This window comes from Equus przewalskii, chromosome 19 (genome assembly GCF_037783145.1).
Source record: "Equus przewalskii isolate Varuska chromosome 19, EquPr2, whole genome shotgun sequence".
NCBI classification, from domain to species: Eukaryota; Metazoa; Chordata; class Mammalia; order Perissodactyla; family Equidae; genus Equus; species Equus przewalskii.
In genome coordinates, this window is record NC_091849.1 from 22,952,154 (window position 1) to 24,105,586 (window position 1,153,433).

The 1,153,433-nt window shown below is 40.0% G+C and overlaps 10 protein-coding genes, 2 long non-coding RNA genes and 4 pseudogenes across 73 annotated transcripts; 7 read left to right on the forward strand and 9 right to left on the reverse strand.

The window, feature by feature from the left end:
- Positions 1-22,046: 22,046 nt before the first annotated feature.
- LOC103540760 (AP-3 complex subunit sigma-1-like) lies at positions 22,047-23,047 on the reverse strand (annotated as a pseudogene).
- Positions 23,048-43,216: 20,169 nt separating this feature from the next.
- On the forward strand, positions 43,217-52,142 carry GMNN (geminin DNA replication inhibitor). 3 transcript variants are annotated; one of them, XM_070584170.1, is made up of 7 exons: positions 43,217-43,587; positions 45,236-45,293; positions 48,306-48,383; positions 49,003-49,150; positions 50,144-50,226; positions 50,531-50,641; positions 51,728-52,142. In XM_070584170.1, the coding sequence occupies exons 2-7, from the start codon at positions 45,240-45,242 to the stop codon at positions 51,887-51,889; spliced, it is 636 nt and encodes a 211-aa protein (XP_070440271.1). In that variant the 5' UTR covers positions 43,217-43,587; positions 45,236-45,239; the 3' UTR covers positions 51,890-52,142. The 3 variants fall into 3 exon arrangements, with proteins under 3 accessions (XP_070440271.1, XP_070440270.1, XP_070440269.1); XM_070584169.1 differs by having other exon boundaries at positions 43,276-43,593; XM_070584168.1 differs by lacking the exon at positions 43,217-43,587 and adding an exon at positions 43,738-43,915.
- A 5,203-nt stretch (positions 52,143-57,345) lies between these two features.
- Positions 57,346-60,917, reverse strand: ARMH2 (armadillo like helical domain containing 2). Its single transcript, XM_008507412.2, has 3 exons — positions 60,777-60,917; positions 59,730-60,087; positions 57,346-57,873 (listed from the first exon to the last, which is right to left on the reverse strand). The coding sequence occupies exons 2-3, from the start codon at positions 59,995-59,997 to the stop codon at positions 57,446-57,448; spliced, it is 696 nt and encodes a 231-aa protein (XP_008505634.2). The 5' UTR covers positions 59,998-60,087; positions 60,777-60,917; the 3' UTR covers positions 57,346-57,445.
- Positions 60,918-63,485: 2,568 nt separating this feature from the next.
- RIPOR2 (RHO family interacting cell polarization regulator 2) lies at positions 63,486-280,073 on the reverse strand. Of its 11 annotated transcripts, none has more exons than XM_070584177.1 (23): positions 279,540-279,669; positions 184,557-184,739; positions 119,995-120,121; positions 118,473-118,628; positions 117,393-117,471; positions 115,865-115,888; positions 114,740-114,793; positions 111,166-111,315; positions 107,863-107,926; positions 100,590-100,633; positions 98,992-99,117; positions 98,536-98,684; positions 97,062-97,191; positions 92,729-93,400; positions 88,805-88,989; positions 86,357-86,525; positions 83,439-83,574; positions 81,996-82,157; positions 80,876-81,034; positions 77,930-78,132; positions 72,903-72,986; positions 69,626-69,716; positions 63,486-65,234 (listed from the first exon to the last, which is right to left on the reverse strand). In XM_070584177.1, the coding sequence occupies exons 3-23, from the start codon at positions 120,093-120,095 to the stop codon at positions 65,134-65,136; spliced, it is 3,039 nt and encodes a 1,012-aa protein (XP_070440278.1). In that variant the 5' UTR covers positions 120,096-120,121; positions 184,557-184,739; positions 279,540-279,669; the 3' UTR covers positions 63,486-65,133. The 11 variants fall into 11 exon arrangements, with proteins under 11 accessions (XP_070440278.1, XP_070440276.1, XP_070440275.1 ...); XM_070584184.1 differs by lacking the exons at positions 184,557-184,739; positions 279,540-279,669 and adding exons at positions 96,503-96,652; positions 171,706-172,090 and having other exon boundaries at positions 63,492-65,234; XM_070584175.1 differs by lacking the exon at positions 184,557-184,739 and having other exon boundaries at positions 279,540-280,073.
- LOC139077280 (uncharacterized) lies at positions 279,476-283,503 on the forward strand. The gene is made up of 2 exons (XR_011529653.1): positions 279,476-279,605; positions 283,276-283,503. It is a non-coding gene; the product is annotated as an uncharacterized lncRNA (long non-coding RNA).
- A 21,552-nt stretch (positions 283,504-305,055) lies between these two features.
- LOC103541420 (cytidine monophosphate-N-acetylneuraminic acid hydroxylase) lies at positions 305,056-653,743 on the reverse strand. 18 transcript variants are annotated; one of them, XM_070584218.1, is made up of 18 exons: positions 653,594-653,743; positions 630,147-630,277; positions 498,105-498,183; positions 412,748-412,796; positions 381,046-381,249; positions 377,213-377,304; positions 364,768-364,877; positions 363,302-363,492; positions 359,633-359,780; positions 358,965-359,046; positions 358,054-358,191; positions 355,540-355,675; positions 323,043-323,183; positions 319,952-320,126; positions 318,097-318,213; positions 311,224-311,339; positions 308,473-308,569; positions 305,056-306,389 (listed from the first exon to the last, which is right to left on the reverse strand). In XM_070584218.1, exons 4-17 carry the CDS (start codon positions 412,756-412,758, stop codon positions 308,494-308,496), a joined length of 1,737 nt encoding a protein of 578 aa, XP_070440319.1. In that variant the 5' UTR covers positions 412,759-412,796; positions 498,105-498,183; positions 630,147-630,277; positions 653,594-653,743; the 3' UTR covers positions 305,056-306,389; positions 308,473-308,493. The 18 variants fall into 18 exon arrangements, with proteins under 18 accessions (XP_070440319.1, XP_070440328.1, XP_070440321.1 ...); XM_070584227.1 differs by lacking the exon at positions 412,748-412,796; XM_070584220.1 differs by lacking the exon at positions 630,147-630,277 and having other exon boundaries at positions 653,594-653,708.
- On the forward strand, positions 548,181-860,681 carry CARMIL1 (capping protein regulator and myosin 1 linker 1). Of its 25 annotated transcripts, none has more exons than XR_011529654.1 (39): positions 548,181-548,731; positions 553,617-553,714; positions 667,674-667,724; positions 673,269-673,328; positions 681,287-681,408; positions 692,909-693,006; positions 693,341-693,411; positions 693,663-693,736; positions 708,739-708,814; positions 714,424-714,512; positions 715,725-715,819; positions 728,092-728,178; positions 734,072-734,175; positions 736,580-736,657; positions 736,793-736,869; positions 740,406-740,510; positions 746,040-746,109; positions 754,660-754,741; positions 755,498-755,597; positions 755,700-755,754; positions 760,251-760,423; positions 762,055-762,123; positions 764,896-764,989; positions 771,479-771,577; positions 779,899-780,027; positions 780,767-780,898; positions 792,082-792,257; positions 795,307-795,394; positions 797,609-797,758; positions 824,245-824,311; positions 824,966-825,162; positions 836,072-836,184; positions 841,667-842,096; positions 845,287-845,368; positions 846,525-846,737; positions 850,266-850,406; positions 852,855-852,879; positions 853,219-853,365; positions 859,633-860,681. XR_011529654.1 is itself a non-coding variant. In XM_070584187.1 (38 exons), the coding sequence occupies exons 1-38, from the start codon at positions 548,692-548,694 to the stop codon at positions 859,767-859,769; spliced, it is 4,272 nt and encodes a 1,423-aa protein (XP_070440288.1). In that variant the 5' UTR covers positions 548,181-548,691; the 3' UTR covers positions 859,770-860,681. The 25 variants fall into 25 exon arrangements, 23 of the variants coding, with proteins under 23 accessions (XP_070440288.1, XP_070440290.1, XP_070440291.1 ...); XR_011529655.1 differs by having other exon boundaries at positions 846,543-846,737; XM_070584187.1 differs by lacking the exon at positions 852,855-852,879 and having other exon boundaries at positions 853,216-853,365.
- LOC139077400 (large ribosomal subunit protein uL11 pseudogene) lies at positions 558,155-566,098 on the reverse strand (annotated as a pseudogene).
- LOC139077567 (U2 spliceosomal RNA) lies at positions 749,939-750,056 on the forward strand (annotated as a pseudogene).
- On the reverse strand, positions 771,521-807,802 carry LOC139077281 (uncharacterized). Of its 3 annotated transcripts, none has more exons than XR_011529656.1 (3): positions 807,296-807,802; positions 807,030-807,130; positions 771,521-771,637 (listed from the first exon to the last, which is right to left on the reverse strand). It is a non-coding gene; the product is annotated as an uncharacterized lncRNA (long non-coding RNA). The 3 variants fall into 3 exon arrangements; XR_011529658.1 differs by lacking the exon at positions 771,521-771,637 and adding an exon at positions 794,385-795,658 and having other exon boundaries at positions 807,296-807,780; XR_011529657.1 differs by lacking the exon at positions 771,521-771,637 and adding an exon at positions 801,712-802,050 and having other exon boundaries at positions 807,296-807,769.
- A 28,774-nt stretch (positions 860,682-889,455) lies between the features above and the next one.
- SCGN (secretagogin, EF-hand calcium binding protein) lies at positions 889,456-934,588 on the forward strand. The gene is made up of 11 exons (XM_008528132.2): positions 889,456-889,897; positions 890,806-890,876; positions 895,849-895,941; positions 898,489-898,578; positions 902,982-903,038; positions 903,463-903,540; positions 915,856-915,911; positions 923,386-923,431; positions 923,684-923,743; positions 925,523-925,591; positions 934,029-934,588. The coding sequence occupies exons 1-11, from the start codon at positions 889,816-889,818 to the stop codon at positions 934,155-934,157; spliced, it is 831 nt and encodes a 276-aa protein (XP_008526354.2). The 5' UTR covers positions 889,456-889,815; the 3' UTR covers positions 934,158-934,588.
- Positions 934,589-950,185: 15,597 nt separating this feature from the next.
- LOC103556171 (histone H2B type 1-A-like) lies at positions 950,186-992,073 on the reverse strand (annotated as a pseudogene).
- Positions 986,534-987,101, forward strand: LOC103556168 (histone H2B type 1-A). Its single transcript, XM_008528136.2, has one exon. It carries the CDS (start codon positions 986,595-986,597, stop codon positions 986,976-986,978), a length of 384 nt encoding a protein of 127 aa, XP_008526358.1. The 5' UTR covers positions 986,534-986,594; the 3' UTR covers positions 986,979-987,101.
- Positions 992,074-1,014,043: 21,970 nt separating the features above from the next.
- SLC17A4 (solute carrier family 17 member 4) lies at positions 1,014,044-1,044,399 on the forward strand. 3 transcript variants are annotated; one of them, XM_008528131.2, is made up of 12 exons: positions 1,014,044-1,014,160; positions 1,020,622-1,020,748; positions 1,033,688-1,033,893; positions 1,034,465-1,034,698; positions 1,034,786-1,034,873; positions 1,035,344-1,035,430; positions 1,037,364-1,037,482; positions 1,037,606-1,037,767; positions 1,040,650-1,040,782; positions 1,040,864-1,041,011; positions 1,041,864-1,041,954; positions 1,043,395-1,044,399. In XM_008528131.2, exons 2-12 carry the CDS (start codon positions 1,020,658-1,020,660, stop codon positions 1,043,527-1,043,529), a joined length of 1,494 nt encoding a protein of 497 aa, XP_008526353.1. In that variant the 5' UTR covers positions 1,014,044-1,014,160; positions 1,020,622-1,020,657; the 3' UTR covers positions 1,043,530-1,044,399. The 3 variants fall into 3 exon arrangements, with proteins under 3 accessions (XP_008526353.1, XP_070440333.1, XP_070440334.1); XM_070584232.1 differs by having other exon boundaries at positions 1,014,055-1,014,160; positions 1,033,784-1,033,893; XM_070584233.1 differs by lacking the exon at positions 1,020,622-1,020,748 and having other exon boundaries at positions 1,014,061-1,014,160.
- A 6,509-nt stretch (positions 1,044,400-1,050,908) lies between these two features.
- On the reverse strand, positions 1,050,909-1,100,088 carry SLC17A1 (solute carrier family 17 member 1). 4 transcript variants are annotated; one of them, XM_070584236.1, is made up of 14 exons: positions 1,099,961-1,100,043; positions 1,098,330-1,098,412; positions 1,097,044-1,097,126; positions 1,087,889-1,088,061; positions 1,080,960-1,081,193; positions 1,080,788-1,080,875; positions 1,080,347-1,080,433; positions 1,077,212-1,077,330; positions 1,076,947-1,077,108; positions 1,075,520-1,075,652; positions 1,075,280-1,075,427; positions 1,067,299-1,067,389; positions 1,060,156-1,060,292; positions 1,050,909-1,051,199 (listed from the first exon to the last, which is right to left on the reverse strand). In XM_070584236.1, exons 3-13 carry the CDS (start codon positions 1,097,063-1,097,065, stop codon positions 1,060,158-1,060,160), a joined length of 1,392 nt encoding a protein of 463 aa, XP_070440337.1. In that variant the 5' UTR covers positions 1,097,066-1,097,126; positions 1,098,330-1,098,412; positions 1,099,961-1,100,043; the 3' UTR covers positions 1,050,909-1,051,199; positions 1,060,156-1,060,157. The 4 variants fall into 4 exon arrangements, with proteins under 4 accessions (XP_070440337.1, XP_070440335.1, XP_008526347.1 ...); XM_070584234.1 differs by lacking the exon at positions 1,097,044-1,097,126 and having other exon boundaries at positions 1,099,961-1,100,073; XM_008528125.2 differs by lacking the exon at positions 1,097,044-1,097,126 and having other exon boundaries at positions 1,098,330-1,098,409; positions 1,099,961-1,100,042.
- An 11,128-nt stretch (positions 1,100,089-1,111,216) lies between these two features.
- SLC17A3 (solute carrier family 17 member 3) lies at positions 1,111,217-1,145,886 on the reverse strand. 2 transcript variants are annotated; one of them, XM_008528126.2, is made up of 13 exons: positions 1,145,680-1,145,886; positions 1,138,411-1,138,530; positions 1,132,544-1,132,755; positions 1,132,110-1,132,346; positions 1,131,941-1,132,028; positions 1,126,080-1,126,166; positions 1,116,950-1,117,068; positions 1,116,665-1,116,826; positions 1,116,251-1,116,380; positions 1,116,010-1,116,157; positions 1,115,613-1,115,703; positions 1,114,552-1,114,688; positions 1,111,217-1,114,468 (listed from the first exon to the last, which is right to left on the reverse strand). In XM_008528126.2, the coding sequence occupies exons 2-12, from the start codon at positions 1,138,499-1,138,501 to the stop codon at positions 1,114,554-1,114,556; spliced, it is 1,500 nt and encodes a 499-aa protein (XP_008526348.1). In that variant the 5' UTR covers positions 1,138,502-1,138,530; positions 1,145,680-1,145,886; the 3' UTR covers positions 1,111,217-1,114,468; positions 1,114,552-1,114,553. The 2 variants fall into 2 exon arrangements, with proteins under 2 accessions (XP_008526348.1, XP_008526350.1); XM_008528128.2 differs by having other exon boundaries at positions 1,132,110-1,132,343; positions 1,145,680-1,145,868.
- Between the last annotated feature and the right edge of the window lie 7,547 nt (positions 1,145,887-1,153,433).

Consider the following 1,153,433-nt stretch of genomic DNA (forward strand, 5'->3'; position numbering starts at 1 on the left):
TGGTGGTTTTGATTTGCCTTTCCCTGATGATTAATAGTGTCAAGCATCTTTTCTTGTGCTTTTGGCCATTCTTCTATCTTCTTTGGAGAAATTTCTGTTCAGAGATTTTGCCCATTTTTTAGCAGGGTTATTTGTCTTTTTATTATTGAGGTGTAGGAGTTCTTTATTCTAAATATAAATCCCTTATTGGAAATATGATTTGCAGTATTTTCCCCCATTCTGTGGATTGTCTTTTCACTTTCTTGGTGGTGTTCTTTGCAGCAGAAAAGTATTTAATTTTGATGCAGCCCAATTTATCTGTTTTTTCTTTCCTTGTGCTTTTCGTGTCTTATCTAAGAAACTATGGAAGAATTTTTACATTACTATAATAATCATGAAAAAACAGGATGGAACACATGTTGAGGTAAAAAATGAAGTTTTCGGTTTCAGCGCTTATGAAACAGAATTGGAGACACCTGATCACAAGCTAAACAACTCCTATAACGTTGTGCTGTGGGTTTGTGTCGGGTCTTAGTGAGATGAGCCACGAAACAGGAGCAAGGTGCCTTAGAGGAAGAAAACACTTCTAGCTCAATTTTCTCCGCAACTTGGAAGGGCTGTAAAATGAGAAGGATAATCAAAGGCAATAAATTTTTAAAAACCATGACCATAATGTTCCTCGATGAAATTCAGATAAAAGTCAGATAGAACTCACTTAAGATTTAGCTTTGTTAACTGTGGAAAAAGTCCACTTAATTGTGTTAGAAATGACTTCTTTGGAGTTAGACTGCTTCAAACACAGATTTGTGAAGTGATGATGGTGGCACCTTGACTAAAAATGCCTGCTTAATTTCCCCTTAAGGGTTTAAATTGCACCATTAGATACATTGTGTGTCATTTTCTTGGTTGAAATGCAGATACCACTGCAGAAGTTTATATTTTCAATAAAGTAACATACTATGAAGATTCTGTGCCAACCTCCTCCCTGGAGAAACAGAATCCAGATGGCTCCAAGGTTAACCTCCCAACCTCTAGGCAGACTGACTCTTCTGCATTGATTCCAAGTTAAGAAACGATTACTCCAGGATATGGTTACATAGCCTAACTGGATGACAATAAGATAGACAATCAAGTATTTGACAATTGTGCTATACTATTCTAAGAAGAACCAGCCTTCTCTTTTACCTTTGAAGTATACCTTGTCTGAACACACATTCCCTTACAAAACTCTAGTCTTCTCAACACCACCGTCCCTCATATTTATGGCCAGCAAGCATACTAGATTTTTCAGGAATTCTCAAATATTTTATCCCTTCTTTAGTGCTATTAAGTTTACCAGACGTGGGTCTTGATTTTCGGTCATACTTATGGTTTACAGTTTAATAAGCCTGATAAACATCTACACAGCACAAGTTTATGCTTAGACTATACAGGCCTGGAGAACTAGTTCGGATACTCTGTCGTTTGAGCCTAAAAGCAGCAGCACCAGGGCCCTAGTCTCCAGATTTCAACCTTACAGGTTTACCGTGTAAAATAACTATGATAATATGGGCGATAAATGTGCACAGTCCCGTAGGGATTATTCACAGCACGTGCAGACCTCTCATCCACAACAATGGTTATAATGGTAACCACAATGGTTACTAAACAAGAAGGATGTAAAAAGGAGAAACTGTATTTGTTTGAGGGCTTTGCTTAGCCTTTTGGCTGGGGGGGGGGGCGGGGGGGGGATGTGCAAGGCGATAGTTTGTTAATTTCTCCTCTAGTCTTACCCTAATTTCATGTAAACCCAAACTGTGGAGGTCAGTCCTTATTTGCAGGCTGATAGTTGAATACTTACTGAAGCCCTAAAGCAAGTCATAGGCTTAGAAAATGAGATTTGGCAAAGTAACCAGCATTGTCCCCAAGTTTAGGACACAGTTAAGAATCAGAGGAATACGTGGATGAATACTTACACTCCACCAGATATTTTCTTTATTTTTTAATTTCTTCTCTGCTTCCTTTCTTTCTCTCTCCTAACTTTCCTTTTTTCTTTTCCGCTTATGCTTTATGCCTACTGGCATTATCCAAAAATGTTACTTAGCCTCCTTCTGTTTATATTTTGGGTTTGATACTGACCCTGGTATCAGTTTCCCCACATTAAACCCATTATATATGGGGTTAAAACCAAAACACTCATTCCCTGCTTACTCTCTGGCTTCCTGGCTCCAGAATCCACTATCCTCCATGGAGACAGACACCGTCAAGGACAAGCACCTGGACCATCTCCTCCCCTCAAAGAGATACGGGCTGGTGGGAAAGCTGCTGACCAGCAAGGTCACGGGCTCCCTTCTCTCTGCAAGTGTCTCAAGGCCAAAGACAGGCTGGTGGGAAAGCTCCGACCAGCAAGGCCATATGCTCGCCCTCCCCTACCTAAACCCCCAAATAAAAACCCTTCCTTTTAGCTTTTCCGGGAGTTTGGGATTTGAGCATTAGCTGCCCTCTCTCCTTGCTCAGCGCTGTGCAAAAAATAAAATTCCTACTTTCTTCCACCACACCTGGTGTCAGAGATTGGCTTGCTGCGCAACGGGTGAGCGAACTCACTTCATGTTTGGTGACAGGTTTACAGATGTGCAGTCTGCTATCTGAACACATCTGTTGATGCCTTTTGAGAAGGAACTTTTACATATTATCTTTGTTTGTCTTGATTTGTAAAAGAAAAAGCAAATGCCATCAAAAGCATGTTCATTTAGTTTTTCTTGACTCCTGATTCCCACTGACTTTTGCTTCTTGAACATTTCTTAATTTCATTTCAAAGATCTTTCTTGATTCCATATGTCACTCCCACAATTCAAAATGTTATTACTAACTATCCCATTTAATGTATCTAGCAAGGTTATAGCAGTCAATTGGAAAAATCTGGTTTCTGACACTTTTGTTAGAAATACATTGTTACCATTAGAAATAAAATGTTAAAAATATTAAAGAATTTGCTTCATTCATCGTACTGTACTCCCACATACAGAGGATTTAAGGCAAATTTGAGTGGTTAATATATCAAGGAAAATTTAAATATTTGGGGAATTTTTTTCCTTCCTTCTTGGAACACATTTCACCATCTATTCCACAAAGATTAGCTGGTGAAAAGGGAATGGGAAAGATATATACATGTGTAATAATTTCTTCTATAGGTAGGAAGTATATTCATACAAGTGTACTCTAATGGAAGTAGGTAAATTCTTTGTCTAGTAATGAAATAAAATAATGCATGTTTGCGTGTGCATGTATATATGTATATATAAAATCCTGTGTGCAAACACACAGATAAATGTATAGACTACTACTGGTATACTTTTTCATTTAAACATTGCATTATCTGTTTCCACATAAATTACCTCAAAATTTAGTGGTTTTAAAACAGCAAACATTTATTATCTCATAATTTCTGTGGATCAGGAATTCAAGAGCAGCTTAACTGAATGATTGGGGCTCAGTGACGTTGAAGTCAAGATGTTGGCCAAGGGGGCCAGCACCATGGCCGAGTGGTTAAGTTCTTGTGCTCTGCTTCGGTGTCCCAGTGGGTATTTGCGGGTTCGGATCCTGGGTAGGGATATGGCACTGTCATCAGGCCATGCTGGGGTGGCATCCCACATGCCACAACTGGAAGGACCCACAACTAAAAATATAAAACTATGTACTGGGGGCTTTGGGGAGAAAAAGGAAAAAAATAAAATCTTAAAAAAAGAAAACGTTGGCCAAGGCTATAGTCATCTGAAGTCTTTAGTCTTTACTCACATAACTGGTGGCAAGAGACCTCGATTTATCACCACGTGGGCTTCTACATGGGGCTTCTTGAGTGTTCCCAGAACGTGGGAGCTGGCTTCCCCCAGAGTGAGTGATCTCAGAGAGAGGGAGATGGAAGCCACTGTATCTTTTATGACCTAGGCTTGGAAGTCACACTCCATCACTTCCGCGTTGGTTGTACAAGTCAGCATGGGAAGGAACTGCACAAGGGTGTGAATACCCAGAGGTGGGGATCGTTGGGGCCACCTTGGAGGCTGGCTACTGTGAACATCTCTTGTCTGTGTAGAAAACAGAAAGTTGCCATATAAGGGCACATATCAAAGACCTCAGGTTCTATGACAGTAAGGATAGAACAGCTCAGAGATCAACAAACTTTTTCTTAAAGAGTAATAGTAAATATTTTTGACTCGAAGGCCATACAGTCTCTGTTGCAACTAGTCTACTCAGTTGTAGAATGAAAGCGGCCATAGACAATACATAAACAAATGTGCACGGATGTGTTCCAATAAAACTACCAAAACAGGCAGTTGGCCGGCTGCAGGCCATAGTGTGCTGATGCTGGACAGCAATAATTTATAGTCAGTGGCTTAAACAACAAAGATTTATCTCTCACCCACACTATATGTCTGCAGGAAGACTGCTCATTATGGGCTTTCAGGAATTCAGAATTATGGAGCATCACATGCTTCCATGATCCCTGGAAGCAGAAAACAGGAATATGGCAAATCCCTCGCTGGCTTTTAAAGCTTCCACCTGGAGTGACATCACTCCCACTCTCATTTCTTTGGCCAAAACAGGTCACATGACTACTCCTAACTTTACTCGATCAAAGCAGTACTTATCATGTGCCCAGAAGGGTGGTGAGGCAGATATAGTTGATGAACAGCACTAATAACTACCAGAACCAGATTACTTCTAATTCTTTTCCTGTTGTTCTACCGCTAGACTTCTTTTCTTTTTTATTGAAGATTATGTTAGTAATGTAGCAAGAGCTCACTGTTAGCAATGTCGTGGAAATTCTAGACTATGAAGTCTATTTTTAAATCACATTTTGCTACTTTGCTTTTTCCCAAACCGCTCTTGCCTCAATTGCTTCAACTCTAGTGGATCTGTCTATTGCCATTGCTTTCCGCAGAACTTTATGCTATATAACTTGTTTCTTTCATTAGTGTAGAAGAATCAGTGTTTCTTCTGCCTGAAACAGTCCATCCCCAGTTCAGCTTCTAATTCAAAGATAGGGCTCCTAGTGTTCCCAGAAAAAAGAAATATAAGCTGTTATATACCTCCTTTCTCGCAAATAGCAGAGAAGTTAATCAATTACAAATACTTATTGAATATCTACTATATATGTATACTGTGCTCTGTGCTTTGAAGGATAGACAAAAATAAATATATTTGTCCCCAAAGAGTTTTTAATAGTTACCAACATAATATGCATCGGAAACAAGAGTGAGCAATACTACACTGTATAATTAAGAGCTGAATTGGGAATCATAGGTGTTGAGTTGGATAATAATAAGATAAAATGGAGGTCAATGAAAGATGGATAAAATAGATGGGGTTCATGCAGGAAGTGTGCTCAAGTTAGCTCCAGAATTTGGGAAGAATTTCCCTAGGTTCAGGTGGGGAAAGAGAGAGAAGAGAAGAAAGTTCCTGGAAAAGAGAAAACAATAACTGAGTGCATGAAGGTGGATGCCAGTTGGGCGTATCCATGAGACAGTGAAGAAATCAACCTAATACAGTGGAAGATGCCCATTTAGAAAGAGCAGGAAATAATGTAGAAAAGATAGAATGAAGCCCTGGTTCAAAATGGCAGCCTGAACACAAGCATTTTTCTCCCCTCCCTGTTAATACACAATTAAAACAAGCAGTAAATAATTTTTTAAATGAATAAAGCCAAAACAGCTAAGAGAAATGGAAAGAGGACAATCAACAGACAATAGCTTTTAACTAAATACTGATAAACTGATGCTAGGGTGATGTGGCAGCCAGTCAAACCCCTCCTCTCTCTGGCGCCCTGTCCTCTCATTGTAATGGGAAGCTCCCTGTTTAGCAAGCAAGTTCATCAGAACACAGAACTTCCTGTCAGCCTCTTCTGCTTTCTGGGTAACTAACTAGCGGGAAAACAGACCTATATATAATAGTAGAGGAAACACATCTAGAAAAAAAAATAAGTCTAATTCCTCTTTTTTAAATATAAATTAAGCGCCCCCACATCACTGGACACACAAAGGAAATCAGCTACATGAAATAGAAGAAAACCAGAAGCAAAAATAAAAGCTGAACTCACAAGAACCAATTTGGGGAACAGAGAATTTTTCAAACCTTTAATTAATATTCTCACAGATATTCTAGAAGACAATAAATACCTAAAGTAAAAACTGGATGCTATAAATAAGGAACAGTTAGAGAAGAAGAAACCGCACCTGGAAATTAAAAATATGCTTGTCAAACTTAAATTTTTTCTAAAAAGGTGGAAATACGGCAATAGAAAAAAGAGAAAGACAGAAAAAAAAGAGAGAAAATATAAAAGACCTAGAGGTCCAATTCAGGTTCAAGATCGAACCTATAGGAGTTCCAGAAAGAGAACCAGAGAAAATGCAACGATAGAAGTTATTATAGAAATCATTGAAGAAAATATGCCAAAGCTAGGGTAGCCATAAATCTTCAGATTGAAAGAGTATATTGAAAGATAAGCAAGATACAATTAGATGCACTAAGGAAAAAAGAGGATCCAGAAAGCATTCAAAGATGGGGAAAGTAGGTCACCTTGAAAGGAATAAAAATCAGACTGGCGACAGGCTATTTGCTATTATCAAATGTCAGAAAACACTAGAATCTTTTTTTAAAATGGTGCTAAAACAACTGGAGATCCATATGGGGGAAAAAAATCTCAACTCTCCCTCAAACTGCACATGAAAATTGAGATAAATCCTTAACCTAAATGTAATAATTAAAACAAAAAAATGGAAGGACCAGCCCAGTCGTGCAGTGGTTAAGTTTGTGTGCTCTGCTTCAGTGGCGCAGGCTTAGCAGGTTTGGATCCTGGGCACGGACTTAGCGACACTGTGGTGGCATCCCACATGAAATAGAGGAAGATCAGCACAGATGTTACCTCAGTGACAATCTTCCTCAAAAAAAAAAAAGAAGAAGAAGAAAACACAGGAGACTATCTTCATGATTTGAGGGTAGGAAGGACGCTGAAAGCAAAAATCACAAAAGAAAGAATTGATCAGTTAAATTCATCAAGATTTAAAACTTATGCTCATAAAAAGACATTGTTAAGAAAACGAATAGTCAAGCCACAGATTGGGAAAAAATATTTCCAAAACATGTATTTGAAAAAGGTGTAGGCACCGGCCTGGTGGTGCAGCGGTTAAGTGCACATGTTCTGCTTCGGCGGCCTGGGGTTCGCAAGTTCATATCCCGGGTGCAGACAGGGCACTGCTTGGCACACCATGCTGTGGTAGGCGTCCCACATATAAAGTAGAGGAAGATGGGCATGGATGTTGGCTCAGGGCCAGTCTTCCTCAGCAGAAAGAGGAGGATTGGCAGCAGTTAGCTCAGGGCTAATCTTCCTCAAACACATACACACACACACACGCACAAAAAGAAAAAGGTGTAGAATCCAGAATATAAAAAGAACCTCTACAATTCATGAAAAGATAGTCCATGTTTTAATTTTATTTTTGTTATTTTTATTTTTTTTTTTGTGAAGAAGATTGTCCCTTAGCTAACATCTGTGCCAATCTTGCTCTATTTTATGTGGGATGCTGCCACAGCATGGCTTAATGAGTGGTGCTAGGTCTAAGACCAGAATCCAAACCCTGGAACCCTGGACTGCCAAGGCTGAGCTCATGAACTTAACTACTATGCCACCAGGCTGGCCCCATTCCATGTTTTTAAATGAGCCAAAAATTTGATCAGACACTACCTAAAAAAGTACACAAATTGCACGTGAAAAAGTGCTCAAATCATTAGATACTAGGACATGACAACTAAATCAAAGTGAAATACCACTACATACACAACAAAATGGCTGAAATTGAAAAGACTGACAATGACAAATGTTGGCAAGGATTGTAGAGGAGCCGAAAATCTCACATGTTGTTGGTAGACTATAAAATGATACCACCACTTTGGAAAAAGATCTCGCAAGTCCTTATAAAATGATGCCTATAGCTACTCTATCACTCAGCAACTCCGTCCTAGGTGTTTGTCCAAGAAAAATGAGAACTATGCCCACAAAAAGATGTGTACAAGAGCGAGTATTGCAGCTTTATTCATAATAGCTGAAAACTGGAAAAAGCCTCCAAATATCCATTGGTAGAGGAATGGATAAATAAATTGTAGTATATTCATACAATAGAATAGATAAGGACTACAAAATGGATGAGTATCAAAAACATTATGCTGAATAAACGAATTTTTAAACGAAAGAGCGAATACTGTGTGAATCCATCTACACAAAGTCCTAAAATAGGCATAATTATTCTATGATGGAAATAAAATCAGAATAATGGTTGCCTCTGAGGGATAGGTTCAGAAATTTACTGGAAGGGAACATGAAAGAATGTCTAGTGTTCTGTATCTTGATATGGGCTTGAGTTGCGGTGTCAAAACTCATTGAGGGATATACTTAAAATGTTTACATTTTGTTGTACATAAATTTTAGCTCAAATAAAAAATTATAAATAAATATCGAACTCTGGGTAATGATATGCATGCTGAAGTATTTGGGAGTAAAATGTAGTGATGTCTGCAAGTTATACTGAAATGCATACAAAATAAGATAGATCAATAGATGAATGTAGGAATGGATAGATGGATAGATATTTAATAAAGTAAATATAATGTTAAATGTAGAATCAAGGTGATAGGTCTATGGGTGTTCATTATAAAACTCTTTCAGGCGCTGGCCTGGTAGCGCAATGGTTAAGTTCACACGTTCCATTTAGCAGCCCAGGGCTTGCCAGCCTAGATCCCTGGTGCAGACATATGCACCACTTGGCAAACCATGCTGTGGCAGGTGTCCCACATATAAAGTAGAGGAAGATGGGCATGGACGTTAGCTCAGAACCAGTCTTCCTAAGCAAAAAGAGGAGGATTGGTAGCAGTTGTTAGCTCAGGGCTAATCTTCCTCAAAAAAAAAATCTCTCAATTTTTCTGTACTTTTGAACTTCTTCATAATAAAATATTGGGGAAAAAAACAATGGAATAATTCTTTCAACATTTGGGAAGAAAATTGTCATAAACCTAGAATTTTGCGAACAACTAAACTATCAATCAAGCTAGTAATAAAGGTATTTTCAGTTTTTCAACAAATAATGTGATTTTTGCCCACCAAGAATTTCTTAGGGCACCATCCCTACCCCATTCTTAGTCCCTGTGGTCTAGGTAGGGTCATCCTACCTTTCACGTTAGGGGTAGGCGTGTGACCCAGATTTGGCCAAGTAAGCTTACTTCATGCCCCTGGCCACCATGATTGGTTCAGAGATGAGTTAGCAAGCTCTATCAGAGACTTCCTGAGGAATGTTGCTGGAACTATGAGGAAAGTAGTTATTTTTGCTAGGATCACAGTCTGTGAAGAGGATATGAGCCTAGAAAGATGCTGGAACCTCTTTGTGGGCATATGAAGTAAGCTTGCTTGAGAGTGAAGCCGACACAGAAGAAAACAAAGCCAGAGTATGGAGAGAAAGAAACAAAGCACTGATGACATTGTTTGAGCTTCTGGATTCATTTTGGACCATAATTCCCTTTCTCCTTAAATTAGTTAGAGTAGGAAAAATATTAATGATATAGTGAGCAGGTCATATTTTTTCATTGTAGTAGTTTGAATAGTATCCCCCCAAAATTCATGTCCACATGGAACCTCAGAATGTGACCTTATTTGGACATAGGATCTTTGCAGATGTAATTAGTTAAAGATCTCAAGATGATATCGTCCTGTATTTAAGGTGGTCTCTAAATCCAATGACTGGTGTCCTTACAAGAAGAGGGGAGGACAGACACAGAGTCACAGGGAAGAAGGCCACGTGAAGATGGCGGCAGAGACTGGAGCAATAAGGCTACAAGTCAAGGAGTGCCTGCGCCACCAGAAGCTAGAGAGAAGCAAGGAAGGAGTCTTCCTTAGAGCCCAGAGAGCACGGCCTCCCTTGATTTCAGACTTCAAGCTTCCAGAACTGTGAGAGAATGAATTTACGTTGCTTTAAACCACGTAGTTCATCATAATTTGTTATGGCGGCCCTAGGAAACTAATATACCCCTCAATAAGGAAAAGGAAATAATTAAAAACTCTAAAAGAATAAGGTCCAAATATGAAGCAAACTAAATTGTGGCAAGATTTTTGAGCAACTGGTAGAGTGAAAGAAAAGATGATGTATTAGTATGGATGTTAAGAGCACTTTATTTTGAATGGCCCAGGGATTGTTAACGATGGATCTTAGGGGGAAAGCTTACTCCTGGCACAATATTTGGCTCTACAGTGAACAATATTTATGTAGTCATGATAACATAAGCCGCATGTATTGACATTATGCTTTTATTTATTTTACTTTTTTTTTTACCTCAACTAACAACTCTTGCCAATCTTTTTTTTTTCTGCTTTTTTTCTCTCCAAATCCCCCCCAGTAAAAAGTTGCATATTTTTTTAGTTGTGAGTCCTTCTAGTTGTGGCATGTGGGACGCCACCTCAGCATGGCCTGATCAGCGGTGCCATGTCCGCGCCCAGGAGTCAAACTGGCGAAACCCCGGGCGGCCGAAGTGGAGCGTGTGAACTTAACCGCTCGGCCATGGGGCCAGCCCCACATTATGCTTTTAGAATAAACCTATAAACATATAGTTGTTAAATATTGTCATGCACAGATTATAAATATTATCATCCCTGACAATGTGTAATTAAGATATATCTAACAGAAGTTGAAAAGGAGAAGGAGAAATGGAAGGAAGAGTAAGGGCACTAGTAGCCTCATTTTACTTTGTAAGGAATTAAGAAATACTCTCAAATGTTGATGGCAAGAAAAAAGTTCAGAAGAACTGAAAATAATTTGTAACTATCAAAAATTGGGAGGAGGGAGGAGGCAAGGTGGTCTGGGGGTAGTGTTTCTGAGCCTAATTCTTTCATAAAGTAGAATATCTAAGTTGATAAATTAATAAATAGACGCAATTTTAAAATGCTTGTATAATAATATCATTTAGAGTTATAGAGTCAACCAGCATAGAAAATAAAAAGAGATATGGTGGAAAGTAATTTCCTCAAGCATATGCTAGATCAAAGAATCTATATGAAGGCTGCATCTGGGCAATGGGCCTGGGCTTAGGGCAGAGGACTGTTCCTCTTCATTATTAGCATGTCGACTTCTTACATACATGAATGGCTTTGATAAAAATACCAAAAGAAAAGATAAGGTGGGTCAGATTACAGAGGGTCTTATAATGACAGGGAAATTTAGACTTGGTTAAGGCCTGAGAATGGCACTGGGAATGATGGTAAAGAAACAGATTTAGACATTTAATAGAAAAAGTCTAGGGGCCGGCTCAGTGGCACAGCGGTTAAGTGCGCATGTTCTGCTTCGGCGGCCCGGGGTTCGCCAGTTCAGATCCCGGGTGCGGACAAGGCACCGCTTGGCACGCCATGTTGTGGTAGACGTTCCACATATAAAGTAGAGGAAGATGCGCATGGATGTTAGCTCAGGGCCAGTCTTCCTCAGCAGAAAGAGGAGGATTAGCAGCAGTTAGCTCAGGGCTAATCGTCCTCAAAAAAAGAAAAGAAAAAGAAAAAGTCTAGAAGACTAAATGTCTGGGTGGAAGATGATAGAGGTGAGTAAAGAGGACAACAAAGTTTTCTGGCCTGGGTGACTGTAAAGGATTGAATTATGTCTCCCTCAAATTCATATATGGAAGTCCTAACTCCCGGCATACCTCAGACTGTGACTGCGTTTGGAGATAAGGTCTTTAAAGACATAATTAAGGTTAAATGAGGTCATTAGGGTGGGCCCTAATCCAATATGACTGGTGTCCTCGTAAGAAGAGGGAGAGACACCAGGGATGTGTGAGGGTAGAGAAGACACAGCAAGAAGGCCGCCACCTGCAAACCAAGGAGACAGGCCTCAGGAGAAACCAAACCTGCACACACCTTAATCTCGTCATTCTAGCCCCCAGAACTGTCAGAAAATAAATTTCTGCTGTTTAAGCCAGCTTGAGCTTTTTTAGTCTCTGTGCTATTTTGTGATGGCAGCCAGAACATACTAATCCAGTGACTAAGAAATTGACCATGCCATAACCAGAGGCAGGAAAACAGGAAGAGGGGGCCAGGTTGAGGAGGCAGATACGTTCAAATTGCAGTACCAGTGAAATACCGAGGAGTAAAGAAATAGTAAGCTATGAGGGACTAAAGCTTAAGTGAGAAAGTTGCACAGGCCTTTTTTAGACAGAGATTATGGCTGCAGGGAAGGCGATGTTGATGAGGATCAAGGCTGCCCCAGGGAGAGAAGCCCAAGGTGTCCTGCCCTACATAACGACCCATGTCATCCTCGGGAAGCATAGAACCTCCTGACCTAATCCAATCTGATTGTTATCTAAAGTTATAGGACCACCTGATAACCAGACCCCACCTACACTAACATCATTTTAACCATTTTTTTACACAGTCTTTCCTTTGTCTTGTAAAGAGGTAACTCACATACCTATGCCTTATAAATTTAGCCCTACCCTCAACCCCATTGTGCTCTTACTGCCCATGGGTCCTGTCCCCATGCTGCAGCTCTTCACTGCCCATGGGTCCTGTCCCCGTGCTACTCCATGCCATTCTCTGAATAAAGGAGCACTACTACCAGACCTTGAGAGTCCAAGAAATCTTTCTTTCAACTCCTCTGCTTGCAGAGCCTGCATCAATGTGACCTTGGAGTGAAAAAATAGGGTGTAGGAAGCCAAGGACAGGGGAAAGAGAGTATCCAGTGAAAGGACGGCAAGAGGATCAGAAGGCAATAAAAGAGGAGGAACGGCTAGCAAACAGAATGGAAGCCAAGGGAGAGAGCATTTGAGGTGGAAGAAATCATTTTTTTTAATGCAATAGGGAAGTCAAGAGTATGAGAAACCAGAAGAGAATAATGGATTTAGCTAAAAGGAGGTCATTGTTGACCTTTAAGAGAACAGCTTCAGTGTAGCTGTGGGGAAGGAAACCAGACTGCCAAGTATGAGGTGGATGAGAGTATGGACAGAGAGGGAGTGGAACCCCAGGTCTGTGTCTTGCATTTAAGAGGTTAGGTAGTCCCAGGGAGAAGCAGCACGGTGGGAGTGGGGAGTGACTCTCCTCAGACAACTGCTGCATGTAAGTGGGGAAGGATCCAACGAAGTGGAAAAAAGGGAGAAAGAAGTCTGTGCAGAGGTGAAGTCCTCTGGGGTTGCATCAGGTGGGTGGGAGCACTATGGATAAATTTATTTTAGAAAGGAGGGAAGGAGGCCAGCCTGTGGCATAGTGATTAAGTTTACGCACTCTGCTTCCGCGGCCCAGGGTTTGCTGGCCCGGATCCTGGGCGTGGACCTATGCACCACTTATCAAGCCCTGCTGTGCAGATGTCCCATATATAAAGTAGAGGAAGATGGGCACGGATGTTAGCTCAGGGCCAATCTTCCTCAGCAAAAAGAGGAGGATGGGTGGCAGATGTTAGCTGGGCTAGTCTTCCTCCAAAAAAATATAATAATAATTAAAAAAACAAAATAAAATGAAAAGAAAGGAGGGAGGATAAGACTCCCAGGGAGGTAGGAGAGCAGATGGCTGCGAAGATATAAGGAAGCTGGGGTCGACCCGGTGGTTAAGTTCGCACGTTCCGCTCCAGCCGCCTGGGGTTGGCAGCAGATGTTAGCTCAGGGCTAATCTTCCTCAAAAAAAAAAAAAAGATATAAGGAAGCTGGAATTAGAATAATTAGAATTAGAATAATTGTAGGAGCTTGAGACTTAGAAAGTCAATGAATGTGAGGGTAAGGGAGTAGAGATAGAGCTTGGGGAGAGAAAGTTGATTAGAGAGATTACGAATTTGTTTATTTATTTATTTATTTTGAGGAAGATTAGCCCTGAGCTAACTACTGCCAGTCCTCTTCTTTTTGCTGAGGAAGCCTGGCCCTGAGCTAACATCCGTGCCCATCTTCCTCTACTTTCTATGTGGGACACCTACAACAGCATGGCTTTTGCCAAGTGGTGCCATGTCCGCACCCAGGATCTGAACCAGCGAACTTAACCGCTGCACCACCAGGCCGGCCCTGAGATTACAAATTTAATAGAAGTCGATAAGAAATTGGTAAAAGATACCAAGCAGTAGTAATGCCCAATGACTAATAGGAGCTTAAGTGTTTATGAAAATAAAGAATGAAGGGCTATCTGGAGCAGTTTATGTAACCCATGTATGTGACCTCAAAAAACTCCTTCCTGAATCACTTTTTGTTATTGCATTACCATTTCCAGTGTTCTGGAATTCTATGCCACAAGCTAAAGGCCATTTATATAATCCAAAGCCAGGAAGATTCTCTGCTAGGAAGATTTTTAGTACAAAATCAGCCATTCTCTGCTCCAAGTGAAATATTCAAATAGCCTGCAAAGACAAATGCTTAAAAGCTTTGGAGACGAATATTTTGCTAAGCAAGATTAATCATGACCTCTTTGTATTATAGGCCTGAAGAGAGAAATGAACGTTGGAAGTAACAATATGAGTCACTCTGCAACTTGGTAGCTGGCATTCATTCAGCGGCTCAACAATGTCATCAGATCACAGGCTCCTTCCTTCTGCTCTGCCAGGCCTTATTCTTGTTGACTCATGAACTCAAAATGGCTCCCACAGCTCCCAGCATCACGGTACATTCAACGGCAGAAAACCAAGGGTGGTAAGGTAAAACTTTTATCCTCCCGAGGCTGCTCTTGTCAGGGGAAAAACTGTATTTCCCGGGAGCCCTGCAGCAGATGTCCCCTCAGATCTCATTGGCCATACAAATGGATCATATGCCTGGTTACTTTTCAATGTAGGGGAGGCTGACAAAAGGACACAGAGTACCTAGGCCTGGCTTAACCCTTAGTGACTCATCCCATGGGGCTGGGTACATCTCCCAAAACAAAGCGGGGTGCCAAAAAAGCAGGGGAATGGCTGTTAGGTAGGCACAAGTGTCTGTCAGAGTGAATTTAGCCCTGATAGATATATATGTTTGGTCTTAATTCTGCATCACATTTTGTATAATGCCTTCTGGATATTTTTGTTTCTGTTGCTTTTTTTTTTTTTTGAGGAAGATTAGCCCTGAGCTAACATCTGCTGCCAATCCTCCTCTTTTTGCTGAGGAAGACTGGCCCTGAGATAACATCTATGCCCATCTTCCTCTACTTTACATGTGGCACGCCTACCACAGCATGGCTTGCCAAGCAGTGTGATGTCCGCACCCGGGATCCGAACTGGTGAACCCCAGGCCACTAAAGTGGAACGTGAACTTAACTGCTTCACCACCGGGCTGGCCCCTGTTTCTGTAATTTTTTACATCTGTCGCTATACGGATTGTATTTTCTTCTGTGAATATGAGTGTGGGTATAGTGTATGTGGGTGTTTTTCTTAATAAGTTATAAGGAAATATGTATTTATATATTTGTTCTAGTGGTTACCTTTATAAATATAAATTTATGTAATACACTTAATCCCCTATTTTAGAGAGAACCAATTGACTCCATACTACGAGCACTTGTGAAATGAGTATTTTACCACTTCTCCCCTCTTTCTGCTCTTTTCCCTATTTATCTTTACATTTTTAAATATACTTATTCTACTATACTTGATTTATCAGTTTCAAATAATCTATTTTTATTCCTGGCTATTAAAAATGATTGAATCAGGGGCCCCAGCCCAGTGACACAGCGGTTAAATTCACGCACTCCACTTCAGCGGCCTGGGGTTCGCAGGTTCGGATCCAGGGTGCAAACATAGCACCTCTTGTCAAGCCATGCTTTGGTGGCATCCCACATAAAACAGAGGAATATTGGCACAGATGTTAGCTCAGTGACAATCTTCCTCAAGCAAAAAGAGGAGGATTGGCAACAGATAGCTCAGGGCCAATCTTCCTAACCAGAAAAAAAAGATTGAATCAATACAGTTTAAATGATCTCTCTCTATTTGTCACCTTTCCTCTCCTGACTGTTATTCATTATATACTTTCTGTAAAGTCAGATGGGAATTAGGATGAATGTAGGTGCTTGGGACTTCTAGTGACATACGAGGGAGATTTTCTTGCTTGGGAGACTGGTAAGAAGATGCCTTTTCACTTTGATAATAGAACTAGATAAACGGCCTAATCATGAAGGAAAGACAAGCTTCTGCCCCAAGGTTATTTTGCTGAGATACAAAAGTAACGATACCTTGCAATCAGTAGTGTGTGGAGCTAAATACTAAAGAAAGTCTAGGGGGCCGGCCTGGTGGCGCAGCGGTTAAGTGCACATGTTCTGCTTCAGCCCGGGGGTTCGCCAGTTTGGATCCTAGGTGCAGACATGGCACCTCTTGTCAAGCCATGCTGTGGCAGGCATCCCACATATCAAGTAGAGGAAGATGGGCATGGATGTTAGCTCAGGGCCAGTCTTCCTCAGCAAAAAGAGGAGGATTGGCAGCAGTTAGTTCAGGGCTAATCATCCTCCAAAAAAAAAAGAAAGAAAGTCTAGTAGCAGAGAGAGATGTGGCTTTTCTCCAGCATCCATCACAGGAGCTAAATCTGTGAGAAGGTGGGGTTCCCCTCAGGTCCTTGAGTTTCTTCTGAATGTCATTAGTTGTTTTGGACCTAAGGCTGTCCCACACCAGAGAGCAGTGTAAAACGAGGCAGTCACCTTTGTCCTAAGATTAGACCTTGGGTTTGGTTTCACCCTGTTGTTTATGCAGCTTCTGCAGACGGTGACCTTCTAGCCTCCGCCTAGAGCACTCAGACTTCGCGTGTCTTATTCCTGTCTCCTATTCCTTGGCTGACCTCTTAAAATGAGACCTCCTTTCTGTCAGATCACCAGGACCTGCCTAGCCTCTTGAGCCATATATTAGCTCTTCTGGTATCTGACGTCTTATTTTCCTGACTGTTAGTGTCTGCCGGACTCCTCCTAGTTAGCCACACTCCTAGTTGTGTCCTTACCAGACCAACTCTGTCCCCTGGCTGGTTAAATCCTAGAGTGGCAGTTAGTTGGAAAGCCAGATGAGAACATTACTCTGAAAAGCACAAGGGAGGTGTGTGTGTATGGGGGAAGTTGTCTATAATGGGACTGACAAACATTTTCTCTAAAGGACCAGATACTGGCTGGGTGGCATAGGGGTCAAGTTCACACACTTGGCTTGGTGGCCTGGGGTTCACTGGTTCAGATCCTGGGTGCAGACCTACGCACCACTTACCAAGCTATGCTGTGGCAGGCATCCCACACATAAAGTAGAAGAAGATGGACACGATGTTAGCTCAAGACCAATCTTCCTCAGCAAAAAAAGAAAAAAAAAAAACCAAAGAAAATAAAAAATAAAGGGTGATATAGCAAATATTTTAGACTTTGTGAGACTTTGTGAGTCACAACTTCTCAACTCTGCCTATGTAGCAGGCAAGCAGCCATAGCTTTACTGATGTATGCCAATAAAACTTTATTTATGGATGCTAAAATTTGAATTTCATTTTATGTATCATGAAATATTCTCCTCTTGGTCTTTTTTTCTTCAAATATTTAAAAATGGAAAAACTATCCTTACCTCATGAGGTGTAAAAAAAAAAAGACAATGGGCCAGATTTGGCCTGTGGGTCTTTGTTTGCCACCACCTGGGCTATGAGACTAAATGTCCAAAAGGGAGGTGGGACCAAAGAGAGTGATAATGGAGATGAGTCCTTTAGTTTTGTTTTTTTGCTTGTTTGTTTATTTAATGAGAAGGCATGTGAACCCTTAAGGAGCTCTACATAATTACTTATTGAAAGAGCCCTATCTCATAGGTTTTAGATCTTACGAAATGCTCTTACTTCAGGAATATCTGAATACTAGAAAACGGAAAAAGAAGGAATATATGGGCATCTGGTCCCCTGCTCATTTCTTTGTTTTCCTTTGTTCTCTGTTTTTTCTTTCCAAATTAACCAGAAATGCTGGAGAAACTGGCAGATAATGGCTTTCTTTTCCTCAAATGGCCTCATCCAACTTATTTTGGTCTCTAGTACCCAAAATATTAAAGAACTATTCCGAGTCTGATTGTCCTTTTTTGGTTACTTGTTAGTTTAGAATTGATAAGCTGAGCTGAATTTTTAAACAGGGGTTTTACTTGGAAACTACCAAAATTTTAATTAACAAGCTTTTTTATTCTTTGAAACATTTTTTGTTGTTTTCCTTGTTCTCCCCAATGCTCCCTGGTACATAGTTGTATATTCTTAGTTGTGGGTCCTTCTAGTTGTGGCATGTGGGACGCCGCCTCAGCATGGCTTGATGAGCGGTGCCATGGGCCAAGGATTCCAACCGGCGAAACCCCAGGCCACCTCAGCAGAGCGCGAGAACTTAACCACTCCGACATGAGGCCAGCCCTAACAAGTTTTTTTTATGTATAATTTTCATGATGATAGTAATCATTTGATAACACTGAGCAAGTCCTTATCCATACAGCCATTGTTATAATCACCACCACGTGCTAGGCTTTTTTTTTAAATGAACTTTTTATTTTAGAATAATTTTATATTTACAGAAAACTTGCAAAGACAATACAGAAAGTTCTCATATAACTCTCCCCCAGTTTCTCCCATTGTTGACATTTCACATCGCCGTGGAACAGCTGCCAAAATAAGAAACCCACATCGGTACATTACTATTAACTAAACTCTAGATTTCTTTCTATTTCACCTGTGCTAGACATTTTTTTTCGAGGAAGGTTAGCCCTGAGCTAACTACTGCCAATCCTCCTCTTTTTTTTGCTGAGGAAGACTGGCCCTGAGCTAACATCCATGCTCATCTTCCTCTACTTTATACGTGGGACGCCTACCACAGCATGGCTTGCCAAGCGGTGCCATGTCCGCACCGGGATCCGAACTGGCAAACCCTGGGCTGCCGGAGTGGAACCTGCACACTTAACCGCTGCGCCACCGGGCCGGCCCTATGTGCTAGACTTTTCATAATAACATCAGAGTAAGTGGTTACGACTGGGCTACCATTTTATAATAAAGTAGGCATAAAAGATTAGTAATTCGTTTAGTCTCCAGTTAGATTAAAAGTCAATTATTACCACAGGATATATCTTTTTAACTATTCTTGCCTCTTTCCTTAATTATTTTTGTGAATTCATAAGAAATAAGCCCCATCAAGATTATTTTATTATTAAAGAATTCTTACTTGGGATCCTAGGTAATATGGAATGGAAAACAAAAAGGGCAACTGTTTTATTTTTAAAAGCCAGCAAAAACCAAAACCAATGTATTTGTGATTTCTTAATCACATCAGTTGTTTTACTTCTGTTAAATCTGTAGCTGCTACAGTTTTACCACATTTGGAAAATAAAAGAAAACTAAAAAGGAAACTATCTTGCTTTAAACAAGTTCCTTTTTTAAAAACTTTTCTTTTCCAATAATAAACATATATTGCTTATTAATGCTCATCTTACACGCGAATTCATTTTCTGCATTTTGTTGATTTAAATATCCAATCTTGGGGCCAGACTGGTGGCGCAGTGGTTAAGTGGGCATGTTCTGCTGGTTAAGTGGGCGCCTCTGCTGAGGCGGCCCTGGGTTCTCTGGTTCGGATCCCAGGTGCGGACACGGCACTGCTTCTCAAGCCATGCTGTGGTAGGCGTCCCACATATCAAGTAGAGGAAGAGGGGCATGGATGTTAGCTCAGGGCCAGTCTTCCTCAGCAAAAAGAGGAGGAAGGGAGGCAGATGTTAGCTCAGGGCTAGTCCTCCTCAAAAAAAAAAAAAAAGAATCCAATTTTTTACTCCATTTAAAAAAAAAACAGAAAAGCCTTACTAAATGACTCAGCTTGCCTCCTTTCTTGTTCCTTATCTGACACGTCAGAGTTATATTCTGGTTCTTTCTCTCTCTTAGTTTCAAGGTCCATTTCAAGTCAGCTCAGGCTTAATTCTCAGCATAGGTGTTGTCTCCTCAGCAGCGATGAATTCCTGAAGGGAACATGCACCTGTCCTTCAGGTAGTACAGGGAATTGAACACGCTTTTCTCTTTTGCTTATGGATTAGCAATCCACCCTCTAATGTTTAAAGGATTAGATGGAGTCCTTTCAAGCAAAACAGATTGCTTACCTCTGTGAAGCATTAAGACCAGAAATCAATATGTACTGTGAGTATTTGGGGTTACAATGGGTACTGTATTAATGGGGGTTGTCATTGTCAACTTTATGTGTGGAGATGGGGGAGACAGGACTGAGTCATGGATAAGTGACACCCCACAACTTTATAATTGAGAAAGAGGATCTTTTGCTTCATTCTCCATCAAAGCTTTTCCCTAAGTCTCTAACACGCAGAATCATTTTTGTTTTTTACCTACATTCCTTGCTCTGAACAGCTTTGGGGTATGGCTTTCTGGTAAACATGCAAAGGCCAGAAGTCATAACCGGAAGATCAAAAGGAAGGAATAGTTCACACGCCAGACATTCTCATGGGCTCTCCCCCATAAAGCAGGTTCTCTCTGTCTTCTTACTGATGCCTGATATTCCTTCAACGAGGCAAAATGCTTCAGTTTTTAATCTGAGATAAAGGATGGAGCTGGAATATTTAGAATGCCCAGGTTCAGGGGATAAGCAGGATGAGGAGTTGGTGAAGCCTTCCGAGCAGGAACAATGAAAAACTCAGGAGGATGAAGATGAGCTAGAAGAAACAAACGTGTCATGAAGACTTTCAAATGGTTCAGCTGAAAAAAGTATACGCAAAAAGATAAACAATGTGACAAGATGTTGACAGTTATTGAATCTAGGTAGAGGGTAAACAGGCTTTCATAGTACTATTCTTTCAATTTGCATGTATATTTGAAATTTTTCAAAATAAAAAGAGTATGAGGAATCAGTGGACAGGCCATATCTGTTTGAAAAATTTCTTTCTTTCTTTCTTTTTGTATGCTGAGGAAGATTAGTCCTGAGCTAACGTCTGTGCCAATCTTCCTCTATTTTATATGTGGGTCACTGCCACAGCGTGGCTGATGAGTGATGTAAGTCGGCACCTGGGATCCGAACCTGCCAACCTGGGCCTCCAAAGCAGAGTTGGCCAAACTTCACCACTAGGCCATGCAGCTGGCCCCTGAAAAATTTATTTAAAAAATATTTGGAGATATCCAAATATAATGTGAACATAAAATTACAGCTGAAAAGTTATGATTAAATGTTCATAGTCATACCTAATGGAATGCAGATCATATTGTGGTATGGGCCTACTGAAATTGTTCCACTTGAATTTTTTTCCCACTTATCTTGACATTTGTTTAAGAGAAAAAGATCATGTTTTCTTGCAATACATAGTTGGTTCTTTCTTTCTTTCTTTCTTTATCTTTAAATGTAGTGATAACATCTTTTTTGTTTGTTTGTTTTTTGAGGAAGATTAGCCCTGAGCTTACATCTGCTGCCAATCCTCCTCTTTTTGCTGAGGAAGACTGGCCCTGGGCTAACATCCATGCCCATCTTCCTCTACTTTATGTGTGGGATGCCTACCACAGCATGGCTTGCCAAGCGGTGCCATGTCCACCCAGGATCTGGGCTGAGAACCCCGGGCTGCCAAAGTGGAATGTGCCCACTTAACCGCTGTGCCACCAGGCCGGCCCCTATAGTTGGTTCTTTAAATAAGCATTGTGACAAATAGCAGAAAGAATTAATGAATGCTGCACTTGTAATCCATTCAAAACACTAACATTTTGGGTTGTACATAATATCAAATTAATAAACAGAAACCTCATTAAATTAGAGTGAGGAGGCCCAAAGAGGAAGCTCTCATGCCCTACTCAACAGCAGAGCCCAACAGGAAGAAGAAAGACTTCTTCTTGACTGGCAAGAAGCTCAGCCAATGAGACTGTCACAACTCAGCCAATGAAAAACCACTACACCTCTGAACTCTGTTTACCATAGCCCACCCAACTTCCTCTCCCCTTGTTAGGAGGGCTCCCTATGTGGCTTGCCATAGTTGCAGACCCTGAATTCCAGTTCTTTGCTGACTCCAATTTGACCCATTTTTGCTGGAGAAATAACTGGCTGTCTATTTGTTTAAGGTCAACAATAATTAAAGAAATGTCTCAAACACTTTTCAGAATACTGTAGTAGCCAGTGCACAGAGGCATGCCTTCCGTGGGCACAGGAATGCAGTTTAGAAAAGAAAAAAAAATCACACATTAACTGTTCAATTTCCCTAAAAACATTGAGCAAGAAAAGCAACATTGAACTTCACATACTAATTTTACGCCACCTCTATACAAGACCTTGACTTAAATCCAAGAGCAAAAGTCAGACTTCCGCTGTTCTGGGGTGAACAACTGCATGGTAAACTTCGATGACTTTTCCCTCCGGATTTAACCTGGGAGTAGCCTTTTAAATGGTTTATCTAAAAGAAGGCAGGTTTGGCACTTTTGTACTTATATCCCCAAGGTTAATATTTCTTAGGATTGCAGGAAGGTTGATATTCTTTGCAGCTGATACATACCACACAGGCTGGAGCTCCTGCTATGCCAGCCTCAGATTTCTTCGATTTATTTTGTGCATCAATTTATGTAACAATCTCATTCATGTTGGTCTCCAATACCATTCCTTCCATCACCATTTCTGGGAAAATATTGTGGACCTTGTCTCCATGGAAAATTAAATCCAGTTCACAAACATTTAAAAAAAACACTTGTCTAATGTTCCAGGAATACTCAAATTAGATTTAAAATGCCAAGTTCACTCTCTGAAGAATGCACACAGAAGACAAAATATAACGGTGTGTAATGTCTATAAGTCAGTTTGTTGTCAGATCCTCCAATTAGTAATCCTCCTTCTGGGGAATTACAAACATTTCATCTCTCTTAAATGCCAAATGGAAAGTCTCCCTGATAATCTGCTGTTGTGTCTTCACTGTAAGGTTAGTAGAACTTGAAGAGCTGATGCTTCCCATGGTTGTTGAAAGTGAGGATTGCCTTGATTATGGCTGGACTGGGCAGGGCTGACCCAGTAGATGTCTGGAATCGGGGCTGGGGCAGGTGAGCGAGCCTCCCTTTGGGATCTTTCTAGATAGATCTGGCCATTCTTTCCACTATTTGAATTTTTTTTCTTTTTTCTTTCTTTCTTTTTTTTTTTGAGGAAGACTGGCCCTGAGCTAACATCCATGCCCAACTTCCTCTACTTTATGTGTGGGATGCTTACCACAGCATGGCTTGCGAAGTGGTGCCGTGTCTGCACCCCAGATCCGAACTGGCGAACCCTGGACCACCGAAGAGGAATGTGAGAACTTAATAGCTGTGCTACCGGGCTGGCCCAATCAACACTGTCTTGGATGGTTCAAACTACTGATCCATCTGCAGCCATTTCTTCCTCTTGTCCCCAAGGACAACATGATAGGTTTTACTCATCATTTTGCTGGAATTATTTCTGTTTTATTTCATCGATTTACCACCATAACTGTACCTCCAACACCCTCCCCAGCCCCCCTTTTTAAGAGAGACTAGATTGAAAGGACTTGTTTACAGAACACGTAATAGGGTTTCTATTATCTCATTCTTACAAAAGTCTTTGCAAACTATTTGTATAGTGGTGTTTGTTCACAATTTTACCAACAATTTAAATTTCAAAAATTTATTAGTCTCTATTTTGAGAATTAAACTTCTTTTTTTCAAAATTTGAGGACTCGCCCCCTTCCTCCCCCCCCCCCCCCCCAGTCTTTTGGTTTCTTCTCGTGTGTCCTAAGATTTTTCAAAGAGTGAATGACTCAGAGCACATGTACCAATTCCTACAGTATCTTAGGGATGTATTTTACTTAGCTCTAGACACTTAAATTCATTTAGAACATCTGCATTATTATCTGATGCTCTTACACACTCTATGGGGCTTCAATTTTTTTGTTAAAACTTTGCAGATTACTAAACATTGCTTTACCAAGAAGGTGAAGAAAAATAGTTGGTTATTTTCCTTGCTATCTCTTCGTGTTTATGCTATAACTCCATCAAAGCAGCAGAGAATACTGTTTTTCCTGTTTCTTTTTCAATTCAAATGTACTTTTAGGAGCCCTTTCCCTCACGAGGGGATGAGGGGGTGGAGAAAGTGTTTTTCTCACCTCCATCTTTGTTCCTCCCCTGGAGGAGGCACTACTAACCTAATTGGAATCTAAAAATAGTGACTGGGATACTTCTGCTGGGGAAGAGGTCACCGCGGTGAGTTTTTCTCTTCTGCTTCTCCCAGCGTTGTTGCTGCCCTCCAGGCAGATCAGCCATTTCGCCCTTTTTCTCTTCTCTATTTACGTAAACCCTCAGGCCTTCTCAGTTCCTGTTTGGCAGAAAGACTTTTGTCAGCAAACTAAATTGTCTCCTATAGCCGAGTTTCCCACAGAGCCCTGCAGAGGCAGTTACAGGAACCCACTTAAAAATAAAGAGTAGGGGCCGGCCTGGTGGTGCAGCCATTAAGTTCGCACGTTCTGCTTGGGCGGCCTGGGGTTCCTGGTTCGGATCCCGGTTCGGACATGGCAAGCCATGCTGTGCTAGACGTTCCACATAGAAAGTGGAGGAAGATGGGCATAGATGTTAGCTCAGGGCCAGTCTTCCTCAGCAAAAAGAGGAGGATTGGCAGCAGATGTTAGCTCAAGGCTAATCTTCCTCAAAAAATAAATAAATAAATAAATAAATAAAGATCTTCAAAATAAAGATTAAAAAAAATGAAGCTTACCTCGTTTAGTATCCTATATGTTGTTATATCTTGTGTGTGCAGGGTTTGGGCGGTCTTGAGTCCTCAGTCTAGCGGCTGCTTCACAAACATGCACCTGAGCAGCGGCTCAAAGAAGGACCCTGTGCTTGGTTTACCACTCTGCTATCACCATCTTAAAACTTTCAATACTTTTTTTAACAAGGCGACTCACATTTTCATTTTGCACTGGGTCCTGCAAATTATGCAGCTGATCCTGATCCAGCCTGAAGAACGCTGTCACTTCTAACAAAAACCTTCAGCTTCTAAGGGGGAGGATACAACTTTCAGTTTATTCTGGCTTTTAGTTTTTCCAACACTGTGTCTGTAGGCTTTTGCTAATGTTGCATTCATTGCGATGAAGGTACTCCCCCTTTCATCTTTTGTATAAACCTTTTAAAATTCTGAACTTCTAAGAAAACTCTTTGTACTCACATTGGTTCTTTAGATGTCTCTCTCCTCTTTTCATTCTCACAGATGATTCACAATTTAGACTGAAGCTTGTTTTTCTAATTTTCTTAAGCACGTCTGGAGTCTTATATCCAAAATAAATATATTTTGGGATATATTTTGCTTCTTTTCATTGAATTTTTTTCAATCTATTTTTCCAAAAATCTACTTTATATCTAACCCATAAATTCCCCGAAGAGATAAAGTTGCATTGAGCAAATCTATAACATAAATAAGACATCTCATAACTGTCCCTACTTTTTCTTTCATCTGAGGTTACCTGCCTTAGCTCTTGTCATAGGCCTATTTAGTTGTAACTTCCTTGCCCACTAGAACACCCTTTTCTTTTTCACTCAGGTAGGAAGAAAATTATCCTTTCACACACCCATTTCAAAATTATTTATCAAGGTTCTTGCAAGAAAATACCCTTTCTTGGAATGGTAGAAAGTAACTTTATCTCTAGTAGATTGATTCCTTGTGATTTCTCTCTATTTTAAGAATATGTCAACTATCTAGAGTAAATGTCAGCAAAATACGGTCCTCAGACCAAATTTGGCTCATGGCCTGTTTTTGTCTTGCTTGAGAAAAGAGTGGCTTTTATATTCTTTAAGGGTTGTAAAAACAAACAAAGAGTATGCAATAGAGAGAGCCTAAAATATTAACTATCTGGTCCTTTACAGAAAAAAGCTTCCCAACCTTTGATTTAGAGAACAGTAACAGTCTGCCTTCCCGCCCCACTGAAGTCATAATAGAAAAAACTACTCTAAGCTTTAGCAAAGGAACTTGCAGTCCCCAACCTCCACTGGGTTCTTAATCCTGTATTTCCTTTCGGTTCTTTCTCCCTCTCCACAGTAGCTATTTGAAACCATTTCTGCTATGCTTGAAAGCATTCCTTTGAGCTCTATGCTCTTGGCAAGCCCATAGACCTTTCTGAGAAGAATAGTCCCACAGACCTTTTTGAGGAATGTAGTCCTACAGACTGAGGAAAGCAGCCCCATAGACCTTTCTGAGGGGAGTAGTCCCAAGCACAATGCTTTCCATGTAAAAAGTTTGTGGTTTGTGCCATTTGCCAGAAGCCAACCCTGCCGCCAGGCCAGGAGTCCAAGGGAGAGGGTACAGCGCAACTCTTCCCAGCGGGGATGCTCCTTACAGCGAGTATGGGCAGACCCACCCGATCAGACGCTGTCTTTTAGGAGTACAAATGCTTAGGTGAACTCGGAAGAGAAGAGACCTCAAAAACTCAGGTATTCATCCAATTCTCTGAGGCCTATTGTTAATCTCGGTTTTAGAACTAACTCCTGGGACGCAGAGTGACTGGTCAGCGGCCGAGGTGGTATCCTATGCTATTTCTGGGCCCTGTACCTCCAGGCAGCATAATCCCACGTGTGTCTTTTTCTTGCGACCTGGGGGAGCCTTCATAAATGAGCTCTCCACTACAATCGAGACCCAGCATCAGCTTCCCCTTATCTCACAGATGCTCTTGCTCCTACTGATGAGAATCAAGGCTGCCCCAGGGAGAGAACTCCAAGGTGCCCTGCCCTACATACCGATCTATATCCTCCTCTGGGAAGCATAGGATGTCCTGATTTGATCCGACCTGATTCCTACCCAAAGTTATAGGACCACCCAATATCCAGACCCCACCTACACTGATACCATTTTAACGACTTTTTTGATGATCTCTCCTTTGTCTTGTAAAGAAATAACTCACTCCTATGCCTTATAAATTTAGCCCAACCCTCAACCCACTGCAGCTCTTCCCTGCCCATGGGTCCTGTCCCCATGCTACTCCATGCTATTCTCTGAATAAAGGAGCTCTACTACCACACCTTGAGGGTCCAAGAAATCTTTCTTTCGACGCCTCGGGTCGCTGAGCCTGCATCACTATCACCTCACTCCAGCTTTGAGCTTGCCCTTGCTAAACTTCCTTCCTTTCGTCTTTCCTTCTCCACGAGGGAAGCATGTCTCCGTGGCCTACCAAGGGGGAGGGGGAGGCGCAGTCTGCCCAGGCGCAGGCAAGGAGGGCTGTGTTGTCTGTAGCTATTTAAAAACAAAACCAGCTAGTTGGTCTCCTTTTAACCATCACCATACGCTGGCAATTCTAAACAACGACAGATAAAATACTTCTTCCTGAAAGCAATCTTTTGCTGGTCGGTTCTAAACAATTGTAGCAGTTACTGAGTTTTCATAATATACGTATAAGCTTGAAACAAGCACCCTTTTATCACTCCCGCCTTAATAAACATTGTATTCTGCATGGAAGGTAGTTCAGAGAATTCCCGGTTATACAGTTGGCATTCAACTCACGCAGCCTCAGCCACATACAGATGGATCAGAGAGTATGTTTCTAAGGGAATCATTGAAGATCACTTTGGGTACAGTTTCTCTCCCCAGTCCCTGGGGTACTATATTTTTGCTTTTAAACCCTAGACTCCAAATAAATGATAGCACAGTGATTATAAAGGTGGAGAAACAGAACTTAAGTTACTTCAATTCTGTCATCAAATTTGTGACCACTTGGAATTTTTATCTGCGTTTAAAACTTAAAACAGTGAAACAACGCAAACTGAGAAGCGTAATATTTTCTTTGATAAGTACAAATTTTAGTTCATTCTTGAAATATTTTACTGAATTTGAGTAAAATCTTTAAAGTCAACATTTCTTCTTTTTTAATTAATTGTTTAAAACTGGAGAGTGACTCAAGAACATATCCACAACAGTGGCACAATTTAGTATTTTTCCCCAAATTGTATCTTTTGCATACAAAAGTATTAATGCATTACTTTTTCCCTTTTTTGTGTTGTGATTTTTTTTATTAAAAATTTTTTTTACTCACAGATGTACAAAGTTCAGTTACAGAACATTTTCACTTTCCGCATTTATTTTCTGGCTATTTTATTATTCACTTTATTTCATGATTCCTGAAAATAATGTGTGTTAAAAATTATTCACTCTAAACAAACTGTGGTATATCCAGACAATGGAATATTAGTTAGCACTGAAAAGAAATGAGCTATCTAGTCATGAAAAGACTCGGAGTGAACATAAAATGCATATTACTAAGTGAAAGAGCCAAGCTGAAAAGGCTACATATTGTATGATTCCAACTATACGACATCTGGAAAAGGCAAAACTATGGAGACAGTAAAAAGATCAGTGGTCCCCAGGGGTTGTGGGGGAGGGAGGGATGAATAGGCGGAGCAGAGAGGACTTTAGGCCAGTGAAAATACTCTGTATGACATTATAATAATGTACACATCATTATACACATGTCCATATCCACAGAATGTACACCACCAAGAGTGAATTCTAATTTAAACAAACTGTAGGGGCTGGCCCGGTGGTGCAGCAGTTAAATTCAAACATTCCGCTTCGGTAGCCCCAGGTTTGCCGGTTTGGATCTGGGGTGCAGACATGGCACCGCTTGGCAGGCCATGCTGTGGCAGGCGTCCCACATATAAAGTGGAGGAAGATGGGCATGGATGTTAGCTCAGGGACAGTCTTCCCCAGCAAAAAACAAGAGGAGGTTTGGCAGCAGATGTTACCTCAGGGCTGATCTTCCTCAAAAAAACAAAACAAAACAAACAAACTGTAGACTTCAAGCGATAAAGACATGTCAACATAAGTGCATGAATTGTAACAATTGTACCACTCTGATGGGCAATGTGGATGATGGAGGAGGCTGTGCCTGTGTGGAGGTGGGAAGTATGTGGGAAATCTCTGTACGTTTGGCTCAATTGTGCTGTGAATCTTAAACTGCTCTAAAAATATAATAAAGTCTTCAAAAAAAAAAAAAGAAAAGAAAGAAAGAAAGATCCACTCGGGTTGTCTAGTAAGCTCAGTACACCTCTGGGCGTCCCTTTTCCAGTCCACAAGTTTTGAGCTGCGATGCCCTCCTGCCTTCCCAGGGGCCGCACTTGCTCCACAGCCTCTCCCTCACTATCTGCGACGTTTGCTCCTCTCCTGGCTGCTTTCCAGCAGCATTTAAACATGCTCAAGCATTTTCTTATCTTAATCTTCCCTTCACTGCTAGATTGCTTTAGAGTTTTGTGCACTCGCTCGCTCCCCAGCTTCGCCTGCAACTTTATCCTCAACCTGCTGCAGCGTGCTGCTACACCCGCCATGCCACTGAGTCTTCTCTTACCAAGTCCGATAGCAACTTCTTATTGATAAATTACCAGTCACTTCTGAATATTTCTTAAATTACTTGACTTTGACAGTTGATCAATGGCTTAGCTCTTAAAATGCTTGCCTCCATGATGCCAGCCTGGCCTACTTTCTCCTGCCTCTTGGGTTGCTGCCTCACAGCCTCCCTTGCTAACTCTTTTATCTCTACCTGTCTTAGAGGTCCTCAGGGTTAAGTCCTGAGCCCTGTTGTCTCCTCCACAATCTCCCTGAGCGATCGCATTCACCTTCAGAGTGAGGACACCTAGGCTCGAAGAAGTGGAGTGATCTGCCCAAGGTCACACTGTGTGATGGCATCAGAGTGAGGGACGTGTTTAATCTAAATCTGTTGTGTGCTAGACATTGCGCGGGCACTGAGGACACAGATGCAAATAAGATGCTGTCTCTCCCCCTCTAAGTTTTGCAAGCTGCATAGCCCTTCCTCTCTCCCTGCATTCCACCTGGCCCCTCACCTTATCATTCAGGTGTCAGTTTAGATGTCACTTCATCCAGGAAGCTTTTCCTGACGACTCCTAAGACTGGCTGGGCTCTTGCTCCGTCCTGTGAGCTTCCTAGCACCCTGTACCTACTCCCTTGCACTTACATTGCCTTGTAATTATTTGCTTGTCTGCTTTTCCCTACTGTGCCTCCATTTCTTTTTTTTTTTTCCTGCTTTATTTCCCAACCCCCCCCGGTACATAGTTGTATATCTTAGTTGCAGGCCCTTCTAGTTGTGGGATGTGGGACGCCGCCTAAACGTGGCCTGATGAGCGGTGCCATGTCCGTGCCCAGGATCCGAAGCCTGGGCTGCCACAGCGGAGCGCGCGAACTTAACCACTTGGCCACGGAGCCGGCCCCACCTCTGTTTCTTATAGTTGTAAGATCTTTTCTCTGCTTGAGCTGAGAAGAGCAGAGTGTGCCATGCCACTAGGAACCACACCAACTCTTCCACTTTTCCAGAAAGGCCAACTGCCGGGGCAATGGGCAATAAGCTCATTGAGGGCAGCAGGACTGTGTCTGCGGGCACCATCACATTCCCAATACCTAGCACCCAATACCTGGCATATCATAATTACTCAGAAATTGTTTCCTTTATGAAGAAGGAAGGAATAAATGAATGAATGAATCCCTTGCTAAATATTGGAATAGAACTTTGAGAAACATCCCAGATAAAGAAAAGATAATAGAGTAGGAGAGCTATTCTGTTTGGAGGTAGACAAAAGAACTGGCTGACCTCTGGAAGCCTGACCAGTCCAGTGATTCTGAATTTGATTTAATATAGTCCTTGTGTGGGGAAATGGGATCTATTTGTCTTTGTTATTAACATTCTGAAGAATGTTACTTTGCATGGATATTAATGAATGTCTGGTTTGCTCAAATGGTGAGAAAATCAATGTGGTATACAAGTTGTTAGATGAATGAGTCTTGTCAAATTCAAGTTCCGCTTTTAATAAATTAGATAGCATTGCCACCTAGTGGGTGGTAAAAAATTCATCCTGGAACTGTATGCCGTTGGTAAATTATTGTGAATAAGATTATTAACATTCTGAAACTGAATCTAAACAGGCTATTTCAGGAAGAATTCTGTTGGCCTCGTATTTACTGTAACTTAAGAGATCTGACTGCTGATCATGAAGTCAACAGAGATTTACAATAAGAGAAGTCCAAGACTTTGAATTTTTTTGTCCTTAGAATACATCCCACTAAGAGAGGAGAGTACTGTGTTCAAAGTGTACTCGAATTAATTCTTTTCTCTATGTGGTTACATTATCACAATTTGATACAGAGTTAGGATTGCTGTAGGGTTTGCTTGTGCTCATCCATTTTCGTTTCATTTTTTCCAAGATTTCACTATAAAATTTTCAAACATTGAGTGAAGCAATTTTACACCTGTATACCCACTTCCTGGATGCTACCACTAACATTTGACTATAATTGCTTTGTCACATCCATCTAAACATCCCTGTATCCATCCATCTATCTTATTCTTTGGAAGCACTTCAAAATAAACTGCAGATATTGGTACATTTCTCTCTAACTACTTCAACATGCGTACCGTTAATATAATTTTTTTTTAAAGATTTTATTTTTTTTCCTTTTTCTCCCCAAAACCCCCAGGTACATAGTTGTATATTCTTCGTTGTGGGTCTTCTAGTTGTGGCATGTGGGACGCTGCCTCAGCGTGGTTTGATGAGCAGTGCCATGTCCGCGCCCAGGATTCGAACCAACGAAACACTGGGCCGCCTGCAGCGGAGCGCGCGAACTTAACCACTCGGCCACGGGGCCAGCCCCTTATTAATAGAATTTTTGATTTAATTTCTTTGCACTTGTAAAACATTTACAGAGTTCAAAAGTAAAAAAAGTACATGCTCAAAATTCTCACTCCCATCCTGTTTCCCACTCCTGTAAGTAACCATTTTCATTAGTTTCTGATTTAGCCTTCTTGTTTTTTTAAGATAAGCAAATACATAGGCATGTATCTTCTTATTTCTTTCTTTACTAAACATAGAATGCTATATATGCTCTTTCACTCTACTTGTTTCATTTAATGCTGTATCCTAGGGATTCCCCATCTCAGAGAGCCTCCTAATTTTTTTTTATGGCTTCATAGTACTACATTGTGCAGATAACCATAATTCATTCAATCCATCTCCTATGGATGTGCAATTAGGTCGTTTCTAATATTTAGGTATTATAAACAATGCTATAGTGAAAAGCCCTGAGCACATGTTAAATTTATGGTGGTATATCTTCAGAGTCAGTTCCAAGAAGTGGAATTGCTAGGTCAAAAGTCAATGTGCACATAGACATTGTAGAAATGCATCGTCACATACTGCCAAATTCCACAGTGCTGTCAACATTCAGCGCTCCCATTAGCCTTGCGTGACAGTGCTTGTTCTCTCCCAGCCTCACCTATAGAGTGTTTTATTAATTTTCTGTGGCTGTGTAGCAAATTGCTACCCTCTTAGTGGCTTAAAAGAAAACATTTATTATGTCACTGATTCTGTGCGTCAGGAGTCTGAGCACAGCTAGCTGGCCCTGTGCTCAGGGTCTTACAAGGCTGTAACCGGAGTGTTGGCCAGGCTGTGCTCATTTCTGGAGGCTCCACTGGGAAAGACTCTGCCCCTGAGCTCAGTCAGGTTGTTGGCAGAATTCATTTCTCGGGGCTCTAAAACTCATGGCAGCTTGCTTCTTCAAGGCCAGTAGGAGAATGTCTTTGACCTCAGGAAAGGTCTAAGCGCTCTGTTGAAGGGCGTCCCACTGATTAAGCCAGGGCTGCCAGGAAAATCTCCCTTCTGATTCATTTAAAGACAACTGGTTTGGGACCTTAATCACATTAGTAAAATCCAATTGCCTTTGCCAGGTAACATAACTCATTCAAGAGCGTAACTCCAGAGGCAGACATCATGGGGGACATTTTAGAATTCTGCCTACCAGAAGTATGTTGTCAAGCTTTTGAATATTTGCTAATCTGATAGGTGGGAAATAGCTTCTTAACGTTTTAATTTGCGTATCTTCGATTATGAGTAAAGTTGAGTGTTGTTTCATATCTTTAAGGACCATTTGTTTATCTTTTTCTGTAAACTGTTTCTGTCTTTTGCCCATTTTTCTATTGAGTTTGTGGCTTTTTTTTCCCTCGCAGTGTTTTAGAGCTCTTTATAAAGTAGGGAAATTAGCCCTTTATCTGTGAAATATGTTGCATATATTTTTCTCTCAGCTTGTCATTTGTCTTTAGTCTCTGCTTATTGAAATCATCTGGTTGGTGTGTGTGTTTTTGGTGGAGAAGATTGGCCCTGAGCTAACATCTGTGCCAATCTTCCTCTATTTTGTATGTGGGATGCTGCCACAGCATGGCTTGATGAGCAGTGTGTGGGTCCATGACCAGGATCAGAACCCGCCAACCCTGGGCCACTGAAGCAGAGCGTGTGTACTTAACCACTAGCCCACCAGGCTGGCCCAAAGTCATCTGACTTTTTAAATGTTGACGATAAATTCAATTTTTAAAGACAACTAGTAGGCCACCACTACATAGGCTAAACAAAAGATATCTAAAGGCCTATGTAGAGCCCATGGGCCACTATCTATACCATCCTCAATCCTTTAAGTAATTCTGCACCAAAATTGTCTCCTGAAGATAACTGACTATATCATTTTTAACACCATTTGAATCATAAATTCCAAAACCTCCTTTGGTGATGTGTTCACTGTCTATATCTCTTAGCTGTGTTTATAGTACACCAAACAAATGGTTTGTCAAAATATAAATTGGTGCAAATATTTGTGGTTGCCAAGGTTTTTATGGGCAAACGTTTTCCAGTATTTCCACCTCCTCATCCCTCATTTAATCCTTTTTAAGTTAATATTTTAAAAAATTTCATTATTGACAGTTTCAAAGGTATATAAAAGTAGAGGAGCTAGGACAACGAATCCTCATGTATTCATATACACTAATTTCAACAGTTATCAACACAAGGCCAATGTTGTTTTATTTATACCAATGGCTCTCAACGGGGGGGTGATTTTGTCCCATAGGGGATATGTGTCAATGTCTGTAAACATTTTTGATCGTTATAACTGGGGAGTGTTCCTGGCAGCAAGTGGGTAGAGGCCAGAGATGCTGCTAAATAGCATACAATGCACAGGACAGCCCCCACAACAAGGCATTATCCAGCCCAAAATGTCACTCACGCCCATGTTGAGAAAGCCTGATTTATACCGTCACCTTTCCTTCTCACAATGATTATTTCAAAGCAAATATCAGATACATCATTTCATCTGTAAATGCTATTTACAGATAAAACCATTACAGTAAAAACCAAAATACCATTATTACACTAATATCTTAACATCATAAAATAATAAAATAGCCAGTCAGTGTTTAGATTTCTCTTTTTTCCTTTTTTTTAGTTGGTGAGTTCAAACAAGATCCATACTTAGCATTTGTTATTCTGTCTCCTTTTGGACTCTATAAATCCTTCCTTCTGCTTTTTTTTTTCCCATCTTGGCATTCAGTTGTTGAAGAAACCAGGCTGTTTGTCCTGTAGAATTTCCTATACTTCGGATTGTGCTGATGGCACCCGCATGGTGTTTAACATATTTCTCCACCCCCAGTACTTCCTTAAGCTGGCAGTCGACTTCCGATTCAGATTCAATTTTGGGGCAAGAATATTTCATAGGTGGAACATTTATCTTTAAAGAGATCTCCAGGAAAAAGTCAGTGAATCTTTGTTTCTAAAGATAACCTTAGTGATTTGGAAAATAAATTCTTAACTTTTTCCCCCATTAAAAATAATCTTATTTAATTTTTTAATTGAGGTACAATTGACATATAATATTATATTAATTCAGGTGTACAATGTAATGATTTGATATTTGTACGTGTTGCAAAATGATCATCACAGTAAGTCTGGTTAACATCTGTCACCGTACACAGAGAATTTTTTTTCTTATGATGAGAACTTTTAAGATTTACTCTCTTAGCAACTTTCAAATATGCAATACAGTATTATTAACTAGAGTTGCCATGCTGCACATTACATCCCTATGACTTATTTATTTTATATCTGGAAGTTTGTACTTTTTGGATCCCTTTCACACATTTTGCCCAGCCAGCCCGCCACCCCACCTGCCTCTGGCAACCATCAACCATTCTCTGTGTCCAGAGCTTTGTTTTTTTTTAAGATTTCACACACAAGTGAGATCATACAGTATTTGTATTTTTCTGTCTGACTTATTTCACTTAGCATAATGCCCTCAAGGTCCATCCATGCTGTTGCAAATGCAAGATTTCATTCTTTTTATGGCTGAATAACATTCCATTGTATGTATATATACACCACACTTTCTTCATCCATTCACCTGTTGATGGACACTTAGGTTGTTTCTATATCTTGGCTATCACAAACAATGCTGCATTGAACAAGAAGGTGCATATATCTTGACATTCTCACATGAGAAGATTGAGGAACAGAGTCTTTAGAGCTCATACTCTCAGCAGTTTCCTCAGAGGGCAGCTTCACCTGGGATGATGGCCCTTCTGGGCACTTCCCAAGCCTACAGAGTCCCATGTAATTTTCCTACTTACAGGCCAGCACCTAAATGAGATAACCTGAGACTAAGATGAATGCCCTCTAATTTCCTGACAGCCTCTGAACAATTCGGATCTAGTCCCTTGGGGATAAAATAATAAACTCCACCCTAGGGAGATTGAAAGGACAATCTGATTTAAAACAAGGAAGAATTTCCTCCTCTCTGAGATCCAGACTCCCTTGGAGAGGGGCAGACAGTGGCAGAGAAGTCACTGTGGTGCCATGTCGGTGGAACCTGTGGGAAATCTTCCCTCTGGAACTTGCCAGTGAATTTGGAGCTGAGAGGCAATAAATCCATACCTGGCCCACGTCCTGACTCCAGCCCTATTACTCATGATTTTCTTTGTCTATGGAATACAGAGAAAATATTTACATTGTCCACCGAGCAGGTTTTTGTGCTGATCAAAGTGAAATGGCATATGTGAAATGTTGTATAAAAGAAACAAATGTTAAGAAAGGATTAAAAGTTACTTGGCTTTAAGGATGCTTTCCCTTGGTTTCGGGCTCTCTGATGCCAACCTTGTTGACTTTTCCCAGGCTCACAGCCACTTGAAGTTTTTCCTGAGCTCAAGCTCTGTTTCCTCTGATTTGCTATTTGCTGGAGCAGAGTCACTTGGTGGCTGATAAGGTGGGTTCCTGCCCTCTAGATTCTGCTTTAGCACCAGGCAGTCTCTCCCAGGGACTTGCTTGTATCACTTCAGCTTCTTTATTTTCTAGCTTTATTGCGATATAGTTTCCATACAATAAAATCCACCTATTTTAAGTGTACAGTTGAATGAGTTTTGGTAATTATATATAGTCTTATAACTCCCACCACAATCAAGATTTAAAACATTTCCTTGACCCCAAAAAGTTTCCTCGCCTCGACCATTTTTGATAGCTTGAATTCGGTCCTTGAATTTTCCACTTTCAATACTCAGGCTCACCTCTGTGCTGGTGACCAAGTTTTATTTTTCTGAGAAACATCTCTGTTTTCATCTATTCTGCAGAGTAGAAGTAACTAACGGGTTTAGAGCTCAATAACTAAAGAATCTTTTCCTGGTTCAACTAAAAGGTCCACTCTAAATTTTTTCTTAGTCTTTTTTTTTTTTGAGGAAGATTAGCCCTGAGCTAACTGCTGCCAATCCTCCTCATTTTGCTGAGAAAGTCTGGCCCTGAGCTAACATCTGTGCCCATCTTCCTCTACTTTATACGTGGGACGCCTACCACAGCATGGCTTGCCAAGCGGTGCCATGTCTGCACTCGCGATCTGAACTGGTGAACCCCTGGCCGCCGAGAAGCAGAACGTGCGCACCTAACCGCTGTGCCACTGGGCCGGCCCCTTCTTAGTCATTTTATCTTTGAGTTTTTCCTTGGTCATTTTACCTCCACCTGTTACTGACTAATTGCCTCGAGGAACTCAAGGGTGAGTTTGGAGGCATTTGACTATTTTTCCAAATTGTTCTTTTTCCTTTTGTTATGTTAAGGAGATGCAATCACCAACCACTCTGAACCAGACCAAGCCTCACCACAAGAGTTACACCTATGACCTTTGCCTTAATTATTATTATTATTTTTTTTGAGGAAGATTAGCCCTGAGCTAACACCTGCTGCCAATCCTCCTCTTTTTGCTGAGGAAGACTGGCCTTGAGCTAACATTCATGCCCATTTTCCTCTACTTTATATGTGGGATGCCTGCCACAGCATAGCTTGCCAAGTGGGTGTAGGTCCACAGCCTGGATCCGAACCAGCAGACCCTGGGCCACGGAAGAGGAATGTGCAAACTTAACCATTGGCCCCGACCATTGCCTTACTTTTAATGTTAAGATGTCTCCAGGAGGAGCTTAGGCCTTATTCCCTTAACCTGCAGTGTATGTGGAAGCGTGTTTTCCAACTGAGCCTGTGAAAGTGAATACCCACCTTTCCCTTTTGAATACTCATTCCCCATCAGAAATAAATGTCCCTGCTTCCCTTTGTTCAAGGATGCCATGACTTTGGAAATGATTCTGCATGGGCTCCTGTTTGCTGCAAATATACCCTACTTTGTGTGACAACTACTTCCAGTTGAGAGTCTGACTTTAACTCTGCCAGGAGGCGAACCCACTCTTGGCTCAGTAACAAACCCTCCAAATGTGGTGATGTGTAGTGATCTCACTATATTTTTTAATGTCTGAAGGAGACCTCTTAGGGTGGCAGCCATCTACTTTTCTCCCGAAGCAGCCCCTATACCTGGGATGAGGTGGGAGGAAATGGCATGTCTCTGGGACAGTGCACTGCACCCCACCCCCATACATGCATCTCAGCCAGAGTTTATTGGACCATCTGACTCCAGCTGAGCCAATCAGATTCTCTTCCTCAGGAATTTGAAATGTGGACCATGGGGGCACAGAGACTGTCACTGGAGCTCATCACATTAACAGAAAGATCCTGGAGACACAGTCTAAGGGCTCCTGCTGTCGAAGCCCCCAGAAGCGTCCCCATGGTTTCTTCCCTTCCTATGCCACAAACTTTCCCTTTTTTCCTTCAGTTAACCAGTTTATGTCTGTTGTGTACAACTTGAGATATTACTAAACTGAAACTTATAATACCTGATATAATTTCTCCCAGAAGGTAGAAGAGAATTGTTCTTGGGGCTGGCCCCGTGGCTGAGTGGTTAAGTTCTCGCACTCTGCTGCAGGCGCCCCAGTGTTTCGTTGGTTCGAATCCTGGGTGCAGACATGGCACTGCTCATCAAACCATGCTGAGGCAGCGTCCCACATGCCACAACTAGAAGGACCCACAACGAAGAATATACAACTATGTACGGGGGGCTTTGGGGAGAAAAAGGAAAAAATAAAATCTTTAAAAAAAAAAAAAAAAAGAAGAGAATTGTTCTCTTATTGGTTTCTGGAAACCTATTCCCAAGAGCTACTGAGAATGGAAACCTAATATTACTTACTTAACCAAGCTTCTTCCTGTATTGGGAAGCCATATACCCGGGGGTCTCCTTCTCCTTCCTGAACACAAGTCTGGTCACTTTCCTTTCAGCCAGTCTTAAGCATTTTCTCTACTTCAAGACTTTTTAAAAAATATATCACAATTGGTTTTTTTAATGTTTTTTTTGGTGAGGAAGATTGGCCCTGAGCTAACATCTGTTGCTAATCTTCTTCTTCTTTTTTTTCTCCCCAAAGCCAGTAGATAGTTGTATATCCTACTTGTAAGTCATTTTAATTCTTCTGTGTGGGATGCCACCACAGCATAGCCTGATGAGTGGCGAGTAGGTCTGCACCCAGGATCGAACCAGCGAACCCCAGCCACCAAAGTAGAGCTTGCAAACTTAACCACTCGGCCATGGGGCTGGCCCCTACCTCAAGATTTTTAATTTTTTTTCATATATACTATTATTTTTGTTCATATATCATGATCCTCTCCTTTTTTCCTAATGTCCATGAATAAAATTCTATGTCTTCTGTATTATTTCTACACTTACCAAAAAATATTCTGACAAATTTGTTATTGGAACACATCTTGTATGTTCATAAACATATTACTATAGGGGACAGACCTTCTTGAGATCAGCGATGTATAATGTCAAAAGTTTAAATTCTGGGCCTCATATGTCAAAACTTACTCAGAAATTACTCTTTTCATTTAGAACAACATTGACGGATTTTCAAAGAAAGGTTTTTCTCCTCTTGAGATCCCTTTTAAATGTAAGAGCTGCTTAGCATTTCTTTAAATACAATAAAGTTGAAATGAAATGACGGTAAAAAGGAAAAGATCACACAAACGGCAGAACCTTGCAGCAGTCCCGGAGTTTCCGCTGGCTGCCCCTACTCTGCAGAGAGGACTGATGAAGCCGAAAAGCTTTCTGTCATGGGTTGAACTGTGTTCCCCCCAAATTCAGGAGTTGAAGTCCCAACTCCCAGTACCTCACAGTGTGACCTGATTTGGAGACAGGGCCTCTACAAAGCTAACCAAGCTGAAATGAGATAACGAGGGAGGAGCCTGTCTTACTCAGTTCAGTCTGCTATATCAAAAATAGCAGAGACTGGGTGGTCTAAACAACGAACACTTATTTCTCACAGTTCTGCAGGCTGGGAAGTCCAAGATCAAGGCGCTGGCGGATTCTGTCCGGTGAAGGCCTGCTTCTTGGTTCGTAAATGGCCATCTCCTCACTGTGTCCTGACATGGTGGAAGGGATGTGGGAACTCTCTGGGGTCTCTTTTTTATAGGGTCACTGATCCAACTGATGAGGGCTCCACCCTCATGATCTAATTACTGCGCAAAGGCCCCACCTCCAAATACTATCATATCGGGGATTAGGTTTCAACATTTTGGAGGGACATAAACATTCAGTCTATAGCAGACCTTAATCCAATATGACTGATGTCCTTACAAAAAGGGAAATTTGGACACAGAGACACATATAGAAGGCAGATGATGGGAAGAGGCATAGGGAAAAGATAGCCCCCTACAAGCCAAGGAGACAGGCCTGGGACAGGCCCATGCCACTGGGCCAGCCCTGACTCTTCTATTGGTGCTGTTTCTCTGGAGAACCCTGACTAATACATCTACCCTTCCTTATGTAGCCAGCAACTCATTCTCATCGTATAAATTTATTTAACAATTAACTTTTGTAAAATTACCACTGTGAATTTTGTGAAAATTTTCTCCACGACCAAATCCTTTCAGAAATAGTCTGGGTTTAAGAAATTGGGGTTTGGGGCCGGCCCAGTGGCGCAGCGGTTTAGTTCACGCATTCCGCTTATGGTGGCCCGGGGTTCACTGGTTGGGATCCCAGGTGGGGACATGGCAACACTTGGCAAGCCATGCTGTGGTAGGTGTCCCATGTATAAAGTAGAGGAAGATGGGCATGGATGTTAGCTCAGGGCCAGGCTTCCTCAGCAAAAAGAGGAGGATTGGCAGCAGATGTTAGCTCAGGGCTAATCTTCCTCAAAAAAAAAAAAAGAAAGAAAGATTACAGAAAAACACCCATAAATTTTTTTAAGGTTGTATAGTGTAAGACTGTACTAAATTAAAGGATTATACCTGAGCCAGTATTACTGCAGAAACATAATCCTATTAATACCCATGTTTTCTTTACTGCAGATAAGACTACAGTATATTTGGATGTCTAGAGAAAAATTCTGATTAAATGACAACTACTTATAACTTTTTCCAGATCCCTACAAAATTGTTTTCCTTATAAATTTGTTCTTCAAAAGCAGTATGAAAGCATACATTTTTGGAGACATTCCCAGTAGTTTGAGGGCTTGAGCATCTTCTGTCTCCTGAGAGGAATATTTTCAGAACCTCACTTTTGTCACATGTGAACTTTGAGTCAGAAGATCTGAAGTCTCAGTCTGTTGCTGCCTAGTTGTGTGTGATCCTGGGTCTGTAATTTAGCATCTCAGTTTGTAGAAACAACCTCACAGGGCTACTGGGAGGATTCAGTGGGGCAACGTATGTTATGATAGTTTAGAGCAGCCTGTCCTATTGAAATATAGTGCAACACACAAATGGGAGCCACATCTGTAATTAAATTTTTTTCTGGTAGCCACATCAAAAAAAGTAAAAAGAAACAACTGGAATTAATTTTAACAATATTTGTATTTAACTCAGTATATCCAAAGTATCATTTCAACATATAATCAATACAAAAAATCATGGAAATGTTTTGCATTCTTCTTTTCGTACTAAACCTTTGAAATCCAGTGTGTATTTTACATTATAGCACATTTCAATGAAGACCAGTCACATTTCAAGTGCTCAGTAGACATCATGTGGCTAGTGGCCACCCAACTGGTATAGATCTGAATTTAATTTGTCACATAAACCAGCTGATTATTTAGCAGGCAAAGCAGAAAGGATCTAACCTAAACTGGTGAAATGAGGGTGTCACAATTTTTCCTTAAGAAGGTATCATCTTCTTTGGTATGTTGAATTTTAAAAAAGTCAAACAATACTGAAATGTATAAAGTAAAAGTCTCCCCACACTATTCAAAACTAACCAATACTATTAGGAACTACAGATAACATTCAGGTAAGTGGGCTCACGGTCTGGAAAATCACCAGTTCTCTTATTGCCTCTGTAGTTTTTGAACTATGGTAACCTAGAGATTCTACCCCTCTGGTTTGCTTACCATTTTCATATGGAAGACATTTTTATTTCCTAGCTTTTTCCTTCTGGAAAGAAAGAACATGAACTTTATAGTTTACCTAGTACAGACTACCTGAATATAACATTTTATACACTTTTGAATATATACTTAGCCATTTTGGCTCTTTTCAGTGATCCCTTTTTATCATGTGGCTGACTGAAGAAACTGAAAGTCAGATTTACTATTCTGACTGGCTGGTGTTTCAAAGCCAAATGACACAACGGTTATACCTATCACTGGTCACCAGAATTCTTACTTTGGAAACCCAGCCTTTTACTGGTAGTTTTCCAATTAATGGATTGTTTCCTTTATGAATTTAGATCTCATATGTTATATTTCCCCCAAACAAAGCTAGAACCAATGTGATTATGCTTTGTACATTTTGAGCTTTGTGACAAAGAAATCCAGTGAGAGAGGTGGCAGGAGGTGGGCACTCAGTGTGGCAAGGTATGTAGATGAGAAAGTATTTGGTGCTGTAGAGTTAATTTCCTTTCCTCTGAGAATGAAAATCTCATGAAAAGTTAAGAAATGGGAAAACAGACATATTAATATCTGTGGTTTGTTGTTAGTGCCCACAATCTACTCCTAGAGACCCTGTGTACAGCAGACGGCAACTCGGCCCAGCCTTTTTGCACCATCCTGTCACCTTCTGGCGCTGTACCAGCCAATACTCTGCTGCTATTCCTAGGGTTTTCATGGCCAATTTTTTCAGAAGTGGGTGGCCAGGTCCTTCTTCCTAGTCTGTCTCAGTCTGGAAGCTCCACTGAAACCTGTCCACCATGGGTGACCCTGCTGGTATTTGAAATAATCACAGCAACACGCAGCCACCAATCTGACAACAGGCAGATGGACAGCGTGCTTCCCTGGGCAGAAACAACTCAGGCCATGGTGGTGAGCCTCCAATTTTAAACACTAGACCACCAAGGCTGGCTAATATCCACTGCAGTTGTAAACAAAAGATTGGACAAGACTCTGTTAACCCCAAATGTATTATTATGCCCATAAAGAAAGTTATTTGAGAATTTTGCAGAATAATTTATTTTTTTTCCAAAGATTGGCACCTAACAACTGTTGCCAATCTTTTTTTTCCTGCTTTTTCTCCCCAAATCCCCCCAGTACATAGTTGTCTATTTTAGTTGTGGGTCCTTCTAGTGGTGGCATGTGGGTCACAGCCTCAGCATGGCCTGATGGGCGGCGCCACGTCTGCGCCCAGGAACCGAACCACTGAAACCCTGGACCACCCAAGCAGAGCGCGTGAACTTAACCACCCGGCCAGGCGGCCGGCCCCCATGAGAATAATAATTTCTAAAGAGCTAGGCTATTCCTAAGGTTTCCCGGCTCCTTCAGATCGCAACGACAGCGCTAGAACAGTGCTTGGTCCTTATCAGGCGGTCAACAAATAGTTGCAAGACTAATTGATGGCCGAATTAAGCCTTCCAGAACTCCTACGGAATCGCAACACAGCCCAAACACAAAAAGCCAAAATATAGAAGCTCTTAATAAAACTAGGAGTCCGCGGAAGACGGCTTTACAGAAATATAACAAGTCGTGTACTATACACGTATACAATATTTTATTCTTCCGGTGATTATGTCTAGTTTGAGCAGATCTTTCTCCTCCACCTTGCAAAGGGCAAAAAACTCCACCCCATTATAAAGGGAAGTTCCGAGCCCAGGGCCAGAAGGCAGGAGGCAAAGACACCTATCTCCGAGCCAGCAGAAACCCCGGGATGACCCAGCTCAAATACACGCTACACCTACTGCGCAGGCGCAGCAAGGGGGCGGGGCCGAGGCGGGCGGAGGCGAGAGGCGATTCGCCGGATTCGGGTGGCCCCACCCCTCGTCTCGCGTCACGTGGTGACGTGACGGTCTGGGGCAGGCGGGCGGAGTTCGCAGGCTTTCACAGCCGCGCGCGCCAGCCACTCCGGCGGCTGTGTGCAACAGCGCGCTGGCCGTGGGCCTTGTGAGAGGCGCTGCTGCCACAGCTACCTGCGTTCGCTACGAGGATTGAGCGTTTCCATCCAGGAAGTGTGAGACAGGCTGCAGGAGGTGGGGACGCAGGGACTGCTAGACAAGCCGCTTTTCGCTCCTGCCAGCCGGAAGTCCCGTACTCCCGTGACAGCTGCCGGGCCGGTGCCGGGGTGAGGGTGAGTGGGGTGTTGAACGGTTGCGGGAGCCGGGGCGGGGGCGGGAGCCGAGGCACGCGGCTTCCCCATTGGGTGGGTCGGTTTTGGCGCGCTCTCCCTTCCGCGCTCCCCATTGGCTGGTGGGCGCCGTCGCTGAGGCGCGCGCCGCGGTTGGAGGGCCGGGCGCGCGGTACCGGACGGCCCGCCCCCTTGTTGGTAGCTGTGTGTCCGAGTCTGGAGGGCGAGCTGGCTGGGCGGGGTGTTTGCAGCTGGTGGATGCGAGACTCAGCCTGGGCATGCCTGGCTGTCTGGATGAGCGGAACGTCCACCCTCTTGACCAGAAGTAACTGGCAGTGATCCGGGGGGGGGGGGGGGCGGTCCGCAAACTGAGCTCCTGGCGAGGGTCGCTGAATCCTGCGTCTTCCATTAAAAACCCGATACTGGTGTTGGTGACCTTGGTTTCACCTGTTTATCACCATTTCCTTCGGACCCAGTCCTGTGCTGGAGTTTTTAATCTAGTTGCTTAAAAGAACTAGAGAATAAGAAGTAAGGGTGCCAGGTTGCTCGCAGGAGTGTTCATCAACTTGTGAAGGATCAGACTTCATCAGCGACTTTCCACTTTTTTTAATCGTGACACATACTACAGCACATTTGACATCGCAATTTAGGACGCAGCCATCCAACTAAAGTAGAAGTTTCACGAAGCAGTACTTATTCCTTGCATGCCATGCACTCTGGTGTTTTCTCCTCTGTTCGATTCCATTCTGTTCACTTAGGTTTTTCTAGGCAATGTTCGTGACCCAGCCAATGGTTTGGAAAACATTGCCCCGGTTCAACTTAGGGGTCCCTATCAGCATTTGCTTAACGTGAAATAGAGTAGAAAAAGAGTGCATCATCCAGTTCCATTAAGTTTTGTTTCCTAAACTCTTTGCTTGCGTGCTGGCTAGGGCACAGTGTAAGATGTATTAACATGCGATGGGTCAAAGTCAAAGTTTGAAAGCCGCTGCACTGAGTTAAGGCATGGCCACAAGAATCTGGGGCATCTCTTTGGGAGACAGAACGTTCAAACGTTGGCCCAGTGGTCTGGTTCACCACCTAACATATCCCATCCCTCTTCCTTGCTTCATCAGTGTCTCAGGTCATGGTGATGGGTTAAACATTCCCTGCAAATGTAGATGCATCATCTCCTTTGATCGGATATTACGTCACTGTTAAGTTATTGCTGGTTACCAGAGCCAAGTTTGTTACGTCTTAAATCCCCCTTTGAAACACCAGAGTTAGGATGCTCTTCTTTAGGATAGACTTGGGCATATCCAGGTCTCTGTGTTTCACTTTGCCTGCTGATGGTCTCTCAGATCTCTGAGAGCCCTGTATTTAATCCAGAACACCCTCGAGTTTTGTAAATAGTTAGAATGTATAATTTTCCTTTTGTAACAAGAGTTTTTATGACCAGAATTATTGTGTGTGTGTATATATAAAATAGAGAGCCACTATAGTCATTCATCGACATGGCTGAGTTTGGGTACCGTGAACAAAGATCGTGGTTCTGCCATACAGTAGTATGATTTTTATGATTGTAAGTACTTTCAACAAAAGTTAGACTCCACCTTCATGTGCAAACCATATTCTGTTTTTGAACTACTAGTCTTTTCTGCTTCACCAGGTGTATGATGAATCCCAGTATGAAGCAGAAACAGGAAGGAATCCAAGAGAATGTGAAGGTATGTGATAGAATCACTTTAATCTGTTGTAGAAAGCACGCAGTTGGAAGTATTTTGACATAATTTGGCCAAATTTAACCTGGCTGTAGTTTGTATCAACTTGATTTACTGACTTTTTAGCCAGAGGACAAGTGACAATAGAGAACTTTTAAAAAACTAGTTATGATTGAATATTAAGCTTTCTGATTCATAAATGTAAGGCATCTTTCCATTTATTTAGGTCTTTAATTTCTTTCAACTATGTTTTGTGGTTTTCAGAGTATTGGGTTTCACACTCCTGTTGTTAAATTTTTTCCTAAGTATTTTGTTTCTAATGCTATTGTAGATGGAATTGTTTCCTTTGTTAAATTTTTGGTATGCTCATTGCTAGTGTTAGAAATACAGTTGATTTTTGTATCTTGATCTTGTATCCTGTAACGTTGCTGAATTTGTTTATTAGTTCTATTAGTTTTTTAGTAGACTCCTTAGCATTTTCTGTAAGCAAGATTATTGCTTTCTTTCTACTCTTACATTGCATGAAATAATTTTATTAAAATCCTTTGTGTCTATCTTCAGAATTAGTGTCTTTGACTATGGAGACACGTTGTGCATTATGTTGCACATATTTCTAGAGTGCATCATACTCGTTACCACCTAACCTGCTTGTGTGGCTGTACTTTTTGAGTCCCTGTATGATACTGTCACTGGAAAATCTTATCCCAAATATTTATTCTTAGAACAATAAAGACACAGTTTGTTTAATTTTGAATTTGTAATTTTGACTGGCTCCACTCCTAAGGTTCTAAATGAATTTACATTTTAACTAGGTTCTACCATACAACTTAGACAATATGACGATTCCTAGGAATGAGACCACATCTTCAGGAAAACTGTATCAGTTTGCAGGTTTAAATTAAATAGAGGAAATAAAAGCCTTTCAAAGTGATCGCAGGTGCTTTTTGGTAGGTTATTGTGGTTGTCTCGCCTTACCTCCCTATCCTCCTTACATAATTTTTCTTGAATAATACTTTGCATTGATACTTTTTGAATTTGAGTTTCCATTTAGGATGATGATGTTTTTCCATTGTGCTTTGTGTGTGCTTAAACTTTTTATTATGAAAATTTTCAAATATTCAAAAATAGTCAATAGTGTAATAATCTCAATTAACTTCCCCATTTTCTACAGTTATCAATATATAGCCAATCTTGTTTCATCTACATCTCCATTCACTCCTTTTTCCCCCTCACTTAATTATTTTGAAGCAAATCTCAGACAAATAATTTATATAATTTCAGCAGATCCTTACATTTAAAGAAAAGTCTAATGTTTACTAGCTAGATTAAAACTATCTTGGATATAAAAGGACCTGAGTTCTGTTTGGTTCTGCCTCTAAAACTGACCTTGGGTGAGTTATTTAGCATCTCTTTCTCAGTTTACTCATCTGTAAAATGAGGAATTTAACTAAAACTAGATCTGTAAGAGTGAATTCTAGGAGTTCGTGGATTTCTTGCCAGTTGTTTGCAAAATTCTGTTATGAGTATGCTCTTGTGTGCTTTTTTTTTTTTTTTTGCAAGGTTTCAGAGAATCTCAAATTGTTTTCTAAAAAGATTAAGACCCATTAATATATAAGAACCATTTTGACTCTAAAGAGTCTATAATTCCAATACATGATCTGTAGAAAGAAAATGGTAATAGCGATGTTACATTTTTGGGGCTGAATGCTATAAAGCTTACATATATAAAAGTTAAATCTTGGAAATTGTCGGTTTTTTGTGACAGTAATTTAGCTGGCTTTTTTGGCCATTATTAGTAGCAACATTTAAATAAATTAGCACCTATTATTAAGGTTCCAAAGTTATATTTTCTTCTGTTTGTCTGGAGACTGTTGACTAATCTATAATCTAAATTATATCTGAAAAGTTGATGTAATATTTGTTCTCCCAGGAGCTGGCATTTGTTCTTTGGTTAAATAGTGAGATAATAATCAGCAGCGGAAACTTTACCGTGGGAAAGGTGAACTCTTGTCATGTGAAGTACAGTGTGGAATCAGTGACTTTCTCACGCTGCTTTGGTGTCGTGTTCTCGCTAACCTTGTTTGAGTATTCACCATTGTTTGCTATCCCATGGTGGCAGTATAATTAATGATTTTTGCAGAAATAGAGCTTTCGGATCAGGAAATAGACAGGAAGGTTTTTACATATTGTAAGGAAGGCAATAGTTTTTCCAAAACAATAGCCTGGGCATTTTACAGTATTTTAGTAGGCCGCAAGCACTGACATTTTAGCTGTCTCCCAATGAATGGGCTTGAAGCAAAACTGCTTCTACAATGACGTAAAGATTTCAGAGGGAGGAGGTCCTATTGTGTGTGTATTTGGTTTTGTGTAAAGTATGTTCTTGAAAATTATGTTCCTATGGTGAATACGTAGAAATGTGTTAGGGAATATTCACATTTAAAGGAAATCTGAGATGAATCCTTCTGATTAGGGAAGAAGTATTGCAGTGTAAGTAATTAACCTTTTCTCCCAGTTTACCTGTGTTCTGGGTTTCTACCATAAAGGTTATGTTTGGTAAAGTTTCTGTGTGGAAGATCCTTTTAAGAGGGAATGCAAATATTCCTGTTATACTGGAATTTCATTACATATGGTTTGAAGTGTTAGAGCTTAGAAATTTTGTTACATTTTTGTTTTAACTAGATACAATTAGTTGATAAAACGACTAGAGCAAGAGCATATATTGCTATAGGAGAAAAGCAGCTTGTTTGTGTCACATTTGGGTGAAAGATCCATTCTTAGCATTTCTTCAAACTGTATTATAATTTTAGGGAAATAACCAGATTGTTAGTAGATTAAACCAATTCTTGTTCATATGGAGCATTATAAAATTATATAGCAGACCAAATATTACCGTTCTTAGTGTTTCTTTTTTTCTAAATTATAGTAGGACTAAGAGAGTAACCATCCATATAGCAACTCAGGAACCAGATAATCATATAGAAACTCAGTAACCAGGTAATGAATTATCTTGACTTTCAGAATAGTCCTATCCCAAGAAGAACTCTGAAGATGATTCAGCCTTCTGCAGCTGGATCTCTTGTTGGAAGAGAAAATGAGGTATGTGTCATTGGGCTAGAAAGGGGTGGAGATGACACTACCTTTACATTAAAAACACTTCCAAGATTTCCTTGGTCAGGAATACCTAAATCATTGAAATTTGGAAATAATTTAAGAATAGCAATTGCGTATTCCCCAAATAACTGCTTTTTCTTTTAATTGTTCAATTTAAGAAGTTCAAAATTGGTATGAATAGATGGAGCAGAACTGGAATGATGTAGTCAATCCTAACCTACTTTGATGTTTTGAGAGTAAAATGTTCGATTCATTCATTTACCCCTGTATGTAAAGGATGAAATCATGGATGAGAGTGTCTAGATTTTTATAGGTTGAAAATATTGCCTTTCCATGGTACTGAATTATTTAAACAATAAAGAGAATTTCAGCTAAGTCCTAGATCCAAGTCTAATCCAAAATAGTTGTTGCAAATAAAATTTCTAAAATATAGCTGTACATTTTGGTAGAGTCCTGAATTGTGGGACTTTTTAAAAGATCCAAGGTGTCAAAATGCTATAGACATATAAGTGCTCTATTTTTAATACGTAAGTGATAAAACCACTCAGCTTTCTTCTTCATTAAATCAAAGTAAATGAGATTAATGTACGTATTGCCATTATAGTTGGTGAAAGTCTTGTCTAAAAGGAAACATCGGAAGGACCAGTTAACATCTAAGACTTCCAGCTCAGGAGTTGTTATTGTCCCAGAACACAGTGAAAATAAAAGTCCTGGAGGTGTTACCCAAGAAGCATTTGATCTTATGATTACAGGTATGAAAAAATGCATATATAATTTTTACCTTAAAGTTGATACACTGAGAAGGATACAACATAGACAATATTCCTGTCAAAAATGTTTAGCTTGAATCTAATCACGGAAACAGACAAATCCAAGTTTAAGGATGTTGTACAGAATAACTGATCAGGACTTTTCAAAAATGTCAGTGTTAGGGGGCTGGCCCCATGGCCGAGTGGTTAGGTTTGCACACTCCGCTTCAGGCGGCCCAGTGTTTCGTCAGTTCAAATCCTGGGCACGGACATGGCGCTGCTCATCAAACCACGCTGAGGCAGTGTCCCACATACCACAACTGGAGGGACCCACAACGAAGAATATACAACTATGTACTGGGGGGCTTTGGGGAGAAAAAGGAAAAAATAAAATCTTAAATTAAAAAAAAAGTCAATGTTAAAAAAAAACACAAACACACAAAGCACATGTTACAAACATCTTTAACAATCTAGCTGAAAGATATATGTGTATTTATTTGTGTTGCGGTTCTTTTGAAGGGTTGAAATCTTTAAAATGTTGGGAAAAATAGAAAAACATTGATTTGCTTTTCTGAATTCAACCTTTTAAAAATGGGTACTACTAAGTAAAATGGGTAGTACTGAGAAAGATGGTAAATTGTTTTTATTTGCGTGCTTGCTTGCTTGCTGAGGAAGATTCACCTTGAGCTAACATCTGTTGCCAATCTTCCTCTTTTTGCTTGAGGAAGATTGTCAGTGAGCTAACATCTGTGCCAATCTTCCTCTATTTTATGTGGGATGCTGCCACAGCACAGCTTGACAAGTGGCGCTAGGTCTGCGCCTGGGATCTGAACTTGTGAACCCCAGGCCACCAAAGCGGAATGTGTGAACTTAACCACTGCACCACGGGGCGGCCCCTGTAAATTGTTTTTAGATAAAAAAAATTACTGGGTTTTTACAGCAGCGTGTAACAGTAATGATTTTCAAAGTGACATGTAAAACATTAATTTGTTTCAGAAAATCCATCCTCTCAATATTGGAAAGAAGTGGCAGAGAAACGGAGGAAGGCTCTCTATGAAGCACTTAAGGAAAATGAGAAAGTATGTACTGAAAATCATCTGTGGCATTTTTTAACATTCCAAGATGATTTTCCTTCTACTGCTGAGCATATTTAGTTAGAGCAATACAAACTAGTGTTAATATTGGCCTAAGAAAAGTTTAATTAGAAGGGCAACTTCATGACCAGAGTTCTTGTACACAAGAAGCCTGTTGTGTTGAGAGACAAAGATAGCGCCTTTGTTAGGAACTTTGTGCTAAATGTCTACCAGTTATGTACTTGGAACGTATAATTTGGTTTATAGCATAGCAAATGTATGGAAAACTGACTTTATTTCTGTTGTATAGCTTCATAAAGAAATTGAACAAAAGGATAATGAAATTGCCCGCCTGAAAAAGGAGAATAGAGAATTGGCAGAAGTAGCAGAACACGTGCAGTATATGGCAGAGGTGATAGAGGTACGTGTTTGAACCTGCACCTGATTCAGAATCATCTATTTGTCTATGGTATTGAGGCAGACGTGTGATCAGTAAGTGTTTGGGTTCTGGAATCAGATTTCCTGGCCTTGAGTCTCAGCTCCCTGCCCAGCACCACTAAGTTTGCTGAGTCAAGCAGCTTATTTATCCTGTCACGGCTTCATTTTCCTCATCTGTAAAATGGGAGTAATAGTACCTGCTTTGTAGGCTCATTATGAGAATAACGAGTTATAATAGATGAGAGAAGTGCCTGCACATAGTAAGAGCCCAATAACTGTTAGATAGTATTCTTTATTATTATGAAGCAGAAGAGCATCTAAAGAACATCTGTTTTCTTGTAGAAGTATAAAAAGGAATTAACATACCTGAAAAATAGAAAAATTTAATTTCACAGTTAACAAATTTTTAGACAGTTTTTAATTTAACTGTAATGCCAGCGTGACATTACTTTCATTTATAAAATTTAATTGGTGTACTAAATAAGTTTGGTGGCCTTATCTAACTTTTTTTTTTAATTTGGAAGTAGTTAGTGTGTTTCTAAGAATTAGCCTGAAACTGTTACTTTACCACTCTTGGCCTAAAAAATAGGTCCTAAACTTACTCATGTTTGCAGAAAAATCATCTTGCTGATAGAAAGTTTTTCAAATCAAAACTTTTTTTGTACTGAATGGCTTACATTTTAGAGCCGTGACAGAATTAGTGCTTAAAGTTTTCATTGGGAATTACTGTCGTAGTTCTCTTAACTGCCGTAAAAGTGTTGCCCCACAGCGGATGGAAATTAGAAAACCTGGTCCTTCAGTGTCATAGTTTGAGAAGTACTGATTTCAGCTGTACTCTGAAAGCAGGTCAGTGCTTTAAAAAAATGAGCAAATTATTAAGCACTGTGACTTGGCTGAAATAGGATCTAGCGTGATGGAGAGACTGATATAACTGATTGTTTGTAAGTGAATTTGAGAGACGTTATGAAAAGGACCTCGTACAACATTGAGGGTCAGTTATATCAGCATACTGAGAATGGACTTGGGTTTTAAAGTTTTTACAATAAATTGTTGTTTTTTCCTTTAAAAGAGGCTGAATGGTGAACCTCTGGATAACTTTGAATCGCCGGATAGTCAGGAATTTGATTCTGAAGAGGAAACTGGTGAGGATTCTGAAGTGGAAGACTCAGAAATCGCCACATGTGCTGAAGAAATTGTATCTTCCTCTACAGATGCAAAACCATGTATATGAAATTCGTTAATAGTTGACTCTTGAGAAATATACTGCCGAAGTTTACCTCCACTATAGTTCTTTGTAGCAGAGCAAATAACTATATAATGCAAATTTGGAATCGTACTTCCTTGTTTAAATCCTGGGACCCTGTTATTGTATTAAAATACAAATACTATGTATTTTTAATCTATGATGTTTTATGTAAATAGTGTTTTCTCATTTGTCAGATATGACTTGCATATATGATAAATAAACTTCAGTCTCCTATTGACCATTGTGTGCATCTTGGCAAATGAAGTATAACGAGTCTGTGTTGAAAATTTATCTATTTCTATGGTTTTATATTATTTTCTATTCCTCTGCTATCTGGGAGGAAACAAGGAGAAGATGAATTTATCCATCTTTAGACTGAAATAGTTGAGGTTTTACTCTCAAACCTGATGGTACCTTAAGCTCATTGTAGGGACTTGATTTTCAGATCCCCATGTCCGGATATTCTTTCCAAGTAGTTTTTGTAATGGAGTGTGAGAATCTAATTTCAAAAGCTTCCTGAGGGAAACTGATTACCCAGGTAAAGGCTTGACTGGCTGGTATGATCAGACTCTTCTTGGAGGCTTAAAAAGATGGGGGATGGAGCTGGTCCTCTAGAGAAGCAAAGTAGGGGGCAGGTCAAAGTCCAGTTAAGAGACACAGGGATAGCTAAGCATTCTGAAACTTTCTATTCACACATTTCACATATGTATAGGACAAAGTATATATATTGAAGGAATAATAAGTACAATTAGGGTGAAATTAGGGATTTCCTGTATGTACTGTTCTGAAGGAAGAAAGGAACAAAATAAAGGGAAGTTATTTGCAAAGTATATAGCATTGGGATTGAGTATGTTCTGTGAGAAGCATACAAGTACCTTTGTATAAATCGGCAATAAAGAGCAATGTCAATCTTTAAAGGATTACTTTAGGCAAGTTATTTATTCTTAGAGAACTTTAATTTTCTTCTGATATTGAGATAAAGTTTGCCTCTGTTACTGTGGGGATCAAAATCTTTAACTACAGTGTCTGAACAAAATGCTTAATAAATGGAAGCTATTATTAATCAATAGCAACATTGTCCAGTAAAACCTTCTGAAATGTTGGAACTATCTGTGCTGTCCAGGATGATAACCACCTAGCTGTATGTGGCTGTTGAGCACTTGAAATGGGCTAGTATGAATGATGAATTGAAATTTTAACTTATAGTTAAATAGCTACATGAGGTTAGTGGCTACTGTATTAGACAGTGCAGCTCTGTATGTTTCAGGTATGGACCACTAGCCTAAAGATAGAATTAAAGAAGAACAGATAAATTTTATGTTATGTGTTTTTACCACAATAAAAAATAAAAGAATTAGGGTGACAGCCCAGCGGCATAGTGGTTAAGTTTGCACGCTCCACTTTGGCAGCCAAAGGTTCGCAGGTTCAGATCCTGGGCACAGACCTACACACTGCTCATCAAGCTGTGCTGTGGTGGTGTCCCATATACAAAATAGAGGAGATTGGCACAGATGTTAGCTCAGGGCATATCTTCCTCACCAAAAAAAAAGAAAAAAATTTTAATGTTCTGGGTTACAGGGAGAGGGAAATCAGCTAAGACGCTGTTGGAATGAGTAAGAAAGAGGAGAGCTAAATAGACGACAAGACTTGGCAAATAGAAAGTATTTCTGGAAAATGCCAAAAATGGATTGCCAGGATTTAGTGATGGAGAGCAAAAGAGGAGAAGGAATTGAAGAGGACTTTAAAATTTAAGAGCTAAAAATCTTCTAGAAGAGAATATGGGAAAAAATATTCATGACCTTGGATTTGGCAAAGATTTCTCAAATAGGACACAAAAAGCACAAATTATGTAAGTAAATCTGACTTCAAAAAAATCAAAAACTTCTCTTTGCTTTGTTTAGAAAACTGCTCCCTGCCTACCCTGCCCCTTTCAAGATATCTCCGTTGAATTTTAGGTTTTAGCTAATTAGATCATTAGGTCAACCAAAAAGGATAGGAATTGGTGTATAAATATCTGAGCTCCTGGGACCTCTGGGTGGGATAACTGAGGCGTGTGTATTGTGTATTTACCAGAATGGTTCCTCAACAGGGTTACAGGTTCTGTTTACTTACAGTGGTAACTTTCTTGACAACTCATCTTTTATCGGCTTTCTTCCCTTCCCTGTTGCTAGTTCCTGAGATCACCTCCCAAATAAAGTCCTTGCACTCAAATTCTTATCTCAGATTTGCTTCTGGGAGAAGCCAAATATTGGGGAGGGATGAAGTTATAAGGGACAACAAAGGAAGGGAAAGTAGCCATCTGTTGTTAAAGCTTTAGTAAAGCAGTTTTAAATTTAAAGCTTGGCATAACAATGCCTCAAGGCCCAAATCTGAGCCTTATATTTTACCACCTTCAATTTGGAGATGTCCCAGAGACCAAAAAGAATTTGAATAAAATAATATAGAATAATATAGCTAGGCTGCCTTAGAAGCTACTCTTCTGTTGTTAAAATGTTAACCAAACAGTCTCTGAGGAGAGGCCTTAGCAATTTCTGGTTAAACATGTTAATCGAACACGGCCATTTAGTTCTTCTCTCTCCTAGACCCCTTTAAAATGACAATAAACTGTGAAAGACATAATCCCACACTGATGAAGAAAGCTGAAGAGTCAAGATGAGAGAAAAGTGACAATGCAGGGCACAGAAGAAAAAAACAAACAAAAAACTAAGTATTGCTAAACAATTCCATTTATAGAAATTACTCCATGGATATATTCACATGTGTGAAATGACATGTATTTAAGGTTATTCATTACAACTTTGAACTATCAAAAGACTGGAAATAATCTAAATGTCCACACCACAGGACTGGTTACATAAATTATAGTACAGTCATACAATGGAATCCTCTAAAACAGAAGAAAAGAATGCATAAACTCTTTAAGAGAGAAAACCAAAACCAAGATAAAGTATTGGTGTGTACAAAATGCTACCATATGTTAAAACAAAAAGTACTGGGGGCCGGCCCCATGGCGTAGTGGTTGAATTCAGCACTCTCTGCTTCAGCTTCCGTGGGTTCACAGGTTTGGATCAAAGGCATGGACCTATACCACTCATCTGCCATGCTGTGGTGGTGACCCACACACAAAATAGAGGAAGATTGGCACAGATGTTAGCTCAGGGCGAATCTTCCTCACACACACACCAAAACAAAACAAAAAATAAAAAAACCCAAAAGGAGTGAGAAAAGGGATATATGTATATTTTCTTGCATAAAGATAGAATAACTCTGGAAAGATACAGAAAAAGCTGCTGCTTTTCCAAATCTGATGTTTTCTTCCAGGAGTAGGAAGCTCCAATAGCTGTAACACTCCTGGTTTTGGCCGAGGTGAGTGACTTACCTGATTGGTAGCTTTGGGAAAAATAAACTGAATGTGGTCAACTCTGTTCTCTTTTTCTGGGGAGTGAGGGCACACACGGGGCATTGGTGTCCTCTGCTGCCCCTCCAGGGTCAAGGGCAGGCTGAAGTCAAATGAATAGAGACATTGTTGGACATGTGAGATCTCCACAAATTTACCTCCTATTCATTCTTTCTCAGGAAACTACTGGAAAACCTGCTTCAAATTCAAATGTGGGAGTGAACTAGGAAAAGCGAAGTGATAGTATACAGGAAACAGAGGGTCCAACATGGGAGGGGTAAGGGGATTCCTGGATGTTGAAGGGAACCCCTAAAGTATTTGTTAGGTGTGTGGCAGGCCCAGATTGGAACAAGAGGGTGGTGGGTTCCATGACGGTGGGCTCACTTCAAGAAGAAATCGGAGCTGACAATTACGTACTTGATGTGTAACCGCATTGGGAGTTGTTAAACAGCTATAGAGGAAAGAGTGGGAATAAATTAGAGATAGATATCCAGAAAACTAAGCGAAAAACAAAACCAAATGAAACTCCAGGAAAAACGAAGAGTTATACAAAGAAGGAAATTATACTACATGATATGACTTAGCCATGAAAAATATTGAAATACTCATATTGTTTTAAGCAACAATTGTGACACAATTATGTTGAGAGAGGAAGAAGTGGGCAAGTGGATGTAGGCAAGGGGCAGTGTTAAAATCCTAAGTCCTATGTGTCACATTAAGTAAAAAGGAAAATACCTAAAATTGAAAAAAAAAAATAGCAATGTACGTGAACTATTTAGAAATGTGGAGGTAAATAAACAAGAAATAGCCAAAAGAATTCAAATGGTTACCTCTGAGAGTGAATCAGGACGGGGCTTGGGGGCGGCTGTTTCTCATCAGATTCCGTACATTATTTGACTTTTTAAACTATGTTCATGTATTACTTTGAGAAAAAATTAAAATTTAATTTAAAAAACATGTTTAAAAAGTAATTTCTGACCATGAACCAGCCTCTAAATGGGACTTCTGATTCCCAACCCTTCATCTACCACTATAAACTGCATTCTAGTTTGAGAAACTCTGCATTACACAATTCACAAAATCCACGAAGGATGAAAATATTCGGTTGCTGAGAAGAACACAGATTTTCCTGGTTTAAGGTCTGAGAAAATTTCTCCCGAGATCCTCATGAAACCATGTCGTGTGATTAGCATCCCTAACAACATTCCTGCAATAAACACAAGCAAGGACTATGGAACTACACTACTTTTTAAATGGACCCCTCAGTGAAAGACGGAAGCATGACACTACAGCACAGCTCAGTCAAAGCAAGTCTGTGAAAGATGAAATATGAAAGTTCAACCTACGATGGCTGCAGCTGAAGCTAGAGACAAATGTTAGTGTAGTTAGAGAAACAAATAGGTACATACCCTGCAGGCACTTTTCCATAAATATTGTTTTTTGTAATAAAGCTTTTGATGAGGCTGGGCAACACAAAAGTCAAATGTAGGTTTTTGGTTACGTATTCTCTAATAGACAAAATAAGGAGAGTGAAAATTTGTATGAAAACCCAAGAGTCTAACTTTAGTCTGTCTTTAGGTGTCTGAACACGTGGCACTCTGTCTCCATCTGGAGTTGTGCCAGTGGAGTTGAGGGCTGGTGCTATGAATGTCCATTCCTTGCACTTCCAGTCGGCCCATGTGCAACAAGATCATGTTCTGGTAGCCAGAAAAGCACCTCGGCAAAGGACATGGCAGCTGGAAGGCTGGCACTGAAATAGTTAGGGATGGAGAATGCGGGTGGGGCAGCAGTGGTCACTACAGGGGGTGACGGCTGGGGGTTGGGTTAGGATTTGGTCTTTCTGGATGCCTTGGCTTAATGTCATCTAATAACCCCCAAAACAACCACTGCTCCTAACATTTGTACAGGTAATGCGTCTTCCAATGAATTCCCATTTTATGAACTTAATTTTATGAGGTCATTTTAAACAGCAGTGCTTTTCATAAGTTCGGTTCTTGCAGTAACTATGAAAACTTATGTAGAATTTTTCGACTACCTGAAAGAAAACCCGGAAGAATAATATATCGACTTTTACTATTTATTTCAGTTTTCCAGAGTAAGGCAATGGTGCAGACAGCTGCATCGCGTAACTGGATTTAGAGAGATTAACTCTTGTGGAAACCAATTAGGAAATACAGCACCTCTGCAAAATTCTCAGGCCATCCGGACCAATTCTCAGCAGCCAAAATTTGCAAATCATATTTTAGAGTGCTGTGGTCTCCAAGCTCCTTCATGCAAGACGAGCTATTGCATGTCATGACGGAGAGAACATAGCAAGTCCAAAATTTCACACAGAGGTGGCTGTTTATTTCACTTTTGATAGTAGACTCACATCTGCTTTTCAAAACACTGATGAGAATAGGAATAAACTGCAGATGTCTGGCTCTTCTCTGGCTGGCAGGGTTTAAGTAACACCAACAGGCTACACTCTGGAGCAGCAGGATCTTTGTTTTTGGTGTCATCTCATGATTTTGTAACAACTGGGCTACTTCTTGCATGTGCTCAGCTGCAAATTTCCCAGCAGTTGGTCCCCCTGTAAAACAAGTATTTGCATTTCCAGAAGTATTTGGTATATCTAGTAGCTAATGACATTCAAGAGCCCATGTGTTTACATTCTTGTTGCTATATACCTGACATTTTGGATACTTTGAATTTTCCTCTTTGTCCCCACCTCGTGTGCTGCTGTGAAGAAGAAAGTGTGTGTAGTAATGTGAAAGTAAGGAGTAATATGAAAAGCACTGGAAGGTTCCTGCCTGCGAAAGGCTCCTTACCGGTTCCTTTAATCAAGCACCTAGGAATCAGTATTTCACGGTGATTAAAATCTGGCTGTGTTCACTTAACACATCTCTCTCCTGGTCCCATTCCTGATTCTCTGTCTTCAGTACTTGAAGAAATACCAGAACATTAGAGCAAACAAAGAGAAAACCAAAAGCCTGAGCTGCAAAGCCAGGAGCCAAGTGGTGAGAGAGAAGTTTTTCATGAGTTGTTCATTGCTATCCCGTTCTCCTTTCTCAGCCGGACTCTTTTGCAGATCTGAGACCAATGCGACCCTACAAGGTTTTCCTTGCTTTGGCTACTGACCCAATCTGATCCTAGACTTTACTTTCATCATATACCTGAATCCCAGATCTTCCTAGTTCAAATCTCAAACTCCAAGAAGGTACTAGCCAAGAAGGCATTGGATGAAGACTAGATGGTGAGGAGTAGCTGGCATAGTTGACTGGATTCTAGCCACTGAAGTTTTGACCCAGCTTGGATTTGTCTTACTTGCACAACCACAGTCCCATGGTCCAAGAATATTCTATTCAACATTAAAGCTTTAGCTGAAGCCTGGGCATAAACCCTTTCCCTTGCTTCCCATCAGCACAGCTAAGGCTAAACAGCATCAAATTAAAGGATTCTAAGCCTTTTATAATTAGCTAGCTCTTCCCCCAAATGGTGAATGCAACTATACAACGAACTGAGTCTGCCTCATCTGGTGGGCGCCATTTACCCTTCCTTGATGTGGGAATTCTCTTGAGTTTCCTATCTTCTCTCCAGCTCTACACCAGGGATTCTCAACTATTCTGGCACCTAGGACCCCTTCATCCTTGAAAACAGTAAATGTTTTTTTCTCATGGGCGCCATTCTTTGAAAGATTTAGTCTATCAAACTACATCTAAATAACTCATTTTCCCACTGAAAAGAAAAAAAGGTCAATCCATCTATGACACTTATAGCTACCAGCCAGAGGTTCTAAATAGGAGACGTGTTGTTGAGGTCTATCTATAAAATTTGATTACATATCCTGAAATTTATTAGATGAAAAAAGTGGAGTGAGCCTGGACTTGACAATCGTTAGAGTGGTATGTGTTTAAACAGTTTACCACTTAATTTTCTAGCCAAGCATACATTAACAGTTGCTTTCAACTGAGGCACCTGTTGGCTTTCCTGGTAGGTGTTTTAAGAACAGTAAGTTCTTGTTGATTTTTCTAAGCTATTTTCTGCGTTTTCTGTATTTTTACAAGATAAAAAATAAATACCAAGTAGTTTTACTCTGTATTGGAATCACATCACTACATTGGAATTATATCAACTCAGTATAGATTCATTGATTTTTTTATGATCATGAGAATTTTGATAACCAATTTCAGTATAGACATTTAATTGATAAAGGCAGGAAAATAGTAGTTTATTTGATGGACACATTCTTTTAAAATGTGAGATCCTTGAGGAGAAAATAATTAGTAATATCTTTGGTGGTGCAACGACAAAAAAACTCATAATTTAAGCAAAGAAAATGTTATTGGAATTTTAAGACTAGTACTATGAAAATCACTAATTTACAGCGTTATGACAAGCACAAAGATTTTGAAACACCTGTGTTAGCACAGCTAGTTAAATCAGTACCTGTGAAGGCCAATAGTCCGATTCTGTAGGCAGCTTGAGCTCTTTTCTCAATGGACAGAGAATTATTCTTCAACCTACGGCCAAGTAGTAAAATTTTTTCTTTGTGAAAAATGCTCTCAGCTGGAGGGATATGTTCTTCTTCCTTCTGCTTAATGAAAAGCCTCTTAGCAGTGACAATCCAGAATTTCCGGAGGTGCTGATACAGCCTCACAAAATACTCATAAATTTGAGTCCCACATTTCATAAAATAAGCGAGGATCTTAACCATTGTGTAAAAAGGCCAATGGTGCTTCACTAACACTACAGGCAGTCACAGAAGTTAATAGTTGAGAATTCTGGAATTCATCACTTGGCAACACTGTAGATTGGAATACACAAGTCAGGGGGAAGCAATGTATGCCTAAATTCTTCATCCTGGCATCAAAGGCCTTCTACGATTTGACTAAACCAAGTTACTTTTGCTTCTCTGGAGCACAAAAATCTCAAAGTAAACTGGTTTCCCCTGACACACACTAAACTCACTCCTGTCTACTAGAAACTTGCCCATTCTACTTTGACTATTCCTACATGTACTAAATTTCTTTCCATTGATCTTTCATAGTATTATGCCTATTCTTCCTATTTGTTAAGTAGTCAGAGTTTTTCTCTACATTGTAGATTTCCTATATTTATCCTATTATGCTGAGGAAATAGAAGCAACCGAAAAAAGAACTTCCATAGCTCTTGCCATCGCTTCCACTGACCTATCTCCATCTGTGCCCACGTACTCTGACTTTCTTCCTGTTATTTCGGATGCCCTCTTCATTTATGCAGTAGATTTCAACCAACCCCTCTCGCCCCACTCTACGGACATCGCACTACAATTCTTCTTTTGCCTTACTAATTTTTCCATCTCAGCTGGATCCTTTGCATCATCAAGCATGCTATACTTTTTCTCATGAAAAAAATAAAACATTCTCCTGACCGCATGTAGCTTCTCCCCCCAGTTATTGCACATTCATTTTTCTGCTCCCCTTTATACAATAACTCTTCAAAGAGTTGCCATACTTGCTGTTTCATTTGTTCCTTCATTCTCTCTTGGATATACTCCCAATAGGATTTCAACCCCACGAGTCTACCGAAATTGCTTGTCTGGGTCACAGATGACCTTCATCCTGCTGAATCCATTTCTCAGTCTTCAGCATTTGACACTCCTTTCTCCTTGAAACACTTTTTTCATCTAGCTTCTAAGATGGCAAACTCTTGATTTTTCTCCTACTGGTCACTCTTCATTTTCCTTTGATGGCCCCCCCTCTTCTTTATGACCTCTAAATATTGGAATGTCCCAAGGCTCCGTCCTTGTATCCTTTTTCTCTATCTATACTTCCTAGATGAAATAAACCAGTCTCATGGCTTTAAATACCATCCATATGCTGAAGATTCCCAATTTTATATTTTTAACTGGATTTCTCACTTGAACTCCAACACATCAATCGCATTCAATCACCAAATTGCTATCTCTATTTGGTTGTCTAAGAGGCTTTTCAAACTGAAAATGTCAAAACAGAATTCCTGAGCTTCCTTTCTAAACCTGTCGCTTCTCAGTTTATCTTGGAGGATGGTATTCCATCCTGCCAGTTGTTCAGGCTGAAATGATGGGATCATCCTTGGCTTTTATCTGTCTCACATCTCATTTCCAACTTATCAACAAATCCTTTTAGCTCTACTTTCAAAGCGGAAATTTGGACTCCCTCTCTAAATTTGAAAGATTCTACAAAATGTACTCGCCTATATTCTTCAAATATATTAAGGTGTGGAAGTTTAAAAAAAGGAGGAGGGGCAGGTAGTGTTCTAGATTAAAAGAGGCTGAAGAGACATGACAACTAAATTAAACATGAAATCTATGGTTGGATCCTGTGTCCAGAGGGGTGTGCATGCATGTGTGTGAGTGTGTTTGTATGTATATGCTATAAAAGGGTATTACTGGGACAACTGGGGAAACATAGACTTGCATTTTCCAATATGGTAGCCACTAGCCAAGTGTGGCTATGGAGCCCTTGTAATGTCATTAATCTGAATTGAGATGTGCTGTAAGTATAAAATACACATTGGAGGATTTCAAAGATTTAGTATGAAAAAAAGAATGTAAAATATTAATAACTTTTTATTGATTATAAGTAGAAATATTTTGGCTATATCAGGTTAAATAAAATATATTATTAAAGTTAACTTCCCCTGTTCTTATTACTTTTTTTTTAAGATTTTTTTTTAAATTTTCTCCTTTTTCTCCCCAAAGCCCCCCAGTACATAGTTGTATATTCTTCGTTGTGGGTCCTTCTAGTTGTGGCATGTGGGACACTGCCTCAGCGTGGCTTGATGAGCAGTGCCATGTCCGCGCCCAGGATTCGAACCAATGAAACACTGGGCCGCCTGCAGTGGAGCGCGCGAACTTAACCACTCGGCCACGGGGCCAGCCCCACTTATTACTTTTTTTAAGGAGGCTACTAGAAAATCTGAAACACCAGCCATGGCCCTGTCTCAAGGCCTTTGTGCTTATTATTGCCTCTTGCCTAGAATGTTCTTCCCAGAGATATCCACGAGGCTCACTCCATCAGTTCCTCAGATGGAATTTCCTCCTAGGCCCTCCCTTACCACTCTTTTAAACTTGTGATCTTGGCCCTATCACATCTTCCACTCCCAACGCGTGCAATTCTTTTCCCCCTCTCTGTTTTATTGTCTCCCCTTGCCAGGCTATAAGTCCTGCGAGGGCAGGGGTTTTTATCTGTCTTTTGTTTTTTGCTTCACTGCTGTATCTCCCGTGCCAAGAACAGTCCCTGGCAGAAACCTTATCCATGGTAAGTACGCAACAAATACGTGTTAAATAAATAAGTTAGAGATCTGTTTTTTAGCCAACTATTGTTCTCTGCACAAGGAATACTTAGAACTTTCCCAAAATAAAAAAATAACATTTGTTTAATAAGAGATGCTGTTCTCTAGGGAAATTTCAGGGATAAAAATATTTATTTTCCTATTTGACTAATTTGCTTTTCTGGTATAGTCAGAAGTGCTGGTTTTTTCTGCTGAATTTAGGGTTACAATCTTACTTCATAATTTTGTAAAGTAAATAAGGCAATTCTAACAGTACAGCAACAAACCTTATGGGGGAAAGTGTTTTTACTGATGCTCATAAATGATGAGCATTTGCTGGTATTTAATGAGTCACTTGGTAAATACTTCCTCTTGGAGCTGAATGTTAGGGACCCCTCTGTGACGATGTTGGTGGGGGTTTGGGCTGGGAACATACGCAAGTAAATGAAGGCTCTTTTTACCCTCAAGGAGCTCACAGTCTCTGTTCCATAACTCTGAAACACAGCTCTTTTTCTCTAATTAGCTTTACAACAAATCTGAGAAGTAAATATTATCTTCATTTATAGATGAAGGAATTTTTTTTAAAGATTTTATTTTTCTTTTTTCTCCCAAAGCCCCCCAGTATATAGTTGTGTATTTTTAGTTGTGGGTCCTTCTAGTTGTGCTATGTAGGACGCCGCCTCAGCACGGCCTGACGAGTGGTGCCATGTCCACGCCCAGCATTCGAACCGGTGAAACACTGGGCCGCTGCAGCGGAGTGCATGAACTTAACCACTCAGCCATGGGGCCGACCCCTAGATGAAGGAATTTTAAGATAAGAATAAATTCAAGTTGAGAATGAGGTGTAGTATATTGTGTAAATACCAACTCAAGAAAGCCATGTGAAAAAAATACGCTAGACTCTGTACATGAGACTAGTAATCCAAAAATAATTTTTATTTTAACTTACATGATTGAAAGAGTGATGAATACAAATGCCACAAAACTAAAAGCACCCCCTTCAACCAAAAATAAAATGCAAAGTGAATACAAAAGATACGGAATTAATTGCTCATGCAATATTCAAAAAATAAAAAACCAAACCAAACAGAAAACTCTGTCACATTGGTGATTTGACTTTCTATAAAAACAGTCATCTTGACCATTTAACAGAGACTATAGACTATACATACTAACTATGGACTGTACAATGTACCTTTAAAATGAAGGATATATGCATATATATAATATTTATAAATATACAAATATATATATACATTATAACTTCACAGTTGAAAGAACTATTTGCCAGGAAGCCTGGCGAACAATTTTTACTTGCAAATGAAATGAGTTGTTTTTAAAGGTCTTGCTAAAATGTAAATATTTAAAATGACATCTAAATGATATTTTATACAAACACATTCAGAATACAGTCGATATTCCACAGTTTAAATTATACTCATACATATTATTTTGTTATCTTGGCATATCCCACCTTGTATACTCTTAAAGGAAGAAAAATTATTTAATAAGAGCTACTGAGTGGTTTTGTACTTTATTTAATGGACTTGCTGCCTTGATATGGAAGCAATAATGGGAGCTGTGGTTTTAACTATTTGGCAGAGGAGCCTATCCAGTGGTGAATGATTTGTCTAGGGCAGTAACCATCCCTCAAAGTGTTCTTCTTCCTAAACTCATGGTGAAAAATACAGAAGCCAGGACCACTTTTAATGTCCCTCTGCTCCCAACCCATTAGGATTCCTCCAAGTTCCAGGTTCTTCTACCTCAAAAAGCATCACAGCTTTCTGCATCCGTGACTTTTGGTTTTGATTTGTGCTAGCAGTAAAATAGCTCTCTTGTAAAAGTATCATAAAAAGAATGGCTCTTGTTTTTTAAAAATAGCTTAAGTTTTGCGTGTCCTTTTTTAAATGAGCACGGGTAGAATCTTAATAAGGTAGTCCTTAGTCATCTACTTATCTTTTTACCATAACGAAAACATGCTTCGGAATTTTCAGAATGAAGAAAAGAAACAAAAGAAATTAGTGGAGGCTTGAAAAAATGAAATTAAAAAAAATTAAACCCTTAAAATGTGTCATTTTACCAGGTTCTGCAGGCAAACTTTTATTCAAAGAAATTCTTTTTTGTGCTTTGCGTTTAACATAAAATTAGGTAGCTAAGGGGGCCACTCAACCCTGAGAACATGACAGAGAAAAACTGCAAGGCGTATGATATTTATCAAGCTATCACATGACTATTTTGAGCTTATAGAAGATCTTCCCAAAAAGTACAAAGATGGCTGTTTTAAAATCCCATACATATTAGATAAGATGGACTCTTACTATTGTCAGAAGCAACCAACAATGTAATCTACTGAATTATACATAGCCCTATTCTGTTGGCCAAAGAAGTGGATACGTACTGTGAAACTGGATTTTGAATTCTTTTGATAACACATTAAATTTCCGGACAACCTCAACAGAACTCTTCAAGTTTGAAACACATTCCAGCTAAATCACAGCACCATCTTGATTAAGAGGGCCATTTATTAAGTCAGCCGTTAGGCAGAGTTAACTTGTAATTAAAAGGCCGTGGCAACTTCAGTTCCATGACGACCTCCAACTTTAACACAGTCTCGAGGAAATTTGTCCAACTGTTCATATGCAAGCCGCCCATCTTCTCCTGGATATAGAACATTAAAAATGAATACCAGTTTAAACTTAACTTTTTAATTCGTCATTCAGAATAATTAATTCTGATAAATTAATACCAATTGTTTGGGTATGGATCGCTATATTTTGCTAATGTGAACTTTAGGTCCCGAAAAGTCATCTTCTGTTATTCTTAATTATACTGTTTTCTAAGTAATGTTTAGAACAACCGAGAACTTTTGAGCTAAGCCAGAGACTAAAAGAATGCCAACATGTGAATCAGAGTAGAAGTTCTACGGGCATTTGGTGTTGATAATTTCACATAATAGATCTACTCCTGAGAAATCATATGGATTATATTTTAAGAACATTAGGGATTTCAATATGGCTGGTCCTTCATTTCAGTGCATTGAACTTTTTTTTTTTTTGAGGAAGATTAGCCCTGAGCTAACATCTGCTGCCAATCCTCCTCTTTTTGCTGAGGAAGACTGGCCCTAATATCCATGCCCATCTTCTTCTTTTTTTTTTTTTTTATATATGTGGGACACCTGCCACAGCATGGCTTGTCAAGCAGTGCCATGTCCGCACCTGGGATCCGAACTGGCAAACCCCGGGCCACTGAAGCAGAATGTGCACACTAAACTGCTGCGCACTGTGCCGGCCCTCAGTGCATTGAACTTTTACATAACTTTTGCTTTTATATATTGGTACATCTAAACGATCTTTCATAAAAGTCAAATTTAGGCTTTCAAACTTCAGCTGAAAAATTACTCTTTGCCATATAAACGTGGTCATGCCGTCTACCAGCCAACAGCTAGTTCAGTTTTGTCAGTAGTACCATCTTGAATAGGAACAGCTAGCATGTATTTGCAAATTATTTGAATATTTTGTTCCATTTTTCCTATTTTTAAAAACATGATTAGAAAATCGGAAAATGAGTAACAGACACTGGCGATAAGAAGCAGGCTTTCACACATTTAATACAATAAGACAAAGATGGGAATAATTAGTTGTGCTCAATCAGAAGTTCATTGTGAAAAAAACAAAAGTAAAAAAAAAGATTCATGAACGTTGGAAATACACTCATATTAGTGGGTTTTAGAAAAGGAGTGTAATCATGGATTTTATAATATACTGTAGTCTCTGGAAACAGAAGCCTTTTAATAAACCAAAAGTCTGTTCTTTTTTTTTTTTTCTGGTACATTTAACATTTTCAGTAATACGTTGGATATAAAAGTAGAGATTCGCCTGTATTTAAAAGAACTTTGTAGTGAACTCTTCTATGAGCAAAAGCCAAGAATTTTAAGAGATTTTTGTTGATTTTTTTCCTGCATGCCTTGACTTTTCTGAGGCAAATGCTATTTTTTTTCTTTTTTCCTAATTTGGTGGTTTTCAACTTTTTATTACTTTCGAGTAGAGCCCTTTGTTTGAAACTAAACATTTATGCAAAACCCTGACATAGAAAACATTAAAAAAGCAGCTTTTCAGCTGATGACGGGGGGAGATGGAGAGACAGAGAGCCCGAGCTAGGCCCATTCATACCATGCTCCCTGCCCCTCACACACACTCCCATGGATGCCTTGGCTAATGAATGCTATTTTAAAAACAGCGAATACCAGGCCAGTTCCTAGTTTGCTCATGGATATATTCCAATTTTGAGGTGTTCAGTTCTTCCCCCAGAGACCCACAGAGTCCAGGTGGCCTAGGGGGTTGGGATTCCATGGCAGTGCCCTATGGGTCTGGGTGTCCATGGCGGATTATGCAACTTCAGCAGGCTTCAGTGTGCCCCTCTGTAAAATGAGACTGACGGTACTTCCTCCCTCATGGAGTCCTGGAGAGGATTAAACAAGCTAACCCCTGCAGATGTCTCAAAACAGTGCCTGACACAGAGCAATTCCTCTACAGGTGTTACAGCGACACAACCAGGGCTGGGCCCTCAGGGCATCTCACTCTTCCTATCATTCAGTTTTCAGTGGGCTTTGATCTGTGTTGGCTCCTCCGCTGGTCCTTTAACAGTCCTATGAAGTAGGTATGGTGTTGGAGGAGAAAGAGCTCGAGCTTTGGGGTGTCAGGCAGTGTGGTTCCAAACGGGACTGAGGTCCAGCCAGGACACAACGGACTGTCCATAGCCATGGTGAAAACTGTCCAATATAGTGGCCACCAGCCGCATGTGGCTACTTAAATTTAAATGGCAACCACTCAAAATTAAAGTGGAAACTTGAGTTCCTCATTCACAGCAGCCACGTTGAAATGCTCCATAGCCACATGAGAATACTGGCTGCCGTATGGGACAGTGCACATAGAGGACATTCCCATCGTCACAGAGGGACCTGCTGGGCAGCTCTAGGTTAAAATATTGAAGTAACTCCGTACTGGCTGGTAAACAGCTGCTGCTCTGAGTCCCTCAAATGCCCTGTGACCACCCTCATCCGAGGGCAGTTTTATCAACTTCCACTGAAAACACTGTTTTCATTATATCAATTCAATCGTCTGTGTGAAATAAAAATGCACCAGTATTTACGTAGTAGGGTCAAAGGAGATTCATAACATTGAGTTGAGAGGTTCTCAAACTTTGTTGCACATTAGAATCACTTGGGAGAATTATAAAAATCCCAATGCCAAGGCACACCTCAGACCAATGAAAGCAGAACCTTTGAAAGTGGAACCCAGGCATGGGTGTATTTTAAAGCTTCCTTGGTGATTCCGATGTGCAGCTGGCGCTGAGAACCATGATCTGGTGGTGCGAGAGGGCCTGGGGGCCGCGGGGAGCCCTGTCTGTAAAGAGCTAAGGTGAAGCAGGCGTGATGAGCAGGCCTGGAGATGCTGCTATTTCTGCAGCTGAAGTGAATCTTGGGGCACCTTCAATAGGGATAAGCTTCCTGAGGTTACACTGAAAAGACAAGCATTGTTGGCTACGCTTTACACATGTCCAGCACACCTTGTTATTTCAGAACATTAAGGGATAAAAGAAGTTCAAACTAACAATATCCTGGGCACAGTTTTAGGGATTTAAATAATTTCTATGCCTAAAACAGCCATAAGGAAAAACTGTTTTATCCTCTAAACAAACATATGCTGGCCAAGATTTCTGTACATCGAATGATATATTCAAAAGCAGAACGAAGCCGTACTAAACCAGTAATGAAGAAAGAACACCTAACAATGAATGTGATTTTCACGGTGATTATAAATGCCATGAGATTTCCTATTACGTTATTAAGCTACTAAAGTCAAACTAGGGTGGCTTTTTTCCGGCTAGTCTTATTGACCGGATTATATTTGAGGACTTTTAGGTGTATAGTTTTTATACTTTAAGAGTATGTTGTAGTAGTTTATTTATTTATAACATTTATATTTTTTTATGCAGAGTTAAAAAAGCCTCTTTCTACCCTCCCAACTCCCCCAAAAGAATAAAAGTATGAAAGCTGTTAGGCATGAACCTTTATAAAGTGGAGTGAAGGGGAAGGTTTATCTGGTTATTCTAGAATAAAATAAGACTGATCTTCTCTTCTTTGGTGTTAGGGCTCAGGGAGGCACAGGCCAGCAGGGCAATCAGAGGTTAACCTGACAGTCAGACTAAGGTACCCGGGGGATGATGGCATTCCCTGGGGAAGGCACCCTGGAACCTCAGCCAATCATTGTCCTCCATATAGCGCTGACCCCAACCTGGCCATCCAATCTGGATTCTGACTGTTACCCCTGCATTATGGTTTGACTTCTATGTTCTTGATTCCACATGGTGCACAGACTGGTCAACCCATCTAGAAAAGCTCCAGAAAGCAACACTCACCCTCAACATCCAGACAGTTAGAACCAGCAGTTGGGGGGAGATAGAAATTGATCAGTTCTTTATACTCTCTGTGTGTGTGTGTGTGTGTGTACAGAAGTGTGAGCAGATAGCCTATAGGGGGACAATTGCTAAAACAGGGCACGTGAAATTTTTCCTTACAGTTCCCTTTGAGGGTATCAAAAGTAAACAATCATGGGAACAGATAAACAAAGTGTGGTCTCTCCATACAACGGGATATTATTCAGCTTTAAAAAGGAAGGAAATTCTGACACATGCCACGACATCGATGAACCTTGAAGACATTAACCTACATGAAATAAAGCAGTCACTAAAAGACAAATGCTCTATAATTTCACTTATGTGAGGTGACTAGAGTTGTCAAATTCATAGAGATAGAAAGCAGAATGGTGGTTTCCAGAAGCCAGGGGAGGGGAAGCTGGGAAGTTATTATTCAATGGGGACAGAGTTGGTTTTGCAAGATGAGAAGAGTTCTGCACGTTGCACAGCAATGTGAATATACGTACTTCTGAACTATACACTTGCAAAGGGTTTAGGTGGTAAATTTTATGTTTTACCACAATAAAAAAAATTGCAAAAAAAAAAAGCAAACAATCACATAAAAAACAACTCACCAAGAGACAAGAGGGTTTCTGAGGCCACATTTCTGATTTCTTCAGTGTCAGACTGACACAATGTCACCAGCATTTTAATGCTTTCAGTAGCCTACAAGGAGAAAATACATAAAATAGCATTCTGTTTTTATGTCTACGATTACATGAGATTTAGCATTTCAAAGCTGGTCGGGACTTTAAAAACCATCCTACTCAGGGGTTCCCAAACCTAGCTGAGTGTCAGGGTCACTTTAGCGAGGTCTTTTAAGTACAGATTCCTGGGCACCACTCCAGACGGACTATATTAGAATTTCCTGGGTTGGAGCCCAGGATTTGTACTTGCAGGAGCTCCGATGATCAGCTAAATTCCTCATTTCACCGAGGACTCCAGGCCTAGGGCAGTGAAGTGACTAGCTTGCTTTTCTAGAATAGAATTTACTTCTCCTAGTTCTTTCCACTGTATCGTACTCCTTCCAAAATAGCTCTAATTTAAGAATTCCTAATATTTAACTTATATACTAAAATGGAGGAAAAGAATAAAGGTCAAGGATGGGAATTCTTCTGTTTGTTTATTCCACAAACATTTATTGAGCACTCCACATGAACCATTCAGTTCACAAGACATGAGATAGTCAGCAATGAACAAGACACAGTCCTGGCCCTCCAGAGTTTACAGTCTAGTGAAAAGACAGATTGTTAAACAAGTAAAGTAATTATTATAATGAACAATAGGCTGATTCAGGGTGCTAGGGCAGAACATGACTGGGAAATGTAACCCGGTCTGATTAGGGAAGTCTTTATGGAGGAAATGATATCGCAGAGGAGTTAGCCAGGTTTGGGCATGTGGTAGGGGTGTGTGTGCGTGTGCGCATGCACATGTGTATTTGGGAGTGTGGAGAAGGAAACAAATTCTAGACAAGGGAATAGCTTGTGACAGGGTCCAAATCAAGGAGGGCCTTACAAGTCACATTAAAGCTTTTGGACTTCATTCTAAGATCATCGAAAGCCATGGGAGAGTTTTAGGCAGGATTTGTATTTTATTATGAGCATTCCAATTGCAGCAAAGAAGATGGACTGAAGGGGGTTCAGACTCTAAAGAGGCAAAGAGACTGGTAGGAAGGTTGCTCGAATCCAGGTGAAAAGAGTGGGGATAAAGAGTGGACAGATTCAGGCTACTGAGGAAGTGGGATCTGCAGGATGGGGAGGCTGGTTGGATGTGGAGGAGGAGGGGGGTGGTCACTGATGGCTTCTAGATTTCAGGCACGAGCTACTGGGAGGTGATTGTGTGATCATTAAGACACAGAAGACTAGATGTGGGGGTGAGATGGGTCGAGTGAAAGGTGACTTCCGAGCGGAGATATCTAACAGCAAGCTGGATAAGAGGTGGGAAAGGAAGGCCAGGACTGGAAATATTGGGACTTATTAGCATGTACATGACAATGGAAGACATGGGAGTCGATGTTTACCCAGGGAGAACACGCAGAGGGGAAAGAGGGCCTAGCATAGCATCTCTGTGAACACGTATTTAGGGCAGGTAGAGAAAGGCAGCCCGCCTGCTACAAAACAGAAGTGCTCTTGCTGAGATTTTGAGGAGTTGACAATAGGTAACAAATTAGGTTTTTCTGGGGCTGGCCCCGTGGCCGAGTGGTTAAGTTCGCACCCCACTTCAGCGGCCCAGGGTTTCACGGGTTCAGATCCTGGGCGTGGACATGGCACCACTCATCAGGCCATGCTGAGGCGGCATCCCACATACCACCACTAGAAGGACCCACAACTAAAAATATACAACTATGTACGGGGGGGCTTGGGGAGAAAAAGGAAAAATAAAATCTTAAAAAAAAAAAAAGTATATCTTAACTTAAAAAAAAAATTAGGTTTTTCTTTCTCGGAAGACAGCTAGGTTTATGAAGCGGTGGTGGTGGTGCTGGGTGCCAGAACATGGCAAACTGGAGTGAGCAGCATGCGTAGACTCTGGGTTATTTTAGCCCAATGAGACAGCTCAGGAACCTAAAATTGGAGGGCCACTGGATTTAAGGACCCTCATCCCTCAAGGTCATTTCCAGTGTGATAATAGAAAAGAAAAATGTGGGATGTCTGCTTGCTATCATTAATTAAAAAAAATTATTTTCCCCGACAAGGTAGCTAGTTGATCGGTTTGGGCGGCTGAACCATGAGTCTGCACTGTTTTCACACCACGCTCATAGAGCCCCTTTCAGGAGCTAGGGTTGGTTTAGAAAGAGGTCTTTTATTCTGCACAAAGGATCCTATCTTCTAGGAGAAAAGGGAAAAGGGGAGGAATCGGGGCTCCCACACTTGGGATATGCCAGAATTTGAAACTAGCTTCTACTATCACCTTCGCAGCACGTAAATTCACCAAAGCCAACGCAGATCACTGCATCCTCATGTCTCTATTTACGTTAACTCCATATCACAGCCATCATCCTGATGGGTCACTGTATATCAGGAGAGCACTCACTGTGGGCTTTTTTTTTTGGTCACCTAAAGGTAATTTTTTGACCAAGTAACAAGGAAGGCAAAATTTCCCAGAGCGGTTTTTCTTCACAGGTCATTAACTTTTTCTTTTGAGGTGTTAATCCCTTTCTTCATGTCCCATCAGGCCTGCAGGTCCCTGCCCCTTGTCCCACGCACCCATCCAAGATTCTAGCAAGTTCTAAGGTGTGGCTTTCTCATTCTTTTCTCAATAGTGATTAGTCTTGTTTTTTTGTGATTAAGGTAGGTCAAACATTAAATCTTGACTATTGAAAGGCAAACTCTTTAATGTTGGGAATTCTCAGCCCTTTTTTCCATTTCCTTTTGAGCTCTCTCATTGCTCACTAACACCTCCCTCTGACCCAATTAAGATTAGTGAGCCGTTTAGTAATAACAGTTCATGGGGAAGGATCTAGAAATTTACAAGCACAATGAATTTTAGTACTTCTTTGCAAATTCTATTTGTCCCTGCTATTTTTTTGGACACAACAAAAATTGGTGAAAGCATCATCTCATCTCTCTTTGGGGAAAAGATAAACTTTTTTAATATTGACCCAGAGGCAAACTGATTCCAGTGGGTTATTGAAAAACATAATTGCTTTCTGAAACTTATTGACTTTAACAAAACAAAGTCATATGTAGTTACTGTGTAAAGATAAAAGGAACCCCCAAGCTAAGATAGCATGCTCAGGAGATGGGAAATGCTGCTACGACAGGCACTCCTGAATATGGAAGGAAAGCCGTTCTGTACACTTGGCTGAGTCGTGCTCAAAGCTCAGCTGCCAGGGGGCCTGATGCTGGGCTTTACCTCCAGGCTTCTGAGGGCCAGACAAGCTGCCTTCTGGAGCTGAAGGTCTGTCTTTGTTAGTGCTTCACAGTAATAGAGCAAGGCCTGAAAGAGAAGGAGAGTGTGAAGACATTTGGATGTGTTTGTAGTTTCAGAGCTATATATCATTTTTACTCCCTGAGATAAACTATGGCATAAAACAAGACATTCTGCACTACCTTCAGAGCAAAAAAAATAAGACCAACCAAAATTCATGTTTATTAAAAGAGTAGTCTCAGTATTCAATACATTGATCTTTTATATTCTACCATGTCACAGACTCTGGGGAATACGAATTTGGAAGATAAAAAGTTATGATTCTAGCTTCCAAGGGACCCTCAGGTCTAGTAGAAATGCTAAGATTATTTAGAAGGAACTTCAGAGAAGAAATGTACCAGGTGCCACAAAAAATCGATGCAATGCTAAGTCAGTCACGTGGAAGAGAGTCATCTTCTGGAGTGCCAGGGCAGGTGCCACAAAAATGATGTTTGAACTGGACTGGAAAGGATGGGTTAGATTTCAGTTGGGAAGCTGGGGGAGCAAATGGCCTTCCAGCCAAAAGGAAGACAGGAGGCAGGAAGTTCCAGCGAGAAGGCAGTGCTGTGTTTATACATGGCATATGGATATCTGTAGAAAAATCTCTACAAAAATAAATTTTCTTATTTTTACCAAGCTAAATAGCTTATAATTCTTCAACTTCTCGCTTTTGCATGGCCACCTGTCCTCCCAAGGTCTTAATTTCATGCCTGGATCACCACCACAGCATTTCTGCTTCCAGCATCTAATGATGAGGGATCCCTTCCTCAAGTGTATATTATGATTCTCATGAGCCTACCGACCTCCCATCTCTTAGGATGGTCAAGTGCCTTCTCCTCTTTATTTTGGCCTGGCATTGGATTGGAACTCCTCATTATGAGCTTTTCAAGGTCCTAAACTAGTTGGCTACTCACTCTCTCTCTAACTGCTTGCTTTTCCTGCCACACTCCGTTGTTGAATCCAGTCACTGTGCTCCCCACAGAGAACTCCATGCGGTCTGCTCTCCTGTTGGACAGGCTTCATTCCTGACTTTCTTCAAAATGGGCTCAAGACCCAGGTCCCACTTCATTAACCACTGTGTGACCAGCTCTCTAGGATCCTTTTCTCTGATTTCTTATGATTTACATTTTCCTTGATTTGTATTAAGCTAACTGTCATTATTTATATGTGTCTGTATTTATAAGTATATATATTTCTAATATGTCTCTCAATTTCCTCACATATGATTTTAGGCATTTTACTTAACTTCCTGTGCCTCAATCTGCTAATCTGCAAAATGGTTGTAATAATAAGACCCACTCATAGGGCTTTGTGAATTTTAAATGTGGCATCACATGTTAAGTTCTGAAAATAGTGCCTGGCACAAAGTAAGCCCTCAATAAATACAGCTCTAATATTACTTCTATTCTTACATATATCTGTGAATTCATATATTTGTTTATAGGAAAAAGATACCACAGTGATGTCATTTACGTTGAAGCTCCCTAAGGATGAAGATCTCGTTTTGTGTTTTTAATTTATTAAACTCCTTATACAACCTAGAACGTTATTCTGTACTTAGTGGGTACCCATCATAGTGTCTAGACGAAATAGCTTGAAAGTGTAATCAGCCACTTAATGATGTGATTGTCATGAGATGCCACATAGTATTGTGATGGTCACCCACAGCTGTGGTTAAACATATCCTCTTTATTCAGTTCTATAGAAGAACTCCATTCTTTTTTAAAATGGAGATATAATTCACATACCATAATATTCACCCTTTAAAGTGTATAATTCAGTGGTTTTTAGGACATTCACACACCATCACTACTATCTAATTCCAGAACATTTCCATTACCCCAGAAAGAAATCCTGCATCCATCAGCAGTCATTCCCATTTCCTCCTTCCTCCAATTCCTGGCAACCACTAATTTACTCTCTGTCTCAATGGATTTGCCTATTCTGGACATTTCATATGAACGGAATCATATAATATGTGGCCTTTATGTCTTGCTCTTTCACTTAGCATCATGTTTTCAAGGTTCATCCATGTTGTAGCATGTATCACCACCCCATTCCTTTTTATGCTGAATAATATTCCATTGTAAGGACAGAACACTTTTGTTTATTCATGAGTTGATGGACATTTGGATTATTTCCACTTTTGGCTATTAAGAATAATAGTAATAGTAGAAGTCCCATTTCACTTAGCCTTTTTCATAATCAATTGATTTTGACCTCCAGGACTAGCTATTGTTAAAATTATAAAGTGGATGAACTTCAGCACACAGCTCTTCTCTATTTTCCTCATTTATCCCTCCTAAGAGCCTTCAAGGTTTAACAACCAAACCAAAGGTTTAACTCTTTCAAACCATACATTCTAAGGCTTAAATGACTGATAATGACTTAAATTGTCCTTCCTCTCAGGCATGTTTACATTATAACAATGATTCAATGGGGATGAAGTGCTGGATCTTGACCTGGGTCAGTCCACCACTGGGAAAGGAACTTTGGAGGGGGCTTCTGGGCCACACTGTCCCTTGGAGTACAGGACTGAATCTCTACTGGCTTGAGTGGGATCTGGGGGCTATTTCTTGAAAGCATTTGGCACTGCCCTGTGCCATGCAGAGATACACAATCTCGCAAAACAAGTGAGCATCACATTGCTTATTTTAGTTTGAGCAGTTGCCTAAGAAATGGTGGCTGCAGTGACACTAGATTGGTAGTAGTTCTAAGAAGCAAACAGAGGGTGTACTGTGAAGCAAGAAGCCCCCTGTTGCAATGCAAGAGAGTTAGCATCTCCCTTGGCAGGTCCTAGATGATTAAAGAAGCAACAACATCCCAATATGACAGTATAATTGGAGAAGAAAAGATATTTCCTACTTGTCTAGTTGGGAGGAAAAAAGCATAGAAGAAGGAATCAACACACAACTTTTAGTTCAATAGCTATGATTCTTGAAGCAAGGTTCAAGGTTTACAGTAACACCAGCTCTCATCTAGGTATTTTTGTATTGCTTTAGCCCTTCACAGCTAGTTTCAAGAATTAATGAACTAACCTTTGCTATTTCATATAAGAAAAAATGGAAAGAGTTCAGGGTTTGGGTGGGGGCCTAACATTTCTAGGTGGTATCCATGTTCTACCACTTAACTAGTGTCATCTTAGCCAAGTTTAACTATTCAGAGGCTCAGTTTCCTCATCTATAAAATAGAGGATAATAACACCCATCTTGTTATAGAGAAGACACGTAAGCGATGTAATACAGTGACTGGTGTTTAGTAGGTACTCAGTAATTGGCAGTGATTATTATTTCTTATTTTTCTGACTAGACTGGAAACACTCCAAGGACAGGGACTATTTTCCCTTTATTTCTACTGGGTCCACAAAATCCTCCATGCTGCGTCAGGGACACATCAGTCACTTAATAAAGACTCATTCATGAAAAATAAATTCGAGAGAATAAACGTAAGAGCTGAATTCAAATAAAAAGAGATCATGTCACCCGTGGACGTTCCCTAAAAGTAAAAGGTGCATACGGAAGTGCCAGAGGAGGGCCACATTGTAACTGCTGCTGTTTCTAAGGGGATGCTAGAAGCCTGGCTCCTTGTCATGATCAAGAGTGCCAAGATCCTGCTCACGGAAAACTCTGTACACTCGGATGCCTGTATACACGGCTACCAGCAGTGTTCTCACTTCTTTAACTTTCTTCCTCTCATTCAGTGAGGGTGAGGACAGTTGGCCCATAGAACAGCCTTTTGACCCAATTCCAGTAAAAGTCCACAACTTTGCGGGAAAGAACAATACAAAATTCATGCTCTTGGCCCAAAATAGCATTAGAATGGACTATCTTCTTGTGAGTACACCAACATCCCACCACACCCTAGCTCAGGTAATGCCTTAGAAAAGTTAGACTCTTCTCAGAGTCCAACATTTGACCTTTCCAAGGACAAGAAGGAGCCAAGTTTAATTTTCTTGAGCTGGAGAAGGTTGATGGGAGTTAGTTGTTAGAATGACCGTTCAAATTGTAAAGGGCGCCCAGAGGACCAAGGCCCCTGTCCCAGCCCCAATGGGCTTGAATTGCAGATGCCTGTTACACCTGGATGGCTACTGGATTGAAGCCAAGAAACAGGTAAATCATCCCTTTCCTAGCAACAAGAGTGATAGCTTTTAAACTTAAAAATACTCTAGCTCTTTGACCCAACAGTTTGACGACTTGACCCCAAACTACTCATAAAATAAGTGTGTGTGAACACACATGTATGATCACCATATACGTATGTATGATCACCATAACATTTTTCCAAGTTGGAAACTATACAAATGCCCACCAATATAGAATAATAAATTATGGGCTGTCTATACACTGAGATGCCATTGATCCATCAAATAGAATGGAGTAGATCAATATGTTCTGCCCTGGAAGGAAAATAACCACGATATAGTACATTTAAAAAATCAATCACGGGGGCCGGCCCGTGGCCGAGTGGTTAAGTCCACGCACTCCGCTGCAGACGGCCCAGTGTTTCATGGGTTTGAATCCTGGGCGCAGTCATGGCACTGCTCATCGAGCCATGCTGAAGCGGCGTCCTACATGCCACAACTAGAAGGACCCACAACTAAGAATATACAACTATGTACCGAGGGGCTTTGGGGAGAAAAAGGAAAAAAATAAAATCTTTAAAAAAAAAATCAATTACACAACAGAATAGTGTGATCTAATTTAAGAAAAAGTAATTACATATGTTAGCATGTACATAGAAAAAAATCTGAAGGAATAGACACTAAGTTATTAATAGTTTTCTCTGGCGGCTGGACGTACAGGCGTTTAAGTACTTATAGAACATTTTTGCAATTTAAATTGTTTTACAGGGTATATATTATCAATAAGTGGAAGAAAATTATTTTTAGAAAAGAACAAATGACAAAATATTAATAGTAAATGATAGAAAATTAAACAAGCTTCTGGCTCGATGCCTGTGATTTTGTGCCCTACCTTTTCCCTGAAATGCTCATTTCTGGAGGCTGCTGTCAAGTAAAGCGTCACAGCCTCTCGGACTTCACTGTCGTCCCCAGTTAACAGCAGAGCCAGAGTCCTGAGAACTTCCTGCTGGGCTGGCAGGCTGCCCGGTGCAAGGTCACTCATGGCCTGGAGTAGTTTTTCATCTCTTAATGATTGTAGAGTATGAACCATGGAAACTAGAGAGCGAGAAGAAAAGAGTTCACTTTCTGACATTAAAGTAACACGCCCATTAGAAATATAAATGAGACTCAAGTATATACATAACAACAGACCCAAGTGTATATGAAAAATTAGCATATGATACAGGTGATGTTTCCAACTAGTGAGAAAAGGACAGATTATTCAGATAATTATATTAAGGCAAATGGCAAATCATATGAGAAAACAGTGATGGTGGAGCCTCCTCATAATGGCTACCAAAACAACTTACAGGTGAATTAAATCGTCAAAGGTAAAAATACGTAGTGAAGAAAATACAAGTAAACACTTTGTACAATCTTCCGGAGAGAGAAAACTCTGCTGCCCCTGTCTTTCAGTCAGACCCGTCTGGCAAAACCTTAACCGTGAGCGACCCCAACTCTGCGTCCTCTCTGTCTGCACTCAGGCAGCTGGGCCCTGATGGAGAAATCCGGTTGGTTGGCTGGAATATGGAGACAATATGATAAAATATAGGGTTTTGAGTCCCATTTGGACAAACTGACCACATTGATTAACTAAGGAATGTACTGGAATTCCTAACTAGATATCCAGCATGGGCATTTGTTAGCCACAAAAACGTTATGATGGGAGTGTGTCTGTCAGTACAGATGGGAAAATATAAGCTAAAATTCATGTTCCGTTGACAGAGCAGCATCCTCTACACAATAGAGAAGTTTGTGAACTATCAAGACTTCTTTTGCTTTAATTTCTTATTTCTCCTCCTGCGTATGTTCTGGTGATTTTGCTACTTTATAAATAAATAGCCTAATTAAAAGTCTTGAGATAGTACCATGTATAACAGCTAAAAAAAAACATAATGGAAAACAACCTAAACGTTCAACAGTAATCAAATATGTTAGTCTATATCCAAATGCAGGGATCCTGTAAAACTAAAAAAATTATTTCAAAGAATTAATAACGTGGGATATAATACCAAATAAAAAACCAGAATGTAACATTCTAGAATGAGTAATCACAATTTTGAAATTTAAAACCCATGCATATTCAATTGAAAAATATATTAAATTCTAAAAGTAGGAGAATGGGTGATTTGAACTTTTTCCTTTATGCTTCTCTATGTTTTCTAAATTTTTCTTTTTTATAATCAAGGCCTTTTTCTTTTGTAAAGAAAAAAAAAAGACATGTAAAAGGTTAGGGCTTTTTTCATTTCATTTTCTATTCCTACCAATAAATGAGCAGGCCTTCTCTGGGACCATGTAATAAGAGGCTTGGAGATGTCAACTGCCACTGATGTAAACTGAGTAATACAGAAATTTACTCAGAAACTTGATCTAGACTGTGACAATTTAATATCAAAAAATGAAGAATCTGGGCCAGCCTGGTGGCACAGCAGTTAAGTTCGCACGTTCCGCTTTGGCAGCTCAGGGTCACTGGTTCAGAGCACGGGTGCGGACCTATGAACTGCTTGTCAAGCCATGCTGTGGCAGGCGTCCCACATATAAAGTAGAGGAAGAAGGGCTGGCCCAGTGGTGCAGCAGTTAAGTTTGCATGTTCCGCTTCAGAGGCCCGGGGCTGGTTTGCTGGTTTGGATCCCGGGTGTGGACATGGCACCGCTTGGCATGCCATGCTGTTGCAGGCGTCCCACATATAAAGTAGAGGAAGATGGGCACAGATGTTAGCTCAGGGCTAGTCTTCCTCAAAAAAGAAAAAGAGGATTGGCAGCAGTTAGCTCAGGGCTAATCGTCCTCAAAAAAAAAGAAAAAAAAAAAAGAGAGGAAGAATCTAATAAGTGAGACTCTGTGTCCTAAACCAGCATCACCTGCCTAGCCTTTCTCTTTCTAGCACTCTGTACCAGCATTTGCTCTTCCTGAGGGGCTATGCACAGACTCTTGGGCGTTCAGGCTGGTATGGCGCTGGGTGGAAGATTTCCTTCCTCTCACTGTGATGCCAACCACAGTGCTGGACATGTTGTCGCAGGGTTTAATCTTCCAGAAAGAGAAAATCTAAGCCTGGGTCTGGGCCAGACATGTTGCTGCTGCCTGGTGCTGGGCCAAACTGCCTACTCCCAAAGAACAGACCTCATTCCCACGCCTCTTCACCCACATCGTCAAGCCTCGGTGGATTTACATATCACAGACTTGGGAACCAGAAACCAGCTCTTCCTTGCCTGGCTCCACTCCCAAAGAGGTTTTCACTCATTTCAGACACTTAGTTTATTTCTGACATTTGAAGTGCCACATGAAAAGGCAATAATGAACTTCACTGCGCACCCCAACGTTGGAGCCCATTCTTCTCATCCCATGTGATGTGCAGCCTTAGATTTGGTTTCCCATCTTTCCCTCATTTCCCTTCCCAATCTGTCACCCTCTTTGCCTTCTTTTGAATCCCATTTCTGCTTACTACTATGAAAGTGCCACTCAAAAGGGCAACGTAAAATAGTATTGCATGTAGGCTTGATCCTACAAGTGGTAAATACATCAATGAAGGAAAGAAATTACAGTGGAGTCTTAAATCATTGACCAGCTTCCTGTTAACGGTACCCCACTGCTAGATGATTGGGTTGATTTAGTAAATTCCTGGTTCACTGCCAAGAGGCTTACTAATGTTAAAAGTCCAGAGTCATTTAAAAGGTAAATCTCAGCCCAGCTGTTGACTTGGGGGAAAAAAAAAAGGTTACCCTCACTAAAAACTATGACCAAAAAACCCAGAGATAACTCCAAAGTGAGCCACCACATAGTGTGACAAAAGAACACGTCCCACCTTGCTTGGCCAGCTGGTTCAAGTAACTCTCTAGGTCACTCACACCGTGGCTGGTAAAGTAGCTGTAATACTGGAAAACAGTGACGACTTCTGAGGAGAGGCTGGAGGAGAGCAGAGGCTCAGCCCGGTCCAGGATTTGGGACACCAGGGTGCGAAACACTATTTGGAAGGGGAAGATACAAAGCAGCTTTTAAGAACCATGACCATTCATTCACTCCTCCATCTATCTTTTTACTGTGGTACAGAATAGAGAGAAATGTGTAAAGTGAGCTCAGCATAAGTGTACAGTCGGATGATTTTTGCATATCTATACACCTGTGTAGCTGCCATTTAGATCACTATCCAGAACACTGCTAGCAACCCATAAGGTTTTCTTGTGCCCCTTCCCAGTCTATAGTTACCCATCCACCCTCCCTATAGGTAACTAATAATCTGACTTCTATCAACATAAATTAGCTTTGTCTGTTTTTGAACCTCATATAAATGGAATTATATAGTATGTACTTTTTCTATCTGGCTCCTTTTACTCAACAAAATACCTGTGAGATTTATCCAAATGTTGCTTATAGCAATAATTTATTCTTTTGAAAAATTGCTATTGTAATACCCTATTGTATGAATATATTACAATTTGTCCATTTTCTTGTTTATGGGCATTCGAGTTTCCAATTTTCGGCTCTTGTGAATAAAGCTGCCATGAACCTTCTCACACATGTCCTTGTTTGTGAGCAGAAGCATGTATTTCTCTTGATATATTTAGGAGTGGAATTGCTGGATCATAGCATAGGGGTATATTTAGCTTTAGTAGAAACTGCCAAACAGTTTTTTCAGAGCAGTTAAACCATTTGATATTCTCATATTGGTGACATTTTAATGAAAAAATTATACATACCTAAATAGCAATACCAAAATATAGTGCTTTTAAAAGTCACTGCTGATAATTCCGAATTAAAACACGTCCAAGGTCTCCCTTTCTTAGATCTTACTGAGGAGGTGAGGTTTTCTCTGGAGAGTAAGCCTGTTTGCAGAAGTAGCTGAGGAGGAAGTGGTGAGCGAGCCCCACCAGCGCTCACTCTCAAACTGAACAATAGACACGCTTTCCCTTATTGCTGCCCTGTACCTGGGTCTGCAAGTCCTGGATAGTCTCTGTTGACGATTCTGGCAAAGCTGGCTTCTAGCTGCTTAATCATTCTGTCGGCTGAGCTGTGGTAGACACCAGCTGGGCTGCAGCACTTGGTCCAGAATGACAGCAAAGACAGCTTTTTGTGAAATTCTGGTATGGCTGGAAAAGAAGAGCAATCCCCCATCCCGCAACACAGGTGTTGAATGAAGCCAAAGAAGAGACCTACCAGGGTGAGGGTGGGGCAGGCATCACTGGGGGCTTTTTTCTTTTTTTTTTAAGACTGTGGTTTTTAATCAGAACTAGAAGATTCCTCTGTAGCTGGCAGATGGTTCAAAGGGCAAAGAAGTTATGAGGAGGAACTCATCCAGCCTGGGCAGCAAGGAAAATGCAGCAAAAGCAATGCTATTTGCTTTCAGTCATGGAGAATACAGAGCTCTGCTCTTAGGAGATGTTCCAATCATCTCAACTCCTGCAACTCTACAGCAAAAAACCACACAGGATCAGAGAATCAAACCTCAGGGGACTGTTCCGAAGGGGGTGGAACAGAACAGCAGGTGGCTGGAGGACTGTCTCACACTGCCCAGGTGGCTCTCAGACTGAAATGACTGAAGAGCACTGTGCCAGGCAGCACCTGGCCAACAATCCCTTCACGTGTGGTTGTGATCATGAGGAGGGGCCCGGGGGAGGAGAGGACACGAGTCACTGGCAGTCTGAATGTCCTTCCCCTTTTCATGCGTCTCAGAGACCTGCCACAGTCACCTGCTCCTGGTAGGACCAGATGGAAGAGGCACAAATGCAGAGGGAGAACCTACAGCCAGTTTGAGGCTTAATCAGAAATAACCTAGAAGAGCTTAGCGTTCCGTTATTTCCACTGAATATCTGATGCGAAAAAAGACAAAAATTTACCAAAGAACCCTGAAGCCAGACCACACAAATACAAAGGCATCCTCCCCATGTCAAGCCCCCGCCTCAAACTTTCTGAATCAAGGACTCTCCTGAAGGCCTTTGAATCCACGTATTTCTACCTTTCCCCAGTAGAGTTTGGGAGCATCTTGCATTTGACAGTCGGCCTCTATGGGAGTTGTCTTAGCCAGCTCCACGGCACAAGAACCATTCTGATCATCTGTCCCCAAATGGAACCACCCAGAAGAACAAGTCTGTGAAACTCTGCCTGTGAGGTGTATGCTGGTTCTGTTTATATACCAGTATCTGATTTATGGAGGTAGAAGTCTGTATAGAAAAAGTTATGTGTCAGCTGGTTTGACTCTCCAGGCTGAAATGTGGTGTTAACGAGACTGAACTAGTGTGAAGACATTCCTCTATTCTATGACCCAAGAATGCTTTTCTGCTCCCAACAAAGCAATGAATAGACGCAGGCAGAGAAGTGGGTCAGCGGTGTCATCATTTGTGTGAATGGTGGTGTAATTTGCAGGTGCTTACCTTCCATGACAGAACTGATATTTCCTATGTTCTCATCACTGACAGCTGAGAGTTTCTCCATCACTTGGATTTGCCTAGAAAGCTTCTCTAAGAGATTTCTGGCCACAAATGGGGTTTTGCTTGAGAAAACAATTTGCTGATAAAACAAACAAAACCACTGTGTCACTTATGTTGTCAATAGAGCTTTGCCCACCCACCCTTGCTGAATGGAGTGGTGACATTAAATAAACTTATACAGTTTGTTCCAGTTTGATAACCTTCCTCATTCCATGCCGGTTACAACATCAATGAAATCAGACATGTTTTTGTTACTTTAAGCTTTATCATGGCTGTATAAATTATAGAATTTTCTCAGTAGTAGAGTTGCAAAGTTACCATAAAGTTGTCTTTCCTTCTATGTATTGTAAGTCTGTAAATCCTCTTTGATACTTGGAGGGCATTTTTTTTTTTTTTTTAGGAAGATTAGTCCTGAGCTAACATCTGCTGCTAATCCTCCTCTTTTTGCTGAGGAAGACTAGCCCTGAGCCAACATCCATGCCCATCTTCTTCTACTTTATATGTGGGATGTCTACCACAGCATGGCTTGCCAGGCGGTGCCAGGTCCACACCTGGGATTGGAACTGGCGAACCCCAGGCTGCCGAAGCGGAACGTGCGAACTTAACTGCTGCGCCACCGGGCCTGCCCCGTTGGAAGGCATATTTAGGCTGCTTACTGGTGTGTAAGCACAAAAAAGATTTATTTTACAAGTGTAGTAATTTTTCACAGCATGGATTTATTTCCTTGTTTTCAAGCTGAAAATTAAGAGCATGTTGTATAATAATCATAATTATAATCAAAGCTATCTCATTAGAAATAATGAGTGCTTATTATGTACCCGGCATTGGGCTGAGTCCTATACATGTATTAGCTCATGCAATTGCTCACTACAACCCAATGAGGTAGGTACTACTGATATTCTATTTTACTCATGAGGAAACTGAGGCACAGAGAGGTTAAGTAACCTGCCCAAAGTCACATAAATAGTAAGTGATTTCACTTGTGTGCAGGTCACAAGAATGAGGGAGGGCCTCATAGAAGACAGGACAGTAATCCGTTGCTGCCTGAATGTTCTAGTGCTTTCTGTGTCCCTCAGACACCTGTCCAGGTCACTTAGTATGCGTGGATGCAGGATGCAGACCTGTACCACCATCCTGTACTGTCTAAAGCATTTGGACTCTGAAAGAAACAGGATTTTCAAATGCAAAGATCTAGCACAGTAATTATGTATGAATGCCTTTCACGTAAATAAATACATCAGAAATGAACTACTTTATTTTAAATATAGTTATAGCTATTATGATTCTTATAGAAGATTCATTTTCATCTTTCTGCAATTGTACATCAAATGAATAAATAAATCTATTGATTCAGGAGTGAGCGCGAGTTAGAAATTGAGTTTCTAATCCTTACTCCTTCATTCTATGTCTTTATATCTGCCTCTTTTGTTGATTTTCATTGCAGAAGAATTAAATTGTTATATCATGGCCTCCTTGTGGGGAGAAACACTGCACTGAATATTGCATGCCAATCAGTCTTCGGGAGAAAATAGTCACCCCTTCACGGAAGAGAATTCTCCTATGTCTCACAAAAAATGACTTTACCTCTAAAAGGTGAACAGGTGGTTTGCTAGGCACAGAATCAGTCTCAGTAAGCACAAAGAGCTGTGAAAACCATCCCATTCAAATGGTTGGAGAATAGAGAATAGCTAAACAAACAACAATCCTTGTCCATTTGGGTCAGAAAAAAAAATTGCACCTTCTGCCAGGTTAGTTGTCAGCATCATGGCTTGTAAATTCAACAGTCAACAGAAGAGATCAAGTCGGGTGTTGGCCAACCTAGTGGCAAGAGTCATAGTTGTCGACCAGTTTCCCACAGCACATAAGGTGTCTGAGGCTACTTGGGGTTCTTTATTCATGGAGGACAAGGAGAAGCATATTCTACATCTCATCATGAGTGTGGGACTGAAGCAACACTACCCCACTCCTGGCCTCCCTGGGACCCCTTCCTCCTTACCCTGCCTCTTGCCTTCCAGTTGGTCTTGTGCTCTTAGGAGCACGATTCTTTCTTTTTTCGCACCCTTCCTGCCTGCCCCATTTCCCTAAAACTATTATACATTTGCTTTCACACTCTTTTCCTGTTCCCCACACATCCAAACAAGCTGGAGAAGAACAAGATTGGCAGAAGACAAGCGACCAGGCAAGGAGGGAACATTTAAGTAGATGCTTTGGGGGAAAATGCTTTGTTCAAGACAGCTGAAAACCTTTGTGCAACAAAAGCATTTAGAAGTATTTGCTCCGCTGTTGCAAAATCGTAAGTGGTAAACAGCTTGAAATGAGAAGAAAAATAAGCTCCATGGGGTCCCAGAATGAAAGGTAACTGGTGATGATAATGGCCTATAAAAGTATTCTTTTCTGGTGCTAATAAGTACTTATTCAAGATCTGGGAAATCGTGATTATATTCTGCAGCATTTTGCTTTTAGCTATCCAGGTGGTGGAAAATGAACTCATGTGATATATTCAAATTAACATATGTTCGGTAATACTGGCTTTCAAAGTCCATTTGTAGAGGGCAGAATGCAAATTCCTTTTTTTTTTCTTAATCGACATTACTCTCATCTATTATCAAATGATTTGAAAGTAAGAGCTATTATTTTGCCCGCTACCTTTCAAGGTCTGGAGATCTAAGTTTTAAGAAGGAAAACCCAGGGTTGAGGAAGGAAGGCTATGCCTATCAGAGTGTTCGAGCTGGCTCAAATCAAAGCAGGACTCTTCTCTGATTCCTGAATTCTCATTTCTCTGGCAAAAGTAAAAAAAGAAAGCACACATTCTTGGTGCATAAACAACCTCGGCTCTAAAAAACAAGTGTCACCAATCCTACCTGAACGAGTTGGGTGCAGTACTGTAGGTGCCTGACAATGGTGATGTCCAGGCTCTCATTTCCTGTGGTCAGTGGGAGAGGGCTTCCGGCCACACTAGTCCCAACTCCTGTGTCTTCAGTCAGAGCTTCGCTAAGATGCCCCCTCGCTTCTGGGTGTACTGATCTGTAACTGTTGGAGCAGGAAGGTAAGCGAAACATTAGCTATTTGTTTCGTGTGGAAACCACAGGTCAACTCAACAGGGCTCACAGAAGGCCCCCAATAGCACTTACTGAGAACAGAGTCTTTCGCTTGCCTACCTTGAAAAATCAAGATACCTTTCTTAATTCAGCCTGGTTGCCAATTTGCCTAATGTTAAAAGATCAGGCAAACAAATTGCTTCCAGAGTTCTCTGTTTGCTGCTCAAGCACAATGAATCATTTATAAAGCAGTCTCACCCAGAAGTCTTTGAAACGTGCCCTCATTTGGTATTTTCCTGCTCTGTTGACAGGGTGATCTGCCAAATTTTCTGGGCTTCAACTGTCCTCTATATTTGAGGTTCCCAAGAGCAGTACCATTAAGAACTAATGTCAAGGCTTTTTTCTGGCCTCAGATCAATTGCTCCTTGAAGAAAAGGAAAAAGAAAAGCTGCCAAGAAGAGACATGATGTTCTACTCTGGACAAAAGCTAAAAGGGCCAGTTGAATCTTTAAAAGGGGCCTAGAGAGTTGTGCCTCTCAAGCTTTGTTTAACCCCGCTATTGATCTGTCTAAAGTTATATCACGATGGGCACTTACATTAAAAAATACATCTCTTGCATCTATTATCTAATTTTATCCTTAAAATGAATCTGTGTGCTGGGGAGGGAGGGAGTAGTTGCCTTGTTTCACATAGGGAAGAACTGACAGGCAGAGACGTTAACAAGAGCATCCTGGTTCACACACTAGGCAGCGACACAGCGGCTTTTGGCTTCTAGTCTCTTGCTCCCCAGTCTTGACAATTTAAAAAGATCACGCACTAGCGCTTAGAGGCATCGAATGCTTTCTTCTGAGTCACATTTGCCTCCAGGGGGAAAACACTCAGCTTGCATCCTGGCAGTCAATGCATGGCAGTCAATTTAAAACACATGTACAATTTTCACAATTTTCTCTAATACCTCTGATGCCCTACAGTAAGATTGATCAAATTAGACATATTTAATATGAATGTTCTGTAATATGTACAAAAGCTGTGATGCTTTTGTTGTTAAATGCTTCTTATAGCAAGAGGGAAAAAAGTTTAGATTGATATTCAACTGTGACATGTCATATAACAGCTTAAGCTAACAAGTATATAGAAAGATTTTGGTTTAAGAAGCATCTCACAGATTCAATCAAGTTAGAAAAGTCTCTGCGTAGAATGTAAAAGTATAACTTAAACATTACATTCATTTAATAAATTTTCTTTGCTATGTTCCCAGCTTGCTCAAGGGATAAATTCTATATTTCATTTTTTCTTGTCCTGTGTTTATATTGGAAGAAGAAACCCTCCAGGAACAATAAAATCCCTAAATATTACCACCACCCACAGAGAGGTTTGTGAAAGTGGGAGAGTCACAGTGTGTTGTAACTTGAAAACCTGTTTATGGAACATGTCAAAAGCAAAGATGGGTGAGAAACGCAGCCTCTCCTTTGGGAAAGCGCGTATTTTTCTGCAGCAATTGACGGAGTCTGTTCTGCTGTGCTTGTTTTGCTTCCCCTAAAGTTACAAAATAGAGCCCAGGCTATAGCTCGACAGGAAAGCCTGGTGGAGAAGGTGACACTATTTCACCTTCATCCTCTCTCCCCACTGGCCCGCCCATCCCCACCCTAGAGAAGGCCACGTTCTCTACTTGGAGGGCTCAGATCCAGCGGGCAGTTAGTTATCAGTCATTCCTTCTTACCTTCTAAGGGAAATATGTGCCATAGGGGATTAAACCTGGCTTTGGCACATACGTTGATAAGCTTAATATACTGCAAAGCCCCATGGGGCGAAAGGGAACAGAGAGATAAAGGGATGGGGAAAGCAAAGCACAACAAAACAAAACAAAGAGATTAGCCAAGGACAACCAGGTCTGAACTGTTCATCCAGTGCCAGTTCCCCAGAATCACATTATACCTAGTTAATTTGGAATTACTTATGGTGGGGTCAAGTTGTAGACACTGAACCCTATAAGACATATGTGTACACATGTAAATGTATACACACACACTCACACAAAAATTTCCCCTTTGTTTACGATGAAGAGAAGCAATTTATTTTCCCTTAAAGAACACAAAAGAAGGGACAAATATTTAAAAGTTGTATTTGACAAAAAAAGTAAGCCAATTGGCATTCATACGGGGAGTCTGATCTTCCTAGAGTTGTGCACCAGGGCCACATCTGCTAGTAGCAAAGAACTCCTGTACCAGCTGTGGCAGGAGAAGTAGAAGCAGATGCTAACTTCAGACTTACCTATTTTTCTCAGTCTCAGTGTCTGAAAATACCGAGTCAGCACCTCCTCCGACATTACAAACCTCATCGCCATCCTCCTCCTCCTCGTCAAAATCGGAGGTATTCAGGAAATCAAAGCTTTCTAAAGCACTTTCAACTGTAAGGCTTAAACTGGAGGACCTGCTGCGGCTTCCTGCTGGCTTGCACTGCAAAGGTAGAAGGCACCGAGGAGAACATCAACATATTCGGAAGGAGAAACAGAACACACGACACCCGATTTGAGATGCGACACTCTTGTTTTCAAGCTTTTATTTTTTCGTTGGCATTTAAAAAAAATGCATTTAAAACCTTCATCTTAAAAAAAGTACAACCATGGATAAAATGACACAATATCTGGGATTTGTTCCAAAATAATGCAGAGGGAAGCAAGCAGGGAGAAGACGACGTGAAACAAGCTTGGCCATGAGTTGAGCATTGCGGAAGCTGAGGAATGGGCACATGGGGATCCATTATACGATTCTCTCTACTTCTGTCTGAAATCTTTATAATAAAAAGTTTTAAAAAAATACTATAACCAGAAAGCCTTAGGAAACAGAACTGCTATGCTCCCTCTGCCTAGTGCTCAACTCCAAATGTAATGCAACCGGCACACAAATCTATAGAGTTATTGAGTCAATGCCGATACTAACCAATCTCTAATTCCAGTGGCACTGTCTTCAGTGTCCTGAGACAGGAGCTAGCTATCTCAGGCAGCGGTGCTAAAGGATTAACAAAACAAATCCCAGAAACAGAACACCGCTCAAGTTCACCTAGCCACGCTCCCTAGGTAAGTAGCCTTAAATATTAATTTTACATTCACAGCATACACTTTTTCTTTGAGCATCAAGGAGAATATGAATGGCCCCAGGCACAACAATAAGTGGTCCTGCTTCCCCTACAGCTCTGTCTTTGAGGAACAAGTTCCCTCACTTCCCTGACCAGGTCCTGGAATTATGTGAGGAAACCCATTCTACGGCTTGGAGGATTCAATGTTGCTAGACATAAACAGAAACATCACAAACAGAATAATGCCAGTTGCTACAGGCACAGAGATGGAGAGAAGTACTTCCAAATATTCAAGAGGATGCTGGGCTGGATTGAACGGGACAAGTCCTGCAAGTAAGAACTAAACGTCCTCCATCCAGTTAGGTGGCACTCCTCGCTGACTTCTTAACACAAGGCAGGAAGGGCCTTGCGGGGGTCTGTCTCTGACACTCAAGATGGCACAAAGGCGCATGGGAAACCGTCTTTCAGTCTTTTAAATCAGAGTTGTTTCATTCACCCTCAGTGATCTCCGTCCAAGAGGCAGCATCATTTAGTTTCTGATCCTCAAGGTGTTTAGCATCCTAGGAATGTGAAGGAGGGAAAAAAGAGAAAGCTTTGTCCAGCTGATGCTTTAATTCTGGCTGGATACAAAGCCACTTGCCCCAGACCTAAACTTCAAAGCTGTTTTCCATCTCAGAGCAAGAAGAAGCCAGTCCAGACTCAACCCACTTCTAAGGTCTTCTCTCCTAAGCTAACTATCCACAGAACTTGATCTTTCACAGTATTGATGTACTTAAAATTTTTTTTTTTTTTAGAGGAACATTAGCCCTGAGCTAACATCTGCTGCCAATCCTCCTCTTTTTGCTGAGGAAGACTGGCCCTGTGCTAACATCCGTGCTCGTCTTCCTCTATTTTATATGTGGGACACCTGCCACAGCATGGCTTGATTAAGTGGTGTGTAGGTCCATGCTTGGGAGATGAACCGGCAAACCCCAGGCCGCTGAAGCAGAGCGTGAACTTAACTGCCGTGCCACAGGGCTGGCCCCTGTATTTAAATATTGATCATAACAAAGAAAGGAGGAGTTAAGGATTTTAGTAGCAGGACCATTTTGGAACCACAGCACATTGAAATAACACTTTGGAAAGAAATCTGTGACCACCAGGTTTTTATAAGACTAACAGATGACTTGTTCGGTGTCTCCTGGTGGACTGAGCTACTTATTGGCACCCTAGAAGCCTGGAAATGGGAGCTGCCATCACCACTGGCTTTCTTTTTTGACTCTTCTTCCCAAAGCTCCAGTACATAGTTGTATATTTTACTTGTAGGTCATTCTAGTTCTTCCATGTGGGATGCTGCCACAGCATGGCTTGATGAGCGGTGTGTAGGTCCACATCCGGGATCTGAACCAATGAACTCTAGGCCACTGAAGTGGACCTCACGAACTTAACCACTTGGCCATGGGGCCAGCCCCACCACTGGCTTTCTTTAAGGCTTTTACTTTAGGTGGGGTCAATTGTGTCTTAAAACCTTTTGACCACTAAGCAAAGCTGGTCAACTGCACAAACAAAAGATTGTAGAGGGGATAAAAGATGTTCTCACTGGAATCCTAGACAAGCAGCCTCCATGCCTGAGCCCTGAGCCGATGCTTTGGGTTATGTTTTACAGAAAGCAGACTCAGAGAGCCCCTCCCTGTTTCTCAGAGGCTATGCCTACAGCGGAATTAATCTGTCATGAGCATTAGAGGACCTGGAAAGTCAGAGCATGAATTATCATCCACCCTGGGCACAAATCCCTTCCAGAGCTAGGTCAGTGTGACCGAGAGGGCTAAGATGGTCAGAAAAGGCTTGGAAATGCAGTTCCAGATGCCACTGGGAAGGCCACGTTTTAAAACAGTCATGCAAATGGATTCAACAGCCTTCTGTGGGTTGATTCTCAGCTTGCTACTGGCACCTTATTTTCAACATTGTTTTAGAGAACAGGTCCCCAAAGAATTGCTCTTTCAAGAGAAAGGATGCAAGTTCTCTTCTACAGGACAATATAAATTAGAGTGACCAAGCAAAGAATTCAAGAATTGGCAGTGGGATTCGGGACAGAATTCAAGTTCTGTCTCCTTGTGCAGCGTTTTTAAAAATTTAATTGGTATGCCAAGTGGAGACAGATACACTCTGCTGTGGCAATAACGATCTCATTATTAGGAAATCACCCGGGAGGAAATTGTCCCTCTCACTCCTACCCTCCCATGTCTACCCTGAGCTGTCTGATCTGGAAAAGGGTTGAGGAGGCTATCTCAGGTGGAGCCAGTGGTTCCCTGGCTTCTGGTGTGTGACTGGTGACTATTAGTGGATGATTAATCTGAGGTTCTGGCTCACTGATTTGGGCCACGTCCAGAGAAGGGAATCTTCCAGAACACAGTGCTCTTGGGGGAAGAGATGCTCGTGGCTCTCACACTGGGGCTGGCTAACTCTGACTTCAATCAGAGAAGGGGTCTTCTGCTTTCCTGGTACCCCGAGAGGCACCCTATCCAGGAACATCTCAATGAGATGATGATGATCAAAATGCCATTTCACATTTGGGATTAGAATGATTACCTCTGGGCCTGGAGGAGTGTAGACATTCTTTTTTTCTGTGAGGAAGATTCCCTCTGAGCTAACATCTACCACCAATCTTCCTCTTTTTTTGCTTGAGGAGATCAGCCCTTAGCTAACATCCATGCCAATCTTCCTCTATTTTGTATGTGGGTTGCTGCCACAGCATGGCTTGATGAGTGGTGTAGGTCTGTGCCCAGGATTTGAACCCATGAACCTGGGCTGCCAAAGCAGAGCATACCAGACTTAACCACTATGCCATGGGGCTGACCCCTAGTTTAGACAGTCTTTAGAGCTGTTAATTTAACTCCTAATCATTTTAGTGAAGTCTATCTGTTGTCAGGAAAATAAAAATGAATATGTGCTACTGGCATTAAAAATCAATGCCATTTAAATTATGATTACCTATGGATCCTGTGATGGGACAGGATTTTTTAAAAAAGATATTTTTAAAAAAGATAAAAAAGATATGGATATGCTATCTTAAATAGAATGTTGATGTAAGACACGTCTTAAGGCAGTTTCCTAATGCAATTTCCCTGGAAAGGTACTTACTTTTAGAATATCATCCAAATGCATGACTTCTTGGTTCAGATCCTGAAACTCTTTATACTGCTCTTTATGTGGTTCTAATGCAAGGAACAGCCCATTAAAGGCATCCTCTAAGCTTCCATCTAGAAAGGATCTACAGCCTTCGGATTCGCCACTGACAGAGCCCTCAAAGGGCAGCCTCTCCGTGGCTGCCGGCACCTCTGCCGAGGTGAGCCTCTTGACCAGTTGCTTCGTGATGTTGCCTTCAAAAGTGTCCAGTTCCACAGGCTTGAGTTCAGAGGCCTCATCGGACTCTTGCAGAAGTGCCTCTGTGACATCCTTCTCAAGGAACAGCCTCCCAGCACCTGCAGACGCTCGGCAGGCCTCGGGTTTTCTGGGCCCCTCTGCATCTTCCTCCAGGTGTGGCTTTGTCTCTTGGCCTTCTCTTGAGGAGCTTGTAGAAGATGCTGAGCTGGTGTCATCCATTCCCTCATTCTGGGAGGACAGGCTGCTGTGGTTCAGCTTGGCAGGGGTGATGGTAATTTCTGGATTTCCCAAGTAGGCGTTGGAGAGACAGCCAGCAGGGTTGGGGGTGAGGGCACAGTCCCCATTGGGCAGGTCGCTGAAGCTGAGAGAGAGTGGCATTTTCTCCTCAGCCGCCTTTCCATTTTCAAAGATGTCATCAGGTAGATTAGACTGTGGATAAAAGGCATCTCACGATTATTTTAAATACCAATGATGCATTTGTTATGGTTATTTCCAGACAAAATATAAGGCAATTAAAATAAAAAACCAGAACTTTCATAATATTAGCATTTTCTTTGTGATACTCTGTGTGTGTGTGTCCAGCAAAAGAAAACAAGCCCTTAAAAACTCTATTTCCATTCTTGAATCTGGGTGAAAGTTCATTGGACTATTCTCAGGTTTCACATTTCTCAAAAGGAGGTTGGGGGGGATGGTGCTTATTTCCTTAATCCCAGGACCTCACAATACTTGGCAGCCACAGTTACGTATCACAGTACCAATTTTTTTTTTGGGGGGGGGGGCTTCTATCTTAAAAGAGTTTCCAAGATTCATGCTATTTTACTCAAAAGATGTGATGCTTTCTTCTGCTTCGGTTCTCATAAATTTTTAAAAATCTCTACCCACAAATCCCAAGCCCTTGGAAATGTTTTATTAATTCAGTAACCATGCCACAAATAATTCAAGGCCAGAAATACATTTGCATAGCTTCTAGAAAAATAAGAAAAAAAGATGAATAAACTGAACATCTCTCTTCCAGAAGTGCAAAGCCCAGAGTTCTTAGCCTGTCTGGAAACACCGGGTCCTCTGTCAGGCCGCCACAGGCTGGGTCAGGTACACTCTGTGATTCATGAAGCAGAACTTGGAAGAGAGAGGTCAGAAATATCCAGGTAACCAAGATACTTCGTTTTTTCAGGCATTCAACAATTTCTAAGTCGTCTTTCCTTACACTGTGGTCTGTGTACAGTGTCAAAGTAACAAATGTTGCTCTGTGGAAACGGTTTTCTAGTTATTTGAGATCAACTCCTTCAAAATGGATAATTTCTGTTGGATTCCAGATCTAATTCTTTTAAGTAAATGGTAAGGACCAAGCCAATCCCTATTTTAATTTTGTATAAAGCAACGAATTATTACAATAGTCCTGGGAATAAGCCCAGGAAACAAAAATGTTACAGCTGGTGAAATGGGGAGCAGACAGAAAGACTGAGGCTCGTGATCCTCCTTCAGCAGTGTGCCTGGTTCCATCACTGCTGGATCCGGGGCCACGAGGTCCCAATCCAAACTCTCCATCCTCGTCTGGATGTAAGGTGGTTAACTTGAACCACAGGATGAGTAAGAGGATGTGTTACTGGGGAGCTCAAGTAACCTCTACAGGTTCAGTTTCTTTGCCTCTAAAACTGAGAATGTTTTCCTCTATTAGCATTGAGCTGCGATCCTTTGAGTCCTGGGGCTGGGGGGGGGGGGTGGGGGGTGAGGCATGGAACAGGGAACCTCCTCTGGACTGCAAGGAGAGGGCGGGTCTCAGCGCTCTTCTGCACCTCCAGCTTGTTTCTCCCCCTCTATTTGCACAAATCCCCCTCCAATACACACACACACACACACTTTATGCCTCTAGGAGAGATAAAAGGGGGAAGCTTTGGGAAGGGAGGGGGGAAGAAGTCCTACTCTCTGGACTTCCTCTGTAGGGGTCCCTCCTGCATCTCACAGAACCCTTGGGTCCTCCAAGTGGTCCTGCCCAGCCTCGTCTCATCTTCAGGACACACATCTCGTGGCAGCTCTGAGGGAGGTGGGGGGCACTAGCGATGCCTGGGGGACCCAGCAGTCAAGATTCTTATTAAAATTCCAAAGTCCTCCCCGGCATTTTCTCTTGGGTCTCACATTCCCAAACCCAATTTGCACCTACTTAAGTGGCAAATAGTGAGTCAGAAGAAGTTGAGGCGCCCTGCGCAAGGGGACTTACAGTCTCCCAGGGGACGAACCTATAAACAGGCACACACCGTGCAAGGGAGTGTTGTTATAACTGAGGTACGATATAAGGAGGTAGGGACCCTAGCCAGGGGATGGCTGCTGCCTGGGAAAGAGATGGTCCCGGACTTGGATGGGGAGGCATAGGAGAGGAGGAGGAGGAGGAAGCACATTCTAGAAGGAACAGTGTGTGTGCAAAGATGGGAGATCCTGAAAGGGTGTGGTGCAGTTGGAGGACAGCGGGGAGCTCAGGGGAGCTCGAGCAGAGGATGAAAAGTGGAGAGGTGATCGGGGGCCTGGAAACTGGGCTGTGGCCGCATGGGAATGGCCCTCTGAGGACCTTTGCATTTATCCAAAAGATAATAGGAAGCCATCAAGTTCTTTCTAACCTTGCTCTTGTTTAAACTATGCTATTAAAACCTCTATCAACTCCCTCCATAACCCTCCAACTTGTAGTATATGAGCACGAATATATACACTCCACTGAGAGCTACGTATACAACTATCATTTTTTGGTACATGTTTTCATGCTGATTTCCCCCCATCTAGTCTTCCCATTTTCCTTGGAAACTCCACTAGGGTTTAGCTTCATCCTTTTCACCTGTGTTTTTAATTTCAATGAATATGAGTCAATTATTATACATTAAACCAGAAAACTTTTAATTCCTTCCTCTCTGGACATTCAAAGATTACTTTTATATGTCTGTAAAGAGCAGAATATTCCATGTATGTGCATGTGTGTGTGTCTTCTCTTATGACATAATGTGTTTATGACATAATGTGTAACGCATATAATGTGGGTTACCTATTGCATTCCTGATTGCGAATAAAGAGTTTCTTTTACTACGTTAGTACAAAATTAACAAACATTACAATAAACTAATAAACACTTTAAATAGCTCCAGTAAAATTGGTTTAAATCCTGCTGAGTTTCTCGAATGCCAGTTTTTCAACGCTAAAATTGCATAAAGACTGATATCAGTGATAAACTAGTTTAACTTGTGAAAGAAAATCTTCCTTGACCCTCAGTGTAATTGCATTTTTTAAAAATGAAAATCTTGTTACCGTGGATATCTTTGCCACAGCGGAGAAAAATCACAGCACAAAAGCAGGGATGGTTAGAAGAGAAGGACAAACCGACTCTTTAACCACGGTGCATGCATGACCAAGTTTCCCATCCTGGGGACAGGATGGCCTCAACCCTTACCCAATGAGCACGACAGAGAAGATAAACAAGAGCCATGCCAAAGCACACATGCCCCAAGCCCCAAAGTCAAGCACTTCACACCCAGACAGGCCACCCACACTCACATAAAACTCTAGCACGGCCTTGGGTCTCAGCCTGAGGGAGGGCAGGTCACTGAAAGAGCGGCTGCGGTGCAGCTTGGCAAAGAGAGTGTCTTGCAAGGCACTCAAGACAGACAGCCGCCTTGGCTTGTCTGGTGAAGGGTGCAACCATCTCTTCAGAAGTCAAAGCAACACGGGGAGTTAGTGGAAGGCAACAGGTTACCATGTTTTGTTAGCTTTTTGGCAAGCATTTCTGATTAAAACAAGGGGGCCATTATTTATTTACATCTACTTCTTTAAAAGGCTGATCGTAGACAATGTTCAGAACAATCTACGTTATACCAAAGCAACAGGTAAACTGGTGAGGGGAGAGGAAGGACAGAGGAGGTTTACCACCTGTGTACATATGGCCAAAAGCATCGTAGAACGTGCTTTCCTAAGTCACTACGCAATTAGGGTGAACATTAAGAATAACATTATTAGGAATTATTGAGAATCCCTAACACCGTATGGTAAGCATTTCAAATACAGGCTATAGGCAGAGCCTCAGGCTCACCATCTCTAAAAACCACACTGAACTTACAAAGAAGGAGTGATCCTTGAAGGTGGGCGTTTCTGGGGTGCCCTGGCTGTACATGGACATTCTCCTCTGGAGGGCTGCCGCCTTGTTCCCTGCGCCTGAGGATGGGGTCACGTCCTCCACGTCAAATGGACTGTAAAACAACAAGGCCCCATGAATGCACCTTGTTAAAGTCACCTACATATCATCACGAGATTGCAGGCCAAGAAAGCACCTCATTATGCTAAAGTAAATTCAAACCAGTGGGCACTGGGCTAGTTTTGGCCAAATTGGTTTGTCAGAAAATAAACCAAGACTAAAGAAAGTAGAGTAGAAACTGAGCCTAGACCCACCCAAGTGACTACAGTTTATCACAGCTTTAAGCACAATTTATCTATACACCTAGATACTAGATAAATCTGTTTCCTCATTAATATGAGAAACATAAACACATTAATTCCTGCCCCAACACAAGATGTTAGGGAAGTCTAAAAATTCTTTGAGCTTTGCAGACACTTAACAATACAGGAGAGTAATAGATTATTGTTCAGTTCTAAAGAAAACACTCAAAAATAGAATCCCATTCATTTCAGCTGACGTGGAGCCTCTTGCATGATTGAGAGGAGAGTAACAGTCTGTTCACAATGACACCACTTATCACCATGCCATCCGGTTCATCTAGCAAGAGGAATGATCCTGCCTTTGAGATGTCAGTGACTACAAACTATGAGGAGGGAAGGGGTGGGCGGAAGGTGCCAACACTGTTTCAGTGACAAGGCAACAGGGTCCTTGCTGCTTCCACCCCTGACCCTCTAGATTGTCAAGGAGACCCTGAACAGTAATACTCAATGTGTCTCATTTACTCGGTAATGCACCTGGGGCATCATATGAAATGTCGTGAGCAACCAGTGTTTAATAACTTATCATGGCCTTTCTCACGGGGTGACTTCAGAAAACTACTTTTAAGTTCATTGCTTTGACCAAAGGTATCTCTGGCCCTTTGGAAAAATTCTATTTCAGTAAATAGAGTATGGAGGCACTAAGGATGTTCCAGAATTTCCAGAGCTCTGTAAGGTATATGAGATAGAGGGATAAGCAATTAGGACACCATAGCAAGCATCAGGTTCTTTCTGAAGGCAAAATATCTCATATTGGACAGTTACTCTCTTTCACATTAGTTTACTTGAGAGACATAATTCTTTAAATGTGCTTACAGGTAGAGAAGGAGGGAGAATAAAATATTTTAAAGCAGGAAGTAGAAGAGTAGTGCTAAGAGAGACTTCTCCAATGTTGGCATGTATGAACATCACCTGGTGAGCTTGTTAAGCAGATTCTGGGGCCCTAAGAGATTCTGACACAATAAGCCTGGGGCGGGGCCCGAGAGTCTGCTTCCGTAACAACTTCCTGGTGGTTCTGATGGTCCACGCACCACCCTTTGAACAGCATCAGTCCATAGCACGTATTTCTACACGATGAAATTGAAAAAAAGGCAACTTACTACCAGGTGATTTCCAGGTTCAGTTTGATGGTGCCAAGGTCATTGATGTCAACAGCCACCACCTGAGGTCGGGCTGCAAACAGCTCTTTGGTCTCGCAGGTCACACTGCCGACCAGGAGGTGAGTTGCTAGCCCTTTGAGCTCCGTGACCTAGTAAGAGAGTGAGGGAGAAGGTCTTACAGGACAGCAGAGGAAAAAGCTGGGGGACTCTTTTCCTTTTTTGACTTAGCCAGTTCCGTCGTTTCTTTCAGAATCATATCTGAAATCAGAGCCCATCTCACATTTCCTTCGCCCGCCCTCATATGAGAGCAGCCGTCTTTGCAATGCACTTGCGGTGCAGAGAGAAGTCCGTGGGATGGAGGGGCAGCAGCTGGAAGTGATGGGCAAAGGTCCCCAGCAATGGGTCACACAGTCGTGGCACCAGAAATGGCAGCAAACAGCCGTGACAATACAGTACCTTGATGGAAATGAATCCAACGATCAGGGGCAGGAACACCACCTCCTCTCCATCCCAGCTCTGTTTGCCGTTTACTTCTATTTTGCCTTTCAGTTTCCACCTCTGTCGGCCATACTTCATGAAAATCTAGGGAGAAGACACCAAACAGCCCTCATGTTCCACTGCCCTCACCTGTCTTCCTTCCCCAAACACCAGGATCTAAAGGGCCCGTCAATAAAGCAGCTGCTCCTCTTCCCCGCTGCAGCATCCTCACTCCACCTGCTTAGCATCCATTCTTCCAGATTGCCCGGGCTCTGGGGGTGGAGCAGATGATGAATGGGGAAGAGACTTTCAAAAGGGAGTAAGTTCTGCTTCTCTAAGACCGAGGGCATGGAGGGCTTTCTCTAGCAAAAGGCCGTCTCTCCCCGCCCCTCTGCTCACTCAGGTCAAGCATTTCTTTCTCTTGTTAGTTCTGCTTCAACAGAGCAGCCATTGGATTAACTCTCCACACTCCCCAGCTCCTTTAGAGAGAATAGAGAACCAGCTAAAACCTACTTAGTGGTCGGAGCAAGAAATAAGACATCCTCCTTCTGGATGAGGGAGACGGAGCTGGACAAAGATTTTGAAATCTGACACTCTGGGGAGAGAGTGTGCAGTCTCCTCTGGGCCAGACAGCTTTCCTGTTTAGGAGAAGACGCTCCCCCTAAGAAGACCATTATAGAAGGTTTTGGAGGAGAGGGTTACACACAAAAAATTATGTAAGTTCCCTTTTGAAGAAGGAAAAGATGAAAAGCATTTTTACTTTATAGAGTATATTTTTATAAAGAAAGATCTAGATGCTATTATTCTTGAATCATGATACTTACAAGTATCCATAATCCTGAACTGGATTTTGGATCAGGAAAAAAAAACTGCTATAAAGTACAATATTGGGACACTTAGCAAAATAAGAATATAGATCATATATCAAATGACATTAGCTAAATTGCCAATGTTAAATTTGCTGTGTTGAGAATTGTATGATGCTTATGTGAGAGAATGTCCTTCCATTCTCAGGAGAAGCATCTAGGAGTGAAGGGTCATGACGTTTGCATGTTACTCTAAAATGGCTCAGCAAAATAAAATCAATGATAGCAATAATAACAATAAAGCAAAGGTAGCCCAATGTTGAATTTTGGTGAGTCTAGATGAAGGGTATATAAGAGGTTTGTACCAGTCTCCAAACTTTCTTATTGGATTACACTTTTTTCAAAGTAAAAAAATGTGAAAAAAAAAAAGACAATTTGAGAAGCAAAATATTGGTGTGGGCCCTGTGGATGAGTAGTTAAGTTTGCGCACTCTGCTTGGGCGGCCCAGGGTTTCACTGATTTGGATCCTGGGCACAGACCTAGGACCGCTCATCAAGCCATGTTGAGGGGGTGTCCCACATAGCAGAACCAGAAGGACCCACGACTAGAATATACAACTATGTACTGGGTGGCTTTAGGGAGAAGAAGAAAAGAAGACTGGCAAAAGATGGTAGCTCAGGTGTCGATCTTAAAAAAAAAAGCAAAATATTGACAACTGACACCTCCCCATCAAGTCCTCAATGCCAACACCCACACCAACAAAGTACTTACTTCATACTGATCTCCAGGACAGAGGCGAGCAAAGCCAGCCAGACCTGTAAGCACGAAATTGGGATATGAGGTCAGAATATATTTCGCCCCTTTACAAACCCATAATGGCACATTAATAAAATTCAAGTAAAGTGTCAGACTTTTGTGAAAACTCATGCAGTAATTTGGGGGGACCACTTGTGGGAACAGCTATTGGGAATTCCATCTATGGCTGCTAGAGAGGACATTCCTTGCTGGGGTGGTAAAAGAGATGCTTTCTGGGGCAGAGAAGGCTGTTCAGTGGGGGTCAGAGCTCAATGTACCTTTGGCCAATTTAAGGCCCAAGCAGATTCCAGGATCAGGGAATTAGGGCCAGAAAGATATATTCATTTATTTACCCAACACATTCCCACGAAAATAAAGTACTCTCTTGTTTTTCTTTCTGTCCCAAGATTTGTGATTTCTGATGAGTGGCTCCCATTTGGTTAAGAGTTCATGTCCTTATTCCCCTTGCCTCTCCCCGGTTCACTATTCCCATTTTTCTTATCCTTTTTATCCAGCATGATACTACCATCTACTGCGTTATGAAATCACTGAAGATGGATTCTCATCTACACAAAACTAGGGATTAAGAAAACAAAATGAAACCAAATAATCAAATAACAACCCATATCCCCAAAATGAAGATGGGGCTTCTGTGCTACTGTGCCATCTGGGAGGTCCTTTGTAACTGGACCTGCTCATTTTGAGTTCCAGTATGACATCTGGTGCAGCAGCAAAACCAAATCTTGTCAGACTAGATGGCCACTGTCTTGGGACGTCTCGAACCCTGATTTGATCAATCTTTTTCTTTCTTTCTTTACATATTTATTGAGAGGTCTCTGTGGGTGTGGATCTATGCTTTGAGGTAACAATCTGGAAATTAAGGCAGACTTCACAGATATCTATAATACAGAACCAAGAAGGGGTAAAGCCCACAGGAATGAAACAGACCAGGACCTGAAGGCAGTAAGATGGAACTAAACCTGAGCTTGATTTCTGTTTTATATACCAGCTAGCCTCCTCTACATGATTTACTTAACTCCAGTTCTTCACCTTTAAAATAGGGATAACAATGTCTACCTCACAGAATTGTTTGTAATCTGGCATACAGTGGGTGCTTAATAAGTGGTAATGATTATATATCCAGGAGAGCAATGATACTATTTATTGAGCACTTGCCACATAGGGGTCATTTACAAGCTGTAATCTATGTGAAAAGATACAGCAGATTGACACACATGAAAGAGAATAGCAATGGAGAGACAGTAAGAGATCTTTGCTTTTATCTGTATTTTGACATTTTATAAGAACGTGTTACTTACATAATTAAAACAAAGACTCTATCTCATTTAACGTAGCATAATTTCACAGAAGCAGGTAGCATTTGAATAGTAGAATTTGACTTCAGTAAAAGGAGGGCATGGGGGAGAAGACAACTTTCAGGCAGAGTGAGTGACATGTATTCATTCAACAATATTTCCTGAATGCCTACTGTGCGTCAAGCATGAATAAAGCTGTGGGGAGGAGGGCATGCAAGTCATACAGGCACAGTGAATACAGGGGACTAAGCTGGTTAACTTAGAGGTTTATCAGTAATCCTGGCTCTACTTTAATCAGTTGTTTCCGGCTTTAATCCCTGTTTCCATGCCAGTCACAAAGCAAAGTCCTCCACCCTAATAGGGACTAGAAGGCAAAGTTTTAATCAAGAATGAAACAAATTTAATAAGAATGGGCAAAACCTTTTAGCACTTTTTCATTTTCTGGTGAAAAGAACCAATACAATTTTATGATAAAAATTTCCAGTTAAGAATTCAGTACAGGGCCGGCTTGGTGGTGCAGCAGTTAAGTGTGCACATTCCACTTTGGTGGCCCAGGGTTCACTGGTTCGGATCTGGGTGTGGGCCTGGCAGCACTTGGCAAGCCATGCTGTGGTAGGCGTCTCACATATAAAAAAAGTAGAGGAAGATGGGCATGGATGTTAGCTCAGGGCCAGTCTTCCTCAGCAAAAAAGAGGAGGATTGGCGGCAGATGTTAGCTCAGGGCTAATCTTCCTAAAAAAAAAAAAAAACCCCATTTCCCAATATTTAAAAAAATGAGAAGGTACCACTTTAAAAAGTTAAAACAAAGATTCGAGAAGAACAATCTGTCTCTTTCACACAGGTTACCTGAGAGGAAATAATTTTGATTAGCTGTATAGAAACAGCCCTGTGGTTTTTAGATTACTTCACGTACACAAACATCCATATGACAAACTGACTCCTTGGTTGCTCAGCCTCCTCAAGGTGCCATTTACAACCTTTGAGCTCTTAGTTATTTTTCTATTAGTTTTCTATTAGTTTATATTTTACTCATGGATAATGGAGATGGTACCATACAATGCGTTTTGCCTTCTCTGAGTAGCCCTATTACGTTGTGAGACTGTTGAACAAATGATTCCGCTCTCCACCTGTCCGATGCACGTTTCCGGGGGTTAAGATGATAGAGGAGGTCCGGGGATGCTTAAAAAAGCACCTGCTGTTACCACTGTCTGTCAGTAGATGGCAGCAACTCACCAGTAAGTCACGCCTCCCCCACCCACGGAGCCTGTCCATTTAGGACCAGTTTTCACTAACAATTAGAACATAACAAGCCACTTAAAAAGATTTACTGAAGTAAGAGCGGAATTAAAGAAGCCAATTTGCACTAATAACGTTCTGGAGGATTTAGTCTTTTTTTTTTAATACTTCTGAAAGAAAGCACAATTGACTGGTTTTTATAAATCACAATTGGCTAGACATGACAATTCTAATAAAATTGAAAGTACTCTTTAAAACCTCTGCAAATTAGTTCAGGATTCATCCATCGCCTGTTTACCTGTGCAATTACAATGAAAGGCTGGTAAAAATCAAACTGTTCTGGATTTGGGGCCAGATAAAGGAGAGTAAAGGGAAAAATCCTTTGAAGCTTTTTTTCCTTTCAAAATCATCACTAATTTTGTATCTGAAGAACATATCTTAGTGGGAGAAAGGCACTTGGTAGTGATGTTTCTGAGCTTCTCAACCCATGTGATTAAAGCAAAATTCCTTGGAATTGCTTGCAGTGGCGTCACTGTGATACCCTGATTATAAAAATAATATAGCAAATGGCAACAGGCAGGCAAAAACAGGCCTGGTGCAATGCTTCTTAAAGCTCTATCTGCTTGGGTAAGCTACTCATGGTACTGGTCGCAGAACTGAAACTAACAGTGGGGCAATTAGAGTTCCAGCCTAATCTCTTTTAAACCCGGCCAGGTTTCTTTCAGCCTCTGGTCTGCAGACCAGTTTCACAGTTGGGGGAACCTTAATGTTTCCTCAGCAGTTTAGTGATTACTGTTGCACTGTCTAGAAAGCTTTCATTATGGCCACTTAAAAAAACCATCCTGGGGACGGGTGAGGGGAGGTGGTGGGCGTCAGGGACTTCGATTTCTATGGTGCTTCTCCTGGTACCTTTTGGACATTTTAACAGTAAACACATAACTACTGATAAAACAGCTCTTCCAAGCCTGTCTGCAAGGCCCAGATGCTACAGTATGCAGCCGCCCACTCTTTTCTTCCTTTGCTCAGGGGCCATTCTACCAGAATAACGCTCCCCACTTTTTCTAGTTCCAAGATGATCTTCCTTTCGAAGGGTCACAGTTTCTACTCCAAGGAAAGCAGCCTACGCAGCCTAGCAGCCGACCAGCCAGGAGCTCCCATTACAGGCCTGGCTGATGCATGGACCAGGCATAAACAGTGCAGATTTAGTAGCTCACTGGTAGTTCTTCCCTCTCCAGAGGGCTGCCCTGCCCTGAAGGCTGCAGGCACCAGCACAGACTTTTGGATCCCCACAGTGCTTGGAACTTACTCTGAATTAAGACATAATTGGGAGACGAACCAGTTTCCCTAAGAGATCGCATCCTTTAACCTCCATCCTGGTTGTCACTCATAGGTCTTGTGCTCCCTCCTTAGCCTGGCATTTGAGGCTCCTCAAAATCTGGCCCCAGCTAATTCTCCACACTCCTCTCCCAACGGACACTTCAGCCCCACCAGACCATCTGTCATTTTCGAACATGCCCTCTCTGGTGAATGCTATTCGAGTGCTGTTCGTCTGCCCAGAACAGTCCCTCTCATTCTAATTCAAAGCTTACTTCAGGGAGCCTTCCTCCTCCCTGCTCCCCTCCATACACAGGTGAGTGACACACTCCTCCTGCCTCCCCCCAGGCTTCTGAAGCAATCTGGTCACACTGTTGGTCCAGTAGGTCATTGATTCCATTGAATTAGAATGCACTGGCTCATTCATCCATTCTCTCCAGTCGACTGTGTGGAACTCAAGGCCAGAGACTGTTCATCAGGATGCAGCCTAGTGCTTGGCCAACAGCAGGAGCTCGTAAGTGCTTGATCAATTGTCTTTATCAATATACCTCCCTGGCAGCTCCCCCACCAAAAAACGGTTGTTGTCTACGTGTTGGGGGTGGGGCAAAAAGGGAAGTGTGGAAGGGTGTGGCAGGAGGAAGTTGGGTTACCCGGTCTGAGAATATTATGAAATAGTCTGTTTTTATCAATATGTATGTTGGGGTGGTTATTTTTACCAGCGAACAACAGATAAGAAACAGCTAATTGCAAAGCGATAAGATTTCTTGGCAGCATAAGGGAGCTTCCTTTTATCAAGGGAGAGGAAGATTTCTGTGAGAGCGTTCTTGAACAGCTTCACAGATGTAGTTTCTGAGTTTTCGTGTTAGATTAGGAAAACGGAGGTGAGATAAACCTATAATGAAAATGGAGAAGCAGTTTCAGGCCTGAGAGACCCTCTGGGAGAAACCCTGAGTCCGGACAGAAGCTGAGGAAGCTGACCAGGCAGGAAAGAGAAAATATGGAGAGGTGGAGACGCAAGAGGAGAAGCAACAGGAAGGTCTGTCATTTCATCATGATAGCCCATTATAACCCAGTGCTATCATTTAACAGGGTGGCCAGGACCTCCAGCATCATGTTCTCACCACTAGGCCTAAAGCTCTAGATCTGTTGGGTAGGGTGTCCTTTTCTTCCCACACCACTCCCAGGGTGCCTGTGTGCTAGATTGACGAAGACTTTCTCACAGAAGAGACCATTCTTTGAGCAACAGTCTACTCAACTCTGTTAGAACTTTCCTCCTAATATGGGGCCGGGGGTGGGAATACTCTAGGAGCCAAGAGCTCTGGAATTCAGTTTCAGGTCCAACTTACTGTGTGACTTCTGGAACAAGTCACTTAACCCCCATTTCCATTGATAAAATGGGGAAATTATCACCCCACCCAAAATTGATGCATTTGATAATAGTGAGCATCAGAAATAGGGGGAAAATGGTACTCCTCAGTTTAACAGTGAGAAGATGTTGGTGATCTGAATTTCTCTTAGCTGTGAGACTCTACAACTGTGCTAGTCTGCGTGGATGGTGCCTGAGTGTGGGAGAGAGGGAAGTGTTTTCTGCTAAACACTAGTTGAGAGCAGTTGGTTTTCCAGAATCAGGCTGCTGATAGAATCATCCTGAGAGTTAAAAATATCCCCTGACTTGCTGGGATGGGGGCAGGGCCTGAGTGGTTTTGGAACCACTGACTCAAGTGAGGACCCAAAATGAAGAGAATGGACCCAAAAAACGGAAGAAGCACAGATGCTCAACCTCAGTAGTAAAATAAGTGTTGAGATTTAAGCCTGAATAACAAACTGATTCACTGTCCCATCTGCTGAAGAGGAGAACGCAGCCATTTGGGGAGCCGGGGGTCAAGGTAATTTTTATTCCAGGTGTGCTCATTCGGAGCCACTCTCACATGTTGTACACAGTACTTGACAGAAGTATTTCCCTCCTGAGTTAGATGACTCATCAAAAATAAAGCTCTCCTGCTGAGCACTTTGGGGGGCGGCGGGGAAGAAGTCCTCCTTCTTTACTCCCATAATTGCAAAAAGTAGACAAGAGGGCGATTAAATCCCCATTAGCAACCCAGGGACCAAGGTGCCAGGAAACCTCAGAAAAAGAAATGCATAAATATCAGCCTCTTGCTGCTGTCGCCTGGGCCAAAACTCAGAAGAAAAATGGGCTTGCTGTGATGGCTGCTTATGGATGGCCCTGCCTGGCCACTGAGCTATAAATTTGACAACACCTGGGGGGTGCTCCATTTTCTAAAACTAGAGTCTCTTTTTGTTCTGAAAATGCTGTGGTATAAATCAATAATGTTTCTAGATGGGAACTTTCTCGAGTAAACACCGGAAAGGCACTGGGAAAAGAGAGGAAAATGCATAGTCCTCTGAGGGTTTAACGCTAAAAAAAAAAACTTGCCAGGTAGTTTGCAGGAAACATGGAGGGGAAAGGAACAATTTAAATAACATCAGGAAGAAGCCACCAGACAAGTCTAGAATGTGGAACATTCTAGACGACAGTGGTTTCTATGACAAGTCAATAGTAGGAAAAAAACAGGAAGATGTCTGTTTTAGATGAAAAGAAACCTAAAAGAGATACCTAATGACCAATTATAATGCAATTTGATAATGGAATGGACAAATAACAAACACTTACGATTTTATTAGATGTAGTAATGCTTGGCATTGTGGTTATGTAAGATATCCTATATTTTTTTTTTTTTGAGGAAGACTAGCTCTGAGCTAACTACTGCCAGTCCTCCTCTTTTTTGCTGAGGAAGCCTGGCCCTGAGCTAACATCCGTGCCCATCTTCCTCTACTTTATACATGGGAGGGCTACTACAGCATGGTGTGCCAAGCAGTGCCATGTCCGCACCTGGGATCCGAACCGGCGAACCCCGGGCCGCCGAGAAGCGGAACATGCGAACTTAACCGCTGCACCACCGGGCCGGCCCCAAGATAGCCTTTTCTTTAAGAGATATATATTGAAATATGCAGGGGTAGACTCACATGTCTGGGCTTTATTTCATCAAAGGACTTCTATTTCATTAAAGGAAAAACAAAGAAAACAGATGAGGCAAATATGGTGAAATCTTGCTAATTATTAAAACTAGGTGATGGGTTTATGGGGGTTCATTGTAATATTCTCTCCACTTTTGGGTATGTTTGAGATTCTGTCATAGTAAATATTTAAGTGTATAGGCAAGTCTCAGAAGGTTCTGAAGCATCAATAAATTAACCTAAGTGGGCAGGGTTGAGAATGGGAGGCACAGTGTCTTTGCAAGGAAAATAAAAACAGTGTGTGCTCCCAAACTTGAAGGAGCTCTGCAGAGATGGCTCCTTGTGTCTCTGAACAGGGAAAAGAATACCTTTCATCTTGATGGAGAATTCCCCCAGGAGACTCTCCAGCTCCGCTTCAATGGTGCACATATTCTGTGAAAAGTCCAGGAGACGGGCGTTAGAGCGAGGCTTCTGTCACAGCACAGCTCAAAACACAGGATGTTCTAGTAGCTGCGGACAACCAGTGCTTGAACAAGAGGCATTTCCCTGTTTGCAGTGAGTCACAGAGTGCGGCCGATGGAGCCTTCTTGACCAAAGGTTTAACCTAAGTCTAAGCAAGCCTTCTAGAGGACGGGAAATTTAGAGCACAGAAGAACAAGCTATCGTGAACACTCAGATGAATCCTGGATCTGGAATATTCTATACGAACTGGCCTGGATTCTACAAAAACATCTAGAAAAAAAATCTAGAGTAAAGAGACATAACAACCAAATGCAATGTGTTAACTTTGCTTACATCCTGATTTGAAAGTAAATAAAACAGTGATCAAAGACATTACTGGGCCAAATAGGGGAAATTTGAAAATGCACAAGATATTAGATAATTCTGTAGGATGATTGTTAATTTTCCTAGTTGTGATAATGGTATGTGGTCATGCAGGGGATACATGTTTTACATAGGGGACCATGAAGGAACCCGTGCTAAAATAGTCATGGGGCAGAATGTCATGATGTCTACCACTTACTGTCAAATGACTCAGCAAAGACAGAAAAAGAAAAAGAAAAAATTGAGCATATGCAAGAGAAGGAAAGTAAATATGGCAAAATGTTACCAACTGGTAAATCTAGGCAAAGGTATATGGTGTTCATTATACTAGTCTTGACCTTTCTGTTTGAAACCTTTCTTAACAAAAATTTGAGGCAAAAAGAGTGCAGGATGCAGTTGACGCCACCTCTGCTATACTGAGCAGCAGTCCTCATCCCAGCACCCCAGGCCGCATCTGCAGGCTTCTCTCTGGGTAGTCAGCCTCCATCAAGGCTAGGGGCTTGGGGTGGCCACTCCTACTAACACAGGGCCAGCTCAGGGAGCAGCGACAGGGACTGCTTCCGTTTGAATTTTGTTTGCTGAGGACTTCAAGATTGATTTGTAAGGTTAGAGGTTCTGATCTTATTTGTTCCTTTGATCTCCAAAGATCACTCTCCTGAACTCGTGCATTGATAGGGTGCAAAGAGAATGGCATTGCTTCTCCCCTTGTAAGCTCTTAGTGCTTCAAAAAGCTTAGCAAAGCTGGGGAAATCTTCCTGAAGTTAGATCTCTGTGCAGCTTGAAAGCTTTGAAAACAAGGTCTCAGTATTGTAAATCAATTTTCTTCCTCAGAGCATTGGGCGCCTCTGTGAAGGAACTCATTACAGTTTCCAAAAATATCAATGATATTATCATGCATGTCAGGATTGCTACCAGTGTCTTTGAAAAACTTGGGGGGCAGCTAGTTTAAAGGTTGAGGAACCCATGGTCAGAACTTTCTTCCGTCTGACCCACGCAGCCATGGATGAATTTTGCTGCACCCACAAAAGCATCCGGAGCCATCTTGCCCTAAACGCTTTGTGATAAAATCCTGGCTTTTGTGGTTATGTGAAGATACAAAAGCACCTCATGTCAAGTGAGGTATGAGGCTACAGAAGTCCTGGACTTCTTTCATCTCTAAGGCAGCCCTTCCTCTCGCTGAAATTGCACTCCACCTCTTTGAGTTTGTGAGCAAAGTCTGATGCCATGTCTTGGCACTTGACCAAGGTGGGTATTTCTGAAACAACCTGTAAATGTTCTAGGACAGGCAGCTTCTACAGGCTGCCGTACAGGTAACTGCTTGTGTGCTCTGAACAGCCTCTGTAATTGGCATCTGTCCTTTGGATTTCAGAGACATGTAGAAATGAGGTCCCATGAACTAGGGCTGATTCTAGAATAGAGATGCTCAACTGCAGATCCATACACTTGGATGGGGGAAAAAAGAAAGTCACACTGTTATTTCCACTAACCTCTAACTGAAATTTAACATGATAACATAAATCATGAATGTAGAAAACAAGCTGCAACATATTACAACACCTGTGACTTTGACACTGATAGAAATCATGGAGATGTCCACGTCACATCGTTTGTTGCAGATACCTTGAAAAATCACTTCTATTTTTCACTACCCTGAAATTTCAGTAAGTTATTAGAGCCATTGCTAGATCTTGTAATTTGGTGTGTTGATAAACTAGCAGCCTAGTCCTATATCACATATTTGATTTTTAAAATATTTTGATAACTGTATTGACAATATTAAAATAACTGTATTTTAATATAATTTGTTTCCTTTGAATGCCTATGTATTTTTAAAAATACATTTAAAAAGCATTGTTCTGGAAGGAGAACCTTAGGTAAGGAAGCCCTGTTTTAGGCCAGGAAAAGAGACAAACTTGGTTCAGACAAGAGGCGATGCTGGAGTGTACATGTGAAGTGATCCTGCCACAAGTCATCCAGGAGGCCCCTGCTGTCCCGGGGCTGAGACAGATGCTCAGCTCAGGGAACTGTCCAGCAGACCCTCATGGGGCCGATGACTTCAGTCATGAAATTTGATCTCTGAACCAAGACTCAGGGGATAGTGAGAAGTGCTGCATTAATAATTCAGTCATTTCATCAAAGACATCGGTATCAGGTGACCCCAGGAGGAGCAAAGACCTCCCTGTGTCATATGCTTAGGCCCTGGAGACAGTCAGAGACCAGGAAAGCACACTTCTGTTCATGGTTCTTTATCTTGTCTCCTTTAAGATAGAAGGGACATTTCGTACAATAAAATTATTGTAGGCAGGAGGGTTAGTGAGACCCAACATCCAAGGTAGCCATTCTAACCAAAACATGTTCAACTTCCAGGGATAAAGCTAGATTAGAGTGTACACTAGAGAGTTTGGAAGTACATTTAAACGACAAAAACCAAGGCATTGTGGCTTACTCATTCATCCACTGAAATTTTCGACAAAGTCATTGTGGAGCACAGAAAGAAATATAAGACTCAGGCAGTGAATTGACTTCACAGTGTCTAAAATCTTGGGGTTTTACAAGGCACCCAGAGATGAGTGCCTTAGAGGTGACGCTCAGGGACTAAGAATAACACAGACTCTGGAGTCCAATGAAAGCTCTAACCAAAGTACAACCAACAAAACCACTCGAGAGTCATTTTAAACAATTCCGCTGACAGCCTCAAAACAAACGCAAGGGTAGGCAAACAGTAAATCCTATATCTCCGAAGAGTGGAATGACGTTGCGTGTTGCCATCCCCCTTGTTCTTGGCAGTTACCAACAATTCAGATGAGGCCAGCTGGAGTCCAGCAGCTGAGCAGGTTAGCACATACCTCTGTGTACTCTTTGTAGCTCCGATTGATCTCTGACAGACTCTCTCGGGCAGCTTTGCTGGCGGGAGAAGTTGCGAAGGCTTGCTTCATTTTGCTGGCCCCATCTTGGAGGCGTCTTTGGATACAATAAGCTTCATAGAGTTCATCTACCTGCCAGAATCGAAAGAAGGAACACAAGGGATGTAAATATAGATCACACTTGAAAGAAGTCACATAGGCCACTATTAAGTGCTTACTTTATATTCTGACCCCAAAAGGAGAATCTTGTAGAAGTGTCATCCTTTTAGACGGTGAGCAATCATATTTGTTTTAGCCACTATGATCCATTTTCTATTTCAAAACATTTTGGTCTGAGCCTTCTTTTCAAATTACACAAAATGAAAATGAACTTAACCTTGGTGGAAGGCGGGAGACAAGTACTGGACCATGAAGCCAGGAGACTTCTATATACGGGACGAACACTGAAAGAGTTTATACGGTTTCACACCAAGGTGAAAACTTTGGAGTATACCAGGCTATTATCACTTTATTTTAAGAGATATTGTCACAAGGTGATATTCACACTTCCAGATTTAGAATGTTTTAAAAGAAGAACTTGAGGCTATATATTGAAAATGATTTTTGTAAAGTCTCGGTTCAACAATAAAGAGAAAATGAAGTCATTAAGTTATTCTTAAAATTAGAGTGAAGCACAATACTCAAAACTGAAACCGAACCCTTAAGAACAGTGAAATTTTCGTAGGTAAATTAGACCACGATTAAAGAAATAAACAGAAGCACTGGAAATGAATGTTTTCTCAGCTACACCTCTACACAATAATATACCCTCTGCAAATGACTTATTGATCGTACTCATTATATAAGCCTGATAATCATTTAATGCTTCCAAGGTGGTGATTCTCAATCAACCCAAGGCTATTTTGACACCCAGGGGACATCTGGAGATATTTTTCAGTGTCATAGCTGGGAGATGTTACTGGCATCTAGTAGACAGAGGCCAGGGATGCCACTAAACATCCTTTAAAGGAGAGGACAGCCCCCTACAATAAAGAATTATCCCCAAATATCAATAGTGCCTAGGCTGAGAAAACCTATTCTAAAGTTACCCCTGATGATAGTTTATCTCTGTAGTCTTGTGCTGTCTTCAATTATCAACATACTAACCACAGTTGACTACAGGAATTCTAAGGCAGATAAAAAGGACACATCACCAGACATTAGCAGACGCAAATGATACCTATTACTTCTAGGAGGCAATTAGCTACCCAGGACTACTTGAATTTTTCATTTCAGGACAAACTTTGTTCCCTCAAAAAGGAGGCTTAAGCTATAGACCCAGAAGGTGGTGGAGATGAACATAATGGATTTCAGAGCTGAAGATTCTCCCTTTTGTTCTGAAGGCAAACTTCTGGCTGCTCACCAAAAGGCATTACTACTACCTGTTAGAGCAAGATAATTTTCCATAGTTGCTTTCCTTATAAAGATGTCGGCCACACTTAGCTTATAATATGAACACTGAGAGACTGAAAGTGATTCTTTTGGTTAAAGGACTCTTTGTTGCTGTTTAGTTCAACAATTCACTCCACTTTGCTGTGAGGAATTGCCAGATCTGGAAAGAAAAGTCTTTTGTGTTTGAGGTCAATGGTTTTGTCTCTGATCGAGAGGGAGGTGTAAGACTCAAAGAACGGTAGAACTGCTCATAAAATCTTTTGGTTGGTGATTGGCATAGAGGATGGTTTCCAGACTCTAAAACTAAGCTAAGACTCACCTGGTGAGTTGGTTAAAATGCTGATGCCCAGGCCCCACTCTGAGATGCTGACTCAGTGGGTTTGGGCTGGGCCAGGAACCTGAAATTTTAAATAAACAGTGCAGATTGTTCTGATGTGGGAGGTCCCCACAAAACTTTTAGAAACACAAGAGCTGATACTGCTTCCAGTGCAGGCCAGGGTGTTTCACCCATGTGGTCTCCTGGGAGACTAACTTCAACCCTTTTCTCCACTACTGGGCATGCCAAAGTCTCTGAGATTATAATCTTCTCAGTAAGGAAATGGCTCGCTGGATGACTGGTATAACCCAAAAGACTTAGTCTATTACTTTGCCTTCAATGAAAAGCTTATTCTTTGTTTTCATTTAAATATCAACCTATCCTCCTAGTGAGATGGAGTTAAACTTTAGGACCAAAGATAACTGTGTATTTATCTGAGCAGAAACGGGCCCATCTATAGGCAAGCATTGGTCTTACCTATAATCACAGTGACTCTCATCAAATAAATCATTGAATGAATTGAATCTCATTATTGATTCATCAATTAAATATAATTTGTTAGACATCCTGGTATAAGGTGCTGCAAACAGAATACAACCAACCTTTAATAACCACCAGGATTGTTGTCTCTAACAATGATGGATATAAGATGGATAAATACACTCCTACGTAATACTGATTTTGTTTTCTTGCTGTTTTTCAGACTAAACAGAGTAATTTGTCAAAGCTTGCCTGCCACATTAACACCTTCTAATGGATGTCATTGCTTTATTTATTGAGCTTAGCTGAAATAGGAGCAATTTTAGATTTGTCCAGGTAATAAATATCTTTCAAAGTGGGAACATACAAAGACAGTAGCATATACACAGGTTTACATACATATAAATCACCATAGAATTTTAAACTGGAAGGATCCTTAGGAGCATCTACGATGACTATGTGCACATCCTCGGCCCCATTTCACAGAGTGGAAAGCCAAGGTCCCTATAGATGATATAGCCCAGTGAGTACATGGCAGAGCTGGGACTAGAACCTTCTGACTTCTAGTAGAGAGATCTGCTAAAACCTCCAGTCTCTCCACTTGGAAGAGAGGCTGATGAGTATGGACTGGAACAGGAATTGCTAATGGTGTGATTTAGCTGCCCCCAAAGAGAAATTTTTTCCAAGTTGCCCCAGTATCTCCTGATAGTGTCCAGAACGAGGGGTTGATAGTCCCACTCCACACTAGGCTGGTTGGACCATCAGTGAACTACTTATATAGTTCAGGGCTGGATGTCTGGGACCCTGACAAACTGGTGCATGTCTAGGGAGACAAAAAGGATGAAAAGGCACCTGGAAACCATGCCACACGGGAAGGAGTAGAAGGAACTGAGAGGTTGAGAAAGATTTAGGGAGGTACACGACAGCTGTCTTTAAAGGCCTTTGGGAAGAAGTTTATGGGGTACCAGGTTGTATGTGGGACCAGAGTGTAAAGTTAGGCAAGCATGAAGTTTTTTGTAGGGTCAGTTTGGTTCAATCTTATTTCCAACCAGACTACAGTGAGATGTTCGCCCTCTACCAGGCACTGTGCACACAACACAGGAAGAACTGAATGACCGTTTGTTGAACTGAAGTGGAGTCAAAACTGTGCTGGATGATTTGGCTTCCCACTCTTCCTTTTGCTCCATCTCTACTGACTTAATTGCTAATCAGTTTAGGAGTCAAGCAGACAGGAAATTCCCCATGGACTATGCTATGCTCAGGCCAAAAGTGGATCATCAGTAACTGAGAACCAAAAAACAGACACAAAGACAGCAGAACCTCGATTACCTTACTAATGTGGAACTCCAGGCGCCTCATGTATCTTTCAATCGTTTTAATTTGCTGGAATTAAAAGAAGAAGTTTGAAACAGTATAGCCATTTACAATTTAATTAATGTGGACTTGCGAGGATATCTTTAGTATCTCATGCTCAAAAGTACCAGAAAATGCTAAATAGCTCCCTTTCCTCCTAGCTTTGTTGATATTTAAGAGATTCTCTACTATCAATTTGGAAAGTATTTTTTTAAATATTGAATAAATACTGTGAGAGATGAACTTGAGTTATTGGAATCCTTATGTTTGACACCAAGGGAAGCCAATCAAATGGAATTCACTGGATTTCTGGCAGGACAATATCATCTCAGAGTACACTTACATTCCTTCATAATAACATGTTTTATCAGCTCAAAAATGAACCCCACCCCACACACATTTTAGTGTCTCTGATATTGGGGTGCATTTTACAATTGCTACTGCCTATGCATGCTCAAAGATAATCATAGTTATTTATGTGTCATCTCTTTGAGTTATAAGTATTACTATATGCATTAAATTTAATTACCCTTTAAAATGTTTGCAAACATTATTCTATGATTCAGCACTAAGGTATTCTATATATAGAAAGGCATGGAAAGAGACGGCATCATCTATAATTAAAAAAAAAAAACTACATTAAAATAGGCCTGAAAGAGTTTTGTCATTAAGTATAAAATACAAATTTTAAGTGAAAAGAAGTGTGTCAGAGTTTAATTGGAAACATTTTTTTTTTCTTAGAGGCACATAAAATAATGGTGAGTTTTCCAATCAAGGATGTCTTCAATTTGATGAAATATGATAGTTAATATTAGAACACAGGTAAGGACCTCGAAACACTTGGGAATTCTTCAATTTATCAGCACACCGAGAAACCCTACCACCAGGTGGCATTTTTATGGAAGTGACCTTACACATATTATCGGATTTGTAGATCATAGTTCTTAACTCATCACCATCATTAGAGAAGAGTATGAATTTTTCCAGGATTAGAAAAATCAGTTCTCTAGGATCTTATTATACCTAAGAGATCACTGGCTTCTCCTTAAGGATTGAGGGTTTTATTTTTCAGTAACACCCCGACACAGAGCGATAACTTACCTTGTCTAGGTCATACAGCACACCCTAAAATAAAAAAAGGAGCATCTGGATTAAAACATATCTTCCTCAAAATTGTTGCTGATATTAATAAAGGGCTTTAATCTGCATTTCTGCATTGTCAGTGAAATAATGATCAACCCCGTAAAGTTCGGCTGGATTTTTTGACATTTGCTTTGAAAGAGTAAAACTCCGGGTTATTTTAAACACCAGTAAGAGTCCTTTGAAGAGTCAATATTTATTCATACTCAGTGTCTCCAGAATTGGACCCGGTCCTCTCTGCTTCTTGGGAGTTTTAAAGTTCTCACTTTGAGCTCTTCTCTCTTACATATCGAGGGGCACAGAAATGCATGTTCCCTCTAATTTTTTTCAAAATAAATGTTAACATAAAATGTACCAGTGATATATGTGTTAAAAAAAATACTTGCTTTCCTGTTTAAACACATAAAATTGGTATTTAAGAAGAGTCCTTGAGGGGGGTGATATGCTTTTGACAAATTGTTTTTAAAGCAAGTTCATTTCCTGTGTGCTCACAATATCACAGTAGAATCCGTACTCTGCCCCACATCCCCCATCAGGAGGGCTTTTATGGAACACAGGTCCTGGCGGAAGCCCCTGCGCTGATTCATTATTGTTCTCTAAGCAGGACCGTTTCTTGCCATTGAGGACAGTCAAGGGCACTCAAAAGCTCTGAAGGCCGTTCCACAAAGAAGCCACACAGATGGGGGTGAGTTATGCCCCAACGTCATTAGAATATAAAACCTTTTACTTCTGTAAAGCCTTTAACCTCTAAGCCTTTCAAAAGGACAACAATATACATTATAGCTCATCTCCAAAAAAAGAAAAAGATAACAGCTGTTAATGTATAGCTGTACCTCCTGGGTATATATAGGCTTTTGGGGGCTTTCTGATGCCTTGAAACATTAAGGCATAATTTCATTAGAACTGAACAAAATAATTTACAATAGTTGTATACATTAGAAACACCTCTTCAACCAGACAAGTCCTCCCAAATTCATTAGAATAGAGGAAATTTGCAAGCATCTTGAAAAATACAATGTGCAATTGAACTGGCTCAAGGACCCCAAGGACCCCTCCAACTTCTCCCAACAGTTACCTCTTAGCCTTCTTTCCCTCCCTGACATCACTGACCTATTACATTTTTAAAAACTGGAGATAAAGCAAAGGTTCCGGGTTCCAAAATCTGCACTAATAACATGCTAGGAAAACTCCAACTTTTCATTTCTCTATATTATCTGGATGGAGGGGTAGAGGGAGTTTTTCTCTTTTTAAGTTTTTTTCCTGATTATAAAGTTTATTTGCAAAAACATGCTTGGAAAATATTGAAAAGTATTAAGAATAAAGCATTAAGTGGAAATTTAACCTCCTTCTAAAATACGCATCAGGAAGTAGATAGTTCTTAAAGGTTCTTCCTCGTCCCCATTCCCCTCCAGTAAAAGAAGATACTTAGCTAAAACAAGAAAAAAAAAAGAACACTGTGTTAATATCCTAATGACTGGATGGTACCTACCAGGCGAGAGTTTCTTTTCATATCTTTTAACTGAGCTGTCAACTTGTCCAGCTCTGTCTGGTGAACCTCCAGATATTCACTGCAAAGAGAAGATCAGACACAATCGTGAACTCTGTGACTGTCAAGTGGAACCTGGCGCTGCTGCTGACCTGTCCTTCTGAAGGGGGATGCAGAAGCTGAACCTTGCTCTGTAGAGGGCAGAGCTGGCAGGGAAGAAGGTCTGTATTTTCCCAGTCTCTCAACATTTTGAAAACTCTAGCAGTTGCACATGATACTATCCAGATGGCCAAGAAGGAGAAGCCCTGTGAGGCTGAAAGTCCAGAGAAGGAAAACCAATGGGGAGGGAAGGGGCAAGACAACGATGGAGGCAGTCCCGCATCTGGGCTCACAGAATTCTATCTAGTTCACTACAATACCAACTGTAGGTGACTCACCACACACCAGGAAAGTTTTATTATTATTATTATTTTTTTTGAGGACGATTAGCCCTGAGCTAACATCTGCCGCCAATCCTCTTTTTTTTGCTGAGGAAGACTGGCCCTGGGTGAACATCCATGCCCATCTTCCCCTACTTTATATGTGGGATGCCTGCCCCAGCATGGCTTGACAAGCGATGCGTAGGTCCGCACCCGGGATCTGAACCAGTGAACCAGGCAGCCAAAGCAGAACGTGCAAACTAAACCGCTGTGCCACTGGGCTGGCCCCCAGGGAAGTCTTATTTTGAGCAAACAATCCCTATAATCTACTCAGGAAGGTTTCAGAATCCTTCAGCAATCTGTAAAATGGATACGCCTGTCCACCATTGTTTAAGAGAAATCCTATCCTATATTGAATATAAACACATTACTCTTTCAGGTCCCCCTCAATGTTATGGATATGATGTGGAAACCCAATATATTTCCCATCTTTGGGACTCATTGAAGGCTTCCTCAATGACGGTGCAAGAATAAAATATATCTACTACAGAAATAGACATTTTAAAATTATGCCATACGACTAGCTTTTCTCTGACCCCTCCATCCCCTCCAGCATTTTTGAAAGGAAAAAGGTTTCAGTGCATTATTAGTTTGGTGTTCTTACTCAAGTCCGTTTTTCAAGGCCCTGTAGACCTCTTCCATCCTTTTAGGTTGAGGCTCTTTGGGAGGGTTGTTATTTTTGTGTCCTAAATTGTGCATTTTCTTCAGTTTGGCCTGAGGCTTCTTGAGAGCAGAGGAATTTTCAATGAAGGAGTTACATCTATGGAAAGAGAAAAGAAAACAACAAATTGTGAGTTTTGGGCATCCAAAAGGATTTGACCAAAGAAATGCCTTTTTGATCATCTTGTGCTTGCATTAGTGTCTTTTGGGGGGAGGTAACGTTCCCTGATATATTAATAGATCTGAGCCACCCTACATTTAATTTCTTGGTATTAGATTTAACTGCTGAAATCTGGAAGCTTTGCTGGGCAGTGGCTACCCAGAGTCAAAGCCTGGCTTCAGGTAACGTTAGTCTGTGAGTGAAAACGTATCATGCCATTGAAACTTCATAGGAAATCAAGGAGAAACACTTCCAGCAGAAATAATGAACAGGCAGAAGGGTATAATCCAACCAAAAAAAAAAGGCGCACTATGGAACATAAGGTACAAGTGTCTATTAAATTAGACTAGGATGTGAATGAATACTTTTTCGATAAAGGGCTAAAAGCATGACAAATGGCTTTCTATATAGCATTAAAGTAAAGAAAAGCACACATAGGTGGACTAACAGCTTTTTTATAAGCTTTCCTTTTATGGAATAAATTATGTTTGGATATAACATAAAGTTCAACATCTCTCTTAGCAGTAGGGAGGCAGCCCGCAGTGATAAGATGGATACCTGGTAACTTAAATCCAAACTACTGATCTGATTAGGAGACCAAAAGGCCAGACCACTCACTGACCCAGCTGTCAACGGGAAAGCCACGACCTCCACGTCTGGCAGGTGCCAGTTGTGCCTCCCAGGTTAGTTATTAGCTATTTTCCACTGCCATCACTGTGTGTAACAAGGGGGACAATACAGGGCAAAGCACATAAAGGCCTCTCGGAATATAAGTCCTTTATTGTGTGAAAAAAAGCGAAGACACACTTGATTCCATGTTACCTACTTCACTACCTGTGTTTTCTTTCTTGAGTTCCCTAAGTCCTATTTTAGATAAGAGGAAATTCCAGGAAAACTAGAAGACTAACTCTCTTAAGCTGGTATCTGAATGACATCTGCTCCCCAGACTCAATTTGAAGAAGCAGTCTTTATCCACTGCATAGCTTCATACCAAACATAGTCTCCAAAATCTGGCTGCAATGGAAAATGTGCTTCAAAAAGGGGCGTGGTGGGGGTAGGGAGAGCTAGACACATATATTGCTAGCTTATTCTAAATCTTCAGCCAACCTCTTTGCAGGAGGAATTCTAAATGATAGAAAAACTACAGCACTTAGTTTTTGGTACATGACATCTTTTTCCTGAAATCGGTTAAAGTAACACCTATGTGTGTGTTTTGACAAGGTGGCATGCCCACAGACCCTCTTGAGAGCATTGAAGACTGTGTCCTTTTGAAGCTGCATCCCAGGAGAGAACCACACACACTTGCCTGGATCGTCTCTCCTGCAGACCGCTGAACCCCGCGAAGGATTGGCTCCTAATGATCCCATTGGGCCCTCCGGGTGAGAACGACTGGGATCCTACCAACATGATTTCTGGGATTCTGGCTGGTAGTCCTGTAGGACAGTGGAAAGATTATGGCAAATTAGAGGCAAGCTCAGACAGAAAACACACTAAGTTCGTCCATAACGACAGAAGGTGTGACACGAGGTGAGGTGAGTCACGAGACTGTTACACGCTTGTAAGGCTTCTTTCCTACATATGTTTTTTAAGCCAAAGGGTTCGGCTCTCAGGGGAAGAAAAAAAGATACCCACCTACTGAGACATAAATCAATATAAATTACACACAATTATCACTCACCTTACATTGCCTTGAAGGATTCTTTTTTGTTTTTTAAACAAGGTTTAACCATATCTTCAAAAACACGAGAACTTTGGAACATTTCCCTCCACTCAACAAGAGCAAAAACACATAAATAGGCTAAGTCAGTTTCAGACAGGTTGTCCCTCCCATTCAAAACACAGTCAGATCTTGGGGTAGAATTCTACACTTAGGAGTCATAAGGCTAAAAACATTAGGTTTCTTTAGAGATGAACTTACTTAAACTCGTTCTCCCTTTTTCTAAAGTATATTTTGAAAGATCGGATCGGGCCACTATTGTGACAGTGCAAAATGAGAAGAGTAAAGAGAGTGCTCACAAAAGTAGTGATAATCTGGGTTATGATAAGAACACGAAAGAAGAGGGAAGGCAGGTGAGAGCAGAAACACGCACGCCATTTCGGTCGCTCGCTCTGCTTTTGTAAAGACTCGCCACGAGTCACCAAGAGGCACGACCCAAACACAACTTCAGCTGGACAGAAGCCCAAGGTCAGTTCCCCCAAAGGACTGCCCTAGAACTAACTGTTGGTAATTCTCCTCCCTTCGGATCAGGAAGAGTTGAAGCACCTACCATTGTCTGAGCAGGCATCCTCAGTCCAGAGAAGGGACGTGGCTGGCAGGAGAAAGGGGAGGCAGCTACCGTCCCAAAGGAAGACTTCCCAAGCGGGCAGACACCAAATGGGTGTGTTCGAAGAGCCTCAACAATTGCCCTTTAAAGACCCAGCCAGCAAGTAAGAAAAGCTAAAAAAAAGCCCAACAGCAGCAGAAGTCGCTGAGAGTCCACCTAGCTGTAATGCATAGAGCCAACTTCTCTAGGTCCTACGCAAAGCTATGGGAGCAGCTCAGGCAAGGAAGGAGGGTTGAGCGAGTTGCTTCCCTAGAGAGAAGGACAAACGGCCCCCTCCCCCATGCTGCTGCAGGTTTTTAAATTCCTTCCCTTCCCCCTCCCTCTTCAGAAGAAAGCAGCTCCGGGGTTTGTAGGCATTCTTGCAGAGTACAGGTGCTGACTCACCCGCAATAGACAACAGGCCTGCTCTTTGATCCGGGTGGGACGTGAATCCCATCCCAGCTGGGGTGGGAGGGGGAGCTTAAGTTATGGAGCATTCTCTAGAATTTTAAAAGTAATTAAGTGGAAGTATGTGTATGCAGTAAAATTAATATTTAGTGCCTGAATAGCTGGACAAGATGCAGGTGCAAAGAAGGCTCTTTCTGGTTACTTCTCCCCACCCCCAAGGTTCAAAAATAACCATGATTCACTTAAATCCTTAACGAGGTTCTCTGAAGTGCTCTTTTGCTGGTGTGTTGTCTTTGCCACTTACTAAGAAGTTTGTCCACTTTTCATTAAAAACACCGTCTCAGGCTCATAAAGCATGCCTGTGCTATCTTTGTAACACACGCAAACTTGTCATAAATATTAAAAAACACTGCAGTTTATGTTCATTCTGTACTCAGTGATGTTATAACCAAAAACCCACCTGAAAGGCTCAATTTGGCAAATTTTATTAGTATTATATCTCATTTTGTAAATTACTGTTCAATAGGTCTATTGCATCATGGAATTCTTTGATCACAGGAAAACAAACTATTTGAAATAGTTTAACTGTATGATTGTCTTGTACTTCCTAGAAATTATATTTTTAAACCAAAAAGATCTTTTTCTCTTAGCCATTGCATCAGTAGTTTCAACTCCTGACCCCTGGCTCTCACTCCCAGGCTTCTGATTTAATTAATTTGGAGTACGACCTGGGTATCCAGAGTTTGAAAATCACCTCAGGTGATTCTGATGCTGAGCAAAGCAAAGAAATAAAAGGTGACACCAAGTTGGTTGAAATTTTAAAACTTCCATTAAAATAATCTGCTACAATTTTTCAAATCCAACTTGTAAAAAATGCTATTCAGTCTTAAATAAGCCTCTCTCTGCAAGGTTTAAATGTCTCATTAAATGAATTAAACATTAGAGAGTAGAACATATGAACTGGATTGTGAAATAACTCTTTCTTCCCCTTTTCCACTAATAGGTTGGAAAGGTTCTTGAGAACAAAGCAAACGTTGGTCCCAGATTCTAAGATGGCAAAATGCTTTGGGATGAGTAAAATCCTCAGAAGATTTTCACTGTATTTACATGTTGAATGGATGCCCACTAGGAACAGGACGGGGTAAGAGGTTTTATTAACGTTCTGTTTTGCCTTTCTGGTCTTAGAAATGATCATTATCTATCAGGAAAGAATTTGGCCGGGAGCTGGTTTAGGCTGAGATCTCTGTCCTTGTCAATTCCCCTAAAGGCTGACACTGCCTAAGGAGAGTCATAAAACACGGTGTTTGCCCTGACAGCAAGTGAGGCTCTTGGAGAAAAGAAGGAGGAGGTTGGGATGGGGGAGCAGGAGGTATTAGGGACAAGAGTATACAAAACACCTGCCGCGCCCACACCCCTAACGGAAGTAGGGGGTTTAGTTCTTTGCTATTAGTCTTCCAGCTTCCTCAGCCCTTCCCTGGTTTCTAGTTGCCCTCAACTCTCTAACCTCCTTTGGACGGTCCCACTCCCACCTCTTGTTGCCCTAAATCGTCAGGCTGCTCCATGGCTTCCTAGAAGTCTTATAGGCCGCTCTCTTCCCAGCTTCCAGCAAAACTACCCCTAAAGCTACACTACACTACTCATTGTTAGGCTTTAAGGACTTAAAACCTGTCACCCACCCCCCCAGAGTGATTTGCATTTTAATAGCAGATGCTTCTTTAGACCAAAAGCCTTCACCTACAAAACGACTACAGTAGAATTGCAGTATCACTGCTGGAAGGGGCATACAGTGGTACCCAGAGTTTGCAGGACGATTTGGCAAGGTCTATTGAAAATGTAAAACACACTTATCCTTTACCAAGTCACATCTCCTGTTTAGTATCTCCTGCAGAGATGTCCTCAAGTTCACAAAGAGGCATAGACAGGGATGTTCACAACAGGCAACACGATCGTGGAAAAACGGAAATGATAGAAACGTTCATCATTACAGGAATGGCCAATATATTATGGCATAACCATGGGAGAGAATACTACAGAGCAGTTAAAAAACAAGATGCCCACATAGAAAGATCCCCAGGACAAACGGCAGAACAAAACAGAGTATGATGCCAGGAAGGTTCCAGACAGAGCGATATAAAATAATGTGCGTGAATAGAAAAGTCCTGAAAGTTGATGGAGAGGTGGGCTTGAGTGCTAGTCAGGAACAGTTTAATTTGAATTTTTAAATTTCTGTATTGTATTAATTTTTATAAAGCAAATGTATTTATGCATTATTTGTATGATGAGAAATTCTCTTTTGAAATTGCAGGCATTTGGAGTTGGGACTGGAGAGGAAAGAGGGCTCACCTATAGGAACATAGAAGATAACTGATGGATAACAGCTATGTTTATATAGCTATTTATATTTATAAGTCTTGCAGAGCAGAAATATGATTTCTAAGAAATAATGTATTGGGTTTCATAAATTCTGACTGCACCAGAACAATTCTGATTCCCCAAGGAAGTGCTTATTATGAGCTCTGAACTAGCTTCTTTATTGTCATTGCAGAACGTCATGGAGATGGGACTCTGCCCCTGGTAGTATGCACTATACCCGCACATGTGGCTGAGTTCCACCAGATACCATAGCTAATAAGCAAGAAATTCCACACAAAACAACAGCCTTTTCTCTGAATGCTGCTACTTCAAACTGCTGGGGCTTTGAAAAATGTTTCTAGTCCCCACTTTATTGGCTCCTCAGCTGGTTTTTCTGAAGACGCCAGCAAAGCTAACATCTTTTCGTGTGTCAAATCCCAGATAGGTTTCCAATCTTAAGCAAACGGTGAAGCTGCAATGGTTTGCTCCTTTGCTCTGTCCCAGGAGGCCCAGGTGGCCACCGCTGCCCTGTCATCCTCACAATCCGTGGGAAGAATGCAATCTTTCTGGAAAGAACCCCAAGCGCCTTGACTACCATCCTGGGCTGAAACTCGGTGCAGAAGCCAGAAAGCCACAGTTGTTTCTCTTCTTGACTCTTCATACAATGAAAACCGCTGTCTTCTCCCCAGCTATGCAGTGCTAAGATCCAACTGAACACATACCAGGGTCTTTTGAAATTGAAATGAGCATAGGATTTTACATATTCTGTTATAACATGATGGCACAGAACACTGATCCTTGGTGGGGGCTATGAGCCACTACTCGATCTGAAGACCTTGAGTCTATTTAAATAGAAGGTAGCACAACAAATCAGCAGGCAGTTTTTGGAGAAGAGCACTGAGCCTGCAGATGGCGGGGTCTGGGGAGGGGGCTGAGGCACACAAAAAGAGACCAAGGGATCAAGAGTTCTCTCCTCATCCCACCAGATCTCATGCCCTGTTTGAACCAGAAATAAAAGGTAGAATATGAATGCACTTCAGAGGAGGAGACAGCCAGCTATCTGGAGAACTTAGAGATAAGCTGACCCTCCAGAATAAATGGACGAATGATAGAAATCAACCTGGGAGGGTTGCTTGGAGCATGGGCAATGAAGGGCATAGATCACCTAGCAGGACTGGGCAGCAGGCCCCAAATGGCCACTCATGGCAGTGCTACCAGTAGAAGTAGTAAAAGTGGAAGAAAAATGTTTGGAAAGTTCAGTTTAGGTGACAGTTCTATTTCCCATTCCATTTTTATAAACTGGCTTTCTAGCTGATACTTTCTTGTGAGTCTGATTAGCTGAGTTGGCAAGCCTCTCTCCCCAGATTTGAACAGTTCCACTAGGGTACCCATTAGGTTGGGTGTGCCAAGGTGAAGATCCTGATAGCCCAGCTACAGGCCGACCTCCTTTCAACACCTGTCAGGCATAAATCCTCAAACTGATTAGTTCAGAGTGGAAGTGTTGGAGGCATTGATTAACCTATAGTCAGCTAGAAGAAATGCTAATATTGATTGTTAGAGTTAAGTATAGAGGCTCATTAAAGGAGACAGAAATCATTAGATTATTTTTGGTTCTCCCAAACATAAAAGCACTCTATTATATTAGGAAAAAACAGAAAAGTAGAAAGAAGGCAAGGCAGCGGGGAGGAGAGAAGAACCATACTGTTTCCATTACCCAATGACAACGACCAGTAGAATTTTGGCATATTTCATTTTCTTCAACTCTTCCCTTTCCATTTAAAATACAATACTTTTGAGCAGAATGTATGCTAAGTTTTGCATCCTGCTTTTCCTATCAGATTCTTTTTTAGAGCTATGTCAAGGGGTTTATAAATTAGCTTTTTTCCTAAACTAGCTTTAAAAGGGTACTTAGGTCTACCCCATATTCCATGGGCTCCTTTGGATAATAAAAGGAAATCCAACCAGTCTACATTATATATGCTTTTTATTTCTGATTTTAAGATTTGGCCAAAGGCAAAGTGAACCTCTGCAAGGATGACACCAGGGCTTCTCTGAAGGAAAGGAGGGAGCAAGTTAGTATCCGTACGTGCTTGAGCTGAAGGACATCAAACACCATGCAATTAAAGAAATAACAACACAATAGCTGGGCATCATTGCCATAACTTTGAAGAGTAAGGTTTTTATGGTGTTTGCCTCTTCTTATTTAACCAAATCCTCTATCTAATTAAGAACACGCACAGGTAATTCTGGACGATCCCCACTGATAATAGAAAATATAAGAGACATCTGTGATTTCTGAATGATGTTAGTAAGGCTCTCTTAGTTCTTGTCAAAGCATTTCTCATGGGGGGAGAATGTCAACTTAGAAACCAATAGTCGCCACAGTAACAAAGCTATGCCATCTCCGCAAGCTAGACCGAGACCAAGCCTCTGAGATAAGGCAAAGACTAGCAGGTCAGTTGGTAGGTGGCTGGGGTGACATACTGGCAAAAGGAAAAAATTAAAGCATTTGCCTAGGGCCAAGGATAGGAACAGGCAAAGGAGCATCAGAGAACTTCTGGGGGGCGGTGGAAGTGTTCTAAAACTGTGCTGTGATGATGGATGCACAACTGTGTACATTAAATGAAACTCAAAACTCCACACTTAAGATGAGCAAATTTTATGTTACGTGAATTTTACATCAAAAAAGTTGTTAAAAAATCACTATTAACTTCTAGAAAAAGTCATCATGCCTTTTGGGAGAGGAAGTGCCAAGAAATCAGGACTTGAAATGGAAAAGTGGAATCAACAAGCAACCACCTGAAAGCTGAATGCTTTCATGAATTGATCCTTTCTCCAAGGAGGCCATGTAAGATGCAGCACGCTGGCCCCACTGCGCTTTCTGAGTCACTGCTTCATGCCCGATTTGTGCTCCTCCGCTCTCCTCTCCTAACAATGCCATCCTGTTTATGCTCCCCCACATCTTGGTCAAAAGCAGAAGTATAATTCAGTTGTCTGAAAGAGGCATGTGGGCCAGATGTAAACAGCCTGCTATGCTAAATGATTATTTAAGATGAATCCTAAAAATAGGTGTCTGCTTATTATACGGTTGCAAGGTACCTATTACAGAACAGTTGACTAATCTTTAAAAAAAATTAGATATATTTAAGTCTTTAGCTATTTTTTTTAATGTATTGCTTTAAAATAAATCAAGGCAATGCTAATATTTGCTCTTCACTTGTCAGCATTGTTTGCTAACCAAATGATAAATGCATGCGTGACACATTACACTGATTGACTAAGACAAATAATCTGAATGAATGAAAACATTTACCGAACAACTCAACACTCACTCCTCAGCAAGGAGGTGGAAGGACCAGGGTCAGGTGTTCTTACTGGTGTCTTGGTCACGTACTAACCTTGCTGAACCTCAAATTTGGTATCTGTAGAATGAGAGTAGTAACTCTTTCCTATTTTAACAGACAAGCATTGTAAGGTTCAACTGAGATCAAAGCATCATTCAATCTTTCAACCACAAGGCGACTTGGACATCTTCTACCCAGACTTCTCATCATCCCTGTAGATGGCAGGATGTCTGCCTAAAAACTACAGCAAGCGAGGAAGTGCTTTACAGAAGCTAAAGTGCTTGGAAAACACAGAGATTGTGATAATGAAGACTTAAGTTCAATAACTTGGAAGAAAAAGAAACTCATTTCCAGAATCCCTGGAAACTGATATTGATGGCTTTCTTTCTGTGTTTCCTAAGACTCTATCAATCAACACATAATTTTCATTATTTTTTTATTGAGGTAACATTGGTTTATAAAATTATATAAATTCAGATGTACATTATTATATTTTGATTTCTGTGTAGACTATATCAGATTCACCACCCAAAGACTAATTACCATTCGTCACCATACATTACCCATTTTGCCCTCCTCTCTCCCTTTTTTCCCCTCTGGTAACCACCAATCTAATCTCTAACTATATGTTTGTTTGTTGTTGTTATTTAACACAGAATTATTAAGCACATATTATATGCTCAACACTGCAGGATGTTTGTTTTCCAAGATCCAAAGAGAACCAAAGAGTACTTTACTTTAAACAGTTTTAATGATTTAATTGGAGAAGAAAATATGACTGTACATATGCAGATGGCAGACAATATCTGATATAAGAAATAACATAAAGTGAAATTTTAAGTGGTACCTATTTCCCAATGCTCCAAGGAAAGCAGCAGGGCAGAAGTGACAAGAATGTGGACTCTCGAGTCAGACAAATCTGGGCTCTATGTGGGTTCTACAGTTTACAGCTGTTTGAAGTCATGCAAGTTCCTTAACTTCTCTGAAACCCAGTTTCCTTGTTTGTATAAAACGACTAGCACTTCAGAGGATTTTTGTGAGGTGCAAATATATACACAATGCCTGGTATGGAGAAAGTGCTTAAAAAGACTAGCTGTTAATAATAATTTAAAATAATAGAGTTCTCTCAAAAAAGAGGGCGATAAGTGAGATAGGAACAGCCAGGAAGTTTCATAAATAAGGTAGAACTCCCTACATCCAGAAGAAAGGGTGTGATTGATCTGAATAGGTGAAAGCAAGGGAAGCTGGAAACTAGCATCTTTTCGAAGACAGTGATTTTTCGATAATTACAAAGCCGAACTACTTTAAACATCGATAAGGACTAAAAACACGAGTATTTTGGAAGCCCAGTTCAAAAGCCAATTTTATTAACTTGTTTATTTTTGGTGAGGAAGATTAGCCCTGAGCTAACATCTGTTGCCTCTTTTTGCTTGAGAAAGATTGGCCCTGAGCTAACATCTGTTGCCTCTTTTTGCTTGAGAAAGATTGTTGCTGAGCTAACATCTGGGCCAATCTTCCTCTATTCTATATGTGGGATGCCACCACAGTGTGGCTTGATGAGTGGTGTGTGGGTCCGTGTCCGGAATCCAAACTTGTGAACCCTGAGCCGATGAAGTGGAACATGCGAACTTAACCACTACACCACTGGGCTTGCCCCCAAGAGTCAACTTTTAAAAAAATACTTGATTTTGAAAATTTGAAACTTACATACAAGTTGCAAGAAAAGTAGAAAAAGCTCTCACATCTCCTTCACTCAGATTCCCCATTTGTTGACATCCGCCACATTTTACTTTGTCGTCTTCCCCATATACACACACATACACATTATTTCCTACATCATTTGAGAGCAATTTGCATATACATATTTATATATATGTATTTGCTCCTCCTCATTGAGCAATTTGAAAATATGAAGCAAATTTACTCTTAAATACATCAATGTGTATTTCCTAAGAACATGGACATTCACTTACATAACCACAGTATAATTATCAGGAAATTTAACATCAATACAATGCTATTATCTAATGTACAGATCTTATTCAGACTTCACCCATTGTCCCAGTAATGTTTCATATATAGTCCTCCCCAAACCCATTCCAGGAGCCAATCCAACATCATGCGCTGCCTCTCCTGTCATGTGTCTTTAGTCTCTTTTAATCTGGGATGGTTCCTTGGCCTTTCTTTGTCTTTCATAACATTGACATTTTCACAGAGTACAGACCAGCTGTTTTATAGAATGTTCCTTAGTTTGGGTTTGTCTGATGTTTTCTTGTAATTAGATTCAGGCTATGCATTTTTGGCAGTGACATCACATAAGTGATATTGGTGTCCTTCTCAAGGCACTGCCTTAGAAGGCACAAAGAGTCAATTGGTCCCATTATAGTGACATTAACTTTGATCATTAGGTTAAGGTGTTGTTGGCCAATTTCTCCCCTGGAAAGTTACTTTTTTGTCTTTGTAATCCATAAGTGGTTGGAAGGAGGTTCCTTGAGGCTGTGTAAATATCTTGTTTCTTTAACCCAGGAGTTTTAGCATCCATTGATGATTCTTGGCCAAATCAATGATTACTGTGATGGTGGCAAAATGGTACTCTTTGAACTCAATCACTTTTTTCTATTGTAAGAAAGAGCTCTCCTTAATCCTTTTGTTTATTTGTTTCTTTCTTTCTTTATTGTCAGGATCTCATGAGGGACTCATGGATTCTTCTTTTATTCAATGGTTTTAGTCTGTTACTATCATTTGATGCAAAAGCCAACTGTTTCTTGAAGCATTTTGTAAGCAGCTCAGCCAGAGGGATCTTGCTTTTTGCACTCTAAAACTTTGCATTACTGGTGGGAATTAACATATTCAGGGACTCACTTGTATTATAATTATTTTCCTGAATATCTCATCTCTTTAACCAAGCTACAAACTTCTTGATGGTAGGCACCATCTGTCTGTCCCAACTTCTTGATGCTTAGTACAACGTAGGATAGAAAAACTCTGGCTCTAGAGCCAGGCTGGCCCAGGTGTCACCCAAGTCACTGGTCCTCTTTAAACCCCAATTTTTGTTGTCATTAAAATGAGGTAATAATACCTAAGACACAGAGGTTGTGGCAAGGAGAAAATGAGGTAAGATATGGAAAGAACTTAGTTTGGAATAGTAGTAGTTCCTACTAACTAGAACTTACCCTTTGAAGATATATCTGACTTGTATCAATCAAATGAAATGTACTAGTTATAAAACCATACACATTTCACAAATGAAGAAATATAGAGAAATAAAGTAATTTGACATCACTGTTTCCCACTTTCTCTCTCTTTTATTCCCTCTCAAAACAATGACAGCAGAGCACAGTGAAGCTATTTTAAGAGTCTGGCTGAATCATTTGAAGAGCAAGGAAGAAATGTTAATAGCATGTCTATTCACTGGGAGAGTCAGTTGTACAAACTTTCAGATAATTGACATCGTTTCGGCCTGGGGAAAATGAAACTGTTTCTTCTTCCATTCTGGTGGATTAAATAAATGCAGGGAAGTAGCAGCTGGCCTCACAATAATTAGAAGAGAAATGATTCAGGACAGAAAACTCGCTTAAATCTCACGAGGGGTTGAATGGATTTTGACTAATGTTGTCATAACTTATTTTAAAATGCAAAGTCTAGAACACTCATAGATCTTCATTTGGTGCAAACTACACATCAAAACAGGACCAACTGTTTCCTGGTTTGAAAGAAAAAGTATTTTGCACCTAAATAAAGGTTGAAACTATTGGCAATAACAAGTAAAGGTACCCATATATTTTTTAAAACTCAGCAAAACCCATGTACCTCAAAAAGGAAAAACCTCTTGGGAACACAGTCCTGCTAGACAGCTTGGCTGATTCTGCTGAGAGAAAAATACACCCACCACAAATCCTCATTTTTTGATCACCAGATTCAAAAACAACACTCCGATATAGAAGAAAATGGCCCCATGCCTGGCATTATCAAGTCCTTCCGGCGTTCTTGTGTGCAGCTTGCTTGTCCCTAAAGCTTGGCAACTCATTTCTAACTAATAGTGACTGTTGCTTCTTTACTTCAAAATAGCATCAACATGATACTGACATCTACTGCTATTTGACTTTACCAAAATCGTCGTTTTCCTAAGTTCATATCTTTTATTATTTTCACTACAACTGAGCCACATCTTTGGAAATCCTAAACAGAAAAAATCCTTAGGTTCTAGGAGAATGTACCCAACAGTGTGCTGAGAAGTATAATTATGTACCACGTGCCTGTTCCCTTGCCCAACATGTGTGACTAACACTGGTGTTCATTAATGGGCATGAGTGTCAGGTAGAAAATAGAATTGAGCCTTATAAATAAAGCTACATGGTATATTTCATCTCAGAGAAAGGATAAGAAATTATCTTAAAGCCTTTCAGATATGGTCTACATCTTCAAACTAATACTATATTTCATACGGTCAATTAATTTATTTCTCGCCATCTGAATCAGTAAATTGAATTGATGGAGAATTGAGTGACAATTATGTGATGGCAAATATAGCTGAAAACATAGACTTGATGGTAATGTCATATGATCGTGGCCTTTGTCTGAGCTCGGAGGTCAGTGAAGCCCTTGCAACACAAAGGTAATGCAACGGGCTTAAAACCAAGGCTGTGCTTTCAAACCCGAGTTACATTCGTCGTTTTATTCCTGTTGTTATGACAACACTTTTAAAAGCAGCACTTCAAATGCTTAGCATTCAGGCATCTTATTATAGACTTGAAAATAATACATGAGGGAACGAAGTGCTGCTCCTAGGGGCTTTAAAAGGGGCCTGCGATCATGAAGAGATGAAGTAGAACACCTGAACTCCTTCTTGGCTTTGGCCCCCAGAGTTCCTTAACTTGCTTTTTGCTACCAAAAAAAGCAGCGAGGGCTCTTCCAAGGCAGGGAAGCTGAAAGAATTTATGTGGGAAGACATGCATTATTATTCAATCTCTACTCTGTAGCTTCTTTCATGACCTTATATATTTTATTCTCTTGATTACAACCCATGTCACACAGTTTTTAGAAGTCTGTAAATGACGGTGTGTTCTGATCGACCGCAGTTGCTTATTGTTCCTATGGAATGACTTGTTTATGAAAGACTTCTCATAACACAGACTCATTATGAAAATTAATAATTGATAAAGGGATATCGGTGCTGGAGTGAACCTGTTACATGACAACGACCTGTTGTCTTTGCACTACAATCTGATAAAAGCGTAGAAATGTTTGTTAAACTCTGTTATAAATTTTTTTTAAGCAACACATAAATAGATGTTTTTACTAAGGAAAGGAGTTAGTTGAATGTTGGCAGTTTCCAGTCATTGTGCATTAATAGGGAGAAATTTATCTGTCGTGTTTAATTCTCTCTGCCTTGAAGTGAATTTCTCTGATAATTTTATCTTGGTCTTCCAAAATCTGTAGCATTTTGTATGAAGTCACGTGAATTATTATTAAACCAAGCATAGCTGATAAGCACAAAGGGAGGAAGAAAACAATCACAAATAGATTCACGTCATAAGAACCCAGTGTCAAAAAGTTATTCTGGGATTCAAACGGAATAAGGTTGTGTATGAATGTGCCATCATATGCCAGCAGTTTCAAGGCTGAGTGGCTTTCCAGAGGCCTGTACACATGTTCTCCGCATGGTAATTTTAGCAAATTAAATTGCTATAATAGGGATAGTGGTTTCATTACTGGTCCTTGCTGCTGCATACCAAGAAGGTGGCCATATGAATAACATCTGCTGACTTATTTTTGGTTGCCAAAAGCAAATAATTTATAATCAGAATGCAAAGCAGTTAGGTACAGCTATGTGCAAACACCTAGTGATCAACAAAGCAGAATTACATTCCTTTATATGGTATACTGAGAGTGTTGAATAATTTCTTACTATCCCTTGCTTTGTCCAAAGGATTTGAAACTGTAAAAACAGTAACGAATTCTTAGTTCAAGGCAAAATTTACTGCAAACAAAGAACAAATGTTTATGGCTTTTTCTACCAAAGAAAGATCCATACCAAAGAACTGGATCCATCAACATATGGCAAATTCCCAACGTCAAAGACAAAAGAATACATCACAGGCTTATTTGAACACATGAAATCCCATATTACTTGGATTCTGAGCCCAAAAGGCACTGTCAGGATGCTTCCCTTCTCAGGTGCCCATAGGACTCCTATAATCACACCAAGCTCTCACTCAAGCTACTAAATTAACTTCCACTCTTAGCTGCTGAGGACCCTTTTGCCTGTTCACTATCCTTCACCAGTTCACCTAGAGGAGAATCAGATCCATTTTTATAGAGCAAGAAAATGAGGAGTTGGGAGACTTTTCCAAGACCACCTATCTCCCCTAATGCACCACTCAATCACCTCACGCTCACCAGCTCTCAACCCTGTTCAACCCTAGGCCATTCCCTATGATCACTGATGGAAGTCACTCCATGCTCTGTGTTACACCAGAGTTGTTTGAAGGGCTACTTTTTATTTTCTGGGGGCTCAAATCTCACTGCAATGCTTGACTTTCTTATGGTCCTTGTTTTTTACATGTTTTCTATGGTTTACTGGTGAGAAAGTAGTTTCCATTCATTTACCTGAGTCCTCACCCACCGTCTCCTCTTGCCCCATCCCATCAGTCTGGGCAAAGATATAACCAGTAGAGTGAGAGCTGGTGATTCTTTGGGCAGCCTGGGAGAAATAAAGCAGGTAACGGACTTTCTCTGGACAGATTTTCACAGGGCCTCAGACTCCTTACTGATCAAATAATTTTATTCATGGGAAAAAAGGGAGGGAGAAGGATAAGAAGAGACTCAAGAGACATACCAACCAGATGCAATGTGTGCACCCTGTTTGGATCATGACAAACCAACTTAAAAAAGTCATTTTTGAGGCACTTGGGACATTTTAATATTGTCTAGATATTAGATGATACTAAGGATATATTGCTCATTTTGTTAGTGTGAAATGGAATTAGGATTATGTAAGAAAATGTGCATACTTGCGAGATGCACACTGAAGCGTGTAGGAGTGAGATGGCATAAGGTCTAGATTTGCTCAAAAATGTTTCAACAACAACAATAACAAAAGAGAGAGATGAAGTAAGTGTGAAAAATTCTTGAGAACTGTTGCACTGGGTGATGGGTATTCAGGAATTTGTTAACCAATTTGCTCTATTTCTGTGTATCTGTGAATATGTTAGTAATTTATTGGGAGTCTGCTAGCTCAGTGCTGATAAAGAAGGCAATTCCAAACAGCATATCGGTGTCATGGACCTCATCTAGTATAAAGCAGGCAGGTATAATCTCAGAGATGGTAATTCTTAACCTCTACTCCCTTTATGGAGCACTTCAGGACACAGCGAATGGAAGAACAGTGCACGTAGGATAAACGCAATACATGATAACCCCTGTCCTCCTCAGATCTCAGTGCAGATAAAGATGAGGTCATCGAGAAGGGAAATTTGTCTATTTTCTCTAGAAGGAGAAGGAGATTTGGTTTGGGCTTTTAGCTTGGTGGGTCTACTCTATCCCACTTCAAAGCAAACAAAAAGCCTATAATTTGACCACACTGGTGGTCAAATTAACTGGCTTTAATAAGTTCCAGATCCACCTAATTTTCAACTCTAGTCAGGCCAACATCTGTGTAAACAAAGAAACTCCAAACTGGGACCATCTCTCTTGGACATGGAACAGGCCAACAGAGAAAGGGAGTTGTGTGGTTAGGGCGCCTCAGATTTTGCCTCTGACCTCTGGCTTTTAGGAAGAAGCTTGTGGGAATGTTCTGAGACTTTCACCATAGACAAGGGAATAAAGAGGCCAGGCCTAAGGCTGTCAGGACTTGTAGAAACAAATGCACACTTTGAGGAAACTGGCAGCATTGAGCTGGGTAACATTAACCATACAAAAAAGAAAAGATGAAATAATCTCCGTGTAGGGAAGTTAGGCTTTCAAGCCAATTGACAGAGGCCTTCTCCACCATGTGGAGCTTCCAAAGAATTTAGTACGAAGTGCTAAATTTAGAAGAATTTAGAATAAGTGACCTTTTGGAAATAAAAATAAACAGAATGGTTCATCTTCTGGCAGTTACACAGCTGTTTGTATCTCTAGGATCACCTAGGGGCCTCAAAGAAACCACCTTATTGGTGAGGAGATTCATAATTACATTTGATGTTTGCAGAATCCTCTTTTTCCAGATGCTTTGACATCTGCTCTATATCCTGACAGCAACTCTGTAAATTAGGTAGGACCATTATCATGATTCCTGTTATACAGGTAAGGAAAGTGACCTGCGGGCAACTGTTCCAAGATTGTTGGCAGAGCTGGAACTAGAATCAGAGTGTCTACCTCCCAGATGTGATCTAGTTTCTACCCATCTCCATTTTCCTCTAGCTGAGACAGCAGAATTCCTCCTCTAGTTTTCTTTGCTTGTTTATTAATGTGATTTTCCATCAACCTAAAGTGGAGAGTCATCCATGGTCAAAATGCCCCGTGGCCCCACAAACATCACCAATCTGTACTAACCAGGTGCTCAGATGGCTCAAGAAAAACAACTGATGCTTGTTTCACCGTCACCCTTCTTGCTTTTTATTTTCTTATTCCATAATCATTTCCTACAATGAGGTGCTTCGTATGGATTAACGACACAGTACAACAATAATAGCATTTTTGATTCAACAAAAATAAATGGGTCTTTTTTGCTCTTCAGGAGCAATGCCCTGTACCTTATACTCTTGTGGTAAAGTCCAGAAAGTCATGCCTACTGTTAAGAACTGAGTTACTGGGTTTATTTGAAGACATCTATTACACTAAAATAAATATTTAACCTACATCCCAGCCTCTGTACCTTCCTATTGACATAACTGTCCATAACCTCTAGAAAGAGCCTAATATAGTGCAACATCTAATTTAGAGATTCTCAAACCTGGCTGCATATTAGAATCACCTGGAGAGCTTTTAAAAAATGTCATTGTCTGAGCCTTATCCCCAGAGATTTTGATTTGGTTGATCTAGGTTGGGGTCTGGGGATAGGTTATTTAAAAAAAAATCTTCCCGGGTGTAAATTTTCTCCATGCACACCGTATACAGTAATCATTGACTGCATTTGCCTTCCATTCTTTCAATATGTAAAAAATTAAGAGTTATTAATGTTCTCTAGCCTCCTGATTCCAACTCCACTACAGAAAAATATTTGAAAAAGGCATGGCCAATCTTTACCAGAAAAACAGGATAAAATTGTTTCTCTTATTTAATGGCAAGAAAGGAATGGTTCTGGGAATCTTAGGATTTAAGGGAAAAACTTTTCCACTCTTGTGAAGACTTAAAAGTAACCATATGTTGGGGCTGGCCCAGTAGCATAGTGGTTAAGTTCGTGTACTCTGCTTTGATGGCGTGGGGTTTGCGGGTTCAGATCCTGGGTGCGAACATGCACACTGCTCATCAAGCCATGCTGTGGTGGTGTCCCACATATAAAATAGAGGAAGATTGACACAGATGTCAGCTCAGGGACAATATTCCTCAATCAAGAGGAGGAAGATTGGTGGCAGATGTTAGCTTAGGGCCAATCTTCCTCACCAAAATAAAAATAAGAAAATAAAAGTAACCACATGTCAGGGCTGGAACTCAAGGTCATCTATTCTGTTTTCCAATGCTGTGCTGACAAAAAAGTGCCTTCCATGCCAGGGCTGTTGAGATGACAGAATTTAGCCTGCCTGGGTATGTGGCCTGGCACCACTTTACATGCATAGACTTTATAGGCTGCTTAACCTCTCTGGACCTCAATGACCTCATCTGCAAAATGGGGATGAAAAAAGGACCAAACTCACAGGTTGCTAAGAAAATTAAATAGGTTAATGAATATAAAGTACTTAGAACAGAGAATAAGTGTTTGCTATTTTTATCATTACAGTGATGAAGATGTATTATCAAGTCATTTCCAGTTTAATAAGGTTTAGATTGAGACTTCTTGTGCATCTCCCAGAGGAGAAAAGCTTTAAAAGAGGTTGATTTCATGGATTTTAATATTTACTTACTCATTTATAAGTACTGTGCATTCTCAAGTCTCTTGAAAGTCGAATTAATAGATTGAGCTAGTCTTCAGTTACAGAGACTATAAAATATCTGCAGAGGGGGTCAAAATTAGTTGATTTTCCCTATTTAAAAAATGCATTTGGTATTAAATATGGTGCAGGGTTCTAGGATATTTTACCACTAGGCAGGCATTTTTTATTTTATTTATTTATTTTTTAGAACCATACTTTGACAACAATTTATTGTGCTAAGCAGGCATTTTTAAGAGATGATTTTCCATGGTACGATTTGTTAGCTTTTCTGTGAACACCCTCCAGACAATCACCCACTCTGAACAGTTTCTCTTTGGAAAGATGTCATTCACACTGTATGTTTCTCAGCCTTCGTCGCAAGACTGTGGAATTGAAAGCACAGAGAACATTGAATGTGGGTGTTGAGTACAATCAAATGGGATGAGCAGAATTTGGAATGTGAACTAGGCAACGTCTTTCAAAAATGACATGAATTCACATAAGGATGTATTTTGATCCCTAGGAGGGATAGAATTTTTCTCTGCACCAAAAATACATCATTTGGCAGGATGGGTCTATTGTTTCCGAGTCAGCAGCGCGGGTGTTCCAGCCCCGAGAGCAGATGCCCTCCAACTGTTCAGCCTGGCGTATTCTGAGTGAAGAGAAAAGGACAGCGGGGACAGGTGGCTGGACACAGCCAGTCCTTGCACCCCCTACCCTCCTGCCGCCCTCCGGAGTTGGATTCCAGATTATAGCGAGTGCGACAATTAATATTCACAGCAGGAAAGGGCGGTATCAAATTTTCCAGTAATGCTTCTGTTAGGACTTCCAGAGTCAAGGAAAATGGTTCAAGTGAGAGCATTTGAGTAGTAAATGAGAGTACACTGAAACTTTAGGTATGTATATATTACATATTTCCTGTGAGTCAACTCAGAGAAAACTTCATGCCATCACAGCTCTAATTAATAAAGGGTCTTAAGTTATGTAGGATCTTAGAGATTATCACAGCCAATGTCTCTGTAAGGGGTAGAGAGAAGCAGCAAGTAAGATCAAGGAAGCAGCAGGAGCCAGAAGCTTAAACGCACATGTACACACGTAGATGCAAGTTTTGAGGAATGTTGTTAGATAATCAGTCTGTAGCCACGCAGTTGGTATGAATCTCCTCTTTGGAACAATGACCTCTGATCGGTTTCCTCTTCTGTAAAATGGGGATCCTAACATATACATCTTAAGGTTATTGTGAGGATTAAGGGGCATTAGGCTGTAAAGTATAATGCTAAGCACATAATACATACTCAGTAAAACTGATGCTTACTATTATCATCCTCCTCATTGTCAGGAACACGGTCAAGAATAAAAAGACAAATGGCCTTATCTAAACAACAAAAGTTTTATACTTTTATGCTCTCCCTCATTTTGCAAATCAAATTGGTCTTGCTAGAACCTAGAATCTCAAGTGATAAATTCTGCCACAGTAATAAGATTATTATGAAGGTGCAACTCAATTGTGTCAGCTGGGTGTGAGGGTGTCTAAGACAAGGAGTGAGCCACCCTCAGTTCCCGCTGCTGACATTGTCTGAAGACAAAATCCGATTATGGCATGTAACTTTGCTTTAGAAAAGTTGGATCCTTTTTTCCCAAGAAAGCAATTAAGGGCTAAATATACAGATTTCTTTTTCTCTTCATGACATTTTCTTTGATTGCTCCTTTCGGATCTTTAGGAGAACGTGCCAGAGGGATAAAAAAATAAGTGAAGCTCAACACACATGGTGTGCCTTTTGAACCTCACTTTGGTTTTGTTCCTCAACTTTACCTCCCCTGTGTAAGTTCTCACGTAAGACATGTCTTTCATAACTTATTGCTAGGGGAATTTGCCCTCCGAGGAAATGCTGTATTTTGTATGTCCATCTTTCTGATAGCAATAACTTAAGTCATAACTCACTATGTTCCCCATTTTCCCTGACTACAAGGAAGTTCAAAGCAAAACTTGCTGCTCAATCATTGCATGACCATCGGTTCTTTAAAGTTAGCCTATTGACTCCTCTCTTTGATACTTATTTTCTCTTTATTTATTGTACATTATTGTAACCTGTCTTAAATTTTTTGAAAAGTCATGACATACAATTTTTTTAGTGAATTTTAACCAAGTGTTATTCTTCTCCCAATTACCATATATGCATTCAAAGAGGCCTGAGCAACTCTCTGTTGCTTGACAAAAGTCATGAGGATATTTCCATCCATGTCCACTTATTGCCTCATAATTCACTCCAGCTGCTTGTTTTAGTTTTGGTTTTTGGAAGCCACTAGATCACAGAGGTTCAAGGACAATGTGGAAACTAGTGAGCATTACTAGGAATCCCCCATAAATCTTGATAAAGGAAATAATCATCCTTCCCACTGAATTATTCCCATAAAAGAAATTATACTCAGGCTTACATAGGGCCCATGAAGATAATTTCTCTTGCACTGTTTTGAAAAATGGGCACTTCTGGAAATGAGCAAGCAGGAGTTAAGTCAGAGAATCAAAGCTATTGTGCTGGAAATTATATTCAAATTTAGTCAGTCCAAGTCTGAGAACTCTATTTGTGATGCAAATCAAAGGAAAAAAATACTTCTGTTTAACAAACCAATGCAATTTTGCATATCACACACATTACTTACCACTTTAAATCTTCTCTGATAGAGAGATAGAAGGGTAAACCGTGCATGGATTAACCAGATTTGACACTATTCATTTTTCTTCAAGGGCAGGTAATTATCCTGTATAATTCTCCTATGCATAAATTAAAACTACATGAATTAACAATGGTCTTGTTTTCCTACATTCAGTAATTAAGACAAAATTGATCCAGGGATATTTTACATGTGGGTATGGACCAGACGAAATTCCTCACAAAAGGGAAAGAATGATTCCTTTTTTCTCTCAGATTTGCTTTTTTTCCATTTTCCTCCCCTTTTGTGGGGTTGTTAGATCTCTGAGGGATGGTGAGGGACTGTCGCTCGCCATGAGGACGGGGGGGGGGGGGGGGGGGGGGGGGCGGGGGGGAGGGGGGGCATCATTTGTCAGGATGCATTACTTATTCAGAGGAAAGGGGCCTGGTTCATTTCCCCATCACCTGGCACCTTTGCAGGCACACTGCTTACTTAGCTGCAATAACGAGCCTTTTTGCTGGATAATGTAAAAAAGCTTCTCGGTGATTACAATAGAATCCCGAAGAGTCTCATTCACCCCTTGATATCAACGGAGACCCTCAGCCTGCAGACTACGTGGCCAGAGTGTGCACTGAGTTGCTGAGCGATGTGGTCTGGCCACCACAGCCAGGCTCAGTTAAGTAGGGGAACCCAGGCTTACTGGACATGCTACTAACTGGCAGTTACTGTGGGAACTCTGAGTTCGGGGGTCTTTATGCATGTATATCCACAGACACAGCCCAGACTCTGATGCTCAACGGTCCAGGTTTAAAACTGTGCCCTAGCCTCACTAATTTTCCTGGGCCCTAGTTCTCTCATCTATAAATTGGAGATGATAATAGCAATCACCTTGGGGTTATTGTGAGAAAGTGAATTAATATATGTGCCTGGCACATTGGAAATACTATTAAATGATAGCTATGATTATGAATATTATTTTTATATATGCTTTTTATTTAGACTGGGTGATTTCTTACAAAAGAGGAGCTTTGTGTCAACATGCAATATGGGATATGTATACACACATCTGCAATTTAGAATTTGCATTTATTTTAAAAAATTGCAAGGGCTTCAGACTCCCCTGTGCCCAGGAGGGCATTTACTCTGTACCCGCATTCAGGATAGCATGATTTACCTAAAGGGAGAAGATGCAGGGAGGGTCCTTTTTGCCAGATGTAGAATCTAGGTGCAGGGGCTAGCTGGCTTGATTTCCCCCCAGTTAGACTGTAAAGGAGTGAGACTAGTTCCTTAAATGAAAACCACACATTCCCTCAATAAGGTTTTTTCAGTACCTCTAGCTTGATAAGCATATATTCACATATACGAAAACGTCTTGGGTTAACAAGTCTCTTAGCCTCTTCTTGCTTGGCTCTTTTCTTCCACCAATGAGGAAAGAGCCATTTTACAACAATCAGAGAGCCAAAAAAAAATTACATCTGGAAAATGTCTTATTGTGAAGAAACACACTTTGAGGATCTAAAAAAAACCTCGAAAAACAAAACAACCCTTGAAAAAGAAACACCACGTGTCATGTCAATCCTATTTTAGGCGAAAGACCGTATGACAAAATTCAAAGGGCAAACTTTTCTGGGGATGTCATGGGAGCCTGAAAAGGGAGCAGTCCCTGAGCTTATGTCATGAGAGGAGCAGGTTTCTACTTGCAAAATACAGGGCCAAACTGAGAGCATTAGTCAGGTAACGAGAGAAAACAGACTTCAGGCTTCCAGTGAATTGGGCTTCAAATAGGCCATATTTTGGTGACCGAAGGTGGTAGGCAGGCAGAACAAAGCACCCTCCCTCTCCCCAGCTGACACTGTTTTTGTGCAAAGGCTACTTGAGTGGACATCCTGGGGTGGAGAGACCCCAATGAGGAGTGAGAACCCCCCAGCACTAACCCCTCATACACATTAGCACTGTGATCTCGGACAAGCCAGGTAGTCCTTTCCTTTGTTTCCTAATGTGTGAAACCAGGGACATTAATGCTACTCCTGCCTATAACACAGGGTTCTGTGGCTTAAATGGGACAATGAAGGTGATGAAAGTTGCTGAAAACTGCAAAAGTCCACAGAAACACACGACACTATCGCTTACACAAACATACTTTTATGTACTATTCTCAAGGAGACCTTGAACTTGAACTTCAGGAACAGCAAAATTTAGGCATCAAGGGAGGCGACGTGTGCAGAAAAGAAGTGGCAGAAGAAGAAAAAAGAGCAGTCAGCTTGGCGGGGAGAAGGGACTGCCAGTGTGGCCAACTGCCAGGTGCCAGATCCGTGTGTGATAATCCAGTAACTATTTCTTCTTTTCTCCATCTCCTAAGTGGGTCCCCCATTTGAGGACACTCCCCAAAGTGAAGGTTCGCAGCACCCCTACACACTGAGACAGCTCTACTTTAAAAAGAAGTTATTAGGGTTCTTGCTTTTTCACACGTGTGACTAGCCAGTTTCTCAATGCTCCTTCTCATTGCTACCAATTTCGCTCCTAAATTCTCTTCCAACAAACAAACCACAATGCATGACAGTCTGCTTCTGATATATATTTTAAGGAGTTTCGTAGGCCAATGTTCTACAGCAGACAGTGGGTGTTAGATTTGGTTCTTCTGCTCCCGACAACTCATGTTATTTACCTCACGGTGAAGAAATTTGATAGGAATAACACAAGACTGTGGTTTTAATTGACCTTTTTTCTGCATCTCACTATAAGGACCAATCCAGTTATTTATTGCTGTGTGACAAATCATCCCAAAATGTAGTGGCCTAAATCAACAACAGTGAGTCAGGAATTGGGAAGGGCTCTGCTGGACAGTTCTGGTTCAGGGTCTCTCGTGCAGCCAGATGGTGGCTAGACACACAGCAGGAGAGACTGGAGGAGCTGCAGGCTGGTCAGGCATCTTCCTCTCTCCTTTCTTCTCTCTTGTCTCAGTCTCAGGCCTCTCCATGCGGTCGGCCCGTTTGGGCTTCCCCGCACCATGGCAGCCCCAGGACAATCACACAGGTTACATGGCAGTTCATGGCTTCCAGAGCTAGTGTTCCAGCTAAGGCCATCTTTGGAAAATATAATCTGCCATACAGACTGTCTACAGTTAAAAATTAAGCTGTAGAAAGCCAATAGTTATCCCTGATACTGATATTTATGTATAATCTCTGTTTGCTTTTTTTTTTTTTTGCGGAAGATTGGCTCTGAACCAATCTATTGCTAATCGTCCTCCTTTGATTTTTTTCTCCCCAAAGTCCCAGTACATAGCAGTGTATGCTACCTGTAAGTCATTCTAGTTCTTCTATGTGGGACACTGCCACAGCATGGCTTGATGAGCCATGTGTAAGTCTGCACCCAGGATCTGAACTGGTGAACCCTGGACTGCCAAAGGGTAGCATGCAAACTTAACCACTCAGCCACGGGGCCGGTCCCCCAATCTCTCTTTAATACTACCCTGTGAAGGATATCCAACAACCAGATAGTAACTTCTAGTGCAGAGAAACAGGCAACCATTCTGATGCCTTCTCTTCCCCTGCCCCTTGTGCCTTAACGACTTGATAACACTTGTTAAACTTCCTAAAAAGCTCAGGCATCCACTTACGTTCTGCGACCTGCCACCATCCTTCAGAGCAGGACAGTTAGGAGAGCCATGTCTATACACCCGTGGCTCCCCATGCCTTCCCACAGCAGCTGCACTGGATATACGTGATTGGCACTTAACATCTTTCCAACCCCTTTCTAGTGCGCCTTCCAGTACTGAAGCTGGGAAGCTGAAAGCAAGATTTCCCAGAATTCCCTGCAGCTAGGGTTCTGCATATGATGCAAAGGGCCTCCACCAGGCGCATTTGCACAAGATTTGAAGGCAGAAGCGATGGGGAGGCTGTGTGAATGAGTTTCCTATGGCTGCTGTAATAAATTACTACAAATTTAGTGGCTTAAGATGCTACATTTATCATCTTACAGTTCAGGAGGTCAGAAGTCTGAAATGGGTCTCACTGGGATAAAATCAAGAACACAGAATACTGTGTTCCTTTCTGGAGCTCCAGGGGAGCTTTTTCTAGTTTCTGGAGGCCACTCACAGCCCTTGCTCCCACTTCAAAGCCAGCGATGTTATGCCTCTCTGACCTCCTTCTGTAGCCACAGGACCACAGCTGGGGAAGGTTCTCTGCTTTCAAAGACAGATGTAATTAGACTGGGCCCACCTGGAAAATCCAGGATAAATCTCAAGGAGTTTGACTTCATCAGGTCTGCAAAGTCCCTTTTGCCACGTAAGGTAACATACACGCGGGCTCTGGAGATTAGGACAAGGACATCTTTGCGGGTTAAGAGGCACATTATGTTGCCTACTGTGCTATACTTCTACTTCTTCTAATGTCACTACTGGCAACTGCCTTCACGAACTATCTGGCTCTTCTGTGGTAGCCTCCTGGCTGGCTGACCATAGGCAGCCCCGTTCTGGAGGCAGTAGCTTCTCAAAGCAGCGGGCAGCTTCTTGATTATTGACCAGGTTGTGGCTCCACTAGTCGCCCCTTTTCCTATGTGACTTTCAAAGTTGTTCTGGAAAGCTCAACCTGGAATGGGTTTCCTTGGCCTTCCTGACCCAATAATTTCATAAGCCATTTGATTTTATAGCCTTTCTGCTGAGTGGCTTCTGTTGTCTGCAATTGAACCCTGATGTATGTTCTCAGGGCTATATCCCTGTGTGTGTCCATCTCTCTCTTCTCTTTTTTTTTTGAGGAAGATTAGCCCTGAGCTAACATCTGCTGCCAATCCTCCTCTTTTTTGCTGAGGAAAACTGGCCCTGAGCTAACATCCATGTCCATCTTCCTCTACTTTATATGTGGGACGCCTACACAGCCTGGCTTGCCAAGCGGTGCCATGTCTGCACCTGGGATCCGAACTGGTGAACCCCGGGCCACCGAAGCAGAACATGCGCTCTTAACTGCTGCGCCACCCAGCCTGCCCCCATCTCTCTCTTTTCTAAGCTCCATTTATTTCTATCACCAACACAATAGTAAATTAGATTAGAACTTGGGAAGATATGGATCATTTCAAAGTGGCTAAATGCTCCCAATAGCCTTATAAACTAAAAGTATGGCACTGCCATTCAAGAGTTACCAGCTCGTAGTTATCCTGGAATCTTCATTTAGGGCAGTTAACTTGGACCTCCGCATATCGGCAGGGCACCCAGTGTGGGTCACATTAATTAGAAGGTAGACTGTCACAGTTAAGGCCAAGACCAGGTCACTCCAGGCCTTCATATGTAGCAGAAAGTGCAGGAGTCAAATGCTATACTGGGAATAACCTTTTGGGAGTTGCACTAGCTCCAGGAAACTGTCATTTCGAATTTATTCCTCCTATGAAGAGAAGGAAAAAAGAGTGTGCTCTTTGTGTCACCCACACTGCTTTTGTATTTCTTAGGTACCCTCCCCCATCCTGCCCATGCCTTCCTTCAAAAGTCCTCTGAGAAGACAAGGACAGAAGGAGACAAGCTTGAAGAGAATGGAGTCATTGTTCCTTCAGTTCCTTCCTGAGCAATTTGCTTGAGGAGGGAAGGATCACTTCCGGGGCTAGAAGTGAAGGCCAATAGCATTAAATGCAAAAGATAAGTGACATATACAAGAGAGAGTCACAAGACATAGTTTTTCTGTACACAGGTTGTTTTTTGGTATGGTCACTGCCAGCCTTGTTTCAGCACCATCATCATTATTAATAACCTTATTTCATCATCCTTCCCATTGACCTTTCTTGCCAGGCATGCCTCCTCATTCTCCTGAACTTTCCTACCTGTGGTCTTGATCTTAAATCTAGGTCACAAGCAGTTAGTCAATATTGATGCCTACTATTTGCTAGGCAGATGCAAGTCCTGAGGACACAGGAATGAACAAAACAGACCCTCTGAGCCCTCAGGCAACTTAAAATCTTCCCAGTCTTCTCTGGTAAGCTCTCCCTTTTCCCTTCCATTTATCTGTAATCTTACAATAGGCACATGAATGAAATCTACACGAACGAAGCCTTCACTGATCACTCCCATCACAGCTTCCTTCGCCTTCTCCCTTCTCTGACCTCCCATAGCCCTTCTTTCTAGGGTGACCATATAACTTATTGTCCAAATCGGAACACTTCCGAGAGAAAGGGGGTGCTATTAATAATTATGCAGCAACAAGATGTACACAGGGCAAACCAAGACGCATGTGGACAGCACACTGTCCAGCACGACTGGGTTCATCCTACTTCTCTGCCAGACTATGCACTTGCTAGAAGGTATAATCAATATCTTTCACTTTTATATTGAATGAAAAATCTAACTAGTTGCTCAGTCAACATGGGCTTAAGCTGAAAAGAATTAGTACTCCTCAAAATTAAATAACGATGAGGACTTGGACTTCCAATCCACCTCAGAAATAAAAATGACTGTTAATCACTTTATTATATTTTAGAATGCTAAGCAGTGTGAAAAATATTCCCTTTGTCTAAGACTCGTCCTTCCTTGGTCTGGCAGACAGCTCATTTTGATCTCCTGGAACACAACATAGAAATATTGCACCTCATTTGCTTTCACTGTTGAAAAAAAATCTAATTTCCTTTTTAATTAGTGTAGTGAACGTGTGAAAACATTCATCTGCACACAGTACTCATCAGTGTCACATAAACAATGCACAATAAAATAAATTGGAGCGGCTTCTTTTCCTGATGGTGTCCAGGGTTTCCTCTGAGGGAGGGCAACCCAGGATGGGGCCATGTATAAAATGATCTTTTCTAGATGGTCTGCCATACTCTGAGAAAAACATCGATTATTTTCAGGGAACATTTCCAACTAAAGTGGGATGAATGTACTGTGACCAACCAGAGAAGAGCTTGGTGGCCTCAGAGAGGAGATACAAACGGGGAAGAGGATGTGTGGGTGTTTCCATATTAATTCATTCTTGAATTACACGTGTTGAGTGATTTTGTTCAGTTGAATTGACTTGAAGGCTTCCGTGTGCACATTGGTGAGGTTTTCATTTTCAGGGGAAATGTTGTCTTGAGAAACGGCCTACGAGGAAATGATTTTGAAAGTGGAAAGAAATGAAACCAAAGGAGGGTTCCTTCCAGATGAAAAGGCACATACTCATAATCGTTTTCCTTTTCTGAACAGATCTTTCTAAGAATCGCATTGTGGGGTGTTTACATGACAATGGCTTTATAACACCATTCCACATCTAGGTTTGCCTTTGGGGAACCAATTATGTGCTGTTGGCCTATCTGTACCTCCTCTCCCCACCCCTACTCCCAATTCCCTTCCTTCATTGTCTGTTTTCAGCTGGTATTCTTTTCTGGTTGAATGGCCACAAACACAAGCTGTCTATCTCCTCTAGCTCCTGGAGTTCAGCTTGGCAGATGAAAATAACCTTGGTAAAGGAGCTGTTCACAAGCACGAGGCCCTGCTCAGGCCACCAGGGCAGAGGAAGCCCAAGTGGAAAGTCAAATCTGCCATTGCCCCAGGAGCACCCATTGTGTAAATAAAACGGACTCTCACTTCTACCACCACTTCCTCCCAAGAAATGCAAGAAACTGGTTTTAGACTTCTGACTTCTTTTCATAATGAAAACAAGACAGCTTTTTATTTTTCTCCCTAAACCATTGAATGCAATGGACAGTAAAATGAAACACTGGCTTGCAAACTCATCAGCCCAAGGGACTATTGTTTGCCTGATCCGACCGTTTAACATGAAATGTGCAAGCTGCGCAGCTCACTCGCCACAACTGCTTTGTCTGTGTGTTAGTCCCTCGACACCCAGGGGTGAGCCAATAATCTGTGAATTAAACCAAAATATAACAGAGAATTGACTTGGTAACATTTAGAAGTGGGCATGTGGTTGGTATCACAGCTGGGCTGTGGGGTTTTACCATAGTAGGGACGTTTCCATTTAGTGACTCAGGTTTAGGGTGGGATACCTGGCAGTCATCAGCAGGGTCCCAAGTCAACGGACTTCAACACTAAAGAGTGAAATTTCTATGTGAGTTTAGCTACCAACATCTATAGACATAAATACCTCCTTTCCAGCCACCCCCCACCCCGGCCTTCTCCAGATCATCCTTGAAAGGGGATGGGTTCCTTTTCTGCTGGAAATAATTTTACCCTGCAGTCAACAAAAGGAAGGTGAGCCATTTCTGGAATTCGTGTTTGGGTACTCAGAATTCTATGCAAGTCCCTAATGTGTGCTTCCAGGTTTTCTTCTTTCTAGCTTGGTATTTCTTTACATTTATACTGAAGATAAAATATTCAAAGCAAAATCTCACATTGGAGTGTCAGAGGAAGAGAGAAGCAACAGCAATTGGGGGTCTTCTGGAAAAGCAACACATGCGGAATGTTTTTACTAAACAGGGTCTCCAGTGTTCGGGGTTTCAGATGTTTGCAGGCAGCAGATTTTTGGACAGAGAAATGCATTACCTTCCTGGGAAGAACCGTGATTTAGCAGCATCTCAACTGAAGGGGGACAGGGGCACAGGAGGCTGACCCTGAGGGCTGGGGCTGGGAGGAAGTGGTGAAGAGTGGGGAGGCCCTTTCCTCTAGCTGCTGTTACCCTGAGTAGACACACCCCTGTAATTTGTTCCTACAGAAAGAGGATAGCCTCCTAATTAACCACTGGAGAATAGCCTGATGATCCTGGTTCTTAGAGAGTCCATGGCTGATAACCTCTGCTTGTGACAGCAGCTAAAACACACTTTGATGGAGAAACAATGGGGGTAGAAGGTGGGTGTTAGTGGGCAAACTCAGAGGCTGGTCCAAAAAGGCTGGAGGAGCAAGAGGAAGAGGGGAAATAAGCGAATAGGAATACCGGGGTCGGGGTGGCAAGGAGGGGAGGAACATTCTCAGAGCCAGATAAATCCAACAGAACACGAAAAGGAAGAAAAGACTGTGTGTCAGATAACAAAGGGGCGAATGCTCACACAAGATGCCCAGCCCAGTCCCATAGAGAAGGCCAAGCACAATTTCTTCAGGATTGGGGGTAAGGATTCATCACAGTCCTAGAATTTCAACCAAGTGCATGGATATGAGTGTGGAGGAAGCAGGGAGCAGGGATGAAAGGCAGCCCGGATATTTTCTAAGACCATCACGATCATCTCCCCCCCCCCCCTCCCCAAAGCTTAAACATTTCCTCTCAGTCACTCAATCAACACCTAGGTATCTCCAGGATAAGAACCTTTCAGGCTGCCAATCTCCCCTCTGGACCCGCCCCCCCCCCCCAACACAATCAGCCTGGTTCTCTTTTCCACTCGCTCTCTTGCTCCTGAAGAAGCTGTCACTTCGCACCACACACTTGCCCAGCGCTTCTGCCACCTTAACATCTGGATGGCTTCCGCTTGTCAAATTTCAAACTGCACCTACTCCCTTCTAAAATGAAGGTTCTCTATCTGCCCCCCACTACCCTGGAGGTGGGCGATGGGAGGTTATAATCTCGCGGTAACAGAGTTGCAGATGCTTCCCTTTTCCAGACCCCTCCCAAGCCACAGAAACTTGCAGGGGTGCTCCTGTCCTCAGGTGCATCGCCCCTCCCCCATCCTTCCAGACACAGGTCGGCATCAGTGCAACACATTTCTCCTTCTTGACCCTCTTCCCAGTTGTCATCTCTCCCCACCCTACACCGCCACTTTGGAATTCAGACAAGCAGGGAAAAGACTGGTTCATAGCCAAGCTCAATCTGAGCAGCCTGGAGGCAGGTTAAGACCCTGGAGACCGCGATCATGGACCTGAGCTGGACTCCCCATAGGCGATAAGAGCGCTGGAAGTCATTCGGGGCCAGCCGGCCACCCAGGAGCCCCTTCCGAGGGCGCTTGGCACCCCCCATCCCCAGGGCACCGATCATCGGGCCATGGCGCCCCCACCCCAGAAAAGTCCCAGCTCCCAGGGCACTGCCGTGGGCTCCTTACCATCTTTCGGCCAGTCCCTCCACTCTCCCGGGCATCCCTCAGTTCTGCCTACAAAAGCGCGTGCGCCCCTTTCGCTCAGCAACTTCGCATCTCTGTGCTGTGGGCATCAGATAGTGAGCCCCCAGAGGCAGAGGAAGCCGAGGACCCTCCAGTCTCAATGGCTCCCGTACACGCAACGCTCTTTCAAGTTGAGGACACCCCTCAGCACACAGACCTCATCCGGGTTGTAAGCAACATCAGAAGCAAAAAAGGAACAAATAAAAAGGTGCACGTACCTAAAGACGCAGGCTCCTTGTCATGACACGGGGCCACTTGGGGCTCTCGGGCATATAATAGCCTCCGTACCAATGCAATGCCCCGGCTGCCCGCACCTCCGGCTTTGCAGACAGCCTGAGCTCGCTCACTTGGGTGAAGGGACAAAGGGCTGCGGGCAGTCGTCGGGTGCCCGCGCCGGGTCCCCAGCGCCGGCTGCCCTCCCGCGTGCGCTCGCGGCGGCGGCGGCGCGGGGTGAAGTTGCGGGGCGGGCGGGCGCGGGCGGAGGAGCGCGGAGCGCGGGGCGGGCGGAACGGCGGGGAGCGGGCCGAGGGGAGGCGCGGCCGCGGGGCGGGCGGCGTCACTCGTGCAGGGAGGGGAGAGCTGAGGAGACGGCTGCCTGTCAGCTACTTCAGCCCAACTCCCGGAGGCTGCGCTTCGGTGTCTGCCTCCAGCTGATCGCGGGCACGCCGAGCTCCTCTGCAAGAGCTGGTGCTGCCACTTTGGAGTGATCAGTGGAATTCGCGCCGCCGGGGGGATGGAGACCGTTGGAGGGAGAGGGCAGGGAAACCAGGCGAGGCAAGGAAAGGCCCTTCCAAATAACTTTTGGGATTTCGAATAGAAGCTGTGCATTGAAAACAATGTGGCAGGGGCGGGGGTGGCAAAAGGGGGCAGAGGTGGGGTGTGTGTGTGTGCGTGTGTGTGGTGGGGTAGGGTGAAGTTGGTTGCTCACAGCAAGGGTTGTGTTGGAAAGCCGTCCTGCGGAGGTCTGCTTTGTATGAGCACTCCACTCCACTCTGTATGGGCAATCCTTTGTAAGGGCTTATGGGCAGAGAGATCACATAAACGATGGGAGAAACAGAGTTGTTTTTTTATTTTGTTTTGGCGGATTTGAACTATACATAAAGCTTTCCTTTAGAATAGTGTGGGTCTGTCTGACAGGCAGAAACATTCCATAAAAGGAGTCTTTTGGAGTGGAAAATGTATGAGACTAGGAATCTGCAAGGACCCTGAGACAGGGTCTCTGCCTCCCTCCTTAAACAGGGAATTCCTGCTATGCCTGTTGCTTTATCTGCAAAGCCACTGTACTGAATAAATTGTGTATTTAGAATATCTTAAATAGAATGTACTGCAAGGTGAATCCCCTTCCCCAACTTGGGATTCAGTCACTTTGTGAGAGAATTAGTAAGAATCAATGAGCTTAGACATTGACCAGAAGGGAACATCCTAGGAGACTGTGTCAACGTGGAAAACACTCACATCCAGTTGCGGTAAGGAAACTGTATCCTCAGCCCTGGAATATGAGCAGCCAAAACCATAGCTTAGTCAACTCTGTCATAAGCCACCTAAGGATACAATAATAGGAGCAAAGAGTGCTTGATGCCAGAAAGGACACCCAAGAGTAAGCACTGGGCACCGCGTCTCTTAGACCATGAAGGGCAGCCGGAGCAGTGAGTGCCTGGATAATCTGAGCCCTTCATTACAGCTAGATTTTTCCAGACACCCACTTCCCTCTGTCCTTCTTCCAGCATACAAAATAGTTTCTGACAGTATTCAGTCTTCCCATATAGAGACATTCCTCCGGAGGAGAAAATGTGTTGACCATATGACATGAACATTCCAATCTGTCTGGCAAGTTAGTCTTCGTGTGTTTTCAATTTTGGTTATTCTGGTCAATGCTTGAGTCCCTAGTGAGTCTGGTCGACTTCTTGAGCCAATCCTTACAATGCTGAACACACCAGTTTATTGACTATCTTCTTAAATCTTAGGTTCTGGAGCACATACTTTACAAGCCTTGTATCCTTTATTCCTGACTATAATCCTGTAGTTGATATTATGATTTCCATTTCATGGATGGGAAAACCAAGATTCAAGAGAGTTAATGGGATTCATCCAAGGTGACACAATTTAATCGACTTTAGATACACGTGCAAATACTGGTTTTTGGCACCTGCAAAACATGGGCCATGGTGGCCCTACTAGCCTCGCTGTCCTGGATGCTCACTCTTCTCTCCAGTCTGGACCTAGGATCATCCCAGTTGTATCTCTGTTGATACCTGCCAGTGGAGCCCAGGTTTCTTGGGTGTTTCCTTCCTCTACCCGCTTTCTCATGTCCTTTTACCTCTCTGATGATGCCCCAGTTCTTTCCAGGGTAAATAAATCTGATAGTCACAAAGATCTGAACTGCTGCAAGTTTCCCACAGCATCCCTTTGCCTCTTGGCAGCCACTAAAATGGGCATAAATAAAACTGCTATTGGAACATTCATTCGTACAGTAAGTGTTTGTGGAGAAGTGAGGAAGGGACAGGGTATAAAAGAAAGAGCACTCGCCCCCACTCAAAGATTTTACAACTTCCATGGAGATAAAAAGACTAACAGTGTGGGAGCTGAATGATATTGTTTAAGACCATGGTAAACTAGATCACAAGGCAAAGAAGCCTTAAGTCAAATGACACACTCCCTCTCCCCTCCAAAAGTAAGCAAAATCAGCAGGAGAGAGTGGATGGAACCTGGATACTGCCCTTAAAGATAGAAGTGGGCAAGTGAAAGGCGAGACAGTTCTAAAGGCAGCCTGGGGCACTTTACAGAGGACTAAATGGGGTTCCAGGGATGGTGTGCAAAAAAACACCTTAGATGGCATTCAAGGCCTGCCACAGTGGGGTCTCATGTACTCATTCAGGGCTTTGAGTCATGTTCACATGCTAAAGATTCCCAGATTTACGTCTCCAACTCAGAACTCTCCTCTAAGGTCAGATATCCAAGTATCTATCTAAATTCCCATTTATTTCTTGCAGGTCAATTCTTGATTCTCTTTCCTATATACCAAACCTGGTCTTCCCCTATATTCAACCATTTTGGTAAAATAAATGGCAACAATATCCAACCAGTTGCTAGAGGGCCAGAAATCTGGAAGTCATCACTGATTCCTCCTATTCCTTTACCTCCCACACTCCATTCATCAAGAAGACCTGTTGACTTTGTCTCCAAGACACTTATCAGTCCTGGTTCTCTCTCTCCAGCTCTACTACCATCACCCTTCCCTAACATCCTTCATCTCCGGCATGTAGCCCTTATCTCCTTGCCTCCACTTTGTCTTTCCCTAAAATCCATTCTCCACTATGGCAGGCCAACTTTAAGATGGTCCTCAATGATTCCTCCCTCTTGGAATTCACCCGCTTGTGTAACCCCTTCCCCATGAGTGTGGGATGGCCTAGTGACTTACTTCTAACCAATAGAATATGGAAAATGTGCTCAGATGTCACTTTTGTGATTAGATTAAAAGATTTTGATTTCCATCTAGTCAGATAGAAATCTCTCCCTTGCTGGCTTTGATGAAGCAAGCTGCCATGTTGGAGGAGCCCACGTGACAAGGAACTGAAGCCTTCTGTCCAATAGTTCACAAGGAACTGACTGAATCCTGCCAACAACCATGTGAGCTTGAAAGTGGATCTTTCCTTAGTTGAGCCTTCAGATGAGATCCCAGCCCTGGCTGACGCTTGACTGTAGCCTGGGGAGAGACCTGAAGCTAAGCTGTGCCTGGACTCCTGCCCATGTGTCAATCTTACTTGAAAATACCCTCGGTACAAATGATAACTATTATTTCAACAAGATATTATTTCAGTTCGGGTGCCAGGCACTCTGCTAAGGGCCGGAGACACAGAGATAAACACGCAAGTCGTGCAATCCGTCTCGTGGAGCCTCGTGGTGAGCATGGCTGTGAAGAACTGGGGGGGATGCTATGGAAGAGGAAGCATTGTGGGTGCTATGGGAACTGTGATTATTTTTGGTCTCGTAAATCAGGGTGTTTGCACTTCAGCAGCACTGTCATGGTCTCTTTCAATTAATTTTATCCTGCTCTTCTCTCATGGGCATTTTTTTAAATTGAGGTCAATTGGTTTATAACATTATAAAATTTCAGGTGTACATCATTATATTTTGACTTCCGTATAGACCGCATCATTCATAGGCATTTTTAAGGCCTGCTTTTAAATGCCACCCTGCTTGTTCTTTCCACCACTAATCAATTCTAGTAAATACACAATTCATCAGAAGGAAGCAGAAGAGCATCCGAAATCCAACCAATTTAATTCCTGATTGAGAGCTTCAGATATTTAATACAGAATTCAGAACATGCCTAAAGAGCCACTGCCAAGTGAAGCTGAGGCTCTTATTGGAAGGTTCCAGAGGTTTGGTAGTATCTAGTGACCCCTATCCATTTATACGTCTATATATTCCTTCTGCCTATGATGCCGGTGCATTCTGGCTTTTTATTCTCGGTCTAGTTGACTAGTCCTGGAGAGAGAGAGCCAGATAAAACTGAGATCTAATCTCTCTTCATAACTATATGTTTAATCTCCATGTGGAGAGCAGATCTAACACCCTGATTTTGAAATTCTTTCTCTACTCTTATGACCTACCACTATAGGCATTTGGCCACCCAAATGCATGGCCACATCATGGCTTGGAATGCTGCCAGTTCTAAGATTCTTGAACTCCTTTCTCATACTGTAACTCTTTATCCTCCACCTTGTTCACATCTACTGAATTCTGCATTTGCTGCTCTAACCAATCTTTCTCTATTTCTCTTTCAGACAAATTTTCTAATTTATGGAGTGCATAAGAATCACTCTGGGAAGGAGTTTAAAATGCAGATTTTTCAAGTCACCCTCCTCTCCCATTCTAATTCAGTCATTTTAACAAGCACACCAATGGTTCTGGTACAGTTGTCTCAGAACGCACTTTGGGAAACACTGGTCTGGAAAGGGTCCAAACAGGTGCCCAGCCCCGTTGGCACTACAGTGTGGTTTAGAAGCATTTTCGGCTGCGCCCCCACCACTCAGCAATACCAGCCTAAGCTCTGGCTCTTCCTAGTACGCTCGGTGTCCAGGAAACAGCCCTGGAAAGAGTCTTGGACTTTGAGTTGAGACACTTGGGTTCTATTTTGGTTCTGCCAATAGAAAGCTCAGGGCCAATCTTGACCTTTGTGATCTCAGTGTCCTCACCTGTCAAATGAAGGGTTTGGACAAGTTGATCGCTACGGTTCCTTTTGGCTCTAACATTTGACAGTTCCGGCTTCCACCTTTTTGCTCAGGCCATTTCCACTTCTGGAAATTTTGTGCTGAGAATTGCCCATCACTTTTTCTCCTACCTCTGATGTTTGTCTCTAAAAATCCTGCCTAGCCTATAAAGCCCTGTTCAAACACTACCTCCTTCATGAAGCCTTCCTTGGCCCTCCATGCTCTACCTGTGTCCCCTGAACACAGAGCCACACATCCCTTCTTTCTGTCATAGATATTTGGTACACTTCTCATTAGTTTATGAGCTCCTTGATGTCAGGAACTATGCATAATGCCACTTACAGTATTGTAAACTCTGTATTAATAAGAGCAGAGGATAGTCAATAAATATTGACTAAATTTAGAGGAATGAGAGCATACAGTGCCCCTGCTGGCTTCTGTCACTTTTTCCCCTGGAAAAGAGCATAATAAGCCTGAGTTTATTGACATCACAGCCGCACCTACAGAAGTGTTTCAACCTGACAAATGGCAGCTGGGTCTTGCTTACTGCTTTCTGAACTGCTGAGAGCAAGACCCCATTTTCCTTTGCCTGTGTCTGGGACTGGCGATAAGGTCCTCAAGGGAGCAGACATCCCAGGCTGTTGTTTCCTTACCATTGTCACACATATCTGCTTGCACAATGGGAAACTTGTTTGGCCATCCCTCTTGGCATTTTAGTTGTCCCAGAAACGAAGGTCTCAGGAGTGCTGAAATCAAGCCTATGCACTTGGGAAGATTATCGCAATCCTAAACTCCACCTCCACCCCCAATTCTAGTTTCTGCACCAAGTGACCTGGAAGGCGGCATGGGTAGAAGATAGCAAAATGTTCGAAGCTGATGGGAAATAAAATATGCCCTAAATGTAGCAGACAATCCCTGTCTATCCAGAAACTTGAGATTGGATTTCTCATACATTATCATTATATTACATGTAGAGGACATTTTCTGTAATAACATAATTTAGACCAGCAGTTCCCAAGTTTTTTGTCTCAAGACCCATTACGCAATAACATAATTGAGACGAACCATTTGATAGGATATATATATATATATTATATATATAAACATGTTTATGTATATTTTATAGGAATTGTTATTATGTTATATAGGAAAGACATATTCTAGACTAAACCCGTTTATATTTTTAAAAATTATTGAGGACCTTAGGGATCTTCTGAAAGAGTCTTGGAAACTTCAGGGGTCTTCAGACCACATTTTGAGAACCTCTGATCTAGATTGACAAACATTTGTCAGGACATTAACTTTACAAATTCCCATAGCTATGAACCCATAGACTGAAGGTAAACAGTATAAATTTAATTCAATAAATATTATTGCACAAAGATATTAAAATGAGTATAATTCAAAATGAATGTAGAAGTGATTGGAAACTATCAATACGGATGTGTAAACACAATGCTAAGTGCTTGATATGTAGGCATTTTTTAGGACACTAAATTGATTTTCACTTCATAATAAATCCCTTCCCTTTCTTTCATTATCAGGGGAAACATAAGAGATTTGTCTGTAAGGTTCTCCAAGGTGATTTATTTATGATGTGACCCCAGGCCCGATCCAGTTCCTGGCTTGCAGGTTATCCCATGTTGCCCCTTCCTGTCTGTTCTCCACCTTTCTCTCTCTTGCCCTCTGCTCTGGGGGCTCCCCTGTAGGGACCACAAAATGGCTACCCTGCCCTGTGATGTCCAGTTGGGTTTGACCAATGGGTAGCCGCAACAGGAGATAGGAAAAAGGGAAGGGAGTGAGGTGAGGATATTAATTCCCAGGCTTCTCCCTGTGAGGTCATGTTGGGCTGGCTGTGTCCCTTCATAAGAGATGCCTGCTCCCATCCAGGCAGCCCTCGCTGCACAGCTCTCTTTCCTTGTAGGTCCTAGCAACCTCCTCTTCTCCCCTCCTTTGGACTCAGCAGTGGCGCTGGCCCACAACACTCTGCCTACACCTTTGTAAGTCATCTCTTTGTAAATAAATGTTTCTTGAATTATTCTAATTTGAGGGAGCCAATAGTTTCCTAATAGTGTCTTGACTGACACACGTTAATAATCACCTATTGATTATTGAAAAAATTTTAAATCTGCTTTTATCCATTCATATTTTAAAACTATTTCTTCTTTTGGTAACTCCTTTAATTATTTTCATTTCTCTTTCAATTTTAGGCCAGAGGTGTTGTTGCACATAATCTTGTTTAATTCCTTACCTTCTTGCTGCTCCCAACTATGTAAAAATTTTTCCAAAGTTGATCCCTCCCTAATTCATAAAGGAGATGGTCAACTTCAGGGGGTGATTTTAAAATGGAGGAATGACAGGCCTAGAAGTTCTATTACTTAAAACTTTGTCACTGGTTGTTAATCTTCACCATCTTCCTGGGCATTATTCTGGTGTCCAGTTCACATCTGAAACGTCTCTGTGAGGTTAAAGGAGCCGTTACTAGGATTTAAGCAAAGCTAGATAGTATGAAGGCAGCTTAGAACACAGGGGAAAAATTCTGAAGCCATGACTGAGGCTCCTCCTGGCTGCACACTCTTTTCCTCTCTGCAGCAGCTCTCATAGCCCGGCTCCTGGGCTGTGAATCCATCTGTGTGTTGAAAAGGCCCGTGCCTCCTCTGCAGGGCCTGGAAACCATTCGATATCTGCGATAAGTTCAGAGTCTAGTGTCTCTTTCCTTCCTAAATCACCCTTTCACAGTCCACACCTCCCCCTACTAACATACATTTTATACAAAATCGGGATGCTGGGTACAAGCTCCATCCCCTTGGGCCCTGCACACTTTCACTTTGCAGAGGTGAAAGTGGAAATCTGACTCTTGCAGCATGGCTTGCTCAACCCACAAAGCCTTCTTTGGGAGCAGGATCCACTCTCTGGCCCCATCTCCCCTCTTTCCTTCTCTGCTCGCACATAGACCACGTTGCTGGCAGCTTCAGAGAGGAGCTGTGACAATGGGACAGAGCTCTGTCACCCTCCATAATTAGCCAGGCAAGCAAGGCTGCTGTAATATCACTACATAGACAGTGTTCTTGCACCTAATAAATTATTCACGCCACCAAAGTGTAATCGGCTGTCACGTTCAAAATAGGTCGTTCACGCGGAGGCTGCTGGAGATGAAAATTTCACAGCCATGGTAACAAATCCGAGTGCTTTGGTTTAAGCAGATCTCTAATGAAAGAGGCTTCTCCAAGCAATCTCCTATTAAATATCTTTCATTGAATCCCAGTTATGTTTTCATTAGCGGCAGCAGGAAGAGGCTGAAACAGCTGTCTGTTGGCAGGCATGAGAGTTGGGGGAGGGAAAGCTGTATTTCAGTCTCTTCCTTCTCTGGCCCTTCCTCAATGAGTCTCAAGGGGCCACTTGAGGAAGATAAATGTGAACACCTGCTCTTGTTTGTTGTCTGCTCCCCAAACGGTGGCCAAGTCAGACTGAGGCTATAACCACTGGGCACTTGCAGGGTTTAGAAGAGCGAATGTACACAGGCCTCTCTGAGAAGGGCCTCTCAGCCCTGGGAGCTGCATTCAGAGAGGAATTCAAGTTCAACAGCTGTAGGCCATGTGCTCCTGCATTTCATACCCTAATTCACAGACGTTCGGGCCTCTTCAGCACTCAGAACACACTTGCCCTCTTGTCAGCATAGACATATTATTCAACTCAAGTGCCTGGTGGAATACAAATATTTGACTGGCTATTTCAGTGTTTGGAGAGGTACTGGTGTGTTAATATGTTCTTTTAGTGGTTTTTGAGGATACGGAAGACTGTTTTACAGGCAGAAGAACAATTTTTCCTAGAATTACAATAAAGGGAAGTGATTGAAGACATAACTTGTGGGATTTGAATAAAAGCCAATGTGCTGGTTCTTGACTGTTAAATGGATGGACATGTGACTGAGGAAGGCTGATAAATCTCCTCAGCAATGGGATTGACCCCTTGCCTGCCTTCTATTAGGAAGATAAGACCAAAAACCTCTTTAGGTCTTTTCCAGTTGAGAGGCTATGGATGTACAGCCTTGGAGCAAAAGGGCAAGAAATGCAAGCATTTTATCATGGTGGGCATAGCACCAAGTGCAGGAGGCCATGTACAGACAGAGAGTTCTTGGATACGTTTCCACGATTATCATATTTATCATCATAGTGCCCCCAAGGATGTCAAGCTCTCTCCTTCACATGTTCATCTCCAAGAAACCTGCCTAGATTATTCCAGCCCTTCCCTTCTGATCTTTCTTTTCATCTCCCTTTAGCATTTGTGAATAGTATGTGTTGCATTTTTGAACTTCTGGCCTTATGGAACAGCCCGTATAGATTATATAGCCCAATTTCCACAACCTACAGATAAATCTATGAATAATTTTCACTTATATATATGCTGCTTTATCATCAACATTTCAACAGCTATTTCCTGAGTGCCCACTCTTCTGGGTACTTGGAGTGAGACTTCAAGAAGTCATCAACTATTTATACCTCTATTGTGAACCTAACTGTCCAAAACTGGACTCCTGATTACCCATCATGGCAATACTCCTCCCCATTCCCAAGCCTAATCCTCCAGCAGCCTTCCTCATCTCAATAAAGAGCAGCATCACCCTTTCAAATGCTTGGGCCAAAGCCGTGGAGTCACCCTTGGCGACTTTCCCCCCATTACCTCCAGAATTCAATCAGTATCAGGCCTGGTAAGGTCCCCATCAACTCTCTTCTGGATTATTGCAATACTTACTTAAGTGGCCTGCCTGCTGTTGCCTCTAATGCCCCATCTTTATTTTCAAGACATGAGTCAGAATGATCCTTTTGAAAGGCAAATCAGATTATGTCACTTGGCTGAAAACCCAGCAATGGCTCCCCATCTCTCACAGAGCAAAAACTCAAATCATTCCAATGGTCTATAAGGCTTTACAAGAGCTGGACCCCCCAAAAACCTCTTGGATCTCATCTTCTACAGCTCTCGGCCTTGCTTACCTTGAGCTGCAGTCACACTGGCCTTCTGGCTCTTTCTGGAACATTCTCCTCCAGACATCCAGGTCAGACCTGCAGTTCCTCCGAGCCTCTGGGTATTTGTCAGTAAAGTCTTCCCTGAACACGGTGCCCTAGTCTTCTCATCCTGCACTTAATTTTTCTCCATAACACTTCTCTCCATCTGATACATCATATTTTTACTTGTCTGTCTCCCTCCACTACAATATAACTTCACAAGGGCTGGGGCTTTGTTATAGTCACTGCTGATCCCAAGAGCTAAATAGAAATAACCCTAGCACATAGTAGACATTCAACAGATATTCTTTAAATAAATGAAAAAAATAAATCTTACATTCCTAAATAGTTCCTAAGCTCCTGAGGGGGCTGCATCTTCTAATTATGCTACTCCTTTCTAGAGGAGACTCATAAGTGCTCTCTCTAAGCATTTATGCAGAGAGTCTAAAGCTGACTCCTAACCAGGTAGAAATTGGTAGAAAGAATTCCTATACCTAACTCTTACACATCCTGTTAGGAAGAAAATGGTCTTTCTAAGACTGTGTCACATGTGCCCAGCCCTGGTCAGAATCAGCTCCCTGGAGTCACTTCTATCGCACAAGGAAATTCAGTTCCCTTCTGTTAAATTGACATGGCTCAAGAAAACGCAACCGCCTGCAGACGGAACTGTCTGGTACTGCCCTGTTTTTTGGCGTACTCATTTCTAAAGCTTTTTAAAAAAAATGTAGATATTTTTATGTATGTATAAATAAAATTGTGGTAAAATACATAAAAGATTTACTGTCTTAATAATTTTTAAGTGTACAGTTTAGTAGCATTAATTACATTCACATTGTTGTGCAACTTATCTCCAGAACTCTTTTCATCTTATAAAACTGAAACTCTGTGCCCATTAAACAGAAACTCCCCATTTCCCCCTCTCCCCAAGCCCCGACAAGCACCACTCTATTTTCTGTCTGTATGAATTTGATCATTCTAGATATTTTCTATAAATGAAACCCTACAGTATTTTTGTGTGTGAGATTGGCTTTTTTCACCTAGCTTAACGTCCTCAGGTTCATCCATGTTATAGCATGTGTCAGAATTTCCTTCCTTTCTAAGGGTGAATAATGTTTCATTGTATGTATATACCACATTTTGCTCACCCATCCATCTGTTGATGAGCACTTGGGGTGCTTCCCCCTTTTGGCTATTGTGAATAATGCTGCTCTGAACATGGGTATACAAATATCTCTTCAAGACCTTGCTTTCAATTCTTTTGAGTATATACCCAGAAGTGGAATTGCTGGATCCTATAGTAATTCTATTTTTAATTTTTTGAGGAACCACCATACTGTTCTCCACAGCAGCTGCACCATTTTATATTCTCACCAACGGTAGACAATGACTCCCTACCTCTGTTTAATAACAAGATATTTTTCCCTTCCAGCAGGTTAGAACTGATCAGAGATGTCTGATAGAGCTAAACATTCCTGTTCCTCCTAATACTTAGCAACCAGGAGCGGAGTGGCTCCCACTAATTGTGCACATGGCAGTGCTTTTCACTCTCTCCTTCGTGCCTGTTTTGAAAAGGTTTCCTTGTCCTCAAATTAGCATGCAGACTGAGTGGACACACACTGGTCTGCCTTTCGGACGAAGGGCAGTGGGCAAGAGCCAGCACTGTTTTGGAACGATCAAAGCTCTGCTAATCCCGTGTAATCTCCTAACATAAAGGTGATGTATTTCCGATTGTGGTTTCTTTGGGTGATGCCCCCCCGAGGCCTGGCACCATCACTCCTTGGTAAATTAGGAGACATGCTGTGTGTGTGTGGAAAAGCCAAGGAGATGGCCTTGAATCATGCACACACACCAGTCATTCCTTATGAGGAGGTCCAAGGGCTTCAGAATTCGGAGACAGACAGTAAAATGTGGAGGAGAGTCCTTTGAAATGATGCAGATATTTAAGGGGGAAGGACCTTCGACACCTCCTATGTGCTACCTTCTCTCACCGAATTCACTGATGGGCTGGGAGAAAAAGATCCTTAGTCTTTCTGTGTTTCTCCCTTACGTGATATTGCCTTTTCTGCCCTCCACCCCCTAACCCAGAGCATTCTGACTTTATTCTTCTCTTGGGCCACTAAGGTTTCATCATCCTTCCAGTTGGTATTACAGAACAATGTAATAAGGTAACATATATTCTCTTAAAAAGAATATTTCAATAACAATAAGAGGGGATGAAGCCCCTGTTAAATGGGGATTTAAAAATGATAAGACTCTCCCAGAAGATGTGAAAAGGGGAAGAGCTAGTGGGTGAGATGGTTAAGAAACTCCCAATGGCCTTAAGAGGCAAAATGATTTGGAAGTTTACGACCTAGACCAGGGGTTGGCAGGCTTTTTCTGTAAAGAGCCAGATAGCAAATATTTTAGGCTTTGGAGGCCAAGAGATAAAAACAAGGAAATTCTGTACTTACATATAACAAGAGAGAGAACAAAATTTCTCAAATTTTTTATTGACAAAATTAAAAATATAATAATAATTGAGCACTTTTTTTTTGTAATACCAGTCTACTAAGGAGAAGAATGGAATTCTTTTTCTTTGGGATAACACTTAACTGGAGTTCAAGGTTGGTGTTCTTCATCATCAAATTGATTGCAAATGTTCATCTGTAAAAACTTTTCTTATCTGGTAGACTGGACAAAAACAGGCAGTGGGCTGGGTTTGGCCTGCAGGCCACGGTTTGGCTACTCCTGCCTAGGCCAAGAGGAGGGCGGAGAGCCACTGACTCCCTGTGTGCGGTTCTCAGCGTTGCCTGGTGGGCTATAAGGGCACAGACATCTGTCCTTCTGGTGTATCGTCCATGTTAGGAAGATGCACAGGGCTTTTTTTCTGTCGTCTGTGCTGTAGTCCATCTTCTAAATAACAGGATGTGTTGTCTTCTCTCACCCACAAGATGATGCTCTGACCCATCATCAATTGTCATCCCAGGAGTGGGGAGGATTTGGGTTGGGTCATTCCTAGTGTACCCTGCCGCGGCTGGTACCATTTCTAACCTAACTGACAGTTATGTGCCTCAATCATAACTTTTATTGAATAGTGCTCAATAAATATTTGTTGATTAGTTCCCAGTGGGTTGATCCTATTAACTTGCTCTCTGCCCCATTTGTATCATGATTAAGCAACTGAGCTAATGTTTGTCCTCCTGTCTGTACATGTGGGTATACAGTAAACCTTTTACACACAAATACACGTAAACAGATTATCTTCAGGAGGTTTTATCATTGAAAAGCAATGGAACACACCACTAGAAGAGACGTCGTAGAGGCTTTGTTTAGAATCTTGATTATTGTCCTAAAATGCTGAAACATATATATAATTCAAATTTCAGTAGGTGCTCTCTTTAAATTAGAAATGCTTTAACATATCTTAAAGTCCAGCCTTTCTCAGATCACCTTTTTAAAAGAACTCTGTAAAGTGGTGATGGGGCAGGCAGTAACTGTGATGTGTTTACTGCAAGTAAATATTTACCCAGGAAATAGGGTCTGTATATTGTTAAAGATACTGTTAAAGATATGATTCATCACTTTCAGCATTTCTGACCAAGGCAAGGGGACTCCACAAGAAAACAACCATAGCGTATGTTACTGATACTGAAAGAATTTTCAGAGGGTTCTCAGATTGGTTAAAACAATAGAAAATAGGTAGGAAATCACACACTTATTCTGTGCCAAGCAATGGGGTTATTCTGAGTGCTGCCTTGTTCACATGGCGGAGATCAGACAGCAGCCAGGCTTGCTAATTCAGGAGCCAGAAGCACCTCTATATTTCCCAGGAAAGTATTTGAAGTGAGCACTCTCAATAGCTCTGTGCTAATCAGCTTATGTCTTTGTTAATCAAAGGCCAGGAGTAGAGGAGGGGAATTGTATAGATTTGGGAGGCTGGGACAGCTGAGAAAATCATAGTGAAATAATAACTGACATTTATATAGTACACCCTTAATGGTTTTCCATTATCTCATACATTTTCTGCTTTAACTTCACAGCAATTTTTTGAGGAGGTAACCACCACCACCACCATCACATCACCACCACACTGCCATCATCACTGCCACCATCACCATCCCCATCATCATTACTATCACCATTACCACCACCACTATTATCATCGCCATCATTGTCCTCATCTGGAAGGAGCAAAGTGAAACTTCTGAAAGGTTAGGTAGCTTGCCTAAAGTCAAACTACTAGTAAGTTGAACTAGGTCTTTTGAGTCCAAAAATTTTGTTCTTTCTACTATTTTACCTTCCCTCAGTTTGGAAATCTGAATGGTAAAAGTAAAAAATTTAAAACCAACGGTGGCTCCAGAATTTTCGTATGCAAAGTACTTAGCACAATATAGTCAGAAAAGATGTCTGGCTCTCCACTGGAAGCTGTTTGCACAGCAGGCATACAATTTTTTACTCAGATTGTAGAGTGCAGAATATTCAAAATAGCAATGTTTCTGAAAAAGCTTTTTTTTTTGGTTGAGGAAGATTAGCCCTGAGCTAACTGCTGCCAATCCTCCTCTTTTTTTTTTTTGCTGAGGAAGACTGGCTCTGAGCTAACATCCATGCCCATCTTCCTCTACTTTCTGTGTGGGACACCTACCGCAGCATGGTGTGCCAAGTGGTGCCATGTCCGCCCCCGGGATCCGAACTGGTGAACCCCAGGCTGCCAGAGCGGAACGTGCGCACTTAACCGCTGCGCCACTGGGCTGCCCCCTGAAAAAGCTTTTTATCATGCTTTATACTAAGATTTAAGATTTTAACTTATTTTTCCATTTTTAGAGATGCCAATGGAGATTAACAGAAGACTGAGGTGTGCCTTTCCCTAGTGACATCCTTGCTGCCCCCTCAGCATAGAAACTAGAAGTTGAAGGAGAAAAGTTTGTTTTTCCTACTATTTCATTCATGCAATTCTCTGGAAGTGGTTAAGAGTGCCTTCTACAAATCCTATCTGCATATTTGATTCTTCATCATGCTTTTCTCCAAAAACTATTCTATCAGTTCATTGTGCTGTTATAAATAGGAAGAAAAAGCCCACCATAGAAAATGTTTCCACATTTATTCCTTCTCAGAGTTTTCTAAATGCCAATTTATAGAGAAAAAAAATATATTCAACTGCTCAGCCAGCTGACTCCACGTGTGAACTGAAAGTCAAGTTATCTTCTTCCTGCTTCTTACTCTGAAGGGACAGTTTAGAATGAAGTCAAGAGGGAGAGCGACCAGCTGGCCTTCCTCTGTTGCTATTTGCGTTATATAGTACAAATATTTAAACTTTGAACTCCTAATGACCCAAAGACTAAGAAGGAAAAATTTGCAGTGAAAAGATGGCACCATAACTTCCCATTCCAGGAAGCAGCAACTTGTTCTTTCTCCTCTTTATTTTATTTAGAAATGATTATTTCCTAGGGTTAAACTTTGTAATACAGGAGAAGATGAAATACCCTCAGGATCTTTTCTCTGTTTACCAGGTTCTCTATTAATGAAACTCTTTACAAAGCTTGACACACGTGTTTTCTGTCTCCCTCAATCAGGAAAAGAGACACCTCCCCCCTCCAAAAGATCACATTTTCCTCACTTTTATATTTTAAGGTCCCAAATTTTTACTCTGTCTCCATCATCGATCTTTAAGTGTCTCCTGCCTGTTAAGCAAGCTGAGGCATGAAAAAGCATAAGATATGGAAAGTTCACATGTGAAAAAATGACAAGAATATAAATTATTATTAATTTGCCTTCTGGAGTGAAACTGGCCATTATATCTGCCTTTTGATTGCTATCTCTGCGTAGTTAAAGATCTTTGTCTTAGAAACATCTAAAAATGATCAAGTAGATTGTTTTTCTTGAAGAGAAATTCTAGATGACTGATGAGATATGCTCTGTCTAAACAGCACACAGTGAAGCGGTTTTTCAGCTTAAATGACTTGGTTTGGTCATCAACAGATCGAATACTAGAGATACTTGACAAATCTCTCCTTCACTCTGGGGTACAAAGATGAAATGGAGTCATCACCCTCCTGGTCAGCCAGGCTGACGTTTCAAACTCCCCAGAAACCAGTCCCCAACACAGCCTGGAACATACTGAATGTTGAGGAGGTACATGAACATTCAATATCTCACCAGCACCTGCATTTTTGGTTTCATTTTCTTTTCTCCATTGTCACTCGCTAGGACCAGTAGCTATTTTTTTGTCTTCCTCTCCAACTCTTCTCTGTCCTTCTTTTGATGCTTGAAACAGTCATTTCAATTTGATTCAACTAATACCTTTTCCTTCTCTAAAATCTGTTCTGAAATCAACTGAATTGTAAATATCTTAATGAAACATCATAGCTGTTTGGCAAACAATCAATAGGCAAAATTTAGCCATCCAAAACTAAATGAGAAGTTGAATAAGCCGACACTTGCTAAGCACAATAAAACATGCGAGGCATGGTGAACTGGATAAATCAGCCTTCTTTAGTAAATACATTGACTTACTGAGTAAGCGAAGTGACTTCTATCAAGGAGGAAGGGCAATGTTCCCAATGTATTTCACTCTTTTGGTCATAACAACTCTACATTCTTTTTCTTTAAAAAGATTTTTTTTTTTTTTTTTTTTTGCCACACATACAATGGGTATGCATATACTTATTTTGAGTTTTCAACTCAAGTCCTGCGGAATACATACTCACATATGTCTCATACAGTTCCTAAGAAGACTTTGCTGGCTGCTCATAGAGATCATAAATAAGCCTTTAAAATGCTTTATTTGTAATACTGGACCACTTTTGGCTTTGGCCTGATCTAAATAGGTCACTCTGAGGTCACTGGAGGCCATAAATCAGAGGGGACTGGTGGCTAAGACAGCCTGCATGGCTTTAGTGCAATGTGCTATTTTAGTTTGTGCCCCTGAAATGACACCATCTCTTTGGCACCAGCCAAAGAAAGCTTCCTAGACATCTCTGGGAAGGGAATGTTTTGCAGTATTCCAAGGCCTAGGTCACACAGGCATGAATTACTGTGAGGGGGTCTGCGTCTGCTCCAGACCTTGAAGCAAACAAAGTAGAAAAATGACTTCCAACCCAAGCATTTATCTAGGAATCCAGGAGTGAAAATTGATCCAGGAAATCTTGGCAAATTGCAAAAGCAAAGAGTGACCAACTCTTTTTCAATCCAGGAATCTAGGGCAGCCTCTTCCTACCCCTTCCAATCCCGTTTCTTGGGTCCACTTGAGAACCCCAGGCATGGATGTTTTTGAGCAAGGTCCAACACAGCTAAATCATCATTGTTATATTTATATGATACAAAATGTAGCATAACGAAACAAAAAGCCCCAACTCTTTCTAGCCAAGGCATATATGCTTTCATGTTCTATTCAATACTTTTTCCATAGAGACTATGACTTAAGCTGAACTTACAGGATTTATTGGTTTTGTACATAATATAAATCTCTCCTTCCTTTCTGTTTATTTTGGAAAGGGCAAATGTAATTCCATAAACAACATCAAAATATGCCTGTTTACAACAGACTGCCTAATTGTTTACCTATTAAAGAAATATTTACCTTGGCTTCAGAAGCAGTCTACTCAGAATGACATAAAATGGGCATCTATTCTACTTAAAATTCTTTTTGTTGATACATCTTTTGCAGTTCTCTTGCTTTCTCTCAGCTGAAGTTCCCTTCGAAAGGGAAAAAGTGCTCCCTTACTTGGCTTGGGGGAAGGAGAGAGATTTGGTTCAAAAGTGAGTGGTATTTTTTTCCAAGCATCTGTTGATCTCTGGAAGTGCAACAGGCAGCTAATGGTTGAGTGGACTTCCTTTTGCCAGTTCATCTCCATGTGGGAGAGTTCTCCTCCTCTGGGAAGGTTGAAACAACTTTCCTAGACACAGATACCGAGGCTAGGGGAAGAATTCTCATGCTATGCTGCACTGCACCAGCTCCAGGGAATGTGTGAAGATTTGGCAAGAGCTTTGCAGTTTCCTGTGGTCTTTCTAGAAGAGAGCTTTTAAAAAGGATGTAAATGTCCAGGGTATATACAAGCCTGAGAAATACTTTGCACATGTAACTGTGAACTAGTGGTGTTTTGTTATTCTAATCACTGCACCTGACAACAGATTACTGAGCAGTGCTGAAAATGGAGGGGGTTTGGGCTTGTGGTTCCAAGGAGAGCAAGCAATTTTAATTTGCAGCTTTAATTTGTGCCAAGGAGTAATTCTGGCTGCAAAACTATTGACTGACCACCACGTGGGGAACGGTTTCCTCCCACACATGAATTCTGTTCTGCTCTTGAAAGCTGGCCAAGGGCCTCCACTGTGCATGACACTTTCTTTTTCTATTATTATTATTATTATCATCATCATAATTGTTATAGTTATCATTACTATTATTATCCATCCAGCTATTTCTACTAACATACACCAGACTGGCTGTCAAGAAGGCACAGTGACAAAACAGATGAAAGCCCTTTAATTAGATAAGTTTGAAACAACAATGTGAAAGGAGCCTAATTCCAATTACTGGTGTTCCAATACCTTGGTAATCAAATCAATCATTCCCCTAGGAAAGAATAAAGTCTACCTGATAGTAACCATTTTCTAAATGGCATGATGATGTTGGTGTTGTTTAGAAAGCAAACCTGAGGCACTGTGTGTGTGTGTGTGAGAGAGAGAGACAGAGAGAGAGAGAGAGAGAGAGAGAGAGAGAGAGAGAGACAGAGGAAGGAAGGAAGGTGGTAGGATGGGGAATAAATATTGGGGTTTCTGGTGGGTAGGTGGATGACTGCTTCTCTCTCTCACTAACCACATGCAACTCTCCTCTAGAACGAGAGCAAAGTCACACACCAGTGCTTCTTAATTCCATGAACCTTAACATTTTCTTTAATCACAGAAAACAATAGCTGAAGCAAACAGGATCTCAGAAAGCCAGTTAAAAAAATAGATATTGCGAGTAATGACTTTTTTTCTTCCCAAATCTTTATGTGGTCCATAAATCTAAATGGATTTATATATACTTTTAACCAAATGGACCTAAATTCTAAATTTGTGTTCCTTGAGGGGGAAAGGGTCCTTTAAAAATGTGTCTATTGCAAGGAAATATGGTTGCCTTAGTAACAAGCTCCTGGGCATTTTCTTTTCTTTATGTTAGAGGAAACTCATTGTACCAAAAGCTTTCTGCTTTCTTGCATGTTAAGTGAGCTGAAGGCATGGATGAAACCAAGGGCAAGCATGAATTCTGAAAGGTAGATGTATGCCACTGTGCAGAAAAGATTCAGAAATAGAATGCTGGAGTTTTTAAAATGAGATCTTAGAGAATGTGTAATTTGTCCTCTTATTTTAGGTGAAGAAGGAGCTTCAAAGAGGTTAAACGACTTGCACCAGATTCTACATCTGTATAACAGGAGGCGCCGAGAGCCTAACAACTCGTCCAGCGCTGTTTCCACCACATTGTACCTCTGAAACGTTATTAACTCAAGTTCTATAAATAAGGCCTATTTTGAATATACTGAGTCAATCAGATACGTGAAAAAACTTTGCTGAATCCCCTTTAAATGTCACTTTCTAACTTATTCTAGAAACTCGTTTTTGTGAATACTTAGTAGGCATTAATATTTATTGAGTGCTTACCATGTTTTAGGCACTATTTTAAGCACTTCCCCTGTTTAAATATTAAACTATATTTAATCTGCACATGGCCCTATGAGGTTTGTACTCCATTTTATAAGTGAGTAAACTGAGGCACAGAGAGATTAGGTAACTTGCTCAAAGTCACAGGCTGAATTAAGTGGCAAAGCCCAGCCAGGGTAACTCCAGACCTGAAGCGCTTGATGATAAACACCCCCCCCCCCCCACCCACAGACCTTGCTTAAAATGAGCACAGGCTGGACAAGCTTTCACGTAAATTTCACGGCAAACATGAGCCATGACTCTGAAAACCAAATAAAAATACACCAGATGTTGGATTTACAACCTCTCTCTAATCTTTGGAGATAAAGTTAAATGAGACAATCAATCAGTCTGGAAAGTATAAAGCATATCACATGTGAAGTGTAATGCAAATATTACGAATCTATTATGAAGATAATCTGTACAACCCAATAGGTATTACTGTCCATTTCACCACAGAGGAAACGGAGGTTTAGTTTAGCAAGTTAAATAACTTGCTTAAGTCGCATGGGTGGTACGAGGCAAAATGAGTATTTGAATCTGAATCTTGTCTGACTCCCAATTTGAGTCTTCACCATGCCTGTTGAAGTTGGAATAATCATCTTAATCCTGAATGCTCAAGAGAGAGATCCCATAGCCTCATTAAACCCTGCTTTGTGGAGGTCTGTGTCTCCTTCAGGGTTGGGCCACACGTAATCCATGGTGCAGTCATCAGTCTAGAGATGGCGCTCTTGAGCACAGTAGCCAGATGTAAAAGAGAAAAATCCCTTTGGGGAAAGGAGTGTGGCCTGGACATTTTGGAGGCTGGATGAATAATTACCAAATTATTCAATCTAGGCTTATTTTCCTAGTTGTGAACATTTTTTAAGTCTTGGAGGGAGTAAATATCTAAGTAGGTATAAACAGAGAAAACATCAATCAGAAGTAAAAGCTGAAGAACGGAGCCTAAGGCCAAACTTGGAGCAAGTGGCTCCTAATACCTGTCATCAAAGAAAAGCAACAGATCGAGAATTTGGAAAGCAGCAATGACGCTTGAGGAGATAGTCTTAAAACTGATTTAAGTTGTGATTAAAACCTAAATTATGATTTTCAATATTTCTGAGACTAGATCAAAATAATGGAAAATCATCACAATGTTAATAGTGGTACCTTCTAGATAATTAGATTACACGGGAGTCTTCTTATGCTATACTCTTCAATGAACTGGTATTACTTGGGTAATCACAAAAAAACTTACTAATATTCCTTTAAAAAATTACTTGATAAAGTTTCAAAAAAATGACTAGATACTGTTTCTTACGGAAAACAATCGAATTTATGAGGTCCCTGAGTCTGGATGACCATTTATTTAGACAGTTCCAAATTCTAGAAAATCTCTTGCCTACAGCCCAATCTCACAGGCAGCATTTCAGCAAGACATCTGTTGGTTAATAGATTAGCCATTTAAAATCGCAACCCTTACAGCCAAATCCTACCCCACAGGTCTACTTGTGGAAAACTGAGCGGTGCCAGTGGGTGTCAGAAGCTAGTACGGCTGCAGCATCCTAACCTGAAGAAAGGAAAAGGAAAAGGGCATGGAGAATTGGAGTGCCAAAGAAGTCTGAGGACGAGTGAGAGAGATCCAAAGGGAGAGAGACAAAACAAGGAGAAGTGGGTAGTGCAGATCAAGACAATATGGTACCACAGAGAACCATCCCTGGTCCATTCGTCCACCTGCTACCCTAGCAGCCTTGCTGTGTGTAAAGCACTGTTGACAGGCTTCCCTTAAGGTGTTAGACAAGAGAACACAGAAGAGAGACGAGGGGCAAGATTCAGTACTATTTTCTAACCTAAACTCAGCCTTTATCTAGTCACCGCTTAAAAGAAAAATATTTGGAGGAACCATTTAACGCCCTCGTCCTCTGCTTTGCTTTGATATCCGTAACCACCATCCCACCCAGAACGCTTTCAAAGTACTCAAGTCCTTGCCCAAGCCGGGCCAAAGTTTCCAGTAGTGTCAAAGCCAAGCTAAGCAGACCAGAGCGGCTCCTGCCAGAAAGACGTGTTTACCTTCACCAAAAATATCATCCTCTTCATCCACCGGGAGTTCCTCTGCATCCAGATACTGCATCTTGGAGAGCGTGATCAGCGTGCTGCAGCCGGAGGCGCACAGCCCAGGCAGTCCCAGCAGCCACACTGCCTCCTGAGGCGATTTCCTTCCCCGGGTTCTCTGAAACCTCGGGGAGGGCAGCTTCCGCATCTGCCCTTGAGAAAGCACTTCATTCATATGAATAGGCTTCAGAAGCCGTTTGAAGAGTGCATTCCAGGTGAGGTAATTCTCACCGCTGAGAAGCAAGACTTGTTTTGGAAGGGGACTGCAGAGCTGGTTGGATCTGAATACAGATATCCCTTAAAGTCTAGGCGCAATGAATTCTATTTCAAAGCGACAACTTTCATATTTTCTTAAAGAGGAAGGTGGGCATTTAACTTTCTTACTAATTTGAACACTATGGGAAGTGTTGAAAGAAATGGGGTTCACATTTCTCATATCTCAGTTTTGCTTCAATGACAATTTATCTGAGAGAAAAGCAAGCCCCTACGCGAGACGAAAGCAGGCAATTGGAGGGACGGAGTTTTTATTTCACTCAGTAATAGTTGCATTTTTCTTTTTTGCCAACCTCTTGCGTTTGAGGATTAGAAGCTTTACAACACTTAAACCAAATTTAACATACATCTAGGCTCTTCCTGGCCCAATTAAATCGATGGTCAATAAATGGATAATTAGTTTAGGTCAAACAACTTCCATTTCACAATATTTACTCAGTCTGATACTTCAGACTTTATCACTTAAGGAGAAGGGAGAAAATGTAACTTGAAAGGCTGTTCCTCCCAGAGGGAGGAGTAACCATCAAGCTTTTACGTGAGTGCAAGTGGCTGACATCACCAGATCGAACCAGCCAAAGTGTGCCTAATTCTATATGGCTGTTCAAACACAAATCTCTGAGGGATAGCACAACCTCATTTGGGGCTTTCCCAGCGCTCTCTGTTGTGTGACCTCTCAGACGTTCAGAAGCTGAGAAAATGCAAAAGGAGATGATGGTGAGGAGTTGTTGACCCAAGGTATTTACTTCAGGGAACTTTATTTGAGTAGAGTTTCTAAAACATTTATTAGCATATTTTTAATAGACTTTGTTTTTTAGAGCAGTTTTAGGTTCACAGCAAAATTGAGAGCAATGTGCAGAGATTTCCCATGTGCCCCCTGCCCCCGCACCTGTAGAGCCTCCCCCATTATCAACATCCTCACCAGAGTGGTACCTTTGTCACAACTAATGAACCTACATTAACATATCATCATCATCCAGAGTCTATGGTTTACATTAGGGTTCACTCTTGGTGTTGTACATTCTACAGGTTTGGACAAATATATGATGACATGTATTCACCCTAATAGTCTCATACAAAGAAGTTTCACTGCCCTAAAAATCCTCTGTGCTGCGCCTCCCTCCCCACAACCGCTGGCCACCACCGGTCTTTTTGCTGTCTCCATAGTTTTACCTTTTCCAGAATGTCATAGTTGGAATCATACATAACGTAGACTTTTCAGATTGGCTTCTTTCACTGGCTAGTATACATTCAAGGTTCCTCCTGGTCTTTTCATGGCTTGATAGCTCATTTCTTCTTAGCACTGAATAATACTCATTGTCTGGATGTACCATAGTTTATCTATCCAGTCACCTACTGAAGGACATCTTGGTGTTTCCCAAGTTTTGGCAACTATGAATACAGCTGCTATAAACATCCGTGTGCAGGTTTTTGTGTAGACATAAGTTTTCAACTCCTTTAAGTGCATAGCAAAGAGTGGGATTACTTGAGGGCATGGTAAAGAGCATGTTAAGTTTTGTAAGAAACTGCCAAACTGTCTTCCAAAGTGTCTGTACCATTTTGCATTCCCATCAGTAATGACTGAGAGTTGACTATTGCTCCATATCCTTCCCAGCATTTGGTTTCGTCAGTGTTGTGAATTTTGGCCATTCTAGATTGTGTAGGGGGATCTCACTGAAGTACTAAGTGCTTCTGAAGAGACTCCTGGTGCTACTCTCCAAGCTAAGAACCTGTCCCCTCCTCCTTTAACTTCACCCTTGAAATTACAGCAGCTTCTCCCAGGGGAGAGTATAGAAAATGGGGCTGGAAAAGCCCAGCCACAAGAAAGGCCCAGGACAGAGGAAGTCTAGAATCAGTCAGTCACGAAGGGCTACTTGGCACCAGCAGTGGGCTTACCTGTGTGCTGGGTGCTGTGGGGTTCCCATAGACAGATGCAGATGGGGACTGCTGGAACCTCTGGTCACCCTCAGTCAGGGGTGGGACAATCTTTAGGGGAGAGTTTGGAAAGGTGTGGTTGTTTGGAGTTGCACAATGACTGGGGGTATTACTGGTATTTAATGTCTTGGTAACCTTCTCGAATGTGTGGGACAGTGGCTCAAGAGGAAGAACTGTCTAGTCCCAGACGCCAATAGTGCCCCTCCCCCCATTGAGAAATACCTTGAGAAGAGGACAACTGGTGCTGATGCTTTTCTCTAGGTCTCCTTTGCCTCCCTCCTTTTGGATCCTCCTACCAGCATCCCCCATCCAATTTCCACTCAAATGACTTTTTTGGTCGAGGGTTGCAGTTAATTATCTAAATTAAATTAATTAAAATGGGCCTGAATTGTAAGATGATGCAGCCGTTATGGAATACAGTATGGAGGTTCCTCCAAAAATTAAAAATAGGACTACCAGGCCGGCCAGTGGCACAGTGGTTAAGTTCACACGTTCTGCTTCGGCTGCCTGGGGTTCGCTGGTTTGGATCCCGGGTGCAGACATGGCACTGCTTGGCAAGCTGTGCTGTGGCAGGCGTCCCACATATAAAGTGGAGGAGGATGGGCACGGATGTTAGCTGAGGGCCAGTCTTCCTCAGCAAAAAGAGGAGGATTGGTGGCAGATGTTAGCTCAGGGATAATCTTCCTCAAAAAAAAAAAAAAAGGACTGCCATGTGATTCAGCAATCCCACTTCTGGGTATATAACCAAAATAATTGAAAGCAGGATCTTGAATTGATACCTGCACTGCCACGTTCATTGAAGCATTATTCACAGTAGTCAAGATGTGAAAGCAGTCTAAATGTCCATTGACAGATGAACGGATAAAGAAACTATGGTCTATATATACAATGGAATATTATTCAGTCTTAAAAAAGAAGGAAATCCTGTCACATGCTACAACATGAATGAACCTTGAGGACACTATGCTAAACGAAATAAGCCAATCACAAAAAGACAAGTATTGTATGATTCCCCTTATATAATGTATCTAAAGCAGTCAAATTCATAGAAACAGAAAGCAGAATGGTGGTTGCCAGAGGCTGGGGGAGGGGAAAATGGGGAGATTGTTCAATGGGTATGGAGTTTCAGTCACGCAAGATGAAAAAGTTCTAGAGCTCTGTTGTACAACAATGTGCCTGTCACTAACAATACTGTAATGTAAACTAAAAAATTGTTAACAGGGTAAATTTATGTTATGCGGTTTTTACCATATACAAAAAAAAAAAACGGCCCCAGTGTAAGAAATATGGATCTGGACTAGAGCTCCATTTGCTGGGATGAAAGGATGAGTATCAATTTTGGTCATGACTACATTTCTCACCCATTGTCCTGTGTCCTTTAACCTTCACAACCCCTATGAGGTGGATGCTATTATCTCATTTTACAGTCGAAGCAATGAGACTCTGAGAGATTACATAACCTTGCTAAGAGCAGATGGCTAGTGAGTGACAGTTTGGACTAACTCCAGCGCTCGTTCCATGACCTGTCATCTACAGAGCTTTATGGAGGGGATGCAGATGATATGGGTCAACACAGCATCCCAGTGGCTCTTGGGAATCTGCCCCACCTCTATCCCCTCTCATGTCAGAACCACGAGCTTACCACATTAACCCTGGGGTCCCCACCGTTCCACTTAAGCAAGTCAGCATAACCTCTCTAGGCCTATTTCTTTATCTTTAAATGGAGAAAATACTATCTTCTTGTTATGGGTTGAATTGTTGAATGCCCAACTCCTATGTTGAAGTCCTAATTCCCAGTATTCAGAATGCAGCATTGTTCGGAAATAGGGTCATTGCAGAAGTAACTGGTTAAGATGAGGTCCTACCTGGGTATGGTGGGTCCCTAATCCAATGTGTCTTGTCCTTATAAAAAGGGGAGTTTGGACACAGACACACACATGGGGAGAATGCCATGTGAAGATAAAGATTGAGATCTATAAGCCACAGAATATCAAAGATTGCCAGCAAACCACTAGAAGCCAGGGGAGAGGCATGGACAGATTCTTCCTCACCACCTCAGAAGGAACCAACCCTGCCGTCACTTTCATCTTGGACTTCTAACCTCCAGAACTGTGAAACAATAAACAGTTATTTAAGCAACTCAGTTTCAGGTTCTTTGTCATGGCAACCATAGCAAACTAATACACTTCCTCATTTGGCTTGTTTTGAGCGTTAAATAGGACAATTCATGTAAAGGAACTGAGACAGCACACGGCACACTGCACATACCCAGTTGTAATTAGCCAACTTAAATCCCTCACAGGGCAGCTTAGGGCCGTTTCTCTGATTGAAGCCTCAGTGGGGATAGAGAGTGATCAGTCACCATGCTCTATAGAAAATCTCAATAACCCTTGGTAAGTTCCTCTCAGTCTCCTCTTCTCCAACGTAGATATGGTAAAAACACAGCTAACAATCTCAAACATCAAATCACAATTGCCACTGAAAATGCCTTGAAAGCGGGGAATATAGAAAACATCGTCCTTGTTTTCTAAAGCATACAATCACCTTACAGAGAAAAGGCGTATATGCATGATACGTTAGTGAAGAAGGAAAATTAATGATCTACAGATGTATGCATCAATAGGGACAAATTTCAAAAACATAATGCTGACTAGAAAAGTCTCACAAAATTATAAATAGTATGATTCTATTTATATAAGTGCCAAAAATGGGCAAAATAGAAAACATATATAAATAACACTAACCCTTACATAGTGCCGGGCATAGTTCCCAGTGATTTGATTCACTTAATTCTCAAAGCAACCCTATGAGATCAGTATTATTATCTCCATTTTAGTTTGAGGCTCAAGAGGTAAAATGACCTGTCCGAGGTCATGCATCCAGTAAGTGGTGGAGCTGAGACTGAAGCCACAGAGTCCACACTCACTCACTCTGTTACAGTGTCTCTCATGTGTGTAAAGCATAAAGGGATGCTGAACTATCTGCGGCTCCCCAACTGTAGGCACTCCAAGCCTTTGCTCACATGGCTCCCCCTTCTCCTGTTGGTCTTACCAACTTGGGAAACATCCACTCATCTCTTAGGGGTTTATCTAAGAGCTGCCCCCTCCATGAAGCCTTTTCTGATATCCCCATGTGGAAATGCTCGCCCTACTCCCTCAGTCCACTTATTTATGTATCTATTTCACCCCTGCCCTTCAAGGCAAGGACCATTTCTTCTGACACTTTGTACCTCCATTCCCTAGGATAGTGCCAGGAAGAAAGTCATTGATCAGTATGCATTTTTGAAATGAGTAAATAATGACTAAGTGAATGGCAGAAAGTTCTAGTGTGAATTCAATATGAAGGAGGAAGAATTCTTACTTGGGAATTAGTCCTAAAGTCTGCAGGGGAGGAAAAAATTTTTTCCTCTATCCTTTTAGGTCTTTAACTGAGGCGTGTGAATTAAACTGACCAAAGACAGATTCAATAGGAGAAAAGGCATACAAGCTTTATTAACATTTTTATATGCATGGGGGCTTCACAGAAAAGAAGTGAAAAATCCCAAAAAAGTGGTTAGACTCGGGGGCTATATAGCATTTTAACAAAAAGCATTAAGTTGTGGAGTAGGGACTAGACAAAGGAAGCAGGGGTGGGCAGGGTGGGGGGAGTTTAGAGTCCTAGGGGTGCTAAATTGTAAGAAGGTGACTAGAAAATGTATGCTAGATAAGGATTGTTTAATAAGATTTGTTAAGCAGACTCATCTTGTCTCCAGTGATAAAAGTGGCCTTCAGTAGGGAAGAGTCATTCTCCTCTTCCTGATATGGGAGAGGGGAACATCTTTAAAAAGGAAAATTTATGTCCTGCTTTTAGGCAGAAAGGGAAAAGGCAGAGAGTTCTCTTGTATCTGCTGTTTCTCAATTGCCTTCAGCTATAAATAATCCTAATGCCAATGCGGCTTATTTTGATGCTCTTCAAATCCGTACTAGAAAAGAAGGACTAAAGCTAGGAAAACTCAGTGCTCAGAGCCGGGCAAGTCAGTGAGGTGGAGTTAAGCGAGCGTAAGTTACAGAGAGGAGTTTTGACTAAGCAGTGAGAGGTGAGTCTAGAACGACAATCAAAGGACTTTGCTTTTCAGTGATTGAAGGCAACAGCTCTGATAATTGGATCTGAGGAAGAGAACAAAGGTGAGGATGAGCCAGGATCAGACAATTATTTTGATTAAAGGCTGATTTGTGACAATCTGGGCTAAGCTTAACAATAGAACTTCATCAAGGTCAGCACAAAAACATGGCAAAACTTTTATACTCTAAACAGTAGGTACCCACTTTGTGCTGTACTAGGTATGCAAATTTCAAAGACATGCAAAGCCTAGTCCTTGCTTTGAGGAGCTTTACTCATCTATTCCTGTGTTTATTCATCCCTCTATTCATCCATTCATCCATCCATCCATCCATCCATCTATCCATCCATCCATCCATCCATCCATCCATCCACCCATTTAGCCATCTATCCATTAGAAAAATAATAATGAATGCCTACTAAATTTTAGGCACAGTAGGAAACATTTAAGTAAATGTGTAAGTGACTGTGCATGTGTTGTGGTGAACATATGAAAATCAACATCGTATTACTATTTTGTGGTATGAAAATTTAAGGTATAATGATCAGCTATTTATTTATTAATTTTAAACATTTCTGCATGGTTTGCCATTTTGAAAAAAAATTACCATCTGTGAAGTGCTTAGAGGAGGAAGCCACACTGCTGGGAAAATGTCATCATCCAACCTGGGCTTTCCTTCCAATAGAGGGTGAACTTCACAGTCTTCTCTCTGTACTCTTTTCTGGAGAATTTCCCTCTCCCTCCAGGAAGGTTTTTAAATACTTAATTTTCATATACAAAAACTTCAGAACAGGGAAAAGAATCTGAAATAATTAGGGGTAAAACATCCAGAAACAGAAAGGAGAACAAAGTAGGAGAGAGGAATTGAAACTGTGAGGAGTGGTTGGAATCAAGAAAGAAAAAAAGAAGGTAAAAAAACCCACAGAGCCAGAAATAATCTTATCTTTGGGTAACTTTTGTGCCGTGCACATAAAATGTGTCTAACTGCAAAATGCCACAACCAAGGAGCTGGGACTAAAGGAACATGATTTTTAATGCTGTTCCTGTTTTCATGTTGCAAAAAAGAGATACCCATCTCATGGGACGACAGCCATCTGGGGCTTTGTAAGTCTTCCTGCTCACATTCCCCAGTTTTAGGGGGATCTCTCTGCTGTTGGAGCCACAGTCAGGTGCTGGGGAAGCCTGCAGGACAGGCTGATCAAAGCCTTTGGTGGTCCTCCTCAATAGGACTAAAGACAATGAGGGTAATTGCCCAGAAAATGAATCTGCTCACTCTGCTCTGAAAGGAGGGAGAAGAGCCCAGCCAAAATGGTCTCCATGGCAAGACTCGCATTGGGTCTGGTTTGCAAACTTGGGCTAAGGGTATGCTTGTGGGAGTGGTTAAAGCTGCAACCAGTGACTTTTTTTTAATGGCATAAAAGGCACTGGTTCTAGGATTTGACAGAACCAAGTTTTAATTCTGGCTTTGCTAGTTCCCAGATCTTTGACTGAAGTTATTGAATCTGACTCAGAATCTGTAAAATGAAATAATAATCATTGGCTCAGCCCTCTCCCCTGAAGTTGCCCCAAATGAGACTCTTTGTCAATATCTTCTGCTAGGTATAAAAACACAACTTCAACACCCAGTCCCTATCCTGTACCCACTGTTCCAACCAGAATGTAATCCCAAAGCCTTTCTAGTATAGAGATCCTGTGACTTCAACTGATAATAAAATTTACATCCTAGGGTTTTGATGACATGAATTGAGACAGGAATCCTTTTCTGTGGCCCTACCATCAACTTTAGATTAGTTACCAAGGAATCTAAGGTGCAGTGTGCCCCTCCTCCCTCTTTTTAACCTCAGGACCACTTTTTTGCTATGGGAGCTACAGAAAACAACAGAAGTGGTTGGGGAAAAAAACTTTGAGAAGGTAGAAAGAAACAGTCCTTCATGTCTTTGAGAGATTTAGGGGAAACTTCAGGGAGAATTACAACCCTCCCTCCCTCACAGACTGTGACTCTAGACCCAAGAGGACCACAGAAAGGAGGCCAGATGAGAAGGTATAACTTTCTCAACGTTGAAAGCAAGGCATACCTCTCAGCATCCTAAGTCTTATAATGGGAGATTGTTTTTTGGTACATAATCTACTGGGTGCCAAACCAAGGGACAATATGAAATATCGTTGTTGAAAAAGTGAATGACATTAAATGACCTGTACTTAATCCTTTGGCAAATTACAGATTTTCTAATTTTTTTGTTTCAAAGCACTGAAAGAGGATCTCATCGAATTTTTACTGATAGATCACTAAGCTTAATTTTTGATGATAAATCATTATGTGATGTTTGGCACATGATTGAGAAAAAGTTCAAAGAATCAGCTGGGATATCAGAGAAAATGGTGGAGTAAGGATCTTTAAAAACCCTCTCTTCTATAGAAGCAATAAGAAACACTGGAAAAAATGGTATCAGCTTTTTCAGAACTCTGGAAATTAAACAAAGGCTTGCAACAATCCAGGGAACATTTATTTGAGAAAAACAACTGAATTTTCATAAGAACAGTGAGTTTTTTGGCATTTTAATTTGCCCTATTTCCATCTTCTCCTCCCCAGCTCTGTGGTAGCCTTGAAAACCATAGACCTGTAATCACAGTGAAACCCAGAAGACTGGCAGTCATTGGAGTGGTTGGAGAATGGGATTGGAGCTTCTTCAAAGCCTTACTCTCAGAAAATTGTCATGATTTGACCCGTCTGCTTGTTCCTTGGTAGACCTCATTTGCAAGGCTATCTTTATTTAGCCTGACTCAGAGTTACTCAGAGCGAATGGCCTTTTCCCTGGGCCTGCTTGTCAAAAACAATCAGAGGCAACTGGTGAACACTGAAGCTGCCCAAAGCAATGGTAAGAGTTGGGGGCAAATAACAGGTAAGCAAATCTTAAAAAGAAAACTCAGGAAAGAGATGGCCATGGAGACTTTGAAAAGCTCTGACATATTCCTGGGACTCTAGAAGGCCAAACATGTGTAGGGCTGTGCACCTGCTTAGAAAAGGCCATAAACTCTCATCTCTCGCTAATCTTGAGGTTCTATATAAGCAGGAAGGAAAGATTAAGGCAGAGTTGTAAAGTGCCTAGCTGAGTGTTGAAGTTATGTCCAAGCTTACATAGAGAGCCCCTTTACAAAGACTAAGACGTATTGGTTCCAAGCTTCTAAAAACATCTCTGTCTAACATTAACTGACCACTAAGTAACTAAGCAGAGAGTTCAGTGACCACACATGACAAAGAATACAGACTTTAAAGAACCAGATCAGAAAAGTCACTAAACAACAATAACAACAAACTCCCTAGGGAGGGGAAGAATCTGATTTCCAGAGTTCCCGTGTAATGTTATTTAAATTGTCCAGATTTCAACAAAAAATTATGAGACATGCAAAGAAACAAGAAGCATGGCCCATACACAGAAAACAAAACAAAAAAACCGGTTAATAGGTACTGTCCCTGAAGAAGCCCAGGTGTTGGACTTGCTAGGACAAAGACTTTAAATTATCTATTTAAATACGTTCAAAGAACTAAAGAGAACTAAGTATGAGAACAATGTCTCTACAATAGAGAATATCAACAAGACAATAGAACTTGTAAAATAAAGAACAAAGAGAAATCCTGGAGACAAAAAGTATAACAGCTGAAATGAAAAATCACTAGAAAAGGTTAAACAAAAGATATGACCAGTAAAAGAAAGAATCAGCAAACTTAAGAGAGGTCAATTGAGGTTATCCTGACTGAGGAACAGAAGAAGAAAGAATTAAGAAAAATGATCAGAGCCTCAGAGAACTGTGAGACACCATCAAGCATACACAGATATACACATGTATCATAGAACTCTCATAAGGAGAAGTAAGAGAAAAGAGGGCAGAAAGATTTGAAAAAATAATGGCCAAAAAGTCCCCAGATTTGATGAAAAGCATTAATCTATACATCCAAGAAGCTCAACAAACTCCGAGGAAGATAAACTCAAAGAAATTCACACCTACACACATCATAATTAAACTGTCAGAAACCAAAAACAAAGAGAAAATCTTAAAGCAGAAAGAGAGAAATGAGTCACCACATACAAGGGATCCTCAATAAGACTAACAAGTGATTTCTCAGAAAGCATGGAGGGCAGAAGATACTGGATACGGTATTTAAAGTCCTGAAAGAAAAAAACTGTCAACCAAGAATTCTATATCTGGCAAAACTATGTTCATGAATACAGGAAAAATAAATATATTTCCAGATATACCAAAGCTGAGGAATTTTGTTTATAGTAGAAATATAATATAAACTTGCCTTATGAGAAATGCCAAAGGGAGTCCTTCAGGTTGAAATGAAAGGACGCTAGACGGTAACTTAAAGCCATAAGAAAAGATAAAGAACACTGGTAAAGGTAATTGCAAAGGTAAATATAAAAGACAGTATAAATCTATTTTCTGTTTGTAACCTTCCCCCAATCTTCTTTAAAATACAACCACATAAAGCAACAATTATAGATCTGTGTTGACGGGTGCATAATATGTGCAGAGGTAATGTGTATGACAATAACAGCACAAAGCAGGGGGAGCAAGGTGAGCGATACAGGATCAAAGTTTTTACACAGTATTGAAATTAAGGTGATATTAATCCAAGCTAGATTGTTATAAATTAGATGTTAATTATAACCCCTGGGACATTAATGAAGAAAAGAAATAAAAAGTATTGTAAAAGAAGTGACAAGGAAAATTAAAATTGTATGCTAGAGAATATCTATTTATTGCAAAGAATAGAGTAACACTGCTGTAACAAAATTCCCTTCATCCTCATTTATTTATTTGGGTGAACTTGGCTTCTTAAAAATATAAGAATATATAACTAATTCCTGTTTCATTAGAGCAAAAAGTAATATTCATCCATGGATAAGTGAACTAATTGGAAAAAAGCCAACTCCATCCATCTCATTGGGAGATGTTTCCAATAAGATTTTGATCTCATGTTGAAAGATGGTAATTATTACTCAATATACGTAATATGTTTACATTGTTTTGATCAACTGTGTATCAATAATAAATGTAATGATGACTCTATCTAGACAAAAATTTTACTATGTAAGCCATTTAATCACAAGAAAATTATATATATGTAATATTTTATACATAACACATATTTTTATCTGAGAAATGTGATAGGATGATCAAAAAAGACTTTCAGGTATAAAAATACATTAGATTATAAGAGGGGAAATTGTCCCAAACTTGGGCTGCAGTAGAACTTTGTGGTGTGATAGGATCAGCAGCACCTTCTGGGATGTATCTAGCATTCCTAATAAAATGTGCCGTCAATTTCCTGATAGAATTTAACGAAATAAGAATCCTTCTGGAATACTGATTTATCCTCTCTGCCTAACTTACGGTCTTGCCCTGAGCCTAATGACCTTAAATCAGAAATTCTTTAAAGTAAAAAGTCCAGTATGTTAATGATCATCTAAATATCTTCTTTTCCCCTGTTAAATGTCTCTGTCAATAGAGAATAGCTATGGCAGCTCTCTCAGGAACTTTTCTTTTGTGACGAGTATAAAATAAAACTTTAACAACTTATCTGACAAGTCGCCTTAGTAATTAGGATAAAATTCTGTTGGGGGAGAATGGAATGGAAATATGAATTCAATAAGAAAATGGAATGATATAGAATATTTCCAAATCTCAAAGAGCATGTTTATGCATTTTTTTACATGGACCATGGAGATATATATATATATACTACTTCATAAATGACATGCTTTTGGACTTTTAAAACTTATGATAAAAAACTTTAGATATGCAATGGAATGTAGTTTTCCAAAATTTACTTTGGGTTTCAAAAACTGGACAGTTAAAGACCACTGCTGCAGACCCCACGTTGAGTGGAGCAGGATTGCGGTAGGCCCTGTAGAGCAGAGACCATGACCTGAGGGACCCTGGGACAGCATCTGGAAGCTGCGGGCCCTTGGCGTCGGGGCAATGCAGAGGGACGGCCTAGCAGTTCCATCCCTTTGCATGTACTAGCTTTGTGGGTTGGGACCCATTCCTCTCCTGACCTGCTATTCTTGGCTTCAGAATTTCTTCTTAGGGATAGCAATGAAAGCAAGGATTTGCAATTGGAAACTTGTTGTGTTCTGATTTTGGCCAAATGTTTTTGAAAACTCTTCTCAACGTGGCCTCGTTTCAATATATACGTCTTGGTGTCCTCTGAAGGAAGGAAGGAGGGAAGGAAGGAAAGAAGGAAGGAGAAAGAGAGGGAAGCAAGAGGGAAGGGCAGAATATTTCTCTTTTGGAAGAAAGATACTTCCAGATGGCATCTGTTTTGTTTTTTAAAGCTTCCGTGGGAGGATATCCAGAGACACACTTTGATTTGAAATTTGAGCCCTCCTGGAAATCCGGAAATTCGGCTCTGGGTGCTCTGTAAATGCTGCAGGGCAGCGGTGGGCCCTGGACAAGCCCTTAACACATTTAAACTCTCATTCCCAGGTTCCTGGCTCACCTTAGAAGAGCTTCAAACCTCCTTTGTCAGGCACCCAGGAGGTTAGTGCCTTTGAGTCCATTTGGATGGTAATCACCATTCCTCCTCCGTTTCCCGGCAGCCTGGACCCTGAAGACCCCTTCCTTCTTTAACGTTTTGTTTGAAGTGTAAATCACAGTGAGGAGGGTCAGTGAGAACCGATGCCTGGAGTAAAAGAAGAGACAACCGCAAGGTGTCCCACGTAAGGAGTTAGGGCCCAGGCCCGCCCAGGAGGGACCAAGCTCCCATATTTCCCGGACTCTGTTTTTCTACTATTCTCAATCTATCAGCTTGACAGTGGTTTTTAAGCTTTTACCTCTAAAGAACTGGAGTAGCAAAAGCTGTTTTTCCGTCCCTGAAAACGGTGTGACCAAAACACACCACCACACTGATCCAGCGCTGCCCTGAGTCTTTACACTTCAGTGGGCAGCCTTGAACTTCCGTGGGAACAGGGAGCTGCCCTTTCCTCTCTCACATCGAATTAAAAGAGAAAGCTAGCTGAAGGAGGGGGAGGGGAAGGAGGAAGGAGCCAGGAGGGAAGGAAGGAAACAAGGAAAGAAAGAGAGAAACAGAGAAAGAGAGGAAAGACAAAAAAAGGAAGATGCTGCCTTGATTCTAAAGGCCATACTTGACCATGGAGATAAGCTGGGAGCAATGAGGTGACAGCTCAGATCCTCCCCAGGGCCGCACTCTCTGTCTCTCTCTCAAATGATCGCTCATGGGAATTTGTAGTTATTAATCGGTCTGCATATTTCAAAAAAATTTCCCCCTTGAAGTGTGAGCCCAGGCTGCCCATAGAGAAACTTTGCTGTTACCGATGGGTCTTTATTTTGAGGCACTGGGTTTCCCCTCTCCCTTCCCTCCGTCATGCTCCTTCTGGTCCCTGTTCTCTGATTTCTCTTCAGCTGAGATGTGTAAAAAACAATCTATGTTTGTTTCATCTCCTACTAACCTCTTCAAAACGAGGCCCTTTTTTTCTTTTCCTAGATCTATATCTGGTGTGATAACAGATTGAAAAGTGCCACCCATCCTTTCTGAGACCACAAACAGAGCTGAATCTGTGAACTGAGACCTATAAACAAGGGCGTGGACCAAAGAATGTGATGGGGCCACTGGAGGAGACAGAAAGCAAGAAGAAAACAGCACTGTAGCTTCGAGTGGGAGGTGAGCAGAAAACGGCCAACCTTAAAAAAATAAACAAGAACCAAAAGACAAAACTCAAACCTCATGAAACTCTCATGACATTGAGGGTTTTAAAAGTTGTTTCTACTGCAGATTTTAGAGACTTCTTCCCTTACCCTGAGGTACCCACGAGGTATCAACCCAACTCCTTAGGAGTTCAGCATTAAGGTAGGGTATAGGGGAAGTGTGAGGTTCGTCTCTCAGTCTCTACATGTGAGGGGGTCTCAGTGCTTCTCAGGATCCCCTTACGGTCAGGTTTAGTGAAATGGTCTGGTTGGAGCAAATTTGGATAAAGTGGGTCAGGGGTAAATTTAGGCCAGTAGGTAGGCCTCTTCAGCATGGGCTTGGCCCAAGCCAAAAGCAGTATAAATGTCAACTTCCCATTTTCTAATATCATGGAAACCCATGGTGGTGGTGGGGTGAGGGGTTCACTCACCACCCAGGTGAACGAGAGGCCCCAGACATCGGAAACTGGTTAGCAAGAATTCAGGACTCCTTTTCCCTCCTGGAAAGCCCATGGGGTGCACCGGCCCACCCTATGGAAGGGGCAGCCCCTGGGAAATTGTTTTCTTATATGAATTGTTTTCTTATAAAATTTCATCCAATGTTTTAACAAAGTACAAAAAAGGCGAGGTGTCAGGTATGAGATGGAGGGAGGGAGGGTGGGGCAGGAAGAGGAAGTTCTCTTTGTCCTCACCCCTCAACCTAGATATGACCTAATGTTAAAAACTCCACAAACGCAACCAGCTGCCTGTCACACCCACGTGGTTCAGTTGTCATTTATAGACTCATATAAATGTCCCTGGCACCAGTGTGGAAGAGGGCGCTGAGTAGAGCACCACATGTTTCTGGCATAGCACCGAGTAGTACTATTTTTTCCTTTATGCAAAAGTAATGTGCTATTATTGATTATAGATATTATCTGATGACAATAATTCTGTGACGTTCTTGCATTGATCAGATAACTCTGTGAGGGCAGAAAGTTCGTAATGCCTATCTTAAAAGCAAGGCTCTTGCCCTTTTCTTCCCTCTTCCCTCCTCTCCAACAATCCTTTCCTTTCATTCAGGAAAATCTGGGCCCCGGATGAGCTCTTGCACACCCTAGGATCTCATGGTTTCCTTTATGACGATAATATTAACACCAGGAAAGGCACATTTCTCCTAAGAAACTTAGGAATGTATGCCACTCAGTTCTTTCTGAGGGAAGAAAGGGAGTTCAGTGTGACTGTCCTCACGTTATTGATGGGAAGATTAAGGACAAAGAAAGTAAGTGAATAGGTGTATGCATATATGAAACATACATATATTCATGTACATATATGCACACACATAGAATGTGGCAGAGACTCTGGAGCAAGCCAAGTACTTTCAAAGAACAGGCGAGTCCAGATTGTGGGAACCTATTCCAGAGAAGCTCTTACAGGAATAACGGAACTGCTCCATAAATAAAAAGAAAATATAATCCTGTAAAAAATATCCCAAAGTGTAGCTATCTAAGAGGCAAAGGGGACAGGGTTGGGTGAGAAGGATTTGCTGCATTGGGGCTGATTTCTCAAATCTTTTCTTTTTTGCTCTGAACTCATAGAACACAGTCCAGGCACATGACTTGAAGCTGCAGGATCTGGGCCATATTTACCAGTTTTTAAGCCAGTCTGTCCTGCTAGACTTTGGGATCTTAGAAGGCAAAGGTCAAGTAAGGCCTTCAGGCCTGATGGAAACCAGTGTTCCACAGACATTTTCTAAATGAATGAGTAATGGATTCCCAGCAGTTCTCTAGTCTCATGGGGATCAGAGAATTTAGAAGGTTCTTATCAACATGGAAGTGGTGGAATGACACCCGAGGGAGCAGTGGGTGACCACCAGGTCGCACATGTTGGGATGGTTGGGAATGCAGCTTTGCCCTATAGCGAACTTTATCCTACCACCCACTATGGAAGGAAGAACAGTAATTACACAGAGCCTGATTATGGTTTTCATGTCCCGAAGGATTTGTGTTGTCTTCCACATACTGTAGACCCTAGGCCCTGGTGACAGAGGGGCAAATAGACATTGTCTCACGTGCATTAATCAGCTAATCCATGAGTTTTGCAGTAAAATAGGTGTCTTTACATGATTTTATCTGCCAACCACTGGAATAGTGGCCTTCAAATTTTATTAACAAAGATAAGGGGCCAGCCCAGTGGTATAGTGGTTAAGTCTGTGTGCTCCACTTGGGTGGCCTGGGGTTTGCCAGTTCAGATCCCTGGCTTGGACCTACACCCTGCTTATCAAGCCATGCTGTGGCAGACGTCCCACATATAAAATAGACGAAGATGGGCACGGATGTTAGCTCATGGCCAGTCTTCCTCAGCAAAAAAGAGGAGGATTGGCAGCAGATTTTAGCTCAAGGCTAATCTTACTCAAAAAAAAAAAAAATATATATATATATATATATAAGACTTCCATAAAAGGATCCCCTTGAAAGCTGTTCGAGAAGTAATGCATTTATAACAATAATAAACGTTTCTCCACCACTTTGCCCCAGGCTTCTGACCTTGTGGTTCTTTTTCCTAATTACTCTCCTCTTTTTCATGCACTAAAATAAAACTATATAAAAGACTCAACAGAAACATTAAAAACTGGTATAAGGGAAATTTCACAGTAGCGAACATTATGAAGCTTGGGTGAGGAGAAAAAAGTTCAGACCTGGCTTCTTGCATTTTCTGGATAAGATTTTCACAGAATACTTAGCTTTAGTAGTAATATTTAGTTCCCTATTTTTTCTACTCACTGGGATAAGCTGGTATATGGGAACGGAACTTGTGGTAAAGATAACCTTGCCACAAAAGGACTCCACCCCTGCTTACCTTCCGCTGGATCTAGTTGTAAATATGTCGTGAATGGTAAATGTGGGGCTTCCTGTGTTCTGCACTGTGTATTGCCACACCACTATCTCTAGTAGAACGAACAGGAATACAAAATTTACACCTCTTTTGAAATGTGATGAAGCAACATAGAATTCAGAAATAGGATGACCACATTTTCTGTACTATATTGCACTCTTTTGCACAATATGTAAGAACACAACATGAGAAACTGACAAAAGAAGGAAATAGAACAATTGAGGTTGTTGGGTGGGAAGGCTGCAAGGTAAAGGGCAGAATATGAAATACCCCACCTAGCCAACATCTTCTCGTGGCTGTTATTCCTATCTTCAAGGCTGTATAACTCTCCCCTCTTCCATTATTCTTTCCCACCATCCATCCATCCATCCATCCAACATTTATTGGGCACCTTGTCATTCCAGCTGCTGGGAATGCAGACTGCCAGAGGTATGCTGGTAAAGGTTGAAGAACTAGTTCTTAGGGGAGCTGATTTGCAGTGTTTGTTGGTTTTCACAGGGCAGATACTCCCACCATGCCTGATTTCAAGCTGCTAACAGGACACCACTGCACACAAAGTGGGGAAAGATGCGAAGGAGCACATCATCATATAGTGTTTTCACCATACAGATGCAAATAACCTCAAGTGTACAGATAATAGTTAAATGTGGCAATTAGGAAGTGATGTGTTTTGAGTATTTATTAACTTTGTGGTCAATATTGTTTATTTACTTGTACATTTATATAATTTTCAATAATGGCTGTTTTAACAATCAGCTCACATTTCTGAAAATTTAACAATTGGCTCTCGTAAGCAAGTACAAGCTGGCTCCAGCACATACTGGACAGAGATAAATAATATGTGCTGTCTACTTTATGAACATTTTTTATCTAGAAAGGAAGAAGTATACATACGTAAATAAGTAGTATTCCTACAGGTGATGTGATAGTGGATAGGGGAAAGTGCGGGGTATAGAATTAGTGGGGAAGCATGGTGAGACCCCCAAAACAAAATTATCTTGAGGAAAAGGTGGTGACTTGGACTCAACACAAGCACCTATGAGTACACACGGGGAGGCTGGTTTGAACTCAGCATGTGGCCCTTCCCTGTTCAATAATATTTTCTCTCTCTAGTTAGTGTCTTCAGACCCAAACACCCTGGTCCAATTGTCATTCTTGGCACAGTGTTGACTGGGTGATGGAAAATTCTAACTGTGGAGCCCAAGCCACGACTCCCCAGCAGGGCCAGTGAGGACTGGGGTGGGCAGGGACCACTCAGTGTAACAGAGGAGTCAGGCCTGTTGAACCGTGCAGGCCCGGTCTTCAACAGCGACATCTCGCGGCAACGAAGTGAACAGCATAAATTGGATTGGAGACATTTTTTTCCAATTCCCGTGATTCCTGGCATTGCTAGCAAAACTTACATCCTTCAGAACTGAGATTTTTAGACAGTTTGGTGGCTGGCAAGAACTTAAGGGAGTTCGTCCTAATGTGGCATCGGTGGACTTGAGCAAATAGTAAAAACAGTAAGAGTTGTGGCCATTTATGTTCTGATTTGCAGAGGAGGTCACGGGTGCAACAATCTGCCACGTATGTGTATGGATATGTGCTTACAGAAAAAAAAAAGCTGGCCAAATGTTAACAAGTGGTTATTCTACATGATAAGTTTTAGAGGGAGAGTTTATTTTCTTGTGCCAAAAAATTAATAAATAAAATCTGCCAACTGTAAAAAAAGGCAAGTAAGGTTAAAGAGGGAAACTAAAAATCCAACCATAATGCCAACAGCCAGAAATAAGCGCTGTCAGTATTTTGGTGTATAACCTAGACCTTCTGCTACAGATGATGGGTTTCCTGTCACCTCCCATTTCCAGTCTGCCTCGATTTCCTGACCTGTGCTTCTGAGCACTTGGGGGCAAGATGCTGACAGGACACACTCTTACTAAGTTAGGTTTTTCAACACAGGAGGCCCTTCATTCCAGTTCACACATTTTTCTTTTTTAACCTATCTCTAATTAGCCCTTTTTCATTCCCCACAGCTATTCCAAAGCTTAAACCGTTCTCTGCATCTTACCTCCTACTTCAGAGAAATCATAGACCCTCTATGTGATTCTTCCCTTCCACCTTTAATCTGTACCCATCCTTTCTTCCCTTCTGTTTCAGATGAAAATCTATCCTTTACACTGACCAAAGTCCATGCTACTTCTTTAAAAAGAAAAAATCACATTTTTTTTCTGCCTTCACAAGTGATCATATCCATATTGAAAAATTTGGAAATAAAGGGAGAAAACAAAAATCACATGTAATTCAAACACAAAGAGACAATCACTGCTAACACTGTAAATTCTTTGTTTTTTCCATGAATGATTGTATATATTCATACATTAAATATTTTTAGACATTGGAAATTAATCTGTATATACTATTTCATAAATCTCTTTTTTTCTCTTACAATAGATCATGAATATTTTTGGCATGACCACAAATATTCTTCTACAAGGAGATTTTAAAATAATTTTTAAAAATTAAAAATAACCTTTGTTCTTTTTTCTTATTTTAAAAGCAGTGCATGCTTATTGTAGGACAATTAAAAAATATAGTTAAAAGGAAGAAAAACTTAAATGCCTATAATCCCACCTCTGAGATATAACCAGCTGACATAATTTTATATAAATCTATGTTATAAACATAGGTTTTGTCAGGCATCATTCTATATCATTTGTGATATACAAATATTATTTCATTTAATCCTCATAACACATTGTATGGTTGACAATCTCCATGTTCTAGATGAGGAAACCGAGGCCCAGAGAGGCAACTAAGCTGTCCAAAGTTACATAATAATAAAAGTGGCAGCAGTGGGATATGGACCGAGGCAGTCTGCCTCCAGAGGCAGGATTCTTTTTATTTTTATTTTTGGAGGAAGATTAGCCCTGAGCTAACATCTGCCGCCAACCCTCCTCTTTTTGCTGAGGAAGACTGGCCCTGAGCTAACATCTGCTGCCTGTCTTCCTCTACTTTATATGTGGGACACCTGCCACAGCATGGCTTGACAAGCAGTGCATAGGTGCACACCCGGGATCTGAATCAGTGAACCCCAGGCTGCCAAAGTGGAACGTGCAAACTTAACAGCTGCACCACCAGGCCGGCCCCCAGAGGCTGGATTCTTAACAGCTCATCTATAAAGCTCTCAACTGGGGCCAGCCTGGTGGCACAGCGGTTAAGGTCACATGTTCCGCTTCAGCGACCCAGGGTTCACCAGTTTGGATCCCGGGTGTGGACATGGCACCACTTGGCAAGCCATGCTGTGGTAGGCATCCCACATATAAAGTAGAAGAAGATGGGCATGGATGTTAGCTCATGGCCAGTCTTCCTCAGCAAAATGAGGAGGATTGGTGGCAGATGTTAGCTCAGGGCTAATCTTCCTCAAAAAAAAAAAAACCTCTCAACTTGCAGAAAACATCTTTCCATGTGGATAAATAGTACTTTCTGGGCCATGCTACCACACCCTAGGATCAGACAAATAGTGAGTTTTGTTTTCTTATGGTTCTTTTAAGATTTTCTTTTTCAATTAATAGTTGCATGTAGAATTACTTTTTTTTTGGTCAGGAAGATTGGTAACAAATGTTAGCTCAGGGTCAATCTTCCTCTTTTTGTCCTTGAGGAAGATTGTTGCTGAGCTAACATCTGTGCCAATCTTCCTCTATTTTGTATGTGGGATGCTGCCACAGCATGGCTTGATGAGTGGTGCTAGGTCCTGCCTGGGATCCGAACCTGTGAATCCTGAGCTGCTAAAGCAGAGTGTGTAAACTTAAGCACTATGCCACCAGGCCATCCCCTGGAATTACTTTTATGCTGTGAGTGGATTCTCACTTCAACTTTTTCCAAATGGTTAACCAATGATCCAAGTTTTATTTAGTGATAACCTATCCTTTCTCCACTAATTTAAACTGCTACCTTTGTTTTTGCTTCTATCTTCTCTTGCTTTCTTTGGAAACTTGTTTCATTTTGTACCCACCATCTCTCCTGGATCTTGAAAATATGAGATAGCTTTTGAATTTTCTGTACATTTGCTAGATTAATTGATTGATGTACTTATTTATTCGATAACATTTACAGGGGATGCAACAGTGAATAAGATTAAAAAAAAACCTCTCTTGGGGCTTACAGTCTAGAGACGTATACAACACTTTTAACAGACACTTATATTGGGGCCCAGCCCCAGTGGCACAGTGGTTAAATTCAGTGCACTCTGCTTTGGCGCCCCAGGTACGTTTCCTGGGTGTGGACCTCCACCACTCATCTGTCAGTGGCCATGCTGTGGTGGCAGCTCATAGGCAAAAAGAGGAAGATTGGCAGCAAATGTTAGCTCAGGGCAAATCTTCCTCAGCAAAAAAAAAGCCAAAACAAAAGACTTATGTTGTACTTACAATGTACCAGGCACTGTTCTTAGTGATTTACAAATATTATTTCATTTAATCCTCCTCTAAGGTAGGTACTATTTTTATCACCATTTTTCATGTGAGGCAATGAAGCATGGAGAGGTTAAGTAACTTGCCCAAAGTCACTTAGCTGGTAGTGGCAATTTGGGGAAAATTAATAGGCAATTCCAATTTAATGCAATCAATATTATTTATCAAAGGGGAAATATAGGGCTATGTGGGAGCTCTTAGAAGGGCACTTGATGGGGCCAGGAAGGTCAGGAAAGGGTTTTGCAGGGAGTAATGTCCAATGATTCCTAAAGAATGAGGAGGAGTAGGCTGGACATAGACTGGTGAAGGGAGCTGTGAGTAGGGAGTGGGAGCTAGGGGTAAGCATAGGTAAGCGGGAGAAAAAGGCCTAGAGAAAAGGGAAGGAGAGAGTGGTATGTCCTAGAAGCTGAAAGAAATGAAGTGTGGTTAGAATAAGGGTGGGAGGTAAAAAGTCCTAGAGTTGGAAGGGTCGACAGAAGCCCATCATCTTGTGAGTCACTTAAGGAGTTTTAACTTTAGTCTAAACATAAAAGGAGACTTTGAAAGGTTTTGAGCAGGGGAGAGAGTGCTCTAGCTGCTGAGTGGAGGGTGGAGATCAAGGGGGCAAGAAATGAGCAGAGCCAACTGTTAGAGGGGCCCTTTCAACAGTCTAGGTGAGAACTGGTGTTGCCTTTAGAGCGGTAGAAATGGGATGGAGAGAAACAAGTGGATTCAGTTCCTTTGAAGGAGCTTGATTGGACAGAAGGTAAAAAGAAGGGCAGTCAGCGATTATGACCTGGCTCTTGGCTTAACTAATAAGTCTCCCATATTACCATCTAAGGCTTTGATAAAACGGTGGCTAATAAATAGACTAGACTTAATATGCGGAGGAGAAGATACCTTGCCTATAGTCTAATCATAACAGTCCTATGACTTCACGAAACCCTCCTCAAAGGAGGTCTGTAAAGTTTATAAATACGGCAAAAGTTAAGAGATTGTCTCTGGCAGTGGGATTGAGCACAATTAATAAAAAGTTTTTTGCATCTTTATTAAGATATATTTCATATATTATAAATTCCCCCATTAAAATATATAGTTCAGGTTTTAGTATATTCAGAGTTGCACAAACATTTCCACAACCTAATTTTAGAGCATATTCAATATGTCAGAAAGAAACCCTGTCTCCATTAGTAGTCACGCCCTATTCTAGTTTCCCTGCCTCATCCCAGCCGCAGGCAACCATTAATCTACTGTTTCTGGATTTGCCTAGTCTGAACATGTCACATAAATAGCGTCATATCAAACGCAGTCTTTTGTGGCTCACTTCTTTCACTTTACACAATGTTTTCCAGGTCCCTCCTCATTAAAGCACGTAACAGTCCCTCATTCCTTTTAGTGGTTGAATAACATTCTATTGTATGGACGTACCACATTCTGTTTATGCATTCATCAGTTAACGGACATTTGGTTTTTTTCTACCTTTTGGCTCTTAGGAATAATGCTGCCACAAAACCCCATGTACAAGTTTTTGAGTGGACTTATGTTTTCCAAAGCCACTGCACCATTTTACACTTCCACCAGCCATGTGGGAGTTTCAATGTCTCTGCGTTGTCTTTAACACCTGTTATTTTCTATCTTTTTTCCTTTAACCATCCTAGTAGGTGTGAAGTGGTATCTCATTGTAGTTTTGGTTTGCATTTCTCTAATGACTAGAGATGTTGAGTAATTTTTCATGTGCTTATTGGCCATTTGTATATCTTTTTGGGTAAATGTCTATACAAATTCTTTGCTCATTTTTTACTTGGTTTATTTATCTTTGGAAGAGTTCTTTATATATTGTGGCTATAAGCCCCTTGTCAGATAAGTGTCTTGCAAATATTTTCTTCCATTCTGTAGGTTGTATTTTCTTGATGATGTCCTTTGACACATAAAAATTTAAAATTTTGATGAAATCCAATTTATTTATTTTTTTACTTGTTCTTTTTAAGAAATCATTGCCTAATCCAAAATCATGAAGATTTACTCTTATGCTATCTGCTAGGAATTTCATGGTTTTAGTTCTTACATTTAAGTTATGATCCATCTTGAGTTAATTTTTGCATATGATGTGAGGAACGGGTCAAAATTCATTCTTTTGCATTTGGACGTTCAGTTGTCCCGGCACCATTTGTTGAAAAATTTCCCCATTGAATTGTGTTGGCACGCATTAAGTTAAATTTTGTTCTTTATACTTTCCTTTTTTCCACAGTTACCAAAAAAACGAAAGAAAGAATGAAACAAAGAATAAAAGAAGGAAAGAAAGAAGAGAGAAGAAAAAACCCAAATCTGCAATTTTTTTCGTTTTTTAACGGAAGCAGCAGCACACCGTTAGAAACAGCCTATGTCTGCACCAAGGGTTTCAGTTGAGTCGGATTTAGTTGTGTGTCTTTCCTAACACTACATCAAACCATCCCTTTCTCTTTTGCTCAGTGTTAAAATAGCCAGTCTCCTCTTAAGTGCACTGTTTTAGAGTTTGTGACAGCAGAACTATTTGGTGAATTTTAGCTGTACAAGTAAACTGAAAGTCTCGTAAAAATAGCTAACAATTTTCCCAAGGACTTTATATGTCAGATATGTGGAAGAAGTTACTCTGCAGCCGGGGCAGGAAAACAAATGTACTTCAGCTGCGTAAGTTATTTGGTTATAATGCCAATTTAAAAAAATGTTTTCAAGGTTATGAAGAAATGCATAATATTTGGTATTATGCACTTGCCAAATGAAACTTTAAAAATACTTAGATCCTTCTGATAACATTGTTGGTGGTATTATCAACTGTATCAGTCTTTTTTGAGACTACCATGACAACGTGTAACATACTATTAATAGTTTGACCCAGTGATAAATCTTTCAAAAAATAACCTAAGGACATAATCTAAGAGAATAAAAAAAAATATATACAAAGATGTTTTATTTATAATAGGCCAAAGTGTAAAAATGTCCCAAAGCCCAAGAAGCAGAGGATGGATAAACAAACTATGCTTCACAGTGAAATGCTGTAGAACCCTAAATAATCACTGGTTATTGTAGCGTGGTATGGTAATATGTACAAACACACATCCCAAATAATGGTGAAGTGAGCAAAAGAACATGCATATACACCTTGATTGAAAATGGTCTAAGGATGGCTATGTGCTAACAAAGCTCAAAATGAATTTAACGCAATATTAATATCCATTAGATCTCTTTGCACACCTTCCCCCTAAAAAGGCTGATTAAGTGTAAAATGGAAGTTAAAATAAGTTCTGAAAGTCAAAACACACATCTTTGTATTTCTTCGACACATCTTTTCTTAGTTATTTCCCAAATCATTGCATCCTTACTTTGATATCTAGGAATAAAAGAATAAACACTTGGAAAGAAGAAAGTAAAGGCTTCTCAGAAATTAGCTATTGAAATCATTACTCCTGAGAAGGGTAACCCATGCCTTAAGGAAGCGTTATTTCTCTGACACTTGATGAGTTACGTTAAGAATGTGTCTGCATGTAACTTGGGGGTGGGGAGAAATAGAGTGACCTTCCAGTCTGGGGTCGAGGGTGGTATATTAAATTCCTGGGCTTCTGTAACAATGTGCCACAAACAGAGTGGCTTTAAACCACAGAAATTTATTCTCCCACAGTGCTGGAGGCTAGAAGTCTGAAATCAAGGTGTCGGCAGGGCTGATTCCTTATCAGGACTCTGAGGGAAAATCTGTTCTATGCATCTGCCTAGCTTCTGGGGACTGCCATCAATCCTTGGTGTTCCTTGGCTTGTAGGCACATCACTCCAATCTCTGCCTCTGTCTTCGCATGGCCTTCTCCCTGGGTCTCTGTCTTTTTGTAAGGATACCAGCCATATTGGATTACAGGCCCATCCTGCTCCAGTATGATCTCATTTTAATTCAACTAATCCCATTTATAATAATGCTATTTGCAAATATGGTCACAATCTGAGGTAGTGTGTGTTAGGACTTCAACATATCCTTTTAGGGGGACAAAAGGCAACTCATATCAGCTGGCCTTTGAGTTAATTTAATTAGTGTATGGTTCTGATTCGTTCCAGAATTTTCTCAGAGCAAAATCTAGGCTGTCCACAGCAGGTCCTAGGAGGAGCCACTCAGGAAAAGTGATTGGTAATGGGGGAATGGCCTCATGAAAATGGGATGGGTTGCTCTAACGGACTGCTGACCTCTCTCCCTGAGAGGGTAGCCTCACTTCTGGTTGACGGTGGAAGCAATGGTTAAGCCCCATGGGTGAAGACAGATGGAGGCTGCTGTGGAGGAACTTCCCTCCCCTTGATTTTATGTTTGCACATGGAGGCACGCATTAGAGAAATGCTCCTGTCCCCATCACACCCTCACCCAGCCTCCTCAGTGGAGGAAGGATGACGTAGCTGATTGGTAAATTTGGAAGATGGCTCTGAGCCTGCTCCAACAGCCCCTCCCTCTCCTCTTTGGAGCCAGCTGCCCGTATGTTCTCTGTTCTTCCACACACTAAATTGTACTGGGGCACTGCCCCAGGGGGGAGGCCAGCGGTTATCAAATGCTGCTTATCACTGAGTAAGTCTGCCTGATTCTGGGGTGGGGGGGGGGGGTTGTCAGGATTATCTCATCATTTGACCAACAGATCTAAGCCACGCTCTCCAACTTGGCCTTTGTCTGCATTGGAATTGTGTCTGCACTTCCTGTAATATAGGTGATATTTTGATATTCCTCTGCCTACCTCCTGTATCTAAGTCTCAATTGGTTCCAAATTCAGGGAGAAAAAAAGGATGCCTCTCTAGGTTTCCTTGAACCTCCAGAAAAGGATGCAATTAACTCATTTCCAGATACTCCCTTTACACTGTAAGTACCAGATGTGGCCGCCACAAAAGAAAGATATGGGGGATGCGTTTTATTAACCTCCAGCGCCCAAGCTCTTCCTCTCCCCACAGGCATGAGTGAGGGGCAGGATGTGCTATAGCAGGACAAAAGGCAGTGGTGAGAATAAGAGAATACTTTGTCCATTTCTAGCTGCCTGTGTGCCCATTTATCAATCAGCAAACATTTAAGGAGAGTTTGCTCTGGGCAAGGCGCCATCGTGGTCCCCGCTGGGAACACAAAGAACCGTAAGGCAAACATGGCCCATCCTCAGTGGATTTACAGTCTTGTTGGAGAAACAAGGCACATAAAAAAGACAAGTTACAGTACCAGACAGGATGTGGTCAGTGCCAGTGAGTTTTATAGGCAGTTAAAGTGCCATAAAAATTCAGAGGAGGAAGAGAACCCTTCGGAATACTTTGAACTGATAAGAAATTGCCGGGGGCTGGGGTGCGGGGTACTTGTTGGAGAAGAGAGTGTTCCCAGCTAGGAGTACAGTATGTGAAAAGGGCCCGAAGTTACAATGTTTAAGATATTTTAGTAAACAATCGGAGCAACATTTAAGGATCCTCTGCTGTGTGAAAAGCCAGGCGATGAGGTGGGTACAGTGTAGTGTGATGGTCAAAAGTGAGGGCTCTGAAGCCAACCATGTAGACTCGAATTCAAGCTCAGAAGCTTATGATGAGTGTGCTCTGGGGCAAGTCAGTTAATCTCTGTAAGCCTCAGTTTCCCTTATGTGCTGGGTGCAGTCATAGGCATTGAGGATACAGTAGTAAGTAAGAAAAGTCCCTATTTATTTTGTACTGACCATAGGGCACAGGTGCTGTTCTAAACGCTTTATAAACGTTAACTTACTGAACCCACAGAGTAACTCAGTGAGGAGGGGACCTTTATTACCTTCATTTTACCAATGAAGAAAGTATGGTTCAGAGAGGCTAAGCATCTTGCTGTAGGTCTCACAGCTAGGCAGGGGCAGAGGCGGGACGCACACCCAAGCTGTCTGATGCCACACTCCACGCTCTCAATCGTTGTGCTAACCGGCCTGTGAGGTGCAGGCTCCACAAAGAGTGTGGCAGTGGGACATGTGATGGCATCCTGTGGTGATGACCTTGCGCAGCAGAATAAGGAAAATAAGAATATGTTGCAACTAGAATTCTTTCCAGTTTACCGCTTTGCTGCTTGAAGAACTTGTTTGAACTTAAAATTATAGTTTCCATGTGGCTATCGAAGGCCTTGCAGGAGAGGGAAGTATAAAACTATTTTAAGATTTTTCTTCCTGTGACATAAATTATGGTTTGGGGAGGAGAGAGTTTGGAGGTAGGGGGCACTCATTAGAAGGAGATGATAAGGCCTGGATCTAGGGCAGAGGCTGTGGGAATGAAGAAGGCAAAGCAGATTTGAAAGATACTATAAGGAAGAATATTAGCTCCATTTAAAAATGCTTACTGTAATAGTCTATCACAGTATTTAATGCCATGGGTACACAGAGCTGTGGGTTTTAAAGGGCTCTGCAATCACTATTAATTAATCCATTCAACGTACTGAGAGGTACAATTATTGTTAAAAGGAGGCAATTGATCTCAAGGATGCCTACCTCTCTTTCATAGTCCATCTTTTTATTTGGTTTTCATGGTACTGTGTATTGCCTGGGAGACAGGGGAGAAAAGAAACTTCGTGTATGTTTACTGGGGTAAGTTTTGAGTTTTGAGCTGCGTAAAGAATAGCATTTGAAAAAGGGTACCTCATAGCTGAAACAGAAGATTGTAGATTGGTGTATGTAAAAAGGCAATGTTAATCTTCTAGTCACGTTAGTTCAATGAAAATCTCACAATTCAGAGAATGAGGTCCATCTGCTAATCTTCAAGAGGGGTATTAGAAAGTCAATAGCTGAACTTGCTTGAGGTCTTACTTAGGATTCAGTAGTCTGGAAATGGAAGAATGACTCAATATCTTTGTTCTGATTGAGGCCAGGTGGGGGAGAATGTGAGGTCTGAATCCCACTGGGGCAGCATTATCCCGTCCACCTGCAGCTAACTCTTTCTTTGATTGGCTATGGCCAACTTAGTTCTCAGCAAGGAATGCTCACGTTCTTCAACTCACTTTCCAAACTGCTACCACACAGGTTGATAATTAGCAAATACTCCACACCCAGCAACTTGGGGAAAAGATAACGCTTACTCCTTTCATAAAAATTTCAATATAATCTGAAATCTCCAGAAAAGTGCTAAGCACAAATGTAAAATAAAATAAAATAGAACACTTTGCAGCCATTTATGAAACACACACATGTATGGGCATATATAGGTGCACATATGTACACACTAATATGTACATACTAATCCATAAGGCATTTTGCTGGGAAGACAAGGAAAAAAAAGGTCTCTTGTGGAATGTGAACTGGTAAGAGAAAAAGCAAACTGCGTTCGAGTTTTGTACAGCACAATCCTATTTCAGTTAAAAAAAAATCCTATGTGTGTTTGTGCATGTAAGGGTATTTGTGTGTGTATTTATCCTCCTTGGAATTCATTTAGTTTCTTAGGAAAAATATTCATCCATTGTGGAAAATTCTCATACCTTATGTTTTCTTTCTCTAAATTTTTATCTTAAAATAATTATAGATTCACAGGGAGTTGCAAAACTAGTGCAGAGAGATCCTATGTACCCTCCACCCAATTTCTCCCAGTGGTTACATTTTGTGTAACTATAGCAAAGTATCGACACCAGGAAATTGACATTAGTACAATGTGTGTTATAGTTTTATGCCATTTTATCAGATGTGTAGATTCCTGTAACAACCACTACATTCAAAATACAGAAGTGTTCCATCACCACAAAGATCTCCCTCACACTACTCCTTTATGGTCATTCTCATCTTCCTCCCCTGTCTGATCACTATCCCTAATTCCTGGCAACCACTAATCTGGTATAAAATGTTTTACGTTTGAGAATGTTATCTAAATAGACCCACAGTATGTATCCTTTTGAGACTGGGTTTTTTCACTCATTCTGTCATCCTTGAGATCCCTCTAAGTCATTGTGTTTATCAGTCGTTCTCCCTTTTCATTGCTGAGTAGTATTTCATGATTGGATAAACCATAGTTTGTTTAACCATTCACATGCTGAGAGACAGTTTGGTTGTTTCCAGTTCTTGGCTATTACAAATAAAACTGCTATGAACATTTGTGTACAGGTTTTACATGGATATGTTTTAATTTCTGTGGAATAAATGCTAAGGAGTATGATTACTGGGTCAAATGGTAAGTATATGTTTAGTTTTTTAAGGAAATGCCAAATTAACTTCTAGAATGGCTGTACCATTTTATGTTCCCACCAGCAATATATGAAATATTCAGTTTCTCTACATCTTCATCAACATTTGGTATAGTCAGTATTTTTTATTTTAGCTATTCCTTTTTTTCATTTGTTTTGCTTTTTTTTAAAGATTGCCCCTAAGCTAACATCTGTTGCTGATTTTTCTTTTTCTTCTCCCCAGAGCCCCCCAGTACATAGTTGTATATTCTAGGTCTAGGTCCTTTCAGTTCTGCTATGTAGGACACTGCCACAACATGTCTTGATGAGTGGTACTAAGTCGGCACCCAGCATCCAAACTGGTGAACTCCAGGCTCACGAAGCAAAGCGTGAAAACTTAACCACTCGGCCACAGGGCCAGCCTCTGTTTTAGTTATCCTAATACATGTATAGTGATATCTCATCTTAGTCTTAATTTGCATTTTCCTAATGACAAGTGATGCTGAACATCTTTGTATGTGTTTATTAGCCATCTGTAAATTTTCTTTGAAGTATCTGTTCAAGTTTTTGCTAATTTTTAATTGAGCTTTTATTTTCTTATTTATAAGATTTGAGACTTCTTTATATATTTTGGATATTGTCTTTGACCTGTTCTCTTTCCTTTCTTCCTTTGTCCTCCATGCCTTTTAACTTCTCTTTCATATTTTCCGTTTCTTTGTCTCCCTGGGCTGCATTCTTAACATTGACTACAGATCTAATTTCCTTTCACTAATTCTTTTTTCCATAGTACCTCCTCTACTGATGAACATATCCAGAGTTTTTAATTCTACTACTATGTTTTTCATTTCCAGAGGTACTATTTTGTTCTTTTTCAAATTTGCTTGGATCTTTATAGTTCCCTGTTTCCTGCACATACTTTCAAACTTGTATGTTTCTTTAAACATGTTAAACATGACCATTTTATAATCTGTGTCTGATAATTTTATTATTTGAGTCTTTGTGTGTCCTTCTCTGCCATCTGTCATTTCTGTTGACTCTTTCTCATGATGCCTTCCAATCGTGAATGGGCATTAGATTTTGTCAAATGCTTTTTCTATATCTATTGATATGATCATCTGATTTTTTTTCTTTAGTCTGTTCATGTAATGAATTACAGTAATTGATTTTTGAATGTTGAACCAGCCTTGCATACTTAGAATAAATCCCACTTGATTGTGGCTTGTAATTCTTTTGCTACATTGTTGGAATCGATTTGCTAATATTTTGTTGAGGTCATGATGTGTTCCTTCCATGTGTGCTTATTTATTTTTTACACTGAACTACCGGTCTTACTTGGGATTTTATTTATGGAATTTACTTGAGGCTCTGGACAAAGGTGGGTTCCCTTCAGAAGGTTGTTTCTGCCAGGTACCTGGAGTCACAGTGATTTGGGGACTCTTCTAAATTAAATTCTTGGCTTGAAGTATTTCAGGATATCTAGGTGCTGTGAATTTTTCCTGCCATGCCGTATTAGGACCAGCTTCTTGTTCAAATTCTCATTTTTTCTCTTCTCTCCTCTCAGTTCTAAGGTTCAACATGGCTCCTACTATCCCCAACAGGGACAGGTGTGGGTGCGGAGAGGAGATGGGGGAGCTGGTTTATTTCCCACTCACTCTTATGTTGAAGATGCAGTGGGGGAACGATTAAACCTTGGGCATGCGCTGGTTTTGTCTGCTGTGGGAATATATTTTTTCCTTAGGTAATTTTTTCAATCATGAGATTATGGGGATTTAACTTTCCTTTTATGTGCTTTCCATTTTAAAAATTAATCAAAAATATGAAAATAAAACAAAATGCTAAAATAAAACAAATCAGAAATGCTTAAAAAAAGCTAAGATTAATGAGAAAAAGATGGTTATAGATCCAACTATGTGTATTTAAATTTACTACTTAGTAAACAGCAATAAGTAGGGCAGAGCTGAATAGTTCTAGAGGATAAGACACCTTCTTTTGGTAAACGTTTCTGTTGAGGAATAGAGAAAACCTGAAATCTGAAGTCCTTCTTTAGGGGAAGGAAACGGGAAAAAAGAAGTCTTAAGGAAAAGTGCTGGTGGTACACTGATGAGCATAGCTGCTTATCAAGGAAAAGGGTGTATGAGTTTCCTGTTGCTGCTGTGACAAATTACCACAATTGGTTTGGTAGCTCAAACAAATTAATTTTTTTTACGGTTCTAGAGGTCAGAAGTCTGAAATGGATCTCATTGGGCTGAAATCAAGGTGTGAGCAGGGCCACATTCCTTTTATGGGGAGGGGAATTTGAGAGGAGGGGAGGGAATTCCAGGGGAGAGTCCGTTCTTGTGCCTTTTCCAGCTTCTGGAGGCTGCCTGCATTCCTTGGCTCATGGCCTTCTTCTGTCTTCAAAGCTAGCAGTGGGCAGTCTAGTCTTTCTCATGCTGCATCCCTCTAACACTAACATCTCTGCATCCTTCTTCCACGTTTAAGGACACTTATGATTACATTGGGCCTAATAGGATGTTCCAGGATAATCCCCCATCTCAAGGTCAGCCAATTAACATCCTTCATTCTATCTGCAATGGTAATGCCCCCTTACCATATAATGAATCATAGTCACAGGTTTTGTGGGTTAGGACACAAACATCTTTGGGGGAGTCCTTATTCTGCCTACTTTAGAAGGAGAAGTCTTTAGGTCATTTGTTGCAATTAAGATGGTGAATGCTTTTACAAATTATCTGCAGATTGATGATTTTTAGAAAACATTTTGTAGTAAGATAAAACATAAAGAAAAACATGCAAAACAAATATATAGACAATGACTTATTTATTATGAGGCAAATGCCATTGTAACTTTCCCCTAGGTCTAGAAGTTAAATTTTGATGGCCACCATAGAAGCACCTCCATAGGCTCCATCCCTATCCCAATCATCGACTGTCAAAATTACTTATCCCATGGTAGACACAACTCTGGATAAATTAATTTTCTTCTGCTTTCAAGGGTTTCAAACCCTAGCAATTTGTAGGATCTCTGATTTTCACAATTGAATGAACTGAGTACCTTGAAATGTACAAAATCAGCTGCAGCAGGAAATGAAATGATTGCCTCGTGTAGAGAAACAGGATGGGATCAGGTGAATAGCACAGAAGGAAGTAGAGTATCTTTCTTCTTTCCCCTTTGACATCAATCTAATTTCTTCTCTTTAGCTATAGAGAAGGAGCGGAGGCTATGAAACCATGCTTCCCACCTGAGGATCTCTTTGCTTTAAATGTGATGCTCAAGATCTCAACCTGGGACCCCGGAAGCATCAATCAGCACAGAAAACCAGATGGACAGATTGCCATCAAGCTCTCTGCAGGACCTGAGTTAATGCATCTTGCAAAGCTCTTTATATAACGACAACAATAATAAGATAATTAAGGTATACATGTAACTGACTGAATGATTCTTTCTGGGAATAAAACATTCAGTGAGATACTTTCTTAGGGGGAATGGGAGTATTTTTCACATTTGAGCTACTGAAGTGAGTTACCCCAGGGGAAATCACAAACCAGATTTGCATGGAGTTTCATTGAGTCTCATCATCCTTATTAATATGGTATTAAGTTTACAAAATTACCTAACCCTAGCCCAAAATGTTTTGTTTAATACTGTGTTTTTGATTCCTGTATCAGACAGCTGGGATGCCACGTGTTGGGGCCCTGACAAGTTGGGAAATTATACATCTGATGATTATGAAATTGGGCTTGATTGATTTAATCACTGTAATCATTGGCATTGTGCAGATATGCAACCAGGAGGTTTTCATTCCAACAATTATGCACGATGAAGTCACATTGTGCAGGAGACTCATCTCTGTGTTTATTTCCGTCTAAATGGGAAGAAGGATGGAGAGCAAGGCATGACCCAGGGTACAGCACTGCCAGGTGAACCCACATTACGCAGCCAATAAGGTGAAGTAATGAGCTTAATGAAGTCACTGTGCTCTACCTGGCTCCCTATGGCCTTGGCCATGGCAAAGAATTTGTATCTAATTAAATATAGACTTATGCCATTATCCCTCAAAAATTATTAACAGGCAGAGTATCTGGCACATGGTAGGAGCTCCATAGATATCAGCTTTTCTCTCCATGACAACTCCTTCCAGGGGGCCTAGGGAGCTGTGGAAATGTGGAGCCACCCTAGATCGTCACCCTCCCTTGTAACTACCTATTACCCTAAATACCCTGGAAGTGGGCTGGAGGGGAGCAAGGGGTGCCTTCTTCCCTCCCGGCTCTACAGACTGATTCAACTTGCTGACCAAACAAGGGAGTGTCTCCTCATTGAAAAGTGGTCCATAGTTAGGGGAGTGAGTCAATCTTTGTTGAGGGCTTCGAAGAAAGCCAGCAGAGCCTAAGCCATTCTCATCATTATTGAATCTCAGAACGCCTGTTAGGGAAGAGTCATGCTGCAGCTTGGGAAATCGGCTCATTTTTACAGAGTTCTGGAGGTGCGAATTGGAAGGAGGCGGTGTGTGGGAGTGCAGGAAACAAGAAGAGAGAAGGATTTGGGGCAAATTTGGTCTAAGATGTTGTTCAAATGCAGAATAATAAAGGACAAAGACATATTGTCCGCTGCCGCCATGCACAGGATCACAGTATGGTAGAAGGAAGGAGGACTTTGGAGACCATCTGCTCCAACCTCTTCATTTTGCTGATGAGGGAAGCGTGGCTGAGATCACACAGCTGGTGAGAAGTCGAGTGGTTCCTCAACTCGGGTCTCCTGAGGCATCTTGTGCACATTTCCCAGGTGACTCACTGTGCTTTCAAATCCGTTTATAACATATAATTGGCCCCTCTTCTAACTGGCATAAAGCTCCCATTAGGGCAGAAGTTACTGGATGAATTAAAGAATGTCCTGGTTGTTTTCCCGTGAGACAATACGTGCTCTAATTTAATCCTCAAAATACCCCTGTCTGGCAGGTGTTTTCTTTTATGGATGAGGAGATTGAAGTTTAAGAGAAGTTACATGACTTAGAGATTCAGTGGCTGAGACTTGAATTGGAGCCCAGGTCCTCAGACCCCAGACCCTGGGCCACTCATCTCAGCTGCAAGACCCCAATCCTGCCATATGCAGTGAACTTTCGTACATTATACCTTGACCCCTCTGCATCAAAGGCGCACTCCAATTGCCTTCCATTTATCAAGGATTTGTATCCGTATATCAAGCAACAGCTCAAGGATTTTGAGCTATCGCTGCCACTGGGAGGGAAGGTGAAGCCTCTCTCACCTGAGGGAGCATCTTTGGAGTATTTTCAGTGTCTGCTCTTGATAGTGTTGCTGTTGAGTGGAAGCGCCATCTACATCTGGCCTCCAGCCATGGATTAGAACCTCAGTCTGTAACCAATCCTTGTGCTGTGCCTTCTACCATATCAGTCATTCTCAGCTGGGGCAACTGTGCTCCCCAAGGGACATGGGGCAGTATTTGGAGGCATTTTTCATGGTCAAAAATAGAGGGTGGGGAATGGGAGGTTGCTAGTGGCATCTAGCAGGTAGAGGGCAGAGATGCTGCTAAACAGTCTGCACTGAGGTGAGGCCAGTGAGGCACTTAGGGTGCACAATTTAAGGAAGCACTTATTCTCAGAGTCATGCGAATGCCAAATCTACACTTGCAGGTCCCTGAGAGAGAGTGCCTCCTTAAATTGTGCGCCCTAGATGCCCCACCTGCCTCACCCCAGTCTCTGGCCTTCTCTAAATGCACAGGACAGCCTCCAGCAACAAAGAATTATCTAGCCCAACACGTCAATAGTGCCCAGGTTAAGAAACCCTGCACTACATCATGTCAGTTGCCTGAACAATATTGAACTGGCCACGCCTTCCCGAGACTGTCCTTTCACTCCTGGCTGTTTCTGCAGGTGGCCAGTTTAATCAGCTCCTTTGCCTTCCCTTCTCTTTTCATTACCCTCAACCACTTTCCCATCATCAGACAAGTTGTATAAAGTGCTCTGAGAGAGCACTTAGGTGCTCTAGGTCAACGGTTCTCAAACGGTTCTTTAGCTTGCATCAGAATCACTTAGAAGGCTTGTTAAGCCACAGATATCTGGGCCCCACCCCAGTGTCCCTGATTCAGTAGGTCTGGGGTAGGGCTTGGAAATGTGCATTTTGCATATGCTCCCAGGTGATGCTGTCACTGCTGGTCCAGGGACCACACATTGAGAACCACTGTCTGGGTCCTCACTATTCAAAGAGCAGCCCACGGACCAGCAGTATCTGGTCACCTGAGAGAAATGCAGAATCTCAGGCCGACCCCGCTGAGCCACCGTGGGTGAGAATCAGAATGTGGCATTTAACCAGCTCCCCAGGGGATTCATGTGCACATTATCTTTTGAGGAGCTGGGCTCTGAATCAGTGGTTCTCCCTTCTGGTTGCATGTTAGAATAACCAGAGAAAGCTCTTTGACTTACTGAGTTGAAGAACTTTTATTCACTATTCTTCATGGGGAGGGCACTTTAATGAATCACTTGGTGGGACTCGTGAGACCCAAAATGCACCCTCAAATTGCCAAGGTGCCCACTTAGGCTGCCATCTAAGGTGGATAGGCCCTGGACCAGTGTGAGGATGGGTTCTGCTAACAAGGTTCGTCATGGTTGGTCCTGCCGCCCTCGCCAGCTTCACCTCCTTCCTCTCTCTCTCTTACTTGCTGAGCCAGGCATACAGCCACTGGCCTTGTCCACTTCTGTTCTTCCAACCTGCTGAGCTCACACCTCTCAGGACATTTACAGCTGATGCTCTCCTCTCCCAATCTTCACCTAGCTGGCTCCTCATTGATATTTCAGAGTCAGCTCAGATGTCACCTCCTGGAGACTTTCCCGGAGTCCCCTCCCACCAATCTGGGAGGGCTCCCTGTTTCACTCCTTCTGTCCCACTGCCCTGTCTTCTCTTCTTCAAAGCACTCTTCACTCTTACCATATGAAATTATCAAATGATTTGTGTTTAATCATCTGCCTCTTCCACCAAAGCAAGCAGGAAGTTTAAGTGACTATTCATGTCTCCACATAGGAGGTACTCAATAAATATTTGTTGGATAAACAAAATAAATTTGTTTGGGGGTGGTTTTAGGAGGCAGGGTTCAAATGCTTTTCTAAGAGAGGGAAGAGGACTTTGAAGTTCCTGGGTGGGAAGTTTGGGAAAGGGGAAGAAAGAGCTGAGGGGGCTGAACACTACATGGAAGTTGGTGGGAAAGAGGAGGGAGCAAAAGTCCTGTTGTCAGTGAGAGCAAAAGGGACCATGAAAGGCAGAGACAGCTAATTTGGATTTTTGTCTTGTGATGTATGTGTCAGAAACCCCTTCCTGCTTGTCTCTTACACAGTGTTCAGTAAAGTCCATATCACCCACTCATAATTTTGGGGGGCAGAGGATGACTTAGGGGAAATTCAAAGAGGTTCTGGACTCTGCATACAGGTTGGCACAGGGCTGAAAATAAAGGGACAGGTTTTAGGAAGCAAGAGGAAGAATGGAGAGGTCTGATAGCTAGGTTGCGTTTCAAGAACAAGCTTCAGTACTTTCTCCCATTCCAGGCACTGAGTTGGACCTTCCTGGGGAGGAGCCCAAGAATGGATTTCACTAAAAGTTATAGAGGTAATCTGTAGGGAAGCACAGGTCGATCAGTTTGCAGCCTTCAGGTCCACATGAGTACCATCCCAGTGTAGTGAGAGAGATCAGAAGAGAGACCGGTGAGCCACTGTGGGTGTTTAAAGAACTGAGGGGCCAGGCGAACGTGGAAATTCTGAAGTTGGGAAATATTATGCTGATTTTCAATAAGAGGCAAAAGAGGTAGATTTTAATTAAGTTTATGCTTTTGCTTTATACTGGTTAGGAGCTCACATTCTGCAGTCAGATGGCCTGGGTTTGAATTCCGGCATCATCATCAACTAGCTGTGTGATCTTGGGCAAGTTACTTAACTTCTCAAAGCTCCAGTTTCCCCACCTGAAAATAAGGATAATGATAGGATGCACCTCCTTGTGCTAGTATGAGAACTAGATGGGATAATCCATGTAAAGCCCCTAGAACAGGGCCTGGAACACGGTCAAGGCTAGCTAAGACATTATTGTTGTTGTTGTAGCTGTTGTCGGGCATTGTTGTTGTGGCAGTGGTTGTTGAACAAAATACTAGAATGGGCTACTAAAAGAATGATTCATAGAGATGTAGAAGAAAAAGAAAAGCCCACTAGCAAGGGTGGCGTTGACTATATTTAATAAGAGCCTCAGCACAGACTCCTTCCATTTAGAGTGAACACTGGCCGTAAGCAATGACATGGGTCACCAACAATAAGCCAGCCTGATGCCATTCCCTTATTTGCCCTTATTTAGATCAAAGAGCTCAATGGGACTGTATCTGGATTCAGCAAGTCACTGACAAGCATTTTTAGGGTATCGCGATGGAGGCAAATGTGCTGGACATAGGAATGATTGAGCTAGTTATGACTAACCAGCTGAATGCCTGCCTGGCAGGAGTTTTCTAGTAGCCTGCTGTGGCTCTCTACTATCATTGGCCCTTTCAAAATTTTAATCAATAGAATGGTTGTTTTGCAAGCTTTTGTTTGTTTGTTTGTTTTTTAGGAAGATTAGCCCTGAGCTAACATCTGCTGCGAATCCTCCTCTTTTTGCTGAGGAAGACTGGCCCTGAGCTAACATCCGTGCCCACCCCCTCCACTTTTTTTATATGTGGGATGCCTACCACAGCATGGCCCACCAGACGGTGCCATGTCCATACCCGGGATCCGAACCGGCAAACCCCAGGCCGCTGAAGCGGAACGTGGGAACCTAACTGCCATGCCACCCAGCCGGCCCCCCACAAGTTTATTTTCGGCAGCATTACTTTTCTTCCTATGCATTGTTAAGAGAAAGCCCAGTATATAAAATGGACAAAAGCAGAGCTGCTCTGATGGAAGGGTCAAATGACCTTGGGGAGGGTCCCCTTCATCTCCTGAAGCAGCTATGGCACTTGTCGGGCTCTGTGATTTGAAAACTTCTGAGCTAGATGGAACCATGGAGGCCACACTTGCCAGATTTGCAAATCAAAATGCTAGAAGGCAGTGACCCGGCTGGCTGAGAGCAGTGGGCTCCAAAGCTGTAGGAGGCAGTGCGGTCAATTGCCTAAGAGCTTGGCCTTTAAAGTCAGCAAATGTGGGTGTGACTTTGAGCAGGTTAATTAACTGTGCCAAGCCTCAAATTCTTTAACGATAAAATGAGGATAGTAATTGGACCTACCTCCTAGAGTATTTGTGAGGTTCAAAAGGGAATTATAAAGGATATAGAACTTTTGACATATTATTATTAAATTATTATCATTCATGATCTTTACTTCATGGAACCAAATTCAGCAAGATGACGTTTAACCGGGTAAAGATAAAATTCTATATTTGACTCCTCCAGAGATATGCAAAAACGCAGAGACGCAGCTCATTAGCAGCTCATGTAGCAAAAAAAAATGTGGGCATTTTAGTTGATAATGAAACTCAGTGTAAAAGTCAACCACATGACAGCCATGGCAATAACAAAAAAGCACTAATGCAATCTTAAAGTACATAATTTGGAAAATGTCCATCTTACTTGTTCCTTGTCAATTCACCTTTCTCATCCTGAGAATCACACTCTCACAGAGAAATAAGAGTATTGGACCAGAGAGGATTGGTAAGGCCCTAAACAGGAATCACAATGATTGAAGGACAGTTGGAGGAATTACGATACTTACCTTGAAGAAGAGAATCTCAGAGGAGGGTGATAGGAGAGAGGTTTCCAGATGTGTGGGTGCGCCTCAGGGGTTCAATAACGGCTCAAAGAGTGAACTACATTGGGGAAGCTTCAGGGGTAGGTGTAAGCTCAGTGTAAAAAAGAACTCTCCAGGAATGAAGTCCTTTGTCCAGCAATAGAATGAGCTTACTCGGGGGGTAATAAATTGCCTGGCATTGGATGTGTGCATAATTTGGCAGGGTATATTACAGAAGGAGCTGGTGGATGGTTAGACTGGATAATTTTTAAAAGCCCTTTCAAACTGGAAAACTCTATGTTTTACTAATTATGAAATGCTTAGTAATGACTTTACTTTATGGGTGGGACAGGGATGGGATCTTTTTATAGAAAATATCTGTTAATTTGAATCCTGGCCCCGTACCCATGCTGGAAATGGGCTTGCTCAACTGCTAAGGGACATAGGCACATTTCAGCTCGTTTGACTATCTTAGGCACAAATTTGGGAATAAGTAATGGAAAGAGAAGAAGGAAGGAAAGTAGGAAGGAAGGGAGGGAGGGAGGGAGAGAGGAAGGGATAAAAAGAGAGAGGGAAGCATCTGTCAAAATATATTCATTTGATCTGAATAGACATTTCTTCAAATAAGATATTTAAATAGCCAATTAGCACATGAAAAGACGCTCAACATCATTATTCATCGGGAAAATGGAAATCAAAACTACAATGAGAGATACCACTTCACACCCATTAGGATGGCTCTATCAGAAAGAGAGAAAATAAGTGTTGAGTAGGATGTGGAGAAGTTGGCACCCGCATACATTGCTGGTAGGAACGTAAAACGGTGCAGCAGCTTTGGAAAACAGTTTGGCTGTTCCTCAAAAGTTAAAAGCTACCTTGTGACCCAGCAATTCTATTTCTAGGTATATACTCAAGAGAAAAAAACCATATGTCCACACAAACACTTGTGCACAAATGTGCAAAGTAGCATTATGCATAATAGCCAAAAAATGGAACCGACTCAAATGTCCATCACTTGATGAATGGACAAACAAAATGCGGTATAGTCACACAGTGCAAGATTATTCTACAATAGAAAGGAATGAAGCACTGATATATGCTACAGCACGGATGAGCCGTCAAAGCATTATGCTAAGCGAAGGACACCAGTCACAAAAGACTACATTTTGCGTGATCCTTTTGACATGAAATGTCCAGAATCAGCCAATCTATAGAGACAGAAAGTAGATTAGTAGTTGCCAGGAGTTGGGAAGAAAAGAGAAATAGGTAGTGACTGCTAAGGGGTACGGGCTTTCTTTGGCAGGGGATGAAAATATTCTAAAATTGATTATGGTGATGGTTGTACAACTCTGAATATGCTAAAACCCATTAAATTGTATTGGATTATACACTTCAAGTTGGTGAATTGTATGGTATGTGAATTATATCCCAATAAAACTGTTATGTATAATATTGAGCTATAATAAATATATAATACAGCTTTATTGACATATAATTAATAATATACATATTCATTTGGAAATTCTACCAAACTACTAACTTTGAACTGTAATAGTCCCACTAAACATAAAGAATTTAGAAATATTTTCAGCAAGGGTTACAGAGAATGGGAAATATCCTTCAATAAAGAACTCTTCAAAATAAAATAAATACAAATAAAAAGAAAAAGATGAACAGCACAGTAAGACACTGGGCAAGGGACACAACATGTAAGAGAAGCACAGGTGAACAGTAAACTCAGAGAGCATCCAGCACAGTCACCACTAAGGAAAGGCTAGCGGAGGGGTTAATTGGTCCAGTCTTTTTGGAGGGCTTATTGGCAAGATGCTAAAAGAATCTCAAAATATTCATCCCTTTGATAATTTTACATCTAGAATAAAAGGGAACAAAGAATACATGCGAACATACCACTAGGACATTATTTATAACGGCAAAAAAAATTGCTGACAACCAAATGTATGACAATAAGGAAATAGTTACATACATTGTGGTACGTTCATATGTTGAACTATTGTGCAACCATTTAAATTCTGGTTTTGAAGAAGACGAAATTATGATAGAAAATGCTCACAACGTTAAGATAGAAAAAACTCACTGCATATATAGTATGATACCAATTTTGTGGGAAATAAGCCATACATATAGAAAAAATACACCAAAACGTGGTAGGATTTCCAATGTTTTCTATTTTTTGCTTGGAATTTCCCTGAACACCCTGGAAGGTCTACAATAAACATATATTCTTTTATGTATTGCTTTTTAAAAAGATTTTATGTTTCCTTTTTCTACCCAAAGCCCCTGGGTACATAGTTGTACATTTTAGTTATGGATCCTTCTAGTTGTGGCATGTGGGATGCCGCCTCAGCATGGCTTGATGAGCCGTGCCATGTCCACGCCCAGAATCCGAACCAGCAAAACCCTGGGCCACCTAAGTGGAGTGCATGAACTTAACCACTCGGCCACAGGGCCGGCCCCTTGTATTGCTTTTTTAATCATAATAAAGATAAACGTTTACATTAAAACAAAGAAATTTGGAACGTGAGGTAAACCACTAATCCTTAAGAACAAGGTCTATCTAGAACATTAGAGAAAATTGAGACCAAAGATTTATCTCAAAAATAAAGCATAGTAGTTTCACACTGTATTGTTCAAATATAAGAAAACAGGGGAATCATATATAACAAATACCTTCTAGTTTTAATAAAAATCTCAATGATAGAAGGAAATAGTGAGGTTCAGCCACTGACCCATCAGTGGTGGGAGAGTAGCTACTGCTTCTGTTGAAAGGTTACCCTGATTTTTTGGTGGCTTCTAGAAACATCTTGTCTTGGAAAGCCTAATTTTTCAGGGTGTAAATGTTTTGAGAGCTAAAGTCATCAGAATCTCAAAAAAAGTTAGAAGCGTTCATTCAGCTGCATACAAAGCTTCTCTCCCCATCCCCGTTTATAATCTAAAGCTGTATAATCAACAGTAGATTTTGGGTAACCAGCCTGAATGTCAATCAACACTCCACAGACATATGGATACCATAAGGTCAGTCGGAGCTGCCTGTTTACTTGGAAATGAACCCATGACTGTGAGAATTGAAGCTTTCCTGCAACTGTCAGAGTGAGTTTTGATAGCTCATTAGAATAAGTAACAGAGCCCTTTGAAGCGAAAAATGCTTTCAAAACAACTCTATTACCCAAATACAAATCTGGTGTGAAGGAGTCTTTTCCTTTCTGTATGTGCTCTGTTTTCCAGGTCAGCTTCTTGTAGTTTCAGAATTATTTTTGTCAAGCTGAAAGTCACCACCTGTATGGTTTTAGGCACATCCCTTAACTTCTCTGAGCCTGAATTTCCTCATTTTCAACATGAGGTTGCTTTCAAATTTGAAATTTTATAATTCACTGCAACCACCACCTTTATTCAAATACACATACACCTCACATGAATACATCCATATATAATATTTTAAGTGACTAGTTTTGAATCAGCCTCATTTATACCAAAGATCTTCTCTGAAGATAAATGCCAATTGGCTAAACCACATAGCCATGAAAAAAACGGCCTCCCCAACCTCCAACTATCTTCTCGTACCAGATAGAACAGTATCTGTAATTCCACCTTCAGAGCTTTATTATTTGGGAGTAAGTTTGGTCCATTTTTTGTCACTGATGCTGCACGGTGAATGAAGGCTAGGAGCACGTGCTCCAGGTTTGAATCCTAAATTCCGTTTAGTTGTGTGGACCTGGGCAGACTATTGAATTACTCTATCCCTCAGTGTTCTCATTCATAAAATTGGATTAATATTAGTACCTTTCTCATAGGTTGTTACAAGAATTAAATAGGACAACGCATGTAAATTCTCCATCATTGTTCATCATTCTTTCTTCTGGCGGGGGAATTTCAGAGCAATGTGAATGTCTCAGGGCAAGATGTGAAAAGGCCCAGGATGGAAATGGTGATGGGGTGAAGCTGACATAAACCTCACCTTCTGGATACATTCACTTGGGCCTCAAGTGTGCCCTACTGAGATTTATATATTTTTAGATAAAGGTTTAATACGATTTTCTTTACTTAATGAACTGGTTCCTTCCCATCCCCAGCTCCCTTCTGTGATTGAGCTCTCAATATTTTCTATTGTTCCTTATGGAATAGTTAAAACAATGAGCTTAACTTTCCTCTTTCAGCTGTCGTGCGTCTTATTTATGGGTTGCACATATCCTCCGTCTCTCCCACTCCCATTGGCTCTATACCCGGGTGAACCAAGGATCACAGAAGGAACCTGCAATGGTGGGTAATTATTTGCAAAGATGTAGATTTTTTCCCCCCTGGTTTCTTAGCCCTAACACATTCTTTTTCTCGTTTTTAAGTCACACTATACATCTACTGTCCTATGGGAGGGACCATGCCCTCTTCCAAGTCATCCTCAAGCCGCATTAGCAAGTCCACACCCCCAGGCAGAAATGTGTTTTCTGCAAACTGGACACAGGAGCTTCCCATTTTGAAAAGATTCCGATGAGATTAATGTGAATGGGATCTTGTTCTTCGTTCTCTAACCAACTATCTGGTGTTAAAAAACCCCACAAAACTTGTAGGTTGATGGGAAGCCTGCAGTTCTGTTTTGCTGGAGGAGAGAAGGGCCAGTTCTCAAGACTTCCTCCACACCCTGATGGGCCCCAGGTCCATCTGTCATCCATATGACTAGTTTTAATTTGGAAAATGACAAGTCTAGTTTGAGGGTTGGAAGCAAATTGGTAGTATAGCATGGTGATTAAAGACACAGGTTTTAAAACTGACAGATCTGGGTTCAAATTTCCATTTAGCTACTCATTAGCTTTGTGAGTTACCAGTCTCATAGCTACACTTTCCTCCACTGCATAGTGGGAATAGAAATACATCTCTGATAGAAATTAAAAGAGAAATTAAATGAATTTATGTGTCTGGCACATAGTAGGAACTCCATAAATGGTAGTAACATTTTTATTGCTGCTGCTTGGCTAGTGACCATGTTTTTTTTTTTTTTTTTTTTTAAAGATTTTATTTTTTTCCTTTTTCTCCCCAAAGCCCCCTGGTACATCGTTGTATATTCTTTGTTGTGGGTCCTTCTAGTTGTGGCATGTGGGACGCTGCCTCAGCATGGTTTGATGAGCAGTGCCACGTCCGCGCCCAGGATTCGAACCAACGAAACACTGGGCCGCCTGCAGCGGAGCACGTGAACTTAACCACTCGGCCACGGGGCCAGCCCCAAGTGACCATGTTTTTGACCACCAAATACAGCACTGGAGGAAGGAGAGCCTATGGACAGGAGTAGTCTATGGGAAATTGTATCCCCACGTTAAATTCCTCCGCTGAGACACATCGGAAAATCCCATCCTCGATAGGCTCCTGGGTCTTGAATATTTAACACAATCCAAATCTTCTCTTTGCTATTCCACAGTCTCAGCATTGTTGATCCTAGAGCTACTGAGAAGCTGCTGAGAATCTCAATAGACACCATGAATTACTTTGAATTACTCTCTCATCAGCTCTGCCCAGATTCAGAAATTTACAAAGCAAAGAAAGTGCTTCTGAATTTACCTACTGGAGCAATACGAGTTGAGCCTATTACAGTGAGAATTACAGTGGGAACGCTTCCTCGGACGGCTACATACCTTTAGTGTCACCAAGAGCGAGCCAAAGCAGGACATATGGTCATCTTAAATGTGACCCAACAGCATAATGTTTTACAAATATATGCACTTTTATATAAGTGGATTTTAAAAAAATAGAACTGTGTTCTTCCCCCTTATGAACATAAGATCATGGCTAAGCTGTGGTTTTTTCTTCCTTTCCCTCGTGGCTTATAGCCACAGATGCAGCTCTGGTTTATAAATTAGGGAAGCAGTTGGCCCCTCACACCTGTAAGGTAAAGGGTGAACCAGAAGTTGTGGGTACACATAGCTCTATACCTCTCCACGTGCACAGGAGCACCTGTCCATCCACAGGGGCAGGCGGGATAAAGGCAAGGAGTCATGAGGGGCTAGGGACACTGACGCCTCGCTCCCTTCCTTCAGCCCATCTCCCTGCCCGCTCTGGGGAAGTAAGTGAGGTAGGTCAGGATCAGAGCAGAGAAGCAGAGTGACGCTGGACAGAGAGGAGTGGGGGACGAGGCACCCATCCTTTCTCTGGTCCTCTGAATGAGCACATTCATTCATCGTCCCAGGCTTCTCTCTCAAATTCCTCTGCCTTGCTTCTCTGTGGGATAACTTTCTCCACCTCTGTATGAGATACAAAAACAGGGCTGGGTCTCAAATAGTTGAAATTCTTTTCTATTTTGCCACTGCATTTGTTCTCCTCCATTTGAACAAAAGGGTGTAGAGTTTGGATGAAAACCAACAGGGTTAGAAAGAATTTTATCTTTGGATAAGGCTTTCAGTGGCTGCTTTCTGTGTCCTGAGAGCTGGAGAGTTGCCCCGTGGTTAAGTAGAACGCACTTATCAACCCAGACAAATATTTTCCCAGGTTTCCCTTCCCCGGGGAGCCACACTGGATTCTAAAATGAAAACAGTCAGCACAAATTCTTGCTTACCCTGCATGCTTTTCCTCCTGTAAAGCAGAGGAAAGGGCTTTCCCTAAATTGGGAAAATGAATCTGTACTGAGCAGGTCCCGGGTCCCCTAGCCAGTCCCAACCCCAGCTTAGTCTCACCTCACCTGCAAACTAGTATGTTTGCCCTTAGTGGATAATACAATAGACTCCGGAGCCATATTGCCTGGGGTCTAATTCCTGCCTCCACCACTTGCTAACGGTGCAACCTTGAGCAAGTCACTTAACCTCTCTGTGCCACAGTTTTGTCCTCTGCAAGATAGAAATTACAGCAGCACCCAGCTCCTAGGGTGGTTGAGAGGATTCAATAAGAGGTAATACTTGTAAAATGCTTAGGTTTCCTGGCACCCAGGAAATGCTCAATAAATTCTGATAATTATTCTCTAAACCCAAGGAAAGGGCTCCCCTTGAGCCTGAGCATTACCGAAACAGAGAGTTTGGCAGACTGGGCTTTAGACATGCCCCTGGGGCTGGGCCACAACTGTTTGACTCAGGAGGAATGAGCTGATGAAAAACGACCCTAATCCAGAGTATTTGCTTCAGTATCAACCTTCCAAAGGTTAATAATGTCTTAGCAATCTCTGACTTCTAAAAGATCCTTTTTCTTTCTTTCATTTCTTTAGTAACAAAGAAAAACATCTTTGTGGTAAAAATTCATGTATTTCTAAAGTATGGAAAATGAAAACCAAAGGCATTCCTCCACAAAACCCATCTTCCAAAGACTGTTAACAATTACTGGCTTTGTCCCCAAAATAAAGAAATAAAAAGAGTAATCGTTTTGTTTGGTTGTTGCTACTTCTGAGATCCAGTTCTTTCAGTTCTGCTGTCTACTCATGCAGAATGAATTATTCAGCAGTTAATGTGACTAACATTGCCAATGAGAACAAAACTAATTTAGTGAAGGGGTTTTTTTTAAGTTCCATTTCTAAGTGACTCAACTTGCCTTGTTACTAATGCCCTAGTCAGATTCATTCTTGATTAGTGTTGCATTTTGCTAATCACATATTTCTGAGGCCACATGAGCTTATTATATATTCAGGAACTAAATATTTATTTCAGAAAAAAATATTTCTTAGTGTCTAAATTTCTTTAGGCATTCAAGAACATTTCTTCTCAATGACTTGCTTACTGTATGACTGTCTGAGAATCAAATCAAGTATTTGGCTGATGTTCCTGGGTTTCTTCACATGTAAAACGGATGCAATATATTAGTTTGTCAAATGGTCATAATAAGGATCTAATAAGTGTGAAATAGCTCCATTCAAAACTAGTTGAGAAATTATACTTCTGCATATTGTTAAATTAGACTTTATCAAAATTATAGACTCATGCCCTTTGAAAGACAGCAAGAGAATGAAAAGACAAGGCACAGACTGAGAGAAAATCTTTACAAAGCACCTATGTTGAAGAACTTATATCTAGAATATATAAAGAACTTTCAACTCTCAACAATAAGAAAAAAAATAACAACAAGAAAAGATTTGAGCAGACACTTTGCCAAAGAAGATATACAGATGTCAAGTGAGCATATCAAAAGATACTCAATGTCATTAGTCATTAGAGAAATCAAATTAAAGCCACAATGAGATGTTACTATACATGGATTAGAATGGCTAAAATTAAACAGACTGACCATAACAAGTGTTGACAAGGATGTGGAGGAATTGGAACTCTTGTACGCTGTTGGTAGGAATGGACAACAGTACAACCTCTTTGGGAAACAGTTTGGCAGTTTCTTAAAAACTTTAAGTTTAGCTGCTTAAAAAGCTAAGCATACGTTTATCATACAACCCAGCCTTTCCAGGAATAGGTATTTATCCAAGAAAAATGACAACACATGTCTATACAAAGATTTCTACATAAATGATCATAGCAGCTTTATTTGTAATAGCCCAAACTGGAAATGACCCAAATATTCATCAAGAGGTGAATGGATAAACAAATTGTGGTATATCCATCCAATGGAATACAACTCAGTAATTAAAAGGAATGAACTATGGACATACACAACATAAATTAATCTCAAGGCAATTATGCTGAGTGACAGAAGCCAGACCAAAAAAGAGTACATTTTATTTTATTCTATTTATGTAAAGCTCTAGGAAACGTAAATAATCTATAGTGACAGAAGGCAGATCAGTGCTGACTTCTGGAGGAGACTGAAGAGAGGCAGGAGGAGTGTATTACAAAAGGGCACATGGAAACTTTTGAAGATGATGGGTAAGTTCACTATCTTGACTGCGGTAATGTTTTCATGGGGGTACACATACGCCAAACTTAAAAATTGCATATTTTAAATATGTGCAGATTATTTTATGTCAATTAGTCAATTATACTTCAATAAAGTTGTTTAAAAAGATGATGAAGTTAGGGAAACAGAGCTTCAGAGTTCCATAGTAGCACTACTTCTTGTTTTTGGTGCCCTTTGTGAAATTTCTCCCCAATTTTTCTACTTAGAGGCCAGATCAGCAGTAGTGAGGTATATATATGCTAAAATAAAGCAAGGATGCAAATATGCATATAAACTTTGGAATCTGATTGCCTTGGGTTCTAACTATGGCAAAGACAGTTAATTGTTTCTAACATCCATTCTCCTCTTATTCTTTTTTTTGTTTTTTGTTTTTTGGTTTTTTTGAGGAAGATTAGCCCTGAGCTAACTACTGCCAATCCTCCTCTTTTTGCTGAGGAAGACTGGCCCCAAGCTAACATCCATACCCATCTTCCTCTACTTTATATGTGGGACGCCTACCACAGCATGGTTTTTTGCCGAGCGGTGCCATGTCTGCACCTGGTATCTGAACTGGCAAACTCCAGGCCGCCGAAGTGGAATGTGAGAACTTAACTGCTGCACCACTGGGCCGTCCCCCTCCTCTTACTCTTTGTTAGAACCCTTGAGTGATAGCTAAGCACATGGCTGCCTGGAATAAAATGACAACACTTTTCTGACCCTCTTTGCAGCTAGGCGTGGCCATGATTAAATTTTAGCCAATGAAATATAAGTAGAAACATCATGTGTGACTTCTGATAACTGTCTTTAAATGGTGGGGCACTCACTTCTTTCGTCTTCCTCCTTTCTGCTGGCTGGAATGAGGATATGATGGCTGGAACCTGAGTGGCCTTTAAAGACTGTGAGGAAGAAGCCATATGTAAAAAATAACAGGTGACAGCATAGAAGGAGTCCCAGATCTTGACCCTTGAAGCACCATATCAGCCCTGCACTATTTACTTCCAGGCTTTTTATATATAAGAGAGAAAAAGAGATAAACTTCTACATTTTGTTTAAGTCTTCCTGTTTTCTAACATGTCCAGCTGGGCCTAACCTTAACTAGCATTTTGGACAAACTACTCACAACTTTATAAGCTATAAAATTTGAAAAAGTTTATAATAGTCCCTATCTTAAAGAGTTATTGTGAGGACCAAATGACATAATACATTTAAAACATAATGAGAAATGGTTTCTGAGAAAACCAAAGATGACCAAGAGTCTGAACATCACTGTTATATGAGGAACAGCTGACATTGCTGGGGGTCTGTAGTCTGGAGAGGAGAGGAGAAGATATGACTAACTTCTTTAAATATTTGAAGGGCTTCTGTGTATTCCTTTAGAGGATAAAAATGAGAACAACAGGTAAAAGTTACAAAGAAGCAAATTTCCACTCAGAATGAAGAATTTTCTAGAATATACCAGGCTTTTTGTGAAGTCTTGAGTACCTGACTGCCTGGGTTGGTGGAGCAGGAGCCAAGGTTGGCTGGCCTGGCCAGGGAGACGGCTGTGGCCTGGGAGAAAGAGCGTGGTCAGAGGACCATAGCTACGGGACCTACATTCCAGCCAGCCTCAGCTTCCTCAGCAGTCAAAGAGAGGTAAGAATACACAGTTCACAGGGTTCTGTAAATCGGGAGGAGAGAAGGAGGTTTAATGATGGAGTGACTGATGAGTGGTGTCATGTGGGAAGTTGCCTTGATGCAACAGAAGTTTCCAAGTATATACCATCAGACAAACTAGCCCAGAGGTTGTGAAACAGGGAAGCTCACAGATCAAATTAGAAGGCTGCAATCACATATTTGATTAAATCATTTTAAAACACACAAAGAGATGCAAAAGGAATAAAATGGAGTCTGTTACTATGCTTACAATAAGGTTACAAGCCAGGTGGAGGGATCATACCATGTAAAGCCTGGGGTGCGCAATGTTCACAAAACAAAGACTGACACCAAACTGCCAACAAACTGATTTGTCCCCAGGTACAAATGCCCTTGTCATTCGGTGGCAAGTACAGCACACACCTTGCAGGGTAAATTACAAGGCTGTGGAGGTTTGTCAACGTTTTCACTATGCATAGTATCATACCTAAATAGAAACTTCTATCCTTCTCCATATTGACAGTGTTGATTAATATAATAAATTAACCAGACCTATACTGTCTTGTCATCAACAGATGGTTCCTGTTTTTCTCTCATACTCTTCTCAAGCCCTTGCTGCAAACTACAGCTCTGAAATGGAGTGTTTTAGAGGAAGCACCAAAGAATTGCAATAACAGATGGTACCTGACACCTGCCAGACTAAACCCAAGGACTGAATTGGGATTTTTCAGGGCTCTTTCATTCCTGAAGCAGACTTCATGGAAGGAGAGCTTAACCTAACGTCAACAAAACAAGAACTAATTAATTACCCAGGACCGAAATAATGGATTTGATTGCGGTTCATGGTCTATCGTGAATTGCTTCTTAATCTGTCTTTATCTCTCAGGTGGACATTAAACACACTTTCTTGTTGTAACTGATCCCTCCAATTTCAGAAAAATTTCCTATAATAGCTCTCCTCATAAATTGTCAAGAAAACTCAATAACGATTCTGCAGAAAAGATGTCATATATCGATTGATCTTACTACTTAGAACAGTAGTTAAATACTGTGCAAAGTACATTTACTAAGATTCTTTACTTTCTCTTGTGACGTAGTTATTTGCATAGGTTTAATGCTCAATGTCTCTTGTTGTATCTGTATAAATAAAACAGGCCAAGTATAACAAAACATACTATCAGAAATAAAATTCTCAGTCTTGGTTTCTGGACATTTCCTCACAATGAAAGGGCTGGTTTGTCCAAAAATTAATGTTTGTGGTCATACTGTAATATGTGCTTTTAGACTATGTCTCAATGTACTCAAATGATAAAAAAGTCTTAGCTTCTGGACCAGTCAGAGGACAAGACCAAATCAACTTTAGCAGGTGGATATTTACAAAAACATCACAAACAATACTTCTGATGAGAATGCACAAAAGATTAATCAACAAATAAGTCAACACCAAAAGAGAAACTTTGACATTACAAAGACAATAGAGCAGATGACAAAGATGGGATATTTGGAGCTGTATGTGGCCTCCTGGTCTGGAGAAGCTGGCAGCAAGTCACAGCTCTGGGGCTTCTGAAAAGACTGGACTGATCAGACTCATGTTGATACGGGTGAAGTGTTTAAGAGATGCTATTTCCATATTGTTTACTATGATAATGATGGTTTATAGTTTTTAACTTATCAGTGTGATGTTGAATATTCTAGAAGTGACTGGTAATGTGCATTTGTTGCACTGTTGAGAATGTTCAGTTATGCTGTAGAAGAAAAAAACAAATAGGATGGATGAAACTCCTAAGACGCAGTAAGCAAACGTAAGTAGTTAGTAAATAGAACATATATATGTTAAATGTAGATAGAAAAAGATGGACAAGCCATCCTAATATTCATGAAGTAATAAATATACATGAGACATATGAAGAACTAAATGTTCAAGAAAACCTAAATACTCAGGATATGCAAATGTGCGTGGACACTCAATGTTCATAAGGCCTTAGTTTGGCCAACCATTGGAGTCACTGGTCAGGGCCTAGGCATTCTGTCTTCAAGAAATACAAATAAAACCCATGGTTGTTCAATAGGCTAATCAGTGAGCTACAGCTGTGACCAGGCATACTTGTCTGTGTCCCTGTGTCTCTCTGACATGTATGTGTCATTAGCTCCGGGCACCTTCTGCCTGTGGATCACTTGCTGAAAGCTCAGTTGTGGTCTTTATAAATCATAGCATCTGTGGTAAAGGCTGAAGTGGCAGAGAAAGAGAGAGGACAGATGAGCTTTGCACACATAGGATTCAGGTACCATGGTCCTCCTATCCCACTGGCACCCTATTTCATGTTACTGTACCAGACCTCTCCCCACTTCCTTCTTGTATATATTTTAAATTGACTTAATAACTCATGGGATTTGAGCATTTTAATTTGATCTGTGGGCCTTCCTGTTGTGTGACCTCTTGGATAGGTTGCCTGGTAGTACACTAGGAGGCACACTCTGCATCAAGGTAATTTTCTACAAGACAGATGGGATCCAGGGTTCTGGAAACCTTAACCAGCTAACTATTATGATCATGTCCTCCACTGGCTTCCCAAGGGACATCTACACATAGTGGCCAGGGGCCACCCATGGAATCTCACCTGTGGATGTAGACCATGGAATTCACAGTGAACCCTTATTATGAGCTCTCAGTGTTCTGGGCCACTTGGAGCCATGAGAAGTCCTTCTGCTTAGATTAGGTGTCCACCAAAACTAAGTGCCTCCTTATCCCCCAGGTCCATAACCAAACTTCAGCTCAAGTGGTCAAAGAAAAAAAAAAAAACAGCATCCTGGAGACACCGGGTCAAGGGGAGCTAGTCTAATCTGCTCACCCCAGGCCATGTCCCTCTTCCTGTACCAGATTTCTAGGATAAGAGAAGATTCCACAGAGAGTTCACCATGTAGACTCAGAGTTCCCTTCCTTTTGCCGCCACCATCACATTTGAAAGCTCAAGGTCCCTGCAGGGCCTTGCCCTGGGGGGCAAGACAGGGAGCCTGGCACTCCACCTGGTGGTTAGAGTGTTGTACTAGCAGGTTTTTGTTAAGAATCAGTGTGCCAAGAGTTGTGAAAGCACTTGATAATTTTTTGTTTTCTCAAGGGCTCTGCAAATGGTCATAAGATAGGATAGTAGACAAGGAGACCCTTCTGTTGGATGCCAGTGTGTCTGGCTTACCTCTAAAGTCCATTCTAAATCTTAGATCTTATGAAGCTTTCATAATTTATCTTGTCACAAAAGAGACATGACAGGCAGTCCTCACTCTACAGGGTTTCAACATGCACGAATTTCAGTTTCCAGGATTTAGTTAAGTAACGCCAGCACCTCAACTACACGATTCCAATTTCAGTTAACGCGGGATATTAAGCATGAGTGATTGCATAAAGCACAAACTTCACTTCTAGCTCTTCAGTCCACAGTCACGTGCAGAAATGACACATGTGCATTGTGATCAACAACCAGTCATGTCAGATGGTTCACGCACAGACAGCAAAGTGTGTAGTTTTGTTGCCTCCTTATCTCCCAGTGATAAACCCATGTGACATTTTACAAAAATGGGTACTTGAAAGAAGGAGTTCAACAAAGATGAAAATGCAGCAAAGAAGCAAAAAGTGGTGCCACAATAAGGGAAATTCAAACTGAATGTAAGCGGAGTTATAGAAGTAATAACTGACCGTGGGAATATTGACACTGCCACATTGCAGAGACTCTAGACATGCAGCCAGACAACCTTTGTGAAGGCGAACTTGCTGACATAAATGAGGAAGAGGAGAGGACGTCCCACAGGAAACGATACCAGCAAAAACTTCTCATTAAAAAAGCTGTCAGACTTATGCACCCCTCTGCTCACTGCAGCATTGTACACAATAGCCAAGACGTGGAAACCACCCAAGTGCCCATCAACTGATGATTGGATAAAGAAGCTTTGCTATGTATATACAATGGAATACTACTCAGCCATAAAAAATGACAAAATTGTCCCATTCGCAACAACGTGGATAGACCTTGAGGGTATTATGTTAAATGAAATAAGCCAGACAGAGAAAGACAAACACTGTCTGATTTCACTCATATGTGGAAGTAAACTAATACACGGACGAAGAGAACAGTTTAATAGTTACAAGTTTAGTGGATGGACACAAGTGGTGAGGGGCACATTTATATGGTGACTGACAAATAATAAAGTACAACTGAAGTTTCACAATGTTATAAACTATTACGACCTCAACAAAAAAAAAGGAAAATAAAAAGCTCTCAGATATGTTTTATGACATTGAAACCACAAAGGATAAAATGTTGGAAGCTGATCCATATGCAGAAAGGAGTATGACAATTTGCCAAGGTATATAAAAGATGCTTGCTCCATATTGTAAATTTTACAGAAGGTAAGCACAGTTTAAACTACTTTTGATAGTCCTTGCAAAGAAATAAAACACTTTGAAATAATATCAAGCATCTTTTCTGATCATAATGCTATGAAACTAGAAATCAACCACAAGAATAAAGCTGGGAAAGGGGCAAAAATGTAGAGACTAAACAACATGCTACTGAACAAACAATGGATTATTGAAGAAATTAAAGAAATCAAATATTATCTGGAGACAAATGAAAATGAAAACACGCCATACCAACCCATTTGGGACACAGCAAAAGTGGTCCTAAGAGGGAAATTCATTGCAGTACAGGCTCACCTCAATAAACAAGAAAAATCTCAGATAAGCAATCTCAAACAACACCTAACAGAATTAGAAAAAGAAAAACAAACAAAGCCCAAAGTCACTAGAAGGAGGGAAATAATAAAAATTAGAGCAGAAATAAACGATATTGAAACAAAAAAGACAGTGGAAAGGATCAATGAAACAAAGAGTTGGTTCTTCGAAAAAATAAACAAACAAAATTGACTAGAAAGCTGTATCCTGTCCAAGGAGGGCAGCCTCTACACAACCTTATGGAGGCAGCCAGGAGAAATGCTGGCTTAGGGTTGCCAGATAGTCTGATTCTTCGAGAACTACTCGAGGGGCTGGCCTGTGGCCGAGAGGTTAAGTTCGCATACTCTGCTTCAGTGGCCTGGGGGTTTGCCAGTTCGGATCCTGGGTGTGGACCTAGCACCACTTGTCAGGCTGTGCTGAGGTGGCATCCCACATAGCACAAGTAGAAGGATCTGCAACTAGAATATACAACTATGTACTGGGGGGCTTTTGCGGGGGGAGAGGAGGGAGAGGAGGGGGAGGAGGGGAAGGAGGGGGAGGACGGGGGAGGGGGAGGAGGGGGGAGGGGGGAGGGGAAGGAGGGGGGAAGTGGAAGGAGGGGGAGGGGGAGGAGGTGGGAAGGGGAGGAGGTGGGAAGGGGAGGGGGAGGGGGAGGGGGAGGGGGAGGGGGAGGGGGAGGGGGAGGGGGAGGGGGAGGAGAAGAAGATTGGCAACAATGTTAGCTCAGGTACAAATATAAAATAATTAAAAAAGAACTACTTGAAATCTGGATTTATATGTGAAACCTCACAATGTTTTTTGCTTTTCCTGAAATTTTTTATTGTTATTATATTATTGAGCTAACACTGGTTTATAATGTATATAAGTTTCATGTGTACAACATTATAATTCAACTTCTCTGTATGCTACTGCATGCTCACCATTGAAATCTAGTTTCCATCCGTCATCGTACAATTGGTCCCCTTTACCCATTTTGCCTTGCCCCCACCCCTCTTCTCCTCTGGTAACCACCAATCTGTTCTGTCTATCTATGTGTGTGCTTTGTTTGTTCATTTATTTTGTTTTCTATGTTACACGTATGAGTAAAATCACATGGTATTTGCCTTTCTCCATTTGGCTTATTTCGCTTAGTGTGATACCTTCAAGGTTCATCCATGTTGTTGCAAATGGCAATATTTCATCTTTTTTAAGGCTGAGTAGTATTCCATTGTGTGTTTATTATATATATATATAGACATATATACACACACACCCCACATCTTCTTTATCCATTCATCCATCGATGGGCACTTAGGTTGTTTCCATATCTCAGCTATTGTAAATAATGCTGCAACCTCCCGTTCAGTAGGTTGTCTTTTTGTTTTGTTGATGGTTTCCTTTGCCATGCAGAACGTTTTTAGTTTGATGTAGTCCCATTTGTTTATTTTTTCTTTTTTTCCTTTGCCTGAGGAGACATGATATTTAAAAAGATGTTGCTAAGACTGATGTTGAAGAGCATACTGCCTAAGTTTTCTTCTAGGAATTTTATGGTTTCAGGTCTTATGTTCAAGTCTTTAGTCCATTTTGAGTTAATTTTTGTGTAAAGTGCAATATAATGGTCTAGTTTTGTTCTTTTGCGCATGGCTGTCCAGTTTTCCCAATACCATATATTGAAGAGACTTTGCTTTCTTCATTGCATTCTTGTCTCCTTGTTGTAAATTACTTGTTCATAAATGTGTGGGTTTATTTCTGGGTTCTCAACTCTGTTCCATTGATCTGTCTCTGTTTTTCTGCCAATATCATGCTGTTTTGATATTACAGCCTTATAGTATAATTTGAAATCAGGGAATAAGAGTTCTCCAGCTTTGTTCTTTTTTGTAAAGAATGCTTTGGGTATTTGGGGTGTTTTTTGGTTCCATACAAATTTTAGGATTTTTTTGTTCTATTTCTGTGAAAAATGTCACTGAGATTTTTGATAGGGATTGCATTGAATCTGTAGACTGCTTTAGGTAATATGGACATTTGAACAATGTTGATTCTTCTAATCCATGAGCATGGAATATCTTTCCTTTTTGTGTGTCTTCTTCAAATTTCTTTCAACAATGTCTTATAATTCTCAGTGTACAGGTCTTTCAATTCCTAAGTTAAATTATATATATATAAAATATATAATGTATATATTATATATATATTCCATATGATTTTTATCCTTCATTTTGTTAATGTGGTGTATCATGTGGATTGATTTGTGGATGTTGAACCATCCTTGCATCCCTGGAGTGAATCCTATTTGATCATGGTATATGATCCTTTTAATGTATTGTTGTATTTTAAAACCTCATGATTTTTAAACAATGACACTGATTCAACTTAAAACATGCTGTGAACCAAACAAATAAAATGCCACCAGGTGATGGCCTTTATTTTAAAATGCCGGTCCAGGCCTGGCCCCACGGCCAGGTGGTTAAGCTCACGCACTCAGCTTCAGTGGCCCAGGGTTTTGCGGGTTCAGATCCTGGGTGCAGACCTAGCACTGCTCATCAAGGCATGCTGGGGTGGTGTCCCACATAGCACAACCAGAAGGACCTACAGCTGGAATATACAACTATGTACTTGGGGGCTTTGGGTAACTGGGACGAGGAGGAGGGGGACAGGAGGGGGAGGAAGGGAGGAGGATAGGGAGGGGGAGAGGGAATGGGAGGGGAGGGGAGTGGGTGGGGTGAGGAGGAGGGGAAGAAGAAGAAGAAGAAGAAGAAGAAGAAGAAGAAGACGACGACGACTGGCAACAGATGTTAGCTCAGGTGCCAATGTTTTAAAACAAATAAAATAAAACAAAATAAAATAAAATGCCTGTAATAGAACAGTGTCAAATGGAAGACAGCTATGAGAGGTACAATACTAGGAAGAATAAGTCAAATGATTAAGACGCGTTAATACCTTGTCCAATTTCCTTGTTTTATCTGTTGGCAAAGTAAACCTGAGATTCCCACCACTGCATTTCTGGAAGACAGCTCACTGTTTAAATGCATGTAGGGCACCTGAATTGGGGACACTTCAGCACAGGTTCTTTGTTATCATGTTAACCAAGTGTCATGAAGAAGAAAGCAGGATTCTTAAAGGATAGGAAGGAGGGAAGTTTGCTGGGTGGATGGAACAGAAGACAAATGGCTGCTGTTGGGAATGAAGTGGAGGGAGGCAGGGAAGGGGAGCCCCAAAGGTGCGGCCACAATGGAAGACTGTGCATGCTGGTAGGAATGAGGAGTCAGAGCACAAAGGCAAACTTCCCCCATTGCCTCACTCTGAGTTTCTTTTTTCCTGTTCTGTTTTATATTTATTAGGTCATATATGGAGCCCCTGAACTGCTTCTGTTTGCCCATAGACTTGGCAAACCACAGCTCAAATTTTTAAATAAGACTAGAAGTTGTCAGATTGTTTTTTATAACCATCCTTAGATATTGGAGGGAGATTAGCCATCTGGAATTTCTATTTAGACAAGTAATGGCAACTTCAGCTCATATAAATGAGGACTCTGGGTTGGAAGAAATCCTAGAGGCCACTTAGCCGATCCCTCAACCAAAGCAGGAATTTCCCTTCAAAACTCTTGGCCAGGGACCAGTGGGCTCCTGCCTGCAACACTCCAGGGACTTGCTTCACCCTCGTAAATCCAGTCAGCATCCTCACATACAGACTTCTGACATGCAAGAACAAGAAAGATGCCAAGCCAAGGGTATGGCTGCCATCTTGCTGAATGAGAATAGAACACTTGCAAATGGAGGGTTTGATGGTAATATGGCACAACTGTAAACAGAGGATCTGCAGGACAAATGATTACTCACATAAACATGTTATTTTCGGTTTGAAAAGAATAACCACCTGATGAGGAATCATTTATGAGTTTTGAGAGCTAAAACCAATTTTTGCTGAAGGTATGTATAAAGGCCTCTGCTTGTTCGGAGTCATTTTCTTTGTGTTTTTGACTCCACACCACAGCATTATTTCTTTTTAGAAATTATATTAACAATGTTATCGAAAATTTAGGAGAAGCATGAATAATTCTATACGTGAACACACTTTTCCTTTTGCATCTTTCTTCCTGACCAAATGCAGGACGGAATTCTTCCTCTTTCGAATGCACACATGGTTTTACACAGTTGTCATCAAAGGGTTCGAATCATTTGATTTTGAGGAAGACACTGTTGCTTTTTTCCTAACTGTTCATTTCCCCCTTCTTTCTTCTTACTAAAACCCTGATCTTGCCTCCAGGTGGCAACACGCCCAGCCCCAGGTGAGGAATCAAGTTTGGTAAACCAATTATGATCATCCTGTTCCCAATCTTCCCTTACAGCTGGAGGATGATCTGTGGACAATTTTGGCCAAAGAGGCATAGGGAGTGCCTGATGTGGGTGCTTCTGGGAATGTTCTAACTTTCGTCACAAAATGGAATTCCCTTACTCTTTCTTTCAGCATTGATCAAAGATATCAGATAGCTAGAGCTTCGGCAGCCATCTTGTGACCAAGAGGAAAAGCTCAGGCTAATCACAGAGATGTTGACCTTGAAACAACACTGAAACTGGATTTCTTGATTTATGAGAAAAAGAAACTCTATTTGAGCCATTGTGGTTAGACTGACTGTTACTTGCAGTTGAATATAATCCCAGTTGATTGAAGAACATTATTTCTAATTTCCTAGTAATTCTTTACAATAGGTCATAACATTTAATTTTGTTTATATACTATAATTTAACTAAGCTATTTTACTGTTGAGGATTTAGATCGTTTTTAATCATTTGATGTTACAGAAAATGCTCCAACAAGCATCTTTGTGCCTTTAGCTTTTTGTATTTATCAATACTGTATTAAAGGCTGTGACTCTCTTGATGGTTCTTAAATTGTTTTCCAAAATTGCTTTTCAGAAGGATTATATAAATGTACACTGCCTCCAAAAGTATATGAATAAATTAATTTCACAATAATCTCATCAGCAATGGATATTGCCATTAGTTTTTGGCTGATTTTTTAGGTATAGCACGCTCCTTCAACTTTGCTTTAATTAATAGCTCAGTTTTAACAGGAAGAAGTTAATGTGAAAGGTCTAAGAACTAGGCCAAAGTTGTCTGTGAATATGTAGGCTTTTTCCTCCCTCTCTGTATCATCTTTTCTTTTTATTATGAGGGCTTGTGCTGGAGAGCAGGATCCCAGCCTTAAGAGGCCTCCCAGTTCTGCTGTTTGTCTTCCCTCGAAAGATGACCCTCCACCTAGGGGTGCATAGAGATCTTCCCTGGTGTTGATTGTGGCTGCTGAGGAGGCTGGGGGCCCCAGCCGCAGGATCCACTGAAGAGGCAATGAACAGTTCAAATTGAGTCCACGAGGCCAAAGGAGAAGAGTTCCAGAGAGAAGCCATTTGGTAGGATCCCTCTATGTCTGGTGCAGCAGCATGGGGTGGCAGGGAGCGTGGTGGGGGTGGGGGTCAGTGGTAGGGCAAAGAGAAAGCAGACTATGGGCAGGCAACCACGGGGAGGGAGGGCTCTAGTCAGCCAGGCCTAGCCTGGGAAACCGCGCATCCCTAAAGCCCAATCCACCCCTTTGTAGAGTTTGTCATCTAGACTCTATGCCCAAGGAGGATGAGCTAAGCAAGCGTGAAGATGAAGGTCTCAGGGCCACAGTGATGCACAACCCTAGGGAGCTCCAGGGAGTTCAGATAGACTACAACACCCCAAACCCCCCCGGTCAGTCCAGTTACAGCTCCCAAGCATGACAAGGATGCAGGTAATTAGTGAGCTCATCTTCTCGCATCACTTTTCTACTTAAAAATCACCACTGGCTCCCTCCTGTGTGTACAGTCCAAGCCCCTGAGCATAAGGCCCTTCGTGAAGTGGCCTCACTGACTCCCCAGCTCTGTGCCACTTCCCCCACTTTCCCACTGCTCTTTCTATTTCCTTTAACACCAGACAGTCCAACGATGAGGATACACTTGACATTCCCAAATAGGGCCATTTGCTTTCAACACCCAGCTCAGAGGTTGCCTTCTCTGGGAACCCCTTCCTCGACTTCCCCAGTGCCCCAGGGAAGAGAAGGCCACTTCCTCCCTTGCAATACTTCCCCTGTGTGACTCTGGCGCTGTGCACATACTTCTGTGTGGCACTTATTCTCCTGTACCTACATGCAAGGCAGAGCCCTCAAACTTTTCAACTTTGTACTCCTAGCACATGGCATAATGCACAACCCTAGGTGGTATGTACCAAATGCTTGCTAAATTAATGACATTTTATGAGTTTAATTGTTTTGGAATAGAAGGGTTTCTTTAGACACAATCATATATACGATCAAGAGGCTACACATTTCCCTTCTCACTCTCCTACTTTCAACTGCTGGATCTCTAGCAAGGTTGGATCCCCGTGGTTCTCAACCTTGGCTGCTCATTGGATTATTCACCTGTGGGGCTTATAAAACTCCCCATAAACAGGCCTCAGCTCAGGACAATTAAGTCAGAACCTCTGCTGGTAGGACGCAGACATTTGTGTTTTAAAGACTCCCCAGGTAATTCAAATATGCAGCCTTAAGCTGAGAACCACTAGTTTAAACGATCCTGAGTAGTTAATTAAAAAAAGCTTTTCCCATATGCCCCCTATGCAGAAAGCTCTGTTATGCGTTTGGAGGTGGGGTCAAGTAGGGTGGGGTGGGAGGTAGCGTTTACCCCTAAGGAGAAGCCTCAGAATTTCTCTCTTAGACACAGTGCCTGCCTTGAAGAAACTGCAACCCTTATAATTGCAAAGAGCAATAGCGGATGGTCTAAGATGGTATCTAAATTGCATGGTTTGGATCAGGGTTTCACAACAGTGGCCTTCGGGGTTAGATAATTTTTTGTTGTTTGGGCCTGTCCTGTGCATTGTAGGATGTTTAGAAGCATCTCTGGGCTGTACCCACTAGATCAACACCCCCGTCACCATAACCATTTATAAAAATCAAAAATGTCTCCAGATGTGGCCAAATGTCCCCTGGAACTAAAATCATCCTGTGCTGAGAACCACTGATTTTGATTAAGGCGTTGCAGTTGCACAAGACCCCCAGGTGATCTGTATGGAGAGGAAAGGAAGAAACAGGCACTGGTCTAGAGCAGGGGTTCTCAAAGCGTGGCCCCCGACCAGCAGCATCACCTGGGAACTTGTTGCAAACCTGTACTCTTGGGCCCCATCCCAGACCCACTGAACCCCAAACTCTGCTTTAGGAAATCTTCTGGGTGATTCTCACGCACATTCAATTTTCAGGGCCACTAATTATCTAGAGAGGAAAGGAAGATTGGATGGTTTGGAACAATCAGAAAATTCTTAGGAGTAGAGCTTGATTTTCGTCTTGAAATTTAATATTTGGCTGGGAGGGTGAAAGAAACAGCAATAGAGAAGGATTTTCAGATGTAAATTACACTTCACTCTTAAACTCCCAAATCTCTCTTTCTCTCCCTTAATTTTTTTCTTAACTTCCTCAATCTGTTTACGTTTTGGATAGAAAACTATTTCCTCTGCAAGTTGTACTCTGCGACGTGTTTATCAACTTGCTCAAGTAATTGAGAATCTCAACCGAACAAAAGATCACTTGCAAAAACACAGGAGTGTGTTTGGAAAAGTTGTGCATAATCAAATATTTGCTATCAAACGTGTACAAATCAATACATATTTGCAAATATATTTCTCATTTACAGGGATTTTGGATTGTGAATCATTTTTAAAAAGTTAATAACCACCACTGTAATTGATATTTTGGGGGTGTTTGTGTAAGTCCAGATATTTCCGTGGCAGATGTAACATCTCAAATCTACCCTCAAAACTGCAGCCAGAGTGATATTTCTAAACCAAAAAACCCAATCCCTTCATTTCCTTACTTAAAGCCCTTCCATGGTTCCCCATGGCCCTCAGGACAAAGTCTAAAGTCCTTATCACTTTTCACAAAGTCTTTTACTACCTGACTCCTATTTATCTTTCTGGTCTCATTTATAGATTAAACAATGGGCCAAAAAAAATCCATGATGAACAAAATATCAAAAATTTAGATACAGACAGGCTGTCTGTTGTTGTTTGTTTTATGACTCTGTGTTATTGTGCAATGGGAATTCTAATCAATCCAAGGTTGGCCAGGCCAGGTGATTTTATGAAGGTTGACAGTGGCATGCTACCAGATTCAGCAATGTGGGACTTTATATGGAGTCATGTTTTTTGATCGTAGAGCTTTTATTAACTACTTCCACTTGATTCAACCCACGGGAGCACTTTTTGGTAAGTGCATATAGGGGGACGTAGTTTTCCTTTTGCTTCAGGCTCCAGTATGGCTCCACATGGCACTGAATGAGAGGGTCCCACCCTCCTATTTGATCTGGGAGATGCAATGAAGGCTGATCAGAGAAACTTGAGGACAGTGATGTGGATGGTGGGGAGAGAAGTCAGCCAGCTGACTCTTTGATTTCTAGCTCTAAGTGTGCCTCGTACCACCCCCACCACCCCCTCCCCCACTCACGACCACTCACTCATAACCTTCTCTGCTCCAGCCCTCCAGTCCATTTGCATATCCCAAATACCATGGTCTCTCTCAATTCTAGTCCTTTGCACAAGTTGGTTCTCCAGCTGAGAAGGTTCTTCCTGGTGTCTTTTTGCTTGGCAAACATGTACTTTCACTTCACCCTTGATTAGAGATTGTTTCCTCCAGAAACTCTTCCCTGATCCCCACAGGCTTCAAGACTCGGTTAGGTGTCCTTCCTGCCTCCTCTGCTGCTCTCTGCACTGACCACACACAAATCACTCACAGCTCCCTCAGTGTAAGTGCCCACTCATCTCTCTCCCACTCTCCGTCTCTTTCCCTCACCGGACTGTCACATCCTTAAGGGCAGGGACTGCATCCTGTGTTCTCTTGTGTCCCCTGAGCCTAGCCCAGTGCCTGACACACAGTCAATGCTCAATTAGTCATTTATTAAATGAATGAATAAATGAACGAACACCTAGGTTGAAAGACATTTAATCTATAATAAATACCATACTTCTTCCTCCCAAACTAAAATGAGTTGGCAATAGTGGGCTACATTATTTGTGTTTTAAATATGGTCAACCTTTGTTTTCTTCCTGTGCTGTCTTTTCTTCTCTCCTCTTTGCGGGGCTTTGAGTCCCACTGTGGGAGAACCATAGCACCAAGGAACGCCGTGCCCAGCCTGCTGTGCTGAAGTCCCCGCATCGCTCGCTGCTTTCCTTGTTCCCCAGCCTCCCGCACCAGCAGCAAAGAAACACTGACTCGAGTCCTGACCCTCAGTACCCTCATAGAAATGCTTTCTCCAAGGACAGACCTGTGAGTGAAAGAGACCAAAAGCACACTTTCTATGTCTGCGTCAGCATTATTTACCACTTCTGTGGAGGACAACTGGTACAACATGTTCAGGAAAGGGGCTGCTCACCTCAATTTTTTTTCAGATGTAATTAAAGATATTTCCTAGTGATGGCTCACTTAGAATTCAATTAATTTGGAGCATGTGCACATGCACAGACATCCATGTACACATACATGCACATATATACATGTAAACCCATGTATATCTGTGCATATCTACATATGCTTACATACATAGTTATGTGTATATATTTACGTATGTGTCTATATATGCATGTGTATATATGCATATATAGCCACATATAGATATGTATATATACACACAGGTACAAAGATTATATCCACATTTATAGTTTTGTAAAATTTTAATAATTTAGGTCAGGGGTCAGCAAACTTTTTCTGTAAAGGGTCAGATAGTAAATATATTAGGTTCTGTGGGTGGTACCATCTCTGATATAACTGTTTAACTCTGCCATTTTACTGTGCAAACAGCCACAGACAAAACACAAACAAATGAGCAAATGAGCTTGGCTATGTTCCAATAAAGTGGTATTTAGAAAACAGGAGTGCCCACCAGCCATAGTTTGTCAACCCTCTTCTTAGATTATAGACATGATTGGAACTTTCAGTAAATGGCATTTAACACAAAATTACCTAAGGTTTAGGATAACCATATAATGTAGTTATTATGGGCTACTCTCATATCAAATACTATGGCCAAGTACGAATTCTACGGACAAGAACATAAAGTGTGTCGTCTGGCTAGTAGAATTTAAATCCATAAAAATTATGAGAACAGCCACTTATTACAAAAGGATTTATCCAAATTGTATGTATTCTTCTTTTTTCCCCTTTAATAGCTATAATACCGTTGGTAGATATCAGCCCTTTAAAATGCGATAGGCAGCAAGACCCATTGTGAGTCATCTATCATTTCCTCATCTGTTCAGCAAGCTCTCGGGAAATGGATGCTTTTTGATTTCCTGCACTCTTTCATAGAAAACAAACTCTACATTTCATGTTTTCTCTTTACAAGAACTGAGAGAACCTCCAGAAACAACAGTGCCCTTTAAAGACAACCAAATCTTTTAGACTTATGACAGTTTGCTCCTTTCTGGATCACATTCAATTTTTGCCACACAACCTCCTGAGCGCAGAGGACTTGGCCCCACCTGGCACAATATCAATCAGGAATGCCACACGTGGAAGTGATGGTGGTCACAGCAACCTCTCCTGTGTTCTGAGGTGAATGAATGTCATGGCGAGAGATGACTGAGTCTTGGCAAATCTGAGCAAGATTAAACACCATCCTGAAATGAAGCTGTGGTTTATCACACTTCCAGCCAGCACTGCCTTTTACAATTTATAAAAAATTCAAGGACAAAAGTGGTTTAAGTCAACGTCACATGGATTGTAGCTCCTGTCAATTTCTCTGTGGTTAAGACTTGGAACATTCAGACCTCTTCGCCATTTACTTTTATTTTCATGGAGCAGATTTGGCTGGAGAGAAGAAAGCTTGGTGAGTCACTTCTTGACCTTCTACATAGGGTTGAGTCTTTAAAACATGCCAAATAATTTTTCCCAGAACATGCATTTCTAAAACATAATACCAATGATTCAGTGATTAAAGAAGAAAATCCAAGGGATTATATTTTGACTTTAGACTTTGAGAGTATCATTGGGTCAGAGGTGTCTCAACATTTATTTTTATTCAACTTTTCCCTCCACTTTGGTCTACATACACTATCAGTTTTTCAGAATTAACACACCATAGTTAGTATCATCACCTTTAAAGGTAGCGTTACCTCTCATTCCAAGTCTAAATTTATTCACTTATTTATTTTTTTGCTGAGGAAGATTTGCCCTGAGTTAACATCTGTGCCAATCCTGCTCCATTTTGTATGTGGCTTGCTGCCACAGCATGGCTGTGGATGAGTGGTATAGGTCCGTGGCCGGGAACTGAACCTGGGCTGCCAAAGTGGAATTTAAACACCAGGCCACAGTGCCAGGCCCCCAAGTCTAAATTTTTTATACCTTCATTAGAACTCGTTCTTTCTCCAGTCTTGGATTTTTCCAACAGGTAAGTGTAAACTTTGGATGCTTATTTGTTCAAATAGTGTCTCTGAATTCACATGTTAAAAATATTCTAATACATCTGACGTCAGAGCAGCAACGGCCTTTTACCACTATTCTTTCATCTGTGAGAACAGAGAACAAATAGAGGCAGCTGCAACTGTATCTTCTAAGTTTCAAGTACACAGAAGTACACTTCTTGGGCCCATAAGCAGCACTCGGTGAAAAAGAGTAACTGAGTAGAACCAACCCAAGGGGAATCAAGGTCGTCACGTGTTCACCGTCTCAACCCCTCAAAACTTATACACAGTTTCTGAATATCTCGAAAAAGCAATAAATCTGTCAGATAGCTAAACCACGCAGTGATATCCAGACCCAGTGAAAAGAAATGAAAGATGGAAATTAAAATGGAACAACTAATAGGATCTAGTTGTTGAATGATGGAGATGAAGAAGAAAGAATGAGCTACTTGGTGAGCACAGACAGGCTTTAGACAACCAAAGTCACGTAACTAAACACCACATAATCAGAGGCAAGAGAAAAAAGGCTCTTTATACCTCAGAATACCTGCCAATAGGTTCCAGTGCAGCATTTCCATAGCAGTCCTGTTTGGCCTGGACAGGATAACAGCTTCCCCTTTATAGACAACCACTCACGCTGGGCTTTTCTCCACCTCCCTGCCCCGCTCCAGGTTTTCTCCTGGCAAGAAGGGAGATGAGGGCCTGCAAACAGCACTGCTTTGAAAGTAGTCTTTATCAGGACTTGAGGAAAATTGCCTGCATCCCTGCTCAGTCAGCCAATCAGAGAAATCCCATTAGACAAGGGCCACCAGGAGCCTATTACCCCCAGAGTTGAGGGAGAAAGCTCAAGGATGCCCTTTTAGAGTTTGCACGGGCTGTTTTCAGACAGAAGCCATGCTGGTTTTGACTATTTGACTGACATCTAGTGTGTGTCTATGTGTGTGAATCTTCTGTCTTCAAAAGGAGACAAAAACATTTCCAGTTCTTTCCTTAAGGTGCTTTAGTATTCTCACATTTTAATTTCCCCCTTTGGGGTGGTATAACTACCGTTCAAACCTTTTGTGCATTCCAATAGCCTACACACACACACACACACACACACACTCACTTCTGTATCATCTACTTCATTAAATCCAACACTATGATACTCATTAGAGAACTCTTCCCCCATTAAGCCATACCTGATAGCTGGTACCAAGGGAATTTCCATGCTCTTTGCCCCATTTGGTGGAGCTAAAAGGACTTGGAGTGTCTACTCCTGCATCAACTCTGTGACACCAGAGTTGATCTGGTGTCTGGTCACCAGGGGTTGATGAAGGTCCTGGGATTCCCATCCTCGAAGGCTGAACCTGCCTAGGTTGTCCCTAGACTCAGGCCAGGTTCCACCTCAATCAAACCAGATATAGCTCAAAGAGCTCCTATTGGAAATACAATTTTTAAAAATTTTATCAGATTAATTAATTACCAATTAATCTAGTAAAATTAATTTGTATCAGATTACAAATCAATTTATTAGACAAAACTCATTCATCTGTAAAGTGTCATAGGCCACCTACCTGCCTAGGTCTTCATAGAATTTATACAATGACATTTTGTGCTCTCATTTTCCTACTTATGCATGTGCAAAATATCCTCAAATAACAATTTTTCATTTGAAAGATGAGTAAGAAATCTCTCTCTCATCTTAGTCAATGAAAAACGCAATTATGTTAAACCATGAACGAGAGTCAGAACACAGAGCCTCTCATAAGAGGGGATGAAGAAACCAGGCAGGACCAATTTAGCTTCTGGCGAATGTATTTCCAAGAGGGATTTAAAAAAAAAAAAAATCTCTATGGACATGTTTTTTCACCAATTGAAAAATACGCCATAATAGTGCTGTTCCCTTGGTTCCTCTCTTTAATTTGATCTTTTTCTGTGGTTAGTGAACTCCGGGATTCCAGCCCTCATACAAGGTAGTTCTCCTACCACAGTGACTCACTAACCTGGTGCTGTGGTCTGAATGTTTCTGTTCCCCAAAACTCATATGTTGACATCCTTAGCCTCAGTGAGATGTTCTTGGGAGATGGGACCTTTGGGAAGTGTTTAGGTCATATGGGCCAAACCCTCATGAATGGGATTAATGTCCTTATAAAAGGGACCCCAGGGAGATCCCTCACCCGCTTTTCCTGTGGGGACACAACAAGAAGATACCGCCTATGAACCAGGAAGTTCTAGGACTCCAAACTGATTTTAGACTTCCCAGCCTCCAGAACTGTGAGAAATAATTTCTGTTGGTTATAAACCTTCCAGTCTATGGTATTTTGTCATAGCTGCTCAAACAGACTAAGACACTTGCTGTTCACTAGAAAAATGTTTTCAAATGATAAAAACAATAGAACATTCAGAAAATGCACAGGAAGAAACTCTATAATTCCATGCCCAACACATGGAATTATATATATATATCTACATGCTGTAAATTTTCATCTTCCCTTCTAGATTTCAAAAATTTTGAATCCTTACGTAAAAATATTTCTATTAAATAAACATGAGAGCTAACCATAGAGAAATGAGAATATCACAGAAAATCATAAAAGGAAAACAATTAGAAAAATCTCTAATTCCTCTACCCAGAGATAAATACTCTTAATATATATAAATCCAATTTTTCTTTCTCTCTTCATAAACCAATATGCATATTTTGAACAGATTATTTCTCAATGCTCTTATGCCTCTGTTCTGCCTTCATTCATTTGCTCAACATTTATTGAGTACCTACTATGTACCAGCCAGCTCTTTACTGGGGTTAAAACAAAGCACAAAAGTGCCATAACATCTCATGGTTCTCATGATGCTCATAGCCTAAAGGAGAAGATAGATTAAACAATTACTAGTTTTTCTTTGAGGAATAAATTGTTTATTGGCCTAAAGTTTCATCTCCCTTTCAAACCTCTCCCAGTGTCTTGCCCCACAAATTTCAATCTCCCTCTACTTTTTGTTCATCAATAAGCTATCATCACAATCTAAATGAGAGATGGCTGGAATTCTCCAATCCTTCTTGCACATTTCACCCCCTGGGTCCTCCAAGGGCAGATGAGTCACCGAGCTTGGAGGCAGCTCTTTAGAGCACGGGCTGTACCACGCAGTAGCCTTGCAAAACTTTCGGATAACACCTACGAGAGTTCTGAGAATTCTACCAACAGGAAGGGGAGGTGTTTGGAAGAGAAAGTCAGATAGAGCTGTTGAATATAGCACACTATCTAAGAAGCTGGAACGGGAAAGAGGAAACATCCGCTCTCCTCTTTTGGCTGCCAGGCAGCACTTTGCTTTGAGGAAAAACAAACAAATTTTGCCATGGCTGAAAGCCTAGAGGAACTGGAACTCAGATGCTGTGCGGTGCTGTGCCCCATGCCCTGTGGCACTGGAACGGGATGCTGTGTGAGTCTCAGCTCCAGGTTCTTAGTGGGCCACTTGCACAAGCAGAAGCTGGGTAGGGTTCTCTATAGCCAAGGGCATGGGGAAATAATTTGATTAACTTCACCCAAGTTTCTACTCTATTTTGACTATGGAGAACTTGTTTTTTTTATGTCTTCCCAACACTGCTGAGGAAAATCGCCAATATCTTAAAACTTTCTGTAGATATGAAAAGACTATTAAAGGCAAAACACCATGAACAGAGGATGTTCCATGTCTGCATGGTAAGCTGGACCTTATAATCGACCTGAGTCATGGTCTGCACAGAGGATGTCATGTATTTGACAACATCTGTCTTTCCCTCTAGGTTGGAGAGAGCACAGAGGACCTTCTGATTCATTTTCACATCCTCAGCACTGACACAGTGTCTGGTCCATAGTAGGCACTCAATACTATGACAAATCCTTACTTGATAAACTAAATGTGACATACTGAAAATTGTTACCATGAATGAGGTGAGTGGGTTTCTCCTATGCCCAAAGAAGTGAGATATGATCAAATAATGTTTCACTTTATTTCTAAGGCAATTACTATCATCTTTTTTTGTTGAGGAAGATTATCTGCAAGCTAACATCTGCTGCCGAGCTTCCTCTTTTTTTAAAATATTTTATTTTTCCTTTTTCTCCCAAAAGCCCCCCAGTACATCAGGCCTCAGCATGGCCTGATGACTCGTGCCATGTCCGTGCCCAGGGTCCAAACCGCCGACACCCTGGGCCAGTGAAGAGGAGCAAGCGAATTTAACCACTCAGCCACAGGGCCGGCCCCATCCTCCTTTGCTGAGGAAGATTGGCCCTGAGCTAACATCTGCGCCCAGCTTCCTCTATTTTATATGTGGGACGCCTGCCACAGTATGGCTTGATAAGTGGCATGTAGGTCTGTGCCCAGGATCCTAACTGGTGAACCCAGGGCCGCCGAAGTGGAGCACATGAACTTAACTGCTACACCACCAGGCCGGCCCCAAGGCAATTATTTTTATAATTATTATTTCATTCTCTTTCTGTCTCTCTAAAAGCCCTCTGCTCCTTATTTCTCTTCCCTACACAGCTTTTATCCATTGCCCCTCCTCCCTGCCCACTCCCATCTCTCTTTCTGGTGATCTTGGCATCCCAGGGCCTCAATTACCACCTCTCTGTCGATGACTCCTAAGTCTATATCTATGCCCAAGCTTTTCTCCTGGGTCCCAGACCTGTTTGTCCAACTGCCTTATAGATGTTTCCACATTGATCTCCTAGAGGGATCTCAAAGATAACATACCAAAAATGAGGTCACTACGTCCCCACCCCCAATCTGCTCTGCCACTTCTGTTGCCTGTGTTCCAGAGGCATCACTTCAGGCAAAGGACGATGAAAACACTTGAAATCTCCCCTACAAGCATGTCAAACGGGACTCTTTCTGCCTCATTTTCTACTGAGGTGCCAAGACAAGTGTGGTGGGCTGAATAATGGTCCCCCCAGACCTGTCCACACCCTAATCGTTAGAACCTCTGAATATATTACCTTGTATGACAAAAAGGACTTTGTCAATGTGGTTAAGTTAAAGGTCTTGAGATGGGGAGATTACCCTGGGATATCCTGGTGGGACCAATGTCATCAAAAAGGCCTTTAAAAGGAGAGGTCAGTCAGGGGTGGAGATGTGAAGACAGAAGCAGAGGTTGGAATGATGCAACCATGAGCCAAGGTGGTTCTAGAAACTGGAAAAAACCAGGATACAGACTCCCCTAGAATCTGCAGAAGGAACGCAGCCTTTGATTTTAGCCCCCTAAGAGCTATTTCTTATTCTGAACTCCAAAGCTGCATGATAATAAAATCATGTTGTTTTAAGCCCCTAAGTGTGTGGTAATTTGTTACAGCAGCCATAGGAAACTTGTACAACAAGAGATTTCTAATACCAAAGTGAGCGGGAGACAAGTCCCAAAGAAAGGGGCCTCTCTGATGTCTGTTCCAAGGATAGGTGACAGAAATGGATCATGGTGCAGAGGGCATTTGGTGAGGAGATGGGCAAGGTGATGGCTCTGGGGAAGCTGTTGGCATTTGTCGGTCTCTTCCCTTTCCCCCTCTTGGGGGAGGGGTGGGTGCAACTTCCTAACTGCAGCATGGTCAAAGAGGCTTCAAGAGTACCCACTAGAGAGCTTTGGAATGTGTTTCTTGCTGTTGGGAGGTGTGGATGACCAGTGCTTGACCCGCTCCTGCAAAGGCTGAGGCTGACTGAGGACTGGTCTGATCCCACTGAGGAAGCCAAGAGGGCCTGAGGATCCGGACATCCAGTGGCAAGTGAGGACTCACAGAATGGATTTGGAGGCCAAGGGAGCCAAATGCTGCTGCGGGACGTTCCCTCCCAGAGGCAGTGGGGACGAGAGGTGCATTAGGGTTTCCCTTGGACCAGTGTGAGTCACCCAGGAGAGAGAGAAATTGTGGGGTCGTCTGCCTAATAGAGTCTCCTGGAGGGCAAGGCAGAGAGTGGAAAGTGGCTGGGGTTGTGCTGCCAGATGCCCAGGGGTTGAGGAAGGAGCTGCCGGTGCTGCAGAGAGAGGCCCTCAGGGAATCCCTGAAGTACTCCTGAATGAGCCGCCCAAAGAGAGCTGACTCCTGTGCCAGCCCACAGGAGGCGAAGCCAGACAAGAACTGCCCCACGCCCTTATCTCTTCTGAGTTTTGACGACTCCACGAGACTAGACATTTTAATTCCTGAACTGAGCCTATTTTTCTAACTAAAAGTGATTAGTGGGCTTGTCTGAGGATGTATAGGAAAGTCATGCATGGGCTGCCCAATCTTTATCCAGAACAGAAGAAAAATTCCCTCCTCCCACCCCCAATAAAGTTCAAAGAGACAACAGGAGAAAATTAAGGTGCACTTGGATACAAAACTCTTGCTTGGTCAACAGACACGTCCCACCCTTGGATATTCTTCTTTATTCTTGGCCTAAGACCTACGTCTCCCAGCGGCCCATCTTCTCTTCCCCGTGCCTGCTCTCAGACTGGCGGCAGCTCTTTGATCCATTACTTAGTCTCTCTGCCTTCATCTCTCCCTCTGCTGCTCCACCTTCATACTGTGGCCACCGCCATGTTCCACAACTCTCCATAACCCTGTCACGAGTTGCTTAAAACTTCCTAGTAGCTCACCACTCTCCAATTTAGAGAACGAGGTTCCACCTGCTTTGTGTGGCCGTCAGGGCCCTTCACAACCCTACTTCCTGTCACTCACACCACGTTCCCTGTCCTCTAGCTGCTGGGACTGCTTGCCACCATCTGAACAAATCTAGCACCATGATTCCCTTGTTCCTGCTCTTCCCGGGTCATTTTCTCCCAACCCCATCACACTCCCTTCTTCGTGAAAGTCCTATATCATCCTTTGAAGGCCTAGTGGAAATCTCAGTTCCTCTATGAAGCCTTGGCCACTCATCCTGGGCAGTACATGACCCTCCTTTAGGCCCCACTAGTACTTTATTCATTTCCAGTGAAGGGCTTCGTGCTTGATGCTGGAACCCCAGAGCAGGTAAGACATGGCCTTTGTCCTGAGGACCTTCTGGATGCTCAGTTGGCTGAGACACTGACAAGCAGAGAGGCACAATGATAGCAGCAGTGATGGGGGTGGGCCCTGAATCATGACCTGACTTGCGTTCTGCTTTTATCAGACATAGCTACAACCAAGTCCACACATCTCCTCCACCATATGGTGAGCCTCTGGTCAGGGAAATTCCCAAGGGCAAGGATCAGGTTTCAGTCCCCTTTGCCTCATCTCCAACAGTGTCTTATGTATAGTAGGCATGCCACAAGGGTCAGTTTAATAGATGTAAAAGATAATAAGTCCACTTTTAATTTGTGTATTTATAGGCATCAAAGCACTTTTCACATGCCCATCTAATTTACTTCTCCAGGACAGTGATTCTCAAGCTTGTCTGCTTTTAAAAAATACTATTCCCCAGGTCCCACACCCAGAGAGGCTGATGTAATTACTCCGGTGTGGGCTCAGGCATCATTATTTAAAGAACAAACAATCTTCTCGGTGATTCTACCACGCAGCTAGGATTGAAAAGCACTGCTCTTGGCAGTGGAGCAGTGGTATGTGGGGCCACCGAAGCAGGGAGAGGCTAAATAACTTGCTTGAGTTCATGCAGCTTGTTAAGGATGGAATCAGGACCCTGATTCAGGATGGCTCTGGTCCATGCTTACTGCTGCCTCACCTCAGGGAAGGCAGCAAAAGCAGTGAATGGAGCTCTGATTAATGTGCAGGGTCCTGCTGGTGGCATCCCGCTGCTCTTGGCTTAGAAAGCACCAGGGACATTGGCCTCATAGGGCGAGGCATGCCATTAGCAGTAGGGACCCCAAAGGGAAGTGCAGCTTACTAGGGCCAGTGTCAAAAACAAGAGAAGACCTGCTTTCTTGTGGCAGGTCAGACAAAATATGGCATTCTTTACCTCATGCTTTGCCTGTCAAGCTCTATCTTGATTAATGGTTTCTCTGTATTCACTTGCCCTATTCCAGTGACTCAGTCCTAGCTACTCCAGCCTGAGGCGTTAATTTGGTTGATTAAATAAAAGGAATCTAATCTTAGAAGTCATCTTAAGACTCCGAAGGCCAAATTTCCCCAGAAACATTCACTTCTGCCAGACTCCAAGGTTCACGAAAACACCGATGAATTAGAAGGAATAGTTCTTCAATTTTAACTTTGATAGAACTTCGTTGAAAACCATGAAACTAAAAGAAGAGTAAGAAACCATAAAACTTGTGACCACCCAGACAGCCCCTAGGTTCTGAATAAATTGTAATCCAAAAATCTGTAAATCAGTTCTTCAGAAGGCACGATAGGCTTTTGCACAAAAACCATGTTTTAGCTAGTGGTACAGTTCGCAAAGTCTTCCAGAAAATCTATCTAACTCATGAGATAACAAGGCATATTAACGGAGTGGAGAATTCCAGAAATTCTCCATGATTGTCTTCTGGGAGAAAAGCTACAGAGTAAGGAAAGAACTATACTTCCTGGGGGGTCTGCTTAACTGTCTCCAAGCCAATGAGGAACGAGGAGGGCACAGACTTTTGTTGTCCAAGGCTGGACAATAGAAATCGTGGTTACACAATTTAATATTTTATGTTAGGAATTGAGTGTATACACATACATGTATATGTGTACACATACACACATTACACATATGTATATATAGATATCTGTATTGTATGTACACATACATAGCACCACACATATATGCATATGTATATGTGTATGAATACACACACATATACATATTTACATACACACACACAGATTTAGGATTCAAAAGGATCTCTCAGAGAGAAGCAGTTTCCCAGGATCCAGTCTTTGAGTCTTTGGGTGAAATACTGGGGATGTGACAGGGATGGCCAGGACTCCCAGCTGCACTGCCACATGACTTTGGATCTTTTAGCCAAACTCTTGAATATATCACATAGTCATAGAGCCAGGTTTTGATCTGCTCTTCTACAAAGTAAAAGTTTTGCAAGGAACTCTGGTTGACCTCTGTTATATTATAATGCATGAGGTTAACTGCATAGTATCATCCTTTATCACACTGAGAACCCAAGCAAAGCTTTTGTCCTTATGATAGGAACTACACGCACTTACATTTTCATATTTTGTGTTCCTTAATAAAGTACAGGCTGGAGTATAAGTCAAATGAAACAAGTTCTTAACTGTCAAAACCAGATTGCATGCCCTTATCTTACATCATATGAAAAATGAACTTAAAATGGACCATAGACCTAAATGTTAAAGCAAAAACTATAAAACTATTAGAAGAAAATAGGAGTAATTCTTTGTGACCTGGGATTAGGTAATGGTTTCTTAGATATGACACTGAAAGCATAAACGAAAAGAGAAAACGTAGATAAATTGGACTTGACCAAAGTTAAAACCTTTTGTGCTTCAAAGGACATTGTTAAGAAAATGGGAAGATGACCCTACAAATAGGACAAATATTTGCAAATCATGTATTTGACAAAGGACCTGTGTTTAGAATATATAGACAACTCTTATAACTAACAATTAAAAGACAACCCAATTTTAAAGATGGGATAAAAGCTTGAATAGACATTTCTCCAAAGAAGATAGACAAATGATCAATACAGGCATGAAAAGATGCTCAAAGTCATATGTTGTTAGGGAAATGCAAATTAAAATCACAATGAGATACTAGCTCACACCCACTAGGATGGCTAAACTAAAAAAGACAGATAATAACAAGTGTAGGTAAGGATGGGAAGAAATTGCAATCCTCATACATTGCTGGCTGGAATGTAAAATGGTACAGTCACTGGGGAAAAACAATTTGGTGGTTCCTCAAAAAGTTAAATAGCATTTCCAGACGATCCAGCAATTCCACTCCTAGGTATATACCCAAGAGAAATGAAAACATGCGTACATATAAAGACTTGTGCACAAATATTCATTAGCAGAATTTTTCATAATAGCTAACAAGTGGAAACCACTCAAATTCCATCAACTGAAAAATGGATAAACATAATGTGGTCTATCCATACAATGAATATTATTTAGCCATGAAATGGAAGTGCTGAAATATGCTACAACATAGACGAACCTTGAAAACACTATGCTAAGTGAAAGAAGACAGACACAAAAGGCCACATATTGTATAACTCCATTTCTATGAAATGTCCAGAATATGCAAATCCATAGAGATAGAAAGCAGATCACTGGTTGCCTAGGGCTAGGGGAGGAGAAGGGAGAAATGGGGAGTGACTGCTAATGGGAAAGAGTTTCTTTTTTGAAAATATTCTGCAACTAGATAGTGGTGATGGCTGCAGAATTTTGTGAATATGCTAAAAAAATCGCCGAATTGTCCACCTTAAAGGGGCAAATTTTATGATATGTGAATTATATCTCAATAAAGCAGTTTAAAAAAAAAAACCAGAATGAACAATGTCTGCATCCACGGAACGGAGGTCCAGGACCACCAGTTATTCTCTTATCACAGACAGTGATCTGGGTAAGTAGCTCTCCATTGCCAACCACTGGAAACCTTTGATTTATTTCTCTCCTTTTGTTCCAGAGAGGTGAGCATCTGCAGAATGCTCTTAGGCACAGAGGGAGGTGTTCATTAGAATACGCAAAAATAGCATCCCACCTACCGAAGATCTGTCATCTATGTTCAGATTTCTTTCTTCTTTTCTCTCTCTGTCTTAAAAATCATTAAATAAGTGCAGATCCCCAAAAGGAAGTTCTAACTTTTGATTGGATAATACTCAGGTCATATTCTCTGAAAGCTCAATGATTTTTTTCCTGGAACAGTGGTTCTTCAATGGTGGTCTGCAGACATCTGGTGGTCCTTGACTAGCTAGTGAGTCAAGCATCTACAACTCCTCTGTGGAGAGGGCAGGGCAAGGAGGGTGAATGAGGCCACAGTAGGGTGGGAACAGTGGGGAATGGGGTGGGAAGAACATGCCCTGCCTAAAGGGGCAGCCACTTCAGCACCAGGGGACATGAGGTGATAGATGCCGGAAATCCTGATTTCTTTAATGTAAAATCTTCATTTTTTAAATGCCGATAGTGAAATTTTTAAAAAATCTTAATCACTTGTGCAGGCCAAACAAAGCATTTGTGGGCCAAGTTCCAACCAGAGACCACAAGTGTGTGACTTTGCCTATAGGTGGGCTCCACACTGGTTCTTTCGTACAATTAACATCAGAATTTTAAGCCAGAAAATGCGTGTTGAAATGTACTTGGAGTTCATCTAGCTCAACCTCCCACTCCATGTTAAGATCACTCTACAGCAGATGGTCACTCTGAATTTAAGTAAGCTAATAATTCAAGCCAGAAACTTGCGGTTTCTTCGTTGGCTTTTCATTAAAAAATCTGTGGAGTGCAGGTTAGGCAAGGAGATGAAGGTAGAGTGGGTTTAGGGGCCTAAGATATGGGGCTAGAAAGGGGCTTCAATGCTGATGTTTTTCTTTTTTTGGATGATTCTCTCTTATGGCTAACTCTAGTATTTTTTTAAATCCTAATTCATTAAAATGTATCAGCACATTTGGGGCTTAAGTTTTCCAGAATTCCCAGAGGGAAACAGAATTTTAGACCTGGAGCAGACCTCAGAACTCTTATTGCCTGACTCCCTGATTTTACAGAGGACAGAACTAAGACCCATAGGTTTAAACCGCTTCCTTAACGACATGTCAGACATTTGTGGCAGGATCCCACTGTAGTTAACATTTCTTTCAGTGGATCAAGTTGCAACTCATGACTAGGATCCAGACGAAACTACGATCACCTTGAAATTTCCTGTAGCCTTTTGAACCTAACTTTCTGAATAGCACTCACTTTTTGAGATATATGAAGATTAAAAAAAAAAAAAGCTGGCATTTATTTGACTTCCTGAACTACCTTAATGGAATATTGGGATAACTAACACAAGTTATCTATAAATAGAGCCAACTAGAGATGACTCGTGATTCTGAAGAAAGGTTGGCATAAACCACAAATAACCCCCACAACTCATTTCACTAGTTCCCATCTTTCTGATAAAACTCTTTTGAGAGCTGCCGATAAGTGTTGAATTAATCCACTTGTGTTTCTCTTCCTTTATTTGCCCTCTGAAGGAGATTGGCAGATGGCGGGAAGGACAAGAAGGAGAAATGAACGCTTCAAAGAGCCCCCAAATTTAGTCAACCCCTCCCTAGATAATTGAAGATTGTATACAACTTGGCGCAAAATACGATGAGTTGAATTATTCTGGTCACCAGAGACAAGTGAAAACAGGGCCCAGCAAGCGTGTGGGGAGAGGCCTGTGGGATCAGGCACTTGGCTTGCATTATTGTTTTTTTTCCCTCTTGGTACAGCACCTACACACAAATTTGACATGCCAAAATAGGAATAAGAACACAGGCAGTAACAGTGACCTCTTATTAAATGCAGAGATGGTTATGAGTCACATTAAAAGTCAACAAAAGCCTCAGTTCCGGTAATCATCGAGATTTTTTGCTGCAGTTATATTTGGTTCTTCTCTTTAATTATACAGAGTTACCCCCCCCAAAGTATTGAAATGATAGACTGGAACACGATTATTTCAGCAGGGGATCAGAGCTTTTGAGCTTCATCCTTCACATTAGCCAAATGCTAAATTTCAGCCTGCCTCTCCTCTAAATGCACTTAGGAACGCTCTAAACCTTTTGTGTGAATCCAGGAGGGAAAATCGTCTGGCAAATTCTGACAAGCATCTCTTCAAGAGCACATTTGTACTCTGTTAAGTAGCCCAGGCCAACGGCTGCTGGGTCGTCATGGCAACAGACATACACACCATTTACACATCAGCTTCTGAAATGAGCACAAAATAACAAAACCTTTCTGATGGGATGGGATGTGAAGAGCAGCAGCATCCACGCAGCCTAATGAAATAGTGTTTTCTGGCTTCTAAGGGGCTCTCACGGGCGTGCTGCCCTCTTCTACTGTGTCGTATTTGTAACCCAGTGGAAAATTCATAGGATCTTTCCTCCTCTGTGTAAACTTCAGGACAATTCAGTCAATTTCACCAAATTCTCATTTCCTTTTCAAACTCTGTTTACTAATTGATGCCAAACAGCATTATAGTAATTGGGTGAAAAAAAGGAAGCGTCTCGCTTGCTTATTCCTCCCGGAAATAAATTTCCCGAATTTTCCATGGAGGTTTTGTGGGGCGCCGATACACTGGAGAGGGAGCTGGAGGGGAAGAAGGCCTTTCACAGGCCTACAGAAAGTGAGCTTAATCATGGTTTGAAAACGTTCTCTTGGCAATGTAGTTCTAAAAATAAATAATAAATACCTATTCACTCCAGTACTTCCGGAGGCATAGAGCATCAACAACAGAAGGGAGCCGTATGAAATAAACCCACAATGATGAAAAATTTAGACTGAGTGGAAGCTGGATCCCTGAAGGTAAATCTCAGCGACTGAGAAGGAGAAAAAGGATGAAATGTATCCCCTCCATTAGTCTTGAAGGGAAACTACAGGAGCTCTATTCATGAGAAGTAAAATTAGCTGTGTGTCCAAGTTTCATGACATTTGGTATTGCAATAAGCATTCCACAGCATGAGTTAATTGCCGCTGAAACACCTCGGAGGAAAGAGAAGGAAGGAAAAAAAGTGTTTGATGGTTGAATGACACAATAGTCACAAATCCAGGAACATTCAGTGATTAGAGATGGAGCGAGCTTCCAAAGCAACACACGACTCAGAGTTCCAGGTCTGAGGATGACAAACTTTCCTCAACTGATTCACGACTGCTTTCCTTCCTAAAATTATGAATGCTCATCAAATAAGCTCTGACCTTAAATTTTCAAACTGTCTCCTTTTAGTTCTGCTCTTCTATCTTATAATTAAAAAAATATTTATGAATTCCAATTTTAGTTCTGGGTCTTTAAAAAACAGTTCCAGAAAAATCCCTAGGGATAAAGATGCCCTCATTGTATATTTCTTCTTGGGGATTCACCTAGGTATTACACTTCAACATGGTAGATTGATAGGATGTAAGGAATAAAACAGCTAAGGAAATTAGCCTGCCTCTCCCAGAGACTTCAAACTGGCATCCAGTCAGCTGGCAGACATTTTTGGGGGGATAGGGAGCTAGCGCATTGTTAAAAGAAATGACATACACACCTTTTAGGCAGAGCAAAAGCCCTGTAGTTTGCCACAGTCCTCCCTCTTCTCTAATGTCTTACACCTGGACTGCCAACTTATTTATGCAGTCCATGCATACATTCCTGGAGACTCTTCAGCTTTTCTTCCCTTTGGTGGACATTCAAATTCAGTTCTTTCTTCAGACTAAACTCAGGTGTCCCCTCTTCTGGTCCACTGGTCTCACCTGGCTATGCCTGCCACCCCTATTCAGTGCCCTAGGTTTTAGTTCTTATTGGTTCTCTAATTTGGTCATGATGCTGAAGAGGAACCAAATAGTAAACTCCTGAAGGGTCGAGGTTGTGATTTGCCATTCTGATGTTTTAACCCAAGAGAGTGGTTGCATGTGAGCCCAGTAAACCCACGTCAGTTTAGTGATGGATGGGAATACAGGAACCAATAGAGCGAGGGAGTGTGGACACTGGCACAATCCATGGATTTGCACTGGTTTCAAAAGAAAAACTACAATTGCTATAAAGTATTTAGAGCTTCTCACGACAGGCATAGTTCTTTTGGGGGTTGAGATTAATATTTTGGTTATTGGGATACTTAAAATACATATTTCTGCTTAAAACCTGTAAGTAATAAGGGTTGTCAATAGGTAAGACAAGCATACACACATGAGTAATTTCATGATATCACCTAGGAAAGCCATGGGATTGAATTCAAGTATTGGGTACCTGTATCAGTTACCTATGGCTGCTGTAACAAATTACCACAAATTTACTGGCTTAAACAATACAAATTTATTCTGGAGGTCAGAATTCCTAAAATCAAGGTGTCAGCAGGGCTGTTTTCCTTCTTGAAGCTCTAAGCAGAAATCTTTTCCTTGCTTTTTCTAATTTTTAGAGGCCACTGTATTCCTTGGCTTGTGGCCCCATCCTTCATCTTCAAAGCCAGTCAAGTAGCATCTTCAATCTTTCTCTTTGACTCTGATTCTCCAGCTTCTCTTTTATAAGGACCCTTACAATTACATTGGGACCACCCAGATAATCCAGAATAATCTCCCTATGTCCAGGTTACTCGATTAGTAACATTAATTCCATCTGCAATCTTAATTCCCCCTTGCTATGTAACCTAACTTATTCATAGTTCCAGGGATTGCAGTAGACTTCTTTGGGGGAGCAGTATTTTGACTACCAAGTGACAGAAACGTAACCTAATATCCAAGAAAATGACTGGTTTTCTTGGACTAGGTGAAGAAGCTACCATATAATTCTTTTTAAAAACAATTGTATTCTATTTACTGGCATTCTAAAATTGTTTATAGAACTAAGGAATCTTTGACAAGAGATTGCCACAGTGAAGCAGCATTTGGTTTTGAACATGAAGATCAACTATTTTTCAAGAAAGGAGATGATGACTCAGTGAGTTAGAAGTGTGTTGCCAGAGAAACTACCGATTAGAAACTAAAACTTCAAAAATCAATGGGTGTTCCCTCTGCCCCAATCCACACACTCATACACATTTAAGTCTTATCATGACTCCACAACTCTTGAACAATTTCTGTGGAAAACCTGAAGAAACTGGGACCACTCCAGCCCTCATTCTCAATCCTCCTGGTTAAGCACCATTTCTTGCTGCAATTCACACGAAACACACATGCTACTGTATTAAGATGGACCAAACTTATTTGATCACAATACAGGGTAGAAAGAAGTGGTGGTAGGAGTGGTGGCAGTGCTTTCCACATAGAAAGTTGGGGTAGGAGATCGAGGAAAGGAAGATCAATGTACATCTATGTCACTCAGGAACCTTTACGTGGTTGCAAGAAACTCATGTCAAAGCGGCCACAAAATTGTTCATAGGAGCCAAATGAATGTAAAATCATGTTTACTACTAGAGACCAAAGCTTTGTGGGAACTCTTGAATGTATGGGGAGGGAAGGATGTGAGAGAATGGGAAAGCATGTCTGTTCATTCCCTGCTCCCTTTTCCTCCCCCTCATTGCTGAACTTGGGTTTTGGTGACCCCATTACCGGAGGTATTTATTAAATGGTTGATTTTCCTCTGCTGGGTACTTCCTTTTCTTTCTGTCACTTAATAACACATGCCAGCTCTGTCCCTCTCCTCTCTTTTTTCCCTGAAAAAATCCAATGAACGCGTAAGGCCTTCTTGGTACTGAAAAAAAATTAAGGTGCAGACCCAAGTATGTGGTGGTGTTCACTTTTTGCTTTTCTCAGCAGACCACCATGTAGAGGACAATTATAATTGATTTAGCCAGAAGAGCTATTGCTTGGAGAAATGGCAAAAAATGTCTCATCTTGGCAAGAAAGACAGTGCTGGCAGGAAGAGCTCAGATTTGTGAAATGTACAGTCAGGGATGTACTTCATACCCTTCCTGATTCTATTGTGTCTTTCTGTAGACATATGCTGAATGTCTACCATGAACCGTCACTGCCAAGCACAAGGTTACAAAGAGAAATAGTCATATTTGTCCCCAAGAAGCTCACATTCCAAGAGGGAAAAAAGAAATGTACTTTCATTACTGCACAGTAGGATATAAAGTTGTCAAATATACATAAATCCTGGGAAAATCTCAAAAGTGAGAGAAAGCTAAATGTTCCCTTAAGAAAAAAAAGTTTAGTTGAACAATTCTTGATAATAGTTGTGTTTAGTGACAAGGACTCATAACTGGGATTTAGGTTTGCCAATAAAAGTTAAAAGTGGCTCATTATACAAGATTACTTAATAAGGAGATATGCTCTTACAGAAAAAGGATATGAGTGGATAATGTGTTATAGTCTTGCTGCTTTCTGTTATAACCTGAAAAACTGTTTTGTTTCAGAAAAACTGTCAAGTGGTGCCACCTGGTGGTTACTACCCAAAGTGTTTGAATTAGCCTTGCAATTTCAAATACAGCGAGCGGTCTTGACCAGCTCAAGAAGCCTTCTTATTAATGCCTTACATTAAAGTAGCAAACTGATATACACTTTCAGAACATCAGAAACATACAGAAAATGTTTAAAATTCTGACTGAAGCAAACCCAGTAATATCCAGAATGATCTACCACCAAAAAAGAGAGTTTGTATATAATATTCATTGCATAATATTGCATTTCCATTATATAATAAATAAGAATTTCTTATTCTTTCTCCATTCTTTTTTTTTTTAGGAAGTAGGGATTCTTCTACATAGAATTAATTTTCTTTTATCAATTGTTTGATTACATCATACCCCCTAGCATGTCAGACAACAAATATTATTTATTTGTGGAGATTTGTCCTGTAGAATTTTCCACATCCTGGTTTGGGCTGATTACTCCCTCTTGGTGTTGCTTACCTTGTTCCTCTATTCTTCATATTTCCTGTAAACGCATAGTAAGATCTAGATTTGATGAGATGTTGATTAGATTCTAGTTCAATTTTTTTGGTAAGAGTACTCATAGGTGATGCTGTATCCTTCCTATTCATCAAATCCCAAGGCACATATGTCTAGTTGTCCCATCTTAGTGATGTTAAGATCTGTTGGAGGGTTCATGTGATGTCAGTTGGATGCCTGCATTATGAAGTTCCCCAATAACTTTCTATTGAAAGTATGGACGTCCATTAATGATCATTGTCTCCATGTATTATTTCATGAGGATTGCAATGGTGATTTTATAAATTCTATTATTCCTGTATATTTATTAGCTGGGATTCCCTCCTAATCTATTTAGTTGGCTTGAAATATAGTTCATACAAGGAAGAAAGAACAAATATGTGATTTATCTCTTTAAAAAATATTGTTAGGATAAGTTAGTGTCCTAGCAACTCCCAAAGATGACAAATAATGTTTTGTCTTTCATTATGAATTCATAGGTTGCTATGTATTGGATGTCTTTCAACTGACAACAAGCATTTTTCTTTTTGATGCCCAAATTGTCCCACCGTTGACCAATGTGTATATTTTAAACATAAATAATCTAATATGTAGCAAAGTTGTTAAGGAAACAGGCACACTCCTACAACCTCAGGACAAACTGTTATCACTTTCAAGGAGGGCAATTTGGCAATATGTGTCAGAAGCCTTAAAAATATTTGTACCCTAATATCACACTTAAAGAAATCTTTTCTGTGAAAATAATCAGAGACGTGGACAATAATTGTACAAAGATATTAATTCTAATGAACAGTTAGAAAGAGAGGTCAATAGGCTTTGATACATTTGTATGATGAAATATTACAGCTGCCATATTAAAAATCCAGCTTTAGGGGCTGGCCCCTAAAGTGGTTAAAGTTCCATGCACTCCGCTTCAGCAGCGCTGGGTTTGGAGGCCTGGATCCCAGGTGCGGACCTACTCCACTCATCAGCCATGCTGTGGAGGCATCCCATATACTAAGTAGAGGAATATAGGCACCAATGTTAGCTCAGGGCTAATCTTCCTCAAGCAAAGAAAAAAAAAAAGAGGAGGATTGGCAACAGATGTCAGCTCGGGGTGAATCTTCCTCACATAAACACCCCAAAATCCAGCTTTTGAAGAATTTTTATTACCATGGGACATTTATGATATACATTAATTGAGAGAAGCAGATTACCAAAGTCTTATATATAATATGATCCCATTATACATAAATATGTTTATAAGCAAAAGACTAGGAAGACGTATTTCAAAATGTTAATAATAGCTATATCTAGATGGTGGGATAGTAGGTTATTTTTTATGTTTCTTTTGTACTTTATTTTACAAATTACCTCTGATAATATGTATTGCAATAGATCTTATTAAAAAGCAGCTAATACTGAAATTTGTCTGTAATGTTGATTTGTTATTCTTTGAATAATAAACCAAAGTAAAGGTCTCCTTTGTGGTAGTGGAAATTGTGCAAGAAAGAAACAACATTTTTTCCTCAACCAAAAGATCATCTGACTTAAAGAATGAAAATAAACTGAGCTGGATTTGAAATGAAACATACAGGAGGCTTCTTGAGATATGTGATATTTTCCCTCCCAGGATCTGCTCATTGCAATTAATTATGCTTCTCCAAAAGTAAACTTCCCCTGCGCTATCCAATAAGGCGATCTGATATTTCAGCTTGGTTCTTACCGTGAATGAGAGCGTCAACATAGATTAAGATGGATGTGTCTGCCATTTGTAATGAGATTCCACAGGGCATCTCCTCCCACCGGTTCCTTTCTGATACTGACAATTTCCAATTTTTGACATCCTAATGTCTAGCTGTCACTTCCAAAAGTCTGACAACTTCTGGCCCAAACCATTTATTAAGCCCCTTAAATTCTGCTTTCCCTCCTTATTACCAAAGTAATAAGGATTCAATGTCAAAAAATTAGATAACCCCATTGAGCTAAAAGAAAACAAAATTCATAAATAATTCTGTCAAAATACTTTTAACATGTTGGCACAAATACTACTTCCTGGATCTATATGACTATCCAGTAAGCTCTTTGGGGATAAGACTCATATCTAGTTTATTCATTGTTTCTTTTGCACACAGGACAGTGCTCACTTCGCAGGTGTTTACTGATGATAGAAGAGAGGCAAAGAGGAAGAATAAGGGAGGGAAAAAGAGGGCGACTACATGGAAAAAGGCATGGGTGGAGGAGTGAGCTCTGAGTGTTAAAGCGGTGCCACCTGATAAGAGGGATCATGTGAGGGAATTATAAGAGAAAGGTTGTGGTAAATGTGGCAAGACTGTGGAGGGTCCCAACATTTAGCTGAAGAGTTTGTCTATAGCATGAGTTGGTAAGGGACCAGATAGAAATCTATACCATTACTATGTGAAATAGCCCTAAACTCCTTATTCTTTGAATTAAATAATTGGTTTATAATGAAAGTTGGTGGCAAGGGGACCTAAATAGTAGACATTTTAAAAAAAATGTTCTGTAACTATATAGAAATAAACTCATAAATTTGATGAGATTAGATCAATTTCTTTTTTCTTTTTTCTGTATAATTTAAATGGAGTAAAACTCACCCTTTTTAGTGTACTGTTCTGAGTTTTGACAAATGCATACTAGAGTGTAACCCCCATCACAATCACGATGTAGAAGAGTTCTCTTACACACAAAAAAGTTCCCTCAGATCTCTTTGTAGTCAACCTCTCTATCCAGCCCTTGGCAACCAATGATCAATTTTCTGTCCTTATGGTTTTGCCTTTCCCAGAATGTCATGTAAGTTAATCATATAGTATGCAGCCTTTCGAGTCTGACTTCTTTCACTTAGCATAATGCATTTGAGAATAATCCATGTGGTTGCATGTATCAGGAGTTCATGCCTTTTCATTTCTGAGTAGCACCTCCTTGCATAGATGCACCACCATTTGTTTAGTCATCCACAATTGAAGGCAATATATTTCTTTTTTATATAACACATATAACTAATATTGTACCTTTGATCAGCCAAAACAAGATTTCTAAGGTTTAGAGATCTATTTACTAATTGTCAAAGACAGTTGGAGACAGGAAAAAGAGAAAATCCAAGTACAGTATAAATTAATTTTAGAAATGTGAATGTCACTATCCAGTAGACTCACTTTCAGAGCAGTCCGAGAAAGAGAATGGTTGAAATTTTCCACTTCTGAGTCCTGGAGTAGCCTGGCCCCACACTGACAACTGAGCCTCAGAGAGAGAGGACAGCCCTCGCCTTTGCTCCCCCAAGAGGATCCTATAGAGCTGCCTCCCCCGCTGCGTGACCCCACAGAGCCAAAGCAGCTCTGGACTTAGCTAAGGCTAATGCTGTTTATAGATCCTGCCACTGCTTTGCCTTCATTATCTCTTTCTGTTTATATTGTAATCCATTGATATTTTTCCAACCCCAATGTCCTTTGGAGACCTAGAAAGCTATTTTTCTTTTTTTTGTTTTAGTCACTAATTTGAAAAATGAAGTTGCCATCTTTTCAGGCCTACAACATTCTTGGAGGCCAAATTCGTGATTCTGGGTTGATATCATTAGGTGAGTAATTAGACATGTGTGATCATGCTCAGTTAGCCTCCAACTAGTCACAGAAAATGGAGGGAAGAAGAGCCAAGAATGAAAGAAAAGGAGGGGGAAAGGAGCAGGAGGAGAGAGAGGGAGGATAGAGGTGCCACGCAGAGGGGTCTCTCTATCTGTGTAGCTGTAATGGGAAGCCCTCTCTGCCTCATGTGCTCTCCCGTCCACAAGTCCTGGTGTTTATGAGGTGGTAGGTGTTCTAACAATTTGATCTAAGATACAGTCAAAGGGGAAAAAAGGAAATTTAAAAGCTTCTACTTATTCATTTCTCCAGAGTTCTTCTAGATAAAGAAATTCAAATAAGTGCCAGCAGGGTTTAAATTTTCTGCTACTTGAAGATAATACGTTGGATTTCTACAGAAACTACCTATTGGACAACAGTGCTCTGGAAGGCCAGAACTGGGGGAACACTGGGTATCATGACAATGACACTTTTTTAGGGTTAGGAATGTAAAGCAATGGGGGCTTTAAAAAATGGTAAGAAAGTTTATCCTGTTTGATGTGGACTAAGGCTGCCCTAACCCTCAACTCAGGGCAGCAGCAGGAGCTCTGACTGCCCATGGGTCCTGTCCCCATGCAGCAGCTCTGACTGCCAATGGGTCCTGTCCCCATGCTATTCCACACTATTCTCTAAATAAAAGAGCACTACTGCCAGACCTTGAGAGTCCAAGAAATCTTTCTTTCGACTCCTCGGCTCACTGACCCAGCATCATTTCTGGTGGCCCATACGGGGAACTTGCTTCATCGGATTGTGAGCTCGAGTTCTGGTAAGCGCCCTTTTCTTCCTTGTGCCTTCCTCTTTTTTGAGGATGGATCTAAATTCACTTCTCCATCGGGAACTTTCTTGGATGGCTGTATGAATCCACGTTTGCTGCCCATGGCTACTCTATGGGGCAAATCGTGGCATTCAGCTTGAAGAGAATCAGTACCTTAAGCCTCAGGGTGATGTAGAATGAATTAATCCATTCCTTCCTGACTCTATCTCTAATATATAAATTTTACGTGGGCACAGGTCAGCCACTTAAGTCATTAGGACGGTCGCCAATCTCCAAAACTCCCGTGGAAGGTTTCTTTTCCTAAGGCTGGATTGGGATCCCTCCCTCTGGCACCTGACCACGCTCTGAACTGAGGGAAAGTCCCAATCGGGACTCCAGTTCAAGGGAAATACCAAACCCTAACCTTTGGTTGAGTATGGGAACCCCTTCTTGGGAGAATGGCTCCAGGCTGCAATTGGGTAGAATGTCCCCCAGACTGGTGGAAAATTCCTCACTGTTTTTCTCTATCTTTTTATCCTGAGGACCATTCACCAGGCAACTATTACTGCCAGGCATAATAGGGAAGATGTTCAAGGGATGCCCCCATCATCCCTTGCTACAGGAACCCCATTGGGGAGATTTTCAAGGTAATGGCTCCTTTCCTCTCTGGGACCATTCACCAGGCACCTGTTACTGCCAGGCATAACAAGGAAGGTATACAAGGGATGCAATGCTGGGGGATGCCCCCATCACCCCTTGCTATAGGAACCTCACAGTAGGAACGATGGGTAGGACGCTGCCCTAGGTTCAGGGGGGATTTTCAAGGTAATGGACCTGTTTCTTTCATCTTTCTTAGAGTTACCATGGCCATTTTCATCTCCTTTTGAGCTTTGCAACCGGGAAACAAAGAAATCTTTCAAGAGTCAAAGCCTCCACCCCTGGGAGCCCCAACTTTGGGTTTCCGGGCCTGATCACCCTAGCGACCCCAAGTGGAGTGCCCTCCCTTGACGGTTGACTCATTGAGTATTTTAGTCACCTACTGAGTTGGCTATGAGGGTAGGAGACCTGTGATTTATTCTGTGAACTGTCGTGCTAGGGTAGTGTGCCCCAGCACGGAAACTGTTGTGTGACTCTTATCTTGATAACCCTCTGGAAGAGGCCATGAGGGTGAGGTCTGATCTCTTCTTTTCCTTTCTTTGTCTGTTTCATTCATCATCTCCTCTGTTGTCACCAAGTCGAGGTTAAGCTCAGGCTGGACCTGACCAGAACCTGGACCTTCTGTAAAATCAAAAAACTTGAAAACCTTTTGCCAGGGACTTAACTCTCAACCCTGGCACTGGGAGCCCTGGCCTCCAGCCAGTTCCAGGCCTTTGCTTCCTGCTTCCCTGGCTCCCCTTGTGCTGGCTTAGGGACAAAGTGTCTCGGTTCAGTAGGACTTGATTAAATCTTGTAACTAGGTTGACACCTGGAATCAGGCTCTGCACCCTTCTCCAGTCCACTGTCAGTCGGACACCGGCTTTACTGCCATGGGGAACGCCATAAGCATCCCCGGAGACTCACCACTCGGGTGCATTCTAACTAATTAGAAACACTTTCAATTGGATGGATTATGCTCCAGAAACTCCAGCTGGGAGAAAACTTGAGGGGTTTGTCTGTGCCTTTATGATGCAGCAGGACAGGTAGATCAACCTAGAATGTCATTCAAGTTACAGTCCAGTTTCTGGGAAATCAAGAGCAACTGTCCTTAGGAAATCCTTGCAAGACTGGAAATACTGCTCTAGAGGCAGTTCAGATTCTGCCCAGTTCCTTTATCTCAAAAAGGATTATCATCTCCCCTCTCCAGGAACTACTACCTAGCCCATCACTAATTCCTAAGACTGAAGAAAAAAAAAAAAATGGAAGGGAAAGGAGAAACAGCCATAAGCGTGCCCTTGCCAAAAAATCTAGCATCTTGAGTGTCTTCTCCACAAATATTGGTAAAAAAAACAATAGCTGTGAAGTCTCTGTGTCCGTGTGTCTATATGTATGTTATATGTGTGATATTTTACCTCCGGATGGTATGGCCAAAATTAAGAGCTTGGTTTAACTGGCTTAGCATAAGCGCTTACATAAATTCTAAATGTAGTAGAAATTAACCCAGTGTCTTTCAAGTTAACGTGATGTGAATTAACCTGTGGTAAATGAAAGCTTGTTTAAGTTTGTTGGTTTGATTGAAAATAGTCTTGTTGTCAGAGTTGTTGGTATTTGCATATGATGCAGGCATGCAGCCTGGGTTTCCTAGTCAAATAAGTTCATGTTTTCTCTTAGAAATTTGTCAGCAAAATGGGATAGCAAAACTGGGATAGATGGCCCAGAGTACATTGGTTAGCCCCTAATGACACTCAGTGGCTATGTGGCTCCAACTTATGGCCTTGGCTACCACCTGGATGGATTGGACGATGCACCCTAGGCTTCGTCTGGATGCAAGGTAGAACTACATTTACTATATCTCCTCCTGTTAAGCTACCCAACCTGCTTTAATTGATGACCAGTTTTGTCTAATGTCTCATGAGGTTCAGAGGTAATCTGAACATAATTGTTGGAAACAATTTAAACAGTTAAAAGTGGATGCAATAACTGTTTTATGGTCTGTATACTTGGGAAAAAAAAAACAGCTTCCAAATTCTTTTTGATAACAACCTTGAGTTTTGCCAAGTTAAGTTAAATGATAAAAATCTGAGTATCTGGGTTATTTTTGGATTGGATAGAACACAAACATTATTGCTAAACATATCTAAGTTATCTACTTTGGCTTCTTATTGCAGAGGGGCTAAAAGTCTTTGGGTCTGTTACTGTAAAGCAGCATATTTCTAGAAATTATGAAGTGTTTAGAATGCTGATATAAAAGACAATTCACAATTGCTTACTTTTTTAGTGTTTACTAATGTCTGTTAAGGGTTAAAAGTTCTAATTAACATATATAATTAAAGCTACTGGAAATTAATAAAGAAAACAGCTCTGTATTCAAGGAAAATTAAAATGTATGTTTTCAGTAAAGAGGGTATAAAGAATGGAAGTATTTTTGTTTGATGGGTTAAGAAAGATAAATTTGTCCTAAAGTACTAGAAAGGAAAAAAGAAAGACTTTGGGACAAATTCTGAAGGTAAAAAGAAAGTTGTAGAAGGTTTGTGAAGGAGAAATTCTGAAAGGAGTTTTATTCCTGGTCAAGTAGACTAACATTAAAGTAAATCCAATTAAGTAAATGAGTTTTAATGTTAAAAATAAGCTGGTGCAGAAATTAAAATTTGGTTTTCTCTCAAAGGATAATTTTCTTGAACTTTTGGCCTGCTCTAACTCTAGCTAAAAGACACAAAATCTGTGTTTTGTTAAAACAATTTCCTATAATCAGAAAGAAAGAGGTCTCTTCTAAAGTTTTTTGACTGTGTTGTTTGCTCATGACTGTCTCTGTTGTCACTTTGAATGGATACCTGAGCATTGTCTGACAGTGAGCATTGTTTCCTATTTGAACAAGCATTTTAAAAACTTTTGATATTTTTGACAAGCTTCTCCCTCAAAAATATTCAAATGCTGAATGAAGGCTTTCTTTTGACCTGGTAGAAGGAAGAAAAATTTCTCTGAGGATTTTCAGAGGGCCCCTGAGACTTCTCAAAGAAATTCGCTCTCTCTTCCTATAAGGAGGAAAATACTAGACTAATTAGGTTTGTTTGGTCTATTAAACTACATGGGATGCATTGTCAAATAAGCGATGATAAACTTTCTTAGGTGGTATTATGTGGGTGAATGTTATTAATATAGGTGTCTTAAAATTATATAACATTCCTAAAATTATGACTGGTTATCAGTCATAATTCTAGTTATTATCTAGAAGTGTTGTATGTCACAGAAGTAGCCAAGTTTCTTTGTCAATTGCCCTTTCTAGTCTTTTTGTCCATTTACAGATAGTTGCTGCTTTACTCTGATGCTTTTTGCTTTTGCAAATATGTTTCGTCTTCAGAGAAATTCCTGGAAAGGATTCTAACACAATTCCAAGCTACAGGTTTCTGATAAACTTTCAGATTGTAAAACTGAACTGGGTAAGAAATTATAGAATTCTAACAGAGAAACTGAGCTCATAGATCTGCTCACAGAAGATCAAGCTCAAGAATTGATTATACAGGACTGTGTGAACTGATGAGGATGATTATAATTTTTTATGACTTCTGTTTGAAATATTGTTGAGTTTTGATTTGTTTTGTTTTCTCATATTTAAGGAAATCTTTTTCTCTTTTCTCTTCTGCTAACTATGATTTACAGCAATTTAGTGAAATATACCTTTATGAGCAAAACTGAAACATTTATCTTTTTCTCCCTACCTGATCCCTCCAGAATTTGGAAACTCTTTGTGAGTATGGTTATTTCGTGGCAGTATAGCTGTTTGCATAAGTTCACTAAGAATTTTGTCTCCTTATAATAGGACACATTGATTATATTACCAAGGCTTTGACTGGAATGTCATATTTGAGAGAAACATACAGGCTTGGATATGACAAGACAGCTTTTCAGGAACAAAGATTGGACTTTCTGGAAATAAAGCCACTTGGAAATATGGGTCTGGTACCTTGTTTACAGAGATTCTGGCAATCTTACCCGGTAAGTAAGGAAGCTTGCTTATCTGGCAGGTGCAAGGAATCTCAGAATATTTTGGGGGACCTCGAGAAGAGAGAAATCCACCCAAATCTGTAGATACTGCAGGCAAAATATGACGGCAAGTCCTTGGCTTGGCTTTTCTGGCCTCAAGAGGCCTTCACAATTCAATCTGAGCTTCCTCATAAAAAAATTCCAGCAAAGCAGATTTAAAAGAGCCTTTATAATCAGTTACTATTCTTGCTGCACTTATGTAAATAATTGGACCAAGTTGTATTGAAACTACACTTTATTTGCAAACCAGTTAATCTTAATTTGGCTATCTTTTGTAAAAATGATGGTGATTTTAGAGAGAAAAAATTATGTTTCAGTAGAAGCTATAGTAGGCATTCATGGATATTAGATTCTAGCTCTTTTCTTCCACCAGATTCATCTATTACTAATTATAATGTCTCCTTGTGGCCATCCGTCTCCAATACCTGGGAGTTCCCTGGCCACAATCAAACCTTTTACTTCAATAATACTGTCCAAATACTAACTAGATTTGCCTTATCACAGGTGGATCATAAACAACAAGTTCCAAAGGTAAAGTCCCCAACTTATCGATACACACAGGATGGACTATATCAAATTTGGGACGAATATATTTGGCTCTCTCCTACTAGAGGTCAATTCAGTCAAAAGGCCACTCTATGTTGGGAACAAACCAATCACACCTGTGATACATGGCCTAATAGCACCCGACCTATGGGAAAAATTCCCCGTCATATGTGTTCTCATATCATAAGCTTAAAAAATACTGATTGGTTTGGGACTGACTGGGATAGACGACCAAGCACACGTTGGTTAGCCCCTAATGGCACTCAGTGGTTATGTGGCTCCAACTTATGGCCTTGGCTACCACCTGGATGGATTGGACGATGCACCCTAGGCTTCGTCTGGATGCAAGGTAGAACTACATTTACTATATCTCCTCCTGCTAAGCTACCCAACCTGCAACAGCACTGGACCCGCTCTGCCTTCCACTGGTATGACCATCTTTCCTCAATTTCCCTTCCCCAATTAGGAATCGAAAGTGTCATCTTGCACATGGAAGTCCTAAACAAATTTACCGTGAAGGCATTAAATGATACACAACATAGCCTTTCGCTGCTCGATTTAGCAGTATCCTAAATGCGTAAGGCAGTCCTCCAAAACCAAATGGCACTGGATGTCTTGACAGCAGCACAGAGGGGCACTTGTGCCATTATAAAAACTGAATGTTGTGTCTATATTCCTGACTACCATCAAAATATCTCTGGCTTCCTATCTGATATGAGCCACCAAATTAAGTCCATGTCTGACCCTGCCCTATCTCTAACTGACTGGTTGAACTCCTGGTCAGGACCAGGTTTCTGGACTACTATCAAAACCTTATTCATTGGGTTAATCATACTGCTTGTATTTTTTATTATAATTTGTTGTCTGTTTCGTTGTTTGTCTTCCGCATGTCAATAAAGTTTCACCTCCTGGACGACCTCTTGTCAAATGATTCACTCGTCTCCAGAGGATCTGTACACCTTGTCAGCCTTGGACTCCACGGGTGAAGCCTTCCTGTCCACTGAACCTCCTACCTATACCCATGGCCCACATTTAGGGACAGCTCTACGACCTTGTACAGCTGGAATTAGTTACAGAAGACTGACCATCGTCCATATCCCCAAAAGATTTTGGGCCCAAATGGGTTAAGGGGGGGTTTATGATGTGGATTAAGGCTGCCCCAGTTAGAGAAGCCCAAGGTGACCTGGCCTACATGCCAAACTGTATGACCTGGTGGATTTTTATGGTATGAATAAGGGTTGCCCCAGGGAGAGAAGCCCAGGGCATCCTCACCTGTATGCCGATCTATATGGCCAGATTCGTATCTAAAGTTATATGACCGCACAAGAACCAGACCCCATCTGCACTGAAATCATTTAATGACTTTTTACATCATCTTTTCTTTTTCCAGTAAAAATAAGTCATGTACCCATGCCTTATAAAATTAGCCCTAACCCTCAACTCAGGGCAGCAGCAGGAGCTCTGACTGCCCATGGGTCCTGTCCCCATGCTATTCCACACTATTCTCTAAATAAAAGAGCACTACTGCCAGACCTTGAGAGTCCAAGAAATCTTTCTTGTGACTCCTCGGCTCACCGACCCCGCATCACTGTCCACCCTTGCGAACCCCCCAGCAATAGTTGTGCCTTAAAAGAAGGGAAAAAGCAAAAGATTTTTTGAATTTAAACTGCATTTCTGAGGACAGAAAATTTTTTAAGAACTCTTTTCGGAATATAATTAATTAAAATAAAAATTGGTTGCCAGAATTGAGAAGACCATACAAATTTAACTAAAGAAAATACACACATGGTTTTCAAAAGATATTTTCTGTGATGTGGTGAATACAAATATCCAACACGGCGATGGAGATTGTTTTTGGACTTCAAGGAGCAACCATTCACCTAGTCCCTCTAGTGAGTAACTGTTCAAGAGTAAGAAGTTGAATTTTCTAGAGGTCAAAAATCAGAGCCGTAGGACACTGAATTATAGGTTGAACGGAAGAACTGTGATGCATTGACGAGCTTCCTTATGATTCTAAGTGATGTTTTGTTTGTGCTTTAAGACATGGTACTTTGAAACCAAATTGTAAGTGTATTCAGGAACAAGAGAAACTGAAGAAATTGCATGGGATTCAAAGTTAAAGAGGTTGTTGGTTTTTCTGAGTCACAGGTGAGTCATTTTTGAAAGCTCTGGGTTCGGAAAGACAGTCTTATAAATGAGTTCTACTTACAGGTAAAACTAAAGGGGAACAAAAACCACTAAATGCCACAAAAAAGGTCTTTTATTTCTCGGTGCTGACTAATCAGGGCTATTGTGTGCAGAGAGAGGGAAATTGCTTCCATTTGTTGTATTGGATGTTAGTGGGCTTTTATTAGGTCTTTAAATAGGTATGCATTTTGTCACACGTATAAAGGAGAGCCAAGTCTCATTGTCTGAGGTTTCACTCATTCAGATTTATGATAATTAACATAAAGATAAGCTAGAGCAGTACCTTTCCTTAGCAGATAAAAAATAAAGGTGTGAAGGGCAGATTGACAAGATTAACCTTCTAAAACACTTTGGAAGGTCAGTATGTAAACAATGGAGACATTACTTATAAATTCTTGTTTCTCTTTGAAAACAAGAAGCCGGAGAATTTCTAGAAGGCAGTACTTTCATCACTCTATTTTGAGTTGCTGTACATTTTTATTTTCTTTTTCTGCACATTTTTAAAAGTGAAAAAAATGAACGTATACTTTTTAAGAAATCATTTGTATGAATCTAGACTATGAATTCTCCTGAGATTTCTTTGAATTGGTGACTGTTCATGGTGTAACAAAGATTATATTGGTCTTAAATACAAGACCATGACAATTTTAAAGAGACTAAACAGGAAAATCGTGAGAACTGGGGCAGGAATTCCCTCCAAAAGGACACTGGCAGGAGATAAGACGCTAAAGGCTGGGAGGAAAGAAATAACAAGAGTGTTGTCCAGAGGAGGCTGAGGGCAAACGGAGGCAAGTCTGTCCCCACCCCTCAGCCCCTAAGCCATTCCGTGGCTGCTGAGCTGTGGGTCAGGGTCTGTTTGCTGACATCTGGGGTTCCATGAGTCCTGACGCAGCAAGGCCAAAAGGAACCACTCAGGCAAATGGCACTTTTTGGATCTGCAATTCACTTATAAGAAATTGTTCAATTTTTCAAATATTAAAACAAAAAAGAAAGCGTAAGCGCATTAAGAACTTCCTGATAAATTATATTTTTAAAATAATAAGTTTTAAAGGTAGAATCTAATCTGCTCGACTAAAAACAGAGATATCTGTATGGTTCTGCCTAATTTTTTTTTTTTTAAGATTTTATCTTTTCCTTTTTTCTCCCCAAAGTCCCCCAGTACATAGTTGTATGTTCTTTGTTGTTGTTCCTTCTAGTTGTGGCATGTGGGACGCTGCCCCAGCGTGGCCCGATGAGCGGTGCCATGTCCGCGCCCAGGACTGGAACCAATGAAACACTGGGCCGCCTGCAGCGGAGCGGACGAACTTAACCACTCGGCCACGGGGCCAGCCCCTGTTTCTGCCTAGTTGACAAAATATTTTCACATGCACTATCTTACGTAAGGCTCCTTGACTGTTGCGAGAAGGAGATTCCATTGGCCCAGTTTTGTGGATGAGCCTAGAGAATTTAGATGAAGTACACAAGATCACAGAATTGATCAGTGGTGGAGCCTGCTGGGTTCGGAAGGGAGGAGCTCGATGGTCAAGTACAAACTCATCCCCAAGGTCAGAAGGGACAGTCTGTGAACACCACCTCTTCGGGAGAGTCAGCGTCCCAGCTTTAAATATTGACGTGCTGTGCATGGTTTCTGTTTCTCTATGCTCCTTGGCAGAAGGGAAAGTAGTCATTGTCCCAGCTGTGCCAGTAAACGGGTCACCAGCCTGGCGGTGGCCAAGTTACAAATGGCGAATTAGGAGCCGGGCCCCTTTTGGCTTTGGAGGGAGCATGGGAACGGCCTTGAACTGAGTTTGCGCGGGAGGAAAGCGGCGCCCTAGGTGTGGGTCGCCACATCCTGGTGCGATCTGAGCTTTTGCCCTGCCCTATTCTGTACCTTAACTCAGCCTCTACGGCCATGGGAGGGAAACACAGTGGTCAGAAGCCACCACCAGGATGGGAAACCAACTGAACAAGTGGGAAGAGGCAAGTTCTATGGGTCAGGGGATCATCGAACTAGGCTGGAACCCTAGATGCAGCAGGAGGTGGAGCCACGTGGCTTGCTCTTGGTTATGGAGGAGAGAGGAGGAACTGTCTGCCGCAACTTGGCTGGTTGCCCAAGATCAGCACCACCTCTGAGCCCAAGGGTGCTGGGTGCTCAGGTTTCTTTCTGAGTGGGCCTCGCCACCCTTGTTTAGCATAGAAAAGAATTCAGGGACTCAGACTAGATATTCCACAAAGATTTTGACATTTGGTTAGTGTTTTCCTTGAGTGTATTTCTCAGATACGTGAACATTTAGCACAGCGTGGAAAGACACTGTTCCCAGTAGACACCAAATATCTCTTTTACTGCTGTCAGACAATGCCTGCCTTGGAGTCCACCTTTAGGAGACTCCCAGAGCTGTGTGCATTTCAACTGGGCCCTGGCCTTAAGATCTGGGGAAGCATGGTAAAATGGATTTTCTGAATAGACAACTCAGGAGCCTGGGAAAACTTCTAGATTGGGAGTCAGTTGATTTGAGATGGAGTCCTGATGATTCCAGTTCTAGCAGTGAAATCTGCTCTGGACTTGTAGAGAAGTGACCTTGAATCTTGGCTCTGTTCTGCCACTTAGCTGGTGTGACCTTTAGCAAGTCCTTTAACTTCTCTGAGCTTCAAAGTCTCCGCCTGCAGAAAGGATACAATGACCATCCTCATAGGTTGGACTAAGGATGAAGTGAAAACCCACCTGATGAAGCAGCTGGCACAGTGCCCAGCACAAGTTTTGTCCCCAATAAATGATAGATGTTTCCTCTTAGTCCTTTCCTCTCTGAGTCTCAGTTTCCACACAAGTAAAAAGAGGATAATAATATAGATCCTTTAATTTCACAGCATAGTTGTGAATCTCCAGTGAGACAACATGTGTAAAGTCACCTGTACCCATAACAATGTTAGATTTGAATCATTTTTATCAAGTTGACACATTAGGACCCATCATCTGGGTCACGCCAGTGTCAGGAAGCTATGGAGACGAGTGGGTTTGATTTGATGTGGGAAGAGGTAAGGCAGGGCCCTGAGAATTGGGCATGTCTAGGACTGAGAGAGACACCATTTATGAATACAACTGGAGGTGGCAGAGTACTGGAAGAAGTTACTCTCAAAGAAGTGATAAAAGAAGGTACGCCCAAGAAACCGAGAAGAAACTTCTGGCCTGGGCCAAGAAGAATGTTTGTGTATTGACCGTGCCAAGAGGGTAAAGAGGTCTGACTGATGTCTAACAGATGACCAGGGGCAAGACCAAGAAATGTGTCCCATGGCCTTGGCCGGGCCCCTCAGGACCCCCCACCTCACCGTCTCAGATGATACAGAAATGGAGACCACGTTAGGAGTGAGGGGGAAGAAAAAAACAGGCAGTCTCACCTGAAGATTATGTTTCTCATCTTAAAAACCAAATAACTTCATTTTAACTATGGAGGAAACAGAGGGAAATTGATTTTTTGTCCTTTGGGGGAATTATAACAATGTCTGGGCTACTCAGTTAAAAGCTGAATCAAAAGCATAAAGCTAAACTACATGATTTCCTTAAGAAACGAAAACATTCTTTCACTCATTTCCTTCGTGTGAAGGACGTTACTGTTTTCGATAGAAAACACAGAATTTTAACTCGAGTTAGGGAAGGAAAATGGAGAGGGAGAACCGGGCAGCCAGAAAGCTCTTCAACCCCAGCTGCACTCCTGGGTCCTCTGTGACTGTGTCAGCTTGTCAGGGCCAGCACAGCCTCTACTAGAGAACAGCTCTTCCCTCTCTCCCGTCCTGGTTCTTCTGCAACCCCTCCTCTTGGCTCTTCTGCATCAGCCTGGCTCTAGGTCTCACACTGAGGAAAGCAATCCTGTCTTGTGTACGGGTTCTGCAATCATAGACGGTGTCAAAGAAAAAAATGTAGGGTTGACAATGGGTCTGATACATTCCGAACCACAATCATTTACTGCTGATTGAATGAAGCATCCCTGAGCAGTTGCCACTGATGTTTCCAGGGGACAGATGAGGTGTAGTGGGACTTCAGAAAGGTTCACGGTCCCTGATTTGCCTAGAGCTTCTCCTGAGAGGGGAACAGAGCCATGAAGACCACTGAGACCTCGGGGGTTGTCCACTCTGATGATCGCTATTTACCCCTGCTTTTTGGTGATTAGAGCTCTTACCACCTGCAAATCATTATATCTTATAAAAATACATCTAATAATGGATCTAATAATGGGATGTTCCTCTGCGATGAAGAGGAACACACATGCATGCAACGACATGGATAAGCCTCAAATGTATTATGATAAGTGAAAGAAGTCAGACTCAAAAGGCTACAGACTATATGATTCCATTTATAAGATACTCTGGAAAAGGCAAGGCTATAAGAACAGAAAACAGATCATTGGTTGACAAGGCTGGGGCGAGGGGTTGACTACAAAGGGGTAAGTGGGAATGTTTGGGGTGGTGGAATTTCTGTGTCTTGATTATTGTGGTAGTTACATGGCCATGGGCCTTTGTCAAGATTCATGTGACTCTACATTAAAAAGTAAAAGTACTCACTATAAAAAAGTACTGTATGTAAATTATAGCTCAATAAACGTCACTAAAAAAATTTATTTTAAAGAACCATTAACAAAGATTGAATGACATATATGTTCAAGTGTTTAGAGTGAAGTGTATGAATGTCTATAACTTGCTTTGAAAGCATTATCTGGCAGCATTGGGTTTGCAGGGCACGGACCTACACACCACTCTTCAAGTCATGCTGTGGTGGCATCCCACCTATAAAATAGAGGAAGAGTGGCACAGATGTTAGCTCAGGGACAGTCTTCCTCAAGCAAAAAAGAGGAAGAGTGGCAACAGATGTTAGCTCAGAGCCAATCTTCCTCACCAAAAAAAAAGCATTAAAAGATAAGATTTATTGATGGATTGATAGAAGCATGGCTATATGGATGGATATGAGATAAAGCAATTATACTGAAATATGAGGGGTGGAATCTAGGTGGTAGCTATGTAGACGGTCCCTCTATAATTCTTTCAACTTCTCCTGTATGTGAAAATCATTACTAATGAAATCTTGGAAAACATTAAAAAAATATGTCTAACACATTTCCTTCATCATCTATACCACTCAGAGGGGAGCTTGCAGGCCTACAATATTGCTTTCCTATTCTCTGACAGGCTCAAAAGAGCATCCTTTCTCTCCCTTCAAAACCATCCTGACAGAAGTAAAGCTTCCTCTTGGTCCAGAGGAGGAAAATCTCTTAAGGTTCTTTGCAGGCTCATCTACATGTATTTACTGTCCTGCCTTTAGCACAGTATTAGCAAGCAAATCTCCTATGGCTTTTTGTCACTTGCTTGGAAATTGAAGGATTGGATTAATTTGACTCTATTCATAACAAATCCTCAGGGAACAAAGCTTTGGGCAGCAGCAATTCGAAGAGTTAGCAAATATCTGGGACTCTGTTTTTCTTCATCTTGCTTGGTTCTTCTTTCTGCAGGATCAAGGCTTAGATACCTCTTTCCATTCCTTTCTACGACAGAGATAACTCCCGAGCCACCCATTCCTAAGCACAAGAACATCTCTGGTGCCTTGGAAACCAGGCACCTATGGAGACCAACCTGCCTTAGGGTAGGGAATGGTCTTGTTTCTAAATCACCCTTCATTTTGGTGGGAGACGAAAAGATTTACCCTTCAAGGAGTGTGTGTGAGATAGTTTTCTGAAAATAGATACACAAACCCTCTTCTGAACACCCTGAACTTTTAAACACTCCACATTACCATCTGGGGACAGAGAGGCTGGCGCGGCATGCCTGAGAGTCAGAGACATCCAGGCTACAGGAATAATTAAGTGGACGTTTCAGTTCCCATCCAATACAATTCATTTTTACACTTATAATTTTTTTTGTATATTGAAGTGAATCAGATTAGATACATTTAAACTGCCCAGACTCTGCAAGCCTTCATTTGGATTTGGCTGTATGGATCCCATCTAAAGATATTTATGATTATGGAAAGGTATTCAAGTTATGTTGTTAAGTGAAACAAGCAAGTTTCAGAGCAGATCTTATGAAAATAACATATTCAGTATATTTGAGAAAAAGGAATGGGAGCACGATGCTGTATAGCGGAGGGACTCAGAATTTTAGATGGCTTTCCTTCTCTCTGTTATATGTATCTGTATTGTTTGATTTTTACCCAGCAAGGACATAACAGCTTGGTATCAGACCAAAACAAAACAAAGACATTTATTTTTTAGCACTACTGCCCAAGCTCCCCGTCTTCACAATTGGGGTGTGTGTGTGTATACATATTCTTATGCTGCTAAACAATTTCTTGGCTCTTGATATTTCATGGGAAGAACTGGTGCTCACATAGCGGGTTGTATTTAGGGCTAACATATTTCAAGATCGTTTCCGTGCCCGAAGACCCTTCTTCCCCCCAAATTAATACACAAGCTTAATGCTACTGAGGAAATTTGTTATTTTGGTAATTTTCTGCTTCCAATCAGAGACCAAATAGTTATTCCAGTGATTAACTTTTGGGTTTTTTAGATCCATCTACAACCTACCAACCTGAGAATACAAGGCTTCGGCACCCATCAGCAGGCTCGGAGTTCTCTAATCCCTCTGCTGTTTTCATGCTTTTTAATTTGGGTTAGTCGTATTTGTATTTGTTTCTTCTTCTCCTTCCCTTTTCCCTCCACGCCCTCTCTTTTGTCTGTCTTTGGCTGGAGACAGCTAAAATATCTGTCCAGATCAATGTACATACAAAGAGAGCACTTTCTCAACCAGCAGAACCCCCTTGAATTATTCAGAGTATCTCCCTGTCTCGGGTTTCCCATCCTTTTTTTCCTTGACAGGACAAGCTGGAATGGGGCATGGGGCAGTGGCCCTCCCAGACGCAATCACTCAGGCAAGGAGGAGGAGGGTGAGGCCTCGACAGAAGCAATTACTCTTCTGGGTGACGAGAAAATAGGTCACGCCATGTTTGTAGGTATATAGGTAATTCTTACGCCAGAATGAATACTAACTTCCCTAAAACAAAATACAGTGGCAAGCTCTGTAATTGAAAGAACTGCTGGTAAACAAGGTGTGGAACTGGGGAGAAACGCAGGCCCCGGGGGGCTGCCTGCCTGCTGTCTGCACGGAAGCTGTTAATGGGCAACTTTTAGCAGGTGGCTAGACTGGAGCCTAGGAAAATATGTGACCCGTGGATTACAGAGAATGTTCTAAAAGGCTTTTTTTGTTTTTTCATACTTGGGGTGACCTCCTTGCTTACCTCCTCCCAAATCTTTAAGCTTACAACTTTAAAAGGAACAGAAACCCAGAGAGGAATTCGCCCGGTATAAGATGGAACAGAGAAACCCAGCCTGAGGCAGCGACTGCAACACAAGGAATGTGACATTTGGGAGCAATTCTGATGACGTCGGGACAACAGCAAGATACCAAGGCAGTGAGATGGGAAAGGCAGCTACAGGACTTCTGTTCTGGTCTGGGCCATTATGGGTGTCTGTATCCATGTTTAAAAGCTCAATCTGCAGCCATATGGCTTCTCCAAGCCAGTGCAAAATCCCAGAGGGGAGGAGCCCTAGGGAGAAACACGAGTCGTCCAGGCCCAACAACGCGGCTGCGGACCCTTGCCAGATAACAGTGAGCCAGAGCAGAAAGCCGATAGTAAGCCGGGCTGCTCTGTAAGCTGATGCTGGGTCCCTCGGCAAGCAGGGCCATCTGCAGAGTGGCTGGCCCTGCGCAGATGGAGGCTGCTGGGAAAGGCTCCCTGCATAGGTCCCTCTGGCTCCCTGGGGCCTGCCCAGCACGGGCCCTTGGCCTCAGCTTCATCTGGAGACACAAAGGTTTCTAGAAGAGACTCCAAGACCTTTCTATGAACCAGGGTGCCCTCCAAAGTCACATGGGGTAAGGAATAACTGGCTGTCTTCTTACCTCCTTGTGTAGAACTGTCAGTCCAGGACAGCCTCAGACGGGAGAGCCCCCGTTCGAAATCACACCCACACTCTCAACCACGGTCCAGGGACAGGTCTGTGGAACTCAGACAGCTGCCTACAGGTCCCCTTCTCGCCCCGTCACAGTTAAGAGTCCCACCACCGTGAGTCAGGAGAACGGCCAAAGCAGCAGCGGAAGACAACAAGGTCACATTAACACTGGGAAGGAAGTCACCATTAGTTATCTTTGAGACAGCAGCATTCCCTAATCTCAAACAAGTATCGGAGAGAACTTGCTTCCATTCCTTTGAGGGTGTCATCCTGAGGCCTTCTCCATCACAGCTCAACCTAGACAAGGAGTTCAACCTTTTAAGGAGGTGAAGCGAGAAGTTCCACTTGGGCTATGTCATCTGGATGCATTTACTTATACTGAAAACAGCCTGGGGGTCCATGGCGAGGGGAACACTCACCCCAGCTTCCCAGAAGAACAGGAGCTCCCTGACCCTCCATGGGCCACAGTGGGTTTTCCCTGGCATGGCTGGGCTGCCTCCTGCCTGGTATGGTACAAGCCAGCGGCTATGGGGTGGGGTGGGCTGATGTTAGAGGCTGCTGAAGAGGGGGCTCCCTTCTCCACCATGGCATTTCCCCCCCAGCCCAAAAATGTGATGGTGGTCATGGTAGCCCCTTTATATTTTCCCAAATGTCACCATATCACTTCTGGTGTCTCAGATCCCAGTAGTTACCACTGCCACACGCCAGGAACTGTGCTAGGTGCTTGACATATTTTGTGTCTTTTAATCTCTCCAATAACACTGTGAAGTTGGTATCATCATAATAACCATTTTACGGTTAAGGAAGCAGACATTCAGGGAGCCAGAGTGAAATTGCCCACAGGCCAATAGCTAGGAAGTTGTAGAAGTAGGATTTGAAGGCAAATCTCCCTGCTATCAAAGCTTAAACACTTTCCAGTCCTTTCCTTTAACCTCCCTAAACTGTGGCCGACCAGAGGAAAAAAGGGTCAAGGGAGCCTTCTTATTTTTGCCCCCTGTTCCCCTGCCCCAGCACTGCCATGCCCCACCTTGACACCACTGTCATCATTCAGGAAGTCCAGGTGCCCTCTGAGCTATTGTCTGTCTATACCCCTCTTTACATAAGGAGGTCTTAGGGAAGCAGCTTGATACAGTTTCCAGGGTATCAGATGAGCCCCTCCTCAAAATCTCTGCCCATTATCACATATTTGGGTCTTTCTCTGATGCCCTCTTTTAAAATGCGGATGTCCCTAAGAAGGGTAACACATTACAGCTCTCATACCTTGGTTCCATCATTTTTCCACCCCACACTACTATAGACTGTAAATAATGTAAATATCTCACTACAGACTCTGAGAGTAAAACAAAGAAGTGAGGGGAACCACGGGAAGACGGACTTTGGGAGTCATTTCTTTAATATAATTTGATTGAGTTCAAACCTTTAGTGAGGTTGGTAGGTGCGATGCATTTTGCTAAGGGTTATAGGCATACAAAGCACATTCAGAATTGATTTCTACTTGGAGAGATCTGAATATGGACTCTGTATTAAGTAATATTGGGGATTGTTGTTAACTTAATTAGGCAGTTATCTAGAAAAAGGTCCTTACTTTTTAGAGATGCTCTTACTAAAATATTTAGGGTTTAGATGTCATAACATCTGCAATTTATTTTAAAATACTTCAGCAGGAAAGTAGATGAAGCAAATAGGGCAAAATGTTAATAATTGTTAAATTTAGGTGATGGGCATATGGCATTTACTATACTATTTTCTCTACTTTTCTGTATGTTTGAACATTTTCATAATAAAAAGTAGAAAAGAAAAACAAAGCTTTCTAGTAGCTCAAAGTCCAGGTTTTGTTACAAGGATGACAATTGGGCCCTGTGGTAAGTAGCATTCTAAGGTGGCCCCATGAATCCTGCCCCGTGGTGTACATGCTGTGTATAAGTTCCTCATCTAGAGTGCCAGCGAGACTTGAGAATATGATGAGATTTTACTTCCATGATTAGGTTATGTTATATGGTGAAGATTAAGGATTTTGCAGATGTAATTAAGGTCCCTGATCAGTTGATTTGCAACTAATCAAAAGGAAGATTATCCTAGGTGGGCCAGACCTGATCAGGTGAGCCCTTTAAAGGAGAGATTACAAGCAGCAACAGACACTCTCCAGTTGGGCTTGAAGAAGTAATACTGCCATGTTGTAGAGAGGGCCAAGTGGCAGGGAACGATAGCTAGCCTTTAGTGGCTGAGAGCTTCAGTCCTACAACCACAAGTAACTGAATTCTGCCAACAACCATTAAACTTGGAAGAAGACCTTGAGTCTCAGAGGAGATCATAGTTCTGACTGACATCTCAACTGCAGCATTGAGAGACTCTGAGCAGCGGACCCAGCTAAATTCATACCCAGTCTCCTGATCCATGGAAACTGTGAAATAATAAATGCATGTTGTTTTAAGGCAATAAGCTTATGGTAATCTGTTATGAAGCAATAGAAAACATACAGGTTTCAACTGTTGAGGCAATTCTAATTGATCAGAAATAGTGGCCCTATAGTGAAAGGATTCTAAGACTGGGCCTCTTTGGGAGAGAAAGATATAGAGAGAGATGTGGTTGATTGGCAATGTCTGCATGGGCATGGAATCAGAGAGTGGTGACATGCGGACCTCCTATTGCCATTCAGGTGCCTTTGTATATTTGAGGAAAAAAGGGTTATGACTTATTTTTCTCAACGACACAATAACCCCAAGGGGCAACAATGCTTGAGTCTCTGAGTCAGAGGGGATGCTGACCTGTGAGAAAGGCCTCAGAGAAACAGGACAGAAAAAGTTATCAAAGACAGATTTTAGCAATTGCAAAACAATGTCTAGGGCTAGCCTTGCAGGCCGGTGTTTGCAGTGAGAAGTTCTCCATTGCTCCTTCCCTCTTCGGTGTCTTCACTCTTTCTCCCTTTCCACTGCCTCTAATTCTCTGCCTTCAAGCATGCACAGGTGTTCCATGAGTTGGAAAAACCAATCCAAAACAACGTTACTTGATCCAGCTGGTATTTCTAACTTACGCTGACTAATAACAGCGGGCTCTGGACCATCCAGGAGAAATGTCAGAATCCCCTCCTTCCTCGAAGACTTAGGCCAAAGAGGCCAGGACCAGCCTGCTGAATGTCAAGCCCAGATTAAACACGTATAAACACGTCATCATTTCATATTAAAACCATGCAGAAATCGCATCACAGTACCCAGATGTGAGTCTCATAATTTCAGTAAAATCACTATAATGAAGCAAAACTTCCCCCTAAGTCCTTGTTTTCAGAGGGTAGGCCGACCCCCCAGCAGAATGCAACCATGCAGATCATTCTCCATCCTGTCTCAGGGACACATCCCAGAACACAGGTGTGGTCCTAAATCTGTGGCACCAGCACTGTTTTCCTATAGACACAGAACGAGCTGTCACTGAAAACTGGAATCTGAACCCAAGGTAGGTTCAACTGAAAGAAGCTGAGGAATAAGAAGGTAAAGGCTTTGAGAAAATTACTAACGGCTTCTGCAATTATATTAAAGAAAGATTATGCCGAGTGCTATTCCTTGTATGTGGGGTGCCATTTGGAATCCGACCAGCCCAGGTTGGCCTCCCAAGCTAGTAGACCATGCCTCTGTTTGTTATTTATCTTCCTAAGCCACTCATTCATCTTACTTTAACTGTCTTCACCAGGGGCTTTTAACACATAAGAAAGACTCGCCAACATTTAACTAGGCTTAAACAACACCATGTAATGGGCCTCTAATGAGAACAACACCCAGCACTTAAGCCAGGGCTTAGTGGTCCACAGTTGTCACATTTCGCATCAGAACACACTATTGATTATTATAGTATTTAAAATTTAAAGAATTAACTGCCAATATTTAAACTTGAGAGTCTTCATTTAGAATTTAGCAGTTTTTTGCTTTTCTCGAAAAGTTGGGAAATCTGGCAACCTGTCAGATCCCTGTTCCTCACGAAAATCTGATGACATTGAATGGTGTCCTCCCATGGTGGGACAAGCACGTTCCCATTTACCACAGTCTCTACCATTCCCTATTGCCTCCTCAGACTGAGGCCAAATGTCAGTTGTAATTTATCATCATGGTTTCACCGTTGTCTTTCTCATGACAAAGATAAGAAGAAAGTGAGCTGTGCCTTGCTGCTGTGAAAACAGCCCTTTCACTCGTTGACCTCAGAAGCCTCGCCCCTCTAACTGAATTTGCTAACATTTGAGTTAAATAAACCTTTCCAGCAACAGACACACACCAATATGTTACTTATTGGTAGGTAATAGTCGTGGCGTATACTTGGAATGCTTTTTCTTTCTCAGATTACTTCAGCACTAAAATCTCTCTTTTGGTTAGAGTTCCCGTCAACTCAAGGGGAAACTTAGAATGAGTTTGATAATTTAAGAAACACATGATTGAGTCCTTTAAAGGAAATATGACTCACTGATTCTTGAGTTGCACCTAGTCTAGCTACACCGCGACACCTGTTTGATGCAAACAGTGCATTTGTCCCCGCTCTAATAAACAAAGGTTCCAATTCACACAATCCTTGACTGCTGTAAATATTTCTTTGTATTTTCCATCGAGACGGAGAAATAAAGAAATGAGGCCATCTCTTGCTTGCTACTTGAAACAAAGGTATTTAGTTACTGCTAATTAGGATAGAGCTGTAGGAAGGAAATAGGGAGAAAGAGGGAGGAGTGGATGAAAATTAAGAAACGTCCCTCGGAGGAGGGTGCCCAGGGCAGCTAAGGAGGGGTCGAAGGGGAGAAGCTAGGAGCGGATTTGCATGAGGGGCAGAAATGAGCTTGTAGGGGAAGGTGTGGAGAAGGAAGGCAGCAAGGAGAGGAGCGGGCTACACCCATGGGACACTCACGGTTGAGCTGCCGCCTCCGGATCCTGTCCCTCCATGGCCTGTTTCTGATCCAGTGTAATCTTGAAGGTAACACCATGGTCCCAAAGTGAGCGGTCTAAAACCTTCTCATGGCAGAGGAACAAAGAGTCTCGCAGCGATGCCGGAAGTCAAGCCCAGATGTATAAAAATTTTTTACAAAAACCCTCTTCCCTTTTTTGTATCCGAGGCTTCCGTTGACCTCTTTTATCTTGTAACTTGCCTTTTCTTTCCTTTTCTTCTCTTAACTCCCGACTGGCCCGAAGGCAGTGACGTCCTGGGCTGCCCAGGAACCTCTCCCAGCCTCCTGGGCCATGTTTTATGCATGAAGATGATGGGGCGGTAATTTATTCCAGTGGAGCCGATAACCGGGCTCCTGTGTCTGCCCCACGCCAGAGGAGCCGTACAATGGCTGGGGGAGGGCAGGTGGCTCTGTTGGCACAGAAGAACGGCCTGAAATGGGAATTACTCTCTGCAGGCAGGACTGAAGATCAGAGCTTGGCTGCCAGAACATGGGGCAGGGCTGCTGGAGCCCAAATCGGGGAAAGAGCCCTCTCATTTTAGGGCACATGATTTATTGACTACTGGGTCCCTAGCACCCAGGACAGTGCCTGGCACAGGGTAGGCAAACAATATATATTTGTTGAGTGAATGAATGCTTCGGTGATAACCAATATAAAGACTTCATGGCACCCATGAGTCCTTTACAGCAGTTAACCTGCTCAATTCACTGTCTTCAAATATGCTTATTTGAACCTCTTCACTCATCCCATTTTCCACACTTTTCTCTCTACTAAAGACCACACTCCCTCCTCACCCCCCAGTTTATGCTTTTTCTGTGAAGCTTTCCTGAACCCACATTGACGGGGCCGGCCCCCACACACCTGTGCCTCTCACAGTCCTCTGGCCCATGCCTGGATGGCCCTGATGGGTTAGAGCTTTGGTTTGTTTGCTGGTTTGTTTTCCTGTGTACGTCCAGATAGCGATATGCCTCTTGGTGGCAGGAACTGTGTATTCCTCTCCCTAAGCTACCGCGTCCGGTGGTTTGCCTGGGAAATTGGTGGTATCAAGAAGTGGCTGGGGCAGCTTTAGTCTGTGCCCCCCAGATTCCACCTACCCCTCTTCAAACCGCCCCAAGTAAACATACATTCTAACTAAAACATTGTATTGGCTATAAAGACGCAGCCTCAATACATGACTGCCAGGTGTGGCTCCCCTCCAAATAGACAGCAGTCTTGAAGTCCCCTTAGACATTCTAGAGCTGCCCTTGGGAGGGGAGGCTGTGTCTATGGACTGCTTACTTCATTCCAAGCTCTTCCCTATGCAATATGAGATTGCTCCAGACAGCAGCTATTGATCAAGGCCTTAGGAATACCCTTGCCATGAGTTCGGAGCTGGAAAAAGCAACACTCAAGTTATCAAATTTAGCCCAAGATAATCCATAAGCTTGCTGAAGGCAGAAACTCTGTCATCTATCTTTTCTGTCTCGCATGGTGCCACGCGCAGATGGACTAGGGGAAACCTGCTGAGAGATGGGAGTTGGGAGGGTCATAATTGCAACTAACCAGAGGTGTGCTTTTTTTTTTTTTTTTTTTTGGTGAGGAAGATTGGCTGGGAGCTAACATCTGTTGCCAATCTCCCTCTTTTTGCTTGAGGAAATTATCCCTGAGTAACATCTGTGGCAATCTTCTTCCTCCATTTTGTATGTGGGACACCACCACAGCATAGTTTGATGAACAGTGTGTAGGTCTGCGAACCCCAGGCTGCTGAAGCGGAGGGTGTGAACTTGATCACCACTCTACCAGCCAGCCCCCAGAGGTGTGTTTTAGGCACATCTCTTAGTCTCTGTGCTTTGTTTTCTTCACCTTAAAAAGGAAATAACCTACAGACCTCACAGGGCCATCAAGAAGAAATGAGATCAAGGTAAATAACTCTTTCGGGGTCGGTAGAGTATTAGATTGGTCCCCAGGAGCCCGGGCTCCTCCTCCAGCTAACACTATGCCTGGCGGTGAGGAGAGTACATTCCGGAGATAAAACGCCTGGGTGCAAACTCTTAGCAGCCTGCTTCGTAGCTTCGTGACTTTAACATCGCTGTACCTCATCTGTAAGATGGAGATAAGAGCCGCTGTCTTAGGGTCATGCTGACAGTTTCAGGAGTTAATACATGCAAAGGACTTAGCATTATGTTTAGCATAGAGGATTGCTCCCTCTTCTCAGCGGCTATTATTAACTAGCCATGCAATTTCACAAAAGTTGACAAATTCCTTAGGCCTCAGTTTTCTTATTTGCAAAATGAGGGGATCTGGGATACATTATATCAAGAGTGCTGGGTATAGCTTCCTGTTTCTGCTCTAACAAATTATCACAAATTTAGTGGCGTAAAACAACACAAATCTATTTTCTTACAGTTCTGGAGGTTGAAGTCCGAGATGGGTCTTACAGGGTTACAACCAGGATGCATTCCTTCTAGAGGTTCTACCATCTGTTCCTAGCCTTTTCCAGCTTCTAGAGGCTGCCCATATTCCTTGAATCTATTTATCTTTGTTACACCCTGGGCCTTTACACCAAATGTAGTGACTTGACAATTGTGGGTCATGTGGGGCTTTGCTGGTGTAGGCAATCCCTGGCGGACCCTGACCCCTCATGATATGCCTGCTCCCCAAGCTTCATTTTCTGAAGCAGGGGGAGGGTAGAGACCAAGATTAGGACAAAATCTACGCAAGACAGCCATTGAGAAGGTTTCATTGACTGTTGCAACTGGGCACAATTCCCTAGAATGACAAACACGACATGAGAAAAGCATGTATTTGAGAGACCTAGGAATGGATGTTCCAACAGTCTTGTTTCTTCTTGATCTCTACAGTCATTCATGGCAACACATTTCTGCTCCACATGGCACTTACCATAATCAAATCAGGTAGCCGACAATTAGGCAAATTAGAGACGAGGGGAAAGTCAGAGAGTGCAAGGCTGTGTGGCTACGCTTCTTCTGACACTCTCTGTCTCTGTTTGGCTCTCGAAAGTCTGTGCCCGCAATGAACTTAAACAGGGAGAATGTGGTACCAAATGAGGTCCTTTTTTTAGCAATGAATATCTGACCTTCTTTCTTCCTCATTAAGCCACATATTTCCTCAAGTCTCTACTGCATGAGTCACTGCTTTTCTGCTGTACATAATTTACGACAGCAGATGAGAGAACAGTACGCCAGAGGGGGCGGAAAGTACAGTCAGGTCTAAAAGGAGAGGCAGCTGAGAAGTTTGCATTTCCTATTCTCTTGTGAATTTAAATACAAATCTTGCCAGTTTACTCATTATAATCTTGGGGGAACGGTTGTGGGGGGGGTCAAGGAGGAGAAGCACAGGACTCGCCATCATCTTTGACTGTTGAACTTTCCAGTCAGATTGGCAACGTTGCAGACCCATGGCTCACACCATGTGGTTCCCTTTCCTGCCTCTTCCAGCCTTATCTTTTCTTTTATCAGGCACACACTCATAAATGCCTGGAATAAATCGCCTGTGGAGTGTTATTCTCCCAAGGAACATTTTCATTTGCGTTAAGTGCAGAATATCAATTTTTACTCTTCTTTGGGCTTATGTTGCTATTAAATTTTCATAAGGTACAGAATTTCATGGCAAAATGCAGAGACTCTGCTAGGATCGATGCGTTACCAAGAATATGGAAAAAAGCCTAATTATGTGATCCTTTCTCCATTTTTCCTCAGACTCATTTCCAATAAATGGAAGCTAGATGTTCGATTCAGGAGAAAGAGTGCCAGCATGTCTGCTTCTGCTTTAAAACTGTCCTGGGGAGAAACAGACCTTCAATTTCTCCGCGGAGGATGGAAACCGCTGAGCCAAGGCACACTGTGCTGCTTTTAAAGAAAGCCACTCAGGAAGACTTGGTATTATTTTAAAATAAAAGCTTATCAAACAGCAGGAGGAAAACAACAGCACAGCCTCTGACTTATTTCTCTCCTGTCACAAACACACACAAAGAGGACATCAGGACTCAGTTTATTCTTTGGAAACTAAAATGGGATTGGAATCCAGATTCTAGTTCTGGCTCTCTGGCTGCCTATCCTTCACATTGATTGCGTACTTACGAAGAGACAGGCCTTGTGCTGCTTGCTTTAAGGGGATATATGATTTTATTTAATTTTCCCCATATTCTTATTAATAGTTACTAGTAATCCTATCTCACAGATAAAAAAGTGAAGGCTGAACAGTAGTTACTCTAAATAGTGATTATCTAAGACACACAGAACTTTACATACATTAATTCATATCATTGTCATGATAGTCCTGTGCCCATTTTGCAGATGGGAAAACTGAGGCACAGAGAAGTTCAGTAACTTGCCATGGTCACACACCTAGCAAGTGACTGAGATGGGATTTGAATCCAGATAACCTGGCTCTATGTTTAACCACAATCTATATTAACTCTTCAAATTAACTCATTAAAAAACATCGCAGTGTAACTACATACTATGCTTTACATAGTCACTGCTTCCTATGTTTGACAATACCATTCCTCTTTGAAATATGTACCATGTAGCCTTGGAAAGACAATGACTGAATAACCATTAGAACATCTGACAACTATTAGAGAATTATTTTAGACAACATCACGCCCAAAAGTCTCATTTTAAAGAAAAGGAAACTGAGGCTCAGAGAGGTTAGGGAACACATCCAAGTTTGCACAGCAGGTTGGTGGATCAGGGCTAAGTTTTAACCCACTCCATCCCCAAACCTCAATACAGTGTTGCTGAGATCAGATTTCAGGGGAGTTTTTAGGCCTAGGACATTTTTAGAGGATGGTTTTTGTGGAATAGAGACAGAGATTTTTGAGTTGAACTATGGAAGAGAGTCAGTGAGGCTAAAGAGAGAGGAGAGTGCCTGCATTTTATCTGCTCTCTTCTCGTGAGATACTGCCCATCTCTGCTCTCTCTTGTTCTTCCTCTTCCTCCCTCTTGAACCAGCTTCCCACAAGCATTTCCTGTCTTAGCGAGCAGCACCGCCTTCTATCCAGCAGCTCCAGCCAGAGGCACAGATGATCCTCCTTGCTCCCGCCCCCACGCTCCACAGTCAAGTTGCAGCTGATCCAGTGGATTCTACCTCCTACCTCTCAGATCTTCTCTCTAGCCATCCCACAGTCACGATCCTGGCCCAAACTACCATCACCTGTCACCTGAACTGCCTTGACAACTTCCTAATTGACACCCTCATGTCCCATTTTTGCCACCCACTCCAATCCATTTGTAATCTTTTGAAAATGCAGGTATGACCATATATTGCCACCACTTAAAACTCTTCAGTAATGTACATTACTCTCAGGATAAAATCTGAATTCCTTAACCTCACTTACAAGCTAACTACTCCTGTGAGAGTGGAGAAGAGGAGATGGGTCATGCAGATGCTAAACCAACGGCATCGATGATTGATTTATTGGAGGAGAGAGACAAAGGAGCCATCTGGGAGATGACATCCAGGAGTCTGGTTTGAAGGACTCACCACCCAGGCAGAGAAGAGACAAAGTGCTCACGCACTGAGGTTAAGCTTCAGAAGGCAGAGACCCAGACCATGCCCAGAGAAACTGATACAGGAACAACGATGACGGCAGCTGGGTGTGAGCTTATTAATTTAGCTACTCAATGTCTGTCCCAAGAGCCCTCTACATTCACAATCACTGTGAGGCCTCACTGAAGAGCTCTATTTTCTTCTGGGACTAAGGGCCCAGATATCTTAAGTCTTAAAATAATGTATTATGCATATAGTGACTGACTGACAGGGGTGGCGCAGAGTTGCCTTTACACGGCATAGTAGGAACGAGAACAAGGTGAGTTTTCTCAGCTGACTCCACCAGCCCAAGGGAGCAGCCTTGACGGACACAGAAGACAAATACTAAAGCCTTGATGTATGCAATCTTTGCGGTGGCTTCCTCTGGGGATCCTCAAGATGGATAGAGAACTATCCCCTTATTATATTTAGTTTTAGAAGATTTAACTCTTTTTTGATCATAATGTCATTGGATTTGGACTCTTTCCAGCCTTCTCAAAAGAGAAGGGGGTGAAGGATTCCATGATTCAAAGGCAGCTTCTCTTCTTTTTACCTAAGTCAACTAAAGAATCAGAAGCTTCCAGAAGTTTAGAGCTAGAGAGATCTCAAATATCCCTGCCCCGATGATTTCATTTCATGGATGTCATACATGTCTTGTCAATGGCACAAAACTAGTCAGTTCCTGAGGCACCATTAATACTCAGTTGTTCTGATTTATACGTTGGGGCTTTTTCCACATTCACAAGCCATTACAAAGACCTCTTAGATATGAAATATATGTGTTTTTCAGCAATGTTTTAAACATTATACTTGATGTGTGAGCAAACAGCATAACAAAGACTGTATTTTAAAATTGTGCGATGAAACCACAGATTCTCAAAACTTTCATGAAGCTTGCTCCCAAAGGGATATTTAACTGTTTGGGGTAATGTGTACTTTTATATATTTTTACGATGGAGGGGGAAGAGACTGAAGAGAGAGAAAGAAAGTAATAGTGAGGGATCTTCTCTCCTTGACTCCTCTGCCAAGGGTCCTGGACTCCCGGGAGTCCGTCCAGCCTTCTTGAGGAAGGCCATCCACACAAAGATGAATAATACATGAGTTTGCCCTGGAGAGCTTAAAATCCAGTAGGGAATGTAGACAGATGGACAAATAGCTATACCGGATCCAATGGGATTGGTGTTAGAGCAGCAGCCTTAACTCATTTGGGAGGCGGATAATGGAGAACCAATTCTGACGGGAAGAAGAAAACCAAGGCGGCAGGGGAGGAGGCGGCATTTGAGCTGTGCCTTGAAAGATGGGCAGGATATCAAGGGGTGGAGAAGAGTGAGAAAAAAAGCAGTGTAGGCCACAGACGCACATGAGCAAAAGCAGTGGGAGGAAATGACGGGTATGTTTTGAATTGTGTGAAAGAAGGAGGCAAGGTTGGGAGCAGGGGTGCAGCCTGAAAAGGTGGGGCTGAGGGGAGGCCCCACATCTGGGGTTAGAACAGGCACTTCTAGTTGCACTAATGAAGGGGAACTTGTTCTGGCATCCTTGGGTGTTCTGCCTCCTCTGCCTCCGGAGTTGATCATTCTCGCGTTTGCTCCCTTCACCACAGCTGGCCTGACAAGGAAGTATCAAAGATGCTCGTTCAGGGGCCGGCCCGGTGGTGCAGCGGTTAAGTGCGCACGTTCCACTTCAGCGGCCCGGGGTTCGTCAGTTTGGATCCCAGGTGTGGACATCGCACCGCTTGACACGCCATGCTGTGGTAGGTGTCCCACATATAAAGTAGAGGAAGATGGACACGGATGTTAGCTCAGGGCCAGTCTTCCTCAGCAAAAAGAGGAGGATTGGCAGCAGATGTTAGCTCAGGGCTAATCTTTCTCAAAAAAAAAAAAAAAAAAAAAAGAAAGATCCTCGTTCATACCACAGGGTGTTGCCATGTGAAGGAGTCAGGGTACGGTAATATCTGGAGAGATCAGCAGCTGCCCACTTAGAGCCTCAGAGAGGGGCGATCAGCCTTCATGAAGTCATCGTGTTCCAAGGGGTAGTGGTGAGCTCCCAAGCCTAATGGAGAAGCAAGACACCAAGGGAAGACCTGTCTCCTGAAACTATCTCGGATCGAGCAAGATCTCAACAGAAAGGTAGCTATAAATCAGAAAGGAAATACGTTAATGTAAGAAGAGGAGGAAAAACTGCCAAGAAAACAAAACATTTAGGTTAACTGAGCGACATATTTAAAACTGAAATACACTTTTACAATACAAAAATATAAGCATTTATTGAGTGCTTATTGTATACCAGACATTGTGCTAAATGTTTTGGGGGCATTTTCCCCTACACGCCGAGTAAGCCAAATTATAATCAGAAATTTGCTTGGTGAGAGTAGAATCTGAATGAAGTGAGTTAGTTAGTTGGCTGATGTCAATGGTTAGTGTCATTGAGGGATGATAACCAATTCATCCTGGTTTGCTGGAGACTTGCCCAATTTTAGCACTGAAAGTTGCACATCCTGGGAACCTGGGATGGTTGATCACCCTACATCAGGTTACAATGGTCCCGGAGTTTCTCTCTCCTCCTTTTGGAGTTTAATTGTAGAGAGCACTGGACATCTGTTTCATCAAGGTACGTTCTCTCCTGGATAGCGTTGGATGAACACTGGCAAATTCCAATTTGTATATCTTACAGTGCTTTCCAAGTATCCCATGCTTTCTTCCTATATCTCATGCCAAGGATTCATCCTGAGATGGTGAAGCCGAACTACAGATTGGCTCGCTCAGTCCCATTCCCCCTTCCACTGTGCCTTCCTGCTCTGCAGTGGCAGAAAGCTATAAGCAGCCCGCAGACTCTCCTACAGCTAGAGCTGTTCGTGTGACTTAGCGTCTGCCAAGCAGGTGCCCTGATGTGAGTCTTGAAGGAGCGAGTGGGTAAAGCAAGTTGTTGGCCTTGTGCAGGGAAGGTGGACCTTCTGACAAGCTGAGTGGCTTTCATTCTTCTAGAGCCAGCAAGGGCAGGGCAGTTTAGACTCAGCAGCTTCCTGATCATGGCGGAGGCATAAGGAGGTTCTCGGGTCCTGCTGGCAACAGCTCCCTCAGCAGGCCAGCTCATTGGAGAAGCTCAGGCTACACTGTGCACCAGCAGCCCTCCCAGTGGTTTTACGAGCTGTTAGTAACCATTCATAAGTCTCCTTTTGCATAAATTAGCCAGAGGCTCCTGTTATTTACAACAGAAACATTCTGATACAGATGGTAAACAGGATGCCATCACCAACAGCTTAATAGTGGCTTCCTGGAATGCTGCATTAAAGAGAATTCTGAGGCCTCCTCCAGGCTCAGGGAGCAAGACTGTTCTGATGGATTGAAAATCTCTGTTATGTTACCGGAGAGAGACTAATCGCTGTTGTGCCAGATTTCCACTGGCTGTGGTTAAGACTATTGACAAAACCCTGTCTTTCTTCTTTTGTTTTACAGCCACATTGTCATTTCTAAGGCATCTTTTGCCAAGGCATGGATTTTGTGAGTTTAACTCTGGAAATGAGAAATTTTAGACATATTTCTTTAATCTTAATTTTAGAAATATAAGCTATAATTGTCTTTGAGATCAAGGGTTGAGTAATTGTTGATACAAGTTCTTGAAGAATGTAAATATTCTGTTGAACATCTCTTGCTCAGCAAAGATAAAGAAAAGATGATTAAAGAATATTTACATTCTAGTGAGTATTACACATTCTCTATATATATCAGTATATTACAGTATGTATATATTACATCTAAGGAGTATTGTAAACAAAGTGACTAGAGAGGAGGAGTGCAGGTCTTATTCAAATTTAAATCTATATATATTTGATTTCTTATAATCATTCTTAAAACTTCCCTTTACTATTCAATAGTTTAGAATAAAATTGTGTTTAATCCTCTATAAGGGTCTAATAGGCACTTGTAATAGGAAGTTACATTTGTTCCATTGGCTGTAGAATATGACTTATAGGAAACTGAATCTTCTCAGACTGTAAGTGAAGCTATCAGCCTTCCGTTATTTTCTCTTCCACTTATATACAGAGCTCAGGTTCTCTCGGTAGACAGAGCACTTTGGCTGGCTCTTCTTACAGCTGTAGAAAGAAAATAAAGCCACTCTGACTTAATCAAACAGAACACAAAGCATGATTTTCTGACAGTCCTTAAGAGTTTGGGGTTCCTCATTGTCTCTCCCTTGTACAACCTCCACCTGAAAAGGCTCATCTCTTTTGTGGGATTTTCTCTTCCGGGGGATTTTCATTTTCATACTCAGAGGGCACAAAGGTGAAGCTGTAGAAGAGGTGTTATAGGCCATCCAGCTGCTAACATCACGTCACCCAGGCATGGCCTATTCTGACACCCTCGAGTCTATCCTGGGTGAAGCCCGTGTGCATCCAACCTAGGACACGAGGATGGGAAAGGGAACTTTTGGAGTTGGTAAAAACTGAAAACAAATTCAATTTTTCTCATTTCATCAAGAGCAGGGGTCCACCCTAACAATCTTCTAGTTGTAAGCAATAGAACTCCACTATAAACATAATCTGGGTTTTTTACTTTTTTCTTTAAAGCGGGCCTTTATTATAAGATGATAGGGCAAACGTTTCAAGCAGGCGTCTCAGGGAAAGGACCGCCACTGGGAACCTGGGCAGCAATCGGTCAGCCTCTGCCTGGCTTTCACTTGCTCTCAGGAGTCATAAAAGCTAACCTGGGCTTCTGAGTGCTCAGCTGCCCTCCTGGCCTTGTGGGCAGTATGTGGCTCTGGAGCTAGAGCAGAGGACTGAATTCTGACTGCGCCCTTTCAAACTGTGTGACCTTGGACAATTTACCAAACCACTTGAGACCTGAGTGTCCTCGACTTTCGATGAGAACAGCTATCATTCCTACCCCACAGGGTTGTGGTGAGGATCAGATGAGCTCATCCATGTGAAAACAGTGCCTGGTGCATAGCCAGCATTTAATATTTATTTGCTATTAATCTGGTTATATACTCTTCTTTGTCTCTGTGGATTGCTTTTCTCTGCTTCACTGGGCCTGTGTCCAGGCCTGGCCATCCCACAACGGCAACCTCATCTCCAAGTCCACAACACCCCCAGCCAGCCCAACAGCCAGACTGCATGTGATTCTCTCAGTTCCCAAACCAAAATCTCAGGGGAAAGAATCTCCTTGGCTAGGTTGTGGTCATGGAAGGAGATGAACTCAGCTGTGGAGATGGAAGTGTGTGTGGGGGGAAGTGGAAGTGGAGGTGGGTAGAGGGACGGGGAGTAGAGGTGACCGTGGAAATTCTGAAAGAAAGAAAGGGTGTCTTATGGCTGATTAATCCTCCTCAACGGGGTGAGTCCAGCAACCCTACATTTTGTAGGCTTTGGGGACATCTTTGATGAGCTCTATTGGTGCCCATCCCAGATACCTTGCATCCTTTTACCATATCTCTGTGTGGCTTCCCCCAGCTCCTCTGGGTGTCTTTGCTCCTAACTGTCCTTGATCCACTGAGTCACTTTGCTCACAAGTACGGAGAGCCAGAAAGGCCTGGAAGTTTATGTCCTCCCTTCCTTCAGGGTGGCCCTTAACAAGGGACTACCACCTGCTGGTGAGGGAGTCTGAATGCCCAGCCCCCTTGCCCTGAGCGAGGACACTCTCTGAGGCATCATTTACCCTGTAGAGCTCCCCGGAGGGATCAGGCCGAGGTGGGGACTTCCCTGAGATGGCACTTTGCTTGGGTTCTTCCCCTTCTCTGTCGGGCTCCCCGACCCTCCTGGCTTCCCCGGGAGTATTTCCTTAATAAATCACTTACACATGAATCCTGCTCCCAGGGTCTGTTTCTGGAGCTCAATTTAAAACAATCCCACGGATCAAAAAATGAGCCTGAACTCATTTGTGAGCCATTAATGATCGTAATTGATGTCCACGTGAGAGTCTTCCAGTCCTCCGAGATCTGATTTCGTTTCTCACCCTTGCATTCTTCGATGGGTCCCACCCACCGACAGGCTGATCTCTCTGCCTTCAGAAAATGATCTTCTTTCAAAGAAAACAAGGAAGACAGCCACTCTTATAAGAAAAAAAAAATGAAGACTGGTCTGGTATGTGACCTGATCATTTTTGCTGCCCTGCTTCCCCACACCAGCTGGAAGAGGAGTTTTAACTTTCAGAAAAATAGACTCTTCCTGCCGAGTCCAGCTGCCTGTCTAAAACCTAAACATGGGAAGGCCAGTAAACGGAGGCAGGATCAGAGATGACATTTCTAGGACAAGCTGCCACCTTAGCTGATTCTCACAGAGTCATACTCCTAATTCTTATTGTGGGGGTTGTTATTGCTGATTACAAGGACGAGCACTTTAGTGGATTTCAACGAGAAATGTTCTCACACTGAGAGATCACACTGGGCTGGCTCTTTCCTCCTGCCTGAGGCCAACCAAGGAGCCCCTCTGGGCCGACAGGGTCAATCCTTTGAGCTCAGTGTCAGATGAGACAGCCAACGGTGGAGTGGAATTTGAGTGTCTCTAGTTCCTAACCCCACTTCAAAATATTCTGGCCACTTCAGCTTGACACTGATGACTGACATTCTACCACACAAATTCATCTCTTAGGGCTGAAAAGATGTCTGTTGTTAAAATGTAAACCTTTCGGGAAGGATAGCACATTTCTTTATTGTACTAACCAAGACTCTTTGGGTTGCAAGTGACAACTCAAAATGGCATCAGCATGAAACAGAATTTGATTAGCTCAGTAATCAGAGTAGACTGGCTTCAAGCCCAGCTAGATAAGTGCCAAAACAATGTCAGCAGGAAACTATCATTTTTCCATTCCTCACCTTTGCTTTCCTCTGTGTCGGCTTCATTCTCAGGCGGGAAAGACGGCCTCCAGCAGCTCCCTACTCCCTTACCAATCCCCCCCTACCAGGAAGAAGAGCCTGTTGCCTACTATCCCAGCCGGAGTCTCAGGACTGCTTCTCATTGGCTCAAATTGAGTCACGTGGTGTCCATGAACCAATCACTGTGACTCTGACTGAAGATGCCTCAGTCATGTGCCATTGGCTGGAGTGGGGAAGAGGGCTTAGCCCCACCCAAAGAGTGGGAGGGAGTGGTTCAACCAAGAAAACATTAAGTGTTCTCGCCAAGAGAAGAGAGAATGGGTAATACGAAAGTAAACTGACACCTGTCCGCCACACTTATTATTAGTTTTCATACCTCCATGGTAATAACTGGCAGAGAGCAAGCAGTTCCCTACAATATGAGGCATAGCAGATATTGTAAAGACAAGTCCAGAGCGAGGGCCACCGTATTGGGAACCCTTATGGGGGTGGGGAGCACTGCCTTAGGTAGGGCTGTTTGAGGAGCTAGGGGGCTACCCAGGGGTCCTGAGATCTTAATAATACACTCTGAGAGGCTGAGAAAATTTCAAGACCAAGCAAAACGTAGCAATAGAATTCTAGGTAGCTTGACAGGGATTGGCAGGGGGCCAGCATGGCAGCTCAGAGTTCATACCAATAGGCTCCCCCTGACTCGGAAGCTCTGCCTTCAGCCTTGTTTAACAGGAATGAAATAATCTATTAAGAGTTTCTGTATCATGATCCGAGGATATTTCATCATGCTTCATGTGGTGTACTGGTGCCTGGCAGGGACCGCTGGGATAAAACAGGAAGGGCATTCTGTCTTATCTGCTGGACTATCCCATCATCTCCTTTTGTTGTTCCCACAAAGGGATAATAATGTGACTAACAGGCAGCTAAGATTTACCAAACAGTATGACAACTCCATGAGGTCCAGCCTAGCATTCCAGTCTACAGATGAGGAAACAGAGCTTGGAGAAAGGTGAAGTGATATGCCAGCCAGTGAGAGTTGGGGCCAAGATAGAGACCCCAGTCATGGGACTCCACAGCCTACATCTTTTCTTTTTTTTTAGCTATTTTTTTTCTTAAAGATTGGCACCTGAGCTAGCAACTGTTGCTGATCTACATTTTTTCTTTTCTTTCTGCTTTTTCTCCCCGAATCCCCCCAGTACATAGTTGTATATTTCAGTTGTGGGTCCTTCTAGTTGTGGCATGTGGGATGCCACCTCAGCATGGCTTGATGAGCGGTGCCATGTCCCCGCCCAGGATCCGAACCAGTGAAACCCTGGGTCACTGCGGTGGAATGCGCGAACTTAACAACACGGCCACGGGGCTGGCCTCTAAAGCTTACATCCTTAAATGCCATGCCACAGCTGAGAAGCAGAAACCAGGAAGAGTTGGGGAAGTATGGAAGGAAGAATTATAAGGAGAAGCGATTAAAGTTTAAAGCAATCAGCCATCAGGGCAGGGAAAAAAATCCAGGAATACAAGAAGTGGCTGCTGACAGTCTGTGAACAGTGGCAAAGAGCCAACAGTTTCTGAGAACATGCTGCCCTTTATTTATTAAGGATGATTCCACTATGGGTAAGGTGACCACATAATTGATTGTGTAAATCAAGACCTTTTGAGAGTGAGAGGGCACTGTTAATAATTATACCAGGAAACTGTAATAAATCAAGACCGACTTGGGCAAACCAGGGCACAGGGTCACCCTAACTGGATCTACTAACTGTGGAGCCTGGCTTCAGTCTGATAGCGGTGGTGGATCTGTGTGGATTCATCCGCAGCCCCTCAGCGCCGCCATCCATCATCCTTCTGTGGGTTGCGGGATGGCCAGTGAAGGATGTATGAACTGGCCTTAATCTTTGTAGCCCTGTTCTCTACCTGTTAACCGAGTTGATCTCCAGACATAGTATAGTCAGGGGACAAAAGACACAGTTTAAATCACTAACATTTAATTAAACCAACAATTAACTTAAGCAAGGCCGTATAGCAGAGTTGTTGATGGATTTCACTTTGAGGTTTAGATCTCAGCTATGTGACCTCAGACAAGATTTCTTTGGGTCTCAGTTTCCTGCTCTGTAAAATGAGGACAAGGACATCCACTGTCTGAGCTCTTACTTTGCCTCTGGCACTGGGCTAAGCTCTTTACATGGATTATTTAATTCCATGTCATTACAATCTTACGAGGCAGGTATTATTATTAACTCCATTGTTTAGAGCAGAGCCCTGCAGCTCAGTGAAATAACTTACTCCAGGTCATACAATTAATAAATATCTATCTTATGGGCATTGTTTTTGGTGATTAAATGAAACAACGCTTATTCAAATCTTAGCATATTAACTGAAAGCCAATAGAAAGCCCTGGATAAATGTTAGTCCTTGATGATGATAATTTGATACTCAGTACTATCATCTCACATCTGTAATTTAGAAGGTACTAATCTGGATCACATTTCTAACCCACCAAATGGCAGGAGGATCATCTGAATAAAAACCTTTAGTACTGCTTAAAATCCTAAGAGGACAGCATTGTTGACATGACCCATCTCAGAGAGCCCCAAGAATCTGAAACATCCACACAATTCTCGCTGCAGCTGGGAAAAGAAAATATCTACATGTATGCTTAAACCCAGACAACTATCCAAAAAAAAAGGTATCCTTTGTGGGGAGAAGGAAGATGTGGAGTGGTGAGGGAGAGAGAAAATAGTTGTTCCATCATCTGCCCCAATTTCTCCCAAATGGAGGCTCGTGTGCTGGGAACGCATTCCCAGGCAGCACCAGCCTTTCCACCCCGACCGAGCTGGTCACCTGTCTCCAGGAAAGCCTTTAGCATTGCAAGGGACAGGTTTTATGGGCACACAGGGAGCACTCTACACGCTTGCCTCCAATCTTTGCAAAGGTCCTCGGGCCAGATGAGATCATCTGAACCACCTCCTTCAATGCTCCAGTCATGCCCAGCAAAGGGCACAGGAGAAGCACTCAGCCACTGAGAGATGCCACAGGCCTCCAGTCTGTGTACCAGAGAAGTAGCAGCTGAGGGGTTAGGACCAGGGCTTCATATGCAGGAAGACTCAAGTTCAAGTTGCTGGATCCAAGTAGATGGCGTGACCTTGGACAGTTAGTTAACTAGCTCTTTGGGCCTTGCTTTCCTCGTTGGTAAAAGACGAATAATAAAACCTTCCTTGTATGTTCAAAGGAGCAATGTATGTTGTATGATTAGCAGAGGGCCTGACACATAGTAGTTTCATAAATGTTAACTGTTGTTACTAATAAGTATTTATTAAATGCCACTGCGTTAGTCAGGGTGACCACAGAAATATACAGTCCCTGACCTCTACAACTTACAAAGAGGAGACAAGACTAATTCACACAAAATGATTAACCATCCCGTAGATGCTCAGTTGTGTGGTATGATGGGGGTTGAGAGAAGAGAGTGACAGGTGCAGACAGGTGCAGGGTGGAGATGTCCACGAGGGAAGGGTTGAGGATGGTTGGGGTCTTGACCATGGAAAGAAAGAAAAAGCTCCATGGAAGCTAGGAAAGGCTTGGAGGAGAGGAGCACCTGGTAAATGGAGGAGGGAGGACTCTGGAAGGAAACAGGAGCCACTGCTCACCTCACCTGGTCTACCCCAGCGGGGATCCAGGATCTTGTCTCAATGGTGAGGCAGATCCCCCCAAAGGAGTCATCTCATCTACCACCACCCAAGCGTTTTTCAAATCACAAGCCTCTAAAAACCAGCATTGAAGTTGGCAATGGCTGAATCGGCACTCCAGAGTGAAAGCTTTGCACAGGTTTCCCCACGGTGACTTTGAACTTCGCAAATGATACTGTGAATCGCTCATGCATTTCCAAGATAAATTGATGAAAACCCTTAGCTGAGTGTGGTGATAAAAATGAGCTGTTTGGGTTTCTCTTGTTCTCTGGCTATCCAGTTCCTATCTCCTCTGTGTGCGAAGTTTTCTACGGGGGCTAAATTTGGATAAATGCTAAAACTGCCTAATTAACTCATCCAAATTCTTCATTTGGGTATAGCATTGTAAGTTGAGAGTGTTTTGCAATTATATTCCTAAGGAGTTCTTGCTTTCTTTAATTAGCTTTGCAAACTATCAGCCCAGGATGAATTTTCATCCTGGGAAGAATTTCTTCCTTTATTTGCCCAATTTTGCCGCATTGCTCTTTCTCCTTAATCTGAGCACTCCTTTTCTTCCAGTTGCCTCCTCTCTGCCCTGAGTCACTGATGGGAGATGAGAATGAAGTCTGCTGTTTTTGTCCTCTTGATGGGAAAAGTAAATTCCAGATGGGACTCCAGTTCAAAATGGTTCTCTTTTGGGACAGGAACACAAGAGCCATATTTCCTGGGGGACGCTATTGAATAGTAACCCTTCAGACTTCATAAACACTTTGTCAAAAGTATACAAAGATAACATAGTAACAATAGTAATTATTATTAGGCATGCGCCATTTTCAGAATTCACTGGAAGTTCCAAAGCTGCACCTGAGCTCGTGGGCACTTCAGCTGGCGAGGTTAGGGCAGCTGGGACTCACTGTCGCAATAGTCATAAATGCTCTGGTCACTGTGTCCCAAATGTCTATTGAGCTTAATAATGTCTGTCTACCCAGAGGGCAATAGAATGTTTGTGCCTGCGAGGCCACTGATATTTTAATTTTTTTCCAGAGAAATCTTGGCCTGAGGCCCCCAGAAACATTGCTTCATTGCCTGGCCTTATAAGAATTTGCTTGAGCTATTTTGTGGAGGCAAATTAACCCTGGTCCTAGAGTTTTTTCATGCAAAAGGGATAAATGAAAGTTTTTACTACTGAATAGGTCCCATTTGCCTGAGTCAATTACAACTACTGAAATGATCGGCTCTGTAATTCTGATTTTATGAAAATGAGGTCTTCACAGGTCCAGCTTGGGTAGGTCTATGCCTCAAAAAGGAGAAATTCCCTCTTCGTTCCTATGGCTGGGTTATTGGGCAGGGCCACCATTCTGTGAGTTAGCCTGTGATTAGTATTAACACATGAGCCTTTCTCATCAGGACTACGCCCTTCAGTTGTGTGATATTTGTGGTTACGCAAAGCGGTACCACCCTCCCATCTTGGTTTTTTACTGATGTAAACAGAAGAATAAAACTACCCAACTTCCCATCCTCCCTATGGCTGAGGAGGACACTAAGAATCTAATCCTGACAAGATGACATTTCAAAGCTAAGGGAGTCTAGTTTTGGGGTCCTGAAGGGAATGTCCATTAAGAGGGAAACGCCTCAGATACCAAGCTCTTTCTTATTCCCAGTTGGCCCAAAGATGCACAATTGGAAAAGAAGAGTGGGATGGGAGAGGATGTCAAAGGACAAGAAGTAACATTGTTTTGACCAATAAAGCAAAGTCTGAACTCTACTGTTTGGCAAGTTAGGAAACTATTCCTTCCTTCTTAAAATTTGAGACTACTTGCTCGGAAAATAAACGTTTGTTCCTAGAAGATCTGTGGGTTTGAGGCAGCTGTCCCCTGCACAGTTACCCAGAGGACCAGGCTGAGAGCGCCCACACTGGCCCTGGACCGTGGGAATCCTGGAAGCTAAAAGCGACAGGGCCCCCTCCCTCAGCCAACAGTCTGCAGGTCTGGCAGTGCTAAAGGCCAGGGCTGACTGGCCTCTGAAGGCCTGGAGTAACTATTACAGTAAATAGTTCAGACTGGAGGAAATGCACTGCCTGGGAACAGGCATGGTCCTGGGCTCAGTTTCTGTGGGTGGAATGGGGTCCCCCAAACGATGGGTGAAGGATGCCTGGGTAAGATGGGAAGAAGGATTTTTAATGTTTCCTCTTTCCCTACAGAGAGGCCTGCATTTGAAAGCAAGGAAGACAGATTAGGAATTGTGTGCACTTCAAAGGTCTTCTTGTAAAGATTTAATGCCTTAGGTGTTAACACATTAAAATAGGGGAAAGTCATGTGTATCGCACAACTTTTAAGTTAAAACCTCCTGCTCGGTAGTTCCGTTAATGACCTCACCGCTTCGGGTGAAGCGTGCCTGCTTCAGCCTGCGAGGCGGTGGGATGGAGAACACAGGCCGGAGAGGAGAGAAGTGCCTGGGTTCCTTGGTGCAGGGAGCCCGGGAAGACCCGAGGGCCAGCTTCCAAGGGACCACTGAAGGCCCAGATGAAACCCCTCTCTCCCTGGATACACTAGAGAAAGCGAATTCTCGAAAGAGGGAGAGCGGCTGCTTGAGCTACTTTGAAGTCATCACTAAGTGAGCAACAACATCCGGAACACGAAACGGACCAAGGGGAGCAGGCGCGCGGGCCGCGGGGTTTTGATGTGGTCCTCTTCCGCCACCTAGCGACAACATCGGCTCATTGCAGTTTCCAAATGCACCCAGGCTTCCCGTTAAGCGGACGGATTCAAGATGAGGACCAACTGAGAAAAATCCAAACTAGTCAAGGCGCATTTTCTGTGTTAAAATAAAAACGAATTTATTGACTCCTCGAGGGAAAATACATGTTCTTACCGTCTAGATTACCTATTTTATTGGCTAAATTAGCTTTGATTTTCAGCTGCTAAAATAATAATATATGGGCATAACAGGAAGGCAGAAGTCTGCGTTCTTACATTTGGTTAATGCTTTAGAATACATAAAGGTATTGCATACTTTTTAGGGTTTTTTTGTTACTGTTTTTCAGAAAATATGATCACCCTAAAGGTGGTGAAGGAATCTTTAGAAGAGAAAGAGTATATAAGTATGATTTGCAAGTGAAACAGTGGGTGGTGTCTGCAGAATTAACATTATGGAGCTCCATGGGGAATCAACTTATGCAGGGATAGCGTGGAAGATTGTCCATATGTTATATGGGCCTGTACATTCACTGGAAGCTCGAGAATTTGCTATCAAAAGCATAATTGTTCATATCCTTAGATTCAGTAATCCAACGTCAAGAATTCTATCCCGAGCAAAGAATTCAAAAACATGAAAAAAGTAACCTGGATAATATTCTTTATAAGATTAATATTCAACAATAGAAGAATAAAGTTAGGGTTCATTCAGAATATGGAATATTGCAAAGACATAAAAATTATTATTAATTTTTTCTGGTGAAGAAGATTGGCCCTGAGCTACTATCTGTTGCCAATCTTCCTCTTTTTGCTTGAGGAAGATTGTCGCTGAGCTAACATCTGTGCCAGATTTCCCTCATTTTGTATGTGGGACGCTGCCACAGCGTGGCTTGATGAATCACCATTCATCAAGTAGGTCCGTGCCCAGGATCCAAACCTGTGAACCCCAGGCCACTGAATTGGAGTGCACGAACTTAACCACGTACGCCACTAGGCCGGCCCCTAAAAATTATTTTAACATGTAGCGATATGAAAACTGCCTACCCAAGAAGATATAAAATTGTAGGCAAAAATAGGAATGTTGAATAAAAGTAAAAAAGAATATTTAAAATATTAAAGCTGAGTTAGAGGGTGGATTAACGTCTACAATATTCTATATACTAATATTTTTGTTTTCTCAATTACATAACAAATACAGGAATGCTTTCCGGTTGTGATACATTTAAATTAGACGGAAATATGTTAACTAAGAAGCAGAGGATCCAATTATTGGCTTGCTCCCGGCTGTCTGCTTCCTGTTAATAGATAGGTGTATGCTCTCCAGATCTTCTCCTTTGGAATTACACACACACATGTACACACCATTATATGTAGTGTTATTTTAACATAAAAGTGATAATAGTGTATTTCTTACAACTTGATTCTTTTTAAAATATGCATTATAGGTCTTTCTGGATCAATAAATATAGACCTACCTCATTATTTTCCACTACTATTTAATGTGCTCTACTCTAATATACTTAACTATTTCAAAATTGATAGCTACTTGTTTCTTCAAATTTTTAAAATAATAATTCTGCAAATGACTTCTTGTGTTTTTATCTTGGTGCACCCTATGAACGAATTTAAGCTTCTTTTCATTTTTTCATTGGCCATTTGTCTTTGCGGAATTTTCTATTCATATCTCTTGCAAATATTTCTATTTCATTGTTTACATTTTTATTATTTGTAGGAGCTCTTTGTGAATTTTAGACTTTTATTGAGATTTCACTGAATTTAGAGGTTGGTACAACATAGAATATTTCTGTCCAGAACATAATACACCTCCCCATTTATCCTAGTCTTCTTTTATAACCCTTGACAAAATGTTATTGTTTTCTTTATCTAGATCTGGTATACTTCCTGTTATAATTTATATTACATAAGGAAGACATTTTTAATGGCTATTTACATAACTGGAATAATTTTTAATTGAAATAATTGCTAGCTACCATTGAAATCATAAAAATGTCTTAAAACTATAATGATCTGTCAAATAATATCTCAAAGAAGTATAATTATTAGCCAACTAATTTGCTTGTATACAAGAGAAATCAATAGGTTGATGTCCCTTCCTCTAACACACCAAAACCAGGATTTAGACATAAAAAATAAAAAAGGAGAAAGCGCAGTCTGGGAATATTAAACGTTGTTTTCCTTTCCTTGGGTAAACTACTTATCACTTGGCAGTAAGCAAAGAGGCCAGTTGGGGTATTCAGACTGGAGTAGCTGGGTCATCAAAGAAAATAATTTTAGTTACTTCACGGTCCTTCAAAATTCCTTGAGCATTTCAACTATGAAGTCTTCACGTTGGGATGTCTCCACACAGTGTCCATCGGTGTCCTTCCTTCTGCACCCCCACCTCCATTAGACCCAGCTTCACCATTTCCATCACCATTTCTCAGATCCTTGATATAGGTTCATCCAGATGTGGAAATAAAGATGCTAACAATTTTTCTGGTACAATTTTTTCAAAAACAAGTTGGAGCATGATAAACTGATCTTAAATTTCTGAAGACATGTGCAACAGCCTTGAAAATTTGGATAAAGAAGAGCGTCTTTTGTTAGATTTATTCCTAGGTATTTGTTTTTTATGTTTTTCTTTTTTTAACGGGAAATTCTTTTTTTGGCTGGGAAAGATTTGCCCTGAGCTAAAATCTGTTGCCAATCTTTTTCTCTTCTTTTTTCCTTACCAAAGGCCCAGTACATGGCCGTATATTCTAGTTGTAAGTCCTTCTAGTTCTTCTATGTGAGCCACCACCACAGCATGACTGCTGACTGATGAGTGGTGTGGTTCTGTGCCTGGGAACTGAACCCAGACCACCAAAGTGGAGCATGCCAAACTTTAACCACTAGGCCATTAACGCCAGCTTGGTATTTGTTATTTTTGATGCTGTTGTAAATGGTATTTTTTTAAATTTTACTTTCTGTTTATTACTGGTATACAAATATTAGTTTTCCCCCCTGTATATTGACCTTATATTGAGCAACCTTGCTAAATTCATTTATTAACTCTAAAGAGTAATCTGTAGAATATTTTGGATTTTCTATGTTCACAATATTATTGACTGTAACAAAAGACAGCTTTATTTCTTCCTTCTAATCCTTACACCTTCTGTTTATTTTTCTTGTCTTATTGCACTGGCTAGAGCTTCCAGTACAATATTTAAGAGAAGTGTTGACAACTGGCATGCTGGCTATGCCTTCGATCTCAGAGGGAAGTTTTAATATATTTGCTGTGGTGTTTTTTTGTTTGTTTGTTTCATGATTTGGAGAAAATGTCTTCCTATTTTTAGTTACTAAGAGTTGTTTTGGGTTTGTTGTTGTTTTTTGCCTAGATTCATTAATGGACATTACATTTTCCCAAATGCTTTTTCTCCATCAATTGAGATGATCTTATAATTTGTATCTTTTATTCAGTTAAGGTGGTGAAATACATTGATTGATATGCACACAAACTAACATTGCACTCTGGGAATAAACCCACCTGAGTTGTGATAAATTATCCTTTTGATAAGTTGCTGAATTCTCTTTGTTGATGTTCTACTTAAGATTTTTGCATCTATAATCATTTCTGAAATTTGCCTAAAATTCTTGTTTCCCAAAAAGTCTTTGTGCTTGTCTCAAGATTATGTTGGCTTCGGAAAATAAGTTAGGGTAATGGTCTCTCATCTTGTGTTTTCCAGAAGAGTTTAAAAATAATTGTCTTCCTTAAGTGTTTTGCAAGCTTCACTGGAAAAGCCATCTGAGACTGAAGTTTACTCTGTTAAGAGGTTTTGTTTTTCTTTTTGGTGAGGAAGATTGGCCTTGAGCTAACATCTGTTGCCAATCTTCCTCTTTTTTCCTTGAGGAAGATTGTCGCTGAGCTAACATCTGTGCCAATCTACCTCCATTCTGTATGTGGGACACCACAAGAGCATGGATTGGAAAGTGGTGTGTAGGTCTGTGCCCCGGATCTGAATCTGCGAATCTCAGGCTGCTGACGTGGAGTGCGTGAACTTAACCAGTACGCCACAGGGCCAGCCCCTGTGGAAAGGTTTTTAATTACAGATTCAATTACTTTAATAGATATTCAATTATTGACATTTCCTTTTCCTCATATATTGGTTTTGATTAGGAGTGTATTTTTAGGAGTTTGTCTATTTTATCTACATTTTCAAAATTATTCACATAAAGAAGTTTATTCTATCATCTTTTTAAAGTATATCTTTTATTCCTGACTTTGGCTTTTTGTTCCTCCTCTATTTTTTTTGATCAGTCCTGCTAGAAGTTTATTAATTTTAGTAGTCGTTTTGAAGAATCAACCTTTGGCTTTGTTGATCCTCTATTATATATCCACTTTGTATTTCATTACTTTTTGTTTTAAATTTTTAATTTGCTTCCTTTACTTTCTATGGGTTTAATTTGCCATCTTTTGTCTAGCTTCTTGAGAAGAATGCTTAGTTCATTGATTTTTCAGCCTTTTGCCTTTTCTCAATATGCATTTAAAGCAATAAATTTCCCAGTAAGCCTGACTTTAGTTTGTCACAAAGATTCTGATATATTGTATTTTCATTATCATTTGGTTCAAATTATTTTCTGGTTTCTGGTGTGATGTCTTCTTTGATCTACGAGTTATTTAGAATTCCAGTTCTCAAAGTGTGGTCTCCTAGCCAACAGCATTAACATTACCTGGGAAATTGTTGAAAATGCAAACTCTTGGAGCCCACACCAGACCCACTGAACTAGAAACTCTGGGGATGGGCCACAAGTCTTCAGGTGATTCTGACATGCTAAAGTCTGAGAACCACTGATCCAGGAAAATGTGAGGTTGACCGTATTCTACCTTTTCTTCAAGAGTACCTTAGTCTTGAAACTTCATACTTCCACATAAATTTTAGAATGAACCTGTGACTTTCCATTTTTTAAAAAAAAAACCTGTTGGGATTTTGATTGCAATTGCATTGACTCTATTTATCAATTTGGGGAGAATTGACTTAATTTAAAATATTGAGTTTGCTAGTCCATGAATATATCTTTCCATTTATCTTCTTTAATTTCTCTTAAGTTTGAGGACCACTAATTTAGAAGTTACTTCTTAGTTTTAAAACGCATGGAAATTTTATAATTCTCTTATTGATTTTTATCTTAATTGCTCTGTGGTCTGAGAACATACTGAATATGATTTAAATTTTTGAAATTTGAGGCAACTTGCCTTACAGCTTAGTATATCACCATTTTGTGTAAAAGATCTCTGTATTCTTGAAAAGAATGGGTGTTCTGTAGTTCTTGAGGGGCAATCTTCTCTATATGTTTATTAAGTCATTTTAAAAAATAGCATTGTTCAAATCTTCCATATATTTACAAAGGTTTTTTTTTTGTCTGATTGGTTTATCATTTACTGATAGAGAGGTTTTCAAATATCTCACTTGATTTGAATTTGTCTATTTCTTCTTTTAGTTATGTCATTCTTTGCTTTATACATTTTAAGGCTATGTTATATGTATATACATTTAGATTTTTATATCTTCATGGTTAAACTTTTATCATTAAGTGTTCCACCTTATCTGACATTAAGACAGCAACACCATCTTTTTATTAGTGTTTTCATAAGTTTATATTTGCCCACATTTTTTCTTTCAAGCTTTCATAATACTTATCTTTTAAATATGTCTTGCAAGCAAAGAGTGTTTTTTTGAAATCCAGTCTGTCAATCTGTCTTTTACTGAGAGCATTAAGTCCATTTACATTTAATGCAATTATTGATATAATCTACCATCTTGGTATTTGCTTTCTATTTGTCTCATTTGTTCTATGTTATTTTCCTCTTTTATTGGCTTCTTTCACAGATTAATATTTTTAAATTATTTCATTTTCCCTCTATCACCTTTGTGGTTACACATTATTTTACTATTCCTTAAGTGGTTACCCTAAAGATTACAACATGTACTCCTATCAAGCGCGTTATCAATTTATTGCCTCTCCACTCCAAATCCACTCTCCATTGCCTGCTATGCAAAAAGAAATACCTCTCCTTTGCCAGCTAGCACAAAGTTAAGCTTTGTCTGTAGAGGGCACTGGAGGGGCGCTAGAGGAGGAAGAGGTTCTTTTCTGGCTCTTGTATCTTAGTTTCTCTAGAGCTGGGCTTCTGAAGTGCAAGATGAGCATCAGTGCCCAGCAGCCAGCAGCTTCCCTGGCACCCTCTGAAGTGGCTTCACCGTAGGATTGTGCAGCCTGCAAGGCACCTTCGCTTGAATGGCTTCCTCAGCACCTACTTGAAAGGCTTTGAGGAAATTTCAAGGCATTCAGGTTTTTGGCCTTTTTTTTGAGTTGGCAGATTCCTATCCATGGCTGAGGAAAATCAGCCCGTCATGCCCAGATTACCTGTATGGGTTCCTTCCTCTCCTGTCTTGATGGCAGTGGAGGTGGTGGAAAGTGGTTAGACTCTGGGTATATTTTGAAGGTGGAGGTGACAGGATGTACTGAGACAGTGGATGTTAGAACAAGACATAAAGGATGATTTCACAGTTTTTAGTTTAAGTAATGGAAATGAGATATGAGATACAAGATAGGGAAAGAGGCCCAGTAATATGGGGGTATATACAGGTAGAAAAGAACCATCTAAGAGGATTAAGAAGGGAAGTGAGGACATGTAGGGTCAATGGATTGGAGGTCTTGGTGATATCAAAGAATTGTTGGAGTTAGGACATTAGAAGGAGATAACCGGAAAGATAACATGAGAACAAAGATAGGCACAGTGGTGAGAAAAACAAATCCATATTTTAAAATAACCTTTTATTACATACATTTTAACATACATCATATTGATATATATTACATCTATTTTTCAGTGATAATTAAATAACTTACTATATACTATAAATCAAAAAATATAGTTCCTGAATTTCAAGCACTTTTGTTATTATAATGTGTGAGATGAACCAGAATAATCAAACATCATTGATGTAGATCTTAATGAGAAGTAAACAGTCAGAATTTCTATTATGAAGTGAGAATTTAGAGAATTAAGGGGATAAATTCCAGCATTGATTGGATTCTTGTATCTTTAGAATTAAAGAGGTAGTACACATAATCAGAAAACCAATTTTGATGTTCATCTCAGTGAGAGGGGTGTGTAGTAAAACAGAAACCTAGTTAACAATCATGTTTTTCTAGGGATAAATTTGTGTGTAGGTGTCTTAATCATGAGAAGATCATCAAAAACTACAGAGGTTAGCAGAAACAGATACATTAGTTGCCTATTTTACCCATTGAAACAATGTTTTTTAATGTTCAGAAGAGGATTTTTAAATTTTTTCAAGATATGGATCTTGATTATTGATCTTTCTATTGATTTTGAAAGATTTTTGTCTACAAAACTTGTTTTATTAATAGTGCTCATATTTTTTATTAATCAAAGATCTATTTGTTAGAATTTATAAGGTGCATTAAATAACAAATTTTGTCACTGAATCAAAATAATTTCAGTCCGAGTGAAATTTTCCCTTTCGGGGCAGCCTCTGTAGTCTTGTTTTGGTAAATATATGATTTCAACAAATCTTTTTGAAAAACTGAAAACAGCTCATGAACCGTTTTTACTAACCTATCTTCATGGACCCTACTTGGAGAATCAATCTATTAAGGAGCAAAATGTCTATTTCTACATTCTCTTTTTTAAAATTCCATCTTAATTTTTTCTCCTTCCTATTTTCTTCTTATGGGCCCTCATTTATCTATTTCTCTTCTTCTAACCCAACTTCTACTCCTCAACTCCTTTCCTTTTTCCTTATCGTGTAACGGGAAACTTTTTCTTCTCTTGTTCTATTTCTTCCATGCTTAGATTCACATCTCCTGCTATGCTTTGTTTTCCATAGGAAATTTGTTCCTCTTGGGTTCATTCATTCTTTTAGAGAAAATTGTAGACAGAATAAGTAAAATATTAATTATCTGGCTATGTAGTGATGCACAAATGTAAGATGTGTGAACATTTCACAACTGCAGCATGTAGTTATCCATTGCTGATGGCAATAAGGCACAGTCTCTTTGGTATAAGATTCTTGTGTTCAAGATGCGGCATCAGTAAATTCTTGAATTTTTCATTGTTTGGCATCCCTGTGAATTAAACATATTACTACTGAATAACAGGATGAGTCTCATTTTAATACTTTTTAATTTTTTATTGCATTGGGGCAAAATTGTATTCTTACTCTTTAGTTCGAGTTGTATTGTCTATGATGCTTTAACTGAGAATCTAAACCTGGAATGTGAACTGGAATATGACACTCCTCCCAACTTTTAACAGATTCTCTGACTGTAAAATGAATTCAAATGACTGATTATAGGTCACATGACTTTCCTGTCGATTTTCAGGTTGATATAGTTAATATTTATTTTTTACTGTCCCTATGCCACTCCCTCTTCTAGAAGTGCCTTACACATGTGACACAACCCTGCGAGGTAGATACTATTATAGTATTCACTTTATAGGTGAAAATCTGAGACACAAGGAGGTTCAGTAATTTGCCCAAGGTCATATTGTAGGTGACAAAACCAAGATTTTAACTCAAGAAGTCAGATTCCAAGTCTGAGGTGTTGACCACCACAGTTTATTTGCTTCTTGATAAGGCAACTTCAAAATGCACACATTGACCTCCTGATGCCCATTACCTTTATTTCTGCTCCGTTTCATTCATTCAGTTTTACAGAAGCACCTTTGACCCATCTTCTTTCAGAACTGCTCCGTCTCCAAGACCTTGAACTCAATGCTTTCCTGATCTGTTGCCTCCTGACCTTTCATGCCTTCTGCTTTTTTACAATGACTGGACCTGCTCAGCATCTCCATTGAGTCCTCTTGACTCTCTTTATTCTCCCAGGGTCACTAAAACCTCTTTCCTGCTTTCCCTTACTTCTCTGTCACACTAGGAGGACTTGCCAATGCTCTAACTCACCTTGCATTTTTCTACCTTTTACCTTCACCCACTTTTTCTGTCTGGAATATTCTTTTCACCTCCACTGCAGCTTATTAAAAACCTTACTCAGTCTTCAAGACACTCTCCTAATACCACCTCCTCCCACATCCTCCACCAAAACGCTACCTTTTCTATAACACTCCTCCTGGTCATCTCAAAAAGTCAGATGTAATCTCTCTCTCCTCAGTATTCCCAAAGCTTAGTTTGTACAACAAATATAGTGCTTATTAAGTTTGCCTTATAATCTAGTTGTATGTGAATTTCCTTAGCATCCCTTCTAGCCTATAATCATAACGTAGAAAATCTAGCTCAATGCCTTGTGCTAGAATGGAGTATGAAACAAAGAACTTTACAACGGAAAAGAATGTTCTATTTCGATTCTTAATTTTACTGGTAAGGACACTGAAGCCTAGTTTAAGTGGCAAGTCACACTGACAGTGGGAGAGAGAATTCGCTTGTTCCTTCCTTCCTTGAACACATATTATGAATAAAATCACGTGTGCTCTGGGCACTGTGCTAAGCATTAAGGATATACAGGCAAGAGTGTCTACTTTTAAGAAATTCAGAGTCTACTGACTGGAAGAGACAATAGATTATTACAGTACAGTGTGATGGGCCAGCTGTTTGTGGAATAAATAAATGAATATATAAATAAATGCATAAGTCAAGAAATTGACTCTCTTTGTAGTAATGTGATATGATCTTTCCAATAATAAGGATATGGAAACAGGTTTTGTAATTTAGTTAATAAAATCACATCGCAAGCAGGAGGAAGGAATGTCAAATCTGATTTGTGCCAGACAAGCTGATCTCCATAAGCCTGAAAAAGACAGGGGTCTATTGGACATGGAGAGGCGATGTTTTCCATCTTGCTCTGTTTTTGTTTTTCCTCCCTTTATTTTTTGTTGCTTCCTTTCTTAATGTGTTCAGAATTTAGCTCTGAACACTCACTGACCACCTGGGATAATTTTTGTCTTATTTATTAATTGGCTATATGTTCATCTCACCCAAACCAAAGATTCTATGAACTTTGGGCTGGGTGCACTCACCACTCATCTTATTTACTTATTTTTAAACTTGACTGTTCTTCTTGTAATGTTAGCTCCTCACAATTCCTCTGAAAGTCAGGTTTTCTGACAGGTACAGCGCCTGCTCAATTTAGATGCCAAAGAGAGTGTGATGGGATATATGATAAAGGTCTCCCCCAGATCCACAGGGTGCCTCACCTGGGGAATCTCAGGTCCGCTCTATTCACAGTGCACCAGGAAGGTCTTCCAGTTGGGTGGTGTTAAGGGGAGTTTTATTTGGAAATGGTTCCAAAACCTGGAAAGAGAAAAAGCAAAGAAATATGCTTTAGAAACTTCCATGCCTGTTGCTTTGCCAGGATCTGTTCAGTACCTGGTCTTCAGCTTTCCCTAAGAGACATTGTTTCTGTACTATTTCAGCTGTTCATGTACCTCAGCATTTTCAGTGTGTTGAATGCAGTTCCTTAAAACATGACAACTGTGACTTATTTTCATTTTAATGTGATGTGCCTTGCTTTAAGGAAACCTCATATGTGAAAATACAGATTTATGTTCTCTACACAAAAGCATTAGGACCTGGTATTGGGGAGGGTGTGGAGAAATGGGTCCTCTCCTACGTTATTTCTGGGAAGGCAACTGGCTTGCTGAAGAAGTGTTTGGCAGAGTTCATCAAAAGCCTACACATGGGGCCGGCCCAGTGGTGCAGCGGTTAAGTGCACACATTCTGCTTTGGCGGCCTGGGGTTCACCAGTTCGGATCCGGCGTGCGGACATGGCACTGCTTGACACGCCACGCTGTGGTAGGCGTCCCACATATAAAGTAGAGGAAGATGGGCACAGATGTTAGCTCAGGGCCAGTCTTCCTCAGCAAAAAGAGGTGGATTGGCAGCAGTTAGCTCAGGGCTGATCTTCCTCAAAGGAAAGAAAAAAAATAAAAAGCCTACTTACTGCATGTGCATTGGACCCAGTAGCTCCACTCCTAGGAATTTATCCTAAAGAAATCACTATGAAAGTATGCAACACATAACTACCTGTTTATTTGCTAAATCATTGCTTCAAATAATGAGAAGTTAGAAACAACTTACAGGTAGATCAAAGATTGTTCAATAAACACGCAGGCACAAAAGTATGTACAATACTATCCTATTTTTATAAAAAGTGCATGTGTATGTCCTTGAAAACAAAGAAAGATTAACCAGACGCCTAAATAGAAATTGCTTTCTCTGGGTGGAGGGATTATTTGTGGTTTTAACTCTTTTTTGTATTTTAAAATACTTTTTCAAATTTTCTACAGTAGATACACATTATTTTTATATCCAGAAAAATATTTAGTAAACTCATAAATCCCATCTTAAGACCAACAAAGATAAATTGGGCTGTGACTGCTTCCCGAGATTCATTATGGGATCATCGTACATTTAGGACCTTTGTTATCAAAACAATATAACAAAATAGTCTTTAGCGTCAATATCCTAAAAGTTTCCAAGATGGAATTATTTTCTTAAGAAAAGTAACCTCTCAAATCTCCCCCAAATTTGCTATATGCCTTTTTTTCCAGAACAAGAAGTCAGGTACATGCTCTGTTGAACATGAACTTAGAATTCTAAAACTTAAAATGTTTTACAGCTGTTAAAACGTTTTAGGTTGGGCCAGCCCGGTGGCGCAGAGGTTAAGTGCGCACGTTCCGCTTCTCGGCCACCCAGGGTTCGCCAGTTCAGATCCCGGGTGCGGATATGACACCGCTTGGCATGTCATGCTGTGGCAGGTGTCTCACATAGAAAGTAGAGGAATATGGGCACGGATGTGAGCTCAGGGCCAGTCTTCCTCAGCAAAAAGAGGAGGACTGGCAGTAGTTAGCTCAGGGCCAATCTCCCTAAAAAAACAAAAAAAAAAAAAACAAAAAGAACCAAAAAAAAAAACATTTGAGGTTGATCTGTGTGTCCCAAGGCAAGGGATACCACACATTGGTGAGTAAAAAACGTTAAGTTACAGAGCATATGTACTAGGATTATGTTGAAAAAACAACAGCAGCAATAACCTCCCCCCTCCAACCATATGGGATGTTTTATCAAAGAAATTTCAAAAATGTTGATATGCCCAGAGCCTGGGATGATACACACTGAGCTGTTATCAAGAACTACCCTGGAGAGGGGTAGAATGAGAGGCAGGAAACACACAGGGTTTTGTGGGATGGGTGGGGCAGGCTTATTTTATTTTATGTACATCTACATTCTTTAACTTTTTTTTTTTATAATTTGAAAACAGTCAAAAGGAAATAAGTAAAAAAGAAGTTAAACCACACCTGTGCTTGTAAGCTCAAAGCAAAAGCTGGAGAGTAGGTTTTCTTATTTAAAATTAAATTCCTGTATTTTTCAGAGGGTCCGTGGTAATGATAAAGAAGGTATTCTCCGTCTTGCTGATAAGTTTGCAAATATAAAAATGGCAAATGGGCCTGACACTTTAACTCAAATATTCCAAATATAATCTTAAAGATATACAGTTTTGCAATGAGAAAATTACATGGTTTTGAAGTGCAGGCAGGTAGAAACTCAGTGGGCCATCCCCCTTAACCAACTAGTTGGGCACAGGCAAAAATGTGACATGGGAAATGATTGTCTTCAATGACCGCATCTTTGCCATATAAACGCCCCCGCCTCATTCTCGTCTTAGCACACATACCCTTCCCCTCTTATAATGTTCTTCCCTTTCCTATACGAAAAACCACTTCCAGAAGGGATTGAAACACATTTGTATGAATGTATAAATGATGACTCTTTAAAATGTTACTTTCCTAACCTGATTTGCTTTTTAACGGTTAACAAAGGAATAAAGCTCTAATGGTGGAATCTCACACATCTGTCAGAGTTTGGGGGCATAGTCAGTGTGACTCTGCTTATGTATCCACAGCATCCTCTGCAGTGGCCTGGCATACAACAGCCATTTTCAGACTTACAGATGATGGTATATGTCAGGATCCCGCTGAAGCCGGGTCTGGAATCCTATATACAGGTCATCCCAGAGTAGACCATTCTTCACCACATGTCTGATGACATCAACCCGGCTCCGAATCTGAAACAGATACGGAAGAACTAGCAGGTGTGACCCAGCCAGCACAGAGGACCATCCCCTCGTGTCCCTGGGAGAAGCAGATGCCTATGATGGCAGGGGCTTGGGGAGTCAAGGAGAACAGTCTACTGGAGTAGATGTCACAGGCTGAGGGGGAAAGAAGGAACCCTGAGCACAGCAGAAATGGAGGGAAGAAAAACAGGAAATAGCTCAGGAGCTGCGGAAGCTTAGTGGCTGAGAGCACAGAGTCGGATTGCTGGGTTCAAATCCAGATTCTAGCTGTGTGAAACAGGCAACCATCTGCACCTCCCTTTCCTTATCTATAAAATGAAGATAATAGAACGTTCCTCAAAGGACTGTTGTGAGGATTAACTGAGTCAATGTATATAAAAAACTTAAAACAAGCCTGGCACGTGGCAAGCTTTCAACAAATGCGCGCTACACCATTATTCTGAAAGTAGAGTGTTCTAGTCTCTTCCTTGAACACTCAGAGGCAAAGCAGAGCCTGCAAGTTGACAGTGCTCTATGTGTCAGGCCTGCCGTAGAGCATGAACCCCTTGACTAGGCGGTTAAGGCCCTTACCTTCAATGAATCCCAACTCCTGGCATGGAAGCTGTCGAATAGTCAAAGGAGCACAGAATTAGAAGACGAGCAGGGATGGTTTTGCGTCTCAGCCCAGAGCTTCCTAATCATGTGACCTTAACCTTGCTAAGCCTCAGTTCCCTCTATTACAGGAATGTTGCGAGAAAAAAAAATGAGAAAATTTATAAAAAGAGCATGAAGTAGCAGGAAGGGAACGTATCCTAAGACTAGACATGGTTCTAACACTTCATAAGTACAGGGGTTAAAGTTTACCAGGAGCTTTTTCAGCATCTGGAATCACAGTTTTTTTCCCCTGGGGAATATCATGCTAATGCCAACAGAGACAGACGGTCATAAATGACAGGCTATTAAATGGCACAGAATAATTAGAAGATTGACGTTTTGGATTTATTTCTCTTTCCTGCACCATTCCTACAAAATGGTAATATCCATTGTGAACTGAGATTACAAACACAGGTCAGAGGATCTGTTCTTTTGCCAATAGAGTTGAGAAACACGATTGCACAGCTTGGTCAGGTTGAGGACTGCCCAGCTAAGAGGCAGTATCGGGACCCAGTTCCTCACAGTGGAGGGGAGATGGCCTTTCTGACCTTTCAATCTGGAGAGCAGCACATGGAAGAACTGGGGACAGACTTGAGAAATATTTAGGGTGTAAAATAAGAAGTTCTTGGTGATTGATTAGATTTGGAGATGAGGGAAAAGGAAAGAATCAAAGATCACTCCCGTTTCTAGCTTGACTCACTAGTGGGCTGATATTTCCAGCAATTAGGATAGAAAAGGAGAAAAAGCTTAGAGAAGGAGGATGATGAGTTGAATTTTGAACAGGTTGGAAAAGAGGTACCAAGAATTTGGAAATCTGAGTGATGATATCTAGTAGGCAATTGACTATAAAGAATCCAAAGCTTGACAGTGTTGGAGGGGTCTGGGGAAAGTCCAGGCAGGACATGTGGATTTTTGGAGTCATTAGCAGACAAGTGGTGCTGGCAGATGAGTTCCCCCAGGAAGAGACTTGAGAAGAAGAGTGGGTTGAGCACAGAACCCTGGGAGAAATGGAGACTTAGGTGATGGCTGGAGAAAGAGAGACCCCCAAATATGCAGAATAGTCAGGAAGTGAAGAAAGCAAGGGGTAATTTGACGGACAGATCACATTCATAACTTGTCTTCTGAACACTGCCAGATCCAGCTGCAATGTTGACAAAGCAATTATATAGCTATAAACTGCCACAGTAAAGAAGAAATGAAGTGAGTTGTTGACAGGTAGGAGATTTCAACTAACTAATGTGAATCTGGAAAGGAGGCAGATGAGTGGCATCGGAAGAACCTGGCAGAGGATGCAGAATCCCAGAGAGTATGTGGAGGGGCGTTCAGATGTGGAAGGAGTAGAGGTAGGTACCATGGATGACAGTAGGGACACGCAGCACAAAACTATGTACATGAAACAATGGACCCCTTCCCTATGCCAATGCATGGCTCCAAGGCCAAATACATTCAGACAATTCTCCGAAGAAATGGAATCGATTTTGAGGGGAGAATGAGGGCACATAGTATGCTTGTGATGCCCCAGAGCAAGGACCTCCACATTTGGGTATTTATGGGTCCCCCAGCCTAATACCTGGCTCTTCGCCTTCATAACTTAAACAAACTAGTGGCTGCCTGATCAAACCCAGCCTAGCTCTTGTTTTGTATAGCTTACAGCCCCTTTTAAAAAATTGAATTTGCTTTCCACGTTTATAGATTTGAGCATTTCACATGAAGATCCAGATTTCCAAGTTCTCTGGAAAATTCAGAAGATCAGCTGGAACTCAGTAGGGGCTGCCCCCTTCTCATCTGGCATTTGCTTTCCACTTGACACAGTCCCCACTCAGCTCCACCTGTTTACAAGATCTGCCTTGGGCCAGTCTGTGAGCATTTAAGCATGTAACCACTGCCTTCAAGTAAAGCCTGCTGGGTAACAAATCCTACGTATACAGAGAGCCCTAAATCATCTTGAAAAAGTCTTTTTTGGGGTTTTTTTTGTTTTTTTGGTAAATATAGATTCATCCCTTGATTCTTAAAAGTCACCTACAAAGGAAGAAAGATCAACCTGGGGTAAGCAACACTGCATGCAACTAGAAGCCAAAGAAGCAATGGCTTCAGGTGTCCATGGAAAATGATTTGCCACCCAGCATCATGTGCTCACCCAGATTATCACATGAAGTGAGGCAGGAAGGTACTCAAAGTTTAGCTCCCATGCACCCTTTCCTCAGCAGTTACTTAAGCAGAAAGTCCCATAAAGGAGTAAAGCAAAAAAGGTGAAGACATGGGTGGGGTCTGGAAGCCACTAAGGGATGTCACAGGGTGACAGATTTACAGTAGAACTAGAGAGGAGCCCATCCAGATTGCAGCAGGAGGATAGAGAGATACAGAAACCATGCATCTAGGAAAGACGGACAGTTGGAGTGATAGAAAATATACTTATGGGTTTGAAAGGCAATTAATGCGCCCCCCCCCCCAAAAAAGAGAGAGAGACAATATGAGAGGGCTCCAGAAAGAAAAGGAGTTCTTCCAAGTATAGACATAATCTCCTTAAGCAAAGCTCAGCACTTAGAAATCTCACTAAAATGCAGGGAGATAAAGGAATTGAGAGCCATATTACAGTCCACTGTGTACATGGCAGGCATGATGATTTACCCCATGGTGCATTTAAATCTGCAACAGAGTTGTTGCTTGCTTTATCCAGCAGATGCGTTATCAAAAGCTGTGAAAAAGTGACCTTATTTTCAAAAGCCTGTTGGATTTAATCAATGATTTCAGTAAAGTGGTAGGATACGAAATCAACATATAGAAATCAATTGCATTACTTAACACTAATGATGAAGCATCTGAAAAAGAACTAAAGAAAACTATCCAATTCACAATAGCATTTTATTATTTATAAAATACTTAGGAATATATTTAACAAAGGAAGTGAAAGATCTGTACGATGAAAACTACAAAACTTTGCTGAAAGAAATCGAAGAAGACACAAAGAAATGGAAAGACATCCCACGTTCATGGATCAGAAGAATTAATATGTTAAAATGGCCATACTACCCAAAGCCATCTACAGATTCAATGAAATCCCCATCAAAATATGAAAGGCACTCTTCACAGAAATAGAAGAAATAATCCTAAAATTTGTGTGGAAGCACAAAAGACCCTAAAAATCCAAAGTAATCCTGAGAAAAAAAAGAACAAAGCTGGAGGTATCATGCTTCCAGATTTCAAACTAAACTACAAAGTCATAGTAATAAAAACTGAATGGTACTAGCACAAGAGTAGACACATTGACCAATGGAACAGAATAAAGAGCCCAGAAGTAAACCTCAGCATATACAGTCAACTAGTATTTGACAAGGGAGCCAAGAATACCCAATAGGGAAAGGATAGTCTCTTCAACAAATGGTGCTGGGTAAATTGAAGAAACACATGCAGAACCATGAAATTGGACCCCTAGCTCACATCACTCTCAAAAATTAACTTAAAATGGATGAAAGCCTCAAACATAAGACCTGATTCCATAAAACTCCTAGAAAAAAATGTAGGGAAGAAACTCATCTATATTGGTCTTGGCAATAATTTTTTGTTCATGACACCAAAAGCACAAACAACAAAAGAAAAAATATCAACAAATGGGACTACATCAAACTCAAAAGCTTCTGCACAGCAAAAGAAACAATTAACAAAATGAAAAGACAACCTACAGAATGGGAGAAAATTTTTGTAAACCATATATTGGATGAGGGGTTAACATCCAAAATATACGAAAAACTCAGTCAACTCAATAACAAAAGGACAAATAATCCAATTTTTTAAATGGGCAGAAAAACTAGACCTTTCTCCAAAGAGGACATCAAAATGGCCAACAGACACATGAAAAGATGCTCAACATCACTAATCATCAGGGAAATGCAAATCAAAACCACGACAAGATATCACCTCACACCTGTTAGAATGGCTATCATCAAGAAGACAAGAGATAACAGGTGCTGGAGGGGATGTGATGAAAAGAGAACTCATACATTGTTGGTGAGAATGTAAATTAGTCCAGCCACTATAAAAAACAATATGGAGCTTCCTCAAAAAGCTAAAAATAGATCTACAGTATGATCCGGGAATTCCACTTCTGGGTATATACCCAAAGGAAATGAAAACAGGATTTTGACAAGATACATGCACTCCCATGTTTATTGCAGCATTGTTCACAGTAGCCAAAATGTGGAAACAAACCAAATACCCATTAACAGATTAATGCATAAAAAATATGTGGTACCTATACACAGTGGAATATTATTCAGCCATGAGAAAGGAAGATATCCTCCCACTTGTGACAATGTAGATGGATGTTGACACATTATGCTAAGGAAGATAAGTCAGACAGAGAAAGACAAGTACTGTATGATATCTCTTATATGTGGATCTAAAAATGTCAAACTTGTAAAAAATAGAGGGTAAAATGCTGGGGTTACCAGGGAATAAGAGAGATAGTGTTTGAGGGTGCAAACTTGCCATGAGTAATAAATAAGCCATAGAACTCTAAGGCACAGTATAATGAATAGAGACAATAATATTGTACTATAATCATGTAATGTCATAAATATTGCTACATCAGCAGTCATACTACAATATGTAAATTTATCAAAGTACCACATTGTATACCTTAAACTTACATAATGTCACACATCAAATTTATTCAATAATAAGAAAAAGAAAAGTCCTTTGCAGTTTGGCCCTGGCAAGTCTAAAAAATGCTTGATTGTTAAAAAAAAAAAAGCGACTTTTTTCAGTTAAATATTTTAAATGAACTTATTTTAAAAATTCCAAAGATAAATCTCCTTTAAGGCTAACAGATATGTTAATTTACAGGTTTCGTAAGTCCAGATTTGAGAAGCAACACAGTGGCTAAATGGATAGACTTTCAAATGCATAGACAGCTCATGGTCAAACCTTCGCACCACCATTTTCTAGCTGTACCACCTTGGGCAAATTATTTAACCTCTCATTATGGCATTTTCCTCATCTCTAAATGGAGAATATGGTAATATCTGTTAATAAGATTGTTGTCAGATTAAATGAGTTACTATTTATAAAGTGCTTAAAGCTGTGCTTGGCACACAGCAAGCTATATACATGTTTGGTAAATAAAGCAATAATGTAAGAGATTCATTTTGTTTAAAACAGGTGCTTCACATAGGGTGAAAATCCTATCTGGGAAAACCTAGTTTTTTAAGACCCATAAAGCAGGTAGTGGATTATTGGTTTCACTGAAGTTTCAGCATAAGATTCTCTTCAATAGCAAGTACTTTACTAAACATAAAAATACAAGTCAAATTATTAAAATGTGCGTTAAGAACACATCTAGTATATGAAGGTACATTGAAACCTCTACAATTAAGGCATCAAACATTTATATGGCACACATAATAAGCTCAAGGGCAGAATATACAGCCTAATTTATTTAATGATTATTACATTCATGTAGAATGTAAAATTACAATGCATGCTCACATATATCATGTCATTTGACTATCACACAAAAACACTGGTAAGGCAGGGATAAACCCTATGAAAGGAAAAAAACACAAAGTTCAGACAGGTGAAATAACTTGCTCAAAGCCTCCTAATCAGCAGGGGTGGGACACCAGTCCCAATCTGGAGGCTGCCTCCAAGGCCACGGCTCACCTTTACCTCATGCTGCTGCAGGTGAGGGGTTTGCTCAAAATCGGAGCTCAACAAAATATGTGTTGGTTTATGTTGACTTAACTCCTTTTACAGAGCCACCCACTTGGTTCCCTTGGGGAAGGAGACACCATTGGAGAGAAGAGAAAGGGAAGCAGAGATCAACACTTGCAGGTCCAACAGCAGCGTAGGCGGCAGCTGTCTGGAAGTAAGCGGGTGGAGAATCCAATCTTTGTCAATGACTCAGAAAGAAGCAAGGATGGACTTCCGTTAATATTATTATTTCAATATTGCCTCATTAGTTGTGCCAAATGTACCATGGTAAAGTAAGATGTTCACAATACTCTGTACTCTCCCTGCAACTTTTCTGTAAATCTGAAGTTATTCTAAAATACAAAGTTTATTTAAAAAGAAAGAAAGGAAGGAAGGAAGGAGCACTTTGACCAGTGTTGCTGCTTACTTCCTCATAGGGATGCTCCCGGCTTGGTCTTTCTTTTGGAAAGGATAAATCTAGAAAGTCAACCAAGTAGTCATATCCTCCAGGAAAAGGGCTGAAGTCTTCATCTGTCTCAATCATCTGTGCAAATGACAACATGGTAAAGGGAAGAAGCACATGAATCTGGTGGTCAAGGTCTTTAAAAAATTATTGGATGGGTAAGACCCAAATGCCCTTAAATGATAGCAATGAATTGGAATTAATATAAAGAGTCCCTCTCCTCTTTTCTCTTTCTCCCACTTTCTTCAATTTTCTCTCTCCTCTCTCCTGAACTGATAGCATTCAAGTCCTAGTCTTCCACAGCAAAACTGCTTCACGTCACGAGCTGAATCAAATTTACAGGAAGGTTATTACCATCTTAAGTACTATTAGTAACGAGATATCAAATACCACCATAAGTTTGCAGGCTAAGGAATGAATAAAATGTGGAATGTCTCTCATCATCGTATAGCAGTCAAACATAAATAGTTTCATTAAAAATTCTTTTTCATAAACATGTAGACAAAGGGAAAAGGGGGGCTGGGGGTGGGCACAAAGTGTGAAGTGGTGTACCTACAACATGACTGATAAACAGTAATGTACAACTGAAATTTCACAAGATTGTAAACTATCACAATCTCAATAAAAAGTTAAAAAAATTCTTTTTCATACTAATGGTCCAACTGAAAATATCTTTTAGACCAATTTTCCCATATCTTTGGATTTCAAAGACAATTTCCTAAAAAATATTTGGGATCTAAGAGAGATATCAACATTTTCTTTTGCCAAGTGAGTACTCTAAAAAAAAATCCTTACATTTGCTATCCTTTTATTTCAATAAAGAAAGAATGCTTTAACACCTAAAAAAATAGAAATGACCTAATCTTGGGATAATGACAATTCATTCCAAGAAAAGAGAGTTAACATCTTTGTAACCACACTCATAGACATGCTCATACTTATTTCACTATTGGCCAGTAAAAACTTTGTCACAACTGGCATTGATCCCCTAAAAACTCCTAAGTTTTTAGGAATCACTATTTTTGAGAATGGCAAGTGTTGCCTGGTATTAACGTTCAGGGGTTGAAAGATAAACCTGGGCTGAGTGTGAATGTTGTCCATTTCCTGATGCCATCCCTAAACTTTGCTTCCCAGGAACAACCTCAGGCATGAAATAGAAGCCAGAGAAAATATCCATATTAGAGGCTGGTTATTCATTGACTCTGCAGGCACTCCCGGCCCACTTCTGGCTGCTTCTTACTCTCACACTCCTTCCTGCCTGTTAGTATTTAATTTGCTTTTGCATATGTCCTCGGCTTGTGTGACCGGGTTATAGCCTGAACTACTTGGCTGGTGAGCTCTGTGTGTATGTGTTGGGGCTAATTTAAGTTCGATATCTTCAGCCTAGATCTAGAACTTAACCTCATGGCTAAACGTCATGGTTTGTGCAGCTCAGTCCTTACCACAGCTGCAGATAAGACTTACATGCTTCTATGTCACCCTGCTCCAGGTTCCCACCTCTTGGGTGGATCCTACCTTCTAGTTCTGCAGTTTAAATAGCTATTTCTGCCATGCTAAACAAAACAAAACACTCGCAGAAACAAACAACAACAAACACGTGGTGATAGGAGGGGAAAAAATACTCCAAAGAGAAACTGAGCTGGACTTGAGAACATTCCGTAAATTTCAACAAGGGATTGTTTATCACATTGTCAAATCTGCTCTCTAAAAATAAGGCAGTTCAAGGCTTAATGAGTGCTTATGGAGAAATAAACTAGAATACTAAGGGGTTTTCATATAGTTCCATAATTTAAGAAAGCAAAGACAAATAACAGCATACCCTGACCACCAGGTTATAATCCTTAAATCCAGCCCAAGTGTAGTACTCTTTTATCCAGGATGAGTGACGAAATATTTCATCTTCTATAGAAGCATTCAAGATCTTCAAATACGGTCCAAAGTCCCAGGAATCTTTGTAAATTTTGGTCCCTTCTGGAGGCTCTATGATGCCCTTGCTTAAAGACATGAAGGTGAGAGAATGATGAAAGAAGAAAGCAATAAATATGGAAGACAAAAGTCAGCACCAAAATGTCAACAGTCAATCAGACAGTAGCTTTAAGACTGCCCAGATGATTCCCAGGGTCTCACAGAAGCACCTCAGGGGACAGGTGAGGGTGGCCCCAGCCCACCCTAAACCAGAACAGCTCCTATTAATTGTTTAGTGTGATGGCTTTCCAAGTCAGAACACATTTGAAGATAAAAGTCCACGTCTGGGAAAAAAAATGTTGGAAAATCATTGATCTGGACACTTTTGGTTCCAATAACCAAATGATGGAAATGTTAACTATACTGTGGTCATACTGATTTTGCGGATTTCTGCTCACTCCTGTCCCACAGCCCCCTCCATGAGAATTCAAGTTTGATGAAAGTAGCGACCATGGTTGGCACATAGAGAGGGCTCAAGAAATATTTGCTGAACATATATGAATGACTTTAGCCTATCTTTGAGATATATCCAGAATTTTCTGTCTCTAATATATGGTCTTCTTAGTGTACTGATCAAACCACAGCTGACAGACTGATGGGAAATTTTATCTTGAAACCCAGTCAGCAATTTGAAGTTCTCTGACATTCCTAGAGCTCTATCCATCCAGTGTGAAGAGGGATCATTGCAGGAAACATGGAATCTTGAACCCTGAGAATGGAATAGGGTGTGATTTGGATAAGAGAAATATGAGGAGGGAAATAGCTGCCTGTCTAGTAAAGATTTGGCAAGTACTGGTAGGTCTCTATGTCCCACTTCTCAACACTTTCAATTCATTGCTGAGGCAAAGCTACTGATGCACTGGTTTCTGTAATAAATTACTTACCAAATCCTAAAGCTTCTAACTTCTAAAAATATCTCAAATCTGCTTTTCCAGTTCTTTTCTCCTGTTTCAGTTTAAAGCCTCCCTAATCTCTTCCGGGATAAAGCCACAGCCTCCCACTCACCTTCCTGACTCTACCTGTAGAGTTGTCCTACCTGTCTCCTCTTCCCCAGTAAGTTCTCCTTGCAAACTGAAATGGTTTTTCTAAAACACCACAAAGTAATGTTCCTTCTTTGCTTTATAACTTTCTCAGGCTCTCCTTACTCACAGGCAGGTTCCTTGGACTGTCTCACAAGGCCTTTCCAACCCTGGCCCCAACATGGCATTCCCGTCTTGTCCTTTTCCTTCGCCTTTACTTACCAACCCCATACCCAGGTAGATGGATAACTTCATGAGGGAAGGACCTTGTCGCAGCTCTATCCCTGTACCTAGTATGATGTCTGGTATACAGAAGGAGCTCAATAAACTACTTCTGAATGAATGGTATACATCCACTTATTCGAAGTATTTGCATTCAACAAACTAATGATACTATTTACATCTGCCTTCTCCAGCACATGCCATTCTCTCCGACTGGACTCTCAATCTTTCTCTCTCGCTCGCTCTCACTCTCAAATACTCTACTTGTAGCCTCCTCCTCACCTCCAAGACCTTGTTCAAATGCCGCAGATTTCAGATTGAGCTTTCCTTGACCACATTTCCTGTTCTCTCCTGTGTCCTCCTCCCCTCATGAGGCAGAGTTAAGCACTTAGTCTCCCTTAGACTTTGACTTACTACTGAGAATCCAACACAATTGACTCTCTTGTTACCCCAAATGCTTTGGTGTGACACAATGATACAAATGCAGATCCCTGGGCTCTAACTCAGATCTACTGAATCAGAATTTCCAGGGGTGAAGCCAAGGGATCGGCATTTATATAAGCTCCTTGGGTTATTCTGCTGTTCGCTGAAGTTTGAGAACGACTGCCATAGGGTACATCTGGAGTACTGGAGAGAGATGATGGAAGAGTTAAGCTAATGCCAAATGATAAACGCTCTTGAATGCCCTGCTAACACCTGAAATAATTAAAAATCTTTCTCATCCTTGATCTGGAGAATAAAAACCACTTTTATCCTGGGGGTACTGGGGATACCCTAAAGAATTTTAAACAAGGAAGGAACAGAAACAGTTTTGCATTTTAAAAAGGATAGTCTGGCAGCCATGTAGAGGAGGGGCTATCAAACTATTTGCCTATGATCTCAGTACAAATTACATTTTACATCAAGACTCTGGGGGTCAACGTCCCAAGGGTACCTGTGAAACAAAAGTTTCCTGAAATAACACACACTTGTTATATGCAATGTACTCAGGTCTATTCTATTCTATTTCATTTTTCAAAAACACTGGTCATGATCAGTGCCATTGATTTTATGACCCACCAATGGATTATAAACACCAGATGGAAAAAGGCTGGCATGGAGGATGGATCAAAGGGGAGTGGAGGAGGAGAAGGCACAGAGTGAAGTCAGGGGCCCCTGCAGGAATCTAGATGAACAATTGTGAGAAGCCAAATTAAGGCCACAGCAGAACTTTTCTTGAATTATCCTCCCAGTGCATTGTTACTTGTTCAAATGTCTAACAGGCAGGTGGGTAATGTTTACACTGATATGAAAACTAACTCTCAAGCTTATTGCTTTTTACTTACGTAAGACAACTTTCTTTGAGCTGTACATTATAATGACCATTAACAGAAAAAACTTCCTCACCTTTTATCCTCAAGGATCTGAGATGAGGAAAATATTTGCATAATTATTATATAGGATGAGAAATTTAGGGGAAAACTCAGGTTTTTCCCCTCTAGATTTGAAAGATACTTAGTATATTTTATTCAAATAGTAAGATTTCCATTTTAAGAAATGATGTGTGGATCTTATTGCATAACAAGCTCAGTATGCTAATCAACAAAAACATACATTCCTACAAATAGGGACCTGTCAAGAGGCCATGGGTGTGCCCTTTATTTTGTCATAAAATTGAGAAAATTCACAAGCCATTTTTATTCTCTACAAATATTGAATACAAACCTGTCTGTTGGGTCCTTTAGCATCCTACCCAGGTCAAGAGTAGCTCCAGGTCGCGGGGTCCATGTTACCACATCAGAATTTTTCTTGATAAGATTGTTGAGTTCGTTTGGATCATTTTTGATGTTTGTTTCTTTAATATACCTGAACAATAAGAACATCCCCATGGTATTATGCTAAGTGAAATAAGTCAGAGGGAGAAGTCAAATACCATATGATCTCACTCATACGTAGAAGACAAAAACAATGACAAACAAACCATAGAAACAGAGATTGGATTGGTGGTTACCAGAGGGGAAGTGGGGAGGTAGGAGGGCAAAAGGGGTGATTAGGCACACGTGTGTAGTGATGGACGGCAATTAATCTTTAGGTGGTGAACGTGATGTAATCTACACAGAAATTGAAATATATAACTATGCACACCTTAAATTTATATAATGTTATAAACCAATGCTACTGCAATTTAAAAAAAAAAGAAAATAAATAAATAAATAGGAACAAAAAAAGAACATCCCCCTGTAAGAAAGTTTATTCTCAAATGCACAGTCTGATTAATACAACAGAATTTTTTTTGTATTCTCTGTATTCCCACTTCCCAATCTCCCTCCACTTACCCTATGGCAAAATAAAGACTATACTTGGGATAATGTCCTTAATTAGGGAAGAATAATTAGTCAAAGAAGATTGTATTTATACTTTGTTTTTAAGTATAATCACCTGGTCATTGGAATTGAAGTTAGATGTACCAAAACTGACTATTACAAACAGGTGGGAATAGCACACTCTTGTATTTAATATTAATCAAATACATAGATGAATAAACATTATTTAACAGGAGTTAAGTGCTTAACATGAACTAACTGATTTTATCTTCCCATTGCTCTAATGAGATAGCTACCATTTTATAGAGAAGGAAACTAAGGCTTAGAGAGGACAGGTGACTTGCCCGAGGTCACACCACTAGTTGACAGTGTCCACTCAGATCTCCATCACACAGCCAGAGCAGGATTCAGCCTTCCCAGGAGGCCAAAGGAGGGGCCTCTCCCCAACCGTGGGAGTAAAGTATGAAAAGTCTTTCCACTCTTTCCGCCACGTGAGGTTATAGTGAAAAGACAAGCATCTATGAACCAGGAAGCAGGCCCTCGCTAGACACAGAATCTGCCAGTGCCTTGATCTTGGACTTCTAGCCTCCAGAAGTGTGAGAAATAAATTTCTGTTGTTTATAAGCAAAAAGAAAAATTCATTAAATATCTGCCTATTATAAAAGAGTACACACATCCTCAGTCTTAGCCCATCCTGAGATCTAGTTTCTAACTGTGCTATTGATCAGAGCTGAGTATCTCCCAAATTTAATTCCAAACTACAACCTGTCTGGAAAAACTGTAAATCAGCAATTTCAGTTTCATACAGGAAGGTAATATTGGCAGTGTTAGAGCAGAAAAAGGGAGCTCCACAGAAAAAGGATTTCTCCATTTCATCTGCCATGGATTATGTAGACAGATATTTCTATGAAAGAGAATTTTACTTTCTTGAGCTGTAACTTGGTTACCTAGACTGGATAGATATTTCTAGTCAGATAGACCAAAAAAAAACATATGTAAGCATTTGTATTTCTATAGCACCAAGGTGACTTACATCATTTATGATCTTGGAGTCAACTTCGCAGACATGAGTAGAGATGTCGCTCCACCCAAAGATATCAGTAGCTTTCCCATCCTACAGATTAATGTCCTCCCACTGGCGTAGTCCTCAGTTTAAAGCAGAGCCACTACTTTTTCTCGTCTTCTTACTACTTCTAGTCTTAAAATGGTTCACTAACTGGTCTTTCTGCCTCCAATCTCCTCATCTCCAAACCAAGATACTATTAGATTACTCTTCCTCAAACATGACGTGTGGCATTCACAAAATTCTGTACCTTCTTGACACTTCTTTGTCTCCCTCTCTAAAATAATAAAATCAATACCTAGAAGCTACCTTCTCAGGGGTTTTGTGTGTCCTGAGGGCAACATTCGCCAGCTACTTACATGCAGAAGTGTGGCTTCTAATTACTTTAAATGGCAGCATCATATTACGTGGTCAATTGTCCTGTAAATATGTACCCACCACCTCCAACTCTTCTCCAAGTCCATGCAATTCAACCTCTTTAATATTCTTTGAATCTGAATTCTCTTCTTAACTTCCCACTGTCACGCATCATTCCTTCCTAGATTAGTGTGATGGTTTTCAAACTGGTCTCCAGGATCAACATTCCTATTTATATCCCTACCCCACAGACATACAACCTACTTTTTCCAGTGCACGTCTGATCATGTCCCTGTTCCTTGTTAGACTCCTTTATCAGGCTCCTCATTCCTTCAGGATAAAATCCACCATGTGGTATGACACACAATGCTGTTCACTGTCTGGCCCTGACACTTCTCCCATGCACTCCTCATACACTCACTTCAGTCTGCTATATGAAACTGCAATCTTTCATCTCAGCATCTTTCCATCTTTGCTGCTCTGTGTCTACTCACACTTCAAAACCTGGCTTCATAGTCTCATCCAGTAGTCATTTTCTGTCCCCTAGCTGTATCCACTTGCCTCCAGAACATACATGTATTATAACACTTATCATTCTCTATTATAATTATTTTTCTCTTTCAAGAGACCATAACTCTGAGGACAAAATAATTTCATCTCTAATTCTCCAGTACCTAGCACAGTGCTCCTCAGTAATCAATAAATGAATGAATAAAGAACAGCATTGATCAAAACAAACTATTTTTTATAAACTTAGCCAATCTTTCTGGGAAAATCTGGAAGATCTGAGACAGCTAAATAGTGTCAACAATAAGGTTAAAAACAAAGAAACACACAAGTAATAGGACATAACTGTTTAGACACATGTAGATACATCATCAAAGAACACTGAAGAACTTCAAAGTGAAAATAGTTATGTTTTAATGATAAGACAAATGAAGTCCAGAGAAGTCAAATAATTGGTCCTAAAAAATGGTGGTAGGACCAGAACCTAATTTCCATGTACGCAATTTCCCCTACTATACTATGCTTCCCATAATGGATGAGAAATCATGGCCAATCCTTACAGGATTATTGTCATGAAAACTTATCTCAAGGACAGGTTTCTTTATTACCCAATAAATTTACAGCTAAGTGTACTCCCAGAGTAGAATGACACATGCACTTCCTGTCTCGTGGGCAGTCCCTGCCCTTTGTTCACAAAATATTCCCAGTACCCATCATAAAGTGAATATATATGAAGCAGATGATGTTGGTATATGCTCATAAAAACAATATTATAACTAGGGGCTGAGTTACTGCATGTAGTAAGGATCAAATAAATTCTATGTATAACAGACAGGATCTTATAAAAGTAAAATTAAAAGATCTATAAGTTGGGGCTGGCCCAGTGGCATACTGGTTAAGTTCACGCACTCCACTTCAGCGGCCTGGGGTTCACGGGTTCAGATTCCAGGTGTGGACCTACACACTGTTCATCAAGCCACGCTGAGGTGGTGTCCCACATACAAAATAGAGGAAGATTGGGACAGATGTTAGCTCAGTCACAGTCTTCCTCAGGCAAAAAGAGGAAGATTGGCAACAGATGTTAGCTCAGGGCCAATCTTCCTCAAACACTCACACACAAAACTATAAGATCTTGTTTAAAATAATGAAACTATGCTTCAGTTACTATGAATGGATAAATTGTATATATTATTCTTTCAAGGGGTTGTGAATTCTATACAATGTGCATGTATATTTGTGATACAACTTGAATGTTTCACAGATATTACTTAGACAAATATGCTAGGTTTAACTACCATGACTAAAGGTGTTAAGAGTAATTGGGGTTTTTTTGTTGTTTCTTACTTTTTAAAATTTACTTAGATCATGTTTTCCAACGTTTTTTGTGAACAGCTCTATGAATTTTAACACATGTATAGGTTTGGGCAACCACTACCACAATCAGGATACAGAGCAGTTCCATCAGCCCCAAAGCTTCCTCGTGTTGCCCCTTTTTAGTCACACCCTCCCCCTAGCCCAAACCCTAGCAACCACTAATCCATTCTCCACCCCTATAGTTTTGCCTTTTCCAGAATGTTACATAAATGGAACCATACAATACGTAAATTTTGAGACTGACTTCGTTCACTTAGCACGGTGCCTTTGAGATTCATCCATGTTGTTGTATATATCAATAGCTATTTCTTTTTCTTTTTTCTATTGTATTCCATGGTGTGAATGTACCTTGGTCTGTTTATCCACTCACCCGTTGAAAGACATTTGAGTTGATGTGGTAATTATGAATAGAACTGCCATTAATTTTTGTGTATAGTTTTAGTGAAGAAAAGTTTAATTTCTCTAGGGTAAATACCCAGGAATGGAATTTCTGGGTCATAAGTGTATATTTAAAGAAATAGCCAAACTGTTTTCCAGACAGCTGTACCATTTTGAATTCTCAACAGCAATGTGTGCGAGTTCCTGTTGCTCTGCATCCCCTCCATAAGGGGATATTGTCAACTTTTCAAAATTTTATTAATTTTAATTGTTATTTCAATCTGGTTTTAATCAGCATTTCCCTAATAGCTAATGATTTGCGCACATTATTTCTTATGCTTATTTGCACCTATTTTTCTTCTTTGGTGATGTATCTGTTCAAATATTTTTGCTGATTGATTATTGAGTTTTTTGTTTCCTTACATTGATTTTTGAGAGTTCATTATATATTTTGGATACAATTTCTTAGTTAGATATATGACTTACAAATATTTTCTCATAGTCTAGACTATGAAGTTTGTCTCTTCATTCTCTTAACAGTGTCTTTCACAGAGCAAAAATTTTAATTTTTATAAAGTCTAATTTATTAAATTTTTGTCTTATGGATTGTGCTTTTGGGGTTATGTCTAAGAAATCTTTGCCTAACCTAAGATCATGAAGATTTCCTCCTATATTGTCTTCTAAAAGTTTTATAGTTTTACACTTACCTTTAGATCTATGATCCATTTTATTTTTTGGTATATGGTGTGAGGTGTAAATTGAGGTTCATTTTTTGCATATGAATGTCTAGTTGCTCCAAGAACATTTGTTGAAAAGACTATCTTTTCTCCAATGAATTGTTTTTGCACCTTTGCAAAAATCAATTGGTCACATTTGTATAGATCTATTTCTGGACTCTATTCTGTTCTCTTGGTCTACGTGCCTATCCCTTCATCAATATCATACTGTCTGGATTGCTGTAGCTTTATAGTAAGTGTTAAAATTGGGTAGTGTGGGTCCTCCAAATTTATTCTTTTTCAGAATTGTTTTGGCTATTGTAGTTACTTTGCTTTTCTCCATAAATTTTATAATCAGATTGTCTATATCCATAAAAATATTCTGCCAGGATTTCAGTAGGCATTGCATTGAACCTACAGATTTCCTTAGAGATAATTAAATCTTAAGTATAATAACCCATTCTTAAACAACAGATACGTTAAACAAGAAGTTACTAGGGAAATAAGAAAAAATTTAAAGGTTAAACGAAAACAAAAACACAACATAAGAAACTCATGGGATACAGAAAAGGCAGTGTTTAGAGGAAAATTTATAGCTATAACACCTGCATTAAAAAAAAAGAAAGACCAGTAGAGAGAATCAAGGAAACCAAAAGTTGGTTCTTCGAAAAGTTCAACAAAATTGAGAAACTGAGAAATCTTTAGCTGGACAAAGAATAAAAGGAGAAGACACAGGTAACTAAAATCATAAATAAAGTGGAGACATTACTACTGCCCTTACAGAAACAAAAAGAATTCTAAGAGAATATTATGAACAATTGTATACCAACAAATTAAATAACTTAGAAGGGGTGGACAAATTTCCATGAACACACAAATTGTTTCAATCAACCCCAGAAGAAAATAGAAAACATCATCATTCTTAAACTCTCCTAAAACAGAAGGGAAGACTTCCCAACTCTTTCTATGAGGTCATTATTACTGTGATGCCAAAGCTAGGTAAAGATATCACAAGAAAAGAAAATTAAAGACCAATATTCCTTATGAATAAAGATGCAAAAATCCCCAACAAAATACTAGCAAAGAATATCCAATAAACATTAAAATGAGTATACACCATCACCATGTAGGATTTATTGTAGGAATAGAAGCATCATTCAACATTAAAAAAATAAATGTATTTCATCACATTAATAGAATGAAAGGAAAAAAGCACATAATTGTCTCAATTGATGCAGAAAAGGAATTTTACAAAATTCAATACCCTTTCATGATAGAAACACTCAAGAAACTAGGAATAGGAGCAAACTTCCTCAACATGATAAAGGGTATTTATGAAAAACCTATAGCTAACATCATGCTCAATGGTGAAAGATTGAAAGCTTTCCTCTTAAAGTCAAGAACAAGACAAGGATGCCCACTTTCACCACTGCTATTAAACATTATACTGGAAGTTTTAGCCAAATAAATTAGGTAAGAAAAAGAAATAAAAGGCATGTAAATGGAAAGAAAGAAGTAAAACTATCTCCATTTGCAGCTGATACGATCCTATATTTAGGACACCAAAGAATACACAAGAAAGCTACTAAAGTTAATAAGCAAATTCAACAAAGTTGCAAAGTACAATGTCAACAAACAAAAATCAATTATGTTTCTATACACCAGCAATGAATAATCCAAAAAGGAAATTAAGAAAACAATTCCATTTACAATACCATCTAAAAGAATAAAATACCTGGGAATAAATTTAACCAAAAGGGTCAAAGACTTGTACACCAAAAATTATAAAACATTGCTGAAAGAAATTAAAGAAGACAGATAAATGAAAAGACCTCCCATATTCATGGCTTGGAAGATTTAGTATTTTTAAGTTGCCAATAGTATTCAAAACAATTTACAGATTCAATGCAATCCCTATTAAAATACTAACAACCTTTTTTGCAGGAATGGAAAAATCGATCCACAAATTCATATGGAAATAAAAGGGGCCTTGAAGAGCCAAAACAACCTTGAAAAAGAACAAACTTGAAAGACCAACACCTCTTGTTTCAAAATTTATTCCAAAGCTAGAGTAATCAAAATAGTGTGGTACTGGTATAAAGATAGACACACAGAACAATGGAAAAGAATTGAGAGTCCAGAAATGATCTCATACATCTAAGGCCAAATTATGTTTGACAAGGGTACCCATATCTTTCAACAGAGAAAGAAACATCTCTTCATAAATGACGCTGGGACAACTGGATTTCTACACATAAAAGAATGAATTTGGACTCTTATCTCACACCATATACAAAAATTGACTCAAAATAGATGAACAATCTAAATCTAAGAGCTTAAAAACCATAAAACTCTTAGAATAAAACATGTGAGTAAATTTTTATGACCTTGGATTTGGCCATGGATTATTACATATGACACCAAAAGCACAAGCAACAAAAGAAAAATAAATAAATTTGACTTCATAAAAATGAAAAAGTTTTGTATATCAAAGGTTATTATCAAGAAAATAAAGAGACAACCTACAGAGTGGGAGAAAATATATTTGATAAGGGCTTAATATCTAGAATATATTTAAAAACTCTTATAAGTTAACATCAAAAAACAACCCAATTAAAAAATGGGCAAAGAACTCAAATAGACATTTATCCAAAGAAAATATACAAATGGACAAGCACATAAAAAAATGTTCAACATTATGAGTCATTAGGGATATTCAAATCAAAACCATAATGAGATATCACTTCACACCTACTCAGACAGATATAATCCAAAAACCAGAAATAAGTGCTGGCAAGAATGTGGAGAAATTAGAACCCTATACTTTGCTGGTGTGAATGTAAAAGGTGCAGCCACTGTGAAAAACAGTTTGGTAATTTCTTAAAAAGTTTAACATAGAATTACCATATGCTCCACCAATTCCAGTCTTAGGTATATGCCCCAAAGAAGTGAAAATAGGAACTCAAATAGATACCAGTATTCCCATGTTCATTGAAGTATTATTCACAATAGCCAAAAGTTGAACATGACTCAACTGTCCTCAACAGTAAAATAGATAAACTAAACGTGATATCTCCACATAATGGAATATTATTCAGCCATAAAAAAGAATGAAATTTGGATACAATCTATAACATGGAAGAACTTTGAAACCATTATGCTCAGTGAAAGAAGTTAAGCACAAAAGGACAATACTGTATAATTCCACTTACATGAAATATACAGAATAGGAAAATTCACAGAGACAAAAAGTAGACTATAGATTATCAGGGCTGGAGGGTGGGGTGAACTGGGGAGTTATTGCTAAATGGGGGGAGTTTCTGTTTGAGATGATTAAAAAAGTTTGGAAATAAATAGTAGTGAGAGTTGCACAACATTGTAAATATAATAAAAGCCATTGAATTATACACCTAAAAATGGTTAAAATGGCAAATTTCATTATATGCATTCAAAAATTTTTAGTACATCATTATCAAGTGGTGTTTACACCATGAATGCTAGATTGGTTTCACTTGAAAATCAATCATTCTAATGGACAATATTAATAAGCTAGGAAAAAATATCTCAATAGACACAGAGAAAGCATTTGCCATATCATTTAACATGAATATCCATTAAACTGTATTTGTAATCTGAATTCCGAAGTCCATGATTTTTTACGAAGTTAACAAATGTTCAAGATAATGCAAAATCCTTAATCAAAGTAATGTATCATCATATTTCAATGTTTTTAATGTAAGATGATTTTATTGACAGATGAAATATCCCCAAAGGTAGGATGATCAAAAATATCTTATTACAGTTAATAACTAAGATTAATGATTGGCACTATAGAAATATACTTAAGAATATTTTAAAATTTTGTCCTTGATCTTCTTCCCATGTTTATTTCTCTATGGTTCCTAAGATAAATAATTGGAGAATGTTCTTATAATTCTTATGTGCCTTTCCACATGATATTAAAGTTTTATTAGGTTAATGTATTCAATAAATATTTCATTAAATGAAAACAAATTTAAAGATTAACTATATTGAGACATCCAGTTTATGAAGATCGCATATCTCTTCAATTATCCAATTAGATCACCTTTTATTTCTTTCATCAGTGTTTTGTAGTTTTCTGTGCATACTGGGTTTTTTGTAGCATACTGACCCTACATATATTTTGTTAGATTTATAACTATTTAATTATCAGGAGCCATTGTAAATGGTATTTTTTTAATAAAATGATTTCCTCATGTTCATCGCTCATATATAGACATATAATTGACTTTTGTATGTTTACTTTTTATCTTTTGACTTTGCTAAACTCACTCCTTGTTTCTAGAATTTTTTTGTGGATTCTATGGGATTTTCTAAGTAGATGATCATGGTGTCTGTGAATAAAGACAGTTTTATTGCTTCCTTCCAGCCTGTATCCATTTATTTAGTTTTCTTGCCTTATTGCACTGACTAGGACTTCCAGCATGATGTAGTAATTTTATCTTTCTACTGAACTTAATTCTTTCTCTATTAAGTATGGTGTTAGCTATAGTTTTCTATAGACGCTCTTTGTGAGGTTAGGAAAGTTCTCTTTTATTTCTAGTTTGCTAAGATTTTTTGTTTGGATTGGGTTTGGTTTTATTTTACATGAGTAGATGTTGAGTTTCATCAAGTGCTTTTTCTGCATCAATGGATATAATCATGTGATTCTTTTTTCTTTATCTGTTAATATGATGGGTTAGATTGATTTTTGAATATTGAACCAGCCTTGCATTCCTGGGATAAACCCCATTTGGTTGTGTTGTATTACTTCTTTTATATATTGCTTGATATGATTTCCTAATATTTCACTGAGGATTTTTGTTTCTATGTTTATGAGGAGTACTAGTCTGTACTTTCTCATACAGTTTTTGCCTCCTTTTGATATCCGAGTCTCATTAGTGAGTTGTGAAGTATTTCATTCTCTACTACTTTCTGGAACTGAATATGTAAAATTGTTTTTAGTTTTACTCTGAATGTTTGGTAGAACTCACCAGTGAAATAATTTGACCTGCGTTTCTCTTTTTTGGAAGATTTTAACCTATGAATGAAACTTCTTTAATAGATATGTGTATATCTATATATTCTTGGAGTTCTGACTTTTGTGGCTTTCAAAGAATTGGACTGTTTCATCTAAGTTGTTGAATTTACGTACATAGAATTGCTTACAATATTCCTTTATCATTGTTCTTTTAACATCTGTGGGATCTGTAGTGATGTCAGCTCTCTCGTTCCTGAGATGGGTAATTGTCTCTTCTTTCTTTTTTTCTTGGTCATTCTGACTAGAGGCCTATCAATCTTAATCTTTTCAAAGTGGCAATTGCTGTTTCATTGATTTTCTCTATTGTTTTTCTGCTTTTCATGTCACTGATTTATGCACTTATCTTCATTGTTTCCTTCCTTCTGCTTATTTTGGTTTATAATTTTGTTCATTTTTTTCTAGTTTTCTAGAAAATTTTCTTTTTTAATACATACATTCAATGCTATAAAGTTCCCTTTAAGCTCTTCTTTAGTAGTGTCCCACAAATTTTGATATGTTGTGCTTTCTTTTTTTTTCACTTCAAAATATTTTCTAATTTTCCATGAGACTTTTTCTTTGGTTCATGGATTATTTAGAAGTGTGTTCAATTTTAAAGTATTTGGAGATCTTCTGATATCTTTCTCTTGATTTCTAGCTTAATTCTAACATGATCAGGAAACATAATTTGTATTATTTTCATTTTAAATTTGTTAAGGTTTATGACCCAGTGTTTGGCCTCTCTGGGTGAATGTTTGTTCTTGAAAAGAATGCCTGTTCCACTATTTAAGTGGAATTTTCTATAAATGTCATTCAAATCCAATTGATTTATGGTGTTCAATTTTTCTATATCCTTGCTGAATTTTCTGTGTTTTTCTTCTATCAATTACCAAGACAGGAGAGTTGAATTTCTAACTATGATTCTGAATTTCCACTTGCTTTCAATTCTATGTTTTTGCTTCATATATTTGAGAGTCTGTTGTTATGTGCAAACACATTTAGGACTCTTATATCTTCTTGGTGAATTGACATCATTATGTCCCTCTTTATCCCTGGTACTTGCTCTGAAGCCCATTCAATATATTAACATTAGCCACTCCAGCTTTCTTGGATTAGTATTTACATGGTATATTTTTTTCCATTCTTTTACTTGTATCTTACCTACAGTGTTATATTTAAAGTGGATTTCTTGTAGACAGCAAAAGAGTTGGCTCTTGTCCTTTTATGCATTCTCACAATCTTTCTATCTTCCAGCTGGCGTGTTTAGACCATTTTTATTTTTTTAAAGCAATAATTTATTATATCTCAAAATTTTGTTGGTCATGAATTCAGATGGAGTTTGGATGATGATTCTTTTGTTTCAGATGGTGCTGACCAGGATTCATCAATGCCATTCAGTTGATGGCAGCAGGGCTGGTCTGGAAGGTCCAAGCAAATGGCTTCATTCACATGTCTGTAAACCATTTATGTAATTATTTATGTCTACCATTTATATTTTGTTTGTTTTATCTGTTTTCATTCCTCTGCCTTTTCATTCCCCTTTCTGCCTTCATTTGAAGTGTTTAAATATTTTTTAGTGTTCCATTTAGTTTACCTATTGAATTTTTTCTTTCAGTTTTACTGAGATATAATTGGCATACAGCTCTGTATAAGTTTAAGGTGTATAGCATAATGACTTGGTTTACATATATTGTGAAATGATTACCACAATGAGTTTAGTTAACATCCATCATCTCATATAGATACAGGGGAAAAAAGAAAGAAATTTTCTTTTTCCTTGTGATGAGAGCTTTCAGGGTTTACTCTTAGCAGTTTTCAAGTATACCATACAGCAGTGTTAACTACAGTCATCATGTTGCATATTACATTTGCCAGTACTTATTTATATTATAACCAGAAGTTTGTACCTTTTGACCACATTCATCCAATCTCCCCAACCGCTCCCCCCACACCCTGGTAGCCACAAATCTGATCTCTTCTTCTATGACTTTTGTTTTTTCCTTTTTAGAGTCCACATGTGAGAAAATACAGTATTTGTCTTTCTTTGACTTATTTTGCTTCACATAATGCCCTCAAGGTCCATCCACATTGTTGCAAATGGTGGGATTTATGTCTTTTTATGGCTGAATAATATTCCATTGTATATTATACCACATTTTCCTTATCTATTCATCTACTGATGCACACTTAGGTTGTTTCCAATTTTTGGCTATTGTGAATAATGCTGCAAAGAACATGGGGGTACAGATGTCTCTTTGAAATAGTTATTTCATTTCCTTTGGGTAAATAGTCAGAATTGGAATTGCTGGATTATATGATAATTCAATTTATAATTTTTTGAGGAATCTCCATACTCTTTTCCACAGTGGTTACACCAATTTACATTCCTACTAACAGTGCACCAGAGTTCCCTCTTCTCCACATCTTCACCAGCATTTTTTATTTCTTGTCTTTTTGATGATAGCCATTCTTTTTTATGGTTCAATATTTTAATTTTTTATTGAAGTCCAATTGACATATAACATTATATTAGTTTCAAATATACATGACTCAATATTTGTATATATTGTGAAATAATCTCCACAATAAGTCTAGTTAACATCCTTCACCACACAGAGTTACAAATATTTTTCTTGTGATGAGAAATTTTAAGATTTACTCTTAGCAACTTTCAAATATACAATACTGTATTATTAACTATAGTCACCATGCTGTACATTATGTCCTCATGACTTATTTATTTTATAACTGGAAGTTTGTATGTCTTGACCACCTTCACTCATTTTACCCACCCCCACCTCTGACCACCACTAATCTGTTCTCTCTATCTATGAGTTCAGTTTTTGGGTTTTTGGTTTGTGTTTTTTTTTAAGATTCCACATATAAGTGAGATTATATGCTATTTGTCTTTCTCTGTCTGACTTATTTCAGTCAGTATGACCTCAAGGTCCATTCTTGTTGTCACAAATGGCAAAACGCCATTCTTTTTTATTGGTTGAATAGTATTCTATTATATATATACCACATTTCCTTTATCCATTTGTCCAACGATGGACACTTAGGTTGTTTCTATGTCTTGGCTATTGTAAATAATGTTACAGTGAACACAGGGGTGCAGATATTTTTTGAGTTATTGTTTTTGTTTCCTTCAGATAAATACCCAGAAGTGGAATTGCTGGATCATATGGTAATTCTATTTTTAACTTTATTGAGGAAACTCCATACTGTGTTTCATAGTGGCTACACCAATTTATATTCCCACTGATAGTGCACAAAGGTTTATTTTCTCCACATTCTCATTAACACTTGTTATTTCTTGTCTTTTTGATAGCAGCCATAGTAACAAGTGTGAGGTGATATCTCATTGTGATTTTGATTTGTATTTCCCTGATCATCAGTGATGTTGAGCATCTTTTCATGTACCTCTTGGACATCTATATGTCTTCGTCAGAAAAATATCTATTCAGATCATTTGCCCATTTTTTAATTGGATTGGGTTATTTGCTATTGAGTTGTATGAGTTCTTTATTATTAAACCCTTATCAGATAGATGATATGTAAATATTTTCACCCATTTGCTAAGTTGCCTTTTCACTTTGTTGATCATTTCTTTTGCTATGCAGAAGCTTTATAGTTTGATGTAGTCCACTTATTTATTTTTGATTTTGTTATTTGATTTTAGGTATCATATCCAAAAAACCATTGCCAAGAGCCATGTCAACAAGTTTTTCTGTTTTCTTCTAGGAGTTTTATGGTCTTACATTTTCAGGTCTTACATTTAAGTCTCTAAGTCATTTAGAGCTAATTTTTGTGAGTGGTGCAAGACAGAGGCCTAGTTTCATTATTTTACACGTAAATATTCAATTTTTTCAGCACCATTTATTGAAGAGACTGTCTTTTCTCTAGTGAGTATTCTTGGTTCCTTTGCCAAATATCACTTGACTGTATATGCATGGGTTTATTTCCGGGCTCTTGATTTTTTTCCACTGATCTATGTGTCTCTTTTTATTCCAGTACCATACTATTTTTATTATATAGCCTTATAATATAGCTTGAAATCAGGAAGTGTGATGCCTCCAGCTTTGTTCTTCTTTCTCAGGATTGCTTTAGCTATTTGAGGTCTTTTGTGATTCCATATAAATTTTAAGTTTTCTTTTCTACTTCTGTAAATAATGCCATTGGAATCTTGACAGGGATTGCATTGAATCTATAGATGGCTTTGGGTGTTTGAACATTCTAATAATATTAAGTCCTCCAATCCATGAACACAGGATATCTTTCTACTTATTTGCATTGTCTTCAACTTCTTTCAACAACGTCTTACAGTTTTCATTTAGAGATATTTCACCTCCTTGGTTAAATCTATTCCTAAATATTTTATAGTTTTTTATTCTTTAGTAGATGGGATAGTCTTCTTTATTTTTTTTTAGATAATTTGTCATTAGTATATAGAAATGCTACTGATTTTTCTATCTTAATTTTCTATCCTACAATTTTACTGGTGTTGATCCTATTGAGTTTTTGACAATACTTCTTTGTATGGTTTTTATAGTTGCTGCTCTGGGGATTACAAATATTATACTTAACTTTTCAGCCTACTTAGGATTAATATTTTAACACTTACTGTGGAATGTATAAAAATTTCCACTATATAGGGCCCTTTATGCATATAGTTGTCCTCTGTATTATGCCTACATACACTGAGAAGTCCACCAGACAATTATAATTTTTGCTTTCAACTGTTAAACATTTTTAAAAACTTAAGAGAATAAACTTAAGATTAAGACATGTCAAATGTCCCTTACCTTGTCTGGTGCCTCTTCTCTAGTCGAGCCTTTGACCATAAGATCAGCCCAAAGGATGTTTATTGCATTCAGACTATAAGCTTTGATCAGAAACATTTTTATTTAAACCAAATAAGGAAATACTCTGTTTTCTTTTTTAATTCAAGCTCAACAATACTTCCTCATTAGCCTGGTTTTAACACTTTCTATAGTGTCATGTGGAAAACATTGCTATTGATTTTATACTATTAACCTTACTGACCATAACTAAGAATATATAGGTGATAGAACAACTCACTGTTTTCATCATCTTAAATAGACTCTCCTGGATTCTTTGACATGCTTTTTCTCTACATCTTTTAACATATACCCACCAATGTCCAAAATAGTGTGTCAAGTATCATCATAGTCCAATTAGTCCAGTTCTCAAGTATTTCCATGGAGTGTAGTACAACAGCTGAGAATGGCAGTAGGATCTCTTTGCTCTTTTTTTCCATTGGCTTAAGGACAGAGCTGATGTTCAGCTGGTAGGCATACTAGTTGCTAAAATATTGAAATAGTTCTGTGCAAGTTGGTTAGAAGCTGCCGCCTTGAGCCCGAGTGCCCTCTTCACTACCCTAGCCGCCTGACCTCCCCTGGGTCCTCCTGGCTCTCCTTCAATTCCTTCAACTACAGGACTAAAGCTTGGGAGAGCAGAGGCTCCATGAACTGATCCAGTGTTACCTGGTATCTGTTCTGATTGCTTGGTGTCTATGCCACACTGGTTCTTAACTACATTAAATTAAGTGAAACCTTTGTGCTATGTCTACATTAGTAGGCAGTGAGAAGTTTATTTTTGTCATATTAACTAATTGTCATTTAGCTCTATATCAAGATTGAGTGTGAGACACACTTGTCCACTGATAACTCCTACTTTCTTTAGAAAACTAAAGAGTTTAGGGAAAATCTAAGGGACATTTCCCAGGGCCATCAACTTCTAGCAATACTGGAGAAGCTCATTCCTCTGGCTCTATATCATTTTCACTCTACACAGAGAAGCTTTCCCTGGTTCACTGAGTCCTTTGTTTGCTGTCTCCCTCTATTAACTCCACCATACCTACTCTACCTTCTGTCCCTCATAATTAAGGGTGCATGAATAGAGGCTAGCAGATGATAAGGTCTCCTGTGTAACCAAAAGCTCCTAAATTTCATCCCCATTTTAGGGCGGTTTCTTGTGATAAAATTGCTTTGACATACATATTTTTTAAAAACTGTATAGGTTTGTAGAAGAACACATTCTTTGAATTTATATCTAGGCTTATCCAACAATTCCGAAAGCTTTCCTGTAAGTGTTATGCTACTTCAAAGTAAGAATTTCTTAGGAAAAAAGTATATATGAACTTTTCTTAAGTTTAAAAATATAATGGACATAGCTGCTTAGTAGTGAAGTATAGTCACATTTCAAGTACATGGAACCTGGATATAGAGAATACAAATAAGGATTATAAAAGTAAACAGTATCTCTACAGCCACAATAGATATACATGAATCCATCAAATAAGCTCCCAGCAGTCACCTGACCAAGACAGTTGTTCAGGCCCTCATTCACAGCATATTTACTCTAAATTGACACAAAAAATTGACACAAAGTCAATTTTTTACCTTGAATTCATTAAGTGACCAGAGATAGAAAGTCAAAATGGAGGATGGAGCTGGCTAGATAGATATCTGTAACAGCAGCCAAGAAGGATCATTGACAGTCTTTAAAAAACTGTATATCCTGGTAGTCTTGGCCCCTTGATTCCATGTGGCTGCTGAACACGCAAGCTCCAGGCCCTGCCTCCTTCCTCATGGCTTCAGGGCCTTGGGTGCTCTCTTTTCCCTTCCCATCGTGGCTCGGTAGTTTTGACACCAAGAGGCAGGTACCTGAGGACAGTCTGTTTATGTTACCAAGCCAGGGCTGGCCACCCGATGTGCATAGAAGCTGACACCACGGCACACCAGTCTTTGAAAGAAGAAAGACTTTATTGCACAACTGATTGGCAAGGAGGCTGCAGTCCAGGCTCTCAAATCTGTTTCACCCATCCAAGGAGAGTGACGTGAGCATCACAGCCAAGTGAGCTCTCACAGTGAACGCTCCCCTCCATGATATAATGAAAAAGACATTTATATTCCAACAGAGAACATCCACACAACACAAGATATCTGAGAGACCCACACAGCCATATGTTGGAAGGTAGAGAGGCTGGAGACCCCCTCAGAGGAGGTAGAAGGGGGTAAGAGAAAGCTATACTCCCTCCCCAAAAGACTGCTATCCAGGGATTGCATGTGACCTCCAAGAGGAAAGGAAGGGTGGAGAGGCTGTCACTTTACAGGAAAATCATAGACCCTTGAAGTCCTTCACAGCCTAGGGGAAAGGCCCCTACTGAGGGGACTAGCTATCACAGGGGTGACCTCATCAAGCCAGCACCCCAGGAGAGCAGATAGCCAGGGTAGAGTGAGAAGACCCTAAGAGCATGCAGAAGACAGTGTCCCTCTCCCCCATGCAACACCTAAGCCCAGCACCTGGGATTCTGGTGGAACACAGAGGGCTCAGAATACACAGATCTTGATTCCTATCCAGTGGTGATAGGTGGAAACTGCAATAAAAAAAAATCACAATATGCAAGAATAGAGCCACACCCGCTAGCAGTATGAAAAATTACATTAAATGTCCAGACCAGAAGGAAAATGACAAGTACCCAGGAACCAATCCTGAAGACACAGAAATATATAATCTAAATGACAGAGAATTCAAAATATCTATCATCAAAAAACTCAGTGAGTTAAAAGAGAATGTAGAGAAACAATTCAACAAGTTCATGAGCTACTTGACAAAAGAGACTGAAACTATAAAGAAGAACCAATCAGAAATATTGGAAATGAAAGACACAATGGATGAGATAAAACAAAATATGGATTCCCTGAATGCGTGAATGGATATCATTAAGGAAAGAATCAGCATAATTGAGGATAGACATATTGAAATGTTCCAGATAGAGGAGGAAAGAGAACTAAGACTAAAAAGAAATTAAGAAAGTCTCCAAGAAATATCTTACTCAATTAGGAAATGCAACATAAGAATTATAGGTAATCCAGAGGGAGAAAGGAAGGAGAATGGAGCAGAAAGCTTCTTCAAAGAAGTAATATGGAGAACTTCCCAAACCTGGGGAAGGAGATAGAAATCCATATGAAAGAAGCTATCAGATGTCCTAAAATAAGTCAATGTAAAAAGATCTACTACAAGACATATAGTAAAAACTGGTAAAAACAAATGACAAAGAAAAAATACTAAGGGCAGCAAAGCAGAAAAAAATAACTTACAAAGGAACTTCTATCAGGCTTTCAGCAGATTTCTCAGCAGAAAACTTACAGGCTAGGAGAGACTAGAATGATATATTCAAATCTTTGAAGGGCAAAAACTTTCAGCCAAAATACTCTATCCAGTGAAAATATCCTTCAGATATGATGGAGAAATAAAAACTTTCCCAGATATGCAAAAGCCAAGTGAGTTTGTAGCCACAAGAACCCCCCTACAAGAATCCTCAAGAAGGCCCTCATACCTGAAAAAAAACGGATAAAGGGGTTACAAAGCCCAGCGTAAGAAGATAAATAGGTAGCTAAAATCAGAAAAGTGTAGCTTTACATCAGAACAGGTTAGCAAATGCTCAAGTATAACATTAAAGATAAAGGGAAGGAAAACACCAAAAACAAAGATAATCTTGTCATTTTAACCACAAAAAAACACAAGATGGAATAAGATGTGACAAAAACAACATAGGAGGGGAAGATGAAGAAGACTGAATCAGATTAGTCTAAAGAAATAAGAGGCCATCAGTCATATCCATAAGATTTTGCATAAAAGCCTTATGGTAACCACTAAAAAAAAGCAGAACAGAGACACAAATAATAACTAAGGAGAAAACTAAGAAACCCAGCATAAAAAAACTACATAACTTAATTGGTAGGCCGAAATACATGGGATGAGACACAAAGGAAATACAGGAGAACTGGAAAATGAGTGATAAAACAGCAGCATTAAGCCTTCATATAGCAATAATCACCCTAAATGTAAATTGATTGAATTCTCCAATAAAAAGACAGAGTGGCAAGATGGATTAAAGAACAAGACCCAACAATATGATGCCTCCAGGAAACACATCTCAGCTCCAATGACAAACACAGGCTCAGAGTGAAGGGATGGAAGACAATACTCCAAGCTAATGGCAGAGAAAAGAAAGCAGGTGTTGCCATACTTATAGCAGACAAAGTAGACTTCAAGATAAGACAGGTAAAGAGAGACAAAGAGGAGCAGTATATAATGATCAAAGGGACACTCCACCAAGAAGACATAACACTCATAAATATCTATACACCCAACACAGGAGCACTGACACACATAAAGAAACTACTAACAAACCTAAAAGGAGACATCAACAATAGCACAATAATAGTAGGGGACCTCAACGCTCCACTCACATCAAGGGATAGATCATCCAGAAAGAAAGTCAACAAGGAGATGGTGGAATTAAATGATAAACTAGACCAGTGAGCTTAATAGACATATATAGAACACTCCATCCCAAAACAGCAGAATACGCATCCCTTCCATGCCCATGGATTGGAAGAATAAACATAGTTAAAATGTCCATACTACTCAAAGCAACCTACCGATTCAATGCAATTCCAATCAGAATCCCAATGATATTCTTCATGGAAATGGAACAAAGAATCCTAAAATTTATATGGGGCAACCAAAGACCCTAAATTACTAAAGCAATCCTGAGAAAAAAGAACATAGCTGGAGGCATCACAATCCCTGACTTCAAAATGTACTAAAAAGCCATAGTTATCAAAACAGCATAGCACTGGTACAAAACCAGGCACACAGATCAATGGATCAGAACTGAAAGCCAGAATTAAAACCACACATCTATGGACAGTTAATCTTTGACAAAGGTGCCAAGAACATACAATGGAGAAAAGATAGTCTCTTCAGTAAATTGTGTTGGGAAATCTGGACGACCACTTGAAAAAGAATGAAAGTAGATCATCATCTCATGCCATACACAAAAATAAACTCAAAATGGATCAAAGACTTGAAGATAAGTCCTGAAACCATAAAACTTCTGGAAGAAAATATAAGTAGCACACTCTTTGACATCAAACTTAAAAGGCTCTTTTCAAATACCATATCTTCTCAGACAAGGGAAACAAAAAATAAACAAGTTGGACTTCATCAGACTAAAGAGCTTCTGCCAAGGCAAAAGAAACTAGTATCAAAACAAAAAGACAACCCATCAATTGGGAGAAAATATTTGCAAATCACATATCTGACAAGGGGTTAATCTCCATAATATATAAAGAACTCCCACAACTGAATAACAAAAAAACAAAAAGCCCAATCAGAAAATGGGTAGAGAATATGAACAGACATTTTTCCAAAGAAGATATGCAGTTGGCCAATAAGCATGTGAAAACATGTTCAACATTACTTATTATCAGGGAAATGCAAATCAAAACTACACTAAGATACCACCTTACACCTGTTAAAATGGCTATAAACACTAAGACTAAAAATAACAAATGTTGGAGAGGGTGTGGAGAAAAGGGAACTCTCATACATTGCTGGTGGGAACGCAAACTGGTGCAGCCACTGTGGAAAACAGTACGGAGATTCCTCAAAAAACTAAAAATAGAATTACCTTATGACCCAGCTTCCCTGCTACTGGGTATTTATCCAAACAACTTGAAATCAACAGTCAAAAGTGACCTATGTACCCCAATGTTCATTGCAGCACTATTCACAATAGCCAAGACGTGGAAGCAATCCAACTGTCCACTGGCCATGAGTGAATAAAGAAGACATGTGTGTGTGTATATATATATATACGATGGAATACTATTCAGCCTTAAAAAAAGACAAAACTATCCTATTTGCAACAACATGGATGGGCCTGGAGGGTATTATGTTAAATGAAATAAGCCAGACTGAGAAAGACAAACACCATATGACTTCACTCATATATGGAAGGTAAACAAACACAGACAAAGAGAACAGTTCAGTGGTTACCAGGGGAAGGGGGTGGGGGCAGGGCACAGGGGCTGAAGAGGAGCACTTATATGGTGACAGAAAAGAAATAAGGTACATTTGAAATTTAACAACAATGTAAAATATTATGAATGCAATAAAATTTAATTAATTAAAAGAACCCACGACCATATATCCCACCAAGGCAGCCCTGGCACAGTGCACCCTGGAACCATCCAGCCTGCATCTCTTCTGATTCCAGCTGGCCTGCCAAAGCCACCCAACACACACAGTCTACACAGGGGATGCTCCTACACAAGGCCACTTCTTCAAGATGGGGAGAGGTGGTTATTTTGCCTAATTCATAGAAACAAACACAGAAAGTGAAGGCAAAATGAAAGAGAGAGGAATATGTTCCAAATGAAGGAACAAGATAAAACTCCAGAAAAAAAGCCCTAATGAAATGGAGATACGTAATTTATCTTATAAAGAGTTCAAAGTAATGGTCATAAAGATGCTCATTGAACTCAGGAGAAGAAGAGAGGAACACAGTGAGAACTTCAACAGAGTTAGAAAATACAAAAAAGAACCAATCAGAGCTAAAGAATACAATAACTGAAATGAAAAATACACTAGAGGAAATCAATAGCAGATTAGATGACACAGAAGAATGGATCAGCAACCTGGAAGACAGAATATGGAAATCCCCTAGTCAGAAGAGAAAAAAAAAAAACTTACAAAAATGATGAAAGTTTAAGGGACCTCTGGGATAACATTAAGTGTACTAACATTTGCATTGTAGGTGTCCCAGAAGGAGAAGAAAGAGAGAAAGGGACAAAAAACTTATCTGAAGAAATAATGGCTGATAACCTTGTAATCTGGAGAAGGAAACAGACATCCAGGTGCAGGAAGCACAGAGTCCCAAACAAGATGAACCTAAAGAGATCCACACCAAGACATACTATAATTAAAATGGCAAAAGTTAAGATAAAGAATCTTAAAGGCAGCAAGAGACAAACAAGTCACATACAAGGGAACCCCCTCATAAGACCATTAGCTGATTTTTCAGGAGAAAATTTCCAGGCCAGAAGGGACTGGTATGATATATGTAAAGTGCTGAAAGGAAAAAACAACCAAGAATACTCTATCTGGCAAGGTTATCATTCAGAATTGAAGGAGAGATAAAGAGTTTCCCAGACAAGCAAAAACTAAAGGAGTTCATCACCACTAAATTGGTCCTACAAGAAGTGTTAAACAGTCTTCTTTAAGCAGGAAAGAAAAGGTCATAGCTAGAAATAAGAAAATATATGACAGAAAAAAAATCTCACTGACAAAGGCAAATATTTAATAAAGGCAATGGATCACCACTTAAGAAGCCAGTATGAAAGTTAAAAGACAAAAGTAGTAAAATCAACCATAACTACAATACGTAGTTAAGGGATACACAAAATAAAAAGATGTAAAAACATAAAATTTGGAAGGAGGAGTAAAATGCAGTGCTTCTAGAATGTGTTCAAAAGTAAGTGATTATCACCTTAAAACAGACTGCTATATATATAGGTTGATACATATGAACCTCATGGTAACCACAAACCAAAAACCTGAAATAGATATACAAAAAAATAAAGAGAAAGGAACCTAAACATAACACTAAATAAAAACATCAAACCACAAGGGAAGAGACCAAGAGAAGAAGGAAAAAGCAGAGAACTACAAAAACAACCCCCAAAAAACCCTAAAAAATGGCAATAAGTCCATACCTATCAATAATTACCTTAATGTAAATGGACTCAATGCTCCAGTTGAAAAGCATAGGGTGGCTGGATGGATTAAAAAAATAAGACCCATCTATATGCTGCCTACAAGAGACTTACTTCAGAACTAAAGATACACACAGACTGAAAGTGAAGGGATGGGAAAAGATATTCCATGCAAATGAAAACCAAAAAGAAAGCTAGAGTAGCAATATTCATATCAGACAAGACAGAGTTTAAAACAAAGACTGTAACAATAGACAAAGAAGAGCATTACATAATGATAAAAGAGTCGATCCAAGAAGAGGATATATTTGTAAATATTTATGCACCCAACAGAAGCACCTAAATATATAAAGTAAATATTAACAGACATAAAGGGAGAAGTTGACAGCAATATAATAATAGTTGGGGACTATAATACCCCTACTTACATCAATAGACAGATCATCCAGACAGAATATCAATAATGAAACATTGGCCTTAAATGACACATTAGGACCAGGTGGACTTAATAGATATATACAGAACATTCCATCCAAAAATTGAAGAATACATTCTTTTCAAGTGCATATGGAACATTCTCCAGAACAGATCACATGTTAGGCCACGAAACAAGTCTCAACAAATTGAAGATGACTGAAATTATATCAAGCATCTTTTCCAACCACAACAATATAAAAGTAGAAATCAGCTACAAGAATAAAACTAGAAAAAACCACAAGCACGTAGAGACTAAACAACATGCTACTAAACAACCAATGGGTCAATGAAGAAATAAAAAAATACATTGAGACAAATGAAAATGGAAACAGAATATTCCAAAATCTGTGGGAAGCAGCAAAAGCACTTCTAAGAGGGAGTTTATAGTGATACAGGCCTACCTCAGGAAACAAGAAATATCTCAAATAAACAATTTAACCTGACACCTAAAGGAACTAGAAAAAGAAGAAAAAAACAAAACCAAAAGCTAGTAGAAGGAAGGAAATAATAAAGATCAGAGCAGAAATAAATGAAATAGAGACTAAAAAAATCAATGACACTAAAAGCTGTCTTTGATAAACAAAATCAATAAACCTTTAGTTAGACTCGAGAAAAAAAGAAAAGAGACCCCAAATAAATAAAATGAGAAATGAAAGAGGAGAAGTTACAACTAACACCACAGAAATACAAAGGATAATAAGAGACTACTATGAAAAATTATACACTAACAAGTTGGAACACCTAGAAGAAATGGACAAATTCCTAGAAATACACAACCTTCCAAGACTGAATCATGCAGAAATAGAAAATCTGAATAGACTGAGTACGAGTAATGAAATTGAATCATTAATTTAAAAAAACCCAAAAAACAAAAGTCAAGGACCAGACAGCTTCACAGGTGAATTCTACCAAACATTTAAAGAAGAGTTAATACCTATCCTTCTCAATTTATTCCAAAAAATTGAAGAGGAAGGAACTCTTCCAAACTCATTTTATAAGGCCAGCATTACTCTGATACCAAAACCAGACAATGACACCACAAGAAAAGAAAATTACAGGCCAATATTCCTGATGAACATTGATGTAAAAATCCTCAAGAAAATAGCAAACTGAATTCAACAGTACATTAAAAGGATCATATACCACGATCAAGTGGGATTTATTCCAAGGATAGAAGGATGGTTCAACATCCACAAATTTATCAACGTGATACACCACATTAACAAAATGAAGGAAGATCATCTCAATAGATGAAGAAAAAACATTTGACGAAATTCATCATCCATTTACGACAAAAACTCTCAACAAAGTGAGTATGGAAGGAACGTACCTCAACATAATAAAGGCCATATATGACAAACCCACAGCTACTACCATACTCAATGGTGAAAAGCTGAAAACTTTACCTCGAAGATCGGGAAAGCAAGACAGGGATGCCCACGCTCGTTGCTTTTATTCAACATAGTATTGGAAGTCCTAGCCACAGTAATTAGGCAAGGAAAAGAAAGAAAAACCATCCAAATTGGAAAGGAAGAAGTAAAACTGTCACTATTTGCAGATGACATGATACTACATAGAGAAAACACTAAAGACTCTACCAAAAAAACCCATTAGAATAATAAACTAATTCAGTAAAGTTGCAGGATACAAAATTAACATACAGAAATTGGTTGTGTTTTTATGAATTGATAATGAGCTATCAGAAAGAGAAATTAAGAAAACAATCTCATTTATCATTGTATCAAGAAGAATTGGGGCCGGTTCCGTGGCAGAGTGGTTAAGTTTGCGTGCTCCACTGCCACGGCCCAGGGTTCGGATCCTGGGCACGGCCATGGCACCACTCGTCAGGCCACGTTGAGGTGGCGTCCCACATCCCACAACTAGAAGGAGCTGCAATTAAGATATACAACTATGTACGGGGGGGGGGCGTGGTGGGGAGGGTTGGGGAGATAAAGCAGAGAAAAAAAAAAAAGAAGATTGGCAACTGTTGTTAGCTCAGGTGCCAATCTTTAAAAAAAAAAGAAGAAGAAGAAGAAGAAGAAAATATCTAGGAATAAGTTTAACCAAGGAGGTAAAAGACCTATACTCTGAAAACTTTAATACATTGATGAAGGAATTTGAAGATGACAGAAATAAATGGAAAGATATATCATCCTCATGAATTGGAAGAATATTGTTAAAATGTCCATACTACCCAAAGCAATCTACAGATTCAATACAGTCTCCATCAAAATACCACTGGCAGTTTTCACAGAACTAAAACAAACAATCCTAAAATTTGCATGTAACCACAAAAGACCCCAAGTAGCCAAAGTAATCTTAAGAAGAACAGAGCTGGAGGTATCAAACTTCTGATTTCAAGATATATTACAAGGCTATGGTAGTCCAAACAGTATGGTACTGGCATGAAAACAGACCCAAAGATCAATAGAATAGAATAAAGAGCCCAGAAATAAACCCACACATATATGTCAGTTAATCTATGACAAAGGAAGCAAGAATATACAAGGGGGAAAAGACAGCCCCTTCAATAAATGGTGTTGGGAAAACTGGACAGCTACATGCAAAAGAATGAAACTTGACCACTATCTTACACCATATACCAAAATAAATTCAAAATGATTAAAGACTTGAAACCATAAAACTCCTAGAAGAAAACGTAGGCAGTCAGCTCTTTGACACTTGGCAATATGTTTTTGGACCAGTCTCCTCAGGCAAGGGCAACAAAAGCAAAAAGAAACAAATGGGACTACATCAAACTGGAAAGCTTTTGCACAGGATGGAAACTATCAAAAAACAGAAAAGGGAACCTACTGACTGGGAGAAGATATTTGCAAATCATATATCTGATAAGGGGTCAATGTCCAAAATATATAAAGAATTTACACAACTTAATATCAAAAAGCAAACAAACCAAAAAAATAGGCAGAGGACTTGAACAGACATTTTTTCAAAGAAGACATACGGATGGCCAACAGACACATGAAAAGATGCTCAACGTCACTAATCATCAGGGAAATGCAAATCAATCAATGAGATACCACCTCACACTTCTCAGAATGGCTATTACCAAAAAGAGAAAAGTGTTGTTGAGGATGTGGAAAGGAGACCCTTGTGCACTCCTGGTGGGAATGTAAATTGGTGCAGCCACTATGGAAAACAGCATGGAGGTTCCTCAAAAAATTAAAAATAGAACTATCATGGGATCCAGCAATTCCACTTCTGGATATTTGTCCAAAGAAAATGAAAACAGTAATTTGAGAGAAATAAGCATCCCTACATTCACTGCAGCATTATTTACAATAGCCAAGATATGGAAGCAACCTAAGTATCCATCAATAGATGAATGGATAAAGAAGATCTGGTGTATATATATACAATGGAATATTACTCAGCCATAAAAAGAATGACATCTTGCCATTTGCAATAACATGGATGGACACAGAGGGTATTGTCCCAAGTGAAATATGTTAAACATAGAAAGACAAATACTGTATGATTCCACCTATATGTGAAATCTAAAAAACAACTGAGCAAACAAAACAGAAACAGACTCAAAGATACAGGAAACAAACTTATGGTTACCAGAGTGTGGAGGGTTGGAGAGCAGGTGATTTGGTGAAGGGAATTAAGAGGTACTAACTTCCAGTTATAAAATAAGTCATGGGGTTGTAACGCATAGCATAGGAAATATAGTCAATAACACTGTAAAAACTTCGTATGGTGACAGATGGTAATTAGACTTACCATGGTGACCATTTTGTAATGTATATAAATATTGAATCACTATTATACACACCTGAAACTAGAAAAATATTGTATGTTAACTATACTTCAATAAAAAATTCAATAAAAAAGAAGAAGAAAATGTATGAGTAGACATAATACTTTACTGCCTGAGTCCATTTAGTGCAGGAGCAAATAGGTCATTAGATAGTAGTATATTTGCTATGACATACTTCAGTGGCCCCCTAGATACATCACACTACCACGACAGAATCTAAAACTTTGAAATGATGATCCTGAGATACCAAGAAAAAATAAATTATGTTTTAATATTCTTTTTGAGAAGTCAAGGAAGGATGGTCTACATTTGAGAAATACTTTCTACTAAAAAGTATTATAAAATGTTGGTGCATAGAAAGATAAACTTTAGCTATTCAGAAAATGTTCCTCTTAGCATGGTTTCTTTATCCAAAATGATCAAGTCCCTGGGAGTTCGATAGAGCCAAGGTTTCGCTTTATTGGTAGGTCTGTGATACTCAAAATTATTAAACTCTCTAGAAAAGGACTGTCCACCGGAAATACAATGTGAATCACATGTGTAATTTTAAATATTCTAGTAGCCACATAAAAGAAGTAGAAGATAAGAGGTGGAATAAATTTAATGGATTAATTTCTATTATAACCAAATCTAGCCAATATATTATCATTTTAATATCTAATCAAGTTTTAAAATTATTAATGAGATATTTTATATTTGTGTGCTACATCTTTGAAAGCCAGTGCATATTTTAAGCTTCGAGTATATCTCAATTCAGATACTAAATTTTCATCAAAATATACTTTATCATTATTTAGATTTCATAAAACTGACAAGTGAAAGAGTAGTTTCACTTCTCAAGTTGTTTCAAAGATACTTACAAGTTTGCCAATAAATGAATAGAGTTACCAACAATACATTTTCATATAATATTCACATTGACAAAACTGGTTCATCTTTTTCAGATGATAATTTTACTTTGAAGCAAAAATATATCAGTTTTAAAACTGCACCTGTTTAAATTTAGTAAATTCAGTAACTCTTGGATCAACTCATTAATATTAACATTGAATTCAAAAGAGTACTGCATATATTGAAAAGCAACCCTAAATTATCAATATTAACAAAGTATTCTTCAAATCTGGTGTGTAATTTTTGCAGCTATTTTAAATAACATTCCCAATTACAAATAAAATCTGCATATTGGTTCACACTGGAAAATGTGTAAAATCATTATCATTGATTTGTGTTAGAAAAAGATTCAATTTCAACATAAAGACTCCACATAGAGATTCAATTTCAATGTAATATTTAACCTGTATAACTAAGTCAAAAATAAGCATTTTGTTTACTTGGAACTTCAAATTTAGCTTGCTCATACACACAGTATAATATCAGAGAAAATATTAATCAGTGCCAGATTTTTGTCTTTGGTTCCTGAATATTTGGCAAGCATTTTTTTTGTTTCAAGAAAACCTTGAATTGGAGCTAACAGTACACATCTTCCACAATTCAACCAATAAGCACTGGCAAAGAGCCCAAGATCATCAAGTTTATTGCCTTCTCTTCTTTTGGTAGCTTCATTAACTTGCTGATGACCCATAGCATTTGCATGTAGAAATTGAACAATTTCAAGAATTGTATCCAGGATACTTTTCCTAGAGACTGCTTCAGAAAACTTAGTACAAATGTTTTCAAATGTATCAGGCATTGGAAAGAAGTATTAGGGAAAATACAAACTTCTTGTTTTAAAATTCCAATATATCTGGATTTTTAAAATCTAACACAGCCGAAGGGAACATCATCTATCATGATAAAAACTAAGTTTTTCCTATTTAGCTGAAATTTACTCTTTGTCAGATGTAGAAGATTCAAAAATCCTTACCCAAATACTTATGAATTTTTAGGACACGAATTGGCAATATTTCTTCGTAAATTCAGAAATCCTTTGAATCTATTTGCTCAGTACTAATTAATAAATAGTTCATCTCTACCACCACTGATTTGAAATGCCTGCCATAGCAGATAATAAATCCATAGATTAATATGAATTTGTTTCTGTATCTTTTATTCTGTACCATTGGCTATTTATTTAATAGTGCCACCGAGTTTTAATTATAGACTTTATAATACATTTTACTATCTGGTAGAGTACTCTCCCCATTCTTGTACTTCTTAATCAGAGGCTTACTAAATATTCTTGTTTTTCCCCCCAATTTCAGATCAACTTGTCTACTTCTGAAAAACACGTATTATTTTTATTGGAATCACATTAACTTTGTAAATTAATTTAGTATAAATTATATCATTTGGTTATTTAGTCCAAAAACATAGTATGTCTTTTCATTAGCATGGGTTTTCTTCTGTGTCATTCAGTGACATGTTAAAGTTTTCTTTGTATAAGACTTGCACATCTCTGGTTAAGTTTATTCCTAGATATTTTCTCTTTTTTAATTGCGATTGGAGAAGCAGTCTTTTCTGTAATTACATCTTCTAAGTAGTAGTTGTTTCAATGGTTTGGAAGAGTTTTTCAGTTGATTATTTTACATTTTCTAGATATACAATCACATCATCTGCAAATAATGATAGTTTTGCCTTCTTTATTATTTTATATGTCTAATCCATTGATGTTATCTTATTGGATTATTTCAAGTAAAATATTTTTGACTTAGAATGCTTCTCATGGCTGACTCTGCCCTCTTCCATACACATATATAGACACACACTCACGATTATATGTAGAGTCATATTAAGGAAATAGCCATCTAATGTCCAATTTTAGAAGTTTGTTTTGGTCAACATGAGTTAAAATTTTCAAAATTTAAAACTTTAAAAATCTACAGAGATCACATGCTCTTTCTTCTTAGATCAATTAATACACCAAATTAATCAAATTTCATAATGAAAAACATTTACATTCATGTAATAAACCCCACTTATTCTTGATATGTTATTAATGTTGTATATAGTTTGGTAGTATTTAGATATTCAGAAAATTGTTCTGTAGGGGTTTTGTGAATTTTTGTCAGATTTTGGTACCAGTGTTCTACTCATTTCATAAAATATTTCTATTTCTTTTTTTTCTTATGTACACGATTCATTTAAAGCAAGGTTTCTCAACAATGGCACTGTTGGCATTTTGAGCTGGATAATTCCTTGTTGTTGGAGGTGTCCTGTTCATTACAGGATATTTAGCAGAATACTGTCCTCTCTCCACTAGATGCCAGTAGCACCCCCCAGTTGCGATACCTAAAAAATGTCTCTAGACACTGCAAAATGCACCCTGGGAGACAAAATCTCCCTGTTTGAGAACCACTGATCTAATGCTAAAGAAAAATACTTGCAATTTTTCAAATTCTATTTATTGATAAATTTTTATCAAGTGATCTTTTATATTGTTAGAAACATTTGGATTCTACAGCAATTGGTGGCTTAACTGAAGCTTTCACTTTTTGTAAAATATCTTTCCCACTCTTTTCCTTATAATTTTCTAACAAAAGACCCATAACTTTTACCATCTCTCTATCTTAAAATGGTTTCCTTTTTTATGCAATTATGCAAGCTCTTTCATAACTGGCCAGTTGCAAACCGATAAAAAATGGTTTTAGATACTTAATTCTCATTTCTGGTGACTAATTTCATCAATTCTTCATTGGCTGTTGAGAAGAAACTTCCTAGCAGATTGCCTATGTATTTACTGAAAATGTATCTCCTGTCCTTGAAATGTACATTCTGCCCACCATTCCCACAGTGGGAGCTATTTTCAAGGACGCAGGCTTGAGAGCCACCCAGAGCTACTGAATCGTGACAGCGAGTTTGTTTTCTCATCTGAAAACGGGTGCAGTAATAGCAGCTTCCCCACAGGACTGTGGTGAGGGTAAAATGAGATAATGTTTGGGGACATTGTTTGCATTATTTTGAAACTTTTCTTACATAACAGTTCTTTTTCCTCTATTGATGCAAATTGTAATTGCCATTCATCATGAAATTTGCAACAGACTTTCTCTTCCACTTTCTTTTCTCTTTACTATTTGCATTGCAGTACTAGTTTTTGCATCTGCACTAAACTTTGCACCAATAGATGCTTTCATTTTAATGCAAAAATTTATCTGCATTTTTCTTAAGCTAGAAAATTAATTGAACCATAACACAATAAGTATTTCAATCTGATTTCCAATTATAATTAGCATTGGTATCATTGTAACATAAGCTGCCTACATAAAATACCCAGCTAAACACATTGCAACAATATATCAGTGCAAAGAAAAAATAATCCAAACCGAATCAATCCATTGATACCAATTAAATCATTAATGTGTTTATGTGTAATACTAGAAATGACACATGCATCCAACATGCATACCACAATAACAATACTTTCTTACACAATGCATTGGGTAAAGTGCAACGTAGTCTGACTGAAGTAATGAACTTGTGTTTAACAGAAAATATTTTATGCTGGTTCAGTCTTAAAATTTGCATTACTTAAAATTAAAAACTCAGGTCCTCAGTTGCCCTAGCCACATTTCAAGTGCTCCATTGTCACATGTGGCTGGTAGCCAGCATATTGGACAAGTTGGCCCTAGCAGGTCCAATCAAAATCTCCAAAGACTCTAATAATGTTGCAAATATTGAGTTTGGCTTTAGTAATTCATAGGAAATTTGGGAAGTTTTCCTTTTTATCACAAAGTCTACATCTTGAGAGAAAAGAAAAAACACTTGCCTGGCTCAGGCACCTGGCAAGAGTAAAGTCCCCAATAGGACAATCGGATCTGAGGACAGAGCTTAAGATGAACTAAAAAATGTTTCTTAAATTCCAACTTCCCCTAGAAGAGATACTCCTGTTTGAGAAACATTTTATTAAAAGTTAACTGTTAACTCATTAAACGATTACTTGGTATCAAAGTAACCACAAAAAGAAGCGCAAATGTGAATATTCACATTTAGGAAATCTTATGCAATACCCAGTTTTAAGATTGTCATTCATTTGACCATTAAAATGAAAACCCAACATTTAAATAACATTCTGAAAGAAAATTCACGGACCTTCAAAAATATACTGGAAAAACAAAACCTAGAAGTTATATTGCTGCGAGATAAATCATCTCAGGTACCCCAAAATGAGAAAATAACTTGCATTTGATAATGATGCAATTCTCTACTCTGAGATGCAGTATGGTGTAGAGAAAAGAGCCTTGGAGCTAGTCGTACCAGGATTCACTTCTCAAATCCAGTGTTTCCAATTGAGTGACTTTGGGCAAGTCACTTCGTCTCTCTGAGTTTCAGATTCCCTAAACTGCAAAAGCATAATGAAACCTGCCTCACAGTGTCACTGGGAAGGTTAATTTAGACGACTTGGTTAAAAGCCCCAGTCCAGTTCCTAGCATATACTGAACACATATCAGTTGCCTTCATCCTTTCCAGGATCCTTTCAGAGAAAATCCATCTGAATTCATTCTAGCTGCCAAGCATGGTTTTTATTCATGCTCTCTGTTCTCAGGCGGATTATTAAATAAACGCCAGACTCCTACTAATCATTCATTTTCATTTCATGCTGTTACACAGATAAATAACTCATCCCAGCACACATTAACTCATGTATAAAAATGATGTACAAAATGTCCAGCCATACTTGTCTGATGGGTGGGATTCCACGAAATATCCAGCAAAGGGGCAATAAATTCGCGGTTGTAGGTCCTTCACCAGCCGAGCCTTGTAGTTCAGAAGCTTCCTCCTTTCTGTTTTAATGAATTGGGCTTTCCACTCCTCTGGAATGACAGGGTTTGGATTAGAGTCTCCTCTGGTCAGAAATCACAGAAAAACAAAGGTTCTAATAGCTTGGAACTCTTTCAGGAGATAAAATTGATAGACGACTAACCCAGAAATAGAGCAAAGCCCTGTGCCGTTAGTGGAAGGTTTTGCCCCCAGCTTTATTTTGCAAATTTCATTTGGTTACTGGAAAAATGTTACCAAACCAGCCAAAGACAATGAACCCTCTCCTTGTTTGTGTCAATTCATTCAGACCCTAGCTGAATACACAGGGCAGCATGCATAGTTGTACCTTGCGTGCCTGCACATTTTAAGGGCACTATAACTATTAACTCTTTATTAACATGGAAATGGCTTTGTTATTTCAGTGGATTATGAAAGGAAAGCATGTTCATCACACCCTGGCAATGCACAGTGGTCAAGACCACGAGCAGTGGAGTCAATTAAGACTTAGGATCAAAATGCAGCTCCACCACTTACGATCTTTGAGTCTGTTTCCTCCTCTGTAAAGTGGAATCATGACGCCCACCTCACAGGCTGTTCATTTGCTCATTCATTCATTTGATCCATATTTATTAAGCCCCTACTCTGTGCCAGACATAGTTCTAGGCACTGAGAATACAGTGGAGAACATGATAAAGCAGGAATCTGCTCTCCTGGAACGTTCATTGGAGAGAAAGAAGCAAATAATGAACAAGTAAACAAAGGTCATTTCAGAGTGATGAGCTAGGAAGAAAGTAAAACAGGGCCATGCAACAGAGAGTGGCTGGGATGAGGTGAGGTGGGATGGAGGGGTGTTATCACACAGCCTGGTTAGTGAAGATGACATTTGAGTCATAGACACAAACGTAGACACAGATGAAGAGAAATTGCTGACCACATAGAGATCAGGGGCAGTAGCACTCCAGGCAGTGGAAACAGAAAACACAAAACCCAGGACAGGGACGCACTTGGTGTTTTGGGTCTGAGGAACAAAAAGCAGGCCAGTGTGGGCTAATATATAGCAAGTAATGGGGAGACAGGCAGTCAAGGAGGTTAGAGGAATTAGACAGGGCCCAGAGCATGAGGGCACCATGTCAGGGAGCTATTCCTACTATTATTGCTATGGAAATTTGATAAGCACAGACAAGGATACAGAAAAAAATTAAAGTTATCTATAACCTAGACATAAACCACTATTAACATTTTGGTATGTTCTAGGACTTTTAAAACGTGTGTGCATGCACTCCCACATGCATACACACACTCACAGAAGAATGGGAATCACGCTAGCTACTCTTTAATAGGTATATTTTGCCTCCCCAAGAACACTGTTAACTCCTTAAAGACAGCACCTTTCCTCTCTCTCTCATGTGGTTCCACACTCTGGGAGGCAATGAATCTAGACTGCAGAGGAATGGAAGGCAAGAGAGAGGCTTTTTTCATCCTGCAATTAGGCCATTTTCTGCCACATTGTTAGAGACTGTTCGTCAAACATATTAATTTATTTAGTGGCCCTATACTGAGCACTTACAATGCTAATATTGAGGATACTAAAATGAACAAAATATACCACTTACACACTTTCTTCCAAGCCAAACCCAGCACCACCCTAAGACCCAGATCAGAAGAGATCCTGCCTTAGACGCCACGCTTTTTACTAGCTTTGAGATATAATCGACTTACAATATTGCATAAGTTTAAGGAATACAATGTGATGATTTGATACACATATATATTGGTAAATGATTACCACAATAAAGTTAGCTAACACTTCCGTCACCTCACCTAATTACCTTTATTTTTTATGGTGAGAACATTTAAGATCTACTTTCTGAGCAGCTTTCAAGTACATAATATAGTATTGTGAACTCTAGTCATCCTAACGTATGTTGGGTCCCCAGAACTTATTTATCCAATAACTAGAAATTTGTACTCTTTGACCAACAACTCCCCATTTCCCCTGGTAACTCCACACTTTAGAGGGGCTTGCTCTGGTTGTGTCCTTCCCCTGTATAGGCATTCCATGGGGCCAGGGGGATGTGCCTATATCAAGTTGCACATACCCTATTCTGAACTACATTCCAAGAGCATTTAAGCCTGAATTACCGATGTGAGACCTTTCCTGTTCTGCTCTATGGTCTATACCATGGATCCAAATGATTCTTTTTCTTGACTATTCCTGAGATGCTCCTTAATCTCCTTAGTGTTTCTTTCATGCTCCATGATCGTATTTTGAGCTGGAAACACTAGTCTGTATATCTGCAGCTTGCAAGCCTGGTTTCCCAATAAGCTTCCTCTAGGGAGGGACCACGTCTTAATGATCTTTGTATTTATTCTCACAGCATTAGCAAAGTGCCATGCCTCTCCTTAGTAGCACCCTGATAGAAAAGATTACCTGTAAATTTTCCACCACTGAAAGTCATCGGAAAGCCTGATGCTCCTCCAGCAAAATCACTCATCATGAGAGCAACCTTCCCAGGCAGCCTTCCCCCATTGGGTCTGGTGCAGTCCACTGTATTGAGTATCTTATGACCTGTGGAAAAACAACGTGGCATGAGTACTCAAAGTGAAATCTTGAACACCGTAGTTTGTATTCCCAAGCCAACAAAGTCTTCCATGGATGTCTGTATAATCTGACTCATTTGATTATAAAAGAATTGCTTATGTCCAAGGGAAAAGAGAGAGAAAGATTTCAAAACCTAAAATCTTTAAAGGCATATTTTGAATTTTCAAGTGAATGAATTCATCCTGTTTGATTCGGTGGGTTCAAGATGTCCCATGAGGACAATTAGCTTGATTCCACTCCAGGATCATAGACAGACTACTTTCCTCGGCCAACTCTCTCCAGATGCTGAGCCCAAAGGATGCAGGGAAAAGACTGACTGGATCAAGACAAATCTCTCAACCTTTTGCAAATTCCATTCAACGATTATTGGGGCAGTAAAGCCACCTTCTCAAATGAAAGGAAGAAGTTTATGATTATATTACAAAATAATATTTCAAGATGAAAGTAAGACACTTATTCAACAAAGTCAGTTTTGAAGAAACTGCTATTGGTGAAATACAGAATATCTGTTGCCTTATGAAAAAGAAACTTTGAACCTGTCACTACATAAACTATCTTACTGGTAATTTGTTCTCTGGAAAGATTATCTGAACGATAGCCTATTTTTTGAAGACAAGGATAGAATATACTATATCCTAAGGAAAAGAAGATGAATGTAGGATGAAATTTTGGATAGCTATTATTATCCTTCCTACCAAGAGTATTTTTATTTTTCATTGTTGATGAAGATAAGAAAGTACCTTTGTACTCCACAATAATGCAAGTGTCCATCTCAGGATGAACGCCATCCATCAAGATCATGAATCGAAGATTTTTGTCTACCTGGAATTTAACAATAAAACCAAAATCTATGTATGTCAGTTTGGCTTTTAATTCAATATTTGAGGAAGTTGCCACTTCTTCTGGAAAGAAATCCCTTTTATTCAGAACTGGACTTATTATCCTATACTATGGAGTTATATCATTGGTAAATAGAAAGCAAAATCATCTTTTAGTATAGCTTAAACATTGTATTTACACAGTATTATGTACAGACAAAATAGGCCAGTGTTTCTTCTTTTTTTTTAGGAATATTAGCCCTGAGCTAACATCTGCTGCGAATCCTCCTCTTTTTGCTAAGTAAGACTGGCCCTGAGCTAACATCCATGCCCATCTTCCTCTACTTTATACGTGGGATGCCTACCACAGCATGGCTTTTTGTCAGAGGTGCCATGTCTGCTCCCGGGATCCGAACCAGCGAATCCCGGGCCACCAAAGTGGAATGTGTGCACTGAACCACTGCGCCACTGGGCCAGTTCCAAGGCCAGTTTTCTTAAAGCAATTACTATCTAATCTTAAAGCAAGTACCTCATCTAAAATTTCCCCTGAAAGTATAACTGGAAAGCGCAAAAAAACATAGATATCTGACCTGCTGCCATATTCCAAATGGCACTACTTTGATATTAGTCAACTGGACACCGCTCTGATTCAGATTCCAAAATACAGGTCTTTCTGTGTTTCCAACATAAATGGGAATATCTGGTCTTCTCCCAGCAAGCTTCTTCAGAGTGGGGTAACTAGGATTAGAAGGACGAACAGGTTGAAAGGTGAAAAAATAAGACCATCTAGTATAAGAGACAATTTGCTCCTTACACAAAGATGTTGATCAAGAAGCAAGGAACTGAAAAACCAGACTCTCCCCAGAGTCCACAAGAGGAGCTTTTGCCTCAAGGCTGACTGTAAAGGGGAGGGGAATTTCCTAGAAGATTGCTCCTTATTGTTAGAACATATCACATATGATGGTATGTGTGTCAACCAGGTGTGCAAATTCCATCTTCCACATTGATGCTGCTTTGAGTGGGGGTAATTCTAACAGAAGGTACAGAGTGAAAAAGTCATGCTGAAGAAGCTTCTTGTAGGTGAAGATCTCCATGACCTTCACTTTTTTTCATTCTTCAAGCAGCACCTTCTAGTAAGAGAAAGGCCTGGATCGTAGGACGAGGAGAACCTGTGGGTTACCCACCACTGAGGACAGTTTTGCACCTTTCATAGGTTGACAGGCACACTTCAGTATACAGGATGAATTCTTTGTCTTTAAGGAGAATCAGTTACCAGTTAGGCAAGACGGTAGAGTTTAGTGTAGACACAAACTACATTCAACATTTGCAGTAATCCTGACTCAGTACACAGTTAACTGCCTGTGTGTTTTTGCATATCTACATAGATCAAGCCAACTTTCATCTATTGAGCATTCATTATACAAAAGGATTATATACCACTGTGAGGTGAGGCAGAAAGATGAATAATAAACAAATAAACAGCTAGATATAAATGTTTACATTATATTTCAAACATGGTGCTAGGCACTTTCACACGTTATTTTATTTGATTCTCAGAAAAAAAAACCTCTGAGTTTTTTGCTTTTATAAAGGAGGAAATGCATTCGGATATATACAGCTAACAAATAGTAAATTGGCATTCAAATTCAGGTTTTCTGATTCTAAACCTAGTGCTTCCTCTGTCTCAACATTAAAGAATGTACCAACTGGTTTAAGAATCAGACTTGTACATAGAGTAAATGTCAGGTGAGATAAGATATTTAATCATAAGAAAAATATAAACAAAATCTGTATATCAGCACTTACTAAATGTGCTAATATTCAAGTTCCAGCATTACATTAAAAGCTATCCAAATAAGTAGAACACAGGGGCAAAAAATCAGCATTTCTTCTCTAAAAACAAAGGACTCAAAAAATGGCGTCTTTGAATATGCCTTCAATCTCTGGATTCAGCACCTAAATTTTCTATTTTAAAGGACTTTGAGAGTTAGGATAAATGACTCTAAAATAGATGTTTATGGCTTCGTGATTTTTTAATTGTTGACAGTTCTCACTGGCATCTATTAATAACATCATCTGTTACAATACTCACTATATTGACATAATGAAATCACTTTTTTTTGGCTAAAGATTTTCTCTAAAGCACATTGACCTTTTCCTTATTTTTGTGAATCAAGGAGGTTTTTATTCAGTAAATGAAGGTCAGACAAGAGGAATGGGGACAAATGACCCTGACGTTTATAGGTTGACTAGGCAAGAGTCAAAAAGTAAGGGTTTATCAAGGAAATAGACTCAAAGGAGTGAAAATTACAAGCTTTGGTAACTTTTCAGTAATAAGCTATTGGTAATACACTACTCATCCAATGCGTTGTGATATTATGGTTGAGAACTGGTGTTTCCATGCCTGACCACTTTGCCCACCCCTGCAACCAAAACTAAATTAGCTCCAGGATAATGGTTGGGAAATAACTGGACTAAATGACATGAAAAGATCTTATCCTGCCTAAAATTCAGTGTATTTCCATGGGATGTTTCTCTTCAGGATTTTAGTCAATTGCACCTTGTAACAGGCATTATAAAGCAATCACCTCATTTATGTGAATAAGCTATATAAATTTACCACCACACATTACTGTTATTACATAATGCCTGAACCCAGGGCTGTCATAACCCTGGAGTTGTAGAAGTTTAGTTCCAGAAATTTGTGTGGGACAAAGGTATCATGCAATCAGACAAGTAGTTTTTTGTTTTTTGTTTTTTGAGAAAGATTAGCCCTGAGCTAACATCTGCTGCCAAACCTCCTCTTTTTGCTGAGGAAGACTGACCCTGAGCTAACGGCCATGCCCATCTTCCTCTACTTTACATGTGGGACGCCTGCCACAGCATGGCTTGACCAGCGGTGCATAAGTCTGCACCTGGGATCTGAACTGGTGAACACCAGGCTACTGAAGTGGAACGTGCAGACTTAACTGCTGCGCGACCAGGCCAGCCCCTAGACAGGTAGATTTTTCATCACAGCACCACAATACCCCAGTGATTTGTGGTCAGTTTAGAAGTGTGTTACAAGTAATTTGCTACTAAAGCAGTTTATCACTTAAGTTTTTAAACTGTTTCCTTTAAAAAGATGTATGAGAACATACTCACCCTTAGACCCCATATGCTTTAAAATAGAGAATCAAGAGGCCAGACAACCAGCAGATAACGTATTTCCCCTAACCATGGAACATTTCTATCAAAGTATGTCCTACATGTGAACTCTGTCATGTAAGGTCACAGGGAAAAAAGTTGGTTGAACTTGCCTCTTTTTAGAACATTGTGGGCATTGCTATGTGTTTATGTTGGCAGCCCAGCAGTAGTGATACAAACTTCTGAACAAGGATAAACAAACATGACCCTGTAACTAAACCGGGGATTGGGAACATGACCCTCCCTCTTCCCTTAACTGTTCATTCGCAAATGTGTGTGGTTTTGTGGTGAAAGTTCCGCTGTCTCCTGCCTTCTTGACTGCCTGGCTTAGGGACGACTCAGTTCCCATCATCAGTTTCACATTGCCCTGGCTTCAGTGAAGTGTTGGATGAGCTTGACTCAGGGTTAACAAGTTGGGAGCGCAGCATTGTCGGGGTGCTATAAATCAGGAGATGGCAAACCCCAGTGACCTGTTGCTGCAAGCCAAGAATAGTTTGTACCTTTTAAAATGGTTGAAGAGGAAATCAAACCGATGAAAATTACACGATATTCACGTCATTGTCCATAAATAAGGTTTTGTTGGAACACAGGCTCAGTCAGGACTGTCTGTGGCTGCTTTTGTGCTGCAACAGCGGAGTAGTTGCAACTTCAACCCCATGGCTTATAAAGCCTAAAATATTTACACTCTGGCCTTTTTATACAAAATGCGTGCTGATGCCTGCTATAAACGTTGAACTGAAAAAGGAAGTCAACTTTGATGATCCTTAAACCTAGACTTTACCAAGCGGCCTGAGAGTGGGAAGTGAGACGGTAGGATTATTAACCCTGTCCTCCACCCCACAATAGCCCCTTCCTCATTCCCAATGGTGTAAAGTGTGGAAGCACTTTTAAAATTACGCTATGCAATTGCAAGCATTTGTCTAAATCAGTCCTCTAAAGATCTAAAATAGTCCTCTTTTTATCATTCCAACAAACCCTACCTCAAAGTCAGCAATGATTGCAAAACAACCTGAAAACATGTTATATCTTTACTGCAGGATTTTCTTATGAGTTTAGCGCTTAGACGTCATTACCTCAAGTGGTCTGAGTGCATGTGACTGATGTAAATTAGGTCTGCCCGGCACAGCCTCTCCAGCCAATCAGAGGGAGGCTCATGTAGCAACCACCAGCCTCGGGCAAAAGCAGGACCAGTTAACCAAGGGTCAAACACCATTCTCTTGTCTCCCAGCTTGAGGTCCATGCAGGCATGAGTGAGGTATGTTACCTGTCAGAAAAAAGCCAGATTCAGATTATCAAATCATTCCTGGCCAGCAGCAATGAACTGAAATGTTTGGGCTGCTTAGCCGACAGGTCACGTTGGAGAACCTTGCTCCCAAGCACGCTCAGGCAAATAGGACCCAAGTGAGACACAGCAGGAGTCTTTAGAGAGAATACAACTCCCAGAACAGGTCACTACTTTATTAGAACAGAAATTCTCAGGGTTGGTTTTAGGTGTCAAGCCAATTGATTTACCTTGATTTCCTCTATTTATATTAGCTCCTAGATACTTACATACAGTTTGCACTGCAGAAAATCTTTTGTGACCAGTCCTTCAAAGCATAATTTACAAGGAAGGGCAGTTAGAGATATTATGACAGACACTGGAGGATTTAAATGCCAGAGTGTCTGTGAATAGTCTATGAACGAATGATTCCTGTTGAGTTTGGTGGGTTGGCATAGCCATGCAGCCTGGCTACACAGACTTGCAAGGCTTTCTCTTCTAAATTACCTGCTAACTCTCTGAGGATGTCAAGGTTCTCTGAGAATGGCTATAAACAATGACTCAGAGACAGGCACAGACGGGAGGACTGCAAATCAATTCCTCACTCCCTTTCCATGGCCTGGCACATCCACAGGAAAAAGGAGTCCACCAAGAAGCAGAAAGAGGTAACAGAAACTCCAATGTGAAAAGCCAACAAAGAGAGTGAGGAGAGGCTGAGGAATCCAATTCCATTTTATTAGACTTATTCTGGATAGTATAATAAGTTGTTTCCCCAAATAGTAACTGCCCGTTTTTACAAGCTTCCCAAATATTCCAGAAAAATAAATTTTTGATTGCTTGCCCCTCCCAAACTACCAAAGTGTTTGTTCTGGAGGAAACTCTCTTCTAAAGCTAGTAAAAATGCACAAGAAGTTTTGTAAAAGATTTTAGGGCAATGTGCAGAAATACGCAACCGGCCATTTTATCTGACCATGATCTGGTGTCAAGGATAAAGTCTGAGTTTCCTCCAGGAGTTTCGCTGACTCTCCTTTGGGATCTCCTTTAAAGGTTTTGTTTCTGGTTTGTGGTTTTCTTTCTGGATATATTTCCTTGAAATCCCTGCCAAGTTCTAGGGCTTCCTAAAACATTCACTCAACAGTTCAGAATAATTTTATTTTATGTGCTAACTCACCACTTCAAAGAGTATTCAAGGTAATATAGGATGTAAATATATATATAAATGGACATCTTAGTTTTATTTATAGTTTTAATAATATTCCAATTTTAATGTTCCCTTACCTGTACCTCCCCATAGGCCAAATCTTCAGGAGACCTGGGCTCTGAATCCCAGGGGTTAGGAGGATTCAGTTCTAGAAGCAGTAGTCCATTTCCTTCATCCATTTCAACAACTAGAACCAAAGGGGAACAAATCTGGATTAACAACAAAAGTGACTTTGAAAAAGCATCAGTAAAATAGAAATGCATGGCTCAGGTACACAGAGTACTAAAAATCAAAGGAAAATCAAAACAAAAGGCAAAGCTCATTTGTGTCAAGCAATATCTGCTGAGACGAGAGCTTGAGACCAACATCAATTCATTTCTTTACCCATATTACACTTAAGGAACTCACGAGATCTCAGTTGTGTCAGGGACACAGACACACACAGTGTCGTTAATACAATGAAATCAGTGATTGACAGAGATGAGTTCAAGGTGCTATGGGAGTGTATAGGAAGGGGCACCTAATCTGGCTACTTATAGATCAAAGCAGATTTCATATAGGAAGTAATCCTCCAGCTAGACTTGAAAGATGAAGTGTTTGGGGCAGACAAAAGAGTATGCTGATGTGAAGCAAAAGGGATGAGAGAACAGCATGTGCAAAGACACTGGGGCATGGGGGAGCTTGATATTCACAAAGTGACTGGTAATTTATGATAAAGAAAAACTGTGCTTGAGCCAGACAGCATAGACAGCCCAGAGTAGGTCACAAAGGACCCTAAATACACGCTAAAGAGGAGTTTGTATTTTATCTTGTGACAATGAGGGGTCAAGGAAGAGTTTCAAGCAATTGTGACAGACTCTGCTGGTGGCCTGCACAAAATCTATCTATTCTTTCCTTTCTCCTTACTATTAGCATCCTAATTTTTTTTTAGGAGTGGTGATATGCCCATCTAAAGATCACAATTTCCCAGGCCCCCTTGCAATTATGAGTGGCCACAGACATAGCTCTACGTTCAGTATATATAGTTCTGGTCAGTGAGGTGTGACGAGAAGTCTACCAACGGGACTTCCAGGAACAGTTGTATTTTCCTGACAAAGAGGGACAAGCCCAAGGGACCCACATTGTTTTCCCTTTATCTTTCCTCTCTTTTATTTGGAACCTAGTTGTCATGCCTGGAGGAGTAGGAGCCATCTTGAGATCCTGAGAAAAAGAGCCAGATGCTAAGGATGACAGAGCAGGAAGACAAAAGGAACTTGGCTCCTTGAAAAACCACGGAACACCCATAATGCCCAGGGCTGCCTGCTTTCCAACTTCTTGTGCTGTAAGAAAAAGAACCCCCTATATGATCGGGCCACTTTTATCTGTGTTTTCTGTTATAACAGCCGAAAACAATACCTAACTGCTATAACAAGGGAGTATTCCAAGCAGAACTTAATTTTAGAAAGATGCTGTGAGACACACAGGAAGGATCAATTGGAGGGAGGCAGGGTCATATCTGAGAGCTCTGACTGTAGTTTTGGGAGGCCATCAGCAAACTTGTCCTGGTCATGGGCTCAGGAGATGGATCGCCTTGTTTGGAACTCTCACTCTCCCACTTAACACTGAATAGCTGGGTGATCTTGGGTGAGTTACTTGATTTCTCCTTTCTTCTGTGCTTTTATCTTTAACACTAGATATCTCCAAGGACCGTTAATCCTAATAAATGCCAGCAATTTTATTAATTGCTAAATGAAAGCAAATGAGATCCTAGACCAAAGCAGTCTCTGTGGAAACAGCATCACCGCCCTGACCTCAAAGCCAAGCTTTTTCCTCCTTTCTTCAAAGTATATAAAAAAAAGTTTGACCTGCACTTTTAAAGTGAATATTAATTATGCTCTGTAAGACAACTGCTTATGGAAGAAACTGAGGTAAAAATTACCCATAAAACAAGAAATGGTACATTTTAGAATTTTCCCCAGTAGTTGTGAACAAAGATTTATATACGCTGTCAAACTTCGATTTTCAAGGTCATAGTGACAGACTATAATAAATAAAAAGTTGAAAACTTAAAGAATTACCTCCCCCAAAGTCCGTTTTTCTTTCTCACTTCCCTAGCCTCACCCTCATGTGTCTGTACTTATGTTCTCCTTCTCTGCCCCTGACAAACTGATGACTCATTGATGTCCCTGGAAAGCTCTCCCTGGTATCAGCACTACTGGCTCCCTGGCATCACTGGGGACTCAGATGTCACCTTATCAGAGAGGCTTTCTGACCACTCTATCTAAAATATTAGTCTCCAGCCCACAACAGTGCTACCCCTCTCCAGCCCTCCACCCCTTGTTATTTTTCTTCCTTGCCCTTATCATCACTGGGCATATGCCATATTGTTTGCTTGTGGTCTGTCTCCCCTACAAGATATAAGCTCCAGAAGGGGCTGCACAGCCCCCTCTCTCAACCTAGGCACTGCTCCTGCCAAGACTTGGCACTTTAAGTTGGGAAACTGAAATATAGGATTATCTCAACATAAGCTAAAAATAACATTTCTTCTTAGTTTTTAAAAGAGCACTTTAAAAACTAGAAACATGATTGTAGCAGATAGTGTCCATTGGACCCGACAGACCCACTCTTTTCTCCCTTTCTCCACTCTTGTCCACCTGCTGCCTTCTTCAGGAGGTGGAGTCATATAGACTACAACAAAGGGCTCCCATACCTTCCGCCTTCTAGGTGAGTTTGGCTAGTAGGCAGCTCCGGGGCAAGATGACACGATAATTCCATGAGGTTGGGTTGTTTGTTGTCTGGCTCTTTCCCTGTAAGGTCACTTTAACCTAGCCGTGTTCTGGGCACTGACACAAGTCACAGCTCCACTCAGGGAGGCTGGTTCTTCATGACTCTCTTTTAGATTATGGAAACTGCTTCCCTCTTCATCCCTTTGGGCCTAAAGATGGATAACTTGGTTGCTATTAACTCCAGGTTACTCCATCTGCCCCTGTGTTTTTCCCACATCCACACCCTATAAAAAGTCCTTTTGTGGGGCCAGCCCCATGGCCAAGTCGCTAAAGTTCTATGCGCTCTGCTTCAGCAGCCCAGGTTTTGTAGGTTTGGATCTGGGTGCAGACCTACTCCACTCATCAGCCATGCTGTGGAGGCGTCCCACATACAAAGTAAAGGAAGATCGGCACACATGTCAGCTCAGGGCTAATCTTCCTCAAGCAAAAGAAAAAAAAAAGAGGAGGATTGGCAACAGACGTTAGCTTAGGGTGAACTTTCTCACACACACAAAAAAATCCTTTTGTGAATACACCCTCCTCAAATTATCCTTATTTGAGGGTGCCATCTGCTTTCCTTTTGTGAATCTAACTAATAAAGTAACTAAGAATAGTTTTCCTGAAACCCCAAATTCAGAAGCAGGATTCCCTCTGGGGGATGGAGAGATATGTCCTATGATCAAGGAAAGGTACATAAAGATCTTTCATTGTTAATGTTTTACGTCGTAAGCTCAGTGCTGGTACACGGGTGTTCACTCTATTATTTTTTATATCTTTTAAATATTGCTTAAGAATTTAATAAAAATATTTTTTATAATAATTTTTTTCATAATAATTTTAATAATTTTTCATAATAATTTTTTTCATAATAATTTTTTTCTTCATAATAGTTAGCTTATTTAATAGTGAAACACAAATGGCTTTCTTAATAAAATCAGGAACACGCAAAGAATGCCCTTATTATTTAACTATGTTCTTGAAAATGCAGTGGTATAACAAAGATACATATTATTACTATTTCCAGGTTATATGATTGCTAGAAAACAGTGTCACGAAATGGAAAGAATGCTGATTTCGGAAACATCTGGATAGCAGTCCTGACTCTACTGCTTATTAGCAGTATCCTGAGCTTCGCTTTCCTGATCTGTAAAATAGGATTAAGATACCTATACTTCATAGAGTTGCTGTGGGATTAAACGAGATGATAGATCCTAAAGTGTCTAGCACTATGTCTGGTACAGAGAAGGCATTTAATAAATAAGAGCATTATTATGATAGCTGTTTTACCTTCAAAGAATGAGTAGAGTTAAAAAGAAAGCTTGATATTAGACAAACAAACCTATAGATTAGCAAATACTAGTTAGAAAGTACAACGGTATTATGGAAGACTCTCAGAAAACTTCTGCACTGGTACCCACTCTTAAGGATTTTTCTTCTTCAGAATTTCTCTCTCAAGAAAAGCAGAAACAAGAAAGAATCTGCATCTCTTAACTATTGTTCCAAAGCGAGTACTATAAAGGTCTCTACACCCCTTGTACAAAAATAAATTGCACATATGCAAAAGAAGAATGTAACATCTGCAAAATCCCTGCCTCTGTAAAGTAGTGAGAATGTGGTATCCTTCTTTTGACCTCAGAATCTGAAATAGGTCATTTGGGTTATAACAATATTTATCCAGAAGAACAAACAAATGGAATTCCTTACAATCTTTTGATAAGGAAGAATAAAGAGAAAGAATTAGAACAAAAACATATTAGAAAACTATGATAATTAAATCATTGGTTATTGGCATAAGGACAGTCAAGAAGAGGGTCCTAATTAAATAACTGTTTACTATATTCCAAAGGAAGGACCATAAATCGATGGGAAAGGAAAGGCTATCTAACAAATGGTGCTGTGGCAATTGGTTAGCTAAGTATTCTAATTGGTTAAAAACACAAGGAAAAGCAACCAAGTCATCAAGAAGTATGATACAATAGAATATCAAAGGGAGGATTCTGAAGTCCAACAGCAATGGAAACAATTCCAATGGAAAATTTGCATGGATACAAATGTAAAATGAAAGAGTTCTAACATCAAATTGGAAAACTGGCAAACACATTTGGAAAATATTAGCATCACATTTGAGAGACAAACACAATTTAAAATAATGAGATGCTATTTTTTGCCTCAAACGAGAAAAGTCTGATCTAAGACTAAGAATGCCCTGAGCTGGTAAGGTATGAGGGAAAAAAGTCAGGCTTTTATACTAAGAGGCAAGAGAAAAATTGGTCCATTCCAAATAACGGATGGTAATGCAATACATATTAAAGAGTGGATGAATGGATTATGGACTCATTCATTCATTTAGGATCTCAAGTGAAGAGGACTGTGTTAGTCATAATTTTCAGTTCATGATACATTATATTTGGTGCAGGCAAAGCTCCTCATGCATTCATTCATTCATTTTGCTTATCTCTATTTCCCTCTCTTATTTCCCTTTCCTCCCCTACAGCTACGATTTGAATGTTCATGAAAAATCTGTATTATATTGTGTGTGTGCATTTATATAAATGGTAGTGGGTCTCTAGTCTTTTTTTTTCCTTTTTCACTCAATACTATATTTTAAGATTCTTCCATGTTGCCATGTGTACATATAGTCCACTTCTAACTGCAGTTTAGTATTCCATGGTGCATGTCCACCACATTTTACCTATTCACTGTCCCAGTGGTGGACTCCCAGATTCTGTCACAACAGGATTTCTTTGGGATATAAACAGAAGTGGGACTGATGGATCACAGTGGGTTCATAACTCTCCTCTGACTAAGCACTGTCAAATTACTTTGCAGAATGGCTGCACCGGCCACACTCCCCCTACAGGCATAAGGATTTCTATATCCCTGTATCTCTGACAACATTTGGCATCATCCTAGTTCCTAACTTTTACCAGTGGAAAAAATGTAAAGTGATACTTTATGGCTTTATTTTGCAGTTTTCTGATCATTAGTGAGTTTGAGCTATTCTTCATATGCTTATTAGCCTTTTGGGATTCTTCTTGTGTAAAATGCTAGCTCATGTCCTTTCGTCATTTTTATGGTGAGTTTCCTGTCTTTTCCTTGTCAATTTGTGTTCCTTCCTCCTATATGCTAGATAATATTCCCTTGTTGGTTGTAAAGATCATAGAATAATCGCCCAAATTATCATATATCTTTTAACTTTGTCCATGGTGTCCATTTAGCAGAAATTTTTAGTTGATAAAATCATATTCATCAGTTTTTAATTTTTAAAAAATTTTTGCCCTACGAGCTACTTTTGAAGTGTCAGTTAAAGAATCAAGAAGTGCCATCCCATCTCTAGGTCACAAAGATATTCTCCTACATTTCTTTTCTTACTTTTATAGTCTTACCTCTCTCATTTAGGCTATCAGTCCATGTGAAGCCCACCTTTATACTGAGGTGTATGAGGTGTTAGACATGAGTAAAAGCTCTAATTAGTCATAAGATTTTGCCAGTAATTCAACTATCTTATGGAAAGAACTCAAAAAAAAAAGGGGGGGGGAGCTCTTATGCACGAAGACCATAGTTTTCAATGGCAAAAATAAAACTATAACAGCCTAAATTCTAACAACAGAGAAATGGCTAAATAAATCATATAAGTTAATATATAATGTAAACATGCTTTAAAATTAGGTATATATAGAATCTGACATAATATGACTAATATCTATTATAATATTAACAGATAAAAAACAGGATACAAAATAATTTATACAGAATAATTACAATTATTTGTAAAAGTACGCCTAAAAGGAAGACGAGAAGATAGAACAACTAAAGTATAAAGAAGGAAGCAGAAGTTTTAAACAATACTATAAACCAACCAGACCTAACAGACATATACAGAACACTCCACCCAATAACAGAATACACATTCTTTTAAGTATATGTGGAATATTCTCCAGTATAGACCATATGTTAGGCCATAAAACAAGTTGCAATAAATTTAAAAGGATCGTAGTCAGACAAAGTACATTCTCTGACCACAATGAAATGAAATTAGATATCAATATGAGAAGAAAGCTGGGAAATTCACAAATACATAGAAATTAAACAACATCATTCTAAATACAAATGGTTTAAGACAGAAATCACAAGAGAAATGAGAAAATACTTTGAAACCAACAAAAACATAACATGTTGAAACTTATGGAATACAGCTAAAAGTGGTAAAAGGAAATTTATACCTGTACTTGCCTATATTAAAAAAGATCTCAAATAAAAAACCTAACCTTCCACCTTAAGAAACTAGAAACAGAAGAGCAAACTAAACCCAAAGTAAGCAGAAGGAAGGACATAATTTAAAAATTAGAGCAGAAATAAATGAAATTGAGAATAGAAAAATGAGAGAAAAATCAATGAAAATAAAAGTTGGCTCTTTGAAACGATGAACAAAATTTACAAACTTTCAGCTAGATGGACCAAGAAAAAAAGAGAGACTGAACTTACTAAAATCAGGAATGAAAAGGGGACATTACTACTGATCTTACAAAAATAATGAGGACATAAGGAAATACTATAAACGATTGTACATCAACAAATTAGATAACCCAGGTGAAACGCAGAAATTTGTACAAAGACACAAATTAACAAAACTGACTCAAGAAGAAACAGAATATCTGAGCAGACCCAAAACAAATAACGATATTAAATTAGTAATCAAAATGTTTCCCACAAAGATTAGTTCAGGCCCAGACGGCTTCACTGGTGAATTTGACCAAATGTTTAAAGAAGCATCAACACCAATACCTCACAAATTCTTCCAACAAACAGAAGAAGAGGGAACACTTCCCAACTCATTCTATGAGGCCAGTATTACCCTGATGCAAATACCAGACAAAGACATCACAAGAAAAGGAAAACTAGAGACTAATATGCCTTATGAATATAGATATAAAAATCTTTAACAAAATATTAGAAAACACGATTTAGCAATATAAAAAAGAATTATACACCACGATCAAGTGGGGTTCATGTAAGGCTGTTTCAATATTTGAAAAGCCATTAACGAAATACATCACATTAATAGAACAAAGGGGGAAAAAATGCATGATCTTCTCAATTAATGCAAAAAAGGCATTTAACAAAGTCCAACGCCCTTTCATGATAAAAACACTCAGAGAACTTACAAGGGAATGCTCCCAACCTGCAAAAGGGAATCTAAGAAAACCCCACAGTTAACATCATACTTTATAGTGAAAGATTGGATGCCTTCCCCCCAAGAACAGGAAAAGGACAAGTATGTCTGCTCTTGCCACTTCTACCTGGAGGTTCAAGCCAAGGAAATTGGGCAAGAAAAGGCAATAAGAATATAGCTACTACCAATATTATCTCCATTTGAGGAAACTAAAGCATAAAGAGGTTCCATAACTCACCCAAAGTCACTTAATTGTGTGTTCAAGCCCCGGACCTGAACCCCATTGCCTTCTCTCTTAACAATTTTGCTATATTGTCTCTACAGGTCTTGTCCAAAAGACTTAGAAGTTTTCGTAAAAGGCCCAAAGCATCTATAGATTTCTGGGTTACATAGTCACAAGATTTATAGTCCGTTGTCCTTTCACTTACATAAACTAACAGTTTATTATGTTCAAACCTATGCTTATCAGTTCTTATTGGTTTTGCCCAAATAAATTTTTAACAGTATTTGTATTGCACATGTATTCAGTTTCTGATAACAAGAGAGCCTGCAGGGTTCCAACTCTTCCCAGAATAGCATTCTATCTTCTTGGGGGAAGAATGGAAAATGACTTGCATCTCAACAAGTGACGCTTCTGCTCATAGGGGAACTGGGAGAATGCCTGTGCAGGGCAGGATCTTCTTCAAAAAATCACTAGGAGTTGGTCTTACCAAGACACATGGGCAAGAGTGGCCCTGATATTCTATACCATATCCTATGGTCACAATAATTTGAGCCTGAAAAAATGTAAAGGTAGCATCATCTAAGTCCCTAGATGGAGTTACAGCCCAGGAAGCCCCCAGCTCAGCTCCCTTCACAGGTAACAAATAGTAATTTATGCAGATATATTTTTTCATAATTGGTCATACTAGATGTAATGTGTTTAACCTATCTTTTTGCTTTATATCCGAAATATTCTCTTATTATTTTAGTTTCTTCAATAGTAGCAGTTTTAAGATATCAAAATTATTTCTAATGTTTAAATTGTTTCCAGTTTTTCTTGTAAATTGCTGTGAGTGAACATTCTTATAACTATATCTTTTGACACGTCAATAAGATCTTAGCATACAGTCTTGGATGCAGAATTGCTGGATCAAAGGTATGCACATTCTTAAGTGTGATAGGAAGCTTGCTGGAAAGTTTCAAGCAGGGGAATAATGTGAATTGATTTGGATTTTTAGAAGATTACACTGGGTGCTGTAAGCAGTATGGACTGTAGAAGGCAAGGGCGGAAACAGGGAGGCCAGTCATTCAGGCAGAAGGTGACTGTGACTTGCACTCAGGTGGAGCCAGTGTGGATGGATTCTGAAGGTGTTTTGGCATAGAGGCAACAGGATTAATGGTTTAGATATGGGTATTTAAGGAAAGAGAAGACTCAGAGTGACTACCAGGTTTTGTTCAATTGAGTGGATGTGGTGCCTCTTACAGAGGTGGGGAAGGCTGGAGGAGGAACAGGTCTGAGGATGAATTGGGGCTGGGCATTAAGAGTTCTGTTTAGGCTGCATGCTTGTAATGCCTACTAGCAGTCCATGTTGAAATACTCAGTAGGCAGTTGGATATCAGAGTTGGAGCTCAGGGATGAGGTCAAAGCTGGAGGTGTCTTTTTTGGAGTCATCTGAGTTAAAACGGCATTTAGAGCTGCGGGTTTAGAAGTGATCATTTAGGAAAAGCATGTAGATAAAGACAGCTTAGGATTAAGTCCAAGATCATATCAACATTCAGAAGTCTAGCAGAGGATGAGTCAGTAGAGGAGACTGAGAAGTACTCAGTGTGATCAGAATAAAAATCAGGAGAGTGTGGTAGACAGAATAATGGCTCCCAAAGATGCCCACATCCTAATGTCCAGGATCTATGAATAAGTTAGGCTATATGAGAAAGGGGAGTTCAAGTTGCAAATGAAATTAAGGTCGCTAATCAGCTGACTTTATTTGTGTGTGTGAGGAAGATTGGCCCTGAGCTAACGTCTGTTACCAATCTTCCTCTTGTTTTTGCTTGAGGAAGATTATCACTGAGCTAACATCTGTGCCAATCTTCCTCTATTTTATGTAGGATGCTGCCACAACGTGGCTTGACGAGCAGTGCTAGGTCTGCACCCGGCATCCGGACCTGTGAATCCTGGGCCACTAAAGTGGAGCAGGCAAACTTAACCACTATGCCATCAGGCCAGCCCCCAGCTGATTTTAAAATAGGGAGATTATCCTGGGTTATCTGCATGGGCCCAACATATCATAAGGGTCCTTAAAAGAAGAGGGAGATATGACTACAGAAAAATGTCCAGAGATGCCAGGCTTTGAAAATGGACAAAGAGGGCCTTCTAAATGCTGGAAAAAGCAAGGAAACAGATTCTCCTCTAGAGCTTCCGGAAAGAAACACAGCCCTGCTGACACCATAGTTTTAGCTATGAGACCTGTGTTGGACTTCTTGTCCTACAAAACTGTGAGATAATCGATTTATATTAAATCTTAATAAATCTTATATTAAATAAATAATAAATCTCAAGTCTTAATTAAATCTTAATAAATCTTACATTAAATCTTAAAACAGCTACTAAGTTTGTGGTACTTTGTTACAGCAGCAAATAGAAAACTAATACAGAGAGAACTGCTTCCCAGACAACAAGAAAACAGCATATGTTGAGGAGAGATGGGGCCACTGTGCTGTATACTGCTGAGAGTTTGAGCATGATGACAATAGAAAAGCAACCACTGAATTTAGAATGATGGAGAACACTGGGGACCTTGACGGAGCAGTGTTAGTGGAGTGGTAGGGTCAGAAGCTCAACTACGAGAGAATGGGAGGTGAAGGAACAGAGGCACTGAGTGTGGACACCTGTTTCCAGGGGGTTAGCTGTTTAAAGGTTTTGAGAAATGAGAACACAACTTAAGGGGGATGCAAGGTCTAGTAAGGACTTACATGAAAACTAGAGCATGTGTGTGTGTCTGTGTGTGTGCACGTGTGCATGCATGCAGGTTAATAGGCAAGGACAGGGGGCCAGCCCCATGGGCGAGTGGTTAAGTTCATGTGCTCCACTTTGGCGGCCCAGGGATGCACCCATTCGGATCGTGGGCGTAGACATGGCACCGCTCATCAAGCCATGCTGTGGTGGCATCCTACATGCCACAACTAGAAGGACCCACAACTAAAAATATACAACTATGTACCAGGGGGCTTTGGGAGAAAAAGGAAAAATAAAATCTTAAAAAAAAAAATAGGCAAGGACAAAATTGATGATATTGGAGAGAGAGAATTGCAGGAATGAAGTTCTTAAGTAAGTGTGAGGAGATGGGATCCAGTGTGTGAGGGGAGGGTCTAGCCATAGGAACAGGTCAGTACATCCACTTTAACCTGTAACCGGAGGCAAGGAAGAATGTGTAGGCACAGGGCCAGGCGGGTTGATACATTTGGTGGTAAGAAAATGACTCTCCGGTACTGACTCCCCATTACTGCCTCGTAGGGTCGATATGAGGGTAATAATTCACACAAAGTGCCTAATACTACACCTGACACACAATACCATTCTGGATTAGGTCTTAATTCTTAGAACAGATTTCAAAGCCCTCCTTGCAATATACCTTTGCGGGCTTATATTGTACTACTTGAATGAACATACCCTATACTCCAGCCAACTGAACTACACATTTGGCCCTAAAGGTGCTAAAGCTGGCCCAGCTGTTCCCTTCCCCAGGAATGTCCTTCTTTCTCTTCTCTGCCTGATGAAATTCTGCCCATCTTTCAAAACCCAACATTAGTGCCATCTCCGGGATGATGCTTTCTGCGATTTCCCCCGGTTAGATCAAATCTGGTTTCTTATTCCTGTAGCAGTCATTCTGAAACAGTGTTTCTAACTGAACAGTTGTAAACTTCTCATAAGTAATTTTTCTACTGATAAAACACAATTTTAATCAAAACAGAGACAGACAAATTTATTCCTATGACTAAGCCCTTCTTACTCATATTTCACAGGCTAGCTTGAGTAGGAGGAAGCAAAAAGTACAAGTAGAGCCAGCATACTGAGAATCTGTAAACTGTGGCCACTTACCTATACCAGAAAGAGCTATGGAATTTGAAGCACTTTATCTCTTAATCAAAACTGTGAAGTTTCATCATAATTATTGAGAGGATCGTGCACATGAACATCCACCTGTGTGTCTTCATTGATAAAATATTCAGAGCCACTATTTTATAATACACTTTATCTAAGAAACCTATTAGAGCATCCTTGATCTCAGGTTTGCCTGAGCTACCACTTCACGTAAATGTCCTCTCACTCACACTGACTATCTCATCCATCATTGTATCTCTTAATACCAGTCCAATGTTTACACATGGTAAGGTCTCAACAAATATTTGCTCAACAAATGAATGAATGAAGGGATCTCTTGGAGAAATCCTCTGTTTAGAATTTTCAGCACTAATTATTAAAAAAAAAAAACCCAACCAACCCTAATGTCCACAGCTTAAAATCATAATGTATCCAAAGCTTCAAGTGAGACTGGAAACAAGTTGACAAGAAGAACCCCAATAACGATAATAGCAAAATACATTTATCAACTTGATGGTATTTACCCAGTTCATCTTGACAGAAGCTGCCCGGAGGGTTGATATACTTCATGGAGCTCACGTCTAACTTCCAGTTGTGTTTTGTGCACCTAACAGACCTGGATGAAAAATTGTGCTTAGGTTTATGACGGCGAAAATAAAAATTAATCTTATCGTGCTAAAACGTATTATTTTTGTGACAAAATTACACTAGTTGATTGAACACAAAATACATGAGAAGAAAACTATTAATAGCTAACATTCAAATACCCAAGGAGATATAGACTAATTATCAGTAGGTGATTTAAAAAATGAAGATAAACTTCACGTCATGAAATGACAAGTGAGAGATCAACGGAGCCACCAGAATAAAGCAGGCTTCAGGGTTGGTTCTCTTATAAAGACTAAGCTAGGTAAGATGCCGTTGGGGCCAACACAAGGAAAGAATGTAGTAGTAGCAAATACAGGTCTGTGATTTACAATTACTCCACAACCTTTGACCCTTAGTACAATGTACTAAACCTAAGCTCAACTAAAGTTTTCATTTATCCAAGAGACAAGATTTCCCTATAGTTTAATATTTCAAAACATGGTTGCCAGCAATACAGGATGCCCAGTTAAATATGAATTTCAGATAAATAATGACTAATTTATTATCTCACACAATATTTGAGATGTGTTAAAAATTTGTTATCTGAAATTCAAATTTGAGTGTTCTGCATTTTTATTTAGTAACTCTGGCAACCCTATTTCAGAACAAGAATCAGACTGTAACAAAACAAGATGCTCAGGAATTTTTCTCCTTTCTATTTCTTAGCAGAGGCAAGTGGTGGTTGGAGATGGGGCATGAACAGATTATGTCTTCTCTTTATGTTGGTAGTGTTCCCATTGAAGTTTTTTTTTCAACAGTTAAATAATTTTATTTTGCAAACAAACAAGGATGTCTCAAACCAGGAAGATCAGATTTTTTTCAACTAAAAATGTCTATTTTAACATATAAGGGAACTATACTGATTTTTTCAAGCTTCATTATATCCAGAATTTTTTATGTTATTTTTTAGTAATGAGGCAAAAAGCATATTCCACATTTCAATTTATGGAGGATTATTTTGTGGCATCTCCTTTCTCATCAATGAGTAGCCAACAACCTTTCAAAAACTAACAGAACATTAGAAACGCAGCTTTTCAGTATGCTGGGCCATTAAGGGCGAAACTATCACAGGCCCATAAACGTTCATGATTGGCAGGTAGACAGGAGGGAGGCAACAGCTTCCTATGCAAGAAAGGCTGTGACAAAAAACGAGAACCACAGCTTTTAAGAGCTGCTGATTTTTTTTCACATGTGAAGAAAACAACCAACTGACACAGCGGGGGTGGAACAGGTAGGTCATTGTTCTTGACTGAATCCTGGAAAAGAGATTCTTCAGGTGAAGTGCTACACAGAGAACCCACCTAGAAGCAATTGAATTTGGAGAGGTGGACAGGGGAGTACAGTGTGTGGGTTCCTCTGGCGATGCTAAGTTTCAAGATCTAAATGCGTGGCAAGCTTCAACTGGGAATAAGCCTGGGGGAATCTGGTTCCTTAAGTGCAGCAGAGTCAAAAGAGTGCTGTCTCCAGGTTGGCCCGTCAACAGAATAGGGCGAAACCAGGATCAATGGCCCCCAAGGCTTCGGATGAAGGAGAGAAAGGCCAGTCTGCAGTAAAGCAATCACTATGTTAAGAGGCACAATGTTAAGAACTAAGAACCATCTGAGTTCCCGTAAATAAGCTCTGTTCCTAAACTATACAAGAAATTTATGTCAGAGTAATAATAACAGTCAACGTAATTAACATATACTGAGTGGTCATCTTATGCCAGACGTTCTTGTAAGTGCTTTATGTTTGAAATCACTCAGTCTTCTCAGCAACCCGACAATGAAGGTAACATTTGATCCTTATTTTAGAGAGGAGGCGATTAAAGCCCGGAAAGGCCTCGTGCGGGGGTCACTGAGCTGGGAAACCGTGGGCCAGGCTTCTAAAGTAGACCGTCAATGCAGAAACATCATGCTCCTAATTGCTAAACTGTAACGCTTCCTTTAAACGGCTGGCTGAGCGGGCACGGTGTCGAAAGGCCCTTCAAGGAGAGAAAAACAGTCTCAGAACAGTAACAGTTACCCCGCCCCCCAGACCCGAGTGGCGTGGGGGCGGGCCATCAACGGTATGTATTAAAAATGACTGGATCAAATAAACGTTTACTGATTTTTTTCCCAAAACAAAAAAACTCCGCAATAGTTAGAAAACCTCAACATTCTGAGTACTTGCAGAAGTTTACTAGTGACAGAACACCAATGTCTGAGCTTTCTCTAACTTGAATCCACTGAGAAGATGGAAGAGAATCAAAATAGGACTGTTAGCAAACTACCAAGAGGCCCCCCCCCCCCCCCCAGAGTACAGTTGTGAGCTAAAAGTATGTCCCATGCAATTCTGGGACATATTTATACTAAAGATACATTTGTTGTTTACCTGAAATGCTAATTTAACTGGGCATCCTGTATTGTTAGTTGCCAAATTTAGCAACCTGATCTGAGGAGCCAAGAAAGCTACAGACACCACAGTGGTTAACATTTAAAAATCTAATAATACATGGATTGGGTCCCGAAACTAAGTATGCAGTGATGCAAACCTGTACACAGGTGTGAGAACATTCTGGAGTTGGGTGACTTCTAAACAATTACAGCAAGGAGCTCTTGGACAACTACCCAGCTCCATCTGAGTACACTAGCACTAAACTGCCCACAAATCACCTAAGAAATTAGACTGACAACACAGTGGAAGAAAAAAGCCCAGCAGGAAATAACCAAAATCACACAGATCAAGTTAGATTGAAGCAAAGCTTAAAAGATGGGGTCAGGGGCCGGCCTGGTGGCACAGGGGTTAAGTTCGCACGTTCTGCTTCAGCGGCCCCCGGGTTGCCAGTTCGGATCCCAGGAGCGGACATGGCACTGCTTGGCAAGCCATGCTGTGGTAGGCATCCCACATATAAAGTGGAGGAAGACGGGCATGGATGTTAGCTCAGGGCCAGTCTTCCTCAGCAGAAAGAGGAGGATTGGCAGACATTAGCTCATGACTAATCTTCCTCAAAAAGAAAAGAAAACTGCTCATGCATTGCTGATGCTGAGACTGAGGCTGACAGAGCACCTCCCCACCCAGACCTCTCCCTGGCTGTGCCAGGCAGGCCTGTTATCTCTTCGGCAGTCATTGCAGACAAAACTAAACAATCCTGTCCTGGTCTGACTCCTGCACTGGGGGGGAGATGTATGCACAGGTTTAATCAAGGGGTGAGGAGAGGCAGGTGCCAGCACTAGTTCTTCCGAGAAATGGCCAGAAGAGCCACTGTTCAGAGCAGGCACGGTTGGGGATCTGCCATATTTATTTTTTAACTACAACTAGGCTGCCAGAGAAATTCCACCCGCTCCCCAGCAGAGTTTGGAAAGCTACCCTTCCCCACCCTGGCAAACAAGCACACACACTTCTCCAGGAGAGGGAAAGGAAACCTAAAGGAGGCTTGAATCTTTGAACACAAAAGCAGGTAAATGCACACCCAAATGCTCACACACACAGACACACCTACCCTAGGAGTTTTACTGTTTTTCAAGCTAGGAATAAATTTTAATCGTTCTTATGAGAGAGAGGAAAATTAAGTAGAGGTCATAACATTTTGAGATCAGAGAGATACCCTCAGCGAGCACAAGTGAAAGTGATGGATTGACTAGGGGAAATAATCTGTTGATTGGTCCCTTTGAAATTTTTAAATGAGCACATTTTCTGCCAAATCCCCTTAAGAAGTGTCGCTGGTGAGAAAGCAAAGGACTCTTGGTACCTTCCGTCGAAATCCTCAATATCTTTTATGAACAGGCCTCCTTGATGCTTGCACATATTCTTGCACGCTCGCAGGCGGCTCTTGTTCTTATATAAGATGTAATCTTTGCCCGTCTTCTTATTTCGAAGAAAATTGATCCCTTCCTTCAGATTGGCAGCTTCATCAGGTGACAGATGCAACAGGATCTCAGTTGTTTGTTCGATGCTATGACAAGGCAAACATTTGGAGAGGAAAGAAAATCATGTTAAGGCTTTAAGAGATATTCATTTGGAACTGACAGTTCAAAAACCTCTTTTTATGGAAATACTTTCAAAGCCCCTCCCTCCAAATACCTAGGCTTGGTGGCTACCTTATGGTGCACCTTATCTCTTCTCTTAAACATACATTCTACTGGTTGAACGTCCATCTCAGCTTTCCCCCCAAGAACTAATGCCCTTCTCACTTGCCTGCCCATTGTCTGCCGCTGCCTCTGCCTGAATATTTCAAAAGAAATGCTGTTACTCTTTAAAGCTTCCGTTGTTAATTCACCCCCACAAGGCAAAAGGCTGTGAATCCGCTTTACTATCATTTTTACTGATATGAGCTTCCTTCCTCACCACGCTCCTTTTAGAGCCTCTGTGTTATGTTCCAACAACCCACTCTCTCTGTCCCACCCTCATGCTTTTGCATCTGGACTTCCTTCTCTTTGCAGCACTCAGGGTCACCCTGTAGGTTCAAGTATAACTCAATCATCCCTTCCTTGGTTAAGCCTTCGAAGCTACCCCTCAGGTCAAGTCTAGTACTTCTTAATGTGCACTATGGACTATTCTGCAGAACGTTATAAGCAGTACCTGGCACACTGTCCTGTTGACTTACGTGTAGATGCTTTTCAAAACATTCTGTATCTTCTCTCCTTTTCTCTCCTCACCAGTTAGCAGACCGTGATACGTCTTTACTAGCTAGCTACTTAACCCTCCCACTGCACTCAATTTGAACAGTTTATAAATAGCTCCAGCAGCAAATGAAGCATTTGATCTTTCATGTTTTTTTTTTTAAGGAAACCACACACATTACATTTCTCAAACTCCAAGCTCTAAACAAACTCTCTTTATGATGCAATATAATTTTTACCAAGAGGGATTTCGAAATGTCTTTTTGCATTTCTGTGGCATGAAATCTGGGTGCGTGTTGTTTAATTTTACATTCTACTCTAAACCAAAAGTCGTCAAAATTCTCTTCCTGTGTTAATTTAGAATTGATTTGGGGCTCAAGTACATTTGTGGCTTTTTGCTTTCATTTGTAGTACTGAAAATTTCTCAAACAGGGAATAAAAATAATTTTAAAAACACATCAGGAGGGGCTGGCCTGGTGGCGTAGTGGTTGGGTTCATGTGCTCTGCTTTGGTGGCCCAGGGCTCGCAGGTTTGAACCCCGGGCACAGACATAGCACTGCTCGTCAAGCCGTGCTGTGCAGCAGCCCACATAAAATAGAGGAAGACTGGCACAGATGTTAGCTCAGCGACAATCTTCCTCAAGCAAAATGAGGAACAGTGGCTACAGATGTTAGCTCAGGGCCAATTTTCCTCACAGAAATTAATTAATTAATTAATAATAATTTTAAAAACACACCAGGATAGGAACTAACAGGGAAACTACTTCCAAGTTTAAACTGAAGAGATATAGCTCTATAATGGAGTATGATACACTTGAAAGCAGATTCTCTTTATCGCTTTGTCCCAAATTCTGGTAATTCTCTTCACAACAGACTTGAAATGTTTCCAAAAACTTTTTTTAAGTGTATTTGATAGAAAGGAATCCATTCTAAGCCTCATGAATTTCTTTTAACTTTGTTCTTACGAGTACAAATATCTGACACCAAGCCAAAGTAAGCACTGAGGCAATTCCTGGAAAGATTAAAAGTATAAAACGAAAACCTCCCTAAATATTTTATTTGATTAATAAACCACTTAGTCCAACTTCTGTGTTAGAGTCTAAGGTTTTCCAAGCACCGTGTAAAGCAAGTTGAACCAACCATGTTCATCTTTACCAGTTCCGTGAGAAGTCATATTGAAACGTAAAGCAAAAGAAAAAGTGCACTCCTCTATACAGGCTTTTATGTATTTTTTCAATGGTTAGTTTCTCCCAAAAGTAGATTTTAAAGATGTTATTGATGAATTTGAATCGACTAAAATCAAGAGAATAAAATTAGAGTAAAGTCTGGTTTTGGTATATATAAAATATTTAAAATGATGTGTTTTAATATACCTACGTTTCAATGTTTCAATACTTTTTCAAATACTCTATTGTTTTTGAAAAAACAACCATGAAAAAATACACGAAAATATAAACATAGGGGCACACATTTTTCCTTTTGCCTCAGACCTGGTGGCTTGGCATGACAGTGTACCATCCTGTCTTTAAAATTTTGAAATTTAATTGGTCATTGAGTTTTGGCCTTAATTTTGATTTTTAAAAATATTATGTTAAAATGATATTCATTTTGATTACATACGTTTCAAAGCCAGGAATCCTCCAGAGGGTTAGGCTCTGAGAAAAAGGACTAGAGGAAGAATAGGCAACAATTCAGAATTGTCAGTCTGTAAGTGCATTTTGTTACCCCAGATTTCTTAGTTTACTTTAGTATTGTTTTATTTATTTCTCTTTTCTGTTTGGTGAGGACGATTTGCTGTGAGCTAACATCCATGCCAATCTTCCTCTACTTTGTATGTGGGATGCCTCCACAGCATGGCTGACGAGTGGACCCACGACCCGGGGCTGCCAAAGCAGAGTGAGCGGAATTTTAACCACTCAGCCACGGAGCCGGCCTCATTAGTTCTATTTTAAATGGGAAGATGTTCAATATTCTGTTCACAGGAATGTAAACTCAATGAAGGCCGAGACAGACAATGTCTGTCACATGGTAGGTGCTAAGTAAATATCTGGTAAATGAAGGAATACCCTCACAAGAAACATGTAATGCATATTTCGGAGAGGGAAAATCTACTTCTGTTCCTCGTGATACCCAAAGCTGAGTTTGAGAATTACCATGTAGATAACTGATGTGAAAGTGCTTCCAAAGGTCACAGATCCATGACGGGAAAAATCAAATTAATGGCACATCTAAGTTTTACAAAGCAAATTAGGAGAGTTTTTTTTTTTATCCCATGTAGAAGCAAAGGGTATTTCCCCATTTATTCAAATTATCCTGTATGCTCTTTATTACGGTTTGGAAAATTCCATTTTTCATAGTGGTCCTATGTATGCTCAGTTAGTTTTAGACATTTTATAGCTGTTGCCACAGTTGTGATTGGTGTCTTGTAATTTTATTTTCGGATTAGTTATCTCCAGTATAGAGAAACGTAACCAATTTTTTAAAAATTGTAGTAAAAAACACATAAGATAAAACTTACCATCTTGAACACTTTTAAGTGTACATTTCCATAGCATTAAGTATATTCGCACTGTTGTGCAACAAATCTCCAAAATTTTTTAATTCGTAGAAACAAAACTCTATACATCCATTAAACAACAACTCCCTTTTTCCCTTTTCCCCAGTCCCTGGTAACAGCCATTCTACTTTCTGTTTTTATGAATTTGACTACTTTAGACACTTCATATAAGCATAATCATACAGCATTTGTCCTCTTGTGATTGGCTTATTTCACTTAGCATAATGTCCTCAAGATTCATTTATATTGTAACTAACATGTGACAGGATTTCCTTCCTTTTTAAGGCTGAATAATATTCCTCTGTGTGTGTGTGTGTGTGTGTTTTTGTGTGTATGCACATGTGTGTGCGTGTATATATCACATTTTGTTTATCCATTCATCTGTCAATGGATATTTGTGTTGCTTCTACCTTTTGGCTATTGTGAATAATGCTGCTATGAACATGGGTTTGCAAATCTGTTCAACCCTTGCTTTCAATTCTTTGGGTTTATATGGGATCGCTGGATCATATGGTAATTCTTTTTATTTATTTATTTTAAATGCTCTTCCCCAACTTTATTGAGGTACAATTGAGAAATAAAATTGTATATATTTAAAGTGTACAACATAATGATTTGATATATGTATACACTGTAAAATGATTACTACAGGTTGAGTAACATACCCATCATCTCACGTAGTTACTTTTCTTCTTTTTATGTATGTGTGGTGAGAACACTTAAGATTAATCTCAAATTTCAAGTATAAAATACAGCATTATTATCTATAGTCACCATGCTTTACATTAGATCCCCAGAAGTTATTATAACTGAAGTCTCATACCCTTTGGATAGTTTTTTTTACTAAATAAAAATTTAAAGTGAGTACTAACCAAAGATATAAAGAGGCACACAATCATATAAAATGACACTCAACATCATTTGTTATTAGGAAATTGAAAATTAAAACAAAGATGAGATACCACTACACACCTATTAGAACGGCTAAACACCAAAAATCTGACAATACCAAATGATGATGAGGATGTGTTACAACAGGGACTCTAATTTAATGCTGGTGAGAAGGAAATGTAACTCAATGAAGGCCGAGACAGACAATGTCTGTCACATGGTAGGTGCTAAGTAAATGGTTGAACTCAACAACACTGTCAATCAACTGTATATAACTGACACCTATACACTACTTCCTCCAACAACAGCAGGATACACATTGTCTTGAAGCTCACATGGAGTATTCACTGATATAGACCACAGTTTGTGCAATAAAGCAGACTTCAAGAAATTTTAACAAATTTAAAAGAATAGAAATCACACTACATATTCTCTAAGAGCACGATAGCATTAAGCTAGAAATCAATAACAGAAAGATAGCTAGAAAATCTCAAAATACTTGACGATTAAACAATATGCTTCTAAACAACACATGGGTCAGAGAAGAAATCTCAAGAGAAATTTTTAAATATTTTGAATTATGTGAAAGTGAAAATAAAACTTACCGAAGTTTGTGGGGTGCAATGAAAGTAGTGTTTATAGGGAAATTTATAGCATTGAATGTATATACTAAAAAAGAAGATCTAAAATTAGCAATGTAAGCTTCCACCTTAGGAAACGAGAAAAAGAAGAGCAAACACAAAGTAGGAGAAAAGAAATAATAAAAATTAGAGCAGAAATCTTCCTTCCTGAAAGAAGGAAATCAGAGAAAAATCAAGAAGACCAAAAGCTGGTTCTCTGAAAAGATCAATAAAATTGATAAGCTTCTAGCCAGGTTAACTAACAAAAGAGAGAAGACACAAATTACTTAGAAATGAAAGAGGGGACAATACTACAGAACCTGTGGACATTAAAAGGAAAATAAAGGAATGCTATGAACAACTCTATGATCACAAATCTGATAACCTAGATGAAAAGACCAATTCTTTGAAAGACAATCTGCTAAGACTCATACAAGAAGAAACAGCCTAAATAGGCCTATGTCTATTAAATAGATTGAATCAAGAAAAAATAACCTTCCAAACAGAAAGCATCAGGCCCAGATGAGTTTACTGGTGACTTCTACCAAATATTTAAGGATGGAATTATACCAATTCTCTACAATCTAAAAGCAAAGGGAATACTTCCTAACTCATTCTGTAGGCCTAATACCAAAACCAGACAAAGATATTACAAGAAAACTACAGGACAGTATCTCCCATGAACATAGATGCAAATATCCTCAGTCAAATATTAGCAAATTGAATCCAACAATATGAAAAAAGAGTTATATACCACAAGGAAATAGGACTTCTTCTAGGTATGCAAGGCTGATTCAACGTTCAAAAATCAATTAATATAATCCATTATATCAACAATCTAAAGAAGAAAAATCACATGATCATATCAGTAGATGAAGAAAAAGCATTTGACAAAATCTAACACCTATTCATGATAAAAACTGTCAGCAAACTAGGAATAGAGAGGAACTTCCTCAACTTGATAAAGAACATCTACGAAAAACTTAACACTAACATCAGACTTAATGGCAAGAAACTAGAAGCCTTCCTGCTAAGATCAGGAACAAAGCAATGATGCTCCTTCTCACTGCTTCTTTTCAACATCATATTAGAAATTCAAGCTAATACAATAAGACAAGAAAAGACAATAAAGATATGCTGATTAGAAAAGAAGAAATAAAACTATCTTTGTTCACAGATGACATGATTGTCTATGGAGAAAATCTGAGAATTGACCCAAAAAATCCTGCAAATAATGAGCAATTATAGCAAGGTTACAGGATTCAAGGTTAATGTAGAAAAGTCAATTGCTTCCCTGTATACCAGCAATGAACAAGTGGTGTCTTAGATCAAAAACAATACCATTTACATTAACAACTAAAAAAGTGAAATATTCAGGCATAACTCTAACAAAATATATTACAAAATATATATAAAAGGAAAACCACAAAACTGGCAAAAGAAATCAAAGAACTAAGTAAATGGAGAGATTCTACATATCACAGATACGAAGACAATATTATCAAGATGCCAGTTCTTCCCAACTTGATCTATAGAATCAATGCAAAGCCAATCAGAATCCTGGCATGTTATCTTGTGGACATCAACAAACTGATTCTAAAACTTATGTGGAGAGGCAAAAGACCCAGAATAACCAACACAACATTGAAGGAAAAGAACAAAGTTGAAGGATTGAAACTACCAAACTTCAACACTTATTATCAACCTTCAAAAATATATAAATCAAGACAGTTTGGTGTTGCAAAAGAATAAATAACTAGATCACTAGAACAGAACAGAGAGCCCAGAAATGGATCCGCACAAATATAGTCAACAGATCTTTGACAAAGGAGCATAGACAATATAATGGAGAAAAGATAGTCTTTGCAACAAATGGAGCTGGAACATCTGGACATCCACATGGAAAAGAAGAAATCTAGACAAAGACCTTACTCCCTCCACAAAATTTAACTCGAAATGGGTCAGAGATCTAAATGCACAATGTAAAACTATAAAACTCCTGGAAGAAAACATAGGAGAAAATCCAGATGACCTTGGGTTTGGCAATGACTTTTTAGATACAACACTTAAGATACGATTCATGAAAGAAATTATTGATAAGCTGGGCTTCATTAAAAGTAAAAACTTCTGCTTTATGAAAGTCACTGTAAAGAGAATGAGAAGACAAGCCACAGACTGGGAGAAAATATTTGCAAAAAATATCTAATAGAGGACTGTTATCCAAAATATACAAAGAACTCAAAACTCAACAATAAGAAATCAAATAATCCTATTTAAAAATAGGCCAAAGATTTGGAGAGATGATTCACCAAAGAAAAAATACAGATGGCAAACAAGCATATGAAAAGACACTGAACATCAAATATGATTAGGGAACTGCATATTAAAACAATGTGATACCACTAAACACCTATTAGAATGGCCCAAATCCAGACCACTGATAAACATCAAATGGTGAGGACATGGAGCAACAGGAATTCTCATTTATTGCTGTAGGAATGCAAAATGGTACAACCACTTTGGAAAACAGTTTGGGAGTTTCTTACAAAACTAAACATACTCTTGCTATACAATCCAGCAATTGTACTCCTTGGTATTTACCCAAATGAGTTGAAAACTTAAGCCCATACAAAATCCTGCACACAGGTGTCTATCGCAGCTTTATGCATAATTGCCAAAACTTGGAAGCAACCAGGATGTCCTTCATTAGGTGAGTGGTCAAATAAACTGTGGTACATCCAGACAATGGAATATTATTCAGTGCTAAAAATAAAAGTGCTATCAAGCCATGGAAAGACATGGATGAAATGTAAATGCGAATTACTAAATGAAAGAAGCCAATCTAAAATGGCTACATACTGTATAATTCCAAAAATACGACATTCTAGAAAAAGGCAAAACTATGGAAACTGTGGTTTCCAGGGGTTAGGGAATAGGAATGAATGAATGAGGAGAGCACAGAGGCCAGTGAAACTATTCTGTATGATACTATAATGGTAGACACATATCATTATATATTTATCCAAACCCATCAAACATACAACACCAAGAGTGAACCCTAATGTAAACTATAGACTTTGGGTAATGATGTGTCAATTTAGGTTCATCAATTGCAACAAATGTATCACTCTGGTGCAAGATGTTCATATTGGGGATGGCTCCAGATGTGTGGGGTAAGGGCATATATGAGAACTCTATGCACTTTCTGCACAATTTTGCTGTGAACCTAAAACTGCTCTAAAATATAAAGTCTATTTAAAAAAAGGAAATGAGCTATCAATCCGAAAGAAGACATGGCTGAACCTTAAATGCATATTACTAAGTAAATCCAGTCTGAATAGGCTACAGACTATATGATTCCAATTATATAGCATTCTGGAAAAGGTAAAACTACAGAAAGAGCAAAAAGATGAGTGATTACCAGGAGTACAGGGGGTGGGGTGAGGGTTAAATAGGTGACACACAGGAGATTTTTAGGATGGTGAAACTATTCTGTATGTTACGGTAATGGTGGACATGACATTATACATTTGTCAAAGCCCAGTGGACTTTATAGGACAAAGAATGAACCTTAATGCAGGCAAATTTTTAAATAAATCATTTAGTGGGATTGGATCTCAGGAATTAGCTGAGGAATAGACAGAAGTAAGGTAAGGTATCTTTTACTAGGAATATCAGAGCCAGTAAATGGTGTGGCAGCTCACCAGCCACAGAAGGAAAACTTTTTATAACCTTTGTATTTTAAATAACAAAGTTGATGCACTTAAAAGCCAAAGATTGGGTCCTGTTTTCTATTTAGCTCCAGTAAGAAAACCAAAATCAGCAGCAATCAACAGCAGTGAATAAGGGACTCATGGTATACCTAAGTGTTTGTATTTCTTTAAACCTTTCTCTAAAGTAAGTATCACATTGTTTATAAGTGGAAAATAGAAATTAATCAAAATGTACTCTGTTATAAAAGCAAAGGAAGAAACTACAAAGAAAAAGATTTCCAGTAAAAATTTCTTTTTTATTTATAGAAAGTCCAAAACCTGCCAGCGCAAAGTTAAAAAAGCAAACAAACACAAAGGAATATTTGCAGCATATGCTAGCTACTATCATCAATGTCTTTATTAATATATAAAACACCCTTAGAGGGGCTGGCCCCATGGCATCATGTTTAAGTCCATGTGTTATGCTTCGGTGGCCCAGTGTTCACTGGTTTGGATCTCGGGTGTGGACCTATACACTGCTCATCAAGCCATGTTGTGGCGGCATCCCACATGAAAGATAGAGGAAGACTGGCACAGATGTTAACTCGGGGACAATCTTCCTCACCAAAATAAATAAATAAAGAGAATTTGTTTCTTTTAAAAAAGGTTCTTACAAAGAAGTAAAAGATAAGCAATCCTTTAGAGAAGTGATCAAAAGTGATGAGCAAGCAATTAAAAAAGAAGAAACACAAATGGACAATTAGTGCACAAAAAAGTTTACAGCCCCATAAGAAATTACAGAAATACAAATTAAAGTAATGAGAAACATTTTTGGCTTGTCAAATTGATCAAGGTTTTCAAAAAGTAGTAATCCCCAGTGTTGGCAAAGATGTGGCAAAATAAGCATTTTGAAGGTAGTGTAAATTGATATAACCTGTCTAAAGAGCAATTTAGCGATACGCACATAAGGCCCAATAGTTCCACTTCCAGAAATATATCCTAAGGAAATAGAGATGCATGTGACAAAGATAATAGTTACAGATTTATAACAAAATTATTTTATAATAAAAAATGAGACACAACCTAAAGTTCCAACGATAGGAAATTGGTTTAATAAATTAATGTATATTAACACAGTTAAATACTAGGCTTCATTATAGATCAATAGTTAAGGCTATGAGAAATGCTCCTAATTATAAAATGAGAAAAAAAGGATACCAAAGTGTATATACAGTACAATCTCTATTTAAAACAAAAATTTTTAAATATATACAGTTTTTATGAAAAAATCTAGAGGAATACTCCAAAATGTTAAAAGTACCTCAATAGATGATGAAATTATTTTCTTTCTTTTGTTTATCTGCATTTTCAAATGATTTATTCAAAAGATTTATTCAAATTGTATTGCCTATGTAATTTTACTAAATTATACATTTAATATATGGAAAGAAGAAATTAGGCAGGCCAAAGAATTTGAGGAACTTCTAACAGAGGACTAAAAAAATTATTACTATAAAATTCTTAAAGCACATCTGGCATGACTCAGCAAGGGACTCCCAACGGGAAAAATTAGTGAAGTAACTTAATTAAAATAAAAAACTTCAGCATACACCAATGTCTGCAACTTGCTGCAGATGGCATGCCAATGTTGGGAAGAGCAAACCACAGACAGCTGCCTACCTTGCCTGAGGGCAGTACTTGGGGCCCAGAGCCTGGTGATGGCCCCTACCCCATATCCACACATACCAGTCTAGGAGCCATGGCCCACCCTGTGAAGCACTCAGCAGGGCTCACCTTGAAGCATCTGAACAAGCTAAATCCAGGCATGGTGAGCTCACGGCGTGATCTAGAATGGCCTAGTCAACAGGCAAGGCAGGCTAACTGGTTCTCTGGGGTCTAGGCTGAGAGCAAAGTTCACTCAAAGGTAAGACAGCAGAACCATGCTACCATATGTGCAACCCCCTTGTGGGTAAAGAATAGCTCCAGGACTGGCAGACTGACACTATATCCTCCTTTGGAATAAGTTTTTATTCAGGGAAGATCTGGAAACTGAAAAAAACCCTGAATATAAATTCCCATTTTTTAATTCTTTTTATTTTATTTCAATTTTTTGGTGGGGAAGATTGTCCCTGAGCTAACATCTGTGCCAACGCTCCTCTATTTTTGTATGTTGGATGCTGCCACAGCATGGCTTGATAAGTCGTATATAGGTCTATGCCTGTGATCTGAACCCTTGAACCCTGGGCCCCAAAGCCCACGAACATAACCACTATGCCATTGAGCCAGCCCCCTATTTTTTTATTACAGAATAAACTAGTTGCCCAGGAAATTTCACCACTTAAGTAAACATGTCAACTGGGTGAGCGAGAGGAAACAACTTAATTTTGAAAGGCCCTCAGCAGGCATAATTAGGCTATTAGAATTCTTTGAGGGGGTAAAAACAATATGATAATGGCAGAACTGGTAGGCAGAACTTCTATAGACTTTAAATGCCAAAATTTGAAAATTACATGTCAAAATGGCAGCATAGGTGGACTATGAACTTATCTCCTTCCATGGATACAACCAACTTACAACTTCTCTTGGAACAATTACCCCTGAGACAGAACTGAAAACTGGATAAAAAGAATCCCCGCCAGAAGGGACAGTCCTGACTGAGGTGGAAGAGGCAGAAATTCCTTTCTGGAGAGAAAAAAAGCCACATTCACAAGCTGCAGAGCTTCATGGCCAGCTGGGAGCAATCCCAAGGTAGGCAGCCTTCCCAGGAGGAGTGGGGAACTTGAGCAGGGGAGCATTACTGCTATAAGTAGCTCTTGGACTCCGCACAACTGAGACAAGTATCATAACATCTGGCTTTTCTGGCTACTAACAACAACAGGGAACACCCCTAGAAAAGCTATGGGACATAAGGGAAAAAAAGTCAGCTCTTAAAGGGGCCATGCACAAATTCACCCAATCACCAGAAAGAAAATCATACAGTCCTTTGGTGAAAAGAGACTCACCTGACAGGCTCTAGGTGCATCTCAGAGAGAAATGAGGTCTCTCCAGGGACAGAGACATTGGCAGCAGCCATTACTGTGACCTAGTACAGGCATGCTGACACAGACGCTAGCAGACACCATTGAGTTCTTCCACTGGCCTGTTAGCCCAGGGTCTGCCTCACCCACTAGAGTGTTGATTTAATGCAGCTCAGCCAGGGCAGGCAGCCCACCCTAGGGACCGGTCCCACCCAACAGCAATCCCTCAGACAACTTGTGGGCCTAATAGGCTGGGTGTCTGCATCTTCTGAAGCTGGGTGAGTGGGTCCACTTCTGTGGGGCAGGGTGTGCACAAGAAGCGGGTGGTGTGGGGGGGGGGGCAGTGGCAGAGTGTATGGGGCCTCTGCAGTCGGGTGACTGGGTCTGGGTCAGGGCATGTGCACAGGGCAGGACTGTGCTGATGGTGTTTGTGGCCCTGTGGGTGGTGTGGCTTCTCAGATGCAGAAGACTTATACTTCTCAAATAACCTCATAGAAGATCAGCCCCCGCCCTCCAAAGCCTGAAACAATTGGGTGTTACCATGTCTGGAGCCAGCCCCATTCAGCTCCAATCCTGAGAGAGCTGACAAGAGCCTTGCAGGCTGGAGGCCTACAGCAATTGTAAGCCCCTGAGCCTAGTAACAAGCCATGCTGGGGGCCCACTCACTTAACAGAAAAATTGCAAACAGGAATGTGCTACTAGACCTTGCAGCCAACTCCCCACACCTGATTATGTGACTGAAGGGTCCATAGCAGCCACATGCAGGTGAACATTACAACAAGCCAGCCAGGGGAGAGTCTAGCCTCCCTGGACACCTGCAGCAAGAGAAACCCTGCCACAACAGAAGGACACATGTAGCCCACGCAGGGGACACCCCTGGAACATTTGGAACTGGTGATGAAAGGGAAGCACACTGCTGGGCCTCATAAGGCATCCCTTACATAAGGCCACCTCTCCACGATTAGGAGACATAGTTGACCTACCTAATACATTGATATAAGCCCAGAGAAAGAGGAAAAATGAGGAGGCAAAGGAATATGTTCCAAGAAAAAGAACAGGACAAAACCCTAGAAAAAGAAGTAAACGAAACCAAAATAAACAATCTACCTGACAAAGAGTTCAAACAAAAAGTGATAAGGATGCTCACTGATCTCAGGAGAAGAATGGATGAACTCAGTGAGAATGTCCACAAAGAGTTGGAAAATATAAAAAAGAACCAATCAGAAATGAAGAATACAATCCTGGAAATGAAAAATTCACTAGAATGACTCAATAGCAGAGTAGATGATACAGAAGAATGGACCAGCGAGCTGGATGAAAGACTAGAGGAAATAAACCAAGCTGAGAAGGTAAAAGATAAAAGAATTAAAAAGAACAATCTAAGGGACCTCTGGGACAACATCAAGTGCACTAACATTTGTATTATAGATGTCCCAGAAGGAGAAGAGAGAGCCAAAGGGGCAGAGAATCTATTTGAAGAAATAATAGCTGAAAACTTTCCTAACCTAAGGAAGGAAACAGACATCCAGGTACAAGGAAGCACAGAGAGCACCAAACAAGATAAACACAAAGAGGCCCACACCAAGACATTATAATTAAAATGTTAAGAACTAAAGATAAAAGGAGAATCCTAAATGCTGCAAGAGAAAGGCAACAAGTTACACACAAAGGAAACCCAACAAGGCTATCAGCTGAGTTCTCAGCAGAAACCTTACAGGCTACAAGGGAGTGGTATGATATATTTAAAGTGCTGAAAGGAAAAAAGCTACAGCAAAGAATACTCGACCCAGCAAGGTTGTCATTTGGAATGGAAGGAGAGATAAAGAGTTTCTCAGAAAAGCATAAATTAAAAGAGTTTATCACCAAAAACCAGTCTTACAAGAAATGCTAAATGGACTCATTTAAGTGGGAAAGAGAAGACCGCAAATAGGAGTAAGAAAATTATTTTTTTTAAAGCAAGAAAATCACCGGTAAAGGCAAAAATACAGTAAAAGTAGCAGATCAACCACCTATGAAGATAATACGAAGGTCAAAAGACAAAAGTACTAAAATTACTATGATAAGAGGGTAATGGATACACAAACACACACAAAAGAGGTTAGATATGATATCAAAAACAAAATGCGGGATGAGGGGAGCAAAAGAGTAGAGCTTTTAGAAAGAGGTCAAACTAAAGAGAACATCAATGTAATATAGATTGCTATATATGTAGGTTACTATATATGAACCTCCTCGTAAGCACAAACTAGAAACCTATAATAAATACACACAAAAATAACAGAAAAGAACCAAAGCATACTACTAAAGAAAGCCATCAAACCACAAAGGAAGAGAGCAAGAGAAGAAGAAAGGAACAGAGAAGAACTACTAAAACACCCAGAAAAAAAGTAACAAAATGGCAATAAGTACATACTTATCAATAGCTAATTTAAATGTCAGTAGACTAAATGCTCCAATCAAAGCCATAGGGTGCTGATTGTATAAAAAAAGAAACCCATATATAAGCTGCATACAAAAGACACACTTCAGACCTAAAGACACTCACAAACTGGAAGTGAAAGGATGGAAAAAGATACTCCAAGCAAATGATAATGCAAAGAAAGCTGAGGTAGCAATACTTATATTTTTTTATCAGATAAAATAGACACAAAAATTGTAACAGAAGACAAAGAAGGGCACTACATAATGTTAAAGGGAACAATCCAACAAGAGGATATAACACTTGTAAATATCTATGCACCCAACATAGAAGCACCTAAATATATAAAGCAATTATTCACAGACAGAAAAGGAGAAATAGACAGCAACACAATAATAGCAGGGGGATTTTACCACTCCACTTACATCAATGGATAGACCATCCAAACAGAAGATCAATAATGAAACATTGGCCTTAAATGACACATTAGACCAAATGGACTTAGTAGATATATACAGAACATTCCATCCAAAAACTCCAGAATACACATTCTTTTCAAGTGCACTTGGAACATTCTCTGGAATTGATCACATATTAGGCCACAAAACAAGTTTAATAAATTTAGGAAGATTGAAATAATATCAACTATCTTTTCTGACCATGGCAGTATGAATAGAAATCAACTACAAGAAGAAAATCAGAAAAGCCAGAAACATATGGAGATTAAACAAAATGCTACTGAACAATGATTGGGTCAATGAAGAAATCAAAGGAGAAAACAAAAAATACCTAGAGACAAATGAACATGAAAATATGACATGAAAAAATTTATGGGGTACAGCAAAAGCGGTTCTAAGAGTGAAGTTTACAGCATTACAGGCCTATCTTAACAAACAAGAAAAATCTCAAACAATCTAACAGTACACTTAAAGGAACTGGAAAATAAGGACAAACAAAGCCCCAAATCAGTAGAAGAAAGGAAATAATAAAAATCAGAACAGAAATATATGAAATAAAGACTTTAAAAAAAGGAAAAAAAATCAATAAAACCAAGAGCTGGTTCTTTGAAAAGATAACCAAAATTGACAAACCTTTAGCTAGACTCACCAAGAAAAAAGAGAGAAGTCTCAAATAAATAAAATCAGACATGAAAGACGATAAATTACAACCGACATCTCATAAATAAAAGATTATAAGAGAATACTATGAAAAGCTATACACCAACAAATTGGATAACCTAGAAGAAATGGATAAATTCTTAGAAACATACAACCTTCCAAAACTGAATCAAGAAGTAATAGAGAACTTGAATAGACCAATTACCAGTAAGGAGATCAAAATAGTTATCAAAAACCTCCCAAAAATAAAAGTCCAGGACCAGATAGCATCCCTGGTGAATTCTCCCAAACATTCAAAGAGGACTTAACACCTATCCTTCTTAAACTCTTCCCAAAAATTGAAGAGGAGGGGATGCTTCCTAACTCATTTTACAAAGCCAACATTATCCTGATACCAAAACCAGACAAGGACAATGCAAAAAAAGAAAATTACAGGCCAATATCACTGATGAACATCAATGCAAAACTCCTCAACAAAATATTAGCAAATCAAGTACAATATTACATTAAAAAGATCATACACCATGATCAAGTGGGATTTATTCCAGGGATGCAGGGATGGTTCAACATCCACAAATCAATCAATGTGATACACCACAGTAACAAAATGAAGAATACAAATAACATGATCATCTCAATAGATGCAGAGAAAGCATTTGACAAGATACAGCATCCATTTATGATAAAAACTCCGAATAAAATGAGTATAGAAGGAAAGTACCTCAACCTAATAAAGGCCTTATATGACAAACACACAGATAGTATCAGTCTCAATGGAGAAAAACTGAAAGCTATCCCTCTAGGAACAGGAACCAGACATGGATGCCCAAGTTCACAACTCTTATTTAACACAGTATTGGAAGTGGTAGCCAGAGCAATCAGGCAAAAAGAAGAAATAAAAGGGATCTAAATTGGAAAGGAAGAAGCAAAACTGCCACTATTTGCAGATGACATGTTTTTACATATAGAAAACCCTAAAGAATCCACCAAACAACTTTTAGAAATAAAAAATGAAGATGGTAAAGTTTCAAGATACAAAATCAACATACAAAAGTTTGCTGTGTTTCTATATACTAACAATGAAGTAGCAGAAAGAGAATTTAATAATACAATCCCATCTACAATTGCAACAAAAAGAATAAAATATCCATGAATAAACTTAACCAAAGAGGTGAAAGATCTATATACTGAAAACTATAAAACACTGTTGAAAAAAATTGAAGATGACATAAAGGAATGGAAAGATATTTCATGCTCCTGGATTGGAAGAATTAACGTAGTTAAAATGTCCATACTTCCTAAAGTAATCCCTATCAAAGTTCCAACAACATTTCTCACAAAAATAGAACAAAGAATCCTAAAATTTATATGGAACAACTAAAGATGCCAAATAGAAAATGGAACCCTGAGAAAAAAGAACAAAGCTGAAGGTATCACACTCCCTGATTTCAAAATATACTACAAAGTTATAATAACCAAAACAGCATGGTTCTGGCACAAAAACAGACACACAGATCAATGGAACAGAATTGAGAGCCGAGAAATAAACCCATGCATCTACGGACAGCTGATTTTCAATAAGAGAACCAAGAATATACAATGGAGAAAGGAAAGACTCTTCAATAAATGGTGCTGGAAAAGCAGGACAGTCACATGCAAAAGAATAAAAGTAGACCATTACCTTACACCACACACAAAAATTTATTCAAAATGGATTAAAGACTTGAATGTAAGACCTGAAACCGTGAAACTTCTAGGAGAAGACATAAGCGGTATGTTCTTCAACATTGGTCTTGGTAGCATATTTTCAAATACTGTGCCTGATCGGGCAAGGGAAACAATAGAAAAAATTAAAAAATGGGACTACATCAAACTAAAAAGCTTTTGCACAACAAAGGAAACCATCAACAAAATGAAAAGACACCCTAACAATTAGGAGAAGATATTTGCAAACCATGTATCTGATAAGGGGTTTATATTCAAAATATATGAAGAACTCATACAACTCAACAACAACAAAAAACAACAACCCAATTAAAAAATGGGCAAAAGATCTGAACAGACATTTCTCCAAAGAAGATATACAGATGGCCAACAGGCATATGAAAAGATGTTCAACATCATTAACTATCAGGGAAATGCAAATCAAAGCTACAATCACCTCACAATAGCCAAGACTTGGAAGCAACCTAGGTGCCCATCAAGGGACAAACGGATAAAGAAGATAGGTTATATAACACAATGGAATACTACTCAGCCATAAGAAACAATGAAATTCAACCATTTGTGACAAAATGGATGGTTCTTGAAGGTATTATGCTAAGTGAAACAAGTCAGAGGGAGAGAGCCAAATACCGTATGATCTCACTTGTAAGTAGAAGATAAAAACAACAACAATAATATAGAGACAGAGATTGGATTGGTGATTACTAGAAGGGAAGCAGGGAGGAAAGAGGTCAAAAGGAGTGACTAGGTACATGTGTATGGTGATGGATTGTAATTAGTCTTTGGGTGGTGAATATGATGTAATCTACACAGAAATTGAAATATAACGATGTACACCTGAGATTTACATAATGTTAAAAAACCAATGTTACCCCAATAAAAAATAAACAAAAACCCCAAAACAAAAACAAATAAGCCAAACTACACTTTATCAGATAAAAATAAATAAATAAATAATGCCAAAATTCCATGAAACAAATGAATTCCATAGAACTTGGGGTGAATGTATGTTGTGTGTGTATCTTTATGAGATTGCCATTTGTGGGGAACCATGAACAGTAGAATTTTTAACCTATTGACCAGTTCTGGACGGGAGCTTAATTCTTTCATAAATTATCTGGAATAGCAGTTCCCAATCCATAGAGGAACCAACTTCATATCCACATTTTTTCCCAATGACCAGCCATTAAAAACGTTACCACTGAATGGGGGCCCATCCAAAAAGTAATTTAAAAAGGAGGTCTCATACTCAAAATGCTTTGGGAACAAATGATCTAGCAGAACATTAGGCTGTGACCTTCATGAGAGAAGAGACTTCTCTGTCTCATTTATCACTGCATTTTCCCTTAGGTACTCAGTGAATCTTTGTGGAACCAATAAAGTGAAACCTTCAAGATTGCAAATGGCCTTAAAGCTCTTCCAGAAATCAAAATGTGAAATTAAAAGACAACAAGTTTTCAGGGGCCTGTAAGAATAGGCAAAGTTTTGGCAAAGGAGCATCAGTGAAGACAAATGTAAAGGAACATCTAGGGAAAAACAATTCCAATTGCACTTTTAAGATAATGGGTTCTGAACTGTTCAATAAAGAAGGATCAGCTCAGACTGTTCCCTTAAGACACCATGTTGCATGTTTCACTACAAAAGGCCCAGAAAACACTGAGCATGACCAGAAAGGACACTGGAAACAAAACTAAACTTGTGATCCTGCCCTTCCTCAAAACCACTCAGTGTCCACAGCTTGAGGTACTGTGTAGTTTTGGCTCCCCACCCATGAAGAAAAACATACCAGAGTTGGAAGAGGTCCCAAGAAATGAGATGGAAGTAAGGGCTTTCAAATGAGAGCCTAAAAATTAGAACTCTATTTTATTCCGGAGAGATGAAGATTTAGGAGAAAGAGGAAGCATGATTGGAGTGCAGGTTTGTTCATCAAAACTCAAAATACTAGAGAGGAAAGGGCAGCATTTAAGTATGAGATAAAAGATGCAGACAAAGGATGACTTTATCCATTAGTTAGAAAATATACTGAAGTTGTTACAGGTAAAATATATAAAAGTAGTAACGTCCACACTTATTCAAACCTAGAAGTAAAAAAAAAAGGGCTCTGAGGAACTAAGAACAAGAAAAAAAAATCATTTTGGAGATTGAGGGATCCCAGGAAAGAATGTAGACTGACAAGAGAATCTAACTACTACAAATGTATGAAACAACCTAACTGAAGTGGGTGAGGAGAGAAGGTGCTGGCCGAATATCTTCGGAAATGAATGGTGTCCACAAGACTCAAGGCAAAAGGAACTGCACATGAGTATTCTACTCTTGTTGACAAAGTTGTTTTGCATAGAGGTATGGGTTAACAATTCTGATACTTCCATACATGTATACTGGAATTGCACAATTAAATAAATGGATGGCAATGGTGAGAGCCAGGTTTCCTACTGTTGGAGTGGGAATCTAGAGATCAGCAAGGGAAGGAGGCTAGGATGATCCATGTGGTAATGGATTAGAGTTGGAGACATCAGTATGAATTCATGTTTACCTTGATATAGATACTAATGAATATACATAGAAATATTTATAGATATGCATAATATACTGATTAGTGTACACAGATTTATCTCCTTTCTCAGTCAGCTGAGAGGGCCCAGAAGCAACAATACACATAGCAACAAGCAGCCAGATCTTGATGTCTAATGTTATTCTCCAAAAAAGAAACTACGGCTTCTTGGAGAGAAATGGCTAATTCTAGGACTGGGAAAGGAAATATGCAAGATGAGCCTGGAGCATCTTGTAGGACCAGAGAGTAAATAAGTGCAAAAAAAAAAAAAAAAACCAAAAAGACAAAAAAAAAACCCAACCCAAAACTCTCAAACAGCTGTATTGATAGGGTTCTGTCAAACAGATAAGGATGCCAACTGAAAGAGCTCTCAATGGCCAAAGCTGGAACATTCTGCAAAAAATTAAGTAGTGCTGGATTATAACCCAAAGCATAAAATAAATATCCATAGGGCCATGTTGGTATAAATAAATGATTGAATAAATAAATAAATGGGAGGAAAGAGACAAATCCCTCTTGCAGAATAATTTCAAGTAATTTATGTATATACTCAGCCCTCAAGGAGGAGGAACATAAATTATCACCCTTAAATGAGGGCTGCACACAGCGACTTCCTTTCAAAGAATATATTATGGAAAGAGCCAGGGAGAGACTAATTTTACAGTGCAGAAACGTAGCAAACACTACCTCATCCAGGTGATCAAGGTCAACACCAGCAGTGATAAATTATGTTAATATGTAACCTTGATGTGATGTAATGAAAATGCCACTTTACCTCTGTGGTCTTCCTCCTTAAAACCCATAATCCAGTTTAATCATGAGAAAAGCATCAGACAAATTCCAATAGAGAGATCAGTACTCCTTGAAACTATCAAGGTCATCAAAATCAAGGAAAGCCTGAGAAACTGTCCCAGACAAGAGGTACCTACGGAGAAATGATGACTAAATGCAATGTGGTATCTCAGATGTGATCCTGGAACAAAAAAAGACATTAGGCAAAACTAAGGAGATCTGAATAAACTAGGAACTTTAATTCACAATAATGTATCAACATTGGTTTATTAATTGTAACAAATATGTCACGTTAATGTAAATGTTAATAATAGGGGAAACTGGGTGTGGTGTCTATGAAAACTATTAGCCTCTCAGTTTTTTGGTAAATCTAAAACTTTTCTAAACAATAAAGTCTCTTTGAAAAGTAAATATTGTTACCTTGTTTTAAAATCTGTATTCATTTACTTAATAAATACAAAAAACATAAAATTTAATGTTTTAAAATATGGCCAGATAAATGAGGAAGAGAATAAAGAACATTCAAAATAGAAGAGTGAGCTCCTTAAAGGAAAACAGAAGCAAGACATACAAAGAAAGAAAAAAGGAGAAAGGAAGGTGGAAATTGTGATGGAGAGAAGTTCTGGAAAGTATGTTGTGGAGAACCAAACTGTTCTCTCTGGTCACAGCTGAGGGTCCAGGGTGGCTTTATGAGCAATTTTAATTTTTCCTTCCTGTTGTTAAAGCCTGATGCTTTGGCAACAGAATAAGATACTCAATCAGCAAAACACACAACATTTATTGTTACTCTTATGGCAATTTTATAAGACATTTTTTGTCTTCAAAATGTTGTGTTGAATGACATGAAATTGCCAATAATTGACAGTTTTTGATCTACAAAAAAGGCAGTTTCGTTTAGTTCAATTTATTATACAGAGCCAATGTTTCTACTCTTGCCATTTTATAAACTTAAAAATAATGAGCTCCTTCATTTTTATATTAGGATATACTCTATATTCCCATAGAACTTTATGGTTTTCCAAGTCTTATTTAATCAGCATCTCACTGATCATCAAAACAAGCTCTTGAGGAGAGTATTTTTACAAAAATAAACATAAAAGATAAAATAATAAACAATAATAGACCAAAAAGTAATAATATCAAAGATTTGAACCACATGAAAAACAAACTGCACCACATATATATATATACATACATATATAACCATATATATAAAAACAGCTGCTCAGCGACTGTAGAATGCACATTTTTTTCAAGAGCATCCAAAACCTTTACAAAACTTGATCATCTATATTGAGCCATAAAGCAAATCTTACCAAGTTTCAAGGTATTGAAATCATAAAGAATACGTTATCTGACAACAGTACAATTAAGTTAGAAATCAAAAACCAAAAAATGTGTACAATCTCTATATATTTGGGTCAAAAATAAACCATAATGGAAATTAGAAAATATTTTGTACTGAATGTTATGAGATCTGACAGGTCAAAATGTATAGTATGCATGTGAGCAGTACTTAGAGAGAGATATAGCCTTAGATGTGAATATTAACAAAGAAAGGCTAAAAAATAATGAGCTAAGCTTCCATCTCAAGAATGTTAAAGAACAATAAAATGATCCAAAGAAAGTGGAAAGAATGTAAGGATAAATATTAATAAAACAGAAACTCTATGTATATTAGATAGGATCAACAAAGACAAAGGCGGTTCTTTGATAAGACTAATAAAACTGACAAATCTCTAGCACAATTGGTAAGAAAAATAAGAGAAAAGACATAAAAGCTAATATTAGGAATGAAAACAGAATTACAGATTCTACATACATTAAAAATAAAAGTGGATATTAACCTAATTTCAATATTTAAAACTCAGATGAAATGGATACATTCCTACAAAAATACAATATACCGAAAGAATTTAAGAAGAAATAGCAAACCTGAATACTATTCTATCACTAAAGATAATGACTGGTGGTCTCAATTTTTCCCCAAAAGAAAACTCTAGGCCCAGAAAACGGTGTATCAGTTCTACTTACCTTTAAATGAAGAAACCATTTCCATCTTATAGGAAATTTTCAGATAAGCAAAAAGGAAGAAACAATCCCCCCAACTCATTGTGTGAAGCTACCTTCATCTTTGAGACAGTGTGAGAAAGGATCTTTATAGGCTAATTTTACTCACAAACATAGATGCAAAAATTCTAACAAAAATATTCACAAGTCCAAACCAGCAATATATAAAAAAGATAAAACATCATAACCAAGTTTCATTCCAGAAATGCAAAGTTAATTTGACATTAAAAAAAATTAAGGTAACTGTCCAGAGAAACAGATTCAAGGAGAAAAATCATACAATCATCTCAATGGATCCAGAAAAAGAGTTTAAGACAATTACATCCATTCACAACAAACACTCATAGCAAAATATGAAAATCCCTTACCTGAGAAAGGGTATGTAAAACAAAACCAAACCAAACCTACAGCAAATTTCCGTAATGGTGACACATTGAAGCTTTCCCTTTGACACTGGGGAAAAGGTAAGGATGCCTGCAATTATCACTTCTGTTCAACATTGTACTGGGAGACCTACCCATAACATTAAGGCAAGAAAAAGAAATCAAAGATATAAGAGCTGGAAACGAAGAAGAAAAGGCTTTCCTTATTTGAAGACAATTAGATTGTATACATAAAACATCCAAAAGAACCTACAAATAAAGTACAAGAATCTACGAGAGTTAAGCAGAATTGTTGGATATATAATCAATAGTTTAAAAATAATTTATTCTCATACGAGCAACAAACAATAAGAAAATAAAATTTCTTAAAAGATACCAATTACAATAGCATAAAATATGAATATGTAAGAATAAATCTAACAAAAGATGTGAAGATATCTATGGAGAAAATTATAAAGCTCTATTGAGAGACATTAAGTAGGTCAGTAAGTGGGAAGTTGTATTTTGTTCATTGACGGGAAGCTCAATTTTATAAACATGTCAATTCATTCCAAATTGATTTATAGATACAATAGAATCCCAATAAAATTCCCAGGAAGATTTTTGTGGGGGAGTTTGTTTTTGATTTGTTTTGTTCACAGTATAAAAACTTATTCTAAAATTTATCTGGAAATACAAAAGGCCAAAAAGAGATAAAACATTCTTGAAGAAGGACATGATAAGGAAATTATTGTAAAGTTAATTAATTATTAATTATTGTAAAGTTATTATTATATAATTATTAATTATTCTATATAATAAACATGTTTTATATATTATATCTTATATATTTATTATATAATAAATATATTTATATTTTAAAATAACAATAATATTATACAATTTTTATATATAAATAATAAATATAATTATTAATTATTGTAAAGTTATAATAATTAAGATAGTGTACAATTGGCTCAGTGATAGATAAATAAATCAAGGAAACAGAATAGAGGACTGGAAACAAACTCACATATGTATTAACACTTGATAAGTAACATTGTAGATCAGTAGGAAAAGGATGAACTTTTCCATAAATTTTTCTGGGATAACTGGGAATACATATTGGAAAAATAAATTGGACCCCTGCCTATATCATAGACAAAAATCAATTCCAGGCAGATTAAAGATCTACATTTAAAAGGCAAACTGTAAAGCTTTTGAAAGATAATATAGGAGAATATCTTCATGATCTTAGGGTAGGGTGGATTTTTTCAACAAAATACAGAAAAACACTACCCCAAAAGAAAATTATTTGTATTGTAGACTATATTAAAAGAATAACATGCTCATCCAAAGGACGATAAAAGAGTGGGAAAAAAAGCCCCCCAAATAGGATATGTGCAACACACATATAACAAAGGACTTTATGCAGAATATAAGGACTTCTATCATTCAATAATAAAAAGACAGACAACCTACAAGAAAAGTGGGCAAAAGCTTTGAATGGGCACTTCACAAAAGAGACTATACAAACGGTCAATGAACACATAAAGAGGGTTCCACCTCACAGTAATTGAGGAAACGAAAATTAAAACAACACTGAGATACTACTACAACCACCTGAGTGACTAAAATTAAAACAACTGAAAATACCAAGTGTTTAGGGGGAGTAATGGAAACTCTCATGCATTACCAGTAGTTCCATCACATTGGAAAACAGTGTCACATTCTCTAGAAAAATAGAAAACACACATATACTACAACCTAGCAATCCTACGTTTAGCTAAGACTCAACACTAGAGAAATGTGTGCATATGTTCTCCAAGATATATTTACAAGGATATACATCACAGCATTATTCACATCAGCTCCAAATTGCAAGCAACCCAAACATCCATCAACAATAAAATGATAAACTATATATTATGTAAATAAATAAAAAATCATTATGTAGAATATCATGCTACAGAATATAATATAAAAATGTAAATGAACCAGTTTAACACTGCTTGTAAAAACATACACAAGTATCCAAACATAATGTTGGGTAAAAAGGACAAACTACACACATACAGCAAATATATGCAATGTGATTCCATTCAAATAATTTTCCCAAACAGGCAACTAAAGTGTATTCTTTAGAAAAGTGAGAAAAATATTACAAAAGTCAGCATAGCACATATCTTTAGTGGGGAGAGAATTATGAGACATGATACGCAGCTAAAGCAGGACATAAGTATTGTTTTAAATGGCTATATTGGGAAGGAAGAAAGATCTTAAATCAATAATCTAAACTTTCAACTTTAGATGTAGAAAAAGAAGAGAAAACTAAACCCAAGGCAAGAAGCAGGAAGAAAATAATTAATAATTACAGTGGAAATAATGAAGCAGAAAACAAAACCAATAGAAAAACCAATGAAACCAAAAATTGGTTTGTTGAAAAGATAAGCAAAACTGACAAACCTTTAGGTAGACTGACTAAGATAAAGAGAAAACACAGATCACGAGAGTCAGAAATGAAAGAGGAGACATTACCACCAATTCTACAAATATTGAAAGGATTATAAGGGAATTCCATGAACAACTATATGCCAACAAATAAGATAATTTAGGTAAAGTGGGAAAATTCCTGGAGGAACACAAATTGCCAAAACTGACTCATGAAAAAATTAAAAACCTGAATAAACCTATGACAGGTAAAGCGATTGAATTAGTAATTAAAAATCTTTCTACAAGAAAAACCCAGGCTCAGATGGCTTCACTGGTGAATTCTACCAAACGTTTAGAGAAAAATTAATATCAATCCTTCATAAGCTCTTCCAGACCAAGCAGGATTTATTGTAGGAATGCAAGATTGATTTAATATCTGAAAATCAACTAATGTAATATACCATATTAAAGACTAAGTGATAAAAACCACATAATCATCTCGGGATACAGAAAGAACATTTGACAAAAATCCAACACCCCTTGATGATTTAGGGGAAAAAAAACCTCTCCACAAACTAAGAACAGAGAGAATTTCTTCAACCCGATAAAGGATATCTACGAAAAACCCATAGCTAACACTATACTTAATGGTGAAAGACTAGATGCTTTCCCCTAAGATCAGAAACAAGACAAGGATGTCTTCTCTCACCACTTCCATTTGACATTTTACTCGAAGCCCTACTCAGGCAAATAAGGCTGAAGAAATAAATAAAAGGCACCAAAGATTGGAAAGGAAGAGTAAAACTGTTTGCAGACAACACAATCTTGTATATGGAAAACCCTAAAAAATTCGCTAAAAAGATTCTAGAGTTAATGGACAAATTCAGCAAAGTTGCGGATACAAGATCAGTAACAAAAAGCAATTGCATTTCTACATGCCAGCAACAAATAATGCATAAAAGATTATGAAAATAATTCCATTCAGAATACCATCAAAAAGAATAAAATACTTAGGAATAAATTCCACAGAAAAAGTGTAAGACTTGTACACTGAAAACTACAAAACATTGTTTAAAGAAATTAAAGATTTAAATAAAGAGAAAGATATTTCATGTTCATGGATCAGAAGACTTAAAATTGTTAAGATGGAAATACTCCCCAAATTGATTTACAGGTTTAGTGCAATCCTTATCCAAAAACCAGAAATTGATAAGCAAATCCTAGAATCTTTATGGAAATACCAAGGACACAGAATAGTAAAGGAATTTTGAAAAAAAAAAAACAAAGTTGGAGGACCCATACTTCCCAATTTCAAAACTTACTACAAAGCTACAATAATCAAGACAATGTGGTACTGGCATGAGGAGAGGTATATAAATCAAAGGAATAGAATCGAGAGTCCTTTGAAATAAACCCTTGAATAAACACATGTGTGTATGGTCAGTTGACTTTCAACAAGGGTGCCAAGACCATTTATAGAACAGTCTTTTCAACAAATGGTGGTGGGACCACTAAATAGCCACATCCAAAAGGATGAAATTGTACCCCTACCCTATATCACATACAGAAATTAACTTAAAATGAACCATAGACCTAAATATAATATTAAAACTGTAAAACTTTTACAAGAAAACTGTAAGGAGTGAGTTCAAGGATTTCGGAGCTGATCAAGGAAAAAGATAAGACATGACCACAAGATGGCAGTAGTACGCAAAAGCTTTACTTCGGAGACACTGACAGCTACATGAGAGGGAAACTTCATGCTTTGAGACTATCCAAAGGCTTGGGGCCACCAATCACAGGGGAGAAGAGCAAAGGAACTTCCAAGGGAGAGGAGGATTGAAGAGGGGCTCATGCATCTAGGTGATGTTTTCAGCAGCAGAGTAGCGAATCTCTGTGTCAGAGAGTTCAAAGGATAGCAGAATTTGGGGTCTTCACAGCATCAAGGCTTATCTGCGATGAACAGGTGTCGGGCAGTTTCATGGGGTATGCAAAGTAGGCTCATATGACTAAATTCTGCTTGTTTAGGCTATACTTAAAACAACTGGATGTGGAAAAATTTGAATTTGGTGCCACCAGCTTTTGAGCTAATGGATCTCAGTCTGCTATAAAGAAATAAGCAAACTAGAGACCAACACACAGAGGCCACCTTTGGCTCATTTACATTAAAAAAAATAGGAATAAATCTTTGTGACTTTGGATCAGCCAATGATTTCTTAGACACCACACCAAGTGAAAAAAGAAAAAATTGATCAATTCGGCTATCAAAATAAAAAACTTTTGCACTGCAAATGACAACATCAAGAAAGTGAAAAGACAACACCAGAGAAAATATTTGCATATCACATATCTGATAAGGACCTTGTAACAAGAATACATAAAAAACTTTTAAAACTCAATAGCAACAAATAACCCAATTTTAAATGGTCAAAGGCCTTGAATAGACATTTCTCCAAAGAAGATACATGAATGATCAGTACCACATGAAGAATAGAAGTTCAACGTCATTAGTCAAGAGCGAAACACAAATCAAAACTACAATGATACCACTTCACATCCACTATGATGGCTATAATTTAAAAACGCAGATGATAAGTGTTGGTGAGGAAGTAGAGAGACAGGAACAAACATACATTGCCCTTTGGAAACAGTTTGGCAGATTCTCATAAGATTCTGTCTAACCCAGCAATTCTGCTCCTAGGCTTCCACCCAAAAGAACGAAAAACATATGGCCACACAAAAACGTGGCCATGAGCTTTCATTTCAATTATTCATAATAGCCAAAAAGGGGAAACAACCCAAATGCCCATCAATTGATTAATGGATCAATAAAATGTGTATATCTACACAATGGAAAAACAGGTAATAAAAAGGAATACATACTACAACACAGATGAATCTCAAAAAATCACGCGAAGTGAAAGAAGCCAGACACAAAAAGCCATGTATTGTGTAATTCTATTTATTTGAATTGTCCAGAATAGGCAAATCTAGAGACAAAAAATAGATTAGTGGTTGCCAGGGGTAGAATGGGGGTGTGGACTGGAAATGGGGAGTGACAGGTCATGGGGATGGGGCTTCTTTTTGGGCTGATGGAAAGAAGCTAAAATTAGATTGTGGCTATAACTGCACAACTCTGTAAATATACTGAAGACCATTGACTGGGACACAAAGCAGGTGAATTTCACGGTATTTAAGTCATGTATCAATAAAGCTATTTTTTTTAAAAAAGAAAGGGACATGTGAGAAAATTCTGGGGTTCTGGTAGGTATGTATTGTGTTTTTTTTTCTTGAGGAAGATTTGCCCTGAGCTATCCTCCTCTTCTTGCTGAGGAGGACTGGCCCTGGGTTAACATCCATGCCCATCTTCCTTACTTTATATGTGGGATGCCTACCACAGCATGGCTTGACAACTGGTGTGTAGGTCTGCACCTGGGATTGGAAGCGTCCAAACCTGGGCCACTGAAGGGGAACATGCGAATTTAACCACTGCGCCATCGGTCTGGTCCCAAGGTATGTTATGGGTTTTCACATGGGTTACACTGGTGTTTGCTTTACACGTGTTAAAACTCATTTACGTTTTATGACTTTTCTGTATATATTATATTGCATAATAAAAATAGTAGGGAAACTGGTATTTTAAATATGCCTTTTCAAAGTATATGCACTCCTCACTTATTGTGATATATAATTGTAAATAAAGCTTGCCCTTTCAGGAGGGAGCAGCCCACCCCTGCCACTAGCTAGAATCAACACAGAAGGTCCTACTGCAAAGGAGTTTGGCTCTTTAAGACCGCTTCTGGAAAGTGTCTTCTAGCGGCAAGACCTTGGGGTTTTGAGTTATACTTTAAGAAGAGAAGTGCTTCCTGTACATTATACATGAGTAATAATGATGATAATACTAATTAGGCTGCACCTGAAGGACAAAATACTAAAGACAAAGAGAAAAAGATATTACTCGAGAACACCTTTTCACTGTTCATCTCTCACGCGCTTTCTCTCATTGACTTCTTACAACTTTTTATTTTGAAATAAAGTTTAAAATAAAATAATATGAACCTGTGAAATAAGCTCAAAAGTCTATTTTGAAACAGACTCACAGGAATTTGCAAAAATAGCCCAGAGTCCCCTGTACCCTTCAACTAGCTTCCCCTCATAGTGACATCTTACATCACTGTATCACTGTGTTACAATATCGAAACCAAGAAATTGATATTGGTACAACACTGTTAACTAGAGTACAAACTTTATTCCAATGTCACTTCATTGCAGCTCCAATGAAGATATAGAACTCTTTCACCACCACTAAGGAATTTGCTTGGTGGAACTCCCAAGGACTGCCCTTGGCAGTCACACCCTCAGTGCGACTCTCCCTTGGCAACCACTGATTCATTCTCTACCCTTATAATGTTGTCTTTTGGCAAATGATATATAAGTAGAATCATACAGCATAAAGTCCAAATCTCTCTTATTTAAAAAAGACAGGCTCATCCTCACATAGTCTCCAGCTAGCTCTCTTTCTCCTCTCCTTTCCAGCCACACATGCTTTTTGTAGTTGCTGTTTCTGCACACCCAACAGTTTACTAGTTTTCTTCCTGCATGTCTGGCCATTCTTTCTGTTTCCTCTGTAAACTCATCCTTCTCCTACCTGGCCATTAATGTTGTAGTTCCTCAAGGCTCCGTTCTACCCCCTCTCCATTTGACATTTTGCCCTAAGGGATCTCATCCAGACCTGTGGCTCCTGAACACAAAGGACTCTCAAACACATTTATGAGCAGACCTGAGCCATATCTGTAAAGCAAACTGTCTTTGTACATATCCATTAAGATGTCTTAAAGACACCTAAAATTTAGCGTGGCCCAAATTCATCTCAGCACATCTCACCCATCCCTCAACCTTCAAGTGTCCACCATGACACCCCCTGCTCTCTTTGATACCTCCCTTTCTCTCACTATCCCACATTCAATTCAAGTCCATCAATTTTACCTTTTGAATCTATCTCACAACCATGCTGCTCCACCACCCTAATCCCAGCTACCATCACCTCCCTCCTTGCCCACTGCCATAGCCCCCTAACTGCTCATCCTGCGTTCACTCTCTATTCCTTCACTATGGCTAGAATAACATATTTAAAATGGAAATTTCAAAATAATCTTATCCTATCAACCTTTCCCCCACCTCTCAAAAAAGAATCAACATCCTTCCATTGTTCCTAGGAAAAAGAATAAAATTCCTAATATAGCCTAGGAGGTGACAGTGACCCCTAATTACTTCCTCCAGCTCGTTTTGAACTATGCTCTTTCTCCTAACAACGCCCAGCTGATTTTCATTTCCTCAAAGCACAACCCTATACCTAGAATATACTTCTTTGATCCCTTCTTCACAGATAGAATTCTCCTTATCCTCTAGATCACTGTTCAATTATCATCTCCACTAAGAAGTCTTCTCTGACTCCCCAGAGAAGGCGAAGTCCTACTATTACATACTGTCATAGCACCATGTATCTTTCTTGCATATGACTTATCAAACTCGTAACTTCATTTTTAATTATGAGATTAATTAATATCTGTATCCCCTAAAATACTGAAAGCCACATGAGAGAAGGAACCATGTCTGCATGAGTCTGCCATTATACTCCCAGAGCCTAGCACATGTGGATTCCGATTAACAGTTGTTGGAAGAATAAATTGCAATAAATGGCCCATGACAGTGATTCTTACAAAACCTTTTTTACAAATCTGGGACTTAAGTATGCCACCATTCCTAGAGTATCTTTAGAATGGCTTCAAGTTTACTTGAGAACTAGCACTTACCCACATGTTACATTGACATTTTAAAGTTCAATATCCTGCAGATAGTACCCCCAATATGACTAGGTTGCAGTCTAAAGGTTTCTTTGTATCGCAGTGAATATTTCCCCACAGAAACAAGTTGTAAATGGCAACTAAGTTCTAACCCAGTCCACAAAATCTTATCTACCCAATTAAGAAGACAGCATTTTCTTCTCAATTAATAGCATAAGAAGACTGCTAGGAGCTTTAAGATTGACTGCCCTTTTGAGCCATGAGTTCAAGGTACTTCTTAGTCCAAAGCACCCCTCAACTCCAAACCCTGAATCCTCCAGGCCCTTTCAGCCTTGAAACTTTAGCATCTCTCTTGGTCCTAAAGCTTACTGAGCCCTGAGCAAAGCAGGAGGTTATGTACTGACAGAAGGGAAGTTCTTAAAACAAGATCTGCTGGCAGCCAGAGAAAAATTAAGGGAATCCACAGAAAAGGAGATGTCACTGGTAAGGGGATCGGGTGACATGGACAGGGGGTGGAGAGAGAGGGCTCAGGCAGATAGGCGACACAAGGCAAGCAGGGCATGGAGAAGGCAAGCACAGTACCCAAACTGAGTGAGTTGTGAATCAGATGTTCCTGAAATAGTACATACTGTACACCCAAAAATTGTTTTACTCTCATGAGCTCCACACCCGCCTCCCACCAAGAGCTTTCAGTTTTGTACCTTTTCTCCAGAAGAGGCGAAGACATACCACCAAAAAACATCAATCCTAAATTCTGTACAAAAAATATTTTAAATCATACCTTTGTTCCATTCTAGGTAGGAAGGGGCCCAACAGCACAAAAACAGCTCCTTAGAAAAAGTAGAAACAGAGTGAGATTGAAATCTTCTTTTCAATGATATTTAGAACTTCTAGCAAGGCTGTAGCCTGCAAATTTCAATTTGCTTGGTAACAAATTTGATTTGATTTCTTTGAAGCCAGAAAATCTTTTCAAAAGCAATTATGTGCAGACGAGAGCACAGCAGATGAGTCAGACTTCTGGTGGCATGAACAGAACCAGCAGATGTGAATTACACTTGTCTTCATATATCTGCCAACCTTTCTGTCTCCTCCCAGCTCCACCCATTACAGACTAGCAACGTTAGATAAACACCTTATTCCTTGCCAATACCAAGCGTATGAAGTAAGCGTGTGTGTGTGTGTGTGTGTGTGTGCTACAAGTGTATGTGTTTTGCAGACCGATGAGTGGGGTGAAAGAAGAGAAAGCATTAAGGAGGAATTAATATCGCACCCCCCCCCCCAACTTTCTGTACTTTTCTGAAAATAAGTCAGCCTATCACATACACACATTTTGGTTTTTTTAGTGCAATAAGAATAATTGCTTTATTAGGAAAGAAAGGATCTCTGTAGAATACTTCCCACTGGTTTGTAGGGTCTAGTTCAGACCTCAGTTCATTCCTTATTCCTACACGCCTCTCTTATTTCTGTCTTCCCAGCCCCTTGAGCCCAGACCACTGCCAGTTCAGGGTCCAAGCCTGGATCTCCTGAGAAGTCTACAATCCTCTTCTTGGTTTATTTCCCCTATTTGACAAATACCCTGCCTTTTGGCAGGTCATTATTCCAGCTCTAGCAAGCTCTATGGTTCTTCAAACAAGTACAGTAAAGTGAAGGACTCTGTGACATTTTGTCTACCCATCTAGTTTTAAAAACTCACCTCAAGTCCCTCCTCCTTCCTTAAAATCACTCACTCCCTTTCTCACTGATCTTTCTTTCTCCTGAACTCCAGGAGAATTCTGCACTCACAATTTGCAATTTAGGAAAAAAATAGTAATACTAAGTTCTGTAAATATTTCATTTACATTAGTCTTGTTTTTGTTGATGTGTCACTTTTTTATTTAAAAATATATTAAAAGAGAATGAATTTGGCTTTACTTAACATATTGTATTCACATATTAGCTACTGAACATAATTTTACTTTATTGGAGCAGTCACACATAATCAAGGAGTTTATTCCAAGACTCCTTTTTGAAAGTTTCATCTTTAAATCATATTACTATACTCCCAATGCTGTACATCAGAAAAAAGGATATTTCAAATCATAAAACCATTTTTAAACTGAAAAAAAGGACATTTTTTGTTTAAAATTAGCCAGACATAAGACTCATAGAATCCATAGCAAATCCCTTATAGTTAACCTACACTCCTAAACTCCTGTTACAAAGCAATTAATGCTTAGCATGTAGGCATGGAACTATCCTACACCATCAGTATACAGTATTTTCTGCGGTAATGGCTTAATGAAAAAAGTGTATCTATAAAATATACACTGCTTTCTTGGTCAAATATAAGTTGATTCTGTTTAATGCAAGATTATTTTGATTATTTTCAGTCTAGGTGTCTTCACTATTGATAAAATAGACTGTGGATAAGCTCCTCTAGCTGGAGGAACCATATGCGTAAAAAAGTGTTTGCAGTGAAGATAACATGTCATACCATGTGCCAAATACCATCCTAGATCTGGACGTGACAATTTTCTCGTATATGCTCGCACACGGTGCTCTCTAACTTTGTATTTATTCCTTCTTCCTAAGAGCTCAAATGACATTACATGTATTTTCTGAAAAGCTTGGTAGGAGGTTCTCTGGCAATTAGCTATATTACATATTACATTTTTTATCCTTTAATTAATATGCTTTGTGAACTCTTTTTTGTTGTAGTTCTCAAATGTTAACACAAGCTCGAATCACCTACTCCATAGCCTTCAGGTTTCTAAAGAACATGCAACTATACCCTACTCACACAACAGATATTAACTTTGCTCCCTTATCTACGAAACTAAGTTAGTATCTCTGGAATGTGAGGCTAATTCTACCATGCTCTGTACCTTACCATTCTAGTCAGCTCACAAAAACTCGATTGGCTGAATGGCCAATTGCCATATTTACTAATGTATATGTTTATCAAAATATTTGTTTTTTAAAAGCAACTATTTATAAAGTTTATGGCAATTTATATAGGATGAGATGGCTTCTGAGTTTTTGAGGATTTTTGCAAAGTTTTAGTTGACTAATTTTTTTAAATTGAAGTAACATTGGTTTATAACATTGTGTAAATTTCAGGTGTACATCATTATATTTCAGTTTCTGTGTAGGCTATGCCACGTTCGCCAACCAAAGTCTAAATGCCATCTGTCACCATACACATGTGCCCTTTACTGCTTTCTCCCTCTTCCCTCCTCCCTTCCTCTCTGGTAACCACCAATCTATTCTCTATACCTATGTGTTTGTTTGCTGTTGGTGTTTTGTTTTTTTTTTTTTATCTTCCACATGAGTGAAATCATTCAGCTTTCTCTGTCTGACTTATTCTGTCTAACATAATGCCTGCAAGATCCATACATATTGTCACAAATGGCAAGATATCATCTTTTTTATGGCTGAATAGTATTCCATTGTGTAGGTATATATATATATATATATATATATATATATATATAATATATATATACACCACATGTTCTTTATCCATACTATTTTCCATAGTGGCTACACCAGTTTGCATTCTCACCAGCAGTGTATGAGGGTTCCCTTTTCTCCACATCGTCTCCCACAGTTGTTATTTCCTGTCTTGTTAATTATAGCCATTCTGACAGGTGTGAGATGATATCTCATTGTAGTTGTGATTTGCATTTTCATAATAATTAGTAATACTGAACATCTTTTCATGTGCCTATTGGCCACCTGTATATCTTCTTTGGGAAAATGTCTGTTCAGATCTTTTGCCCATTTTTTAGGTGGGTTCTTCAATTTGGATTCCTTTTTTTTCTAAGATTTTATTTTTCCTTTTTCTCCCCAAAGCCCCCTGGTACATAGTTGTATATATTTTTTTAGTTGTGGGTCCTTCTAGTTGTGGCATGTGGGACACTGCCTCAGCATGGCTTGATGAGCGGTGCCATGTCTGTGCCCAGGATCCAAACCACTGAAATCCTGGGCTTCTGAAGCAAAGCACGCAAATTTAGTCACTCAGCCATGGGGCTGGCCCCTGGATTCCTTTTATTTCTTTTTCTTGCCTAATCCCTCTGCCCAGAACTTCCAATACAACGTTAAATAGCAGTGGTGAAAGTAGGCATCCCTGTCTTGTTTCTTTCTTCGAGGGATAGCTTTCAGTTTTTCATCATTAAGGATGACGTTAGCTGTGGGTTTGTCATATATGGTCTTTATTATGTTGAGGTACTTTCCTTCTATACTCATTTCATTCAGAGTTTCTAACATAAATGGATGCTGCATCTTGTCAAATGCTTTTTCTGCATCCATTGAGATCATCATATGATTTTTATCCTTCATTTTGTTAATGCTGTGTATCATGTCGATTGATTTACAGATGTTAACCATCTCTGCATCCCTGGAATAAATCCCATTTGATCATGATGTATGATCTTTTTAATGTATTGTTGTATTTGATTTACTAATATTTTGTTGAGGATTTTTGCGTCTATGTTCATCAGTCATACTGGCCTGTAATTTTCTTTTTTTGTGTTGTCCTTGTTTGATTTTGGTATCAGGGTAAAGTTGGCCTCATAGAATGAGTTAGGAAGCATCCCCTCCTCTTCAATTTTTTGGAAGTTTGAGAAGGATAGGTATTAAATCTTCTCTGAATGTTTGGTAGTATTCACCAGGGAAGCCATCTGGTCTTGGACGTTTGTTTTGGGGAGGTTTTTGATTACTGTTTCAATCTCCTTTCTAGTGATCAGTCTATTCAGATTCTCTATTTCTTCTTGACTCAGTTTTGGAAGGTTATACGATTCTAAGAATTTTTCTACTTCTAGATTATCCAATTTGTTGGCATATAGATTTTCATAGCATTCTCTTATAATCCTGTTTATTTCTTTGAGTCTGCTCTCTTTTTTTCTTGGTGAGTCTGGCTAAAATTTTGTCAATTTTATCTTTTCAAAGAACTGGCTCTTAGTTTCATTGATCTTTTCTATTGTCTTTTTAGTCTCTATTTCATTTATTTCCTCTCTGATTTTTATTTCCTTCCTTCTACTGATTTTGGGCTTTGTTCTTCTTTTTCTAGTTCCTTTAGGCATATTGTTAGACTGTTTGAGATTTTTCTTGTTTCTTGAGGTCTGTCTGTATTGCCATAAACTTCCTGCTGAGAACTGCTTTTGCTGATCCCATAAATTTTGGTATGTTGTATTTTTATTTTCATTTGTCTCTAGGTAGTCTTTGATCTCTCCTTTGATTTATTCATTGACTCAATAGTTGTTCAGTAGCATTTTGTTTACTCTCTCCATATTTGTGGCTTTTTCAGTTTTCTTCTTGTAATCGATTTCTGGTTTCATACTGTTGTGGTCAGAAAAGATGCTTGGTATTATTTCAGTCTTCTTCAATTTATTGAGACTTGTTTCGTGGCCTAATATGTGATCTATCCTGGAGAATGTTCCGTGTGTATTCAAAAACAATGTGTAGGGGACCAACCCCGTGGCCAAGTGGTTAAGTTCATGCGCTCTGCTTCGGTGGCCCAGAGTTTCACCGGTTCAGGTCCTGGGCATGGACATGGCACCACTCATCAGGCCATGTGGCATCCCATAAAGCACAACCAGAGGGACCTACAACTGGAATATACAACTATGTACTAGGGGGTTTTGGGGAGAAGAAGAAGAAAAAAAAAAGAAGATTGGCAACAGATGTTAGCTCAGGTACCAATCTTAAAAAAAAATGTGTGTTCTGCAGTTTCTGGGTGGAATATTCTGTGTATATCTGCTAAGTCCATCTTGTCTAATGTGTCATTTAAGGCCAATGTTGCCTTATTGATCTTCTGTCTGGATGACCTATCCATTGATGTAAATAGAGTGTTTAAGTTCCCTGCTATTATTGTGCTACTTCCAATTTCTCCTTTTACGTCTGTTAATATTTGCTTTATGTATTTAGGTGCTTCTTTTTGATAGCGTAGATATTTACAAATCTTATGTCCTCTTGTTAGATTATTCCCTTTATCATTAAGTAATTCTCTTCTTTGTCTCTTGTTACAGTTTTTATTTTAAAGTCAACTTTGTCTGATATAAGTATTGTTACCCAAGCTTTCTTTTCATTTCTATTTGCATGGGGTATCTTTTTCCATTCCTTCATTTTCAGTTTCCGAGAGTCTTTAGGTCTGAAGTGTGTCTCTTGCATATAGCAATATATATGGGTCTTATTTTTCTTATCCATTTGGCCACCCCACATATTTTGATTGGAGCATTCAGTCCTTTTACATTTAAAGTAACTATTGATAAGTATGTACTTATTGCCATTTTGTCACTTTTTTTCTGGATGTTTTTGTAGTTATTCTCTGTTCTTTTCTTCTTCTCTTGCTCATGTCCTTTATGATTTATGGCTTTCTCTAGTGTTATGTTTGGGTTCCTTTCAGTTTATTTTTTGTCTATTTATTACAGGCTTTAGTCTATAATTTCTATGAGGTTCATATGTAACAAAGTAGCAATCTATATTAAGTTGATGGTCTCTTAAGTTTGATCTCTTACTAAAGAAAGCCCTACACTTTTATTCCCCCTTCTATGTTTTATGTTTTTGATATTATAGTTTACCTCTTTTATTTTTGTGTATCCCTTAACCTCTCATATAGATCATTTCAGTACTTTTGTCTTTTGACCTTCATACTAACTTTATAGGTGGTTGATCCACTACCTTTAACTTATATTTCCTTTACCAGTGATTTTTTTTCTTTAATAATTTTCTTATTCCTATATGTGGCATTTTCTTTTCCACTTAAATAAGTCCCTTTAACATTTCTTGTAAGGGCAGTTTAGTAGTTATGAACTCCTTTAGCTTTTGCTTGTCTGAAAAACTCTTTCTCTCTTTTTACACTCTGAATGATAACCTTGCTGGGTAGAGTATTCTTGGCTGTAGGTTTTTTCCTTTCAGCACTTTGAGTATATTGTACCACTCTCTTCTAGCCTGTAAGGTTTCTGCTGAGAACTCAGCTGATAGCCTTACGGGATTTCCGTCATATGTAACTTGTTGCACTTTTTTTTTTTTTTTGCAGCTTTTAGATTCTCTCATTATCTTTAATTCTTGACACTTTAATGATAATGTGTCTTGGTGCAAATCTCATTGGGTTCATCTTGTTTGGTACTGTGTTTGTACAGGTGCTGTGTTGTTTGGTACTTGTTTGTACAGGTGCTGTCTGTACCTGGATATCTGTTTCCTTCCCCAGGTTAGGGAAGTTTTCAGCTATTACATCTTCAAGTAATTTCTCTGCCACTTTGTCTCTCTTCTTCTGGGACACCTATAATAGAAGATGTTAGTGCACTTGATGTTGTCCCAGAAGTCCCCTAGACTGTCCTCATTCTTTTTAATGTTTTTTCTTTTTTCTGTTCAGCTTGGGTGACTTTCTCTTCCCTTTCATCCAGATTGCTGAATGTTCTTCTGTGTCATCTACTCTGCTGTTGATTCCCTCTAGTGAATTTTTCATTTCCATTATGTATTCTTTAGCTCTAACTCGTTCTTTTTAATATTTTCCAATTCTTTATTGAAGTTCTCACTGTATTAATCTATTCCTCTCTCCAGATCAGTGAGTATCCTTATGACTATTAGTTTATACTCTTTATCAGGCAGATTATTTATCTCTGTTTTGTTTAGTTCTTTTTCTGAGGATTAGTCCTGTTCCCTTATTTGAAATATATTCCTTTATCTCCTCACTTGGCCTACTTCTCTGTGCTTATTTCTGTGTATTAGGTAGATCAGTTACATCTCCCAATCTTGGAAATATGGCCTTATGTAAGAGACGCCTTATGGGGCCCAGCACCATGCTCCCTCTCATCACCCATGCCAAATGCTCCAGGAGGGTCCTCTCTGTGGACTGCATGTGCCCTTCTGTTGTGGCAGGGTTGCTATTGCTGCAGGCATATGGGTAGGCTAGGATCTCAGGCTAGCTGGTTGTAAGGCTTAACCATGTGCAGCTGCTACAGTCACTTTATTGGACAGGGCAAGCTCCCAGTACCACTGTCTGTGAAGTCTAACAACCACAACCACTGCTGTTTTATTGCTAAGCAAGTCAGGCACCCACTGTGGCTGGTTGCTAGGCTCAGGGACTCACAATTGCAGCATGTCTTTAGTGTAGTCTCTCGGCAGGCCACTGTTCTCAGCTCTCTTTTGTGTGGGGCAGGCCTGATTCAGTTATGCTGGCCTGTGGTACACAGCTGCCTCAGGAGCACAGGTGGGTGAGGCCAGCCCCAGGCACAGAAGTACACAACAGTTTCCAGTGTTGGAAAGTGGGGCAGATCCCCTGCATGGCTGTTTGTGATGGCCAGTGGCAAAAGTCCACTGCAAGCCCCCATGCCCCACAACTGCAGGCCCAAAGGCACCACTGCAGACTTGCTGGTGGGAGAGGCTGGTGCCTGGGTTGGGCTGCCTGTGCTGCCTGGCAGTGCTTAATTACCTTGGGTGCTCTAGTGGGCAGGACAGACCCCTATGCTAACAAGCTAGAGGAAGGATTCCAATGGCACCTGCCAGCAACTGTGTGAGCATGACTGAACGAGGCCACAGGAATGGCTGCTGCTAGTGTCTCAGTCCCTGGGTGGGGGTTGGGGAGCCCAGCCACCTCCTGTCTTTCCAGGTTGTGCTCTGAGCTTAGTAAGTGAGTCTCTTTTTCCAATGGTCTACGCACTTTTCTATCTGGTGTTTTTGTGCTGGTTTCCAGGTCAAGTGAGTCTGTGTGTGGGCCCTTTAAGAGCAGGCTTTTCTGTCCCTAAACTTCTACAGTATTTCCTGGGCACATTTCCCACTGGTTTTCAAGGTCAGCAAAGCTAGGTATTATGAGATCTCATCTCTGTTGTGCTGGGTCTAAGGGTTATGGTGCCTAATGTAGAGCTCAGATCCCCCACTCCTCTGAGAAAAGCTGTGTCCCTTGGAGATCTCTCCTGGCTGTGCGGTCCTATGGCTAGGGTGGTGGTTTTTTTCCTGAGTAGGCCTGTATTTCTGCCTCTTCCACCCCTCTCTGTGTTGTCCCTTGTCGTGGAGGTTCTTTTTAAGCAGTTTCCAGATCTCTGTCAGAGGAAACTGTTCCACAGGTAGTTGTAGATTTGTCGTGTCAGTGGGAGAAGGCGAGTTCAGGATCCTTCTATACCACCGTCTTCCAAATTCCCTTCACATTAGTCTTGTCTATTAGATTGTAAGCTTCAGGAATGCAGGGAATGTGATTTATGACTTGTATTCACCACAGTGCTTACGATGGTGTGCAAGCAAATTCAGTGGACAATCCCCAGTAAGGAAGCGAGAGGAGTTTTAACCACACCTGTTCTAGTCGGAGACATATCTGTTAATAGAATAAAAGAAGAAAGGACTTCTACACAAGGCAATTCTTCTAGGTAACATCTGGCCCTGAAAGTATTATTTTACTTCCAAATAAAGAAAGTCTCTCAAATTCTTCCTTCCCTAGTTCTAGAACATATCACATGATATTTTTTAAGTCAAGGTATAACTTAGAGTAAGTAAGGTGAACTAATCTTGAATGTACAGTTCTTTAGTTTTTTACATAGGTATACACCCATGTAACTACCTCCCACATCAAGGTACAGAACATTTCTAGTACTCTAGCAACTCCTTTCTAGTCAATACCCATTCAAATAGTAACTACTCTTCTAACTTCTATCACCATAGGTTAGTTATGCTTATTCTTGAATTTTATGTAAATAGAATCATACAATTATATATCTGACCTCTTTCTCCCACCATTATGGTAGTGGGATTTATCCACATTGTTATACATAGCAGTGGTGTATTCCTTTTCACTATATAGTATTCCATTGTGTAAATATACTACATTTTATTTATCCTACCACTGTTAGATACTTGAATTGTTCTTTGTTTTGACTATTATGATTAATTATGCTATAAACATTCTCGTGCATAACTATTGATGTACATAAGCACTCATTTTGTTTGGGAACACACCCATGACTGGCATTTCTGAGTCAAGTGGTACATAAACATTAAACATTGGTAGGTACTGTCAACCAATTTTCCAAAGATATTGTACCAATTTACATTCCCAGCAGCAAATGCAAAAGAATTCCTGTTGCAATATCACAGCTTTTTGCACTAGATATTTTCATAGTGTTTTTCAGTTACAGTTAGTCAACTGAACATTGCCAGTTACACAATAAACTAATCACAAAATTTCACAGTTGTTTATCAGCCCTAATACAAGAAAAATGACAACCCAAGTGAACTGGCACCCAAAGGTATGGTGTGAGGAGCAGATGCACTGCAAAAGTTAATCTAAATTAGGTAAATAAAGGAAAACTGATAGTAATGAGTCTGTTTTTTACACCTGACTAACAGTGATTCAAATATCTGAGAGAGGGACAATGGTAAGTTCATATTAGCACAGAACTCTCTAGAGTCATATTTTATTGTTGGAGGTTGTATGGTTTTATGTTTATTACATATTCAGTAAATCCTAGATAAGCCTTACTTAGGGCAAGGAAGCAGGAAACCACCAGAGGTAATTGAACCCTGACACGTAGAATTGCTGAGGGAACTCACATCAACTGCCAAGAGGAACCTAGACCTCTGTTTAGAAATAAGAGGACTCTTAGCTATCAGAAATAATAACAAGTTGAGCAATCAGAGCAAAGATATCTCCACCCAAGATGGAGTTAGTAAAGGAAATAAGAAATAACTTTAAAGAAATTTTTTCATTCATGTACTGAAGTGTAAACATTGTCATTTTAATAGCAGGAACCTGAAATACAATCCACTGAATCCTCTTAAGGAGGGAACAAGTTTGGCAACACCTTTTTGACTTAAGTATCAACAGAGAAACAAAGAAAACTTTATAATTCAAGTGAAAGAGCACAAATGAGCACAAACAGGTTGAAAGTGGAAGGTAAGAATAGAGGCAGGTCTATTAACAAGACAGGAGAGAATTCTGCTGAGAGAGATGGGGGGTGAGGAGTCCCTGGTGATGGGGTGGCTGAAGGATTTGTAAGAACAGAATGTGCTCTCTGGAGGGCTGTGATATCACCACTTCCTTACACCTTCAGCAAAGAACAGTCACTCCACACAAGCTGAATGGTGTTTGGGAAAGCAAAGGAAAGAGGCATGTTCCATCTCTGGGCCAGGATGGGCTGTAAGAAATGATATCAGGAGATCATTGGTCAAAGAAAACTGGATCTAGAGGGGACCATAAGTATAAAACCCCTTAGAATTAAAAACAAACAAACAAACCTAGGGAGGCATTAAATTTCCTATCAGGTATGGGATTGGGAGCTAGACATTTTATTTAAATCTCAAAGGACAGAGTGACCTACAGGAAAATGTTGCATAGATGAAACAGGAGCTGTGAAAAAGGGGCATGAGAAAGCAAAAGGTTTAAAAAAATAAAACCAGAGTGATGTCAGCACTATGGTGGAGTGAGCTTCCCCAGTAATCTCTCCCCTCCAACATACAACAAAAAGGACATCCACACTCCAACAGAGGACATCCAAACACAACACAAAAAAATGTCAGAAAGATCCACACAGCCATGCGATGGAGGGCAGAGAGGCTGGAGCTCCCCTTTGAAGAGGTGGAACAGGGTAAGACAAAACTTCACTCCCTCCCCTAAAGACTGCAATCCAGGACTGTGGGAGACCTCCGAGAGGGAAGGAACAGGGGAGGGGACGTTCATTCACAGGAACATCAAGGATCCTTGGTGGGCCCTTGTAGCCTAGACGGAAGCCCTCTACTGGGTGGAAAGCTTTCACAGGGGGATGACCTTATCAAGCCAACACCCCAGGAGAGCAGATAGAGAAAGCAGAGCAAGGAAACCCCAAGAGCGTACAGGAGAAAGCACCCCTCTCCCCACCTGCCCAGCCTGGCTCCACTGCCTGAGATCTCATGGAAGGCAGAGAGTTCAGAATACATGCCTCTTGACCCCCACCTAGTAGCGATAGGCAGTAACTGCAACCAAATAACACCAGGATGTGAAAAAACAGAGCCACTCTCTCTAGCAATATCAAACATTATATTAGATCTCCAGACCAGGGAGAAAATGACAAGTACCCAGAAATCAGTCCTGAGGACACAGAAATATGTAATCTAAGAGACAAAGAATTCAAAATACCTATCATCAAAAAACTCAACGAGTTAAAAGAGAATGTAGAGAAACAATTCAACGAGTTCAGGAGCTACTTCACAAAAGAGATTGAAACTATAAAGAAGAATCAATCAGAAATATTAGAGATGAAAGACACAATGGAAGAAATAAAACAAAATATGGATTCCCTGAATGCTCAAGCAGACATCATAGAGGAGCGTATCAGCATAACTGAGGATAGACATGTTGAAATGTTTCAGATAGAGAAGGAGAGAGAACTAAGACTGAAAAGAAATGAAGAAAGTCTCCAAGAGATATCCAACTCAATTAGGAAATGCAACATAAGAATTATAGGTATTAAAGAAGGAGAAGAGAAGGAGAAAGGAGTAGAAAGTTGTTCAAAGAAGTAATAGCAGAGAACTTCCCAAACCTAGGGAAGGAGATGGAAATCCATGTGGAAGAGGCTATCATATCTCCTAAATACATCAACGTAAAAAGACCTACTGCAAGGCATATATCACTGACAAAAGTGAATGACAAAGAATACTAAGGGCAGCAAAGCAAAAGAAAATAACCTAAAAAGGAACCCCATCAGACTTTCAGTGGATTTCTCTGCAGAAACTTTACAGGCTAGGAGAGACTGGAATGCCATATTCGAATCTTTAAAGGACAAAAACTTTCAGCCAAGAATACTCTGTCCAGTGAAAATATCCTTCAGATACGATGGAGAAATAAAAACTTTTGCAGACAAACATAAGCTAAGAGAGTTCATAGAGACCCCCCCCGACACACACAAAACGCCCTCATACTTGAAAAATAAAGGGAGAAAGGGGTTACAAAGCATGGAGTAAGGAGATAAATAGGGAGACAGAATCAGAGCAGGATATCAAATACTCAAGTATAGCATTAAAGACAAAGGGAAAGAAAACACCAAAAACAAAGATAATCTTGTCATTTTAACCACAAACTCATAACACAAGATGGAATAAGATGTGAGAAAAACAACTTAGGAGGGGAAGAGGAAAGGGACTGAATCAGTTTAGTCTAAGGAAATAACAGGCCATCAGAAAAGGGACTATCTTATCCACGAGATTTTGAATACAAACCTCATGGTAACCACTAAACAAAAACACAGAACCGAGACACAAATAATTAAGGAGAAAACAAAGAAACACAACATAAAAAACTACATAACTCGACTGGTAGACCAAAATACACAGGAGAAGACACAAAGGAAATGCAGGAGAACCAGAAAATGAGTGATAAAACGGCAGTATTAAGCCCTCATATATCAATAATCACCCTAAATGTAAATAGATTGAATTCTCCAATAAAAAAGAGTGGCGAGATGCCTTAAAGAACAAGACCCAACAATTTGCTACCTCCAGGAAACACATCTCAGCTCCAATGACAAACACAGGCTCAGAGTGAAGGGATGGAAGACAATACTCCAAGCTAATGGCAAAGAAAAGAAAGCAGGTGTTGCCATACTTATATCAGACAAAGTAGACTTCAAGATAAGACAGGTAAAGGGAGACAAAGTGGGGCAGTATATAAATGATCAAAGGGACACTCCATCAAGAAGAAATAACAATCGTAAATATCTATGCACCCAACACAGGAGCACCAAAGTACGTAAAGCAACTATTAACAAACCTAAAAGAAGATATTAATAATAATACAATAATAGTAGGGGACCTTGACATTCAACTCACATCAGTGGATAGATCATCCAGACAGAAAATCAACAAGGAAACAGTGGAATTAGCAGAACACACTTTTTTCTCAAGTACGCATGGAACGTTCTCAAGGATAGACCATATGTTGGGAAACAAGGCAAGCCTCAATAAACTTAAGAAGATTGAAATAATAACAAGTATCTTTTCAAATAACAATGCTATAAAACTAGAAATTAATTACAAGAAAGAAGCTTAGAAAGGGACAAAGATGTGGAGACTAAACAACATGCTATTGAACAACGATTGGATCATTAAGAAATTAAATGAGAAATCAAAAAATATCTGGAAACAAATGAAAATGAAAACATACCATAGCAACTCATAGGTGATGCAGCAAAAGCCATGTTAAGAGGGAAATACATTGCAATACAGGCTCACCTTAACAAACAAGAAAAATCCCAAATAAGCAATCTCAAACTATACCTAATTGAATTAGAAAAAGAAGAACAAACAAAGCCCAAAGTCAGCAGAAGGAGAGAAATAATAAAAATCAGAACAGAAATAAATGCTATTGAAACAAAGATGGCAGTAGAAAGGATCAATGAAAGAAAGAGCTGGTTCTTTGAGAAGAGAAATAAAATTTACAAGCCCCTAGCCAGACTTACAAAGAAAAAAAAGAGAGAAATCTCAGATAAATAAAATGAGAAATAAAAGAGGAGAAATAACAATGGATACCACAGAAATATAATGGATTATAAGAGAATACTATGAAAAAATATACTCCAACAAAACGGACAATCTAGAAGAAATGGATAAATTCTCAGACTCTTACAAACTCCCAAAGCTAAATCAGTAAGAAATAGAGAATCTGAATGGACCAATCAAAAGTAAAGATATTGAAGCAGTAATCAAAAGCATCCCAAAGAATAAAAGCCCAGGACTAGATGGCTTCCCTGGGGAATTCTACCAAACTTTCAGAGAGGATTTGATACCTATCCTTCTCAAGCTATTCCAAAAAATTAGGGAAGATAGAATGCTTCCTAACACATTCTACAAGGCCAACATCACTCTGATACCAGAGCCTGACAAGTACAACACAAAAAAGGAAAACTACAGGCCAATATGGCTGATGAACATAGATGTAATAATCCTCAACAAAATATTGGCAACCAGAATATAGCAATACATCAAAAAGATCATACATCATGATCAACTTGGATTTATACCAGGGACACAGGGATGGTTCAACATTCGCAAATCAATTAATATGATACACCACATTAACAAATTGAGGAATAAAAACCACATGATCATCTCAATAAATGCAGAGAAAGTATTTGACGAGCTCCAACAGCAATTTATGATAAAAAAAAAAAAACTCTTAACAAACTGGGGATATAAGGAAATTACCTCAACATAATAAAGGCCATATATGACAAACCCACAGCCAACATCATACTCAATCAGGAAAAACTGAATGCCATCCCTCTGAAAACAGGAACAAGACAAGGATGCCCATTATCACCTCTCTTATTCAACATAGTACTGGAGGTTTTGGCCAGAGCAACGAGGCAAGAGACAGGAATAAAATAAATCCAAATAGGGAATGAAGAAGTGAAACTCTCGCTGTTTGCAGACGACATGATCTTATATATTGAAAACCCTAAAGAATCCATCAGAAAACTATTAGAAATAATTAACAACTACAGGAAAGTGGCAGGGTACAAAATCAACTTACAAAAATCAGTTGCATTTCTGTACTCTAATAACGAACTTACAGAAAGAGAACTCAACAATACAATTCCATTTACAATCACAAGGAAAAAGATAAAGTACCTAGGAATAAATTTAACTAAGGAGGTGAAGGACTTAAACAATGAAAACTATAAGACGTTATTGAAAGAACTAGATAATGACATAAAGAGATGGAAAGAGATTCCATGCACATGGATTAGAAGAATAAACATAGTTAAAATGTCCATATTACCCAAAGCAATCTACAGATTTGATGCAATCCCAATCAGAATCCCAATGACATTCTTCGTGGACATAGAACAAAGAATCTTAAAATTCATATGGGGCAACCAAAGACCCCGAATTGCTAAAGCTATCCTGAGAAAAAAGAACATAGCTGGAGGCATCACAATCCCTGATTTCAAAATGTACTACAAAGCCATAGTGATCAAAACAGCATGGTACTGGTACAAAAACAGACAAACAGATCAATGGAATAGAACTGAAAGCCCAGAAACAAAACCTCACATATACAGACAGCTAATCTTAGACGAAGGTGCCAAGAACATACAATGGAGAAAAGACAGTCTCTTCCATAAGTGCTGTTGAGACAACTGGATAGCCACATGCAAAAGGATGAAAGTAGACCATTATCTCATGCCATACACAAAAATAAACTCAAAATGGATCAAACACTTGAAGATAAGTCCTGAAACCATAAAACTCCGGGAAGATAATATAGGTAGTACACTGTTTGACATCAAACTTAAAAGGATCTTTTCAAATACCATGTCTTCTCAGACAAGGGAATCAAAATCAAAAATAAACAAGTGGGACTTCATCAGAGTAAAGAGCTTCTACAAGACAAAAGAAACTAGTATCACAGCAAAAGCTCAACCCACCAATTGGGAGAAAATATTTGCAAATCATATATCCAATAATGGGTTAATCTCCATAATACATAAGGAACTCAGACAACTGGACAACACAAAAACAAACAGCCCAATCAAAAAATGGGCAGAGGATGTGAACAGACATTTTTCCAAAGAAGATATACACATGGTGAATAAACACATGAAAAGATGTTCAACATCACTAATCATCAGGGAAATACAAATCAAAACTACACGAAGATACCACCTTACTTCTGTTAAAACGGCTATACACTGCTGGTGGGAATGCAAACTGGTACAGCCACTATGGGAAACAGTATGGAGATTGCTCAAAAAACTAAAATAGAACTACCACATGACCCAGCTATCCCATTACTGGGTATCTACCCAAACAACTTGAAATCAACAATCCAAAGTAACATATGCACCCCTATGTTCATTGCAGCACTATTCACAATAGCCAAGACATGGAAACAATTCAAGTGCCCATTGACTAATGACTGGATAAAGAAGATGTGGTATATATATATATATAAGGGAATACTACTTAGCCATAAAAAAGACAAAATCATCCCATTTGCAACAACATGGATGGACCTGGAGCGAATGATGCTAAGCGAAATAAGCCAGACTGGGAAAGACAAACACCAGATGATTTCACTCATGTGTGGAATATAAACAAACACATGGACAAAGAAAACAGTTCAGTGGTTACCAGGGGAAGGCGGGTGGGAGGCGGGCACAGGGGGTGAAGGGGAGCACTTACGTGGTGACAGACAAGAAATAAGGTACAACTGAAATTTCACAACGATGTAAACTATTATGAACTCAGATAAAAAATAAGTAAAATAAAATCATGAGTGCCAAAACAAAACAAAATCAGTGGAGGCCTTAAGTAGCAGAACAGTATGCCAAGAACCAAATCTAGAGTCTTTGAAATAGGAAATCAGTTTAAGGAATCTCCCAAAAACTATAGAAGAGAGAGAGAGAGAGAAACTATGAAAAACAAAATAACAGGAAGAAAAGATATATGATAACTAATTTCTATATAATGGGAATTCCAGAAGAAGAAAAGAGAACAAATGAATGATCAAGGAAATAATAAGAGAAATTTTCTTAGCTGAAGAAAAACTTGATTTCATATTTAAAGGATCTAATGATTGTTGAGCAGGAATACTGAAAAAACACATGCTATGGATAATCTGATAACATTTGTAAATAACAAAAAAGAAATCCTACAAGCTTCTAGACGGCTCCTCTACCTCACCCTCCTCCCTCCACCCAGACTCCCCCAAATCAGGCACCTGGCCAGGGAAAAGAAACCTGTTGACTTCCACCCTCTCCTTTGTAAACTAAATGCCCCAGGGGACATGGAATGATGTTTCCACAATTCTGAGGAAGAATTCTACAGCCCTATTTACTAGAACCTAGAAAATACTCCCCCCTGAGTAGCCTTAGTGAAACTTGAATTCATTCTAGGACTGTGCAAGGATTTTGAAATTTCAGGAAATCAAATTAACATAGAATAACATTTGCTCATCGATATTAATGGCGTCCTTTGCCAGAAAAGAAGAAAAATTCTCACCTCCCTGTTTCCCTGAATTGGTTTAATTTCCGTATTTGTACGAGGTTTAAGAACAACTGGCTGGAGAAACATTCGGGATCAGCTATTTGTGATTCTGTTCACGGCCTGTGTGAATAGCTGCATCCTATCTGACAAGAAGGGGACTCAAAAGGAGTGAGTGTTGTTCCTTCTTCTGTGAGAGTTGCTGGATTATTCATCTTCCTTTCTGGACCCAGGAGAAAGCCAAGAGGAAGTTTGTTTTTCAGTCATTCTTGACTAGCACATTATAGGTTGCTCTTTGTGTGTGTGTGTGTGTGTGTGTGTGTGTGTGTGTGTGTGTGAGGAAGATTGGCCCTGAGTTAACATCAGTTGCCAATCCTCCTCTTTTTGTTGAAGAAGATTGTCACTGAGCTAACATCTGTGCCAATCTTCCTCTATTTTTTTTTTGCACATGGGATGCTGCCTCAGCATGGTTTGATGAGCAGTGTGTAGGTCCACGTCTGGGATCCAAATCCGTGAACCCAGGGCCACTGAAGCGGAGCACACAAACTTAACCACTAGGCAACCAGGCCGGCCCTAGTTTGCTCTTTATCCGCACTGTGACTAATTTCAGCTGAGGCCTCCCCATCGGGTATAAACACCAGGGTTACTAGCCTAACAACTGGCCAGGCAACTCTGCCATTCCATAGCTCTTGGGCATCTTTCAAATCTATTCCAGAAGCCCTCTCTCAAGTTAATCCCCAACCCTCTAAGCATCAAGGCATTTAGTCTAAATCCTTAAGGGAAAACCACAGCTGTGCCTTCCTACCACAAATAACATGTCAGTTCAGCTAAACACTTACAGGGTACCTTTGGGTGTTAGGTCCTAAACTGAGTGCTAAGGATACGAAATCAAATAAGATACAGTCCCTGACCTTCAGGAGCTCACAGCCTAGTGAAGGAGACAGAAATCTAGTGAGAAAAAGTCAGCAAAGTGTGACAAGTGACCAATTCTTCCATCTTGGTTCCAGACTTCCTCCTCCAGTCTATGGTCTCAGGAATCTTAGGCTATTGTCCCTTTCTCTCCTAATTCTTCAATCTTTCCTCCCTACCAGCTCCTTTCATTTAGCATTTAAATATATGCAAGTCTCTCCTATTTTTAAAACTATCACCCTTTCTTAACTCACTATTATCTCCCAGCAATGATTCTTTCTCTTCCCTTTCACAGCCAAACCTCTGGGAAGAGTAGTATTCATTCACTGTCTGTCTGTCTGTCTGTCTGTCTCAGTCTTACTCCTCTCTTTTTACTTTCCATTAAAATGTCAGATTTGATAATGCCTCTTCCCTACTTTAAACTCTCAGTGATTCCCCACTTCCTTGAGGATAAAGTCCAAACTCCTGAGCACAGCCTCTAATGTGCATGCTGGTCAGACTTCTACCTACCTCTCCAGCCTTATGTCCCACCCCTCTCCCCTGCCCTCTCTCTGTCCTGGCCAGTGGGATGTTCCCATAGTTTTTCTACTGTTCCATGGACTTTCTCATTTCAGCTGTTCCCTCTGCTTGGATATTCCCTCTCCCCATCTTTGCCAGGCTGACTCCTACTCACTACTCAGATTTCATCTTAAATGCCACTTCATCTAGGAATCTCTGATACACAAGGATTTGGTTAAATCCCAGTATAAGATCCTATACCATGTAGAACTCTGCATTTGTCCTTCTTTACATCCAGCACACCTACTATTACTCCTTCAATGTCCGTCTTCGTCTCCTGACATTAAGCTAAATGAGAGCAGGGGGCATGCCTGTCTTGCTCATTGCTGCGTCCTCAACACCTAGCATGGTGCCTATCTATGAATGACTGAAGGAATAAATGGAGGAATAATGAATGCGCTGAATACCAGAAAAACAACAGAGGGACACCTAAGCCCACTGTCAGAGGGAAACGAGGGTGAGGCCTTTTCCAAATCTATATTACTGTAATTTCGAGAGGAAACTGAGTCAAAACTGGAGGAAGAGTTTATAGAAAGAGACGGATGTTTGGAAAGGACAGGTATATTTACAGGAAACAACTAAGGAGAGCACAATGGGTTTTAAGAGAACCATTGTTATTCTGAAGTGTTATAATATAAAATACAACAGGATCCTGGGTGTGACAATATTCAATAACTCTGGCTGGCAGTGTGGTTCGTGCTTTAAGGAAATATTGGTTATATTAGATAAATTCATGCTGCATATTTTTAGCTAAGTAAAAGTGTTGCAGGATAGACACAAACAATAGTTTCTGTGATGAGGCATTTGAAATTAGCTGATCTCCCAAAACCAATACAGCCTGGACCTAGGAATCGAGCCTTTATACAAACCAAAAATTGACCTACAGACGAAAGTAATCTACAAGCTTTTTAAATCATAGAGCTTAGAGCTGAAAAGGACCAGATACTATCCAGTCCAATCCTACCACACCACTCTCCCCACCTGCATCTTGTACAATAAAGGAAACTGAGGCCATAAGAAGTTAAGTCACTTTCCTAAGATTACACATCCAGTTAGTGTCAAACGTGGTAATAGAAACTAGGTTTCCATGTCAATGAAACCGAATTCTTTCTGATCCCTGATTCCATCAATTCTAATTTTATGGAATTTATAAGCCTTCTCCAAACCACAGCCTGAAAAAGCTTTTTTGGAAACCCTTACCTCCCTCCAGTCTCTGATCCTGATTCTCCAAATGGCACATCCTGCATAAAGACAAGCCTTCAGGGGCTGTGCATCCCAATAACACCTTCCCCTCACCACCCACCCTGCCGAAAGGCTTAGGAGGGGGTGACAGTAGTAACTGAAGAACTTTGAATAACTCCTTGACATGATATTCTCTTCTGTGGCATTAGGTCACATTGTCCCCATCTGTCCATTCTGAGTTCTGGGAAAATCAGTCTCTTCACTGTCATAGAATATTGGGGGAAACTTCTTGTGCTTTAAAAACTTACTCAAGATGATCCAGCAATTTCACTCCTAGATATATATCCAAAAGATTTTAAAGCAGGAACACAAACAGATATTTATATACCAATGTTCAGAGCAGCATTATTCACAACAGCCAAAAGGTGGAAATGACTCAAGTGTCCATCAGCAGATGAGTGGATAAACAAAATGCAGTCTACATAGATATACAGTGGAATATTATTCAGCCATTAAAAGGAACAAAATTCTGATATTTGCTACAACATAGCTGTAACTCAAAAATATTATGCTAAATGAAATAAGCCAGACAAAAAAAATATATATATTGTCCAATTCCACTTAGATGAGATGCCTAGAATAGGAAAGTTGAGGCAGAATTGTAGAATTGGGTTACCAAGGGCTGGAGGGAGGGAGTAAGGGGGAGTTATTGCACAGTTTCTGTTTGGGATGATGAAAAAGTTCTGGAAATAGCCAGTGGTGATGATTACACAACCTTGTAAATGTACTTAATACCATGATCGTATGTGAAAAATGGTCAAGATGGTAAATTTTATGTTATATTTTACCACAATAAAAAAAGTTACTCAGCAGCTTCTGGTTCCAGCTAAGATGGAATCCTAAAGCATGTTCAAGTAACTCACAGGAAGGTACAGAAAGAGAAACAGACAAACAAGAAATAGAGGAAACAAACAAACAAACCCACAATGGCAGATATAAGCTTTAACATATCAACAATTACCGTAAATATAAGTATTCTAAATACACCAATTAAAAGACAGAAATTGACAGAGGGAATATAAACCATGATCCAACAATATGCTGTTTATAAGAGATTCATTTCAGATAAGACACAGGTGGTTGAAAGTAAAGGAACAGAGAAAGACACGTCATGCATACATTAAACAGAAAGAGCAGGATTTGACTATGTTAATATCACTGTCATCAGTAATCATTAATTTTGAGCCATACTTTAAAATTTTAACTTGTAGATAGAAAAAAGTTAATATTTAAGGTTAAACAGAGTCATATTACAATTTTCCAAATAAGCCAACACTGATAAAGCACATTACCTTAATTCAGGGGCCCTCTTAATAAAACACCAGTGTCCTTTTCCTGTCTTGCATAAAGACTGCCTGCTAGGATGAGAATGGACACACATTCTCTTCCTCTATGGCGGCAGCTGGTTCCTGTGGTGTCAAATGCTGTTCTGCCGGACTCTCCTATTCATGCACAGCCTGTCCGGATGGCTGCAGTCAATCTAGGATTGACTCCATTCTCGTGTGTATTGGGGAATGGAGTCCAGCGATGACGTAAATGAACGTGATGGTCCGGACCTGTCCTACTGTCTATGGAGTAGCGGAAGTGGGGGTAGGGGGCCCAAAATTTTGTTTAAGTTGCATAATTGCAGCCATGGGAGCAGCAGTTTGAGGCTAATTCTCTTGGTTCCTCTTCTCCTTCAGTTTGAGTTCAAGAAGAGAGTCTCTGGGATGACACCCTGATCTGATGCACAGGACAAGGAACTATCTAGCATCTGAATAAGAGAAGTGTTTCCCAGGCCCAAAGAACTTCCTCATCCCCTTCTCACTTACACTTAGAAGACTGTGGCCCTGGGTATATCTTCTTTCCTTACGAGGTCTGTTCCATTTCTAGTTTCCAATCTACCAAGCCCTTAATTTCTTATGGGAACATGGAGAAGCAGGATTTTTAGCTTAAAAGGGGTAAATGTTGTGTAAGTGTGACTATAGTTTCCGGGATGAGAAGTTAAATGTAAAATTGTGAGAATAATATAAACCCAGTGTGTATATCCTTTCAGAGCTAAACTCAATGAAGAAAGTATGATATTGACTAATACTTAATGATCGCCACTTGCAAGAAATGTGGATATCCTGTTGAAATGGCCAGGTTTGGGGTCCAGGTTTTATATCTAGAGGTCATACCTAGAATGCAGTAAAGGCATTTCTAGCCACTCATCTTCCTGGTGATCTTCCTAAGTATAGAGAAAGCATTAAGAGGAATATGCTAACTTTGTGTGTGGTCAGACTTAGGGTCAGCAATTTTAAAGATCATAATAAATAATTTTTCTTAGGATATTTACTTCCAGAGCACCTACAATAAATGAAGGATATATGAGTAAATGGTCACTAAAACCCGACTCTAGTTTTGAGAGAGAAATGTGTTATCCTCTATCATTCCAGCAGTTCCAGTCTTATGCTACATTTTTCTAGTGAGAAACATTTGACCAAGCATCTTTTCAGAAATTAAAAGAACGAGTTTATAGGAATTAAGGAAAGTGGCAGATTGTATTTCCAAAGATGACCGCACCTTCCCACAGGCTATTCTTACTATTTGACTGACATTCCTCCCACTGAGATGTATGTGTTCCCTCCCCTTGTATCAGGGTGGGATCTTCTGATTGCTCCCAAACAAAAGAGTATGAAGGAAGTGATGCCATGTGGCTTCTGAAGCTAGATCTAAAATAGCACAGCTTCCACCTGGCCCTCTGTCTTTGGGGCCTGTCCTTGGGAGCACGTGACCATGTTATGAGGGAGCGTAAGCCACAGAAAGGAGCCCCATGTAGGTGTCTGGCAACTCCAGCTAAGGGCTCAGCCTCCATCGATCCCAGGCATGTGAGGGAGAGAGCTTTCCAATGATTCCATCACCAGCTGCTCAAGTCTTCCAGCTGAGGCCCCAAATGGCAGGTAGCAGAAGCAAGCTGTCTCTGCTGTGCCCTGAGGATGCCTGACCCACAGGCTCTGTGAAGATAACAAAGGATGGCTTTCACTACTGAAAAAAAAATTACTCAAGTAATATTTAAATTAAGTTCCTATTGTTAAAAAATGAAAACTTTACGGATATTGTCATGCCATAGGGTCACAGACACACAACACTTGTACCACCCAGTACAGGGATAACAGAGTCTATTAGAGGAAAATTTATAGAGAATAGAGAACATGGAACCGCCAAACTCTCATTTCCCCACAGCATGGGCCAGGTATAGACCGTCTGTATGCACCATAGGCAACGTCTAGCAGAGAACACTCAACCTCTGAGAGTAGTCTGGACTCACAAGAGAAAGGACCTGCTTCACACCACATTACACATTTAAGTTGCTATGAAACCTACGTTGGCCTATAGAATACTTAGGTTCTCTAGGTCATAAGAAATGAATGACAGGATCTCTAGGCCCAGGAAGAAGAGTGGGGAGAATACATATTGAGGGCCTGAGACTACACTGAAGGTCAAAGTCTGCATACAGAGGGCCCTGGAACCGTCTTGAAGAGCCTCTGTAAACCCAGAAAGCTTTTATCTTTCTGGTGCTCCTTTGCAGACTGGCTGGGGCCAGCTCAGCCTGGCAGAAGGAGATAGGTGTGGAGGTCATCCAGATTAGTTTCCCAGCAGAGATAAAAAGAAGAGAGTGAAAATCTCCCCTAACCTCTTCCTCTGCCTTCTCCCCATCAATTAAAACAAGATTGAGTCATTTTTCCCCCTTCAGATTGACCAAATTTTAGAGATGAATATTATGCAGCATTGGTGAGACATTCAGAAAGGTTCTGCTCATAATACTCATAGGAGTATAAACTGGTAGCTTTGTGGGGAAATTTGACACTATCTACAAATTTTGAATGTGAACATCTTTTGACTCAGCAACTCTACTTCTAGTAAAATTTTTTAAAGAAGTACTCCAGCACTTGTACAAAAAGATGTCTGTTGCAACAAAATGTTGGAAAGACCAATAGGAATGAGCAAATAAATTATGGCACATTGTTCTGTGAAATACTATGCAGTAGTTAAGAATGAAGCACAGGGGCCGGCCCCGTGGCCGAGTGGTTAAGGTTGCGGGCTCCACTTCGGCGGCCCAGGGTTTCACTGGTTCGGATCCTAGGCACAGTCATGGCACCGATCATCAGGCCATGCTGAGGTGGCGTCCCACATGCCACAACTAGAAAGACCCACAACCAAAATATACAACTATGTACAGGGGGGATTTGGGGAGAAAAAGCAGAAAAAAAAAAGAATGAAGTCCAGTAGTTTCCCCTCATCTGTGAGAGAGACGTTCCAAGACCCCCAGTGGTTGCCTGAAACCACACATAGTACCGAACTCTCTATATATATCATGTTTTTTCCTATACACACATATTTCAGGTGTGACAGCAAAACTAGCAAACATTTCTTTTTCCTTCTCCACAATTTCACAGATAGAAGATTCATTCGTACCGTAGATCTTCAGTACTTCAGTATATGATTTCTTTTCTTTCCTTAGTAAGTCAAGAATTTTCACCTTTTCACATAAAGGAAGCACTTTATGGCTTCTCTTTGGCATATTCCAATTGCCAGCATCACTACTCTTGCACTTTGGGGCCGTTATTAAGTAAAATAAGGGTTACCTGAACAGAAGCACTGCTATACCCCAACAGTCAATCTGATAACCAAGGTGGCTACTAAGTGATTAACGGCGGGGAGCATGTATCCATGGATACGCTAGACAAAGGGGAGATGCACGTCCTGAGCGGGATGGAGCAGGACAGGCTGAGATTTCATCACACTACCCAGAACAGTGAACAATTTAAAACTTATGAATTGTTTATTTCTGGAATTTTCCATTTAATATTTTTGGACTGTGATTGACTGTGGGTAATGGAAACTGCAGAAAACAAAACTGTGAATAAAGGAGGACTACGGTAGATTTATAGGTACCAACATAAATATTGCTCTACAACACATTTTTGATCATTTATATTTTTTGATTTGGAATGGGCAAAAAATTCCTACTTAATAATTACTTCAGTTTAAAATTAATATCCAATTTACTAATGCTACACAATTGCTACACTGTTGCTGGTAGTGATACATATTTGCTCACCAGCAGGTGAAGCCTTGAATAAATTGATTATATTTGAATCCCCAGAGTGTCTTAGAATCTAGTACATTATAGGTACTCAAGAACTGTCCAATTAATGAATGAAACAGTCAGGCCAGCAGCTCCAAGATTTCTTCCAGCTCCAGATCTTTGATTCTAACTGGGGCAAAACTGTTCTTATTAGTAAAACGGTCATGACAATACCTACGTCACAGAGGGGCTGTGATGATAAAACAAATATGTAAAATTGAGTCCTAAGTTATAATTTGATATGCAACTTCCAGGAACTATTATGTTGTTGGTCTTCACTGGATAAAAATTACTTCTCTGCCAAGTTCAGAGGCACTCTGGGAAGTTTCAGAGAGCCTCATTTCAGTGTGTATGTAGGAGGAGGGGAGAGGCATGAAAGAGGGGGCAGAAAGAAGGGTTAACCATTAAGAACACTGCCAGAGTTGAGGCTAAAGAGGGGGCTGATGGCAAATGCCAAGCCTGAATGCTTAGCCATGTTAAAAAAAAAAAGTAATTATAGGGGACTTATAGGGGACTGGTCTGGTGGCACAGTGATTAAGTTTGCACGTTCTGCTTCAGCAGCCCGGGGTTCGCTGGTTCAGATCCCAGGTGTGGATATGGCACCGCTTGGCTAAGCCATGCTGTGGCAGGCGTCCCACATATAAAGTAGAGGAAGATGGGCATGGATATCATGGCCAGTTTTCCTCAGCAAAAAGAGGAGGATTGTCGCAGATGTTAGCTCAGGGCTAATCTTCCTCAAAAAAAAAAAGAGAGAAAAAAGTAATAACAAGAGTTAGGAAAGGCTTTATACTTGTTAAAAGCTTTAAGCATGCACAATATTTAATCCTCACAACCAGGAAGCTCTTGAAGTTGGGTTGGGCCTCCAGAGAAGTTCCAGTCCAGTTCCCTTACCTGATTGTCATCCCTTGCTCATATTTCTTGGGAAACTAAACGGCAGACTTCTAAAAGTAACTGGAACAGAAAGCATCTGTCAAGGTGGGTGTGAGCTCTCTAGGGCTGCCATAATAAATGATAACAAACTGGGGGGCTTAAAATAAGAGAAATGTACCCTCTCACAGGTCTAGAGGACAGAATTCCGAAACTAAAGTGCCTGCAGGATTGGTTCCTTCTGGGCGCTGGAAAGGAGAATTTGTCCACACCTCTCTCCTAGCTTCGAGGCTGGCAATCCTTGGCATCCCTTGGCTTGTAGACCCATCATTTCAGTCTCTGCCTCCATCTTCATGTCACCTTCTTCTCTTCACATGTCTCCTCTCCTGTCTGTGTCTTTTCCTCTTCTTATAAAGACACTTGCCACTGGATTTAGGGTCTACCTGGATAATCCAGGATGGCATCATCTTAAAATCCTTAACTTAATTATATCTACAAAGACCCTTTTCTCAAATAAGGTCACATTCAGAGGTTCTGGGTAGAAATATCTTTGGGGGATGGGGGCACACATTTAACCCACAACAGCATGTTTGCATGATTTTCGTTCTAGAAGGTCATTAGAACAGAAACATAAAGGGAAGTCAAAGCTAAAAATGAAAAATGTAAAGTTTCCTGGGCAGTTTCGAGTTAGCAGATGTAAGCGGTTTGTGGTATCCTCTTTAAAAATTGACCCTAGCTGGGAATGTTACTAAAACAGACACCACATACTTATCCAGTAAAGCTGATCAGCCTCCCAATTTCTCTTCATATGACTTAGTTAAAGTAAATATTCGCAATTGTAACCTACTGAGATATGTAATTATTGAGAGGAAAAGAGCATAAATAAGCTGCCTAAGAGAGTTTGAGTTGCCATCCACTAAATTTAGATTCTGTTTCCAGTAAGGTGGCAGACTAAAAACCCGAACGAATCCTTTTGGTAAAAACAACTAAAAATCTGAGAAAAATTTTACAAGTCAATGAGCGGTCACAAAAGTAAGGAATTCTCCAGTCAGGGACTGAATGAAGACAAGGACCTCTAGCGGATGTTGAGGCTGCACGCTATATAGCCAGTCATTTACCAAACGAGGAGGGAGGGGAGATGGAGAGTGAGCTTTGCATTTGTGACCTCAAGGGGCTCCAGAGACACAGCCCAGAGCCACACCCCAAGTTGAGGAGTCTAACGGGACATCTTCCCCCCTAGAAGCTGGGATCCCAGGGGGTTAAACCATCAGTTTAAATTTGAACTTAGAAATAGGCTGGTATCACTCCTCAACCCCTCACTTCTCCTATCTCACTCCCAGCTCTAGAGGACAGAAAAGCAAATCTATTACCTCAAAGTTTAGCGCTACGTAAAAGGGATTAAAAAATAGAAGTTGGCCATCGCAAGTGTTTTCAGCCTGAATTCACACTACCTGGGAGAAGTGGAGAAATCTCTTGGTGAATACTTAATTTAACGTGACCCTAGACTCGCAGTTCCCGGAAACCCAGACGACGCAAAGGAAAACCCTCTCTCAAGCACTTCACCTCTAATCTGGCTAAAGGTAATTTCCGCAGGTAAACTTCCAAAGCGTGGAGCAGCTCATAGTACAAAATAACTAAACAGCCAAAGCACCGTAAGTAAGGACCAACAAAAACAACAGATTACATAAAAAAGTTCATAACATTATGACTTAACTCTATGTGCCTGAGGCCTGAAAGATGTGTGTGTATGTACATACTTATACATACGTAGTGTATGTATAAAAGAGATAGGCAAATTCGAACCAAGAGCACACTGATATAGCTATACTGACAATAGAGAAAACATATTTTAAGCAACAAAAATTGCCAGAGATAGTTATTTCATAAAGATAAAGGATTCAATTCATCAGAAATCATAATAATTTTAAATTTGCATGCACTAATAATAGCCTCAAGATATACTGACAAAACTATAAAGAGTAAAAGGCAAATTCAAAATCATAGTCGACTTTTAAATACTCCTCTCGGTAACTGATAGAATGAGCAGATAAAAATGTATTTTAAGAATTAGTAAGGAGGACTCACGCGCAGGTGAGGGAGGCCTTCTCACCTGTGGGAGGTAAAGAAGGGTTTTCTGGAGGCAAGTGGCCTGATCAAATTTGTCCTCCGAGATGCAGGCATTGCAGGAGACCAGGCACGTATGGCTGCGATCGCACGGGAGGGAGGGAGAGGCGCCAGAATCAAGAAAACAGAAAGTAGCATCCACCAGAGGCGCCTCGCTGGGAACTACGTGGGAAAAGGAATCACCTCCCAGCGGGCTCGGGCGTAAGGACAGAGACCTCGGGAAAGGGTCCCCTCTGCCGCATCACAGACCATAGGTAACTTCAAGACACCTGGGAGCCCTCCTGGACTCTTTCAAAGAGGCTCACCTCCCCATTTTCTCTGCTCCCGCGCTGCAGGGCGCTGCCGTTAGAGGAAGACTGGCCGCTCCGGGAGCACTTGGAATGCTTCCTGCTCCCTGTCTCCCTCCATGAGGACTCTCACGTCAGCTCTCGCGTGGTGTTTCTTTTCCCTCAAGAAAGGACAATGACTTAACTTGGGCCGTAGCTGGTCTTCAGAAAGAATTTTATGGTATGGTATCTGTATGATACCTAATGATGGTGTCTCTGCAGCTATCAGACTCAGTGAGCCATTGTCAGAAAAATATTAGCCCTTAAAGGTACAAATCAATGTGATATGTCAGGGGGAAAAAATTAGTAAGGATGAAGAGGGGTTGAATATTACAATGAACAAACTTGACCTAATGAAGATAGAGATATATATAGACATATACAGATATATATAAACAAATGGCCAAGGAGGACATGAAAAAGTGCCCAACATCATTAGTCATTGGAGAAATGTAAATTAAAACCAAAGAGAAGTAGGAAACAAAAGCCTCAAGGATGACTTATGTGTTTCCACTTCTGGCCAAGATGGAGTAATGGGAACCAGGTTTACCCTCCTGTTTGAAAAAACAGGACATTATATATATATATATATATATGCCTCTATACCATGTATAGCATACCACTTAACTGCACAATATACGTTATTTTCCTGCACATAGGTAACAGTTACAATAATCGATTGTACGTAGGCTGAATCTCAACAAATTTCAAGGGAATAAAATATAGAGATATAATATTGCATGTATCATAACACAGCTAAGCTCAGAATCAAAATGAAAATAACTAGTAAAACTCACTGTTGGAAATTAAGAAGCATTTATTTCTATAATATATTGGTCAGAAATAAATCATAATAGATCTGAAATTATTTAGAACTAAGTACTAATGAAAACATACACATCAAACTTGGGGAATTCATTGAAGCAGTACTTACAGGGAAATGCTGACATTAGAAAACAAGAAAATCTGAAATTTAATGAGCTAAATACTAATTCTAAGAAGTTAAAAAAAAAGGATTGCAAAATAAACGCAAAGAAAGAGAAAGGAAATAATAAAGAACAGAATTTAATAAAATAGAAAATTAACATACAATAGAGACAATCTATTCAAAATAATCTATTCAAAAGTTAGTGCTTTGTAAAGACCAAAACAAACTTGAAAATCTCTAGTGATATTATTGGTCAAGGAAAAATAAAAAAAGAGAAAAGACACAAGTCACCATTATCAGGAAGAACGAAGAGGATATAGTATAGATTCTGCAGACATTGCAAAGATAAAATATTATAAAAACCATTGTGCCAATAAATATAAATATATAGATGAAATGGATAAAATCCTAGAACGTTAAATCTAGTGTATTGCATCAAAATTCAATTATATAATTTATAAATTAAAACCCTGCATAAATAGTAACATTAAAATATCAAAGATAGGAAGACGGTTGTTAAGGTATCAGTTTTCCCCCAAATGGATCTGTTCATTCAATAGAATTGATGCATTTCCAATCATAATCTCACTAAGCTCTTTTTTGTAGAAAGTGACAAGTTCATTCTAAGATGTGGAAATACAAACAACTTAAATAGCCAATGCAATCTCGAAAAAGGAGGATAAAGTTGGTGGACTTATACTACCTGACTTCAAAACTTTTATTATAAAGCTACAGAATCAAGACAGCATGGTACTGGTAAAAGACTAAAAACTTAGATTAATGGAGTGGAATAGAAGGCATTTGTTAGTTTTCGACAAATGGTACTGGAACAAATGGATGCTCATAGGGCGAAAAAAATTAACCTTGATCCCTATCTCATGCCATATACAAAAATTAATTTGAAATAAACATAGACATAAAGCAAACATTAAACTATAAAGCTTTTAGAAGTATAGAGAATAACTCATGACTTGGAGGTACACAAAGATTTCTCAGAATTGATACAGAAATCATTACCATAAAAGAGAAATTAATAAATTAGACTTCAAAACTTTTTAAACTTCTGCTTAAAGAAAGACGTTGCTAAGAAAATGACTTGGCAAGCTATGGACTGGGAGAAAATATTTGCAAAATACACATCTGATAAAAAAAACTCGTGTTCATGATATACAACTCAAGAATTCCTACAGCTCAAAAATAAAAAGAGAAGCAACACAATTAAAAAAAATAGGGGCACATGTGTACAGTGACAGATGGCAACTAGACGTCTGGTGGTGAACATGGTGCAGTCTATACAGAAGTGGAAATATGATGTACACCTGAAGTTTATATAATGTCATAAACCAATGTGACTTCAATAAAAAGGACAGGCAAATGATTTGGACATTTTATCAAAAAGATAAACAATTAATGAGTACGTGAAAAAGTACCCATCATTAGTGATCAGAGAAACGTAAATTAAAACCAAAATGAGTAAATTAAAACTTACAAAAATGTAAATTAAAACTAAAAATGAGTAAGAAACAAAATCATCAAGAATGACTCATATATTACCACTTCTGGACAAGATGGAGAAACAGGGACCAGATTTACCCTCCTGTTTGAAACAACCAAACAAAAAGGACAAGATATATGGAAGAACAATTCTCAAAGTCAGACAACGAATCTGAACAGTGGTGATCTCTAAGAAACAGTGAACAAATGAGGTGAGCTGGAAGATGGCCCCAGCTTACTGTTTGGAGAGTCTCCAGGTCACAGAGCAGGGAAGGGACACGTTTCTGGAAGTCTCCTTGAGCTGAGGAAACAGCTGAGCGTCTGATGAGGTTGAGCTGGCTACACCTTCTGGGGCAGAATACGAAAGAGCCCTGCCCCGAGAGAGAACTTTGAGATCTGCAGAGGGCGCCCTTAAGTATTCAGCTGAGGACTCAGCAGTGCGTGTGTATGAGGAAAATACCCAGGGCCAGGCAAAGAACCACCTGCCACGATTTGAGGAAACAATCACCAGCCGTCACGCAGCCCTGGGAGTGGTGCAAATCTGTGACTCCCTGGAACCCCATGTTTCACGAAGGCAGCATACTGATCAGTCTCTGTATCCCAAACCTTAGCCCTTAGAAGGTACCCCCAAAATGCCTGTGCGATTGAACTGCTAACTCTCAGCAATATATTTCAACAGATTAGAGTCAACCGTGTACCAAGCACTTGGAGTCATTAATGTCACCTGACCAGCCTAAGACAAAGTATGACTTAGGAAAAGTTTCTTTTAAGTGTGAACACCTCTCTGTACTCTTCAAAGCTTGCCACCATTACCTCCATTGTCCCCTGCCAACAACTCTGCCCCTACCCCACTCCTGTCAGCTCCCTGGGTGCTCCTTCTGGCCTGCCATCCCCAAGCTCTGGGACTTTTCCTTACTGCTACTGCCTGTCAATCCTGCCCCGCATCTCATTCCTTCAGGATCAGTCCCTCTGCTTCTCAAAGTGGCAGCCAGCCTTTCACAGCCCAATCTGTGCTAATGTGTGATAAGCTAGGAATAAAGGGTTTTTACCTCTGGTGCTCTCTGTCACATCTTCCCTTTCCAACACCCTTCCTCTCCCGATGTGCTATATTACTTCATGGTTGACTGCACTTTCCCCAGAGATACCATATCTCAGCACAGGAAGGGCGGCAGTGGTGGAAGTTGCTCGTACTCCGGCAGACACAAAGAAGAGTTTGGAGCAAGCAGGCCTGACCATGCCCGCTTAAATCCCATCAAGGACAAAGTCACTTCTTTTTCCTCTACATAGGGCCCACCCCCGACAAGACGCTAAACTCAATATCCAAAACAACTCAGCATTTCACAGGGGCGTAAATGCCCTATGTGTATGGAGGAAGGAAGGATAGGAGGGAAGTGAGAATAAAGAAATATCATTCAACAAACCCTCATTCAATATCTCCTACGTATCGGGCATTGCTCTAGGGGTGAGGGATAAAGCAGTAAACAAATAGTTTTGTTCCCTTTACGTGAGCGGTCCTCAAAATTTCCCCACCATGGAAATTTCCACCTTGGAACTTTGAGTTTGTATTTTCAAAAAGCTCCCCAGGTTATTTTGATTATCAGCCAATTGGAGGAACCACTGTGGAAGCACCAAGTTGAGATTCTCCTCGTCAACTAAGAAAGCAACTACGATATTCTCTGCTGCTGATGTTGAGAAGCCAGTTTTGTTAAATATCAAGATGCTGCTCTTCACACGCTACACCTGCATCCAGGGCCTGTCTGAGGCAAACGGGAGGTGGGCAATGTTGGCCTTTGGTGTCTCCAAGGTCTTTCCCCAAACACTCAGGGCTTTCCTGATCTTCTCTATATGCCTGTGGCTCGTGCAATCACCTGCACCTGCACCCCTGAGTAAGTTCTCCAAGTTCTAGGTATTTATCAACTCCCTCGCCACCTGCCCGTCGATTACATCTGACAATATAACGTGTGTTGAGAACTTTTCATAAGCCAGGTGTGTTCTTACTGATTTACACACATTTTATCATGTAATCCTAAAAACAACTCTATGTAGTAGGTATCATCTTTGCTTTATAGATGAGGAAAGTGAGACACAGAAAGAGCATATAACATGGCCATTGTTACTAAGAATGAGGTCATTCTTTAGGTATTAAGATGACTTGTTCACTTCTGTATCCACGGTACTTGCAATAACACCTAGGTCATCGTAGGCACACCACAAATGTTTATTGAAAGAATGCGTGTTATGGGCATAATTATCCCATAACACTTCACTGCATACATGGTTGCCCTATAAAGGCTTGCTATGTGGTTTGTGGCAAATAGAAACTAAAACATTTACCATCATACTATATTGCCTCCCACCTCAGGTAAATTGAATGAATAAATGACCTCCTGACTGGAATAACATATTTGAAGACACAGGTCACAAAAACAAAGAGAGCCCCTTATAAAAATTAATCATAAATTACATTGTGTGCTTTCTACCTTAGCTTCTATGAACAAAAATTGAATGTCATGGACACTTAAGAAAGAATAAGCAACATGATCACACTTTTTCTTAATTTGTTATACAGTGTTCCAGATCCCTGTTGGATTTGGCCTTATAGCTAACCAAATTATAGCACCTCAAAGTGAGTGGGAAGTCTCTGGTGCTAGTCCTGGGCTTGATTTCCTTGGCTCCACACTCATTTTCCAAAATTGATTTATGATCCATAGGACCTATTTGATTATGTTATGACTCAGAACAATATAATCATGAGATTTAAAAAAAAAATTCAGAATTTTATATGTCAAAACATGTGATAGAGCCAGCCCTGATGGCCTAGAAGTTAAAGTTCAGTGCACTCTGCTTTGGCAGCCCGGGTTCAGTTGCCAGGTGCCGAACCACACCACTCGCCTGTCAGTAGACATGCTGTGGTGGCAGCTCACGTAGAAGGACCAGAAGAACCCACAGCTATACACAACTATGTACTGGGGCTTTGGGGCTGGAGGAAAGGAAGGAAAAAGGAGGAAGATTGGCAACAGATGTTAGTTAGCTTAGGGTGACACTTACCCTCCAAAAAAAAAATCTTGCTCTTTTCAAAAAAAAAAGTGCTCATCCTTTGTTTCAGTAACTCTCATTGCAAGAATGCTTCTGTTACTTTAAGGAATTAAGTATTTTGATCATTTGGACTAGGTTATTAGACACAAAAGAAAAAAATATTTTCTTAAAGGCTTGTGTATTATAAAAGTACATACATATTCATTGTAAAAAGAAAAGACGGCCTGCCTGATGGCGCTGAGGTTAAGTGCACATGTTCCAATTCAGCGGCCCAGGGTTCACCAGTTCGGATCCCAGGTGTGGACATGGCACCGCTTGGGATGCCATGCTGTGGTAGGCGTCCCACATATAAAGTAGAGGAAGATGGGCACAGATGTTAGCTAAGGGCCAGTCTTCCTCAGCGAAGAGAGGAGGATTGGCAGCAGATGTTAGCTCAGGGCTGATCTTCCTCAAAAAAAAAAAAAAAACAGACTATTTTTTATAAAAAAATTTATTTTATATATTTATATATTTATTTATATATATTTATATATACATATATTTATATATTTATTTATTTTATAAAAAAAGAGAGTATTTAAGGTGAAGTCAAATCTCTGTTGTTCCATCTCTGTCATCCTGCCCCTGGAGGCAGCCACTAATGACAGGTTGATATTTATCTTTCTGGAAATTATGAAAAACAGACTTAACTTGATCCACTCTCCCCCTTTGTCAGATTCAACACTAAATGGCCACTTAAAAATTATAACCACTCTCGTTTTTTAAATTTTCCAGTAGAGAGAATCTCAAACCCCCACAAACGTAGACAAAATAATATAATGACACCCCGTGTACCCATCACCCAGCCCAACAACCATCAACCCAGAGCTAACCCACGGCCCCATCCAAACTCTCAGCCACTTCCCTCTATCCAGTGTCATTTGAAAGCAAGTCCCTTATATCATCCATATGTGTTTACATATGAATCTCTAAAAGGAATGACTTTTTAAGATTTTATTTTTCCTTTTTCTCCCCAAAGCCGCCCGGTACATAGCTGTACACTTTTAGCTGTGGGCCCTTCTAGCTGTGGCATGTAGGACGCCGCCATAGCATGGCTTGATGAGTGGTGCCATGTCTGCATCCAGGATCCGAATCAGCAAAACCCTGGGCCGCCAAAGTGAAGCGCAAACCCAACCACTTGGCCATGGGGCAGGCCAGGAAAGATCTTTTTTTAACAAAACCATCTACCAATATTATATCTAATACATTCCTTAATATTATTAAATAACCAGTGTTCATATTTCCAGTTGTCTTTTAACTGTCATAAATAGAGATTTTTTTTAGCATTAAAAAAAATTCAGGACCTAAACAAACTCCACGCAATATGATTGGTTGCTATATCTTTTTTTTTTTTGAGGAAGATTGGCTCTGAGCTAACATACATGCCCATGCCTCTACTTTATACATGGGACACCTGCCACAACATGGCTTGACAAGCAGTGTGTAGGTCCGCACCCGGGATCCAAACTGGCGAACCCTGGGCCACTGAAGCAGAACATGCGAACTTAACCACTGGGCCAGCCCCTGGTTGGTATATCTTTTAAGTCTCTTTTCATTAATAGACTCCCTTCCATCTATTTTCCCCTTACAATTTATTTGTAGAAAAAAACTAAGTTGTTGGACCCTCAGCGCTTTACACCTTTTGGATTTTGCGTATTGCATCCCTGTGGTATAATTTAACATGTCCCTCTCTCTTCTTGTTTCCTTGAGTTGGCTCTAGGGGCTTTATGAGATTCAGGCTCTATTTGTTTTATAAGAGTTTTGCATAGATGATGCTTTGTTTCTTCCATCAGGATACTCATGATGTCAGGCACTCTCTCTCTTTTTTTTCATAGTTTATTGCAGGAATTTAATATACTAATGTGCATGATGAATCATAAAGAAAGAAGAGACACTATGTTCCACATTCCCCAAACTTATTTAAGATTAAAACAATTTTTGGCAGAACATCTAATAGAGACAGTAGTTAGCATAACATGCTTTGAGAAATGTTGCCTTTTATTAATTGATTAAAGCTTTTCACCTCCAGAGAAGTCAGGGTCTCTCTTTTCGTGATGTTTGCCACCATGGATGTTCAATACTGTGATCCATTATTTCATTAGGGCCTTGCAAGATGGCAAAACCCCATCATTCCTTTGTCAACCATTAACTATAATCTTTCTGTAAGATAAATTTCTCTTTACTACTTAGTTACCCAGTTGTACAGTTCATAAAGCAGAGGGAAATAAATGCATGATTTTTTCCGAATCCTTCAATTTCTTTTTAGTATCATTGTGAACTTATTGAGTTAAACATATATGATGAGGTTGAATCCACTCATTATTCTTATTAATGTTCAAACCTTCCCATCCTGGCCAGTGAGAATCTTTTCAAGTTGGCTGCTGTGCAGCATTTTGAGATGATCCCAATAGTATTTGATAGTTTCTTGCCTCTTATATGACAAGATATTCCATGTTCATCTTATAGATTTCCTGCTCCAGACTTCAAATCAGCTATTTTTCCTAAAAGCTTTGGTTCCTTTGGTTGGAAATAGTGTCTGGAAACAATCTGAGTGTTAGAGGTAGGACCACTCTTAAAAGATGTCAATTTGCTCACATTTTTTGGATGCTGTAAAGAATTTTCTGCAAACTATATACAGTTCTAAAAACACTTGATTATTTAAGAATGAATTATTTGGGGGCTGGCCCAGCGGCAGGGTGGTTAAGTTCACGCGCTCTTCTTTGGTGACCCAAGGTTCGTGGGTTTGGATCCCAGCATGGACCTACACACTGTTCACTAAGCCGTGCTGTGGCGGCATCCCACATGCAAAATAGAAGAAGACTGGCACAGATTAGCTCAGCAACAATCTTCCTCAAGCAAAAAGAGGAAGATTGGTAACAGATGTTAGCTCAGGGCCAATCTTCCTCACCAAAAAGAGAAAGAAAAAGAATTATCTGGATCTCTTCCTTCTTATAATTGCTTATGTATCTGTGTCCTTCTAAGGCTAGGAGTTTCATAACCATGGCCTCTTTTTTACCAATACCTGACCCAAAGTTTGTGGCAAGCTAGACACTCAGAACACATTCATTGAATGAGAAAAATTAGGCTTTAGAAGCTAAAAGAAACTATCCAAAATGAGTTTCAGAAATATGAGGAAACAAGACTAAGAAAGACAAACACCATATTATTTCACTTATATGTGGAATATAGACAAACACATGGACAAAGAAAACAGTTCAGTGGTTACCAGGGAGGGCAGGGTGGGGAGAGAGCACAGGGGGTGAAGGGGAGCACTTGGGTGGTGACAGAAATATGTCGAACTGAAATTTCACAATGATGTAAACTATTATGAAATCAATAAGAAAAGTAAAAATAAAATAAAATTTTTTTAAAAAAAAAGAAATACGAGGGAAAATGGCAGCATAATTAGCATAAGTCAGTAGCCTCCGAGGTCATGATTTTAATAGGTTCACCATTTGCTTAGATGTTTAAGTCCCTGCAAGTTTGTTTAAAAAGCAATTGCTTTACAGACCTATCCTCTATTTTCAAAAGAGCGCTTCTGTGGAAAGACGCCACGTCTTAATTTCCTGCTTCAGGTCACCCTCACCTGAGCCTTTCAACCTAGTTGTGAAATAGAGACAAACATGGGCGAGGCAGGTCTGAGACAGCAGCTGGTAACCATGTCCAAAAGGACTGAAAGTAATGGCGATCCTGCCCCTCCCTGGTGGAGAAGGGGCTTGGCAGTGGCAGGGCTGGGGTGGCAGGTTGGTTGAGAGGTATGAGGCATTTTGTTGGTGGGTGGGGAGGCACATAGATGGAATATGCCTGTAAAGTTGCACATTGGCCCTCAACAGTTTGGAGACTTTGAATGGGAGGGGTAGGATCTGAAGCACAGGCGTTGGTAGGACACCGGATAAGGTGACAGAGGTGGATCTGGCTGTTGTTAGGGGACAGGGAATGGATGGGGGTATAAAATTGGCCTTTCTTCCTCTGTCTCCCTCTGCTTCCGCATCTAACTTTCTGCTGAATTTTGCTCATGCAAGCCACATCTTTGCTCTTTCTCCAGTTGTTCCCTTATTCTCTCTCCTTATTCCTCTTTCTGGCCTCTTTTTCCAGGAGTCCTTAATGGGCCATAATTTAGAATAGAGGAATGAGAATTTTTGCTTACTAATGGGGAAAACCCGACTCTGGCTACCTCTGGCAAAAAAGAGTTATTGTGAGGAGATAGATAGCTCTGAAAATCAATAGGCAAGATAAGAAGACTGGCCTTGGAAGTTGGCAGCACCCAGGGTGGCTCCAGGGGCAAGCTAGCAGGAACGAAAGAATGGTTTCCTGGCAGGAACTATCTGGTCTGGGGTATTGCTGCTGGGATAAACCCTTTGTCAAAATCTCAAAAGACAGCTTGCTCTGCCAACATCACGAGAGGAGGGAGCTTCTGAAGTGAAAGGGAACCCACTGGATTTACTCTCCTACCAAGACGACACGTGAGGGGGGAAGTGTTTGAAATTGGCTGTGCAGTTAGGAAGAGGGAATGAATGCTGCTCAGCCAAAAACAAGATGATATTTTGACTCAAAGATAACGACATTATTCTTTCTTTGAAAAATGAATAAATATGAAAATAGTGTTAATAATCTTATAACCACACTATTTATTGCTTGTAATCAATGTGCCAAGAATTCTATCATTCATAGTCAGTGTTTCTATTTTCTACAGCAAAGCTATAAAGGCATGACGTAAGGCATGAGGATTTTACCCGTAATTGAAGCTCAGGGAGGTTAAAGTGTAAGGTCACACAGCTAGTAATTGCCAAAGATGGGATTTTAATCCAGGTCTACTGACTTCAAACAAATCACTATTCCACACTGCCTCTCTTATATCCCCCAATCAGGATTAATTTCTCTCCCCTTAAAACTCTAATATCACTTTTGACACCACTTTATTTATCATATTTTGCCATATTAATTTGGCATGTTTCTTTCTTTTTTTTTTTTAAGATTTTATTTTTCCTTTTTCTCCCAAAGCCCCCCAGTACATAGTTGTGTATTTTTAGTTTTGGGTGCTTCCAGTTGTGGCATGTGGGACACCGCCTCACCGTGGCCTGACAAGCAGTGCCATGTGCGCACCCAGGATCCAAACCGGTGAAACCCTGGGCCACCGAAGCAGAGTGCGCGAACTTAACCACTCGGCCATGGGGCCAGCCTGGCATGTTTATTTTTCACTCATTGTTATCATCACAATTACTTAGTGGTTCGAATTTTGTAATTTCTTTCCTGAATTTTTAAAGTTAATGCTTTCTGTTTATTAAAACAATATATTTTTAATTAAAAGCTTATATCCTGGTTTGGTTTCTCTTCCTCCCATGAGTCAGTGACCTTAACAAAAAAAGCTCCTCGCTCCTGGACTAAGGCCAAGAGTAAAAAATTCCCTTATTAAAATAAGCCAGCCCTGACAAAGTGCTCTCTTCACAGCCCCAAGTTCTTTCACAGCTTCTCTCTACCCCAGTGGAGATCATCAGTCATCAAAGCCTCATCATTTTTTCAACTTTTTATGGAAAATTGACAATATGCAAAAGTAGCAAGAAGTATCAAATCAACTCCCTTGACCCAACTTTAACAATTTGTCTCTACCCACCCACCCTCACACATACACTCACAAGCAGTTCTGTCCTCCCCAGCCCGAAGATTCTAAAGCCCACCCCAGCCATCATGATTTCACCTTCCAATATTTTAGTATATATCTCTAAAAGATAAGGATTCTAATAAACATAACTACAACATCGTTACCAAATCTAACACTTCTGTTCAAAATTCCTTAATATTATCGAATCTCCACTCAGGAGGCAAATTCCCGCAGTTGTCTCACATATATTCTGCACCAAATCAGGATCCAAACCTGGTCCATACCTTACAGCCAAATATTTAGAGACACTTAGAACTGCCCAACCATTTACAATCTCAGTATGGTTTGAACACAGCTTTTTCATTTCAGTTTTCTTCTAGAAATTCGAGTCTCACTGGCCAGTAGTCTAAGCTCGTCTGGGCCCTGAAGCCGCCCTTGGGGCAAGAGTGAAGGGACTCAGGGTCCCTCAGCCCTCAGCTCCAGGTTAAATAGGCCTATCTTGCCATTTAGTTAAGAGAAACTAGCCAGACTTTTTTTTTTTTTTTTTTTAATGCTTTTTTGTTCTAAAGGAGGGGAGTTCTCTAGAATGTAGAGTTTGTTTACGGTAGTCTGGTTTATTTTTACTTCAGCTTAGAAATAACCCAAATCGCCGTTGGAAGGGAATTGGGTAAACAGACTATGGTATTTCCGAACAACAGGAAACCAAGCCACATTTTAAAATAATGAGGTTGCTCTATATGTAATGACACAGAAATGCCAAGTCCCAGATATATTGGTGAATGAACATGAAACAATATGGGTAATGTGATCCGCTTCTGCCTAAAATTACGTTTCTATATATATATATATATAACCTGAAGGCATAGGCACCAAATCTTGGAGGGAAGATATAAAATTATGGAGAAGTTTCACTTTCCACTTTTGACATTTTTGTGTCATTTAAATGCTTTTACAGCAAGTATATATTAGCTTTAAATGTGAAAACATAGATACTTTCATGTTGAAATATCATGTCTCTGGTGTAGTATATATTATAAATATTTTATATTCATAATGTGTAAAATATTATGAATATTATGAAATGTAATGTATATATTGTATATAAGATAATACTAAATAACCTTCCTTCTTCTTGTAATCTTTCACCAATGTCAGAAATAATTGGGAGTTGACTCTCCCACAGATACACTGTTTTCTTCAACTGGAACAATATTTGAAGACACCACTCAGTAATCTTTCTTCAAGCACAACAACAATATTGGACTATGTGCACCAGACACAGGCCTCCACTTGAGACGCATTACGTCATTTAATCCGCCGGATAATTCTTTGGTGGAAATATCGTTGTCTACATTTTTTTTTTTTTAAGATTTTATTTTTTCCTTTTTCTCCCCAAAGCCCCCCGGTACATAGTTGTATATTCTTCGTTGTGGGTCCTTCTAGTTGTGGCATGTGGGATGCTGCCTAAGCGTGGTTTGATGAGCAGTGCCATGTCTGCGTCCAGGATTCAAACCAACGAAACACTGGGCCGCCTGCAGCGGAGCGCGTGAACTTAACCACTTGGCCATGGGGCCAGCCCCTCGTTGTCTACATTTTACGTGTCAGGAAACTGAAGCTTAGTCACAAGTCACTTGCTGAAGTCATAGCTGGATCCAAATCTCAGTGTCTTTCATGCCAAGGCCCAGGACCTCACGCTGTAGAGCACACCGACCCCACGCTAGTAAACATAATAAATATAAAAGCAAGGGCAATTTTCCAAAATGCGAAGCCATAATCTTCTCATGCTTCTTGTAAAGTAGCTTTATGGAGCCATCGTGTTAGAAGGCCCCAAGACTGCACCCAGGTTGGATGATTTGTTAGGACTCACAGGCCTCAGTGTATGTTTGGATTTGTGGCCATGATGGCTTACAGTGAAAGCAGACAAAGCAAAATCAGCCAAGGAAAAAGGCACATGGGGCAAAGTCCAGAGGAAACGAGGCATGAGCTTCCAGAGCCTTCTCTCAATAGAGTCCCATGGGATGCACTTAATCTCCCAGCAACAAGTTGTGACAACACCTGTGAAATGCTCCCAACCAGGAAAGCTTATTAGAGACTCAGCACCCAGGGTTTTTATTGGGGGCTAGACACATAGGCACCCTCTATTTGGTACTTACCCAAATTCTAGACTCTCAGAAGAAAATCAGGGGTTCAGCATAAACCATACTGTTTGTACAAAAACTTTAGGCGCTGTGATAAAAGCATCTTTTCAAATACCATATCTTCTCAGACAAGGGAAACAAAAGAAAAAATAAACAAGTGGGACTTCATCAGACTAAAGAGCTTCTACAAGGCAAAGGAAACCAGGATAAAAACAAAGACAACCCACCAAATGGGAGAAAATATTTGCAAATCATGTATCTGACCAGGGGTTAATCTCCATAACATATAAAGAACTCACACAATTGAACAACAGAAAAACAAACAGCCTGATCAAGAAGTGGGCAGAGGATATGAATGTACATTTTTCCAAACAAGATATACAGATAGCCGAAAAGCACATGAAAAGATGTTCAACATCAGTAGTTATCAGGGAAATGCAAATCAAAACTACTCTAAGGTACCACGTTATACCTGTTAAAATGGCTATAATCACTAAGACTAAAAATAACAAATGTAAGAGAGGTTGTGGAGAAAAGGAAATCCTCATACACTGTTGGTGGGAATGCCAACTGGTGCAGCCACTATGGAAAACAGTATGCAGATTCCTCAAAAAACTGAAAATAGAAATACCACATGACCCAGCTATCCCACTACTGGGTATCTACCCAAAGAAGTTGAAATCAACAATCCAAAGTGTCTTATGCACCCCTATGTTCATTGCAGCACTATTCACAATAGCCAAGACGTGGAAGCAATCCAAGTGCCCATCAACCAATGATTGGATAAAAAAGATGTGGTATATATTCACAATGGAATACTACTCAGCCATAAAAAAGACAATATTGTGCCATTTGCAACAACATGGATGGACCTGGAGGGTATTATGTTAGGCAAAATAAGCCAGACAGAGAAAGACAAACACCATATGATGTCATTCATATGTGGAAGATAAACACACGAACAAAGAGAATGGTTCAGTGGTTACCCAGGGGAAAGGGTCAGGGGGTGAGCACAGGGAGTGAAGAGGAGCGGACATGGTGATGGATAGGTAATAATGAATAACTGAAATTTCACAATGATGTAAACTATTATGAACTCAATAAAAAAAAGGTTTAGGCACTATGAGCCCCTCTTATCAGTTAATCATGGAGACTTCCCAAATCTAAATTCCCAGTTACTAGCCAAGGGCCAACCTTGTAAGCAGATCTGTCAAAGGATACCATTTAGGCCTGCTGTGTTAACTCTTTTCTACACAGTCGCCAATTAGAAGGAGTCAAGTGCACAATGAAAATAAAATTATGTCATCAGCCTCCAGTCTGCTTCCATGGTGAAAATGGGGAAGCCAATCAATAATGTCTCTTCTCAGGAAACCACATTGTCCCTCCAGAGACTTGGGGATACAGTACAGAACCCTAGGTTACACTTAGAGGCCAGACAGCTCTTTGACATCCACATTCTGTGGACAAAGGCACTGCAGTTCTTGTCCAGTTCTTCATTTTTCACAGCATCTTCCAAGAAAGTTTAGGGCTGATACAAAACAATCCACAGAAACAGTTTTCCCTATGACTCTAGCAGTTCACATTGAATTGCCCTATGTAAGGAAGGTCTTTTTTTTTCTTTTTTTGAGGAAGATTAGCCCTGAGCCAACATCTGCCGCCAATTCTCTTCTTTTTGCTGAGGAACATTGGCCTTGAGTTAACATTCGTGCACATCTTCCTCTACTTTATATGTGGGACGCCTACCACAGCATGGCTTGCCAAGCGGTGCCATGTCCACACCCAGGATTCAAAGCAGTGAACCCCGGGCCACCGAAGCAGAACGTGCGAACTTAACCGCTGTGCCACCAGACCAGCCCCAGGAAGGTGTTTGATGTACTGGTCGAAGATCTTTGAAAAAGAGATTTGATTTTGAGGGTCTTGATCACTATTACAGCCTTCTCTTTGATAGTCATTTCCGAATTAGATGACTTGTACAAAGAAGGCCAGGTTGGAATAGAACCTAGCCAAGTACCCAATCTCTCAAAAGGTACTGTCCATCCCAGGTTGGTTTGCCATACTTGGGAAATTTTAGCCTTACTGTTGGGGTGATAACTTTTGCCCTATGCTTTCTTTTTTCTTTTGAGGAAGATTAGCCTTGAGCTAAAATCTGCCGCCAATCCTCCTCTTTTTTGCTGAGGAAGACTGGTCCTGACCTACCATCCGTGCCCATCTTCCTCTGCTTTATATGTGGGACACCTGCCACAGCATGGCTTTACAAGCGATGCCATGTCTGCACCCGGGATCTGAACCGGCGAACCCCAGCCACCAAAGCAGAAGGTGTGAACTTAACCACTGTACCACCAGGCTGGCCCCTGTCCTATGCTTTTTATGTGAAATACAGCTCTTTATACATCCAGGCATCTACAGCCAGGATATCCTGGATGGTGTCGATTTAGGATATGCTCTCGGACATATGTTCTAATATGATCAGATTGAGAGTTCAGCAATTTGAGACTTGTCCAAAGCACTGGACCAGCTTGTGTGGTCCACATGGAGTTCTTTCCTTGTTTGCAATTCAATCGCTACTGAAAATTACGGAAATGGAGGGTTTGAAGACTGCTGCACAGATAAAGTCTGAATAAAAATTTTAAAACTCAGCTCAGTTCTGGTACTATTTATCTGTTTTACTTATAAACACGAAGGGTTGTAGTTCCTTCCCCAAGCCCACAGCAACTTGTCACAACCATAAGGAGTCAGAGAGTGTTTCTGAAGTGTAGCGTTTGTCACGTTCGCCGCAGGTAATGAGTCAGATGTTTGCCTCTTTGGGTTGGAAATCATTGACGTTTTATTTCTGCAAGTATATCTCCACAGAGTGATGTAATTCTGGGTAACACATACTGTCTACATAAAAATAAATGATACATTTGCAGGTTTGACGTGCTTTTATAGATTTCCCTCAGAGGAAATTTTTCCAAATATGTTGGGTCATGTTCTTTTTCTCTGTTTTAAAACTTCTTTCTAATTTCTGCACTTGGATTGAATAATCCACAGTCTAAGATAGTCAATGACCTTAAATAGGTATGTAATTTCTGCCTACGAGTAACTGAGTTGACATATCAAAAATCTTCCATGAAAACTTAGAGTATTTTGTCTACTGTTTGCTGGATTCACTTTGTGATCCTTTGCCTACTGCCTTATGATAGCTCTTTATTGATGAATAGTTTATCTCCTGCTTTGTTATTCGACACCAGGACTTTATCTGCTCTCCACCAAAGCTCGCTAAAAGCAATGACTATATTTTTATTCATCCCTGTGTCAAGTCAAGTGTGGAAAAAGTAGCTAGTACTCACTCACCTTTTGCTGAATGGACGAGCAGACGAATGACTGAAAAGGTTGTAAGCTCTTGAAGAATGTGAGCTGTCTATTCCAGTATCTTCTGCGTAATGTTTCCTAGATAAATACCTGTTCTCTTGAAGGAGAATCTGAATATTCATGCAAACAGGAAAGGTGGTTGTGCCACATGGCTTCTCCACAATCAAAAATCCACAAGCAATTGTTTTTTTTTTTTCCTTTTTCTCCCCAAAGCCCCCCAGTACATAATTGTATATTCTTAGTTGTGGGTCCTTCTAGTTGTGGCATGTGGGATGCTGCCTCAGCGTGGTTTGATGAGCAGTGCCATGTCCGTGCCCAGGATTCGAACTGAGGAAACACTGGGCCGCCTGCAGTGGAGTGCGCAAACTTAACCACTCAGCCATGGGGCCAGCCCCACATAAGTAATTCTTATCTCTTAGAGATACACGCCAAAATATTTAGGAATGAAAAGACTTAATGTTTGGGATTTGCTCCAAAATAATCAGGGGGAAATGAGGGAATAAGTACAAACATAATTAAAACAGGATTAACTATGAGTTGATAAAGTTGAAGTTTAGTCCAGGTTTGAGAGTTTTCATTATAAAGTTTCATAGTGAACTTCACAGAGGATATAGTCATCTTATCTGTTTATGCATCCATTCTAGTATATTAATTTCCCTGGGGAAAGACGTACTATGTATTGATTATCTATTATATCGAACATTTATCAATCTTTCTGGCAACTTTTTAACACCCTTCATATACTTGGGAAGTTCTGTGCCATTTGAGTCTCTGCTTTCCCAGTACAGAAGCGAGAAATCCACTTTTTCCAACCTCCTTTGTGGCTGGAGTATAGGCATGAGACCTGGACTCCGTCGGTCAGAAGTACCCAGGTAAATCATCAATTCAGAAGAGTGATATGAACGAAGGCTTGCCAGGATAAATTGTTTCTGGCAAGAGTAATGGGGAGGCATTCAGCCTGCAGAGGCAGCACTGGCTGGGAGCCTGGCAGTTGCGTCCCTTGTCCAGGCCTATGTCCAAGTGCTGAAGCAGTCAGTATTGTAATTTGGGCATTGTTCCTGGCTCCTTGACCTCCAAGCTTCATTCTCTGGGCCTCCTAGACACTCTAATATTCTTCAACAAATTTCTTTACTGTTTACACTAACTAAAGTAGGTTTGCTTTTTAGTTTTTGCAACGAAATTCTTTGGCTGGTATATCTACCTCATACCAGATATTTGATATTTAGTATCTCATTTAAGCTGGACACAAACCCACTGAGGTTTGTAAAGAGGGCAGGGGCAATGTTATGAAAAACCTTGTTGGCCACGCTCAGAAGTTTGAAATTTATTTTGTATACAAAGAGGAATCACAATATATCACTTTGAAAAGGAAGCGATGGGGCTACAGAGACAGTGGAGGAAAGCCTGAATTATCTCAGGACATTCTCAACCAACGTGAAGAAAACAAAAAGGAACAGGAGCTATGCCCAAGCACAATTACTCCAGAAGGCCGCCACAAAGTAAAAAGCATCCTTACTTTGACCACCAGGGGGCAGAGCTAGCTTAAGCGCCTCCTCCTCTCCCTAATGAGCAGTTTGTGTGTGTGAGCATGCCCAACCTACTTACCTAAAAGTCAACAGTCAACTCTGCTCTTTTCCATTATGGAAATACATCTATAGGCCACTGAGATAAGTCATTCCAACTACCTATGCTGATCGATGTTATCCTTTGTTTTAAACATAAATGAGCCCTTATGGTAGGTAGAATCATGGCCCCAAAGATATCTACTTTCTAATCCCTTGGAACTATGAATAAATTAGGTTATATGGCAAAGAAGAATTAAAGCTGTAGATGAAATTAAGGCTGCTAATCAGCTGACCTTAAGATAGGGAGATTATCCTAGATTGCCCAGGTGAGCCCAGTGGAATCATCAGGGTCCATAAAAGTGGAAGAGGGAGCCAGCCCTGATGGCCTAGTGGTTAAAGCTCGGCGCTCTCACTGTTTTGGCAGCCTGGGGTCGTTTTCTGGTCATAGAACCACACCACCCATCTATCAGTTGCCATGCTGTGGTGGTGGCTCACAAAGAAGAACTAGAAGGATTTACAACTGGGGTATACAACCAGGTACTGGGGCTTTGGGGAGGGGTAAAAAAAAAAGAGGAAGGTTGGCAACAGATGTTAGCTCAGGGCAAATCTTTCCTTGCAAAACAAAATGGGAAGAGGGAGGCAGAAGCAGAGGCCAGAGTGATGTGATGTGAGATGAACTCCACCTGCTGTTGCTGGCTTTGATGACAGAGGAAGGGGCCATGAGCCAATGAATGTGGGCAGTGTCTAGAAGATAGAAAAAGCAGGGAACAGATTCTCCCCTAGAGCCTCTAGATAGGAAAACGGTCCTGCTGTAAGTGAGCATAAGTGAGGCCATCTTGTTATGCTATATGGCCCCAGTCCCTCCTCTATGTAACTACTCACTGCTCTGTACAGACTCTAAAAGAATTCACACGCTCTCCTGATTTATGGGCTCTGCTTCTGTGTGTACTCCCTGATAGCTTGATAAATTAAAACTTTGTTCTATGAGTTTCTCTCCGGGAACAGGCTGACCACAGGCAGGAAACACACCCACAAGGTATCCATCACAGCTGACAGAAGAATGGAAAAATGTGATGCCTGGAGCCCGTCATGCCTGGAGATCAACATCCCTGGACCTCTTCCTTACTGCCCGTTTTCCCTATATAACTGCCCCAGGATTCTGTAATCCTTGAAGGTGGGGTTTTTTTATTTTTATTTTTTATTTTTCCTTCTGCTCTGCAAAGCCCCCCCGTACATAGTTGTGTATTTTAGTTGTGGGTCCTTCTAGCTGTGGCATGTGGGATGCCGCCTCAGCATGGCCTAATGAGTGGTGCCATGCCCACACCCAGGATCCAAACCCGCGAAACCCTGGGCTGCCAAAGCAGAGCGCCCGAACCCAAGCACTAGGCCATGGGGCCAGCCCCAAAGATGGGTTTTTGAGACATTAGTCACCTGTCTTCCAATTTGCTGGCTAATCTAATTAAACTTCCTTTCTCAATCTCTGACTCGTGATTAATTGGCTCAGATCACGGCCAGCAGAGAGAGCCCATTGTTCAGTATCACTGCCAACACCTTGATTTTATTCCAGTGGGACCCACTTTGGACTTCTAACCTACAAAACTGTGAGATAGTAAATTTGTGTTGTTTTAAGCCGCTAAGTTTGTGGTAATTTGTTACAGCAACCACAGAAAGTTAATACTGCCCCCAAGGATGAAAACCATTAGCGTGGGAGAATTACCATGATAAATAAACAACTGACTGCTTGAAGAATGACTGAGAGCAGAGTTCTAATCTGTGAGATAGTTCAATATATAAAAAGTGCGATTGACTGCTGATCTCCATGTCCTAAAAAATAAAGATAAAGCTACTATGGGTCAACAAGTGTAGAGTAACAAACACAAAACCCAGTGAGGAAAAGATCTGGCATTGGCACTCAGCAAGTTGTGGGACATCGGACCTTCAGCATCTCTGAAGCAATCTCCATGAAGAAAGTGAGGTTAATATCTGCTCTGGTTAATGCAGTGTTGATGGGATTAAATAAGGTGATACAAACATCTGTAGAGTAAGTGCTACACAAACAAGTTATTTTTTAATTATTATTGCCAGCTTGTGGCTAAACCAACAGTGGGAGGACCACCTAAGCAATCATAGACATTCTGTTATGTGGAGACCATCTAAGCGACATCATCATCACATTTGATGCTGCACACTCAATAAATATTATTGAGAGGTATATAGTGTGACAGTTAAGAGCACAGGCTATAATAGATCATAATCTATAGATGATGCAGATCAAGACACACCTGAATTCTGTCTCTGTGTGCCATCAGGTGGGTTATTTAACCTCCTCATCTGCAAAATGTGAATAATGGAGTTGTTGTGAGAATTAAAATGAGATATTGTCAATAAAGCACTTGGCGTGAGGCCTAGCACACATCAGGGACTCAATTTAATGGCAGCTATCATTATTAATAACGAGCGTTTATTCATACAGGACATCTGCCACTTTTGAACACTGAAAGAATTTTTACATGTTATTTTAATTGATCAGCAAAGCCTCCCTCGGGAAGAAGCATGGCAAGTTTATGTCCATTTTTCAAATATGAAAAATAATGCACAAAAAAGGCACATGCCTTGCTATAGTAAACCAACACAAGGATTGGTTCCACCTGAAAAGATTTAGGGGGAACCATAATAGCTGGAATAGTCCAGGAATAAATTTCCTTTTGCTCACACTAATAATACTGGGAGACTAACAGGAAATGAGTAATGAACATCTTCAAAATCTTTTATTCTTAAATACCACTCAGTAGGAAGACAGTGGCATACTAGACAAGAAAAATTTGGGTAGATTTCAAAAAGCCAAACTTAGGAAGCGGAAATATTCTATTGCAGGCCATTCAAAGGAGAAAGGTCAAATGAGACAAAATCCCCTGCCAAGTGCGTTGGGTCAGAGTTTAGAGGATAAACCATAATAGGATCTACAAGAGGAGCTGGAGCCAATACAAGACAAACATGCACAAATAGTCCTCATTAGCCAAAGGAAAAGCAGAGGAGGAAAATGAATTTTAGATGTAATCAACTTGGAATAAGACACGTGGTTCCTCCCATTACCTCATGGGAAAGTTTGCAGTGAGTTATTTGGCTTTTCATCTGCTAAAAATAATAGAAGTCAAATAATGAGAAAAGGTTCACAAGAAAAGAATGAACTACATTGGAAGAGATCTGTTTTTATTTTTCAGGGTTTTACCTCTGGAATGGAAAAAGGGACCAGAACGTGATGTATGTCAGCATACTGACATGACACTGAGCATGTCATGATACCGAGCATGACCTTGATGATGCTTTCCTTCTTTTTTTTCTTCCTTGATTCCTTCCTCCTTCCTTTCTTCCCTTCCTTCCTTGTGTTCCTGTCTTTCTTTCTTCTTTCTTTCCTTGTCATCTTTCCTCCCTCCCTCTATTCTCCCTTCCTTACTTAATGAAGCAACTCAGCACTCTCATCCATTAGAACTCAGCTCAAGCCCAACCATCTTGTCTGGGAAATCTTCTCAGCACCTGGTATATATTTCTATTATAGTCCTATCATACATCATTATTACCATTTTGTTTCATTCTGTTATAAAGTAATATATGCAAACTATATGTCCAAAAATGCTATGTCCAATGCTATGTAATAATACCCCACAATTTAAATTTTAAAAATGACCATGTTTTTAGAGAATATTTAATGTCATGAGGAAGTGTTAAGTGAAAAAGCAGAATTTAAACTAGATGCAATATATTTGTACATACATAGAAAAAAGTGAGGAAGGATACACACCAAATTGTTAATTATGAATACCTCTTCAAGAACATTTGTGGGATGGGAAGAAGCAACTTTCCTTTTTACTTCACACACTTTTATACTGGTTGAGGGTCTTTTTTTCCAACAAACATATATTGCTTTTGGACTTTAAAATCAAACTTAGAAAATAGATGAAAAAAGGTCTCAGCAAGTCAAATCTAGCAATATGTAAAAAAAGATAATACATCATGACCAATTGGAGTTTATTCTAGGAATACAAGGTTAGTTTAATATTTGAAAATCAAACAGCATAGTTCGTATTAACAGAATAAAAGAGAAAAACTATGGATTCATTTTAGCAGATGCAGAAAAAGGCATTTGACAAAATTCAACATTATTCATGATAAAATCTCAGCAAGTCAGAATTAGAAAGGACCTTCCTCAATCTGATAAAGGGCATCTGAAAAATACCAACAGTTAACATCATACTTAATGGTGAAATATTAAATGTTTTCCCCCTAAGGTAAAAAACAAGGCAAGGTTGTCTACTCTCAACACTTCTATTCAACATTATATTGGAGGCCTTAGTGCAATAAAGTAAGAAAAAGAAATAAAAAACATAAATATTGGGAAAGAACAAACAAAACTGTTTCCATTTGCAGATGATATGATCGTCAATGTAGAAAATCCTACATAATCTTTAAAACAACTACTAGAATAAGTGCATTTAGCAAAGTTGTAAGATACAAGGTCAATATATTAAAAATAATTTTTTTTCATATACTAGTAACAAACAATTTGAAATAAAAATTTTAAATTCCATTTTCAATTGCATCAAAAAATGAAATGCTCAGGAATAAACTTGAGAAAAGATATGCAAGGCCTCTAAACAGAAAAACTCCAAAACATTGCTGAGAGAAATTAAAGAAGACCTAAATAAATTGAGAAATACACCTGTTCGTCATTAGGAAGACTCAATACAGTTAAGATGTCAATTCTCCCCAAATTTGGATTCAATGCAATCCCAATCATAATCCTGGCAGGGTCTTTAATAGAAATTGACAAGCTGTTTCTAAAATGTACATGTAAATAAGAAGAACCTAAATAATTTTTGAAAAAGAAGAACAAAGAGGGCTGATCCTACTTGTCGTCATGATTCACCATAAAGTACAGTAATCAAAACAATGTGGTGCCAGCATAAAAATATATAAGTAGATAAATAGAACAGAGCTTAGAAGTAGATCCATACTTCTATGGTAAACTGATTTGCAACAACAGAAGTTCCCAAGAAGTTCAAGGGGAAAAGACAAGTCTTTCCAATAAATTGTGCTGGAACAACTGAATATCTGTGTGGAAAAAAATATAAACCTTGATCTCTACAAACACCTGCACAAAAGTTAACGTGAATAGGTCATAGGTCCGAACATAAAGGATAAAACTTTAAGGCTTCTGAAATAAAACGGAAGAATATAATTGTGGCTTGGGAGCAGGTTATGCTTTCCTGGAATGACAAAGAAAGCCATAATTATAAAAGAAAAGAAACTGATAAATTAGACTTCATCAAAACTAAAAACTCTGTTCATCAAAAGAAACTATTAAAAAATTCATATACAAACCACAAACCAGGAGAAGATATTCTCAAAACTAATGTCTGACATAGGACTGATAATTAGAACAGATAAGGAAACCCTATAACTCAATTAAAAAAGATCAAACAATCCAATTAAATAATGGGAAAAATATTTGAGCACATATTTTACAAAGGAAGATTTATGAGCGGCAAATAAACACATGAGAACATATTTAACATCATTAATCATCAGGGATCAGAGATCCGAGTCTCAGAGAAACTCTGATTTAACAAATTAAGTTCACAGTGATATACCACTACACACCCATCAGAATGGTTAAAATTAAAGACTATAACAAAAAATGGGTAAAGATACAGATCAACCACAATTCTCATACATTGCTGGTGGGCATACATTACTGGTGTGAGTGTAAAATGTATTGCCACTTTCTAAAATGCCTGACAGTTTCTTATAAAACTAAACATACGCTGACACTATAACCTAGCAATTCTACTCTTAGGTATTTATCCAAGAGAAATGAAAGCACATGTTCACAAAAAGAGAGCATACAAAAATGTTCACAGCAGCTTTATTCGTAATAGCCCTAAACAGGAAATAGCTCAGTTACCCTCAATAAGAGAATGGATAAATAGTCTACATTCATACAATAGAACTCTACTCAGCAATAAAAAGGAATGAACTGCCAATGCATGCAACAACATGGTAGGATCCAAAGATTTCACTTGTTGAGTGAAAGAAACCTTCCACAGAAGAGTACACAGTATGTGATTCCATTTACATAAAAGTTCTAGAGCAGGCTTAACTCATCTATGGGGAAAAAAGTCAGAACAAGGTTGACACTAGGAAGTGTAAGTGGGGATTAACCAAGAAGGAGCACACGAGAAATATCTGGGATGATATTAATGTTCTCTATATTCAAAGGTGTTTGTATTACACAAGTATATGTATTTATCTAAACTCACCAAATGGTGAATCTTTATTTTACCGAATGTCAATTTTGTCTTTAAAAAAAAAATCAATCTGTATCCTAGTTAATGATGCTCATGCTTAAATGCTCAGGGATGAAGCATACCATCCTCTGTAACTTACTTCAAAATGCATTTAAAGATAAGATAGATTGAGAGATGGATAAATAGATGTGTTAAGGTAAACATAATGAAACATCTATTGCAGAATCTAGATGATGAGTAAATGGGTGTTCAGTGTACAATTTTTCAACTTATCTTGATGTTTGAAATTTTTCGTAATAAAATGATGGGTAAAAAACCATTGTGCAGATTAGGAATATGGTGGAGTAAGAAGCTCCAGGCTCTCATTCCCCCCACAGAAACATCAAAAGACAACTAGAGACTGGCTAAAACAACTGTATAGGAGTGCTGGAAAATAGTCAAAGTCTACAGAAACCAAATGAATGCACAATCAAAAACAAGTCACCCTCAAAACAGAAATTTTGTGGTGTTTTTTACCTACCTTTGCTTTGTCCCCTCATGAGCATGGTGAGATCTTGGTCTGGAGAAGGCAGCAGATCAGTTCCCAATTCACTTCCTCAAACCAGAGGGAACATAGGCCTTATTTACAACTTTCTAACCTGTCGGAGTGCTGCCTGAAAAGCTAGTCTCTACTTCACCTAACTTGGGTCTCAGGCTGGGAAAAGTGACAGGAAATAGTGAGCACTGCTCATAAAAGCTACAGGGAGACTACAGATTTATAGATACCTGGGGCAGGAGATTACAGGTGGAGACATACAATGGACCATCTAAGGCCCTTAGGAGAAGATGGAGTGAAACTCTTTGGGAAATGAAGGCATTCAAAAACAGCTGTGTATACAGGAGAATCCAAAAGGCCACAGTATAGGACAGGTAAGATACATGCTCAGAAAAGACCTGAGGATACGTACTCAGAAAAGATCTGAGAAGACCTTAAGCCTTCACCTTGGGCTGATGTAAATGCTCAAAGTATGCCCAGCCAATAAGTAGAGGACTGCCACAGCACAGAGCAAGTATGCAAAGACTGAGAGAGGGGGCTGGCTTTTTAAAGTGCCCAAATTTCAACAACAAAAATCACAAGGCATATAAAGAAACAGGAAAACACAGCCCATTCAACGGAACAAAATAAACTTCCAGAAATTGTCCCTGAGGAAGCACAGACATCATACTTACTCGACAAAGACTTTAAAACATCTATTTTAGAAAGTGATGTCAGCAACATGGTAGAGTGAGCAGTTCCCTTTGTCTCTCCCCCTTTTGAACTGCAACTAAACAGACATTCAATGACCAATGGAGGAAGTGCAACAGTGCAACAGGATGCCTGAGAGACACATGCAGCTATACACCTGAGGGTGAATGGACTGCTCCCCTGGGAAGTGGCAGAGATAGGTGAGCACACTCTGCTCTCCCCCAGTGGCCACTGGTGCACACACACAAATGCTTTCCAGCCTGAGGCAGGCACCCCAAAGGTGGGAACACACACCAGGGCAACCATAGGTGGAGGCAGTGGTAACCCTTAGCCTGCATTCATGATTGCTCTCCCAGTGAGTGGGGGAGCCCCTGTGCTGGCCAAGGAGTGGTCCTAATTCAGCCTAGTGAGGAAGCCTCACCCACCAAGCAGAGTGGCCCTTTGGACCTCAAGCAGAGACTGCAGCAGGTCTACATGCTGGGGTCAACACACCCCAGGCCCGTGCAAATACTCATAGTGCTGCTGAGCCCCTAAAGGGGGAACATGTCCCAGGTGGCTGTAGGAAGAGGCAGTGGAAGCTTTGAACCTACTGGTGATCACTTTCCTGGTGAGGAGGTGGACATGATAATGTCCCTGTGGCACCAAGTAGTGGCCCAAGCTCAGTCCAGCAAGGAAGCCCTGCCCACCAAGCACAGTCCAAACAAGCACCTGAACACACCCCAGGCTGGGGCAAGTACCCATAATAGCCCCACAGCTTCCAGCAGACAGAGTGGAGGCCAAAAACTCTGCTCCTACTTCTCCTGAGCAGTAACAGGTGGAATCTGTGACCTAAGAAAACCACAAATGCCCCAACAAAAGACTAGTTTGTCAAACACTATGAGAAACTGCTGCAACAATTCAGACGAGAGGGAAAATGACAATTCTCCAGAAACCAACCTTGAAGACACAAGAATTTACAACCTAAATTGGCAGAGAATTCAAAATAGCTGTCATAAGGAAACTCAACAACTTACAAGAAAACACAGAAAGACAATTCAAGGAGCTCAGCAATAAAATGAATCTCTTCACCAAAGACATTGAAAGTATAAAAAAATCAAGCAGAAACTCTGGATATGAAAGACACAATTAATGAAATAAAAAATAATCTAGAATCCTTAAGAAATGGAACTGATATTATGGAGGAAATAATTAGTGACCTAGAGGATAAAAATCTAGAACTTCTACAGGTGGAGGAGGAGACAGAACTAAGATTTTTTAAAAATTAAGGAGTTCTTCAAGAATTATCCAACTCGGGGCCGGCTCCGTGGCTGAGTGGTTAAGTTCGCGCGCTCTTCTGCAGCGGCCCAGGGTTCAGATCCTGGGTGCGGACATGGCACCGCTCGTCAGGCCACATTGAGGCAGCATCCCACATCCCACAACTAGAAGGACCTGCAACTAAGATATACAACTGTGTACGGGGGAGGGGGTGGGTTTGGGAAATAAAGCAGAAAAAAAAAAAAAGGTTGGCAAAAATTGTTAGCCCAGGTGCCAATCCTTTAAAAAAGAAAAAAAAAAGGAAGATTGGCAACAGTTGTTAGCCTAAGTGCCAATCTTTAAAAAAAAAAAAAAAAAAGAATTATCCAAATCAATTAGGAAAAGGAAAATAAGGATTATAGGTATTCCAGAGGGAGAAGTGAGGGAGAAAGGAGTAGAGAGCTTGTTCAAAGAAATAATTGCTGAGAAATTTCCAAACCTGGGGATGGTTCCAGATTTACAAATAAATGAAGCTAATAGAATTCCTAATTTCATCAATGCTAGAAGACCTTCCCCAAGGCATATAATAGTAAAAATAGCAGAAGTAAATGACAAAGAAAAAATATTAGGATCAGAAAGACAGAAGAAAATAACCTACAAAGGAAACCCTATCTGGCTTTCAGCAGATTTCTTGGCAGAAACCTTACAGGCTAGGAGAGAATGCAATGATATATTCAAAATACTGAAAGACAAAACCTTTCAGCCAAGAATACTCTATCCAGTTACATTTTACTTCAGATATGATGGAAGAAAAAAAAGCTTTCCCAGATGAACAAAAGCTGAGGGAGTTCATCAACACTAGACTTCCCCTACAAGAAATAATTAAAGATGCCCTCACACTGGCAACAAAAAGGCAAAGATCTACAAAGCTCTGAGTAAGGAGATAAAGACAGACATAATCAGAAACCTGCAGCTCTCTACCAGAATAGGGAGGCAAAGACTCAATTACAACTTAAAATAGAAAGGGAAAGAAAGCATTGAAAGTAGTCATAAACACTTCAACTTAGTCACAAACTCACAACTTTAAAAACAGAACAATTTGTAACAGTGAATACTCGGAGGGGAGAGGAAAAGGAAGGACTTTGCCTAGGTTAAGGTGATAAGAGGCTATGAGAAAATGGACTATCTCATCTCCAATATTTTTCATACAATCCTCATGGTAACCACTAAACAAAAAATCATAGTGGAGCCACAATTCACAATAAGAGAGAAAACTGAGAAAACCTCTTCAGAAAACCAACAAAATGAAATGGCAGTCAGAAATATAAAGGAAGAGAAACAATGGAGACGTAGGACAACCAGAAAACAAGAGATAAAATGGCAGTATTAAGCCCTCATATATCAATAATCACTCTAAATGTAAATGGACTGAATTCTCCAATCAAAAGACACAGTAGCTGGACAGATTAAAAAATAAGACCTAATAATATGCTGCCTCCAGGAAATACATCTCAGCTCTAAAGACAAACATAGGCTCGGAGCAAAGTGTTGGAAGACAATACTCCAAGCTAATGGCAAACTAAAGAAAGTAGCTGTTGCCATACTTCTATCAGGCAAAACAGACTTGAACTTAAAAAAGACAATGAGAGACAAAGAGGAACAGTGTCTAATGATAAAAGTGAAATTCCACCAAGAAGATATAAAACGTATTAATATATAAGCATCTAACACAGGAGCACCAAAGTACATAATGCAATTATTAACAGACCTAAAGGGAAAAATTCACAGCAACACAATAATAGTAGGGGATCTCAACACGCCCACTTACATCAATGGACAGATCTTCCAAACAAAAAGTAAACAAGGAAATAATAGATTTAAATGCAACACTTGATCCGATGGACTTAATAGATATATAGAGAGTATTGCATCCAAAAACAGCAGAATATGCATTATTCACAAGTGCACATGGATCATTCTCAAAGATAGACCATATGTTGGGAAACAAGGCAAACCTTAATAAATTTAAGAAGACTGAAATCATCCCAACCATCTTTTCCAACCACAATGCTATGAAGCTAGAAATCAACCACAAGAAAAAAACTGGGAAAGTAAAAAATATTTGGAGACTAAAAAACAGGCTCTTGAACAACCACTGGATCAATGAAGAAATCAAAGGGGAAATTAAAAAATACCTGGAAACAAATGAACATGAAAATACAACATAATAACTCTTATGGGATGCAGCAAAAGCAGTCATAAGAGGGAAATTCATAGCAATACAGGCCCAACTCAACAAGCAAGAAAAATCTCAAATAAGTAATCTTAAAATGCACCTAACAGAGCTCAGAAAAGAAGAACAAAAAAGCCCAAAGTCAGCAGAAGGATGGAAATAATAAAAATTAGAGCAGAAATAAATGAAATAGAGGCTAAAAAAAAAAAACAGTAAAAAGGATTAATGAAACTAAGAGCTGTTTAAAATTGACAAATCCTCAGACAGACTCACCCAGAAAAAAAGAGAGAAGGCTCAAATAAATAAAAGTAGAAATGAAAGAGGAGAAATTACAACAGATACTGCAGAAATACAAGGGATTATAAGAGAATACTATGAAAAACTATATGCCCACAAATTCAATAACCTAGAAGAAATGGATGAATTCCTAGACTCATACAACCTCCCAAAACTAAAGAAGAAATAGAGAATCTGAATAGACCAATCAGAAGTATGGAGATTGAAACAGTAATCAAAAACCTCCCAAAACACAAAAGCCAAGGACCAGATAGCTTCTCTGGAGAATTCTACCAAACATTCAAAGAAGATTTAATACCTATCCTTCTCTAACTATTCCAAAAAATTGAAGAAGACAGGATGCTTCCTGACACATTCTATGAGGCCAGCATTACCCTGATACCGAAACCAGACAAGGACAACACAAAGAAGGAAAACTACAGGCCAATATCACTGATGAACTTAGATGCAAAAATCCTCAACAAAATATTAGCAAACTGAATACAGCAATATTTTAAAAGGATCGTACACCGCAATCAAATGGGATTTATTCCAGGGACTCAGGAATGATTCAACATCTGCAAATGAATCAATGTGATACACCACATTAACAAAATGAAGAGAAAGAATCACATGATCATCTCAATAGATGCAGAGAAAACATATGATAAGATCCAACAGCAATTTATGATTAAAAAAACTCTCAATAAAATGGGTATAGAAGGAAAGTATCTCAACATAATAAAGGTCATACACAACAAACCCGCAGCCAACATCATCCTTAAAGGTGAAAAACTGAAAGCTATCCTTCTGAGAACAGGAACAAGACAAGGGTGCCCACTCTCACCACTCCTATTCAACATAGTACTGGAGGTATTGACCAGAACAGTTAGGCAAGAAAAAGAAGTAGAAGGAATCCAAACTGGAAAAGAAGAAGTGAAACTTTCACTATTTGCAGATGACATGATTCTATATATAGAAAACCCTAAAGAATCCACCAGAACACTGTTAGAAATAACCAACAACTACAGCAAAGTTGCAGGGTACAAAACCAATTTTTAAAAATCAGTTGCATTTCTATATGCTAACAATGAACTAGCAGAAACAAAAATCAAGAATACAATCCCATTTACACTCACAATGAAAAGAATAAAATACCCAGGAATAAACTTAACCAAGGAGGTGAAAGACCTTTACACTGAAAACTATAAGACGTTATTGAAAGAAATTGAGGAAGATATAAAGAAATGGAAAAATAGTCTGTATTTATGGGTCAGAAGAATAACCATAGGTAAAATAACCATACTACCTAACGCAATCTACAGATTCAATGCAATCTCAATCAGAATCCCAATGACATTCTTCACAGAAATAGAATAAAGAATCCAAAATTTTACTTGGAACAAAAGACCCCAAATAGCCAAAGCAATCCTGAGAAAAATGTGCAAAGCTGGGGGCATCACAATCCCTGACTTCCAAACATAATGCAAAGCTATAATAATCAAAAGAGCACGGTACTGGCACAAAAACAGACAAACAGATCAATGGATCTGAATTGAAATCCATAAATAAAACCACACATCTATGCACAGTTAATCTTCAACAAAGGAGCCAAGAACATACAATGGAGAAAAGAAAATTCCTCAATAAATGGTGTTGGGAAAACTGGACAGCCACATGCAAAAGAATGAAAGTAGACCATTATCTTACACCACATACAAAAATTAAATCTAAATGGATTAAATATTTGAATATAAGACCTGAAACCATAGAACTCCTAGGAGGAAATATAGGCAGTACACTCTTTGACATTGGTCTTAGCAACATCTTTTCAAATACCCTGTCTACTCGGGCAAGGGAAATAAACAAAAAGTTAACAAGTGGCACTTCATCAGACTAAAAACTTCTGCAAAGCAAAGAAAACCATGAACAAAACAAAAAGACAACCCACCAATTGGGAGAAAATATTTGCAAATTATTTATCAGACAATGGATTGATCTCCAAAATATATAAAGAACTCATAAAACTCAACAACAAAAAAACAAACAACCTGATTGAAAACTGGGCAGAGGATATGAACAGACATTTTCCCAAGGAAGATATACTGATGGCCAACAGACAGATGAAATGATGTTCAACATCACTAGTTATTAGGGAAATGCAAATCAAAACTACAATGAGATATCACCTTACACTGGTCAGAATGGTTATAATTACCAAGACAAAAAAAACAACAAATGTTTGAAAGGATGTGGAGAAAAGGGAACCCTCATACACTGCTCGTGGGAATGCAAACTGGTGCAGCCACTATGGAAGACAGTATGGAGATTTCTCAAAAAACTAAAAATAGAAATACCATATGATCCAGCTATCTCACTACTGGGTATTTATCCAAAGAACTTGAAATCAATGATCCAAAGAGATTTATGCACCCCTATGTTTCACTGAAGCATTATTCACAATAGCTAAAATGCGGAAGCAACCCAAGTGCCCTTCTACAGATGAATGGAGAAAGAAGATGTGGTATTTATATACAATGGAATACTACTCAGCCATTAAAAAAAAGACAAAATCATCTCATTTACAACAACATGAGTGGACCTTGAAGGTATGATATTAAGCAAAATAAGCCAGACCAAGAAAGACAAATATGGCATGATTTCACTCATATGTGGAAGATAACAAATACGTGGATAAAGAGAATAGATTAGTGGTTCAGAGGGGAAAGGGGTTGGAGGGTGGACAAATGGGATAAAGGGGCACGTATGTTTGGTGGTGGGTAAAAATTAGACTACTGGGGGTGAGCATGATGAAGTGTATTCAGAAATTGATAAACATTAATTTACACCGGAAAAAACACAATGCTATAAACCATTCTGATCCCAAGAAAACTAGTTTAAAAAAATTTAAAAATTGAACTACCATTAAAATAAATAAATAACATTTAAAATATACTGAAAGAGCTAAAGGAAAACAAAGGAAAAAGAACTAAGGGTACTACACATTCATTGCATTTTATATTACTTTCTTGGAGGAATTTTTCAAATCATTCTTCAATATTTTTTATTCAAATAAGTTCTTAAATACAGGGGAAATAACTAGACCTGTCCTACAAGAAATCCTAAATGGAGTCAGATTGAAATGAAAGGACACTAGACAGTAACTTATAGCCAGTCATATGAAAATATAAAGATCTCTAGTAAATGTAAATACATGGACAAACATAAAAACCAGTATTGCTGTAATTTTGGTTTTTAATTATACTTTTTATTTTGCACAGGATTTACAAGACAAATGTATAAAAATAATTATAAATCTATAATCACAAAGGAAATTAGAAAATACCTTGAGACAAATCAATAGCCTAATTTTACACCTTAAGGAACCAGAAAAAGAACAAACTAAACCCAAAGCTAGCAGAAGAAAGGAAATAATAAAGATTAGAGATTAATAAAATAGAGAATACACAAAAATAGAGAAAATCAACAAAACTAAAAGCTAGTTCTTTGAAAAAGATCAACAGAATTGAGGAAACTACCTAGATTAACTAAGACAAAAAGAAGACTCAAATTACTAAAGTCAGAAGTGAAAATTGGGATGTTACTACCGATTTTATAAAAATAAGAAAGATTATAGAGTATTATGAACAATTATATGCCGACAAATTGGATTAGGTAAATGAAATGGATAAATTCCTAGAAACCCATGACCTACCAAGGCTGAATCATGAAGAAATGGAAAATTCTTAATAGACCTATAACGAGTAAAGAGATTGAGTAATCAAAAACCTGCCAACAAAGACATGCCCTGGACCACACAGTTTCTGTGATGAATTCTACCAAACATTTAAAGAGAAACTAATACAAATCCTGCTCAAACTCTTCAAACAAATTGAAGAGGAGGGAACACTTCCTAATATATTCTACGACACCAGCATTATCCTGAGACCAAACCCAGCCCAAGACACTGCAAGAGACAAAAACTACAGACCAACAACCCTTGTGAATATTGACGCAAAAACTCTCAACAAAATGCTAGCAAACTGAAACCAGCAGCATATTAAAAGGAGTATACCATATGAGCAACTGGGATTTATTTCCACTATACAAGGATAGTTCAACATAGGAAAATCAATGAACATAATGTGCCACATTAACAAAATGAAAGGAAAACCCCACATGATCATTTAGTTGATACAGAAAAAGCATTTAACAAAATTAAATTTGAAAATTGAATGTAAAAACACTAATAAAATTAAGAATGGAGGGAAACTTCCTCAATATAATAAAGGCCATATATGAAAAACCCAAGTTAGAATCATACTCAATGGTAAAAGACTGAAAGCTTTTCTCCTAAGATCAAGACAAGGATGCTCACTTTGGTCACTTATGTTCAACACACCATTGGAAGTCTCAACCAGAGCAATTATGCAAGAAAAAGAAAGAAAATACATCCAAATTGCAAAGGAAGAAGTAAAAATGTCTCTGTTCACAGAGACATGATCTTTAAAAAAAAAATAGTGGCACCTGAGCTAACATCTGTTGCCAATCTTCTCTTTTTTTTCTTCTTTTTCTTCTTCCCAACGTCCCCCAGCACATGGTTGTATATTCTAGTTGCAGGTCCTTCTGGTTCTGCTATGTGGGATGCCACCTCAGCATGGCTTGATGAACGATGCTGGGTCCACACCCAGGATCCAAACCAGCAAAACCCTGGACTGCCAAAGTGAAGTACATGAACCTAACCACTTGGTCACAGGGCCAGCCTCAGAAAACATGATCCCACAAAAAAACTATTAAAGCTAATAAACATTAATAAATAGAGATAATAAATAATTCAGTAAAGTTGTAGGATATGAAATCAACACACAAAATTCAGTTATACTTCTATACACTAGTAATGAGCAATTTGAAAAGGATATTAAGAAAACATTCAATTTGCAATATCACCAAAAAGAATAAAATACTTAGGAATAAACTTAACTAAGAAGGCAAAAGATTTATACACTGAAAATTACAAAACATTGCTGAGAGAAATTAAAAACATAAACAGATGGAAAGATAACTCATGCTCATGGATTGAAAGACTTAATATTGTTAAAATGTCAATAACATCCAAAGCAATCTACACATTCAATGCAATCTCTATCAAAATCCCAACAACATATTTTCAGAAATAGAAAAACCCATCCTAAAATTCATATAGAATCTCAAAGGACCCCAAATACCAAAAATAGTCTTGAAAAAAAGAACAAAGAGGAATCACACTTCCTGATTTCAAAGCTGAAATCAGGTTTTGATTTGAAAATTAAAACAGTGTGATACGGGCATAAAACATACAGTGAGGGGTCAGCCTCATACTTAAGTTTGGCATGCTCTGCTTTGGTGGCCGAGGTTTGCAGGTTTGGATCCCGAGCACAGACCTACACCACTTGCCAGCCATACTGTGGCAGCAACCCACATACAAAATAGAAGACGATTGGCACAGATGTTAGTTCAGAGGAATCTTTCTCAAGCAAAAAGAGGAAGATTGGCAATGGATGTTAGCTTAGGGTGAATCTTCCTTAGCAAAAGAACCAAAACCACCATATATAGAGACTGCTATAGACTGAATATTTGTGTCCCTCCAAAATTCATACGTTGAAACTTATTCTCCAATGTGATGGTATTTGGAGACAGGGGCCTTTGGGAGGTGATTAGGTTGTGAGAGCAGAATCTTCATGAATGGGATTTTGGCCCTTATAAAAACGACTCCAGAAATTTCTCTCATTCCTTCCTCCATGTGGGGATGCAACATGAAGACAGCTGTCTATGAACCAGGAAGCAGGCTCTTGCCAGACACTGGATCTGCTGGCACCTTGATCTTAGACTTCCCAGCCTCCAGAACTGTGAGAAATAAATTTCTGTTATTGTAAGTCAGCTAGCCTATGGTATTCTGTTATAGCAGCCTGAATGGACTAACACATATACAAATGGAATAGAACAGAAAACCCAGAAAAAAATGCCTCACATATATGATAAAATGATTTTTGACAAGGGTGCCAAAACCATTAAATGTTGAAAGGACAGTCTTTTAAATAAATAGTGCTGAGAGAACAGAATGAAGTCGTATCCATAACTAACATCATATACAAAAATTAACTCAAAATGGATCAAAGACCTAAATTTAAGATCTAAAACTATAGAACTCTTTGAAGAAAATATAGGGGGAAAGCTTCATAACACTGGATTTGGACATGACACCAAAAGTACAGGCAACAAAAGAAAAAATTCATAAATTGAGCTACATCATCAAAATTAAAAACTTTTGTGTATCAAATGATACTATCAGCAGAGTGAAATGGCAACCCACAGAATGGGAGAAATTATTTGCAAATCATGCCTCTGATAAGCAATTAATATCTAGAATATATACAGAGCTAAATCTCAACAGCACGACTAATAACAACAATAAAACAAACAACCTAATTCAAAAATGGGCAAAGGATTTGAAAAGACATTTCTCCAAAGACGATATATGAATGGCCAATAAGAAAATAAAAAGATGTGGGGCTGGCCCCATGGCCAAGTGGTTAAGTTCACGCACTCTGCTTTGGTGGCCCAGGATTTCGCCAGTTCAAATCCTGGCCTCAGACATGGCACCACTCATCAGGCCATGCTGAGACAGCATCCCACATGCCACAACTAGAAGGACCTGCAGCTAGAAATACAAAACTATGTATCGGGGGGCGGGGGGAGGGGGTGTTTTGGGAGAAAAAGGAAAAATAAAATCTTGAAAAAAAAAAGAAAAGAAACAGAAGGTCAACATCACTAGCCATTAGGAAGATGCAAATGAGAACCACAATGAGATATAACTTCACATCCATTAGGATGGCTATTATCCAAAAAAAAAGCCCAGAAAATAACAAGTGTTGGGAAAATGTGGAGAAATTGGAACCATTGTATATTGCTAGTGGAAATGTTAAATGGTGCAGCTACTGTGGAAGACAGTATGGTGGTTCCTCAATAAATTAAACACAGAATTACCACATGATCCAGCAATTCTGCTTCTAGGTATATACCCCAAAGAATTGAAAGCAGGAACTCAAATAGCTACTTGTACACCAGTGTTCCTAGCAGTATTACTCAAAATAGCTAAAAGGCAGAAACAACCCAAGTGTCCATCAACAGATCAATGGATAAACAAAATGTGGTATATACATACAATGACATATTAGTCAGCCTTAAAAAGGAATGAAATTCTGATACACACTGAAACTTGAATTCTAAACATGGATGAACCTTGGAAATTTTATGCTAAGTAAAATAAGCCAGACACAAAAAGACAAATATTGTATGATTCTGCTTATAAGGGATTTCTAGAGGAGTCAAGTTCATAGAGAAAGATAGCAGAATAATGGTTACCAGGGGCTCAGAGATGGGGAGAATGAGGAGTTATTGTTTAAGGGGTACAGAGTTTAGTTTGAGATGGTGGAAAAGTTCTGTAGATGGATAGTGGTGATGCTCAAACAACAATGTGAATGTACTTAATGCCATTGAGATGTACACTCAAAAACTTTAAGATGATAAATTTTATGTTACATATATTTTACCACAACTTTTAAAACATGAATGGGAGAGACTTCATCATCATGGTGGCATGAGAGGATCACTTTGTCTCTCCTCTTCAATCTATAGCAAGTAAAACATTCAAAACTTAACAAAGGCTACATTACCAAACACACCAGGATGCCAGAGAGATACACACATTGGTACATATGAAGGTGGGTGGATTGGAGCACATGGAGGAGGCCACCTGTGGGAACACTGAAGGCAGTGCCCAGGATCCTACCCTCCCAGCCATGGCAGCTGAGCCAGCCATCCTCAGCCTCAGAGAACCTGGTGGTCAGTGGTAGAAACATGCAACCCTAGCCTCCCAGTTCTGGGAGCACCTGCAGCCACAGGGAGCAGAATAGCAGTGGAGGCAAAGCCCTGTGATCCCAGGCCCCAGCTGCTGCTCAGAGCCTGGTAGCAGCAATGGAGGAATGCATATGACTCCAACTTGCCAATCACAGCAGCACCTGGGGCCACAAGGAAATGGGCAATTACAGAGGCATAGCCATGAACCCAGCTCCCTTGCACCCTCCTCCTCCCTGCATCATGGCAGCAGAGGTACTGACCCAGGTGACCCCAGATGTGGCAGAGGTGTCAACCATCCCTGTACCTCCAGCAGTGAAGCCAGCAACCACAGTGACACCAGCAATGGAAAGATATCCAGAACCCCTGGAAGTGCAGGCAACAATGACAAAAGTACTGGTAACACCTTTAATAGAGGCAGTAGAGGGTGGAATGTGTCAATCCTCAAATATAGGCAGAGACAGCTCAGGTAAGAGAAACCAAAAACCAGTGCCATAGTACCACATACTGAAAAACAAAAGAAAGACCTCTAATTTCCAACCAGTTGGATAGTTACAATCAAAGCAAACAGAGCTATTCCTAAGAAAAGCATTCACTATGACAAAAACACTGACAGAAGAATAACTCAGCCAGCACCACAAAAAGCTGTAGTAACACGGCATCAGAAAAAGAAAATAACAATTCTCCAGAAACCAAACACAAAATTTTGGAAGAGTGTGATCTAGCTAAGAAAGAATTCAAAATAGCTGTCATGAAGAAACTCAACAAGCTACAAGCAAACTCAGAAAGGCAGTTAAATGAGCTCAGGATTAGAAAACAATGAGCAAAAGGAATTCTTTACCAAAGAGATTGAAACTCTAAAAAAGAACCAAACAGGAATTCTAAAGCTGAAGAACTCAATAAAAGAGTTGAAGTATGCATCAGAGAGCATTAGAAATAGAACAGACCATATGGAAGAGAGAATTAGTGAGCTTGAAGATAGAAGCCTAGAAATGATGCAGGTAGAATAGGAGAGAGAACTAAGATTTTTTTAAAATGTAGGAATTCTATAAGAATTATTCAACTCCAAGAGAAGGGGCAACATAAGGATAATGGATATCCCAGAAGAAGAAGAGAGAAAAAAGGGAGCAGTGAGCTTATTTAAAGAAATAATGGCTGAGAACTTTCCAAACCTGAGGAAGGAACTGGCTATACAAATCCATGAAGCTAATAAAACAGCCAATTATCTCAACGTAAAAAGACCTTCTTGGAGTGATCTCAGCAACACAGTGGAGTGGGCTGTTCCCTTTGTCCCTCCCCTTCAAACTACAACTAAATGGACATTCATTGATCAGTGGAGGATACCCATACAACACATCAGGACACCTGGGAAGCCATGCAGCTATACATCTGAAGGTGGACAGACAACCCCTGGAAAAGTGCTGGAGATAGGTGAGCACTCTCCAGCACCTGAGCAGCCCTATACATGGCGGGTGCTGCTTTCCTGGCTGGAGTGACCACAGCACTGCTGTGGCCCCACAGGTGGGAGCATGCATTCGTGCAAATGCAGGAACAGGTGACATCAGCCCTGAGCCCACACACGATCACTTTCCCACCTAGTAGGAGAGCCCACAGAGCTGCCACAGTCCCAGGGAGTGGCTCAGGCTCAGAACCACTGGGGAGGCCCCTACCACCGGGCACAACAGCTGGTGCAACCTAGGAGGAGACAGTGGCACACCTGCACACCTGGGAGAATGACTTCCTAGCTGCTGTGAACACCCATAGTACCTCTGCAGCCCTGAATGGGGGAGTGTGTCACAGCAGAACTGTGAGAGCAGGCTGCAGCAGCCCTGAACCCCCCTGTGATTGCTCTCTCGTCCAGTGGGAGAGCCTACAGTGCCACCACAGTCCCAGAAAGTGGCTCAGGCTTGGACCAGGGGAAGGTCCCACCCACCAAGCACAACAATCAGTGAAACCTAGGAGGAGATAGCAGCAGATCTGCGCACCCAGGAGAATGACTTCCTGGCCACTGCAAATGACCATGGTACTGCTGCTGCCCCAAAGCGAGCAGCACATCCCAGTGGGACTGTGGAAGCAGAGGGTGGCAGACCTGAGCCCCCATGTGATTACTTTCCTTTTCAGTGGAAGAGCCCACAGGGCCCCTGCAGTCCCAAGGAGTGGCCCAGGTTCAGACAAGCACAGCTGACAGGAATCACAGCAGGCTCAGAATACATATCTCTTGCCCACCCCAGTGGAAGCAGGTGGAATCTACAACTAGATACTATCACTATGTGGAGGCACAAATCCACCCAATCAAATATTATGAAGAAATGTATTAATACTCCAGACCATAAGGAAACAGACAAACACCCAAAAATCAATCCTAAAGGCACAGAAGACTACAACCTAAGTGACAGGGAATTCAAAATAGCTATCATAAAAAGTCTCAACGAGTTACAAGAGAACTCAGAAAGACAGTTCAATGAAATCAGGAACAAAAGTAATGAACAGAGGGAATTTTTCACAAAAGAGATTGAAAATATAAAGAAAACCCAATCAGAAGTGTTGGAGGGGCAGCCCGGTGGCACAGTGGTTAAGTTTGCACATTCCGCTTTGGTGGCTTGGGGTTCACTGGTTCAGATCCCGGGTGCAGACATGGCACCGCTTGGCAAGCCATGCTGTGGTAGGCATCCCACATATAAAGTAGAGGAAGATGGACACGGATGTTAGCTCAGGGCAATCTTCCTCAGCAAAAAGAGGAGGATTGGCAGCTGATGTTAGCTCAAGGCTAATCTTCCTCAAATAAATAAATAAATAAACTGCAAACAACAAAAAAAGAAGTGTTGGAGATGAAAAAAACAATGGAGGAGATAAAGAAAAATCTGGAGTCCTTAAATAACAGAGCCGATATTATGGAGGCTAGAATTAGTAATCTAGAGGATAGGAATATAGAAATGCTTCAGATGGAGAATGAAAGAGAACTAAGACTAAAAAGAAATGAAGAAATTCTCCAAGAAATATCCGACTCAATTAGGAAATGCAACATAAGGATTATAGGTATTCAAGAGGGAAAAGAGTGGGAGAAAGGAGGAGAGAGTTTGTTCAAAGAAATAATAGCTGAGAACTTCCCAATCATGGAGAAAGAGCTGGAATTACAAGTAAAAGAAGCTAATAAAATTCGTAATTACATCAATGTAAAAAGACCTTCTCCAAGGTATATTTTAGTAAAACTGGCAAAACTCACTGACAAAAAAAAAATATTAAGGGCAGCAAGGCAGAAGAAAATAACCTACAGCAGAACCCCTATCAGGTTTTCAATGGATTTCTCAGCAGAAACCCTACAGGCTAGAAGAGAGTGGAATCATATATTCAAAATTCTGAAAGACGAAAACTTTCAGCCAAGAATACTATATCCAGTGAAAATATCCTTCAGATACAATGGAGGAATAAAAACTTTACCAGATAAACAAAAGCTGAGGGAGATCATCACTGCAAGACAACCCCCTACAAGGTATGATCAAGAAGGCCATCATCATACATGGGAAAAAAAAATAAAAGGGTTACAAAGCTTTGAGAAGGAGACAAGTAGGCAGACAAAATTAGAAAATTGAGACTCTCTATAAGAACAGATTAGTAAACAATTATAACTTTAAAGATAAAGGGAAGGAAAATATAAAAAATAAATGGAATAGCGAATAAGTTGTGACAACAATAACCTAGAAGGAGAAGAGGACAGGGACAGAACCTGCTTAAACTAAGGAATAAGAGACTATCAGAAAATGGGCTATCTCATCTATGAGATATCTTATACAAACCTCACAGTGACCACTAAACAAAAAATCAGAACAGAGACACAAATGACAGAGAGAAAACTGAGAAAATGATCATAGACAGCCACCAAACTGAATTGGCAGTCTGAAGTACACAGGACAAGAAGCAAGGGAAATACAGAACAACTGGAAAACAAGTGATAAAATGGCAGCATTAAGCCCTCAAATATCAATAATCACTCTAAGTGTAAATGGATTGAGTTCCCCAATCAAAAGACATGGAATGGCTGGAGGGATTAAAAATCAAGACAAACAATATACTGCCTCCAGGAAACACATCTCAGCAAAAGACAAATACAGGCTTGGAATGAAGGGATGAAACACAATACTCCAAGCTAAAAGCAAACAAAAGAAAGCAAGTTTTGCTATATTTGTATCGGACAGAGTAGACTTCAAGATTAAAAAGAGACAACTAGAGACAAAGAGGGGTAATATATAATGATAAAAGGGAGACTCCACAAAGAAGACATAATACTTATATATATATTATATATATATATAATATATATACATGTACGTAACACAGGAGCACCAACGTACATAAAGCAACTATTAATTGACATAAAAGGAGACATTATCAGCAATACAATAATAGTAGGGGACCTCATCACCCCACTTACATCAATGGATAGATCATCCAGACAGAAAGTCAACAAGGAAATAGTGGATCTAAGTGAAAAACTAGACCAGATGGTCTAGGTTTTAATAGACATGTATATAACACTCCATCCAAAATCAGCAGAATACACATTCTTCTAAACTACACATGGAACATTCTCAAAGATAGATCATATGTTGGGGGAAAAGGCAAGCTTCAGTAAATTTAAGAAGACTGAAATCATGCCAAGCATCTTTTCCAACAATAATGCTATGAAACTAGAAATTAACTACAAGAAAAAAGCCGAGAAAGTGACGGACATGTGGAGACTAAACAACATGCTACTGAACAACAAATGGATCAATGAAGAAATTAAAAGAGATATCAAAAATTATCAGGAGACAAATGAATATGAAAATACACCATACCAACACATATAGGATACAGCAAAAAGCAGTTCTAAGAGGGCAATTCATAGCAATACAGGCCCACCTTAGCAAACAAGAAAAATCTCAAATAAGCGATCTTAAACTACACCTAACAGAACTAGAAAAAGAAGAACAAACAAAGCCCAAAGTCAGTAGAAAGAGGGAAATAATAAAAATTGAAGCAAAAATAAATAAAATTTAAATGAAAAAAACAGTAGAATAGTTCAATGAAACTAACAGCTGGTTCTTTGGGGAGACAAAGAAAATTGACAAACCCTTAGCCAGACTCACTAAGAAAATAGAGATGGTTCAAATAAATAAAACTAGAAATGAAAGAGGAGAAATTACAATGGATAATACAGAAACACAAAAGATTATAAGAGAATACTATGAAAAACTATATGAAAACAGGGTGGACAATCTAGAAGAAATGGACAAATTCTTAGACTCATGCAACCTCCCAAAACTGAACCAGGAAGAAATAGAGAATCTGAACAGAACAATCACAAGTAAAAAGATTGAAATTGTAATTAAAAACCTCCCCAAAAAATAAAACTCCAGGACCAGATGGCTTCTCTGGAAAATTCTACCAAATATTCAAAGAAAATTTAGTACCTATCCTTCTCAAACTATTCCAGAAAATGGAAGAAGACAGAACCCTTCCAAACACGTTTTTCAAGGTCAACATCACCATGATCACAAAGCTAGACAAGGACAACATAAAGAAGGAAAATTACAGGTCAATATCACTGATTAACATAGATGCAAAAATCCTCAACAAAATATTGGCAACCCAAATACAGCAATATATCAAAAGGATCATATACCATGATCAAGTGGGATTTATACCAGAGATGCAAGGAGGGTTCAACATCCACAAATAAATCAATGTGATACATCACGTTGACAAAATGAGTAATAAAAACCACACAATCATCTTAATAGATGCAGAGAAAGCATTTGACAAGATCCAACATCCATTTGTGAAAAAAACTCTCAATAAAATGGGTATGGAAGGAAAGTATCTCAACATAATAAAGGCCATATATGACAAACCCACAGCCAACATCATATTCGACGGGGAAGAAGTGAAAACCATGCCCCTGAGAACAGGAACACGACAAGGGTGCCCACTCTTGCCACTCTTATTCAACATAGTACTGAAGGTTTTGTCCAGAGCAATTAGAGAAGAAAAAGAAACAAAATGTATCCAAACTGGCAAGGAAGAAGCAAAACTCTCATTGTTTGCAGACATGATTTTATATATAGAAACTCCTAAAGAATCCATCATAAAACTATTAGAAACAATCAACAACTACAGCAAAGTTTCAGGGTACGAAATCAACTTACAGAAAATCTGTTTCATTTCTATAATAACAAACTAACAGAAAGAGAATTCGAGAATACAATGCCATTTAAACAGAAACAAAAAGAATAAAATATCTAGGAATAAATTTAACCAAGGAGTGAAATATCTATACAATGAAAACTATAAGACATCATTGAAAGAAATCAATGATGACATACAGAAATGGAAAGATATTTCATGCACATGGATTGGAAGAATAAACATAGCTAAAACGTCCATACTACCTAGAACAATCTACAGATTCAATGCAATCCAAATCAGAATCCTAGTGACATTCTTCATGGAAATAGAACAAGAATCCTAAAATTCATCTGGGGCAACAAAAGACCATGAATAGCTAAAGCAATCCTGAGAAAAAAGAACAAACCTGGAGGCATCACAATCCCTGACTTCAAACTATACTACAAAGCTATAATAATCAAAACAGCATGGTACCAGTACCAAAACAAACACGTAAATTAATGGTACCGAGTTGAAGGCCCAGAAATAAAACCACACATCCATGGACAGTTAATCTTTGAAAAGGAGCCAAGACATACAATGTAGAAAGGAAAGTCTCTTCAATACATGGTGTTGGGAAAACTGGACAGCCACATGTAAAAGAATGAGAGAAGACTATTATCTTTTGCAATACACAAAAATTAACTCAAAATGGATTAAAGACTTGAAGGTCAGACTTCAAACAATAAAGATCCTAGAAGAAAATATAGGCAGAACACTCTTTGACATTGGTCTTAGAAGGATCTTCTCAAATACCATGTCTACTCAGGCAAGGGAAACAAAAGAAAAAATAAACACATGAGACTTCATCAGACTAAAGAGCTTCTGTAAGGCAAAGGAAACAATCAACAAAATGAAAAGACAACACACTAACTGGGAGAAAATATTTGCAAATCATATATCTGACAAGGGGTTAATCTCCAAAATATATAAAGAACTCACACAACTCAACAACAAAAAAACAAACAACTCAATCAAAAAACGGGCAGAGGATCTGAACAGATATTTTTCCAAAGAACATATACAGATGACCAACAGGTACATGAAAAGATATTCAACATCACTAATCATCAGGGAAATACAAATCAAAACTACAATGTGATATCACCTTACACTTGTTAGAATGGTTATAATTACCTAGACAAAAAACAACAAATGTTGGAGAAGATGTGGAGAAAAGAGAACCTTCATACACTGCTGGTGAGAATGCAAACTGGCGCAGCCACTATAAAAAACAGTATGGAAAATTCTCAAAAAAATTAAAAATGGAAATACCATACAACCCAGCTATTCTCCTACCGGCTATTTATCCAAATAACTTGAAATCAACAATTCAAAGAGATTTATGCACCCCTATGTTCATTGCAGTATTATTCACAATAGCTGAGACATGGAAGCAACCCAAGTGCATATCAGCTGATGAATAGACAAAGAAGATGTGGTGTATATATACATATATACTGGAATACTACTCAGCCATAAAAAAGACAAATTGTCCTATTTGCAACAACATGGATGGAACTTGAGGATATTATTTTAAGCAAAATAAGCCAGACAGAGAAAGATAAACACCATATCATTTCACTCATTTGTAGAAGATAAACTGAGACATGGACAAAAGGAACAGACTAGGGGTTACTGGAGGGGAAGGGATCTGGGGGTGGGCAGAGGGGTAAAGGGGCACATATATATGGTGACTGACAAATAATAATGTACAACTGAAATTTCACAATGTTATAGACTTTTATTACCTCAATAAAATAAAATTTAAAAAACAACTTTCTCCAAGACGCATGATAATACAACTGTCAAAAGCAAACGACAAAAAAGAATATTAGGTGCTGGACTGGTGGCATAGTAGTGAAGTTCACATGCTCTGCTTCAGTGGCCCCAGGTTCACAGGTTCGGATTCCAGGTGCGGACCTATGCACCACTCATCAAGCCATGTTGTGGTGGTGTCCCACATATGAAATAGAGGACGATTGGCACAGATGTTAGCTCAGGGACAATCTTCCTCAAGAAAAAGAGGAACATTGGCAACAGATGTTAGTTCTGGGCCAATCTTCCTTACCAAAAATAAATAAATAAAAGAATATTAAGGTAGCCAGGGAGAGAAAAAACAACTAGAATGGAATCCCCATTAGGCCACCAACAAATTTCTCAGCAGAAAGTCTACAGGTCAGGAAAGAGTGGAATGATATATATAATATTGAAGGATAAAAACTTTTAGCCAAGAATACTCTATCTAGCAAAATTATCCTTCAAATATGTAGGAAAGATAAACACTTTCCCAGAGAAACAAAGCTGAGGGAGTTCATTGCCACTAGACCTGCCTTACAAGAGATGTTTAAAAGGGCTCTCCTACTTGAAATAAAAAGGCAATGGTATACAAAACTTTGAGCAAGGTGATAAATAGACAGACAGAATCAGAAAATCACAACTCTATATCAGAATAGATTAGCAAACATTTAATTATAACATAAAGATTAAAGGGAAAGGCAGCATTAAAAATAACTATAACCACTTCAATTTGGTAAAGAACTCATAATATAAAAAGAGATTCTTTGTGACATCTAAAATGTAGAAGAGGAAAAGAAAAAGGACAGAACTTGCATAGGCAAATGAACATAAGATGCTATCAGCAGAAAAAGCACTAACTTATCTACAAGACCTTTTATACAAATCTCATGGTAACCACCCCAAAAAAAATTCAGAGCAGAGACACAAAACAAAAAAAGATGAACCTGAGAAAAACATCACAGAAAACCATCAAACTGAAATGGCAGACAGAAACATGGAAAAGAAACACCGGAAATATAGAGCAACCAGAAAACAAAAAATAAAATGGTAGCATTAAGTCCTCACATATCAGTCATCACCCTAAATTTAAATGGATTGAATTCACCAACCAAAAGACATGGAGTGGCTGGATGGACTGAAAACAAGACTCAACAATATGCTGCCTCATGGGGACCCTTCTCAGCTCTAAAGACAAACAGAGGCTCAAAGTGAAGGGATGGAAGATGATACACCGGACAAATGGTGAACAAAAGAAAGTGGGTGTAGCTGTACTTATATCAAACAAAATAGACTTCAAGCCAAAAAAGATACCAAGAGACAAAGAAAGACATTATATAATCATTAAGGAGACAATCCATCAACACATAACATTTATTAATATATATGCCCCTAAAACAGGTGCAGTCAAAATATATAAAGCAACTGTTAGCAGACCTAAAGCAAGAAACTGACAGCAACACAATAATAGCAAGTGACTTTAATAACCCTCTTTCATCAATGGACAGATCATCCAGACAGAAAATCAACAAAGAAACATCAGCCTTAAATGAAATATTAGATCAGATGTGCTCAATAGATATGTATAGAACATTCTATCCAAAAAGCAGCAGACACACATTCTTCTCAAGTGCGCATGAAACATTCTCAAAGATAGACCATATGTTGGGAAACAAAATAAGTCTCAATACATTTAAGAAGATTGAAATCATATCAAGCATCTTTTCCAATCACAATGGTATGAAACTAGAAATCAACTATAAGAAGAAAGCTGGAAAAGTCACAAATGTGTGGAGGCTAAACAACATGCTACTGAATAACTATTGGATTAATGAAGAAATCAAAGGAGAAATCCCAAAATACCTGGAGACAAATTTAAATGAAAACATGACATACCAAAATCTATGGAATGCAACAAAAGCAGTACTGAAAGTAAAGTTTGTAGAAATTAAGGCCCACATCAAGCAACAAGAGAAATTGCAAATAAACAATCTAACATTACACCTAAAGGACCTAGCAAAAGAAAAACGAATGAAAATGAAAGTCAGTAAAAGGAAGGAAATAAAAATCAGAGTGGAAACCAATGAGACAGAGACTGAAAAGACAATAGAAAACATCAATGAAACTAAGAGCTGGTGCTTTGACAAGATAGACAGATTGACAAATCTTTAGCTAGACTCACTAAGAAAAAGAGAAAAGCCTCAAATATATAAAATCAGAAATAAAAGAGGAGAAATTACAATGGATCTACAGAAATACAAAGGATTATAAAAGAATACTATAAAAAGCTATATGCCAACAAATTGGATAATCTAGAAGAAATGCATAAATTCTTAGAAACATACAGCCTTTCCAAATTGAATCAAGAAGAAATAGAGAATTTGAATAAAATCATCAGTAGCAAGGAGTTTGAAACAGTAACTAAAAACCTCCCCAAAAATGAAGGTCCAGGACCAAAAGACTTCTCTGCTGAATTTGGCCAAACATTCAAAGAAGATTTAATGCCTATCCATTTCAAGTTCTTTCAAAAAAAATGCTAGGGGCTGGCCTGGTGGTATAGTGGTTAAGTTCACATGCTCTACTTCGGCAGCTCAGGGTTCATGGGTTTGCATCTGGGGTGTGGATCTACACACTGCTCATCAAGCCACACTGTGATGGTATCCCACATACAAAATAGGGGAAGATTGGCACAGATGTTAGCTCAGGGAAAATCTTCCTCAAGCAAAAAGAGGAAGATTGGCAACAGATGTTAGCTCAGGGTCAATCTTCCTCATCAAAAAGAAAAAATGCTTCCTAACTCATTTTATGAGGCCAACATTACCCTGATACCAAAACCAGACAGGGACAACGCAAAAAAAGAAAATTACAGGCCAATATCACTGATGAACATAGATGCTAAAATCCTCAACAAAATATTAGCAAATCAAATACAATAATATATTAAAAGGATCATGCACCACAATCAAGTGGAATTTATTCCAGTGATGCAAAGAAGTTCAACAACCACAAATCAATCAACGTCATACACCACGTTAACAAAAGGAGGAATAAAAATCATATGATTGTCTAAATAGATGCAAAAAAAAGCATTTGACAAGATTCAGCATCCATTTATGACAAAAACTCCCAATAAAATAAGTATAGAAGGAAAGTATCTCAAAATAATAAAGGCCTTATATAACAAACTCACAGCTAACATCATACTCAACAATGGAAAATGGCAAGCTCTCTCTCTAAGATCAGAAACATGAGAAGGATATCCACTCTCACTACTCTTACGCAACATAGTATTAGAAGTTCTAGCCAGAGCAATCAGGCAAGAAAAAGAAATAAATAGTATCCAAATTGGAAGGGAAGAAGTAAAATTGTCACTATTTGCAGATGACATGATTTTATACATAGAAAACCCTAAAGAATCCACCAAAAAGCTACTAAAAATAATAAATAAATACAGTAAAGTTTGAGAGTACAAAATCAACAGAAAAAATCAGTTGCATTTCTATACACTAACAATGAAGTAGCAGAAAGAGAAATCAAGAAAACAATTCCATTTATAATTGCAACAAAAAGAATGAAATACCTAGGAATAAATTTAACGAAGGTAGTGAAAGACCTGAATGCTGAAAAATATAAGACATTGAAAGAAATCAAAGAAGACACAAAGAAATGAAAAGATATCTTATAGACTGGAAGGATTAACATAATTAAAACATCCATATTACCTAAAGCAACCTACAGATTCAATGCAATCCTTATCTAAATCTCAATGATATTTTTCACAGAAATAGAACAAAAAATCTTAAAATTCATATGGAACAACAGAATACCCTCAAACAGCCAAAGCAATCCTGAGAAAAAAAGAATAAAGCTGGAGGTATCACATTCCCTGACTTCAAAGTATACTACAAAGCTATGGTAAACAAAACAGAGTGGCATTGGCAGAAAAACAGACACAGAGATCAAAAGAACAGAATTAAGAGCCCAGAAATAAACCACACATATATGGATAGGTAATTTTCAACCAAGGAGCCAAATACACACAGTGGAGAAAGGAAAGTCTCTTCAACAAATGGTGTTGGGGAAACTGGACAACCACATGCAAAAGAATGAAAGTAGACACTACCTTATACCATACAGGAAAATTAACTCAAAATGGATTAAAGTCTTGAATGTAAGACCTGAAACCACAAAACTCCTAGAAGGAAACAGAGGCAGCACACTCCTTCATATCAGTCTTAGCAATATCTTTTCGCATGTCTCCTAAGGCAAGGGAAACAAAAGCAAAAATAAACAAATGGGACTACATCAAACTAAAAGTCTTCTGCACAGCAAAGGAAACCATCAAAAAAATGAAAAGACAACCTAACAACTGGGAGAAGATATTTGCAAATCATGTATCTGATAGGGAGTTAGTATCCAAAACATATAAAGAACTCATACAACTCAACAAGAAAAAAAATAAAAATGAAAGAAATTTTGGCAAGGATGTGGAGAAAAGGGAACCCTCATATAGTGCTAGTAGAAAAGTAAACTGGGGGGCTGACCCCGTGGCACAGCGGTTAAGTGCACACATTCTGCTTCGGTGGCCTGGGGTTCTCTGGTTCAGATCCCGGGTGCGGACATGGCACCGCTTGGCAAGCCATGCTGTGGTAGGCGTCCCATATACAAAGTAGAGGAAGATGGGCATGGATGTTAGCTCAGGGCCAGTCTTCCTCAGCAAAAAGAGGAGGATTGGCAACAGATGTTAGCTCAGGGCTGATCTTCCTCAAAAAAAAAAAACGTTGAAAAACTAAAACTGTTTTCCTATGTTTTTAGCTTCCGTTTTTATCTCAAATGCTAAAATAAATAGTGTGATGTTTTTATAAAAAGAAAATTTCAATGCTTTTCTCTTTCACTGTGAATCTAAGTGCCTCACAATTTTTTTTACCTATGACAGTGTAGGATTTATAGTTTATATACCATTTTTCTTGTTAAATTAATAATATCTGTTCCACACATAAATATGTTATTTCTTAAATCCAATAGTTTTGATCAATTCTGTTCTATTATAATTACACATTTCACCTGCTTTATTCAGGAAATATAAGTTAAAAGAAAAATAAAGATTGAAAGAGAAGTATTACATAACAATGGTTTCTAGACTTTAATATTATGTGCCTTATCGTGAAAAATTTTTGAAAGGAAAAAGATCATCTTTCCTAACTATTTCTTAATATTTACATAAATATTAAGATGGTAACAGTTGAATTTCATAAATGTTTTCAGGAGAATTTTTACCTGTATTAAAATCTGCATAATGATAATTGAATGACGCTTGGAAATATTTTTAAATGTTTGCAATATGTAAAAACTCTGCTGTTAAATGCAACCATTATTAAATTGCAATCAGGAAGGAAAAAAGGGTTGATGAAAAACTAGAAAAGGCAAGACTGCTGAAGATTCAACCCTTCAGAAAAGAAGGCTTGACGGGGTTGGCCCAGCGGCTCAGCGGTTAAAGTGCTCATGTTCTGCTTCAGTGGCCTGGGGTTCATCAGTTCGGATCCTGGGTGTGGACATGGCACCGCTTGGCAAGCCATGCTGTGACAGACGTCCCAGATATAAAGTAGAGGAAGATGGGCATGGGTGTGAGCTCAGGGCCAGTCTTCCTCAGCAAAAAGAGGAGGATTGGCAGTGGATGTTAGCTCAGGGCTAATCTTCCTCAAAAAAAAAGAAAAAGAAAAGAAGGCTTGAGTCCCCCCAGCAGGTTAAGAACCCTGAGTAACTGAGGTCGTAGCTGGAAGTGAAAGAAAACATGGCATAGTTTGCAGAAGGAAGATATAAATATCAACTATAGGTCTCTTTAGGTTTTCTAATTCTTGAATTAGTTTTTGATCGCTTATACTTTTCTAGAAGACACTGCATTTTGTTCAAGTTTTCAAATTATTGACATAAAATTATTTACAACAGTCTCATGGTTTTAAAAATCTCTACTGTATCTGTAGTTATACCTGTTTTTAACTCCCAATATTGTTTATTTGTGCTTTCTATCTCATTCATCTCATTAGAAAATGGTTTGCTTTATTTTATTTTTACAAAGAAGTTCTTAGTTTTTTGATCCTCTTATTGTTTTGTTTTCTAATTCTCTTTTTTTTTTTTTTTTTTTGAGGAAGATTAGCCCTGAGCTAACATCTGTTGCCAATTCTCCTCTTTTTGCTGAGGAAGACTGGCCCTGAGCTAACATCCGTGCCCATCTTCCTCTACTTTGTATATGGGATGCCTGCCACAGCATGGCTTGCCAAGCGGTGCCATGTCCGCACCTGGGATCCGAACCAGTGAACCCCAGGGCGCTGAAGTGGAACGTGTGCACTTAACCGCTGCACTATTGGGCCGGCCCCTGTTTTCTAATTCTTCATTTTTTGCTATCTTTATTACTTTCTTCTACTGTAAGTATACCGTATCACTCTTCAATAGCTTCATGAGTAAGAAGCTTAGTTTCTTTATTTCCAGATTTTGTTGCGTTTTTAATAAATGCAGATGAGGTTATAGATTTCCCTTTAACTTAATCTCACAAATTCAGATCCGTAGAACGCACCCAGCTCTTCAGGTACAAAGATTTTGTCGTCTCTCCTGTAGTTCCTCTTTAATCCATGAGTGTTTAGGAATTCATCTTGAAGTTTCCCAACATTTAGATTCTTTAAGTCTTTTTGTTGTTCATTTCTGTTGTGATTATTACAATAAGGTCAGATAATATGGTTTATATGACAGATTCTTAAAAACTGTGACTTCTGGAGCTGGCCAGGTGGCGCAGTGGTAAAGTGCGCACTTTCCCCTTCAGCCCGGGGTCCGTCAGTTCGGATCCCGGGCGCGGACATGGCGCCGCTTGGCAAGCCATGCTGTGCTAGGTGTCCCACATATAAAGTAGAGGAAGATGGGCACCAATATTATCTCAGGGCCAGTCTTCCTCAGCAAAAAGAGGAGGATTGGCAGCAGATGTTAGCTCAGGGCTAATCTTCCTCAAAAAAAAAAAAAACGTTGTGACTTCCTGGTTATAAGATAAATAAATCTTGGGGATGTAATGTAGAGCATGGCAACTATAGTTGATACTATATTGTATATTTGAAAGTTGTTAAGAGAATAGGTCTTAAAAGTTGTCATCACAAGAAAAAAAATGGTAACTATGCATGGTGATGGATGTTCACTAAACTTACTCTGGTAACCATTTCACAGTATACGCATCTATCAAACCCTTATGTTGTACATCTAAAACCATAACAGTGTTGCATGTCAATTATGTCCCCATTTAAAAAGTTATGACTTCTGTAAAGTGAAGACTTTGTGACCTAGTACCTGGAGTGGGAGTAGGGCATGGCAATATTTGAAATTTGAATTGGATATTATTAGAGTTTTAAACAAAATGGACCTTTAGTAACCAAAATTTACTAAATCTGCCCAAGATCTCCTTATGGATCGAAAAAGAGATATTTGACAGGGCATGACTAAAAGCAACGACAGGAAAAAAATTTCTTCACACTTATATCTCCCACCAGAGTGAGACTGCTCAATCAGCCAGTTATAGGAGATCCTCAATACATGGTTGTTGAAAACAATGATTTATCCAAGAGTCTTCACCTTCCCGTAATGGCTTTGTATTCAGAATCTCTTTTGCTTAACTCTCCCTAATCTGAGAAGCCTTTTTCTTTTTTTCCTTTTTCTTCAAAATCCTCATCTGCTTTCATTCCCAGTTTAATATAGATTCTGGCTAAATCCACTTAGCTCTCAAAGAAGCACATCTATTTCTGAGGTCAAATCCCTTCTTATTTTCTGAGGGTCCTCTGAGTTCCGTAGAGGGGGTGTTCTTTTAACTTCTCGGGGAACGGGAAGTTCCGCTTTTACTTTCTTTGCCAGGGAAGCATACGCTTGCTTCTGGTCTCCTAGGGCTGTGCTGAAGAAACGCCAGCATTTTTGCAGCACTGTACTAACAGGCCACTGGGTGTCAGTCCTGAGCTGTGTTGTAGGGAAAAAAAGGCAGGAAAGACAAACCTGAGAGTGAGGGATAAATAACATTTGAGGAGAGAACTAAAGTCATCAAAGATTCACCATGAGCCCGTATGGGGGGCAAAATATTTATGAAGGAAGTAGGTGTGAAGGAAACCATAGCAAGAGTCAGAGGAAAATGGAGGTGTCATCGCAAGTTTCAACTAAAATTGCCCAAGCTGCTTAAACAAAACTCGTATAAAAGAATCCCTTCTTCTCCCTTTACTGTATTATCATCAAGGCAATGTGGTCCAAAGGGAGTAGAGTGTCCAGCATAGGTGACCCTCTCTGCTGGGGAGGCTCCTGCGCTCGCTCTTTGCTTGTTCCCCAGGACTTGAAAATAAAGCCCCAGAACTGAGCTCTCATCAGCCAGTCCCTGGATTGTCCTTTTCTACCACCCCCAACCTGGATCAGTCCTACACTCCCTCTCCTCTGTTTCTATAACTTAGTGACAGCACTGCTGGAGAAAAGCACAACCATGAGAATTCGTGTTTTCACAGATGTAGAATTTCCATCTCAGAAGGAGTCTCAGTTCAGTTTGTCAATCCTTTTCCCTGTCCAAGAATAGGTTTCTCTCTCTCTCCCCTCGCTCTGCCTTCGGCTAGCCCAAACCTCATTCAACTCTCTCTCCCAGCAGATGATCTGGCTCTCAGAGAGAACATTGAGTCCAAAACCCTCAAGTCCTCACGATCCTGTCCTGTCCCTCATAAATATCCTGCCCCCCATACGGGCTCATCTTCTTTGTTACCCATTCTTACCTCCTGCCCCACCAATGACAAGAAGTAAGACTGCTGCCCTCGCATCTCCTCCAAGTGTCTCCCAGGACTTTGCTCCATGAATCAGTCTCTCTGTCTCTATAAATTCTTAATCCCCAGATTGCTAATGTAATGGGATGGAGAAAAATTGAATTCTCTTAGCAAATGGCACGAAAATTCCCTTTGATGATTTGTTAGAAAAATTAATTGATAAGCCCTTGAAGGTTGAAGGTGAGACCTTGCAGGGGCCTGACTGTGGGAGGAGCACGCATCTCTAGATGAGGACAGTAATTCCTGGCTCTAAAGAAGCAGGAAGGAGTTGGGGAGGATGGAGGAGGAGCCAGCAGGACAATGTGGCAATGTGGTTTGCAGTTTACAGTGTAACCCCTCTCCAGGAACACCTCCAGACTTCCTTCAGGTTTCTTAACTTATGACATTTGATTATGTTGATTACTATTAATGTGAGTATCTATACAGAAACTGGTGAAAGGACTGAGATTTGCTCTGAGGTGACATGAGACGGACCTGAGACCACAGGCATAGATGTGCGAGTGGATGGAAGCATGAGGGAGCAAGCTCTCAGGAAGTCACTGAAATCTGGGCAGGGAGGGAGCCCTGGACTGTGGCTTTGGATCAACTGTACCTACATCTCCCAGAGGTACGGAGGTCTCAGCTGATGTTAACTTGCTCAAGTTTCTCTCATCCTAAACAAAAGCCTCTTCACCCAGAGCCTTTTGTGGCTCCTTTTCACCTTCTCCTTCTCTCCTTATCCAACAACTCTCCTTGTCCACACTTCTGGCGGCAGCTTCAACACCTTCCATTAACTTCTCACCCCTCTGCCATCTGGAGAGTACTCTCACCAAGGTTGTAGATGGTATCCTCATGGGGAGCATTCTCAGTCCTTATCTTACAGGACATTTTTTCCACATGAGACACCAATGATAACTTTCCTGGTATCTCCCACCTGTTCTCTGTCTTTTCCTCCAGCCTTTGCCATGGACCGCTCTTTCTCTTTTTACTGCTTACATGTTGGCATTGGTGCCGGAGGGTCTGCATTTCAACTGGCACCCAGAAGAATTCTTATGTTCACTGGACTGGAGGAGGGGGGTTCTGTTGAAGTGAATTTGACAACAATTGAGTCATAACGTGGATGGTGCTATTAGAATGTGAATAAAGGAAAAGATTGTGGAACCCAATAAAAGTTAAACAAGAAGGTCAGGAATCTTCTTGAGAATATTATTGAGAAGAATATTCTGAAAATAAAAGGAACAGAGTAGTTGGGGGACCAAATTGCAATATAAAGAGAGAAGGTGATATTGTGAAAGAGAAGATGCAGGTGTTCAGAGATAGGAGAAATAACGTTACACAAATGAAACTATATTTGTGTAATTTAATAGAAGATAAAATAGTTCCTTGACAGGAAAATATAATGGGAAGCACTGTGCTACATAAATTCTGCTTCGAATGTGCTATGCAGCCATTCATTATAACCCACCTGGATCAGTGAAATACAAATGGTGTTCTTTTTATTAGCTGTGGTAGGCTTCAGCATCAATAAGCATTCAGATTATGTTTGCACACATTCTAACAGGAAAATCAATCAGTTCACTAGATGAACATTAGCAGTAAAACACAATAGAGCTTTCCAAAGCAAAATTTACCTGGTTTGTTGGCCCAGATTTTCCTCCCTTGTAGACATAGGACCCTTCTTTGAAAAGGTTTGTTCTGGGGCCAGCCCTGTGGCCGAGTGGTTAAGTTTGCATGCTCCGCTTCAGCAGCCCAGGGTTTCACTGGTTCAGATCCTGGGTGCGGACATGGCACTGCTCATTAGGCCACGTTGAGGTGGCGTCCCACATGCCACAACTAGAAGGACCCATAACTAAAATATACAACTATGTACTTGGGGGATTTGGGGAGAAAAAGCAGAAGAAAAAAAGGTTTGTTCTTATTCAGATTTCATTCATATGCCTAAGTTAGAGTTTCATTGTAATCCTACCTATGAACTCAGAATTTAGGATAAAAAAGTTCCATTTTGGAATATATTCAAGAAAATGAATCAGAGGAACTGCCAGAAGAATTGAAGACATTGCAATATTGTCACACCTGTTCTATAGCCCCATGCTGTCCGATATGGTAACCATAGCCACTTGTGGCTATTTCAATGTAAATGTAAATTAATTAAAATTCATAAGATTAAAATTCAGTTCCCCAGGTGCACCAGCCACCCTTTAAGTGTTCAGTTGTGACATGTGGCTACTTCTTTAGAGAGTACAGATACAGAGCATTTCCTTCATTGCAGAGAATTCTACTGGACAGCATTTCTATAGACACACATGCACACACACACACACACACACCCACAGTCATAAGCCAAAGAGCACAGCAGTAGAATTAAAGTTTCTATGTCAGACATCTAACTTGGGCTTCCATTCCCTCATTTGAATTAATTTGATTATCAGGTTTTCTTTTTAAACTAATAAGTGTTATTAAGATTTTCTCCCCAAGGTGTCTATCAGTCATCAATCCCTGAATTCACTACTAAGGGATGTTATAACACATCCTTCAGTAAAAAATAATTTGGAGGGCCGGCCTGGTGGCGCAGCAGTTAAGTGCGCACGTTCCACTTCGGCGCCCGGGGTTCACTGGTTCGGATCCCAGGTGCGGACACGGCACCGCTTGGCAAGCCATGCTGTGGTAGGCGTCCCAGCTATAAAGTAGATAAAGTAGAGGAAGATGGGTATGGATGTGAGCTCAGGGCCAGTCTTCCTCAGCAAAAAGAGGAGGATTGGTGGCAGATGTTAGCTCAGGGCTAATCTTCCTCAGAAAAAAAAATAATAATAATAATTTGGATGCTGCCTTTCTTGGAAACAGGTACATAGAGTTATACATTTAGGAAACTCCTTTTGCATTTATTTTACTCAAATAAAAAGATTGTTTTGTATAGTAAAACTTACAGTCTGTAAGTAGAGTGCGAGCATATTTCTACTTACCAGACCCTTATGTGTCAGGTCCAAATTGTGCTGTTACCAAGGCAAGTCATTTATCTCCCCTGAGACTCAGTTTCTTCACCTGTAAAAAAGGAATGGTAATACGAGTGTGACAGATTTGTTTGTAAAGAGAAGTGAGATAATGCACAGAAAAGCGTAGCCTTCCTAGCCATGGGCAAGGAATAATTAACAGCAACCACCCTGAGTTCCAAGGCAGGTGCAGCGTTAAAGATTTTAATGACCTCTGCACCTCTGTCTAGGAATTGCTTTTCCCACCGAAGAGCCAAAGGCTTGCAGAAAATTCCACCTCATCCTTCAAAGCATGCCGAGCAGAGACCCGATTCACAAATAGTCATTAGTGGAATGCATTTTGTGGGAATATGACTTTGTGATTTTGAAAAGCTGGCTGTAACATGTGCTTATTACTAGAGGGGAGGCAGACTTCATTGTGGGAGGAGACTCCTCTTTGATTTTGAGGTAAGGGGGACACTTTGGTGAGCTTTAACTGTGCATGGCAGGGTCCAGAATCCTGCTCTGACCATGATATAAAAACTCCTTTTCATTGTGGATGGAACGCTGCTGAGCAAGGCCATGTTGGAGCCTGAGGCCAAAGGCAAAATGTGCTCTCCTATATACACACACAAAACCCCCGCCCATATCTTGACCCAAGTGGAAAGGGTTCATACAAGCATTACAATTTAGAAATATGACTACATATGAAGCCCCACATTGCCCAATCTGTTCACACAACACTGTCACCGCTCAGGAACCATGAGCTGATTGCTGTTGTAGGCCCAGGAACCATGAGCTGATTGCTGTTGTCCAATAAAGCAGAGTCATAAAACAAACAAACAGCCGGTCTTTATTTAAACTTTTGATGTTTTGTTCATCATGGATTTTCTGCGTTAATTTTCGTTTTTTTAAATATTGCATTAAAATATTATTGATCCTCATCATTGAGTTTTTTGATGCTCCCTTAAAATGCGTGCCTCAGCGAGCACTTCCTTGCCTGACCCTAATCCTGGCCCCGTGGCTGAGAGCTTATGCTGAGGTGAACTCTAATTCTTCTTTGGCTGGAGCTTGGAAGAAGAGACATTGGAGCTGTGGACCTTAGGACCGATGAGAGATTCAAGGGAACGCCTGTCTGTGTAAGAGAGGAGCAGCCCCCGAAACTTGGAGACAGGAGTGTGGGAGTAGGAGAAGGCAAGGAGGAGGGTGACCAGAGATGGCCCTTGTGAAATGGCATGGCTGAGAAGCTTCAGGAGCAGTGGGCTCTGAGGACCACCAGAGTGTACAGATTTTCCTTTCTGAATTGTAGTTCTTTTCTTTATTTTCAAGTCTTCAGTAAAGTATGTTACATTTGACAGTGACTCCTTGAGGGAATGAAGAGAGGAGCCAGTGATCATAAGAGGGAAAAACTGGCCTGAAGAAAGCTACAAAAGCAAGGAAAGCAGTTATTCAACAACAGACATATATGAAAATAAAGGGAGCAAAATATCTTCATATTATTTGTCACATGCATGAGCTCTATACTCCCTCGCTGCTGATTAAAATTTCAAGACTCATTGGGGCCGGCCCAGTGGCACAGTGGTTAAGTTCACATGTTCTGCTTCTTGACGGCCTGGGGTTTGTCGCTTCAGATCCCAGGTGCGGACATGGCACCGCTTGGCAAAAGCCATGCTGTAGTAGGCACCCCAGGTATAAAATAGAGGAAGATGGGCGTGGATGTTAGCTCAGGGCCAGTCTTCCTCAGCAAAAAGAGGAGGATTGGCAGTAGTTAGCTCAGGGCTAATCTTCAAAAAAAAATAAAGTTAAAAAAAAATTTCAAGACTCACAGGCCCCCAAATTCACACAGAGACCCAGGAGCTAGACCTGGTGGTAAAACCACACACCTGTGGTCATCAGAGAATGAAGTCAACCCAGCTCTGGAATGAAGGAAGAGGTAGGCCAGATAGAAACAAGAATCACTGGGATTTATGAAATCAGATAAAATAGCTGGTATCTAGAATCATATTCTAAATGAAAAACCACGTGGGGTTTGAAAAGTCAGAAGAAGGCAACATCAGAAACACGTCAGATTAATGTTAATTGTAATGTTTACAGTTCTTCAGTTTCCACAGGTCAGCCTGTTAAGAGTAACAAAAGACTGGATGCCATTCATCCAGTTGAGTCTTTATGTTACACAAGAAGGTCAAATATTGAGCCAGTTTTTTATGACATTTGAATTGTATTTCTGAACTTAATGAAATCAATATCAGAGGAAACAATCTATATTAGACAAAATGGATCTGGAAGCATCTGGATGAAGGTCATCATGGGCAGACTTTAGAAGGTGAAGCACACGTGGCATGACCTAAAATTCACTTATAGAGACTTTCATAAGTTGAATGATACTTATTAAGCGGAAATTAAAGATTGCTGTAAGTATTGCTTAGGCCCCTTAGAATACAAACAGTCCGTCATTTCTGTATGTCCAGAAGAAGAACAGTGGAGAAGGTAGGGGCAGGAGAGAAGTTGGGCTCAGCAATGTGAAGTGAGAAAGAAGACTAACACCTCCAAGAATGTAGGTGCATTCCCTGAGAACCCAAGTACCTGTCAGGCAGAATGGGGGCCTAGATCATGGCTCTCTGAGTAGTAATGTGAAGAGCGCCTTTGGAGAGTGTGAAAACAAGGACTTAGATTACATACACGATTGTTGTTAGAAATCCCAGTGACAGAATAATCATTCCAAGACAGACCCACTGCAGTATGTGAGAGAATGAACAGACAGATGCTGGACAACCAACAGAAATCCAAGAGCTAGGACCCAGAAAAGAGCAATTCCCTTGACCACATCTGGCAGAGAATGGATATTTATCACTGATATATACATTTATGCCTGAGTTAGGTGTTTAGCAAATTGTACCTGGTTCTCCTTCCATAATGTATGTTCAGTGACTATCAAAGAATGACAGTAAAATAAAATTCATGAAATTCTGAATAAAAGAGCCCCTCTGGGGAATGCCAAAAATGATGCCCTCAGCTGACAGCAATCCAAATTCTAGTGCCCAGAAAGGGCAGGCTGGTTGAACAGCATAAACTGACTTAAGGACCAGCTACTTGAATCAGAATCATCTAAGGTGCTTGTTAGGACCCATCCCGGATCTGCTGACTCTGCGTTTAAGGATCTACCTGTCAGCAGCTTCCCCAGGTGGCTGTGAGATGGTCAAACAACCTTGGGCGGAGCTTATATTTTCATAACACGTAAACACTAAGAAACATCCGAGATTTCTGACCTTTCTCAAAGGAGTGGGGCAGGAGCCTCCACTCTTTTTTTTTTCTTTTTTGAGGACCCAATGATGCCTACCCTCTGGAGCCAGACCCAGAGTTTCCCAAAATAGAAGGAAGAAAGTGGGCTTCCACAAGAGCCTGCGGGATGGCCCAATGGAGGCCCCAAGAGCTCCATTCTTCAGATTGTAACCTCGCCCCCGGGGAACTCCATGGGCACGGTGCTGGGGAAATTGCCCTGCCCACTCCACCATCCACCTACCCCCAACCTGCAGGATGGAAACTCCCTCTGAGACCCCAAACACCCCTAGAGATTTATCACTGAAAACGTTCAGGGACAGAAGGAACCAATTCAAATGCTGGGGAACAGAACTTGCGTGGGGTTTGTTGTTTAGCATGGATGTAACAGAAGCATCTAATTAACCACCTTTTCTGTGTCCTTGAGGGAGTCACTGGTCTGCACCCCCAAACATCTGAAACCTCAAATAAATGTGTTGAGTGTTTTTTTATGTTAAAGGAAATAGTTAAACCTTTTAGTTAAAAATAAACAAATAGTAATATATCAATGTTAGTTTCTTAGTTTTGACAAGTATATTAACAAGGAGGGGAAATTGGCAAAAGGTTATTTGGGAACTCTCTCTACTCTCTTTGCAATTTTAAATTTGAAATTATTCTAAAATAAAAAGTTTATTAAAAATAGATAAACAGGGGCTGGCCCAGTGGCGCAGCGGTTAAGTTCACACGTTCCACTTCTCAGCGGCCCGGGATTCGCCAGTTTGGATGCCGGGTGTGGACATGGCATTGCTTGGCAAAAGCCACGCTGTAGCAGGCATCCCACATATAAAGTAGAGGAAGATGGGCATGGATGTAGGCTCAGGGCCAGTCTTCTTCAGCAAAAAGAGGAGGATTGGCAGTAGTTAGCTCAGGGCTAATCTTCCTCAATAAATAAATAAATAAACTAACTAACAAACTAAAAACCTGCTGCTGGAGCCCACAGGGCCGCCAAGTGAGTATATCTCAGATCCCAGCCCTTCTTCAAGCTCCGGCGTCTCAGGCAGAGGCTCAGCCTCCATGACTTGGAGATTCTCTCACATCATCATCCCTTAGATGGTGTTTAGCATTGGCTTTCCTTTCCTAGCTTGGTGCGACCTTTTACATGTAGCCTCTACTTACTCCTTTGCGCCAGCCCATCCAAGCAAGCCGCGGCCGCTGCTTCCGCTCCCCCGACCCCAGCTCCATCCCCAGGGAAACTATTTCCATCTAGTTAAGCCATAAGAGTGTAATGGTGTGGAATTAATTTGCCTACATCTAAGACTTGGCTTGAAATATATTTCCTCTCTAGTTGTATTCTTTGCATAGGTACCTACTATGAGAATCACACCAAGTTCTGTGGTTGGGGGTTGAAAAGAAAGAAAAATGGCAGGGCTCACCACTTTTACTTCATAGAGCACAGTTTCATTTTGGGGGAGGCGGGGAGTGGATTTTTAAAATTGTGCTCCACCCTACTTATTGTAAGAGGTAACTATTAAGAGGAACAATTGTTTTATTTTACAGTGTTGGTCCGTTTTAAAATTCCCAGTTAAAAGAATATGAAGGAAGTAGGGGAAACACTCTCTTTGTGAGGAACTCTGAATGGAGCGCATTGTGCGAGGCCAAAGAAAAACTTCATCTGGGTAAGATTCTAATTGTATTCTTCCTTATCATGCCAGAGAAGCTGACAACCTATGTTTTACTGCTCAAAAAAGAAAATAAAAGCCTCAACTAGTTCCCGACGCAGAACTCAGGAGAACCTAAAAGAACAAGTGGAATATAATGTTTCCTTTCTATTTTTTTCTCTTTTGAAACCATTAACCCGTTGTTTATTTGGAAACTGTCAATATGGCAGGCAGAATTCAGGGACACAAGAACTGACCATTTATTTATCCAAGATATTAAGCACATCATGCCATGTACCGTGCTTGCCTCAAGCTGTGCAAGGCATGGCCCCTGTCTAAGCAACCTTCAATCTACAAGTATGACATAGGTTAAAATGCCTTCAGTGCGAGGCAGTTATTCTCAATTGGAGGTAATTTTGCACCCCTCCTCCCAGACACTTGGCAGCATCTGGAGGCAATTTTGTTTATCACAACTGCAGGTGGGGGTAGGGATGGGGAATGACGCTACTGGCATGTGGTGGGTAGAAGCCAGCAATGCTATGAAACATCCTACAATGCACAGGACGGCCCAACCACCAAGAAGTATCCAACCCAAAATGTCAGTAGTGCCAAGGTTGAGAAACACTTTAAAGTTTCTACAAGGTTGAGAAAACGTGATAATTACATTATAATGCCATTGCGTAGTACTCCGTGTGTGATACAAGTCAGGGGCTCCAGAAGAGCAAAGAAGCAAAGGTCACGTCCAGCTGAGATCATCAGAGAAAGTTTTGAGAACCATTCAAGTGGGTGTTTCTGTGGTCCAGGGTACCTCATTTTTTCTTGAGTCTTAGAGGTCATCTAGAGTTCCTAATATTGTATTTTTATATTTCAGTCAATAAGTAGCTGGTGAAAACCCTTGCTTGGCCAAGTAGCTTGACATATCTGTGTCTCAGTTTTCTCTGCTGGAAAGTGACAGGTTTGATTCAGAAACTGCAGGTTCCCTCCTGGCTTTGAACAAGTGACAATTTTCACTCTAACTCTCTACCTGGTAACCCTATAGCCCATAAAATATGACTCTCAAGTCTTCCATGGTGAATGCGCTTCTGTCTGTCTCCGTGCAACATGCATGTAAACACAACATTTGCTTATAATTTCAGGGGATCCAGAGGCCCCCTGAAGCCCATCTCTGGACCCCTCTAAGGATGCATGGGCCCCTGATTAAAAATTTCTGCTCTCAAGTTTCCTGAGCAACAAAATCTTGTGCTGGGTCTATCTGATCCCTTGGAACCTGACCCAAGTGTGTTTCCAAAACTACCAAGCTCTTTTTCTCTCTTGCGTGCCACACTCATCTGTCTCTTGTTTTTCTGTCATGGAATTATTCTGTATTTTGCTACTGCTGCTTCACCAAAATTATTTTAACTAATCTCACGACCTTGCCAAAATCCAACTCACATAACACATGCTCTAACCCACCAGGATGGGCTATTACCACTTGTCTCAGAATGCTCTAGAGATTGTGTCTGGTGGGTTCCCTTAAGCAAAGGGAACTTGCAATGAATGTGTCCCTGAAGCCCTAGGGGAGAGGATCTCTGCTTGAAGGAGCTTAAGAAAGATGACTAGGAAAGTCCACTGTCAGCCAGAAGGGGGCACAAAAATCCCATGGGGGTGCACAAAAAACTGGCCTGATTCTACCTAGAAGAGAGGTGCCAACAACTGCTTTGCCAGTGTTCATAGGGCTGGAAGACCCTAGAACTGTGCAGTTCAATAAGGTGGCCGAATGTGGCCATTGAGCACTTGAAATGTGGCTAGTCCACATGAATACTTTGAACACCAGTATAAACAAGGAATATAGATATTTCATTAATAATTTTTCTACTGGTTACTTGTTGAAATGATGATGTTTGGAATATATTGGGTTAAATAAAATATATTATTAAAGCTCATTTCACCTATTTCTTTTTACTTTTTTGGTGTGGTTATTAGGAAATTTTGTGTTATACGTGTGCCCTGGCTGTAGGCCTGCGTCATATTTCTGTTGGACTTTGCTGCTTTGGGATCCCACAGATTGTCCCCTCAGGGCTAGTTTCACCTCCGTGGACATTCCTTTTCTATCAAATCTGTGTGATGTGCTGAAGGACTGGTACGTCCTCCTGAGGAACCAGCCCAGATGCCTGGAACACCTTAGATTAGGCAAAGCTCTAAGATCTGGAATATACTGTTAATTGCTTAATACATGATCTTTTAATGGGTGCTATAGATTGAATATTTGTGTCCCCCCCCCCCCACAAATTCCCATGTTGAAACCTAATACCCAATGTGGTGGTATTAGGAAGTGAGGCCTTTAGAAGTTGCTTAGGTCATGAGGGTGGAGCCCTCAGGAGTGGGATTAGTACTTTTATAAAAGAGACCCCACAGGGGCCAGCCCTGGGGCCAAGTGGTTAAGTTCGCTTGCTCCGCTTCGGCGGCCCAGGGTTTCACGTGTTCAGATCCTGGGTGTGGACATGGCACCGTTCATTAGGCCATGTTGAGGCAGCGTCCCATATGCCACAACTAGAAGGACCCACAATTAAAATATACAATTATGTACTGGGGGGATTTGGGGAGAAAAAGCAGAAAAAAAAAGAGAGACCCCACAGAGCTCCCTGGCCCCTTCCACTATGTGAACACTCAGCAAAAAGACAGCCATCTATGAGAAAGTAGGCTCTCACCAGACGCCAAATCTACCAGCGCCTTGATCCTGGACTTCCTAACCTCCAGAACTATGAGAAATAAATTTGTGTATAAGCCACCCAGATTATGGTATTTTTGTTATAGCAGCCCAAACGGACTAACACAGTGGGAATTACAAGTGTTCCAGCTATGATCATAACTTGGGGACAAGGTAGCAATCATTGCAGAGAATCATTCAAGTACACCTTCAATACTAGCCATGGTGGGCCCCAGCAAATCACTCTCAATGGCAGAATATGCAGGCCGAGACTCTGGGATTCTCAGAAAAGGACGAGACTGTTCTCCTTGGGGATGTCTGATTTTCCCTATTGACTTGCATACAAGGAATACCTTGACATGTAATGGGCAGAAGTCCAAATATTTTGTAGGGAGATTCTTTGAGACTATGTAAATATCAAATTTTTCACCTGTTAGTTTTAGCATTCATTGATGTTTCTTAGCTCAATTCATCATTACTTCCATGGTTGCCAGGTTGTGATTTTCTAATTCCAACATTCCTTCTAATTATTGGTTGGAATTCTACTGTAAGGAAAACTTTTTCTTCTCCTTATTTATTTACTTATAGCAGTGTGAACTCATGAATTACTAGTTTTTTCAGTGGGTTATAATTTGTCACTATCATTTATTTTGAAGTTCAAATTATTCCAGATTCCAGCAGTAAAAGCACCAGTTAAGCTAACTCTAGTGTCCTTTTTGAATGTCCTCATCATTCTTCGAGCATCCCAGGATCATCTTGTACTTTCCCTGCCCCAGCTGTGGAGTCAGCCATTTCTCTAGGAAGCCTTGGTTCATTTTAGTGAAAAATGGTATTTAAACACCAAGATCTGGGCACTAGGTGTGCTCACGTTTATTGGGGTGTTGCTGCTTCTCCTAGGCCCTCCAAGTGAACAGAGCTAAGGAATATGTGTATGTGTCTATATAATACATGAATACATATTGAAAACTTTCTTTCTTTGTTTCTTTCTTTGGTTGTTTTTTTCATTGTTGTTGTTGTTGTTTTTGAGGAAGATTAGCCCTGAGCTAACATCTGCTGCCAATCTTCCTCTCTTTTCTGAGGAAGACTGGCCCTGAGCTAACATCTGTGCCCATCTTCCTCTACTTTGTATGTGGGACACCTACCACAGCATGGCTTGCCAAGCGGTGCCATGTCCGCACCCAGGATCCGAACCGGCAAACCCCAGGCCCCTGTAGGGGAATGTGCGCACTTAACCACTGTGCCACCAGGCTGGCCCCTATTTATTTCTATATCTGTATATCCAAATATATTTTGAAAACCATTTATTCACACTAACTCCAATTCCAATCCAATAGCACAGGTTCATTCTAGTTTTCTCCGTTTTCATATTTATAACTCCCTTCTTCCACAGTGAGAAATTTGGTTCCCATTATCCTCAATATATTTATTTATTGACTCCTCATCACTACCACCCCTCATACACTGCTAATCTCTTGTTGGTGCTACCACTACAATCCCCCAGCCTCATGCAGATGACTTCCTAAACCCACTTGGACGCCAACACCCTGTGCGAGAACTCCCATCCAAGGGGCGTTGTTCTCCTTACCCTTCATTGGCTCTGATTCCCCACACTGGGTTGCTGCTGACACCACCATACCCAGACATGGGTGCCTTCCTCATTCTACTTAGGCTACAATACCTCATACTGGTCTGCTGCCCACCACTACACAAAGACCTACCTCACTCTGCCCTTCGTAATCACTTTGGACTGAATTATTCAGGAGGGCAGCCAAGCAGACAGGCATGAATCAATTAAAATATCTGTGAGACAATTTGGAACACAAGCAAACCTGTTGTATCGTTCTTTAGGGCAACCTAAAATGTTCTTCACAATCTCATGTGGTCTACCTATAGCAGAGTCAGGTGAGTACCTTGTAAGAGTGTGTAAGAGTGTGCAGTTGATGTACAAGCATATACTTGCAATTAACAGGAAGAAGCCTTCATTGAGTGTGCCACTATCAAGTAGAATATATTCATTTTCATTAATATATGGCCTTGTAAAAAGAAATCTTCTCTGTTTATTGAGGTCAACATGATATTTAGCATCTGAGGTAAAGGGGCTTTTTTAGTGAAATCTCCCCAAAATTACTTATGAGTTCAAATTAGAGTGAGGATTGATGAATTTGCCAAGAAGGCCTATAATATTGTGGAGGAAAAGTTGCGGAGAAGGCATCCTTTCTCCAGAATGAATTGCAACATGAGGCAACACCACATCTAATAGAAAAACATTGGGAAAGACTCTCAAAGTACTACTGAAATATGGCAGCACTAGTCCAGTGGAAAGACATTAGAAAGAAGAATTATAAATATGATCGGCATCACGTGGAACTATTTCAAGATGACAAATGTAATAATTTATGGTAATGACTGTCCAGCATATATGTAGACTGAACAAGAAATGTCGATAATATGTGCCTATGTATATCCTCCAAAACGAAGAGAAGCTGTGAATATTTTGAACATTTATTTGCTTAAATTAAAAGACAAGAATTAAAAATAATAGTTACGAGTTTTTTTTCTGGCTATCAAAGTGACATATATTCACTATAGAAAAATACAATAGAGCACAAAGAAAAAAGTAGTAATCACATATATACCTACCACTCAGATTTAACTCATTAATAATTTTGGTATATTTCCTTTAGATCATATTGTTTGCTTTAAAAAAACAAGATCATACTATACATAGTGTTTATATATTTTTTCACAATGATACATGTCACAAACATTTTCCCATGACATTGGATACTCAGTGACATTATAATTTTAATGGTTATATAATATTTTGTTGTATTTACTTAACTATTTTTCTATTGTTGGGTATTTTACTGATTTCCAATTTTGGCTATTAGAAATGATGTTGTAATAAACATTTGCATATGTCTTTGCTCACGTCTCTGATTATTTCTTCAGGATAAACTTTTAGAAGTGTAAATTGAGTTGCTGGAGCAAATAGTGTTGTACAAAATTATGTTACTATCATAATTTTGATTATATATAAATCAGTAGGATATGCAGAAAAGAGTAGTATGCTTTCATGAAGTATGTGACAAATATAAGCTGTTTACATATATAATTAATATGTTTGAGCATTTTAGTTGTTTTGTGTGCTTAATAATCCCTGAATAAATTAAAGAACAAACTATCCCGCAACAGTCTCAGAAATGCAGAATTGTTAGTTTGATCCTACTTCCAAGGGCTTTCCTTGGCTTTTGTGGTAGTAAGAAAATTATTGCCGCATATCACACCAGCAGAGCAAACAGTGAAATATTTATTTTGGAATGTCTGCTTTCTATCTGGCAGGGATTTGGAATTTAGAAACCTTTTGAAAAATATTTCAGAACCACAAAATACAGTAAGCTTTGAATTAAGAATTAATTGGGCTTTTCCCTACTGTTTGATCAATTTTTTAAGAGGAAAAATAAAAAGTGCTACGCAGAATACAATTAACTCTTAGTCTTGAATAATCTTAATGTGTACTGTTGCCTAGAAGCCAGAGACTGGACCAAATGACCTCTTGAGATCCTTTCCAGCTCAGTAATTCCAACTTTTATACTAAATGAGCTTTAACTTGGAGAACTTATCACCCACTGCTCAACCAAGCCCTTTCCTCTTAACTAGATATTCTCTTCAGGCTTTAGTTTTCCTTTGATACTCACAGAGGGTGTCTGCCAACCCTCCATTGTTGTAATTACAGCAATGCTTTTACATGAACATTAATCTAACAATGAAGGAGACGAAGCGGAATGCCAAGTTCAGTAGTGCTTATATAGTCATAAGCGTGGAACATTCTTAGAACTTTAAAAAAAATGTTTAAAGTCTTGGTTTAAAATCTGATGTAATGTGACTATACTTGAGAGTACAAGAAAAATTCTCAAGCGCTAAGCCTTAAGGTGCAAAGGAAAGTCAGTGCTCTTTTTCACACAAAACCTGCTGCAGGAAAGATGAAAGAAAACCATCACAATGTGATATATAATTTATCCTCTCTGGCTCACTAAACTGTAGTTTTGTAATTTAACAAAACCCTTCTTCTATATGAGTCTATTTCTCTAACATACTCTGTGAATGATTTATGCTCATTTGTTTGGTTAAGCTTTTAAAGACTTTCTTATTTTTCCTTTTTCTCCCCAAAGCCCCCCAGCACATAGTTGTGTATTTTTTAGTTGTGGGTCCTTCTAGTTGTGGCATGTGGGACGCCACCTCAGCATGGCCTGATGAGTGGTGCCACATCCACGCCCAGGATCCGAACCAGCAAAACCCTGGGCCACTGGAGAGGAGCATGTGAACTTAACCATGTGGTCATGGGGACAGCCCCTGGTTAAGCTTTTAATTGCTGCTGGTTGGTGAGTCTGTGCACATACGTGTGTGTGTGTGTGTGAATCTATGTCAAGCACTGTAATGGTCACCTGTTGGTTGACCCCCAATATTCATTCCTCACTTGACCTTTTCCGATAGTCCCCACTTCGACTGGAGATCCATTGCTACCCTACCCTCAACTATCCAACTTGAGGATGGAACAAAAGACATGTATTGGGCCAAAAGAGGACATTCTATTGCACTGACTGCAGTGATTAGCTCAGAGATGGGCCTATGGTCTAAACCAATAGTGAATTCCAGGACTTTTGCTGACTCTTCTGGAACACATTTCCTTCTTTCTGTGGAGTGTGGATGTAAAGCTAGAACTGTCATCATTGCTTTGCCATTACATAGGATGCTCACCTCAGAATGATTCCAACACACAAAGAGAAAACTAAGAAAATTAAAGAGAAGTTTAACCTTGATTGATCCACACCTGAAGGAATAAGTTCCCTTTGCTTTGTAATATAGTTTGAATTAAGCTTTCTGTCACTTGTGACTGAAAATATCCTAACTGATGTAGAATCTCAGAAGTGGTTATGGCCTTGGGAAGCATAGAGGAAGCCAAACAGTTCTGGCCTTCTTCAGGAACAACGCCTTCTAGAACCTATTAGTTAAGGAAGAGATTAAGGGGAAGTATGGAGAGAGGAGAAGTCAACTCCACTGTGATGGTTAATTTCAAATTTAATAAAAATTAAGTGGCATGTAAAATTAAGTGGCAACTTGACTGAGCTGAGGGATGCCTGAATGGCTGGTAAAGCATTATTTCTAGGTGTGTCTGTGAGGGTGTTTCTGGAAGAGATTAGCATTTGAATGTGAGTAAAGAAGATTGTCTTTCCAATACAGGTGGATATTACTCAATTTGTTGAGGGCCTAAATAGAACAAAAATGTAGAGAAAGGGCAAATTTGCTGCCTTTGCTTGAGCTGGGATATCCATCTTGTCCTGCCCTCAGACTTGGCACTCCTGATTCTCAGACCTTCAGACTCAGACACGGATTTATACCATTGAGCCTTCCGATCCTTGGGCCTTTTGGATTCAGACTGAGACTTATACCATTGGCTCCCTAGTTCTCAGTTCTTTGGACTCAGACTGAATTACACCACCATCTTTCTTGGTTCTCTAACTTGCAGATGGCAGACCATGGGTCTTCTTGGCTTCCATAATTGCAGGAGCCAATTCTGATAATAAATCTCCTCTTTTATGTATATATGTTCTATTGGTTCTGTTTCTCTGGAGAACCCTGACCAATACACCCACATATTTTAGTTTCATTCATCATTACTGTTGTTTTGCTTAGTTGTTCTATCAATTATTGAGAGAGATATGTTTAAATCTCCAACAATGATTGTGCATTTGGCTATTTCTGCCCTTAGTTCTGTCAGATTTTTGCTTCATGTATTTTGAAGCTCAATTAGGCACATACACATGTATAATTGCTATATTTCACAGATGCATTGACTTTTTCATTATTATGACACTGATGCATTGACTTTTTCATTATTATGAAGTATCCCTCTTTGTCTCTAGTAATACTCCTTGTTTCGAAGTCTATTTTGTTTAATATTAGTAAAAGCACTCCAGCTTTCTCCAACTTCTTTGGTACATATTTTTGCATCCTTTTACTGTTAATCTGTTTGTGTTTTTGCATTTAAAGTGCATCTTTTGTAGACAGCTTATAATTGGTTCTTGATTTTATCCAGTCTAATAATCTCTGCCTTTTGATCAGAGTGTTTAGTCCATTTACACTTAGTGTTGCAAGGAAAGAGTTAACATAGCAGCTATGTTTTATTAAGTCCTTGCTTATCTCTGTAGCCATTACAGTGACTCTTGGCAAATTCTAATAACTACATTTACTGCAACATTTACATAGTCACTGGGTAAAGATATTATTCTATATGCTTAAAGTAATGGATCAAGATGAACTAGGTGGTCAGCAGCATTAAATTAAACATGAAAATTCATGACGTGTGCCTCATATCTGGTTTGGGATCTGCACCATGGCTGCTGATGTGGCAGTTATGTGCCTATGTATGTGACCAATTCTCCTTCAGAATTTTAGACTTCAAGACTAAAGTGGGCTTCCCTGGATAGAGACATCTTGCACATGCAGTTTGCAGCTGGAGAGAAGACCACACCTGTGTGATGCTCATAGAAAAAGGGAGCACTCAGAAGCCCACATGTGACGTCTCTAGCCTTTGCCTATGTATGTCTTTCACTTTCTCTTCCTACTCTGCATCTTTTGCTGTGATGAGCCTTAGCCATCAGTTTGATTTTATGCTGAGTTGTGTGAGTCCTTGAGCGAATCACCCAACTGGCAGGTGTTATGGGACCTCTGAGAAGAATGTAATTATTAATATGGTTATATTTAGGTCTGACATTTGGCTGTTTATTTATTACTTGTCTCAGCTATTTTTTGTTCCTCTTCCTCTTTTCATGCCTTAGTTTGTGTTAATCATTTGTTATTTTATTTTAGTACATAGTTTGTTCTTTTTTAATAGCTTCCATTCTTCTTTTGAGATTTCCTATCTGTTCACTACCCCTTATATTGTCCTATAATTCTTAGAATATATTTTCCTTTAATCCTTTGAACATTTTTATAATAGCTGCTTTGAAGTCTTTTTAGGGTAAATCCAACATTTGGGCGCACTTGGAGTCATTCTCTATTGATTGCCTTTTCACCTAAGTGTGGGACATACTTTGCTGTTTCTTTAGGATTTCTAGTAAATTTTCATTGAAAATTGTAAACTGTAGATAACGTTTAAGTGACTTTAGAGTCTGTTGTGTTCTTCCAAGTATTATTGATCTTTTGTTCTATTAGGCAGTTGGTAGTTAACTTGCCTGGGATCAAACAGTAAATTTTGTCTTCCCTACTTTTATTTGGCTACTAATATCTCTTCTCTATTTTCATAGCCTTCAGTTGCTGTTTTTTTTTTTTCAATCCTGGCCCCTTGGGAGGTCTCTTTCCTACATAGTTTATTAGTCAACCAAATATTCGGATAAAGAATATTCTCAGATTTTGTGGCTCACCTTCTCTGTGATTTCCTAGCTTCTAAGGATTTTTCCCGAATTTCCAACTTCTCTGCTAGCTTTAATCTCCTTCCTCTTACACTTCAAGCCTGTAAGGCTTTAGCTTTCTGCTACCTGAGCTTCATGTTGTTGAGGAATATACTCAGCAGCAAACTCACAGATCTCACTCTGTGTAACTCTATCTTTCAAGAAATTTCTCTCTGATCTCTGCCTACTTTTCCACTACGTTCCCTGTGTCTCCTCCAGGCATGCATAATATAGCTGGTAAACTCATCCAAGGAGTTCTTAATTTCACATATTGTATTTTTCTGTTCTAGAATGTCCACTTGATTCTTTTATTAGCAATTTCAATTCTCCTCTAACATTCTCCATCTCTTTATTCTTTTTATCCATTTTCATCCATTATGGTTGTTCAAAAAATCAAGGCCAGCTGACTCCAATATGAGATTTATTCATGGATCTACTTCTATTGTTTATTTTTCTCCTGACTTTGAGTCACGTTTTCCTGCTTTTTCATATATCTAGGAATTTTTATTGTGTTCTATATGATGTGTATAGAAGAATCATGTGCCAGAGGACATTTTCCTCCAGAGAGAGTTTCCCTTTGCTTCAGTGGGGAGGGTGAGAGGTTGATTGCCTCAGTCTAACCAGGGATTCAGCTGGGTTAGGGCCTTATTGTAATTTCGGTAAACTAGGTCTGCTCTAGTTCATCCCTTTCCTTGGACATGTTCCTCCAAGGCTTTTGATTGAGAACCTGGCAGTGTTTGCCTCCTTTGTCCTGAAAGAGAACAGTACATTCTGCTCTGCCCTTTGGAGATTCTGACCTTATCTATTTAGACTTCTTCTCTCTACCACTTCAAGTATGGCAGATGTCTTGAGGAGAGACCAGCTATATATTTGAGACAGGCTCCCTCCCTCTAGAGAGACTTTGCCTCCTAAGCGATGTAGAATTGTGGATTTTGTTCTCCTTTTCTAAACCCAGCCTCTCAGCTTCCTTTACACAACCTCAGCACTCAACATATGTCTCATGGTGAAACCAGCCACATTTGCATCTCCTCAAATTTCCAATCGGTCATGCCAGCCTTGCACAAAACTTCACTGGTTTCTCTTTCCTCCATCAGAGTTCCACTGTATAGGCTAAGGCTAATTCTCCCTCAGTGCCTAGAATCAGCAAATGCCCTAAGGAAGAACACAGCATGTGATTATCAGCTTACTCCAGAAGAGCTCCTCCTTCTCTGAAACTCCCATTCACCTGGTCTCACAGCTCTCTGGTGTCTAAAAATGTGCTTTTGTAATTTATACATTTTTTCTGATTCCTGCACAGGAGCATTGTGCTGCTATGACCTATTTCATTCTACTCGAAAGTGGAAGGCTACTTGTAGGTAACATCTTAATCAAAGTAGTATTTAGTGTGGTGGCTCAAGAAGTGGTCTTGAAATTCTACCCTACTAGCTATTTGACTTTGGCAAACTTACTTAACATCTTTTAGGAATAATAATGGCTACCTCTTTGGGTTCTTATATGGATCAAATGAAATAATATTCGTATAAAGCACTTTCAAGGTACAAACTACTTTAAATAAAAGGCAGGATGTCTTTATTAATTAATTAATTCATTCAAAGACATTTATTGAATACTTAACATATGCCGGACACTTTGCTAGGAGTTGGATGGAAAAAATGAACGAATAAGACTTAGAGACATAGTCTCACAGGAAGCTCACAATTCTAGCAGGAAGAAGTTCTAGAAGAATTCTAGAAGAATTCTAATGGGGAAGAAGAAAACATAATTCAATAAGAGAAATATATTATATAATTATAGACATAAGTATAAGGTAAAATGGCAAGAGAAAGGAATAATTAATTATACTGTTAGGGCAGGGAAGTTATGGAAGACTTCTCATAGAAAGTAAGGTTTCCGTTGAATCCTAGTGACTTACAAGTGGAAATTAACCCATTGTTGTAGAGACTACCAGTTGTCTATCTGAATCCATTCTCCATCTGTTTCATAGAAGAGTCATAGTTGGACAAAAAGCTACACTTCTGGAGAATACAATCTCAGCCTCCCTTGCACCTAGGTATGTTATGGCTATGTCTAAATTCTCACTTAGATGAAAATAAGTAACATTTGCCATGTATCGGTCTTGGCCTTAAAACCTTGTATATAATAGCCTCCATGCTTCTTCCTTCTCTCTGAGAACTAGAGCACAGGCTTTCCTACACCCAACGTATCCACACAGACAAGGACAGCAATCTAGAAGATGGCTGAGCAGCAAGATGGAAGAAACTCAGGTCCTTCAATGTTCGTGTGCAACAGAGCCAACCCACTAACTTGGACTGCTCATCTCAAAATTGTTACATGAGAGAAAAATAACTTGTTTCCTATAAGCCATTATATTTTGGAAACTTTTTGTTACACTATCTTAGTTGTACCATGTCCAATTGTCTTAAAGAAATACTTCTAGAAACCAATGAGAAAAAGATGAACAAGCCCAAATAGAAAACAGGCAAAGGTCATGAAAAGGCAATTTAATGAAGGAAGAAATACAGATGGTCAAGAAACATATGGAAACAAATGTTCAAACTTACTTGTAATTAAAAGACTGCAAATGGAAATAATAAGATGCCTTCTTGCCTATCAACTGATTTCATTATATATAATGTATATAATGATACATACACGCATGTGTTGCTTAAAGACGGAAAACGTTCTGAGAACTGCATCATTAGGTGATTTTCTCGTTGTGCAAACATCATAGACTGTCCTTACACAAACCTAGATGGTATAGCCTACTACACACTTAGGCTATATGGTACTAATCTTATGGGACCACCATCATATGTGCAGTCCATTGTTGACTGAAATATACATTATGTGGTGCATGACTGTATACGTATCCTAGCAATTTACTTCTAAGCGTTCGTTTTAACGGATTATTTTTCAGAATATGGGAATATATTTGGAGTTGTTAGATTATAATTTATGTAAACTATAATTGGAGATAATTTATAAACCCAAAATCAGGTTATTGAGTTAAATAAATTATAGAATAGTGGAATTATATTCCTTCACTTAAAAGGGTTTAGTAGAGGCCCAAAAGCTGCTGCTTGAAATGAGAGCTATCCCAGCTGACTAGGCAGTTGTGTGTGAGTAACAGTATTGTGGACCCAGATCCTGGGTGCAGAAAGACATTTTTTTTCCATTTTCTTTTATTTTTTTTTCTTTTCTTTATTTTCATTGTGGTAACATTGGTTTATAACTTTATATAAATTTGAGGTGTACATCATTATATTTAGATTTCTGTGTAAACTACATCATGTTCACCACTCAAAGGCTAGTTATAATCCATCACCACACACATACCTAGTCACCCCTTTTGACCTCCTTCCTCCCTCCTTCCCCTCTGGTAACCACCAATCCAATCTCTGTCTCTATGTGATTGTTGTTGTTTTTATCTTCTATTTGTCAGTGAGATCATACAGTATTTGACTTTCTCCCTCTGACTTATTTCACTAAGCATAATACCCTCAAGGTCCATCCGTGTTGTCACAAATGGCCAGATTTCATCATTTTTTATGGCTGAGTAGTATTCCATTGTGTATATATGCCAGATCTTCTTTATCCATTCATTCCCTGATGGGCACCTAGGTTGCTTCCAAGTCTTGGCTATTATGAACAATGCTGCAATGTACCTAAGGGTGCAAGTATCTTTACACTTTCATGTTTTCATGTTTGTTGGATAAATACTCAGCAGTGGAATAGCTGGATCATATGGCAGCCCTATTCTTAATTTTTTGAGGAATCTCCGTACTGTTTTCCATAGTGGCTGCACCAGTTTGCATTCCCACTAGCAGGGTATGAGAGTTCCCTTCTCTCCACATCCTCTCCAACACTGTTATTTCTTGTCTTGTTAATTATAGCCATTCTGACAGGCGTGAGGTGATATCTCATTGTAGTTTTGATTTGCATTTTCTTGATAGTTAATGATGTTGAACATCTTTTCATATGCCTGTTGGCCATCTGTATATCTTCTTTGGAGAAACGTCTGTTCAGATCTTTTTCCCATTTTTAAATTTGGTGGTTAGTTTTTCTGTTGTTGAGATGTATGAGTTCTTTATATATTTTGGATATTAACCCCTTATCAGATAAGTGGTTTGCAAATATCTTCTCCCAATTGTTAGGTTGTCTTTTCGTCTTGTTGATGGTTTCCTTTGCTGTGCAGAATCTTTTTAGTTTGATATAGTCCCATCTGTTAATTTTTTCTGTTGTTTCCCTTTCCCAGTCAGACATGTACTTGAAAATATGCTGCTAAGATCAATGTCACAGAGCATACCGCCTATGTTTTCTTGTAGAAGTTTCATGGTTTCAGGTCGTACATTCAAGTCTTTAATCCACTTTGAGTTAATTTTTGTGCATGGTGTAAGATAATGGTCTACTTTCATTCTTCTGCATGTGGCTGCCCAGTTTTCCCAACACCATTTGTTGAAGAGACTTTCCTTTCTCCCCTGTATGTTCTTGGCTCCCTTGTTGAAAATTACCTGTCCATAGACATGTGGAGGATTTTTTTTGGTGAGAAAGACTGGGCCTGAGCTCACATCTGTGCCAATCTTCCTCTATTTTATCTGTGGGACAGCACCACAGCGTGGCTTGATGAGTGGTGTGCAGGTCTGCCTCCGGGATCCGCCAAAGCAGAGCATGTGAACTTAACCACTACACCACCTGCTGGCCCTAGAAAGGTATTTTAAGTGACCAGACCTAGCACAAGAATCACAGAAAGTTTGTCATCCTTTTCCAAATGCTTGTTAGAGTGAAAAGAAATTCTTTAGAAATTGTGGCTGTGACCTGGCAAATAAAGAAAATTATGTGACTTGTGCGGGCCCCTGCCTGACAAATTATTCCATGAGAGTTGAATATATTTGTTTAACTGCAGTGGTTCACCGCAGACAGAGATCCCATAATAAAATATAGTAGGTATTTTTCTGACGTTTCTCTGAACCATGAAACAATGACACAAATTCTGTTCAACAGAAATTTGACTTTAAATCTGGCTTTAAGTTCTAGAGGAAGAGAAGCGTAAGTTCATTTCTAGCCCTCTTGGAGTTGTGCTAAATTGTCTTCCTGTGATCACCAATTGTTTACACAGAAAGAAAAATAATACATCTCACTTTGCTGCTGTGTTCATTGTTGCCTCTTATAAAGTCCTTACTCAAAGGTTAATTTGAGGGCTGGCCAGGTGGCACAGCGGTTAAGTGCGTATATTCTGCTTTGGCAGCCCAGGGTTCACCGGTTCGGATCCCAGGTGCGGACATGGAGCAGATAAAGTCCTGGTGTCAAATAACAAAGCAGGAGATAAACTATTCATCAGTAAACAATAAAGAGCTACCATAAGGCAGTAGGCAAATGATCACAAAACGAATCCAGCAAATAGTAGACAAAATACTTTAAGTTTTCGTGGAAGATTTTTGATATGTCAACTCAGTTACTCGTAGGCAGGGATTACATACCTATTTAAGGTCATTGACTGTCTTAGACTGTGGATTATTCAATCCAAGCTCTGAAAGGACTGTAGAAATGGGAAGATCATCTTATTTTGGTTCCAGAACATATTGGCAATAAGGCTAAGTACGTAGATGCATATTTATTGCAGTTGCATTGATGGTCCATGCCTATTAAAGAATGTTTGATTATCCAAAATATCTTGAAATATATGATTCCCAGGAAGACATCTGTTCTGAGAACTGTGAACTGTGGAGGGAATGAAAACCTTTTTTTTTAAAGCCATATAATGAAACCACCAAGGAAACCTTACAATCTACTTCACAGCAAAGGTGAAAAATATCTAAAAGAAAATTTCAACCTCAAGGAGATGAAAGTGAACTGGAAAATTTCCTTTGCTGAAATTTCAAATGTTGTGTAAGAATACTTTGTCCTGAAGCAATCCTTCATACTGCACAAGAGTATAATTTATACTTCTATGAAGAGAAATTAAAGACATTACCAGAAATGACCGACAGCAATCACCATTAATTTATTTGAGATAGTGTTTTAAATGTCTTGCTATTTTCTTATGTTGAGAAGTGTTTAAAATGTTTTTAATAGTGAATAATCAATATTAATATTTTGTTCACACTGAGACACTAGGTAAGCAAAATATCATAATTATTAATAAGTCAATAGGTTATATCAATAACTGTAAAAAAAACTGTTAAAAAAACAACTGTTAAAAAAATGCTTCTGGGGCTGGCCCTGTGGCCGAGTGGTTAAGTTTGCACACTCCACTGCAGGCAGCCCAGTGTTTCGTTGGTTCGAATCCTGGGCGCGGACATGGCACTGCTCATCAAACCACGTTGAGGCAGCGTCCCACATGCCACAACTAGAAGGACCCACAACGAAGAATATACAACTATGTACTGGGGGGCTTTGGGGAGAAAAAGGAAAAAAATTAAATCTTTAAAAAAAAATGCTTCTAATAGAAAATACATCTCTGACATGAGGGTTTTACATTTATATAGGATGTTGCTGTTGAAATTATTTTCACACCGTTTATAAAACTCAAGAATATTTTTGGTTTCTCTGATTTTTGCCAGAATCAACATGTCATGAATGTGTGTGTTGTATCTATGGGAAAGAAAAGAGATGAATATTACTTTGTAGAAGCTTAACTTAAAATGTTTATGGAATTATCTAATTTATATTCACTTTTTTACTCTATGTATATTTCTAATATCTTTAGTTCTGTGACATTTGTTTTTTTATTTGAATAAATTCAGTACTTCTAGCTTCTTTTTAAAAAATAATTTTATGGAAGGACATTTAGGTAATATTATATTCTATTATTCTATTATATTCTATTATATTATTATATTAAGTATATAAGTATATTAAGGGGGAAATATCAGGTTGTGAGCTTATTTTTCAGGAATATATGATGTAAGCATAGAAAAGAAGTCTAGGACAGGAACTGGTTACACAGTAGACCACCTGGGAAGCTTTTAAAATGCCAACGACCAGACCCCACCTTAGTCCAAGTAAGTCAGACTCTCTGGGTGGGGATCCCCAGCATCTGCTTCAAAGGCTCCCCAGGTGACTCTAGTATACAGCTGAGCTTGAGCACTACTGGTTTAGACGCATACACACACTAAGGCGTGTACACACATGCATGCACACACACATGCACACCCCTGCAGTGGATCTACCCGTGATGTGGATCATGGGAAATTTTATATTATTTTTGCTTTTCTATGTTGTCCACAATAAACGTGTAATTGAATGCATGTAACTTTTGCAATAAAAATTAGAAGGAAGGAAAGATGAGAGGGAGGGAGGGGAAAGGAAGAAAACGAAACAAAAAAGAAAAAGAAAGAAAGAACGTTTTTAAATTAAACTTGACCACGCATCAACACAGCAAGCACTCAAAGCAATGAAGAGGGGAAGTACACACGGTGTCCTTCTGCTGTTCTAACAAGTGGCTAAAAAAAGCTTCAGGGGGGGCCAGCTGGGTAGTATAGCGGTTAAGTTCACACGTTCGGTGTCAGCGGCCCTGGGTTCACAGGTTCCAATCCTGGGTACAGACCTACGCACCGCTCATCAAGCCATGCTGAGACAGCATCCCACTTACAAAATAGAGGAAGATTGGCACAGATGCTAGCCCAGGGTCAATCTTCCTTATTTTGGCCAACCAAAAATAGAAAGAAAAAAAACCCTTGTCTTTGGAGGTTTCTCTAAAAAAAAAGTTAATGCAATCTTTACAAATTGGATCAATAATGTATAAGAATAAAACCAGGAATTATTTTTTTTAAAAAAAGGTTCAGGAGGGTAAGAGTCAGGGAAGGAGCTAACGTTTGCAGAGTCTCTATCATGTGTCAGTACTTCATTTTTAATCCCATTTAATCCCAGTACCTACCCTGCAGGGTTGCTATATCATCTTTCTTTTACAGATGGAGACATTGACTCTCAGAGAGGTGAAGTCACTTGCTGAATGTAATATTTGAACGCTGTCTGAGCCAACGCCACTACCCCACTGCTAAGGCGACATTCTGTGGTAAGGAAGCCAAGGTGGTTGAGCATAAGGGCATTTTCCTTTGTGTGTCTAACAGCTGTTAATATTCCTTGGTTTTTAACGTTTGTGGAAAATTGATACCTCTTCAAAGCTTTTTAGATGCCACTTCTTCTGCCCGAGACCACCTCTTGTTGGTTACCCTTGGGTGACCATAGCTTCTTCACTGTTGCGAAGCTTTACAAATGGCTTTGTTAGACAAATTATCTTGACCTCTACTAAAGAAGTGTTGCTCCCATTTCCTAATAATGGCCCAACAATACATTAAAAGATCTACCCAGATTCCTTTGTAAATGTAGCTGGGCCACAGTATTGTCACTTTGTGTTAAATGCGCAATAATTTTGCTGTCAGCCAGCATGATTTGACAGCTGCCAGCAGTAGATGATAAACAAGAAAAAGAAAAAGAGGATCTAAGTGGCAAAAGCTACAGAAGCCAGAGAAAGTGGGGCAAGAGAAAGATATAATTTAGATATGTTAGCTCTAAGAAGTCAGTTAATCATTTAAAGTATGTCAATCAAGTTTTTTAAATAAATGAACCCTTGGAGCTCAATTCCCTTTTTCACATGCTTTTTAATGCCAATGCTATATATCTACATTTCAGTAATATTTATTTTAGGTTAAAGGAAAAATTTTAAGTTTAAAATGAGATCATTCCAATTGCTTCCTGACTTTGTTCTTTAACAACTCCCTCAAGTTCCCATTGGACAAAATCGAATACAATTACAATTCACCGTATTTATTGGTTTACTTTATTTAACCCCAAATAACTTAAAGATGGCATAGAGGAAGCCAAAACAATCTCAAAGACAGGGCTGGTTTACTTGTTCAAACAGCCCCAAATGCTCAAGATGGCACCATCAACCAATCGGCCTTCCCTCTGATTGCATTTGACAGGGATCTTCCAAGCAGCTTTCCTTGAACTGGTTGGTATGAAGGAGAGAACAGAAGCTCTGGAGTCAGGCTGTTCGGGATTCAAATGCTGGTTCTACTATTTATGAGTTATGTAAGCTTGATAAAATTGTCTAATTTCCCTGAGCTTTAATTTCTACATTTTCAAAGTTGGGGTAACCCTTTTCCCAAGGGCTTCTTAGGAAAATTATAAGAGTAAATACATATCAAGTGCCAGCCCAGGGCTTAACACAGGGTAGGCAGTTAACAAAAACTAGTTCATATTCATGTCTGATTACCACTAACATTGACTTCAATTCATCCCACCTATAGCATGTTATTATCATGATGGCGGTTCTCTCTGGATATTACAGTGTGTCCTTCAGGAGGCTACACTCCTACACTAGAAATGATGATGATGCCCAGTCTTTTTTAAAGATCGTGTAAGCCTGAGCTCCAGTGATGGGCAATACCAATGTGCTTAGCTAACCAACCTTTCAACCAAGTGTAATTTGGGTATATGGCTAGGCCAGTGCCTATCAATATCAATTGTTATTGATAAACTCTGTTCAGAAAACCCGGCAGTGGCTGTTCCATTTTTGAGTTCTAGCAAAGTATTTTCCAATATCCAATAAAAACATAGAGCTTTAAACCAGTAAATCAATACACACTGGGCAGCAACATTTGAAAGTGTACAATCTGCTAAGACAGAGAGTCATTTAAGAAAGGCTATTGATTTTCGATTTGTAAACACATGAGCCCGGACTACCCTACGGGGCTATGGTGTGGGGCCCACTCATAGAAGAATCCACATCATAAAAAAAAGAAGTTTGATGCTTTCTTGGATGAGATCCAAGATAAATAGGCCTTAAGGCAAATTGCCCTCTGAGTCCCACAGTCTTCCAGATGCGACATGTTATTTTGCAGTCTTGGAGGTAATTTCTGAAATATGTGTCAACTGAAAAATGTTCGCTGAAGCAGTGCAAAGCTATGTGTGCCTTGAGGGAAAATATTATGTCTTATTCATGTCAGCAGCCTTTGTAGATCAGAGTATTTAGTACCATGAATTCGGTAGACGCTAAATAACAGAGTTGAACTGAACTGATCAGTGCCGGTATGTTTGAGGGCAGAAAGAATTAATGCACTGAAGAAATACTTTACTTTTCTTGTTTTGATTTAAAAAGTGATTCGTATAGTCTTCTTGCAGCTGAGAGTCAGTCACGAGCACAAGCTGATTTCTTTCAAGACTGGGATGATTTCCATCAGTTATAAAGCTTGTTAATTACGTGTGGAAGTTTGGATATAGTTGTGCATAGTTAGAGTCAAATTCCTCCTAAATAGTCTTGCCTGTGAAGATTTCTCCCCCAAATTCTGTCTTCTTCAGTTTTAAGAAGTTGAAAATATAAACAGGGCTTAAATCAATCTGCAAAAATCTGAACGATAAACTGGCATTTGGAAAAGACAGGCTTCTTTGTTTATGCACGAAAATAATGGGATGATTAAACAACATTCCAAATGGGAGCCATCACCTGTTGTAAAGATCACTTTAAGTAGTTGGCCAAACAGCCCACTCGATGAGCTGGTCATGTGGTAAATTAGATACATTGCTAATTACTATGTTGTCCTGTAGCTGTAAACAGAAGCCAAGAGTGAGTGACTTTCTGCCTATTGAATGAGCAAAAATGGAAAAAGCTATGATATTTGATGCCAATAGAACCTCAGTAAAACTGGCGCACTCAGGCACTGCTGGTAGCAACAAAAATGATACCTTTCTGCAAAACAATTTGGGAAGCCGCAAAAAAGTTCCTAGCCTCTAATCGAACTTCTGGGATTTTATCTGAGAAGCTCATCCAAACATGAACAAAGACTGTATGAATGAATATGTCCATTGCGGCATAATTTATCCTGGTAGAAAATGAGAAGTGACAATACTGCAATGTCACGGGAAGCAACAGTATATTTCCAGTATGGAATGTTAATTTCAGGAACAATTATAAAATCCATAGCATATAGAAAAATGCTTGGAGGATGTCGAATTAAGAAAAGATAATTGTATGGGACCGACCCTGTGGCCAAGTAGTTAAGTTCGCTTGCTCTGCTTCGGCAGCCCAGGGTTTGGCTGGTTCGGATCCTGGGCGTGGACATGGTACCGCTCATCAGGCCGCATTGAGGTGGCGTCCCACATGCCACCACTAGAAGGACCCACAACTAAAATATACAACTATCTATTGGGGGGACTTGGGGAGAAAAAGCAGAAAACAAAAAAGAAGATTGGCAACAGTTGTTAGCTCAGGTGCCAATCTTTAAAAAAAAAAAGAAAAAAACTGTAAAATGTACAATTTATTGTGTTATAGCAACAACTACGTAACCAGTACACAAATTTCAAAAAGAGTAGCCAAAGATACACCAAAAATAACGAGAGCTGCTTTGTTGGAAATGTAGCACTACAAGAGTATAAGTAACTTAAAAATATTTCCTATTTCCCAAATATTCCCTACTGTGGTTACATTTAGTAAGTTAAAAACATGAAATCAGAGAAGGAAATTAGCTATCTTTTCCTGCGTCTTCCTCCACTGAGTAATAAACTTAAGTGTCGGTGAAGTGTCCTTGAATACAAGCTGCGTTCCTCATGCTGTGGCTTAAGTATATTTTATCTTGCTGTCTCGTAAAAATTAAAATTTCCATCCTCTGTATTTGTTATTTCAGCCAAGAGCACTATACTTCCATATTAGAGTTTTTCAGTGTTTTTTTTTTTCCCTTGAGGTTGCATGTAGGTATGTTTGGAACAGGAGGTTTAAACTGTAAATATATAGATATATAACCCAATAAGGGGCTTTCCTTTTAAGTCTTGTTTGACCATTGGCTGGTAATGCTTCAAGCTGAAGGATGTGCACTTTAACTCAAAAATTCTATGCTTGCTGTCTAGCCTCCTTTCAGAGGCTTATCATTTTAAAGATTTTATTTTTCCTTCTTCTCCCCAAAGCCCCCGGTACATAGTTGTGTATTTTTAGTTGTGGGTCCTTCTAGTTGTGGCATGTGGGATGCCGCCTCAGCGTGGCCTGATGAGCGGTGCCATGTCCACGTCCAGGATCAAACTGGGGAAACCCTGGGCCCCGAAGTGGAGGGCATGAACTTAACCACTCGGCCACGGGGCTGGCCCTGGGGGCTTATCATTTTAAAGAGGAAAGGACAAAAGTCCCATTTAAAAGATTAAACCGGGGACATGGGCTGTCTTGTATTTGAGAGTCCTTCTCAGTTCTAAACTGAGTAAACTGGTGTGATTCAGCTTTCCTCATGTGATTAAAAAAAAAAATCAAATGTTTAGGTCGCACACTGGAACTTCACTAAGTTCCCCTTTCCTTTTGAGTTGTGGAAACTTGAGCTGTATTTGAGCAAAAAATAAAATATCCAGGATCTTATTCTTTTGGGACCCATTCTGATGGTGGTATTTGCTATGTTGCCCATGATGTCTCAGTTCTGCAGAAAACTTACCTATCAGTGATGGTTAAAGATGTGTGCCTCAGCAGTGACATGTGCACTAATATTATGTTGTTAAGAATCTGTGTTCAGGGCTAGCCCCATGGCTGAGTGGTTAAGTTCGCACGCTCTGCTTGGGTGGCCCAGGGTTTCGCAGGTTCAGATCCTGGGCGCGGACATGGCACTGCTCGTCAGGCCATGTTGAGGCGGCATCCCACATGCCACAACTAGAAGGACCCACAACTGAAATATACAACTATGTACTGGGCGGATTTGGGGAGAAAAAGCAGGGGAAAAAAAGAAGATTGGCAACAGTTGTTAGATCAGGTGCCAATCGTGAAAAAAAAAGAGGGACCTGGGTTCAATTACCAGCTCTTTCACTTGTTAGATGTGTGCCTTTCGTCAAACAAACTTAGAAACAACCAAGAAATTCTCATTTCCTGGTACTTGTTAGTAAAAGTAACTAAGAATACCTAATGAGGGTGACTTTTTAAAATGTGTTCATGGATTTTGGTGATTTTTTTCCCAAAGTGCTTCATAATGTAAACTCTGAAGGACTGTATGACATAAAATGTATATGTGATTGTATGTATATATCAATGTGTGTCTATCCAAAACATTAATAATAAGATGATGGTTATACAATGTGCTTGTTCAGCCTGAGTCAACCACAGATCTTAAATATCTCAACAATTACTGACTAAGAATCTAAGAGTCTTTGGGGTCATAGAAGTTGTAGATTCCTTATTGCCTTTCTTTCTTGAACAGAATTTATAGAATTATGAGAACCCTTATCCTAGAGCATCTCAATTCTCACACAGTGAAGAGATATCAAATGTGTTGACATCTTGATCTCCCTTAGCCCTTAGGGCAGCCAGGCAGGGCCTGGGAATGTGCTGGTGCTGGACCCCTAGGACGACCCCCTCCCATTGAGAGCTTCCTTATCTGTTTATGCCAGTGTGCATTATCATTTTCTATGTGTGCATGTCAGGAAAAGGGTTGGAAATCCCTATGATAGACGTCAGTCTCATTGTAGATCACCTGTACATTGATGTAATATACTTCTTTGACTTGTCTTGACTTTTCTTTAGCCCTCTTTCTAGACATTCATATTTTGTTGCTTTAAATTACTTATGCTTTTCCCATGGACAGTGCTGCCTTTTCTAAATGTGGGGTGTCCAAGGACTGGAGCATCTGTTAATGAGCAGCAAGGTTCCTGGCAATGTCTGTATCTGCTTGGAGGCATAATTAAAATGACCTTACAACTACGACCTAGAGCCAGACAAGGCAAGAGGAAAAAGTGAAATCTACCCAGTTCTCATTTGAGAAATGTGGAAAATTTTCTGAATAAAATTAAACCTTAAATCGATTGTTTTAATCTAATCAAATAATTAAAAAACCTAGACAGAGTTGCCAAAGTAAACCAGCCTTGGCACTTATGTAACGGGTCCCTTGGTCTCGCTGGACTTGGGCTGTGAGTGAACCCCATGTGGAGAGTATGGGCTGGATGTCTTCCACCTGCCCTGTATGGTTGAGCTTTCTACCAAAATCTTCGGTGTGATCCTGGGAAGACTTCACTGTTTCCTTCTTAGAAGTGCATTAATCCTGAGAAAACCCAGAGTTAAGTAGAGAAATAGTTAAAAAAAAAAGCACAAAACTAGTGCTAATATTTTGGTTTTATATTTGGAAATAAACTGTGACTAATGTGGTATTTGAAGTAATGTAATGTTTAGCAAATTTGATTATATTATTTAGATTATTTAATAAATTAGCGTAATGGTTCCAGATTTAAAATGTGAAATGTCATCATTGATCTAGACTTATTTCAGGTTGAAAGGTTGGAGACAATTTTATGTAATTTGTAATGATTCTCCGTAAATATGTTTACTTATTAAATTTATTATGTTTATTTAAATACTTGGGAAGGGTTGTAAGTCAGACAACTAAAAAATTTTTAAAAATGGAAAATATTACACTTACAAATGTAGCTTAAAATATTTGAGGCTGGCCCAGTGGCACAGCAGTTAAGTTCGCACGTTCCGCTTCAGTGGCCCGGCGTGGTGTGGGGGAACGGTTGTTGGTTCGGATCCCAGGTGCAGACATGGCACCGCTTGGCAAGCCATGCTGTGGTAGGTGTCCCACATATAAAGTAGAGGAAGATGGGCACGGATGTTAGCTCAGGGCCAGGCTTCCTTAGCAAAAAGAGGAGGATTGGTGGCAGATGTTAGCTCAGGGGTAATCTTCCTCAAAAAATAAAAAAAATTAAGGAAGTTTAATTAAATTTGCAAATAGGACTAAACAAAAATCAAAAGCCACCTTAAAAATGAATGTTATAAGGTAACTATAATTATAAATAGAACAAAAGATTTGTAAAAAGGGCAACGTACAAAGGAAAACTGAGCTTTTGCATTTGTTACTTTAATAATTCAAATGTTAATTTTAAAAACTAAAGTGACTCTTGAATAATTTGGAAGAATGTTTAAAGATACCAAAAAACTTCTATTGGAGTTGATAGAAAGATACCATATTCACAGGGTTATTAAAACGTTAATTGCAGGGGTCAGCCCCGTGGCCAAGTGGTTAAGTTCGTGTGCTCCGCTTTGGCGGCCCATGGGTTCACTGGTTCAGATCCTATGTGTGTACATGGCACCACTCATCAGGCCATGCTGAGGCAACGTCCTGCATAGCACAAACAGAGGCACTCACAACTAGAATCTACAACTATGTACTGGGGGACTTTGGGGAGAAGAAGAAGAAAAAAAGAAGATTGGCAACAGATGTTAACTCAGGTGCCAATCTTTAAAAAAAAAAATGGATTTGTTAGCTCCATAGTCTTATTGATCTCTTGGGATTTAGAAATGGCTACTGTGAACTGAGTTAAATAGAGCTCTATTTTTTAAAATTGCTATTAACTTCGTAAAGAGTGGCAAATTCACAAGATTCAAAGTTTAAACTCACTTTGGATAAAAATTAGAGTCATATTTAAGCATGAAAGACATCTATGCTCCCTTGTTTATTTCTATCTCTGTCTCAGATACTTTTAGAAGTGGAAAGTATACGTATAAGGTCCAGCCTCCTCAATTTGCAGTGAGAAAAGCTAAGCCCAGAAATGCCAGGTAATTTGAGCAAAGATATACTGTGAAAGGGACAGCATGGTGTGGCTGAAAGCCTATTGAGTTTGGAGTTAGAAACCCTGTTGGTTTCTTTTTAAAAATACTTTTTTAAACCACATATTTGTTTCCTAATAATAAACATCTATTGAGTTTTTTACATATTCCAACATGCTTTACATCCATTTATTTCACTTAATCTCCAGAACAACTTAGTGAAGGGGGTAATATCCTCATACTATAGATGGGAAAACTAAAACTCAAAGAAGTTAAGATACTTCTCCACGGCTGTGATTAGAAAAAATCCACATCCAGCAGACCTGGCTTTAAGTCTTGGCTTTACCATTTTTTGCCCTGTGACCTTGGGGAAGTGTTCTGACCTTTCTATAAAATCATGCCAAGGAAAGCTCAGCAGTTTTTGTGAGGAGCAAATCGAACAAGTATAGGAAAGCACTATCTGAAAGTAACATTGCTAGTTAACAACAGGGTAAGGCCTAGAGCGCATTTACTGATTCTTAATTCAGTAGGACCTATTGACTAATTCCCAATCAAGTTTTTTCTGTATTCAAATGATTTTCTTTTTCATCTTTGCCCATTTTTTTCCTGTGGTGACTAACGTTTATTGAGTATGCATCTTGTTCTTGGCACTATGTAAGCATCATACAGAGGAAGGTATGTGAAAACTTGGCTCATGGTATGCAGAGACTGCATGGTGTAATGACAGATGCAGAAGCAGACTGAAATCCTGATCTGGAATTATTTCCTTTACCTCTCTGCACTTCAGTTTTTCCATCTGTAGTATGAATGACAGTAATACTACCTGTAGAAAAATCATGGCAAGAACTTAGCACGGTGAATGAATACAAACCATATGTAAGAAATAACATGGATGAATCCCAGTAAGAACAATTACCAGGAAACTGAAGCTAGCCAACTACCAGAGGTCTGGGAGATGTTCAATATCTGACCAAGCAGAATACAAAGATCCTGTTGAACACTCAGGTATTCACCAGAGACTCCTGAAGAGCCACAAATTAAGAGTAAGGCTAAAGTAGCCTTTACTCTAGGCTACTTTAGACCAACCCTGAAAAAGATAAAAAATGAGTTTTAAAAGCTTATCAATAAGCCTCCTGGAACAAAACTCGAATACTATTATCTATAAAGGAAGACAACAAAACCCAGACACTAAGCAATATAACTTTCACAATGTCCAGCATCTAATCAAAGATTCCAGGGCAAAGAAGCAAGAAAATATAACCCCAAAACAAAGCCAGAAAAAACAAGTAATCAAAAGAAATCTGTGTGTGTGTGTTTAGGCAAACAAAAACCAAAAAAAGGCAAGCAAAAGATAAATTTAGGGGCTGGCCCAGTGGTGTAGTGGCTAAGTTCATGTGCTCAGCTTCGGTGGCCTGGTTTCACAGGTTTGATACCAGGCACAGACGTACACACCACTCGCCATGCTGTGACAGCATCCCACATACAAAATAGAGGAAGACTGGCACATATCTTAGCTCAGCAACAATCTTCCTCAAGCAAAAAGAGGAAGATTGGCAACAGATGTAAGATAAATCTAATATTTAGGATCAAGATATACTTTGAGGAAAATGCAGTGGGATGGGATAAGGAAGGAACATGTAGATAAATATAAGTTACTAGTTATATTCTGGCCCTTGGGTTGGATGATGTTCATTATGTTATTAAAATAAATAAAGGATGCCATGAACAGACCAATGATGATGATGATACCTCATCAACCAAACATTATCGTTAATCTAATTCTCTGCACTTGAAGTCCAGGGGAGACGACAGAGGAAAAGTAACACAGGAGGAGTAGGAAAGAATATAGCATATGTGAAGAGTCTGGGCAGGAAACAGAATTTCTGGAAAATGAAAAAAAGTCAATGTGGCTGACCCATCGAAAATCAACAGGATGTGTCCCTCAGGGCAGACTCTCACTGACCAGTCAACAGAGGCAGCTGTTTAAACAAGAACGCTCGTTTATTAAGCCATGATGGGAAACACAACAGTTACATGCTTTGGAGTGTTTATCCATTTGTAGCAGGGATGGGAGGGGGCAGAAAAAGAGTACCTAGTGGCACTCATTGAATGTTAGTTCACAGCCCCTTTATAACTGTAAAGTTCTGTACAAGGCAATATTAGTATTTGGTTTTCATATGGGGAAATTAAACAGAACAAGCATGATATTGTGAAAAGAACACTTAAAATGAGAGTCCTAGCTCTGCCAATAACTAGCTGAATGATATCAGGCAAATTATTCTCATTGGGCTCCATCGGTAGTTGGGGAATATTAGAGCTTTTCGGACTGAGTTCCACAAAACACCAGTATTCCTCAAGATGCTGATAGGAGCTTAATGAAAAAGAATTGTGTAGTCTCATAACTTTGGGAAGTGCTGCATACTACGCCCCCTCTCAGAGAGTCCTAATGCACGGTAACATATTATGTTCTCTGAGAAGTTTGACAGTGAAGAAACCTACAGAACTCTATTTATTTGTTTATTTGTGAATTGTTTCTAAAACTTATTTGTCTATGAAACACTTTTTTATCATCCTCTTTTGAAATAGGATTTGGGAAACACTAGAGAGGATTTTAAGATCTTTTTCAGTTCTAAAACCAAGATTCTTTCTGAAACCTATTCACTATAAATGGTAGGGCTAGACTTAAACACAAGAATGAGCCTCAACTTATAAACTAGATTAAAGCAATGAAATGCACAGTGTGCATATAAATGCAGAGGTGGCACAGTTAATAGAGTAAACAGTCTTCAACAATATCATTGCCTGTGCGGAGGTAGCTTCCGTGTTCTTTCTGGATTTGGTTCTTTATGGAGTTAAAATAAAGAACGACTTGAGAACTTTTACCAACAAAAATTCTCCTGGGATCTCCCCTTCATTCGTTTCACAAATGTTGAGTGCCTACGATGTGTCAGGTACTGTTCTAGACACTACAGCATGACAGATGGCGCTAAAGTGTGTCCGAATCTTGGAGCAACCTGAGTGAGAGCACGTCAACTCTGCTAGCTACCAGCAGGTGGCAGTAGTAGTCATTTCTTCCTCAGCGTATTGGATTTAGGAATAAATCGAAGTACCACAATCTCTTCATGGAATCAGAGCTCCTCTATGTTGTTGATGCGTGACCTTGGGACAGTTATTTAACCTCTCTGGGCCGAATTCTCCCTATGTGATTTATGGAGATAATAAAAGCACCTACTTCGTAAGTTGTTTTATGGATTAAATGAGAAAAGACATTTAAAGCGCTCAGCATGAAGGAAGAAGGGCTCATAAATGATATTATTCAGTATGGTTGATACTGTTCTCATGCCATTTGACAAAATGTCAACTTGCCAAAATAGGAATAAAATCAGAGGTCTAAAAGTAGTATTTCTTCATAGAGCAATAACAATATTAACGACAGAGTAAAAGGAGATCTAAATAACTAAAAATATAACAAAGGGTGCAATACAATCTTAAGGTAATCATTTGAAAGAAAGCAAGAACGTGGGCAGGTTTTTAAATTACTGCTTTGCCCACAGGTCACTTTTAGAATATCTTGGTTGTCTAATAACTAGCTAGTTGCACTAACTCAAAGTAATTGTGAATTATTTGTAGATTTCCTATTTAATCAGAGGAGTGGTTGGCTTACTAACGGAGTTCCTAGCTAGATAGCCAGGGGAACCACAGGGTCATCAGAAAGTAAATAGTTTGACTTAAGCTTATTGTTTCTTGGACAAAGGAGAGAGTTGTTCCAAGATCTCCGGAATGACTCAGTTAAAATGAGCCAGAATTCAGAATTTAAAAGCCTCAGAGTCAGCTTACCTCACTTCTAGAAAAGATACAGCGAGAAAAGCTTGGGAATTGAGTCGGGGAGGAGGGTTGGGTGGGAGGACTACGATCCTTTTATATGTCTTTGAGAACTGCTTAAACAGCAAAGATTCCCCAAAAAAGACAGTTATTTTTAGAGGTAATCGAGATATGCAAATATAGGGGTTAATTGAATAAATTCATCCATATGGAAATGACTCAGATGCTTCGGGGCATAGATGATTTCAGGGCAATCTCAAGAGTTCAGTTAAAGAGGGAAACCACGTTTCCAATTGCAGTGAAAACATCCCGCACTTTTCTCTCGTAAGAAATGGTGATGTCCCACAAGAAGGGTGATCCTTTTGGGGAGATCTCCACAGCCTGAGCTGATGAGCAACTGAGCCACAATATTCTCATTTTTATGAAAATTAATGTGATGAAATTGAACAGGGGAAAAATAGGATATAGAGATAAACAACGCTGACGACATATGTCAAGGGCTTAGTATCCTTAAATGGCAGCTACTCTTGTTATTATTATTACCTCTCATATGACTAGATGTTTTTAAAGCAGATTTTATTTTTTAGAGCAGTTTTAGGTTCACAGCAAAGTTGAATGGAAGTTACAGAGATTTCCTTGCCCCCACATACATGCAAGCTCCCGGTTACCAACATCCCCCACCAGAGTGGGACATTTGTTACAATTGATGAACCTACATAGACACATTGTTGTCATCCAGAGGCCGTAGTTGACATTAGAGTTCATTCTTGGTGTTATACATTCTAGGGGTTTGGACAAATGTATAAAGACATGTATCCACCATTATGGTATCATACAGAGTGGTTTCATTGCCCTAAAAATCCTCTGTGCTGCTTTTTTTTTTTTTTTTTTTTTGAGGAAGATTAGCCCTGAGCTAACATCTGCTGCCAATCCTCCTCATTTTGCTGAGGAAGACTGGCCCTGAGCTAACATCCGTGCCCATCTTCCTGTACTTTATATGTGGGATGCCTGCCACAGCATGGCTTGCCAAGCGTGCCATGTCAGCACCCAGGATCCTAACAGGTGAACCCTTGGCCGACCAAGCAGAACGTGTGCACTTAACCGCTGCACCACCCGCCGGCCCCTCCTCTGCGCTCCTAGTCATCCTTCCCTCCCTCTAACCCCTGGCAAGCACTGATCTTTTTTATCATCTCCATAGCGTTGCCTTTTCCAGAGTGTCACATAGTTGGAATCATGCAGTCTGAAGACTGGCTTCTCTCCTTTAGTAATATGCATTTAAGATCCTCTGCGTCCTTTCATGATTTGATAGCTCATTTCTTTTTAGTGCTGAATAATCTTCTATTGTCTGAATGTACCACAGTTTATTTATCCATTCATCTACTGAAGAACATCTTGGTTGTTAGATTTTTTTAATTAGAGAATTTGAAAAAATTTCATAACCTGCTATCTTCTCTTGTAACTTGACTTATTTCTTACTCCCACATCAAAGACCCCTTCTTGAAACTGTTCCTGATATCAGCTTCCAGAAGAGATAAGCAAAAAAAACTTAATCCTGAGTGATTAATAGAAATTAATCAAAAAGAAAAAGAGTGCGAAAAAATACTTCTATTCACTAATAAAAACAGTTTGGTATTCTTACTTGATTTTATGATGGATCAATATGCTAAAAATAACACATACATACACACACCCTGAAGTTTAGTAAAACAAAGCAAACAAAACAAAACAAGTGTAGCCTGCCACTGAGCATCCACAACATAGTAATTTGCTGAAATTTCCTCAATTATTTTTCTCTAAGTTTTATGCCAGCTCTATTGTGGTAGAAGAATTCTAAAATCACACCTAATGACCTCTACTTTTGTATATTCCCTTCCCTGAAGTGTGGAAGGGAGGTGTAAATATGATGGGGCATCATTACCATGAGTAAGTTAGGTTACGTTGTACAGCACAATTGACTTTAAGAAAGATTATACTTGGTGGGCCTGACCTAAACAGGTGAGCCCTTAAAAGGAACAGGTCTCTCAGGGGCAAAAGAGATTTGAAACATGAGAGAGATTTGATGGAAGAGAGATTTTAGCTTTGCTAGCATTGAAATGGAGGGGGATCACATGCCAAGGAATGTGAACAGCCTCTTGGAGCTGAGAACGGGCCCTGGCCAACAGACTTTTCTCCAGAAATGGAGACCTTGGGTCCTATAATTGCAAGGAACTAAATTCTGTCAACATCCTGAATGTGCTTAGAAGCAGATTCTTCCCAAAAGCCTCCAGAAATAAAAATCGCTCGTAACATATTTTAGAATTCAGAGCTCTAATATCTTCTCTGATTTCTAAAATAGAATCCTTCCCCATGGATTTCTTTTTTCTTTCTTTCTTTTTTTTTTTTTGAGGAAGATTAGCCCTGAGCTAACATCTGCTGTCAATCCTCCTCTTTTAGCTGAGGAAAGCTGGCCCTGAGCTAACATCCATGCCCATCTTCCTCTATTTTCTATGTGGGATGCCTGCCACAGCATGGTTTGATAGCAAGCGGTTCATAGGTCCGCATCTGGGATCCAAACTGGCGAACCCCAGGCCACTGAGACAGAATGTGTGAACTTAACTTCTGTGCCACCAGGCCGGCCCTAGACCATGGATTCTTTAGTTTTAACGGATGCAATGATTTTTTTAAATCTCTCTGATGATATAATTATAGATGTTTTTATCAATCTTATTGTGGCATAACTTACAGACAATAATACACAACCATTTTAGGCGTGCAATTCAATGAGGTTTGATAAGTGTGTGCAGTCTGCTCCTACAACCACAGTTAAGATATAGGACATTTTCATCACTGCTGACTGTTCCCTGTGCTCCTTCCCAAACCCCTCCCAGCCTCAGGCCCCAGGTAACATCTGATCTGCTTTTTGTCACTATGGATTAGGTTTGTCTTTTCTCGAGTTTTACATAATTTATGTACTCTTTTGTGTCTGGATTACATTGCTCAGCATAATGTTTTCAAGATTCATCCATATTGTTGCATGTAACATTAGTTCATTGCTGAGTAGTATCCCATTGTATAAATATGCTACATTTGTTTATCTATTCATCTGTTGTATATTTTTTATTTGACTCCAGTTTTTGGCTGTTATGAATAAATCTGCTATAAACATTCATGTATAAGTCTTTGTGTGGACGTATATTTTTATTTCACTTAGGTAAATGTATAGAAGTGAATTTTAGAGTTTTATATTAAGTATTTGGTAAATTTTGTAAGAAACCGTCATAATATTTGCCAAAGTAATTGTATCATTTTACATTCCTAGCAACGATGTATGAAAGTACTCTATGTCTTCGTCAACATTTAATATTGTCAACCTTTTTTATTTTAGCCATTCTAGTGCATGTAGTGGTATCCCAATATGGTTTCAATTGGCATTTCTATAATGACTAGTGGTATTTCAAAGCTTCTCATCTGCTTATTGACCATCTGTACATGTCTTTAGGAAAATGTTCAAATGTTTTGCCCATTTTTATCAAGTTGTAAGAGATGTTTGCACGTTCCATATAACCATCCTTTGTCGGATATATGTATTGAGAAAATGTTCTCCCTTTTCAAAGGTCCGTAGTTTTCAATTTTGGTAAAGTTCAATTTATCAATTTTTTCTTTTATGACTTGTGCTTTATGTGTAACATCCAAGAATTTTTTGCTACTTCAAAGCCATGAAGATTTTCTCCTTTGTTGTCATCCAGGAGTTTTTACAGCTTTAACTTTTACATTTAGTTTTTGTTCTAGTTAGAAATTAATTTTTGTTACAGCATGAGGAAATGTCAAAGACCATCATTTTCCCTGTAGATAGCCAGTTATTCCAGCATCGTTTGTTGCAGTTGCTTCCCACTGAATTACCTTGGCACCTTTGTAAAAAAAAATCAATGGATCAAACATGTGTGTCTCTATTTCTGCACTTTCTCCTCTGTTCCATTGATCTATAAGTCTGTTCTTATGCCAATATCGCACATCTTAATTATAATAGCTTTAAAGTAAGTCTTGAATTTAGGTAATATAAGTTCTACAACTTTATTCTTTTTTGAAATTGTTTCGGCCATCTTAGTTCCTTTGAATTTCCATATGAATTTTAGAATCATCCTGTTAATTTCTACAGAAAATCCTATTACTATTATTATTGAGATTTCATTAATATCTCTAGTTCAGTTTAAGGAGAGTTGACATCTTAACCATATTGAATCTTCCAATCCATGGTTATTAATGTACTCTCCATTTATTTAGATCTTTACTTTCTTTCATGAGTGTTTTGTAGTTTTCATTGTTCATGTCTTAATATTTTATTAAATTTATCCCTATGTATTTAATGTTTTTTGGTGATATTGTAAACAATAATTTAATTTTTTTTTCATTGCTGGCACATGGAAATATAATTGATTGCATATTGACCTTGTGTCTGCAATCTTGCTAAACTCATTTCTAGTAGCTTTTTTGTAGTTTGTTTAGGATTTTCTATGTACACAATCATGTTATCTGCAAATAAAGACACCTTTTTCTTCCTTTCTCATCATTACAACTTTCGTTTATTTTTCATGCTTTAGTAGAATGGTGAATACTTTCAGCATAATATTAAGTATAAGTGGATATCCTTATCTTGTTCTTGATTTCAGGGGAAAAGTATTCAGTCTTTTGCCATTAAATATAATATTAGCTGTAGGTTTTTCATAGATGCATTTTTATCAAGTTGAGGTAATTCTGTTCTATGCCTAGTTTATTGGCATTTTTATTATGAATTGGTGTTGAATTTTGTCTTATGGTTGTTTCTCTGTGTGTGTATGTGTGTGCCTATTTATTGAGATAATTGATGTAATTGTTTCTCCTCTTCCTTATGGGAAGATTTTAAATTTCAAATGCAAATTTCTTTAATAGGTATAGGGTTCTTCAGATTTTTCTATTTCATTTTTTTTCTTTCTTAAAGATTGGCACCTGAGTTAACAACTGTTGCCAATCTTTTGTTTTTTCTCCTTTTTCTCCCCAAATCCCCCCAGCACATAGTTGTATATTTAGTTGTGGGTCCTTCTAGTTGTGGCATGTGGGATGCCACCTCAATGTTGCCTGATGAGTGGTGCCATGTCCACACCCAGGATTCGAACCAGCGGAACCCTGGGCTGCCAAAACAGAGCACGCGAACTTAACCACTTGGACACGGGGCCGGTCCCCCCTTTCATTTCTAATATTGGTAATTCCTTTTTTTTCTTTTTTTTAGATTTTATTTTTTCCTTTTTCTCCCCAAAGCCCCTCCGGTACATAGTTGTATATTCTTCGTTGTGGGTCCTTCTAGTTGTGGTATGTGGGATGCTGCCTCAGCGTGGCTTGACGAGCAGTGCCATGTCCGCGCCCAGGATTTGAACCAACGAAACACCGGGCCTCCTGCAGCGGAGTGCGCGAACTTAACCGCTCCGCCACGGGGCCAGCCCCTAATATTGGTAATTTCTAATCTCCTGTCTTTTTATCTTGATCAATCCATCTAGGGTTGTACCAAATTTATTGATTTTTCCCCCAGAGAACTGGATTTGGTTTTATTGATTTTTAAAAATTATCTGTCCATTTTCAATTTCATTGATGTCTGTATTATTTTCTTGCTTCTACCTGCTTTGGACTTTTTTTTTTTAAAGATTTTATTTTTCCTTTTTCTCCCCTAAGTCCCCCAGTACGTAGTTGTATATTTTTAGCTGTGGGTCCTTCTAGCCGTGGCATGTGGGACACCGCCCCAGCATGGTCCAATGAGCGGTGCCATGTCCATGCCTAGGATCGGAATCAGAGAAACCCTGGGTCACTGAAGCAGAGCGCGCGAACTTAACCGCTCAGCCACGGGGCTGGCCCCTGCTTTGGACTTTATTTTCTCTTTTTTTTTTTACAGTTTTTAAAGGATGAGAACAGACGGCTCCCCACGTTGGCTGGTCTGAGATCAAACATCTCCTGGCTCTGTGTAAGCTCCAGGAATGGCTCCGCTTACAAGGCCCCAGTTGTTTTCTGCCTGACCTTAGTGGAGTTTCACCCTATGCTTGTCTGGCCTCGTCTCAGCAAAGACTCGAGGGAACCCCTCTGCAGATTTCTGGAGCTCTTTTCCACACAGCTCCTTCCTCCTTAGAACTCCACTTCTGCCTCTCCAAACTTCACATCTCCTGGACTCAGTGGACTCCGTTTAGGATCCTCTTTTTGCACCCACCATCCAGTTATTTCCAAGCAGATATCTGGGGCAATCATAGTGGCTACTTTGTTTGCTTCCCTTCTTTCAAGAATCACAGTCCTGTCCTATCTGATGTCCAATGTCTGAAAAATAGTAGTTTCTTATATTTTGTACATTTTTCTAGGTTTTTGTTAGTAATTTTTTATTTTTTATTTACATTTTTTTTGGTAAGGAAGATTGGCCCTGAGGTAACATCTGTTGCCAATCTTCCTCTTTTTGCTTGAGGAAGATTGTCACTGGGCTAACATCTGTACCAGTCTTCCTCTATTTTGTATGTGGGATGCCACCACAGCATGGCTTGACAGTGGTGTGTAGGTCTGCACGCAGGATTCAAACCAGCAAACCCTGGGCTGCCAAAGCATAATGCACAAACTTAACCACTATACCACTGGAGAGCCCCCATCTTTCTAGTTTTTAATGGGAGGCAATGTCCAATCCTTGTTATTCCATCATGACCAGAAGCAGAAGTTCCCTCACTATAGATTATTAAGTTTTCTTTTGTTCCCATGCTTGTCTATGTCCATTGCTAGAGTTGGTTTGTTTGGGTCTCAGGCTTCTATGATAGAGGCTTTCCTCCAACATCAGTGTGCCTTGGATGTCCATTTTTAACAGTGAGGCATATCAAAGATGCTCTGAAGCTCTGCATGAATGGACAGGACTTACCAACTGGTAGGGTTAAATTTGGGGTGGCAGATGGGGAACTGGCCTTTTCATTGGCAAATCCCCATATATTAGTAACCCACAGGTTTTTCTTTTAATGATAGTCAATAACCTAAGAGACGAATTCGCTAATCCTCTGCCTGGGATTATAAGCCTTTCTGCTACACTTTTGAGAACCAAGCAAAGAAAGAGGTTGTGGGGGATTTATATTTAGGAGGTTGATTTTCTCTGAATTTCTCCCTTTCTGTTATGGTATGACTTCTGAGTTTTACTCTCTGCTGTTCCAAGACTCTGTCCTTTTTGATTCAATCTCTCACAAGAGTAAACCTCCAATGTTAGGCAGCTGTTTGGCGGTGAGGGGAGTGGGGGAAGTACAGGTAGTTGACTGGCTGTGTCAGGTACAAAAGGATCAATAAAGTGTCTAACTCTTCCTGTTAAAGACTTTACTAATCCTGGGGCCAGCCAGGTGGTGCAGCAGTTAAGTTTGCATGCTCCATGTTGGTGGCCCAGGGTTTGCCAGTTTGGATCCGGGATACGGACCTACACATTGCTTATCAAGCCATGCTGTGGCAGGTGTCCCAGACATAAAGTAGAGGAAGATGGGCATGGATGTTAGCTCAGGGCCAATCTTCCTTAGCAAAAAAAGAGGAGATGATTGGTGGTGGATATTAGCTCAGGGGTAATCTGCCTCAAAAAAAAAAAAAGTTTTTACCAATCCTCCTGCTTTTTTTTTTTTTTTTTTTTGTCATTCTCTCATTCTGCACTTCTGCATTCAGACGTAATTGCGTCTCTAGTTCCTGAGATTTTTCTCGGGTTCTGCTACAGAAATTAGCTTGCTTTTTATTTCCTTTCTCCCTGCTGGCTTAGAATCTATCCTTCTTTGATCTGTTAAGTCAGTTACCATTCCTTCATTGGTTTCCCTAGGTTCCAAAATGTTGAATTTTCTTATTTGCTACTATCATCCATATTTTTTGTCCTTGTGGTTTTAAGCATTTTTAATATAAATTAATACACTATTTTAAATAAAAGACTATTTTTTTTTTTTTTGAAAGATTAGCCCTGAGCTAACTGCTGCCAATCCTCCTCTTTTTGCCCAGGAAGACTGGCCCTGAGCGCACATCCATGCCCATCTTCCTCTACTTTATATGTGGGATGCCTACCACAGCATGGCTTGTCAAGCAGTGCCATGTCCACACCCGGGATCTGAACTGGCTGACCCTGGGCCACCGAAGCGGAACGTGCGCACTTAACCGCTGCGCCACCAGGCTGGCCCCATAAAAGATTATTTTTAATAGACTATTTTTAGATTTACAGAGAAATTGAACAGAAAGTACAAAGAGTTTCCATATATCCCCTGTAAAGGAAAAAAACCAGTTTCCCTCCTTCTGTGAGGGGAAAACCCAGTTCTTCCCTGCTGCGTCTTTCTTTCTTGTGAATTTACTTTTACACAGAACTTTTCACTTCTGACACTTCTGGTCACCAAATATGTGGAGGTCTTTCCCCAAACCAAGCAATTCTCTGGGACACCCGCTGGGTGTCCTACAATTTAACTCAATTCTGACTACCTACCTGGAGATAACGTCAGATCCCAAAGGTCAGTCCCATAAGACTGTTCCCACCTCACTTCAGACGCTAATTGCAGTTAGTTGATCCCTGGGTTACCCACAACTTTTGTCCTGTTTGGCTACAAATCAGAGGTCTCTGTGACCCCTCCTCAGTTTGGATTAATTTGCTAGAGTGGCTCACAGAACTCAGAGAAACACTTATTTATGTTTACCAGTTTATTATAGGATATCGTAAAGGCTACAGATGAACAGCCAGATGAAGAGACACAGAGGGTGAGGTCTGGGGGCTGTCCTGACTGCAGGAACTTGTGTCCCTGTGGATTTGGGGTGAGTCTCCCTCCTGGTGAGGGTGTGTTCACCCATCAGGGAGCTCTCCACACCCTATACAGCAGGATTTTATGGAGGCTTCATCACGTAGGCGTGATCAATTACGAACTTCATTTTTAGCCCCTCTCTTGTCTCTGGAGGATGAGGGCTGGAGCCGAAAATTCCAGGCTTCTAGTTATGACTTGTTCTTTCCAGTGACCAGCCCCCATCCAGGAGCCAGCCAGGAGCCACCCAGAGCCTCCTCATTAGAACAAAAGATGCTCCTAGTGCTCTTATCACTTGGGAATTTAAAAGAGTTTTAGGAGCCCTGTGTCAGCGATGGGGACGAAAACCAAATATTAGAAGAAGAGGTACTGCTAATGTTCTTATTATTTGGAAAATTACAAGGGTTTTAGGAGTTTTGTGACAGGAATGACAGGCAGAGACCAATAATATATTTTCTTTGTTTTTCTTTTTTTGAGGAAGATTAGCCCTGAGCTAACTGCTGCCAATTCTCCTCTTTTTGCCCAGGAAGACTGGCCCTGAGCTAACATCCGTGCCCATCTCCCTCTACTTTATATGTGGGATGCCTACCACAGCATGGCTTGACAAGTGGTGCCATGTCCACACCTGGGATCCGAACTGGCGAACCCCGGGCCGCCAAAGTAGAGTGTGCACCTAACTGCTGCGCCACCGGGCCAGCCCTCAATAATATATTTTCTATGATCTCATACCCCCTCACTTTCCACCCCCCAAAATTTCCCCTATTGTTACCATCTCATAAGTTGACGAGACAATATTAATACAATATTATCAACAAAACTTCAGAGATGAGATTAGGGACTCCATGCATTTCTTTTTCTTCCACTTTCATTGGGAAGAAGCAGAGTTGCATAAAGGTACGTACCAAATCCTCTATGTTTACCAGAAAGTCACCTATCTAGCCCCTTGGCTACTGCCCTACCTTTCTGTTCTCCTTCATACCCCCAATTCTGGAGTCATCTGCACTCAGTTTTCCTCTCCTTTCCATCTCCTAATCATTCTGCAATCCATTGCAATTTTTCTTCTTCCCCCATTATCCTACTAAATTTAATATCTCCACAAAACCAGTATTCTCTTACTGCTAAATTCAAGTATTACATATTATCCTTATCACATTTGACTTTTTAGCAGCATAGGACACTGTTAGCCTTTCCCCCTTTCTTGAAATACTATTTTTTCATGTCTTCCCAACTTGACATCCTATTTTCCTAACCAGGATTCCATCCTAATCTTCCTACTACTTCTCTGCTGGTTGGTCCTTCACTGTCTCTGTAGTAGCCATTTTCAAAGACACCCCCAGTGATCCCTGCCCTTGGTATTCACATCCTTGTGTAGTCACCTTCCTCATTGACATGGGTTGACCCACTGATCCATGTGACCAGTAAAATATAGCAGAAGTGATGGTGTATTATTCCAAGATTAAGTAATAAAAGGTGCTGCATTTTCTGTCTTGGCTTTTCTCTTGGCATGTCTCGTTCTCTCTCTGGCTCTCTCTCTCTCTCTCTCGGATCACCCGTTCTGGGGAAAGCCAGGTGCTCTTCATGAGGACACTCAAGCAGCCCTGTATGTCCTGAGGGACTGAGGCTTCAGCCAACAACCAATGAGGAACTGGCACCTGCCAACTCCAAGTGAAGCCCCAGTCGAGCCTTCAGTTGACAGCAGCCCCACCTGACAGCCTGACCCAACCTCATGAGAGACTGGGCCAGAACCACCCAGCCAAGATGCTCCCAAATTCCTGACCCACAGAATCTTTGACTTGTTAAATGTTTGTTGTTTTGAGCTGCTGAGTTTTGGGGTAATTTATTACACAATAATAGATAACTTAAACTGTCTCCTTTGCAGCTCCTCTTTGTGTGATGGCCTGTTATTCTTTACAGTTCCATTCAAATTCTTTCCTTCTCACATTCCACACTTTCCTGGTTAGATCTCACTCACTTCTTGAGAGGGACTTGCTCTTGAATAACCATGTACCTCCCATTGTCATCTATTCCGATAAGTTAGATTTTCCTACTCAATCCCATAATTTCAAATACCGTATGTCGATGAATCTTGAGTCTACATGCCAGAACTTCTCCTAAATTTCAGACTTCCATATCCAGCCAGTTAATGAGCATCTCCTCTTGGATGGCCCATAGGCGCCTCAAACTCTTCAGATCAAACCTGCACCCCTCATCTTGATTCCCCACATATGTTCTTCTCAGTGCTTGCTTTCCCAGTTGTTGATTACTACCTCCTGCCCATTCACCCACCTAGAACCTGGGCCTCATCTTCTCCTTCTTCTTTCCTTCCCCTATCCACAGCTCTCAGATCAGACCATTCCCCTGCCATTCCCCTGGCTCAGACTACTATGGTTTTTTGCGTCATTTACTGCAACAGCCTCCTAACTTCTCTCTCTGCTTCTAGCAGTCTTGCCTCCCTTCCAGTCTTTTCTATTAATCCAACCAGGTATTCTTTCTAAACAGGAAAATCTGATTGTGACATTGCCTTCCTTAAAAATCTCCCAAGAACTCCCCTTTGCTCTTTGGATAAATTCTAACTCTTTTAGTGGTTCAGCAGGTCCTACATGCTATGGTCGGTTTTTTACCTTCTCTTCCCTCCTATCTCCATTGATTAAAACCCACTGAATTGATTTCAGCTTCTCCATGTTTTATCTTGTCTTCTGGCCTGCACATATGCTGTTCCTTCTACCAGGAACTTTTCCGTTCCCTTTCTTTCCTCCTCCCCACCCCCCATTCCCATAATATCCTGTTTTTCCCCACCTCAGCACTTAGGGCAACTGCCTGTTTCTCTCTCTGTGTCTCTGTCTCTGTGTCTCTTCCTGGACTGCTTCATGAAGTTTCCATGAAGCACCTGTATAATTCACCAGTATATCCTCTGGCAAATAGTAAGTGCTCAATTCACATTTGTTGAGTGAATTTATAAAGGCACATCTCCTCCTTTTAGTGTTCTCTCCTCCACCATCTCTCTGAATTTCTAGAGCATTTACTGGACACACCATTTAGCACCTATGTAGAACATTTTGCATTTATTTTATTATTTTCTAAAATTGTTCAATTCAATTAGATTCAACTAATTCACCACCTACTATGTGGCTGGCACTGGACTAGCTACAGAGCAAACAGAGATCACCTTGATCTTCCTCCTAGAGATGGAGCTCCTTGTGGGTGGGTGGGGCCAAGCCCTGGCCATCTTTACACTTTCCATGGAACACAGACCAAGAACCTGGTAAAGTGGTGTAGTAAAATGAACCTTGGCCTGCAAATCTCAATTCTAGGTTCAAGCTTTGACTCTTATGAGCTATGTGACTTTGAGTAAGTCATTCCACAAGTCTGAACTTATTTCCTCATTGTGAAAAAGATATAGCAATTATACTTTCTAACTCAAGGGGTCACTGGGTAGCTCAAACATAAACCCTTATTTCCTCACTTGTCAGAGGTCATCAGCTATTAGATGCACCAGTGATTTGATAGCAGATTTTGTATTTGTGTTGGGGGTGGGGTGTGAGAAGCATGCTATTCATTGTCCACACCAGTTATAAAATGCATTCTGATTTCATTAATGTTAAAATGAGAAAAAAATGCTTCTTTGAATCAAGGTGATATGGTATTATTGAAGTGCTTAAGTGTTCTGAATATGGAAAACCACAGAATGACCATGAACTCTGATTATGGCACACTCAAATAAATCTTTTCTGAATTAATGACTGAATTGACTTTCCTCCTTCTTGGTCAGTCATATCTATCAAGGATTTGTTCTGATGATGATGATGATGATGATTGAACATTTCAAATATACATAAAAGGGAGAGTAATGAACTCCCATGTACCCATTGTCCAGTTACAACAAAAACCAATCAAGACCAATCTTGTTTCATCATCCCTATGCAGGCCCCTCACCCTACCCCACAAACACCCCTGGTTGGATTATTTTTTCAAGCAAATCTCATGTAATTTACCTCTCATTGTCTTCTAATCAGAGATAAAGTAATTTTTCCTAGAGGTGTTTGCAAGCTTGGTGTTACATTGCGTACTTCTCCTAAAAGGTCTACATTAACTCAGTTGAGAAACACACACCTCCTTAAGAAGGCCCCTGACCAATGGTGGTTGCTAAGGGTGGGAAGTCAGTCTGCAAATTACTACTTGGGGAATGGAAAGGCTGTTGGTTCCCACATATCTGAATATCTTCCAGTTTTAAAACCAGTTCTCAATGCAGTAGGCAAGATCAGAAACTGACTTGGGTAAGTTTGTGGATTTTTTTGTTAGCTTACTGATTTCTTCTTAAGGTTTTTGTTTGTTTTGTCTCCATGGGTTTAATCATTATATGATATGGTTCTAATGATAGTGTGTTAGATTATTATAGATATTACATATTTTCAGTAGATTTTTTAATTCAGAGAGTATTTTCTTACTGTAATGCAATACAAGATATACTACACAGATATGAACATATGCCTAGGAACTAAAAATAAAAGTCCACACATAATCTTCCAAAATGATTTTGTTACTCAGTATATGTTAAATTTATCGCGACTGTGTTTAACACTTTAAAAGTTCAAGTGCAGTGGGATTCTCTGACAAACCAGCTTTCTCTTCCTTTCTAACAGATTTCAGTTTATCAGTGCTAGTTATAATGCTTCAACACAGGCACGTATAAATATTTACTTAGACGAAGCTATAGCTGATCACATTTATAGTGGCCATCAGTTTCCTGTAGTGGTTTAACCACTCTCCTAATGTGGCCAGGGATGAACTTGAAAGTACAGACATTGGAGGGAGGTACCCTGAGGACAGTGAGGCGCAGTGGAGGGCTGGGCAGACTTCAGATCAAGCACACATTTCAGAATTTGAAACACAGTCTCTAAACTGGCACCACGGTGGTACAGTGGTGGGGATATATACTGCTTGCTGGGCTTTACAGCATTATCAGCAGTGCTCCCTGGAGTTCTCTGCCTGCGATTCTGAAACATATTTGAGTTTTGCACCCACCAGTCAAAGACTTTGGTTTTGGAAATCAGTCAATCATTTTGAGCACGGGGATAGCAGATTCATTTGAATCTACGCCTTCTGAGGTGCAGGAGCCTGCCGGAATCCTGCTGCCGTGAAAAAGACCTGCTGCTTCTACTGAAACCCCAGCTTCCTGTAAAAGATGCCCAGGAGGGCTGAATTACAGGACTGCTGTAGAGCCTTTCCTTTCTTTCCACCACCCCAAGCTACCGGAAACAAACAAACAAAAAAAACTTTTGTCTTTATTTTCACGAGTTACCTCACGGTTTGGACCCTTCAGGGCTATTTCTGAAACTTCATTAGAAGGTACCAGAAAAATCGTCTTTAACACACATAGTTGAATGGAAGACAGTTTTGAGAGTTTCATTTCCATTGATTGCATAAAAAACGTATTTAATGCATAAAGGAAATGTCTAGCTTAAAGAAATCGCCAACTTTTGAGACAAACAGTAAGGAGCCTAAGGTCTAAAGTTTGAAAACGAATCAGTTAACAAATGTTTATTGAATATCTATTTTGCACAAGGGTATTGAGGAGGTTGAAAACTGCAATAAAGTCCTGCCTTCTTCCCATCACCTACAGTCTAGTTGGGCAGACAAACCCAAACCCGGGGAACAATGCAGGAGTTAAATAGTACAACTAGACAAACACACAAGCAATGAAACAAGGCACTGTGGGGTTGGGCTTACAGGAGTGTTTTAGGCAATATATTCTAGAGGTTTTGAATAGAGCGATCACAGTGATCTGAAAAACCCTGGAAAATCTTCACAAAGAAGGTACACATTGGGCTGGAATTGAAAACATAGAGCAGAATCAGATAACCCTAAGGGGAAGGGAAAAGCAAATAGCAGAGTCTTGAAGGGAGTCAGGTTGTAAGAGTGGGCAGTGGCAGAGGGTAGAAGGGTGGCGAGGGGTCAGATTAGCAAATGCCTTAATGGTCACGCCTGGCTGAGAGGCTGAAGATTATGCTCGGGGATCCAAGGTCGACAGCAGTGTTTAAAACTAGACTACCAATGCGTGGGATTCCCTTTCCTTTCCTCCCTCTCTTCTTTCTGTCCTTTCAAAATAGACTCTGGCTCGACAGACATTCCCAGCCGCCAGGGAATAAGGCAGCAATGGAGGCGCTCACAAGTATTCTTGGCCCTGAACTTGTGTCTCTGGGGGTGGAGCCCAGGGAAGTCGGAGGGAGTTGGGCCAGGTAGAATCAGACCTAACAGCAGCCTTATTCAGCCTTTTGTGAATAATACTTAGCTGCCCGAATATACCCTGGGGTTAAAGGAGGTTCCGCCAAGAAGAAAAGGCATTTTCCAGGCGCTCTTACAACTCGAACGTCTCAGATTGCTAACGGCAGCTATAGAGCGCCCATTGAGCCCCCAAAAAAGTGTCTTCTCGCCATGTGGTTAGTATTTACAGGTTTGTCTAGATCCTGCTCACTAGAAATGGAAAATTAATAATGCTGATAAAACAACTTGTGACAGGGAGGGCTGCAAAAGGAAAGTGCGTACAGGGATCCCCGAAAGAGCCGGTTTCCGCGCAGACGGGTCTGCAGCATCTGCAGTCCCGCATCCTCGGGCTCCCTCGGCCCGCCGGGAGGTGGGGACAGGGAATCGGGAAGCCCCTGCACAGCCGGCTCTCCGTCGCAGCCAGCAGATGGCTCCCGGGCTCTCGCGCGCGCCCTCGCTCCCTCGCCCCCTCTCCAGACGCAGGTCTTTTGCGGGGAGGGAGGGAGGCTGCGAGGAGGGGCGCCTGCCCGCCGCCGCCGCAGCCCCGCGCCGCAGCCGTGCCGGGTGTGAGCCCCGCGCCGGGGAACGAGCGCCCGGGCGCGGGAGGCCGGCCTGGGACCCGGGCAGAGGCCGGCTCTCGCGAGGTGAGGAGAAGACGCAGCAGGAGGAGAGCAGACGAAGGAGGAGGAGGAGGAGAAGGAGGAGGGCCTGAGCTGCCCCCGCCCCGCCTGAGCCCGGCGGGAGAGCGAGGAAACCCCAGCCCCGCGCCCTGCGCCGCTCTCCCCGCCCTCTCCCCACGCCTTCCGCTTTCACCTAGGGCCGTAGGTGCGGCGCGGAGACGGGCCGGAGCGGCGCCGCCGGGAGCAGCGAGCCGGGAGCAGCACGCGCCGCAGCGCCCCGCGCCCTCGCGAATCCTGCCGGGGCTCCGTTCCGCCGCCGGGAACTGCAAGGAGGCGTCATGTAGCAGCCGCCGCAAACCCAGCTCGTATTTGCAACTCTTTTTTTTTTTTTTTTTTTGGTGGGGCGGGGGGCGCGGCAAAATTGTATCTCCGCCCCCGCTTGCTTGCCTACTCCTATTTGCAAGCTGCATCTGCCTCTGAGAAATTGAGGGGTCCGGGGGCGGGCGGGGGGCCGTCAATCAGAGTTGGACCTGCAATCCCCCCCCCCGCACCTAGAGAGCAACCATGACCGAGGAGAGCTCCGAGGTTCCCAGGGAGTTGATAGGTAAGAGTCGCGCGGTTGTTGATTTCCTTCTGCCTCTGCGTACTCCTCACCTCCACCTCCCTTCCCACCTCTGCCTTCTCGCAGGTCCCGCGAACTCTCGGCGCCCCTTAGGTCGGAGGGGTGTTGGGCAGGGGCGCTCGGGGCCGCCGGGAAGTTTGCTCCCATTTGACCGCCTGAAAAGCCAAGTCCAGAGAGGGCTGGCGTGGGGAGGGATCGGGAGCCCGGGAGCGGACTCCGCTGGGTCGGCTGGGAGCCCGGGGCGCCTCCTCCCGCCACGACTCGGGGGTCGAGGTTGGCAGAAGCAGGGGGCAGGCTGCCTCGGTCTTGGGAGTTCTGGAAGCTAGGAGGAACCTTTACAGCGCCCAGCCCAGTGCCTTAAACTCAGGAAACTCCGAGACAGCCCAGCGCAAGGACGGCTGGCGGGAGCACGGTAGGTCGTTTCGGGCACGTGCCAGGCACCCCCTCCCCGAATATCCCGCAGGAGGTACCCCTCTGACGTACAGACTAGGGGGATGGGGTTGCTAGTCTGGTGTAATGAGTGAGTCTGGCAAGGCGTGGCTTCGCTTAGCGAGCTGGGAGCGAAAGGGTTACAGGACTGACGCAAACTGGGGCCAGGAAATCCAGGGTTAATGATACAAATCTTATTTTAATAATAATTAACCTGCAGATTCTTTGGCCCCCCTCCGCCCACCCTCGCCCGTCTCTTAGGGAACCCTATGTGTGCTACCCTATGCAAGGTGACCCATTGTTTGAGTCCCTTGGGGGTTTTTTTTGGGGGGGGGGGCTGGATTTTACGTCTGGAGGTTTAAGTTAATTATGTGGAGGGTTAAAATGGCAGCGCTAAAATGAGATGGAGGGAGAGTGTTCTGAAAACCCAGCGTTTAAGCTTGTGTGTGTGTGCGTGCAGCATGCTGTATCGCGACAAGGTATGTGTGTCCGTGTGCGCGCATGTTTTGAGCCCCATTGACCTATATTCCTGGCTGTACCATCCTTGGCACACTACCCAACCTACAGCTCAGAAAGATGCTGTTTAATGAGTGCTGACCACAGGAGGAAGTTCTAACCGCTCGTTCATCTGCACTTGAGGAATTTGCCCCTCTGTGCTCCTTTTAGCCATAGTACTTTGGAGAAGTTCGTGTGTGCTCTTCCATTACTGACTGCTAACTCAGCAGATAAAACTTGACGTAAAGAAGCTCTCGCTGGTTTGTATGGAAACTTCTGCTTTTCTTGAATTTTAGAAAACCGCAACACCTAACTCTTTATCCAAATATGGGGTATGAACTTACCCGCCTTGTCTCCCCATCATACTCCAGCCTCCTCCCTCTCTCCAAGCCTGTGGAATCCCCTCCCGAGATAAAACATTAGCTGCCTTTGCTGGAGTGAGTGGTCCATCCTGCTCTGGGAGGCTGAGATCTGTCTAACACTCTACCTAGAAGAGAAATCGAATGCCCGGAGCTCTGAAGATGCTTCCAGAGTTCCGAGAAAGAGTTTAGGGGAGGATTTGCCTTGCTGGCCAGAGGTTAAGGATATCTAACGAGGATGGCAGATTTTTAAATTAGTTGTTTTTGAGCCTGGTGATGAGAAATTTAGGTAATTGAATCCAAGAGAAAGGGTTGTGAAGGACAGGGTGGGGATAAGGGACCTGGTTTATATCGATGGTTCTCGAAATAAATACTTGGGTATATTGTAAATGTTGAATTTAACCCTTATCTACAAATGGAATTTTTGTGTTTATTGAGCCTTGCCCATCTCATATCTTTCAACCAAGTGACACAGGCTTTTGTGATATGCCCAGTAGGATTTTTCTGGGCCTATAAGTGGTCTAATTAGGCTGGGCTGGGGCAAATTCCTGCACCTGCCTTTCCTGTGCTAATTTCAAGTGCTCCCAAGAGTTTCTTGCTCTCATCAATTCAAAATGGCAGCCATGTGAAAACCACAGTATATTCCCTTAAACTAATTCTCCAAGGCATTTAAGAAACGTACTGTGTATCTTTCTGATTATGAAAGTAATACAAGCTTTTAATAAAAGAATTTAAATGCAGGGAAGACTATTGGTCACGTATGTTACTGCTCCCAGATATCTACTTTTAATCTTCTGGTATATAACTTTCCAGTCTCTTTCCATGTGTATATAGTCTTACGTCATTTCAGATGCTCATTTCCCACACTACTTTTTTGGGGGAGGGACGAGTAGCCTGTACTTGTTTTGAGTTCTGATAAGATAGGAGCTACATAGAGAACTCCCAGTGAAGTGAGCTCTCCCGCATACCCCTCTCCTCCCAAACATCCCACCTCATTCCTGTTCCCTGAACGAGCTGTGCTTTCTCACTTTTCCATGCCCTTCTCTAGGCTGGCAATGCCCTTTCCTCCCCTTCTTCACTCTTATCTAACTTGGTGGTTGTCAGCTTTTGTGGTGGGTTTCCAATAAGAATAATTTGATCCACCCCTTAGTAAACATATCTATTTATTTGTTAAGCTGCATGCTTCATTTAGTGTGTATAATCTGGAACATAAACTAAAACACACATTGCACATAGAAGTAAAAATTCTCTTATTTTCTTCCTGTACCTCCATGGATTGTATTGTACACTGTGCTTTGGAAACCTCTGGTCTATTTCCTGTTCCTTCCAGATTCAGCTCAGGAATCCCCTCCTCCCTGAAGCCTTCATGTAGCTGCTCCATAATCTCATGGTAGTGAGTGCAGATTCACTTAATGGCATTCGTCCATCTCCTTCACTAGATTGTCAGCTCCTGGGAAAGACAAGGGCCATCTCTATCCTAGCACCTCCTGGATTGCTTGGCACACAGGAGATACTCCTGTGTGTATATGTTTATTGAATATATGAATGAACCCAAATGATTATCATGCAGAATACAGAGCTATGGGAGTATAGAGGAGGTTGCTATATTTTGAAGGCTAAGTCGAATGTAACCAGGAGAATACCAGGGAAAGGGCATCCCAGGAAAGAGAATAATATATACAAAACCCTGAGGGTGAGGGAGATGGAGATGATAGGGATGATTGGATCTTTACGTGTGTGCTGAGAAGTTAAGCTGACAAAATGTGAAAGACCTTGAATGGCATGCTGCAAGGTTTGGGTTCACCCAAAAATGACTGTGACTCAGCCCAAGAATGACATAATCAGACCTGTGGTTCTGGGAGGGTCACTTTGGTTGTGGAGGGGCCGGGGGCTGATAGTTTGGATCATGGACTTAGTCTTGGTGAGAGATTCTGAGGCCCTGCATGCAGGGTCAAACCCAGGGGTCAGGAGCTGTTTTGGGAAGTTGTTCTAGGAAAGTAGGTGATTGCTCCCTATCTGAGAGAAAGGAATTAGAGGTAAGCAAGGTTTCTAGCTTTGTTAGTGACCGGAGGGGAAGATCATAGGTTTGATTTGGGACCTGTTCAGTTTGGGGTGCCAAAAGGAAGGAAGACTCAGGAAGACCTTCCTGCCACTACGAAATTTTCAAGTCTTGCCTTCTGTCTTGTTTTTTTTTTTTTTTTTTGGAGGAAGGTTTGCCCTGAGCTAACTGCGGCCAATCTTCCTCTTTTTGCCAAGGAAGCCTGGCTCTGAGCTAACATCTGTGCCCATTTCCTCTACTTTATATGTGGGACGTCTACCACAGCATGGCCTGTCAAATGGTGCCATGTCTGCACCCGTGATCTGAACTGGCGAACCCCGGGCCACTGAAGCGGAACATGCGCACTTAACCACTGCGGCACCTGGCTGGCCCTTGCCTTCTCTCTTGATTCCTCCTTTTCCATTGCCTTTGACTGCTCTTTGCGGTGTTGTGCTGTGATGATTTTCGAAGGAGAAATGGCCAGGAGCACCCTTCCCTGGCTAAGTTGTTTGGTCTAGTGCTGGTTCTTTGCCGTATTTCCCAACCTTCATGTTAAGGCGCTCATTGAAAATGGTATTGTATGGCCGTGTGATAAACACAGAGGCTGCTGGGCGCCAGAGGCAACCAGGTAACGAAGGGAGTTTATGAATTCTGTTTTTTTTTTTTGAGGAAGATTAGCCCTGAGCTAACATCTGCCAATCCTCCTCTTTTTGCTGAGGAAGACTGGCCCTGAGCTAGCATCCATGCCCATTTTCCTCTACTTTATATGTGGGACACCTGCCACAGCATGGCTTGCCAAGTGGTGCCATGTCCGTACCCGGGATCCGAACCAGCAAACCTGGACTGCTGAAGCGAAACGTGCACACTTAACCGCTGCGCCACTGGGCCGGCCCCCATATGAATTCTTATTGTGCTTATGGTCTGCATGCAATATGGTGCTCCACGATACTGCCTGCATTGCGCATTCTTTCGTGTGTGCATCCTGTTTGCCCAGCAAGATGATGTCATGCCTTGCATGGGCCGGTATTATGTCATATGCTTTTATTTATTTATTATTATTTTTTAAGTATGCTTTTTGGTGAGGAAGATTGACCCTGAGCTAACTAACATCTGTTACCAATTTTCCCCTTTTTTCCCCTCCCCAAAGCCCCAGTACATAGTAGTGTATCCTAGATGTAAGTCCTTCTAATTCTTCTATGTGGGATGCCACCACAGCATGGCTTGATAAGAGGTGTGTAGGTCCATGCCCAGGATCCAAACCTGTGAACCCTGGGCTATCAAAGCAGAGCACGCAAAATTAACCACCACACCACCAGGCCGGCCCCTGTCATATGACTTTATCTTGGTCTCAGTGTCTGAGCACAGAGTAGAAGACACAAAGTAGGCATTTGTTAAATACTTGGTCACTGATATCCATCAGGCTTGTTAAAATAAACAAACAAAAGACAATAAAAACAACCAAAAATATTCCTTCAAATGCCCTTTTCTCCCCAGTGCTTTTTCCTTACTAAGAAAAGAATATAATGAAACTATTCCCTTCTTTCAGAGAGCATAAAGGATGTTATTGGCAGAAAGATAAAAATTGCAGTGAAGAAGAAAGTAAGGTTGGAAGTTAAGGGAGACAAAGTTGAAAACAAAGTCCTGGTAAGTATTATCGTTTTTTAAACAAAATGTTTGGAAGTGAAAGTGTTTCTCTCCTCTGTTGTTTTGATTGCTTAATTTTCATTCAGCACAAGTTCTGTGTTTTATTTTCTGTTTGAAAGTTCTGTGACCTTTTGTCCTAGATTAATTGGAATATTTGTCTGCTGAAAGCTAAAAGGAGGAGAATTTAAATTTGAGAGACTGAAGTTTTTAAAAACTGTATTCCCTAAAGTTGTAAGAGGCATCCATGTTTTGGTCACCTGCTAGAGCCTGTTTTCAAGTTATTCAAAGTTTGAGGTTAAGTGAAGCTTATTTATTATCTTTGTTGTGGCTGATTATGTGATTTTATTTGTAAGGACTTAGGGAGGAGTTAAAAAAAGTCATCTTGTTGTCCGTTTAATTATTTAATTAAATTTTCTCAAAATCCACATCCATCTTAGGGGTGACAATCTGAGAATGTGGAGAAAACATTTGTCATTGTACACTGGTTTTTTGGTATTTTGGAGGGAAATGCCTGCTGGAGGCAGTATCGACTAGTGCTGAGGTTGGACTGGGGTTCCCTCCAGCTGTGAGAGGAGTTGCTGGGAGTCAGACCTTGTTGGGCACCGAGTTGTAAGGGAGCATCAATGACTGAGTTGTATGTTTAGAAAGGTGAAAAGCCTTTTGTGGTATTTTAGTGGCTTCTAGGTTGAAATTGTGGCAAACCTAAATTTAAGCTTAGGTGAATATAAGTTGTTTATGTTTTTGTTGGAAAGAATATTCTGTTTATCTTTTTATCACTGGAAAGTTTCAAACATGCAAAATAGAGAAAGAGCGTTTTGAACCTTGTGTACTTTTCATCCAGCTTCAACAATTTTCGGTGTCTTGCCAATATTGTTTTATCTATCTCCCCAAAGTTTGTTTGTTTTTCTCCTGGAGTATTTTTAAACAAATCCCAAGCATATGTCATTGAAAGAGAATATTTTTGATATTCTGTTTCTTCAGTGGAAGTTGCCACAGAATTTGAAGTGTGTTTCTTATAACTTCTGGCTTGACAATCTTTAAAAATATCTGACTGCCTCCTCCTGTAGGTGTGAAGGTTATGCTACTGATGGGTGACTTCTGTTTCTCTGTGGTCTATTTGTACAAGTCAGGATGGCAGAGAAATTGAAGTGGGAAAACTTGAGTGACTTTTTTTTTTTAAAGATTTTTTTTTTAAAATTTTTTTCCTTTTTTCTCCCCAAAGCCCCCTGGTACATAGTTGTATGTTCTTCGTTGTGGGTCCTTCTAGTTTTGGCATGTGGGACGCTGCCTCAGCGTGGCTTGATGAGCGGTGCCATGTCCACGCCCAGGATTTGAACCAACGAAACACTGGGCCGCCTACAGCGGAGCACACGAACTTAACCACTCAGCCACGGGGCCAGCCCCTAAACTTGAGTGACTTTTACCCTGTGACAAAATGTGTTCATGTAGATGGCATAACTAAGATGACCAGTAGTAGAAATGATTGGTGTCATCATTCTGTTTTATTTAGCTTTAATAAAGAGTAAATTTCCTTAAAGTATGTTTTACTAATGTTGTTCAGTCATAGGATTGTGGTATTTTTTGGTGGTGGTAGTGTAGAAGAAATTTTGTTTCTGCTGTTTGTTTTTTTATTTTTTTTTTAAGGTTTTATTTTATTTATTTATTTTTCTTCTTGAGGAAGATTAACCCTGAGCTAACATCTGCTGCCAATCCTCCACTTTTTGCTGAGGAAGACTGGCCCTGAGCTAACATCGGTGCCCATCTTCCTCCACTTTATATGTTCGACGCCTACCACAGCATGGCTTGCCAAGCGGTGCCATGTCCACACCCAGGATCTCAACCGGGGAACCCAGGTGGCCGAAGCAGAACGTGCACACTTAACCGCTGCGCCACCGGCTGGGCCCCTGTGTGTTGTTTTATATGTTTAAAGTAAATCTTCACAAGATGGATCCACTTTATACAGCTTAAATATCTAGAAGTGTTCTACAACAGTCTAACATGATACATCGTGTTATTTGGTATGGGCACTGTTCATCATACTAAGAATAAATCCATGTCATGAGTAAAATTTGCAAGGTTAAAATTTCAAAGACAAGTATAGTAAAGTTAGCACCATTTAAAAGTAGGTATGATTAGTACTTAATGTTAAGATTTTTTTGGGCTCATCTTAACATTAGCTGGAGTCCATTAAGGTTGTATCCAGATTACAAATGTATTTGAATTTAAGCATTTATCTCCCCAAATCTGGACTCTAAGCAGTTTCTAGGAGCTTGGCATAAACTTGTTTTGACTGTTCCTTACTTGCATGGGCAGGAATTATTAATCGAAATATTCAAGGTCTGACAAGCTTCAAGTTTGAGCATGATGGTCTATGAGTTAACCTTAAATTGTTAATTTTGCAGTTTCTGAATTTAGATAAATTCAATAACTTAAAACATTAGAGGATCTCCTTATAATGTGCATTTCTGACTTTTTTGGGGTCTGTCAGTCCACTAAAATAGGTTATAAATGAGTTGGCTTAATATTTTCAACTTATCTTTCCTGAGTTTTATTTCTTGTTCTTTTCCCCCAGTGACCACTCTTAGTGTCCTTCCTTCTCATAAAGCGTAGGAGTGTGTTATATGTTATGTGGTTCCCTCGTTTTGCACTTTGTGACTTTATACAATGATAGCTTATCTTTTGTAGAGGGTTTATCCTCATCTTCCTTCTTCTCATGATCATAATATTTACTGAACATTGACTAGATGCTAGGCGCACTGCCGAACACTTAATTATGTATTACCTTATCTGATCCCCACAACAACCCTATGAGGTAAGTGCTGTTTACATCTCCATTTAAGGAAATTGAGATTCCCAGAGGCTGACCATAACTTGCTTCAGGTCATCCAGCTAGTTAATGACAGAGGTGGGCTTTGAACTTTGATCTGTTTCAGTCGGAGCCTATCTGCTTCACCATTTATTATGCTCAAAAGAAAAAGAAAACATCCTTTGGCTTCTTGTTCATTGGTTGCAAACTTTCAACCAATGATTGGAGAGATTTGGACCTTAGACGTATCAGTGCTTCCTGAGTTTGATTGATTGATTGATACATTAAGTTGTTCCATGCTTATTGAACACCCACTGTGTGCCAGGCACATGGTGTGGACAAGGTGGAGACAGCCTCTGAGTACATGGGACTCAGAGCTCACAGTCTCGTTGGAGAGGTAAACGTCAACAGGCGGTACTCTGAGATGTGCTCCGAGTGGAGTGATTGGGGATTGTGATGCCACATAAATGGAACCCCTAATTCAGGCCTGTGGGTCAGGGAAGACTGGAAAGAAGGGAAACCTAAGCTGACGGTCAATGGATGAGTAGAAGTTGCCAGGGGAAGAGAGTAGAGACATGTTTTGGACAAAGGGATCAGCATATGCCTGGAAGCCAGAGAGGGCTTAGCACGTTAGAGAAACATACTGTGTGTGCCTGGAGCAAGGGTACAGGGCGGAGAATGGCCAAGCATAAAGCTGATTCCTTTCTTGGCAGTTGGGATATCAGGTGAGAGCTGGGGCTGGTTCAACAGGTCTCTTCTCACCACCTGGTTCTAATGACCTTCACATGAACTTTAGCCTCCCCTCTCGAGGGAGGCAGTAGGCTCAGTGGTTAAGGACTTGAATATTGCAATCACACCTGGTTCACACCGCAGCCCAGCTACTTGGTAATATTAAGCCTCAATTCCTTTCTCTAATGAAATAGGCATTGTAACAGTATCTATTTGTAAATGGCTGCTTTGAAGATTAACTGGGGTGTATTTTAATTTCGCTTAGCACAACACCTAGCACATGGTAAGCAACTGACAGATGATACAGTGAAAGGAACCAAGGGGCGCTATGCTCTTTTTTCTCAGTGGCACAGAAAATTCCAGTCCTTCTGATGCCCAAGTATCCGCTGCCTTTATTGAGGGATTGAGCTCTGTTCACCACGAGGTCAAGAAGGTTTACTTATAATTTATGGCAGCTTTTTAGCAGGATGGAGTGCAACTGACTAGATCCAAAATTTGTGAGGTGTGCTCTGGTCAGCTGAAATCAGAAATGGTAGGGTGTTCAGGGGGAAGAATGTTCTGTGGTCAAATAAGTTTGGCAATCAGGGTGTTAAACAAGACAAACCAGTTTCATTACTGCGTGGCTTTTCAGAGCCATTAATACAACTATGTGCATTGAGGTTTTTAAGAATGAGATAAAGTATGCTTTCTCAAACTTATTTAGCCAGACACCCTAAAAACGATAGGTTGGGAAACTGGGATGGAGCAGGCCCAAACTGGTGCCTTTGGGACTGTGTAAAAGGAAGCTAGAACAGGCTAGAAAGGCTGTCTATCCTTAGGAATACTCTCCTAGGGAGCAGCCCTTGGGCCCTGTACTTTTTATCTAAGAAGTGGTCTCGTCCCCACCCGCCGCACACTGGCAGCATGTCATCTCTTGCTGTAATACCTCTTTCTTATCTTCAGGAGATGTCATTGGGAAGTGATTCTGTGTTTCTTAGACTCTTAGTCCTTTTTCCCATTTTCTTTTTTTGGTTGTCAAATGACCCTTTATTGAAGTATTTTCCTCGGTGGTTCTTTACCAGGTAGGCATTCCACCTCACCACTGTTGATGTCATCTATGATGTCATGAGGGTGGTAGCCATCAACATTGCAGCCCAGAGCCTGGGAAGTCCCCAGGATCTCTTTAATGGTTCCAGAGAGTTCTCTGGCCAACGATTGGCTGCATCTCTCCGGCAATGTTGACAAGCTCATCAAAGGTGATATTTCCACTGTGCTTAATGTTTTTCTGCTTCTTCCTGTCTCTTGGTGGTTCCTTGAGGGCTTTGATGATAGGGAAGACGCAGAAGGTTCCAGCTCAATCTGAGCCTGTCGGTTCTGGATGGTTAGTTTCATTGTAATCCTCAGACCCTTCCAATCACCAGTTGCCTTAGCTATGTCATCACCAGCCTTTTTTGGAGACCGAACCAGGGGAGCAATCTTGGGGGCCAGGGCAGACGTGGCACCAACTTCTACCATCAGTGCACCTCAGGTACAGGACTTTGACCTTGTCGGGGTCAAACTTAGGCTGCACGGTGGAGGCAGCTGGTGTTGGATGAACCTGGATTCTGGATGACTGAAGAAAGTTGCACCTTGGCCGCCTCTAGCTGAAAGCCTTTTTCCAGTTTTCTAATAGAATCTTCACCCATTTTTTACAGTGCCTGCCCTTTTACAAATGTATTTTAGTTTGTCTATTTTTTAAAATAACTTTTCATTTGTAGATAATTGTAGATTTACAGGAAGTTATAAGAAATAATGCAGAGAGATCCTTTATCCCCTTTTATCCAGTTTCCTCTATTTTGCAAAATTATAGTATAACATCACAACCAGAATGTTGACATGAATATTGTAAAATGTGGAACTTTTCTGTCACCACAAGGATCTCTCATATCCCCTTTTATGGCCACACTCACACACCCGTCACTACTTTGACCCCTGGTAGCCACTAGTCTGTTCTCTATTTCTATAATTTTGTCACTTCAAAATGTTACGTAAGTGTAATCACATGATATACGTCTTTTGGGGTTGGCTTTTTTCACTTCGAGCAATTCCCTGGACCTTCATGCAAGTTGTTGTGTGTATCCGTTGTTCTTTGTTTTTGCTGAGGAATAGTCCGTGGTCTGGATGTGCACAGTTTATTTACCCACTCACCCATTGGTGGGCTTGTGGGTGGTTTCCACTTTTCGGCTATTAGAAATAAAAAACTGTTATAAACATTTGGTTATAGATCTTTGTGTGACCATAAGTCTTCATTCCTCCCTGATAAATGCCAATGGGCGCAATTGCAGATTTGCACCAGAATTGCCTGTTTAATTTTATAAGAAGCTGTCAAAGTATTTTCCAGAGTGGCTGTACCATCCTTGTCGAGTCCTACCAGCAATGGATGCGTTATCCAATCTCTCCAGATTCTTGGCAGCATTTGGTATTGCCCGGACATTTTTTTGAGGACTAATGGTGGAAAGAAAAATATTTTCAGGAGGAAGCAAGGTCCCTGGTGACCTCTTCCTACCCACGCTCTGCTGTTGCTTGTCTGGTGGAGAGGAATGTGGTCTCCTCTCTCCAGGGTGGTGGCTCTGAAGTATGTGGAGGTCTGTTCCTGGTCTCAGCTTCCTTTTTTTTCTGTTTCATTTTGGAATTTGGGTTCTATCATCCTTGCCAACCCCTTGTTCTTCTACACCCCTCATAAAATGGGTCAGGAGCAGGAATCTCTTTCTTATGAGCCTAAGCAGGTAGGGAAATAGCATGCAAATTTAACCCTTTGGCTTGTTCCCCTATTCCCTTTAAAACAATGCACCCATTGTTCATTTATTTTCTCTTGAAAAGTTAACCTGGAATCTCTTTAACGTATTTTCTTTTGTTTGGCATTTATTTATAACTTTTGAGCATCTTAATTAGGCTTCATTGGAATAACTGTAAGTTAGCTTTAAAAGTGTTGAAATGGATAAGAGTGTTATTTTGGGTAACTAAAATACTTTGGTGGCAGTGCTGTCTTTCATTAACTCAAAATATAAACTCTACTACTACCTATTTCTTAGAAAAATACATTAAAAAGGGCATATCTCTCACCTAAAAGTTTTGTAAGCATCTGGCCCACTTAATGACTAATTATTTTATTTTTTTATTTTTATTTTTTTTAAAGATCTTATTTTATTTTTTCCTTTTTCTCCCCAAGGCCTGCCCGGTACATAGTTGCATATTTTCAGTTGCTGGTCCCTCTCGTTGTGGCATGTGGGATGCTGCCTCAGTATGGCTTGATGAGCGGTGCCATGTCCGTGCCTAGGATCTGAACCGGCGAAACCCTGGGCCACCGAAGCAGAGTGTGTGAACTTAACCACTCGGCCATGGGGCTGGCCCCTGCCTAATTATTTTAAATCTCAGACATTCTACGATATGGGAAGCATTATTCTTTCACACTAGGCCGTGTTCATTTTGCATGGCCAGTCTGTTGAATGTTTTCCTAATTTCTGAGTCTTTAATACCTAAGTTGGTTCAGCAGCACTTCCTGTGGCATAGTCCCTTCTCAGACAGATATCCACTTTGGAATTTGTGTTTCCAGCTACTTTCAGGAGACATCAGCCTTGGCCAGTGGTTTCTAGACTTTAAAAAAAAATTGGAAATAGAGGGGGAGATTCAATTTTGTTCTGGCTGCATATTAGAGACTCCCTATTCACCAGTAAAGTAGTACAAATATCACACTTTTTGAAATAGCTGGTTTGCCATCTCAGGATGCTTTCCATGTAAACAGAGATGGCAGGAGAAGCTTTATTTTGAATTCTGCTCAAAAGTAGGTTATCCTGGTGGCATAGCTTACCTCGTTGTTGATCTCCAAGATGTTAACACATCAAATCATGTGTTTGTGGTTTATTCCAGCAGTTAAAATAGAGGTAAGAATGAAATTCACATCAGATGTTTGTAGATGGCAATGGTTTCTGAAGAACGCTGTTGGAAAATCATTGTTCTAGGCCTTTGGGTTTATTTCCCTCTGCGGGAGGCTCTTGTACTAGTTGTTGGGTAATTTGAACAGTTCTCTTTGTGGTACGATTAGGAGTCTCAACTTTTAAGGATCACTTACAATTCAGTGCACAGGTAATTTTCAAAGCACCTGGGTGAAGTTACCTGACTCTAGAAAACTGAGCTTTAGAAAACAGCAACAACATTGAAACGATCTTCAGGAGTGGGTATCAGAGAGCACACATTGTTGCCAAGGGTCCTGGTGAAAGTTCTGGGATATTCAAAATAAAAGAATCCATATTGAGTGCTTTAGAATTTAACCTAACTCAAAACTGGAGTCAGCGCCCACCGATCTCCGGGTAGGGGGTTGGAGGCAGGCTCTGGGCATATATTTCCAGGAGGCAGTTCTGGCCAGCTTGAACTTGTTACCTGAGCTGCATTTACATTCTTTCTCTCCTCGGCAAATGCCCCAGTTTCTTCTGTAGTTAGGATAGGCGAGTCAAATGACCTTGGGAGAGAAGCTGTTGAACATATACCAGCCTGGGTGTAACTTTTCGTTGCTCTTAAAAAGATACTGTTTTTCTAGCCTTTGGGATTTAGCCACCCTGGGACCAGGGCATTTAGGTACACTTTGGGGAGGGGAGGGTGCCTAGGGAGTTTGGGAGTAGTGTGAAAGGGACATTGTGGAAACTAAGGTGCCAGAAAAAATGCAATAACCAAAATATGCAATGAATAGGGAGAACTCTTTTTTCATAGTTATAAAATAGTTACAGAGAAAACAAAACAGACTGTAGTAAAAGGCTACTGTAACACTTTTATGTTTCATTTCATTGGAAACACTGTTAATACCTATTGCTATAGTAGATTGAAAAAATGCAGCTAAAGTTTGATGAAGCTTAGAAGATTTTTTCCCCTAAAATGCTCCTCTTTTAATAGAATACAAGAATTTGGATTGGTATACATGGGGCGTATTGTTGTGAATCTTTGTTAACTATATTCTCTCTCTCTAAATATATCACTTTCTCCAACTCTTTGAGAAAAGAAGGGTAAAGGGGGAAAAGAAGGATGCTTGGGGTGGGGGGGGGGGTGTGTGTGGAGGCGGCGGGTAAATGAAACAGTCTATTGACTTTCACTCACTGGGTCCAGTTCCTCATCTTTTTTGGGGGGGAGAGAATTTTTCTTTTTTGAGGGGAGAGAGTTTTTCTTTTTTGAAAACATTCTCTTGATGAACCTTGACCAGTAGGTGTCTTGGTCTCTTTAGATGTGAGTAGCTGCACAGTGAGTCTTTGTGGAGGTAGAGGCAGGGATGTACAAATGCCCTGACTTGTACTTGGAGCATCTCCAGCCTTTGGTAAGGGGTAGAGATGGGTGTGCTTAGTCCTATTAGGGAGGGAAATGTGTCTATTTCTGCAGATTCTTGGGCCTCAGGGTCTCAGGAGACATTTATGGCAGTGACTGGGAATAGTAGACCTGTCCTCCAGACAGGATCTCGTATGGACAGACTGACTTAAGCTGACTCTGGGAAACTTTGTACGGGCCTTGCCCTCCTGATTGCTACCTAGGGGATCTTGGGGTTGGAGGATTCTTGGTGGCCATCTAACCATGCACCCTAGCCAATGAGAAGTTTCTTCCATAGCATCCCTGATAGCTGGGTATCCACTTTTTGCTTCACTATTTTTGGTGATGGGAAAAGCAAGAGTCTCAGAAAGTCCTTTCTTAGCTTGAGCTGGAATCTGCTTCTGAGTAACTTCCCCACATTCACTCTAGTGTAGTCTACCAGAACATCACAGAAGAATTGCCCCCCCCCCCCCACCGCTCATGAGTGCGGTTCAAGTATTTGAAGATGGTTATCATGTTTTTCCTTGGTCTTTTAGTCCTCAGGCTGTGTGCTCACTTCCTGCAATCTTACTCCTTGGAGGGCATTGCTTTCAGCCTTTTTACTATTCTGATCATCTTGCTTGGGAAGCATCCTACTTTGTCAATGTGCCTTTTAAACTGTAGGTGTTTTGGCATCACAAATGTCTGACAAACACTGTTAAAGTGAATTAAACAGAGCTCTTTCTCTCACCACAGTTTGTCAGAGTTGGGTTTTTCTCGCTCTTTCTGGGCTATATAGTTCTTGCTAGTTTATTTGTAACAGTTTGAGAGTCTTGAGCATCACCTTCCGCTCAACCCAAAGACCTAGGAAGAGCTTCAAGTGTGACTAAGCTTCCAGTGGACTCACCAAAGCTTAACCCAACCTGGACCCTGGAGTCCTCTCAGTGAAGAAAATTCCAGGAAGGTTCAGCTGCCTCACCACTTATTTCAGAAGCATTAATAAAGAACCTTAGTAACTTGACTCTCAACCCTAGTACCAAATTCCCTCCCCTTCTCCCAGAATATCAACCCCAACAGCCTGACAGAGAAAAGAAATTCCCGGGCTTAAGTGATGGCATACCCTACAGGAGGAGGGGAGTAAGGACATTGTTAACTGCTCCAAAAGAAAGGATGCAAAGGATGATACAAATTATGAAACGCCACTACTGCAGCAAACTTCCTGTGCTTCAGAGAGAACCATGACAGGAGGAAATTGAGGTTGAATCAAGAATTCAAAGATTTAATGTAGCTGTCATCATTGCCTGTATCATAGAGATCTTTCTGAGAATACTGGCATGGAGAATAATTATGACAGAGTCAAGTGAGCCATAAACCTTATTCTTATGACTACTTTTAGGATCATTATGCAACAGTTTGGGAAAGCTACTCTATGCTCAGATGGACTGTAGACCAGTATTTTGATGTAAGTGATGTAAGTTCTGTATTGTATTCTTTTCTAGCATCTCTTTTCTACCTTGGTACTAGTAATTTATAAGGAACCTATGTAGTTTGCATCTGAATGACTTCAGTATACTTTATTTTAACTTCTTGATTTGACCCAAAGAAGCACTAATATGTCTCAAGTATTGCCTGTGTTTTAGAAGCCTGAGGTCAGTAAGATGAAACCCAACATCACGAATTTGAAGCAAAGTAACTTGTGTGGAAAGAATGTAAAGAAAACATCGAGTGGTTTGGCTAGAGCATGCTTAGAGCAGGGTGCATTAACCAGATTTTCTAGTTTTCAAAGGTTTGAATTGTAATAATTTTTTTGTGCTGTTTGTTTTCAGTAGCAAGTGTGTGTATAGAGGATCTTAATAAAATTGAGATATATTTGAGTACCTTTAAAGAAAATGAATTAAACAGACTTTCTCAGAGTCTTTAATGAGCTCCTGTGGATTGTGCCTTTTGAAGGGGGGATGTAGGCGGTGACATCACAGAATTGTTCCTCCAGACCATGTAGGAAACGTTGATCTAGATGCAGTCTGCCAGGAGAAGAATACCAGCGGCACATTGCTTGGGCATTGAAAGTTTTCCTCTTGTTTTTTAAATGTGAAAGTATCTGCTATTTGCATTACTAAAAAATCATAAAATGTAGGAAAGCAAAACTGAAGCATTACCTAGTCCTATCAATTCAGATATAACCATTGGAAAAATACCAATGAGTATTTTCCTTATTTTTCTATGCTAGCATACATATAAATATATATTTTTTAAATGGAATCATGAATACTATTTTGTAAGCAAATTTTAAAATTTAATTTTCAAGGTCAAAGCTTTCCATGACAATAATATATATCTATGTTTTGAATTTCTGCATGGCACTCCATTAATCCACTAGAGGTATGCTCTATCTAAGACTTATTTTGAGATATTTAGGTTGCTTCCAATATTTTGCCTTATAAATGGTCACATCCTCATATTTATTTCTCTTGGATAAATTCCTGGAAGTGGAATTGCTGCTTGACAGGCTTTTAAAAGGATATATTTTTCACCTGATTGTTATTCAGGAAGTCTCAATAGAGAATAATTCCCCTATCACATCAATTTTATTGTCTTAAAAAAAAAAACAAAACTACGTAGCAGAATGGCTTGTTCTCTTTGTTCCAGTCCTTGTGTTTCTTAGATCAGTGCTCCTTGGATCCTAGCTCCTGAGGCAATCATTTTTTCTTGCTATTTACGACTCTTGCACGGGTCTGCCGGTGTGGATGTCTTGTCTTCTCTGATATGTTTTTGGGCACAGAGAAGTCCTGTGGCTCTTCTGTTTACTGCAAATGGGGTTCCAGAGTCACAGTTCTTGCTTTTCGCTGTCTTGGCTTCTGCTGGATCAGTGATAGGCTTTTCCGTGCTGAACACTAGCTATGCGTGAGACTATACTGTACGATTTTGATCTTGATCTTTGCTCTTGTCATGAGACTTTCTTGCCTTGGGTCTTTGAATACTCTGCTCTGGATGCTCTGATAAAGGGTAGTTAAGCTGATTTGCAAATGATAAGGCCCATGGCACTTTCATTAGATGAAGTGTATTTAAGAAGAACTCTAAGCTAATATGCATGGACAGCTAATCCTGTGTCTTAGAAGATCTTTTGGTATCCTAATGAAAGGAGACATTACTTTTCCTCCCAGACAGTTCTGATGGCAATTTACTTCACCTATGTAGCTAATAATAAATCTCTGAAGTTGCATGGTCCTTCCCCACTACCTGCAGCTGGGGAGTCGTCCTTCCTTCTGTTCCCACTTAGCTTCTCCACTTCCTCACCTTCTCTCTGTCCACTCACCCCCGGCGGGCATGTGCAGGTGCTGAGGACCTGTGGGCTCTCCTCCCGTGAGCAGCTCCTCATGGAGCCCCTTCTTCCTTGCAGAGTCCCCCAAGGGTTCAGCCTGCATTTCTCTCTCTTCAGAGCTGTCTTGTGTATCATGCTGCTTGTGGTTGTCTTTCCTTCCAAGGCTGGCAGATCGGTTGAGGCTCCTCAGGGATCCCCTTATTTGCTGCTTCAGAAAACAAGCACAGAGGCATAGGACCCCTTCCATTTTCAGGGTTACAGTTGTCACTTTGTGGAACAGACCAGGAAAAGCAAGAGAGCCAGATGTGGGGAAGTTACTGAGATTTCAGAAGGCTTGCGCAATTTTAAGACAGTCTTAGACGATTTGGTTCTTGACACCCCAGCTATACTCTCTTGTTGAATCTGAGCTAGAGAATGGCAAGTGGGAGTCCAGGCTGGTAGGTAAGGTATTGTCACTGGGCATTTTCCGTTTCCTGAATTCATGTGTCCTGAATTAGTGACCAAAAAAAGATTATTTCATACCTCGTGGGCATGAGAATGAATTGGAGACCTGGAGAGGATGCCCTGTGTTTGCTTTCTTGCTCAATCTTAGTTCATTTTGGCCCTTGGAGCATCCTCGCTCCTTTTTCAAATCGCCTTGAGTCAGTTTCTATTCTCTGCCTGCATCCTTGGGATAGCAAAAATGTTGCAATTTGGGGAAACTTTTTGTCCAACTTTGTTCACTGAGTCACAGGCACTGCTTGTGCTGATGAAAATCAAAACCAGCTTGCAGAGAATGACTTAGTCCAATGCTTGGCTTGTTTGTGTGGATGTTTCCATCTAAGTCTCTTGGGCATCCTGTTCCTTGTCAGAACTTTTATCCCCTCAAATTCATCATTTGTGAATTAAGCGTGAAGTTGTGGGAGCTGTTTCCTTTTCAGCAGTTTGCCTCTCTAGAAAAAACTTTCCGAGTTTAAATAGCCCTTAACCCTCTATCATTTTACCGTCCTCTCCCTGGTCTCTGTGGGGGAACATGTTGGGTCATCTCCATTCAATATTTCTCTTTCTTTCTAGATAAGGCCTGGATGGAAGAAGTTGGTCCAATTTTTCCTGTCCGGTTTTGCATATTAACAAAGCATCTGCAGCAAAGCAGAGGCTATTAGCACCTTGTCACACTTGCTTAAGCATTGTCCCATTTGTGTGTGCTTGCTGCAGAGATTTAATGAAAGTGGCATCTGTCTTTACCTCTGACATATGCGGGGTGTTCGTGGAGCTGAACAAGTGGTGTTAGCAATGGTGTATGTGCGGGAAGCCTGTGCACTCCGTTCCTTTCTGTCTGGCTTTGTATTCTTGGAGAAGAGCCGGTTTCTCTATTCATCAGAGTAGGGCGCTACATGTTAATATTCTGGAGAGTGATGCTTGTGGTGTATTTAACCTTAAATTCAGGGATGGCTTTTTTCTTTTTTCAAGTGTCTTCACAGACAATTTATACTTCCCACTCATTTAGCAAGCCTCTATGTTATTGGATCAGTCTGCTTGGGTTTGAATCCTGAAATTACTATTTGCTACCATCTAACCTTGGGCAAGCTATATAACCTCTCTGTGCCTCACTTTCCTCATCTGTAAAATGGGTCTAATAATAGAACCTACTTTATTGATTTATTTTCAAAGTTAAATGAGATATTACTTATAAAATATTTTAAATAGTGTCTGGCATATAGTAAGTCATCAATAAATCTTAGTATTATTACTGTTGTGAGGGGTGATGCTAAATGCTCTGATTATAAGAATCTGATAGTATATTCATAGTCCTGGATTACTTGGGTATATTTTATGTAAATTCCCAAGAAGTACTCTACTTTCCATCTTTCCTTGGCCCTGTGCAAGATACATGTTTCGATATTTTCTCTGCTCAGAGCTATTTTAAGGCAATATCGACTGTCTACAGAAATGGATTTAGGATTTTCTCACTCGGCTGCTCTTAAAGAGGGTGCATTGTTTTTGAAAAATCTTTCTTTAAGAAAGGGTATAAGTAACATTGTTGAGAATGTGTCTCTGAAGACAGTGCTGTGCATTTTCTCTGGGTATCTTTTTTTGTCTCCTTTTCGCTGCAAATCTGGATGTGTTCAGAAATAAGCTGAAGCCCCTCTTTTACTTCCAAGTTAGTCAGATTTCAAAAAAAGCCCCCAAATCAGTCATTGGCTCCTGTTCATCCCTGTGGGGCTTTGCTGGCACCTTTGGGACACGGCCGCCTGTTCCTGGTGCCTCACTCAGATGACTTCCTCCTGGATTTCAGTTATGATTGCTCTCATTTTATGGTGAGGGGCATTATTTGGGTTCAGTGGCCCATGTAGCTCCACACTTGAGGATTCCTGGGCATGTTGGATTCTGAATCTCCAGGCCATGCTGGACTCTCACCTAAACAACCTTTAGATTGGAGTTTCTCAGCCTCAGCATTATTGACATTTTGGACCAAATCGTTCTTCACTGAAGGGGGCTGCCTGTGCAGTATATGATGTTTGATAGCATCCCTGGCCTCTACCCACTAGACGCCAGCAGCATCACCCCTTCCTCCCAGTTATGACAATTAAAAATGTCTCCAGATGTTGTCAGATGTTCTCTGGGTGGCAGAACTGCTCCAGTGGAGAACGACTGGTTTAGAGCAGTGGTTCCCAAAATGTCAGAGAGCAGGTGCATACCTAGTCATGCTTAGCTGATAGAGTTATAGCTAAGTCTGAAAACTGACAGTTCTATAATATAGGTATGGCTGATTTACCTAAAAATATATATGCATTTTAAAATACTTATTTTTGAAGTATTTAGATACCTATATCTATATATAACAAAAAAACCAGATTGCACCGAACAGGAGTTTGTCTTGTTTTAAGATACCTAATAGATTCTATCAGTAGTTCTCAGTGTGTGGTCCTGAGAACAGAAATATTAGCGTTACCTGGGAACTTGTTAGAACTGTGAATTCACAGAGGTCCCTTGCAGAGGTCCTGAATTTCAAACTCTGGGAGTGAGGCCCAGCAGTCTGGTTTAACAAGCCCTTCAGGTGATTTTGATTCATGTGGAAAGTTGAGAATCATTGGGTTCTTAAGTAAGCACCAATTAGATACCTGTAAAATAAGGCTTATTGAGAATAATCATAAGCCACCATATACAGAACTTTGAAATCCGTTTAGAAAAATGGCTTTTACTGGGCAGGTCATGCTAGGTGTCTGCTGATCATATTAATGAGCCAATTGTGGCAAGAACAGTAGAAGTGGAACATGGTGAGAGAGCGCTGGCTGGCTGCTTTGGAAAGGGTGACTCCTAAAGTTGAGTGGATCAAAGTAATGACTATATCTAGGCACTGTGTTTTTCAGTTTTCTCCGAGACGCAGCTGGGCAGCTTCTCATAGGGTTTCCTGTCTTGCTTGCTTGTCTGCTGACTTCTCTAGGTATCCTCATCCTTCTCTAGGTTTCTCATTAACTGAGGCAACCTTAATATATGTGTATTTTTTGTCACCTGGAAGACCCCAACAAATATACACTCCCATTAGAAGACCATGTGTTCTCTGCAGACAGGTTTCATGGCATGCTGCTTCCTTTAAGCAGAGATTCCTATCCTGGCTGTGCCTCAGAATCACATGGGTAGCCCTTACCTCATTATTTGAAAACACTCTCCACATGGGATCCTGGTATGCAGCTGAAGTCCACATTATAGGAAAGAATGGGAGATGGAAGCTGTACATTTCAGTATGCAATGTTGACTGTCCCAAAAGAAACCTGCATAGGGTGTATTTCAGAAAACCTTAGATCAGACCAAAGGGGCCAACTTACCATATTCGTTCCAGGCATCTATTGCTTTGACTCGGACAACATTTTCTCTTAATATTTCCTGTTAAGGCCCCTCAGTACCATCTCTTTTGAGGGAGGTGCTGAGTTAGGGCCTTAACAAAAACCATTGGAAATACAGGCCGTGGAGTGTTGAAATCAGCCTTGTGAATCATTTTCTAAAAATTCAGTGGGCCTAAAGAAATTTCTTTGTAGTTGAAGGATTGGCGTTGACCCTCTCCAATTTTTAGTGCCTCCCTTATCCTTCCAGTCATCTCTTCCTCCCTCTCTTTCTCGTTAAAGCCTGGAAAAGAATACAAGTAGTTTTGTGCAGCAAATCCATGGGATTCTTTGACACAAATCACTCCAGAGGGAAATGAGTGGTGATACAGAATATTTTACTTTGTTGCTCAGATGGTTGAGTTCCATTAGGGTAATAGATTCTGGGTACGTGGGCCAGTGCTTGTTTTCAAGGCCAGCTTAAAGGATTTGGGGCCTGACCAAGAGCATAATCAGGATTCTCTTGTTCTCAAACTAGTATCCTTGAGGAGATTATAAACTACTCCAGAGTCTAGGACTCTTTTTTTAAATTTTACTTTGGTATCAAGCACCCCTAGCCCTAATCTTTTTCAAGGTATTCACAGAATATTTGCCTAGGAAATGATACAGGTCTGGAGTACAAGCCTCAAGTCCAAACTTGTTTTCTCAAGGGCCTGGTAAGTCTCCTTACTCAGCAGCCTTATCTAACGTAGCCCATCTTTAATTTGTGCAGGATGCAGGGATCAATAACAGTGATGTAGCGAGGAGGGGAGAAAGGCCGGCTGCGAACACTTGAACTGGACTCTGCTTTGGTCAGAATGATTAGTGCAGTCAAGAAAGCCATTAAGTGCTCCCCGACTCGTTCATTTCAGCTCTGCTCCCCGTTACACCCTGTTCCTAATCCAGGAGATTACAGGTTGCTTAAGGAGAAAGGTTGTCACATCTCACTGTGGTGGGACTGTGCAGTGTTTGTGCCACTGTCTCAGGAATGTGAATCCTTGTGCAAATGAGTTGCTTTTCTTGTTTCCCTTTCGCACTTCATTTCAGAGCGAGTGATTTGTTTCCTGTTTGTGAAGCCTTGATTTTGACTTTTAGCAGGTTCCTGGCACCTCCTTTGCCTGCACAGGTAGTCTTTCTTTTCATTGTGAGAATTGTTTCCACGGATTCAATGAAAAAGTTTCTTTTCATAGGCTTTCAGAGATGACACTTTCTTTCATGTGATAAAATTATAATGTGATTTTATTTGATTATTTTTAAACAAGTAAAACTGTCACCTAAAATTTAAAGCATCTCATTTCCTATTGGTTCCACTAGCAACCCTTTTTTAAGCGTATAAACCAGAAGAGGCCTGTGTAGCTCTAAGCCTGTGTTTCCCAAATTGGGGAACAGATCCTGCTCCCAAGATGTGAATAGATGTCCTGGGAGTGAAGTGCTCCAGGCCCAAGGACTTGACTTTGCATTGCTCAAAGTTAAACAGGTGTCTCCATTTCTCTAGTCAGAAAGAACCTTTAGCATTCTCACTTAATATACATTGTACATTTCATGAAGCACCAATTAACATCTCATAGGGCACTAGTGGTCTGAGGAATTCAGAGAAAAGCTGACAACTTATTTATTTCAGTGTTTTATCTTTTACATAAAGGACCTATATATTAGAATTTGTGATCCCTTTGGACAGTTGCCATATCTGCTTCTGATGCTTTACAAATTAGCCAATTGGACAAAAATTTGTCAAGACGACGTATTCGTCCATCCTTCTTTCAGGAAGATCACTGAAATGTTTCATTTACCAAATAATTATTGCTCACCATCTGTGTGTGAAGGTGCTGTGCTTTGCAGGAAGAAGGCTGTATTTTGGGAATTGACTGGGCTCGAGTCGAGGAAGAAGCCCTTTGTCCAGGGATCTCCTCCACTGAGTTTGGTTTGAGCAAAAGAAGTCGAGTCCGATAATCAATCTGCTTCTTATAAATGTTTAGGGGAATTTCCGAGCACTTTGCTTTGAAAAAGTATTGAGAAATGGGGCGGGCCGGGGCCGGGGGAAGTTCCCCTAAATACATTAATATGACTGTGTGCACTTTATGTTACGAGGCTGCCTTCTCCACGGTGCTGAGCAGCCCTCACACATGGAAGGGCTGTCACAGAGGAGAGGATGTGGATTTGTTATCTATGCTTATGACCTGTGGACAATGGATAAAAACTACTGGGGACTCAGGATTGTCAGGAACCTCAGAAAAATCTCCCCAGCAGAGCTGTCCGGTAATAGAAAGTTCTGATTTGTGTGTGGGGTGGAGGGTGGGAGCTGGAGTTTCTTGGAGTTGGACAAGTTCAAGTATATAGATGGCAAGATTGCTTGACTTCTTAACTAAGATGTCCCAGAGGATATTCAAGTAGGAAAATGCTTCCTTTGATCTACCATTCCAGCATTCAGAGTTTTCACTGTTCATGTGTCAAATAATTTATGTTAGAGCATATTAAATGTCACAATTGTGCTGTTAAAAACTTAGAACTTCTGTTAGGGAGGCCAGGACAAAGCACTTGCTGAGAACCACTGAGTCTCACACTGACTGATGGTTCGGCTCCATGTTTGAATACTCTTCATCACTTCGAGCTGAAAATCAAATTGGGAAGTCTGGCCTTTGGTCCCTCGTGGGTTTGCTGCTTTGAGTTCCAGTAGAGATGGGAGAAGCTTTTTCGAATGTGTTTTGCAGGGCTGGATTTTGGCACGTCTGGATCTTCCTCTGAGCAGAATTCTCTCCCTGCCGTGCTGGTGGCAGAAGACAATGGGCGTTGTCATCTCTCTAGATGGGGAAAGATTCAGGGACCTTTAACCAGCCCTTTTTGTTTTGGGAACTTGGGAATTGGGAGACCTGAGGGTTAGTGCTAATGCTTTGAAGAACGTCCTTAGGTCTGCTCTTTTAGTTAATAGTGTGGGGGTGGAAAAGCCGCCTTCCAGGAATACTGTGAGAGTGAGTGGGAAGTCGAGCTTTTAGTATTTTAGGAGAAAAGGGCCCAGCCAGTTCAGTGAATAATACATGAAGAGTTTTCTCCTTTCGTTGTCCTCATTTCTTCGCTTTTCAAAAGGTGAGGTAATTCACTAGAGCTCTCCCCCCACCCCACCCCCCGGCCCTGAATTGTAGAGCTTCCTCTAAGTATTATCATTGTATTAAATTACATTAATTTTGTGGAGTCGTTAAAACAAGTGGCAAGTTGAGGAGGCAGCTAGTTCGCCCTCTTGTTTCTCTAATGTGGCCTGCTCTGTAAGAATTGTTGCTCTCGTTCTCAACTTTGGACCCTTCCATTTTCTTCAGTGAGTTGTATCCCATGGAAGCTGTTGATAATTTCTTATTCTAAAGTTGTTTTTTTTTGTGTGTGTGTGTAAGGAAGATTGGCCCTGAGCTAACGTCTGTTGCCAATCTTCCTCTACTTTGTATGTGGGATATTCCTACAGCATGGCTTGAGGAGCAGTGTTAGGTCCACATCCAGGATCCGAACCTGCAAACCCTGGGCTGCTGAAGCAGAGCGCACGAACATTACACCACTGGGCCGGCCTCCTAAAGTTGTTTTTTGTAGGTGGTCCCTGTCGCTTAGCTGATAGCACACAAAATAAAGGGATACAACGCTTCTCTCGCTGGAGCTTGGAGATCGCTGTCCTCCTTTGTGAATATGTAGCCGTTGTGTAGGTTACTGGCCTGTAGGACTGCCTGTTGCAGGACCATCAGGACAGTGAGGCCCTCCTGTCTCTACCACTGAAAACATCATGTTCATTGAGCTGCTATTTGCCCCAGCCATTTAATTTTTTTTTTTACTTTAAAAAAAATTATGGCTAAATATACATGACATAAAACTTACCATTTTAACCATTTTGTGTACAATTCAGTGGCATGAAGTATATTCACAATGCAACCATCACCACTATCCATTTCCAGAAATTTTTCGTCATTCCTAACATAAACTCTGTACCCATAAGGCAACAGCTCCTCATTCCTCCCTTCACTCTGTGCTGGAAACTACCATTCTACTTTCTGTCTCTATGAATTTGCCTATTTGAGGTGCCTCATATAAGTAGACTCAGACGATATTTTTCCTTTGGTGTCTGGCTTATTTCATAAAGTGTAATGTTTTCAAGGTCATCCACATTGTAGCATGTATTAGAACTTCATTCCTTTTTATGACTGAATACTATTCCATCGTATGGATGTACCACGTTTTGTTTATCCCTTCATCTGTTAATGGACATTTGGGTTGTTTCCACCTTTCAGCTATTGTGAATAATGCTGTGAACACTGATGTACTGGTCCCTGCTTTTAGTTCTTTCAGGTATGTTCCTAGGAGTGAAATTGCCAGATCATATGATAATTCTATGTTTAACTTTTTGAGGAGCCACCAAACTGTCTTCTGTACTGCCCTGGCTGTATGAAAACTGAGCAACAATACCTACGCTTGCAGGAAGAGTTCTCACATATTTATCAACCATTTAAAGCTTTAAGTTGGAAAAGTAAACAGAGTGCATTTGTTAACAGTTTAATTATATATTTACATTATGTTGTGGAATTTATTCATCTTCCTTGCATGTCACTTGTTTGGGTACCTGCCTTGTGTTCCCCACTTCATTAGGAGTTCCTTGACCTGATCTGCGTATTTCCATCTATAGCCTCCTGTTTGTTTTTTTTTTTTTTGGCCCTTTGGTGAGGAGGATTGTCCCTGAACTAATATCTGTGCTAATCTTCCTTTATTTTATATGTGGGATGCTGCCACAGCATGGCTTGATGAGCGGTGTGCAGGTCTGTGCCCAGGATCTGAACTGGCGAACCTGGGCCACCGAAGCAGAGTGTGTGAACTTAACTGCTACGCCACTGGGCTGGCCCCTGTAGCCACCATTTTTGTACTTTATGCAGCAATAGTTGCTTGTTGATACAATGATTAGATGTGCAACATATTCTCAAATATCATTTGAAAAAGATATCAGGAAACACATTGGAATCATTTCCAGGTTTTGTTTGGCCAAAGTTAAGATCTGATATTATTTGTTAATTTCTCTTGGTTGCAGGATGGGAAGTATTCCTGCTGTTAAAAATAAATGGTAAAGATGGTGGTAAAACAGAAAAGTACTTAGATATTGGGGAATAGCTTCCATTGGGAGCCAAAATAGTGTGGAAAGAGAATTAAAATTCTTGGGGTAGTTCTATTCATGTCAGTTCTTACTTTGTTTACACACTGCTTTTCCGTTGGCCACTCTGTAGGCATCTAAATCGGAAGTTTAAAGCCTATTTTTGAGAGGTTGGGGACAGGTGAAACATAGGTTTTTGTGGGTGGTTGTTTTGTTTTTCATAGTCAACCAGATTTTTCACCTCTTGGGTCAGAATGTTATCCACTTAGTTGTAGCAATCTGACGCTGTTATGGCAGGTGCCTGTGGATATTGGCCTTTAGACGCAGATAAGACCTTAAATGAAGTAACCGTCCAGTTATACTGAGACTGAAAACAATGGCTGTATTTGGAATGAGCTCCGTATTTAACACTGATGTAAACATTTTATTTTGATTAATAAAAGTAGCAGTAGCACAAGCACGGCTTTTGTGATTTTAGCCTCCCTGAGCCCTTATTTCTAGTCTCTTAGCGGTTAACTGTTGTCCACAGCTGAGCCAAAACTGTATTTTTGCAGGAATTAAGCTTAAAATAGGCAGTTTGAGGTTGTAGTCAGCTGCAGAGTATGATATAACTTTGAGCAACGCAGTTTCCAACAGCAGCCCTTTCTCACTGTGGCTGAGAAAGCTTTTATTAGCAGGATTTCGTATGAGGTTCCCTGGGACAGGCTGTGGTGCAACTTTCTCTTTGTGAAATAGTGAAGTAGGAAAAAATAATGTTATTCTCTCTTTAAAAAAAAACCCTTCAGTTTATAATTATCAAGGGTATTGGAATCTGGATTATCTTATAAGGGAAGGTAGAAGGTCAGTTAATAAAAATGAAACCCATTTCCTTCTTCGAGTGGTTAAGCTTAGGCTGCCCCTGAGAAAGCCCATTTACTCATCCTCATAGAGTTCACTACTAATTCAGCAAATACTCATGGAGCCTCTGCCACATATCTGGCCTTGTGTTAGAAGTCAGGGATAAAGCAAAATGAGACAGATTTTAGTCCTGCAATTTAGGCCACTTCCAAGTTTTCCCCTAGATCTCTCTCTCTTTTTAAACTGTGTTAATTATAAGTTCATGACCATGGAATGCACCCATTTAAAGTTTATAACTCAGTGCCTATGAGCATCTTGACAGAGTTGTGCATCCATTACCACAACCAATTTTAGCATCTTTTCATTACCCCCAAAAGAAATCCCATGCCCTTTAGCTCTCACTTCCAATCCTCCCATCTCCCTCAGCCCCTGGCATCTGCTGATCTACTTTCTGTCTCTCTGGATTGGCCTATTCTGGATATTTCTTATGAAAGGAATTATATATGACCTTTCTTGTCTGGCTTATTTCATTTAGCATAATGTTTTCAAGGTTTGTGTTGTGGCATAGATCAGTACTTCATTCCTTTTTATGGCTGAACAATATTCTGTTGTTTGGATAGGCCACATTTTGTTTATCCATTCATCCATTGATGGACATTTGGGTTGTTACCTTTTGGCTATTGTGAGTACTGCTGCTATGAACATGCGTGTATATGTTTTTGCATGGACATATGTGTTCATTTCTCTTGGATCCCCCACATCTCCTGCCCATCCCACAGATCCAGGCCATTACATCACAGAATAATGTAGAAGGGTCAGATATTATGGAAGCAAAAAGGAGGAACATGTAGCCCTAATTTAGGGAGGCAAGGCTTCCTGAGGACACTATGTCCAAGCTGAGACTTGAAAGGATGAATTAAATAGTTTTTCAAACTGTCGGTCATGACTCGTTAGTCGGTTGTGAAATCAGTTTAATGAGTCCTGGCTAGCATTTTTAAGAGCTGAACTGAAATGGAGTAGTAGATATTATTAGCATCCCGTGTGGTAAGGGTAAGTATTGTGTAAAATTCATCTTTGTTACATTTGATCATATAGTGTATTATAGTGTAAATATATTCTGTTCTCTAGGTTATAGTCAGGAAAATGTGAAAGCCACTGCGCTAGGGATTTTGAAAAGGGGATTAGATTATTAATCTGGAAGTTTAAATATGGTCCTAGTAGAAGACGGAGAGACCGAGCTAAGAAAGGATAACCTAGAAATCTGAAGATCCTTTGAAAGCTAAAAGTTCTATGATGTTTGTCATTTACAATTATTCATTTATTCAGCAGATATTAAAATATTCTACCATGTGCCTGGACTGTGCTAGGTTCTGGGGCATACCATGGAAGATTTATATGTTCCCTGTTCTTTTGGACTTTACAATCTGGCAGGGAAGATGTACAAGAAGCAGTCACAATGACTTCTGGTAAAACATGGCAGATGGAACACAGAATATCTCTAGTCCTTCGAAACACCTCTAAGATGAGAAAGCAAGGGAATAAAAAAGATATAGGCCACACAAAGATAGGAGGGTAGGAGAGGAGACCATAGCAGCTAAGAGCCATCACCAGGTTTTTGGAAGGAGGGCATCGCGGACATGGTAGAGCAGAGGCAACTGGACCCTAAGGGTCTCAAAGAAGGATGCCATTGCGAAGTGGGCCAGTTAGCCCTCTAGAGCCCCAGGAAGGGCCAGGATTTGGAAGTCCCAGGTCTTACACTGGTGAATGTAGGATATGGAGCTGAAAAGAAGGGCATTAGATGACGGTCTTTAAAGGCTGTTAATCTCAGTCCCCACCCCCCACCCATCAGATTCAGGTGACTGCCCCTCATATCATCCTAAGGGAGATGCCAAGGTTATATAGTGAAGCTGTAAATCATTAGACCATTAGACGTCAACCCCCCCCCACCCCCCACCCCTGCGATAAGACACACCCATCAGAAACAATGGTACACTTAGGCAATAATTCTCAAATGGGGTTGGGGAGGAGGAAGAGGGGAAAGAGGCCAAATCCCTATGGGTTTGTCATAATCTCAGGGGGGCAGGGGATGCATAGTGTGAAAAGTTGCCTCCAAGGTGCTTCAGAAGACACTACCCTCCCACCCCACCCTGACTTTCAGTCGCTGGTTTTGTTCCAGGAGGCATTCGCTGCCTATCAAACTACTGGTACATTATTTTCCTCTTGGCCAATAAGCGTATTTTGAACATCCATGGTGTATACTGTGTGCCAGTCGTGTACTATGTTTTGTGGGCAGTAATAGCAATAATAACCACAAAAAATTGTCCCATACCCATAAAATCTGGTTATTCATGATAATATACATTCTAAGTTACATACTTTCAACGTAAGGTATTTTGTTAAGGTAAAGGGTAAAAACTTTTCTGTCCCATCCTGTCTTCGCCTCCTCCTATTTCCTTTCATTTTGGGTGTGCCCAAATAAATTTCAAAGCACCAGAGATTTATAATGCCCCTTACAGCAGCTTTACCAAAGGTGGGACTCTGTATGTCATAAACTTACTGTAATTTTGTTTAACTGCTTTAGTGCATGAGTATATATATCCCCCAATATATCTCAGGGAGACCTGAGAGCTCCTCACTGGTTTATGACACCAAGGATGATTTCCAAATTTTAGGCGTCCTTCCTCTTATTCCACCAATTATTTTTTTCTCCTGGGAAAATAGCCAGGAAGATTGCAAAACATAAGCTTTTAAAAAGACAAAACTTCATGATTGTAAGAATGTAAACTGAGGGCCACACCCATAATAAATGTGGAATTTTAATTCCTAACACATTTCTTTTTCTCAAACGTATGGTAAGTCTCTTTAATTGAGGATGTAGAAACTTCCTTTTTTAGAGTTGATATTTTTGGGGTAGGGCTCATTCAGTCTTATTATTGGGACAGCTTTTGGAATTCCCATGCCCCCTTTTCAAATTACTTTCATCTCCTTTTCCGTAAGAAATTACTGAAGACATTTGTTTGAAATGTTGCCAGGTTTAAGGAGATTTGCATTATTTAAGGCAGATCTCTGTAATGTCCCACCTCTGTTCATGCCAGTGCCTGAAATTTCCTTTGCATGACTCAGTCAAAAATAGGCCAGGGAAGGGAATCAGTGGGGAGGAGAAGAAATCCTCGTTTCCCTTTCTGAGTTGCAAAGGGTTTTTATGAAGGTTTTCATTTAATTGAGCTTGTTTCCTTCAGTGGATCACAGCATCTGATGCACTTAAAGACACCCTCCTCTTGAACTGGCTTGCAAGAACTCTGCACAAGACTGGATATGAGCTGGGCTTGCCTTCCACAGTTTTAGTTTGAAAATAATTTTTCCTTTTCATTTAGTGGACAGAGTTATCTTCCTAAAGTGTGGGAGTGATTAGTTTAAGAGAAAACAAACTGTACTTAGATTTGCAAAATAGGTGACCTGAATATTTGCCCAGAGGGAGAGAACAGTCCTTTCCTCCCCCCACCCTTCCTGTCCCAGTGCTACAGCGGCCCCTGGGGATGGCCTTCCTCCCAGGGACTAGGGGTTGCTGTCTCCCCTGCCTGCTTGCCCACAGGCCTGTCTCACATGGACTGGCTTGTTACCCTGGGACTTTTTTTCCCTTGGTCAAGTGGCTTCCCTGATCGTTTTATATATTTAGTGCCAATGTGCAGTGGGGTCTATAGGGCTGCAGCTATAGTGGACAGAAAGATATGGGGGTGAGGGCCGAAAACCCATCTGGATGGACCGTGTTTAGAATCAGGAAGGCTCGTGGGGCGAGTGGTACAGCTTGCCAATGAAGAGCAGGGCTCTGTGCCCAGGTCCCACAGCTCACTAGTTAGCAGTCAGGCAGAGTTGAGGACAAAGACCTGCTTGTATCCGTTAATAGTGCCAGCATTTCTAAGATCTTTAGATCTTTACTCAGGGAAAGCAGATTTTTTTTTTAAGCTTATTTGGGAGAAACCAGAAGTAGTATATTTTTTTAAAAAAATAGACACTTTGAACTTTCAAATACATGTATTTTAGGGCTCACTTGTCTGGAGATCGGCCAGTTCCTTCTCTGACTTTTTGCCTTTCAATGATTTCTTTCACTCCTTGGAATGGGCACAGAAAGCAAAGGATGGAAAGCATGGAATGAATTTTGCCAAAAACTAGGCCCCAGCGAAACTCCGAGGGGAAGAGATAATGAAAATTATTGAGTCCAGTGAGATTTGAACATTATGTGTTCAATTATTCTATGTTTTCCTTTCAGGCTCTAATTTCACTGGTTCAGACATTTGAATGTAGGGAAAAATATGCGAGGCAGAAGGACACGAAGGATCCTAGAGGAAGTCTAAACTGCTATGCAAGTCTTTTTCTGCCTGAATTTTAAAGCGAGCTTATATATTTTGTAACGTGTGTATGTATTATTCACAATTATAGTCCAGCTAATTTTTGCAACCCCTCCCTGACAATATCTCTGCTATGTCCATAGTTTCCTGGTGTGTCTGTTTCCTTAAAGGAACCTTCTCCATCTTCCTTATAGATTTTTACCAAAGTCGAGCATACTCTTGGCTTTGTTGCAAGTACTGGCTGTGTTACAGATGGAGGTACTGTATATAAATGCCCCAAAGAAAGGTTTATTTTTATAATGGTTAGATTTCACCTATATATTTAAAGTGTTGCTGTATAAACTGATCTGCTTTGAAGTCAGAAAAATTAGCAGCAAGATCTTAGAGGGGACTGAAGAGTTTCACTGAGTCATAGATTGTTATACAGGGAATGGTACGTCAGAGATAGGGTGTCACTGCTTTGTTGAAAGGAGAAAAAAATAGTAATAGCTCCCATTTAATAAAGGCTTCCCATATGCCAGTACTATATGCAGTAACTGTTTTAATCCTCTCAGTAACTCTGTGAGGTGGGTCCTATTGTTGTCTCCAATTTACAGACGAGGAAGCTGAGGCCAGAGACTGGATGGCCTCTCAGGTTTTCAGTGAGAGGCAGCATATGGATGAGGCCATATGTCTCAGATTGTAGACAGTGCTCATTTTCCCTATTGAAGGAAAATTGCCTAGACTCCCCTGCCTAATCCCGGGAATCTGTGGTGGACTGAGGTTTTTTCCTAGACACCAATTCTAGCCTTGACTTGATCCTTATCTGGTCATTGATTGCTCACTGTTTGAGAACACTAGGCACTCCTCAGTTATAAACAGCCCCCTCGCAGACATAGCAGGCTGCACACTGTTGCCCCCTCCGCTGTCCACCCTAAGGACTCCCCAAATACCCACTCTGTGGTGGAGGGTGCCAGGCTAGGGCACTGGCTGTCCCACAGCCTCCTCCACACGTACCAATCCCTTCCTTCTTTCTCTCTTGCCTCTTTCTCCCTCACCCGTGCTTTTTTTGGGGGGGGGGGAGGGGGGGAGTGTTTCCCTCAGGCAGATAAGGTAATTCTATCTCGGGTGATCTCTTATTCTTTCAGTGACAGAATGCATTCTTAGTTTCACACCTCTGTCAAACAAATGAAGGTGCCCCTTTCTGGAAACTGGGGATTGCTAGGGTCTGACTCATCAATATTCTAAGCTTAGTTTCCCTTTCCCTGTGCTCCCTCAGAATTAGATACAATAGAATTAATAGCGAAAGAAACAGACACTATCTAGCCCCTCGCTACTCAAATTGGGGTCCATGGACCGGCATCGTTGGCATCTCCTGGGAGCTTGTTAGAATTGCAGACTCTCACCCCGTCCCAGACCTAGAGAACCCGAGCCTGCATTCTAACAAGATCCGCGGGTGATTATGTGCACGTAACATTTAGGCAACGCTGAGAGTCTGCTCTACTTCATTTCTTTCCTTATTTTTAAGGCTAAATGTTAAGACTTGGTCACAGCTGAAAGCCTTCAGTGTCATTATTAGTAGTGATGCTGGTCCTGATGAGGTTTGTGGATGACTTTAAATTGAGAAATGTTTCTTGACGTAAGCTGAGAAATGTTTCTAATAACCAGAAAGACAGAATTGAAAGTAGACTTAATTAACTAGTGAAGTGATTTCTCTAAAGCAGGTGAAACCTCTATAGGGAGCACCGGCTGCCCAGCAAAATGTCATGTAGAGTAAGGAATGGGCCCCAATACAACTCAGGCTGTTTGCATTGGTCAAGAAGGACCATCCTTGCCATCCTTCAGCCTGGTGGACAGCCTGTCCCCCAGGGACTGACAGGGTCTCAGTTTTGAATTGTCTTAATGATTCTGGGTGAGATGGTTCATATTCTAATGGGCTAATTATTATGTCCTCATCATGGTGCTGCTCTTGAATCCTGTTAGGTTACTAGAAAACAGTGCACCTGGAGGTGTGTTACTTTGTGTTCTAGGGTTGTTTTTCTAGAGCTATGATTTATCAGTAGGTCCTTAGTTGTTTTTTTGTTTGTTTGTGAGGAAGATTCACCTTGAGCTAACATCTGTTAGCCAATCCTTTTTTTTTTTTTTTTTTTGCTAGAGGAAGATTAGCCCTGAGCTAACATCTGTGCCAGCTTCTACTTTGTATGTGGGATGCCTCCACAGCATGGCTGATGAATGGAATAGGTCACACCCGGGATCTGAACCTGCGAACCCCAGGCCACTGAAGCAGAGTGCATGGAACTTTTAACCACTCTGCCACGGGGCTGGTCCCTGGTCCTTAGTTTTTAATCAGAAAGTTGAGTGAAGGGGGAAGGTTTGAGGACCGTTTCTACAATTTAAAAACTAAAAACTGTCATTGAGAACACTGATCATTATATTTCTTCTGTAATGCATATTGTCCTTGGGACAAGTTCCTCTCAAAGTTGAATTGGGAACTTTTAAAAATACTAGATAGTGAGTGCCGTAACTCATGGTATTATTTTCGTATTCTTGTCTTCTGGGAAGCTCCTAAGTTCTATTGACTCTGTCTTAGAAGCTGTCCTTTACCAGGCCTTCTAATTCTCCTTCTAGCTTTTCTTCCTTGTAATTCTTGTGGTAATAATTTGTTTTTTAGATTCTGCGATTTATTTTGTCATCTCAAACTCCTTTTAGAAGTAGCGAGGGAATAAATTATTAACTTGGGTGTAATTAAAGACAAAAAAAGAAAAGGAAAAGAAGCCAGGAAGTGTATTAGTTTTGTTTCTGCTTTATTGACTTTACCTTGCTTGAGCATCTTCTATCTGCAGGTCTCTGGGCTTGGTATGTGTCAGGCCAAGCAGTCTGTCATTTTGTTTTGTCTGCCCTGAGGAGCTGTGGAGGTTTTAGGCAGGAGAAAGAGGCTGGCCCGGGGAGAGTGCTCTGGCAGCTGTGCGCACAGTGGGTTGGAAGGGGAGCAGCAGGGGTGTCAGTGTGGCAGCTGTCTGGGTGGTCTTAGACTAGGGCATCTGCAGTGAAATTGGAAAGGAGGAAAGGTTGATGTGAAAGGCCTTCTGGGGACAAAACTGATCTGGGCTACTGGTTAGATGCAGAGAGTAAGGAAAAAGGGAAGGATCTGTGTGACCCTGATTGTCAGGCCTTGAGAAAATCTTCTTCGAATATGATGTTCTTTTCGCCTTTCCTGATAATCTAAGCCTTGGGTCAGCAGAGTTTTTTTTTTTTTTTTAATTCTTTCTGAGCTGTTTGTCATAAATCTTGCTGTGGGAAAGAAGTGGCTGCAGAAGGCTCCTAACCTTTTCTTGGTCCCTTTGTTCTGTCCCTTACCTCAGGTCCTCCACCACTAGGGGGTGGAGTGGATTGAGCTTCCTAACAAGACCTCACTCATTTTTCAAGAGCCCCCTTTTCTAATACAACTCGACTCACAGTTGTGTCTTGGGTATGAAGCATGAGGAAGTTTTACGAGGCAGCCACCCGGGACACCCTGCCTGGGAGCCATGTTCCCTTTGCTGTGAAGAAGCTCCCGGGAGTTCGGTTAAGCAGGCAGAGTTAATAACAGATGGCTGTCCTGGAGTGCCCGGATGTCAGCCCAGCCTTATGGCCCAGAAAACCCAGTCCAGCTTCTGAAGGCTGTTGTTTGCCTGGGTCTGTGAGGTGCCCGACGGGGACACAGGTGCCATCAGAGAAGGTTGAAATGCTTTTTCTTTTGATCTGAAGTGGAATCCTGACACACCTCATACTTAGTAAAGCCTTGCTCAGTGAATACCAAACTTTGAAAGTTGTGTTTACCTGAGGCTGGAGTCCTTGAAGATTGTTAGCTCTTTGTTCATGAATTAGGCCCTTGAAGGTAGATATAGGAAGGTAAATCAAATGGGAAGGAGTTGCTCTGTTTAGAACAGCTAGGAACATAGACTCCTTTTCAAGGGTCCTGCTCTGGTGCTGCAGAAGCCTTAGCTTACGTGTTGAGTAAACTAATTAGACTAATTGTGAATCATTCTGGTTTATTCATCAGTGGAGTCTCTGCTTTGCAGCCTGTTCTGGGCTTCCCTTGGCTGCCTTCTTGTTCTGACTTCTGTGAATATTTGGGAGTAGTAAAATAACTTATAATTTATATTTAAAAAAAGTTTAGGTAAGTTTTTGCTGTATATAGTAGTATGCATACTTTGTGCCTTTTAACATTGAAAGTTATGCTAATTTCAAAGAGCTAGGTTTCCTTAAATGGCAGAGTCTGTGAATCTGATAGCTAATTAAGGGAGGGTGAAGTCCTTTCTGTAGAGGAGGATGGGCGCAGAGTTTAATGCTCTAACTTTCCTAATCCAGGGCCCGTTAACCTCCTGGAATGTATATGCTACCTTAATCTACATTCATTTTTTCTGGGGCCCAGAGCCCTTGTTAGATTTTCAAAGGAAAAGGTAGCCCTCTAACAACTGGGAATCTCTACAAAATGTTTTCTTGAGTGGGATATCATTGCTGCAGATTTGAGAAATAACTGAATCTCTCCTTATATCTGCGTCTTAAAAAAGATTGTAATGGGCCTCTGAGAGTGGCTTGAGTCCTATTTACACTGCATATCTGTCAGCAAACCCATCTGCACATGTTATATTCAGACACTAGTCAAAAAAGACGAATCAAGAAGGTTTAGTCGATGAACACAGGCAATGTTGCTTTAGAGACCCAGAATGTATCCAGAATATGGTGTTATTTCTACTGCACTTATAACATTGTTTCTAAAGAGAAGCAGGACTCCTATGAATAGGTAAAATGGGAGCATATATTCTTCCTCCTCCTCCTTGCCCACCCCTCTCCATGGTTAGAGCAGGTTTTAGAGGAGGGATGGGCACCACTGGGGGGTTTCTAGAGGGGTTAGAGAAAGCAATACCTTGTTAATTTTCTGCATCTACGTAAGCAAAGATATGGCCCTAAATTACAGGGAGGGTGTCCTTTTTGTGTGTGTTTGTTTTGGGATTGTAGTTTCCCAGGTCTGCTCATTTGCCTGTATGGCTGAATAATGACACGGTGGATAGTTCAGAGGGTAAGGAAAGTAACTTACTGAAACGTCCTGGTTTGCCTACGTTCTGACTAAATCGAAAACAATATTAATAGCTAATGGATGTTTGGTGCCTCCCATTTGCTAGGAACTGTTTGTAAGCTTTTTACACATAACTCATTTTATCCCTCTAACAAATTACATGGTTTGAATAGGCCTTGTTCAGAAATAAAAAGGAAACAAGGTCACTAGTCCATAATCTCTTCCTGCAGGCTGGTCGAGTGTTTGAGATAACATTCTTGCCCTGACAGGGCATTCTTGGTGGCAGTGGTAGGGAGGTAGCTGAATGCTGCCTCCCAGCTTTTCTGGAGCTGGGAGGGGTGTGCGCTGCCTCTTTCAAAGACTCTCAGAAATAGGAGGAACCTTAGAGATCATCTAGATCTTTCTGCACCAGGCTTGTGTGCCGCCCACCCCCACCCCGCCGCCCCCCAACACACACATTCCACATTCTCCACACACTAGTTGCCTGGCCTCTGCTCAAAACTCACAACTGTCTTCTCTTTAAATGTCCAGAAGTGAAATTACTCCTTGAAGGGAGCATTTACAGCACTTCGTTGCATATAATATAGTAGTTGGACAATAAAAATGTAGTTGTTTAGTATTTTTTTACCTTTATTGAATGCGCACCTACTAAGATGCAGGAACTTAGGAGGTTCCGTGGCAAAACGAAAAAAGGTCTTTGTACTTGATTTGTTCCCAGACGTAAAGGAGAGACAGATGGGCAATCTAGGCGTTGCAGTGGTGAGATAAGAGCACTGCTGGAGGCCACACAGAATGTTTGAGAATCTTCAGGAAGGTTTGATTCAGCCTTGATTCAGGGGAAGGTTGCATTTGAATGGATGAGTAAATTAATGGTAAGTACATACTGTTATTGTAAACCTCAGGAATGTTACAGCCTGTAATACATTATGCAAATAGGAAAGATTAAAGGGATTTTTCCAAATAAAAGACAAAAATACCTTCTAAAAATGGAGATAACTGAATCAACAGAACGCAACTTATATCTGTGTTATGTATTACTCAGGAAAAGAAATTTAAGTAATTGATACTGTTTTGAGCCTTTCATTTCTTTCAGTTAATTTTAAGGAAATTCAGTGCTTTTATACAAAGGAATAAATGGGGTGGGTGGTAAAGTGCTCTGGATTAAACACATGCGCACACACCCACCCACTGTTTTGGCAACATAAATGTGTGTGCATGGCAGTGAATGCTACACATAATTGTCAGCATTCTCTCCTGCTGTGGGGACTCTATATCATGATGAGTTGAAGTACTTACAATCTATAGATAATTCCTGTAATCATCAGAATGTATCCCAGAACAGCTAGGACACTTATGAAGAAGAACCACGAAATAGATGAAAATGTTTTTCAGGTTTGGCTAGTGGGGCTATTGGAATACAACAGATGAGAATTGTGTCTGATGGCCTCTGCGGGCATGGAGAAGCTGCCGGAGTGCCGCTCGCTCCCCGATGCTGCTCTGTGTTTCCTTGTAATGCTGCCCTCAGATCCGTGCTTTATTGATGCACGTTTCTTCTCTAGGAAAATAACCATTTCATCAGGGAGGTGTGGCTTTGATCAGTAGCACTGCTGCCTAATCTCACATGGGAAGGGCGTTCCCAGGTGAGTTGGGTTGACCCCCTGTACTGCAGACACCCCCAAGGTGGGAGCCATTGTATCCCCAGCACTCAGCCCACCGTATGCCCAGTGTATCTTAGTAAACATTTGAAGAATGAGTGTCCCCTTCATTTCTAGCAGTGGGAAACTTCCCTGTAAGTTATCAGCAGAGAAAAGATAGAAAGTTGTCTTATTCTCCCTAAAACCTACACCGAAAATGCCAGCAGTACAATGAAACTGCATTTGACCTTATTTAACTTCTTCCTCTCTCAGTCTGCTTGGGTGCTCCCTTTGTGTGTGCTTGGCAATCAGAGTCTCCTATTTTCTACAATCTTGTAACCTTTATTTTCCTAACACAGTCTCCACATTATAACCATTTGAAAAAATGCTACCTACATACTCTAGTGGTACATTCTTTGATCCAGCTGGATTTGGAAAGGAGTTACCTGGGTGATAGTCTTCGACTGAAGCTCCTAAAGAGCAGAGTTTCTGTTAAGCTCAGGTAACTGATTGCTATCATGTAAGCCCCATTTTCATGTCTCTCTGCCCGTCCTTATCGATGCTCAGACTGTTCTCACAGGACCGTCTCTGCTAATCACCTCTCAGATCAGCATTCCACACAGTCCAAGGCCCCGTCTCTTTGGCTGGGTTGTTCCATTCAACTTCAAAGACAACATGATAATTTATGGTCCATAGGTACCCAAGGAGGAGGCTCGGGGAAGAGCTAGAGTTGTGCTGGTTGGATTGATGTTTCCCCCCCCAGGAGCACCCCCTTCCCCTCTCCTTTTGGTGTTCTGCAGATTTCCCAAGTAATTCCAACTTCATTTGGAAGGTTTTCCTCACAGTAGCCTGCTGGCTAGGGAGCTCTTGAATTTCAGCAGATGGAAACGGACATAAAAGTCTGCTAGGTTGGTAGGGTAAAAAGGGATGTCTACTGTGTGCATCTGACCTGGATCAACATTTGGACAAGTAGTGGTAGAAAAACATATTCTCAGTGAGAAGGGGAAGAAATGGGTGAAAGAACGTGAACTAAAAAGTATTTGTGAGGCTTGGTTAGTTGTCTTAGGTGAAGCTGTCCTTAAGGAATTTGTAAATGGTTGGAAAGATTTTTGAACATCATGGAACTAGTTCCTGGTTATTTTTTCCAGTTTTTGTGACAGCTTGTTTTGTGGGTAGTCACTAGATTATAAACATTTGGAGACTGAGACTGTTGTGTTAATCTTCACATCCCCCACTACGCAAAGCACAATTTGATCATCTGCTTGTTTGTTTCATTTTTTTCCTCTCAGCTATAGTTTTCAGACATGAATGATCAAATTACAAGAGGTTAAAAGATGGTTCAGGATTTAGGGTGCTCTAGTTTTCTAGCTCAGAACATAAAGATGGAAGAGTAGTGATCAGTTATGGCAAAAGGTAAAAAAAGGGCACAGAAGAAGGAAAAAGGAGATGTGACTTTGGGTGGCATCCCACGTCTTCAGGTCAGTAGTTTGGGAGCCCATGACTCAGATAATACACGAGGTAATGATGAATTGTGGAAGTGTACCCCATTTAATGCCCCACAAGGGTGCAGGCCTGTAGAAATGCCTTCTCCTGTCTGCAGCTGCCACAGAGGGTAGCAAACCCCATGCTGGGCAGTGTGGGGGAAGACTTAAGTACACCCCTGGAGGGAGATGCTCCTGCTGTCCCTAATAGAGCTGAGGACGCCCTGACCAGCATTCTCGAGTTCCTAATGCAACGTACTAATTATTTTGAAGAGTCTGCTATCTCAAGATTTAATACACTTTTTTGACTTAAACACCTAAGTCTATTGACAGCCTATTGGAACAAAACTCTCTTAGGTAGTAAACACCCTGGTCAGAAGAGAATGAGAAATTCATTCCTGGGGGGCCAGCCCAGTGCTGCAGCGGTTAAGTGCACACGTTTGGCTTCAGCGGCCCGAGGTTCACCGGTTTGGATCCCAGGTGTGGACATGGCACTGTTTGGCACGCCATGCTGTGGTAGGCGTCCCACATATAAAGTAGAGGAGGGTCTGCACGGATGTTAGCTTTGGGCCAGCCTTCCTCAGCAAAAAGAGGAGGATTGGCAGCAGATGTTAGCTCAGGGCTAATCTTCCTTAAAAAAAAAATTCATTCCTGGTGTCAGGAAGTTGCAGCAAATTTTTGCAGAATGCTTAAGCATGGCACAGCAATCCTAAGAGTGTTGTTAAGTGTCATGGTTTCTCATATCACATCGGGCTAAATGTTGTCTTGCTCTTCATTTATTTAACAAACATTTGAGCACTCACTGTGAGCCAGGGCCTTGATGCTTGTTGGGAATATAGCAGCAAGCAAAACAAGTCCCTAAACCCTATATTCTAATGGGGGAGATGAGATGGACAGTGAACACTTAGATAAAGGCATAATAAAGTCTCTGGCAGTAATAAGAGGTAGGAGGATAAGGGCAGCGAGTGGGTGATGGGATGGTGTTTTAGATATGGTGGTTGAGGACGTTTAGCAGAGAGCTCTGAAGTGGGGGAGAAGACATTCCAGGTGAAGTCGCAAGCGCGAATGTGGGTGCTGACATGGAAGTGTGCTTGGCCTGGTCAAGGAAGCACAAGGGAACCCCAAGAAGGCCACTGGGGCTGTGGGCAGGAGCAAGTGACGGGGCATGGGGCTGAGGAGAGGGATGGCCAAGAGGCGAGACCACACAGGGCCTTGCAGGCCCTTCACTTGCCGGATGGTCTCCTCTTGGTTTGCTTTGAAGCCTTAGGCCTTTCATGGCGACATTAGTTCTAGGTTGATAAATATTAGTGGGAAAATAGAAATTTCCGTATAAATTTACTTTTCTGGAAACTGAAGGATTCTTGCTTAGACCTCAGTTGTTGGTAGGAGGTGGATAAAAAGTCTTTTTCCTCAGTTGTATTTCTTCTTTTTTTTTTCCTTTTCGTTGTGGTAGAAAAAATACATAACATAATATTTACCATCTTTACCATTTTAAGTGTATAGTACGGTATTGTTAACTGTATGCACGTTGTTGTGCAACAGATCTTCAGAACTTTTTCATCCTGCGAAACCGAAACTTTGTTCCCATTGAACAGCAATTCCCCTTTTGCCTGTCCCCTTAGTCCCTGTCCCCTACCATTCTACTCTCTGTTTCTAAGAGTTTGACTACTTTAGATACCTCATATAAGTGAAATCCTTAAGCATTTGTCTTTTTGAGACTGGCTTATTTCGTTAAGTATAATGTCCTCAAGTTTCATCCATGCTGCAGCATATGACAGGATTTCCTTTTGTAAAGCTGTGTAATATTCCGTCATATGTATCTACCGCATTTTCTTTGTCCATTCATCCATCAGTGGACATTTGGGTTGCTTCTACCTCATGGCTATTGTTACTTTCTTTTGACCCCTGCTTGTGTCAGGCACTGGGCTGAGCTCTGGGACAGGAAACGATTAGGGTCCAGATCAGACCCTCAGGGATGCTACTGGAGAGTCAAAGACAAACCAAGTAAGTGAACGATTTCCATAGCGTCAAAGAAGAGCTGTGGTGGAGGTAAGAGAGTGGCTTTTGGTCTGCACTGGTTACACCAAACTAAGTTTTGAGGAAAAACTAGAATTAGTCAGATGAGCGTGAGATGGTCAGAGGAGGGTTTTCTAGACAAGGAACCTTGATCTGAGGGAAAACAAATTTGGTTACAGAATTGCAGGAGGTGAGAATGTGAGAAGTGGTGAGAAATGTAGCTGGAAGCATAAGCAGCAGCCAGGAAAAACAGATCTGGAAGGTCTCCTGTGTCGTGCTAAAGGATACAGAGTTTTTCTAGAAGGCCACTGGGAGCTATTGGAGGATTTTAAGCAGTAAAAGTGATAACAGACTTCCTTTTTAGGAGGAATATACTAGCAGCAGTGTGATCATTGCTGCAAACGCCCATGATGTTTTATTTTACTTATTCCCTGTTCAATAAATATTTGCTTAATGAGCAAGCATGGCGTAGGCCTTTTATCAGGGAGCAGAGAAGAACAGACACTATTTTGGGGGTTGGGGGTACAGGTTCCTTTGAGCTTTATGTTAATTTGCTTGATTTATTGCTGAGTATCTATGGAGACCAAATCCCTGAGCTGTGCCCTGAGATGAGGTTTCCACCATCCATGTGGTGGAGGATTCATTGAAACTTGAGTATTTGCCATGATGTGAGGCAGGAATATATATTCTAGGAAAAGGTGTTGACATATTGTCATAGACCATGAGCTGTTTAATCTGGAAGTATTTGTAAAAGTGTCATCTGCTGTGAAGGCTGATATTTAATTATCTTAAAAAAAAGTCCTGGAAAAGACAGTCTACTTCCAGATTTCACGGTTCTGCTGTGGGTCTGTTTTTGTGGAAATGATTTGTGTGCAGTGGCATTTTTTTCCTCACAGCTCTCATATGGTATTGTTTTGACTTGTTTTGGAAGATAATTTACGTATCTTAAAGAGACTGATTCGACTAATCTGGGAAGTTTGATTATGTTAGCTAGAAATTTGAAGTCAGCGCCTTCTCCTATTGCAGGCTTCATTATTTATTCATTCATTTATCCAATAAAAATTTATTCAGTATGTACTAGGCTTGGTTATACAGCAAATATGACAGATGTGGCTTGGCTAGCCATCTAGGCCACGAGCGAGACAAAGCAAATGTATACATACACATACACGCTGATTGTGGCAAAGCTAGAAACTGTTGAAAACTGTATTCCCTATAATGAGAGGGAGTTTGGAGTGAGGTGGGGAGCTATGTAGGGTAGTTAGATGAGACATTTTAGATGAGAGGTGGTGATTTTCAGATGAGGCCTGAAGGGAAAGAGAGAAGAGTCATGTGAAGAGTGAGGAGGAGGGGCTTCTAAGCGGATTCACCAGAATGTGCAAAGGCCCTGAGGAAACTTATGGTTTTAGAGGAACTAAGAGGACAATGAAGCTAGAGGATAATGGAATGGAGACCATTGTGCTGGATCACATACACTATGGTATCTAAGGAGTTTGTATTTTATTTATAAATGGGGATATAACATAATCTGATATGTTTAAGATGATCACTGAAGCTTCTTAAGTAGAGAATAAATTAGAGGGAGAAGGGACGTTGGGAAAACCAGTAATTAGAGCGTTACTGTGGAGTGGAGGGGAGAGATAGTGGCTTGGTGTAGGACAGTGGTTCTCAAAGTGTCCTATCAGCGGCATCAGCATCACGTGCGAACTTATTAGTTATGCAGATTCTCACCCTTTCCCCAGACCTACTGAATCAGAAACTCCGGGGGGTGGGACCCAGCAATTTGTGTTTTGACAAGCCCTCCAGATGATCTGATGCACAGAAAAGCTTGAGAAGCACTGGTGTTGGCATTGCTGGAGGGGATGGTGAGAGGGGAGCGGATTCAGGATGTGTTTGAATAGAAATGACAGGACTTGCATACAGGTGTTGAGGAAAAAGGAGGAATGAGTGATGTTTGAGCAACTGGGTAGACAGGGACCTTATTTAGTGTGATGATAGAGACTGGCGGGGATGGGGAAAGGACGTAACTTTTGGGTACCTTGAGTTTGGGATGTCTTTGAAATGTCCAAGTGACAATGTTGAGCTGTTGCTGGCAGTATGAGTGTATAGCCCAGGGGAAAGGTTTAGTTTCAAGAAAGACCTCTGGGACTTGCCAGTGTACAGGAAGTATTTAAAGCCACTTAAGGCCAAAGGTGTGGTCTTAACCAGGAAGAGAAAGAGGGAAGTAGCATAGGACCAAGCCCAGAGGAACTCCACATGCAGAGGAGTATGAGCCAGCAAAGAAACAGGAAGAAAAGCCAGTGAGAAAAGAGGAGAACCAGGAAAATGTTACTTCATGGGGGAATATTTCAAGGAGAAAGAGTGGTCAGCTGTGATTAATTCTTCTGAGAGTTCACTGTGATGAAGCTGAGGTTTGTAGCGTAGAGAGCATTAACTAGAACACTCCATTTGGGTCTTCTGGGAAATTGAAATAAAAATTCAAGGATCACCTTGATTTGCATCAGGGATTTTAGATTAGAAGAAACCAGAGAAACACAGCCCCAATTTTCTATTTACTCGTTTTCCAAACAGTAAGTTTTCATTGATTTCTCTGGCTCCTCTCCGGCTGCTGCTTGCTGTGCACAAACAAACTCTGAATGAGCATTTTGTAGTCCTGAAAAGGAGTAGCATATGGGCTTCAACAGCCGGTCATATTTTCTTTTATTACTGTATTTAAAACAACATCCAAGATTAGGAAAAAAATTTCCTGGCAACTAACGTAACAGGCTGCAATAAAAATTATTACTGGCTGTTGATAGGGGCTATTTTGTGCCTCATGTTGTGTTTTTGAATCCACTTTCCTGGAATTGAGAGTCTTTTAGTTACTCTGTTACTCAGCAGATTTACTCTGATGAGTAAGAAGAAGAAAAAGAGATTTATAACTTGAGTATCTCTTCAAGCTTCTGTTTGGTAACAGTATTTCAAAATTTTGTATTTTTGACATTTTGGGTGATAAACTATAAAATGTTGGGGCTGGAGTGGGCTTGGGAGGATGTGGGCTCAGGGAGAGGAATGAACGTTTGAGCACCACTTGTGTTTGGACCATTGAGCTCGCGTCTGTAGATTTATTATTTCATCTAATCCCCACTGTGAGGTAGGTGGTCTTTTCCCATTTGTAGATGAGGAAATGAGCACGTAAAGAAAACTCCTATTTAAACCCAGCTCTAAAATGAATCTTTCTTCTGTGTCAAGCTCATGGGGGAAGAGATGTGTGGGAGTGGAGTGTGGGAACCAGGCTCACAGGACTGTTTCTATCAAGATAATCCAGAGGTGTCTCGAAGAGATAAAGGACTAATAAGATACTTTAAAGGAGACTGAACCACAGAAAGGCACTTAAGTTTGGTTTTACTGACAAGTACTGCACAGAACAGAAAGGACTCTTTAAATACTCAGTGTGGGGCGTGGTCCCTAAAGGCTGGCTGATAGTTTTCTAGATAATGCTGTGAATCTTACCTTAAAGAGGCTATAGAAGGGAGCTCCTTTGGGCCTTTCATTAAAGAGCTTGCTTTCTACTTTGATGTCATTTCTCTCCCTCTTGTGTGCATGTTTAATTTATTTACTTTTTCTTCCCTGTGGAGCTTCAAGCCCTTGTTTCTTTTCTATAGAAGTTATATTGCTCTGAGCTTAGGTATCACACCCTTGTCCTTTCTCTCTCAAGTTCTATGGGAATTTGGGATCCTCATCTCTTTCTCTCCCAGGGTTATCTGAGGTCTTGTGGGCTTTTCGAGCACTTCCTCAGAGCCTCCAGTTGCCTTCATTTCTCCCCTGGCTCCTTGTGGAAACAGTGATTGAAGTAATTAAGCTGAAACGTGGGGGACAACTCTCCTGGAATGATAAGCTAGACGAAACTCATGTGCGTGAACACGGACGTTTTAATCCAGCTGTTCTTGAGCATGGGCGCCAAGTCTTGGGCTCTACAATTGGTGCCAGTCTTACGAGGATCATATGTATTTCCAGTCACAAAAGATCTTTCATTCATGTTGGGGGAGACAAAAGTTCATAAGAACCAGTGGGTCATTTAAAATGACAATGGGTAACTTAGACCTAAAGGAGATGTCACAAGCTAGTGGCTTACAGCCTGTTGTAACGTACTTTAAGCATACAGTAAAAAAAATAAAGTTGGTTACCAGCATTTACCGATTGGGAGATTTCAATCATAAGTCTTGATTCCAGCCACTCTTGAAAACTTAGACCATGGCGCATTCGGCCTACCTTTGTGCCTAACGGGGAGGGGAAGAGCTGGTGACTGGACCCTTTCAGCTGAGACGTGCTGACTCTAGTTTGCCACAATCCCCAAGATGCCCTAGAATTCTAATTGGCCCTGAAGCCCAGTGTTGGCTGCCATTTGTCATTGTCCTCAAGGCTGTTGTTTTCCCATCCAGCCTGCTTTGTTTTTCTTTGTGGCGTGTTGGCTTCTGGATGCCTTTGAGTTTGCTGACCCTCATCCTAAATGATCAGGACATGACTCATTTAGAAGTTTGTATTCTCCTTGCAAACGCAGAGGATGAGAAAAGTCTTCTTATCCACTAAGAGCCTTTGCTGGTGTTCAGATCAAGATAGAAGTAAGAGGCACGTATTTAAGTGGAATGCATAAGGGATCTGGTGGAGAAGTTGAACAAGAGACCAGGTTACCTCTTCAGTTCTACCTAAGGGCAGGTTCCTTCTTGTTTCAGAAAGAATTTTTCAAAGATACTGAAGGTGTCTCAGTTGTTGTTTTATGTGTGTGGTCTGAAAGACAGGCTTGAGGAGAATCATGAGAAGAGAAACAGGGATATCTTGACCCCAAAGAGTTGTTCAGGCTGTTGAGTGTATAAGAGGTTATTTGGAAGGTTTCAATCCCTGGTCTGGGCATTAGCTCATTATTGTTAATCCAAGCAGACCTTGTTCGATATGAATTGTTTGATGATGAACTTGCGAAGAGCATGTGATCCTATTCCGCATCGGGGCTTCCTGGTTAAAATAACCCATTTGTGCACACTGAGCTACACTGTTGTAGATCAGGAAATTGAAGGGAGGGCATAGCGAGGGAAGTAGGAGAAGAGAGTTTCATCCTGCAATTAGTTCAGAAACGCCAGTGGAGTGCCTTTGATGTGTCAGGCCCTATGCTGCTGCCAGGGGTGTGAAGATAGGTGGGACGAAAAGTACATGAAGGCTCTAAGAGAGAATTTCAGTATCATGTAGTAAGAGATGTGCCCACAGTACTGTGGGGTTACACACCGGCCCTTGGTCCAGTTCAGGATGAGAGGGGTGCTCCCCGGGGAAGTTGATGCCCAAGTTGAACCTTGAAGGCTGAGTAGCAGTTAGCTGGGCAGTGGCAAGTGGGAAGAGTTTGAAGTATGAGGTGCAGTTTGGGGCATGGAGGGGGCTAAGTCGTGGAGGGCTCGCCAAAGCTTTTGGGGAGCCCAGGAAGAAGGGCAGCTGTGATCAAATTTATGTTTTGACTGCAGTGTGGTTACTGGATTACAGAGTGCCAGGACTGAAGGCTGGGGGACCTGGAGGGTTGCAACCAAGTCAGAAAATCCTGTCTGGGTTTGGAAGACAGGTGAGGATGGGATCTGGAATGGCCTCGGCCGCAATTTACCTGCTACCTTAGGTGAAACTCCTCTCCGGGGTGCTGACTCTTTTCCATTTTGAAGACTGCCTCAGATGCTCCATTATAGACTTACTTAGAAAGATTGAGGATGGGGCCGGCCCTGTGGCGCAGCAATTAAGCTCACACGTTCTGCTTCTCGGTGGCCCGGGGTTCGCTGGTTCAGATCCCGTGTGCGGACATGGCACCGCTTGGCACGCCATGCTGTGGGAGGTGTCCCACATATAAAGTGGAGGAAGATGGACATGGATATTAGCTCAGGGCCAGTCTTCCTCAGCAAAAAGAGGAGGATTGGTGGCAGATGTTAGCTCAGGGCTAATCTTCCTCAAAAAAAGGCCACAAAAAATGAAAGATTGAGGAAAGCTGAGCTCTTAAACTATAGTTTGTATTTCAAGGATTTTCTTTCTTTGAGGAGAGGGAGGAAGGAACTTACCGTGACATAATTTTGCTAAAAGTTTGTGGAAGGGAATCGCGTGTAGAAAGGTACATTGTGTAAGAAGTTTGTTTGATTACAACATTGTTTCTATGGGAAATCACGTTTGTGTGGGAAATCACTCTTTCACAAGAAGAAGCAGGCTTCCTGGGGGTAGGCATGCAGCATCCTCTTCTGCCTATAAGGACCCTAAGGAATGAAGCATGACTGCTGTGCACACACACTCTGGGCCTAGGTAATTCTGGGCCTCCTCCAGCCTCCTGCTGTCAAAACAGCTCCTCTTCTGTTTATTTTCGAATAGAAGCTGCAGAAGTCAGATGTTCTGTGCTACGTGCAAGGGCCTCATTAGTGGGTGGTGGAATAGCCCCCACAAAGTATCCTGGGTAGCGATTGTATGCTCCTGGAGGTGCCACTGCTGTAATGGATGCTTCACTGAAGCAGCCACCCGGCTGTAGGCTAAAGAGATCTTGTGGGAACTAAGTTTGATTACAATTTGGTTCAGGCTGTCATCATTGCTCTCCAGGAAAAACTTCAGTAGCCTCTTAACTAGCCCCATGGCCTGTGGCCTCACTCTGATCCCTTGTCTGCACTGCTGCCGGAGACGTTTTCTGAGCTCTGAATCCAAGCATACCGTTCTCTGCTTCAAATCCTTCCACAGTCCCCAGAGCTAATCAGTGGAGGCCAGAAGCCAACCATGCTTGTCTGTCAACCCGCAGCTTGTGCCCTTTCTGCTCTGCCTCACTGCCCTGCAGGACCATCCCCCAGGGAGGCAGGCTTCAGTCCTCTTTGTTATTAGATCTCTAGAAAGTTGTCTGGCTGGACCTTCCTGGAGGAAGTGCCTTAACTACTTTCATTTTCTTTTTCTTCTTCTTCTTTTTTTTTTTTTTTTTGGTGAGGAAGATTGACCCGGAGCTAACATCTGTGCCAATCTTCCTCCACTTTGTTTTTTTTTCACTTTTTTTTTGGAGGAAGATCAGCCCTGAGCTAACATCTGCCACCATTCCTCCTCTTTTTGCTGAGGAAGACTTGCCCTGAGGTAACATCTGTGCCCATTTTCCTCTACTTTATATGTGGGACACCTGCTCAGCATGGCTTGATGAACGGCGCCATGTGCGCACCTGGGATCTGAACCGGTGAACCCCAGGCCGCCAAAGCGGAGCGTGCACACTTAACCACTGCACCACCAGGCCCGCCCCCTTCCTCCACTTCGTATGTGGGTGCTGCCACAGCAAGCCTGATGAGTGGTGCTAGGTCTGTGCCAGGGATCTGAATCTGCAAACCCTGGGCAACCGAAGCAGGGTGTGAGAACTTAACCACTATGCCCTGGGGCCAGCACTTACTACTTTAATTTTTAACGTTTGCCTTTGGCCTTTAGCAAAAGTTGATAGGGGATGCCTAGTGTGAAGGACACGTCCAAGTTTTTTTGGTAAAGGAATTATCAGTCCATTTTCCTCTGCAGTGCTTTATTAAGGCCCCGTTACTATTTGTCGAATGAGTACTTCATGTGCTAAATTGCTTTTAGCATTTAGTGCCGCCAGGAAAGACAAACTTTTCTCATTTAAAAAACTTACATGCTTCTTTTTTAAAAATCAGTTATTTAAAGTAATACTGTATTTGCTTTTTACCTTTGTCGCCAGGAGCCTCAGAGCTAAAATTTTCAGTCATGATGATCATAAAAGCCTAGGTAGTGTTGAACTGCCAGTCTGCTGCCTTTGTCTGCCCAGCGGCCTTTTCCTGATTTATCCGTTTGTTTGCAAATAGTTATCGAGTGGTTGTCATGTGCAAGCACTGAGACCACTGCGGTGAGTAAGGCAGGCAGCAAAAATGGAAGTGGGTGGCCTGCAGTTGTCCTGGTATGAGATAATGGTGGCTGGGATGAGTCTTGGCCGTGAAGTTGTAGAGAAGTGGATGGGTTCCAAATATATTTTTAAGGTAGAATCAAGTGGATTTACTGAAGCCTAAAAGCAGGCAGTCAGGAGTAAAAGGAATCTAGCATTGAAATCCAGGTTTTGATGGAGTATATGGTGGTGACTTTTGCTGAGACTGAGGGAGGAACAGGTCAGTGGGCAAGAGATGGAGAGCTGAAAACATTGTGGACTTGTACACTTGAGGTCCTCATTGCACATCTGAATGAAGATATTTAGGTTGCCTGGAGCTCAGGAGAGAGATTCTGCTCCATACTCTCCACCCCCCCACCCCCCCAACACAGACACACTTACACCCTTCGTTTAGGGATCTCTCTTGCCCACTGTGATTCCAGCGTGGCTTTGCCTTCCCTGATGTTTCTGTGCCTGCTGGTCCCTGTGCCCTGGTCTCTTGACCAAGCAAGAGTCCTTCATTGGGGTTTTGGAAGTACTACCCTGGAGAGAGAGGCCCTCTCTTTCAGCTGGAGAGACGAGACGGTGTACCCTCAGAGCTGCCTGTGCCATGATTCCTGCTCCATGGAGGAGACCCTTCTGAGTAGTAGAGAGGATGTCCTTACCCAGAAAAGGAGAGATTAGAGAAATGTGCAAAGACCCCTTCCCTGTTATTTGCTACACTGTGCCTCTCGGAACGCCAAGATTCCAAGGTGTTAAATGGCTAAAGCTTTGTTTGGTCAAGCAAGTTTAAAGAAAGAGGTTTCCTGACAGCTGAACTTGTCAGAACGCTTGATATTGAATGGGTTTTGCATCTCTTCACCAGGGGGATTAGTACAGTGTTTCCCAAATTGATTTGAGTGTGGATTTAAAAAAGGAAACACCATAAATATCCCATCTTTACAAATGAGGAAACTGAGTCCCACATAGGTTAAGATACTTCCTGAGGTCATACAAGTAGGGCTGGTCTGGAAGAGAAACTCAGATTTCCCGTCTTGTCCATTCATTTCACTATCCTGTGTGGATTTATGCATTTCTATGAGGTGTTTAGGAAGACTTGGATCTCTGTGAATTATATGCCTTGGTCTGTTTGTGTGTTTTTGTGTTTGTTTTTTAAATCACAATTTGTTTTAAAGCAATTTCAAGTGTTTTTAAATTTGCAACTCATAGTGCTGGTACTTAGATTACTTGGGGCCTTCTCTGTAGGTGGGCAGTTAATCTGTGAAAATCCTGGAAAGCGTACAGTTCCGTTGATTTGCTTCCTTTATAAGATAAGGAATGCATAATGACTCTGGGTTCCTGGCTTTAAATTAAAAGGATGTGTTAAATTGTGAAAATGATATGAGGTCGCTGAAAATTCTATGTTCTGGAAAGTGTCATTAAGCAATTTCTATTTTGATGCAATGTTTATTAAAAAGATGTATTTTTGAAGAGTCCAATTGGGCTATTATTTTTACCCTTTACGATTTTTCTGCTGTTCTGCTTGATTGTGCACAATTGTTTAAAATAAATTCATGAAGGAGAGAAAATAGGTTGAAACATTTTACTGATTCCAACATGTCTCCAACTGAGAAATGGTGTTCAGAGATCATATGAGAAAGAGACTTATAGTCCATTTCTAGCTTGGTTATGGAACTGAGTGCTGAGTGACCATGTGGGCTGTCTCAAGTCACCCTGCTATGGAGTGGCAGAGTGGGAGCTGAAACCACGTTCTATGGGTTCATGCTCAATGCTCTTTGCTTCACCTTGTGCTGGCATCTGTATTTTTGCTTATTGTCTCCAGGTTTCCACATCCCTACAGGCGTTTAGTCATTTTATTTGGAAGATATGCACATCTTTTATTTTATTATATATTTTTTAAGGAATATTAGCCCTGAGCTAACATCTGCTGCCAGTCCTCTTTTTTTTTTTTTTTTTTTTTTTGCTGAGGAAGACTGGCCCTGAGTGAACATCTGGGCTCATCTTCCTCTACTTTCTATGTGGGAGGCCTGCCACAGCCTGGCTTACCAAGCGGTGCCATGTCCGTACCCAGGATCTGAACTGGTGAACTCCCTACCAGCGAAGTGGAATGTGTGAACTTAACCGCTGTGCCACTGGGCTGGCCTCATGCACATTTTTTAAATGAAGGGGGTGTTTGTCTAAATTATTAATGGCTGGCAGGTCTCCATTCTGCTCTATTACTATAACTGTCAGTCGCTTGACCATTCCCACCCACCACCTCAGGTTAGATCCTTACCACCTCTCTCCCGAATTGTTATAATGGCTTCCCAACTTGCCTTCCTGCTTCCTAGTCCACCCCCCTTCCACCCATCCTCCGTATTCCCAAGAGAAAAAAATCTTCACTGACACCTCCCCCTCCCCCCGAGTGCTTTCAAGAATTGTTTTCTGGCCCGGTCTCCCTTTCCAGCAGGTCGCCTGCCCGTTGTTGCATGCATCCTTTGTTCCATCTTGAGGAACTACTTGCTCTATTGATGATAAGGGGTTTTGTGCCTCCTAGACCCAGTCTGTCCTTCCCACCCTCCCACCAGCTTGTGAGTGGACTGTGCTCCAAGATTGTCTGGTTCAAACCTCTGCTATCCCAACTCTACGCTGTGTGATATTGGACAGCTCACTTAACCTCTCTGTGCTTCCGCTCTGTCATCTATAAAATGGAATTAATAATAGTCTTTATCCCCTAGGATTGTTGTTAGGGTTAAATGAGTTAATACATATAAATCACTCATGAAAGCACTGTAAATCCTATTCATTATTATTTATATTTTCAATCTGGTATTATTATTAGCTTTTATTAAGAGTAAAAACTAGTTTTATTCCACTTTTATACCCTCAAGCCCCTTTCAGAGTGCATGGTACGTGGTAGGCACTCAATAAATGTGTGAACGAGTGAATCGAAGCAATCAGTAAACACAGGGCACCTATTTTAGTGTTTGTCAAGTTATGCCTAGTTTTGTTCCAGAAAAGGGTTTATTTCAATCACTGTTTCAGATACGCTCTTTTAGGAACAATGTATAGATGTAAACTTTAATATCTGTATCTTCCTCAGACTCGGGAGCCATTTGGAATTTCGTTTTAAAATTCTTTTCTTTCACTAACAGATTTGTAGTTTTGGCACCGTTACCCTTTCAAAGACAGTGTACAGATTGAACATAAAAATAACATGTTTAAATAAACTGTGTGTCTGCTGGAATAAGTGAAGTGCTTCCTTGTGAAGGCAGGCATAATGTTGGCTTAGGATGACATAGGGTTTAAGGAGGCCAATGCTTATCATTTATTTGTGCCTTAAAAAAATGTAGAGATATCCAGACAGAGTCCTCTACTTCCTTATTGTACATCTCCACTTCTGAGTTAATGTGTCACTGCTAGTCGACCATATATCTGTTCAAAATGCAAATGTTGGTGGTTCAGTTTCCAGGATTCGCTCCAGTATATTTGCACTGGGTATCATTTCTCAGGAACTATTAAAAAGCCAGATAAACATTTACGAACTAAGAGACTTAATTTCTTTATTTTACTTTTCTTTATTTGTATTAGAGTAATTGGGCACATTTCTTCTGACCTCGATGATCTCACTTCTATTATAAGGAGGTTGGAAGGAAACAGATCTAGACCAACTCTAAAAAATTGAACGTCAAGTTAATTGTCTTATCACACAATGGTGTAAGCAGCCAGCATCCTCTGAGAGATCCCTGGCCAGAATGGCATCATTGACGTTAGAACTGTATGGTGTTGTTCTCTGAAAGGTGCTATAGAGAAACACAAGTGTGAGGGGCGGTTGTGGTGGTGGTGGGTCAGAGGCTCTTCAAGTGAACTGAATGAGGCCAGCCGGGAATGAGGACAGCGCAGTGAATGCTGCTTTTGTTATCTGGTGAAATAAAATACTAGAAAATGTTCTCGTAACAAAGAGCTTTGTTTGGTTAGAGTGGACGTGATGTAGTGAAGAGTTTTTGAAAACTTTCATTTAGTGACTAATATTTGGACTCAATAAAGATATTTAAAAAACATTTCTTCATTCAAAAGGTCTTAGTATGTAAAAAAGGATACTATAGTTGTAAATACTCAGTCGTGTTTAAGGTGACAGGAGAGCACTACTCCTTTTGCTGTGACTGTAGACTCCTAGGTTCTGTCCCCAGAACTTTTGTCCCTTGGTAGACTTTGTCTTGCACAGTTTCTTGTCAGGTCACAGTCTTCGTTTTCCCTGCATGTGGTGGAAATAGTATGCAGGCTTCTTCCGCCCATTTCCTCATGGTGTTCCGTCTTTATATGTGACTTTTACTGAACAAAGGTGGTCCTTTTTCTATTTTGCGACTGGTTTTATTAGGAGATTTATACTTTTGGTAATGGCTTTGCCGTTATGTCATTCCTAGGAGATATAAATTGTTGCACTTATTTTATAGGGTCGGTTCAGAGAATTTCATTCCAATGGCATCTTTGTATTTAGCACTTTTCCAATAAGTGGGCCATTGATTGGGTTTTAACACCTATTTTGATGAATGAGTAGTTCTGTTATGAAAGGATTTCACACTGAAATTGTGCTTCTTGGGTTGTGCTATTTTTGTCTTTTGAAAGTTATTTAAAATTAAAAGAATCAGCACTTAAGTTTTATATACTGAAAGTTAAAGGGTGATCCTATTGTTTCAGAATTTGAGTCTCCACCAGCATTACTCTTTCCACAGAGGATCTCTAAGGGGTGTATTAGTTTGGATGGAATTTGTATATTCCATGAATTAAAAAAACCCTGCAGAATTCCCTTTTTGTAATTTGGTTTTCCTGTCCTAGTTCCCATTTGTCCCCCCAGCAATATAAAATAACATAAAACCACCACAACAAACTGATGGAGGTGACAATCAAGACATTGGTACTTGTGTTATAGGCAGAGGAGTCCCGCCACCTCCCCCATGCACACAGCCACCATCCCGAAGCCTGGCCTGGAAAGGGAAAATGTTTTCCCATTCTTAGTTATTTCAATCCTCCTGGGAAGTCATTTGAGTGTGTGAGTTCCGGCCGCTGTAGATGACTAGCTAGCTGGCTTCTAGCGAGCATTTGAAGGTGGGGTTAGGTTTTCCCCACCTCCATCTCCCTCTGCTTCCCTTCAGTGGGGGGAGTGGATAACTAGAGCGTCCCCTGCCACGAGGTTATTCTCTTAAAGTAGCGTAGGAGGGGGAAACCCTTGTCCTTTTCTGAATCCTACTTGATCCTTTTCTGGGTTTACTTTAATTCCTATCATGGAGTTGGTCCCGTTTTCAATATTCCTCCTTGTGTGGTGGATATTCAGGTAGTAGATATGTCAGATACTCTTTCCTTGAGTAGGGCAGCAACTTCTAGCAGTGTGGCCATTGGCAAATTTGGCTTTTTGCGCCATGGTGTCCAGTACTGATAAAGCTACCAAATGGAAGATTCCGTTCTCCCCAGAGTCAGATGTGTCTGGAGCTGGGAAGTGGGTGGCTGGATCATAGATGCTGGTGCAGGTGGAGGGCAGTGATTAAGGGCATGGAGTGGCTTTGGAGCTGGAATCCCAGGCCTGCTCTGTGTGCCCATGTGCGTGCGACTTGCCCTTGTTAAACCTCAACCACCTGTGCCACAGGGGTTTTTATAAAGATTAATGAGGTGTGGCATAAAACACCCTCAGCATAGTCGTTTACTGGCACATGCTCAGTAACTGGTGGAGGTGATGATGATTTTATTAAGAAAGAGTTGTCTGTAGACACCCCTTCCTGCTTTCCAAGATTCCAACATCATGCCCATTTTGTCTGCGTTGTTGTCAAGCCTAAGGATACTGTCAACTTCATTATCTTTTTGGTTCCTTCCTGCTTTCCCCTCCTTATAAATTTGTTACTTATAATTTTTAAGATGTTTTCTTTAGCCTTACCATGGTCACAGAACCATTTTCTAAAGAGAAATGAAATGGAAATTTGATGGAGTGTCTGAATCTGACTCTCTCCTAATTAACCCAAGCAGGCAGACCTTCCTTAGAAGTGTTATTTTTCAGGCTACATAGTCAAGAAGCAGAGGGTTTCTCGTTACTTCTCAAGTCAATTTCCATTAACATCTTCAGTGTTCACTGTGTAGCTTAATGTCTTTTGAAACGATCGCTATTTTTGAACCAGTGTTTATGTCACAACATTTTGAGTATAGAATATTCAGTATCTGACAAATCCTCCACTTGTAGGACTTTACAGATGACTGAGAATATATTAGAATATATCGCTTTTGGCAGCAGGCCAAGAATACTGGCTCATTTGTTTAGTGTGTGACACTTAAAGAGGTCAAAGACCAGAGGCTTAATTCCCAGATAGGCCAATTAGTGTAGCTTTGTTCCACAACTTCAGATTGAACTTCACACCCCAGCCATCTGTCTTTAATACATGCTGTTGGCCACAAGACACATTGGTCACCTTGGTCAAAGACTGGTTGGATCAGGAGAAGACCACTTACTAGACGAGAGGTCCAAATGCCCCCTGTGTGCAGGATGGTGAGTCAATAGAACCAACCCCAAAAATGAAAGCTGGAGAAGACTGTCAAGGAAGCTTTTGTTTTAAAAAATGCTGAGTAAGAATTGCTAAGTGATAGATTAGAGTCCAGAAGTTGGGAAAGTTAGGAAACTCAGATATTTTAATTCTGACTGTGTATTTGTAAATGATTCCATTGTAGAAGATAAGGGGAAGGGACCCAAACGAAGGAGTATGCCAATATGGCAGTTTCCTAATGAACTTGGATCTTAAAAGAAAGTACACAAAAGATAGAGGGTGACAAGGGCAACCTCAGTGATGATAGCTAACCTTTACATACCCTGTGCCAGGCACTGTTCTATGCACTCTTGTTTGACCTCACGAGAACTTTATGAGATAGGTGCTGTTGTTATCACTGTTTTACAGATGAGCAAATTGAGGCACTGAGCTTTTAGGTACTGCTTTAGGTCACATAGCTGGGTAAGTAGCTGAACTGGGGTGGGACTTGAGGCAGTCTGATTCTGGAGAGATCTGAGACTTGCAGAAGATGCTGTGGACAATAAAAAAGTTCTTAAAAGAACTGTTCAGAGCCAGAAAAAAAGGAAATAGCTACATCTGAATGGAACTGATGGGGGGTGTGAGTAGTAATAGGGCACAGTCTTTCAACTCCTATTGTCTGCCTGACTTTTGTATACATGTTAAAAAACCTAGAATGTTAAAACTATGTTGAGAAAGTAGTAAGAAAGATCTAGATTTTCTACATGAATTTAGGTGTCCCAGACTAACAGAATTCCTTCCCATGGTCCTGAGAAGATTTTGAGTTAAGATAGTTCAACCATGGCCATGATCTTTGAGGAAACATGGAGAACAGAAACAGTGCTGGGAAGGTGGAGGTGAGCAGCGTGTGCCTTGGTGTGGAGTAGATTGGGAAGCTCTGCTTCAAAGAAGCTGATATCCTTAAATATTTAGAGCATCCTGTGTTTCCAGGCTTGTTCTGAATGAGCCTGTAGTATAAAAGTAGAGTCAGAGAAAGGGCGCTAAGTGGGGACAAAGTGAATTATCTGACGTTCAAGTGAGTTTCTTCGTCAGCTAGTACGTTACTTTCATTTGGAAGAATTCAGGTGTAAGATGGATGAGACTGTGGCGTGGGGATGTCTCAGACGGGATATAAATATCAGGGAGTGATTAGATCATTAAGATTTCCGCTGACCTGTTTCTAAGAACGCGACTCGGTATCTATGAAACTAGACCAGAGGCTTATTTGGATCTTTGATTTTCCATCTGTGAAGAGATCATTTAATCTCATTTTCAGATGAGGAAACTCAAGTTCAGAGAGGATGAGAGCATGGCTTTCCCAAGTCCAGTCAACTGTTTTGGTGACAGAGGCACGCTAGACACTCACCTGTGCTCTTATCCGATTGCAGCCCACCTGTGTACTGGGCCATTGAGAGAGTCTCTAGGAGGCAGTGCTGGCTTTGGGGCTAGGCTCATCTGGGTTCAGATCCTGTCTCTGCCACTTCCTCTGTAACCTTGATGTCTTTGACTGCCCAACCAAGGAAATGGGATTGTTATGAGGATCAGGTGAAAAGAAAGTACTTGGCATATTGTGAGTACTAAGGATGTCTTCTCTCCTCTTTTTAGTTATGCCTGAAATCTTTATTTTGCTCACATTGCTGATAAGTTTTCTAACATTTCTCAACTCAAGACCAAGAAGTTTCATTTTTGCCTTACTTTTCTCTTTGGAGGATGTGAAATTTTATAAGGGCATTTCTTAGAATTTCTCTATATGTAAAAACTTGACATCGTCTAGGGCATTTGGGAGGATTCTGCTACAGGGCCTTTAGCATTCCTCTCCAGCTCTGAAATTATGTGATTTATTCTTCTTGTAAAAAGATGCCTTCTAAGATGAACTCTATATGACTCCACTCATAGGTGGAAGTTAGTATATTGATAAGGAGATCTGATCGGTGGTTACCAGGGAAAAGGGGGGGTGGGGGGAGGGCACAGAGGGGGAAGTGGTGTACCCACAACATGACTAACAAAAATGTACAACTGAAATCTCACAAGGTTGTAATCTCATAACATTAATAAAAAAAAAAAAAAAAAGATGCCTTCTAACTTTCTTCCTCCTCCAGCTCTGCACGTGGTTTGCTGGTTACTGTGGTAACCACACTCTAATAATTCTGTCAGGAAATATGATGTAACTATCTGTCTAACCTTATTGTCCAAACTTAAGACAAGCACACAGCTTCCTTCTAAGAATCCTTCTAAAGCATTTAGGCCCTAAGCACTGCTCCTTCTTATTCTGATGTTTTATAAGATTGTATTCGCAGAAGAATGCACATAACTGGGTGTTTCCTTAATTTGGATTTACAGCACCCAATGGCCAGTATGTGCTTTCCTGGTCATTCTCTTGTAGCTGAGGAAATTTTGGATAGTCTAAATTGTAATTAAAAAAAAAATGCAGAATTGTGGTTTCTAGAGGATTGACATTTATTTTAGACATAAAGCATCTAAGGTAATTCCTGGGATAGTTAGATCAAGTCAGTATTTCCCCATTTTTTTGAAGAGGCTAATTTTACAAAACATCTCTCTGCTGGCCCCTGATGGGGGAGTAAGTTTGTGCCTCCTCAGCCCCCCGCCTTTCTTAGCACCCCCTAACTTCCTCAGCTGCGGTCAAATAGGACCCCCAGTTTTCTGCTCCTGGCAAGACCCCTCCGCACTGCCAGCCTCTCCATCACTCTCTGTCTTGACCTTCAGTACCAATGTCATCACACCTCTTATTCCTGTTTGTGTCTGTCATCATAGGAAGACACGACTCCCAGGGCATCCTTCTGCCCTGTGTCCTAATCCTCATTTGAGTCTTTTCTTCAGTTTTTCTCATCTTGTCTCTTGTCCCTCTCGAACTCGCGGAGCCACTTTGCTGTGCACTCCGCACCCCCGTTGTCAGTCATCAGCAAAATCCTCTCTTCCTGACCTTGTCTGTGAACATCCCCTTCCCCTTCTTGCTTTATTGGAGACCTGGGGCTCCCCTGACCATATTGCTTCTCCTGCAGTTTTTCCACCTTACCCATGAGCCGTGGTCAGGGATGGGCTGGTATCCTGTGTATGATTTCTATACTGCTCCCCTCTTTGTCCTGGAAGCCTCCTACTCTGCATCTCAGATCTCTTTGGCCCGCTGCACCTCCTTGTCGGTCACCTGCTCCTCTACCCAGTTTCTCCCTTCATTCATTGAAGGTTTTTGTTTCTGGTTCACTGTGCCCCTTCCCAATGCTACTTGTGCTAGTTCTCCAGGATTTCAGTATTCATGTTGATAGTCCTCCCTACACCTTTGTCCCTCAGTTCCTCAACCTCATCTTTCCTCTATGAGCTTGTCTCCCACCCTCCTCAGCCGTTCCATCCCATAGTCATGTCCTTGATCTTGTCAATACAGTAACCTCAGTGCCTCCAGAGCTCACTTGGGACACCCTACTCTGACCACTACTTCCTCTCCTTCTGGCTTGCCTTGTGCAATACCTCCAACCTTGACAGTCCTTGGACCACCAGGACCTTCAGTTCATTGAGTCTACCACCTCTTCATGGTTCCACCCTCACCCATGGCCTTACTTCTCTTCTTTCCCAGCTTGAATCCCATGATCAACCACTATAATCACTATCATGGCATATATCCTCATCACCCTTGTCCGTCTCACACTGTATCATTCTTGCTTGACTAAACCACAATTCTGGTTAAATCCATCTCTCTCTCTCCACCTTCTCTGCACCTGCACCTGTGCAGCTGAATATGCTTGGATAAAACTGCACCACCATATTGATGGTCTCACTCTAAGTTAATGATCACCAATCCGAGTGGGCCCTTGATGCTGCCTGGCAGTCATACCATCTGGCAGTCATACCGTGTTTCCACCGTCCATTCATTCCCTTACTCTCTTAGACGACTATTACATACTTTATTCTTGATCTTCAGACATCCATTGTGTCCTGACTCTCAACCACTTCTTTTTCACTGGTGAAACAAATATCAGAAGATAACTTCCACGTTCTCCCATCACCACACCTACCACCTGCCTTTTTGTGCCTGACCTCCCAGCTCCTCGGGCACAACATCTTATCTCTGCCTTCGTATACCTTCTCAAGGACATTGCTTCTTAAAATTTCGCCTCTCTTTCCTATATCATCAATTTTCTTCTCTCTAGGAACTCCCACAGGCATGTGAGTTATTATTTTTCCCATTAAATAAAAAATCCTCTCTTGACTCTGATTTCCCCTCCAGCTAATAGCCAGTTCCTTTTCTTCTTCTTACAACAGAACAGTTTGAATGAGTCATCTGTATTCGTTGTGTCTAATATCGCCCCTCCCATTCTGTCCTGAACATATTACAGTGGGGTTTTCACCTTACTCATCCTCCACCTGTACTGCTCTGATCAGGTGACATTTCATTACTGCAGCCCATGGTCAGGTCCCAGTCACCGCTTACTTCATCACCAGCAGCATTTAGTGTGGTAGGTTGTTCTCCTCCTTGAACACATTCTCCACTTGACTGCCTGGACACACCCCTCCTGGTGTTCCTTTGTTCTCTCTGGCTGTCTTTCTCAGGCTTCTTTGCTTGTTCATCATCTCCCCATACTCTGAATGGTGTGCCTCAGGGCACTTGTATGTCTTCTCTATCTATGCTCACGCTTTAAATATCTGGAAATCTCTACTTGGATGTGTCTAAAAGGCGTTTCAATTATAACATGTCCATGGAATCCCTCAAGGGTGCTGATGTGTCTGTTTTACCAGGTGGCTGTTTCTAGGCGATCCTAGGAGATTGCTTCTGGGGATCACGAAAGGATGTATGGGCATAAAGGAGCTTCTATAGGCAAAGGGAGGGAAAAAAGGCAGTTTAGGGGCAAAATTGCCTCAATAGTTGCTTGCATTTTGTGGAAATTAGTATTGTTGAGCAGGGTTAGTGGTTTTGGGTGGAGGGGCAGAGGGGGTGTAGGGTGTGGGGATAAGCTTGGAAAAGGTGCTAATCAGTGACTAACCGAGAGCTGATGATGCCTTTTCTGAATGGCTCTTGAGACCATATCCTGTCAGTTCTTTGATTATAAATTCAGGAATACCGAAATAAAAATCAAACTGCTTGAATTTGAAACAACGACAACTAAAACAAAAAACAAAAACATAACATGTCCAAAAGAGAAATCCTTATTTTCCATTCATCTCCAATCTGCTATCCCCCATAATCTTTCCATGTCAGTTAATGGCATTTCCTTTTTCCACTTACTTAGGACAGAATATTTGGAACCATTCTTGAATTCTCTCTCTCTCGCACCCCATCAGCAAATTCTATAGACTCTACCTTCAAAATATATTCAGAAGCCATTTCTTATCACCTATGCTGCTATTACCCTGCTCCAAGCCACCGTGATCTTTCACCTGGATTAATGGAGTGTCCTTCTAACTGGGCTCTCTGCTTCCAGCCTTATCCCCTTTAGTCTGTTATTAGATGTACTCAAATCATGTCACTCACTCCTCTTCTCATCTCACTCAGAGTAAAAGCCAAAGTCATTAGAGTCGTGAGCCGCATGGTGATGTTTCTCAGTCAACAGCGGACCACATTTACCACAGTGGTCCCATAGGTTAGTATCGCATAGCCTAGATGTGTAGTAGGCTATACCATCTAGCTTTGTGTAAGTACATTCTATGATGTTCGCACAGTGAGGAAATTGTCTAATGACACGTTTCTCAGAATGTATCCCTGTTGTTAAGTGACACATGACTATACTGTGACCTGCAAGGTATTACGTCATCCAGCCCTCCATTCCCCTTTGACGTCATCTCCTCTTTTCTTCCCATTTGCTTTCTCCACTTCATCCATCCTTGCTGTTTCTTGAAACAGCCTAGGCCTACTTCTGCCTCAGGGCTTCTGCACTTGCTGTTCCCTCTGCCTGGAATTTCCTTTCGTGTGCAGCTGTATATCCATGAGGCTGGCTCCTCACTTCCTTCAGGTCCTTCCTCAAATATCACCTTTTCAGTGAGGGCTTCAATGACCACCCATCTTGACTTTCAACACCCCTTCAACACTTTCTGTCTCCTTTCTCTATTATTCCTTAGCATTTACAGTATATATTTTGTTTATTTATCTCATTCCTTGTCTCTTCTCTCTCCTATCAGAGTGTAAGTTGCATAAGGCCAGAGGCCTTTGTCCTGCTCACTGCTTATCCCCAGGGCTGAGGACATAGGTTGCCTCATGGAAAAGCCTCATAAATATTTGTTAAACAGAAGAATGACTGTTTCTTGCTCTGGGCATTCTTTTGGCTTAAAGTTATTGTAAATCTGTTTGCCACAAAGAACTAATAAAGCTAATTATTTTATTTCATGTTTTCTGTTAAGTATATTTACTATGTATGTCAAATTGATTTAAGACCATAATAATAGGAATGGCAGGCAGAATGCGAATAGATAAGAGTTCCTACAGCTTTTCATGCTGTTTCATGTAAGTGAGTCCCATTCATGGTCCAGCTCTCTCTACATACCTTCGGAAATATGTCAGCTTATTTATTTATATGTATCCTGCCTTATTATAAAAACAAAAAAGATTTAAAGGGGCTGGTTGGAAATGTGATGATGTAAGGATGTTGCACCCTAACATGCTGTTTCAAATGCTGGGTGATTTGAATAGACTGTACATTATTTATGTTAATAATCTCATTTCCAAGAGGTGCTGATATCTGCCTGTTGGGCAGTTTACATTATTTCATGTGAAAGCTTTTGTATTTATTACTTTAGTTCCGCCTCTGTTGTTTGAGTAATAATGTCTCCAGTCTTCCACTGTAAGCTAATTTATATTCTAAGGACAAAAAGCTATGAGAGTTTGACAACCTTGTCACTTTAAGTCAAATTAATCATAATTACCTACATTCAGCCATTTGGTATTTTACTAAAAGTCCGTTGATTCTGTTCCCCGCTGGTTATTGCACATACACTATAAAGCAGAGGACAAAACCTATTCTGGTTCATTGTGGTTTCTCTCAGTCTTAGTCTTTTCTGGTTTCTCTTAGTCACTTAGCCTACCAGAGTGAAGACTTAGGGCAATTCGTGTTTCTACTTACGAGTAAGTTTTAAAAGACATTTCATTTTAGAAATTAACATACTATAAAGTTAACCTTTTTAAGGGGGTACATTTCTAGGAGTTTTCTCAGAACATTTTATTTGGAAGTTATTTTAGATTTATGGAAGAGTGACAGAGATAGTTCAGAGAATTCCCATGTGTGTTTTACCCAGCTTTTCCTAATGTTCACAGCTTACTTAACTGTGGTAAATTTATCAAAACTTGAAATTAACATTGGTACAATATTACTCACTGAACTAGAGCTTTATTTGTATTTTTCACCAATTTTTCCAGTACTGTCCTTTTTTTAATTCCAGGATCCAATCCGGGATACCATGTTTCATTTAGCTTGTCGTCTCCGGCGATCAGTAGCACCTCTTTCAAAGCTTACGTGGATGGAGAAAGGAGGTCAAGTTACTGCTGTAGTGAAGTTGTGAGAATGGACAGGTTTGAAGCAGCCAGAATGTTGCGGCTAGAGTGGGACTTCGGAGACGTTCTAGTCCAGGGGCTACAGAGGGCTGGCCCTCTAGGCTGAGTTTGATTCACGTGGTTTGGGAAATATGGTTTGAATTAGTTGCCAAAATTTATCAATTAGGAGATTTTCCAGAAAAAAAAATCTGTGTTTTTGGCTTCTTTTTCAGGAATTGGTAGCTCCTGCTGCCCAGGTCTGTTTGTTGACTGAGACAGTCACGTGGCCCCGAGAGGCGCTGTCCCTTTTTGTGGGCAAGTGTGTTCCAGTTCACACCAGAGTGCGCCCCTCCCAATGCTGCCCTGGCCTAAAGCAGCCTCTCATTTTATAGCTGAAGATGCCCAGGAGACGGGTGCTGCAGGAAGCCTGCCTTATCTCTGCTTTCTGTGCTCCTCTTGGTCTCGGAGAGAGCTTGCTGGAAATGGTTTTGGCTCCTCTGGAGGGGAGGAAAGATGATGGCAGAAGAGGATGCGATACAAACTCCCCCTGAAGCCCTAGCCCCATTCCTAGTCTTCGTGTATGTTTACTTGTGTCCTGCAAATACCACAGTGTACAAACTAGTTCCTCATGTTGGCCATCACTTCCTGTTTCATTGCACATGGTTACCTAAAATCTTATATGAGTTGCTAACGGTTAAAAATCGGGTGATTAATCTGAAAATCTGTATTTATGACTTCTCTTGAGAAATCAGATGACTTGGCCATTCTGGGGGCCACACTCCCACCTGGCACAGTCTCCTGGGCTGGGGTCCAGGCTCTCCCCTCCCATGGGCACAGGCTTCTCTGGCCCCTTAATCCCATTTGTGGGGCCTGCCTCAGTTGCTGTGGGCATTTCAGTTTGTGCTGTTCTCCTTAGGTTATTGGGTTGGAAATCAGGGAAGCCCAGTAGTTTCCTTTTTGTGTTTCTTGATGATAGTTATTCTTCACAAGGACTTGTTGAAATAACTCCTCCAAGTCGTTGAGGAAAAGGAAATTTGGGCAGGGACTGGTGACAGAATTGGAGAGTAGGTGTGCCGAAAGTCAGCCGTCTCCTTTTGTCTTCTGTGCCCTGTCCTCTCCTCTTGGATGTGCTGCCAGTTCCCTTTATGTCACCTAAGGCTTAATGACAAACATTGGCTGAGCGTGTTCCTCCTTTCAGGGACATTTTTGTTTGAACACAACTCAAAGCACTATATTCAAAGAATTAACTGGAAGCTACAGTGGTGGAATTTCAGGCAGTGACTGGTTGGTATCCTATAATCTCATCCCAGGAGTGTGTAAGGATAGAAACAAGAGTGGAGCACCACCTTTTTGGATCTTTATAGAAACATGGGACAGATTATTAAAGGAGTATCGTACATGTGTGGACCTCTAAGGGACTACATAGGTGTGGCCAGTATGGTGGCTCCCATCCTAAGTAGCCACTGAGCCCTTGAAATGTGCTAGTCTAAATTTAGATATGCTGTAATCCAAGTCCTGGATTTCAGAGACTTACTATGAAAGAAACAATGTAAAAATGTCTCAATAATTTTTATATTGATTACATGTTTAAATGATAATAGTTTAGATATATTAGGTTAAATAAAATAGTTAATTGCATCTTTCTTTTTTTTAACTTTTTAAAAATGTGGCTACAAGGAAATTTAAACTTATATACGTGGTTCCTATGATGTTTCTATTGGACAGAGAGGCTCTAGATTCTGCTGTATTTGATGGTTGAGAAAGGGGGAGCAGCCTGCTTTTCAGGCCTTAGTAAAGGGCAAAGAAGCTATGTGACAGACTGTGAATGGAAAATTGTTTTCACTACTCTTGGCTTTAATCAAGTATATACTTAACTTCTCACTGTAGCGTGTTTGGTGTGTGTAGATGGATTCAAAGTTGCTCTCTCATTTGGTTGCATCAAGGGTGTGGCACTTGTTGCAGTGGTACGGGACTTGAAGTTAGATAGATGCTAGTTGGCATTCAAGCTCTTCTACTTGACCTTGGGTCAATTCTTTAACCTCCCTGAGCCTCAGAGCCCTGCCCTGTAAGATAGGGACAGTGGTGGGGCCGGCCTGGTGGCTTGGTGCCTAAGTTCACACGCGCCACTTTGGCGGCCCGGGGTTCACCGATTTGGATCCCGGGTGCAGACCTCTGCACTGCTTATGAAGCCATGCTATCCCACATATAAAATAGAGGAAGATGGTCACGGATGTTAGCTCAGGGCCAGTCTTCCTCAGGAAAAAGAGGAGGATTTGCAGTGGATGTTAGCTCAGGGCTAATCTTCCTCAAAAAAAGGGAAAAAAAAGTAGGGACAGTGGTGATCCACCTTATTGTGTGAGGATTAGGGAAAATAACAGGTGTAAAATGCCCAGTGCTATATTGAGAGCACAGTAATAGTACCATAAATGAGATTTATTTTTGTTTTAATCATCACTTCTGGTAGTATGAAAAAAGAATCTCATTTATCACTTCTTGTGCTGGGAGTAAGACTGCCCCCCAAAATCAGAAAAAGGCACCTTTTCATTTATGTGATGTCATATTGGATCTATCAGAAAACGTTTATAAATGGATTTTTTTCCTATTTACTGCTTGTGAATACACAGCTTAGGTTTTTATCATGAGCAGATTGGTCTTTTCTGTTGTTGATGATCCATATGGATTGAAACCCAGCAGTAGACTCAGTGACAGATACTCTGTTTTGAAAAGTGTTGGATACCTTGAATTTTTACAGAAGCTGGAAGCGTGGCTCATGGGTCCAGTATGAAGTAATCTATACTTTACTGCGTAAATGATCCCAGATAACAGGAACCAGGCAGTGAGGACGGGAGCAGGAACCAGACCACGCAGTGGGAAGCACTGACCCGCTCTTCATCTTGCCTCTCCCTTTGTGGTTTTCAGGCACACACAGGGGTACTTTGTGATTTTTCTTTTTAAGGTAAGGCTAAGTTTTCCACATCTTCAAACTGTTATTATGTGCCATATGGAACTTATTAAACTTAGTGGAAGATTAATGTGTATAACCCTGGGGATCATCTGTACGAGTTAACTGCTAGAGAAACTCTGAATGGAAAAACAGAGTACTAGGAAGAATTGGTAGTTGTTTTGGTGTTTTTTGAGGAAGATTAGCCCTGAGCTAACATTTGCTGCCTATCCTCTTCTTTTTCCTGAGGAAGGTTGGCCCTGAGCTAACATCTGTGCCCATCCTCCCCTATTTTGTATGTGGGACACCTGCCACAGCATGGCTTGATAAGCCGTGCGTAGGTCTACATTGGGATCTGAACAGGCGAACGCCGGGGCACTGAAGCGGAGGGTGTGAACTTAACTGCTTTGCCACCAGGCTGGCCCCATAATTGGTCATTTTGTGTATTCTTTGTCCCTTCTCCTTTGGTCATAAAAGAATCAGGACGCAGAGGTTAGGAGTTGGGGACTCAGAAGACCCATTGGTGGCCTGCTTGTAGATAAGAATGATGAGATTGAAAATATTTTTTTAAAGCCTGTCTATTTCCCCTTAAATCTATTAAAGATACTGTATTAATCATTTGATTCATTTCCATGTCTCTTATGCTCAGGTAGGAGGCAAGTCTTGTATCTCCCACTTCTTTCCACAGGTTGACTTTGCTTGGCAGTGACTGTTGAAATGATGAATAGAACTCCTCCTTGCTACAGTAGCTCTCTGTTAGCTGTTGAAGGCTTGTTACATGCAAATTACTCAGATAGTTTACGTAGAAATGCTTTGCAAGTTAAAACTCCTTTATAACATGGAAAGTCTTATCACTAACTTGACCATGGCTGCTGGCCATGGTGTTCACTTGAAATCATCCACAGATTCCAGCCAACCCTCCTGCCACCACCTCTTGGTAGGTGTGGATGGTGCTTTTGTGGTGGTCCTCCTGCCATCTCACCTGGATCTCAGCCAGTAGGTCATGGCCATCAGGAGCCTGACTTTACCCACTAACTATAAGTTCTGGTTGTCTTGCTCAGGATATCACAGCCACTCACTAACAGGTGGTCTCTTTTCCTGACTTCTTATTATATTAAATTATATATCATAACATAGCTATATAATAACAACAGTAATAGAAACTAACAACTGATTGCTTACTATGTGCCAGATACTCTTGTAACTGATATGCTCTCATCTGATCCTTTCAGCAACCCTAGGAGATAGATGTTGTTATTGTCACCATTATACAGATGATAAAACTGAGGTGCAGAGATGCTAAATGACTTGCCCATGCTCAGGCTTGAGTCTATTAGAACCCAGGTCAGTTGAAGGGTAGCCCCTGAGCTTTCACCGTGCTCACTTTATGTCCTCTGCTTATGTTGTTTTCCTTCTCTCCTGCCACTTGTCTAAGAATTTCTAGTCTTCAAATGCAAGTTCTGCCTCTGAAGTGATGTTTTTATTAAGGTCTCCAGGCTACACTCTTATGTGCTTTTATCTCTCCTGATCTGAACCAACTGAGGGATGTCTTGCCTGTCTCTATGGTTTAAGACCTCTACAGTGTATTTTTTCTTGTGCGTCAATCTTGATTTTTCAAACTTTATTGTCAGCACTTCTAAGGTGGGAACACTTCATATGTTTCTCTTAAATTTTGCAGAATACTTAGCATAGTAGCAGGCAAGCTCATTAGAAAACATTTAAGAAATAGATTTAGAGTATTTAGGGCAGTCACTGTTGGTTGGCTGACTACCCCATTCACCACCTTCTTCATCTTACCCTATGGAGTGATGAGTAGTCTAAGAGTGGTTCTTAAATAGGGGTGTTTCTGCCCTCCAGGGGACATTTGGTGATGTCTGGAGACTTTTTTGTTTTTTGTTTTTTGCTGAGGAAGATTCACCCTGATCGAACATCCGCTGCCAATCTTCTTTTTGTATGTCAGCTGCCCCCACAGCATGGCCACTGATAGATGAGTGATGGAGGTCTGTGCCCGGGAGCCAAACCCAGGCCGCCAAAGTGAAGTGTGCTGAGCTTAACCACTAGTCCACCGGTGCTGGCCCGAAAATTTTGTTTTTCTGAGTCAGGAGGTGTCCTTTCCTGTTTTCAGCTGCTTCTGCCTTCAGCATGGGCTTGAGCCTGGAGATAGGGCATCCGTCTTGTGGCCAGGAAGTAACAAACATGGAGATAAAAGTCAACATTCTAAGGATGGTGGAGTGAAAGGATGAAAAGTGTTTGGGTTTCCCCTTTGTAGCCGAACACATACGCAACGAATATACCACAGAAACTTGAGTTGGGGAGGACCTAAACCCAGTGTGTCACTTAATCAAGAACTTCTACTGCAACATTCCTGGTGACATAATTCACTGCTCAGGGGGTGACTCTAATATTGTTGCAGGTCTTTAATTATTCAGAAGTTCTCCCTTACTTTGAAATCTGACCCCAGAAGCTTCTACTTGTGAACCTAGTTTTATGCTCGGCTGGGATTTACCTCGGCAGTGTCTTCCACACACTCACAGATGTCGGTGGAAAGTCATCCTGATCAAGTTGGCAAGTCTGTTGACAGACACCCTCTTCCAAATATTCTGGAGGGTTGTAGTCTAGAACCTAGTACCTTCTTCTGGGTCTTGTCTTCAGAGCCAGAGTCCAGTGGCAGGGGTATCAGTAGGAAGAGAGGATGTCATCTCCGGGGTCGTCTAAGTCCTTTGATTTCCTAGTTAGGACTTCAGAATCAATGCAGACATCCTAGATGCTTCTGATTTTAGGACCACGTGAATGAGCTGAGGAAGGAACTGTCAGTGGCTTGAGTGCCTCTATTCTGCCTTCTATGTTTTGGACAAGATGCCAGGAATACTGTCTTCCGCTCAATGACCTTTGTTTTCTGTCCAGTCCATAAGTAATAAGTGCTTCAAAACCGTGCAGTAAATGCTTGCTGTCATCTTGACTTGTCTTTTCCTCCTTGGCTTTCTGTGCAGTGTGGAATGCTGCTTCTGCTGAATATCTTTTTTTTTTTAGTTTTTAAAAAATTATGGTGAAAAACACAAAAGTGACTATTCTATCCATTTTGAAGTGTATAGTCAGTGGTGTTAAGTATATTCCCATTGTTGTAAAACAGGTCTCCAGAATGTTTTCATCTCGTCTGCTGAATGTCCTCCATGGTGGTGTAGGGAGAGACACATTGTTCTCGTAAACTTGTTCATTTACTGGTTGCCCTGCTGCTTGGCTCCCTCCTACAGAACGCTCCCATCGAGCTTTTCATGTAGGAAGGACGCTCCTCTGGCCACTTTCCTCTCTGGAAGACTTCCGGGTCAGCCATTCAGTGAGTTTGCTCAAGTTGTCTCACAGTCTTTACAAGCTCACTGACTGGGAATCTAAGTAGAGGTGGGGTTTGAAAAACCAGAGGTGTGGTTTAAAGAGAGGGAACGTCCGGGGCAGCAGGTCTTCTCAGTTGAGAGGGTATAATCCTCGTCAAATAACTCAGCTTGAGAATATTCTCTGAGTTTAGCACAAGGTCCCAGCCTGGAAAGATGTCCAAGGTTGTTTTTCCTGGCGCTTCTCCCTCTCCACTATGCCGTCTGGTAGCTCTCCTACTTCTTAATGCCCTCTGGCAGCCATGCCCTTATCTTGCTGGGGCTGAATCACAGGTGTTGGGTGCTGTTTTAATTTTGAGTTAATTGGGCTTTTTGCTCCTAGACTCTTACGTGGTTTCTTGAATTCATGAATTAGTCATGAAGTTGTGTTTACCAGGCGGGCACGCTGGCACTCTGTGGTCTGTCCAGCTGACCTTGTTTTAGCAGCGTGCTATTTGTGCAGGCTGTAGTGAACGATGGTGGGAAAAACTGAATCCTCTTCAGGGACCCTTTGACTGCAGCCTTTTCTGGACTTTGAACTCTGACCTTTGCAGGTGGGTTTGCACCTTACTTTAGAATGGCTGTCTTAGTGGGATTATCTATCAGGGTGAGATGGAGGTGTGTTCCGAGACTTAACAGAAGCCGTTGCGTTATTTTTGTAGCAGCCTCTAAGGGTTAACGAAAGTCAGTTATTGGATGAATTTTCCCCAGGGGCCTCACCTCTAGAATAAACTAAATTAAGTGGGATAATTGGGATTTCTTTGCTGGGGTGGTTGTTGTCAGATTCTGTTTCTTTTTTCCAATGGAGAAAGCACTTGAAATTTCAGGTTCATAAATATGTGCCACAAAAACTCAAAACAGTGTAAAAGCCTGTAGATATTCATGGTGTTATTATTCTAATTATTTAATGTTTAATAAGCCTTGAGAAGCTGTTGTTTACTGTCCATCCTGGGTAGGGGTAAGTTTCCCAGCTCAGGGTAAACGACCTGTAATTCTGTGGTTAATGAAATAAGAAGCTTGAACTACTTTCTTAAGTTGAAGTGCCTTTCTAACAAGTTGGTGGTAAATGAAGAGAAGGCGCAGGTATTTCAACTTTACTCGCTAAGGAGAGACTGATGTGTTATGGTAGGCATATGGTTGTTGTTGTTTGTTTGTTTTTTTCATTGTGTTTACTGGAATGTTATGAATGCTTCAGATTTCTAGATGTGATCATATCCAAGTTTGAAAGGACACACTTTATGATTTCTGCCAGGGCAGGATAAATCTTTTTAGTTACACTGAGCTGGTTATAAGCATTTAGCCCAAAAGCTTGGACCAACTTGTCTTGTTCCCTGGTTTTGTCCGTAGAAGGAGTACCACAGAATTGCCTTACGTGCATTTTTAAAAACTTTTTGGTAATAGAAATTAATATTTGTTTAAAAAAAACTTGCCATTCCACTGTGTTGACCAACTGTTCCTGAACTAAATTATGAACACAGCTTATGTTGTGTCTGAAAAACATCAGGCAGTGTCATATTGGCTGTCATTTTTCTTCCATGAGATAAAGATGGATTTCATTGCTAGCTGAAGCACTGTGATTGTCTTATACTTTCATTTCTGGTCATATTAGGCAGACAGTAGAAACAAGGGGGGAATATGAAGGTAGGAGAGATGTTACTTTAATGTGATGTGTGAAAAATACATAGGATTTTCTATTTTCTGGGGGTTAGAGCACTAGGGGTTAGATAAATAAGAGTAAAAATTAGACAGTCAAATAAAATGTTACCTATTATACTTAAACATTAGGATACTTATAAAGCATATCATAGGACATATAAAGTTGGGGCATACGGAGGCATCGTATGATTATAAGGAAGTGATGTATCTCTGAAGGGAGTGTAAGTAGTCATTCGCTGCTTACATGAGGATCTATAATTTGTTCAGGGCTAGTCCTTTTGCCGACAGTGGCACTGTGTACCATGCATTTCTGAGAAATAATACCAGGAAATGCACTTAAAAATGATGGAACTTAGTATATAGGCAATTCAAGAAATATGACTCAAGGTGCCTCCAAAGATGGGAACAGCAATCATGTGTTAGTCATATGCAATTCATATAGACAGGTATCACACTGTAGAAATCTCTTAGGGTGGCAGTTTTATTGTATGGTGGTTGTGACCAAGAATACTGATTGTTTCACCCAGTTTTGGAAACCAAATTTGAATGTATAATTATGCTACGCATGGTTTGTGCTGTGCTGTGTGTGCATTTATTATTGGGATCATTGTTTGTCCTTTTTCTGCCAGGATGGGCACTGGGCACAAGAAGCTTGCTGTAAAGGAAAGGCTCCCTCTTGGCTCTGTCCTGCTGGGCAGAAGTCTGTGAATGCCTCTCTGGCTAACACTCTCCCATACTGGCCAGAAAGGGAAGCCGGAAGGACTTGGACTTGCTGCTTTGTGCTGACACCATTCAGTCCTGCTGCTGGAAGCCTTTAATGTGCTCATCCGTGAGCTGGTGTTTCAGAACCCAGCAGGGCAGGCTGCTCTCTTAGACTCACACTTCTCTGATTGCTGGCTTCCCAGAGCTCACTGAGCCTCTTTCTGCTTGGCCATGAGGACCTCCTGGCAGATTTGCCACTGGACCCAGGAAGACAGAAGCATCAGCCATTAAGCTGGCCTCGTGCTCAAAGATAAACATGAAGATAGTCAGCAGAGCGAGACTTCCAGGCAGGCGCACAGCCTCTTGGCTCAGTCTAGCATTTCGGGCGTGTGGGTTTGTGTTTGGAATTTGAGAGGAGGCACTCTGATGACCCAGCAGCCTGCGAGCTCCAGTGGCATGCTCATTTTTTCTTTCTGATACTGGGATTGCCTTCCCTTGACTATTTCAGCAGAGAAACCGAAATAGGAATCATTTCCTCTGTGTGCCCTGATGTGGGGGAACCCGGAAGCCAACTCGGGGGCATTTTTCTCATTTCTGAAACCAGAAGTCTGGTTCTTCCCTTAGGAGTATTTGGGCCAATTGTTACGGTGTGTCCCGCTGTGTAAATGGAAGGTTTGGCCAAGTCTGGCTGAATGGTTTAGTCTTTTACGAGAATGAAAGCACTTTTTTAAAAAAAAAATGAGAAAGGCTTAACTTGTTTTTGAACATGGCCTTATTGACCTAAATGAACTTTCGCACGTTAAAGGAGTGAAAGGGAGACCTTTTTACTGCAGTTAGGCATGGCCTGTCACCTTGCAGGTGCATCACTGTCCAAATAGGGACCTGCAGATAAGATATCGCTCAGCTCCCTGTGGGGTGGCGGGTAGAAGGACTGCCACAATACCAGCATTGTTCATTGTCTTCCCACTTAACGTTATTCAGAAAACTGCATGGCATTTAAAATCCTGTTAATAGAACATTGGATTAGGAATGAGTACCTAGGCTTTCCCTCCTTCCGTCAATGTTAAAGGAATTTAGGAAAGTCGCTATTTCCTGTGTTCATGAGTCGGGGAGGGAAAAAGGAATGAAAGACAGTGCCTTTCTCTCTTTGTAATAGAGGAAAACATCTTGCAGCAAGGAGCGACACTATAAAAGATATCTGAGCTCCTTAGAAGAAAATTTTCATAGACCATTAGGGGGTTTCAAATAGTCAGCAGGCAGATTTAGAATGCTTCTATTGCCGTTTTTTTTTTTTTTGAGGAAGATTAGCCCTGAGCTAACATCTGCCACCAATCCTCCTCTTTTTGCTGAGGAAGACTGGCCCTGAGCTAACATCCTTGCCCATCTTCCTCTACTTTATATGTGGGATGCCTACCACAGCATGGCTTGCCAAGCGGTGCCATGTCCGCACCCGGGATCTGAACCAGTGAACCCCGGGCCGCCGAAGCAGAACGTGCGCACTTAACCACTGCGCCACCAGGCCGGCCATCTATTGCCTTTCTTATCTCCAACGGGGTTTAGTCTGCAGGGGCCATGAGTCTGGAAGCTCCCTGGGATCTCTGCTAAACCATAGACACTTTTTTTGTTATGTCAAACTCAGCTCAATTACCAGAAAACATTTTTTTACCAAAAAACTTAATTTTTTCTCCATCCTATTTTCTGGGCCAAGAGGAGGAAGGCTGAGATGTCCAAGGCTAAAGCTCCTCAAATTATTGTAGCCAAGAGATTGGGCCCTGTGATGCTGTAGGGGAGGACCATTGAGAAAGCTGAGTGGAGGGAACGATGGCATCTGTCAAGTGACATCTTAGTTTATTTCAAGTGTTATGATTAGACCTAGCCAAAGTGAGGAATGAGTATGCCTGACAGCCATATTCATGTGATTTTAGGATGATTCACGGCGATGGAATGTCTAAACCATTGCTCAGTTTTATGTAGCAACCTTGAGGAACTGGAATGCTTGGGAAGCTGGGCTTTTCTGGTGAAATTGAGGTTTTATCTGCAACTCATTTTGTTTTCAGACATGTTGGAAATGTTCCCAAAGGCCGGAGTGTGCCTTTGGCTTGGAATGCTCAGTGAGTTTGCTTTATTATCCTTTAGTGATGGAGACATTTTTTCCGTATGTCAGGGGTTCATGATAAACTCCTCTTTTCCAGATCTTTACAAGAGAAGGCAGGTGTCATTGAACTAATTTTGAAGAGGATGTCCCTCAAATGCTTTGTGTGTTTTTTAAAAAAATCCCTAATCTTTTCCTTATTCCTTATTCTGATTAATCTCTTCCTTTTAAAATTATTCTCATTAATTTCTTTCTTTTGATTTTCCAGTTAGTTCATGGTTTTGCAATTTGGAATATGGGTTATTTTTGTAAAGGTAAACGTGTAATTGTAAAGCAGAGGCTTTGGCCTCGACAGACCTGTGAATTACATGATTTTTGGTAATTTCTGCCTCCCCTTTTCTCTGTCTTTGTCCCATTGCTCCTCAGAACTCATGGTCTTCACTTTCCCCCTCCAGCCCCCATCCGAGTCTGATTTCAGCAAATTCTTTGACATTTGAAATTTATTTATATGTCTTTAAGCTTAAGCCATTTCCATGAAATGACTTAAATTTAACTCATCTCTTCCAGGAATAATTGCAGTTAGAGCTTTTTCCTTGTTTTTGGTGTGAAAGGCTCTGAATGGTGCTAAAGGAATTTGAGTACCTATAGTTTTGCGTAGGGATCTTTTTAGTCTTCAGCTTATTCCCATGAGCTTATTCCTCATAATCACATCATGTTGTAAACTGCTGTTCCAGTTGTGAGTGGTTGCCACTCAGGAGGAGACTGCTGGCATAGTGGAAAACTTTTGCAGCTGGAAGTTTCTAAGAAACTTCCAGAAAGGAGCACTTTTGTTTTCTCAAGTAAGAGACCTGAAAAAAAAAGAAAGACCGGAAAAACCACTTCTCCTATGCTTAGAGTTGTCATCACAGAATTGTACTTGCATTGAATCTGATGTGTGTAGTTAAAACCACTACACTAGTTGTAGAAAAACCATCTGTTTCTCTTCTGAAGTATGTAATGGGTGAAGAAACTGGGTAGTGAGTAGCTGACTGATGTAAAAGACTTTTTAAATCCTAGACCTTAGGAATAGGTGTGAAAAAATGATTTTGTGAACAAGTAAATTTCGGGAAAGATGGGTTAGGTGAAGTTGAATGGGGATTTTTTTGTTTTTCCTGGAGTTCCCAGTGGGGGACAGCGAATGCAGCATTTCCCAAATTTATTTGACCATGGATCTTTTTTTTTTTTTTTTTTTGAGCATCTCAAAGGATTAGTGTTCCTTAGAGAGCACTTTGGAGAATGCTGTGCTAGACTAGACTGTGAAAGTATTTTTTTCTCTCTCTCTTTTTAGGCTCTTTTATATTAGTGTGTATGTGTTTATTACTCAGAGGCAGAATAAATGTTCTTTAAATTTTGTGGTAACCGGATGCCTGTCAGTAAGTTTCTCTATTGGTTACATAGAAAGTGTTGATAATTCACTTGGATATTGGTGAGGTTTTGAAGGGCTGGGGTCCAAAGATGATGGTGGTGATAACCTCCATTGCATGAACCCTCACCTAGTGTGCTGGCTTCAGCATTTCCTCTAGAGTCTCACTGGGAAGTAGGAATTCGCAGTTCTGGTTTATAGGTGAGAGGATAACTTGCCCAATATGCCACTTAGGGAGCATTCATAACATGCCGGACATTTTAAGGTGATGAGATTTTTAAAACGCTTATTTGAGATCATTGTAGATTCATAGCAGTTATGAGAAATAATACAGAGAGATCTTGTGTACCTTTCATCCAATTTCCTCCAATGATAACGTTGTATAACAATATTACAGTATCACAATAAAAAAATTAATGCTGATGCAATCATCAACTTTGTTGATTTCTAGGTTTTGCATGCATTCATTTGTGTGGGTCGTATGTGTGTATTTAGTTCTATGCAATTTTATCACGTGTGAAAATTCATGTGACCACCCCACAGTTAAAATACAGAATATTTCCATCACGAGGATCTCTCATGGTACTCTTGTATCATCATAGCCAATTCCCCCCCCTCCTCCTAACCTCTGGCGACTACTAATCTGTTTTCCATCTCTATAAGTTTTTCATTTCAAGTATGCTCTATAAATGGAATTACACAGTAGTAACCTTTTGAGATTGGCCTTTTTACATGTTGACTACTTTAAATCCACTGTTTCCAGTCTTTGCAACAATCTTATACTGTAGGGATTAGGAATTCTCTTTCAGAGATGAGGAAGTGAAGCTTCTGAAAGGTAAAGTTGGACACACGAGGCCACACAGCTAGTGGACCAGGGAGGGAGCCCAGATGTGCCTGACTCTCAGCCACTGTTCCTTTCACTCTGGACTTGACCTTCCTCCAGGTTCTGGGAATTCACATTCTGTTTTTTCACATTCACAGTTCTCCTTTTCTCCTCCTCTGTATTCGAAATAAGATTTCTTATGCATGTGTGTGTGTCTAAGATTCGCCCTGAGCTAATGTCCATTGCCAGTCCTCCTCTTTTTTTCTTTTTGCTTGAGGACAGTTAGCTCTCAGCTAACATCTGTGTCATCTTCCTCTACTTTGTGTGTGGGATGCCTCCACAGCATGGCTGGTGAGTGGAGTAGGTCTACACCTGGGATCCGAACCTGTGAACCCAGGGCCGCCAAAGCAGAGCATGCAGAACTTTACTCAGCCACGGGGCTGGCCCCCACTTTTTTCGTTTTTTAAATTGTAACTTTTAAGAAAGAAGATTGGGTCACGTTATTACTTCGAAAGTGCAGAGAGTGGCTATTTTTTCCCTCCAGCTCTATTTTGGGGATATTACCATTTTTGGAGTTTTCTGTGCTGACCTCTCACCACCTTGACACCGAGCACAAATGATGAGAATGGTTATAACATAGGGGATAAAGGTAGAGATTCTTGCACCCATTTCTTAAGTCCATATATAGGCATCTTTGACTTGCAGCCTATCCAAGTGCTGTACTTGGTCTACTAGCTTTGGTTGCTGTGGTGCTAAACATACTCCCAGAGCCCTTGGGACCTAACTCCCTGCAAACAAGAAGCCATCAGTGCACGTAGGGATGGAGGGAAAGCAAAACACATGCATTTCTATGGATCACGGAAGCGTCAGATGCTCTATATTTAAGAGAAAACTCCAGTACTGGAAAACAATGAAGCCTTTTGAAATCTCTGTGTAGGATACAGTTTTTAATAAGATTATGAAACAATTAACAAAATGTATGTTTTTGTTCATCATTGAACCCCCCCAGACATGCCCCTTTTCAGGGTCATTTTTTTCTTTTTCTTTTTTTTTTTTTCCCTCAAGATTGGCACCTGAGCTAACAATTGTTGCCAATCTTTTTTTTTTCCTTTTTTTTCTCCCCAAAGCCCTCCAGTATATAGTTGTATATTTTAGTTGTGAGTCCTTCTAGTTGTGGCATGTGGGATGCCGCCTCAGCATGGCCTGATGAGCGGTGCCGTGTCCACGCCCAGGATCTGAACTGGTGAAACCCTGGGCCATCGAAGCGGAGCACATGAACTTAACCACTCGGCCACGGGGCCGGCCCCTTCAGGGTCTTTGAATCAGCTGTTCCTTCTGCCTGGAAAGCTCTTTCCCAAGATTCCCACCGTGCTTGGCCTGGTCCCTCGCTTTCTTCAGGTGCTTGCACAATGTACCCTTTTCCCTGTATTCTTCTCTGATATTTAAAATTATAACACCCCATCCCCATCCCATTCTCCTTAATTGCTTTATTTTTCTCCATCATACTTTGGTCGGCATTCTAAAATGCCTTATGTCTTATTTGTGTGACTATGTATTATTTCCCCCTATCAGAATGCAAGCCTCCTGAGGGCATGTAACCCTGGGCCCTCTAGGACCAGTTCAAACTGACCCGCATTTCATCACCAGAATGTTCAAGCTGTTTTTGAGGGGCAAGCCAAAAAAATGCAAGTCATGGAGCCAGAGTGTGCACAGAGGGGAAAATCTTGACCTGAAATGACGCCCGGAACCAAAGCTTCTCCCCCATGGAACCCAAGGACTGGGACATGGCAGGAACTTGAAACTTATCAGATTTTTATCAGAAGCTGGGGTTCCCTTGTCTAGGAAGATCCAGTGTGAAAGCCCCTTCCACACCTTACTGTAAATGTTTAAAGCTGTCCAATCAAAACCTGCCCCGCCAGCACTTCCACGTACCAGCCTCTTCCTCCTAACCTCTTAAATTTTGCCCCAAGCCCTGGATGGAGGAGACAGAATTGAGAGCTTTGACTCCTGTCTCCTTGCGGTCGACCTTGCAATAAAGTCTTTCTTTTCTCAAAAGCTGGTAGCGTCATTATTGGCTTTTTATGTGCATTGGACAGAGAACCCCCTTTTTGTGTGGTAACATACTTTTGCCTATTTTGTTCACTGCTGTACCCCTAGTATTTTAGAATAGTGCCTGGCTAATATTAGATCTCAATGGGTCTTATTCGGATAAATGAATGTTTTCAAGAGTAAAGATGTGTTTGAATTAAGGTGTAGGACACAAGAAAATAATCATGTCTGCCCAGGTCAGCTCCTGGTAAGATGCTCATTTAAACACGTTGAATCAGTTTAGTACAAAATGCGCTCTTTTCTTGTCTCCCTAGAACATGTTTCTAATAGTGGCTTTTCCGTTGGAAAATGATTGACTTTGGGGGAGCTCTTTCAGATGTAAAGGAAATTATCCAGCAGATCTAGGTAATTGAACCTTGCAAACTATCCTAGAAATGTTTATACTTCTGCCAAATTGAAGCAGGAGTTCAGTGTTTGCATAACCACCTGTGTAATTACTCACATTAGCATTCTAGCATGTATTTGCTGAGCTACACTCTTCAATTTTGCAATAAAAGTGTTTTCCCATGTTAGCTGCCACTGTGAAAATTGGTTTCTCTCACACATTCGGGAAGCTTGTGCCTCGTTTTTGATTTGGGGGGCGTGGTCAACTGCTACATAACATTTGCTTTCTTGGTGGAAGGAGAATCTGTGGTGGAAGTAAATTTTTGGTTTCAGTTTTTCTTTTTTGGGCTTTTTGTTAGTGCTAGGAATGGCAAAAGAAAGAAATATTGCCCTAGGGATACTTTAGGTAAAATATATACTCTGGTTATAAGAAAACAATTTTGCCTTTGACAAAGTTGGATAGGGTGGGATGCAAGCAACTGAGCTGGGCAAAGGTCTGGTCTCCTTGGGACTGTTTTAGTGATTTGGAGGGTGGGTGCACTTGAGGAGTGGGAAGGGGGCGTGCTATATGGCTGGAAAAGGCCTCCCAGGGCAGGGCTAGCACCACCCCCATCCCCGCCCCAACAGTGCCCGGTGGACTCCCAGCGATTTGTGGTGTGGCTTTGTGGGCCCTTCCTGTCCCTTGGTCTTATGTGAGTTAAGAATGCCGGGAGGAGAAAGCTTGGGGAGGGAACAGTTAAGGGAGAATGCCAGAAAGTAATTCATATTTTGAGACAGCCTCCCACGTGTGAACACTTGGCTTTCAAACAACTCACACTTTCCTTCATTATCTCCAGACACTCCTAAACTACCTTTCATGTAGTGGATTCAGACTTTTCTATGTCAGCTGAACATTAGAGAAAATTCTCAGTACAACTGTGAGGGAGATTCAGACAGAGTTCAATCATTTGGTATGCCGAAAGCAGAAGGTCCTGATGCTCATTGGCGTTGACTGGAACACCTTCTCTTTGTTAGTAAAGATATTCTAAATTTAAATAACTAATAGAGGTCAGAGACACCACTTATTTAATTTCTGAGAATAGTCAGCTGTCCTTTCCCCAAGGGAAATCAGCTCAGTTGAGTTACTTAAATCACACATTTTCCATTTCTTGAAATAATTTCCATTATCCTGCCCTAGAAAAATTAGGCAGCCTAAGAGGGAAGGTTGAGACAGAATTATAAAGCCATTTGGGTTAAATTAGCTCAGTGCATCACTCTTAGAAATCATTGAACAGACAGCTCACACCTCCTAATAAGCACCGGCTGCATACAGATCAATGTTTTCAAGTGAAACCGAACGTGGGCAGTCAATTTAGGGAGACAAAACAGATAGGACTTGAGAATCTCACAGACCACCTCATGCAAAGTGATGCGGTATAACCAAGAACTTAAGGACTATCTGGTTGTTAGCTCTGTGAATCTTCCTACTAAAATGTTTAAATCCTGCAGTCTTTACTCTTGAGTTCTCTGCCCACCCTTCAAAAATGGTTGAAATGTCTACATGTGGAATTAATGCGACTTTTGCATGTCTGCAACCTCACTTCACATAAGTGTACTAGTGTCCCTTGTCCAGACCCACTTTTTTTGACCAGAATTTTGAATGGGTCAAGCTATGTTTTATTGACCAATATGTTGTATAGAATGGTACAATTCTGGTTTACAGTAAGGAGTTATAATTCTAACGAAGCAATTCTGTTAGGAGGGTTTTGTTTTTGCCATTTTTTTTGCAAGGAAAATTTCATATGGTCCTATTTGCCAGTTATTTTGGCTGAATTTAAAAACCCCTTGCATGATTAGATTACACATTCCTTCTATTTTTGCTATAATGGGGAAGTTCAAGTAACCAAGTTTATCTGAATTTTTAGGAGTCTCTTCTTAGATTCAAATTACTAAGTCTGGTGTCTAACAGGGCCTTTGTTAAAGGCTGGATTTAAATATCGGGTGGATCTGTCTTGGATCCTCTTCTAGGGAAAGCTTCTTGAAAGTCCCAGATGGGGAATTCATTATAACCTGGTTTTACCCTTGGCGTGGCCCTGTGCCACAGACACCCTTAGATCAAGGTTTAACATCTCAGGCTTTGGTTTCATTCTCAACCCATTGCAGTCTGCTCAACAGTTGAGTGTAATGCTGTTGTTTGATTTTTTTTTTCAAGTTAGTTCAGAAATTACCACACCTGCTTCTCAGTTAATCAGATGCTTAAGACTCCTGTTTCCACACCGCTTGGCTGCGACATTTTTATAACATCACAGCTGTCTGGGTGTAGCTTCTGCCCCCCACCTCACCCCTTCCCATCTGCCACCTCTCACTACTTCCTCACTTACTGTGCTTTGAGGTGGCAGATTCCCAAATAAGCTGCTGATTTCCCACCCTGCCAGGGGCTCAGCCTTAGGGTCCTAGTAGCTTCTTTCACCAGGAGAACTTTTCTCAGCTGGGACTCCGCCCTGGGGGTACCATGGCCTCTCAGGTGCCCAAGCAGCCTCTGGAGCTTGCTTTGTATGGTAGGTGTTGGTTCTTCCCCTTGACTTGGAAACTTTTGCAAGGAAACTGAAGGTGCTTTCAGATTAAGCAGCTGTGGCTCCCCCGCCCATTCACCTCCTGGTTTTTAAAACTCAAAATCTTATTGGAAGGTAGAAGGTTGGAGTCAAGTTTCCCCCATTTATAAATGGTGCTGCTTACCTTGGATAACCCTTCTTCCTAATGTTTCCAGTCCTGGCCTTTTTCCATATGGGGAACATCCATGGGGAGCTGTTTTTCCTTGCCACCTCTTAAAGCATATCAGACTCTCTCTCCAGTGCACCCCCAGCAAGCTGTTACAGTAAGCATAAAAACAAGCACATGAAACTAAGAATAAAATGCCAAATCTATCTCCTTGCCAACCTCATTAGGAAACAGTGATAAAGTATGTATGCATATAATTAAACGTTTGAAACCAGCTCTATAGGGGACCTTGTTAATACTTTTCTAAATTTAATATTTTCATTTCAGAATAGGGATCTGTTATACTTAAGGCCTTCGTCTCTATGGTTGTAGGAGGGAGAAGGCAAAGGAGAGGAGAGTATTCATTTTGACTGTAGCTCCAAGGTTCTGTTGTAAGAGTAGTTATATTATACATATATTAGAGTGGAACAGATCAACTTTTCTATAATTGTGTTTATTTTTGAGGGTGTATGGTCTGATGATGAGTTCAGTGGTCAGATGTAAAGACACAAATGGCCTGGCTATTCAGAAGGAACATGGAAAATAATTTTAAGCTGTTTGCATGGTATGCTTCTTCCTAGGAGGACAAAACAGGAATATTTTGTATTTGGTACCACCCTGATAGAGTCATATCGTCATTGTATCTGTGTGGGATGATGGAATACTATGATATTTCTCTGCCTCATAGCTCTCCCACCCTGAGAGCTATTCTAAGTTAGGAAGTGGAAAGACTAAAGGGCCAGCTAGGGGTTGAATCAGTTTTGTGTCTTGTTTCATCACTAAGCAAGTTTTATCAAATACCTTCTAGGTGAGAGGTAGGGCATAATTTAAGGACATTAGCCTTGGATTCTGACAGACTCTCATTGGAATTCTGGCTCAGCCTCTTTCTAGCTGTGTGGCCTCCAGCAAATTTAACATTTTTAAGACTCAGCTTCCTCATCTGGAAAACCGGAAAATGATGATAATTCCTATCCACAGGATTATTTTGAGAATTAAATAATGTGTGCAGAACATTTAGCACAGGGCCTGACTTGCTAAGTGCCATTTGTTGTTAGTGTCATTATTGATTTATGTATGGAAGACATATATAATGTGTGTTCTGCTTTCTAGAAGCTTGCAGTCCATGGAAGGCCATAAGACACATGTATAGATTCAGGAAAGAGAGAGGTACTATCACTCTGCTGTGATATGGATGGGAGAGGCTTTACCCTCCGGAGGGGTTGAGATTGGGGCTGCCATGTTGTACAACCCCAGGGAGCATCATTCACATCATGGTCTTTGTGAATGGGTCCCTCTGAGTGGTGCAGTTGTACTGCTTGGGATTTTGAATGGGACCATGCAGGATGGGTGGAATTTGGATAGATGGAAGAGGAGTGAGGGCGGACTTGGTAGGAATAAACAAGATTCTTTCAGAAGAAGGTGAGATCTCCCAGCTGGCAGGAGGGCCGTTGCACTGAGGCCGGGGAGACCAGCTGTGAGGCTTGAGGTGGCTCCAGGGCCTTGCTTCTTCCCAATTCCTGAAAGCTGGTGGAGTGAACCTTCTCGAGTGATGGGTACAGGTCAGGGGGAAACGTCTCTTGTCTTAATATTGTCTTCTCTGAGTCTCCTTTGTGTAGGGCTGGGATTGCTGTATTCCCAAAAAGGGCACTTTTCTGTGATAGCCTTGTAGACTGGATACGCAAACCAAAGGTCTACTTGCTCTTTCTGCCATTTTTTTCTTTTTCTTTAACATTACTCACACCTTATTTTGTTGAATATCACGTTTACTCAATATGTGGAGAGATCAAGATGTTATGTGGCCTTATACCCTGGTTCAATTTTGTGTAGCCTTAAATTTCTTTTTAACTTCTTTGTGCAGTTTTTTCTTCCCTTTTCTACCTCTGACGAATTTATTCTGCTCTTTCAGGCTCTCAGAGGCTATAAGTATGTCATGGCATAAATTAGGTGTGCAAGGAAATTTTTCCTTATTTTTAGGCTTCATTTTTTTTGACGTATGTCTCTGATAGATTTCAATTTTGAGAATACAAATAAAACCATAATGACCAGAAGTAAACAGTATATTTGATTCCCTTGAAAATATCTTTAGCTCAGTAAATTTTCTGAGATATTTTTTAAAAAACACCTTTTATTGGATATTCAGTATTACATGATTAAAGCAGGAGTTAGCGAACTTTTCCTGTAAAGGGCCAGAGAGCACATATGTTAGGCTTGTCGGTCAATTCTCTGTCACACATACTCAACTCTGCCTTTGTAGTAAAAGGCAAAAGCAGCTATGGACAATACATACATGGATGGATGTGACTATTTTGCAATAAAACTTTATTGACCAAAATAGATAGTGGGCCAGATTTGGCTCTCTGAAGCAATGTGCTAACCTCTGCCCTAAAAGGAAAGTGATTTTGTTAGATTGGAAAGGTAAACGGAAAATTTAAATTAGGTGAATCACAACATTTCCAGATAATTAACTCCACCAATGACTAAAAAGAAAAAAGAATTTTTCTCTTATTGTTTGCATTAAACTTCATGTGTAATAATGAGTTTATAAATAAATCCCAAATATCTTTATCTATAGTTTGTTTTTTTTTAAATCTAGGATCCAAGGTTCAAAATAAGCCCCTCTTTATTAAGCAACTATTTATTGAGTATTTTCTTTGTGCTAGGCACTGTCTAGGTCATTGGAAATTCACAAATAATTTAGACACAGACATTTCCTTTCAGGAGCCACAGTCTAGACTGTGTACTCATTGTAGCCAAATATGGGCTCGTGTCTTAGACCACATCAAATATATGGCCCACGGAACCAAGGGTCCTGCACTGCAAAAGAGACGTTTTGGGGGTACACTCATCTTTTCTCTCTCTACTGTGTATTCATTTGGGACTTCCATATTTTTGTTTCTCTTTGTGTATTGTTAAAGAAGGCCTACTTGACAAATTTATAAATGGTAAAAATATTTATTTTAATAACTTAGTTGCCAAAACTCTCAGTCTTCATGATTCAAGAGGTTATGTGTTTTCCTGCCCTTTAAAGTTTTTTACATAGTCACTGGAATTCTTTTTGTGAATTTCTGCAAGTTCTCCCTACCAAATTATAGACCAGCCCCACCAGATTGCAGACGGTAATATTCCAATAGTATTGAAATACACTGGTATGAAAATTGTCCTATGTCCAGCCTCCTTTCCAGAGTCTTGTTCTTTGGATCTGAGCCCTTCTGGCTTTTGCAAATTGGGTGGAATTGTTGGGTAGAAGGGAGGGAGGCAGTTCATGAAGGACAAAGCTCTAAAGTCTAGGTGGGTGTGGAATGTGATGTTCTCCCACCGCAAGTGGTGGGTCCCCCTGAGCACCTGGGGTGATGTGATTGGACAGGTGTTGATGATTCTGATATTAGCGGACCTTGGGAACCAGGCAGACATTTAGATGTAATGAAATATGGGAGAGAGAGAAAGCTGTTCCCTAAGTAGGGGAACGGCATGGGAAGGTGTGGCTTTGGAGGGATGGAGAGACAAAGGGAGAAGACAGAGAGGACGTGGCTTCAAGAAAAGAAAGATCTGAGCACAGGGGACTGTGGAAAAGGCTTGGAAAGAAGAGGGTTTTCATTTCTGTCTGCCTAGATAACTATAAAAAGTATCCAAAAGAGCTGTTCCAGTAGAGTTTATTGAGGTGAGAGGAAGTACTTTGGGTTGCGATGAGGGAAGAAAATTAAAAAAAAAAATAGATACAACTTTAAAAAATACATTTTTACAAATACAATTGGCAGAGTATATCAATGATAAAAACATGATGAGGGAGTTAATAGAAAAAAATATAAGTAGCAAGCATTTATATATTCCTCTATAAAATGTATACAGAGAAAAGACCTTTGTTTGTTTTGCTGAAATAGTTGCTTGTTTTGAAATAGAGGGAAATTCTACTTTGTCCCTTTGGGGTCATAAAGGGTCAGCTAACGGGAATAAGATAGGCTTGGATTGTGGTATTTCAGGGTGCCAAGGAATGTCTGTATAAAGTTTTAAACACATAAAGATGTAGAAGAAAAACATCGTGTCTATCTAAAGTATTTTAGAGATGAAAAACAAAAATAATATATTCCAAAGGTGCAAGTAATTTCCATAAATGTGTAACAATCCATAGAGAAGAGTATGCTTTTGGTGACATTGAGTCACTCTATACTGGGTGGGATGAAATCTATCTTTAAATCTATTGTTGTTGGTATTTTGGTATTTTCCCTTCAACAAGACAATCTTGATAATCTTGCTTTCTTTTTCATGTCCCGATTACCTTGGAATAAAAGTCCTGAAATATAAAACTGTGGCTTATATATTTCTAAAACTTATCATGGAAAATTTCTTGAGAACATTATGGGAAATTTTAAATATTTCCCAAAATAGGGAGAATAGCATTATGATCCTCTCGTCTACATTTTCTGTTTTTAAGAGACAGAATTTCAGAATGTTTGTTTTCAACAACATGCAGAGCATGACGCGGCAGGATGTCACTGGCACCATCGCTGGCATAGCTCAGATGCAGCAAAAATACTCTTTTGTCTTTTGACTGTTTTTGCCGGAGTTGATGCTCAGATCCCCCTGTGGCTGGCAACACTCAGTGCCTGTGCCAAAGGCGATCCCTCAATTAAGACACAAACCCAAAGCTTCTGGGCAGCGTCTGGACTCTAGCTAGAGCTAAACTAACTAAATTCTGCAGTGCCAGTCCAGTGCACCCTAGGTCCTTGGGCTTCTGATAGCTTTCTCTTCTACAGGTGGGTGGGCTTGCACTAATGTGTCCTTTGGGTGGTGGCAGAGGCTCTCTGAGCCAGCTCCCACCCCGTCTGCACTGAGTGGAAGCTGTGTGTCTGCATGGCATTGCATGGATATCGGTTTGTTTTTTCTTAGCATTGACTGAAAGTCATTTCTTTTTAGATTAGCTTTCAGAATATTACCTCTGGAGTAGAGAAGCCAAGAATGCATAGCTACCACTTTATCTCCCAGTTTTTAGGGTTGTCCATACCTCGTTGCCCTGAGAAATTAAGTGAAAGTCCTAGCAGCCTTACAGTATAAATTCTTTAATCCTTGCTACTAGTGGAGAAGATTTTGTTATGCAGTCCATTTATATTTATTTTCTTTTCCTATTGGCAAGCCTAATATTGTCATCTTCAAAAGCATGGCTGCCTGTGATTTTTTTGGATAGATGTATACTATTTCATTTTGTCCATCCATTCATCCATCCAAACATCCCGTAAACATTTATTGATGCCTACCAGGTGTTGAGTACTTTGCTAGATGCTGGGGATACCATGGTTATTGAGATAATCTTCTCTTTGAGAGTTCATAGTCTGGGAGGGCAGATGGATGCCAAACTATTAATAACACAGTGAGCTAGGTGCAGTAATAAAGATATGTGTTGCCTTTCAGGAGAACCAGTCATCTAAGGCATCTGGTTGATGGAAGGGAGGAGAGGACACTGCTTAGGCCTGGGGAATTTCACTGTTGTTACCGTATAGTCAAGGCCAAGAGTATGTGAGAGAATGGCTGTGGCTTTGTCTTGCTGGTGAGGTGTGAGAAAGTCTGTGGAGGGGATTCAAGCAGTTGAGCGACAGGTATATTTGTGTTGTAGGGGAGTCCCTCTGGTACCAATGTGCAGTGTGGTTTTCAGCGGGCAAGGACTGGAAACTAGGAGTAAGTAGGTGGGAATGCTGTGGTGTCTGAACTGTTCATTCATGCATGTCATTTAGTAAACATTTATTGAGCACCTACTCTGTGCCATGCCTCTTCTAGGCACTTGGAATACATGTTCCGTAGGAGAACAAACGAGAGAAATAGTAAGATTTTTGGGCGTTATTAATACCAAATAAATTGCAGAGTTTGCTGGTTGTGATCATGACAAACTTTTGAATATATGCTTGTTTTATGGAGGAATAAGTTGATTTGGGATATTTTATCTCAGATTTTGGGTCATGTAGCACTAATGTGGGAATTGGCCTCTTCTAGGGTGCAAATTAGTAAAGTTTTAGTAAGTCAGCTCTTGAGGTTGCAGACTGATTATTCCAGTCTGTGGATTATTCTGGGCCTTATTAGACTCATTTTTCTGCTCATTAGCATCTCTACCAAAGAGTGGGGAGGAGGAAGAAACTTCAGTCTGACTTGCCACTTGTTAGCAGATTTGGTAAAGAAGGTGATAAAATTAAAAATTCATTTTGAAAATTGGGTTGCAACGTGTCCGTGGGTGCGTTCTTGCCTACAGTTCTGACTTTCTCCCAAGCGTGGATAACTCAGTGTCTGGATGTGTCTGGTGGGTGTGTGTGCCTGTGAACACTGACGGGTGAGATTAGCCTTGGAAGTTTGGTGTGGGCAAATAGCCCAAGAATTAATACACTTAATTATTTTACCAATCACAGTCATCATTTGTAGTACCAAAGAAGTTACTCTGGTCTGGTGTAAGGACATGACATTTATTTTGTTATTAATCTGGTACTTATTTTTACTTGAACTTTGCTGGTATAGTTTAGGAATAGGAACTTTAAAATAAAAACAGAAACGAAAACTCTCCGGGGCATTGGAGAGGTGATACTACCCGCTTCATAGGGTCAGTGTGGTTCTTATGAGTTAATTTAAGCAAAGCTTGCGGTCCAGCACATAGTAAATGTTATGTTAACATTAGCCATTATTATTGCTCTGCTTTTGAAAATCAATCAATTTGCATGAAATTAATAAGCAACAGGTGAGAATCATGATAATATTCGATAATACAGTATCGATAATACATTATCTGGATAATACAACATAAATACCAGATAATACAATATTGTATCTTTGTCTAGCAGCACATTTAATGGGCGGAGTGGACATTTTTAAACGCTTAGATTCAAGCAAAGTTAAAAGTGTTTATAGTTGTAGATGGAAGGTTGAAAAATACTTGTTATGAACTGAGGAATAGGCACATACAGCATTTGGGCTGTGACTTTTCTTCAACAGGTCCCCAAATGATCATTTTGGAGAGCATACCCAGAGACATAGAAATCTATGACTGAGAAGATAGCTGTCTATCGACTGCTATGCTCATCATACCTATTTCAAGACAAATGAAACATTAATGTAAATTATTCTGAATTTTTTTCTTTTCTTTTCTTTTTTTTTTTTTAAAGATTTTATTTTTCCTTTTTCTCCCAAAGTCCCCCAGTACATAGTTGTGTATTTTTAGTTGTGAGTCCTTCTAGTTGTGGCATGTGGGACGCCACCTCAGCATGGCTTGGTGAGCGGTGCCATGTCTGCGCCCAGGATTCAAACTGGCGGAAGCAGAGCTCATGAACTTAACCACTCGGCCACGGGGCTGGCCCCTGAATTTTCTAAGAGGTGTACACTTCCTTAAATAGAGGATATATAGATGCTTAAATAGCAATATATATTCTGCAATTATCAGCTTTTCAATCTATGATTTTCATAACCATATTTTGGATTTGAAGATGCAGAATTTGGAGTTCCTACTTGAGGACTTTTCCTTGCATTCAGCAAGCCATTCTTGGGATTCAGCTGTTGAAGATGTTGAGCACTATGAGGGCGAGGGATGGATGTAAAGTGACTTGTTTTTTGGCCGCAGTGACTTCTAATCAAAATGAGCCTGCTATACATTTGGATGGTGATGACTTATAATTACAATTAAAATATTTTCAGTACAAGAATGAGGCCTTGAGGGGAAAGCAGTAAACATATATGCATTGCGTGAAATGAAGAATAATCACCAGATATGACTATGGGCTCCCTTTCCTAGGTGGTAATGACTTCTTTGCCTCTGGCTATGAGTTGGCAAAGGGACTCTGTCATTTTGGATATCTTTTGGAAGGATGAAAAGGAAACAAGAGCTATGAGGGGAGCAGTTCATAAGAAAGAAAGGAAGAAAGAAAAAAAAAGAAAGAACCTTGAGCATGTGGGAGCAAAAGTCTGAAGTGTGTGGGGCCTCTAAACCTTGTCTAATGGTATTGTGAGTGTAGCATCACACCTATGCTGTGTCTACAGGTGTTCTGAAACAGTCTTGCTATCCACAAGTCGATAAATGTTACATTTGGCATTGTTCTTTAGAACTCTAGGACAGTTAAGGCTGGAGAGTATTGGAAGGCCATTGTTTCTTTGGGTGATGTCTGCCCTAGTTGAAACAGCTAAAAGTTCTGTAATAGGCATGAAGCTTCCTGTTATATTAATACTGTAAATTTCCAAGGTATTTAGCCCAGACAACAGCATATTATTTTTCTCACCTTTAGAGGTGAATTTCTCTGCTTGCTAATGGCAGCCATTACCACTAACATAAAAACCACCAGCCAAAGGGGAACTCGGCTTCCACTCCTATTGCTGGGGATTTCCTCCCTCCACTGCTGGGGAAACCACAGGTGCTTGTTTGCAAATTCAACTGTCGTCATTTCCAAGTGCCTGGAGCTGTGCCATGTACTGTGCTTCTCCCATCCTTGGATACCTTCCCTACTGGAAATGCAGTGATTTTTAATTCAGAAGACATAAGGAGGACCTCCATTTCTTGTTTGGAGTCAGCTACGGACTGAATGTTTGCGATCCCCCGGATTCATATGTTGAAGTCCTAATCCCAAGGTGATGTTATTTGGAGGTGGAGCCGTTGAGAGGTAATTAGGTAATGAGGGTGGAGCCCTCATGATGAGTGCCTTTTTAAGAAGAGACCAGAGAGCTAGCTCCATCTCTCTTGCCACATGAGGATACAGCAAGAAGGCATCCATCTGCAAACCAGGAGGAGAGCCCTTCTTAGGAACTGAATCAGCTGGCACCTTTAATCTTGAATTTACCAGTCTCTGGAACTGCAAGAAAGAAGCCTTTGTTTTTTAAGCCACTCAGTCTATGGTTTTTGTTACATCAGCCCGAGAAAGCCTAAGACAGGGTCTATAGGCAAACTTTAAAGGAATCTGCCCTTTAGCCTTTCATTAGGTGTTTAAAAATTATGGTACTGTCTATTATATGTTTTTCATAACTTCAAATCATCTGTAAGTCAAGTTTTTAAAAAGTGTTAGCTGCTTAAGACAAGTCAGATTGGAAGTAGTTGATCACTTTTCTTTCAAGTCTAAAATGGAATGATTGCTGGAGTTGAATATCAGTGGTTTTTATTCTAGACAATCTGAAACATGAGTAGTGGTGTTGGGAATACTTGAGTCAGCATGTGAAAAGAAAAAGGCAGTGAGTTCAGTGTCTGCCCAGTGATCAGAGCCAATTAAGCAGGGTAAGGCAAGCTAATGCTGGTATGGGCAGCAGCAATGGAGCTTTCGTCTGCCTTGTTCTCTGGATGTGGGACTCATGGTAATTACAAGAGGTCTGCAGTATCAGCAGAATGCAGTTTAGGAGTTAAGAATCAGCAAGCAGACATCTGAGTTTTCTGCACAGGAAAACTTCCTCTGTGAGACTAGCCAGGGCTGTGCATTCTGTGCTAGGAAGCATACCACGCAGTTGTTACACAGATGATTGGCTTCTCATTTGTACGATTTGCCTAGCTTAAAAAAGATAGACTTTAAAATATTGCAAAAGCAGAGTATTGCAAAAATAATAATAGATTCCTAGATACACTATGAACTTTCTCCTAAAATAAGTTGTGATTAGGTTCATTGCCCTTTCACATTTACTATTCTGAGGTCTCATTCTCTGGCGCTGTAATGATTGCTATTACTAACATGTTAGTAGATTTGTCTCCAAGCTTCTCTTAAACCTCTGGAATATGCCTATTATTAACATTATCTGGTAATTTTTAAAAAGAGAGTTTTCTGGACTTGTTACATTTTTTAAAGAAACAACCTACACAACTCTTTAAAAAGTCACGTTTTCTGCCTTTCAATATTTGTGTGTTTTCAAACTTGTGAAAGAGCTTTTAGGGTTGGTTGTATATTTTGATTTGAAATAAATGCATAAACCTGAAATAAATCTGATGGTGTACTTCCTAGGAGATACTTAACTGATTTAGAGGTAGCTGTTTGTACTCTGCGTGGAATGCTTTATTTTAATAATATTATATTGTTAATCAATAATAATTGTATTATTTCAATATATTCAATAATTACTCACTATTATTCACAAATATTTTACAAATAATACACTAATGTCTTCATATTAGGGGTCGGTGGCTTGGTGGTGTGGCTGGCTGGTGGTATTTCCCATAGGGCATTGCATTTCCCTGGTCATCTTCCCAGAGAACTTTGATAATTATCCTGTCATACTAGAACGTGGACCCCAACTCTGGACATTAAAGAATGAGGTGCTATTGGGCTATCTATCCCAGGATGTTGGAGTGATGATGAATTCCATAAACAGTAGCTGGCAGGAACCCTAAGGATCTTCTGTTGCCGGGCCTCAGATTTTCTTTTGTTTTTTTTTTTTTCCTTTTTTTCGAGGAAGATTAACCCCAAGTTAACATCTGCCAATCCTCCTCTTTTTTCTGAGGAAGACTGGCCCTGAGCTAACATCTGTGCCCATCTTCTTCTACTTTATATGTGGGATACCTACCACAGCATGGCTTGCCATGAGGCGCCATGTCTGCACCCAGGATCCAAACCGGCGAACCCCCGGCCACCAAAGCGGAACATACACACTTAACCGCTGTGCCACCAGGCCGGCCCCATGGGGCTCAGATTTTCATCCCTCTTCCTTCTCACACAGCTGTGCATGTATCAAGGTCTTAGAGAAGATGATGGGTTGAAGTTGGCCTGGAATTTGACTCTCTCCTTCAACAGCCTAATGATTCAACAATCAGGAATCATTAGAGCTTTATTGTTCCATCCAATAGCTGCTAGCCACATTTGGCTGTTTAAATTTACTAAGTTAGTTACAGTAAGATATAATTAAAAATTACATTTAAATTAAAAATTCCTCTGTTGCACTAGCCACATTGCAAAGTGTCAGTAAGCCACATGGGGCTAGTGGCTACCATTTTGAACAGCACTGCGAGTCCTTTTGGACTCTGACATCTAAAAAGATACAGTGGCCACAGGTCACATAGCTAGTTGGTGCAAAATCAAGAGTTTGGACTACTGTAGCAATTTTTCTATATCGTGCAGCCCTTCCGTTATGGGCGTCACAACTTGAGCTAAAAAGTTTGTCTTGGAGTATCCACATCCTTCTTCCAAAGTCTCTATGAGAGACGCAGTAATAGTTAGAAATTAGTTCTTATGACATAATTCTAGTTTTTCAAATATTTGTGATTTATCTGAGGCAGTTCTATGTGTGTGTGTCACATCACATGTGGTATGGTAGTGGTTTGCCACAAGTGCCACATATTGCTAACCCTGGTCTATATGATGTCCTCACAGAAGTATATATGGGGATCTAGAAGCACAGGGTATTGGAACTGGGTGGGACTTTTGAAGGTATCTAGTTTAATCTTGCACACTCATGTACAATATTCTTGACAAGGCTGTTGATGGTGAGAGAACTGCCTCATAAAAGATTTCACTTCTTTGCACAACTTCTAATTGATCTTCCGATTTTCTTTATATCAAGTTAAATTGTTCCTTCATTTAATTTCTACACATTGGTCCTAGGTGGCTCACAGAAGAACGTTTACTCCCTCTGACATGTGCAGCCTGCCAGTATTTGGAGACCGTTTTCTTGTCGAGCCTATGTCTTTTCTCCTGTAGGCTAAGTAGATCTAGTTCCGTCAGCTGTTCCTCCTGTGACATGTTTTGCAAACCTCTCACCGCCCTGCTTGCTTCCTCCTGGACTGACTCTGGGGGATGGGTCAGATCTGTGTGATTGAAAGTTTCACTTTTCATCTGAATGTATGTTACAGCTGGATGTACTGGAAGATCTCAGTAAAGCTTTCTTGAGGGAAAAAAATAGCGAGGTGTAGGAAATAGATTAACTTAATTTCCTTTGGTAAGAAGTGATATAGTTGTCTATAATAGTATTACCTTTATAATCAGACAATATGCAATTTTAAGAAAAGTGATGCTTCTCTTTATAATCACTGTATTGGGGAGAGTTTGGATCTAGTGAGTAGAACAAAACATAGCATTCTGTCCCTCTCTCTCCCTCCTTTTTTCTTCCTTCTTACATTCCATCCATTCACCAATCTTTGTGTGCCTGCTTTGTGTGAAGAACTGTGGCACTGGCGACACAATGATGAGTAAGAGTGGTTTCCTCCATGGAGGTAGGCATTAAACGAATATTTGAATTATTCTAGCAGTGGGAAGGATGCAGTAGAACCATATTTCATTCCCTGCAGTGACACTTTTATGATCTTCAGCAGGTCTTTCAGTCCTTGCTTTTGAATTTCTGAAATGGGAATGATCCTTGAGTAGCTTCCTTTTAGGATTGTTGTAAGACTTAAAATCAAAACGGTAGAACACAGTAGGGGCGATTTCTGTAAAGATCATGGCGACTGTTGCTGTAGTCATTGTTGTTCCTGATGAATAATATGAATAATACTTTTTTAGGGAGGTAGAGTGACCCGTCTACCATGCTAATTTCCTTTTCTTCTTCACCTGTTTCTTCCCCTGATCCAGTTCTTTCACCATTTTATTGTGAAATTTTTCAAATCAGACGTAGGGCCCTTCCCACGATGGTTTTGTCCCCCTTCCCAGCACTGGTAATGATGGTTATGATGATGACACAAAGTACTACACTATTAACTCATTTAATTAGTGTCTTTATAATGACACTAGGAGACAAGTGCTATAATTAATCTCCATTTTGTAGAAGAGGAGACAAGACACAGGGAGGTGAAATCCACCTAGTATCACACGACTAGTGAGGGGCGGGGTCAGAGATCTGGTAATCACTCTGGTAAGGCTAGTGTTTTTTTTTTTTTTAAATCTGTATAATTAATGGAAAAAAGAAATGATACTGTTTATGAATATGAAAAATAACCTTTGCAGTTGGTGCAGCCACTATGCCAAGAGCTGGGTTTCTACAGGTAATGACGTCGTGGTCTCCTCTCAATCCAGTCTAATGGCAGAGCCGCCATGAGTTGTTGGAAGGATTGAAGTTATAAGATAAACATTTCATTTCTAACTATTCCAGTAAATTTGTTTCAGTACAGGAAAGTTATATTGTGTATCTAATTTTACTTAGAATAAACCTTGACACATAAACAGTTGCTTTTTTCCAGCAAGATAAATAATTCCAGCAAGTGAGCACTACCTATTTTGAAGTGTCTTACTGTTTACAGATTTATTTCCTTTTCCTTTAGCGGAGGAAAATAATTTGGTGGAAATGCATCAAGAATTGTTTACTTTAACCACAGAATATATTCTGAATAATGGTAGCTCTTGGACTATTTATGGTAAGGTATGTGTAGTTACATTTCCCCCCGAGTCATCTTATCACTTAAAAAAAAATTGTCCCTTCAATACTTTTTCCCCTTTATCTCTTTCACTTCTTTTGTCTAAATTTATCAGCACATCACAAAAAGTGCAAATTGAAACCTCAACAAGGGGCCATGAGTTCACCCAGGTGGCTCACATCAGTTTGTGGTGTGTGCATGTGTGGACACATTTCTGTGCATTGTTGCCCCCAAGCCCATTGCCTTAAGTATATGCATTCTTGTGGTGGGGGTGGGGTGAGGAAGTCACCAGGCAGGGTGTAGAGGATGCAGAAACAAGGGGCCACCACAACACCATTAGTCAACATTGGTTGAATGACAGAGGAAAGAATTTTTGTACATGAAAAACAAAGGCATCCTCCATTTGCAATAACATGGATGGATCTTGAGGACATTATGCTAAGTCAAATGAGTTAGACAAAAGAAGACAGATACTGTGTGATCTCACTTATATGTGGAATTTAAACAACAATGAAAAATCAAGTTTATACATACAGAGAACAGATTGGTGGTTCCCAGAGGCAGGGTGTAGAGAGGGTCAAGGGGTATAAAATAAATAAGTCAGGGGGATGTAACGTACAGCTTGGTGAGTATAGTTAATAATATTGTGTATTTGAAAATTGCTAAGAAAGTAGATCTTAGAAGTCCTTATCACAAGAAAAATTTTTTTGTAACTACAAATGGTGACGGATGTTAATTAGACTTATTGTGGTGATCATTTTGCAATGTAAAAATATTAATCATGTATACCTCAAAGTAATAAAAGTAATGTTATATGTCAGTTATACCTCAATAAAAACAGAAAAGAAGAAAGAACAAAGGTATCCTCTGTGATAAATGCTTAGTACCACTGAAAATTTCTTGCTCCAGGCTTTCTGGCTTCTTTGGACTGGGTAAGGCCTTTTAAATTTAAAAAGAAAAAAAAACAAGCCAAGGTAAAATAAACTATTTTCAGTTAACTCTCCTTGTGGCCATTCCTTGATCAATATCTCTGTGAATAAGGTTGTTAATTTAGGACTGCCTCGAGATAGTGTGAGGGAGTTTCCAGTTTTGTTTTCATTTATTTTTCCTGTGAAAGAATTTTAAAAATACAGCTTTTAAAAAATGTATTTTTATGATAAATAAATTATACTTGATTTTGAGAATCTCTTTAATGATCATTCCTATATTATTTGCTTTTTGAATCAGTGATCTGCCTGAGCATTGCAAGCCACTCTTAAATTAGCATTACTCTAAAGTGGCTGTTATGGATGATAATTTTATAGAGGATGGAGGAAACAAGGAAATTGCGTTTGTCCTCCTGTTGAGGTAAGACATGAGCAAGTGGGAAGATGGTTTCCAGCTGAGTGATGAAGCCTGTTGTTCATGCTGTTGTGTGTTGACTTGTTCTCCTGGATGGTACTTTGACTGTGGGGGTCCTTGTAACTTCCATATCCCCAATTCTGAATATGATTTTGTGCCTTGCCCTCCTCCCACAGTTTCTGCGCTGTGGTTATTTCTCGACTAAGGGGCAGGCGACACTCAAGCTTTTCCGTGTTTGAGATCCATCCCCTTCAGCGTATGCAGATGCCCTGTGAAAAAGCTTGAGCAGATTTATTTTGACAGCACTGACTGGAGGGTTGCCCCATTTTTTTCCAGGAAAAATGAAAATAGTTCTGCTGGTTTTTTTTTTTTTCTTAGACTATTTGATAAAAGCCACCATGGTATAAACTTAGTAGGATTATAGCATTATTTTCAAAAATCTTCACTTGCTCAAAGAATTACAGAGCTGAAAGGAAGAGGTCTTTGATGACCAGTCACCTGTGCCCTCATTTCCTAAAGCACTGGGAGCAAAACCATCCCAGGAAAATAAGTAAATATATTTTAATCTTTAGGCAGTTTCCCTAACCTAGTGGTAACTTAGTCTGTGTTTTTGTTTTAACAGGAAGTTAGATGACATTCTTCCTTAACCTGAAAGCATAGAATGATAGAGCCACAGGGTCATTCAGAAGTGATCTTGGTCACTGTCTGCAGAGATGAGGAAATGGGCTCAGAGAGGCTAATTGGCTCACGCAACACCCAGTAGCTAGTTAAGGGCAGAGTTGAACACAGGACCCACATCTTCTGACGGCCAGTGCAGTGTTTTCTCCACCACATGGAGTCGTTTAGTTTAAGCCATCTTGTTCCCAGCTGATTAACAGTTTTCATGTTACTAGCCAGCTGATGAGAGAGGCTGGTGAGAAATTTCGTTGAGGAGGTTGTGTTATTCAGCAAACACTTTGGGGAGGGAGGATCCCAAGATGAAGATGATTAAGGCATGGTCCTGCCCTCAGGGAACAAACAGTCCAGAAAAAGGTTTACAGGCATATTGACAGTTAAGCATTATGCAGAATTGAGATTTCTTACAGTTCTTTCTAGCCCAATGATTCTAGCTGCTTTTTCTAAAAAAAGTTTATTTTCACATTTCTACAAATGCAAGTGCCTTATGGTTAAACTGTAATAAAAGGAGAAGTTGTGGTATGTGGTGTCTACCAAGGGGGCTTGTAGGCTGGTGGGCTGGTTATCGCCCAAGTCTCATATCAACAGGGTATCATCAAGTAGGTGGTCAGAATGGAAATCTGGATGGTTTGGGTAAATGGCAACAAATAGACCTTGGGGGGCAAGCAGTCAACAGGAATGTGGGGCATTTTGAGCATGGGCTGGGGCTGAGAGTGAGTCTAAAGAGGCAGAGAGAAGTGATGAAAGTTGCAGCTATAGCTGCCAACCAAAGAAAGGGTGGTTTGTACATGCACTTTTGCCACTGATTATCAATGTGGCGCTGGTCACCACAGTGCCTGTGGAGAGGCCATCTTTTGACACACTGAGGTTTTCTGTCAACTGCACAGCGTGGCGTTTGCTGGGCTGCTCAGAGACGTGCTGCGTATCTGGGTAAAAGGATGGTTTGTTGTCTGGCTTATCTCTAGTATATTTTCTCCCCTGTGCCATCATCTCTTTTCCACGTAATGCATTCTTAGGCCTTCCCTCACTCAGCTGCAGTTTTCCTGGAGAATCCATGAAATTTGAAATCTTAATTTGACACTTAAAATAGGCAGATACACTTGCTTCAAACATATACACAAATTTAAGATAAATTCAGGTTTATTTCCTTTCATTTAAATGGCTGTGTGTGTGTGAGTAGGGGGACGGGGAGAGATGTACAGATTTTTTCCTGGATTATCATTTGATATTAATGCTGTCATCTAGTGCACATTTGGCTGATTTAAGAACATTGGGGGGGGAAAATAATACATTTTTTAAGCAATGAGAAAAGGGGTCATGTTTCTGAATTTTAGTTTACTGCAAAAGAACCATGGCTGAAGAAAGAACTTTAAAAATTAATAAACAAAACAATTATAATGTTTTTTCTGATATAGGTGGAACTTTGTGCCTCCAATGGTGAGACCCAATGATATTCATGACTGGGACCTGTTCCTTCAAGAGCTCTCAACTAGGGAAAATTCATTTGTTTTTGCTCAGAATTCACAGTGATGATGTGCCTCTTTGATGACCCAGTGGCAAAGAAACATCTTTAATCATACAAACTCACAAATAGAGAAATCAATGTATATATTCCTCTCTTCCCCTAAAGGTCTTCCCACATAAGACTGTCAGTAGAGTCCTTGATTTGAGTTAATCCTTTTCTTAATGTGAAGTGCTTAAGGGGATAGACCCGGTGCATCTTTTAATTACTGACTAGCCTGTTACCTAATGGAAATAGGCTTGTTTTTGAAAGCGTGATGTTAACGAGGCCCATTTATGTGATAATCACATGCAGAGGACACAGGCTTCCTGCATTCTGGTTGTAAAAGGAAAGATTTAGGTCAGGCAATTGCCTCCTTTCTGCAAGACACTGTGCTAAGTGACTTGTGACATGGATAAGCTCTTTGAGGTGCATGTAAATGGTGGCTCAACATGAGAAGACTTTGAGGAGTAATAAGATCACCCATGGTACAAGCCCCACTAGTTGGTTTGAGGTAGCGATGAGAGCCACTGGTAATGAGAGGCTCACCTCATAGGGTGCTACAGCGGTCAAGGGTTTAGAAACTGAGGGATGTGGGTTCAAATTCTAACTCAGTGTCACTCGGGGCAAGTTCAATTAAACTTCTCTGAGTCTTGGTTTCCTCATCTATAACACAAAGATTATGGTATCTTCCTCACAGGGTTAAATGCAGTAAGATAAGTGTCTTGCCATTCCTGGCTTATAGCAGACTTCAAAAATATGCCCCCTCCTTTCTTCCCTCTTCGCAGGCGGTTCCTAAGAGGAAGAGCAGCTGTGAACTGGAGTGTCGAGAGAAGGCCTATCTTTTGATATTTATCTGAAGGGTACCTTTTGATATTTATCTGAGTGGTCCAGAAGGCAAGGCCAATGGTGGTGGCTGGAAAAATGCCTGGGTTTCCTAGCTGTGCAGGTGTAATCTGTTGTGACAGTTGTTTCCAGTACATCTGCTAATTAAGGATTCTGGGCTTCCCATCTTCAGGCTGTGCCAGAATGTGGATGTAACCTGCCCATGCGCTAGACAAGCCTCTCAACAGCCGTGGTCCCTTTGACCAGGGGGGCTGGTGGGAGACCTGAATAGCCTTCTTCTGTTGGGGATGGGTGTGTGTGTGGTGACTGGTGTGAGTCGGGTTTCTGGAAGTGGTTGGAAATTGGCAAGTTCTGTAAAAATCTAAGAGGTATTGAAACCAGGTATCAACCCCTAGTGCTTAATCATTCGGAAAATATAATAGGCTGACTTCTAATAGTGGAAAATGAAAGTTCTGTCAACTTATTAAATTTGAAAATAACACTAATGAATGTGTAGGGAGGCTTGGGTGGAACCTGTTCCACGTAGGCCCTTCATGTCATTGTTAGAGAACTCGGCAACCAAATTATGGCTGGAGGAAATTTTATTTCCAATTCTAGTTGATTTATTGGTATGTTAAGGGAATTAAAAAATTCTTTAGCTTGGCCTTTCAGAGAGCTATTATTACTCTTTGAACTATGACCGTTATTGTTATTATCATTAGATAGCTAATATTTATTGAATTGTTATTGTTCACTAGGCTCCATGCTGAAAAGCTTTTACATACATACTCTCATTGAATCTTCACAGCGCTCATAGGAAGTAGATACTGTATTTTCTGCATTTACAGCTGAGGACGTGAAGTGTAGGGAGATTAGATGATTGTGGCCCAAGGCACACCTACTAAGGAGAGGAGCTGGCACAGGTGTGTCTGTCTTGGAAACACCACACTGTCGGCCTACAATTATGTCTGTAGGGATTGTCTGACTTGCAGAATTCATGTGCGGCTTCCATTTCTGTTCTTATCCTCTATTCCTCTCTGTCCTTAGTTCTCTATGTTTACCTTGAAATCTCCATGTAAATCATGCTGACTTAGCACAGTCTATGGTGAAACCACCTAGCATTTTGTGGGAAAAGAAATCAGCCTGTAAGGGGAAGTCCACGCAGGCCCTGGCTCTCCCACTGCCCATTCCGTTTTAGGTTCTCGCTGTTTAGACCATTACGCATCTTCCTTTATGCTTTTCCTTCCTGCATGTCATTGGAAGGATTAGAATCAGTCTTCCTGCCATGAAGGTTTCTCAGGGAATAAAAGAAGACACTTTAAGTCTGGTGATGGAATTTTGACTCATCCCCCTTTCTTCTAAAAAGCTTTACCCAGTTTATGTTCCCTACCCCTGGCTGTGCTTAATGGTACTGGCCAAAATTTTTGTCAGGATTAAGACTGGGAATTTTTGGCACTCATATCTTAAGCTCCTGTTAAAACTTACAATTTGAGGACTTTTAAAAGAAATCACTTATGAAGGAAATATTTCTGTAACAGTGGCTGTCGAAATGATAATCCACATGATGCAACACAGACAGTAACCTTTGGGCAGATAACCTGTAACAGAGCAGAACTGGCCTTATGCTACTTTTGCCTTTAAAACACCACCTACATCTTCACATCTTCATCATCATCAGGAAACATGTATAAAGCCCCTGACTATATATAGCATTTTGAGATATCACTAAGGTGGAGAATGTTTGAATGTCTCTGCTCACTAAAAGGAAACATCAGTTTAGACTTGCCCAGACTGCATTTTAAAAGACCAGGCTAACCAAGTCATCCCTAAGAAGCCCTTCTAAATTCCAAGGAGCATAAATTCCAAGATTTATGATACAGTTCTAATTTTATGCATTTCCTAAATATTGAATAATACTTTTGGCCCCATATATAATGTATAGAGTATATTTACGCTTATTTCACAGGAACGAACACATATTCAAACAATTTTAAATTACTTTAATGGTTTATGTTTTATCTTTGTTTTTATAACGTTGTCGTGTCTCAGCTCTGATTTAGTAATGTTTGAGGATGCAACCACTAAATTTAATATCCTTCCTGGGGGGGCAGATTATATAATTTATATATATAATTATGTTGTATATATTGTATGTTATATATGTAATTTGTGTGTGTGTATGTATTGGAAACATTGATGATCCTCTAATCCTATAGTTTCTAGAAACATATTGGAGTTAAAAAGTAGGATAATCAACTCCTTTTAACTGCTTATAGAAAACATAGCACCATGCATCAATGATCCATAACATAGGAATTCAGGCTTCCTTGCTTGTAAAATGAATAAAATTATGTTCCTTTGCAAGTATCACAGTGTTTCTGGGATTCAGTTTCCTCATTCTCAAAATGAAGGAATTTAACTGACAACTTCAAATGTCAGCTTTAAACTGATTGAATTGTCCTGTTAATCTCTTGGGTCGTGCAATTTAGTGCTATAACTAGAGTTAGCCTGAGTGTTTCAAAAGCAAGATTAACTGAAGCTCTTTCTCCAGCTGTCGGGTGGGGAGATTATTCATGAATGTTGCCCCGTCATTTGAATCCGGTTTGCTGATGAATAAGCAAACTCCATTATTCTGAGGCCCCCTCCCTAATGGAACCCCAGCCTCACCTCCACATCCTCTTCGCCGTCCAGTTGTGGAGCCAGTATCTTGCCAGACATCAGGGGCATTGTTGAGATGTGGAAGGTCTGAGTCACAGGGCCCAAAGGACAGACCCTGGCACCAACTTTATTCATCCAGTCAGTATTTCCAAGACCCAGCTCTCAGCTCGCTTGAATTTGAACATGTAGGATTTACGTGTAGTTTTTTTTCATTTTCAGTTTCCCTTTTTATATCTTCTTAATTCCTACTCTTCTTTTCCGACTAAACTATAGATTTACACTGTAAAATGGACTGTCATTAAGCTTTCTCTGCCTTAATTTCCTCAACTGAAGAATGGTGACACTAATACTAGCCCCTTTATTCACTGTGATCTGGGGAGGAAAAGTGAAGGTAACTGATGCCATAAAGTCCTTTGAACTTAGAGCAGGAGGGTAGTTCGATTGTAATAAGAATCTTCTATCTTTCTCTATTTTTATGTGACATTTAAAATGTTAACTTTGAATATGCACCAGGGAGGGCAATCTCATTTTGAATGTCATTGACAGAATCATGGCCTAGAAGATCTTAGAGTTGCATTCAAAAACCAAGAAGATGTGTTTAAGAACTAAGACCAAGCCATCGACTATTTCTTTTCAGAGAATATGTGCAGAAATAGGAGAGTTAGATGGTAACTGTAGGGCATAATACAAAAAGAAGCTATACTTTAAGATTTTAGAAATCTATTTTGTGTGTATCCTTTCAAGAGAAAAAGTGTAACATAGTTCATGAATGTTTTAATGTATAGTGATTTTTTTTTCTCTAGAGCTGTATGATTCAATAAAGAAGCCACAAGTCGCTATTTTAATTAAAATGAATGAGAATTAAATATAATTAAAACTTCAGTTATTCAGTCACAGTCACATTTTAAGTGCTTAGCAGCCACATGTGGTTAATGGCTACTGTATTGGAGTGTCCAGGTATGGAACATTTCCGGAAGGTTCTATGAGTGGCACTACCCTAGAGGAACTGAGAAAAGGTAAAAGAACATCCCCATCCTTGTCCTTCTCACAGTTGCTTTTTAAAATTTAAATAGACTCTCTGGCTTTATAGTATTATGTTTTAAATGAACTTTTGAAATTATTAAAGGAAACACAATGTGGTTGTGCAGGAAAGCACACCTCACTCTAAAACATGATTTGTTTCTCTGCTGAGAACAAATATGCCCTTCAGGATAACACTTGGAAAATCCTGGAACCAGTTGTTTGCTTTCAGAGTTGTACTTCTTCCAGAAATATTTTCTTACTTACTCGGTAACATATTACCCAGACCAGTCCAGTAGTCACTTAATCAGGTACCATATTGAACTGTTATGTAATATTTCATGGATATAAACTAAACTACTTCCTTAGCAAAATAATGAATCTCTTATATTTCAAATTCACTCTATCCACCAATCCATTTGGGCTTTATCATCAAAGTATAACCAGAATCTGACCACTTCTCATCACTCCCACTGACCACTACGGTCCCAACCATCATCATGTCTCTTGCGAATTATTGCAGCTGCCTCCTGACTGGTTCCCTGCTTTCACTCTTGCCCTCTCACCCGCTTTTCAGTGTGTTCTCAGCATGGCAGCCAGAGAGATCATTTTAATGTCAGGTCACATCCCTCTTGTGCTCAAAATCCTCCAGTGGCTTACCTTTTTATTCCAAGTAAAAGCTAAAGTGTGGACAGTAGCCTATAAGCCCTCACAGATCTCACAGCCTCCCTCACCCCCACCTCATCACCCCTCTGACTTCACCCCTGCTGATTCTCTGCAAGCACAGTAGGCTCTTATTTATCCTTCGATAACTGCAGGCATATTCTTGCCTCAGGGCCTTTGCATTTGCTGTTCCCTCTGCCTGGATCACTCTAGGGTCCGACAGATATTCATATGGCTCATTCCTTCTTTTCCTTTAGACCTTTTTCAACATCACTTCATAAAGAGGTCTCGCCAAACTATTTAAAGATGCTATCTACCCATCACCCTTCCCCTAATCCCACAGAGCAATCGCTGTTTCCTCTCCCTGCTATATTTTTCTCCATAGCACTTATCTCCATCTGGTATACCACATGTTGAACTTATTTATTTGCGTGTAGTCTGTCTCCTCCCAGTAGAATATAAGTGGCTTGAAGGCAGAGCTTTCTGTCTTTTTATCCTTAGTGTTTAGCACAAGGTAGGCACTCAATAATTATTTAAATGAATGAATAAATAAATGAATGAATGAAAGAAATAATTACTCAAATCTTTAATGGCAATTATGATAAATGCTACAAGAAAAAAAATATGATAGGACGAGTGCATTTGAAAGAGAATTATATTTTTTGGAACCAAAGAGTGCTAATCCAATTGAAATTCATTTTAGCAAGAGAAAAACAAAGACACATCTTCTAGCATAATCCTGCCACTACCTACTTCCTCTGGAAGATTACTCTGCTTTCTGCCTGGCTCTACAAGATGCCTTGGTTCCTCACCTTCCCACTGTTTTTTTTTTTTTTTTTTTAAAGATGTTTTTCCCCCAAAGCCCCCTGGTACATAGTTCTGTATTTTTGGTTGTGTGTCCTTCTAGTTGTGTATGTGGGATGCCACCTCAGCATGGCTTGATGAGCGGTACCATGTCCACGCCTAGGATCCAAACCGGCAAAACCCTCGGCCACGCAAGTGGAGCTCGAGAACTTAACCACTCGGCCATGGGGCTGGCCCTCCTTCCCACTCTTGAAGAGCTGCATAGAGGGGCGTTTGAACCAGGGCTCCCGGGGTTGTATGTGGATAACTTCAAAAAGAAAGTGAGGCTCCAGGTTTGGCTGGTCCTTTTGCAGACCAGCCAGTCCTTTGCTGTCCTGCCAGCCCACTCAAAGATGGCAGAAGAAGGACCCTCTTGGTTTTGGAGCTGAGCTGCCATGGGTATGTGTTTGTTTTGAGAGAGCAGGGGCCATGGGTGAAGGACCCAACCTTCATAGTTTGCTGCCTTGGGAAGGGAGGCAATGACTTTTAGAAATAGAGAAGCACAGAGTTCCCAGCCCCATGTTAGGAAGTGATTGATGCCAGACTGGGGCACCCGACCTGTTTCTGGCATAGTGGGGCAGAGGGGAAGGCTTGGGCATGGTCTGTAGCAATAAAGATAGAGGGGTCACTTACGGTTTGCTGATTTGCTGGTTCCCACTGAGGCAGAGAGGAGGAGGTGCGGCTGCGCAGAGAGCCTGAGTTGTTAATTTCTACATTAAAGGGGACAGCAGCGGTGGAATTTATGCCTAAAGTTGTCAACAACTCTTCACTTCCTCCTATTGTAGGAAGGCTGGGTGTGGCTTAAAAAGCTCTGCCCCCAAATTTCACTTTATCTTGAAACTTTGTACGGTTTGGAAAAATGCTAACGTGGAATTCTTTTAGCAGATGAATGATGTTTCTATGTTCCCTGAGCAAAACACTTCTCCACATAGCCAATCTCATTTATCTGAAGCTTCAAGAAAGAAAGACAGGCTCTTTAAAAAAAAAAAAAAAAAATGTTTCCTCTCTTTGGCATGTCTTTTCAATATGCCCTGGTTTTTAAAGATAGGTTTCCTTCTGTTTAAATTGTCTATTAATTGTCACTAAAATGACATTATTTCTGTATTTTATATAATATCCACCTCTTCAGTACCCAGACCCATCCTTTGTAAATTGTTCAGTTTTGTGGCTTTAACTCTGTTGCCCTGTTGGTACAATCAAGGGCAAAATCAAGATATAGAAAGCCATAGTATATCTGAAATCATTCATTAAAGGGGATTTTGCTTACCCTGCATCCATGGCTAGAAGTGACAGTCCCAGCCTGTGGGGAGTTGCAGAAGACTAGAACTGGAACCCTGCCTTTCTCTAATGAATTAGTGAGTGCAGAAGTTCTCTGAACACAGTAGGCCAAAGACAGGGATGTCAGCACTTGGCACTTTTCTATGTGTCCTCTCGAGGTTATCTTGTTCCGTGTCTCTTCATTTTGGCAGGTGAGTTGGGAATTAACTAGTAGATCTATTTGAAGTGGGTCGAGGTGAGCTGCAAACAACAGATTTTCAGGTACTTTCCTTATTCAATATGACTAATACATAGGATAGATGTCAATTATGTGATAAGCAACAGGAATAAACAGGTGTAACGGAATTTTTATAATCAGGTTCACAGACTATAGCAACTTTTTATTCTAAGAGACTGAATTTTCACAGCTGAAAAGGGGACGAGAAAGAACAATAAAACTTATTGCATTCATTCATTCAACAGATATCTGAGTACCTATTTTGTGCCAGACACTGGGAAATATACCTTTGAGTAGGACAGATGTGGCCCCTGCTCCCAGGCACCTTACAGTCTGGTGGGGCAGGTGGATATTAAATATATAATTCCACAGATAATTAAAATTGGGATAGGTATTACTAAGGGAAAGTGCAAATACTGTGAGAGCATGTGATAGGAAGACTTGCTGTAGTCTGGGCTTTCTTCAGGAAGTCTTCTAGGTTGGGATCTGAAAGATGATAGGTGTGATCCAGGTAAAGGTAAAGAAAGGAAGGGGAAGGGGAGAGCATTTGAAGCAGAGGGCGGCTCAGGAGCCCTTCACTTAAAGGACCATCAGAAGGCCAGTGTGGCTAGAATGGGAGGCCAGTGGGGAGAAGAGGGAGTGAAGTGAGGCTGCAAGTCCGGGCAGGGACCAGGGTAGTCATACAGAGCCACTGAAGAGCTTGAGCAGAGAAGCGATATGATAATGTTTGGGTTTTTAGAAGATCACTTCAAGATCCTGTATAGACAGTTGATTTGGTGAGGCAAGAGTGGATCTGTTAGGAGGCTATTGCAAGTGGTGCAGGAGCGAGATGATCGTGGCTTGGAATAGAGTCATTGTAGTCAAGATGGAGGAAGTGACTGGATTTAAGAAATGTTTAGACCATGTAAACTTGCTGAAGGATGGAGATAGGGAGTAAAAGTGACAATGCCTGATTTCTGGCTTCACAAACTGTGTGGATGGCCATGCCCATTATTGAGCTCAAACTCTTGGAGGAGGAACAGATTCTGGAAGAAAGATCACAAGTTTAGTCAAGGACATGTTGAGTTTAAGGGTCAGAGAGACATCCAAGTGGACATAGATGAATAGATCTGATGATCCTAGAGAGGTCTGGGCTATGCATGAACTTGGGAGTCATCTGGGGTCCATTGAAGTCATGGGAGAGAATGGAAGGCAGGAGGGAGTGGGGAATGGACGTGCAACTAGGCATGACCAGAGAGGTGGATGGAAAACCTGTGGAAAAGAGAATTCCAAGCATGAAGGTTTGAGCCAATGCTAAGGAGAGATCTAGTTCAGCTGTGAAATCTAAGTGAGCTGTGCCCAATGCTAAGGCATAATCTAGTTGGGAAATGCTGAAAACTATACAAGGGATTTAGCAACAAGGAGGTGATTGGGACCTCAGGAGTAATTTCAGTGGAGTTATGGGGTCAGAAGCCAATTTTGAACAGTAGAGGAGAGAATTTGAGGCAGGAAAATGAAGACATCAAGTGCAGATCCTTTTTGGAGAAGGTGGGCTCAGAGGAAGGAGGGAGTTAGCTGGAGCCGCAAGAAGTCTGTAGAATTTAAGATCTAGCTGTAGATCTTGTATCTCTATGTTTGGACATTTAGCTATGGAAGGGAAGGCGTAGTCGAAGGGAAGGCGTAGTCAGTCACTTAAGGTTCCTGCAATGGTGGGCGGAATATAATCTAGAGCGCAGGTGAAGGGATGGGCATTTTCCTCCAGCACTTCAGAAAGAGAGGTGGAGGGTCGGCCCCTTGGCCGAGTGGTTAAGTTCGTGTGCTCCGCTTTGGTGGCTCAGGGTTTCACTGGTTCAGATCCTGGGCACGGATGTGGCACTGCTTATCAGGCCATGCTGAGGCAGCATCCCACATGCCACAACTAGAAGGACATACAACTAAAAATATAGGAGAGGTGGGATGCAGGCGCAGGGCCAGGCAGGTGTGGAGGTTTGGAGTGGGAGGGTCAGTGATAGCATTCTCATCATTTCTGTTTATTCGGTGAAGTAGGAGGCAGAGTCGTTTTCCCAGATGAAGGAAGTGTGGAATCAGCTTGCTGGGTTAGATCAGTTCTCCAGCTGTCCTTGGCAGCTACCACCGCAAACACAGAATAGGCGGCTAGGTGGGTTCATCCAGGGTTGAGGTTTTTTTCTGTAGGCGTAATGAAAGGACAAGAACACACAGGCTGAAGATATTAACAATGGAGGTGAGATTTCAGTGGGATGAAGGCAGGCTAGGGCTGATGGAGAGGGAGAATGTAGAATGGTTAGTGACCCCGCAGTGTCAGGGGGCAAGAAATAGTGTGGTGGTGGGTAGCTGAGTGGGGGAACACAAGCCTCTTACTGTAATGTGTATGTAAATCACCTGGGGATCTTATTAAAGTACAGATTCTGTTACAGCAGGTCGGGGTGGGGGCGGCCTCAGATTCTGCATTTCTGACAAGTTCCTGAGTGATGCCTACTCTTTTGGCCCATGGAGTACACTTTGAGGAGACATTGGAAGGTTGTAGTCAGAGAGTGGGGTGCCTGCATTAGAAATCCTGGAGGTGTTGCAGTTTTAAGCAACAGATGACATGGCCTGGAGAATGACAGAGTGGACCAGGAGGTGAAAGAATGGGAAGTCCACCTGATTATTGAGTCTCTCAGCATGCACGACAGTGATGGCAACACTGTTCTAAGCACCTTGTGTATATTATGTTGTTTAATCCTCTCGATAGCCCACAATGAGTACGTATTATGATCGCTTATTTTACAAATGAGGAAAGTGAGGCACAGAGAGGCCTTTCTCTAAATCGCCCATGCTTGTGAGTGGTGGAGTAAGGTTCAAACTTTGGCAGTGCAACTCCAGTACCTCTCCAGAGTCCAGTGCCCTTGTGTGAGCGGAGTCATTACTGACCCCTGATGACAGAAGTGGAGGGGGGCATAGAAAAATTTTGAGCCAGGTGTTAGTGTCACTTGTGAATAAAGTTAAGAGTGTCAAGAGAGTGCTAGAGTTTTTACAAGTTATCCCATTTAATCCTCATAACTGTCTCACAGAGGTTACGCCATACCCATTTTACAGGTAAGGAAAGTAAGATTCAGAGAGGTTAGGTAATGAAGTCGGGGAGTTGGCAAGTGAATTCAGATTGGTCTGAGTCCAACGCCCGTTCTTCCTCTTTATCAGGTTTCGCTACATCACCACATAGAAATGAAATTCTCTTCCAATTCTCAGGTAGGCTGTAGTTACCATGGGAATAATCTCTTCCTTAAGCACAGATTAAGCTACATCCTGGAGATGGTGTGTTGTGAACAAAGCTGTGCCCAGGAGACGGGGCATCTGGGCTTGGCTTTCTCTCCAATTGGCAAGTTTGCACATGTCTCTGTAGGTCTAACTTTTTCATCCCTATAGGTCACTTTCAGAGCTATATTCTATGAGGACAGTTATAATGGCTCCTTTTATATTAATGTCTGCTATGGGTTTAGCACTTGATACATTATCTCTAGTTCTTACGCAAGGATAAATATTGTCTCCAGTTTAGAGGTGAGGCTACTGCAGCCTGGAGATTTAAAGTTACCCGCCTGCGACCTCTCAGCTCACAAAATGGCAAAGCTGGGATTTCTTCTGAGGTTTGTCTGACTCCAAAGCTCACGTTCTTTTCATCCTACTACGCTGCCTCAACCTCTTCTATAGCCCCATGGTGGGTCATGTTTCACAGGTGCAGATGGTGCCATAAGCCACTGGTTATCAAACTTTCAAATCCTGGACCCAGAGAAGAAATACATTTTATATTGATTTTGAGAAGCACCCCCCTACACACACACGTATGTGCACACATACGCACGTCCTGCATGTACACCATGTGCACACTGATGTCTCTGAAACAAGAGTTTCCTAAAACAATGCTTATGGTTTCTACTTGCAATGCACTTGATCTTTTTTCCACTTTCAGTTCAGTTAGGCTTTTTTATGAACATGCTTGTTAAACTCTACTGAATTGATTTAAGCCCCACCAATGGGCTACAGCCCTGTAAATTATGTGCATACCTGGATTCCTTGATATAATCACTCCAAATCTTCTTTTGTCCTTCTATCCCTATTTCTTATCTCTGAATTTAGTGAAGACTCTCTCTCTATCCGATTATTTACGTAACAATATTAAATCTAAATCCATCCCCCCACCATATGCAAAGTGGAAGAATATTTCATAAATCTACTCTAAGAGTAGGAAAGAAGATGTGTACTTTTTTCATTTGATGAAAATGATAATATAACAAAAGGGGAAGAATAAGGAAGTGACATTGTGCCTCCTTTGGTTGAGAAGATGAGGATATAAGGCCAGGAAACATTGGCTGGCAAATTGAAATGGTATTGGTTGGGCTGGGACCGTAGCAGTAGAATTTCGATAAAAGATAAGTGGAGCTTAGTTCCTGCTCCCACTCTGCCAGATGGCCAGTTGTTAGCTATTATTATCATTATACTTATCCAAGGATGTTTATTGGACTCCTTTATGTGCCAGGTCTTGTTCTGAGTATGTCACATACGTTATCTTAGTAGGTGATATTGTCCCCATGTTTTTACAGAGGAGGAGACTGGAGCATGGAAAGGCTAAGTAACCCGCCCAAGTTCACACAGCTAGTCATGAGTGGTCTAATGGGAATTCATACCCAGGCTCTCTGCCTCTAGAGCCAGCGTTCTTTGTCGCTAAGCCATAACTGTCATTTGTCTTTCCTTTCAAGTAATTCTCTGTGGTCTTTGTTGGGTGCCATGCCCCTGGCATGTTGGGTTCTCCCCCCTGGATTTTGGCTCTTGAGAGGGGTCATGTGAATGAAAAGATTGGAGTCCATTCACTCCATAGGGCGAGCCAGGAGGGACTCCCCACTAGTTTTTGCTTCTCATACATGAGGAGTTGATTTGTTCTTTGGTTTCTGTCCCTCTTGAGCTCTAGTTTTTATTTATTTTTTTTTATTTTTATGAGAGCTGCTCATTTCCTTTAAATAAATTTGTTTGTGCTTAAGATTCTGTTGCTTGAAACAAAGAGTGTTCCTTAATGAAGGCATATAAATTGTTTAACCCTTCCTGGTCTTTTTTCTCATTTGTAAAATAAAGGAATTGGGTACATCTATGTCCAGATCCTTCTTAGCTGTGTGATTTTTAGCTAGAGTTGGGTTCTAGTGACTTGAGACTGGCTGGCCCTGTGTTTGAAGCAGGAGAAACTTTGTTAATTAATTGGGCTAATATGACATTTAGATTCATTTTGTATGTTTTCTGTACTCCTTGCATGACTATGACTCTACTGTTGGTGGATTCATTTAAAACATAAATATGACAGTGATGGCTAGAAGAGGTCCCGTCCCAAGCATGCCACATGCAGACCCGTGGGACCCCTGCTCACCAGTCACCACAGGCTGAGAGGTCTGGGCAGAAACTCTGTCACACATGAGTGCCTTAACGTGAAATCTTCCTGGACTACGTGGGACTGGAGCTATGTATTGGACTCATCTTTACTTTTAATCTAAGAGGTGGCCCCATTCTAGGGATTATGGTCATGCCATCATTCTATCTTTAAAAATATGTCATATAATAGAATTGATGTGGCAGATTCCAGAATTTTTTGTCAGCTGGTGCTTTGAGAAGAAGATCTGATATGTAGTGACATTAAGAAGAATTGATGTTGTTTTGAAGTGGCCACGTATTCCTCTGTGGGGAAAATTAGATATGTTTGTTTTCGTTCATGCTTTGATAATGCCTTACAACTTGCAATAATGGGACTGCAGAAAGAATGAAGCAATTGTGTCTGACAAGCTGTATGTAAACATTTCATTTCTGCATAATGGCCTAAATAACCAGGTGAAAAGAAGTGGATTTGCACAGGTGGTAGAGTACAAAGACTTCCCCTGAAACTAGACATCTGAAGAGAAAACCGAACTCCACTGGCTTCCTTGCCCCCTATTGAGGGAGCATCTGTCATTCCAGGGAGCGGGGACCCAAGAAGGAATTAATTGCTCTCAGCAAGTGTTTCCTGGGGGCTTGCCATTGCCAGCAGTCCACACAAACCAAAGAGTAGCAGAATCCTAGAACTGGGAGAATCCCTCAGTGGGCCTAAATCATGGACCCAGAGTATAGGAAGGTAGCTTAAGACCTGTTCCAACCCCCTTTTTTTAAGTTTGGGCAAATTTAGGCCCACAGAGATAGTAACTTGTTCAGAGTTAGGTCACTCGGCTAGCTTGAGGCCAAACCCAGGCTGAATCTAGATAACTCTCTTCCTAGCTTAATACTATTGTGGACACTTATAATTTTATTATAATATTGAAATATAAATCGTAATATAAAACACTGTGTAGCTCTTTCCATGCACCAACACTCTTCTAAAGCACTTTACATGTGTTAACTCATTTAACCCTCATGACTCCATGTGGTATAGGTAGGATTATTGTTCCCATTTTACAGAAGAGGGAACTGAGCCACAGAGAAGGTTAAGTGGTTTGCCCCAAGTCACACAGATAGTAAATAGTGAAGCTTGAGTTGAAACCCAGGCAGCCTGATCCCAGAATTTGTCCTCTAAACCAGTAGGCCAGAGGTTGGCAAACTTTTTCTGGAGAGGACCAGATAGCAAATATTTGAGGCTTTGTGAGCCATAAAAATCTCTGTTGCATGTCCTCAACTCTGTCTTTGTTGTGTGAAGGCAGGGACGATAAACAAATGGGCGTGGCCGTGTCCCAATAAAACTTTATTTATAAAGATAGACGGGGCTGGATTTGACCCACAGGCTGTAGTTTTCAGATCCTGCACTAGCCCATGCTCCCTCACCAGGGCACACCTATTAATGACAGTAGGAGAGATGCTTGAGAAGTATAGTAATCCAGGTTTATAAGGGATTTGGGGCCAGAAATTGCACTAAAATGATGCATTGTTTTGTATTCTTTTTCAGTGAAGCGTCCTCCTGCTTTGGCCAGAGAGGGTGATGGTCGTCATAGCTGTGTACAGTGTGATGTTATGAGGCTCAGAGCCAAGGAGAGACTTATTTTTCCTCCCTCAGCTTTCTAGATGACCTTGCACAAGTCCCTTAGCATCTGTCACTCATAACTCCCACAATGGTGATAATGGTCCTCGCCACCTGCCTCTCTCCCTCCCTGAAGTGTGTGTCTTGGATTAATGAGAATGTTGTCCCTGATGCACTTGGAGCTGGGAGTTTGGAAGAGGGGAAAGCATTAAGTGGCATTCATCATTCATTTAGCTTGCAGATCTGAGAGCACTTTTGGGGTATAAGACCATTATGTTGTGTGTTTGCCGTGTAGAGCCCAATTTTAAAGGAAAGACATTCTTGGTAATCTGCATGAGAGAACGTGGCTTTAGGGGACATGAATTTATGGATTGCCTGCGCAGTGGTAGGCTTTAGGCGGTGGAGCTATTAAGAGGGTGAAACAGGGTGTGCAAGGAGAGGGTTCCATAGCCGACCTCATTATATCTCATCTCCATAAGAAAATTTAGGCTTCTCTGCTAAGCTGTGAGTCTTAGCAGTAGGGAAGATTTTTATAAATGTTTCCAAGTGAAATGTTGAAGTTAAAAGTTGAACTGAGAAGCCTCAGAGGGAACCAGGCTGGTGCTTGCATCTCAATGAAAAGGAGAGCAAATTCATTATAGAGGTTGAAAATGTGGTTTGCATGCTAAGACCCTTGTGGAAGAATGGGCCTCCCGGAGGAGGTGGGAGGGAAGTTATAGCTTCCCCTTTGTGATTAAGGTTCCTTGGCTAAGCATATATACTCCTTCTGACGCCCACCCCTGCTCCTTTCTTAACTTTGCAAGCAAATTCTTCTCCTTCAAGGTCAAAACTCTATATTGAACCGAAAATTTCAGCCTAGGAGATGTCTCAGAATCTTTGTGGGTTTGTTGTTTGTTTTGTTCTGTTGACAAAAACTATTATTTAAAAATCCAATAGGTGTAACTACTTAATCTTACTTTGGGAATCTAAATTTAAGATGCTGTCACATCCATTATAATGATATAAGAGCTAGTATTTGGCAAAGACCTTCTACGGGCTTGGCTAGGGTTTTATTTACATTTGTATCTTACTTAAAACAACAGTATTTGTCTTGCAGGGGAATCTTCTTGTTTTACGGTTGAGCAAACTGAGGCATAGAGAAGTTAAGTATCGCTGTCAGGGTTCAACAGCTAGAAAGTGGCAGAGCCAGAATCTGAATCTGTCTTCCTGACTCCAGAGTCCAAGCAAGTAGGGTGACCCAGAGTCCCAGTTTCTGGGAGGCAGGATTCTCAGTGCTAAAACTGGAAATGTTCTAGGCAAACGGGAAGGTTTGGTCACCTGGCAAGCAAAATGCTGGCTATCCCTGACACCAAGGTAGAACTCATCACCTGGAAGCACTTTCTGATAAATCAGAATTTTCCTGTGCGATTTTTCCCTTCACCTCCTAGAAGCCATACCTGTGCCCTGTTAAGACTTCCATGGCCACAAATCTTGGAGCCCAGAGGGAAAGCTGGGAGACTGAGTTCTTTGGGATTCTCAGCATGAACATCGCCCATTTATTGGCTCTATTTGCATTGATAGAGCAAGAGGCACAATTCTTGGAATGGTAGCAGTTGTAGTTTTTCACTTTGGCTTCAAAATATGGCTACAACGTTGTGCTCGCAAGTGGGCATAGTCTTGGGAAAGGCTGGGTCGGCTTTGGAGGATTTCACCTGGTCAACCGCATCTGCTTCCAGACTTTCTCAGAGTGGCCCTTGTGTCTCTGGGGACCCTAGCTGACCACCAGAAATGGGGACCTGCCAGCACAGAACTTCTTCCTTTAAAGCCTGGCCTCCCTCATGGATATGTCTCTTTCCAAACATTATTTTGGTCTGTGTCCAGCTGCCAAAGGACACTGTGTACTTACACTGCCTTTAAAATATTTTTAAAGAAAGGGAGTTGGCATGCACAGCCACAGATTGTGAGCCCTGTTGGTGCCAGAGTGAAGGCAGAAGTGATCATTAGAACATCACATTCTACATATGGTCAAGAGATTGCTCTTAACCCAAAAGGTGAATCCATGTGAACATTCTGGAGTTTTTTCCTTTCTTTTTAAAAAATGTACTGACCCAGTCAGTACCCTGTCAGTGGCCCCTAAAACTCCCTGTGATGACTGTTGAGAAGAGGGCAGGTCAAGAGAAGGTAGGCAGGTCATCTGATGGCTCAGTGCTTGTGGGAGACCTTATTCCTAAAGCGCGCCACTTGTAAAAGGATGGAAACGCCAGCCGGCGCCTTGTGCTAGTGATGCTGCCTCATGACAGTTGTTTGGGTGCCTGTTTTGAGATTAGTTTTTAAGACTTATTAATTAACTTCACAGAGGGGACCTTGTAATCACTTAATTACCGATGTGCTCATTGTATAATAATGTCAAAAGGTGTCCTGTCATTTTTATTTCATGTTTTGTTCAAGTTTCTCTGTGACCGTTACAAATGAAATATTCTTCCAGGATGCTGTATTTCTTTTGTGATTGGTGTCTGTTGCTTTGCAATAGGCATAAATATGACACAAGCTCTCAAGTGATTAGCATAGAGAAAGCCCTGGGAAATGGAGGGCAGCGTGAAGTCAGGGGAGGGTGCCAGAGGAGGGAAGAGAGAATGAGAAGATGATGTGAGGTGTGGTGGGGATAGTGACCCTACAGCAGAGAGAAGGGGTTAGAGGGGAGGGTGGGTAAGCAAGCGAGGAGAGACACAGATAGACCAAGAGATATACATAGAGAATCGGGTAGACAGATATAAAACAGAGGGACAGAGACAGAGAGACAGACAGACCAGTAGGGACTGGTCCTTTTTCTTATGACACCCAAACATCCCTCATCCTATTTCTTTGCTTCTTTCTGGCTTTAAAGTTCTATGCCTCATCTATACTTGCATGTGTGCAGACAACTGAGGTAGCTGGTTCTTGGATAGGCGAGATTTTAGAGCCAGTGTAAGTAATTAGGAGCTGAGTCTCTGGAGCTAAACCATTTGGATTCGAATCCCAGCTCTACCATCTGCTTGCTGGGTGACCTGGGCAAATTATGCAATCTCTCTGTGCCTCAGTTTCTTTTTCTTAAAATGGGGATAATAACAGTGTCTACCCCATAGGATGCTGTGAGGATTAAAGGAGATAATCAAGGTAGCCAACACGTATTGGCTATCATTACTGCTATGCTTGCAAAGTGATCCTGGATGTTGTGGGACCAATTCTCCTTTGAAGGAATGTTCACAGAGCTAAATATATTTTTCTGAATACTGAAGAGGCTACATGTTCCCATCTGGGGCTTTTGGCATTGAACCTTATTGCTAATCAGAGGAGAGAGTGAAAATATCATAGACTGGGACTAAAGAGTTGCATCTTCTAGCACCGACTGTGGCATGAACCAGCTGTGAGATGATGAGTTTCTCTGGACCTGCACTCAGATTGTAAACTAAGGGGGGTTTAAAAAAGTCTTTGACCAGGTGATCTGAGTCCTTTCTGGCATGTGAGTTTTATGATTTGGCTATTATTTCACCTCTATGCAGAGGTTTTGTAGACTTAAGATTCTTGAAGAGGTTGGGGATTAATCACACAAGGACCCCTGGAAGAGCGAAATGTGTGTGAGGGAAAAATGATGAGTAGAGGAGTCTGGCTTCCTATAGCTTTGCTTCTGCTCATGGCTGTGAGCATTGTTTTCTTCTTTCTTTTCCTGTTCCCCTGGAGGAGGAGCTGTGTTTGAAAGAGGGTATCACATCCTGGTGCTGGACTGAACTTGAAGACTCAAGATGTGCTGAGGAGCAAGGGCTTTTTCATCCTTGAAGATAAGTCCTGATGTTGTAATTCAGTCACTGGTAACCTGTGCCCCAGACCTAAGCAAGTGACACCGCAGGCCACACCTGCCTCTGGCACCCTTTTTTCTCCCTTTTTATTACTGTCAGGCCACTTCTGACTGTTTGACACTCACTATTGAACCCTGTGTGTCTCATGCAACAAAATTACCTCTTGCTCTTCTCCTCCCCGAAAGTAACCAAACTCTACTTCCCTGAGTACTGCTGTCTTAGTCAAGGACTGGCTAGTGCACATGACTGAAGAGTTTAACTCTCCAGGGCATGCTGGCCTTTGAAAAGAGAATCCTATAAACTGTTGGAATGTTGAGGAAGATGCTGTTTGAACTGGGAGCTTTGTGGGTCCCTTCCCAGTCACAGCCCTAAGTGGGCTGTTTCTGCCTACCCAATCCTAACTGATCTGCCAGGGAGTAGAGTACCAGGAGGCAGGAGTGGGTAGGAACATGTGAATGTAGCCTAGTGGTGAAGAGCATAGGTTTTGGAGTTAAGGAAGGTGGTTTTGAATCCTGCTTCTGCCTTTGTTGATTGTGTGACCTTGAGTAAGTTACATCACTGAGCCTCAGTTTATTCATCTGTAAAATGGGAGTAATAATGATATAGAATATGGTTGTTGTGAAGATTAAATGTCAGTGTATTCAAAGATGTTCACCCATTTATGGCACATAGGGAATGCCTGATTAATAGTAGTGCCTACTCAGGGTGGCTTCATGGGCATGTGACCTGTACAGTTGCGCAGGGCACCACTCTCAGAAGGGCCCTGCACTTGGGTTAATGCTTTTTGTCACTGTCTTAAAATTCTCAATAATTTTGGAGTTAGGGCCCTGCAAATTATATACCAGCCCTGCTACTACTGGGCTGCATTTGACCTGCACTCACACATCTGGCCCCACTTCTTACATGTCCCTGTCCTTTTTATTGCTTGTTGCTTTCCTCCGTCTCCCAAGGGCCTCGGTAAAAAGAAAGGATGATTCCTTAGGGAAAAGAACTGTGGTTCATAGCGTACGGAATATTCAAATATAGATCTCTTCTGTTGCCTAAACTTTTAGAAGACGCTTATTAATGGTCTCTTAGAGCATGTCTCCTCTAAAATCAAGTACTGATACCAGGTAAAGTGGATGCTGTGATTGAAGGCAGTTGGGTGGAAGGTCTTGAAATGCGCTCTTCCTTCCCCACCTTGCTCATTATCAGACTCTCCCAGCCAGTGTCGGGCCACCACACTTAGTCATCTGTCTCAGAAATAGTCCTGACTTGAGTTATTCCTAATAGTGCTGACCTATGATTATTCAAAGAAGAGTATTATAGAAAATACACTGTTTCCGTTTGGAGGTGGGAGACTAGAGACAGGCACAGACATGACCGTTGATTCACCTTCTGTGCACGGATTAGCAGTTTGGGCCCTGGCTTGAATCTGGGTAAATCCTATAACAATTTGGGCCTCAGTCTCCCTGACTATGATTTCTTAGGGTTTGGTCAAATGTAGCATTCTTAGACCAGCACGTAAGCATTGTTTGCTAAATATCAATTTAGTGACAAGGAAGTTCTTTGGAAAATGAAAAAGGCAATTCTCCCATCAGAACTTGATAAGTGTTGCTCTCCTTTCTTTATTGCAAAGGCCCATGAGGCTGCCTAGACCTCCAAGTTGCAGAGTGTCACATTTAGACATTGAGGGTTGTGGACATGGGAATCCCTGCTCTGGGTTTGAACTAGGAATTCAAACTATTTCCATCCGCTTTGTAGTCACAATGGTCCCTGATGGGCAAGAGAGTGCCTATAGGCATATGGAAACCCATAGGCTATAGACGTGTGTTCTTAGCTGAGTACTGCAATTGAAACTTCCCTAAATGTTCTCTCTAGGACTGAAGGAGGCATAACTGAGAAGCAAAGTTGGGAACAACTTCTTGGAAAAATAGCCTCTTTTGCTACCTATGCATTATGTAAATATTATCAGTTATGCCTATGTGTATAGAGAATGGACAGCAAGAGGGCAAATGTGAGTAGGGTTGTAATTTGGAAAGTACAAATGACCACTTGGCTTTTTCATTGTTTGCTGTTGATGTAGTGGGGCTCATGACTATATATAAGATATCTGTATTTTAATATCAGAGAGATCTGTCTTGCTTACTCAGCAGAAGTAATCTGTTGGTCCTTTGAGCTGCTGACTGATAGATCATCTTGAGATTTTACAGATGATTTGTTCATATGGTCCTTCATACAGAGACTCTTAGAGTAAAACTAATTCTTCAGGGCCAAGAAGCTGCCCTTGTTCTCTTGTTCTTCTTATGCGACAGGAACCAAGCCACGTGACCTCCCAAGTCTTCAATGTCAGTAAAGTTCTGTGGGTAACACCAAAACCCATGAGCTCCACTTTTTGGTACTTATACTGATGTTGCTTCTTCTGACTTACAGGTGCTTACATCATGCCGAGCCTTCCTTGTAACAGCACGAATCCCCACGAAGGTAAGTGTTGTGAGGTTTTTCCTTCCAAGACGGACCACACACCCACACACTCACATAGTCGAACACAACACACACTCACTACTCAATTAAGTAGACTTATGATTTAGGCTAATGTGTCCAGAGTTCTCTTAGCATGCCCATGTTTTCCTTCCTTCTCCCCAGAAAACACATTGTGATGACGGACATTTTTTACTTCCAAGAAAAGTGGTAAAGCATTTTGTGCTCTATATCCCTGAGGCTTGTGGAGTCCATTCATTTTTCTCTCTCAGCTGGGGCACGGTTTACACTTTCTTCAAGTCTAGTTCTTATTTCCTTTGGTCCAGTAATGACAGATTTTTCTAAGACTTTGACATGTGGGAAATAACCTTCATAACTCTAAAGAGAGTGCCTTACCTATAACACACCTCAGCTGTTCTCCAGGTATTCTGGTGTTGCCTATAAAAATAACAGTACCACATTGTTCATTAAAAGATCTATTAAACATTTTTCATAAGAAGTCCTTCATTGTATGGTGCAAATTAAAATTTGAACTAATAGGTCATGAATTAGGCATAATAATTGCTTTATTTTCTTTATGGTAACAAAGAGGTGTTGACCAATTTTATAGGATATAGACTAAAGGGTAGCAAGAAATTGGGAGTTTTTTTTTCTAAAAAGATGATGATAGCTACATTTATTGAGTGCTGTTTTAAAAAATAAGATTTACTCCTTAAAAGAAACTTATGAAAACCATGATGTAGGTCCCATTGTCATTCTCATCTTGAGAAAACCAAGGCACAGAGAGGAGGTTCAGTAACTTGCCCAAGGTCCAACTTCCACTAGTAGGTGCTGGATGTGTGATTCGCATCAGAGGATGAGAGCAGGGACTGCAAAGCCCCTGCTTAACTACACCATCATTACTAGAATTTAATTAGTTATCTACTAAGTATATTTTGAGTACATTATCTCACTTAATTCTCACAGAAGCCTTGTAGGTGAGCTATTAGAAAATAGCTCAAAGAATGCAAAGTTGACTTAGCCAAGGATTCATAAGCAATGAATGGGAGAAAGAAAAATTAGGCTCACTATAGGCCACTCTTTGCTACTTTCTCCTGAGCTGAACTGCCTCACCTGCCCCACAGACCCAGGAAAATGGGTAAGCTTTGAAAGATGCTTTTAGCCTTGCAACGCTATGCTGTTTGGGCTGCAGTGTTATGTTATTTGCTCATTTTCTTAGTCGTTTCTTGCTTCTTAAAATTCAACATTTAGCTCCTGTTTCATGAATACTGCTTGTGTGTTAGACACGGTGCTGTAATGAAATGGACCTTTTAGGACTTGGAATCTAATAATTTGTGTGATTTGCTGAACTTTGCAAAGATACAACCCACTGTTTGCTAGTCAAAGGCTCAGGGTACCTGCTGCCTTTTTTCTTTCTGATCATATGAATGGTAAATATTATAAAGTTTCTCTGAAGAATGAGACTGTTGGTCCCAGTCCTTCTTGATAATATAAAGTGAGCCTGTATGTTTACAATGTATTATCAATGAAATTTATTATTACGTAAATGATGTTGGGCTAAATTGCCTATATATTAAAATACCTGAAGGCAGGATTTAAGGAAGTGAATTAACCATTATCCCACTGGTGAAAAATTAATTGCAGACGGAAATTTTATGGGCTTGAGAAAATAGTCAAGCAGCCTATTGAGTAGAAGGCTCCTGAATCATATGTTTAGCCTAATTAAAAATGCTATGATGACGCAGAAGGTGTGTTACCTCTTGGGAAGTCACCTGCCTCCTTTCTGCTGGCTGAGCCTATATTGCCCCTCCTAGCTCTGCCCCTGAGCGAAGGCCCAGCTTAATCCCATGGTCTATGTACTGTTTCACATCAGTGTGGCTAGGGTAGTTTGGACATTGGTTCTAATTTCTGATATTGTCAGCATCACAGATCAAGAAAGGCAGATTTTCTTCCAAAGTAATCTGTATGCATGCTTCCCCCATAGAGAAGGCTGGTTTTCATGTGCCACAGTACACCTTGGCTGAGAAGCAAAACCAGTATCAATGACATTGATTTTCTAGAGAAATAATTATATTCAGAACAACAGTGTACGCCAGGCACTGACTAGGGCATAGGTTTCTTCTCTTTGGGGGCTGATTAATTAAGCATTTTTTCTTTTGTCTTTTTATTGTTAAATGTCCTACGTATACAGCCAAATGCACAAAATAGAAATGTACATCTTATTGATTAATCACGAAGCAAATACCTCTGCAGTCATACCCAGAAGAAGAAATAGAGCTCTGCTATCTCACCAGAAGGCCCCTGCTCTGCTTTGGGTGGTGGAGGTGGGGCATTGTCAGATCAGGGAAGGGTCTGCAGAGAAGCTGAGTTGAAGGATCACCCAATATCAACCAGGCAGATGAAGGGACTTCCACTGCTCAAAGCTTTCACAGTATGAAAGTGCATTTAGGGAGCTGCGGTGTGGGTCAAAGATTGTGGAGGAAGCTGTGGTTGGAGGGCAGTTGTGGCATGAATTGCTGCCTGTGGGATCGTGGGAGTTACTGAAGGACAGTCACATAATCACATTTAGATTTGCCCTGTTGCCTGTAGGTTGGGGACTCTTGCTAGGAGGTAGAGGTGGGGTGAGTGAGAGAGTGGTGGAAAAGCTATTGATAGTCTGGCTAATTCCTTCCTGGTATCTAACCAATCACTAATAAGTGTGGTTGTGTCTTAAAAATGTCCTCGGGTCTTCATGCAGCCTACATGTTTTTCAGCTCCCTAACTAGCTTCCTGCCTCCACCTGCCCAGTGACATTCTTTTTTTTTTTTTTAAAGATTGGCACCTGAGCTAACATCTGTTGCCAGTCTTTTGTCTTTTTCTTCTCCCTAAAGCTCCCCAGTACATAGCTGTATACATTAGTTGTAGGTCCTTCTAGTTGTATGATATGGGATGCTGCCTCAGCATGGCCTGATGAGTGGTGCCAGGTCCGCGCCCAGGATCCTAACTGGTGAAATCCTGGGCCGCCAAAGCTGGAGAGTGCGAACTTAATCACTTGGCCACGGGGCCGGCCCCCAGTGACATTCTTTTTTGTTTTTTTTCTTTGTTTCTCTTTGGTGAGGAAGATTGTCCCTGAGCTAATATCTGTTCCAGTCTTCTTCTATTTTGTATGTGGGGTGCCATCACAGGTGCATAGGTCCATGCCCAGGATCTGAACCCACGAAGCCTGGGCCCCCAAAGCAGAATGCTTGAACTTGACCACTATGCCACTGGGCCGGCCCTGTGATATTCTTTAAACTCTCTTTGGGGTGGGCTGGAGTCTGTGGAGGGTCAATTGGGGGGATTGAGAGCAAAGGGCTATTAACAATAGCCCTGGATGAGATTAGGGAGAATGATTTGAACCTTTCTGTGTTGTCTGTCAATGTGTCTTAGAGTACCTCCCCCTCACCATTAATAATAACTGGGACTCCGAAGAATCACAGACTCAGCCTGTCCTTGCTTATTGATTTCTGATACTGCAGGGTCTACTTCTATTTTCTGTCTTGTTCTACTTCTTTTAATGCCTCTATGCCTTTGCAAATTCATTTTCTTCTGCTTAGATTTCCCTTCCACCCCTTCTCTGCTTGACAAACTTGAAGTCATTCTTCAGGGCTTAGATGAAATGTCACACTGTTTTCCTGGTTTTCTGGCACTTCGTGTCTCCCAGTGACAGTCCTCAGGTCTAGTATCAGCATCTTAATTGACCTCCAACTAACCTCACTCAGTCAAATTGACCAAAGTGATCCATGCCGTCCCTGATGATGCTGACTGAAGTCAGCTGCATTTTCATAGCTGCTAGGATGTGAGAGAGTGTATCTGTTCACACCTGCTCCTACCAGTTGAATGAGATGCCCAGTGAGGGTCAGTGGTTTGTTCCCAAACTTATACGTGGAGTTATAATTACAATAGTAAATTTGTTTAATTAAAGATAATTCACATATCAATAAAATATGCCTTCAAATGGAGACAATGTCTATGAAATATTGAACGTTGATGAAGTGAATTACTTAAAAAAAATTTCTGTCAAGGCAATTAAACTGGTAAAGGCTGAAGGGTTGTGGAGGGTAGTAATCTAGAAAATTATTGAACTGGAAGTTGCATGTTCTGCATTTATGGGTGTAGTCCATAGAGGAAATGCCATTGGAGGGCCAGCCAATGGGTTTAACTCAAAGAAGAAACTTTGGCACTATATCAAAGGCTAGCAAATGAAAATATGTTTATAAGCTTTAATTTGAAATGAGTGAAAGCAGAAATGTATACTTTTTAGGAAAATAATTCCCTGCTCTAAATGACTTATCAAAACCCAACCAGGTATAGATGTTGATGATCCTAGGTAAGAAGACTTCTACTCTAATTGAATGTTTAAAATGTGCCTCCAATGCTGCATTTAACTCTTGGATGACAAGATAAATGCCTCGTTCCTCTTTCTGTTTCCAATTGTGGCACTTAGTAGGCCTTCCATAAATGTCTGTTGGTTAACTAAGTGAATAATGAAAGAATGAATTAATCTGTCTACCTCCAGTCCTCATCACCATACTTCAAGTTATTTGACGGAGATTCGGGGTTCTCTGTTTTGACATTTATCCTACCAAATGTGTGATGGTGCAACATGCCACCAGGGAGCAGAACTAAGGTTCTGCGGGTTTGTTTCTGGATGGGTTCTTTCCCCGTTACGTTTCTAGTTTTAAGGTGAGAGGGTAAAATAAACTAATCCACTCAGTCCTCCATTGTCTCTAGTCCTATGCCCTGTGACTGTTGGCTGTAGTCAGATGAAAGGCTGCAAAACTGGGAGAGAGATTACTGGCTGTTGTCCAGGAAAAATAGGCAAAGAGCCTGATGAGGAAGATGTTTTGAAGAAAAAGAAATGCTGAACACAGGAGAAGAGAGGAAGGGGCACTCATTATTTAAATAGAAGGAAGTAAATCATCATTTATTCACGTGCAGAGAGAGTAGACTTTTATTTAACTATGTGTGTTTCATTTAAGCATGATTTAAAATTCCTAAATATTTTTCTAAATCTATTTAAAATATGATTTTTTTCTGAAAGACAGTGGAAGGAATGATGACTCCAGTAAGTGGTCAGAGTGTAACCCAAAGAGGTAAAAGTTTAGAAAGAAGGGAAAACCAACATTGGCTTTATCCTGATGTGACTTTCAGAAGGAAAATTTTGAAATAAAAGAGAAAAAAGTATATTTAGATGGCTCACTTCATGCATTCATTTCTCAATGAACAATACTGGACTAGAAGTACAAAAACTTTCCACTGGGTTTGTCCCTGGATGAAGTTTAAAAAGTCAGACACGTGGCTTCCTTTCAACCCTTTAGGAAAGTGACTAATCATTTTTCTGAAATATGATAAATCAAGGTTATATCTTATTCACTGAATGGAGATGTTAAACAAGCCTGCCCTCAGAAGATGCCCAATTTCTTGTTTGCTCTTGGACTGTTTCTAATTGAAGCATGTTTACTCTGAATTAGATGTGTTAAAACCCTTATTACAGGTCTTTATTTCCCCCTCCTTCCTCACTTGCAGCTCGACTTAACCTTCAGCTACCTGGAGATTCACGGCGTCATCTGCAGCAAGCCAGCTCAGGTGAGTGTGAGCAACAGAAACCTGTTTGTCGTAACTACAAGATCGTAACCTTTCTTGAGTTTCTGAAACCACGAAACGTCTTCTATTTGTCTTGACCATTTAAAGTTTATTGAGACAATGTATAAAAACAAGATTAGGGAAAATGAAAGTTTCCAAGAGAGAGACTGAACAGATGCTGTGCGGGCAGGGCTTGGGAATTTGTTCTGATAAGGAAAACCCATTCTCCATAACTCAGTTTGAAAAGAACAATTAGCTGTATGTTAGCTGGCAATGTAAATGTGAGAGTACTGTTCCTTAGAGATTTTGTACAACAAGTTTTAGCGCTAAAATTTCATAGTTATTATACAGGACTATATAAGGTCTTTCTGGGAATATAGTGATAAATGAATTTTTTTGGTGTTAATAAAATATAAACTTTAAAAAACAGCTTTATTGGGCTGTCAGTAACATGCCGTAAACTAAAATGTAAAGTTTGATAAGTTTTGACATATGTATACCCGTGAAACCATTACCGCAATCAAGATACTGAATATATCATCCCCCCAGAGTTTCCTCGTACACCTTAGTGAACACTGCCTCCTGCCCCACCTCCTCATCTGTAGTCGTCTCCAGGCATCTGCTCTCTGTCACTGTAGATTAGTTTGCATTTTCTAAAATTTTATGTGAATGGAATTGTAGAGTGCGTGTACTCTTTATTGTCTGCTTTCAGTCAGTGTAATTATTTTGAGATTGATTAATTTTGTTGCATGTCTCAATAGTTTATTCCTTGTTATTGCTAAGTAGTGTTCCGTTGTTTGGTTATATCACAATTTGTTTATCCATTCCCCTGGTGATTTCCAGTTTTTGGCTGTGACAAGCAAAGCTGCGATAAACATTTATGGACAAATCTTTAATTGGATGTAGGCTTTCATTTTCTATAGGTAAATATCTAGGAGTGGAATGGCTTAATTGTATGGTAGGAATATCTTGAACTTTTTAAGAAGCTGCTAAATTTTTCCCAAAGTGGTTGTGCCATTTTATACCGCCACCAGCAGTGTATGGGAGTTTCACTTCCTCCACATCCTCTCCAATACTGATATGGTCAGTGTTTTTAATTTTAGCCGTTCTAATAAATACGTAGCTCTCTCATTGTAGTTTTAATTTGCATTTCTCTAATGACTAAAGATACTGAGCATCTTTTTATCTGCTTATTTGCCATCATATATCTTCTTTGTTCAAATATTGGTTCACATCTTTTGCTGTTTTTTAAATTGAGTTGTTCGCTTTATTACTGTTTTAAGAGTTCTTTATATATTCTGAATATAGATCTTTTATCAGACATGTGATTTATACATATTTTCTCTGAGGCTTGTCTTTTCATTTTCTTTACAGTGCTTTTCAAAGAGCAGGAGTTTTAAATTTTGATGAAGTGTAATTTATCAATATTTTCTTTTTTGCATTGTGCTGGTGTCATGCTTAAGCCAAGGTCATAGAATATTCTATGTGTTCTAGAAGTTTTATAGCTTTAGGTTATACATTGTATGTCCATGATCCATTTTGAGATAATTTTTTTTTTTTTTTGCTGAGAAAGATTTGCCCTGAACTAACATCTGTGGCAGTCTTCCTCCATTCTTTTGTATGTGGGACACCACCAAAGCATGTCTGGTGAGTGGAGTAGGTTTGTGCCTGGGATCTGAAACCATGAACCCCGGCTGCCAAAGGGGAGCACGCGGAACTTTAACCACTCGGCCATGGGGCTGGACCCTTTTTTGAGGTAATTTTTGTATATAAAGCAATGTATGCATCCATGTTATTTTTTTTTGTTTTTGTGTGTGTATGGTATATCCACTTGTTTCGGTACCATTTGTTTGAAAGACTATTATTTCCCCACTGAACTGGCTTTCCCTTTTGTTGAAGATCAATTATTCATGTAAATATTGGTCTGTTTTTGGACTCTGAATCCCATCCCTTTGGTCTGCACTACCACACTGTCTTGGTTACTGTAGCTTTATAGTAAGTCTTGAAGTCAGAAAGTGTTAGTTCCTCCACCTTTATTCTTTTTCAAGGTTGTTTTAGTGGTTCTAAGTCCTTTGCAATTCCATATGAATTTTAGACTCAGCTCAATTTCTATAAAAAAGAGAAACTGTTGAGATTTTTATTGGGGTTATATTGAAGCTATAAATCAATTTGGGGGGAATTGGCATCTTAACAATATGGAGTCCCTCACCCAAGAATACCATATATTTCTCCATGTATATAGGTCTTCTTTAATTTCTCTTAGTGGTATTTTGTTGTAGCTTTCAATGTACATCTTTTGTCAGATTTATTCCTAAATATTTCATATTTTTTGATGGTATTCTAAATGGTATTGTTTTAAATTTCCATTTTCACTTGTTTCTTGTGGGTATATAGAAATATAATGGATTTTTGCATATTGATCTTGTATCCTCCCACCTTGCTGTATTCACCTATTAATTCTTGTAGCTTCTTTTTATAGATTCCATTATTTTCTGCATAGATGATTGTGTCGCTTGTGAATAAAGACAATTTTTACTTCTTCCTTTTTCAATATTGATATCTTTAATTCCTTTTTCTTGCCTTATTGCTGTTGAAAGACAATCCTCATGGGTCTCTCACGCCCCTACACATGTTGCTGGGTATACCAAGAATTCAGTGCTGTGACTACTCCTTATCCCGGCTGCCTCTCAGGGTTATGTTTGTAGTGAGCAGCCTGTGGGATGATGGACTGTTTCCCTTCTGAACAAAGAGTAGGCTTGCTTACTGTTTAGTATGAGAACAGTAGACTACTCAAGCTCAGTGGTTCCTTTCCTGTAAGCAACCCACTGTGTGTGAAGGCATCTATCTGAGCCCTCTGTGTTACCCTGTGGGACTTTGTGCGTAAGGGGGAAATCATTGCAAACAGATGGTCATACTCTTTGCTGTGCCATGAATAATAAAGTCCTGTGCCTCTGACCCAGGATTCTCCTGTCTTCTACTAGTGTTCATGAAACAGCAACAGGCTAACTTATTGGCTTGTAAGTAGGGTGGAATCAAATCTCAGCCCCTGATCCCTTGTGCTCACTAATACCTCCAGTACAGTGCTGAATAGAAGTGGTAAGAGTGGATGTTCTTGTTTTATTCCCAATCTTAGAGGGAAAGCATCATTCTTTTTCCATTAAGTGTGATGTTAGCTGGAGGTTTTTCATAGATGCCCTTTATCTGATTGAGGAAGTTCTCTTCCCTTCCTAGTTTGGTGACAGTTTTTGTCAGAAGTTAATGTTGTATTTTGTTAAATGATTTTTCTCTGTTTATTGAGATTATTCTGTGGTTTTCTTTTTAGGTTTTTTTAATATGGTGAATTATATTGTTTGATTTTCAAATATTAAATCAACCTTTCATTCCTGGGATTAACCCTACTTGGTCATCGTGTATTATCCATTTTATATATTGTTGAATTCCATTTGCGAAGAATCTTTGCATCTGTGTTAATGAGAGTTATTAGCTGTAGTTTTCTCTTTTTTTAATGTTTTTGCCTGCTTTCTATCCTGGGCTCATAGAATGAGTTGGGAAGTAATCACTCCTCTTGAATCTTTTAGAAAAATTTATGTAGAGTTGGTATCAATTCTTCTTTAAATGTTTGGTTGAATTTACCAGTGAAGTCATCTGGGCCTAGAGTTTTCTCTTTGGGAAGGTTTTTAACTACAAATTCTAAGTCTTTAATAGAGAGAGACACATTCATATGCTTCTTGAGTGAGCTTTGGTAGTTTCTTTTAAGAAATTTATCTGTTTTATCTCTGTTGTCAAATTTATTGATATAACATTATTCATAGTATCTACTTGTTCTCCTTTAAATGTCTGTAGAATATCATTCTTGATACTGATAATTTGATTTTCCTCTCCTTTCTGTGCACCCCCCCCCCATATTAGTCTGGTTAGAGCTTTAGAGGTTTATCAATTCTCTTGATCTTCCCAAATAACTTGGCTTCATTGATTTTCTCTATTGATTTCATTGATTTTGTTTTCTGTTTCATTGGTTATTACTCTGATCTTCTTTATTTCCTTCCTTCTACTTTATGTTTTAGTTTTTAAAACTATAAAGAAATGTATGCGTGCATGCACGCATGTGTAGGGGGTTTGTTGATAACGTTCCTAAAAGAAATTGTCAAAATTGTCACTTTACATTGATAGAGATTACATATAAATCTTTGGAACTTTTCCATAGTTCATCTTAGAGCAACATTATCCTATGTGTTTATCATTCTTCAGAAACTGGAGTTTGGAAGAAAAATTATAGTACCATATGTTTGCCCATTTGGGCAAACATATGCAGGAGTGAATAATCACTCATGAATGATGACATAACTGGGGCCTTCTTGATGATCTTAATTCAGGAATGTTCATGTCTATGATTTGGAGCTTGGGATGGGAGTAGAAGGGCACTATTGAAATGTTAATGCCAAGGTTATATTCAAAATATGATTTGACTGTGGTATTTAATTATGAGAAAGAGTGTTGATACAGCAAGACTAATTTTCCCACGTGGCTGCCGGAACTGGTCTTGTCACACTCTGTAGTCACGTCCCCTTCAGTGTGTCCGGCACTCACAAGCACTAGGTCTAAGGCAGTCCGCCTCAGTCCCATGGTGCTGTTCTGTCATCGTTAAGTGCCACAAGAATAGCTCTACAACATTACTTCAGTTTAACTTTCTCCCATAATATGGACCTTGGAGGTGAAATTAGAGTGAAACAATGGTACTGCTTCCACCAAGGGGCTAGCGATTCAGACACTGGCAGTACTAGTCACTTAGTAGTATCAAAATTTGATGTTTCAGAATTGCTTGTGGTGCTTTTAAAAAATACTGGTAGCTTCAGCAGTACCCCTCTCCCTGTCACATCCCCGCCTGCACACACACACATGATGATTAGGATTCAATATGTCTGGGGTGGGCATTTGATTCTCTTGTGTTCCAAAGGTTGAGAATTAGTAACCTATGTAACCTCAGGACCCTTGATGTCTCTCATTTGATTTTCTCTTCTCTAAAATCATAAAGACAATAGTGACTGCCTGTGGCACTCACAATCTAGCTTTGATTAGGACATTCTTTTCTAATGTTCTCTTGGATTGTTTAACTTTTTTGTCATTGCTATTTTTATCATCATTTAATTAGAGCTTAGAAATTCAGATAAAAAGTCTGGGACAAAGACATTTCATTGGGGATGAGTGAGAGTAAGTGACTGTGTTATTGAGTTAGTGAAATGTGGCTTTCACTATCGCTATTTTCCTCCTCCTTGAGGAAATGTGGGAGACCTCTATCTGATTTTACAAATCTCATTTCCATAACATTTCTGGTGGTCAAGTTCTGTTGCCTTTATGGTTAGTAAATTGAGGCCAACAGTTATATAGCTTTATAGTTATAGAATTTTTGGAACATTTCTTCTACAACTGAAACACCTGCTATGACTTTTTTTAATTGTAGGGTTAGTTATTCGCTATGTCATAGAATGATTTTGGTAAACCACCCATGACTGTTTCTGTTAGAGGAAAGAGAAACACTTCACAAATCTGTTGGCTGGGGTTAGTAAAAAATGCTTCTCTTAAAGTTCAGTCAGATTGTTCTACCTTAAAAAAGGAAGTGAGGTGGGGTCAGAAACTTGAATTTTAAATAAGATGCTATGGTTCATATCTCTGATGATTATTTTAAATGTATATGGGAGGTCAAGGATTATGTCCTGTGAGGTGTCTAAGCAAAAAGTATTTCAAACATTCTGTTTTTCCCCAGCTGAAATAGGAGGGAAAGGTGTTGGAGAGGGGTTCTTTTTCCCGATGAAATGGTTTATTGTGTTACTCTCATCTCTGACACTTTGTTGCAATCTTTACATTATGCAAAGGTGGTGCCATATCACGCAGGACTATGTGAGTGCTTTCATGTAAGGCTGAATTTGAAGACTTCATTTCTTCCCCCACCTGTCACCTCTTTTTCTTCCCTGTCACTCTATTCAATGCTGTGCAATTAAGGATGATTAGGTGTTAAGATTAAGTGGAATTAGAATGAGCAAATTACTAATTACTCGTGCCCAAACTGTGAACTGAATAGATACTCTAGATGTGAAGAAAGCAGAAATACCCTTTAGTGGAGAATATACTTACCCGTGGTGGGAAGGTTGGGGGTGGGGTGTGGAACACAGACACAATGGCTGCATCCCAAAAAATATCTGGCTTTTTATAAAACATGCATATGCACAGACATGTGCCTCTGAAATATCTGAGCTGAACTGCACAAAGAGCTTTAGTCTTACTTAAGACACCTCATTGGGGCCGGCCCCATAGCTGAGTGGTTAAGTTTGTGCATTCCGCTTTGGTGGCCCAGGGTTTTGCTGGTTTGGATCTTGGGCAGAGACATGGCACCACTCATCAAGCCATGTGGAGGTGGCGTCCCACATAGCACAACCAGAAGGACCTACAGCTAGAATATACAACTATGTACGGGGGGGTGGGGCGCTTTGGGGAGAAGAAGAAAAGAAAAAGATTGGCAACAGTTGTTAGCTCAGGTGCCAATCTAAAAAAAAAAGAGAAAAAAGTCATTGAGATATCCTGGAATAGATCAGTAGACACCTCCAGGTACAATAATGCTTGCTGCCTTTTTGGGGGAAAATATCTCTTGGACCAGCTTCTGGAAGACCAATGCAGTCTTTGCCTAGAGAAGTTCAGATGCTCTATCATGAATTTCTTGAGGAACATGCTGAAGAAAATTAGGATTTAAAGTATATTTTTATATATGGATCCAACTACCTGGCACAGAGGTGGTACATATTAAATACCTGTTAACAGATTTCTCAGGGGCGCTTATGGAAAAGTAACCTTTTAAGGACTCAAATTACTTAAGTCTTTTTCTTTGATCTCATCATTTTGACAAATAAATTGCATAACTTTTCCTTTTAACATAAACACTTTGAAAGACAGATGATTATTATTATTTTTAATTTAGCTAATTTCAGGACAACTTAAAACAAGTCTAAAACTGTTTCCTTAATCCAGTCAGTTAATTGCACATTAACTGCGGTGTTCCCCCATCATATTTTGTACAAATTAAGTAGCAACAGGAAGTAAAAGTATAAGGATGTTTTGATGCAGTGATAATCCAAAGGGATTGCATTTTACATCCTGGATTTCCAAGATAATGGTATTTTTTCCTGAAAATGATTGAAGTTGATTCTTTTTGTTTGCAATGTGTCCATAATCCACCTATTGTCCCTTTTGTGACCTGCTCTTTTTTTCCAGGTTGATTTGTATTTATTTATAGGACTAGCTATAGGACCTCAGTGCCAACATTTTTGGCGTAAGTTGTGGACATCTCCGGGAGTTAATTATAGGAATGAGTCTTTGCCTAGCCCTGAACATTGATTCCTTTATTGCCTTCATATAATCCTTTCCAAATACCCTCTTCTTAGAAAAGTTGAAACTGTTATAACCATTTGATTTTTCTTTTGTTATCAGGTAAAAGGTTTTAGCATTTCATTTGAACATCTCATAAGGTGTTTTCTTTTAAAACTTTTTTTTTTTTAAGAAAAGTGACTATCAGATTGTCCATAGATCCTCATTGAAGGAGATTTCTTGCTTACACTAGGTAATGGCATATGACAGGCTTTGTAAGACCACATCTCAAGATAAAATCTTGGTAAAAGGGTAGGTCATGTACGAATGTAGAAATTCAGTCTCCAGCACATGGGGGATCTGTTTGAATCTGCAATTTGGCCCTTAGAAACACTTGGCTTCACTTTCTGGATATTTCTGGCACCCTTTCCACTCACTTCCCAAACAGTTGTTTGAGTCTTAAAACTAAGCGTTAGTTTAAGGAAGTGCTTCTCAAAAAGCTGGTATTGTATCAGTGTGGGTATATAGTTTACGTTATTTAGAGTTAAAAATTCAAGGAATTGGACTCATTATTAAGTATTAAGCAGTGTCCAACCCGCTTCTTGCAGATGATTGTAGAAACTGAGAAGTGCAGCATCTCCATGAAGATGGCGTCGCCCGAGGACGTGAGTGAAGTTCTGGCTCACATCGGCACCTGCCTGCGGAAGATCTTTCCTGGCCTCTCTCCCGTGTGAGTTTTCCTGGGGAAGGGTGAGGAGAGCAGAGCGCTCCTTCTTCCTCAAAACGGCCAGTGAGAACGGGCCTTCCTCTTGCCCTTTCACTTCTTCTCTCATACTTCCTTCTCTTAAACATTAAATACCAAAACCCTAACTCAAACCTTTGTGTTGTGTCTCTGAGCCTTTCTATAGGGCTGCGCCTTATGCTTTACTTTAAAGAGCTTGAGTGATGAAGTGATTTGGCAATCCTTTCACCTCCACTCATGAGACGGAAACAGAATCCTGTTTAATGTAACTTGAGATTTACCCTACTGTGAATTTCACTCACAACTATTAGCAGAATGCCGGGGGCCGAATGCTTTGTATAAAGGTATTGAGCATAGTATTAATAAAAAGTGAGAGTGCTCTATTTTTCTTTTTTCTCCTTGTTTTTTTGGTAAGAGGAAACTTAAAAAAAAAAAAAGCTAAAAAAATTAGCCTCTTTCACTTTCCTCTTAGTTTTCTGAAAAACACATCAGGGGTTTTAGTAAATTTTGTCTGTACATGCCCACATTTTCTTGTTAAACATTTTTCATCAGGATTATGTGCTTGGGTAACCGAGTTTGTACTTAGGGACTGTGGGGGTTGTTGGAAAGGGGGAATTTGATTGGCTGAGGTGAAAAGGCAGAGAGACCCTTATGTTAGAAATCTCCCTAAAACAATGGTTCGTAGTCAGAATACCTTCCTGATGGAAGGAGATAATACACAGGTGGTGGGAAATCCCTCTCCCATTGCTTTCTCTGCAGGCTGAGGTGGCTGTGAAGCCTCATGTAGACATGTCTAAGGTGGTTGGCTGTGCGCATTTCTGGGTGGGGGCTGGAGGGGAATTTTGGGGACTGTTGCCCTTCGTGGAATATGACCCTACAGGGATCTGCTTGTAAATAAAGAGGCAAAGTGACAGGAAAACCTGGCCTCTCGTCCTTCCAACCTTTTGGGTGACTGAAAGTGGCTCAGTGGGCATAGGAGCTTCCTTTCACTCTCTTTTGCTTTCAGAGAACTGCTTGGTTCTTTTCACGCTGGGTTGTTCTCTCTTTTCTTCACTTCATGCACCAGAATGGAGGCACTGGCCTTGTGGTTTCTGTTGTTCACCTAGGGCTTAAGCCTCCTTATGCTCTTCTGAGTATCTGGGTAGCTGGTTGCCGAGGGAGCTAAGTGTCCCCTGGCCTCATTCCAGTGGAGTGGAGGGGGCGAGCTGGGGCTGCCCTCTGACTCCTGCCTGGCTAGAAGTTCCAGGTAGGAGATATCTTACAGGCAAGCTCTTGCTGTCCTCTGGTCACATACACGGTTGTGTGTGTAGAGGAGAAGTGTGGACTGACACGGGGTGATGGGTGGTGGGATGAGGTGAGGAGTCAATCAGTAGTGGCAATGGGGAAATACCCAGAAGGAAAACATTCTTAGGAATGGTTTCCACATCATCCTTAAAGCCACTAGAGGACTGTCTGGGGTAATCATGAGTTAGCAATGACTACAACCTATTTTCCTTAAACTACATTTTAGTAATGTGACTTTGAACATAAGTTTCCTTACAATGTCCTTCTCTTCCCTCCAAATTAACACTGAGGAAATGAGAAAAGTATTAAGCACAGCTTTATTCAGCAAGGACTTATAAGACCCACACAGCAATATTTAGAATGTCTATTTTTTTTTAAAATCCACTTTTATTTACTGTTCTAGGAATTCCTTCCTTCCTTCCTCCCTTCCTTCTTCTCTCCTCCCCTTTCTTTCCTTCCTTCCTTCCTTTTCTTTCCTCCTTCCCTCCCTTTCCTCCCTTCCTTTTCCTTCCTTCCTGAGGAAGATTAACCCTGTGCCAATATTGTTCTGTTTTTTGTACATGGGACATCTCCACAGTGTGGTTGGTGAGTGAGTAGGTCCACACCCTGGGATCTGAACCCACAAACTCAGGCCACCCATGTGGGCATGCGGAATTTTAACCACTCAGCTGTGGGGCCGGGCCCCATATTGTAGGAATTTTGAGGGAATTACCAGTTTTACTTTTGGTTTGAATTCTTCCATTTTTTCTTCCCAGAGAAGATTGTATAAGAAAAGTGTTTTCACTTTTATCTTCCATTTAACTTCTTGGTAAAATGTTTAGGCAACAAATATTAAACAATAAGTATTAAATAATCAGCTCTATTTCTAGACAGGCAGTTACTACATATATGTTGGTTTCTAAATCCATGAGCTCCACTTTACCCTGATCTTCATTTCTATGTCCTGGCTGCTTATTGGAAGTCTCTACAAGGATGTCCCCAAGCACCTCACGGTTAGTATGTTCCAAACTGAACTTCTTACTTTTTTCCCTAAAACCTGCCCGTATTGGATATTCTATCTCAGTTAGTGGGTTCATCTTTTTCATAGTCTCCCACGTGAAAGCTGAGCTGCTTTGATATCTTGTTCCTCACTTACACATCTAATTAGTTGCCAAGCTCTTTTCATTCTGTCTTAGTATCTCTTGGTCTAGCTCTTTCTCTTTCTTCTCATTTCCACTGCCTAGTTCAGACTGGCTCACTTTCCCTGTGTAACATCTTTCTAACTCATCTCTCTGTTTCCAGTTCTTCTCCTTGCAACTGATCTTCCATATATGCTGTCACCTGAGTTATTTTTCTGTAATCCAAATAGTATCTATTCCTTGCATAAGCTCTCTATGGCTAGCTTTCCTGATAAAGTCTAAATTGGGTAGCCTGACATGGAAGGCCATTGCCACCTTGCCCAGAATTCAGCCTGTTTTTGAACACAATCAGCCATTTTTATATTTTCAGTGCTTTTATTTTGGCTCCTAACCCTGAGAAATTCCCACTCCAAACGACATAGCCCAGATGCATAGAGTTTCTCTTCTGTAAAGAGTTTCTCTATTCATGTTTCCTTAGAACTTTGTGATCATTTCCTATACTAGCACATATCACATTGTGTTATAATTGTTTGTTTATACATTTTTACATTCAGTGAGTATTTACTGAATTTCTGCTATATGCTTGGCAGAGTGCTAAGTGTTGGGGTTCAACAGTGAACGTGGTGCCTGCCCACATGAAACTTACATTGGGAATAAATAAATAAAATAACTGGAGATTTGAATAAATGCTTGCAACTGATCTTCCATATGGGACTAATATAAAGAATAAACGTCTGTCTACAAAGACCTCCCTGTAGCCATGGTACTTTAAACAGACATGGTGGAAGAGAAGGAGTCTGAAGGAGGCCATGAACATTTTCTTCTCAGGCCTTTGCTCATGCTATTTCTTCTGCTTAGAAAAGAGTTGGTGTCATTAAGGAACAAAAGATAACCAGTATGGCTGGAGTATATGAATGAAGGAGAATGAAGGAGGGGATGAGAAATAGTATAAGATGAGGCTGGAAACATAGACACTGGTCAGTTTATGTAGAGTCTCATGATAAAGGGTTTGGAATTTAGTAGTTTTCAATAGAGAGCCACTGTAAGGTTGTATGTAGCAATGTGACGTAATTTTATATATTTTATGAAAATTACTCTTGCTGTTAGAGAATGGATCGGGAAGGGGCAAGAGTAGATGCAGAAAGCTAATTTGGACACATGTGGTAATCTAAGTGAGAGATGGCTGTAGCCAGGAGTACGGTAGTGGCATTACAGATAAAGAGGAGAGAGATGTTAGATGTAAGATTTGTTTTGGATACAGGACTTGCTGATGGATGGATGCTGATGGATTGGGTTGGTGGTGGCAGGGAAGAAAGGGAAGAACCAAGGATGGCTCCTAGGTTTCTGGTTTAATGACTTAGTGACTAATGCTACTTTTCAGTGAGATGAAGAGGGCCTGGGGTAGGTGTGGGGGCAAGTTTTTTGGGGAGAAAAAAAATGCCAGCCATTCTTTTTTTTTTTTGGAGAGATTTTCTTTTTAAATTTTTTCCTTTTTCTCCCCAAAGCCCCCCGGTACATAGTTGTATATTCTTCGTTGTGGGTCCTTCTAGTTGTGGCATGTGGGACGCTGCCTCAGTGTGGTTTGATGAGCAGTACCATGTCCGCGCCCAGGATTTGAACCAACGAAACACTGGGCCGCCTGCAGTGGAGCACGCAAACTTAACCACTCGGCCACCGGGCCAGCCCCTCCAGCCATTCTTTTTAGGCATGCTAAATTTGAGATCGAGGACATCTAGGTGGGGTTATCAGATAGGCAATTAGATAGATGAGGTTAGAGCTTGGAGGAAAGGTCCAGGTCTGGACATGCAGCAAATGTTAGAGTCATTAGTGTAAAGATTGTCTTGAATGCACGACTGTTGATGAGATCACCTAGAGAGATACGTGGACTAGAAGAGAAGGTGTCTTGGGAATGAGGCCAACATTTGGTGGTCAAATAAAAGAGGAATAGCCACAAAGGGAGTTGTGTAAGCGTTCCAGTGGAAAGCCAGAGCCGGGGAGGATTTTCTGAAAGAAGGAGTGGGTGATTGCAGAATGATACTGGGCATTGAACGAGCTGAGGACAGAGGGCTGTCCAGTGGACTGGTGCTGTGAAGGGCACAGTTCTAGCTTTCTGGTAGACTGTCTGACTGTAGTTCTGCAGGCTGCCATGATTGTCCGCTGAACTCAGACGTGAGAAAGTGGGTGTGGCCTATGTGGAAAACTTCTTAGAGAAGTTTAGCTGTTAAGGAAAACTGATAAATGGGATGTAACTAACAGGGTATGAGGAATTACAGGAGATTTTTGTTTGTATTCACAATGGGAGATATTAAAGCATATGGCTGTAATGCAGGGAATGGCCTAATAGTCAGAGAGAGATTCTTGCTGGAGACAGCGGTAGGTAAATCAACAATATCCTTGAGAAGGTGACAAAGATACAGAGCCCAAGACATACCTCTTCTTTCTTCTAGCCTGGGAGTTGCTGGAGCAAAGCTTGTGTGTTTATTAATCTTAAATCCTTAGTCCTTGGCACATAGTAGATGTTCACTGAGGTTTTGAATGAGCACATAAATTTCATGCTTACTCTGTGCCTAATACATTGTTGGCTGATGTGACCTGGAATATATAGAAGGTAGAAGCCATGGATGCTTGAGCTGAGGTGACACAAAGCAGATGAGATAGTAAGTGATCAGGTGTAAGTGGGAGGTGAACAAGGGCAGGCTGTCTGTGCAGAGGAGATATGCTTGAAAAGGATGGAGAGAATTTAGAGGAGAGGGTACGAAAAGGAGAGGCAATTCAAATGAAGATATGAATGTGGACTAAGGTGCAGATTATAATTTAGAAAGACTTGGCAGAGAATTTAAATAACTTAAATGTATTTGACTTTTATTTCGCTTTCCTACCCAACACACCGTTAGCTTGTCAAAATAAACTCTTAATATTTTGTGACTTACATGTTCTGCCTTTACTCTGGAAGTTCCTTAGATTGTCTTACATGATTTCGGCAGGAGAAATGTATAGTTATGTTGGTGTTGGTTATTGCGGCTAGAGAGGGTGAAGAAGTGGGTAACTGTATCTTTTCTTCTACATTCCTAGTATGCCTTAAGTCAAAGCTGTCAGTAAGGGAAATACTTCCTTTACATAAATAATATAGAACATGCAAAGTAAAATATGTCCTCAGTAGTGTCATACATTCCACTCATAGTAAGTTGGAGAATATGAAACTATATTTAGAATCTTCAAGCCTTGTTTGAGTCATTTGTCCCATCAAATATATTACCTGAGCTCATCTTAGTGACCTTGGGTCCCCAGCCCTCCTCTCCTTCCTTGCTCAGGGCATTTCTGGTAGAGACTGGTCGACAGGAAAATGTCTGACGAGCAGATAGCAAGAACCAGAAGAATCAGGACGAACTCAGACGGGGCAGCCCTCAGTTCAGATAATCAGTTCTCGAATAATCTGTGTTTGGCTGGATATAAATGAAACAACACCTGCAAAGACCTGAATTTCTGGTTTACCCAAATATAGTTTTGAAAATAACATCTATGACCAAAATCAACTATAAAAGTAGTATATAAATATCTATAAAATATAATCAGTCCTCTTGACTATAGTCAAGAGACTGTAGGTAGGAAAAAAATGAAGAATTTTCATTAAAATTAATATTCACACCAGTATCTTCTCTTCACCTCCCTCTAACATATATGGAAGGGTGTTTATCTCTTCCTCTCGCCTTCAGTTACAAAATTACATTTTCCTCCCTCATTATATAAGGAAAGTTTAGTTCAAAATATAGAGAAAATTTAAAGATTAAAGAAGAAAATTTAGGTTTAAAAATCAACTCCCTCTTAGCATTGTTTTGTGAACATTCTCATCTTTGCTCTGCGATCTTGCCTATCATTGGAGGCCTCACCTAAGACAATGGCAGTGGGGCAATCTAGGGAAGTATTTATGGTCTAAGTTTGTTTAATCTGTTTTCACAGAGGTGTCTGTAATGGCAGTTCTCTTCAGGAAGCTGTTTTGTGTTATGGCCTTCAGCTTTTCTAATAACAAGAACCTTGGCCATTCTCCAAAACCAAGCTAGATTTTCTTACATTAAATTAAGTCATTAAGGCAAGTTAGAATGAATGTAGAAAAGCTTCACTCAAGAGATTCCCCAGGCACGCATAGATGAGTAACATGTTGCCTGCCCTCTAAGAATTTATGGACTAAAAGTCATGTAAGAAAGTTCCACAAATAATATGATGAAGAGAGTGAGAGTCCCAGATTTCAGAGAAGGGAAAGTAACATTTAACTTGGGATGTCAAAAAATTAGTGTTGGATTTGTGTTTGCTTTTCTCTTTGTTTGAGAGGAGGACTTCTGTCGGGGGTGGGCCCGGGGAGAATTCTGTGGGAAATGTCAAGGCTGGAAGCAGAGGGAAGGGCTGGTGCAGGTGCAGCCGGCCTTCAGGAGACAGCAGCCCCCCAGTGTGGTTGGAATTGGGAGCCTGCGGATATCACTGGGATGTCAAGATGAGGTCCAAGGAGAGAGGGTCTGAATAGAAGCCTCAAAGATAGGCACCGGGGAGCTAGAGAAGGCTTTCCAACTTTGGAATAAAATAACAGTTCCACTTACGGGAGAATCGTTCTTGTGGGTCTGCTTTATGAACTGGAGTGGAGAGAGCCTCAGGGTGGAACTGGAAGGTGTCAGATTGTCTGGATAGTTTAGCGGCTGAGACTCTAGGCAAGTTAACTCACTTCTGAATGCTTCAGGGAATATGATGTTAATGCAGTTTTGTGCAAATTGAATCAACTCATGTAAACTGCTTAATAGCACTCCAGAAGTTTTGGCTGCATGAGCTGTGGCAGCCCGTCACCCAGAGGCGTCGGAATGAAGGCCTATGCTGTCAGAAAGGAAACTGGTGACATTTGTAGGGAATTCCTTTGATGTTTATGATTTTTAAAAATTATATGTAAGTTGATTGAATGTCTGTAGTTTGATTTTTTTTTTTGTTAAATGTGGATAATAACGTCCTTTTTCCGTGGCAGAATAGTAACCTTCTAACGTGATTTTTTTCTTAGGCTTTCAGCATGCTTGATGATTCTTTCATATGTGACACATTTAAAAGTTGGCTGAGTATTAGCATTGGTATGTTAGGGCAATGTTTCTTTACTATTATAATAAAAATAGTATTACAAGTCTCTACGAAGTCACAAGCTGATTGAAGTATGAAAAGGTGAGGTTATTGTGGAGAAAAGAAGGAAAATAGAAGTTTATTTGTCAACAAAAGAAAGGTGCTTTCCAGGCGCTGGTCATCTCATCACTTGTCTAAAGCAGTAAGTTGCATTTTCTTGTGGTGTGGTTTCCATTGGTAAAACACATGCTATTCTGGATACAGTTGCCATCTTGCCTAGGATGAGCCTTGGAATTGAATTTTAAATAAATCAATGACTTTACGTGGATTAAAAGAATTTACAGATTTTTTCCATGTCTGCAATTTAAGCATGAGATTTGCATAGATAGCTGGTGTGCTTGTCGTCTAGTTCACTGCTCTTTGCCACACGTAACTATTTTCTGAGTCTTACGTAAATTAAATGCACCCGATGTAAATATAGTTGGTTCAACTATATAGTGCTGCCTGCAGGTGAGCGGCAGGCCCTGCATATCTGATTTCTAGGACTTTGTTTTACCTATTATGGTGCTTATTTTGACGGCAAATCCCTTGTCTGTCTGTCTTTCTGACACACATTCTCTCTCTGTGTATCTATATGTGAGCCAGAGCCCTGTGATGCATGCACAGACGGGCTCTTTGCTGTTATTTAGCTCCAGGCAGAAAACAAGTTGTGTGGGGTGGGTTTTCCTTCCAGTCATTGTTTCTGTGCATAATGTTAGAATACTTACGGCACTGTTGCTGCCTTCTGGAAGTTGAATTCTTAGCACTTTCTCTCTCTTATGTAAATAAATGTACTTGTTTCATGAGACTCCTTTAGTTCCTGAAATTCAAGTTTTTTTACTTCCTTAAAAAAGAAAGGTGAGAAGTGTTACAGAAGTGGAGCTAGTTGGAAAAGCGCAGACTGACTCCTTTGAAGAGTGTTTTGAAGGTGAGGGAAGATGCCAGGTGTAGCCTCCTCATGGCAGGGCCCTATTCACACCGACATCTTCAGTGGCCGCTGCCTCCCTCAATCTCCAGTTGACTTCTCCTTACCCCTGAGTGTGAATGCCCAGGGTTGTTTTTGGAGCAAAATTGAGGCTCTGGTTTCTGAATCTGTCGTGAAGGGTATTTCTCCCTATAATCCTAGACTGCCACCTTCCTATTCTTAATCCTCCCAGCTTCCTGCCAAAGATTTTGCCTTTTCTTCCTGCTTTTGACTAGCTTAACTTCATCCTGTGCATCGTTGAAACAGCATGGCCTGCAGTTCTGTTGAAATAAAGCAAGAATTTTAGACGAGAAATCTGATCTCAGATGAAGTCAGATATAAGTCCAGCTTGGTGTGTCCAAGGCTGACTTCATTTAGCTGTGTAAATGCTTGTATCTGCCTCCGACAGCTCTGTGATTTCTTTGCATAATGTCTGGCTTCACTGACTTGTAGCCAGAAAATAATGCCACTGAAATACCCGAATGATAGTACTGACCCGAGACGAACCATTCCAAATTGCCAGATTCTATAATATACCGGTTTCATTGTGAATGTCTTCTTAAACCCCTAGCTGCCCCCAAATTAAGGACTTTTAGAATAATAGGACTTAATCATAGATGTTTTCAGGCAAAACAGAGAAAAGTCATGTTGCACTTGTAGCTCTTATGCATTTACACAGGAATTTGAGAGAATTAATGACATTTGACATCAATTGGTTATACCTGATTATGCTTCAATCATAAAAATTGCAAACAAGTAGGAATAATTTCAATGCTAGCAGAATGTTTGTTTTTAAATGCTTTGGTATGCATTTGAGGTTGTCTCTAGGAGTAGAGCAAGCCAACCAGGCAATTTGTCAAGCTCTAGTACATTTCATCTGGAATCTGTCCAATCAGGAAACAGAAATAACTGAGAACATTTTCTTTTAATACTCAACTTGGAGTTTGAAATTCCTAATGATGACTGAGAGTGTTCTACATAGCCAAAGTGCTGTTAAATCATTGAAGAGAGATTATACTATGTCCAATAGGATTTAGTATGTGTATTGCACCACTTTGCACCCAGCTGCTGTCGTGGTCCTGGCAGGTTATGACCCACGAGCACCCTTCCTCACAGCCCATAATCTCTGACGTCCACCCCACTTTACCTTTGATGGCCACGCCCTAAACCTTGTCACCTCCTGGAACAGCTTCTTCTGTGTTGAAATCACAATTTAGTCATCCCTCTCTGACCGCAGCCTCTAGTCCTTTCACTTTCTCTCCCTTGGAAGTACCAGTATTTGGACTTTTTCAGGGCCTCCAGGACCTGGATCCCTTAGTTTTTCCCCCTCCTTCCATCCTCTTCTTGCCTTCCCACAGTGTCTGTTACTTCAGCTAGGCCCTTTTGCCTCCTTCTGTCCCCTCTGTTTTTCTGGCTCGCCTGCCTGGAAAGCCTGCAAGCCTGCAGCAAGCCAACTGCCCCTTTCTCAACACACTTTTGGGCTGCTGGGAGCTGCAGGAGAAAACCCCACAGCTCTTCACCTTGGTACCACCAAAAATTCATGACCTTCACTCTCACTGGGCTGTTAACAGTCCCAGGAATTTCTTGTTAACTTCTCACTTGATTGCCAAAGTCTGTCCCGGGTCCCACCTCCTCCACTCCCAGATGCTTGTTTACAGCGCTTGTCTAATCATCTCATACTCCCTGTTTAGGTTTTGCCTGGCTCCTCTTCGCGTTTACAATAAAAACCCTTAATTTGACCCTTAAGGCTCACATGACCTGACCTGGTTCCTGCCTAGCTCCCCAGACTCCTCTGTTGCCCCATCCCTATTACGTGTTTTTTTTTTTTTTTTTTTGGCTAACTCTTTTGAACTGTATTCAGTTTCTGGTAAGCACAGGCTTTCTCTTCTCTGTGAACTTGCCATCCCTTTATCTGAAACACTTTCCCAGTCTGTGATTTGCACCTCCTCCCCCAACGCTTCACCTGAGTAACTCTTTATTCCTCCTTTAGGTCTTAGCATAGATGTATTATGTATTGAAGAGCATTTATCAACTCCCCACTCTCCACTGCCCGCCCCGACCAGAGACTTCGCCAAGTGCCCCTTCTCTGCCCCCTCTTTCACCCTGTACTCCCCTACATTAGTACTTCTCTTCTCATATTGCCTGTTTATTTGTCTCTTTCTCATAACAGACTGCTTGCTTGGTGAGGGCAGGGACAATATCTGTTTTCTATTTTATTTGTGGTTAGATGCCTACCTAGTACCTGGTAATGGGTCTTGGCACCCTGTAGACATTTAATACAATTTTGGGGGTGAATTAATTCACAAATTATTCATTAACTGATTACTATGTGATAACTACAATGGCATCAACTAACATTTCTTGAGACTTCACCATGCCCCAGAGACTGTTCTAATAAACTCTGTTTTGACCATGATTCTGTGCTGCCTCTGCCTATGTGGGCAGGAACTTTGTTAGGTCCTGAGGGTGAGAGTGGGGCTGTGGGCGGCGTGGTTAGACATGTTCTCGGCTCCAGAGGAATGATAGTCCAGGGGAAGAGATGGTAAAAAGAACAGCTCTTCCAGTATGAAATGCTCAGTTTCTGGATGGACGTTTGTACAGGGTACTATGAAAGGACAAGGGAGGAGAGTTGTACTTTAATTCTTTGAAAGTTAGTAATTTATGGTTAGTATACACATAATATAACTCAATTCATTAAGTAGAACACACTATTTTCTAACTATTCTAATAAAATCTAATGTTATAAAACAGCTAAATAACATGGAGACTATTTACGTTGCCAGATATCTTTAGCTTACAAAGGGAAGTTAAATAAAGGGGTTTATTATTATTCCTATAGATTTCTAGCTCCCCAGTGCTCAAAAAATGGAATTATATTTACCCAAATTGAAGTGACACCCATCTTTGTTTAAAAAAAAAGGTGGATCACAAAATAGATTTCTATGTGCAGTTTAAAAAACTTGGTTTTTGAAATTCGTTCTTGTTCATTTTACAGGAGAATCATGAAAAAAGTCTCCATGGAGCCATCTGAGCGACTGGCCAGTCTCCAGGCCCTGTGGGACAGCCAGACCGTGGCCGAGCAGGGCCCCTGTGGTGAGCATGCATTTTAAAATCAAAATGTAAACGGCTGCATGGATGTCCCCCTGCCAGGAAGTTAAGTCTATTCCTGGTATGCTACTGTAAAGGTACAATTAGTTTTAAGGTGTAATTAGCACCGCACAGACTTCAGGTTGGTGGACAAAAGTCCTATATTTAAGCTGTATTGCACCCTGCTATGTACTTACTATAGGACGGGGGGAGAATCTTTGCTCTTTTCCCAAACGGAAAGAATATCAGCATTGTCGACATCAGCCGTATTTAAGCTTGTAAATTTTAACTTAAAAATCACTTAGCCGAAAACCCGTCACGTTTCCGTTGTATATTTCAGGTGGATTTTCTCAGATGTATGCCTGTGTTTGTGACTGGCTTGGATTTTCATACAGGGAAGAAGTACAATGGGTAAGTGTATCTGTGCGCACATGCACACACACACACTAACATGCACACATTCACACACAGCTGGAGACTATTCCCATATTTGACTGGCTTATTTCTTTTTCCCCACTCTGTATTTTTTTTTTGTTTAAAATCTTCCTCCCTCAGATTACATAAATATCTGCCTATGTCATTGTCTAATTCTCTTTGCATCTCTCTTGCTTCCCTGATCATCTATGTGGACTATTTACATGACTGAATTATATTTCAAATAGGATGTGGATACAATTTATCTGACACAAGACACCAGGGAATTGAATTTACAAGACTTCAGTCATCTTGATCACAGGTAAGCTACTTCTCTTTTTCCTTTCGTCTACTCCTAATTTTGCTCTCAGAGCTGCACTTCTCTGTTGATGCTTACGGATGTACATTATCTCCAGAAAATCGTTTTATACAGGGAATCAGGAGAATCTAAGAATCTCTGGATTTTACCTTTCAAGTAGTATTTTCGAATGTGTTCATCACTATGAATGATTTGGGGTGGGGGTTCTTGTGTGTATCTCAAATCTAGAGTTTGTAGTTAGAAACTATGGAAATGATATAATTCTTAGGTTCTTATACTGGCCCACAAAGGTCTATTTCATCTATCCCGTGTATAAAATATAGTACTATTTTATATGACTGCCTGCCATTTAAAACATTTTTCTAGGAGGAAATTTTACGCTGAAATCCTAACAGATGACTTTTAGTTTACAATGTCTTTATGAATTGGGGATTGTTGAGGGTATGTGTCCGTATGTTGGTGGAAAGCAGTTTGCCAATATCTGCCTTCTGATAGTGATAATAGAACTGTAGAACCTGTTACGAGTTATTTGAGAGACTTTAGGTTTTAAGATCTTGACTTTAATATATTTAGCGCTGTGGGCTAGTGTGATCAGGCCCCAGGGGAAAAGCCTCATTCAGTTGCTCCTTCTTTCTGCAGGGGCAGACCTATCCCAGTTATTTCACTCCCCGACAAAGTTGAGCCTTGCCCTCGCCTCTCCCGTGTCTTTTCTGGTAATTTATCCTGTCCTATTCCAGTCTCCTCCACCGTGGATATGCTGCTACTTATTTTAGGTGGACAGATATCAGCCCTATGGCAGGGAACCCCAGCCCAATAAGTCTTTTTCTGTTTGGAATTGAGAGAGAACTCTGGGATTCCAGCTGTTCCTTTTAGGCCATTTGGACAACTGGAATTGCCAAGAGAATTATCGCCTCTTCTTACCACCAGCATCTTGCCCCCCAAAATGTCATGTCAAAGAATTTTTCCACTTACCTGGTAGGAAATCCAGAATTGTAGTAGGCTCCTCGAAGAGTTCTAGCCAACTGAATTGAGCAAAGAAAAAGTATACTGAATGGGTATGACTCCTCCCTGCACAGCCTGGGTCTGCGAAGGACAGGGAAGCGGGTTCAGCTGTGTCTGTAATGGTGGCTGAAGTGCCTAAAGCTGCTCCTCCCCGCCGCCTCAAGCTTGGATTGGCTTCCTTTTTTTATGCAGCAGGCAGGTTTTTCCTGCCTTAGAGCCATTTTCCCTCTTCCTATGTATGAGGGAACTTCATACTCAAGTTTAGGCAAGGTATTTCTTGTGTAGCTCATGAAAAAGTGAACTGAAAAACAAAAAAATAAAATGTTTTACTTTGTAAGTACTTTCCAATAAAAATAGAAAATTTCATGTAGAATGAGATAGAAGTAGGTAGGTCTACAGTATCAGGTCTCAAGGTTTTTGGTCCCAGGATCCCTTTGCATTCTTGAAAATGATTGAGCTTTTGTTTATGTGGGTTATATCTTTTGGTGTTTATCACATTAGAAATTAAAACTAAAATTAAAAATATTTATTAATCCCTTTAAAAATAATGTTAATAAACCTATTACAGGCCAACATAGGTGCCATTTTTATGAAAAATAAATATATTTTCCAAAACAAAAATAAGTCAGCAAGAAGAGTAGCATCAGTTGACCTTTTGGCAAATGTCTTTAATTTCTGACTTAATAGAAGACAGCTGGATTCTCATCTCTGCTTCTGTGTTCACTTTGTTAGGATACGTTGTGTTTTTTTTTTTTTTAAAGATTTTATTTTTCCTTTTTTCTTCCCAAAGCTCCCCGGTACATAGTTGTATATTTTTAGTGGTGGGTCCTTCCCGTTGTGCCATGTGGGATGCCCCCTCAGTGTGGCTTGATGAGAGGTGCCATGTCTGTGCCCAGGATTTGAACTAGCGAAACCCTGGGCCGCGAAGCAGAGCGCAAGAACTTAACCACTCGGCCACGGGGCTGGCCCAGGATATAGTGTTTTGACTGAAGTATATAAAGAAAATCCAACCTTATGCAGATGTGTAGTTAGAAAAAGGATTGTTATTAATAGCCTTTTCACGTAATTAGAGAAATTTATGTTTGATACTTCACCACAACTCAACAAGTGACAGTTTCTTAAAGATCAGTTGCAATGAGGTATCTGAAACCATATAAGTGAACCTTTTTGTATTTTGTTACATTGAAATCCATTTGGTCCACCTTCTACTTTGAATGGGTCTTACTCATACATGATTTTGCAGCGTCCTACGTTGGTTATTTAGAAAATATTGGTTCACTGAGTTATGCATAGTGTCCAAATATTTTGCTGTTGTCCAACAGAGGGAGAAAGAGACATTTGTTAACTATCAGCACCGATCTTATCTGAAAAGGTTTTAAGTACAGCAAAGCTGTCAAGTGGCAGAAAAAGTTTCCCCAAAATCAAATTTTTGCTTTAAGATATAATTTTACTATTGGAAAAAGGTGCTATCAGGTAATTTTCTTCAGTGACTGGCTAGCATCTTACATTTGAGAGAAAATATCTGCTAAATCCCAAGTCTGAATAACCATACTTTGTCATTCTTTTCATGGTGTTCCAGGAAAAAAAGGAGCTAGTTCTGCTTCTAATTCCAGCTATCACACAAATACTCTACATTGGAACAGTTATCACTTTGGTATATAGAGAGGAAGCATTTTGTGATACTTCCATTTTGTTACACAGAATATTTAAAAGCCATTAGTCAAGGGCTCAGATTTCATAAAATGAGTACTTTTTACTTCTTCGTCAGGGACATTCTTCACTGAAATTGCCATTTGTTTAGAGAAACTATGGGTTTGTGGTGGTGAAGGATATGGTGTCTACAGCACAGCGTGGGGGTGCTGCCTGGGTTCCTGCTAAGGTGCCAGTACTTTTCGCTACCATTGCTTTTGCAACATCCGTGCAAATGCCATCACGGTGGAAAGGACAAGTTTGTTTTTGTATTATTATGAAAATAGTCTTGAACTTGTGAACCCCTTGAATGAATCTCAGGGTCCCCCAGGAGTCCATGGACCATACTTGGAGAACATCAGGCCTATAGGAGTGAAGACACCATAGGGCAGCCTGAGGTGTTTCTTGGGCTTTCTTTGTCTGTTACACCTTTAATCCTTTTTGCAGTGTTAATAGATTATACATAGCTTCAGTGCTGAACTTTCCAGCTAATCCACTTGTGCTTAATTTGGTGATTATTCTGTCGCAGAGGGAACTATATCTACAGTTACTTGAAATATATAGAATACTATCCATGGGGCCGGCCCAGTGGTGCAGCAGTTAAGTTCACACGTTCCACTTAGGCTGCCGGGGTTTGCCAGTTCGGATCCTGGGTGCAAATATGGCACTGCTTGGCAAGCCACGCTGTGATAGGCGTCCCACATATAAAAGTAGAGGAAGATGGGCATGGATGTTAGCTCAGGGTCGGCCTTCCTCAGCAAAAAGTGGAGGATTGGAAGCAGATGTTAGCTCAGGGCTAATCTTCCTCAAAAAAAAAAAAAAAAAGAAAGAATGCTGTCCAAAATTGAGAAACTTTGTCAAAACTTTTAGGATTTTCCTCCAAGAAGATTTTTCCTAATTCCTTAGCTGGAGAAGTTTCAGTTCATCAGTAAACACTGCATTAATGAGGTGGATCATAATCATCTGGTTTTCTAGCTTAAGGGCTAGAAAGACATTTTTCACTACTGAAACTCTAGATCAGGAGTTGGAAAACTTTTTCTGGAAAGGGCCAGATAGTAAATATTTTAGGCTTTATGGGGCAGACAGTCACTGTTGAAATTATGTACCACCACTGTTGTAGCTTGAAAGCACCTCTAGGCAATATGTAAATGAATGAATGTGACTGTGTTCCAATAAAACTTTATTTACAAAAATATGCATTGTGGGCTGTAGTTTGCTGACTCCTGTTGTAGATCGGTGGTTTCTGATATGGGATGTGAACACCCAAAGGAAAATGTAAGATAAGCTACAAAAAATATTAGAACTTCTATTTATATTTGTTGACTCATGTAAAAATGTCTGTTTCTGTTTTATAATGTATGTAATATATTTCTCTTGTAGTACTTAGTATATAATAACTAAATATTAGAAAATTAGGGGGTTCTGAAGATTTTTTTTTTACAGCAGTGGGCTTGATTTGTAACAATGATTACTGCTCTAGAGGTCATTTCTCCTGCTAATGCCTAAATACTCTGACTTTTTTTCAGAGCTCTAGCTTAATCACCGTAATCTTCAGTTTATTGCGTCTTTCTTGAGGGTCTGATTTTTCCCCATGATTCTTTTTATTAAAATTAGAGCCAACTTCTATCCAGCTTCTATATGAAGAGGTTGCTCTCAGTCCTGTTATATGGCCTGTATTAATAATATTTTGCCAATCAAGTTACAACAAATTATGATGGGTGAACATTCTATGTATGAGAAGCTTGAGCATGCTTATCCATGAAAGAATGGTCTATTCAGATGGTACAGTTGTCTGGAAGTATTCATGGTGGCATAATTTGTGTGTGATGTGGGTCATTCTGTAAACTTGAGAGGTTTTACAAAAAGGCATATTATTATTTTTCTCATTTAGATGTGAATCATGGAGAGGAGAATGGAGGAATTAGACAAATTGGAGGTGCAAGAGGAGAGATTAACTGGGCTACATGTTGAACTAGAGTTTGTTAGCAAATGAGAGCAATAATTCTCTTATCTATGTATGAATTTTCCCACTCTGTCCTGATTTGAACATAATTCAGATAGAAATAAGCAGTTTTGTTCACCATTTACATTTATTAAAGAACATTCTGTGTGCATTTACGTAGCTGTCCCTGAACCTGATCATTTCAGCCAGACTTCTTCTAGAAAGCTGTTCTCTTTTCGTATAATCAATGTGAAAGCTCTCTTGATGGCCATCATTTAAAGCTTTATTTTTTCATTCCACTCTTTCTCCCTAATACTTTTAGTCGTCATAGTTAGAAACATCCATTCTTAACAGTCCTTAAAACCATCAGTGCTCCTGGAATGGAAGTTCATGAGGGCTGGGCCACATCCTGTCTTATTTGTGCTATATAGCATGATACTCCGCAGTCAAACCAGTGGCTCAGAATAAAGGATTTTCAAGGGAAACTCAGCTGTGCTAGAGGGCACGGCAGAATCCTGGGAGACTGAGGGTATTATGTTTAGGAATGCCATCAGATTACTCCAATACTTTCTCCCCCATACTCAGGCTGGCGGTTGTTGCTTTAATGGTGTTCTTAACCTGATTTTGCTCTGTGTTACCAACCAATGGCTGAATCATGTCTGAATTCCTATACAATTCTGTGTGTTTCTTTCAGTTCACTCACCCAGGTCATTGCCTTTTTGCACCTAGGGGTTTGTAACTACCGTTTTTCCAGGAGCAGTTCAGATCCAAAGTGGGAGATTTGAGACATGTATGTGGCACTGCTGTTAATGTTGCAGGTCTGGTAATGGGAGATCTTAACGTGGTTTTGGCAGATTTATCATCTGAAGCACAGAGATGGAGGAAACAATAATCTGTATGTGTGTGAGTCCATCACCGCACGTGGAAGATGGATTTAGAAGGTGCAGGACTAGGGCTAGGGCATTGCCCTTGTCACTGTTCTCACCGCAGAGACCCTACTAATGTCCTGACACCTCACATGTGCCTGGGATCTGCTCTTCTTCAGAGATGTGCTGTGTTATATCACTGTAACCGTTATATCAGATGACCTATATAGCCTCACCCATTGACAGTCTTCAGAGGATTGATGAGATTAACTCCTCTGAAAATGAATTGAGGAATGGAGAACATGTACATCATCCTGAGGCCGCTTATGTGTCATCCAGCATGCTATTCTCTTGTCACTATAGACCAGCCTCCCTGTTCTGTATATTCGGCTACCTCACTGAAACCTTCAGGGTCTGCCCAGGAGCTTCAAGGTAGATTTACAAGCAACTTGAATGCTGTAATTGATTACTAACTAACTAATGCTCCATTGGAACTGAATGTGGGGCCAGGGACCCTGTTGTTACTGAATAAACGTTTAGGTGTGAGGATGACAGTGGCCACACTAGATCCATCCAGTTAGTCTCTGGAGAAGAAAACTAATTAGGAAGTACTTGGAAAATGCCTACTTGGTTGTTATTTATAGCTTCCAAAATGTTATTTAAGTATATTCTTAAAATTCATTCTGGTTCAGGTATCAATGGGCCAAAAAGAAGCATCGCTTTGAAAAAGGCTTTGTTACACATTTTTCATGGGATCTCTCAAGGGTCTGTGAGCTGACATGTTGAAAATGTAATTACACTGTAATTTGAAGTGGCAGAGAGTGAAGAGGGCAGAGGCAGTGGTGCTAAGGAGAAGAGAGTATATAGCTTTAAATACATCGATTTTTCTTGTTCCCAGAAGATTTTTAAGAGTCGCTAATCTCATCAATCCTCTGAAGACTCAATGACATGCATCATTGAGTTTAAACTTGACTCTTGAGAGCCCAGCCAGCAGTTCCTTCCCTTAGACTCATGTTTTTGTGATGTCATATATCTTACTCATCAGGGTGACGTTCTTGAGCCTGATACTTTCAGGAGAAGAGTTTTGAGAGTGGATTAATGCTTATCAAGGTTATCCTAAGGGCACTGGTCTAACTCTTTCCTAATCTAAGCTCCATCTCTTTATTCTTGCTCTCATTTAGAAAGGAAGAAATGCTGTTTGAAGTGTGGAATCAGGTGTAAATAGTATTAGCTTCTGTTTCCGTTCCAAAATTTCTGTAAATAATTCTGTAAAACAGTGGTCTCCAACCTGCATCAGATGGACTCTGGTGAACAAGTTGATGATATGTGAAAGAATGTGGAGAAAATGGTAGAACGTGGTTATGTTTATTTTTTTCTCATCCATTTTATTTGTATGTATGTGTATGTTTTATACTGTGCCTAATTATTGGGACAGTAGCACATGTGTATAATTTATAGATAAACACAGGTTTTAGGTAGGTTTGTGCCCAAAATACTTCTCGGTTTGGAGTGAATGATCAAAAAATTTTGAGACCACTTTCTTAGACCTCTGGTAATGTCCTCATCTCTGAAGTGTTTCAGGTTGTCACATCCTTCACAGAGTTAGTGAGTGGTCCAACTAATTGTTTAATAATAATCGGGATATACCTCTATATAAATTAGGATATCAGGAAGAAATAGCTGATCCATGACATTTTAAACTTTAAAGCTCTCTGACTCCCATTTTCAAACTAGATATAAAGGAGGAAAGTCTAGATTATCCCCAAAAAGGCTATCAAATGAAGATATCAGGAAGATAATGCTGTGGTTCTGTGCTTTAGCAGCTTGTCCTTGAGAGAGCATATTCCGTTGTGTGTGTGCAGAGAGCATGCGGGGTGGCAGGGCTGCATTCTTGTATGAAACACCTGTTTTGAGCCTTGGAATGTTCGTAAGATTTATTAGGGGGAGGTCTTCACTCCTCTGGTATGTGGATGTGCTACAGATAATCACCATGATGTTCATTGGATTATTCTCTCTACCTTTGTACTTTTCTGACATGGTAGATTATGAGGCTTGCTAGACATCTTTCAAATCTGTTGATTATTTTTGTTCGTTAACACTTTCCTGGGGTAGTTCACAATGTTTATGTAAAAGTCATATTTTAAAAATTTCAGGGAAATTGTAGGAGGAGGCAGGCAGGAGCAAGGGAGTAAGGAGGGAAATTTGGCCCGAAAATAGTAACTGGAAAAATTCAATTGTTGTGAAGTCATACAGATCAGAAAGATGAGGTACGAACTGCTAATTCAATAGATTATCTAGAATCTAGAGCAGCAAAGAATTTGGCAAGTGATTTAGACTCTAAATTGCTTACCAACTTCTTTCTTTTTGCATTTTAACTTGTTTTAATAGCCCTCAAATATTAGCAGCTTATTTTTGATGTCCACAGCAACAAGAGCACAAGCGATATTTAAAAAATTACTTGAGGGCTGGCCCCGTGGCCCCGTGGCCGAGTGGTTAAGTTCGCGCGCTCCGCTGCAGGCAGCCCAGTGTTTCGTTGGTTCCAATCCTGGGCGCGGACATGGCACTGCTCATCAAACCACGCTGAGGCAGCGTCCCACATGCTACAACTAGAAGGACCCACAACGAAGAATATACAACTATGTACTGGGGGGCTTTGGGGAGAAAAAGGATAAAATAAAATCTTTAAAGAAAAAAAATCACTTGAGACTGTATGTTAGTATTGACGTAGTATAGTAATTTGAAAAATTAGAAACTAAGAGGTTGGTTGAATGTGATGACAGGTTTGGAATCTGTGACCTGAAACCCTATGGATATCCCACCCTGGGTTCACCTGTAGAGTAGATTGAAGACTCTTGACCATGTGGAAACCAGATTACTCATTAGTGTGATGATAGCACAGTTAAGACAAGAGCTCATGGGGTCACACTGCCTGCGTTTAAATCCTGGCTCTGCCCAGACTAACTTGGTGACCAGAGGCAGCTCTCTAACCTCTCTGTGCCTTGGGGGTCTTCATCTGTAAAAGGCTGTTAATGATAGTGCCCCCTCCTTGAGTTATTGTGAAGAATATCTGGATTAATTTATTTAAAACACTTCATGATAATACATAAAACTGTTTAAATAAATACTTGCTATTTTTATGTTCTCATAGGTTTGCCCTCTTTCTAAATGAACAACTATATAAACTGACCAGTTTTCTTAATTGAAAGATAAAGAAATAGAGTTGCAAAATCTCTACATTGTAGAAAATTTTGAATTTCCTGAGACTAGTTCATGGTGTTTTCTGTGATACTCTTGTCTTGTTAGTTTTATGATGGCGTTTTCTTCTGGAAAGATATAAGTGAAAAACTTGGTTCTTTTGAGTTTTAAGGAAAGGTTTGGATTATTCAGAGGTGTTGAGATGAGAAATAAGAATCCCAGCTCTTATTAACAACCCCAACCAGTGGCTGGATTAACGACAACAAATACAACTTCTGTGTGTAATAAATTTACATCAGGAAAAAGGTTAGGGAATATTGTCTCATCTCTCTTCAGCACAGTATATAAGAAATGATTCTGTCACGTGGCTCTAAAGAATCTTAAAACTGGCTCTTCCTTCTCAGGGTTTGGAGTCTTGAAATGTTTTTATTCCTATTCTATGGAAATGGTAGAAGGGTCATGGAAATGTACTAGAGAATATTGTGTTGCCAGGACTCATGAGAGGGTTCTTGAAACTGCTGTAACTCTTCAAGGCCAGCTCTACTCTTCAGATCAAAAGTCACATGGTGATTAAGTCTCTGGGGAGGTCAAAGCAAAACCTGGGAGCATGCACAATAAATGCCACGGACAGATGCTAGAAAGCTGTTAACCACTTCCCACCATGAGACAATCAGTCAAAGTGACAAGCACTGGTCTTTGGAAACCTTTCCGCATTATGTAATATAGTCACAGCAGTGCTGAGTGAAAACACGAGGAGGGATTGGTCCTGATGGACGCAGACCCCACCAAGGAAATCCAGGGAGTTCTTTGCAGTGGAGTGGTATCAGCATAGCAGTTGGGGGGTCCATGTGAATGCCAAATTGAGTTTTTATCCAAGCCTTGCTAATGTGCTCACTTATTACTCTGTTCTAAGAAAGCCATGCATGAAAATGAGCTCTCAGAAATGAAATTAGTTATGTACTGCCTTGTGTATTTTCTATTTAAGTGGGACCAAATCAGAGTTTTGATCATTCCTGGCTCCGTGATACTGTTTCTGATATCCGGGCCTGAGTCTCCCTGATCTTTGGCCTCTGTGTTTGTTCTGGCTGTCATGGTGGCTTGCATGTTCCAAGAGTAACGAATTCTAGGAATCCTGAATGTCACTTATTTCAGACCTCGACTTTTGCATAGTGTTTGCTGAAGCGCTTCCTGCATACTCGGTCTCCTGTCCCTTAAAGCTCCCCATTCTCTGCTTGAGAGATGTTAAGTACTTGAGAAATTGAGGTTTTACACGTTGTCATATAGTTTATTCACTTTTGTTTCTGTTTTGTATTCTCATGGATGAACATTCCGCAATTTATCCATTCTGTTGATCAGACAATTTGGTTAACTTAATGACTATTATGAGCAATGCCTCTAAGGCCATTCTTGTTTCCTTAGAGAAAAGTGTGCAGATATGTACCAGAATGTAAATAATTGTAAAGTCAGCCACTATGTCCATCGCTTAGGTCAAGAAATAGGCTATTGTTCCTTAGAAGACTTGCATAAATCAGTTTCCAACCATACTTCCTCCCTTTCCCCCTACCATACCCAGTTATGACAATTATCCTAGTAGTCCATGTTTCTTTATAGTTTCATTATACAATATGCACATTTTGATTGGTTTGTATTAACTCTTTAGTCAATTTAGGGAAAATTTGTATTATACCGTGGCTCTTATTCTAGTCTCTGAATCCACCTTCTGCCTCAGGCCTCTTCCGTATCTCTGACACATCTTGCCAGCATTGCAGAAATTGTTACCTTCCTCTGATACATCCTACCTCCAGTGCTGAAACATTTCTTGCTTAAAAGCCTTTTTATGGTTACCCTGTCTATAGTCATGTTCACCTAGTGTAGCTTTCAGCCTTTATTTCTAGATACTAAGTGTTCTGGTTGTCTACTGCTTTATACAAACCACCCCAAACTTAAGGGTCTGCAACAACAGTCACTTATTGTTACTATCTGTCACAACTCAGGGGTTGATTTGGTTCAGCTTGATGGTTCTTTCTTGGGCCCTTTCAAGCTGTTGCAGTTAGTCGGGAGCTGGCTGTGGAGCCATCTTGAAGGCTGCTTCATTCACGTGTCTGGTGGTTGATGCTGGCTATCTGCTAGGAGACAGATATGTGGCATGTCCCTGTGGCCTGGACCTCTTCGCAGCAAGGCAGCTGGATAACATGAGTGAGTGTGTCCCAGAGAGAGGGTTAATAAGCAGAAGCTATATTATTACCTTTTCTGACCTGGCCTTGGAAGTCACATAGCTTCACTGGAGGACATTTGTGTCGTTTCCAGTTTTTGACAATTATGACTACAGCTGTTATAAGCAATAATATATAAGTTTTTGTGCAAATATAAGTTTTTATTTCTCTTGGGTGAATGTATAGGATTGAGATTGTTAGATCATATGGTAAGTGTATGTTAAACATAATAAGACACTGTCAAACTGTTTTCCACATTGAATGTGCCATTTGCATTCCCATCAGCAATGTATGAGGATTTTAGTTGCTCTGTGTCCTTGTCATCACTTGATATTGTCAGTTTTAAAAAAAAAAAATTTGTAATTCAGTAGGTTTGTAGCGGTATCTCATTTTGGCATTGGATTGCATCTCTCTAATGGCTAATAATTTTGAGCATCTTTTCATGTACTTGTTTGCTATCAGTACATTTTCTTTGATGAGTATCTGTTTAGATCTTTTGCCCATTTTAAAAATTTGGGGGTCTGGCCCAGTGGCATAGTGGTTAGGTTTAGTGTGCTCTGCTTTGGCAGCCTGGGGTTTGTGAGTTCGGATCCCTGGTACAGACCTACACCACTCATCAAGCCATGCTGTGGGTGTCCCACATACAAAAAAAATAGAGGAAAATGGGCACAGATGTTAGCTCAGTACCACTCTTCCTCAAGCAAAAAGTGGAAGATTGGTAACAGGTGTTAGCACAGGGCCAATCTTCCTCTCTCTCTCTCTCTCTCTCTACACACACACACACAAATTGGTTGTTTCTTATTATTGACTTCTGAGAGTTCTTTATACATGATGGATACCAAGTCCTTTGTCAGAAATGTGATTTGCAAATATTTTCTCCTAGCTTGTGACTTGATTTTCCTGTCTCTTAACAGCATCTTTTGCGGAACAAAAGGTTTTGATTTTGATTAAATCTGATTTATCATTTTTTTTTCTTTTATGGATCATGCTTCTGGTGTCAGATTAAAAACTCTTTGACTAAGCCATACCTTGCTTTTTCACTATTTCTTTTGCCTAGAATGTGTGTCGCATTCCACATCCTCATTTCAGAAGTCTCAATAACTTCTTGTAAGAACTTTTCCTGACTTCTTTTTCTTGATTAATGCCTCTTTTATAAGCACCATAGTACTTCATATTCTCCCTACTCCAAAGTGACTATTTCACTGTATATAGTTGCTTTTATTTCCTGAGTCTTCTCTTAGGCTATGCCAGGCTATCGGTATCACAAGGGGAGGGACCATCTTGCTGTGTTCATTGTTGCATCAACCCAGTGATTCATGCACAGTGGGTGGCACTTGTTGAATATATGAATGGATGGAGTTGCTGGGGCATTTCCAGGTTCCCATGCCTTTGTATGTGCTGTTCTAATTACACCCTGTGGATGCTTCCCCGTCTGCGCCAACCTGACCCAGTACTTGTGTCCTCGTGTCCTCCCATGTTCTGAGGCCACTTTGAACATGCCGCCTATTCAGCATGTCTCCCTTTGTGCTGCAGATAGCTGAGTAGCAGTCTTTGTCCACCACTGGAGTCTAGTAGGGGCACAAAAGCAGCTCTTACTCATCACTTAACCCTAAGAGCCTAATAACCCCGCCCAGTACTTAGTAGGTACTAAATAAATGTTTACTGAATGAACTAAAATATATGATTGTCTTTTTCTAATTTGTTTTTAACATTAAAAAACTTAGGCATTAGAGAAACATGGTAGGCAAACTATGCCAACATGCACAAGACTCCATCATCTTCATGGAAAATATTTTCTAGAATAAAATTTTATTTACGTCATCCATAGAACATTTAATTTTACAACTCTTTTAGATTGTGAATATGGCTCATAAGGGAAAATTTTAAAAATATGGAGCAAGAATTCTGTTAGAAAAATTTCATATCACCTCGAATGCTGCCACCCAGGCAAAGTATCCTCATAAAATTTTGCTATATTTCTTTTTCTTTAAAAAAATAAGTGTCTGTATTTGTTAACATTTAGATCTATCATTTTATATGTAGTTTTTACCAATTACAATCATTGTCTATATCAAACAACTGTGAACTATAATGCTATATATTTTTTAAATTTAATATTTTACCATAAACATTTCTGGTGTCCTTAAATATTAGATTCGACTTTTAGTGTACCAGAATTTTTGCCCCCAAGGTTTTGGCCTGTCGTATGTAGAGATGATGCTGTATAAAGCATCAGTGCTTTACATTAGTGTAATATATTAGTGTAATGCTTGGTTCTATTATGATGTGCTCTTCAATTCCTGAAAGTGACTTCATTATGACAAAAGCCAGCTGTACTTCAAATCAAGTGACAGAATAGAATACACAATAAAGAGGTTCTGAAGTGTGGTCCCTACTTGACATTAAATCCACGAAAGGAGATGAGAATGATTTGTCATGGTCCCTGAGTGGTGAAGTGCAGGGGAGGACTCTGGAGCACCGTGGGCTTTGGGAGCCCTGTGTAATAAGGTGAGGTTCACCGTCGAAGCTACAACCTGTCATCAGACACTGGGGAGAGCTACAGGGACTCGTTCTGAGCACATGGTCAGTGGAGAGCTGTGAAAGAGTGAAGACCGTAGAACAACTATGCAAAGAGTTGTTCTTGTTTTTTAATCTAAAACTATTTTAAAACCTGAAACTTAAGCCAAGTTAATAAAGAGGTTTTTTGGTAGGAAGATGGCATGTGGAATCACATGACTGAGACAACTAATTCCTTTGCATCATTTTTCTCTACTATCCGTGGGCACTTATTTTGCCTTTTTAAAGCTTGTCTGATAAAACTACACACATGTGGTGCTTCAGACTCGGAGTTTCGGCCATAGTTCTTTCCCTTTGGCCTAGTTTCACTGCCTGTCTCCGAACATCTGTTTCTTCATCTGTAAAATGTACACAACAGTACTTGTAGGGTTGTTTTGAGATTTAAATGAGATGGTCCGTGTAGAGTGCCTAGCACAGGGCCTGGTACCCAGAAGCTATGAATTAAAGTGGATTTTCAGCTCTCTTTCCGCTTTCTGCCTTTCTTTTCTATTTCAGTAAAACTTTGAGTATTTGCTATGTGTCATGCCCTGAGGATAAAACTGATATGGTTGCACTGAAGCCACAAAACTGAAATAGACAGAGGCTGGTTTTGAAAGAACTTACAACCGAGGGTGATAAGGGACAAATGTTTAAGCAGCAGACTATAATGCAGGACAGAATAAAATAAATGCTAAATAGAGATGCAAGCAGTATGCGAGCTGGGGTGGCCAGCGGGGAGCTTATAGAGGAGAGAATGTCTGATAGAGGCGTGAAGGATACATAGATTTTCATAGCTGAGCACAGCAGTACAAGATTATTCCGATTGTGAAATTGCATGGTGTGTTTGATGAGTAGTCAATTGTCTGCTTTTTGGCTTGAGCATGAGATGGGGACATGTTGTGCGAGATCAGGCTGGAAAAATGGAGTGGAGGCAGATTTCTGATGCAAATAGCTTCACTTGATGGCTGAAGAGCTTGTATGAAGCGTAGGACAAAAATACAGCTGGGCTGTCTCCTGTGTATAATCAGTACTAAGAACTGTGAGAAAGTACCAAATGGTTCTAGGATTACATGCTAACCATTCCGGATCCTTCTGATGTCACATATTATCAGGCTAGACACTATCCTTGCTCGTGATATCAGCTCCTCTAGAGAATATGTGACATACTTGATGGTTAAAAAATTTATGAAAGAGCAGTCTAAAGAAATAAGGCTTGTTAGTATGGAATTAAATATATGGTTTCTCTTAGAGCAAGGAGGTTTTCCAAGCAAACACAGCTACCAACCTCTTTTCCTTTGGAAATAGGAATGAGAGTTCCTAGACTAATTTCATTTAATTTCCTAATTTAATTCCTTACAGCAAACTGAAGATCTGTCCTAGAGAATTTAATTGTTGTCTAGTGGTCAAAATAGCTTTGTCTGGATGTTGTGTTTGTAAATAATAGAAATTAACAAGTAAACCTGGATGTCATAGATTAAAAATAAAGTGCCAATATGGCTGCTGTAAAAGCACTTTCATATCTTTTGTTATTTCTGCTTCTAGGGACCTAATACCTATCATTGCTGCTCTGGAATACAATCAGTGGTTCACCAAGCTGTCTTCTAAGGACCTAAAACTGGTAAGTGATTGAAGATGTTGCAAATGTTGCTTGGCTTTGCTGAATTTCAAAAACCTGAGAATTATCAAAAAAAGGGTTTTTTCCCCCTATACTGGCAAGCCGCATACATGTTATTTCTTGAGGAGATATTTTCCTATAAATGATCTGCACGACATTTTATAAAGTTTGTAATGTGAGATGCTTCAGGGAAGTACTTCCTCACGTTTTCAGCTGCTTCAGGCAATTTGAGATGATGAACAGAAAGACACATTTAGTGTGGCCTTCGCTTTAATTTGCCTCATTCTGTTGGCAAAAACCACTAAAGTTACATTTGCATAGTTGCAAATAGTAGATTTTATGTTCCGGTCTTGCATTCCGTCTCCGCAAAACTTCCCCCCCCCCGCCAAGAGTTTAGGGAAATGTTTCCAGGTAGAATTGGTCTTGTTGAATTATGAGAGTTAACATTAATTTTCTAGATGATTTTTAGGGCAGATATATATGTGAGCAAAATGAAATCAAAGTGAAATCTGTTAATTTTCATAAGGGATGGGGGAGCCAAATCTTTGGTTTGTTCTATGAGTGGAAAAAAGGTGGTCTATTGGGTTCTTTTGGCAATTATCATAGTGAAGAGGTAGAATTTGGATTCAGACGTGGATTTATAGAAAGTGGAGGGTTGAGATTTGCTAGCAGACAGGCTGCTGGTTCTCTGAATTTGCCTGGGGTGTGAGTGGTTGAAGGCACTATCAGTATGAGCATGGGCTGAAGTCATTTGGGATCCATTAAGAGCCAGCGTGGTATAGGAAAAGAGTGTGGAGTAGGGCACAGAAACCTGGGTTTCAGATACTGGCGCTTGTTACCAGGCTATGTGACCTTAGATAAGTTACTTGACCTTCCAGGGCCTCAGCGTCTTGCGTACCTATTATTGTGCGCTGGTTGGAGTTGATGTCTTATTCATCTCTATCCAGTGCTTATCAGAGTTTGTGGCTCATAGTAGCTACTCAGTAAAAATGGTTTTAATAAATAAATGTCCGATTAGTTTGTTGAATGAATGAATGGACATTGCAGTATACCTAATTTGCAGGTTATTGAGACAAGTAAATGATATATGTACAAATTCTAACATAGTACCTGACATATTGCAGGCATTTGATACCTGTTAACTGTTGTTATCATCACCACGATCTAGCAGAGAGGCTGAGATATGAACAAATGTGGGAGCATGAATTACGGAAAGTGTTTCAGTTAAACATGGGGAGTGTCTGAGGTCAGCGATGATGGAGCTGGGGATGGTGGGGGAGCCACCCAGAGAGCCATGATCGGACACTTGGGAAGAAAAGCCTCTAATTTGCTCCTTGCTAGGATGGGGACCATATGCAGGACCGAGCCAGCAGAGATCACAGGTGGGAGAGGGGAGCCATTCGAGGAATGAGAAGTAGATTAGCCCAGGGATTGTGGGATCAGAGAGAAGAATGCTTCTCTACTAAATCAGCCTTCCTGGCTCACTCAGACATTCACCTAAGCTCGTGATTTTCAAAATGGGGCACAAGAGAGCTCTGAGGAGGTGCGGATATCCTGCTTTAGGAGACTGTTCCAACTCACTAGTACAGGAACGTGTCCAGGCCATCAGTGCTGCCATTCTGTCCTGATTCCTCCCAGGCATCACTCCCTTTCAGCTGCCTTAGATGTTTAGGAAAGAAAATATGCCCCTAAGCATTTCAGTCCTGGCAAAATAAAGCATGTAAGTGCTCATGTGCTTTCTTGGGTGTCCTGGGATGGAAGGAAGCGGGGTGACAGGGTTTGAGGACGGCCCTACTGCTTTGCTATTAACTGAGATTTAAACACGAAAATACATATGTATACATTTTTAATATTTTGGTATTTTAAAATGAAAAATGGTCTTTGGGATATTACTCTGCAAGTCTTTAAAAAGAAGAGCAATTCTTCAATTTTCTCACCCAAAGTTAAAAAGAAACGATCCTTTCCCCCTTAATGGGTACTGCAATATGCAATCTGTGAAGGTTTTCTAACACCCAGTTTATTTGAAGCAAAGGACAGCATTATACCTCCTTTGGATTTTTTAAAACACGAAGTGCATGACAAAAAATAAGTGACTTCCTCTCAAGTTACATGAATTCTCTGGGTTGTTAAGATTGCTCCTAGCTCGATGAAGGCTCCACGGGAAAAATATGACTTATGTACCTTATCCTGACCTTATGAAACCAGTTAGCAGTCACTATTTTGGATTTAAATCGAGGGATAGAGGGATTTTTTTTTTTTTTTTAAGATTTTTATATTTTTCCTTTTTCTCCCCAAAGCCCCCCGGTACATAGTTGTATATTCTTTGTTGTGGGTCCTTCTAGTTGTGGTATGTGGGATGCTGCCTCAGTGGTTTGATGAGCAGTGCCGTGTTCGCGCCCAGGATTGGAACCAACGAAACACTGGGCCACCTGCAGCGGAGAGCGCAAACTTAACCACTCGGCCACGGGGCCAGCCCCAGATTTTTTTTTTCAGATATGCCAAATATGTGATTAGGATCAAGTTTCTGTCCAACATTCTGGACTCACTAATATAGCAGTAGAATTGGGGTCTTGCTCACCTGTTTCAGTTTTGTAACTTAGGCAAGTCAGCAAATATCACTGGGTTTTTTTTAACCTTTTAAAAATGATATGGGGGCTGGCCTGGTGGCGCAGTGGTTAAGTTTGTGCACTTTGCTTTGGCGGCCCGGGGTTTGCTGGTTTGGATCCCAGGCGTTGGACCTACGCATTACTTATCAAGCCATGCTGTGGCAGGCTATATGGGCATGGATGTTAGCTCAGGGCCAGTCTTCCTCAGCAAAAAAAGGAAGATTGGCAGCAGTTAGCTCAGGGCTAATCTTCCTCCAAAAAAAAAAAAAAATTAGAGTTCTTTGGGCCCAGTCCCGTGGCTGAGTGGTTAAAGTTCTAAGCTGTCTACTTCAGCAGCCCAGCTTCACAGGTTCAAATCCTGGGCACGGACCTACTCCATTCATCAGCCATGCTGTGGCAGCATCCCACATAGAAAAAAATAGAGGAGGATTGGCACAGATTTTAACACAAGGCTAATCTTTCTCAAGCAATAAAAGAGGAGGAGTCACAGCAGATATTAGCTCAGGATGAATCTTCCTCAGAAAAAAAAAGAAATATTATAGTTCTTTGATTTAGCAGATCACAAATACCTAACTGGATCACTGGAAGTGTGAAATGTGGCAAAAATTCTCCAGTAAAGTATTCTTTAGAAAATCTGAGTTGGAAACACAAGTCCCACAGCATCTACAGCTCTTGCAGTTCTTATATGCTGTTTGATTCCATTCGGTCTTTAACGTTGCTTTCACATTATTCCTGGGTTTCTAATGTGTCCCACAGATTGATGAGCAAATAGGAAAATTAATTCCAGTTGACCTGATGCCGGCAATTTACATTATGCTGACGATGCTGATTTTCCAAATGGTGACCCCTTATCAGTTTAATTCTTTGTCTTACAATATATAACCAGGGGAATTGATCTTATTCTGTGTTGTCATGGTAAAAGATGATTACATAGACAATGTTTTTGCAGGGATTATCCTAATTTCTAGAAAGAATCCATGGTATCATTACCTTTCCAGGGCTACCTCACAGAGCATCCAGAAAAGGAATTTACCAGAGCAAAGCTTTGAGCAGGGCTTTCATTTACCCATTGGGTATAATTATTGTAATAAAAATTTGTTAAAGAAAATGTATGAAAATTGTGTCCAACTTTTCTTTAAGATGCCAGTAGGGGAGAGGTGTAACAAGTCATTCATGATTACATTAATTTTGCTGTTTTTTTTTTTAAATTAAGTGCCAACTACATGAAAAGCATTGGTTTCTACACAGAAGAACACGAGTGGTGAAATTTTTAAAGAGGTACACACAAAAACCTAGATTTCATTTTAAAGAGATACACACAAACCTAGATTTCACACCAAGTAAAATGTGACCATTACAGTAGTGTTCCCCAAATGTCGACTGCATGTTCAGCACTGTTACTGATTTAGGGGAAAAAATTAACAGATTAATACAATGACTCTCCAAGAGTTTGCATTTAGTTAAAAATCAAATGTATACTATAAAAATGAGAGCAATTGCTATAAAATAACAAGCTGGTATAAAATAAAACAAATATGGAAATTTATAAGTAAGAGGAACCACGCAAATTATATGGGCCAACCATATCTTTTGTTGAGGAAGATTAGCCCTGAGCTAACATCTTCCTTAGCAAAATTTTTTTTTTCTCTTTTTGCTGAGGAAGGTTGGCTCTGAGCTATCATCTGTGCCCATCTCCCTCTACTTTCTATGTGGGAAGCCTGCCACAGCATGGCTTGTCAAGCGGTGCCATGTCCACACTTGGGATCTGAACCGGTGAATCCCGGGCCGCCAAAGTGGAATGTGTGCACTTAACTGCTGCACCACCAGACCGCCCCCAGAACTCTAATATTTTAATGTGGTATTTTTAGAAAAGATATTGCTTTGACTATCATATACCATGACACACAGAATACAATTTCTTTCTTTTTTTAATTTTAATATCATAAAGGATTTAAGTAAACCTTATGTTGTAATGAGATTTTAAAATCACTTTTCAATGTATAAATAATTTTAAGGTCAAGAGCCACCTTAAATTAGTTTTGGAATAAGGCAGGATATAAATATAAAAACATTAATAAAAATTTTAAAAGAAAAAATTAGGCACACTTCTACCACTGGGGCACAACTCTTTATTTTTCATAGTCCCTTCAGGACTTGCTACATACATTAGCCATTTCAATTGTAGTAATCTTTATTAAACATTTCGTTTTAATTATGCATTTTCATTTAAGATTATATTCTAAGCATTTATAATATTTCAGCAGACATAATAATTTTACTATGTAAAATTTCTTATGTAATTTTTAAAAATGTCTGTTAACATAAAAGACTATTATTTATTGAACTCTTTCTTTTTATTAGGTTGTTTCCCACTTTACCCTATTTTAGAAAATACTAGTGGCAACATCGTAATAGTAATTAACATTTGTCAAGTGCTTGTTCAGCCTCCCTTTAAGGTGCATGACATCTTTAAAGCTTAATTTTTGTATCCATAAAAAGGGAATAATACTACTCAACAGTTTTATAATGAAATACATATAAAGGGCTTAGCTCATGGCCTGGCACATGACAAGAGCTTAGTAAGATCTTCATCACCAACATCATTCTCGTCATCGCCACCACTTAGTCTTTGGCTTTCCATTTTGGATATCACTTCCTTTGGAAATTCCTTTTGGTTTTCCCAAGACTGGAAGAGATGCACCTCTGTGTGCCCATAGCATTACCAAACTGGCCTTTTCATTATTCTATCATAACGGTGTATTTTCTTGTCTGATTCCCCTGCTGGATGGAACACTTGAGGGCAGAGACTTTGTCCTTTATGTCAATGTATTCCCAGGACCTTCATCATGATGGTGCATAGTCGTAGATGCTCAGTCGAGGTTTGTTGAATGAATGAATGTATGAATGAATGATTTATTAAAATTCTACATCTGCACAGATTTATAACAATGAAGTGAGGTTGTTTTTAGACTCATGGCATGGTTAAAGAACGTTTTCTGTTAACAGTCCACTGACGTCTGTGAACAGATCTTGAGGGTGGTGAGTAGGTCCAATCGACTGGAAGAATTGGTGTTGGAAAACGCTGGACTTAGAACGTGAGTATTTTCCTGAATGTATGAATATGTTGCTTTAAAACTTTTTGCCATTTTCTCTAAAATTAATTTATAGTTAAAAAAAGTCAGACTGTGCACATGGAGAGTATAGTGTTTTCCCTTCTAAAGACGAAATCCTTATGATCCCCACCATTATCACAAAGGTCAAGGATTTTATAAGATTGTTTGCTGTTGTGTCGCGTGATATTTTTGAGGGTGCATGGTGTAGTGGTTAAGAGCATGGGCTCTTGAAGCAGATGCCTCATGGCCTTGGCAAGTTGTTTAAGCCCTCTGTTCCTCAGTCTCTTTGTCTTTAAAATGGGGAGGATAATAGTGCCTACCTTATAGAATTATAGTTGTGAGGATAAATGAATGAATGTATATGAAGTGCTTGAAAAGGTGTCATTGTAGATGCTGTGTATTAGCTTTTATAGTATCACTAATGGTAGTCATATCATATTTCAAATGATTTTACTGCTTTGCTTTGATCAGTTTTAGTCATTTCTCTCCCTTTTCAAATTCACACATATATAGTCTTTTCCAATTCACACTTAGATAGTCTTCACTTAGATAGTCTGTGGGCAATACTCAAGCCTTCCTTGAGGCGTGAGAGTTTGAACGTACTAGAACAAAGATTTGACTGCTGCTCAGTGAGGAGGGTTGACTATCATAATCACAGCATTTAGTGTGTTATTTTGAGTTAAACCTACCTAAAATAGTCATTTTGATTTTTGTAAAATATCATGCTAGCAACTGTAGCCTTTAAACTCAGTAATTAGAGCAATCAGTTTTGTCTTCGTGACTACCTCATGAAATGAGAACTAAGATACACTGAATAACTTATTGCAATTTTCGTGAAAATTAGGTTCAATTTGGGATTTTCTCTTTAAGTTATAGGAAGGCCAAGGTATGCTATTAATAGCATCCTGCTAATGTGTCTTTAAAGGGGCAATTATATATTTTCTTTTTGCTTTCGAATAAGGGTTTGGCTAATCAGAATGAACCATATTCTGACTGTGGCTTTACAGATTCTCTAATGAGGATCTATACTTGCGTGAAATACATTGGGTGTTAACAAACGTGATATATGGACTGATATTGTAAAGAAGTCTTCTTTTTTTTTAGATTTCAATGCAGCTATACTAGCTTTAAATGTTTTATTTGAACAGTTTTACATTTTGTGTTATTTAATTGTATTGTTTTGTTTACTTGCAGGGATTTTGCACAAAAGCTGGCCAGTGCTCTAGTGCATAATCCCAACTCAGGACTCCACACGATTAACCTTGCTGGCAACCCACTGGAGGATCGAGGTACGGTAGCATTCACGTGGCCGTTGATGCCAGAACTGTAAGAGGTTTAGGGAGTTTAATTTAGCCGTGCCTGACGAATAGTATCGCGCTTATTCATAATTATGTTATAAATGCTTCTGATGCCATTTTGTTTGTTGGCTTCTAGTTCTTTTCACCCTTTGATGAAAATACTCATGCTAAAATTTTATCATCTGATTAAGTTTTTTCAAAATGATACAAATGGAAAGGAGGATACTATTTTTAAACCATTGTTTTAATTTTGTATTGCTGTGTAGCAAATTATCACAAACTTGGCAGCTTAAAAGAACACAAATGTGTTATCTCATCGTGTTCTTGGGTCAGTAGTCTGGGTACAGGTTAGCTGGGTTCTCAGAGTCTCTCAAGGCTGAAATCAGGTTGTCAGCTGAGGCTGTAATCTGTGACCTGGGGTCCTCCTCAGACTCACTGGTTGGCACAGTTAATTTCCTTGGGACTATAGGAATGAGGTTACTACTTTCTTGCTGGCTGCTGGTGGCGGACAACTGTCAGTGCCTAGATGCTGTTTTCAGGGCTTTGCCATGTGTCCTCCTCCTTTCACAATATCCCAGTTTGCTTTGTATTTGAGGCTAGCAGGAGCACATCTCTCTGACACTTTACTTTCTCTTGGAGCACTTATTGGGTCAGGCCCACCCAGGACAATCTCTCTTTTGATTAATTCAAAGTCAACTCATTAGTTACCTAATCACATTAGTGATATCCCATCATATTCATCAGTCTGCTCCCCACACTTGAAATTATACAGGACATATATAGCAGGGGATAAGAATCTTAAGGTCCATCTTTGAATTCTGCCTACCACAAATGTCTTTTAATATTTGGCAAGATTTGAATATGAAAATAGGGGGAAGTTAAAGCACTAGAGTTTACAATGAAGCAGAAGAAGGTTTGATTAAAAGTATTTACATGGATAGAAAGAAGAGTTAGTAGGTTTAGAAAGTGGAACTTGAGAATTTGAATTCTCTGTAGGAGAACATTGATAGGGGCTGGCCCCGTGGTGCAGCGGTTAACCATGCACGTTCCACTTTGGTGGCCCGGGGTTCATCATTTCGGATCCTAGGTGCGGACATGGCACCACATGGCAAGCCATGCTGTGGCAGGCGTCCCACATATAAAGTAGTGGAAGATGGGCACGGTTGTTAACTCAGGGCCAGTCTTCCCCAGCAAAAAGAGGAGGATTGGCAGCAGATGTTAGCTCAGGGCTGATCTTCCTCAAAAAAATAAAATTAAATTAAAAAAAAAAAAAGGAGAACATTGATGGATGAAGAAGAATTTTATCTTTCGCTTTATCTCTAGAGGGAATATTTTGTTTTCATTATCTGTTGCAAATATTTTTTCAGCATGGTTGAATAAGGGCCTTTCATCTTGTAATGTTATATATTTGATGAGGATTAATTATTAAACTGAGCTGAAGATATTGATATAGACACTCAGTTCTGCTTTTTGTTCCTGATATAAACACTGTTCTGCATTAAAAGAGGTACCCATGTAGTATTCAAGCAAAATCTCAAGAGTAACTTCCCAGCATCTAAAGTAGTGAATCTAAAGGAAGGTTGAGACTGAATTAGAAAACTGGATCACATGAAAAACACCCTCATAGAAGAAGCCAAAAATGAAAATAATGGATGCATATCCTTGGAATAGGAGTTTCTCTGGGGCATAATGATTTCCTTTAGGAAAAACAAGTTTTCTCCCTATTAGTCAAAGGCTACAGAGAGATGAATGTGGCAAAGTGGAAACCATGTAAATCACTTTTTATAAAAAGGAGGGTTGCTTTGGTTTTGTTTTTAAGATGGGGGAGACTCAACCATATTTATCTACTGACAGAACAAAATCCGTAGAGAGAAGGTAGTTGTTGGAGGCAGGTCCTTAAGGATTTGAAATCTAGAGTGTAGTGGACTAAGAAGGGACACTTCTTAGTCATTAGGGAAATGGGAGTTCAAACCATAATGGCTGTCATCAAAATAAGTTTTGGAGAGGCTGAGCGGAAATGAGAACTCAGACATTGCTGGTGGGAGTAAAATGGTGCAGCCACTTTGGAATTGGTTAGATAGTTTCTTAAACACAAATTTACCACATGACTCCACAATTCCATTCCTAGGTATCGCCCAAGAGAAATGAGACATATGTCCACACAAAGACTTGTAAACAAATGTTTCTAGCAGTATGATTCAGAATAGTCAGAAAATGGAAACAACCCAAATACCCATCATTGGTGAGTGGGCAAACAGAACGTGGTATATCTGTACAATGGAACACTGCTCAACAGTCAAGGGAATGAAGTGCTGATGCATGCCATGATGTGGCTGAACTTCAAAAACGTGTTAAGTGAAAGAAACCAGATCCAAAGACCACGTATTGTTTGAGTTTGAGGGGCTACAAGGGAAGGGATGAATCTGAGGCCCTTTGTCTCCTTTTCTGTCATGTAGAACATGTGCTCTGAGCCGTACTGGACAACTTGTCGCCTCAGGTACAGTTTCATCTACCAGACCCTCACCTCTGGTTTAAATTTCTGTGACATCACTCACTTCGTTTTGCTGTATTATAATTAGATGTGGACATTTCTCCTCCACCCGCTTACTTCTTATCATCCCCATCCTTGTCACTCCTCCTCCCCTAACGTCCCCTTACAGCATCTAGCATAAGACCTTCTACATAATAAATCTATTTTCTTTAAATTGAGTTTGATTTCATTTAATTTAATTCCCTTCTGTGGTTTTTTAATTACACTTGAAAATCATGGCAAAGTTTATAGAAATTTCTTTTGTATGGAGTCAGAATTTGTGTTCAAAGATCACCTTCTTCTGCTTTTCTTCTCCACATCCCTACCCGATTTTGTGTCTTTTCACCTACTTGTAGTCCATTCACAGGTTTTATAATCATGAATCCTTCCAAGGCTGTTTTCCTCAGCTTCGTGTGTATATGCCGACTCTCCAGTGTGGCTTCTGCTCGCACACAGTCCAGTTTTGACACTCCTGAGAAGATTTTCTCAGGCTAAGACTTTCCTCGTTTCTGCCCTTCTAGATTGATGCGTTGCTGTATTTGCCAGTGCTCTTGGACACCTGCCAACACCTGTATTTCCCACTTTCTTCACTCTTGGGGCTCAGCCTCCTGAACAGGAATTCTTTATAGCTTCCTTTTTATTCCGGCTAAATATTTGAAGATGATAGGTAGCTTTTCTGCTCACGAATGGAAATTCCACAAGAAATCCAACCAAGTGTAAAATATTTATAGAAATTTCAATCTAGGGAAAAATCTTAATTTTTCTTTCTCTGCTTTTCAATGACAGTATTTTCTGTCTGAAAACAATAAGAAGCCTGGTGGGGAGGAGTTTGTAATTGTGTGGTATAGTATATAAAAGAGACCAACTAGGGAAGATTATTTACAAGAAAACTCAAAGAAACAAGACAAATAGGGTCTCCACAGTTGAGCAGCCCAGAATTCTGGGGAATTTAAACACCAAATGGAATTTGATTTTGCACCTGAGCTGTCCACTCGGGGACCTATTTGGAAACTCTGAAAGAGAAAGTTTGGCTCCTTGCTTTGTGATATGAATGTTGATGCAGCAAATCCCTGATATTACAACGCAGTCTCCTTGTCATACTTATATACAAAGGACAGGCAGCCTTCTGTTGTTACAGGGCTTGTGGTGAAGGAACTTAAAGTATGATTTAATAAGCACGGGTGTCGTGTGTATGAGTAATGCTTCAAACGCGAGAGGCCCTGCTCTCCCTGAAAAAGCCACACAAGACAGTGAACGGGCCACACACATGCACAAGCTCTTCGTATCCTGGGCGCAGGGTCAGGCATGTTCCACAGCTTCCTCTTGGCCTTCTTCGAACCCAGTGTGTTTCAGATTGTAGGTCAAGACCCATTAGCAGGTCACAAAATCAATTTTAATAGTTCATGACAAGCATTAAAAAAGAAGAAGAAATGGAGTACAATAGAAAATATCAGAGTGCATCGTTCAGGAAAACTTTGGTCTTAGTTTTCTAAAATAGATGTATGTATGTATTTTTGTATGAGGTTCCTGCATCATGATGTCAAGTGTATTTCTTTATGTGGGTCATCGTAGAAAAGGCTGGAACATCCCTGCTCGAGCTGAGCTCTGTTAGCTAGTTCGGTGGTGAGTCCTCTGGGCTGACTGGGTGTCTGGGTGTGTCAGTCATCCCCTCGTGACTCACCCTCTGGATCTGACATTATTGCTTGGATCAAAGTTAGGGATTTTCAGAGATTGGAACTCTTCTCTCTCAGCTCATTTCCAATGCTTTGTTTCCCTAAATGTTGCAAATTCCATGTTTTAGTCTTGCTAGTTATCCTTCCCACTTAGCCTAGTTTTTATGACCTTAGCCTTGTCAGGAATGTGTGTCCTTATTTCCTTCCCTCTTTTGTTCTGAATTTGATATTTTCTTTAAAGATGACTTAGAATCCTGTCTCAGAGTGTTTTTCTTTTGGAAATGTTGACCCAAAGTACCCAAAGATTTTTTTCCCGATCGTCTGATGATGGCTCTGATCCGATCTTTTAAATAAGAGAAGAGAAATAGGCTCCAGAATTGCTGCTTACATTTTTTGGGTGCTCTATGTCTTTCATATCTCTCAGTGTATACTCGTGGGTTCTGGAATCAAAAAACACAAGTTCATTTCTGGGCTTTGCCACTTTCTACCTGAGTTTCCTAACTTCTCTATGCCTCAGTTTCTTCATCTTCAAAATAGATAATAATAGTACCTACCATAAAGGTGTTCTAAGGATTAAATGAGATAATGCACAAAAAAGATAAGAATAGCTTGTCATACACTATGTATTCTAGAAATGTTAGCTTTTACTACCTCATTTGACTCATAAAATAGCCTTGTGAAGTTAAATAGCACAAGCATTATTACTCCCCTTTTGTGGATGAGAAAACTGTTTGTGTGTTTACGTGATTTGGACAAAGCTTGTGGAGTCCTACCTAATACCAGTTGTTCAGACTCCCTTCTTGGATTTCCTGAATAATTGGTCAGTCTCTCATATTCTGGTTGTGATTTTCTGATTTGGCTGCTTAGATTTCCTTTGCAAGTGGAAGAAAACAATTTTGTGCGTGCTGTTTGAAAAACACTGGCTTATTCCATAGCTGTCAACAAATTTTCTTAAATAATCACTTTAATATTTAAAGATGCCACGTTTCTGTGTGACAGCTACAGAACAGAAAGTACCTTTTTTTAGATTCGTGATTTCTGTACTGACTCCATTTTTTCTACTAGTCTTTTATTTTCCGTATTCCTAGTTCTTGAATCTTTTTCTCTCAGCCTTATTTTTGAAATGGAAATACTTCATTGTATTTTGTTTATCCACTTATCTTAGTGTTTCTGAACTCTCCAGGGAAGCCGTAGGAATTAGTGGAAATCTAAAGATTTTAACTCTCACTTGTGTTCTGACATCTACAGTGTTCAAATCTATATGGTTTCTTTCTTTTTTTTTTTTTTTTTGAGGAAGATTAGCCCTGAGCTAACTGCTGCCAATCCTCCTCTTTTTGCTGAGGAAGACTGGCCCTGAGCTAACATCCATGCCCATCTTCCTGTACTTTATATGTGGGATGCCTGCCACAGCATGGTGAGCGAAACAGTGCCATGTCTGCACCTGGGATCCGAACTGGTGAATCCTGCGCCGCGGAGAAGCGGAACGTGCGAACTTAACGGCTATGCCGCCGGGCCGGCCCTATATGGTTTCTAACAGACAAGAAAGAGGGCTTTTGTTTCCCTACATCATGTTGCTAAACTCACAGGCAGAATTTTGTTGAATTGTTAATATTGATGTTTTCAATTAACAAGGACCTCCTTAAACCGTTTTCTCCTACCATGTGACTCGTACTGATTCCAGAATGTGCAAGTGTTAGAATTTTATATGGTATTATCATAGGTTTTTAAGTGCATGCATGATTAATGGGTTAAATCTGCAATGTCAAATTTAATTTTCTGTCTTTTGTAAGTTAATAACATCAGATGGCAAATTATAATGCTAAACATTTTATAATTACTTTTTTTATTAGGCATAAATCTTTCGAAGCAGAGGGAGCTATAATAGTTTCATTCTGAAAGGAGAAATAAAAATTAGACCGTTTTTTCTTTTAAATTTGACACATACTAAAAAAATAAACAAATCACAAGGGCAATCCATCCAGTAAACTCTCCAAATGAAAGCTTTTAGCGATAAATTCTGTTTTAATTCATAGCTCTGAAAGCTATGTTTTGCTTTATTGAGTAGTTTTGGCCAAAAGTTGAAAAGTCTCTTCTGTCCTTTCTTTGTGAGGAAATGTTTTCTTGGTGATAAGTTTTTTCCATGGCACTCTTGAGTAAGTAGCTTCAGAAAGCACCGGGCACGTTAATTTTTTTGTGTTTCCTGAGATTATGACTGCCAACCATCCTCAATTTATTCATGTTGCCAAGACCCCATTTCTGACGTCTGCCAAAGGAGAGGACCTTTTGTGTAATAATGTTACCTTTTTTCATAGATCAATTTAATTCCCTCATTTAAAAAAAAAATGAACAAAATTGACCCCGGTTAGGCCTTTCATTCCATTAGCACTTACCAAGGGCGTTTCTTGAAAGATGAAATATAATATATTTATGACTTTGGATGCCTAGGAAATGAAAACAAAACATTTTGGTCATGAAAAAAGCTAGTAACCTAGCTGGAATTTGATAAAAAATACTTTAATCAGATTGTCTTATATCTGTGCCTTTAGTTCTCTTTACTTTAATCGTATTTGCCGTTAGTCCTGCTTTTTTCTTTTAAATAAATTATCAAACATGACTTTATTCAGCTTATTCTAATTTAGGAACTTCACTTTTTTATTACTTTCATTACTTGTCGTGTGATAGTTCCTCACCAGAGAAAAATATAGGTGAATTATTTATTCCCTTTTGCCTATCTTCCTTCTTTGAAGATAGTTTACGTAACGATTAAGGAATGAACAGATGGGTGGGTGTCACCAGTGGCATAAAATAATTGTTGCATTCTGGCCTTGCGTGTGGTTATAGGCATTTAAAGCTTTATGTGGTTTTCAAGGTGTGTCTGACAGAAAAGAAAGTATTAAAAGTTTAAAAATTGTCATCTTCTCACAAAACAAAGCAAAACAACTCAGATCAACCTGAGTACAACAAATTTGAAGTTTACTGGTAGGTTTTAACTTTGATCTAACAGACAGTCTTTTCAGCTTGATTTGAAGATATGGAATATGGCTTTAGGGACTTTTCTTTTTAGCATTGTCGTAGCATATGCTTTGCTAAGTAAAAAAAAATACATAAAAGAACTGGTGGTAAGTAGGCAATGATAACTCATCAAAAGTTCAAAGTGAGCATCTGGTATTCTTCCTTCTCCTGAACCTAATTTTTTTTTAAAGACTTAATTTTTTAGAATAGTTTTAGGTTCACAGTACAGTTGAGAGGAAGGTGTAGCAGTTTCCCATATGGCCCCTGCTCCCTCGCATGCATAGCTTACCCCATTATTAACATCCCCCAAAGAGTAGTACATTTGCTACAATTGATGAGCCTGCATCGACATACCATAATCACCCAAAGTCCATAGTTTATAGTTCACTCTTGATGTTGTACATTCTATGGATGTGGACAAATGCATAATGACATGCATCCATCATTGTAGTATCATATAGAGTATTTCACGGCCCTAAAAATCTATGTTCTGCCTATTCATCCCTCTGGACAACTCCCCCCGCAACCCCTGACAACCACTGATCTTGCTGCTGTCTTCATAGTTTTGCCTTTTCCAAATGTCATATAGTTTTCAAGTCCTTTCGGTAAATACCAAGGGGAGCATGATTCCTGGATCATATGATGAGTATGTTTAGTTTTGTAAGAAACCACCAAACTGTCTTCCAAAGTAGCTGTACCATTTTGCATTTTCACCAGCAATGAATGAGAGTTCCTGTTGCTCCATATCCTGGCCAGGATTTGATGTTGTCAGTGTTCCATATTTTGGCCCTTCTAATAGGTGTATAGTGGTATTTCATTGTTGTTTTAATTTGCATTTCCCTGGTGACATAAGATGTGGAGCATCTTTTCATATGCTTATTTTCCATTTGTATATCTTTGGAGAGGTGTCTATTAAGGTCTTTAGCTCTTTTTTAATTGGGTTATTTATTTTCTGATTGTTAAATTTTAAGAGTTCTTTGCATATTTTGAATAACAATCCTTTATCGGATGTGTTTTTTGCAAACATTTCCTCCCACTCTGTGGCTTGCTTCTCATTCTCCTGACATTGTATTTTTTTTTTTTTTTTTTTGAGGAAGATTACCCTGAGCTAAGTACTGCCAGTCCTCCTCTTTTTGCTGAGGAAGCCTGGCCCTGAGCTAACATTGTGCCCATCTTCCTCTACTTTATATGTGGGACGCCTACCACAGCATGGCGTGCCAAGCGGTGCCATGTCCTCACCTGGGATCTGAACTGGGGAACCCTGGGCCGCCGAGAGGCGGAACGTGCGAATTTAACTGCTAAGCCACCAGGCCGGCCCCCTGACATTGTATTCTGCAGAGAAGAACTCTTTAATGAAGTCCAGCTTATCAATGATTTCTTTCATGGTTTGTGCCTTTGGTATTGTATCTAAAAAGTCATTATCATACCCACAGTCGTCTAGATTTTCTCCTCTGTTATCTTCCATACCTAATTTTTTGAAGTAAACTTTTTCATTAAAGTATAATACACATTCAGAAAAGTCAACAAATCCCAAGTTTACATCTTAATGAATTTTTATAAAGTGAATGCTCTCATGTACTCACTACTAAGATTTGAAAAATAGAACATTATCCACAGTCCGCAAGCTTCTCTCGTGTTTTGCACCAGTGATTCCCACCCCTGCCCTCCACCACACAGAAAGATAAACACTATTCTGACTTCTGTTATGATAGATTAGCTTTGCTTACTCTTCAACTTCATAAATATAGAATTCTACAGTGTATACTCTTATATTTGGCTTCTTTTGCTTTTCTTTGTGGAGTTTTCTAGGTATGCTTTTTGGTGAGGAAGAGTGGCCCTGAGCTAACATCTGTTGCCAATCTGCCTCTTTTTTTTTCCCCCTCGAAGCCCCAGTAAATAGTTCTATATCCTAGTTGTAAGTCATTCTAGTTGTTCTGTGTGGGATGCCGCCACAGCAGGGCTTGAGAAGTGGTGTGTAGGTCTGTGCCCAGGATCTGAACCAGAGAGCTCCAGGCCCCTGAAGTGGAGTGCATGAACTTAACTGTTACGCCAGTCCGGCCCCAGTGGAGAGGTTTTTAATAATGCATTAATTTTCTTGAATAGGTAGAAGACTTGAGATTATCTACTTTTTCTTATATAAGTTTTGGTAAGTTGTGTTTTGTCCATTTCTTCTAAAACAATACATTTTTTCACCTCCAGAATTTTTTTATACCCTTGAGTTGCATTTGCAGTATCTGTAGGATCTCTACTGGTATTCTCTTTTCATTTCTGATTGTGATAATTTGATCTCGCCTTTATTTTTTCTTTTTTGTTAAGTTGTCTTGCTGGAGTTTATTAATTTTGTTAGTCTTTTTGAAGAACAAGCTTTGTTAAACTTACTGATTTTATGGCTGCTTTCTATTTAATAGACTTCTTGTTTTTTCTTTCCTTCTGTTTATAGGGATGGAGTAGGGATTAATTTGCTAGTTTTGTCAAACATCTTGATATGGATACTTAGATAATTAGTTTCCAAAAGCTTTTCTTCCTTATTAACATATGTCTTTAGGACTATAGATTTCCCTTGAAGCATGGCTGTGTTTGTATCCCCAAAATGTTACTATAATAGTTTATTTTTATTTAACTCAAAATATTAAAAAAATTTCCAGAGTGATTGTTTTTCTTGGACTCATTTATCGTTTAAAAGTATATTGATTAAGGGGCTGGCCCGGTGGCATAGAAGTTAAGTTCATGCACTGTGCTTTGGTGGCCTGGGGTTCACGGGTTTGGATCCCGGCCACAGACCTACACACTGCTCATCAAACCACGCTGTGGCAGTGTCCACATACAAAATAGGGGAAGATGGGCACAGATGTTAGTTCAGGGACAATCTTCCTCAAGCAAAAAGAGGAAGATTGGCAACAGATGTTAGCTCAGGGCCAATCTTCCCAAAGAAAAAGGTATATTGCTTAAGTTCTAACTATTTGGGGATTTTCTAATTTTCTTTTTGTTATAATTCCATTGTAATGGTAGCAGTTAGAGTACAGACTGATAGAGAATATACTCTGCGTGATTTCATAGCAGTTAAGGAACATACTCTGTATTATCTGTTGAGACTTGCTTTATGGCTCCGTATATGGTCACTTTTGGTAAATGTTCCATGTGTACTTTGAAGAAATACATTCTGAGTTATTAGGTACAGTGTTTTAAATATATCAATTAGATCTTTTTTCATTATGCTCTTGATATCGTCTATATCTTTACTGACTTTTTTTGTCCATTTGTTTTATCAGCTACTTGACAGAAATGTGTTTAAAAATCTCCACTATTGTGTGTGCACGTGTGTGTGCATGTGTGTGTGTATGTGTGTGCATACATATGTATTTATGCATGTGTCTAACAATGTATTTTCCTTTTGTTACTATCAGATTTACTTGATGTATTTTGAGACCATGTTATTCAGACCATGCAGATTTAAAATTACTACATCTTCTTCATTAATGAAATGTCTAATTTATCTCTAGTAATGCTTCTTAAAACTTGTCTTACATTATTACAGCTACACCAGCTTTCTTTCATTAGGGTTTACAGTGTATGTATTTTTTTCCATGCTTTTACATTCATTTCTGAATACGTATATTTCTAAATGTGTCTCTTGAAAACATCTGATGTTTTTGTTCAGATAATCCATCTTTGACTTTTAGTTTGAGTATTTAGTACATTTATATTTGATGTAATTATCAATTTATTTGGGTGAAAATCTACTCTGTGTCTGTTTTCTACTTTCCGCTTTTTCCTTTGTTCTTCTTTCTTCTCTCCTTTTTTGCCTGTTGTATTAATCGAGGTTTAAACGTTGCTCCATCTTTTTCCTCTCCCCATAGTAACTTGTTATTTATTCTTCTACAAGAATGGATCAGTTAAATATCAGGCCTGCCCTCTCTTTGCCATTAACAACATGGATTAGCACAATCAAGCCTCTAGAAATATTCAGTCAAAAAAAAGCTGTTTAACATTATTTGATCCAGTGATTGTCAAACTTAGTTGACAATGAAACACTTTGGGGAGATTGGCAGGGCCTCTAAGAACACTGGCCCTCCTTGGGGAAATGCCCATGTAGAGGCTTGGTCAAGCTGCAGGATCTTTAGGTTTTTTCTACAGAAGTTATTTCTTGATGAACTTTGATAAAATTGTAGAGAATTTGGGATTATATAATAGGGCAGCAACCAGTGCCATCGTTCCTTTGTGGAGCCTGGAGTTTGAGAATCAGTCTCGGGGAGCATACGGTTAATACTGTTTCAGGAGGCTCCCCAGGAACATGCCCCTGGGAGCTGATAACCCGTGAAGCAGGGGTTGGTTAAAGGATCTGTGGGAAGGCCATACATTCGTGTATTACTTAGTTTCTCCCAGAAAACAGTCTGCATTCACTGCACTCCGTGGATGAGGGAGCTGGTGTTCAGTCTCCCACTCTGGCCATTAAATTTGGAGACTATCCGATTTTTGATACTATAAATTCCTAGTGAGTTAGTTCATGTTACCAAACCTACTTGGAAGAAGTTAAAACGTGCTCTGATGCTTTGTTGTTAACCTTAAGCCAGTTAACTATTGGAATCCATCTGCTAAAAGTGAAGCTGTTATTGGAATAGTTAATATTATGCCATTTTTCTTGACAATGATTAAATAGCATGCATCTGCTCACTCAGAAGAGCTATCAACTCATTAAGACACAGGTTAAAAAGAAAAGGAGGGAACAGTTAGATCACCTTTCCCAAGAGGATTTGCATTTGAAATAGGACTGTGAGGGAGAGGGTAATTCTTGGCCAAAAGAAAACATCTTTAATGGTAAAGTTTTGATACTGGTGTGCTTAATCAAACAATCTTCCCCTTCTCCCACCCTATGGGTGGGGCAGAAGGAAAAGGATGCATGATGGTAGATGATTTGAAAACAAGGTCTGATATTAGAAAGAAAAATATGATCACATAAATTGGAATCAAATTTTAGTCAATTTTCAGGCATTGTAAAACACATGCAATTCTGAGAATTCTAATCATCTCTTTTTTTTTTCCTTTCTCAGGTGTATCCTCTTTAAGTATTCAATTTGCCAAACTCCCAAAGGGATTAAAGCATTTAAATTTATCTAAAACCTCATTGTCACCTAAAGGTACAGTATATCTTCTTTACTTAACTTCATGTCTATAATATTTCTGCTGCACCATGCTACCTGAAATAGTTAGAATTATTATTCTGTTATGTATGTGCCTTTAACAATATGTATATTACAGTATGCTGGCAAGTTTAAGATAAAGAAATGATGTGATTTGAATTCTGGTTGTCTAAAGTGCTGTCAGAGTAGACAATGATTTCCAAATACACGTGCGATCTTTACCTTAGACGTTGAGTTGGGAAACACTCACTTGGCTGCCTCCTGTCTCCTGCCTCACATTCCCAGAGGCAACTGGTTGTGTTTCTCTTGGTTCATCCTTGGAAAAACAAGTCGACCTTTCCTGTGCCCCCTGCCCCAACACATGCTTACACACGGCTGTCAAATGGACTGTCTGCTCAGCAGAAAACTGTTGGGCCTAACCACTGAGTCCCCACTGTACCTCTACCTGTGTCTGGAAATTGCTTTTCCTTCCCCAGGTTCATTCCTGATGCCACTCACCCTTCTGTCATTTATCCAGTTGCAAATCAAATCCTGTCAGTTCCATGATTATTTTGCCACGTCAGCACCCCATGTAATATTTGAGAGATTCCTGCATACATCGTGCTTTTGGACAGCTTCGTGTTCTGCTCTGGTTGTCTGAAAAGCTTTTCTTTCATCCCCGAATACTCTTGAAGAGCTTCAGTTTATTTTATAAAACCTTCATCTGTGATCATGTCTTCTGAGACGTGTTCCCTACTCCAGAGGCCTCAACAGAATCAATTGCTCTTTCCTTTGTATTCTTTCTAGATCACATATCTAATGTTATGGTAAAAATACTGTGTCTTCCCTACTAGAAAGGGGCTCTCCTTGCGGCCTGTGCTTCTCTCATCTCTAGCTCTAGCACCTGGCACAGTGCCCAGACCACAGTGGGTGTTCAGTGAGAATTTTTTGAATTGAATAACTTGCCATCTCTTAAATATATCACTGTCTTTTGAAGAAGGCAGTATGTGTAGTGCTTAAGAGTGTCAGTTCTCAAGCCACATTGCCTAGGGTTGAATCCTAACTTTTCCACTTACTCTGAATATGCTTTTATAATCTCTTGGTTCCTCAGTTGCTTCATTTGTAAGATGGAGATGAGTTCTTCATCATAGATGGTAGCATTAAATGAGTTAATATAGATACAGTGCGGTTTTTGGCATAAAGGGCCGCCACCACCACCACCACCATCATCATTATCATCATTGTCGTCCTCTTGTGCTTTTATTTTTTGTGCTTGTGCTTTTATTTATGTGCTTTTATTTCAGCCTGGGACAACCTCAGTGTCCCCACCCACAAATTTGGGGAATTACTGCTCATCCTGTAAGATGCCGCTTCTATCTCACTTTCTCTTTGAAGCCTTCTTAGGCAGCCTCCTCTCCCTACACCTTACAGAATTCAATGCGCCTTTCTCTGTGTTCTGTCACACTTTGTAAATTCCTCTATTTTAGCACGTTTCCCATTGTATTTTGATTGTGTCCTATCCTGCAAGTTTCCAGACGGTAAGGGCTTGGCCTCATTCATCGCTGTGTCCCTGGCACATTGCAGGGTCTCACTGAATGTGTCATGGATACTTTATTCTGAACATACAGTTACACTAAGAAGGTTTTGAACTTGGGGTTAGTTTCATAAGTCTCATGATTTTATGTGCACACATTTGTACACACATTTAAGATTAAGGCATAAAAGTAAATTTTCAAAGGGAAAGATTTCCCCAGGAATCAATGTTTTCAGTCCTGGTGCCTGAAGCCATCTATAGCTCTTAAAGTTAAGTGTCATCCCTTGTGTTATCACTGTTGTAACTCAGCAGGTCAGTTTTATAAAAACTTTTTTTCTGATGCTTATCAATGTGTTACATATTTATAGTAAAGATTTCGAAGATACTGAAAAGTGTAAATAAGAAAGCAAAACTTACTTGTAATGCCAGTATGAAACCATTACAAGAATGTTATTATTGATAATTTGCCTATCCTTCCATACTGTTTCCTGTCTGTATGCAGTTTATTTATATACATACCAACAAACACACACTTGCATATATGGGATCATACTATGCTTATTATTACCTAAACATTTTTCCCCACATAGTATCTTATGATCACTTATGTCAGTAAACGCATGATCACCTTCAATGGCTACATGATATTCCAGCTTATGGAAAATGTTCCATAATTTATTTAAATAATCTGTTATCATACACTTAGATGATTTTTAATTTTTCAATAAATCAAACAATGTTAACATGACTTGTATATCTAATTATTGGTCATTTTTAAATTTCTTCTTTAGGATAAATTCCTGTAAGTGGAATTGCTAGATTGAAGAGTTTGCATCAGTTTTTAAAGTTTTTTTGATAGTTATTGTTAAGTTGTTTTCCAAGTATTTTGTACAAATCTCTTCACACTCTCACTGGATATTATTCTCCTTTATCGTTGTTTATCAAGCGCATAAGCAAAAGTGTTGTGATATTTAAATTTTAGTTTCCTCAGTTATTGCTTAGGTAACTTTTTCTGCCTTGTTCCTTCGTCATTTGTATTTCTTTCGGAGGAAACTGCTAGTTTCCATCTTTTGTTACTTCTCTATTTACAATGCTGATCTTTTTTCTTAATTTATACAAATTCTCTACATATTAAAAATATTAATAATTTATCAAGTGGTCCAGGTCTAACTTTTTTAAGATAAAAGTGGTTTAAAAAAAAATTTTTGATATATTTATTTATTTATTACTGTAAAGCAAATAGAGGGATGTGGTGATCATTTATCCTTCCAAGGGTAAGATTTGGTTCTCAGGTGCCTCAGTGCCACCACTCACTGATGTCCCTCTCCCTCCTTGTGATGAGAGTAGGGGGTACCACAGGCAAAGCCAGGGTCCTGGGCTTCCTTGTGAGTGAGGACAGTACCACCTTTGCTCTACTCTTCACAAAGAAAGGGTATCACATTTATCTCTTCCCTGCAGTAAAATATGTGTTTGGAGAATTAATATTGTCTTATAACATGTGACTCAAAGAATTTGTCACCCTTCCTAAGATGTTGAAATGTTGCGTTTTTTTAAAAATTGATTTCTTGAAGGCTTTCTTGCAGACTTTCACATAGGATCTGAGACGTTTGCAGGTTCAAACTAATTCAGATTAATTTTGAGTTTTAAGCTTTTGCTGAGTTGGACTAACTTTTATATTTTTGTTCTATGAAAACATTTATATTCGTGGCTCTATAATTCAAGACAGATTTTGTTTTTTCAATATTCCCATGACATCTATACTATCTCCAAATACCCTTTTTCTTCCTCAGATGTTAGCTAAATGATAGTTTTCTGGATTTCTAGTAAATGTCCTGCTGGTTGCCAGATTATGTCAATGCAGGGCCATCTGGTACCACCTTTTTCCAGCTGTAAACACTCCGATAATAAATACAAAGAACAGACAAAATCACTAGACAGCCAGAATCAAGGATGGCATGCAAATGTGTGTTTAGTTTGGGTTGTAAGAGCCCAGATTTTTTCTGTCCTATATTTTTGTAATTTCCTGCTATTAGTGTACTTATTAACACAGGCCTGTTGTGAATGTAACCTCAAGAGGTGGGAGAGGAAATCCTTCATTCTGTTTCAGTAGCATGAAGCTTAGCTGCTGCTAACATGATTCTCTCTTGATTCTATTCAGATGTTGACCAACTGCCAAGTGCCAGCACTTGTCAAGGAGCATTTTGCTGTCAAGACTAATTTGACCTTCTAATTTTGAAATTTATTCATTGAGTTTTGTTATATACCTCACTGAGAAAATGATTTTACAAATGATTTTCTTGATGACAATCTGGTGTTTTCCATTATGTTGTGGACTCAATTATTCCATTACAAAATGCATTAATACTATTAATAACAGGACAAACTGAAGGAAGATTGATCATTTAGACAATCAGAGAAGTTACCTCAAGAAATTAACCTTTTCTAGAGGCCATTGAGGGTTCCTTTTATCTAACGTAATTAATCAAATCTCCATCCTTTTCATTGCCAAGTTCTTGTTTCTTACCTTGTTGATAGTACTGACCTCACTGGATTGTGATTATTGGGCTGCCTGTGTCTCCCACTGGACTGGCTTTTAGAGGGTAAGATAGTATTCCCTGGGTCTCAGAAGCCTATGCCTGGTACACAGGTGACTTTCAATAAAGATTTGTTGCATTGAATAAATATTCTTATGTAGCACTGACTTTTCATCCTGGAATTTACTTAGTTTCCTTCCTGATGATCTTTGAACTTTTTGAGGGCAAAGAATGGGTCTTATTTACATGTCTCCCAATCCCCAGCATTTTAGAAACATTTTATGAGCAGTTAATAAATGTTGAGTTGATAGCTAAGAAATTCTTCTTTGTACTTAAGTAAAACATCTTTCACACTGCCCCTCTGTCTCTTCTGTCTACATACCCAAATGCGCACTCATCTTTGAGAGATGGCTCAGTAGCCTTTGTTAGACACACACTGGAGTCGGTTCTTTGTAACTGTTCAAAGCTGGAGGATAAGATAATATCAGTACCACACACCTTCCTGAGTACCGCACACCAAACACCTAAACTGCTCTAGTGCAGGACTGTGTTTATAACCCTCAGGTTTTTTCTTGGAGCGCCCTCATTAGATCCTGCTGCCGTGACCAGTTCTGGCTCTCACTGGCAGGCCTGACCCTGACCTCTTATCTGGATGAAGGCTCTGTCCAAGGTGGACAAAAACCCCCTTTCCTGTTTCTCTTTAGGGTGGTAGAGTCAGGCTGGAATATTCAAAAAGAATTTTACTAAAAAACAAGAAAAACAAAATAATTTATAAAAGTATACCCAATTTAGACATAGTCATATTTCCAAGATATACTAATTGGAACTGTAGCCTTTTAATAGAAACATGAAGAACTTTGCTATACCCCACGTCCCTGTTTTCTTAAGAATCATCATCAGTGATATTGTGTGTATTGACCTCTTTGAATCCCAGTGAGTGACCAGACTCTTGTGGGCTCCTATTTTGTAGTCACACATCTCCTAGAGCCTCTGCTCCCCCATGAAGAAGTGGCCTGATGAAAATTCACCCACTACAAAGCCTTGATTAGCAGGCCTGTTTCAATTACTATTACCCACGTATAAGAGAACATAGCTCTCTCTTCACAGAATAATCTTTTTTTCCCTCTTTTTTCTCCCCAGATCCCCCCAGTATATAGTTGTATATTTTAGTTGTGGATTCTTTCACAGAATAATCTTGTCCTCCTCATATATTCATTCTTTGCTTTCTGAGATGGTATTAACAGTTTAGTTCAGTTGACTTTAACTTGAGCCATTAATGTTATGTATGTAAATAGTATATAGAGTGTCAAAATGATCACTTTTTCTTTTTAATTGCTTCTTACATTGTGTATAGATCATTTTCTCACTCTTTGTAAAATCCATTTCAGTCTAAAATTTTCCTTGAATCTACTACCTTAAGTAGAGCAGTGCATTCCTGTATTAACTTCCAAGTACTTTAAATAGCCTAAAGTATCTGAATTTGCACCTGCATCATTTCAATACTATATGCTAAGTCAAGAATTGCCTGGCAGGATTAAGAAAAGGGTAGAAATGATCAATTAGATTGCTTTAAAATCCTGTCCATCTACATCAGAAGAAGTGGAGCAAAATGAAGCTGATCCATTTCTTTCTCCTAAGAGAGACGGTTCTGTCTGTGACTAACCTGTTCTTCCTGAGGGGATGTCAAAAAAAGGGCAATCATAGTGCTACCTTTTGGGGACAGTGCTTATGGTTAACCTCAGTCCTGCAATTTGAGGGGACTGCTGGGCCATTTATAGAAACTCACAAGCCTCATTTTGTTTCCTGGAGTGGAAATTGAGCCTGGATCTTCTCGTTGTTGCAGGGGTGAATAGCCTTTCTCAGTCACTCAGTGCCAACCTGTTGACTGCCACCACCCTTACCCACCTAGACCTCTCAGGGAACGTCCTGCGTGGAGATGACCTCTCGGTAGGTTTTCCTTTCCTTTATGCCGTCTTCAAAGGAGCTGGAATAATTTCTCAACATGGCTTTCTAACTTATTTCCCTGCGTATCCATTTATCATAACACCTTAAAAATCATTTTGTTATGAGCTTATGAAGTGTTTTAGGGAAAAATTCCGGAGCCTTCCTAAATTAAACATAGTCTATCAATAAGTCTGTCTCCCCCCACTCCCCCCATCCCACTTAATGTTGCTGAAGTTTAAATTCTCTTTGGAAATACTTTTTCTGAAGAAATTTCTTTCTTCATTATAAAACATTATTGTACCTGTTAAAATTGCCTGATAAGAAAGATTGGAAATGTAAATGGAGTTATTTCATCACTCAATAATATTGTTGGGAAGAATGGTGGGTTTTTTATAGTTTGCGATTGAAAGGAGATATTGGGCTAAACTCCAGTCCTGGGCTGTTTCATGAATGTAGTAGGGAGAAGGGGGAGTTAGGAGTAAACTGGGACAGCTCTTTAAAATTTGTGTGAAGGCAAAAAGTTTCCCCTCATTTGTAGCAAGATTATTCATGCACCTGAATCAGTAATATAAATGTTTGGCAGAACTTGATCCAGTGAATTAGGTATCATCTCATTACTAAATGTGGTGAGTGGTCCCCCTCTGGTCACCATAATGGCATTTAGAGGAACTGCTCCCTTACCAGTAGGCCTACAGCAGGCGGACATGTTCGAAGGACCTTAGTTTGCATTCCACTGCTTTATGGGGGTGAAAAACACTGTGAAATTTATTCTCATTTCTCTCCTGTTTTACTTTCCATGTAAAGCAGGGAATGTTGCCAAAGTCCTTTTTGTAGATTTTTCCCTCTCCCTCACACTTGAAATCATTTCAATAATACTTGTTTTCTAGTACGCTATGACTTTTCAACACATTGTCCAATTTTAGTCACCACCTTCTCTGATGATTCATAAATGTCCTCCCTCCCCAGATGAAACAAACAAGGAGTCCGATGTGAACCACCAAAACGTTACAGTGATGAACTAGAGGAAGAGAAAGAGGGATAAAAGAAGAGCCTGAAGATTATATAATAAGACTCTGCTAAAATAGGGGCATTAATAGTCATTCAAGATGGCAGAGTAGCCCAGGATTTTTTCCCCATCCAGGGGTGGGTCTTGTCCCAGCTTGCCTCTGAGGAAGGGGAAGTGGAATGAAGAGGCCTGAGTGAGAGTGGGCTTCTAGCCCTGGGCAGGCTGAGGTTCTGGGAGCCATGCAGCAGGTGCAAGGAGGGGCTCACCAGGCCCTGTGCCTGCAGAGAGAGCAGCCTAGCAGGGCCTGTCTCTTTGGAGAAGTGTTGGCCAAGTAGGGACTTATCACCATTTGAGGGTGATTAGAGCTCCCCTAGCTGGTGGCCAGGAGTAAAACAGTGCCAGACAGAGACAGAGAAGCAGTGAGATCTTCATGAAAGTGAGAACAAAATTATTCTTCTGAATCAGCTTCCCTTAATACAGTCTGTTCTGTGTATCTGGTCACTCTGAAGTGATGTACAGGCTGATCTTTTGCTCTTCTGAATTCCTGGGTAGAGAGGATATTTCTCAAGCATCACGTAACTAAGCTGCTACACTTAGGAGTCTCTGCCGAGGACTAGGACCGTGTCAGTATTAAGTTTGTCTTTGCAAGTATCTCATGGCATCCAGGGAATCAAAAGAGAATTTAGCTATTTACCCGGTGACAGGAGCTTGGACTCCATTGGTGGACTCTGGTGTTGCCACTCACACAGGACAAATCGAGAAGAACAGAGAGTTGTTAATTTTATTGTTTTGATGGCCTTGCATGGGGGGTTGGGGAGAGTTTAGGCAGTGTGACCTCCTGAAACCTGAAGTGTCTTTGCTATATGTGAAATTACAAAAACAAACTAATAGTGCTGTCAGGCCCTACCTTGTTAGATTTTGGAAGTAACTAAAAATAGAAAAATCGTTGTGTTGGATAGAAGAGGGTATAGCCTGAGACTCTCAAATTCACATTAGTGGTTCCTCCAACACTTTCAGCAGTGATTAGCATTTTGATAGGGTGACTGCAATTCAGGTGGTATTTCAATCTCAGCAATTAAAATTAATTAGCACTGTTCCAAAATTGTATAATAAAAATGGAGCTCATCAGGAAAACGAAGCCATGTTGTAATAAAAAGGGGGTTTGGTAGCCAAGATCCCATTTGGCCTTGTTTTTTTTAACTTAAACATAATTTTATTTTAAATATTCTTTGGATTTTTGCTCCCAGGGAAGGTAATGCAATGACAGAAAATTCTGCAAATCCTCTTGGGAAGAGTAGAAAATGATTCTAGGAGGATTTGGGCAATTTCATTTGAAAATATTAGCTTGTATTGTGTGTATGTGTTTCTAAATCCTAATTTGTTTTTGTTTTTGATTTCAAGTACATGTACAGTTTTTTGGCTCAGCCTAACGCCATTGCTCATCTGGACTTATCCAATACAGAATGTTCCCTGGACATGGTAATATTTTTTTATATTGCTCTGGGGGTCTTGAAACAGCTATTTAGATGGGATACAAGGGGCTTGCTTTCTAATAAAATATTCTCTTAGCCCTATAAATATTTGAAAATAAGCGTGACTTGCTTTCTTTCTCAGGTCTGTGGAGCTCTTCTCCGTGGATGCCTTCAATATTTAGCTGTACTCAATCTCTCCAGAACTGTCTTTTCTCACCGGTATGGATTTATTCCTGCTTTCATTATCATCTAGGTGTGTCTTGCTCTCAGAGAAAGTTGCAGTGGTATGAGAATAGAATGATAAAGGGCGAAATATTGCACATGGAAGAAGGAGACAAATTTAAACCATTATCTATGAATATTAAGGCTTGAAAGTTCAAGTTTTTGTTATCTTTTTTCACCAAAGGTTGATGTTCTTATCAATAGCTCTAGCCTGCCCGTGTGAACTATATAATAATGTACTGTTTCTCAGAAGCGGACAAGCACTCTCTCTTAATATGGTAAAGCCCTTTTAGAAACTTCTACAGGTATTTCTTAATGATGAACTTGGAATTAAGTATAAACTACCTATGGGGAGCAAAGAGAACAGTCATCCCAAAGCTCATGCATTTTACCTTTGGATGTGGGGGACTAGTCTAGGGACCTCACTTCTGCCCTGCTGACTTAGAATTGTTTGCAAAATGAGGCAGTAGATTAGAGCAGCAGGTGTTCACACAGAGCGGCAACTTAGAATGGGGAAAGGAATTATGAAAAGTACATGGGTCGTATAAACCTGGAATTCTGGGACCATCCGCTATATTAATACAGTTCAACACTTAGCAGTTGTAATTATGACCACAAATCATAAGCAATATTTTGGTCATTATATGGTCATTTTAATAACATGGAAAATTGCTTAATATTAGAAATAGCTCCATTTTATTGGTTAACTTTTTAAAAGTTTTATGTAATCAAAGGGATAAGTCTCACTTATTTGGAAAATTCAGTTATTCAGCATGCTTTATTCTACAATTGCACCTCACAAATGAATTATTCTATATTTTAAAGTACTAATGGTCTGTTACTTCAACAGTGATGTAAATCTTTTCACAATAGGAAAAGTATGCCACAAGTACCTCAATCGAATAAGATCAGAGAGTGTAAAATCTAGGATGTAAAATAGTAGGAGAAGTTGAACATTGTCTAAGATACTTTATTCTGAGGGCCTTAGAGCATATTAACAGAGACCACTCAGTCAGCTCGTGTATTTGCAGGCAGCTTGTGAAGCCGTGCTTTGATGGAGCTGGAATTGACTGAGGAGCTGAGCTGGAAGATGATATCATAGACTGTGAAGAGTTTTGTGTCATCAACTCTTTTGAGATCACAATACTGTGTGTGCTGTGATGCCTGGCCTTGAGTAGAACTATTAGGCTTGTAGAGCAGAATTGTGCTAACAAATTGCCTTGCTTTCAAAGGAAAAGTTGTGATGAAACTGTTTAATACCCAGTGCCTTACCTAGATATAATCATAGAAAGCCTTTAGTAATTATGTTGAAATTGCTGCATTTACACAGAGTTGTGGATCGTTAGCCAGGCTATTCAGACTTCTGTTCACAGATAATTTCACAAATGTATCAGTCAGGAAAGGTCAGGTTGTTCTGCAGTAACAAATCATCCCCCCACCCCAACCCACCACCATCTCCCTGGCTTTCAGCAATGATGATTTTTTTCTTTTTTTGAGGAAGATTAGCCCTGAGCTAACTGCTGTCAATCCTCCTCTTTTTGCTGAGGAAGACTGGCCCTGAGCTAACATCCGTGCCCATCTTCCTCTACTTTATACGTAGGATGCCTAACGCAGCGTGGCTTGCCACGAGGTGCCATGTCTGCACCTGGGATCCGAACCTGCGAACCCCGGGCTGCCGAGAAGTGGAACGTGTGCACTTAACCACTGCACCACCGGTCTGGCCCCTCGGCAGTGATGATTTTGTGACATGTCTCTTGTGGGCTGGCCACATTGTCTTCACTCTGGGAGGCAGAGCAGCCTCTCTCTAGAATGTTGACAGTCACATAGCAGAGGAAAAAGAATCATGGTAGTGCAAGTACTGGCTGGTAAAACTTCTCTTGGGAGGTCACACATGTCACTTCTGCTAACATCCCATTGGCCAAAGGGACTTGCACGGCCAAGCCTGCCACCAGTGGGGTGACAGAGCATCCTGCCTCAGAAAGGGGCAGTGAATATTTGCAAACACTGGAAGAGTTAACACCGTGACAGACTAACAGGAGGAGAACTATATTCAAAGAATAATTTAACAACATTTGCTCATCAAAAAATGAACAGGAATATACAAGCTTATATTATATTGTTCTACTATCTGGACCCAGAGTTGTTTGAAACGTCTAATATATATTCCACCAGAATTCTCTTTTCTCTTAAATTTCTTTCTCGTCTTTTTAAATAAAGATTCTGATTGCTTAGATATTTCTTCTCAACCAGCCTGAAATTGTCCTGTTTTAAAAGCTTTTTCAAATATTGAAAGGTTTCCCTGGATCTCTGTATAGTAAATGTTGTTGAATATTACGTGGTTGAGCTAGACCACTAAGATGGCCTCTGCTGTGAGAGTCTGTGAATCCTCCGCAGAACAGGAATGACTGCCAGTAAATGAGTGTTTACTACGCATCAGGCTAAGTGCTTTGCTTATGTGGACCTATTCAGTCCTTCCAATGATCCTGTCAGATAGAACAAAACAAGCAAAGAGTTCACATTCCAACTGTGACTCTGGAATCTTGTTTTCTCAAACCCTCGTACTGTGGTGTTGACTGCCTTCTTGCTGAGCTGTATAATTTGATCCACTAACTTCCCGCTGTAGTGGCATGGAGCTTATAGCCATTTCCTTTTGGAGCTTGTCTTTAACTATTCTAATATTTGGCCTGAAATTATTAGATCTGTGGTATGGGTATAAGACCTGAGCAGGATATTTGTCATGCAGGCTTCATGCCAGTCAGACTTTCTTTCTTTCTTTCTTTCTTTTTTGCTGTTGTTTTTTTGAGGAAGATTAGCCCTGAGCTAACTGCTGCCAATCCTCCTCTTTTCACTGAGGAAGACTGGCCCTGAGCTAACATCCACGCCCATCTTCCTCTACTTTATATGTGAAACATCTACCACAGCATGGCTTGCCACGCGGCGCCATGTCTGCACCCGGGATCCGAACCGGCAAACCCCGGGCCGCCGAAGCGGAACATGCGCACTTAACCGCTGCCTCACTGGGCCGGCCCCCAGTCAGACTTTCCATGCTGTTCCTCAGCTTGACATCAGGTCACAATCTTGTTGCATCTGAGACTTACTGCATCTGAAAATATTGCCAGATGCACGTAGCGATCCTTAACATTCGATGCCACTCAGTGGGAAAGCTCTTTAAATTGATGAGAAATATACATCTTCTTTGACCTCTTATTTCTTAAAAATCCAAACATGGAGTTTTCTAAAGATCTAGGGATAGAACACAATGAGTTCATGGGCTACGAAGAATAGGAATAAAATATTATAAAGACTTAACAGGATATCTTAGCTTCTCTCACATCATTCCTTTAATTGTGTTGAATTAATTTATTTAGGTTTCAGGCATTTTGTTTCTTTTTACCTTTAAATTTCTACTGAAAATGTAACTGATTCACGGCTTATTTCACAGTGAGTGACGATGGATAGTTTTGTCAATTTGGAAGCGGGGCGCTCAGAGGGACGGGTAACTGCTGGTGTGACTTGTGTGTTTTGTTTTGCAGGAAAGGAAAAGAAGTACCCCCGTCTTTCAAGCAGTTTTTTAGTAGTTCTCTGGCTCTGATGCAGATCAACCTTTCAGGCACAAAACTATCTCCTGAGCCCTTAAAGTGAGTGGTTAGTTCATTTTCTCCAGACCTTTTAAAGTTCAATTTGTTATTATGAATGTGCTTGAGGGAAGGGAAAAAGACGCATAATCCTGAAGCAGACAAGGCGGCTGAAAATGCCTTTTTATTATGAGCACAAAAGGAAATGAAAATCTTTTTGAGTACATTGTACATTATTGATATTATTGCATCTTCTGTGAAAAAAATAGCTTTCTTTGGTTTGTGACTTTGGTAGTAGTCACTGATCTTCTATAAAAGTTTTGTTCCCAGGTGCCATTGCCTTTATATCAATCTCTGTTCAGTTCATTTTAGGTATATTTGTGTGTGTGTGTGTGTGTGTGTTTTAACCAATATTTATTCGAAATGTTTCTACTAACAGTAATAGTCAAACTCTATACACATGTGTATACAACAGAATCAACTTTTAGGTGCTTTGGTTTCTGAGTTATCCAGGTCAGTATAGATCATCCGTTTGGTATTTTTACTTGGCAGCCAACTTATATTATGGGTTAATGTCCGTAGTGTTGGTATAGTGGTGAAGTTCAACTTTTTAGCTAAATTAAAGTTTAAGAATAATTTGTTATACTTGAAATTTCTATTCACCATTCCCAGAAATAATAAAAAATTCAGTGTACATGGGCTATAGAATTAAATTTGCTTTGAGTCTAAAGGACATGTTTTCAAGTAGTTACGTATGTTGTCAGATATGCTCAGATGTATGCACAGATTTCTCCTTTCCCTAGCTAACATGTAAATCACCATTTAATTTTTCTTTTGTAATTTGTATGAAATGTTAAAATCAATGTCTGCTATTCATTTTGCTAGAAAATGAATCTTTAATTTGTAAATTGTCTTTTTTTTTGAGAGGTGCAAAGCTCTTGATTACAGTATTTCACATAGTGTTGTGTGACTAAAACAATGGGTGCCTTTAAGAACAGTAGATCCAGTCAAGTGCTAAAATAAAACCAACAAAATCTTATAGCAGGGCTTTTTAAAAAAAAATATTGAATTAAAGTATTAGAGGTCTTTAAATGTCACAGCTGTGAATAGTAAAAGCCTCATGACTAGGCTGTTTGTATGGATATGAATAAGGCTATCAGAATCAATACTCTAAAGGGATTCCATTATAATTTAATCACACTTCTTTACTTATTCATTTGGCTAGTATTTATTGAGCATCTATAATGTGCTAGAGACCACAAGGGCACTACTGAGTAGTAAAGCAAAACCAGACCTAGTCCTTGCCCTCAGTGTATCAGTGAGAGATTAGCATTACCATGTTGAAAATAGTTTTAGTCCTAGGTACATGGTACTGTAACTTTTTCTTTCCTTTTTTTTCTTTTTGAGGAAGATTAGCCCTGAGCTAACATCTGCTGTCAATCCTCCTCTTTTTGCTGAGGAAGACTAGCCCTGAGCTAACATCCGTGCCCATCTTCCTCTACTTTATATGTGGGATGCCTACCACAGCATGGCTTGCCAAGCAGTGCCATGTCCGCACCCGGGAACCAAACCGGTGAACCCTGTGCTGCTGAAACAGAATGTGTGAACTTAACTGCTGCACCACCGGGCCGGCCCCTCTAATTCTTTTTTTTTTTAAGATTTTATTTTTTATTTTTATTCTGTTTTCTTTTTCTCCCCAAAGCCCCCTGGTACATAGTTGTGTATTTTTAGTTGTCGGTCCTTCTAGTTGTGGCATGTGGGATGAGCTCAGCATGGCTTGATAAGTGATGCCATGTCCTTACCCAGGATTCGAACCCGGTGAAACCCTGGGCCCTGAAGTGGAGCGTGAGAACTTAACCACTCGGCCACTGGGCCGGCCCCCTGTCTAATTCTTTTAATATTGTTGATCCCTCTTAAATGTAGAGTAGCTCTTCACTGGTTAGCGTAGTTGATTTTACAGAATATCCCATACCACAACAACACTGGATTTACTGTACTTTATTATAGCTATAAACTTATAAATGTTATACTTCAAAGTTATTTTGTGTTAAATCATGTGACCTGTTGTTATTTATATGGATGTTTAATAATGTAGTCTCTTCAGGTCTATGTTTTATTCAGTAGAAATTTTAATGTGGGGCAAAAGACTTCACTGCTGAAGAGTCTGTAAACAAAATTCCGTATGTACCTTTAATGTGATACTATAATTTGAAAAGTCATAACAAAACTGAGGTGCTCGGGTTTACCTTTGAGGGGGTGGGGATGATAGGGAACTTGCAAAGCACTACCCTAAGCTAGACACCAATCTAGATGCTTATATAGAGACTGTCACCTGCGGTGTTGACTACAGTTGTGGGAGGGAGGGTATCATTATCTCTGTTTCACAGGTGAGGAAATTGAGGCTCAGAGAAGCTAAGTAATTTGTCAGAACTCACTGTCACAGATTGGGTTTCCTGGGAAGTAGACTTAGAGATGGAGATTAGCATGTAGGGTATTTATCAGGAAGTGCTCTTGGAATCCCCTCTGTGGAGGAGGAGGTGGGAAGAAAGCAGGATTGGACAGAGGGGATGCTGAAGGGAGACGCCTTCAAAATGAAGGCCTCTGCCAACCTCATGGGAGCTTTGTTGCTGGATTGGCCCTTCACAGAGCTGTCCTGAGTTGAGATAGGAGACTAGGCCTTTATACCCCTGTGTTGATCTGTCCTTGGGTATAGGCTGCCTCTGGAAAGAGATGTGACCTTGTTCAAGGCATTTTTTCTTCAGTGGAAGCAGTTCCCAAGGAGGACTGATAGCCAAGGGGGTTCTGGGAGGTGCATAGCAGTGGCCCCCGCTGCCCCACAGCTGACTCTGGCTCAGTACTGTTCCTAAGCACACACTTCGCTCCACTGCACCAAGAGCGCTGGAGGACACCTTTGTTTCTTAAAGGGTTGAGGAATAGTGGCCTTAAGAGAATAAGCTAAAGAAATGCGACTTCTTTTGAGAGTAACACTTTAAGTTTGGGTATAATAATATTTTGCAGAATTTTCCCTCTTAATTTGGGGTTCTTTGAAAGCAATACAAAGAATATAACTGCTTACTTCACAGTTATGTTTTTCCTTGGAGGCTGTTTTAGTCCATCTTAAAGTGTTTCAAGCGGCTTTAAAGAACATGGTGACACCGTTCCTTGGTGTTTCCTAAAACCTCCGGAATAGTGCAGTTCATGTGTGTCCCAAGGATGCTCCTTGCTCCAGTGTCACTCAGACTGGTTTTTAATTTCCTGTTTACTGCTCATTCTTGTTCTTTCGCTTTCTCTCCCCCTTGTCCCTTCTTCCCTCTGTCCTCCTGCCCTCCCTGCCACGTAGTACCCTTTCTCTCCGACCCCATATCCCTGGCCAAGTATTTTTAATTAACCTATTAAATGTGCTGTTCCAGAATTACATATAGCATCACATATTTTCCCCACATAGAGCTGAGAAGTTAAATACAAATTCTTCTCTTAACCAATTTTGCACTAATGATTGAGGATCAAGAGGATAATTGTTAAGGCAGTTTTTCCATCACTGGGTTAAAAGAAATAACATATCTTGCTGTAGAATTTTTCCCCAGTGCCTGCTATGCTTTGTTATAGTTGTTCTGCTTTATTTCATTTTACTAAGGACAGTTTCTGTGGGTTATTTGTATTGTCTCATGAGTCTTTACCTCTTAATCATCGACCTTCTATAGTTAAATATCAGAAAGCACACCATTTGTTTCCTTGGTCTTAATCTACAAGTCAGAAAATAGGAAGAAGTCTCCTTCCATCTAAACCTTAGAAGAATACAACGTGAAATAATGTGGCTAAGTCCTAGAAACTCAGCATGTGTTAGAAATAAAAGGAACCTCTTTGGTAATGTCCTCACTCTCCCATTTTGCTGATGAGAACCTGAGACACAGAGAGAAAAAGATGTGCTTGAGACCACCCAGCTGTTAGTAAGAACCGGGACCTCTGGACTGGCCTTTTGGTTCTCAGTCCCAATCGATTTCAGCAGCTCATTACTACCCGCAAGAAAGAAAGGGAAAAAGCACTTTTTAGGAGAAGAAACAATTTATTAAGTAGTTGAACAGAAGCAAGCACAGAGATGAGATATGCCCAGCCTTTCTCATAGGACAGTGTCTTGGAATAAGGGGCTAGTGAGCTGGATTAAAGGCATGAGGAGCAAGGCACTGCCCTCCAGCTTTCTTCCTGCAGGGGTTGTTTTCATAGTTGGGAGCAGCCAAGCTCTTCTGCTCCACGCCCACTGCTGGGGTTCTCTCTCGGTGGATGAGGCCAGAGAACCACTGGGAGGGGAAAATCTCAGAGACTTTGCCGTGAAATAATTCCTTACCTTCCCACCTCACCCTTACCCTGGGGTATTTTTGGAGTATACTGGGTGCAGGTCTTTTTCCTTGGAACACTGAGAACAGGTAGTCAGCCCTAGGTAGCAGATGCCTCAGTTCTGCTCTCTAGTTCTTACTACTGTCTGCCTTGTATTATAGTTATTTACACACATACTTGTTTCCCTTGCTTGAGAGCAGGAGCCCTCTTGTGCTCATCTTTGTATTCCTTACAGGGCCTGCCTGAGGTCCTTGTGTCTTCTCAATGTAATTTTTTTTTTTGGTGGTGAGGAAAATTTGCTCTGAGCTAACATCTGTGCCAGTCTTCTTTTATTTTGTATGTGGGTCACTGCTACAGCATGGCTTGACAAGTGGTGTAGGTCTGCGTCCAAGATCCAAACCTGTGAACCCAGGCCACTGAAGCAGACTGTGCCAGACTTAACCACTATTCCACTGGGCCGGCCCGTCTCAGTGTAATTCAATGGATGTGTGTGCATGTGTGAAACTTATGTTTCAAGCCTGCTCAATGGTGTTGGATTTCATAGGACAGAGTCAGGAGAGTAGAATCAATTCACTCTCTTAGAGATATGAGATCCCAGTGATTAGTCCAGTCTCCTCAATCTGCTGATGAGAACATTCCTTTTGAGACGATGATGTGGTTTACCTTGTGACCAGCTAGTAGCCAGACACACAGGCAGGATGCTGAACTCACACTCAAGACCTGTTCCTTATTTCCGGTGCTGTTATACGCTTACCCATCCCTGCTCTGTAGGCCCTTTAATAAACCCATCTAGATATAACTTCACATCCTGGAATACTGTGGAGCCTGACTTCCTCACTAACATATTCCTTAGGGAAAACCAGCTTTACTTTGCTATTATAATAACAATTGCCTAATAATATTCTAAACATTATTAAAGGTGTTCCCAGCAGATGCAGGTGGGAATTGATCTGTGATGAACACAATTTAATTTCAATGTGCAATTAGGTGTACTGTTGGTTTATTTGCATAGGAATAGCAATCCTGTCGGGTTTTGCATTTATGATGGATCTGCTCCGTGTCAAACAGAAGAATGTGCGCTGTCATTTTCTTCACTGCTGTTGGGAGGCAGAAATGCAGTTGGCATTTTAAAAAGTGAGATCGTTTTTGACCTGTGATTCAGAAAAGGCGTTCTTTTTTCTCTGGGCTTTATTCAGTGTGCTTACAAATTCTTAGTGTGATGTGTGGAATTTGTGTCTAATGTGTATTTCCTCCCCTCAGAGCGCTGTTATTGGGCCTGGCTTGTAATCACAACTTGAAAGGGGTTTCTCTTGATCTCAGCAACTGTGAGGTAAGAACATCTTTAAGAGTATGTACTAGCATAGATAAGAGCCTGAAAATTGCTTTGTTTTTTTCCGGGAAAAAGTGTGATACTGTGATTCTAGATGGTATAAATGAAGCAGAAAAACACACATTACAGAAGTTTTTGATGTTCCGTATTTTGCAAGTTTAATCTACAAACAGCCATGGAACACCATTCAGAAAGCATTCAAGTGTGTTTTTAATGACTTTTCCCCCCCTTCTTGGAGCCAGTTGCTTAAGTATTCTATGCTGGAGCCTTGAGATATAAAGTCATCAACTAGCTTTGCTGTCATGAAAAGTGTACTGTACAGCATTCCTTGCAGGGGGCAAGTGTGTATAACCTACCTTGAATTTAGAGAGTATGAAAGGAATGGCTGGCTTGTTATGAATTTCACTTTTTAATGTCTTGGTTTAAAACAGAAAAATTAAGATACTTCTCAAAATTACAGCAATTCTAAACACTTCCTATCAATGAACGCAGAGAGGAATTGAGACTAAACCCCTCTACATTTGTAAGAAAATACCCAGGTATAAACCACCCGGTCTCTTTGGAGCCCGACTTTACCTAGCATGTCAGACTTGCTGTCTTCTTCTCAGGGCTGGAGGTGGAAGTCTCTTCAGTCCTGTTCCTGGGTCTTTATGCCCAATGTTGTCTCTTCCTGGCACACTCTTGCCATGTCCCTCTTCTTCTCCAAGGCGTCCCTCTCTTGAAGGATCTAGCTCGAGTCCAGTCTCCTCCCTACCTGCATCAGACTCTTAGGGTTCGATCCCAGTTTTCAATCCTGGATGGATTAGTTGATATCACTAAATCTCAATTTTTGCATCTGCAAAAGGGAGACAATATTAGTGCCGCAACCTTGTTATGAAGTTTAGAGAAGCTATTTTTTGACAAGTGCTGCTGAGAGTGTCTGGTACATATAAAGTTTATTTGCTCTTATCTGTCTGTCCATCTGTTGAATTTCTTCCCTGACTGCTTCAACCCTTTATGATCTTGTCCTTTTCTAATTGCCTAGTACTTAGTGGTGGTGACATGCATTTGAACACTGAACCACATAGTGCCTTGCACAATTATTAAATTGTCTCCTGTATGCTTTCCCAGCTAGGCTGTAACTTTCTGGAGGGCAATATCTGTGTCTTACTTTGTTTTATGTTTTCAGCTCCTACCAAAATGCTGGGCACCTAAGCCAACACTAAATATTGAAGATTAATGCTTTACCTCTTTGAAAATTCTAGAAACTGACAAGTCTGAAATTGTATCATGTAAATTGTTAGTGCAGGATTTTTTTAAATTCATTTGGAGCTGGAGTGAACACCAACTGTGTGTGGGTTGCTAATCTTTTGTGTGGAAAAAAGAAAAGCCAAAAAAAACCCAAACCCCTATAAAGCTAACCCTGCATTGTGAAGTTTTCATGTGAAAATAAATGCTTTTTTATTTATAAAGAAAGACCATAGAACAGAAACCAACTCTAGTAATATGAATTAATTATTTGTTTACCAGCACTTTGTTAACGGACTTGCCAATAATAATTTTTTTATGGCAGGAGGAATAAGAAGAATGGGATGGGAAGGGTTATTCTATCAAAAAAAGCAAGTCGGTATAAACTTGATTGCTCTGTTAGATCAAACTACTGAATTAGCAGTGGCCTATAAGTGGTTTTACTATCCTGATTAAATATGATGACTGCTGCTAATATAACATCTTTCATTTAGTTCTGTCATCAAAACTGGAATGGAAATAAGTGATCCCATTCATATAGATGAGGAAACTGAGGTCTAAAGAAGCTGAAATAACCCAACTCACTAATGGCAGAGCCACAATGAAAGTATGTTTTCCTGATTGTTGTTGATAATATGAGTAATTATTAGATATTAAGTACGATTGGGGCTATCCTTGTGGCATAGTGGTTAAGTTCAGTGTGCTCTGCTGCGGCAGCCGGGGTTCACGGTTTTTGGATCCCCCGGGGCGGACCTACACCACTCATCAGCCATGCTGTGGCAGCATCCCACATACAAAGTAGAGGAAGAGTGGAACAGGTGGTAGCTCAGGGCTAATCTTCCTCAAGCAAAAAAAAAGGAAAATTGGCAATAGATGTTTAGCTCAGGGTGAATCTTCCTCAGAAAAAAAATTAAAAAAAATAACCAATCCAGATATTAAGTATGATTAGACATTTTCTTCTCAAATAAATTGATAGGGGTCATGTGCCCAAAGAACATTGTCTTATATTGCTATAGAGCTTGTTCTCTCAACTCCTTTGGGATCCTATTGGGAATAACTTTCAAAGACAGTTATATTAGGTGACCCGCATGAAATTGACATTTTTGTAGGTCAGAAATGGCAGACTGTTGGCAATTTCGTATGGTTCTACTGAACAGCTAGTGGACTTTTTCCTTTAAATTTTTTCTTAATAAGATAGGAATCCAGATCAAATGATTGTTCCCTAACGGCAGGATTGAGCATTAGTATGATGATAATTCTAACTTCAGTTTGGCCATTTGTTTATGGACTATATGATAAGATGATACTGTTGAGATGGGGAACCCTTAAAACTATCTTAGTGCCATGTTCTCCTACCGTCTTATAGCTTGGATCACAGTACTGGTGACCACATTTATAAAGTCATGTGTTATATTGCTGCTCATGAAATTGATGAAACACAGAATTATTTTTCCTAATGTGTCTTGTCATCTTTTTTTCCACCCTTTTTTTTTCTTAAGACTAGATGTCCGAATTTAACTAGGTTCCACTTTGCTCATCTCTATGATATAGTAAACCTTTCTCCTGAAAGGTATTTGGGGTTACAATATCATCCATATAGAATGCTTGGCACTTTGAGTTTTACTGCTGCTCTTTAATCATTCACTACTTCAAAGTTTGTGTAATGCTGTTAGAAAAAAGCTTTCACTAGCTTGGAAGTTTAAAATTATGCGTATGTATATTTTTTTCTGTTCATTCTCTGTGTAGCTGCTATAGACATAATGTCCTCTACTCTTAGCATGCCAATCAAAATCATGGAAGAATTTAGCACTTAACCTTCTCTGATGATCAGATTAATTCCCAACCTGTGGTGGTGGGAATTGAAACTTTTCCCTGACAACAATAATCATCTTGGGAAATCATTTCCACGGGGATGGCTTACTTAAGATGAGGGACTGACAGACCTGAAAGGAGTCAAATGTCAGAGTCCTAATGTTGAGCAGTTTCTGACGTGGGCACTGTATGAGTTCAACACCTCCTACAGATGCCTCTATTACAGGGTACCTGAGCCATAGAAGCAAAGAACAAATGTGAAATACCTTGAAGTCTTTTTATACTTATAATAGATAATTAATTTTATTAGAAAACAACTACTGTCCCCTGATTAATTTTAAAATGAGGTTTGTATGGGTGTCATGGTAAGTAAGTGATCATCATCTAAGATGGTGGTTGAGTTTATTGACGAAAAGAGAAGAAAGTGACCTTGAAGTTGGAATTGGAAGTCTAAATTGGAAGCTTAGAATAACTTTGCTTAAGCAAATTATTTTTGTTTCTACCATATGCCAGTTCCTTTGCTGTTCATTCTCACCTTTCCTGGTGAGTTGTCCTTGTAGTATTTTGTGGTATTTCTGTATTCCCCTGAAAGAGGCATTTCGTATTCATCAATTTGAATGAGAGAGGAGATTTACACTTCATGCTACTAAAAAAAAGTACCTTGCAGATATATAAATTATGGAGTTGCTTTCCTGTAACACAAACATCATTGTTATTTGAAACTTAAATCCAGAATTTGGGGCTGTGTTCTTTTGGATCTATGAGGGCTAAGCTAGTAAGTACTGAAATGGTCTCTTTTTGGCCTTTTGGCTAAGATGAAGTGTTAGTATCTGTTCTTATCAGTTTAATAAGTACTGAAATTAACCTTACATTTACAGATAACGTCTATACTTAGAGAAAGAACATCTGTGTTCCTAAAGCCGTTTCACATGAATTCTGTTAGCATTTCTTTTTCTTTCCCTTGGTCTTTTAGTACCTAAAGGAATAATTTTTTTCCGTAAGAACATGACTCAGAGTAGTCACGGGAGGAAAAGGGTGACATGGCAAAGGGCGGGCACTTGGGAATCAAAAAGGCCCCGTTTGAAACCTGGCTCAGCCACTTGGCTTGTCAAGTGACTTACTTTCTTTCAGCCTTTGTTTCTCACCTGTGGAACGGGGATTATAATAGTTTGTGGGGATAGTATTTGGCGCAGTGCTGAGCCTGGCACATGGGAACCATTATCTGGGGAGGCAGAGATTACTTCAGAGGAGACTTATTTTGAATGTTAGAAATTACAGCAGAGATTGGTATTGCCTTTCTAAAACGTTTTATTCAGAAGCTTTAAAATATTCTGTCTTTACTAAAACATTTTTTGGAATTGCCTTCAAAGCTATTTGAAATCTTTCAAGAAGAATTAGTCTCATCAATTTACAGTCACACCTAATTTTTGACACAAAATGGTATTACCGGCTCTGGCCAGACTTGCGTCTGAAATGCCTGTGGTTGACCCTAATTCACTCTCAAAGGGTAAGAACTTAGCATCTGTGCAGATCTTCAAAGGAATGTGTGTGTTCCATTGCCCTCAAGGTTGGTTCCAGAAGAAGAGTTTGAAAACTGTTTTATATGGTGGTGGTGGTAATGGCATTCGTGTGTCTTCGCCCCATGTGCTTGTCTACTTGAAAGGAGGCAGTGAATCTATACATTCTGGCCTGTTTTTAAAAATCTTATTACTTCATAGTCTTACTTCAAGAGAAGACTAGAGAAGTGCTGGAACGAAAGTCTTCAAGCTTAATCTTCTTCCAAGTGAGAGAGAAAAATCTCTGATAGTTTAGTGAAGATGCAAAGGCTAATTATAGCCGAGGATTGGTTGCAGGTCTGGATGTGGGAGTTAGTTCTTTTAAGGGGAAATGTTGCTGCACATAATTCCACGATTCACTGCAAGGTGCTCTGATGATGCGTAGGAAAAGAGCACCTGATATTAAAATTTATAATGAGTTAGGACATTACAGCAAGTGAATAGAAACTTCTGAGGCAATTCCGTTCAATTTGATAGTCGTTCAACCTCCTTTGAGATGAGAAGGTGGATCTGCTGTGTGTGTTGGGCATCATTGCTGTACCCTTCGTGTACCACTTTCCTATTAGACTGGGTATGGAATGCAGGTTGGAAAATGTTTCACCATAGGAAGCATATATGAAACAATATAATACATGCAACCATTTGCACCTTGGAAATCACTGTATTTATATATATTTTGGTTAGGTTCTACATTGCCTTTTGGCATCAAACCCTGCTAGCAAGAAGACATTTTTGGTTGGATCTTGTCAAACCATTTTTCATCCTTGGAGAAACCTACAATATTCACAGTTTTGTGTGAGAAAATTTCTCAGAATGAAAAACTATGTTTTTTTTAAATTAAAATTGGAATTCCAATTGAAGAAAAGTGATAGTTTGGGGAGTTATTTTATATTTAAATTTGTAATGTTTGCCACATCTTTTTAAGTGGCAAGTGATCTTGAGGAAGGAAAATGGATTATTAGAAGTCCTCTCTAGATTTTAGTGTCTTTGCTTCTCTTGTCCCCGTTACGGATATTTGCGTGTTAAATATAACTATTCTCTTAGAACTGTGAGTAACATCTGAAATGTTCCACTTTCCTTGAGAGGACACTTCCTCTTAAAAGAAATGTGATTTTATTTTTAACATTCAAAAAGTATTCAGTGATTCCGTTGCATTTACTCCTCTTTGATCTTGCTTTCTTTTAAATAACATTAGTGTGTGAGATCTAAGTGAGGGTAATTTAAAAACCAGTTTTACACGCACACATGCAGACACAGCCTCTAATTATGCAAATTCATTTAAAAGGCTTTTCATTACAGTAATGGAAAAGCTTTTACAGTTTTAGGAAAGCTTTAGCTTTTTGGGAATTTTAGGCATCTAATAACTGGTGAATTCAATCAAATTTTTTGGTAACTGAAGATCAGTTATTTTCTTATTTAAATTTTTGATTTTTGTTTTGGGAACAAATTTTAGTTGGAAGTGTTTTTTTCTGACTCTGCTTTTTTGCATTGTGTATTGATAGAGACTTTATCTTCTCCGTTAGTCTGCTTACTGCTGATAACATTTTTTGTCTTTTCTCCTTGGGCTTTCCTTAGCTTGGCCATTGTGTAAGTACCTTATGAATCAATAAATTAGCATAAATTGATACATTTGATTATTTTTTTAACAATTGGAAAATGTTAGTTTTATGGGTGTATGCTACAAATATTATCAGTCGAGAGTATTTATATAATAAACAGAATTGAGCACTTAAATGTTGCCTGTATTTTCCATAGATGGAATATTTTTACTGTACTTTATAATAGAAAGTAGAAATTCTCTTGTAGAAATTTTACTTCTGAACAGAGAAATCACTAACAGCAAATAATGAAATTGTCAAGACTTGTGCACTTACGTTTGTATTCTGAAAAACATAATGTTTTTGCGTGCTCTGAAAATCAAATTGTTTCTTTGAAGTGTTTGCCTAAATCATTTCTTGCTTTAACTTTGATGTAGCGTACATACACATTCACTTCTTCAGCTGTTAACAAGCTGTGATCTGGAGCAGTCCATCTCAAAAGTATTTGTGGTGAAGAACCTGTTTTTTTTTTTTTTTTTCAAATTTCTGATTTGTCATAACCCATAAACTTTTGCTAAAATATGATAAAAATGAATTCCTACAAAGATTTAAACAGACAAAAAATACAAGCCCTCAGTTTTTCTTATGAGATACAACAGACCTAATATTATTATTACTAAGGTTTCTAAAATATTTATAGTCAATTTCTGTACTTATTTTATGTCAGGCCACAAACTTGGCAGACTGCCACCAGTCCGCGGACCACACTTTGAGTAGCAGGGTAGTAGGGATGGTCTAGAGGTGGCGTGATAAGATGGGCTTGATGGAGCATTTGGATAAGCTGGAAAGCTCTGGAAAAGAAAAAAAGGAGTAGTGAAAGTGGCCTGCTCACTCTTGGCGATAATTCCACACACTTGGTCAGAAGCCTTTCAGCTGTGGAGTTGGGTGGTCTTGATTTCCCTGAAGTATGTAGACCAGTCTCTTTGGGAGGTCTGCCTGAGTGACACTCACCTTCAGAGGTCACATCAGACACCTTAGAGTAATTTGCTGTCACCTTAAAAAGTTGGAAGGGCTGGGGGCCAGCCCGGTGGTGCAGCGGTTAAGTTTGCATGTTCTGCTTTGGCGGCCCGGGGTTCGCCAGTTCAGATCCCTGGTGTGGACATGGCACGGCTTGTCAAGCCATGCTGGGGTAGGCATCCCACATATAAAGTAGAGGAAGATGGGCACGGATGTTAGCTCTGGGCCAGTCTTCCTCAGCCAAAAAAAAAGAGGAAGATTGGCGGCAGATGTTAGCTCAGGGCTAATCTTCCTCAAAGAAAAAAAAAAAGTTAGGCTGAATTTAAACACATCAACCGAAATACTCCTGAATAAAGAGTGATCTCAAAGATCTGCTCAAAACTCTGCTTAATATATGAGTAGCCAGAGAAAGTGGTAGGTTTTGGGCCAGGGTACCATAAAAATATCGCATCTAAAATAGTGAAACAAGAATTCTTTAAATTCTTACATCAAAACTTGACAAGTAGAAAGTAGCACTTTATATTTTAAATTTGGTATGGAAGTTTATATAAATTTTAATTTTCTTAAGGGAATTGAGAAATGACCATGTTCCTTGGTACATAGTAAGTTCCAAATAAATGGTAGTTTCTTCTCTCTTGTTAGTAAGTTTACTGAGCAAAGGGGCTATAGCTTGGGAAACTTTGCTTTCTGCACAATGCTTTACACATTGTAGGGACTCAAATAGTTGCTGAATAGAAAATAGAAAGATATTCTGATCTCTATAAAATATGCTTTTGGTTTCATGTCAAAAGATGAAAAATACTGGGTTTTATAGGTTGCCTTTCTTTTTGGCATAAATTAGGTATTGAGATGAAATTAACAATTTGCTTTTGGTTTTGCTATAAGCCAACCATAATGATAGTAATTTAGATTAATATAATGTCTTTTTATTCTGTGGCTCAGTGAGTTTGTACAAATCATTTTTTGCACTCACCTTTAACTGTTTACTACCTACTTTATAACAGTTGGACCTCACACCATTTCTGTAGGACAATTAGGGATGGGTCCTTCCTGAAGTGTTTGACATTCAAAGTTAGTGTGTGTTGTCTCCTTTGGTGGTTTTACTGCTACTTGGTTGAGTTATACCTTGAAATCTGTAATAATCAGATAAAAGAGTCACATGTTCTCATGTATAAAAGGGACTCTTTGGATTCCCAAAAGTCAGAAATGAAGAAAATTCTTATGGGTTGACAGACAGTGCCTTGCCAGTGGTGGTCCTGCGTGGGCTCCATCTTCTTTTTGTTTCTTTTTCTAATGATTTTTAGATTTATGTGGTATGAGAAATAGCAGTGACTAGTGACTGGCTCTTTATCCTCCAGTAGCTGAAGCCTTTACCTTATATTTGGTTTGTGTTTCCGTAGCTGAGATCGGGAGGTGCACAAGTGTTAGAAGGCTGCATTGCCGAAATCCACAACATCACCAGCTTAGACATCTCCGACAATGGTAAGTCAGAAATCAGAAAAGAAATAGAAATATTATTTGAAGCATTTAGTAAAGGGAAAATAATCTTCTAGCCCAATCTAGACAACACCTTGATAAAAATGTTACTTTACTTCTCGACCAATAGAACCTTTTAATTTAACAATAGAATTTATTTATGGAATAAATCTGTGCCAAAAAGTCTTACTAAGTTGATTCCGTGGCCAAAAATGCAAGGTCTATGCAGTAAAATGAGTAGGTTAAAAAATATATATCATCAGTACATTGATAAAGTTAAAGATCTGAGTCCAACATTTTGCGTTCTTGGTGATAATAAAATTGAACCCTCGTTTATTTATTTAGAAGCTTGTTTCGTTAGCTTCGTTTCTGCTGATTATAATAGCATGTGAGTGTGAACCTGTTAAATTTGCATAGACAACTGCAGTTACTTACCAGCGAACAGTGCGTTGGAATCTTCCCTCACAAAGTGATGGGGAGAAGTGGAATTTTCTGCCATTATCCGTGCTCCATCCCTGCTGACTTTATTTAGCCACTGATTGTATAAGAGATTTAGATAAGTCTTGTAGAGAATGAGTTTATCCCTGTGAAATAATAGGACATGAAAAGAGAGCAAAAAGTTCCTTTGAAAATAAAAGATTAGAACCCAGGGCCCTCAGGAAAGTCACCCAACGGCGTGTCACTTTTGCTTTATTGTGTTCCAGCTGAGAATTCATTTAGAAGCATGTGTTTTAATTCTCCACTTACTCTGATTCTTTCCAGGTTTAGAATCTGACCTATCTACCTTAATAGTGTGGCTCAGTAAAAACAGATCAATACAACACCTGGCATTAGGCAAAAATTTTAATAATATGAAATCCAAGTAAGAGTTTTGAATTTTTTTTCTATGACAATGATGAAAATAACCAGCCTCCTGAAAGCTTTTGATTTCATTCCACTGTCCGCATCTTTAAAATCTCTTTAGAAATCTGACACCTGTGTTGGACAACTTAGTACAGATGATTCAAGATGAAGAATCAGTGAGTATTTGAAAAGCTTTTGCCTAAAATCTTTTGTTTGTTGCCACTCTTACTAATTATTTCTACTGGGTTAATGCTGATACACTTCAGATAATTTTATCTATGTATACATTTTCTCTTATTGTTATTTTAAAAAATGGGAGAAATATGCTTTAGTACAGTTATAGAATGTATTGAAAATTTACGTACTTTTCATTCAACTCATTTACTAACTAAAGGAAGATTGTAATAGCTGAAAAGAGTATAAATTGACTTCTAAGCTCATCTTTTAATAAATTATACTCTTTCCTAACTTCACCTAATACATTAATCTGCAGACATGAATTTTTACAATCTAGTTGACTTTATGACCTTATATCATGCTGAGAAACATCATATTGCTCATTTGAATTTTGTCTAATAATTACGCAGAATTATAAGAGACTAGGAAAGTTGTCTCCCATCTTACATTGCTTCTTGAGCTCTAGTAATCATTATATTTTTATCCGTTTTACTGCTTGTGACTAAGAATTGGTTCAGGGTAAAGAAATTTAATTCTAAATAATATCCTATTTTGCTGCCCTTTAAAATGCATTAGAAAAAAGAAAGATATTTTATGGACAAAGCCAGAAGCACTCTACTGTTAATTCCTTTCATTTAAACCTGGTGTTTCACACCTTATATTTTACTGATGCTCTTTAGGATTTTTGTCCCTTTCCCAGCTTAGTCCTATTTGGCCACCAAACTCAGCTTTTATGTTTCCTAAAATCCAAATCAATTGGTATTCCTACTATGAAGATTCACATTATTCATGTTCTGTGACAGCTACTTCTGTAGGTCATGAGAGTGATTTCCTACATTAATCATGTGAGATATGTCACTTTTTTAAAAAAGTATTATTTTCCCTTTTGAATTCATATGGGGTAAGAGCAAATTCTATTATAACTGTAAGCTAATTTTGCTGAGAAAGCTAAGGGGCCAGGAGAGATGGAGACCAAAACTTTTCCTTGCTCGTCCCACACCTGTTTGTGGGGATCTGATCTGGAGGGCAAGAGAAAATTCTGTTGTGCCTCCTCATTGTGTGGATATAATTTCCAACCTGTGGGCTAGAAATGAAACTCATTATTATTTAATGAATTAAAACGCTTGTCTTTGTCCTCATTTGCCGATAAACCCCATATTTTGTTCCTATTAGACTGGGTTATTAAAATTAGGGGCATAATTAGAATGTAATTTACACCTTTCAGAATTTATACTGTTTGTTTTACAGATTTAATTTGACTTTATACTGCCCTGCTTTATCTGAGCTTCTGATTTCCCAGTATTGGCCCAGTTTTAAAAGATCAGGAAAGTTGATAGTGCAGAATCGTATTTAATGTTCACCGCCAAATATTGTTTCTTAGCATATATTTTAGGAAAATTTATGAAAAACATATTTCTTAATTTCATATTTTGCTTATTACATGAGGGTCTTCCAACTCTGTTTCTGTAATTTTGAAAGTCTCTCACTTAAAAGATAATCTTGATATTTAAAACACACCTAAAAACATGTCGGCAGATGGTAAAATTTGCTATATAAATGTGAATTCTGTTTATAAGTTTAAGTAGTGTGCTGCTGATTATGTACAGTGAAAAGCTTTTTATGTTCGTGTCATTGAAAAGTAGGCGGCTTTTTCAAAAAGCAATTACCTTCTGTTTTTTTCCTGCTTCTGCGATAGTGATGCGCAAAAACAATTTAAAATGATTGGGAGTTACGTCTTGTGACTATAAAAATTCCACCGATACCTGGCACAGTTGGGCTCATTTTTTGTTCTACTTTTTAAAGGTTTTTACGTATGTAAAGTTCTCTCTTTGCTTTTTCCATCCTGACCTTGTGTTTGTAAAGCTTGTTCTTTGACAGTCCGTGGAATACTGTATTTGCCCAGTATTGCACATTACGTTCAGCTGGAAAACCTAGATGTCACCTGCAACTCTAGACAGTTGTTGTCAGGCTGCTGCACCCAGAGCTGTGGGATGGTAACACTGAGGGGCCAAGACAACAGGGAATCTTGTTTTGAAATATTACGTACAAACCTGTTTTGTAACCAATAGAACAGAGTGTGATTTTCCTGGGAGTGCCTGTAACAAGGAGACAGATTCTCAGATTCAGCACCTTCAGCTATGAAAAGAAGTAGTAATGTTACATGGAAGTGCAATAAATCAAGAAGGGATGACCTTATAAATATGCATGCAATTCAGGCTGTTCTCTTCGCATTAATAACTCTGCCTATTATTTTTAAGTGTTAACTGGGGTGTATTAGAGTTTGAATATAGTATTGGAGTTGGTGCTCACTAGCTTGGAGACTTGGCAGTTTTCCAGTGTTCGGAAGAAGCTGTAGTATATCATTTTTGTAGTAGTTGAATAGAAATTGTGGAAATGATGAGAGACGTGATTACAGCTTTTTATTAAAGCAACGTTGCATTTATTTTTATTTAAAACATTAAGTTTTCTGAGCCTGCAGCATTTTTAGTTAAGTCTTTTCCATTTACTTGAGTGTAGGATCTTAAGAAAATTGAAACAACCTCATTCAGCCTGACTGAATGTAAGCATATCCAGGCTTTTTGGCTGAGGTTTTAATTGCCTTTTAATTACCGTGCCATTTAACTTTTAAAGATTTGATTCTAATTAATGTATTACCTTTTGATTTTGCCATAGATGTATTTAGTTTAGAAAACATGGTCAAATTTGGACTATAAGGACACAAGTATAGTCACTTGGTAAAACTATGACCACATGCATAATGCCGCTTTGTGGGTATCTGAGTCTGGAAACCATCAACACCCTCATCCTGCCTCCTGCAGCCATTGGGCAGATGCGCCTCGAACAGGTGTCCTTTGGAAGTCAATGTTCAATGGTTGAGTGAACACACATACACCCCAGGCTTTGTGTGGGGGTCATACAGACCACCCAGGTACATCTTGAGACCCCAATCCCATAGGCCACTGTAGAACCTGGTCATAGATGACTCTGGAAGATACATCCAGCATCCACCACCCTGTGATGTCAGCACTGCTATGGAATAAGCATGTAGAAATGTTTAGTGTGGCTGGGCCAATATGGACCACCTCAAGCAACTCAGGAGATGTCCAAAACCCCCAGGGAAGTCTGAAATCTGACTTTTAGAGCCACATTACTTCATGTCCTGGAATTCTCACCCCTTTGTTAATTCAGTTATGGCTGAAATCAAGGATAGCAAATTCAAATGTCCACAGGGCTAGGAGGGCAACATAAACAAATAAAGTGAGCTGGGTGTAAGTGGGGAGTACTATTCATTTTTTTTTTTTTTTATCAGATGCTAGGCAGGCCAAACCAAACTGGCTTCCAGGCTGAGTGGCTTACAGTCTCTGGCTTAAATGGACTGCAAGTGGGTTGGTGTGGATTCACCATACAGCTTAGGGTTCTAAAAACGTCACGCACATTTTACTTTTTCTTTTTTTTTTTTTAATTGTAGGTATCTCTTCTGATTGGTACTTAAAAGATAAAGCTAAGGGTGGTGATCAAAAAGATCGGGGATAAACTAATAGGGGTAATGTTGTGTTAGAGTTAAGAGCACAAAATTTGTAACTAAACTGTGTGGTTCCAGTTCAGCTACTCTCTGTGTCACCATGGTTGAGTCACTTAACCTTTCTGTTTCTTACTTGGGAGATAGGAATAACCATGCTTAATATAATTATACCCAAGTATTGGGTTACTGGGAGGATTATGTGAATAAATACATGTAGAAAGCTTAAACAGTGGTTAAACAGAGTAAGTGTTCAATAAATGTCAGCTATTATTAATCTTGGCTGGTTTTTATTTTGCATTTGGCCTCTACTAGTGTTGGTTTTTCTTTTATCTTTTTTTTTTTTTGCTGAGGAAGATTCATCTTGCGCTATGATCTCTTGCCAATCTTCCTCTTTTTGCTTGAGGAAGATTCATCCTGAGCTAACATCTGTGCCACCACAGCATGGCTGCTGATGAGTGGTGTAGGTCTGCACCTGGGAACCAAACCCAGGCCACCAAAGTTAAGTGCGCCGAACTTAACCATTAGGCCACAGGACTGGACCCTCTACTAATATTTTAAGATGTTATTTCACCTTCTATAGCAGTAAAATGGGTAAAAAGGGATAGTATAGCAGTACGGAAGCTCAGAAATTTTCGTATAGTATTTTAATTTATTTCCTCCTATCCTCCACTTCAATGGAGCTGGTATCTGCCACTCTAGATATCTTCCTATACCTTCCCTTAGAAGAGAGGTGGCTGGTAGTCGGCATTAAAACAGAACCTCTGCATGTTTGAATCTAAATGTTCATTTTATGCCAGAGTGTTTATGTTCATTTTCTGTCCCATTTATCAGGTTCTTTTGGACAGAGCTTTCAAAATCAGACACTTTGTGCAGTGGGTACCTCCCCTTTATGATTCTCCATGGAATGGGTCATTGAGAGTGGGGGCTGCTTTGATGTGACAGTGTGAGTGCTTTCTCTTGTGCCCTCTATAGCCTCTGCAGTCCTTGTCCCTGGCTGACTCGAAACTCAAGACTGAGGTCACCATCATCATCAATGCCCTGGGAAGCAACACCTCCTTGACCAAAGTGGACATCAGTGGGAATGGAATGGGGGACATGGGAGCAAAGATGCTGGCCAAAGCACTGCAGATCAACACCAAGCTCAGGTACGCATGTCAGGCCCTCAGCCCTTAGGAGTGGACGCTTGTTCTCAGGAAGGCCTGGAAAAGATTCTGACCAGCAATCATTGGAGAGCTGGCTCTGCCTGCATGGGCCTGAGCTTCCCATGCCGCCAGCTAAGAAGCAGAGGTGACAGTTGTCTTTTGTCGGAATACTGGGGAGAGTGTTCCCAAATTTAGACAAAGTGATTTCTTCAAACTGTTGTCTTAAAGATTTCCAGTGAGGTGAAACCTGACTGAAAGCTGTTGCAGTTTCCTGCTTCACATCCGTGTCGCAGCTGACCGATGTGTGGGGAAAGGCAGTGAGGAGCAGAGGAGGGTTCCGTAGGCAGTGCCAAACGAGCAGAGCTGGGAAGACTGGAGAAATAATACGAGGGACTTCCTGTCCTTGGCTGTGAGCCCGGCGTCTTATCTTTCCCTCCTACTCCTGCCAATATAAAGACTTAAAACCCAAGGGATCCACTGTCAAAGGCAAGTTCACACTGGGTGCTAACTGTGCTGTTTAGTGGTTTTCATCCATAGTGCTTCCGAAGCATGGCTTTTCTTAAGGACTAGCTGTGTGGGAAGCACTTTTCTTAAGGACTAGCTGTGTGGGAAGCACTTTTCTTGAGGACTAGCTATGTGGCAACCACTTTCTTAAGCCCTAGCTATGTGGCAACCATGTTATTATCATCCGTCATTCAGAGAGAGCCAGATTGCCACCTAGTCCAGCAGTCTGCCGAATGAAGAGTTAATTCACATTGCTCTTCAAGGGCTCTTTCTTGATGTTTCCCTTGCTCTCCAACATAAGACAGAGTCTGAACCTTTTGTCTAAAATGAAACCAAAAGCCAAAAACTGCAGCAATTTCTTTGAAGGTCAGTGTGGCTGGGAAAAAGGTCATTGAGATGAGCAGTGGAAAGCAATTAGAGGTCGTAAGACCGGGATCATTCAGACAAATAAAAGCCATTTCAAGTGTCAGGCGATGTGACCAATCCTAAAATACCTCTGAAGTATTCACATTCTGAAGGTAAAATAATACTTTTCTTCCAAAATAGGTTTTGTGTTGAAAAAGTAAACAACTTCCTATCTTTGGTAATTGAGGTTTAGCCTGCAGAGTGAGCAAAGTTCCTGGGATTTTTGGTCACACTGTCTCAGGGCAATGATGAAAACCTAAGAAATTATGACAAGATTCCCTCTAGTTGTTTAGAATGGAAAAAGTCTCAGTGCCTGAAATTCTTTATGTTGGACATGGGGCTGTTGAGCATCTTTTGTAAGTAGCTTCAGCCTCAGACATGAATACTTAGAATACTATTGGGAGACTATCAGAGAAATCAGGTTTTAGAATTTTCTGGCTAGTGAAACATTAGGTAACTTAATGGTACGTTAATGTGCTCGTTGTTGCTTTTAAGTATGGTTTTTTCATACCACTTAGCAGTAAATGTATTAAGAATGTAACATTGGGGGAAATGCTCATCCTTGCTTTGTTTGAAACAAAGATGAACATTATTCCTTGCTCACATAATGCCATTGTATGAAAATACCTAGACGTTGTCACCTGTAAGAGATTTATCTTCAATGGGAGAATCGTTTCTTTCATTGCTAAGTGTCTGATCATTTCTATAATTTGGTTTTCAAACAGGACTGTAATATGGGACAAGAACAACATTACTGCCCAAGGCTTTCAAGATATAGCCGTTGCTATGGAAAAGTAAGTTTTATTTAGGACTTCTTTATGGGAAAATAGAGAAGAACCAATGGTGTCTGTGTTATCAGTGGGGTAATAAAAGTAGCAATAGATTGAGAGTCAGAAGACCTGGGTCTGAGGTAGTCTACTGCTAACCAGCCACAGGACCTGCAAAGACATTTACTTTCTGCTGGCCTGAGTTCTTGATCTGTAAAATGAGGGCAGAAATGCTTGTTCTGCCAAAGACACTGCCTTGTTGTGAGGATTAAATGAGATCATGGGGAGGGACCACATGATGGTTGCCTTGCTTCCTTCTTCTTGCGGTTTCACAATCTCTTTCCACTGGATCTTGCTTTTTTGACCTTTACAACAACTTTGAATGCAGTGGTGAGAAGAAAGCTGAGGTCCAGAAAATAAAAATGAAATTGATGAATGGCAAGCCTAGGGCCAACTTGTCTCATTACTGTAAAGAGCTTTCTTTATTACCTTGCTAACCAAAGTCTGCAATTATTATTTATTGTTGAGTTGACTCTTGCAGTAAATTAAATGAGAAAATAATAATACAAACTTGGCTGAAAAAAATGCTAAAAATCTGGTTCTTTCTGAGCTTTTCAATCCTTATATTCTATTCCAAAGGCAGGAATGATCAAAGCAGATATATAGCATCAAAAATGAGACGTGACAAAATGTGGGTGTGAAATGGGCAAGAAGTATATAAGTCAGTCCCCTGGGGAAGGGGAGAGTGTGCTCATGATTTCGTGTTTTCCCAGATTTCTCGCCGTGCATGAGTCCTCCTAGGTGGAGCTCTCATGCCCAACACGGTGACATGAATAAGACCCTAGAGCTGGAATTAGGAGCCCTCCATTCAGGTCCCAGCTCTGTCACCAGCAAGTCTGTGATCTTCAGCAAAGCATCTCACCTTTCTGTTTAATTCTTTGTTTATAAAGTGAGAAAGTCAAGGAAATATCTCTGCCTTCCAATTCTAAATCCCAGGGTTCTGCTTTAGCTAGGAGGTCAAAGTTGCTGCCACCACAGGCCGTCACTAAATATGGATGGCGGCTCACACCATCCAGTCACCACAGCCACCTGTCCCTGGAGCCTTTTGTGACTGCAGAACCACCTATAATTACTCCTCCTCACCACAAAACCTCCAAATGGGACCGTTTATTTACCAATAGCTGCATTTGGGTGCTAAGAGCACAGTTGCTACCATGATGATGTTGTAGACAGCCCAGACTGGTCTTTGTGAGAAGCCAGAAGCGTTCACACCAACATTTCCAGACTGATGGTGGGGCTCCCTGGATTACAGTCCGTCACATACGCTCTCCTCCCAGATGCCAATGGTTCAAAACCACATTTGTTTTAAATAAACGAGGCTGGTCTGTAGCATGATCAAAATTGGATGAGGGAAAGGAAAATCTTCAAGGCTGCAAAAAAGATGTACTGTCTCTTAGTTTCAGTTGGTTGGCTCCTCTTAAACCAAAAACAACAGTTTTGCTAAAACAAAGCTAAGGTGAAAATTGAAGTTACAGAAATAACAGCCCCTTCTTTGCTGGTTATTTTACATTAAGCCACCATATAAGTTGGTCTGGATGAAGAACAATTTTTCCATTAGATAATGCCCATCTAGATTAAAAAGATTACTGTTATGATTAAGATAATTGTTTGTTTTCTTTATTATTTTTTCATTATTTTCGCAATTAGTTGTTAATGTACTCTTCCAGTAGAAGTCATCTAAATATCCATGAGCATCACACTGTGAGTGCTGCTTATCGTTAGAGACCTAAAGCAAGCCAGCTGTGATACCAGTGCACTGAGAGAATGCCCCAGTCGTCACCACAGGACCCAAAATGTCATTCCTCCTGAGCATCATGTTGTAGACATGACAGATGCGTTTTGGGGTGGGAGAGGGAGCTCCAGTGCTCGCGTTTGCAGTGGGGGAGCAGGTGTTCACGGCTGACCGGGCACCTGGCAGTTTGTAGCAGGGTCAGGAGCAAAGGCCGGCACACAGATGCAGAGTTCTGTGTGTTTTCCTCCCACAAAAGTGACTCACCCTTGCGCTCTGCGTCTAACTAGCCAGTCAGCGGTGGTGAGGTAATATACAGAGGCAGTACTCCATAGCTGCTCCATTGGTGTTTAGAGCCTGGTGGACTTGGATTGGTCTTGACTGCAAACTGCAAGGACCTGCAGAGCTCAGGGTGTGGAGCTAGGCAGGAAGCTCGCTCCCAGCAGCCTTTCTAAAGACAGTCCCTGGTTTTGGACTTGTTTATTTAAGGGAGGCCGGAGCCTGAACAGACTGTTTCTGTGGATGCTAATGTCCTTGCCTTGCAAGCAAGTGTTTTGTTTTGATTTTTGATTTTTCCTTGAACAGTCTGGGTCTGGCTATCACATGTAGTCGCTGTGGTGATTCGGGTATGTTCAGATCTACTGGTGGTTCAAACCTAAATGGTCAATGCGGAACTTTTTTTCTAGCTTTTCTCTTGGTCTATCTTTTCAGTCTCATTTTGAAAATTCTTGATATGATTCTTGATATGATTAAAAACTGAAACCAAAACAGCAAAACCACGTTTCTTAAAGTTGTGTCACTTTTGTAAGACAGTAGGAGGTGGCCAGTGGTGCGGCACACACGGAAACAAAAGAAAGCTGATCTGCTACCTAGGGGCCTAAGATGGTCTAGTAGTTTAGAATTTCCTAAAATATTTGGCAACTATCTTTTTGGCTTTTAAAAAAGAGTGCCGTATTAAGGTAACAACAGGAAGTTATTTTTAAATAAACATTGTTTTCTCCTTTTTCTAGGAACTACACATTGAGATTTATGCCGATTCCTATGTATGATGCTTCTCAAGCCCTGAAAACAAACCCTGAAAAAACAGAAGAAGCTCTGCAGAAGGTATTGAGGAATCAATAGCCTAATTATAATAAATTCACATTTGAATTGAATTATGTTAATAATTCTGAACATATGAGCAGTACTTTGTTTTTTTCTAAAGCTTTTTTCGCATTGACTTTGTATTCTTATAACACGACTGGCATAATGCGTGACTGGAGGAGGAATAAAATAAGAAAGACTAAAACTTACCATGAAATTTAAGTGGAATAAAATAACATTCTTACAACATCATCATGTCGGAGCTTAAGCATGCATAGATAACTTCCTGTCTGTCCTTTGGCGAATGTGTGGAAGTGGATATCAGTTAGCACTACCTTCATCCTCTTCATTCTCAGTAGATAGAACCATCCCTCCGTTCCTCATCAAGAAATTGAGGGTATTATTGAGCTCTCTCTTCACCATCTCTGTCTGTCAATGTGTCTAAATCCACACTCATTTCCACCTCCTTTCTGGCAAACCCAGAGGATGATGGGTACCTCCCCCTTCGTAGTCCGTGGTGCTTTTGACCCCACCATCTCTGCCCCGTGCTGGAAACTTGCCCTGTGAGTCATCCCCTCGCTCTGCCATATCTTCATCCTTCTCTTTCTGTGATTATGGTTACTTTTCTCTCCATTTTTAGATGTGCTCAAATATTTCCCATCCGAAGAAGCCTACTCTGCCTTTACTATGGGCTTATTTAGGGAATCTTTGAAATTTTTCCTCTTTGTTCTCTCATCTGGTGATACTACTCTCCATCCAGTCTTGCAAGCTTGTCTTTCCTTTCCTATATCTTCCTTAGCTAATCAGTCACCAAGTTGATTGATTCTATAGCAGAAATCTCTTCATTAGCTCTCCTCTGCTCTATTCCTGTTACAGATGCCTTGTTCAAGCCTCATTCTCTCTCACCAGGATTATTCTACTCTCGTTTGTTTTCCATGTTGCAGTCAAAAATAGCCATCTTATTTCAAGATAAATTTGAACGGACTAAAACCTTCAATCCATCCCTCTCCACTAGCTGTAGAGATAAAGCCTGGTCTCCTTACCTTGGCATGAAATTCTGCTCAGAGTCTGCCTCCTATCCACCTCCAACTTCATCTATTACCAACACTTACTTTTTGTTTTGCTCTAACTCAGGGAACTTGATAGAAATGCAAATTCTTGGGCCTTGGAAGCTCAGGTGGGACTCAAGAATCTTTACAAGCTCTCCTGGTGATTGTAAAGCTTGAGAATCCCTGCTCTAATCTAGATGATACTCATGCTTTCCCCACTACCATGCGTGTCTATTTAAATTGAAATCAAGTGTCTGCTCAGCCAGGAAGAGTCCTCAAAGCCCCTTGATTCCCCTAGGTAGGGGGTCTTCTCAGCATTGCCTGTGCTTCTCTCTGTCACTGGCTTTGTGACATTGTTTTAAGTTAGCTGCCTCCATATTTTTTTCTCCCAGTAACTTGTGAGCTGCTTGAAGTCAAAGCCTGTGTATTTTTCATCTTTTTTATTCTCAGCAGCTAGCACAGTGACTGGCGTGTGTGCTTGGATGCCCCTTAGACATTTGTTGAATAAAAGGGAGTAAGATTGGGGGCAGCAAAGAGGGAAACCTGTGGTGTGGCAAAAGAGATCGTCTGAGATTTGGATTCAGAAGATCTGACTAAATCAAACTCTTTTCTGCTTTCTAACTTCAATAAGCTATTTAATTTTTCTGAACTTTAGTTTCTCCATCTATACAAAAAATAAAGCTATTCAATTACTATGTCTAGCTGACACTTAACATATAGGTCTTACTGGGTGCCTGACACTATTTTAAATGCTTTGCCTAAATTAACACCTGTAATCTTTAAAATAAACTCATAAGATAGGTTCTATTATATCCCCATTTTACAGATAAGAAAACTGAAGGACAGGTGAGTAAGTAATTTGCCTAAGGTAACCATGAGGATCAAACGAGGTAGTATATGTGGAAAGCAGTTTGTCAACCATAAAGCAACATACAAATGTTAGATATCTTTATACTTTCCTAAAGGATATTAGTCATCTTATAACAAAAGATATATTCTAGAGAAACTGGGTTTCTGGTTTCAGATTTGACATGTGAAGAGTTTGGAAGTCATCATTCCTATCTTCACAACAAGAAAAAAAGCTGAACAAACAGCAACTCAGTGACTTTTCTTAGATCTGCCAGAGAATTGAGGTTACAAAGCAAACTGTCACCCTGGAAACTGGAGAGATGGGAATACAGAGAATCACAGTGAATCGAAAGTGAAATCAGCTCACCAGGAGCAGAAGTTACTGGAGCCAGTAACTCAGAAGAATGCTTGAACAAGAATTGATGAATTGCTGGAGGCCTAATGTGGACTACTTTAAGAGCTAAAACTCCTAGGGAGGCCCTAGTCTTAGGGAGGCCCTGGCTCTTTCATGGATTTTACCTCCGAAAGCCCCACCAAGTTATCCCGGTAAAGACTGGAGAAAAATCCCTTCCTGTTTCTGGCAGGGGGAAGGGGAAAAGTAACCATTTTGAAATACACTCATTGCATTCTGTTCTCCATAACAAAGGCTCAGCCTCGAGGGAAACTGGTCTGCCAGAGCCTTACGGAAGACAATTAGACAACTCCAGCCCCCTCTAGGCTTCCTGTTTCACAGAAGGAAGGGAAAAAAAAAGCCTCAAGAAACACTTCTTAAGGTCATAGCCCAGAAACTCAGGCCACCTAAAAAAAGAAACTCTAAATTTAATCATAAGATTATAGAAAGTTTCCCCTCTGTAACACTTTATCACCATATTAAGTATAATAACGGTGGATTACAACTGAGCAAGGCTGTAAGACACTCTGTTTAAGAAGGAGTTTCTAGGGAAACCCCAACACAACTGAGGAGACAAAAAGAAGGACACTAGAAGAAATTAAACACTCTGGCACATATAGCCATAGCAAACATTCAACGCAACCCAGCTTCTAGCCAGATTCACATGAAACCTCACCCTAAAAACCTGATTCCCTTGGTTCCTATTACCAGATACATCATATCTGGCTTTTAGTGAAAAAATTACAGGGCATGGTAAAAGACAAGAAAAAACACAGTGTGAAGAGACAAAGCAAACATCAGGATCACACTCAGCTATGACACAGATTTTGGAGTTACCAGATGGGGAATTTAAAATCACTATGATTAATATATTTGGGGCTCTAATGGAAAAGGTAAAAAAAAAAAATTCAAAAACAGGGAATGTAAGCAGAGAGGTAGAAACTCTAAGAAAAACTCGGAAAAAAATGCTGGAGATCCAAAACACTGTGACAGAAACAAACAGTGAGTTTTATCAGCTCATCAGGGGACTGGACACAGCTGAGGAGAGAATCATTGAGCTTGAAGATAGGTCAGTAGAAACTTCCCAAAGTGGAATGCAAAAACATTCCAAAAAAACAATGGGGAGAAAAAAAACCCCAAACAGAATATCCCAGAACTGTGGGACAATTACAAAAGATTGAACATCCAATATGATGAGAATACCAGAAGGAGAAAGAGGAAGGAATGGAAGAAATACCTGAAGGAATAATGGCTGAGAATTTTCCAAAATTAATCACAGCCCTACCAAACCACAGATCTGGGAATCTCAGAGAATACCAAGCAGGATAGATACCAAAAAAACTACACGTAGACATATCATTCAAACTGCAGATAACCAAAGATAAGGAGAAAATCTGGAAAGAAGCCAGAACGAAAAAACACCTTACATCCTGAGAAATAAGGATTGGAATTACATCAGACTTTTGGTAAGAAATCATTGCAAGTAAGGACAGAGTGAAGGATTTAAAGTGTGGAAAGAAAAAACCAGCATCCTACAATTCTGTATCTAGTGAAATTTTCCTTCAAAAGAAAAAGAGAAATAAAGACTTTCTAAGACAGCAACATGACACAGGATGAAAGGGAGAAATTGGTAGTACTCTAAGGTACCTGTAATACTCATGAAATGGGATAGTTTCATTTGAAAGTGGATTTGCATTAGTTGTAAATGTGTACTGCACACACTAGGGCAACCACTAAAAAATTTTTAAAAGAATTATAGTTAATGTGCTAAGATAGAGAAAAATGCAATCATGTATGCTTAAAACTAGAGAAGGCAGAAAAAGAGAGGAAGATAAAAGAAGAAATGGAACAAATGCTGAGTATGCAAATGTGTTAATTATAAAATTTGTGGAATTTGTTTTTTTTTTGAGGGAGATTAGCCCTCAGCTAACATCTGCCGCCAATCCTTCTCTTTTTGCTGAGGAAGACTGGCCCTGATCTAACATTCATGCCCATCTTCCTCTACTTTATATGTGAGACGCCTGCCACAGCATGGCTTGCCAAGCTGTGCCATGTCCGCACCAGGGATCCGAACCGGCAAACTCCGGGCCGCCAAAGCAGAATGTGTGAACTTAACCGCTGTGCCACTGGGCCAGCCCCTAAAATTTGTGGTTTTTTTAAACGAAGAATTGATGACTTTACAGCTCATATTGGTTTTTTCCTGTAATACTTACTATGCTCTTACATAGTCTAGTTTTCGTTTTAACAGGACTTTATCCTCTGGAAGAAATATGGCTTTATAATTTTACTCTACTACAGGACAATATTGTGATTCTGAACTCAATCTTTATAATGTTTTTTTAATACAAGATTCTTTTATTAAAGTACAAGTTTTTTGCCTCTTGTGCTGCTGTTTTCAGCAGTGAGACTGAAGATGTCTAACTGGCTCTAGATTGTTTCCCGGGTCGCTGCTGCCCAGGGGTACTGGCAGATGTGATAATGACACTTTTGGCTCTTCCCTTGCTATTTGATGTGAGTCAGGCCCTCCATCCTCAGCCCCTAGGAGATGGATTCTCTGTCCTTGGTCTGGAATGGTGCATGGAAGGAAAGTTTACCCTTTATTGCAAGATGTGAATACTTTCGGTTGTGATGTGTACATAACTCTTAAACATTGTTATTCTTCTTTCCCCTTGTCCTGGCTTTTAGAAATGAGCTTTGAATATTATTTTTTTTTCTAAAAAATTCCCTCCAGGCTTAGGTTGTGAAGTACTATTGGTGCACCCAGGGAAGGTCTGGAAACACGTGGGCCAGCATTGGGTGACCGCCTGTGTGTGAGCTGAGCCTCCCAAATAAACAGACTGCTCTTGGAACTGGCCCACAGCCAGGGCTTAACGAGGCCAAGTGTAAAACAAGTAACAAAACAAAAGCACCCAATGCTGGGTGGCAGCCTGTGTCTGTCATATTTTAGGCAAGAATCTTTTTTTTAGCGAAAACACTTTACAGTGATGCTAATGTCACCTTGGGAAGAGATGACTTCTTGGGGAGCAGCAAGAGAAAATTAATGTAATGTAATTTCGTGGGATTAATGTGTCACTTTAATGATGTTTCGTTTCAGGTAGAAAGGAACACTTTGTTCTGCTTTACGGTTTCCAGGGATGATAGTAATTATAGTCTATGTTTTAATTGTTCCTAATTAGTATTAAGTAGTAGTCATTTTAGCATATGGAAAATTAAAATGAAAATGTAATAATCGTGAGAGCCTCACAGTTATTAGAAGTTCTTAACCCGGGAACTGTAGTGGCAAATTAAAAGCCAAATGGTTAAGTGGTGTTATTAAAAACAAACAAAAACAACAATTGGAAAAAAAAATAGATGGCACAATTACCCATCTCAAATCATTTTTTCAAAAACATCTTCATAGGTATCCATCATTTCCAATAGTTAACCCTACATTTTTGTTCAATGTATATCTCTCGCATGTTGTTCTTCTTAAATACTTTATTTCAATCTCTTACCATTTGTACATTTGAATTTTTCATAGGAGATTCTCTGTATAAAAATACACATTGTCAACCAACTTCAACATCTCTAATTTTCTGTGAAAGTCCGTTTTCTTATTTTCAGTAATTTTGCTAAAATCAGTTCTGTTTTTGAGAAAATACAGAAACCTGGTGGGATTAATGAAACTAGTATATGCCTTTGAGTTTAGCAGCCTGTATCCTTCAAATTTTGTACCTATTTTGTCTTTTTTTCCCCCTTAAAAATGAAGAATTTTCTAGATGCTGGTGGATTGTACCACCGGAATAAGGCTAAGAGGTTCAGTATGGATAGAGTACCATCCATACTCCTGGGGGATGTTTATTTAACTTCTGAACTATTTAGTGGTTAAAAATTCACAAGAGAGAAAGATTGCAATTGTGTGCATGAAAGTGATGAAAAGTCACTAAATGGGGTTTTCTAACCCTGCAGGCGATTAAATAACTTGCTTATCTTTGTCAACTACCAAGTCACATAAAAATCACTCCTATTAACCTGCAAGTTAAATTTCTAACTAAGACCACCAAGAATGCCTCACGATGATAGCCACTTTCCCCATCTCCCAGGTTTGTGGGGTCAAGTTACTGGCAGGCTGTGTGAATTAGTGCTTTGGTTTTAGGTTCAGCAGCTGGCTGTTTCACGTATAACTTTACTGTCTGCTGAGTCAAGATGTGTTCTTGAGAGATACATGTGCTTAATTTCCAGATAGAAAACTATCTGCTCCGGAATCATGAGACCAGAAAATACCTTCAGGAACAGGCCTACCGCCTCCAGCAGGGCATTGTCACCAGCACCACCCAGCAGGTAAGAGGGCGCCCGTCTTCTCCACGTGTAGCTTCTCCTTCTGCTCAGGCTGGACTGACCCTTTTAAAAGCAAAGGGACAAAGGACTTATATTGTTTGAATCATTCTCATTGGGACAGTGAGAACTGGTTTCTGAGAATGACAACAAATTTAAGTAGAGTTTAGGGCAAGATATAGAGGGAGGAAAATGTAGGCTAATTCTCATGCTAAATGTGCACTTTTAATTGCTGATGATTTTGTGCCTTTTAATATCGTCAGTAAAGTGTATTTTAAGTTTATATGCAAATATTAGGAACACCTGATTACAGATGGTAAAATCTGAGGGTAGTCAAATTTGCTACTTTGGAGACGTTCTGCCCCTTTCTCTCTATTCCCTCGCACTTCTATGAGTAGGAAACAAATTCCCAGGTTCTTCTGAATAATTAAGAATTTGTTGAAAATTAACACAAGTGCTGAAGAGAAACTGAAGTGCTTTTCTCTTTTATTTTGTTCCTCTTCTCTCTATCCAAGTTTAGAGAGGAAAAACTAGATTATAATAATTAAAAAAAAAAAGTGTGAAATGTTTTCCTCCAAAAATATCAAGCAAAACTAAGGACCATAAGATACTTGAGGAAAACCAGTAGCATGTAAAAGCAAGATAAAGCAAAGAACCACGCTCAGATAATTCAGAGGACAGCAGAGGACTTAAAAAAATAAAAAACAAGTAATTAGTCAATTCAGTGGGACTTGAGAGAATGTCCATAAGATAGGAATAGGCTGCTATGAAAAGGGATAGTCAGAGAATAAGAAACAATGCTTAGCAATTGAGGATATGATAACTGTAATATAGAATTAAATAAGCGGATAGGACACAAATTAAGCTGTTTCTCTGGAAGAAAAAGTAGAGGAAATCTTTAGAACATCAAGTAAAAAAGAGGGAAAATATGAGAGAAAAGTAAGTCAAAATGGTGAATAGATTCAAAATGACCAACAGCTTCCTAACAGGAACTTCAGAATTTAAGAAGATACATAATAGAAAAATTTTAAAAGAGGGGAAATAATAGAAAACCATTTCACATGGATCTTGGGGTTGATATGACCGCTGAAATTGATCCAAATGAATGGGCAGAAGACCCACGCCTAGATGTATCCTGATTGGAACACCTAGAAGAAAGAAAAAAAAAATCGTAGAGAGTTCCAGAGAGATTAAACATGTTCTGTTATAGGGGAACTAGAACCAGTTCTTAGCATCAGTCCAATTACTAGAAGGAGATGAGGTAATGTCATTGAAGTTCAGAGGGGAATTGATTTCAAACCAAGAATTCTGTACCTAGCCATTGTATCAAACACATATAAGGACAGAATAAAAATACATTAAGATGTGGACTTAGATATTTTACCCCCAATATTCCATATGAAAAAAGCTTTTGAGGAAATTCTCCAGCGTAACAAAGGAAAACAAGAAAATACACAATGTGAGGCATAAATAAGAAACTGTAGCGGAAATGAAATCATACAGATTATAAAAGCTGAAAGAAAGCTTTTAAAAGTTGCCACTTTGGGACAATCTGCTTTGAGCTGCAGGATTGAAAGACATAAGATTACATTTTTTTCTCAATGGATCTCATGATCATAATTCTGTAACTGCATTTTAGTGGATTTAAAATTTTAATGTCAACTTAGACAAGAAAGGAAAACTTAATTATTGTTAGATTAAAAAAGTGTTAATATTGGAAATCTTAATGTAAAAGTAATGAAACTAACTAAAATTAGGAGTTGAAGAGTGGTAGTATAATTATTCTAAATTTTTAGTTTTTGTTTCATGGAATCAACCTATATTTTCTATAATTCATAAATCAAAAACACAAATTTGGGTCTACTATTTAAATTTAAAATGGAAGCCACCGGAAGAATTAGAAAAGCAAGTTTTCAAAAGTGTTCATCTCAGAGATGAAGAACTGACTAGTAAGGGAAGCTTTGTCATTTGAGGTCATTTTGTATGGTTTGCGCTATTTTCTTACCTTCTACAGATGTCATTTTAGTTTTTTCTTGTTGCTTTCTCTTAAAACACAATGAAAGAAAAGTGTCTGTAATAAAAGCATCACGTATAATATTCCAAGTAAGTAAAACTATATGGACGACTGCATAGATATGCATAGAGATTTGTGGAAAGGTGTTCACCAAAATGTTAATGATGGTTATCTCAGGTGGTGCGATTAAGTGAATTTTATTTTCTTATACTTCACAGTATTATTTGAATGCTTTACCGCAACCATGTGTTATTTATATAAGAAAAAGTAAAGCGATAGGTGTTGAATAAAAGAGCAATAATAATTAATGAATATTGGTGAAATAACAGGGAGTTTTGAGAAAGAAAACATTATTTTCACCTTACTAATGCCTTAAAAAATCTAATTTTTTTTCCTGCAAGGGACTGATATCGGCTTAGTACTTTATGGTTTACAGTTGTTTCCTGGTTTTAGTGTTTAACGTTAAAAGCAACGAGAGTGCTAAAATCGTCCATTGAACCTTTGCCTTCGGCTCCTTTATGAGCTGCCCCAGTGCAGGCTTTTCTTAATACAATATCCCTCCAGCTCTTTTGCTCACTCACAGGGAATTTTGTCCATCCAAAAAAATTACTGCAGCAACCTTTACCGCCAATTCTTAAAAGTAAGTTTCATCTTCTCGATCGAGAGGAAATTGTACACAGGAGGCATAATGCGGATGTTTAATTCTGCGGGGATGGCATCGTTCTGAATTATTTGAGTCGTTATGTAGTAGGTATATTGCCACCTTTTCACTTTGGGGATTTCCGAGGACATCATGATTAGCAATGTTCAGACTTAGGAGAGATTTATCTCCTTCTTATTGAAACTTCTTAGTGAAGTTTCCAGACATCTGAATACAGAAAGAATAGACCCTCTGTGACTGATGCCCTGCCAGCTGCAGAGCCAGTCATCATTCTCAGGTGACCCTGAAGGAAGGAAAATGTTTTAATGAAACGCTGAAGCCCGTAACTGTTCATGTATTTGTTTTTGTCTCGTCTGTCTTTGTTTAGGAAAGACCTTTATAAGCCTCAACTCTCCACCTCTGCTTTTGATCTCTTCTTTTCCATCTCATAAACTCTCTTAATCAAGAGTCAGCAAACTTTTCCTGTCAAAAACCAATAGTAAATATTTTAGGCTTTGCAGCCTGGATGGTCTCCACTGCAGCTTCTCCACTCTGCTGTTGTAAAGCAAAAGCAGCCTTAGACAATATGTAAGGAATGAACGTGGCGCTTCCAATAAAACTTTGTAAAACCAGGTCCAGAATCACCTGTAATTTGCCAACCTCTGCTCTTAAGTTTTCTTACCCTGAAAAAAAGAAAAAAAGGGGCAGTTTTATTGTCTAGAGCTGTTTACTCTGCTTAGTCTCTTTCCTTCCTTTCATGTGCAGATTTTTATACTTTTATGACTTCTTGGTCACCCATTCACCTTGTGACCTTTTGAAATGTGCCCTCTGTTCCTGTCTGTCTACCAAAATGGCTCTCTCAATGTCTCCTGGTCACCAAGTCCAGGGGTCTTTTCTCCTTCTTCATTTTTTATTTTTTCCCTGCTTTTTCTCCTCAAATCCCTCCAGTGCATAGTTGTATGTTTTAGTTGTGGATCCTTCTAGTTGTGGCACGTGGGACGCCACCTCAGCGTGGCCTGATGAGCAATGCCGTGTCTGCATCCAGGATCCGAACCAGTGAAACCCTGGGCCGCTGAAGTGAAGTGCGTGAACTTAACCACTCGGCCACTGGGCCAGCCCCTCCTTCTTCATCTTTTGATGAAAGAAGGCAATATGTGTAGTGCTTAGGAACGTGGGTTCTCAAGTCAGATGACCCAGATTTAAGTATAGGCTCTGCTATTCCCTGCTGGTGTGAAGTGGTGTTAGTCACTTATTAATTCTTTAAGCCTTGATTTCTTCGTCTGTAAAACAGGGAAGATGACTCAGAAGGTGCTGTGAGGGTTAAATGAGCTAATGCATGTGAAGTACTTGGCTCCTCACTAGTAAACGTTGTATTGCTGCTATTATTTTTATTATCACAATCATCATCATTATTACCGACCACCTCATCTTTCTTGAGACTCACTTCCTGGTTCATTTGACGGGATACCATTCTGAATATCTTTCCACTGCTCTTGTGTCTTACCTGCATGACTCTTTGTCCTTTCGTCTTCCAAATGCAGCCATTTTCCTAAATTTTGTACTTAGTACTCTTTCCCTTTGGCTATCTCTTCTACTTCTACCATTTTAACTCTCTCATCTGTGGATGACTCTTGAATCTATCCGTTAAGTTCTTGTTTCTTTCCAGAAAGTCCTATTTTTTCAACTACTTGTTCAGCATCTCCATCCAGGTGGCCCTCTGAGAATCAGGGTCACTAAAACCAAACATCCCTTGGAACTCCTGATCTTACCATTTCTCTCAGTGACATTGTCATTCACTGAGGGTGGAGCCCCAGGAGTCATCTTGAATGCCTCATTTGCTTTCCTCATCTGGTGGTCACTATGCCCTGCCCACTTACCTTTGAAGTCTCTTTTGCCATTGTTATTTTCTTTCCATTTCTACTGCCAACCCTCTTGCTAAGTATTTTTTAGTAACTCCATCCTACCTCTTCTTTTACAAGTACTACAGGAACTAGTTTATTCATCTTCCATGTCTCCTTCTGCTTTCTACAGCCCATATCCTTTCTATAAGTCAGGGAAACCAAGTCACTATGAGTGTTGAGTGTCATGGGACTTTTCGACCCTCACTGTTGTGGGAGGAGCTGGAGAATAGATGCTCTGGGCCTTGCACACTGTGTTCAAACTCTAAGCCTGTGCCTGAGTCTTCCATTGTCTTGCCTTAACCTAACATTCCTCTCTGATCTCCCGCAATAAAGTGCCTCTGTTCCTAATCAGGAAATAGGAATCACAAGTGTCTGGATGTGCACTGCCTCTATTCATTCTTTTGCTTAAAATTCCCTTCTCTTTTCTCAATCTGTAGAAATCTTTCAGGACTCAGTTATAAAGCTGTCATCAATCTCAACTGGATGTGATCCCTTGGCTGAAATCTTTTAGAACTTTCTATCATTCATTTCTTCGTTGAATAAACATGTATAAGGGTCTATCATATGGCAGGCACTCTTGTAGGAAATGGAGCTTTGACAGTGAACAAAATGTGTATGTCCTTGTGGATATTATGTGTCACTTTATATCTTGTATTACTGTTGATTATGAATATTTATTTCCACTTCTAGGTTTTTAAGTTGCTTGGTGGCAAAGGGTGTATCTTATTCAGGGCTATATCTCATTGAATGATAGCTGTTAAGTATATTTCTCTTGAATTGAAAAAAGAAATAGACACGAGGAGGAAGGAAGATAAAATTTTCTGTCAATAAGCTATTTGCTGGAACTGAGAACAGTTGTAACAATTTGCAAGCAACCCAAGATGGCATTTACTGCTAATAGTTCTAGGTCCTGCACTTGGGTTCTACATCCCTGTATATTTGAAAAAGCCTAAGTAGTCACCAGCAAGTGTGATATGAGTTAGTGATGTGATTTAGTTGCCAAAGAAGCCATTTTGACTTGTACCACATGAATGGAAGTATACTTTCTACAGTTAGAAAGGTGATAGCCCTGTTCAGCTTACCATACACTCCTCCTGTGTTGCAATCCTTTTTATTGAGGGGGCTATATTTCATGAGGATCCTAGATGGAAGAGAGAATTCAGAGAAGTGACCTGGGGCAGGGGGAGGGTCAGGGACTGCCAAATAGTGTCACTGTAGAATGGTAAAAGGAACTGGGAATGTTAAGCCTGAGGAAAAGTAGATTAGGAAAGAATGTTTAAGCATGTGTGAGACTGTCACCCGGAAGAGAGCTTGTGATTGTTCAGAGTGTCCTCAAGGGGAAGACATGGGACCTGTAGGAAGGACATGTGAAGACAGATTAGGACTCAGAATAAAGAAGACCATGTCTGAGAATGAGAGAGTACATTTCCTTGGAGGGAAGTGAGCTGCTCAAACTATGGCGACCAACATCTTTTCTGGGTTGCTTTGGAAAAATGGAACATTAAAGAGGAGAGGGTGAAGTCGGAAGGTTAAATTAAAGAGCCAAGGTGCAGTGATCTATGGTGAGATCTTTGATGGGGCTACCCAAGAGATGACAGTCTTTCACATTGCAGTCTCCTTTATTTTTCACATTGGTGTCCTTAGAGACTTGAGTATGAACTAACGGTCAAAATCCTTGATTTCTTTTTTCAGGATTTTCCATTTGCATTTTATGTAATCATTCTGTCATCTTAAATAGTTTAACTTTTCTGGACCTTGAGCTCTATATGTGTTTGTAAAGCGTCTGTAATCTACTGGACTGTGCTAAACCTTAGCAAGTGCACATTCCGGAGAATCTTTGGGACTTGTGAGATTTTATGTCTTCTTTGAAGAACCAAATTTTTATGTTTCTTTTGGATGTGATTAAAAAAGTCCCACTCGAAGACTATTTTGTTGAGTTCCTTTAAACCCTCTCTCCTTGCTGGATGCTTAATGGCTCACATTTCAGGAGTCTCTTTGGTCTCTCATGATTATTAAAGATGATCAACTTTATACTGCCGCATCTACATGCCTCTCAGATTAGCCTTTTGTGGCCTCAGATGTATAACAGTTCTTCACTTAGTACGTGGTTTATTTTGTCTCTTGAAATTAGGTATTCATTCTTAGGAAGATATGAATTATTGATGGCCATTTTTTCCTTCAGGAAGCACATCGATACAATAGTTAGGAGAGTTAGAATTTCTATCAATTAAGATGATTTTTAAAAATATATAGTTCATTCTCTGCAGGGCATTGTGTGAATGCACAAAGTTAAGACATGATCCCTGCCTAGAAGGTTAGATCTTAGTCAGAGAGAGAATATGGTATGAGAAGCATTATTCATATATTTTCATATATTCATATTCTTTTTCCTGTGGGGAACTCCAGGTAGTTCACTAATGTGGCCTCGATACATTTTATAGTTACAGGAGCTGTTCTTAGTATACATCAACGTTAGCATTACTGACCCTTCATCAACAGGTGCTTTGAGTAGTGGTATTTTACTGGATTGTCTTCATAATACACTAGAAAAAAGGATGGGGTAGATGTTATAAACCTGACTTTATAAAAGAGAAAGATGAGAGAGATGCAGATGCTACAGCAAATAGACCCAGGCCCTGCTTAGCCCTTAGGTCTTCTGAGCACTGTAGGAAAGTTTCTGTTGTCGTGGAATTTATGGGGGAAGGAGGGCTGACTTTGGTTTCCTATAGTTGTTATGTCAAATAATTTAAATTCTCATTTATCTATTTATTTTGAATTAAAAAAGAATATTGCTAGATTGTTACCTCACCTCTGCCAAATGAATTATCAGATGGGTTGGGACTCCTGATATGTAAGGTCTCTGGAGAGTTAATTTTTTAGGAACATGAAATAGATAACCTGCACTTCTGATCAGAACATTGGAGAAACTTTTTAAACCATACTCTTGTAATCTTTTTCTTCAGATTTCCTTTCTTTCTTCATGCTTCTCTCTATAAATACAAATATAAACGGATATAATCATATCCTTCTGTAATATTTTTTGTCTGCAATAGTGATCTACTGCTTGCCCTTTGGTTTTGTGTTTAAATTCATGGAGCAATTGGAAAATGATTCAGACGTAATTAACTTGAGAGATAGACCTTAATGGAACAGAAACTAGATGTTATTAACTTTATTATTACCCTTCTTAATATAATAAAACCTCAACTTGCTTTTTTCTTTTTTTTTCCTTTTTTTGGTAACTCTTAATTTGTATAGAAAACTTCATGATATAATTGAATTAATCAAAAAAAGAAAAAACTTCCAGAGTGTTCTGGCTTCAATAATATTGAGAGCAACTGGCTGTGGTCATCATTTTATAGTCATCTCAACAGTCTCAGAGTTATGCATTTCATTTCTCTGTTTCCTCAGTACCCAGCGCTATGTCTGATGCACAGAGGATACTCAATAAAAATTAATGAAGGAGAGTTACTATTTAGCAAAGTGTTACTGAGTAGCTATGAGATTCTGCATCATTAAGAAGTATTCAGTTTTGTTCTACATGCTGCATTTCCTAAGGCAGGAAAGGTGACCGGAGTGCCTTAAATATTTTTCTGGAGTTAATGTTGCCAAAAGTTTCTTATATGAATAGACAAATTAATAATCGGCTATAAGCTGCCTTCTCCAAGATTCCAGTTAGAAGATTTCATCTCATTCCTTCTGTGTTTCCTTCTATCTGAATATTGGCTCTGCTGACTTGGATGCTTCCTGGCATTTTTATGGTGTGGAGCAGATGATTGACAGAATATGTGTGAAAGTACAAGATCATCTCAACTCTTTACGAAACTGTGGAGGAGATGCTGTCCAGGAAGATTTAAAATCAGCAGAAAGGCTTATGCGTGATGCCAAGAACTCTAAAACGGTGAGTTTCACTTCAGGCTACATTGAGTGTCTTATGTAATAAAAAGATTTTTTAGAATTCAATTTTAGAAACCAGTTCCAACTTTCTCTACCTTCACCCCCAATTCCAAGGTTATGAACAAGTGGCAAAGTGAACTGAATTCATCTTTGCTTCCTTCTTGTTCCTGTGCTAATGACCAATAATCAAAATATAGAATAAAAAGCAGAGGGCCAATGTGATTTGCAAAGGATGTAATCAGGTCCTGAATAACTGAGAGGTAGTTGTAGTTTAAATGAGTAACAACTCATTTAAAATTATTCTGCTTCCAAGCTGATAGGATGAAACTCCCCAGTCACCTCTAAAAGGAAGCTTCTCTCTAATTAGAATTTGATCGCCAATGTATGACTTAGTAGAGAAGGAATTAGCTGGGAGTCAGAAAGCCTGGGATATTTGGTCCTGGCTCTGCTGTAAGAATCACACAATCATTAAATGTTGTGAGTGGGAGGAACCTGATGGGTTAGTCAAATACTCTCATTCCGCAGTTGAGGACATGAAGGCGCAAAGGGGTAATGTACTGTTCCTATGGCTTCAAAGCTGAACCTCAGTTTATTAATCTGTATAAAGGGCCTTTGATAGAGAATAGATTATCCCTAATAATATTTCTCCACCCTTTTTACTAACTCTGTAATGACTTTTGGTACTTATTTAAATGTTTATTTGTTTAATTAATTATGGAGAGGTCACTGATTTTTTCTTACAGTTGTTACCAAATTTGTACCATGTTGGTGGTGCGTCTTGGGCAGGAGCCAGTGGCTTGTTATCCAGTCCAATTCAGGAGACCCTGGAATCAATGGCTGGAGAAGTTACAAGAGTTGTAGATGAACAGCTAAAGGTCTGTGGTTTCTGTTCTTTTGGAAAACGAAATTGTTATGATTTAACTGTGTGTGATAGCATTTCATACCATAGCTACCTATATTTTATGGATGTTTGTATACGTGTATGTGTGCACACCTACACACAAGCACTGTAGTAAAAATTGAATACTGTGTCTTTTCTGACTTCATTTATAAGTTTTGGAATAACTTCTTACCTAATGAAATCAAGTAAAACCTATCAAATTCAATTTCATTTTTGACGGTAAATCTCTGAATGTACTGAACATATGGTAGGTTGCCACTGATAAGGGAATGATTGATTTCTACTTAAGGAAAAAGTATCTTCTCTTATTACATTTGATTTAGAGCCTGGGAAGCATGACAGGAGCTATGCTTAAAGTGCCTAGATGCTCCTTATGTAGAGAGTCTGCCACTGGGTAAAGAGATCACAGTCCTTGTAAGCACTTGGTTGAAAGACTAGGAAAGGGACTTAGGAGGAAGTTACAAGGCACCCAAAGCAGCAGAGACTTGTCTCTAGGCAAAGTGGCTGAAAAAAATCTCTGAAATTTAAGGGAGTATAGTAACCCAAGACCAGCCTTTTCTTAAGGTAACTTCAAAAAACAGCTACACCAGACAAATTGCAGAGAGTGTTCATCATTTTCAATCTGCCTCTTCAAGGATGCCTTTAAAAACCTTATCTAAATCTCTGTAATTATTTGGTCTGTTTTCTTCTGAGAACGCAATTGCTGCAGCTCATAGGGAGTTGATATGCACCTCAGTAATAACTTTGCAACATGCTAATTACTTTGTTTGGAAATTAAATTAATGAAGGAGAAAATGTTGTGGATTATTTAGGTGTGTAAGTCCCTGTCTTCCTTTGCATATAATATAGAGAGACTCTTGTGTGTCATTTTTATTTTTTTTAACCATGGCATTTTGAATCCATTCTGAGAGGTCCACAAAGGGGTAGAAAATAGACTGGTTGGTTCTTACAGAGTTCTGTCAGATCGTTTGCTACCTAATAGCACTTGTGTTATCCTCTATGAAGGATAAAATATATAAAAAGGATACTTTCTTACATGTTTAAAACAAAGTCATCCTCGTTGCTTATTTATTTCTGACTGTAAAAATGAAACTTAGTCTTTGTGAAACATTTAAACAATGCTAACAAGTATAGCAAAATGAAAGTAGAAGTCACGTGAAATCTCAGAGATGATGTCATTCTTAATTAATATTTTAGTGAATTTCCAAACAATCTGTGTCTAAACACACAGTTTTGCATATATGTGATCATACTATACATCCTGATTAGTAACCTTTTTATGTTTGGTAAAGTATCATGAATACAATTCTAGATCAGTGAACATTCACCATCATTTTTAATGCTATGTAGTATTTCAGTGTATAGATATTCCAGTGTATTGGGAAACCTCAGTCCTCCTATGTGTCTCTCCTTTACTTTCATACAGAACACTTCACTTCTGACACTTCTGGTTACCAGATGTGTAGGGGTCCCCTCCCTCCCGCTTCCGCAAGCAATTCTCTGTGACACTAGCTGGGTGTACTACAATTTAACTCAATCCTGACACTATTTACCTGGAGATAGTGTCAGATCCCACAGGTTAAGGGCTCAGTCCTGCAAGGCTGCCCCCACCCCTCTTCAGATGCCAATTGCAAGTCCAGGTTTTCACCTGTGCTTTTAACCAATTGGCTATAAATCTGAGGTTCCCATGACCCCCTCCTCGGGTTCTATTAATTTGCTAGAGCAACTCACAGAACTCAGGGAAACACTTATGTTGACCAGTTTATTAAAGGATATGTTAAAGGATACAGATGAAGAAATACATAGGGCAGGGTATGTGGGAAGGGGCTCAGAGCTTCTATGCACTCTCTGGGCACACCAATCCCCCAGCGCTTCCAAGTGTTCACCAACCCGGAAGCTCTCTGAACCCTGTACATTTGGGATTTTTATGGAGTCTGCATCCTGAAGGTGTGATCCATCACTAAGTCTGTTTTCAGCTCTTCTCCCTTCTCAAGAGAATGAGGGGCAGGGCTGAAAATTCCAAGCTTCTAATCATGGCTTGGTCTGTCCAGTGACCAGCCCTCATTCTGTAGCCATCCAAGAGCCCACCCAAAGTCGCTTCATTATAACAAAACCCACTCCTATCACCCAGGAAATTACAGGGATTCCAGGAGCCCTGTGTCAGGAACTAGGGTCAAAGACCAAATATTAGAACAAGAGATGCTCATAGTGCTCTTGTCACTTAGGAATTTACAAGGGTTTCAGGAGCTCTGTGCAAGGAACCAGGAGCAGAGACCAATATATATATTTTCTATTATCTCACAGCAAGCATAATTTATTTTCCAATTAATTCTGTTAGAGTGAATAATTGACCCTTTTCTAGGTCAAATATTACATACATTTTATATTTTCATATTGTATTCACAAACTGCTCTCCAGTAGTATAAGGGATTGCTCATTTTGCCTCATCCTCATGAATACTAAATACATCAACCTTTTAATATTTGCCAGTGTGATGGGTTACCAGAAAATCTCATTGTGTCTTTTGGATTTCTTTAGTAACCAGTAATACATCAAATAATGTTATTATCCATTTGCATTTCTTCTTTTGTAAATTACATTTTTAGTCTCTATTGCCTAATTCTTTTCTTGAAAATATCTGTAAGAACTCCTTACATACTAAGAATTGGCTGGCATTTAAATCAGCATGAAACATTGCAACAGAAGCTTCTCTGTCAAACAGCTTCCTGCTGTCACTTCTTTTAACTGGTCTAAATCACAAGTTATCCTTGGTAGCTTTGGTGGCCATTTCCTTCTCAGTGCATCAGAGGGTTGGAATTGGCTCTTGTTAGTTATTCTTGGGAGGGAGAAGGCAAAGGTCCAAAGTAAAAGGCATTTGAATTTTTAAAAGCCTGAAATAATATAAATATATTTAGGACCAAAAATATTTTTCTGTAAATAGACATTCCCCACATTTTTTTGATGCTGACCTTTCTGATCCCTTGTCAGTGTCATCAGTGTTCTCCATTCATCACAGCTTCCTTATTTGTAAGTGTCACAACATGCTTTTCCCTCATTCTTACAATCTCTGAGGTCCCAGGCTCCCAAATGGCCTGTTTTTTCTGTTCCCCACTTGCTTGTTTTTGGTACTCACTCCTTCTGAGTTTCAGGTTTCATTTCCTTTAGGGACATCTGCCATGAATCGTAGCAAATCATCCATCACAACTTCTTAGTTAAATGTTACTTATTAATTTCCTTTTAACTGGGTACACATTTAACTTTTGATATTTTAAATAGACTGTAACAGTTTACTTTCTTTCTGTTTCCTTCCAGTTTACCGGACAAGTGGACATCATTTTACTATTTAAAAAAATATTCTCCATTTGTCTATTTGTATAGCCTTCCAATGTCTTGATTTTTCTTAAAATTATGTAAGAAAAATGTATTTTTACTACAATGAATATTCAGTTGGTTAATTATTAAGCTATTGTGCTCCTCATTTGTTTCACTACTAGTATCAAATTTTCCCTGTTAAAAAGAGTCCTCTGTTTCCCAAATTCTCTGAAATTAGCATGTTCTACTAGCAAAAGCTGAAGTGAATAAATTATTTTGTAAAAATAAATTTTTATTATTGCGAATGAAAAGATATGGTACTAACAGGCCTGGATTTGTGTCCTGGGTTGGCTACTAGTTAACTGTTTGCTGTAAGCAAGTCACCTAACTTTTCAGGACTGTGCAAGATTGTCTCGGTCTCAAGTTAATCAGGGGGATCCCTTCCAGCCTTAATATTCAGCCATCCTGCATCATGGTCAGTGTTAGATATTTTGAATATTAGATGAGAATAAGTTCAAATAGCTCTTTGAGTCATCTTTCAAAAATATTATTTCAGTAAAGCAAAAATTGGCCAGATGAGCAAGCCTTCTTAGCAAACTTCCTGGAGGAAAAGAAAACAGTAAGTTTAGAGAAATACCTTCTTTGAAAACAGGTGATATTTTCTCTGGACTGACTTGTTTTAAGTATTTTAAAATGACAACTCTCCTCCTGTTTTCCCTTTTCTGATCCTAACATTTATTCTTAGAGTAATAGTCGATGAATAAGTGAGATTTGAATGTTTTAACATAAGGAAACATTCATTTTTCCCTTCTGGACTTAAGTTTTAGAGTGCTTGTTTTGGCCTTGGAAATGTTGATTTCACTCAGGGCTTAAACTATGAAACACTTCACCAGTAAATTTCAGATTTACTTAGGAAATGAGACCTGAGGGGTGTAGGTGGCCTTGTGGCAAGATTGACTCAGTTTGACTAGAAGAGTTCCTGGGTTTTCTTATTTTCTTACACTTTATATTGTCCAAAGCAAAAGAAAGATTGATTTCAGAGCACTTTAGTGTGAAAGTTGTATTTGCTTGTAACGAATTACAGCAGGTCATTGGCTCACTGCAAGAATATGTGAGTGTAGCTGCCATGTTAAGGATATTAATCCAATTTATTTTACAAATATTATAAAGTTTTCTAAGTATCATTAGTTATTTTTACAGTTAAGAAACATAGACCTCATAACTATCATTGGGGAGATACATGCAAAATGAAATCTGATGATTACATTTCAAGTATAGGGCCTGCTCGATTCAAGTCATCTGAAGTAGTATAGCATAGACTTACAAAAAGGAGAATATGGAAGGGAAGGGAAGAAACCTGGATAGAGTGAGAAAGTTTAACATAAGCCAAGTTTAGACTTCCAGAAGGAAAGAAAAGAGAGAATAGAAAAAGGCAATAGTTGAAGAAATGGTAGCTGAGAATTTCAAGGATTAATGCAAGACTAGAATCTTCTGATTCAGGAAGTCCAGCAAAACTCAGGCAGGATAGATAAAAGCAAATCCATGTCTAGACTCATCATAGTGAAAAATAAAGAACACAGAAGACAAAGACAAGATCTTAAAAGGAGTCAGAGGGAGGAAAAAAAGCCATACTACTTTAAAAAGACCAATATTAAGATTCACTTAATATTAAGCAGCTCACGTCTCAACAGATAGTGGAAGCTAAAAGACAATGAAATAATATCTTCACACTTCCAAGAGGACATTACAATATAAACCAAGAATTAGATACCCAGTAAACCTAATTTTTAAGAATTTGTATAAAATGAAAACATTTTCATCCAAACAAAAACTGAGATAGTTTACTGTTATCAGACTACACTAAATAAACATCTAATGGATATACTTTGGGACAAAGGAAAAATTATCAAAGGAAGAGTATCTCAGCTGTGAGGTAGAATAATGAGCAGGGAAAATGCCAAATGTAGGTAAAGAGAGACATTGACTATATAAAACAACAACAATAATGCCTAATTTGTACTATAAAATTAAAAATAAATAAAAGTAAATACTAGAAGTGAGCATTTAAGTCAGTAAGAAATAAGTAAAAGCCAGTCTAAGGTCCTAGTTTTATTCTGGAAAAGATTTAAGAGATCAGCATTAAGCCTGCATTGTCCAGTATGTTATCCATTAGCCACATGTGGTAATTTAAACTTGAATTCATTAAAATTGAATTTAAAATTCAGTTTCTCAGTTGCACTATAGCTAGATTTGAAGTGCTCAGTAGCCACATGTGGCTAGTGGCTCCTTTATTGGACAGCACTGATAGTTCATCATCTCAGAAAGTTCTATTGGACAGTGCTGCTTTAGATAGGAAGTAAAGTATGCACGTTAAAATGTCTACAGTAACCACCAAAACAGGCACTAAACCACGGGTTGTATTGCATACCTAGAGGGGCATTAGGAAGTGTTTGGCATTATTTTGGGTTATCCTAGCAGCTGGTATGGGCAGGTAGCAAGGATCCTAAACATCCTGCAATACAAGGTTCAGTTCCACAGCAGAAGGAACGTTGCCACCCTAAATCTAGTTATGCAATAAAAACGGCATCACGGGAGATAAAACAGCACATTGAATGGTCCGATTTGCCAGAAGTACATAATTTCAAGTGTGTGTACATCTAATCATGTGGCTTCATATGTGTAAGAATAAGTGGACAAAATTACAAAGAGAAATTGACAAATTCACCATTATGGTAGATGTCTTTTTAAATGACTGCCAGTAATTGATTGATCAAGTAAATTTAAAAGGTAATGATAAAGAATATTTGAGGGGCCAGACCTGTGGTTTGGACCCTGGGCACAGATCTAGCATTGCTCATTAAGCCATGCTGAGGTGGCATCCCACTTAGCAGAGCCAGAAGAACCTACAACTAGAATATACAACTATGTACTGGGGGGCTTTGCAGAGAAGAAGGAAAAAAAGAATATTTGAACAACAGAATTCTCAATTCTGATCTAGTGGACATATAACATCAGTGCACAACAATAGGAGAATATCAGTTCTTTTCAGGGATACGTGGAATATTTACAAAAAATGCCCATGAAGTCATAAAGAACATCTGAACAATTTTCAAAGGCCATATTCTCTGGCCCCATTTCAAAAAAATTAGAAATTTAATAACAAAAGAAAACTTAGAAAAGATTCCATGTTTATAAATTTAAAAATTACTTCTAACTCAAGGGTCAAAGGGAGGACATAATTTAAATAAGAGGATATTTAGAATTAAACAATAATGTAAATCATAATATCAGAACCTGTGAGATGCAGCTAAACTAGTGCTTAGAGTGAAATACGTGGTCTTAAATGCCAATATTGGAAGTGAGGAAAGGCCGAAAACTAATGAGTGAAAGCATATGATAATTGAAAAAGTTAGGAGGCCAGGGTCTTGATGCCCTACAACTTGCTTTCATATGACTTAGAGAGAGGGAGAACAAATATTGCTAATTATTAGCAGTTGATAAATTTTAGGAGAAGGGCATAGGTTCTTATTATCCCATTCTTTCAATGTTTCTATAGGTCTGAAATATTTTGAAATACATTGGGACAAGGCGGGGGAGAAAACAGCAGTTCCTTTGAAATCAAGATTAAGGCAAAGATGTCCATTATCACCACTTCTGTTCTGCACTGTATTGAAGATCTTAGCCAGTGCAATATGACAAGCAAAAGAAATGAAAAGTGTAAGGATTAAAAAGGAAGAAAAATTATCATGATTTGCACATTTTCTGATGGTCTATATAGAAAATTCAGAAGAATCTGCAGGTAAATTATTAGGATTAGTATGATGAGGTTGCTAGAGATAGACTAATACTTAAAAATCTGTTGCATTTCTATATATCAGCAACAGTTAGAAAATGGCATTAAAACTAGTCATCATTTAAAACAGCAACAGAAAAGCTAAAGTACTTAGGAATAAATCAAAGATGTATAATACCTCAATGGAGAAGAAGTAAAAACTTGATTGAAAGACTGTAAAGTCTAAAATAAAGAAGAGTATCTGCCATGTTTATGGATAGGAAAAGTCAGTACTGTAGGGTGTCAGTTTTTCCCAAACTTATCTATTATTGGGTACAATTCTAATTAAAAACTCTAACAGGTTTTTAACAGAACTTGATAGAGTTAATTCTAAATGTATAGAAAAGCAGTGCTCAAGAATGGCCCAGACACTTATGAGGAAGAACAAGAAGGTTGATAGTCTTGCCCTACCGCATATTAAGACTTGTCATAATTAGGACAGTGTGCAGAGATAGACAAACCAATGCAACAGAAAGAGAGATCCCAGAAATAGACACGTACATGTCTGCAAACTTTAGTAGTGACAGAGGTAGCATTGAAGATCAGTAGAAAAAGGATGGAGTATTCCGTACCCACACTTAGTGAGTACCTGGGCTTGTAATACTTTTATATGTTTCTTAGAGATTGTTCCAAGAAGTATGCTGGCTCTGGGGATAGAGGGAAGGACCTCACCATTGCCATCAGGTACAAATTGTGTTTCTGGAGTCTGGTGCCTCTAGTTCTCCATGAACTCCTAAAATTAAATGCAAAATTTCACCTAATTTTTCTGGATGAGTGTTCATCAGATTCTCAAAGGAGTTCTTTGGCCCCCAAATGGTTAAAAGCTACTGCATTCTTGACCATTATATGACACATTTGGTTACTGAGCTCCCCACTGGATGCTATGGGATCACCAAAGAATGTCATCAAACACGGCTTGGGGTGCAGAGGGTGTAAGGTGGACAAGAGCAAGAAAGTGTCCTCAAAGAGGTAACGCTTGAGCTGAGCTGAGTGTGGAGGAGTACAGGTGATTTATTCTGACTCCAGAGGGGAAAAGGAGGATTCTAGGCTAAGAAAACAAGGTGTGCAAAGCATGGAGCCAGAGCTTGGATCCTGTGAGGAAGTGCACCTGTAATTGAGTATGAATAGTTGTAAGGAGAATATTAAGAAATGACAAGAAATGAGGCTAGAAAGATAATCTGTTTACCAAATATTTCAGGGATTTCTATTCTGTGCTAATGAATAATGTTCTTGGCATATTTCATTTTTTGAGGAAACATCTAGGAGTAAATTTAACATAAAACATGTTATCTCTAAAACAGAGATAGATGTGGTGGAAGGCATTGAGGTACATGGAGTCTAGGAAGACTCGCAAATTTCTGACCCAGTTTGGTGCTTTACTTTACAAGAAAAAGTTTGCAACAATGGTTGATTTTACTGTTGTAGTTATTGTTTGGGTGAGGATAAGGGGGAAATGAAACATGTTGCAGGTGACCTTTCTATGGTAGAATATCCAGGTGGAAATGCTTAATGGACTGTATTATTCATGTACTGTATATATTATGTAGCTGGTTGTAGATAAACATTTGGTTGCAAATCATCGGAATATGAGTAGTAATTTGAAGTCATGGGAAGAATGGATGTTGAAAAATATGATTTGGAGGGCAGAAGGCCATGGACTTGGAAGGAGATGCTGTTTAAGGACCTGAGCTAGGAGCTGGACACAAAGAAGTGGTCAGGAGCTCCATTACAAATTTAGCCTGTCATCCTTTCTCCCCTTTCTCTTAGCCCTGTCACCAGAAAGTCGACCATGGCAGCCTTAGGTACCATAGACTTAAGGGAATAGGTATGAAAATTGTAGGTAATGAAGAAAGAGGAACAGGATGCTTCTGTGCGCACTGGGCAGGGGCATTGGAAGAGGATGGCCAGAGTAGGAAACAGAAGACCTGAGTCCCCATTTCACTTATTCTAGTAACTATCTGAGTGACCTTGAGCAAGTCACTTGGCTGCTCCAAGCCCCAATTTCCTCATTTATAAAATGAGTTTGCTGAAATCTACCTTCACTTACAGGGTTGTGATGAGGACAAAGGAAATCGTGGATGAAATCAGTTTGTAGTGTATAAAGTGCTATATTATATTGTCAGTCAGTTTTGGTCTGGAGGTGGTGGTAGGGAGCTAACTGCAAAAAATCTGTTGAACTGAATGCCTAGGGCAGGCAAAAATTCCTTTTATAAGGTCAAAGTCATGCAATCATCCATTTGTAGAGCAGAAAGAGACCTTAGAAATAATCTTATAGGTGAGAATGCAGAAATATGCAAAGGTTATTCACTTGACGCTACTCACTTAACATTCTACAGAAATTTCACATCAGGGCCAACACTGGAAGCCAGGTCTCCTCCCTTTAGGTCTAGGGTTCATTCCAACTGAATTAGCACTGTCATGCAGGGGGACCTTTCAGAAAGTCATGGATATGTTGATGAACGTGACAGAATCCAAACAGCGTATTGATACCTGAGGTCGTTCTTATCAGGAGTGCTAGACTGCAACTCCATCTGGAACAGAATATGTTTATTCTAACACCAAAGAGGGAAAGAATTTGTCTTAAACTGACTCATTGGCATTGCTTGCAGCTTTCTTGGAATGTTGTACTACATCAATGATTAGTCAGAGTTATAATAGGGACAGAATGCTGTCAAAATGTGAGTGGCTTTTGGAAACTTCTCAAGGGGCTGCCTCCCGCCTCTCTTCCTCTGTTTTCCACAAGGTCTTTATAAACCTCCTGCTGCTCTACTGCTCATCCTCCAGCGTAATGAGACATTGTAGTAGTGCGATTGTGCTATGTGTGTGAATATGTGAGCAGATAGACCACTGGACTAGTCTTTCCATAATAATGCTTCATTAGTCCTTGTTCATGCTGCGATAGTAATGGGATGAAGCCTGGCTTTCAAAAACTGGAATTTTACCATTAAGAGTAGCATCTTTGAAAACAAATTAATAATATTGTCTGTGTTATACTGAACTTTTATTGTATGCTGGACACTATTCTGAACACTTTACATATGTAATACCATTTAATTCTCATTAATCCTATGAGGCAAGAACTTTTTTATTTGCCATTTTATAGATGAGGAAAGTAGAACTGAGAGATCGGTAACTTAGCCTGATGTCACTCAGCTAGGATTTAAATTTAAGTCTGATACGAATGCTTATTCCCTTTCCACACTTAGCAGCCATATCATCCATCTTAGCAAATCGTTGAACTTTCTTTAGCTCACATTCTTCAGCTATAAAATGGAGATCACATGAATAGCTTCTGTACCCATCTTCACAGATGTTGGAAAGATAAAATGGGCAGGAAGCATTTTTCAAACTCTAAAGTGCTATATAAGTGTGTTTTGATGATTATTAATGTTGTTTACAAACCGCTCTGTAAATGTTTTTGTCTGTTATTCATGTTGTTTATTTTTGTTATAACAATTATAATTTTACCTGACACTAAAGCTTTTCTTTTAAAAGAGTAAAACTGGCAGTAGTTTCTGTGGTTCTCTATTACTGGTATTTTGATAATGCTATTGAATGGTTCACCCTGATTTGGGGTTTCTGTGATGTGGAAAATCGTACAGGAGTTCAAATCTGATATATTTTCTAGGGAGATCTGTAAGTTTATTTTCTAGTATCAAGGAGAATGATTTGGTGTGGTAAGGTGGTCTATAAAGGCTTGATGTGTGTCTTTTTAAATCTTATCATGAATGCCTTTGTGTTAAATACAGCTAGTACACCATAACACTTCAAATGCCAGTGTGAAGCTTGGATGGATCTTCCTAGTGATTTAAAATGATTACCTGAGATCAGTGATCATCCAATAGTCACAAGGCACGGCGGGGCACTTCAGAATCCTTGATTGTGTCCCGAGACTCTATTGTGTCCCTTTTCTCCCAGGGCTCGGTGTCATATATAACCACCTTTCAGCTTTATGGCGGGCGCCTCCGGTGCAATGTCATCATCTCTCCCCCTCCACTTGTGCTGCATTGCAGGCGTTGCTTGAGTCCATGGTTGATGCTGCCGAGAATCTTTGTCCCAATGTGATGAAAAAAGCCCACATTCGACAAGACTTGATTCATGCCAGCACTGAAAAGATTTCCATTCCACGTACCTTTGTTAAAAATGTCCTGTTGGAGCAGTCTGGAATTGATATCCTTAACAAAATTAGGTAGGTTTATAATGTTAATAAACCTAGGATCTGCAGATTCTGTGAATGCAGTCAAGGAAGCTATAAAGAGTGTTATTATTGCCTTTATCCATATATAATGTGTTTAGGCATATCTAATAGGCAGTGACTATATATAAATATATGCATAGCTGTGCATAAATGCATAGGTTTATACATTTTCAAAATAAGATGACCACAGATAGGCTTGTGTTACAGAAGAGCCTACACTTGTCTGCTCTTTTTAAGGGTTTTATTTTTAATGGGGAGAGGGGTACATGTTTGTGATCCCTTTTTTCTGCTTCTGAAGCTTATCTTTCACCTTTATAAATTGCTAACTTGAGATTGAGGTCAGTTTGCTTTCTACCACCATACTATTATAAGCAAATGTGTAGCCTATAATTAGGCAAAGAGGCCCACTATGACCTCACCATATTTTCCTTCGGTCGGTCTGTGATACTGTGTACGTGCTCATGGTGCTATGGAGTGTTTATAAAGATTTCTACTTGTTAGAGTTTGAAAAATATGCCAAGATAGAAATATTTAGAAGGTGTGATCACCAACAAACCTTTCTGGATTTTTACATAGAGACTCTGGGATAATTACCAGTATTACATGATAGTTCAGCTAATTCTCATTATGTTTCTTAGCTGGGGAATCAGATGAATTAGAAACCAAGTTCAGAAGCATTTTAAGTTTCCCATTTTAACCATTTCTGAATCCGGATAAGAATATTTAGCAAAATAACAGCTCTTATCTGGATAGCTGGGAGTTGTACTAAAATATAATGATATAGCTAAATGATAGCCTGCAAGAAAATGAGAGTCAAAAACCAAGTAAAGCCAAAAATTATATCATCACGATGTAGATATTGAAGGCCGACAACCTGAAGGCTAGATTGTGGAATTTTGAAGGTTAAGAAATTCTGCAGTAACTGGACAGTCTCAGGCCAAAGATGCAGCTGTCCTCAGTGTGCGTGTGATTTTTAAAAAAATAACAGATCCTAGTGCCTACTCAACTGAATAGTAAGACAATTGGAAGGACTTGAGAAATTTAAAAAAGACTTTCAAAGGGTTTATAGGACCCATAGATTAGTGATTGTATGAGCTCTAGTCCTTACAAGGTATGCTTACAAGTTTCTATAACCCGTGGTTTCAGAATTTTCATTGAAGCCCTTTTAGTATGAAGGAGAAAAAAACGTATTGACCGCCATTCTTTCATGATACATAATGGATTGAACCGCCAGTAGATCATACTCTGATGCCTTTACTGGAGTACCAAATTCTGTCAAATACGGTCATTTCCCCTGAAAATGGGCAAACTCTGATAGATGAACAGCAGTATAGAACTTCTCATATGAATGAATCAATTATATGTCCATTAACTCCTTACTTGGCTTTTTGTAATACGTTACACTGAGCCTGGAGAGAATGAAAGTATGCGCACCCACACGTACATGGATGTATACATTCATATGCATGTGTGCACGTGCAGATTAAGTCCAATCGTTTCCTCTAAAAATTTTGCAAACTGGAAGTTCAATCAGTAAGGAAGTATAGCATCCAATAGCAAAATGATAGAACAATCTTGAGTCATTAAAAAAAATTGCATTTTTAAGAATCTTTTTGGGGGCTACAATTTGAAATAGATAACCCGCTCCTCCCTAGCTCAGAGAGAGAGAGAGAAAGGGAGAGAGAGAGAAAAGAGAGAGAACTAAACTACTGACTCTATAGTTTTATGGGGAAGTAAAATTCCCAAAGATGTCTAAAAAGAATCAGAGGAAGCACTTATTAAAGTTAGATTCCCAGGCCCCTCTGGAGGTTTGGGGTGGGACCCAGTAAGCTGCATTTTTAATAAGAGACCCAGTGCATCTTATCAATGGACACTTTTGGGGAGTAATAAAGTATCAGATAAGCCAAATAGCTACAGAGACCTTGTTTCAGAGACAGAAATTAAAGAAACATCCTTTTATCTTTCGCCTTGACAATTTTTAACGTAGGCATCGAAGAGTTACTGCTTCCATTCTTCTGCCCGCCCGTCGGAAGTCTTCCTGGGCAGAGAAATGGCGATGCACATTATTGCCTTTAGTTAGAAAGGTTTTTCCCTGTTACGCAGATATACTTCCAACTGTAGCTTTAGCATAGAATCCTTTTATTTTGATAACTCCTTTCCCTGCTCTAAAAACTTTAAATATGTTTACTTTGAAAGCACACTGGGCTTATGAGGCAGTGTTGGAATGTGGGGACATGTCTCTCAGCGCATTTACCTTTAAATGTATTGTGCATTTATCTACCTTTGTGCATATGTGCGTTTAGGTAGGGTTATTCAGACTGAAAACACACATGGAATTTGAATTCTTGGGAGTACCAAATCACTAAAATACCAGCTATCTGACCAAAACCTTAGTGGCTGAGTTGTTTGTTAGTGAAAACTACCGGCTATTTTCTGTTGTCTCGGCCCCTTTTTAAGGTCAGGCAAGAAGCACTAAAACTGAACATTTTGGTAGCCTCTGTTCATAAAAGACAAGAGAACAGTGAATTTGTACGTATTCAAAGTAAGATGGCAGGTCAAAGCAGAAGGAGTTCAAATTGGTACCATTTGACGAGTAAAAAGTTTTTTTAAAAGGTGGGGGATATGCATATTAAAGTAATAACCCAGGTTTAACAATCAGACTAGACTGTCTTAATTTACTCCAGCCCAAGTTTGTTTTCATTCATGTCAATGGATGGATTGTTCCTCACCACATGGTGCGTATGGTTCCCATTAAGTTTGTCTTTATCCAGATGTTTTTCATTTCTACCACTAAATCTTGAGTTTTGAAATTGCAGAGGCAGGTTGAAATTGGTAAAGAAAGTCTATTACCTGTGTGTTTATGGCAGTGTTTAAGGCTTATTTTTAGAAGTCCTTGGCCCTAATCACACCCTCTTATATTCCGTTTTCAAAGACAGAAACGGAATCACAGTTGAGCTTATCAGCATAGCCTCAAGGGTGGGAGATGTTTTTTCCTTTGCACAAATTAAAATGCTCCTCTGTCCTTTTGATTTTCACATAGTGAAGTGAAGTTGACAGTGGCCTCCTTCCTGTCTGATCGAATTGTGGACGAAATTCTGGATGCACTTTCACACTGCCATCATAAACTGGTGAGTGCCATGAACATCTGGAGCGGGACCTCCTCTTTTGGTCTTCTGTGATGCAGCGTGACCTCCAGCCTTTCTACATTTTACTCCTTTGCAGCTTTATAGGTTAAGATTCTGGTTTTCCTCCTTACTCTTCTACGTTGCTTCCAGCCAATCTAGAGGATATTAGAATTTCTCCAGAGGGAGTGGCAGAGGAAAGCAGAAATGATGTCATCCAGAAAAATGCAGGTCGAAAGTCTTGGTGGGCAATGATGTTGAGACTGAGATCTAAAATTAAGATTTTTTAGATTAGTTGGTTAATCTGTGCTCATTTTTTTGCTCTCTGATTTATTTGAGAATGGACTATTCTTGAAAACATGGGGGAAATGAAATATTTGGCGTCCAAAGAAAGTTTGAGTAAAATGGACATGCTCTAGTGATTTTTAGCTGCTGAGTGCCCATCCAGGCCTCTTGGATATAACCAAGGTGAAAAAATAAATTTTCTTAATCTGGATACTGGTTCTACACCAAGGTAAAAGACTCTCCTTCCAATATTGGTGGTATATATGAAAAATATATCAGAAACTTCATGTTTCTTGAACTTCAGGAAGTCCTCCAAGGCTCATTTGAAGGTTTTATTACTGGTTATATCTTACGTCTCAAAAATATTAGCAGTGTGATAAAGTAGAAATCTCCCAAGCAAGTTATGACTTTTTTCCAGAGAAAAAATTCAGATTAACTCTCTGGAATGGAGATACTAGTTTTATGCCATTGAATTGTTGGGTGACACTAGAGAACATCAAAATGAAAGGAACAGTAACAACTTCCTATCCATGAGGCAGACAACATGAGTAATTTGAAAAATTAGTTTCAGGAAAATATATGACTCTCCTCTAAAATCTAAAAGATAAGGTAGACATCTCCAGCAATGCTACTCAGAGAATTGCCCGTGAACCATAGCTGACCCACAAGCAGATGGTTACTAGTACGTGACAAAGTTAGTTCAGCAACCAAAGGAAAACATGGAGAAACTTCTAGAGCAATTTGACCTGACCACAATATCCAAACACATGTTATTTTTCCAATTTTTCATTTCGATTGTATTTTACCAATATATTGCTTTGTGAGAAATTGGAAACGTAAAAATAAAACTGGTTCATCAGTACAGAGAATTTAAGAAGTGCTAGTTTCTAGTTCATGGCACCGTCAAGAGCTACAGAGCTCCCAATTCACACTTTCCTTTTTTAAAATAAGCAGAAACAAAGTCAGTACAGCATCTTTTATAGAAACAGTTTATCCATAACCTACAGCTCCAGGGACTGCCTCAGAATGCCTGCTTGATGCGACAAATACTGGATATTGAATCAACATGACTGCACCGGAGAACTACACCGAAAGTTTGAATTTTTCACTTTTTTTGCATTTATTCTTCTTTGCAGAATTTAAGCACTTGTAGTGCTGGCATTTTCTTTTTACAGTTGTGAAAGAATTGTGTGAATGCACTCTTGTTTTGTAAGAGAGAGCTTAACTGCTCTGTGAAAGAAGTAGAATCTTCAAAATGAAATTTTGTTGTCAAAGACATTCCGATTATATTCATATTTTTTCCCACTTAAGTTTACAAGTGTTCCGAGAGGTTGTGTAGAATCGTTCCCTGGTTCTCCTTGTTTTAAAAGAGTTAAATCAAAGTTCCTGGTGATGCAGCAGCTCAGCACCAGCGCTCATTAATTTCAGCCCAGTTTATTCTACTTCTTACCATTTAATTTTTTAGGTTTACCTGGAAATTAATAAATCATATAAAATATGTTCATTACATGAAAACAATGAAAGTTAGCAATAATTAAAATTATATTAGCAATTTCCTTCCTTTAAGCCCTTTAGAAATAATGAAGCTTGGAATAATTTTATTTCCCCTCGTTAGATACTTTTAAGCATTAGATAGAGAAATAGGAAATAAAATTAATAGAAAGAACAATCCTTATTTTCTTCTAGACTAAGTAGTTTCATTTACTAAAGGAGGTTTTATAATTTCTTGCTTAAAACACTCGGCCCTCCAAAGAAAGATAATGGAAAAGAGGCAAGTTACTCTGGCGTGACTCTGTTACGAGTCGTTGTTAACCACAGGCAGACATAATCCTTCACTGGGCCATCTTGTGGAAGATGTCTTCCGGAATTCAGCTGACCTGCCCTTCCCTCGCTTCTGTGCTTTGATTTCTCCCTGTGTGCATCTTGACTCTCTAGGCTGACCATTTCAGCAGACGTGGCAAGACCCTTCCTCAACAGGAGTCCTTGGAGCTCGAGCTGGCTGAGGAGAAGCCGGTTAAACGCTCCATCATCACAGTGGAGGAGCTCACAGAGATAGAGCGTCTGGAAGACCTGGATACTTGTATGGTAAGACACATCCTTCGGCAGCACCTTATTCCATTCACTGGACTCAACTATTGCTTTTTCAAAAGTCTCACCTTTATAAACCAGACCAGCTAAAACTCTCCCCGGGGGGACAACTCTTTCAGAAACTTGTTGCTGTGCAGAGGCTGTTAATGAAGCTAATAAAGCTTAAGCTTCAGGTCCCCACTAAGGCCTTGTACCTAACTTTCTGTTTGTAATTTTGTAAAACTTCTCTTAATGTTTACACTCCTCCACCCCGCCCAGAGAAGTTGTGAAAGTTTTAGTGAACATAAAACCTGGATCTGTCCTTATAGCCATCGTGGAAAAAATTCCTAAATTAATTAGAAATTGATTAACTTTTAAAGGCCATCTGTGACAGGAAAATATCTTTAAATAAAGAAGCCATTAAAAAAATGTAAGGAAGGACTTTTTCCCGAATAAAAGATGTGGGATGACTATCTCTTTCTTGGTCCTATAATTTATGTTTTCTGTTTCTTCTTATTTTTTCTTTACACTACTTTGGAGTATACTCTTAAATTTGCATTTCCTGTTTAGTTCATATTCTCTTTAAATCACTTGACTTGCTGTGCTTTAGAAGATGGAGTATACACTACAGTGTTTACCTAGCAGTAGGTGTTGATTCCTTACTCATTTTCTAAATTTCACTGGTATATCATCTGACCATATAGTTATAGAGTATTCGGGTTGTTGATACTTTTTTCTCTGAGGACAAGTTTATTCCAGTTCCTATTTCATTATGTAAAAATTTGTGTTATTAGTTTAGTTACTTCTCACTTTACCATAAAAACAGTTGTATATGCCTCTGTGTTCAATATGACTTTATCTTCTGTATTCGATATTTTTGTTTTACTAAAATATCCATTTTTTTAGTAATTCTTTATAATCTGAGAGGGTGTTAGTGAGACTAGGTTTGAGTACTTATGTGCCCAGCTGGATCTACATAAGTTACTGATTTTAGTAATTTTTAGTTGGAGCCATTGTTAAGGAATGGTACTTGTTTTTTTTTTTTTAAAGATTTTTTTATTTTTTCCTTTTTCTCCCCAAACCCCCCCCGGTACATAGTTGTATATTCTTCGTTGTGGGTGCTTCTAGTTGTGGTATGTGGGACGCTGCCTCAGCGTGGTTTGATGAGCAGTGCCATGTCTGCGCCCAGGATTCGAACCAACAAAACACTGGGTTGCCTGCAGTGGAGCGCGCGAACTTAACCACTCAGCCACGGGGCCAGCCCCGGAATGGTACTTGTATTTAACGTTCAAAGCAAGGATCTGATGTGGCCGATACTATTTTTCCAGCCCAGAAGAGAATGTAATGCTTTCAGTCGTTCCTTATTTATACACCATTGTTATCTTTTAAAAATCTGTGAATAAAATGTAGTCATGTGTTGCTTAATAACGGGGATACTATCTGAGAACGCAATGCGTTGCTAGGCAGTTTTGTTGTGGGAACATCAAAGTGTGCTTACACAAGCCAAGATGTATAGTCTAACTACACACCTAGGCTATGTGGTACAGCCTATATAGTATAGCCTCCTAGACTACGAACCTATACAGCGTGTTACTGTACTGAATACTGTAGGCAGTTGAACACAATGGTAAGTATTAGTGTATCTAAACATATCTAAACCTAGCAAAGGTACAGTCAAAATACAGAAAAGATAAAAAATTGTACACTTATATAGAGCACTTACCATGAATGGAGCTCACAGGACTGAAGCTGCTCTGGGTGCATCAGTGAGTGAGTGGTGAGTGGATGTGAAAGCCTAGGACATTACTGTGCCCTACTCTAGACCTTATAAACACTGTACACTTAGGCTGCACTCAATTTATTTTTAAAATATTTTTCTTCAATAATAAATTAACCTTAGCTTACTATAACATTTTTATTTTATAAACTTTAAAAAATTTTTCTAACTTTTTGACTCTTTTGTAATAACAGCTTAAAACACTAACACATTGTGTAGCTATACAAAAAATATTTCCTTTATATCCTTATTCTGTAAGGTTTTTCTGGTTTTAATTTTTTTTTTTTTTTACTTTTTAAACTTTTTGTTAAAAACTAAGACACAAACACACATTAGCCTAGGCTTACACAGGGTCAGAAGCATCAATATCACTGTCTTCCACCTCCATGTCTCATCCTACTGGAAGGTCATCCGGGAAATAACACGCATGGAGCTGTCATCTCCTGTGGTAACAACGCCTTCTAGAATACCTCCTGAAGGACCTGCCTGAGGCACTTCTTGAGGAGGCATCACTCTTTATGAAAATAAGTCCATGGTGGTTTGCTTCGTTTGTTTCCTTTTCTCGTCGTAGGTTTGCCTATAAGCAGATAATGTACCATGAACATTCCTCTCTATTCATGAAAACCTTTCTGTGTTGGGGTCCATGTTTTCAAACTTTTTTTTTTTTTTTTTGAAGATTTTATTTTTTCCTCAAAGCCCCCTGTACATAGTTGTATATTCTTCGTTGTGGGTCCTTCTAGTTGTGGCATGTGGGACGCTGCCTCAGCGTGGTCTGATGAGCAGTGCCATGTCCGCGCCCAGGATTCGAACAAACGAAACACTGGGCCGCCTGCAGCGGAGCGCGCGAACTTAACCACTCGGCCACGGGGCCAGCCCCGATGTTTTCAAACTTTTGAAGGAGCATGTTAAGGTCTGTGAAAGCTTCTGCTAAACCTTTCACTGTGAATTTTCTTGGGGAGTTTTCTTTTTCTTTTCCTGCAGTTTCCTTTTCTCTTGCTGCTTTTTCAGCTATGCATTTCTGTTCCAGTTCCAAAAGCTCCTCATTAGTCGATTCCTCGGGAACCACCTCTAGGGGCTCTTCAGTGTCATCCTCAGCCACACCCAGGTTAAAGTGGTTTGCCATCTCAACCAGCCTGGTTGATTTTCGCAACCTCCTCATCCTTGGCAAATCCTTCGAAGTCATAAACAAACCTCTTAAATGTCTTCTTCTAGATGTACTAGGTGATAGGAATTTTTCAGATCCATTATGATCTTATGGGACCACTGTTGTATATGTGGTCCGTTGCTAACCGAAACTTCGTCATGTGTCACGTGACTGTAGTTGAGTGCCCTTAGATGAAACCCTGTCACATATAAGGAAACTAGCAAAGCTAAAATATAATCCTAGATTTCAAGTATTATTCTAGTATAACTAAAGATGACAAATACTTTTTTATATAACTAGATAAATCTACACATATATTTGGTCTATGTGGAAGAATTATTAAGTTTTTAAAAACTAGCTTGCCCAGTATATTGTAAAATGTATGTTTAATAACTTTTTATTTTGTTTGTATTTTGAGGCAATCGAGGTTGGATGCCATGTAATCACAGAGTAATTATTCCAGAAAGCTCTTAAGCTAACCCTAAAAGAAAATAAGTAGTAGGAAATAGATTTGAATTAAAAATTTTAAAAAGTAATAACTCTACATATCACATTCCTGCCAGAATTATTTGGTCATGTGTGAGTTTCGAAGGGATAAAGCAAATATGAGCTCGTAAAGTGTATTTTGTTGAGTTTATAAGTCATGTGGTTTTGGATGAGAGAGTGTTGGTTAAGAAAGACTGGCTTAGCTACTAAAAGAATGGTTTTAAATTGTACAAGCTTTGTTTTTGCTTGATTGATTGATTTGGTTTTGTTTATGTGAAAGAAAGAAAGATTGTTCTCCTTAAGTAAAGTAGGTGGGGTGAGGGTAGAGGAGAACAATCATTATTTCTTTTCAATTTATTTTTTATTGAGGTATAATTGACGTATAAAGTTTTATTAGTTTTAGTTGTACAACATAATGATGTGATATATGTATATATTGCAAAGTGATTACCACAGTAAGTTTACTTAACATCTGTCACCACACAGTTACAAATTTTTTTCCTTGTTAGGAAAACTTTTACATTCTATTCTCATAGCAGTTTTCAAATAATACAGTGCTGTACATTACATCCCACAAGACTTATTTATTTTATTACTAGAAGTTTGTACCTTTAAAAAAAAATGCATGTGCAGATCATTTTTAAAAAAAGAGATGTAGGACCACCATCAGGACCAAAGGGCCAGCCATGCGGCAGAAGTGGCTTCCATTTTATAAAAACATTCTCATTGCCATGATGCATGAAGCGGCTGGAGTAGATGGAGATCTCTCTGAACTGTACTCTAAGAATGACCCAAGTTAGAAGGGTGGTCTTTTTCTGGTTCAGACAGCCAAGGAGGCAAGCAGTCCAGGCCGTTCCTGACACGAGCACCTGTTGAATCCTAGGATGAGGAGCAGGGCCTCAGCTGTTGAGTGAGTGACAGAGGAACACAAGACAGAACTCTCTATGAAAAACCAAATACTTAACATGGGCAGAAGTTTTAAGTCATGAAAATAGCATTTTTTTTCTGTTTCCCAAATTTTGTCTTTAGTAATTGTTTTAACTAGGCTAATGAGTTGTTAAGTAAGAGAAAACCAGAGCTAAGTTTGCTGTTAGTTTAGTGAAAAAGAACATTTTTGTGTAAAAAGTGCAGTCAGTGGATTTTGTGCTGTAATGATTTCCTTGATACTCTCAGCCAGACCATCGATTCTAAGCCGCCCAAAGACAGTACCATTTACACAGCTGCGGCTACTCCAAGTGCAGGGATCCTAAAGAAAATCAATTTTCTGAGCTTTGACTTCTTACCTGAAGCTAGTGGTACAGACTCACAGCTAACTTGAAAGGAGTAGAGCATTAGATTCACCTTTTTATTACTGCCACAGCCATCTCTCGTAGACAAAGTAGCAAATCATTTTTGTTTCTCATTGACATCTATTACCAAATATTTCACTTTGTGATCCTCGTGTACCCTTTTTAAAAAAGTTGGAAGTACATATTTCAAAGGGAGAGACCTTAGTCTGTGATGGTTTTCTAAATGAGCCTATACATATTTCTTGCTAACATTTATATCTTAAGTGAGCCAATAAATTAGGACACAAGATTAACTGTTGTATAGAAAATTCTCAGAAGCATAAGTGCATGCATGCAACCTTTCCTACTTGGAATTATAAGCCCCTAGAAGGTAGAAATTGTGCCATACCTGCAGCTAGAGCATTGTTGAATGTGACCGCTTTGGGAGGTGCTGTAACTACTGTAGTAACTGAAATGTTTGCTTATAGTCCAAAGCCCTGTGCCACTTTCCCTAGGGGATTCCAAAGTAACTTTGACTCATCACCAACCTGCTGCTTACAGATTCAAGGTTGTTAACAGATCCTGGTATTTTTTTGTCTGTGATGTTCATGACATCTATTAAATCCATTTTTGAATGCTTCTTTAACAGACTTAGTAGAGATTCTGGGCATCTCTTTTTTCCCTGCCCCTGGATATCTTCATGTTTTCTTCCATTTCTCCATGGTCCAAAAGTCAATTCCATTTCAGTGCTTAAGTCTCTTTAGAGAACTAGTAGTTATAATTGCACTAGTGAAGATTTAGGGCCATAAATTAGAGATCCAAATACATATTAGTTTGAATTTAAGGATTGTCTTTTTGGAGGTGGAAACAATAATCTATATGATTGATTTCTTAGAAAGAAATTCTTCACCTTGTCAACACCTATTAAACTTATGCTTTGACTAAGCGAAGGCTGAAATAAGCATGATTGAATGAATTGATGGGGCCTGTTATCTGCTGGAAGGATGACTGAGATAAAGTTGAAGGAAAAGGCTATTTTCTTTAAATGAAATGGTAGAAAGAGGAATCTTTTTTTAAAACTCTGTCTCTGATCAAATACTTGTCTTTGTTTTTTTTCTTTTAACTAGAAAGAAACTAGGAGGTGATCTAGTTCACCTAGTGGGGAGGAGGACAGGCGGAACAAGGACTGTTAGAATAACCTGCAGAGTTTTTCCAACCTATTTCCTTCCGCTCTCAGAGCCCCAGAGATTCTGATATCCTTTGAACTCCAGGGCAGAAAATCAGATAGTAAAGTCTTCTTATTCACTCATTTAATACTTATAGAGTACCTATGACATGCTAGGCACCATTCGAAGCTCTTGATGAAGAGTAATCAGTTTAATTCTTATAACCTATGAGCAATAGGTGTTATTAATATCTTCTATTTAACAAATGAGGAAACTGAGGCATGGAAAATTTAAGTAGTCTGCCCAAGGTTATCTAAGTTCCCCCAAAGGCAGGCAATTTGGTACTGTAGTCTGTATATTTAACCAGTCTGCTGTAATCAATATATGGATGTCATATATGGTATATTTCTTACCATTAGAATTAAATTTTGAGTTAGGTTTAAATAAACTGCATTGCTTTAAGTAAAATAGCCACTTACTAATTCCATATTAAATTAATATGTGAATAGAAACACAAGTGAAAGATATGTGTGCTGTATAGCCATAATGTAAGCCTACAGTTTTTAAACGTTACTGGAAACAACTGTGTCAAAAATCTGCCACGCTCAATTGTTATCCAATTGTTAGAAATGAATCTGGCCATTTTTGGCTTACCTGGAACATTCCATGCGTCTCTTTGTGTTATTTTGTTGGTGACAATGATTAATTAGCTTTGCTATATACTTCTTATCATTTCACCACACATGCCTTATATGTCATCCTGAAATGTGTATTTACTTAGTATCTTTATTGTCTATAGACCATCTGTTCTCCTGCAATCAGGTGCTCTTAGGAAATCAGTATTGCCAACCTATCTTTGAACTTTGGTTTGTTTGTCATTGACCTTTGGGGTATTGAAGGCTATAGTTCTCATTCTACTGATTAGTTATCTCTAAATATTTAATTCGTCACTATATATAGTTTGCTACCTTTAAAAGATCATAGAAAATTGGGGTTTAGGATAATGTGCCAAGTGGGTGAAGAGCTAGTGTCTGCTCCGCAGGCATAACTAGCTCACTAATTGTATATAATTCTTTCAATTATCTTAATGAGTGTCATACTAGTTTTAAATCAAAAGATATTCATGCAGAGAAGCAGTTCACCTGCCTATTGCTATTTCCTAGGAAAAGAATTTTAAAAGGCTTGAATTATTACAGAATACATCTTGTGAATCCTTTCTCCAGTGACAAAATAAAAATTATTTTCCTTTAACAAATTCAGCCTCACATTCAATATATAATTTTTAGGCTTTTAAATACAGATTAAAATTCAGTGAAGATCCATTTGTCTTGGTCAAAATACTATTTTTTTAAACAAATTACCTCATTTTAATGTACCAGCAGTTATTAACTAAACTAACCTATGAACAGTGCTGCCAAGTACGGACTATTAACTTGATATCTCGTTCAAAATTAGTTGCACTAATATTAACTATGTGCACAAGGTTGTTCAAGTCCCAATTGTTCGTTTCCTCTTATAATTTTATTTATCCTGTAATGTCATTTTCTTAGTGATACCACTTTGGAAAATGGAGATTTAACTTTTTAACTACTAGAAGGCAACCTATGAAAACCTCTTAATTTCCAAATTCTAATTTCAAAACTATAGTACTATGTATATAGTCCACCTAAAATGGATATTGTATATTCCTCAAAGTTTCTAGTAATTTTTGTGACAGTCCATTTTGGTAATGTCAGAAGCAAACATACTCCAAATCTCCAGAAAGTTTATCATTCCCTCAGGACCCGGAGTGTCTTTAATCTGTTAATTTTTAACTGGCGTGAATGCCATTTGCAGAGGCTCCCTAGACAGGGAGATCTGTCCCATATGCCTTTATAAAAGGATGAAAATAAAGCCGAAGGCACAGCATTGACCACCCTCACGAGCCCCCCAGAGACATGGAGGATCCCTCTGACTCCCCCCTTTTTACGGTCATTCCTGGGAGGATGAGGACCCTCCACCTGCCCCCTGCAGGTGACGGAGCAGCTGCCAGGATGAACGAAACTCCTGAGGAAGAGGATGGGGAGGGCTTCGTAAATCCCCTCTATTAAATGACTTAGGCTGAAGCAGCTGTGACTACTCAGGGCGTCCCCAAAACCAGCAACCAAACTGGGCATCTGACTTGCAGATTGGAAAGGACGGTTCTTATAACCTTAATTTTGACATGTAATGATAATTATAAAAGCTAATTTTGGTCGTCCCTCGTGCATTAAAGTAGGCAAATGACTAATAGCCTGCGGATTTATAAAACAGAAACCATTCCATTAATCACCTGTTCATTTGTCTGTGTTGTTTGACGGTAACATAAGACTATCCTATACTTTCCTTAAAATTTTTTTTAATGCAGTCCAAACTAGTTAAGTCCTTTTCAAGCAATCACAGGTTTAGTAACTCCTGGGGATAGTATCCAGAATCAATAGTAAGTAAAATAATTTCTCTGAAATCAGTCTTGCTTTTGAACCCTTAGAAACTCTATGTTTTCAGCATCCTATGACACATTTACTTCAAATACCTCTCTTTTATGTCAGAAAGCTCTAAATTAGCACTGCTTGCCAATTGAAATCAAAGACCAAACCCCTGCAGTTTCAAAGATTTTTCTCTTTAATTTCTAAATTAAGCAGTATGCAAATTGGAGAAGACAGTGTCTTTAGATACTAAGAATGTACTTATTGTGTATGAGTGTGTGTGTGTATCTGTCTAAAGAAGAAGAAGGTGGGAAGTCCTTAAAGAGCGCTTGTTTACCCAGGCGATGGGGAATAGGGAAAGGCTGGAAGATGTTGGCTGCTGGCAAAAGAGCGTGGGTGCGGGGTGGGGTTGGGGAGTAGGACTACTTCTCATTAATGAAGTCTTAGGTAGTTATGGGCTATCAAAAGACTCCCTGAACCAAAAGTACACACTAGAAGGGGATTTATTCACTCAACAAATGCTTATTGTTGATCCATTGTGTACCAAGCGTTCTTGGCTTCTTGCTAGAAATGGAAGGTGAATGAACCAATATATCACCCACCAAGTTTGCTACATTGGAGGCAGAAGTGGCAAAGCTAGTTCTGGTGGATCCCAGAACTATCATCTGTGTAAATCCCATGCAGTTGCTTGGGTGTTGAAAGAGTGAATCTGCCACTGAAATGAGGTCATTGGGAAAGCTTGAATTAGTACAGGATACATCTTTCAACCCTCTGGTCACAACCCACTAGTAAGGCAGGAAATCACTGTAAGGGTTTTGACTGGAATTAAAAAAAACTCATCAAAAATAAGACAAATTATGAGTATAAAGTATCAGATTACACCAGATGTTTGTTTCAGTTTTACATAAATGTGTGTACGTTATGTTGTAACATAAAAAGTAAATTTTATATAAGATGGATCACAGTCAAAAAAGTTTGAGAAACTTTCATCTGCAGAAACTTACCTTCCCTGCTGTGTTTCGATTTTTCCACAGCAGTGGGTACACGGCAGCTCCTTGCATTGACCTTATTCTTTCCTCACTGCTCATCGAGATGCAGGAAGGGCCTGAGCAGAGATGCAAGGGTAGAAGAGGATATGGTACCCTGGAGAGGCCCTGCTAAATAGACTCACCCCCTTTTTTCCTGTTGTTTTGCTTTTATTGAAGTGTGGTTTGGCCTTGTCATTGACCTTCATTAAAGGCCACTTTAATATCCCTATAAAACTTCTTACCGTATCTGCTCTTTATACTTTTTGTCCCACTGTTGTGATCACTGTTCACTTTATCCCAAGATGCCTTTGTTACACATATGTGCAGAAGAAATTGCAGGTCTTTATCAAGGGGAGTGGAGGTTCTGAGCTGCTAGTTTGCTCTGTATCACGTAGACACGACGAATTGCTCTGTGGCCTTTACCTGACTTTTCTATCATCACTTAAGAGACTCAGAGCTGAATGTGTACTTGACCCATAAAAGTGTTTAGGGCCTAAAGAAGTAGAGTTTGTTGGATTCAGCCTTAGTTCTGGCTTCATTATTTTCTTCTTTATCCTAGTTTACTCATTTTTTAAAAATCTTGCTGTTCTAAATGGGCCTCAGCTCATTTTTGGACTGAGGTGGTAACACATTAACACAATGAGATGTTAGAGATAATAGGAAGTGCTCTGTTAGAGGTGTGCAGATTGCTATGGAAGCACAGAGAAGGGGCGCCCAGGCCAGCCTTGGGGAGGGGTATTGTCAAGGAAGGCTTCGTGGAGGAAGGTTCTAAGCGTCATGCCTGGCACATAGTAGGCCCTTAGTAACTATTGGTACAATGAGAGATGGCATATGAAAGAGAAGGTAGCTGGAGGAAAATGAGTAAGTAAATTTAGCAGACAGAGGAGCATGTATAGAGGCTCGGAGTGAGGAGAGAACGTGGCAGTTTGAGGAACATTATAGTATTATGGTCTGTATTATGATCTGACAGAAATAAAGAGAGAGATGAAGTCAAAAGGCTGGAGGCCCTATCACAATGAGCCTTGTAGATCTCACTAAAGGTTTGTTTCTATATTGTTTGTTTATTTTTAAGGCAACAAGGTGTCCACTGAAGGTGAGGAATGTGGGAGAAGGGGCAGACAATAGTGATTTCGTTTTGGACATGATGAGGTTGAGGTGCTTGCAAAGCCCTGATTAAGATGTCCAGTAGGGAATTGTAGACGTGCCCTGGGGCTCAGTAGCCAGGTCTGAGTTGGTAGTCAGCCACACACAGCCCCAGTACAGATGGGCTCCCTAGACTTCCTTCCCTGAAATGATCACTGCGTCTTCAACTCTGTAAGCACTTTTCTTTTTCTGCATTCGCGACACTTATCTCAAGTTACCGTGAGCTACAGACTTGTATATTCAACTTTCTACTTGACATCTCAATTAGATGTCCAACAGATATCTCAAACTTAGTGCATCCAAAACAGAATTGTTGATTTCCCCCATCTTCCCTACCCAAGTGTTCACCATCCCAATAGAGATCCCAAGAGAGAATAGCCTTTTATTCTACCCATTTATTCCTATCTCTACCAGTCAGCCTCAATCTCTCCCTTCCCATTACCATCCATATCCACTTCTGTCCCTCATCGTAGCCACCCTTGGTTCTTGCCTGAATTCCTGAAACAGGCTTGTGGCTCACACTCCTGCCTTCACTCTTGCCTCTCTAGTCAATCCTCTACTCAGTCATCAGGACACAGATCAGGGTCTGAGGTGTCAAACCTTGTGATAGCTTCCCATTGCAGCCAGAATAAGTGTAGTTTGTTCCTCTTAGTCTACAAGGTCCTGTGTGATCTTGGCCCTGCCTCTCTCTCCATCCTGTTCTACTCTCTCTTTCGTTCACTTCCTTCCAGCCACAGCGGCCTTATTGCTTTTCTCTAGAACTTGCCACAGCTCCCATCTCAGCTATTGTTCCCTCAGCTTGGCAGACTCTTCACCACATCTTCCCACAGCTACCTTCTTCCCACTGTTCAAGTTTTAACTCAAATGTCTGTTTCTCAGAAGTTTTTTTGACCCTCCTATAAGGAAGCCCTCCAGTGTCTCTACCATCTTGTCCTATTTTATCTTCATAGCACTTATCAGTACTTGAAGGGAACTTGTTTACTCATGTAAGTACTTTTTACCCATCTCCCCACACTGGCATATAAGCTCCTAGAGGAGCCTGGAGACTTAGACTTTGCTGTTGACCACATATCCCAGTATCTAATGCCCAGTGCCTGGCACGTGATAATCGCTTAGTAAATTTTGTTTAATGTCTTGGCTTTGTACTATAGTTACTTGCTTGGCTCTACTTTCCTATTAGATTCTATGCTCCTCAAGGGTACAGCAGTTATATCTTACTGATTTCTATATAGCTAATGCCATCAATAAATGTCAGGAACAGATTTCTCTGGGAACTCTAGAAAGTAATTCTTTTCATGAAAAGGCTCTTATCTTTAAACATATGAGGTTCAATTAATGAGAACATTATGGGTTATGTCCTCAGTGATCCAAGCTCTCAGCAAGTTGAATAGGAAAAAAGGAGAAAAACCAACCACCCACTGGGTGACATGCACTGTGACCTGTTCTTTCTCCTGGTAGCCATGTGTGGTAGTTGTTTTAATCCATTTTTCAGATGAGAATCTCAGAGCTCACAGATGTTAACACACTTGCCCCATATCACACTGCTAGTTAGGGAGTGGCCAGAGCTGGGGCCTCAACTCCAAATGATCCAGTTTCCAAGCCAGTACCCACTCTGCTGGATCCCCGGTCTTCAGGCTGGCCCAGGTCACTGGGAGGGAAAGCCGGGCGAAGGTTGGGGTGGGAATGAGCCTTTGCATGGAGAGTTTGAGTGTGAGTTTGGTGGGTGGTGTCTTTAGGACTGCAGGCTAATTCTGTCCTTACGGGGTTTTACTTTTCCTCCCAGTGGACTCAGCGAGATTCCAACCTATGGTAGCAAATCCACATCTCTTCGAATTATGGGGCAAATGATGGCTTGAGTTGTAGGTGTTTGGACTGATCGGAGCAAGCAGCAGAAAGACCCAGGATGGAGGGCTCTCTGCCTCTAAAAGCTGCTCGTACAGAGAACATTTGTGGTCATTGGAGAATATGTGTGGTCATTCCAAACTCAGTCCTGCTTAATCAGGCTGTGCACTTGCCCTGACTTTTAATTTGACGGTTTTCCTTCATGCCGGATAGAATTTGAAGTTTAACCAAGTGTCTCCTGGAAGTAAAGGCTTACTGAGGAGGGAACAAGTGGCGTCAATAACTTGGGCTGACATTTGGGAATGACCGAAAGAAGTGACCTAAAACGGAGGTGGATGAAGAAAGGAAAGTGGTGCTTTTCTGATGCTTTTGTCCGTCTCAGTCAAATTTGGTTGGACTCGATAGCCTAAGTGATTCAATCTTAATCTCTAATTATACCACTTATAGTTTAGAAACACTCATTGGAGTTGGGATATATTAATCTTCAGCTCAAGTGTAGAAATGCAGAGAGGAAAGCTGTTGGCCTCTCCAAATTCTCGGTTTCTCTTATGTGCCTCAAAGGAAACCACTATCACTGCTAGAACTTGATATCTAAGGATTTTCCACCTCTCAGGACTGAGGCCAACCCTCTGTTCCTATTTGTTAGCCTATTCCCTAACAAAATCGAAATATAAAGTAAAAATGGCTTTTAGCTTTGGCCTTTGATGGCTGAAGAAAATCATACTGACTTTCATGCTGAAAACCATACTTGGAAACTAGACCAAAAAATTACTTCCATGCTCCAGATATAACTGTATTTCTTTTATATGTTTTAGTTTACTTATGTAACTATATATATATATATATATATATATATATATATATATAGGATTTGTATATTTTCTACCTTCTTTGAGAAACTAGGTGGCATATTTAATAATTAATAAAATAAAAAATAAAACTGTAAAGCGAGGTGAATGGAGTTAATAGAAGAAAACTGAGGCAGTTATGCTATAGCAAAGTTCAGGGCCTGTCCCCCTGCTCCCACTGTGTGGTCCTCTGTTCTGCTTGTTGGGTAAGGGTGGAAACTTAACCTCAGGAATTAGTGCTGCAAGCTTTAGGACCTCACATCTGATTATCAAAATTGACATATGTGGTCATTTCGCTTGTCCAGACAGAATACCTTCTAACCAGAGCTGAGCTGTAGGATGGGTCCCTACAAAGACAAGTGAGGATTTTCCTCTGGAGGCAGCTTCAAATCCACATTAGCCTTTGAGCATGCGCTCAACTGAAATCCCCAAATGCCATACCCAATTCAGCATGGCCAAAATGGCCTTTCCGTGAAGAAGATTTCAGAGCGTTCTCTATCATGGCCATAGCAAAACCTCAGAAATGCTTCTAGTTGTGTGTTCTGTGGCCTCCACTCCTTGGGTAACGGAATGAATTGACCACCTGTGTGCAGTTGATGTTGAAACCTTAAATGTTGGAGAATGTCGAGTCAGTGAAAGGCATAGGGTTTGTTGTAGTTAATATTAAGTCAGGACAACAAATAGAGACTGTACCCGTATGCTCTGAAACCATTTTTCTTTGGTTATAGTATACCACAGCGGCATATAAGACGTGTGCTTGATAGACGCTTGATTCAACTTTCCTCTATAGCTTGGCTGCAAATAGTTGATTCAACTTAAAATGAAATCAAAGCTAATTAAAAAAAATCAAAAGTGGCAAACGATATTGCATTGTTTTTTTACAGATCTCTTCGTACGTAAAACGATGGGTTAATAAGAATGATGATCTAAAGTTACGGGCAAATAACTATCAAAATCATGGATCTGTAATTTAGAGAGCAGTGTCTTGGGAATCAATTCTCTTTGGAGAATCTCACTTAAGGATCCATTCAGAAGGGGTGTTATTCAAAAGGAGTTCAACTGGACCTGACAAAGATCTTGGCTTCCAAGCCAGAACAGGTTTTACAGAGTTTGGGTGCTAAGCCATCTTCACCTGAAGTTCTATTTGAGATTGAAGGGTTAGGATAAGAAGTTTTAAGACTCAATGTTAGAAAAGCATGGGGATCCAGGAGATCCAGTGAGAACCAGGCCTCCTGACTACTGACGGATTACTGCAGCCCTCCAACCTCCAAACAGAATCCTAAGTCATGAGGCCCTTTAACCACCATCCATTCTTTTTACCTGGCACCATTTGAGTTCACTTGACTCAAGTTTTTTTAAAGCAGTAATGCAAATTGTTAGAGGATTTAATTTGATTTGTGATGGTGGTGATAGTGTTAACTATTAATTTTGTCATCTTTATGGAGCTTATATTCTATGGACAGAGCAAATATGTTACATTAAGCATTTTAGGCTTATTTTGATCATTCATCTTGTCACTGAACCATGACGTCCATTCTGAAGGAGAGTATGTAAATCTCCCGACCTCCTCATTCTTGTGTGGGCTTTCCAAAGATCTAGTCTTAAAATATCTCGGTATAATACTCAGTGGGGTTTTCTCCCATTATTCATTCTTTTACAGTAAAGAAAATGTTAAAATGTGGGGCTGGCCCCGTGGCTGAGTGGTTAAGTTTGCACGCTCTGCGTCGGCAGCCTAGGGTTTCACCAGTTCAAATCCTGGGCATGGACATGGCACCACTCATCAAGCCATGCTGAGGTGGCGTCCCACATCCCACAACTGGAAGGACCCACAACCGAAAATGCACAACTGTGTACCAGGGGGCTTTGGGGAGAAAAAGGAAAAATAAAACCTTTAAAAAAAAGAAAGAAAATGTTAAAATGTTATTCAACTTCTTATGACTATTGGAATAACATTATGCTTAATAGGGCATAAAGTGGTTAAAGAATGTTCCCACTTTCTGTTTTATTGTAATGCTACAAGGGGCACATACCTTGTGTTAATAAGCATCATGCTTCTGTGCCCAGCAGCACTAACACATGCTCTCCAGGTAAGATGTTTGCTTGAAATTGGTACCAGGCAGTTTTATTCTTTGGACGGCTCTTAAGAAAAATGTATTAAATTGTGTCTGCTTTTCAAAGAGAACATTCAAGGGTGAAATTTTACTTTCCCATCAGTTACAAGTTGAGTTAAAATGAATAAAAAGCGAGCTGTTTCTTGTTTCCTGGAAAAAACATAACAAAGTTAGGAAGGTAAAGATTTTATTTTCTTGCATCAAAAAAAAATTGGGCAGATCTGGAAAATAAGGAAACAAATCATGTTCCTTTAAAAATAGTCCTCTCCTGTGATCTTCACAATAGTCTCTCGTCAGTGCTGCTCCCTGAATGTTTTTGTTTTAACATCATGATGCCACTTTAACTTTGATATGAAATGAGACTCTGGATATAAAAGTTAATGAGTGTGATGTGAATAGCTGGATTTAATGTTGTGTTCAGTGGGAAATATGGCACCTCACTAAATCTCCACAGATTGTGCCCCCTTTTGTTCATCGATTTATTGCAGCTCTCAGAGTTATGGCTTCCCCATACCTACTCGTCCTAGATGTTAAAGGTTGTTGATGTCCGACAGTTATCGTAGAAAGGATTAGGCATCTCTTCTTCTCAGATTTATACTGCCTCATACTTTAAAAAATTGAAATGCATAAAAATTACTTTTTAAACTACAGCTGTGATAATACTGTTTGCTTAGATATTTCAGGGTGTAAATCAATTAAGAATGACTGAGTTTCAGTTCCCCTTGAGCATTGACTAAGCTGAAAATCTAGTAGAAGATATTTAATTTTTATAACTTAGTTCATTAAACAGGGATCACCCATATCCGTTTTAAAAGTGCACAGAAGAGGACAAGCTGAGCCTAGGACATCTTGTATCAAAAATCAAGGATTGGCTTTAAATCCAATAGGATCATTTCAAAGATAGAAAATCCAGATTGAAATGGCTTCCACTGGGACGCTCTGAGCACCAAAAAGAATAATGATAGTAATAGTTTTTGATACATTGAATTAATTTTTAAAAATCCATGAGTCTATATTAATACTAAAAAAATAAGAGAGGAGGATACAGAGGATTTAAAGAAGGGACCGTTGATTTTTAAAGACGTCTAATAAATGTGGGAATAATGAAAAGAAGTAGAAAGTTACAATTTTGTAGCTCCCATTATATTCATTCATTCAGGCAAGTATTGTCAGTGGTTTTATAAAAATGGGCTCATTCACATGGACTAAAAATAGCACCTCATAGAGTTATTAGTAACTACCAAAGGAAAAAAATGTCTTTACAATGGAGAAATTGGGAAGTCCCCACCCTAATTGATTAAATTTAGTGTCACCAACAGTGGAACATCCTGACATGAGTGCCACCTGCTGCGATTCAGTCATCACTTCGCAGCATCACCCATGTGGCGTTCGTGCTAAAAATGGTTCATCCGAATCATAAGGAGGCAACCAGACAGATATAGAATGTGGGACAGTCTGTGAAACATTGGCCTGAATTCTTCAAGAAAGTCAGTATCATGAAAAGAAAGGTAGGATTCGGGGTGGAGGAAGAAGGGTGTGCTGGGTAACAGGCTAGAGAGACATAACCATGTAACATGGGTGAATTCTCCTTTAGATCCTGGGTCCAGGAAGAGGAGGCGGGAGTGTTACAAGACATTTGAGGGACAATTGGGGAAATCGGAATATAGACCATAAAATGTACATAGATATTACGTAATTGCTATTTTGTTAGGGGTGGTAATCATATATAGTTATGTAGGAGAATGTAATTTTTAGGATAGCCATGCAGAAGTATTTAAAGGTGAAATGTCAAGATGTCAACAACTTTTAAATGATTCAACCAAAAATTTGTATGTGCATGTATGTGTGTGTGAGAGACAGAGAATGAGAATGGAGGAATTTCCTATAATGTGACAAAATGTTAATAATTAGAGAATCTACATGAAAAGTATACTTGTATTTATTATATTATCCTTGCGCTTTATTTATTTATTTTGGTAAATTTGAAAATGTTTAGAATAAATAGCCGGGAGAGAAAGATAGGTGTGGGCATTTGAAGAGGTTATTGGGTAAAGAGCTGGACACCACCAGCATCCACAGGAAGTTCCAGGGTCCAAAGAAAGTTTTTTTTTAATCAGTCCAACATCAAATGGGAAAAATAAGGACAACAGAGAAAATTTTTCATGAAAATGTATCTAATTTAAAGGACTGTTCTTTATAATAGATCGTGTCCTTCTTTTTTATCTTTGTGCCTAAATTTCCTTTATGGAAATGATGGTTGTAGTAGCGACAAATTTTCTTTTTAAACAAGTCTATAAAATCCGAGGGTGGGGAGAGCACTGGATTAAAGCAGTGGTTCACTTCACTCATTTATTCACTAAACGGTTGTTGATGCTCACTATCTGTCAAGCTCTCACCAGGCTTTGGGACTCTGGAGGTGAACAAAACAGAACCCAGAGATAGTCACCTTGTCTCCCCTTGGGGATGCCTGGAGACATGGGGTGGGGAGGGGTACCTAAAGGAAACCTTCTGAGTGAGTCTGTGGGCATTCCCATATTTTAGCTAAATTAGTCCCATTTATCTTCTTCTTCTTGTTCTTTTTTTTTCTTTTTTCTTTCTTTTTGGTGAGGAAGATTGGCCCTGAGCTAACATCTATTGCCAATCTTCCTCTATTTTGTAAGTGGGACACCACCACAGCATGGCTTGATGAGTGGTGTATAGGTCTGTGCCTGGGATCCGAACCCACGAACCCCAGGCTGCCAAAGCAGAGCACGGGAACTTAACCACTACACCACTGGGCAGGCCAGCCAGCCCCCTGTTATGTACTTTTGAGACAGTGCTTAAGATGTTTCAAAAAGAATTCTACTCTATATTTAAAAGAAAAAACTTGAAAAAAATCACTGGGTTTTGTGATAAAGAATCCTGTAGCAAATGTTCTGGGTTATTAACTTGTGTTTTTTGGGGGTGTTTTTGAGGAAGATTAGCCCTGAGCTAACTACTGCCAGTCCTCCTCTTTTTTGCTGAGGAAGCCTGGCCCTGAGCTAACATTTCCTTTTTTTTTAATTTTTAATTTTTTGAGGAAGATTAGCCCTGAGCTAACATCTGCTGCCAATCCTCCTCTTTTTGCTGAGGGAGACTGACCCTGAGCTAACATCTGTGCCCATCTTCCTCTACTTTATATGTGGGATGCCTACCACAGCATGGCGTGCCAAGTGGTGCCATGTCCCCACCTGGGATTCGAACCGGCAAACCCTGGGCCGCCGAGAAGTGGAACGTGCGAACTTAACTGCTGCGCCACCGGGCTGGCCCCCTGGGCTATTAACTTGTAAAAAGACTTTATCTCTGCCTGAGCACCTCCTGTTTCTGTTCTAAACTCATTTATGAAAGTGAGTATGCTTGCCTAAGCGACCGTCTGAAATTCTTGTAGGTGTGATGAGGTGGGAGTCAAACAGCCCCTCTGCAGTCTTGGGCAGATTTGCCTAAATTGCTGTACTTGGAGGTAAACCCCCTCATTTCCTTATTTTTCTAGCTAAATGGCTTTTTTCCCTCACCCAATCTGGTTTCTGAACGTCAAGTCTCTATCTCTGTGCCTTTATTAAAAGGAGGTGCTTGGGCCGGCCCCATGGCGCAGCGGTTAAGTTCACATGTTCTGCTTCATCGGCCCGGGGTTTGCCAGCCCAGATACCGGGTGTGGACCTATGCAAGCCATGCTGTGGTAGGCGTCCCACATATAAAGCAGAGGAAGATGGGCACGGATGTTAGCTCAGGGCCAGTCTCCCTCAGCAAAAAGAGGAGGATTGGCAGATGTTAGCTCAGGGCTAATCTTCCTCAAAAAAATAAAAATTAAAAAAAAGGAAATGCTAAAATGGCTGGCAAAACATTTGAGTATTTATGATAAATAGAGTGAACCCCAGGAAGGTTCACATTAAATTTTTAAAAATCCCTCACCTGTGAGTTTTGTGGTAAAGAAAATGAAGATGGTAGATGTGGTACCGAGTTTTTGTTTTAACTTGGTTTCTTAGGCTCTGGAAGACGATATGTGTCTCCTTGATGTTGAGATGGCAGCTGTTCTTGAAAACCTCAGGGCAGTAATAATGCTCGTAAAACACTTCACACACAAACAACCCTGAGTTACTTTAAGAATCTTTAAAATTTCTTCATATGTGCTATAGTAGATTGGTTTCCCACCTCCTAAATGTTATGGTCAGATCGGTCCCTTTGTCATTGTTACCCATCAGAAGGTGGCCACTGTAGTGGTAGTATTTGGTCATTTAGAGGAGCTTCTATTAGGGTGTCTGCAAACTAAGTCCAGATCATCAGCAAGCACCAAGTGACCAGAGTGAGTGCTTTAAGTGTTCTTAAATAGGTGTTTTGGAGAGCTCTTAAGAAATTACAAAAACACCAAAAAAATCCAGATACCTGTGTTCCCACCAACCTGAACAGACAACCATTAACACATTAGTGTCTTTGTTTTGCCAGTGTGTTTTTTTTTCTTTCTCCTTCTTCTCCCCAAATCCCCCCAGTTCATAGTTGTATATTTTAGTTGTGAATCCTAGTTGTGGCATGTGGGACGCCGCCTCAGTGTGGCCTGACCAGCAGTGCCATGTCCGCGCCCAGGATCCGAACCAGCAAAACCCTGGGCCACCGAAGTGGAGCACACAAACTCAACCACTCGGCCACGGGGCTAGCCCCTTGCCAGTGGTTTTTTTTTTTTTTTTTTTTTTTTAACACCAATTTATAAACACTAAGTGTGCAGGGACCTCATCTCTTATTCACTGCCCTGCCCATCCCCCTTCTCCAAGAGTGCCCACTGCACAAGGTGCTCAAGAAATATTCATTGAATCTTAAAATCATGTAAAACTTTACTGATAAAGCTGTAGCCTCATTTGATCACTACTGACAGTCTCCCTCTTGTCCGTGTTCCTCAGAGGGACCACTATCACGAGTTTATCGGACACTTCCTGTTCGTTTTGTATGTTCAAACATACATGTATTCATGACAGTATACTACAGCATTGTTTTGCATGTTTTAGAAGTTACATAAATAGCATCATACCATGTATATCTTTCTAAAAGTTGCTTTTTTCACTCCATATTTTCTTTTCAGATTTGTTCATGGTGCCATATATAGTTTTTTTTCCTTTTAACTACTTTTCCATCATTTGAATATACCCCATTTTATTTATCCATTCCTTATTTGAATGGCTTTTAGATTGTTCCTAACTTTTTGTGCTTATGAGTAGTCATCTCATGCATGCTCCCCTCCCCAAATAAAAAAATGATAATATTACTACTGCTTATAATCACTACCAATTATTGAAGCACTGTGAGGTCATTGATTGCCACTATGTGCCAAGCTCTGTGCTAAGCACTTTATATTCATTATCTTATTTAATCCTCACAACAATTTATTTTACAAAACTGGAAAAGTAGGTCTGACTTTACAAAAACATTGGGCAAAGTTCCACAACCCCTTAAGTGGAAGATCTAGATTCCAGCTCAGCTATTGGATGCCCACCCTTGAGCGTGAGATACAGTCTTGAGAGAGGATGACCTCTCTTCACTCATTACTCCCTCCCTCATCCTCATGGGGAGATGTTGAAGTCAATATGGTTAAAAGAGTTCCAAAAAGTGGGCAGAAGAAGTAGAAGAGTGAACTAATGATTTTCATTTTGTTGGAAAGTTAACTGTCTGTTGCCATGGTTTCCCTTCATAGGAGTGTTTTTTTGCTTGCCTGTCATTTTAGGAGTGGAACCAATTGAAGGTTTCCTCACTTTCACCTATAATGATCTGTAGGTGGATAATTGGGACAAAGTATTTGTCTTGTTGAATTAGCCTTTCACAAAGACAAGGGAGGTCTAAAAGTATCTATGGGACTTCACCATCAGCTGTACGTCTCTTCTGTGTGTATCCATAGTCACACCTTTAAGGAAGCTTTTGAGGGGATGTGTGTTAAGAGAGGGAGAGGAGTCTTTATTTTGGGCAATCCAGAAATATTTGAAAATGCATTATTACTTTTTATCTTTTCATTCAGCAAGGCTGTTTTCAACCTAATTTAATGTATCATAGTTGAAGAAAATTACCTAATAAAGTATGAAATGAGAAGTCTGGAGATTGAGACTTTTTCAGGACATTGCTCATAGAAGCCTTTCTGATAAGCAAATGACCCTGATCATGGTAACGGTGGTGTTGGTTATGGGGAATGCTTTTTACATATGTGCCCCCTTACCCCTCAAGAGACCTAAACTGTTTACGTTCACAAATTGAGGAGCCCTGTATTTTTATCCTGTTATATTTTGAGCAACATTGGCACACAAAAAATAAGGAACTTGAAGGAAAAAAATGTCAGCCCCAGGGAGATGGAGCAGGTGGCCCTCCTCAGAGCATGTTTTCAGTAGCTTTGGAAAAGAATTCCCCAACCCCTCCATACTTTGCGTTCACAAAAGCTGACATTCTACAACTGGACGTCTTGTTTTTTGTTATGCTTTTTTAAAATTCTTTTGGAAATGTTCAGAATATTAAGATGCTCTAACAACTATAAATAATGATCAATAAGGTTTTTAGAATTATTTAATTAGAGATTTAATGTGAAAGGTAAGGTGACCTGAATTCCCACTAAGATATAAGCTATCATCAACATTTAATTACCCTGTGGGTAGATAACTGTGCTAGGTCCTGGCATCAGATCCTTTCCTGAAATGCTTTGATGACCGAGAAGGAGAGAGAATTCAAACTACTTCATCCTAAAGTGCAGTGGGGAGCATGGCATGATGTAAAAGACCCCTGGAAGGGATGCTTACACATGCCCATAGGTACACTGTCCCCACTTTTTGGCTGGGACTAGCCCTGTGGGGTTTGCTAATATCCATCCGGTGTCCTGTCCACCATATGCCTTTGGAGCTGATGATCCCATCCCCCAAATGGAGTTCATACCTTATGAGGCTGGTAGATGGCATTTTGTGCACCTTTAGCAAAAGAGGTAATATCTCTAAGAGTTTCTGCAATTTTCAAGCTGTAATTGTGCTTCTGCTTCTAAAAAGCTAGATTGTGTGCCTTAAGCTAATAATATTTTGGCCTCATTCTTGCCTTATTCCTTTGCTATGAAGGCTTTTTATGTAGCTTTTCTGTTTGTTTGTGAATGTGCCTCTCCCTCCCCTTTTCTGGTAATGCTGTTGCTTTATCTCTCTTCCATTCATATTTTTTTCCTTCCTTTTTGCTGCATGGAGACTCTCTGCTGTACAAGTGTAAGTATTTTTTGGTGGCTCTGCAGTTTCTGGCCGTATTAGTTTACCTTCTTGTGCTCCATTCGCTTCTGTGCTGCCTGGCTGGTCTCCCAGGAGACTGCAGTGTCGTCATGCATCTGTGGATCCTGAATGAAATAGGCAGCAATTTAGAGACAAGACTGGATTTTACAAGACGGTTCAGCTAGCAAAACAAGCCATGAATTTAAAATATCCCCAGCTGTGTTCCTGAAAGCAAGGAGAGTGTTGATGAAGAGAGTATAAACATTCAAGAGGGGAAAAGTCCTTATTCCCTTCATGTAAAAAAAAACAAAAAAGGACATGAATACTTAAGCTTCCAAGTTTTGTTTTTCTTTTTTTTTTTCTTACTGATTCTTGTCATATTACTTGTGTCCCAGAGTTATATAAATCGACATCATGATTCACTCCTTGTATTAGAAGAATTTTACTAATCTGCTTCATAACTGTTTGGGTTTTTTGTTTGTTTTATTTTTTTAACCTCATGGAAAAGAAAATTAATTAGGGATTCTTGAGCTTGGGGTGAGAGTGTTGTTTATTATTCTTTGGCAAACTTGATAAAATGAACAAGGAAACTACTCCATCCTATTTTTATGGTCATAGAAACATTTTAACTTGTTTTTTAAAAAATTGTGTGTCTAGGAGTTACATGATAAAAGTGAGTTTAACAGAAAAAATATTGTGTTGTTTGTAAGGTTCCAACGTTAGTCCTTAACTTGTGGTAAAAGTGGACATACCACTATTGAACTACATGGAGAGTAGTTTAAAATCCATTATAAAAATTGGATCAAATGAGGAAGATTTTTGATTAATGTAGACATTGTTCTGCTTTTGGATTCCTAGAGAATAAGAGCCATGCATTTCGTTCACACTGTCTGCCATGGTGGGGATGTATTGATGGTTTGTGATGTCAGGATGAGAAAGAAGTCTGTGTTTAGGGTTTTCTTTCTAAAGTTACATTTTTAAAGGGTTTATTTAACACATTGCTCCTTGTATTTCCTGAGGATGTGAATATTGAAAATTGCTTCTTCTTACTCATAAAATGCATTCTTAAAGATAAAAAATGTTGTCTAGGCCTAAAGTAATAGTTGACGGTGTTAACCATGAGTTGATTTGTGGAAGGTCCATTTGGTGTGTGTACTTCTGCTTCAGTTGCTGACCCCCGTTCATCTGATGGGCCCTTTGTTATTTCTCTGAACAGAAAATACTTAGGCATTGACAAATTTTTAGGGAAGGTAAATGAGGGCTAAGAAACAGTCAGAAAATTAACCCTTTCATCTGGATACGAAAAGGGAAGAGAGTTAACAGTTCTAAAGAGGATGGTAAAGCCAGATTTTTTTTCCCAGGATGCAGTTCGTCTAACCAACAGCTGTGTGAAGGGGGAAGTGGGAGTGCATGTCAACCAGATTTCTAGAGAAACCAAGAATATTTGTTCCTAAATATATACTTACGTGGATAATCATAGATCATTCTTAAATTTCCCCTTGCTTTAGATGTAAATGTAATGGGATCATAGGAATAAAGAAGAAAAGAAAGAAGAAATTCTAAAGAAAAGAAAGAAAAATATGAGAGAATTCAGATTCATTTTTTTCTTTCCATTGTTAAACTCCATGAAAAGAGGATCGTAAAACAGTTCATCCATCCAAAGAAATGGTTAAAATTGGGTTGCATTCTTAATACCAATTGTAGAAACTAGCCTGATTTCAGGTCCTGCCTATTTTAGCAGAAGGCCATTGGCCCTGTCCAGACATGGCAAAACTTCGCAACTAACAGGTTGTCAAATACAGTGAAGGAGTTTTATGTGAAAAGCAATTAGAAGTTATTTGCACTTGCAAAGAGCATGTGAAATGAAGGAAAGCAATGAAAGCATTAGAATGCGTCTTTCTGATTTCAAATTTTGTATACTAGGCTTTGAGGCATTAGAAAGCTGGACCAAGAAGAACAAACTAATTCCCCTTTGGTTGAAGTCAACCATCAAAAATCCTGACGATTTTGTATGTTTCTCAGTATGTCTGTAAAATTAGGTTTAACTGAATGACACATTCACACATGGGTATCAGTTTATAAGTGAGTCTCTTTCTATATATATTTTTGATATATTTTACGTTCTTGGATATATAATTCCATATATATTCCTTTTCATATATTTAAAAAATTATACTATATTTGAAATGTCATAATTCTCATGTTTTACGTGTATTTGATATCTGTTATAAAGGCTAAATAGGGAAACTTGAGCCAGATTATTTTTGCCTATGAATACTCTTTCTATGAAATCTAATCAAGAGTCACAGGAAAAAATTTTCGAAGACATCTTCATTCCATGCATTTTTAAACTTCTTCCCTTTTTGTTTGTGGTGATCTAAAGGAATTGACTGGAAGTTAAATCCAAACTACTTCTTGATCTTTTTACCTACCGTGATTGTGCACAAAGTGGATAGAATCTTGAAGAAATTTTCATGACTAAACACAGCATATATTTTGGTAGGTTGTATCTCTTGAGAATTAATTATTTTTAGAGGTTTCACTTATGAATAGACTTTACTTTCTTCAGCCAACTGCAAGGCCGGGTTTGGGAAGAACAACCATGAAACTGGATTCCTTTCCACTTGCCCTGGATTGACTGTTTCTATGGAACCTGCAAAACCTATGGATAGATATTCCTCAGATTGTCTGCCTTTGACAAAACCTTGAAAGAACCAAATCTGCACATTTCATTGTGCGTTTCAGGAAGACCAGTCTGAACTTCAATACAATTGCTCGGCATTTTTTCTATCCTTTTTTCTTCAACAATAAATAATAGCAAAAGGATATTATTAAAAATGGCATAAAGTTGTTGAAACTGTCAAGTTATTTGCTTTAAAATTCAGTATGAGACAATTTGTTCTTTGAACCAAAGAAAGTTTATCAACCTGGTGGATTTTTTTTTTTTTTTTTGAGAAAGCCTTAGATGACAACCTATTAAATGAAATGAAAATCTACAAACTTAAGTTTTTTCAGTTATGTTATTATCTCTCAGTTTACGCAAAAGCCAATTCCTAGTATCAAACCAGTTAAAATATCCCTAAAATCCATCCATCTGTATAGTGATAACGAGTGGTGTGGTAGCAGGGATGCTGGGCTAACCTCCATAACCGAGTCTCTTCCTGGCACTGCTCCTACGAATGGTAGCCTTCATCATCGCCAAGACTCAGTTTCTTCCTTGGAATTTGTTTGTGTTGGTGATGACAATGGTTCTCTCCAGCTCTGACATGTGTGGTCCCATAGAGGGAGAAGCTCATGCCTTCCTTAGGTTTGGCTTTACATAATCAACAGTTGACACCAGTGCTAGAAAAATGCTCTTTTTTTTGGCCATGGTTTGGGTTTTGGTCTCATATTTTAGAGGACTAGGAGGATCAAAGATGTCTTACTGAGAAATGACAGAAGATCCAGATTTCTAAATCATGGCAACTTTTTCCTAATTAGGCTTTGCCCATAATGTAAAGATCAAAATCTTGGTGGCAGAAATATGGAACCAAACAGTTAAACTGGTTAAATCATTGAAGTGACGAGTTCAGTGGTGCTTGCATTGATGTTTCTGTGATCATGAACAATGAATAATTAATTGTGTTTTCAATATTTAACAACTGATTTTTACAATCTTTCAATCTTATTCTTTATGTCCACTTTAATATCATCATGTGCAGCTTGGAGTTAAATTCTGTATCATTCATTGTTTCTTTCCACCATACAAATAGAGTTTAACTGATTAGGGTTGGGAGAAAGAAGAAAGCAGTTGGCTATATGCTTAGAGAAAACTGTAAACATTTAGAAATGTGGCGTCGGTTCAGTCTTTCCTCAGGCTGTCAGATGTTCCCAGCCACCCTCCAAAGAAGTGAAACAAAAATACTGAGCTTCAACAATTGATCCCAAATGTTTCTCTAACCACCACCCCGCCAATGTTTCTGAAGTTTGAAAGGCGAGTTTTCTGTGAATACTTGTCTAAGTGCTTTCTCTATTTTATTGCTAGATGACTCCCAAATCCAAAAGGAAGAGCATCCATAGCCGAATGCTGCGGCCTGTTTCCAGGGCCTTTGGTGAGTGTTTTGCTAACATCAGCCATTTCCTTGTAACCATGCAACACCCTCAGCAAGGATGTTGGACCACTTCAGGGATGTTTCTTTTGCTGTTGGTTCCGTCAAGTGGATTCCAACTCCTAGTGACCCCGTGTACAGCAGAGCGGAACCCTGGCTGGTGTTTTTGCGCCATCCTCTCACCTTCTGGTACTATATCAGAGGATGTTCTTCTGCTATTCATAGAGTATTTGTGGCTGATTTTTTTGGAAGTGGATGGCCAGGTCCTTCTTCTTAGTCTGTCTTAGTCTGGAAGCTCCACTGCAACCTGTTCACCATGGGTGACCCTGCTGATACTGGAAATCCTGGTGGCATAGCTTTCAGCATCACAGCAACATGCAGCTGCCACAGTATGACAACCGACAGACAGGTGGTGTGGTTCACTGGAAACAAACCTGGGCCACGGCGGTGAGAACACCGAATCTTAACCACTAGACCACCAGGGCTGGCCTGGGATGTTTCTTAGGGATACTATATATGAGTAAATATTGAGAAAGAGAGTTAAGTGATTTGTGAATTAGGTGTTTGTATTCCGTAATAAACTTACAGGTACTTTTAGGAACTTTTAAATCAATCTCTATGCAATAAGTTTCAGCCTTGGGCTTTGCTTTATTTTAGAAATGGAGTTTGATCTAGATAAAGCCCTGGAAGAAGTGCCGATCCACATCGAAGACCCGCCTTTCCCGTCCATCAGACAGGAGAAGCGGAGCTCAGGGTTTATCTCTGAGCTGCCCTCCGAAGAAGGGAAGAAGCTGGAGCACTTTACCAAGTTAAGGCCAAAACGGAACAAGAAACAGCAACCCACCCAAGCAGCGGTAGGTGCCCTGGAGAGGCCCCACCCCTCCCACACCTTTTCCTTCTTGGGCGGGGGTGGGGGCGGGGGGAGCTGGAGAATCCTGCTGAAGTGCCTTGCACAGTGTGAAAGCTTACAGTTAAGGAGAATAGAACCTTTCCGTGTGATATTCGTGCAAAATGTCTCCACTTGGGGCTCAACAGTTTTGGGAAAGACAACGAAAAGACAGGTAACGTTTCCAGCTCTTCAGAGCAGAGTTGTCCTTGAAAGTCCTTAGAAAAATATCGCTCACATGAGTGAGATAAATAGGCTACATCTATAGAATTTTATAGTGTCTAAGGGTGAAAAGATGGGGAAAAAGTTCCAAAGAGTTTATTTTTAATTGAAAATTGTTTGCATCTCATTTTGGAGTGCACACATACACTCTGCCGATCTCCGTTTCTGACCCACTCTGGCGCCTTTGCTTTTGATAACCTGCAAACTGGGTGGTGGAGAGGCCGTGTGTGGGAAAACTGTGCCCGTGGCGGGACTCAGCCTCCTGCTGTCTCTCCCACAGGAGAACATTGAATTGTTTGTGCTAAGGAGCCTTAATGTAATTTACCCCATGTCTCTGGTTAGTGTCTTTTCTCTGCTTTACAGTCTTTTGTGCCTATTGTCTCTGTTCCTCATCTTCCTGTCACCCTGCAATCCACCAAAATCTTCATTCTGTACCTACCACTCCCGAAACTGCCCTGCCAGGGTCACTCCTGACCTAATCCTGTGGATGGTGAGCTGTCATCTTACTTGATGTCTCAGTGGTTACTTGACACAGAGAGCTCTCTCCTCCCTGAAAGGCGGAGAGTCATCACACTCTTTTCCTTCCCGCCCACCTCTCCCGTGGTGTCTTTCCGGTTTTCCTCCGCCTGGCCCTGGAGGGTAGTATTTGCTGTCAGGGTCATGTGATTTAAACCCATGGTTATAATCTCTCTGTTGTTGACTCCTGCCCTCTCTGCTGAACTCTAGATTCTGATAGTCACCTGCCTCCTGAACTGGAATGTCCTAGGGCACTTCGGGCTTAACAGATTCAAACCTGGGAGCCTGTCTTTCTTTATCAACCTGCCCTTCTTTTTATATCCCCTGTCCCCAGTGGAGCATCACCACTTGACAAATTAGAAACCTGGATGTGATCCTGAACACCAGCTCCCCACCGCCAACCCTGACCCGCTGTCTGCCTTCCTCCTTGTCATCCCTGCCATCCCTCCCTCCCATCCCGTGTTTAGTTCTCCAGTGCTACAGCCTTTTTCTCATTGCTTCCCCGCCACCACACACACACCTCCTGGGCTGGTAACGACCCATCTTTCAGATCTCCACTGAGGCAAGACTTCTTCCAGGAAGCCCTCCCCATCTGTGCTCCTATAGGGCCGTGGTTACACAACTCCAGGGAAAGTCATTCTTACATACTGGTTGTGCACAGTGCACAGCCTGAGCAACCCTCCACGGAGGCCCTGGCTCCTCCCATGCCTGATGCTTACCCTGTTACAGCTGTCCTCATACAATGTTTTCTGAGCACTCTCTCCTTGTCTATAAGCTCCGTGTTAGAAGGCATGGGGTTTATTGTCCATAGTTTTATGCTCAGTGCTCAGTATGGGTTTAGAATGTAGTAGAGCTTCAACAATACTGGGTGGTAGGTGGATGACCAGAGACATGAATAAAGGCCACAGCAGATTACCTGTATGGTCAATCATTTACTCACACTAGATCAGGCAGTTGTGTTTAGTTTATTTCTCTCATTTGAATCTGAATAGTTTGACATGATTTCAAAAAACAAAAGGAAAAAAATTTAACGCATAGTTTTCTTTTCCAATTTACTTGATTTTAACTTTTTAGTTCACTATTACATATTCTTAGAGGAATACACATTTTTTTAAATAAGGAAAAGACCTTTGCAGACAGGGAAAATATAGCCTCCCACCCTCTAGATTCTAGATGGTTACAGAATAACCTTTGCCTCTTTCCATGTGGTGAGCCATTAGCAGTATAACTTGCATGTGAAACGATGGTTTGAGTTTCCCTTGATCAAGTCAGTGACCCGTGGAAAGAGAATGGTCGTGTACTTTTTTCTTTATACATTTCAAAAACAAGAAAGAAGGGAGGGGAAGAAAACTGTGACGGAGTCCTCAGTGGAGGAGCCCATTAGATCTGTCCTAGAGAGATTTTAACCTTGTCCACAGCAACGCCAGCACTCACAGGGTTGGCATGTCCTAGGCTGCCCCATCCTGGGGCCTCTGTACCACAAGGCTGTGTCCTGAGATGATGGATTAGGCCTTGGGTCTAAATAGATCCAGCTTCTCCCCAGAGGCTTGGTGGACTGAGAAACAAGGCCTAGCTTACTTTTCCCTGGGTTCATAGTGAAAATACGTGCTACGTTATGGTTTCACAGTGCTTGAGATTTTCAAAGTGCTTTCACATCTAACAACTGTGCAGCGGCTGCATAGGCGCCATCATCCACATATTTCCGCTGAGAATGAGGAGGTTGCAATTCATCTTTATTACTAGACTTTAGTAGCAGCCATCATTTAATATTATCATTTTTTCGTTTGTTTGTGTTTGCTAGGAGTGAGTAGAGTCAGTCCACCGTAAGTCTATTTTAGCTTTTCTGGAGCTTGTCCTTAACTTCTAATGCCCCTAATGAACTTTTCCAGGCGTCAGAAGCCTCAAAGCCAAGGTATGGACCATTTTTACCTTCAACATTTCTTTCTTTCTTTCTTTCTTTTTCTTTCTTTTTTTTTTTTTTTTTGAGGAAGACTAGCCCTGAGCTAATGTCCACCACAAATCCTCCTCTTTTTGCTGAGGAGGACTGGCCCTGAGCTAACATCCGTGCCCATCTTCCTCTACTTTATATGTGGGATGCCTACCACAGCATAGATTGCCAAGCAGTGCCATGTCCGTGCCCGGAATCTGAACCGGCAAACCCCAGGCCGCCAAAGCGGAACATGCGAACTTAACCGCTGCACCACTGGGCTGGCCCCCTGCTTTCAACATTTCTGACACCAAATGTGTGGGGATTTTTCCCCCCACACCAACTAATTTTTCAACTCTCTGGGTGTCCTACAATTCAATTCAATTCTGACACTAACAACCTGGAGTTAGTGTAGACCCCACAGGTTAGGCGCTCAGTGGTGCCCCCATTTCTGACATCAGCCCCAGGTTGCCACCTGTGCTTCTGACCAGCTAGCTATAAATTCAGGAGAGGTTCCCATGACCCTCTCCTTAGGTGTGATAATTTGCTAGAGTAGCTCACGGAACTCAAAGAGACACTTTACGGGTTTATTATAAATGCAACTCAGGAACAGCCAGCTGGAAGAGATGCATAGGGCAAGGTATGGGGACAGGGAGCTTCCATGCCTTCTCCCTTGGTGGGGGGCCCTACCAGCCTCCCAGCTCCTCAGTGTGTTTACCAACCCATAGGCTTTTCAAGCCCTCCCCATTTAGGGGTTTTTGTGGCGGTTCCATTAAGTAGGCATGCTTGATTACATCGTTGGTCATTGGTGATTAACTCAGTCTCCAGTCCTTCTCCCCTCCCCGTGTTTGGGGGACGGGACTGAACGTTCCAACCTTCTCATTACATGGTTGGTTTCTCTGACAACCAGCCCTTATCCTGAAGCTATCTAGGGGTCCACCAAGACTCACCTTGTTAGCATAAACTCGTTATGGTTGAAAGGGGCTTGTTATGAACAACAAAAGATGTTCCTATTACCTCTATCACCCTATTCCAAGAGTTTTAGAAGCTCTGTGTCAGCCAGGGACAAAGACCAAATACATTCTTCTTAGTGTATCACACAGGCCAACTTAAATGCTAGCATGTCAGTTTCTACTGGGCCCAAAATATTAGTATTGTAACTATTGATTTTTGTGGCAAAAATATACAAATAAAATATTTATGTAAATATAAAGAGTAGATAACCTAGTAAAATAAAAACGAAGTAAAAATTTAATCTTGGGTCAAACTACAATCATTCTAAACTACCAGTCAGTTTGTGAATAATTGCTATAGACATTTTATCATCTATACATTTTGTCTTTCCCATACCTCTCCAAAAAAAAATTATTTTTAATGAGAGATAAAAGATACCAGTTTCTTTCTTTTTTCATTTCATCAATGTATATATAGGAACTCTTAAACATTATGGCTAATTAGCCCACAGAATTTGATCTTCTACTGTAGTAAGAGTGGGCCGTGAGACCCAGCTGACGAGCTCTCCCATTCCCTGACAGCGTGTGTCTGGAGAAGGCGTGGGATCTTGCTAAGCCCGAGCCAACTTCTAAAATACCAGCACTGCCTACATAATTGAGCCGTCATGAGAGAGAAATGGAATAAAATTATATAATCCTGTATTAAATGCAAATATTGCTTTTTAAAGCTAGTATTTCCATTTTATTAATATTAGCTATCTTTACTGTATTAATATTTGCCTTTTCCTTGGTTCCCTATTTCACCTCCCTGACACTAAAATGGGGGAGGAAGAGAAAAATGTTTCTGGCATGGATCCATATCACTCTTAGCTAGTCTCACCAATTTGGGGAATTCTTACTCATGTTTATTAAGGAAGAAGCCGACTAATTTTACAAAAGTTCATATTCAAAAATTATTTCTTTAGTAGAAGTGACTTTCAGAGTCTTTGCTTTTGGGATGAGTACTTCGCATGGGTAAATTAAGAGGGAAATGCCAGTTTTGAAGGTACCGGAATGTGCCAGCGTTCCCATGAAAGGGTGAAACAAATAGATGAGACGGGGGAAAAATATGGAGGGAGGATAATATGCAAGTCCCTGATATTTCAGTTTATTTCTTGCTCAGCGCATAGTCCAATGTGGGTATATCTGGTCAGGGGACCCCATCAGGGTCATTCAGGGACCCAGGCTGCTTTCATCTGTGGCTTTACTCCTCCTTGGTCCTTGGAGTCCTATCCATTCAGATGGAGGATGACATGAAGCACCAAGGTTCACACCCAGGAGGTTGGATGGGCCAGGTCTGAAAGTGATGAACTTCACTTTCACCTGAATACTATTAGTCCGAGCCTGAGAAACGCGTTCTAACCATGGCAACTGTCAGGGAGGGAGGAGGGCCGATGGCCTTGATACCCATCCATGGCCAGTTGACTATTGCTGCTTCTGCTTTGGCCTATCATAGCTGTAGGCGAAAATATGCCCTAAAGGAAAAACCATTGAAAAATCTGCATAGAAGAATGGAAAGAATACTAGACTGGGATTCAGGAAACTTGCCAGCTTCTAATCCAGACTCTGCCACTAATTAGACTCATCTCCTACGGGAAGGAATTTTGAAGACTATCTGTTCATTATTCAAGGGAATATGAAGCTCAGGGCAAGTAACTGATTGGCCTGTGATCATCCTCTGAGTGATTATAATAGACCACAATGGCTTCCCTTTGCATGATAGTCGGTGTTAATCGGTTTACCATATATTTTTGGCATGGCCCCATACTACTTGGCCCAGTGATGAAACAAACCAACTCTAATTGAAATTAACCAGATCCTGGGTAATCAGTTTTCTCCTACGTGCTTTGATTAACAGTATCGCAAGGCTAGAAAGGATTTTGAAGTCCTTGTCCAATCTCTCATCATCTGCTTAAAAATCCTACACAACCATCAATTGGCCACTTGTTCAATATATTGACCTCCTTCTCTGAAGCAGACATTTTCTGAAAGCTCTAGTTATTAGCAAATTACTTTTTATGTGTTGCTAAAATCTATCCTTATAATTTTAGCTTAGCTGTCTTGTTCCTTTTATCTGAAGAGGCATATGTTATTTAAGTCTCTTCTACTTAGCAAACTTACAAATATATGTGGGTCATTACTAGATCTATCCTTCTCCAATCTAAATTTCTTAGCTCCTTTGATGTTTGTCATATGGTACTGTCTGGAATCCATTTACAATTTTTTGTTGCTCTCTTCTGAATAAATTGCAGTGTGGCACCCAAAACAAAATCAGAGTACTTTAGTAGGATCTGGCCATATCACCTCCCTTCCTCTAACTGCTGTACTTCTCTTTATTCAACCTCAGATTGTGATCACTTTTTTAATGGCTAGTGACTGGTCTTACTCTCAGGCAAAGCCTATAATCTTCTGTATTTATAAGCATATATCAGACAGAAAAAGAGAGGGTATGTGTATCAGGAAATCTGAACATACTGAGAAGTCCTAGTATGCTTCCAGTTACATCTCACTGGCCAGAAATGAACCATATTTCCAGTCCTAGATGCAAGAACATTTGGGAAGATAAGTATTTTAGTTGGTCACATTGATACTCCATATACATCAGGATTTTGTTACTGAGTAAATGAGAGAATAGACATTGGGTAGACATGTGGCAGTTTCTGTCTTATTTATTCATTTGAGAAAGTTTCCTTCCTACTTTCTTTTTTTTTCAATGAATGATGGTTTAATTTCATTGTATTTTTTTTTTCAGTATTTGTGGAAATTTTTCTCTTTTAATTTGCTATTATGGTGAATCACATTCACAGATTGTTCTCACATTACGCCATTCCTGATCATGATATTTTTGCTTTCTTTTAATCTACTGCGAGGCTTTGTTTACCGTATTTTATTAGAATTTTTCGTCTATGTGCATAAGTGAGAGAGATTTATAATTTTTCTTTTTCTTTTCTAGACCATCCATCTAGTTTGGTTTTCGAAATTCTACTATCTTCATAAAATTGTTTGGGAAGCTCTCTCCTTTTCTATTCTCTGGAACAGTTTGCATATAATAGATTTTCTCTTCTCGGGGAGCCATCTGGGCCTGATGCCTTCCCTGCATGCTGTGTGCATGTGATGCTTGTATGTAGATTTCTTTATGAGGGATTTGATTTCTTTTGTTATAGATCTGTTCAGAGCACTTAATTCTTCTTGAGACCATTTTGGTAATTTATATTTTTCTAGGATATTGTCCACTTAGTCTATCATTTAATTGTTTATAGAATTCTCATAAGAGTTTTTAATCTCTTCATCAATAGCTATGTCTCATTTTTTCATTTCTAAAATATTTAAATGCCTCTCAGTTTTCAAGGTTGTCTCTTATTAGTTTTTTTTTTTTTTTTTTTTTTGCAGAAGATTAGCCCTGAGCTAACTACTGCCAGTCCTCCTTTTTTTGCTGAGGAAGCCTGGCCCTGAGCTAACATCCGTGCCCATCTTCCTCTACTTTATACATGGGATGCCTACCACAGCATGGCGTGCCAAGCGATGCCATGTCCGCAGCTGGGATCCGCACTGGCGAACCCCGGGCTGCCCAGAAGCAGAACGTGTGCACTTAACCGCTGCACCACCAGGCCAGCCCCTGTCTCTTATTAGTTTTATTCAAAGAATCATCTTTTAGTTTTATTAGTTCTCTCAAGTTCATTAATTTCTCTCTTTTTATTATATTTCCTTCATTTGCTTCCTTTGGGTTCCTTATTTCCTGACTTGATTGCTTAGTTCTCAACTTTTCCAGGTTTCTTACTCTCTAATATATGCATATGAGAGTCCATGGTTAGTCAGCTCACTAATTAGCACTTTTTGGATCTGTTTGTTCTGAGTTACTAATGTACCTAATTGTCCTTACTTCCTGCCCGGCTCTCTCCATCCGGCCCATGGAGACATCATGAGATATTCGGCAGCTGCCTCGTCAGAGTCCAGGTGCACCACCTACCACGTTTCCCTGGCTCATTCATCTTGATAATCCTGCCAGAGGGAAAACGGAGGGTGGTCTGGTCTGAATGGTCTTTAGTTCCTGTAATCACCGGCTTATCTTCTAAGCATTTGCCAATTATCCTTTTAGCATTTGCTTATGCACCAGTGGTAGAAAATCTACCTTTTTTATTTCTCAGATATCAACAACAGCAATTCCCGATTCTATTTGCAAAATCCTTTCTCTGAGTGCGGTGGGTTCCAGCCAGCTCGGGACTGAGGGTTCTGCGCGCCATCCCCCTTTCCAACACCTATGCTACCCTTTTTAGCCTGAAATTTATTCTCCTTGACGGAAAAGACCAAAGTCAAATGGGATTTTGAGAACTTCTGATGTCTGTGTGTCCTTTCCTTTCCTTTCACTAGAAATTGAGCTAAAACAGCATGTGTGTTTGGCCTTGAACTGTTTTGACAAACTACAGATCATTTCAGTCTTCAGTTTTTCTGCTGCTCTTCTTACAGGCTGCAGACACCTCCCGCTTCCCATTTTAACAGGTGCATTTCTAACCGCGTCTCATTGAAGATCTCCCAGTGACGCTGAACTTCTCTTACCCTCTCTACTCTCAGTCTCTTCATCTCTAAAATAACAGGGTGGGACTGCGGATCTACAAGGTGCCTTCCCAGCCGTAGAAACTGGCCGGTCCTGTAGGAAAGCAGACTGTTCTGTGAAGCCCTCTGTGCCTCCATCTCTGAAACCCATTGACGTTCCTCGCATCCCTAGGGAGCTTTTTGTGCTAGCTGTGAATTCTGTTTCAAAGCAGGAAAAAAGAAAAGGGCTGAGATGAAAAATTATACTAGTAAAAGATTTTTTTTTTCCCCTCAAAATGGGAAAAGGAATTTGAGAGGAAACCTCTGAGGGGAAGCGTAGGGGCACTGGAAGGAAGCCTCATGTCAGGAGTGTGTGTCCTGGGGTCACATCCTGCTTGTCTGTCTGTCAGGTGTTCTGTGTGGGTGCTGCTCACCCTCTGAGCCACTGTTTGGTCTGTGACTAATCAAAATCTAGGATTTCAGTTTAAAGGGTAGATGTGAGGGTGAAATAATGATGTGCAAAACACATGTAAAGTACTACCTAGCACTCTACAGACTTAGGGAGCTCTTATTACAGTAGAGATTCCGTTCTCCCTTCTTGTACAAAAGGAAAAATGATAATGCAAGCAAGTTCATGCTACTTTATCTTTTGGAATCAAAATGAAAGTTTTGCAGTGAGCTGCTTTTTCTCAACTGGATTGTAGAGCTTCTCTGATTCTCCGCTCCATTGCAATACACAGGAAAGCCTTCCTGCAATGTAAAGCGCCATTCAGATGAGAGGTGTAATTGTTTTTATTGTTCACATGTCACAGGGTTTTTTGTCTGTTATCTGCTCACTTTTCAGCATTTCACAAATGTGAACTCAAACACGCAGTTCATTTTCATAACAGAGGTTTCCCGAGGAATGAAGCGGATGATTGTCTAAAGCAAATGATTGGTCTTTTCTTTAAACAGTGCATGTGCAGGCATGAGCCAAGTTCCCCCAGAGGCAACTTGAGACTTCCAAATCAAGATTACAGAAAGTAGATTTCCCACCACTCTATGGCAAGACATCAGACCGGATATCCCAACCACGTGAGAATTTGTCCTTGAGCCCAACATAATGGGTCAAATACATGTTCTTTCTCAGTGGCCCACAACCTATCTGTGTGAAATATTAATTTGATACGCCGTTGCAGACACAAATCAAGCATGTTACTAAGCTCACTGTGAGTTGTCTATTCAAAAAGAAATGCTAACTTGGTGAATAATTTCCTTATAGCTTTTCACCAGCTTCTCTCCTGAGACCCAAGCTTTCAACTCCTTGCTGGACACCTGCCCTTGGATTTCCCACTATACCTCAAACACTTGTCTGAAATTGGATTCATCATCATCTTCCCCAATTCAAATCTTTGAACTGTGTTCCCTAGAACCATGCTCCCATTCACCCAGCCTAGAAACTTCGATCTCATTTGGGACAATTCCTTTCTTTCTATTCTCATTTCTTCAGTCTCTCATCTCCTCCAGATTAGACTAGACAACTAGAGGAGTCTTTCAGTTGTGTTCCTGTACAGGTTTCCCTTCTTTCATTGTCTGGCTTCTCCAATATGCTTCTCCGTCATGCTGCCCCAGAATTTTCTGCCCATGATACAGGTTGGGACATGCCATTTCTTTGTGGGCTATCACCTACAAAGTAAATTCTGTACTCCTTGGCATAGAAGTCAAGACTGTTCATCACTGGTTCTTGTTTCATTAGTTGGGAAATATTCATTCAATTGGAGGTAACAAGATACTCAACTAAAAGTGACTTAAATAATGAGAAATATTTATTTTCTTACCTAACAAGAAATCTAGAAATCTCAGGATCCAGATCTGGTTTATTCAGCAGCATAGCACAAATACTCAGGTGTTTTCCAACTTTCTGCTCCATCATCCTCAGTATGTTGGCTTTTGTCCTCAAGCTTACCAGTACCTCATGAGCTCCAGATGGCTGCCACAGCTCACACGTCATATCCTCCCTCTCATAACCATGCAGAAAAAGTACATTTCCTCCTCTTAAGGAAAACCTTCCCGTGAGCCCCCTAGCATATTTCCCTTTGTATATCAATGACCAGAATTGTATCACATGCCCATGCCTACCAATCACAAGCAAGGAGATAGAATTATGATGTTTGGCTTATACAAATAAGTATTCACATCTTGAAATCAGGTTTCTTTCAGCGAGAAAGAAAGGAGGAAGAGGAAGGGATTTGGAATGGCTACTATTAGCGTCTGCCAGGGTTTATCCTCAGCGCTTAACCCCATCCACACACCGCAGGCCCCTGGTCACTGGAATTATCACCATTCCAAGAATTCAGCGTGTGTTTCATTTTTCCATGCATTCTCTCTTTCCTTATCATTTGCCTGCAATGCCTTTCTCTGCCTTTCCACACACTCAACTCTTCACAGCCTGTTAGGTCCCAGCTGCTTCTGATAGACGAGGCAGCATTAATCCTCCTCCAGGCGTTGTGTTTATGGTGCATTCCTCACTTTTGTTTCTTTCTGCCCTTGTTACTGCCATACATAGCTTCTATTCTAGTAGATTATAAGGCCCCTTATTTTAGTCAGTCTTTTCCTTCCCATGGCCTTTATCTCAGTCCCTTGAATCTACCAATAAATGCTTGCTAAATAAGGTTGAATGTAAATTAACATGACACCTGTTTGGTTCGCAGGTCTGTGCTGCCAGCATAGTCTCCCAGGATGGCGAACAGAATGGTCTTATGGGGAGAGTGGATGAAGGTGTAGATGAATTTTTCACCAAGAAAGTGACCAAAATGGATTCCAAGTGAGTTCAGAGTCATTTCACTAATACCATTTAATTCACATTTAAATTGCTAATAGTTACAATTAAAATCTAGTATACTAAGGCTCGTTTATTTTGTAATTTTTTTAATGGGATTTACTATTTTGATGGTCTGCAAAATGTGCTCTCCAGGCCAGCAATATCCCTATCAATTGGAAACTTGTTAGAAATGCAGAGTCTCAAGTCTCTAGCCCAAACGCAAATTGCTGGGGCCCAACAATCTGTGTTTTGTAAACCTTCCAGGGTGTGCTGAGGCTTGCTGCAGTTTGAGAACCATTGTACTATGCTAAAGCAGACTGCAAAATGTACCTCCCCTAGGTATTTTTGAGGGCTTTATCACATTCACCTGGATGATTCTATTACAGCACCGTGAGCTCTGACAGCTGAAATTACTTACTTTTAAATTCTGCTTGTTTGTAATTTGATATATGTAAGGACCCTACAGCATTGCTAAATGGCACAACCTCAACAGCGTCAAAATGACCACAGAATTAGTGAAGAGGCTTCGGAGTTAACCTCTAGAAAGTTCTGTCTGCATTTTCTTATTACTAGGTGGAGTTTCCTTAAAGGACAATTCAGTGGTACTTTTATTGACAATTTAACTTAAAACACTCCAGTCTTTAAACGTGATTCGTACCAAGTTATTTAATCCCCAACTACATGCAGATCCATCCCAAAATATTCTCTTAACGTGGATTTGCTTCTGTGAAGTATTCTTCACCTTGAGATATCAAATTCAGGAACGAATTTAAACCAGACTGATAAGCCGAGGGTGGGCAGGCAGGGCACAGAGAGGAAAGAAACTGGTCCATTCATAGATTGATGAGCCTTATCTTGCCTCAGCAGGATGGTGAGGTGAAAGTCAGTTAAATTTTTATATCCATAACAGTATAACTTACTGAATGTTATAAGCTTCAGGACCCAATTATTTGTCTTCTTTGACACTGGCCTTGAAGCTTGGCATACTATACTTGGAAAAATTCTATTCGCCTATCTTTCAAGAACCTAAATGTCATTTAGGCTTTGAAGCTTTTCCATGTCTGCCCCCCTACTCCCAATTAATTGCTCTTTCTCTGCTGCTGACTCAACACTTTCTTTTTCCATCCTCTGCATACATCTGTTAGAGCACACATACTCCTTCAAGAGTTTGTTTGGTTTTAAATTTTTTTACAGTGCAAGGAATGGCTGAATATATTCTCAATGTAAAAGGTTCAAGCAATGCCAACATAAACAGGTAAAATGAGAAAATCTCTTATAATGATTTGCTTTCAAGTCTTTTTTTTCCCGTAGAGTGCTGTTCTTCAGAAGCAACACCTGGGTCTTATTTTTCATTGTAACTTTGATGTCTGACACAGCCTGTAATATATAGTCTGCCTTCAGTCACTACTGGTTGAATGAATTGAGACAATCTTGGCCTGTACCCCTATAAACTACAGACACCACTGTAGGCTCGCGTCTTTCAAAACTTTAGAAATTGATATTTACATAGTGGAGAGGTTTATCTACACATTTGATCAGGTCCATAAGTGTTGTTACACTTGCCCCAGTGTGATTTCCTCTGCCCTTCATGCTGCCGCCTCCTTTAAAGGAAGAAAGAACAGAACAGAATGGAAGCTGGGCACATTTTATAAGGTGTAAAATCCACCTTCTGCAAAGATACTGCTCTAGGAGGATTCCATTCATCTTCCAGTGCACAATTAGACGGAACTCAATACATCAATTTTCATCAAATAATGATGGAATCTACTAGAAGTTGAGATTTTTTTTCCATTTCTTTTTTTTAAAAAAGATTTTATTTATTTATTTATTTTTCCTTTTTCTCCCCAAAGCCCCCTGGTACATAGTTGTATATTCTTCATTGTGGGTCCTTCTAGTTGTGGCATGTGGGATGCTACCTCAGCGTGGTTTGATGAGCAGTGCCATGTCCGCACCCAGGATTCGAACCAACGAAACACAGGGCCGCCTGCAGCAGAGCACGTGAACTTAACCACTCGGCCACAGGGCCAGCCTCCCATTTCTTTTTGTTACATAAAAACAGATTATTGTCAGTCTATATGTAAAGGGCTAGGCATAGGTAAAATCAAGTTGTATGAAGAACGTTTGAGAATCAAAGTTATACACGCTCATGGTTGAAAATGTGAGATGTTCTACAAGGCTTTTTCAAAAAAAGAAAAAAGGGCCTTGTTTCTTTCCCTACTTACTATTCCCCAGAGGCAATTACTTCCTATTCCTCTAGCTGTTTACTTTTTATTTTGCTTCCATATTCCTTAATAACATCTTTTCCTGCTATTTCCTATTTTTCAGTTTTATGTAGGCACTATAAACACTGAGCCTACTGTCCACCAAAAACACACACACATGCATGTACACACACGCACACACCGCACTTCTCCTCTCCCCATCTTCTTCTTTAGTTCTGTCATAATTGTTGGTGACGTCAATATTTAATGTTTTCTTCATTATAACACAGCTAAGATTCACAGCTAAATATTCACGGCTGTGATGTATGTAGACTATGACCACATTGTCTTCCTTATGCAACTTTGTATTGTCCCCGGAGTTAATAACTGTCGCCTTTTGCTTAGTTTTCTGGATTCCTATCACTGACGTATTCCTAAATCTCCAGTAAAGATGTAAACCTCTCAATTTCTTTAAGTATTCTCAGTTTCCTCTTCTTGGACACATCCTTCACTGCTGTCTGACCAACTCCAGCGTCACTGCTCGGCTGTTCCTCTGCAGTCTTTCCAGGATCTCCCTTCATTGTCTGCCTGCACCTCCCTTCACCTCATTCCTGTGTCCTTTTCCTGTCTCCTTTGGTCCCTGGCCTTTTCTTCCTTACTTTACTCCCTTGTTTTGGTGGAGCACCTCCTCAGGTTGCTTCCTGAGAAAGGAAGCATGGGAGGTGAGTTTCTGAAACTCCTCTGTCTTTCATTTTGATTAATTGTGTGAGTAGGTATAGAAGTTTAGGCTAGAATCCATTCTCCCTTAGAATTTTGAAAACCTAGTCCCATTATCTTCTAGCTTCTAGTGTTGCTAGAAGAATTCAATGTCACTTTGAGTCCCAAGCTTTTGTTTGTGACTTGTGTTTGGTTTTTTCCTCTGGAAGCATTTGGGGGTTTCTCTTTGTTCCCAGTATATTGAAGTTTTATGGAAATTTTATGGGTGGATTTTTTTGTTTGGTTTGGTTTTAACCCATTTGCTACACACTAATGAGCCATTTTACTCTGGAAATTCGGGTTCTTTGATTCTGGAAATTCTTTTTTGAATTATTTCTTTTATAATTTCTTCCCTTTCTTTTTCCTGTATTCTTTTTCTTAAACTTCCATTATTCAAATTATGTGTTTACTCTGTTAATCCACTAGGTTTTTTTGGTTTTGGGTTTTTTTTTTTTTTTTTTACCTGTTCTCTCCTATTTTCTCATTCTTTTTAATTCTGCCCCCCTTCACTTTCTGGGAGATTTCCTCAGTTGTATTTTCCAACCTTGAGTTTTCCACTTCTGCTCTCTCCCTTTTCTGTTATTCTTGTTTCATGGATGTAACAGTTTTTTTCTCTTTCACGTTGAAATGGAATGGAGCACTCATGAGTTTCTTGGAAGTTTGTGAGTGGGGTTTGTTGAGAGGTATGACTCAATGTAGGGTGACCTTCTTGGACGATTTTGTTGGGGAGGCAGGGCTCCCTGACTGACTGAATCTTTAATCTTGTCTCTTGGACTTCTTGGAAAACTTGATCTCTTGCCTGGAGGGCGTAAACCTGGCTGCCCCATTCGAAGGGATCCAGAATGAAGGAAAGGAGCTGGGTGGTATCACTGTTCAGTATGCAGACTTTCCTGTGTAGGAGAGGAAAAATAATTTTCCCTCTACTCTTCTATGTTCTTGGCTGAGACACCCCTGTAATAAAAAGATTAACATGAGAGAAACAAACAGAAGTTTAATAAGATGTATACCTTCTGTGTACATGGGAGACACCAGGAAAACTGAGGGACTCCTCAAACTGGCCCAAGCCACCACCTTAAATACCATCTCCAGCTAAAGACGAAAGAAAGATGTTTGGGAGGGGGAGTCAGTTTTGGGAGATAATCCGGAAAAGGACAGTAAAAAGGGTAAAGTTGTTATGCAGAATTACGTCCTTGCTTTCTCCATTGATAAGTTTCTAGAGTTTTATTCGTCCTCCTCTTCCTGGTACAGAGAGTGGGGGACACCCTTACAAATGGAGATTTCCCTTATAAATGTCTCTTACAAAAGGGTAAGTTCTACTCAGTTTTCAGAACTTCTCCTGTCTGCTGTTTCTTAAAAATAATCAGCCTAAAATAATCCTTATGCCAAAGAGGCATATTTGGGCATGGCAAATTCTGCTCTCCTTCCCTGAACTTCCCTGTTTTCATGATGGTCACAATTAGCTCAGCTGCACCTGCTGTCCCTCAGCTCAGAGATTCTTTGACTCGTCCTGCCTGGAGGATAAACTTGGGGTGGGATGGGGCAGTCTTGGGCTCTGTGGTTTGGGGCGAGGATCGAACAGTTTGGTGAACGGGCTTTCAACCTCTCTAAGCCCCACCTTCACTTCTGTTTCCAGAGGGGCTTGTTGCTCCTCGTTCTGGAGCTAGTGCAAATCCATTTGCTTCTGGGTCTCCACTAGTAACGCTTTAGCGGTCAAGCTTTCCCAGAGCTCCTAAATCTCTTGTCACTCATGACTATTTTGGCTTCCAAACTTTGTTGTTTTTGCCTTTCCTCCCCCTGAGGCTTATGCTTTTTTTTTTTTTAAATCCCTTACTGTGATTGTATTGGCAACTCAGGGAACTAAACAGCGTTCAGTCTGGCAGCTTTCTATGAAAGGCAGTGATGATGCCTCCCGCTCAGCCCGTTTTGTTGACTATTCTCCCCATCCATTGCCCAAGTTTCTGAATATTCTCTGACAGCCCTCTACCAAAGTTCACTGTCTATCTGTTCGCTTTGTTGCTCTTTGTCAGTGGTATGACATTTAAGCAGGGACCCAAATCTTTGTTTGGGTTGAACACTAAGAGTGGGGTTTCACCTAGTATCTAATGATTCTGGAGGGATTTAGAGTATTATGGAGAAATCTAGTCCTGTCTAGTACCCGCCACATTAAATGAGGCAGTGGCCCACCTGTCTTGAGTGGGGCCAGCTTTGTTGGGAGTTTTTACAAGTGGAGAGGCACTTGATTAGAGCCTTTCAATATGAAAAAACTCACCTCAGCTCCCAGTCCTACCACCAGTGCCTTCGGATTCTCATTCTTAATTTGTGTGTGCCTCCATTTCCTCACCTGTGGGTACGGTGATAATATTCCACTTTCCTCTCTATTTCCTAAGCGCAGTAACTCAAATCGACTTTTTAAAATGCTTCAGAATGGTTGATGTGAAATCGGCCATCTCCATATTTGTATTTTGACTGATTCTTGCTGGAGCTTTAATTACAGTAAAACCAACAGGATTTGTCCTTTCACGTCACAGGAGATCATCGGCAAGAGGCTCCGAGTCCCAAGAGCTTAGCGAAGGAGGAGATGAAAAGAAAAAGCGGGATTCTCGGAAAAGCGGCTTTCTCAATTTAATCAAATCCCGGTCCAAATCTGAGCGGCCATCAATGGGCTTGATGACAGAGGAACCCTCCTCACCAAAAGGGGCAGGCCGAAGCCCAGCCGTGGACACACCCAGGAAGGACACGAAGCCAGCTGAGCACAATGGCAATTCTGAACGGATAGAGGAGATAAAAACACCCGACTCCCTTGAAGAGAGTCAAGGAGAAGACGTGGGCAAGGTGGAACGGAGTGACAGCAAGAGCAGCCCACAGGGCGGGCGGAGGTACGGGGTCCAGGTGATGGGCAGTGGTCTGCTGGCAGAGATGAAGGCCAAGCAGGAGAGGAGAGCTGCTTGTGCGCAGAAGGTGAGCGGGGAGCCCACTTTGACTTGTTTGTCTTTGTGATTTTGCCCCCACTCGGTTTTTATGGGTGAGAAAGAGAGGTACAGAAAAATAGCCTATTGAGTAAATAAAAATCCAAAAATAAAAGACTTTTCCCTAAAGAAGCCAGAGCACAGAGCATGAAGGCAGGGCCGTGTTTTCCCTTCGGCACTGGGCCACGCTCTTCCCGAGAGCCGCAGTGTTTCAAGGTAGGTCATTGGCTGGGAGTACTCGGGCTTTTTCACCTGCCCAGGTGCTCCTTGTGTTGTCATAGAAGCATGTGACAGCTGTGCCAGGGAAACGCTCAACTCTGGGGAAAAGACTGAGTCTTGAATCCAAATGGAGACCTGAGGGTGACAGGAGAGGGGACACCTGGCAGAGGCCAATAACAATACTGAAAGCAGATTCTATTTGAAGTATTAGAATAAAACAGTGGACCCTTGATTTTTGGGAAGTAAATGGTAAACTATATACCAGGGTGTGGAGGGCTGTTTTGTATTACTTCTAAACAACTAGTTGTTTTTTCATTAAATCCTGCATCCCACGTGGTTTTACAACTGTTCACCATAGTTCTTCCACCAGCACCATTGTTATCTAGCAATTTCCTAGTTATCAATCCCTCCTAACTCACTCAACCCCTGAAGAAGAGTTGAAGGGAGGGAACCATATAACTATATTCTGCTAATTCAGCGAGAAAGGCATGATGTGGCCTTCACTGGTCAGAATTCTGAATCAATACTGGGACCACATCGTTGGTGAATCAGACGCCCAAGGAAATGTTTAAATTTTAATCCATTTTATAGAATTTCTTAACAACAATGAATGTGCTGTTTTCACTAAAGAGCTGTTTGTTTTGTCGCTGTTTCCATTGATGAACAGCTGCCTTTGGTAGAAAGATGAGAAGTGCTACAGGGTTTTTTCCATGTGCTTTGACTTTGATGTATAAATTGGCTCAAAGTGACAAAATTCTTATGGTTCAGTATTTTTAGTTGTTCAAGGCTTTTACTAATGATCTCTTAGCACCATCTAGTGTCTGTGTAAAACAGCAACAATAATAAAAATTCCTAGTATTTAAAATTTGAACCAGTCAGGGGTATTCCAGCAGAATAATAAAACAATAAGAGGAACTTTTTCAAAAATTAGTTTTAGAATATTTTCCCCTAAAATTCCATGACCATATTCTTTATAAAGTTAGCAACATAAGCATAGTTGTCAATATACAATTAAAAAAATATGTTGTCTTCACTCTCCTCTTTAGTAATTCTCTTTACACTATCCACATTTCACCTGTGTTTAAGGAAAAAGGTCTGTGCAAATGAAGATATGGCATTTATCATGTATTAACAAAGGAGAGTAACAGGTATTGAATGCTTAGAGGCAATATCTTCTTTTGTGGGGCCACCTAGTCAGCTGCCTGCATTCAAAGACAATTGGCATTACGTTATTGCATCCTCATTCCACACTGTCATTTTTGGTATTTATGACTACCTCAGAAAGCCTGGGAGAAAAAAGTAGAAACAACTCCTAGGGTTATATTTTAAATACAGGTAAGGGAGGCACCCAGGGTGCAAAATTTAAGGAGACACTCATTCTCAGGTGCCCGTACTGCATTTGCGTGAGCCTGAAAGGGAGTGTCTCCTTAAAATTGTGCTCTGGCACCTTGCTTGACTCGCCCTCATCCTGACCCTGTATAAATATTCCACGTTATCGTTTTCGTCAGAGCACGGACACACACACTCCTGCCTTCTAAGAGGCTATAAAATGCTAGGACAAGCATTTGGGGACTGGTTAAGCCCAGCCTCTGGACAGCTCAGGCTCAAGGGCTATAGTGCCCCCCTGCTTTGTTGGGCTGGGACATCATGGCTAATGCCTGGCCCTCCCGACACTTGTCCTCGGCCCAGAGGGCTCTCCATGCAGCCCCTGGCGTGCAGCTCCCTTTTGTTGGGATACCTTTTCCATGACGTTGTTGAGTAATATGCCTCTTCTCACTGGCAGACGCGCGTACACATTTCTTCTCAGAGACCTGCTCAGCACCCTCCAGTAGTGAAATTGGAACTTTTGTAGTCTAGCTGAGAAATTCCTCAGCATTCCTGCCACGTTCACCGCTCCCTTCTGATAGAGCTGGCTCTCTTGGCGAGTGTCTGGCTGTGGTAGTTTGGTCAATGGGTCAGATCTCAACTGTGTTTCAAATAACCCTCCTATGTCATCAAAACCAATGTAAAGCTAGGAATCAGCAGCAGATATTTGCCTTTAGCTTTGTCAGAAGCCAGAGTTGAGTAGGAACGGACAAGCTGAAGGTCAGACTGTCTTAGGAATCAGCATGCCTCCTGGTCTACCTGCCCACCTCTTTTGTTTTTTAAGGCAGGAGGTGGACGTGGATCACCCTTGTCAATAGAATTCTTACGTATTACTAAGCCAACACTAGACTTCTCTTTGCAAATCTTTTTTGTATCTAAATGCCTCACTTTAGTGTGGATTTTCTGCACCATAAGGTAGAGGCTGATTCCTCACTTTTTCAGTTACAGCATCTACTCTAAGACCATGGCATTTAACCTTCCTTATCTTTGCCATCACAAACTCCTCCCACCTGCAGAGTTTTAAAGAAGTTAATTCAGACCGGTCTATTTGTGTTTGCCTCCTAAACAATAGATCAATGTGATTCTGCCTCAGTGGCAAGGAAGAGCCTGTCCATTTCAGGCCCCATTCTACCTGTTTTGTACATTGAGTTCAGAAGTGGCTTTGCTGCTTTTAAAACTAGATAATGGAACCCAATCTGGGGAGGGTCCTGTAAACTTAGAGGGTTCAGTTGTCCCCATTGCATGGCGCATCTCAGGCTGCAGAGCCCACAAACGTGTTCAACCAGAAAAACAGAAAACATCACCAAGCCCGCTGGCTTCCCCTTCCCCACCCACACCCCACCTCTCATCTGTGGGGAGCAATCTGAGGAACTGGCCTCACTTTGGATCTCAGAGCCCTGACTGTAAACACAGAATAGAATGTGTTTCTCATAGTTTTGTCCCAGCAATAGAACCTCAGAGAGACAGAGAGTTCAGTGTAACAGCAGTAGAGTTAAGGAGCCATTATTTGTTGTCATTTATTATCTGCTTTGTTCTTTTTCTTACACTTTAAATAAATGTGCACTTTTTCGGTGGGGGTGGGTACTTGAATTTTTTAGAAGCTTGGGAATGACGCCCTCTCCCAAGATTCCTCCAGCCTGGCCTTGAGCAGCACAGAACGGTTGGATGGAGGTGGGGCAGGTAAGTCGGGCCATTACCATCACCTCTGTAGAAAAAACGCTTACCTTCTGGCTCCAGGAGTCACACGTGATTGACAGGAGAAAAATAAAGATGGGGAGGCAAGAATGGGCCTCTGTGTTAACGTGTTCTCAGCTTCCAGCTAAAGGACCATATCCCTTCACCTACGCCAGCTCCACCTGGGGCATGTCTTCCACCACTAAAGCCTTGTGCCTGGACAGGGCACTTTTTCCAGTTTCCCAAAAAGAGGAAACCTCATTGAGAAGAACTCCCTAACTGTGAGCATTTGGGGAGGCAGGGGAAACATTTTGGGGATGTGGCTGATGTTTTTAAAAATAAGCCATACATGGTTTTTGGAAGGTGCCTCTTTTGTTTGATATGAGGTAATGCTCTTCCCTTTCAGCTTGAATATCCGTAAATATCCAGTATCCTTTGTCCCTCAGATTTTCAGGTGTAGTAAAAGAATCAGATACCTTAGACGGAAAGTGGAGAGTAACTTGAAAATTAAATGTTAGAAACTTCATTTTGCTGCTTGAAGTTCTTATGCTTAGCTTTAATATCTTCATGCAGTAAGAGTTGGAATATAAATTGTATTTAACTGGCTTATTTTTGCCACTTGTCCGGTTAAATTAAGGCAGCAAAAGGGATGGAGGTGGGGCCTGAGGTGACATTCCTGGAGCTGTTCTCACTAGACATGAGGTTATGGCCATCAGTATATCCCTCCTCACTCAGGACTCGCACCTGACCCCTCCCTGATTGTTGTCCAGAACTGAGGGGCCTATAGTTGGTTATCCCTGTACCTTGTGCCAGAGCCGAGAAAGATCTGACTGCTTCAAATGCATGAAGAACTCCTGTTCTCTGTGGACAATAGAATGGACCTGTACCCTATTGAATGTAAGGCTCGTCATCTATGAGATAGTCAGGGGCGATCAGAAGAGCACTATCAAGTTTACTGATTTTCTACAAGAATTGTAGTCTTAACGCCAGTATGTTTTGATTCTGAAAACATGCTGGAATGGCGTGTTTCTTTCTAAAATATTTATGATGAGGAATGACAAGGATTATAGCAGTTTGTACCAGACTTCTCCTAGCTTCAAATTATTGGTTTCCTTCAGCTTTGATTTGTAAAGTGTGCTTTTTGTACCCATTTTCATTTTAGTACCTAAACTGCACCCAGGTCTTCCAGAGAACCGCTTCGGTTTGGGAACCCCAGAAAAGAATGCCAAAGCAGAACCCAAAGTGGAAGCGGGCTCCAGGTCTCGGAGCTCTTCCAGCACACCCACCAGTCCGAAGCCCCCCCTGCAGTCCCCAAAACCCACCCTGGCGGCACGGCCCACCATTCCGCAGAAACCAAGAACCGCCTCACGGCCTGGTAAGGGTTTTGCTGGTCAGGCATTGGCCCTGTGACCAGCTGGCTTCTCAGGGTAGCTGGATCGGGACCCCACAGATGATTTCAAGGGCTGCCCGTGGATTTGGGCACAGGAGGGTCTGCTGGATGGGAGTCATGAGAAGCTTGCCAGAGACTGAAAGTGACAAAGGCTAAGGGTTCCTTTATCGAACACCAAGGCCCGCTGACTCAGACCGTCCCTGCGTTCAGGGCTACAGGTCGGAGGGCGAGACCAGAAAAGCAGTGTTGTGTTGTGTTGACCCATTTGTGGTGCCTGATTTACTTTCTGAAATCTGTCTCCAGCGGGTACAGACGCTTCAGAAGGCTGCAGTTTAAGGATGAGGGCCACAAAGAGGGAAAGCATAAGCTTTGTTTTTCTCCTATATTCTGTGAAATATTTAGGGTTTAGAACAAGGCTTGGCAAACTGTGGGCCTGTTTTTGTAAAAAAAAAAAAAAAAAAAAAAAAAAGTGATGCTGGCACACAACCACACCGTTTATGTACATATTGCCTCTGGCTGCTTTTGCATTAAAATGGCAGAGTTGAGTAGTTGTGAAGGAGGCCATTTGGCCCGCAAAGCCTAAAATATTTACTACTTGGCCCTTTTCAGGAAAAGTTCGCTGACTCTAGGTTTAGAAAATCTAACGTTAGAAGAAATTTTAATATATTGGAAATGGATTAGGCTCTGCCATATTCTCTTCTGTAACTGCCTCTTTTCCCTAGCAGGTCTTTCTTTTTTCCAATGTTCTAAGAATTTTCAAACATACAAAAGTAGAATGGATAATGCAATGAACCTCTTATCACCTCTTCACTTTAATCCCCCACAAGAATTAGGCAAACAAGGATAGAGATAGATAGGCGGCTTATGCTCATCATCATCATGGTGCTAATCTTGATTGAACGCTTAACTCTGTGCCAGGCAGTGTTCTGAGTGCTTTCAGTTGATGAATCCTAATGTCCTCACCACAGCTCCATCTAACAGATGCAGAAGGGGAGGCACAGAGGCACCAGGTTTGCTCAGTCACACAGCTAGTGAGTAGCAGCCAGATTCTAGGACTCCAGCACCTGTGGTGGTGACCACTCTTCTAGTGGGCCTCATCCCCTGTGGACATGCGTATTAGAAAGTAAGATACAGGGGCCGGCCAGGTGGTGCAGCAGTTAAGTTCACACATTCTGCTTCTTGGCGGCCCGGGGTTTGCTGGTTCAGATCCCGGGTGCGGACATGGCACTGCTTGTCAAAAGCCATGCTGTGGTAGGCGTCCCACGTATAAGTAGAGGAAGATGGGCACGGATGTTAGCTCAGGGCCAGTCTTCCTCAGTAAAATGAGGAGGATTGGCAGTAGTTAGCTCAGGGCTAATCTTCCTCAAAAAAAAAAAAAGTAAGATACACAGCTCATCATGGTCATTCATCAGTATGCAGATGATTTGGGTGCAATGAAAAAAAATGGCAGCATCCCATGTGCCTAAACTTATTCCACTTGTGGATCTTTCTCATTTTCTCTCCAACATTTCTTTCATTCAACAAGCAGGCAGCCTGGTTAATACCGTCTAGTCTTCACAGCCCATTGATCCCTCAAGAAACCTAGTGCAGTCTCCAAAGAGAAGCCACAAAGAAAGGGACACACTGGGGTCACCTCAAGCAATGAAATCACTTAGGACTTCCTAATTCTACTCAAACCTTTTTACCCACCAAAGTTCTTTATGATGGAGAACACAAAAAATCTCTTGGTGCACACAAAGTAGCTTCACAGTGGAAAGAGTGGGGAGAATCAAGGCCAAAAAAATAGTTTTAAAAATTAAAAAAAAAAGATGACTGCTCAAAAGCAGGCTGGCATGACACAGGGAAAGGACATCTTAGGAAGATAAGAAAGAGGAAGCAGAGAAATTCAAGTAAAAGCAAGTAGTTTGAATGGGTTGGAACCTATTCTCATAGTCTTAATGAACTGGCCTTTGGGGTCTGTATTGGTTGACAGGATGGGCATGAGGAATTATCAAAGAATAAGCAATATAAAAAGCTAGGGAAACTACTTGGCTTTAGATCAGAGGTCAGTGAAGGTCAGACAGTAAATATTTAAGATTTTGCAGGCCATACAGTTTCTGTTACAACTACTCAATGGCTAGGTGTGTTTATAATCTGAAGTAAGGAAACAGCTCTTTTAAATGAATCTAATCTAGTTTGTAGAGTATTTTGGCTCTCAAGTTGCTAATGCTGAATATAAAACTAACTGGATTCCCAATATTCTGTTGCTAGAAGTTTTTATTTTAGTTTATTTGGTAAATATATTCCATTATTTTTTAGTACGGTCGTGTGCTGCATAATGACGTTTCAGTCAACGACAGAACGCATATATGACAGTTGGTCCCATAAGTTTAGTACCAGATAGCCTAGGTGTGTAAAGGCTATACCAGCTAGGTGTGTGTAAGTACACTCTATGATGTTCGCACAACGACGAAATCGCCTGACGACGCATTTCTCAGAATGTATCCCTGTCGTTAAACGATGCATGACTATACTTAGTATATTGAGAATTATGTTAACAAATTAATGCTTTTCTAGAGCTTGAGAATTCGGCAGGCATCTTCAAATACACTGTCTCATTTCCTCTCCGCGGTTCTGGGAGATTGTCAAAGTAGGGAGTGTTATTTTCACAGTGTCTTGTCGCATTCCTGCTCATCTAGTGAAGCGTGTAGAAGACTTGGATTGGAAGTACAGGCTGAAGAGAACCTGGGTGAAGGTTGTCTCCTATGCGCGTGCGCACAGACACACACGCACACGCCCGCACACACACGCACGCGCACAGACACACACGCACACACGTGCCAAGTGGAGAATCACCTTGCTGGTAATAGAGCAGAGAAAGGAACACAATTCAGTTAACCTTTCCAATTAGAGTGAAACGTCACAGCCTTTAGAATTAAGAGACTGGAGTTCTAGTCCTAGCTATTTTGCCATCCTTTTAGTTTACCTAGTCATTTAATCTCTTCATTTGGACAGGGGTCGCCAGAGTTCTTCCTAGTTCTAAAAGTCCGTGATCCTAAGTTAATCTTACTGATGTCACTATGTGTATGTCAGTACGTGCACTGACATTCCTGCACGCACATTGTATGTATGTATACGTATAGTGACCACTTTACTGGGTTTGACAACAGGTAAAGGCAGTGGATTATAAATATTATCTATTTTAAGAAAATCAAACAGCCTTTTTGTTTGAGGCAGAAGGAACATTTAGTTCACTTATAGTCTAATTTTCAAATATCGGCTTATTTAAATTCTGTGTCTGCAAGGTGGATTCACATCTGCAGATTATAACCTTTCACAAGTTTTCATTGTTTTTCTCTCTATTGTTTGTGGATATTACTTCACTGACCAGAAACGTAAAACTAGTTTTGGGCCAGAAAAATCCTATGTGCTTGTTAAAAATTATTAGTCCTCTGTATTTAAAGATTGATCCAGCTTCTGTTTTAGAAGTCCAGTTTGTGGGGCAGTCTGATTCCTGTGTTTGTGTCTCCACAGAGGACGTCCCAGACTCTCCATCTGGCACCACATCCCCTAAAGTTGCTCTTCTTCCGCCTGTCCTGAAAAAAGTCCCTTCGGACAAGGAGAGAGATGGCCAGAGTAGCCCCCAGCCCAGTCCCAGGACGTTTTCTCAGGAAGGTAAGAAGTTTTTTCTCTGGGTTAGCTCTCCCCACAGAGAGACATTTCAAGAAAAAGGAAATAATCCTGGACTTAACTAAGATCTCAGAGTTTGTTCGAGTCAGCATCTGTTGGGTTAAATTTCAGAACCAGAGCAGTTGCTTAGTTCAGAAACTTAATTCAACATTATCGATGCCATTAGATCTTAATGAAGGAGCATATACCAAGAATGAAAAATGTAACTGAGACACCAGTCTAAAGGGCTAAGTTCTCTGTAATAGTAATCGCTGGATGCTCCGGAAATGGCTCTCAGCATGTTAGGAGTGCTTTAAACATTATTTTGTGACTCATTTGGTGCTACCTGTAGGTTTCTAGGTTCCATTATTTCCAAGAAAAGCTTCCCCTGGTTGTAAATTACCGTTGCTATGGTTCAGGAGCAGCCCACAAGGCCTGAGGGACCTTGTGACTCATTGTGCTTGCTCAGTCCTGAGGTCAGACGTTCCTCATTCTCAGAAATGTGGCACCATCTGGGACACCCTCGGTGCATCAGCACACCAGTTTGCTGCTCCTAATTTGCTGGGGTGGGAGCTGAGCAAGACAATCCTGGGACTTGTGTGCCGTCTCCTAGATCAGATCAAGAGTTGTTATCAGTGGAGGTGAGGTGTGTTTGGGGTGGCTTCAGCACCCCATTTCTTTCACCCACCTCCCTCATTCTGTTAAATGCACAATTAACTTTTGGGTTCTGTCCTTTATAAAGTGTAATGTAATTACTGTCTCTAAGCCCGACCTCTAAAGAAATTCTAGAGCCATGCAATTCATCACCCATGTCCAGATGGCTCTCATTGTTTTGTTTTAGATTTGTTTGATGCTTTAGAGTTCTTTGACCTCTCTGGCTCTGACATCTTCCTACACTGGCCTATTTTCTTTTATTGGTGGTAGTCTTGGGTTGAAGTTAATACAAAGTGTTTCTGAGTACTGTCTTTTTGATTTGGGAGCTTAATAAAAAAAAATAACTCTATCTGCTTTCTCATCTCTATTCTGCAGATTTAGTTGGTGGGTACAAGCTTCACTCACCTGTTTGCTATAAATAAAAGAAGGTGGGGTTTTGACCAAAGCTGGTAAACTACTCTCTCAAACAGAGAAACTAAAGCCATGAAAGGTGGTTGACTCCTATTGTCATTTCACCTGTCGTGAATAAATACAGAGTTTGAGGGGCCAGCCCGGTGGCGCAACAGTTAAGTTCGCACATTCCGCTTCTCAGCGGCCCGGGGTTCGCCAGTTCGGATCCCAGGTGCGGACATGGCACCGCTTGGCAAAAGCCATGCTGTGGTAGGTGTCCCATATATAAAGTAAAGGAAGATGGACACAGATGTTAGCTCAGGGCCAGTATTCCTCAGCAAAAAAGAGGAGGATTGGCAGTAGTTAGCTCAGGGCTAATCTTCCTCAAAAAAATATATAAATAAATAAATACAGAGTTTGATATTATAGCCCCAGCCTTTGGACGTCTTGGTGTAGAAAGAAGAACCTTTGGTTGTGCTGGATCAGTGGCTTGAGTCAGCAAGTGTCCCTGGCAGCCCTGCTCGAACCACACAGCCCCTCCCTGATTCCTACCCTCATTTCCCTTCCTCTCTGCAACTGCTGATTTTGTGTCTTTACTTATAAGGAAGGGTTGAAAATGCCTGAAAGAATCCTGTTGGAGAGAAATGGGGATGGGGAATGGGGTGGTAATGGTACATAGGAATGCTCATCTTGTTAAAAGCAATTGAAATGTAGAAAGATTAAAAAGAAAAGGTCAGAAGGTTAAATAAAGAATAATTAACATTTTTGAAGAATGATGTTTTCTAGATGCCTATATGATTAAAACAAGGCCTGGAGTAACCCACCAGCCTCATGAGTAAGAGTGTGGCCCACGGAACCTTTGTAGTTAACAAGTGGGTGAAATACTGGATGTCTCTAGCATGCCCTTAACCACTTTGAAAATGTCACTTGTTCTTTCCCCGGGAAGTTAGAAATGAATGAGTTACTCCTCAGACATTTTAGAACTTCAGGGGGTAGATGTTAGATCCCATTTCTCACTCCCCCCATAGCAAATATTAGGAATGGTTCATGTCTCCATCTTTCCAGGTGGAAGGTAGAAAGTATGGAATTATGGAGACCATTATTTTCCCACCTGGGATCCAGAATAAGTTAATCACAGAGATCATTCTGATGGTATCACTTGGTATTGAAATTGGACTAGAAATATACATGAGGTCTGAAATAATTTGTAAAATGTCTGAGGGGGTAAGATTTTTTACTTCAGTTTATCTATCAGCTTGTCCACTTAACTGGCCCAGGAATGAGAGCCACTGGTGAGCCCTTTCTTGCTCTTCAAAAAATGTTCCTGTCGTGCTCCTGTTTTCCTATTTTCTTGTACATTATTCATGCTGGTTACTTCATTTCCTTGTTCCGTGCCTCCCTTTGGACTAGCGTGCCCAACTAATTTCTGAAACAGGTAAATTGCTTTGATTCTTCTGGATTATTCCATAGTGAATGTGATTTTCGTTAATCCATCCCGGAATCAAAATGGTAACACTGGGGCCTTTTTGTTACTAACTTTTTGGGGCAGACTCAGAGCTCACCTCATTTTGCACGACATTTCCATAATGTTGGCTGTTGAATTCTGTAGATAACGATGTATCTGTTCAGGACCAACACTGTAGGTTCCTTGAATCCTAAGCGGGGTGGGTAAGCTGATATTTGATTTTTAATATTCATATTTTTTAATATTAATGTCGACACATTGATGTATCTGCTAATATAAAGGGTAAAATGAATCCCTTTTCCTCAGTAGTGCAAAGAGGAGATTATTACAAAAGACATTCAGATCATGACAGTGGCAAGCCTTCCAGTAGAGGGAAAAGATCTTCAAAACTGTACTCCACCATTGCAGAAGAGGAAGTGAATGCAATTGGGCACAGGAAGTCACAGCCAACAAATGGTTAGAGCCTTCAATTATCATCCCTCACTGACCCAAAGCTTATGAACTGGCACTAACACAAACAAACTTTAATTGAGTAACTTCTATCCCGGGAGTGGGGTGATTCATACGACTGATTCTTTTCTAAATAGCAACAGGATGGTCCTTTCACTTTGGGCAAAAAGCATTGACTTAAAAATCTAAAATTAGAAATTCTTAAGAGGAGGATCAAGTTACTCTGGAGTATGGTGACTTGTCCTTTCAAATTTTTACCATCATGTAGGTTTATTTTTATCTTTGGGGTCATGTCTCCTATTCTCTTGCTTTCCCTCTTTACTTTTTTATTTGATTTAAACTGGGATCGGATCAGAAATTCTTACAGTAACACAATTTATACCTTTAGAGAATATTGGCCTAACACCTCACCTTACAGTCCTTAAGAAAAGGATCGATAAAGAGCCAGAGACTAAATGCAGACCTGTGTCATGCACATGATCTTTCGTGGACATTTATGACCCGTTAGTAAGAAAGAAAAGTACCAATTAACTTTCTGACCCCTAGGAACAATTTATTCTATTTTACAGCAGTTACTCTATGACTTCTGTCTTCCATTTGACAAGGTAGTAAATTCTGTGATGTTCTGTTAGGTGAGGACAGTCCCAGGAGACGAAAAGGACAGATTTGAAATTGGCTTTAATCTCCAATGGGAAATTTTAGAACAATCATTGCTGATTCAGAGAGGAAATGTCTTTTCTGTGATGAAGTGCTCATCTCCCTTGTTAGTAACTTTTTATAAACACGACTTGAAAAATCTTTTAAGGGAAATCTTAGTATCATAGAAGAAAAAGAATATAAAATATTCTGATAGGCGAGATTTCCTTAAAAGACTTCTTCCTTTGGAATGAGGCACTTTCCTTCCTGTACAACTTTATCGGGGGTTAACATATGAGTGTATTTAGGCTCCCAGGGATTAAGCGCATGGTCCAGCATTCTACCTATAGCTCCAGGCCCTTCACTCCCCTTAACAGGGCACCCCAGATGGCAAGTCAGTGGAAGTGACCTTATCATAGGATTTATTCCAAAAGGATAAACAAGTCTCAAACTTACCACTTTATTATTGATAGTAAACCTCTGTGACCCACCTAGTAGCTTAAGAGCCCAATGAATTATGATCCTCAAGTGGGAACTATTGTCTTTGAGGACTTTTCTTGACATAGATTTAAAAACAAAAACAATAACAAAAAGCATCTACCGGCTCAACAACATTTGGAGTCAGCCTTTTTGGCCAATATGGTTGGATGAGCCATATGCTCCAACTTGTCTGCTGGTCCAGCCCACACTAGCTAGATGATGGGGTGGAGTTAAGGACATGACCCACAGCATAAAGCGAAGTCTATAGGTCACGTAGGGACAGAACATTCTCTTTAGGCCAAGTAGCCCCTGCCCTGGAGAAAACTGACTTGGTCCTTCACTTTTAAAGGATTTCCTGTGTGGTAGACTTGTTTATAGATACATGGTTACAATAACTCTTTTCTCTACAAGAGATTTTCTCTGTGGTTTTCAAGAAAATCTATTATCTTCAAGTCATAGAAAAATTACATAAATGAACAGCTAAGACATTTTCTGAAGAGATGTGGGGGTGGGTTTTTTTTTTGAGTATATTAAATCAGAATCTCTGTCTTTATATTGCCTCTTTTGATAAGAACATCCAAGGTTACATAGATGTTTCTAGATTTTAGAAATTTACATTTGAACTACTCTGTCAGTTGACTTGTATCACTTGATTACTAACAAAGCACTGTTGATGCGATACAATGTTCTTTCTTCAAGAGGCCACTAAAAGCACTATATACAGCACACAAAGAGACCACCCCCCAGTACCACACTCATCATCCAGTAAGGCTTTGAATTAAAATGAAAAGAGGATGAAGACAGAGATAAGCCAAATCATAGGAAGGCAAGAAATTCTGCATCTGTCTCAGATTTTTCCATGACCCCTTTGGCTTAAAATTCTCACTGTGATGGGCTGCAGCAAATTTTGATGGAATTAAATAGGACCATCTTGTATTTGCTTTTCTGCCTTGATTTCTTGAAATACTGACAGGAGCCAAAAAAGTAATTTTTACAGGAGCTTCAATTAAAGTGGTTTTATATATAATATTTTAATTTTGTTTTGTTAGTGCCGATTCCTAGCACTTGCCTGTCTTCAGCTGTGAGAACTACATAGCAGTCTGCTTTCTGAATAGCTCCTGGTTAACAAATAGCATTTAGCAGAGCAATTCTAGTGAACTGTGGTATGCACTTTCCTTTAAGTCTTTCAAGAGCAGCTTTGTTTATGCTGAAACAACTTTCTTATTCTCCTAAATCCTGTATCTGTGAAACAAACAGAGGCTATTGTTCTCAAAGCATGCTGCATATTTTTATCATGATTATTATGTTTTAATTGTGTGACTATTTTAATATTGATTTGACAGATAAGATGCTTGCTTTCTTTTCCTAGAAATATTTGTAACTACGTCTTTTGAATTTCATATAATTTCCTCTCTATATTTAACTATAATCTCTGATGTTTTCATTCTAGCGTGTCCTATTTTCTTAAAGAAAATAGTTGGTTTTGGCTTTGTATGCATTCTAATGTATCCTGCTTGTACAGGCCATCTTATTCTGAGATTCCTTTTATATATGACTTGGTTCTTCCATAATCCAAGCTATAGCCAACACATATTTGGCTGTGGCTTATAGTGTATAAGCCAGTGCTCTCTTCCACTTTTTTCACCAGATCTGGGTTCCACTACCCCTATATGAGTTCTTCAAAAGAAATTTAACAGTTGGTTGGCTTTTTTGGCTCTTGCAGGAAAGTATAAAAAATGAGGGTCGACTACTGAATATTATTTTAAGGTCATCATAATGTTTTCCTCCTGGGAAACATGGATGTCAGCAGAGCTGAAAATGGAGAAAAGCTCAAATTTTCATATGAATTTCTAATTCTGAGTCTATATGCGTGCTTCAGAAGCTTTAAAATTAGCATATATATTTGCATATATATATATATATGCGAAGTCAAATCATCTGCAAGAATGACAGATTTCGAGTTTGAGCCTCTCTGCACCAATTATTGCCCTGTAGACGGGATGTGAATATACATGGAGTTTTTGTGTTGAATTAATTACCTGTTCACTTACTCAAGTATCTTTTATAATTTTTATGGTATGTGGAGTGGTAATAGATGTATAGAGACGCTCCAGCACTTTAACTGTGTGAATACTTGCACTGAAGGAATGTAGGAAAACAATCTGAATTTTTTTTTTCCCCTGTATAAAGTCAGGTATTAAATCAGAGTGCCTAGGAGAATGTTCCTCTGAATTAGTAAAAAGTGTGAATTTTATAAATATTTTAAAATAATTTCTGGCGTTTTTAAGTTTCAAGCAGACATAATCTTATTTAGACTATCCATTAATCTGAGCCTGACCAAAGCTACTTCAATATAATTGGAATTAGCATCCTAATGATATGCAATCAAATAGATGCTGCCTAAGGGCTGAAAAACAAGCTTGGCGAAGCACATTTCCCCTACAAAGTTGTTTGGACTTGTGACCTGGGCTAATAAGAAGGCAAGAGGCTGGAGACCGAGCGCTTTGGCTTCCAAACTCAGCCACTTTAGTTGTCTGGCTTCAGTTGCTTGATCTCGCTATGCCTCAGTTTTCTGTCCGTGAATGGTGCCTCCTGACAATACTAAGGAAATGTCAGCCTGGTACTAGTCTCACCATCACATTCACATTCACAATTGGCAGAGTTTAGTTAACGAAAGTGAACATTTTTAGAATGAATTTTTAAATAGTGTTGCTACTCTAGTGAACTGCTTTGACAGGTCTCTAGAAAGAACATATCATTATTCCTCTCAGTGACTGTGTTGGACAAATTCAAATTTTTGCATTCATGACTGGTAACAGGTCTATGTCACCAACCCAGAAACCAGCCTGTTAACTTGTTAGTGTTTGCTGAATCCTCCCAACTGCCCTTCTTCAGCTCGCTCCCTCCCCGCCCCCCAGCCCTGGAGGACTCAAAAGCCAGTGTCACTTGGATGGAGACTGGAGGACGGTGTACTTTTTGCAGGAAGATTTCTTATATTGGATTCCTCTGAATTTCAGTTAGCTCTGCTACAATGACCCTGGACCAGGGTTATCTCGGTTTTTATCCATGACATAAACATTTTGATGGCATGAATTTCTTCATTTTTAGAGAGGACTCTGATGTCATATCATATAACATGAGTTAGACCTGGGATTTTGAGGAAGCTAAAAGACTAGGAAGGATGAAATGCTTTTTTAATCTAAGAATTTAAGCAAATATGTTTGCTCTGAAGGCAAATGAGCAATGTGTGACCATATTTGTTTCTTCCTTTGAACCTGTCGAGTTGGAAATTTATTTTGAGTCACTTGACGTAGAGGAACACTTATTTTGGTTTTAAAATGGAATGAATAAAATTTTCTAGCAGATTTTACTAGTGAGGCTCTATTTTGAGGTTAGATTATTGCAAAGTGTCTTCAAGATAAAAATATTATAAATCTTCTTGACTTCCTCCTGTTTATAGTACATATAGAAATTGAGAACTTAAAGGCCTCTTTGTGTATTACTATCAAATTGGTTTTATGATATAGGGAAAACTATTTATAGAAAATTATTTACCTTTTTCCCAAAGCCTGGCTTGTTAACAACTTTCAAAGGACCAATCAAACAAGTACATTTAATTTTTTTACTCAGTTCAAGCTAAAAAAATAAAAATCAATTATAATATTTATTCATTGCTTTTCTCCTCTATCTGAGACTTTACTCACAGCTGTTGGGTAAAAAGTCAAAATTTAAAAAAATAACATACTTTTTTGATAAGATTTAAAAGGTTTATCCTTTTCAGAATTTTGGGTAATTTCCGTTTAATGTAATTCACTAAAAATTTAATTTTTTATTGTCTAGAGATCAGCATCTGGCCCAGACAACCAAATGGCAAGAGAAGTACTTTATTATGTTTGCATTTTGACTACTAGGCTTCATGAGCTTTCACTTCCTGAAATGTTAGTGGATTAAACATTTGAATAACTAGTTCCTGGCAAGATGAGTTTTTTAGCATAATGCTAAAATCAAAATGATTAGAAGCATAAATGAATCCTATTGTTTTTCCAGGACTGTGCTCCTGGTTGGATCATTTGAACTTCTGAGTGATGAGGCAGCTGCACGTCTTTTTCAAACCACACGAAGTGTGGGCGTTTGGTAGTTTTAGTGGAAGTGATGTCTGTACAATAGATGTTATGAGTAATATTTAATAACCTTTAGTAGCCGTGCTGGAGAATGACATCTGAACCCTTTCCCAAGGTATAGTAGCAGTGAAGCTATGATCTAGTTGGAAAGAACATGGGCTTTAGAGAGAGAGATCTAGTTTCTGGTCTTGGAATTCTGCAATCCTGATTCCAAGAGTCAAAACCTTCCTTACAGGGTAGTTGTGAGGAACAGCAATAATAAAATCGAGAGTGCCTGACATGGCCCATCTCAATGGCTAGTTCCAGCAATTGTTCTCCCATCCTTGCCTTGTAAAGTCTCAGTGGATCCTTCAATATTTATATGTAATCAGAACAGGCAACAATAACGGCAATTCTTCTGCCTAGTGGCTGGTTCCAAAAGGATTGAATATGCTATGGGCAGTACTAATTCATTTTCACAGACTTTTAAACTATTCATTTCCTAAAGAGTGAAACTGACTTTTTTTGTGACACAGAAAGGTCTGACAGAGATCTGCTGGGGCCTTTCCTTATATCCTGTCCCAAAAGCAGAGAGGGTCAACCCTGAATGGTCTGCAGAAGGCATCGAATGGAACATCTGTCCAGCAGTGCCTCCTCAAGGCTGTGTTTGCCCTGTTCTTTCTGCTGCAGAAGGGGGCCGCTATGACTGAGGAGGTCGCCTGGCACAGAGCAGCTTCAGAGCTCTCCTCCTTCCTAGCATCTCCCTTCACTTCCTCTCAATCCTCAGCTTCTGGGGTCCTCCCCCTCAGATTCTCAGCCACATCTATGAGAAGTTTACCCTCTCATAGACTGGGTTCTTTATGTTTTCTTGTATTAATTTGTTTCTGTTTTTGTTGGTTTGTAATTTCTGTCTAGAGTCTCTAAACATAATTAAGTTGTTTCTGAGAGAGTTTACCCTGAACCCTCCCATTCTTAAAGGCCCCTGCATCTCACCCCATCATTGGTCAGGCCATGGGTATTACCTATTTGATAATGACTTCTTCCCTTTCTGTTTCAGCTTCAAGGAGAAGCTGGGGCCAGCAGGCCCAGGAGAATCCAGAACAGAAGCAATGGTCCTCCAGTAAAGATGGCCGTCAAGGCAGCAAATCTAGTGACTCCGGGGAAGAAGCAGAAAAAGAGTTTATTTTTGTGTGAAGGTCATCCGTGCTGAAGTCTTCTTGTGCAGGGTGCTTTTGTTAGCCATCAGAGAGGAACCAAGGGCAACACTTCTTCCTACTTGCTAGGCGCTCTTCTCTTGGTGCTTTTCTCTTTTCCTTTTTCCTTTGCTTTTTTTTGGAAAACAGAAACAGATCCATTTCTTGGTAATCAAAGCACATTTGTTTGGTCTTCTCCCAACCCTTGCCATTTGATTTCTAAGCATTCCTTCATATGCCTTCCACAAATGCCAGCAATTATCCCCTGGGCCCTACTTGAATTTCTCTGAGGCAGCTACAGTTTGCCCTGCAAGATGAGTTTTTGGAGAAAAAGTTAACTGGACACACACACAAGTAACGCCATCCAGCTGACTGGGGTACTGCTGCATGTACCTGTGTCAAGTCTGCACTCGACTCCATAGAGCGATTTATTCTTGAGGTATGCAATTGCACATTATAATTATATTAACAGAGCACACTAATAAATAATTTGTATAAATTATATATATTAGATCTTGGGTATGGTTTTTACATTCTCCCATGGGGAACTTCTTCCTTCCTGATGTGGAATTGTAAATTTAAACTTGGTCGGTGACCTTTGCAATACCATCAACAAGCACAGTGAAGAACAAAGTGAAAGAGGCCCACGGCTGGTTCTACCAGGTGCCCAGATTAATGTATATAGTTGATTGGAATGAGGTTTTATGAATATTCGTGTTTTTTTGAAGGCCTTTAATTTCTGTCTACATATTAGCTTTTAACGTGTGATTTTAAGAGAGAAAGCTTTGACACCTGTAAAAAATCAAAATACTACTCTTTTTAAGACATTTCACGAATATTCACTTACATTACAGGCTGAAGCTATTTTATTCATATGTATATTTATACCAATAAAATGATTTTACAAGCGGAATTTTGACCTTCTCCAGTTACTTTTTCTAGTTAGGATTGGCTTGTGGTAATGAACTTTCTTTGGTTTCCAGAATCCAAAATAATCACGGTTCCCAGATAATCAAACCTGTTACATTCAAAATAAATGTAATTTGCTAATTCCATTACCTTTGGGAAGAAGATGAATTTTATCAAAAGGTTATCATATTATGAGTTTGATCCAGCTCTCATTACCTCAAATCAGGGGTCATTTAAGGGATGCAAGCGTGAACTATGAAGTGTGATTTGAAGAGTCGCAAGCAGTGTGGTTGTCTGTTGGAAAAAAGAATCATAGAAGGTGGGGCTTGTGTGACATGACTGTTTTCCTCATTATTCCCCCCACCCCAACCCCCACACACATTCGGGTGCCTGGCATAGACTGAATGCTGGTGAATATAAACTGAATGGTTTGCTGCCATTGCATGAGATTCTATGAGGGTGTACAGATACAGGATTGTTTTCTCCAAATGTAGGTCTGCTGTCATCAATGCTGATGGGAACAGACACCTCTAATGGCTGTCAAAGTAGAAGATGGCAAAGATGGGCATCAATGAGCAAACGGGCTGTGGGGAGGCAGATACATAAACCAACTAAGTAGACTACAGTGTGATCGAGCCCACATTTGTAATAAACAGTGCTGTGGAAAGGGGGATTAGTTCTGTCTCTGATGCTCAGGAAGCCACAGAGGAGGTGACATTTGTGCAAGGCCTTGAAGTAACACCTGCATAAGTACAGAGACTTTGTCTGATTCCTAATTATACCCCTCAAATGTTTGGTATGACTCATATTAGACCATAGGGAGTGGTAGGGAGATACAGAAAGTGCTCCATCTAAGGGCAATCAAGTTCACATTCAGTTAGAATTCTTTGTGGTAAGAACCACACCTGAAACCTCTCCCTGGATTTCAGGATAGGAGCTGTTCTTGAGAGAAGGGAGAAGGCCACATAGTGAATAGCCTTGGTGCTTTATTAAGGAGTGGAACTTGACTGTCTACAGTAAGAGCCATTGCATATTTTTAAGCAATAATGTAAAGAACTAGGGCATATACAGAGAAACACTATGGACTGGAGGCAAGTTTCCAGTGGAGTGGCCAGCAAGAATCCGTAAGTTTCCCCTCATTGTGATGATCAGGAGGTGCCCACCCAGGCATCCCTTCAAGACAGCATGCTGTGGGGAGCATGGTCGGTTGACAGCCTCCAGCTGCTGTACACTGAGACCTGCTGCTGTGGTCATACTGAGGCCATGCGACCCCCACTCCTCCAGCTGCTCACAGGCAACCACTGAGAGTGGCTGGGCCCCTAGAGCTGGGCCATTCCTGCCCAACACAGGGCTTCTCTACTGGGCAGTCTTTGCTCTAGGACCTTCCGTTGGCCTGACGAGACTTTCTCAGAACTGCACTGAAGTTCTTCCTACCCAAGTCTGTCTCCTCTCTCCTTTCACAGGTGATCAGCCAACATCATGGTCTGAGGGTGCTCCCTGCCTTCTCCCTACGCTTATCCTTCACAGACGTTTCCCCCAATTAATCTTCTGCATTCTAATCTCCTCTTCACGTCTGCTTCTTGGAGAACCTGAACTGATGCACTCACTCATATCTTGTCACCACCAATCAAGTTCAAGATCATGGATGTGTATCTGCTGAGCTGAGGGCTAGTGGATTTCTCCGAAAGTATATGGGCTTTCGTGTTTGTTTTGTAAATGTATTAGATAGAATTTGTGTCTTAGTCCGTTCTGGCTGCTATAACGAAAGTGTCATAGACTGAGTAGCTTAAACCACAAACATTTGCTTCCCACAGTTCTGGAGGCTGGGAAGTCCAAGATCAAGCCCTTGGCAGATTTGGTGTCTGGTGAGGTCTTCCTTCATTCATAAAAGGCTATCTTTTTGCTATGTCCTCACATGGTGGAAGGGACAAGGGAGGTCTCTGGGGTCTCTTTTATAAGGGTACTAATCCCATTTGTGAGGGCTCCACCCTCATGACCTAATCACCTACTAAAAGGCCCCACCTCCAGATACCATCACATTGGGAGTTAGGGCTTTAATATATGAAGTGGGGGGCAGGGGATACAAACAGTCCATAGCAATTTATAACATTTATTTATTCTTTTTTTGAGGAAGAGTAGCCCTGAGCTAACATCTGCCACCAATCCTCCTCTTTTTTTTTTCCCCCTGAGGAAGATTGGCCGTATGCTAACATCTGTGCCCATCTTCCTCCACTTTATATGTGGGATGCCTGCCACAGCATGGCTTGACAAGTGGTGGATGGGTCCATACCCGGGATCCAAACCAGGAAAGCCTGGGCTGCCAGAGCAGAGCACATGAACTTAACCACTGGGCCAGCCCTGATAACATTTGTAAATTTATAATTTTTCTTGAACAATACCATCAAGGCAGAGAGTGGACTGATTGGCTTCTTGAGGTCCTTTAGAACTTTGACAAACCAGACCCCACCTCAATTCCAGGGACCCTGTAAAGTGCAGTGGAAGTGAAGAGAGCAGAGCAGGAGCTGCGTGTCCCAGAGAGCTCACTCAGGCCAGGTGACAGGGGTCTGATGGGGTGGGGGCCAGAGTCTCCCAGAAAATCCTGAGACTCTGTGAGTTGAGTAAACTACTGCTAAGAGGAGCTGGAAATCTTCACAGAACACTAAACTACAGATCATGATTTTCCTGTTTGTGCCGTGTGCAAGCCCTAAGCTAAGAATGAGGTGATAATTCACACTGGATCTCAGGTACACTAAGCAGGCGCCAAATAATCCTGGAATCACTTCTTTCTGTTTTGGGGATGCATTCGTTGTATGGCTACATGGGGCAGGCTGACCTCCCAATTTTATTTTTCCTTAGTTTAACATTGGTCAGTCTGGGTCTACTAGCACGTGCCATTGGCTAGCCATCAGTCAAGCGTGTGTCAGGTGTTAGAAGTCAAATTGCAATTAAAAATTGGTTACTGAAAATCCAGGAAAAGGATAACCGGCACCTGGTTTATGAGGATGGGCGATCTGCCTGCAGTAACAAAGATGTTCTCATGCCTTTGACCCTGCCCTGTGCTCGCTCATTTCCTCATGTGACCCAGCTTTTGTTGACTGTCCATTTTAACTCTCCGTTTGCAAAATAGTATTCCCAGAGAAAATAATTTTGCACACTTGGGAAAATAGAATGATACATTTTCTTTCGCAAAGAAGAAAGAAATGAAGAATTACAACAGGAAATCTCCGGACAGTGCTGATTTTTCAACAAAGTTACACCTGTCCTCAATCCCAAGTGTGAAAAATCCTAAATTGAGATGGCCTTGAAAGGAGTTTTAACATTTCTTACTTGCTAGATTGAAAGCACTGCCCAAGTGTGACCCTGCAGTAAAAACCACATGGTGTTCATTCTCTCTGTCTGTATCGCTCATTGCTTTTTTCATCAGAGCGAGAACATTAACCAACACCTTCTACAGCTTGTGCAGGGAGCCCAGTGGGGAGTCCTGGGAGAGGGTTGTGGATTGTGAAGCTGACTCATTCCCACTCTCTTTAGAAGGTGCTAAGGAAGTGGTAGAGGTTTCACACCCTCACTTTTGTCACTGACGTGTTTGGGGTCCTGGCTTCCTAGGTTACACACTCCATATAGTAACCTACCTTCCTAACATCCGTAGCCCAGAACCCAACCTCTTGGCCAAACTGCTGAAAACCAGAGGAAGGAAGCGAAGTAGGGAGGACAAAGGCAGACAGAAGGATGAAGAGAAAGAACGTATTTTGGTCTTCTCTCTCTTGTGTTTTGATTTTTTGTTTGTCTCTCCTAAGCTTTGACTGGATGTTGCAGAACTATAAATGCCATGCTTTGAGGCCGGCTGGCCCTCACCTCCTCTCCTCCTTCACAGTACAGTCCTGGGGCTGAGCAAACTGTCTGCTCACTGAGCTGCATTATTTTAACATCTGAGTCCCCTGCAACTCTTACACACTGTGAGTGACAAAGCTGAGAGCAGGAGCAGGCTCGATTCACTGCAATGGGCCATAAGTTCCACCTGCCGGCGCCATAATTAGAGTTAAGATCTACATGGCGTTTGTCTCACATGCAGACATGGGAGAGCAGCGAATTTGGCTTCTGTGTGAACGGTCAGCTTCAGCCTGGGGCCAGGGGAGTCTGCCTGGGGTTTGGAATGTTGGTCACTGTCAGCCACAGTTCAAAATGTAGAGCAAAGCATTTAGGACCCACAAATTGCATCTTAGGATTTCTTATCCTCAGGTCGGATTTTACCTTGTTTCGTAACCACGCCTTGAATTTGTAACTTCCTTTGTAAAGACAGTTTACACAGAGCTTAAATCTCTAAGCCATTCCTGAAAAATTTCTCATGAATTAGACCCTCCCCAGTTGGAGATTTTTCAAAATTGGTGGAGATGAAATGTGTTTTCTCTAAGAGCACTATCTATGCAATTATGAAATGGTGGCAAATTTGAATAGAATGAGGGTAATGCACTTATACTTTCTAGTTATAACTTGCATTAGATTCAACTCAAAATGAGATTGTCGGTTACACTGTATGCGCTGTTTACACTGTGGGCCTGTTCCATGCATTCACACCCAACCCGGGACTTCGAAATTGGGCACAACTCTGTACCTCCCTTGTTATATGGTGATCATGAGGTCTTTTTTGACAATAAAAGCATACATTTAGCCTTAGTTTCTGAAGGTGTGAAGGAAGAAATCATTTCAAAGACAGAAGCAGTGTCGGGGTGGCAGACACACCGAGTCGTTTACCGTGTGATCAGAGGGGCCTGGCTGCAGACACCACTGCTGGGAAGCTGTGCTTTGCTCCCAGCTGTTGAATCCCTGCAGAGAATTCAGAGAGGAACCGTCCATGGAGTCTTCCATAGAGGGGGGTCCTTACCCATGGCAGGCACCATGGAGGAGGAGCCCTGGAACAGGGCCTGCAGAATGGGAGGTGTTGGTGCAGGGGGCACTCAGCTTAGGGACATTCCTAGACCAATCCAAAGGGTCAAGAGGTCACTCATTTTCTTCTCTCAGGTCCTCAGAGGAGGGGAGAGTAAAGGCAGCCTGTTTCCCACTTATGAGATCAAAGAATTCAAAGGGACATTTGACCCTGTGGTGGCTCCATTCACATTGAGGCCTGGCCAGTCCTGGGAGCCTGTTCTCTCAGAGATCAAGTTATTTTGAGGCTGGCTCCTCGTGAACCATCTTCTCACTTTGATCACACCCCCAGGTGACCGTATCTCCTCCCAAGGCTACAATTCCTACCTTTGTAATGATGTCCCCCTCATTTCTTGCTCCAGCCCAGTCTTGATCCAGCATCATTAGGATAATCCGTAGGCATAAGGGACTCTATATGTCCAATACCAATGATTCATGAATGTAGGGTGCCCACACGGCATGCCCAGTAATGACAAAATCAAATTTTATGATTCCATAGAGATCTCCAGGACTCACAAGACTCATCTCTTACTGGAGATATGGGACCAGAACTGCCCTGCCCTTCCATTTCTATAGAGCAAAAACTGATTTGGGCAAAAGGTCGCTGAGGTTGCTCTTCGCCCATCCCAGGGACCTTGATGGGGCCCTCATTCCCTGCCATTACTAAGGAAAACTTGGCTTTATCCCCTCCAGGTGTAAGGACAGAGATGACCATTTGCAAACTTTGACATGATTTGCTGGCCTGAACTGCTGGGCTCCAGGAGAGCGCTCCTGAGTCAAAGCCAGCTATGGCCCAGGCACACTTGGCAAAGGAGACCAGCTCCTCCAACTGCCACTGATTTTTGAAGCTCTAAACAGAGTCCTTAACCTGCAGGCCGCAGACTGGGTAGGATTCAAGGCATCTGTGAACTTGGATTGTGAAAAAAATTACATCTTTATCTTCATTAACCTCGTTTGCAATTTAGCATTTCCTCCAATTATGAATATATGCAACAAGCCACAGTTGTGTTAACAGTACTCCGGACAATGGGAATCACAGATATTTTCCTATGAGTTTACAAGCATTGCAGGTGTTGCAGAACATCATCCACACTGATCCAGACTCTAAATTATGGCAGTTATGAGATACCCTGCTAGATCGTGTTGTTTAATATTAATAAGGAAGCATATTCACTTCTAAATCAAAATTTGCTTTTTAATATTTTTAATAACTGTACGCATTTCAATGTAATTAGTTTCCTTTGTAATACTCCATATTTTATTTTATTTTTATGAAATATTTATTCTGAGATGGGGTCCCTAGACTTCATCAGACTGCCAGAGGCATGATGGCCCAAGCAAGGTTAGGGACTGGCTCCAAAAGCTGCCACCCCAGGTGCAGCAGGGCAGGACAGAAGTATTCCCTCATGTGTGTTTCTGGAAATAAACCAAAAAAGGCTCTTCTTATGGGAATGGATTCCTTTCTGTTGTCTTCCAAGCTGTTTTCTACCTTCCTGTACCATGTGTTCCCCTGGGAATTTCCTTCATTGGGTCCAGAAAGTGCATAAAATTTAAAAGTCAGTATTTATTTGTGAGGAGAAAATGGTTTCCAAAGTTTGAACAGGAGCTCAAACTTCAGGGTAAGTCCTCATCTTGGAGGCTAGTTGGGAGGGAGTGTGGAGTGGGCTCGCCTCTGTGTGCCAGCTGCCTCTGATCAGATGCTACAAGAGGCATGGTTTTCCTCCATCAAGGTGAACAGTGAGAGGACTTTGTCTTCCAGGAGAGGGTCCAGGAGACTGTTGTAAAATGTAGTTGTTTTTTTATTTGAATTGAGATATAATCGACATATAACATTATATTAGTTTCAGCTGTACAAAATAACAATTCAATATTTGTATACATTGCAAAATGATTGCCACAATAAGTCTAGTTAATATCCATTACCATACATAGTTATAAACTTTTTTTCTTGTGACGAGGACTTTTAAGATTTATTCTCATAGCAACTTTCAAATATGCAATACAGTATTATTAACTATAGTCACCATGCTGTACATTACGTCTCCATGATTTATTTATTTTATGACTGGAAGTTTGTACCTTCTGACCCCTTCACCCATTTCACCTACCCCCAACCCCTGCCTCTGGCAACCACCAATTCATACTCTGTATCTATGAGCTTGGTTTGTTTTTGTTTGTTTGTTTGGTTTTTTTAGATTCCCATATAAATGAGATCATACTGTATTTGTCTTTCTCTGTCTGATTTATGTCACTTAGTATAACGCCCTCAAGGTCCATCTATGTTGTCGCAAATGGCAGGATTTCATTCTTTTTTATGGCTGAATAGTTCGGTTTTATTATTATTTAGGTATCATGAGGTCAACAGATCAGGGGACTACGACTGAAAGATGGTCCTTACAGATCCCAAGAGGAGGGGACACGCCGTGCCATGCCGGACCACGCAGGGAAGCACCAGGCTCAGTCAGGAGGCAGAGAGAGTGAGGGGAAAACATGGCAAGAGCTTTTGTTGTGGTTTCTGAGAAGGAGCAGGAATGGAGGGGGAAGAAAGCTTAGGATTGGCTAGTTTGAATAGTTTCAGTGGGTTTTGGAATAGAGTAGCTGGCCAGAGTTTTTTGGGCCTGGAGTGATTAGGGCAGGGCAACGATGGCCCTGAGTGTGAGGGCCCCAGAGAGGAAGTGGCGGGGTGTTTGGGTGCTGGATTGGTTAGTTTGCGTATGAAAGGGATGAAGGATTTTCACATATTGAGGTATATGGGGTAACTATTTGGGTTCAAAACTGATTCAGCTTGAACCTAAAAAGCCTGGTTTATGGCCTCTCAAACGTACATTGTACATCCGCTTTAACCATTAAAGAATGCACTCTTAAAATAAGAATGCATACTGCCCCTCCTACACCTATTGGTAACACCTATGTTAGTCCCTTTCCCAGCATCAGGGTCATGTTCACCTGTTAATTTGCAACTGTATAGCTCTTTGAAACTTTGATGAATATGTATCCTGAGTGCGTTTAAAGTATGTTCTTTGTTCTAAAAATGTGCGACTGTATTGAAAACCGTGCTTCTCCGGAATGCTTTCTTCCTTTCTGGAAAAGGCTTTCCCGGGTTATAATCCCCACTCTGGCTCAAGTAAAACTCACCTATCTCTCTTTTCTATAGAATGGTTATTGGCTGTTTTGTATTGACAAAAGGCATACTCCCAGGTGAATTGTGTTCACAGTCTCTAGGAACTGGCTAGCTCTGGGATGGGCAGTCCCTCCAGTGTCAGCAAGGACCCAAGATGTCAAGGCATCAGAATTACAGAAAATAAAAAGGTACGATTAATACAGAGGCCCCTTTGGATTCCTGGCGGGAGAAGTGGTGCAATCTGGGGAGAAGATGTGCCCCTGTCCCTTCCTGTGAGAGCAAACTGATCTTCCATTAGCAGATACCTGAGCTATGATGGACAGCTGGTCCTATAGAGCCTAATGTTCAGATGATGCTCAATAGGCCTATGGGGCATCTTCCCAGCACTCTGGCCTCTTCCCACCTGCCTCCATACCCTTTGTCCTCCTGCTGGGCTAGTGGGTGGGAAGGGGCACAGCATGCCTGGATTGATGGGCCCTGGGGGCTCAGAGGCCTGAGGGGAGGAGCAGAGGGTTGGAAACCAGCATCCCTGAGTGCCCCTGGGTCTGAGGGCATCTTACATTCCAGAAAGGACTGGCCTGGAGAGCACTTTGAGGTTGGCTGGGTGGAGCCCGTCCAAGGAGGAAAAGCGATCAGTTCAGGCTTGTTGCTAAAAGAATGCCCATGCTGGGAAGATCACTGTGCCAACGGCTTGTCCTGAATAAGCTTTGCAAACCACTCCAACCATCAAATAGCTTTAAAAAAAAATTCTGTGTCATTAATAAGTTCAGTTGAAACAGTGAGGAGGAGATTAAACAAAAAAAGTCCTGAGAGCATGAACACATTAATTAGATTGATTCTTCCTGGAAAGGGCAAGAGGAAGAACTTCCACCTCACTAAATCCAATTTTATCTAATTGAATACTGGCCTGAAGTTAGCTCTCCAATCACTCCTGAAAGGCAAACAAAGCAAGACTCTGAGGTGAAGGAGGAGATGTCACTGCAGCCCAGAATGCTGGCACCCTCCATCTTATTAACATTAGTGCACCAGAAGCCACAGTGACGGTGACCGACGCAAGCAAAGCAGGGAGAACCCTGTGTGCCATGTGGGTTTCTTGCAAATTTTATGCCAGCATGCTGCTTTTGAAATTCCAAGTGTTCAGGCTACAAGGAACAGGGCTGGGTGACCACTAATGCGCACGTTTCTCCTTTGATGGTAGACAAGGCTGGGGCCAGTTTTACTAAGACAAGATGCATTGTGGATGAAGAGGGAGGAACGCAATGTGCCTTATTGTCTCACTCCCTGCCCCATTGAGGCCCAGCTTGGATGCAGAACCATGCAAGACACCTGGAGATTGGAGGGACTGCCAATCCCCAATTATAGTATCAGACTTAGCATCTCCACAACCCAGTCCATTTCACTGATTCCACAGGTGGTTATTTCCATGGAATTTGGCTTCATAGCATATTCCCTCCTCTTTTTCTCGGACTCCTGAGAACATCTGCAGTACGAGTCAGGCTTCTTGCTACCAGTTATAGTTTCTCATTTGGTTAACTTGTTCATTATTTGTGGAGTGCCTATTATACATCAGGAAAGGGTCTGGGTGGTGGTCTGGTAAGGCAAATTTCCCATCCTTTGACTTATGGATCTAAGTGTCTAAAAGAGGAGACAGAGAATAAACAAATAAATTAATGAATATATAATAAGTGCTCTAAATGCAAGGGAATAGGCAGTGGTGGTGGGGGGTAACTATTGGATATGAGAGGTTTTGGGGGTTTTTTCCTGCAATATCGTTTTCTATTAATTTATGCTCCCCACTGTGGTGGGTGCTGGGTTACACTACCCAGATCTCTGTTTAGGAATCACAGATTTATTTCTTCAGCTGCCACTGGCAGACAGTGACAGCTGTCAGCTCCCTGGAAGACTTGTCTCAGCTGAAGAGAGCCAATTTGCCCAAGGTCACACCCCCTTCCCTGGTGGCTCATTCGATGGCTGATCAATGCAACAATGCTGATCAATGATAAAAGCCCAGCCTCTCACTTGACTCAGGACAAGCTGTGAAATGTCACCACTTCTTCAGAACCCTCTACAGGGGAGGCTGAGGCCACCACTGAGGCAGCGTCACAGCTCAACTTCTCCCTCTGCCTAATCCGACTCCTGCCTTCCTTCCCGCCAGTGTTGATCCCAAGAGCACTTCCCCATTGCCCTCTTACGCACCAACCTCTACCTCACAGTTGGCTTTCTGGTGACCCTAATCTGTGACAACTTTGAGCAAAATGAATTCAAAGTGTTTCAATTTAAAGTAGTTACATTAAATTTATTTAACAGAATATGTCTATAGTTATATCAAATATTCCTTGGGCAGGCCTCACAGAGACACTAAGACCTCCTGGGACTGTAAACCCAGCTTCCCTCCCCTGTAAACACTACCGTATGGTCTGTTCTTTTTCCCAGGAGAGCATGGGAGACCAGAGGAACCTGCTCTTCTCGTTTAGCCTCTTGGCATTTCCTGACCCAAGGGATGATGCGCTTTGAGGAGAGAGTCTGCCCCTGCAGCCTTTTAGGAGAGCAAATGGATCTTCCACTAGTAGGGGCTGCATAAACTGAGTTCTGGAAACTTCCAGGATTTTTCTTTCAGCTTCTCCCCTGTGCCACTGCCATCTCTCCTTGCCACCTTGGAGAAGTAGGCTGTGATCTCTTCATTAATCATTAACAAATATTTACAGAGCGTCTGCCATATGCCAAACGCTGGCTTATAAACCTCCCTCTCCTTGGAAACCATACCTGGTCTGGCCTTACGAGTAAGCTGTCCAACCTAGGAGCCGCCGCAGAGAGCTTAAGTGTCTTGGGAACCATCCAAAGTTGCTGGAGTTGGTTGAGGGGCCTTAACCCCTTTAGATTGAGTTTGCCATTTCGTTTCCTTCCCGTCCATCGTTTTTTCCTCTCTCTTATCCACCATAGCTTCCCATTCCCATGGCCCCTCTATCCATCAGTTTTCCTGTTACCCTCTATGGTAAATGCCCATATGATGGTCTTAGTTCTCAAAGTTTCTGGCATTTGTGAAATATTTCCAAATGCACTATTATTCACAACTTGTAGGTGAAGAAACTGAGAAAGAGGATATTTAGGGGCTTTCTGGAATTCCTCCAGAAAGATGGAGAAGATGACAACCAGAATAGTAAACATTAATTGTCCTTTGGCTATATGCCAGGCACTTTACATGACTTCCCTATGTTTAATCCTTAGAGCAACCCTGTAGAGTAGGTAGCATTATCATCCCTATTTAAAAATAAGGAATTTAAGGCTCGGAGAAGTTGAGTAACTTACCCAAGGTCACACAGTTTGTGACCCAAGCAGTCTGTTGCCAAAAACACTCTCTGGAGCACTAAATTATCCCACCAAGGGGACAATCTCACCTCCTGATTCTCAGTCCAGAGCTCTGGGAAGCAGGGGATGAAGTGTCGGGAGTGATGGGAAAGTGCAGGGGTATGTAAGTCCCAAGGTTTGCCCCACTACACTGATTGAAAAGAACATCCTGTCTCCAGCCAGAAAAACAGCCCGTTCTTGCCTGGCATTAACTGTACTTCTAAGTGAGCAGAGCCCAGGACCCTCCAGCATTCCCTCTGCAGCAAGATCATACTGGGGAGAGGTGGAGGGAGGAGGGCCCACTCCAGAAGAGGGGTTATTTTGTTACAATCAGGAGCCCCAGGGGCCCAGAGCAGCCAAGCTGGTAAAAACACTGATTGTCGCTTTACTCTCAATCCCATGCAGAGAAGGGACATTGATTGGCCTACATCTCCCTCCCCAGGAAAAGTCAAGGAAATGGCTGGTCCATTTAATGCATGCACGTGGCAATCAGAGGAGCCAGTACTCTTCTCCACCTCCACCCCTAAGGCTCTGCATCATCCCCCTTTGTGACCAAGTCTAGAGAGCCGGGGGGTGCCAAAGCTGTTAAGCCTAGATTGTTTCATAAAGTGCTTTTGATGGAGACCTGGAGAAAATGTTGCAAATGTATGCTGTCTCTTAAAGAAATGAAAAATAAGGCACAGCGCAGGTAGTTTCTCCTCCTGACTTTTCAGACCCACAGTCCATGATGATGGAGTGAGTGGGCAAGCAGGTGAGAAGGGCAGGACTGTGTTGGTGGAGTGTCCTGGGTGCCATGACTCCTGCTCCTTTCTTGGCACAGGGACTGCTGCTGGCTAGTCTCTGGGGCCTGGAAGAAGTGATTTGGCTTTTCTTCCACATGGAAGGTGTCCAGAACAAAGCTGTTCATCGAAACAGCTCTGCGTGCCCAACAGCTCTGCCACCTGCTCTCAGCATGGCCCACATTCTAGGCTCTGAAAGCTGGTAATGCACTGTGGCCAGTCCTTGCCTGGTGGGGCCACTGTGTTGGCTCTTCTTGCTGATGAGGCAGCCATCACGGGATGAAATGGATGAGATGCAGAGTCCTGAATACAGAGGGTGTGATGAAAGGAGGGGGCAGCAGGGAGCAGAGACATATGTAGAGCTTTTGGGCAAAGACGTGCTGTAGTCTGGTCTTGTCCTACAAATGGGAAGGAGAGATGCATAGGAAAGCAACAGCATTGCTCCGCCAACCATCCCACCTAACTTTTGGAAATTACCCAAGTTGCTGAAATCCATAGATGAGTTCCCTCACCTGGAAACTGGGGAGAATGATTACCTGCCTCTTAAGGTTATTGTGAAAATTAAATAAGAATTTATAAAAAGAAGTTAGCACAGTAAGCGGCACAGAGTAAATGCTTAAAAAATAATAACTACCACTTTGACCAAGATGACGATGATGATGACTACGACTACGTTACTATAACGAACAGCAGAATATCTGAGAGGAGTGGCCCTGGAAGGTCTCAGCCAGACCAAAGTCAAACCCACTCCAAATTTCAGCCAAACTCACGTAATGTGTACAATTCAATGGTTTTTCAGTATATTTACAGAATGTGCATCCATCACCACAATACAGAATATTTTCATTGACCCCCCAAGAGAAATCCCGCTCTAAATGCCCAGTGCCTCATCTCCTCAGCCCTATGCAATCGCTAATCTCCTTTCTGTCTCTGTGGATTTGCCTGTTCTGGATAATTCATGTAATTGAAATCATATATTATCCTTTGTGACTGGCTTATTTCATGTAACAAAATGTTTTCAGAGTTCATCCAAGTTGTCGCATCTATCCATACACATTCCTTTTAATTGATGAATAATATTTCATTATATGAATTGCTACATTGTATTTATCCATTCATCCATTGACAGCTATTTGGATTTTTTCCACTTTTTAGCTATTATGAATAATGCTACTGCGAGCATTTGTGTACTAGTTTTTGTGCAGATATTATTGATTTTTAAAAAATTAAGTACTATACGTAGGAAGCCTAATTTTTAATGAATTCTATTTCACGATGGTAAAAGGGGCCTTATAAAATATTTGTTATAAAAAGGGGCCTTAGGGGGCTGGCCCCGTGGTCGAGTGGTTAAGTTCGCGTGCTCCGCTGCAGGCGGCCCAGTGTTTCGTTGGTTCCAATCCTGGGCGCGGACATGGCACTGCTCATCAGACCACGCTGAGGCAGCGTCCCACATACCACAACTAGAAGGACCCACAACGAAGAATATACAACTATGTACCGGGGGGCTTTGGGGAGAAAAAGGAAAAATAAAATCTTTAAAAAAAAAAAAAAGGGGGCCTTGGGTCTGATGGTACTGAAAATCTCTATTTTAGTGCAAAGAGAATAAGTTTTGGTTTTAGAAAGATGTGGATTTGAGCTCCAACTCCGCTACACACTGACAGTAATTTGGGGGCAGTGACTTAAATGCTCTTTGTGCCGGCTTGCTCCTCTCTAAATATAAGAATAATAATATCTACTGCTCAGGACTGTTGGGAAGATTCATGAGACGACGAGGGGAAGCATCTAGCATGTGGTAGGTACTCAGAAAACGTGGTTCCCTTTCTCCAGCCCCTCGATTTTGCAGCTTCTCAGTGCCTTGTATAGAGTTGGGAGAGCTAGTGCTGAATAAATAGCTATTCAATTTGAATTGTGAAGAGAGCATAATCATTCACATTTTTGACCAGGAAACATCCCTGAGTAGAGTCTTCTGCTAACTTCCCGTCATGGTGTAAAGAACTTTTAATCTTCCCTAAAATTCATCTGTGTCCTTTTAGCTCCCAAAGTCTTTTTCTAGAGATCCTCTTCAGATATCTGGATTTGGTGACTCCATCATGGTTCCCATATCCCTCCTCTGTGATGTATGCCAGGCTTGATCCACCAGGCAGATGACAATTAGGGGGGTTGTGCTCCATATTCATGGGTAGAAGTCCTTCCTTCCCAGACCACGCTTGTGTCTCTTCTCTGACTCTATCCTGGTTATGTTGTATCTTTCTTAAAGTGTAGCAATGTACAAAAAGTACATTTTGATGTGTGAGTATGTAGAAGTGTTGCTTCTTATTGCTAACAAAGGAACACACCAGACACCCACACTTCATTCCTGAACCTTAGCTCATTCCATCCCAACCCTGACTTAAGGATGACACAGGATGGAGCAAGGACATAGATATTTTGTTAAAGTGAAACATTTGGCGCTGGCCCTGTGGCTGAGTGGTAAATTTCGTGCGCTCTGTTTTGGTGGCCCAGGGTTTCACCTGTTCGGGTCCTGGGTGTGGACCTAGCACTGCTCCTCAAGCCATGCTGAGGCCCACATAGCACAGCCAGAAGGACCTAGAATTAGAATATACAACTATGTGCTGAGAGGCTTTGGGGAGAAAGAAAAAAGAAAAGATTGGCAACAGATGTTAGCTCAGGTGCCAGTGTTTAAAAAAAAATGAAACATTTAATGGTTTATTTTTAGGTTACATCAGAAGGTGCAATACACAAAAACAATTGTCAAAAAGACTGTGTTCCTGGGCCAGCCCCGTGGCTGAGTGGTTAAGTTCACGTGCTCTGCTTCGGCAGCCCAGGGTTTCGCTAGTTTGGATCCTGGGGATGGACACGGTACCACTCACAAGGCCATGTTGAGGCAGTGTCCCACGTGCCACAACTAGAACGACCCACAACTAAAATATACAACTATGTATTGGGAGGATTTGGGGAGAAAAAGCAGAAAAAAAAAAAGAAGATTGGCCACAGTTGTTAGCTCAAGTGCCAATCTTTCAAAAAGAAAAACCCTGTGTTCCTGCCACAGAGACGTCATTCCTTATGCTACACAGCTGGAAGCTTTAACCAGGAAGAGGCTCAGAGCCGATGCAGCCAGCTGAAGCATGACAGTCCTAGTAGGAGTTATGTTGTTCTGTTGACCATCTGTGAATATAAAAAAGCTTGGGTTTGGGCCATTATCATAGGGATCCAGGAATTTTGGAATTGGGATTGCTTATTTTTCCTGTGGAATTTAACGTGTATGCAGCATGCCCCAGCATTCAGGAAATTTTCCTCATCCATAATCATACTGAAGCGTGGAAGTGAGACATGCAAACTCTCTCTGCCCCAATTCGCATCTACTCTGCCAGGAAGGCCCATCTTTCTTCCTGGCCCATAAGCCCAAAGGGCAACTCTAAACCTTCTTCCCTAAGTGGCTGGATTAGGAGTGAACGTCTGACCCAGACAGAATCAGTCAGATTTTCTCTCCAAATAATTTGGAAAAGTGAAAAAGAACTAGTTCAGTGGTTGGCAAACTATTGCTCATTAGCCAAATCTGACAATCACCACTAGTTTACATATTGTCTGTGTCTAAACATGTTTACATATTATCTATAGTTGTAACAGAGATCTGATGTTCCAGAAAGCTTAAAATATTTATTCTATGTCCTTTACAGACAATTTGTTCAACCCCTGAAAGAGAAAGTCACAGAGACATGGAGACTGAGACCACCATTTAGGGACAGAAGGGCCACAGGCATTCAGAGCAGAGGAAACTGTGCTCAGAGACATGAGTGAGAGAGAGACAGGATGCAGCAGAGGTTGCCAAGGGCAGACAAGAACCAAGCAGCTCAGAGAAAGGGGAGAAACGGCCTGACAACCTTCTAGTGTTCACGAGACACATAGTCTTGCTTGTGATCCACATCCATGATGGTCCCATGTATTATTTCAATAAACCCTTTTACCCTAAATTAATTTAACCTAATGCAGTTCTGTTTCTTTCAATAAAACGAATCCTGATAAGTCAGCCATAGGGCCTATTATGTGGCTGCAATAAGTATGGACAAATTAAGGTCTCTGAGTCCATTGCTGACTCCCTTGATGAGTTCCAGAAGGAGTTAAGCTTAGAGAAAATGGTAGGCAACTTTTCTGGACCTTGGGCTCTTAACTCATGGATCCCCTAATCCTGGAGAGCTGTGCTAGTCTACCTTTGAGTGAAGAGGACCACTTTTGTCCTTCAGCCTAAGATCTAGACAAAGCAGACTGCATCCTTTTCCCCTGCGGCAGCAGCTGGAGTCCCAGAGAGACTCCTCCGAGGCTGCCCTGCTGCCCCCGGCCTCCTCACCCTGTCTGTCTGATAAGAAGTGGAGACTAATAAAGAATAAACCAAAAGGAACATGAGAAGATGGGTGTGTCATGAGTTGGCTGAATTACGTGATCGTGGTACCTCTGATTTCATGGTTTTGTTCTTCTCTAGTGAAAAAAGTATGTTCTCATGGTGCCTCTACTTGGGAAATGCATTATAACTCTCATTCATGTCATGTAAAATAGAAACAACTGTGGCAATAATTTTAAGAAGTAATAAAATCACAAAGTTAGGCAGAGCAAGGGTGGTCCAGTTACTAAAACACTGATGGGAATAATTAGAATGATTAACATCTTCCTTTCTTACTAAACCAGAAACCATAAAAGAAAATTTTGACAGCTCCAACCCTTAATAACATAAAAAATTTAAAAATCTGTGTGTTAAATATGACCATAAGGAAAGTCAGAAAATAACAACAAACATAAAAATGTTTGCAACTTACATCACAGACACTTGGCTACATCATTGTTTATTTCACTGAATAGTTAGTGTTACTAATTTCTTTATCCTAGCGGAGGGACTGTCTTCCTATCTGTGAAGAAATCCCTATTAACTTTCAGATTAATTGCTACAGTGTTCAGGTATGATTTTAAATCTGAAAAGAAATTACAAATGACTGGCAGAGGCCAGGTTGTAAGAGATTTAGTTATAATTGGGAACTTCAGATTAAGATGATAGACTGAGCAGATATGGGAAGCCCCCCCCCCATCCTAATACCTGACACCCCAAATCCAGAAGCCAGAGAGAGGTTGTCCTCTTCATGTATTCATGTATGTGTACCGGAAAAAAACTTCCTCCTTGGAAGATCTGTTCATCAGATAGGACTGCCGCCACTAACTAGGGGGCTTGCATGGGACTCCCATGAAGATGACCTCACAGGCAAAAATTATAAAGCAACAAGGAAATGCACCGCCAGTGATAATAAAGCAATCTGAAGGGAACTTAAAACAAAGATGTCCAAAAAATGTAAATATTAAAAAACAGAATCCTCAAGACAAAAATATGAATTTACTTTTAAAAGAACAGGCAGTTTTCTGAAAGTCAGAAGGATCATTGTAGTGGGTTAAAGGGAGTTGCAAATTTTTTTACAATGCCTCTCTCTGAAAGGCAGAGCCTGGGGTGGCTTTGCACCCTGTTTTGACAAATAGAATGTGGCACTAGTGATGCTGCATAGCTTATGAGGCTGGGCCTCAAGGGATCTGTGGCTGCTGTATTTGTCTCTTAAAATGCTTGCTCTTGGCACCCAGTCACCATGCTATGAGACGCCTAAGTGAGCCACGTGGAGGAGAACTGAGGCACCTCAACAGACAGCCCCAGCTGAGCTCCTGGCCGACAGATGGTACCAAGTGGCAGCCGTGTGACGGAGGCCCTTCTTTGGACCCTTTAGGCCCAATCAAAGTGATGCCTCTAGAAGAAGCAATAAGCCTCCTCTGCAGAGCCCAGGCCAGATTGTAGAATTCTAAGCAAGTAAATGATTGCTGTTCTCTAAGTTTTGGAGTAGTTTGTTACCCAGCAATAGACAACTGAAAAAAAACCATCATGGAGAAGTCACAGTTCAGATGAACAGACAGGACAGACCTCCACTGCCAAGTTTCTTTTGGGTGAGCTCCAAGGCAGATACTACGCAGGCCTTTGTTGGAAGGAAGTGAAAACAACGTTACCTGGGAACGAAACCGTAGACAGAGCAGAGAGCATGACACACACAAGGTTGAGAAGAGAAATAGCTGGCAAGAAGCAGCCAGGGCTGAAAATGAGTTATAAGTCATCCCATAGGGAAGAAAAAGCTTTCAGTGTTCACTCTTTCATAACAGGAAGGTTTATCATTTTAAGTAATTAACTTGGATCTTATGCTTTAGTTTTTGAAATTTCACTTGTATCACATACTATTTATAGGCAACAAAAAAAATCACTGACCATGTATGCTATTAAGTTAAAAGAATGAATATTTTTGCAGAGAATTCACTAATGAATAAGTCATATGCACTATATCTGCTTCTCTCGGTTACTCCTCCTTGAGACCCTAGCTCCTGGGCCACAAATTTCAAGTCGCCTATTTTCAGTTTGGTACGAACTCCCTGCTGCCAGCACCGTCCCACACTTCCCTTGAGAGCTCAATAGGAATGGAATCTTTCTTTACAGGAGGTAGTGAGGGTGGAATGAGAAAGTAGAAATGAGGGGAATTTGGAGTTGGGGCTTTGAAAAAGAAGAGAAAGCACTGTTATCAGACTGGAACCAATAAATTGAAATTTATTAGAAAAAGCAAAGTCCTACATTTAGGCTTTGAAAGCTAAGTGAGGCATGCTGATGCAGCAGCCAGTTAGAGACCCAGGAGTTATAACCGCAACAAGCTCTCTATGAACTATTAACAAAAATATGGCAGAACATCACTAAAGGGTGAGTGACTGAGCAAATACCTATTTACTCGAGAAGGCTGGCTATGGGGCTCATAAGCTTTCAGTCAGGCACCAAAGCGTGGCCCTAAGTTCAGAGCACAGAAGCAAATGAGTCAGCCTGTCCATGGCTGCAGATGCACCTGAGGCTGGCCTCCATGGGGTGTCACAATCAAGTGGCAGAAAGAACTTGTTCCATCCTCTATCCAGTCAGACTGAGCTGGAGTAATGAGCCCAGTCCCCAGAAGAGGGCCCTGATCCAGAAACCCACCAGAGAGGCCCGGCAACCACTTGGTCCTGTTACTGGATTTGTGTGTATTTCACCTAGAAAAGGAGAAGAGTAAAGATCTAAGAGACAGCTAGCCTTAAATAGCTGGAAATCTGCCAAGTGGGAGAGGCTACGCTTTGATCAGCATGGCTCAGGGGGCACATGTTGGGGCTGTGCATGGAGGGAGCGGGGGTGACGACTCAAGGCCATCTTCCCAGAGTCAGAGCTCTCCAGAGGCTACTGCAGGAGGGAGGGACTTTGTCCCTTGGTATTTTGATCACAGGCTGGACAAACACCTATCAGGGATAATGAGAGGGAGATTCCTGAGGCAGGAATGCTAAGGAGGAACACTTGTTCCCTTCTCCTTGCATTTCCATAAAAAGGGAAGCTATTTCTCCTTCATATCCCAGAAAGATGAATATGAAAGAAATAATTTCAGTTTCTCTCCAGATGCACACATATCTCTTCTCACCTCCCCACTGTTGAATTTAGTGATTTTACCATTTAGTGAATTTAGAAAAGGTATTAGTCTGTATCAATCTGCTAAAGCTGCCATAACAAACTATCACAGACTGGGTGGCTTAAACAATAATTTATTTTCTCACATTTCTGGAGGCAGAAGTCCAAGACCAAAGTGCCTTCAGAGTTGGTTTCTGGTGAGATCTCTCTTCCTGGCTTGTAGATGGCCGCCTTCTCACTGCGTCCTCACACGGCCTCTCCTCTGTGCTTGCATGGGGAGAGAGAGAGAGATAGTCTCTCTTCCTCTTCTCATAAAGACACCAGCCCTATCTGATGAGGGGCCCACCCTTGTGACCCCATTTAACCTTAATTGACTCCCTAAAGGCCCTATCTCCAAATATAGTCACATTAGGGAATGGGGCTTTAATGGAGACTTTTTTGGGGGGTTGGTGGGGGGGGGAGGTCACAATTCAGTCCATGACAGGGTCTGAGCATGCCGACTCTATGGATCTGCCTACCCACAGAGAGGATGTACTCTGAACTCTTCCTTACCGTGTGATAAGCTTAGCAGGGCAGATCTGCCCCTGAGGGGAAGCCTGGGACTGCCTAGCTCTTCCTGAGGCAGGTGGGCACATTTCATTTGGAAACCGGAAAACATTAGGAAGGCTGTTGTGCCCACATCTTAGCCACATCCTCCATCTAGCTTTCATCAGTAATAAGGTTAATCTTTTTATCTTCACCTGGCTAACTCTGTGTCTTATTTCTCAACTGGGGAAGAACAGAAGTTTCTTCTTCCATTTAATGGATCCCTAAAACAAACAGAGCAGGAAGCTAGAAATACGACCTTTTTAAGATCACATCCCATTTTAGTCCTATGTTTTATTTCCTTCTGTCTATGTCTGGACAGACGCCCCTAAGAGCTGGGGTTTTAGACCCAGAATAAACGTATGCTTAGAATGAAGAAGTTACCCGTGGTCACTCTGCCATCCCTTTCAGAGCTAGTACAGGAATATGTGGCCTCCAGATTTGCCTTCTATCAAGGAAGTATCCGTCCAGATGATGTCAGTAAAACAACTTGAAATCCCTCCAGGTAAATATTGATGTTTCTCTGAGCTTCCTGAAAAGACAAAGATCTTAGCAGTTGCTTATAGTCTCACGAAGTGCATTCTGTGTATCTTAGAGGCAAGAAACAAATGAATCTTTGTTTGTTCTGTTTATTTGAGGGATTTATTAAGTCTGACCCTTCCATGGAAGTTTGGTTAGATTCCTGGAAAAATATTAGCCTTTCTCTGACGAGAGGCTCATCTCCTTGACATGCTTCCCCCAAATGCATTCATTCTTGGAAAAATACCAGCTAAAATTAGGTGCAAAAGTTCAGAAGATTAGTCTTTCTGCACAAGCACCAAATTCTTCCTCTCCCCAGAAGTGCCCCTTCAGTCCCAAGCAGGCAACTTGAGTCCCTGCTGTGCACTTAGCGCTTGCTCTAGACAGACATACATAGATGCCCACACACTATAAACATTCAATCCTGTGCTCTGAGCCACCTGCTTTGCTCTAAATGGAAACCTCCACTTTCCACAGCAACACCCTTGGCTGCCATTTCAGCATGCACTAGGAGACATCATAAGCCAGACAGAGCTTTGTGCTCAAAGGGCTCCCAGTTTGAATAAGGCAGAATCTTGAAGAAAACAAACGACCCAGAGAGGCCTTGCTGATCTTCATCCTCATCCACGAGGAACTGCAGAATGGAGTTGTTTGCTCTGCTTAATTCTAAAAAAGAGCTTTCAGAAGGTGGAATCTCTACAGCGTAGTTTTTGGTTGGTCCCCTGACTTGCCCAAGTGCCAGGTGGACCCAGTGCAGGGCCTGGGCAACTGGAGGCAGATAATACACGTCATTTTCCCTCTCCCCAGCCTTCTAGAGATGTAAAGAAAAGGACACCTTTTCCTGGGTGACCTTAGGCATCCACTCATTCTGGGTCTCGTTTTCCTCAGTATCTCATCTCTCTGGGTCTCATTTTCCTCAACAATGACTACATCAGTGTTTCCCAGATTTTCTGGATGATTAGAATCTCCTGGGTAGTTTTTTTTTTTTTTTTTAAAGATTTTATTTTTTCCTTTTTCTCCCCAAAGCCCCCCGGTACATTGTTGTGTATTCTTCGTTGTGGGTCCTTCTAGTTGTGGCATGTGGGACGCTGCCTCAGGGTGGTTTGATGAGCAGTGCCATGTCCGCGCCCAGGATTCGAACTAACGAAACACTGGGCCGCCTGCAGCGGAGCGCGCGAACTTAACCACTCGGCCACGGGGCCAGCCCCGTCCTGGGTAGTGTTTTAAAATACGGTTCTGGGCCCTTGCTCTAGAGATTTTAATCCATCAGGTCTTGGATAGGGACTAGGCATCTTTATATTTACTGAGCACTCCTAACCCAGATTAGACTATGATCAGGCCAAGTTTGGAAAACACTGAATTATCAGATGCTCTTAAAATCCCTTCCCAGATCCGGAGATGGTAGTCTTAGGTGGATCATTTGAATTCAGCAAGAGAGTTGCTGTCAGTCCAACACTCCACCTCCACCCCTGCCCTTAGTCATTCAGAGGACCTAACTGTGTGGAGCACACTGGAGCAGCTCTTTCCTAGCAGGGCCTTTGTTAATAGCAGCAGTCAAACAGCTAATTAAAAACCCAGATTACCTGGTAATTGGTAACTACTTATTTTGTCTTGCACTTTAATTTACCAGCTCCATTTATTCCATTATTTAAAGGTTTGCAGGAAATGTTTCAGCTAACCATAACATCTCCACAATTCGAGGACCGACAAAGAAGAGACATTGTTATGCATGCATCACTATTCATGCTTTTATAAGTATGTGCAACAAACAAATTTTTATAAATTACGCCCTTCTCCTTTGTCTTGTCTTCAGCCTTAGGCTTCTACACTCTACTCTCAAAAAGACTACTATTGGATAGAAGAACTTTATAGAATTTAAAAAAATAAAAAGAAAGAAAAGAAAGAAAGAAAAGAAAAGAAGGAAAAAAGGAAGCTACAACAAACCTTTTCATCATTGTAAGCATTGAGATTTAAAAAATAAAGTTTCACACTTTTTAATCTATGTGGAGAAAAATGGAATTTTCTTTACAAGGAATCTTAATGTTAAGAACTTCTTATTGACTTGTTTCTAATAGTGTGGTGGATGAGACACGCTGACGACTCACATTTTCAGACAAATGGTGAGTTGCCACCAACAGACCTTCAATTAAACGATGTACTTCAGGAAGAATAAAATTAATCCCAGGTGGAAATTTTGAAATGCAAGAAGTATTCGATGAGCAAAAACAATGGCAAATATCTGAGAAAATCTTAACAAATATTGGCAGGATAAAAAGGTAATGATAACATTCTGGGGAGTAAAAATACACTTAAAATATGTAATAAGAATGGCACGTAAGTTGGAATGGGGCGATCAGTTCTAAAATGATCCAAGGTGTTTGTGTCATTTTGCAGGGCTGTAAATGTATTAAGCTTAATTTTAATAATTTAAGTATGCATGTTGATACCTCTATGATAAAAGAAACTAAAACAGAAAATAAATGTATAACTTTCAAACTAATAAACGGGAAAAAGTGAACGAGAAAAAAAAAAAACTTTAACAACCCAAAAATAGAGAGGAAAGAAATTCATAGAAGGGAGAAAAAATAAGACAAAAGAAATCCAAATACATCAATAATTATAATGAATGAAAATAGCTAAATATTCTATAGATACATCTAAAATGCAAGATGATGAAAGTAAATGGATGGAGACAGCTACATCAATCAAATACAAGAGAATGCTGGTGTGCCTGTGTTAATATTAGATAAAATAGACTTTAAAAAAGGAAAAGAGAGAGATAAAAACAATCAGTACACAATGGTAAAAATCATCAATTCACCAAAAAGAAATAATAATTATAAATTAATATTCATGTAATAACACAATCTCAAATTACACAGAACAAAAAAATGGAAATAACTACAAAAAGGAACAAACAAATCCATCATCAGAATGGAAGATTTTAATGTATGTCTTCATAATTTTTAAATCAAGCAGGCAAAAAACCAGTAAGGACAAGAAAGTTTGAATAACATAAATAAAATACTTAATCTAATGAACATACGTAGAACATCACACCCCAAATTGAGAAATTCATATTCTTTTTAAGTACGTATGGAAGATTTATGAAAATTTATTTTATGAAGGACCATAATGCAAGCCTCAACAAATTTCAAAAGGTGAACACCATAGACCACATTCTCCAACTACAGCGCAATTAGGTTAAAAATTAATAACAAAAAGATATCCAGAAAAACCGCATGTATTTAGAATTTAGGAAACGTCTAAACTCATGTGTCAAAGGATATAATAGTGGAAATTTTTAAAAAACCCTCTAATTAAACAAAACTTGTAGGATGTACCTAAAGCAGTACTTAGAGGGAAATTTATAGCTTTGAAATGATGAAATTAAAAAGAAAGAAGCCTCAAATTAACAAGTTAAGCATCCAGATAATTAAGTTAGGAAAAGAAATGCTTATTAGGGTAGCAATGTTTTGTAAATAAAATTTACAAACCATTTGGCAAATAAACACAATAAAGTTCTTATTTTATGTGTCACCTGGATGTAGTTATGGCCACCATTGATTCAACAGGTGCTATGCATCAGACATGATACCCAGCGATATAGAACCTTTATATCATTTAGGAATGTAAATGAGAGGGGGAATAAGTGAAGGAGAAAATAAATAACAAAGCTACACTATGCTTTTGTATTATTAAATTTGTAGTGAGATGACTCTGTACAGAGTCTGTATACATAAGCTGGAAAAATATGTGTGATCTTAACTTATTTTAACAGACCTAGAGATTTTGAAAAACTGGCTTTGCTCTTTTGTATAGGTTATCAAAGTCTTCTTCTATAACTTAGTGACATATCACATGTTTAGAAAAAGTGATATTCTTTGGGAAATATAGAAATACTAAATAACCACTGTTTGCAATACACTGTGCCAGCTGCTGTGCGTTAGGCAGTAGGGCAGAAAGAGCAAAAGGGATTTTCATGAGCCATTAGAGTATCACAGAATTGAACACATAGCCCACTTTTCAATAAATCCTAAAACCCAAAACACTCACCATAAAATAACTATTAAATACTACTTGAGAATTAATCCCATTCAAACATTTTTGAGTTTATTGCTAAGGTGAGGAAAAAAGTACTCTCTTATACCACTAATAGCAGAATAAACTGGCAAAATCAAGATAGAGAAAGCCATTTAAAAAATGTGTATTAAAGACTTCAAATGTTATGTATCATTCAGTCCAGCACTTCTGCATTTAGAATTTTATCCCAAAGAAATAATTATGAGAGTGTGCAAATATTTAGCTGTCATAGTACTGATTATGACAGTGAAAACCTAGGGACAATTTAAAGTCTAGAAAGAGGACAGTAGTTCAATAAATTATGGTAATACCACCATTAACATGATGTATTGGAGACTATTTAATGACATGTAAGGTGTTCATAATATTAAGTGAAACAAGCAAATTACAGAACAGTATAGTCCAATTTTTGTATATAGAAAGAAGATTGGAAGGATGTACACCATTGTGTTATCATTCTTGGTTTCTCTAGGTGGTGAAATTATGGGGAAATCTTTACTTTTTCTTTTTTCTTTTATGACATATATTATATAAATGGTCTGTATTATTCATATGATTACAAAAGAAACAATAAAAGATGTATTTTTATAAAAGTATTAACTCTATTTCCAGTATTTTCTTATGATAAATATTCTCTGGTTTCTTTTGGTCTACTTTCTTTGCCCTTTGGAGCTGGTGTGGCATTAAACCAAGGCAATCTCTTTGAATTCTAAGGTCTACCATACAATCTGTGAGGTATCCCCAGGTTTGAATGTTCAGTAACTATTGGGAGATGATGCCAAAGAAAGCATTGTTTATACTTCCAGCTAGAAATGTCATTCCAAGTTTGCAAAAAGATGTAGGTATTCTAACTCAGAGTTTAATGCATTTATCTGGGTTATTAGCAGTGCTTCAAATTATAGACCACGGATGTTTTTTGTACAACTAACCATCAATTAGCTATGCTAATGAGAAAAGCAGGAAATGATTGCAGGAGAAAATGAATTCAGCAGGGATAAAAAAGAAAAACAACACTTTGCAGTTCTTAGTTTCAGCCACCAGTTGTTAAAACTTACTAGAGTGACATGTATAAATACTAATCTCTTTTTGGAAGAGATGGGGTATTAATAAAAAATAGTATTAATTCCTTAGCAGTCCTTTGCTTGTCCAGATTGTCCTTCAGAGAAGCCATACACAAATAATAAAATGACCAAAATAAGCAAGAGGAAACTTAGAGACAAAAGGCTAGTTAGTGGTTTTAATATAATCTCTAGGAGAGTTTTTAAAAAGTATCAATGCAAAGTCCTCCCTCCAGACCATTTAAATCAGAATCTCTGTGAAAGTCACTAAAATAATCCATAAACTGCATAATTCATCTCAAGTTGATTCTAGCTGCTTTGTATTTGCTTTACTCTGAGTTCTCTGGTTGGACAGTGAAGGTCTCAGGTAACTCACCGTCGGTTCTTCCACTCTCACTCCCATCACTCCATTCCCATGTAGGAGTACGTCTCCAGTGAGATAGTCTTAAAGGTGACTCCTGACTCCTGCTGATCCAGTATCTTTCAATACCTTCCTAACGGCTCTCTTCTCTGCAAAGGGTTTGGATGATTTTCCCAAAGGAAATCTCTGTATGAGAGAATTCAAGGTATCTGAACATTATCTATCTTGTTCCATGACAGAAATTTGGATACAAAGAAAATGAAAATAAGTCATCAAATGGAAATTACAACTCCCCAGAGAGCTCCGCACGCCAGGCTCCCGGAAACTGCTCCCAGTTCCATTGTTCTGCGGTTCCAAGAAGAACAGCAGTCCTTGTAGCTGTACATCCTTCCTCCTTTCCCTAGATTTCACGTTTGCAACTTTTAAAAATTATAAATGTTTGCACTATATGCTTACTGTAGAAAGTTTTAAAGTAGAAGAATTACAAATAGCAAAATTAAAATCATCCATGAGTCTCCCTCCTCTGCATTCGACATAAACATTATTTACATCAAGTGTATATCCTTCCACTTTTTTCTATTTTTAGAAAGATGATTTTATTTTACATAACTGAGCCATACAATACATACACTTTTGTAACTTACCTTTTAATCTCAATCTTATATTGTTAGCATTTTTGGGGGGCCACTTGGCTTCAAAATCAAGATTTCTGTGTATTCAGCAAAGCCCATCACAGATATTTACCATCATTTATTTAACAACTCCCTATATTAGACCTTGATTATTACTTCTATTTGCCTCATTTTTCCTTTTTCCACCTTTATCAGAAAATGAGATTGGTCACTACCTGATGAGTGCATACAGAAGACTCTTCCTGGCTGATGTTTGACACTGTAACCAATAATTTCCCAGGGCTACAGAAGGTAGCTATGGATACTGAGCCCCTTATCCTCTCCTCCTGCTATGTCCTCCAAGTTTTGTATCCAACACTTTCCCCAGGAGCGATGATATTGTCTTTCCTCTTTTAACCTAAGCGACACTCCTCAAAAATCCTGAAGTTTATCTCACCATCTTCCAAATGTATATGTACGGAAGATTCATAATTTTAGTAGCTGACTTATGTTGGGTGTTTCCTGTGTTAAAAGGTTTATATGTATTTTTAAGTTTAACTTTTATGACAATTCAGATTCAAATGCTACTATTATCCCCATTTCACAAGCAAAGAAAATAAGGCTTCTTTTGAGTAACTTGCCCAATACCACAGCTAGTCAGAGGAAAAAGTGGGCCCTATACCTAGAGCTGTTTGCCTCTAAATTATTTCTTTTTAATTATTATTAACTAAAGTTCACATTTATTCAAATTTTCCTAATTTTTGCCTACTGCCCTTTTTCTGTTCCAAGATCCCATCCAGGACACAATATTATATTTAATCGTCATGGTTTCTTAGACTTCTTGGGCTGTGACAGTTACTCAGACATCCCATGCTTTCTCTAAATTTTATTTTACAAGACAGTCACCTCTTATCTTCTACAAGACCGTAGCTGCTGTGATTTTTTGCACACTGCTATGAATTGCTCTGATTGTCACAGCAACCCTCATTTCATAGGTGAAAAAACCAAGGCTCAGAGAGATGAAGACTAATGGCCCAGGTCACAAAGCTAGTAAGTGATGGAACTTGGGTCCAAACCCAGGACTGTCTATCATGAATGTTATGTTCTTTTTACTGCTCTCGTTTAGATGGCTTGTGAATATGTTCGTTTTAAGAATAAATTTGAATGCTAATATCAGAGTCAGAGTGCTATAAAGAAGTTGGACTATATCTTGTCCAACTCTCCTAATACCCAAGCTCCTTCTATAGATTCCTCAGCAAAAGGTTCTAAGCACATGATTGGAAGCCGTCAGTGTCAGTCAATTTCACTATTTCACAAAGCACCCAGTCAAGTTTTGAAAGTTCTGATCGTTAGAAAGAGCTCTGTATTCCTCCAAATGATTTCAGTCCTTTGGTCTTCCTGCAGCTCTTAGGAGCCAAATACAATCGTCTAAGCCTTCCCACCTAAGAACTCTGCAGTTGGCTATCATGTCTCCCCCAGACTCTCTTTTCCTGATAGAGCTTGGCATATTTGGACTTTCCTCAACATCCTAACACACTGCTTTAAACTACAGTTCCTTGCAGAATCTCTACTTAGTTGCAAATCTTTTTAGTGCATTATAGCACAACAATGTACATGCTCTGTACAATTAGGGATCAATAATTGCTATTGACTGTCCCCATGCTTAATAGTAATATCTTACTATTATCACTATCATCCTTCTCCACCTCACTGCAATCCTCCCCATACACTACATTTCTAATTCATCAAGTCCAAAGGACTCTGACACCTCTTCCAACCCTTTAACTAGGCAGGAGCTCTCTTTGGAAAAATCCTTGAGACACAAATTTGCAACGTGAGTCAAACGTAAAGGGGATGTTTTCTGAGTTTGACAAACAAGTTAAAGTTTAAAAGCATGAACCATAGACACTGGGAGACAGCTCCTTTCTTCCCAAATTCCCCACAGCGCGGAGGCAGACGAGCTCCCCTGTGGATCTGCCGGGGACAGCGCGCAGGGCGGGGCAGGCACCTACGCGCCAGGAGCGGGGCGGGCTCCAGGCAGCTGGTTTCGCTGAGAGCCCGCCGTCCCGGCTTGGGGACTGCTCGGCGACGCCAAGGCGCCACCAGCCGTCTCGCCAGCCGCCCTCGCGCTCGAGCCACAGACAGGTGCTCAAGCAAATCAGAGAGTGAAAGAAGCAGGCGAGGGAGTCAGAAAATATCATAAAGGAGTCGTCGCTAAAGTTCTGTAGGTGTTCCTTGCCAACCAGTGCCTAAGCTTCGTGGTCAATACCATGGACAGCGCCCGCGAAAAGACGCAGGGGCGCTTGGATGCCGCTGGCTTCTGGCAGGTCTGGCTGCGCTTTGACGCGGAGGGTGAGTAGAACAAGCCACCTGCACGTTCAGGTGTAGACGTGGCTCCGCGCCCGCTCCCGCTGAAAGGACCTGAAGTTTCCCCTTCCCGTACGTCTTTCCTTGCAGGGAAAGTCGTCTTCCAGCGTTAAGGCAGTATATCTAACGCAGGATACCTGGCAGACGTTTGGTATACTGGAGTTACACATCTTGTGAAAATTCAGGGTGGAAGGAGGGACTTGCCCCACTTCCCAATCTGTGTGTGTGTGCGTGTGTGTAATGATATACCATATATATAATGGCAAATATCATCACGTATATTTGAGTCTTGTGGGCTGACACTCAGGTATCTGAAGTCAGCCCTCCCTAAATGTGCTCATTTTCACTCAGTGACTTTGTGGTATAACCCTCACTCTCTCAAAGGGAGGATGAATTTGATCAACTTTCAAAAAAACACTACCGTCACCCCTCCAAAAAAACTACTTGAAAAGACAATGGAACAACTTAACTTTTGCTTTGTCTTTATTAATAAACTACCATAAAGAAAATATCTGAAGTGTGTGTTTTGACCCTGGAAACTAAGATTCAATACTTACATCTGTTAACTTTTTCCAAGCTTCCAAAATCCTTGGGTTGGATTTTATTCTAAAACTCATGTTTATTTGTGGATTAAAATTCATATTTTAATAGCTTTTCTTTTCCAAATATTCATATAAAACTAGCACAAAGCATTTATTTTTGAATGTGTGTTTATTACTCAAATCCTTGCTTTCTGGAGGTAGATGTGGGCCTTTAGTTACTAGAATAGCAAAGACTAGTACCCATGGGGATTTTATAAATTTCGAGATTAAAAACAAATCTAGATAAATACTAAATGTCACACGTTATTCTATATAAGTGACTATTATTTATGCATATCTTCTTGCATTTAGAAAAAGGTTACATAGAAGAGAAGGAGCTCGACGTTTTCTTTCATCACACGTTGACAAAATTGGGTACCGATGTAAGTACTTGTGCCACTAAGCATTAATTTATGTGTCTATTAGTGAAATACAAGAAGAGTTAAGTCTTATGTTGATTTGTACCTATTAATCCTATCTGACTGCTTTTTTCCTTGTATGCATGTAATTTTTTTCTCTCTCCTAACAACACAAAGGGATTTAGGCAGGTTTTATGAGGTACAACTGTAGCATTAGACATGCTGGTCACTGACTTTTAGTGTAACATCTGTCATCTACTCAGGGATCTGAACTGTAGATTCAAACAACTCTGTTTTGAATGTTTCCTTGGTTACGTCTCTGTTAATGGATTTAAACTTGAAGATAAGGCAGCTCACTTTGTTCAAAAAGGTGGAAAAGATGTTAAGAGCTTTAAGGTTGTAGGTTTAGTGCATTCGATACTCCTTTGAGAGCAAACCACAAACAAACCATTTAAAATTGTTTCCATTATTCATTTTATTAGAGGAAGTTACAGATTTCTTAGGGAATGACAAACCAGGAAATAACCAACATATCCAGAGCCCAGGTATAAATGTAGACCAATCTATCCAGTGTTCATGTCCCTCCCTGAGAGGCCTTGAGAGATGTAGATTAACTTTTGAAGATCTCTGTACCAACGCAGATGAAATACACAGAGACACAGCAGCCTGGGGACAGGAGAATGTGGTAAAGACTCCATCAGAGGACGAAGGGAAAGCAGAGTAGCTCCGGAAACAGTCGAATTTAGATTGAATTGTGGAGCTAGTCCATCCCCAGATATAACTGTCTACATGGAAGGATATGAAGCACATCACTCTTTCATGTAGGAGCCCAATGAGGGGTACTAGGAGCTCTGTACTACCAAGGAGAGCTCGGGGAGGGTGTTTTGAGGTGGTGGTGGGGCAGCCAACTCAGAATAAAAGAGACTGCCATCAGCCTCCAACAGCGACACAGATCTCTTGGTCTCTGTCTGTCTCTCTCTCTCTGCCTGCCTCTCATATTCTGTCTCTCTTTTTATGTCTGTCCCTCTCATTTTTCTGCCCATTTCCGACTGTTTCTTACCTCTGTGTTTCATGGCTCTCATCTCCCATCGTCTCTTGATTTCCCCCTGACTGCGCTGTCTCTCATCTCTCTGATCTCTATTTCTTATGTCTCTTCATCTCTTTCCGTCTCTCTTCTGTCTCTTTGCTTCTCTTTCTTTTTATCTCCATTCCCCCTGCTTTTCAATGCTTTCTTGTTGTTTCTCCTCTCCCTTTTATTTCACTTTCCCTCTCTCTTTCCTATCTATCTCATCTCTTTGTCCTTCATTTCTTTTCTTTCATCAGTTTCTTTCCTCTTTGCTTCCTTTCTCTTCCTTTATCTCTCTCTGTTTCTCTTTCTTTGCCTTGCTCCCACTGACTGCTGTAAATGGGCTCATGGCATTCCAAAACCCATGAGCCAGATGCCATTTTGTCAAACGTGACAGGAGTATTTGAGGAAAACAAAAAAATAAAGGCAAAACCATTCAACACTTTGGAATAAACTGGGTGGTCAAAAAACCAAATTCTCAGAGACTTGGAACTTCACACATTTTCAGAAGGCTCCTTGCTTTAGTGATTTACAGAAAAAGAGGAGAAAAGTTGCTGTCAGTTTTGAAACTGAAAGTGTCTTATTTTCTGTCATGGGATGGGGGCTGGGGCTACTCAAACACAAGGGTCTGCTCTAAGCTGAGGACACTGCCAGCTGTCTTCTGGGGCTTTGGCTAACTTGAGAGGCACTGTTGCCATTAGTGAAAGAGAAGAGGGATGCCCTCTCTTGCAGCTTGGCTGTTCTTTTTTTTAAAAAAAATTTATTTTTTATTGAAGCAGCATTGGGTTATAACATTATATAAATTTCAGGTGTACATCATTAAATTTTGATTTCTGTGTAGATTACATCGTGTTCACCACCTAAAGACTAATTACAATCCATCACAACACTGTGCCTAATCACCCCTGTCACCCTCCTCCCTGCACTCTTCCGCTGTGGTAACCACCAATCCAATCTCTGCCTCTGTGTGATTGTTTGCTGTTGCTTTTATCTTCTACTTAAGAGTGAGATCATACAGTATTTGACTTTTCCCCTCTGACTTATTTTGCTTGGCATAATACCCTCAAGGTCCATCCATGTTGTCACAAATGGCTGGATTTCATCATTTCTTATGGCTGAGTAGTATTCCATTGGGTATATATACCACTTCTTCTTTATCTCTTTGTCCCTTGATGGGCACCTAGGTTGCTTCCAAGTCTTGGCTATTGTGAATGATGCTGCAATCAACATAGGGGCACATGTATCTTTATGCATTCACGTTTTTATGGTCTTTGGATAAATACCCAGGAGCAGAATAGCTGGATTGTATGGTAGTTCCATTCTTAATTTTTTGAGGAATTTCCATACTGTTTTCCATAGTGCCTGTACCACTTTGCACTCCCACCAGCAGTGTATGAGAGTTCCCTTCTCTCCACATCCTCTCCAACATTTGCTTAGCTTGGCTGTTCTTACCATCACCCCTGCCTCAGATCTGGCCCCTCTCACACAAGGGCAGGCATAGTCCTTGGAGGAAAGGGGACAACAAATCTCTCACCGCTGTCCTGTGCAACTGTGTTCAATGCAGGCGTTCCTGAGGCTGGGAGGAAGAGGGTTGGAAGGCTGGGCTTTGGAAATAAAATTCTGACGTGCTTAAGAATTATCTATATTTGTTAAAATGCAGAGCCCCAGGTCCCATCCGCTAGGTATTTCAGTACATTTGGAGTCTGCTTAAGATCTTGCATTTTAAAGCACCCTAAATCAGTTTGCATCTCCTTTCACCCTCTGTCCCAGGAAAAAAAATGTCCTTCTTGGAGAGGGGATTCTAACATAATCAGGCCAGTCCTGCTGAGCTGTGGTTGTAGCCCCAGGTACCTCTCCTCAGCACTCGGCTAGAGAGAAAGCTTTTGGAGCCAGGGCAATAAGCTGTTTAAACTGTTACCCAAAATTGTATCATGTGCCATGTTCCCTTTCAAAATGCTGAGGCATTACCCTGGGGAGGATGGCTACAGGGACCTTTGCTAAGCACTCCATGCTACCTGGATAACCATGATGAAGGAAACTATTCCTAATTCTGGGCTTTTTCCCTGCTGAGAAATGAGTAGGCCCTAAGCATGTCCTTAACAAGAGGGCAGGACTTCAAAAGTGGAAGCCTTTTAAGTTGAGGGGAAGTCATCATTTGTGACAGCTACTTTTAATCATCAATGCCCTCGCGAGTACAGAACCAGCAGCAGGGAGCCCTCCATGACTGGGCAGCGCCTCACTCTGGTGTCTAGGAGCGGGAAGCAGTTCTTCAGAAGGCTGAATAGCTCTACTCTCCTCCCCTGATTAATGGATCACAGAGATCTCAGAAAAGGAATTTTAAGGTTTTAACAGCAACCTGCCTACAGGTCGATCTTGGAGAGGAACCAGCCTGTTTCTAATTACCTGCTCCTCAGAGCCTCCGAGGGAACTGACTTATGGAAAAATCAGCTGCTCTTGCTACTGTTTCTATTACTTGCCCCCCTCACTCTGCCCACCTTTTTCTTTTCAAATGCTCAGAATTGGCCTCTGAACCAGGTCTAGGTCTGGCCCGTGTATCGCAGAGCACCTCTTTCCGTGGCTGTGCACACATTCGTCATGTCCAGATTGCAGCACGTGCTGGGGCTCTTTCAATGCTTCAGAGACGATAAGTCCCTGCTGGGGGTAGAGTCTCAGATAAGGTGGCAGGGTTGGTGCTGGCTGAAATTACCACAGAGGGAGCCCTAGGCTCTTTTGCTTTCCATCCAAGGAATAGTCATGGTCTTTGGGGTCAGAGGTCTGAGAGGACAGAAGTCAAGGGTCTGTGCCTTCAAACTGAAGGTGGCATGCACAATCTGGCTCTATCTTCTTTGGCTTCATACTTATTTACTTTTAAATCTAATTTTTTCACAACATGGCCTATGTGAGTTAACTTCTTTTGGAAATGCCCAGCTCACCATAAAGAATCATTTATTCATTCCACAGATACTATATTTTAGAGATATAGAAATGACAGTTATCCTGGCAGAACTCTTAATCTAGAAGGCCAAGCTGAAACTCAACATGAAGGCCCATCTTGTTGAATGATTTCCATCGTGCTTTTCTGTATGGTGCACATATATACCCATACGCCCAAACACACACACACACACACACAATCTATGGTGCCAAGACCAGGGAGGCTACACTCTTTCTATTTCTATGGAGTGTCATATGAGGAAACCTGGTTGGTAGGGACAGTGTGGTAGTACTAGAGAGAATGAATTTAGCACGACTGATCAAGTCTGGAGTCTTCATCAGAATTCATTCTCCACTGTTGATTCTATACAGCATCTTTGCTTGCAATAACCCTGCAGTTCACTGATGAAGAACAATTTAATGCATAGAATAGGTTGTACCTGGAAGGGAGATGTGACATCTTTCATAATTTAACAATTACTTTATCACTTTCATTTCCTCTTTAATTATTTTTTCTCTTCGAATTATTTTTTCCTCAGTGAGTCCAAGGAGAAGATTAAGAGAATGAGCTATGGCAAACTGGGGGCCTAGAAGAACTAGACTTTTCACCTAAAAATAGATCAAAACCTCTGAGTTCTTGGGAAGAAAGTCTGTATGTTCATTACAATATAATCTTTTGTCAAAACAAAGCATATAATGATGTTCAAATTCATTCTCTCAACACTCTAGTCTCTGAGCTTCTCTTCATTCATATGTTAGGAGCTTACTAGCTACGTCTTTCCTAGTCAAGATTGTGATTAGTGGTTGTTTGTTCAAGAAATCTCCATCACGGTTGTCTCTTCTGCAACATGGTAGGCTTGCTTTAAAAGGCTGAGCGACCTGTCTTCCAGGTTAGACTAACGTAACTATCAGATTGTATGCTCTGAATATTTGATATCCTAACTACATTTTTGGGATCCCAGGGGCTTTAATGTGGTTCTTTCTGGCCTATTGTAGGATGGAGTCATGGAAGAAAATGTGCAGAAGTTGAAACAGCAATTTATGGCTACTCACGATGTCTCTAAAGATGGTTACATACAGATGAAAGAGGTACCTTTCACAACTGTACTTTTCTTAACTGTGCCTTTGTGGGCTATAAATTCCTCTGAAAGATAATGAAAATCTTACATTTGATTGGGAAATTAGAACACTCTGCAAGACAGTTGGCCTAGACAACATTTTTGAAGTACTCACCTCTCCTTTTTCATCTGCTTAGTAACACAGAGTGCATGATTCTTCTATTATTTTATTTAGGTCAATCAATATTTATACTTATTTAATAATTGGGGAATTGATAATGCTGGAGGCCTTTAAGTTACTTGATCTAATATTTGTCTCTCTGCACAGTGTCCTGTTCAAATTAACCTTGATATAAGGAAAAACTTACTGACAATAAATGCGTTTAAACTTCAGCATCAGCTCCCACTGGAGGTTAAAAAGATCTCTGAAGATCATTAAAAACAAAATAGACAGCATCTGTCTTTTCTTCAACTGAACCACATTTATGGATGACCTACTAAAGAAAGGAGCTCTGTTAAGCATGCAGTGCCTTGGATAGGCTGTCTTTAACCTGATCATTCTTCTTTCCAGTTACAAAAAGCTTCACCGTTTAGAAAGGATTTCCACACATATTATGTTATTTTATCCCAACAGTAGCTATTAGAACATAGGCCTGGAGCATTATGCCTATTTTACTGATGAGGAAAGCTGAGTTACTTTCCCAGCATCAATAAGTGGCAGTGGTGTAAGTGTAACTCCACTCACAGGTATGGATCTATATAGGTTCATACTGTATAATGTCTCCTTATAAAAAATGGACATGTTCACCAGGAGACTGCCTTTTCAGAAAACTAATAAACTAAACTCTAGATTTATGAGTGTAGATGTTCCCAAACTTTTACTTAAAGGCAAAAATTATATACGTTACCAATAATCTGCATTATAATTGATGTAAAAATATCAGTGTGTCCATTAATGGAAAGGTATGCGCAAGTGTCAGGCTAGAAATAGTGAAGCATTCATGATGACATGTGCATGGCTGTATTCTCCAGCCCCTAGAATGGAGCACAGCATAGAGTGGTGCTCAGTAAACATTGGTAGACAATAAATGAATGAATGAAACATGGTAAGTAACTGAAAACTATGTTGTTATCTTACTAATACCAGATAGACGTTCTCGAAGCAATTGGGAACTTGGCCACAACTTTGACATCCATGCCAACCATTTTGTCATGGAGTCCTGCAAATGAGCCTAACTGAGGTTGTTTGTAGAAAATCCAATGATGTAGGACTGTGTCAGTTCTAAGGCTTCTTAAAACCTCATGTGGGGCTGGCCCAGTGGCGCAGTGGTTGAGTTCGCACATTCCGCTTCTCAGCAGCCCGGGGTTTGCCGGTTTAGATCCCGGGTGGGGACATGGCACTGCTTGGCACGCCATGCTGTGGTAGGCATCCCACGTATAAAGTGGAGGAAGATGGGCACGATGCTAGCTCAGGGCCAGGCTTCCTCAGCAAAAAAGAGGAGGACTGGCTGTAGTTAGCTCAGGGCTAATCTTCCTCAAAAAAAAAAAAAAAAAAAAAAACACAAAAAACCTCATGTGTCTCTGAGTTTAAGAGTAGCAGGGTCTCCCCTACCTTCTTCTGTTATAGCATTGACTATTTCACTTATTCCAATTACAGGCAAGTTGTGACATAAAACTGGCCCTAACACTCAAGATTAAGCTAGACATCAATCATTCCTGTTTGGCATATGGCACTGAAGGGATGTATATACAGCACCTCATGAGCATAACATAGTGGTTAAAAGTGAGGGCTTAGGGGCTGGCCCCGTGGCTGAGTGGTTAAGTTTGCGTGCTGTGCTGCGGCAGCCCAGGGTTTCACTGGTTCGGATCCTGGGTGCGGACATGGCACCACTCATCAAGCCATGCTGAGGTGGCATCTCACATGCCACAACTAGAAGGACCCACAATTAAAAATATACAACTATGTACCAGGGGGGTTTGGGGAGAAAAATTAAAATATTAAAAAAAAAAAAAAGTGAGGGCTTAGTTAAAGTCCTGACTCCACCACTTACTAACTACTTAATTACAGTAAGTTCCGTATCTCTGGGTAGCCCAGTTTCCTTAACTCATAAATAACAACAATGATGTGTTGTGTACCCTAAAGGTTGCTAGGATTAAATGAGTTCGCATATGTAAGCATTTAGAATAATTCATGGCACATGTAAGAATTATTTGCTATTTTTATTTTCTATTATTATTATAGAGTTAAATTCATATAATACTGGAAGTTCTTTAAAAGGTGCCTGAAACATATTAAGCACTAACAAATGTACTATTAAATAATAATGATAATTGTTGCTATTTTGGATTGTAAGCTAATGGAAGGCAAATATGCATAGTGTTTCCTGCCTAATGAGGGTGAAATACTTTTTGAAAGAATCAGTGAATCAGGAGTGACAATCAAGAGCACAGAACTTCAAGTTGGGCTCGCCATCCTGAGAGAGCAAAGACCTTCTGCCCTATAATATGTTCCACCATGCCTTTCACCCAGGGAGTACTGGCCGGTGTCACTGACAGCTATTTCTCCCCATTTCTTTAGCTTTCCAGCATGTTCCTGTCCGAGGATGAAAACTTTCTTCTGCTTTTTCGCCAGGAAACCCCCTTGGACAGCAGTGTGGAGTTTATGCAGGTAAGTATTTGGTTGAGTCTCTATGGAGGATGAGGGTTGAGAAGAGGTCAGAATCCCAGCCACCTGCTCTGGCTGCCACCACTCCTGCCCAGTCCCCAAGGGAGAGCTTCCCACCGAGGACAAGACCAAGCACAGAATCCCTTGGTGATAAAGCAGGGACTTTGGCCCTAAGCCCCAGTATTCTCTCTCAGTGGGCTGACCTAGGCTGCTCCTGAGCTGACAGAGTCCTTTAGCCTGGGCCAGAGGAAGACTTGGACAAGGGACCAGGCAGATACTACGCTGAGGAATGTGATGGGAGAGCAGGCGGGGGACTGTGGAGACTGGCGAGCACGTTTTCCACCTAGAGCCAACAGCCCTGCGGAGCTCCAGTGAACTGCTGCCTTGTAAGAATGCTGTCTAGACATCTGGACTCTGTGTGAAACTATTTTTAAATATTGGCAACTAATTCTAGTTCTGAAGGTACAGTACAATCAAGACATAACTTATTAGAGTGCCGATCCAGCCAGCAGATCTGTTTGCAATCATTTCACTTGAGTAAAAGCTAAAGGCGGAATTAAATGGCTCCTTTCATCTCTTCATTCAGCCTCTAGGTGTTACTGTCTGTTGGTGAAAAAACACCAGGGAAGGGCAGAGCAGGGTTTCTCCAAAGCCAGAGTGGCCGATTCAAAACAGCTACTGCATCCAGGATGCCATTCTTGAAACAGTTATCAAATCTCCATTTAGGAGATAATAACTTAGCATCCCTTTGCACTACTTTGTTTACTTCCTGGCCAAGTGGAAGTCAGGTAAAATTGAGCAAGCATATGCATAGTCAATTCACAGAAGAAATCTGAATATACAGTAAAAATATGCTGATAGCCCAAGAAATACAAATCAAAAACAACTAATTTTTACCAAACTGGCAAAGATTTTAAGAGAATCAACAAAAATATGCAGTGCTGGGGGTGCTGGCCCAGTGGTGCAGTGGTTAAGTTCACACATTCTGCTTTGTTGGCCCGGGGTTCACCGGTTTGGATCCCAGGTGTGGACCTATGCACTGCTTGTCAAGCCATGCTGGGGTAGATGTCCCACATATAAAGTAGAGGAAGATGGGCATGGATGTTAGCTCACTGCCAGTTTTCCTCAGCAAAAAAAAAGGAGGATTGGCGGCAGATGTTAGCTCAAGGCTAATCTTCCTCAAAAAATATATATATATACATATATATAAATGCAGTGCTGGCAAGGAAGCACTGAGATTGTTGCTCGTGCTCTGTTGGGAGGCATGCACATTGGATAATTGTATGGAAAATAATTTTGCAAAAATGTAATCAAGATCTTTTAAAATTTCCTTATCTAGAGTTAATTAAAAAAAACCTTTATCCTTTGACTTAATAGTTATCTTCTCCAGGCATCTATCTTAAGGGTATAATCAGAGACGTAGACAAGTTTTCTGCTCAATGATGTTCATTAAATGTTGCTTATAGTTACTTACAGTTACAATTAAAAATAACATAAATTCCTAACAATGAAAGAAAAATTAGGTAAATTATAATACATTCATATAATTCCTTCATTCCACAAATACTTATAAACACCTGCAATATGCTTATATTCTTCTAGGCATTGAAGGTTCATGAGAGAAAAGCCACACTGCGGAATTTTATGCATCACTAAAGATCAAGTTTTCAAAGAATATCTAATGACTTGGAGGAAACGTATTATAACATTAAGAAACAAAATTGTATATACATTAGGATCTTAACTTTGTTTAAAAAATTATTCATCCTGGGGCTGGCCTGGTGGTGAAGTAATTAAGTTTGTGCACTCCCCTTTGGTGGCCCAGGGTTCGCAGGTTCGGATCCTGGGTGTGGACCTAGCACTGCTTGTCAAGCTACGCTGTGGTAACATTCCACTTAAAATAGAGGACGATTGGCACAGGTGTTACCTCAGTGACAATCTTCCTCAAGCAAAAAGAGGAAGGTTGGCAACAAATGTTAGCTCAGAGCCAATCTTCCTCACACACACACACACACACACACACATTATTCATCCTAACACCTGCATAAATAAGACAATAGGTAAAGACAAGATAAATATTGGTTGTTTTTAAGTGTTAAGATTTCAGATGATTTTCATATTCTTTGTACTTCCGTATTTTCCAATTGTGTGTGAAATTGTAATTATTTACAAATTATTTTAAATGACATTTTCAAAATAATTAATTGAGTTTAAGAATGCTCACAAAAAATTTTAAATAAAAATAATAAATAAACCACTCAAGTACATAGACAATATGACCTCCAAGTCAGTTTTATGTTTATAATAGAGATATGATGGAAAGGAAACACATAGAAATAATAAGTGACTATCTCTGGGGTAGGAATTCTAGAGATTTTGTTTTTTGCTTTTTGTCTTTCATTAATTTTGTACAATGAATATGACAGTTTTATAATCAGAAAAAAAGTATTAGAATGTTAGCCCTTGTGTAGTCTTGAATAATCTTGAGAAATGGGAAAAGGAAATATTATTATGCAGACTTCCTTTTTTTTTGTTTTAACTTATTCCATTTTTTTCTCCTTCCTGTTAGTTTGTCAGTTTCTTCTGTAAAGAAGAGCTTTCCCATTCTTCTTTTTTGAACAAAATTTGTTACAATCTATTACTATCTATACATTTTAGGAAATTCCAAGTTAATATCTTTACATTCCCTCTGAACCACAGGATCTTCAAACCCTCTGGCCCTAACATACGTCTATCAGCTCACATGCCATTACTGTCCAGGATATTAGTTCTATCTTGTTTTCTTTAACCCCCCAAATTTTATGCAGTCAAGATTTATTTAATTTGCCCAAATTTCCCATCGTCTTTGTGCACCATTCCTTTTTGTATCTTAGATTTTCCTTCTTTGTGTTCCTCCTTCTTCCTAGAGTATACCCTTTACTAAGAGTCTGTTGGTAATGAGCTGTTTTGTTTGCCTGGAAATCTCTTCATTTTGCTTTCATTCGTTAAAGATACGCATGCATAGTATTCACATAAAACTCTTTGGCTCTCCAATGGCTCAGCTGTAGTAAAATTATAAAATCATTTAGATGGAAAATGTTTAGAGAATAGCATGGGAAAAAGCATGTAAAAACGTTTTTTGTTATTTGAAACTCTCATTCTTAGTTTTAGTCACACCATCAAAGTTAGAATAGACATCACATTTAACTGGATTATTTTCTTAGTTTGGTTAAATTCAGGCAGAAATGTTGGTGACAGAGACAGAAAGCAGTGAAGTTTCTGAACGCTTCTCACCAAACAGCAGCAGCAGCAGCAATATCTCCCACCATTCCCGCAGGGTATGGAGGCAGGGCCCTGACCGTGGTCTAGAATTAAGGTCCCTGCAGTTGGTGACTCAAGTAACCCAATCTACGTCTATGGAAAATCTGCCAATTAAAAAAAATGCTTAGCGCTACTTTTTCATTTTACACGGAAGTTAGGGAACTTGCTAAGTTATGAGGCTTGTACATGGAAGAATCAGAGAGGGTCAAAATCAGAGCAAATCAAGATCAGAGACTTAATAAGGAAAGCAGTTCAGTCTTTCCTTAAAAATGTTCAGCTGTTCTGTCTTCCAGTTTAGGAATTGCATCTTCAGCTGGGGGAATGCTGTCTGCAACCAACGAAAGGGTTGGCTGGTCACTGGGAATTACCAGAGATCTTTTATTTCCTTTACCCTGAGCCAAGGCGACACAGGCAAGATTCTTTAGGGGTCTTTTCTGCAGCATAATTTATTTTGGAGACATTCGTGCTGTCATTAAGGTTATTGCTATTTGGGGTTGTAGACTTATGAGGGAGCTTTAGTTTGATTTCCCACCTTGCATGGGCCCCAGGATTTGTCTCCTGTCTACCATCTATGCAATTTTCTGATAAAGCTGCAGGCTAAGTTGTCAGAGATCAGCAGACATACTTGGGACAGACTTTGGTTTCAGTTATACATGACTTCTCTGGGTTGGTGCTTTCCTATCATGCCTGGCCTCTTAGAAGTCCTCTCACTTTCTTGTCAATTGAGTTATAAATTTAAAGACTTGTCTTTAAAGGATTCTGCATTTTTAGGAATTTAGTACAAAGAAGGTTTCTTAGTTTGCCATCATTGCCCCAAATTGAAGTCCATCCCTTCATAACTTTCTATTTTGAGCTTTCCAAAAGATCTCTTTTAGGGGGTGTGTTGTGGTCCTCCTAAGCATCTCCAAGTGAATGCAGTGACTCATTTCTAGTGAGTTCTGCCCAAACAATTGCTGGCACCAAAGAAAGCGTAAAGCTCCCTATGCAAACTCTTATTTGCACCCAGTTAAGGGCTGTTTTCAGGTGCTGAACCATAGTAGACAACAGCATAAGTCAACCCCAAATTATCTGAGGATAAATGGATTCACGGCTTTCGTGTATTTCAGATTTGGCGCAAATACGATGCTGACAGCAGTGGCTTTATATCGGCTGCTGAGCTTTCTGTAAGTGTTGCTGGGAACTGTCGCTGGGTGAAGGGTGGTTTGTTCATCACTGGGAATTTGATACATGTGTATCATGAGTTTGATTTCCATGTTTCCAAGAAACAGGGATACAAATCTGTTACTTTTTTTTAAAAAAAAACCTTGTTTGTGTTTAGAAGGTTTAGAAAGTACAGGTGACACTGCTTTCTCTGGGAAAGAGACATAATTGAGGACTTTTGACAATTTTTTTTCATTCCTAGAGCTATACTCTGGGTTCCAGGAGCTCCCTTTAAACATTGACAGCCCTATATTCTTGAATTTATTGCTTGCTAAAGCATTTTGTTTCCTTCTTGAAACAAAACACAATCCTTAAAATAAGGCTTCTTGAGATCTTTGCAGTTTATTTACTCACTATATAAAACGTTACTCTTCTCTGGTGTCACAGAACTTTCTCCGGGATCTCTTCCTCCACCACAAAAAGACCATTTCTGAGGCAAAGCTGGAGGAGTATACTGGCACCATGGTAAGTAACTGAGCTATGTGATCTCCTTGGGGCCAGCTTCCCCGCTGCCTCCCCAAGGCCCAGAAACAGTGTCTGGCACAGAGTAAGCCCTCAATAAGTGTTTGCAGACTAAATGCATGAGAAAACCTTGACGCTGGAAAACATTGGCTAAAATGGAGCTGCTGTAGCCTCTCCGGACAACACTGCATGCATTTGAGAAAGAAAGCTGTTCAGCTGTCCTTGGGGAGACCTGAAAAGTTCAGTCAACATTAGGTCACTAAGCAGCAAGCTAATAACCTCAATTTTAATCAAAGTCACATAGAAGCAAGTAAACATGGACTTAGACAACCAGACCAAACACACGGGAGCCACCTCTTGCCCTGGAGGATGATTCCTTACACATTTAGTGTGTTGAGGTGGCGCAGCTGAGAGTCAGATAGATGGGAAATGTGTGTCCTACCTCTGCCACTTACTTGCTATGACTTTGGGAAATTACCAAGCTTCTCAACTTTATTTACTTCATCCATAAAATGGGGATAATAGTTCCTAGTTACTGTGAGGGCAAAGTGAGTTGATGTGTATGAAGCACTTTGCAGAGTGTCGAGGACATAATGAGTGCTCGACACGTGTTAGCTCTTGTAGTGGTTGCAATGGTCTTTGTTGTCATTGTTTTGCTTGCCCCTCTTGGCATCCATGTCCTAAGTGACCCTGAGGTTATTTCAGTGTCAAAGCTCCTTGGAAAGCAGTGGAGTAGAAGCTGCCTTTGGTGAACTCATCCTCTGTGCTGTTTCAGTACCTAACTTGATGCATTTCTCCCAGTACTAATCAGCAATTTGTATTGAATTGGATTTGGCTTCTCTACCTTTTGTCTCTTCCAAGCCCCTTCTCATCCCCAGGAGTATGCTTCATGCCAATCAAACTCTGTAGGTTTCTTAATTAATAAGCAAAAAATAGCTGGTAAAGGCTTAATTACTGGTAGGCATGTTACATATATAAAGAGTTCTTGAGTAGACTCACCTTACTGAACCTTCTGGTGAATAGTCGGAGATACATATCACTGAAAAGAGTTTGTAGGTTCCTGGTATAATGTGAACCACTAGGTTGATCTATTTGGGCCTTTAATTGGTGTTTCCAAATACTGCATTATTTCTAACAACTTCTCTGGAGTGTTGGCGTTGTTCATGCTATTTTATGTATCTGGTGGTTGGGCTTAGAAACGGAAGTGACTGAGTCACCATCAAGTTGTATTCTTCATCTCATTTTAAAGATCAGATAACTTGGAAAAGTTAAGTTACCCAGCCAAAGGCAGCAGGTAAATTGGAAGCTGAACTCTCCTGGTTTTCAGCCCTGGATCCTTCCAGCTCTCTGCACTCTTGCTACTCTGAATGCTGCCCCCAGTCAAGGGCATCTGCCCTGGGAAGAAGAAGGTGCTCTTGACCATGATAACGTGTAAATGGCCTAGACAGGAGCAGAGCTGATGCCAACGACAGAATCAAACCCCAGGCCAGGATCTCAATCAAGGAAATAATTTGGCTTCTTACTCTGTTGATCTATTTTAATAGCATGCAAATTGATGTTTGAAATCCTGAGTAAATACGTGCTCAGCCCTAAAAAGTGAAGTGGGAAATTCCCTTGAAGCAGGAAGCAGTTTCCCAGCTACAGGGAAATCTCTAGGTTCCTTCTGGACTAAGTTCCAGTGAAACCGTCTAATAAAATGAATGATATGAAAAAGGAAATTAGACTGAAACTGCCTGAGGGAGAGAATAACAGGGAGATTATTTTTCCAGTTGAGCATTTTTTCAACATTGATTTAGCACAATGTTAGCACTGGCTATTGTTATCTCGATTTTATTAACTTATAAAACGTGCACTATGCAATGAAATGCTTGCATTTAGAATCTCCAGCATGTTTCCAGTATTTCCTTGAATACCTTTGACTCTGAGGGGCTTTCCTCTACCTCCAACTATAATATTAAACCACTATTTTCTGACTTCTTAACATAGCTTAGCTATTTTTTTCCCTACTTTTCTTCTGGTTCTTATTCATCCTTCAAGATTCAGTTAGACATCATCTTGCCCTAGAAAATCTTCCATAAGCTCCCTTTCATAGTGAATCCAAGTACCTCCCCTCTGTGCCCCTATAGTTCCTTGTGTATATCACTGTCTGACTTCATAGCCATCCATTTCATTCATTCCACAAATATTCATTAAATACTTGCTATGCCGCCAGCACTGTTCTGATCACTGTGGATTTAACAGTGAGCAAAACAGACAAAGGAGAGACTGATAATAACGATAAACATAATAAATAATAAATTATTTCACATGATAGAGTGTAATGAGTGTCATGGAAAAAATGAAAAAGTAGAACAGAGCAGTGCCAGCGGGGTAGCTAAGATGGGGCATTGAGGAGAAGGTGTAATTTGCAACAGGGTGGTCAGGATAGGCCCTTCGAGAAGGTGAGATTTGAGAAAGGACCGAGGGTGCAGCCAGCACAGAGCCCTTGGGGCAGGCGTGTGCCTGGGATTTTCAAGAACAGGAAGAGACCAGTGTGGCTGGAGCAGAGTAAGCAAGGATGAGACTAAACAGGGACCAGATCCTGACTGGCTTTTTAGGCCATTGTGAGAACTTGGGGTTTTAGTCTGAGTGAAATGGAGAGTCGCTAGAGGGTTTGAAGCAGAGGATGCCATGATCTGGCTGCTGTGTTGAGAAGAGCCAAAAATGAGCAAGAAGAGAATCAGGAAGACCTGTTAAAAGGTCATTGCTGCCATTTAGGTGAGAGAGAATGGCAGCTTGAATCAGGGTAGGGAAGCAGAAGAGATGAAAACCTGATGTATTTTGAAGATGGGATCAATAGGATTTCTTGATGAATCAGCTGGGAGTCAAGGATGACACTGACATTATTTGTTTATGGATCTTGCACTCTGCTGGCCTGGGACTCCTCAAGGGCCAGGGCAGCATCTTTGTGTTCTCAGCCCTCACACATTAGGGGCCTGGCACATTAGGCTGCCTAATACAAACTGTCTGAACTGAGTTTTCAGTTGTTACCTAAGTGCCATCAAGAATAAACCATGACAAGAAAAGTAAAGTTGCTTTTGGGACCCTCCTACCTCCCTTGTTTGTGTCCCTTGTGACCCTCCACCACCATTACAACTCTTGCTCTCTCTTGGGGTGCCTGGTACATTGCATAATGCACATTTCAGCACTGTGCGTAGACTCAACTTTCCTCAAGCAGTGCTCTGTGTTCTGAAATTCTTCCTTTTTTTTCTTTTCTTTCTTTAAACCAGACCCTCCAGGGCAGAGCCAGAAAGAATGCCTGGAAGAGCTCAGCTTGATCCTTTATGGCTCTCACTGGGGTCCTTCATCACAAAGAGAGTCAGCCAGAGGGATCCCCACCAGGCAGTGGGGATGAGCTGTGCTGAGCCCAGGGGGCAGAGATAGACGAGGAAACTGAAGCCCAAGCTGATGATGAGAAGTAGGAGGAGCAGGAAAACCAGGAATGAGGCCTGGAGTGAGGGCTAGAGCCCCAGAGGCAGGTGAGGAGAAAGAGCAGAGCAAATCCAGAAAGGACAATTGAGGCAGGACAATCAGGGCAGGTAGGACAATCAGGGCACGTAGGACAAGTCTCTGTGGATTTGGAATTCACATCATTATGTTGGTTTTCTTAAGTTGAGGCTGAGGTATTTTTTCTGGGTGAGAGGTAGGGTCTCAAAGTGGCTCAGTACATCCCCTCCCTAACCAAAACACTCACTCTCCTAATGCTTTTCTCTCAGGTTAGAATATGATCTGGTGAACTAGTTCACACCAAGATGTGAGTTCATTCATTCAACCAATATTTAGGGAGAACCTACCAAGAAAGACATGATCCCTGACCTTATGGAGACTTCCAATTGGGGAAAATATGGTAAAGGGGGAAAAAGAGCCAAAAGTCACTCTGGTCCCTCCCTTTCATCCCCATGGTGCATATCACTGCCATAGAACATCCGCCAGTAAGTAGGAGTTGAGTTCAATTTCGCCTTCAGTCCTTAAGTACAGCAATCTCATCCCGAGATCCAGCTGAAGAAATTTTTGAAGACTTTTCCTGATTTTTCAAAAATAAGATGTATTACAATGAGATAGCAACTCCAGAGCTTCAGCAAAGGCAGGACCAAAAAAGGTAGGTGGACAGAGTTAGTTATATTGTTGTAAGATGTCTTCTCAACTGAGTACATGTGCTATTTTATTTTCATTGAAACATAGCCAGCATCTATTCTAGTGTTGAGCATCTTAATCATAAGAACTGAGTGTCCACTCTGTGCTGAGCCCTGTGCAAAGCACTTTTCAAACATTTCCTTTGATTCTCACAACAACCTTATAAAATAAGTATTTTTTTAATCCTTGTTTTATAAATGAAAAAAGTGAGGATTACAGACTTTAACAGGTCAATATGGTGAGGGTGGAGTGGAAACTCAGACCCAAATCTATCTCTGAAGCCTATTTTTCAACCATAACATTCATGTCTGAAAGTCTAAATGTTATTTAAATTAAATTATTAAAAAGGAAACTTTCAAAAGGGAAACAGTAAAGCTCTACTGAGAGATGAAGAGATGACAATCCTATGAAGCAAATGAAGAGCAAGGTGAGGACAAAGCCTTGTTAGGAGATTAGGATTCTCTTACTATCTTTAAAGATAATACAGGAGCGCTGATAGCCACAACAGAATTTATTACCCAGAAAAACTGATTTTCAGTTTTAAGTCCCTACGTAATCCTAAGAACTGGCATTTTATTAAACACCAAACAGGAAACAAATTAATGAAAGACAAAAGAAAGAAGAAAGGATTTCCACAGAATGGTTCTGGAGATGAGAGGCACACTGATTAAATTGGGGAAGAGAGGAGGAGAAGAGTGAATTGTGGCTGCATAAAGGTCCAGGGCTGACTTCATTCCAACAACCCATTATAAGGGATAGGAACAGGCCTGAAGGAGACATGCAGAGTGTTGCGAAAGTCAGTACTTGGCTGAAAACATAGTATGCACCTCATGCATCAGCATAGCGGCCTTAGTTGCTCAGGGCTCGTCTCTTCATCGTCTTTAGGTTTAAATGCAAGAAACCTCAAGCTGGCAGCTCTTACAATGGAATGCCCTGAGCTAAAGAAAATCTGGCAATAGGCAGTTTTTGACAGCTTCGAGCTTAGATCCAGAAGCTCAGAGTCCTGTGAAGCAGCCGGGGGGGGAATCAGAGTTGTCTTACCCGACTTTTGAGCATGTAGGTTGAGAACGGTCCATTGACCAAGGCTGTCCTGTTATTCTGTGTCTGTTTCGTTGCTAAAATCTTGTGGCTCTTCTGCTCATGTGTGCTGCAGTTAAGCACTCATTTTCATTCCAAACTGTCCTGCGAAGATAGGTCCACGATCAATCAGACTCCAAGTGGCACCTCACTGGTTCTTTATGCACTCAGGTGATAGGTAAGTGTTGAGGAATCTGATGAAAGACTTTCCACCCAAAGATCTGAGTTTGACCACAAGATTAGATGAGTTTAATGAAATTTTGGCCAATCTATTTCATTTTTCTTCCTTAAATTATAGAGGCCACTTATACTTTTCCAATAAACAGATTTGGCAAGTGGATTATAGTTTTCTCTTTTTAAAGACTTTTTACATTTCCCTAGAGACCTTTGGGTGTATTAATTCTCAAAAACTCAACATTCTCAAAAAAGACTTCTAGGACCTGAGCTTTAAGCGATACACCACGTGTGAAATCCCCTTACTGCTGCTTTAATGGTTTTTTATTGAGCAATGAACACAGTCATAGCAACACTGTATTAAAGATTTGGGCCCGAGGTTTAGCATTGAATGCTTTACTTAAGAGATGTAACTACTAAATGAATTCAAATTGACCCAATTAAGGATTGGCACATTTGGAAGCTGTCTAAAGCATGAACAATGAATGAGTCAAGGCAGAACATCCAATCAGAAAAGAAAAGTTGAGGTCTGCACACCTTGCCTTATTCTAAATCCTAATTAATGTTCTGGACAAAGAAGGAAACAACTTGTTAACAAAATCCAACTCTGACATCTAATTGAGAGGTGCGGCCAAGACCCAGCAGGGGGAAAGATGAGCTGTCTCAACAGACTATTATTAGATAACATGGAGCTTTTTCAAATGTAAGCTAATACGTGTGGGAAATATTAAGTTCATGTACCTAATTAGAGCATGGAACTTGAACTATTGTAAAACAACAAATTAAAATCTGAGGCTACGGCAGACAGAGACGTATATGAGGTTAAGCTTGTCTTCATCCTCTACCCTGGTCCTGGGTCTCATCCTTCAGGTCTGGATTGAAATATCTGGGTTCCTAGCTGCTCCTTTGTCTAGGTCTAGGCTTTCTCTTCACTGATCTGGGCCAACCTGAGTCCATGTCTGGGCTGTGCTGAGATCTCTTATATGTCCACCCTCACTCTCCTGGTGATATCAACTAGTCTCACGGTTTTAAATACTAGCTAAAGATGACGACCCCCAATTTATATCTCTGACTCAGACCACTTCTCTGAACTTCTTGGATATATTGGATGTGTATCTCCACTTGGATGCCCAATATGCCTCTCAAACTGAGCATGTCCAAAATTGAAATCCTGACCTTTCCCCACAAACCTGCTCCATTAGTGAGCTTCCTCATCCCCGTTGATGTGAACTCTACCTTTCAAGTGCTCAAGCCAAAACTCTCAAACTCATCCTTGCTGCTTCTCTCTCTCTCCCACCCCATGTCTAACCAACAAATCCTATTGGCTATATTCAAACTATATCCTGCATTGACCATTTCTTACTGTTCCAAGCCACAATTATTTCTTACCTGGATTATTAAAGTGACTTCTCATTAGATCTCCCTATATTTACTCTTTTCCCCTGCAGTACCTGATGAACACAGCAATCAGAGTGATCTTGTTAAGCTGTGAGTCACATCACATCATTGCTTAGCTCAAAACTTTCTAATGGCTTCTGTCTCTCAGACAAAAAAACCAAAGTTCTTACTCATACCACATACTCACACTCCAAGTCATCACCTCTCTCACCTTATCTCCTTTTATTCACTCTGCTCTCACCACACTGTTAACTAACACACCTTCTGTTACTCTAACATGCCAAGTATGCACTGCCACAGGTCCCTTGCACTTGCCATATCTCTGCCAATATTTCTACCGGGAGTATGGATATGACTTGCTCTCTCTTTCAGGCTTTTACTCAAAAGTTTCATCGAAGTTTTCCACTACCATCCTATTTTAAATTGTATCCCTCAACTCACTATTCCATATGCTACTCATTTTTTTTCTCCATAGCATTGAACATGAGTAACTTATGTATGTTATGTTCCAGATGTAACACAGTCAATGTTTTACTTACTTTTCTTTTTTATTATTCATCACCCCTCCAGAAAATCAGCTCCATGAGAGCATGAATCTTTGTTCAATGAACAGAACAGTGGCTGGCACATAGTAGGTACTCGATAAATATTTGTTGAGTGAATGAGTGAATGAATGAATGAATGATGCTACTCACCTGTTTAGGGATCTACAAAAATTCAAACTCCTATTTGTGGCTTTTGAAACCCTGCATCAGCTAGTCTGTCTCTCTCTAACTTATTCTGCTCTACTCCCACAACACCCCTCCTCTGTGGTCACACTCTGTGGGCATCCCATTGCCATCATGTGGATTTCCTCATTGGTGCTTTTGTTCTTACACTTGCTTGCCTCCGGTGTCTTCCTTTCTTCTTCCTGCCTTCTGTCCAAATCCTCTTCCTCCTTCAGGACTTATCTGAAGTCCCATCTCCTTTCTCCGTCTTCTCCAGTATTCTGACACATTGCCCTGTCTCTGTGTCTGAGTGGTCGCAGCGATAATGCTGAATCTTATTTCAGATCTTCATTTTTGCCTCTCCAATTACATTGTAAGCTCCTGAATCATGTACCACCTTGATGATTTTTGAGGATCTCTCATGGTGCCTAACATGTTGTTAGACACATGGTAATTACTCAACACTGAATTATTGATTGGTAAGATGGAGGGTGGCTCTGAATCCTTTTTGAGGTTGTGTATGGCCACAATTTCCAGACTTCTCAAGAAAGAGGATCTCTTTTTAAGTTAAAAAAAAAAAAAAGAACTGTTAAGAAATGAATTCCAAGAATATTATTAAATGAAAAAAGCAAGCTGCAAAATAGTATACAGAATGCAGTCCTATTTGTCAAAAAAATGTAGACCTTATATATATACTATATATATATAGATATTAAATATATATATAATACTACTATTATATTATATGTATAATAAGCTTAAAAGTTTCTGGAAGGATGCACAGGACTGTGAGTGGTAGTTTTCTCTAGAACAGGCATGGGAAGGACTTATATATTGTACTCTTCACTCGGCTGAACCATCATCTCAAATTATCAATTAACAATTCTTTAAAAATTCACAGACTACCTCTCCCACCACGTGACAGTAGTTGTACTTTGGATCTATTGCTTGAGAAAATGTCTACTGACAAGAAGTTACTATTAACCCAGTAATGATTTTAAATGAATTTGCATTTCTCAATCACTATGGCATCTATAAAGATTTGAGAAATTAAGAGAAACACATTATTCAATCTAAGGAGAATGCTGGGTAGCTCCACAATCTCCGAGCAATCTCTTACCTGGGAAGAGACACCACTGGCCTACAGAACTTTGACAAGTTTGTCGGTATTGCATTGTGTTCCATTTCTGGGAGCCTTTACAGAGCCTTTCATGTAGTTAGTACTCAAAAACTTGTGGAACATGAGTTCAAGTCTTGGAAAAGCTGCGGTACACGTGAGAACAGTGGCTAAGGGCCATTCACAACCTCTCAACAATCAGCCCTTCAGAATGGAATCCTGTCCCCCCTCCAACCACCTTCAACTACTGCAGCCCTCCAGGAGTGGATTAATGCCACAAAGGAGGGAACATCTCAGGCCTATATCTCTTGTTTCATATTCAGAGTTAGGGGAAATGTACAGGAAAGGACTATCTGAGCATGAATCCAGTGAATGAAGTGAAAATTGGTGGCCTTAGAGTTGACTCAACTTAGTCATTAAGTTTCAATTTCTTTAAGAAAATTCAGGGCCCGGTGGCATAGTGGTTAAGTTTGAACACTCTGCTCCAGCAGCCTGGGGTTCATGGGCTCGGATTCCAGGCACAGACCTACACATTGCTCATCAAGCCATGCTGTGGCGGCATCCCACATACAAAATAGAGGAAGATTGGCACGGATGTTACCTCAGGGCCAATCTTCCTCAAGCAAAAAGAGGAAAATTGGCAATGGATATTAGCTCAGGGCCAATCTTCCTCGCCAGAAAAAAAAAAACAAAAAAACAAACCAGAACACTGAGGTCAGAAAGAAATTCATATAAACAAAGTCTTTTTTGCTTTCCCTGGGAAAGACGGGCAATTAGAAAAGGTAAATACCACATCTCTGGCATAATCTATGACACCAGATATTTTATTTCATAACCAAACATGAAGCAAACCAAATTAACCAAGAGATACCCAGACTCTATAAAGCTGAAAGCTTGGTTTTATGGAAAGAGCTCTGGTGTCAGATATGCTTAGATTCAAATCTTGCTACTTTCTTAGACAAATTACTTTAATCTCTCTAAATGCGCTGTTTCCTCATCTGTGACCTGCAGGTATTTCTTACCTTATAAGAATGTTGTGATGATTAAATGAAATAACATATATAACTCTACAAATGGTTACTATTATAGTTTTAAAATTTAAGAAGACTTTATTTCCCAAACAAATATGCCAAACACTCAAAATTCACCAAAGGTTATACTTCCGAAGACAGACGTGTTTACAGTCAACCTTCTCAGTCACTGAGACCATGAGCCGTTAGGAGACTACTCTTCCCTCTCACTTAGAAACTGGTCAGTCTTTTTTTCATTATCAAATTATTCTTTTTTGTAATCAAATTTTGGGATGATAAAGATCCTAGTAAATTCAAATAACTGAATTAGTTACCAGCTACTAATTTAATGTTTCAGAATGGCTTTTTGGTGGAAGATACGCTTGTGCGGGTTGCAGTGAACTTGCATACGATACAGTGTTATGGTGTGTAGGTGTTACCTAATTTGAGTGCTCTGAATACCACTGTTTAGTAGCCAAATAGCATCCCTTGAGAAGATGCTCACCATCAATTACTCAGGGGAAAAGTTCAAGGGCAGGTGCCACTGAGATCCCTGGACCACCAAGAACTCACATCTGCCATCAGCCACACTGGAACTTGCTCTGAAGGATTTTGTTTGCTGACTTTATCAGGAAAAGTGCTGAGCATCACTCTCATTCCCCTTCATCTGCTTTGACAAAGCCACAAAATCATTTTTCAGCTTTCAGAGCTGGAAGGGATCTAGGATCTCATCTAGTCAGTGGTTATCAAACTGTAGGGTTCCAAGAAACCTTCAGGTTCAGAAGCAATACTTCAGGAGTGAGAGGGAGCCCAGAGGATTACACTCCAGACCATTCTCACTCACTACTTTTGCAGCTCCATTTCTTTGTTTTACACAATCAAGTATCATACAAAATTTCATTTGAAAGTCATCAGAAGGGTTCTGCTAACAAGGAAAGCTTTTTAAAAAATTTTTGTTTATTTTTTTATTTATTTTGGTTAGGAAGATTTGCCCTGAGCTAACATCCATTGTCAATCCTCCTCTCTTTTCACTTGAGGAGGATTAGCCCTGAGCTAACATCTGTGCCAATCTTCTTTTTTCTTCTTCTCCCCAAAGCCCCCCAGTACATAGTTGTACATCCTAGTTGTGAGTGCCTCTGGTTGTGCTATGTGGGATGTCATCTCAGCATGGCCTGATGAGTGGTGGCACGTTGGCTTCCAGGATCTGAACCCGTGAAACCCTGGGCCACCGAAGCAGAGTGTGTGGACTTAACCACTCGGCCATGGGGCCAGCCCCTGATAAGGAAAGTTTTTAAATCATGGACACACAGTTACAGATGAAGAAGATGCACCCAAAGAGATAATATGTCTTGCCTAATGCCACACAAGGTCTGATTTCTGGTCTGGTGTAACAGGCATGTCCCAAGCTTCCTTCATTATGCATATTTCTTATCATCGTAGAGGTCCTAGTAAACGTGAAGAGCAGATACGAGGGAAGGCACGTATCACTCACATATGTGTACACACAGGGGGGTGGGGTGGGGTGGGGTGGGGGGAATTCAGCAAGTATTTGTTTTTTCTGATTTTGATTCTTAATTTGCTAATGGGTAGAAGCATAATTTACCACACTGGTGTTCAGTTCTTCCCCAAGATAATTTCCGGCAAAGGGCTTTTTTCCCCTTTGATTAAGTTTGCACAGCAACAGAGATGGCTCTTTCAAATTGAGTCACTACTTGCTTAAACCTCAAGATAATCTAGCTCTCTATTAAGACAGAACCTCTTATAATGAATCAGAATAATTTAAATAGCCTCTTTGAATAATGCTAAGTATCTCCACAAAAGGAAAAGCTCAGCCTCTTAGATTTCTCAGTCATCTTTGTCCAACACAAACTCTTCTACAAAAATGGCATCAAGGTGGGCAAGGATAGGAAAGTGGTTTATAAGACCTCATGGTGGAGGGGAGGAATCGAGGTCCCTGGGCACCATGCTCCAACTGGTTTCCAGGGTGATGCCTCTTGACCACTCAGTTGCTGTTACCTTATTGGTATTCATTGTTGAAGTCTGTGATGAATTCAGAATCCATACTCTTAGCTTTTGCTAGTCCATCGGGAGGTATAGGCTAGTCCAACAGCCGTCTTTTAACTCTTGCTAGATGCAGACCATTAATCTTCTGCCACATCCTCCTCAGTGATCCACCCCCACCCTCTGTTCCTGCAACATCACATACTGTCACAGCTGGCCCCATGGGAGGTCCACTGGCCGTTGACTCAGCATCCAAACCCTTGGGTGCTCAGAGTGTCCTAGGAAAGCTAAGCCACAGCAACTCTCTCCAATCAGTGTTGTCCTTCCTGAACTCTTCTCCCTCCGAGATTCCCTTTCCAGCAGAGTTAGGTCACACATCTGTCTAGTTTACTCTCCTATCTCTGTCTTTCCCTCTTTTCTTCCTACAATCCTCTGAGGCCTAGAGAGGGCAGGCTTTCCCCTATATCATATCTACCTTGCTACTTTTGCCTTCATGGAAAAATGATATTTCTTTTATACTCCATAAAGAGTATAAGTCATCCTTAGCCAATTTAGACAAATGTATAATTGGAAGGGCAAAAGAGAAAAGCGCTTTAATAACTTTCAAAATGAATTTGTGTTACAAGTATTTCTTACAATCGCTTTCCCTTCTACATTCCAGATGAAGATCTTTGACAAAAATAAAGATGGTCGGTTGGATCTTAATGACTTGGCCAGGTGAGTAGCATGGAAATGGTGTCATAGATACAGAAACTCCTTCATAGGGGTTTGACGACAGCACACATTTCTTTTTGAAAGGCAGAGATTCAGTCTCACCTGAAATCCTGAAGACTAGGCACATATTACCAAATTAACCACAGTGGTTCTGAATCTTTTGGGATAACAGATCCCTTTACGGAGATAATGAAAGCTCTCCCCCCCCCAAATATGCAATGCACAAAATTTTCATCAAATTTTATGGATAGGTCATGGGCCAGCCCTGCCCTCAAAGTTCAGACATTCATAGTCCCACACAGGGACCCAATGACAAAAAAAAGTCCCAAGTCCCATTCACTGGCTCTAGGAATACTGAGTAGTTAGTTCAGGACAGAGGTCAACTGAGCTAGATTCCAGCTGCACTCTCTGGTCTTTGAGTGTTGGCCTATCCTCCGTGGGGCACCAAGCACCTGGAGGCTAGAAGTGGAGGAGAGGATGACGGCAGAAGTGACCTAGTATCTGCAAAAATGCTGTCAGTTTGGTGTTATGACACTTGACGGGCATGACAGCATGTTTTGTGAAGGCCAGCTGACCTCCAAACAACCTGTGATTGTCCATAAAAAGAAAAAAGAGATTTTGAATAGATGGACAGGGTTGAAATCATTGCATCCAGAATACACGGATCTAACTCTTATGGGGGAGCAGGTATAACACCAGGACCTCAGGATCAGGCTGGAGGGCAATTGTAGAGTGACAGTGACAGAGGGAGGCAGCTACAGGCTGAATGGCAGAAGTAGGTTTAGCTGGGAGAGAGAAAGTCCAAGGACTGAGGGTGAGTTTTCAATGACAGGGAGTTAACTTATCCACTAAGCGTGGATATTAACCTGAGTTCAGAATCACCAAATCCTGTACCAGCCCCCTCCTCTCTTGGCAGCTATCTCTGCCAGGTCTTGAAGGGGATCTGCAAAAGGGGACACACCAGGAAGAATCTCTCCTCAGTAATGACCAGGACATTGACCCCAGCACTCTATATAATCTTCTTTTCTGAGCCTCATAGGAACTGTGAGGCAGCCTATGTGTTTTCCTTGGCTTTCTCCAGGGTCTTCTTCCTAATTTTGGCCTAATTTCTTCCTAATTTTAGAGAAGAGGCACTGAAAGATGAGCCAAACTAGATGAGGACAAGAGTGCTTCTCCCAAAGGCTTAGCACAGAGGGGATCTCAGCCCTGCAGTCTTGCCTCTATCCTCTCGATCTCATTCACAGTTCCCACAGTTCTTTTGGCCAATCAAGGCAAGTGTTCCTCTCAAGTGGAGGTGAGTTCTAGCTACTGAGAAAGCTGTGTGAGAGAACCATTCCTAACAAGAGGATCCAAAGCACCTAAAGGATTCACTCAAAAGATGGCAATCTGGATGAAAAACGAGGCTTTAATCTCCATTCCTCCGTCCACCAAAAGCATCCACCCACCTCGTACGCTGACTCAATTTTGTACTTCTCGGATAGTGAGAGTCAGGAGCCTTGAGTGCCCTCTAGAGGCTGGAGGGTGCCAGTATCAGTAAGCTGCTTTCCACCTTATTGGTCCCAACGCTCTGTTTATTCCTGAAATAAAACCCATAGACAATGTAACCTATCTATATACATAATGCTAAAATAGTTAATATAATGCACAAACTGTAACACGTAAAGGATAAATAAAGGAAAAGTGTTAATAACAAAATAACATGGATGTCAGTGTGTAGGTGAAGACACAATGAAGTGGTCAGTTGCGTGTACCTTGGTGTAGAATCACCACGCATATTGCAGCTCAAATGTTGACTGATAACAAGTGTGGCCTTTTGGCAACTCATGTGTCAGGGACACAGTTGCTGTTGATATGACTTCATAAAATTATAAATAAGTCTTACAGGTAGAATTCCAAATGAAGCAAAGTACAATCACCCCTCAATTTACACAGCTCAGTATACTATACGGAAAATTTACAGACGTAGTAAATTACATATACTTTGAAAAAAATTCCTTGGATTTTTATGTAAATAGGAATTCAGTTTTAAGCTCAAATAATCATAAGCAGGGTTTTTACATACATGAATGCTTCACTGGATGCTTGAAAGTCAGGCCAGACATGGGAATAGTCTTCATTCTGTGGAAATTTCCATGCAAGGCAGGGCATCTAGCATTCTCGGCCCCCATCTACAAGATAGAGGAGACCAGTCATGTCTCCTCATCACTGCGATAACCAAAAAGCCCCCCTGCAGATATCCAAACACCCCTTATCGTGGTCTTACCTAGAGGGTAGGGACTAGGCCTTAATCTCTTAAATAATTTCTCACACAGTGGAGTGTTATGTTCATAAAAGAATTCAACGAATACTTGTGGACCGAAGAAGAACTTCAAGTAGAGTTGAATGGAGATGCAAAGCAACCAAACACTTACTGTATTATTTCAAAACCAACTTGATATGGAATTTGAAAATGGCAACTGGAATAGGCAGAATAAAGATGTCCATGTCCTAGTTCCCAGAACCGGAGAGTATTTTACGTCACATGGCAAGGATGAATCAAGGTTGCAGATAGCATGAAGGTTGCTAATTCACAGACCTTAAAATAAAGAGGTTATTCTGGATTACCCAGGTGGGCCCAAGGTAATAAGAAGGGTCCTTTGAAAGTGGAAGGAGGCTGAAGATCAGAGTCAGAGATGGATTTAAAGATGCTGCACTGCTGGCTTTGAAATGGGGGAAAGGACCATGAACCAAAGAAAACAGGCAACCTCTGGAAGCTGGAAAAGGCAAGGAAACTGAGTCCCCCCGGAGCCTCCATAAGGAACGCAGCCCTTTTAACAGCCTGATTTTAGCTCAGCGAAATCCATTGCAGATTTCTGACTTCCAGTACTGTAAGATATTAATTTATGTTATTTTGAGCCACTAAATATGTGGCAGAAAGGTCTTAAAACATTTTATACATGGGAATCTTCTTTTTCTACTCCTAGCTCTGAAACGCAGCCCTATTACTCCACATACAAGCACCTCTCAAGCATATGGCCTCTCACTGGCAATGTGGTTTAGACTGCTTGGTGCCAACAAACAGATAAGGACAGCATCTCTTGTAGATTTCCAGGATATTCTACCTTTTACTTGGCTCAAGTTAATTCTCTCTACCCTGGGCATCCAGAGGAGAAAATTTTCCAAGTTGTTGTACGATATGTTTTTCTGCCTTCCTCTATATATACCCATGAATATGAATACACTATGAATCCAATGACTTGGTCTTTTGAAACTGAATGTATTCCAGTGAAGTACAATTGTAATTATACAGAAAAGAGACAAATACATTTGCTTTCTAAGACAAAAACAAGATTAAGTTTTTTATTGAGTATAATTTATATATCGTAAAATTTACCCTTTTAAAGTGTATACAATTCAGTACATTTTAGTATACTAATAAGGTTGTTCAATCATCAACCCTACCTAATTCCAGAATATTTTTATTATGACAGAAGGATAGCCGATACCAATTGGGAATCATTCTCTCCGCCCCTCTTCTGCTAGCCCCTGGCAACCACTAATCATCTACTTTCTATTTCTATAGATTTGCCTATTCTGGACATTTCCTATATTTGGAATAATATAATATGTGGCCTTTTGTGTCTGGCTATTTCACCTAGCATAATGTTTTCAATGTATATCCATGTTGTATTATGTATCTATAATTCATTTCTTTTTATAGCTGAATAATATTTCACTTACGTATATACTACATTTTGTTAGTCCATTCATCAGTTGATGACCATTTGGGTTGTTGCTACTTTTTAGCTATTATGAGTAATGCTGCTATGGACATCTCTATACATGTTTTTGTGTGAATGTACGTATTTGATTCTCTGGGTGTTATTTACCCAGAAATGGAATTTTTGGTTCATATGGTAATTCTACGCTTAATTTTCTGAGAAACTGCTAAACTGTTTTTCCAGAGTAGCTACACCTTTTCCATTTCCAATGTAAATGTATACGTGTTCCAATTCCTCCACATTCTAAGCAGCACTTATTATTGTTGGCATCATTTTGATTTTACACATCCTAGTGCACATGTATCTCTTTGTGGTTTTGATTTGTGTTTCCCTAATGACTAATAATGTTGAGTATATTTTCATGTGTCTGTTGGCTATTTGTTTATCTTCTTTGAAGAAATGTCTATTCAGATCCTTTGCCTACTTTAAAATTGGGTTAATTGTCCTTTTATTGTTGAGTTGTCACAGTCTTTTCAATCTATGCTGGATACTAGACCCTTATTAGATCTATGATTAATAAACATTTCTTCCCCATTATATAGGTAGTCTTTTTACTTTCTTGATTGTGTCCTTTGAAGCACGAAAGTTTTTTTTGTTTTTTTTGAGGAAGATTAGCCCTGAGCTAACTACTGCCAGTCCTCCTCTTTTGCTGAGGAAGCCTGGCCTTGAGCTAACATCTGTGCCCATCTTCCTCTACTTTATATGTGGGCTGCCTACCACAGCATGGCTTGCCAAGCGGTGCCATGTCTGCACCTGGATCTGAACCAGCGAACCCCGGGCCGCGAGAAGCGGAATGTGCGAACTTAACCGCTGCGCCACCAGGCCAGCCCCAACACAAAAGTTTTTGATATTGATGAAGTTCGGTTTATCTCATTTTCTTTTGGTTGCTTGTGTTTTAGGTGCTATAGCTAGGAAACCATTGCCAAAAATCTAAGCTCATGAAGATTTACCCTTACTTTTCCTTCTAAGAGTTTTATAGGGTCAGTTTTCATTTTTAGGTCTTTGACATATTTTGTGTTAATTTTTACATATGGTGAGAGGTAGGGGTCCAATTCTATTCTTCTGCATGTGAATATCCACTTGTCCCAACACCATTTCTTGAAAAGACTATTCTTTCTCCATTAAATGGTCTTGGCATCCTTGTTGAAAATCAATTGACCATAAATGGGTTTATTTCTAGACTGTCAATTCTATCCCATTGATCTACATTGATTTATCCTTACGGCAGTACCACATCATAAGCTGTACAATCCACCTTGTCTTAATTACTGTAACTTCGTAGTAAGTTTTTAAATCAGGAACGATTTCGTCTTTTCCAATAAAGTTATGGCTATTCTGAGTTCCTTGCATTTCCACACAAATTTTCTGGAAAAAAGTCAACTGGGATTTTGATAGCTATTGTAGTGAATCTGTAGATGAATTAGAGAAGTATTGACATCTTAACAATATTAAGTTTTCTAATTTATGAACATCGATGTCTTTTAATTTATTTAGCTCTTTGATTTCATTCAATATTGTTTTATAGTTTTCAGTCTACAAATCTTATGTCTCTTTTGTCATATTTATTCCTGGGTATTTTAATCTTTTTCAAGCTATTGTAAATGAAATGGTATCCTTAATTTCTTGTTTGAATTGGCCATTCTAATGTATAGAAATATAATCAAATTTTGCACATTGATCTTGTATCCTGCAACCTTGCTGGATTCATTTATTAGATCTAAAGGTTTTTGAGGTATTCCTTAGGTTTTCTTTTCTTTTTTAATTGAGGTATAATTGACATAATATTATATTAGTTTCAGGTGAACAACATAATGATTCAACATATGTATATATTGTGGGATTTTCTATATAAAAGATTATGTCATCTGCAAACAGAGGTTGTTTTAATTCTTTCTTGCTATTCTGCCAATCTCTGCTTGTTAATGGAGTGTTTAATCCACATACATTTAATACAATTACTGATCAGATAGGATTTATGTCTGCCACTTTGCTCTGCATCCTCTCCATGTTTTATGTCTTTTTCTTTGTCTCTTCTTCTATTACTGCCTCCTTTGTGTTAAATAGATCTTTTCCAGCCTACTATTTTAATTCCCTTGCTATTTCTTTTCCATATTTTTAAGCTACTATTTTAGCAGTTGACTGAGGGATTACAATTAACATCTTAATTTATAACAATCTAATTGGGATTAATACCAACTTAATTTCAATATTATACAAAAACTTTGCTTCTATATAATTACAATTCCTCCACTCTCCTTTGTACTGTTGTTGTTATACAAATTACATCAACATAGATTTTTAATTATTGCTTTATGCAATTGTTTTTTAAGTCATATAGCAAATAATGTTACAGATAAAAAATATACTTATATTGTCTCTCATATTTACATATGTAGCTACCTCTACTGGTATTCTTTATTTCTTCATGTGGATTCAAGCTGCTGTCTAATGTGCTTTCAATTCAGTCTGAGCAACTCCCTTTAGTATTTCCTATAGGTCACTTTTTTTGTTGTTGATAATTTTTTTTAGTGACTTTTCTGAACTAATTCTGTAAAGTCTGTATCTTTGTCATGTGTGCATACTAAAGTCTCAGCTCGGTTAGCTTAACTCAGTTAGCTCAGTTAGTTAATAATTGCACAGAGATTTTCTTAAATGCCTAGAATCAATAAGTCTCCCAGTCTTTGCTGAGGGGCTCTGTGTATATATTGGGGCACATCTTCAACAGTCAACCAGGCAGTTTGCAACTCTGCCTTAGCCTTCAATTCCTGCTTGCACAGAGCATGAAGATAAGCCAGAGGTGAAAGCTTAGGGCCTTCTTGGGTCTTTCCTGAGCATGCACACAGCCCTGGGCATAGAGGTAGCCCCATGCATGTGTGTGGCCTTCTAGATTCCCAGAAATATGTTGGAGCTTATAAAAGCCCCTATGGATATCTCATTCCTCAGCTTTTCCTTTTAAGCTTTTTGGTTAGCCTATTGTTTACCCAGATTCTTATCTACCGATTTGGTCTGCTGTGCTCTTAAACAATTGTTTCTAACTGTTTTTCACAAATGGTTTGCCCACTGGATGAGTTCAAAATCAGGTCAAATAAAGGCGTCTTTGCAAATGAAGTTTTTTAGGGAATGATAAAAGAGATCAAATACTGGCAGTTCTCTGGGTGTTAGGCTTTGAAAGAGCTCCTATCCTGTTCTCACTACAGTAGCTGCTAGACTAATGGTTTTCCCTGGGGTTGTGGGCTCTTGGTTTTTCAAGGATACCATGGGGATTTGGAGGATGGGGGAATGGAATAAGTTAAAATGCCAGAAAGTCCACTCTTCTCACCATGATTTAGTAATTTTTCCAAAATAAATATTTCCCAGATTTCTGCAAGCCTTTGGTTAATTTCCAGAGTTCTGAAAAGCATTATTTTGACCATTTCTTTGGTCAGTTTTCTTGTTGCTTTCATAGAGGAAAGAATTTTCATAAGCTCTTACTCTGCCATTTTCCACTAAGATGAATTTTTAAAAGTTTCTCTATGGTGACTGCTAATCTCAACAAAAGTCTTTCCAATTAACTTTGTTTTTATAATAAACAAATTTCTATTTTCAAGCATTTATCCTATTCTGCAGAATAATCGGGAAATTGCCTGCCCTTTCCTCACATTAGAGTTATGGATTTGCTTGTACTTGAGAGCTGACAGATCATCACATGGATTACTTTTTCTTTTTTTTCCATTTAGGATTCTGGCTCTTCAGGAAAACTTCCTTCTTCAATTTAAAATGGACGTAAGTAGTGACATTTCTCTAGATGGGTTTACGTCATTCATCTTTCTCTACAGAATTGAAAGGGAGGGAAGGAAAAAAGGCATCTATTTGTCTTGGCTTTAACTTATCTAGAGATTGACAAGGCACAGTGTTGGAATCAAAGGATTAAGGGTCATTAACTCAAAGTTTATAAAAGTTGTCTAAGACCCTGGAAGAATTGTACAACTGAAGTTTCACATTGCTGGATTGACATACTGTTTTCTCCATACACAGGCTTGTTCTGCTGAAGAAAGAAAGAGAGACTTTGAGAAAATCTTTGCTCACTATGATGTTGTAAGTGTGCCTCTTCATATTGTGCTGGCCATCTTTAGGTAGGAAGATTGTTTATCCCCATGTGGGGTCATTCTACTCACAGACCCTAAACTTATATGATGAATAGCAATCCCACATGTGTGTTGCTATGTTAAGGTACCCTCATCTTCTAACTTCTGAGAACTAAGTAAAAATGGAGAAAGGAACTATTTATGGTTGAGAAGAGGAAAAAATCACAATAGCTTTTTGCTCCTTAGATCCAAACTAAGAGAAAGTTTCTCCTTCTTGGTCTCTATTTAAAATAGTATGCTTGAAAATAAAAGCAAACAATCAAATTAAAAAGTGCATCCAACCTTGGGGCTGGCCCGGTGGTGTAGTGGTAAAGTTTGCACACTCCGCTTCAGTGGCCCAGGGTTCGTGGGTTTGGATTCCAGGTGCAGACACACACACCGCTCATCAAGCCATGCTGTGGCAGCATCCCATGTACAAAATAGAGGAAGATTGGCACAGAAGTTAGCTCAGTGTCAATCTTCCTCAAGCGAAAAAAAAAAAGAGGAAGATTGGCAACAGATGTTAGCTTGGGGCCCACCTTCCTCTCTTCTTCTCTAGAAAAAAAAATGCATCCAACTTCAAGAAATGGGCAAAGTCAGACGTATTTGGCATAAGAACTACTTCTCCTATAGGACTAATTATTTGGTTCTTCTTTAGCATGGAGAAAGTAATAATTCTAAAGAACAAAGTACGGCAGAGAGATTGAATTTCCTGAGGACAACGTAGGGTAATGCAAGAAGGAAGAAAAACAAGGAGAAAATTGGGAAAGGTCATAAAAGATCCTGAAACTAATCAGACTGACTATCTGTGTGTCATATTCTGAGCAGAAAAGAGAATCACCTGAAAGAGGCAGTGTAGCAAAGTGTTTAAGTGTGTGGCTTCTGTGACCAATTACCTGGGTTTGAATCACTGCTTACTAGCCACATGACCTTGGGCAAATGATTTCAACTCCCTGTGACTCATTTTCCTCACCTGCAGAATTAGGGTGATGAAGATACTAATAATACCTACCTCATGGGGTTGTTATGAGAACTAAAGGAATTCATGTTTGTAAAGCTCTTAGAAGAGTTCCTGGCATGTAGCAAGTATTATATTAGTGTTTTGCTAAGTACACTGACTGGAATTTTAAAATGTTAAAGGTCCAGGATTAAAAAACCTTGAAGAGAATGGATGCATTGTCATAACTGGAACTTTAGAGGAGAAACTAAAATATTTTAATATGTCTTGTATTTTATAGGCATTCTTATAAAATAGGTAGAAAAAAATAAAGGTTTCATGTATTGACCATATAATTATTCTAATATGCTCACTCTAGTCTTTCTTCATTTAAAATATGTATTTTAATAATCATCAAATCATTGCTAAGTCGTAAAACAGAATTAAAAAAATGTCAATCTATCCTTCAAAGGATCAATATGATCTGCAATTAATACCTGTCTGCACTGAATTCTGGTATTTGGGAAGCAGATAAAGTCAGTATAAATGTCATGTTAATGCTGTTTATAAGAGCCAAAGACCTCAAAACTACTGCCTCCCATTTGGTTACATGGGGGGAGTTATTTACAAAGAATTCTTTTAATTTATGTGAAACATTCACATCCTGCACAGAGAACACAAGTTGGAACATGTCATCTCTGAACCTGTTTGCAGTCACAAAAGAATGTTGATTTGGTCTATTTGCCCAATTTATTCTTTAGCCTGTTGACTTCAGAAAATGATATTTAGTTGAGTGGATCTTTTATCTTTCAGAGTAAAACTGGAGCCCTAGAAGGCCCAGAAGTGGATGGATTTGTCAAAGACATGATGGAGCTTGTCCAGGTGACTTCACGAGGCTGTGTAGATTATTCCCATCATGAATTGGGGCTGCCATTTTGATTGATTCCGTTGTTTACATTTGGGAATCAGTAGGGCTGAAGATTAATGATGGAGAGAAAATCTAGGGATGTAGTCTACTTGACAACCTTTGAGTTTCTGTGAAACCCAACAAATCTCCCTTTCTCTCTTAAAAGCATTTGTAGTTTCAATTAAGTGAAGCCCCCATAGGAGCTTCTTGTTCCTACCATTTAAAAGTCATCTATTTTAGCAAAGGAGCACAGGGTCACTGTATATCTTACTACTTTCTTTCTATTCATTTATTTATTGTGGTAACATTGCTTTACAACATTATATAAATTTTGGGTGTACATCATTATATTTCGATTCCTGTGTAGATTACATCATGATCACCACCTAAAGACTAATTACAATCCATCACCATACACATGTGCCTAATCACCCCTTTTTCCCTCTTCTCTCCCCCCTTCCCCTCTGGTAACCACCAATCCAATCTCTGTCTCTATGTGTTTGTTTGTTGTTGTTTTTATCTTCTATTTATGAGTGAGATCATACGACATTTGACTTTCTCCCTGACTTATTTCACTTAGTATAATACCATCAAGCTACATCCATGTTGTCACAGATGGCCAGATCTAAACCTTTTTTATGGTTGAGTAGTATTCCATTGTGTATATACACCACATCTTCTTTATCCATTCATCCCTTGATGGGCACCTAGGTTGCTTCCAAGTCTTGGCTATTGTGAATAAAGCTGCAATGAACATAAGGGTGCATGTATCTTTACGCATTCATGTTTTCACATTCTTTAGATAAGTACCCAGCAGTGGAATAGTTGGATCATATGGTATTTTTATTCTTAATTTTTTGAGGAATCTCCATACTGTTTCCCATAGTGGCTGCACCACTTTGCACTCCCATTGGCAGTGTCTGAGAGTTCCCTTCTCTCCACATCCTCTCTAACACTTGCTATTTTCTGTCTTGTTAATTATAGCCATTCTGATGGGCATGAGGTGATATCTCATTGTAGTTTTGATTTGCATTTCTCTAATAATTAGTGATGTTGAACATTTTTTCATGTGCCTATTCGTCATCTGTATACCTTCTTTGGAGAAATGTCTGTTCAGATCTTCTGCCCATTTTTTAATTGGGTTGTTAGTTTTTTGTTGTTGAGATGTATGAGTTCTTTCTATATTTTGGATCTTAATCCCTTATCAGATATATGGTTTGCAAATATCCTCTGCCAGTTGTTAGGATGTCTTTTCATTTAGTCAACGGTTTTCTTTGCTGTGCAGAACGCTTTTAGTCTGATGTAGTCCTATTTGTTTATTTTTTCTATAGTTTCCCTTGCCTGGTCAGACATGGTACTTGAAAATATGCTGCTAAGACTGATGTCAAAGAGTGTACTGCCTATGTTTTCTTCTAGAAGTTTCATGGTTTCAGGTCTCACATTCAAGTCTTTAATCTATTTTGAGTTAGTTTTTGTGTATGGTATAAAATAATGGTCAACTTTCATTCTTTTGCATGTGGCTGTCCAGTTTTCCCAACACCATTTATTGAAGAGACCTTCCTTTCTAGATTATACGTTCTTGACTCCCTTGTCAAAAATGAGCTATCCACAGATACGTGGGTTTATTTCTGGGCTCTCGATTCTGTTCCATTGATTGGTGTGTCTGTTTTTGTGCCAGTACTGTGCTGTTTTGATTACTGTAGGTTTGTAGTATATTTTGAAATCAAGGAGTGTGATACATCCAACTTTGTTCTTTTTTCTCAGGATTGCTTCAGCTGTTTGGGGTCTTTTGTTGTTCCATACAAATTTTAAGATTCTTTGTTCTATTTCTGTGAAAAATGTCATTGGAACTTTGATGGGGATTGCATTGAATCTGTAGATTGCTTTAGGAAGTATGGACATTTTAACTATGTTAATTCTTCCAATCCAAGAGCAAGGAATATCTTTCCATTTCTTTGTGTCTTTTTCTATTTCTTTCACCAACGTTTTATAGTTCAGTGTACAAGTCACTCACCTCTTTGGTTACTGCTTTATTTTTTGACTGCAGACAGCCCTTCTCCCCTGGACTTGCTTGTTAGAACAAGTAGAGCTTTTAATTTCATGTAATAAGTCCCATACTTGGGATTCTAATTTTTTTTTTTTTTTAACCAAAGGGTTGCTCTCACACCTAGCCTAAGATGGCTATTTTATCTATCAAGGCATTACTGTGGTTGGGACTGATGCAATTTAGATTACAGCTACATCACAGAGCAGTTTCATGTAGGGTAAACAATGTTTAAAAAAGCAATGTCCTTTGAGGTCCCGATAAACTGTGTAGACTGGCTGCATGACCCAGTTAGACAGATACTTTCCAACTCCTCTCTGGGAGTTTTTCTATGGGCCTGTGTAGACACTGAATTTAGTAGTCTCATCTCCTTAGGGAGTTTTTGAGGTTCGTACAGGACACGATAATTGCGTCCTGATTGGCCCAGATGGCAACAAATTAGAGTAGCAATGATTAACCGCTTTTGGAGTCCCAGACTCCTTCAAAAATCTGATTAGAACTATGGAGTTTTGTAGCAGAAGAATGCCCAGACACCGAGTTTTGTATGAATCTCCAGGAAGTTCACATATGCAATTGAGCAGGCACGGATGAGATTTTTTCTGACGTCTAATCAGGATGATGACTGAGGTGTCTTCTTTGCCTCCTAATTCTTGTTATTCCCATCCCAAGTGGTCGCTTGCCTCTTTTCTGTCCCCTTCATGCGTTGCTCCTGTTGGAGATTTCACCGGCATTTGCAGAGCCAGAATAGTTGACGGGTTTTGGTGTGGTATCGCCTTTTACATTGATTGCTAAGGGAAATGCCATTTTACTCATTATCTGTTTAATGCCAGAGTGACTTCTGTAACAGAAAATGAGCAATTACATGTAGGACATTAAAACTGCACAGCAGAAGGCCTTGCCAAACTGGAATCTTAATTTGCTTTTGATAGAATCAATGAGATGGTGAGCCTGTTTCTCAGAGGGGTACGGCTTCTTCCACACTGTGGAGCCAGAGCTGCCGATTGCCAGTGCAGAGCCCAGGTGCTTCAGATCCTGACAGACCCTTTCAATTGCCTTTCATCATCGCTGAGTTTGGCAATGGCTTCCAAAGGTTAACGGGAGAGGATGGAAGTAAAACCTAAATCAGCAACAGAGTGGAGAAGACATTTTTCCAGAGAAAATTGAAGAGAAGGGAAAAATTCTAGACCATTCAAAAACAAGAATTGGAAGCAAGAGTCTGCCTCATTCTTTGACAGACTCATACACCTCCAGGGGAATCCAGAGGCTCCCCACCACTTTGGACCTTGCCCCTCTATTTCTAGGGAGCTAGTGGAGCAAAAAAAGGGCATCTCTCGGTGTAAGTAGCAGACAATTTGAGACAGCTGGTTTCTAAGAATTGTGTCAGACTGTGATTGCTAATACAAAAGCAGTTTATAGGGAGCTGATTTGTTGAGCTAAAACGTAGGTACACAGGAGTTAACTATTAATGTTCTCCTCTGAAGCCAGATAATTGTGGGTACATACCTTGACCGGATCTTTCCTAGTCTTCCAGGTTGCTCAAAAAAAAAAAGTCACCTTACAATTTGAAGAATGTAGTCAAGAGGTAACCATCGTGTGAATCTGACATTTCATAGCTTCATAAATTAGTCATCTCCTCTGATTTTTTTCTTTATTTTCATTTCATAAAAAAGGGCCATGGGACAAATAAACAAACCAATATCTAGAATTTATTTTAAAAGCAACTATCAGAGCATACCATGGGGTCAGCAGGGAGCCGGCCCAGTTTCTAAGTGTACGGTCCTGGTCAGGATCCCTGATGTTTGCAATAATAACCTTCCTGTAGGCTTATTTCATAGCCTTTTAATTCTTGCACAACCTTGTATGACGCATTTGTTGACTTTGTATTACAAGAATTATTTGGTTACCAGAACATCCCTTTCCCTAACCTCTGGAAAATGGTACCCAAGGCTGTCCTCAGTCAGCGTGATGAGATAGCAAGTCCCTGAGGGAGCAGACACCATAACTTCTGTGCAAAGCTTTTTCAGAGCCTGTGGCTCAAACAGCACAGCAAGAAAATCAACATAAGAATGTACAGCCCAAACCAGAAAGTGGAAAGGCAAGACATTCAAGACTCCCAGCACCCACCAAGAAATAGAAATGTGAACAATACTGGAAGCCAAATAAATGGGATGCTGTAGATGACCAGGACGTATGCCTGGATTCCATGAGAGTTCCTGCCTCCAGGCCTCCCCAAAGTTCTCTCTTTTCCCTGCTAGATGCCCCATCTGCTTCCTTCTGTTGTTGACAAGAGGTGACAGGACTTAACCTAAAGGACTGGATCTAATCTAAGGCCCCTTGAAAGAGCTACAAACTCTTAGCACAAAGTTTATAATTTCTGTTCATTTTTACAAATGTAAAAATGATACATACATCACAGAGAAATTTGAAAGTAGAGGGGAAAAACCCAGAAGCATAATCTCTACACTCAAGTAGACCTCCTATTAACTGACTTCATTTCTGTGTATGTTTCGCATACAGTTGACATTACACTGAATAAGCATTTCCCAATAACAGGCATCATTTGACTGACTGTATAATATTCCACCTGTAGTTAGATGATAATTTACCTAAACAGTCCTTTTGCTAGTAATTTAGATTGTTCCTCATGTTTGTGATTCAAAATAATACTGTAATGAGTAACTTTGTGCATAAATATTTATCTTTTTGGCCTTATCCCAGGAATAGAATTACTAAGTCAAGGGGTGTGCACGCTTTAAAATGCCTGGCACCCACTGTCACCTTTTATCAAACTTTTGAAGAAAGAGCAGTGTGTGCTTCCCTATTTCCTTCTTCAAAGTCCTTTCTGCCAGCCCCACCTGTCCTCCCCTCACTGCCCAGATAGCCAATGACTTCATTTTGACCCAGACTTGTCTATTAAAGAAGAAAGCAGTCTGGTATGTACATTTTTTCTCACTTTGATGTTAATGACTTAATGTACTGCCATCCCTTGGGTGATAACTTTTAAGAAGAGACCATGGGTGGCAAGGAGAAGGCAATGTAATCCAAAAGAGTGAATATCTAACAAAAGAATGTAGAGAGTGGGGCTGGGCCCAGTGGCATAATGGTTAAGTTCACATGCTCTGCTTCAGTAGCCTACTGTTCACTGGTTCAGACCCCTGGTGTGGACCTACACAGCGCTTATCAAGCCATGCTGTGGCAGCATCCCACATATAAAGTAGAGGAAGATGGGCACGGATGTTAGCTCAGGGCCAGTCTTCCTCAGCAAAAAGAGGAGGATTGGTGGCGGATGCTAGCTCAGGGCTAATCTTCCTCAAAAAGAAAAAGAACGTTGGGAGCTGTGGGAACAGGTGATGTTCTTCCTGAAGCTCCTCACATGACAGTACAGCCACCTGTGTCCACCACTCCAGTAGACTTCCCAATATCTGATCAGGCATTTCCGTTTATTTACCGAAATGGTCCTAAGAGAACACCAACCTAATCCCTCATTTCATTGTAAAATATCCAATGGCAGGTGACAATTAGAAGAAAATTGGGACAGAACTGGCCCTGGATATGGCATTTATTATCATTATTTCTTACAAACAAGCAGAGGCTTGCTGGCAGAGACCTGCCCAACATCTTAAGCAATAATGTCTTGGCCTCTGCCTGTCACCTTGGTGTATTCAGACACCAGTGTGGCCAATAAATAGCAACGTGGAGATAGAGAGCATGTTGTAATTTTGCACAGTTAGAGAATGAGGTTCTGGTTAATTAAACAGTGTGACTGACAGAGTCATCATAAGTGGATTATAATAATGCCATTCCTCTAGTGGTGAGAAGGTGGTGCAGGGCCTTGGGGTCACCATGATGAATCTAGGATGGAGATTTGGGGAGTGCTGGTAAAGAGAGGGGCTGGACACTGGCTTTCATTATTTTAAGAGAAATGAAATGGGTAGAAAAGGGAAGGCATATGACAAAAGACTACCTTGGGAGATAGTCACTCACTAATTCCATAGATAGAATTGAGCACTTACTATAGGCAAGTGCCGGGGGGACAGATCCAGCCCCAGAGGTCCCCCTATTGCCAGATTTAAGGGGGACAGATAAGCATTTTTCAGCCAATTATCCCAGATCCATTCTCACACTCTCCCATGAGATGGATGAGGAAAAAAATGTATTTTTACATGAAAGGGTATGATACAGTGTATTGATAGAGAGATGTGTTTTGGGGACTGCCTGCCTGAGTTTGTATCCTGGTTCTGACATGTACCAGCTGTGTGACAGTGGACAGGTTAATTGGCCTCTCTGTGCTTTAGTTTGCTCATCTGTAAATTAAAGATGATAGTAGATACAGCCTCATATGGTTGTTTAAGTAGAATTAATGCGTGTAGAGGCCTTAGATCAGAGAATTGTATGCATTTATGTTGGTGACTTGCTATTAAAACTGAGGGCCTCAGTAGTTTCAGGTGATTTGTATTCTGTGATTCAAGCATTTTTGAGCAGTGGCATTCAGTTCTCCTGACTCCTAGTGAATTGTTGAGCGTTAAAAACATAACTCAAAAGGTCCAAATAAACATCCCTTACATTCACCTACATTCATACCTACATGTTCCACTTACCCCTGCTACCTTGCCCACACACACATTCACACACCAAAAATATTTCCACTCACTTGAAGGGAATAATTCCTTTTGTAGTTAACAGATTAGAAAAAAGGCTTAGAATAGGTTGAAAGAGGTAAATATATTGGGAAATTAATTTATGCTAATATGTAAACAACTACTACCTGAGTCTTTTCTAACAGCGGGGACTTGTTAAGAGGGTTCTGAAGCAGGGTGCCACTAACTGCAGAAAGAAGGTAGTAAAAGTGGTTGAGGATGCTGAAAAACAAACATCCTCATCTTGTTACTGTACAATAAATGAGCTCCCAATACGGAGCCACAGACGGTAGCCTGCTGTTTTCTGGAACTCTAAGCCATATTTCCTTGGGCCACACCTATAACTGCTTGGCACTGACACCCAGGGAGCTGTCCTTTGTGAACCCCAACAAAGGGAACCTACTGACAATGTGTTCCCTCTCAGCCTCTTTGTCCAGTCATTGAAGGACCCTCAACAGAGGAGTGAAGCTGATCAAGTTTAGCTTCTGGCCCCAGGACTCTTTCACCTCCTGCTATCTCCCAGAACCCTGCCCGACTTTGGTGTTTATTCTTCTTGCTCTGCCATCTGGCTCCCAGCTCCTGCTGCTCTCCTCCCTCCTTCTCTCTGTTAAATCCTGCCAACAGGGACAGATTTGGTGTCAGTCATTTACCCTGTGGGACAGTACAAATTAACTTGTCTTAATATGGCTGTCCAGTTGAAGAATGACAGGTTGTTTTCTTTGGAAGTGAGAAACCTTGGGGTGGGGTTGGGTGCTGGGAAATGCTTCCCAGTTTCCTGAGATCAAACCCTGCAGACAGCTGCCTCCTCAGCTCACTCATAACTAGTCCAGTAATCAAGGGGTTTGGAAATCTGATTAGCTCCTTTTCCTTTCTCTCTGGACACTGACTTTTTAAGTTACATTCATCACCATTCGTACGGCTTCATCAGGCCAGCCCCTTCTCCATGACAACAGCGCCAACTGCGGAAACCAGCCCTTAATTGAACATGGAAGACTGGGATCAAAAATGCTGTCGCACCTTTCTAATGTGGCAGGATGTTTCAGGTCTCTCTGAGCCTAGGTTTTTCAATTTGTAAATGAAGAGTGATCATTTACCTCCCAAAGTTATTGTGAGGATAAAATGAAATAACCTATGGAGGATCACTTAGTTCAGGCACCACTCACTTTTGCATGACTTGAGTTTAAAAATATTTTCCCAGCTGACATGTATCACCCTTCCTTCTTAGCCTCTATAATATCCCCTGGAATGAATCCCACGTCCCTCGCTCAACAATTTAATGTTTCAGTTAGATTTTCATTCATTATAACACTTTTGAAAACGAGAGGCACAAAAATCTCCCACAGGAAGATCATAAAATGTGTCTTCTCTCATCAGTGTAGCAAGTCAGAATTTGTGGTGACAATCTCTGCTCTAAGGCAAAATATCTTTATTATGGTTGCTAAAAAGGAAAGCTTTCTGTAAGAACTACAGAGAAGCGATGTGGGAATACAAGTTCTTTTGCCTGAAGAGCCGTGTTGAGCAACAAACCTGTCGGCAGGAAACTCGCCCTTGGCGACGTTTGGTGGGATGAGCGGGTAGAACCCCTCCCCCATGCCTGTCTCCACGGAGGCTTTCTCGGAAGGCAGGATGTCCCCTAAGCTTAGTGAGCATGGAGCACAGAGAGGGGGGTGGCATTAAAGAGTGGGACTGCCATTGGCTAGCCTATTGACGTGTTATTTTTCTTGTCCTCAGCCCAGCATCAGCGGGGTGGACCTCGATAAGTTCCGGGAGATTCTTCTGCGTCACTGTGATGTGAACAAGGATGGAAAAATTCAAAAGTCTGAGCTGGCTTTGTGTCTTGGATTGAAGATCAACCCATAATCCCCAGGCTGCTCTGCCTTTTTGCTCTTAGGGTGTTTCTGTGCGCCTGCTGGTAAAATTCTATCTGTGCTTTGCTGTTGGGGACGCAGTAGGCAAACTTTTCTAACAAGTGGTGTGATATTTTTGGGCAAGGGGAGGGACCCTAGAGTCTCCTTCTAGTGGCATGGTGTATTCCCACCTCACTGAAAGCCCCCCATACAGTGTCCGTGTTAGTTTCCCCTTGACCCTGGGCTTTCCTGTCCCCCCCAAAGACTCAGCTAACCTGCTGGATCTGCTCTGCTTGTCCTCCCCCAGTCACCAGGGAGGCTGGACAGCTGAGGCCACCCCTCTGTGCTCTTCTTGTGGGCTTTCTGCTGAGTGGCATCTGTCACAGTCCTATGACTTCTACAAATAGATTTTGACCTGGAAATAAACCTGCAGCTGGAAACAAAGATGCAGTCATAATTGTTTTTGTGTTACGACCTTTGAAATGTTCTACCTGATGGTTTGACAGACAAACTACTTCTCTAAACTGGGATGAGGGGGAGGAGGAGAAGGAGAGAGAAGGGCAAGATCCTCATGGAATCCACACCACCAGTCCTCTGTAGTTCTTGGATGCCCTGGTGAGTTCGCATGAAAGTAGGAGTTGCCAATAATCACTTTTTATTCATTGCACAGAGAAGACCAGAACACTCATCCTGGGCTGGGGTTTGCTCTTTAAGTGCTCTGTGAGCTCACACGGCCAGGCCAATCGGAATGCAGAAGAAATCTGGAGAAAATGTTTCCCAGGTAACCCAAGCATCTGCTCCCCACTCCATCCCTTCCCCTTCTAACAGTTTCTTCTAGTGAATCCGGGACCACTGAGGTCTTCTCCTATGCTCCTGAGTATCGGGGGCCCCTCTGCCGGCTCCACCATGGACTCTGGAACTCTGACACGATCCCCATGAGAGGGGGGACTGCTTCTTCCTGGGACAGGGGCAGGCCCCACTTTCCTTTACTGTCCTGACACTTTATTCTCCGTAATATTCCTGTCTTATAGTAGACCGTGCAGGAATTTCAGGTTAATGAAGTGTTACAGGCAATTGAGAAAAATGACAGTGTAGCATGGTGTATGTAGAGCTGTTCACAACCCAAGGAACCCCAACATTCACAGAGGTTCCCCTCACGGGCACACCCTGGTCCTGACCTGATTCCCCTTCCCACAGGTGTCACTCATCTCAAACATACAGATCCTTAATATCAATAACTACCATTTACTAAGTGTTTTCTATAGGCCAAGTACTTCTAGGTGCTTTCCATACCTTACATAATTTAATCCTCATCAGAACCGTATGAAGTAGGTACTCCCCTGATACCCGTCTTAGAGATGAAGAAACTGAGGCAGAGAGAAGTTAAGCAATGTGTCTGTGCTTGTACATCTCGGAAGTGGGGAGCTGGGGTGTTAATTAGGGCCAATTTTCGTGCACCTTTCGGGAACCTAGGCCCCCTCCCCCAGGTTTGGTTCCGATGTGGGATCCACGGCCACATCCAGCAGGACATCTCTCCAGGTCTGGGGCATGAAGTCTGGGGTAACACCTGATGGGAGCTTGCAGAGCCCAGAAGGCAGCATGGAGCAAGACAGGCATGCAAACTTCTCCTCATTGTCCCAATGTTGAGCTGTGTACACACAGACCCTTCAAAGGACAAAAATTCATTTACAGGGTTCAGACAGTCTAAACCCACAAGAAGGAAAAAAAAAAGTCTCTATCTCCAGGCCATCACATGGTTCTGCAGAACGTTAATTCCTCTTCTTAATCTCCTGGGTTTTAACATAGTTGGATTTATTTTATATTTATTTATTGTGATGCTTTTTATATTTGGTTTGAGAAATATTGCTCTATAGGTCACAAATGCATTCTATTCTACTACCATTTATTAACACTTTTAAAAAATTATAGTAGGATATATATATATGAGATAAAATTTGCCATTTTAACCATTTTTAAGTGTACCATTCAGTGGTATTAATTACATTCACAATCTTGTGCAACCATCAACGCTATCTATGTCCAAAACTTATTCATCATTCCAAATAGAAACTCTGGACTCATTAAACCATAACTCCCCATTTCCCCTCTCCCTAGCCCCTGCTAACCTCTAATCTACTTTCTGTCTAATTTGCCCATTCCGGATAGTTCATATAATGTTTGTCCTTTTGTCTTTAGAATAATGCTTTCAGGATTCATCCATGTTGTGGCATGTATCAGAACTTCATCCCTTTTTATGGACGAATAATATTCCTTTATATGGATATTCTACATTTAGTTTATCCATTCATCTGTTGCCGGACACTTGCTTTGTTTCCACCTTTTGGTTATTGTGAATAATGATGCAATAAACATTACCACACAAGCATCTGAGTCTTTGTTTTCAGTTCTTTTGTGTATATACTTAGGAGTGGAACTGCTGGGTCACATGGTAATTCTACATTTATCTTTTTGAGGAACTGCCAAACTGGCTTCCACATGGCTGCATCATTTTACATTCCCACTAGCAATGTACATGTGGTCCAATTTTAATCTCCTGTTTCTAAATAGAGCCCTTTCTGGAACTTCCTGAAGTAGAAACTAGGCTCAAGGCTGACCTATATCTGCTTAATTCATGACTCTTCCTTTAGCTATAGGAAGAACACCTCTGAGGCTATTGCTCCAGCAATGGCTATATAAATTCTCAGCCAAGAGTCTTCATCCCCTTCAGTGTCTATCTGGACATGACTGAGGGGATTAACAGGGGAGGGAAGTTTTACTATTTTAAGGTAATTTGTCTGTTCAGATGCACAGAAGGCAGCTACTAGCCATGAGCACCAGCAAGCTTTGAGTCATGGCATATGGCTGAGACTCTATCAGAAGCTCTTAGGTTTCCTGCCTGATCAGAACCTTAGACTGGCAAAGACTTTTCCAAACAAGCAAAGAAAGGGCTGGTGGAGATCTTTGAGTGGAAAGGTGAGTCTGTTTGAGATAAGGGGTGAGTTCGCTCAAAGACATTCTCAATAAGTTTGAGCCTCAGATCCTACAATTTAGGTGCTGGTGGGTTTGTTGATGGATGACTGTCTTAGTCTATTCTGGCTACTGTAACAAAAATACCATAGACTAGGTAGCTTATAAAACAGACATTTATTTCTCACAATTTTAGAGGCTGAGAAGTCCAAAGTCAAGGCCTTGGCAGATTCAGTGTCTTATGAGAGCCCACTTCCTGGTTCAGACATAGCTGTCTTTTCCTGTGTCCTCAAATGGTGGAAGGGGGAAGGAAGGTCTTTGGAGTTCTATAAGGGCACTAATCTTGTTCATGAGGATGCTGCCTTATGACCTAATCACCTCCCAAAAGCCCCACCTCCAAATACCAACACATTGGGGTTTAATTTCAACATATAAATTTTGGAGAAACACAAACATTCAGCCTATAGCAATAGCCAAGGAAGGTAACTGGCCTTAGGCCTCTGCTGGAAAACCAAAAGGGAACTGAGTAATGAAGGAGGGCTGCCAGAAGGCAGAAGTCTCTTAGCAGAGCCCATGCTGTATATGTTTGGTGGGGCGGGGAGAGGTGTGATGGAACCCCTGAGAGCTGTGCTCTGTGCCAAAGATGTCTGTTCATTCATTCCACATCAGAAAAGAAGAAGCAACACTGTCTCTGTTTGCAGATGATACAATCTGATATATATAGAAAATCCTAAAGACTCCACCGAAAAGCTGTTAGAACTAATAAATGAATTCAGTAAAATTGAAGGATACAAAATCAACATACAGAACACCAAAGTGTACAGCATTTCTATGCACTAACAATGAAATATCTGAGAGACAAATAAATAAAACTCCCATTTACAATAGCATCAAAGACAATAAAATGCTGGGGCCAGCCCTGTGGCCGAGTGGTTAAGTTTGCGTGCTCCGCGGCGGCGGTCCAGGGTTTCGCCAGTTTGGATCCTGGGCACAGACGTGGCACCGCTCATCAGGCCACACTGAGGCGGCGCCCCAGATGCCACAACTAGAAGGACCTGCAACTAAGATATACAACTGTGTATGGGGGGGATTTGGGGAGATGAAGCAGAAAAAAAAAAAAAGAGAAGATTGGCAACAGTTGTTAGCTCAGGTGCCAATCTTTAAAAAAAAACCAAAATCCAAAAACCAATAAAATGCTTAGGAATAAATTTAACCAAGGAAGTGAAAGATCTGTATAATGAAAACTATAAGACTTTGATGAAAGAAACTGAAGAAGACACAAATAAATGAAAGATATTCCACATTCACAGATGAACAGAATTTATATTGCTAAAATGTCCATACTACCCAAAGCCATCTATAGATAAAATGCAATCCCTATCAAGATTCCAATGGCATTTTTCATAGAAATAGAAAAAACAAAATCCTAAAATTAGTATGGGACAACAAAAGACCCCCAAATAGCTAAAGCAATTCTAAGAAAGAAGAACAAAGCTGGAGGAATCACATTTCCTGGTTTCAAAATATAAAGCTGTAGCAATCAAAACAGTATGGTACAGGCATAAAAAGAGACACATAGATCAATGGAACACAACTGATAGCCTAGGAATAAACCTTCGCACATATGGTCAACTAATATTTAACAAGGGAGTCAAGAATACTCAATGGGGAAAGGATAGTCTCTTCAATAAATGGTGTTGGGGAAACTGGCTCACCACATGCACACGAATGAAATGGTATCCCTATCTTACACTACTCACAAAAATTAACTTGAAATAGATTAAAAACTTCAGTGTAAGACCAGAAGCCATAAAACTCCTAGAAGAGAAGAGGGAAAAAGCTCCTTGACATTGGTCTTGGTAATAATTTTTTTGGATATGACACCAAAAGCACAAGCAACAAAAGTAAATATCAGTAAATGCGACTACATCAAACTAAAAAGCTTCTGCACAGGAAACAATTAACAAACAACAAAATGAAAAGGCAACCTATGGAATGGGAGAAAATATTTGCAAACCATCTATCTGATAAGGGGTTAATATCCAAAACATGTTAGGAACTCATACAACTCAATATCAAAAACAAACAATCCTATCAAAAAATGGGCAGAAGACGCAAATAGACATTTTTCCAAAGATGACATACAAATGAACAACAGGTACATCAAAAGGTCCTCAACATCATTAATCATCAAGGAAATGCAAATCAAAGCCACAATGAGATATCATCTCATACCTGTTAGAATGGCCATGATCAGAAAGATAGGAAATAACAAGTGTTGGTCAGCATGTGGAGAAAAGGGAACCCTTGTGCATTGTTGGTTGGAATGAAAATTGGTACAGCCATGATAGAAAACAGCATGGAGTTTCCTCAAAAAATTTAAAATAGAACTACCATATGATCCAGCAATTCCACTTCTGGGTGTCTACCCAAAGGAAATGAATCAGGATCTCAGAGAGATATCTGCACTCCCATGTTTATTGCAGCATCATTCACAACAGCCAAGATACAGAAACAACCTAAATGCCCCATCAAAGGATGAAAGGATAAAGAAGATGAATGGATAAAGAAGATAAAGGAGAACAATGGAAAATTCCTCAGCCATGAGAAAGAAAGAAATCTTGCCATTTGAGACAACATGAATGGACCTTGAGGGCATTATGTTAAGTGAAATAAGTTGACAGAGAAAGATAAATATTACATGATCTCACCTATATGTGGGATCGCAAACAGCCAGACTCATAGAAACAGAGTAGAATGGTGGTTGCCGGGTCTGGGAGTGGGAGAAATAGGGAGATGTGGTCAATAGGTACAAACTTCCAGTTATAAGATGAATAAGTTCTGGGGATCTAACGTATAGCAGGGTGACTAAAGTTAACAATATCATACTACATACTTGAAAGCTGCTAAGAGAGTAGATCTTGAGTGTTCTTACCATAACAACAACTGAAGGATAATTATGTGAGGCGAAGGATATGTTAACTACCTTAGTGTGGTAAACATTTCACAATATTTGTAGGTATCAAATCATCACATTGTGCAGCTTAATTTTACACAATGTTATATGTTAATTATATCTCAATAAAACTGGGAAAAAAACCTCACTAAGAATGAATAAAGCCTTTTTCAATTTGTTAGGTCCTCAGACCCCATTCTCTCCCTTGAATTATGATCCCAGTTATTCACTGTGCTGCTCATTTGGCATTTATGCCTCCGTGAAGTATCATTTTTATATTTAAGGCTACTTTTTTTTTAAAGTGGATTATAAAATTATTGATATCAAGGACTTGTGTCCTACAACCCTTTGTATATCTAGCACGTCCTCTGTGCTTAAGAATGTTTGGTGGTGTTGATGATGGTGGTGGTGCTGGTGGTGATGTCAGTGGTGATGCTGTTGGTGGTGTTGGTCCAAGAATCCTCTGCACGTTTTCTAATCTAACCCTTCCTTTTTCACATCTCTCTACCTAGTTTCATAGAAGCATAATTAGGGATGAGGCAGTGTTTAATACATTCTTTTATTGAGTCCACACGATACTAAAACAAAAACAAGAAAATGTAATCACATTTGCTGCATAATGTAGCCTAAAACAAAATGACAGATTTCAATCATTCATTTTTGTATAAAATTCAGTAAAACTGGTGTGAGTACCTAGCTTTATTTTCGGATACTGCAATATCAAAATTGCAATATCTGATCAACTCGGCCCCAAATCCTATAAAATCCAGCGGTTTGAGTGGACTTAATAGTCGCCCAAGTAACAGACTTTCTAATCGAACCCAGACAAGACTTGGTATAAAAACAACTCCAGAGGCTCTACTACTCGACCCACTGGATTTAGTTCTGCTTCTTGATTCCTTATTTCTTTATAAATTCTGAAATTTTATGTTTCCAAAATAGCAGTAGTCACCCTATTTTTGTTTTGTTCGTGTGAGAATACTTAGAGTCATGGATACTTCTATGAGAATTTTAGGATAATATGAGTTTCTAATTATCAATACAAGCAATCACAACCTGGCTGATAAAGTCCTGCTTCTGTTCCCTCACGGACTTTCTCTCTTTTCTCCCCTGAGCGTTAGAGGAACTAATCGTGACTGCGAACCGTCCCTCTTCATCGGTCCTCTGAATCCTGTTTCTTTCCACCGCTCGAAGACACCTCATTAGGACATCTCAGCCCCTCCCGGGCTCCTTTCCCAGAGGGTCGCTCTGCTCTCCTCTGCCACCTCCACCCTCTTGCTGCAGTGCTTTCACAGCTGCCCATTCTCTCTTCTTTACCTTTGTCTAGTCTCTCCTCTCTTTTTCCCTCCTTCCATCTCATCCCTCTTGCCCCAGACCAATTAAAATCTACCCTTTCTTTAAGGGTCTGCTTAAATTCCAACTTTTCCATAGAGTGTGCTCCAATTCTCTCCACTAATGTCTCTTTCCTCCAATTTCTATCTTTATTTAATTAATACCCCATAGTCTGATTCTAATTCTTCTGTAGTTGTTTTATATATTTGTTTCTGTCACCTCCAGTGAGGTGGCAACTTCTGGTAAGATCAGAAAATCATGTTTTAGACCTCCTCCAACACTGGGCTCTGCTCTATGACTATACAAGCATGCATCTCCTAGGACAGTGCCCAGCATTGATCAGAAATGTATAACATTATTGCGCAATGGAGAGAGCTTTGACTATGAGACTAGTAGCCCAGTATTTAGTTCTAATTCTAACTTTTTCTAGGGAAAGTTCACCTAATCTCTCTACACATCAATTTCCTCATCTGTGAAACAAGAATGTTGACTTCCAGTGAAAGCGATGCTGTGTTTTCAGGCTTTGAGCACATCTCTCCTCAGGCCACCACTCTGAATGCATAGCAGTGTCACAATAAGTGATAAAAAGAATTCTAAAAATGATGCTCACAAACAAGATAATCCTCTTTCTGTAAGAAAATGCAGGGCCTGAGGTCTTGCAGGGCACCCGATCCTGAGGCTAAAAGGTCAGCAGGAGGCATTAAGAGAGGTTGGGAGGCAAAAGTTCGCCTCACTGCTTGATAGCAGAGGCTGGGGATGGACTTCCCAGCCCATTAAAAGAGGCTGAAAAGCTGCGCGGTGCTTCACGGCTTAAGGCTTATGAGTGGCTCATATCTAGGAAGCTTGGAGGAAGTAAATCCCAACTGCATAGGCTGGACCTGTCCCAAGTCACCCATTGCTCCATCACGCAGCCTCTAATATCCCCAATATTTGCAGAGGAAAGGAGTCACAAGCCACCAGTGCAAGATATTGATTCTGAGCTACCACCCTGAGAGGCCAGTGTGATGCAACCACAAAGCCACTGGAGAAGGGGAAGTTAGAATTTAAAGAGAGAGAGAGGCAGAGGCAGAGAGAGAGGGAAAGAGAGAAAGAGAGAGAGAGAGAGAGACAGAGACTCATTTACCTAAGCCTGAAAACTTTAATTCCATAACTCATAAGGAAAAATAATGCCGAAAGGGATTGTTATAAAATTATTATGGACTGAATGTTTGTGTCCCTCCAAATTCATATATGAAAACCCTACTCCCCGCATTGTGATGGTATTATGAGGTGGGACTTTTGGAAGGTAATTATGATTAGAAGAGATATTTAGGATTAAAATAGGATTAGAACCATTGTAAAAGTCATGAGAGAACTTGCTTCCTCTCTTTCTCTCTCTGCCACATGATGATACAATAAAAAGTTGGCAGTCTGCAAACCAGAAACGGGCCCTCACCAGAAGTTGACCATGCTGGTACCCTGATCTTAGACTTCCAGGCTTCAGAACTGTGAGGAATTTCTGTCGTTTATAAGCTGCCCAGTCTAAGGTATTTTTGTTATAGCAGCCCGAATGGACTAAGACAAAAGTCAATACTCCGGGAATAAAATAATGAAATAAAAATAATAGTTCTAACTGAAAATAGCTCTAAAGTAAGTATGTTTGTATTTGCTTTAATATGTGTAGCTTATTTCTGGAAGGAAATTTGTAATTCATTTGCCTTCAGGAAGAGGAACTGGGTGGCTATAGATGGGGTGAGAAGGAGACTTCACTGAATATACTTTGTACCTTTTGAGTTTTGAACCATATAAATGTGTTATCTATTTAAACAAATTTATAAATTTAAAATGTAATAATTAGAATACTATAATTACATTATATATGACATAGATAATACTAAAATAAGTATGCTTATGATATTTACAATGATAAAAGAATAATAACATCCTTTTAAAAAGAATAATCAATTATTAAAGAGGAAGAAATAAAACAGAAACTGGTGGATGTAAACAGAACCTATTAGAAATCTTTAAAATAAAATGTATAACCATTTTTTTATTAATGAGATATAATTGACATACTATATTAGTTTCAGATGTACAACATAATGATTCAACATATGCATATATTGTGAAATGATCACCACAATAAGTTTAGTTAACATCCATCACCACACATTGTTACAATTTTTTTCTTGTAATGAGCACTTTTAAGATCTACTCTTTTAGCAACTTTCAAATATACAATACAGTATTATTAGCTATAGCCACCATGCTGTACATTACAGCCCCAGGACTTATTTTTCCTATCACTGGAAGCTTGTACCTTTTGACCACCTTCATCCAATGAATAATCATTGAAACAATATCAACACAAGAAATAACTTTTGACTGGTCACAGTTGGAAGTAATTAGTGAATCGAAATATGCTAAATAATTCACACAGAAAGCCACATAGAGACACACTGAGATAACAAATATGAAAAAGAAGATAGATGCTAGCTTTATTAGAGTCCACCACATATGTCTATAGCAATTCCAAACAAAAAGAATAGAAAACATAGTGAATAAACAAAACTTGAAGGGAATGGTTGAGAGTTTGCAGAAATGAAGAAAGACAGGAGTCCTCAGAGTGTGAATACACATTGAATGCCAAACCTAGTAAAAATAAACTCACACCAGACACCTTATATTAAAACTGTTGAAAACAAAAGTCAAAAAGAAAAATCTCAATAGCTACCTGAGAACAACGAGAGAAATATCTACTAAATAATGACAGTTAGACCATCAGCAGATTTTTATCAGCAAAGCTAGATGCCAAAAGATAATGGAGCATTTCCAAGTCATGAAGGAAAATAGCTGTCAACTTAAATACATGACCTAGCTAAAGTATCATTCAAAATTAAAGGGTGAGATAATATTTCTGATATGCAAATATTTACCACTCCCCCATAGATTCTTACTGAAAGAACTAGTAAAGAATGTATTTGAGCAAAAGAAAAGTAAATCCAAAAGGAAATTGTTGGACACATAAATAACAGTGTGCACAGAAATTGATTTTTAACAATCTAAACCTTAGAAATGGTCAAGGATCTGGTCAAAAATTAGTATATAAAGATGTTTACTGTAGTATTAGTTATAATAGATAATACCTAGAAGCAACTAAAATGCCAATGGTAAGGATGTGATTATGTTACATCTGTCACATGGAATATTTTCATATCACACAGTGATGGAAATAATATTTCAGAAGAAAAAATGAGATACTTTATTTGATGATCTCTAAGTCTCTTCTAGTTCTAAGGTTATAATTCTATTATGTTAATTGATCCATTGATTGGAAACATAACATTTGATCATTAATACTAATTTTTTAAAACTTTCTGACAGCTATTCCAAGCTTTGTAGCACTTCATTTTTATGAAAAACTTAGCCTCTTCAAAGAAATGCCTCAGTCTTTTGCATATTACATAATCATCTGAGAAAATGCCTTTGTGGTAAAGAGTTTTTCCGATGTTACATCCTTTAGTTAGTTAGTATCCTTTATACTTCCCTGACAGTGGAGGAGAAAAGGAAGATGACTATTTTTTTCTTCAGAAAACGATGGAACAATTAGTATTATGCAACTTTAAAAAATGTGCAAAGACATTTTAAGATCATTGAGAGTATAAACAGGAAACTGACTGGAATGAATTAGGAAATACACCCCAAGCAGAGATGGGATTATTCACCCTTTTGGAAGGAGCATTTCAGTAGTTTAGAGACATTTTGTAGATAAAAGAGACGGATCTGTCTTAACTCTATTACACGTCAAATTATAAGGAAAAACTCCCAACTCTCTATGGAGAAGTGAGAAAGCTGCGGGGGGTGGGGGGGGCCAAGGGTGGGGGAGCTGGCTTTTAAGAAAGCTAAAGCACTTTACGGCATTTCTTCTGATGTGATTTTCCCCCATCCTCTACTTTGTCTTGTCATAAAACTCTATCCATTATCTTCCTCTTAAAATAGAATTAGCGCTTGCCTAATTGGCTTTCCTGGAATCTAATTATTTTTAAACATTTTCTCAACTTATTTTCTGTATGTGAAAATGAAGATGATATTGCAACAGAGTTGAGGTAATCGTTTTCACAGGGAAATCATTTCTAGCGAATTACAGCCTGTAGCTTGCATTTTCCTTTAATAATTGTGTTCATTAATTTGTTAGAGCATGAAATGATAAACTCCACTTTTTGCATCCCCTATTACAGTCAAGGGAACATCTTCTCTTTCTTCTTATACCCACCATAAAAAGAGGCATGATAACCAATGGCTCGCCTGCCATCTTGTGCTCACCTATTACCAGGAAAATCTCATTGTGGTGAAAATAATAATCTTTCACTCCTAATGTTACTTCATGACTTGGAATCAACAGGATTAACGTCACATGGCACAACAGATTTTGTTAGATTATAGGATCCTCTCCTTGACACCAGCCTTTTTGCTGCAATGGTATCCACAAGACCAATAAGATAAATTGACAGTCTTTGTTCTTTTGTACCTCCTGTGGCCTCCTGTAGGTTTCATTGCATGTGTGGCCTTTATTTAGGAAATATTTATGTGTTTAATTAATACAACGTACTACTCCTCTTCTGGGCAATCAGTACATAGCAGTATCAAAGACGCAAAATACTGCCCTGTGGCCTTATATCCTGGTGTATGTATAGCTCGTCTCTCATCCCCAGCCACTGAGAAGAATTTTACTTTTCCCCCTAGATTCCCAAGACTCTGTTATGTAGAATAAGGGTATCATGCAGAGACAACTGCAGAAGCCCGGAATTCCAATTGGCTTACATTGGAAAGGCCTGGAGTCACTGGGAGAGGGACAGACCCGAAAGAGGATAAAGGAGGAAAGAAATGAAGCAACAGTGTGGGCTGGAATTTGGGGAGAGTTTAGGAGAGTCTCCAAAGAGGGAGGAGTCATTTGTGTGAGTTAAAAAGGAGAAAGATGGAAAAATAGGATTTTTAAAACTTCACTGGATTTTATTAATGGAACCCCCCTTTGATATTTATTAAAATAGTTCAATAATGATTTGAATTTTCTTTTCAAGTTATTTTTGACAGTCAGATTGGCATTTCCTTGAATAAGTCACTGTGCGTGAGTGGGCCACAGGCTGCTCAATTTTAAATTGGTAATACTTTGTAGTACCCAGTGAGGCCATCTGATATGTGTGGGTTCTTCTTCTCTGAGGGGTTAGAAGTTGCCATCTGAAGAACACAGCAGGATATTAGGAGAGGCATGGAACCTGGGGTCTGAAATCTTGAATGTGAGTTCCTGCTTAGGCCATTTTATCTTGGACAAAGTCATCTGACTTTCCTGGGATTATGTCTCTTTTATGTAAAAATGAAAGGCCAGACTGATAGATTTCTAAGGTTCCTTCCAGCTCTGATCCCATACTTGATTACAATGCATGTTGCAGGATTGATAACCTAAAGAATTGCCTTTTCCTGGGCATACTAGTACAGTAATCCTTTTTTGTTATGTTTTTTGAGAACAGTGCTTTCTCTCAAAGGAGTAGATAGGCCCTTTGAAACATAAGAGAATGGAAAAGATTATGGGGGACATGGATGCATCTTGGAGTTTCTAACATCAAGCAACATAAATGACTACCCCCCCATTAGTTTCTTGTGTGTGTTTCTTTGTTTCATCTCTTTAGAAAAGGAAGAAGAGTCTTAGGGATGATAAGGAAACTATGAAATACAGAATAACATTTCACAGTCACCAGATATAAATAGAAATTAAGAATAGAAATGTGGTCAACTCTCAACTAGTCACAAGGGAAAGAGTAGCACTGTAAACCATCCTGGCTAAATGATTAATCCCAGGTTGACTTTTCCCTACCACTAAGCATTATTCTGGATAAGCTCCAAATAAGTTTCTCCTACCACCAGGGCTACTAGGTTTGGCCCAGGTACAAAAATTGGGAGGTGGAGGCTGTTTCAATGAGCACTTCCTGTGTCACCACCAACCACAAAATCTCAGAAGCGTAACAATAAGTGTTTATTGCTAACATGTCCAAGATCAGCTAGGGGTTAGCAAGGTCACTCTGCTGATCGTGGCTAGGTTGGCTCAGAAAGCTGGGGATCGGCTGGCTGCTGGCTGATAGAGACTGGCCTTCGCTTGGGCAGCTGGGGCAACTCACCTTAGCTCTATATGTCTCATTCTCTATGAGGCTAGTCTGGGCATATTCTCCCCATGGCAGCTGCAGACATATGAGCAGGCAGGCATTGTTCAAGCATCTCTTGAGCCATATTTGCTAACATCTCATTGACCAAAGCTCAGAATCAAAGAGTAGGACCAAGTGGAGGAGGGCCCTGCAAAATTTCATGGCAATGGCACGGGTATAAGGGGAGGAGGACTGGAGCCATTGTTTGTGATCTACCTACCATAATCCCTGAATAAGAAGGTCTTTACCTGAGATTTGTCTCAGGGGCTCCCTTTCACATCACCAGGCCCCATTAATTTGTAGTATGTTCCTGTCACTCTCCTCTTCAGTATGGCCCACTGCCAGCCACAGTGGTGTTTAAGGGTTCTGATGAATTTTTACCACAGTTGAGTTCAAAAGAACTAGAGAAATTAGTCTGCTGTTTTGAAAGGTAGAGAAAAAAAAATCAAGTACACTGAAAAATCTAATATAATTAACACTATTAATTTCCTCATTTGTCTTTATTAAGAGCTCATATTAAGCTTCCCCACTAGACGAAAAGGAGGGATTGGTTTTTTATTTTCTTTCCCAATATCTTTGTGAATCTGTAGGTGAAGTTGTTTTACACACTATTATATTTATATCAACATAGCCCTGAAGTCTAGAGAGACTGTGTCTTGGCCAAGAGCTCGCAGCAAATTATTGGTTGAGGAGGGGGCTGCTACACATGTAGACACTCTAGAGCAGAGCCCAGATCCCTCTTCTCTCTTCCTTCCCCACTAGCCTCTGCTCCAGCTTTCCTTTTACTGTATTGCATGGGCTGACTCATCTCACATTGGATAAGAGGATATATGAGTTGAACTATTAGTCAGAATTAATCAGATGGGCTTTTTTTTTTTTTTTTTTTTTGCTAAGGAAGATTTGCCCTGAGCTTAATCCACTGCCAATCTTCCTCCTGTTGTCTGTGAGCTGCCACCACAGCATGGCCACTGACTGATGAGTGGTGCAGGTCCATACCCAGGAACTGAATCCAGGCCACTGAAGGGGAGCATGCCAAACTTAACCACTAGGCCACTGGAGCTGGCCCTAGTTGGGTATATTTTTAAGGGAGACAATTTCACAACATGCTTCTAATATCCCAGTATTCTAAAGAAAGAGAATCGGGTAAATATTCTCATTTAATCTAATAGTTCTAAAGAACCATGACAAAGTTAGAGTACGTCTGGAGAAATCCTTACCAGTTTTGACTCCTCCTAAGACAGAATTAGAAAACAATTTTCTAGTTCCCATCACTTGCCAAAAAAATTTTTTAAGGAAGAAAAAGGTACTTGAGAATATGAAAACAAACAGATTGTTTTCATCTCTCTCTCTCGCGCTTATGGTTGTTTGTAGAAAAATAAAATGCCATTATTAATGAAAACAATAGCCTGCAAGTTAGCAGAGCTGCCAGCATCAACATTGTAGAAACATCTGCTATGATGAAAGAGTAAGCAATTGTTTTCACTTTGTGTGTTAATTACAGATATTACTGTCTAAAATTACTTGTGAACAACTGTTGCCCCAAAGATGATTCAAAGCTGAAAGCTGCTTATATGAACTAAAGAGCATCATGGGGCCTGTCTGTACTTTATATACGGTAAGAGGGCAAATGCAGGACATTTGGCCCAACAGGTGCCTCTAATGTTAAAAAAAGTGCTAGAATATTCAAGGTCAGAAAGAACATGCAATAGGAAAAGATCCTATACAAATGAGAAGAAAAGCATCTGAACTTGGGATCAGGAAACCTCATCAAAGGACTGAGCCTACCACGAGCTTTGTGCTCTGTGTACTCACGTACCACCTGTTTAAGCCTCAGTTTCCTTATCTATTAAATGGAAATAATAACAATAGTAATAATAATACTTACCCCACATGGTTGGTAAGAGATTATGTGATTGAATGAGCTAACGTATATGAAAACATTTTATAAACCGTGATGCTCTGCACAGACATTAGGTCGGTCAGATAGTAATGGTGGGAGGAGAAGGGATGGTTTTCATTCATCACCATCTTAAGTAGTAAAGCTTAAAACAGTCTGTCATTCCCTTGTCCCAGTCCTGCTCCCCAAGTCCCTTAAATGTGGTTGCTTGCAGTTATCCAAGGTCCCTTGTGGGTCTGTATGTCACACAGTCATGCTGACCATGAGTCCTGACTTTGTCCCCTTGCAGTCACCTCAGGACTCATTCTGCTTGCAGTTAATTCACTTCTCTTTTAAGCCTCATCCCTATTCCTAAACTTGAAAGAGCAGTAAATCTTTCCAGCTTCCCCACTAGGTCTGCATTTAGTCCAAGGAATCTAGGGGTGGCTTGGCCTTACTGTCGGCCGGAAGCAGCAGAAAACGGCTGACCATCTTGCTGAAGTAGGAACTGATTTTTGAACAATGGAGAGGGCTGTGATGATGGTACAATTACTATTTCTATTTTGTAAATTAGAAAATTTGGGCTCACAGTAATTAAATTGTCCAAGTTCTCCAGGCTGGTAAGTGACGAAGCAGGACACAAATTCATCTGTGAAACAGAGATAATATTTACCTCTTATCGTGAATTAGTCAGAATTTTTTAGTTGCAAACATGGGGCTTCCTTTCCTCTTACCTTGACCCAGGACTCAAGTGAGATTTGACACAGTGCTTCAATCTTTCCTTTTTTTCACCCAAATGATAATTATGGTGATCATTTGTTGAGCAGTTAGTATGCGGCAGTCGGGGCCAGGACCAGGATGGATCAAGTGAGGCTCTCTCCTAGGGAGAAAAAATTTAAGGGATTGTAAAAAATCAGTGATCAAGAAAAATACTATTTTAACGTAATATTTTAAAAAGAGATCACAACGCAAAAAACCCATGACGAAAAAATTACCAAAATGTTACATAAAGATGGAATCAGTATTACTGACCTTTGCCTCAGGCTGCACTATGGCTTGGCATGCCCCTGATGCCAGCTGACTATTTTAAGAATTTTAATTTGGGGGCAGCAGCCTTGCGTGTTTTCCATTCCCTTGTTGTTATTCTACAGGTAACCACAGCTGTACTTCCCATTGCCCCAGAGGAGGTTTATGGCCTTGGTCCACGAGTCTCCCAGGTTTTCCTCTTCCAAAAGCCTAAGAACGCATATGGTCTGAGGAGAAGGTGGAAGACACAAAAGGCCTTGGGGGGAAAAGCAGAGGGTCTTGAAGAAGCAGAAGGGCAAGTTGGACTTCCCATTCCCAACCAAAAAAAAGAGAAAGAAAGGTCTTTGGGTTCCAGAGCAGTTGCATTGGACCCAGCTTCATAGCAGAATCCCAGAGAAACAGCAAGATCTTGGAGGGGAAATTGCCATGTGTCACATTAAGATTCCCTGTGTCCAAAGTAAGGCAAAGAAGAATCTGGGAACCAGCAAACCTGAGCTGCCTTGCAGACCAGAATAGAGTGGACAAAGGGATGAAGACCGAATGACAAATAATCTCTACGTGCACACACACACACACATACACAGATACACACACAAACTGGAGTTGTGAGCCAAGGGTAGGAAGGGGCAGGAACACCCAAGAATGCCAGAGATTAAAATTTTCACCAGCCAGAAAGAATGGGGCCTCAGAGTATAAATGAAGTGATAGAAAATAAGGAAATATTTCTTGCTCACCTGAACTGTGAACAGAGATTCATACCTTCTACACATAAATTATCCCCTTTAATCAAAGGATGAATGTACATTATTATTCTTATTTTACAAATCAGAAAATTGGGGCTTAGAGAGACTAATCAAATTGTTCAATGTCTCCCAGCTAGTAAGTGACAGAGCAGAACATGAACTCATTTGTAAAACAGGGATAATGTTGACCTCTTAGAGTGTATTAGCTAGAATACTTTAGTTGTAAGACCAAAATCAGACTCCAAGTAGCTTCCACAAAATCTTTCTTGGATATGGTACTATAATTCATAAAGGTAGATCTGGATCCTGGGTTGAGATTAGGGGCTTAAGAAATGCTATCAACTCTCTCTCTTTTTTCCATTTCTCAGTCAGAATCTTTCTAGTCGTGCAAAGAAGATGGCCCTTGGCAGTTCCAGATTCACATCCTCTCAAGCAACTAACCGCAGGGCCGACTTTTCCGTAGCTCCAACAGAAAAGTTCTAGGGAACATTCTTATTGGCCTAGTGAGGATTACGTACCTATCTCTGAACCAATCACAGGGCATTTCAACTGGTCAGGTCTAGATCAGGGATGGACAAATGATGACCCTGGGCTGAATCCAGCCCAGTGTGGGTCCTATCTGGTCATGCTCATTCATTTACATTGTCTATGGCTGTTCTCACGCTATAAGAGCAGAGTCGGGTAGTTGTGCCAGAGACAGCATGTCTCACAAAGTCAAAAATATGTTCTAGTTGGTTCTTTACAGAAACAGTTTGCTGAGCCCTGGTCTAGATGGTCCAGCTACCCCTGTTGCAGAGCTTGACCTTCCTAAATGACCCTGAAAGTCTCAAAACAGAGCATTCAATTATCAGGAAAAGGAAAAAGGAAAAAGGAATGCCTGGCAGTAATACACGGCGAGTGTCTTCTACCTATGAGTTTTGTGATGGGTAAAGACACACATGATATAAATGTCTAAAACACAGTAGACACTTGATTTAGGTAATTTTCTCTCCCACTCACACTTAGTCTTTTATATTATGAATTTTTGGGGGGAGGACTAGGTAGGCATTGTAAATGGGGGCCAAAAATTATCTGCAAGAAATGAAAAGCAAGACAGCAGTTTTTTGACAAATATGGAATCCCTGTAAATAGTTTACAACATATCTTCTCTTCCTTACTGGCAACAGTTTCCATTCAATGAAAGACTAAAGAAAGGTATTTGAGGAAAAATGGAAGGGGAAAAATGTATAGAAAATAAATGCAAAAAAAAAAAGAAATCACCAGGGGCCAGCCCTGTGGCCTGGGGGTTAAGTTCTGCATGCTCTGCTTCAGCGGCCTGGGTTCATGGGTTCAGATCCCAGGCACCACTCATTGGCCATACTGTGGTGGTGACCACACACAAAATAGAGGAAGACTGGCACAGATGTTAGCTCAGAGTGAATCTTCCTCAACCAAAAAAAGAGGAAGATTGGCAATGGATGTTAGCTCAGGGCAAATCTAAGAAATCACCAAGACTCCCTTTCCCCCAGCCTGCGGGCTCTGAAATTCCGGCTGCGCCTATTTAGTTATAGTGGACTTAGAGTCTCCAAACTAATCTGCCTGGACAAAGCAGGGCTCCCCTGACTTTTGTTACTGGACTGCAGTTCTCTATGGCTCCCACTGTTCTCAAAGTCGAGGAGGGAAACACCATCCAGGGTCAATCATTGAGGAAGTGAGTCAGGGCCCCAGCCCACTTTCTCTTTCTATCTCTTTTCAAATTCCTTTGAAGCGCCATAGGCTTCACAAACCCATTCTTGCCTCACATTCTCTCCTCCTTGTTCCTAGACGTCATGGGAGAATCTGGTGCCACTCAGTTATGATACTAGACACAACAGGCCTACAGAACAGTTACATGGGGTCAGGGTCGGAATGTACTGGGTTTATCCTGGTTACTACTACATACTTAGCTGTGCCATTTAACTTCTCTAAACTTCTTGTAAGTGGGAATAATGACAAGAATGAGCTCATAGGTTGTTAGGACATTTTACTGAGATAATGTATTTAGAGACTTGATTTCTTATTGCTGATATGAGAAGCTTTGTCTCTGGTTAAAAGTGTTTCAGACTTCTATGATCAGCTGGAAGAATAATTCTGGACAATTCTGGCCTTTCCAAGCCCTCCAAGTGGGCAGTAGTCTTCCTCTCCACCTCATGACATGGCCAGCTTTGTCTGTGAGACTTGAAACCCTCAAATCCTTGCTTTGTCCTGCTTGGTTGTACTGTCTTGAGATCGACATTTTGAGCTTAAATAATGAGGCAGCCTTCTTTCATCTATCGAAATATAATGCACATTTTCTCCTAGACATTGAAGCAAAATTTTACTCCCCTAGTTATTTGAGTGCAGATGGTAGAAGAATTGAGTGAGAAAATGTTGTTCTACATATGGTGGGGGGAGGGGGAGGAAGGTTTGTGTGGAAACCCTTGCTTGGCACACTCTCTTTGTGTCTTTTCTATAGATTTGTGCCATTCTGAGTCAGCACTGATTACATGCACAATTATAGTAATCTGCAGGCAAGTGTTAATATTGCTAATGATATTGCTTTGCAGAGTGATTATCTAAGAGCCATTCTCAGCTGTTGCATCAGGATTACAGCATTTGTGTAACTTCACATTAAGCCAGTGGTGGAGAGGGCAGCACTTGTTCAGTCAAAAAGAGCTGTGGAAGAGGGCAGCCTGTAATTAGCTCAAACACGCTGTCAACAGGGGGCTGGCAGGCCTGGCTCACATGCTCACAGGCTCTAGGGTTAGTGATGACCTTTAACAGATGTAGAATCTCAATATAAAAACCCTTGAGTCCAGAGCACATAAAGGAATGAAGCTTTGTAGCTGGCTGCTTCATCTTTCCATCTTTGCTTGGAGAAGCATCTTCTAGGCTTGCAAAGGTCATTGTTGAGATCTCTCAAGGAACCAAACCAGCCAGCCCCATCTGTGATCTTGTGCTTGGGTATCCTTGGGGTCAATTTAACCCAAATCACTCACTTTCACCAGTCCTTTGACCATTTTCTTGACATTCTCCTTTTCACATTTTTGGAGAGGAAGGATTCCCCTCCACTCCCTGTGCCCGCAGTGATGAGATTATATTCATCAACTGTTCCTGACAGGGAAACTTCATCTTTCAATGTTTTGCCTAATATTTTTACCTTAATGGGTACACAGAGTAGTCTTCCAAACACAGAGGATCACTCCTAATATCCGAAGATCAGGTAACCTACTCAGGAGAGAGGTGTTCGCTGCTTACATGACTGGGTTCTTTGATATATTCCATTGACCCTCTCCCCCTCCTCTCCCCATCCTGCCCCCGCCAGCAAACCAAAGAAAGAACTAGCTTCTATGGATGCTTGACTTTTGATTGCTGGCTTGCTCAGGTTCACAGAAATGTTAAATGGCTCCCTATTGGCTACAACTGTTACCTCCAGCAGATTTATAACACACTACAAGATCATATTTGTAACACTCAGGAAATACAAAAGTCTTAACCAGGTGCTTCCTTATACAGGTCCTTTCTTCCAGCCAGACTGGCCTGGAGTCTTCCTAGCTCTTGTCTGTTCCACCCTCATTCCCAACTCTCCTTTCCACACTCCAAAACACTCTTCATCTTCAAGCACAGCTCAAAGCCCACCTCAAAGCCCATCTCTTACAGGAGGCAGTCTCTTTTCAAAATATTGACTATCCAGATGGAAGTGGTTGCTTCTCCTCAAGAAGCGAGACAACTGGCCTATCAGGAAAAGAGCGTCAGACCAAGAGTCAGAAGTGTTGGACTCAAATCCTAGCTTTGCTAATAACTCCCTGGGGGGCTATATTAGTTTCCTAGAACTGCTGTAAAAAAGAATCACAAACTGGGTGGCTTAAATGACAGAAATTTATTGTCTCACAGTTCTTGAGGCTATAAGTCTGAAATCAAAATGGCAGCAGGGTTGGTTACTTTTGAGAGCTGTGAGGAAGACTTTATTCCATGCTTCTCCCATAGCTTCTGGTGGTTTGCTGGCAGTACTTGGCATCCTTGGGCTTATAAAAGCATCACCCTGATCTCTGCCTTCATCTTTACATGTCATTTCCTATGTGCATGTCTGTCTCTGTGTTCAAATTTTTCCCTTTTATAAGGACACAAGCCATACTGGATTAGGGGTCCATCGTACTCCAATACGACCTTATCTTACCTAATTCCATCTATAATGGTATGCCCACCTGCATTGGTGAAGATAGTGATCTTCTTTATTCAGTCTACCAATTCAAATTCTAATCTCTTCCAGAAACACCCTCACAGACACATCCAGAAACAATGTTTTACCAGTTATCTGGGCATCCCTTAGCTCAGTCAAATTGGCACATAAAATTAACCATCACACTAATCGGGGAAATGACATCCCATTACTTTTGACATATTTTATGCATTAAAAGCATGTCACTAGGTGCAGACCACACTCATGGGAAGGGATTAGACAAGAGTGTGAATACCAGGAGGCAGGAACCACTGGAAGCCATATCTGAACCTGCTTACTACATCTGGCAAACTAGAGGGATCAGGGGTTCCTCGGAGGGATGACTGATTATGGGCCTGGGACAGAGAAGGTAGGAAATGAGCCTAGAACATCTCGTTGCGAAAATAAGTAAGGAAGTGCTCCAACAATGACAGGGGCATATCAAAGGAAACAAGAGTCAGCGTGAATGGGATTCCACCAACCAAATCTGGGACAACTTTGAGTTCCAAAATAATTAAGAACATACATCTAATAAATTACACCATTGGAAAAATGGGAATCCTTGAGTTCATACTGATAACACCTATAATATATCAGGGATATAGACTTGCTAAATGCACAGAGATAAGTAAGACCCATTCCCCATCCACCAGGAAGTCTGCAGTCTAGTGATGGTAGGGAAGATTTCAAAATCATACTATGTATTGGTTATCTATTGCTGTGTAACAAATTGCCCAAAACTTAGTGCAACAACAGTACTTATTTTGAAACAACAGGGCTCCTGCTTGCAGTAGAATGCTGATTGGTAAATGTGTAGGGAGGGCTGGAGTTAGAGAATCATCAATTTGCAACCATGATAGTAAAGATTGATTTGGCTAAGAATCATTGATGGATACTAAATCTAGGAAGAAATTGATGAGAGGCAGGACATTTGTATGGTCTTAAAGTGTCTCCTACAGATTGCTTATTAGTTGCAAGTGAAAAAATAGTAACTTTCCAGTAGAGAAACTAGACAACACTTTGACTGGGTGATCAAAATCACCAGTGAGGGGCGGATGGACATCGTGTGGCTCCAGATGTGATGTCCTGAGGACACAACATCACAAAAGTATTCCAGCCAAGAATGAATGACCCAAATCTAATTGTGAAGAAATAGCATGCAAACCCCAAATCAGGGACATTTTAAAGAAGAGAGTTTAGTTTTCAAAAAACGCCATAAATCGCAAAAGCTGAGGAAATGGCCAAGATTAAAGGAAACTAAGGAGATATGATGACTTAATATATAAAATCTATATATGATCCTAGACTAGACTCTATCCTGGGAGAAAAAATAACACTCCATATAGAGGACATTATGGGTCTCCTAATAAAGCTGGTAGATTAGATCAGCTGTTCTCAACAGGGAGCAATTTTGCGACCAGCATCTAGTGGATGGAGGCCAGGGATGTGGCTAACCATTCTGCAATACACAGGACAGCCCCCAAGCAACACAGAGTTATCTGGTTCAAATGTCAATAGTGCTGAGAAAACTTGGATTATATGAAAGTATTAGAATATATATGTATATATATTATATAATATAAATATAATCAATATTAAATTTACTGAACTACTATCATTATGTAAGAGAATATACTTACTCTTAGGAAATGCACATTAACATATTTAGAGGCAAAGGCCATGGTGTATGCAACTTATACAGAAATGGTACAGAATAATAGCATTATGTTATAGTCTATTATAATATACTATACTATATTACAGGGGCTGGTGAACTCTTTCTGTAAAGGGCCAGATAGTCAATGCCTTCAGCCCTGTGGGTCATACAACTCTGTCACTGTAGCACAAAAGCAGCCATAAACAAGATGTAAATGAAAAGCTTTAGCTGTTTCAATAAAACTTTATTTACAAAAACTGGCAGCCAGCCAGAAGTGGTCTGTGGGCCATAGACTGATAATTTGTTTTATTTTATATTATATTATATTGTATATTATAATGTGTTATGTTATAAAGAGAACATGAAAATGGAAAAAAATGCTGACAATAGGTGAATCTTGGTAAAGAAAGGGCATATAGATTTTTTTTGGTACTATTCTTGCAAATTTTCTGTAGAGGTGAAATTATTCCCTTACCTCTCTGCCCTGGGTCTAATCTGGGAGGCGAGTCCAAAATAATAAAATAAGTCCTGTGATAAAGATATACCCAAGGATTTTTGGAAGAAATGAGACATCAATTTCAGCCCGTGCAGAAATCTGGGCAAGCCTTCCCAAGGAGGCTTTGAAGGACCGCTAAGCTGAATCGTAAAGGGTGAGTAGGAGTTAGCAAAGTGTATCAATCAAGAGCTGGTTGAAGGTCAGAAACCACACCAGTCACGTTAACAGAGGCGGCAGATGGAGACAGTCAAGCCTTCAGGCAGTGCGCATCTCTCGTGCTCGTGCTGCGGTTCACGGAGTACCTGATATTGGCCCAGCAGTTCTCACCCATGCCACCAACCCTCACACCCTTCCTGGCATATGAATTAGGATCCTCATTTCATGGTTGGTGTGGTAGGCAGAATTCTAAATTGGACTCCAGGATTTCCTCCAGTCCACACCCCATATAATCCCTGGGACTAAGACTATGATGGATTTTACTCCTGTGACTAGATTACATGTCAAAGTTAACCTTAAAATATAAGGATTATCCAGATAGGCCTGACCTAATCACAGCAGCCTTTTAAAAACAGAGAGTTTTCTCTGGCTCATCACAGAAGGAGAAGTCAGAGATTTAAAACATGAGAAGGATTCAGCACACAGTTGCCGGCTTAAAGATGGAGAGATCATGTGGCAAGAAATATGGGTGGCCTCCTGGAGCCAAGGGTGGCCCCCAGCTGACAGCCAGCAAAGAAATGAAGACCCTAGTCCTAAAACCACAGGGAACTGAATTCTGCCAAAAACAAGAAAGAGCCTGGAAGAAGATTTTTCCCCAGAGCTTCTGGATGAGAACTGTCTGGCCTACACCTTGATTTCAGCCTTGTGATATTCTTAACAGAGAACCCAGCCATGCCATGCAGGACTTCCGATCTCTAGAACTGTAAACTAATAAATGGATGTTGTTTTCAGCTGTGAAGTTAGTGGTAATTTGTTATGCAGCAATAGCAAACTAATATAGCTGAGGAACCAGAGGCTCAAAAGAATTTAGTTTGTCTTCAAAGTCCAGCGACTTTTTTCAGTGCTATTTAGGATCTGGTCCTCAGACTGGTGCCAGCCCACGATCTGGCAACAAGGACACATTCATTCCACTCTCAAGGACCAGCCTGCAGTTTTTGTAGTTTTTTTCCTTTGTTTAGGTTTGTACTGATTATATATATTGAAATGTAATTCAAATCTACTGCATTTTTCTAACATTTAGTTTTACTGTATTTCACAAAAGTATTGGTCAATGATGGATACAAAATTCAAAAAAGGAGAAGACCCTGGCCCTTCACCACAGATATGCTACTTGCTCTAGACAATGCTGGTTCTTGTGAGAACTTAGGAAAAACGTCTTTCTGTGAGTCCAGAAAAGATGAATGGCCCTAAATGATATAAAAATGAGGATGGTAAAGAAAGTCCCTGCTCAAAAATCTATCTGCTGTGCTAAATATAGCTGATTTAGTGATTTTTTTTTTCACTTCAAACAACCTTTGGGAATAATTTTTTACCATTGTTTTCAGAGATGAACTTTGGATAAGGGATATGCTTGTCCTCAGTTTCCCAAATACATATGTGTTAGTTAACGGAACTCCTCAACAATTTCCCCCTTTCATCCTTTTTCAGAATCTAATACATTCAGGACCGCGGAAGTCGGGTTAAGCAGTTTATGATGTAAATGAGTAAATATACACAGAGGCATTTTTCCCTCAGGGCGTCATTTTGGAGGTGTCGGGCCTTTAGGATCCTACCAGGTACACACTCATGTAACCACAGCTATTGTGATCACAACAGCTTGGGGACAAGGCAGGGGCATCTTGGTGTACAGGTAAAAGCCAAAGCTGGCTTCAGGAACCACTTTCCACAGCCTATAGGCTCTTCTGTCTTCCAGGTGGCTTTGACCCGGGTCTCTAATCAGTTTCCTCAAACGCAATGAGTAAAAGGGTCAGCAGTCTTATCTCCCTTTGGATGAACTCATGCAAGAGTCTGGCTCTCATCCTAACCAGAGCTATTATGGTGAGGAGTTAAACGTTTCCCTCCCTTCTAGATGAATAATCGTTTGGAATGCTTCCTCCTGGGAACACTCAAGGGAAAGTTGACTCAAGCTGAACCTTGAGATTCTTAATGAGGGGCAATTTTCTGTCACTTTGTATAGACTCTCATGGGTGGCATGAAGCTGGTCATTTTCTGGCAAAAGAGCAGAGAGAAGTTTCAGGTAGAAACCAAAGGGCTGGAAGGACTAAGAAGGTAAAGTTAAATGCCCTGCCCCAAGCCGTTTTTTCAAAACAGACTGCCCTTCTGTTTCTTATTTGTTCTTCCTTCCAGCAGTCACTGCACCCAACTACTTTTAAAAAGCTTGAGCCTGGGAGAGGTAGGTCTTCAGGGAGAGAGAGGTAGATGGGCAGAGAAAGTAGGTTCAAAGAGAGAAGCCAGAGGGCCTGCCCCCGTGGCTGAGTGGTTAAGTTCACGCGCTCCGCTGAAGGCGGCCCAGTGTTCCGTTGGTTCAAATCCTGGGGGCGGACATGGTACTGCTCATCAAACCACGCTGAAACAGCGTCCCACAGGCCACAACTAGAAGGTACCCACAACGAAGAATATAGAACTATGTACTGGGGGGCTCTGGGGAGAAAAAGGAAAAAAAATAAAATCTTTAAAAAAAAAAAAAAGAGAGAAGCCAGGAGGTGGAGGAGGAGGCAGAAAGGATGTGCACTTACAGCTCTTTCCCCAGCCTGGAATCCCCTCTCCTGGTGGAGGGGGCCCTTCACACCCAGGGTCTCCTCTCCTCAACCTTTCTTCACCTCAACCCATATCCCTCTTCCCTGGCATCTAGTTAATTCATTTGCCACCTCCTCCTTTAAGCAAGTTTTGAGGTGAGCCAGAGCAGGTGAACCAGAAAAAGGGAACTAATTAACATTCCCATTATAGGCACTAGAAAGCCACTGGTTACACTTTAGTCACTTACCCTTTTCAGCTGCAAAAGGTCAATGGCACCTTGGATGGCATGGGTGGTGTTTGGAAAATGGAAGGGAGAAACCACTCTAGAGAAATGGAAATAAGAGAAGAGAAGGGAAGTTTGCCTGGGATGAAAACCAGATACCCTGGAGGATTGAGGATGACCTGAAGGGAAATATTTTTCAATAAATGTGTATGCATTAACAAATTATCATAGCTCTTTTTAATATTTTTGTCCTTTAACCTTTATACTAGAGTTAAGTAATTAACACACCACCATATTACCAGATGAAGAGTATGCTGAATCTGACTACATGCTTACCCTTACCAGTGTGTTGTATGCTTTCACGTTACTAATTAGCATCCTTTCATGTCAGCTTGAAAAGCTCCTTTCAGCATTTCTTACAAGACAGGTCTAGTGGTGATGAACTCCCTCAGCTTTTCTTTGTTAGAGAAAGTCTTTATCCCACCTCCATTTCTGAAGGACATCTTTGCTGGTAAAGTATTCTTGGTTGTCAGTTTTTTTCTTTCAGCACCTTGAATATATCATCCCACACTCTCCTGGCCTGCGAAGTCTCTGCTGAGATGGTGATAATGTGACGTGATGGAGGTGCTAGCTAGTGCTATAGCGGTAATCATTTTGCAATACATAAAGTGTATCAAATCAACACATTATACACCTTAAACTTACACAATGTTATATGTCAATTATATCTCAATAAAGCTGGAACTAAGTATTTTCCAATAAACGATCAGAACTTAAGTAAACGAACTGAGGTTCAATGTTACGTTGGTATCTTCCTGAGTTTGCACATACACAATCAGGGAAATAACCTATTCCAGGGATGACAGAGTTAAAAGGAACGCTTGAGGCTATTAAGACACTTGATGGAGGCAGGAGAATGTCTGATTTTCTAGTACTCTTTTTAATACTTACAAAAAGAGAGTGAGAAATTACAAAACGCAAACCCAAATGAAAGATTCTGTAAATCTGTTTAATCCAATTAAACTTACGGTTTAAAAATATGTAAGTATAACTGGTTACCTGGTCTGCAAATATTTGCTTTGATTTGCTGTTGTATCAACTTTGAAGTTTTGTTACTTTAAAAGAAAGCTGACATTATCCTTTTGAGACACATATTGAAATATTTACAGAAGATATGATATCTAGACTGGATTTGCTTCAGATTAATTTGCAAAGGGGTACAGAGCAAACCAGTTTGGCCATGAGTTCATATTGCTGAAGCTGGGTGATAGGTGCACATGAGGGTTATTTATTATGTTATTTTCTGCACAAGTGTCCCATAACAATGCTATTTTATATAAAGAAAGAAAAGAAAACTAACTTCTTGGCAAAAAAAAATCTGACTACTAGTGATCTATCCTAAGAGGAGAAAACACAGCAGATGTCTATGAAAAAAGATGCTTACTATAGGACTATTTATAATAGGGAAAACCTCCCCAAAACCTAAATGCCCAATAGTAAGGAAATGTCTAATAATTTATGGTAAAGTCAATGTGATCAGTATAATGCAGGCATTGGAAAATAATGCTTTCAAAAGCTATGTAATAAAATAAGAAGGAGCTAACTATAAAAAAGTAAAAAACCAAGATATAATACTCTATAAGTAGGTCAATTTCAATTTTATTTAAATCATATTTATGTAAATAAATGCATGGGGACAAACTAGGAAAAAATTCACCAAAGCGTTAAAAGTAAGTACAGTTGGTAAGATTCTGCATGATTTTTTACTTTCTTTTAAATTTTCCCTCATTCCTTTCATATATTCTGCCAAGACCATGAGGGCTTTATAAACAGGGGAACAAGAAGTATTATTTTATAAAGGAAGACAACAAGGCCTATCACCCAACATGTGAAAGGAGAGCATTGCAATACAACTCTGAATTGTGGGTAGTTTTGTGTAGAAGTTGGGAAACCCAAGAGTTAATTTGAAATAGAAACTTGCAGCTGAAGTGTTTAAGGAAAAATGTGATGTTTGTCTTCTCTCTACCTTAAGCACATTACCAGAACTCTTCAATGTGGAATATGCAAGGCCAGCAAGTGCCTTTCCCCAAATGGGGCTCAGGGCAGAGATAATTCTGGCTCTCAACCAGCACTCCTGGGGTAGGCTGAATAAAGAAAGTGCCCCCCCATCCTAATCCCCAGAACATGTGAATATGTCACCTTATTTGGCAAAAGGGACTTTGTAGATGTGTTTAAGTCAAGGAATTTGACATGGGGAGATTATTCTGGAGTGTCTGGGTGGGCCAAATCTAATCATATGGACTCTAAAAATCAGAAGCAGCATAAGAGTGGATCAGAAAGAGGCAATGCAAGGGCTCAACCCACTGTTGCTGACTTTGAAGATGGAGGAAGTTGAGGGTGGGGTGCTTGAGCTAAGGAATGTGGTGTTCTAGAAGCTGCAAACAGCTAGCAAGGAGAGAGGACTTCAGTCCTACAACTGCAAGGAACGGAAATCTGCCAACAACCTGATGAGCAAAGAAATGGATCCTCCCCTAGAGGGTCCAGGAAGGAACACGGCCCTCTCGATGCCTTGATTCTGGCTGTTTGAGGCCTAGGTCAGACTTCTGAATCTACACAACTGTAACACAGTAAATTTGTGTTGTTTAAACTGCTAAGTTCGTGGTAATTTATTAGGAAAACAATAGAAAACTAATACAACTTCCTTTTCCTTTGTTGTTGTTAGTGCTGTCGATTCCGACTCCTAGTGACTCTGGGTGGGAGCTTCCACTGAAAACTGTCCACCTTGGGTAGCTCTGCTGGTGCTCGAAATAGCAGTGCTTAGCTTTCAGCATCACAGCAACACGCAGCTGTCACAGTATGACAACCAACAGATGGGTGGTGTGGTTTCCTGACCAGAAACGAACCCGGGCCATGGTGGTGAGAGCACCCAATCTTAACCACTAGATCACCAGGGCTTCCATTGTATTGAAATTTTATCTTGGCTGCCAATTAAGGCTTTTCCCTTTGTGGGAGGTTTGTTTGACAGTTTTTAGCAGACAGAAGTCTCAGGCTTGAAGGGAGCCAGCTTCTCAAAGAGTAAAGAAAGATATAATTTAAGGAAGAAGACAGCTGGATAACCAGAGACACCAAGGCCTGGCATATGATTTTTGTCCCTAAATCTTGCAGCAAGCTGAGTCCCCTTGCTCCCTAGCTGAGTGGACCCGGGACAGCAGGCTTCAGCAGTCTCACTCACCACAGGGAGGGCACACTCCTTTAATCTACTCTACCTCCACACAACATTTCCCACCTCACACCCCTAGACCTTGCCAGTGGCCTGAGGCACTAGACTCGGCCCTTCTGGGCTCTGCCCCAGGAGCAGGACAGGTTTAACGCCTGTTTTTAAGCCTTCATCATGACTTTTTATTCCCTTCAGCAAGCATTCATCATGCACTGGTGGTCTAGAATATTTCCTAAAGTCTCCTGGTCATAGGCACCACCTAAAGCACTTTTCATAAGCACTTGACCATCCTCTGGAGGGTTTCATAGGTCTGGATGGAGCCTAGAATACTTTTATTTATTTTTTTTATTATTTTATTTATTCATTTATTTATTTTGAGGAAGACTAGCCCTGAGCTAACATCTGTACCCATCTTCCTCTACTTTATACGTGGGATGCCTGCCACAGCATGGCTTGCCAAGCGGTGCACAGGTCTGCACCCAGGGTCCGAACCGGTGAACCCCACACTGCGGAAGCAGAGCACACAAACGTAACTGCTGCGCCACCGGGCTGGCCCCTAGAATCTTTATTTTTAACAAGTGTCCCAAGCAATCCTAATGATCTGACAAATTTAGGAAACGCTGATCTAAAGGTGAACAATACAAGGTTCCCAAAGGCGTTCACAATCTGTGGGCAAAAGAGATAGACCCACAGTTACCTCCTCCTGGTATTCACACCTTTGAGGAATCCTTTCTATATTGCACCATGCTTGGTCTGTGTGACGGAAAGAATGATGGCGTGTCATTTTGAGGTTAGGTTGTAAAAGACACATGACTTGTACCCTGGGCAAACTTTCTTGCTCTTGGATCACTTGCTCGGGGGAAGCCAGCTGCCCCGTCATGAGCAGCCCTATGGAGAGGCCCACATAGCAAGAACTGAAGCCTCCTGCTAATAGCCACGTGAGTGAGCTTGGAAACAGATTTCTAGCCCTGGTCAAGCCTTGGGCTGGCTGCAGCCCAGATCAAGAGTGTGGCTGCAACCTCATGAGAAACCCTGAGCCGAAACTACCCAGCAAAGAGGCTCCCAAACTCCTGTGAGATAATAAAAGTTACTAAGGTGGGGTAATTTGTTATGCAGCAAAAGATAATACACCATACAAGGTACTAAGTGCTTCACGAGATTATGGGCCTGGAGAGGTCATCGGTAAGACCTATTATGTCCTGATAAAGGTACCTGGTAAAGGGGGCTGAAATCCAGCCCAAGCTCTAACTCTCAAGCCATGGGAGGCAACACAGGTCTGTGTGTGGCCACAGAAATGGAGCACTTTCTCCTAATTCCCACAGGGTACTCTGTGGATTAGTGGTAGCTCTGGTGGAGAGATCCTAGCCCAAGTGGTACCTCTCTGCTTATATCTCTCTTCCAGACCCTAGAGCAGCCCCCTTAAGAGAGAGAGTGGAGAAAAGTAAAATAAGAGGTCAAATGTGGTAGGTAAGGGTGATGAAAGGTGTTCCTATCAGGTCCCAGAGTCACTGTAAATAGATTGCCCACTGTCTTAGTCTGCTTGAGTAGTCTGTCAAAACAAAGTACCATACACTTTGGTGGCTTGGACAACAGAAATTTACTTCTCACAGTTCCAGAGGCTGGAAAGTCCAAGATCCTGGTTGGTTTCTGATGTGAACTCTCTTCCCGAGTAGCAGGCAGCCACCTTCTCTGTGTCCTCACAGGCTGGAGAGAGAGAGGCCATGCTCTCTGGTGTCTCTTTTTTATTATTATTATTTTATTGAGTTCATAAGAGTTCATAACATTGTGAAATTTCAGTTACACATTATTGTTTGTCAGTCACTGTATATATGTGCCCCTTTACCCCTTCTGGCCACTCCCCATGCCCCTTCCTCTCTGTAACCACCAATCTGTTCTGTCTATGTGTTTGTTTATCTTCCACATGAGTGAAATCATGTGGTGTTTATCTTTCTCTGTCTGGCTTATTTTGCTTAACACAATACCCTCAAGGTCCACCCATGTTGCAAATGGGACAATTTTGTCTTTTTCATGGCTGAGCAGTACCCATGTATATACACCACATCTTTATCTATTCATCTGTTGATGGGCACTTGGGTTGATTCCATGTCTTGGCTATAGTGAATAATGCTGCAATGAACATAGGGGTGCATAAGTCTCTGAACTGTTGATTTCAAGTTCTTTGGATAAATACCCAGTAGTGGGTTAGCTGGGTCATATGGTATTTCCATTTTTAATTTTTTAAGTAATCTCCATACTGTTTCCCACAGTGGCTGCATCAGTTTGCATTCCCACCAGGAGTGTATGAGGGTTCCCTTTTCTCCACATCCTCTCCAACTTTTGTTATTTTTTGTCTTGGTAATATAGCCATTCTAATAGGTGCAAGGTGATATCTCATTGTAGTTTTGATTTGCATTTCCCTAGTGATTAGTGATGTTGAAGATCTTTTCACGTGCTTGTTGGCCATCTGTAAATCTTCTTTGGAAAAATGTCTGTTCATATCCTCTGCCCATTTTTTGATCGGGTTGTTTGTTTTTTTGTTGTTGAGTTACATGAGTTTATATATTTTGGAGATTAACCCCTTCTTGGACATATGATTTGCAAATATTTTCTCCCAGTTGATGGGTTGTCTTTTCATTTTGTTAATGGCTCCCTTTGCCTTGCAGAAGCTCTTTAGTCTGATGAAGTCTCATTTTTAATTTTTTTCTTCTGTTTTCCTTGCTCGAGTAGACATGGTATCCAAAAAGATGCTTCTAAGACTGATGTCAAAGAATGTACTGACTGCATTTTCTTCTAGGAGTTTTATGGTTTCACATCTTTCCTTCAAGTCTTTAATCCATTTTGAGTTAACTTTTGCGTATGGTGTAAGATAATGGTCTACTTTCATTCTTTTGCATATGGCTGTCCTGTTTTCCCAACACCATTTATTGAAGAGACTTCCCTTTCTCTACTGTATGTTCTCGACTCCTTTGTTGAATATTAGCTGTCCATAGATGTGTGGTTTCATTTCTGGGCTTTCAATTCTGTTCAATTGATCTGTGTGACTGTTTTTATAGGAATCCCATGCTGTTTTGATTACTAAAGCTTTGTAGTACATTTTGAAGTCAGAGATTGTGATGCCTCCAACTTTGTTCTCTTTTCCCAGGACTGCTTTAGCTATTTGGGGTCTTTTGTTGCACTACATGAATTTTAGGCTTCTTTGTTCTATTTCCATGAAGAATGTCAATGGGATTCTGATTGGGATTGTACTGAATCTGTAGATTGTTTTAGGTAGTATGAACACTTTAAATATGTTTATTCTTCCAAGTCACACGCATGGAATATCATTTCATTTCTATATGTCATCATCAATTTCTTTCAGTAATGTCATAGTTTTCATTGCATAGGTCTTTCACCTGGGTTAAGTTTATTCCTAGATATTTTATTATTTTTGTTGTGATTGTAAATGGGATTGTATTCTTGAGTTCTCTTTCTGTTAGTTTGTTATTAGAGTATAGAAACACAACTGATGTTTTCTAAGATGATTTTGTACCCTCTAACTTTGCTGTAGTTGTTGAATATTTCTAATCATTTTCCAATGAATTCTTTAGGGCCTTCTATATCTAGAATCATCTCATGTGCAAGCAGCAAGGTTTTCACTTCTTCTTTGCCAATCTGCATACTTTTTATTTCTTTTTATTGCCTAATTGTTCTGGCCAAAACCTCCAGTACTATGTTGAGTAAGAGTGGCAAGAGTGCTCACCCTTGTCTTGTTCCTGTTCTCAGAGGAAGAGCTTTCAATTTTTCACCATTGAATATGATGGTGGCTGTGGGTTTGTCATTTATGGCCTTTATTATGTTGAGGTACTTTCCTTCTATACCCATTTTATTGACAGTTTTTATCATAAATGGATGTTGAATCTTGTCAAGTGCTTTCTCTGCCTCTATTGCGATGGCCTTGTGGTTTTTATTGCTCATTTTGTTAATGTGGTGTATCACATTGACGATTTGTGGATGTTGAACCATCCCTGCAGCCCTCATATAAATCCCACTTAACCACGGTGTATGATCCTTTTAATGTACTGCTTTATTTGGTTTGCCAATATTTTGTTGAGGATTTTTTGTATCTATGTTCATCAGCAATATTGGCCTATAATTTTCCTCCTTTTTGTCTTCTTTGTCTGGCTTTGGGATCGGGGTGTTGTTGGCCTCACAGAATGGGTTAGGAAGTGTTTCATCTTCAAGTTTTGGAATACTTTGAGAAGGAGAGGTATTAAGTCTTACTTGAATGTTTGGTAGAATTCTCCAGAGAAGCCATCTGGTCTTGCACTTTTATTTTTTGGGATGTTTTTGATCACTGTTTCAATCTCTCTACTTGTGATTCGTCATTCAGATTCTCTATTTCTTATTGATTCAGTTTTGAGATTGTTATGAGACTAAGAATTTACCCATTTCTTCTAGATTGTCCAATTTGTTGCCTTATAGTTTTTCACAATATCCTTTCTATTTCTGCGGTATCCATTGTAATTTCTCCTCTTTCATTTCTAATTTTATTTATTTGAGCATTCTCTCTTTTTTTCTTAGTGAGTCTGGCTAACGGTTTTTCAATTTTGTTTATCTTCTCAAAGAAACAGTTCTTAGTTCATTGATCCTTTCTGCTATTTTTTTATTTTTGGTTTCTATTTCATTTATTTCTGCTCTAATTTTTACTATTTCCCTCCTGCTGACTTTGAGCTTTGTTTGTTCTTCTTTTACTAGTTCTATTAGGTGTAATTTAAGATTATTTACTTCAGATTTTTCTTATTTGTTTAGGTGGGCCTGCATTGCAAGAATTTTCATCTTAGGACCACTTTTGCTGCATCCCATGTAAGTTGGTATGGCGTATTTTCACTTTCATTTGTCTCCAGATGCTTTTTGACTTCTAATTTCTTTGCTGATCCATTGGTGGTTCAGTAGCCTGTTGTTTAGTCTCCACATGTTCATCACTTTCCCAGCTTTTTTCTTATAGTTGATTGCTAATTTCATAGCATTTTGGTCAGAAAAGATGCTTGATATGATTCAATCTTCTTAAATGTATTGAGGCTTGTCTTATTTCCCAACATATGGTCTATCTTTGAGAATATTCCATGTGCACTTGAGAAGAATGTGTACTCTGTTGATTTTGGATGGAGTGTTCTATATATATCTCAAGTCCATCTGTCTAGTTTTTCATTTAATTCCACTATTTCCTTGTTGATTTTCCATGTGGATGATCTATCCATTGATATAAGTGGGATATTGATGCCCCTACTATTATTGTGTTATTGTTAATTTCTCCTTTTAGGTTTGTTAATTGTTGCTTTGTGTACTTTGGTGCTCCTGTGTTAGGTGCATATATATTTACGTGTTATGTCCTCCTGGTGGAATGTCCCTTTTATCAGTATATACCACCCCTCCTTGTCTCTCATTGTCTTTTTTATCTTGAATCTACTTTGTCTGATATAAGTATGGCAACACCTGCTTTCTTTTGTTGGCCATTAGCTTGGGGTATTGTCATCCATCCCTTCACTCTGAGCCTGTGTTTTTGTTTAGAGCTTAGATGTATTTCCTGGAAGCAGCATATTATTGGGTCTTGCTTTTTAATCTATCCTGCCACTCTATGTCTTTTGATTGGAGAATTCAATCCATTTACATTTAAAGTGATTATTGATATATAAGGGCTTAATACTGCCATTTTATCACTTGTTTTCCAGTTCTTCTGGATTTCTCTTGTTTCTCTTCCCATGTATTTCTGACTGCCAGTTCAGTTTGGTGTTTCTGTATGATGGTTTTCTCAGTTTTCTCTTTACTTACCATTTGTGTCTGTGTTCTGATTTTTGTTTAGTGATTACCACGAGCTTTGTATAAAAGATCTCATAGATGAGATAGTCTTTTTTTTTAAAGATTGGCACCTGAGCTAACGAGTGTTGTCAATCTTCTTTTTTTTCTCCTGCTTGTTTCTCCCCAAATCCCCCCAGTACATAGTTATGTATTTTAGTTGTAGATCCTCCTAGTTGTGGCATGTGAGACACCACCTCAACATGGCCCAATGAGCGGTGCCACGTCTGCGCCAAGGATCCAAACCCTGGGCTGCTACAGCGGAGTGCAAGAACTTAACCCCTCAGCCAAGGGGCTGGCCCCATAGATAGTCCATTTTCTGATAGCCTCTTATTTCCTTAGTCTAAGCAGGTTCCACTCCTTTCCTCTTCCCCATCTAAGTTATTGTTGTCACAACTTATTTCATTTTGTGTTGTGAGTTTGTGGGTAGAATGAAGTAACTATAGTTATTTTTGATACTTTCCTTCACTTTATCTTTAATGTTATAATTAATTGTTTGCTAACCTAATCTGATAGAGAGCTGCAATTTTCTGATTTTGTCTATTTATCTCCTTGCTCAAGGTTTTGTTAACTCTTTTTCTTTTTCTTTTTTTTTCAGCTATGAGGGCCTTCTTGATCATTTCCTGTAGCAGAGAGTCTTGTGGGGATGAACTCTCTGAGCTTTTGTTCATCTAGAAAAGTTTTTATTTCTCCATCATATCTGAAGTGTAGTTTCACTGGATAGAGTATTCTTGGATGAGAGTTTTTGGCCTTCAAAGATTTGAATATGTCATTCCAGTCTCTCCTAGCCTGTAAGGTTTCTGCTGAGAAATCTGCTGAAAGCCTGATAAGGGTTCCTTTGTAGGTTATTTTCTTCTGCACTGCTGCCCTTAATATTTTTTCTTTGTCATTGACTTTTTCCAGTTTTACTAATATATGCCCTGAAAAATGTCTTTTTTACACTGATATAATTAGGAGTTCTATTAGCTTCATTTACATATAATTCCAGCTCCCTCCCCAGGTTTGGGAAGTTCTCAGCTATTATTTCTTTGAACAAGCTCTCTGCTCCTTTCTCCCTCCCGTTTCCTTCTTGAATGCCTATAATCTTTATGTTGCATTTCCTAATTGAGTCAGATATTTCTTGGAGAATTTTTTCATTTCTTTTCAGTCTTAGTTCCCTCTCCTCCTCCAACTGCAGCATTTCTACATTTACGTCTTCTAAATTACAGATTCTGTCCTCCATTATACCATCTCTTTTAAGGACTCCAGATTTTTCTTTATCGCATTCATTGTGTTTTTCATCTCCAATATTGCTGATTTTTTTTATAGTTTTGATCTCTTTTGTGAAGAATTTCTTCCGTTAATTTTATTTCTGAGGCAATTAAACTGTCTTTCTAAGCTTTTTTGTAACTCATCAAGTTTCTGTATTATAACTATTTTGAATTCTCTGTCATTTAGCTTATAAATTTCTGTGACTTCCAGACTGATTTCTGGGTACTTTTCATTTTCCTTCTGATCTGGAGTGTTAACATATTTCTTCATTCTATTTGATGGGGTGGACTTTTGCCATTGCATAGTGGTCGTATCTGGTCACAGATTCCACCTGCCACCACTGGCTGGGGGCAGGAGCTGTGTTTTCTGAGCTCTCTGTGACTCCCGGCAGATGTGCCTGTCTGTTGGAAGCTGTGCCAACAGGGCCCATCTGCATTTACCCACTGGCCATTGATACTTTACATATGTACGTGCAGGTGCTGTGCAGGGATCCCCTGGTCTGGACGACAGGCCGGGCTTGTGTGCCAAGTGTGAGGGGGGAAGGGGTACTTTCTTTCACAAGTGTGGTCCCATGGCCTGCTCGTCTGGGCTGCTTGGCTTGGGGTGGATGCCTCTGCGATTGCTTAGCCACTTCAGTGTGCAGCATTCCCACAGGCTTGAAGGCAACTCTGAGACTGCAAGCTTTTCTGTGGAGGGCTGCCTTCTCCCCTTCTCCTCTCAGGATCACATGCCAGCCACTGTGTGAAGTCTTGTGCCCGAGATCACTGCCACTCAGGAGGGAAAGATCCTCTTACCTTCTTCCACTGCCTCCTGGGGAGAGTCCAGCACCCCCACCTTCAGATGCTTGGCTGTGTAGATCTCTCATACACCTATTTTGTTGTGTGAATGTCCTCTGTTGGTTTATGAAAGTCTTTTTCATCATATCTTAGCAAGAGAAACTAAGGGAAGTGCTCACTTTGCCATGAGGCTGACTTCACCAACTGGCATCTCTTTTTTTAAGGGCACTAATCTCATCTTGAGGGCCCCACTTTCATGAACACACCTAAGCCTAATTACTTCCAAAGGCCCCACCTCCAAATACTATCTCATTGGAGATTAGGGATTCAACACATGAATTTGTGGGGGTCACAATTCATGCCATAGCACTCACTTTGACTCGTTCCTCCACTGATGTCCAGCACTACTTGTCGTCTCCCAGGTAGCTTTCAGGGACCAATATACTACAAGGATTCTCAGTCCCAGATCTGAACCTTGGGGTCCTGAGCTATGCTAAGCCAGGACTCCAAGCTACTGTGGTCTTCATGGGAAAGGTCTTTTTTGCCTCAGCAGCACATCTACCCCATAGCCCTCAGCCTCTGAAATTTCCCTTGAGCCTTAGCCATGGCTCCTAAACTTGATTACGCAGAAACCAGAATCTCTGGGGGAAAGTCCCAAGAGTGTGTATTTAATAAGCATTCCAGGTGATTTTGATACAGGTGATCTGTAGACCACACTTTGAGACACAACAGTGGGGACTAGGTACATGGACATCTGTCCCATGCTCTGTGACTGTCCATGACCCAGGGACTCACGACAACTGTTCATGCTGAGCCTCTGTCATCTTCACTTTCTTGCTCAGGAACAGTGAGACTCAGGTGCACCACCCCCCAGGCCCACTTCCCAGAGCATCTCCTCCAACTTCCACCACGTGTCTAGAAGACATCCCTAAACATTTTTGGCTATAAAAAATTTTTTAGCATTTCCAAAAATATTTGCATTTATTTGTTCATAAATTATATGCAATAATATACACTGTACTGTATATCCATTGCAAAACATACACAAAACAAGAATTAACACATTAAGATTAAAAAGGTAAACAGACTGATGTAAAATTTCTTTTATATTCCTTAGTGACTGCCTTGCTTATTCCACTTTGGAGCCCTGTGGCTCAGAGCAGTGCCATTCAAAATGGTTTACAGAGCTACCACAAGACAAGCATAAGCTCTACTCATCACTGATACATACATTTCCATAAATGCATACAGTTTGTATGAGTCCCTATTTTCCTCTAAATTATGTTTGTTCTGATTCTCTTGATTAAAATGTGATTTTGTCTACTGAACCTTAGTAATAAAAAATTAGAATTTATATTTTGTGTACTTGTTTTTTTGTTGGGAAAGATTCACCCTGAGCTAACATCTGTTGCCAATCTTCCTCTTTTTTTCCCCTCCCCTAAACCCCAGTACATAGTTGTATACTCCATTTGTAAGTCCTTCTAGTTCTTCTACGTGAGCTGCCGCCACAGCATGCCCACTGACAGATGAGTGATGTGGATGCCTGCCTGGGAACCAAACCTGAGTGGCCAAAGCAGAGCATGTGAACTTTAACCACTAGGCCATCACGGCTGGCTCTGTATTTATGTTTTTACTGATGTATATTTGACAATTAAGAATATTGTATATGTTTGGGGCTGGACCCGTGGCCGAGTGGTTAAGTTCATGTGCTCCGCTGCGGTGGCCCAGGGTTTCGCTGGTTTGGATCCTGGGTGTGGACATGGCACCACTCGTCAGGCCATGTTGAGGTGGCGTCCTGCATGCTACAACTAGAAGGACCTGCAACTAAGATATACAACTATGTACCAGGGGGGATTGAGGGGATAAAGCAGGAAAAAAAAAAAAAAGATTGGCCACAGTTGTTAGCTCAGGTGCCAATCTTTAAGAAAAAAAGAAAAGAACAAAAAGAATATTGTATATGTTTAAGGTGTACAGTTTGATGACTTGATATACACATATATTGTGAAATACTCACCACATTCAAGCTAAGTAACACATCCGTCACCTCAGATAGTTATCACCTTTTTTTTTTTTGTGGTGAGAACACTTCAAATCTTCCTTCTTGGCAAATTTCAAGTACACAATAAAACATTGCTAACAGTACCCACATTGTTGTACACTGGATCTCTAGAACCTACTCGTTTTGCATAACCAAAACTTTCATGTTGCTAACCATTTACTTTTATTTTATTTGACAGAAGTAATAGTCCGAAATAGATTGGATATTTAAAAGGAAAACAACAACAACAAAATAAACTAGTCCTTCAGCACAGATAGTTTGGGAAGCACTGGTTTAGAGCACCACCAGTTATCAGTTAACCAACGGTGTGCCTGGGGGTGGGAGAAGGGACGTCTCTTTTTCAAACCTTCCTCGTATCGCTGGGGATTCTGATCTACTTAGAAGAAGCCCTCACTAAAGCAGAACCTTTCAGCCACCCTTGGCTTCACTCTCAAGGCTGGCTCCCCAATTCTGCCATTGTCTCACTCTTCCCAAACCCCAGAACTCTGCTGAATGGAAAGGATAGCAGCAAAGAGGCTCAGAGGATAGATCAGACCATCACTTGCTTTTACACACCTGCCAGACAGCTGATCCTACATGAAGATGGTCTCAAATCCTGGGTCTCCAGCACATACCACGGCAATGTTCGATTAAGCTCTGCAGAAACTGTACATATCTGCTTTTACTTATAAGACTGAGCAGATTTCCACCCCTTGACAGAAGAGTCTATATTTCCTGCTTAAATGACTGCCTGTGATACCAGCTTCTAGACCCAGAAAAACTCCTGGTTTGAAGCAAAGTATGTTCCCAGACAGGTATGAGGACGAGAGGAATTCTTCCCTGGGTGTCTGAGTGTTTCCGTGTTGGTACAGAGGAGCCTACTTCAGAGATCACACAGGTATTGGTGCATTTCTTCTGACCCTCCAGTCCTTGACGCTTCTGTGCTGAGATGTGAAAAATGTGAAAAGTGGGTTTAGTGCTATTTTCATTCAGGTAGATAAGGTTGGGCCCAGCCTGCCCCACACGCTCATGTGAATTAATGTTTGAAAGTAAAATAGTGGCTTTTCCCTTGGTTCTTTAGCTGCTGCCTGGTACAGAAGGCTTACCTGAGGCGAGTCCATTAAAAGAATAAGAAGGGAAAGTACTCTCCAAGCCCATGTTGATTTTACACCAAATTTCATTTTAAGATGTATGTTTATGTAAAATGCTTGTATATTTCCCGTCAGGAGAAACAAACATTGCTGAACCATCTGCTGTAGGAGTAATAGGTCAGATTCGAGAGTGCACTTTCCCCAAGGGCATGGAGTAAGACTGACTCAGACCTTGTCCACCCCACAGGCACAGGGCCCCAAACCTGCTGCTGCTGTCCCTCTCTGACATCCACCAGCTGGCTTCCTTGCTGTGGCCCCACAACACTACTTGATTTTCAATTATATCATCCATTATCTCTTTCAGACACTGCACAGAAGGACACCCATAAAATTAGCCCCACTGGGGTTCCCACTGTTTTATTAAATGTTTCCAGTAAGTTTCTGATCTGATGGAAGTGTCACAACTACAAATTTTATGTAGACATTTCAGATGCACGGTGTGGGTGTTCTCCGTTTAGACAAATGTGGATCCCTAAGCAGCCTGTTGTAAAACTGTGAAGAGTGGGTCTGTCCAGAGCTGAGCTTCTAACCCGGCTGATGGCAGCAGCACAGGTAGAAGAGGAGGCAGGAAGTGGGTTCCTGGGATAAAGCCGACTGCTTAGCCCCTTGGCCTCCTTTAGAATGCTTTTCCATATTTGCATCTTAAACAATGGGCACGAAGTGTCGAATACAGAATCCTCACATAGTAGGTGCTCAATAAGCATGAATCCACTTGCCTCCAACTGGCAATTTATGGCCATAAATAGTAATTCTTTGGTAAATTCTGAGCTTGCCCAGAGGACTCAAAAGCAAAGGAGAAGAGGATTGCAATTTACACTTGTAAAGCAATGAACGGGTAAAGTCCACATAAACCTCAGGAGGGAGTCTTCCTCTCAGGCTATAGATGTGGAAACACAGGCTTGAGATGTCAAGAGACTTTCCCCAGGTCACTGAGGCATAAAGAGGCAGGGCCAGGATTCAAACCCAGGATTTCTAACTTAAAGGCCTTTTCTTCCAGGCTCCATGGGCCAAACATGTCTCCAGACGTTGCTGAATATTCCTTGGAGGGGCAAAATCACCCCTGGTTGAGATCCACTGCACAGGATGAAGAAAAGAAGTAACATATCTGAAGCATGTGCTATGTGCCAGATGCTTTATTGATGCAATCTATGATCTGACCTTCACGATAACCCTGTGAGGTAGGATTCCAGTGTGCAGGGAGGAGGCTGCCGCACAGAGAGATTGGGCAGCTGGCTCAAGAACACCCAACTTAGAAGCAGCAGAGCAGGTTTTGAAGCAGCTCTGTCTGATTCCCCTGCTCCGAGGAGCCAGAAATAACAACTGAAACAAGATCTATCTGTACGGGCATTGTGGGTGTTCTACAATTGATCACTTAATCACCATTCTTATTTTATATCTTTCCTAGTTCAGAGAAAGGCTGAAGTCTGAAGGTATATTTTCAGCACTGATTTTAATTTTTCTCCCTAGGACTATTAAATGTAGTATTCATAATTTCGCTGCACATTTTCTCTGGTGTCATTTCAGAAATGCATTAAAAATTGGATATATTTTTATGTGGATTGCCTACTTGGCTCCCTTTGGTGTCAGATAAGATTATATTTGACTTTAAAGGAGCTCATGTGTGATCACATTTCAAGTTAATGAGGAATATGTTCATCGTCAAGAGGCAGTTTAGAAAATCCAATTGGCTCTTATTGACTACGCTGTAAAATTGTTTTATTCAGATTTCACAAATATTCTATTAAGGGTCTAACATAAGTTTTATAATGTTGGAAAACAATTAATGTGCATTTCTTGTTTACATTATTTTTTAACGGATCCAAAGAGGCCTTTCACAAGATAAGACTAACTGGCAAAACCAAACATATATATATGAAATGAAATCAAAGAAAATGTTTAGTCTCATTCTGATTTAAAAAAATGCGAATTAAAACAACAATGTGGTAAGGCTTTACCCTACCAACGAAGCAAATCTTTATTTAAATAACACCAAATTGTGTGAGGGAAAAATAAAACAGATATACTCTCATGCTTTGTTGATAGCTTTTGCTGCAGCCACCTGGAAGCGTAATTTAACAATATGTAGACAAAGCCATAGAATCTTGCATACTGTTTGATCGAATCATCCTATATCAGGATGATTTAAGCAAATATAGTACTTTAGAAGGAGGAAAAAGGTATTTGCACATAGATGTTCATTACAGCATTGGTTGCAAGAGTGACATATTGGAAGCATCCTAAGTAGCCACCAATGGGAAAATGATATATTTAACTAAATTATGGTACATCCATTCTAGTATAGTAGTGGTTAAGGTGGGCTCTCGAGTCAGAGTGTCTGGGTTGAAATGATGGCTCTAATGCTAGCTCTGTTGTCTCAAACACGTTTAGTCTCTTCATCTGTAAAGCTCATACATAATAGTACCTATCTACAGAATAATTTTGAGGATTAAATAATATTAAGTGCATAAAGTACATAGAACAGTGTGTGGTGCATAGTAAGTGCTCAATAAATGTCATTTGATGGACTACTATGCAGCTATTGAAAGTAAGAATTATAAAAATGACATAACCACTTTGGAAAAAATTCTAATGATATGATGGTCTTAAAAATCATGATATGAAATAGAAAATATTCTATATTCATAAAGGCTAATGGAAAACATACAAAAATAAAAATAAATCTGTCAAAATGTTGATGTCACAGATGCCCTCCGCCCCCTGAAATTCTTCATATTGCTATTATCTTATTAAAATACTAAAAAGTAAGCAGCTGGAAGAAAAATCTATTTATTAATGCATTCAAGAAGCTATCAATTGGTATCTTCTATGTTTTAGGCACTGTGACAGGCTAAACAATTAAGACTATTTTAAAAACTCTGTAGTTTAGTAGAAAAGACAGGCATAAAAATTAACAACTTCCACTGGAACTTGTTAAATGCTATAATTGAGATTCAGCCAAGGTTCAACAAGATCACAAAAGAGGGACATCTAAATGGCTCTAAGATGGGGGGATTGTCAAGGGAAGCTTCACAAATGATGTAATATAAGAGCATACTCTTGAATGATTTATAGAAACTAGTTAAATGAAGATGGACAGGAAGGACATTCCAAGAAGGGAATGCAACTAAGAAAGACAAAAGTGAATAAAAGCAAAATGGGTTCAAAGAACTGTAAGGAGACTGATACAACCATAGCATGGGAGAGTATAAAGAAAGAACCTTGTGAGATAGGCAGGGGCGTGATCCCACCACTAAGCTGTAGAATCTGAGTTTTGCCCTGTAAGCTAGGAGTAACAGTGGAGAGATGTTTTTGGAGGAAGTCATTGAGAGGATGTGACTGCAGGTTGACCCTCAAATTGGACCTGGGCAATTGGACGCTCCTCACACCCTCTCCGTTGTCCTCGGAATGTACATTCCATTCACTCTTCCTGTACTAGGAGCCACTTCAAGGACACAGCCTTTCTCAAGAGAGCAATGTGTTATTGAGGTCATCTGGACAGTCTATGTGACTGAAGCCAGGTATATAAACTCTTAAGATTCTGGTGGGCAGGGGCAGAGATCTACTAATCTTGTGGCTGCCTCTGTGTAAGTTCTCTTGTTTATGAAAACTGCAATCTACCAATCTGGAATGACCTGCCTCTTTCTTTGGTCTCTCCTTCCCCTCTGTATATGAGGGACAGTTTTGAATTTCACCTGGGGAACAGCTGGGGAACCAACAATTGGTGAGCCAGCCAGGAGAGAGAAGAAATGGGTCTTGGGAAAGAGGCATCCATGGGGGAAATCCTGGGTTTGCCATTGATCTCTACGTGGAGAGGGGTGACCCATATATTAGATGCTTCTGGACCGCCATGTGAGTATGAGGACTCCCAGAAAACAGCGCCTGGTCTAATGTGTTTGTTTGAGAAATGAAACTGTGGCAAAGAAGGAAAACAAACGGCTGCTTCAGTGGGCTGGCCATTGATGCCCAACTACAGGCTGAAGCTTAAGTTAGAAAGTTGGAAGAACAGCTGAGATTAGAGAATGATGTGCAGTTGTCCATTACTCTGCTAGCTTTAGGGCTGTTAGATAAGGTAGGAGAGTAGAATAAAGAACTGGAGAACTTAGCATGCTGTTTCACAAAGCTAGGAGGGCATAAGCTGGTGTGGATTAAGATCTGAGTGCTTGTGACAGCCTGATTGGGATGCTAAGAGGTAGAATCCCTGGGAAGGTGAGGAGAGTGAAGAGGAGGATGTTATGATGATTGACAGTAAAATGGACAAAGCACCCCATGCCCTCCAACTCCTAATACAAAGGAAAGTGAAAACCCAGCAAGAACCACCCTAGCCATTGGGGCAAACTCCACTTCAGCAAACATTCATGACGAGAGAACATACTCTCACCGAGTTTACTGATATAGCTGAAAAGTTCCAGCAAAAGACCAGGGTAAGTATCCAGGCGTGGTTAGTATGGCTATGGAATCGGGGTGTGGGGGTTTCGGGGTGGCATTTCTCTGGCCAGGCAAGAGGCAGAGAAAATAAGCAACATCACCACTCACCCTGCCCTCTGGCAGAGCCTACATGATGCTTGGAGTATTCAAGATACCTGCTCCCTTATAGATTGGATGAGTCTATTCTGCACGGAGGCTTGGCCCAAAGAGGGGGATCTCCCTGGGCACAGGCGACCCTAGAAACCTATACAGAGGTACAACAAATTCTTAGATAGCCTGGAATGAGACAGGCCATCTACATCCTTGTCTTTAAAGGCCCTAACCAGACCACATTCACTGCAGGAATGAAAGCCAAGATACTCCAGTTGCCCTCAGTACCTGGTATGGGAACTGATATGTCTGCTGAGTCCAGTCAGGGGACAAGACCTTTATGATGTCGGGCAGTCCATTGCTGATGTGGGGAAACTGACAAATCCTGGAAATGGGCACGGGCTGCGGGAAAGACCTGAGATAGAGAGGGAGCTGGAAAAGCCAAAAGGCTATCTCAATCTGCTGGAAAGGGTCTTGTGAAAGTAACCTGGAAGCAAATGTGGCTTGACCTCCTTGTGGCCAGGACTCTACCTGAAAAGGTAGACCAGCAACCCAAGGCTGTGTTGGTTGGCCTGTGGGAAGCCTTAAAACCTTAACAACAGTTCACACCTACCCCTACCCTCCCTAGTTCCCCGCCTGCTCCAGCAGAGGCCTCAGGGATACAGTCCTATTCGGGGTAGGTGCCTCCCATGCCCTAGGTACAGGAAGCAGGCCAAGACCACCTCAGGTGAGGGCCACTGAAGGTGATCGGAGGTCCCATATTGAGCTCACTATTCACTGGTCCTCCAGAAATAAACAAAAGGTGATGGCTCTGGCTGACAATGGAGCAGAATGTACTCTAATACACGGTAGCCCTCAGAAGAGTTCTGGCCCCCTCAGCACCATCAATGGTTATAGAGGACAAAAGGTTATGGTCAGGAAGATCCCTCTGACATGGAATATTGGGTGTTCTCCCTTAAAAGAATACAAGGTTTTTATCTTTCCAATAGTAGAGAACATATTGGTTATTGATATCCTACAAGGTCAAAATTTGCAAACCTCTATCCACGAACTCTGCCTCCAGGTTAGAATAATCAAACCAGCGCTGAGGGGAAACACTAAGTGGCAATCAGTAAGCCTGCCATCCCCACTGAGAGTGATAACTGTCAAACAATATAAATTGCCTGCGGGGGGCATAAGAAAATAGAAATGATCCAAGAACTGCACCCAGTGGGTATTGCATTCCCTGCCCATAGGTTTTCAACAGCCCGATATGACTGATACAAAAAGTCAGACGGCTTATGGTGGATGCCTGTGGGCTACTGAGAATTTAACAAGGAGGTGCCTCCCCATCCATGTGGCCATGCCCAATATTGCCATCATCCTGGATACCTAGGCCACGGTCCTAGGAGTGTGCCATGCTGTGCTGGACTTATAAAATGCTTTTTTTAGTATACCCCTGGCTGCTGAGTCACAAGATTAATTTGCCTTCACGTGGGAGGGGCATCAATAGACCTTTCAAGTGCCGCTCCAAGGGTACCTGCACAGCCCCGCAGTATGTCATGGGATGGTAGCCCAAGATCCGTCCCCGTTCTCCTTCCCCACATCAGTAAAATGGGCCCATTACATTGATGATATACTGTTGACATGTGAAGACTGCTTCTGCTGCAGGACGCTCTGCAGAGTTTGTTGGAGCATCTGTGAGTGAAAGGATAGGGATAGAACCCACAAAAAATTCAAGGCCCAGTCACTGCTGTAAAGTTTCTGGGAGTCGTTTGGTCAGGTAAGATGTGTATTGTTCCAGAAGCTAAGATTGATAAGGTGCAAGACTATCCAAGCCCTAAGAACATAAAAGAGGTGCAAGCTTTCGTAGGAATTTTGGGGTTTTGGAGGACTTTTTTCTCCACCCAGCACAGTGCCTCCATCCCTTATAACGCCCATTTAAAAAAAGCCACATGTGGGACTAGGAATCAGAGCAACAAGCCGCCTTGAGGAAGCAAAAACACTAGTGAAGTAGATGAAAGTCCCAGACATCTCCCAAGCAGCGCTGCCATTTGAGTTAGATGTGTCTGTGACCCTGGGAGGTATGGGTTGGGCACTGTGGCAGAGACAACAGGAGGAGAGAGTACCCCTAGGATTTTGGTCTCAGCTCTGGAAGGGGGCTGAAACCCCATATAACCTCATACGGCAACAGCTCCTAGCAGTGTACTCAGCACTCCTCCAGGTACAGCCTCCTGTGAGGGAACTGCATATTGTGGTAACAATTTCCCTTCCTAACAAGGAGCGGATTGAGGATACGTCCACAGACTCACCTCTGCCATGGCTCAAACTCCCACTTTGACTAAGGGACATACTTATTTGCAGCAAAGGAGCACTGTGTCCACCAGCTTGTGGGTAAAAATGTGGATGCTAGTAGGCCCTGTAGAATATATAGATCCTCCAAATGCCCCCGTCCCTATTCCTGTGGCAGTCTTTGTGGCCTGTAGAGAGAGAGTACGGGAAATTCCCACTGATGCCTGGTATACAGAGGGATCTAGTAGAGGCAACCCATCCACATGGACTGCAGTCACTATTCAGCCCAATAGGAACAAACCACGGCAGTCAGTGGGCTGAACTCAGAGTGGTTTGGCTGGTGATGACTCATGAGCCTCGGCTGTTAACTCTTTGCACTGACAGTTGGGCTGTTCCAAAAGGATAAATCCTATGGCTTGGAAAACAGGAAGCTAAGGGATGGACAATGATGAATAAGCCCTTGTGGGGTCAGGATATGTGGAAAGACATTTGGGTTCACCGGCAAGAGCCTGAGGCAGTCCTCATGGTCTTCCACTTCTCAGCTTACAAAGCGCTGACACCCCCTGGTGATCAGGAAGCTGATGCCCTAGTTCTGTTATAAGCCTGGCAACTGACCCTTCAATAGATAGAGCAGGTTAGGCACATAGGAAGAGCAGTCACCATAGCGCCCAGGTGGGATGCCATATTGACAAGGATGCCGGATTGCCCTTGAGATTCAGTGACTTGGTTAATGCAATAACAGCATGTCTTGCATCTTCTAAACAATGCCCAAAGCAACTGACAAAGAAGTCTGGGTCCATCCAATGGAGTTTCCAACCAGTGAGGGCTTGGCAAGTTGATTATATTGGCCTCCTCTCTCTTGGTAAGGGTTCTAAACATGCCTTAGCTTGTGTGGACACTGTGTCCAGCTTAACTCAAGCTATCCTCTGTCACTGCACAAACCAGGCTGCCACCATTAGGGAATGAGAGAAGCCCAGTACCATGTAGGGAAACCCTTGGTCAAACAGTCATCTGAGGTGACATTTTAAATGTCATGATGTGTAAGACCGGGGAAAATAAGAGGACATCAGATGGAGGTTCCATTTCCCCTATAACTCACAGCAGCAGGGTAGGTAGAAAAGGAAGAATGGAATACTAAAGCAGCAGATCAAATTATTAACAGGTAAAACCACCCTGGCTGGATGGATTAATGTACTATCCCAGGGTTTACTACATTTGAATGATCAACCAGTGGGACCTGTTGCCCCATATGCCATACTGGGGACCCCTGCTGAGGCACCCAATACTGTAAAGTTTTAGAAGTCTTGGGAAACGGTCATTGCCCTAAGTCTCACAGTGAACCAATGTGCTATGCTGCTGAGAACACCAAGCCCCATTACTCCTGGGAAGGGAACTGTCTACTGGAATTTGCCATGGGATGTAATCTTGGGATGGGTGAATTACTTCACACCTCTGGGTGAAGCGGAACTACTCAATCTGCGTTGGGATCCTGTTGGCCTTGTACAAGACGGATGCGTTGAAACGCACTATACCTGGAATGGAACATGCACCAGTGAAAGAGGGCAGAAGGCGGGGATCCTGGTCTGGCATATCTTGCCCCCAGTCCATCCCCTCATGTCTGACAGTGCTGCCTCCCTTGGCCAACATGTATGGTATGCACAACCAGGTCAAGTTCCTAAAGCTGCAGGCATACTAATATCTAAGGATCACACCACAAGCATAACTCTTACAGAAGGGGAAGACTTTCTCATACAAATTCCTACTAAATATCCGTCTTTCCAACCTTGTACTTCTGCTGCTCCTGTGGTGTCTGGTCACAGAATAGGCAGCTGACGGAAATATCTTTCTACAGGGGGCCCACTTGTATGCTTGGCAAAGAAATCAACCCAACTGTTGGATATGCGAGCAGCTGCCCCTCTCCAGCTCATCTGGATTGCCACAGAGGATAACCCACGCTCCAGGGAGGAGACTGGAAGGCCCTGAAGTAGTATATTAAGGAAAAACAAGCTAGGACTAGTACTTGTAATTCACCTGATATTACCAATATGGTCATCCAGAACCCTGGCTTGTGGCACACACTATCAATAATGTGGGGCATAGGTATTCTTTCTCTGTCAAACTACACAATCAGCCTGTCAAACTACTGACCAGGGGGTCCTAAAAACACCACCACCAGAGCCATTGGTGGCTACGCTCAGATTTGGGATAGGTTTATGTGGCTCTCCCCAAGTTATGAACATTTGAGCACTTATGCACCCCTATGTTAGGAACAGAAAAATCCTTATAAACAGAATCAACCCAACTGTACCAGGGATATGGGATCGTTAACTCCAAAACTGTGTAGTCATTCTGCCACATTAAAAAATAGCAACTCTTGCCTGGCTGCACTGCCCAAGTAATTTATTATTTCCCTAAATGGCATCCAGTGGTTGTGTGGCACAAAATATCTGGCCATGGCTTCCACATGGGTGGTTGGGCCGCTGCACCCTGGGTTTTCCCTGGGCACAAGGGAGAACTCATCCTATGGTAACAAAAGTTGCCAACCTCCCTCTCCTAAAAGCCAGAAGGTCACATTCCGTTTCCCACTGGCACCATCATTTGGCCTCCATCTTTTTTCCCTCCATTGGCCTGGAGGACAACATAGGACACACAGAACCCCTTACTAACTTCACCCAACAAGGCTTCAATGATAGCCGACAAAGCCTGTCCTTAGTGAACACTGAAATGTCTCCAAAGAACACAGCCGTCCTCCAAAATAGGATGGCCTTGGACATTACTACTGCCTGGCAAGGAGGCACCTGTGCCATTATCCAAGCAGAATGTTGTGTTCACACCTGCTGACGTATCATCTTCAAGTCATATGAGGACATAGTGAACTCCCTGAGTGATCCAACCCCAAGCCTAGGGGCCTTCATTAGTGGTTAGGATCATGGGGGTCTGGGTGGAAAAAAATAGTACTTACTTTAGGAATCATTATCTGTTTTCTCTTGCATATGCCTTATTGCTGCTGGGCTATCTGCCTCCAGTGCAGACAGATATCCACCAAATAAGCCACCTCCACACTAATCAAACCCCTTGCTGATCACTCAGGGCACATTGCAGAATAAAGGAGACATGTAATGGTGTTAAGAGCCAGTCACCAGGTGTGGAGTGTTGGAGGTGGTCATTGAGAGAACCTGACTGTCAGTTGAGCAGTCAACTGAACCCAGGTGAACAAAGGCTCTTTACCCACTCCACTGTCCTTCGAATCTAAGTCCCACCCCCTGTTCCTTCAAGGAGTCACTTCAAGGATGCAGCCTTGAGACTGTGCTATTGAGACCATCCAGACCGAACTCCAGTATAGGGGATGGAATCCCATTAAATGTTCATTTGCTTCCCAATTCCTCTTGGTGTCTGCAAAACAGATCAAATAAAACTATCTTCTCTTTGTAGTTACAATTTCTAAAAAACTCGACCAAATTCTCTAGTCATTTCAACTTACTTTTGTAGACCTTGTCACATTCCTGCCTGAGACTGACACTAGTATCTCTCCATTATACGTCATCAAGCTTCAAGACATATCTTGTCCAACATTTTAATAAGCCATTCTATTAGGTATGTGTAAAATCACAGGTCTAAAGTAGTTAGACATGCCTTACTATATTTCAGGATTAATTTCTTTTCTAACTTTAACGACTTTCTGATACTACCACACTAGCACGTTTGGGAAGTTCACTTCTAGAGACTACTTTTGGAAAATCGTGCAGCCTCAGCTAGATTAATTCATGTCCTGTAGGACTGCCACCTGAATTAAACTGGCAACTGAAAGATTACACCTGTCCTAAATCAATTATTACTCAGGCACAGTCTTTAAGAGTTTAAGCCTTAAACGGAAGAATCCTGTATTCACAACAGTTCAGAAACTACGTAGCCCTTAGGCTATTTTGCTTGCTCTCTTTCCCAAGGACTCCAGTGGTGAGTTGACTAACTCCTTGCTGCCAGAGGATAAATACGACGGCTAAAGAAGACACTAATGGCAGAACCAACCGATGACTACTGAGTCCATAAACTTACTTCTCCAGCATTATTATTGAGGCGTAAGGAAAGAACTCACGGATCTCAGAACATAACACTACTTCTGAGTACCACACGTTATTTAGAAACGGAGTTAATATACCTTAAGCAGTCTGTTGCCACAAACGGCACAATTACTGCCGCTCTGCAGCCTATGCACAGTCTTCATTGACAATATGAGCGGCTCTGAAAAGAGCCTTTGTTTCTTCACTCCCCAGACGTTCAGGTTGCCCGGTGTGGCTTCCTGGAGAGTCTACCTGCTCTGTACTTTCTGATGCTAGCTCTCAAGCTTCTTCGGCAGGATACCTCCTTGGGCGATGATCACACCACCCAACAGTTTGCTCAGCTCCTCATCGTTGCGAATAGCCAGCTGCAAACGACGCGGGATAATCCGTATCTACTTCCTGTTGTGAGAGGCGTTACCCGCTAACTCTAAGACCTCAGCTGTCAGTCTAACACGGCTGCTAAACAAGTGGGTGCACCAGCTCCAACACACTCAGCATAGTGTCCCTTACGGAGCAGTCGATGAACTTGGCCCACCACAAATTGCAAGCCTGCTCTGGAAGAGCGAGACCTCGACTTAGCGTGAGCCTTGCCCCTCTGCTTCCCACACCCAAACATCTCTCTACAGATGACTGGTAAACCCCAACTGAAAAAGACGCTACTGGGCCCATTTATAGTCTGACAGTAGGTTGTAATATGCTCTCTGATTGGCTGATGGCCGTCTATCCAATCAGAAAGTCCTACTGCAATCACCTCATTTACATACACGCCACTACCCACTATCCAATCAGATATTGGTTCCTCCACACGTCACTCGAGCGCCGCGCCTATAAATACCAGTCTTTCCACTCCCACAGCCGTTCTTCGCTTGCTTGGCGTGGGCGGTAGTTCTTCAAGCTGTAACTCTTGAGCTGTTAACTCTCATAGAGCTGTATACCGATCATGCCGGAGTTATCTTCAAAAGGTGCTACTATCTCTAAGAAGGGTTTCAAGAAGGCTGTAACTAAAACTCAGAAGAAAGAGGGAAAGAAACGCAAGAGGTGCCGGAAGGAAAGCTACTCTATCTACATTTACAAGGTGCTGAAGCAGGTTCATCCTGACACTGGTATTTCGTCGAAAGCTATGAGCATCATGAATTCTTTCGTGACTGACATATTCGAGCGCATCGCAGGAGAAGCGTCACGCCTAGCCCATTACAGTAAGCACTCAACCATCACATCTAGAGAGATCCAGACAGCAGTTCGACTGCTTCTGCCTGGGGAGCTGGCAAAGCATGCGGTGTCTGAGGGTACTAAGGCTGTCACTAAGTATACTAGCTCAAAGTAAACTTCCCAAGTAAGCGTCTGCACATTTAACCCAAAGGCTCTTTTCAGAGCCACCTAATTTCTCCCAAAAAGTGGCTGTAAACTTTGCAACTGTACCTCTCAAGTAGGTGGGCTAAAGAAATACTTGACGTTTAAGTTAAACTTAACGGTTCACAAAGGTATGTAACGCTGTGTGGGAGACAGCAGATAGCTATGTGGTTTCTTAATAGAGGCACTGCTCAGTTTACCTCAATTACAGCAGGAGTAGCCGAAGAGGAACCCTCTGAAAAATTAGTCGCTTGGAACACGTGGGTATGAGTTGGCGGAACACTATCGGTGCTCCTGAAAGTTACATAGGTTTGCTTCCCCAGACTCCCCTCGGAAAACTAAAACTCAGACGACTTTGGGGTCATAAGAAAATATCTCATGTGCGTAGGACTCAGCACGGTAAGTTTGGTCTTGTGCAGTTGACTGGATGCCCTCCAACTGTGGGGACTTCAGCGTGGCAAGTCACGGTTTTTGAGCCTGACCCTTTCATGTGTATTTGAGGCTCTACAGTGTTGAGAGCATCTTGACATTCGTGTGTGAAAACAGTGCCTTCTCTCAAAAGTACTTCATATTGGAACGGAACAATCCTCTGGTAAAGCGCAATTAACTAATCCCTTTACGTTTCTTGTAAGATGTGGTACAGGTTGCTTGTCTGCTGTGTGATGGATCATTAACAGACTGTTTAAGCTCTGTATTACTAGATAAGCGGCACTAAACACACAAGCTTTAAAAAAATTAGTGTTAATACACTGAATGAAACAACCTTGAAAAGAAAGGATCGAATTGTAACTGGTATAACGGGAAGCCTCAAAAGCCTAGGTTAACCATCAAGTTAATTTTTAACTGGTTCAGAATTTGCGTGTTTTCTTTACATGAAGAAAATTCAGTGAAATTTCATTAAAAGTGCCTTACACATCCATCCATAGATGGACAGCCCCTGTAGAGCCCCTTGTGTGCTTCAGCTGGGAGTCCTCCAAGGAGCTAACAGCAACTGTACTCTCATTGTACTGAGAGTAGCAGCATGTAATCGGAGCCCCAGCTGCCCCAGTGACACAGCACATAGCTCCTAAATCCCTGTGAATTTCATGAATATTCTCTACAGGCAACTGATTGATGGAGAAATAACAGGACTGGGATGATCAGAGTCCTGGCTCCACTGCCCTGCAGTTTCATTGCCTCTGTTCACACCCTGATTTTACCCTCGTGCTGGTCCCAGTTCCAAGTGTTTACGCAGAGAGGACAAAATAAAGACAGGAAGAGACAGTCTATTTCAGTGGGTCTCTGAGAACAAGGAAAGCCTTCCCAGAGGATTTCCTCTCACGGCCCTTTTCTAGAACTGAGCCTAGTCCCAAGTCCTGCCTGAGCCATTCACCTACAGGAATGGGACCATGTGACTGGTAGGGACGAATCAATTTCCTTCTTGTAAACTTGGTATACTTTTTATTAAACGTAGTTCTAGATATTTTGTTTTCTTATTGTAAACGGTGTACTTCCCTATTCATATCTTCCAGCATTATATTTTTTACATGAAAGTATTGATTTCTGTGCATCTTTTTCACACCCTACTATACCTTGCTGCATTGACATTTTCAGATTGGCTTTTTGGTAAATTCTGGTGGGTTTTGCCTTTTTTGCAGTAATATCTGAAATTAGTAAACATTTTACTGCCTCCTTTTCATTAGTTCACTTCTAATTTCTTTCTCCTGTCTGATTTGAGAGGCTTATACCTTCATAATCATATTAACAGCAGTGAAGAGTGTCGACATTCCTGTTTGGTCCTTTATTTTCCTCAAGAATCTGCACTATTCCTCTTTAGATATATTTTGTTATAATAAGGAAGAATTCTTGTCTCAACTTTATTAAGAGCTGTAAGTCAAGAATGGATGTTGAATTATATAAAATGCCCTTTCAGCATCTCTGGAGAATCACCATAAACTTTTTCTTTTTAGATATACTATGAGGGGTTATTTTTATAAACTACCTAGTATTGCATCATCCTTGCATTTGTGCTATAAACCCCTGCTTGGGTATCATATGTAATTCATTTAATGTTCTGCTGAATTGTGGTTGCCAAGGTATCATTTACAATCTACACTTTAATACTACAAATAATCACTATTTTCCTTTTTTGTGTGTGCAGTGATGTTCAGCTTTTGGTATAAATTTTTATTCAATTCATAAACATGGAGGATAGCTGTCCTTTTAATAGTCAGGAACTACTGAACAGCATTGGAATTATTTTCTTAAAATTTTGGTAAAATTCCTTAAGACAATTTGGACTTGGGGCCTTTTCTCAGATGACAGTTCTTTCACAATTTTTTTTTTAATGAAATTATTCTGTTTATATTTCCTAATAATTTGTAGTAAGTTTTGGTAATTAAGTTTTTCAAGAAAATTAAAGCTATTGTCTTAAAGATAAGCAAATTGGTTTCCAATGATTTTATTTCCACAGTATTTGTAACTACAACTCCTTTATTATCCTTAATTTTGTATGTTTTTTCACAAACCACATTAATTATTGCTTAACCTTTTAATTAGTCTTAAAAATGTATTTATTTACTATTTCTTTACTTTTACATTTATTAATTTCACTGTTTTTCTTTTCCCTTATTTTTTAAAATACTTTTTCCATTACTTAACCTTTCTGATTCCACTCAGTTTTTCATTTTTCTTATCTTTAACGGGGTGCTTAGTTTATAGAAATAGTCTTCACATTGCACGGTTTTGATATAAATGGATTTCATTTACCACAGTTTAAGTAACACCAATTGCCCAACAATATAGTTCAGATTTCATTAACAGTCAGTAATTGAATAAATTACAAACTCCACTGCTGACTCTTCAGTTCACAAGTCACTGCACAAATAACAGATGCACATCGTGATCAGTGACCTATCCTGTCACTTATTTTAAAATCTGTGGGTCACTTGTCACTGCACATTATTCAGTTTAGTCACAAGTAGAAACCATGTAGTTCAGCCTCCTTGTCTCCCACTGATAAACTTACATGACAAAAATGGATCATCAAAGGAGGAATCTGGTTGTTATAAATAAGTATGTGCAGATTTTTGTGTGGACATAAGTTTTCAAATTAGTTAAGTAAATGTTACAAGGAGCACGATTGCTGGCTCATGTGTTTAGCCTTGTAAGGAACTGGCAATAAGTAAAAAGTGGAAACAACCAAGATCCCTTCAACAGATGAATAGACTAACTGCCATCTATACAATGAATACTATTCAGCAATACAAAGGAACAAGATATTAATCCACGTAGCACAATCGGTGAATACATGCTGCTAAGGGAAAGAACCAGCCTGAAAAAACTGCACTTTTCAATTCCAGAGTTGACAATGATTTGGGAGCTATGCAGCTATCTGCTCTTTCATGTGGTCTTACCAGGACAGCTGGGATCTCTGATGGATAATGATGCTCCCTCCATACAATGTGGTGCAGATGCCTCACCTGTTAGCTCCTTGAAGGACTCCCAGCTAAGGCATTCAAAGGTTCTGCAGGGATGGCTCACTGTGTATGGAAGGGTGAGGCACTTTTTTCCCTATAGATTTTTACTGTAAATATTCAATCAAATGGTACTAAGGATGTTTTTTCACTATAAAGACGACGTACATACACTAAATCTTAAAAAGAAAAATGAAAAATATAAACAGATTGAGGATTCCCGCTAAACCACAGGTTTTGGGAAGTAGTAATAATTTGATCCCTTCTTTCTGATGTTTATTCCAATGCCCTTTACCACTGATTTTTTTTTTTAAATGCTTGTCTGCTCAGAGTCCAGATGACAACAGAATAAATCTTATACCCAAAGTCCCCTGACTTGAATATTGGGCATCCGTATTTTGATAAATACCCTATGACCCAATTTGGAAACAGTATCTCAGTCCAGTAATACAAGACACAAGCACTAATTTAATGAGCCTGTCATAGAACAAAAAGCAAGTAATCCTTCTAAGAAAAGTAATGCAAAAAGAGAGGAAATCCAGTTAATGTTACTCCTCTTTGCCAGCTGATTGTTGTTAGCTAGACTGTTGGGTTTCAATAAGAATTATTTGATATGGCAGGGTCTCCACAGTCCAACGTTAACCTGTTCTCAGTAGCCCAGTTGACTCCAATAAATAGGTAGATGAAACGCTGGGCTTTGAGCCTCAAGTCTCAGCTGCTAGGGGGCGCTAACCTGACACGTAAAAAGGAAGCAAACCAGCTTTGGTTGATGTCCCCACGATAGACTCCTCTAAGATCTTAAAGTCTTTCCACAGCTCAACACCCTTTTCACTGTCATCTGGCAGAGTGTGCTTCTATTCAGAGAGCTCCCCTTCTTTCAATGGCTTCATTTGAGTTCTGAGGTTTCACGGAAAACACTGCAAATGCGACAACCCACTTAATGTTTAGAACCAGAAGAGTGTAACTACCTCGAAAAGTTACCTATTTCTAACCATGCCGAATGGTGTGAACGAAGCACACTTGGCAAATGGATCAATACACACATTTACTAGCTAGACCAGCCGTTTGTTCCTCTAGTAAGGCCTACTGGCACACGTTTAAAAAAAGTCTACAGCCCTTTAAAAAAACAGTAGATGGCTCTTAAAAGAACCTTGGGATTATAAAACTTGCCTGGTGAGAAGCTTTTCACTTCGTGACAGCCTTGGTGCCCTCGGACACAGCGTGCTTGGCTAGCTCGCCGGGCAGCAGCAGGCGCGCGGCCGTCCGGATCTACTTGGACACGATCCAGCTCTCGTTGTAATACGCCAGGTGAGACGTCTTGCCCAAGATTCGCTCGAAAACGTCGTTGATGAAAAAATCCACGATACTCACGGCTTTCGAAGAAATGCCAATATCGAGGAAAACGTGCTTCAACACCCTGTAGATACAAACAAAATAACTGGCGTTTTTGGAGCCTTTTTCCTCTTTGAGTTGTACTTAAGTTTTCTTAAAACTTTTCTTTTGTAGTAGCGCCCCGCCCTTTGAAGACACCTCTAACAACGTTACCATACAGCCCCTAAACGGCAAAAGCCTAACACGGCCCCCAAATGCGGTATTTATAGGTGAGGTGCAACTGTCTTGTTGGACAGTCAACATCTGATTGGCTAATGGGTAGGAGCGTGTATGTAAATAAGGTGATTCCAGTATGGCTCTCTGATTGGATACAGGCTATCAGCCAATCAAATAGCAAATCACCACCTACTGTCAGACTATAAATAGGGCCGTACCCAGTCTAATGCGACTTTTACAGTTTTAAAACAGGTATTGTATAATCTTTCCCGGTCGTGGAAAGCAGGGTGGCAAAGTAGGGGTGCACATTCTGCTTTGGCGGCTGGGGTTCCGCCAATTTGGATCCTGGATGTGGACGTAGGCACCGCTTGTCAAGCCATGCTGCGGCAGGCATCCCACATATAAAGTAAAGGGAGACAGGCACGATGTTATCTCAGGGTCAGTCTTCCTCAGCAAAAAAGAGAAGAATTGGCAGCAGATGTTAGCTCAGGGCTAATCTTCCTCAAAAAAAAAAAAAAAAATTAACTAAATAAATGAAAACAATTTTAGTACCAAGTAAGTGGTGTGGCTCTTTGAGAATATGTGTGGATCATCAGAACATTCTGACTCCATTTCATGGGGTCATCAATCCAATCCTTCCCTCTGCTGCTAGAATCCAAATGAAGGCAGTGACACAGGCTGATCTCTCACTCATGGTTTCTTTCCCTCTGTGAGTCTTCTGAAATCCTGAAATTTTTCAGAACTGGACCATATTTAACTAAGTTCGCCTTCAAGCTCTTTCTACCCTGTAGAAATAAAACTGATACTTGAATACCTTTTCCATTTTGAATTGTACTTTTTTACAACAGTCCAACTAAACTCATCAGTGTGTTCATCAACCAATAATATATGACCGTCGTATGAGAATGGCACCCAAATAACATGATGCTGGAAATAAGAGGTAAGCTTGTTGAAATATAACACTACTATTAGATCACTGACAGTTTACCCCTTAAAAAAGTCTGGGAGAAAAATATGGCAATCTCTGAATGACTCTCCTCTTCCTTTGCTACCACAGAGAAATGTAAGTCCTATGTGATATAAATCATTTAATTCCTAACACCTTTCTTCTGATTCTCCTTAATCCCAGCCATTCAGGTTCTGCTTGGATTCTAGGTTGGTATCTGCATTCTTTCTGGGTCATCCAGGATCTCATATCATCTCAAGAGCCCAGGTAGGGCCTGAATCCAGTAACAAGTGTCCTTATAAGAGACAGGAGAGAAGACACAGAAAAGATTATGTGAAAGATGAAGGCAGAGATTGAAGTGATGTGGCTACAAACCAAGGAACACAAAAGATTCCTGGAAGTCACTAGAAAGTAGGAGGGAAGTATGGGACAAATTCTCTCTCAGAGCATAAAGAAGGAACCAGTTCTGCCCACACTTGATTTTGGAATTCTTCCTGCCAGAACTATACGAGAATAAATTTCTGTTGTTTTAAACCACCTAGCTTATGATAATTTGTTATGGCAGCCATAAGAAACTAATACACTCTGTTAAGAGGATGAAAACACAAGTTACAAACTCAAAGAAAATAGTTGCAGAACACATATCTGACAAAGGACTAGTATCTACAATATATAAAGAACTCCCAAAACTCAATAGTAAAAAAATATGAAATAATGGACAAACAACATGAAGGGGCATTTCACCAAAAAGGATATACAGACAGCAAATAAGCACATGAAAAGCTGTTCAACAGCATATATCATTAGGGAATAGCAAATAAAACCACAATCCTCTATTGGCTGAACCTGGTGCCTTGTGGGCTGCTTTGATTGGTTAGTCTCATCATTCCAGTGTTCCAAACACCTATTAGAATGGCCAAAGTCCAAAACACTGGCAACACCAAACGCTGGCTAGGAGATGAAGCAACAGAAACTCTCATTCATTGCTGGTTGTAATGTAAACTGTACAGCCACTTTGGAAGACAGTTTCTTATAAAAGTAAACATTGGCTTACTATTTGATCCAGCAATCATGCTCCTAGGTATTTACCCAAATGAGTCAAAAAATATATATATATATATACACATATACACACACATGCAAACGAATGCTTATAACATTATTATGATGTTATATAAATCTTCACAATCACCAAAAATTGGAGCAACCAAGATGCTGTTCAATAGGTGAATGAATAAACTATGAAATATCCATACAATGGAGTATTACTCAGTGATAAAAAGACATGAGCTATCAAGCCATGAGAAGGCATGAATGAAGCTCAAATACATATAGCTAAGTGAAGGAAGCCAGTCCGAAAAGAGCACATACTGTATGAGTCCAACCAATGTCATCCTAGAAAAGGAAAAACTACAGAGACACTAAAAAGATCCCTGGTTGCCAGGGTTTGGTGGTGGGAGAGGGTGGGGGTGAAGAGGTGGAGCACAGAGGATTTTTAGGGCAGGGAAACCATTCTGTACAATACTATAAAATGGATACATGACATTATGCATTTGTCAAAACCCACAGAACTGTACAATACAAAGAGTGGACCCTAATGTATACTATGGACTTTAGTTAATAGTATAGCAATAGTGGCTCATTAATTACAATGAATGTGCCACACTAATGTAAAGGGAGAGGAAGTGTATAAGAACTCTCTGTACTTTCTGTCCAATTTTTCTGTAAACCTAAAACTGCTTTAAAAAATAAAGTCATTTGAAAAAGGCAATCCCAAAAGATTACCTACTATATAACTCAATTTATATAACATTCTTGAAGTGACAGGATTAAAGAAAAGAGAATATATTAGTGGCCCAAGAATTGAGGAGGAAGTGTGGGTGGCAGAGAAGTGTCTGTGGCCATATAAAGGCAACATGAGGGATCCTTGTGGTGATGGAAATATTCTATATTGATTATATCAATGTCAATATCCTGGTTTTGATATTATACTAAGTTTTGCAAGATGTTACCTTTGTGGGAAACGAATAAAGGGTACATGGTATGTCTCTGTATTATTTCTTACAACTGCATGTGAATCTACAATTATCTAAAAATAAAAAAGTTTAATTTAAAAAATCTGTAGAGGGGTCAGCCCCGTGGGGTACTGGTTAAGTTCAGTGAGCTCCACTTCAGCAGCCTGGGTTCAATTCCTGGGCACTGACCTACACCACTCGTTGGTGGCCATGCTGTGGTGGCAACCCACATACAAAATAGAGGAAGACTGGGACAGATGTTAGCTCAGGACAAATCTTCCTTGGGAAAAAAAATTGTAGGATGCAATTAAAGCCAGGCTTAGAGGAAAATTTTGCACTAAATGTTTACATCAGAAAAGGAGAAAGTTTTCACATCATTAATCTAAGCTTCTATGTTAAGACATAGAAAAAGACAAGCAAAATAAGTTCAGTGCAAGCAGAAAGAAAGAATAAAGAGGAGAACTCAATAAGATTAAAAACAGAAAAATAGAAAAATAATTGAAAGAAAAAAAATGCCCTTTAAAAAGATCGGTACAATTGAAAAAGCTCTATTGAAACTGATAATAAAAGAGAGAAGACACAAATTACCAATCCTAGAAATAAAACAGAGGCTATAACAACAGACTATTAAAATGATAAGGGAATACTATAAGCAACCACAAACTAGCAGAATTCACCCAAAATAAATTAGAAAAATTGAGTATTCTTATAACTTTTAAAGAAACTGAAACAGTAATTAAAAACCTTATGCAAATGAAATCTGCAGACCCACAAGATTTCACTGGAGAATTCTACTACATATTTAAAGAACTCACACTGATTTTATACAATCTCTTCTCAAAAATAAAAAAAGAAAAAACACTTACCTGACTCATTTTATGAGTCTAAATTTACCCTGATACTAAAATCAAAGAACAGTACAAATAGAAGGAAATTACCGACCAACATCCTTATGGACATAGTTAGAATATTAGCAAATCAGGTCCAGCAGTGTATAAAGATCAAGGAATGCAAGACTGGTTCGATATTTGAAATCAATCAATGTAACCCACCATGTTACCAGCATAACGTAGACAAACAACATCATCATAACAAGGAATGTAGAAAACATTTGATAAAATTTACCATGTTTTCCTGACTAAAAACTCTCAACAGACTTTGAATAGAAGAGAACTTCCTGAGTCTGACAAAGGGTATCTACAACTACCCTACAGGTAACATTAGACTAATGGAGAGAGACTCAATCCTTCCCCATAAGATCAGGAACAAGGCAAAGATATCCATTCTCATCTTTAAATTCAACTTCATACTACAGTCCTTCATAGTACAGTAAGGCAAGAAAAAGAAATTAAAGGCATACGGATTTCAAAGAAGAAAATAAAACTCCCTCTACTTGAAGATGACACGATTGTCTATGTGGAAAATCATGAGGAATCTACAAAAACAAAAATAAAACCCAAAACTCCTAAAATTAATGATTGACACTTTAAGGGACTAGAAAATCTAAAATAACTTTAAAAAAGAAAAATAAAGTGGGAGGAATCACTCGCCCAAATTTCAAAACTTATTATATAATACAGTAATCAAGACTGTATAGTAAAGGGTAAGGGATAGAGAAATCAATGGTCCAGAATAGAGAACCCACAAGTATGGGCAACTGGTTTTTGACAACCATGAAAAGAAAATTAATGGAGGAGGAAAAGTCTTTTCAAGAAACGATGCTGGAGGCAAAAACACGAACACTGACTGAAGCCTCACGCCTTTTACAAAATTTAACTCAAAATGGATGGTAGATTTAAAAGTAAAACTATAAAACATTTAGAAAAAAAGAAAAATCCTTGGAATTTAGAGCTAGGGAAAAAGTTCTCAGATATGAAACCAAAATGATCCAGAAAAGAAAAAATTGATAAATATCTTCAAAAGTAAAAACTTCTGTTCTGTAAAAGTTCCTATGAAGAGGATTAAAAAAACAGCTATAGACATAAAGAAAACACTTGCAAACTATATATATATGACAAAGGGCTTATATTTAGAAATACAAAGAACTTTCCAAGCTCAATAGTAAAAAAACCAAACTACTTCATTTAAAAAATGGGCAAAAGACACCGAGACATTCTACCTAAGAGAACATATACATGGCAAACAAGCACATGAAAAGATGTTTAACATTAATAATCATTAGGGAATTGCAAATTAAGACTATGATGAGATATCAATATACACCTATTAGGCAACTAAAATAAAAAATAGCGACAACATCAAATCCTGGCATAAATGTGGAGAAACTCCATCTCTCATACACTGATGAGAAAATAAAATGGTACAGTCACGTTGGAAAATACTTTGGCAGTTTCTTAAAAACCTAAACATATGCTTACTATGTGATCCAGAATTCTCACTACTGAGCATTCATCCCAGAGAAATGAAATCTTATGTTTACACAAAAACCTGAATGTGAATGTTCATAGCTGGGTTTTGTTTGCTTGTGTTTTATTTTGTAATAATAAAAATCTGAAACAACTAAAATGTCCTTTAATAAATGACTGTCAAATATGCTCTTGGTTATCCATATTATGGAATACTATTCAGCAATAAAAAGGAACAAGCTATTGATACATGCAGCAACTTGGATGGACCTCTGGGGAATTATGCTGAGTGAAAATAAAGGCAATCTCAAAAGGTTACATACTGTATGATCTTATTTATGTTCCATTTTGAAATAGCAAAGTTATAGAGATAGAATATAAAGTAGAGCTCACTTTCAGCTGGTGTCCTTGATTGTCATTACTCAGAAAACATACCTTTGATAAAAACAACTTCAAAAGGCTCTGAGTAAAGCCTTTGGCTTCTGGGGAAACAGTCCAACAGCCTCGAAGTCCCCTGGATAGCAGCAGAGGCTCCGTATTAGAAAACTTCCGGTATTCCCAGAAAACTTGACTCCCATTCTCACAGCTGAACTTTGGAAAAAACTCGCTTTAGGATCTCGCCAAACAAACGAAACTCCTGTTTCAATGTCAACATTTGTGGTCCTCGCGTTTCTCATTGGCTTTCCTAGAGACTCACAAAATCCCTTTAGAGAATCACTCATAACACAACATAGTAAGACTGACTGACGATTTTCTTGGGCAAGCTGGAAGGGGTATATTTATGGTCTGTGTATTCAAATAAGGTTTTGAAATAACCAGGTCTGATTGGACGAACGAATAAAGCGGACTACGTGTAAAAGTAGAACTGCCAGTTCGACTCTCTGATTGGATAGATGCCTACCCAACATCAGCCAATCAGAACACTAACCTCTCCCTATCCCCTAGTCAAGAAGGTAAAATAGTCTGAGTATACTTCCCTCAGTTTTAAGTATCCTTAATTTTCTGTTATTTCTGTTTTTGAAGGCGGGGAGCACGTAGGCAAGGCTTATGGCTAAGATCTATCGTGTCTCCTCCGTGGTTGGCAAGGAGCGAGTAAGCTGGGAGCGATGCTTTCGCGTCGGGAGCGGGCAAACAACATGGCAGCGACCGGACGGGCATCATCCCGCGTGCTTCTGCGCATCATTGCGCAGGGCGTGCTTCCTGTCCCTTATCCAAGAAAACCGAGGTGCCACCACCCCAGAGGCAAATGCAGTCAAGTCTCCAGGTAGTACAGCTCAGCGAGTAATAGGCATTTCTGGGAACGGAAACAAACAACAGCAAACCAAACACCAACGGCGCTTTTTCAGAGCTCTGCACACAACTGCAGAGAAAGAGCCCTGGCCAGATTCCAAAGAACAATATGCAGTATTTCAATAAGTGAATCCATTTAAGAACATGTTTTCTTCACACCCTTCTTGTAAAGGCTGTAACTATCTTGTGAAATGTTTTAGTTGAAACTTAGATTGTCGTTAGATGTTAATCCTGTTCTATCCTAACCTTTTCTATTTCTTAAAAACCATGCTCTGGGTGCCCACTAAGTTGATTTCAAGGTAGGGTAGAACTCTGCAGTTTGAGAAATGCTGGGATAATCAGCGCCCGACGAAAGCTGCCCATTCTCCCACCCGCTGGGCTATAGCCAATAGAACGACCCTCCTGGATCGCAGTGATTGGCCCAAAGGTGGGGCAGCGGTCTGAGCTGAGCCAGTGAAAGAGCTTTCCGAGATTTTTCATCTCGGCAGCTTGAACATACTTTTCTTTTCCTTTATGAGGATGTTAATGAAACTGCAGCTGCTGAGGAAGCGTCTCCTATCTCATAGAAAGATTGAAAAGAAAGGTGAAGTGAAAGGGATCAACAAAAATGAGAGTTTGGAAGTTTGGGGTGGGAAAGAGAGAGATTGGCATTCATATTCAGTCTCAGCATCTGTGCTTGTTCCAAAGGTTCTTATCGTGTGAGCCGTCCCAGTCTATATAATACTAAATCTGCACTCTTCTTTTGTCTCTCTTTTTTAAAAATGTATTTCGGTTTGACTTCTGTCACTTGCAAAAGACCGTGTCTGACAAATCCAAGGTAAAACTAACTCAGCACAATGAAAATTCCACCTCCATCTACTAGAATAAGGAACAAATAAAGGCATTCTGCCCTTCTTTTTTTGTAATAACAATACTGATACCTTGCTCTTAATCCCTATATTTCCTTGAAAGAGAAGTGAAAATCCGAGTGGGAGAGAGAGGAACCTAATGGAATTGAACCACTTTAAAAGCTTTAAGGTAAATGGTGGAAGCGGAAGGTAGTCAAGTAGAGTTTGAAGCTATGTCTGACATTCCTAAAGAGAGCAGTGGGTATTTAAAAAAAAAAGTAAAAAAGAAAGAAAAGAAACTCCTCTATCTCTTTTTTCTTTTTTGTGGAGAAGATTGGCTCTGAGCAAACCTCTGTTGCCAATCTTCGTCTATTTTGTGTGTGGGATGCTGCCACAGCATGACTTGACAAGTGGTGCTATGTCAGCGCCCGGGATGCTAACTGGCAAGCCCCAGTCTGCCGAGGGTGCTTGTGAACTTAACCACTATGCTACTGGGCCAGCCCCGAAACTCCTCTTGCTTTTGTCTCCAAGCTAAGATTAGAATTCTGAGGTGGTTGAACTAAGAGAAGGAAAATACAGAAAAGTTAAAGGAAACTATTTTATTTTCTAATAGGTGGAGGGTAAGAGGACAGACCCTATAAATAGCTGGGCTTGGGGCTAGAATCCTGACTCCATCTCTTAAAGCAAATTACTTAACCTCTCTGTGAAGTAAGGATAATGGTAGTACTTTGTACATTTGTTGTGAGAATTAAAGTATAAATGTATATATCAAGTGCTTCGAATATTGACTAACACATAGCAAGTGCTGTACAGTTATTTGTCGATTAACAACAGCAATATATTCTGAGAAATGCGTCATTAGGTGATTTTGTTGTTGTGTGAACATCACGAGTGTACTTACACAAAGCTAGATGGTATAGCCTACTATCCACCTGGGCTATAATGGTATAGCCGTTTGCTCCTAGGCTACAAGCCTGTACAGCTTGTTACTGTACTCAACACTATAGGCAATTGTAACACAGTGGTGTTTGTGTATATAAACATAAAAACGGTACAGTAAAAATATGGTATAAAAGATAAAAAATGGTACACCTATTTAGGGCACTTACCATGAGTGGAGCTTGCAGGACTGGAAGTTTCTCTGGGTGAGTCAATGAGTGAGTGGTGAGCGAGTGTGCAGGCCTAGGGCATTACTGTGCACTACTGTGTACACCGTAGACTTAGGCTACACTACATCTATAAAAAAATTTTTTCTTTCTTTAATAAGAAATTAACCTTAGCTTTACAGTAGCTTTTTTACTTTATAATCTTTTTTAAATTTTTAACTTTTTGACTCTTTTGTATTAACACTTAGCTTAAAGCACAAACACATTGTAGAGTTGTGCACAAATATTTTCTTTCTTTATATCCTTATTCTATAAGCTTTTTTCTATTTTAAAATTAAAAATTTGGTTTTTTGCCTTTTAAACTTTTTGTTAAAAACGAAGACACAGACACACATGTAAGCCCAGGCCTACACAGGGTCAGGCTAATCAGTATCACTGTCTTCCACTTCCACGTCTTGTGCCACTGGAAGCTCTTCAGGGTCAAGAACTCGCATGGAGATGTCATCTCCTTTTGTAAAAATGTGTTCTTCAGGAATACCTCCTGAAGGACCTGCCTGAGGCTCTTCTTGAGGAGATGATACTCTTTTCAGAAATATGTCCATGGTGGTTTGCTTGGTTTGTTTCTTTCATCATAGATTTGCTTGTCAGGGGATAATGCGTGATGAACATTCCTCTTTATTAATGAAAACCTTTTGGTTTTCTGATCTGTGTTTTCAAACCTTGGAAGGAGCTTCTTGAGGTCTGCAAATCTTCTGCTAAACCCTTTACTGAAAATTTTTTGGGAGTTCTATTTTTTCTTCTCCTGTAGTTTCCTTTTCTCTTGCCTCTTCATCAGCTATGTGTTCCTGTTCCAGTTCCAACAAATCCTAATTAGTCAATTCCTTTGGAACCACCTCTAGAGGCTCCTCAATGTCATGCTCATCCACACCCAGGTATGATGTTATGACAGCTACAAGGTTGCTGGGCAATAGGAATTTTTCAGCTCCATTATAATCTTATGGGACCACTGTCATACATGTCATACACGATGGACGTTGACCTAAACATCGTTACATGGCACATGAATGTATAAGTGCTTTCAAAAGGGGCGCCAGAAGGGGAGAAAATGTAAGCCCAGGAATTGGAGGGATTCTTTCTGTAGGGAACAGGATAGCAGAACTTTCTTGGAGGAAACCCTAGAGAACCAGTGAAAAGCAAGATGATTCAGTAAAGTGGCAGGGTAGAAAACTAACACAAAAATCAATAGCATTATTTATAAACTATAGCCATTTAGAAGATATAAAAAAGGAAAAGACCAAATTTTCAAAAGAAACAAAATGCATAAAACATCTAGGAGTAAACTTAACAAGAAATATGCCAAACCTATATGAAGAAAACTTTATAATTCCTAAAAGACTCAAAAGTAGGTTTGAATAAACAAGAGGCCATCTTATTCTTACGGACAGAATGATATAGCATACTAAAGATGTCACATTCAGCGTAATCCTATTTATTTAGCAAGATGAAAAGAAAGTTCACAGGGGGAAAATGGCAAATGGCCCTTAAATACATGAGAAGATATTTATTTATAATCAAAATAAAAGGCAAATTAAAACTACACTCGGATATCAATTCTTGCTGATTAGAAGGTCAAAAATCCTATAACCCAACCAGCTGACAATGCTAAGGAGAAATGGGCAAATGTGTACATTGTTGGTGGGAGTGTAAAATGATACAGTACAGATAGTGGGGAAATTTAGTAAAATCTAACAAAATAACGTATGCCTTAACCTTGGACCCAGGAAGTCCACTTCTAAGAATCTACTCTGAAAATATAATTCTACATATATGAATTAGCAAAAATGTACAAAGTTGCTCATGTGGCATTATTTATAATATTAAGAATTGGAAATAATGTTAATGTCCATTCATAGGGGAAAGGTTAAGCAATCTCCAAGACAGACTCACACGAGGGCACCTAGGAAGCATGAAAATGAATGAGAACCATCTTCATGTGCTGGTGGGGAAAGAGCTCCATGATATATTGTGAAGGGAAGAAAGGTAGAAAAATTACATATCAAGTTCTACTTTTGTGTAAAATAGAGGGAAATTTAAATCCTGTTAATGTGTCACGGGTTGCAGAAATAAAATTAAATCAAGAGGAAAATATTCATCACTTCCTTATTATTTGCTAGCATTTTGAGGTTATTTACATCAAATTCTATCTGAGTAGTAGAAATGTCATTTAATGACAGGCAATTGTGCATTTCTTTCCAGCTCTGATTTCGGAGATGTGCTGGTAACTGGAAATCAGCCTGCTGGGATGTTTTACACCATGGAAATCAACAGATATTATCAGTTGGGACTTTACCTGTTTTGTGGATTATCTAGATTTAAGAACATCTTGAAGAAAACAAGTGTGATGTATCTGTAACTATTATACTGTGAATAGCCTGAAATATTAAAGAAATATTCTTCTGGTATTTGAAAACTATTATCTGCTTCAGCAAACTAGTTGCTCATGTCATTGACATCTGAGCAATGTTTTGACATACTTTTCCTTACTTCATGAAAAGAAAAGAACCAAGTTTAGGGAAGGACTATACTCATTGGTCAATGGTATGAATGATTTCTGTGATGAAATGGATAGTAATCAGTTATTTGCAGTTTGATTTTGTAACACTATTGTTGGCAATAAAATTATAAAAATAAACAGTAGACTTTGTAAAAAATAGCAATTCCTTTGAAGTTATAGATCTAGCCTGAAAATCAGGGAAGGACTTTAGCTTAAAATTTATTTCTAAAACGATATAAAGAAACATTTAACAGAAATTTTTAAATTAACCGTCAAGCAGTATCATGAATTAACATATATATGTATGTATGTATATATGCATATGTGTTGTGTGTATGTATGTGTGTATTCGTTTTTCTATTAGAGCCAGTTATTAAACATTTACCAGCACATCACTGTCTATAAGCTATACATTTGAGAGAGGCCTTTAAATGTGATGCATGTACAGAGGACAATGAGAGGCAAAGGAATACTTTTAACACTCACTAGTTCTTCGGCCTCAAATCACAGCATGTTTCCCAGGGGAGGGAGGACAGATCATGGGGAAAACTCTTTTTCCCTGCATAAAGAAAATAGAGAGAAAGTAAAACTTGTTCGTTATTCCCATTCCAGACTTTCTTAAGTTAGAGGCTTTTTCTCAGGCTCCAGATTCTTCTATCTCAGACTTAAAGGATAACAATTATCAAAGTAACAAAAACAGATCATCTGGTATCTTTCCAGAAAAGACTGACTCAGTGGTCACAATACTATGACCTTGTAGCTTAAAGGTCCTAAAGACCAAAACACAGGGGCACTGTGGGGACATTTATTGCTTTGTCTCTTTAGAGCTCCTCCTTTCTTTGAAAAACCGCCTCTTGCATTCTCCATCCAGTTAACAAATCCTCAGAGGCTTTCTAGAAACAGTGCCATTGCACAAGAGTGCTTCACAAGTCTTAGAAGACTTGCCTGGAAATAAATTTGCGTGTTTGACTTGAGCAAAGACAGAGAGAACGACCAATGAGGAGATTTTAAACCACTAATAATAAAAAAATTAACTGTAATCCACCTGATCAATGCTTGCTATATCTGAAAATAATAAATTCAACAAGAAAATGCGTCATGTCTTACCAAACCAACTGTGTGATTCAGAGCCACTAACATATAAACAGGGAAAACATAGTTAATCACAGCTCTTATTTTGGAAACTTAGTTGCTCTGAAAATACTTTGATATCTGATGATCTTAAAGCAGCTCATTTGCAGCTGGGGTCCTTGATGACTGCCTTAGGGTTCCTCTCCAGAATACAAGGATGAATCAATACTGGGACATCCATAAAGGTGATTCACCAAATAAGTAAGTCAATACTGATAAAGCATTATATTCATAACAACAGTTACTAAAAATGCGTTTGAAAATACTTGCTATAGGTACTTTAAAGTTAAAAACCCTTAGTAAACTGAGGATAATGGGATAAATTCTAAAAATTGTTGAATGGATATATCCCAAAAGTAAGCTCAGCATTTATATTCAATAGTGAAATAATGATTTTCTTGTCATTAGAGTCAGGAAACTGCCAAAAAAAAAAGTCCTTATCACCACCATATGTCTTGCTGTGGGATATTAGACAAATCTGTTAAGCATAAATTTAACCATGATCAACTCTAAGACAGTATCATTTTTGGAAGACTTAATTTTGTACCTAGTGTGGTAGCTAGCTTCTAAGATAGCACCTCATAATCCCTGCCTCCTGATACTGGCACCTTTGTGTAGTCCCTTCCCACATTGTACCAGGGTTAGTCTATGTGACCAACAGAATACAATATGGCAGAAGTGATGGTATGTCACTTTGGTGATTAGGTTATAGTGGGTACTGCATCTTCCTTTAGTCACAATGCGGGAGACAGACTCAGCATAGCGATTGATTCTCAGCAATAGACTGCCAATAAAAAGAGATACTATAATTTATCACAACTTTTATTTTATAGATTCTCAGTACTCTAAAAAGAATCTTTGATTTAAATGATAGGGGCCTCCCAAAGCAGTTCACTGAGAATATCACCAACAGAGGAACCCATGATGCTTATGGCTGCAGGGAGCACGCAGGTATGAAAGGGGATCTTCTTTAGCACCTCCCGCCAGTAGGCAGAGTAGCCCACACAGCAGGGTCTTGCAGTAACATTGCCATCCTTCTTGGCTGGGTCATTTGTGGAGATAGTCTAGGGTAAAGGAGCAAAGTACAATTGTTTAGGCATTGGTGACAACAACACAGTTCTTGAGAAAGAACAAATATGTAGATGATAGTGGATGGGTGAAGAAATCTTATTTTAGGGCTTGTACTTCAATAATGGAAGGAGTTATGCTTCAATGATGATTGGATTAAAAGCAATGGTAGGAATTATGTAAACTTTGAGCTTTCAACTCAACTGGCTGATAAGAGAGTAAGCCCTCAGGGCATGTGCAAATAACGCCACACCTCCAAGACTGTATAAATTCTTTAAATATCTTCAAGTCAGGAATATCCTTCCAAGAAACTTAAGATATATTAACATTTGGAAAGCTATAGTATGGGATTTATAATACCAAGCCAAAAGATTTAAAAACTGTTAACATCTTTCTTCCAATTCACCACCAACAGTATTGAGAACCTAGGGCTCATCCTCATTCCCTTTTTTTCATTGTTATTCTCCATAAAAATTAATTTTGCACTGCCCTGTGGCTCTTGAGGCCGAGGTCAAGTGAATTACATGGACATTTTGTTCTGGGTAAATATCAGAATGTAACAACTTGCCTTGTAATTTTGACATATCCATGATCAATTTTCAAGTTTGAGAGAGAATCTTATATTTAAATGACCTCATATTTATGTAAACAAAACCTACTTTCTTCCGACTGAGAGAGCAAATGTAAAAGATTAATGATTTTAAGACAATCCAAAGTATGGAAAAAAGCAAAACCCTACAAGTGGTTAAGAACTGTGGTGAAATCACAGAGGGCGGTGGTGTGATTGTAGTTTGTCGTACTTGATTCTAAAGCTAAAGCAAGTAAAATAAGGCGTATACAATATGTGCGACATAACTGATATTTTTCCTTAATGAGTTTGTCTTTTTTGCTATTTCAAAAACAATCCATTTCATTAAAAACTCAAAGTTGCTTTTACTTAAACTTATGACAGCAGTTTCTCTGACGTGGTCTCACTTCAGAGGGAAATGACTAGGGAGCTGAGTAGCAGGGGCAAGACTGATACATTATTATCCAAGGAAAGACCAGCAGGCACAAAGACTTCTCAATTCTTCTCTTAGGACTAATATTTTGTACAAACATATCCATAGATTTTGTGTTTTACTTTAACAAATTGTTTTAAGTTATTTGCCCTTTTTTTCACACCAATGTTATGATTCCTCAGAATATCCTTCTTATCATCAATAAATCATTTCCTTACTTCATTGTCTTCCAATACAATTTCCTAAAGCCCATTATTCAATGAAAGAGTGCTGTATTTTTTAATACCAGACACTTTAACCCTGACTTGATAGTAATTAGTCTATTTTTTCCAGTAAACTAAATTAGGTATATGTAACATACAAGATTTGCATGGAAGTTTTAAATGAGTAGACCACAAAAATTATATTTAACCTGAAAATGTTATTATTAATAGTATCCCTTCCCAACACTATCATTCACTTTTTATTTCATTAATTTTTCAATTATTTATTGTTAAATTTTTAAAACATAAATTTGAAAGAATAGTAGGATGAACACCCACATTGCACACATTATGGGATTTTACTTCAATTTCAGTATGCATCTCCAGAAAAGGATATTCTTGATACCATTATCATATGTAAGAAAATCAACAATAATTCCCTACTACTCAGTCTATTTTCAAATTTCCCCAATTTTCTGCAATATTTTCTATAGCTTGTTTTAGTTTTTCTTTTCAAATTAAATGTAATGTTTGTGCTAAAAGAAAAACCTAAAAAACACACAAAAAAGTGCGTTAAATTTAAAATTTGCTAAAAGGGCATATGTGCATAATTATTAGTTACTTTACATTAACAAAGTGCTTAGTAAAACAAGACTAATAGGGTTCTTTTTTTTGAGGTCTAAATTAATTTACTAATAATCTTATTTATTTGTTTATTTTTATTGTGGTAACATTGGTTTATAACATTATATAAATTTAAGGCTTACATCATTATATTTCACTTTCTTTGTAGACTACATCATGTTCACCACCCAAAGACTAATTACCATCCATCGCCATACACCTGTGCCCAGTCGCTCCTTTCACTCTCCTCCTGCCACCCTTCCCCTCTGGTAATGGCCAATCTAATCTCTGTATCTATCTGTTTGTTTGTTGCTGTATTTTTATCTTCTACTTATGAGTGAGGTCATGTGGTATTTGATTTTTTTCCCTCTGACTTATTTCACTTAGCATAGTACCCTGAAGGTCCATCCATATTTCCGCAAATAGCAAGATTTCATCTTTTTTATGGCTGAGTAGTATTCCATTGTGTATATATACTGCCTCTTCTTTATCCATTCATCCCTTCATGGGCACTTAGGTTGTTTCCAAGTCTTTGGTATTGTGAATAATGCCACAGTGAACATAGGACAGCATATATCTTTTATGCATTCATGTTTTCACGTCTTTTGGATAAATACCCAGCAGTGGAATAGCTGGATTGTATGGTAATTCTACTCTTAATTTTCTGAGGAATCTCCATACTGTTTTCTATAGTGGCTGCACCAGTTTGCATTCCCACCAACAGTGTATGAGAGTCCCATTTTCTCAACATCCTTTCCAACACTTGTTATTTCTTGTTAATTATGCCATTCTGATGGGCTTGAGGTGATATCTCATTGTAGTTTTGATTTGCATTTCCCTAATAATTAGGGATGTTAAACATCTTCATGTGCCCTTTGGCCACCTGTATATCTTCTTTGGAGAAGGGTCTGTTCAGATATTTTGCCCATTTTTAAATTGGGTTGTTTTTTAGATTGTTAAGATATATGAGTTCTTTATATATTTTGCATATTAACCCCTTATCGGATATATGATTTGCAAATATCTTCTCCCAGTTGTTAGGTTGTCTTTTCATTTTATTGATGGTTTCCCTTGCTGTGCAGAAGCTTTTTAGTTTGATGTAGTCCCACTTGTTTATTTTTTGTATCGTTTCCCTTGCCTAGTCAGACACGGTATTTGAAAATATGCTGCTAAGATTGATGTCGAAGAGTGTACCATCTATATTTTCTTCTAGAATTTTTATGGTTCCAGGTCTTATATTCAAATCTTTAATCCATTTTGAGTTTGTTTTTGTGTAAGGTGTAAGATAATGGTCTACTTTCATTCTTTTGCATGTGGCTGTCTAGTTTTCCCCACACCATTTAATGAAGAGACTTTCCTTTCTCCATTGTATGTTCTTGGCTCCCTTGTAAAAAATTAGCTGTTCGTAGATGTGTGGGTTTATTTCTGGGCTCTCAGCTCTGTTCCATTAATCTGCATGTCTGTTTTTGTGCCAGTACCATGCTGTTTTGGTTGCTATAGCTTTGTAGTATATTTTGAAATCAGAGAGTTCTTTTTTCTCAGAATTGCTATGGCTATTTGGGTCTTTTGTTGTTCCATATAAATTTTAGGATTCTTTGTTCTATTTCTGTGAAAAATGTTTTTGGAACTTTGCATTGAATCTGTAGAATGGGCAATTTAACTATGTTAATGCAAGAGCATGGAATATCTTTCCATTTTTTGTGTCTTCAGCAATGTTTATAGTTTTCAGAGTACAAGTCTTTCACCTCTTTGGTTAAATTGATTCCTAGATATTTTATTCCTTTTGTTGCAATTGTAAATGGGATTCTATTCTTAATTTCTCTTTCTGCTACTCTGTTGTTAGTGTATAGAAACGCAACTGATTTTTGTATGTTGATTTTGCATCCTGCAACTTTACCATATTCACTTATTATTTCTAAAAGTTTTTTGGTGGATTTTTTTAGTGTTTTCTATATATAAAATCATGTCATCTGCAAATAGTGACAGTTTCACTTCTTGCTTTCCAATTTGAATCCCTTTTATTTCTTTTTCTTGCTTGATTGCTCTGGCTAGCATTTCCAATACTATGTTAAATAAGAGTGGTGAAAGTGGGCATCCTTGTCTGGTTCCTTTTCTTAGAGGGATAGCTTTCAGTTTTTCTACATTGAGTATGATATTATCTGTGGGTTTGTCATATATGGCTTTATTATGTTGAGGTATTTTCCTTCTATACCTATTTTATTCAGAGTTTTTGCCATAAATGGATGCTGTATCCTGTCAAATGCTTTCTCTGCATCTATTGAGATGATCATGTGATTTTTATTCTTCATTTTGTTAATGCCGTTCATCACATTGATTGATTTGCGCATGTTGAACCAGCCCTGGATCCTTGAAATAAGTCTCATTTGATCATGGTGTATGATCTTTTTAATGTATTGTATTCGATTTGTTAGCATTTTGTTGAGGATTTTTGCATCGATGTTCATCAGTGATATTGGCCTGTAATTGTCTTTTTTGGTGTTATCCTTGTCTGGTTTTGGTATCAGGGTAATGCTGGCCTGATAGAATGAGTTAGGATCTGTCCTCCTCTTCAATTTTTTGGAAGAGTTTGAGAAGAATAGGTATTAAGTCTTCTTTGAATATTTGATAGAATTCACCAGGGAAGCTGTCTGGTCCTGGGCTTTTATTTTGGCGGTGGGGGGGGGGGGGGCGGATTTTGATTACTGTCTTCATCTCCTTTCTGGGGATTGGTCTATTCAAATTCTCTATTTTTTTATTCAATTTTGGAAGGTTGTATGATTCTACGTATTTATCCATTTCTTCTAGATTATCCAATTTGTTGTCATATAGCTTTTTGTACTAATCTCTTATAATCTTTTGTATTTCTGAGGTGCCTGTTGTAATTTCTCCTCTTTCCTTCCTGATTTTATTTATTTGAACCTTCTTTCTTTTTTTCTTGGTGAGTCTAGCTAAAGGTTTGTCAATTTTCTTTATCTTTTCAAAGAACCAGCTCTTAGTTTCATTGATTTTTTTTCTATTTCGTTTTTAGTCTCTATTTCATTTACTGCTGCTCTGATTTTTATTATTTCCATCCTTCTGCTGATTTTAGGCTTTATTTGTTCTCTTTTTCCAATTCCCTTAGGTGTGCTGTTAAATTGTTTATTTGAGATTTTTCTTGTTTGTTGAGGTAGGCCTATATTGCTATAAACTTCCCTCTTAGAACCACTTTTGCTGTATCCCATAAATTTTGGCATCTTATATTTTAATTTTCATTTTCCTACAGATTTTTTAAATTTCTACTTCGATTTCTTTGTTGACCAATCATTGCTGAATAGCATTTTGTTTAATCTTCATGTATTTGTGATTTTTCCAATTTGCTTCCTATAGTTGATTTCTAGTTCATACCATTGTTGTCAGAAAAAATGCTTGATATTATTTCAATCTTCTTCAATTTATTGAGACTTGTTTTGTGGCTTAATAAGTGATCTATCCTGGAGAATGTTCCATGTGCATTTGAAAAGAAAGTGTATTCTGTGGTTTTGGAATATTCTTTTTTAGCTACAAAGTTCATCTGGTATAATGTGTCACTTGAGGCCAATCTTTCCTTATTGATCTTCTGTTTTGATGATCTATCCATGGATGTAAGTGGAGTGTTAAAGTCCCCTATTATTATTGTGTGACTGTCTATTTCTCCTTTTATGTCTGTTGATAATTGATTTATATATTTAGGTGCCCCTATGTTGGGTGCATAGATATTTGTAAGTGTTACATCCTCTTGTTGGATTGTTCCCATTATCATTATGTAGTGCTCTTCTTTGTTTCTTGTTACAGTTTTTGTTTTAAAGTCTATTTTGTCTGATATAAGTATTGCTACCCCAGCTTTCTTTTCATTGCCATTTGCATGGAGTATCTTTTTCCATCTCTTCACTTTCAGCTTATGAATGTCTTTAGGTCTGAAGTGTGTCTCTTGTATGCAGCATATATGTGCATCTTGGGTTTTTTTAATCCAATCAGCCACCTTATGTCTCTTGATTGCAGCATTTAGCCTATTGACAAGTATGTACTTATTTCCATTTTGTTACTTTTGTCTAGGTGTTTTAGTAGTTCTTCTCTGTTCCTTTCTTCTTCTCTTGCTCTCTTCCCTTGTGGTTTGATGGCTTTCTTTAGTATTATGTTTAGATCCCTTTCTGTTAATTTTTTTCTGTATTTATAATAGGTTTCTGGTTTGTGATTACAATGAGGTTCATATATAATAACCTATGTATAGAGCAATCTATATTAAGTTGATGATCTCTTAAGTTTGACCACTTGCTAAAAGTTCTACTCTTTTACTTCCCTCCTCCCATATTTTATGTTCTTGGTAACATATTTAACCTCCTTTTTTGTGCGTGTGCATCTGTTATCCTCTTATCACGGAAGTAGATAACTTTAGTGCTTTCGTTTTTTGACTTTCATATTAGCTTCATAGGTGGTTTATCTGCTATCTTTTCTCTATATTTGCCTTTACCAGTGATTTTATTTATTTTTTTGTGTAATTTTCTTATTCTTATGTGTTGTCTTTTCTTTTCAACTTAAATAAGTCCCTTTAGCATTTCTTGTAAGGCTAGGTTATTGGTGATAAACTCCTTTAGTTTTTGCTTGTCTGGAAAGCTCTTTATCTCTCCTTCCATTCTGAATGATAACTTTGCTGGGTAGAGTATTTTTGGCTATAAGTTTTTTCTTTTCAGAACTTTAAATATGTCATGCCATTACCTTCTAGCCTGTAAGCTTTCTGTTGAGAAGTCAGCTGACCGCCTTATGGGATTTCCTTTGTATGTAACTTGTTGTCTAACATTCTTAACATATGGGCCAACTATATCTCAAACTTAAGCCCAATATCATGTCTGATGGTGAAATATTGATACCATTCCAGGAGTCAGGAACGCGACAAGAAATATTTATCACCATCACTATGTGATGACATTTTGTGTTATATTCAGGAATATTAGTTAAAGTATTTTCCAAGCAGTTGATTTCTTGCACTGTATGTAGAGAAACATCTAAAGAAATAACTGAAAACAGAAATCCAAATACATTACTGTAACAAAATAAAAGGTCTTTTTTAACTATGAGGCTATGAAGCAAGACAATGTAATCCATATATTCACTAATTATCACACACAAACAAGAACTACAGAGATTTGGGACAAACATACCAAGAATGTGTCATAGCATTGTGAAGAAAAGTCTAAAGCTCTTTAAAAAGATTAACATACGATTAGGAGAAATGACGTAATTCAATAGCTAAGAATAATCAAGTTTATGAAAGTCAATTATTCCTTGAATTGAGCACATGTGCTCTCTCTCTCTCTCTTTGTGTGTGTATATGTATATGTATATGTATATATATATATATATATATATATATATATATATATAACTTATACACTGCAGGATTCTTTTTTCCAAAAAGAGGCAGAAAAATTCTGGAAAATATGGAGAAAAAAATGGAACCACAGATAAATTACACAAAAATACATTTATTGCTGCTTATGTAGAAAATATAATAGTATGATGAAACCTACTGAAGACAACATGCTCAAAATTGTTCAGAGCAAGTGGTCTATTTCCTACATTAAATATTAGAAGTCATTTCTAGGAGAGCATTAAGTAATTAGCACCCAAGGCCAAACAATGATCCAATGGCTCAATATTCAGTAATATGCCAAAAGAGAAGTCTATGATTGTATCAGTTGTTCCAGTCAGGAGAGAAAAACTTCACAATTATTTGAATATGGAAAGTTTAATACAAAGAATTGCTAACTTAGGACTGGAGAAAGGAGGAATTAGCTAGTAAGAAGTAAAGAGAACTCTAAATACTAGAGGAATAGCAGAGATAAAAGGAGTAGCTATTACCCCTTGGGCTGAAGGAGAACACCCAGGACTGAGATCCAGATCTTTCTGGGGAGAGCACATGTGTAGCTCACTGGACAGCAGAGAAGTTACTGTGATTTTGCACCTGCAGAGCTTGCTGGAAATCTAGCCTCAATAAGAGATGAAAGCAGCTGAAGAGTTGAAGTTCTGAGTTCAGGGAAGAGGTCAGAGGAAGGGCATGTAAGGAAAAGAGAGTGTATAGGATCACCTTTGGAGTGAACTTAGATAGTGAAGAAGTCCAAGGACAGAGTCCTGGGTACACCAGCATTAAAGGTTAGTGAAAAGATGAGGATTCAGCACAAAGGATTCTGCAGGAGCAACCAATAAGGCACGAGAAAAATCAGGCCTGAATGGTGTGTGACAATCAAGTGAAACAAGGTGTCAAGAGGGAGTGAGTGATGAAGTGATCAAGCTTTGACAGATAAGGCCTGGGAAGTGACCACTGGACTGGCCAGCACAAAGGTCTGTGATGGCTTTGACAAGGGCTGTCTTGTCTCTAGTCGGCTTAAGAGAGAATTGGAAGTGAGGAAACAGATCACAAGTATGCATGAGTCTCCTGAAAAGTTTTGCTACAAAGAGAAAAAGAATCACAGGGTGTTAATTTTCACAGAAAACTCAATGGTCTTTGTGCAAATAGCTATAATCAGAAAACCAGAAAAATCACTGAAGTCAACCAAAATATTTTAAATCTCCACTCTGTGGAGAGCCTAGGTCTATTAAACAGGAGGATGGTAGAGAGAGGACTCCAAAGGGACAAGACATTCCCCATTCTCATGAAGAATATAATAACCCTGAGAGACCAGAGAAGGTGACAGCGCTGTAAACAAGGGCATGGAGTGTCAGGATCCTATAAAAAGGAGCATTGCTTCTGATTGGAAGGTCAGGGAAGATGTAAATAACCTCAGCTGGGTTTGAAGCATGAGGAAGGTTTGGTGAGTTTGACCTGCTTGTCAACAAACAGTAAAAGTAAAGTTAAAAATTAAGCCATTGAGCCAATAAAATCCTCACATTTGATAATGTAAGTGCTAAAGGTTTTGAGTAATCATTTACCTCCTGGGGATTAGAAAATTTTGAAAGCATACAGAAATTTATTTGAAAGAAATGAGGACCCTGCACGCTACCTGCCTCAGGTTAGCCTTAATCTTTTCCCCTTAATATTTTGCTGTTGAGATGGTGGGAATGGGTCTTTTTCCCATAGGGAAAAGCTTAATTGGCTGTTTTGGAGTGGAGATTGTGGGGATGGGGACAAGAAGTCCTGATATAATTCTGCAAAGTGAGAGAGGACATTCTTTTTTCTAAAAGAAATAAGAGCCCCAGAACTCCAGGGAATAATACTCCAGGGAGTAAAATCATCCAAAGAATAACCACAGAAAGAGAGAGTCGGAATTATCTGAAACATCCGGAGGTGAACCAGAAATTTTAAGTTATACTTTTAAGGGTTAATATCATTCAAATATTGGAACTAGACTAGATGACCTGCAGCTTAAGATTCATATATTGGACTTGTTTTTATGGGATGTGTTAATTTAAAAAACACCACTGATCACATCTATGGTGAGACAATAAATGTAAATCCTGAATTCTGGCAGAGGAAGATTTTCATCATGGCTAAAAGATCAAATTAACCAAAACAGACCAGATCTTTCCAATGAATTTATGTATGGGAAAAAGTAAAGCAAAATGAAATCTCATGGCTTTCGGAAGTAATTAATGGGTAAGTAATTTGGGGCAGAGGACTTTCATTTTGGAGCTATGAATAGGATCCATGAGCGACTTCTTATATGGAGGAAATGTTCAGTGCTGAAACCAGAGAGAGACAACATTTGAGCTTTTAATAGCTCTACGTGGCACCTTAAGGAAAAGTCTCATTCTAGGATGAACTGGTGAATAGCAGAAGAGCAGGATATATGTTAATGCAAAGGGAATAGATGCAGAATCAGTCTTGGCCGGAGAAAGTGACAGTAAATTGATATAGGAATAGCTCAATATCTTTGCTAGTCTTTTTCATTTACCTAGTCTCTAAAAAAATAGATAAGGCTGATGACTTTCAAATTTATATTTCTACCAGGACCCTCTGTCCCAAGCTACAGACTTATAGACACAATGCCTACTTGGCAATATTCCCTTTTGGGTTTAACAGATGTCTTAAATCCAACATGTCCAAAAGGAATGTCTTGTTTTTCTTCTGGAAATCTGCTCCCCTCTTGCTCATTTCCCCATCCCCGTTGACCACAACACCATTTACTCATTTGCTCACACCATAAATATAGAAGTCTCCAATGATTCCCCCCTTTCTCTCATGACCCTACCCACCTCATTAGCAATTCTTATTGGCTCAAGCTCCAAAACAGATCCTCAATCTAGTCTTTCACACCATGACCAGCCTAGGCCAGACACTATCAAGTCTTGCACAGGTGACTACAATAGCATCTTTCTGAGTCTCTTGGTTCCTAGTCTTGTTCCTTATAGACCATACACCACACAGCAGCCAAGGTAAATCCAGTCCCCTTACCTCGCCTATAGAACCCTACATGGTGTGGCGTCTGACCACCACTTTGATCTCATCTCCCACCATTAACCTCCTCACTCACTTTGCATTGGCCACACTGGAAAAACTTGTTGGTTGCTTTGCTTGGAATGCTCTTGTTCAGAGTGTCTTCTTTCTCATCATTTCCATTTCAGCTCAGAAATAACTTTCTCATACAACCAGGTAAAGTAGTTAGACTTGGCAAAGTAATTGCCCTCTTCTCATGATTCTAGTTACTTAGTCACTGTCACTACTACTCTCATTTTCTTTATAGCAAATGTCATTCTTACTTTTTTTCTTATTGTGTCCCTCCTGGAGGCTTTTCAAGAGTTAACAAGGTAGTGGAAGTTGGCAGTGGAGGGTGAAGGTAGAACAAAGCTGATGTAGGGCAAAGGATGCAGCTGTGGACAACATATGAGACATCACGTAAAATTTATTGCTGGTTACCAGAAAAACCACAAGTGCCTCTGTCGTAAGAAGTATAGAAAGGGGGTAATTCATGAGAACTTCAGTCGTAAATGCAAGAGACAGAGCTAAAGAAGCAGAACATTCTCTTCATTAGTTCAACAAATATTTACTGAATCAATGAATAAACTAGTGGTCAGTGAAATCTTAGGCACTAGTACATTAAAAGAGTGTTTATATAACCCTGGGGAAAAAAATGTTTCTCTGAAAGTTTTGTCTTCAATCTCTGTGATTGATGTAATCTTTTTAATTCAACTAAGTATTCTAGGTGTGGTCAGATATGATAAGCAAACTACTTTTACAGCAGAATGTTCAGTCTCTTCATTTGATGAGTTTCTTCTCAGGGTTACCAGAGCCGTTCTATTCTGCCAATGAGCATCGATTTGGATTTCAGTTCAACTTGCAGTTTGTTTCTGAATGCCAGTGTGGACTAGAGGGCTCCTTTGTCTAACATCTGTGCTTTTGAATAATGTAATGAGGCAACTTGTCTGTCTGTTAGCCACTGAACAATCTTAGTGGTGACATGCACAGACATTACGCAATGTTTCCAAACTTATAGTTAAAAGCAATACCATCAAAGAATCAGGTCTATATTTGCTTTTATATTAATAAAAGTAGTGCTCTGTAGAGAGGAAGTGTAAACGATTTAATTTCACCAGCAACCCCTGCCCCGCCCTCACATCCCTTTACATCTGCTTGGCCCCGTAACTTCTCTGATCATTTTCAGAGAGTAGAAAGTCCATTGGTTGTTTTCAGCTTCCTAATAATCTCATATTGTAATTAACAGGTCCAGTCCAATGAAAAGCACAAAATTGCAAACTTTATCTAAAAGTAGAGTTTCTCCCCATCTCCAGCTTGGGCTTGTGGTGAGGGCAGTCATTTGGTTTGGCTTCTTGTTCCCTTTCTCTGTCAGCCCCTTCCCTCACCCCTCTTGCTAGCTGAGGCTTCTAGAGCTGGCAGTTAGGGAGATAGAGGGATGGTTGGTAACAAGCAGGAAGTGTGGGTTTTGTGGACTCTTGTGATCTGGCACTGGTGTTCTCTGGGCTTGAGTGGATGTTCAATGCTGAAATCCTTTAGAGAGTTCCCCATTGGGAACACACATTCATCTCTCCCATGTCATGAGTGATGCATGTCCACTGCTAAGCCTTTACTATTCCTCCCTCAGCTGTGGAGTATCCTGCAGTCCCTCCCGCCTCTTTTGGGATCATGTGGCCCCTCTAGACAGTTCTCTTGGGCAGAATTTTTAAAAGCTGTAACCTGGACCTCTGTTCATCCACATCTCGTTCAGAAGGAACCTACAGGTCTCTGTGCATCTTTGCACCTGCTGCTGTGGGAGGTATCACAACCTCTCAGGGTGGTGTGGGCCCTGTCTCTGCTCTGCAGCCTCAGGTCAATAGTCACAGAGTCATGCCCTTAGATTCTGAGTCATGTGTCGCTCACCAGTCCCCTTCTCATACATACACATACAGGCACACACACACAAACCCCCAGGGGACATAAGTCAAGCTCTCTGGAGATTCCCTTGCAGGTGGCCCCATCATTTGACTTGAAGTTAGAGGCAGAGCCCTCCTCCCCTCTTTCATGGAGACAGGGTGAATCAGTGACAGAGCACACCAGCACCATTCTCGAAAGAAATTCTCTCTTAGCTTCTTCATCTCAGTCAGTTTGTGCCTTTGAAGTGGGCTCAACAGCCCCCTGCTTCTCAAGTCCTGCATAGTGGTCTCTCATCACTTTAGAATGGAGGCAACACTTTTATTTTCTTCTCAAAATAGTATGGGTTCAGTCTAATTGAAGAGTCCCATTTTAACATCCAGTTACACTCACACATACACGTTACCATGCACATATGCACTAGTGCATACAATTTCTGAAAGTGTCAGTTAGGAAGAAAGCATCCCACACTCCACACATTGCTACCACAGTTTTTTGTGACAGCTTTTAGTTGTTGCTGTTTTAAATGTGTTTTTAAATCACAGTAATAATTCACAAATACACTATTGCTGTAACACGTTTAAACACCACAGATAAAATTAAATTTCCACATGGCCATTCCTCCCCAAGGGAATGGCCCTCTCCATTCTCTTCCATAAAGATGTCAGTGTTACCAGATTAATGCATCTTAAGTTTAAAACCAGAGCTCCGGACAATGTACCTGAGAGCTGTCACTGTTTCAGTGCTACAATTTTTCTTTTCATAGTTTTCTATTCACTTATAAACACATAAATTACATAATGTAATATTATGTGTTTGTACGTTTTACTCATATTATGATCTTTAACTTATTATTATACAGCTTTATTTTTTTAACCTAATAGGTCTTTTAAATCTTTATATGCTTTTATATAAAGATAAATTCTTTGGATGGCTGTATAGTATTCCAAAAATTACATGTACTTTATTTAACTATTCAAATATTAATGATCATTAGTGCATGGAACATATTCTTTTGTGTGGCTGTGCATATCGTTCTCTGGCAGATGCCATGAAGCAGTAATACCAAATGGAAGGATGCTATTTGACTCTCACAAACAACAGCTTATTTCCTTACACTTCTGCCTAAACTTGGTGATGAAAGGCTTTTAAATAAAGGGTAAGAAATAGTGAGATCTTGTTCTTTTAATTTCCATGTCCTTGATAGGCAGAGTGCCTTTTCCCATGTTTCTTCTTCATCTTTATTTGTATATTGTTCTAATAGTTACCTACTCTTTATCCATTTGCCTATATTTTGTCTTTTTTTATTATCTTGAAAAAGTTTAAAAAACACGACTGCCTTATCTGATATCATACTGTGATTAATTTTTCCCCTTCTGTCAATGACTTTTTCTGATGTACATTATTATAAATAAGTTTTGTGCTTTTTGTATCCTGCAGTATCCTTATAATATGTCTAGGTATAGGTTTAATTTCATTTCTCTGGTGTGAGACTCAGTGTGGTTCCTGAATCTGAGGAATCTTGTGTTTCACCTATTCTAGAAAAGCTGTATTCAATATTTCTTAAAGTATTGCCTCTCTTCAATTCTCTTTATTTTCTCCTCCTAGAAGTCTTATTCAACATATGTCGGACTTTTTTGCTCCATTTTCCAGGTCTTTTAACTTTGCTATCATACCCCCTTATCTCACAGAGCTTTATTCTGTATAATTTACTTAGTTCTACCTTATATTTCACTAATTCATTAGCTATGTCTGGTCACTTCATTTCTAATTTCCATGCCTAAATTTTTCTTTTGTATTTCAAGTGATATTTTCTTAAATCTGTCTGTTCTTCTTTTAGTACCTGCCTACATTTTAGAGTCTATCTTTTATTTCCCCAGTTATTTTAAGCATGCTTGTATAATGTATTTATCAGTTTATTCTATTTTTGGAAGTTCTCAGCAGTTTAAGTCTGCTGTGTGTTGAGTCTGAGGACTTGTTCTGGATGATCACTTCTTTGAGTGTTTACCGTTTTGGATCTTGAAGTCATATTAAGTGGAGCTGCATCTTCGGTAGTTCTGTGTGATGATCTCTGTTGAACAAATCAGCCTGTGTTCAATTCTTTGTTACATTTTTCAGCTGAGGAAGAGTTCTCAGATGATGAAGACAGTGTGATGTCTAACTTCCAACTCCCCATAACATAGCTAAGAACTTTTGGAGTTTTCAGGAGAGGCTCTTTATTTTCAAACCAGAGATCAGAACAAGGTAGATGAAAGTTGTCAGTGTCTTGCTGTTGCAAGGGGAAGAGCCTCTTTAAGTCAGTTTTGAACTCCTTTGAGGCTTCTGGCTCTAGATTAGGATTCCATTATAGTTGTCTTCTTGGCATGGGCCTCAAGCTTCATCCTTCATCCCCACAGGGGCTTAGATCTCAAGCCCCTGCATCACTGAAATTGATGCCTCCTCCCTACTCCAGTCTCAGGGTCACCGAAGAGTTGGCTCAATCCTCTAACTTTTCGTTACATCCATGGGGATATTTATTGCTATGTAGGTAATTTAATCTATTGGAATCTTCCAGGTGAAATTTGAAATAAGATTGTCAAGTTTGTTTTTTTGCTGAGGAAGATTCACCCTGAACTAACATCTATTGCCAATCTTCCTCTTTTTGCTGAGGAAGATTTGCCCTAAGCTAACACCTGTTGCCAATCTTCTTCTTTTTTGGTATGTGAGCTGCCACCAAAGCATGGCCACTGACAGGCAAGTGTTGTAGGTCTGCGCCTGGGAACCAAACCCGGGCTGCTGAGGCAGAGTGTGCTAAACTTAACCGCTAGGCCACCAGGGCTCACTCAAGATTGTCAAGTTTTAAAATGCAGTTGATACTGGTATCAGTTGAGAGACATGGGAACATAGAGCTGGAAAGAATATTATAATCCATTGAGGCAATCCAGGCCAGATCCCTCATTCTAGAGAAGCAGAGACTAAGACCCAGGTTCACTGTGACCTTCCCAAGGCCACACGATTGTCTAGTGGTAGAGTCTGGATGACAGACCAGGTGTCCTGAACCATAATCTAGCACTTTTCCCACCAAACATTTCCTCCTAGTTCTTAGAAGAATTGAGGCAGTCTCATGTATGATATAGGACATTTTTCTCTCTTTATTTGTATTCTGTATTTTTCATTCTTTTATTTCAGTTGGTAAATACCAGTCCCTAGGAGAAGTGAACCAAAATGTCTACTAGAGCAGAAGCCAAGGCCACAGTGGGAGATATTTCCAACGATGGTAATTTAAACATGGCTCAAGTGCAAACCTCCAGGAAAGGTAAAATCATGTGCTGGTTGTGCATGCAACTGAATCTATGTTACCTTGACTTCCCTTTTGGTGATATATAGAATCTTCTTGCTACTACCAACTGCCAAGAATTCTATAAAACTACAAAGCATTTTTATTGAGAATTATTTCGTTTCTTGCAAGAAACCTTGAAGGTATATAGGATAAGTAGGTATCAAGACATTATTTATAGAAGAAGGGAAAGATTCAGAGCAGACACAAAGTAGAAAATATGGAAAGCAATCTTGACGTTTCTGATTTTAAGTCCAGGGAGCATCCCATTAGATCTCTTTTCACATATTAGATCTAGCCCTGCCTCACAGAGAACAAATTTTTCCTTTGCAACATGTCATAGAAGCCACTTCTCTTCCTCCCTCTCATCTATATTAAAACTTAGTGTTTTTCTATAATATGTCATAACGAAAACTGTTGAACAGTTTATCTTATTCTAAATTCTTAATGACTTTTAACTATGGTATTCATGAATTCTCTTAAGGATATAGGCTTTTCATAAGATAATGCCTTTAAAAAGCAAGACACTAAGCGAGATGGAATGCTTTGCAATACTTAACATTTTAGCCAGAATGTCTGCTGGGAAGTCAGTATGTGTTAAGGAAAAGAAGGTTCTCCTCATCTTATTCATCAAAGAAGAAATCAGGAGACGCTCGTTCTGATACTCACGCCACGGTTAACTATCATTTGACCTGGAATGAATACTGTTCCATTGCCTCAGCTTCCTCATCTGTAAAATGGAAGAGTTTGACTCTTGTACCTCTAAGATCTCATCCATTTCTAAATATTCAGAAGCCTATTGGGCTATACAATTGGCCAAATTCTCCTATCCTAATTCTTTCTCTCTCAAAATCAGTAATATAAAGAACTTTTTTTTTTTTTTGAGGAAGATTAGCCCTGAGCTAACTACTGCCAGTCTTCCTCTTTTTGCTGAGGAAGACTGGCCCTGAGCTAACATCCATGCTCATCTTCCTCTACTTTATATGTGGGATGCCTACCACAGCATGGCGTGCCAAGTGGTGCCATGTCTGCTTCCAAGATCCAAACCGGCGAACCCTGGGCCACTGAGAAGCGGAAAGTGCGCATTTAACCACTGCACCACCGGGCCAGCCCCAATAATATAAAGAACTTATATATAAAAATTTTCCATGGCACAATATGGCATGTTGAGTGAAAGTACGCATGAGAACTAGACTGCCAGTGTTTGTAATTCTGATTTTTGCCATTTATGAGCTATGTGACCTTAGGCAAGTTACTTAAACTTTCTGTGTCTTAGTTCCCTTATTTGTAAAAATGAGATGACAATAACAGTAGCTACTTCATAGGATTTCCATGTGGATTAAATTAGTTATAATACGTAAACCATTTAGAACAATGCCTGGCACATAGTAAACATTATATAAACTGTAGCTATCATTATTATCTCTCACACGGTGTCCCCTCCTCAGTCCACCTTTTGTCAGTCATTGGAACTCTCTGTGATAATTTGTCTAAAGTGAGACCCCTTTGTGGTCATTATGGTTTCTTCTAGTGTCTTCTAGGCCATCCACCTCACTATGCTGCTTAGTCCTCTGGTGACCACTCTAGGAGCTACAGCTGTAGCAGGCAATATCTTTTTTTTTTCCTTTTCTTTTTCTGCTTTATCTCCCCAACCCCACCCTGTACACAGTTGTATATCTTAGTTGCAGGTCCTTCTAGCTGTGGGATGTCAGGCAATATCTTTGTAACCCACTCGACCCCAGCCTGTCACATCATGCTTCTAGTATTAATCCTTTTTTTTCTTTTTAAAGATTTTATTTTTTTCCTTTTTCCCCCCAAAGCCCCCCAGTACATAGTTGTATGTTCTTAGTTGTGAGTCCTTCTAGTTGTGGCATGTGGGACGCCGCCTCAGCGTGGCCTGATGAGCAGTGCCATGCCCGCACCCAGGATTCGAACAGACGAAACACTGGGCCGCCTGCAGCGGAGCGCGCGAACTTAACCACTCGGCCACGGGGCCAGCCCCTAGTATTAATCCTTTTTTGGCTAAGTCTTATCCCATCTGATAAGGCAAAATCCCAACTACTCCTCAAAGTCCCACCTGGTTATTTTGGTCAGTCTCCTAGTATTTCTCACAAGTGCTTATGAATAAGCCCTGTTGGCTGCTTCATCAGCCACAGTGTCCAATATCAATTTTCCTCTCTTGTCTCTCTGTCTGGCCCACACTCACTGGGTACTGCTGGGTCCTCTGTATCATACCTTCAGGACACTGCTGGGGCTTTCTCTAGGCAGCAGGTCCCCTAAAGGCTACTGACATCTTTGCTGGGCATGGCTGTGCTTCTAAGACACCCAGAGAACCAAATTCAGGCATTCCATGGGACATGGGGGAAGGCCCCCCTCCCCCATTATATGTCGCATTTGGTCACCTGGCCACATAGCAGAGCTGCTTATGCTCCTGTATCCCTAGAGACCTGGGTGAAAAAAGCTGGACTTTCAGGTTCTGCCAGAAGGTCCGTGGTTTCTCTCTATCAGGCTCAGTTACAGGTTCATGGGGCCAGGAGAGGGGCATATATCAAACTGACCTTTCTATTCCCTTTTCTCCCAGAGACCATGAGCTTCTGTCAGGTTCAATCAGAAAAAGAAGCCACTCTAGGTATTTCAAGAAGAAAGAGGTTTACTATAGGCGACTGGAAGATTCCACAGACTTTGGATGGCTGGAGAAGCAGAAGTCAGGTTAGCCACTTTCAGGAAATCCAGAATTGCAGAATGGATGAGACACTGCTAATGTTCACGTGCAGCACAGAGTGGGCAATTTTCAGGAGAACACACAAAGGCCACAAGCAAAAACCCCATGTCTCCCATCACTGATCCTCATACACCTACTTGTAGATGCCTCTGCGGCTTAATGGCTTCTCATGGTGTTCAGACTTCCAAACATTGCCAGAACGCCCTCATTAATAGAATCTTATTGGAATCCTGCTTGCACTACAGATTGAGGATTGTAGTTTCCAGGTATTTGCTCCTCTGTTACTGTGGAGAACTTAGAATGGCAGGGATGGCAGTGAGAATTGACAAACCCTATCAGGCACAGCTTCCTTTCTCCCTATCAAAAGCCCACATGGAGGTAAGTATACCCCAGTCTATGGAAACAATGCCACCTAAGGCCAGTCAAGAATATCCCTTTCTGAAAGCCACAGAAATAAATAAAACAAGCACAACATTTGAGAAGGTGTCTCCATGTAGGTTAAAATTAGGGATTTATTCTTACCACACGCTACAAACTTGAAGGCTTACTGATACATTTAATGCAATTTAGGTGAAATTGAGAGAGGATGCCAGGAGCTGACAAAACTCCCATTCTTGGAGCATGGTGCAGTGTTACGGGAAGAAAGGGGAAGACACACCTCAGCTAGAAGTGGCAGTGTCTAGGAGGTAAGGTAGACCACAGGCAAGCTGAGGCCAGGGAGAGTCTGCAATTCTGTGATGTGCTAGGTGAAGCTAACACATGCCCACATCCTGGTATTTTCCTCTTGATGGCTCACCAGTCTTTCTAAAGATCTGCAACTTAGCATCTGGGAGCCAGCACAACAGAGCAGAGGAAAACATGTGTGATTGTAGAAATTAACTTGGAAATTTGGGGGGCTCTTCATCAAATTCTGCAATATCATTGCAGAATTAAAATGGAAGAGTAGTTAGCTTCTCTTGAATTGGTGAAAGAATTCCAAGACACCATCCTCCCTCATACCCACAAACACGCTATCACCAACACATGGCAGCAGGCCTTAAACCAGCAGAGGTAGCCCTTTGCAAGGGTTTCAACACACGGGGACAAAATCACAAGCAACTGGCCTTTATAGTCCAAGACTGTAGGAGTGGACCACAAGGGACCTTTGTAAATACTTTAGCACAAAAAAAAAAAAAGAAAAAGGAAAGGAATCTGTTAGATAAAAGAGAGATCATTGCATAATGAGTGCAAGCTCTATGTCAGGCACTGTTCTAAGCACTTTATATGAAATAATTCATTGAATCCTCACAACAATCTTTCAAAGAAGGTTGTACTAGCATCATGTCCATTTTATGGGAGCCAGAACTCAAGCACATAGAGATTAAGTAACTCATTTAGTTCATCCAGGCGTGAAGAGGTATCATCTGGATTCAAATTGGAGCAGTCTGATTATCAGCCATTCTATTACACTGCTGTGCTGATTTTTTTTCTGGGGAAATTGAAGAATATTTTCATATCCAATTACTTCAAGTTCTCAAGAATAATAATAAAAAAAGCTTAGAGGGCATGAAGTAAATCAAGAGGAAAATAGGAAAGAAGAACCCAATATAGATGGGAAAGGAAGCTAAAAGGGAAAAAATGTCACTTCAGAATTAAAATAGAATTAGCAGTAGCAAGGGAAGAAATGATCACTCCAGAAAATCAAATTATTGGCATGGAGCCGAGGCTTGAAAAAGTCATGGAAAAATGCAGAGCGGTAGCAAGATAGTGGATCAAAAGATGATGATATGAATAAGAGAAGAAAACGGATTATACAAGAATAAATGAAAGCAAGTTAATTAAGCAACTAATTCACTAAATCTGCAACTTTAAGGAAAATATGTAGAAAAACAAAATAGACAACTTAAAGGTAGAAATACTCTAAACCCATAGCATGAAGGAAATTGAAATGAAAAATCTATACAAGAACTGATTCTTTGATAAAGAAGATGACATTCAGAGCAATAAAACAAGCAATCTACTACTCAGACTGATCAGGCAGAGAGATAAACACAAGTAATCATGGGGAAAAAGGAGACAGAAGCATTTAAAATGTGTAAGAAGCAAATTACGGAAAAATTAGGTAAAGAACATGATTTTCTATGAAAATATAATTTCTAAATTTGACTAAGAAAAATAAAAATTGTACATGTGAAAAAACACGTAAAAATGGAGAAAGCTGTCAAAAAGTTATCCATTTTAAAACAAACAAATTAAGTCTTGGTAATTTCATTAGAAAAATTCTTTGAGATTTAAAAAAAAATTATTTTATTGGGGTCATATTGGTTTATTACATTGTGTAAATTTCAGATGTACATTATTATATTTCATCTTCTTTTTTTCCTACCAAGTCCTTTTTTTATTGCTGTAACACTGGTTTATAACATTATATGAATTTCAGTTGTACATCATTATATATTTCAATTTCTGTGCAGATTACATCATGTTCACAACCCAAAGATTAATAACCATCCGTCACCACACACGTGTGCCAGTGACCCTTTTCTTCCTGCCTCCTACCTCCTTTCCCTCTGGTAACCACCAATCCAATCTCTGTTTCTATGTGTTTGTTTATTATTGTTTTTATCTTCTACTTATGACTGAGATCATATGGTATTTGACTTTCTCTTTCTGACTTATTTCACTTAGCATAATATCCTCAAGTTCCAACCATGTTGTCACAAATGGCCAGATTTCATCATTTCTTATGGTTGAGTATTATTCTGTTGTGTATATATACCACATATTCTTTATCTAATCATCCCTAATGGGGACCTAGGTTGCTTCCAAGTCTTGGCTATTGTGAATAATACGACAATGAACATAGGGGTGCAAGTATCTTTATGCATTAGCGTTTTCATGTTATTTGGAAAAATACCCAGCAGTGGAATAGCTGGATCATATGGTAGATTTATTCTTAATTTTTTGAGGAATTGCCATACTGTTTTCCATAGTGGCTGCACCAGTTTGTGCTCCCGCCAGCAGTGAATGAGGGTTCCCTTCTCTCCACATCCTCTCTAATACTTATTGTTTCCTGTCTTGTTAATTATAGCCATTCTGACAGGATTGAGGTGATATCTCATCGTAGTATTGATTTGTGTTTTCCTGATAGTTAGTGATGCTGAACATCTTTTCATGTGCCTATTGGCCATCTGTATATCTTCTTTGGAGAAATCTCTGTTCAGATCTTTTGTCTATTTTTTAATTGGGTTGTTAGTTTTTTTGTTGTTGATATGCATGAGTTCTTTCTATATTTTGGATATTAACTCCTTATCAGATATATAGTTTGCAAATATCTTCTCCCAATTGTTAGATTGTCTTTTCATCTTGCTGGAGGCTTCCTTTGCTGTGAAGAAGCTTTTTAGTTTGATGTAGTCCCGTTTGTTTATTTTTTCTATTGTTTCCCTTGCCTGGTCAGACATGGTACTTGAAAATGTGCCACTAAGACCAACGTCAAAGAATGTACTGCCTATGTTTTCTTCTAGAAGTTTAACAGTTTTAAGTTGTACACTCAAGTCTTTAATCCATTTTGAGTTAATTTTTTTGTATGGTGTAAGATAATAGTCTACATTCATTCTTTTGTATGCGGCTGTCCAGTTTTCCCAACACCATTTATTGAAGAGACTTTCTTTTTTTCCATTTTATGTTCTTGGCTCTCCTGTAGAAAATTAGCTGTCCATAGATGGGGTAGGGCGTTATTTCTGGGCTCTCGATTCTGTTCCATTGATCAGTGTATCTGTTTTTGTGCTAGTACCATGCTGTTTTGGTTACTATAACTTTGTAGTATATTTTGAAATCAGGGCGTGCGATACCTCCAACTTTGTTCTTTTTTCTCAGGATTCCTTTGGTTATTCAGGGTCTTTTGTTGCTCCACATAAATTTTAGGATTCTTTGTTCTTTTTCTGTTAAAATGTTGTTGGAACTTTGTTAGGGATTGCATTGAATTTGTAGATTACTTTAGGAAATATGGACATTTAAACTACATAATTCTTCCAATCCAAGAGCACAGAATACGTTTCCATTTCTTTGTGTCTTCAGTTTCTTTCAGCAATGTTTCATAATTTTCAGTGTACAGATCTTTTGCTTCTTTGGTTAAGTTTATTCCTAGATATTTTATTCTTTTTGTTGCAATTATAAATGGTATTGTATTCTTAATTTTTATTTCTGTGATTTCATTGTTAGTGTATACAAATGCAACTGATTTTTGTATGTTGATTTTGTATCCTGCAACTTGACTGTATTCATTTATTATTTCTAAAAGTTTTTTGGTGGGTTACTTAGGGTTTTCTGTATATAAAATCATGTCATCTGCAAATAGTGGCAGTTTCACTTCTTCCTTTCCAATTTGGATCCTGTGTAACTCTTTTTCTTGTCTGATTGCTCTGGCTAGGACTTCCAATACTATGTTAAATAAGAGTGGTGAAAGTGGACATCCTTGTCCTGTTCTTAGATGGATAGCTTTAAGTTTTTCTCCATTGAGAATGATATTAACCGTGGGTTTGTCATATATGGCCTTTATTACGTTGAGGTACTTTCCTTCTATACCCATTTTATTCAGAGTTTTTATCATAAATGGGTGCTATATCTTGTCAAATGCTTTCCCTGCATCTACTGAGATGATCGTGTGATTTTTATTCTTCATTTTGGTGATGTGGTGCATCATGTTAATTGATTTCCGGATGTTGTATCACCCCTGCATCCATGGAATGAATCCTACTTGATCATGGTGTATGATCTTTGTAATGTATTGTATTCGATCTGCTAGTATTTTGTTGAGGATTTTGCATTGATGTTCATCAGTGATATTGGCCTGTAATTTTCTTTTTTTGTGTTGTGCTTGTCTGATTTTGGTATCAGGATAACATTGGCCTTGTAGAATGAGGTAGGAAGCTTCTTCTTCTCTTCAATTTTTTGGAAGAGTTTGAGAAGAATAGGTATTAAATCTTCTTTGAACGTTTGGTAGAATTCACCAGGGAAGCTATCTTGTCCTGGACTTTTATTTTGGGGGAGGTTTCTGGTTTCTGTTTTGATCTCCTTACTTGTGAATGGTCTATTCAAATTCTCTATTTCTTCTTGATTCAGTTTTGAAAGGTGGTATGATTCTAAGCATTTATCCACTTTTTCTAGATTATCCAATTTATTGGTGGTATAACTTTTCATAGTATTCTTGTATAATCTTTTGTATTTCTGAGATGTCCATTGTAATTTCTCCTCTTTAATTTCTGATTTTGTTTATTTGAGCCTTCTCTCTTTGTTTCTTGGTGAGTCTAGCTAAGGGTTTGTCTATTTTGTTTATCTTTTCAAAGAACCAGCTCTTAGTTTCATTGATTTTTTCTATTGTTTTTCAGTCACTATTTTATTTATTTCTGCTCTGATTTTTATGATTTCTGTCCTTCTACAGATTTTGGGCTTTGTTTGTTCTTCTTTTTCCAGTTACCTTAGGTGCACTGTTAGATTGTTTATTTGGGGTTTTTCTTGTTTGTTGAGGTAGGCCTGTATTGCTATAAACTTTCCTCTTAGAACTGCTTTTGCTGTACCCCATAGATTTTGGCAAGTTGTATTTTCATTTTCATTTGTCTCTAGGTATCTTTTGATTTCTCCTTTAATTTCTTCATTGACCCAATTGTTGTTAAGTAGCATTTTGTTTAATCTCCATATATTTGTGGCCTTTCTGATTTTCTTCCTGTAGTTGATTTCTAGTTTCATACCTTTGTGGTCAAAGAAGATGCTTGGTATTATTTCAATCTTCTTCAATTTATTGAGACTTGTTTTGTGGCCTAATATGTGGTCAATCCTGGAGAATGTTCCATGTTCATTTGAAAAGAATGTGTATTCTGCAGTTTTTTGATGGAATGTTCTGTATTTGTCTACTAGGTCCATCTGGTGTATACGTCATTTAAGGCCAATGTTTCCTCATTGATTTTCTGTTTGGATGATCTATCCATTAGTATAAGTGGAGTGTTAAAATCCCCTACTATTATTGTGTGACTGTCTATTTCTCCTTTTATGTCTGTATACAACTGCTTTATATATTTAGGTGCTCCTATGTTGAATGCATAGATATTTACAAGTGTTATATCCTCTTGTTGGATTGTTCCCTTTATCATTATGTAGTGTCCTTCTTTATTTCTATTTACAGTTTTTGTTTTAGAGTCTATTTTGTCTGATATAAGTATTGCTACCTGAGCTTTCTTTTCTTTGTCATTTGCATGGAATATCTTTTTCCATCCCTTCACTTTCCGTTTGTTAGTGTCTTTAGGTCTGAAGTCTGTCTGTTGTATGCAGTATATATATGAGTCTTGTTTTTTTAATCCAATCAGCCACTCTATGCCTTTTGATTGAAGCATTTAGTCCATTGACATTTAAAGTAGCTATTAATAAATATGTATTTATTTCCTTTCTGTAACTTTTTATCTGGGTGTTTTAGTAGTTCTTCTCTGTTCCTTTCTTCTTCTCTTGCTCTCTTCCTTTATGGTTTGATGGCTTTCTTTAGTAACATATTTGGGTTCCTGTCTCTTAATTATTTATTTATTTATTATAGATTTCTGCGTTGTGATTACAATGATGTTCATATATAAAAATCTATGTATACAGCAATACGTATTGAGTTGATGGTCTCTTTAGTTTGTCCTCTTTCTAAAAGCTCTACTCCTTTGCCCCCTTCCTCCTACATTTCATGTTTTTGATATCATATCTAACCATTTATTTTGTATGTGCATATCCATTATCTTCTTATCATTGAAATAGGTAATTTTAGTAACTTTGTCTTTTGACCTCCGTATTATCTTCATAGGTGGTTGATCTTGCTACCTATACTATATTTCACCTTTACCTGTGATTTTATTTCCTTTTTTGATATTTTTTTAATTCCTATTTGTGATCTTCTCTTTCCCACTTATATAAGACCCTTTAGCATTTCCTGTAAAAGTGGTTTTTGGTAATAAACTCCTTTAATTTTTGCTTGCCTGGGAAACTCTTTCTCTCTCCTTCCATTCTGAATGATAACATTGCCCTGTTGAGTTTTCTTGGCTGTAGGTTTTTTCCTTTTAGCCCTTTAAATGTATCTTGCCACTCCCTTCTAGCCCCTAAGGTTTCAGCTGACGTATGTCACTTGTTGCCTTTCTCTTGTGGCTTTTAGGATTATCTCTTTATCTTTAATTTTGGACATGTTAATTACAATGTGTCTTGGTGTGGGTCATTTTGGGTTTGTCTTGTTTGCTGCTCTCTGTGCTTCCTATACTTGGATGTCTGTTTCTTTCCTTAGGTTAGGAAAATTTTCAACTATTATTTCTTCAAATAGATTCTCTGTCTCTTTGTTTTCTTCTTCCCCTTCTGGGAGACCTATAATACTAATGTTAGTGTGCCTGATGTTGTTCCAGAGTTCCCTTAGACTGTTCTCCTTCTTTTTGATTCTTTTTTCTTTTATATATTCAGCTTGGGTGATTTCCTCTAGTCCTTTGTCCAGCTCATTGATCTGTTCTTCTCTATCATCTACTCTGCTGTTGAGTCCCTCTAGTGAAGTTTTCATTTCCACTATTGTATTCTTAATTTATGATTGGTTCTTTTTTATATTTTCCAATTCTTTGTTGATTTTCTCACTGTGTTCATCTATTCTTCTGCCAAGATCAGTGAGCATCCTTATGACTTTTTGTTTGAACTCTTTGTCAGGTAGATTATTTCTGTTTCATTTAGTTCTTTTTCTGGGGTTTTGTTCTGTTCCCTTGCTTAGAATGTAATCCTTTGACTCCTTATTTTGCCTCTTTTTCTGTGCTAGTATCTATGTATTAGGTAGGTCAGCTATGTCTCCTGGTATTGGAGAAGTGGTGTTATGTAAGAGATGCCTTTTGAGGCCCAGCAGTGTGCTTCCCTCTTGTCACAAGTTCCACATATTCCAGGAGTGTCCTCTGTGTGGTCTACATGTGTCGTTCTGTTGTGGCAGGATTGCTCTTGCTGTAGGTGCCCAGGGATTCTAGGCTCTCCCCCATGGCCACCTGGTTTTAATTCTTGGCTTCATGTGTCTGCTATGAAGACTTCAGTCACTTTATTGGGTTTTGAGACCCCCAGCACAGTTGTCTGCAAGGTCTAATACCACATTCCTGTTGCAGTTTTTCTGTTAAGTGAGTAGGCCCCCAGTGTCACTGGTTGCTAGGCTCATGGGTTTGCAATTGCTGTAGGCCTCTGGACTACAAGGCTGTTGTCAGCTCCCTCAAGAGAGCAGCTGAGTAGGGCTGGCCCCAGGCATGGGAGCACAAAATTTTTTCAGGCTTTGGAAGATGAGGCTGATCACTTATGTGGCTGTTTGTGAAGCAAAGGTCTTTTGTTGCTGATAAGCCCCATAGTGCACAAGTCCACACACACTGTCAACATAGTCCTGACCCATGCACATGTCCCAGCATCCTGGAGTGTACCCAGTTGCCCCACTGCAGAGGCCCCTAAGTACTCCACCAACACCCCCCCCAACCCAACCACTCCTCATGCATGCCCTGTCCCACAGAAGCAGACCCATTTGCCTACTTGTGGAGGATCCAGGTACCCAGTCTATGCTGGTTAAATAATAATTATAATGAACTTACATATTCTTACTCAATTCTCATCAAAGCACCTTGAGTTAGGCTCTAATATTAACCCCTTACTGAGGCCACAGAGAGCTCAGTAACTTGCCTAAGAACACATAGCTGTAAATAGAGCAGCTGGGATACAAGTGTCTGACTCCAGGATTAAAATATATTTGATAAAACTCATGTATTCCTATAAGAATAATTTAAAAAAAGAATAGGATAGCTTACTAAAATAAAAGTACAAGTCCCACCAACAAGCAGTAGCATACCTAATGGTGTCACGTGAGAAGCATTCCCAGTAAATTCAGCTATGACAGGAGTGCCCACTCTCACCATTCCTATTTAACATTGTTTTGAAAATGCCAGTGAATAAAATTACCCAAGAAAATGAAATACATGTTGCAAACTGCAAAAAAAATCACCTATTTTTTTCCATTATTTGTACATAATGTATGTATGTGTTTATTTCTTTTTTTGTCTAAACCCAAGAGGAAATAAAGATGAAATGGTAGGGAAAAGGACTGAGTTATGGGAACAGTAAAAAATACTTTAAGAAATTTGTATGAGACTGAACTGAAGATAATTATAAAATTATAAAATTACACCTTGGGACAGAGAAAAAGACTTGAATGCACGGGGAGACATCCCTGCTGTTGGTTGGGAGAAGGCAATAAAGTAAATGTGGCAATTCCTTTTAATTTAATCTGTCATATCAATATCGTGTTGATCAAAATTCCACTGTAGATTTTTGTGGATGGGGGAGGAGAAAGACTCAACTAAATGCTCCCAGAGTTAAACCAAAAGTGAGAATTTGTCTGTTAACTCCTGGAATTTAACAGGAGTATCACTAGACCGCAAGAAACAGTGCTGGCCACCCCCACTGCATTTGCTCCCTTGCAGGGGCCCGGAAATGGGGTAGCCGTGTGCCTTGAGGAGGGTTATCACATATACTTCTGGGATTTCTCTATAGAGACATTCAATCAATCCTTCCAGCTGCTGTCAAACTAATGTATCTAGACTGAACCCCAGGGATAACCCCAGAGCTCCCATGGATCACTGGCAAATTTTGTGCAAGTATAGATTACAGTATCAAGATGAAGTTGAACTACTTGTATTGTTTAACATAGCGTACTTCTCAAGTCTTATCTCCTTCCAGCCTCCAAACATATTAATCTGCCATGTTCCTCTGTTAAGAATGGTGCTGAAAGCCATACCACCTGCCCAAGTGGGACACTTGGGAGTCATTTTCAACAACTTCTCTCTCTCACTACCCATGTCCAACCACTCACTGCTTCTAACTAATTCTTTCTTTAAATCCACTTCTTTCCATTCCTACTCTCATCAGCTCATCCCAGGGCCCTGCATGGAAAACTCTTTCCTAATGCTTGCTCTGGCTAATTCCATACATTCTTCAAATCTCTGCTTCAGTAATGGTTCTGAGGGAGTTATGGCCCCTGCACCTCCTAGGGGGACAGATGTCCATCAGATACCTGCAGAGCAACCTCTGCTCTCCATATATTTCTGCTTCACAGACAAACTGCAATCTGGTCCTGATTAGACTTAGGAAGGATGAGAGAAAATCACCCTGATTATAAGACTTTCTGTGCTCTCTTGTCTCAGGCTTTTGTTCAGTCCGACATGGGCTGGCCTTCACCTTATATTTCTGTAACCTTTTAATTTACACCCAAAAAATGAGCATGAGCATTGCCATCCCAGCTATGGTGAACAACACAGCGCTGTCCAGCCCTGCCAATGCCTCAACAGAAAGACCTCCAACCGACTCCCAGGACAACCAGAATGAAACTTTAAAGGAATTTAAGGCAGTGGTGAGTTTAATGAGACTCCAGACCTTTTCTTTGACTCAAATGGTTTGATGTAAAGGGTTATTTATTGAGCATCTACTATGTTCAAAGAACTATATTACACAAAAACATAACATGTATCTAAGGAGGTTATATCTCTACTTAGTGTCTGTAAGTGTAACCAGGGACCACGTTAGAATGAAGGAAACAGATTTTACCATTCAGTGGACATGAATTCTTCCCCTACAATGATGAAAATCATCACAAAATAAGTTTTATAGATTCATGTCGGCTTTCTCTTTCTTCCTTCACATATTTTTCTACTACCTTGCCTATGATGTTTTCTTCTTTATAGGCTCTCTTATTTTTTAATTGGTCAGTTAAATGTGTAACCGGGGAACTTGTATTGGGGGAAAGAGTATGTTGGGCATATGTTTAGGTTTTCTTGATTAAATTGGTAGATTGGAGGAATTAGAGAGAGGTAAAAGGAAAAAAAACTGAAACTGCCAATTATTTTTTATCTCTCAAGTCTTCACAATAAAAATCATCAACTCTCTACCCAAAGATAAACAGCATGATTCTCTTTGTCATCTAGGCTCCTATGTATGACTGGAGTCCTGAAATCCAGGGAATCATCCTCAGCTCCCTCAACTATGGCTCATTCTTGGCCCCAATCCCCATTGGCTATGTGGCTGGAATATTTGGAGCCAAGTACTTGGTTGGTGTTGGCTTGTTTATTTCCTCAGTCCTGACCCTCTTCATTCCATTGGTGACTGATGCTGGAGCAACCTTCCTCATTGTCCTTCAGATTGTCCAAGGCATATTCCAGGTACCAAGAGGTTTTCTAGTATGAGTGGAATACAGATTCCAAAATGACCCTAGATAATCCAGAACGGACCTTTTTTTTTTTTCTCAGGTTACAGTAAACACAAGTCAGTATTCAATTTGGGTCAAATGGGCTCCCCCACAGGAAAGGAGTCAACTCATTTCCATTGCTATGTCAGGTAACTGGTACCCAAATCATCATCTTATGTGCACTACCAAGAGTATTCTGCAATGGCCTGTCAACAGAAGCAAGACCTTACACTCATCTACTCCGTCTCCTTGCTCTAAAGCACTACCCTGCACTATCTTTCTTGATCATAACTGAATGTTTCCTGTGCATCAAACATTCTTGTAAGTGCTTTGCACATATTAATTTCACTTTAGCCTCAGAACAATCTTATAACTCAGCTATATATAATTATTTTCATTTACACATGAGGAAATTTGAGACACAAATAGACTAATAATTTGTCCAAGATCACACAGCTACTGAGTGAAGGAGCAGGATTTGAACCTAGGTAGTTTGCATTTTAGCTCATACCTTTAATCACTGTGCAACTCATCCTTGTGAAGGGTTTAATCTGTAGGAAGCACACAGAGTCCCAAGCCTGACCCTCTCACTCAGAAAATCCTCACATTTTCTGTTTAGGATCAGCGCTGGGGTCCTGCATCATCCTTCTTGTTGGTGGTCTCCTCTGCCAGACTGTAGGATGGCCTTATATCTTCTATATCTTTGGTGAGTTTGTGCTTTTCAAATCTCAGAATTTTGTTTTATGACAGAGAATGCTGGGCATGATTTCTGAGGTGCAGCTCATTTATGGTTAACCAAATCTGAATATATATGGATATTTATATAACTAAAGTTGATAAAATTCAGAGCTAATCATGTGAATCTCGCAAAACGACATTTAAGTTTCAGTAGTCTGAGTGTGTAGCTAGGATAAACTGATGGCCTTAAAGCTATCATAATATTCCTTCCTGCTTCTAAATTGAACCCATAAAGGACCACAGAGGGATTTTTTTCATAAGATGCTGAAAATGTTATCTTGGTGAGATTATATTTTTAGTTATGCTTATTTTTTAATACATTCTTTTGAATTTCTCCCATTGTTACTAGAAGCAGAAAATTGTGGGAATATGACCTAATCATAAGTAAAATACTGATTGGAGTAGAGAATCAACCAGCAGATGCTGCAGGACAGGGCAGACCATATGAGGCTCAGGAGCGGATGTAAAACACAGACAGTTGTTGCAAGTTTCCAAAGACCCATGAACTGTTCCAGAGGCAATATTCTACTTCACAATTGCGTCTTTACCTAGACCTGGTTGGGATATGCTCAGCTACCTTTGGCTAATGTTTGTGTTTGTTTGATTTTTAAAACATTCTCTGAAATACCATCTGCAAACCACCTGATTCCTGTGGGACCAGTAAGTCCCAGAAAATGTTTTCATTGCAGAATAACACTCTTAGATCGAGGGTTCCTGTAACATCAGGTCAATATATTCACTAGAAAAAGAAAGGTATGAATATTGATTACTACAGCACATCAACCTTCAAAGGCTCTATCAGGGAAACTTCAAAAGGGAAGATTACAAAATTTATTCAAGTAATGAGACAGGCTTACTATGCTCATGAATTTGAGAAACAGTAAGCAGTATAAGCAAAATAGGAACTCACTAAATATTTGTTGAATCAGTGTTAACAGGCTTCATTCTCAAGGTACAGCGGTGTTAATTTTCCTATTATTCCTCCTCACCTGAGTTTCAGTTCCTTGAAGGCAAAATTGTGTGTTTGTATTCTTGTATTCTCACAATCTAGCAAAATGCCTGGTGTATGATGGCTGCTCTATATTTGTTAAAGAATGTGTAAACAACAAGGCAGCAAGTGAAGACAACTGTTAAGATTTTTTTAAGATTCTAAAAAGGGAATTTTAAGATGAATCGTGTTTCCACTCAACAGTAATAATGTTGAGCTGTCCAACATTGTAATAATACAGAAAATTCCTTAGCTGAGAATTAATTTCATTTTGTGTCTAGAAATTGTCTGGGTAATCAGTTGCATATGTGTGTTGCTGCTAACTCTTAAGTGCTAGAGATAGATATGGAACGATTTAATGATGAAAGGAATTTTGCAGACGCATGACTAGCAGAAGGAATGCTGACTGGTACTTCCACAGTGAGGGCATTTTCAAGCACATGGGGCAAATGCACTAACTTTCAACAATGAGCTAGAGACTTAACAATGATGCATTTCAAAAACGCCCAAAACTCAGTGGTTTAAAAAAACAACCATTTATTCTTAGTTCTGTGAGACAGCTGGGCAGCTCTGCTTTCTGTGTCTCTCATCTGCCTTGGACAATGGGTTAGCTGGAGCGTGTTCTTCCCATGCCATTGGCTAAGACCCAAGAGGACAAGTAAAAAGACGCAGTGCTTTGTAAGGCTTAGATTCTTAACTGCCCCATGTCATTGGTGAAAGCAAGTTACATGGTCAAGGCAAAAGCTAAGTGGTGGGGAAGTACCCTCCACCTATGATAGAGCCATGCAAGGGTGTAGATGCAGGGACGAGTGGAATATTGGGGCCAGTCATTTCGCCAACCCCAGGAACCATCTTAGAGTCAAAGTGGGCAGAGTGAAATTTCAATTCGGTGCTAACTAGATCGTCTTCCTAGGTGGAATTGGCTGTGCCTGTTCTTTTCTCTGGTTTCCTCTTGTTTATGATGACCCTGCGAATCATCCATTCATCAGCACCGGTGAAAGGGAATACATCGTGTGTTCACTGGCTCAGCAGGTGCATTGAGGAACTCCTCTGCCATTTCCCTATGTCTGTCTGTACATCTTTGAGGTGAAGAGTGCAGTAGAACAAAGCTCTTGTCTTCTGATGGAGGGGATATTGATATGTGCTTTCTTCCAGGACTATTCGTCAGACTGGTCTCTTCCCATTAAGGCTATGATCAAATCCCTACCACTTTGGAGCATTTTAGTCTCTTATTTCAGTGAATTTTGGCTTTTTAATATCTTTGTGGCATATATGCCAACATACATCAACTCTGTACTTCAAGTTAACCTCAGAGATGTAAGTATATAGAAAGCTCATTCTGTTCCTTTGTTTAAATGCTTAATTATAAAATCCTCTGGTCACAAAATCAGGGGATTAGGCCCAGGACCTTCATGTAGGAAATGCAACCTATTTCACTTGAATTCTGATTCATCTCAGTGTGGTCTACTGCTTATTGTGGCTGAGTGGTTACGGTTCTACAGCAGCTTGACATTCACAAAATGTCATTTTAGAAAAATTTTTTATTTTATTTAATTAATTATTTTTTTCTTTGAGGAAGATTAGCCCTGAGCTAACATCTACTGTCCATCTTTCTCTTCTTGCTGAGGAAGATTGGCATTCAGCTAACATCCGCTGCCAATCATTCTCTTGTTGCTGAGGAAGATTGGCCCTGAGCGAAGATCTGTGCTCATCTTCCTCTCCTTTATAAGTGGGATGCCTGTCACAGCATGGCTTGATAAGTGGGGTGCAGGTCCACGCCTGCGGTTTGAACTGGCAAACCCTGGGCCACCAACCAGAGCATGTGAACTTAATCTCTGTGTCACTGGGCCAGCTCCTAGAATGTCATATTTTTTTATTTTTATTTATTTTTATTTTTTTTTAAAGATTTTATTTTTTCCTTTTTCTCCCCAAAGCCCCCCGGTACATAGTTGTGTATTCTTCGTTGTGGGTTCTTCTAGTTGTGGCATGTGGGATGCTGCCTCAGCGTGGTCTGATGAGCAGTGCCATGTCCGCGCCCAGGATTCGAACTAACGAAACACTGGGCCGCCTGCAGCGGAGGGCGCGAACTTAACCACTCGGTCACCGGGCCAGCCCCATAGAATGTCATATTTTTTAAGGAATCAATGCAAAAATTTTATGTTCAGTCCAATCAACATTTACAAACAAGACACTCTGCAGCATAAACAATAAAGCACTAACAAAACAAATTCTGCCTTTGAAAAGGCTATCACGGAGATGCACAAACAATATATCCTATAAATAAGACATTATTAATAGGATATTAAAGTCCCAAATAGGACTTATATCAAAAACTTGTGGATAATGTTCTTTTAAAAAACCATTTTATTCAAGTATGTCATATGTAGATAAAAGTACACATGTGTACAACTCTCTGATTTTTCACAAAATGAACATATGTTCTGATTGGCTGACAGGAGCCTTTTGATTCCTGTAGGATGGATGTCTTAAAAGTGGCAAAGAGTGTGTCAGATTTCATAGCCTGTTAGTGACAACAGTTCACAAGGTCATTGAAATACTGTTACATTCCTGCCCTTTGTACCCAAAAAGCAGTGTTCTCTTATTGACTGGGTTCTCTTGTGAAAACATGCTAACTGGCCAACAGAGAGCTGACTTTCTTAGCAGAGATCAGAGTCTGGGGGGCATGCATGCAAAACAGACTACAGGTACTGATATCAGAAAGCCCAGGGATAGAGTGGCTATGGGTCTTCCAAAGGAAGTGAAGAGTCAGAAGCAGGCAATGAAGTCAGAACCTCAGGCCAGGGAATCAGGGGACAGGAGGTCCAGAGAAGTAGGACTCCAGTGCTGAGAGATAGACATCCTGAGGCTGGCTGTTGGGACTGGTGTCTCCGATGTGAGGCGAGGTGGACTCCCCACCTCGGAGGCCAGTGCTGAGGAGGAAGAGGATGGGGGAAAGATTGGAAACACAAGTTGAAACCAAACAGTAGACTTTCCCAGCTTGGGAAGTCAAGAGACTTAGACTGCCATTTCTCTCAGGGTATTTTCTCACTAAGTCGCATAACCTCAATGGCTTTGGTTTACTCATCCATAAAACAAACAGCTTGGACCAGGTGACAGTTAAATCCATTCCATTGTTTGGATTACACACAGCAAAGGATGGTCTCCTTTTCCTTGCATTGTCTTTAATAGGATTTTAATTTAGAGGTTTAATTGACAATACTAGGGTTCAACATTTTAAAAACTGTAAAAGAGTGAAGCGTGAAAAATCTGTTCACTCTGTTTGTCCTTCTGCCCCAGGAGTTATCTTCCCATCTGTGCTGTGTGTGTCCCTGCCCTGTCTCCAATCTATCCTATTTTCCCTGCCCTTTCCATAGATAACTCTTTTTTATTTTCTTATATATTCTTCAATTGAATTTATGAGAATGCAAGCATACACAAATGTATATCCTTATTTTCCAAACTTTTTTTACAAAAACATAATAAGTTTATGCTGCTCTTCTTTATACACTATACCATGGGGATCTTTTCATATTAGTACATGCGGATCTTACTGGGTGACATTTGGGTTGTTTCCAATCTTTGAGCAATGCTGCAGTGAAAAACTTGTTCATTTGTCACATATTTGTGCAACTATTTCTGTAGAGTAAATTTCTGCATATCTAAATCGAGGGTGAATTCAGTATAAACTTATATATTTACTGTTCAATTGCCCCCCATAGGGCATTAATAATATTTGCAAGTACCTGATTCCTCACAGCATCATTACAAATCATGTCAAAAAACTTTTGGAGTTTTACAGATTTGATTCATGAAAAATGGTATTTCATAGTAGTTTTATTATTATGAGATTGGGTACCTTTTAATATGTTTAGGAATCACTTATTTTCCCTTTTCTGTAAATTGTCTGTTCATATCCTTTGCCTACTTTTATGCTGAGTTTGTTCTTTTTAATATTTATTTCCAGGTGATCTTTATATATGAAGAGAGCATTAGTCCTTTTTTTTCCCCTGCAAATTGAACTATATGCATATTTTTCCCTAGGAAGTAAAATTATATTAGCTCATTTAGCAACATGGATTTTGTATTAAAGGTGATGTGTATATAAAAAAATGCCATAGATGTAGACAATTTACCCAGGGATCAATCTGTCTCATGGTAAAGTGGTGAAGCATGTATCTCACCTCATCTCTGCTCCTCAGAGTGGGATCCTGTCAGCCCTGCCGTTTCTTTTTGGCTCTATCTGCATGATCCTTGGAGGTCTATTGGCAGATTTTCTCCTCTCCAGAAAAATCCTTAGACTTGTCACCATCAGGAAACTCTTCACTGCCATGGGTAAGGACAGAGGTGGATACACTGGTGGATAGGGAAGTTCAGGTCAGCCTCCTGTTCACTCTGTTTGTCCTTCTGCCCCAGGAGTTATCTTCCCATCTGTGCTGTGTGTGTCCCTGCCCTGGGTCAGTTCCAGCCTCATCACCACCATGGCCTTCTTGGTACTGTTTACTGCCATCAGCAGCCTCTCTGAAGCAGGATCCTTTGTTAACATCTTGGATATTGCTCCTCGGTAGGGACCCTTTGCCTCATCCTTACAGAATTTTGATTCAGGTCTAGCAGCCCTAAACCTACTGTGATGCAGAGGTAAAATGTGAGTGACATGTGCAACAGGTCACAGGAAATGTCAGCAGCAGCCCTAGATCCAAATAATTCTTGGAAGGGACCCAAAGCTGGGCAACCGTTATGAACTTAGTTTTTCAAGGTGAAAACAGGAGTAGTCAGTGGCCACACTCACAGCTCACCTGGGGAGAGTCACACCAATCTAGCTCTGTTGGGGAATGCAGCAGTTACAGAGGGCTGAATCACTGAAAGGACTCATGAAACTCCACAAGGCATGCTCATGTAAGGCTTTAATAAAGGTAAAAGACACACGAGAGCAGGAGAAACCTTTACCTCTGATACGGGTAAATATCAGAGATAACTGAGACTTCCAAACTTAGCTCCTAGGGTCCTTTCACAGTCAACACACTTCATCTTCAGATAATGAACCACCAAGATACGTAGGAGATACCTTGGTCTCAGGTCTCATTCAATGAGGGCTCTTTTATACCACAAAACAAGACTGCAAGATCAGGCACCATAGCAGAAACTATGAGAGCATATAAACTAGGTGCAAGCCATCAATCTGTACTTTTTGTATAAATGATATTGACAAGTTACTACAGGTTACCCTTTGGAAATCTCAGACTTAGCGCAGGATTATACTAATTGCTAGTCAGTACATTTCATGCAGGTTTGACCAAGCGTCAGCACAACTCCAGGCATCCCCAGAAATAAGCACCAAGTTGCAACAGATCAGCTGAGATTAATCTTTTGCTTACAGTGGAATATTTTCCTTTATTTTTCTCTCTCTCTTTCTCAGGTATGTTACCTTTCTCAGGGGACTATTGCAAGTCTCTTATCATATTTCAGGAGCCATCTCTCCCACTGTTACTGGAATTTTCCTCAGTCAGGTGAGGTCAAATGTTGTGATGAAAATCTTCATAAGAGAAACCTACAGATGTCTCCCAGTAGAAGTCAGACTAAGGGTACCTTTGTTCCCTCCTCAATGTGGCTGAACTTGAAGCTCAAGGTCCTGAGCATCCCACATGCTCTCATTCTCACCCTAGGCTCAGTTCATGCAGAGAAATTACATGTTTAGGGTGTGGAGTGAAAGAGAATGCTCAATTTTATGAGTTTATGCTTTATGAGTTCTTAAAAGATGTTTCTCATGCTAATCATCAAATTTTGTATCAATATTCACGGCATTTTTTTGTAAAGTATAAAGTGGCCAACCATTCTGGTTGCCTGAGACTGGGGGGTTTCCTGGGATGTGGGAATTCCAGTACCAAAACCTTGAAAGTTTCAGACAATCCAGAAAAAGCTGGTTGCCTTATGTAGGAACCCAACAAATATTTACAGAGTGAGTGAGAGAGATGTTGAGTGCACGAGAGAGTGAGGGAGAAATCTGCACCTTACATCAGTGCTTAATGAGGAAATTCCTCTGACCGGTATTGCTTGCATGGTGTTTTTACGTTTGTATAGCCTTCCATCCTGGGAGATGCATTTGAAGTTGTCAGAATAAACAAATTCATCTGATGACTTGAACGTTTCCTAAGAAATTTACTGATACAGACTTTATGTGAAGAAAGATGTATGTGACATTCCTATGAATATCATTCCTTAACTTCCTGTGGTTTTCTACCTGTAAGTCAGGAAAATGAGTGAAGGACAACAAAGAAAAGATATTCTTTCTGAGATCAAGTCCTTTCTCTTTTTTGAAGCTTCAGTTACCTTTCAGTCACTAACATACTACCAGGAAATGGTTGTTTAAAATGGAAATTCCCAAACTGACCTTGTTTCCCTTGTCATTCATTGATTCATTCATTCGTTCATCCATTCATTGAACAAATACGTATTGAACATTAGCATGTGCCATGCACTGTGTAAGTGACTAAAACAAACAAAAGTCTCTACCCTTGTGAAGCCTATATTGTAGGAAAGAAACTGATAGAAAGCTAATGAAATAAGTAAAATATATGATTTATTGAATGGCGGTAAGTGCTAAGAGAAGAATAAAGCAGGAGAGGACATAGGGCACATAAGAAGGGGTGGGATTTCAATTTTAAATAGTGTGGTCAAAGAAGGACTCATTGAAAAAGTAACATTTAAGCAAGGACTGGAAGCAAGCAAGGGAGTGAGACAAATGGCTATCTGGGGGGAGGAACATTCCAGCAGAAGGAAAGGCTAGTGCACCAGAAATGTATCTGCATATTCCAGGAACGACCGGGAAGCCCACAGAGGCTGGAGCAGAGTTCTGGGTAAGGACAGTAGGACTTGGTGCCAGAGCCTGTCTGAGCCAAGAGGGATAAGAACTTGAAGACCATTAATAACTTGCAGTTTCCTGTCTCCAGGACTCAGAGTTTGGTTGGAGAAATATCTTCTTGCTTTCAGCTGCGATTAACACATCAGGCCTGGTCTTCTACCTCATCTTCGGCCAAGCAGAGGTCCAGGAGTGGGCTAAAGAGCAGACAATCACCCACCTCTGAGCAAATCGAGTGACGCCTTAGATCTCGATGCTTGGTTGTTCACTGTTTGCCCTCATGGACATTCCCTTTTTGTGCCTGCTTGACTGGCCATGCTGATTGATTAGTCATTCAATTTGAATTGATTTTGTTTCCAGGATTTTCTCAGAGATCTTGGCTATGTAATACTGAAGCTTCTGTCTGGATGGTGGCGGGGTGGGGGGCTAGTTATTTAACTATGATCTCCTGAAAGCATAGATGTGTTTGAATTTAGGTGTGTTCTCCACTCTTTCCACTGTTATTGTGACATAGGAAGAAATATATATTTGGTCTCTGCCCCCAGTTTCCAGCACAGAGCTCCTAAAATCCTTGTAATTTCCTGAGTAATAGGAATGATAGGAGCATCTTTTTTTTTATAATATTTGGTCTGAGTCCTTGGTTCCTGACACAAGAGCTTCTAAGATCCTTGGAAGCTCTGAAGTGATGAAAGTGTCTTTTGGGCATACCAATGAGGTGACTGGTGACTGGGGGCCTGAGATAGCTTCAGGATGTGGAGCTGGTCACCAGAAAGACCAAGCATGATTAGAAGGTCTGAACTTTCAGCTCCACCATCCCACTTTGGGAGAGGGGAGAAGGATTGGAGATTGAGTTACTCATCAATGGTCAGTGACTCAATCAATCATGTCTTTGCGATAAAACCTCTATAAAAAACCCTAAACAATGAGGTTCAGAGAGCTTCCAGGTTGGTGGACACATGGAGGTGCTGGGAGAGTGGCACATGTGGAGAGGACATGGAAACTCTGCGTCCCTTCCCAAGTACTTGCCCCATGCCTCTTTTCCATTTGGCTGTTCCTGAGTTGTAACCTTTATAATAAACCAGTAATAGGAAGTAAACAGTTTTCCTCAATTCTGTGAGTGATTCTAACAAATTATCAAACCTGAGGAGAAGGTCATAGGAACCCTCAACTTTGTAGCAATGTCAAACAGAAGTCTAGGTACCTTGGGCACCCACTACTTTGATTGGTGTCTGAAGGTGAGGAAGTCTTGTGGGACTGAGCCCTTAACCTATAGGGTCTACATTAACTCTGGGTAGTTAGTGTCAGAATTGAGTTGAATTGGAGGTCACGCATTTGGTGTCCACGGGGAACTGGAGAACTGCTTGGTGTGGAAAACCTACACATTTGATGTCAAAAGTGTTGTGAGTACAGAAACAATTTTCCTCTGGTTATCCTGGTAAAAGCCTCAGGGGCCAGAGGACAATTTCTCACCAAAGCAAAAGAGGAAGCCAGAACCATGGGAGTGAGAACTGAGAATTACGAGAGGGATTATGTCCAAACGTACAGAAGATGAACCCTGAGAACTGTCATCAAAAGAAAGCCTGAAACAATGGAAGCCACAGGGTATACAATCCAAAGTCCTGAGCTGGGAGGCCAGAGCAAGTGAAGTCACCCTCACATCAAGTGAGGAGGGATAAAGGGCCATTCTTAGGCTTGGCATTGACAAGACGCCCAGGTGAAAAATGCCAAGGAGGAAAGGACAGTAAAGACTGAATCTATTGTAACAAGAGTAATGAACGTGCCTGCAACTAATGAGAGTCAGGTAGTAAACTTCAACTATTTCAGACAACTTCCTTTCTATGGTTGCTAGCTTTGGAATCAGAACCACCTCTATAATACCTGTAGTGCTTGAACACTCTCCAGAGTCAGCTCTTTCAAAACTACCTTCTTTCTGTCTATCTTGAGCTCTGCCCACATCTGGTTTGTGGATCCGTGTAGATCCCTTGCATCATAGTGAATAGACATTGTCAAGTTTTTCTCTTATCCTCTCAAACATTTGTTCGTGCTGCTACTCCTGTCTTGGATGACCTTTTACTTCTCTGACTGTTGGAATCCCACCTGCCTTCAGTAAGCCTCTTTTGATATTCATCTCATTAACCTAACAAGTCATTGAAAAATGTGTGTAAGACTTACGCTGGCTTGACTCCACATTCCGGATGTCTGGAGAGTGTGTGTAGTGTGCCTGCTTCCGTTTCGCCCCCAAATGAGCAGTATTAGGATCATGAAAGAAAGCAAAAACATTAAGCACTAAATGAATATTAATGAACATATAACACGGTGGCTGGTAGAAACCAAAGTCAGACATAGCTTCAGGGAGCTCAGCATCTCAGGAGGGTGGATGACTTTTAACCAAAGTGTCACACAAATGACTGTGCAGTGACAGCTGTGGGACTTAAAATAATGATGGGTATACTGGGTTGTAAGCATGAATGATAAGGGCACATGCCTGAGTCTGAGGTGACGGTGGGCCACCACTACAAAGTTTCAGTTGAACTGGGATCTGGAGGACAATAGCTAACTGATTCAGGAAGTAGACGGGAAGAACATTCTAGTAAGAGGGCACAGCATAAGCAAAGCTTTGGTGGCAGGAGGGAGTAATCAAGTATGGCCAGAGTACGGAGAGTAAGCGAAGCCTGGTTTGTGAGGAGGCTGTACAATTACGTAGAGCAGGAACACGCTGTGCATCCAGGGAAGCGCATTGGTCTTTTTCCTGAAATCAATAAGAAGTGTTTTAGTGGGAGGGGATGAAATCAGGGTTCTATTTTTCAAAGGTTTCTGCATGAGGGAATAGGTTGAAACAGGAGTTCACTGTGTAGTCCAGAAGAGAGTGATGGCCGCTGACAGCAGGGAGTGAATGTGGTGAGAGGGGAGGAGATTATTTGATTTAGAGACAAACCTGACAAGACTTGGATACTAGATGAGAGAGTGGAAGATGTCTGGAATGACTCCTAGGTTTTGGTTTGCTACTAGAAGGTGGGGTGCCCCTCCCTAAGATGGAGATCATAGTGAAGATGACAAGAAGGAAAATGGATACACAGGTCTGAATTTCATATGGGAGATCTGGGCTTTAGTTATAAATTAGGAAGCATCTAGATATAGGTAGTGATTAAAATTCTTACCATGGCTGAAATTATCCAGGGTGACAAGATGCATAAGAAGAGAAAGCCTGGGAATAGCCTTAAGGAACTCCAACGTTTGATGGCCAGCTAGGGGATGATGAGTCTTTAAAAAAAAAGGGAAAGAAAAAAATGACTACAAAGATAGAAAGAAAACTAAGGGAATGTGGTGCCAAAAAAAAAAGAAGGAAAGAGAGAGTCTGTTTCAAAATGGAGTGAATAGTCACCATGTCAACTTTACAGAGATCAGGCAAGATGAAGAGTGAGCAGAAAGTAGAAAAAGGAGACGACTGCTGAGAAGTTTGGCTGTAAAGAGGGGAAAAGAGGCCAGAGAGTAGCTACAGAAGGATATGGAATCAAGAAAGGAGTTTAAAATGAGCAAGTTTAAGACCTGTGAGAAGAATCCAGTTGAGAGAAAAAAAAATGGAATATGCTAAGGAACACACATTAATGGAAATTCTCAAGAAGGTTGGGGTAAGGGAGGAACTTTGTGACCTAAAGTCCACTTGGGAGGAAGAAGAGAGATGGAGTCAGGGCAGCTCCTGCCTTTTCACCAGACAGCTCATGATTATGTCCATATCTGCTGGTGAGAGGTCCTGGGAGGGGCTGCTGTGTGGTTTTATTTTGTTTATCTTGCCTCCTACTTTGAAAAGGGGTGGGCAGCATGACTGGCAGCTTATAGGGTAGGAGAAAGGTCTGAAGTGCTCTTGTCAACCAGAGGAGAGCAACCTGGCAAGACACATGCAGGTTGCCAGGCAGGGTGATCATCTCCCACAGAGTAACCCCAATAACTCACATTGTTCCACAACTGCTTCATTTATGACAGTTTCCTCTACTGATTCTGACTGTAAACTCCCAAAGTTCAGGAAGCATGACATTCACTGTTTTATAATATCCTTAACATAAGAACAGTGTCTGGTACAGAGTAAGTGTCAATAAATTCTTGTGTGTGTGCATGTGGGTATGTGTATAAATGCTTGTTGAATCACGGTATCAATCAATGAAAGGAATGGCTCTGGGGTGGTATGGCAGACCAGTTAGGGAAAAAATGAGTGAGAAGAAAAGGACCCTGTTTTGATCCAATTTTTCTTTAATTCCTTTTGTTTTTCAGAGCATAGAATCACCTAAACCTATGAATTCCTTTCCTTATTTCATCTGGTATTAATATATTGAAAGACTGGGTCTGCTCCATTCCATTTCTCTAACAATTGCAGAGCCAACCCCAGGCTCTTAACAGTGATGATTAAGGTGTTTGTCCATTGAGGCACAGAGTCTCTCACTTATTTCTGAGCCACACATATCTGCATTTATTCATCTCTTTTCATTCTCCGGACCCTTTTGTTTCCTCGTAACCTGTCACTTTTAGTTGCTTCTGAAAACAAGTTTGAGTTCTCCTTGGGCCTGGCTAGTAGTTCTCCCCAAATGGGCTGTTCTTAAAGTAGAGGCATGTGCCACACAATGACATTTTGCTCAACAACAGATCACATACATGATGTGGTCCTATAAGACTATGATAGAGCTGAAAAATTCCTATTGCCTGGCGATGTCGTAGCCATTGTAAAGTTGTGGTGGAAGGCATTACTCACGTGTTTGTGGTGATGCTGGTGTAAACAAACGTACTGTGATGCCAGTAGTGTAAAAGTATAGCACATACAATTATGTATAGTACATAGTACTTAGTAATGATAATAAATGACTATGTTACTGGTTTATGTACTTACTATACTGTACTTTTTATTGTTATTTTAGAGTGTATTGTTTCCACTTATAAAAAAAAAGTTTACTGTAAAACAATACGCTGTGTTAAGCCAGCAGTAAGCCTCATATATCTTGTGTTTACCACATCTCTTGATTGCATCATTTTGTCTTGTGCTTGATTTAATCTCATGTTGTTTTGTTCATCATGGGCCCTAACATACGAACTCCACTGCTAACATTGTCAGTAGGAGGCCATGTGGAGTGATTGACCTAGAAACAAAATTAAAAGTGATTAAGGACTATGAAGGTGGAAAATCAATGATGGTTATTGCTCATCAGTCAAGTATGTCCCATTCTACCATAACTGTGATCTAAGAACAAGAACAAAGTGATGGAAGCTGTTAAAGGATCTGCTTCATTGAAGGCAATGAGACTAACAAAAATTCGAGAAGGGCCCATATCAGACATGGAGAGACTTTTAATGACATGGATTGAAGACCAGACACAGAAGTGTATCCCTCTCAGTAACATGACAATCATGGCCAAAGCAAAAAGTTTTTTTGCTATGTTGAAAGAAAAGACTAGAGCTGACTACAATGTTGAATTTGTTGCCGGCACTGGGTGGTTTGAACGATTTAAAAATCGTTATTCATTGCATACTGTGAAAGTGAGTGGTGAGTCTGCGAGTGCTGATGTGAATGCAGCTGAAGAATTTTTGGAAACTCTGGATAACCTGATTGTGGAGGAATATTACTTGCCAGAGCAAATATTCAATATGGATGAAACCTCCCTATTCCAGAAACGGATGCCTGAAAGGACTTTCATCCATAAGCAGGCCAAGTCAATACCACTGCCAGTGTACCAGAGGAGCAATGAGAAGCCACGATAACCCAGAGGAGCAATAAGAAGGAAGATGATCTAGCTCATCTTCCAAGTTGCTCTCCTCAATTGCTTTGCCAGCAAAATGGAGAAGTACTGTTTAGAGAATAACATACCTTTCAAAATTTTGCTTATTGTTGATAATGCTCCCAGACATCCTCCTTTTATTGGTGATTTTCCTGCCAATATCAAAATGGTAGTTCCCCTCCAAACACCACTCCTTTGATTCAATTAATGGATCAAGGAGTTATAGCAGCTTTTGGGCCTACTTATTGAGGAGGGCATTTGCCCAGGCTATTGCTACAACTGAGGAAGTCCCTGAGAAGACACTAATGCAATTCTGGAAGGATCACAACATCTATGACTATATCAAGAATTTTGATTGGGCTTAGGGTAATGTCATCAAGGAATTTATGAATGGCATTTGGAAGAAGACACTCAAGAGGTTCGGCCTTGACTTCAAAGGATTTTCCAAGGATGAACAATAGTGAAATCAACAAGGCTATTGTTAAGATGGCAAACAACTTTAGCCTGGATGTGGATGAGGATGAAATTGAGGAGCTCCTAAGGGTGGTTCCTGAGGAACTGACTAATGAGGAGCTGTTGGAACTGGAACAGGACCACACAGGAGAAGGATAGGCAAGAGGAAAGGAAACTGCAGGAGAAGAAAAAAAAATAACTCCCAAGAAAATTCACAGTAAAGGGTTTAGCAGAAGGTTTGCAGACCTCACCAAGGTCCTTGTAAAGTTTGAAAACATAGACCACAGCACAGAAAGGTTTTCATTAATAAAGAGAAATGTTCATGGTGCATCGTCTGCTTACAAGCAAATCTATCATGAAAGAAAGAAAGAAACCAAGCAAACCACCATGGACTTATTTCTGAAAAGAGTGACACCTCCTCAAGAAGAGCCTCCAGCAGGTCCTTCAGGAGGCATTGTTATCATAAGTGATGACAGCTTCAGGCATGTTATTGCCCCTGAAGGCCTTCCAGTGGGACAAAATGTGGAAGTAGAAGACAGTAATTTTGATGATCTTGACCCTGTGCGGGCCTAGGCTAATGTGTGTGTTTATGTCTTTGCTTTTAACAAAAAAGTTTAAAAAGCAAAAAAAAAAAAATAAAATAAGAAATTTTTAAAATAGAAAAAAGCTTACAGAATAAGGATATAAAGAAAGAAAACATTTTTGTACAACTGTACAATGTGTTTATGTTTTAAGCTGTGTTAATACAAAAGAGTCAAAAAGTTAAAAACAGATTAAAATGTTTACGAAGTAAAAAAAAGTTACAGTAAGCTAAGGTTAATTTATTATTGAAGAAAGAAAATTTTTAAAAATAAATTTAGTGCAGCCTAAATGTACAGTGTTTATAAGGTCTAGAGTAGGGCACAGTAATGTCCTAGGCCTTCACATCCACTCACCACTCACTCACTGACGCACCCAGAGAAACTGCCAGTCCTGCAAGCTCCATTCATGGTAAGTGCCCTATCCAGATGTACTATTTTTTATCTTTTATATCATATTTTTACTTACCTTTTCTATGTTTAGATGTGTTTAGATACACCAATACTTACCATTGTGCTACAATTGCCTACAGTATTCAGCACAGTAACGTGCCATACCGGTTTGCCTAAGAGCAATAGGCTGCACACCGTACGTCCTAGGTGTGTAGTAGGCTACACCATCCAGGTTTGTGTAAGCACATTCTATAATGTTCTCGCAACAATGAAATTGCCTAATGATGCATTTTTCAGCATGTATCCCCATCATTAAGTGACACATGACTGTACAGAAATCTCAGATTTTCCACTGGCCCACCTATCTACAACACGGAGCAGTGAAAGTTGAAAATTGTAGAAAAGCTCTTTCACAAAGTCTTAGATAAAATTTTGTCTTCTTGTGCTTGTTTATTGGTTTATTCAACCATCGTTCATAAGGCAACTGATGTGGAATGGAAGACAAATAAACCTGCATTTAAAATTTAGACATTTTGCAAACAAAACGTGTTACAGAAGAGATGTACACAGGGTGTGTGTTGGGGAAACTGGTCTCCGAGGAATCCACGTGCTGTCTTCTTCTTGAGCTGGTGACAGTCTCTCAGTCCCGGCTCACGTGCTGGTTCCTCTTCCCTTGAGGCTGGCCCTAGGCTCTCCTAGAACTCTGTTTTATGCTAAGTTTTGAAGAGAAAGAAAAAGTGCACCCAAATGTCACCGGTGAGTCCTTGTACTCAGTGGATATAAGAAAGCTTTAAAACAGTTTAAAGAAATAGTCTGGCTTAGTATATTTTCCCCAAGTTGTCTTCCTTGTCCCAATGATAGGTTATACTAGGCATTTGTTACACTTCTCTCCTCTTTTTTTTTGGTGAGGAAAATTGGCCCTGAGCTAACATCTCTTGCCAATCTTCCTGTTTTTGCTTGAGGAAGACTGTCGCTGAGCTAACATCAGTGCCAATCTTCCTCTATTTTGTATGTGGGACGTCGCTGCAGCATGACTTGATGAGTAGTGTGTAGGTCCGTGCCCAGGATCCAAACCCGTGAACACTGGGCTGCCCAAACAGAGCACATGAACTTAACCACTATGCCATCTGGCCGACCCCCACTTCTCTCCTCTTGACATAAAAATGAATATGATTGGTGCAATTTTATCATCCTTCTTCTTTACTCTCAAAAGTCTATGTGTAAAAGGTGTGAACAATTCCAACATCTTGCTAGGTCCAGGCACATGGTACGAAACCATCCATCATTTGCTATACATCTGTGCTGTATCCCAAAAACAAAAAAACACTGCACACCTATAGGGTTTGGAACTCAGGTAGTTTGATACTGCTGCTCTCCCTAATAAGAATACATTTTATCCACAGCAATAACAAGGCACACTTTTTGTGTTTTACCAAATTCCCATTCTTCATAATCAATTTGTTACTAAGAAAATGAAAATAAAACTTCCCTTTGTGATCCTACACCAACGACACACTTTGACTTCTGGCTCAGAAGCATCCCTAGTCCTTTCAAAGAACAGACTGCTGTACCCTGTGGCAATTGGGGCAGTGCTATCTGTTAAAATGGACTGAAACTCAACTTCACCTGGTTAGCAGGTGTCCATATTAATTCAGCTGGTGTCATGTTCTCCAAAACCCAAAAAAGGGAAGTGGCTAAGGTGCTAAACCGGTGTATGAATCCAGGGACCTATCTGGGGTAACAATGAGGAAGGCACACACTATCTTTCTTTTATACTGAACATTTTTATTCTTTTTTGTGTTTGGAGTTTTATTAGTTACTAAAACATGTCATTCACACTAATAGACATTTTCTGGCTTTCTGAGTAGAAACTACTTACATTGCCTAATAACTGTGTATAAGTACCCCAGATGTGTTTCTACATGTTAGCTGAATATAAGCATTCCTTTAGTGTAGGCAATCGTGATGCATTTTATCCAGTGGAGGGGAAATGTTACACAATGCTGTCATTTCACCAGCAACGGAGAGAAAATTTGATATCTCTCACCAAAATGTTACTGCTTTAAGTGCACACAGTTCACTGGAAGGAAGAAAGGTATCTCTTGTTCTCCTCTTTTCTGGGATGGCCTATATTTGGCCAAATTTGTGGTGAATAATTCTGAAACAGGATGTAAGACATTGTTACATTGGAGACTTTGGTATTGGTGACAATATACAACACATATAAAATTCCAAAGTGAGGTGTAAGGGCACCTTACAGATATTCTTCAGGATGCGATTAAAAAAACCAGTCATATGGTTCTAAAACAATTTAGGATTACATAAAAGTGAAAGCTTCAGGAGAACAGAGATGGATAAAGACTTTGAAAGAATTTAAAAATGTGTGTTTCCCCCCTAAGATCAAAAACAGGACAAGGATGTCCACTCTCTCATTTCTATTCAACATTATAATAGAGGTTCTAGGCAGGGCAATTAGGCAAGAAAAAGAAATAAAAGGCATCTAGATTGAAAAAGAAGTCAAACTATATTCAAGGATGACATAATCTTCTACATAGAAATTGTAAGGAATTCTCTAAAAAAGTATTAGAAGTAATAAGTCAGTTTAGCAAGGTTTCAGGATACAAGATCAACATACAAAAATCAGTTATATTTCTATATACTTGTAACAAACAATCCAAAAATTAAGAAAATTTTATTTAAAATGGCATTAAAAAGAATAAAATACTTAGGAACAAATTTAACAAAAGTGTAAAATTTATAATCAGAAAAGTACAAAATATTGTTTAAAGAAATTAAAGAAGATTTACATGAATGGAAAAACATCCTATGTTCATGGACTGGGAGAGTAAACGCTGTTAAAATGGCGATACTCCTGAAATTATCCATAGATTCAGTGTGATCTCTGTCAGAATCCCAGCTGATTTCTCCTTGGAAATTGACAAGCTGATTCTAAAATTCATGTGGAATTTCAAGAGACCGAGAATAGCCAAAACAACTTTGAAAAAGAAGAACAAAGTTGGAGGACTCATACTTCAAAACTTTCTACAAAGCAAGAGTAATCAAGAGAGAGTGGTACTGGCATAAAGATAGCTGTATAGACCAGTAGAATAGAAGTAAGAGTCCAGAAATAAACCAATCTGTCTAGGGAAAACTGATTTTTGATAAAGATGCCAAGACCATTCAATGTGGAAAGAACAGTCTTTTTAACAAATTGTACTGGGACAGCTGGATAGCTACATGCTAAAGAATGAATCTGGACCCTTAGCTCACACCCTTTACAAAAGTTAACTCAAAAGATCAAAGACCTAAATGTACGAGCTAAAACAATAAAACTCTTAGAAGAAAATACAGGAGTAAATCTTCACAACTTCAAATTTGGCAATGGTTTCTTAGATATAACACCAAAAGCAGAAACAACAAAAGGGAAAATAAAGGGAACTTCATAAATATTAAAAACTTTTGTGCATCAAAGAACACTATCAAGAAAGTGAAAAGACAACCTCAGAATGGGAGAAACTATTTGCCAATCACATATCTGATAAGGGTCCAATACCCAGAATATATAAACTCAACAACAAAAAGACGAACAAATCAACTAAAAAATGGGCAAAAAACTCAAATAAATATTTTTCCAAAGAAGATATAAAAATGGCCAATGAGTACATGAAAAGATGCTCAATATCATTAGACATTAGGGAAACACAAATAAAAACTACTTCAAACCCAATAGGATGGCAATAATAAAACAAAAATCAAACAGAAAATAACAGTGTAGGGATGTAGAGAATTGGAACCCTCATACATTTGCTGATGGGAATGTAAAATGGTGCTGCCACTATGGCAAACAGTTTCATGGTTCCTGAAAAAGTTAAGTATAGAATTATCATATGACCTAGTATTTCCACTACTAGGTATATACCCAAAAGAAACAAACATTCACACAAAAACTTGTACACAAATGTCTATAGCAGTCTATTCACAATAGCCAAAAAGTGGAAGCAACCCAAATGTCCATCAACAGATGAATGAATAAACAAAATGTGGTATATCCATGCAATCAAATATTACTTGGCCACAAACGGGAATGAAGTACTGTCACATACTACACCATGGATGAACACTGTAACATTACGCTAAGTGAAAGAGGCTAATCACAAAAAAATATTAGGTGATTCCATTTATTCCAAATGTCTAGAATAGGTAAATCTACAGAGAGGATGCGTTAGAAATGAGATTATTTGTTGTTTAGGGTTGGAAGGATGGGGTGACAGGAGAGTAATGGTAAAGGTACAAGTTTTCTCTCTGTGGTGATAAAAACGTTCTGAAATTAACTGTGGTGACAGTTGCACATATCTGTGACTATACTAAGAAACACTGAATTGTACACTTTAAACAGGTAAATTACATGGCATGTGAATTATACTGTTGTGTGAATAAAATTTAAAAAATTGTGCTGTGATTTTCCCACCCTGCCTCCCTCTGGCGTAGGTGGAAGCCTGCCCCACCCCACATTCATATCTGCTGGGATGAGCCTTTAATGAAACCACCTGGAGTAGATTCCTGAGGAATCTAGGCCTGAAGATGTGTTAGTGTTTCCCATGGACCAGATGCAGGTCACAGGAGAGATAGTCTGTCCCAAGGGACCACCTGGAAGGGTGATAGGATATCCATAAAGAGTGACCTGTGTGGAGTGGAGCCAAGGAGCCAAGGGACATTGCCTTGAGGCCTCTTGTGCATGAAGGAAAGAGTGTTTTCAACATCTTTTAGCCCAGGGAGCTTGAGATATCTGACAATAGGGCTAGGCTAACAAGAAATTTCCCTACCTGCTTTCCTCTCTTTTCTCTCCTTGTTATACCCCAGGAGGGGCAGAAATGGGGTCAGCAAACTGGGGGATGAGGATAGAGAAAGAAGAAAATGGTCACATCCTTTCCCTGAAGGAGATGGTCTGCCTGAAACTTTGTTCAAGCCAGAGAGACAGGGAAGGAGTGTCATACTTGAAGGGCAATTGGTGTGCTGCATTATATATTGAAATTAGTATTTTCGATTACCTAACCAGGTAACGTGTGTGTTTGCTATTTAAAGTGACCACAAGACTTTTTATTACCTAACCGTGCTTTAAAAAAACGGGGAGGGGATCCTGACTTATCATTCTTTCTTCACGGAGCAGGTTCGAAGGGAAAGTTTCCTGAACAATTCATTTCCTGAACAATTTTGTTCAAAAGTTATTGGGGAGAGGGGGCAGCAATGGCAAGGTAGGCTGCTTCACTGCAAAGACACATTAAGGCCAATTGATGCCCTAAGCACAGCCCAACACTGGTGTTCCCGTGGCCCTTCCATCGCATAGAAGAAAGAGCTTAGGGGTCTTTTATACAAATCAGCTGACGAGTTAAAAGCTAGGCAGACCCAGCTAGCTTTCTGTGACATGAGACTTTCAGACCACAAGATGGAAATAAATGTGTCATAGATATTTTCTTATAGCATTATAGTTATTATCAATATCTCAAAAAACATTGTTTTGCTCATCACTATTATTTTGAAATTATAGTAGTTATATTAGACCTCTTGTTAGTTCTCATTATTTAATGAATCAATAAAGAAGCATATATGTTATTACAAATGTGCTTTTAAAATATCTTGATAACTATTTCAACATAATCGTTCTCCTTCGGAGTTTTCTGCATGATATTCTGAACTGAGGTCCATTATACAAAAGAAGTTGAGAAGTCCTGCTATAAGGAACTTCCACAGGCAGAATGCATGTCCCTTTACACAACTAGTATCCCCGGAACCCCTGAAATAAATTCAAAGAAGCAAAACAGAAAACTGCAAAAACTAGGGAACTCCCTCATGCCAAAACCAACAAGCACTATTTGCTAAATCCGAAACAATGAGGACTGATTGAAAAGGTGACACTGGGAATCAACTTGCAGCTGCCTACCAGACTCATGAGCTGGATGCATTCGTCAGGAAATAAGAGGGAAATGCCCCAGGCCAGGGGCTGTACCATCTTTCCACCAGAGTGAAGTGAAGCAGGGGAAAGTGCATCTGGAAACCAGATGGACCCTTGCAATTCTGGCGCCCCACGCCCTTTTGCTGTGACCTCTGGGATAGAGGAGAAATATGTGGTTATGACTCAGCCCTTGCTTATTTTCCCCCATCTTCTTAAATCAAGAGGGGAAGTTGAGATTGACCAACTTTGCAACAATGTGTCAGTTTGACTGTGATGGGAAAAACACGGCTGCTGCTGCAAACAAAATGCCTGTGCACTGCCTAATGGCTGACAGCCCTGAAGACGCAGGATGTTGAAGAAACAACCACCAGCACAACAAAAAGCAAGGCCAAGGAAAACATCTTTTGAACTATCATACTACCTGTGCTGGAGTTCCCTGAGCTGTCTGTCACCTAGCCTAGAGTCTAAAAGGCAGATTTAAAGCCTCCAGGCCTCCAGCTCCAGCCTGATGGCAAGATGAAAATGGCGACCAGGCAAACACCAGAAAAGAATTGAGGAAATTCTACCCACACCGTGCTTGGGCAATTACAAGCTCAGGTAGAATCAGTCCTAGCCAGAGAAAAGTGATTAGAAAAGTCAAATATTTTAGATATTTTGGAAGGAAAAAGAAGGCAGAAAAAGAGTATAGCACACTAATGAAAAATGAACACATTTTCAAAGAAAACTTAAAGAGTATAAGCACAACCAAAATTGAAAATATTCCATGAACTTTCCGAATTACTAGAGGCAGGCAAAGGAGCAGGAGGAAGAGGAAGGCCACAAAGATAAGGAGGACATTTTTTAAGGGGATATAAAATAAAATGACAGAAAATGAAGTACATTTGTAATGATAATAAATGCGGTTGGACTAAGTTCATCTATACAAAGCAGACAGCACTCAGTGGGTGAAATAATTAAGCCCAACAATGTACCGTTTGTAAGAAACAAATACTAAACGAAATGACTTGGGAAGGTGGAATTTAAAGGCTACGAAAAAGTATTCCAGGGAATCTCAAACAAGCATATGCGCAGAAAATGTGAGGTTGCAATATCGATATCAGAAAGTCAATTAAGAGTAAAAATCATAATACGGAAAAGGCTGATAATTTTACAAAATCAAAATTAAATTTCCAATTAAGATATAATTGTCAAAATCTTTTTGAAATTGTAGTAGAACGTCAGAATATTCAATAACAACTGCTTGGACATAAACAGAAATTAATGGAAATAGTAGTGGAAAACATCAGTATAACTTTTAGTATTTAATAGACAACTATGTGGAAACAAGTAAGATTTATAGGATCTGAATAAAGTAGTATGATTGCAACCATGACTGTTCCCAACTCCATACCTTGGAAATAGAGGCTAAACCTTTGCTGATGCCTAGGGAGTATTTCCTAGTGCTGTTATGAGCTTATTCATAAGGACAGCCTCAGAAATTTCTGTGTTAAAATATTTGTTCGAGCTACCATATTTTCCAACTACTGCTTATCTTCCATTCACTTACACAAAATTTATTAACTAAGACTGCATTGATGGACATGTTTAATTTCAGACCCAGATTTTTGCCATTTTTAAGCAGCAATCTTGAGTATATATCTATGTTGGTGGTTTTTTGTGAGTGCACCATTATGGATGTTCTTAGTACTGGCAACCCCGAGTCAATTTAATTTTTGATTGATACTATCAAATATCCCTCCAATCATCATCTGGATCATTTCTTTCAATAAATTTGCTAACTGGTTATCATTGTTTAATGTGAAAAAATTTATTTCTCTATTAATGGGTTAGTCAGAAACTTATTGCATGCATTTATTGTTTCTATAGCTTTCCAGTCAACCTACTTGGATTTTCTAGGTAAACAATCATATCATCCACTCATGGTGGTAATTTTACCCTTTTCCAACGTGGATTCCTTTATTTCCTTCTCTCTCAACTTCTCCCTCTTAAGTGAAAACCTTGCTGCTTATTGCACAGATAAAATGCCAACCCACATCCTGACCCACCATGTATGTGCCCATAAACTCTGCCTTCTCTCCGCTACTTTGGATCAACTCTAGGTTCATATCCAAGGCCAACCCCTGCACTGTGCTTGGATAGCATCCCTTCTGGATGACTCAAGACTTTAATTCTGCCTGTGAACCTTCTCTCCAACATTGTGAAAACTCACTATTGGATTAAACTGTCAGCTTATATATTATTGCACCTAATTCTAAAACAAACAACAAACAAAAACTCCCTAATGCCACATCCCTCTACAGTTGCCATGCTATTTCTCTGCTCTCCTTTATAGGGCTGTCTATTCTGGCTATCTCCATTTCCTCAGCTCACCTTCTCTCATTCCTTCCTTCCTTCCTCCCTTCCTCCCTCCCTCTCTCCCTCCTTCTTTCATTTCTTATAAAACACAGATACAGAAAACGTCACAAAACAAATGTGTAACTCAATGAACACTCTTTTAATCACAACCCTAGACGTGAAAAATGAAATATCACCAGGACCCTAGAAGTTTTCTGTGATCCATCCTAATCACAACCTCTCTCTCCCTTTTAGAAGTAATGACTATCCTGACATTTAGAGTAATGTCTTCTGTGTATGTCTCTATAGATTTGTCACCTATGTATGTATCCCTATAGAGTTTAGTTTCACCAGCTTTTAAAAATTTATATCTTTTAAGTCCCTTTTAATGTAGAGATTCCCCCTTCATCTTTTTTTCCCCTTATAATTTATTTGTTAAAGAATCTGAGTCTTTTGACCTGTAACCTTCCTATGGTTTAGAATTGCTGATGATATCCTTAGGATTTATTTCAACATATTCTCTGTTCTCTGTATCTTTTCCAAAACATTAGCTGTTCCCAGAGGCTTGATCATATTCAGTTTGATTTTCTTAGCAAGATCTTGGTGGTGGTATGCTCTTTCATCAGGATGTACACAATGTCTCTATGTCTCTCTTTTGGTGATGTTAACAGCTGTTAACGCACAATACTTGGATCCCTTAATTCACTGGGGTTTACAAAAGGGGGATATTCTATATCCATCAATTCTTGCTTATGTATTAGCTGAAATAATTCTGCAGAAAAGACATTTCTCCTTCTATTTACCACTGACAGAGTTTAGAGAAGAAAGGCACAATATCAGATTCTCTTTCGAACTTTAATGGGCCTCTTGTCTCCATCATTCACTTGAAAATCATTCTAGCCAGGGTCACCTTTAACGTACCTCTTGCCAAACCCATTAGTAAGTTTTCAGACCTTAGACAATTTGGCTGCTTGATAGCATTTGCCACAGGTAATTATACCCACCTTTTTCACTTCTTTTCTGAGATACCACTCTCTGCAACTGTTCCTACTTCATTGAAGGCCCTTCCTGGTCTCCCTGGCAAATTTTCCCTTCTCTTCCTCAACTTTAAATGTTAGAGAGGCCCAGGCACCCAAATTTTTATCTCTAGCCCCAGTATCTTCCCAGAATTCCAGAGTAGCACATCTTCTGGGTGGCATGCCGTCTCCATCAGGATGTCAAATAGTTTCATACTTCACATGGTCTCGTCTTCTCCCCCAAGTCTTCACCCCTTGTTTTTCCCCATCTCAGTCAGCAACACCACAGTTTGCTCAGGGGCCATCCTCAACTCCTCTCCGTCCTGCATCCCCAGTTTCAAAATCTGTCCTTAATCTATCCCTTCTTACCTTCAGAGGCGTGTGTGTTGTTTTTCTTTAGCCCAGTCCTGAATTTCTGCTTTAGCGAATATAAGGTAGAAAATTACGCCTATCACATTAATGCCTGCTATCAGGAAGAAGATTTTAAACCAGGAAGATTCTGGATCCTGAGGGATTGAAGTGCAAAATAATTTTAAATTATTAACCTTGTTGTTATATTTGGTAACATTTAGAATATGACATTAAAATTAATATAGGCTCAACACAGATCACTTAACACACATGGAAAAACACTTTAAAAAAGTCACAGTTTCACTCTACAAACATAATCGCTATTTGTCTTTCTACTTTTTCACCTCTGTCAATGTACATATAATTTTTCATGCAGAAAAATGACATTATGATGTACATAGTGCTAAAGCCAAGAATGCACATGGTTTTTCATTTAGAAATATATCATAAACATGCTTGCATATCAAGAAATATTCAACTGTACCATAACCTTTACTAACTGATTAGTAATCCAGAGTTTAGATCCATAAAGTTTATAAACACATCCCTTATTTCTTTATATTTGAATTGTTTTTCACTTTTTGCTGCTAAAAGTTTGAATATCTTGGTGGTTAATTACATACACATCAATGCTTTTGAATAAAATTTATTAAATACCTTTTTTTAATCTATGAAAATGTCTGACACATTTTCTCTTTCAGCCTTTCAATACGACCAGCTTCATTAATAGATTTTGTAATATCAAGCCACTTTTACTTTCATAGAAAATGGCCTACTTAATCATGGTGTCAAATGTATTTTAATATGCTGGTGGATTCTATGTGCGGTAGTTTATTTCATTTTTGCATCTATGTTCAAAGATTACATTAAATTTCAATTATGTTTCAGATTTTACCACTTTGTCCTTTATTTCTTTCATCAGCTGAGGTTAAATTTTATGTAGTTAAATGTATAATGCATTGTAATTGAGTTTTGGTCTCTTGTGCCACGCTTTTGAAGGATGTCCTGCCCAGAGTTTATATAATCATTAACGCTGATTTTACTTTTGTATCTTTATTGTTTCCTTTCTTCATTTACATTTTACTCATCTAGAATTAATTTTGGGGTAAGATATGAGAACAGAGTATAATTACATTTTTCTACAAGTGGGCTTGCCACTATGTTTAAAAAAAAATTAATCAATCCCCTCTGGTTTGAAATGAAACTTTGTTATTCAGAATGTATTTTTTTCAGAATTTGACAAAATTATCACTAGTTTCATTTAAAATACAATTAAGGTTAGACATCTAAAAAATAAAATAATAATGTTAGTTGCTAGACTAGACATTAATTCTATTTAATTATAGTGATTTCTGTAACTAAAATATGCCAAACTGGACAGGCATTGGCAAACAGAAAGTTAAGAAAAGGACCAAGAGGTGCTTAGAAATTTAATGATAAATAATTAAGCTTGCAATAACTTTGTTAAGACTATAGAATTCATTGTGATTTGGAATTGAAGTCCAGCCTAAAAGCTTGATATGCCTCTCCTTTCATGTATTTTCACTAATGTTGCTCAATAAATGTGCAGTTTTCTTCATATGGACTTTGCACAATTTTCAGTGTTTTTTTCCCCACAGGTATTTTGCAACACTGGTTGCTACTGTGCTTTAGATTTTTCCACAGTATGATATCTAACTTCGATGTTTTCCCACAAGAGGACAATTATATTCTCTATACATGATGTTATTTTTTCTTTGCATTTACACCGTATATACTTGTAATTTAGTTTTCTTAACCAATTGTGTTTGCCAGCATTTTCAGAATGCTAAACAATAGGATAGATGCAAACACACTTTTATTTTTCCTGATTTAAAAGGATATGGAAACAACAATACTAGTTGCTATTATTCGTTGAACACACAAGCACACAAGCGTCTGACACTCACATGCATGATCTGATTTGGTAATCACCTTACCCTCATGAGGTTTCTATGTCATCTTGGCCATTTACAGCTAGAGACACTAAGACTTAGATTAAGAAATCTTTCCAGGTTACACAGCTTTTAAGTAGCTGAGTTAACATTTGAACAAGATTGTTTCACCAGAGAAATACGCACTGTAAACTGCTAAGTAGCTGACTCTCATTGTTTCTAGTATTTTTGCTTAAAGAAAACATTTTTCCTGATAATATGATAATACCATCTTTCTTTGGTTAATATTTGCTTCATTTTTTTTATGCTGCCCTTACAACTTTCAATGTTTCTCTCTCTTTGTTTTAGATATGTATCTTATACATAAATGACATATGAATGGATTTTGTTTTTAATCTGGTTTTACAAACTTTGTCTTTTAACTGTAGAGTTTAGTCCATCTATATTTATTGTGATCACTGGTATATTTGGATTTATTTCTACCATCCCTCTTTGTGCTTTCAGTTTGTCCTATTTTTTACCTATATTCTTACCCACACCTCACACCATTTCTTACTTTCTTTCAAATTGGGGAGTTTTTGCTTTTGCTTTCTTTGTTCTCATTCCATTTCTCCCCCCTCTTCTAGTTTGAAAATTCTACACTCTGTGTCTATTTTAATGGTTGCCCTTAAAACTTTAACACATATATTAAAAAAATTACTATCAATCCTTATATTTTAAAAAAATTAGGCTGGGAGGAGGGAGAAATGGGGATTTGTTGTTCATTGAGTATAGAGTTTCAGTTATGCAAGATGACAAAGTTCTAAATGTCTGTTGTGTAACAATGTGCATATAGTTAACAATGCAGTTAACTATTCAATGCTGTAACATACACTTAAAAATTGTTAAAAGGGTAAATTTATACTATGCGTTTTTTACACAATAAAAAATTAACAAAAGAAAGTTGGAGAAGAACTCTATAGTCTCTGAATAAAAACTGATTCATTAAAAAAAATTGAACGTTTTCATTTCCCATCACTCTCTCAGATAACATACACTATTTTTTCTTATACATTAGCCTATCTAGTTTTTACTTATAACTCTACACATTGCATTATTAATAGTATTTTATAAAGTCAGTAGTTTAAAAAATTTCTCCATTATGGTCTTACATATTTTTGGTTGCATTAATTCCAAGATATTTATAACTTTTGTTACCAGTGTGAATGGCATCTTATTTAGATTTATTTTTTTCCTACATGGTATTTCTGGTATTTATAAATGCTGTTAAGTATGTTGAGCTTGTTCCGAGCAGACTTACTAAACCGTGTTCTTCTTTACTTTTTCTATTTTCAGTTTTATTGATCTTGTTGGTTTATAGAATCATTGAAAAATTGAAGCTTTCAAATTTAATCCTCCAGTCCCTACATTCAGCCACTTCTGGGCCTAATCAAAAACATTCAAATATTCACCAATAGGTAGCTCTCAAAATGTTTGCCCTCAGGGTCAGCATTCCTCTGGACCAATGGTTGCTGTTTGTCTCCCAATCTTCCTTTTCTGAAGGGAAGTATTTATTGTGGCTGTTGGATTGCTGTGCTGCAATAGTGTACAGCATGACGGAGCATGTAACCCCTGCTGCAGAGGACAGTTATGCATTATGTCTCAATGAAAGGACGACATATTTTGCACTTTGAACTTGACGCCATAACTAGGAGGGACTTTAGGGTTGTGTCGCCTCCCTTATAGAGGAGTAAAATTGTTCCACATGCAGGAAGGAGTGTAAACTGAATTTTTGGTGGCTAGAAGAGTGAACTGAGGTAATCAACAAGTTGTTCACCAAACATTTTTGGTCCTCTTTCCAGGCACATGGCAAGGTTGCACTCCACAGCTCCCATAAAGTCAGGTTTAGCCATGAAACTTGCTTTGGACCATGCAATGGAACAGAAGAGCCATTGCACAATTCACTGCATCTCTTTTCTCTGCTTTGGCCATTGGGGATGCTTGGAGAAGGGGCTCTTCCCAGTTAACCCCGTTAGCTGACTTGTGATAAATCTATCAATGGAGAAAAAAAAACCCTTATAAATTTTTGCTACTGGGCTTTGGGGTTGTTGGCCCCACTGCTGTGTCTGTCGAATTCACTCAGTGAGTTCCTAATTTTGTTTTTTAAATTTTCCATTTCTAAAATTTATTTTTAGTAGTACTTTTTCAAATATTCTGTTACTCATACAGTTTTAAGCCTTCTACAGAAACTTTCAAGCTTCGCTTCTACTTTTTTGAACAGAGTAAGCGTAGCGTACTGGTGTTACTGCTAATTTGATAATTCCATTATCTGTTGTCCTTGGGGTCTACTTCTGTTGCTACTGTTGTTTGCTCTTATTTGTGGCTCTGCTGGTTTTCCCCCATTTTGTCATGCCTCCTCAATGTGCCCGGTGATCTTTTGTTGTGTGCAGAAGATTGTACTTAAAAACTATTTCTACCGACAATTTGATGGGTGATGCCATTTGCCTCCAAGCAGAGTTTTTGTTTGCTTCTTCCAGGCTGATTTGGGGCACTGGCCCTCCTGAATCCTTTTCAATTAAGGTTTGATATTTTCTGGTCTATCCAGATGACCAAAGCAGGCCACGTGAGGACTGGTTTATTTCTGTTCACCTTACTCCATCAGTGCAGCCATTGGAAGGTCTCAGACTAAAACAAGTTAATTTATCAGGTTGCTCATCCTCAGCAGGTGCTGGAGAGCAGCCAAAAAATCAGCTTTCCTCACCCCAGGAGGAAAATAACCCTTGGTCCTTTGCTCAACTCTTTCAGTTCCTGGCTTCTCCCAGATCCTACCTGTTAAAGTTTTTTACCTCTTTAGTTCTCTGAAGCTTCACAGAAGACTCTTTTTATATTTTTCTAGCCTATTTCATTGTCTTTATTAAGAGGGTTGGCCCAAATCAATTACTCTCCCGTTAATGGAAGTAGAAGCCTCACTAATTCTCTTTTTAGTTGTATTTAACTTGCAATTTTTTGTTTCAATTTATATATATATATATTTTTTTCCCTTTGGTAAGGAAGATTGGCCCTGAGCTAACATCCATTGCCAATCTTCCTCTTTTTCCTTGAGGAAGATTGTTCCCGAGCTAACCTCAGTGCCACTCTTCCTCTATTTTGTATGTGGGATGCCACCACAGCATAGCTTGACGAGCAGTGCATAGATCCGCACCCGGGATCTGAACCCATGAACTCCAGGCTGCAGAAGTGATATGGGTGAACTTAATCACTATAACACCAGGCCAGCTCCACAATTTCTGTATTTTTAATCGCTAGAGGTTAGATTTGGTTCCTGGTCAAATTTTATGTTTCTTATTTATATTTTCAATGGTCTTTTACTTTTTTAAACATATGCATAGATTTCCAATATCTCTGAAGATCTGATTCTGTGGTTTTTAATTCTTCTCTCACATGTCACCTTTTTCATCAAGTGTTTTGTGATTTTTGATTGATTGACTGTGAAGTCATATTCACTGAAATGTTATGCAGGAGGAAATTCTGGAGTATGAATTTAGGGTAAGTTTCTCCAGAAAAATTTTACTTACTTCCACTAGGCATCTGTGGACCACTTGAAATTCAATACTTGGCTTATGGCATTTGGAACAAATAGAGTTTGAATTTGCGCCTCACCCTTGTGAACAATGGTTTATTGTTTCAAATATTCAGAAGAATCTTTATTCAAGTTTTCCTCTCCCTTGGAAGCTGAGGCTGAGACAGACAGGTTTTCTTACTGGGCAGAGACACTTTGGAGAGTTCTGGAGCTACATTTCCTCCCCTGTTTTGGAAGTTAGTAGGGAAGTTAGCTCACCTGAGAACTTTTGGAAGGCAGCTCAGCAGATCTGAGTGAGTCCAATCGAAGAACAAGCTGAGTGGGTTCTATGCCCCGGGGGGAAGATGCACCCTGGTCTCCTGGAGTTCTTTTCTAGTGAGGCCACTTCTCTCACCAGGGAGCTTCCATGGCTATCAAGATGTTTCCTGCCAATGCCTATCTGATATCCTAAGTCATGGAGCATGATGGTGGAAGGTTCCTCTCTATGAGAAATTTGGCCGTGGTGAATGCAAACTCTCTCTCCTTGGTCCAAGACATGGGATAAGGAGCATTTGGAGGAATCGCATGCACCCTACTACTTCTCAGCTTGTAAGTTTTCCTCCAAATAAACCAAGTTTGTATATGAGCTACATGGTGCTCGTGGTGTGAGGATGTAGTCCTTAGTGATCACAGATTTATGCCAGCATTTCCATTCTGACTCTTCTTTTATGAGTAGTTTTGGGATATTATCTCTTATTTTCTGTCCATTACAACTGAAGGTATAGACCACCGAGGATGGGTAGTTGCCCAAGGTAGCCAGTGGCTTTGATGATGATTTGCCTCTCTGGAATCAAGCTCTTCCTTCTTCTTCTTCTCCTTCTCCTTCTTCTTTTTTGGTGAGGAAGATTGGCCCTGAGCTAACATCTGTTGCCAATCTTCCTCTTTTTGCTTTTTGCTTGAGGAAGATTGTCCCTAAGCTAACATTCTTGCCAATCATCTTCTATTTTTTTGCATGTGGGATGCTACCACAGCATGGCTTGACTAGCAGTGCATAGGTCTGTGCCCAGGATCTGAACCTGCAAACCACAGGCCACCGAAACAGAGTGTGCAAACCCAACCATTATGCCACCAGGCTGGCCCCAAGCTCTTCCTTCATTTTTAATCTCTGAAATTTTCTCTTACATTTTTTTTCAAGATCAGGCATGGATTTAAAATGATTGTTACAACTTTCTAGGGCATTTTAAGTGTTTTAAGAGGAGAATTTCAGGTAATCTTATCCACAACACTTGTAGAAACAGAAGTCAACCTTCATAGAAGTGTTTCTTTTGGTCATTCTTTAATTCTATTTGTTCCTGATTTTTCATTCCTTTTCTGACAAAACTGTATCTTGTTACTTATATTGTCATTCACCCAGTTAAATACCTGTTTTGATCAAGACACACATTCATTATTAAAAATCACAGAGATCTACTTCCATTCCAATGATGAATGACTAAAGAGTTCTTGGCACAACTAATTGACATATAACCAGAAAGATTATATATCTGTAGGTTTGAGGGGTGCCTGATTGGACCAAGTTTAATATGATACAAAAACTCATAACTCACCTTCTGCTGATGTCTCCTCTGCAATTTTTTGTATATGTATTACTTTCTTTTTCTGTACAATTGCTATCAGAAAAATAACCACCCATGTCTGGAAGTTCCTTACCTGATTAAGAATTATTCCAGTCAGAGTGGAAGAAATTATTCCTGCTATCGTTCCAATTACCAGTATAAATCCATTAAGAAATCCACAATATCTATGCAAAAAAAGAGTGAGAATAAACTGACGTAAAGTAACACAGATGCTACAGGAACAGCCAACCTAATCATTTGAGGTTTAAGAGAGATAACTGTTGATTTCCTGAATTGCCCATTCCTACTACCCAAATTCCATTAAAATGTCAGAAAAAGTATGTGGATATAAGTAACTTTCTGGTTGCACTACAGAGTCAGAAAGCTTGGCTTTAGCAGTAAAGAATATTAAAATATTGAGAAAATGAGACCATATTAGAGTGAAAGCCAGCAGAGTTAGGAAATCTACAAATACAGCTGAGAAATTCTGAAGGTGGTATGTGTTGGTAGTGGGAACTAGTTTAGGGTTAATACAAAACTGAAAGTCTCTGTTCACCTGGTCTATTCCCACAGTCCTAGAGCTGCTGCCTCCAATGATTGCTCCCAGTACTCAGGCAACGAAACCAGAAGCCTAGTTTACAGGCAGCTGTAATTGGCCTACCCTGGATGTCCAAATTAACCTCAGCAGAAACTGAGCTACAAAAGGAGGGAAGCCACAGAGAATAATAGATAAAGGAGGGGTCAAATCCATCAGCCATAAAGAACAAGGAAGTGCCTTTTGGAGAGCAGAATCGAGTCAAACCAAGAAATTAGTTCACTCCAGGACAACAGTCTTTGCCTTTTCTGCCCAACAGACTGTACCATTAAAGGTTCTGTGCTTTCAGTTCTTCCCTTTTAGGAGAAGGCGGGCTTTCTGTTCGTTTTGTTCTACTCCTTTTATTTCCCCGGTTATATTTTATTCCTACTCTGCCTTTACATGTTGGATATGGGGCGGGGGGTGGGGAGTGTACAGTTCATTTAGTAGTTTACGGGTCCCTAGTCAGAGAGGCATCACCTGTGGACCTGGAGTCTCTCAGTGTTGAACTGTGTGCAGTCACTGGGTGGACACTTGAGTCTGTTTTTAGGGAGCTGAGAGTGTGTTCTAATGTGTGAAGAAGAACATTTATGGTGCTGAACAGCCACGGGCACAGATTGGGGCAGAAACTGTCAATTGTCCCCAGTATTTGTTGTTCCCTTTTTCATTTTAGCAATAGAAACCTGGGGTTTCAGTGGGAATAGGGCCACTGATGCCTTTTGTGAACCCTTGTCACTTTTGCCTTCATGAGGCCCTATTCAAAAATATTAAAAGTTATATCTTATGACTCTGTGTGTGTGTGGAGGGACTTTTCAATTTCATTTAAATTGTCAGCTTCATTGTCATGAAGTTTTTCATAAAATGCTGTTTTCTTCATTATGTACTAAGACTTACTATTATAATGCACGCTTTTTCATTAGTGATGTTGATAATTTTCCTCTTTATTTTTCTTGACTAATTAATTTTATTAATTTTCAAAGAACCAACTTTTGACCTTGTTGGTTTTACATATTATTTTTGGTCCTAGTCTTTGTAATTTCTTTCCTTCTGCTTTCTTTGAGTTTAATTTGCTCCTATTTTCCTACCTACTTGATACATGATTATTGATTTTAAGACTTAATTGTCTTTCAATATATATGTTTAAAGCTATCTATTTGTTTCTGGGCATTATTTTAAAAGCTTCCCACATGCTTTGACGTTATATTCATTATAATTTAGCAAAAGTATTTTCTAATTTCAATTGTGATTTCTTCTTCGACCTAAACAACACTTTCAAAGTAACAGGGGTTATCTATCTCTTGCTTTTGATGGCAACCTTAATTTCACTGTGATCAAAGAAAATATTCTGAATTGTTTCAGTCATAGTAAATTAATTGCAGGTTGCTTTATGACCCAGCATCTTGCCAGTTTCAGGAAATGTCCCACAGGCAATTGAAAAGTATGTGAGTTCTCTCCTTGTTGAGTGCAGTGTTCACATGTCAATTAGGTCCACTCTGTTCATTTTCTTGTTCTAATCATCTATATCCCAACTTTCTGTCTGCCTCTTTTTTTTGTACCAGCTATTGAAAGAAGTGTGTGAAAGTCCCTTCCTTCATTGCAAATTTGTCTAGTTCTTGGAGTTCTCTCAATTCATGATGAATATAAACTAAAGGTATATTATCAGGTTCAAACATAAGTAGAATTCTGATATTTTTCTCTTTACCATTATGAAATATCACACTTTGTTTCTAGTAATGCTTCCTCCATTAAAGTCTATTTTATCTGATATTGACATAGTTATTCTAGATTTCTTTTGGTTAATACTTGCTTGGCATATCTTTTCTGTCCTTTTATTTCATCCTTTCTGTATCCTCATGTTTAATATGTGTCTTTTATTTGCAGCATAGAGCTGCATTTCCTTTTTTATTGAGTTTGACAATCTTGATACTTAATTGGAGTATTTTGTACACATTAATTTAGTATAGTTACTGATATACTTGTGATTCTCTTTGTCTGTTCGCTACTTACTTTTTATTTGACCTCCTCTTTTACATTCCACTTTTTCTTTCTTCTAGATTAATCCATTTTAATTTTATTTTCCTTCTATAACATTACTTATTGTTTCTTTCAAGCACCGAAGACGTTAAAACATGCATTCTTTACTTAAGTATATTATAAATTATACTTTTACTATTTTCTCTATAACGCCAGAATCTTAAAACGTTTTTAACTGTATGTATCTTCCTCCTGCTCTTTGCATTATTTCATCCTGTATTTTAATTCCCTGATGCATGTTATTTCTGTATACATTTCAACTCACAAGGTACTCTCTGCTGCTTTTAAAGATCAATAGCCTCTGTAATTGCAGCCATATTTACTCTCCTATTGCTCCTCCATCCTCCTTGCATTTTCAGGATTTATCAGGGATGATTTCTTTTTGCCTGAAAAATTCCTTTTAGTATTTCTTTTAGTGAAGATCCGCTGGTGACAATTTCTCTGTTTGTCTGATAACCTCTTAATTTCGCTCTGACTTTTGACAAATATTTTCACTAGGCATAAAATTTTAGGTTGGGATTGACTTGTTTTTCAGTACTTTATAGAGCTCATTTCATTATCTTCTGGTTTTCATGATTTCTGTTGAAAAGTCAGATGTTAGGCTTACTATTGCTACTTGAAAGTAATGTGCCTTTTCTCTCTAGTTCCTGGTAAGATCTTTCTCTTTGCCTTTGGACTTGCTTAATATACATATAGACATATATTCAACGTTTTATCATGGTTGAAATTCACAGAGATTTGTGCATGTGGTTTATTTTCTTTATGTTTGGATTATTTGGGGCTGTTTTCTCTTAAAATATTGCTTAAGTCACATTTTGTCTCTCCTTTCTTTCTGAGACTCAAGTAAGATTTGTTAGCCTTTTAATTTCATTCCACATTTCTGTTACTCTCTTTTCTTTATTTTCTATTCTTTTTTTCTCTATATACTTCAATCTGGTCAAATTCTTTACCTTTTCATCTATTTTCTTCAGCTTTTCCTTTGTTTTATTTGGTATATTATTAATCATAGATATTTTGGAGTTCATCTTGCCTGGTAACTTTAATGTCTGTGTCAGTTGTAGGACTATTTTTAATGGCATTTTATGATTCTTGATCACATGGTCCTATCCCTTGGCATGCCCAGTAATTTTTATTAAATGCTGGACATTGTGAATAAGAAGCTATTCGGACTCCAGAATATATTATACTTTGCCAGAAAAGATTCACCCTTTTTCTCTAACAGTTATTTGGATGAGGAGGGAGGGAACTGATCATTTTAATCTAATTAGGGAATGAGCTGAGATGACGCTAAGTTTCAATTTTGATAAGACTCAGTTCACCTCTGGTACCACCCTGTTCCTTGGGTATAGCCCTCAGAGGTGTTAAATGGAGAGCTCAGTATATTCAGCTGGAGCCCTCCAGGCCCTGGTAGATCTTAGCTCCTTAGCATGGTCAGTATGAGAAATTCTCCCATGCTCCTCATAGGTTTTTAGCTTAGAATTTTTGCCCTTTGCCCCAATGAACTTCAGAATTCAACAAATATCTCAAGGAGAGAAACTGACTTCGTGTTTGAGTTCCCTTAATTTTCAATTTTGTCACTCCAGCACTGTGCAACTATCAAATGCTTGGTTAATTTCTCTATCCAGAGCAGCAGCCTTCTACTAGGGCCAAACCTGGATTGCCAGTCTTTTGCTAATTCCCAGAATTAGCAAATGACACCAAGGAGAAATTGGTGGGCACTTTCAGTTCACATCTCGGAGGTGCTATTCCCTGGTGTCTATGGTCTTATTGCTACTGTCTGATGCCTTTTAGTGAATACTTTTGTATTTTATCTGGACTTTTCAAGTTTTTGCCAGCTGGAAGGTCAATCATCTACAATCTGCTCAATCCCATGTGGAAGTTGAACAATTTCCTCAAATTTTGCTTTATGGTTGTAAAATGTTAGATGCTTAGAAATTTAGAATATTATATCTTCCAGTAGATCAAAATAATTATAAAATATCCTCCTTTTCTTTAGTAATGTATCTTGCCTTAAAGTCTACGTTGTCTGATCTATTTTCCTTTTAATCTATTACATTTTGGTTTTGCTATCCAGATTAATGTAAAATTTGGAAGATTTAGTCCTTTTATATTTCATGTCTTTCTGATACATTTGACTTAAAATAATCATCCTAATTTTTCCCATCTATTCTATGTTCCTTCTTAACTTCATTATTGATTTCTTTTTCATTAATTGCTTCTTTAAAATATCATCTCCCTTACATTTTTACTATCCCTCAGTAGTTACCCTAGAAATCAAAACATGTACCCTTGACTTATTTTAGTCTAATATAAGTTAATAATTTTTACCAATTTTTATTAATGAAATCACCTTAGAACACGTAAGTTCATTTATATCCTCTCATCTTTTGTGCTATTTATTGTTGTGCCTTTTAGTGTACACATATTTTATACCCTATAAGGTATTATCGTTTTTGTTTTGTGAATTCTGTGATTATTAGATTTACTCCAATATTTTCCCTCTTCCTCTCTCTTCATTTGTCCCTGTACTTCTATGCTTTTTCTGTGATTATTTTACTTCTGCCCAAAGCATTCTTATTTAATAATTCTTTCATTAGAGGTCTGTTACTGATGAATTCTCACCATTTACCTGAAAATGTATTTATATACCTTAATTCTTTAAGGACTTTTTTTGCCAGATATAGACGTCTAGGATAACAGTAGTTTTTTGCACGTTACACATTGGTTTCCAGCTTTCATTGTGTCTGTTGAGAAGGCAGCTGTCAGTCATTATTGCTCCTTTGAAAATAATGTGCCTTTTGTATACGGCTGTTTTTAAGAGGTCTCTCTCTTTCTCTCTCTCCTGTCCCCCTCCCCCCCATTTTTGGCAGTTTTACTATGACAAATCTAGGTATGGTTTTCTTTCTATTTATCCTACTATATATTCTGTACCGTGACATCTTTAATTACTATATTCTCTTCCCAGATTCAGAAGTCTTTAGCGCACTGTGGCTGTGGCTGTGGAAAGAGGTGCTTTTATTCCCCAGTCAGAGATATAAACAGAATTCCCAGCGTCAAGAGTACTGAGTGCCATGAGAATTCTTCTGAAAACCATCACACACCCACAGGACAGAGAGGTTCACTGACCTGTGAGTAGCAAGGCTCCATCCCTCATGCCACCCAGTCCCCAAAAAGTAAGTATTTTATGTTGGGAATGAAAACATTGAGGTTGTTTTAATGCAGGACAATCTTCTGGACACCAATCAGCTCTAGAATTGCTTACTCTTTAGCTGCCACAGCTCATGGTAGAAAGCATTTTGGAAGTGTAAATAGCCACTGAAGCACACTTTCAAATTTATTGATTTTATATTTTGGCAGAACATGATTTAGTAGAACCCAAATAAGATTCAAACGTGTGAACTATAATTTAGTCCTACATGGAGGGAAATTCAAGGGTTCATGATCCATTCATCATTCAAAAATAATTACAAGCAATTAAAATTATTTTTGGAGCCTCCCTTTAAGAATGTCAAGGGGATGGCAGTGTCTTCTTAATGCATCACAAAGCATCTTTAGAATCCTCTGTGCTTTTCTACTCTTGCTACCCCACAAAGAGATGGCAGCCATTAACATTCCCAGGTCTCCTCTGTCTCACTCACTCTCAATTCCCAAACAGTATTCGCATATAACCACATCTGTGTATCTCTTCTTCTTCCTGCCATACTTTCTTTCTTGCCGCCTCTGTTCTGCTTAAACAAATGTAATCCCTTGTCCTACTCTTCAGTTCTAACAAAGACCAAATTACCCTAAGAGGACAATTTAGAAATTTATCCTCTAAGGGAACTCTCTTTAATAGGCAAGGGCAGCATATGATTAGGAACATTCTTGCTTAAATAAATTTTGTCTCCATCCTATTAATAAAAAATAGTCTAAGCAATACAAATTGATATGGTTGAGATATAACACACATATGCCCTAAAGATTGAGGATGAACTAGTTTAAGAGACTAAGAATTTTCCCAAATTGTATTTATTTATTCTCTCTGACTCTACAAAATTACCTGGCTAACATGAAATTTGGGCCCATTGGAATGATGCAATTCAGGCCAAGTCCTGTGTTCCCCAAACCGTCGCTGGCTGAGATATTTCATCCTATTGACCAGGTGCTGGCAAATAACACTAGTGAGGGAATGATTACAGCTAGTCAGCTTTGGAGGCAGATAAATCTAGGTATGAACCCTCACTCTACTTATTACTAATCATGTGACTTCATATAAATTCATTTCCCTGGTCTTCTGTCTCCTCACCCACACTATGTGGATAGTGTTATATCACTCACACTGGGGCATGACAGGCACACAAAAAATACTCAATACTTCTTAATGCATATTTATAATTTCCTTTATCCATTTGTATATATGTTCTTAATTTACCTGTTTTTCAAAGTGCATATGGCTCAGTTGGTATTGTGCATTGTATATCAAACAATTCTTTTATGTCTTTATACAATTCCAAGTATTAATCAGAACACCTGCAGGCATTTTTAAGGAGCGTCTCGGAACTGAATAAATCAAATGGATACATGTCTTCATTGTGTAGATCTGATGGGCAAGATTCTTTAAAGAATTGTGACAGTGGATTATTCTTGATTGATTTTGCCTCTCTACTTCAGGACCACTGCTTTACAAAACTTCAGAGAATTCTGTTCATATTGGGTCTGTGTTCTCCAGGGAGTGCTAGCCCCATAAAGTACAATGTGAACAGCATCCCCTGGAGTTGTGCAAATGACAGAGCTGCTTACATTAGTCGTACTTATTATATCTCCCCCCCAAAAAAGGCATAACATAGTAAAAAGAGCAAAAGGTTTTTGCCAAACAGATCTGGATTGATATCCTAGGTAAGATCCCAAACCAGTGGTGAGATCTTAGGGTAACGATTAAGTATCTGAACCTCAGTTTCTTTAGTTATAAAGTGAATAGTGCTAATTGATAGGTTGTCATGAGGGTTAATAATATATAAACATGCATACAACAATATCAATGGAGTAGCTAGCCCTTTGTGCAGCGTTTGCTATGTGCCAGGCACTATGCTATGTACTTGACCTATATTAACTTATTTAATCCTTTTAATAACCCCCCAAGAGGTAAGCATTCTCTTCTTACTCCTGTTTTGTAGGTGAGAAACAGGCACAGAGAAGGTAGGTAATTTGCTTGAGGAAAATAGTCATGATGCTATTGAAACCCAACAGTCTGACTCTAGAATCTGTGCTTTTAATCATTGGGTTATACTTCCCCATATATATACATGAGAGTTGCTTACATTTACATATATCATTAGGTACATAATTATTACTTAAGCTATATGTCTGACCTATATTGATGCTTCTTCAGAACTTTTGGCCTGCTGGCCATGAACTCCAAAATAGCTGAAATTTTAAAACACCGTGGAGAGCTTGGATACAAAAATGAAAGAGATTTTTAAAACCCTACCTGGGAGCGATCTCCAAGGTATTTACAATCACTGCAACCATAGTAAAGCTTCCTGTTGCACAAGCAAGTATCAGGAAAATAATAGTGCCATAGAAGCTGGAACTCAGGTAGAGTAGGCATACACAGAAGAGGGCAGGCAGGAGAAGTCCTGGGGAAGTGATTCAGATGACACAGTCAGGTGCATCCTGAATATGGCAGTGAGGTACACCAAAGTGCTTGAATGTTCTGTCTGTTGCTTACCTAGCATGATGAAGAGTTTCCGGATGTTAAGTATGCTGAAAATATTCCTGGATAGGAGGAAGTCTGACATCTGACCTGCTAGGAGACCAAAGATCCAGGAAAACAAATGCGGGAGGGCAGAAAGCAGCCCATTCTAAGGAGGAAATGTTATTTGAGAGTGAGTAACTGTACTCACGATGTACAGTAATCCCTACATTGAAATTCAGTATCTAAAATTTGTGCTGTCATGCAGGAAAACATCAGCATACATCCCCAGAATTGCCGCTGGGGCCACGCTACCCGAAGGAAAGAGGAAAATAGTTTCGAGGTCAGAAACAGTTGTCACAATCTGTCTAGTTCTCTACTTTTAGTATTATGGGACGTGAAAGAACTGGATAGTAGAGAGGAAGACTATGTTGGGAATGGGAAATGCTGGCCCTGGAGAAAATGATAGAGATAATAATGATAGCGATTGCAGACAGTCATATGGTGCTTATTCTGGACCAGCAGCTGTTAATCCTTGCAACAGCTCTGTGGTCTCATGGAAGATAAAATTGAGTCAGAGAGAGCTTAAATGATCTCACTGTTGGGGCCGGCCCGGTGGCGCAGCAGTTAAGTTCGCACATTCCGCTTCTCAGCAGCCCGGGGTTTGCTGGTTCAGATCCCGGGTGTGGACATGGCACCGCTTGGCATGCCATGCTGTGGTAGGCATCCCACATATAAAGTAGAGGAAGATGGGCACAGATGTTAGCTCAGGGCCAGGCTTCCTCAGCAAAAAGATGAGGACTGGCAGTAGTTAGCTCAGGGCTAATCTTCCTCAAAAAAAAAAAAAAAAGATCTCACTGTTATACTAGCCCCTAGGCTGGGTTACTGGAGGCATTATTACAGAATGCCTTAAGGTGGCAAGCCCAGACTCCATATCTAAAGGAGTCTTTTCTGGTTATTGTGGCATCAAGCAGCAGAAGGGTCCAGGCATCAATGATTCTCCAAGTCAGAGAAGCAATGAGAGTGCCAGTCCTTTCAGAGTAAGACCTGAGTCATGGGTTCACAACCTAGGACTCATTGCCCTACCCCAGGGGAGAGGATTGGTATGAGCTGGGCAGGCTGGCAGGGCCAGGCCAAATGACTTTCAGGGAAGGATCCAAGTTCCTGTAGGGAATGATGGCATTGAGCCTTAAAACAAAAGGGCAATCATACAGTGAATGGGAGGTAGGGAATCTGTGGGAACATGGGTAAGTGTGTATTATTGTGGGAGTACAAGATACTGTGTCTACGCTTTTTGTTCTGGGCAATGTTGACATAAAAATTGGAAACAGTGAGTCTCTAGGGAAAGAACATCAACTAAACAGCCTAGGGGTGGGCAAGAGCTAAGACTAGAGTCATGAGAGATAGAGGAATGAGCACAGAGTCCTTCATAAAGTTAAAATGAAAACAGAATTTATACTTACCTCGTTTATATTAACATGAAGCTTGGAGTTGATAAATGTTGGTGTATAGAAAAGTATGATGGTACTTGACCAGAATAAAGCAAAAATACACATGCAAATGGCCCAGAGTGGAAGAGACTTAAGCATATCCTTGATGGGCAGAGAGTATTCACTTGAGCTGACCTAGAGAGGAACCCATTAATACTCAGCACATTAGGACAAGCTGGAACACATTTCATTTGGTGCAGAATCTGGGAGATACCAAAGTGGAGCGTCTGTGTTCTACCTGTTGGACGTGGAAGGATGTGATGTATTCCTTCTCACTGATGCTCATACATGGGTGGTCCTTTGGCTCATCATAAAACAGAACAAACCAGAGAAGACTTAGGGTACAGCCACAAGCACCTATCAAAGTAGGACAAGTTAGAATTGGAATTGCTTCTGTCTGTAGTGGGTCTCTTTCCCAAACTGGCATTTTTTATTATCAGTCTGAGAACCTGGACCTTCTTTTTCTTTTTTGAAATTCTGCACCAAGGCTCACATTTTTGACAGGCCTCTCTGTATCTACAGCTGCCTCTCCCTACAGAATGAATTTTACGGAACTGTTGGTAAGCCCTCTGGCCTCTCCCAATCTCCTAGCCTCTGTCTCCCTCCACTCACGACAACTTGGCCTCCCTGCTCGAGGCCTTCATCTCTAGAGATTTATAACATATTCCACCATGAAATTATGGTACTGCTGAGCCCACATAGTATTTGATAATCCTTCAGTTTGAGAGCTAGGCTTTAGCCATACTCTTAAGACACAGCCCAGGCCTCAGGGATTGTTCAACTCCTATAAAAGTTTGCCAAATTAATTGTTGTTTTCGAGTTTTATATGCTAATGACTAATCATAGGGAATCCTCTGTTAGGACAAGAAGTATGTAGTGCTCATTAGTCAGTCTTCCGGGAATGCATTCATTCATTTGACGAATATTGATTCAATGCCTATTATGTATCATGCACTATTCTAGGTACTGGAGATACATCAGTGAATAAAAGAGGCAAAAACCTCTGCCTTCATAGATCTTACTTTCTAGTGTTTGAGCAAGAAAGATAATAAAAAGTAAATGAGTAAAAGATATTAAATGGCAGAAATAAGAGCTATGGAGAGAAGTTATGGGGGGATGAGGTGAGGAGTGCCATCCTCAGGGAAGGCTGTGACATGGATGTGGGGCAAGGACACTCCAGGCAGAGGAAGCAGTAAGTGCCAAGGCCCTGAGTTATGAGGCCAGTGTGACTAGAGGGAGAACATGGGGCTCAGAGAAGCTCTGATGGAAGCCATAAGTGATCCTGGCAAAAGCTATCTTGATGGAGAATGAGTCAGACATTAGTTAGATGTGAGTCAAGGAGAGAGTGGGAGGCTAGGAAATGGGGGCAGTGGGTACAGACAGGTTGTACAATAATTTTGACTGTTAAAAGGGAGGTGACAAAAGAGCAGGCAGGCAAAAGGGAGCCACTTTAGAGATTTGAGTAGAGGAGAGAAGTTTTGAGAAGCTTGAAATAGTCTTTGTGGAGAGAAACGTGGCAGGACAGCCAGGCAATTTTAAGTGCAAACGTGAGTGTGTGATCCAATTTGCTCTGTTTGGTAATTTTCTTCAACAATTATCAGTTGCTTAAAGGCAGATACTATTTTGTTCCTTAAAACAGTATCAATTTAGATTTATTTAACTTTATTAAGAATAACATTAAATGGAGCAAAAAAAATTCTTGGTTTTAGTCTTGCCTCTGCCCCTAATGTGGGCAGGTCATTTCACATCTATGGGCATTGTATGACTCATTGTAAAAGAGTTATGCAGGCAGATACTTAATTCTCTAAACCGCTGCCATCCAGGTAATGGCACTTTTCCTCTATTCTAAAAGGCATATGAATCAATTCACAGTAAAGCTGTTATCATGATATAATGTGTAGTCCCTTCTTCCGGGTTCATGGAGTCACTCATGATAACCACAAGTGACATATGTTGTTCTATACATATGTATGATGTTGAAATAGGAATACAACATGAATGTTGGAGCTCATCCAAACTTTGATCAGCAATACTGGGCAGCATTAAAAAGTTTTTCTTACATGGGGCTGAAACTTTACCTCCCTATAATTTCTGCATATTCATTTTAGTTTTGCAGTGCAGAGCAGGTATGCATTTCTCTTAAATGACAGTAAATGACAATGCATACTCTCTCAAATTTTCCTTTCACCAAGCTAGACAGTTCTAGGCTTTGCAGTCCCTTTCCTGATACAAGGTTTGTGTACGATCACTATACTGACCATTACTTACTAGTGATGACTAATATAGTGATGAAGAGCAAAGAAATTTCGAGGATGGAAGACATGTTTTCATATTATGGATCTGCGGTTTGCTCACTGTGTGTGTTGAATGTCTTCTATTTGTCCCCCTGGATCCACTCTCAGCCTTCTTTACCCTGCTTTGACCACAGATGGCTGACTTGAATGAATATCCGCAGGCCTCCAAGTGCTCTACTTTCCAGATGGATTTGGCCAACAGAAAGCCCAAGTAGAAGATGAGGGAGAGAGAGTTGAATGAGGTTAGGGTGTCTCTTCCCTTAGTTATCACCTTCCTAGCGTTATCTCAATCTATATGCCCTTTTATGAAAAATCATGAGTCTTCTGAAGGCAGCTGTCTCTACAGGACTCTCTCCTAATGGATTCCCATCCACTACTCCCTTGCTTTCCCCTTTGGACCTGGGGATGCTAACAACTTCTATATTGCTAGCACCAGATTACTGTACTATCCCTGTGATTCTGCCACATCTCTTACCTTCTTTTTAATCACTTTGTAAATAAATCCTTCTGATTAAGCCTCTATAAGTTTCCTTACCTATCGAATGGGCATTATAACAACTATCCACAGTCCCTTATCCATAAGTCTGAAACCAAGATCTGAACGCCAAAAGTGATTTTCTAACTTATTTGGAAACTCCAATCCTTTGTAGCTTTTATTTATTCAAATTTGTGAGAATTTCACATTTTACTTCAGAGATCAGTGTGTTTGATTATGAGACAGTGTTTCAGATCATGCTTGGGGTGTTAAGTATAAACAGTATACTGATCATATTATCTTTCTGAAAAGTGATCTATTTTGATCATCCCTTTGCCCAAGAGTTTCACATAAGAGGTATGGATCAGTAGCACCTACATTATAGAACTGCGAAAGTTATGTACAATAATGCATGTACAGTTATGCGCATGATTCCTTACTTGTAATAAGAAATTAATGAATCTTGACGTATCTTTCCTTCAATGGGATTCATGATGTTTAATTTCATTAACTTTATATAAAGTATTACATTATATTCAACTTCTATTTTTAATTTTGTCTTAGGTTCTGAGTAATGACTGGGATTTTATAGAAAGATACTCACCCATAATATAGAAGACCATGGGCCAGCCCAGGGATTTACAGATGAATCCAGTCGCAATGAGGGTAATGAAGGGTCCCAGCATAAATCCTAACCAGAAGACGCAAAGAACATCCCTAATGAATGGAAGTATCTCAAAGTAGAGATAATATATCCTCACAGTAGCAAAGAACATTTTCCAGTGAAATAAATTTGTATAGCATAACACTGAATAGAAGAAAAGAATAAAATATTGGCCTTTTTCCTCTTTTTTCTACTGTTTGAGCTAAGGAAGCCTCTTCTCCATTCCAGACAGTTTCCACATCTTTAAAGTGAGGATGCTGGAATAGATGGTTTCGGAAGCCCTTGACAGTTTAAAACACACATGTTTCTTATGGCTCTAGGGAATAACATGATAAAATGAGGTGACAATGGTATTCAAATATTCTAGGCCCAAGTCATTACCTGATATACTAATAGAGGTAAGTCGGCCTCGTTCCAAGGGAGGAGCCCATTTGATCCATATTACTTGCTGAGCTGCTGCTACTGTCCCCTGAAATGCGACGGATTAGGACATTTGATCTCTGATACTTTCTGTGAATTTAAACCCTGTTCAGTTTTTGCATTATCTTAATACCTGGGCTACTCCCTGGGCTACTCGGCACACAATGACCAAAGTTTCTCCAACTTGAGCTGCCAGTGGGATGAACAAATTAATTAGAGAGCTGACAAATAATGTAGAGCCAACCATTTTCTTTACGGAGTATATTCCAGATAAGTATCCAGCAGGAATTTGGAAGATAACTGAACCATAGAAGATGGAACTGAAGATGATCCCCTGGATTTCAGGGCTCCAATTATACACGGGGTTCTGAAAGAAAAGAGGAGATAAATCTAGCTGCTCTGCATACTGGTGATTTACCATGATATTCAGGGATGTGGGAAAATTGGTCTTCCAGCTCACCCTGTGTAAAGTAGCTCCCCTCTGCCTAATATTCTCTGTCATGGGAACTTCTTCATTCTTTTATAACATTATTTTCTGTGTGTAGTTACGTTTAATCTTTGGTATCCTCAACTGTAATGTAAAGTCCTTGCAAGTCAAGGGTACCATCTGTATCCCCAGTACCTGTCACAGCATAAGCATTTAATACCTGTCTCTTCAGTGTTGCTAAACTACATGTAAACGTGTCTGCAGAGCGCTATATAGTATGAGATCTACTTCAATCATTAGATTGCTCTTGCCTCTTCTCTTCTTCTAACTCCTCCATTAAGTTAGCCTCATTCACAAAACAACACTTGTCCACATACGCACCGTTCCCGGAGAGAAAAATAGCCATAGATAGAAGATCAACTCATGATGAGATGTTCTCGGGCTGAACTATGGAAATAATTGGGTGGGACAGTGAAAGAAAAAGGCCATTTCTCTTCTTTTGCTTGGCTCTGATGTGGCCTGTTTTGTTGTCTTTCCCGGGAGTGGATTTCTCTGTCAATCCTCAGGTTAGGGAAGCTTCTATGGTTTTGTTGCACTGTTAAAGTTGGTCCAAGAAATTCTTAATAATGAACTTATGGTTGAGACTCTGGGGAGCAGGTTGCATGTGATTTTTGGCTCACTGGAAAGGGAGAAACTTTCAGGATAGTAGATGAGGGCAGGATAAAGCTTCTTTGGAAGCATCCAAGATAGTCCCCTTCTCTAAACTTTCTCTGCTAGTTGCATAATTAAGAGGAATATATTAAGTAATGAAGGATTTTATTGAATAAGGAGTTAATGGTCCAAGTGGTATTTTTGGTTGAATACGAAATAAGGAAATAGGTAGGAATCTATGTGTTTGTTCTCTCATCACTAATATCTTGTCACCTTCTTTCCTCTTTTTTTCTCCCCTTCTCAAATCCCTGTCATCCTGTGGCTGTGGCCTCTGGATAGTGATGTCTCTGTCTGAGAGAAAAAAGCTTTCATGAGAGCTCTGGTAAGAGTACCACTCTGAGGATATCGAATAATAACAGTGAGGGGCATCCATAAAGTAGCATGGAAGGGCTACTGGAGGGGCATGGAAGCTCCAGACCTTTGGTGAGAGGCTTTCCAGAGGATGGAACACAATGCTCTTCCATGTTTTTTTAAATCACAGGAGTTGCGCCATGGAAATCAGTACTCACCCTTACCTACATCAGGTGGTCCAGCACACATTGATTCAACCTTCCCTGTGCACGTGAACACATCACTCAAAATCTTGGGTTGTTTTTCTTATACCCTAAAGCCATCACTCTTTAAGAGCCATCATTCTTTCTCTTCTTAGAGAAAGAGCCTACCATAATTGGATTAAAACCACTAAGCTCAGACTGAAATTCCCCACACCAGATGGATAAAACCTCAGTTGATATTTCCCTATTTAATGCATTAACTAGTTGTCATTGAACAAAGTATTCCACATATAAATATATAAATTACCCTATATAAGTCTTAGGAATAAATATATATTCATCTGTATGAGTCATATAAATGAAAAGCAAATAGATGATGCCCCAATAGGTAAAATGCACTAAGGATATCAATAGATAATTTACGAGAGAAAAAAATGGACATGACCAATAAATATAGGTCATAGAAATACAAAACTGTGCAATTCCATTAATAATAAAAGAATATTTTACAGTTATGGCAGAATTTCTAACTATCAGATTGGTGAATTTTAAATAGAATAATGATACCTACTCCTTGGCTATTGTGGCAGGGGGAAACCCTATTACAGAATACTCCTTGTTCATGTGTATCACCTTCATTCTCATCTTCCTTCCTTTTCTTTTCTATACTCAGTGTCCCTTACTGTGCTCTCTGTGGTTCCTGTTCTCTCTTGTTTTCCTTGTTATTTTGTCTTTTCTTTTCTAAAATCTTCTGTCTTGTTTTTTCATAATCCTTTACTGAGTTCTGTCAATTTCCTTTTTTCATTCATCTGCTGTCTGAGCACAGCCTGGTCATCTCTACTTTGAGCTCCTGTATATGCTGCATGGTGGTATTCCTTCTGTAGCTATAATTGCTGTGCTAGTTTTTAGGCTCATTTTGTAATTTCAGGTTACAATTTAGATCTGCTTCATGGAAACAACTTTCTGAGTTTTCATATTTTAGGATGATTATATGCTCTATTTCTTCATTTCTTCACTGAGTATCTTTGTATAACAGCAAACAGAATTTCTTTTCTGTGACTCATACTCGAAGAAGATCAATTTTCCTGGATTGTAGCAGGAGGTCCCTTGGTGGGGGTGAATGGACCAGAAAAATGTTCCAAGCTCCACAGCTTGAACTCCTTCCTCTGTTGCTACAGAGAGGCGTATAAAGTATGGTCCCCTGTGAGCAGCCATTTCTCTAGGAAATGCGGTTCTCAATATTTAAACCAAAACAATGGAATACTACAAATATTTAAGAATATAGTTCAAGAAAAAGTTTTTGAATTAGATAGATTTGTTTTTTTTGTGGGGACTATTGGCTCTGAGCTACCTTCTGTTGCCAATCTTCTTCTATTTTATGTGGGATGCTGCCACAGTGTGGCTTGACGAGCGGTGCTAGGTCCATGCCTGGGATCCGAACCTACAAACCCTGGGCGCCAAAGCGGTGCACGCGAACTTAACCACTATGCCACTGGGCCGGCCCCTGAATAGATAGGTTTCAACAGATTTTTGAGGTACAATTGACACAATAAACTGCACATTTAATCTTTGGCATAATGGATACAACTTGATAAATTTTTAAATATGGGTATACTCATGAGACTATCACCACAATCAAGAGGATGACCATACTCTTCACCTCCAAAAGATTCTTTACTATTTTTGTAATTGCTACTTCCTGCTCCTCCCCCATCACTGATCTGCTGACTCTTACTATAGCTTAGTTTTCATTTTCTAGAAGTTTTATATAAATGGAGTCAGACAGTCGGCACTATTTTTTTTCATCTAGCTTATTCCACTCAGTATAATTATTTTGAGTTTCATCCATGTTGTTCTGTGTATCAATAGTTCATTTCCTTTTGGTGCTAAGTACTCCATTTTATTGATGTACCAGAGTTTGTGCATTCATTCACCTATTGATGAATATTTTGGTTGTTTCCAGTGATGTGCAATTCTCTGTATGAACATATACTTTCAATTCTCTACAGTAAATACCTAGCAGTGGAATGGCTGGATCATATGGTAGGTGCAAGCTTAACTAAAGTGGTTATACCATTTTCACCAGCAGTGTGGGAGGATTTCAGTTTCTCCACATTCCCGACAACACTTGGTATGTCCAATTTTTATAATTTTAGCCATTTGAATTGCTGTGTAGGAATAAATCTTTGTGGATTTAATTTGCTTGTCCCTAATGACTAATGATTTGGAGCATCATTTCATTGGAGTATTTGCCATCATATATCTTCTTTGGTGAAGCGTCTGTTCACATCTTTCTTCTGTTTTTTTTTATTTCATTTGTATTGAATTTTTATAGAATTCCTTTATTAGATATGATTTGCAAATATTTTCCCCTGCCTCTGGGCTGTCTTTTCATTCTCTTAACAGTGTACTTTGAATGTTGATGAAATCCAATTTTATGTTTGTTCTTTTGTGGATCATGAAAAAATCAGTAGCTCATATGTGTGTGAGTCTATTTCTGAACTCTATTTCATTATTTTTCTGTCTTTATGCTAATACCACACTGTCTTGATTGCTATAACTTTATGACCACGCTTAAAATCAGGTAGGACATGTTAATCCCACAACTACTGATTTTTCAACAAACGTTGAAAGACAATTCAGTGGAGATAGAAGAGTCTTTTCAATAAATGGTGCCAGAACAATTGTATATCCATATATAAAAAAGGATCTTCAACACAACATATACAAAAATAAAGTCAAAATGGATCATACATGTAAATGTAAAACCTGAAATTATAAAACTTCTAGAAGAAAACATAGGCAATTTTTTTTTACCTTGGGCTATGCAAAAATCTTAGATGTAGAAAACAAAAGCACAACCTACAAAAGAAATGTTAATCGAAGTTCTTCATGGAAAAGGAAAATGACGTAGTTCAGAAACATGGGTCTACACAAAAAAGGAAGAGCACCAGAAAGGAATAAATGAAGGCGTAAATTATTTTACTTTGAATTGATCTAAAAGATAACTATTTGTTTAAAGCAATAATGTAATTATGTACTGGGTATTTATAGCATGTGGATAAGTGAAATAAGTAACATCGGTGTCACGGAGAATGGGAGAGAGGAATTGGGAATGCTCTGTTATAGAGTATCTATACTAAACATGAAGCAGGATAGTGTTATTTGAAGGTGGATTTGGATTATTAAAAATTGTATATGGTAAACCTAAAGGTAACCGCTAAATCAGATTTTTTAAACTATAAATGATACATCAAAAAAAGAGAGAAAATTTAATCATATACTATACTCAAACTCAGAAGAGCCAAAAAAAGGAATGAAAAAAAGAAAGGAAACCAAAAACAAATGTAAAAAACAGAAAACAGTTACCAATTTTATAGTTTTCTATCTCTTGTTTCAGTTCTAGCAGTTTTTGCATTCTGTATTTTGATGCTTTATTGTTAGGGACATACATGCTTAAAATTATCATGTCTTCTTGGAGAATTGATCCCTTTGTCATTAAGTAATACCCTCTTTATCTCTGATAATCTTCCTTATTATAAATTCTGCTTTGTCTGAAATTAATATGGCTTCTTCAATTTTCTTTTGATTAGCGTTTGCCTGGTTGCATAATGTTTGCATCTTTCTTCATCCCTTTACTTTTAATCTATTTGAGTCTTTGAATTCAGGGCGGGTTTCTTATGGACACCACATTTGGGGATTTTTATCAAATCTGACAATTTCTATCTTTTTACTGGTGTATATAGACCATTCACATTTAAAGTGATTATTGATATAGTTGGACTAAAATCTGCTGTCTTTTAACATTTCTTGCATGGCAGGCCTGCTAGCAATGAATTCCCTCAGGTTTTATTTGCCTGAAAAGTCTTTATTCTCTTTCACTCGTGAAGTATGTCATATGTGAAGTATGTCATATGTGAGCCTAGTTCTGATGATTATGTAAAAAAAAAAAAATCAAGGCACAATACCTTGTATATAGAGCATTATTTTTAATGTAAAAAAGAGTTAAAATAAGAAAATATGTTCAGATTTGCCTGTGCATTGGATATAGAATTCTAGCTTGGCAGGATTTTGTTTTGTTGTTGTTTTTTTGTTTTTTTGTTTTTTTTACTTTCACCGCTTTAAAGATTTCATTTCTCTCTTCTGGTTTGAGTGGTTTCTGACAGGAAATCTTCTGTAATTCTTATCCTTGTTCCTCTGTAGGTAAGGTTGTTTTTTTCCTCTGGCTTTATCAAGATGTTCTTTTTCTCTTGGTTTTCTGCAATTTAATTATGTATGTATGTCTAGGTGGTTTTTCTTGTTGTTAATTATTTTTCTTTTTGGTATTTATCCTGTTTGGTGTTCTCTGATCTTCTTGGTTTTGTGGTTTGGTGTCGGCATTTATTTTGCAAAGTTCTCAGCCATTAATTTGTAAAATAGTTCTTCTTGCCATTCTCTCTGACTTCTCTTTCTGCGGTTCAAGCCATGCACAAGTTACACCTTATGATACTGTCCACAGTTCTGGGATGTTCTGTTAAGCTCCACCCCCCCCTTCTCTTTTATTTCAGATTGGGGAGTGTCTATCGATCTATATTCAAGTTCACTGATTCTTTCCTCAGCTGTGCTGAGATTACATACGAGCCCATCAAGGCGTTCTTTCTTCTATTAAAGTTGCCTTGATTTCTACTCTTTGTTTTTAAGTCTTTCCTATAGTTTCCATCTGTCTACTGACATTACCTATCTGGTATTGTATGTTGCCAACTTTTTCCATTAGAACCCTTAACATATTAATTATAGTTATTCTAAACTCCCTGTCTGGGAATTCCTACATTTGCGTCATGTGTGAGCCTTGTTCTGATGACTATGTAAAAAAAAAAGTCAAGGTGCAGTACCTTGCATATAGAGCATTATTTTTAATGTAAAAAAGGAGTGAAAATAAGAAAATATGTTCATATTTGCCTGTGCATTCATAAAGGAACATAGGAAGAGTAAAGTGAAAAAGTATTCTTCCCACTCATTTCCATTTCTTCCTGTACTACATTTTCTGACAAGTAACAACTCCTTACCTTTCAGAGATGAAATTAAATGTGTAAATATATGGCCTGGTCAAAACTTAAAAAAAGAGAATGTGTCTTGACTTTCACTTCTGTTTTAAAATGCTTTCCCTTTTTTCTCTTGTCCCAACTTCTCAATTCTAAAGAGGCCCTAACTTTTGGTTTTTATTCTTCTTCACATAAAGGGATTCACACAACAAAGCCCTTCACAATATTGAGGCATACTTTAATCAAGGACATGTTTATTTAGGTTACTACTAGCAATGTAGATCAAAACTTAAGCTTCTTTTTCTAATTATTACTGTCATATCGATTATGATAACATTCAATCTCTATGCAAATTAGTTAGGAAAATGGGATTTTAAACTTATGACTGTGGATAATATTTTCGATATACCTTTATGTTATCCAGGAGCTCCTCTGTGGAGGTATTGGGTAAACCGTGTGGATCCGTCCTGTTCACCATGACTACCATTGTGAGGCTCACACACATGCGTTGTGACATTATTAATACATTACAGACATGCAGGAGGATAGATAATCCATAGCGGAAGGAACAAAAACTTGGAACTGGGAAGTAGAACAGAAAGTGTTCATTGTCAACACAGTTAAAAGCATACTTTCACTTTCAGAGCGACCACTCAGAAATTTGGAGACCTGGATACTAATTTAAAATTTTATTGCACTCACTGACCTTTGAGAAATTATGATACAATTGAAAGATGTGTGACTGATCTAATAATCCCCTACTCCCTTAAAATATAATCCCAACTGGAATGTCCCAGAAAATTAAATCAGTCTTCCAAGTACTTTGGCTCATGTCTATTTTAAAGGACCACTTACAAATACCCTGGGTTACTATGGAAGTAAGTCCCCTTAGTAACAACAAAGACCATCTCTCAAGGAAACTGCTTCATTCTCCAAACTTATATGAATAGCCTGGTTGAGAAACTCATGTATGCACATTGCAGAGAAAAATTGCATTTAAAAAAATGTAAAGTACTTATTGAGGTAGTTTCCAGCTAGAGTAATCAGTGTAGTCTTGGTGTAAGGCCAAACAAATTCATCAGTGGAAGAAAGTAGGGAGTCCAGAAACATATGCATATATGGTCAAATACTTTTAAATAAACATACTAATACAATTCAGTGGAGGAAAGTAGCCTTTTTCAACAAATGGTATTTTCCCAAGAAATGTAAAAACATATGTCTACAAAAAGACTTGTACTGAAATGTTTATAACAGCTTTATTCAAAATAGCTGAATGTTTGGAATGGATGAACATACCGTGGTATACTAATACCAGGGATATCACTCAGAAATAAAAAGGAGGGAAACACTGACAGAATCAACAATCTGGAGGAATCTCAACAAAAACATGCTCAGCTGAAGAAGTTAGGTACCAAAGAGTGCACACTATAGAAATCTATTTTTATGAATTTCCAAAACAGGCAAAATTAATTTATGTGGCTAGATATTAGAATAGTAATTCCTTCTAGTGAGGAGGACTGGAAAGGGACAGGATGGGACTTTTAAAGTAATGTAATGTTCTATAAGCCTTGTTTACAAGTTTATACGCTAGTTAAAACTCATCTAAATGTACACCTAAGATCCGTGATTTTATTGTATACACTTATACCTCAATAAATATTAAAAAAATATTGAGAAACTATGATTGCATATTAGATTGGCATAAGCACATAGATTCAAAAGCACATTTGTTGGCAAGCGTGAAGGAGAAGAGAAGTGAACCTACATTGTTACAACTCAATGGAGGGTAATTTGGTGTAGCTTTAATTACATTTTTAAAATGTCTGTGATTGGTATAAAGAAATGAATTTGACTTTTAAATATTGATGCTATATCCAGCCAGCTAGCTAAAAGTTAATTTGGGGAGGTTTTCTATGTAGGGAGTATGCAAATAACGATGATTTTATTTCTTATTTTCCTATCCTCAGATCTCTAATTTCATGCTTTCTTTGGATCAGAACCACCAATGTATTATTGATTGCACCAAGCATCTCTGGTTTTATACCATTGTTCCTGATTTACACAGAGTGATTCTAATGATTTTACAGTTTGGATAATGTTTGTTGAAGGTTTTGTTGTAGATATGCTTTACAAGGTGTGTTTGTTTTCTATTCCTGTGTAAAAAATGTTTCCACAAACACAGTGGCTTAAAACAACCCCCATTTATTAGCTCACAGTTCTGTAGGTCAGAAGTTTAGCGTAGTGTAGTTGGGTTTTCTGCTTATGGTCTTAAAGGCTGAAATCAAAGGATCAGCCAGGATGAGTTCTCAGCTGAAGGTTCTAAGGTAGAATCTATTTCCAAGCTCATTTAGGTTATTGGAAGAATTCAATTTTCTGTGGGTGTAGTACTGAAGTCGCCATTTCCCTGCTGGCTGTCAGCTAGGAGCTGCTTACAGTTCTGAGAGGCTGTTCATGTTACTGCTCACATGGACCCCTTCAGCTCCAAAGCCCGCAAACAAGAATCTCCCTTGTGTTGAATCCGTCTCACACTTGAATCTCTCTAACTGCTCTGTCTCTGACCCCCTAGACCCAGATTTAAAGGCTTGTGTGATTACATCAATCCCCCATTTTAAGATCTGTTGATTTGGGACAAAAACTACATCTGCAAAATCCTTTCAAGCAGCGCCTAGCTTAGTGTTTGCTTAAAAAAATGGAGGAGGGTGCATGTACATCAGGGACCAGAATGTTGGCAATCTTAGAATTCTGCCTAGCGCAGCCCACCCTGTGGGTCTCAGAAGATTAATTTTCATCCCACATGCATCCCACTTTTATCTCATCCCAAGGTTCCTAAAAATCTCATCTCATTACAGTATCAGCTCAAGTCCAAAGCCTCATCAAAATCTCATTAGTTCAAAGTTCAAAATCTTATCATCTAAATAGTTTCAAACAGGTGTGGATAAGAATCCTAGAAGTCATCTGCTCTGGGGCACATCTCTATATCTATGGACTTGTGGAGCTAAAGAGACAAGTTGTATGCCCCCAGTGCTCCCCCTATACAATTGTGGGACAAGTACAAGATAATTGCTACAGACATTGCAGTTCCAGTGGGGGCAAATGGAGAGTAAAAAGGAATCATTTATCCATAGGGGTTTTGAAGTTCGGCTAGACAAATGTTGGATTTTTCTTTTTAATAAATACTGAATTAATTTTATTTTTCCTATTATATAAATAATATGTGGCAGTCTTTCTAGCTTAATTTTTGTGCATGTCCTAATTATTTCTCTAGAAATGAAAGCGCTGGTTCAAAAGTGTTTACATTTTTTAAAAATTATTTTGTCGAGGTCATATTGGTTTATAGTATTGTATAATTTCAGGTGTACATTACGATATATCAATTTCTGTATAGATGGCATTGTGCTCACCACCAATAGTCTAGTTTTTATATGTCACCATACATTTGTGCCCCTTTACCCCTTTGGCCCACTATCCCTAGCCCCTTTCCCTCTGGTAACCACTAGTCTATTCTCTTTATCCATGTATTTGTTTATCTTCCATATATGAGTGGAATCATATCATGTTTGTCTTTCTCTATCTGGCTTATTTTGCTTAACATAATACCCTCAAGCTCTGTCCATGTTGTTGCAAATGGGACAATTTCGTCTTTTTAAGGCTGAGTAGCATTCCATTATGTATATATGCCACATCTTCTTTATCCATTCATCAGTTGATAGGCATTTGGGTTGCTTCCTTGTCTTAGCTATTGTGAGTTAATGCTGCAATGAACATAGGAGTGCATAGATATCTTTGTATTGTTGATTTCATGTTCTTTGGATATATACTCAGTAATGGGATAGCTGGATCATATGGTAGTTCTATTTTTAATTTTTTTATAAATCTCCATACTGTTTTCCATAGTGGCTGCACCAGTTTGCATTCCCACCAGGAGTGTATGAGTGTTCCCTTTTCTCCACATTCTCTCCAACATTTGTTGGAGTGACTTCAGTTTTTTGGAATAGTTTGAGAAGAATAGTTATGAAATCTTCTTTGAATGTTTGGTAGAATTTTCCAGAGAAGGCATCAGACCCTGGACTTTTTTTTTTTTTTAAATATTGGCACCCGAGCTAACAACAGTTGCCAATCTTCTTTTAATTTTTTCTCCACAAATCCCCCCCAGCACATAGTTGTGTATTTTTAGTTGTGGGTCCTTCTAGTTGTGGCATGTGGGACGCCTCCTCAATGTGGTCCGATGAGCAGTGCCATGTCTGTGCCCAGGATCCGCACCAGTGAAACCCCTGGCTGCTGAAGCGGAGCATGTGAACTTAACCACTTGGCCACGGGGCTGGCCCCAATCCTGGACTTTTGATTTTTGGGACATATTCTTTGTGAGGAAGATTGGCTCTGAACTAACACCTGTTGCCAATCTTCCTCTTTTTGCTTGAGGAAGATTTTCACTGAGCTAACATCTGTGCCAGTCTTCCTCTGTTTTATGTGGGATGCCACCACAGTGTGGCTCGATGAGCAGTGCTAGGTTCGCACCTGGAATCTGAACCTGCAAACCCCAGGCCACTGAAATGGAGCACATGAACTTAACTACTATGCCACCAGGCTGGCCCCGGGAGGTTTTTGATTACTGTTTCAATCTCTTTACTTGTGACTGGTCTATTCAGATTCTCTATTTCTTCTTGATTCAGTTTTGGGAGGTTGTATAAGTCTAAGAATTTATCCATTTCTTGTGGGTTATCCAATTTGTGGGCATATAGTTTTTCATAGTATTCTCCTATAATCCTGTGTATTTCTGTGGCATCCATTTTAATTTCTCCTCTTTCATTTTTAATTTTATTTATTTGAGCCTTTTCTCTTTTTTCTTAGTGAGTCTGGCTAGCTAAGAGTTTGTCAATTTTGTTTGTCTTCTCAAAGAACCAGCCCTTACTTTCATTGATCCTTTCTATTGTTTTTTTATTCTCTACTTCATTTATTTCTTCTCTAATTTTTATTATTCCTCTCCTTCTGCTGACTTTGAGCTTTATTTTTTCTTTTTCTAGTTCTGTTAGGTGTGATTTAAGATTACTTATTTGAGATTTTTCTTGTTTGTTGAGGTCAGCCTGTATTACCATAAATTTCCCTCTTAGTACTGCTTTTGCTACATCCTATAAGAGTTGATATGTTGTTTTCATTTTCATTTGTCTCCAGGTATTTTTTAATTTCTCCTTTGATTTCTTCATTGATCCAATGGTTGTTCAGTAGTGTGTTGTTTAGTCTCCACATATTTGTGACTTTCCCAGCTTTTTTCTTGCAGTTGATTTCTAGTTTCATAGCATTGTGGTCTGAAAAGATACCTGATATAATTTCAGTCATCCTAAATTTATTGAGGCTTGCCTTCTTTCCCAACATATGGTCTATCTTTGAGAATGTTCTGTGTACACTTAAGAGGAATGTGTATTCTGCTGTATTTGGGTGGAATGTTCTATGTATATATCTATTAAGTCCATCTGGTCTAGTGTTTCATTTAAGGCCATTGTTTCCTTGTTGACTTTCTGTCTGGATGATCTATCCATTGACAGAAGTGGGGTGTTGAGGTCCTCTACTATTATTATGTTGCTGTCAATTTCTCCATTTAGGTATGTTAATAGTTGCTTTATTTACTTTGCTGCTCCTGTTTTAGGTGCATATGTATTTATAAGTGTTATGTCCTCTTGGTGGAACATATCTTTTATTATTATCTACTGCCCCTCTTTATCTCTCATTTATCTTTTTTACCTTGAAGTGTGCTTTGTCTAAGTTTGGCAACACCTGCTTTCTTTTGCTTACCATTTGCTTCGAGTATTGTCTTCTATCCCTTCACTCTTTGCCTATGTTTGTCTTTAGAGCTGAGATGTGTTTCCTGGAGGCAGCATATTGTTGGGTCTTGTTTTTTAACCCATCCCACACTCTGTGTCTTTTTGTTTTGTTTTGTTTTTGGGTTTTTTTGGTTTTGTTTTTGAGGGAGCTTAGCCCTGAGCTAACATCTGCCACCAACCCTCCTCTTTTTGCTGAGGAAGACTGGTCCTGAGCTAACATCTGTGCCCATCTTCCTCTACTTCATATGTGGGATGCCTGCCACAGCATGGCTTGACAAGTGGTGCATAGTTCCACACCTGGGTTCCAAACTGGTGGACCCCAGGCTGCCAAAGTGGAACATGTGAACTTAACTGATGCACCACCAGGTTGGCCCCCACTCTGTGTCTTTTGATTGGCGAATTCACTCCATTTACCCTTAGAGTGATTAATGTTATATGATGGCTTAACACTGCCATTTGTATCTTGTTTTCCAGTTGTTCTATATTTCCATTGTTTCTTTTCACTTGTATTTCTGACTCCCATTTCAGTTTGGTGATTTTCTGTGATGGTTTTCTCTTCTTTTATGATTTGTGGCTCTGCTTTGATTTTTTTTTTTTTTTTTTTTTTAGTGTTTACCATGAGGTTTGTATAAAAGATCTCATAGATGAGATAGTCCATTTTCTGATAGCCTCTTATTTCCATTAGCATAAGCAGGTTCCATCCTTTTCCTTTTCCCCTTTCAAGTTATTGTTGTCACAAATTATTCTTTTTTATGTTGTGAGCTTGTGGCTGACTTGAAGTGTTCATAGTTATTTTTGATGCTTTCCTTCCTGTTGTCCTTTATGTTATAATTGTTTTCTAACCTGTTCTGATAGAGAGCTGCAATTTTCTGATTTTGTCTATTTATCTCCTTGCTCAAAGCTTTGTAAACTGTTGCATTTTTTGTTTCAGGTAGGAGGGCTTCCTTCATCATTTCTTGTAAGGTAGGTCTAGTGGTCATGAACTCTCTCAGCTTTTGTTTATCTGGGAAAGCTTATATTTCTCTGTCACATCTGAAGGATAATTTTGCTGGATAGAGTGTTCTTGACTGAAAGTTTTTGTCTTTCAGTATTTTGAGTGTATCATTCCACTCTCCTAGCCAGTAACGTTTCTGCTGAGAAATTCACTGAAAACCTGATAGGCACTCCCTTCTAGGTTATTTTCTTCTGCTTTGCTGCCCTTAATATTTTTTCTTTGTCATTGACTTTTGCCAATTTTACTATTGTATGCCTTGGAGATGGTCATTTTGCATTGATATAATTAGGAGTTCTATTGGCTTCATGTACTTGTAATTCTGGTTCCTTTCCCAGGTTTGGGAAGTTCTCAGCTATTAATTCTTCAAACAAGCTCTCTGCTCCTTTCTTCCTCTCTTCTCCCTCTGGAATACCTATAATCCTTATGTTGCTTTTCCTAGTTGAGTCAGATATTTATTGAAGAATTTCTTCATTTTTTTAAAAATCTTAGTTCTGTCTCCTCCTCCACTTGAAGCATTTCTATATTTATATCCTCTACATCATTAATTCTGTCCTCCATAATGTCAGCTTTATTTTTTATGGTTTCTAGATTATTTTTTATCTCAATTATAGCCTTCATCTCCAGAATTTCTATTTGGCTTTTTTTTTTTTTTTTTTTTTTTTTTTTTAGAGTTTCAATCTCCTTGGGGAGGCATTCCTTCTGCTTATTAATTTTATTTACTCAGCTCATGGAACTGTCTTTCTGAGTTTTCTTATAACTCACTGAGTTTCTTTATCATAAGTATTTTGAATTCTCTGTCATTTAGCTTGTAAATTACTGTGACTTCAGGATTGGTTTCTGGAGACTTGACATTTTCCTTCTGCTCTGAAGTGTTACTGTGGTTCTTCTTGGTGTTTGATGACTTGATCCTTTGCCAGTGCATTTCTGGTAGTATCAGGTCACAGATTCTACCTGCCACTACTTGGGGGCAGGGGGGAGCAGGAGCTGTGTTTTCTGAACCCACCCTGTCTGCTGGAAGTTGTGCCGGTAGGAAGCTCTGCATTTATGTGCTGGCCACAGCTGCTTAGAGGGTCATGTACACATGTGCAAGCAGGGCCTCTGTTCTCTGCTGGCAGGTCACTCTCATGCAGGTGGGACTGCTGCACTTGGCAGGGGATCAGTTGAGCTGTTACCCCAGGCAGGATGAGAGGAGCACTGTCTTTCATGAGCTGGCTGTCTCTGCACTCCTGGGTGATTTGGCTGATCTGCTGCATTTGGTGGGCAGAGCTCCTTCACTGGGCCTGAGCTGCACCCACTCAGTGGGGAGTGTTCCCACTAGTGGGGCTGTTGTGGCACAGTGGGCACTGCTGTGGGCCAGGCTACGATGCTGAAAGCATTCACACATAGGCTAGGCTGCCCTAGCCTCCTCTTACAGATATGCTGGCCACTGCATAAGGACCCATGATCTGTATTGCTGTTGCTGGGGCTGGGGAGAGGTCTGCTCACCTACTTCCACTGCTTCCTGGGGATCTCCAGTCCACCCCCCTTCAGATATATGGCTGCATGGATCTCTCAGACATCCTGCTGTGCTGTACAGGGAATCCTCTGTTGGTTAGTGAATGTTTGTTTAGTTGCAACTTAGTGGAGAGAGACAAACAGGACAACTCACTCTGCCATGATGCTGATGTCATTTCTTGGATTTTTCTTGAGGAGCGGGGACAATCCTTGTGATTCTTGGCTCCACCCTTGGGGGTCTTTGCTCTTTCCTCTGCACTTTGGTTCCAACCAAGTTTCAGTAGAAGTCATCTTAAAATGCTGCTTATCATACATTCATAGTTAACTAAGAATTTTCATTGTGAATGAAGCTTAATTTTATAAAGATATTTTTCCATATCTATTGAGATGATCATAGAATTTACATTTTTTAGTTAATTTATGTTGAATGACATTTATATATTTTCTAATATGAAACTACTCTGTCATTCCTAGGTTGAACCTGACTTAGTTTAGATGATTTTTTAAAATGTTTTTTATAAATTCTTAAATTTGTTTTTCTAATATTTTATTTCAGATTTTGATCTTTTTTATTGTACTGTTAATTTTGCTTTATATGTTTGAGGCAATGTTATTAGTGCATAAATATGTTTTATTATTTATAATAATCAATAATAATCCTATTGAATTAATTTTATATCATTATAAAACATTCTTGCAGAATTGTTTTGAAGTAATGAAAGATTTTAAACAAATAAGATCCTTATCAATCAGTGATTAGTTAAATAAATTATAATGTATTTATACCAAATTCATATAATCTTCAACATATATAGTTAGTTATATAGTTAGTTCAACATATTAGTTAAATAAATTATAATGTATTTATACCAAATTCGTATAATCTGCAACAATCTTCAGATATACCATTAAATGAAAAAAAAAGTATTAGTGCCTGGAAAATTAGCTTTCTGGACTGATCTCCCTTTGTAAACAAATAAGAATATTTTACATTTAAAATAGAACATTTCATTAAAAGCAGAGATCATCTGGCAGGAAAGATGAAATAAATATTCAGGCCAAGGGTTTAGTGAAGATAGAGTTCTCAAGGCATAAAATGATCACTGAAGGCAGATTTTTCAGTGAAGACATTTGACCTCGGGGTTTGCTTGTTTGTTTTGCCTCAGAGGGCACAGAAGCAACAGGAGTTAAATACCAAGCCCCTGGCAATAGAAGGGTCTAGAGACTCTCTCCATAAATGCTTAGATTCCAAAGACTTACTGGGTCTGTGAAGCATGAACATACTGTCCCCCAATCTTCCCAGGGAGATTGCCAAAAACTTTAGCTCTATGTGAACCTTGGAGCTGAACAGAAGGAAGAAAACAATACCTCTGAGAAATGTAATTATTAGCCAGCCCTTCCTTTGACTTTCAGCCTAAACTCACTGTCCTTGAGTCATCTGAAAAACATCTCAAATCACACACACACACACACACTGAGGATGGCTTGCTATAAGCTTTCTAAACATAATCCTCAAAAGCAAAAGGGAAGTGTATAGACCAAGAAAGCTAACATAAACATAAGGAGAATCCCTGGAGGAGATTAAAAAAAGCCTCTAGAGGACAAAGAGGGAGCAATCCTCTCAAGGTGTGAAGGAGGGCTTGTTGTGGTGGTCAGTTAAGGGTGCCCTTTTGAGTTTTGTTCACTGTTCTCCTAAACATTGCTCCAGGAAGAACGTGAATTACTTCTAAATAAGGCTTGAGTTAAAAAGGAGACCATGAGGGGAATTCTAAAGTGCTTGAGACTGAGTAGCAGCAAGATATTGTGCATGTCAAACCCAAAGAAGCCTAAAGGAAGCATAAGGGCAGATCAGTGACATAGAGATATATATCATTTTATATGGTTATATGTTTTATGTGTTCATATATAAATTTGAACATAGATGAAATAGACAACATAAATATATCAAAATAATCAAATATCAAAATTGATGCAAGAAAAAAATATAAAATTTAATAGACAACTAATCTTTATATAAAGTGAAAAAGTATATAATCCATTGCCCTCCCCTCTTCTGAGATTTTGTCCCCCATGACATGGACATAACTTTAAACCAATAGTGATAATTTCTTATTGTCCTTCTCCTGTCCTGCTCAAGATAAACAGTTTCTCTAAAAAAAGTTCAGTAAATATCCAACTGTTGATGCCCACGGGTGCAATGACTCAACAACATTCATCCTGCCTCACTTCCATCCACAGATCTGTCTCCTTCTCCTTGAGATGGAACCAAAATAGTGCACCTCTTTCTGATATTCTCTACCAAGTGATAAACTAACAAGTGTACGAGAATCAAAATAACTTAAAGTGTTAACACCTGGGTTACACAGATTCTTTTTATTTAGGGTTTTTCTAATGGAAAACCATAGCAGGACTGGTTTTTTCACTTTCTTCCCTGCACGTTTCTAAGATGCCTTATATATCTTTATGAAAAAATCCTTTCACCTGGAATCTATGGTGTCCTAGTTAAGAAGGAAAAAGCTTATGTAATGAGACAAAATAATTTCTACCTTTCCTGGGAGGGAACTTGTTATCCATTTACATAGGGGTTCCAGTTGCTTCTCTTCTTGCTGAAAGGTTTGGTTTATATCTACTGTAAGTGCAAAACATATTGATGTCAGGATAACACAGGTAGGAATTGACCCCAAACCACCCAGCACTCCTCTCTGATTTAAAACATGCATCAAAGGGAAATGAGCTCCATCACACCAGTACCCATTTGACTCTAGCATGCACCTCCTCTGACTTTTCACTTTTATGATTTTTTGATTGATTAAAAATATAGAGAAAACTATAGAAAACAAACAAAAACCTCTGCCAACCTATAATTCTATATTTAGTGAAAATATCCCTCAAAAGTGAAGGAGAAATAAAGACTATCAAAAAAACAAAAACAAAGGGAATTTATTGCTGGTAGACCAGCCCTGCAATGAATGTTAAAAGTTTTTCAGGTAGGAGGAGATTGCTAAACATCAGAAACTCGGATGGACAAAAAGAAAGGAAGAATGTCAGAAAAGGAATAAATAAAAGTAAATTAAATTCTTTTATTTTCCTTATATCTTAATAGATCCAAAAAATAACTATCTGATTATTAATATTGCTGTTATGAGGATAGGCAGATCATTCTCCACCCCCCGACTTCCCTGGACAGAGTAGCTACTGTGGCCAGGTTGACATTTGCTGGTGGGAAGCTCAGCAAAGTGAGTGAAAGGACGAAGCGGTCTCATTTCAGGCAGCCCTTTTCAGTAGGAGCCCAGCACCAACATGCGCTGGTCATGCCCTGGTCTACATCTTGAGATTTGACCACATCAGCTTATATGACACCAGATGCTCGAAAGACACCTAAAATCCCTCAGATCGGATTTGCAAAGTATTTTTAAATGAGCAGTTTGTCAACTACCATTATCACACACTGGAACATCTTCCGGGGCTGCTGTTTATTTCAATACACACGTACACAATGACACCACACACATACTACACAGCTTCACACATACACACAGCATAAAGACACACCATAAACCCTCCTCGTGCTTGCTACACATACACTTCACTCACATACACAAACACATCACAACACTACACACAAAACATACACACTCCACACATATACACACAGCACTTATAGTACAAACACATACCACAAACTCCTTTCATGCTCACCACATAAAACCTTCCATACACACATACAAACCATACATACAAAGACATCTCAACACTGCACAAACACATATACGTGAACTACACACACCATACACACAGACCACACACATACAAGCCACACATTCACACACCACACCACATACATTACAAACATACTTATACATACCCTCTACCACACACACCCCAGACACACCACATCACTGACAGATACACAAGCATCATATACCACAAAACACACACTTCTCCTTCCTTGTCTATTCACACAACTGTCCATCTCACACTTATCCCTAGAAATATGTTCTTTTTTCTTCCTCTTACGAAAAAGCTGTGAAAATAGATATTTTTTCCCAAACATTTCCCCAGATTGCTAAATATTTTTGATAGGATCTCTAACAGAGCAGGCCCCTTTCTCACCCTCTGGAGAAGTAATTGATTGCTAATTTCATATAATGAATAAGTGCATAGGAGTAAGACTAACCTGATTCAGGATGGAAAAGCAATTCTTTTCCTGTGAAGACTTTTCTCTCGAATTTAAAAGATACTGAATTTCTAGATTTACTGACTTTAGCCCTGTAAATCCTTTACCATATCCTTCATCCTCACTATGACGAAGCTAAATGTTTAATTTTTAACTTCACTTCCATCCTTGCCTTAATCTTAAGAGAAATGTGAGTCTTAAAATTGTCCAGTGAACTAGAAACCTCCAGGAAATCTGCCAGTAATTTCATGACCACAGTAGACACTTAGTATCTTTCCTTGCCAGGACGTAGACCCTGTCTGCTCCATAAGTGCTCCCAGGATTTTTTTTATTGAGGGTGGCTCTGGGTACAGAGTATTATTCTGACAGGAATGCTATGGTTTTCTAAATGCTCTATTGTTTTTTTTCCCTCTTCCTTTCTCCTTCCCTCCCTCCTTCCCTCTCTCCTTTCCTTCCTTCCATCCTTCCTTCCTTCCTCCCTTCTTCCCTTCCTTCCTTCTTTTCTTCTGTCTTTTCTTTCTTCCCTCCTTCTCCTTCTCTCTACTCCTCCCCTCTTCTTCTCTTCCCTTCCTTTCCTTCCTCTTCTCTTCCCTTCTCTTCTCTTTTCTTCTCTTCTCTTTTCTATTCTTCTCTTGTCTCTCTCTTGAAAAAGTCACACCTGTCTGACATTTAAGCTACTTAGAGAGAGACACATTTTATTTAGACGTGTCCTCCAGAGGCTGTGGCTTCCCTCATGGCTTCTCCAGCAATGACTGTAAGTTCTCCGGGTTCAGAAATACCTGGGAGCATTTTACCTTAGAACTCTTTGAAGGCAATTTACTGATCAGATAGGAACATCTAAGCCCTTAAATGAGTGATTTTGCACTATAGATAGTTTGTCACATACTTGAGCTTTTTAATTTCATTTTTATTATGCTTTTAAAGTGCCTAATAAATGTTGGGCACATAGCAGATGCTGTACAAATTGAACCAGTTATTTTCTCTCTAAAGAAATGTTAAAAACCTTTAATCTGTTGTCCAAGAGGCTTTGATGTTCTTTTATATTCACTTGGATTTTTTTCTTCTTTAGAAGTCCGGATTCTGCTGATCCTCTTCTGGTTGTTTCTGGATGTTTGTCCTCTTTGTCCAGTTTGGCACCAAGGCTGGCAATTTCTGGCATTTTCTGGTGCAAGGGCCGATTAGTGATTGAAAGCACCAGGTCAGCAGTTGTTTAATGTCCATGTTTTAAATAAACAACGTCCCCATCTGGTGTCAATGTCCCAGGTTCTGGGTACTGATTACCCAGGAGAGAACCATCTTTCTGTTTGCTGGTGTCAGGGCTCTATGTTTCTCTGTAATACTCTCTGAAATCACTTCTGGATTCTGTGTTTTCCTTATTGAGTTTTTAAATTTAACATTTTATTATGGAAATTTTCAAACATATAAAAAATGTTAAAGAGTCTAATATAACCATGTACTCATTAACCAGCTTTGACAATTTTCAATATTTGGCCATTTGAGTTTCCATGTACCCAATGGTTTTTTTCTGTAGTATTTTAAAGTAAATCTCAGATGTTATATAATTTCTTCTATAAAAAGTACAGCATGGATATATAATTCATTAGGACTTTTAAAAGCATAACAAGCATGCCATCAGCACATCTTATAAACAAAAAATAATCCCTAATATCATCTAATAACCAGTCATTATGAAAATTTTCCCACTTGGTCAAAGTTATCCTTTTACACTTGATTTATTTAAGTGAAGATTGAAACAAGATTCATATTTGGCAATGAATTGTTATGATTCTCATGTCTCTAATTTCATAACAATTCCTTTCTTCATTTTATATTTACTATTACTAAACAACAACAACAACAAAACAGGGTCATTTGTAGAGTGGCTCTCATAATTGATTTGGCTAATTGCTTCTTTTTAGCGTCATTTGATGTGTTTCTTTATTCCCTTTTATCCTGAAATCTGCTAGGTATATAGAGAGGCTTGGTTAGATTCAGGACAAAAATACTACCCAGGGGTACTGGATACTTTCCTGATAGCAGGTTGTCTCACTTTTATTGAGGTAAGATTGGTCAGTGGATTCAGATATTCTCGGCTTGCCTCATCCACTAATAAAGTTCTCATCAGCCTTTCACTTACAGCTTTTATCAGTTGTTAGCAAATGTTGCCTAGACTCATTATATCATTAGAAGTTGCAAAATGGTGATTTCCTAATTCTATTATGCCTTCTTCAATTATGAGATGTAATTTTCTACAAAATAGGAAATTTACCTAGTCAAATATGTGGTTACCCTGAAATACAGATTAAATAGAAAAGTTAGGATAAATATTTTATAAAATTTCAGAGTAGTAGAGTAATTCAGTGCCTTAGCAGAGATGACTAAGTAAAGTTATGACCTCATGGATTTTATTTCATGCATTTCAATCTGTTGTAGTCTTTATCCTTTTTTGGTGCTCAAATTACTTCCTCTTTGGCCAGTGGGAGTTCCTTGAAGCTGGCTCCTATGTCATTATGATATGACTCTAGTGGTCTTGGATGGCTTTCTTATTTTTTAGTTCACACAAAACATTTTCAGGCTTCTAGTGCATATTTCCAGTTCCTGGAACTGGACTTTCTTAAGAAGTGCTGGTTCTTTTCAGTAGAAAATAACATTTAGAGGCCACCTTCTTGGCATTGGGGTGCTCCTTGCTGCTGGGTTTCCTTGCTCCTAGTCACTTTTCAGTGAAAGAGCTTGAAAAAAGTATTTTTTTAAGAAAAATCATTATAAATTCGGTCTGATATTTCTAATTCAATTTTAATGTTAGAGTGATTTTTAAAAGTTCTTTGATTTTATACTCTAACGTTTTTCTCTTATGTTGAACATCTTGGTTTCTAACGAATATAATTATCTTTTGCTTTATTATATCTATATTAATGTCAAAATAATGCTAATGTTGTTACCAAAATAAATTTAGTGCCTCTCCTAGAAGCAGCCTTGAAATGAAGATTTCTAGGGACCGGCCTGGTGGTACAGCAGTTAAGTTTGCACGTTCTGCTTCGGTGACCCAGGGTCCGCCGGTTCGGATCTCGGGTGCAGACATGGCACCACTCATCAAGCCATGCTGTGGCAGGCGTCCCACATATAAAGTAGAGGAAGACAGGCACGGATGTTAGCTCAGAGCCAGCCTTCCTCAGCAAAAAGAGAAGGATTGACAGCAGATGTTAGGTCAGGGCTGATCTTCCTCAACAACAAAAGAAAGAGATTTCTGTAAAAGTGATTTAATAGTGTTATCAGCAAAGCAAAACAATAAAAACAGTAGTGAAATGGGGAAGTGGGCAGGGAAAGGAGGGAGACCAAACAAGAGTGTAGTCTGGAGGAAAGTAATTTGGGGTTAATCCTGCAAGGAAGCATTGGGATTAGCGTAGGCTATACCTCAGAGTTATCCTAACCAAAGCTAAAGAAGTTGGAGTATTTGTGCCCCAGCATCTATTGATCACTGGCTGAGGGCTCCCTCAGAGAGACCCTGCTTCCCAGGCACATCTATCTTTCAGTGAATGCAGGTAAAGTAGGTTCCAGCAGCCCAAGAGCAGCCCTCAGACCAAATGATGGGTGTGCTGATTGTTGCCAGTGGAAGCACAAGGGGAACTTGTGTGCACCAAAAAATAAAGGATCCCAGCAGATGTAAGCAGATCATTGACAGCTTCTGTTACTTTTTACACTGCTTAGTTCCATTCTTTCTGCACATTAAGTTCACAGCACGGATTCTTCAGAAGGAGAAGAGTAGAGTTAAGTGAAACATTTACATTCCTGCTGCTGTAGTCAGTTCCAAGGACTTAATTCATATTCATGATCTCTCTTCTTCCATCCATTCCAGGTCTCCTTCTCCCTTGGCCAGTATTTCTGCCAGTTTGAGTTGCCTGCAGAAGGGGGTGACTCGATCATTTATCTCTTGGGCATGAGGTCATACCTTTGTCTGGATGTGGTTGTTGTAATGGGTAACGCTCATTACATTAATGTGGTTGTCCTTAGTGGGGCACTTAAGAACATGCTGTCAGATCTACAGCATTGGCATGTTGCAGCATGTGAAATGACCATTGGATCTTGTAACAAGTGCCCATTTGCTGTCAAATGAGTCCCTTGGTCTGAGGCAATGTCATGCACGTCTGATGTCCATAACTCAGACACTCCAAGTACTCAGAGTGTGGTGCTGTTTGAGGCACTGTGGGCAAGGAAGGCAGACCCAATTCCAGAAAATTGCTACCCTTTTCCGGAAGGAAAAGGTAGTATATAATAAATTTGCCAACAAATAGCTGGTTGGTCTTCCTGAAGGATGGTGCTACATAGAACATTAAGGATGAGCCCCTACTGCTGATAGTTTGGACATTCTGCAGTGACTATAGCTAGTTTAGCTTTGGGCAGAAGGAGCTCAGAATTTGGTACCTATTCTTGGCCTCCTCCACTGCCTACCAAGGCTAATCTTTTCAGCAGCCCATTAGCAAGCACAAGGGTGGTCAAGGATAGAGGGTAGCTGATGTCATTGACTGAGTCATCCTGTTCCTCTGATTATTTAATGCCTCTTCTGCAGAGGATGGTCCCTGGTGCAAAGTACTGTGTGATACAAAGCTCCTCAAACACAATTCCATCCACACACCTCTTCTCCAGATTTCTTTGTCATTGATCTCTGTGTCTTGCTCCTCCAACCAGTGATGAACCATTTACCACTCCCCTAGAGTTTGGATTTATCCTAGATTCAGGCCATTTCTCTCTTTACTCAAAGTTGGAGAGACAAATTGCATCAAATAAGTGTATGCTCATTGGGAAGAGTTTCTCTTACTCGTCCTTTCAAGGTCACTCCCTGAGTACAGGTGTAGTGCAGCAGCTGTACACTTTTGGCTTACACCAATATATTGAGCCAACATATCTGTGAACCAAGCCTCAGTATTTTCTTCCTCCCTTGGTGGACCATAGATCACCCCCTGTCAAGCATTGATGCAACAATGGTAAGTGTTGGGCCATCTGATCCTGAAATGTTTGTGTGCTTTCTGAATCTGCTCAAGCCAGATTCCAGATGAACTACTTCCATTGTAAAATGGATTGCTTCTGAGCCTGCTTGAACTCATATGACTTGAAGAAAGCATCTAGCTCTCGTTTCAGAGTAACTTGATCTCATCATCAGATGTTCCACGTTATCAGTAGCATGTCAGGAGCTGCTTTTTGAATGGAATATAGCGCTTTGCTTCAGATGTCATGACCTAGCTCCAGAATGTCTGGGATCTGAGCTATGAGTCTCCTCTTGGAAATTGATGGAGCCTCTACATAGCACCATGGGATCTGCTGGGCCATATGACCCGTGCAGCAAGACTGCTTGTGCCACAGCTAGTTCTTCTGTAAGCCCTTTATTTTTATGGACCCCACTCAAAACTGGCATCCTTCCTGAGTCACCTGATAAATTGGACATTATTATATTCCTGAGTATGGTATATGTTGCCTCCAAAACCTGATGAGTTTTATGCCTTTTTTTCTACCAAACTTTGTATGGTTATTTCTTAGTGGTAGGGGTTTCAAGATAAAATAACTTGTCCTTTGACTTGGAGAGAATGTCCTGGCGTATTCCAGATGCCTGGATTCCTGAAAGCTTCACTTATGTGTCAAGTCGTTGATACTTTGTAGACTTCCTCTCTCTTCCTTTGGAGTGTGCCTATCTTTACAGGGCATCCAGAATCCTTGCAACTTCTTACCATTCAGGTACTCTCAATATGATTTCATATGTATAGTGGATTAATATGATGTTTTAGATAACCAAGCCCCCTTAAGATGACACTCTGAAAGAGGCTGGTAAGTTAATGTAGTCCTTGGTAAGACTATGAATGCGTACTGTCGTCTATCCAAAGTTAACGCAAATTGCTTCTGATCCTCCTTTCTGATGGCTGTTCCAAAGAACACATTCACCAAATCAATACCTAAACATCAAGTAACAGAGCCTGTGTTCATCTGTTCTATTGAAGATATGCCATCTGGCACAGTATATGCAATTGAGGCTACCATAGGATTAAGTCTATTGTAGTCCTCCATCATCTGTTACAACCTGTTCTTGCTGGGGCACAGTGATGAATTGAATGGGAATATGATAGAGACATTATTCTCTGCCATTCTATCTAGGATGCAGTGTTGCTTCTGAATTACTAATTTGGCAGGAGTGGACCATTTCAGAAGTTCCCTTTTAAGTTCACATGATATTAAATCCTGAGTCAAAGCATTGTATCCCCATATTGACAAAGTCTCCCTTATCCAGCCTTACGTTCCACCCCTCAAGACCCTAGTCCTTTATTCCAGGCATGCTCTCCTTGTTCCAGCCATGTCGTTGGGGAACAATCCCTTCCTTCCCTTAGTAGGACCAGTACTATGCTAGTTAGGCCATAGTAAGACCTGACATAGTTTTTTGGCCAGTATTAGTTTAATTATTTGTCCGGTATTAGAGGAAGTGAGGATAGACCTTGACTAAGCAAATATTTTCTTGCAAGGCATTTGTAACAACTGTGCTTTCTATACAGTCTTCAGACAAAAGGAGGCTGCTGTCCACCAACACCCGGTATCTGTGACTCCTGCAGGATAAATTTCAGGTCTACCCAAGACTTGACGTTAGCAGAAGAGACTTTCCATGCCTTCGAACCCAGCCTTCTTTGTGTTTCTGCTACTCTGATAATCAAACCCTGAGTCTGATCTTCAGACCAAGTCTTTCCTCTTGCTATTGGAGCTCAGGATACGTTTAAATCCTGCCAGGGAAGTTTTCTGACTTTCATACCATCTATGATGTAATTCTGTAGTTTGAGCACCTCAGTGGTACTGAGCAACAAACAGCTAACTTCAAAATTGTTATAATTATCATTTCCCTATATCTATCAGTGCTAACAGTGATGTGGATCAAGGCTGTCCCAGGTAGAGAAGCCCAAGGTGTCCTGGCCTACATGCCGATCTATATGACTCAATACATATCTAAAGTTATACAACCACACAATAACCAGACCCCACCTGCACTGATGCCATTTAATGACTTTTACATCATCTTTCCTTTGTCTAGTAAAAATAAGTCGCGTACCCATGCCTTATAAATTTATCCCTAACCCTCAACACATTGCAGCTCTTCACTGCTCATGGGTCCTGTCCCCATGCCTGCAGCTCTTTACTGCCCGTAGGTCCTGTCTCCATGCTATTCTCTGAATAAAGGAGCACTACTGCTAGACCTTGAGAGTCCAAGAAATCTTTCTTTCGACTCCTTGACTCACCGAGCCCGCATCAGCAGTAGTGACCAAGCCAGTGCATTCCCTTTCACCTGTATCTCATTTCCCATCCCAGTGTTCCACAGAAGAGAGTCTTAGCAATCACAATGTTCCAGTAAGCCAGGGTTACTACCACTGCTCTTACTAACATCAAATGGGTCCCTGTGCCATCTGGGCTGTGAGTGATCCAACTCCAGAAATCTATCCTGAGAGTTTGCATCCTAGGTTCCCTTGTAGAAACAACTGTGTTAAATCAGATTCTTTAGAAGCAGATCCTGAGATGGGAATTCCTGTGATAATGATCTGTTAGACCCATTCCTAGGAAAAACTGGCAGAGAAGAGAAGTAAGATCCAGAAGGGATACCAAGTAAGGTCCAGCTCAATTCTTAGAGAGTTTGGGAGACAATGCAGGTTTTTCCTCAGGGGTGTCCCAAGCTGGAGCAGGGGTGCTGGAGTATTTATATCTCTGTAGCAATAAATTATTTGCTACAAGCCAATTTATGTCCAAGGAGGACATAAATTCCCAGGCAAGTCCATGCTGGCAGGCAAACCAGCTCTTATAGCCTGAGGGCCACCCTTAAGTAAAGGAAAATAGGTGCCAGGTATTGGGAACAAAAGCTCACCAGGAACTGGTATGCAGGAAAATGGTAAAGAGAACTGTCAACCTTAAAAATGAAATAACAAGGTCTTTAGCTAAGCAAAATGAATTTGTTCCAGAATAGCGGAGGAATTGCAATTCGGAACGAGCAAGCTATGGTGAAACATAGGCAAGTCCAAGGAGACAAAGGGAATGTCAGCTTTTATTAGGTTTTAGGAGGAAACTGTGGATGGCTGTGCTGGTTTTTCATTGGCTGCAAGTGGTGGGCAGCTTGTTGTTGCTGGGAAAGAAGGAAATCTTTCTTTCTGCTGAGGTCTGTGATGCAGTGAGTTAGACGTGCGTGAGAGTCCTCCCTTCATGGCACCATTTTGATTTAGGTTCCCTTTGTTCATTTTCACAGAACTGAAAGTGTATACTGCAATTACTGAATGTAATTGAAGACTTCTTATTTTTAATGGGGATTCATCTCTAGATTGATTTCTTTCTGTACTTCTGCATATCTGCACACATTTAGCCAAGGTGGAAGTTGTCTCAGGTTGAACCTAAGCATTTTTGTTGCTAATATTCAGTAAAATATGGATATACCTAGTTTATGGAGGAATCCAATGGGATAGACCTCACCAGGAACCTCTTCATAAGTGACTACAGAACCCCTGGGAGTGAGGAAAAATGCAAAAAAAACCCAAAAAACAAAAATACTTACCTAAAGGCATGATGGAGGTAGGCACATAATATCAATATTGCTGATCCAGAACAATGCTATAGTAAATGGGGAAGAGAAGCAATTAATGGGAGAGTAAAAGTTAGTGAGGTTCAGCCCCTAGGACCTCAGAGAAGAGAGGGACCTGCAGGTAAAAACTAAAGGGGCTTTTCTACCAAAATCTCTTTAAGACATGATGGACAAGGCTGTTATGCTTGGAAACTCATGCAATGAATTGGGAAGGGACATTTGGGAAACACCAGTGCTTCAATTCAGTTTACCAGACATTTATTAAGTGCCTACACTGAGGGCTCAAAGAAGCATGGCCAAGAACGGGTATAGTTAAATTATTGCTAGCTACCCTGGAGTAGCTTCCTGGAATACTTATATCATTCACTGTGCCTACTCACATGTCTAATGGAATATCCAAATAATGAAAAGGAGGGAATCAAATGACCATATTGGAAATAGTTTTAAGTTTCTTGTTGGTTTGACAAAAAATATTGACATTGGAACAATAACACAAAACTCACAATAATAAGTTCCTCATTGGGATTCCCAGAAATATTTGAGCTTTATTGGAGGTTGAAGGCTTAGTAGGAGCAGGCTGTGGCAGGAGTCAGATCAATGCAATTCTTTCTCTCGTAAATGTCAAGCATTTCCCCCCACTTTTACTGCATGTTGGTATTGCAAGTCATTATTTATTGACTATCACCTGAAAGGTTTCACAATGCGTGTCATTATTTATTGAATATCACCTGAAAAGTTCCTATCTTCATAAAATAGCTCAGTAATCTTACCCTTAAACAGCTCACTCCCAGTATCATGTGGATTATCCTATAAAAAATTACACTAAAATTAGTGTATGAAATATGTTGTATTAGAGGCTATGTGTATGCCTGGTAATGAACTGCTTGCACACAAAGTCATGAAGGGAGATCAGAGTATACAGACTTAAGGCAGGGGTACAGAAAAGAAAAACTAGCAGAAACCCATGCTAAGTCAGTGCATCTCTGGTCATATATGTGCTCAAATGGGGAGGTCAGATGCCTGAATCCTTTATAGAGGAAACTGGTCACTTCTGGCCAAATGACCCCAATTGCGGAATTCAGAAATAAGCAAGATGAGCACATACGAAGAGCAGGAGGGAAAGTCTCTCTTGCCCATCATGTTTCCTTTTCACATTAGACATTTTAATAATTAATGCATTTATAATCAAGGTCTTACAGTTGATATAAGTATATGGAGCTTTTAGGTTATAACAGGGAAAACTTATAGGTTTCATTAGCACCAGGTGAATTGTCTTTTCCTTTTACAACATCAAGATCATAGGGAACAAAGAGCGTTCACCAAACAAAAATGTATCTTTGGAAGTCCTTAATCTAGATTAACAAGTGTAGTTAGCAGGCATTTTACAGAGAAAGAAAATGGATTCCCTTTCTTTTTTTATTTTTCTAGCTTTATTGAGATATAATTGGCATATAACATTATGTACATTTAAGGTGTACAACCTATTGATCTGATACACTTATATAATTGCAAAATGATTACCACCAAGTGTTAGCTAACACCTCCATCACGTCACACAATTACCATTTCCTTTTTGTGAGAACATTTAAGATCTACTCTCTTAGGAACAGTAAAGTATATAATACAGTATTATTAACTATTAATCATTATGTTGTACATTAGATCCACAGAACTTATTCAGCTTACAACTGGAAGTTCGTACCCTTTGACCAACATCTCCCCTTTTCCCCGGTCTTCCAGCTCCTGGTAACTACCGTTCTAATCTCTGTTTCTACGACTTCGGCTCTTTAAAATTCCACATCAGTGATATCATACAGTATTTGTCTTTCGCTGTCTGACGTACTTCACTGTTGTGCAAATGACAGGATGTCCTTCCTTATAATGACTGAATAATATTCCACAGGAGATATATATATGTATATATATATATATATATATATATATATATATATATATATAAAAAAACACTTTCTTTATCCACTCATCATTGATGGAAACTTAGGTTGTTTCCATGTGTTGGCTATTGTGAATAGTGCTGCAATGAACACAGGAGTGCAGATATCTCTTTGAGATCCTATTTTCATTTCCTCTGGATATATAAACCCAGAACTGGGATTGCTGGATCATATGGTAGTTCTATTTTAAATTTTTGAGGAATCTCCAAATTGTTTTCCATAGTGATTGCACCAATTTACATTCCCAGCAACAGGGCACAAGGGTTCCCTTTTCTCCACATCCTCACCAACACTTGTTCTTATCCCTTTGACGATGGCTATTCTAACGGGTGTGAGGTGGTACCTCATTGTGGTTTGGTTTTGCATTTCCCAGATTATTAGTGATGTTGAGTACCTTTTCATGTACCTGTTGGCCATTTACATATTTTCTTTTGAAAAATGTCAGTTCAGTTTTTCTTCCCATCTTTTTTTTTTTTTTTTAAAGATTTTATTTTTCTCCTTTTTCTCCCCAAAGCCCCCCGGTACATAGTTGTATATTTCATTGTGGGTCCTTCTAGTTGTGGCATGTGGGACGCTGCCTCAGCGTGGTCTGATGAGCAGTGCCATGTCCGCGCCCAGGATTCGAACCAATGAAACACTGGGCCACCTGCAGCAGAGCGCGCGAACTTAACCACTCGGCCACGGGGCCAGCCCCTTTTCTTCCCATCTTTTAATCAATTTTTTTATTTTTGGCTATTGAGTTGTATGAGCTCTTTACATATTTTGGATATTAGCCCCCTATCAGATATATTATTTGCAAATATTTTCTCCCATTCCATAGGTTGCCTTTTCATTTTGTTGATGGTTTCCTGGACTCCATTTCTTAAAGAGAAAATTTACATTTCTGATTTTATATTTTCTTTCTAAACTCCTGCATCAGAGTCCTTTTTGTGTCCTTCAAGACCTTGCTCCATCTCTTTGCCCTATCATTCTACAACTTCACTCCCACTCCACTATTTCTTCCCCAAAGCCTCCCATGGGCCAGTCCCTTTCCCCCTTAGGTCACTCGTCCTTTTCCTGTATCCTCCTCTGGCTATCTTCCCATCTCCTCTCTTCCCAACTGAACTTTGTGAAAATATTTGTCTTGCTTTCTCTATTTTCTAACTCCCATTCACTCACCAGCAAACTGCAAACTGACCTGCAAACACACATCTCTGATAAATGTGCCTTGAAAAAGCTACCAGTAAACTAATCAGAAGATGACTGGGTTCCTTTCCTGACCTCATCTAACTGAACTCCACTATACTTGTTATTGCTGACATGTCATCTTTCTTAAAGGCCATCCATGTTTATGAGTTTCCATGATAGCAGTATCCTCCTATTGTTCCTCATATGTGCAAGCTTGCCTTTTTCATCTCTGTTATGAGGGGGGATTTCTTATTCTGCTCACTCCTTTAGTGTTGACATTCTGTCTTTGGTTTGGTGCTTTTCCAATCACAGACTCTCTGAGCATGAAACATTCCAGGATTTAGTGCTGAACATCTGCTCTTTTCTCCTATATCTTTGTCTCCAGCCCAGTCCCTTTCTACAAGTTTCAGATTTATGGTCTGGCTGTTTGTTGGGCTTGCTGTTTTATGTTGAATTGTGTCTCCCCAAAAGATGCTGAAGTCCTAACTCCCTGTACCTGTTAATGTCACCTCATTTGGAAATAGGGCCTTTGTAGATGATCAAGTTAAGATGAAGTCATTAAGGTGTGCCTTTATCCAATATGACCAGTGTCCTTATAAAAAGGGGACATTTTGATACAGAGACAAACATGTACAGAGGGAAGATGATATGAAGACACAGGGAGAAAGCCATCTACAAGTCAAGGAATGCCTGAGGCTACCAGAAGTGAGGCATGGGACAGAGTCTCCCTCACAGCCCTCAGAAGGAACCAACTCTGTTGAGATTTTGATTTCAGACTTCTAGAGCTGTGAGACAAAAAAATCACTGTTGTTTAAGCCACTAGTTAGTGGTACTCTGTTATGGCAGCCCCAGGAAATTAATAGATATGCCCACTCGATAATCCCACTATTACCACTAACACAACACGTCCCAAAGTCAACTCATTATCTTCTTTCTGAAAGGGCCTCCTCTTCCTGCATTCTCTGGCTTAATTGTTCAGACCATTCTGTATCCAGTCTCTCAGGTTAAAGACCCAAGACTCCTTAACTGCTCTCTTCTCCTGTATCCAGCTAACCAAATGCCATGATCTTTCAATTCTACCTCCTAAACATTTTTCCTGTCTCTCTTCTTCTCTCCATCTTAGCTCTGCCTACCCTAGTTAAGTCCTCACCAATGCTGTGTGGACCATTGCACAGGTGGTCATTTAACTAGTCTTGCTGATTCTGCAATTGGGGCTGAGTGTTCTATCTAGAGACAAAATCTGCTCATGTCACTATTGCTTGTAAGATACCCCTCAAGCTCCCTAACATGGCAGACAAGACCTCCATGCTGTGGTAATGCCCATTTCCCTAAACTCATCTTCTGTACTTTCATAACTGACCACGCAAGCAGGTGATTCCCTTCAGAACCCATTCTGTTTCTTGTTTTCATGCTTTTGCACAAGTTGTGCGCCAGTGTGGGAAATCTTACCATACTACTTCCTATCTAACATTTAGCTCAGGAATTACTTGCTGAAGGAGATCTCCCCTGTGCTTTCCAGTTCGGGATTGGAACCCTTCATCTGGTCTCCCATGATGGCCTGCATGTCCCCCTGCTATTGTAACTAAGACATGCACTGTCATCTATTATTATGTCTGTCCTCCATATTAGAATGGGGCATAGTGACTGTGTCTAATTTAATTTACTATCCCAAGGGCCTAGACTCTAGACTATAGCAAGATCTCAGCAATTATTGAATTTATTTAGATTTGACTTTCAATATCCTTGCCCTAATTTTTCACTCATAACTAATGTCCATTACATCACCTCTATACAAAATGACCTGATGGCTGTAGTCTCTGTCTGCATGGTAGAGATCACCACAAGAAGCAACCTAGAACATGGTCCTGGCCCCTCTGAACATGCTCTGACCCACTGATACCTGTGAATTGTCATTTTACAAAAATACTGATACATTTGATGTTTGAAGCTTTATATATGATTTGACCATGGAATTAGTTGCATCTCAGAAGGAAAACATGGCAGACTTACACTGAGTAATTTGAGCACAGTGTTAAAAGAGACATTTTACACAGGGTTGGGAAGGTGGTAAGGAAATCCTAAGATACTGTGGATTTCCCAGAGCTAGCAAAATAAAGGCAAAAAAAAGGACTTGAAGAGACAGGGGAAGAGAGAAGTTACCAGAACATGTGGAGTAGCTACCTGCCAGGAGCCGTGAACGGTAGTGGAAGGATCAGCCACCTCCAGACCCTATAAGGAGGAAACTTAAAGATAGATACTCCCTGTCCTCACTCTCCGACCTCCATTGAAATCCAGCAGAAGCCACTGGACAAAGGAGGGTGGGATGCAAGCCATGCGGGTCAGCCTCCTTGGCCTGCACAGGATGAAGTAGAGTGTAGCGCACAAAGGGAGGAACACATTAACAATATCCAGCCCAACAAATATAAATTAATAATCATTTTCACAAACAGGAAAAATCATTGCCCTAGTGAGGTTACCACCCTAGATTGAGAATTTCAAAACATTATTTCCTGTTTCGAGATCCAGAAACTGTGAATGGAGCCTATTGGCTCCTGCATGGCAGCTCCTCCGAATCCATTGTTAATTCTATGAAGATGACAACTTTGTTGTTGGCTATCATTTTATTTGAATTTTCATTCAGCTTATATTTTCCTCAATAATAAATCTGAGTAAAATAAAGAACTGATCTTGGATTTGAAAAGAGCCACAGCGAACACAATTCTTTCTGTTGGTATTTTCATCACTGAAGCCTTCTCATTTATGAATAAGGTGCCTAAAGACTTTTCATCTGAGGTGGAATTACTAAGAAAGAAAAATGACATAGAATTAAAAATTTAAGTAGTATTTCTGTGGCTATAACCATAGATGAAATCATTATCCTTTACCTTCATAAACGAGTGAGTTTCCTCTCTTTAGCCCAGTCTTGGACATCTCCTTCTCCAAATATGAGGTAGATGAGCAGTCCTAAGAGGTTAATGGCAAACATCAAGAGGAAGACATTCCTCCACCCAAATTCAGAGTCCTGGGGACACAAAACCTCAAGTGAATATTATCCCTTTCATCCTGTTTTCTATGAAATTCATATTAATAGTTTAGAAGACAATGCTCTCTAGTGAGTGTCCATGAAGAAATTCATTTCCTGAAAGTGGATGGATAGTTGCATGGAAAGAATTTCAAAATACATTCAGAATATTCTTGATAAAAGGGATTTAGGGACCTTTACGATTAACCTACAGAACTGCATTTGTCACAATTTATCAAAGTGCCATACACTTTTTCTTTCGTGAGAATCATAACAGCATAAAATATACTAAGAATGTTTTCAAAGTTCGTCTTGTATTGTGATGGCATAGTGAAAAGATTGTGGGCTTTGGAGCGAGACAGGTCTAAGTTGGAAGAATTCTGATTCTATATCTTCTTAGCGGAAAGATTTGTTTTATCAGATTTTTAGTTTAATCATCGGGAAATGAGGATAATAATATTCCACTTTCACAATTGGTGTAAGAATCAATAATTAAGTGAAATTACTGCATATAAAATACCTATAATAACACCTGCATGTATCAGACACTTAAACATATTTACTTTCATTATCTCTGCTTTTGCATGGTTAGGCAAATGAAAATTTCAAAGTGTTGCAGAAGACATGGCCAGTTGCATTCATGCACAGAATCATCATCTCACGAAATCTCTGTGGCTGTGTGGTTTCAGTTTCAAAGACTGAATATTACTAGCGGATCACTAGTTAGTTCTTTGGCTTTAGAATGAGTAAAGATGGAGGTCCAGAAAGAAATTGTTCTATATTTTTCTTTGCCAGACTGACCTTATGACTAAGTTACTTACAATTTAATTTTGTTTTTCAAAATGTGAACACATTCTTTACGCTATTACCTTTCTGAGTGGATTTGGAAGGGCATTTTAAGAGTCCTTGACAGGAAAACTCTACCTGACTGAGGAGAAATCCACTAACAGTGGGTGCCAGGACAGCTGCTATTTGTGCAAATCCCCTTGCGGCTCCCGTGAGAAAACTGGAGTATCTGTGGGTGACAGGAATGTTCCAGGCTAGATCTAGAGATGCTTGACAGTATTCTTCAGACTTTCTCTGTGTATGAATCCCTCATATAATTATACCCAAAACTACTTGTGCTATGTGTGTTCCACGAAAGGCTCAAAGACACATCAATATTACCCCTCCCCCACATACCTGAAAAAAACAGCCACAGGTCTATCTGTTGTCCTTGCCCATGATTTATTATTTCCCAAAGTTTAGGGCTCCCTGAAAGCTAAGCAGGCTAAATTTTTCTCAAAAAAGGTGAAAATAAGAGTGGAGATTGGAGTCTTACCTTGGAGCAATATCTAAGGCATTGATATAGACCCCTGTCTGACATAATGAGCTTAGTCCACAAGCCAGCGTCAGGAGGGTCATTGTTGTGATATAGCTGGAGGTGAGGTAAGGCAGAGCCACCAGGAATGCTGAGGGAGGGAGAATTCCTAGGGAATGAAGAGCACACAAATTAAACAATGAGACATCTTTGGCCATTGTGTATGCTTTATGAGTTACTGACCCTTAGGCCCTGTTCTTACCAAGAACTGTAGCAATTTTCCTGACTGTAACAATCCTAAAATTCTTGGTCAGAAGGAAATCTGCCAGGTGGCCTCCCAGGACACCAATGACCCAGGCAACAATAAAGGGAAGGGCAGACAGGAACCCATTCTGAGGGGAAAAATTTGAGTAAACCATCATAACAAAGGCAGCGAGCCCACATGTTTTATTGATGAATCACTGATAATCATACTGACAATCCTGTAATCACACTTTCTTAAGAAAATCAGTAGCCTCTTCAATCACATCCTCAGAAAAGCTACGGGCATGAGTATTAAATATTAGATTATTTCTTGGTAATAAAAGATAAAGCTTTCTAAATGGAATGATTTGTGAAGGCAGAGTAATTGTGAGTCATGCTAATAGGAGTAAGGGTTGAGGGGACATATACTCACATCTCTGATGTTAACATGGAACACACTGCTGATGTAAGTTGGTGTGTATACAATAAATATGTTAATTAACCACAGATGGCTGAAACTGCAAAAACAAATGGACCAAAAGGGAAGCGATCGGACCACAGCTTTGATGGGAAGAGACTGCTTAGAAGAGCTGACCTGAAAATAAATTTACTGATCAGAATAGTAAGATCTGAGACATGGTCACACATTCTTAGTCACCCTGAGAAATCCAGATGCTGATACAACACAGCTGGAGAAGGTTGGAGTCCTTACGTGTACCTGTTGGGCCAAGGAGGATATGATGTATTCTTTTTCTGTGACATTTATCCATGGGTGTGAGACAGGGTCATCATAAACCAGAACAAACCAGAGAAGGCAGCAGACACAGCCAATGCCTCCTGCAAGCAGAGGGTAAAATTGGTAACTGAGCTGATTTCTGCCTTCTATATCAATTTTTTTTACATTGGGACATTTTCTGGTACAGGTCTTGGGAAAAGCTCTTGCTCATAATAACCCCTTTCCATTTCTCAAAAAAATTCACATGAATATCACAGCTTTCTAGAACCCAGTCCTTTACATTTCTTGATTATTTGTGCATGTGGAAATCACAGACCCTAGGAATGGCACAAATTTGGTATCTCAACCTTTTTAATATTAGTAAAGGAAGAACTATTTCTCTTCTCACAACACTTCTGAAAACAAATGTGTGGGGTTTTTTCACACTAAGCAATTCTCCAATTCTCTGTGGACACCAACTTGGTATCCTACAGTTTAGCTTAACTCTGACACGGCCTGGCATAGTAAGGGCTCAGTCCCACAAGACTGCCCCCCACTTTAGACATCAATTCCAAGTAGCGGGTCCCCAGGTTACCTACACTTCTGTTGGGCTTGACTACCAAGTCAGAGGTTCCCACAACTCCATCTTAGGTTTGATAATTTGCTAGAACAGCTCACAAAACTCAGGAAAATTTACTTATGTTTATCAGTTTATTATAAAGGATATGATAAAGGAAACAGATGAACAGCCGGATGAATAGATACAAAGGGAGAGGTCCTGAAGGGTCCAGAAAACAGGAGCTTCTGACCTTGTGAAGTTGGAGTGTGCCACCCTCCCAGCACGTGGATGTATTTGCCAACCTGAAAGCTCTCAGAACCCCATCGTTTAGGGATGTTTTGGAGGCTGCATCGTGTAAGCATAATTGATTATTAGCAAATTCTGCAGCCACCATCCCTCCTCAGAGAATGGAGGGTGGGGTCAAAAGTTCCAAGCTTCTAATCATGGCTTGGTCTTTCTGGTGACCAGCCTCCATCCTGAAACTATCCAGCAGGCCACAAAGAGTTACCTTATTAGAACAAAAGATGCTCCTATTACTTGGGGAATTCCAAGGGATTTAGGAACTCTGTGTAAGATGCTCCTGTCATCCCCATCACTTAGGAAATTACAAGGATTTTAGGAGCTCTGTGTCAGGAACTGGGAGCAGACACTATATATACTTCTTATTATGTCATAATTAACCATTCTAATAGGTGTGCAGAGGTGTATCATTGTCATTTTTATTTGCATTTTGCTAATGACTAAGGATATTGAGTTGACCACCTTTTCACGTGCTTATTTCCCCTCTCTCTATCTTTTTCGGTGAAGTGTCTTTGTCCATTTTTTAATTGTTTTTTTTTCTTATTATTGAGTTTTGAGAATTATTTATACTTTCTGGATAAAATTCCTTATTTTATATATATAGACATATGTTTTGTAAGTATTTCTCCCTATCTTGGCTTGTCTCTTTATTATTCTCACAATGCCTTTTGAAGAGGAGAAGTTTTTGACTTTGATGAAATCCAATCTATCAATTTGTTATTTTATGGATCAAGCCTTTGGTGGCATATCTAAGAAATCTTTGCCTACCTAAAGAATAAAAAATTTCTCATTTATTTTCTTCTAGAAGGATAATGATTTCAGATTTTACAATTAGGCCCAGGATTCATTTTGAGTTAGATTTTGTATAGGGCACAAGACATGGATCAAAGTTCTTTTTTTTTTTTGCACATGGATATCCAATTTTTGAGCACCGTCTGTTGAAAAGACTATCCTTTCTTCACTGAATTGCCTTTGAATCTTTGTCAAAAATCAGTTTACCTTTTATATGTGAGTCTATTTATGTCTGCATTATGTTTCACTTGTCTATTTGTCTGTCTTTATACCAATACCACAATGTCTTGATGACTGTAATTTTGTCTTGACATCAGGCAGTATTAGTCCTCCAACTTTGTGATTCATTTGCAAAATTCTTTGGCTATTCTAGGATCTTTTATTCTCATGAGAATTTATTAATTTTTTTTTTTGAGGAAAATTAGCCCTGAGCTAACATCTGCTGCCAATCTTCCTCTTTTTGCTGAGGAAGATTGGCCCTGAGCTAACATTTATGCCCATCTTCCTCTATTTTTTATGTGGGATGCCTGCCACAGTGTGGCTTGATAAGTGGTGTGTAGGTCAACACCCAGGATCTGAACTGCTGAACCCTGGGCTGCCGAAGTGGAACATGTGAACTTTGCTGCGCCACCAGGCTGGCCCTGAATTTTCAGTGCATAAATCTTTCACAGCTTTTGTCAGATTTATCTCTGTATTAAACATTTTTTTGATGCTATTGAAAATGATACTGTTTTCTTTAATTTGGGTTTCTGATTCTTTCAATTTTTATATATCTAAAATGTCCTTTATTTGCCTTTGGTTTGAAAATTTTTTCTCTGACTCTAGAATTCTATGTTGACAGTTTTGGTTTTTTTTCTTGCAGTACTTGAAAGATGTCATTCCATTGCCTTCTTGCTTGCATTGCTTTTGACCGGAAAGCTGCATCATCTTCTTTGTTAGTCTGTATATAACATGTTTTTTAGCTTAGCTGTTTTTAAGATTTTACCTGGTTTTGATTTTCACTGGTTTTGAACCATTTGATTATTGTGTAGCTTAATGTAGTTTTCTTCATGTTTCTTGAGGTTCATTGAACTTCTTGAATCTGTGAGTTAACATTTGGAAATTATTTCTTCATTTCTTCTTCTGTTATTTCTTCAAATATTTTTTTCTGTTCCTCCATCTTGTTCCTCACCATTGGGCACCCCACACCTTACTGCTGTTCTCATTTCCTTATTATTATTTTTTTTCTCTGTGTGGTTCATTCTGGATGGTTTCTATTGCTATTTTTAAGTTCATTAATCTTTCTTCTATTGTGTCTAATCTGTCATTAATTCTATCCATATACTATAGTTTTCAATTCCAGAAGTTTGATTTGGGTCTTTTAAAAAATATTTTCCATGTTTCTATTTAACTTTTGAATAAATAGACTTATAATACAGTTATAATAACTGTCTAATTTAATGCTCCTGTCTGCTAATTTTAACATTTATGTCAGCTTTGGGTTGGTTTTGATTGTTTTATTCTTCTCATTATTGTGGATTGTGTTTTCTTGCCTTTTTTCCATGGAGCCAGACATTGTGAAGTATACCTTGCTGGGTGTTGAATATTTTTGTGTTTCTGTAAATACTTTTGAGCTTTGTTCTGGGGTGCAGTTATGTGGACACAGTTTGATCCATTTAGGTCTTGCCATCATCATTTGTGAGAGGGATATACAATAGTGCTCCCTCTAGAGCTAGTTATTTCTTACTACTAGGAAAGGCTTTTATGAGTATTCTGCCCAATCACCCATGAATTATACATTTTTTCAGGCTGTCTTGTGGGAACAGGCACTACATCTGATTTTCTGTAAGTAGTGGACACTGTTCTTTAATCTTTTCCAAAGACTTTTCCCCCTGGGCTCAGATGACGTCTTCACGCACATCCTGATCAGTGCTTTGCTGAGTATCAAGGGGGACTCTTTAGTCTTTCTGGCTTCACAATCTGATTCATAAAGTGTTTTCTCTCCCTTTTTCAGGAAGAATTTGTGTAAAATTGGTATCATTTTTTACATGTTTGGTAAAATTTTCCACTGACATCATATGGGTCTGGGGTTTTCTTTGTTCAAAACCTTTAAACTACAAAATCAAATTCTTAATATATATGAAATATTCAGATAACCTCTTTCTTCTCGAGTGAAATTTGTTACTTTATATCTTTCAATGAATTTGTCCATTTTATCCAAATGATTAAATTTATGGGCATAGAGTGTTTCATAATATCCATTTATTATGATTTTTTTTAACATTTGTAGGGTCTGTATTGATGTCTGTTTTTTATTCTTGATATTGGTTATCTGTATCTTCTCTATCTTCTATTTATCTATAATATCTATCTACTTCACCTATCTATCTATGTTATTGATCTTTTCAAAGAACCAATTTTTAGTTTTACTGATTATTTTTCTGTTTGAATTAATTAATTTCTGCTTTTATTTTTATTTCTTTTCTTCTATTGATTTGGGTTTAGTTAGCTTTTCTTTTTTTCCTTCTTAAGGTGTAAGTGTAGATCCTTAATTTGAAACCTTTTGTCTTTTCTAATGTAAGTGTTCAATGTTAAAATTTTCTCTCTAAGCATTGCTTTAGCTGCATTCCACAATTTTGGTATATTGAGTTTCATTTTCATTCTATTCAATTTTAAAATTTCCCTTGTGGGGCTGGCCTAGTGGCGCAGTGGTTAAGTCCATGCGCTCTGCTTCAGTGGCCCAGGGTTTGCTGGTTTGGATCCTGGGCATTGACTTATGCACAGCCTATCAAGCTAGGCTGTGGGAGGGATCCCACATGTTAAGTAGAGGAAGATGGGCACTGATGTTAGCTCAGGGCCAATCTTCCTCAGCAAAAAGAGGAGGACTGGCAGTGGATGTTAGCTCAGGGCTAATCTTCCTCAAAAAATAATTTCCCTGTGTCTTTTTCTTTAACCCATTAGAAGTGTGTTATTTAATTTTCAAATATTTGGGGCATTTCTAGATATCCTTCTGTTATGGATTTTTAGTTTAATTCCATTATGCTCAAAGAACACATTTTGTATAATTTTCTATTCATTTAAATTTGTTAAAGTTTGTTTATGAGTCATAAGATTGACTATCTTGGTGCATGTGCAAAGTACACTTGAAAAGAATATTCTACTGTTACTAGATGAGGTATACTTCATCTGTCTTCCACAATCTCTAATTGTGGATTTATCTATTTTTCCTGGCACTTCTATTAGTTTTTTCTTCACATATTTTGAAGCCCTTTTGTTAGATGCATATACATTTCAAATTGTTATCTCTTCTTGGTGAATTAACACTTTTATCTTTATTTGTTGTCTACCCTTATCCCTGGTAATAGTCCTTGTTCTGAAGTCATCTTTGGCTGATATTAATATATCCACTCTGTTTTCTCTTGATTAGTGTTTTCTTGGTCCATCTTTGTCCACTGTTTTATTTGTGTCTATCCATGTCTTTAAATTTAAAGTGGGTTTCTTGAAAATAGGATACAGTTTTGTCCTTCTTTCTAAATCCAGTCTGAAATCTGTATCTTTGTAATTCATCTATTGAAGCCATTTATATTTAATATAATTCTTGATATGGTTGGATTTACATCTACAATTTTATCTGTTTTTTGTTTTGTTTTGCTTTCTCTATGTACTTTTTGTTTTTTTCTTTCAATTGTTTTTGCCTTCTATTAGTTTATTTAGAATTTTTAAATATTCCAATGTAGTTTTCCTTTTGAAATTTGGCTATGTCTCTCTATGGTTTTTTATTTGCTGCTTTAGGGAATACAATATACATATCTATCTATTCTTATTCTTAATTTAGTCATAGTATTAGAGTTAATACTGTAGTACTCTAAGCAAAATATAAAAGTCTTGCAAATATATAGGTTCCATTACCCTCTCCACTGGCCATTATGCTATAGTTGACATATAGTTTACATCTGCATACATTGAAAACACCTCCAGACAATGATGTAAGCTTTACTTTCAACAATCATACATATTGTAAATAACTTAAGAAAAATAGTATTTTTTTATACAATCATATATTTATAATTTATGTTACTCTTCACCAGGCTGGCCCCTTGACCCTCATTTCTGAAGGGTATTTTCAATAGGTATAGAATTCATGATAAACAGTTCATTTCTTTTAGCACTTTAAAGATGGTTTTCCACTGTCTTCTGGCCTCCAAATTTGCTAATAAGAAATCTGTGGCTTTTAAGTTGTTGTCTCCTTGTGTGTAATGTTTTATTTGTTTTCTAGCTTTTTTAAAGATTTTTTCTTTAACGTTTTTCAGCACTTTGATTATGATGTATCTAAGTATGATTTTCTTTAATTTGTTCTCTGTTAAGTGTTCACGGAGCTTCTTGAATTAGTAAATTTATGTCTTTTGCCAAATTTGGGTATTTTGAGGGTATTATTTTTTCATATATGTTTCAGCCCTGAACTCTTTCTTCTCTTCTTCTCTGATTCTAATAACATGTATATGATTCTTTTGACATTGTCCCATTAGCTCTTAAGGCTCTCTTAATTTTTTCCAAATGTTTTATTTTCTTCCTTCTATTATATACTTTTGCTCTGTCTTCAAGTTCACTGACTTTTTTTATTATCTCCATTTTCTCATTAAAGCTATATAGTGAATTTTTTGTTTCACATAATGTATTTTTCACTGGCAAAATTTCCACATTGTTCTCTTTTTACAATTTACATTTCTCTGCTAAGAAATTCTATCTTTCCATTCATCCTATATGTATTTAACTTTACCTATAGAGCATGGTTATAATGGCTGCTTTGAGACCTTTACCTGGTAATTCTAATATCTGAGGAACCTCAGGGCTAGCATCTACAGATTGTCTTTTCCCTTCAGAATTGGTCGTATTTTCCTGGTATGCATATGTTGAGAAATTTCTTAATTGTATCTTGAACATTGTAATTGTTATGACTTGAACCATGATTTAAATCAGTGGAGTTATTACAGCCTTTGCTAATCCACTTTGGTCTGCCCCATGCATGTGCAATTCAGGGGTGATCCTAAAGCTTGTGCATGTTTATCTTCAGGTCTTTCCCCTCTTTCTTCCATACACTATCCTGCTTGCAGGAGTCTATTTTCCTAGTTCCTCTTTTTAAAAACATGGAATTTCTATTGGAATTTTACTCATCTGCACCATGGTGACTAGGCTCACTCTCAGGGCAAAGCAGTGAGAGAAATGAGAAAAAAAGAAAAAAGGAAAGTCAATTCCTTGCCTCTCACCTTTCCAAGTTTTTAATTCTTTCCACAATCTGTCTACTTCTGTTTTTGTTTCAGAGTCTTCAGGTTGTGCTTTTTGTATTTTGTCCAGAATTTTAACTTTTAATCAGAGATAGGTTGTGGTAGACTTATGCTAAAAGAATAGAATTAAATCTTAGTAATTATTTCTTGAGTGAATGAAATTTTTTCAGTTGTATGTGTGTGACTATACATGTGTGTTTGAGAAAATGTGTGAGAGAGCAGAGAGTGAGAGTGAGAGAGAACACATGAGAGAGAGAAAGAGAAAGAGAGAGAGTATTAAATGTTTACTTGAGTTCATTATCTTGAGGAACATTCTGGATTGACTGGCCCACATAGACTATTGTCCCACATTGCTCTATCAAATTACTGAAGCCATTGAAATGACAAGGTAATGTCTAAAACTGAAAAACAGAGACACAAGATGTGATTTTGAATTCAGGAAGGCTTAAAGAAAAATATTTTGAAGTGAAACGAAGTTTCGCTGCCCTTTCTGCAGAATCAATAAACATGACAAGCCTGCATTTAGACCTTTTCTTTCCTTTGTCTTATCGGTAAAATGAAGATAATAATACCAACCTCACATGGTTATTTAAATGTTAAGTGAGAAAATGTACATAAAACCTTTAGAGCCTGTTACATAGTAATTATTTTATAGTTAATTACTATTGTCATTATTATTACTGTTATTTAAAAATTTATTCTGGGGCCAGCCCCAGTGGCCTTGTGGTGAAGTTCAGTGTACTCTGCTTCAGTGGCCCAGGTTTGGTTCCCAGGCATGGACCTATACCACTTGTCTGTCAGTGGCCATGCTGTGGTGGTGGCTCATACACAAAATAGAGGAAGATTGGCAACAGATGTTAGCTCAGGGCAAATCTTCTTCAGCAAAAAAAAAAGAAAGAAAAAAAAATAATTCTGTCTGACTTTAGCTTAATATTTGTAGCATCATACAAATGAAGCAATTTAAACATTCATGAGCAAAATTCTAAACAATTCAATTAGGTTTAACTCATTTGTTCAACAAGTATGTCTAGTACTGCCAGGGGGTGGGGACAACAAAGACGACTAAGATCTATCATGGTCACAGTGGAGTCCACTGTCTACTGGAGCGGATAGACTTATGGACTACATGGTACTAAGTATGACATGAATTGGAGAGTAAGTGAATTATGAACAAAATACTGTGTAAGCATGAAGAAAAGAATAATTTAAAATGAGGAAAAGAGAAAGGCTTCACAGGAGGATGACTCATGAAGGATGTAGGACATCAATAATTGCAGAAGCAGGGAAAGGTCCCTCAGGCAGAGGGAGCCGTGTGAGGAAAACCCATGACAGCCCATCAGTGAAGATGCTGTTCTGGTAAAGGAAAGCATCCTGGTGTTTCTAGAATCTATTAGTGTGTAGGAACAGGAAGGAGTGTTGAGAACTTAGGTTAAGAAGAAAGTTATATCAAAAGACCCCACCAAGGCAAGTGAAAAATGTCAGGTTACAGTTATTAGTAAGCACTTCCTGACAGAGCCACGGAAAGGGTAACTCTGTCTTCCATAAGTTTGATTCAACAAATATTTATTCAGCCCTTACTATGTGCCAGAGACTGCAGGGTCCAAGGAACCAAGAAGGCTTCATCTCTGGCTTCCAGGAGCTCATCTTGCCCACAAAGAGAGACAGATGTTTAAACAAATACACATAAGGTGGGGGGAGATTTGAAAGCAGAATGTAGAAGCTACTGAAGTCTGAAGTGGTGGAGGAAGAGGTTGCTCTTGATTTCCATTAGTTAAATGGAAGGCTCTGGGGGAAAATGCTGGAGTAGGCAAAATTCATCCTATTGGTAGTTGGTGTTTTCTCTCCTTTAGGCAACTTGAGCCTTTTCCAGGACCTTCATTGCCGTGCTTAAAAATCCACAGCAGCAGCTCTCTCTCTGGACTTCTTTCTCCCATCTCTCACAACCACTGCTCTGCAAGCCTGTCCCCTGCTGCCGGCAAGAGGGTACCCAGTCATTTTGTGTTAATAATGCATTAGGGTTGGTTAATAGCATCATGGGTAGGAGGGCTTCTAAATTCTTTGATGGTGTGGGTTAGTTTTTCCCTAATATTATATTAAGACATTTTGTTTTTCTAGGATTTTTCTCTCTTGACTCATGTCCTCCAGAAAAGTACACACAGATAGATGCTCAGAAGAATCTCTCTGAATATGAACTCCTGCGAATGGGGAGACAATAGCTTACCAAAGATATAGAAGACGAAAGGCCACCCCAGGGCTTGAGAGATGACACCACCCAGGAGGATGGCCGTGAAGGCTCCCATTATCATTCCTGCAAAGGGACAGAGAGTAACAATGGGCCTCTGGACTCCACCTCACAGAAACCTACAGAATGACAGTAACGTGTTATAGAGCAGTTGTCGCCAAACCATAAGGAGACGAGCATACTGGAATACATGAACTTCAGATTTACGATTTAGTTCATATGTTCTTCTGAGGATTCATTATTCTGGCTGTTTCCTAGTAACATTGCAGATGAGAGCCATGCTTTATTTTACACTTTTTAAACTTTTAATTATACAAGTCATATAATATGTGCTTATTGTAAAAGTAAATTACCACAAAGACCCAGTTTCCCTCACATGCCCCACTAATCTACTCCCCTTCTTCTCTCTAATGTTAACCATTAGCAACTGTTTGTTATGTGATACATAATTGCATACCTTTTCCTCTGTGCACACGTACATAATGTATATCTACACACACACTTCTCTCTTTGTAAATGCATTTCTGTAATACACAGACAGGAAGCTAGATAGATTTATCTATAAGTGTGTACTAACACTTTTAATTTCCACAGCTTTACAGAATATTCTCATATACAGTAGGGCACATTTCTTTTTTACAACGTTTTCAAACTGTTTATTATGTTTTCTTATTTTCCAGATGAACATTAACATCAACTTGTCAAATTTCATATATATGTATATGAGTTATTATTTTTAAATAAATGGAATCATAATGCACCTGTTGGCCTGTGACATTCCTTTTTCATTTAACAATTGTTCTTGTATTTCCATGTCACTGTAGATTCTACCTAATTATTGTTATTTTTGAACATAAACTTAATCATCATTTCTGAACATAAACATAATTTATTTCTCTACAATTGAATATCATAAGTAGACTTGTTAGGTCAAAAACTATGTGCATTTTAAATTTTTATAGCTACTACTGAAGTATTCTGCGAAAAGGCTATACCAAATTAAATTGCCAACAAATATTGGTTTTTTCCTCATCTCCTGGATGAGGACATCCTCGAAGTCTATAAAAATAGTTTTCCAAATATAAATGTAAAACAGAATCTCATTATTTCCTTTTTATAGTGAAGCTGAATATTTTTTCCTCCGCTAATCATTTTTATTTCTTCTGTGAACTGTCTGTTCATAATCTTTTTTCTCTTTCTTTCTTTCTTTTTCTTTCTTTCTTTCTTTCGCTTGTTTAACTTTGTCTCAATTTACAGAATCTTTATGTACAATGAATAATAATCTTCTGTCTAGTATGCTGGCTACAATTCTATTCAAACAACTTTAACTTTGTGTATGGTGCGTTTTGTAATTCAGCAAGTGTAAGCTTTTATGGGGTGGGATCTATGCATCTCCTCTGGAATGACTTGTAGATTTACTCCCTTGCTTAAAAGGGTTTTCCCCATCTCATAGTTAAAAAAAATGGTCATTTATGTTTTCCTTCTCATTTAGCCATGCTGTTTATTTAAGCATGTTACCTGTGTTATTTCTTTTAAGTTCTAGTATCAAAATTTAGAATTTAGGAAATAGAGACATGGAAAAGTTAAATAACTAGCCCAAAGTCACACAGCTAATAACAAGGAAAGGCAGCATTTGAAATGAGGCTGCATGATTTCAGGGCACCAATAGATGAAGATGGAAATCAGTGCATTTTCCACCACTAAGTCCACCAAATCTGCATCTTTTCCCTGAACCTTCTGCCTTTACTCCAGTTACGATGGAGGACAGGTTCTTGCATTCATTCAAGACCAGGCCTCCTCTTGTCTTCTGGACCACATCTCCTCCAATCTGCTCCAGACCTAGGTACTCTGAGAATGCACTTCACTTCTGCATCCTCACTTACTTCCTCAACTCCTGGATCTCTCCCATCCACATGCAAACGTACCTTCATAAAGCCCATGTTCAAAACAAAACAAAAAACTTTCGACCTCTTCAGAGGCTCCGTGTACTTTACCATTTCTCTGCTTCTCTTCAGGGCAAAACTTCTCAAAAGGCTGTGCTTACTGCTTCCACTTCCTTTCCTTCCTCAGCCAACTCCAAACACTCTTCCAACCCGCCCCGCTCCCCCCCGCGCACCCCACATTGCCATGGTTCTTGTCAAGGCCTTTAATGACCTTCAGCTTGCCAAACCCACGGCTATTTGCTCAACCCTAGCAGTTTGTGGTACAGCTCACCCTTCACCTCTGCTTGAATGTTGTCCAGTGGCCTCATAGGAAGCTTCTTAGCCCCTTCTACTGGCCTCTTATCCTCCTCTGTTGGAGACCTGAATTTTGGAGGCTTCAGAGCTCTTTCCTTAGTTTTCTTCTCCATCTATGTTCTTTGTCTGGGTGATAGCATTCGGTCCCAGGGCTTTAAATATAGTCTGTATATGTACCACTGTATATGTACTGAGAAGTTTCAGTATGCCTTGTTATATCTCATTTTCCCACTGAATGCCAGACTGTAATCTGATCTCCATTCAGATGCATTGTAGTTCACAGCTAATACTTGATTTATGTGCATGGTGAATCACTTAATGCTCAAACATATCTATCTATCTGTGTATGAGAACTGTATCATATATGTTGTTCATATATATGTTATACGATATATATATGAATCGTATATGTATATGTATACCTAATGCGTATGTTTTGTTTTGATTTTTTGATCTTTATTAAGGTGATATCATCCTGGATGTTCTCATCTAGGACATTGTAATGTGTCCTTGCTTTATTATTCGAGAATTTTTATTTCTACCATAGAAGATGAATAAATTCATCTTATAAGACACAGGAAAATATCCTAAGATATATTAGGTATAGACAATGATTAAGTCAGCAGATTGTGAGACAGAGAGACGAGATTTATAAGCTGTGTTAATTAAAGACAAGTAATTTACTAAAAATAACATGTTTGTCTTTGAATATAGACAGAAAAAGATACAAAGACCAAAAGACACATAACATTAGTCAGGCAATAATTATAAACATGAGACCCTGTACATTCTCAGGGCATATGAGCACTCAATCAGTGGAGTGCTGGAGCTGGTGAAATTTCATTGTGAACACCTCTTCCTAACCCTGCATTCAGTGACTTAGGGTGGATATCTTTAAATCAGCCATAGTGGGAGTATTTAGAGAACAGAAATTGATAAATACTATAAATCAGCTTTTTTTTTTTCTTCCTACAGAGCCTGTTTACCAGCACAGCATTGCTGACGCAATATTTGTGAAGGCCTAATTTAGCCATCCACTGGGAATACCCATTCTGGCCCTTTGCGTCCTCTGTGTAAGAAACATAAATAAAACCCATGACACTAATAGGTTACTTAGTAAACTGAGCTGTGGTCAGCTGCACTCATCCCATTTTCTCTCCCATAGAGTGAGTGTGTGTCATTGGCCCAGGATGCCTCCCCTCTGTGGGCTCTTTTGCTTGAAGCCCAACGCTGGTTCTCATATCCACACCATCAGTGGGAAGGATGATGGAGCAGAGAAAGAAACAGAGAGATAGAGAGAGATAGAGAGATAGAGTCAGACAGAGAGATAGTGTTTGAACATTCTGCATGCTTGACTCAGGTGGTGTGGTCCTTCCACCTGGTTGCACCCTATCTTAAATGTGTTAATTTACCCCATTTTGCATCTTACCTCTCACTCTGTGGTTTAACAAACTGTGCAATTATAGTACCTAATTTGGCCTGTGAGCCTATCTGTTCCATGACCTCTGGGATAGCTTGCCTGGTAGTATACCTGGGGCTTCCATTGCATTAAGGCAATTTTAGACATGCTTTATTCATTCAACATTTGTGTTTCTAAAACTTACCCATGTTATTGCATGCAGCTATAGTTTCTTCATTTTCATTGCTGTATGATATTGCATCATCTTTAGATTAAAGGGGTGTGTGCCTGTGTGTATGTACGTGTTTCCATCATCTATGAGGCCTGTCTCAAATATGAGCTGGCAATTCTGTTTGGGCTACTTAGTCCTCCTCTCTTAAGTTATTGAGCTCCTTAAGTGGCTACAAACTTTCCTGCCTATAGATGTGCCACTGTGGGCCCCCTTAGAGGAAGATCCATTTTTTCCTAGAGGCTGGCAGTACCTGGGCCCTTCCACTGAGGGCAGGAGCCTTTTTTGGGGAGTCCTCCTCCAACCTCATGGGCTGAGTGATCCTGTTCACTAGTGCAGCCTGCTGAGGAACCCCAGTATCACTGGAAATGGCAGTTTGTATAAGAACTACTGAGGTAAGCAGGTAGATTCTGTCTACTCCACCTGTTGATGGGTTCCTCCAGTGACTTTCTATTGGACTCTCTCAGACAGCCAAAGGCTCTGTGCTCTCTGAACCAGGTTCTAAAGGCCAGAAAAGACCACCTGCCTGGGTATGCCAAGATATTCCTCCAACACTAAACACAAGGAGATCTCTGGAACTTGCAGTCTTGTAGGTTTCTAAGATTCCTCTAGTCACTCTCAGTTTACCTATTCCAGTTGCTCTATCGTTGTATAATAAGCAATGAGAGGAAAGGGCATTGCCCCTTGTATAAGATCACTGTCTTCCTTCCAAGTCTTTTAAATTTTCTTTTGTTTTCCAACTCCTGATTTTCTTGCATTGTATTCTGGGATAATACCTCAACCTATCTGTCCAATTCACTAATTTAACGGTCATCTCCCTTCATTTAGAAATTCAGATTACTCATTTTGATTAAAAATTTTGGCAATCATATTTTTAATTAGCAGTAACTGTTTTTTACGCAATCTGTTCTTTTTAAACAAATGCTGCCTACCCATGTTCCCTTGGATTTCTCTGATGTTATTTGTCAATTATTTAAAATTTTCTTCTAATTCCTTTATTAATTTATTTTTCATTTGGACTTGTTCTTATGGTTTTGGGTTTGGTCTCTCTCTTTCATGCTCTTGGTTTCCTTCAAATGTTTGAGGATTTATGGAGGTCAATTCTCTTTATATTTGAGGACCTCCCTTAGTTTTGTTAACTGAAGTGAGTTTCTTTAGTCCAAATTGGAGCCTCCATTCCCTAATCAGTGAATACAAGCTCTGATGACAGAGACTAATCCTCCAGGGTTGTTAAGGGCTCTAGAGGAGCATGAGGTCAGGTAGGGTGCAAGCGTGTGTGTGTGTGTGTGTCTCTGTGTGTGTATGTGTCTGTGTGTGTGTGGTTTGTTTGCCGGACTTGAAGAGTCCCTGGCTCTCTTGATATCTACAAGTTGCCTAGAAAGTTACCCTTCTTTTCTTCCCAGCACCCATTTAGGCAATCTCCTGTTTGTTAGCCATATTCTTTCCATTTTTCATTCTTCCCTGATATAACCTAAGCTTCTCCCTCCAGAATATTTATTCCAGGTATACTGTTCAGGCAGATCCTTATCAGAAAGAAATTCTCAGGAAAACTGAGAGCAATTCCAAAGAAGATTAAGTTGGATCCATACCTTACAATGAATATTAGCATAAACTCCAAAATAATATAAAAACAGAATCATACAAATTCAAGAAAAACCACTGGTGGATGCTTTTATGAACTTTCCACCTATGACTCAAAATTCAAAAGCCGTAAAAGAAAAGAATGATCAATTTGACACTAGAAAAATATATTTTTTTAAAATGGAAAAAATCAGTATAGGCAAAGTCACATTACAAATGACAACCTAGGGAAAAATAACTGAAAGTCATGTCACAAACGATCCATCTCTCTAATTGATAAATACTTGATCAACATTGAGGAGAAGACAGAGAATCATGCAACAGAAAAATTGTGAAGGAACCCAGTGCGAGAATGTGAGATTGTGGCAGACTCACTTTAGTTATATGTTTTTACCTGATAAAGCAAAGGAGCAGAGGCGGCTTCGTTCATGTGGAGGACCCCATCTCTCCCAAAGTGCAAACTGACCCCCAAAGACTGATCCCTGAAATAAAAACAGAGTTCTTGATACGTGGTACCGTATAGAAATTCACATCCAGCTCATATTTATAAAATGCCTAGCTACCTGGGTTACGCCCTGGAGAAGTCGAGTTGCAATAAGGAAAACCAGTCCAAGGTCAGCTGCCAGAGGGGTGAAGAGACCAAGAATTGAGGATCCAAACAAAGAAAAACCAAGCACTCGTTTTGTTCCTACTCTTCCAGCCAGGTATCCACCGGGAACCAGTGTCAGCAGCATGCCATAGTTGATAGAACCAAAGATGATGCCTTGGATTTGAGGGCTCCAGTCATACACAGGGGCCTTCTAGAAACAGAGAAGGCTGTAGTAAGCCATTCACAGGAAGACTCTTCCATAACTTAAGAAGCCTCTTTAGACTTTTGCTTGCTTTCAAATCACTATTTTCTTAATTAAAACTTTCTAATCTATAAACTCTAGAAAAACAAATGTCCAAACAAACAAATAGAAAAATAAGAGCACAACTTAAATCTTGCATTGCTTACCCCTTCAGGAAGACTCTTTGGGGCATTATTTGGGCCTCCAAATGAGTCAACAGGCGGCCCCTCAGTGGAGTTGTTAAACTGGGACTGATGGCCTGTACTGTTGACCATGGTGACCATGGAGATGTTCATGATAACATTTTGTGCCATTATTGTGAAGTTGCAGAGATGTGCGAGGAAGGCTATTCCATAGCGGGTGGAACACAAGCTTGGAGCTGGAAACATTATGACATTACATTAGTGCTTTCCATATGGAGACATCATTTGTCTTTCACAAGTTATAATACAGAAAAGGACCACAGATCATCACTGGATGATTTAGATGGCATTTCTACTGGCTTTAGGAAAGAAAGATACAAAAGGAGGAAATCACTGAGTTGAGGCAAAGGGTGGTTTATACCATGGTTTTATAGACCCTGACTTGCTCTGGGGCATTCTGTCTTTCCTGTAATTTTGTCTCTCCCATTCCTAGGTTATTTTATTCTATAGTTGATGAAATTACTCATAAGTAAATAGATATAGACATAGATACAGATATAGATATATAGTACACACATATACTAAAAGTAAATACATACATATAAATAAAAATATGTATATGTGTACATATTTAAATTATACAATTTATATTATATGTACTGTATTCTAAATTATATGTATAATGTAAATTTTAACCTTTGAAAGAATTGTTCATTGGTTATGTAGTTGGTTATTCTTCTCATTTGTCTTCAGGCATTGGGGACAAACTTTCATTTAGATTTTGAAATTAAACCTCTAGGAAGATTTTCTCATTAGAGAAATTAACACCCACAATGAAAAAATATGATGAAAAAATAGTAGAAAAAGAAATAAGTACAGCGTGCAAATAATGTGTTTTTGTATTTCCAGAAAAGATGACTATCGCCAGGAAGAAACTATTGCAATAATCCAGATGAGAAATGAAAAACCTTGGACTAGGATGCTAGCCATAGAGGAGCTAAGACGTAATCAGATCCCAGGTAAATCCCAGTCAACTAAAGTAAATCAAGGTTTCAATTTTACAGATGGACTGGGGAGGGGCATTGGAGAGGTTCTTAGTGTAAACAACTAGACAAATGGCGTTGCCAGTCACTGAGGAAGAGAGTTCTATGGGAGGAGCAGATTGGGGAAGCGAGGTTGATAAAGAGCTTATTATCGGACAGTTAAGACTGAGATGCCTCTTAGGCACCCAAGAGAAAGTGCTGAGAATGTTGTTCGACATACAACTCTAGAGTTGAGAAGACAGGTAGGGGTTGAGAAATAACATTGGGAGTTAATAACCTACAGATGATACTTGAAGCCATGATATTTCGGAAGTGAGAATAAAGAGAAAAGAGAACCAAAGACTGACTCTGGGGCTCTCCAGTGTTTAGAGGTTGGGTAAATGGGGAGAAACCAGCAATGGAACCTGAAAAGGAATGGTCAGTGGGGTAGTAAGAAAACCAGGAGAGTGTGGCATTCTGGAAGCCAAGGGAAAAATGGCTTCAGTGAGGAGAGAGTCAGTGGGTGTGTCAGGTTCTGATAGGCTATGTAACATGATGACTGAGAATTAACTCATTTAATCCTTACAACAATCCTAGGAGGCGGCTGCTACTACTATCCACATTATATAGATGAGGAAACACAGTGCAGAGAGGCCAGCTAACAGTGTAGCTCAGGTGTCTATGCTCTTAGCCACCGTTTTGCATGTGTATGGTGGCTTTTATTTTGTCCCAGATGATGCCATGAGAATACCTTTGCTACAACCCAAGAGCACTCATCTGTGGGGTTTATATGGCTGTATAGTGTGGGAGAAGAAAGCAACACCCTGCGTCTTCAAAATGTCCTCCAAACTTCCGGAAAAGAAGTGCCTTGAAATTAAGAAAAGAGCCTTCTCCTCAAGGCCACTATGTTTTTTCTTTAAGTGAAACACAAGTCTTTGTAGTGAATGGAGAGGGGAGGAATAATTTGGAAGAAGCTGGAAAATATACTGTAATTAGAATGAGGGGCTCAGATATAATATCTTTGCAAAGGTTTTCCTTCCTGATTCAGGGCTGGGTGGTGATTTCCTATGTCAATCAAATCAACTTAATTTACGAGTTCTTGTGGCCTCTGATTTCCCCAAGTTGCCTTGGGATACTAGAGCCAAAGGCTACTGAAAGAGAGTATCAGCAAACCAAGAGGCTGATGGCTCACAAATGAGTAGGTGGAACACCTGCCTTATGAGAGTGCTGAAAGATTTACTAGAGGGTGTTTTTAAAAGGCTTAGCCTGGTGCTTGCTAGGTATTAAGTGTTCTCTACAGGCTACTGTATGTGTCCTTAAAAGTTATTTGTTTCCTGGTTCCATGCTGAATGAACTGTTGCAGTGGTGTCTACTCTAATAGGTTGGCGCCATTGCCATGCTGGCTGTTAAATGTTTTCAATGATTCCCCTTAGCCACATGAAAATGTGTGAGTTTATACATGTGTGTGAGAGACTGTGTGAATCATTAAATATTTTGAAGGCACAGTATTTAAGCACTGGAAGAGAGCATTGATGCCATAAATCATGGACCTTTGAAATTGGATGTTTATATTGAGGAATTAAATACTATTCTAATCAGGATCCAGGAGACATGATTTTTAACTTGATGTAACAGACAGTTCTTAGGGTGACCCCCAATGATTTCCACCCTATAATGTTCACAAATTTGTGTAAATTCCTCTCCTTGAGTGGGGGCAGAACCTATGAATTACTTCTAGCCAGCAAAGGTGATGGAATGTCAGTCCCATGATTACATTACATTATACAAGACTCCATCTTAGCAAATTGAAGCTAGACACTCTTCTTGTGGGCTTCATGGAGTAAGCACAAAGTTGGAGAAGGCCACCTGGTAAGGAACTATGGACAGCCTCTTGGACCTGAAAGTGGCCTCCAGCCAAAATCCTGCCAAAAGCCAGAACCCTCAACTGTGTAGCTATAAGGAAGTGAATTCCGTCAACAACCTAAATGAGCTTGGAAGTTGGTGTGATGAGAAAACAGTCAGAACCTCGTATTTTGAGTTGCTGCCTAGGCGTTTTGCTGTATGACAACTCTACTCACATCCAGAATCTGCATATTTAGATAAGGACTCGAGGTTAGGATTCCCACAACAAGTTCCTGCTTTGCTTTTCCCAGGGCAACTTTAAAAGAACCACTTAGAGTTGAGTCCACAAAAAATTAATAGCCTTATCCCCAGTCACCTTATAAGTAATAGGTGCTTGCCACCCTGCTCACTATTTCCTGATTGCTTATGACCTGGGACGGAGGACTGCCCTTGCCCCAGCTCATTGCATCCCTCCCACCTCCTACTCCCCTGTTTTGTTTCTGGAATCTGTAAGCAATAAACCTTGTGACTTTTATTCCTTTGCATAATTGTATTGAAACTGTGCCTTCAATCATAATGACCCTGGGGTTTTCACTTCCCTGAAGTGGGAGCTCTGATGCTGAGTGAGCTACCTGCTGATCCCACGTGAGTGACTTGTGCCTCCTGATTCAGTGGGTCAGAATCTACATATTCTTAATTTAATACACCAACTATGGGCCCCCCAACACGGAGGGGTTTTCCCAGTCTAGCCTCCAAATGAGAATGCAGCCTGGCCAACAACTTGATTGCAGTCTTGTGAAACCCAGAGGAGAAGAACCAGAGTTCCATGGCTGGAACTTGGACCCACAGAAACTACGACATAATAAATGTGTGTCATTGTAAGCTGTTAAGTTTGTGGTAATACATTTGCAAGAATAGAAAATAAGTACAGTTGGAAAAAATAATAAATATCAGCAGAATATATTAACAGACTACACAAGAATTTTTTTTGGAGGCGAGGGCAAGCATTGAAAGATCTTTGCATTATAAAGCATTGAAATTTGTCATGAGGGTAAAATGGTAATACATCATTATATGGAAAAAAGAATAAGCAAAAAAATCCAAGGAACAATAGAAAAACATCCAAAAGAACGATATAGTGAGTAAAGAATGTTATGGCAATTAATAGAGGAAAGCTAAATGATGTAATCAGTGGTGCTGAGATAACTGATTAAATATATGGAAAATTAATGTTGCAGTAATATCTCATGTTCTAAATCAAAATAAAGTCAAGATATAATAGTAATATTGCACTTTGTAAAATTGGGGCTGCCATTGATTTTAAGATGCATCATTTTTTTGTTCCACTAAAAATCAATCGATCAACTAATCAACAAATCAAACTTAGATCCAAAACTAGTTCCTGAGTTCCACTCCCAAACTTGCTCTGCCCGGATTCTTTCTCAATTCGGTTGATGGAAATTCCATCCTTCCAAACGCTATAATTATCCTTGATTTCTTTCTTTTACATCTTATGTCCAGTCTGTCTGGTACATACTGCTGTCTTTACATTCAAAATGTACGTAGAATCCAACCACTTCTCACCAGGGCCACTGCTTCTTTTGGTTTAGAGTCTCTTCCATGTGATTCTACCAACATGTCTTGACTGGATTTTTGCAATAGCCTTCAACTCGACTTCCTGCTTCCAATCTATTCTCAATACAGCAATTGGAGTAAATTGTCATGCCATAAATTAGATCACCCCCTCTTTTGCTCAGAATCGTCTCTGGGACTTCACTTTTGCTCATATTAAAAACTAAGGTTCTGGGGCCTGCCCGGTGGTGCAGCAGTTAAGTGTGCATGTTCCGCTTTGGCGGCCTGGGGTTCGCCAGTTCGTATCCCGGGCGTGGACATGGCACTGCTTGGCAAGCCAGGCTGTGGTAGGAGTCCCACATATAAAGTAGAGGAAGATGGGCACGGATGTTAGCTGAGGGCCAGACTTCCTCAGCAAAAAGAGGAGGATTAGCAGCAGATGTAAGCTCAGGGCTAATCTTCCTCAAAGAAAAACCCAAAAACACCCTAAGGTTCTATAGTGGCTAATGGAAATGAAATGTTTATAACTTTTGCTTAAAATTTTTAATTTCTTAGGAATAAACCCTGAGGAAATAAAAATTCCAACTGTAGACAAGTCTTATATTAAACGACATTCATATATATATTTTATATATATCCTAGAATATATATGTTATAATATATAATGTATATAATATATATAATATACACATATAATATATAACATATCTATAACACATAGTATATATGTTATATACATACAACATTATAAACATATAATGTTTATATAAACATATAAACATATAAACATAATAATATGTAACAACATCTATATTATAGCTAAGTAACAAACCTCCACAACTTAAATATCCAACCACAGGAGGATTTTTCAGGTAAATAATACTTTAACTATTGGATGTATTGGAATAATAATATATATCCTTTAAGAATAATGATTGTGAGTATTATAAAGTGTATGGAAAAGTAACTGTTGTCAAATTGAAAAATATACAGCATAGAACTATGTAACATATAAATATAAAAGGAAGACAATAAAAACAAATTACAGTGGTTGAATTAAGCTTATTAAAAACTTTTTTTCATTTCTTGACTTTTCAAACCTTCTGTAATTAATTTTTCTTACTTTACGTAATTAAGAAATACAATTATGTTTATAAAATTACATGCAATAACAAGCAGAATACACAATACTGCGTGTAGATATTTGGTAGCAATTATCGAGAATGTAAATATATATGGACAAAGATTAGAAGGTAATCATCAAAAATAAAAGACATTTTTAGAATAGTGGTATTTGTTTCCTTCATGTATTTGCAAAATGTGCATTAATAGTATCTGATTTTCTAAAAGAATTAAACAACTTACAAAATATAAATTCATTTCTTTGTATTATCACATTGTAGATAAAGAACCCCCCATAAAATCCTAAAACCAAGTAGCCGAGGTTGAGTTTACCTTTCCTGAGAATGAGCTTCTCATCCACCTGCGTATCTTGGGAGTACTTATTCTTTTCTTCTGTGGAACTCAACTCTGTCATGGTGGCCATTGCATTCTCTCCTGATGAATATTTCTCACCTATCAGGGTGATACGCAGTCCACAGGTGTCAATCAAGAGAAAGAGGCTCCTTTAAGACATCTAATCAGTGGGCAACAAGCAAACAAAAACGGGGCCATTCCATCTGGATGGGGTATAGGGAGGATCACTACCCCCTCTTGGCTCGATACAACAGGTGTACTGCAACTAAGGTTTGGAATTGTTTATTATTTAGGATCTAGAGTGCTCACTATGTGCCAGTTTAAGAGCTTTGGAGCTAGGTATTTCTAAATTCAAATCCAGGTTGGTAATTGATCTAATGTGCCAAGTGCCACCAGGAGCAAATTTGTGTGTTTCAGTTTCCCACCTGTTGTTAATAATAGCAATAACAACAACAGCAGCTTCATCAAGGATTGTTAGGATTCAATTGACCGAACACGCCTAGAATTCAGCAAGTGGTAACTGTATAGTTTACTGTCATTGTCGCTGGAGCTGCCACAGAGGTGGGTCACCTCAGAGCCGTGCTCCTCTGGAATCCTCTACTGCACTTGAGAACCTGGCTTCTGGTGCCCCTGATGGCTCCCATATTGCTTCCTCATTTGACCCACTGTGAGTGTTGTTGATATGTCTGTCACTAATAATTGGGGACCAAATTTGCACAATGAGATGATACAATTCTAATCTCATATTATTTTTGGCCACAAGCTGATGTGTCTACAGAGTTCTAGAAACAACTAACATGGAGATCTTCACCTTTCTGCCTATAAGAGAACTAAAACTATCTTTGCTACTTACAATATTATAATCTTTAACACCAAAGGGGATTTTTGTGTTGTGCTGTGTATACAGTTACAATATTTGTGCTATGTTACTGCTCAATTTATTAAATTTATAAATCTCTTTAAAAGTTTCAAAATATATAACTACTTATGCTGCTAATAAATCAAACTTGTTGATTTAATAAATAAAGTCCTCTTAAATATTTAAACACTAGCACTTAACTAGACCTGGTCTAATACCATTTGTGCAAACTGAGGCATACCTCTTAGCACCTATTTATAATGAAAAGTTTCATTACTCAGAGGTGTTTATCCCCAGGAGATGAGGACTTGATTCAGGGCAGTAGGCTGTCCATGAGTGTATACAGTTAGACTGTCTCCGGTGACACATGGCCAGCAGTGTTGCTTCTGCTTCTCACTGTTTCTCAGTGTGTGATTACCAGGGTTGATTGATCTTTTGTGTTCTTGATCCTATTTTTCTTCAACTATTTGCCCTACTTCCAGGACACAAATCCATCCATTCTTCATATAAACGAACTTCATATGTAGACATATATACTTTTAAAAAAAGGAGGGGAACACACTTCTGTCTATTCTTTTCTACATATTAAAATTTATTTTTAAAATATCGCTAATAATGTCATCCTTCTTTTGTGTTACAACTATTATATTAGTATTTCTTACATCAGTCTCCTTTTTAGACAGTTATTATGGAATCGTGGTTTAAAAATGATTCCATTTAAAAGTGATTACGATTTTCTTTTCATGTTAAAATTATCCTCCTTGATTGCAGGTCATGTTCAGAGTTTGGCCTTTGGATGTCTCCCCTCTATTTCTAGTCATTTTTTTCCTTAACCAGATTTATTGAGGGATAACTGACATATAGTGAACTAAGCTTACATAAAGTGTACAATTTCATAAGTTTCGAAGGATGTATACAGCCATGAGACAGTCAATGCAATCAGAATAGTGAACATATACGTTACTGCCTAAAAGTTTCCTTCCGTCCTTTTGTGATTCTTGCCTGCAGCATCTCCCAGCTCATCCCATTTGTCTTGCTCTTCCACCCTGGCAACCAATGATCTGCTTTCTGTGATACAGATTAGCTTGTGTTTTCTAGAAATTTTATAGAAATGGAATAGTGGTTTTAATTTGCATTTCTCTAATGAAATCGAGCACTTTTCATGTGCTCATCTGCTATCAATGTATCTTCTTTGAAGAAGTGTCTCTTCAAATCTTGGCAGTGGACATTCTAATTCCATAGGGTGGCCAGGCCATTTTACTTAGAGAAATTACCCTGATTCTAAGTGCAAAGACTGTTTGGGAGATATTTTACCATTTGACAAAGACATGACCACCTGCATTGTCTTGTGCCACCTAGCAATGCTGAACAGAAATATATTGTTTCCATTAACAGCTTTTCCCCATGAGTGATATTTATTCTCACTTCAATGCTCTGTTATGATGTCAGTCAATGTAATTCTCTAGCTGTGAGACTTTAACATCCCCCTACTGTGGGACTGTTTCGACTGGAACATTCTGAATGTCAGATTTCCATTCTAAGCCACTCCAAGATTAACCCCAGTTAAGAGGTAAATCTATGGGTTCTTCACAGGGCATCAGCCTCTGTATACTTATTTTTGGTTACATGATGGAAAGATTAGATTCTGGAGCCTTAATGACTGGCCAAGAAGAGGAAATGCTTAGTGAAGTGCTAATAATCACATGAATCCCATGACTGCCCCAAGTGAACAGTGTTTCTGTTGTGAATGGGATGTATTTGGTTTAACTAATAAGTAGCTGGGATTGTGATGTTGCTTTTAACTGACCCATAGTGTGAAAAAATGAAACTATATATATAATCTGGCAGGGAAAATGGAGGTAAAACTTGATGATCAAAATGTCATCCCTTAGCAGCTGGGTCTGAGTTCAGAAATAATGCCCACAGGTTTGAATACACTCCATTTTAGCATCCAAGAATGGGGGCTTGAGACTCTGAGTCCCCTGAACTATTGATATTGGAACACTCTTAGTTTTCCCTTTCTTAGACTCTGCTGAGGGCTGCGCAACAGTTGACATCTACCTCACTGAAGAAATTCAATAATTTCTTGATGGGAGGGTGGTTAGCTTTTTGTAGAAGAAGGTTAAATAGAGGCCCTAAAAAGAAAAATGAGACAACAGACAGCCTCAGGGATGTTAAGTTATATCAGAGGGCAAAATTGTATAAATAGATGAAGGCATGGAAGAACCTGAATTGAGATAGGAAAGCAAGAGAGAACCCCAACATGGTCCCCTCAGAGAGGAGAGTACAGGGTAAGGCAGTTGTGTCCCAGAGTCAGCTCACATGAGCCCCCAAAAGCAGATTGTTAAATTTTTAGGAATTTTGCAAGCTGATTGTTGAAAACAGCCACTATTAGCAATTAAATTATATAAATTTAAACAAATTATACTTTAAAAAAGTAATAAATATTTAAAGATTATCATTTCATAATATTTTACTGCATTTTACTGTCAGCTATGCTCTTGAGGTCTTTTGTGTTTCTTGCATCTCTATAGTGGGAATATTACATAAAGGCAGGCTATTGTGTATCTCTTCTTAGCTCTGAATTCAATGATGTCATGTTGTTAGCTTGAAATTGGCCGTGATCAGAGCTTGTGCACCAAAAAAATGGCAAATGCTACAAATCTGGGCTTGATTTATTGATTTCCTAAACTTTAGAAATTATCAAACAATATTATGTTAGAATTATACTCATTATTGATGATATGAGTGACTTTTTTGCTTAATTGGATATTCATCAAACATTTATTTATAGTCTGATTTTATGGTACTGTTGTTGGTGATAGAATTATAAAAACTCAGAGTGGATTTTGCAAGAAATAGAAAATCACACTGAAGTTATAGATGTAACTGGAAAACAGATTAAGTACTTTAGCTGAAGATATGTGTTATTTTAAAAATAATGTAAGTACATTAGTATCAGACAGTTTCTGTTAACCCTCAAGTGGTATTGTGAATTTTACTAACATGAAGTTAATTTGAACAATTTATGCATTTTGTAGATAGTACCATAGAATAAAACAACGCTTCAACTCTTGCAACTATACAAAAGCTGAAAAGAATAGTTAGAACTATTGTAATTCAGCTGTAATTTCAATTGAAGCTGAAAGTGATTTCAGTTTAATGAATATAATTTGTAATAGAGTGAGAAATAATTCAATAGATCATCGATGAGATTTAATGAGAATAAATATATCAGAAAGAATTGGCACACTGGGATGCAATTTCATTTGTCTAGTTGTGGTTGAATTTCAACCATAGGTTGCCTATGGTCTACTCAAGAGTTTAGCAAAATAAATGAAAGTTGTACACTTTAAATATATATACAATTCCTATTTGTTAATTATACCTCAGTAAATCTGGAAAAAAGGAAAGCATTCCATGAGAATCAATTGGCTCTATGGAATTTATAATAAACAGTATTTTATATTTTATTATTATTTGTGAATTGTGCGCTCCAGATCCTTTATATCACTAGAATTTATAACAAACCTGTATGTGTTTGTGTCTGCACTTTTCCCCTGGTAAGCCAGTTGTGGAATATTCACCAGCTGACCACCAGGGTAAGGAAACCCATTAGATAACTTCCCTTTGGGCGTCTGCACTTGATGCAATCATCCACTGATAAACTCACATTTTTCATTTTGCCACCAGCATTTAAAAAGTTTTCTAATGAGTTTTATGTCACTTGACACCCCTGTTCCAGGGATTCCAGAAAGACAGGCAATTTACAAGGAAGTAGTTTTTTTTTCCTCAGGAAGCAAAGGTCTATTTTTCCTGTTGAAAGAACAAATTGGAAATCTATCTGGTTCCTGAGTTCCATGTTCATTCCTGTTGCATGTTCTATCATGAGACACTCAGATCAAAGTCCACTGAAAAAATGAATATATTGGGAGGTTCATTAGGCCCTCCGAGTTCCCGTGGGGTGGTGATTCTCACTGAAAAGAACAATAAGGAGGGTTCCAACCTATCACAACTACTACAATTAAATTCCAAGTGTTATTCATTTCCACTGCCTGTGGCTCCTGGACCAGTTCCAGGAGACAGGGATCCTTACAGGTACCTGCAGCTTGTTGGCATCACAAACACTGATGTTGTCTGATCTGTGTAATATTCTGACCATCCTCTGGCTTATGAAGGACCATCTTGAGCCATTTTATTACTGTTGATCAGGTTGTTGACTGCCCGGACAGTGACACTCTATCCAGCCAAACTTTGCGCATGATGCCATTATTATTTGAGAGAAGAAAAAGCCTCTAGCCATTCCAGGGTGATCTAGAAACTAAGCTTATTTTATTCTCTTCTTTTATGCTTTGACTACCTAACAGCTGGCCCCTTAAGATGGAGAGCAAGATCCTGTCACCTGAGTTTGATGCTGAATTCCATTGGATGAAAACATGATGGTATGCCACATTCATGGTTTACCACAACTTGGTCCATTCTTAACTGTGTGCCTCTGACTGATCCTTGGGAACTTCCTCCCAAGGCAGGACTCAGTTCTTGAGCCCTCCAGCTCTGGGTCTATCTATCCAGGGTGTAGCCCCAGTGAAGTTCTTATATTCTATGGAGGGTATTTGTCCATTTTCAAGTTGCTTTCAAGGCTTAGAAACACGAAGTAGAATCTCAGTATTTATTAACATTGTGCTCAGAATAGCAGCTTTGATAGAAGCAGAAACTTAAATAATAACTTTTAGGTAATTTCAAGCACTTTTAGTTTTTTATTATCTCTATTCCAGACAGCCAGACATGCCTTGTCCTGGAAACCTGAGTGCCCAATCCCAACAGATGTGACCGTATACATGGACATCATTCTCCCAGGAGATTTTGTAAGCATTCTCTCACACAGCTAAACAGGTGGTTAGGCATAGACAGTGAATAGGGATTCACATAAAAGAAAATTCTGAGAGCATTTGGCTGTCAAGGGAGTATCTGAATTCCAGGGTAGCTTGGTGACCTCAAGAAGATTTTGTGGCTGGATGCCCAGACAGTGGGGTTACAATGGTTATACTTTTGTATAGCTTAGGGCTATACAAAAGAAACAACTTATAGTTTTATATATATTTATTCACACACATCTATATATATACATATATAATTAATATATATTATATGTGAATGTTCGATATGTGTTTTGTTATATATGTTTTGTATATGTATATATGTCTATGTGTGTGTATGTATGTATGTGTATATATATGTATACATGTATTTTTAACAGCTACCTTTATCTTCCACTATTGGTCCAGAAAACCACACTGGTGGCCTGGGTCAGAGACTGTTTATGGCATCCTGAAATGTTTCTGGCTTGCAGCAGTGCTCACAGGGAATCACACTGAGTATCAGCTTCCTGCAGAGACTGTTAGGTTTACAGGCCAGGGCTGTCCTACTAATAGCATCCCCCTGACACCTCTGTAAGGTCACAAGTACCATCAAAAAGTTGTAGCTTCTACATTCCTGCCTTGAGGACTCCCCCTGGTTACCTCCTTCCAGCTGCCCTCGGCCCACCATCTTCTGCTGACCTGGTGACTACTCCATCGCCTCATCTCTGTGCTTCCTCTTCCAGCCCCAGCCATCTTAGTTTGGTTAAATTTTGTACTGTCTCTTTGGTTCTTGACTCAGCATTCCTCTAGATACTGTCTTGGATCAGAGCCACCCCGAGCCCTGTCTTAGGTCAAAGCCCTGGACCCTAACTGATCTGAGTAGGAAACTAAGTCAATGAATTTCATTACAAAAAGGCTAGCGTCCTTCAGGACACTGGGAATAGCCCCAGTGCTGCAGTAAATCTGTCCAGGAGAAAAGCCCAGAACAACCTTCTTTGGGGCAGTGAATCTTCATGTAAGAGATGGAGATGTGTTTGTCGATTCTTTCTTATTTGGAGTGTTTCGTCACAGTTACCCTACAGCTCTTCCTGTGTGTCCCACAAGCTGTTGGTATAACACAAATTATTATAGCCACTGTTATTAACTACTGCACCAGACAGTTTTTATCAACCCCAGATGGAGATATTACTGACCCTCTTGGTCCAGGTCGCCCAGTTGGTAAATGAAAGAGCTGATATTTGTTCACAAGCCCCCGGATTTAACCCCCCAAATTCAGCTTTCACTAGAGTGCCTGTTTCTTGGAAATGTCTTCCACAGCTGGTATTGTTCAAAGTTTGGGGAGGATCAGGCACAAAACTTCAGCTTTCTGCTTCTACCTCCCTTCTCTCCACCTCGTTACATTTTTCACTCACATTTTTTTTCTATCAATATGAGAAAACCTGAGACTTGGGGGTATATAAAAATTGTCAGCTGTTACACAGAAAGGACCATTAGAGATCTTTGGCTTCAACACCAAGATAAGTGACTTACCGACTCAGTGTCTGAAGGAGGACTTCAATTTAGAAGCTGTCCTTCCTCACGCCCTCTCTCTTCTCTCTTTACTGCCTTGTCAGAAGATTGCTGAGGATTCTTTGCCACCTGGGACTTGAGCTGCCAATCATTAATGAGATTCCTCAAACTAGAAGTGGAATGAGAAGTGCTTCCTGCCAAGTGGACTTTGGGGAAGTTTTCAGAAATGTGAGGTACGCAACTTGGAATCTGAACCCCCTCCGCAGCTCCGCCTCCTCCTCCGCTGACGTGATCCCCTCCACCTTTCTCCTCAGGTGTCTCCCAAAAACCTCAGAAGCGTTCTCAAGATCAGAAATCTGCGTGTGGTTTTTGCTTTGCTCTGTGGTATCTTTAATGGCTTTAGTTCTGTTCTGAAAAGCTTAAAAATAGAGAGACTATTATAATTAAATACAGAAGTTTAGGACTTTTTTTGTTTTTTTCTTGTGATTTTTGTGTTTTCTCCCTTTGAAATTTTGTTAATTTTTTCTTCTTTGAAATACATGAACTATAAAATTACAGATAAACTTGAACTTCACTCTGTTGCTTTCCCTGGTCCTTTCTCCTTTCTCACATACAAAAACAACAATAACAAAAACATCTCACATAAATTTAGTGAGGTTTCTCCATATATTTCCATTTTTACTATCTATAGGTGTGTTCACAAACTATATAAAATAATACTTTGTACTGTTTCTAAATTATACATGCTATCATGCAACGTGGACCATTCTATAATTCACTTTGGAACACCCACGTGGGCACAGTGGAGGCCAAGCTCTCTCAATTTCTTTTGGTTGACTTGTTTTCATCTATATGCCCACATAGTTGAAAACAGCTTGACTGCTTTCCAAGCTTGCGTGTAGCTCTGCTTATCCTCATCTCACAGATGAGGCAACACCTTCAGATTCCCAGCTTTATATATAGTTCATTTTTAGCTCCCTGCATGCTCTGTGCCTGCAATCCAGACTCCTTTGCTATAAGCATTAGAATCAGTCCCCAGTCATGGAAAATTAAATGTGGTTCTGCACTTTTATGACCCCTCCTGACTTCAGCTCCTGCTCATCACTTTGACTTTTTTCCTTCTTAGTTTATGGCTAGTGAGGAGATCTCCTTTGGATTCTGAGTTTGACAATTTATGACTATTTGAACTGTATTGTGGGAGAGTAAACCACTTCCCAGCACCCTGGTGGGGGAGTGGGAGCCTGGCAGAGTCTATCACTGAAATCAAGAATTCAGAAGGAGGAGCCCAGGTCTTGGGAATCAAAGCCATTCTTCCAAGCATTTATTGTATGTCATCCTCATAATTCTTTCAGGTAAGTTTTATTATACTCTTTATAAGATAGGAAGAGAAAAGAAAAAGAGATTTGTTCTACTCGCACTTTGGAAATTTAAGCGTGGGTGATCTAAGTCATTATACAGGGGGAGAGGATGTAAATTTCACTTTCCTGGGTAAAAGATTTTTCCCTGAGTCATTTTTTTTTTTTTTAAAGATTTTATTTTTTCCTTTTTCTCCCCAAAGCCCCCCGGTACATAGTTGTGTATTCTTCGTTGTGGGTTCCTCTAGTTGTGACATGTGGGACGCTGCCTCAGCGTGGTCTGACGAGCAGTGCCATGTCTGCGCCCAGGATTCGAACCGACGAAACACTGGGCCGCCTGCAGCGGAGCGCGCGAACTTAACCACTCGGCCACGGGGCCAGCCCTCCCTGAGTCATTTTTGACGGACTCTGGACCCTGCGATAAATAATCAACAACTTCAGAATTCAAATTTCATGTAAAATATTTCTAACCCTGAATTATTATCCAAGTCAGAAAATGTGACTTTGGTTTTGCAATTTAATTTTTAACTTCTAAAATACTCATTAGTTATTTGTTCTTGCATTCTCCTTGGTTTGACCTGGTAGAAATTGACTCAAGTTGTCTCTGTGTGGGAAAAAAAAAATCCAACCTTGCCTTGTCTTTATAATTAATTTTTAAACACTTGACTATAGATTGAAATATTTCCCTGACCTAGATTGTAATATCCATCTTTTTTAAAATTTATATGTTTTCCTTTTGAAAAAAGGTTGACTTAAATTGCTTTGTTTTGGTCATGAGAATTATTACAGAGGATAGAGTGCACCTTTCTCCTTTGGTAAGTGTTAAAGTTATCCTCAGAGCTGGTTTCATAACACTGTGCACAACTATCATTAATAATAAGCCACATTACAACTCAGCAGGATGTTGGCTCTGGATCTGGGTAATAGTTCAGAGGACTCCAGTGACCAATCTTATTGTGATCACAGAAAGCCTGTTGTTTCTAGTCTAGAGGCCAGGATGGGCCCTGGCAGAGGAAGCATCTCTCACGTGGACACTCTGCCCCAAACTTCATGATGTCCAGCAGTGATTCAGGGACAGCTGTCAAGCAATCACATCATATTTGTCTAAATCCTGAAACAACAGACTTGACTAAATGGTAATAGTCATTCTCTGGAACTTGGCTGCTTTTGCGCACACACTCTAAACCATGAACCCGCATGCCGTGTTGTATCTGCTCAGAAACTTAACTCTTCTTCATGGTTCTGGAAAATTCTTTTTTCTCCAAATTCAAGTCAAACTCCTGTTTTGCCTCACCATCTCTATAATAAATGGAGGCAGTCTAGTCATCAAGTTCGCAGTGGGAGACCATCTCTATTATTTTGCCTTCTTTCAGCAGAGCAGAATGGTGCTTTTTTTTGTAATCTACACAACACATTCAATTATGTGCTAGAATGCTATACCTCAAATACTCCTTGCTTTTTTTCTTAGACGTGGCTTTTTTCTAGTCTACCTTCCAGTTTCAACATTCCTTATTTCAGCAACTACAGTACCACCAATGCTTAGCTAAACCCACAAAATCTCATGCTATTGAAGATAACAGCCACGGAAAAGAAAGAAGAACAATTGTGACAAATATAATTTTTAGGAGAAGACATGGAAGAAAATTGGGAAAGTTAATGGGCTGAGGTGTTATGTGGTTCCAGATAGATAAACAAAATTAAGTTGCTGTTTGTATTGTAGGAAGAATCTCAGAACTATCAAGTAAGTAAGACAATGTTGCATCCTCTAACCAGCACAGGTTACATAATTATCCCAAGCTGAGTTTATAACCAGACACTTTTACCTACTACGTGGGACTCAGATCAATTGTATTTTACTTTGTTGACTCACTTATTTGGAGATCATTGAAAGAAGCAGGGATAAATCATGCAATAAAACAAAACCACTCACCATACTTTGCATCTAATAGAAAATCAATAAATGAAAGTCAGCATTTGCCATCATCATTATTATTGTTATTATTAACACCTCTGAAATGTCATGTAATGATATTCATGACTGAAAGCAATTAAAAATCTAACTTATTCAAAAGAATCAAATGTAGTTAAATTAAAAAGCTGGGGGTAGCAATCTATGTCAAGGAAATATCTAGAACGGATTATTGTATGCAGTTCAACACAATGAAAACGGAAAGCATTCCCTGCAAACTGGCAGTCGAACAAAATTCAAATTAAATGCAAATTAAAGAGCATCTATAAAACCAAGAACAAACCTTCCATTCAAAGGTAAACCTTCCTGTTAGAATCAGGTATAAAAGAGGGGTGCTTGCTACCACATCTATTCACCACTACACTGGAAGGTTTAACCAACACAACGCAAGAAGGAAATGTGAAATGATTGGAAGAGAAGAAGGAAGACTGTAATTATTGATAGGGGATGTGATTCTATACACAGAAAAACAAAAACTCTACACATAAATTATTATAATCTATAAGAGAATTTAGCAAGTTTGACAGATATAAAAGTGGCATCCAAAGGTTGATTGCATTTTTAGTTACCAGCCCCAAAGTAAAAATATTATAAAAAGAGATATAATTCACAATAGCAATAAAAGAACATAGCCACAAAACGAAAATAAGACTCAGGAATAAATCTAACAAAAAGTATGGAACACCCTTATGTAGAAAATTGCAAAAATTTATTGTAAGATATTAAAGTAGGACTAAATCTAGAGACATTACATTTTCATGAAGAGGAACATTCAAAAATGGAAAAAATCTCAAGTCTTCCCAGAGTAATCCATAGATCTCATGCAATCCCAATCAATATTCCAGCATAGTTTTCTATGGAACTTGACTAGCTAAATGTATTTTCAAATAAAGATAGTGGTTATCTCTTCCTTTCCAATTCCCATTCTACTCTACTCCTCTCCCCCTTTTCAGTGACTCCTTTGGATGAGGCTTTTTACTTCTCACAGCAAATCTCTATGGTAGGTGCTGCCGAGATCAGCTAGGCAGCCAGCCGAAGGGGCAGACAGAATTAATAGACAGAACACAATCTATATTATTCAATGGGACAGGGGACCATCAGCCTCAAAGACTGGAGTTAGGTCCCTCGGATCGCCACATATTTATTTGCGGGTAAAGAATCACAAGCAAGTACAATAGCAGAAACTCATGCCTGCAGGGACACGCAGGCCAGAGTCCAAAGGTTCTCTTCTTCATCCCCCGAAGCACACCAGCCCATCCAAGGTCATTGCCTTGAGGAGTATCTTAAAGACAATCAGCAAGGTATGCAGGCGGTGTTCTGTTCCTGCAAGGGCCAGGCGTTCCTAAGACCCTTGCCTTCATGCCTGATAACATATTCCCCTCCGGCCTGAGAGTCCAAAGCACAGGCAATCTGGTATAATGATTATGGGAATCAGTAGATCACATATCCCCCCAGTCACCCATTTGGAATTTATTTTTCCTTAGGCTTAAAGCCTAGCAAGAATGCTGCTATGGTCTTCTGCAGCATTTCCCCCTTTTTGTTTTTGTAAGAGGAGGTAGGCGGTCTGGGCAGTTTCTCTCTTAGTCAGTTCTCGGAAGGTTTTTCTCGTGCATCTGAGGACTAAGCAGAAAATAATGAAAAATATGCAGCCTGATATAGCAGTTCCAATAAGGTCACTGCCAATAGTTTTTATCCAGCCAGTAGGAAACATCTTTGATAAGCCAGTATGTATAAGTTCAGATTCAGGTAGCAATGATAATTTAGCATCTTGCGTATATTTTACTTTAGCTTGCAATAAATCTATATCTAATGTGAGATTGTCCTTGAGGTGGCCCTTTAAATACCACCTTATAGTGCTCCAGGCATGCTCACTATCATTGTAAGGATGTGGTGTAATACAGAACTCAGTAACATTCCAATCACATTGCAGTCTGACTAGCTTTTATAAGCTATGTACTTCATCTCCCAATATTGATACAGCGTTTTCCAGATCCACTAGCCATTCACGGATTCCCTGATCAATTCTTATCTGACTGTTCCATGCTTCACAGGCATTTTTGTGCCATTGTTGAACAAAGGTAGTGATTTGAATTGTTTGATGCAGTGCCACCCCAGCAACGGCGGCAGTGAATGCTATTGCTATAATGCATAATATAGCAGCAATTAATAATCCTATAAATCTTTAGATCTTTTTAAGACTTTCTGAATTATTTTTAGTAAGGCGTGGGTATCCGGAGATCCTTCCCATGGCCTATTTTGACCTACTGGAAGCCAAATGCCCAAATGTTGCCTCATATATGAGTGAGAATCATTGTCTAAGGAGCTATTGAGACAAGTGGATAATTTGCAATCCTTACAATACACAGTTTTAGCTGCTTCAATAATAGACACCCTACCTACGGCCAGTACATATGGATCTCGGACACAGGCTTTGATGTAAAAAGTCCAATTGGTGGATGTGCTGAAAGACAATTTTGTGTTCTCATAGTTTCCATCCCAAATTCTGAATCACCTTAGACTGAAGGCTAGTTTCCATAAGTCAATCTGTGGTCTACCATATTAAATTGAGGTTGTGGAGGAGAAAATCCTTCCCCGTGCCATAAAATGGGATATACACTATGTGTTGTAATAGTAGTGTGCTTAGACCCTGAAATTTGCCATCTTAACCTTTTATAGGGATTGCAAGCAGAGTCTGTATGGGAGCAATTTGAGACTGCATACCCTTGGGGGTCCAGTCCCATACTGTTCTATAGGAACCATTAATCAAAATTACCCCCTCTGTCCCGTGACAAACATCCCAATGTATTCCATCAATTTTATCCACCCATAATCTTTGGCTAGCACACACTGATGATTTGGAGCCGTAAGATTGTTTTGGGGAGCAATAGAATAGTGGAAACTGTAACCCAATAACATATGTAATTGTGCTTTGCTATGATGTCTATCGAGCATGTAAGCAGATAGCCAAGCCTGTGTAGTGAAATTTAAACAGCCTCTTCCTCTTCCTATGCAAATAGGCCAAGGGTCAAAACCAAAATCAGTTATTTCACATGGGGTACCTTCTTCCTTTTCAAATATAGGTAGACGGACATCCTCGGGACCCAAGAGCCAGGATCAATCATTAACAGATACAGGGACAGAATTTTCTCCCCAGTTCACTACTCTGATCTATGGGGGGTTAGGAATATAAGCCCAATATGTATAAGTATTGTTATTCGGCTGGACTATGGCCCCGGGTATACTTACGGCCACCGACACCAGGGTAAACATCGCCAGAGCCAAGTTATTTGGAGTGACAGGATTCTTTTCTTGTTCTAACACCTTCTCTGCTTGTTGAGGCAATTTCTTTATTTGTGCCCAGGTTGGAATTGATGCACGATGCATCTGTGGCAGTGGGAATGTGATTTTGGTAGTCTTCAGGCTTAGACCCTGAAAACTCATCATCGGTGGTTTGACATCCCACGCGAATCGCCGTTTTCTTGGCGGAGTGCTCATGATATGGCTTAAGATGTCTAGAAGGAACCCAGATCGGCTTTTCTAAATCTCCTGGCAAAACACAAGCAAAGCCTCGTCCCCATGTTATTAGTGACCCCCTATTCCATGTATTACTCCCAGGATCGAACCACCAGATAGATGGTTTGTTTTTCTTCTGCTGCTCTTGTGCATGATGCTTTTCTGCTGGGGTCCCTTCCTCATATGCTTGCAAAAAATTCAAAGTGAATAATGCTTTATAAATTCTTTGTCGAGAGGAGACAGTGGCATCTCCCCTTTTTTGTTTTCGTAGCGTGACTCAGAGTTTGATTTGCTCGTTCTACAATGGCCTGTCCCTGAGGGTTGTATGGAATGCCTGTAGAATGGCGGATACCCCAATCTGTTAAGAATTTAGCAAGAGAGATGCTGGCATAGGCCGGACCGTTATCTGTCTTTATGGCTTTAGGTCGGCCCATTACTGCCATACAACTATGAAGGTGCATAATCACATGTTTGGCAATCTCTCCCGTAGTGGCAGTTGCCCAAATATAATCAGAAAAAGTATCAACACAAACATCTACAAATGATATCTTCCCAAAGGAGGGAATATGAGTAACACCCATTTGCCAGAGGTCATTAGGTTTTAAACCTCTAGGATTAACTCCTATATGAGTTTCAGGGACTATGTTTACTTCTTGACAAGTGGGACAAGTTTGTACAGTTTGATTAGCTTGGGCCCACGTTAAGTCATATTGCGTCTTTAAACCTTTAGCATTACAGTGAGCTAAAGCATGAAAATGTTGAGCGTCAGAAAAAATTGGCAATAGTAATGCATCTGCTTGGGCGTTTCCCTCTGTGAGAGGTCCTGGAAGAGAAGTATGGGCTCAGATATGGGTTATATAAAATATGTGATGCTGGTTACGAATGGTGGTTTGTAGATCATTGAAAAGAACATATAAGGAATCGGAAAGATTTTGTTT

Coding starts and splice junctions, on each gene's coding strand:
- SLC17A3 (XM_008528126.2), bottom strand. CDS start 1,138,501: ATGGCCACCATGACAGAGTTGAGTTCCACAGAAGAAAAGAATAAGTAC. Junction 1,116,827..1,116,949: donor TATCCTCCTTGGCCCAACAG/GTACACGTAAGG, acceptor ATTTATTTTCAG/GTCAGCTCTTCTAAGCAGTC. Junction 1,115,704..1,116,009: donor GCCTTAGATATTGCTCCAAG/GTAAGACTCCAA, acceptor TGTCACCCACAG/ATACTCCAGTTTTCTCACGG.
- CARMIL1 (XM_070584187.1), top strand. CDS start 548,692: ATGACCGAGGAGAGCTCCGAGGTTCCCAGGGAGTTGATAG. Junction 755,598..755,699: donor TTTAATAATATGAAATCCAA/GTAAGAGTTTTG, acceptor AAATCTCTTTAG/AAATCTGACACCTGTGTTGG. Junction 797,759..824,244: donor AAGACCTGGATACTTGTATG/GTAAGACACATC, acceptor TTTTATTGCTAG/ATGACTCCCAAATCCAAAAG.
- GMNN (XM_070584168.1), top strand. CDS start 43,869: ATGCCTGGCTGTCTGGATGAGCGGAACGTCCACCCTCTTGACCAGAA. Junction 45,294..48,305: donor GAATCCAAGAGAATGTGAAG/GTATGTGATAGA, acceptor CTTGACTTTCAG/AATAGTCCTATCCCAAGAAG. Junction 49,151..50,143: donor ATTTGATCTTATGATTACAG/GTATGAAAAAAT, acceptor AATTTGTTTCAG/AAAATCCATCCTCTCAATAT.
- SLC17A1 (XM_070584234.1), bottom strand. CDS start 1,098,357: ATGGATAACAAGTTCCCTCCCAGGAAAG. Junction 1,067,390..1,075,279: donor ACCTTGGAGATCGCTCCCAG/GTAGGGTTTTAA, acceptor TTTTTTGCATAG/ATATTGTGGATTTCTTAATG. Junction 1,060,293..1,067,298: donor CTGGAATAATTCTTAATCAG/GTAAGGAACTTC, acceptor TCAATCCCTCAG/GATCCAGAATCTTCCTGGTT.
- SLC17A4 (XM_008528131.2), top strand. CDS start 1,020,658: ATGTCTACTAGAGCAGAAGCCAAGGCCACAGTGGGAGATATTTCCAAC. Junction 1,034,874..1,035,343: donor CATTTCCATTGCTATGTCAG/GTAACTGGTACC, acceptor TTTTCTGTTTAG/GATCAGCGCTGGGGTCCTGC. Junction 1,041,955..1,043,394: donor CTGGAATTTTCCTCAGTCAG/GTGAGGTCAAAT, acceptor TCCTGTCTCCAG/GACTCAGAGTTTGGTTGGAG.
- LOC103541420 (XM_070584212.1), bottom strand. CDS start 440,842: ATGCTACTTTCTGTTTTCTTGATTCTGGCGCCTCTCCCTCCCTCCCGT. Junction 381,250..440,690: donor CCCTTCTTTACCTCCCACAG/GTGAGAAGGCCT, acceptor GCCTTGTCATAG/CATCGAACAAACAACTGAGA. Junction 308,570..311,223: donor CCTGACATATACCATCATCT/GTAAGTCTGAAA, acceptor TTCTCTTTCCAG/GTTTTGGAACCATTTCCAAA.
- SCGN (XM_008528132.2), top strand. CDS start 889,816: ATGGACAGCGCCCGCGAAAAGACGCAGGGGCGCTTGGATGCCGCTGGC. Junction 889,898..890,805: donor GCTGCGCTTTGACGCGGAGG/GTGAGTAGAACA, acceptor TCTTGCATTTAG/AAAAAGGTTACATAGAAGAG. Junction 915,912..923,385: donor GATCTTAATGACTTGGCCAG/GTGAGTAGCATG, acceptor TTTTCCATTTAG/GATTCTGGCTCTTCAGGAAA.
- ARMH2 (XM_008507412.2), bottom strand. CDS start 59,997: ATGGTTAAGATCCTCGCTTATTTTATGAAATGTGGGACTCAAATTTAT. Junction 57,874..59,729: donor CGGACTATTGGCCTTCACAG/GTACTGATTTAA, acceptor CTTGTTTTACAG/GGGGACCAACTGCTGGGAAA.
- LOC103556168 (XM_008528136.2), top strand. CDS start 986,595: ATGCCGGAGTTATCTTCAAAAGGTGCTACTATCTCTAAGAAGGGTTTC.
- RIPOR2 (XM_070584184.1), bottom strand. CDS start 171,922: ATGAATGAAGTGCTTTCTCAAGGGCAGATGCGGAAGCTGCCCTCCCCG. Junction 99,118..100,589: donor GTCCTGGAGATCAGTATGAA/GTAAGTACTTTG, acceptor TCTTCTCCCTAG/ATTTTCATGAAGTATGGCCG. Junction 72,987..77,929: donor ATGAGCATTTCAGGGAAAAG/GTAGGGCACAAA, acceptor CTTCTCTTTCAG/GCCTTGCTCTATTACTGTGA.